Source organism: Colias croceus, chromosome 27 (assembly GCF_905220415.1).
Source record: "Colias croceus chromosome 27, ilColCroc2.1".
NCBI classification, from domain to species: domain Eukaryota; kingdom Metazoa; phylum Arthropoda; class Insecta; order Lepidoptera; family Pieridae; genus Colias; species Colias croceus.
The window spans coordinates 452,574-1,560,511 of record NC_059563.1 but is presented as its reverse complement, the minus strand read 5'-3'; the positions used below and the strand labels follow the sequence as shown (position 1 = coordinate 1,560,511).

The window sequence follows — 1,107,938 nt, the reverse complement described above, 5'->3', positions numbered from 1 at the left end:
GTTTAAAGTTTTCGTCATGTTTTCAACTCAGTTTTCAAAAATATTTTTTTTTTAATTTTTTTTTAGAAATCACTAAAATCCTAAGCTAAAATCGCAGAAAAAGAAATCACTTTGACAAGCTTTGACACATCAACAACTCAGGTTTTAATGACAGTTAACTGTCAAGTGTTGCCAAATAAATTTTCGAAATAAAAAGCCAGTTTCATCTTTCGGACGTGACTAGTATAGATTTATTTATTGATTTAAATTTAATAAATGAAACGATACCAATTTAAATTTCGCATTGTTTATGTATGATGTGCGCATGCCTTAATGCTCTAAGGCGCATGCGCAGTTTTTATTATTTTATAATTTTAATAAAATAAATAATTCAACAATTTCAATGATGAACCTATACGGACCTAACGGTAAAGAATACGATTTTGATAAAATTTGCCAATTTTGCTATGGATGGGGTGCTAAAGTGTAACTTTTTTATACCTAAAATTAAAAAAAAAAATATTAAAAAAAAAACAAAAGGGGACCTAACGAAAAAATTGTGGGACCTTATAGGACCTAACGGAGACCTATCGATTAAGGTCATTTTTGACCCAAAATTCTATGGATGGGGTGCTAAAGTTGCATTTTTTAATACCTAAAATTTAAAAAATTATTTAAAAAAAAAACTAAAGGGGACCTAACGAAAAAATTGTGGGACCTTAAAGGACCTAACGGGGACCTAACGATCAAGGTCATTTTCAACCCAAAATTCCATAGATGGGGTGCTAAGTTTGCACTGGTCACTACGAGTTGATGACAATCATATTTTATTGCTGTTGATTTTGACTCATTTCCTCAAAGTCTATGCTGATTTTTAACAAGGAAACGAATTTTTATTAGATGATGATTACACTTAGGTACAGAAAGCTTCCATATTCATGAGTGCTATTTTTTTCATCCTCGATTAATCCTCTATATTTGTCTATTAGAATAATTATTATTAGGTACCTATTTTGTTTTCTTTTACGGTTATATTCTACATAAGTATGTTTTAAAGGGAATTGGTATGATGGGCATTGGGCAGGATTTACTCCCAATTTTACTAATTTGAAGTTTCTTTTTGTGTTTTCTATTAGAATTCTATAGTTTTCTTTTACCATTGTATTCTACTTTCAATCAATAACGGCTTGGTCAAAATAATAATGTATCGATGTCACGATGATGTCATCTTATGAGGAACTATTAGCGACACTTTCTTAAACATCAAAGCGTCATTGTTTTTGGTAGCCATTATAATAAATATATGGCGGGACTTCGCTGCTTTGTTGTGTCGGAGAAAACACGTGTCTCAGAGATTGTTTTTGTTTTTTATTATCCTATTATTTTTCTAGTGATACCAAACTTTTTGTTGTGTTTGTGCTGTTTGGGTAAGCAATAGAAAACTAATTTTCCTTTTGCAATATGGGTCCTGACCCTCCGGATCTTAATAAACCACCGGATTTACAGAGTGAGATGATGGAAGCAGAGTCTACGGGCCACAAAAGGCTCCGTTCCGATCACTCCTCTAAAGACTCTGACATTTTACCCTCGAAACGCCATATCCCTGATCACGACTATACTATCCCAGCCTCCCAAACTACCTATATTGACCCAATTCTTTTGAATCCCCCATCTTACACTGGCGAAGAGAGTGGACCATACATAGTATATGTATCTCGTACTGAGGAAGACCCTTCGGCTGGCCTAAGTATAAGACCCATTAAATTCGGTTCGTTCTTGTATAAACACCGTGTCCAGAATATAACTAAAGATGGTGTTAGACCTATAGGCCGTAATAAAATATCGGTACAATTTACTTCAGCAGCAGATGCAAATAATTTTCTTAATTTTTCAAGTTTAAAGGAAGCGAAATTTCAAGCCACTATTCCCTTGTTCCATATAACCCGTATGGGCATCGTCAAGGGAGTCCCTACTGAATGGTCAATGGAGGAATTTGTAAGTTACATAGACTTTCCAGGAGGACGTGGTAAGGTTTTAAAGGCGAGGCGTTTAAATAAAAAGCAGAAAATTGATGGAGTGACATCTTGGACACCGTCCCAATCTGTAGTCCTTACCTTTCAGGGGCAAACTATGCCCAATAAAATATACTGTCTATACACTGCCATGCCGGTTGAGGTTTATCAATTTCCGACAATCCAGTGTTTTAAGTGCTGTCGGTTCGGCCACGTTCGTGAGCAGTGTCGTTCCAAAGAACGCTGTTATCGGTGCACTCAAATGCATTCAGGTGATAGCTGTCCCAAAAAAGAAGTAGAGGCGTCCTGCCTCTACTGCTCTGGTAACCACTTCGCAACTGATAAAAGCTGCCCAGAGCAGGGTCGTCAAAAAGCGATTAAATTATTGATGGCGACTGAAGGTGTCTCATTTGAAGAGGCATCTAAATTGATTCCATCTTCGCGCAAAACATTTGCGGAAAACGTTAAGACCCATCCATCCACCATCCACTCAGTAACCCCTGAATCTCACCTCACATTATCAAGCCAACCTATCCCCACGGTTTCTTACAAAAAAACTGTAATGAGACCTCCCCGCCCCAGGGCTACTTTGGGAACCACTTATAATACAAGCGCTCATAACGCCATTGTTCGCGACGTTCCATCTTCCCTCCCCAATGGGTGCGCTTTAATTAATAATAATACCTCCTCATCCTCGGCGCCTTCGCGCAATGAAAAACTTTTAGATATGTGTCTATCATTTATTGAAAGTTTAATAAATGAATACCCCGAAAAATTACCGTCCAACGTTGCCTTAAGATTCTCCCGCTTTTCTTCCATACTGTCAAACCATGGATCTAGTATTCCTCCAGTGGAATGCACAGAGTATTCGTCGCAAAAAACATGATCTGATAGAGTTAATTGCCTTGCATAAACCTGCTGTGGCTGCCATCGCGGAGACATGGTTAATTCCTGGTTCTCATTATTGGGTTCCGGGATTTTCTTGTTTGCGTGATGACAGGGATGACGGTTATGCTGGAAGTGCTCTACTTGTAAACCGATCGTTCCCATTCACCCAGATTCCTCTCCCGTCGCACGGGCGGTATTTCAACGCCGTCGCAGTGCGAGTCTTTGATATCTCCTTTTTATCTGTTTATATACCTCATCCTCATTCCAGTATCATCCCTGACCTATCGTTAATTATTTCCTCTCTCCCCCCTCCCGTGATAGTTATGGGAGACTTCAATGGCCACCATACTTCATGGGGATCTTATATGTGTGATACCTTTGGACGACTTTTAGTGGACCTCTTTGATGATCTAAATTTATGTATAATCAATGATTGTGCCCCTACTAGAAGAGTTCCCCCCATGCAAAATCCTAAAACTGTAGTCGACTTGAGTATTTGTTCATCTATACTAGCCTCCTCCCTTTCTTGCCACACCCTTCCCTCTACGTATGGTAGTGATCATTTCCCAATTCTCCTTTCCTGTTCCCGTTCTGTTCATATCCCCTCCTCCTCTTTTCCTCCCTTACTTAAATATAAATTAGAAAGCGCTGATTGGGACTCTTTTGCACTTAATCTTGATTCTAAAATAGCTAATCTACCAGAAATTCTCCGACAGAATTGTATGCTCTCATATAACTCCTTTGTTTCCTGTCTCCACTCTGCTGCTTCTGAAACCCTGCCTGTAAAGCGAACCCCCTCATCCTCTCCCAGAAAAATATCCCCTCCCTGGTGGGATCATGAATGTTCTGAGGTGATTACTGAGCGAAAGGTTGCCGAAGACAGGTACAATTCTAATATGAGTTTCGAAAATTTTATTATGTACAAACGAAATGCTGCTCATGCGAAACGATTTCTTTCCAAAAAAAAGAAACGAGGTTGGATACGATTCTGCGAAAGTTTATCACCTACTACACCTCCATCCATTGTCTGGAAAAATATTCGTAGATTCCGTGGTTCCCTTTCCTATGTCAACCCATCTTCCAATAATCCTGATCTTTGGCTCAATGATTTTATAAATAAATTAGCCCCTCCTTTTGTCCCTTCTGCGGATCTGATTCTCCGACCACCGTTTGATTTTATATGCAATAACTAGCTGGTGCGTTGTGCGCGGGCTGCAAGCAGCCCGCGAGCCCCTTTTGCCCCTGGGTTGAAGCAATAGGGCAGTCATTAGAAAATGTGTTAGAATTCCCAGTCCATTTGTAATTTTCTGCTAACAGCGATCTCACAGTCAGTCGGTATTGCTTATAAATTCCCCATTCAAGTATTTTCCACTCCGGGAGGCTGTCCACCTTCGAGAGAGCGTAGTGCGCGGGCTGCAAGCAGCCCGCGAAGCATCCCAGGACAGAAATCTTCAGTCATTTGAAAATGCATTAAAATTCCCCGTCAATTTGCTTTTATCTGCTAACAGCGATTCTACAGTCAGTCGTTAATGATTATAAATTCCCCATTCAAGTATTTTACACTCCGGGAGGCTGTCCACCTTCGAGGGAGCGTAGTGCGCGGGCTGCAAGCAGCCCGCGAAGCATCCCAGGGCAGAAATCTTCAGTCATTTGAAAATGCATTCGAATTTCCTATCCATTTGTTACATCTCCTAACAGCGATTCTACAGTCAGTCGGTAATGCTTATAAATTCCCCATTCAAATATTTTCTATTCCGGGGGGCTGTCCACCTTCGAGGTTGCGTGGTGCGCGAGCTGCAAGCAGCTCGCGGCTCATCCCAGGGCAGAAATCTTCAGTCATTTGAAAATGCATTCGAATTTCCTTTCCATTTGTAACATCTGCTAACAGCGATTCTACAGTCAGTCGAAACTGCTTATAAATTACTTATTCAAATGTTGTTAAATTTTTGAAACGTCTTATCGATAGCGGGCAGTGACTTTTCATAATAAACTGTTCAAGAGTTAACCTAACACGCTCGTCGCTTCGCTCCTCGCTACCTATTTGAATATTTAGGCCGGCCGCTGCCGCGACTCGCTCGCTTCGCTCGCTTGGCTCGTGCGATAGGTAGTTCAAAAGTTAACCTAACACGCTCGTCGCTTCGCTCCTCGCTACCTATTTGAATATTTAGGCCGGCCGCTGCCGTGACTCGCTCGCTTCGCTCGCATGGCTCGTGTGGTAGTTCAAAAGTTAACCTTACACGCTCGTCGCTTCGCTCCTCGCTACCTAAACTGCTTATAAATTACTTATTCAAATATTGGTAAAATTTTTGAAACGTCTTATCGATAGCGGGCAGTGACTTTTCATAATAAACTGTTCAAGAGTTAACCTAACACGCTCGTCGCTTCGCTCCTCGCTACCTATTTGAATATTTAGGCCGGCCGCTGCCGCAACTCGCTCGCTTCGCTCGCTTGGCTCGTGCGGTAGGTAGTTTATAAGTTAACCTAACACGCTCGTCGCTTCGCTCCTCGCTACCTATTTGAATATTTAGGCCGGCCGTTGACGCGACTCGCTCGCTTCGCTCGCTTGGCTCGTGCGGTAAGTAGTTCAAAAGTTAACCTAACACGCTCGTCGCTTCGCTCCTCGCTACCTATTTGAATATTTACGCTGGCCGCTGCCGTGACTCGCTCGCTTCGCTCGCTTGGCTCGTGCGGTAGTTCAAAAGTTAATAAATATTTTCTACTCCGGGAGGCTGTCAACCCTCGAAGTTGCGCGGTGCGCGGGCAGCAAGCAGCCCGCGGTGCCGTCTTTTGCCGATGCTATTCAATTACCCTTCCTACTATGGAAATTTCCATACAAAATTTTCGAAAAAAAAAAATTTCGCTTTTTAGCAAAAATTTTTATGTGCCTGGAAGCGGAACAAGTTTTTAAACATTTTTTACCTTGGTGACCCCAACCTAAGTGCCACCAGTTCAGAGAGCCGTTGAATTTCGTGATGTATGGAAAATGGAAACCGGGGGTCGGAGAGAAATTCTGAGTATGCAGTTTTGTAAATCTGACCAATCAGAGCACAGAAATCAATTTTCAGACCGATCGTGACGGAACCGGCGCCACCATCTTGCTTTGAAAAATTGGCCATTTTTTGAAAAAAAATTGCGTCCAATTTGAAATTTCTCGATTGCCCTGGTAGCACCCCATCTTCCTGATCATTTTTTAGTTCTACACCCCCCACCTATCTCGCGCCGTTTCAGAGAGCCGTCGAATTTTGCGTTGTATGAAACTCGGAAACTAGCGATGGAAACTCGATTATGAGTATGCCAACTTAATATGCGACTCGATTAAAGCCCCTGTGCCAAGTTTCAGCGTGATCGGCCCAGCGATGGCCGTTTTAGAATTTGTATGGCGGCGGCCATTTTTTCCGCCATTTTGAATTTTTTTCACTATCTGTGGTAATTGCTCGAGGTCTACTACAAGTTTAGTTTGAGCACCCCAGATGCAGCTGCTACCGTTTGCGCGGGCCGTTGACCGTCTTCGCGAGATGTGGGAAAGTTTAAGATTTCGGATTTTTCTGGATATCCTGGGAGCTGGGCGAGTACGAACATGGTGTGAGTGTATTTCCGCGACGCGCCACCTCGTCTAAATTTACGTTTTTATGTTTGCGCCAAAAATGGAAAAATTCCAAAATCGAGCGACCCACTATGGCTCCCTGGTAGCGTCCCAGGGTGGTGATCATTTTTAGTTCCGGGACCCCCCACCCAACTCGCACCGTTTCCGCGGGCCGTTGGATTTTACGTTGTATGGATGTTGGAAACTGGGGCCCGGAGCCACTCGAACGGGGCACCGATCGATTCGCCGGCTCGAACAGAGCACGTGTGCCAAATTTGAGACGTAAGGATTCATAAACGGCGATTTTGGCTAAGTACGGCGGCCATCTTGTTTTCGCGAAAATCCCCATTTTCCCACCACCCCTGGTAATCGCCACCAGTTCTGAGCATTTTTTGTTCAGACACCCCCCCTCCAGGTGGCACCGTTTTTGCGCACCTCCAGGGGTCCACTCTCTTGTCCAGGGTGTTGGAGATGTCAATATTTTTCCGGTGGTCACTCGGCGCACCTCTACACGATCCCGTCGAAATCCCCCCCACTTTCCACGTAGTTTCCGAGAAACCCGATGTCAGTGAGTCAGTGAGTCAGTGGTAGTGTAGCTTTATATATTATAACTAGCTGGTGCGTTGTGCGCGGGCTGCAAGCAGCCCGCGAGCCCCTTTTGCCCCTGGGTTGAAGCAATAGGGCAGTCGTTAGAAAATGTGTTTGAATTCCCAGTCTATTTGTAATTTCCTGCTAACAGCGATGCCACAGTCAATCGGAAGTGCTTATAAATTCCCAATTCAAATATTTTCTATTCTGGAATGCTGTCGACCTTCGAGGGTGCGCGGTGCGCGGGCTGCAAGCAGCCCGCGAGCCCCTTTTGCCCCTGAGTTGAAGCAATAGGGCAGTCATTTGAAAATGCATTCGAATTTCCTGTCCATTTGTTACATCTGCTAACAGCGATTCTACAGTCAGTCGGTAATGCTTATAAATTCCCCATTCAAGTATTTTTCACTCCGGGAGGTTGTCCGTTTCCGAATTTTAAGGCATTTTCAAATCTTCCGTCATTTGAAAATGCGTTAAAATTCCCCGTCAATTTACTTTTGTCTGCTAACAGCGATTCTACAGTCAATCGGAAGTGCTTATAAATTTCAAATTCAAATATTTTCTATTCCGGGGGGCGGTTCACCTTTGAGGGTGCGTGGTGCGCGAGCTGCAAGCAGCTCGCGGCTCATCCCAGGGCAGAAATCTTCAGTCATTTGAAAATGCATTCGAATTTCCTTTCCATTTGTAACATCTGCTAACAACGATTCCACAGTAAATTGGAAGTGCTTATAAATTCCCCATTAAAATATTTTTTATTCCGGGGGGCTGTCCACCTTCGAGGGTGCGTGGTGCGCGAGCTGCAAGCAGCTCGCGGCTCATCCCAGGGAAAAAATCTTCAGTAATTTGAAAATGCATTCGAATTTCCTTTCCATTTGTAACATCTGCTAACAGCGATTCTACAGTCAGTCGAAACTGCTTATAAATAACTTATTCAAATATTGTTAAATTTTTGAAACGTCTTATCGATAGCGGGCAGTGACTTTTCATAATAAACTGTTCAAGAGTTAACCTATCACGCTCGTCGCTTCGCTCCTCGCTACCTATTTGAATATTTAGGCCGGCCGCTGCCGCGACTCACTCGCTTCGCTCGCTTGGCTCGTGCGATAGGTAGTTCAAAAGTTAACCTAACACGCTCGTCGCTTCGCTCCTCGCTACCTATTTGAATATTTAGGCCGGCCGCTGTCGTGACTCGCTCGCTTCGCTCGCATGGCTCGTGTGGTAGTTCAAAAGTTAACCTTACACGCTCGTCGCTTCGCTCCTCGCTACCTAAACTGCTTATAAATTACTTATTCAAATATTGGTAAAATTTTTGAAACGTCTTATCGATAGCGGGCAGTGACTTTTCATAATAAACTGTTCAAGAGTTAACCTAACACGCTCGTCGCTTCGCTCCTCGCTACCTATTTGAATATTTAGGCCGGCCGCTGCCGCAACTCGCTCGCTTCGCTCGCTTGGCTCGTGCGGTAGGTAGTTCATAAGTTAACCTAACACGCTCGTCGCTTCGCTCCTCGCTACCTATTTGAATATTTAGGCCGGCCGTTGACGCGACTCGCTCGCTTCGCTCGCATGGCTCGTGTGGTAGTTCAAAAGTTAACCTTACACGCTCGTCGCTTCGCTCCTCGCTACCTAAACTGCTTATAAATTACTTATTCAAATATTGGTAAATTTTTTAAACGTCTTATCGATAGCGGGCAGTGACTTTTCATAATAAACTGTTCAAGAGTTAACCTTACACGCTCGTCGCTTCGCTCCTCGCTACCTATTTGAATATTTAGGCCGGCCGCTGCCGCAACTCGCTCGCTTCGCTCGCTTGGCTCGTGCGGTAGGTAGTTCATAAGTTAACCTAACACGCTCGTCGCTTCGCTCCTCGCTACCTATTTGAATATTTAGGCCGGCCGTTGACGCGACTCGCTCGCTTCACTCGCTTGGCTCGTGCGGTAAGTAGTTCAAAAGTTAACCTTACACGCTCGTCGCTTCGCTCCTCGCTACCTATTTGAATATTTACGCTGGCCGCTGCCGTGACTCGCTCGCTTCGCTCGCTTGGCTCGTGCGGTAGTTCAAAAGTTAATAAATATTTTCTACTCCGGGAGGCTGTCAACCCTCGAAGATGCGCGGTGCGCGGGCAGCAAGCAGCCCGCGGTGCCGTCTTTTGCCGATGCTATTCAATTATCCTTCCTACTATGGAAATTTCCATACAAAATTTTGGAAAAAAAAAATTTCGCTTTTTAGCAAAAAATTTTATGTACCTGGAAGCGGCCCAAGTTTTTAAACATTTTTTACCTTTGTGACCCCAACCTAAGTGCCACCAGTTCAGAGAGCCGTTGAATTTCGTGATGTATGGAAAATGGAAACCGGGGGTTGGAGAGAAATTCTGAGTATGCAGTTTTGTAAATCTGACCAATCAAAGCACAGAAATCAATTTTCAGACCGATCGTGACGGAAACGGCGCCACCATCTTGCTTTGAAAAATTGGCCATTTTTGAAAAAAAAAATGGCGTCCAATTTGAAATTTCTCCATTGCCCTGGTAGCGCCCCATCTTCCTGATCATTTTTTAGTTCTACAACCCCCACCTATCTCGCGCCGTTTCGGAGAGCCGTCGAATTTCGCGTTGTATGAAACTCGGAAACCAGCGATGGAAACTCGATTATGAGTATGCCACCTCAATGTGCGGCTCGATTAAAGCCCCTGTGCCAAGTTTCAGCGCGATCACACCAGCGATGGCCGTTTTAGAATTTGTATGGCGGCGGCCATTTTTTCCGCCATTTTGAATTTTTTTTGCACTCTGTGGTAATTGCTCGAGGTCTACTCCAAGTTTAGTTTGAGCACCCCAGATGTGGCTGCTACCGTTTGCGCGGGCCGTTGACCGTCTTCGAGAGATGAGGGAAAGTTTAAGATTTCGGATTTTTCTGGATATCCTGGGAGCTGGGCGAGTACGAATGCATCATTGGTGTATTTCTCCATTGCACCACCTCGGCTAAATTTACGTTTTTATGTTTGCGCCAAAAATGGAAAAATTCCTAAATCGAGCGTCCCACTACGGCTCCCTGGTAGCGTCCCAGGGTGGTGATCATTTTTAGTTCCGGGACCCCCCACCCAACTCGCACCGTTTCCGCGGGCCGTTGGAGTTTATGTTGTATGGAAGTTGGAAACGGGGGCCCGGAGCCACTCGAACGGGGCACCGATCGATTCGCCGGCTCGAACAGAGCACGTGTGCCAAATTTGAGACGTAAGGATTCACAAACGGCGATTTTGGCAAAGTACGGCGGCCATCTTGTTTTCGCGAAAATCCCCATTTTTCCACCACCCCTGGTAATCGCCACCAGTTCCGAGCATTTTTTGTTCAGACACCCCCCCTCCAGGTATCACTGTTTTTGCGCACCTCCAGGGGTCCACCCTCTTGTCCAGGGTGTTGGAGTTCGCTATATTTTTCCGGTGGTCACTGGGAGCACCTCTACACGTCCACGTCGAAATACCCCCAACTTTCCACGTAGTTTCCGAGAAACCCGATGTCAGTGAGTCAGTCAGTGAGTGGTAGTGTAGCTTTATATATTATAAGAAAATCCCCATTTTTCCACCACCCCTGGTAATCGCCACCAGTTCCGAGCATTTTTTGTTCAGACACCCCCCCTCCAGGTATCACTGTTTTTGCGCACCTCCAGGGGTCCACCCTCTTGTCCAGGGTGTTGGAGTTCGCTATATTTTTCCGGTGGTCACTGGGAGCACCTCTACACGTCCACGTCGAAATACCCCCAACTTTCCACGTAGTTTCCGAGAAACCCGATGTCAGTGAGTCAGTCAGTGAGTGGTAGTGTAGCTTTATATATTATAATAATGTTAATGGAATAGATAGCCAGTTTTCTAGCCAAGAGCTGGATACCGTGCTTGAAGGCCTAAAGGATTCGTCCCCAGGGCTAGATGGCATTCCCTATTCATTTTTAAGTAGATCTAATAGTTCAGCAAAGTCATATTTTCTCAATTTGATTAATTTATTTTATGAAACCGGTTCTACCCCTGATTCCTGGAAAACCCAACTCATCATCCCCATTTTAAAACCTGGTAAAGACCCGATTGATCCTAATTCTTATAGACCTATTGCACTTTCTTCCACATTAGCCAAAGTTATGGAACATTTAATAAAAAACCGACTGGAGTGGTACGTTGAGAGAAATAATCTCCTTGCTCGCTCTCAATTTGGGTTTAGGAAAGGCATGAGTGTTTTAGATAGCCTCAATATCCTTACCACTGACATACGCTTGGCATTTCAGCAAAAAGGATTCCTGGTGGGTGTGTTCCTTGATATTGTATCCGCGTATGATAACGTCCATCTTCCGGTACTCAGACATAAGCTGTCTCAGATGAGTATCCCTGCGAGGATGATACGTTTTATCATGAATCTTTTAACGACCAGATATATTCATGTGCGCGGCTCTTCTTCAAGTAGAGTTACATTTAAGGGCCTTCCCCAAGGATCAGTTTTGAGCCCAATCCTTTATTCAATTTACACGAATGATTTAGAAAAAATTGTTACTCCTTTTTGCGATATCTTACAGTATGCTGACGATATTGCATTATATGCTTCATCTGGCAATATGGATGGTGCCGCTGAGCGCCTTAATAGTGCAGTATCCAATTTAGAAGTCTGGATGAATGACCATGGTCTGTCTCTATCACCAGTTAAAAGTAATATTGTAGTATTCACCAAAAAACGTTCATTTTCTCCCCCTGTAGTGATTCTTGACGGTTCTGTAATTCCTGTGGTAAGTAAGGTCAAATTTTTAGGTGTTATGTTAGATCAAAAATTAAGTGGTATTGCACACATTGACTACATTGCACAAAAGTGCGAAGAAAATATTAATGTGCTACGCTCTCTCGCTGGTGTGTGGTGGGGTTCCCATCCATATTGCCAGAAACTCGTTTATAATGCAATAATCCGGAGCCACCTAGATTATGCATCTTTTATTTTTGAGCCTTGTAGTAAATCTGCATTGGTAAAACTAGATAGGATCCAATATAAATGTTTACGCCTCATACTTGGTGCGATGAAATCGTCTCCAGTTAACGCTCTCCAAGTAGAATCTGTGGATCCACCTCTGTTTCTTCGCCGACAGTATCTAGCCGATAAATACTTTTTTAAAATAACGCAGTACGCATCACATCCCCTCCTTAACAAGCTCCAGAATCTATTACATTCTCTCACCTCTAATACTCTACGTTCGCCATCTGATTTCCCCTGTATCCTTAAAAGCCTTATTAAGTTTTATCGCCTTCCAGATCCTTCTTTTCAACTTAATAACCACCCTTTATATTTAACAAATTACAATGCTCTAGTTTTTAAGCCTTCCATCATTTTTAGTTGTGGTATAATTAAAAATTCCCCTGACGCAAATATCTCTTTCAATAGGCTCATTTCATCTCGTTGGCACGATTATAATTACTTCTATACTGATGCCTCTAAATCGTCAAATTGGCTACCAGTTGGAGTAGCTGTGTGGCATTCAAACTCTAAAACAATACTGCAATATAAATGTCCTCCCCTTTCTTCTGTCTTCACTGGCGAGGCAACAGCTATTTTAGAAGCTATTAACTTCATCTACTCTCATAATCTTAAAAAATCTATCATCTTTACCGATTCTCTTAGTTGCCTTCAATCAATATCTTCGAACCCATTCCGTTCTAAATCAAATTTTCCAGTTATTCTTCAAATAAGATCTTGCCTTTTTAACTGCTATGAAAAAAACCTCAGCGTTTTATTAGTTTATATTCCAAGCCATTCAAATATCACTGGTAATGAGAAAGCCGACTCCCTAGCAAAAGCAGCTATGTCTAGTGGTACCCTAGAACATTATTTAAACTATTCATACGATCTCCTTCCCCTTGCTAAGTCCCGCCTGGAAAGTATGTGGAACTCTCTGTGGAATAGCTCAAACAAAGCTAAATACTTTAGAGATATACAGCCCACGGTTCCCTGCAAGCCGTGGTTTTTCAAATTTATCAATATTAATAAATCTACAGTATCAACCATTTGCCGTCTTCGACTAGGCCATGCTTCCACCCCAGTGCACCTAGCAAAAATTCATGTTCGTGATAACTCCTTATGCGAGTGTGGCTTAGCCGAAGGTAACAATGATCATATATTTTTTGAGTGCCCTAAACGAAATTCCTCGCTTTTAGATCTCCTTCCCCCTGATGTTCCCCGTCCCACTAATTTTAAATGTTTATTGTGCTTGGTTCCCTCCTCATTTGTTAATGTTTTATCCAAATTTATCCACCTCAATAATCTTAAATTTTAATGCTTTGCTTTTGTATATGTCCTGTTTGGTTATCCAGGTAAGAATGATTCCTCATTTGAACTGCTCAATCTCTTCCGTGATTTTTCCTCAGCACAGAGTATCAAGTTGCTACCCTAAATCCGATCATTGAATTAAACGATCAATTTTGATTTGGGCGCACATGACACTTGACACTGGCAGAATCCGTCCATAATGGGATCGGGAAGGCCATAAACAAAAAAGAAGAAGAAGAAGAAGTAAATATATGGCCACGTAATATAGGCACGTAGAGCACATAAATTTGGTGTACCTATACAGGGTGTTATAATTAAATATTATTCAAGAAAATCAGACAAAAAAATAAACACTAAGTAAGGCACAAAAAATTTTGTGAGCGAAAAAGACAACTGCAGTAAAATGAGGCTAGGTAGCCACTCCCGGAGCGCTAATAAACTATCTACACCTTTTTATTTATAATATCAGGTATAACAGCTATGTTTAGATAATGAAACTATAATAATAATTAGGTTGGTAGCAAACACAAATCGAATATTAGATATCTATCTTGCGACGACTGTTTCCCATCGAATTATTATCCATTTTTAAACTTTTTCCTTTAAATCAAGAGCCAATGTGATAACTCTCTTTCTCTAAACTCAATAATCGAATTGAATCTAAGTAAGTAAATATATTTCTCCTCAAATAAAAACAATAAACATTCGAGTTTCATAAACCCTGGATACATTCATATCACGATTAATAACTGGGTGAATCACTTTCAAAGGCTTTGTTCCAAACAGGTCATAGCCAAATGTGAATGAATGAAACCATAGACAACAGTGGACTAGATGGTGCAAGTTTGTCTATTGGCCGGAATTTTAAGTGTGCCGCTTGTCTTAGTCTATGATTTGTATGCAGTTATTGAGAAGTGAGAACGTTCTAGTGACTTTTATTTTTTTGCACTAAATTATTATTAATCATTAGAAGTAGAATTGAATTTTCAAGGATTTTTCTTACACACATGAAAGAAAAAAAAAGAAAAGCTATCATGTAGGTTATAAAAAAGGGAGTTATAGATAAAAGTATCGCTTCTTCTTGTAATTGACTGAACAGTTTTAGTAGTAATTTACATTTTCTAGGCAATTTTTAACAGGGTCGTAGATCGTGGTATAATTCTATACATATTTGCATTTATTTAACTCGAGATATCTAGAAGAGCTTTGCGCTCATCTCATTATGAAAAGTGACATGGCAATAATTGTGTGAATCTTCCAGTTTATTATATTTCTCATTGAGGATTTATGGCGGATATTTCATTCAATCCGTGGTGTGGCCTTGTGATGGCTATCTTGTTCTTATTAAGGGTTAGAGAGGTGTTGGTTGTTTATTGAATTAATGATTATTGCATCATTAGTGCAGTTCAGTAGGGTCTAGAACGTGTTACATGTAAAGAAATACATTAAAAATAGGCTAAATAGATGTATGTAAGTATATTGATTGTATAATGGATAAAATTTAGAACTCTATGAAGTAGAATTGTGTAATTTCTATTACAATTAAAATAATTCAAATTGGGATTCGTGGTTTACTAAATATGTATTCTATTTAGAAAAATATAATGAAAAAGACGTGTGTGCCGAATACACGTGTCAGAAGTGGTTTCACTTCTGACACATGTAGGTACCTACCCTGTATTCTTTGGCAAGATCGGCTCACGTACTCACGTGACGGTATTGCCATGACGCGACGCGACCTTGATATTTTACCAAAGCCTAAGGAAGTTTCACTAAAAAAAATAGTTATGACTCAGATATCACCAGAAGGGAGACGGTCCTTTGAAGCCCTAGCCCCAAGTGTTAATTACTGTTTTCTATTAGCGAGATTAGTTGTTTCATCCTTTTTAGGGTTCCGCACCCAAAGGGTAAAACGGGACCCTATTACTAATATAAATGATTTTCTATTATAGATGACTAGCTTCCGCCCACGACTTTGTACGTGCATCCCCGTTTTTCCCGTTCCCGCAAGAATTTCGGGAAATCCTTTCTTAGGGGACGCCTACGTTATGACATCTACCTGCATGTCAAATTTCAGCCCTATATACTTCCAGTGGTTTGGGCTGTGCGTTGATAGATCACTATATCAGACACCTTTGAGTTTTATACATATGTATATAGATAGTAAGGAACCCTTCGTGCGCGAGTTCGATTCGCACTTGGCCGGTTATTTGTTTTTATATGTTTGCATGTGTGAATGCCTGTGTGTGTGGCTGTGTGTGAAGTCATTAAAAAAATGTTTTTCTTTTCAACATGACGCAGCAAAAAAACAAAACGCAAATTAAACCGCGATACATATAAAATAAGTTGGAACTAGGTTAAAAATCACGAACCACACTAACCGTAATAAACTTTTGGTTTTCCTTAATAGTGTTATTAATGAAAAGTTTAAAATAAACGCCATTCATGTTTGTTGAGGTCGCGGTGTCAATGTTAATTGGATCATCAGTAAATGTATGTAAGTTGTGTAATTTAGTCATGGAGTTATAATTTTTTTTCAAAATGGAGGTCGAATTTTTCGGACTGGAAAGCTAAAAAAGCATAATATGTACTCGATAATAAATTCTTACATAGTTTTGTCTAGGTTCATATTGTATATGTAATATGTTCAGGCGTAAGGAAATATACTAAAAAAAATGAATGATGTTAACTACTTTTTGGAAATTATTTATTGGACGTCTATAAAATCGTTAATTATTTATTTTTTTGATCATAGCGACAATGTTAATCTTTTACGCGGGTGGCCGAGTGGCCAGGCATCGCCCCGGAATGGAGGAAGACGCGGGTTCGAATCCCGCCTCGTATATTAACTCAATGGCCTCGTAATAGTTTTTTTTATATCCTTTAAAAAATATATTTTTGAAGCATTTGAATGGCATACAACACTAAATATCAAAAATTTTAGAAATTGGTTGAATATGTAATATGTATGGGTTATTAAGTTTCCCTACAAACATTAAAACATATATTATTGTTATAATATACTTATAGCGTTAGCTACTATTAATATATTCTGTGCTTATAGTATAGTTATACTAATCATGAGATGCATCATTCTATCCCATAAAAATAGAATATACGATATTTCCTACATGAATGGTCTCGTTAATTGCTATAAGGTCACCCCGATAACATTACAGTAATTATTAGGTAGGAAACTGGGTTTCATTTTCACATTTCGTCATTGTTAACTATATCAATGATATCTTAATGATGCGTTTTATATATAATGTGACAATTCATTCAATTCAATTCATTCATATATTTATAATTTTAATATATATAAATCTCGTGTCACAATGTTTGTCCTCAATGAACTCCTAAACTGTGTCCTAAACCACTTAACCGATTATAATAAAATTCGCACACCATGTGCAGCTCGATCCAACTTGAGAGATAGGATAGTTTAAATCTCAAATCGTTTTAGAGAAAGCGGGCGAAGCCGCGGGCGGTAAGCTAGTGTATAACACAATAAAACTTATATGACTAGAAGATACACCATATACCGCTCTACGTCAGTTGACTCTATATTTTAATTTTATTTAAGTTTTTAAAGACTTGGAAATTTAACGAATTATAAACATGATTCAATGTTCGTATTTTGCTCTCTTTTATAAATACAATAAAGAATAAATAAATAGATTTATTCATTATTTATTCATAGATACTATTTCATCAAAGTATCAATAACGATTTAACTTTACCTGACTCTCACTTGAAATATAATTAATACAAATGTATAATAATTAATTATCACAATATTTTTCAATTAAATAAGTAGGTAGGTATAATATATAAATAAATATGGCGCTGAATCGATCCTATTCTTCGTTGAATCGCATAGGCCATATAACAAACACACCTACGTCCTACTGTGTATATATATTCTACGATGTAAACATACATACAAACAAACACAATTATATTCTAAACTAGCATCCGCCCGCGACTCCGTCCGCGCGGATGTCGGTCTTCGCGTGGATGGTTTATTTCTCCATTTTGAGACCTCTGACAATAACATCTTATAAATATCGATTGGACCCAATTCCCAAATACGGTTAGGCCTATAATAATACGCAACGTGTGTTCGCGGTTCTACGGAACAACGTCTATGGATAAAACTGAAAAATTAAGATTAATTTTTTGCTACGTATTTTTCCAGGATAAAAAGTATCCTATTTTTCGCCCAGGATAATAAGGTATAATTATACCAAGTTTCATCGAAATCGAACCGCTAGTTTTCACGTGATGCCTTCACATACAGACAGACAGACAGACAGACAGACAAAAATTTTTTTAATCACATATTTGGGTTTGGTATCGATCCAGTAACACTCCCTGGTATTTATTTTTTCTATATTTTCAATGTACAGAATTGACCCTTCTACAGATTTATTATATGTATAGAAGATGTAGATCTATATTCTAAGGGAATCTTCGTATGCATGAGTTGTAGTTCCCCGAATGCAATGATGCGTTTGTTCTTAAATAAACAATGACTCCTTTTTAAAAATAAGTAATACAAGGGACTTTTAATATTAATATCAAGAAATAATGCAATTATTATACGAAAGTTTATGAGGATTTATGTTTGTTGATCTATCATCTGCTCTATCTCAAAGTGCTGATTTGGATAAAATTTTACACAGAAATAGTTGGCATAGTTTGTTTTAGCACATGAGCTTTTTACGTGAATGCATTTGGAGCGAAGCAGCTTTTTTTTTTTTGTAAGGTGTTTCTCAATGTTAGCCAGAAGGGCTTCTACATTTTAACGCGGACGCGGGGGTGAACTGAAGGTTCACCCTGGTAGCGACATGCACAAGGGCGTCCCCCCTTGACGGGGACCACGAACCTCGGCTTGAGCTGTCGCTTGAGTGGAGGAGGCCAGAAGGGCCCTAATCGGACGGGAGCGAAGCAGCGGGCTAAAACTAAGAATCAAAATAATAATTACTATTGTATTGATAAGAGGATATTTCTAAAAGCAATTGTAATTATATTTTAGTAATCTTTTTCACTCAAAAAACAAATACTATGCAGAAAGATATAATAAGTACCTACTTAATATGCTACTTCAAAAATTTCACTTCAAACTTCAAGAATTTTAACAGACTTTCCTGAAAAAGACCGCCATTCTTCCATACCTAATATTATAATACTCTAAGTTCCATACATAATATTATGTACTCTAAGTTCCATACCTAGTACCTTTTTAATTTAAATAACTTCTCAAAGACATCATAATTGCATGGGAGCAAACACGCGGTCAGAAAGCTAGTTAGTATGCAATTTATTCACATGACAGCATCGTTACTTGGAAATTGCATCTTCTCTATTTATCTACAAAGTAACATCATAATTATGTATATTGTATATCGGAAGTTGTTATAATTATCTGTTTATAATACGAGCGTCTTATCATATTAACGTATTTCTTCAATGTATATCAAAAATAAATAATACCACAGATAATACATAAGTATCTCTAAATCTTACTACTTAATATTACAAAGCTGAAGAGTTTGTTTGTTTGTTTGAACGCGCAAATCTCAGAAACTATTAACTAGGTACTGGTCCGATTTGAAAAATTCTTTCGGTGTTAGATAGCCCATCGAGGAAAGCTATAGGCTATATAATATATAATATCATCATAACCAACAGGAGCGGTGCAACGCGGGTAAAACCGCGGGGCACAGCTAGTTTTAATGAAAACGCAAGTGAATCCACATGCTTGAAGTTAGTTCATTAATAAGTTAATCCCCTTTAAGAAAATACATGACATAATTGTAATTTGTAACCGCATGACAAGTTCCATAATAAGTTAAGTATTAACTTATTCAACTTAACCACAGTTAGGTCACCTAGGCTTTATTGTAAATAAGTTATAGTTTAACGGGAATTTCCATTCTAAATAGGATAGAGCCTTTTAAATTATAAGGAAAATGCGTTTAGTCATCATTACGTCATTTTTATAACGTCTTAATATAATTTTTCCCCTGAAAAAGTACATTTTAAATGCATAAATAATGAAAATAAAAGCTGATAAAAGTTTTGTGTTCTAGTGTCATTGTTTTTAATCACAGACAGAATGAAAAAATTGAATAATAGTTAAAGTAAAGTTTGAGTTCTACAGACAAGTTTTAAGAAAATCAATTACCTAATACTAGACTTCTTTTCAAAGTGCTTTTCTTCATCTATAGGTACTAATATTATACCTATCTATACAAATATTATAAAGCTGAAGAGTTTGTTTGTTTGTTTGGGAACTACTGGTCCGATTTGAAAATTTAAATTCTTTCGGTGTTACATAGCTCATTTATCGAGGAAGGCTATAATATCATCTCGCTAAGCTAAGACCAACAGAAGCGGAGCACTGCGGGTAAAACCACGGAGCACAGCTAGTTACTTATAAAATGCCTATACTCGTTCAAAATTAGTTTCAAACAAAAAAGTCACTTCTTCAAAATTTGCCGATTGTAACGCTTCCCTGTAAAAAAAGTAATACATAATTCAAATTTGGGCCAATGCTACATCGTGACTAAGTTACACTGGGTCCTGTCGGCCATATTTAGCCGAGAAAGCATTCAAAGGAGTACTTATGCGCACTGCGGTGTCTAATATTAAAGAATTATTCATGTAATTTTTTATGTGTTTATGGATAGTCATCTATTTGTGCCTAACTATAGGTACATATAAAATAAATGAAAAACCAATATAATATATTATACTAGCGGTCCGCCCCGGCTTCGCCCGTGGTACATATTAACGTTTTCTCTACATAAGAACCATCCTCGTACTTCAAGGAATATAATAAAAAAAGAATTATCGAAATCGGTTCAGCCGTTCTCGAGTTATGGAATTACAACGAAAAGTGGCATTGATTTTTATATATTAGATTTGGGTATCTATACATATAATAAATCTGTAGAAGGGTCATTTCTGTACATTGAAAATATTGAAAAAATAAATAGCAGGGGGTGTTACTGGATCGATACCAAACTCAAATATGTGCTTAAAAAATTTTTTGTCTGTCTGTCTGTCTGTCTGTCTGTATGTTCAGGCATCACGTGAAAAGTAACGGTTCGATTTCGATGAAACTTGGTATAATTATACCTTATTATCCTGGGCATAAAATAGGATACTTTTTATCCCGGAAAAATACGTAGAAAAAAATAAATCTTAATTTTTCCGCGCGGACGGAGTCGCGGGCGGAAGCTAGTTTGGTAATATAAATTCAAATGGATAATTAGTCTCAAGAAACAGACAGAGAAAAATATGTTCTGCTATTTACCGCTTTTTAATTTTTTGTATACAGTTTTTGAACTTTTTAAATATTATGATTATCAAGTGACCATATAAAAATAATACCTAAATATATTATTTTCTATGAATGTATCTATGTGTGTCCCTTTTTAAACGAATAATTACCAAAGAAAGAGAACGCTTATTATTGTAGTGTAAGTAGATATATACCTACTTAACAGTTTTCATTCAAGTTTGAATACACAGCAGTGCGTATAGATCCTTCGTTTGACAGTTTTATCGATCACGATCTACAAATTAACGAGTATCGACATTTCGGATCTATACGATTTTTTATTTTTCATTGTTGGTAGGTACGGTTAAATTAAATTACATATAATATTATTGTATGAGAGTGCATGAATTGCACTTTAAAAAATGTTTTATTGTACTGTGTAGTCAACGCAGCATCGCTTGAACAATCTCTGCCAGGCATAAAGCTAACTTAGTTATTTATTAGATTTGAGTAATAAGCATATTCATCAATTATTTTGCTACAGGAAATAAGTTTTACAATATTTTCACATGTTTAGAACTAGATGTATTGTATAACATTAACTAACATAAATACCTCTACATCGGGAAAGCTTTCTCAATATTCGTTCAACTGTTTTGTACCTATGTACAGACATACGCAATGTTAAAATCAACAAATGACTCAGTGTTCACACCATTACATAAAAAAACTCTTAGTACGAAGGTCGTCTCTGTGAAAAATATTAAAGGTCAAATAAATAAGAAAACACTTCAACATAAAACAATAAAATAGTCGAAGCCTATGGTGAAGTCATACTCACCTAAATACAAAGAAATTAAACGAATTTCAATCTTAGTGGATCGAAATAAGGTTGATAATGATTGTATCAAATTCCATGGTAGCTTAAAAGCTCTAGTTACGTCATTTGTTTGTGTGCGTTAGGCGAATTTGTATGTGTTCTATGGATAATGTTCAGGTGTAGTGATGTTCGGAAGGTATATCGATAGTGAAAAACGTTTTATCGTGATCTTATACTACTTTTGTTGAATGTGTGCATATTTGTTGTAGGTGAATAGAGTGATTGTTATTTTGGGTTTGGAGTTTGGACGGAAAAAATACGATTTTGATTTGTTTTTAACTTTAGTTCATTCCATTCCATTTTAGCTATAATTTCTTATGTCTGTAGGGCATAGATACACATTAAATAATTATTTATTAATTGACTCTACCTAATTTTGTTTCATGCTTATCGGTAATGGTTTTTACTTCTTAGTTTTAGTTCATCAAATACCCTGATATTGACTTAAAAGTGAAATAAATATGGAATTAATTTTGTAATATATTATATTTATTTCAAAATAGACGGGGAAAAAATATTTTATGAGAGTTATTTGCACCAAACTAATTTATATTATAAAAATTAAAACAGACGTTATTACAGTTATCAGTCGTTTAGATAAAGCATTATACTTTTATTTTTTAATTAGATTAACACTATCATCATTACACCTTACACTTTTATGCCTCCTCCACATTACTCGCGAAGTTGAACGAGGTTAGACGAATAGAATAATGTAGAGAGGCACTTCGGGTTACTTCGTCCAACTTTACCTCGCCTCGGCCGACTTCCGTTTGTTGTCGGTTTTTGCGCCCGAGTCAAAGGGCACGAAGTTACCTGAAGTTCGTTCTGAATAGGAACGTATGCGCTCCTCGCGAAGTTGAACGAGTGTGTAGTGTAGCACCGCGGACTTCAGTCAACTTCGGCAGAGTACTTCGCCGAGGAACTTCGCGAGTAGTGTGGAGGAGGCATTAAAGACATTATCTTGGAAAATTCAATCTTATCGACTCCGTACTTCACTAGTAACTCACACGCACAAGCAAAACCGTATCATACAAGTTAAGCTAAAGATGTAAAGCATTCGTTCAGAAAGCGACGCGTCGGAAAATTATTAACCAACCGGCCAGCCGCCAGTCTGATTTTAGTCGTGCGAGAGAGAGGTTGTGTCGTCCGCCCGGTACGTGCAAAGTTCATTTTTAATGCGTATGCGTTCCATTTTCGATATTGAAATTTAAAAATATATCCAGTGTAGAGTGAGTGATACGGTATTTTTTGTGCATTTTGTGTTTGGATTAGTTCTATTTTATTTTATTTGGAGGGAACGTCTTATTTTTGCGAAAATAGCATCGGTGTGGTAAGAAATTATTTTAGGCTATGCAGCGGCTGGAGCGTCTTGAATATTTTTATAATAATATATGATGGTCCGCTAGTTTTATAGCACGTTTTATCGGTAAATATAATGGTCTATGAATAAAATTTACGATATTGATATACAGTAATGTGCGGTATTGAGGAATGTTTTTTATTTGTTATTTAAATTAAATACAGATAGTAAAGTAAAAGTAATTGGCTTTAGGTATTTTGTAGGTACACATACGTAGTAAGAATTTTTATACTGAATTTTCTCTCTATAATAGCTAAGTTGTGTATTTTTTTAGTAGTTTGGTGTAGATAAAAAAATACTTAGACTGCAAAACTTTTTTTTATTTTGAAATAGGTATTTGTCGTACCCAATATCTACCTTATGCATATACCTACTAAAGATGTTTTCAAGGTGACTAGATAACAATAATACCAATTACCACAGAAGAATTACTTGTAGCTAGCTAATTAAATACGCAGCTGTATTCATGAAATTTCGCCAAAATCAAGGATATTTTTACACTGACAAATAAAAATATTACGCACAAATGTTACTTCAAAATTTCATATAGAAAATCCAATATACCTAAGTTGATTATTTATTAAGCTTTCAAATTCCTAGGGCTAAAGTATTTCATGTACCAAATCAAGTTTAGGCGTAAGACTGTCACGATCCACGGTACAGTTAGGTATTAAGGCACAGATTATATTATATCTAGGTCATTTGCAAATCTAATGACATCATCTATCCCCATTTTCTATTATAAAAGGTTCTTGGAAAAAGTGAAATTCACTGCAATAACCCGTGACCGCGCTTGCTATACAGTGTTCGGAAGCTCGTACTAAATAATAAATACATCATACATGTACTTATGTATATTAAATATTATATTATATGTGCTTATATTGTAAAGCTGAAGAGTTTGTTTGAACGTGTGAATGTTGGGAATTACGGGTTCAATTTGAAAAAAAAAAACTATCAGTGTTAGATCATTTATCGAGGAAGGCTATATAGGTAATATCATCACGCTAAGACAAATAGGATCGGAAATTTTCGAATAAAACCGCACGGCATAACTTGTAAAGAAAAATGAAGTTTTAATTCCGTTCTAATCTTTATAATTTATTTCAAATGTATACACGCATAAATTAAACGATAATTTAACTAATTAAATTTGATTTTAAATTACATTGCAAAGGTTAGGAGAGGCTGTGTAGGAATATTTCGTAGAAAGTTGAACAATTCTAAATATATGCCAGCTGTGCCCTAGCGGCCATTTGCAAAATTTGAGATTCTAATTTTGTAAATTGTGTATTTATCTCTATTGTTATTTAGGTAGGTATTTGACTCGAGATTTTAGCGATTGATCTCAAAAAATGCAATATTAATACAGTATTTTTGATGTTGATTTTTAACAAAAATTTTTATAGTCAGAAAGATACGAATGAATGAACGAATGAAAGAATTGGATTGAAAAAAAAAATCTTTTAGGTATTTTTTGTATGGAATATATTTTAACTATTTTTTATTTAATTTTTTACGTCAAGATTCGATTCCAATACCCCTTCATAAACTTACAATGTAACTCAAACGTCATAATATCTCGTAAAAATAAAAATTATCTCAAAATTTCCATTTGAATCTAAAGCCTACATTCGAGTATCTTCTATGATAAAAAGCACGATAAAACTCGTATCTTTTTGAGGTTATGTATTGTGTATTGATTTGTGTAAAATTCATTAATTGTAGTGGTTTAGTGGTTTATTTAAATTTTAAACTGTACAATTTGAATTCTAGTTGAACAAGTTATTTCAAATGTTAGTTGTAAAATTATGAAATTGTATTACCTACGAATTTGTAGCTTACGTGTGTCCGTGGGTACATTTTTATGCAAGATTTCCCCACTTAAAAAAGAACAAAATAGGTTTTTGAAAGCTTTTTTTTAGTAATTACTATTTTTTACAAGAAAATCGATAAATACCTTCAATTGACAATTTTACTCGGGCACATAGAATATATTACAAAATTATTTTAAATTACAATATATTTTCATCAGAATAAATTTAAAATGCCTGTAAGCATACAAATTTCGAGATTTATAATTGCCATAGTTCTCTACACCATTTCATAGACAAAGTCAGGTCTCCACCTAGTGTTTTACACGAGTGCAACTAACAAAACGTCGTATTGAATAATGCAACCACTTGGATACGATGTAAACATTTCAATTACTATTATTTCTGCTCGATTGGATAAATTAAAACCCTAGAAATATATTTGTGACGCATTTGCTTATTTATTTTTCATACTACTTACTACTAGTTACTACTAGTTTCTACTAGTATACTCTACTTACTACAAAAGAGCATATTTTTTATTCTTACTTTTGTATTACATTTAGGAGAGGATCTACAAATTTTGATCAAACCATATTTTTAAATAAATAACATAGTTTATAGAGAACCCTGTGTGGCTAACGAATGAATAGAACCGAGATATACTGTGTTCGATTCCCGGACAAAAAAATGTCTCCGTCTTTTTTAACGTGAGGAAATAGGCAGAGGGCTGGGCTACTACTTTTCTTTCCTTAATTATTGCTCTAATAACTTAATTATTATTAATTATCAAACATTTCATGCATAACTACCACAGAAAGATCGTATTCATTTCTAAAAACTTTAGTATGCATCATATCGCATCATATTACATAAAAAACAACATATTATATCGTATTTATGCAAATCTAACGCGTTTGCAAATTGCTCTTGCATAATTATTTGCATACGCAACCTTGACATTCATCGAACATTACTTATCTGTGGTCTATGAATTGGCGCGCAAATTGCTGTCATAATATTTTTTTTTAATGAATCATGCGGTTTTATTTTTCTTTTTGGCGCGCTTTTATTAGCTTCATCTGTAGCTTTAGGTATACGTTTGTATGTGAACGACGACGCGATTTTGACCCAATTTATTCAAACTTGCAAAGTTACAGATTCAAGTTACGGATCAAGGATTAGTGATAATACAATAACTTCATCGGTAAATCTAATTTTTTTTAACGCTATTTATTTCTAGTTATATAATTATTTGTGTTCTTTTTAACAATACATATTTGTTATTTTATTCCTAACCTTATCAACTGCCTAGTTTGATCAATCTGAAGTGTTGCTAGGTTATCAAAATACTTTCTCCCGTACATAATCTGTTTACGTCTTTGTAAAGATAAAAATAAATCTTATTTGTATGATCACCCAGAGGCCTGGGAAAGAGTAGGTACGTGCTTGACTGACAAATATATGTCAAAAATTGGTTTATCTTATCTGTGAGTCGATATGTATTATCATTATTATCTATAAAGGTAACTGTTTTTTACGTACAATAATTCGGCAACAGCTACTATACGATAATCATAGACATTTTCTATCCATCATTTTTTTATCTATGGATGGAGAGGCATGATAAATTTGAAACTAGAATTTAAGATATCGATACTATAATATAGCCACGATGATATTTGAAATTATGGCATTAAAATAGGCAACAAAAGTTATATTATAGGTGCTAAAATTTTATCGATAAAAGTGCCAATGCTATATAGGTACTTTAGTTATCAAATCTTCATTATCTAATTTCAAACAATTCTTGTTATCAATAGTATTACGTTATTTACAATATTGCTATCCTTCAAATAACCTCGCCAATAGACTTATTTTCTCGTCAAAGTTCCGCATACCACAAATGAATTAAATAAAAAAGTAAAATGACAAATTCAATTTCGTTTCCGAACGTATCAAATTTTCAAATTGAAATTAACTGTAATCGAAACGTTAGCCGCACTTGTCAAAAAAAAGCAAGCAGCTGACAACCGTGAGATCAGTGGTTTCGGCTTTCTAACCTTGAAATCTAATACAAAAAGACATTTAGCAAACACGAGGGGTTCTAAACAATGACATTGACGCAATATCGATAAAAAAAAATAAAAGGTGTCAAAATCGAGCGGGGAATTTGAATTTGGAAAGGTTCGCGCTACGTGTTCGAAATTTAAATGACAATGTGAATGAAAGAGTCGGCTAGTGAGTAGTGATGTACCTACGAAGAGAGAATTAGGAACACATTTGAATATTATCATAATTTGTTTTTTATTCACGTTCGGTCAAAGGAAACGTCGAATTCTTTTTGCTTTTGGCGGCACGTGTAACAATTGATTCCTTTCTCTGATGTCATTCGATTCTTAAATATAGAATAGTGAAATGGCTCAGCAAAGAGACTTCAATTTAGACTAAATAATTTTAAAATATTAGACTGAAAATATGCTTTTATACTTTCCATATCTATTTATACATGACATAAATTATCTAAATCATAATGTTATTATAAAACTGCGGTAAGCGTGAAGCATGAAATATATACATACATTCTTGTATAAAAAAGGTAATAAGTTGAGTTGAATAGCAACGTAACACATATCGTTCGTAAATAAGAGTTTTGTAACCAACTATAGCAATAGATAATGGTTAATCATAATGTTGACAATAAACAAATGCAATGTGTTTATATTCGATTATCTTTATTATTTTTATTAAAACGTAATAATTATTCGTTAAATAGCTCAATGCTTTACTCTATACATTGGTCAATTCCTTTACAATATAAGAGAAACTACCAAATTTTATTCTACATAGAAACAGATTTTAAGTTCGAACAAAACAAAAACTTAAAAGTAAACATTATATGAAACAATTACATTTTCCATACTATCTATTTAGCAAACAGAACACAGAACACCAATTCATTCTTCATTCAATCAATGACAAGCATGCCACAACTAAAGTCTCTTTTCAAAATAAAATTAATAAAAGATACACGCATCAGGCGGTCTCCGTTTGTTCCTCTGACACATATACCATAGAGTTTTAAAGAAAGCCAACCTCATTCACTTCCGAACGTAATTATCATAACTCGTTCATCTCGTTCATGAACGAACGCAAAAAATCATTCGATGCCAATGACATTGCGCCAAAAGAGCGAAAAAGCGCGGGAAGCCGCCATGTTTTATTTATAAATTTAATGTTTATTGTTATGGTACGACGAGTTTTTTCAGAATTCATAGGAAGTTGAGGTTTCATATTAATTTTTATAGGTTTGTCAGAATATGGATGAGAGATAATATGTTTCGTTTGCAAAGATTTTTCGAAGTAAATACTTTTAAATACATATTTAAACAGACAAACAAAGAGTAACAAACAAATTATTTAATGAAATGAAATGAAAATTTATTTGTATGAATTGTGGTTACAAAGTTATAATAAATTTTTCGTCCGCACAATTCGCCAACAATTGGCATACAAATATTTTAATTTTATAATTTAATTATTTAAACAATATACTATAATTACATTAGTTCATTTTACATTTATTTACTACACATTATAAATTATTATATAGCAATATGACAATTTACGATGACGGTTATACGCTGAATTTCAAATACCTATAATTAGTTATTTGAGACAAATTCCGCAAAACTTTAAAACTGAACAAAAAATACCAGTTTCACAAATACTGCAGACAATTTAAAATACGTGTATGACTAAAGTTTTAGAATAATTCCAAATACTTAACATTAACCTTGATAATAATTCGCAAACGTATATATACATAATTACATGCTTGTATATTATATCCATATGGGCTTACAAAGCCTTTGCCTTCCGGTCTTAAAAAAAAAAACAATGACATAAGTCATAAATATGCGTGCTTTTTTTCAGCCATAAACGTTTTGTTAAGTTTATTTTCGTAAAATTTTATAGAGGAAGAATTAAATATTTGCATTGATAATAAATTATTATAAAAAGTAAATTGTAATTGCAGTCGTATTGGCGTATCAAGGTGAACGTTTATGTGCCGCGAATTTTTGACAATTATACCATCGATATATTTTTTGTTTGTCTGTGGCTGTGTTTATGGATGTAACCTTCTTTTGGGAGTTCTTTTTTGTTGTTACGGTATCCGGGTCGAGTAATAAAAGTAAAGGCAATTGGGATTCTTTATATTAAAAGGTAAACGAGGATTAATCGGTTTGTAGGCTAACCGGATAATGTAAATTCATGATATTGACGATTGAAAAACTTCAATTTTTTAATTCAATTTGGAAGAACAATTGATATTATTTTTTGTTATGTTGTCTAGTGGAGTTTTAACATTAGAATCACGGAGATACACAAAAAACAATAGCTCTGAGTCAACGATTTTCACGTAATCTATACTTATACTTATAATAATAAAGCTGAAGAGTTTGTTTGCTTGAACGCGCTAATCTCAGGAACGTAGGTCACAATTCTTTTCGGTGTTAGAAAGCCTATTCATAGAGAAATTATGAGCCTATTAATATCTTGCTAAGACCAACAGGAGCGGAGCACTGTGGGTAAAACCGCAGGGCACAGCTAGTGCCATTAGCCATAAAAATTATTTCCATACAAAACAAATTATATAGAGCTGGCACATAAAAAAGAATAAATACGTCAAATATTATAACACTCAAGTCTCTATTAAAACAATTCTGTATTAAAAAAATTACAACGAAACAAAAACTAAATTTTCATCTGACAGTTTTCCACATTGCAAATTATCACGAGCTTATCAGTTACGTCAATGTTAACATTCAGATAGCGATGTTTCCCTTGACACAGGATCGATTAGCTGTGCAAATAGCTTAGGAAATATATACTTTTATACAACTATATATTTATGTTATATTCTACTTATAAATACACATGCCAAAGTTTGTAAAGATGAATAGATATTCTTTAATCTTTCACGCAAATACTGAACCGATCTAAAGTACGCATTGTACAGTGTGGAAATTTTCGATGGCCCTGGAGGGAAAGTACTAGAAATACTGGAGATCGATTCCCGGTCGATGTAAGTGAATTTTCAAAAATCTTTGAATGCAGTTCTATTTCTTTTTAGAAATAAAGGAATGTTTCCTTTCAGCATAATTTCCTCCAGGGCCCATCGTAAATTTCCACACTGTATATTACATTTATTTTTAAAAGATAAACCGTTTAAATTATTAATATCAAACATATCCTATATGTATAATATTGGCAAGAAGCATCGTACAAATGCTAAATGGTTTACATGTTTATCGATAGTTCCACAGAATCTTATCTTATGCGTGTTTATGCGATACACAGTCCAAGGGTTGATAAATAACAGTGGTGAATTGATTGTAATATAAAGAAAAAAGTACTAATTCGATAAAATCTTTTCTAATATTATAAATGAGTGTGTTCGTCTTTCACGTCGCAATGGAAGGATTTTATAATATGAATTTGTATCTAGAAATAGTTAAGAGGCTAGACAGTGATATAGACTACTTTTAACTGCAGTGAAACATCTTTATTCCCACGCGGACGAAGACACGGGTGAAAAGCTAGTCAACCCATATATAACTGTAGATATTAACTTATCTGCATCCGAAGTTTCGGCAAAATTCGTTCAGCAGTTTTGGCATAACATTTAAACATATTCATATTCAAAGTTCTTGGATTATTAATATATAATGACATACATAGGTCGTATCATACATTATAATAAAATTAATTACCTATGAAATATAACCTAATCGCGGGTCAGTAGGACGACTTTCTCGATATGATAGTTGACCAATTTATTGTATTTTACTATCTTATTTTGATATAATCATACAAGACAGTTGTTGTTTAATAAAATCAATTCAAGAACTCTATATTCGTTGTTTAGTAAATATTTTAATTTTTAAATAATAAGTAAAACAGCTCTGTTATGGCTCTATTTATAATCTATGGATTTAAATTTGGAATAAAAATAGAATCCCTCGTTCCATAAAAAATAAAAAAAAGTTAAACTCGGACTTTTTTCGCGCCATAATTTTTTTTTCTTAATATGAGGGCAGTGTATTTTGTATCTGTAAATAATTAAAATAAATATTTTTTACTGTCAACCAATGAGCAATTTAATTTCTTAATGTTATATAGATTCTTATTCGTAAAAAAGCGGTACATAATATTTTAAATAGTACTAACAGGTCTCTTTTTACTATTTACCTAACAACAAAAAGATCAAACTTACAATACAATAGTGAATAGAATGTATGTGTTGGGTCAACAGTGACCTCTATGGGAAATTGTTTAAGTGAACAACTTGTACTTAGAGAGTAATGTACATAAGTTATTACTATTAACTACCCTCAAAGAAAGGGAAACTACGAATGGAAAATGGAAAACACATCCTATGGAAAAGTGTAGAGAAACTTTGCGCGGTTTCTGATTTTTTTTTATATTTTCATAGTATTTTTGGCCTAAAAAGTATTATCGAAGTAGGACAACTTGTACAGGCTATGAATAAAATCAGAAGTCATTCTTAAACTATTCCGAGACATAACTTAAAGAAACAGGAGTCCGTTTTATTAAAAAAGTTTTATTAGTTATTGCTTCTTGTATTACTTGAATCTGGTTCAACTATCTATTTACAATATTTCATCATATCCTTCATTTTATATCATCATCATCATCATCATCAGCCCATATACGTTCCCACTGCTGGGACACGGATCTCCTATGAGGGTACAGGCCATAATCCACCACGCTGGCCAAGTGCGGGTTGGCGGATGACACAATATGTCGTCGAACTTTTTTTTTTTTTAATTCTTCGACATGTCGGTTTCCTCACGATGTTTTCCCTCACCGTTCGAGCAGTGGTGATGTTCCAACATGCGCAGATAAATTGAAAAATCAATTTATTTCCTGCGCGCTCGCCTGGTCTCGAACCACGGACTTATCGATTCGAAGTCCGAGGTCTCACCACTGAGCCACCACTGCACTATATTGTTATTGTCATTTTATATATTTGTTTAATATTATCTCATATAATCATAAAGCATGGTTATAATACACAAAACAAACACGTGTCAATGCAAACAATTTCACCTTCGCTTTCTATCAGCGGACATGTTTATTTTTAGCTACATATTAATTTATCGTCTCATTAACATTCCCTGTTCTATTAATAATTGTTATATTATTAAATAATAACAACTATTACGTAACATCACTACATAGTACATACCTAGTAAAAAACGAATCGCTAGCTGTTTGTTTCTATGTATGTTTAAATCTTTAAAACTACGCAACGGATTTTGATGCGGTTTAGTTAGTTTAGTTTAGTTTATAATATCTAGGTAGTTATTAAATTAGGTTAAGTTTTAGACGAGGCGGACGAAGACGCGAACGGAAAGCTAGCTTGTGTGTTACTTTCACGTAAAAAAGACTGATCATTTCTAAATTAAATTTTGTGCATATTATATAGATTAAAATAACATCTTATTTGCATCTATCAAACCACAAAGTGGCAAGCTGATAGAAAAATATTTACCTTACTGCTTATCAAGTCTATTAATATTTTCAACATACAGACAACCATTTTATAGATAGTATTTCATAATAAGATAGATTACTATGTAACATTTATCTGAGTAGGTACTTAATTATCGTAAAATTAATTATGTATCTATTAACTCTCATAATTTATTTCTCAACATTTAAATGAACTATCCTATCAAGCCTTTCAAGCAGATGCAATACCTATAGGTACATTTTCGCTTTAACTTCAAGTTGGCTTATAATATTATCATCTATATTCTATACATATAATAAATCTGTAGAAGGGTCAATTCTGTACATTGAAAATATTGAAAAAATAAATAGCAGGGGGTGTTACTGGATCGATACCAAGCCCAAATATGTGATTAAAAAAAATTTTATCTGTCTGTCTGTCTGTCTGTCTGTCTGTATCTATGTTCAGGCATCACGTGAAAACTAACGGTTCGATTTCGATGAAACTTGGTATAATTATACCTTAATATCCTGGGCATAAAATAGGATACTTTTTATCCCGGAAAAATACGTAGAAAAAAAATAAATCTTAATTTTTCTTAATTTTTTCGCGCGGACGGAGTCGCGGGCAGAAGCTAGTACTTAAATATGAATATTATATGGGACACGAGAATTTAATAAAAATAATCAATTTAGGATGGAAGTTAAAAGAGAATTTTAAATTTAATTTAAATAATAATAAAATAGATATCTACCTAGTAACTGTAACTACATAGGTACTAATCTTTTACATAAATCATACCCAATCATTTAAATTGATCAAAAATGTCCCCACAAAACACATTATATATTTGTAAAAGATTATAAATTTTAAACTAATAAATATTACCTGTGCATTGAAAGCTTTATAATTTATATTCTATAAAAAAAATACAATGACAGTTAATTTGGCGGGAGCGGCCATCTTTGATCTTTACGAGGGTTCAGAATGGCTTCTAAATTAAATTATGATTTATGTTCATTGCACTAGCTTGCCCCGCGACTGCGTGTGTTACTATCATAAATATTTATGGTAAGTTAATAATCTTGTTCTACTTATTATAATGGGCTTGATTAAATTGTTTTATAAACATTTGTTTTAAAAGCGAGTGACTACGTTTGAAAAAAAATAGATTTTGTCTTTTTTGCAAGCGCCTGCGATTCTATACTCGTTTAAAAATGAGATTATTTGCAAAGAAGTTAAAATAAAAGTAGATTAGGACGATTATAAAACGTGAGTTATCTGTACATAACATTTCGTATTACAAAATGAGCAGAACATTTGTCACAATCAGGTCCAAAGTCCCATAATTCAGTTATGGCTCAATGGTTGACATTGGACCTATGGGCTTGGCCCGACAATGACGATAAAAAGGTATTAAGTGTTTTTAATGTTAGCATTGTAGTGGAATAGAAGAATTAGATTTATCTATTGTGGAAATCCTCATAATTATATTCGTGAATGAATACAACCTAAATATAAAATACTAGCTTTCCGCCCGCGGCTTCGCCCGCGTTTTTAAAGAAAAACCTATGTGTTAATCCAAGTTACCCTCTTTATGTGTGTTAAATTTCATTGTAATCGGTACTGTAGTATTTGCGTGCGTAAAACTTATTTACTTACCTACATACAAATTTTAAGGTAGGTATTTCGTTTTAAAATACTTAGCACAATATCGTTATTCATACCCAATTACCGTCGCAACGTTACTGTGAAATACCGCTATTAACCATAGAGATTCAAATCGGTTTCCAACGATTACCTGATTATTATAAATTATAGTTATAAATTATTATAAACCTATACATTTATGCGTAAAATGATGAACGGTCATAATAGTTGAGGAATTTTGATATATCTTTATATTAAGTTTACTAATTATGTTGTTTATCGGTCTATCTATTGAACCTAGGTTATGGGTAAATTAGGCCTTTCGATAGATATTGTGTAAATACTAAATATTATGTACCTAATAATGAATCTGAGTCATTTATTCATTCAACTACATATCAAGAAGTGCTTTTGAATCGTATATATATTAACTACTAACTGTTCTGCGGTTTTACCTGCATTGCTCCGCTGTTATTGGTTTAAGCGTGATGATATAAAACCTTCCTCAATAAATGGACTATCTAACAGTGAAAAATTTTCAAATCGGACCCTTAGTTCCTGAGATTAGCGTATTCAAGCAAACAAACTCTTCAGCTTTATAAATTATAATATTAGTATAGATATAGTAATAATTGAGAATGAACTAGACACAAATACTATTTTTTGCACCTAGGTCAGTGTTAAAGTCTTTAGAATACTAATTAAAGAAAGAAAAGAAAGAAAGAAAATACGTTTAATCACAAATACTTTTACAAATTTTTGACTTATAACTACCTAAACACTTTACATGGAAAAAAAAATAAATCTTAAAATACAATAAACACATTCAAAAATATCTTAATATCGTATTCGTGATTAGGTGGACTACTCAGCATTTGCCTCTCCGTATTAGAGGAGAGGCGCCGGTTTTCAGTAGTCCCCTCGACTTGCTACGCTTGGAGCGTCAGTACGGTCTTCTGGCTGGTTAAATTATAAGAGCTAATACATAATTTAAAAAGTAAAAAAAAACAAGTGATAACTGCATTAAAAACAACCGACTTCAAACTTGCACTTGCAAAATTTACAAATACCTACCGACAAAAATGCTCATAAAATAAAAACTACTGGGCCTATCCGAATAAAATTTTTATGGGACCAATTCGACACCATCCCGCATCGAACAAAAAAATAATCACGTAAATCGGTTCAGAAACCTCGGAGTAATCGGTGTACATACATAAAAAAAAAAGATATACCGGCCGAATTGATAACCTCCTCCTTTTTTTTGAAGTCGGTTAAAAAACAATAGGTGATTAAATATTATATAGATAGTTAAAATAATTTAGCAATCTTTATTTATTCAACTTCGTTCAACTACCTATAATAAAACTACTTTGGTAAGTACCAAAGTAGTTTTATTATAGGTAATTGAACGAAGTTGAATAAATAACTATATAAGTATATAGTTATATTGTAACCACCTATAGCAAATATTTTATTATTATTACAAACTATGCAGAACTATGAGAATAATAGTATCCACTCTAATTGATTTTTGAAACAAATTTCATGGAGTACATCACGTCATGGAGTAAGGCCACGATTTTGTTATCTTTGAATCTTGCCAAAGAAGTTTCACTTCTGACACATATGCTCGGCACACACGCTCTTTTTTTCATTATTCTTATCAGTTTAACAAACGAGAAAAATATTCAAGGCTCTGATTATATTAGGCTACTAAAATAATTAGGTGTCTAATATTTTTATATCGAATTTTGGAATCGGTTTAACGAACGATCGAGTAAAAATTTCAATTGGCGTTATTGAAACGCCACAGATACACAAGCACACTCAAGACACAGATTAAAAATACATAACCCACCAGGAAGTGCTTAGGGTAGCCAGTGTAAAAATAGCACCGATTTATTGATACAGTCCTTCCTTTTCTTGTCTTTGATGTTGGATGCTGGGATTTAATTTGTTTTTTAATCTGTCCGTCTGTTTATTGGGAATGTGTCCTGTGTCGTTGATTGTAAGTAATAAGTATAATGATTATGTAGACATAGGGTGCTGAGTTTTACCGAAATTTGTTGAGCTGTTTTTGAGCGTTTAAGTAACAAACAATCAATAAATTTACAACAACATGTATTATGGTGAAGTGTGATCTAAGTTGCTGAGTTTTATCGAAGTCTGTTGAGCTTTTTTTGAGTGTTTAAGCTTTATGAGACAAGTTCATTAGTTATTAATTATTATTATAACAATAGCAATGTGCAGGATGTAATATATTGTAGTTTACTATTAAGTTTTACACATTTCAGGTTAAAAAAATATAGATATTTAACAGATAAATGGATTATCTATGTGATGAATTTTATCCGATTATGTTTATTAGTTTTTGCATGTAGATAAACAAATCTCTACATGAAAACTGTATTGATTTCTCGCTCTAATTAAGTTTATACTTACATTCTTATCTCCGGAAATACTGAACTGTTTCTGATAAATTATCTTCAAGTGCTTTTAGTCAATCATTCATGTATCTTCAGTTATAAATATAGTTTTAAATTGTTATGTATGTGAACATTTTTTAAAGAATACAACTTTTTAACGGATTTTAAACGTGATTTATTCTGTATACTTTTAAAAATCAAACAAATAAAATAAAATGTAGACCGTACCTAATTTTCTGTAAGGCAGAAATATATTAAAACAAACACTATCTCTTCCTATTATAGACCACTAGATATGAGGCCAAGTAGGTAAGAAGCTAGATAAGGCACGCCGCGTTGCAAAATATGTGTTATCTGTAAATTCTCGTTTCCGTCTATTATTTATGATATGACATAAGATGGTGGCGTCTTTATTTTTAACGTATTTTAACTGTTATTTAAAAAGAAAATGGAAGAATTAAAATGAAAAATATGTATTGTTTAGGATTTAGACATCGAGATATATATGTACTATGGATTTAGATTACTTTTTCATACCTAAGATACGGGTTTTTTTGTCGTACTTATAGTTTTTAATTTTTGTATGAAATTTGTATATGAAGGCTAGAGTCAGTTTCAAAATGCACAAATATTGAGTAAAATGGAACGCATGTGTTTGTTGATATATTAAAATATTATTGGGAAACATACTATATTCAATTGTCTCCGATAAAACGATATTTATAATTGATGTATTTCTTTTTTTTTCAGATTACCAAGTGCCTAAAAAAGGAATGTGCCTTTAGTGACAGTGTTACTAGTGTAAAGTTTATTTTTGTATAATCTGTGTCTTACTTGTGAAAAAAAAAATGGAGTTAAGAAGATTATCTATATATTTGGCGCTCTTCGTGTTCGTCTGCGTGTCACAATGTACAGGTATGTATTGAAGCATTATTTAAGAAATAATTAGAAAGAAAAATAAATTGTAGTTCGTCAATAGTTAAAAAATAGACTCTCCAGAATTTTATAGACAAAAAAGGTCTAAAAAACCATATAAATTTTAGAAACTGCACTGGTACTTTTTTGTCTGTGGCTTATTTTATAAAACCACGCTATATTTAATCTGTGACAAAGAGTTTTCATAAACATTTATTTTGTAAATACATTGAAATACCGTGCTCTACCGATAAATATTTAGTCTATGTCCGTTTATCTATATAGAAAACACGGGCAAGGTTGTTCACAAATAAATTTGTCTATGACTAACACAGTTTCAGAATCTAGTCTAGCTAGACTAGCTGGTCGTTAAGTCTATTAATATTGAAGGTTAAATGTAATTTTATAGCACTTTTTGTTATTGTTTCCGTGCTTTTAATACGTATGTTCCTATTATTTATTTATTTATTTATTTACATCACATAGAACTTACTATCATTACAGAATTCTAACCTGATTCGACAGTGTTCTTTTATAAATTAACAATACAAACCTCATCTATCAAACATCAACATCATTAAAATTAAAAATAAGCACTACTTAACAATTATTATAGGTAATCTTAATTAATAGAATTAACATTCCCGATAACATAGAATATATAAGAGCACCTTTGAAAAATCACTCAAAGTACAAGAGAACACATCTATTTTATTGTGTACTTCGTTAACTGTACGGAATGCACAAAAAGAGGGGATTTGGCTAATAAATTAGTCCTTTGGATATTAAATTAATAGTGTATTTTATTCGTTCACGTTGTTGCTATCAATAAAAATATATTACGTAAGACTATGTAGAAACAAAATATGTTACACGTACCTTAGCATAATGTAACGTAAACATACGAAGATAATTGATTTTGATCTGAATTCATTCTGACAAAACCATACTTTTTTAGATGTAAAGGTAGTAGTTTTTTAGATGTACTGTATATTAGTAGATATTAGGCATGCTAATTGTTATAACTTTGTCTTTATTTACAATACTAGTGTCGTACGTCACTAATACATAATATTAATGTAAAAAAATACGTTTTTAGTACACGACTATTCGCATGAGAAGAATTAAATTCAAATCATGCAACTATTCAATCTATGTATAATACCTGAAAAAAAAGGTTATTTAATATAGATGAACTATACCTTGAAACGCGCTGTATTCGTTTATCTGATTCAGGTCGTTCACTTTAAAGTGACGTAATTTTATGTTTATTTAAATTTATAATGAGATAAAAAACATTTAGTTGGAACATAGTTTTCTTAAGAGATAAATCTTATAACAGAGACTAGAGAGATTAAATTTTTGTGTGAATGACATTTTTACGTCAATGAAATAGGTATTACCTTGGTATTACCTAAGTAAACTTTTGTTAGGTATTTACAAAACGGTTTATAGTAGGTACCTACATATTGGATGTACCTAAAACATATCATGTGTCATTACTAATGAGCTAACATAAAATGTAATTGCATCGTACATAACATTTTAATTGTTTTTAATAGAGCAATCATACCAATTTAGTGTCAATAAAACTCGTTTCTAAACAAGGATAGGGAAGCGTTTCGAAAATGGAACGTAATTAGCCGATTCGTCGACAGCGAGCGTCAAATGCGCGCGAAGATATCTGTCAGAGTGACAGCTGTCAAATTGATTCTTTTTTATTTTATTTTATTACTTGTTCCGTTATTTTGTAGCTTCTTAATATGGTATTGATTTTTAACTGTTAAGTATTTGTTTGTTACTGCAATGAATAGATTGAGATGATGAAATAGCAGATGCATACCACGTATGTATGATTGATCGTTTTTCTTGTATGCAGAAATGGTCCGCTGAAAAAAAATTCTTGATGTTTGGTTCATTTAATTTTTAATAGTTTAAACGATTTTGTTCTGACTGTAATACATTACTGATTTATTGAAGAAGTAATAATTTATGATTAATATACTACCTATATTGAAATTAGAGTACGGAACATAAAGCACAGATAAATTATGAAATTAATAGCATAGGTTAACACGTACCTAAAGAGAAAAATAAATAAATTATAACTGTTCTTACCTTAGGTTCTTACTTAAACAATCCTAAATGGAAAAGAAATAGTTATAGCGGTTGTTTCTTTTAATTATAGGGATTTTATAAAGAGAGCCTATCATTAGACACAGCCTCTGACAAAGGTAGACGTTAGATTTAATTAATACTAACCTAAGCCCGCGGCTTTGCTCGTGATATTAAATATAAGAATAGGTACGTCCGTTTTTGGGCCCTCTAGCTATATTATTGTGTACGATGCTATGAAGTTTGTAATATGTATTATGAAATGAAAGAAAAAATATATGATAACTAGCTGTGCTCCGCGGTTTTACCCGCAGCGTTCCGCTCCTTCTTCTTCGGTCTTAGCGGGATGATAATATAGCCTTCCTCGATAAATGAGCTTTCTAACACCGAAATAATTTACAAAAGGGACCAGTAGTTCCTGAGATTAGCGCGTTCAAAGAAACAAACAAACAAACTCTTCAGCTCTATAATGATGTTAAAAGTGTAAATTTTCCACACGAAAAATTTTATTTTATAGTATATAAAATTGTTGATAAAACTGACCTCTATCTAATGTCAAAGATATAACATAAATTTCTTACAAATTGCATGCTATTAGTATTAGCAAAACAACAAACACCAGCTCTTTAAACACCGATTTTAAAACCAATATATTATATATTATTTCTTATTGTTAACTATCTCGTTATCTACGTATTTTCATATTGCGGCCAAAAAACACCTGCATAATATATTTTAGTCTAAAGATAAAAATGTATGCATTATTCGCGTGCCAAATACTTTTTGTAGTTGAATTTATGTAGTAACTATTTAGTAGTAGCTATTATTACAATATCCAAATGATTGAAGTGAAACTTCTTAATCGGGGTTGGAAAAAAATTTAGTGTAACATTTTTTCGTTACGCGGACATTTTTCCGTTACGCGCCATTTTTTTCTTATCCCTACCACGCGTGATTCGACGTATTTCTGTAAAGTTGCTTAAAGTAAATTATTTTTTGAAAAATAAGGTCACAAAAAAGTTTCACTTCTTACGTGTGTACACGCACATATTTTTTTTAAATTCGACTTATTCCCTGACTAATCTTTACCCCTCTTAAAGTATCGCGATGAAACATACATCCGACAAATCCGCATTGTGATACGGGAACCACGGTGTATTATTATGTATGTAAACTATATAATATTATATAGGTACTAGGCATATCTTCCTCAGGAACTATCCTATCTCTTGGTGAAAACAGAATGAAATTCGGTGCAGTATTTTTCAGTTTATCGCGAACAGGCGGTTATACACACAGTATGATTTTGTTTTTTAATACAGTGTTTAGCATTAGCTATGCTTATTTTCAGGTCTTCGCCCTAGATAACATGGGGCCCATCTAATAATTACCTGCCCCAATTATTTATAGTTCCGTGATATATAGTCATTAATAGGCAATTCGCAAAGTCTGCCACACCTCAAGGGTAAAGAACTGTTTATTAGATCATTATTTATCGGGACAATTAGTTGAAGTGCGAACGTGACGTCATGTCTGGGATGTACAGAAATAACAATAATATCCACGTAATAACATGCAAATAATTATTCTTATTTCACAGAAAATAGGGACTTGTTGCGCATATGACCGCATGGGCACGAGTTTTCAAATGAAAGAAGAATTATCAAAATAGGTTTACTAAGACGATATTAAAAATAATCTCGAAGCCTTGCCGCTAAAATTATTAGTATTATACGTCCTTATTTCTAAAAATCAGTAATATTAGATAATCATCATCATCATCATCATCAATCATCAATACATATAATAAAATTCTAGAAAAGTCGTGTCTGTACAATCAAAATATATAAAAAAAAATTAGCAGGTGCTATTATTAAATCGATCCCAAACCCAAAACTGTAGTAAAAAAAATTTTTGTCTGTTTGTCTGTTTGTCGGTTTGTCTGTTTGTCTGTATGTTCGTGCACGCTAATCTCAGAAACGGCTTATCCGATTAAGATGCGGTTTTCACTAATATATTGTGGTAATCTTCATTTAACATTTAGTGTTTATTTCATGTCAATCGGTTCGTAAATAAAAAAGTTATGACCATTTAAGTATTCACGGCGAACATTTGCTAAGGCATTCTATACACTGTACGATAAAACGTAAGTTATCTGTTACAATTATTATTCCTGTAAATGTCCAAGTGATCATATCGAAAGTGCCCAAGGGTGGGGGGGGGGGGGTTGGTCAAATTAGAATTATTCTTACTTCTAGGTAAATTTTATACATAAAATGTCCTTTAAATTATGTCGTATTATATTTTTAACCCCCGACGCAAAAAGATGAGTGATAAGTGTTTGACCGCTATGTGTGTCTGTGTGTGTGTGTCTGTTTGTGCCACCGTAGCTCGCTAACAGGTAATCCGAATTAGATGCGGTTTTTTTAGTTAGGCAGCATATTTTCCGACGCTGGTTCTTAGATAAAGTGTATCAAAATCGGTTCATCCATTTATTATACCTAGGTATATTATTATAGGGGTAAATGTGGGAATGAAAAAAACGAAAGTTGTCAAATATAAGTACCTAAGTGATATATTAAATGAAAGTGAACGACCTATCAGTAACAAATCGGTTCATCCATTTATTTAATATAGGTATAAAAGTGGTAATAAAAAAATGAATTTGTCAAAAATATACTCAAGTGACATATCATATGAAAGGGCATGACGTGTAAAGTTTAATTAGACATGTTTTATCAAAATCGGTTCATCCATTTATTATACCTTTTTATGGGTAAAAGTGGGAATGAAAAAAAACGAATGTTGTCAAATATACCCAAGTGACATATCAAATAAAAGTGCATAACGGGTGAAGTACACTTAGTTATATTTTTATCCAATTCGGTTTATCCATTTATTAGATTACAGCGGTAAAAGTGGGAATGAATAATGTGGTCAAATAATATACTCAAGCGGCATATCAGAATATGAAAGGGCAACGTGTGAATTACAATTAGTCATATTTTATCGAAATCGGTTCATCCGTTTATTACATTTAGGGCTTTTTAGGGTTGACAGTGGGGATAAATAAACCAAATGGAGCATCAAACTACAGGATATGACGTGTACATATAGGTACAATTAGATATGGTTTACATCAAAATCGGTTCTGCCATTTACTAGGGATGGAAAGGGAAGGGTTGAAAGTCTGTGAAAGAAGAGGGGATATGGGAGCGAGAGGATAGCCACACCCTGGAAATTTTGAACTCTACTCAAAGCTACATAGGCCTGGCCCTTGGCAATATTTTTTCATAAGTATACCACTTCTTTTGCCACTGTGGTCCATTACAATTTGTGCACGGTTACGGCCCAACTTAAAAGATGTCAAGGAGCAACAAACTTATAGATATCAATATGATGTAGGAATGTAATATGGAGGTAGAGGTAGGTCTCGCTCACTTGAAAATATTACATGAAAATAAGAAACCGAAAGGAATAAATAATTATTTTACAAACTTCCCGACGATCTTTAAAATTAAGTACCATATATGTATTTTGATAATGAGGTATATTATGATGATGTTGGCATGGCAGCCCCGATGACGTTGTTTTTTTTTTATAAATATTTAAAATGGTATTTATTTTTAAAAATCTTCGGGAAGTTTGTGAAATTATTTATTCCTTTTTCTATGTATGCACTTTTCTTCGTAGCGCTGTTTTTTTTTTATTTAATTTTTATTGCACGGTCTAAACGGTTTAGTTACTACCTACAGGCGTGAGACAGGATTCAGGAAAGATCTGATTTGGATTTTGTGCTGGATTTGATAAAAACTGAGTATCGATTAAGCTGATCAGTTGCTGCACGATACATAGTTAAAAACATCCATACAAGGAAGGAAGGAAAAGAAATTTGCTCCCCTCCCCCCTGGTGCCTAAAAATAATATGACATAATTTAAAAGAAATTTTACGTAGAAAATTAATAAGGCATTTTTTTGTATTGTTTAGCTCAGTTTAGTAATAAATTTTACTTACAGTTCTTTTAATTATTTATGGTAGTCTGTGTTTACTCAATAATTTAAGATAAGTAGTAACTACTATGCAGTCACTATTCCACGCGGACGAAGTCGCGGGCACAGCTAGTTGCTAATAATAAAGTTAATTTTTTATTCCCAGAATTACTTAAAGGTACATTTTTCCTTAATATTATTCGCTCAAATCCTTGTCGGTAAAATTAAAATAAGTACATTCTTATTTCTCACAATCAATTTTAATTTATTCCTAGATGTTGACTCATTCCTATTCCCCAAAAAAATATTTCTCGATTCTTTCCTTATAAAAATATCCAAAAAAATATTTCTCGATTCTTTCCTTATACGTTTTAGCATCTTTAAGTTCATAGCAAATGTCGATTTTTAGGAAAATGTCGTGAATTATACCTAACCCTAATTTTGATGGGAACGAAGACCTGAATTAGTTAGATTTAGAGCCTTAATAAGGGACTATAGGTAGCTTAGTGGGGTTTTCACTCTTATCAGACAATTACAATGGGCAGAAGAAATTTTAAGTATTGTTATATTTTAGTTACTTATCCGCTTTCAAGGCCACTGATTTTAGGCTTTCTTATAGTCAATATGACACTTTTTACGATTAGCTTAAAAGTTGTTCAAACGAAGTCGCTAGTTTCAAATTCAAACTCAAATCATTGGCATTTAGCTAGTTTTATTCAAAGTTTATTCCGGAATAATTCAATTTAAAAGTAGATAATATTCCATTTCAATATATTATATATACCGCTATATACTTAAAGAAACAGGTGTTCTTTTATCAATAATGTGACGTAATTATTCTTATCAATGCAATTAAATTACTTCCCGAGTTCAATGTTTCGGTTGCTCTGTGGGAAATTCGAATACACTTTAAAACATTTACGTACTTAAAATTAGGTTTATTTGCTGTCAGGTATTATATAATTATAGTTATTATATTATCTGTGCTGTCACTATTGCTTTTCGTTTAAAAAATATATATCTACACTTAAACGTTAAAACACAATATACAGATAGGTACAACCAGTAGGGAAACTTCATACAACACATTCGAAATGGCTCACGCACACAAGCAAGCATGTTTACGTATGAAGTTTCCCTACTGGTTGTATCTGTATAGGTACTGTGGTGAAATATAGTAAAAACGATGTATTTTGTTAAAAACAGACTAAATTAAGACAGTTCAATGTATTATTTAAATTTTTTATTTTATTTAAAATATAGCACGAACAAGTATGAATGGAAGATAAAATAAAAACAATACATAAAACATTTTATGCATATTTAAAACCGATTGTATGATGTTTGTAAATAAGGTTATAATTCAAATAAATTGCGACCTCCTTTACTAATCATCTGTGATGTAATTTAAACTCTGAATGAGTTGATATAAATAATAGTTCGACTATTCGGTTATCAATACTATAATATAATGATTTATTGTATTTTTACTGATCCTTACGGCAAATGAATTAATGTAGAACTATTGTAGAAATTTGCGAAAATTAATTCAACTGACGTTAAAATTAACATCTATGAATAAATTATTCGATTACAAATAAATCTTATGTACTTTTACGTATTAATATTATAAAGCTGAAGAGTTTGTTTGTTTGAACGCGCTTATCTCAGGAAATACTGGTCCGATTTGAAAATCTTTCGGTGTAGATAGCCCATTTATCGAGGAAGGCTATTATAGGCCATATATCATCACGCTAAGACCAACAGGAGCTGAGCACTGCGGGTAAAACCGCGTGGCACAGCTATCAATATCGTCAATACATGTCAACGAATACAAAAAAAAAAATGTTTTTTTTTCGAGCTAAACAAACATGAATAGCATCTTATCTATTCGGATAATTCAATTAAAAAATAAATAACACAATCCCTAATAAATAACAAAGTCCTGTCTAAAGTTTGACCACGATAAATTAAAAACTCATTCAATCATTTCGGGCATCAATCAAATGAATGATTTATGGTCTGATTGAATGAACTAGTTACAGACTGACTTGGAAGTAATTATACGTCAGATAAGAAATTCTTTATTATATAACGGAAACTTCACTGTTTCCGTTATATAATAAAGAATTTCGTATATAAATAATTAAATTATTTAAAATGCATATTTTGTATGACCCAGATGGTAGCTTATTATATTATCTTTATTTTATATTTGCTTATGGCAGCTTGTGTATTCTTTTTATTCTCTACAGCGGTCCGCCCCAGCTTCGCCCGTGGTACATATTTCGCAATAAAAGGTAGCCTATGTTCTTTCTCAGGGTCTAAAGATTGTCTGTGCCAAATTTCATCAAAATCGGTTGAGAGGTTTATGCGTGAAAACAATACATACAAATATAATTACATAATTACAAACTTTTCCTCTTTATAATATTATATTAGTACTTTCAGATTATAATTTTATAGTGACACTAGCTGTGCTCCGCGGTTTTACCCGCATTGCTCCGCTCCTGTTGGTCTTAGTGTAATGATAATGTAATATAGCCTATAGCCTTCCTCGATAAATGGGCTATCTAACATCGAAATAATTTTTCAAATCGGACCAGTAGATCATGAGATTAGCGTGTTCAAACAAACAAACTTTTCAGCTTTATAATATTAGTATAGACAAGTATCTATAGTAGATATAAATAAATCTATAGTAACTATAATTTTCTCTATACTACAAACTTTAATCTTGATGCAAATGCAGTGTAACGCAATCGTCTTACAAAATGTCGGAATGTCGTTCCACCGGCTTATTCTGTTATTGTTTTATTCAATTTTAACAACTTATCGTTAATCATATATTATTAACTAGTATGGTGACATGACTTTGGTTACTTTTTTCGTAGTAAATAATTATAATCTAACTAATGCTAATAGAGGTAAAAAGTTGTGCGTTTGTAAGTGGTATTCTCGGAAACTACTGCACTGATTTTCAAAATAATTTTACCGATAGAAAGGCCAATTATTTGTGTCTATCATTATAGTGTCACAGACTATATTAATTAATGGTTCATCTCTATCTGTATCGTTAATTTCATTTATTTGGAGCCAGATTAGGTATCTATTTTAATTTTTCTATAAGATGATTGTTCTTAAACGAATTTCCTGTTAAAATTTTCTTTTTATTTCCGGATTATATTGTTTAATGAAATAATGACTAAAAAGACCTTGCAAATTGTTGGACCATGAAGGATTGTCTAGAAAGATCTATTGTTCACCTATTGATCTATTGATCATCTTTATATAGTGTTAAGTAATTAAAATAATGGTTCAATATCTTACTATATATATTTTAATATTATAAAGCTGAAGTGTTTGTTTGTACTACTGGTCCGGTTTGAAAAAAAAAAACGATATAAAAGGCAGACAAAGTCACACGCGTTGGCTAGTGCATTATAAAACTTATGAAACATAAGATTGTCTTTTGTTACGTAAATGATAAGAAACAACTGATAGTGCGTTGCGCAAACGCATGTTCTATTTAAAATGGAAGCAGGAAGATATAATGAACAAGTCGTGCCACCCGGGTTGACCTGGGATAAAACGATACTCATTAGTGTTGGTTTACTGGCACAGAATAATAACTAGTAGATATACTGGTGAAAGAAGTTTTAAAATTAGTTGAGTATACTAGAAATATTATCTTTATTAACCGACTTCAAAAAAGGAGGAGGTTATCAATTCGGCCGGTATGTTTTTTTTTTTTATGTATGTACACCGATTACTCCGAGGTTTCTGAACCGATTTACGTGATTATTTTTTTGTTCGATGCGGGATGGTGTCGAATTGGTCCCATAAAAATTTTATTCGGATAGGCCCAGTAGTTTTTATTTTATGAGCATTTTGGTCTGTATTTGTAAATGTTGCAAGTGCAAGTTTGAAGTCGGTTTTAACGCAGTTATCACTTGTTTTAATAGAATATTTATGCGCTCGCATTAGAATTAAACCCGCATAGTTTCCGTTCCCGTAGTATTTCGGGATAAAAAGTATCCTATGTGTTGATTCAAGTACTATATAAACTATGTGTGAGCCAAATTTCATGAAAATCGGTTCAGCAGTTTTTGCGTGAAGTCGTAGCTAACAATCATACAAACATTCGCATTTATTGTATTAACAGTATAAAGATGTATACCTCTAGAAAAGTTACTCATCAGAACCAATTTGAAATTTAAGAAGCAACAGCTTCAAAAAAAAAAATACTTTAAATTGGTTCACCTACTAAAAAGTGTTATAAATAAATAAAAAATATAAATAAAAAGTTTAAAAAAGTTAATAGCATACCTCTTACATCATGCCTTGCGTCACTTTATCTCTGTTTACATGTTATCGTGTTTGATCATCTTATAACATTTTTGAGGCCCTTTTTTATACCTTCATGCATATAAATTAGTCATGTTGATTAAAAATGGGTGTTCTATGAGCGAAGAAAGAAGCCTTGAGAATTGGTGATTTTGTTAATTTTATTTATAAAATTTGTTTTTTGCATGTTGGAATAGATCAACTAAAAACTTCCTTACTCATTTTGAACATCCTTTAACATTGGTAGTTTAACAATTAATAGTAAATTGTTAAAAATATGACGACTCAAAAGTACTTCTAGAATTTTAGAAGCAGAAGAATTAAATAAATAAATGTTTGAGTTTGAGTTTAAACAGAAAAATACATTATTCCTGATTGGCATAGATTATAGATTGTCATAAAAACAGATCTATCATTAAATTAATAATTATTAAATGATTTACAAGACCACTAAATATAAAAAAGTAACTTATCAGAGAGTCAACACAAACTGAATTATATTAAACCTTTGTCCTTCGATTATTTCTTGACCCCGATGACGACAGTGTAGGCTGACAAACAAACAAACTAATGAATTGACACGACCAAGGTTTACAAATATTGGCAGAAGAATTACGTTAGGCGTTTACGTGTGATTTTGATTAAAAAAGGCAATTAGAGAAAACAAATAGTTGTTATGGAAATCGTATTAAATCTACTGGTTAAAGTGTTTTTTTGGTGAATTTCATTATTTTATATGCTTAATGCTCTTTAATTAAGGTTACATTTATTATTTAACTAGATTTCCGCCCGCGGCTTCGCCCGCGTTTGCAAAGGAAAACCCGCATAGTTCCCGTTCCCGTGGGATTTCCGGGATAAAAACTATCCTTTGTGTTAATCCAAGTTACCCTCTATATGTGTGCTAAATTTCATTGTAATCGGTTCAGTAGTTTTTACGTGAAAGAGTAACAAACATCCATACAAACTTTCGCATTTATAATATGTATTAGTAGGATATTAACACTATAGTTGAGTCAATTGTGGCGATATTTTTTTGATTAATCAATATTTTTTGGGCTTTAGGACTGATATTTAATCACATTAAAAATGTCATTTTTTCAAGTCGGTTAATCAAAATCTAATTAATAACAAAACAGTTATTTCACGCTTGCAGCCGCAGCCGGCGCGGCTCTTACTCATTTCTCAAAATAAACAAGTAGGACAGTGTTCTGAAAAATATGTTGACGTGATATTTTTAACTCATTGAGATGAATGATTGTGTACGTAGATTTTACAATTTTTAGTGTATGTAGGTAATTAGTATCTAACAGTAATAGTAATAAATGCCTAATCCTACTAATATTATAAATGCGAAAGTTTGTATGGATGTATGGATGTTTGTTACTCTTTCACGTAAAAACTACTGAACCGATTACAATAAAATTTAGCACACATATAGAGGGTAACTTGGATTAACACATAGGATAGATTTTATCTCGGAAATCCCACGAGAACGGGAACTATGCGGGTTTTCCTTTGCAAACGCGGGCGAAGCCGCGGGCGGAAATCTAGTTCCATATAATATGATTAGTGAACGTATTTTTATTTTTTTAAACTTAAACTTTGAAAACTGAACTAGAATGATTGAGATAGTTATTTAAAACTAGCTTCGCCCCGCGGTTTCACCCGCGTGGCTACGCTTCCGTAGGTCTTAGTGTGATGATATATGTATATTGTATAGCCTTGATAAATGGGCTATCTAACACCGAAAGATTTTTTTCAAATCGGTCCAGTAGTTCCTGAGATTAGCGCGTTCAAACAAACGAATTCTTCAGCTTTATAATATTATGAAAGTATTTATAGATAGTTATATTTTTTTGTTTTTTGTATATAATTGCTTATTTTACGTTAGCTTATCATCATAGCTATTTTTGAATAAAAATGTACTAACTAAAAACTATGTAAACACTAAACAATATTCTGTAAAATTGTCTATATATGTAACTCTCCATTTCTTTTATCCCAAATCAACCAACTAGCATAAAATTTATTTTACAGATAAAAATATTTGAACTGCATTTCACATTCTCGGCTACAGACTAAACATCAAAATGAGTCAGAGAAAAAAAAAGTTAAAAAATAACTTACGACCGCTAACATAAACACGGCATGCGTGTGTGAGGTGGCCCTTATTTGCTTTGTGATTTATATTTTATGCTTACTGTTTTGAGAATAAGTTCATAGTTTTATTGGTTGTTAGTGGTACTTATGTTTCTAGAAATGAATGAAAATAAAAATTGAATATGTCTTTGTAATGTTTAAATGGTTTGATGTTAGATTGAAGCCGATTTTTTATTATAATCGGTGTTTTGTATTCGAACCTAACTTAGGTTTACTTAAAGCGTAGTATAAAGAGAGTAGGTAGATAATATAAAATATTAGTTAAATAATCTATAATATAAAAATGAATCGCAAAATGTGTTGGTAAGCGCATAACTCGAGAACAACTGAACCGATTTCGTTAATTCTTTTTTTATTACATTTCTTGAAGTACGAGGATGGTTCTTATGGAGAGAAAACGTAAAAATGTACCACGGGCGAAGCCGGGGCGGACCGCTAGTTTGTTAATAAATAGAACGAACAGTTGTAAAGAAAAATAAAAGTCAAACTTAGTATTAAGTAGCATAAATTCACATAGTAGGTATACCACAGTACACATCTAACAAGTTTAACAATAAAAAATAAAATATACTATTTTTATAACCAATTAGTAAAATATTGACAGACAAAACAAAATGGCCGCCGCACGTGTTAGCCCATGTGGGGTAAAAGCGATAGACCGTGAAATTATAAATAATGCACCCCATTTTATTATTAACAACTGTAAAAATTTGAATTATTTCAGTCAACAAAAAGTATGGAGCTTATAGCTATGTGTGAACGCTAGAAATTTTGTTTGGGATATATGCCTATATTATGTATTAGTTAATGAGAACTATAATGCATGGTGTAATTATGTTTTTTATATTTATTATTTACTAGATTTCCGCCCGCGGCTTCGCCCGCGTTTGCAAAGGAAAACCCGCAGAGTTCCCGTTCCCGTGGGATTTCCGGGATCAAAACTATCCAACGTGTTAATCCAAGTTACCCTCTATATGTGTACTAAATTTCATTGTAATCGGTTCAGTAGTTTTTACGTGAAAGAGTAACAAACATCCATACATCCATACATCCATACATCCTTACAAACTTTCGCCTTTATAATATATACTAGTGGTCCGCCCCGGCTTCGCCCGTGGTATCTACATGTTTAAACTATCCTATCTCTCAAGTTGGATCGAACTGCACATGGTGTGCGAATTTTATTATAATCGGTTAAGTGGTTTAGGAGTCTATTGAGGACAAACATTGTGACACGAGATTTATATATATTAAGATTAGATAACTTTAGTGGCGAATTTCAATATAACATAATAACACAAGTAAAAGCTCACACAGTAGCACAAATAAATATTATCATCGCGGACGAAATCGCGGGCAAAAACAAGTATTTCTATAGCTCATGTTTTGTTCTGGTACATAAGCTACAACACTGCCAAGTATCATCAAAATCTGTTCAGTGGTTTTCGCATGAAATAAATTTTCGCGTCTAAAGAACTAGCTGTGCTTAGTTTCGGATCTAAATCATGTAATTCTATAGCTCATGTATTCGTGTCCAGTAAGTGTTTCGTTAGTAACATACATACATACATACATCCTCACAAAGTCATTCATAATATTAATAAGATATTGGGGTATAAATTCTCTTTTTCTTCGAGATAAACTCACTCAATTCTCGCTTCAATTGCGCCTCCACAGTGGTCAAGTGATAATAATTGTCTCTGCATGATACATTCCCATTTAATCAACAAAGAGATTCATGTCTATTACGTCTGGAACTTAGGGTTGTCAACGAGTTGTAAAAAATACATTATTATTTTTATATATAACTAGGTTTCCGCCCGCGGCTTCGCTCGCCCTGTCAAAGAAATACCCGCATAGTTCCCGTTCCCGTGGGATTTCCGGGATTGCGTCATTTTCCCGGGATAAAAAGTAGCCTATGTCCTTTCTCGGGTATCAAAATATCTCCATACCAAATTTCATGAAAATTGGTTCAGTAGTTTAGGCGTGATTGAGTAACAGACAGACAGACAGACAGAGTTACTTTCGCATTTATAATATTAGTATGGATAATGTAGGTATGTATAGAATATTCAATAATAATAAATTAAGTGTTTACTTCCAAAAGTTCTTCTTCATTTTTTTAATGGTTACTTCCAATAGACGATTCAAAAGTTTAATTAGTTAAGTTTTAATATTACAAAGCGAGTAAACCATCGTAGAAGCGACTGTTGATGTAGACAGAAGTTACACAGACTTTACAAGAAGAATTAATGATTTCTTACAAATAGGTATATTATGTACCTAAATGCACAAATAAACTAAGTATCTTTGTACCAATTTTCATACGAATCTGATCTGTATTTTCGTAAAAGAGAAAAATATGTCCTCACAAACTTTTCCTTTTTACTCGATAAAATGTTTATTTTTATTTCGTTCTTGTCTATTTTCCATCACACCTTATCGGAGTAAACGCATTTTCTTTCCCTCTACACTTGTAGTATACACACCTACTGTATAAAAAATTTTTAAATTGTAGGTGGCAACCCTACCTATAAAAATGCAGTCAATTATATAGCAACACTAAGTTCAATGTCGACGCGAATCTTATTAATTAAGCTTATGGCGTATTCCGTAATGCTTTCCAAGGATACATTATGAGTAATACTGTAATTATGAAGTTATTAGTTTAATGAATGAATAATTTAGTACTTATCTTCTCTCCGAGTGATCAATTTCTTTTATCGTATGATCAGACTTCTACGTTAAAGGGCGACTTTTTATTATTTTAGAAGATTGAATCTAATTGATTGATTCTATGTAGAAAGCTTTAGTTAAATATCTCTATCTTTACCTATATGACATAATATAGGTATTATAAATAGAAAAAGATTAGAGAACAGTCTTAAAACAAATGGCGTCATTTAAGTCTTAGACAAACAGATAGACAGCTTCTTTCTTTTATAGAAAATAATACAACACTATAATTAAATTCAGGAAAAAAATATTAAGGGTATTTTAAACCCTATTAAAAATACCCGAAGAATTATTATAAATAGCTCATCATCACTCAATGGATTATATTGTCATACTTCTCTTGTGAAGTGAAATTAACCGTAAAATTACCGGTTTAAAACCCCTAATATTGTCATTCAATACTTCTTTAGAAAGCGAAAGGGTTGATCTTGCGTGGGTTAAAAAAATGTGAGTTTATTTTTTATTTAGGGCATAGAAATTAGAAATAGCGTATTTTAATGTTAATTACCTATGATAAATGATGATTATGGTTAATGATGAAAAAATTAAACAATGGATGAAGAAATTAAAAAAAAAAAAAAACTTTATAACTACATATACCTACTTGTGTCAAGCATAATATGTATTTATGGTTGCAAAATAATAGGTTTATTTTAGTCTTGCATATATAATTTTATTTAGTGTCTTTTAGGCCACGATTTCTCTCATATATTATTCAGAAAGAGAAGATAATTCCAGTACAAAATCTATCACGGTATCACCATATTAAATCACAACAAAATATATTCAATACTTTTTGTGTAATACGTCGACAAACATTTAAACTTTCTGATTAATAATATTCTCTCATCCCTTGCACCACAGACTAAAAATACTTTTGACACCTCATACATAACAAATTAGTTTTTTTTATATTTTATCCTTTATTTATATTGTCTTGATTGTCATCGTTGAGTTGACAGTAATTAGGGGAGATAGGCGGAAGTTTCTTTTGTGCCACAGATTATGTTACTTATTTTAAATAGATACTTTTTTGTTAGGTCTTTTTGTGAGAACAGTTTAGTTATTTTAATGTGGCAATGTTAGTTTTTATGATTTATATTTGAAAATAAAATAAGTAATAAATTGTTCTAGTCTTTTTTGATTCTTTAAACAAATGTTGAGTTGATCTTTAAACAGATTTTATAATAAATTACGAAAATATATAAATAATTCTAGCGTAAGATAAATATCATCGTAAAATTTGACGTCTCTCGGAGACACAAATATTTTTCTATTAGGGTTTTTTCCCCCTAAAACATGGTTATTATTGTACCTACATAGTATTATCACAGTATTACAATAATATATTGTAATACTCAGGTATTATTCGCTATTTTTATATCCTACCACTAAACGCAACTAACGTAAGCCATTAATTACCTATAATTGATACGTCAAAACAAAATAAACTGTCAAAATTTTCCCGCGCTTGTAACAATGGCGGATGATTTGCAATATTTTGATAAAAATCACATTAATGCTTATTATTTCACCCCATTTCCGAATACAGTTTCGATAACTAAGGGTCGGGGGTTCGAAGTCAATGGGTAAATTTTGTTATTTTGAAATGATGTGTTATTTTACTTTTCGTCAAATTGTATCTCTATTGCGTCGTCGTGAAAACGAAATTGTAAAATTGAACGAATAATTTAAGCTATCTAATAAAAAAAATATTTCTTTCTAGAAAAGGTTTTTATTTTCAGAAACGATTTTAGATCCCAAATATATACTTTAACGATTATTAAAGACTATTTTTCTGTACCTATAAATATTACAATCGGAGAATTAGTTCAAAAATAACCTTATTTAAATTCATCTATTGTAATTGAAAATATCATTGATATGAAAAAGTAAACTAACGCTGTAACATTAATATAATATAACGCTTAGTTAATTCCGAACAAATCCGTGGTAAACAACTAGTGCATGTACATGTACTTAATTTTATAATGCAAGTGAGATGCTGAAGATAAATAATTCCCAAAAAAGCTTCCCCTTGCGTGCGAACATTTGATACATTCCGTACTTATGAGTCATTGTAAATTCTAACATTATTTTTATATTTCTCCTGTCTGTGACTTTGTGTAACCGGTTGCCATCTCTATATTAATTTAATTTTTTAAATTAAATGTTAGGTTGATTTATTTTAAGTTAGTACTCTATATAAATATCTATAAATTGGATTTAAATCAAATCATTCTGTGCATCAATCAATCAATCATTTTTTGCGTGATTTTACTTTTTTTAAATCCACTAACAAACAAACAAACAAGAATTTTAAGATCAAATCCGCGGCCTTATTAGCTAAAAATCAGCAGATAACGACCACCGCGCAACAGCAGCGCGACAGGTTCGCGACTGGTCGCAAAACGTCAAACAAATTCGTATTATGTAAGCAGTTGCGTCGCTGTCGCACAACATCTGCTTTCTTCGACCGATGCACTTGATTTTGTATGGAAAGCAGCGACACTCACAATCAAGTGGCAACTGTTGGTACTACGTATGTTTATAAACAAGCACAGACACTCGTAGTTCTCCCTCTAACATTTATTAATTAATAAACATGTTCTTGCCATTGTTTATAAAACCGTAAATTAAGATATTATTAATGTATGCGACGACAAAATTTAATACCTCCTTATTGGTACAATGCTACAATTATGTTCGAAAACTTATCAAAATTTTTAACCTAAAACATTTTGCACACTTACCGCAATATATTTTAATTATATTTATAAATATTTGATGATCTTAGTTAACAATCAATAAAAAACACTATATTTGTGAGTAATTTCGCGTTTTTATACACTTTAGTGACGATAACACAAGCAGCAACTAGTCAACAACAAGTATTAGACCTGTCGCATATTTAACAGATGAATTGCTAAGTTGTTGCTGTCGTGTTGCTGTCACAAGTCATAGATAATACCGCTTGCAAAGCAACCTTTGACTTTACATTAGCGACAACTGCATTTTTAGTTTTTCAGTTGCTCGACAGAGGCAGCACTGTTGACGGCAGATTATCTGCTTGTTGTCTGCTTTTACGTAATAAGAAATAGACGATTGACAACAGCTATTGTGCAATTTTTGGTTGTTGCTTGTCGTCTGCAAGATACGTAATAAGGCAGCCGAACAGTTTCCTCTACTTTATGTCCTAAGCAATATTTATGAAATATATATCTTCTGTTAATTATTAAACCATATAACTGTACACTGTAAACATAGATATCTAAGTACCTACTGTTAATTATGAAATAATATACTGACACTGTATACTCTAATGAAAACCGGACACACAACATGTCTATGATTAAAAATTACACTCGCATCTCATCTATCAAAGTGTTAATGTCCGTCTGTTTGCACACGATAACGTGACATGCGAATTTCTGAGAACACGCTGTTTGTTCAAGCAATCTTTGCAGATAAGTAATGGTGACGTGAGATCTGTTTTATTTATTTTATTCAGCATTTCAACAAGACCCATAAACATGGTAACCCCATCAAAGTGTCAATCGATAAATACCGCGAAAACTTGCCTCTTTTGCACGAAACAAAAAAAAAGCTGAAAACAGAAAAATTATCTGGCTGTATGGAATCTGTCAGATGAAAAAGTAAATGTTAAAAGATTCCCGCCAAAATTTGACACAAGACACAAGTGTTCGCAATTCAAAAGCCTCGTTTACCAAGGAGGTTGCGCATTGCAGTACCGTTTTGCTGCCAAATTCAGTGTAGCGCCTATTTGAATATTTCGTGTGATACAAAATATAACTATAACTTTACTTTTTAACTCGTACTTGACTTTTCTACTAAATCTATCAACTTTAAACTGCTATTAGACGGAAACAAAATATCGTCACCCTCACACCTAATTAAAAACAATATGGCGTACAATAACATAAACAGTACTGTATGTTGCATTCTTTCCCACGATTCCTATACGCTGTCTCTTTCACACAATTAGAATATGAGTGAGAGAAAAAACTGCTTAGCAATAGTATTAAGTATTTAGAGAATGTAACTCTAACTGCCTAATTATAAAAGCTAATTTCGTTTGTACATGTCGAATGCATAGGTTATGTTACGTCTCATTCATTTGCTTAATGAATGAAAGGGAGTGCTGTCATTGGTCATAATTTATGTTTTATCGCCGATCATGCGGGTAGGTGACTATTTTAATTTGTGGTTTTTTCTCATGATACTTGTAATGTTGTAATTATTTTAAATTTGTACACAACACAGCACGTAATTTCGATAATATTTTTGTTAAATTCAATACAAAATCAAATGCAAAATTTCGAAACGGATAAAACCAGGGACAACGCTAGTCCTACTAATATTATAAACGCGAAATAATCTTTTTAAGTGCAGATTTCGATATTCTATGGCAAATAATACATTTAACCTCCCTTCGTCTCTCCGACTTGACCCCTAATTGTTGATATCTTTATTTTTATTAGTCGGTCAATCTAATGGTTGTTTTTCTGTACTCTATAGTCTATGGGTTCTATATTATTGCATGTTGGAAAACTTCGTAACAATGATCGATTCCTTTATTTTCTTTGTCGTAATTTACTATTTTTACTAGGTAGTTTTATACTAGATTTTATTCCAAAACTAGCTTACCGCCCGCGGCTTCGCCCGCTTTGTCTAAAACCTAATAATAAATTATATACTAAAACCTTCCTCTTGAATCACTATCTATTAAAAAACCGCATCAAAAGCCGTTGCGTAGTTTTAAAGATTTAAGCATACAAAGCTGGGACAGAGAAAGCGACTTTGTTTTATACTATGTAGTGATAACTGAATGCATGTTGATAAGCTTTACATTTGATTGAGTTTTTGTTTAATTAAATTAAAAGTTAAGAACTAAACTATGAATTTAGGCTATATAAAGTCTTCAACAAATGAATTATAGGTACTAAAATATAGGCTGCCTGCACAAATACCTACTTATTTTAAACACATACCTAGTAGAAACCGCGCGTAAAACATAGTTCACTACAAATAACACACAATTATATTTTAACAATGTAAAATTGAAAACCACGAAAACTTTGAACTTCATTAGAAGTAAACACTACCTTAAAACAGAAAATTACTGGGTGAAGAGCTTAAAGGTCAAACCTACGCAACTTATTATACTTAACTAGCTTTCTAACCCGACGTTGTTCGTATTGGCTTAAATGCCATCCCGTTATTTTTGCCGCATTTCAGCACCAAATTTCTGTTTATTGTCCCAGAATGATAACTATAAGTAGCTTGTTAATGTTGAAACTTCAACAAATATAAATTACACAAATAAAAATAAGTTGGATATCTATACTTTAATACCATAAAGGTAGTTTGTTTCATTATTTGTTTATACAAGAAAATATGAAGAATCTATAACTGGTTTTAATTGATAAATATTAAATGGAGCGGAGCAATATCGAAAAATGTTGCAAAAATCTGAAAAAATATTTTGACAGCAGACTTTGTGGATCTATTTTAATTTATTATCGTGATGTTTTAATATGTAACTTATGTAGCATTTTGCCCTATAATTATAATTAATTAATCCCAGTCACACACCATTTCTAAATGTATAGTTTTAACGGATTAATCCTAAAAGGAATATTTTAATGAAAACAGATGTATTGGATATTAAGCCCCCATACAAGCCAATTTGGAACAATTGGAATTTTGCAAGGGTTCGTTCACAATTTAAATTGATTTTGTTTTGTGGTAAGGAACACTATTTGGCAATTGAAATTACAAAATGGAAATGTTTGAAAATTATTTAGTCTGTGGTGTCCAATAGTGTTATAAATGCGACCTTTCATTCAAAAAATATTGAACGGAATTGATTGAATTCTTTTTTGAAGTTAGTTTATGCTATATAATAAGTAATAAGAGTATTTTCTCTATTTATAGGGTATATTATTTAGGTTATTAGGTTTCTTCCTAGGCTAGATATTGTTAACTAACTTCTAATTAGTCTTAGGAGTTTTTATTAATTATCTATGTCGTACAATATTAACTGAAGCAACATTTTAACACCTCCGTAACTTAACCGTAAATATATGTACGGATAAACAGAATTAATACACGTCTATTAAATTCTACATTTTTCTAACATATGTCGCACACCTGGTCAATAGGTCAATGTTGTTTATTCATGATTTGTTAACTTCAAATAGGTACGACTCAGGGTTGCCATATTACGTAGTATTAGGGTCCTATTGTTATTGAGAATAATTAGAATTAAATGTTTCGGTTTTGTATAAATGTAGCGAGTAATCTAACACACGAGAAATTATTAATTGACTTTTGACGTGGATTTTGGCGCGAGTCTGCTGTTATTTTTTTTTTCTATATTTTTTTGAAGTTAGGAAAAACTATTCTGAAGAGACTGTCGTCGTCAAGAAATTGGGCCTATTTTTATAACCCAAACAACGAAGTTATCCGCGAAGTGCGAACATACATAAAAAATATATACCTAGGTACGATCGAATCGAGAAACTCCTCCTTTTATGAAGTCGGTTAAAAAGAATGTAAATTGAAAAAATATATCAAAGCAATTCCCGCCAAAACAAACGTCATGAGTCAACGATAAGTAGAGTACACGCACAGACTGTAAAGAAAAAAAAAACGTATAAAGGCGCTAACGTTCAAACGTATCAAATTATAGTTAATTGCTATCGTAATGATAATGCTAATACAATTATGGAATGACCGCGAAAACTCGTTAACAGCTTTGAATTTGTGAAAGTTTTTTGTCCACAGATGCATTAAAAATAAACAAACTTGCATTGCTATAGTTCCGTAATTACTTTCTCTTGTGAGAAATTCAATCATTATTTTATAATATACTTTGATGATCCAAGATTGATTGACTTCTACTTACTGAACTAATAAATAGGTAGACTGCTTTAATTATCTCAGCAAAATCTAATTTAAATTTCTTTTTACAGGTAATGTTAAATGCTGAAAATCTTCTGAAAATAGAAATACTCCCCACGTTGCTGTTTACGAGGTACCAACTAATAAATACCACATAAAGCACCTATTCTAAATCAGGATGTGACAATTCTATAGACCATAGACTATAGTTTTATTTTTAAACAAACTTGTGCTCGATTCAACAAAATTAAAAAAAAAACGAACTGTCAAGCGCAACTGACAGAGCGCGCGCTTTTTGTTCATTTTGAGAGAAATATGGCCGACTTCCGACATTTCGACACGCTTCTAATTTTTTTTCTCTTGCAAACAGTTACAGGTAATTTATAGCCTATAGGTAATAAACAATACACTTCGTGATTGATACTTGGTGATTGTTTTTAATATTCTTGTGAATGGGTGTTGATTGTTGAATGAGTGGCTGGCTTTAAAAATGAGAAGCTTTTGACTTGTATAAAATATGTACTTTAAAATGCGCTTTTTAAAATATCAGCCGCATTGCTCCGCTCCTGTTGTTCTAAGCGTGATGATAAGCCTATAAGCCTTCCTCGATAAATGGGCTATCTAACACCGAAATAATTTTTTAATTCGGACCAGTAGTTCCTGAGATTAGCGCGTTCAAACAAACAAACAAACTCTTCAGCTTTATAATATTAATATAGATTCGCAACAAATTTTTCTACATAGGTACGTCCATAAAACAATATCAACCACAGATTAGTAAAGAATAAATATTTAGTTACTACGTAAATATTACTGTGAATAATTTCCTTAGGGTCTTTGACCGTAGATCAATCATTGGTCTCGGTTCATCTCACCACATTGACATGCAAACTATATTATCAATTTACAAGTCTATTTGACTTGAAATTACTCTATTTATGTAATAGTTTCACATTACATGGATTCTATTGTATGCTGATCTAAATAGGTCTAGCAATTTCGCTTATTGTAAAGGCAGATTGAATTTTAAAGTGGATTAGCCTTTGAAAGGTTTGTTGTGAATATAATTTCAATTTACTGTGTACGGAATATTCGAGATAAAATAGTTTTATTTAGTAAAAAATAATGGAACCTAGCTTTTCACAACAAATTATATCTATAGGTACTAAAACCTGCCTTGAAAAACTTTAAACTACCACATCAAAATCTTTTTTGTAGTTTTCAAGATGTACAGGGACGGACAGACAGTGTAACGACTTTGCTTTGAACTATGATTTGATAAAGGTCAAATGTATGTCAGTCTATTTATAATATTGTTACTTATATTTTTCTGTGAACTTTATAATGAGAGCTTTAAGCTTTAAAGTTATATTACGCAAAGCTTATTTTCAATACTTATCACTTCGCGACACGAAATAAACCACCTACATAAAGGCTAATCTATTTTCGTCATACATCCAGACGGTAGCAAAACAGTATTGGAATGAATAAGCATTCGTGGAAATATTTTTGAATGTGGAATTTTAAAATTCGAACCATAGACAATGTTTTTTTTTTTATTATTATTCGTACGTCGTTTGAAAATCGAACGGTGTGTCGATTTTGAGAATTAAAAGTTGGATATAGAATATAGATTATATAAAACTATGACAATTGCTAGAATGAATTCCAACGGATAAGGAAGATTTTTATTTCAAGTTTTCAAAGAATATGAAGACTACTTTAATTTCAAGAGATATTAAATTGGACGAATCAAATTAATTCTGTTTATTTCCTATAGGCGTAGAGAATTAGTAGGAGCTACTATTTTGTTTTTACCAATTTTAAATACTGACCTAATTTATAGAAATTTAACTTCACAAAATAAAATCCCTTCAATAGTTTATAAATGAACTCTCTTAAAAAATATTCGAATTTGCGTTCCATTTAACGCTAAAAATTACATAGAATTATTTGAAAAATATTTTGATCTTTGTTAGTTGTTAAAAAACTTCTCTGTAGATTTAGTATTAAAATGCGTTCCGTTACACGCAGTACAGAGTTGTGTCGTTAGCGGAATAAACAATTTATTTTTACGTGAAAGTATTTAGAGAAGGCTATTATCATTACATTATTGGTTGTTTTATAAAACTTGGTAAGTCAGTTGAAATACATAATTACGTACACGCAAGGTTGTTTAGTTAAATTTAGTAAGATATTTTGGAGAGCTTTGAGTAAAATATGTATTTTTTAATTTAGCTTAGGAGTTTGAAAAATTATGGACACAATACAGTATACATAAAAAATCGAATACTCGATCACCACTAAAAAGCTACTTACGTTATTTGATATTTCTAACTGTTTTAAGCATTTGTAACAAGCTTTTTTAGTATTTTAGAGTTTCTAGTCGATTATTATCTATAAAAGCGACATTCCTTATTGTACTAAGTTTTAAAAACCGACTTCTTAGCACTTGCAAAAAATTACATGCAGACATTTTTTTGAGATTGAGTATCGTATATCTTTATTTGAGTTTGAGTACCACAAATTGCACAAAACACAACTAAGTAATAGGTATGAGGTAAAGTTTCCGCTGTCATTGCAATAGGCATTAATAAGACAACACTTGTTAGCGTCCTTCCGAAACTCGACAAACATACTTGCCCTACTTTCACTGGTTAGTGACCATGATTGTTGGAAGTGTGGGTTAAGTGGGACTGAATATAATTTGTGATTTTTTGGTAGAGTAGGTTTGTGGTGTTTTTTCAAATTATATCTGTTGAATTAAGTATGATTTGTGATGTTGTTTGTGATAAGTTTTGAAAAATAAGAATTAGTTTTTTTATATTTTTGTTTTATTGTATTTGTTAAATAAAGTAACATAACATCGATAGCGATGGCACAATTCATAAGTTGACTCAATTAAGTAACCTATATAATCTAGTTTTAATTCAGCTTACATTGAAGTGAAACCGCGGCCAAAACTAAACTAAAGTGTCCATGAAGTCAATAGAGAACGTAAAGTGGGACTGTTTATTAAATTATGCTGAAATACTTATAAGTCATCTCTTGAAATCTCTTGACAGTACTAGAAAATTATTGCGACAGTGAAGATTCGTAATACCATGCAAACACTTATAAAATGTTTGTTTCCAAAATATGTATATCATTCATATATGGTTTCATTATGATATCGATAAAGAGATAAGAGCTTTTGTGAAATTAAGCTACATACTTGAACTTATCACTCATAAGTATATATATGTACTTACATACTAGACCTACTTCTGCTGAGGTTAAATTGTGGCCATGATTTTTGATACTGAAGATAAAGTGGGAATGAACTTTTAAGCTTAAGTGATGCTTAATAGTTAAGATATTAACATTGACATACGATAAGTAAGTAATACAGTGGTTTACACATAATATAAAACATGAAGATTTAAAGATTAGTAATGTCTATGGAATTATTTTGCTATTGGTAAGTTAGTTCAATTAAGTATATTTCTGTTTTGAATGTATTCTCAATTCTGATATGAAAATTGAAATAGTAAAGTTTGTGTTAGATCAAAGTTCACTTTTGCCCTCCTTTACATATTAAGACTAGATAGCAATTAGTTAAAGGGAAGAACTACTGAATCTAAAGGCTTATTTTACAAGCTTTGGCTATGATTTTAAAACCATTGCTATGTTAATGCAGTAGAATTTACAACAATTGGTCAAAAAATATTATATATTAAAGTATCTGCGTAAAAGCGTGTCCCAAAAAGATATTGTATATCTCAAACAATGGTTACCCTAAATTTTAGTACAAATATTGAAGGGCGGTCGCCATGACAACCGACAGCGTCACTTTGGCGCCCACGTCTTCCAAATTCAGCGTATCATTATACGATAAAAGATATCGAAGTTAGTTTGCAAAGATAGAATATAGCTTTTGGAGGGTTAACTTTAAGTAACTACATAGTTTGTTACCCATTTCTTTATAATAAATCAATAAAATACTTATTTTTAATATAGATGAAGGAATGAAATTTGGCTGTTGTGATATAAACCTTTGCTTAAACGTGACGTCATAAATTGATCGTCTGCATTTTTATAAAATTGTTATTTTTCAACACTAAAGTTATTATAAACACTCAAAATAAATAAACATTTAATTAATTATAAATGCTTATTTATTAACCTTTATTAATTAGTGCTAAACGTAATTATTCAAACACGTCGTTCAATTATTTGGCGGGAAAGCTGTCATCCCAACATGGTGCCAATTAAGCCACAGATAAAACAACGGTACATAGATTAAAAATAAAACAGACAATGACGTCAGGGACATCTGTTGTAATTAATACTACATATCTATGTCTTTATTTAGGGGACAATAGAAATGTGTTATATTGTGTACTTATTAAGTTATTTGCCTTTAATTACATATTTTGTTAAGATATAAATGATGAAATTAAAAATTATTTGTGATACGTGTTTTTTGAAGTAAATTTCAAGTTGCGCCATGGCAATACCGTCACGACGTAAGGCGACGATTTTGGTATATTTGAATCTTGCCAAAGAAGTTTCACTTCTGACAGGTATGCTCGGCGACAATATCTTTTTTAGAAATAAATTAGTACTTAGATTAAAGTAGCTGATCTTTAGGTATTTTAAGAATGTATTAGGAATGGAATTTTAGTTTTTTACGGCGTCTTTTCAAATATTTCTAAACGAAGTGTTACTGTATGTATTTTGAATTTTATTGTTTTCTACATGAAAATACTTTTAAATATATCCATTTAGTTTTATGTTTGAACTTAGGTCACTACATTTAATAATGGCGAATTTAATGTTGAATTTATTGTGAATGTTTGTCAATTGTTATGCTGTAAAAAACACACATAATTCTAAGTGATGTTGCTTTTTGCACAGACATTAACGTACCTATCTAATTATTATTATTCTACTGTAAGAAGAGTATAATAGAATAAAAATTACAACAAATAATTTTCTATTCCACGAACAAAAAATATAACCAAATCATATCAATACATAAGTAATATGATATTTTCAAAATCAATGCTAATCATTTTACAGGCCAGCGCATCTCAAACTATGATTACCCACAAAGGTAATTGATACATCTATAGGTTGACATTCGATACTCTGGTTCAATATAGCCTTTCTACTTTCACAGTACTGAATAGAGCTAATTATATTATACTGCGTTAGCTTTGTAGAAAACTTAACATATTATACCTACTAAAAAATTCTTCAAGAACCACCCTATCTGTTAAAAACACCGAATCAAAATCTGTTGCGTAGTTTTAAAGAAAGCTTATTATATAACACTCCGTCCGCTTTGTAGAAAACTTAACAAATTAGAAGATCAAATTTAAAATTAATTGAACAAATTTACAATTCTATAAAGTACATATTATTATAGGCTGACTGACCGGTTGGCTTGGTTGGTAGCACGTTGGTAGTGACCCTGCCTTCCAAGCCAGAGGTCGTGGGTTCGATTCCCACCCGGGGCAAATATTTGTGTGATGAACATAGATGTTTGCTCTGTGTCTGGGTGTTAATTATCTATATAAATGACTTAAAAATTTATATATATGTATGTTTATCAGCCATCTGGTTTCCATAACACAAGCGAAAGCTTAGTATGGGATCAGATCGTGCCGTGTGTGAAAATTGTCCTGCATATTTATTTATTTAAAAAAGACCGTTCATTTTTAAATGTTTTCTCCTACTTTTTACCGAAATATGCCATGGGATGTAGGTACTATGTGTTGATGACTTGTAAGATCATCGTATAAGATCATCATAATTTCTATTGCCACTTGCTGTTTTATGCTAGTCAAATATAATTGATTCACATGAAGGCTCTTTTGTAAGGAAGTAAGATTCTTAATTATCTTTTTTTTATTGAGACATAGTTTGGAAACTTTGAAGTAGTTCAACTCTACTCCCACATTTAAATTTTACAAAAACTTACCGTAATGTATTCCGATACAAAAATAGGCGAGTTTTATGAGCTGATTTCATCTAATAAATCATCATTTATGGTATGGCCTAAAAAGTTACAAATTTTCTATCACAATGTAGTTTATTCGTTCGACTATAATTTTATTGCATTATGGGCCCTCTTCAGTTCTTCACTATGGGCAGCGTTGGACGAGTAGAGGCAATCACGAATCACGATAGTGTAGAGGGCCTAAATTCTAAAAGTCTATAATCGGCCGTCACTGTAAATGTTTATTCATAATCGCCGTAATGGTGGCAAACTTCGACGATCATTTGTTGGGCCAACGCTGTCCATTGCGAAGAGGGCCTTTTAGTTTAAACTTTGAGAAACACGTAAAACAATGGAATTTTCATATCCTCATAAAATCAAACCCTTTTAAGAAAAAATGCGGGGAATTTAGTAGCATTCGGATTTATTCTTTTTTGGAAATTGACAAAAAATTATTGTTTTACAATTATATTCGTAGGTGTCGTTTTTACAATGCCACCTGCGGAGTGCGTTTAAGTTATCTCATTAAGATGCCAGGTATTTGGGTTCCGTAGGTTTAAAATATAATTTAATTATGTTTCCTGATGCTGGAATAAAATATGTACTAGGGAAATGAACTTAGAATATATTATATATTATGTAAACATATAGCTTATAATAAAGCTCATCACTCAAAAATTACTGTGTAGAAATGTATGCAGTTTTCATTTATGTATTTATCTAACCTAGGTTGCAATTTGTCAATTTTTACCTTCGCTTACAATAACACAGATGGAAACTGAATTTTATATACTAACTAGCTTTCAGCCCGCGGCTTAGCCCGCTTTGTCTAAAAGCTAATAAATTATATACTTAAACCTTTCTGTTGAAACCTTAAAGGTTGAAACACTCTATCTGATAAAAGAACTACATCAAAATCCGTTGTGAATGCATGCATACATACATACAGAAGCTGCAAGCAACTGCTTTATACTATCTTGTGATACCTATACATATATTTATTTTATTATCTCAAAAATTAATTTTCTACGGAACCCTTTCAACATACCGCACAAACCTTTTTTGTTTCAACGCATCGCATTCTTTTGTTTTTGTAAGTTATTATTAAAGTCGGTCTGTAAAATGATTTACTGATTTACATTAGCTTGAGGTTAAAAAAGTTATGACGGATCACCGTTTTTACTTGAGAATTTTACAATTGTTCAGTTTATTTTCGTTTTTCTGACTTCACTCAAGTTGGAGAAATGGCATAAGTTGGGTGAAGTTGTAGTTATTTAATGGTATGAGTTTTAAAATCGGTCTTATAGTTATCGAAACAAACAAATGTATTTCTACTTATAATTAAAATTATAAACTACTTGCTTTCCGCCCGTGGCTTGGCCCGCGTTTTGAAAGAAAAACCCACATAGTTCCCGGTCCCGTGGGATTTCCGGGATGAAACCTATCCTATGTGTTAATCCAAGTTACCCTCTATACATTGCTAAATTTCATTGTAATCGGTTCAGTATTTGCGTGAAAGAGTAACAAACACACACACATCCTCACAAACTTTCGCATTTATAATGTCACTCTACACGCTCTAGTGTTGCCCAAATTCAGTCTTGGTCTTGCAGTCTTGGTCTTGCGTCTTGCGTTTTTGCAAGACCAAGACCAAGAACAAGACCGCGTATTTTTAGCAAGACCAAGACCAAGACTGACCGTGCAAGACTTGAGCAAGAACAAGACTTAGCCTGCAAGACTCTTGCGTCTTGCAGCTAGGACTTAGCGCTATTTCACTGAGTAGTTAGGTGTAACAGTTCGGTGTATAACTAGGTAGGTACGCTTAGGAATTCTATGAGACGCAAAAAACTGTATCAAAGAATATGAAAAACTGGACCTATGCGCATTACTACCATAAACATAGCGAATAAAAAAAATATCTATTAAAATCAAACTGAGTGCATGCATAGTTATGTTTTAACCATCGCATCGGCACTTTGATAATGCGACATCAAAGGTTTTGTACTTACTTCTCAAAGAAATTTGCCGCTTTTCGGAAGTACATGGTTATGATACATGTACTTCCGAAAAACTTGGCGGCTTCTTTTGAAATCTAAAACAACCGTGGCCGCCACGCCGAAATCATAACATTTGACACTATTTGATTGCCGCCATAGGGCGTAGGTATACTCATTACTCATGCAAAATAATTTCGAATTTTTTTAAGAGTACCTACAGGTGTTCCATAGAATAAATAAGTTTCAGAGTGCTTAGAATGAAAATGAATACATTATACTGATCACGCAAGTAGTATTATGATTAGGATAAAATGGTAAGGATAGGTAGTAGATGTCATATTAATTCATTCTAGTAAGTATATATTATAATATTAATTACTTATATGTTTTTTTTATTCAAATAAATGATAAATCGTAAAACTCTTTTATTAAATTTCTTATAAGTTGAGGGTTCAATCTCTATCTAAACAGATAAGTATTGTTCTTTAAAATACAGTCAAGTTATTGTAGGTAATTAATTTGTTTTTTTACATGTTTTAGCAAATGTAAGCTTAAATGAAAAAAAAAACAAATGTTTAAATCATAAATGTTTATTAAGAAACAGTTAATTCCATGGAAAACGACATATAGGTCAGTTGATTTTTCGAATTTCTTATCAAATCTTCAGTTATTTATTAATCTGCTTGATCTTTACTATGGCTATGTTAATTCAAGCTCACAATGTTCCAATTCTAATACGTTTTTCTAAGATTTAAAGTAAACTTTAATAAATATTAATAGACTAATAGGTAATTGCAAGACTTGCAAGACTCTTGCTGCAAGACCAAGACCAAGACCAAGACTGGGAGCGCAAGACCAAGACCAAGACCAAGACCAGATGTATTGGCGCAAGACCAAGACCAAGACTGGCTAAGTCTCGTCTTGTTCTTGCATTTGGGCAACACTAACACGCTCTATTAAAAAAAATATCCGCTCCTTGATAAATTAAGTTTAAATCTTGACATATTAAATTGTCTTTATTCGTTTGTACCAACTTAGAAACTACTACACACATTTTGATGTCGTTTTTCGACAAGCCTTATCAATCATAGGCTATTGTTACAATCTCTATTGGCATTTGAATCTATAGTTGCTCGAAGTCGCGGGATGGAACTAGTCTATCTTATCAATATATAAATAAATCAAGTGGGTACAAAATCGTTAACATAAGAAAGCCATCAAATGAACGTTTAGCTAACCAATTTGCACTGATAAATATAAAATGATAAGAAAATAAACTTAATATTAGCTACAACCAAAAATATACGTTCTTACAAACGTGTAAGATCCATTTTTCGTTGACTTTACAAGTTTATAAGGTCCCAATTGCCAAACAAAAGATTGTCCATTGTGTGTAATTTTTAACCTTTTGGATACAAAAGAAACCGCGTTTTTTTCTCAAATTCCTCGTTTCGTACCTGGAAGGTGGAAATTTCATTGAAATGAACCGTATGTCAAGGTGGTAAGGTTCAAAGTTATGTAATTATTTTAAAACTTTAATTTTGGCGCCTTTGTCATTTTTCTGCCGCTCTTATAAAATTCTGATAGTATTTTTGTAAAATTGGTTATAAATAAGTAATTTATAGGGATCTCAATATCTATAAAACCCTTGATCCCTTTGAAACCCTTGATCACGAGAAACTAATATATAGATTGGAGGATAGTGGATTGGCCGGTACTTTACTGGCATGGTGCAAAAATTATCTGCAAAATCGCAACAACCTTGTCAGAATTGGTCGTACGTATAGTGATGCTACAAAGGTGGACATGGGAACAGCGCAGGGTTCTGTGCTGGGTCCCTTGCATTTCCTGGCATACGTGAATAAAATGGGAGAAGCAATAGAACACTCCAAGATATTTCAATTTGCTGACGACACATGCCTTTTAGTATCCCATAAAAATGTTGACACAGCGATGGATTTGCTTCAAGATGACTTCGATAACCTGTGCAGATGGTGTCATGATGCTGGATTGGTAATAAATTCACGCAAAACGAAATTAATGCATATCAAATCTCCCCACGTCAACGGTAATCTATACCAAAGTATAAAAAATCACACGCATAAGTGTATGCATTGTAAACCACGTGCGACAACTTGCGAATGTGAAACTGTTGAGGCTGTCGACTCCTACACTTACTTAGGTGTAATAATCGATAACAGATTCAACTGGAGGATGCACATTGAAAAGGTGTGCAATAAACTTCGATCTTTTCTGACAGTCTTGTATATTATTAAAAACAGATTACCATATAAAACAAGACTGTTGCTGTACAATGCTTTTGCTGACTCTATAATATCATACGGCCTTAGTAGCTATGGTAGGACTTATAAAACATATATGCACAGGATTCTGAACATACAAGTTCGAATTCTCAAAAAAATTGTGTCACCGCAAATAAAAAGAAAATTTAATAATGACATACCTAAACTTTTCAAACATTGCAGTGTCCTGCCAATTAATTATAAATTCGAATTTCAGTTGCTCAAAGAAAACTTCTTCAACACAAAATATCAAACATTAAATTCACACTCTTACCATACACGGAACACTACTCTTAATAAATTAATTAAACCATTCTCAAAAAACATGTATGGCCAACGACGTACCGCGTTCTTGATACCAGATATCTTGAATGGGTTGGATACTAAATTAAGAAATTGTACTACTAAAATAAATATAAAACGTAAACTTAAGCAATATTATCTAGACAAGTTGTAGTTGATGTTATAGTTGTAAGTAAAAAAAAAAAAACTGCAAACTTTAGACTCAGCTTATGTATTCTACAGTTAAACCGAAATTGTTTTTGTTTATAAATTATTGTATACGAACATTACTATAAACCTCAGTGGTTTTTTAATTCACAAGCTGTATAATATATCTGTAAACCTTTTTTGTTTCTGATAATAAATAAAAAAAAAAATAAAAAATAAAAAAAATAAATTACATCAGTTTCATTGCAATTATTTTTCAAATCTAAAACCTGTTTTTTATTAAAAATAAAATTTGGCAGGAGCAAATAACTAATCTTCTTCTACACGGGTTGTTATTAATAATTTTTAATACGAATCTCAATGAACTTTAATTTGGGTGTACATATAACATAAACACACTGACATATTGTATACATTATTACATATATGTAAAATTACATACAATTTTACTGTACCTATACACAATTAAATTCACTTTTTCTAGATGTATGGTCATTCAAACACCCAAAACTTACGATTACCACACAATTGTGTATTCTTCGTAATATTCGGGAATTCGTAGAAATATTTGAATACTTCTGGAACAATAGCTCAAGTACATGAAAGGTGTTCTATTAGATTCATTGTTCATTCTGAGCAATAGTTACATAGGGTGACCAAAGTTTGTGAGTTTATCGGACTGTCAGTTTATTTTTCGTAATATTTTTGAAGTGATATACTTCTCGCGCGCGCGTTGAGAGTAAAATTTCAAAGGTCGCTTCATGGGAATATGTCCGCATCATGTCATGGAGTAAGGCGACTATTTAGGTGTCTTTGAATCTTGCCAAAGAAGTTTCATTTCTGACACGTGTGCTCTTTTTATAATTTTTTGTTACAAGTGCAAGGATAAAGGTTAATGCTAACAAATGCTGTTAAATATTTTTATTAATAGTAAAATAATAAGTTGATAAATTGAAAAATCACGCCATATTTCAATGATCGCGTCGTCTCGAAGCCTTTGATTGATGCCGAAGGTATGTTGCTGAATCACTGCTGTTTTCTAATAAATAAATGTATCAAGTTTATTACAATTAAATCCCATAAATGGCAAATAGTTTATGCGGAACATTATAACTGTCCAATAGCTTTATAAATTTCCGCATATTTATGTCTCCGGTATTGGAAAAATTCCAATTTCCTAGCAAAATGGTGTCAGACGTTATTATTATTTACATAAGCGTATAAAAATAGGGAGAATATGACATATATAAAAGAAGAATCAATTTATATGAACGTAATACTTATATAATGAGATTATTACGTTTTTTCTTTATTTTGACGATACAAAAGTGCTTCTCAACGAAGTTTAATTGAATAAATAAATGTTTGAGCTTGTGTTAACAATATCTATATTTGTATTAAGCCAATCTGAAGCCTAACCTAAACTTTTAAATGCCGTAACCTTGTTGATAACTTGTTTATTATTAAAACTATCTTTGCCTCTTAATATGTTCTAATCAGACATGTGTTAGATATAATATGGAGTGACACAATCTATTACAAAACAGTCTGCTAATAAATAGATTCGGGCAATGAACCCGTCCCTTACTTGGCTTCAGCCCAGATATTATACATTTTTTAAATATTCGTTTGTTGCGTATTTATATTTGATATACGTCAATCGTAAATCATTTTTAGTGTGATTGTTCTATTGAAGTGGGAAGAAATTAATTGGATTAATTAATTTAAATAATTGCTTTATTTTGTTTTTCTTTTTTATTTATTAGACATGAAATAGTTTTGTGACATATATCTTTATTAATATGTAACTAACGTTGTGTTATTATTTCTAATTCTAAGAAAAATACTTATATGAAAATAACAGTCTCACATATACGATGCAACGAAACCTTTTCACACTGGCACTAAAATATATTTATTTTACCTTATATATAAAAATATCACAGTCCCGAAAGTCCCAAAAATTCCCAATATCTATACACTACACATTTTGGTGCGGCACGCTCCAAAGGGCTCACACCCGTCGCAGGCGCAGGTGAGCCACGCGCGGCATTATGTAGTTTTTGTATAAATTTGTTAGAAAATGTACAGTATTCGAGTTTATAAGAAAACCGTTATTTTGTTATGAGATTTGATGTTCGTAAAAGTCAGAATTTATGGTGATAGGTAGATACTATATCAAACTCAAACTCAAACATAAATTCATTCCACTAGACTTCCTTTACACTTTTGAATTATCAAAATACTAGATTTCCGCACGCGGTTTCGCCCGCGTTTGGAAAGGAAAACCCGCATGTTTCCCGTTCCTGTGGGATTTCCGGGATAAAAACTATCCTATGTGTTAATCCAAGTTACCCTCTATATGTGTGCTAAATTTCATTGTAATCGGTTCAGTAGTTTTTACGTGAAAGAGTAACAAACAACCATACATCCATACTTACAAACTTTATATACTAAGATTATATAATTTAATAGATACCACCTAGATTTGTTGTAATCAAATCGAGTCACAGTATTTAACATCAGTGATAATTATATGAAAACAATTTATCCTCTAGGGATTTATATGTTTCATATTTTTATCGCAAATAAGATAAAATGCTACCTTATGTAGCTACAGAAAGGCTTCAACTTAATTGGTATCTAATAGACATTGAATTAATGATCTATTCGATAGATTCACCTGTTTTTTCGTAAAAAAATCTATCAGAAACAGATGTACAATGCATCTGCCCCATACCGCACTAGGGGACACGGGATATCTGTATTTATTTCTATTATAAATGCGAAAGTTTACTATCTCAAAAACGGCTTATCGGATCTTGATGGAATTTGGCACAGAGATAGATTGCTATCTTGATTAGGGAATTGCAATTTATATCCGGGTACCGAGAAGTCTATTTTAAAATAATACAGATGTTATTTATCATTAAGATAATAATATGTAATTTTGAAGACGCGATATTAGTATAAAAATGAGCACACGTGTCAGAATTGAAACTTCTTAGGCAAGATTCAATGATATTGCCATGAAATTTTACGCTCAACGCGCCTAAAGAAGTTCACTTCACTACACTTCAACAACACGTAGTTATCTATATATATAAAAGAAAGTCGTGTTAGTTACTCCACTTATAACTCAAGAACGGCTGAACCGATTTAGCTGAAAATTGGCAGGGAGGTAGTTTAGAGCCAGGAGAAGGATATAGGATACTAAATACGTACCACGGGCGAAGCCGGGGCGGACCACTAGTTATTAATATAATCGATTATTTTGTACAATATTATAGTTAACTAGGTTTCCGCACGGGGCTTCGCCCGCGCAGTCAAAGAAAAATCCGCATAGTTCCTGTTCCCGTGGGATTTCCAGGATTGCGTCATTTTCCCGGGATAAAAAGTAGCCTATGTCCTTTCTCGGGTATCAAAATATTTCCATACCAAATTTCATAAAAAATGGTTCAGTAGTTTAGGCGTGATTGAGTAACAGACAGACAGACAGAGTTACTTTCGCATTTATAATATTAGTATGGATTACATAAACATAATGCCAATATTACATCCTATAACTAATAAAGAACCAATGAATCGAGAAAACTCCGTATAATCGTTACAAATTATGAAATATCCGAAGGGACCACCCGAGAGGTTTTACAAGTACAGTCATGTGAATAATACGTTAAAGGATAATTATTTAATTGTAAAATATTAGTTGTTTTTGTTAGTAAAAACTACACGCATGCATCATAGTTGTATTATAAATACGAAAGTATGTATGGATGTATGTTTGCCAACCACCACCGTTGAAAACCACTGAATAAATTTTGACGATACTTGGCAGTGATGTAGCTTATGTATCAGACTATCACACATGCTACGGAAATAAACTTACTAAATACTTACCAATACCTTTACATATTGTAAAAACAAAAAGTTTTATTTTTAAACTAGCGGTCCGCCCCGGCTTCGCCCGTGGTACATATTCACGTTTTCTCTACATAAGAACCATCCTCGTACTTCAAGGAATTTAATAAAAAAAGAATTAAAGAAATCGGTTCAGCTGTTCTAAAGTTATGCGCTTACATTTTGGGATTCATTTTTATATTATAAGATAATTAATATTCTTAAAAGCTATTTTCTTCTTACATGTACCATTTTAATACCATAATAATGACTTACTAGTGACTTATGTTTCAAATTTCGATAACGTCCACACATCCTCACGATTTTATATTTATTATTGCAACTGTTTTTTATTATTTACTTGTATCAAACTCTTTAAAAAAGTAAGACATTTTAAAGAAAGTATGCATATTGTACGTACATAGTAATAAGTATTTTATCAACAGTATTATATTATATTAAATTATAATATTATTTATTATTATTATAATAAATAATGTTCAACATAGTTCGGACTTTGTTTTGTTTATTAAGATTTTTTTTATTTTAACTTTAGACATACATAAATAACAATTATATTGAGACTTATTTAACATCTCTGATTATATTTGGAAATTTGAAGACAATCCTCTGATATCTTTAATTAATTTCAACACCTAAATTGTCTTCATAATTATTATGTCTAGAGATTTCTTAAAGATTAACTTTAAGTACCGACAATGTTAATATCTCAACATCTGACCGAGATGCTAAGTTACCTGTGTTTCTAAGAAATACCCACCTTTTGCGAAATTCTGTAACAAAAACATTTTGCTTGTCACACTGTTAAGTATTCCTCTGGAACGGTCGAATCAATCATTGAAGGAAAGGTTATAAAAAATTGTGAATTTCTCTTGTATATTTTTATGGCTTTGTTGGTTAAACTGACGGATTGCCAAACTCTGAAACAGCTGTGTCATTTTTAAAATACTTTCATTAGCAGATAGCTTATAAGTTATATTAAAAGGAGATTTCGTTTATTAAGTACTAGCTTTCCGCCCACGGCTTCACCCGCGTAAGAAAAACCCGTATACTTGCCGTTCCCGTGGGATTTCCGGGATAAAACCTATCCTATGTCCCGGGGTAAAAATTATCCTATGTCCTTTCTCGGGTATCAAAATATCTCTATACCTAATTTCATGCAAATTGGTTCAGTAGTTAAGGCGTGATTGCGTAACAGACAGACTTACTTTCGTATTTATAATATTAGTATTTATAATATTAATATTACTAACTACTATTAGCGGCAAAATTTTTAAGTGTGGATGAATGTTTGTTACTCTTTCACGCAAGAACGATGTGGTCCAACGATATGAAATCTGTCAGACTGTACCACAGACATATTATGTCTGTGGACTGTACCGAGCGAGTAAGGTCACACTAAAGCTAGTGACACAATTACTCGATTTAACAAACAAAATAAAACAGTTTTATCACACAAAAGAAACATTTAATCGTTCTTAGAAGAACCTTTCAATACTATACTATACTCTTAATCTAAACTTGATAATAAGGTGATATTTTATCATTTATATTCAAATAGGCTTTGTTTTTAACAAAAGACAAATAAATGATGTAATTAGCCTTTACAATACGCATTATCTTGGTATAAAAGACATGGTTTATGCTTTAATAAAGAAGGTACTTTCATTAAAAGAACAATTAGTAAGGAATAAAAAAAAAACAAAATTTAAAGTGTACACGTTGTCTTATATACTAGCTATTAGTCCCGACTTTGTCCGTGCCACTTTCATTGATTATTCGGTAGATAGTTTTCTAATAGAATTATAAAAAATTGTATGTCTTGTTGCGATATTAGTTCATATAGGTAGGTCAATAATATTCTTTAAGAGGATATAGCTCGGGGATATAGCCTATATCCATATAGGTAGGTATAGATCGACACAGATTTAGTTGAATAAAAGTACGAATTATATTACTTCATATTCAGTAAATAAAACAATTATTGAGTACTTGTATTACCTAACTATTCATACAAGCACGGTATTATCTGTACTATTTTTTAACTCTATTGAACCATTTAACGATGATTGACAGATAATTATCATATCATCCAATGAAAACTTTCTCTTCGGGTTGAATTATATTAAAGAAGGTTATTATTATTAGGCGCCAGAATATGAAATATATGTATTATCAAGTATTTATTGAAATGAAACTTCTGTAGGCAGATAGAGAGTAAAATTTCAAGGTCGCGTCATGGCAATACCGTCACGTCATGGAATAAGGCGACGGTTTGATATCTTTGATTCTTCCAAAGAAGTTTCACTTTTGACACGTGTGCTAGGCACACACGCTCTTTTTATATTACAAGTTACATTGATTAATACAGCTATTATTCAAATATTTGTTTTTTACGAATTCCGATAATATATCAGGATAAACATGTTTAACAATTGTTTGTAAAACAAGATGAGAGTTGGTATTAAATAATATTGAAAACACAAAGACAAAGCTTTTCATACCTAGTTAAGCTCAAACAAAATAATAACAAACAATTTAATGCTTTCCAATGCTTAGAAAATCACATTTTAATTTAATGCCTTGATAAGATATCAAAATGTAATCAAACCGTGAATGGCGGCTTTATCTCGTTCTTTTAACAATTCGAAACGTCGATCAAAATTACTTCCCGATAGTGAAATAATCTGTATTATTAATAGTCAATTAAATTGAAATTTAACAGTTGAAGATTTATGTTGTGGATAATATTTTAAATTATAGTATTAATCAACACATAATTTTATACAAAAAATGTGTCTTGAACCATACGTTCACTTATGATTATAATGATATAGAATTACAGTGAATAGCAGCATTATTTTTATGGTGAATTAAAAACACATAAAGTCAAGAATCCATTGTCTTAGGTTTGCAAACGCTTGAGAATAATTATACAGAAAATTTACTAATATAGAAGCAGGTTCATTGCATCAACACAGATAACACAAAATATCAATGTTCAAGGCAAAGGACTATTTGTATTTAAAATTTAAAAAGAAAATATACATTCAAATACAGGCTGCATAAATAAAAGAAAAAAGTAACTTCATTTCCAAATTCATTGCAGGCTGGTTACAGAAAAAACGTAAATTATTTTTCATAAATGTGTTCCTTTTTCAAAATATGGCGGGATGAATGAAAACCCAGCCAAGTCTAGTAGGTCGTTAGAATGTGTTATCATTACATCTGATGTTAGGAAGTTACAGGTTCGCCCACAGGACCGGTTGTTGACCGCCGTGACTCAGCCGTGTTGTTTTGTTGTGTCTAGCTTGGTATGGGATAAAATCGGGATATTGTGTTATGTAAAATATTATTTACTAGTTGTACCGCAAACAAATTCATGTAATTCTAGACTTCTAGAGGTATGGCTCATGTGTTATTCTTATAATCTATATTAGTGTAAAGATTTATCAAAATACGTCACGTAGTTTTTTCTTGAAGAGTAACAAACATCCTCACAAACTTTCGCATTTATAATGTTAGTTTATAAGAGTGCTTGCTAGTGAATATTGTTGATAAAAAAAGGATTATTCTAAACTAGGTTGTGCATGCCAAGCCAAATTCTTTAGATTCAGTCGATATTCTAATAAGCATTTATGAAATTATGACATTGACCGTACTACTTGCAAAAGGTTATTTTTTTTATGTCTTTCGTATTAAAATTTTAAATAATAACGCCAATATGAATATTTACACATAAAATAACTTTAACGCAATATTTCACCAAATTTCATTGAACCTATATACTTATTAATAACTGTCATTAACTGCACCATTGTCTCTATATTATTAAAGCGTATAAAAATGATTTTCCATACATTTTGTAATGCTCGGGTCATAATTATCTAACCTTCTTAGAAGTTGATAGTATCGCGGCGTGTTTGATGTTGAGATGAATGGACTATTTAGCTGAGATAGATTCTGCGTACTTACATGTGATATTCTGAAATAGTTTAAAACTAATAACATGAAAAATTTCAGAACGTGTTTGTCGTTCTGTCATTAGAATTTTTCTTCTTATTGAAATTACAGATTTCTTATAAGATAATAGGTAGGTAAATTATTATTATAAGATAATAGTTTAGTAACTGTTTTTTAATCAAAGTGACAAATTATCCAATTTTTTCAATTAAGTTCTTATATTTGTAGTTTATTCGCTTCAAGCAAAAAAATGCTTTTCATCATGCTATTTCATATATACTTGTTTAATAAAAATACATATTTTATATATAAAAATTCTCAATCCAAAGAATGTTAGCAAAAAACAATTTTATCTAACGCTATGCATTTGGCTCTATTCCATAGGAATTGCGTAACTAAAACTGATATAATGCATTCTTGGTATTGTTATTGATAACTCACGGGATCGTGCCAATTGTATCTGGGAGAAAGAATAAATCGGTCAAGTGCGAGTTGGTTTTGTTATGAGAAATATTAACGAGACAGTTAAACGATCAAGTATAGAGAAAGAAAAAATATATTAAATACAAAATTTAAGCAGCGGGAAGGTGTAATGCTATTTATGCAACGCCCAAATTTTTAATATTTTATCATAAGTTTTTTTATTCATATTATCCCGGTAAAATCGTTTTGTTGCAGTGAAATACATGTAGATATCTCTTATCTTTAAAACAAGTACACTTATGACCTACTTAAATAAATACACCTGGTATTTATTTAAATCACACATTCAAACAAGTGAATCTTATAAAATAATGTTCCCCTTTATGTTAAAGAAAACTTCCACCAAGAAAAATACGAAATATATAACAAGGTTTACCTATTATTTAATAAATTAGTCTCGATAGTAAAACGTTCTAGCCAAGTGGCTACTGGCTAGACAACTGGCTAGTCAACTGGCTAGTCAACTGGCTAGTCAACTGGCTAGTCAACTGGCTAGTCAACTGGCTAGTCAACGCGCTAATCGACGTGCTAGTTGTCGGGCTATTTGACTTGCTAGTTGACGAGCTAGTTGGAGTGCAAGTCGACGTGATAGTCGACATGATAGTCGACGTGCTAGTCGAAGAGCTAGTTGACTAGCTCGTCGACTAGCTACTCAGTTATCAGTGGCCTAGTAACGAATCTATTCGCATATAATTTATTTATTCGATAACCAAAGTTTATCGTTGTAGTTTTATTTATTACTAAATACAGTGATGTAACCCTTGTTTTTGAGATATGGGTTTTATGGTGTTTGTTATAAACTGTTGCGATTTTCGATATCTACAATTTATAAGAACAATTTTATGATATTAATTAATACATTCTAAGTATGGAAGATCCTAGTGCATATGGAGATAATGAACCTTTTGTAAATTAGACTAAAATTATTTTATGTTGTTTTATAAAAAAAATAAACCAAAATAGAGTTTTACACACGGTTTCTTAAAAGACAAAATTTGAACTACTGGCAGCAAAAATAAATTTAGATCAAGAAGCTTATATCCTCTAATACACTGGAGATTGCACTATGACCATTAACTTGAAACAAGAAACTATGACATTCAATGACGTCAGTCATGTTATATGTCTCTTTCTGTCGAGTGACCACGCTGGTTTGTAAATTCAGGATTTTTCAAAATAGAAAAAACTAAAAATCATGGTCTATAAATAATAACGACATATATTTTTAACAGTATTTATATTATAATATTATGGTCATACTTTATAGGTAGGTACATACAATTTTAATTGGTATAGAATGATAGTTATAAATAACTTTTGGCTACAAAGCTTGGATATGAACCGATATATAGCATTAACATCCTTTGTAAATAGAGGAAAGTTGTGTTTTGCATCAGATGCTGTTTACCAAATTGTTAGCTACTCAGATCTTCTTTTTAAACGCGTTGCTTCGACGGGTCAATTTCAAGCCAGAATCATCAAAGAAAAACTGTTTATAGCAGCCTTGCACAAATTTCAGCTAACTTTACAAAGTTTATTTTTCAAAAGGTATTTTTTTCTGGGTCGTAATCCTCAGTTACCTTGATGGGCACATATATTTCTTTTTATTTTACTTTTTGGAAAGCTGAAATACGTAAAACAAAAAAATATGAGGTAAGTTAAAAAAGTATAAATTTCAATGTAAAAACGAACAATCTTATAACTACATGTGAGTGCAATACCGATGTCATGTGTTGTTTCATTACTAGTAACAATCTTTAAAATGGTGTTCTAAATTTTCATCATAATATTGTTATTACAATATATTCTCTTCGCTATCCATAAAAACTCGTCATCATGGTTACCTTACTTGTTAAATCTGTTTATTGATAACTTGTTGAAAAATGATAAAGTATTAGGGAAATAACAAATTTAACATGACTGCTTACTAAAATGATGCTAAATTAGACAATTTTTGCCATTGAAATGATTCTAAACAGGTAAATGCAGGAGTATTGAGGAATATTGTAAATAACGTAATTTAACACTTGCCTGTGAAATTCTATGCCAGAATTTGGTGTCCAAACACTTCTGCAATTTTGCACAATACAATGCATTCTTTATATTCGGAAAATATTCATTAAATAAGCAACAATATTAACTTAAATATTCGAAGCGACGCAATTTTTTTGACACACATGCCATATTGACAAAGTGAGAGTTGCTACAATTTTATTATGGTGACTACCCATAATCAGGGAGTATCGCTTTTTAATAATTGGTTCAGATACTTAGTTTATTTAGCATAAATAATAATTGTCTCATCCAACAATGCTTCTGAATGACGTTGTTGGCAATTTATCAACAAACTCATGTACAAAAACTAACCTTTTGCACAGAATATTACAGCATACATAGTAGCCTTGGGAAAACTTCGTATTAACAGTGGCAATACCAAGTTAGGTGTGAAAGTGATAAAAAACATGAACTGGGCAATATTTTCTTGTTACACGTCAATGTTCATACCGAAATCTCCAGTGTATTAGATATAAGCTTCTTGATTTAGATTATGTCCTTTGAATTCTAAGTTTGAATTTATTTAAATTTTATTAGTTTGACAGGATTTAAGGTATGAATGTATTTTGTACCAAAAATATGTCTCTTCGGCCAACATCACCACAAGTTTAAATAAATATATTTTTTTTTTATAATAAATCGCTATAGCTCATAACTTATACTTCGAACGGAAACACTTACCTTTGTGGCAGTGCCGACCTAATTACACCCACAAATTACAAGCGTCGTGAAAAATACTCGGAAAATGTATAACTAAATAACTTCCTTTTGCTGAATCGCGATGTTATTTTTTTTTTACGCAATAACGATATTATAATACTATTTCCGGGAATGTTTTAGCAAAAATAGTTGAGTTTTGTCGAAAGTATTCCTCAAAATAAAGAAGATTAATACGAGTTTACTCAACAAAAGGCACATCTGAATTTGCTAGATCGAAAGAAGTAACTTTCGTGGTGGTGAGAGTTTGTTGAAAATGATTTGGTATTTATAAAATAAGTAAAAATGTAAATATTTAGCATGATAAATTGACTGGTAATAATTTATGAGAAGAAAAAAACTATGGACGATAGAGATCCAGTATGTAGTAGAGAAACATTTTTAATGATAAGTAATAATAATAATTATTTAGTTACATATTTTCTCTATAATTTAAATCATTTTCTGAACAAACTTCTTTACCTTCTTACATACGTTTTAAAGAATAAGAACTTTCAGACAACTCTAACTGAATCAAATACTCTTTTAGTAACTTCTATTTTGAGTGCAACTTTGCAGGTCAAATATCTATAAAATCGGATGATTCCATCAGATTTACATGTAAATGCAGTGAGCGGGACAAATAGACGGAAATGCATACAATTTGTACAACATTAACGGAATTTCGTATGATTATATCACCTAAACAATAGTGGGAATTTCGTAACGCGTGGTCATCATTTGGTCGTGTAGTGACTATGATTTTAGATTTTGTGGGATCTATACATATAATAAAATCGTAGGAAAGTCAAAACTGTACATTGAATATTTTTTTAAAAGAATACATAATCCATGATCTATAATCGATATAGAAGCCAAAAACATAGTTTTTAGAATTTTTGTCTGTTTGTCTGTTTGTCTGTTTGTCTGTTTGTCTGTTTGTCTGTATGTATTTCCTTGCTAATCTCAGAAAGTACTGCATAGATTGACTTCAAATTTTGCATGAATATTACTAACAGGTCGGGTGAGGCTATAGGCTACATATTATCAAGCTATCACCTACGGGGGAGGAGCTGTGAACCTTTATTTTTCTTACGTATTCCGTGTATTACGACAGCGTACAATCTAAAGACTCATGTTTAAATGTTGGTTTCGAGTAAGCCATGCTATTATCTAGCTTTACAAAATAAAAACTATGTCATTTACGTAATCTGGGCAGAGAAACAGTTTAATGAATTTAGTAGTATAAAGACAAATTAGAAACAGCGCCATCTATTAAATGTTATAAAAATCAATTCAATTTACACGTTAACTATTGGAAATTAATAATCAAATGACGCATATATAAATGTTGTTTGACAATATCTATATTGACACTATAAAAATTATTATGCCATTTAAGTAACTTGGGAAGAGAAACATAGCTTAAAGAATGTAAGTTGTATAATGTTAATTTTGTAACAGCGCCATCTATGAGATTTCGTAAAAATCAAATCAATTTACATGTTAACACTACTGAACACAATGTTAAAAATTAATAAATTAAATATAATTATGTTATTTATTTATTTAACTCTTTAACCCATATCTTCCGTTCCCTTTATGATATATTTCGTGTAAATAATAAACTACATTTTTTTAAAGTGAGGGTAGATGTTTATTATTTTAAGTAAAAATAGACACCATTATCTACAGTTAATCTAATGATTGTGTTCCAAAGAGTATAATAATATATTGTTGTGTTCATTAGTTACAATTTTAAAAATCTTCGTGTTTTATAAATTTACTAGCTTACCGCCCGCGGCTTCGTCCGCTTTGTCTAAAACCTAATAAATTATGTACTAAAACCTTCCTCTTGAATCAGTCTATCTATTAAAAAAACCGCATCAAAATCTGTTGCGAAGTTTTAAAGATTTAAGCATACAAAGGGACATAGGGACACAGGGACACAGAAAGCGACTTTTTTCATACTATGTAGTGATATTTATAAAGCAATTGAATGCCATAAAACAAAAAATATCAAATGCAATCTTCGTGTTTTGTGAATTTTCACCATCATGCGTTCCCACAAAAGGTAAGTTGTTACTTACAGGTATTTATTGAAATGAAATGAATGATTCTTTTATTATTTTGAGGTGCATTGGGAACAGAAGTTTTTGATAAAATTTTATTTGTAAGTAGTTTTTTTTATAGATTTACAGTTAACTTTTGATTTTTTTATTTACAGATTCAATGCTAATAAAATTATATCGCCTTTGGAAGACGATTTCTGCTGATATTTTTACTACACCACTTGAAAATTGATGATTTGATGATAAAGACAGTAGCAGCGAGGATTAAGTGGAAATTAGTAATCATCCGCTTCGTCAATTTTTGACTGAAGTTAATGTCCAACGTCCAATGGTTCAATCATTGGAAGTATCTCGGGAAATTTTGGAGGATATTTTTCAGGAAGGAGAGGAGGGGTAGCCAACCACATATCAAACTACTACGTTTTAGTACCGAAAAAATTTTTATTGCCAAATGAAACGTAAATTTTGCACTCACAACTTTACAAGTAATGTTTTTATTTTGACTTTGCGGTTATCTGATTATAATATTTATCGTTATGGCTATCGACGTACCGACCGTACTGGGATCAGAGTAGGTACATGATATACAGTTCATCATCCAGGATTGCTTAGAGCATTTTCACACTGAAAAAGATGTTTTCTTTGAATCGTAGTTGCTTCATTTATTTATTTTTAATCATTTTACATAATATGTTTTATATTTTATAAATATATCATTTTCATTATTTAAGTAGATAAAATAAATTATGTAACGGTTTTATAAGAAAACACATTATAGTTAGGCGACGGTGATTTCTTCCAGGCAAAAGATATTCATCAGCTCAATAAAATTGAACAGTATGTTAGTTATTCTTTAGATTCACAATTGTAATGAGCATTTCCGCATGCAAGTTGTATCGTAGTTTAGATATATCATAGTTTTTACATATTAAAGTTCCAACAAAACTCAAATTTTTTAGTAGAGTTGAGCAAGATAATTTGAAAAATGTGCCGTGTTAAGTATTATAGAAAAGGTTAGTTCGTTGGTAATTATTATTTCTTCTTCATTTACATGTTGTTAGTAAAAATAAACTTTAACTAACAGTCAAAGTAGTCAAAGTATAATATTGTAACATTCATTCATCATTTTTTGTATAGGCGATATTAACGTAGTATGTTCTTTTTGTAATGCTTTATAGTGTAGTAAGGCGAGTCGGCTTTCGTTTGAAGATACACCGGAACCTTTCACAAAATCACTACTTTTAGAGGAACATACTGTGCAATTAGCGTTTAGCTACTATTATGTATTCTGTGGTGCAATGTAAACTGTTATTAGACAATATTCGCTCTTATAGTAGTGCGTTTCAAATGATCCTTTGGTGCTCAATAATTATCAGAAGATCCGTTCATGCTTACTTTTAAGATACAAGGTCAAGTTTACCTTTTGCCTGAAGGCCAAGCTAAGTTTGTTTAAATATATTTTGTATTCGACTACAACGAATCGTGGAATACAAGAAATCAATATTTCTCAAATTTAAAACTGAACTCATTTCACAATTTTAGAACAGGTTAATTCGTATGTATGCAGTTTTAAATCGACATTAGAAGCTTTTCCTCAAGATGGTGATATCGGCACTCAGGAACTCCCTGGACGTGTTATAACGCCCAGGCCACAGTATTACAATTTTTCCTACAGTAGGGCGACGAATGTATTTTCGCATAGCAACGGAGGGGAACTCGCGGGGGGTCAAGTGACGCGGGCCACGTACCACAAACATGCTTAGTTTGTGGTATCGAGCGCGAAAGATAGTCATCGTGTTTTTAGTAAAGTTACTATGTAAACTAACGTAATTTAATACTTAGGTACATATTCTATAATGGTGTGCTCAAACTGTTAATCTACATTTAATTTAGATTATTATTTGATACTAAGTAATGTAGAATTTAAACCACATTCATGTTTTCTTCAGATTTTAAGATTTTCTTATCAGAGTGTTCAATTTTAATGTAGTTAAATTTTATAAGAGACAATAATTAAGAAAATTTTAAAATAAAGTGTCACGTATTTTTTTTAAACGACGAATGACGAAAAACGACCTAATCGCGGACGAAGTCGCGGGCAACAGCTAGTATTTAAATAAAAATCTATTTATATGTATTTACATTGGTTTCTTTACGCTTGCAAAGGTCAATAAATTGTCTGTATCGATTGGACTTATGAAATCTACAGCGCTTAAAAAATAAAGATTTTATATAATATTTTAAGGTAGTACCTATCTAGTTTATTACATGTTTTTCATTAGCACATTATGTACTTATAATGTAAATAATAAGAAAGAAAATACTACTAGGTAGTAGTTTAAAAAGTAAAGATTGTAATGATTCATGAATTCATAGTTTTCGACAAATCTTTCCTTATAACTAGAAACTTCTAATAATTAATAACTTCTTATCGATAAAAATATCGACACAGGAAGTAGTATTGCAAAAATTAATTAATAATTAAAATTATTTAATTACTTATATAGAAAACTATTATTGAAATGACATAATTTGCGCTAGCTTCAAAGATTAATAGACCGAATATATTATTACTAGCTGCGCCCCGTGTAATATTAGTATAAATAAAATATGTTAAGAGGATTTTTTAATAAAAATAGACTGTCCTAACTATCTGAAATTTATAAACACCCTATTTAAATAGAAGACAGTAATGTGTCCATGTTTACTGGGCTATTAACTTTCGACAATTGTATCAATTTGGGTGCAATAGAATGGAAAAAGATAACAAATCTTGTTGAAATAACATTTTTATGTCTTTATGGATTTCCTTCCGGAAATTTAGTGATTTATAAAAATAATATTGACTTATCATGTTATTGTGTTTTTATAACTTTTAAGCAAAACTTTATTTTTATCCGAGTACGTAAAAACTTTTTTCAAAATATTAATGTTAACAAAAAGCCCAAACAGCAATATTATTTTTTTATAATCGCGTTAAATCTATATCTATATCTGTATGGTTTTCACGCATAAACTACTAGTCCGATTTTGATGAAATTTGGCACAAACAATCTTTAAACCCTAGAAAGAACATAGGCTACCTTTTATTGCGAAATATGTACCACGGGCGAAGCCGGGGCGGACCGCTAGTGTAATATAAAGTTTACAAAATTCATTTCAACCATCCCAGTGAACTGAGATAAACATATTTATTACCTAAATAGACCTAATTTCTTTAGACGTTGAAATGAATATCCTGTAGGCTAGTAAATATTTAGGTTAACCTAGATTACTATAATTATAAATCACTAGTCTGGTTTGGGAAGGTATTTTCCATATTTTTATACAGGTAAGATACCTAACACTCGAAGAACTCTACCTATACTAAATATAGTCTCTTTCCTTGTTGAAGTGAAACTTCTTTATCGTGGTTGGAAAAAAATTTAGTGTAACATTTTTTCGTTACGCGTGACATTTTTCCGTTACGCGCCACCTTTTTCTTATCCCTACCACGCGTGATTCGACGTATTTCTGTAAAGTTGCTTATAGTAAATTATTTTTTGAAAAATAAGGTTCACTTCTTACGTGTGTAGTTGTGTACACTAGTACACGCACACATTTTTTATTTTTTTATTGATAACGTTTGGGCTTATTTTAATAGAACTTTAATCACAGATAATAATATAACGATACATTTAATATACCTATTCGCTCTGGTTTTGTCTATTTATATGCTGGATTCCTAAAGTATCAAATTTACGACACACTTGCAAAGTTGTGTCTTTTTTAATGCAGCTTTATTTGAAAAAAACTGGAGTGAAATAATTCAACCCATGGATTTTTTGTTTCAATAATTAGAAACAATAAATTATTTTGGCGAAAATGTGAATGAGTTCGAGAGAGGTCATATCCACTCATGTGAATCGCCGAATGTCTAAATTAAAAGTATGACCATGAGTTTTCTAATTTTTTAATATGATATTTAGAATATCTATATCATGTCATTTAAGATTTAGGTACTTAATTTAAGATATGTAGTTTGATTGACACATAATTGAGTAAAGAAATTGTTTGTATTATTGTAATGTTGTATTTGACACGAGAAAAAAGCATACAAATGTATTATCTATATATTATTTCTTAAAATAATGAAATGTATTTTTTTAAATATTATTGTATTATAGTGAATCCTTGCGATGTCACGCACGTGATAATTTACTACAAATTAACGATGATTTATTCATTTTAATTGTATATCTATTATCTATATACCTACATATTTTTATTATTATTATACCTATATTATATTTCCATTTTGATACCGTAGAATGTAGATTCTCCGTAGATACTGCTTTCCGAATCGGTGGTAAATGTTAAAAACACAGAACAGTAAGAACATAATAGAAGTGCTATAATGTCATCATTAGTATGAAAACCAGTGTCGCCAAACCCACACATTTAAACCGATAGTTATACAGTACACTACAAGTAAACTATGCCTTTGATTGGACAGCTTAATTTGAGTAAAAACTGACTTAGGTTATAAATTCAGCATTTCAATATGTACCCTAACGAACCAAGTTACGGTTTATTTTAGTATAACATCCCTAGGTATATTAGCTGTTTTGTTTCTCTTTGCTCAGAAATTCCAAATTTGAAAACATTCAGCTATTCCACAACAGAGGGCGTTGGTTTTCAATACATATAACTTTGAACCTCTACACATAAAGATAAGGTTGAAATTTGTGTCACTCTAAATTAATGACATTAACTTGACATTAACCTGATGCTATGCTCTAAGGGATGTCAGCCTTGTTATCGATAATTCACAAATAAATATAATTTTGTGCATTTTTTTTTCTTTCTATTATATGAGTATAGGATAATGTGTCACATTTTGGAGTATGTTTATTACTACTAAGTACGTCTTTTCATATTATTATATTTAAATAAAAAACGGAATAGAATAGTATAAATCTATATTTACAAAACAAACAGAAAATATGCATTATTTTAAATCTTGGAACTGCCGTAGGTTTGATGTATCGGTGGCCTTTGTTAGACTGCTTATTGCTGTTCGGCATCCAGTTAACTCGTCACGTTGCATTTATTATCCATTTCTCTTTTAAATTAGGCTCTTTCGAATCTATAAAGAAAAAGGGGCAAATGAAAGCTAAGGAAAAATAGAATAAAATTTAATATTTATAATGTTTGTCTTTTCTAAAGTATCGATACTGTTGATATGCGCCACATGCATCACTAATCCGACATTCGTTTGTTTATTGCAATAATAATCCAGAAAGTCTTGTTTGCTGTTCAATCTATATTAGTACTTATTTCTTATTGCTTAAGGTTCATTTTGACTTAATATTTTTATAATTTTTTGACAAATTACGACAAGCGAAGTTGTAACATAAAATATATTTAAAATAAATTAAAATAAGACTTACCGATGTTATGAAATGCCTCGATTGCTGAAATTATTTCGTCTGCTATAATTTTTCCACTCTAATACCGAACAACACGCTCTAAATAATGAATAAATATGGAAATAAGGTTTGACAGCTGACAACCGACTCGAATATTTTTCTGCGCACAACTGAGAGCGAGTTAGGTGATCTTACCTTACTAGTGACACGTGGGCCACGCCCACATCGCACTTCTATTATGTTCTTACTGTTCTGTGGTTAAAAATATGTAATGACGTTTCAAAAGTGCTTCTAGAAGAAGTCTAATTGAATAAATGAATGTTTGAGTTTGAACAATTAACGAGTCGAAATAAATTATATCAAACACTCAATACCACTCAAAGTACTTGAGATTAGACTCTTGATATAAAATATTTTAAATTTACGACCGCCACTTTAAAGTTTGGCTTCCGGTATATTTTTATAAGAAACTAGTTGTACATCGCGGATTCGTTCATTTCACGTCTTCGCAGTCTAAAAATGTCTTTCTATAGCATCGTAGTTAAAAAGGATGGACAAAATTTGATGCGGTTTTTTAATTTGAAAGTCAGTTTCCTCGCAGTGTTTCTTAGCATTTTTCATGAATTTTCAATTAAGATGGCTCCACTTCAGTTAGTTATTTTTCATCATATTATATTATGATGATGGTTTTTATAACGGTTCTAGACAGGCAAACCCGGGTCGGATGTTTAGTGAATATATAAATTAATATCATGTTTTAGACAATTAACATCAATTTGGAAATGGGCCAATCGCAATAGAGAATATATTATTGGCACATTGATTTACAAGATAAACAATAACTAGCTTTGGCCCGTTGCTTCACGCATTTCCTAGATAAAAAGGTATATTTCATTGTGGCAGATCAGCCGTTTTTGCCTGAAAAAGTAACAAAATTTTATCCATATTCTTCATTATTCGTTCATTCATTCAGTGGTATTATTATTAATAGGATAATGTTGTGTTAATTGTATATTTTTTATTTTTTAATAATTTGTATTACTATTTTGTTTCAGGTAATTTAAATGATTCAATTAGAGAAAAGGGTGATTGAACATATGTACAGGTAAGTAAAATTTTTTGTGCCGTTGTCATGTAATAAAAAAGTTTAAAAAATTAAAAACCGATTGCTAAAACACTATAAAAGTACGAAACAGGAAAACAGTCTCTGCTGAAATTATAACGTAAATGTGAATTGAATAATATTTAGAATATGTACCTAGATTAATTTTAGGCGTTCACATATTATCTAAAATGTGCTTTGAAAGTTCTTCCATTTAATACCACACAACATTTTTTTTATTCTTAGATACTACTAGCAAGTGACGTCATGTAAGGTTTTCTAGCGTTTTCTATTATAGATAATTAGTACTAGATGCTCTCGAGATCGTTTCGTTTCTCGCTACCGAATGCAGTAGTACCATCACTACAGCATAAAACAAAGTAGCTTTCTCTGTCTCTATGTATGCTTAAATCTTTAAAACTACGCAACGGATTTTGATGCGGTTTTTTTCAATAGATAGAGTGATTGCAGAGGATGGTTTTAGTATATAATTTATTAGGTTTTAGACAAAGCTGTTGAAGCCGCGAAAGCTAATAGAAAATATTATGTAGTTCGCAAGAATCGATTGCTAACTCGTGGTAGGGGTATTCGCAACGCTCCGTGCCTGATACGCGACGTTGCCGGACCGCGCAGACTACAGGCAACTATGTTCGTTATACTATGACGGCACGATGACCATACGGGTTATAATCGCGTGCTATAGCCGTTGCTAACGCGTTTCATGGGCGTTGCCAGTTTGTTACCGTGAGTTGAACGGGCCACACGTATTCGTAAATAAAATGGACGACGAGAAACTGATTGAAATTGTTCGTAAATATGAATTCATATATAATTTAAAACACCCAAAATATATGGATAATATCAAGAAGGAAATAGCGTGGAAGGAAATTGGGAGTCAAATGAAACAGTCCGGTAGGTTTTATATTATTACCTACTACCTATGTTTATTAAAGTAAGTAATTGTATATGCAGATTATAGATACAATATATATTTTGTTTTTCTACATAACACATTGAAATACTACTTAAGAGGCCTACACCACCGAAACTAGCGCCCCCCCAACATTTTATTTTTTTACTCTTAAACCAGATCAAATTTAAAAAATCTAGCTCGGTACTTTGCTAGTATATTACTTGTAGTATTTTTGGTATTACTTTTCACTATTCTAACTGTTCATTATTCTAGAGAACTTTTGATTACCGCCAAAAGTGGCCACTTTTGGCGGTAATCAAAAGTTCTCCTAATTTACCGAATGCAAAATAATGAAAAGTAATACCAAAAATACTACAAGTAATATACTAGCAAAGTACCGAGCTAGATTTTTTAAATTTGATCTGGTTTAAGAGTAAAAAAATAAAATGTTGGGGGGGCGTTAGTTTCGGTGGTGTAGTCGCCTTAAATTGGCAGGCATTGGCAGATCACTATCCTTTCGCCTTTCGATGACCTAGTTTTATGGAGCATAAGTAAATTTTTCAGGAACATCGATCCGGTCACCGAGTTCATGTAAAAATAATATTTAGAAAGTATAAAATAACAATTTTTGTATTCATTTGCAATTACAAAACAATAAAATTAACGCAATAATTTGTTAAATAAAATGACTTTTTTTAGATCATAATGCATGTACACCGTGCAAGGGCCGGGCCGTGCACGGCCGAGCCACGGTCAGGCATGAATCACTTCATAAAAAAGTATACAATCACTACATAGTATAAAACAAAGTCGCTTTCTCTATCCCTATGTATGCTTAAATCTTTAAAACTACGCAACGGATTTTGATACGTTTTTTTTTAATAGATAGATTGATTCAAGAGGAAGGTTTTAGTATATTATTTATTAGGTTTTAGGCAAAGCGGACGAAGCTGTGGGCTGAAAGCTTTTAAAATAAAATTTGATCGTGTATTTGGTGTAGCGTGAATCTTGATTATTTGTAGCTCTGAGGTTAAATATATTACATAATTTTTAGTCCTTATTGAATTTAAAGTATTATTTTGCAGCTGTATCATGTAAGCAAAGATGGCAAGGTCTCAGAGACGCATACAGGAGAGCGTTAAATAAAAGAAAAGCAAAAACCGGTCAAGCTATGAAGAACATAAAACTGTGGAAGTACGAAAGTGAAATGGCTTTCGTAGCTCCTTTTTTGGAAAGGAAAATTCAAGATTCAATAGAGAATACAAGCGAAGACAAGCAATATACAGATGGAGATGAAAAACAAGAGATTTATAATGAATTCGAATCTATGCTATCGCCTAGAACTGACGATCCACCTGATGACAGTATAGCTACAACATCAAAAGAATGCGCTGAAGATGAACCACAATCAAAATATATAAAGAGGACAAAGATAATAAAGCGTAAGCGAGAGCCATCACCTTCTTCTATATTAATCGAAAAATTACTCCGAAACAAGCTAAACCCGCCTTTAACACATGACGCGTTAGATCGCTTTTTCTTAAACATATCTGATACTGTTAAGAAGTTTCCGCCATACTTACAAGCAGTGGCGAAAAATAAGGTCTTTTGTTTGGTGTCAGAAATGGAATTGCAGCAATTAGCATCAGATTCTCCATACGCATGTCCGTCCTTTTCAGAGAGTAATAGTGAAGTACCGATACTTAGTGATGATTGTGTTGATCAGAAACCGGAGTTTTTACACCATTAGTACTTTATGTAATAAATGTATGTTTATAGAATAAATGTATTTACTTGCCGGAGACATTCTACAAATATTAAAATACGAAAGTTTGTGAGGATGGATGGATGGATGTTTGTTATTCTTTCACGTAAAAACTACTGAACCGATTTTCATGAAATTTGGCACACACATAGAGGGTAACTTGGATTAACACATAGGATAGCTTATATCCCATAAATCCCATGAGAACGGGAACTATGCGGGTTTTTTAAACGCGGGTGAAACCGCGCGGCACAGCTAGTAACATTAATATAGTTAAGGCCACCCTACTACAACATCTCAATTTACCTCCATTCGTCACGGTCGGGAGACAAGGTGTGGTCAATAATTGGCTTCGTTATTGTTTTTGGGTTGAACCGGACAAATTAATGTTCTGAAATTATTTTCAACAACTATATGCGTTTGTGATGGTTGAATGTATTTAGCAATGATATTTTATTTATTAGGACCAGTTTGGTTTTTTGATGAAGTCACTGATAGTTAACATCTTTTGACGAACATTTTCACACAATTTTTGTATTCGGCAACTAGCAGATATGATAAATAAAAAAATAAAAAAGAATCTTGAAGCTGTATTAATAATAATTGTATATTATCATTTCTGAAATTTAAAAGCTAGTAACTGTTTACCATAACATTTTACGAGTTTTATACACTTAAAAGTTTTTGAATAAACATTTGCAAAATAGTGAAGATATTTTCAAGATCCAAAACATCCCGAGAACGTTCAAAATCCCCATGTGTTAAACACAAGCAAATAAAATGAATTATGAAATTACACCCAGTACTGGTGTGACCTAATTGTAAGCTTTATGTCGTGTGTTTCCATTGCGTAATACGTTACGAGAATTATCAAATAGTGGATTTGTTTGAAGGTAGAAAGTCTCATATACTTGATGTTAAATAAATTATTAGTAAACTTAAAATTTAATAATTAATGATTGATAGAAAAAAATAAATTCAAACAGCGGATTTAAATGACTCTTTGAGTTTGGTATGTGACATAATAATAGTTCGTCATGTGTGCATTGTTTATTATATGTAGGCTAACAGTAGTTTATTAAAAGCTGAATAATTCAAAACAATAAAAACGTTCACATGCAAAAGTTTATATGAAATTTCTTAATATTTAATGCTTTCTTAGAAAGCGTCTGTACAACGGAAAGAACTACTTATAGTTTTTATTGACTCAGCTTAATTCCTATCAACACTACGCCTCGACCTAATTTCTCTCCAGTAAACTTATCGATGTATCTCCGACAAAGCACTACTTAGCTTAGAGACCTAATTTCCAATCACGATTCGTTCTTGAGTTAAATAGGTCAACTCATTCTGAAAATCGTGACGTGATACAATGGACACTATTCACATCTGGTGTCGCACATGTGGATGTATGATTTTCAGGAACCATATAATATAAGTAAGCTTAGTAGACTGTAGAGTTTCATTGAGTGTTTAACCGACTTGCTAAAAAGGGGGTTATGTACGAAAAAATAATTTTTAAGAATTTTAAAACTGTCTTTTTTTTTTGCGACAAACGCTTGGATGTTAGATAATATGTAATAACATGTTTGACAATCTATCGTTGTGTCAAATTTCATCTTGATCTGTTCATTTGTTCTAGCGTATAAGATTTATCCAAACTTTCGCATTTCGTTATAAATTTTCTGACATATTCAGAATTGAATTTTATTGATTCGTCTGTCTGTCTGTCCGATGAAAATAGATAGTTTTAAAACATATCATCTTAGATTCAAATTGATTCAATTAAAACTTGAGAGCGATCTAAACATAAGCACAGAAGATCGTTTAGTTCAAGTTAAATTTAACTTGAAGTGATCGTGAGTTAACTATAAACAACTTAACTACAAGGTTAATTTAACCTTCAGTAAACTGTTGCGTTCTCTATGTAAAGATTTTGTTATAGTGTAATTAATCGGGTTTTAATATCGTTAAAAAATAAATCGCTTTTTAAATTATATCATTCATAAAATTCTGAAAATTACAGAAGCAATGTGGATGAAGATTATGTTTTAACATGGCTTGGATTTTTTTCTCAATACTAAGTAAAAAATTGATATTATCGACCTTTACCTTTATTTTGAGCAACCTGTATAGTTTACGTTTATTTAAAGACCTTTAAATAAACTAGGGCGTACCAAGGAACGTAAGTGTAAATATTAAATATTTTTAATACTCTTTTATTTACACAAGTGTCAAGAATCCGATCTACGGAAACGAGACCTGTCAGATTATTTAAAACATAAATTAAAATGTGTGTGCGGACTGCGGATAAATAAAATAACAAAAAATCATCATTATACAGGGTGTCCCACCGTTGGTATTCTAAGCTCAAAGGAGGTTATAGGTTATATGCTGAGTACGTAAAAAATATTTAAAAAATTCCAGATGCATTTTTTTTTCAAATAGATAAATTCTTAAAACTCTTTGTCGCCTGCACGTGAGCTATCGTTTAAGATTATGTTTTCATAGAAAAAATGCTCACATTAGAGAAGCGTTATATGCCGGCTGCGCGAAGCTAGAGAAGAAAACAAGAATTTTTTTAAACATCTTCCATTTTAGCATTTATTTCTACGTAAATTATTGGCTCAATAATATAAAATTCACCGAATTCAAATTTCGAATTCGTTATGCCACCAAATTTTACGATCTGGCATTGGTCCATGTAACAATGACGTAATTGTAGAGTAATGAACGAAATTAGCTGAATGTGTTGTAATACAGAAAAACAGTACACGACATAGTCACCGGCTTAACTTGTAACGAACCGACGTATGACATCATTCAGTTTATGACTAGCTGGAACCCGCGGCTTCACTCGCTTGGTTCCCGGATGTAGAGTAGTATTTGCTAATACAGCCTATAAAATCATTGTGTACCAAATTTTTAGGATGTGTCGAGAAAAAATTTGACGGTTTCAATTATTATAATAGTACGATAACGATAGCACAATCGTAATATTTTGTGTATGTTCTACGCGAGTATTATACATTTTGAAATAACAAACTTAGAACGGATTTCAAAACGCGATTTATTCTTGTTTATTGTTAGTATTTACTATACTGAGCGTGTACACATGACAGTCAATGAATGAATAAATAGTTTTCTAAATCCGTTTAAATTTAAACATTGTAATCGCCTTAAATTTCTAGATATCAATTTCTAGATTCGTAGATCCTATCAATTTAATAACCTATTTTTGGAGACACTTTATGACAAAATATATGCACGAATCAAGCTCATGAAACTTAACCCAAAAAACAACAATAGAAATCATTGCCTTATCTGAAATAATAAAAATAAAAAAAAAAAAACTAGAAAGTAAAATTAACATTCGATTCTAATACGACATACTGACTCACTGTATCTAGGTCATTGAGGGAAAGTTAACACAAAAGGAGATAAAAACCTGGACATAGACGTCCTACGACCTAATATGGATGCACTCGTTGTGTAGTGATGTGCGATATATATCGATAAATGGTAAGATGTCGATAAAGAAAACGTCGATAAGGAAGTGTGATAGATAAACTGATAAGTTTGATTCTAATTGGTGATCAAATGTGTTGATTGTATATGTTAGCTATAAGAGAATTACTTCAATAATTAACTACATTCAAAAACTATACAGAAGGTTATCTGTAACATTTACTTACGATAATTGAAACGTTAGTATCTTTTGTAGCTTAATTATCTAGAGAGCAAAAAACCATATTGATTAATCATTGTGGGCGTGACTATTACCACGAAACAAATCTGTTTGCTTTTTATGAATATATTAGTTCAATAAATTACTGTAAAGTTCTTACTCTGATGGCATGTATAAATTTAAGTTATCTTCATTAAGAAGATATTTAAAGGGAATTCTAAGAACGAAAATATATACCTATTAGATTTCTGTTTGCTTAGATATAATTTCATATTCATCTGTTTTTTCGTTTAATAATGCTGTTTATTAAAAAAGAAAATCTTTCGTACTAGACATTGCAAAATATTTGTCAATGGCGTGTAAGTAATAAAAACAAACACATATTATAATATTAGGTTTCATCAAATAAATAATGTTATCGATGTTTTCAATTCACATCACTATAATCACATAGCGGAATCGTCAATTATCGACACATCCCTATATGTAGAAGCTCGCGTGGTATTCTTATTTATTAATTGTCAATGAAAGTGCATGTTTTTCCATATACGTCTTACTGATTTCTCTGTGAAACAGATTTAGTTATCATTTTTATTTTAATGCTAATAATTTTGTTTAGGAAACTAGGTTATATTTGAGAAATCGTATACATAAAGAGTTTTGTAACGAATAAAGATTAGTTATTTTAATTAAAAACAAATAAATACGAAATTATGACATTATTAAGGTACAAAAATATACAGTAAAATAGATTATACCAGTATACCTACATATATATATCATTTAACACTATTTTTTTAAAGACTATCATTTAGTTTATATGACTGTAGTTCTGTATTATCACATAATGAATCTTGGAAAAATAATTAAAAATTTTACTGAAGAGGAAAACATACCTATATCCATACATCTTAGCAACTAATTTAATCCAATTTCATTGGAATAAAAAAAAATGAAAAATTGAATACTCGATTGACTTTGAGTAACGACAACATACTCAAACCAAAATTTACAAAAATACGATTTATACGAAATAATACCAATAAACAATAATACATTACAATAAAACCAACAAGCCTGCAGCTAATTACACTCAACTCAGTCAAGCACGCGCCGACCACGTGCGGAAACAGAACACCCTTTATATGCTCAAGTGGACTATATAGGGTTGCCAATAAATAAAATAACTATATGTATAGTAACTATACAGAATAAGAAACTATACTTAATATTTTAGAGAAAAAATTGCTTTGTTTATATTTTTTTAATGTCTACAGGACATTTATTTTATCATTTTGGGCTATTGTTATCTTAATATTATTTTTATTGCGTGCCTAGTGCAAGACATATTGGTTTTGAACACATTATTGAATATTCTTCAGGTTTTTTCATATAAATTCAGTGTCAGAAGTGAAAAACAGTAAATTAGGTACTTATTTTTAACCGAATAGTTGGCAACCCTGGGGTAAAATCATGCCGATATTACTCTTCTAAGGGTCTTTGTTCGATGCTTTGGAATGAGGAAGGTATTTTTAATAACTACTAATCATAAACGATAAGTTTGATTTGTTTTGTACTCTATTACGCGAAAACGGCTGATCAGATTCAGATGAAATTTGGCTTAGCATGTATACAAATTTTATCGAGGTATCACTCACGAAGCTTTTTAAGCTATTTTTAACCGACTTCAAAAAGAGGTTATCAATTCGGCCGGTATATATTTTTTTTTTTTATTTTTTTTTATGTATGTACACCGATTACTCCGAGGTTTCTGAACCGATTTACGTGATTCTTTTTTTGTTCGATGCGGGATGGTGTCGAATTGGTCCCATAAAAATTTTATTCGGCTAGGCCTAGTAGTTTTTATTTTATGAGCATTTTTGTCTGTACTCGATGACTTAATTTCAATGTAGCAAGTAACTTTGATTCACTTCCCGGTAACCGATTGAGCTGAAATTTTGTATACGAATGTAAATTGGATAGCGATGAAACATTATCATGACATGGAGCTGATCTGATGATGGAATCGGAAGGTGGCCATAGGAACTCAGTAATATATTGACTCAACTTTATCGAGTTTGGGCTCGTTTGATTCGTGTTGAAAAATACACTAAAAAGTATTAAATAAAAATAACTGCGTTAAAAACAACCGACTTCAAAAACGGAAAAGTAAGAAATAAAAAAGATTTGATATTATTAATTACTACATATTATTTTTATGTGCTATTTACTAAAAAGGTTTGATGTCGGTGCATGGGCTTAATACTAAGTGCTTAGTGTTTGGCACCGACTTCAAACCTATTTAATAAATAGCACATAAAAATAATATGTAGTAATTAATAATATCAAATCTTTTTTATTTCTTACTTTTCCGTTTTTGAAGTCGGTTGTTTTTAACGCAGTTATTTTTATTTCTGTGTTAAATAGTAGTTTACAGTTCGCGTAGATCTATACCAATAATAAAATTGGAGTGTCTGTTTGTAAGATTAAATTACCGTTTTTTTACTAAGTGCATACGAATTATGACGAGACTTTTAATGACAGATATCTGATGTAATAAGGAGTAACAGGCTACTTTTAATACTGATATTACAATAAGAAAATTGGTATAATAAGTAATAACGCACTTACGCGGGTGAAACAGAAGGACGCAACTAGTATATTAGCATTATTTTAATATCACCGAAAACAAACATCCATCTTCATCCTCACAAACCTTCACATTCATAAAATTTGTCGAAATTCTTATTCGACTATTCGTAAAAATAGTACAGTTTATTCGTACGTTACAATTAGATTCTTGTGTACTTGAATTTGCGTAACTAGCTGTAACCCGGTTATCCTAACCCATTTCACGAATGATATTTTCGGAGTCGAAACATTGTTTCATCATTGTATAGTTTATAAGTTATGTAGTACGTAAATCGTTTGGTAAAGTAGCTATGTACCGTGACATTGTCTACATATAAAATCTATACTAATATTATAAAGCTGAAGAGTTTGTTTGTTTGTTTGAACGCGCTAATCTCAGGAACTACTGGTCCGATTTGAAACATTCTTTCGGTGTTAGATAGCCCATTTATCGAGGAAGGATATAGCCTTTATCATCTTTATCTTTATCATCACGCTAAGACCAACAGGAGCGGAGCAATGCGGGTGAAACAGCGGAGCACAGCTAGTTCATCATAAACCGTACAATTCACGTATCTCACGCAATACATAAAGCAAACATTCGATTGAACGACAACAAGTATTTATCGGCTATTTATCTAGTATTTATAGAAAACAGACTTTGGCGCGCTGCCAACGCGGACGTCATTCGAAATAGATTCCGATTCGATTCATTGTCTGTGCATCCGTTAATGTAATACTATATGTTATCTGTAGTGTCGGGAGTTGGCGCGTAATTTGACACATGCTTTTTTTTTGTTAGTTTTTGTAGGTGTATCGAGTGTTGATTTCGACAATGGTACAGAAAAAAAAAATAAAATATATACCTATCAGTTTAAATAGGTATTATGTCAATACATAATTATAATTTTCTCTTCTTCCTCTCTTTGCTAATGCCTCCATTTTATCATGGGATAGGATGGAATTCTTATAAGTATGTATAAGTAGGTATACACTAATGTTAGTACGCGATTATTTTAGACGATGATACATAATATAAAACTGTATAACCTTGATTATGAAGGTGGATAAATTTAGAAAGGACAAACATTGCAAACATTTAAAATCAGTATTAAAATTAGTTCTAAATATGAGGAAATGATAATTAAAAACACTGTATTCAAATTATCGATTTCCCATTTGACATTTGACATTTGCCGCCCACCCACCGCCCATGCAATGTCACACTGACACTTATGTCATCTGTCAACATACATACGTCATTGTTTACTTTGACACCTCTCACTTTCGTATTATCTGTGCCCGGTTTATCGCAATGAGTTAGTAGATAATGTGTTGTGTACTTAGTTTTGGTTGTATTAATCATATGTGTTAGAATCATAGAAGGATTTAGAAGGTTTAGTCGCCTTAGCAACAAGACTTTTTCAATTTTAAAAGATTTAAATTACTTAGTTAGTTTTTAAAACTCAACTTTTGTTCACATACTAGGTAACCAAAAACGAAAACAGTTGACTTAATAATTATGAAATTCAGAATACTGAAACATGCAAACACATAAATAGAATTACGCCACTTTTACCCTATTTTAAAGAATGTAACATTGACCATACTAATATTTCAACCTAAAAACCCAATTCCAAAAACTAAACAACGTTAACCAGTAATTTATGAACCTTCCTTCTTCTGAACTAGTTCTTTACATCGGGTCTGTGTATAATGGTCATGTCTGGTACATCTGATTATTTTGATAACATAGTTTTGTATTTATCTAATATATCGGTATTGCTAATCGAAGATCGATCTTTTCACCTGATTTTATTGATACAAGTGTCTGTTTTGTAAACATAATGGTGGCAAATTGTAAGCAATTTGGAACAGGTGGTTGAATGTTTTAGTGATTGAATACGATAGTTCTTACGATATTATTGAAAGAGGATGATATTATGCACGATTCAAATAGGAAAAAATATATTTTCTAATTTGCACAAAATGAAAATTATTCTTTATTTCCGTTATCCGATAGAGATACTTTATCGGTTTTATTCATCATTTTGATTGGAATGCTTTGGCCATGGATTTAATGAAAAACGAGACAAAATTAAGAAGAAAAGCTCCCATAGACTTATAAGGAAAAAAAAAAGACGTGTGGCACTCGGGGACTGCCGCGGTAAAGCTATTGCATAGCATGCCTTCAAGCCACACCTCCGAGCCCGTCGGAGGGAGCGTGAGGTTTTTTCGTTACGGAATTTCTCGATTCGGTCCCCGCGCTCAAGGCCCGCGATAGAAGCTATGCAATAGCTTAAAAGTAAAATAACGGCTGGCATCACTGGATCGCCCGCTCTACAAGTCTCAATACATTCATAAACAAGTGCTGAATGTTCTAGAACAGATTGCATTTATACATACAAAAAAAAATTGATTGGTTTTGTTCACAAAAAAAAAAGATTTGTTAATAGCTTAAAGTATGCTATCCTCATTAACAAAATAATATGCGTTACGTTAGTGTGTTTGTTTGTCCTTATCTTATGACGTAACTGAGAGATTTAATTATATGATTTTTGTGTCTGGAGATAGTTACGATGCTAAAGAGTCACATATTCTTTTTACCGCAGCGAAAAGTGACATTAATTTCGAAATCTAATTATTCTTTACTGTATGAGCGAAGTCGCGGGCGGAAAGCTAGTGTTTTTATAAAAATAACTCAAAGCATAATGTGTTAAAAGTTTTCCATGTTCTCATTTCATATAATCTCAGTGAGTAAATTCATCTCAGGACGTGACCTAAATATGTTTATGAATGAGCATTATGCTTTTACAATCTTACTTTTATGTGTTTATGGCTTTTGGCTTTAAATTTCATAACACAAACTGTTATGAATTGTTAGGAAATAAATTATTATTTTTATACACCTACTCTACGCATTTTTGGCACTCTGTAACAAACGTTCAGAAGATTTGAGTTTATTCGTCAAAAAATAATAATGAGTAACTCTGGATATATTAATTGTATTCTAATTATAGGTACATAAAAATTTAGTTTTAATTATACATCACCAAATATATACAGGAAAAAGTAATCACTAATCAACCATTTATGTATATATTTTCTTATTTATAAATCAAGTGTCATAGGCCATGATTTTTAAAATCAACCCCTAATTGGTAGAAATAGGGGATGAATTTTCTTGCGAACTTCATATTTTTATAATACTCATATTATTATGGAATGTAGGTAAAGATGTTTGTTACTCTTATAAGCAAAAACAGCTGCTCTGATCTGTATGAAATTTGGTACAGAGATAGATTATAGTGTGAATAAATACGTAAGCTCCTTATCGGTTATCCATGCAAAGTCACAGGATCAAGTAAAAAGTATTTTTTTCAGTTTATTACTATTTAACGATACATCGTCCAAATTACTATCACGAATCTATTTTAAGGCGGGAAACGAAGAATAAACATCCCGTTAACATGAGGCAATCGTAATTTTGATCCATGATTAAACCGAGTCAAGGTTAGGTCTTAATTTTTTACTAACCTTGATCCCAATTTTAAGCTCGGATAATTTGCAAGCAGATGTTGTATTTAGGTTTATATGATGTTCAATTTGTAACAAATTTTAGATTGTTTCGTTCATTTTTTATGAGTGCGTGTTTTATGCTGATTGAGATATACTTTATGTATGGAAATATAGATGGAATAGCTACATAGTTACACCTATAGGCTATAAGGAAGTTGGATTAGTTTTATCATTTACAACTAAGAAACGAATGGATTGAAATGACTTTTATAAATTATCTCCGCTTGAATTTTAATAATAACTGTAATAATATGTAATAAGTTTTTAAAAACTCTACATAGAACATATTATTATGTGTATAGGTGCTCGGGAGGAGAGGCTGTTATTTGAAAAATACTAATGTCTTTGTACATAGGAACAGCTACATATTTTAGCTCTCTTTGATCAAATCTTGTTTATTATTTATAAATATTTAAAATATACTATAATATTACAATCTTGATGTATAATTTAACATATTTAAAAATAAACAAAAGAGAAGCGCGATGATTTAAATTAACAGTTTATTATTAGTTAACGATGATGGAGTAATTGTATAAGCTGAAACACTTTAAAGGTCAAAATATCCTGTTTATACTTACATCAATCTATATGTACGATTAAGACATCGTACAGACAATATACAAGTTCCCGGAATACAACGCGTCGATTTTGCACCTTTCATTGAAATTATTTTACCACAAAATAAGTTAGTTCGCATTCGGATTCCGATTTCCGCACCGGGCGGAGCTCCATCCTAGATCATCTCATCTCATCCCATAAGTCTAGTGAACAAATAAATATATCTCAAATCTCAATCTCATATCTTACAAATTTAACCCCAACCCCCCAACACTATACTTATATTATAAAGCTGAAGAGTTTGTATGTTCGTACGCGATAATCTCAGGAACTAATGGTCCTATTAGAAAAAAATCATGGTTAGATAGTCCATTTATCGAGCAAGGCTATAGGCTATATCATCACGCTACGACCAATAGGAGCGGAGCAATGCGGGTAAAACCGAGGGGCGTAGTTAGTGTAATATTATCGTGTGAAAATCAAATAGTGTGTGGGTTTAGCACTCAGCTGTATTAAGTTTTGCAACGTTTGACGGATGGCGAAACGAAATGGTTGACAGATTAAAAAGCAATTATGGCGGGAGAAACTGTTGTCTTTTTTATTACAAAAGAGGTTTTTTGCTGTTATATATTGTGAAGGCTGTTTTTAGTTTTTACATTAAATCTAATTCCTTTCAGTAACTTTTAACTTTTTGCGCTTACAATTTGTCAGCTTGTTATCCAAATTATATTTGGTTGTTGTGTTGAAGGGATAGAAAAGGTAATAAATAATAATATTACTGACTTTGTATTTAATTTAAAAGCAAACAATTTTTTATTACATTGCTCTACTAGGTATTTCACAGTTAACAATAGGTAATTTAATTATCATAAATCATTTTTTCTAATTTATCATTTTTTCTTTTTCAGGTAAACAGAACCGACCAGCAGCAAAAACTATTTATAATTTTGGCGCGCATTCCAAATTTAAAACTTAATTCATAGAACACTAAAGGTAGGTGCATACATGCATTGTTAAGCGTAGTTTACATTGCCCAATACCGCCTACAGCATATCAAATTTCTCAATGAACGCATCTCATTATTATTCAATGTACGTTAGTTCTTGTGAGCAATATAACAATTTTAATTAGGACGCGTCAGTACTATGCATGTGTATGGAGTGATTGAAGTTGGAGCTTTTAGAAAGTTCAAATACTTTTGTTAAAGTTATATGAAAAATATAAGATTTCTAGTTAAATAAATAAATTGATATCATATAGTATAAGTAAATAGTTTCAACGTATGTAATAGTAATACATAGTCGTAATCTCCGAATAATGATTTAAACATTTGATGAAAATAATTTTTATTTTAGCAACTTTTATTAAATGAACTGAAGTTAATTTTCCTAGCTAAATTGAATGATGAAAGCAAATGTATTCAACTCAATTAAACCATATAATTTGATCTCTATCTTCATACAAGTAACTCAATATGAGAGGTCAAAATAATTTGGCCTTATCAAAGTACACCTATTACATAAATCAACGCATGATTAATTGTAATCACAAACATGATTAATTCAGTTTCACTTATGAATGATTTATTTCTTTTTAATTGTCATAATATTGCGTAGCATTTGCCTATTCGTTCTTAATAAAATTATTAATTGCCTGGTAGAGATTGCTTTGAGCCAAAAGGCCGCTGTTTGTACAATTTACTTTAGCATCATTTTTTTTTAATAAAATGTAGGTAACTTTAATAAGATGAACTGATGAAATTGGTACTTGATAAGTGTACAAAGTTTGAATTAATTATTAAATCTGTCCATTTAATGTAAGTCAAAATCTAAAGAAGTCGGTTACATACAAACATGTAAAACGTGTTAAAAATAATTATCTTGTCTTTGATTCATGAAACACTTTCGATTTAAAGCTTTCTGTCGACATATTGAAACTTTTAAATGTGTTTTAAACCCAGACTAGTTGACACAGAAGTAAAATTCTAAGAAACGTGGATGCGGTAACTGTGAAATCAATTATTTTAATTGATTCGACAGGAATAAATGGTTTCCTTGCGTTGATGTGTGATTTTTGGTTCGCGTCTTTATTTAGGCATAGATTTTTAAATTAATGTGTTTTGAGTTATATTCTAATGGGGATAAGGATTATATTTGAACGGAATGTTGTTTTATGATGGACGTCTAAGTTCGTTTACGCATGACACCCCTTTGTTATTTCTAAATATAGTGCTGCTACTGTTCAGTGATGTTTAAGTGTTATTTTAATATTTTTTTATTATTTTTAACTCGTTTTATGATTTATAATTTTACATTAGTTTTCGCATATGTTTCTTTATTATAGCATTTGCATATTAAAACCATATTTTTCTCTGGAAATGATTTTAATTATGTTGTACCTACTACCTACTAGCTGCCCCCGCAATTTCACCCGTGTGGCTTCGCTTCTGTTGGTCCTATAGCGTGATGATAATAATATGCATACCTAGCCTGTATAGCCTTACTCGGTAAATGGGCTTCTAAAACCGAAAGCATTTTACAAATCGGAGCAGCAGTTCCTGAGATTAGCGCAATAAAACAAACATACTCTTCAGCTTTATAATATTAAGTATAAATATATGTAAATCAAATTTGAAAGAATTTACGTAACAGAAAGAAACTATAATACTTACTTACACATAAATTATCCAAAATTTTCTACACCTGCACTCTGCAGCCTATAAAAGGGTTGTTCTCACCTTACAGAAACCCGATAATAAAATTAAAAAAGATACTAAAGATGTGTTGATAAAATAAATGATTCCAATTATCGCTGTTAATTATAACTCTTAATGAACTACATTTTAAAGTGTCGATAAAATTTATCGATAAAGGTGCAACACTATCGATTTATTAGGCTAATAGGGTCGGGTAAAACAATATGGGTGCGGGATTCGGTAATAGGTTTTTTTTTACTTAAAGTTGGAAGTACACTGAGTACTAAATAAAACATAAAACGGATAGTATTTATTACCTTCAACCTATCGTTATTGCATTTTTTGGAGTTTGGAGTAAATGGTTTATGTTTTCTGCTGAAAATTGGGTATCAATTTATAATTATATTGCTGATTTCCTTTAAATATGAACATAACTTACTTATATTTCTTTAATTTTTTTAATAAGACTGTAACGTTTATTATAAAACTTTAAAAAATTCCCAGTGTATCCCCACCCTAATTACACTAATGCACACCTTACAGTTGTCCATTTCATTTAATTGAATTGTTTCGTGGTGGCCTGTTTCTTAACTAAGTAGGTTTCCTTCATTATTATTAGATTTCCTTAATTAAGTTCCATTTAAAGTTAACAACACTAGTTCATTAAAGTTACTACTAAGTATGCTCGTAATTCAAACTTATTTTGTTGTTAGTTCAATATTGCTTAAACCACCATTATGTTTACCATATTATAAAATATGTAATTAATAATACTGAAAATTTGAAAAAGAGCATTTAAGAAGCTGTGTCCCGCGGTTTTACCCGCATTGCTCTGCTCCTTTTGGTCTTAGCGTGATGATATATAGCCTGTAGCCTTCCTCGATAAATGGGCTATCTAACACTGAAAAAAATTTCAAATCGGACCCATAGTTCATGAGATTTGCGCGTTTAACCAAGCTCTTCAGCTACCTATTTAAAATTAGTAAAATTTAAAAAAAGAACAATTGAGATTTTCCCGCCTCTATAACACGCTTTATGGTCAATGACAGATAATATATTTAATCTTACAAGCCAAAGACTATAGAGTCAAGCATGTGTCATTTAGATTTTAATCTCTATGCGGGTTAAGCCCGTTTAGGGAGCAGTGAATTATTTAAGCTCATTATATCTCTGTTCTGATTAACTTTATAAGGACTTATGTGGATGGAAGTTTATTAAATTCAGTGTTGAATGTATTTAAAAGAGATAAAAAGTATATAGAAAGCTTTGCGTTTTAATACAAACCCTACTTTTTTTTATTCACTAATACTAAAAAAATTTGAATCAGAGAATTTGAGAACTAGGTATGCTTAATTTCGCATGAAACATAGATTAAATTCATCATAATAGATAATATCTATATAAAACATACCATATAAAAAAGTAAACATAATCTTCCTTTACCATCAATCAATTCTAATACGAGACAAACAAACAGACATACTCTAAACTGTAACAAATCTCGTTCTTCACCATTAAAAATATCATTCATGTGATTTCCACGTTCCATATCAAAAATTAAACGTTACACAACGCATCGCGTTATATTAAATATTCGTTTGCTTAACAATTAGGTTAATTGTCACATTGTTTTCACACGAGTAACCTTTGTAGCTGTAAACTGTATAATTCCGACAATTAGCGCCTTTCCGTGTATCGGAATTTATATTTTCGTCGTCATAAATGTTCTTAACAAACAAAAGATGGTATTGCGCTTGTTCTATAGTCTATAGCTACTATTACAATTAAGTTGTCATATTCAGTAGTAAAAAGCTTTTAGAACATTATAGGTCAACTAGTTACTAGATGGAACCGTAGAAATTTTGTGCCTAAAATGTTGATTGAAATTTCGTAATTTTTCGTGATTCAATTTCGCAGTATGATCTAACATGCGATCTGCGATTTGACTGACATACCTATATAGGTATATTAATTTCTATAAAGTTTTTGGAACGAAGTTCCTTATCGCGCTTTGTGAAAGGGGGCTAGACGGAAAAAATTCTTACGAAAAGTTGTCACGACACTTTTTGCTAGAGCTCTCTTTCCATCCTTGTTATACGTTTTTATCTTTATTTACTGTGCCTTTAACGTACTGTATGATAGAATGATTTAATTTTGCTTTTTTAAGAAAGATTAAAATACCTTCGAATATAAAAATATAGGTTAGTAGGCTTTTTTTTTTAAAGCATGCACATATTTTTGCATAAAAACAACTTGCTGTAAAGAAGCCAAAACTTCACAGCTTTAGTATACAATATAAAATTTATAGGCTCGTTAATAGTTTAATTATGTTAATTAATCAGTAATACTGCAGTTTTATTACATTATTGCTGTAATTACTTCGGAGTATAATTTTACGCCTGTCCTACTTTTTTTGGGTGTAAACTTGTTTGTTAAAATGTTTTATTATTTCTTGAAAATCTCTTTTAGTTCTTTTTTATAGAGGCTACTAATATTATAAAGAGGAAAACTTTGTTTGTTTGTTTGATTGTAATGAATAGGCTCATAAACTACTGGACCGATTTTAAAAATTCTTTCACCATTCGAAAGCTACATTATCCATGCACTCATGGGATTTCCGGGATAAAACTTAGCCTATATCACTATATAGGCTAAGTTTTATCCCGGAAATCCCACGGGAACGGGAACTATGCGGGTTTTTCTTTGAAAACGCGGGCGAAGCCGCAGGCGGAAAGCTAGTAGTTGATATAAATTATAGATGGACCTTGTTATAGTAATTTAATAATATCTATTATTGCATATAGGAGGCCCATGTCCCAGCAGTGGGAACGTATATGGGCTGATGATGATGATGATGATTGCAAAAATATTATGTAATTTCAATCTTCATTTGAAACTAAACTAAACTCGCAGCTGTGTGTGTGTCCGTAAAATAAAAACATGTTCTGTTATGATATAGCTTCTACATTTGACATCAATATATATATTTTTTATCGCATTACTTATGTAAAATAACCTTGAATTGTTCACGCTATTTAATATCTTAAAATTTCAATTTAATACATATTTAAATCCAAAATAACCATGTCTATATAAATCTGTGTCTCAATGTATGTCAGTAAGTCGATTGATAGCACCCTTATATGGTTTATAAATGGCCGATTAATTCACATAACCAAATAAAGAATATAATGTCAACAATTTCGTAATTGTTTGACAGTATTCAATTTAAATATGGCAACACTGGATTTATTGCCTGTACGCAAACTGTGTGAGCTGGCATCCCTCGTTGCTTATTATCTCATTTCGTATAAAAAAAACAGTTTAATCTCGGCATTCTTTTTTATGACAGGTGCCTGTAATTTCCTGCGTTTATAATATGTGTAATTAACGCTTTAGTGAGTTTAGAATATCTGTCAATGTTAAAAAATTGCGACATTTCGTCGAACACCAAACAATAACGCATTAACTTTAAACATGGTATTCGCTTGGTATTTATTTTTGACCGCCTCTCACCAAATGACTAACCAAGCGTTATAAATGAACTAAATTGAACGAATGATCGGATAAATCTTCCGATTGATACTAAAATCATCCCTTTAGGTCAAAAAACTCTCAATTGACGCGAGTAATGAATGAATTTAAGCAGCCGCTTTATGCGGGTTCGTTTTATATGCTTGAATTATTTTGATAGCGGTTTTTTTGTTAGGAGCCTTATATATGAAGTTCTAGAGTCGATAACTTTTAGTCACTTAGACTTATTTTTAACCATACACGGACGATTATGATAGTATTATAGTATCTGTGGTTTAGGTTTTTATAGACTTGACATTTACATTGTCCTTCCTAGCTCCAAAATAATAATACAAAACTATAACAAAATTTATGTTGAGTTTAAAATCTTCAAGATAAATGGCATTTTGTTGAGTCAATTTTAAAAAGCCTCCATATAAATATGTGGAATACAGTTATTTTTAAATGTCAATACGTGATGCTTTGGTGATGCTGATATCGGTGACACGTTACAGATAATATAAGAGTTTTAAAAGGACTTTACGTATTATTTAAGTGACAACACTGTTGTTTTTTAGTTGTTTTAAATTTTATGTGTGTTGTTTGGAACATTAATAGTGTTAACTGTTATAAGTTACAAAATAAGTTTATATTTTTGATCGATTTGGAAATTTAACTTCATTTTTGTAGTTTAAACTTTTATCTTTTTACGAGTTCCTCAGAATACAGTAAATATACACATTTGGTATTTTTTTGCCGCTAAAACCATACAGTTTTTCCCGCCCTTTACACTAAGCACATAATTGTAAGTGTGAACTTATTGTTTACATGTTGTGAAACGATTCGAGGTTAAAATTGAAATGGCGGGCATTCTTTCATTCTATTTCAACGCCATATCGGGGTCGACGACCGTGCGCGCGCACGTTTATAACCCGAGTTCATAGCATTTCGCTAAAATACTTATATATAATATAGTAATATTTATTGGAATAGATTACTTTGCCAGATAAAGAGTGTGGTGTATGTTTTGTAGCATTGAAGATCAAAGATTGAACGACATCTTGCCTATTCGTTAAACATGAAAGGCCTGTTAGCACAATTTGATCTTTCTTATGTAAATTTATCCAGAAATACATGTTTGTCTAACATTTAACAAGCTATAATTGGCTAACACGACATTGTATATCTGTTTGAGTGGTATTACCTGTGTAGATAACTATTTGTAAAGGCGCGAAAATGTGACAGGTTATCTGTCATAACTTCCCGCGCAAAAATTATCGCCACAGGTAATGCAAAAAAAGTAGAAAATAGCTGTCTGAAATCATTCGAAAAAAATGTATTATGCTTCATCATGTCTTCATATTTATTAAAGTTATGTAAACGAGGAACATTACACGTATTGCGCCAACAATAGCGTTTGACCCATTTTTTCTATAGTGGGGTAAGGTTTACTTTTAATACAAATTTATGAGTTTTTCCCATACATTATTAATAACCATATGAAGGCCAGTCTATAATTTACATTTATAAGTATAAAAAATTATAAGTTGAAATATCACTAGGTACATAGTCTAAAACAAAGTCGCTTTCTCTGTCCCTATGTCCCTTTGTATGCTTAAATCTTTAAAACTACGCAACGGATTTTGATGCGGTTTTTTTAAATAGATAGAGTGATTCAAGAGGAAGGTTTCAGCATATAAATTATTAGGTTTTAGACAAAGCGGGCGAAGCCGCGGTCGGTAAGCTAGTTTAAGAATAAAATATGAAATAACTGCTGACATATTATGTTGATCTGTTAAGGCGACTACACCACCGAAACTAGCGCCCCCCCAACATTTAATTTTTTTACTCCTAAACCAGATCAAATTTAAAAAATCTAGCTCGGTACTTTGCTAGTATATTACTTGTAGTATTTTTGGTATTACTTTTCATTATTTTGCATTCGGTAAATTAGGAGAACTTTTGATTACCGCCAAAAGTGGCCACTTTTGGCGGTAATCAAAAGTTCTCTAGAATAATGAACAGTTAGAATAGTGAAAAGTAATACCAAAAATACTACAAGTAATATACTAGCAAAGTACCGAGCTAGATTTTTTAAATTTGATCTGGTTATGGAGTAAAAAAATAAAATGTTCGGTGGCGCTAGTTTCGGTGGTGTAGGCCTCTTAAGGAGCTTACTTCAACTCATGTTAATGTACCTATTTAATCTGTACTTACAATTTAAATAAGTTTGTTATAACTTTTAAAATATTAAACTGATTTAAAAAATAATGTTACTGAGGAAATCATAAAGGATGTGACTTTTGTTCGGTGGTAGGTTTTAGGCAAAATGAATCTCTACTATAATATTATAAAGCTGAAGAGTTTGTTTGTTTGTTTGAACGCTGTAATCTCAGGAACTACTGTTCCGATTTGAAAAATTATTTCGGTGTTAGATAGCCCATTTATCGAGGAAGGCTATATATCATCACGCTAATACCAACAGGAGCGGAGCACTGCGAGTAAAACCGCGGGCACAGCTAGTTGCTTATAATATCACTTTCTAAGTAAAACATTTGACTCATCAAATAAAAAATATTTTAGTATGTTTACAGTTTCACTTTGAATCTATTTTCTCTCTGCGTAACACCGAATGGCGGTCTGTCTGTATGTTGTTATAAGACGATTGTACAGATCTTTTATTTAATATTTGTTTTTGATATGAGATTAATTACTGGAAAAGCTTCTTCTTCTTCTCTTTCTTAAATGGCAATTCCCGATCCTAGTGAGGACTTATTCTGCCAAATAAAAGCTACATAAGTAAAAATTGCGTAATTAATTTGTTGAAGAATGTTTCTGTACGTTATGATATTGTAATATTCGTTACGTTTATTTATTTAAATATTAGGTAATCCTCAAATCAAGAATAGCTTCAAGATAAATCTATTAGGTAGGTACCTACTAAAATTATTATCAAAACAGTTACTTCTGGAGCTTGTCACACGTACTTAAAAACTTTACCAATATTATGATAAAGTTTTATAAGCTAGGCTTTTAAATATTGCAAACATATTTCAAGAGAAACATAGCGTGTGTTTGCCATATGTCGTGTTTTAATTAACGTCTTCAAGGCTGAACAAAATCGCACAAAGTAACATTAATCATTGTACAGTTACCTATTTTGTCTGTCTGTACGAGCCAGTCTGTTATTTTGTCTGTCTGTATGTATGAAAACTCGTGCAAATGTAGATAGGTATTTAGGTAAGTAAAACTTAAAAGTATTTTACCCTATTACAAAGAAGTTTGTTAAGTTTCATTATAATCGCTTGAGCAGTTACTTATGTGTATTAATATTCCCAAATCCCTATTATTTAATCCATATTCTTTTATATTATAAACGCGAGAGTAACTCTATCTGTATGTTTCGTTATGAATACCTACGTAACGTTTCGTTTATCCCCAAGTAGGTATTTAAAAGTATTGATGATGCGGGTGGAATGCTAGTTAGTTAGTTTAATAAAATGCTCACTCTGCGGTCTTTCATAGTAATGATATTCTAAATTTAAACTATAACTTGCAATATGGCCGCTACAAAACCATAAACAATAAAGACTGCCATTCACAACGCGCGATACCACTCTAAATATTACAGATATAATTCAAATTGATTATAATTAAAATTATTGGACACAAATGACCATAAAACAAATATTTCAGCGAAAGAAACAAGTACAGAAGGCGGTCTTATCACTTATAAGCGATTTCTTCCAGACAACCATAGAGCAAAGAGAAGCTGCAAAGACCGTTTCTCTAAATAGTATAGTATAAGGATATAATTATAACAGTGATACTTTTACAACTAACTTCCTCAAAATAAAACGTAAATACCCAAGTTCAAAGTCACCGGTAGCAAATTAATCCCACGAAACATTTCTCATACAAAAAGAAACAAAACATCAAACGAAAAACCAAAAAAGGATTGTTTTTAATCTCGATGCACGAACGTTTACAGCTCTATAATCTGGTGTGTGTTTTGTCTCGCTCGCACTTGGGTATAGGGCTAGGAGCGAAAGGGATGGGTGTATCGACTGTAGTGTTCATTCAGGGACTTACTGCATCGCATTCTGGTGTAGTGATGTGGGAGTGTCGATGGATTTAAAAATGTTATTTAATTTTGATTATTTTTAAAATAAAACTTGAAAATAGTGATAGTGATAAATAAAACTTAAAGGAATTGGTATTCCAGGTCAGTTTAAAAACCATATTTATTTGTGTTGGTAAACTTTGTAATAGTTCGAGCAAACAATAAAAATTATTAAAATTAAATTCGTCATGTTTAACGTGTTTTCTACGTAGGTATCGGTATTCGTTTTTCTGTGTGAAAATAAGATGATATTGGTTTGTAATAGCTTACATTTTTTTTAGTTTTCTGTTATTTTTTCCTGTTAAATAATTCGATACTTACCCACCTTTTTGAACGCGTATCGATAACTCCAATATATCGATATCGATATTCTTCGGTCCAGTCAGCGCATCACTATCTGGATACAACCAGTTCCCTTGAATTGGCACAGGTTTTTGTCCTGTGAACTGTGGTCTATAATGGTCACCTTATGTAACTCATTCATCTTTAAAATCCCATTCATAAAGGTATATTAATCCAATGGTACCTACAGTTGTTATAGTTTGCTAGAGGTAATGGGTTCGAATCCGCGATATATATTTTTTAAGAATAATAAATACAAGTTATTATGTTCATCCTACTATTACTGCTACAATATTATAGTTATACTATATGTGTTATTATTAAAGCAAGATGTATGTTCCTCTTTCATGCATAAATGGTTAAACTTTTCTGGATGAATTTTAGTACAAAGATCAGAGAACAGTCTTAGTACATAGGATATTAATCTGCAATAATGCAAATGCAATAAAAAAATAGTTGAAATAAGAGCAAAAATCTGTTCAATGAAAAATATTCAACCGTAAAAATATTCTTCAATAAGATAGAAGAATACATATTCCAAACCAAAATACGATTTGAAAAAAAACTGAGAATAATTTCAACAACTGAAACAGTTCTAACTAAATCTCATCCAATAAAAAAAGCTAACGCAACAAAACACAAGCAAAGTCACGGGAAAAACCAGTTTATAATCCCAACAAATCACCAAGCGTATTGGAGATTAAAACAAGAGATAATAAACAATAGAATACATAAGGCTTCATACAATGCTGTGAGAGGAATTTGAATTAGCCGCGCTATAGGATCAAGAAGTGTCGGTCCTACGTGTCTCTTGTATCATACCATACGGACTATTAAAGTTAAATAAGTACTACATTTTTAAGGGTCCTGAACCCTGTCTGTATGTCAAGACTCTTGTTCTCAGGAAAGTGTGAAGGTATCAAGCTGAAATTTATACTCAAGTCATATTGAATACTCAAGTCTACGGTCGAACGAATTCGAAAGAAATGGACATTTATACTGCAAATTTTTGCAAATTTTGACATTCGCAAGGGAATCAAAACCTATAGGATACTTCCCGTGACCACAGACCCTTGAAATTTTGTATAAAGCAACGTCTTCTAAAAGGCATACAGGAATAATTTATAAAAGCATATATTATACTTATGTTCCAACATTATAAGAAATAGGTTTTTCCTTTGACCAAGCGGGCGTAGCGAGTAACACTAAAGTTGTAAAAGTAAATAAATATATTACAAATTCTTGCCTTTCTTTTTAGCAAATTGTACCCAAAAATGACTTAAGTATGTAATGGCAAATTAAAAATGTTCACCAAAAATTACTGAAGTAGGTACCTTGTTTGCGTAAAAAATAATAAAAGTTTAAAATTTTTATGCACAAGATAAGATTTTTGACGGTGTCTAGTTACGTAATGTACTGTAAAGTTAATTAGAGTTATTTTTAATGAGGAGTCGGTATGAATTTAATTTTTAAATTATGCATAATATAATATTCATAGAGCAGTATATCTATTTATTCATTTTAATATTTGCATTATGTTAATTTTGTTATCTATACTTCTATACTAATATTATAAAGCTGAAGTTGCTGAAGCTGAGTTTGTTCGTTTGTTTGAACGCACTAATCTCGGGAACTACTGGTCCGATTTGAAAAATTCTTTCGGTGTTAGATAGCCCATTTATCGAGGAAGGTTATAGGCTATATTTCATCACGCTACGGGCAACAGGGGTGGAGCCACGGGGGTGAAACCGCGTGGAGCAGCTAGTATCTTATATTTTATTGTTAGTTTCGTCTGTACTGTTAACTACTCTGTGGTTTCCTTTATGCGTGGCTATGCTCCTGTTGATCTAAGCGTGATGATATAATATAGCCTAGCCTTCCTCGGTAAAAGGGCTATCTAACACCGAAATAATTTTTCAAATCGGACAAGCAGTTCCTGAGATTAGCGCGTTCAAATAAACTCTTCAGCTTTATAATATTAGTATAAATAAAGTAAGTAGATGATAGTTATTTTCACCAAAACAGTTTTGTAACATTTTTATTGACAAATTCAACTCAAAAAGTTTTCATAATATCCTCCTCAAATTGATTCCTTAGTAACTTAGAACACTAAAAAACATGTCCTGATTACCATGGATTTATTCGAAACCCTTTTTAACTTTAAATCCCAGTTCATACATTATTTATCTGTAACTGTAAAACAGAGAGAGAAGGGTGCTGAAGAAAGGGATGGATATATCATTTGCAAGTCACCATTTTGGCAAAGGTCAACGACACTTGGAATTTTACCTCGTAAAATTAATGTAAGAATTTTATTGAAGAAAGTGCGTTTCGCATACATTTCGATCAATTTACTTAAATTGTATGGAAAGTGCACTTAATTTCGGTTAATATGGTAACTTAATTATATCAAAATGTTTGCAGTTTTGTTGTTTATGGTTTTATATTTTTTTGGATGATTGTAACAAATTAGCTTCGAAAGTACTTAACTCATTTTTTGAATTCTTTCAACAGGACATTTTATTACACCTCTGTTACAAAAGATTGTAAGTAGAAGTTATTTTATATTTAAGCATTTTTCTATAAATAATTATCACATGCTGTACAATTCAAAACCTAATTAATGTCACGGTCTCCTAGACTAACCTCTGACCTCTACATATCATCAAATATCACTTATAATTCAATTAAAATTAACCCGCCTGTACTCAAGGGATTTGTTTACAATGTGACATTGTTAGCCATGACGTGACGAATGTTTGTTTATTTATACATATAAAATATATTCTAAGAAGCTTTAGTAGGTATTTTTTATAAGTGCTTGAGATTTCTTTGTAGCTAATTACTAATCTGTGCCTTTTTTCATCGCGTCGAACATTTTATTAAAAACAAAATGAGTGATAAATGGCGGGAATTTTGAATTTGAAATGTCAATTTTAAGAATTCTACGAATGAGGTTGGATAAAATTTTTATAAATGTCACTGGCCAGTCTTTAAAAAACGTGTTGTTTTTTGAATTTCCAAAACAATAAAAAATGCTTTAAAAAATGTATAAATTTGAATTTTGGGTGCGGCAAAACTGGTAAAGTTAAGTGAGAGCTTTCCGCCCGCGGTTTCGTTATCGTTGTATAAAATCTTCGCTATCCACTGGTAAAAAAAAATTAAAATCAGTGTAGTATTTAAAGATTTGCTTCTAAACAGGGACAAATCTTCAAAATACTATGTCTAAGTACCTCAAATATAGTGAGTACAAGATTGGAATACCCGAGTGACGCAGCGTGAGTCACGAGATACAGCCAATTGAGCAAGCAATGGATGCAATGAGTGTGTCGTGGTTAATGGGATAGGCTGAAGCGATTTTATCATTATATATTATACTATTTAATAGTTGACACGACAAACTTTGTTTTGATATAACTTAGGTATGTTTGTATGACAGACACACTTAAAGGTACAAATTTAATTCAAAGTTTGCTTAAAAACATGCTCCCTTTTTTCACTTTGACCTGTGAAGGTATATAGCCGCAATTACACATAATATTAACAAAAAATAGAGTTGTGACTCGTTTCCCATATAGCGATTCGTGTTCTTTACTGTAGTAAAGATACACGACACAAACTTGGATAGCAAAATTAGTTATAACTTATAAGAGTAGAGTACTAGCTGCTCCGCGCGGTTTCACCCCCGTGGCTCCACTCCTGTTGGTCGTAGCGTGATGATATATAGCCTATAACCTTCCTCGATAAATGGGCTATCTAACACTGAAAGAATTTTTCAAATCGGACCAGTAGTTCCCGAGATTAGCGCGTTCAAAAAAACAAACAAACAAACTCTTTAGCTTTATAATATTAGTATAGATTAAAAAGGAAAATAAATCACATTTAAAACTAACCTTCAACAAATTAAGGTCATACGAATAATATATTTAACCTTATCCAATACGCTATAAGCTTCTATCTTGAACAGAAGAATGCCGTCAGTCACGCGAAGTATTTAAAGTTTAAATAAATGTGCATCAAGTGTTTGATACTTTGTGCTTAATACTTCCTTAAGTGAATGTACTTACTCTTCTTAATATTACAATGATGATGGATTTGATTTTGTAACCATTATAGCGAAAAGCTCTACATATTTGCTGAGTAATCTATACATAATATAATAAATCTGTAGAAGGGTCAATTCTGTACATTGAAAATATTAAAAAAATAAATACCAGGGGGTGTTACTGGATCGATACCAAACCCAAATATGTGATTAAAAAAATTTTTGTCTGTCTGTCTGTCTGTATGTGAAGGCATCACGTGAAAACTAACGGTTCGATTTCGATGAAACTTGGTATAATTATACCTTATTATCCTGGGCGTAAAATAGGATACTTTTTATCCTGGAAAAATACGTAGAAAAAAATTAATCTTAACTTTTCAGTTTTATAGACGTTGTTCTGTAGAACCGCGAACACACGTTGCGTATTATTATAGGCCTAGCCGTATTTGGGTCCAATAGATATTTATAAGATGTTTAATTGTCAGAGTTACTCAAAATGGAGAAATAAACCATCCACGCGAAGACCGACATCCGCGCGGACGGAGTCGCGGGCGGAAGCTAGTCTATACTAATATTATAAAGCTGAAGAGTTTGTTTGTTTGAACGCGCTAATCTCGGGAACTACTCGTCCGATTTGAAAAATTATTTCGGTGTTATATAGCCCATTTATCGAGGAAGGTTAAACCCGCGGTTTCATCCGCATTGCTCCGGTCCTGTTTTGTTGCCTATAGCCTTCTTCGATAAATGGGCTATCTAACACCGAAAGAATTTTTCAAATCAGACCAGTAATTACTAAGATTTATAATATTAACTATTAAGTGTAGATTTTAAAACTTATTCTATATGTAGGTGGTCCGATATAAAGACAGGATGTCAGTCACAATCAAGAAGTCATTTTATTTGCTAAATATCCCCACATTAGCAATTGAGATTGGCATGTGTTTCGCATAATAATTGTTGTAAATAAGTACTTGCTCTTATATAAGTTGTATTTCTTATGTAGGTAATACAATATAATGTATTTTTTGGCGAAATTTTATCTATAAGTAAGGAGCTGTTACAGTGTGTACGAAAATTGAACATACACAATCGAGCTTTTTAATTTATAAGCACAATATATATGGATTAGCAGTTTTGTATATGTATAGACTAGCAAACATATAAAAAGTCTACTTGTTCACTTCAATAAAATTGTAAATAAGGCGTGTAGCAAAAGTAATTTTTATAATTTTTTGGGTTTATATTATAGGCAAGTCTCTACTCTCTACCATTTAGAAATTTCATGTAAACTAAATTTGCTCAATATAACTTAATTGATTCGATTTATTTGTTTTTTTTTTTTAAATATAATAATCTTATTGCTACCCACTAAGCCTAAAGAAAAGGTATAAAATGCTGATCACATACTCACTATGTGACCAATGACTAAGCCATGGCCTAGGATTCCTAAATCGTAACGCAATCTATTTCTCGGAAGAAATTTATTATTAATTTTTTAACCTTGCACTAGGTTTTATATCCGTAGGTATATAGTGTAGAAAGATTAATAAAATATATTAGATTATACGAACTTTTTTATAATAGTTTCTATTAAAAAAAATATCAGTTACCTTCTGTCTATATAAATTTTATATAAAAACTGTAATCATCATATATTTATCTGTTTAATAATAATACAAGTAAGATGATGACTTATAATAAATTATAGACCTTATTAAAATACTCATAAGTAAATAATTATCGCAAAAACACATAATAACCAAACTTGTAATTAAATCTCAGTAATGAATAAGAATTACATAATAAAGTATTACTGAATAATATAAATTAATAGTATGATATCAAATAAAAACCAGACATCACATAAGCACTAGGTTATGAACTAAAAACAATTAGGTCACAGAACTAAAGTAATATCTTACCCCCTAAGGATGATGACGTCATACACAGAGGGGAGTCGACCTTGCTACGTAATAGAATAATAAAACCATATTGAAATTATTGCCTTTTTATTGAAGGCTTGAAAAGGTTATTGTTGATGTTTTACGACATTGTAGTTAGAGAATTTTATTTTCATTGTAATCGGTTCAGTAGTATTTGCGCGAAAGAGTAACAAACATACATCCTCATTCCTCACAAACTTTCTCATTTATAATATGTATTAGTATAGGAAGGATAGGATAGGATTAATATTACAATTACCTACGTTTATCATAATTTAATTCGCGGTATCTCAAATCCTGTTTTATATAGTCAGTCGTTTACAAAGTAAGTAAGCTCATTACCTCGAAAACATAATTTCATGTAATTAAATGATGACGCGTAACCTAGTCACTCGATGTAACTTTCACGACGTTTTTACTTACATTTCATAACCTAAATTCGTTGACAGTTAAAATTTAGTGTTGCCATATCAATAAACCCGCCAAAAATATATTTAGCTTACCACAACTATTCGAATAATAAAAAAGAAATAAACTATTTAATAAAATCTATTATTATCAACACCTAACAGGGGAGAGGCCATGTGCAATACTTAAAAGAGATTTAAGAGAAATATTTTAACAGCAAGATCGATGGCCGTGAAATAAATGTTATGTAATATAAACAGTTTTGTTTTTTATTATGTACTTAAATAACTTTATAGGGCAAACCATAATTTCATGATAACTATTCATTCATGAATGCAGAAGGACTTTTTTAGATTAAAATACCTACTTGTATCGATACAAAATTGCCTTTTTAGTAAAACTCATAAGTCGTGAATTATTTAGTTGCTTTTTTATACTATTCTGTGATCTGTCTATACTCTATAGGTACATATTTCCTTTTACTAATAGCAAATGCTTTGCGTAGTCGGTATTGAATTGAATACCATAAAGTAAAATCCTTCCTGTCTTCCATAAATTAGTATAGGCCTTGTATGACCTAAAATACATAAATCTTTACTTAGGTATATAACGCTGAAGAGTTTGTTTGTTTGAACGTGCTAATCTCGAGAACTATTAGTCCGATTTGAAAAATTCTTTCGGTGTTAGATAGCCCATTAATTATCGAGGAAGGCTTATATTATATCATCGCGCTAGTACCAATCAGGAGCGTAGAACTGCGAGTTAAACCGCGGAGCACAGCTAGTTCTTCATAAATTAAATAAATACTAACATCACATATGTGCCTGTAAAATTAATGAAAAAAGAGCATTAACGTCAAGTCTTTCACCTCAACACATGCCTCCGGTGGATTAAATTACTATTTAATCTCCATGACGTCACGTGTAAAGGGCAAAATGTACCAGGATACCAGACATCGGCAGGAGATCAAGTTTTACGAACATTTTTGTATCGGAATTTTCGACCTTATGTGTATGGCTTTAAAGTTCAGGTAAACTTTCATACACAGGTCGCAGCATCCTTCTAAATGTAAGAGGAATATGCATTGCACCTTATTTCCATGTAATAAGGTGTATTATTACCTGGATTACTGTAGTTAGATTTGGCGCTTGCGCTTTTGAAGCGTTACCTGAAAAATCAACCCTAAAGCTTGGAAACAAGGTGTATTTTTAATGATTTTAAAAAATTGTTAGTACACAAACCTGAGGTCCTCGTCTTATGAAAGGAAGGATAATATTTTCATTTAACTTAGAAAGGTAGGTATTTCAAAATGATGAACAGGTTATTGCACATGCAAGTTTAAGTTTTAAATCGTTATTATTTTATACTAAGATGAAAATCTAATCATAATTTGTATTCGCTTAAATATAAACGAAATACCAACAAAATTGTTGTATAATAGATAATAATAGACGCGAAAATTTCCAACCATTAAATATAGGGCAAATAAAGCTTATGACCTAAATAAAAACTTTATTCTAGCATCTAGGTCAAGACGGGGCGTGAATAATAAAATTATGGCATTCTATTCATAAAATTAATGAACGTTTATAGGAAGAGCAATTTATGACATGACATTACTGTTTCCCGCGTTATTTTGACGAGTACAGACTATAAAAGAATATGACGTTCGTGGATTATGGTTTTATAATCTGTGATTAGAATGCTTTTTAATTAATTACGGCCAGTAATGGAATGAGCAATGCTCTATTTTTATTGTTGTTATGATCTTTGTGCTGAGTTATTTTTGTGTTTGTTTTTATAATGGCTTTTATCTAATGAGTAACTATTTATTTTTCAAACTAGCAGTGCTTTGCGGTTTCACCCACGTGTCTCCGCTCCTGTTGGTCTTAGCGTGATGATATATAGCGTATAGCCTTCCTCCATAAATGGGCTATCTAACACCGAAAGAATTTTTCATATCAGACCTGTAGTTCCCGAGATAAACGCGTTCAAACAAACAAACAAACAAACTCTTCAGCTTTATAATATTATAGTATAGATATTTAATACAGAACAGTCGCAGTGCTAACAAAATTATAGTGTAATTATTCTAAAACCAACTGACCTGAATTAGTTGCGCGTAAAGTCGGGTCGTTTCCTTATATCCGCTTTACGAGGTTTTTATTTCGTTTTAAATGTATTATGTAATGTTACATTGAGGTTGGACGTGGTGGTGTTCTGGTGTTGACTATAAAATAAATACATTTTATTCTAGGGCATTATCTATACTAATATTATAAAGCTGAAGAGTTTGTTTGTTTGAACGCGCTAATCTCAGGAACTACTGGTCCCATTTGAAAAATTCTGTCGGTGGTAGATAGCCCATTTATCGAGGAAGGCTATAGGCTTATATACCTACATCATCAGACACGCAGAATAAATATTGTAATGAAATTCCGCAAATAGATTATTTTACTCTTTAAAAGTTCATAGTCACGAAAATCTAATTTTATATGAAACTTATAAAATATTTTTATATGAAGTTACATAACAAAATACACGAAGCACGTGGTCTCGAATTAAATGTGATTCATCGACACAGCTGTACATTGTACAAATACGCAAATAAAACTATTTTAAAACACATTTTCTCAGTTTTCATTAATAAATACTGTATTTTATGTGTATTGTTGGTTTGTATGTAATGACTGCACGGATTTAGATGTAGTTTGAAAGTCATATGATTACTCATACGTATAAGCACAGAACAGTAAAAAAGATTGTTATGTGTGTGTAATACATAATCTATACTTACTAATATTATAAAGCTCAAGATTTTGTTTGTTTGAACGCGCTAATATCAGGAACTACTGGTCCGATTTGATTCTTTCGGTGTTAGATAGCCCATTCATCGAGGAAGACTAGGTACTATATGATCTCGCTAGACCAACAGGAGCGGAGCACTGCGGGTAAAACCGCGGAGCACAGCTAGTAGATATAAATTAAAATACATCATCACTTAAAAACTTATCTGTCAAGACGTACATACAAACAAACAAACAAAAACGTGACATTCCAACACGACAGCGGGACCTTTTGACACTCGAACACTTCATATTTATCACTCTACGTGATATTTTTCCATTTAAATACTCTGATTACAAGGTTCTCTCCCTTTCGGTACTATGTAATTTTAAGAACAGTTGTACAAAAAATACAAGTGAACAAAACATGATAATATAAAGAAACTTAAGAGATAGAGTCACAATACTGAAATAAAAAAATATTTTTTATAATCTTAATAAATATGTAGGTAATAGGCATATAATAGGTATACAATATACGTACATGCCATAAACTATATTCATTGATCTTATACAATAACTAAACTACATATTTTTTAAATATAAGCCGGCCTCCTGAAAAGCTATATTTTTTCGAAATTGTCGGCTGTGGCCAACCATTTGCTACATAATATAAAACAAAAACTCTCGTAACATAAAATTCAAACCAAATTGAATCCAAATTCTTATCAAAATAAATACTCATATTCCTTTCAAAATATTTAATTTTGATTATAAACACCTAAAAAAGCTCCTCAAATCCTAGAATTATCCAGTCTACTTTCAAAAAGTGACACAGGCTAATTGCTTCTCATTAACCACACGACCCCGGGGCAGTGGGGCAAAGTCGTAAATAGCATTATTGGCTTTAATTAATTACCACAGACTACAAATCACTTGGAAAACCTTTGTGAAATAACTTTTTGTAACTATAGATATAGTTGGTTGTTTGTTATTTGTTTCTGATACAATTTGAGAAATTAATAAAATGGATGAAGACAGTATTCAACAACTGTGTACTTGTTCTTTTTCGACTGACAAGATTGCTAAAGCTCAGTCGTTATTATCTGCATGGCTACCTAACACAAGAAAGCTACCACCTCGTTCAAAATTACGAAGCAAGAAAATGTACATTATCTGCATTTTGAAAAATAACAAATCGGAATGTTTTCCTATATTTGTTGCGAATGAGCTGCATAAACTCCCGCCAGTCACTTTTGATCATGTGGATATCTATCGTAAGCTATCATAGGAACGTAAAAAAAAATATTAAAATCGATCTAGCAATTTTCACTATCACTAACCTCATTTCACACAAAAAACAACAAATGACTAACTATTTATCCGAAAACGAAATTAAAACTAATAAAAAGCCCACATAAAAAGGTTAATCCAATGTTCTGACCTACTAGACATATACGTTGAATAGCGGTGTCTGTCTGTTTAATTATTACTAATTGAAATGCCCTGTATTCACTCGGCCACTTCCTACATGTTCGAATGACTCGACGGACGACAATTTTTTTGTATATATAGCCAAAAACTAGCACATATACAGTTCTGTAAAAATGTTTGAGTTAAAAAATTGAATTTTATCAACGTCGATAATATTTTATGTATTCTTCGCTTTATCAAATACATGATTAAAATTTATCTGTTTGTAATATCAAACTCATCATTATGATCATCATCATCATCATTATCATCATCATCATCATCATCATCAGCCCATATACGTTCCCACTGCTGGGACACGGGCCTCCTATGAGGGTAGGTACATAATCCACCACGCTGGCCACGATGTTAGGTATGTCACATGTCGTTTTTGATTCAATGACATGTCGGTTTCCTCACGATATTTTGATTCACCGTTGGAACAGGGTCTGCGGCCGCCGTGAGGTTTTAGTCAGTAGAAGTCTGACATAACCGTGCTGCTGTCCCCGAAGAAGCTGGTATTCATGACGAATTACCTCACGTTAAAAAAAAGGGTCTGCAACCTCAGACTCCTAACCACTGCAATATCAACCTAATAGGCTATTTATTCAATTTTTAAGGATTGTTTTAGAATTTACATCGATACTAGGTTAACTTTTGTCTTTACTGTCTGTCTGTACTCACGTTCGAAATAGATAACAAAAACTAAATAAAAAAATATCTATTATTTAATCTGCTTAATTCCGGCTCGTTTCCAAAACAGCTGCATCAATTTTGATTGAATTCACAGAAAGCTGAGTAGAGAGTAATGTGGGTAACATTATTTATTACATAATCTATAAAGAAATAGTATTTATTCTCAAAAAACCAAACTATTATTGACAATTCTATAACCTTCGCTAAATTCGAACCTGTGACCTCAAAAATAATATACTTCCCACTAGACCAGCAGGCAGCAAGTAGTTAATAATGTATTCATCCCGGTATAATTCTGATGTATAGAGATAGGAATGTCGCCCTTATTAATATCCCCGGTAAGTGTCAAACCGATACCTAAACACTTGACAAGCTATATAAAGCCTGTGTTTAGTGAAAGCGAAGCTATAAAGATACTAAAAAATAAGTTTTATTTAACATTCCGTTTTTTTATAGTGACCTAGCTTCTATTTGTCATAGCGTATTATATAGGTATAGTCTATCTAACTAACTAAATATTATTTCTTAACGGACCCGTGATTCCTGAGATTAGTGTGTTTAAGCAACAAACAAACAAACTCTTCAGCTTATAATACTAATATAGATTAGTTAGTAATTAGTTTAGTGTCATCTATTTATTAATCTCAAGAACTACTGGTCCGATTTGAAAAATTCTTTCGGTGTTAGATAGCCCATTTATCGAGGCTATAGGTTATATATCATCACGCTAAGATCAACAGGAGCGGAGCAATGCGGGTGAAACCGCGGGGAACAGCTAGTTTTCTATAAATATAGTATTTTATTGTGGCATGGAAAGCTTTTACAAAACATGTGTCTGAATCGCTAAAATGCGTGTGTATTTTATAAGTAACATAATTATTTATTTATTTATGTGTGACTCAAGTATTTATTCTAATTGAAATTAGCATTATATTATGAGCAATCCATCACACATGATGACAAAATCCTTACGTAAGATATGACTCATATATTATGATTTAAGCCTTTTTATTATGCTTTATTACAGCATCATAAAATAAACAAAGAAAGAAACAGCACAGATAATACAATAATATTAACATACAAAAAATATTAAACTAACCAAGAAGCTTTTAACTAATACAAGATATAAGCTTCTTGAAACTAACGTATCAACGCCATCTAGTGTCGAATTGATCAAAGCTTGTGTAAGGAAACTAATAAACAATAAAAATAATAAACACACATTTTTTCGTGTTTATTACATTTATTTATATTTTTTTAAATACGAAAGAACGAATTCGCCTTTTCAACGCCTTTTCTGAATTATGAACGTAGTTTATGAAATTATGAGTAACTTGTTCGCTGCAAACAAACATACAAAAAACCGTGACATTTATTAGTATAATATTAGTATAGAAACATAAAATTAACAAGGTCAAAAGCTATGACTAGATGCCTAAATTTATCTGAAGGTAATTCGTAGGTAGTTTCAATACCTGCATTATGTTTTTGATCCTTTCTATCCATTTATAACTACCCACATTTATCTGTAAAATCTTTATCGTAATTGTATCATTGACCTACTTTATTCAAAATTCATACATATAAACTAGCTTTCCGCCCGTTGCTTCGCTCGCATTATCTGAAACCTTACACTTCATTTATACTAAAACCTTCCTCTTTAATGACTCTATCTATTAAAAAAACCGCATCTAAATCCGTTGCGTAGTTTTAAAGATTTAAGCATAAATAGGGACAGAGAAAGCGACTTGTTTTTATAGTATGTAGTGATGATATAATATGATATGTGTGTTTGTTTGTCACGATTTTACGTCTAAAACGACAATTTTACGTCTACAGGGAATTAAATAGAATTATGATTATAATCAGGAGTTCATCAGATCCGAAAAAAAGGTAGCTATATAATTTACATATCTCTAGCATCGCATCAAATACAGCACAGCCGTTTCCATATGTATGCAACGTGCGTATACAAACCGACACGCAGTCTTTCCTCGTTGCCCATAATATTAAGTTATTTGTATGCACAAACAGACATACATTCACTCATAAATATACATACGGACGGAATGACAAAGGGCCTTTTAAAATATACTAATTGAGGGTAGATTTTTTGGTATTTGTATAACAAAAACTTTATTGTAACAAGTTTTAAAAGTGTATTTTATTTTAAGGGAAAATAACTTTTTTGTCTTGTTTAATTTGTAGATTTCGTAGTAGGAAAATCATACCTAGTACGTAACTTAGCTTAATCTGTGACGTCATCTTTACCAACAAATTAAAAAAAAAAAACATATTCTGTTTCTGTGATTTTTCGTATTCATTTAGCGAGATGATTAATTATTTTTAATCTTGGAAAAAATAATTTGAAAATTTTATCAATAAGATATAATTGATAAAAAAATACCTAAAAACAAGGTAATTGGATTAATGCCGGTAATGATAACCTAATTTATTTATAAAACGCAATTATAATTATAATTCATTATTGCAAAAATAATCTATACATAATATAATAAATCTGTAGAAGGGTCAATTCTGTACATTGAAAATATTGAAAAAATAAATAGCAGGGGGTGTTACTGGATCGATACCAAGCCCAAATATGTGATTAAAAAAATTTTTGTCTGTCTGTCTGTCTGTCTGTCTAGTCAGTATGTGAAGGCATCACGTGAAAACTAACGGTTCGATTTCGATGAAACTTGGTATAATTATACCTTATAATCCTGGGCATAAAATAGGATACTTTTTATCCCGGAAAAATGCGTAGAAAAAAAATAAATCTTAATTTTTCTTAATTGTTCCGCGCGGACGGAGTCGCGGGCGGAAGCTAGTGCATAATAAGACCATTCATTTCATTTATTCATTCAATTGCTTTTAAATGAGTAAAAAACATCCAACCATACAAACTTTCGCATTTATAATAGTAGTAGGAAAACATGACCAGGTAAAATTATGTTTTACATTTTTTTTTCTGACATCATCATCATCATCATTATCAGCCCATGTCTGTCCACTGCTGGACATAGGCCTCAGTCATGGCACGCCATTGAGCCCGGTCATTCGCTCGTTGACGCTCGTTCTCCATTTCTGACAACCTTACAACAATTATAGGTAAAACACTAAAAACTTACTTTTTAATATAGAAAAGTATCATATATAATAAACTTTGAAATTAAACTATCTATTTATAGTTGTTTTTTAAAGCTCACGTGTTTTTTTTTTCATTCTATCAGTTGGCCTTGTTTATCAATGATCATAGGTGAGGTTTTAACACTTCACGAGGTACGAATGGCCAAACATACAACAATAAGGTGTTTTAGAACATACCTTTTATGGTATTCTAACCTACCGCGACGAAAAAATTTGTTTGTTTATCCCTACAAAACGTTTAAATCAACATCTAAGAACCTTGTGTGTTTGTCCTTTAAAAACCTCTTAATTTTAATGTCCTGATTAATTCTAATAATAAAATTGCTTACTTCGTAAATAAATGGGTCTATATGAAAAGTTTTTATTATTAATATTTGGTTCTCACAATACAACTACCTAAGTGTTAAAAGTTCCATCAAAATTTTACCAGCAATGCTTAAGTTTAGCGGAATATTACAAAATAAATGTATTTTAATAATTTTTATGTCAGGTTAGTATTATCTTAGGTATCATATTATATAGGTAAACATATTAAAACTATCACGAGTGGCCGAGTTGGTCAGGCATTCGCCCCGGAATGGCGCGAAAGGATGCGGGTTCGAGTCCCGCCTCGTGATCGAATTTTTTCTATTCTTTATAAATTTATATTAAAACTATCAAAACTATGATAATATAAACGGACCTAACATATCGATTTATCAATCACAATACAATAAATACTTAAATTAACTTGTAACATATAGTTTTGGGTCATTGTATGAATAAATAACATTAAAATAAATTGAAACCGACATCGATTCTCCTTATATTGACGTTTAACAAAATTTTAAATCAGTACATGAATAAGTTTCTATGGAACATGTCGTATTGTCTATTAGTTAGACTAAAAAGGAAATCTAGGCATTCTATAGAATTCCTATTTAATTCTGATAGTCTGTGGTAAAGAGTAGGAGCGATGGCGGCTGTGACAGCGATTTAAAAATATTTTTTTTTTCTAAATGGCGGGAAATTTGATTTAACATAATTATTAATTAGGTAATGTGTCATGTTGGGAATGTGATATATCTGAAGGCGTGTTAATATAAAAATATTTTTTTTATTCCGTTGTGACAAAAGAATGAATTTGTTTTTCGAGTAGGTATATTTTTATAATTCTTTGGTACGCTGTATAATGTTAAAGGTTTCGGAGTTAATACTTAATACTAACTAATTTAATAAATAAATAATTGATTTTTCATATTTGTCACAAATTATTTTGTCATTTTTTATTGAAAACCTCAAATTATCAATGAATAGACTGCATCACTACTTACCATCAGGTAGGATGCAGTCAGCTGCCTGGCTGTCTTTAATAATAAAAAAATCAATTCATTCAACCGTTTATCACTTACACCAAACCCATCGGTATTTGCTTAGCGTTAGTCTATCCATTACTTAGCTGTATAAGGCGATATGTTTTATGTAAATAACTTTATTGAGTCAAACAGTTGCACAGCACTTGTTAATCAAGTAGTCATATAACACTAGCTTTCCGCCCGCGGCTTCGCCCGCGTTTTCAAAGAAATACCCGCATAGTTCCCGTTCCCGTGGGATTTCCGGGATAAAAACTATTCTATGTGTTAATCCAAGTTACCCTCTATATGTGTGCTAAATTTCATTGTAATCGGTTCAGTAGTTTTTACGTGAAAGAGTAACAAACATCCATACATCCATACTTACAAACTTTCGCCTTTATTATATATATATATATATTATATATTAGATTAGATTGTTGGAATAATTTTTATTTTCTCACTGTATTTAGAAATGATGTAGGTTATGGATTTTTAGTAATTAATACCAATATTAATTCACAAATATTTGTTAAATTATTTCTTAACCAAATTGTAAATTGCAGTTTAAATAACAAATATTTGTGAAGTGAAACTTCTCTAGGCGTGTTGAGAGTAATATTTCAAGGTCATGGTAATACCATCACGTCATGGTCGACGACGACGATTATATGGCGACAATTTTAATATCTTTGAATCTTGCCAAAGGAGTTTCACTTCTGATACGTGTGCTCGGCACACACGCACTTTTTTATTTAATAAACTCAAATTTAACCGTGTTGGCTCGGGCTTGAGCTCGAAGAGTAAAAGAAAAAACAAAATAATACAAAAAAAACACAATTTAAAAATACAATAAATCAAACTAATAGATATAGGTTGAGCACACCTTGTCAATGGAATGAACATTTCCGCATTCAATTGAAATGTAATCGCATTAATCGAGAAGCTGTGTGCATTTGTAGCTCTGAGCTTGTACTTTTAAATGAATACAGGGCTACGCAACCTTTTTTGTAATAATTATTTTTTTTTATATTCAATAGTCTAAATAGATTTGATTGAAAATAGGAGAAAATAAACTTTAATATTATTAATTATAAATATAGGATCGTTGAGTTATCAAAATTTGTCGCCGTATTCTATTTCATACGCGTCCCAATATTACATTTTAATTTTTCAAGTATTTCTGTTATATTTTTTAAGTGTTAAATAACTTATTATATAATAGTGATATATGTATTGTTACAGAAGCGCGTAACACCAAATACAGCGGAGAGGGTGATGATATCAACTACGATGATGTGCTGGCTGATGAAGCCAGTGATGATGAAGCGCAAAATGATGCTGATGGTGGTAAGATATATGAACATTTCCCAAGTATATAATATTATACAAAATATTTTCTGTTTTAAAATGGTAGAAATATGGAAATAACTCGAAATATTATCGGGATGGGATATCACAGGCAAACTAATAATTATTCTACTGCTACTGTAATATGCCAAAATCTCCATTCGGCTAGTAAAGTATACATTTTATTTTTATTTATTTTATTGATTTATTGATACTTTACCTATTGCTCTGAAAAAATTACAAATTGAGACTTAATCTAGGATACATTGTAACAAACGGCGGCCTTATCGCTAAATAGCGATTTCTTCTTCTACATTATTTATACCCGTCGATCATTGTGTACCTACATTATACAGCTTTTTGACTAGATTATTATTTTATAACAATTAATTTACATGTACATGTAGTGTAAGTTTCCTTAGATATGTAGTCTTGCTAAAACGATATCAGTTTTATATAAATTTATAAAGAATAGAAAAAATTCGATCACGAGGCGGGACTCGAACCCGCATCCTTCGCGCCATTCCGGGGCGGATGCCTCACCAACTCAGCCACTCGTGACCCGCCTGAGCAATCGAATTTATTCTATCCTTTCAGTTTTATGTGTCTTAAGGGACACACCCTTATTCTTATTATTCTTTATAAATTTATATTTATAAAGCATTTGAATGCCATAAAAACCAAAAAATATGATATCAGTTTTACTTAACAGTCTTTTATCCAGTTAAAATTGACCATACTAATGGAAATGAGGAGAAGCTTCAGTCACTGTATTCTAGATTTGGTTTCTACCAAGTTGTAATTGCAATTGTAATAGATAATTGGAATAAAATATACAAAATACAAACCCACAAACATAAAAATGAATCCTTTACAGGTAATGACGCTGATGAAGACGTAGAAGATGCGATAATGTTGACGCAAGCGACGAATTACAGTGTGGCGATTGGAAGGAACGTGCGACTCGAGTGTAAAGTGTCTCCCGCTGGTAAGATATGGTTATATTATTATATACAGAGAGAGAATAATAGTTAGGAAGGAAATATAGAAGGAACTGATAACAATAAAGATAATATTTAAATTGAAAGCAAAGAAACTGTAAACAATGTTAACAGAAAACAGAAACTTAAAACAATTGATAGGTGGAAATAATATCATACAATACAGCTATAAATCAAGGACCAATTTATTTTTATAAAACAGCCTTAGGTACGCTAATAGGAATAAAAACTTATATAAGTAAAATGTAACTATTGAGTTCGTGAATCTTTTGAAACAGTTCATGTACTTTTGTAGCTTATTGATTACATACATACAAACAATATATCTATTTCTTGTATTAAATAAGTCTCTATAAATGATGATGATGGTATTTAGTACTGATACTATCTCAAAACCTTGCTCAAAACTATGCTTTCCTGTGAGCAATGACAAATTTGACAACATGAGTCACTTTGCCAAACATGATGGAATTCAGAATTATTAATTCCTGACACAGGAAGCCGAATCAGACGTGCTTTTTATAGTAATTGTTTGCTAATTTGGGTAATTTTGGGTATGACGATGAGAAAATCTCTTTTTTGTGTTCAACTATTCGAAAAGAGTCTCCTTTATTAACCGACTTCAAAAAAAAGGAGGAGTATGTTTTTTTTATGTATGTACACCGATTACTCCGAGGTTTCAGAACCGATTTACGTGATTCTTTTTTTGTTCGATGCGGGATGGCGTCGAATTGGTCCCATAAAAATTTTATTCGGATAGGCCCAGTAGTTTTTATTTTATGGGCATTTTTGCAAGTGCAAGTTTGAAGTCGGTTGTTTTTAACGCAGTTATCATTTGTCGATTTAAGCATTCGTATATAGGTAGTTAATGGATAGTAAAAGATGTACGGTCCGTCCAGGCTTCGCCTGTGGTAAATGTTTACATTTTCTCTCCATAAGAACCATATTTTAAGGTATATTATTATATAAAAAAAGAATTAATAAAATTGGTTGAGCCGTCCTCGAGTTTTGCGCTTACTAACACATTTTGCGATTCATTTTTATTAAATAAGAGATACAAAAAAATAAAACCTTTTTTTAATTCGTTACGAAAATAATATAGTTCAGTAATACATATAGTAACTAGAACGCCTAATTTTAGTAACTAAATATATCAATCATGGCCACTATGTGTTACGTAATAACTGTATCATGGATATATCCTGTGACGCCAAAATAGAAATTCCGGTTTGTGTTTTGAATACATTATCGTTTATTTAAATTGTAATTCAAACTGTTATTGATTTATTAACCGACAAATAAAATTAATGTAGTTTCAATCTTTACTAATATTATAACGAGGAAAAGTTTGTATGTATGGTTTTCACGCATAAACTACTGGACCGATTTTGATGAAATTTAGCACAGACAATCTTTAGACCCTGAAAAAGAACATAGGCTTTTATTGTGAAATATGTACCACGGGCGAAGCCGGGGTGGACCGCTAGTAAATAGTAATTACGTTTAAGGTAAGTTCTTGGAATTAGTGTATTGACACTGATTCTTTATAATATAAAGTGGGAATAATCGGGTCTAAAGGTTTCGTAGGTATGCATACAAACACAAACGTGAAGATATTAAAAGCTCGTTAAATAGAGGTTTTGGTTATTGTTTAAAATTATTTTTCACTTGGTTTTCAAGTTAACTACATTTTTTTGGGTTTGTTACCTCTGCACTTTCTACTGGGTGTACCGATTTTGATGATTTTTTTTTATTTGAAAGCCTCATTTAAATGTGTTTAAGTTTTTTCTTAAAAATTATTGTATTTTGATGATTATTTTTTATTTGATAGCTATTGGTTTTGTTTTTTCTTAAAAATTATTGTAATGTATGTATATTTTATTATAGATGGCGTTGTCGTTCAATGGACAAGGAGTAACACGAAATATTTCATCGGAACATTGAAAAGGACTGAGCAAGATTTGAAGACGTACACCGGACAGGATAGATTCTTCATGTAAGTAATTGTACAATAGATTCTACTTTTGTGTTTAGCATATTTGCATCAACATACAGAAAGATAATTTCATTTTTACTATGTAAGAGGTAGAGATATTTTGAGCTTTCTAAAAGTGAAAGAATTTTTATAATCAGTTCAGTATTTTAAACATACATACAAAAACACACATGATTCCTCTTCATAATATCACTTTAGATATTATGTATTGAAATTTACGGCAATTAGTGTGTTTAAATTTATTTATTAAATATTGTGAAATGTTTACTTAATATAGTGTATTTTTATTTTTTAAGCATTACAATAGCATATACATCTATTCCTTAGTACTTATAGTTTCTAACAGAAATTCTACATTATATTATATACTAGCTTTCACGCGGCTTCACTTTGTCTATAACCTAATAAATTATATACTATAACCTCTGGAATCACTCTATCTATTAAAAGAAACCGCATCAGAATCCGTTTCGTAGTTTTAAATATTTAAGCATACATAGGGACATAGGGACAGAGAAAGCGACTTTGTTTTATACTATGTAGTGACTAGGCTAAGTGACTAGGTATTTATTCATAATAAATAAGTAATTATGTCCTTCCAGAGCTGCGAATTCAACAGATCTTCTAATAAAGGATGTACAGCCAAGTGACAGTGGCACCTACAGATGTGAAATATTGCAAATGAACCCGCCCTCAGTTGAACACAACATTGTTATTACTGAGTCTCCTAAAGTTATTCGTGAGTATAGATTGATTGCTTGTTTAAGTGTTCCAGATAAAGTTACTGATAAATCTTTTAGGGCTGATTTCTCAATCGTTGGTTAAAATTTATTCATCGAATAACTAGGTCATTGCAAAAATGTATTCTAATTGTTCGTATTTAACAGTTTACAGGTTTTGAAATATTCGTGTAATACTTTATTGGATGGATAAATTTTAACCAAAGATTGAAAAATCGACCCTTAATCATAATAAACATTAGTTAACAACAATTGTTGAAACGTTTTTGCCTTTGGAAATAGTGGGTGTATGAGTATCATAACAAATAACGCATAGAAATGTGCTTTTGATCAAATATTAATATCAGGGATTGGCCTAACATTTTGACATATTATATTTTTAATTTTTATTTGTCATTTTTATCAATATATAAACGACAGAATATATACAGAAGTTTTGAGAATAGTTTCAACCTTCTTTTGATAACCTCCATCTCTTAACAATTCTAGAAAAATTATGAAAACCAATGAATAGTCAAATAACTCCGAAAAAAAAAATCACACAACCACTAACTGCTTGGAAAAAAGCTCCTTCCACAGTAACTTCACCTTAAAAATATATTTACATAAACTAATAAATAAATCGATTATTGCTTCTCATAAAATTACATTCGATACAAAGTACATTACAATAATGAATAAACTATCCACTGCACTCAATTAAAACTCTCCACATTAAAAACTTCTGTTGAATTTACAGGGTTCTATGCATCAGACAACGGAAAGGTAGCAGAAGGGAGTGACCTCCTCCTCACGTGTGAAGCGGCTGGCTCCCCTCCTCCACAGATCCTCTGGTCTTGGGACGGGGATAATGGCGTAAGTTATTTATATAATACACTGGCTTTCCGCCCGCGGCATCGTCCGCGTTTTCAAAGAAAAACCCGCAAAGTTCCCGTTTCCGTGGGATTTCCGGGATAAAACCTATCCTATGTGTTATTAATCCAAGTTACCCTCTATATGTGTGATAAATTTCATTGTAATCGGTGCAGTAGTATTTGCGTGAAAGAGTAATAAACATACATACATACAAACATACATACACATACATCCATCCTCACAAACTTTCGTATTTATAATATTAGTAGGATAGGAAGTAGGACAAAACATATAAATATTTTTATATTCAAACTGCCTCTGCAGACATTGTTCTGCCCATTTTTCGTGTTTTCTTTCCATGAGAATCTTCCTTCTTAACTTCCTTGTTTGTTTGTTTGAACGCGCTAATCTCAGGAACTACTGGTCCGATTTGAAAAATTCTTTCGTTGTTAGATAGCCAATTTATCCAGGAAGGAGAGGAACCACGCGGGTGAAACCGCGAAGCGCAGCTAGTAAAGTATAGATAGAAGATAAGAGAAGTAAATATAAGATGATCTAATTGTTTCCTCAACCGGGAATAGAACCTACGATCCATTAGATAAATAAATATCACAGCACACACGTAGTCAAGTTCAATTTTAGTTCAGTCGTAGTAAATCTAGAAATAGTGCTTCCGCGAAGTCTGACGGACTGACATATCAAAGGCATGTCAATGACTGTCTGTTCGTTTTATAGACAATCCAATGATGGTAGGTATATTATTATATTCTTGTTTGTTAACAGTTATATAATACTAGCTGTTCTGCGCGGTTTCACCCGCGTGGCTCCGCTCCTGTTGGTCTTAGCGTGATGATATTTAACCTTCCTCGATATATGGGCTATCTAACACCGAAAGGATTTTACAAATCGGACCAGTAGTTACTGAGATTAGCGCGTTCAAACAAACTCTTCAGGTTTATAATATTAGTATAGATGTAGAAGTATATTTGAGACTTTATGATAGGGTTCTTTACGTATAAAGTTGTGTAGGATTAAAAATGTATCGACTAAACATATTTTAAATACATGCTAACCCGGCTTACTGTGTTTTACCGGGACTACCTATCACTTAGGCATATAAAAATAGTTTCAAACCGAGTACCTACATAATACTGTAACTATCAAATTTCATCAAAATCAATCCATCCATTACCGAGAGTATAGCAACTTTACAGACATTAATTTTTTATAAGATCTTACGCTCAATAAACGTAATATAAGTAACAATAATAAAGATTTACATAGATAGATATATAATACACATAGAGCCAAAAATATGTACATATGTAAAAATTATGTAAACTTTATAATTTGGAATCTATCTAATATACATATATTATAAAGGCGAAAATTTGTAAGTATGGATGTATGGATGTATGGATGTTTGTTACTCTCTCACGTAAAAACTACTGAACCGATTACAATGAAATTTAGCACACATATAGAGGGTAACTTGGATTAACACATAGGATAGTTTTTATCCCGGAAATCCCACGGGAACGGGAACTATGCGGGTTTTCCTTTGCAAACGCGGGCGAAGCCGCGGGCAGAAATCTAGTATAAGTATAAATAAGATGGAAGATATTCATAAATAATAATTTAAGGCACAATTAGATTGAAAACCATATAATTAAGTTAAACTTGCGTAATTGATATAATTGATACAAGCGATTGAATGTAAATTGAATGAATGAAACGTTGTATTGAATAGATAAAGCAGTATGCTTATTTATATGAACATATGTTAGGACATGATTTATGTACTACATATTACTTCAATTATGAAGTCTATACGCGATAGTTTGTGTGGATGTATGGATGATTGATTTACGTTAAACTGCCGATCTAATCCGGATGAAATTTGCTACAGAGATAGTTTATAAGTCTGAATTAGAAAATAGCACCTCTGTTAATAAATATTAAAATTTATATCCATAGAGAGAATAAGAGAATAAATTTGGTACAAACAAATTAAACTTAGTAGGTATATTATGCAACTTCTATCCTTTATTTTACAATACAAGTATCAAGCGAGTATGGGCGCAGTATGAAACTAGGCAATTCTAAAAAAGAGCGTGTGTGCCGAGCACACTTGTCAGAAATGAAACTTTTTGGGCAAGATTCTAAGATATCAAAATCGTCGCCTTACTCCATGACGTGACGGTATTGCCATGACGCGACCTTGAAATTTTACTCCCAATTCGCCTAAAGAAGTTTCTCTCCAAAAACTATAGTTAATCAGTTTCTATATCCATCCCTCTCTCTCATTCCAGAACCACCGTTTGACAGAAAAGGACGGAGAGTTCACAGCGAACAGCGTCTTCATTAGGAACGTGAAACGTCAAAATGCCGGCAAATATTACTGCTATGTGTTCAATAGTGTTGGTAATGATCAAGCGGAGTTGGCTGTTAATGTCTTACGTATGTATAATTTAATTATTTAAAAAAAAACATATGAAATGTTTGATATTGGAAGAAAAACAAACAAAAATATATGATGAAATGTTTTATTTGTTGAAAGTAAAACAATAATAAATTTTATGTAAGGAACAACATAATTAATGAGGAATTTTGGATATTACAGAGGTCAAAACAATGATATTACAAATCACAACATAAAACATGTCTTTACATCAGAACACATTACTTGTCATACTGCATCACAACACAACACGTGTGATCACATGACATCATAGAACACAGGACGTCGTTTGTGTGTGACAACATTTCAAATTCTCTATACATACCTAATATAATAATTAAAAATTATTTATGAAATAATTGTATAATTTATTTTTATCTTTTCAGGCAAACCAAGAGTGCATGTACACAGGACTGTCGTCAACTCAGATTTGAATGTAGAAGCAGTTCTTGAATGTTCGATTCATGATGAGCCAGCGTAAGTATATATATAAGTTTTATTTAAATTATTTTTAAAATAAATAGTAGTTCTACATAGTATTTCTATAATGACCGGTTGCTTGGTAGTGACCCTGCCTTTCAAGCCAGAGATCGTGGGTTCGATTCCCACCCTGGGCAAATATTTGTTTGATGAACATAGATGTTTGCTCTGTGTCTGGGTGTTAATTCTATATAAATATATATGTATAAGTATTTATTTTAAATTATTATTAATATTATAAATGCAAAAGTAACTCTGTCTGTCTGTCTGTTACTCAATGACGCCTTAACTACTGAACTAATTTTCATGAAATTTGGTATGGAGATATTTTGACACCCGAGAAAGGACATAGGCTACTTTTTATCCCGGGAAAATGACGCAATCCCGGAAATCCCACGGGAACGGGAACTATGCGGGTTATTCTTTGACTTCGCGGGCGAAGCCGCGGACGGAAAACTAGTTCTATATAAATCTATTTGTATATTTATTTATTTATTTATTTTATGTATATTTATCAGCCATTTGGTTTCCATAACACAAGCGAAAGTTTTAATTTTAAGATTTTTCCAACTATCCTATTTCCTACACTGTATTTACATAATGTTCCAGGTCTATTTTCTACATAGTATTTATATAAAATTGCAGATCACACATCCGTTGGTACAAAGATGGCAGACTCATCGAAGATTCCTCAAGTCAGTACACCGTCAGCACAAACGGACAGCATTCCAACTTAACTGTTATTCCTTCTAGTGATGTGGACTTTGGAACTTTCACTTGTGAGGTAAGGATTCAAATTTAATTAAAATTTTACTTTTACATCGCCTGGGTAGATTTTTTTCAGAGTTTTATCCGATACTAGCTGTGCTACGCGGTTTTACCCGCAGTGCACCGCTCCTGGTCTTAGCGAGATGAAATATAGCCTATAAGCCTTCCTCGATGAATGAAATAAACAAACAAACAAACTCTTACTCTTCTGCTTAATAATATTAGTATCAGTTATTATGATCCCACTGGAATCAAAAACTAACCAAAAATAGATAAAATCCGTTCAGCGGATCTTGGTGTTTAAGTGGTGTAACTAATATGAGATTCTTTTATAAATGTAATTGTGCATTATAGTACATAAGGGGCCATCCATAAAGTACGTCACACGTAAAGAGGGGGGGGGGGGGGGGTCGACAAAGTGTGACAAGGGGTGGGAGGGGTCCTAAGTTTCGTGACATCACATTTAAAATCTAGAGGTACTAATCGCGTAATTTGAAATATAAATTATATAAACTAAAAAATATGTCCAACTCTATCTTTAGGTCAATACGGTTTAAATTGTTTTGTTGACAATTTATATTTATTCGTTAGGTAGTTTATTTTTTTGTTATTGTTTCAAATATTTGATATTATGTAGATTTCATAAAAAGTACTTAATTTAAATGGAAATAAAACTAATTTCGGAACTGCTGTTTTAATTTAATAATTTTTCGATGTTAAATTGCAAAACATGTGACGTCACACTAGGGAGGGGGGGGTCTTAGAAATGTGACCACCTGTGACAAGCACGGGGGGTACTCAAAAACTCATGAAATTAGTGTGACGTACTTTATGGATGGCCCCTAAAATATAAACGGAAAATTCAGTAAAAGTAATAATGCTAGTAATAGAGTTAATAGTAGTTATAGTAATAGTTTATTTACATTCTATACCGTAAATACATAATATTATATCAACAACTTTTATTACATCGTCTCAAACTGTTTGGTCTGTGTAGCGCATGTCGCGTGACTATCGTATTTGTACAAATACGATAATTTTTAGTTAAATGTCTACATATAGTGTGAAAAAAAGTTTCACTTTTACCGTGGTTTCATAAAACCACACAACATTTTTTTAAACTAAGTTTTATATTTGCACCCTTAATGTAAGATCATTTATCTTCTGATCAAAAACTAACAGAGCTCAAAGCTTGGGGGAGGCTTTTACCCGTACGGGGTCCATATAGAAACCTAACGAGTACTTAACTTTACTAAATTATATAAACTAGATTAGTACCTAAATTGTTCTACAATGTACTCAAACTGATATTGTAACTAAAATTGTATATTTTTTTTATGGAACAAATAAAGCTTTATTTATTTATTTTTATTTATATCAACAACTGATATTATCATACCTAGTAACCTAATATCTGAATTTCCAATTTCCAGGCGGAAAACAACCTCGGCAAGCACAACAGATCCATTGAGCTAGTGCAGAGGCCAGTTGTAGAAGACTTCACTAGCGAAGGCACTAAACTGTCCTGGATAGTGCACTCGCACCAGCCGCTAAAAGCTATGGAGCTGCAATTGAGAGATGTTAATGGGGTAAGTTTATATGCTTTAAGGATAAATAGCACTTTTGATTTCGCAAACATGTTTAAAATAAACAATAGTTAAGAGCTATTGAGGTGATTTTTTGAACTATATAAGGTTTTTAGTGTTATTTAAATGAGATTTATGAGTGATTTGAAGGCAGGGTAAAGTATGAGAGACTATTTATTATCTATTGACTGACCGGTTGGCTTGGTTGGTTTCCTTCCTTCCAAGCCAGAGGTCGTGGGTTCGATTCCCACCCGGGGCAAATATTTGTGTGATGAACATAGATGTTTGCTCTGTGTCTGGGTGTTAATTATCTATATAAGTATTTATTTAAAATTATATATGTATGTTTATCAGCCATCTGATTTCCATAACACAAGCGAAAGCTAAGTATGGGATCTGATCGTGCCGTGTGTGAAAATTGTCCCGAAATATTTATTTATTCTTTAAAATATTTCATATAAATATATAGATACCGGCTTCACTGACTTATTTATCGTCAGATTTCAAAACGTTAAGATTTTTGCCTTCATACTTCCTCATATTTTTTCCCACTGCAAAGACCATTTGAGAATTTATGCTATTTTTTTCCACCTTTTATTCTATTAGTGGTTCGATGACGAATGACTATGAATATTCTTAGTCGTAGTCATTTAACTAGTTACTGGACTATAAATAGTCATTCATTATTTTTATAGTCATTTTTTCAACTTTGACTATGTCTATAATTATGAGTAATGAAGTAATAATGTTGTAATTTATTTTCTTCATACATAATCTATATTGTATACTAATATTATAAAGCTGAAGAGTTTGTTTGTTTGAACGCGCTAATCTCAGGATCTACTGATCTGATTTGAAAAATTGTTTCGGTGATAGATAGCCCATTTATCGAGGAAGGTTATAAGGCTATATATCATCACGCTAAGACCAACAGGAGCGGAGCAATGCGGGTGAAACCGCGCGGTACAGCTAGTTAATTATAAACTAATAATTCCAGGACGAAGAATGGCGAACACTTTCCGTACCACTACCCTCAGAACAACAACACGAGTACATAATATCGTACTCGCTAGACTCAGCGGACATAGACGCGGGGAAATACGAAGTGGCCGTCAAAGTGCAGAATAGCAAGAGTTGGAGCGAACACGCTAGCGCTGTTGTTGATATCGGTGAGATTTTTTATCATTTTTTGTCCTTTTTCAGGTCTCAAACTTCCCTAATTTCATCCAAATCGGTTTATTTTTTGTACTTCCTAAGGTCTCAACGTTATTTGTAGTAAATCAGTTTAGTGGTTGAAGCGTGGAAACGGAATTGACAGACATATACTTACGCATTAATTATGGTATAGTAAGTAGGGTTATTGACTTTATTGTGTTATTTATTTTTTGCAATCATCAAATGTGATTTACCCTTGATGATTAACTTTATTTATAAAAATATTAAATTCGTAAAATTATCAAAAAAATCTGCGAAGTTTTACGGAAAAAATGCATGCGTTCACTGCGTTTACCTGACATTGGACATTTAAGTCTTGACTTTTTTTATTTTTACATTTTTATTTTTTATTTAACCTACTTAATCATTTTTAAGTTCATCCCTTTTACTGTTTTCTTTTGTTCGTTTTGTTCTTTGATTTTATTTTACTTTATTTTTGTTTTTATTTTAGAAGCGCAACCGGAGTACATCCGACCTGCATCAGGTAAATATTTTTTTTTATGTTTTATTTTTATTTAAACCTATGATTTTTATAGTTTTAATTCTGAATCAGATATCTCTTATCTCAAAAATTGCCTCCTTGGTACAGTGGTTGACGCGTGAGCGTAGAACCGAGGGGTCCTGGGTTCGATTCCCGGTGGAGACGAAGATAAAAATGTCTCGGTCTGGCAGGACACAGAAGGCTGATCACATACGTGTCGCTAAAGAAAATCGATTATTGAAACAGATCAATAATGCATCTGCCCTTTACCCCACTAACGGACTTGGGACTTTACTTTTTATCTGAAAAAATTGTTATAATATATACTTTTTCTTATTTTTTCAGTATATTTGCCGAGCAGTGCATTCTCAATTCGACCGTCGTTCGCTCTACTCCCACTCATCTACGTTTTGGTGCGATTTTAAACGAAAAGTAGCTTAAATATTATTTATTTAGAGGCGTATCGGTGTTAAGACAATTCCGCTGTAATATCTTATTTTATTAGTCAATACAATTATTACAATATTTTTTAGATTTTTTTCTTAGTTATCGAAAAATACAATTATAATTTTTTTACATCAAGAATTTATAATGTTATCTTCTTAATAATTTCTAAATTATTCATTCATTTTCAAGTTTGAATTTTCTTCAAAATTGTTCACTAATTCATAGAGGCTAAGCGTATTTGACTAATAAAATAAGATAAAATTTCGCTTTAGCTGTTTCCAATTACGAATAAAATATACATTTTTAAAAGTACAAAAATCGGAACGCCAAGATACTTAATTGTATTAAAGAAAATTAGTTTTAAACCATTTTATTGCAGCGACTTTTCTTTTTTTGTAAATATTTCATTTATTATAATATCAATTAACTCTGATTAAAATACAAAATGCATCGGAGTACTTTTAATACACTTTTTTTTTAAATAATTTTAATATAAAAAAACAATCATTAAATTTAGGTACAGTATATTTTTCAAAAAAAAAAAACAAACAAATATTTAAATACAGTATCAATCAATTTCATAGACAATATTTTTTCAAATTGTTTTTTAATTATTTCGAACAAAGAACAATTACTTCGATGCAATTAGCTTATATTAATTTAGGCATCTCACGTTATTATAATTAAAATCATAGGTTATTATTACCAAAGTGTAATTAAGTTAATCACATATAGTTTTAAGTTTATTTCGTTTAATTAACGCTTATAAATATTTATTCGTATCGCTTACGTAATTGTAAAAACGCATTGAATTGACTCTTCGAAAATTGCAAAAAATAAATCATTATTGTATATTTATCGCTATTCTAAAATAAAACAATATCAATTATTGATAATGATTGGCTAAAATCCTTTTTTTTTCTGCACTGGCAATACACGACTTTATGTCAATGTCAAATTAAAAATAAACTAGCAAAATTTTTTAAAAATGGCGGAGAGTCAATTCAAATGTTATTAATTCATATAATACGTGATGTTTTAAAGTTAATGCATTAGTGACAGTGAATTTTATATAGATTTTAAATAATAGTTAATTACCATCTCTATGAGTGACAGTTTAGAATTTCTTATCTATGGTTCTATTTTGAAAGTGCAGTCATTATTTTAAATTATAGATAATAATTAGTTTCAATTGTATCAGTTTTGAAAAATTTAAAGTAAAGTATATTTTTGTTGAAATATCATACAGTAGAAATATCCAGTTTTTTTTATCGGGGTTGGAAAAAAATTTAGTGTAACATTTTTTCGTTACGCATGACATTTTTCCGTTACGCGCCATCTTTTTCTTATCCCTATACCTATTCTTGTAAAGTTGCATATAGTAAATTATTTTTTGAAAAATAAGGTCATAAAGAAGTTTCACTTCTTACGTGTGTACACTAGTACACGCACACATTTTTTTAAACTCATAGAGGTGGAAGCCATAATAATGATACTAATTACAATTAATTACCAGTGAAAGCCTTGAATTGTGCCTACAATAGATACGATGTGCTTTACCCATGATGTTCCAGTTGCCTTTGTATTATCGAAAAATTATATAAAAAAAATAATTCCAAAAATATTATAAGAACGCTTTACTCTTTTTGTCTATTACTGGCCTAACAACTCTGTGTTATGAAAAAAAATATATCGAATATTTTTGAATTTAGAATACCATTAAACGTTTATTCCAAAAATAGTATTTATTTTGATTTTTTTAATTGTTATTATTATATATTTTGCATAGATAAAATAGATTTTAAATAGTGCTGGCCTAAATTTTATCGATAATACAAAGGATGTAGTATTTACTAGTCTTAATGCTTATTGTAATGTTTAGCTCGTTGTTATTTTTAAAATGGTGTTAATAAAGTACAGAGTGAAGTAAATAATGTTTTTAATCCACGGCTGATTTTTCAATCGTCGGATTTTATGGTAAATATAGCCATCTCTTTCTTCTGTTTTGAATTATATGAGATGGCAATATATTTTTAGCATTTTAATAACTTTTCCTTGGACATTGGAAAATCGGAAACGAGATTACAATTTAATAGTACAATTAGACTTAGGAAAACCTTTCTTCCTAATCACATTAAAATATCAAATAATTAACAAAAATTATTATTTAAAAACATGACTTAATTTTTAACCATAAATGACATCTAGTATTTTTATTTTAAAATATTGCATATTTTGTAATAAATAATAATTTAAACAATGAACAAATTAGATAAATTCTCTTACGCACATAAAAAGCCTCGAATTAGTAATTTTAATAAAAAATAAAACTTCTCCTAACATTTTTTATCATTGATGCTAATACAGATAAATAATAAAAGTGACGGTTGGTCACAGATTACAAAATATTGTTACCATACTCCTTTTTTATATTGGCAACACTCAATCTGAATTAATTTTGCAGTATTATGATTGGTAATATTTTGTGATTTTATTATGTGACAGTTATCTCTATCGTAAATCACTATATATTATTGTGATTAATTTTATTAAATAAATCTGTAATCAGATCGTGTGTTCCAATATAAATTTTATTGTGATAATTATAAATATATTCAGGACTTTGCTTTAAAAATATCTTTTTATTAATTTTAGAGTCTACCATATCAGAAATTATTTCTTATCATACACAACCTTTTAAAATTTTTTTTAGTAATATTGTTTAAGTACTTATTTGAAGGTTTTTTTTTTCTATCTTGAATATATTTATAATTAAAAAATCGGCAGGTCCTGTTATTATATAAAAATTTGATGTACAAGTTATGTGGTGCCTTCTATATTATAATCAGAAGGATATTTTGTCTTAAATAAATGATTAATGTTTGTAAATAATTACACATATGCCTTTGTTTTATTTATTAGTAACCTTTCATTGATATTTCCTACCACCTTTTCCTTTCATATGTAACCTTTCTTGAGGTATTGAGGCTTTACATTGAGCTCTGTGTGATCATAGAGCTACTTTTTAATAACATTTAAAATCTGTACATTTTATTGTCATACCGCTTGCATATTTCTATGTGACAAAATACAATCAAAATAATCGTAATAATAAAAGTGACATTTCAAATCTATAAATACTCCAAATGCCGTCATCTGCACTTTCACTTATCCATACAAAAATCAAATTCAAATTCAAATTCAAATTACATTTATTTACAAGAATGTAGTTACAAAAAAGGTGTTATTAAAATGTTGAGGCGCATACATTCTACCCACTATCTGGGTGTGCAAATATTTAAATGGAAATAAGTTAAATTACACTACACCAACACTACACAAATTCTACGCGTCACTATTGTGAAACGTCACTAAAGCGCGTCACACACGGTGAAGATACTACACTAAAACACGTGACACAAAATTTCGGGTCATTTGTAACAGGATGGCGGTTCTACAGGGGTCTTAGTAGGCAATGACAAAAAGAAAAATGAAGGTCAGAACGCTGATACCGGATACCTTAAGATACTGTAATATTTTATATTAGAGAATCTTAACATAAAATATTATAGTATCTTCACAGTGTGTGACGCGCTTAATTCTTCCTTGTCACAGATTCCGCAATGTAATAAGTTCTTGAATATCATAAAATTGTTTCTCCATTAACTTCTTATCAATTCAAATTTGAAAAATTCTTTCGGTGTTAGATAGCCCATTTATCGAGGAAGGCTATAGGCTATATATATCATCACGCTACGACCAACAGGAGTGGAGCCACGGGAGTGAAACCGCGCGGAGCAGCTAGTTTAGGTTTATGTAGAATGATGTATGAAATCGGTATCGACCTATTATAATAATTATTTATTTTTTTAGTAACATAACCTAGTTATAGGCGATTAATCATAATTATTGAAATAATATTGATTCGATTAAAATTGTAACCTCAAAATAAACGTTAGTTAATAAGCGTTTAGCGTTGTAATTAACTTAAACTTCAAGCTAAATGAATTAATTGGAATGTTAATATCGTTAATTGTCCGCAATACCTCATGTAATTTGAAAACGTTGAACAAAAACATACTTAGATAACTTATTAAGTAGGTAACCTAATATTTACAAAAAAATCTTAATAGGTCGGTCGGTCGTCGGTAGGTATATTCCGGCTGCGCGAAGTTAGAGAAGAAAACATGGAAAAAATTTTTGACGTAATTTGGTTGTTTTATTATTTTTTACGTGATCAGTGCATGTAAAACTACAAGTCCCTTCGCGCTTAGTATACCAACAGTGGGACACCCTGTATAACTACTTATGTACATATCTTCTATATAATAAAAATGAATCACCAAATATGTTGCTAAGCGCAAAATTCGAGAACGGCTGAACCGATTTCGTTTATTCCTATTTTATAATATTCCTAGTGCGGACTGCTACTAGGTATATCATAAAACAATTTAGAGCTGCTGGTGGTACTCAAGGACATTTACACGAAGACGGGTCTTCCCTATAAAAAAATGCCTACAACCCTACACACATAATTTCTCAATCCACACCAATTAATATAACATATCCATGACCACCAAATAAATTATTCATAATACCGTGTAAACTTACAATAAAATTAGCAAAGTACTAGTACGTAGTGGTATGTGATCGCATGTCTGTTAATTACCTCTAAAAGCCTAAACGATTATATTTATACACATCACGTGTATAAGTGAAACTTGAATTATTTAACAGTGCGTAAACGGTTGTTTCCTTGCAATCGTAACATAAATGCTTAATATACCTTTGATTAACGGCTAATGTTGGTAATGCCGGGATGTGGAATATTTCAAAATGTTGGGGCGAGGTATTTTATTAGGGACAAAGGTTAGTCAATGGAACTGCAGGTCCTTGAAAACTTGAATGATAAGAAGGGACAAGAGACGCTTTATGATTGTGGTTTTATAAAATGTCTTTATGCATTAAATATGACAAACAGAATGATATGAATTTCTCTTAAACTCCGTTCAATGGTAGAGCAAAAAAGTTCGATCAAATCTCGCCTCATCTCATGTTTTTTCTAGATAATCAAGTAGTTATATGCTAAACATTTGTAACAAAAGTGGTCTCTTTTTTTTTTTTTTTTTTTTTTTTTTTGTATGGTGTTTCTCAATGTTAGCCAGAAGGGCTTCTACATTTTAACGCGGACGCGGGGGTGAACTGAAGGTTCACCCTGGTCAAAAGTGGTCGAAAATATTGTTTCGTTCCTCAGGTTCCACTGCATGTATCACGATGAAACACACATTCGACAAAATCCCACTATGACACCACGTGCAACGAAATTGTTAATTAAAATGCCAAATAATGTATGAAAATAGTGTTAGATAGGAGATCATATTCATTCAGATATATCATTTATCAGTAAGTTGTGAAAATTGGAACCTGCCCTACTGAAACTAATTGCAACCTTGTGCGCAATCGCAACAAAGACGTATTTTGATACTTACAAACAAACAAATAAATTATCATTTTATATTAATGAGTACATAATATGTACTATATACACATGTAACAAGTATTAATGGGCTTTTATTTAAATAAATAAGTAAATAAATATGATAAGTTACTAGATTGATTGTTCTTTGTGTTTATTTTAACAGGCTGTCGACATGGTTGTTGATTGACAAGCTTATTTAGATATTTATAATAATTATAACCCTTAATAATTAAATAATCATATAAATATTACTTATTTATCATTAATTATAATAAGCTGTCTTAAATAACGAACCATGCTTTGTTCCTTTTTAAACAAAGCTTTAATATATTGTCTTTTATATTTGATTATTTATTTGAAGTCATAAATTATATTGGACATAATCACGTTCATAAAACTGTATTTTATTTTATAAATATAAGAATAAGTTATAATATATATGAGTAGGGATAATCTGTGTAGAAAACAGCCCTATGAATTTATTTCAAACTACATTCACAAAAAACTTAATAAACACGAATCTTCACTTCCAACACGTGTTCTTATTAAAATACATTATTCAACACGTCTAATTAAAAGTAAAAACACTGTTTAAAATGTAATAACTCCAATTAAAAGAAAAAAATACCACCGGCTCAATATATTCCTAAATTACATAGTTACCGACTCATTTACAGGAATAACGTGTAGAAATAAGAAGGTCTTATTAATTAGGAAGGTTGTATCAATTTATTTATTACATAAAAAACGCACTTACAATGTTTGATTTGTAAATGAATAAATGATAACTACGCATCTACACTTGGCTTGAATTATTTACATGCAATCATGTAATGTACTTAATATAATTAAAATTGATTGCTGATATTCGGTTCAATTTTCTGATGTATTTTTTTGTTAAGGATTCTTTAAACAGAATACCGTCTCTATGTAAATTGTAAAAATAATTTATGTAAACAATTGCAACGCATTATCAATTTTCGTTTTTAAGTAAAAGTTCTTTAGGTGCGTTGAGAGTAAAATTTCAAGGTCGCGTCGTGGCCATATCGTCACGTCATGGTAAGGCGACGATTATTAGTATCATTCTTTGAATCTTGCCAAAGAAGTTTCACTTCGGACACGTGTGCTCGGCACACATGATTTTTTTATTAATGTGGATATAATATTTTTTTTAAATGCTAAGTTAAAGCCCAATTTTTAAAATGTTATAGTTTCTCGAATGTCAGTATAGTGTGTATATATTTATTGTAAGTTCACTCATTCTTAAAAAAAGAATTCCTATTTCCTGTAGTCGAGGCATCACGCGTGAACAACTGAACTGATTTAAATAATTCTTTTCTGTTACTTTTTGCCAGGAGAAGGATATGGTTTACAGAATTCATAAAAACCTATTTATGTTGTCAATTTCTGCGAATAAATATAAAGAAATTAAACCAAATAATTAAAATAAAATAACTCTTTGGCTATTTCAGTGTGTTTGAAACAAGACAAACATAAACGTATTCAAAACTAGAGTGAATTTCCAGTATACATATATCCTCATGACTCCCTTTTTATTGCATGACTGTAAACCATAATGCGGTCATTTACCTATTTAATTATAAAAAAAATATATCGTATGAAAAAAACAGTTGGTAATTTCTATATAGGTTAAGCGATCCTTCATTAGAAATCATATAAAACTCTAACGTATTTAATTTCATTCAATCTACTTTCAATTGAAATAAAACTTTATAGCTAATTTATTTAGTTAAAATAAAGGGTGTCCCACTGTTGGTATACTAAGCTCAAAGGAGGTTATAGTTTTGCATACGCTGAGTACGTAAAAAATACTTATAAAATTCCAGACCCATTTCTTTTTCAAATAGATGCATTCTTAAAACACTATGTGTACCCAAAACAAGCAACCCGCCCAACTTTGCCACCAGCACGTGAGCTATCGTTTATGTTTTCATAGACAAAATGCTCACATTAGCGAAGCGGTATATGCCGGTTGCGCGAAGCTAGAGAAGAAAACATGGATTATCAGGAAAAATTTCACAAAATTTTTTTGACGTAATTTTGTTGTTTAAGTATTTTTTACGTGATCAGTGTTTGCAAAACTACAAGTCCCTTCGCGCTTAGTATACCAATAGTACAGTGAGACACTCCGTATAAGTCATTTTACTAACAAAGTTATATTTTTTTACAAAATAATAATCAAAAATGTTTAGAATGAGACTGTGTGAAGTTACCTTAACTGAAATATTGACCTACCTGTCAAGATATCTAGTTCATATTATTATGCATAATAAGGGCTGTAATTGTGCTACAGAATTAAAAAGAGCTCCAACATAGATTCAGTTTTATATCTACGTCATAATATGTAAGTCCCGAATCACCTTGTGGGGCAGAAGCATGTATTTCACAATTGCTACATATTTGAATTATATGCTTTTTTCTTATATGTTCTGTGCAGTGCAAGTCCTCTAAGAAAAATTTATGAACCATCCCTACTCTTAGATCATTACTTAATTATCTAAGTCCCTACTAATATTATAAATGCGAAGGTAACTCTGTCTGTCTATCTGTGACGCTTTCCCGCTTAAACCTCTCAACCGATTTTGATGAAATTTGGCACAGACAATCTTTAGACCCTGAGAAAGAAAATAGGCTACCTTTTATTACGAAATATGTACCACGGGCGAAGCCGGGGCGGACCGCTAGTCTTTAATCAAATTCAAAATTCAAATCAAAGTAAGTAGGTACTCAATTAACATCGTTGCGAGTGCGAATACGAAATTTCGCTATGAGGGGAAAGACCAGGTGAAGAATTCATCCAGCATTCATCAAGCATCTGGGTAAAATACAATAAAACAAACTTATATAATATTATTAAACTAGCTTACCACCCGCGGCTTCGCCCGCTTTGTCTAAAACCTAATAAATTATATACCTTCCTCTTGAATCACTCTATCTATAAAAAAAAATCGCATCAAAATCCGTTGCGTAGTTTTAAAGATTTAAGCATACAAAGGGACATATTAGGGAAATAGGGACAGAGAAAACGACTTTGTTTTATAATATTATGTAGTGATTAATTTATTTTCTGAAGACATTTGCTGGGATGGAAGCTGCACCAGGCTGGCCAGATCGGTTGCACCTTTATACCACGGAGTAACATTCGCCATCTGTGAAATATATTTATTATAATAACTCAGGCCCCGGAACCACAGGCACAATAGAAAATCTGTTGTGTCTGGGACCGATTGGGCCGCTTGGGGCTCAATGGGTTAATAATTATGTATGTCTATGTATAATGTGTATGTCACAATATTTTTGATAGTTCTAGTTTTTTTTTAATTTTTACTATTTACTTAATATCCGCCGATCAGATCTGTAGGAAATTTAGTATATAGATTATATCTAATGTTATAATTCCTAAAGTGTAACCTATATCTCTATTAAGGTATAGGTTACACTTTTGAGTGTAAGCGATTGAATTCTCTGGTAGCGAATTTCTGGGAAATTCTGGAAGCATTTAAATATCATTTTGTCAATAAATACCTGCGCCGTACGAACCCACAGCCAAAATCATATAGCTATATGTTATTCTCATGTACAACCTATATTAGTGTAAAGTTTCGTTTAAATCCGTCCAGCAGTTTTATTCGAGAATGAGTCGAATATGTAGAGTTCAAATATGTATGCATCCATACATACACACATCCTCACAAACTTTCACATTACTTGGAATATGTAGATTATTAGATATTAACATATCTATACAAATATTATAAAGCTGAAGAGTTCGTTTCGTTTGAACGCGCTAATCTCGGGAACTACTGGTCCGGTTTAAAATTCTTTCGGTGTTAGATAGCCCATTTATCGAGGAAGGTTATATATTATAATCTCGCTAAGACCAACTGGAGCGAAGCACTGCGGGTAAAACCGCGGAGCACAGCTAGTAACTAGATAATATGTATTACTAATTTAGTAAAATTTATGTTGAATATTTAACGAATCCCTCCAAAAGCACCGCTATTGATAATTGACTTTCTTAGATGATAATCTCACCGATGTGTATCCAGTCTGGCATACACATATTTATTGGCACTCGAATTGGCGACCACATCAGACCAGAGCCTCTCTGCAACTGCTGCGGTACGAGGCCAGATGTGGTCGTCCAAATTACCTGCAAAAAAATAGATTTATGCTCAAAAAAATACCCGAATAGTTCCCGGTCCCTTGGGATTTCCGGGATATAACCTGTCCTATGTGTTAATCCATGTTACCCCTAGGTAAAACCGCGGGGCACAGCTAGTATTTTATACAAAGTGTATCCTGACACTTCTAAACGATACACTACTAAATTTTTAATATCTTATATATATTACAATATTATAAAGCTGAAGAGTTTTTTCGTTTGTTTGTATGAACGCGCTAATCTCAGGAACTACTGGTCCGATTTGAAAAATTATTTCGGTGTTAGATAGCCCATTTAACGAGGAAGGCTATATATATCATCACGCTAAGACCAACAGGAGTGGAGCAACGCGGGTGAAACCGCAGGGCTCAGCTAGTATCCAATACTCGCCTAGAGTTAAATGTTTTTTCATTTCTCTTCACAACTATGCCAACCAACGCTGCTTAGACTGTCAGCAGAATTATCTTATTTGTATCTACATATATCCAATGCTCTTTTCATTACCATATAACGATCTAATATATTTATTAATTATTTAATCTAATCTTATCAAACAACCTTCATCATTGACCCACTTAATAATATGTAGACAGCAGACTGTCCAAAACTTTTCAAGGTTTTGGTCAGTGTAAAGAAGTCAATTCTATAGCGAATATCTACTTACAAGTCTTTGCTGAAAGCTATCCAGATTTTATCGAAGTTATACTTCTTTTGGCGCGATAGAGAAAAATGATGAGAGTGAATTTTTACGATGCGCGCGCACACCGACACCTAAATTTAACAGCATGAAGTCAGTTCTAGGTGGTATGAAAATTGATAACTATGTTCAAGTTTTATATTCTAGTATTTTTTCCATACGCCAAAGAAGTATAACTTCTAACGCGTGTACATAAGTACATACACTCGTTTTTTTTAGTACTAAACCTTCCGAATACTTTATCTTACCTTAAACATAAGACATTACGGATAGTACACATAATGTTATAATTTTATAAGCTACAACTGTAACGTGTATTTATTCAATTGAAGCACTTTTGAACAGTTATTAGTTACTAGCTTTCCACCCGCGGCATCGCCCGCGCAGTCAAAGAAAAACCCACATAGTTCCCGTTCCCGTGGGATTTCCGGTATAAAGCCTATCCTTTCTCGGGTATCAAAATATCTCCATACCAAATTTCACGAAAATTGGTTCAGTAGTTTAGGCGTGATTGAGTAACAAATAGACAGACAGAGTTACTTTCGCATTTATAATATTAAGTATGGATTACACAGATTTACCACCAATTCGGAAATAAATTTATACAGAGAAGAGCCGGCAAGAAACGGTGTAGTTGTGATCAATTAAACTGGAATTATTTACGGAAAAATTGGACAAATGGATGAACTTAGTCACGCCAGATTATCTATTAAGAAAGAAAACTGCATTACAACAGTTACAGTAACAGTACAAATAAATAAATCATAAAAAAATTGTATTTATGAAGTATCCCACTTACAAACTGGGTATAAATATGTTAATCTATAAACCACTCGAGTACAGAACTACTCGACAGAATCACACACAAACCAGGAACCATCACAATCCACAAAATTGTAAACAACAACATAAAAACCAGCCCAAAGATAAACATTGTAATAATCTTAAAGAGAATTCAGCGCATGTAATCACAGTGATGCTTCTTAAGAGGCATTGACCTGATAGCACAGCTGACATCAATAATAACCTACTTGACACAATCTGAATCACAGCAAGTGCAATCGGCGAATAATATGGAAATAAAATTGTTCTGTACACTTCCTCGATCCCCTTCGTTTGTTCCTCAAGATTTTAGTAGTGCTTTTAAAACTTATGTAAAAAAATTAGTTCAGACAGCCTATTACAGCATTAAGGAATATATGGAAGATGAAAATCCACGGAGGGTTGTCGCGTAAGAACTACAGGACAGTTCTTTGGCATATTATACATCATAATGTAGTTTTATGTAAAGCTAAATTGTATATTGACATGATTTTAAAAGAGCAACTATGGAGTTTCTTGCCGGTTCTTCTCCATAGATACTGCTTTCCGAATCGGTGGTAAATGTAAAAAAAATGTAATGTCGATTCAAAAGTGCTTCTAGAAGAAGTCTAATTGAATAAATAAATGTTTGAGTTTGAGTTGGTGACTGCCCTTATAACTGGCAAACAACAGGATTATGGCATGGAATCAGTTCGTCTCTATAAGGCCGGTTGCAGAGCTTCACCGACCATCAGTGCGTACGTCAGTCGCGCTTGTCATACGTATGGAAATTCATAAAACCGTTCATAGCTAGACCGACCATACGCACGCGTATTTCCATACATATGACAAGCGCGACTGACGTACGCACTGATGGTCGGTCAGGCTCTGCAACCGGCCTAAGGGTGTACTTAATCGTTAAGTGTGCACAGACGATTATTCCGTAACAATATATACTAATATTATAAAGCTGAAAAGTTTGTTTGCTTATTTAAACGCGTTATTCTCAGGAACTACTGGTAGCATTAGCCTATAGCCCATTTATCGAGGAAGGCTTTAGGCTATATATCATCACGTTAAGACCAACAGAAGCAGGGCAATGCGGTTAAAACCGCGGAGAACAGCTACTAGATAATAAGTATCTAATCGAAAAGAAGCTTTGTCTCTGTAAAATTGTACACACCAGAGTACCCTATTAAATAACAAATGAATAAACACCTACATTCTAATAGACTACAATACCTAACCTTTGACAGTTGCCTGACCATGACATGTGCCCTCATTATAGTGCTCATTTATTGATTACAAGAGAAGACCCAGTGAACTTAACATCACCATAATACGTATTTCCTAGTATGTTTCTTAATTCTCTTTATTCAGTAAAAATTATTTAATCGACAAAGATACCTGTAGAGCGCGAATCTTGCTCCAATTTTGGAAGTGTTCGTTATTGTCAGGAATAGGATCTCATGAAAGAGAGACTCAAGTTAGCGTCAAAAAATTAATAAAATGTGAAAACTTACCATTTATACAAGTCATTTAAAATAAACGGGTTTGACAATTTTCACAAAGACATGACAACGTCTGGGTCAGCTAGTTTGACATAATTTTCTTGCCCTATTTCTCATTTTAAATGACAGAAGATAAACAGAATACCCAAAAGTTAAACTGGATGAAAGTCACTTGTACAATCCAAGAACGTTTCAAAAAAGTTTGACGAGATGTGAGTCATAGATATACCGTCTTCAATAGCTTTTGGAACGTAAGGAGGCTCGAAATCTTAATAGGTATATATAAATCTCGTGTCACAATGTTTGTCCTCAATGGACTCCTAAACCACTTAACCGATTATAATAAAATTCGCACACCATGTGCAGTTCGATCCAACTTGAGAGATAGGATAGTTTAAATCTCAAATCGTTTTAGAGAAAGCGGGCGAAGCCGCGGGCGGTCAGCTAGTTTTCTATAAATTGAACATATATTTTCCCTATATCCCATTGTATTTTTAAAATCAAGTTCGTTTTTATATGTACGTTGGTTATTATAATGAAAGAAAAATACGTGTCACATATAAATTGACATGCCAAAAACCACACAGATTTGTCATGCGTGGCGAAACTTTTTTTGGCGCGTTGGGAGTTTAATTGCAAGGTCGCGTCATGGCAATACCGTCACGTCATGGACTATTTTGGTATCTTTGAATCTTGCCAAAGAAGTTTCACTTCTGATACGTGTCACACGCTCTTCTTTCTCATTTTTGTTGAAACATTTTTTATGTATCTTCTAACTAAAATCAAATGACGTCACTACCTCGAATTACACAAAATGCGCACAGGAATAAAACTGCACGCGCCATTGCACAAGTTACAAATTAAAACAGGTTAATAGTTTATTAATGTTTAATAATCATGTAAATATTCCTATTAGTACCGCCATTTATGTATATTTCGTTATTAACCAAATTGTATTTAGTGCATGACAACGACAGTGACGAGTAATTAATATAGTTGAGTGATTGAAATCAGCGCTAAACGTTTAAGACTTGTATTTTTTGGTTTTATAATAATATAATAAACAATTAATTGCAAACACGTAACAAAAAATGAAATAAAACTAAATAATATAGTTTAAATAACTAAAATAAAAAGAGCGTGTGTGGCAAGCAGAGTCAGAAGTGATACTTCTTTGGCAAGATTCAAAAATACCAAAAAGAGCGTCTTTATCTATGACGTGACATACTGTCATGATGTGACCTTGAAATTTTACTCCCAACGCGCCTAAAAAAGTTCAACTTCAGAACCGAGATAAGTATACAAAGTTTTAATTAAATCTGTCCGTTTAAAGCGGCCTTCCTCGATAAATGGGCTATCTAACAGCGAAAGAATTTTTCAAATCGGACCAGTAGTTCCTGAGATTAGCGCGTTCAAACAAACAAACTCTTCAGCTTTACAATATTAGTATAGATAGAAATAGATACAATGGCAAATAAAGGTCATTGACATTCCTATTCTTATTTCGTTCGCATCAATCAATAAACATTCTGACGTCACTTTCACTATCAACTAACCGGTATCAACCAGATCTGTCCAGAGCACCGCCTCCCCCCCTTCTATCGTGAAAACCTCCAAGTTTCTCCATGATTTCCATCCGTACATGTCTTGCCATGATCTGGGAACGGGTTATAGATGGATTGTATACTGATTAATATGGGATAAATGTATAATAAAGATAGAGAAAACAAATGTTTGGATGTACAGGTAGAGAATCACGCCAGAACTAAAGGATTTAGATGAAACTTGGCAGTGAAATTTTTTATATATTACTAGCTTACCGCCCGCGGCTTCGCCCGGTTTGTCTAAAACCTAATAAATTATATACTAAAACCTTCCTCTTGAATCACTCTATCTATTAAAAAAAACACATCAAAATCCGTTGCGTAGTTTTAAAGATTTAAGCATACAAAGGGACAGAGAAAGCGACTTTGTTTTATACTATGTAGTGATATAATAGACAGAATAACACATTAGATATCGCTAGATAGATAGATATCGATAGATTTTAACATAGGCCCTTAACTTACGAAAATAAATATGAATGAATTTTTTTTTTATGATATGCATACTACCTACTTAAGAAAGTGTGTACTAAGCAACTTATAAAAAGTGCATTGCTTTTTTTATCATTTTTTTTTGCTTATAAGTGCATAGATTATTATAGTAATTGAGAAGTAATAATCTGCAATAGACGAAGAAGATTATAAGAAATAAGAATGTACCATGAAAAGTGGGGAAAACACATAATAATTAACAAATTTTCAATTTTCATAATGTATCGGTTTGCAAATACCTATCCATACAATTAATAAAAATACGGAAATGAATTTGTTTGTCTGTCTTCTATGATATACGTTAAATATTATAAAACATTGAATACTTTTTACCCAGGGTCAACGCAAACAAAACCACGAGGCGCAGCTAGTTATAAATTCTTTATGCAATACCTACATTAAAATAAATGAATAATCATGCATCCGGTTTTACATAGCTCTTTAAGTCTTTTTTGTCCAGACACTATGAAAAACTACATATCGGAAAGGTATTATTTGCCAATTCTCATGTATCGATTGTTAATTATATGACTTTGAAAAAATCTAAATTATGTAATAAATGCAACAATACTGTATATCATGCAAAAACTACTGAACGAATTTTGCTGAAATTTCGTTTGTAAATAGATTAATTAATGACCAAAATAATAGCTGTTCATCCGTATTTTACACAAGAGAATCTGCGTGTTGAAGCTAGTATACCCATATTAAATATCCAACACCATAAAACTAACAGGATAAAAATTAACATAATGACCTAGATTGATAGGATATTAAATCTAATAATATGTCACGATATTGAATTTTAAAAACGGATATAATACATAGCGACATAGTTAAAATAACGAATACAAAACTACCCGCTTGGCTCCGTGTTATCCCGATACAAAAAAATATAGCTGATGATACTAAAACATAACGTGGTTAATGGTTATTTATTGATAAAATAATAGCCAAATCAGTGTAGTAGATCCAGAGGTTACCATATCTACAGCCTCAGAAACAAAGTACTAGTAGATTGATACAGAAAAATACTGTACTTAGATTTGTATTTGCCTTGTTTATTTAAATATTTTATTTACTAGCTGTTCCCCGCGGTTTCACACGCATTGCTCTGCTCCTGTTAGTCTTAGCGTGATGATATATAGCCTATAAGGCCTTCCAAGATAAATGGGCTAACTAACACCGAAATAATTTTTCAAATCGGACCAGTATTTTCCGAGATTAGCGCGTTCAAACAAACAAACAATCAAACAAACAAACTCTTCAGCTTTTTATTATTAGTATAGATTTATAATCTATGTGAGTACATTTAAGTAATCTCAGGCTATTTGTCAACCCACCTAAAGGGATTTTACACACTTTCATATTTCTTTAAAAACTCTATTATAATCTAGTAATTTACCTCACTTCAAGTGTAAATTCGCTCTTATAGCACGTAGTTAATTATTACAAGTTTTTCAAAGTACTGGAGTTGTAAACATATGGTCGAGTAACTTTCGCTTATTAGTATCATTTAGTTTTATACGATGTATCTATTAAGTAGCTAATAGCTATGAATGGAAGTAATTGCTGGGAAATAACTTGTGACGGAAATATGGTGAATTAATAGAAAATTTAAGAACACAGGTGAATAAGAAATTAAAGTATTGACTAACAGATACAAAAAAAAAAAATTTTTTTTAGTGAAACTTCTTTATTGGGGTTGGAAAAAAATTTAGTGTAACATTTTCCGTTACGCGCAATCTTTTTCTTATCCCTACCACGCGTGATTCGACGTATTTCTGTAAAGTTGCATAATATAGTAAATTATTTTTTGAAAAATAAGGTAATAAAGAAGTTTCACTTCTTACGTGTGTACACTAGTACACGCACACATTTTTTTTATCAATTAGTGTTGTGAATATTCTGTCATCCTATCGACTTTTATTAACTGCATGGGTACGAAAGAATAATACTCCCTCAGAATTAATATTATCAGCTATTTTCAATTGCCCTGATCTTGCTATCTCCATGAAAGTGAAAAGTGTTATTTTACATAAAAATAAAAGTCCTACAAACAACGAAGAACTACATTAATTCTACGTACCTGTATTTAATACATCTCTGCTTGTTCATTTCACACGACAAATCCCATTTCGTCGAATGTATAACTTTGAATTTGGTCAAAAACTCCTCCGGATTCTGATGCCAAAGATACAATTGAACACCCAATCTATCCCAAATTCTCGCTTCGAAATCCCGCGTCAAATGATTAGAATACCAGATTATTGGCAATTTTGGAAGAAAACCTTTATTAGCCATCTTCAAACGAAATAGAGCTTTATCTAAAAACCCTTCCCTATCTTCTAGCAAGTTATTACAATGCGTAAAAGAAAACATACTGTCACTTAAATGAAAAATATCATCAACGTTTGTTAGTTCTAATATTTCTGTGTAAATATTCTGTATTATATCGAATACAGACGCTTGCATTGGAAGGCGTAAACAAGGTATGTTATTACACGTAAAATTTTCATCTTTAGTTGGACAAGTGGCTTCTGGCAGCCACATCCATGGTCTTCCAACAGGGCCTGGTAAAGCCACTTCAATAAGAACTCTTATACCACGAATTCCCGCTCTTTTTACTATTGATTTAACGTCTTTTCTTGTGTAAATCATAGATCTTTCATACGCCCCAAATTCTTTTAACTCTGACACGCTTAATAACTCCATTGGGAAGCTTGTTATGTCTGATATTCTCCAATGAAATGTGTTCAGTTTGCACATCGCCATTGCATCTATAGTTCGCATCAAATCTATAACTGGTATATAATTTCTTGCTGTATCAATCATGAGTCCTCTATATTTATAGCTAGGTGCATCTTTAATAACCGCATGAGAAAGAGTTATTAGACTGCCAGTACTCTGATCTAGGAGTATTATTTGACTCAACGTTTCAAGACCGTGTCGTACACCACAGAAAGATACACCGCTTATTTTGATCAATACTTGATTATCTATTGTTTCAATTTTAAGCGTATACGCTTCTTCTGTGTTCAATCGAAGCCTTGGATCAGGATCACTTTCCACATCAATTTGTATTATCATCTTTTTCACGTGTTCTTTTGTTTTGTTTCTAGATTTTGTATCGATCTTTTCCAATCTTGCTACATCTTTGAGGAATATTTTGAACGCTTCAGCTAGATATTGGTGTACTGCATCTGATGGTACTGATTGGAATTTATATTCTAATTTATTCGTTGCCAGGGCAACGATGGTTTTACTGAAGTAAGTGTAGCCGATCGGATGGGGCCATAATTGTGGACCAGAGCATAATAGTTTGCAACGACTCATTGAGGTGTACATGCTTTCGTTGGTATTTGGACGAAACACTTTGTCACAGAAACCGTCTGTACATTTCCAAAGCCAGTCTGGTAGACAGTAACTGTAAATATATGGTTACTGTAATATCTGCACAGAATTTAATAAAACTATTACAAAGATTTAGAAACAGAGACAATTAAAAAGGGATAATGAAATATATTAAGTAGGGACAGAAAATTTAATTTTAAAACAAGTCGATATTTATGAAAATTAAATTATTTATTCTAACATACACTTTTACAATTTTTGTAATTATTTCCTTTTATACATGTTTAGATTGAATCTCGCTAAGCTGTCAATATCTCCTTTAAAATTAAGCTTAAAAAATAAAAAAACACAAGTGATAACTGCGTTAAAAACAACCGACTTCAAACTTGCACTTGCAAAATTTACAAATACCTACAGACAAAAATGCTCATAAAATAAAAACTACTGGGCCTATCCGAATAAAATTTTTATGAGACCAATTCGACACCATCCCGCATCGAACAAAAAAAGAATCACGTAAATCGGTTCAGAAACCTCGGAGTAATTGGTGTACATACATAAAAAAAAAAAATATACCGGCCGAATTGATAACCTCCTCCTTTTTTTTGAAGTCGGTTAAAAATACATAATACCTACGACTTGTAACTGAATTCTTCATAACTGTTAGAACCAAGAGAATCTTATTATATCTCTAAGCCAGCTTAAACATATTGCCCATTTAGAAACCTAACCGGATTTTTACACCTTAGGAATTTTATAATCGCTTCTATGTACTTGTTCATGGCCGTCATATTGGACTCTATAATCTTATAGCTTTGTCTGTGTATGAAGTTACATATTCACATAATTCATCCAAACTATGCCACTCACTCCTGTGATTAAATCTATAGATGTCTTATTCATTTTACTACGTATTTTTGGGAACTATTTAGCTGCGTATATTTATTTTTACAATCATTTACTTATTTTGTGAATGTAATTTTGCTGAGATTAGCAATACATATTATGAAGCTGGCAAAGTATTGACGGTTGGTATCAATGCAGTCGGCCTATCTATACATAGGTATAATAAATCTGTAGAACGGTCAATTCTGTACATTGAAAATATTGAAAAAATAAATACCAGGTGGTGTTACTGGATCGACACCAAACCCAAATATGTGATTAAATAAATTTTTGTCTGTCTGTCTGTCTGTCTGTCTGTCTGTATGTGAAGTTCGATTTCGATGAAACTTGGTATAATTATACCTTATTATCCTGGGCATAAAATAGGATACTTTTTATCCCGGAAAAATACGTAGAAAAAAAATAAATCTTAATTTTTCTTAATTTTTCCGCGCGGACGAAGTCGCGGGCGGAAGCTAGTACGTACTATATCAAAAAACGATACCCTACGCTTACTTACGTAACGTAACATTATTTTAAATGTCCTACTGGAAATTTCTCTATTAAGTTCAAACTCAACTCAAACTCAAACATTTATTTATTCAATTAGACTTCTTCTAGAAGCACTTTCAAATTGTCAAAACAGTTTTAACATTTACCACCGATTCGGCAAGCAGTATAGCAGCACAATGCTACGACAGCTTATGTGGCATAGCTATCGAAAACAAATCTAAAAGTTCAAATTTTATCGAACCTTACCTTACTTCGTAGTAGGGAGGAATTTTTTAATGTATTTTTATGTCACTATAAAACCCTTTGATACAGCGGTATAGTCGTAACTTATATGCCTTGCTATCTAAAACTACACATTATTATTCCATTTACCTAGTCTCCTCATGCAACCGTACCACATTTTCCTTCTTAGGCTTACTTTTCCACATCGGTATCGTACACAACACAACAACAAGAGCAATTAGCACCAACACACTTGATATTATGGTGTATAGCTTCCATTTGTCAAATTCTTTCCTGTAATAAAATACGAGTTATGAAGGTAAATAGTTACCAAGGGAAATTTTCAAAAGTTAATAACATTTTGTTTAAAAAATTGTAACGTAGAATGCCAATCAATGTCAATATCTAATCACCTATGTTTGAACTAACAACTAATTCATTATAAGAGCTAGCGCGCAAGAGCAACTTTTGTCTCCGCAACTATTTTGTCTCTCCCATCAATTGTATGGGGAGTTGCGTCGCTACGTGCGCGCACTTTCGTACTAGCCCATGGGTGGGAGAGACAAAATAGTTGCGGAGACAAAAGTTGCTCTTGCGCACTAGCTCTTACAGATATTTGCATCTAATTGATGAATAAACTATTGAATATTAGACTATCTGACCCGAACAACTTCGTCTGCTCTCAAAAAAATATTCTCACTTTTGCAAAATTTAACACATTACATATTATATACTTTTGATAAACCACCCATCATCATTCAACTTGATCTAGTACTTTATGAGATACCGTTAACAGACACTCAAACTCATTTCATTAATAACTTATAGCCTCCTATATCTTTTATAGACTGTCCAATACCATAAAATTCGACCTATTAACAAGTTTTTGACGACCTTACATTATGTGGCCCACCTGCCTCTTAACTTGCTCTGACATAAAACAGTATTATTCTAAAGTTATTGCAAACACTCTAACTCAAACATTTATTTATTCAATAAGACTTCTTATAAAAGCAATTTTGAATCGTCATAACACTTTTTAACATTTACCACCGATTCGGAAAGCAGTATCTATGGATAAGGACCGGGAAGAAACTACATAGTTGCTCTTTTAAAATCATGTCAATATTACAAACTAACTCAACGGGTTCCTCTTCCTCCTCTGGTGGATCACACTTGTCCACCGAACTGCCGGGATCCATGCATGAGGTGGACGCGCTGCATCTCACGCAATTGCAGTCTACTTTGCAATTTGGTCCTTGAAAACGTTTGTGATCATATATTTTCTTTGGTTTATAGAATATACAACGTGATCAATTGATCATAATATAGTGTCATATGTTTTCTTTGGTTTATAGCATATGCAAGGGGAAAATAACTGCTTTTTATCGGTGTGTGGTGTTCTTTCTTTTTATTAACCGACTTCAAAAAAAAGGAGGAGGTTATCAATTCGGCCGGTATATTTTTTTATTTTTTTATGTATGTACACCGATTACTCCGAGGTTTCTGAACCGATTTACGTGATTCTTTTTTTGTTCGATGCGGGATGGTGTCGAATTGGTCCCATAAAAATTTTATTCGGATAGGCCCAGTAGTTTTTATTTTATGAGCATTTTTGTCTGTAGGTATTTGTAAATTTTGCAAGTGCAAGTTTGAAGTCGGTTGTTTTTAACGCAGTTATCACTTGTTTCGTCTTTACTAATATTATGAAGAAGTCTACTATCTAACGTAACAATCTTTCTTCTTTCACTAACAGAGAGCTAAACTATATGGGCAGTCATAAAAGGTAATTTTGTTCACGGACTAGATGGTAACCTACTATCTTTTTAAATTATTATTTTTATTCATCTAGATATAGACATTTTGACAAAATAGTAGATCATAGAATCTTAAATCACTGTAACTATAGCGCGTATTATAGTTAAAACTACCAGTGTTATGTATTAGAAAAAAAACAATAACACTAAAATAATAAATTAATAAACTTACTTTCAAAACTACCCTGCAAGCCCTGAGGCTTGAACTCAACGGTATCCTTCGAATCAGAGGACACCATACAATCACTAACATCCACCTTCCCATACGATTTATAATTAACATCAGAATACACATCGAATGACGATCGAGATAAAGAGGCATCAGTTATTACAGACGGTAATACGGTAATTGACGATTTGAATGTTAAAGTGGGCTTTTTAGGTTTCAGTGTATCGGATGATGACGTCATTGTTGATTGGGATGTGTCCATGACGTCGGGTGGTAGATGTGTGTCTTTGGTTTTGCTTTTACAGTCGCAGGCTTCTGTAAAACGTATAAGAAAGTTTAGTAAAAGGTATGAGTCAATAAAGGAGATGCTATCAAGGAAAGCTTAAATGATGAAGCAGATGCGAAATGAGAAAAGATGAGATTTGGAATTAAATCTGTATGCACTAGTATCGGCTATCGAATTAAAAAAATAGTGAAAACAAAACGTTATTATGTTAATAGACGCAAATTAAGAGAAAAAGTCAAACTGAGATTAAAGGTTATTAAAGTTGAATTAAATTAAATTTATTTTGAGCGCGATTTACTTACTATGGTTTTAACGGCTCATTTCATACATATTATAGATCCTTTTCCTTTACATATTTCGATAATTATTACTATACAATATACACATCAATATGTATCTCAATGCGGATTTGTCCAAAGTTTCAACGTGCAGTACGGAACGCAAGTGATAGTCATTAGAGTCACAAGGTCGATTTTTTACCACAAACTTCAATTAGAGCACATTAAGTCATTACCTTTAATAGCTGTATCAACATTATTAACAGTAGCTTCCATTTCACTTAACTCTTCACAGAATTTCAAAATAATTTCTTGTTCTTCAATAGTAAGTTTCTCACAAATATCTTTCTCTACTTGACCATTTTGTGAGTTGATGCAGCAATGAAAGAGCAGTATTGATGTCATGATGTAGACCTTCTTTGGTTGATCGGTGGCTTCGTATAAATCTCTGTTAGAATAAGTTTTGTAATTATAATACTAGTGGTGAATTGTGACGTTGTCTTCGTTTAGGAGAAACAATTATTAATCTTAGAATAGAATATAATAGAATAGAATAGAACACTTTATTGTACAATGCACACAAAAACAAAATTTACAGAAACGATATGTAACTAACTATCTTACTAAGTATATTTGATTTTAATTTTAATGTTAAAAAGTGAAGTCCCATGTCCCCGTAGTGGGGTAAAGGGCAGATGCATTATGCATACATCTGTTTCACTGATCGATTTTTCTTTTGGGACAAGTAGGTGATCAGCCTCCTGTGTCGAACCAGATCGAGACAATTTTTTTTGTTCGTCTCCACCGGGAATCGAACCCAGGACCCCTCGGTTCTACGCTCACGCGTCAACCACTGTACCAAGGAGGCGGTCAATTTTAATGTTGGATGTATTTAAATCAAACATTTTTGGGATAGAATTTACTCATCTGCTGCTTTATTAAAGCCAACTACGATCTAGTGCAAGACCCTTTAAAATTGGTTCAGTCATTACGAACTAGCAAATAGACGGACATATAAAAACAGATTACAAACGTCGTTTTAACGTTGGCATCAAGTAAATAACAATAAACACAACGAAAAACTTATTGAAGTGAAACTTCTTTATCGGGGTTGGAAAAATTTAGTGTAACATTTTTTCGTTACGCGCCATCTTTTTCTTATCCCTACCACGCGTGATTCGACGTAGGTATTTCTGTAAAGTTGCATATAGTAAATTATTTTTTGAAAAATAAGGTCATAAAGAAGTTTCACTTCTTACGTGTGTACACTAGTACAGGCACACATTTTTTATTTTCAAAAGACAGACGGACACTTTAATTTATTTATATGAATATACCTGAGTCGTAATATTGGATATTTATAACCAATATAAGGTTCTAAATCGTCAGTACACAGCAGTGCTCTGTTCAGATCATCAGAACAAATATCTTCCTTGTATCTATTTATTATTTCCACCAAGTTTCTCAAATTTAAATCAAATACTTCATCCTTTTGGTACACGCATTTATTTAACTGTAAACATAATATTGGAAGAATGAGGGTATAATTATTTATTGAACTACCGTCAATGAAAGATGAAACTTGTTGAACTACCCCCCATTCCTTTAACAATTATTCTATGTTACAAAAAGTCATTTAAAATAACGTGTCTCTTATATTTAATAAATTAATCTAAATTCTGTTTAATGCATAAAATATATTGGACGATTGGAGAATTTGGATAAAAAATGTAGATGTTTTTATAAGAAATTAGGCCGAGATGCTGTCGCCGTCTCCAAAGAGAAAATATCTTCGAAACAAGTTACTATTTCTATAAAATATAGCTAAAAACGAAATAAACCATACGATACATCATGAAAAATTTTTTTACAGCCAAGAGAGTTTTAACTTGATTGATGATAAGCGAATGCCCAGTATTTAGACATACAGGCTCGTCCCTTTATAGGTACCCGGTCGAAAGCCAGGGAAAGATAGTAATTAGTAAGATAGTAATTAATTTAAAATCACACTCCATTTGTAAGCTAAAGGGTCACATACTACAATAATACTCCAATTTACATAGTACATAGTTAACAACATATTTACATATTATATTTAAAAACTAACCCAGCTAAGTAAAACTTCAGTCCATTTCCTCTCGATTAACTCCAATTTACAATCCGAACAAGATGCCTCGTCTGTATACATTTTTGTAAACAATTTTTGAGACAACGTCATGTAGATTTAATCATAGATTTTATAGAAGAGAACGGAAAGTCTTTGACTGTCTTCTTTCAGGTTGTATACTATGACTGCAATTTCTTATATATTTTATTTAAAGAAAAAAAGGTATGTGTTTAAAGTAAGCTTGCTTCTTAGATCCTCAATACTATGTTAAGATACAAGCAAAAATAATAATGAAATAACAAGCAGCAAAAAGGCGCTCTGAATTAAATGTCTGAATTGAATAACGAAAAAAGTAACTCATATGGCTGCTGTACACGGGCAGAGTAAATGGTAGATTAGATCGGTAGAGTACTAACTATCCTACTTACTATACCTACTAATGTAGACACCATAAAATTTCTACAAAACTGCTGGAGTAGTATGCTAGTTCACTCTACCGTTTACTCTACTCGTGTGCAAAAGCCATTATGGAGAGAAAACTGCCGGGGCAGCTAGTAAATAATACAATTAAAGTCTATTTCAGTTAAATTGTTATCTCATATCACTATAAGATTCCCATAAACAATTAGATTACATGTGATTTTTTGTAATTAGGTAATTCCTAATGGGTTTGATTGTTAAAAATTTCATAACGTTTGGTAAAATGTACTGCCCCCAGTGAAGGTATTAAAAATCGATTAACTACATATTTTTATAAAGTATTTATGTTACGAAACTATTATTTATTATTACATAATATTAAACGCCACTTGATAAGAAAAAAATTGTTTGAATCGATACTGACATTATAAAGAGATTATCTTTTTGATTGTCTGTTAGAATTTCACTAAATTCCACGAACGTTCTTATAAATATTTTTCCATTAGAAGGAAACTTTCTATGTAATAATAGAATTTATTTTTAATATGCTTTTTTTTTTTCAAAATCAATTTAGTAGATCCCTATTTTATTACTGCCTACAACCAGACAAACATACGGAATTTATCTATGAATGAAGGAATTTATCTTATGCAGAGGCAAGTATTTCCATAACTCAGCTACAACACTGCCAAATTTCATCAAAATTCAGCAGTTTTGTCATGATTAAATAGCGGACATAGGTACATCAAAACTTTCATATATTTACTAACAGATTTCTGCCCGCAGCTTTGCCCGCGTTTTCAAAGAAAAACCAGCATAGTTTCCGTTCCTGTGGGGTTTCCGGGATATGTATTATTCTGAGTCTTCAGCTACCTACATACCAAATTTCATTGTAATCGATTCAGTAGTATTTGCGTGAAATAATAACAAACATCCATCCATCCATACTCAAACTTTCGCATTTATAATATTAGTAGGATAAAAGTATATTAACTATTAATTAATTTGTGTTGTTATAAAATAATAATAATTAATTAATTAATAAACTACTTAATAAAATAAAACTTTTATTAATTAACAGTTAAACTAATTACAATTTGACACCCAATACGTGTTTCTAACCTCGATTTTTAGTCAGTTAAAATGTAATAACTTAAACGCAAAGAGAAGGTAACTTAAACTTGACCGACATAACGTAACAATAGCTTGATTACGGTACACTAAGTTATATAATAACCGAAATTAGAGGTCATTAGATTCGATAAGTAACATAGAAACAGTTTGATTAGTTTTATCTGTATGTCAATAATCAATATATATTTTTGTAAGTTCACGATGAGATGGAGCAAATATACAAAATATAAAAATTATTTGAATTTTGCCACACTCAACATGGCACATATAATATGACTAGCTGTGCCTCGCGGTTTTAACCGCATTGCCCGTTATTAGAATTTTTCAAATCAGACCAGTAGTTCCTGAGATTAGCGCGTTCAAACAAACAGTCTCTTCAGCTTTTTAATGTAAGTATAGATATAGTATACGATAAATAATAATATGAGACATTAAAAAAATATCGTGACAAAAACGACATGTTGAAGAATGAAAAGTTCGATGACATGTGACATCTGCCCGCACTTGGCCAGCGTGGTGGATTATGGCCTGTACCTACATAGGCCCGTGTCCCAGCAGTGGGAACGTATATGGGCTGATGATGATGACGTAATAAATAAAGTCAAATGCTTTATATGATAACCTTAATTTACTTTTTTGGACAGCGACTTGACTTTATATTTAGAATATTGTGTGTTTGTTTACAAGTACTCTGGAATAACTGTAAATAAAAACATGTTAAGCTAATCAGTAAAAATCTGGTTCTATAACAAGGAAAGGAAAGCTACAAGGAAGGAAATTATTATCAAAACATTAAGGAAAAGTATCATTAAATAGGCAGATCAAATCACGCAAGAACAATTTCTTAGAATTATGAGTTTTTTAATTTCTTTGTCTCATTAAAACCCGAAGTCAAGGATTAAGGCGTTTCACGGAAACTGTCTTTTAATCTGGGAATAACCTAGTTAGTATCCGTCAAGTAAAGGTCAAATTAATGTAGCAAAAATCATAGTTTTAGGTAGGTAGGCTTTCTTGGAACTAAGCAATGAGCATACGAGAGTTACATTTTTGTCAACTTAAAAAAGTAGGTTATTTATTAGATAGTAAGTACGTGTGTAATTATACATACCTATTACAATACTCTAAAAGTATTCCTGAACGACTGCTTTACAAATATATTGTTTGAATGTATATTTAATTATCTATTAAAACTGGTGAATATCTTGTCTATACTAATATTATAAAGAGGAAAGGTTTTAATAATGTATGTATGTATGGTTTTCACGCATAAACTTCTGAACCGATTACAATGAAATTTAGCACACATATAGAGGGTAACTCGGATTAACACATAGGATATGTTTTATCCCGGAAATCCCACGGGAATGGGAACTATGCGGGTTTTCCTTTGAAAACGCGGGCGAAGCCACAGGTGGAAATCTAGTATAATATAAGTAGGATCTGTATTATAAAAAAATCTTATAAAAATAAGGTAATTATAACTAAAGTAACTCAAACGTCAAACATAAGCATGTAAATGCAATGAGTGGCGGAAATGGAAGCCTTTTCTAACCTTTTCCAGTCTTTCCAATCGTTTTCATGATCTTATCTTTATCCCTGGGACTCCGTTGATGGCAATCCATTTGTTACAGAGTAAGACGTAAACTACTATAAACAAAATCTAAAGATAAATCACGTTTATTTTGCCTTTAATCACCATAAAATAAAAACAACACATCTGCACAAAAAACATTAAAGATTTTTTGTCTGTGCTCAGTACAATAACTGAAGAATCATATTAGGTACTTCTTATTAATCAACACATTACCTATATCACTATTTACCTGACCAATAAACATCACTAGAAAGTCAGCAAGGATAAAATTATTATGTTTTTTATTAAAAAGGATGTAATCGACCAATCGCTTTGGCAATCCAACGCATAATATGATACGTTTGAGTGATCGCATTAAGTATTATATTATACTAATTGAATGTATTTAGTCGTGAATTATTTATAAGTTCCTTCCACGGAGATTTAAGGTTTGGAACGATTTACTCTTCAAGTATTAGGACAAGAACAAGCCTGTTTTGTAGGCTATCCTAATTCAAACTATTTTTTATATCCATACTAGGTCACAGTCCGCGGCTTAGCCCGCTTTGTCTAAAACCTAATAAATTATATACTTAAACCTTCCTCTTGAATCACTCTATCTATCAAAAAAACCGCATCAAAATCCGTTGCGTACTTATAAAGATTTAAGCATACAAAGGGACATAGGGACAGAGAAAGCGACTTTGTTTTATACTATTTTTTTTAATCCATATACCTCATATAATTTTTAATACTTATATACACACTGTATAATAAATGCGAAATTGTTTGTGTCTCTCTTCTTTTTTTATCGTTAACAGAGAATTTCATGGCACATTTGTGTATGGAGATAGAAGGCTTAGAGATTGCTACTTTTTACAGCCGTGAAACGTCTTCCTTTTGAGTAGATATGAAAGCATAGTCGCGGGGAAAAAGCTAGTATAATCATAAAAGACAGGTATAGCCAATGTAGCCTAGTGTTTGGGAAGTGGTGACCAATGAATATCAGGGGATCTTACTTCTTTGCATACCTACTTACTCTGCTAACAAAAAATTAAAATGACTTCATAACCAAAATTATAATCGAAAATTAAATCAATATACTTACATATTATATTTATTAAAATACGCGCTACTCTCTTATCTTTTTAAAGTCAGTGTCAGCCAATCTAAAAGGTAATAATGTGTCGATATTTCTAAATGTCTTATTATCACATTTTTTATCAATTTTTTTTTCTTTGTTTTGCTAAAACTATTTAGTTATTTAACACTATTGTATAATTATAAATTAATACACATTATATTTATTATTTTTCAATGAAATTACAAATATCGTCAATTTAAAATGGGCCTTGACGATAAAAAGTTCTAATCTAAGCAAAAGGTGGAAGTTTATCTTTTATATAATAAAGTGGGATTAAATTATATTTATCGTAACTGGCGTCTGGCCTGCTCCAGATCATCAAACACGTGTTTTTTAAATAGTATACCTTTATTTTCCAAAAAAACGAAAAATTTTGTACTGTCTCTTACACTATGAATTTCTATAAGCTCCCGTGGTTTACAGGGTTTTTTGCAAGCTTACAAATTCATATTTTGAATGTTTTACTTGCATACAATACTAAAACAAATAAAAATACTACACATTTTCTAGGAAATCTATATACATATTTCCTAAATACCAAATGGAAATTTACATAATTTTCAGTGAAAAATAGGTAAGCGAGAAGCGAAACGAGAATCGAAGGGAGCGTGGCGCGTTAGCAGCGGTCGCGGCCGGCGAGGCAATATAATAACGACGTGTATTATTAATTTTATTCACAGAAAGCATTCGTTTTATACATTTCCAAATACGATACAGGAACTTTCCACAATTTCCCGCGATAATATTATGTATATTGTATGGTATTATTTATTTTGTAAAACAATTTTTTTAGGTACATTTCCTAGGTTTCATACATTTCCGGTAACATACTAAATAAATAAACTACTTTGTTTGTTATCTTATTTCCATTTCATAATATTATATTGTACTAAAGCATAACATATATTATGCACAATCATACCATAATAATACAATCTTCTACACGTGTTACTTTTTTCTAAAATAACCTTAAAATCTGGGAAATTTTAAAATTAATAAATCACGCTATAAAAACTTTTTCATTAAATAAAATACATCTAGAATCTGTAACTAGTTACATTCTTGCAAATAAATATAATTTGAATTTGAATTTGAATAATAATTGTGTTAAGAAGTCTAAAAAATCCATCATCTATATATATAAAACTCAAAGGTGACTGATAGGTATAGTGATCTATCAACGCACAGCCCAAACCACTGGACGTATCGGGCTGACATTTGGCATGCAGGAAGATGTCATAACGTAGGCGTCCCCTAAGAAAGGATTTCCCGAAATACTTGCGGGAACGGGGAAAAACGGGGATGCACGTACAAAGTCGTGGGCGGAAGCTAGTTTAAGGATAATATTCAATACTAGCTTCCGCCCGCGACTCCGTCCGCGCGGATGTCGGTCTTCGCGTGGATGGTTATTTCTCCATTTTGAGTAACTCTGTCAATAACATCTTATAAATATCTATTGGACCCAATTCCCAAATACGGCTAGGCCTATAATAATACGCAACGTGTGTTCGCGGTTCTACGGAACAACGTCTATGGATAAAACTGAAAAATTAAGATTAATTTTTTTCTACGTATTTTTCCAGGATAAAAAGTCTTATCCTATTTTACGCCCAGGATAATAAGGTATAATTATACCAAGTTTGATCGAAATCGAACCGTTAGTTTTCACGTGTTGTCTTCACATACAGACAGACAGACAGACAGACAAAAATTTTTTTAATCACATATTTGGGTTTGGTATCGATCCAGTAACACCCCCTGCTATTTATTTTTTCAATATTTTCAATGTACAGAATTGACCCTTCTACAGATTTATTATATGTTTAGATATAGCACGTATAATATTTATATTTTAATTTCAGAAGTAACTACTTACATTCATTAATTTCAGTATGAAGAATGTTTGTAAGAAAATGTATGCGAAAATTACATATTTGATTTTCATCGGAAAATGGAAATAAGTACTTTTATAAATGTAAATAAGACTGGCCGGTTGGCTTGGTTGGTAATGAGTAATGACCCCTTCCAATCCACTGGTCCTGGGTTCGATTTCCACCTTGGGCAAATATTTGTGTGATGAACATAGATGTTTGCTCAGTGTCTGGGTGTTAATCTTTCTTCTCTTAATATATAAAAATCAATGCCACTTTTCGTTGTAATTCCATAACTCGAGAACGGCTGAACCGATTTCGATAATTCTTTTTTTATTATATTCCTTGAAGTACGAGGATGGTTCTTATGTAGAGAAAACGTTAATATGTACCACGGGCGAAGCCGGGGCGGACCGCTAGTTTATCTATAGATATAAGTATTTACTTAAAATTATGTATGTGTATGTTTATCAGCCATCTGGTTTCTATAACACAAGCGAAAGCTTAGTATGGGATCAGATCGTGCTGTGTGTGAAAATTGTCCCGAAAAATATTTATTATTAATCCTAGACAAATTTTTGCATAGAAAATAATTTTCAAAATTGTACCAACAAATAAGTTAGTAATCGAACCTAGTACCGTTCTAAGCTAATTATGTAACCACTGTACCAAAAAAGCGGTAAAATATCAAAGGAATTTCAATATATAAAGAAACACAACGAAGCAAAGCTTATAAATATGACATTTGATAATAAAACAACTGATAATGGTACATTAAGCATTAATTAGTTATCATATTAATATATTGAAGCGAAATTATTCAGTCTGTCTGTACTTGTCAAGAATGTAAAAGAGCGTGTGCCGGCACACGTGTCAGAAGTGAAATTTCTTTAACAAGATTCAAAGATACCAAAATCGTCGCCTACTTACTGACGTGACGGTATTGCCATGACGCGACCTTGAAATTTTACTTTCAACGCACTTAAAAAATTCACTTAAAAATGGGCTGATGATATTTATAGTTCTTAGTTCCGTTCATAGTTCTTATCTTTGAACTAAATGCACAATTTCGTTGTGCGTAAAAAAATTGTAAAACAATAAGTAAGTATATTCGATAAAAAAAACAAGCTAATTAGGCCTTAAATTATTATATTTTTTTATTTTATTTATAACATTTATTTCAGGTAACAGACAATAAATTGTACAGACCCATAGAATAAATACCTTATAGACTAACATACATATTATAATATTTTATAACTAAAACTATTAAGCACTACACTATCTATACACAATTCACGGCACTGGCAGAGTCATATTGCGCTGAATGGGCTTCGGCTGGGTGTTGCGAAGCCGCCCGCGAAACCGCCGGAACATGACACCACGGGGCCAGAACTCCTCGCTCATGAAGGTCGACAGCTGCTCGCTCGGTACACGCACAACAAATGAATTAAAATTCAAATTATTGTGCGGCTCCAGGCGCTGGACCCTCACGATAAACTTGGTCTTAACCCGCACATACTCCACTACATCAGAAGCTTGGGTGGAGTGGTGCAGGCGGGACACGTACAGCTGCGTCGTCGGTATGGCGGGCCGCAGCAGGTTGTTATTACCGGTCGGGGCGGTACCGCACTTGTTGGAGGAGGGCTTCTTTTTCTTCTTCCTTTTCTCTACCTTTGTAAAGCCCTCCTCATCGAGTGGATGACTATTCACGCTCGACAAGGGTGCCGTGCGGCGCGGGGAGTCCCTGTGCTTAACGGGATCTCCATCTCGGGTGATTTCTTGCCGCTTTACGGGAGGCTTGGCGGCAGCGGCCGCGTAGCCAGCTGGTGTCAGGTTGGCTACACGAAGCGGGCTCTCCGGGGGAGGCGCGGGTCGGGCGGGGCGCGGCGTGACGCGGTCGACGGCCGGCGGTGTCGTCAAATTCGCTGACTCAAAAGTCTCACGTTGCGCTCCACGACGCGTGTTCACATTTGAAACCTCCGTTGACCTACATAATGAAATTGAATCGCGCAGGGCGACAACCTCATTACGCAGATCGTTGATGGTGGATTGTGAAGCTCCAAATTTAAACTCCATCTCCTTTAGGGCAGTCCTTAATGAAGTGATGTCCTTAAGAAGGCGGGTGACGTCGACGTGGTCGAATGTGACGGGAGGCAGCTTACGCAAATCCTTCGCCACGAAAGTCGGCACGTCGTCCGGATCGGTCTCCTTGAACACCTTGATGATGTCCCGTAGACTCCTCTCTCCCTTCTCGTCCCTCCTGCGAGACGGCATCCGGTCGGCCATATTCAATGCCGAAAAGAGAAGTGATTTGGCGTCACGTATCTCTTCTTCAGTAAAATTGCTGGTGCAAATTTGCTCTATGCTAACTTCATCCATGACATCCAGCTGATACTGCAGGAATGCCAGGACTTCGTTAGGCACAAGCGTAGCGCTCATTGTTGCGAGCGATAACTTCGACAATAAAAAATATTAATTATTTTTTATGCATATTCTGCACAGTGCAATGCGTCCGCTTTTGAACGCGCATTGCACTAGACTGTAGACACATTATAATGTCACCGATCTTTGCGTGCGTGTTAAAAACCGTACGTCTTACCACAAAACAATTTAAACACAGTCTAACTTTCAACCAGGGATCTGTCTCTCTTTAACAGTTGTCTATGTGAAATACGACCTAACCAGATTAAAGAGAACCCGCGCTTAAAGTTAAACCCTGTCTAAAGTTTTTTGTGGAAAAAAAATATTTCTGCAAACAGAGTCGCGGTCTTTTATAAATAAAATGTTACTGACACTTCATAATAATATGTTAAGATAAAGCTGTTGTTTTGACACGGAGTATTATTAATATTGAAGTATATACCACGTGCTTATTTTTATTAATTTCAGTACATTCACGTGTTTCTTTGATTTAGAATACATGATTAGTTTATTTCGTGTATTTAAAACTAGCTTCCTCGCTTCTTAGCCTTCCTCGATAAATGGGCTATCTAACACCAAAAGTATTTTTTCAAATCGGACTAGAAGTTCCTGAGATTAGCGCGTTCAAACAAACAAACTCTTCAGTTTTATAATATTAGTATAGATAATAAGGTAAGTATAGTATAAATAAGTATAGATAGGTAAGTAGAAGGGTCAATCAATTTTTAAAGGTCCCGATCATAATTTTCTCGTATTTTTTTTTTTTACTTAATTTTCAGCATTTTACTATTTCATTTAGAAGATAATTCTTCGTAGATTAAGATTATATAAGCAGCAGTGATGTTGCTTAAATACATTTGTGGATTTAACTTCACGAACCGATCTATTCACGGGAAATAATGTCCTTTGGACAACTTACACAATAGTACTTTTTTAAATGTTAAATTCCCTTAAGAATTAAAACAAATTCTTCTAATATTAAATAATAAATAATATTTTGATATTTGTTCTATTTACACCCAAAATACGAAATATTTTTATTAAAATTGAAACGAATGATGTCTTTTGAACAACCAAATAATGTTTCATATATAAAAAAGTTTCAGTAAAGCGGCAATAGTGATATTTTTTACAAAAAAACTATTAAGGCGAGGTTGTTACGTATCGTATTATTGATTTTACTTAGTTAAAATGAACTGATTCTCGATAAAACTGAATGAATTAAGTATAATGTGATTTTCATATGGGGACATCTTAGTTGTAGTAGTAGCGTCTTGATTTTTGAAATGTTAAAATTACAATTAAACTAGACATAAAATCGCGTAATAAAAATGTGTTCCCGAAACAGCCGAGTAATAAACAAAACATGAACTATTTAACTGTTAAAGTATAAGTTTTATATAATTATTGTCCTAGGGACAACCAAATTGTCCATGGTACAACCACTTTGGTTGACCAAGTAACTGGTTGTCCGCGGGACATTTTTTAAATTTTGAGCCGCCAAGCAAATACTATTGTTATTTTATATATTAATCTCAGCTCACACTAAAATATAGACGAAAGCGCATCTCGTGTAGTATAATTGATAACAATGCATCAAGTACTTACGTTTTAATCACAGTTGTCTGACGGACTGACAAAAAAGCCACCCCACACTCACCAACAACGCTCGGACGACTGTTGCCGTGATTTTATACAAATCAAAGTGGCGTTTGAGCCCGACAGTTAATTATTGTGTTTAGCTTGTTGTTTAGGAATCTACCGCGCCATATGTGTTTTGGTTTCATAACTAAATTACGGTTGTCTGTGAGACTTGTGTCATGTAGGTGATTTATGGGGACAAAAGTAAAATGCCTGAAAATCGTATTATATCCAATAAAAAAAAATGGTTTGTATGTTTGGATGTCAATAATTATGTACTGAAACAAGGAGTGTATTTGGTATTTATGGTCGTGATAGTATGTGTTCGTGATGCGAAGTTTGTTAATGCATTGTGGCATGGGGACAAATGTGATAGTACTGGAAAATTGCATTTAGTCCCTCGACAACCATGAAACAACGCACAAATTAATAAAACAAGTAAAATATTGTTCGCAATAATGCTAGAAAATATTAAAAGGAATATAATTAAAACGAATTTAACTCTTTATGATTTCATGTTTATTAATTATCCTTCAGGGACATGATCCGTACACGTCGGACCAATAAAAGTTGATCGACCCAGAAGCAAAATTTGTGAAGAAAAAAATGATGATCATTATAAGATAGTGGGTCGAATTGGAATTGCTTTGGTATCGCTCGGCTACATAATATATCGTAGTTCTCGTATCACAATGCGGATTTGTCCAATGTGTGTTCCATCGCGATACATGCAGTGGAACGCGGGAGATAGCTACTATTATGTTAGCAAACAGTATTTAGGTTTATATACATTGCATAAAAACAAACCGCCGTTTACAATATATATTGAAGAAGTAATTATGCGAATAAATAGTTATTAATAAATGTTTTTTTAATACATACCTGGTAATATTCATAGGAGCTGTGATAACATTGTCACTGCTGGGACACGGGTCTATGAGGGTACAGGCCATAACCCAGCACGCTGGCCAAGTGCGGGCAGATGACACATGTCGTCGAACTTTTGATTCCTTCCGGTTCCTCGTCATATTATTTTCTTTAACTGATAAAAATCTTTTAACGTTAATATCTATACATATAATAAAATCGTAGGAAAGTCAAAACTGTACATTGAATATTTTTTTAAAAGAATACCTGGGCCGTGATCTATAATCGATATAGAAGCCAAAAACATAGTTTTTAGAATTTTTGTCTGTTTGTCTGTTTGTCTGTTTGTCTGTTTGTCTGTTTGTCTGTATGTTTGTCCGAGCTAATCTCGAAAAGTACTGCATAGATTGACTTCAAATTTTGCATGAATATTACTAACAGGTCGGGTGAGGCTATAGGCTACATATTATCAAGCTATCATCTACGGGGGAGGAGCTGTGAACCTTTATTTTTCTTACGTATTCCGTGTATTACGACAGCGTACAATCTAAAGACTCATGTTTAAATGTTGGTTTCGAGTAAGCCATGCTATTATCTAGCTTTACAAAATAAAAACTATGTCATTAACGTAATTTGGGCAGAGAAACAGTTTAATGAATTTAGTAGTATAAAGACAAATTAGAAACAGCGCCATCTATTAAATGTTATAAAAATCAAATCAATTTACACGTTATCTATTGGAAATTAATAATCAAATGACGCATATATAAATGTTGTTTGACAATATCTAGATTGACACTATAAAAATTATGCCATTTAAGTAACTTGGGAAGAGAAACATAGCTTAAAGAATGTAAGTTGTATAATGTTAATTTTGTAACAGCGCCATCTATGAGATTTCGTAAAAATCAAATCAATTTACATGTTAACACTACTGAACACAATGTTAAAAATTAATAATTTAAATATAATTATGTTATTTATTTATTTAACTCTTTAACCCATATCTTCCGTTCCCTATAAGATATATTTCGTGTAAATAATAAACTAGATTTTTTTTTAAAGTGAGGGTACTTAGATGTTTATTATTTTAAGTAAAAATAGACACCATTATCTACAGTTAATCTAATGATTGTGTTCCAAAGAGTATAATAATATTATATTGTTGTGTTCATTAGTTACAATTTTTAAAATCTTCGTGTTTTATAAATTTACTAGCTTACCGCCCGCGGCTTCGTCCGCTTTGTCTAAAACCTAATAAATTATGTACTAAAACCTTCCTCTTGAATCAGTCTATCTATTAAAAAAACCGCATCAAAATCTGTTGCGAAGTTTTAAAGATTTAAGCATACAAAGGGACATAGGGACATAGGGACACAGAAAGCGACTTTTTTATACTATGTAGTGATATTTATAAAGCAATTGAATGCCATAAAACCAAAAATATCAAATGCAATCTTCGTGTTTTGTGAATTTTCACCATCATGCGTTCCCACAAAAGGTAAGTTGTTACTTACAGGTATTTATTGAAATGAAATGAAATGAATGATTCTTTTATTATTTTGAGGTGCATTGGGAACAGAAGTTTTTGATAAAATTTTATTTGTAAGTAGCTTTTTTTATAGATTTACAGTTAACTTTTGATTTTTTTATTCAATGCTAATAAAATTATATCGCCTTTGGAAGACGATTTCTGCTGATATTTTTACTACACCACTTGAAAATTGATGATTTGATGATAAAGACAGTAGCAGCGAGGATTAAGTGGAAATTAGTAATCATCCGCTTCGTCAATTTTTGACTGAAGTTAATGTCCAACGTCCAATGGTTCAATCATTGGAAGTATCTCGGGAAATTTTGGAGGATATTTTTCAGGAAGGAGAGGAGGGGCAGCCAACCACATATCAAACTACTACGTTTTAGTACCGAAAAAAATGTTATTGCCAAATGCAACGTAAATTTTGCACTCACAACTTTACAAGTAATGTTTTTATTTTGACTTTGCGGTTATCTGATTATAATATTTATCGTTATGGCTATCGACGTACCGACCGTACTGGGATCAGAGTAGGTACATGATATACAGTTCATCATCCAGGATTGCTTAGAGCATTTTCACACTGAAAAAGATGTTTTCTTTGAATCGTAGTTGCTTCATTTATTTATTTTTAATCATTTTAAATAATATGTTTTATATTTTATAAATATATCATTTTCATTATTTAAGTAGATAAAATAAATTATGTAACGGTTTTATAAGAAAACACATTATATTTGTTAGGCGACGGTGATTTCTTCCAGGCAAAAGAAATCATCTTCTGAATCATCTTCAGAATCATCTTCAGGATGGAATCATCATCATGGATCCAGATGGGGGTCAAGTGACGCGGGCCACGTACCACAAACATGCTTAGTTTATGGTATCGAGCGCGAAAGATAGTCATCGTGTTTTTAGTAAAGTTACTATGTAAACTAACGTAATTTAATACTTAGGTACATATTCTATAATGGTGTGCTCAAACTGTTAATCTACATTTAATTTAGATTATTATTTGATACTAAGTAATGTAGAATTTAAACCACATTCATGTTTTCTTCAGATTTTAAGATTTTCTTATCAGAGTGTTCAATTTTAATGTAGTTAAATTTTATAAGAGACAATAATTAAGAAAATTTTAAAATAAAGTGTCACGTATTTTTTTTAAACAACGAATGACGAAAAACGACCTAATCGCGGACGAAGTCGCGGGCAATAGCTAGTTATGCATAATATGAAAATATATTGAAAGATAATTTATTTTTGCACTAGTTTTGAACACATTATTTGACTTAAATTCTCAACGCAATCGAATATGGATTTTCAATTACGTTTTATAGGTAGGTATAGACTTGCTAAGTAATTATCTTACGACTCTAATTACATTATAACATTGGAATTTGAATTTAATATACATAAATAAATAAAAATTATAATAAATATTATAAATAGATATTGCTAGAGAGAACGTGAGTGCTTTATATTAAGTATATGAGTGTATTAATACATAGTTTCTATAAAAAAAAAAAAAACTAAAAAAATAGGCACAATATTTACATAATTCTGCGGCGTGTATGTGGTTGGGTTGAAGCCATTTTAAAGTCCTAACAGTACGTAGTAGTAATACCTCAGTGGTCCTAACCCACAGTCCTAACCATTGAATCGATGTTCAATTGTTGAACTTTTTTTAAGAATTATTTGAATTCACATTTTGATCTGATAAAATATAGTTTTTAAAGTAAAACTTCTTTATCGGGGTTGGGAAAAAATTTAGTGTAACATTTTTTCGTTACGCGTGACATTTTTTCGTTACGCTTTTTCTTATCCCTACCACGCGTGAATTGACGTATTTCTGTGAAGTTGCATATAGTAAATTATTTTTGAAAATTAAGGTCATAAAGAAGTTTCACTTCTTACGTGTGTACACTAGTACACGCACAATTTTTTTTTAATCTGACAATATCAGTAAGATGTGTGACTTGTGAGATATTACATAAATAAGAAAAACTAATCTACTGATATCTAAGTTACTAAGAGGCAAAGGTTAATGTTTATGATAATTAAAATTTTACACGTTAAAAAAATGCGTTTGTATCGACTAATTGCGTGCGTTCTTTCGCTAAAACATGCGTGCAAAATGCAACTTGATTAGCCAGCTATTACAAAATATGTTAAATACTTTATTATATTGATAACTATTTAACAACACAATTGATCTAGACACCACATAATATACCAGTTTAATACTTTTATGGGTGCCAGCTCGACCTAAAATGTTTTATCAATGACCTTATCATGGAGTCTTTGCAAATCAATAAATACTAAACTTGGCCCACTTTTATTGGAATAATAATTTTTGCCACAGGAAGATAATATCATGTTTTGACTTTTGACAGTTAATCGCAACACGACTATTATCGTATTAGAAAAAATAGAATTCAAAACATAAGTAATCTATTGGCATGACCCCAGCATCTAATACATGTGATAAATGTGTGACAGTATTGAAAAAAACGTAAAATTCTTATGCAATATTGGACAATTTTATCAAACAATTCCAGGCCCTTAATTAGAGTTTTATTAAGTTTGTAATTTCAATCTCAATCTTATTCTTCTAATATGTAATTACACAATATTTAACACAAAATACGCAGGTTTCTGTATAAATATATCGTACGGCGCATCGGAGCGCACTTGTAAGCCGGCGGCGTTCGAAAACACTGCTCTTTTTTATCTATTGTCGCGTTTCGCGCATTATATCATAGTGTTATTATCTGTGCTATTTTTTTTTTAATTTTCGATCGCGATTACCTTGGCCGTAAACGTGAACAGGTTGCCCGCTCCAATAATTACCATTGCCATTCGTATTGTGCTCCTGTCGAAGTGACGTTTAAAAGCGCGCGAACGCGGTTTCTTATTTTTCCGTTGCAAATTCCAATTTATCTTTTTTAAAAATGAAGGAGCTTGTTGTGTCAACCAGCCAGTGCATGGAAAAGAACGGAGCTGTCGTTCTGTCCAAGAATGGAAATAAAAATGAAAAAAGTGAGTGTTTTTTTTAATTCTATTTTTAATTTAGGCATAGGTTCAATTAGTCAGATTGAAAGTCAATTATTTAGGTGTTATTGTATTTATTTATGAGTGTATAATAATTAATAACTTGTGTGAATTATTACGATTCAAAAAAATTACATCGATGAATGAAAATATCTGTGTTATAATAATTATCTAAATTGATCTGGTTGTTAATAATCGAATATAAGATTAAAAACAAATTACGAATCGTTTGAATTCAAGATAATTAAAAGTATATCTGTTTTAGAGGTAATTTGCATTGATTGCTCAACAATAATTGTATCCATTGCTATAGATTAAATAAGTAATCTTGACCTAACCTAATTAACTGAGTTAAGTCCATTATGAAGTTTGAAAACCTAGTAAAGTTTATTATATATTATTTTTGTATATGAATGATTTTTAATGATAGAATTTGAATAATAAAATTTAATGATTTGTTTACAATATTAAACATAGATTTAACATTATGAATAATGTTTATTATTGTATTTTATTTGCTAAAATTGTATAATTTATTTTAAAAAGTAATCGCTACGTATACATCAATAAGAACTTTTCCTTATTACCTGTTCTATAAATTAAAAAGTAATTATTATTAGTCTGTACCAAATACCAACGTGTTTTGTAAATATAATTCAATTAATTAATTCAATTATCCATTTAATTAATGGCTGTTTTATGCTTCATAACCTCGTAAATATTTCAGTTTAAAATTGAAACGTTCTTTTTGCTTTAGTCTTTGGTAATAGGGTATTTTTAGTCATTGTGTTTATTTATTTATGTAATATAAGAATCGATAACTTCTTTATTATTTTTACATTTATTTAACTATATCAAAAGTTAATTTAATTTAAGGGGACTAGAAGAGCTTTATAATGATTTAAAGTATATGATTAACTGCAGTAAGAAATCTCAGACAAATATATGATATTCTTCAGGAGATATACTAGCTAGATAGTGTGTTGAAAATACAATACAACTTGTTTTACTCGATAAAAAAAAATCCCAAAGGTACCTCTAAAAAAATCTTTTGATGCTTAAAAATAAAAACTATACTAATCTATATGCAACCATTTTGTTTTTTCGGCAAATAATTTCAATCATTATTATTACTACTTCTGTTTATAGTGTCTATGATTTTACTATTTTCAAACGCTCAATATCGAATTATTTTCCGACAAACTAACGCCCTCTAGTTGTAAACGATGAAAATAATTTAAGAGTTCACGAAAAAACTGAACCTCCATTATTAGAAAAATTATTAGATTCGTTTTTTAAATATTAATTATTATGAATGAATGAATGAATAAAAAGATATTGCTTAATAGAACATAACTAGCCTATGCACCGCCGTTTTATTTGAAAGATATTTTTTTGTAAATTGTTAAAATTGTATCAATAATAATTTCTACGATACATTTCTATGCGAATTTAACAAAAAAAAAAATATTTTTAGTTAATTGTTTGTTTATTATTTAGACCTGCGTTCTGTTGCTTTACGATATCAATTAGTAGGTATGAATACAATCACAAAAAAATGTGGAGATATCCTGAAATTCCATCTACGGCCTCGTAACAGATAACCATTGGCATACTTGGTAACAATTATCTGGGAATCTCTAAAAAGCATTATTGTTAGGTGTTTTATAAAAAATCGTATACAATGTAACCGCGAGTGGTTCTTGTATTGATTTATAAAATTAAGGTTATCTTCCACGAGTACGGGGTTATAGAAACAATAAAATTGACATAAATCCTGTTAGGGCTTCGAATATAATAAATATAAAAGTATATCTAAACATACCTAATCTATACTAAATAATATTATAAAGAGGAAAGGTTTGTAATTATGTATGTATATATGTGTATTTTTCACGCATAAACTACTGGACCGATTTTGATGAAATTTGGCACAGACAATCTTTAGACCCTGAGAAAGAACCTTTATTGCGAAATATGTACCACAGGCGAAGCCGGGGCGGACAGCTAGTGTAATAAGTTAACTACCTATAGTCACGCATTTCGGATACCGACTATTTCTTTTTGAATGTTTTTGAACGACATTATTTATCTTTCAATTGAAGTGTTTATAATTATAGTGTTGTATATCTTAATGTTTTACTTTTTACGTGTCTGTTTGTAATTATATCGACCTTTTTGTGCCCTTTAACGCCTGAATTGCTCACCGTATTTGAATGTATTAAAAAATAAATAGAGCTTTTGACTGTACCTATACAGGATCACTACATAGTATAAAACAAAGTCACTTTTATCCGTCCCTATATCCCTTTGTATGCTTATATCTTTAAAACTACGCAACGGATTTTGATGCGGGTTTTTTATTGGATAGAATGATTCTCGAGGAAGGTTTTAGTATTTCATTTATTCGGTTGAGGCAAAGCGGGCGAAGCCTTGGGCGGGTCGTTAGTAATTTATATACTTATTATCAAATCTAATCTATCAACATGCAAAAATTTATCCAAATACCTTCAATTGTTTTCCCTAATACTTTCACATACAAACTTTCGTTTATATGTTACCTATATAAATAATAGAAATTGTCACCTCTCACCATGTAAACTATATGTTTACACAACACGTATATAATACTTTACCAGTATATAATATTACTTCACACTTAAGACATTTAATCCTGTGAAATATTATATATGTCTCAAGTTATTAATCGATTTACTACTTTCTCAATATCTCTGATTACCTTTAGATTTGCTTAGTACTTAGTCTAAGATTGTAAATTTTATTGCCTAACATTAGTGATATGATGATATCTATAATAATATTATAAATTCGAAAGTAACTCTGTCTGTCTGTCTGTTACTTTTTTTTTGTAAGGTGTTTCTCAATGTTAGCCAGAAGGGCTTTTACATTTTAACGCGGACGCGGGGGTGAACTGAAGGTTCACCCTGGTAGCGACATGCACAAGGGCGTCCCCCCTTGACGGGGATCTCGAACCTCGGCTTGGGCTGTCGCTTGAGTGGAGGAGGCCAGAAGGGCCCTAATCGGACGGGATGTCTGTTACTCAATCACGCCTTGACTACTGAAAAAATTCGCATCAAATTTGGTATAGATAATATTATATCGGAGCAGCTAGTCATAAATACATATTAAAGTAATTCCTGTTTAGTCTATATAATTAATAGATATATTTGGATACCCGAGAAAAGACATAGGATAGGTTTTCTTCCGGATATCCCACGTGAACGGGAACTATGCGGGTTTTTATTAGACTGCGCGGGCGAAGCCGCGAGTGGAAAGCTAGCATATTATACACACGCTTTAAGCTTCACGTGTATATTTGTATGTAAACCGACTTCAGACTTTTTACCCGACTTCGTACAATCTTCATCATCCTATTCAAGTGTTTTTCGAGTTTATTAAAGTATTTTTAATTTATTTTAAAATATAGACGAAATATACAAGTAAATTGTTTTTCTCTTTTCGATTTGACCATTTATAAAATAGTTGGTTTTATATTTAGAATAAATTCTCTAATGTTTTGTAAACATTGAATGTATTATAACAATACTTCTTTTCTTAAAAAGTAAATACAATATATACCTAAAAAATAAATTTCGAATATCGCTTCTTTATCATAACATTTTTTTATTAGAATATTTATTCAATTACCTACCATAATTTAAAAAGAAATTGTTTTATTAAATATACATTTAAATCCTTATTAGGTAAACGATTAGTAGTAGGTAGTAGGAAATTAAACAAGCAATTATGTCTCAATCAAGCTTATCTTAGTAATATATCATTAAAATAACTTTAACTGGTTGGTTACGTTTAACATATTTTCTCTTGTGAAACTCTTACAGTAATTTTCTTAAGTAAATATATGATAAAATATTTATTAGGAAATTACCTGTTTTGGCTTTAATTTCATATATCGATATCTGAGCTAGAGCGCAAGAGCAACTTTTATCTCCGCAACTATTTTGTCTCTCCCATCAACTCCATGGGGAGTTGCGTCGCTACGTGCGCGCACTTTCTTACTAGCCCATAGAGTTGATGGGAGAGACAAAATAGTTGCCGAGACAAAAGTTGCTCTTGCGCGCTAGCTTAAGTGATTTTAAAGACGTGTTATTAAAGTAACCGATAGCAAATGTTTAAAATTTTCACACATTTAATATAATTTACCTATAGATTCAGTTATGAAATTCGGTATTGGGACTTTAATTGTTATAAAATATCATCAGTTTTGAACTAACACAGGCTTTATTTCCCCAAATTATAACTATATTATTTTAAAACTTTGCAATAAAGATTTTTTCTATTTTCTATTTCTATTCCTATCATCAAAATATTGAAGACATAATTTAATTTTATCAACAACGGAATACCAAGAAAAGATGATTTGCATGTTTGCGGCTAGTTAGTTCTTAGCATAATCCATTATTGTCTTAATATTATAGATGACGATCTATTTTCATTGAGATAATTAATATTAGCTGTGCCCCGTGGTTTTACCCGCAGTGCTCCGCTCCTGTTAGTCTTAGCGTGATGATATAATATAGCCTATAGCCTTCCTCGATAAATGGGCTATCAAACACCGAAATAATTTTTCAAATCAGACCAGTAGTTACCGAGATTAGCGCGTTCAAACAAACAAACGAACATACAAACACATTGTCTTTATAATATCTATTAAAAAAATCTACTATTAATAAAAACTAAAATAACGTTTCTTTAATATGTTTGTTATACAATAAATCGTCAAGAATTGTTTATTACAAACTGCATGTTGAAGCTAGATGTTTTTGTATTCATTCATGATTCAGAATCACGATTTATTTTAGATAGAGATTATTTTTATGTAACTAGCTGCCGCCCGCGGCTTCGCCCGCGTGGTGTTTTGATAAAAGGTAGCCTATGTTCTTTCTCAGGGTCTAAAGATTGTCTGTGCCAAATTTCATCAAAAACGGTTGAGAGGTTTGCGGGAAAGCGTAACAGACAGACAGAGTTACTTTCGCATTTATAATATTATTAGTATAGGGATAACATAGACGTTAATAAAAGCCTCTTTCAATACCTAAAAAAGACTTGCCGAAATAATTTACATACATGTTAGGATGATGATTACTTATTCATAGTTTATTTATTTATTTATTTATTATACTTCATTGTACAAACATGAATGGACAAAGCAGAAAAAAGAACAAAATCACAAAAAGGCATCATTTGTACAAAAGGCGGCCTTACTGCTGAACAGCAATCTCTACCAGGCAACCTGGTAGGAAAGGAAATGTAAGAAGGTCGTGGGATAGCGCAAAATAAATGACTATAATTACAATTACACATAGCAATTCATTGCAAATAATATAAAACAGACACATATACACACATACTAATGTAAACTAAATATTACCTATATACTTCAAAAAATATGATAGTTGTATATTTTTAAAGTGAAACTTTTATTACATAGTCTCAAACTTTTTGGTCTGTGTAGCGCATGTCGCGTGACGCACGATACGTACGATAATTATCGTACAAATACGATTACTTTTAGTTAAATGTCTATAGTGTGAAAAAAAGTTTCACTTTTACCGTGGTTTCATAAAACCACAAAACATTTTTGTTATCAAATCTATGTTTTTTAATTTATTAAATATACGTCGTAAATACATGATTCAATAATTAGTTTCCATTATTCTCTTACTATAAACGAAGTTATATGCTTTAAAAGAGCAACCACATTCTTTTTACTCATTCAATGTATTATGATTATAAGCGTTTCTTAACTTTAGTTGAGTAATGTTTAAGTTTGATATTAAAATATTTTCATTCCCGTAACTGGTATACTTTCACAACTAACTGGCATATTATAATTAAATGAAAAACGATTTGCTTCGATTACTGTGTTTATTTCTTTCAACATTGGCCATTTCCTTTGAGTCTTGTATTGGAAAGTTCTAAACAGGAATTACTTTTAATATGACGTACCTATTTAAGACTAGCTGCTCCGCGCGGTTTCACCCCCGTGGCTCCTCTCCTGTTGGTCTTAGCGTGATGATATATAGCCTATAGCCTTCCTCGATAAATGAGCTATCTAACACTGAAAGAATTTTTCATATCGGACCAGTAGTTTCCGAGATTAGCGCGTTCAAACAAACAAACAAACTCTTCAGCTTTATAATATTAGTATAGATTAATTTTCCTTAAAGCATAATGTGTTTGAAAATGGTTACAAGATGATCTTAATAACTTCCTCCTTTTTATGAAGTCGGTTAAAAATTGCAATTCAGACCAAATAAATCCTGAATTAATTTTAATAAGCTCTGTAATTAATTCATAGTAATATCTATAGTTTCGTTATCTGTGGTAACATATAAGAGAAAAAGATTTTTTTGTTCCTTTGTTTGCCTCTACAACATGGTATAGGTGTAAATTTAAACTTTAATCATATTGTTTTTCATAAATTAAATATTCCTAAAGTACCGTTTAGACAGTATTTTTTTTACTGTATTAACAGAACATAGTATATATTTACAGAGCTTATTACAGAGGTTTAAAACATTTAATTAAATTCTTGCCATAAAGAAGTTTTCACAAAAGTAAAAGAAAATCGTTCCTTATGTTTATAGGTAGTCACGTTCGTTCTAAGCCTAAGATGAAATTACATCAGAGCTCTTGAGAAAGATTTAGCTTCAAAAGCTCCTATGTGGAGTGCTCTTTGAATGAACCTGACCCTTTTATAGTGAGAAATAAAGTTATACAGTGTATTAGTATCACTACATAGTATAAAACAAAGTCGCTTTCTCTGTCTCTATGTCCCTTTGTATGCTTAAATCTTTAAAACTACACTACGGATTTTGATGCGGTTTTTTTAATAGATAAAATGATGCAAGAGGAAAGTTTTAGTATATAATTTATTGGCTTTAGGCGCGTTGAGAATAAAACAAGGTCGCGTCATGACAATACCGTCCCGTCATGGAGTAAGGCGACGACTTTGAATCTTGCCAAGAAGTTTCACTTTTCACACGTGTGCTCGGCACTCACCTTTTTTTTTTGTTATTAAATCTCCTAAAAGACTGTTCTGATTTGGATGCTACTGTCACTGAGAGATAGGTAATATTTTGATGAAAAATGCAAGAAGTCTTACGCAGAAAAATGTTCATTGTTCTTTGAAAAATTCGGGCCTCAACTAGGTACCTATTGTAGAAAATATTATAGGTACATAAATTTTAAATTATTGCTAATAAAATGTCGAATAAAAATATTTCACACATAATAAAATATTTAATGATAAGTTATTGGTGTTTTATTAGTAATAAAATATTGAATAAATTATCACAGTATCTGAATCTTGTACAGTTAGCTCAAATTACCATAAATAGTGGACTAGAAATATAATTTATATTACGATTAAATTGGTTATAAATAATAAACTACTGTAAATTTAACAATCTATATTAAAAAAAGATTAAAATTATTGGATAAAATGTCTCCGTTCTTAACAACATCTCTAGCACGTTAGCTGCGAAACAGGGCTTGAAACACCCTGTACGTGTCTCGTCGTTATAGCGGTAGGAAAAAACTTAAACTTCTCTGTCGTGCGGGAGGCATAACTTCCATCTGGTTCAGTGTAGGAAAGTGATATCTATATATCTGAGATGTGCTATTGATTCCTAGTTCAATGGTATACCGACCTTAATACCGGGTTTCTTAGACCTCGTGCCGCACTGAACAAATAAAAATTCTAACACAGTGCGGAACGAGGTTGCGAACACCTCGTACCACCACGCACCTCGTACCGCACCCTAAGCTAGCTTCACGCGGTTAGTGTTGTGCAACGCATTCGAGACTATTTGTGGAACAAATTATTGAAGCTTTTACAAAGAAGGACTTGAATGTGGATACAGGTAATTTTCAAACATCCTAACTACTCGTTATAATAAATATCGTTAATAGAAACGTGAATGTGACATGTTGAGTAACTTTCTTCAAATAGGTTGATAATCATGATTACTTTAGTGTGTTTGTTCATTGAATCAACTAGCGGCAAATATAAAACACCCGGCAATCGGTGTATGGCTCATCAAAATTTAACTCTTGCCCAAGTCAACAAGCCAACAAACAAGGCACATCATCTCTTAAAGGGATCAAAGAAGAGTAGATGTGTAGGATGTTACGAAAAACTCCGCACCTTCTTAACAAGTCGTGAGGCCGAAAAAGGTAAAGAAAATTCTCACAGAATGCACTGGTTGCAAACAATATTGTTGTTTGGCCTGTTTTAATGAAAAACATCCATAAGTTTGATAAATAAATACAATTAAATAAAATCGATATTTCTTTTCCCATCACTAAATTATATGAAAAACTGCTATTGTTCAGTGCGGTATGGGGTACATCAGACCCCACATTTTATTTTACCCCTAGAATCTAAACTAACTAATCTAACCACGGGCGACGGTAGATTTAGGTTAATGAACTCATTGTTAATAATAATCACGACAAAAGCCGCACACTTTGTCTTATTTGGCGCCAAAAAAACGATTTTGGTCTCCTACGGGCGGTGGGGTTTAATATGCCTCGTGCCGCCACAATCTCTGGTATAGGACAAGGTTTAAAACGTCCCGTAACGCAGTAATGGAAAGTACAGATATTTCTGTGCCGCAGTGAACGTGCTAGGATAGGTATGCATAAAAAACATTCCTCGAGAACTACTTTATCTATAAAGAAAACAGCATACAAATCCGCTGCTTAGTTTTAAAGATTTAAGGCTTTTACATGCGCTAATAACCTTGAGCATACTTGACGGATCTCAAACCTCTCACCCTGCACCTTCTTTTTTCCTCGCATTTTGTATTTAAAAAGATACTAATCAGTGAAACAAAAAATCCTCGTCAGGGACTGTTGTGTAACTGATAATTTATTAAACACAAAATTTTCAGAGCTCTAAGTCAGCAGGTTACGAAGTTTATAGAGTATTTGCGGAAAAATCGATGACCACGGCACATTTTTTTTCTAGAAATCTATTAACTTTGGAAAAAAGTCCTCGCGAGCAATTAAAGATCAAAGACCATCCTATTTTATATATTTTTTTCGGTATTGTGCTTTATGTTGTACCAGACTTTATAGAGGTTGAACATAGTCGAAATTGCCGGGTAACGCCTTAAGCATGCTTAAGACAGACAAACAGACAAGCAGGACTTTGTTTTATATTATTTATTTTATTAAATAGGTACTAGCTTTCCGCCCGCGGCTCCGCCCGCTTCGTCTAAAACCTAATAAATTATATACTAAAACCTTCCTCTTGAATCACTATATCTATTAAAAAAGCCGCCTCAAAATCTGTTGCTTTTTTTAAATGAGGCATACATATGGATACAGGGACAGAGAAAGCGTATGTAGTGAATAATGAATTATTTACCAAAGGGCGCCATAAAAAGCCCTAAACGAGCTAAGACCGACCCTATCTTCTGAGTGCAATAAACTTTAGCAACAAGTTTTCTATATAATACACCTGTAATGGGTTTTACCAGCGATTTAATAAATTATGATTAACTTCGTGACAATTTAATTCGTGTAACGGTGAAAATGTGTCGATTATTATAATGTTTATGTTATTATTAAGTAAAATGAAGATTAAGAGCTCGATTTTGTCAAGAATGTTTATTATCAATATTTAGTTTTTAAAAATGCAAAATGGAACCAACAAAAAGAAAGACTACCCGGGTAGAGCCGGGGCGAACAACTAGTATTGTATAAAATCTAGCTGACCCGGCTACTTATCACTTAAAAATATAGTTTACGACCTATTTTCATATCTATACGGAATATATCTACACAAAAACTACACAAAAACAAATCACAAAAATGCGGACTGATGTTTACAAACTCACAAATCTGTACTAGGTTGCCTATGTAATTATCATTATCTATACTTCTATATTTTAATATTATAAAGCTGAAGAGTTAGTTTGTTTGATTGATTGAACGCGCTAATCTCAGGAACTACTGGTCCGATTTGAAAAATTCTCTCAGTGTTAGATAGCCCATTCATCGAGGAAGGCTACCTATCATCACGCTCATACCAAAAGGAGCGGAGCAATGCGGGTAAAACCGCGAGGCACAGCTAGTTTTTACTTTTTATAGATAACTAGCTTCGCCCGTGGTACTTTTTTACGTTTTCTTTCCATAAGAACCATCCTCGTACTTCAAGAAATGTAATGAAAAAAGAATTAACGAAATCGGTTCAGTTTTTCTCGAGTTATGCGCTTACCAACACATTTTGGGATTCATTTTTATATATAAAATACCTATGTGAATAGATTTAATGACTCCATTTGAAAATGAAATTTTCATTCAATCACACATTCCAATACGTTATTATTTATTAAAATATACGTTTCAATGAGTAATTAACGATAATTGTTACATCAATCAGTTTTATATTTTGCTAAAAAATACTTATAAGTACTCGTAACAAGACACTTTTTTGTTAGTTTAATTTTTTTACCAACTAAAGTATCTACTAGGAAAAGCGATGTTTTTTTGCTTGTAACTCATAGTTTTTTTACTTCAATTTTCCCTATTAGCACGCTTTTATTAGCTGCACCTCTATGTTGTTACCGACTTTAGACTCGATTTTGACCCACTCATAGCTCAAGCTTTTTTTTATGGCAATATTATTTGCCAGTCATTGAAACTTTGTACGCTAAGTTCCTATGATATATAAAAAAGCTAGATACGTTACCCGCTCTCTATTTTGGCAAGAAAAAACTCAGCTAAGTGCCCGAGTTTCACTTAGTCACGCACCATTCAGCGTCGTGGCTGGACGTTCTTTTTATATTTTAATCGGCAGTTGTTATTACGAAGTACATGAGTGAGACATGTATTATGTCTCGTGCGTGAGAGTGAAAGAGAGAACAACTGTATTGGTGATAATGCGTTAGTAAGTAGGTATGTATTCATTACGCTGTTTTTTAGTGCAATGATGTTGGCGTATGCCGCGTCTACTAGTATAATAGGTCATTGCTTAGTTCTCTTTATACTATGTCACTTATCAAGGATCGGTGACAATACAATAGGTACCTAATTAAAGTTTTTTAAACTGTATTAATTATTTGAATACTAGCTTTCCGCCCGCGGCTTCGCCCGGGATAAAACCTATCCTATGTGTTAATCCAAGTTACCCTCTATATGTGTGCTAAATTTCATTGTAATCAGGTCTGTAGTATTTGCGTGAAAGAGTAACAAACACAAACACACATCCTCACAAACTTTCGCATTTATAATATTAGTAGGATAGGATTACGAAAATGGACACTATTTTTCATGTCGCTATTTAGCTGTGAAATGGTCCGAATCAATACGCTATTATAAACTAGTTAATAGCTAATTACTCGTTTGTAATAATATTGAGCAAGTGGATCAAGTATTTATAAAAAACTTTTGCTTAATCGAAACGAATTATACACATATTAGCGTTTGTAAATACGGCAATTAAACTTCGATGACTTTAATAACTTGAGTGTTTTTTTGTTTGTTTATTTCTTTGATACAGCGTGTTGTTTTTGTCCCTTGAAGTATCTGTACTTAATATTATAAAGCTGAAGAGTTTGTTTGTTTGAACGCGCTAATCTCAGGAACTTCTGGTCCGATTTGACAAATTCTTTCGGTGTTAGATTGTGTTCGGTGCCCATTTATCGAGGAAGGCTATAGGCTATAATATCATCACGCTAAGACCAACAGGAGCGGGGCAATGCGAGTAAAACCGCGGGGTACAGCTAGTTGGAATATAAATTTGATTTGTTTGTCAGTTGAAGTATTCGGAATTGAATATGATTCGATATACAATGATTATACAAGTACGAATGGTGAAACTGACACATAATTAGGTTTTATAATATAGAAAAGACAATATTATATTATTATAATCCCGTTCACAAAGTACATAGTAGGTACTGGGTTTATCCCGTAATGAGATATACCTACGTCATTATAACGGATCTTGCTTATCCTATCTAAATAATATTATAATCTATCTATCTATACAAAATTTAAAAAAAAATTGTTCAAATGTATTTAACTTGGTTAATAAATATAATAGATTACTTTTCATCTTCTTTTAGGAGCTACAGATTTTTTATAGAAGATTATCTTAAAGGACTTAGCGCGAAGACATCACATCGTATATGGTATAACCAATAATAGTTAATTGGTCAGCTATTAAAAAAAGAAACACTCTGTAGATATAGGAATGTGTACAAATTGTTGAAAAATATAAAAATGAAACACTCTGTAGATGACAATTACCTAGGAATGGGAAACTAGCCGGGTTTTTCCCTGTAGGAAAACCCTGGAGGTTTAAACCTGTATTATAAATACAGCCTACATACATACCGTTGGTTTAATTAGCACCTGATATCAAGAGGTCTCAAGTACGATTCTTAGTAATAATAAATTGGTGTCCAACGTCTAGTAAATACTTAGCATATAACGATCGAGTTTCGAGATACATAAAAAATTTCTAAGAACAGCTTGCCTTGGAAAGTCCTACTCCTAATATAACTATTTACTCAAACTACGAGAATGGAATCGGTAAATTAAACTAAAAATCTTATCAACTTTGCGGATATAAAACAACAGGACAAATTATTTATGCCGGTAATAAGAAATATATATATATATGTATATATTATTATACTCGGAATTGAGAAACGCATTAGGGTTGAACAACCTTGATTTTGTTAATTATTTAAATATGATTGTTGTTGATGTATGATTTTATGCATATCAATTTAGGAATTTTAACAAATATTTTTAAAATGGTTAAAAAATAGGTATTGCATTTAATACTAGCTGACCGGGCAAACACTCGTCAAACCGCCATATCTCATTGTGGTATAAAAAAGTATATTTTTTTTCAAACTTACCGAAAATCCTCTCAAAAATTTGACTAAAACCTTCTTCTCTTAATTAATGGCTCCACCAAATAAATGACTATAATAATTTTACCACGTTAATTTGATTTAGATAATAATTAATTGTATTTAAACACATTTTGCGCAGCCCTACATTGTTTAATGTTGTATTCAAATGACTCAGCAAAGGTAAGTCCCGCGCAAATTTTACCGAGTACCTAATTGGAGATTTTTAAAATAAATATACCTCATTCCATGACCACAGACTACACATACATAATTATTAATAGTGACGTTTGACGTCACATATTAGGTTTTTTTTTCATTCAACAGTTGGTTGTTGCCAGTTGTTGCATTAGGAGGTTATTTTTATTAAGTAATTTTATTGTTTCATTGTTAATGATATTTGATTATGCATAATACTCATAAATCTATATTGGGATTTTTATATACACGTGCATGTAATAAATATGTAGCAAAATAATAAATACTATTTCATTAATAAATAGATCAAATCGCATAGATTATTACGGCCTTTGACCTCGATTATATTAATTATTATATCCTATTGCACAAGTTGCAGTAATAATAATCCAACAATACTCCATACTTATAATATTTATTGATAAGACATACAAAACAAAACAAACGCCATAATCATCACGTGTGACCGAAAAAAAAACCCGCGAATCTCAACAGGTTTTTGACGTTTGCCGTGACGTATCGATTTCCCGGGCTCCGACGAGCGCAGTCGTACAAAAATCATTTGAACCTCCCATCGACGACAGTCAGCCATAAGTGTGAAACGCGAGCGCGCGTTTCTGAACGAACGTTTATTTTGAAATATTAATTTTTTTTTCACGCCTCGTAAGTAGTCTATGCCTATATTCTTAAAAAAAAAGCACGCAATATTTAATCTGTGCGGATTGCGCGCGAATATTTTTGTGCCAGTGTTTTGTGTTTGGATTGCGTAAGTAAATATAAACTATTGAAATTTCGTATGCGTAAGTAATTATTTGAAAAAACGATACATTTGAATTAACATTGCATTGGTATGAACAAAAATATATGATAATCGATACGTTTCGAACGATTTGCTTCCGAGTCGTATTAAAATGATAATTATTTTGTTTACTAACATACATATATCTAGTTCACAAGATCAATCATAATCATATGCGTATTTTTTATATATCTTGATTACTTACATACAAAAACTTAACAATCAATAAGCTTAATATGATTAAACTATGTCCATTATCAATTATCATAAAAATATAAACAAAAAATATTATCTGATACGATATATACATAATATATAATACATATAAATTTATGAATAATAAATAAAATTAATTTATTTCAGGCCACATAGCCCACATAGTATTAGTAAAATCTTATCCTAGTGTTAGTATTACAATACTCATTCTACATAATATACTATTTTATCTATTTTATATGCACTTTGTTACTTTGTGAAAAACACTACGAACCTTTCGTAGTTTTAAAAAGTCGGTAAAATATAACGAAATTTGATAGCAACAAGTAGTTGTCCCTATACGCACTTTACATAAATATCTATGAATACTGCTCAAAAGTGAAGTAGATTATGACATTAGATATCAATGAAAGTCCTGTTATAAATTGGTACAGCCGTTTCAGACAAAATATTGATTGAACATTATTGTGTTTATAGGGTTGTCAAAATTTACTTTCCATATCACTTTCTTACATTTACTCCAGTTTCTTAAGGTTTAAACATATTTATTTAATTCACTTATTCTAACATTTAAAATAATATTATAAACTCACTTTAAAAAAATACTAGTCGTTTGCTCCAGCTCTACTCGGATTAAATTTAAATCCAATAAGTGCAGTCTTCTCGTCGAAGAATTATCGAAATCGGTTGAATGGTTTTGTGAATAACATTGTAACAAACCTTTCTACAGGTGAAATAATTTCAAATGGTTTATGTTTTTTCTGATTTACAAACAAACAAAAAAATATTTCTTCTTTACAATAATAGCTTACGTATCAACTCTGATCCTGAAATCAATCTATCTCTATGTTCAATTTCATACAAATACGATCAGCTGTTGACGTGAAAGGGTAACAAACATAGTACATAGTAGGATTTTGCTTTATACAGCAAAACACGGTCTTCCGCGTGCTGTAACTAGTCTTACAGTTCCAAAATTGCCTTCACTTGTATCATTTGAAATTAACTTAGATTTGTTAAGCTCAACCTATAAACCGAGTAAGGACGAACATTCACTTTTAGCAAGGACATTTTTAATAGGGCTGTCAACTTTTTTGTACTATATTGGTAAAGGTACAAAAAGAACATTATATGGGTACTTAAACTAAACAAATTATATACTACAACCTTCCTCTTGAATCACTCTATCTATTAAAGAAACTTCATCAAAATCTGTTGCGTTAATTTTAAAGATCTAACCATACGGACATACAGACGGCGGAAAGCGACTGTCTTATAACATTATGTAGTGATAAAGCATTACAATTTCCATATATTTTCCCTTATAAAATATTGATATTTAAGAAACAACAAAAAATAAGAGATAGGTACTGTTATTTCATTCCCTTTAATTACCTCGTAAAGTAAACAATATGATTACCTCGAAATTAAGTACATAAATATTTTTTTTATAAAGTATAGGAGGCAACCCTGAAGTTAACGGCAGTTCGTAATTATCAAAAGGCCTTTACGTAATCTTTTGGAAGGATAACCACATCGACGTCCCCCGCGAATAATCCGGTAATGACCTATTACGGGGTTTTTCATGTTATGCGTTTTTCGGCATCTAGAAGTTAAAATACACCATGTAATTTTTTTTCAGAATTTTTCTACCTTTATTTACGAAGATATGAAAAACTACGCGTTTATTCCATAAAATAACATTAAAATGTATTTTAAACGAATAATATGGTTTTAGATATTTACGAAAAATAAAATCAATATGATTTGACAGTAAACATTGTTACGATATTATTCCAGGTAAATAGTTTTCTACATTATTTAACCCTTAATTCGACGCCGTGCAGTATACTTCTCGTTGAATAAAAAAAAATCTGCCTAAAAAACTAGACCTTATAACTTGAACTAAAACGGCAAAATCGAATCCTTAACTATCTAGCTACGTTTTCAAAAATCGGTGAGGCACACACTTCGACGGGAATCGAGCAGTCACCGGCGAGGTGGCGGGGAGAAGCAAAGTGCCGCGCAGGCTCTCGGTAAGTTGCACTTTATTCATTTTTTACGGCTTTTTTTTTCGTAGTATCATTGAAAGCTCCAGATAAAATACACGTAAAGCTACTTATAATATATTTATCGTCTTACTGTGATTTGTTTCGTTTTTACAAGACCCACTACCTGAATGTCCAGTATTCTTCCCCTTATCAAAGTTATAGAAAACTATATACAAAATTATATGTCCAGTATTGTTCTCGTTGTCGACTTATTAGAAAATTAACTTTTGTTGTTTATTATAATATTGCATTAGGGATCCGCATTTATTATGTTTGGATTTTTACTATTTTTGTCTTTTTTAGAACTTCATGTCAAGAGGACAACGCTAAGTAGCATTGGTACCACCTGAATATGGTCCTTCCGATATAGACACTGATTCTGAACCTGATGAGGATATTGCTATTCATAATAGAACTGAAGATTTGTCCTCATCCTGCCCTTCCATTGACTCAAGCTTACAGCGCATGAATTTATTAGACAGTTCCGAAAATGATACACAAGATTTAGCCAAGTCGTAGATAACGATAAAAAGATCGTCATTGTAAAATGGTTCTATAATAAGGTTGTAACTTTGGCCTTTTCTTATGCAGATGCTTACCCTGTTCAAGAAGTCAAGAGATGGAGCAAAGAACAGAAAAGAAAACTTGGTGTCACATGTCCCCAATTAGTCAGCTACTATAATCAACATATGGGAGGCGTTGATCTGTGCGACATGTTGATAGCTCTTTATAGAACATCTTTCAAGAGCCGTCGTTGGTACATGAACACCTTTGGCCAAATGTTAGACATATCGGTTAACAATGCTTGGCTGCTCTACAGGAGAGAATGCAACATGAAGAGCCTGAAAAACATAAACCTAAAAAAGTTTAGACAGAGGTTGGCAGTTGAATTGTGGCAAAAGGGAAGATCGGTTGAGACGGAACCCCCAAACCCTGTACCGAAAAAAGCTCTGATCGAAAACCCAAGTGCACCGAGGCCCCCAGTTTCTGTACGTTATGATGGATACAACCACTGACCTGAATATACCACTAAGTATGGACGTTATAAGTTCTACAAGAACAATAAAACGAACATGCAGTGTTCCAAATGCAAACAGAGGTTGTGCTTATTGACCAAAAGAAATTGCTTTTTTAATTTTCATAATAAGTAGATAGATAAAATAATGATTCTCATTCTACATCGATATTTTTGATACTCATTTTTATATCTGAGACTGATTATTTTAACTAAATGTTGATTATTATGAAGACTGTCTAGATTACCTATTATTATGTTAAAAAAATAATTGTGATTTTTATAATTTATAAGATTTAAGAGTTACTTCTAGTATTTAAGCGTAAAACGATGTAACTTTGAGACTTAATTTACCAAAATATATTGAATAATATTCTATTGAATCTCTGGTTTTTATATTCTATCTTTTTGACAGTGAGAAATATACTACACATGATTCAAGTGCATCAATTTGTTGTAAACTTGATATGGTCCAGTATATAGGACGTAGGTTTTTCAGGAAACTGAAAATAATAGATTTTTTTTTGTATTTTTTTTAGGGTCCTAGATAAGCTAAGAACTGAAATTAGTAACACTGATACAAATTAAATTATAAAAAAAATCTGTCGAATTAAGGGTTAAGTAAGTGCTAGTACAGGCTTATTCGGGGTTTTATTAAGAAATCGATTTCCATTATGGAGTGCAAGTATGCAAGGTATTTTTTAAACACTCTTTCTATTACTGAGCAAATTATTTACACGGCCTTAGAAAAAATTAAAAGAGATGAAATTTTGATAGATAAACGAGGCAGGCATCAGAATAGACCACATCGAAACCTTCATCTTCATTAGATGCTGGTCGTTTATTAGACTGTGCCCTGCTCTCGACACGAAAATTAAAATTTGACAGGCCACGACTTGTAATGGGGAGTGTGGACATCCAATATTTCGAAAGTATTAAGATACTGGGCCTTACTATTGATGGCGGCCTGACATTCAACTCCCATGTCAGGAGCGTTTGCAAAAAGGCAATCGCCCGTTATAATCTATTAGCAAGAGCAGCTAGAGTAAGTTGGGGGCTTAACCCCCAAGTAGTTAAGACTATGTATATCGCAGTTATAGAATATCTTGTATGCATCAGCAGCGTGGGCACCCATAGCGGAAAAGATGGGGGTCCAAAAGAGGCTTAACACCGTTCAACGGGGTTTTGCCCAGAAGATCTGCAGAGCATATCGGACTGTCTCCCTGAACTCTGCGATGCTGTTGGCTGGGATTCTCCCTCTTGACCTCAGGATACTCGAAGCTTCGAGGCTTTATGAGATCAAGAGGGGTGTGTAGCACCCGGCGGTGATGAGGGACAGGGAAGTGGAACGAATAGCACCCGCGATTAAGGACCCACATCCGGCAGAGCAGGTAGAGCTGGGGTTCGGCTTGATAGATGAGGACACTTATGCCGACGTGGTTAACAGCCACGTCCACAGGGTCTATACGGATGGCAGCAAGATTGAGGGTCGAGTCGGAGCCGCTCTTTCCGTATGGAAAGGTGAGGTCGAGACAAAGGCCATTAAGCTTGCGTTGCCACCGTATTGTACCGTCTATCAGGCTGAGCTCCTAGCGCTCAAAAGAGCAGTAGACATAGCCTGCAAGAGTGGAGCGGCAAAGGTCGGTGTCCTCAGCGACTCCAGATCGGCGCTCCAGGCGGTTTCTCTGAGTTTCCCTCATCCCCTGGCTGTGCAAACACGGGCGGCCCCCCGATAAACTGCATTGCAGAGGCGGGAGATCTCCCTGTTTAGGATTAAGGCGCACACAGGGCTTAAGGGGAACGAACGCGCATACGAGTTAGCCAAGGAGGCCGCTCTGGTGTTGAGGAGGAAACCGGATTACGATCTGAGTCCTGTTTCATTCGTCAAGCGTATTTTGAGACAGGACACGATCAGCGAATGGGATAGGAGATACGATGTAGGAGGAACGGCCGGAGTCACGAAGCTCTTTTTCCCAAGCGCTGCTGCTGCATACAAGGTAGTCGGGAAAAAGATATCACACACCACACCACACAAGTACTGACTGGTCACGGCGGATTCGCATTCTGTGAGGTTCTGATGAGGATTCTGATTAAATTTTTAACTGTAATAGGACCATGTATAATTTTCATGATTGTGTAATCATGTGTACTAATAGTCGTGTTTTCAGTGCAGTCTCTATTTTTTATGATTATAATAACTATCGTGTTTTGTGAAACAATCCAAAGTTGTTTCATTTACTAAAATGTCTTGTATTTCATAAAATCCATACTAATATTATAAATGCGAAAGTAACTCTGTCTGTCTGTCTGTTACTCAATCACGCCTAAACTACTGAACCAATTTTCATGACATTTGGTATGGAGATATTTTGATACCCGAGAAAGGACATAGGCTACTTTTTATCCCGGGAAAATGACGCAATCCCGGAAATCCCACAGAAGCGGGTTTTTTCTTTGACTGCGTGGGCGATGCCGCGGGTGGAAACCTAGTATACTATAATAATCATCAAATAATACTTAAGTAAACTATTCGAATAAACAGTAATAGTTATAACATTAAAATGTACGTTACTGTTAAACAATCGAATAACCAAATAATAGATGTTTACAAATGTTCAGTATACAAAACAAATAACACGAATATTAGCGCAACTAGATATTACTTTTGCCGTCGAAAATATAAATTTACACGAACAATATCGTAAGTGACATTACTGACCAGAGCTTGACCTACACTAGTATAGTAAATTGCATCCAGCTAAATTATAACGAAGCCCTTGGGACTACTTAAATTTTGTTGAAATAACCAGATAGCTGAAAAAATTAGCTTGCATATGCGATATTAAAAGTCTCTGATACTTGTTGTTTAATGGAGTTATAAAGGAAAAATGGTTTTTTATTTTTCCTGAACATTTACACTTTTACGATTACCGGATTATTCGCGGGGGGCATCGACATCACTTATGGACCATCTTTGATGGGGGTAATGGTGACCATACAGTTCCAAGCAAAATTTGTGTTTGAAAATGGGGCGTAGCAACGCAACGGCTAGATTGATTTTAAATTTTAATAGAGTTAACAAGGTGATATTTGATATTATGAAAACAGAAAATTGTTATTTTTTTTTAATAAATGTGTTTAAATATTTTATTTTATCTATGAATTTGAAATAGATAAGGTCATTATTAATTCAAAAAAAAATATAACTTTTAAAGTTTTAAAGATAGAAAAAAATAACCAAGAAGGTCAATTTTTTTTTAATTATTTTAATTTGAAGTAACTTTAAATCCATAATTGATATTATAAATCGTTTTAAAATGAATATATTATTACAATCGGATGTTAATTTTATTCCTAATACGTTTTAATTTATTCACGATTGTTTACATGACAATAATTAGAAAGGGTTGCCATATTTTATTTTTTATATATTCTTAAAATATGTTCATCATCTACTAATGATCTAAGTATAAATAAATCAATCAAGTAGGTAAGTTAATATTGGTTTAAAATTCGTAATTATAAATAGGTTTGTGTTGGTTTTCGCTTCACGGAAAAATTACTAAATTATTTGGAATGAAATTTATGTATCAAAAACATAATAACCTCGATTAATTTTAAAGATAATTAAACTACATATTTCAATTTTATATAATATATAAATGTATAAAATAATAATGCCTACCGGATTTCCAAGTTGCAATTTTGATACAGGTAAATTAAGTATATATACATTATATATGTACATATTATATGATTTTTTCCAGATAGTAAAAACCTAATAATATATCCGCAGTTTTACCTCATATTTTTATTGGGTTTTCTGTTAATTGAACAATAATTTATAAGTATATATTTTTTAATAGCGTTATTGTCCTATTAAATAATAAAAATCATGTTAATTGACTGTGATTAGTGATTACCTTAGAACGATTATATTATTTTGAAAAAAATATTTTTTATGTAAAATAATTTGGAAATTTGTATAATTATTATAATAGCCGATCGCTTTGAACACACAAAATTATATTTAAGTGGTTCTTTTTCGACATTTTTTTTTTGTTTTCTATTTATTTTTGTTGTGTTGACAACCCTGTATGCAGCTGTGTAATGTGTATTAATGCGCTTTCGCTCACATTCCTATTTCTCAACATTATCATTTCTTAGTGTGCGTGATTAATTTTTTGTATGATTAATAATCGCAAGAATAAATATTTATAATATAAAACATTTAAATAATGCAGTTAATTATTATCGCCATCTTAGTAAGACGGTAAATTTCCTAAAGTCCTATCTCAGAATATGTCTTTTTCATTAATCATTTAAATATTTAATAAAGTGTAATAAAGTGCAATTCTCTGTAATTAAGAGAACTTACATTTAACTCACGTATTTTTTTACATTTTATAATTTTTTTAAAACTCCTTCGAACTCACACCAAAATAGTGTTGCATCTGCCAAAAATACATACTACCTTATTCTTTGCAAAGGCAGAACGAATTATTCCCATCAAGTACTCAATAAAAACACAAACACGAGGTTTTGTTCAATAAGCAACAGGCAATTAACGTTTTTCCCGTAATATATTCAACATAGCTCAATTAAATATAATGTCCAGTAGGTATATTGAGCAGTATATGCAAAATAAACAGATGATATAAAAAATTGCACAATTTTTTGAAATAGATGATTTTCCCCAAAATGTTGTTTTGGAACTCATTACACGTACCTACTTATACCAAATTATCAGAATTTCATACAAACAAATCTTCTTTTAAACAAGCTTCATCTGTATGTTTGTGTGTAACCGACTCCTTTAGACTTGATTTTGACCAACTTTAAACGGACAGATTTAATTCAAACTTTGTACACAAGGTTCAGTGACAATACAAAAATATCAATAAACCGTATTTTTTACCGTATCAATTATATTTTTATCCTTAAAAATTTATCAACAGTATGCTTATAGACTACAAAAAATCATATTGCTAAATTTCAAATTTCCAATTCTAGTAGTTTGTGCTGTTCATAATATATATATCTATGAATAACATATTATTCATTCATAACATCAGTTTTCTAGTTTACTTATACACTATGTTTTATTTATGGTTTAATCAAAATTTAAACAGATTTGATTTGATTTGATTTGATTTGAATCTGGAACATTCTCTTCATAAACAACAACAAAAATATACTATGACGATCGGGTATAACCTATTTTCTCTCTAGCGGCTGATCCCATTTGTATGCAATTTGGCACAAAGATAGATTAGTATGTATAGGAACAACGAATAAAACCGCGCGCTTTAACTAGTATCACAGAATAATAATATCAACCATAATTATTTGTATAAAGGCCATCACAACCGGAGTTCATACATTTTTTTAGGACAAAGGAAATAATTTGAGTATTCATTGCAATTACAATATCCTAACGCATAATTCAAGCTAATCACATTCTTTAGTATCATTACAATTTTAGTTTTTTACTGTGTAGTACTAATTTGAATACAGGTAATGTTTATATTATGTACTCGCGGCTTTACTCGGCGATAATAATAGAAGCAAAAAGATCAAAAAACCCGCAAAAATTTTAAAGTATGAATAGAAATTAAAATATATCAAATTAACATTAAAAATAAACAAAAGTACAAATGATAATAAGGATAATAAAACAAAATTTTCCGAAAAATTTCCACATCTCTATACAGTACCATTTTTCTCAAAGTGACCTTCATTCTTATTTTATAGTACAGCTAAAAAACTCAGATAAAACACCTCAATAATATCAGGTCAAAAAAAACCGGCAAGTTATTTTTATAGAAAAGAAAGTGATATATTTAAAACCAAGTCATTTGAAATCTAGTCCATAATCTGAATAAAGATTAAAATTCTACGCGCATTCTTCTTTCTGATGCAATGTTCGCTTTTGGTTAAATAATCTTACTATTGTACTAAAACCTACATTACTACATTCTAATACAACTTTCTTGTAGGTTTTACACTCATTTTAATAAAAAAAATATCTAAATAGTACAAAATTCATATAAAAATATATACAAGTAACTCCATAGCTGAATAGCTATGGAGTTTCTTGCCGGTTCTTCTCCGTAGATACTGCTTTCCGTATCGGTGGTAAATGTTAAAAATATGTAATGACTAATGACGATTCAAAAGTGCTTCTAGAAGAAGTCTATTTGAATAAATTAAAGTTTGAGTTTGAGTTCAAACTCAACGTTGAGTTGAGAGTTGAACCTATACAGAATTTTTGTCACTTTATATTTAACCAACCTCCGAAATAGCCTAACCGATTTTAATGAAAATTTTCGTATTTATAGTTCGTAAATCTGAGAATGATTTTTTTTCAACTACTACTAATACTCCTAAATAAGGGTAGCCTGTAAACGTGTGCTAGGTCAGCTAGTAATATATAATAATTAAGGTCACATGCAATCAATAGGTACATGCTTGAAACAATGTCAGTTAATGTTATTCTAACAGTTTTTAGTTGCATTTTAGGTTTAAGAGGAATTAGAATCGAGTCTATTACTGAAATTTTGTGGCATAATTTATTAATTAAGTCCTCTAATGAACAATGTTACGAATCTATTTATTTAAAACAATTTAAAACCTTAAATTACGCTCTTTATAATCTCATATAATCATATCTCATATTCATTCCTAACATGGAGCTTTCCCAAACTCTTAAAAACAATTTTTCCTACATGATAAATGTTAAATGTACATTTAAAACTTTTAAAATATTTATAAATTGCCAAGGATTCGCAATGTCTTTACCAAAATTAAATCAAATATTATAATTATTTTATCCATATTATTTAATTTAATTAAGTTTCCACTCCATGCTTCTCTTAAATTAGGTACTGCTGTGTTTTTGTCGTAGTATTTTGATAGTATTTTTATGTTCCAAAAATTTCTATCTTGTAATTGCTTTAGGATATTATTTAATAAGACCTCTAGTCTAGACTTTTAAAGCAAAAAATAAATCTAAAAAGTAATCATAATTTGTATGTTATATTAAATAAATACAAGCCGCTTTCCACGAATTCGCTCGAGTTGGTCCGGAATAAAAAATAGCCAATTTTACTCGATAAAGATGAATCTTTGAATCGAAACTCTTTAGGCGCGTTGAGAGTAATTTCAAGGTCGCGTCATGACAATACCGTCACGTCATGTAGTAAGGCGACGATTTTAGTATGTTTGAATCTTGCCAAAGAATGTTCACTTCTGACACGTGTGCTCAACAGAAACATCTTTTGTCACGACAACTATTAGACATAATGTTAACAAACAATAAACAAAAAAACACACTTAAAAATAATATTAAAACGAAACTGTAGTTTAACGTTCATTCAGTGATTTTAAAATTCTTATCTATATGCGTTTTAATTTAATTTTAATAAACATATATTTGTAAAATGTTTTTTTAACATTGACTTACTTAAGGCTACTTGCACCTTATCTAATAAATATTAAAAATAAGTTATCATTTCCGTAATTAAACATTGAAAATTATTTATTTTATTAATGCGTAGATATATTATAATATTTTATGTCATTTTTAATATGACTTAACACAGATAAAAAATATAAACTTTGGTTAATTCCACATTAAAACATAAAGTAAATATTAAAATTATGAATAAATTTTTTTAATATATAATACTAGCTGTGCCCCGCGGTTTTACTCTCATTGCTCCGCTCTTATTGGTCTTAGTGTGATGATATATTATAGGCATTATAGCATATTACCTTCCTCAATAAATGGACTGTCGAACAGTGAAATATTTTTTCCTATCGGGCTCGTGGTTCCTGAGCTTTGCGCGTTCAAGCAAACAAACAAACTCATCAGCTTTATAATATTAGTACAGGTAAACAAATACTTTATCCATTTATCGAGAAAGGCTATAGTATATAAGGCTACCTATAATCACGCTAAGACCAATAGGAGCGGAGCAATGCAGATAAAACCGCAGGGCACAGCTAGTATTTTATATCTATGTTTCTAAAGAGATACCAAGCAACTTCGCCTCTTTTTTGAAGTCGGTAAAACAACAAATCCTTTGTTTCAACGATCTAGTTTAGACATTACCAAGGTTGGTTCTAATTAACTATACTCGAAAATATTAACCTCGACTTTCATTATATCAATATCAAGTTCATTATATATTTATTTAACATGCAAACTTAACTAGCCGTTCGCCCCGACTTCGATCGTATTTTTAACCTTTTAAAATGTAATAAGTATCTAATATCTTATTCTAGAAGAAAAATACAATAATACAAAAATGCACACAACACCTGCATGCATATAATACCAAAAAATAAACATAATAAAAATATATAAAAGTTAATATATAAAGTGGTGTTTTTATAGAACGTTTACGTCAAATCTATTCAAAACTAGTTGTCTGCCCCGGCTTCGCCCGTAGTACATGTTTACGTTTTCTCTCCATAAGAACCATCCTCGTACTTCTAGGAATATTATAAATAACGGTTCAGCCGTTCACGAATTATGCGCTTACCAACATTTTGCGATTCATTTTAATAATATAAGTAGAGATTACCTTTAGTAGGCAAATCTGACATAACAAAAATCTACCAAAAAAATAACGAATTAAAAATCTATAAAAGTTATAAATTGTGTAACTAACACACATTTATAGAACTTGCTAACTATTCGGGCTTTTCTTTAAAAAAGCGGGCGAAGTCGCGGGCGGAAAGTTAGTTCAAAATATGTGTAACATGTGTGTAAATTTGTGCAAACTATGTAGGTATCATAGTATTATAATTAACTGTCAAATCAAATCAACAATAATTATTAAAACCATTAATAAAGATATGAAATTATCAATGAAACATTGTTACCCATAATAGAATCGTCAATTAGAAAACATAATATTAATATCATGAAAAATGTTTGTTTGTAAAGAAGAAATCTATACTAATATTATAAAGCTGAAGAGTTTGTTTGTTTGAACGCGCTAATCTCAGGAACTACTGGTCCGATTTGAAAAATTCTTTCGGTGTTAGATAGCCCATTTATCGAGGAAGGTTAAAGGCTATAAATATCATCACGCTACGACCAACTGGAGTGGAGCCATGGGAGTGAAACCGCGCGGAGCAGCTAGTAAATAAATAAATATGAAGTATTATATGTAGAAGAATGATTTTCATCACTTACGTTCAAGAACAAAATCATATTACAATAAAAACTATTAACAATATAACAATACTTTTTATATAAATTAACAAAAACAATCTTAAAAAAATACTCATAAAAAATACAGTGTTAGAAGGCAAACTTCTTTGGTAAGATTCAATAACGCATCGTCGTGCAATACCAAAATCGTCGCCTTACTCCATGACGTGACGGTATTGCGATGGCGCGACCTTGAAATTTTACTCTCAACGCGCCTAAGAAGTTTCACTTCAAAAACAATATATATTAACTCAACATATTAATAGATTTAGCGAGTAAAACCACAGTACACAACTAGTATTGATAAAATTAAACGCAAATCACTACTCGTGCGTATCTTGTACTTAAACAGCATCTGTTTAAAACGTGCAGTTTTTGACCCTAACAATATCTGGGTCAACTATATTTAAACTTAGGATTTGAATTTATTTATTACTAGCTATGCCCCGCGGTTTTACGCGCAGTGCTCCGCTCCTATTGATCTTGATGTAACCGTGAAGGTCGTGGTGATAATATATAGTTGCCTTCCTCGAAATGGGCTATCTAAAACACCCAAATAATTTTTCAAATCGGACCAGTAGTTCCTGAGACATCATTTTGAGAGGATTGGTAATTTTACTTTATACCCCCTCTCAATATTTCATACATAAAGCGAATAATGAATCCAAAATAACTAAATACACACGTAGTACACACGTAAGAAGTGAAACTTCTTTATGGCCATTTTATGGCCTTATTATTCAAAAAATAATTTACTATATACAACTTTACAGAAATATGTCGAATCACGAGTGGTAGGGATAAGAAAAAGATGTCGCGTAACGGAAAAATGTCACGCGTAACGAAAAAATGTTAAGTACACTAAATTTTTTTCCAACCCCGATAAAGAAGTTTCATTTCAAAAACTGTGATTATACCGAAAATTACATATTATGTATCTCGTATCAAAACATATTTTTAAATATCTATATATTGTAGAGTATAAAATGTGACAGACACTAAAATATTGACATTAAATTATCATGAGAAATCAGAACATTTTAACACTACTACGACATTAGTTTGTCTCGTGGATGCGTCTGCTTTTTTCTTATAGAAGTAAAACTGGCGCGCATTGAGAGTAAAATTTCAAGGGCGCGTCATGGCAATACCGTCACATCATGGAGTAAGGCGCCGAATATGGAACCTTTGAATATTGGCAAAGAAGTTTAACTTCTGACACGTGTGCTTGCCACACACGCTCTTTTTTATATTTCACGAGTGCTAACTACCGATCCCATGGCAGACGTCTTTATCCATTAAACTTTCGTTTTATCAAGAAAACGTTAAATCATTCCTTATTAAAACAATGTGACAATATCTTCATACTGCGCATAATAATCTCTTTGTTCGATACACTACATCATATGTAATTAAGTCTTTCGTATCTTTAAACACGTAAAAAGCTTCATAATTACCAATTAACAAGATTTAAACACGCTATAGTGGGGTAAACAATTGACCTAGAATGTCAACATACTTCAAAGATAAGAGTCCAAAGACATGACATCTCTCATTAATATTTTATGATGACACAAACATCGACAATTATTTCCATTCCTTTTTCATACTGACATCATTTATTTATAAAGATAAAAAATTAAAATTAAAAAGAATTGACATGACATAAATCCGGTAGTTAAAACAACTAAGTTGACACGTGTAATTTTTGTAATCCTTTAAGATTTGCTAAAATACGTTTAAAATATAATAATATATACGTTCAATTACCTCGGAGGAAGAAAAAGAGCGTGTATGCCGATCACACGTGTCAGAAGTGAAAATTCTTTGGCAAGATTCAAAGATACCTACCAAAATCCTAGCTTTACTCCATGACGTGACAGTATTGCCATGACGCGACCTTGAAATTTTACTCTCAACGCGCCTAAAGAAGTTTCACTTCAAAAATCTGTCTGCCTATTTAAAAAATAATATGGATATAATCTCTCTACATTCTAAGTGAAAATCTACACGAGTTTTCTCATATAATCCGCTTTAATAATATAAGCTTTCAGATTATAATATTAAATAGGAAGTAGTGTAGATAATATGTCATTAGTTGTTATGTAATCATATTGAATCATTATAGTTATCAATCACTTTAAACTTAGTCAAACTAACTATAAATGAGAACTTCTATTCATTAGTACCAAATTATAAATTGTAAAGCTGAAAGTACGCATTTTTAGAACACGAAAAATGCAAAAGACTTCTCTTTACATTTTTTTTGTCCACCAATGCTGCTAGAAGGCTGCTAGTTTCTAACCTCATGTTACTGGCCACTTTTTAAAATTAAACAAAAAAAATTCGCGGGTTTATACGCAAAAAAGCGAAAAATTTTCGAAAAAAGCGCGGCAAAATGATCACACATCAAACTTATTGAACCGCGTGAACCTAACGTTCTATTAAACTACAAAGTAACAATTTATGTAATAAGATAGCAAAACTGTAATTGTAACATAATAAACACTCGGAAGCAAATTGACAGTAAGGCTATCAACATACGTGTCTCGAATATAACCTCAGAGGTTAGGTCAGTCCGCAAATCACTTGAGCGTAGTCGCCACGCAATCCGCACGTTTACAAAATTTAATAAATATTAAATTTTAAATAAAATAAATTTTAGACTTTCATGTGCTAACATGGCCGCCGTAAACGGAAAAGACACCAATGACGTACCACCATCGTCTCTGATCCGTCGAATCAGTTCGCGATCGATAAAAAACTCAATTTCTGAGGACAAAGAGAACGGGGACGTTTGTCAGAAGGGATCATTTGTTGGTAAATTCAAAAAGACGCCTGAAGCACTAAAGAATTTCCACATAAACGATCCGGAGGGAAACCTCGATGTTCCTGGAACGCCGGCCACGCCGCGGACCTCCACTACGCCTGGTTTGTGTTATCTATATTATTTTTTATCTGTGTCATTTACCTGTCAAATGCACGAGTCTAATGTCAAATGCATTGTTTCTATTGTTTATTATTTAGACTGTAAAGATGTTTTATTTTTAGTGCTCTATAAAGAATCTAGATTTCATTTTAACTGCAATACTATGATAGTAATATTCACTATTATAATATTTGATATTGCTTCAAAATTTACTTATGAGTATCTATATATTATAATAGTTAAAATGAAAGTAGTTACTTATATATTCTTTCGCCGGATATTAAATTTATGATACACTAGTTGTTCTTGACATTATGAGAAAATATAAAATATTGCCTATAATAAATTAATAAGGTACATACTTATGTTTTTAAAGTCTGTTCTAGGAGACAAGATACATTTTTGAGTCGTAAAAATAATCAATCATATTTTCTCTCAAATCGAAATATGTATTTTTTAGAATAACTCTCTTCGTAAACTCGTTTATTGATATCTAAATATGGATTCTAATAAGGATCTTCCCTTTTCAATTAACTATAACGTTCAAGCCCTAATCTACTTTAAATCTAGGAACTTGGTTATATTTTTAGTCTTTAAGTATATTATTATTTAGCTTTTAAAGACTTACTTTATCATATAATAGTGTTTTAAATGTGTGCGTGTACTAGTGTACACACGTAAGAAGTGAAATTTTTTTGACCTTATTTTTCAAAAATAATTTACTATACAGAAATACGTCGAATCACGCGTGGTAGGGATAAGAAAAAGATGGCGCGTAACGGAAAAATGTCACGCGTAACGAAAAAATGTTACACTAAATTTTTTTCCAACCCCGATAAAGAAGTTTCATTCCAATTATATTAACACAAAAGTATTCCTTTTATCATTTTCTTCGATATCTACGAATCGAATACTATAATATGATAAATTTTTGTAAATAATATTTATCTTGTAGGTATAGGTAGGTACTGAAAGTTGAATGAAATAAAATAGGATCATTTTTGAATAATCTTTGCGATCGATCAATGAATTAAACACGTATTAAAATATTCTGATCAGGTTCGTAAACGGTAACTTGTGCTTTTCTCAGAAAGTATGAATTTCTTCATTTTTTTGCATAATATACCTATTTTTCGCCATCGGCATCGAATCCAGGATCTCCAAATTACAATATAATAATATATAATTAATTAATTAACCACTAAACCATGCGGAAGTTTATACGATTAAGTCAAATATGAATAACAACAATTTTTTAACCTTTACAATAGACGCAACTGTTCCAAATATTACATCATACAAACATAAAAACTAGAGCTATCCTATTTTCCATTTGTAAAAATAAGTGTAACAAAATTATATCTTCTTTATATTCAATCTACAATCTATATAATACTATCTTTCCACCCGCGGCTTCGCCTGCTTTTTCTAAAACTTGGTACACTAAAACCTTCCTCCTATCTATTTTGTTGCGTAATTTTAAAGATCTATGCATACAGACATAGCTATGGAATGCGATTTTTTAATACTATAAATAGAGGAATTTATTAATAATATAGTCCATTCATACATCTTTTATAAGTGTTCTCTCTATACAGGGTGTCCTACTATTGGTATACTTAGCGCGAAGGGACTTGAAGTTTTGCATACACTGATCACGTAAAAAATACTTCAACAACAAAATTACGTCAAAAAATGTTTGCTAAATTTTTCCTGAAAATCCACGTTTTCTTCTCTAGCTTCGCGCAGCCGGCATATACCGCTTCTATAATGTGAGCATTTTGTCTATGAAAACATAATATTAAACGATAGCTCACGTGCTGGTGGCAAAGTCTGGCGGGTTGCTTGTTTTGGGTGTACACATAGAGTTTTAAGAATTCATATATTTGAAAAAAAAAATTTGTCTGAAATTTTATAAGTATTTTTTACGTACTCAGTGCAAAACTATAACCTCCTTTGAGCTTAGTATACCAACAGTGGGAAACCCTGTATATCGCTTGGGTACATATATCGTGGTTCCTGTATCACAATGCGGATTTGTCGAATGTGTGTTTACTGTTTCATCGCGATACATGCAGTGGAACGCGGGGAGAGTCGAATTTCAACCATGCTTAGGTATTTGATACTTACTGAAGTATTTGAACCGAAATATTATTATAGATTTTCAATATAGTATCTGGCTAATCATAATATGGTTTATACTTTACAAGGAAATTCAATGAAATGATTTTAAAAGACACTGAAACGATACAAAGCGTATTCTTACTATACATACGCTACGAATAAATACATCAATATTTATTTAATAGTCTCTTAAAAAAAGCATCTCTCCGCCCGCGACTTCGTCCGCGTAGTGAAAGGAAAATAGTTATAAACCTATAATAACCTATCCTAAGCCCTTTCTCAAGTCTTAAGCTGTCTCTATACCAAAATTCATCTAAATCGGTTCGTTGTTAAAGCGTGAAGTAGATACATACAGACAGTTACTTTCGTATTTATAAATTTAATAGTTCAGATTTATCTTCCAATAGAAATATCTATACTTAATATTATTATAAAGCTGAAGAGTTTGTTTGTTTGTTTGTTTGAACGCACTAATCTCAGGAACACTGGTCCGATTTGAAAAATTATTTCGGTGTTAGATAGCCCATTTATCGAGGAAGGATATAGGCTATATATCATCACGCAAAGACCAACAGGAGTGGAGCACTGCGGGTAAAACCACAGGGCACAGCTAGTAAAATATAAAAGGAAAATAACCAACGCTATATTATAAAACATCGTTTATTAATAACCATTATTGACAATTGAGTCAAGTGGTAATGACTGATTGTTACGTGGTTCATATATTTCACTTTTAGACAAGAAGGTTATCGTTTACTAGCTGTGCCCCGCGGTTTTACTCGCAGTGCTCCACTCCTGTTGGTTAGCGTGATGATAGCCTATGCCTATAGGCCTTCCTCGATAAATGGGCTATCTAACACTGAGAGAATTTTTCAAATCGGACCAGTAGTTCTTGATATTAGCGCGTTCAAATAAACAAACAAACTCTTCAGCTTTATATTATTAGTATAGATATTAAATATGTTTGTATGCCTTTGTTCGTTGGGTTATTCCTATAATAAAATTAGTGTAGGTAGGTATTTCCTTTAGGAATAACCAAAAAATACATGGGAGCCAAATTTATTGGAATAAAATAACAGGAAAATGTTAAGAAAAAACAAAATAATGTAAATTACGTATGACTTCGATTTTTTAGATCTTTCGTATTTTGTTTATTTATTTATTTTTGCATTTTATGTTCGATAGATTTTAATCGATGTTTTTAGTATGTTTTTGATTTTGATCTATGACTATCCAAATAAATAAAAGTTTTGGAGCTGTATGCCATTGAAAATAGGTATAGCTAATTTGATCTAGCCGTTTTGGACAATAGCCCAGACAAACAGATATATACAATTTATTTATTATGAATGCATACTTTTGAAGCTATAATTTCGACTTTACAAACGACAATTTAGATATATTTGTATTTATGTACTATTGTATTGATCTAAGATCCGAATATAAGGCGAAATGCAACGGCGTGATAATAGAATGAGACCAATTTTATAATAAATTTAGTGTATTAAAAAATGTATTAAGAATGGGTTGACTGGGAAACCACAGTATTACAATATTTAGGAAATAATATTGTAATACTGTGGTATAACTGAATGTATTGTATCTCGTAAAAGATTTTATACAGGGTGTAGGTAATCGTTAAGGCCGTGTACGCGGTCCGTGCGCTGTTTGGCTCAAATATGTGATTTTTCAAACCAGATTGTCCATCAACCACTTATCTTACAAACATACGAATTACTAATAATTTTAGGAAATTTTATTGTCTATATAGTTAGTTAAGAGTTTTTTTCAATTAATACAGTATTTGTGAATACCATCAAGATAACTGAGCCGATGATTACTTGATTTCGCTTTTAGTGTCAATTTCGAAGCTAAAAATATCTGAAATCGCTGACAGATCTAACACACAATTTTTTTAACTAACTGCAAAAATCCTTATTAAAATAGTTAGTTAAAAGATTTTTTTATTTTGGACTCCTAACTTACGAAATTAAAATCCGAACAATGTGAATTTTTTTAGAAATTATAGTCGACAAAATGATTATTTTCACCAAGATATTTGACTTAGTTTAATATTATTTTTACATATTGCAATAAAAGAACGTCTTACTTATAAGATAAAATTTAAAAAATCAACTAAGGTACCTCTATTATTTTTCTACAATTTTTTTTAAAGTACTATAAAACACTGCGCGCGACCCGATTAAAATCAGTCGGCAGCGAGCCTTTCCAGAGAGAGGACATGTTGCTCGGCGCTCTCCTGTGGACTTATGCTGTTCATAGTAAAAGTATAGCGCAAGCCGCGATCTATCGTAATAGATCGCGGAGATTTTGACTTGCGTTAAATTGAATAAGCCCTCTTAAGTGTGCACAGGCGATTATTTCGTAACTATTACAGATATCAAAAAACTTTAAACTGATATCGAAAGTACATATTTCCCGTTTTATTTTAAAAATTAATTATTGTTATTTTACTCGTTAGGTTGGCTTTCGATATCAGTTTAAAGTTTTTTGATATCTCCAATAGTTACGGAATAATCGCCTGTGCACACTTAACGATTACACCCTGTATAACTTAATGTATTGTATAATATTGTGGTGAATAAATGTATGGTAAAGTTCTTATTATGATGAAACTATTACCTTTATTATGATTGTCTCTATTGTAATACAGATTTCTTATATGTTTGTATGTATTAGGTTATTGTACCGTTAGTCTTGTATTTAAATAAGATTTATCTATGCCATAAATTTTATCAAAATTTGCACTGCTTTTATCAGATTGAATATGGAAATAAGATCGAAATATTCAAATTATGAGCTTTTTTATTAAAGTGAAACTTTTATTCCTTTTTTTTTAATATTCTATAGATAGTTCAATATGTTTAATCCTTATTTTAAATCTAATCACACAAGACTATTCCTTAATATTATTCCTTCCTCTACCACACTAAATGATTTCTCTTATTGAATCTTTTTCTTTATTCCAGGCCATGAAAACTGCACATTCCATCATGACCTCGAACTGGACCACAGACCGCCTACCAGGGAGGCTCTCTTACCCGACATGGCTAATTCCTACAGACTCTTGCTTACCGGTAAGTTACGAATAAATTACTAAACGGTTTAGAACCTAGTAGTTTTTAAGTGCGTTTATTCCACGGTAAGTTACGATTAATAAGTTAATTAATCGTAACTGGTTCATAACCACAGAATAATAACTGGTAGCTAGACATAACCTCGGGTTATGAACACTTATAAATTACGGTTAAGAAATTATTAAATGCTATATAACCTACAGTTATGAACACTGTTAAAATTGCATTAAGACTGGCTACTCACGTACCTGCAGCAGGGGCAATATTGGAATTGGACCCTTGATTGGCTCCTTAATTGTGATGTGTATAGACAAGCACGGGCGATTTAGAGAACAACTGAAATTGCTCCGACCTTGTACCAATATCGCCCCTGCGGCAGGTACGTGAGTAGCCGGTCTTATTCCACAATAAGTTACGATTAATAAATAAAAACGGTACATAACCTGGGGTTATGAACACTATTAAAATTGCATTTATCCCAAAATAAGTTACAATTCATACATTATTAAACGGTGTGTAACCTTAGGTAGGTTACACACTGTCTCGATTTTTTGTTATTTATAATTTTTTTTCTCCGATTGGGATAATTTTCGTGTTTATAATGCTACGATAGTATAGTGAATATTTCATAATTTTAGGATAGAAGAATATATATTATCTTATATTTTCCAGGTTTGGGAGAGGACCCAGAGAGGGAAGGTCTCCTGAAGACGCCAGAGCGCGCTGCCAAAGCCATGCTGTTCTTCACAAAGGGTTACGATCAGAGCTTAGAAGGTAACATATATTTATTGTATAACATTTATTTATCAAATACTAAAGCAAAAGAAACACAGAATACTTGTCCTTAACTTAACGGCAAGCTCAAAACTATCTCTGCCAAGCAACTTTACATCTCTACGCAGTGAAGAAAAATGTAATGACATCTTACCCATTCAAATAATATTTTATTTGACGCTAAGAAATCAAATTGTCTAATATCTTATAGATATATATATATATACTAATATTATAAATGCAAAAGTAACTCTGTCTGTCTGTCTGTTACTCAATCACGCCTTAACTACTGAACCAATTTGCATGAAATTTGGTATAGAGATATTTTGATACCCGAGAAAAGACATAGGCTACTTTTTACCCCGGGAAAGAGGATGGGTTTTATCCCGGAAATCCCACGGGAACGGGAACTATGTGGGGTTTTCTTTGACTGCGCGGGCGAAGCTGCGGGTGGAAAGCTAGTATGTCATATAAATATTTTGTTTCAAAATTGCTATAAATCCACATAATAAAAAGATAATCAACAGAAAATTGTATCTTAACAACGAAATCTACTTAAATTTCACATTATAATTTATAAGCTATATTCCAGATAACAATGAAACAATCGAGTTTTATATCATTCTTTATTTTATAATTTGATTATAAAATACGTATAAAAACAATATTACCTATATACAAATACATTTTTTGCTCAAAACAATCTTCATATGATGGAATGTTTTTAATTTAAATAAAGAAAAAGATTAGATAATAATAAAACAGTATAATATTTATCCAATTCTTTATCACGAATTTTATACAATGAACAAATATTTAAGTAAATAAAAGCAGAGTCACGGCTCTTTTCTAGTCTATTGATAACGTGTTACAATGAAGATAAAAAACGGTATAACTCAAAGTTACAGGTCACAGTTTATCAAACAATAGACAGAATATTAAGAATAATTATAAAATTTAATTTAAAACATTGATCTAATGCTTTATGTAATATTTTCATAACGATTATAGAGATTATGTCATACAATTTTGTTATAACATAGCGGGTCAATCACCTTTGTTGTTGATAAGAAGATAAACTTTTATAATTAATAATAAGCCCTTTGGTACAGAGGTTCTGACTTCTGAGTGAACCGAGTAATAGTAGTCTTAATAAAGAATGATTAAAATTGTATAGCCTAAACTAAACGCCTAACTAAAAGCCTAACTACTTTTTTTAAAAGAAAGCTTCTTTTCTATACTTGTAAATGCTGGCTTTCAATTTTTAATAACCTAATAACAGTGGTCATTTTTAACATCTTATTAATAACAAATATGTAACAGAAAATTACATTAAAAAAAGAAACATTACGCCGCTTATAATTAAAAATTAAGGCTGAAAGAGTTTGGTTTACTGGATTTGTCTTCGCTAGCATTAGTATAATTACTATTATTTAAAAAAATATCTCCCCGAGTAAAAGTATTAGAAATGAAACTGTTTTTAACAGATTTGATAAAGCAATAGATTTGTTTTTACATAACTAGGTAATTAATTATTTCAGAGGTGTTAAACAACGCTATCTTCGACGAAGACACAGACGAGATGGTGGTCGTGAAAGACATTGAAATGTTCTCGATGTGTGAACACCATTTGGTACCGTTTTACGGCAAGGTCTCCATTGGTTATCTACCACAGGGCAAGATCTTGGGACTTAGCAAGTTGGCCAGGTAAGGGATTATTTTATTTTAATTAATTTTTAATAAGGTCTTCATTGTACCAAATAACATTACAAAATAAACAAGTCATATTTCTCAAAATATTATTTTTTTACAAAATCGTGGAGATCCTTTTCTGTCGGTATTTTCTACTAACTTTATTTTTCATTATTTCTTGCCAAACAAATTTCACTTTACTCTTTTTTTGTAACAATAATAATTCATGTAATGTCTAAGGTAGAGCAAGATATTCTACCACAAACATTTAAATGCTCAAAGACTAGAAAAACTGAAAATAAAAAAGAGCGTGCGTGCCAGAGCACACGTTTCAGAAGTGAAACTTCTTTGGCAAGATTTAAAGATACCAAAATTGTTGCCTAACTCCATGACGTAACGGTATTGCCAGTTTTATTTAAATTTTTCACCAAATAACCCATTTTCCTTCACAGAATCGTAGAGATATTCTCCCGCCGCCTTCAAGTACAAGAGCGCTTGACGAAGCAGATCGCTATCGCGGTCACACAGGCCGTCCGACCCGCCGGTGTTGCTGTTGTTATTGAGGGAGTGTGAGTATTTAAACTTGTACTCAAACTCATAGTTGAACTCACACTCAAAGTTATACCATAGATAATATAATATTATGCTACTTATACTCAAACATTTATACGAATAGATTGCCTTGAGAAGCTTTCAAATCATGACAATATTATTTACTTGCCATTAAAAGAGCATTAAAATTCTCTGTATAAATACAGAGAAGAGCCGTCAAAAAACTCTAAAGAAGCTCCTCTGACATCATGTTGATTTAAAAATTAAATTTTTAATACACTTTTGTAATCATGTCGGTTTTTAATGCATATTTCACTACCTTAATAGTCATTTGTCACATATAATAAAAGACGATTTTTTCCGTTCTTCTACACCCTGTAACTTTTTCCTACACACAATCAACATGCAAAACCTTATACATTTTTATACATACAGTCAAAAAACATTCCTTTATATCATCATATGCTAAATATCAGGCATATTTACTGACATATCATTTCCCTTCCAGGCACATGTGCATGGTTATGCGCGGCGTACAAAAGATAAACAGCAAGACGGTCACATCGACCATGTTGGGTGTATTCCGCGATGACCCCAAGACCCGTGAGGAGTTCCTCAACCTTGTTCACTCCAAGTGAGCACTTTACAGATCCACAGTAGTTTAGATGGACCGTAACCATAACCGTAAATGGAGTATAACATTAAATGAGCCGTAACCATGAATTTCAATACCGTAACCATGAGTTTCAATGTCGTAACTGGGGATTTAAGTGGGCTATAACCTATTTAAATGATAAAATGGTGCGTCCTTTATAATTATGTGGACGGTAACCATGGATTTAAATGATAAATTCAGAATTAAATAAGAACTTTCGAAGAATTCTGAAAGTTATATAGCTTGTGTATGTGGTTGAGTTAAAAATGATAACATTTTATATGAGCCAATTAAAAAGCTTTCTGAAAAGTAGAATCCTGTGTTTAATATATTGCCCAAAAACACATGTTTCTATTTTTATAACACCAATATAAAATGATATCATTTAACTTTCTGAAAAGATTCTTGAATTTACGGAACGAAAAATAACGAAGATGTATAAATATAATAGTGGTCGGTCATTTAAATCTATCTCAAGTACTGTGGATCTAAAAATCTTTTAATAAAAGGCATTGCATTTGCCTCTAGATCTGCCTTTATTGTTTAGTTATTTACGACTGCCTGAGTTCGTTACTTTTTCAGTAAATGTGTTCCTGTCTGAATTGGTTTTTACTACTTGCTTTTTGTGTCTATTTTCTTTTTAAATAGGTTATAACCTACGTAATCTATTATGTATGGACTTTCTAACTTTTTCTCTTCTTATTTCTGATTTATTTCTTTAGCTTCTTGCGTTAATTTTGTTAAATAAATTCACTGTTTATTCTTTTACCTTTCTGTATTGTTATAACTTCTTTTCTAAATGGTTACGAACGTCCAATTTTAAATTAATATAAGTTTGTTTGTAATCTAGATTAATTTGTTACCGTTATATAATATGATTCTGTTGAAAATGTTATATTTTAAACGGAAACTTTATTATATGTTATACGTAAAAAATGAAATTTAGTAAAATTTATTATAATATTTTTTGTACTATTTACATTCCTAAGAGATAATCGGTCGGTGCCAAGTTGTAAATTTTAAAATGGAGTATTGTGGCAATATCGATTATATTATATACTGCCTTCTATCATTTAGATTAGTTAATTTTGTTGTCTAAGTTACACAGCTTGCTTCGAGCACATTCATGTAATGCTTTCAACTTTCAAGTTTATTTTTACAATATTCTTTAAGATCACTTATTTTCTATCGTAAAGACAATAATTTGAGGTTCATTTTAAAATATTTTGAAAAACACGATTTAACGAATTGCCCAAATCGTGCTTTTCAAATCTGAAAAAGTACAAAGATAAAAAAAAAGAAAAAATCTCCACTCTCGTAAAAATCTCAAGCCGTTAATGGCTGACGCTTGACATTTTTACATATTTTTTATTTTTATTTTTTAAAAATAAAAAAACTATGAGAAACCCATGACGTTGCCTTATAATAAATGAATATACGAATTTTTATATGTTAAATTATATAAAAATGTATAATTGAGATATTTTTTATTTTATAAATAAAGTTTTTTTAAGTTACATTTTGTTTTTATTTCATACGCATATTAAACGTAATACACCTTGACCTAAAATGCAGTAATCAATCAACAACATACATCATATTATAAAACATGTTTTTATCAACATGACAGAAAAAATTATCAATGCTATTGAATCTCTATCAATATCGAGAGATTGAAAGTTTATCATCTATAAAACAACTAGCTTACCGCCCGCGGCTTCGCCCGCTTTCTCTAAAACGATTTGAGATATAAACTATCCTATCTCTCAAGTTGGATTGAACTGCACATGGTGTGCGAATTTTATTATAATCGGTTAAGTGGTTTAGGAGTCCATTGAGGACAAACATTGTGACACGAGATTTATATATATTAAGATTGAACTGATTCGAAAAGTAATTGTGTATATTTTAAACTAAAAAATAGCACACAGCTAGTTCCTTTCCTTACAATAAAAAGGTATTAACAATTATGAGAGATGCTTACGTATTTTTAAAGAAACTTTCATTACCATAAAAAGCACTTTTACCCTTTTTACAAGTGTGATAATATCCATGTACTAATAGCCTAATATCAGTTTTAAATTAATTATTAAGTTCACCAAAAAAGCTTCAGCATACACAGCACACAAACTATTTATTATTTAAACGTTAATATAACCATTTGTTTGTAACTTAACTAGCTTTCCACCCGCAGCTTCGCCCGCGCAGTCAAAGAAAAACCCGCATAGTTCCCGTTCCCGTGGGATTTCCGGGATAAAACCTATCCTATGTCCCGGGGTAAAAAGTAGCCTATGTCCTTTCTCGGGTATCAAAATATCTCTATACCAAATTTCATGCAAATTGGTTCAGTAGTTAAGGCGTGATTGAGTAACAGACAGACAGACAGAGATACTTTCGCATTTATAATCTACAGTCTACACTAATATTATAAAGAGGAAAACTTTGTTTGTTTGTTTGATTGTAATGAATAGGCTGAAAACTAGTATTAGTATATGGATTGATCTGATGAATTTAATTTTTAGTTTTATGGCATTCAAATGCTATAAATGAGAAGAATACATAAAATTTGATTGCGGGTTCGAATCCGGCCTGTAATCGATTTTTTTCCATTGTTTAAAAATTTGCCATGTTTTAGTAATTATAAAAATGAGGACATATTTTTTTGATTCACGTATTTTTTTCATAATTTCATGATAATGTATTTTCTTTACAGAAACGACGATATAAAAAGCCTTCACGGTATAATAGCTGGTGGACCAACAATGTGCCATTCACGACTCTAAACTTAATTTGTCTGGAAGATATAGCTCTTTAGTGATAAGTCTGTAATTATTATACAAAAAAAAAACATAAAATCATGAAAATATTTTTTTATTCAATTCAAAAGAAAATTAATTTAATTTCCTTTTGTATATCTTGCTTTTTATTGAAGTGAAACTTCTTTGTCGGCGTTGGAAAAAAATTTAGTGTTACATTTTTTCGTTACGCGTGACATTTTTCCGTTACGCGCCATCTTTTTCTTATCCCTACGCGTGATTCGACGTATTTCTGTAAAGTTGCATATAGTAAATTATTTTTTGAAAAATAAGGTCATAAAGAAGTGTCACTTCTTACATGTGTCATAAAGAAGTCAAGTACACGCACACATTTTTATTAATTTTAAGAATTACAGTTGCTCGTGGGTCCAATAAAGTATTATGTACATTATTTTGCCTTTCATTAAAAAATATAATATGTACTTATACTGTATTCTGGCGCATAATAATAACTAGTTGAGTTCTACTTTAATTACAAGAGCGAAAAAATAATACGCTCTATTTTCACAGACCACGTTTCAATCAGCAAGAAAACATAACCTTTGTAATTCTTAGCTGGATTCAAACATGTGTTTCTGATGGTACAAAACTGAAATTACCTACCAACATTATCTACCTATCTCTAAAATTCAATTCTAGTTCTCTTTATGAACTACATCTTAATGTATATATATGTTTGTCCTCAATGGACTCCTAAACCACACCATGTGCAGTTCGATTCAACTTGAGAGATAGGATAGTTTTTATGAAAAATAAAACCGGCCAAGTGCGAGTCGGGCTCGCGCACAAAGGGTTCCGTAGCAGCAAATATAATAAACTTATTATGTCAATTTATACACCTTTTCAGTGTAAGCACAATAACTTAACCAAAATTACAGTTAAATCAACCTATCTCAAAAACTATAAGAGATACTTTGATCAAACCAAAAATCGTTGAAAGAGTTAATTAGCATGCATCACCTCTATTTTTTTTAGAATTTTATACCCCGTAGTTATAAAAATAGAGGGGGGGGGACATACTTTTTACGACTTTGAGAGCTGATATCTCAAAAACCGTTCACTTTAAGAAAAATGTTTTTTAGAAAACTTTATATCATTTTAAAAGACCTTTCCATTGATACCCCACACGGGTATGTACATCGAAAAAAAAAATTTCATCCCTCAGTTACATGTATGGGGGGCCCCACCCCCAATTCTTTTTTTTACTATTTAGTGTCATATTTTTGTAGCGGTTCATACAACACATATTCCCATCAAATTTCATCACTGTAGTACTTATAGTTTCCGAGTAAATCGGCTGTGACAGACGGACAGACGGACAGACGGACAGACGGACATGACGAAACTATAAGGGTTCCGTTTTTGCCATTTTGGCTACGGAACCCTAAAAAACGTAAACAGGTACCACGGGCGAAGCCGGGGCGAACCGCTAGTACCTACATACATATAGCATGGTGCTTTGGCATGTCTGTAAGCCACTATGTTCTATAAATAAATAAATAAATTAACAGATCTTAAATTATTATAATACTATACTTAAATTGTTGCTACTTACGCCATCTAAGTATATAAAAATGAAACTTATTATAAAACTATGATTTTAATTGGTTTATGTACGCTTTAATAATAAATAACAAGTTCTTCGTTGATTGTTTCCTCAAAGATTGTTTTTGTCTATTTTCCTCATATCGCATTTAAACAACCAATTTGCAACACTCAAGCGTCGCGGTATACAGCCTTTGTACATAAGACATGAGTTGTGTATGTCTGTGTACCAAACAATACAAATATCCAAAAAAAATCCGAATACGGATACGAAATCAAATACTTGTCTGTTTGCCAGCTATAGACTAAGTAGATGTCCGTCTGCGGCTCTGCCTGCGTTGTCTAAAACCTTCATGAACAACTCTACCTATTAAAAAACCGCCTCAAAATCTGTTTCATCCATACTAATAATATAAATGCGAAAGTAACTCTGTCTGTCTGTCTGTCTGTTACTCAATCACGCCTAAACTACTGAACCAATTTTCATGAAATTTGATATGGAGATATTTTGATACCCGAGAAAGGACATAGGCTACTTTTTATCCCGGGAAAATGACGTAATCCCGGAAATCCCACGGGAACGGGAACTATGCGGGTTTTTCTTTGACTGCGCGGGCGAAGCCGCGGGCGGAAAGCTAGTAGTTTATTAATCTGAGCAAGTCATAGGGACAGGCAGCGGGAAGCGACTTTGTTTTATACTATGTAGTAATAATGAAGCGATGTCATATTATATGCTACATAAATAATAGCTGCTACGAAAAATTTAAAAAGCTTTTTCATTAGTTTTTCAAATTAATTTTTAAGCCTATTTAAAGCATGACCTTGAATATAATAAAAAAATATGAATTGACGCGACAAACGTCGTGCTTAACCACTAGTGAATTAAAGAAACCAATCGAGTTTGCAGTCTCAAATTATTATACAGTAAATCTAGTACAGGAGCCGATCAGAATTTGCTTACACATTTCGTTATATAATTATTTTTATGATAAAAAATTTCTATTGATTGCCTCGAACAGAAGCATGACTGCTTTAGATTTACAGTGATAAATAAAAAAATCTCGTAGATTTTGCATACTAGACAAAAGTGTAAGAATTAAAAAGATTGTTCAATTTATCACATTATTTACATCACCACTGCATAGAATAATATAAGCATTTTCTAGAATTAAAAACTTTGAATATAGGTTATGTGAATCAACCTGTATTTGGATAGTAGATAGTTACATTCCATGCTTGTGTAATTGTATGTACGGGTGTCTGTAAAAATATATTTATATTTTTAGAATTAGATTATATTCAACTGCCACAGATTGAGGCAGTTCAATGAATCTTTCTTGTCTATAACTGCGTTAAAAACAACCGACTTCAAACTTGCACTTGCAAAAATTCCCATAAAATAAAAACTACTGGGCCTATCCGAATAAAATTTTTATGGGATCAATTCGACACCATCCCGCATCGAACAAAAAAAGAATCACGTAAATCGGTTCAGAAACCTCGGAGTAATCGGTGTACATACATAAAAAAAATACCGGCCGAATTGATAACCTCCTCCTTTTTTTGAAGTCGGCTAAAAACAGAAAAAAGAGACAATATTACAAAGAAATCTTCTTATTTTTGTCTGGTGCCCGATCCCAATAATAAAATATTGGACAACCGGGGTTCTGTCCTTTATTATATATAATAATACATCGTTAGCTCCCGTACTATAATTAGTTAAATTCTCCGAATCAAATATAAACAAAGTGATAAGCTTGTATCTGCTATTATTCAAGTTCAAGTGAAGATTAGTCTCATCTCCACACAGTACCGGTAAGTTGTTAATTCCTTAATATTTAATTTTCTTTGATTTTTATGAAACCTTGCATTTAATATTTATAATCAATAACAAGTCAAACAATAATCAACCAATTTTACTGTCCTATTATAGAGGCAATTTTTAATTTACAAATATTTGGATCATTGTTTTTTTAGAAATAGACCTACTCGTAAAACTTAACGTGCCATTATATTATATTCAAGTATGTATAGAATAATAAATAATTTATTTCGTAAAAAATTACAAGTTGGTCAGTAGAAGTTTAGATAAAATATAAGGTTTTTTGTAATAAATAAACAATTATTCATATTTATTTCGAGCATCACTGTAGACATATATAAATACAAGAAAATACATAATATCAATTTAATATTATATCTATATACATTCTAATATTATAAAGCTGAAGAGTTTGTTTTTGTTTGTTAGTTTGAACGCGCTTATCTCAAGTACTACTGTTCCGATTTGAAAAATTATTTCCGTGTTGGATAGCCCATTTATCGAGGAAGGCAATAGGCTATTATAATACATATATACTAACTATATCATTACGCTAAAGCCTGATTCCCACGACATGTTTGCTTCACAAATCCGACCGCGCCACACCACACCACATGCCATGGGAATCGGCGCGCTTGTCGCTCGCCAGTGCTTGCCATACGCACACATGCCGTGGGAACGCTCAGTTCAAATCGCGACGGATGGCGACAAGCGCTTGTCGTCTGCCAATGCTTGTGAAGCAAACATGCCGTGGGAATCAGGCTTTAACCAACAGCAGCGGAGCCACGCGGGTGAAACCTCGAAGCGCAGCTAGTATTACATATATAAAGACTAATTGCAAAGAAATTTCCTACAGCGAGTGTTGTGCAAACAAAATTATCAACAAAATTATCGGTGACTTTTACCCTGTATCCCGGATAGCACAGTTCACGAAATTATTTATCAATCTAAGCTTCTTATCTACAATATATGTGAAAATTAACTTTATGCTCGTTTATAGACATTAATAAATTTTATTTGTTACCTCAGGTTATATTTAAGTCTGTTTTAAAATAAATTCGAATAGAAAACAAATTTGAACAATTATTAGTTATTACTAACGTTAACTATCAATCGTAACTAGTTCCGACTATGTAAACTTCATTATAATTCCTGAAAATATAGTTATTTGGTTTTAGATTTACATAGAGAAATGGGCACGCGTTGAGATATAGCATTTGCCACTAGTTGTATCAGTTCAAAATTCAAATTCAAATTTTATTTGTTTTTTCACATAATAACACATAATTTATAAAATATAGTTGAAAAATAAAAATGTTTTTAATTTCAGATATCACTATGCTGCTAAAAACTTTCGCAGCAATCTTGCTGCTCGGCTTCGTGTCCACCGCGCCAACCAGTGACGAAGAGCATCTCACAATAACAACCCAATACTATGCTGAGTCTCTAGTTGTTTACACAGGAAAACACGACATTGTCAACATTCTTGTACCACTTAATTCATTAAACTTTGACGAAGACGACTCCTCTGAGTCCGACGAATCGAGCGAATCAGAAATCACTGTTTTCTTCGCAGAGGCTGATATAGATGAAAATGGTAAACGTGTAGACCAAGGCTTGTATGTACTGAAAAATGGAACAGCTAGGAAGATTCTAGAAAATGGAAGAGACGCCGCTGCGTCTGGTGACAGCAGCAAAAAGGTTTACTTTGCAGCCAGCGACGGCATTTACGTCTACAATCAAGAAGACCAAACAGCTACCAAATTCGGTTCTATATCTGACAGCATCATTGGTATCGCACAAGAAATTGAAAGCGATGTTTTATACATCCTGACTGAAGATAACAGCGTGTACAAGATCACAGAGGAGGGTAATAAGAAAACCAAAATTGAAGACATCGTGAATGCACAACAAATTGTACTAGACTATTCGAACAATCTGTACTTCTACACCCCTGACAAGAAGGTACATGTATACACCTCTGAAGGCGTTAAAGATGTTACAGGACTTCCCTCAAACCCATCCAAAATTACCCTTATTAAGCCACCAATTCTTCTTGATAATGGAATTCCCGTAGTGGTAGATGCCGCCTCGTACATTATTTATGAGAATGGTACGACAGAAGACTACGGCGTTGATATCAAACCTAACGCTATACCTACTGCGTATGGTATGGAGGCTGCTTTAATCCAGTACTATGGACATAATAAGAAATTATACGAGTACAATATGCTTGCAATAGTATTAAGTTCCATTCTTGAGGAACTTAAAGATTTCTTGGGTGACAAAACTGACAGCATTCAGAGTATCGCCACACAAAAACGAAAGGATCTCCGGAAGAAGGCTTAAGATTATTAAAGTTGCTGTAAATAAAGATGAGCTATGCTTAAAATAAAATATCGTTTGTATATGTTTCTTATTTGAATTCCCATTTTATAATGTTGTAATAAGTAACAGGTCATTTTCTAAAATCTATTTTGCACATCAAAGCCAGTTCCACCACTTCTTGATAAATTCACTAATATTTAAAACTTATTTTATAACATTTATTTCAGGTAACAGACAATAAATTGTACAGACCCATAGAATAAATACCTTATAGACTAGCATACATATAATATTTTATAACTAAAACTATTAAGCACTACACTATACACAATTCACGGCACTGGCAGAGTCATATTGCGCTGAATGGGCTTCGGCTGGGTGTTGCGAAGCCGCCCGCGAAACCGCGCGCCGGAACATGACACCACGGGGCCAGAACTCCACTCCACTTTTAATAGACACCTAAAATAAATTCTGACTGTCTTTGCCCATGTTTCTAAACAGGCTTAATATACAAATACATATATTAATACTAGCTTTCCACCCGCAGCTTCACCCGCGTTTACAAAGAAAAACTCGTTTCCGTAGGAATTCCGGGATTAAACCTATCCTATGTCCTTTCTCGGGTATCAAAATATCTCTATACCAAATTTCATGCAAATTGGTTCAGTAGTTAAGACAGACAGAGTTACTTTCGCATTTATAATATTAGTATGGATTTAAGATGTGGCTACAATGAATTTTTAAATTAGAGATCTGTGGTAATAGACAGAGGTGCGTTTTGTTCAAAGTATTTTTTTTTACATTTTTACTAAAGTTTCTGAATCAATTTCAGTGTTTCAATAATTTTCGGATGTTTTGAAATAAAATAACTAGGTATTCGGTTATATAAATTTTTATTTACATTTACATTTAAATTTTTAATTACGTTATTTAAATCTCAGATTAATTATTCCTTATTCTTATTCTTGATTAGTTTTTCTACAGCAATTCTTATCAAATCGTCACTTTTAATTCTAGCATTGTTCTCACTTTGTATCGCAAGTAAATTGAATTCATAGATTTTCTTGTTGTATCCGTAGTATTGGACAACCGAACCTTCTGGAGCAAAAGCAGTAGGATGGAAATCAGTAGCGAATTCAACTTCAGATGATGTACTGGTTCCGTTTGCGTAAACAATATAGAGTTTTTCGTCAACAAGAATTGGAAGTAAGTCATCAAGGACAATCGGACATTTCGGCAGAAAAAGGCTGGAAGGCTCTTCAGGCAATCCGGCGACTTGTTTAACTCCCTCAGACGTTCGCACATAGAGTTTCTTATCAGTAGTATAGAAGTACAGATTGTCTTCATTATCTATCACAAATTTCTGGGCGTTTTTGACATCTTCGAGTTTCTCCTTTTTGTTTCCATTGTCAGTGACTTTATATACGGTGTTGTCTTCAGTTAAGATGTATAATACATCGGTTTCACTCTCCTTATCGATAGCAATGATATTGTCAGTGATTGAGCCGTACTTTTGAGCAGATTGGTCTTCATCGTTGTAAAGGTACAGACCGTCACTTGCAGCTAAGTAGACTCTTGTATTGTCACCACTTGAAGCAGCCGCATCTCTTCCGTTTTCCAGAATCTTCTTCGCTTTGTTGTTTTTCAATACGTATAAGCCTTGGTAGTTCAGTTTACCGCTTTCGTCAACATCAGCTTCAATAAAGAATACGGTTAAGTTACCCACTATATTGGGATTGGGATGAATTTTAGTTGTTTCTTCCACTATAGAATCAAAGTCGTCGAAATTTAAGGAATTCACAGGAACCACTATCTTAACTATGTCATGTTCGCCAGTGTACTTGACCAATTTTTCTGGGAACTGTTCTTTGTTCACAATGACACGTTTTTTGTTGGAAGGGGCGGCATGAGCCAGCCCGAGTAGCAAAAGCGCGGCAAAAGTTTGTAGCTTCATCGTTTCACCTGAAAATTAGAATAATTTGAATTTAATATGTGTTATACCATATACAGTTGTCCCGGAAATCAAAACGATCTAGACTGAAGAAAATAATGATTTATCGCATCGAGATGTATATGTCGTAGCCATATCGTAGATTTGCTCATTTCACAAAATGGTCGCATTTCATGAAATGATTGAATGCCTATAATTGGCCACATCATGATGTGGTTTGAGCAGATCAATGATAAGAAATCGTTTCTTGATATGGCCAACTAAACGCGCGGTTAACTTCTGGCAAATTATTATAACAAAGTCTAACCTAACATAACCTAACTGTTTTCTATTACAAAGAACGATTCGGTTATGGCACTCGCCGGCCGCTGCCGCGGCACTAACTTGAATGACAATAAACAAATTATTTAAATATTCTGAAATTTTTAAATATTTTATCGACTCCCTATATTTTATACGATCTGGCTAAATGTGGATGACAATATCGTAAAACATTGACGATCGATCTGGTCAAACTATGTTGGCCACATCATGAAATGCGACCATTTCACGAAATGATCAATCATTTCATGAAATGAGCAAATCTACGATATGCCCACGACATATACATGCTGGAAGGTGAAATGTCAATGATAAAGTATTTGATAATATTATTTGTACAGGAGTCAATTGTAAAATGACCTGTGTTTATATTAAAACTAGCTGTACCCGCGACTTCGTCCGCGTGGAATAGTGACTGCATAGTAGTGAGCACTTAACGCACAATTATTGAGTAAACACGTACTTTCATAACAATTACATTATAAGCACTTACAGATTATTTTACAGTTAAGAAATGAAATAAAATAAAAAAGTAAAATTTAGTAATAAACTGAGCTTATGAGTTTAAAAAAAATACGTAGTTACTTATCAAATACGCTCAAACCACATCATGATGTGGTCAATAGACATTCAACCATTTCATGAAATGATCGATCATTTCGGGAAGTTTCTTTTATCTATAGGTACACTTTTCTTCGTTGCGTTGGGGTCTTTTTAATTTTAAATTTAATATCTATTTTAATATTTTTAAACTTCGATTTCTTATTTTCATGTTATATTTTCAAGTGAGCGAGACCGAGCTATCAATTCTACCTCCATATTACATTCCTACATCACATTGATTTTATCATTGCGAAAGTTTGTATGTGTGTTGATATGTCGATGTGTTCATAAGTATGTTTTTCCTTGACATCTTTTAAGTTAAAGTAAAACCGTGCACAATTTGCAAGTAACCACAGTGGAAGAAGCAATGGTGTATTCAGCAATAAAGAAAAAATTGCAAAAGGCCAGGCCTATGTGGCTTTGAGTAGTAAATGGCAGAACCGATTTTGATGTAAACCATGTCTAATTGTATATACCTATATGTACACGTCCTTTTGTTTGATGCTCTATTTGGATTTGGATTATTTATCCCCACTATCACCCCTAAAGTGCCCTATATGTAATAAACGGATGAACTGATTTTGATAAAACATGACTAATTGTAATTCACACGTCATGCCCTTTCATTTGATATGTCACTTGGGTACATTTGACTTAATTCATTTTTTTTTCCTACTTTTATACCTCAGATTCCCCGGAAAGTAATTTTTCCCTTGGGAATTCGTTGTTTTCCTACGGTCAATAGTAACTCATGTCTCAAACTATCTCCTTACCAAATTTCATTTAAATCTGTTAAGTAGTTTAGGCTTAAAAGGGATCGGCCCACCTGAATTTTCCGATGGGAATGCGTCATTTTCCCGGGAAAAAAAGTAGCCTATGTCCTTTCTCGGGTATCAAAATATCTCCATACCAAATTTCATGCAAATTGGTTTAGTAGTTTAGGCGTGATTGAGTAACAGACAGACAGACAGAGTTACTTTCGCATTTATAATAATAGTATAATAGTAAGTATGGATTATGGATTATTGGATGATTATTGAATATTTGGCTACAATGAATTTTTAAAGTAGAGATATGTGGTAATAGTCACAGAAGTATTAAGTGCCTTGTCCAAAGGTTTTTTTTTTACATTTTTACTTTAGTTTCTAAATCAATTTCAGTGTTTCGATAATTTTCGGCTGTTTTGAAATAAGATAACTATTCGGTTATTTAAATTTTTATTTCAATTACGTTATTTGAATCTCAGATTACTTATTCCTTATTCTTATTCTTGAATCGTTTTTCTGCAGCAATTCTTATCAAATCGTCATTTTTAATACCAGCATTGTTCTCACTTTGTATCGCAAGTGAATTGAATTCATAGATTTTCTTGTTATATCCGTAGTATCGGACAACCGAACCTTCTGGAGCGAAAGCAGTAGGATGAAAATCAGGAGCGAATACAACTCCATATGATGTACTGGTTCCGTTTGCGTAAACAATATAAAGTTTATCGTCAAAAAGAATTGGAAGTAAGTCGTCAAAAATAATCGGACATTTCGGCAGAAAAAGGCTGGAAGGCACTTCAGGCAAACCGGCGACTTGTTTGACTCCCTCAGACGTTCGCACATAGAGTTTCTTATCAGTAGTATAGAAGTACAGATTGTCTTCATTATCTACCACAAATTGCTGAGCGTTTTTGACATCTTCGAGTTTCTCCTTTTTGTTTCCATTGTCAGTGACTCTATATACGGTTTTGTCTTCAGTTAAGATGTATAATACATCGGTTTCACTCTCCTTATCGATAGCAATGATATTGTCAGTGATTGAGCCGTACTTTTGAGCAGATTGGTCTTCGTCGTTGTAAAGGTACAGACCGTCACTTGCTGCTAAGTAGACTCTTGTATTGTCACCACTTGAAGCAGCCGCATCTCTTCCGTTTTCCAGAATCTTCTTCGCTTTGTTGTTTTTCAATACGTATAAGCCTTGGTAGTTAAGTTTACCGCTTTCGTCAACATCAGCTTCAATAAAGAATAAGGTTAAGTTACCCACTACATTGGGATTGGGATGAATTTTAGTTGTTTCTTCCAGTATAGAATCAAAGTCGTCGAAATTTAAGGAGTTCACAGGAACCACTATCTTGACTATGTCGTGTTCGCCTGTGTACTTGACCAATTTTTCTAGGAACTGTTCTTTCTTCACAATGTCAAGTTTTTTGTTGGAAGGGGCGGCATGAGCTAGCCCGAATAGCAAAAGCGCGGCAAATATTTGTAACTTCATCGTTTCACCTGAAAATTAGAATAATATGAATTTAATATATGTTATACCATATACAGTTGTCCCTGTAATCAAAATAATCTAGACTGAAGAAAATAATGATTTATCGTATCTCGATGTATATGCCGTGGTCATATCGTAGATTTGCTCATTTCATGAAATGATTGAATGTCTATTAGCCACATCATGATGTGGCCAATTAAACGCGCGGTTTTTTCATGAAATGATCAAAATTATTTGATCATATCGTAAAATAGTTACATTAATTATTGGTAGAGGCGCTGGAAGCGCTGTGTTTATGTGATAAGATGGCGGCCGATGGCGAAAATTTTATTATTCACATTTAAAAACACAGTTCATAATACGATTAATTACATTATGAAGAAAGTCATAGCAAATAATTTACGACGAAGAGGTTCGAGTACTATGGAAACTTCGGATATCTTATATTGAAAAAAAAATATGCGTCTAAAATCCTATAACTATATTTATTTATCCTACGATATTATTATAATTGTTTCTTTTCTAAAAAGCGATTCGCTTCTGGCACTCGCCGGCCGCTGCCGCGGCACTAACTTGAATGACAATAAACAAATTCTTTAAATATTCTGAATTTTTTTAAATATTTTATCAACTCCCTATATTTTATACGATCTGGCTAAATGTGGATGACAAAATCGTAAAACATTGACGATTTAACGATCTGGTCAAACTAAGTTGGCCACATCATGAAATGCGACCATTTCACGAAGTGATCAATCATTTCATGAAATGAGCAAATCTACGATATGGCCACGACATATAGATGCTGGAAGGTGAAATGTCAATGATAAAGTATTTGATAATATTATTTGTACAGGAGTCAATTATAAAATGACCTGTGTTTTTTATTAAAATTTAAAATAACTAGGAATATATCATAGTTATTATTCTTGCAGTGTATTAAAGATAAAGATGGAATGGTTGGAATCCAAATGGTCGCCATACTTATTTTTACATTCAGCTATGAATGTTTTAAAATATTACATTTCAGAAATAATGAAGTTCGGTAATTAAAACTAGGGAAAATAAAAAAAGGATAGAAAAAATGGCACATCTAACTACAACTTGGTAACAATAATCAAAGTTGGTAACTACGCATACGGGAAAATTACAAGAACGTTTGAACGGATTTTAATGGCTTGGAGTTGGTGTTGGTGGTAACTTTCATAAATTGAACTAGTAAACTCAAGAAAAACTTTCTAATAAGCCTCTTTGTAGACGGACACACACACTTTATTTTAAATATATAGATATAATTTTAAAAGATGTGAAATACTAACTGTCTCTTCAGGAAATGTGTATTTTTTGCAAAATGCTTAGTTATATACATGGCTGATAATGTGGTTATCATTATTGTTTATACAATTGACAATTGACGATACCTTCTATGAAATAAGATAGATATTATAGTCAAAGAGCTAAGTTTTTTCATTCATATTTTGCATGGAAAAATGCTGATTTAAAATGCCGCTTACTTGTTACAAATTGCTCTATCATCATGAAATCATTTCCTTTGTTTCTAAACTAATCCAGGAAAACCTTAAAATAGATACATTAATAAATATAATACATATTAAACATGTTTTTTTAGTCATTGAGATATACATAAGGAGACGACACCGCCTAAATTTTTTTTTTCTTTATTGTACAATAGGGGAGCGCTTGGCCACAATCTCGCCTGATGGTAAGCTGAGATGTGGCCTAAGATGGAGCGCGCTTCCCTAAAATGTACCTGATCACTCTCCTCTTGAAGACCTCCAAATTGTACTCGTCGGGGAACACAGATTCAGGAAGCATGTTCCAGTCCCTAGCGGTTCGAATAAAGAATGACGATCCGAACCGCATTGTCCGGGTACATGGAACGTCAACCATGTGGCGATGCCTGGAATCTGTGCGCCTCGACGAACGATGGAAAAATGGGGATGGCGGAATTAGGTCGTGCAATTCCGCAGCGCACTCTCCAAAGTGTATCCGGTAAAAAACCGATAAACTTACCACTCTGCGACGGTGGGCGAGGCTCTGGAGTTTTTTGCACGCCTCTCTATCGCCTCAAGTGTCTCCAGCTGGTATTTGGCAGATCCATCCCAGAGGTGAGAGCAGTATTCCATGCACGAACGGACCTGTGCTTGATAGTGGTTGAGCAACTGTCCCGGGCTGAAATACTGCCTCACCTTTGCCAGTATACCAAGCTTTTTTGAGGCTACTTGGGCTTTTGATTCGATGTATGAACCAAAGTTGAGAGTAGGCGTTAAGGTGATACCAAGAAGCTCGAGGTGGTCAGTTATCGGTACGGATACACTTTGGAAGGACGGAGTTAGGTTGAATGGACTCCGTTTAGCGGTGAATAGACACGCCTGGGTCTTGGTCGCATTGAACTTGACCAGATTGGCCTCGCCCCATTCGGAGACTGCCTGTAAGGACAAGTTCATGCGTTCGACCATCGCCTCCCGTAGAGACTGGATTTGTGCCGTACTGGCTCGCGCGCTGGATGCGTATCTCTCCACAACGGTGCTATCGTCTGCGTACCCATAGATACCGGGTTTCAGCAGATCGTTAATGTGTAGCAGGAATAGTGTTGCGGAGAGAACTGATCCTTGAGGGACCCCGGCATTAATAGCCAATTGGTCGGACGAGCAACCGTCGACGACTACTCGAATCGACCGGTCTCTCAAGAAATCTGAGATCCATGCGCAAAAACCAGTAGGCAGACCGTATGATGGAAGCTTGCCGATAAGACTATCATGCCAGACCCTATCGAAGGCCTTCGAGATATCGAGGGAGACTGCGAGTGCCTCACCATGATTCTCGATGGCCTCACTCCAGATATAGGTGGCACACGCTAGAAGATCCGATTTCGCCGAAATCGGTCCACTGGGGCTACATCACTTATGTTCCGCTCAACATACGCCATATGGCGTAACTGCACGCTCATTTTTTATTTGTTATTTAAAGTGAAACGCATCAAATATGCCTTCGTGTGTGTTACGATATTGCACAAATAATACAAATAATACGGAAAAGTGCAAAGGAATAACTTTCATCGGTAAGTACCTAACTAGATAATAATTTTTAAAACTTAGTTAGAGCAAAAAAATGGCGCACAGATTTTGTTCGTGGTGTATCCTCCATACGTAGTAATATTATCTCAATGTCTTTAGTATTTTTTTTTTTTTTACTTTCGTAAGTGGAGTCAATTGCATGATAACAAGATCGCCTTCATCTTCCATGATCATTCCATCCATCTTTCATTGATCTTGATATGAGAAAAAATACTTTTTGCTAAGAAGGCACACAATAAATACCTATTTATTGTAATAACACACATAAATAATATTGAATTAGTAAATCGCCCCCCTTATTTTGAACAAGACATTGCATTTATCAGCTTATTTATAGTGATTTATTTATGTTATCAAGTCATACCGAGGATATTCAGGAACAACTATCTTTTCAATTTATTCAGCAGACATTACGCGGTGTCTTATCAACTCCAACTACCATATTGTATTGCAACCTGGGCATCTAACAACTCTCTGCTATTAAACCCCGTCAAGTCCAAATCTATGGGATCATCGGGGCAAAGGGGCAGGTTCATAAAGAAAAAAATCTGAATTTGTCAATATCCATTGATGGCTTCCCGATTCAAGAAGTGGAAGAGACTCGTAATTTTGGAGTGATCTTTGACAGTAATCTCAAATTTGAAAGCCTTATTCTTGAAATTGTTTAAGGTTGCTTCTATCGTCTAAAAGTAACGCAACTTGCGTCCCTTTATTAATACGGATCTCCGACTTAGGTTGTGCGAGTCCCTTGTCCTTTCTAGACTCAATTACTGCATTAGCGTATTCGGGTCTTGTCTACTGGAACGGTCACGGAGGCTTTTGCAAAGAGTTCAGAACGCCTGTGCTAGATTCTACTTTAACATTCTTGCCAGGTCCCTCATAACACCTTTTCTGAACTCTTCAAAGATGCTTATAATGAGGAATAGACACAAGCTCTTCATGGCATGCTTCCTGTTTGATCTTGTGAAAACTAAACGCCCATTGTATATATTCGAGAAGCTCGTCTGACGTAAGGACACAAGCTGAAATCCTTTAAAATCTAATATTGATGTACTCTCAGTACCGAAGCATCATAGCATGGCTTTTCGTGGTTGCTTTAAATACTGTTCCACAAAATGCTGGAATAATATTCCGCCGCCTCTGCGTCAACTTCGATCCAAAATCACTTTTAAACAAAAGTTGAAACATCTACTTCTGGCAGAACAGTAGTTACTAACAGCATAGTATTTACCTAAAGCACCAATCAACCAATCAACCAATCAGCACAATATCTTATCATTTAAATTAATTTTTTTTTATGTATTAGCGGGCAAACGAGCTGGCGCGTCACCGGATTGATGCGATGATTGGCGCCGCCCATAATCACCCACAAGACCTGTACGGTTGCAGGTGTGTTGCCGGCTTTTTAGGGAAGAGTACGCTCTCTTTTTGAAGTACCCTAAGTCGTATCTGTCCGGAAATGATGTGCTTGGGCGGTCGTTCCACAGAGGAGTGGTGCGTGGTAGAAAGTTCCTCCTAAATCGCACGGTGGAAGAGCGCCAAGTATCCAGATGTTGAGGGTGATATTTCAACTTGTGGCGAGCAGTTTGATGGTGAAATTCAGCAGCCGGTATTGTTCCGAAAAAAAAAAAAACGGTCGTCGGTGACTTAACTGTCAAAACGTACATCAACAAGCTCCGTGAAAACAAATAAAAAATTGTGTCCAAACTGTTCTATTCTTGTGCCGTGTAGTGCAATTCTATGGAAATATATGTCTACAATACTCTTAAGAAGGATCACATTGCAAGTAATCAAACTACAATAATAAAACTAAAATCTTCTCTTTAACCTCAAAATAAATAACGGACTAAAAGTGACAGCTGTCGCTTGTCAACCTAAAGTCATCATTCCATCACTGCCAAGTGTCAACAACAGCGTCAGTGTTACCATACAGAAAATTACTACAGGGATACCGCACCAAACTTCAAATTTCCCCATATAATGGAACAAAAATTAGAATTATTTTTACTTAAAATAGACGAGAAGCTGGAAAAACAAGCGGAACTTATAACGCTCTCGGTAACTAAGAACGTTATGGACATGATAGACCAAAAAATGAAAACTACTTATTATCGAGGAAAACAATAATCTCAAAACTAAGATATCAGAACTTGAACAGAAGCTTAAACTTGCAGAAAAAGATAAAAGGAAGAACAACTTAGTCTTTTTTGGTATTGAGGAAAAGGGCAAATCTGAAACGGAATTAGTAGAGGAAATTGGGAAAATCATAGAAGATATGGGAGTACAAATCTGCATTTCAGAAATATGTAACGTGTACAGAATCGGACATCAAATTAAAAACAAAAACCGACCAGTTGTTGTTACCATCGCAAGCTTATGGAAAAAACATCTGATACTCATAAACAAACCAAAACTTCCCCCAAGCATCAACATCAAAGAAGATTTCCCCAAAGAAATCCTAGAGAAGCGTAAACAGCTACAACCCCTGGTCGAAGAAGAAAAAAAGAAAGGTAACATTGCTTATATAAAATACGACAAACTTATAGTGAAAAAGCCGAAAGAAAACAGGGAGAAAAGAAAAAGGGAATCCTCGGATTCACCAAAAACACAGAAGAAAAGTTATACAAAGGAATCGTTCAAGAATCGAACACCAACACAGCTACTTCCTAAAACCCAACCAAGAGACATTGTTAGACCGAATATACTAAACTATGTTGAAAGAGCGAGATCGGACCCTCAGCTAAATACTTCAAAAAACTAACTACTGACAGAAAGCACCGAAAACTGACGAAAACTACATCAACAAGTATTCAAACTCAACAAACAAAATGCCTCCCACCACGGCTGGTCCCCGCGGGAGACGTAGACCACCACCCTCCAACAAAAAGAACCCAAACCCTTAAAATTGCTACTTTAAACACTAGAACCCTTAGAACTGAAGAAAGTCTCCAAGAGCTTGAAAAAGCCCTTGAAAGCATAAACTGGGACATCCTAGGTATAAGTGAGATGCGACGACTAGAAGAAAAAATAGAAGAACGTAAAGACTACATCTTATTCCATAAAGGTGAAATAGCCGGTCACAGGGGCGTTGGTTTCCTAATTAAGAAGTCATTGAAACAACATATCCATGAACTTATTGGAATTTCCGACAGAATTGCCATCCTCAATATCAACATACCGGGATACCGTAAATTATGGTCAGTAATTCAAATATATGCTCCTACTGAGCAAGCAGCAAGAAGAGATACCATCCATTTCTACGAAGAGCTAGCAAAAACACTAAGAAATTATTCTTCTAACAACATACTACTAATGGGTGACTTCAATGCTCAAGTAGGTGAAAAACAATGTCTGGAAGAACACGTCTTAGGTAACTTTGGCCACGGTAAAAGAAGTCCAAACGGTGAACTTTTAATTGAACTGCTATTGGAGCACAACCTTACGCTTTTAAACAGTTTTTACAAGAAAAATACGAAAAATAAATGGACCTGGATCTCCCCCGATGGCAAATATAAAAATGAGATCGATTACATGGCAACAAATTGCAAAAATGCCTTCTCCAATATTTCAGTTTTGTCAAGATTTAACTTTAATACAAATCATCGTATGTTAAGAAGCATTATGAAACTAAATGTAACAAAACCACCTAGAAAATTTATTAAACCACAAAAATCAGAGCAATTTAACGAAGAAACTCTTAAAAATATTAGCGAACATATTAAAAAGGCAACTAAAGACTTGACAATTGAAGACCAAAATATAGATGTCCTGACAAAATATGGAATATTGGAAAAACAACTAAATTTAGCAAAACCCAAGAATATTAAAAACAATAAATACAACCTAACGAATCAAACATTACAACTAATAGAAGAAAGGAAAAAACTACTTTCTAACAAACCAAGAAAAGAAAATTTACATTTAATAACTAAAATTAGCAAGGAAATTAGAGAAAACATAAGAAAAGATAGAAAGGCGATACGACAACAAGCTTTGGAAAACCACATAAAGAGAACAGGAGGTGTAAAGAAAGCATTCAACGAATTAAAAGAAATAAATAAGGAATGGATACCTAAACTTAATGACGATTCTAGAACTGGAAATAAACGTCCTTCAACTCAACGAAAACATATTTCCGAAATAGCCACAAAATTCTACGAAAACCTATATGCAAATAGAGACAAAATTCAAAACAGTGGAAACTTACATAGAAATGACATTAAGCAAATAATCGAACCAGAACCTGATATAATTCCCAGTGAAATAGAAAAAGCTATTTACAGCCAGAAAACAGAAAAAGCATCGGGGCCAGATAAAATTTCTAACGAGCTTCTGAAAGGCACTATTAACGAATTATTACCAATACTAACTTCAATATTTAACGAAATAATTAAAACGGGTGTAATTCCAACACAATGGAAGCAGTCATACATCATTCTTATATTCAAGAAGGGTCACAAAGAAGACATAGGCAACTACAGACCCATAAGTCTGATGTCGAACATATACAAAGTCTTCTCTAAAATTTTACTGGGTAGGATAAGCAAAAAGCTTGATGAAAACCAACCACGTGAGCAAGCGGGATTTAGACAAAAATACTCTACTTTAGACCACATACATACAGTGAAGCAAATTATGGAAAAATATAAAGAATATAATAAACCATTGTATATGGCATTCGTTGACTATTCTAAAGCTTTTGATAGCATAAGTCACAGTGCAATATGGCAGAGTCTGGAACAACAGGGCGTACCTACTAAATATATTGACATCATTAAGAGCATTTATTCGCATAGTAAAGCAAGGATACAGCTCGAATTCCTTGGGAAGAGTTTCGGGATAGAGAGGGGAGTAAGACAAGGAGACCCTCTATCACCGAAACTATTCTCAGCTGTTTTAGAGAGTGTCTTTCGCAAGATGAACTGGGACAGCTTCGGCCTGAACATTGACGGCGTGAAACTTAACCATCTAAGATTCGCAGACGATATAGTTCTGTTTGAAGACGATCCCACAAAACTCGAAGAAATGTTAAAATCACTCAACGAAGAAAGTGTTAAAGTCGGCCTATTAATGAATAAAGATAAAACCAAGTTGCTCACAAACTCCAAACCAACACCTATAAAGATAGATAACCATACTCTCGAATATGTAGAGGAATATATATACCTAGGCCAGATTATTTGCCACAAGGATCAAACTTCAAAAGAAATCAATCGAAGAATAGCTAATGGTTGGAAGAAATATTGGTCACTCAAAGAAATCGTGAAATCTAACGGACTTAGTATGACAATTAAAAGAAAAGTATTTGACACTTGTATTCTCCCGGTTATAATATATGGATGCGAAACTTGGTCACTTACTAAACTGCACAGAGAGAAACTAGCGCGATGTCAAAGAGCCATGGAGAGGAGTATGGTAGGAATAAAATTAAGGGACAAAGTGAGAAGTAGCACAATCAGAAAGAAAACCCAAGTAACTGATATACTTAGACGTATAGACCAACAAAAGTGGAGATGGACCGGCCATATGATTAGAGACACACAAAATAAATGGAGCGCTACTGTTTCCAACTGGTGCCCCTGGGACGGCAAACGCAGCAGAGGTCGTCAGCAAACAAGATGGGAGGATGACCTAAAACTGACAGCGGGTCCACACTGGAGAAGAGTAGCGAGGGACAGAATCCAGTGGAAGATGTTGGAGGAGGCCTATGCCAAACGGCACACTGAACTAAGAGATATTTTATAATTTTATAATTGTATAGTGTATAAGAAAATATAATATGTAAGTATAGTGTATAAGTTTTTAGTTCAGAATAAATGGGCTTTTTATTTATTTATTTATTATTGTTCCGAACAGTTCGTCAGAGCATTCGCCTTGGTAGATGCGGTAAAATACGCAGAGAGATGCAACATCTCTACGGAGAGCCAAAGAGCCAGCGACGGCATTTACGTCTACAATCAAGAAGACCAAACAGCTACCAAATTCGGTTCTGTTTCTGACAGCATCATTGGTATCGCACAAGAAGTGGAAAGCGATGTTTTGTACATCCTAACCGAAGATAACAGCGTCTACAAGGTCACAGAGGAGGGTAATAAGAAAACCAAAATTGAAGACATCGTGAATGCTCAACAAATTATACTGGACTATGCGAACAATCTGTACTTCTACACCCCTGACAAGAAGGTACATGTATACACCTCTGAAGGCGTTAAAGATGTTACAGGACTTCCCCAAAACCCATCTAAAATTACCCTTATTAAGCCACCAATTCTTCTAGATAATGGAATTCCAGTTGTGGTAGATGCCGCCTCGTACATTATTAATGAGAATGTTACGACAGAAGACTACGGCGTTGATATTATCAAACCTAACGCTATACCTACTGCGTATGGTATGGAGGCTGCTTTAATCCAATACTATGCACATAATAAGAAACTATACGAGTACAATATGCTCGCAATAGTATTAAGTTCCATTCTTGAGGAACTTAAAGATTTCTTGGGTGACAAAACTGACAGCATTCAGAGTATCGCCACACAAAAACGAAAGGATCTCCGGAAGAAGGCTTAAGATTATTAAAGTTGCTGAAGGTAAAGATGAGCTTTGCTTAAAATAAAATATCGTTTGTATGTATGTTTCTTATTTGAATTCCCTTTTTATATTTTTGTACTAAGTATAAGCACACCCCGGACACTCCATACAAAATTATAGTTTTGACAGTCACACTGTAGAGACTGCAAATGTGTGTGTAAACTCTTTATGGTTGGCACATTTGTGACTAGCGTAAAAAAAAATTCGCGTTTTTCTGATGAAATACATCCGTAAACAGCACAATATCTAACCATTTTCTACGAAAAACGATAATCACAAATCCAAAATAATAAAATTGCTTTATGTCAATTTGTCAATCTTCGTTGCGTTTCGTCTAAAGACGTCGTTGGTATCGTCCTTGCGGGGAAATGGGTACCATAACATGTCTGATCGTGCGGGGTGAGGTAAGTGTTTAATTTTGGCGGGAGGCGGAGAGTGTCCGTTCTGTAGCGTTTAGCTACTATTATGTATTCTGTGGTGTAAGCTCATTTTCTAATATAAAAATTGTAAATATTTAGCACATTGACAGCCAGTTTCACCGCTTGATGATAAATTCACTATTATTTTTAAAACTTTTCAACTTATATTTTAAAACATTATTTGTTATTTTAACTGACAGATCGCTAAAACATATACTGTCCAATGCTTAAAGACTTCTTAGATGATAATTTTATAAAGTATATCTAGGTATATTGTATTGTTTGTTAACCGACTTCAAAAAAAAGGAGGAGGTTATCAATTCGGCCGGTATGTTTTTTTTTATGTATGTACACCGATTATTCCGAGGTTTCTGAACCGATTTACGTGATTCTTTTTTTGTTCGATGCGGGATGGTGTCGAATTGGTCCCATAAAAATTTTATTCGGATAGGCCCAGTAGTTTTTATTTTATAAGCATTTTTGTCTGCATTTGTAAATGTTGCAAGTGCAACTTTGAAGTCGGTTGTTTTTAACGCAGTTATCACTTGATTGTATTACAACTTACATCTATGCAAGTTGAAGCTAGTAAATCCCCTACCATAAATCGATTGACTACTCATTTCACAAGTTATTTGTGTTGCTAACACTGTGCGATACGAATAAGTTAATAAGTTACTGCTTGTTCTAAGCGAGTATGTCTTGTATTTAAAAAGTTTTAGGAGCTTTTTTGGATGCCAATATATCACTAGAAAATTACAAGAGTCGAAATCAAAAGCTATTTGCTTAAGGTTTTGCGCATGTGAGTTTTTTTATAAAAAAAACATAGTCTCTTTAAATTTTAAAGAGTGCATCCTAAAAAGAAACATGCGCTTGTTAAATGTACTCTATAATTTCTTTATACGTCATGAGAAAATGTAATAAGCTGTATTATCTATACATACATATAATAAATCTGTAGAAGGGTCAATTCTGTACATTGAAAATATTGAAAAAATAAATAGCAGGGGTGTTACTGGATCGATACCAAACCCAAATATGTGATTAAAAAAATTTTTGTCTGTCTGTCTGTCTGTCTGTCTGTCTGTCTGTCTGTCTGTCTGTATGTGAAGACATCACGTGAAAACTAACTGTTCGATTTCGATGAAACTTGGTATTAATATTATACCTTATTAGCCTGGGCGTAAAATAGGATACTTTAAATCCTGGAAAAATACGTAGAAAAAAAATTAATCTTAATTTTTCAGTTTTATCCATAGACGTTTTTTTGTAGAACCGCGAACACACGTTGCGTATTATTATAGGCCTAGCCGTATTTGGGTCCAATAGATATTTATAAGATGTCATTGTCAGAGTTACTCAAAATGGAGAAATAAACCATCCACGCAAAGACCGACATCCGCGCGGACGGAGTCGCGGGCGGAAGCTAGTATTAACTAAATTATAAACATCAAAACATAAAGTTTTTATTATTGCAATCCTTTTAAAAAACCTAGCAATTTAATCATAAACGAACCAAAATTGGATTATAATAATTTAAACTTAAATCACACTTTAGAGATGTTAATTACCAAAGATCAATAAATACCTATTCGACAATTACGACATCATATTGTAATAGATGATATTATATTTTTAAATTGGTTGCGGAGTTTTTGCCCAATTATATAACAATAATTAATTATACGAAATATTTTGTCTAGCACGTATTATTTGTTTTCAAACCAAGATATAAGGAAATATTTAAATCCTTTGTTATGAAATAAAATAAACATGCGAGTTTTATAGATTTGATATTACCTATACATAATAATTAAACCCAATAAATTATTTAAATAATTATCACGGACTATTAAATAATTACAACATACAACGTAAATATAATAATCAACAAACGTAAATTAATATTAACAAGACATAATTAATAATAATATCTATTTACTTAATTCCTCCTTTAATAAGAAAAGAAAAGGAAACGGTCAGAATTCTTAAAAAAAACTAAATTGTATTTTCTAGGGTTTGATTTTACGCGAGTATTATACATTTAGAGATTAAAGACTTTTAACGGATTTTAAACGCGATTTATTCATTATATTATTTTCCCGACGTTTCGAACACTTTACAGCGAGCTCGAGCGTGGTCACGGGGAGACTCCCCGAAAAATACTAAATTATAAAACGTTATAAATTAAATAGACCGGGAGATATTGACACAAAATTTCGAGTCATTTGTAACAGGATGGCGGTTCTACAGGGGTCTTAGTACGCAATGACAAAAAGAAAAACGATGGTGTGAACGCTGGTACCGGCGGCTTAGTCGCGTGGGCGTTAGTCGAACTTGTCGGAAAAAAAGAGAAGTCAAACGATTTGTAACACAAAAATTTTAGAATTTACCGATAGCCCATAAAAAAGAAGTAGGCGGTAGTGTCATGCCATACTTTTCCGGTGTGACTTACAGCCCGCCATACCGACGCGAATCTGTTGATTTAAAAAAAAAACAATTAAACTATTTGTACCAGGCTAACTTTTGCACAGGTAACCATCGTCGTGCAGCCATTTACGAAAATCGCCATGCCATACTTTTCGGACGATTCCAAATGGTCGCCATACCGCCGAAAACCTGCAAATTTTTTTTTTCGCCGAACCATTTGTACCACCCTAAATTTTTTTTCAACAACTCCTGAATGATTATAAATAGAAGTGTGATAATGCCATACCTGTGGGAGGTGGCGAATGTGTATAAGATTTTGACGTGACAACGTCTGCCGGGTGACACTTCAAGAAACTGCGTTACGCTCCGCTCACGTTATGCGCTCACAATGAGAGCGAGTGAGAGGCACGCGTCACTTCCACTCGGGCATGGTTAGCTCGCCTAAGAGCGAGAAGACAGACATAAAAAGTCGTTGTCACGTAAAACTTTCGCCCGTATACCGACTTTACAGGCAACCAATTTTTTTTTTTTTTATTGTAAGATTTTATTCGTATTTTGAACGATTAGTAACAGTATGGCACTAATTTTTCCTGTAAGTTTGAGGTTCAACGAAAATAAATACAAAATTTCAAAGATCTAGGTGGTGGAAATCTTCACTTATATAAATTAATACTAAATTAATTTTTCAAGTATGACAGCACTTTTTCCCCCTACTAGAAGTATGGCAAATATAATAATGGTCACATTTTATCAAATACTCTCCAAAAATCCAAATGCAATACTGGTACAAAAGTTTGGCGAAATAAATTTTTTTTTGCAGATTTTCGGCGGTATGGCGACCATTTGGAATCGTCCGAAAAGTATGGCATGGCGATTTTCGTAAATAGCTGCACGACGATGGTTAACTAAGACCCCTGTAGAACCGCCATCCTGTTACAAATGACTCGAAATTTTGTGTCAATATCTCCCGGTCTAAAAATCGTAGGGTGGTTTTAAGTTTTAACCACTGGGAATATAAATGATTTAAATGAGAGGGATTTACAAATCCTAGAATAGTTTTTTAGAATTTCAAAGAAATTGTTAAAAACAGACTTTGTTTAACAAAAAAAATTTTTATGGCCGATCTAAGATATAATGGAGTAAGTGTTATACCACGTTAGAATCCTTATTAAATGCGCTAACTTTTAAAGCTACTTGCCAAACTGGAGTAGTACATTTTTTTTTCAGGACGATCAGTTGAAGTAGTGCGAAAAATTAATTTTGAAAACTTGGTACGGTATAAAATGACATTTTCCATGACAGTTGGAGTGATCGGCACAGGGTTTAGGATCACAGGTTACATAAAACACTATTCGGGATGACGTAAGAGAAAAAAAATTGGCAAAAAGTAAATATTTGTAAAAACAGGAATGAAAAAACTGTCACATGGTGTACATTTTCTGGAATTAAATAAAAAAATCCATAACTTCAAAAATACATGACTTAATTTTTTTTTTCAATTTTTCTGATAACTGGTGTGGCATTGCCTTTCAGAAAATTTCGGCTTGACGTCGACTTCTGGGACACCCTGTATAATACTATACTATAGTATATTCCTAGGGCAGGCGGAAATTCGTACAATGACACGAAGTATTATGTTATCATCAAAATAAAACGATACCTATCGCTCTTCATACACTACTTTATCGTTTACGCAGCGTACCGCTTTTCATGGTACAAGGTGAGGTGAGCGACGCGGTCGTTCAGAGATAACAAACTTGTTTTGACATGTCTGGATGAGGTGCGGATAATATAAATAAAGTAAATAATTCACTAATTTCATAAGATGTTACTAAAATAATTATTATTTTTTTATTATAAAACACTTAGAAGTTAGAACCTAAGAGCAGAAGTGGTCTAACATTTTTTTTTTGTTGTAAATTATTTATTTATTTATTTATGCTTTATTGTACATACATACCAGGGCAAGCAAACTTAGTCTAAAATTTTATACAATAATAACACACGGGCACATATGCACGAAAAGGCGGCCTTATTGCTCAAGAGCAATCTCTTCCAGGCAACCCTGATTGTAAGGAATGTTGAACGAGTACGCGTTGGCGCAAATTCAATGTCTAAATAATTGATACATTGTACAAATAACTAATTTATATACAATACAAAAACAAGAGATATAATAATATAATCATAGTCATACATCTATTGATATATTAAAATATTATATTTAAAAATAAATATATACAGATAACATAAAACATATAATAAATATATATATATAAATATAAATACATATACTAAATATACCAAATAACACAAAATATTATAATATAATAAATGATGTCTCATACATAAATATAATATCGAGAGAAATAAATTAAACATAGCAACACAATATTATAATGATAAGAAATGGCTTTTAACCAGAGCTTTAAAACTACTAATATTTTTCGCCCGCCTGATGGATTCAGGCAGAGCGTTCCAAAGTTGAATAGCACGAACAGTAAATGAGGAGCCGTAGAAATTTGAGCGATGAACCGGTGTAGAGAGAGTTAGAAGATTGGAAGAGCGAAGAGAGATTGAGCTATTTTCACTAAGATAATGAAACTGATTTTTAAGATAAACAGGTGTTTTAGGGTCAAACAGAACACAGTACAGAAGCTGAAGTATGTGGGCGTCCCGGCGAAGACGGATGGGGAGCCAGTTAAGTTTTTTGCGATATTCCGAGACATGGTCAAATTTACGCAATCCGAAAATAAATCTAATGCAGAAATTTTGCAGCCTCTCAAGGATGTCTAACTGGTACTCAAAAAGATCAGGGAATGAGGAATCGGCGTAGTCAAGGAAGGGAAGCAGAAGGGATTGGGCTAACGCAATTTTGGTGGAGATCGGTAGGAAGTTACGCAAGCGGCGCAACGAAGATGCACCAGCAAAAACTTTCTTGCGGATTTGCATGATGTGCTCCGACCAAGATAAGTTCTGGTCAAGGTACAAACCAAGGCTTTTAACTATTTTGCTGAAAGGAATGCGGCAACCATCAACCACAACATCCGGCAAGCAATCCCATTTAATTTTGCTCATAAGCGGCTTACTGCCAAGTACAATGATTTTAGTTTTTACGGGATTTACCTTTAAGCCATGTTCCTTGCTCCAATTGACGATGGCTGCGAGATCAGAGTTAGTACGGAAAATCGCTTCAGGAAGTTCAGGCAGTGACACGTGCGAATATAGTTGGAAATCGTCTGCGTACATATGATAAGGAGAAGTTATGTTATTGGAGATAGAGTTTATAAATATTGAGAAAAGGAGAGGAGACAACACGCCACCTTGCGGAACCCCGGCATGAACATTGCTCCAGGAAGAGGTTAGGTTCTCCACTAGAACACGCTGCCGACGTCCCTGCAAGTAACTACGAAACCAATCAATAGTCGTTGGAGATATGTTAATAGAGCGTAGCATAGCCAACAAAACCTCGTGATCGACGGTGTTAAAGGCGTTGCTAAAGTCTAGCAACGTAAGGATTGTTAACTGCTTATTGTCGAAACCCAAGCGTATGTCATCAGTGATTTTAATAAGAGCAGTGGTCGTGCTATGACCTGGGCGGAATCCAGATTGATAAGGATTAAGGAGATTGTGGGAATTAAGGAAGCGGCTTAACTGCTCCTGCACTAACCTTTCCAAGACTTTAGACAGGAAAGGCAGTATAGCAATGGGTCGGAAGTCTGAGGGACATACAGGATTTAAGGTCTTAGGGAGAGGCAAGATGTGTGCATCTTTCCAATAAGCTGGAAATGTGCCCGTGGAAATAGAAGAGTTAAGGATGTGCGTAATAACAGGATTAATGATGGAAAGGATAGGAATAATCATGCACCGACCAATGCAATCACTACCAACAGCCTTAGAGGTAATAGACAATATGCTCTTCTTAACACCACAATCCGAAAATTGACTTAAGACAAACGGTAGATAGTCTGGAGACGGTAATGAATTGAGAGAGCTTAAGGTGCGCGCTTTAGAATTAGTGTCAAAATCCAAGAGAGGATTAGAAAAATGGGAATTAAGTTTATCGATAGAAACCGTGTCTGGAAGGGAACTTTGCGCAGCCTTGCCGATACCAAGGGATTTGAGAAATTTCCACATTTTGGATGGATCGCCGTTTTCGATCGATTCAGAGATGTGGCGTCGTTGAGCATCCCTACATAATGTATTGCAGCGATTTCGTATGCTCTGATACTTTTCTCGGTTGACATCAGAATCGAGCAACTTTAATTTTGATTTCGCACGTGCTTTCTTTTTTAAAAGTGCTTTGAGCTCAGCTGACATCCATGGCGCTGGTAAATGCTTCACCTTGACTGGGCGCAAAGGAGCATGTTTGTCAAATAGGTTCAGAAGTAGAGAGTTAAATAACGCAACCTTCTCGTCAATGGAACCTGCTGAATAAATGACTGACCAATCGGTATCAGCGGCATCTTCACAAAGACGATCTACATTGATTTTACCAAAATTGCGCCGCATAATGATACTAGGCCTAGCTTTGGGAGGCTTTAACTTATAGGAAAGGAAGATTAAATCGTGGAAGGAGAACAAATCAGCTGAGCACTGACCATGCTTAGCGACAAGTTCAGGAGACGAAACTATGATAAGGTCAAGAAGGGAGGGAGAACAATTTGGTAGGGAATGGGTAGCGTTAAGAGGAAGGATTTTTAGGTTAAAGGAATCAACAATGGACATTAACTTTTTGCTACGTAGATCACCCTTGAGAAGGCAGGTATTGAAATCGCCCATAAATATTACATGTTTATAGGCAGGGGTATAAATATCAAGAAGATGGTCAAAAGACGAAAAATAGTTGACGGTTAAATTAGGAGAATAAAAAACACCAAGGAGAATTTTCGTATTGGATAAGGATACCTCAAGTAAAAGGTGCTCAGCCGCATCAGCAGGAGGAGGTTGAGGAGAGCTACTAATTATGGAAAAAGGAATATGCGAACGTAAATAGATAGCTACTCCACCCCCAACCCTACCAATGCGGTCATTGCGAATTAATTGGAATCCTGGGAGACTATAAGATAAAGAAGGTAAACAAGGTTTTAACCAGGATTCCGAAATTAAAATAGCGTGAAGAGAATTACAATCAAAAGAAGCTAATAGTTCGGGAAAGTGAGCCGGGATACTTTGAGCATTGATATGAACAACGTTAAAGTTCTTATGACCATTGTCGAAAAGAGAGGGGACATTTAAGGGAGAAGATGTACTGTGAAAGCTGTCATCCCCTGACAGCTCTTCGATCGATGAAATTGAAATAAATGAGTCGCTAGAATTGCTGTAGTTTAAAGACATCATAAAAAAATAATAATATTAATAATAAGGGCGTAGGGATGTGACGACCCCATCGCCCACGGTTGGAATATCTATTGTCTATGTGACAATAGATATTCCACCCGTGCAGTCAGTCAACCCGCAGGACGCCTTGTGGCGGGGTGTCGGGGAGTAGCGACCCCGCGGGAACCGAGTGCTCCCGGGGGAGGCCCCTGTCTTCATCTCCGGCTTGCCTTCACCGGCCGGTCGGAGTGAAGCCTGACGAGGACAGGACCCCCACCTCTGGCTTGCCTTAACCGGCCGGCCAGAGTGGAGTCGCGAGAGCTTTTAGCTCGAAGGGTGGATGCGAAGCGTAAGTGGCGAGTGGGCACGTGATGCTGGACCCTCAGGGAGCGCGTGATCGTCGTTTAAAGTCCAGGGACGCCTCTCCACCCTTAGCTGCTCACAATATGTTGCCCCCTTGTCGCACTATTGCAGCGACTTATTTCGGGGGCCCATACAGTGAGAGGGCGAGTCACCACCTGCCAACAATTTTTTGCTATATTTTAGTAGAAAGGCAGGTGCCATAGTCTTCCATAGTCCTAAATTCCGGTCCATTAACATCCCTTCCATAGCCCAGTTTATTTTGTTTCCTCATCTTGCAATAGTCCTACATCGGCCGCGGACTGCCTAGGGCTGTATCTCTATAGTGCAGTCATGGGCAGGCTGCGGCTGGTGTCCCCCAACACATTAAAAATCTCAAAGGGCCTCTGCGTGTTGGATCCGTGTCCCCACGTAAGCCTTCCAAAGATCCGGGTACCGTCCTTCTGGTGGTACCCGAGTATTATGGAAATGAGAAACTTAATAATAAAATACAATATAAAAATACTACTTATAAATTGAAAAAAAATAAATATTTATATACCTACTAAATAAATACATCAATTAAAACTATAAGATAATAAAAAATAAGCGTAACCTGTTAAACAAACCATTACCACCAGTTTCGTAAGAGATGGGACACTTAAAAATAGATACAATATACTTAATACCAAAAGGCAAGTATCCAAAACTGCAAGGTTATAAGATTGACTTTGAAGTGTTGACATCTGACAACTGTCATATTATGTCACCAATGAAACATAACAATTTATAGTACCTACCTACCTGTAGAGTGAAATAATAAAAGTAAACAAGTACTACCTACATTAAAAGTTAGAAAAGAAAAACAAAAGGTTTGATAACAGTTTCAATTTAGAGATTAACAGAGGAAGAGGAATGAAAAGTTAGACATATAAATAGAATAGTACATTGCATATGGAAATTAAAGTTTAAAAGAAATAGATAAAAACAATGGGGTTTGAATACACAACAATAAGATACCTACAGGATCTACTTAGCACGACCAAATCTCTTTGGTCTAATATTGGACGCCGTTTTGGACTCCTTGTGGATGTTAGACGTGGAACCAGCCGCACCAATGGAAGAACTTGTATGATTGGAGGGAATTTTATCCAGATCAGCCATCAGAGTGATTTTTCGCTTGGACCCATCATCAAGTTGCACGACAATACTCCCATCCTTTGTCCAACAATTTGTAATGCCAAAGCGGGCTCTGGCTGCCACAAAGATATTATGTCTGTCTTTGGTTAAAAACTCAGATAGCGTGAAACCGCTTCCCTTTAGTTCAGTTTTGGAGTACCAAATGCTATTTCTTTTAACAATGTCCTTGAATTTGATAACTATAGGTCTTGGCTTGTCTTTCTTAGAGAAACCCAAGCGATGACAACGGGATATAACATCTTCATTCAAGTCAAGATTTTTTAGATTATCGGTCAAGATTTTTATGGCTAATTTGGTGGGATTCTCCTTACTATCTTCTGGCACACCATGAATCAATAACATTTTCCTGCGACTTCGCATTTCCAAATTATTCAACTGGTTTGAGAGAAAAGCAATTTGAGTTTGCAAAGTCTTGAGGGATGACAACACAAAAGACTGAAATGCATTGAATTCAGCTGCCAGTCTGGATGTTGGGCTACTGGAGGCAGGTTGTGAGTTATTGCTGCTGATATTCTGCAGATCACGCTGAAACTCCGCCATTTTCTTATTAAATGTAGCAGTCATTTCCATCATAGAGTGTTGAACAGAATCCATAGTGAGTTTATATAAAGTGAATAGTGCAGTTTAAGTGTCAAAGAGTTGAAATTGATATATGGAGAGAACACTGGCAGGTAAAGGCTTTCAACTAGCACATTTATATATGGAAAAACTTTTAAAAATAAGTAAAAATAGAATTTAAAGTATCAGACACAGCAAAAATACGTTATTATTTTTTGTGCGCCTACCCGCGAAAAAGTAGTAAATTGTGTCAAACCTACAGCTTACTGCAAAGTAAGTTAGATATAATCAAGTCAAAGTCAAAGTGTTATGTAATGTAGGTTACTGAAATAAAGATTTTCACTTTCACTTTCACCCTTTAATAATGTTCTCAGGTTACACAAAGGTTGGTTACCCCTGTTAGGTCATTGTACGAATTTCCGCCTGCCCTAGGAACATACCTATGTAATATCAACAAATAGGAAATATGTACCTATTGAAGATACTACCACAGTATTACAATATTGGTAATACTGTGATACTACAATGAATTTTTAAATTAGAGATCTGTGGTAATAGACAGAGGTGCGTTTTGTTCAAAGTATTTTTTTTTTTACATTTTTACTAAAGTTTCTAAATCAATTTCAGTGTTTCAACAATTTTCTGATGTTTTGAAATAAAATAACTATTCAGCTATTTAAATTTTTATTACAATTACGTTATTTAAATCTCAGATTACTTATTCTTTATTCTTATTCTTGAATCGTTTTTCTGCAGCAATTCTTATCAAATCGTCACTTTTAATACCAGCATTTTCCCACTGTGTATGGCAATTGATTTATTTCATAGATTTTCTTGTTATATCCGTAGTATTGGACAATCGTACCTTCTAGAGTAAAAGCAGTAGGTTGGAAATCAGTAGTGAATTCAACTTGAGGTGATGTACTGAAAGTTCCGTTTGCGTAAACACTATAGAATTTATAGTCAACAAGAATTGGAAGAAAATCGTCAAGGCCCACCAGATATTTCGCCAGAACAAGGCTGGAATGCTCTTCAGGCAAACCGGTGACTTGTTTAACTCCCTCAGACGTTCGCACATAAAGTTTCTTGTCAGTAGTATAGAAGTACAGATTGTTTTGACTGTCTATCACTAATTGCTGAGCGTTTTTGACATCTTCGAGTTTCTCCTTTTTGTTTCCATTGTCAGTGACTCTATATACGGTTTTGTCTTCAGTTAAGATGTATAATACATCGGTTTCACTCTCTTTATCGATAGCAATGATATTGTCAGTGATTGAGCCGTACTTTTGAGCAGATTGGTCTTCATCGTTGTAAAGGTACAGACCGTCACTTGCAGCTAAGAAGACTGAAGACGTATTGTCACCAACTGAAGCAGCAGCATCTCTTCCGTTTTCCAGAATCTTCTTCGCTTTGTTGTTTTTCAATACGTATAAGCCTTGGTAGTTCAGTTTACCGCTTTCGTCAACATCAGCTTCAATAAAGAATAAGGTTAAGTTACCCGCTACTTTGGGATTGAAATGAATTGCTTTTTTCACTATAGAATCAAAGTCGTCGAAATTTAAGGAGTTCACAGGAACCACTATCTTGACTATGTCGTGTTCGCCTGTGTACTTGACCAAATTTTCTGGGAACTGTTCTTTCTTCACAATGATACAATAATTGTAAGTTGTAGGGGCGGCATGAGCCAGCCCGAGTAGCAAAAGCGCGGCAAAAATTTTGAGCTTCATCGTTTCACCTGAAAATTAGAATAATATGAATTTAATATATATGTTATACCATATACAGTTGTCCCTGAAATCAAATTTATCTAGACTGAAGAAAATAATAATTTATCGTAACTATCTCGATGTTCTAATATTCCATATTTATCTTTAATACACTGCACGAATAATAACTACGATATATTCCTAGTTATTTTAAATTTTAATATAAACAGATCATTATATAATTGACTCCTGTACCAACAATATTATCAAATACATACTTATTTCACAAAATGGTCGCATTTCATGAAATGATTGAATGCCAATAATTGGCCACATCATGATGTGGTTTGAGCAGATCAATGATAACAAATCGTTTCTCGAGATGGCCAACTAAACGCGCGGTTTTTTCATATTATATCCTACTATATTATTATAATTGTTTCTTTTCTAAAAAGCACTTCTGGCAAATTATTATAACAAAGTCTAACCTAACATAACCTAACTGTTTTCTATTACAAAAACGATTCGGTTCCGGCACTCGCCGGCCGCTGCCGCGGCACTAACTTGAATGACAATAAACAAATTCTAAATTTAATTAATTAAAATTTAAATATCCTGAATTTTTTAAATATTTTATCGACTCCCTATATTTTATACGATCTGGCCAAATGTGGGTGACAAAATCGTAAAACATTGACGATTTGACGATCTGGTCAAACTAATATGTTGGCCACATCATGAAATGCGACCATTTCACGAAATGATCAATCATTTCATGAAATGGGTAAATCTACGATATGCCCACGACATATACATGCTGGAAGGTGAAATGTCAATGATAAAGTATTTTAGAATATTGTTTGTACAGGAGTCAATTATATAATGATCTGTTTATATTAAAATTTAAAATAACTAGGAATATATCGTAGTTATTATTCATGCAGGGTATTAAAGATAAATATGGAATATTACAATTCGGAAATAATGAAGTTCAGTAATTAAAACTTGGGAAAATAAAAAAAAAGGATAGAAAAAATGGCACATCTAACTTCAGCTTGGTAACTATGCATACGGGAAAATAACAAGAACGTTTGAACGGATTTTAACGGCTTGGAGTTGGTAATAACTTTCAAAAATTGAACTAGTAAAGTTAAGTAAAACTTTCTAATAAGCCTCTTTGTAGACGGACAAACACACTATATTTTAAATATATAGATATAATTTTAAAAGATGTGAAATACTTACTGTCTCTTCAGGAAATGTGTATTTTTTTTGCAAAATGCTTAGTTATATACATGGCTGATAATGTGGTTATCATTATTGTTTATACAATTGACAATTGACGATAGGTAGTATGAAATTAGATATTAGGCCGGGAGATACTGACACAAAATTTAGGGTCATTTGTAACAGGATGGCGGTTCTAAAGTGTCTTAGAACGCAATAACAAAAAAAATTATGGTCAGAACGCTGGTACCGGCGGACTAGTCGCGCGGGCGTTAGTCGAACTCGTCGGATAAATAGCGAAAGTCAAACGATTTGTAACACAAAAATTTTAGAATTTACCGATAGCCCATAAAAAAGATGTAGGTGGTAGATAGTGTCATGCCATACTTTTCCGGTGTGACATAGAGCCCGCCATACCGACGCGAATGCGTTGATTTAAAAAAAACAATTCAATCATTTGTAACAGGCTAACTTTTGCACAGGTAACCATCGTGCATCGTCGTGCAGCCATATACGAAAATCGCCAAGCTATACTTTTCGGACGATACTTATTTTTACATTCAGCTATGAATGTTTTAAAATATTTCAGGTGTTTCGAAATAAAATGAAAATTCAGTTATGTGATTGTTTTATTTTAAATAATATTTAAAACTCAGCTTAAACCTTATTCTTTTGGGCCCGTTTTTCAGTAACAAACTTAAGTAAACCATCGGGCTTTTCACTCCTTTTAGATTCCTCTGCATTCAATAATGCAACTACATTGAATTCGTAGATTTTCTTATCATAAGCATGATATTGGAAGAGTGTCGCTTCTGGGCCAAAAGCAGTGGGCATGAAATCAGGTGCGAATTCAAGACCATAGAATTCGCTAGTTCCATTCTTGTAAACAATGTAGAGATCACGATCAACGAGTACCGTAAGACCCTCTTCAAGAACAACCGGGCAATTGACCAGCACAATGCTGGAAGGATTTTCTGGCAAACTGTCAATTTGTTTCACTCCTTCAGATGTTCGCACATGTACTTTCTTGTCAGGTGTATAGAAGAACAAATTGCCTTCGTTGTCCAGTTTGATTTGTTGCGCGTTTTCAATATCTTCAACTTTTTCTTTCTTGTTACCGTTGTCAGTGACTTTGTATACAGAATTGTCTTCAGTTAATATGTATAATACCTCGCCTTCGCTCTCTTTAGCGATACCAATCACACTGTCAGTAATAGAGCCGTACTGTTGCACTGAACGGTCTTCACCATCGAAGAGATACACACCGTCACTTGCAGCTAAGAATACTGTTTTCTGATCATCAACTGAAGCAGATGCATCTCTTCCGTTTTCTAGAATCCTCCTCGCTACACCGTTCTTTAATGCGTATAGACCGTGGTAAGTACGCTTTCCGCTTTCATCAATGTCAGCCTGAGCAAAGAAAATGGTTACTTTGTTGATATCTTCTGAGGTCTTATACGATTTCATAGCCTCATCTATGGCAGAACTCAGGTCGTCAAAGTTTAAAGCGTTTAGGGGAACCAATAGGTTGACTATTTCATGTTCGCCTGTGTACTTGACATATGATTCGGAAAAGTATTGCTTTGTGATAATCGTAGCATCCCTTTCGGGAGGGGCGGCGCAGGCAAGCCCAAATAGTAAAACCGCGGTAAAAACTTGTAGCTTCATCGTGTTACCTGAAATAGAGAATGATATGGGTTACCATGACGTCTTATAGCAGTATTGTTTCCAGTATGGGAAAAAGATGGCGCTAGACAACAGGGGATGAATTTAAATACTGATAATAAAACAATTGCTCTTAAAATCGATTCTTACTATGTAGGGGAAAATCGATGATGCTTTGTCGTATCTAAATAAATATGAGGGGTTTAATAAATATCATCACCTTATAATTAGAAACAAAAAAGTATTATATTTACTAATATCATCATAATACTGTAATATTAAACAAATCTAATCATATTTTGTAGAAGCCAGCATATCATTTTATTAATTAAGAAAACAGTATATGAATAAAAACGGATAATTTTATAAAATGGTAGAGTATGGATAAACCAATATAAAAAATTAAAAGACGTGATAAGTATATACTTACTGTTTCTTTTTGATATGCTGATTTTTTTGCAAATTGCTTATATTTATAAATGGCAGATAATGTGTTATCATATATGTTTATATATTGGGTTAAATATTTAATTTAGACATAGTGTAAGAGCTTGTGCATACAATTTATCTATTATAGATTAGCAGAAAAAGCGACGAGCGTACCCCGATAAAGAAGTTTCACTTCAAAAATGTTTAAAACTCATTTTAAGTGTGTATTTTATTTTATCATTTTTTAATTAATGCCCTTTTGAAAAATAATATTCGATTCTTCAAGATGAAAGAGTCATTCGTGTCAACTAGATGATGAGAATTTTAGCAAGAAAAAAAAGTTAAAGTAACGTTAGTCATTTAATAAAACTTCTTTTTTTTTAAGTTCACGTCTCTAAAATGCACGTCAACTCTTGGACTATATCAACACTTATTGATTATTTTTTTAATAAAATTATAAGGTGTATCACCTTCTCTCATTAAAAATGTCCAAAACAAAATAATTAATTGTTATTGATTTCTTATTATAAGACAAAAAAATGTTATTTCGGTGTTTACATTGACGCATTTTATAGTCAATGGTTTTTTAATACTGTAATGTGTGAGTGGAAATACGCGTGCGTATGGTCGGTCTAGTCTAGCTATGAACGGTTTTATGAATTTCCATACATATGACAAGCGCGACTGACGTACGCACTGATGGTCGGTCAAGCTCTGCAACCGGCCTAAGTGTAATGGCTGCCACACACGCTAAGGTACACCTGACAGGTCCACCTGTACAGGTATAGCGCAGGTAGACCGTACTTGTGTGGGAATATACCCGTGCACACAGTAGACCAGCTTAGTGTGTTATTTACATAATATATTGAAGTAAACTTTATGTATTATAATAAAAAATAGGTAGTTAGTTGAAAAGTTAAATCCCTGAACTTTTAAGGGGAAGCGTTTTGTACTATGTTTTATACTATGAATTTTCTTTGACCACATGAGCGCAGCCGCAGGCAATACTAGTTTTAACATCCCCTATAAATGGACTATCCTACAGACAATTCTATACAGTACTTTCTACGATTAGCGCATACAATCAAACCGAAAAACTCTTCAGTTTTATAAAAAACTATTATGTTAGTATTATTTAAATATTTATTTTTACTTCTAATTATTATATATAAGCTCCATCGGTTAAATAATGTATAAGGGTGATTATACAAAAATGGGGTAACTTTGAAGGATATTTTGTTTACTATATTTTTTATATCAGATTATTACAAATTAGGGTGTATATGATAGCTAATCTAATAAATATATTGTTCCAAATCGGGCCAGCCACTTTTTTAAGTAGATTGTGAGATATTTTAAATTTTCTGGATTTGGCCTCCAGGGGACTGACAAGGCTAACATAGTACTGATAAAAAACACAATTTTGTAATATTCTTAAAGAAATTCAATGAAAATTACTACAAATCTCTCAGTTTTAATAATGGCAAATGTCTTTTAAGTATTAAAATCACTTAGTTACATTTAAAAATGATAATTGATAATATATTGTGATACTGGGAAAAAACAATGTCTCAATTTTCAAAACAGCCTTCTGACATTTAACGCAACGTGAATATTCTTACTCTCTTACTTATCTTACTACTTTGACTTAGTTTTACTTAATATTTCAAGTAATTCACAAACAATAGAAACAAAAAAAACGGCCAAGTGCGAGTTGGACTCCTAACAAACCTATTTTTTATTATGTTTGTAACTTAAAATTTACACTTTTAGCAATTTTTCCTTTATCTGTGTTATAAGACGTTGCTTTTTACCATATTTTAAGACTGTATACACGGCAAGCATCCTGTGTATTTTTTTATTCCCTTGCGAATATTTAATTTTGCGGAAATTTGCAGTATTAACGGATGTAGGTATCTTTTAATTGCGTTGCGTTATAAGTTTCATTTTTTTACAGCCCCAAGGGTTCTTAATCTTGAGTATTCAATATAAATTTCAAATTGATACCTCCACGCGCTTCAAAAAAACGTCTTAACAGACAAACGGACAACAAAGTGATCCTATAAGGGTTCTGTTTTTTCCTTTTGAGGTTCGGAGCCCTAAAAATCTAACATTATTTATGTTAAAAGTACTAATTTTCATAAATTGGTTCATGGTTTTTAACCAAAGGCTTGAATGAAAGTCTCATCCGAGTTTTCATAAGAGCCTTTTGACATTTTTATAATGTTATTAAAATAATTAACTTTTATGTTATTTTGAGGTAATTTTACTTCACAATATTATACGTTTACGTATTTATCTAATAAATACATATAACAAGCTATGCCCTGAAAGCATCAAAATCAATAATTAAAATAAAATAAGATCTTTTAAATAAAATTATTAGTAGTTTGTTTCAATAGCTCTTTTCTTTGCTACTCTTTTTTAAATGTTTCTTCCCTAGTCAAATTCAGTTTCTTTTAGCGTGGCGCATGATGTTTTAAACTGAAATATCAAATAGAAATGCTTATACCAATAGCAATCAAGATAAAAGTTCTCAAAAACGATAGAATCATCAGTACTATGGGGTCGCGTCAGTCCACTGGCGCGATATCTGACATAGGACTGATGCCAGCGGATTGATAAAAGGGACTTAATATGAGATTATAATCACAAATTATGTTTTTTTGCCTTATTTCTTATATCAACAAACTATATTTTTACATCTCATACTTAACCATGTATGAATGAAAATAAAAATCAGTTTAACAATAAAATAACGACTCACCATAGGACTGAAATGTTGACTGGCGCAGCACGAATTTAGAGGACAAACACAACCCTAGCGCTGGTACAGTTATGACGGCCATCAAAATATGGGATGCACAAGTAACTTCATTACCAACATTAATATTTAGACAGGGATTTGACCTCGACTTGGTGAAATTTAGCGAGAATTTCAAATTTAAAAAACACACAACGGACTGACCAATAAAAACGATGACAAAGTTTATTTTTATTTTTTAAATAAAATGTTAAACATTTCGTTATGAAAGTTATACTATATAATACTATGTATATCAAAGATTGTCCTGAATTAGTAAGTTTTCTCTAATCAATGATAATGTTTATAAAATAGTCACTTGATTGTTGGTTTTCGGAGTTGTGACATGCCAAAGTACTGATTATTTAGGTATTAATTTTGTTTTTTTATCAATTTGTATTTTAAATAAAGAAGTGAAAGTGAGTGACCAAATAAAGGACGCTTTATTGTTTTAAAATAGATTGTTATTTGATTAAAATATAATAAGACTTTGTATAAATTGGCTGGTGACATTGAGTTACCCCATTTTTGTATAATGACCCATAAACAAAAATGACCCACTTCATGAGATATTACAAATATTATGATAGTAAACACAGAACATAATATAAAGATGGTAAAACTGTACATTATAGGGCGTGGAGTTGAGAGTCGTAAATTTTTTTGTGGTTAGCTATTGTCCTATGGAACCTAAATCTGAAATTTCACTTCGAGGAAACTTTTAGTTTCTGAGTTACGAATTTTTGAATATCGGAAAATTACTTTAGAATTTAGATAGTTACTCCATCTTGTTTTTGTTACGCATATTTATTGTTTTGCTTTATATGTTCTGATAATAAATATAGGTAGATAAAATTCCCAGTCTAATTAAACAAAAATTTTATTATAATTTAATAACGATATGGGACTGAAAAATAGTATTCACTTCGGAGCGCTGTAAAACCTTAGATATTATTTACTAAATGAAAAAATGTTGTATGTAAAAGTTGTTCCTCGAAAAACAATTTATTTATTTTATTTTTTTATTTTAAACACTTTATTGTGCTGCCAACATAACAAAAGTAGGTACAATAGAACTTAAAACTAGTACAAACAACACAGAGGGCTCCCTTATTACTAACAAGTAATCTCTTCCAGGCAACCAACAGTTTGTGTGAAAAACAATATTACTACAGCGGAGGTAGGTAAAAAGTTAAACATAAATAGATGATACTAAAAATATGTACATAATATACACACTAAAATAAGATATAATATACCATACCAATCTACAAAAATGGTCTCATTTCATTTCTTCGTAAAATTATAAAAAAAAATTTAATTGAAAAATATAAATATCCCTAATTTCTGAACATTTTCGCTTATAACTTTTTTATTTATAGTTCTACGACAAAAAGTTACTGGACCAAAGTTGTATAGAACTTTATTTGCAACAAATAATGTCAGCAATTTTTTTTTATCAGATAAATAGCTCAAGAGGCTTTATTTTAGGCTAGCTGGTTTATTTTATTAATGGTCCTAGATAAAATAAAATCAACAATAACTAATTATTTAATCTCGAGCATTTTCTCTAGATAACGTCCATCTCGTTTGTCAATAAAAAAAAATAGTGTACTGTGTCATAGACTAAGAGCTGATACACAATTCAGCTATATTTTTTAGCTACAAATAATATTTAATTTTCAGTATCTAATTTTGTGCATGTTTGATTATTATTTGCAAATACCATACCAATACATAAACTAGTGTACTATCCGCTTATCTTGTTGTCTATTTATCTGGAATTATATTAAAAATATACCGATTTCTATGGGACTTTCACTAGATTGTAAGATTGTTAGTTACAACAAGAAGACGGATTTTATAACAAGTCCGAAATCAAGTGTCAACTTAGGTATTATTTTAAAGTATTTATTTCCGTAGGTGAGACTTAGTTATCCAGTTAAACATGAATATAGAATTGTATTCAATGCATTGCTCTTTGACTAAAATTTCCCAAAAATTTCGATACATAAACAATAATGATAACCACATTATCTGCCATTTATAAAACTAAGTATTTAGTCATTATCAACATATCAAGAGAGACAGTAAGTACTTAAATCACATCTTTTTTAAATTATTTTTATACATATAAAATAAAGTGTTTGTCTTTTCGACTATCAGACAAACGGATAGACATTTCATTTATATCTTCATCTCTTTCACTGTAACTTCAATATAAAGAAAATGTTTTTATTATCACTCATCCAAAATCAATATGTATTGATGTTTAACATATTTTTTTTTTAACAGAACTATTATAATCAAATCAAATCATTTTTTTTTATTTGCAATCAAACATGGTTACAACACAACAGACAACTTACATAATATAATAACTATATTATGTGGTACATTTATTGTGACATTTTGAACAATGTCTCCTATGCTAGGAAAAAAACCTGTGTTATAGGAGACATTCATCCGTCCTTTGTTACAATTTACGTAAGGATTTATTACTAAGACTATGCAAGTTTTTCCAAAATTTATAACGGTATCAAAAACATGGTAAATATTCATTAACTAAAATAAAAATATATATAAGTAAGAAAACATTCTAAATATCGTTGATAGAAGATGGATAGAGGTATAAATATTAAAGAAAGGAAGTGTATTGATTGTGTGTGTGTGTGAGTGTGTGTGTGTGTGAGTGTGTGTGTGTGTGTGTGTGTGTGTGTGTTTGTGTGTTGTGTGATTTATGTAAGTTTTAAGTTACCTAAATAAGTTTATGGTCTATCAGGTGTTCGCATTCATTGTAATTGAGAGTAAGAAGGAAGTTGTTTATTTTAGACTTTAGTTGCATTGTATTATCTATACCTACTTATTCTATACCTATTATACTATTATTATAAAGCTGAAGAGTTTGTTTGATTGTTTGTTTGAACGCGCTAATCTCAGGAACTAATAGTCCGATTTGAAAAGTTCTTTCGGTGTTAGATAGCCCATTTATCGAGGAAGGCTATACATATATTATCATCACGCTAAGACCAATAGGAGCTAAGTAATGCGGGTAAAACCGCGGGGCATAGCTAATTGTAATTATTACAAACTAGCTGTGCTCTGTGGTTTTACCCGCAGTGATGCCGCATGATATATTAAACCTTATGTAAAGGGATCTTTAATATTAATTTTCAAATTGTGGTACGAAAGTTTTTGGGTTCTAAGATTAGCGCGTCCAAGCAAGCAAACAAACAAACTCTGCAGCTTAATGTATTAGTATTGATTTCGTAATGGAATGTCGTCCTTGAATCTGTCAGAACATAAGATAGGTACATAAATAAATAACAATAAATAAATAATTATTATTTAGTTATTTCTGTAAAGCAAGGTCACTTTATAACTAAGTGGCGCCTGCACAATTAATATTATCAAATATTATCACTGACATTTCACCCTGCAGCCTGCATTCGGATCATATACGCATGTAGAGAAGTCCTAGTTTTATTAATATGAAATCAGAAATGGTGATAATATTCAATAAATAATTAATGTTGTCATTCTTTGACACATTATGACTTTGAACATAATTGATTTTTACTTTGTTTTATACTTTGTATCAATTCCACTAATCTTTTAACAGGAATTGCTATTATGAAAAAAAAACAATTGCTAATTTATGTAATTTAGGGCCCATTTTTCAATGCTTGGATAAAACTTATCCGTCCAATAAAGTATTACACGATGATATTAAAATGTCACGTAAACTGTCAAATACGGACAATTAGAATACGTTTTTAAAATGGTAGTTTTATACATTATTCGACGAATAAGTTTTATCCAGGCATTGAAAAATCGGCACTTATTCAATTAATTATTAATTTTATTCAAGAGCATACTATGTATCCAAAATGTAATGCACCATCACCATAAAATATGTAATCCTTATCGTTTTTCGGGTTGTCTGGCAGAAATCGCTTACAGCGATAAGACCGCCCTCTGTACATATTATAACTTGTATCATTCTTTGTTGTAATCTTGTATTTTTGTGTGCAATAAATAATTTTTCATTCATTCATTCATTCAATTTATGCCTTTGTGACCACAATTATGGAGGGGATGTGGTGTTGTTGTAATATTATATTATTCTTTCGAGGTAAAGTAAATATAACTGTAATATTAATATTAAAATTCATGTTATCATTTTCAGATTCCACGATGGAGTTAAAAGTTTTTACCGCTCTTTTATTACTCGGGTTGGCCAATGCCGCCCCTCCCGCTCGTGGCCCTTATCATGTTACGCCTATCAAGAAAGAATACTTCTCTGACAAATACGTCAAGTATACAGGCCAACACGACATCATCAATATAGTGGTACCCCTAAACGCCATAAATTATAACGCTCTAAACTTCAAAGTAGAAGATTCCAACGCTTCAGATGAAAATCGCCATTTAACCGTATTCTTTACTGAAGTTGATGTTGACGCAAGCGGAAAACGTACGTACCAAGGCTTGTATGTATTAAAAGATGGAGTCGCGAAGAAGATTCTAGAAAATGGAAGAGATGCCACCGCTGTTGTTGATGACAAAAAAACAGTATACTTAGCTGCAAGTGACGGTATATACCTTTACAATGACGAAGACCAATCTGTTAATAAATACGGCTCTCTCACTGATAATATCATATCTATCGCTATAGCTAGCAAAGGCGATGTGTTGTACATCTTAACTGAAGACAACTTTGTATACAGAGTCACTGACAATGGAAACAACAAAGAGAAACTCGAAGATGTTAAAAACGCTGAACAAATTAAACTAGATAACGAAGACAATCTGTTCTTCTATACTTCTGACAAAGAGATTTATGTGCGAACATCTGAAGGAATTAAAGAGATCATAGGCCTGCCTATAAACTTCTCCAAGGCTGTACTGGTGAAGCCTCCGATTATTGCTGAAGAGGGTCTCGCAGTTGTTGTTGACAAAGCACTGTTTGTTATTAACAAGAAAGGAGGCAGTGTATTTTACAGCATTATATTTGATTCCGATGCTGTTCCCACTGGTTTCGGTCCAGAAGCGACAATTATCCATTATTACGCATTCAATAAGAAAATTTATGAGTTCAATCTGATTGCGTTATTAGAACACAAGGAATTGAACGAATTGAAAAAGTATTTGGGCACCAAAGCCGATAATATAGTGAATCTTGCGACCGAAAAACGTAAAAACAAAGAATTGTAGGTTAAATAAGCTAATATTTAAATAAAACAAGTAAATAACTGAATATTCATTATTTTATTTCAAAACACATCAAAAATCCCAACAGACGTAACAAAATATAACAATGCGTAAAAATGCAAGAAATTGATTAACTCAATACTCGTATTACATGCTGTCCTTTGAATCTATCACTGACATGATAATATTCTTTAAATTAATAGACCAGTGCGATGGTACTTTAAACATTGATTTCAGTAACATCTCCAATACATTAAATTCATAAATTTTACCATTAATAGCTGCTACTACATACAACATAGAATCAATGCTAAATGCTGATGGTTTTTCCTTTATATGAAAGTCTTTTTTCTCACTCGTTCCATTGGAGTACATTATATAGAGAACGTCATCAGCAAAAAATGGTACACAACTGTCCATAATAAATGCAGGTCTTAAAAGTTTTACGTCACTAAAATCACCAGTTACACTAGAGAAAAATGATATTAAATCTCCATTTGGTGTTACAACTCTGGGTAATTTGTCTTCACAAGCTAAATAGTAAATATTATTCGAGGTGTCCAGAACGAATTCCAACGCACATATTATTGACGTTATTTTAGTTCTGACCATTCCGTGTTTCTCAAGTTTGTATATTCTGTTTTGTGTTGTTAAATAGAAGATAATATCTGAACCGTTTGCTTTTTGTATTTGGACGATGTCGTCACGGAAGGGGCCGAATTTCTTGGCTGATAGGCTGGCTGCATCATATACGTATACCCCGTCTTTAGCACCGAAGTATATAGCTTTATCGGATCCATAATCTGATGTTGAATCTCTTCCACCTTCTAGGATTTCATATGCAGCCAATCCTTCTAGTACGTAAATACAATGTTCGCCTTCCAAATTTTTGTCGTGAACCGTAAAGAATATGGATGGTATGTCTGAATGTTGGATGTATGAAATTCCATCAGCTGGTACTAATAGCTTGGTTATGTTATGATTTGTTGTGAAGATGACCTGTTCTTCGCTGAATATTGATGTGTATGGTTTTTGATAGGCTGTGTATAATATATTATGAGGTGTAACTGATGACGTTAAACATGTTAGAATTAGGGTAATACAGAGCATGTTCCTGAAACAAAAATAAATAAATTTATTAGGTCCTTGAAGCTGTAGTTGAGATTTATCGGATCGAAGAAATAGTGTACTGAGTCGATTATGGTTATTACACCGTTAGGAAACTTTAATAATATAAATATGTTATCTTTATCTATACTATATCTATACTATAATATTATAAAGAGGAAAGGTTTGTAATTATGTATACAGTATGTAGGTAAGTATGTATGGTTTTCACGCATAAACTACTGGACCGATTTTGATGAAATTTGGCACAGACAACCTTTAGACCCTGAGGAAGAACATAGGCTACCTTTTATTGCGAAATATGTACCACGGGCGAAGCCGGGGCGGACCGCTAGTATATTATATGGTAAGATTATTATTTATTTTATTTACACAAGTCCCACAACACAAGCACAAGCCCCAGGGGCTTGTGTGAATATTTGAGGTTATACTTATTGTGAAAAATCAAAGAATTTATTAATTTTAATATTATATTTTGGATATTACAAGTAATCACTAAATAAATGAAAAGTTTTGTAAACCCAATCGAATTCGACGATACGGTAGGTTATGTTAAGCAACCTAATTAACATACATATACATTGTAAATACATAAAAACAGTATCGACAATTTCCTTATACCATTTTGAAAATGCAATAAAAACGAAAATAAACCAGCAAACACATTATATAATAGTAAAATTAGCAGTGTTATTTACACGCATGTTCATTTATGCGTGGAGAGACAGTTCCTAATGCGTTTCCATTGTACCACGGTTTCTGGAATTAGTTTAAAGACGATAATCTTTAATTTTAAAAACAATTAGATAAAATTATTGTCTACTTGCTGTGCCCTGCGGTTTTACTCGCAAATCTCCGCTTCTATTGGTGTCAGCGTGATCGTTTATCATCACTACATAGTATTAAACAAAGTCGCTTTCTCTGTCCCTATGTACCTTTGTATGCTTAAATCTTTAAAACAGCGCAACGGATTTTGATGCGGTTTTTTTTAATAGATAGAGTGATTCAAGAGAAAGGTTTTAGTATATAATTTATTAGGTTTTAGACAAAGCGGGCGAAGCCGCGGGCGGTAAGCTAGTAGTCTATATATTGGTCCGACCTGTTATTATTAACTGTCATACATATATTGTATAATTATGCAAAATTTGAAGTAAATTCATGCAGTACTTTTAAGTTAAGCCTGGACTAACGTTCTGTACGTTCAAATACCTTGACACACAAGGAAAAACTCTAAAAATATCGGTGTGTGGCTTCGATATCGATTGTAGATCACGCACCAAGTATTCTTTAAAAATATATTTAATAACTTCGCTAATCATGTTTGTTCAGTTCAGTCATGTTTTTAATGAAATTTCCTGCAATATCGATAAATCCTTTTTAAATTTTATTATGAAACAAACATATTAAGTCTGGTTCGTCTGATTCCCTTCGAAGTTAAATTAAAATTGAATCAAAATCAGCGTAGTAGTTTGAAAGGAAAATGCAACGACAACACAGACACACACAACTATTATACATTAAAATTTTATGTAGTATAATAGACATGTTCACATTATTTGCAATTTAAAGGTAACTATTAATGTCTAAAAATAAAATTGTGAGGATAATATGACGATGTTTGTTGCTCTTTTACGCAAAACCTAGGTAATGAACGAAATTGTCTAATATTTTTGTAATATGTAAAAAACACAAAATCTATTAGGAAACACATCATTAGTATTAAATAAACATTATTTTTTATAATAAATGAATTGCTAAAAAATTTATGTGATAAGCATTATATTTACATTTGATTGAGTTTGAGTTTTAGAATAAATAATTAAACAATACTTTGATACGCGCCCACAATAGTTTATGAAATAAAAACAATAACAAATTCAAATAACTATCTATTTCTATTCGTATGATAATGGAAACACTATCTATATTTCCTTCCTTCCTATATAACAACATTTATTGAACTTCCATTGCTAATCTTATTTCATAGTCGATACATACAAATACAAACATTAAAATACTTTAAAATACTAATTTAGAAGTAAAAAAACGTCAGTTTACAGTGATTTTTCTATAATTCCTCAATTTAGTCCAATTTGATAAAGTGCGTTGAACTCCAGTCATATTTTGTACAACAGACATCACTTTCAATTTGTTTAAATATCAAACGATTGTGTACACAGCATGTAAGTAATTGCATATAATTTATAATAATTACATTAATTGAGTATATAATTTATTATTAAAGTAGACATTATTGCCCTACTAACATTATTATGTATTATTAATTTTCAATATTTAATTTCTTCTGCTCACATTTTTAGATTTTTAAACTTATTTTCGGGAGTTTTGCTCATAATGTAATTTCTTCGGTACATTTGTCAGATATAAAAAAGACAAAATAATATAGAATCTAGATAATAATTTCTAACGTAATTAAATATTGATTTTGCACTGGTTGCTTATTATTTTTATAAAATAGACTAACCATGAATTTTACGAAATGAAGTTAATATTATATTATTATTCAGTTAATTTCATTTTAAATTAAACAACCTGTCGATTCTTTTGTTGTCTATTTTAAGTAACAAAAGACTAAACAATTATGTAATCAAAAACTTATTTTTTAACCTAAATTCCTTTACCTAAGTTTAACCGTAATAATTTGTTTGTAACTAGTATATTAAAGATTATATTTATTTGTTAAAAAATAACTATCATTGTAAAATAAAAAATACTTAAATAAAGATTCGACAAACATTCGTCTATCCGTCTATTGCTTTGGTGTTCTCACAGAATAAAAGTGGTGAACGGTCTATCTGCGTGAAAAGTTCTATCCTATATCCTTCAGCCGTTTAACTTTGCGAATACAACAATAATTATTATTAATCACTACTCACTACATAGTATAAAACAAAATCGCTTTCTCTGTCCTTATTTCCCTATGTCCCTTTGTATGCTTAAATCTTTAAAACTACGCAACGGATTTTGATGCGGTTTGCAACGGATGTTGATAGAGTGATTCAAGAGGAAGGTTTTAGTATATAATTTATTAGGTTTTAGAGAAAGCGGGCGAAACCGCGGGCGGTAAGCTAGTTAACTATAATAAATTTGAAAACAACGGAAGACTCAAAAACAAATTAATCATGACAATAACATAACTCGAACATGTATTAATTGTTTTACATGAAAAATATGATAAACAATATGTTATTTGTTTACATAAGTGTATCATTTCTCTGTTAACCCCAGATAACTTTCCTATTCCTGTATGAAGTGACCTCAAAAGTACATTCACAACAATAATATATTTAACTAGTTTACCGCCCGCGGCTTTTCCCGCTTGGTTTAAAACCTAATAAATTATATACTAAAACCTTCCTCTTAAATCACTCTATCTATTAAAAAAAAACCGCATCAAAATCCGTTGCGTAGTTTTAAAGATTTAAGCATACAAAGGGACATAGAGACAGAGAAGCGACTTTGTATGTAGTGATTAAAATGGTAAAAATGATAAATTTACAATTATTGTGAAATAAACATCTTTTGTTAAAGGAACTTATTGTCGTGTTGATTTATTACACATGTTTATTATTGTTCGCACTTAATTTTAACAAGACAGTTATCGTGAAAATTTATTGGTTAAATAATTCAATTACAATTCATTGAAAACATATTACGCTATGAAGTGCACAATTTTGTTTATCTCTTGAGTAACTTTTTTCATCAGAAAATTATTCAGAATTTCTCAATAGTTCACATTTTCAAAAAATTATTTGATAGTTATTGCAGTCATCTGACAACATTTACACTCAATACATTTTACATTCAATACTTTAAAATTATATATTGCTAATCACTATTTATTTTCAGATCGAAAATGCTGCTATTATTCCTACTAATCTCATCAGCGGTAGCCGACCAATGTTCACATGTGTTCGACAATACAAAATACTCAAAATCAACAATATTAACAATGAAAGGTTTACCAACAAATTTAGTCTACGACCCCCTCAGCAAAGATCTTCTTTTCACGTTAATAGATCTAGAGACGCTACAAAACGATGAAATACAGACAAAAATGGATCAATACATATTACGAGGTGGTCAGCCAATCCTAATTGACAATGTAAATGGCCAAGCGGCTGCTGTGGATGTAAGAAATAATCGAGTTTACATTGCTAGCGATGATGGCCTTCATATACTGAATGGTACAGATCGAGCCAATTTTATAGGCATGAAAGACGAAGATATAGTACAGCTGTTCAAACCTAGAAACTCTGATAACTTATACGCAGTATTGTTCCCTGATAATGAAGTTTATAGAATCGACGAGAACACTGAGAAACATCGCGTTGAAAACGTGCCCTGTGCGTTTATAATGGCTGTAGATTCAGAGGAAAATATATTTTACGAATGTGATTCCAAATTCATTAAAGTGTTATTAAAAGACTTTCAAGAATCTGTTGAATTTGTTGGTATTCCCAAAAATGCAGCTAGAGCAATAGCAGTTGATGATAATGGCAGAGTTATTTTAGCAGCAAATGACGGCCTGTACTGGTTGAAACCTGATAATATCATTCCTAAGAAATTAATGAATTTAGATTATGTTCCGGCTGGTGTAGCATTTAATGGTAATAATATGTATGTATCTACTACAGGAGTTATTTACGAATATGAAATGTGCCAATAATTAAACGAATTTAGCAGAAAATGTGAGTTTACCTTATTGATCAACTACCTCTTTTTTAATCATTTCCATCCTATCCTTCCTAATAATATTATAAATGCTAAAGTTTGTGAGGATGTGTGTGTGTTTGTTACTTTTCACGCAAATACGACTAAACCGATTACAATGAAATTTAGCACACATATAGAGGGTAACTTGGATTAATACATAGGATAGGTTTCATCCCGGAAATCCCACGGGAATGGGAACTATGCGGGTTTTCCTTCGAAAACGGAAAGCTGGTACATCATAAAATAACTTTTAATACCTGAAAATCATGAAAGAATTACCTAACTAAATCTTTATAGTTTTAGCTAGTTGGTTAAACTGACCGAACTAATATTTTATATCCTTACCTTTGTTCAATACTATTATTAAAACACTTATTCTTTCACAAAGGGCTCGTCAATCAATGAAGACTGAAATGTTATTATTTTAAAAGGAGGCCCTTTTTCTGTTCGCTAGATATGTGATCATAACATCACCATTATTATAATTACGTAACAATTTCTAGTAATTCGCCCATAGTAATTTATACAGTATGTTCTCTATTAGGTATGCATTTTCATTAACATTTGTCCAAGTGAGTACATAAGCACACTTTAATACATAAATTATATAGCAAACTAGCTGACTCAGCAAATTATAGAGGAGTATAATATTAGACTTATCAAAATCGGTCAAACCGTTCCTAAGATCTACATCTTACAATCTACAGATTACAATTTCGGATATACCCGTTTTATATCTTGGAAAAAACGGGTATATCCGTGCATACTATCTGTGTATTCCAATTTTTATTAAAATCACTTTTTATTTTATTTATTTATGCTTTATTGCTCTGAATAATATAGGATACATTGTAACAAAAGGCGGCCTTATCGCTATATAGTAATTTCTTCTAGACAACCGGTACTTTACTCGTGTCTGTGTTTTAAAATAAAATATAATATGAGGAGTGTAATAAATTATCTTTCATACAAGAGAGTTATCACTAAAAGTCGAAGTCAAAACAAAATTCCTGTGTTTAGGAGACTTGAAAAACTTGTTTGTTCGTACTCTTTATCAATTACTTTTCAGAGATAAATTAGATATATGTTTTTATTTTTTGTTTTTATATCTGTGTTTAGAGTTTTAGTGTCAAAGAGCCTAACCACGGTCACTAATAGTTTTCAATTTCGATGGTCTCCGCCGTCTCGATTCTTTATTTATGTTTAGCGGTCCGCCCCGGCTTCGCCCGTGGTACATATTTCGAAATAAAATGTAGCCTATGTTCTTTCACAGGGTCTAAACTCTAAAGGTTGTCTGTGTCAAATTTCATCAAAATCAGTCCAGTAGTTTATGCGTGAAAACCATACATACATAATTACAAACCTTTCCTCTTTATAATATTAGTATAGATTACCTATATATCCTACCTTAGAGCAGGCTCCAAGGAGATGTTCGTTTGCAAAAATAGCGGACCTAAATTTGACTTCTGATATATATTGTATAGGTCCCAGACATCCTATAGACAGATTTTGCCAACCAGTTTTGTGGTCCCCCTGCCCGCACCCCGGTAATTAAATATGGCATACAAAGAAAAAAATAAAAATTTCCAAAACATGCCGTGTGGGGTATCAAATGAAAGAGCTTATTGAATAGATCACGAATATATAGCATACTATATACATTTCTTACACTTTCTCTAAGATTTTTTAGAAAATTTACGAAAATGGTCCATTTTTGAGTTAACTTTAAACCACTATAGATTGAAAACTCATGAATAAAACTGATGATAAAACCGTGTAAATGTCAATCCAACTGTCGCACAATGTCGTGTACCTGCAGAAAAGCAGCACTGAAATGTATATTTCTAAAAAATCTTAGAGAAAGTGTAAGAAATGTATATAGTATGCTATATATTCGTGATCTACTCAATAAGCTCTTTCATTTGATACCCCACACGGCATGTTTTGGAAATTTTTATTTTTTTCTTTGTATGCCATATTTAATTACCGGGGTGCGGGCAGGGGGACCACAAAACTGGTTGGCAACATCTGTCTATAGGATGTCTGGGATCTATACAATATATATCAGAAGTCAGATTTAGGTCCGCTACTTTTGCAAACGAAACTCCACTGAGAGTCCGGTCTACCTCGACTTGGAGACTTTTTCATCTTTTTAGTAGCCGCCCGCGCCCGCGTATTCAAACTTCTATGGAATACCCGAGTTCCTGCGCCTGTATATCAAACAAACCTATTCTTTCTCAGATATGAAACAATGCTTAGAAACAATATTTATATAAAATAAAGAATACAACCAAAAAATAAAAATTCACGTCAATACATGTTTTTAACATTTACCACCGATTCGGAAAGGAGTATCTATGGAGAAGAATCGTGATCGAATTTTTTTCTATTCCTTATAAATTTATTTTAATTATAAAGCATTTGAATGCCATAAAACCAAAAATATCAATTTCAACAATGTTTATACCAAATTTCATCAAAATGTTGTAAGCGTAAGAAGAGGGACGGACAGGCTGACAAATCAGCAGACAAAGTTACTTTCGCATTTTTAACATAATCACTACATTATATAAAACAAAGTCGCTTTCTCTGTCCCTTTGTCCCTTTGTATGCTTAAATCTTTAAAACGTTTTTTTAATAGATAGAGTGATTCAAGAGGAAGGTGTAAGTATATAATTTATTAGGTTTTAGACAAAGCGGGCGAAGCCGCGGACGGTAAGCTAGTAGGATATATAAGATAAATTCGACCCTTTTTACGAAATCAATTGAAATTGGAAATCAATCCTATCCTATCCTATTAATATTATAAATGCGAAAGTTTGTGAGGATAGATGTATGTGTATATTTGTTACTCTTTCACGCAAATACTACTGAACCGATTATAATGAAATTTAGCACACATATAGAGGGTAACTTGGATTAACACATAGAATAGGTTTTATTCCGGTAATCCCACGGGAACGAGAACTATGGTCTATGCGGGTTGTTCTTTGAAAACGCGGGCAGAAATCTTACTACTAGATTTCCGCTGCGAACCTAATATAAAATATATATGAAAGTGCACCCTTTATATCGCCCAAACGCATTATATTTACAAACTGGTCTCCAATGACATAACAATGAGCGTGTTTTATAAAGAGGCGGATGTCATCCATACTGCAATATCCCTTCGTCAACACTTGCATTAGGTATGGAGCTTATTTCATCCTTTACATTTTAAATATTAAAGAAAATCTGTAAAGGAAAAAAAGTCAATGGAGTGCTCTCTGACTATAATTTCCATGCAATTGCTTAAAATCGTGCTTAATCTTAATTTTTTTTCCAGGGATTGTCATGAATCATGAAAGCTTTAAGAAAAGTAATAACCATCTTACTATCCCTGCTTATCACTGAATTGACGGCAGATAAATGCGAAAGGGTTAAAATCGGGAACGAGTATTACAAACGTCAACTCATAGCTGCTATAGATGGCTATCCCACAGGAATGGTCATTGATCCTAGAACGGAAAACATATTTTTCCTGCTGCACAAAAGGAATTATACTAAAGGTATACACATTTTAAAACACGGGGCTCTTGGAGTAAAAGAGTTACCAGTATCAGACGATATTATAGGACAATGCATTGGTATTGATGTTGCAAATAACATAGTGTACATTGGCACAAATCAAGGACTCGTCACTTATGACTATTCAAGACCAGAAATCCTTGCTGACAGACCCATAGGAGATGATGATATACGCAGCATCTTTATAGACAAGACAGATAACCAAATGTACATAACTACTGGACATAATCACGAAATATTTAGATTCGTCAATGGTTCTGCAGCTATAAAACGATATGAGAAAATACCGAAAGCCTACAATTTCGTTTTGGATGGGAAAGGAAACGCGTTCTACGAATACGTAGATGGAAGATTGTACTTCTTTTCAACTGATCTTTATGAACCGATACAATACAAAGGATTTTCGAGGGAACTAAAGTATATACTAAAACTGAATAAACATGACGAAGCAATAGTAGCAGTGAAAGGGTCATTGTTCAGATTGTTTACGAAGAGTATTCTGCCCGTTAAAATCGGCCAATTGGGTTTTAAAATTACTGGCATGGCTTTTGATCATAGAAATAATATTATAATTGGTACGAGAGGTAAGATTTATAGATATAAACCGATTGATACTAATGATCCTTGCCCGCCTGAAGATTATTTCATGACCAGTATTTGAGTTTAGGTAGTTTAGTGAAATTGTGATTTAGATTTGATAAATAAATGTTTTTCGTATGAATTGTGTTTGTTTTTAATAGTAGTCTGTTTTATTGGACTAATAGATCGGATAAAAGCCAACAATAACATCCATTTCATCCATACTATAATATTATAAATGCGAAAGTAACTCTGTCTGTCTGTCTGTTACTCATCAATCACGCCTTAACTACTGAACCAATTTGCATGAAATTTGGTATAGAAATATTTTGATACTCGAGAAAGGACATAGGCTACTTTTTACCCCGGGAAATAGGATAGGTTTTATCCCGGAAATCCCACGGGAACGGAAACTATGCGGGTTTTTTCTTTTACTGCGCGGGTGAAGCTGCGGGTGGAAAGCTAACTAGTACCTAATGTATACTAATAAGTGCTTATAACATAAAGCTAGTGTTCGTTCGTTTGTTTGAATGCACTAATCTCTAAATAAGTAGATGAAATAAGTTAATTTTTTAAATGCTGCAAAATTTGCAGTGCAAATTACAATTTTTATCAATGTCGGCATTTTTGTGAAAAGCGCCATCTATATATTAACACTGTCTAATACACTGTGTTAATATATTATCTACTTAACACAACATTTCATTACTTCGCCTAGATGGCGCTTAAGTAGATGATAATAATTATGTGTTTTTATTACGGATAAATAATTAATTTACCAATGTGTCATATTTTTTTGCATTTTAATAAAATTGTTAATTGTTATTAATTAATTAGATTACGTCATGTAGTCAGATAAAAAAATATTATAGTAATGATATGAGATGTTTTGATAAAAATCAAGTTAAAATAAACAAAACTCAAAATTAGTTAAAATTACTTTTATTTAAAATAATTGTGACACATTTTAATAATAAAAAAAACAAAAAGGATTTTGCGGGCTCGTCCGGGATTTGAACCCGGGACCTCTCGCACCCTAAGCGAAAATCATACCCCTAGACCAACGAGCCGCTTGGTTGAATTGTCGAAATTATACAACGTATAAAAATATGAATACTAAACGATAACTACTTTTGTATTCTTTAGTTAATAATATGTGCACCGAATTTTAATGAAACTTGTGCAAGATGATAGAACGCAACGCATACGCAGACGACATTTTACCTAATCTATACTAATATTATAAGGCTGAAGAGTTTGTATGTTTGAACGCGCTAATCACGGGAACTACTGGTCCGATTTGAAAAATTATTTTGCTGTTAGATAGCCCATTTATCGAGGGAGGCTGTATAGCCTTTATAATATATAGCCTATAGCCTCGATAGTCTCGATGATATTATCATCTCGCTTATCGCTAATAATATAATAGAGCACTGCGGGTAAAACCGCGGAGCATAGCTAGTCATTACATAATGTCATTGTTAAATTTGCTCACAAAATCACGTTCTATGTAATGATGCGTACAATATGTGAATACAAAATATATTATTTACGTCTTAATTATTTATTTCGATCAACTTTCGTTAAACTTTTAAGCATAGGTACCTACCTACCTAATTAGCTGACATGATAATTATACTTATTTTTTATCTGAGTTAGCAATCCATATATACTCCATACTTTAATATTATAAATGCGAAAGTAACTCTGTCTGTTACTCAATCACGCCTTTATCATTACCTACCTATCACTCAAAAAAATATTTTAATGACTTTTAATTTTTGTTTTTAAGCTAACTAGGTACGTCTAAGAATAACTATTTTTATTAAAAGTTATTATAAATTGAGATTTGATTCAGATAGTTACTGAATGAAATAATTATATTCTTTCTCCTTAGTAAATGGTGTCCGATGGACACAAAATAAGTAGACCGTGCATAAAAGGCATAAAAAAAACAAATAACCTGTTAATAATAAATAATAATAATAAAAATCTTTATTTTGCTAAAAACATTAACTTTACAAAAATATGCTACACAGTTATTGTTTGTTAAAAGGCATAAAAAAGAAACAAATAACCTGTTTTAAATATTATAACTTTTATTATTTAATTAAGTTTGTGTCCACTTACACAATCTAAGCCATTGAATGAACTTTTAGATCCTATAGTTCCTTAAAGCAATAATAATCAATAAAACATAATGTTATACACTGTAATTAATATTAATTACATCACACTTATTACCTAACTATAACAATTTAATTAGGAGCCTAATGCAAATCCTTGTAGGATGAAATATGAAGTTGTACCTACGTATTTACAATGTTTTGAACGTATTAATATTCATTACAAGTTTAGATTTAGATAAAATTCATAAAATAATATAATCTAGTATTTAATTTATCCCCCCTAATAGCAAAAACATTCGCCTATCGATTTATACTACTACACAGACATCCGAGATTCAGTAACGCCAAGATCATTTTGGCGCGCTCACGCCATCTTTTTTTTCCATAGACTATTCATTTAATTGATTATCTGTGAAATGTGTGTCAATGCGTTAGTTTTTTAATAACGTATTTTTTTTTTGTGTGCACTTTACGGATTTGGAATTTTGTACGTATGATGTTTTAGTATTTACATAAACATTAGGTTTTTGCATATGTGTTAACGAACTGTACATATTTGAGTAGATTTATTAAAATTATTTATATCTACTTTATACTGCAATTTGGTCTTATGAATATAAAAGTATGGACTTATAAACCTATTGAAAATCGACGAAATACTTATGTAATTAAAAATAATATAGGTAAATAGGTATGCTATAGTATTAAATTATCTGTGCTTTATCAAACTTAATTTTCTTCCAAAAAATATAGATCTAAAATTTAAATCAATAAAAAAAACACGGTAAATAATTATTATAAAGTATATTATTGCTAAAAGTTTCATTATGCGAATTCAGTTCCTAAAAATGTATAACAACAATGCAGTAATAAAAAAAACAATACAATGCACAAAGCTATTTCACCTAAATACCTGATCTAAGTTATTTATAGTAACCATTGTCAAGTAGGCTTCAAGGAGTTCTACTTTCGCTTTAAACTTTAACTTATGAACTTTAGTGTTATAAGGGCAAGCAAACGTGAACTTTATTGAATATTTAAGTAATATGCGACAGTTTACTTAATACATAGTTATTAGTTATGTGGGTTAATTGAATGTAATTTAATTAAATAAGTATATTTTTTTTTCCAAATTAAATGGATTGATTACACTTCAATCATTAAAAGCTCTTTTTTTTAATTTGAACCAATATTCCCAAGATAAATTGCTTCTAACAACTAAACAATCTATAAAATAAATTAACCAGCTTTATGTAACTACCTATGAGAGATGTCAAATATGTAGAGACTGGTTTGACACTGTAGAGTCTACATTTATTTTTTTATTTATTTTATATACTACAATAATACAATTCATTATAAATTAAATTAATCTGCCGCAAAAATAATCTCTTTAGAGATTTACCGCGCGCCAGCGCCGTCGACATAAGAAGACAATTAAGATTCGATAATATTGACAATCAATAATACAAATTAGTTATTAGTTATTACATACATTCATTCACAAAAGTAACAAAAACATCCCGCAACATCTAAGTACATCTTTTATTTAATTATCGTAAGAAATAACAATCGTGGGTAGTAACAGAAAAAAATAAACTACGTCTTATCGCAACTGCGGTCTGCACTCTGCACAGGGTGTTGATTTTCGCTTACAGAATTAATTAATTGATAAATTGAAAGACATTTTTTTAATTACATTTACCTGTTAATTACACATACTTATTAATATTTGTCTAACGGTGCGTTTAGATCAAACGAGAGAATGCTCATTCTAACCCCGCTATATCAAATTATTTTAGTGTAAACAGGCGTAGAGCATTCTTTCGTTGTTCTTAGTGCGTTCGAAAAGATTATACGCAATGTTTTAATACTGAACAACACTGAATACGAGTTTTCGTTTAAACTAAATTATCACGAAAGAATGCTCTTGCTCTAGGCTCTAGCTCTGGCTCTATGTTCGTTTGGTCTAAATGCACCGTAAGAACATTAATAAATAATTGTTTTTTTTTTTCAATTAACAAGAACGCACGTTTAGAAATTGCACGCTGCATCACAGGTCATCATTCAATATAACATTTCGTGACAAAGTCGGTCACATTCGGCGATACTTCCGCTCAGTTTCCGTTATTATGTAACAGTTACGTAACGTTGCGATGAGCAATACCGTTATCGGAAAACGGTTATTCGTTATTTCGGTTTGACAGGATGATGTTTCTATTATTTTTTAATCGTAGGTTTCCTTTGGGGAAGGAAGGTTATGTTTTTCAATTGTATGTATTCATATGTTTTAAAAATGTAATGTATTGTAATTACTATAATTTTCCTTAAATCTGCGAATAACAATCTCTCATCAATTTGAATACATTTAATCACTTTTAAGTTCAACATGACTGTGACGTTTATTTTAAAAATAAATTTAGAATTAATTGCAAGAATGAATCTTTCACATTGATTGGATAATAGTAATTAATTATTAGATAGAGTCATTAATAAAGAGAAAAATTACTTGCTATTGAAGCTTTGATATTGTTAATAATAACGATAACTTTAAACGAAGTTATTGAATGCTTAACTTTTGAATATTTAATATCCTTAATCCTTAATATTAAAATTTATAATTATAAGTGTATACAATGTAGTATTTATTATACAATACCGATATGTTTTTAGTACTTCCGATTTGTGTAGGAACAAGTTGCGAAATCGTATTATAACCATATTTAACACGAATAAATGAATATTAAAATAACCGGCTTTTAAGCATTGATTACATTGGGAAGTAGATACCTATATACTAGTAATTCCATTTAATTCAATTCAGGATTAAGATCCTACAAATTCGTTAACAGAAATTATTGGCACGTATTTATTTTTAAAAGTGACACAATATCGTGAAACAACTTTCCATATCATCTTTTCAATCCCAAATAAGTATGAAAATGCAATATATTATATACCTAGGTATATCAGATTCCAGGAAGTGCCAATAATTCCAATTTCAGCAATGCGTATCCGAATTGGCAAATATTACACACTCGTCAATATTTGATGCAATCGTATATGCATGGTATAGACTAAGTATAGATAAGATCAAAATACTGTTTATCTGAGCTAAAGAAACTTTTAAATTGTGACCGTGAAAAAATCCAAAATAAAAACTCTATAGGGCTGATTTTTACGTCCTTGATTATAACAGTATCCGTACATAAAGGATTACACAATACAAATTTAATTAAAATGTCAAAAAATGGAAACTCCTGTTAATCAGCTTCATGACATTAAAAGCTGTATCAAAATCGGTCCAATCGTTTCCTTATCGTCATACTGCACATTATTAAAATATTCATTAATTAAAGCTATTATTACAACAAACATATAAAATATGAGATCCTAATCCTTGACTCGATTTTGACCCATTAAAAATGATAGATTTAATTCAAACTTTGTCCACTTATCAAGGGGTCATAATAAAATAATTGCATTCGTATAGGGGTGTTTTCTTATACTACATAAAAATTAAACCCATTATTTTTTAGCTATTGCATAGCTTCTATCGCGGGCCTTGAGCGCGGGGAATCGAGAAATTCCGTAACGAAAAAACCTCACGCTCCCCATTCCGACGGGCGGAGGTGTGGCTTGAAGGCATACCATGCAATAGCTTTACCGCGGCAGTCCCCGAGTGCCACACGTCGTTTTTTTTAACTAATGTTTTAGTCGGTTTGGTACGTTATGCTTTTAATTTTTATTATGTAGTATATAAGAAAAACACGCCAATTTTGTTAACAAAATTATGACATAAAGCCAAATATAGAAGTCCTTACTGCATCTTTATAAAAACAGTAAAGTGACTGTGAAAATGTGAACAATGTAAGCACTCGATTGAAATAATTTGTTCCCACGCTTGTTGTTTTTACTGATTCTAGATAATGGGTTATCGGATGAGAAATTGTTTCGTCAAACTTAATTGTTGATAGATTGGAAAAAATTATAATGCATATGAAATTTAGATTAAAATGTTTCAACGCTTATTAACAGAAAGGCATTTGGTGGTTAATTATTTCGGTGCATTTAGACCAAACGAACATAGAGCTAGAGAAAGAGAATTCTTACGTGATCTTTTAGTGTAAACGAAAACTCGTATTAAGTGTTGTTCAGTATTAGAACATTGCATAGAATCTTATCGAACACGCTAAGAACAACAAACGAAATGCTCTACGCCTGTTTACACTAAAAGAGTTTTACATAGTAGGGTTAGAATGAGCATTTGCTCGTTTGATCTGACAAATCCAGAATGTGTGATTAAAAAAAAAAAGAAAACTCTGCATATTATTGTAGAGCTTAGTTGTAGAGAATAGTTTGACATCGCGTTTGATCTAAATTCAACGTTGAGATATTTTTTTCAGAATAGAGGAGCCTTTGGGTAAGAATATCGCCTCGCGATCGATTTTTTTTCTATTCTTTAAAATAAACATATTTATACAGCATATATGAATTTGAATGCTATAAAATTAAATCTCAAATAGTAAGTAATTTAAGTTCTGAAGCAAAATTGAATAGTTGAATAATGAATACCATTCTTTCAAGAAAAGTACGAACTAAATTTTCCCAGAGCTAGCGCGCAAGAGCAAGTTTTGTCTCCGCAACTATTTTGTCTCTCCCATCAACTCTATGGGGAGTTGCGTCGCTACGTGCGCGCACTTTCTTCCTAGCCCATAGAGTTGATGGGAGAGACAAAATAGTTGCGGAGACAAAAGTTGCTCTTGCGCGCTAGCTCTAAGAGCTATTTACCACAGATAATACAATACCATGTCTATTCGCAAAAATATTCGTCAGAATCAAGAAAAACAATCAACTAACATACCAATTCAGTATGTCCCATATGTAGATGTTCAAAATCGGGGACTGTAATTAGGCATATTTTTTAAACATCAATATAGCAAACTGTTAAAGACCATCTTGGAATAGTGATAATTAAAGCATTCCATATAAAGGTCGCAGGGTAAATCCCGAGTGACGTAGAATAAAACCTTTTTACTTGCCCTTTAAGAAATCGGTCAAAGAAACATGTGATACGCATTTACTTCATACATAAAAGATTTAAAATTTAATACACAAAAGAAAATGATTTGCAGTTACACACATTTTTTTTTTTTTTTTTTTTTTTTTTTTTTTTTTTATTATTTGATAGGAAAGCGCTTGACCACTATCTCGCCTGATGGAAAGCTGAGATGTGGCCTAAGATGGAGCGCGCTTTCCTAGAAGGTACCTGTTCACTCTTTTCTTGAAGACCTCCATATTGTACTCGTCGGGGAACTAACATACAAATCATACATGAACAATCATACATCATCATCATCATCAGCACAAATATGTATGTTCCAACTGATGGGACTTGGGTCTATGGTACAGGCCATAATCCACCAAGATGGCCAAGCGAGTTGGCGGATGTTGGCAGACACACATAGATTAGATACACACACAGAATTCAAACTGCATGTACATAAAAAAGTTTCTCCGTCACTACGTCCACATATTTAAACTTTTTACGGCATAAAAAGCTAGTTAAGAAGTAATATTACCGGGAATTCCATAAGTACACAGGATATACATACGGAACCATACAAAACCAATCAACTAGGTACTAACGGATCTTAGGTTCAAAAAACTGGACACCTAGGAAATCCTTAATAACTAAATTGTAACCATACTTGTTTTATACATGGTGAAAGTGATCGTTGATCTAAAGAAAGGTCAAGTGTGTGTCGGTTACATAAATATCGAAGTCTATCATTAAATGCAAATCGTAATATGTTATTTTCAAATGCATAAAAAATAACCTTGGTATAATCATGGACCCAATATACACAAGATATTGGTCCATGGCATAATCTTGTAATCATAAAAACTCAATCATAATGTTAACGTTAGATATTATTTAATAAGAATATAATCAAAGCGGCTAAAATAAAAATAACAGACATGAGACAACTGACAAGTAATAAAATGAATACGCGCAAAACGAAGAAAAGTAATAGGACAAATTAAATAAATTTAGTAGATAATTATCTAAACTCATTATATTTTAAATTGAATAATTCCTAGCTCCATTGTTATATTATCAATTCATTATACCTATACTTTCAACCTTGGTTTGAACAAAAACCTTTTGTGTCATTCACAATGATATGCCTAATTTAGCAGGTAAAGGTTAGCACAAAACGAATTGTTTATAAACCGCTAAATTACCATGTTCATAGAAAGAAGGTAGAGTTAAATCCGAATTAAAACATGCATTTGAGAAAACTGCACGATTCACATCAATGTCTTAATATGGTCTTAATCGTCGTTCCTTATATATAATAATAGAGTCATTAAATAGAGATCATTGATAGTGTAGAGATCGATATTGTAAATCTTAATCTTAATCTTAATACATATATATAAATCTCGTGTCACAATGTTTGTCCTCAATGGACTCCTAAACCACTTAACCGATTATAATAAAATTCGCACACCATGTGCAGTTCGATTCAACTTGAGAGATAGTATAGTTTAAATCTCAAATCGTTTTAGAGAAAGCGGGCGAAGCCGCGGGCGGTAAGCTAGTTAATTTTAAATTTTGCCCTTGTTAATCTAATCTCAAACCTTCGTATTTTTTCATAAAAGACGAAATCTCTAACCACTTATCCAGTGTTCACTAGCATGAACATTATTATTGCAAATAAATTAAAACACCGTCTACATAACTCAAACAAATTCTCTTATAAACCTGTTTCCATATTATATCACTTGATGATTTAAATAATCATTAAACAGACCATCAAACGTGTTAGCACAAAATACAGTTGACCTACTAACAATAATTACCTATGACACAGAGAAAGCTTGTAAACAAATTAGTATTCGCGCATCGTTATGAAATACAGAATCTAAATAAGGAAATATTTAAACATGGCCTAACTTATGGTGATTAGATGCTGTTTATCTTTGTTCTATTTCCGTTTATTTCACTGTTCTTAATATTATACCGAACAGGAGGTCATTCATATTTAAAAGCATACATAAATTAAAATAATTCTGATATCAATCCGTATTGTGATTGAATTATGCATGGAATTTATATATCTGCATATAATCATGACTAACGAGTGGGAACGGAATTAAATCAATTATTTCTCTTTACAGATACAATGGCGCATTCACGATCCATAAAATTAGTCACAGCCTTGATTCTACTAGCATTGCAAATTACGACGGCCGCTAAAAATAACGCTAGACCAGTTTATGAAGTTATAAATGAACAAGCAAGGATGGATGACATAAGACTGTCGAGTGGTCCATCAAATCTACCATATGGTAATCCGTTGGCTGGTAATTCTGCACACAATGCAAGACTACACGCTAGTAATCAGCAAGCGATGTTCAACGCAGAGAGAATACGGCAACACAAAGCTCAACTACAAAGATTAACACAAGGTCCTCCAATAATTGATAGTTATATGAAAGCATATCATGAATCGCAAGATAGTCATCAACTGGCGCTCGAACAACAACAAACTAACATTAAAGTCGATGCAACCACGCAACCCACTATTCCACGTAAGCAAATCAGAGTTAGAGTACCACAAAACTCTAAGCCAAGTACTGCACAAAGCACTCACGATATCCCAGCAAGAAATGTACAAAGAACCCAAATACCTAAAACAAACCGAAGACAAGAATTTAAAAGCAGAACCGCAAACGTGGATGAAGCCATGGAAAAACTAATAAGAGCAAATACAGGCAGAGAAAGAAGTAGAAACCATAGATCATATGACTCGGTTGAATATCAACAATATTTGGAATCAAAACAGCCGCATATAATTCCAGATGCGTTTGAAGAAGGCGTAACAATCAAACCTAATGGTAATATTGGACTTGCTCAGGATCAAGAACATACAGCTATTATTTTGCCTAAAGCTCTTTACCATGGAAAATATATACCAAAGAATGTACATAATTACGGTGCAGCCCAAGAAATAAATGCACTGGAAATGTTGTTGAAGAAGAACCCTACTCAACAGTTGTCAGAATTCAAAACATTAGTAGACTCAGATAGGTCTTTCGAAAATGAAAACAGTCCACCTTCGGATTTATATTATTTTCTCAGAGAACCGACGCCGCAAACACCAGCCATTAATTATGAACAAATTTACACTGAACAGCCACATATTTATGCTAGTGATTATACTCCCATCAATGAAGAAATAGTTGACATCGAAAATCAAACACCATATAAAACTAGTTTTGTCATTCCACAGCTAACTACCGAAGCACCCAGAGTTGAATCAAGTACTCTTCACACAAATTATTACAAAGTAGAAGTAGCTAGTCAAACTGTTGGTACTGATTATAAACCTGATAAAATAAATAAGGAATTAATATACAATGACGATCCATCATATGAAAAAACACACTATGGCTATCAACCTGAACATCCAGAAGATGATTTAAAAAGTTCAAAGTTAAAAGGTGTTCAACATTTAACAGAAGATGGGACTGGAGTATCGGCTTTCGGTGATGATAATGTAAGTATCAATGAAATAACAGTCCCACATATTAGACATAAGCGATCCAAACTAGAAACATCTCCTTTTCTACTTTCAGTTTCAAACGAAACCTTAGATAGACCACAAACTAATTCCAACGACACAGATGTTCCTATAGCGGAAGCACTTCGACGTCCCGCTAATAAAAAACGAAACGATTTCAATGTATTTTTAACACCAAGCTTTCAAATTGGTGAAGCATCAGATTATATTGATGACTATGATGATGCTCCGCTAAAAATAAAACGACCTAAGTCCAAATTCGAATCAGTTTATGAAGAAGATGAGTATAACAATTACGATGACTTTAGTTCTAGTGAATACGAATATGAACCTATAAAACATGGCCCCGTAAGATTAGCAGACCAACCCTTACAACATACTAATCCTTTAAGCTTTCAAAGTGACTCGAAGGGTAGTTTCTCGAGTAGATACAGTCAATTTAAGAATAACCCTGAATTTTCTAGTAGCTTTTATGAAGTTCCATCAACATCCTACGGTGTACCTTTTTATGGAGCACAGTCGTACAGTTCATCACTAAAGTTTAATTTGCCCGTGAATTCTTTACCGCACATACCTAACTTATTAGAGCCAGTGTACATGCTTACACAGTCTCAATTAAAAGAACTGATTGGTCACCATAATTTAAACATTGAGCATTTAGATGTATATCAACTCTCTAAAGAGAAAAAAGTGCATTACCCACGAAAGTATAGGAAAAGATATCCATACAGGCATAGAAATGTTAGGAATAATTTACATAAACTGCATAAATTGAAAGTGGTTTGATAAATTATTTATGAAGTCGAAGCTTGAACTAAAAACCTGACTTCAAAAACGATAAAATGCATTTAATATTGTAATTCCGATGTCTTTTTTGTTTTATACACAAACTAGCTGTTCTCCGCGGTTTCACTCGCATTATTCCGCTCCTGTTGATCTTAGCGTGATGATATATAGCCTTCCTTAATAAATGAGCTATCTAACGCCGAAAGAATGTTTCAAATCGGACCAGTAGTTCCTGAGATTAGCGCGCTCAAACAAACAAACTCTTCAACTTTATAATATTAGTATAGACTACGTATGTATAATACTAAGTGTGTAGTTTTATACGTATAGTAAGTTTAGTTTTATCAAAACTATCCACTTATTAGTTTTTGGGGTTCTGTACCGATAGGGTTATAAAACCTAGTGAGACTTCATTGTCGTGCACAGATTAACTTTACAATATTACTATTTGAAATATGTTAATTTTCAATTAATAAATAATTAGTTATGTTAAAACTGGAACACATTTCTTATATTAATCTAACAGCGATGTCTATCCTAATAAAATTCGACATAGAGACTTAACTCATTGATAGTATTTTCTAGGGTTTGATTTTACGCGAGTATTATACATTTAGAAATTAAAGACTTTTTAACGGATTTTAAATGCGATTTATTCATTCTATTATTTTCCCGACGTTTCGAACACTTTATAATGAATAAATCGCGTTTAAAATCCGCTAAAAAGTCTTTAATTTCTAAGTCATTGATATTTAAATAATGTCTAAACATTTACGTTATATTTTATAGCTCCTCTATAAAATGGAGGTCAATTATGATATGTGAATTTGAAATAAATAACGATGTAGAAGGCATTTATTGAACGTACCTTTTGCAATATTAAAGTATTTTTGACCTTATGTACCTGACCTTGTACAATTTACTTAAATTTATTTTGCTTCTAGAGTAACTAAGTAAGATAAATTAATATTGCCTCTTTTTATTTAAGTTAGTGTAATTCAATTTAAGTATTCAGGCCAAGACTCACTTTGGGTCCCTGCGCCACTCTAGTAATTAATTTAAGTATTCGTTTTAAGTAAGTATTTATTTTTAAGTATTGTTTTATTTATAACTTACTAGTTAGTTTTAAAATAAAATACACATAATTATTGAATGAACATTATTTTAATAAAATATAGACCCTTATGAATGTAACCCTTGTTTAATACAGCTTTATGTTTGTAAATATCGTTATCTGCATAACTAAAAATCGTCAGAAAAAATTCACCTTATGACTTTAAAATCATTCAGAATTTTCAACAAAATGTCTTGGTGTAAAAAGTGAAAAACACGTTCGTGTTTTTAATTTAACTTGTTTGTAATTTATAGAAATCCAAGTACAATAAAAGCATTGGTACGGAATTAATAAAATACACAAATCTCTTGTAAACCATTTTTATTTTCAAACATAACATACATAATACAATAAAATACAGTATTAAAAAAATACACATAAAAAATATTATTATTTATTACTAGCGGTCCGCCCCGGCTTCGCCCGTGGTACATATTTACCTTTTCTCTACATAAGAACCATCCTCGTACTTCAAGGAATATAATAAAAAAAGAATTATCGAAATCGGTCCACCCGTTCTCGAGTTATGCGCTTACCAACACATTTTGCGATTCATTTTTATATATAAAGAATACATACAACTGCAATGTACACTGAACCTTAAACTAAATCATAAAAACTGCCCATGATTCTCTTACAAACTCTTGCGCAGTTCCTGTACATACACATAAAAAAAAAATGGCAGAAATACGTGAAATTATATCATTAAATTACTATTAAATGCTATTTATTCTAAGGTTATGTGTTCCGATTCAAATAAATAGGCATATTTAATGCCTCATTTAGCAAATTTTCTCACAGATAACTTTTTTCCCACAGTAACAAGGTTTTATTTTGTTTTAAATTTTGTAGAAGATAGTATCGTGATTGCTATCTGCACTCATAGCATTTATGAGTTTGCGAAACACATCATTATCTCTGTCAGAGTTTATTTAATAGATATACTTAAATGTCTTGCAGTTATTAGCCATAAAAAATAATTTTCATAATTTAAGCAGCTTATAACCTATGTATAACTACGATTAGGACATAGAAACGTGTTGTTCCCAAATTGTAGCTTATTTTCTATCACATAACACAGATAAAATTGTGTAATTGAACGGTACACAAAATATGTAATTTACCCTGTCTCTTACAGGGTAAATTGTATCACAAGAAAATACAAAATTTAACAGTTCTCATAAGGTTTAAAATTTTCATTTTTCACCATTTCTTCGGGAAAAATCCTTACATATGCGAATTTCCTTACATTCAAGTTACAACAGAGTATATACTCTAACTAATATTAGTTTATATATTTTATGGTATGATATTTGTGTCTGGAGACAGTTGGGAGGCCAGAGACATTGTTTGGCCTCCCTATGTCATTACATAATCTACCTTTTACCAGAAACATCTAATCATCATCACAATCATTACCTATTATCTATAATCAGCTTTCGATGAGTAATTGCTTTGTTAAAGCTGGCGAAAAGCTATATACCTATCACTAGCTGCGCCTTGCGGTTTAGCGGACGAACCTGCGGGAAAAATCAAGTATTCTTATTTCTATAGCTCATTCCATATCAGTGCCAAGTATCTATTATCAAAATCCGTTCAGTGGTTTTCCTGTAAAAGAGTTACAAACATGCATCCTCATAAACTTTCGCATTTATAATTTTAGTAGGATAAATCGAATTAATTTAATAAGTATTTATCTGTTTACAGTTACAATACGCAGCAAACTACGAGTTCGGGTACAGAGTACGAGACTCAGACAGTGGCAACTTCTACGGGCAGTACGAAGCGAAGAAAGGAGAAAGCACCAAAGGTCATTACCATGTTTTATTGCCAGATGGAAGAATGCAACAAGTCGTTTATTCTGCAGGACCTAGTGGATACCATGCTGACATTAGTTACGAACATTTAAAAAACGAATAAAGTGCGAAAAAGTGTCAGTATTAAACAATCAATCGTCCAAAAATTTAGGATGGCAATAATTTTACATTTTAAAGGGTATTCCCAAGAATTGATATGTGATAAGATTTTTTGTAAAGTTAGGTTAGGTTAGTCTTTATAATTACCGTTAGTACAAATAAAACACAATAACTTTTAAATTTATTTAAATTAATAACATTACATGTTTATTTCTTATACGTAGGTAACAAGTCATACATTTATACAAACACAACGAGCCTTAAATCACTTGCAATTAATTCACTTTTCGTAGTGAACCTTTAAAATGTATTTCGACGTGTTCCAAATATGGAGTCTCTTCAAAAAATGGCGGCAAATATGGTCATTGTCAAATTATATAGCCAAATGAGTCGTATTCCCGCCATTGCTTCAGAAGTGAAAACGCTAGAAAGCTGTTATTTTAACAAGCAAATTATTTTCGTAAGCTGACATTATCTCGCTTCCTGCGTTACATAAACTTACATAAGGGTTATTTATTGCTTAGTAATTACTAATTACACAGAGCCCAAATGTGCTGTATGGACAATATAATGCTGTATTCACACAAAACCATCAAAGGCCGACTTAACGGCTATATAATGGCTTTTTTCTCTATATGTACGCAGCTTAAAAAGGAAAGCGTTAGAACTGTCACTGTCATTAAATGATGTAATAGTTGACAATGTCAATAGTCATGAACTCTATGGAAATCGGTAATGAGCGGTAATCACAGTTATTCAATTTCTCTTTTTTTGTGCTGAGTAACATACCTTATGAGTCAATCATTTATTATTACAATGAGAAGATAACAGTGAATATCGCTTTTATAATAGGGTGTAAGTATTACGTTGGATTTTTTTTTGTAACGATTATGCGATAAAACTTTTTTCCCCGATTATATTTTATAGTTTGATTTTATAATAGCTTACCTACTTCCGACACTACAATACGATCACTTTAAATAGTTATTTTAATATTAATATTTATTGTTATCTGTATTCTATACATATATGAATAAAAATATGTAAGTACCTAACTACATAATATGTCCATTTCATTAGGATTTTTTTAATATCCGTATTTCTCTAATAACATGAGTACCTACGTAATTAATAAATTGTGTCCATAAATTAAACGTGATATTAATTACTTTTATTTTTATTATGGCTAGTCGTACAAATATATTTTAGCACGAAATTTTGAACTGTGTTGGTTTCTATTGGGTATGTGCAATATTTATTGTGATAGAGTCTGGCCAGCCAAAGCTGAACCCAGTAAAGGGCAGCAAATTTAAAAAATATGGACCTGGTAACATCGGCTTTAATAGGAAAAAAACATTTTGATACTTTTGATATTCATAAAGGTGATCATAGTATATAGGTACATGATGTACATAACACAGCAGGATTTAAACATTATTAAAATAAAGGATTTGAACCGTTTTCAACAAAACTGACAACTAACTACGCAGAGCAAGTGGTGAGCTAGTAAGAGTAAGAGCAGTGGTGGCTCAGTGGTGAGACCTTAGACTTCGAATCGATAAGTCCGTGGTTCGAGACCAGGCGAGCGCGCAGGAAATAAATTGATTTTTCAATTTATCTGCGCATGTTGTAACATCACCACTGCTCGAACGGTGAAGGAAAACATCGTGAGGAAACCGACATGTCGAAGAATTAAAAAAAGTTCGACGACATGTGTCATCCGCCAACACGCACTTGGCCAGCGTGGTGGATTATGGCCTGTACCCTCATAAGAGGCCCGTGTCCCAGCAGTGGGAATGTATATGGGCTGATGATGATGATGAACTACGCAGAAACGCCATGATGACATTCCATAGTGTGGCCGCTACAAAAAACACTGGGTTCAGCTTTGGCTGGCCAGACTCTATCACTATATTATTTTACTGTAAGGCGACTACACCACCGAAACTAGCGCCCCCCCAACATTTTATTTTTTTACTCCTAAACCAGATCAAATTTAAAAAATCTAGCTCGGTACTTTGCTAGTATATTACTTGTAGTATTTTTGGTATTACTTTTCATTATTTTGCATTCGGCAAATTAGGAGAACTTTTGATTACCGCCAAAAGTGGCCACTTTTGGCGGTAATCAAAAGTTCTCTAGAATAATGAACAGTTAGAATAGTGAAAAGTAATACCAAAAATACGACAAGTAATATACTAGCAAAGTACCGAGCTAGATTTTTTAAATTTGATCTGGTTAAGGAGTAAAAAAATAAAATGTTCGGTGGCGCTAGTTTCGGTGGTGTAGGCCTCTTAAGAATGTAAAGTTACTATAGAATTATGTACAAAGGAAACATGAAAATATAATTATGATGTTACTTGTTGCCATTATTTAAAATGTATAACATGTATTTTTAAACTCAATGTCGATAATATTAAAAATTAAATCAAAATTTGAATTTGACGTGCAATAAATGTATGTAGGTAGTTTAAGATTAAAATTTAGTTAATGTTAATGAATAATTAATACTCGCTGTAAATATATTTTTTGTAAATATAATTACTAATAAAATAAATATTAGAAGAAATTAGCACAGCTATGTATTTTATTTCACCTTTAACAATTACTACCCACCCAAATGTAGTACATAATTAGTACCTAGTAGTAGTTAGAAGTATTCGGGCCCAAACCCAATTTTATAACAGCAAAGAATTTCTAAATAATAATGGCCATGGGAAGCTCTATTTTTCATTCTAAGGCAAGCTTTGCCGCGTCGTTTACCCGCGAATAAAATACAAGTATTTTTATAGGCCGCATTTTAACATTCGTACGAATAGCGCGGCAAATATTAGGTATACATCAATGTATACTTGGTATACATGCATATAACGGACAGTCATTAGATACCTATTCGCTTGCACGAATGTGTAAACGCAGCTTATTATTATTCTGCTACACAGCTGACAGCTACATCACTGCCGAGTATCATCAAAATCTGTACAGTGGTTTTCGAGTGAAAGGGTATCCCAACAACCTATATTCTTACAAACTTTCGTATAGAACATGCTTTTAATACAAGCGACCTTATAGATATCAATCTCAAAGGTCAAAATAATATAAGTCAATTTGACTGGCATAAATAATAACACAAAATGAATTTTCAAATACTTTTATTCAATCGAGGCATATTTACACCTACGCCATACGACGCGCACTATCTCGTTTACAATCTTGAAATACTACAAAATACAAATATAAATATTTTAATATACATTTTAAAATAAGGCCTACGCAAAAGGTTTCCATACAATATGTACTTTACAGTACTCTATGGTACAAAGGCCATCGCATACGTCGCGAAACCCGATCCCACTCATCGTCGTAGGCGGCCGAGACATGTCTTGGACGACTCCGACGATGATATTACCAAAGCTAACGCACGGCTAGACTCGGCGATTGAAGCCCAACGTCGAACAAACCGCGACACCGCACACACCACAGCAGAAAGCGTACACCGTCTTCGCCGGCGAAGACGAGGTCCCTTGTTCCGCGTTCCCGCGCCCACCCGGGTGAGCGCCCGTCCGATTAGGGCCCTTCTGGCCTCCTCCACTCAAGCGACAGCTCAAGCCGAGGTTCGTGGTCCCCGTCAAGGGGGGACGCCCTTGTGCATGTCGCTACCAGGGTGAACCTTCAGTTCACCCCCGCGTCCGCGTTAAAATGTAGTAGCCCTTCTGGCTAACATTGAGAAACACCATACAAAAAAAAAAAAAAAAGTCTATGGTAAAAGGTCACTTACAATATTGCATACAACTTACCCATAGACGGCACTGTTTTAAATCTCCATTTAAAATATAAAATATAGGTAATCGCGTTTTTATTTGATGTGATTTTTAATACTATAATCACAGACTACTATAATATATAACTAGGTAGTTATCAATATGTTATCTATATTTTTATACTATGCTATATCCCTTTTGCATAAGCCTTAGTAGGGATATTATAAAAGCCACCAAATATGGCTATTTTAAAATTCATAAACATTTTTATGTTAAAAAAAGAATATACAAAATGCAAGATGACCAGATAGACCATGAAAGATGTAGGAAATGAAAATTAGTAGCTTTTTAATTGAGTTTTTGTGACAAATATAAGAGTACCCAGTACAAATAAATATGGTTGAAAAATGTTCATGAATTTGTACAGGAATTTCAAAATTAGCGAAGCAGTAGGCGGATAAAGATTACAGACAAACTATAAATATAATATAGATAAAGAAGATCCTATTTTCTGTAAAATAGAAGATCATAATATGTAATTTTAAGAATTTTTAATTTGCATACTATTTAAGAATAATGAAAAGCCTACTAATATTATAAATGCGAAAGTTTGTGAGGATGGATGTATGTGTATGTGTAGGTATGTATGTTTGTTACTCTTCCACGCAAATACTACTGAACCGATTACAATGAAATTTAGCACACATATAAAGAGTAACTTGGATTAACACATAGGATAGGTTTTATCCAGGAAATCCCACAGGAACGGGAACTATGCGGATTTTTCTTTGAAAACGCGGGCAAAAAGCTAGTATATAATAAATAACAAATAATTTTAGGAATTATTTTAAGTCAAACTATGTATTTTTTAAGTGTTCAATTGCTTTGATTCGTCTTCTTTTCTAATTTTAAAGCCTGAATCCTTATCTTAGAAAGAGAACAAATTCTTCTAAATTTTAAGATTTTTTTTAAATTAATAACTTGTTAAATAGGATCTTAAATGTCTATAATTTGTGAATTATTGCTTTTATAGTTTATTAGACTTATGAGTAATTTTGAACACAATTTAAGACCCGTGAAATATACCAAAACCTTCTTGAAGATTAGTAATAATAGACAATAATTTTAGAAAATTTAATTTCAGAGTGTTTTCTTAGTATATTTTATTCTACAATATTAATATTGAACAAAGACATTTCATTCATTTAACTTAAAACTTTAAAAATGTATTAAATATTTCACATTTCTACATTAATTAGTTACAATAAAATTAATTATTAAAATAGTGATAATACATATTATATAATATATATTTTATTTGTATACCAGCATTTATTTAATACAATCAAAATCGACGACCTTCTAATACTTTTTTTTAATAAATAGAGAACAAAAGAAGGTTTTAGTTTTTTTCTCTTTACCAATTAAAATTCTTATTTTTAATTTCCTTCCTTTACGGGTCATATTAAATCGCATGTCATGCAAGTTTGAGCAAATATATACATAAAATAAACTAAATACTTTCAATGAAAGATTAAAACTCTACCTAATAAACATCTTACAAAGTACTGGGTTGATTAATTGTATATATTTTTAAATATATATTCTATACAAATGAAAGTGGACACGTTTTTTATTAATTTTGTTTTTTTTTTCACCGGCCTAGGAAACGCTAGCACAGATAAAACAAACGTCAAACGACCATAGACAACCAAAAACTTGAACACTATATCGAGCATAGACAAGCAACCACAGACAATTAATCCAGCTTTTGTTTTTTGCTTTCCGTCTCTTCCAAATTCGAATTTGGCGGGCGTTTCAATTTTCCTTCGAAACTTTTTGACAGATTGCTCAAGTGTCTTATTTCGTTCGTTATTCCGCGTATTTTCGCCATGGTGCATTGTGTTTTCTGTCTCGGACTCTGGTTCGATGTAGATGGCAGTGGGTTCGATTCCGTCTTATCGCTAACATCTTCAGACAAGCTTGGCAGTTTTATGAGCGGTTTCCGCGGCTTGATATTTGGCAACACTGAAAAGAAACGGAGAATTAAATAAGAATACTTTCATATTCTTATTTAATGTAAATTATGGGGTGTTATTGAGATCTATTGAATATTTTTTTAAACACATTAAAAAAGTCATGAATTTTTTTTTATAAAAAATATATAAAACAATATAAATCGTTTGTAGATTTAAACTTTCAGAGGACAGACAAATTTACAAGTAAAGAGATTTTAAAATAAATAATGGTAAAAGAATTTGAAAATCGATAGAGTAGTTTTTGAGTTTATTCGTTACATACAAAAGACAACTTTATAACAGTCTAGATGTAGATATTATAGATAATAAAGCATAAACAAATATCTCACATTTATTCGATGTCCGTTTGGACGTGCCGATCGGCAAAACGGATAGATCCAATTTGATTTGACTCCCGAAATGTCGCAATGGTTGCGCTGATGACGTACCTTCTGTGGCCGCTGCTGCTGAAAGATTTTTTTTTTATACTTAATAAAAAAAATAAAGCATTGATAGAAAACGATATTTATTTATAACATTAAAGCAAGTTTAATAATAAGCAAATACGTAATATTATAAAGCTGAAGATTGTGTTTGTTTATTTGTTTGAACGCGCCAATCTCAGGAATTTCTCGCAATTCATTTTATGCTTTTTTTTACTTCAAACACTAAGAAACTGTCAAACGTTAATTGTCAAAACATTCAAAATGGCAACCATAGAGCTCACCAGCTATAACTTTCCCGCCAACGGCTTGGTTGGTGTGCGTCAATTCGCTATACTTTATATCACATTCTTCGATACGCTTCTTTAAATCCGCTGAAAAACAATAAAATTCACGTTAATCACCATCATAATTTTTGTACATATTATAATACTAATTTCTTAACATATTCAATTAATTTTTTTTTCAATTATTTATTTGCACTATTTGAAAGTGTCTCTAATGTCTAAAGACATAATAAAATTGTGTGGGATGATCTGATTGACAAAATTTGTGTGTATCATTATGGATGACGAAGAAAAATTTTTTGGTATCTTTGGCAACAGAAAAAAACATAATTTTTTTATATATATTTTGTTCCGACTATTTATTGACACACCCATTACGCAAAAACGAAAAAAGCACATTACGCATTCTAATACCCATAATTTCTCTGTAATTTCAATCAATCAAGTTACACCTAAAGAAATATTTTTACATTATTTTTATTATATTTTTTCTCAATTAGTGTTAAATGGCCCCGGATCAGCGAAAGACGCGGGTTCGAATCCCGCCTCTTGACCGATTTTTTTGTAATCTAAAAAATTATTTTTTCTTGTTTTTCCAACTTACCAATAGCGGAATCCTGGTCCCTTTGCCGTTTATTCATATTGCGTATAGTTTTCCTCTGTCGCCACGCGATACGTTTGTATTCGACCATCTGAAATTCGTAAGGGGACCACGAATAGTTTGTTCTTGTATGGAAATGCACATTTATTTTTATGAATAACAACTTTGTGTTATACTATTAGTTCCGTAACTTAATAACTCAGGCCCCGGAACCACAGACACAATAGATTTTGTCGGGCCGCTTGGGGCTCAATGGGTTAAATTAATCTCTCGTAATACTTTTTAGGCATACCCTCATAGGAGGCCCGTGTCCCAGCAGTGGGAACGTATATGGGCTGATGATGATGATGATGATGAATACTTTTTAACTTGATATAAATTTAAATTTGGTACAAAAATAGGATGTATGAAATTTTTAATTGACTTGTGTTCAAATTAAATACAGTTATTACGTGAACAGTGTTTTAACTCATCTATTGATGAAAAAATAATACAATCTCACCCGTTTATAAAACTTTTTATATTGTGACGCCAAGTATAACGATAGCTTAGCGTTTAATATGGACCGTCGGCGAAGATGCAATATCTCTTGTCGCATGGCTATTGGCGCTAAAACACCTGAAATTAAAAATACAAATATCATTACTTTGGATTTTATTTTTTCAAATCTATATGCACATAATATTAAAAGGATTTTTGGTTTTATTAATAGGTCTGTATATTATGTAATAACAAATTAAATTATTATTATTAGCATACACAGCTTATCTGAATTTACTACAATGCCAATCAATTTGGTTAGAAACAGAATTATATTAAGTATAGTACATAGTTTCAAGACTCATCACACAACTTAAAGAAAAGTAAATATAGAGCAATGATTATCACAAATAAAATCTATATATATAAAACTCAAAGGTGACTGATATAGTTATCTATCAACGCACAGCCCAAACCACTGGACGTATCGGGCTGAAATTTGGCAGGCAGGTAGATGTTAGGACGTAGGCATTCGCTAAGAAAGGATTTCCCGAAATTCTTGCGGGAACGGGGAAAAACGGGGATGCACGTACAAAGTCGTGGGCGGAAGCTACTCTGTTTATATGTGAATTTCTTCACACAAATCTCAAAAATGATTAAGCCATCACCAAGTTGAAACCAAACATAATAATGAGATTAGGTACATGATAAATATCATCTCGTTATTACCTTGCGACGGTCTCGGCGGTGGCATGGCAACACCTTCCTGCAATCTCTTACGGAACGCTGGCGATATTTTATCGTCAAAATGTTCGATTGCCATACTAGATATATCTCTTAACTCTTGCAACACTTCGTGAGCACGGGGTGGCGTTTTCGATGTCTCCACTATGCTTAACACGCGTCGGATTTCGTCTATCACCTGAAAGAATAACAAAAAATGTGCAAAAAATGTGGCAAAATATTGTGAGGGTACTATGAAAAAATATGACGGTGAGGTTTATTACTTTTTATGTCTTAGAACTCATATATTTTACTGAGGTAGTAGCGGTATACGCGTAAAAACACGTTCCATTTGAAGTCAGCTAATGTATTCTAAGTTCAAGGATTCAAAATTGAGTATTTAAAGATTGGCAGGATCTGTCCACACTGGTTTCGGGAGTTGCCATTTAAAAAAAAGAAGAAAGAGTATTCTATTATTATGTGTGTTCTCTATGGCACTGTTTATATTAATATCGAAAAACAAAAAGATAGACAGAAACAAAGGTTAACTGATTAATTGCTTCATATATTATTCGATTGATTCTCTTTGTTTTCAATACCACCTTCACATCTAAACAATTTTAAGTATGTATATTATTTAAATTGTTCTTTTTCTGTGCATTGCACAATAAAGTGTTTTTTTATTATTATTATAAAGTAATTATAATAGGACCTTACCTTTCCTGGTATGAAGCAGCAGATACCACTGTCAATAAATTTCGAGTATGTCATGTTGAGCATTGAAATCCTCGTTTCAATTGATGTCAAAATATCACAGTGTCTTGCCAATGGGTGATATCTGTAAATGCATGGAAAAAAGTAAAAAAGCGATGTCCAAAAATGTTAAAGAAAAATATTATAAAAATATTATGGGCCTTTTTGTTGTTCAATGAACATAATATGAGGAAACAATAAACCAAATTGTAATTTTGAATGAGGGACAGTTGTTATGCCTTGCCAACAAAAATGCATGCGTAACTACTGGCAGAAAGTAATTAAATAATAACACAATATATTTAATAATTAGTACTCTAGAAGTTAGTTGCATTGAAGTCTTATTTTAATAAATGTCAAAGTGTTATTTTATTGTGCCAATGAGATATTATCCATGAATGTATGATTAATAAAATCCTTACTAAAGTTATAAATGTGAAAGCGTGTTTGTGTATCTTATTTTATGCGATTTTTAAGCTTTTGCAAATCTTCTATCGCGGGCCTTGAGCGCGGGGACCGAATCCAGAAATTCCGTAACAAAAAAAACCTCACGCTCCCCACTCCCACGGGCACGGAGGTGTGGCTTGCAGGCAATAGCTTTACCGCGGCAGTCCCCGAGTGCCACACGTCTTTTTTTCACATGATTTTGGCTAGTTGAATATAATCAAAACAATTTTTTTTTTCACTACCTGCGCTCAGACTCCCGACGCGGCAGTTGCGCCTTCACGCTCTTCAACGCCAAGGCATGCCTCCTCTCGATCATGAGGAAGCCGCGGTTCAACATTCGCATGCATATATCGTTGAACGCTTTTGATACCTGGAAAACATATTGTTTGAATATAATTATGTATTCTTCAACAAAAATGTTTCAACACTTCTTTCCGAATCGGTGGTAAATGTTAAAAATATGTAAATGTAAATGTAAAAAGTACTTCTAGAAGAAGTCTAATTGAATAAATAAATGTTTGAGTTTGAAAAACAGAAAATAATGGTCTAATTGAGTACAATATATAATTTATATCCACAGTTATTTAAGCATTGTACTGCTGATCCAGCAAATATTGTTTTGCCAAAATTTTTACAAAGGCTTATGAAAAAAGCTACCTAAAAAAAGCTAAAAAGAACCTATTATCCTATGAAATATGAATATTATAGACACAAAACTTTACAGGAATGCATATATTTGTTACTCTTTAAACACAAAAATTACTAAAGTAGTAGTTGTTTCAACATGGTTTGGTAATAAGTGTTAAAATACTGGTGAATTTGAATAGTTTTAAACACACACATGGGAATTGTTTTAATGGTACATGTACCTGTATATTATTGAATTATTTAATGTGAGTAAAATATAAATACGGATTTTGTAATATTAAGAGATTCTAATACTGAATAGGTTTCTAGATGAGATATGAAACTTCAAATATTTAATATTTATTTTGATACTCGTTAAATCATGACATTCAGTGGAAATATATTGACTTTAACAACTTATTGGCTTTAATTTAGCTTCAAGGTTTTAAAGGTGAGATACTTATTATGTCTCTCTCCATAATACACGGGTATCGCCGTAAGGATGATACCCGGTCCTTTGGAAGGCTTACGTGGGGACACAGGTCCAACACGCAGAGGCCCTTTAGAGAATTTAATGTGTTGTGGGACACATACTTACTATATTATTATATAATAAAAAAAAAACATGAAGATGTAGAAAAGAAGCCAAATACTCTGCAACTAAATAGTTACATTTTGGGCTATTATATTATTTCATACATTGTGTTAAGTGTTTATATGTAAGTTACTCTACATTCAGTTAATTCACTATAAAACGTCCAATATTATAGTCTAGAGTAAGGCATTATATGCAGTTTGTTTGGACATAGGTATTCTATTCTTGTAAACTTGGTACCTTCTCGAATAATTACGTGTTAATTATAAACCAATACTTTTCAATGTACAGATAACATTTGTAACAGTAAAATATTGTCATATCTATAAATAAAGACCACTTACCAGCCTGTTTCTAGCAACTTCATCGTAAGAAAGATACGTTAGTATATTTTCAATCACAACGACTGGAAGACTTAGAAAATCCATTTTGTCACAAAAATATCACACAGCAGCAAAACGGACACGCTTATTCACATTGATCGCGCAACAATTAATCTTTACTACATTTACTAAATGTTTACATAAAACAATAAAGCATTTTGAGTTTTCCCGATGTTTCTCCTAGAACATAGAACGTCGAGCAAGATATTGCTGTAATCTATTTTCTATATTCCTTCTCTTTCATTCACATAAGCTTTTGCTGTGTTTGAGTGAGAAAGAAACGATGGGATATTAAAGATGCGTGCGATATTAAAAATAAAAACTGACAAATTGAATCACTGCATTTTTGACAGCTCAGAAAACAGCTTTTTTTTTTTTAATAATTGTTCCTTTACTTGCACAAATGCAAGATATTTCGCCATAAATGACATTTAATTTTTTTTAAAGCGTTTTGATCAGTGATCTGTGGTTTTGATACTAGAGTCTAGAACAAGGTATTTCTTTAGAAATTTGCGGCACGAATTAAGGGGGGGGAGGGGAGGAAAAGGGAGGGGGAAGGTAAGGGGAGACCCCCTGTGAAGTGGGGGGGTGCGGAAACCCCCCCCTTCTATTTTTTTTGAGTTTATATTTTTAGTAGCTTACCGCCCGCGGCTTCGCCCGCTTTGTCTAAATCCTAATAAATTATATACCTAAAACCTTCCTCTTGAATCACTCTATCTATTAAAAAAAACCGCATCAAAGTCCGTTGCGTAGTTTTAAAGATTTAAACATACAAAGGGACATAGGGAAATAGGGACAGAAAAAGCGACTTTGTTTTATACTATGTAGTGAAATGTAGTTAGAAATATATTGAAGATTATGGGCTTTCTTGACTGCTCCGGCGCTGCAGAACGTGGCGCTTGCCCCCGTGTACCTTGTTGCAGGCAGAAGTCTTCACTCGCCTTCGTAGCTTCGGCTTTTTGGTCGCCTTTGGCGACCAGCCTCAGCCACTCCGGCTCACTTGACTCTGCCTGCTCCTCAGCACACGCGGGCGCCACGCTCCTCCGCGCCTCCGACTTTTTTAATACACTCTAGTGTATGACAGACAAGTACCACGTGGAATCGGGGTGGACAGATTCGGTTCTGTTACTAACAATTTGTGTGCAATATACATACAATAAAAAAAAAACATTTTTTTAATAATTATACATGTTTGATACAATTTACATGGGCAATGAATGGATCAATTTTATTTTTTTCCAATCAGCGTCTCCACATATTATATTCTTTAATAATATCATCGAAGTTTGGGTGGTTATAGTTATCTTTTTTAAAAAATCTCTTTACAACACACCACTGGGACTCAATTCTTTGAGTATGAGTCCCATCAGGGGCAACAAATGGGTTGTCTGGGTCTGAGTGATTAACTTTTTTATGAACATACCCATGTTGCCCCAATCATATACTACTCGCCAATAATCCGTTTGAATTGTTGTCCCTCAGCATCATGCTTTTGAATGAACTATGAAGGAACTATGGTTTTTAATGTACATTTTGACATTTGTTATCTCTTTCAAACGAAATTCTTGTAGGTAGTTTTGTCAATGTAACTCAAACAATTTTGAACATAGCCTCAAAAATTCAAATTAAGATTTCTCTGTAATTACACGTTTCCGCACGAAAAGCCGCTAATGTATGTTTCGGGGCATTATTATCGATCGAAAAAAATTAAAATCACGCCGAAATTCGTGCCGCAAGTTTCTAAAGTCAACCCTAGAACAAAATTGCCTTTAGATCATAATATGATCATATTTTAATTAGTAAACAATTGGCAAGTTAAACCTATTATTAGCGGGAATTTACAAATACAGAAATTAATTTCCGACCAAGTTCTAACATCTTAATAGTAGGTATATCATTGACTAGACATAATTAATAATCTCTATAAAAATTAATCCCTATTTCCCTTGGTCAGGGCACACATGAATGGTCTGAATGGTTGGACTGATTTTGATAATTCTTATTTTGGTGTACCTATTCGTTATTGTCAGTAAAAGGAAATATAAGGAAAGGAAATATAAAAAAATATAGAAAAATTTTACAAACTGTATACTTTTATTCGTTATTGTCAGTAAAAGGAAATATAAGGAAAGGAAATATAAAAAAATATAGAAAAATTTTACAAACTGTATACTTTACTGAATATAGTAGTTTTCTATGCCTGCCGGAGTAGTTAGTATGAAATAAAATTAAATCGTCAAAACACCAATAATTTTAATTTCATAAACAATCAACATTTAACAACATTAAGATGGGAGATCACAATGTTTTTTCTTAACATGAAAACGTAACGACGTATTGTACTTTGTAGCAAACGGACACATTTCGCATTTAAATCTCTTTTCTGTGGAATGTTTATATTTGTGCTGAACTAAGCTCGCAGGCAAAACTGTAGCGTAATCACATTGATCACACGAATACCGTTTCTTACCCGTCATATGCGCTTCTTCGTGATACTTCAATATATACTTATTCATCGTCTGGAACGGACACTGGGTACACTGTAACTTGACACCCTGGTCTTCATGTTTACGCTTATGCTTCTCCATTGCACCTTCATAAAATGTCTTATATTTACAATTCTCAAAATGACAGTTCAACGTAGTCGCATTCTTATGCCTTAAAATATGCTGAGTCATACTCGCTCTATTATTCGTAACATATTCACAATATCTACATCGCATGCTGTTATCTGTATGCGCATCTTTCATATGCTTCTGTAGTTCGTTACCAGGTATTATTTCGCCACACACTTGACACTGTGTTTCGGCTAGAATGTAATGGTTTTGCTCGTAATGCAATTTCAATTGATCCCAAGACATATAGTTTTCCGTGCACTTTGTGCATTGGTATGAATTCGGTATATCTGCATCTTCTTTTTTTATAACTACATTATTTGTTTCTTGTGTTCCCTCTGCTCGCCGGTGCACTAAATCGAAATGTCGACTGAGCTCAAACTCATCAGAAAACGTTTCAGAACATTGATCACAAGTTTGCAATTCACTATTTGGACGTTTGTTTTGATGCTTAAATACAACATGGCGTCTGTAACTCTCCTTCGCTTTGAACACTTTTTTACAAAATCGACAAGTATAAGATACATTTAAATGAACTCTTAAATAATGCAGCTTTAATTGACGTTTATCATTGAAACCTTCGTTACAAATATGGCAGAAAACAGTCTTCGGTTGAACAATCTTGTGCGTACATCGTAAATGTTTACCTAGACCACTTTGGGACGCAAATATTAATCCACAAATTGTACATTCTCTAACCAATCTTTCGTGGGTATGATTTAAGTACAGTTCTCGAGTATCAAATTGCTTATTACACACATCGCAATTGGACCCCTTATCATGTTTTCTGCGAATGTGGCGCTTTAAGCTCTCTATTTTATCATAAGACAAGTTACATATTTTACATTTCAGTCGAAAGTTATCCTTAAAGGCGTTATGCTTTCGTCTCATATGCAGTTTTAAATAGTTCAATGACGAAAAAACCAATGGACACTCGGCACAACATATCTCTCCTGTTTCTGTACTTTCCACTTTCCCAATATCTTCTCCAACTTCTTGATTCTTGCTTGTTTCTTCATCATTTACCCTGTGTTTTCTCTGTACATGTCTAACATAAGTTTCCCGTTTACCGAATCCTTTCGGACAAAACGGACATTTGAACCACTGATCTGTGATTGGCTCGTCTGTTTTCGAATGCTTTCTTTGTATGTGTACTATTAAACTCCTGTACTTATCATATGTCAGTCCGCAGTCCTCGCAAATATGTTTGAAGGACTCTTCAAAAGAGCCGTGTTTTCTTCGCATGTGCATACGCAACCTAGCCATGCCTTTAAAGACTAGAGCACACACATCACACGTCCTCTCTTCTCTGTCATCAGGCGTGGAATCTGGTCCATGCTTCCTTTTCATGTGCGCTACTAAACTGTTCTTTGTCTCATACGACATACCACAATGATCACATATATGTTTAAATGACCGTCTGAACACCTTGTGCTTCCTTTTCTGATGCATTCGTAATGTTTTTGGCGTTCGAAAGACTAGATGGCACACTTTGCAAATTGATTTATCGTTGATGATATTTTCAAAAGTTAGAAGGGTAGCTTCTTTATTATCTTGTTCTAGTTTGACTATGGGCTCGGGCTGGCTGTCATCACTGTTTGTACCCATCATTAAGCCATGATCATTTGCAAACTGTAATAAGAAATAAATTATTCAATAAATGTCTTACAAAACACTTTACGAGGGTAGTATACAAGATTAAAAATAGTAGATGGAAGTTAAAAGCATAAAAAATTATAAATAATAAGTAAATAGCATTAATGTAGTTGTCTACTAATTCAGATAAACAGGTCTATATCAGGAATGGTAGTATGATGTTTTTGTTTTAATATTTAAATTTGAAATGATGTTCATTTAACAAGGTGATTTTTATATAAATCCAATTACAACAACATAAGTACAGTAATTCAAACAGCTTGTATGCCTATAGTTATGTATGTTTTTACAATTCTATATTATAGAAATAAGTTTTCAAACGTACTCACATCATTAAAATCCAATTCAACTTCAATATTTTCAACTTTTATATTTACTTCTGGATCCAATACAGAATCAGACGATGGATCGAACACAGCGACTGTTGGTAATTTTACATTTTCTTCAATATCTTTAAAAGGGTCTTCTTGTATTTTCTTTTTCTTTTTCCTTTTTGGCTTTATTTCGTATGACATTGGTTCATCTGGCAAGAGTAAAGTGGGATCCTTTCTTTCGTCGATCTTTTTGACTTTTATATCAACTTTATCAGTCATTGTTGCCTTTTATATATCTGAAAAAAATGTGACAATTTAATTTCAAGATTTTATTTATTATTTTATGGCTGAAAAACAAAATATTTTTACTAGGACAAGCCACATTATAGTAAGGCCTTACTATAACCCCTTGACCACCGAGCAGCCCAATGAGACCACGACACAATAGATTTTCTATTGTGTCTGTGATTCCAGGAGCTGAAGGAATAATATGGCTTGTATATATTTTAAACAATATTAGCCTCCCGCCTTATCTACAACCAACAACTTTGTACTAAAACCATCACCAACAACTCCTCTTTCTATTAAAATAAATGGCATTCCATTGCATTGTTTTAAAGATCTATACATACAGATACACAGACGGCGAAAAGCGACTTTGTTTCTACTATGTTGTGATAAAAAAGCCCCTATCCCCCTATGTGTGATTTTTAAAACTCAGTAGGCCGTGAACAAAAAATTATTTCTTTTATCAAAACATGCGTTATCAAAAGACATGGATTGACAGTGTTATTGATAATAGAAAACTAATGGAATAATTCTATGTGATAAGAGAATCTTACTTACAAAAATAGAATGGATAAAAGATAAATAAGTATTCCCATAATAGATAAGTAAGTTTATTTTTAACTTTATGAACAATTGAATGGTAAAAAATTACAAGTACAAGGTTAAAAAGTCTTGGAATATACACGTCATTTGGTCATAAAACTTACCGACTTATGTACCTATTTAATATGCTATCACCCAAATTCACAACATCAATCTTATTACGAAATTATAATTAATAATTACTATATAATATTTAAATTTAACATCTATGTTACATTGTACTTTTTATGAAAATGCAAAATTAATATCTAATTAAAATTATAGGTATTAATTTCATTTTATGAAAATTATGCTGATGCCTATGCCTTTGATAAGTTTGATTATTGATGACATATTGACATTTGACATTTTGACTTTTGAGTGCTCTTTCCTCGGCTCTTTCAGTCATCTTTGAAAGATACCTAATCGTCCATCGACCATCATTACTTGCTCTGTGGTTACCATAGCATAAAACTAATTTCAAAAGACCAAGTTTTTTCTGTAGGTACCAAGGTAGGTAGGTACCGCTTATAGGCGCCTATCAGCGCTTATCGCCGCTTGTTCATATATTTTCCTGCTCGGGTTACCAGCGCTGACAAGCGCCGATAAGCACTTGTACGTTTCAAGTTTTCTTTCTGAATACGCACAAAGGTACAAAGCTTGTAACAATACACAAAAACGTGTACAACGTAATTTTAAAAACCTAAAACAAGTTCGTAATTTTCTTCAATGAATGTTTGATATTGTAAGTATTTTGTAGACTCGATATTTAAATACCAAAACAAAAGTTCTATAAGTTTTTATAAATTGAATGACATCAATATAAACTAGCACAGAATAATTTATCAGAATGTTAGTGAGAATAATATTAAAAAAAATATATCAGGACAGAGCATAAGGGCATATTCGGATTTCAGAAAGATGGCTGGAAACTTATAAGTGCTTATCAGCGCTGGTTACCCGCGCAGGAAATATCCGTTCGTTCTACACAAAATATCCTATGTGTAGAAGTAGAACCACTGTAGAACTAACCAACGCTGACAAGCGCCGGTAAGCGGTTAAATAAGTTTCCAGCTTTCTTTCTGAATACGTCCATAAACCAACAAAAATATAGATTGTAGATTTAAAAATCAGCTGATACTGCCATGAAGTCTTGTTGACATTTATAATTCACACATTGACATTGTTGACAAATGACATTACAATGTTTGACTTGTTTGTCATTCGTAAATGTTCAATCAAAATAACCTCTCGCAATTTTGAATTTGAAAGAAAAATCATACAACTTTAATAATAAATGGTGTTTGTATTATGAAATATTACCAAAATGATTCGTTCTTTAAGATGTCTCAATTTAACAGCACATAAGGTCAGAAAAATCGCACAGTGCGTACAAAAGAGCCAATTTCACGTATCTGCAGGTAATATAATAATCTAGTGCTCAATTTTGTACAAAATTTACGTATTGTAACTAATTATTACTATTTTCATTTAGGTCTAAGGCATGGTGAATACGAATGGCAGGATCCTAAGTCAGAAGACGAAGTGTAAGTGTCATAAATTAAATAAAAATGCTTATCTTTAAAGACTTGTCTCACATCTTTTTTGCGCTGTTTCAAGTTGTGCCTGTGTTTAATGTTTCATTTTTTTTTGTATACTTTGTTCATAGGCAAAGAGTAGCGTAGTAAATTAATATAAGATAATTTAAGTTGGTGAAAATATACTTACATGATTAAACTGTTTACAGGGTAAATGTAGTGTATGTTGATAAAGATGGTAAGAAAACCAAAGTAAGAGGTAAAGTAGGAGATAATGTATTATATTTAGCGCACAGATATGGCATTGAAATGGAAGGTTAGTTGTATTATATATTTAAGTTATCAATAAAACTAATAAAATCCTTATTTACTTGTATAAATGCAATTCTTTGTCAATTTATACATAGTAAGTTAACTTACTTGGTAGTATCAAGTTGTAACTTGGTATTTTTTCTATATTAAATTTTTTCAAATTATCATTTAATATTTAAATTTCTTTTTTCTAGGAGCGTGTGAAGCTTCACTAGCATGTACAACATGCCACGTTTATGTAAATCATGATTATTGTGATAAACTACCTCCATCTGAAGAGAAGGAAGATGACCTTTTGGACATGGCACCGTTTTTGAAAGAAAATTCTAGATTGGGTAAGATTTAATATTTATTTTTTTAATGATGCAGCTTTAGGGCGGACATACACGGACCACTTCAAGCATTTGAGACCGACAGCTTGAAGCCGCGACTACGCGGTAAACTATAGACATTCATACACCGCAGTACACATCATGGCTCGAGCCGTCGCGACCACTTCAAGCCGTCAACTTGCATGCCGAAATTCCACCGTGCCGTCGACGGCTCGCGAGTGGTTGTGAGGCATACACTGACTGCTCAGTGCTCGAGCCGTTGACTGCGCTAGAGCTGTTGACAGCTTCCTCCCCCCCTTCATTCATTGAAAATCAACAGCTCGAGCGTTGGTAGAAGTCCGTGTACATCGCTCAGCCGTTAACTCAAGCTGCCCGTGAATATTGTCAATAGAGTGACATTAACTTTTAAGTTATGTTTGTATGACTTGGTTTTGATGGAAGTAAATTGTAAAAGATCATCAGCAAACTTTAAAATTATAAATTAACATATTCTAGCATTATTGAGATTGCTCAATATCTAAGCAGCAATCCTACTCTATTTTTAATATTATCACTGAACTATGCAATATATCCAGAGACTAATTTTACATGTGTCCAATTTTCTTATTAAATATTATACTGATGAAATAATGAATAAATGTGTATTAAATATTTGTGTATTTTTTATAAAGGTTGCCAGATAACATTAACCAAAGACCTTGAAGGAATGGAGCTACAGTTACCGAAAGCCACAAGAAACTTTTATGTTGACGGACATAAACCAACTCCACATTAGTGAATATAAAATAAAACTATTAAGCCATTATGAGTCGTTAAAAGGATATATTTGAAATATACAAAAAAGTATTTTGATCTGTAATTGCTTTGAGCACCAAAATTTTTTGTAAAATTGTATTTATAATTATTTCCATATGTAAATAGTAGTAGTAGGTAAGAATGTTGATTTACATTACTTGTAGTACTGTAAGATATTAAAAATGTGAACACAATGTCTGTTTTTTCATTTATAAATATAGTATACAATAGCATATATCTTGAAATACAAATTATTATTGTTTATTACGTTATCTATATAAATTATATAAAATTGAAACCCGTTTCGTGTTGTCATGGCATCACATGTGAACGGCTGAACCGATTTCGATAATTCTTTTTTATTATCTTCCTTGAAGTACGAGGATGTAAATATGTACCACGGGCGAAGCCGGGGCGGACCACTAGTATTATATACACCAAAAGTACTGTTTGTCACTGCAAGTTAATTTAGACATAAATATGAAAGTATTACCAAGTGTAAATATTTGGGTGATCTTTTGAAGGCAACAGCAGAAGTCATAGTCGTTCTAAATCAGAAACATTTTTCTGAATTCCGTACCCATAATAATTTTCACTTGCTTACACAATTCTTATTCCTATACTATTTCTATTATGACTATCTTGATGTTTTTTAAGTGTCTGCTTATAAACAGTTTTATAACTACATTTATCGCAATATAACATGTTTTCATCAGGATAGTGTTTTAATTTGTGACTGCGTAAAGCTGATTTGGCTGCACAAGAATAGGTACAGTTTCCATAATCACATTTATACGGTTTCGTTTGAGTGTGAATTCGTTCATGTATCTTCAAATTGGGCGAGTAATTAGTACTGTAATCGCAGTATTTACATTTCATCCCTTTTATAGAGGAGTGAGTATTTTGATGTTGATGGTAGTGTGATTTCTTTGCAGTGCGATATCCACATATTGAACATAAAAATAGTGGTTTTTTAATTGTTTCATGAACATTAAGCTGATGTTCAGTAATTTCATCTTCAGTATTAAATGTTGCATCACAGTACAGACACGATTTATGAAGATAAGCTGTTCTGTGGTAAGTATCAAAATGAGCTTTTAAATCTTTTACACTTTGAAACTTATTTTCACATCTATGACACTTGATTTTATGCCTCCGTTTATTATTTGATATTAAATTTTTCAGATCTTTCGCTTCGTCATAATGCTTCCTTGTTATATGATATTGAAGTGTTTGAATGGTGGAGTAATTTAGATCGCAGTATTTACATAAATATCTGCCGTTGTCATCAATTTCTTTGTACCAGTTTATGTCAGTATCCTGAAAAATATTATAAATAGTTTAATTTTAACTTTCATTTCATCAGTTACGTAGGTTCTTCAAAAAATAACCTCAAATGTTTATAGATATGAAATAGAAATGTTAGCTAGAAGGTAGTTGATATCAAAAAACGTACTAATTTTACCTCTATACTGTATGTATTAAACAGCGTATTATTTTCCTGGCAATCAACTGCAAAATCATCTTTCTCACACTCAATCTTGTTATTTTTTTCTCTTACAGTGTTTTCAAAATCTTCGGCTAAAGGATCATATGACGAGTTCTCATTATATTCAATTTTAATCTCTTCTTCATTTAATGTATTCATAATTAATCCTTTTATTATATTTTCCACATATTTTCATATCTCATTTACTATTTTTGCATTATTTTTTGGTTTGTTTTGTTTACACTTTACAATTATTATTTATCTAATATCTATTATCTGTGGCAAACAGTGTTGCTAGAGTCCCCGAATAGAATTTACTGATAATTACTAAGAGCAATTAACCTATAGAGTACTTGTATCGAGCGTATACAATTTACATATATTTGTTTCTCTCTATCTAAAGAAAACGTCGTATGAAAGAATGAGACAGCTATAGACAACAAGCTACGTTTCAACATAGTCATGGCACCATTTTTACTATAGGTACGTATTTAGATAGATAGAAGGTGATAGTGATGGGATGTGCTTCAATCGATAAAATCGTGAATGTATTTTGCATTTACGGTTTCGTGAAATAATAAATAATAAAAAAACAAAACTTATAATTAATTTCAGTTGAATACATTATTTGTTTAATCCTACGTATATAATAAATGCGAAATTATGTGAGAAGGGATGTTACTCTTTCACTGCGGAACCGATTACAATGAAATTTTGTACATACACACATAGGTTAGGTTTTATCCCGGAAATCCCACGTGAACGGGAACTGTGCAGGATTTTCTTTAAAAACGCGGGCGGAAAGTTAGTACATTATAAAAGAAATTTTAAAACTTGAAATGTAATTTAAAATAAAGAAGGAAATGATGATAAAGTTAAAGGAGTGAGGAGAAAGGCACAGTCAGCATGAAGGAATCATGCAGCATTTTAACAAGTTAATAAAAGGACAGTCTTAATGAAAACATTTTCCTAACATCCTACTAATAAATCGAAAGTTTGTGAGGATGGATGTTTGTTACTCTTTCACGCGAATACTACTAAACCGATTACAATGAAATTTGGAAAAATTACTTTTGATCCCGTAAATCCAACAGGAATGGGAACTATGCGAGTTTTTCTTTGAAAACGCATGTATATTAAGTATGTATTTCAATAGTAGTTTCTCATCTATGAGAACTGTCATTTAATCAACCGTTTAATTTTCACATAGTTACACATTTAAAGTAGGTAACTTATGTGTAAAAAATTTCAAATTAAAAATTCACTCTCTTTAATCAAATGTATTTATTATCTACAGGAACAAAAAAAAAACGTAAGCGTAAGATTGCACAATTCTTCTAGAGTATCCATCTTGATAACACGTAGGCTCGAAATGCAGTGAACACAATATTGCAAATTGTGGCGGCGTCCAATCAACTCATGTCTCACGTTTTATACCCATTTTTTATTTAGCTCTGGAAATCTAAAACAAAATGAATTTATTAATAATCTGAAAGAGAAATTAATAAACAACAAACGAAAACTAAAACACATAGTGCAAATAAAACAACCACGTGGTATGTTTTATTTTCCTGCGGTAAAAAATTTACATCTATTATTTGCAACAACAACTACATATAAATCTGATTTATGAAACAAAATAAATAAATCAACGTTAATATGAAATAGATTTTTTGTCATAAATCGATAATATACGCTAGATGTGTTACAACACTACGGTGGTAAACAAAATGCCAAACGTGATATTATTGTGACGTTTTTTAAAAATTATTTCATTATTTTATATTCCACAACCCCATAAAGTGGGTAAATGTTACAGTTACAACATAAAATTACAAAAAAGCGCTTGATAAAACCTTCAAATAGGTTTAAAACATAAATATTTATCAATTTGCTGAAAATCACTTACCGATGGAAAGATATTTTTACATTGTTTTTATCCAAAACTCCCATTCGACTAGTGATAGCCGGTTGCTAAACATACAATAGTTATTTTAGCACACTGACAAATAAAAAGAAACACTGTACACTTTATATTTTCTAAATATTTCGTTAAAAACACTTGACGCACTGAGCCCACCAGCTGGTTGGAAAACAAACTGACTGCCGGCGCGCTACGTTTGAAGACAGTGCAGATACTCTATCGCTATCTCAATCTGGCTTATGCTGTTATTGACTAAGAGTAAGTAGATTATAAAATATGTATTTTGTTCTGTCTTAATATAAGAACTCTATAGGTTAATTGCTCTTAGGATAATTATGATTTCATTGAGTGTACATTATTTTGTATATAATATTATATACCATTATATACCATAGTTGATTGCATAAGGATGAAGTTTATAATATTATATATATTTTTCTTTTCAGCTAATGACTTAGAACAATAATTTTCATACGTAATTTTTTCATAGTCTGGTCAATATAATGATTTAATTATTTATAGTATTTACTCCCAATGGTATAGTCGTAAACAATTTAGTACTATTCATCTGTTGTTTGACCGTATTCACTTTTAGTTACAACTGTACCAATTTACACATGTATATTCTGAAAAAATTAAATGTACCGATAAATTAGTAGTGTTCATCTAGATGGCAACTTTTTTAAAGGGACAATGAACTTTTCTGACTGAAAGTTACGTTTAGAAATATAAAAAGACAAAGTGTATATATTTTACAAATATGCATAAAGTGTACTTTTTATATATTTTTAATATTTCAAATTAAATGTTAAAACATTATTTAAAAAAAAACAGTGAGTTCTACTGACCGATATTAAATAATTTCTAAAAGTGGAACTGTGTGTTATTACGTTCACTCCTGAACTGAAGATTGCGCCGCGTTGCCGCTCTGTCTTTCATTCGCGTGTTGTTGGTTTGCAATTTTCAATCGTTCAATCAGTCTGCTTGCGGCTTTTGAGGAAGACGGTGCATTGGTGTTGTTTTTTAGATCGCGTTTCGTTGTGATTTGTGTTTTGTATTGTGGTGCATGATGGCTTACAACGGTGGTGGTGGCGGCAAAAGACTGTGTTCAGGACTGGACCTGGATGTTGAAAGGGTGAGTCGAGTTGAATTAGCTACTATTGACAAATTCCTATGTACACTTAAACGAAAATGGCCGTGTTTTCTACAGACTACAATCATGTTTTACCTCGTAAGCTTTGTGTACGTATACGAATATATCGGAAAACCATTAGTAACTCGTCTTTATACTGACCGAATAACGGTGTTGATATTTGTGTTTTGTCAGAACCACGTTATATTGTTATTTTGTATTTGAGGTTACTTTGACAGATGACAAAAAGATGTTGCCAAGTCGGCTTGTATCTTTGGGAAGGGTTTACTTTGTATAAGTTTTTATATTTGTGAATGTTTTCCTTGTGGATGTCCAAAATAGCCGAATACCGGGCTGTCAATTACGCCGTGAATGTGATTGACGCGGTCTTGTCTAGGTGCGGCACGCCGGCGGGAAAATTATTTTCGTAGGAAGTCTACCCGTCAAAGCAAATTCTGTTTTCAAAAAGTTATTTTTATTATATTTTTAAATGCTCGAACGTTTCCATCGTGATTCAATATTAACAGCTAATTTGGTTGACATTTGCGTTTCCGTAATTATGATTTTATGAAGTACATCCGGAGTTCATTAAATTATTCAATAAAGTATTTAAATGTTCGAAAATTACGGGCAGCTAATGTTTCCTAAACAAACTAATTTAGCCATTTAAAGTGTATATTATATTAACACCAAGTTCTTAATACCTTAAAAGCTTTTAATTTAATGTACTCAATAGTCAATTATTGTCCAAACCCATATTTTTATATTAAAATTAATTTTGTGTAGACTTAACCATAAGTGGATAAATCTAAGCCAACTGCAAATTATTTACTAAGATGAATAATTGGATGTGTATATGAATTTAAGAATATAGCACATATTGAAGATATGCATTAAATGCATTATTATATTAAGCAAAGTAATGAAAAACTTAGAAATATTTAACACATAACATGCTCGAAATTTCTACTTCAAGGAAACTATAGAATATGCAATCATGTTGTTTTAATCCCTCAGCCCCCGGAATCACAGACACAATAGATAATCTATTGTGTCGTGGTCTCATTGGGCTCGGTGGTCTATGGGTTAATAGCACACAAAAAGTTATATTTTATAACATGCCAAAAGACACAAGTACAAATACTATTGCCATCTATAAACATATTAAAACATTCTTTCATTTTTAAATTCAGTATAACTGCCTCACAAGTATGATAAAAAATACTGATAAAGGTAATAAATCATTGACCTGATAAGGAATGCATTATTAGCTACTGTAATGTCAATTTATTCATCATTTAATGTGTACAATCTGTTTGTTTTAAAATATTGATTGTATAAAAATTTTGTGATTGAAAGCGAGTGCAAGATCTTTATTATTATATCATTTTGTTGCTGTATTGCAAAACAACATTGTAGTTGTTATCTTGTACAGAAATGTATTTAAAACTAGCGGTCCGCCCTGGCTTCGCCCGTGGTCATATTCACGTTTTCTCTACATCAAGATTATAAGAACCATCCTCGTACTTCAAGGAATGTAATAAAAAAAGAATTAAAGAAATCGGTTCAGCTGTTCTAAAGTTATGCGCTTACCAACACATTTTGGGATTCATTTTTATATTATAAGATGAGTGCAAAGAATGTGAGTGTATGTTAGTTCCTTTGATTGAAGTTGAAGCTAAAATGATGCAGAGAAATAGGTTGGATTTGTCCCGCTCAAAGAAATAACTTGATTTTGGTTTAATTACCTTCACAGTGTTAAATTTTGAATGATTATCTTTATTTGTGTTTGCAATAAGGAAAAAAATTAACAAGCAGAAGTGTAATAAAGATATAATTAATATTTTAAATGTCAGAATTACTGCTTGAGTAGCAAAAAATGTTAAGGACAGTCAAGTGTTGTTATACAATTTATTACAATGTGGTTTAAAGTAATAATAAATTTTTATAATATTTGTGTGGGTATTCCGTCATAAGATGCATAAACAATATTTGGTTCAGAATACTGGAAAGTATTGTCTGATTAATAAACTTTACCAACAACTTATTATCACATTTACATTGTGTTGTGGTAAAAACAATTTCATCCTGAAGAATCTAAATGACATTAAAACATAGCGATTGTTATAGGTTTGCACACAGCGGATTTTAATTGAATTTTCTAAGGTACTAAAAAGTTGTTCTCCCAAGAATATGACGCGAATCTATGCAGTTGAGAATTCATTCTTTTGTTTCATCTAGATATAACTAATTGTAACAGAATTTTCCGCTTAGAATGTTCAATGTTTGAATCACGCAATCCTACTTCCCACTAAATTATAAATGCGAAAGTTTGTAACGATGAATATTTGTTATTTAGTCACGAAAAAACGATTTGACAGATTTGAATGAAACTTTACAGCAATATAACTACATTAGAATATTACTTACATGAGATATAGAAATTAGAAATATGTACTATATTTTGTACGTACTTAACGTAAATGTTAATTATAGAAAATTTTAATTCATTTTATGAGGGAAGATAACATTGAGATTCAATTTCGATTTATTTAGTCGTTTTGTATTCAGTTTTTTACCTACTAATTACCCTTGTGTTGTATGATTATTGATTACTGTGTATATTTTAAAAAGAAAAAGCCATCAATACCATCTATAAAATGTAACAGCATTTGTTTAAAACTTGCTAAAAGTTCGGTCAGAAAACCAAAAAGAGATCCCCAATCTATAACCAAAGACGTTGAAGGTATCATACCTACTCGGAAAATATTTCGTCGCAAGTTGTAGTAACGCGAAAAGTTTCACTTAAATCGATTTTATTCCAACACAGCCAGGTAACATTTGCTCGATTATTAATCTGTGCGGTTTGGAATCGATTTTGAACGACTGTTTGAACGTAGTTTAATATTGTACCTCATGATTTACGGCCTACAAACGTAATCGACTTTAATTCTTTATGTTTGTACTTCGTGATCGATAAAAGTGGTGTTCTCTATGGTTCAAGGGCGGGAAATAATTGTAAAGTATACTAGGCCATTTAGGCAATGCTATACGGACCATAAATTATAGATTTGTTATGCTACGTACATTATAAAACATGATTAATGTGACGATGTTGTTTTTTGATCTGATAAAAAACTTGATGTGTAATGCTGTATTGCTAATAATAATATTAAGTGTATTTTTAGAGCCTATCAGATTATTTTTCAATTTAAAAATGTTTTTTTTTCATTGATAATAAAAATTTTAAACAGAACACGTTTTTAACGACATATTTCCAATACGTGTTTCCGGTGTTAACAATAATTACTTACTACTCAATATTAAATGTTTGTTATATATAACGATACCTAAAAATTTATGTCTACATAGTAATTAGGTATTTTGTTTGTTGATGCAATACCCGTTTTAAGCAATTAAAAATGTACAATGCAAGCAGGATGTGTGCCGTTACCAAAGATGTTAAGCGCATCGTAAAAAAGAAATGTATTTTTAATTTGGTCGAACGTAAAAGTGCGGTAAAATTATATTGCCACACTCGTGAATTCAAAAAGAGAATAAAGGCGCATACATACAAATCACGGGTAATTATTATTGGTATTGGCAACTCATTAAAAGTCAAACGGAACGGCCGTAGACAAGTTTTTTTCCTTTACTCAAGTCCCAATTGATTTACGATTGTTCCACAAACATTTTACAGCGGCTTTGTTTCCGAGAGCTTTGATCTTATTTTTATTTCTTTAGGGCGATAGTCTTTAAATTGAATTTTCATCTGAAATTATTTTATGACTCTCTTTATGGCGATTTATTTCTTTGAGATTTGTGTCACGGGCAATTTGTATAAGACGGCTTATACGATACTTAACCCCTTACCGCATACAGAGCCATATATGGACGACGAAGTTTATGAATTTTTTATAGGCTAACTATAAACAATATCTAAAAAAACTACCTTACATCTTAAACAGCATTTCATCGAGAATTGGAATGTAATTAATTTATACAGTGTAAATATTATCCATCAGATATATTATAGATTTAGTCTAGCGCGTGCGACGGTTTGGGTGCGCGGAAAAAACTGTGATTTTCAAATTAAGATTTCAATATCAAAAAGGTGAGTAAAGCCATGAAAAAAAATATTTCTTCATTCTTTAGTCTTTCTAAAATAAGGTAAAACATTTGGTTAGGTTGTTTTTTTTTGCTTTAATCATGTTTTTTTGTACTTTTCCAAATCTGTCATATTTGGCTTCGTATGCATTCCGTCCAAAATATATTATGTCATATGTGGCTGGGTATGCATTCAAGCACAGCATTCAAGGATACTTTCACTGATTGTTCCAGTATCGATCCTAGACACTTTTATCTCACTATGCTAAGCATGTAAATCATCAATAAATACAGACTCATGCTATATGCCACTGTATGATTTTTAATTAGCCGTTTCAGAGCAAATGCGAAAGTCAGGGAAAGCTCTTATTACCAAAAGACGTGGTCGTCTCTCAAAAACTTAGAAACATCGGCATCTCTGGAGTCTCCTCAGTATTTCAGACTCGCCAATTACCGCAAAAAAGCTACGAAAAACTCCTGCAGGACATCTAGATTTTCACTTTGATTCTGTACGATCCGATGGGATTAGTCATTACCGAATTTGGAAGAAGAACGCCCGTCAGCTATGCCTATATTGTTCCAATTTCGTTCCTTCACGTTATGTGAAAAATATAACGTGTTTTTATGTTATAATGACAAACGTAATTGTTTTAAGCAATTTCACGAAGTATAAGTTGGCTGTGATTCTGGGTGTTATTTAGGTATCCTTATAAAGTACTAACATTTCGCCCGCGGCCTCGCCCGCGTTTTCAAAGAAAACCCCGCATAGTTCCCGTTCCCGTGGGATTTTCGGGATAAAACCTATCCTATGTGTTAGTCCAAGTTACCCTCTATATTATGTGTGCTAAATTTCATAGAAGTCGGTTCAGTAGTATTTGCGTGAAACAGTAACAAACAAACAAATACACATACATCCACCCTCACAAACTTTCGAATTTATAATATAAGTAGGATAGGATTTATGTAAAGTATATGTAGCATATGAGTTGACTAAGCATTCAGGATACAAGCTTAAGTTTAGTTTGGGGCTTAGCAACCGTGTGTGTGAAATTAGTCCGGAATATGTTTTTATTTTATTAATTAGTTACTTTTTCTAATTGCATACGAAGCCATATATGACAGAAAAAATACAACAAACACTGCATACGAGTCCATATATGGCGCCGTTATATATTTTCTATAATATAAGTAAATAATTTTTTTTCTCAATTTGATCTCATAATGTAAGGTCTAATTAAACACTTTTTTGCAAAAAAATAATTTTTATTTCATCTCCTTAATAATTCATGCAATAAGGGGTTAAACAATGTAAAGAATATCTGAAACGTTAAGGTAAAAAATATTTTTATTTATTTAATAATTTCCCCAGGCGATTTACTTATAATATATTCTTCCTAAATACATTTTTTTTCTAGTCAATATGTAACAGCGTTGAATCGGCATTTTAAAAGAATACATATTGTGATAGGTGGCTAATCCTAGGATACATTTCATAATATTATGTCGCAACAAATAGGTACTTTAGATAATTATTTTGTCAACCCATGTTCAATAAGACGATACTTAGAGTGTTCAAACTTTACAAGTAACTTTGTATCTAAAGTTAAGATGTTTAACTGTTGAAAAGAAACAAAATAAACACAAAAAGAGCTAATCCAACGTTGTAAAGATGCGGCCAATGGACACAAGATTCGCGACGCCCATTCGGCTAGGCAAGCGTCTTGGCGCGAATCCCGATCCGCCCCCTTGGCTGACAGGCGCGTGACTCATCCGAAATGTCAACGTGACGTATTGACAGCTACGAGCGCTCTTTTTTTTTTTAATTTCGAACGCGTGAGTCAGACACGCGCGCTTTTTTATTTCTTTTTTTTGCGACCAGTTTTTAATTTTGTCTATTGTTTGAACGTACCTATCGTAAATTAATAGAGATGAATTAATATTTCAAATTGTTTAGGTGTTTTAAAATTAATTGCATGCTTCCAATCGGATTGTAGATACATGTTTGAAAACATTGTAAATTAGTTTTGTATTTGTATAATATATTGCTGGCGAACTCATTAATCTTCCATAATACGCGAGGCGAATAAACGCAAGAGTGAATTCAGAAAAGTTTGCACTAACTAGTGTCGGTACTGTAACGGTTTCAGCCGACACTATTTATTCTTCATTGATAAAGGAACAAAGAGATTCATGATTTATTATTAAACTCGGCGGAAAATGAATTTCAAACACCGCGATCGTAGACGGGTTTAATTTTTTTTAGGTGATAGATTTTAATTGCCAGATAGACATTTAAGTGCCCAATCGTTTTCATTTAGCATTTAAATTCATCTTAAATGTTAAATCTCAACATTAAGAAAACACCTGTCCAAGTACACTTAACCATTAAACCATTAAACAAACATTGATCCCAAACCTAAATAATATATGGATAGAATATCATTCCGCCCACATTGATTCCATAATGGAATGTACTGCGTCAATAATTATTTATACACGCATATAGATATATAATTATTATTTATATTTCTACTCTGGAATCCGTTATAAGTGCTTCATTGATGTTGGATTTTAAGATAGCAATGCAATTACTTATGAGCATTATATTCATTTGTTTTATCTGACGAGAAACATGTGTGTATCCTATTGTATTTATAATAAAGTTTTTAGACGAAACAACTCGTAATTTTGGCGGTGAATCGAATGTAACAGCTGTTAGTTTATTTTTATATGGGTTTCGGATCGGGTTAGTTTATAGTTTTAACGATTTAGCTTGGTTCGTTTGATTGAACTGTTGTATTGGAATAATTAATGAGCGTCATGTAAAGTGCATTGATAATTCATTATTATAGGTTGAAATTATAAATTATGGAAACGGTGGTAAATGCACGCCATTTATGGCTAATGTGTTGATTCGACCTATAATGTAATTTTGTTATCTTTGTACTTACACACATTATGCAAATAAAGAAATTTATTTATTTAATTTTGAAACTATGTCATGAAGACGAAAGTGCTTCGTGATGAAGTCTTATTGAATAAATAAATGTTTGAGTTTGAAGAAATGAAGGTAGTTAGATAGTTTAACGTCTAAGCCACTTGACTCTATAGTTTTTTTTATCTGTTGCATTTGGATTGACACGTGTAAAACAGAATAACAGAAGCTATATTTAGACTTTTTCGGAAAAGTTCTTTAATATTTAATCCTGGACTCGTAAATATGTTATGTTTATGTGAACGCACTCAAAACATTGCGAAGAGGAGGACATTGTATATGATTTATTTATTCAGAGAAATTTTTTGAATTTATAAAGTGAAATTATTAAGTTGTTGTTGTGTTTATGAGTGTATCAGACTTTTTAAGTTTATTAAGCTGTAAACGATTTTTATTAAATTATAATTTATTTCATTATTTTTAATGGAATTACTTTTTCAGTCAAGTTATCCTTAAATAGGAGTGTTGGGATGATAAGAAACTTATTATCAAATTGAAAATCATAATTTAGCTTTCCTATTGGTAGATAAAATTAGAAGTGCCTCTTTTCTTTGATTTTCCTTCTTTCCTTCTAATAACCTTACATTCCCAGTAGACTAAATTCGATACACTTTATTAGACAACAATTCCTACCCTAACATAACATAAAATTCCTCACCTTCCGTATTTCTCCAACCTCACAAACATACATACAATCGACGCAAGCACGTAAATGCATTAGTTATTTCCGATGCGAGATAGGGCCAAGGTTTATCGGGATATGCGCTCGATGCGGTTGGCGAAATATTCGAAACATGCTGCAGCTGTACATAGGTACCTATAGAGGTACCTACAATTGGTTTCGAAGTGATATACCTACTGCATCTGTGTTATATCACTACATAGTATAGTATAAATTATAAAACAAAGTCGCTTTCTCTGTCCCTATGTCCCCATGTCCCTATGTCCCGTATGCTTAAATCTTTAAAACTACGCAACGGATATTGATGCGGTTTTTTTAATAGATAGTGATTCAAGAGGAAGGTTTTAGCACGTTTTAGTATATAATTTATTAGGTTTTAGACAAAACGGGCGATGCCGCGGTTGGAAAGCTAGTCTTGTATATAATATTATGTATGTAATGTTATAGAGTGGTTCGTTTGCTAATAATCTCAAGACGGGATGGTGTTCATTGGAAAATTATTTTATGTTGGACGCTTAGACAATTTATCGAGGCAGTAGGTATAGTATATATTAATTCATATTAACTAGTCAATTTATGGATGAAGGCTATGTAATATCAAGCTACGACTAATAGGATGATTGGATGGTAATGAAAAAGGCTGCAAAATATTAATTTAAGAGCAGACGTAATTCCGCGGTTCAGCAATAGTATGTACAAGTTGAATATTGAGGTTTAGAGCTATTTTGTATGTAGGAAATTATGTTTATCTAGAATCTATTTGGTTGTGTCGTTGTGTGTGTGTTGAAAAGTGGCTTATGTATTCATACAATCTATAAACACACCAACGCTACAGAACGGACACTCTCCGCCTCCCGCCAAAATCAAACACTTACCTCACCCCGCACGATCAGCCTGAAAATGGTCCGCATTTGTCTGCAAGGACGATACGCAACGAAGATTGACAACATTAATCAAATTGACTTAAAGTAATTTTATTATTTTGGATTTGTGATTATCGTTTTTCGTAGAAAGTGGTAGAAAATGGTTGGATATTGTGCTGTTTACGGATGTATTTCATCAGAAAAACGCGAATTTTTTTTTACGCTAGTCACAAATGTGCCAACCATAAAGCGATAACACACACATTTGCAATCTCTACAGTGTGACTGTCAAAACGATAATTTTGTATGGAGTGTCCGGGGTGTGCTATAAGTGCTATAACTACAATTTTATGTGTACGAATTACGATTATGATGAATTTGTAAAGTCAATAACCATTATCCTTGTAGATTACAAGAGATCAGAAGGAACGTAATCGCATTTCTATTCACCACTAATTAGTAAATAAACAATACCGCAGATGCGTATTGAACAGCGATTAATAGACATTGAATGAATAATTTCGATCCGCGAAACTGTGCCAATGTGCAATGAATGAATTTATGGTTCGTGTTTTAGATCGTAAGTATTTATAAGTCAAATTGTTTACTAAATTGAGAATGGATGGCCAAGGATTTGAATTTCAAGGTAGTTTTCGAACGATTGAAGCGATTTTGATTTATATTTATATACGTATGATGTTTGGATTTATAATGAGATCTGCGGTCTATTCAAGCTAATTGCTATATTATGTGATGATTTGATAAGACTTTTTTTAATAGAAACCGTTGTTTGGGTTTTGTTTATGTTTAGATTTGAGATTTTAGTCTTTATAGTTGTATTACAGCAACACTAGCGGTTTACCCGCATTGTTTCGTTCCTATTGGTTATAACGTGATGATATATAACTTATAGCCTTCCTCGATAAATGAGCTATCTAACACGGAAATAATTTTTCAAATCGGATCAGTAGTTCTCGAGATAAGAGCGTTCAAACAAACAAACAAACTCTTCAGCTTTATAATATTAGTATAGATGATCGAATTTCGACTACTGACCGACGATTGGCTATTAATTGTGAACTTATCTTGTACTAACACACTTGTTTAAATCTTTGGTAGATAAATAAATTTGCTTCATATAAACTAGAAAATGTTTTTGTTTTTGTATAGAGGTTAATTTTGATGATAATTTTGAATAACAGTTTTGATTCAATGAGCATAATTAATAAAGTGAATTTGTAATATAACTTTATACTATTGTATTGGTTTAACATTCGTTTATGTTTGATTAATTTAGAATGTTAAAATGTTTAACATTACACACGATATTGTTTCATAGTAATTAATCGCTTGCTCTCGATTGGAAAATGATTATAATATTTGATTAAACGGTTTACAAGTGTATCGGGATTTGTTAAATTAATTATATTCGATTATCTGTTTTGTTGTACGTAGGTACCTACCTGAATTTGTTTAGACAATTAATGTATTAATTCAGAATTAATTGGATTTCATTCACAAATCACGAAGTTAAATGGATAATTGTGTTTGTATTGAATGCTTTTATTTTATTTAACGTAAATACATGGACAAGTTGAAGTTATGAAAATTATTTAGATGACTTAATATGCCCGAGATACACGAGGCTAGTTTTTCAAGCTATGATAGCAAGCCAGTGCCAGTAAGCTAGCTAGCTAGTACATCTGGCTTCATATAGACAAAACTTGCTTGATTTATAAGATAGGAAATTATTAGGTATGCTAGTTGACGAGCCAGGACAGTTTTTAATAGGATGCAGTTCTATTTTTTGGGTGAGGTTTTTTAAATTCGTTAATCTACTAAATTAAGTAGCATATTCTATTTTTAGAGCTGTTCTACATCGATTATATTGTTTTTAAATTATTAGATTACGATATAAAAGATAGTATAATATTTATATTTGTTATCTTTAAGTTGATAGAGATCTTAATTATTGCGAATGTTTATTAGCAGTATTTGATAGCATTTTGTTAAATATTTTAAATAAGAGATAGGCTCTGTTTACAATCCTTTTAACGAGGAATAACGGTTTTTCATCTCCGGATATGTTATCTCTCAGACATGTTTAGATTATCGTTAAGTTAAAATTACTAATCATTCATGTAAATATACGCCCTAAAGTGTTAAATATGTATCAGTAATTTATGTCTTCTTAAACCAAAGTGGTGTTACATTCAATAAAATGAAGCTTATTAATGTAAATGCATAAAAGCTCTGTTTTGGTAAAGGGATATTGGATTGAACGAACCGGTTCGAGCCGGTTTAGATGCGGTCAAGGACTCACATTTGGACTATGTATGTACATAATATTTATTCATGTTTTACATACTTGTGTGTTTTTCAAGATAATATAGGACTATAGGAGTATGAGTTCCTGTGTAGTAGGTAATTTCTTAAAACATGAGGAATTGGATCTAAATCTTAATTTGATAAAAAGGATGATCGTTACACTAGTATTATGATGCGGTTGTTGTTTTATTACATCAAAAGGTCTGGAAAAATTACGTTATCAAGCCGTTAAAATTTCAAACTTCAATCTGAACTAACCTATCTATTAAATTTTACAATTTCAAATGAAATTTGAATTTGAAATCTGAACAATATCGAATGGTTTGTAGAACATCACGTCCGCGTCAGTAAAAAAGTACCTACCTATACCTACAATTCTCAGATTGTCCCTTAAAATTTCGAACTGAAATTTGAACAAAGCATTAAAATGATTTTTCTGAACATCTCGACATTGCGACAGAAGGTATACTATTCTTAAACAAACCGTTAAAATTTCGAACTGAAATTTGAACAAAGTATCGAATGGTTTGTCTGAAGTGTACCCATCACGTCGGTATAAAGGTACACTATTCTCGTACAAGATCGATCTTCGAGTCATCGATCCGTATCACGTGAAATTGAGTCACTTTGAAGATATGGCTTGTACAAAAATAACGGCCGGCCACTGTTTTGGCTCTTTGGTGTGAGGAGCAGTAGGGCTGGCGCAAGATTGCTTTAGAAATTGTATATTAGATGTGATTCTAATTAGTGTAGGTACATTACATTACAGTAATAACGATGGGTCACTTTGGCTGTGGTGTGAGGAGCTCTAGGGCTGCTACATGATCGTTTTGAAATAATATACATATATTAGATGTAAAAGTTTTAAGACGCACTCTACTGCAGTGACACGAGCCTTAGGACTGTAAAAGTTGTAAGTATGTGTTATAGGTGTTTTTAATTGTGTGTTTTACAATGAAAGAGTCACTTTGAAGATATTGGCTGTACAGAAATAACGTTTGGTCACTTGGCTCGGCTACTGTTCACTTTGTTTTATACGATCTCATTGTCACATACACATATTCGTCGAAAAGAGGTAATTGTTCGCAAATGGAAAAGTAATTGGCGTATAGAGGTCGTTTTACGAGAATTAAGAAACAAACGTAACAATTACCAACCCTAATTGGTATTTAACAATTTATTTGTTTGCTCACGTCAAGCGTTATCCCTGTAAATTGATGCACATTAATCGCAACCGTAAAAAGGTTTTTAATTATTGCGTACAGATAATTAAATTAAATGTCGCGCAGTTGGCAGCCCTGAGTGCCACAGATTATTTTGTTTACGCTGTCAAACGCTGCGTTCGGTGCAAATTATGTCTCTGTAAAGTATATTTGATTTATTAGTTTTTATATTTAGTAACATTGAAGTATGCGGTATGAATGTTAGATCTTGTGAATCACTTTTCTCGGCTTTGAAGCTTACGCTTTGAATTCGTTCGGTGTATGTTGTGCAATTTTTTTTACTATGGGTTCTATATTTTTGACGTGACAACGTCTTATAATTCGATAAAGCCGGCTGCACGCACGAAAAAACATGAGTCATGCGGCGTTACCTCGCTCTGACTCATCTGAGGCGTTCCATGTAAGGCTTGAAGTGCGAGCGAGAGCGCGGAACGAGCGACAAAGAAGCACAATCGGACGTTGTCACGTTCAACTATCGTCAGTAAAGTCAGTTAGTATCGTCAGTTTTTTTATTCTATGTTATGTAGACTACTGCTTACATGTACTTAGCCAGCGTAGTGAGTATGAACTAAAGTATATACGAGTCTTGTCTCCCTGCATTATTGCACACGAATGAGTTGATTATGAGTGAGTAGGCTTCAAACTCAAACTGAAATATTTATTAATGCAATAACACTTCTTTTAGAAGCAATTTTAAATCTTCATATCATAAATTGATCACCGGTTCCGAAAACAATTTCTAGAGAGAAGAGTCGGCAATAAACTGCAGTCTTCGACAATTGTATGTGATTAAAAATTTCATTAATTATATTATTACACGCTGAAACCGTCTCCTTGTACTCAATTTTGATTCACTTTAAACCGACAGTGCTTTATACGCGTATCAAGGATCGGTGACAATACAATCATTTCATGAATTTATCTAAAAAGCGTGGTTGTTTAAAATTATAACATTTTTACAAATTACCTATCAACTGTGGTCTTATCAATTTGTAAATAATGATGCCTCATTACTCTTTAACGAATGATCGCGATATCCGAAGCTTTTGTAGAAGCAATACGCTGGTTTCCTTTTGTAGTAGATATAAAGCATTGTACGACATATTGAGAATAACGAAAGGGGGATGACAACAATGTACCGGTTTTACTTGTCTCGTTACAAATGTTGCATTCGAACTCGATATGTTCAGACTGAAGCGTTTTTGAATCAAAAACAAGTATGTGAAATCTAGATGGCTTGGTTAATGTTGTTCTAAACACGCTTATTATTTAGCCTATAAAGTGGTTTACGACTTATTATTACTTACTTGTATTCAGACCTATCAAACAATAAAGAAAAGAAATAAACATGTGTCGCCGTTTCGGATGAGTTTCCTTACAAACATACCAACTTATTCTAACTTTAGACCACGGTTTCACTAGCGTGGTACCTACTCGCATAAAGTTGCCTAAATGCTTATCCAGACTATAATAATCTATCTCTTTAGCAAATTTCATAAAGATCGGATCAGTGGTTTTTGCGTGAAACAAAAACAAACATTCATACACTCTACAAACTTACACGTTTATAATATTATTAGTATGATTTTCAGGTTCAGAAAATTTGTAATGACGTCACTGTTTCTTGTTAAATATAGGTATAACGTATAAACATAATGATCTATCCATTCTCATAAGCATATTGGCTGTTAACGAAATTTATTATTTGCATAGGAGTGTCGGAAGTAGGTATTACATTATATTACACGGGGGAGGCGTTAGAGTAATTAATTTTCGTTAATAATTAATTGAAACATGAACAAAGTATAGAGTTTTGAATAGGGTTGTTCTTGGCCTGTTTAACTAGTTTTGTTGTTCAATGATTGTTTACTGTTGACTTTTCATTTTAAGGGGATTTTGAAGCTATTGCATAGCTTCCATCGCGGGCCTTGAGCGCGGGGACCGAATCCAGAAATTCCGTAACGAAAAACCTCACGCTCCCCACTCCGACGGGCACGGAAGTGTGGCTTGAAGGCATGCTATGCAATAGCTTTACCGCGGCAGTCCCCGAGTGCCACACGTCTTTTTTTATAATATTATAACAGTGGCAAGATACTTGTTTATTAAATCTATGAGGGAAAAAGTGTACCTAATTGTGGCAACCTGGTTTGAGATTTAGCTGTGAGTCTGCACACTTCAATGTGTATTTTTTAATACCATATAAGTATTTTTTATATTGCTTTCCTAATGTCCTTGTGATGCTATGTATAAACATCTTTCTGTGTTGGATTTCCTAGCCAATCGAATTAGTTGGAATTACATAGCTTGGGCGTTAGGATTCTAGGAAGAATATTACTCCTATAAATTGTTATTGTAAATATAAGCATAGATTGATTATTTTAGCCTATCAAGCTCCTATTTCAGAACTGTTAATCTATTTAAAAAAAGCTATTTCTGTTTAAAATACTAACACATTTTGTTTCGTCGGTGTCGAGTAACATTGAAGAGTTTTATTTCAAAAGACAATGTAAGTTAATCCTTACTGTTGTGACATACGTACAATAGAATATACGTAAATAAACACACCACAGTATACGATTTTTTGTTTGTTTGTCCCGATTTGTATAATATTTCAAATTCTAATGTAGTAGAAACTACATTTATCGTTATTTTCTTCGCATTTTGGTTGTGTTTATTTTATATTACACTAGTGGTCCGCCCCGGCTTCGCCCGTGGTACATTTTTACGTTTTCTCTCCATAAGAACCATCCTCGTACTTCAAGAAATGTAATAAAAAAAGAATTAACGAAATCGGTTCAGTTGTTCTCGAGTTATGCGCTTACCAACACATTTTGCGATTCATTTTTATATTATAGATATAAGATTTTGCTTTTCAGAGTACATATTATGTAATCTTTAAGTTTGAGTTAACTAGCTTCTATCCGTGGTTTGACTCGCTTATTACCTGCAGTTATAAATTACAGTTTCATATATATATATATATGGGCAGTTCTATAATAAGAGGTTTTACATCTATTGAGGAGACGGCTAAGGAGAAAAGTTGGAGTTTTTCTATCAAACATATATATCATGACTTTTGACCCGTTTATGTATCTATTCACGTAAGGGCAAGTTACTTTATAGATATTTTGTCACTTTTTTGATGGCCAGGGTAAATACACCAGGCAGGGTAGAGACATGAAGATCAGGGTAGATACGTATTTGACCAGGGGAGAGAATTAGAAGCAATAAAACAAAGAATACAATATAAATAATCGACTTTTATTAAAGATTGTACTTGAAACTTATAATCAGGCAACATTTTTTATCACATGTATTTATTTATTAATCAAGCTAGGTATCGTATTAATCATAAATCAGACTTTTAATAATTATTTATCACTAATTTTATACTATCTAATTACTTTCGTGCTTTACGTTGCTCTCTAGGAGTCATTTGATCGACAGATTTTATAATTCCTTTCTCCTTCTTTTTAAAATATTTTTCTTTTTCTTTTTGGTTTGCAATTCATACTTTTCTGGATCATTTTTAATCTTTTGATATTCTCTGCTTCACGTTTCTTCTGTAATTTTTCTTCACGTGTTAACTTTTTCGGTGGTGCCATAATCTAAAACAATAATAATAATAATAAAGGCGAAGGGATGTGACGACCCCATCGCCCACGGTTGGAATATCTGTTGTCTACGTGACAACAGATATTCCATTTCTCACAATAGTCCTACATCGGCCGCGGACTGCCTAGGACTGTATCTCTATAGTGCAGTAATGGGCAGGCTGCGGCTGGTGTCTCACAACACAGTAAAAGTCTCGAAAGGGCCTCTGCGTGTTGGATCCGTGTCCCCACGTAAGCCTTCCAAAGGTCCGGGTACCGTCCTTCTGGTGGTACCCGAGTATTATGGAACCGAGAAACATAATAATAGTAATGAAAAGCTAGCACTCAAATATAAACTCATTCAAAACACAGACACACCATACTACAAGTATTAGAAAATAACGCACACAAAATGTACTACGATCGAGCAATTTTAACAGATAAAACGATACACTACAACAGACCCAATATTACAATTCATGATAAAAACAAAAAACCAGCATACATTATTGATATTGCAGTCCCTAATTCACATGACCTACTTAAAACCATCACTTAAAAAATAAATAAATACACAGAGTTACAGGAAGAAATAAACAGAATATGGAATGTTTGTAAAGTATACATAGTACCGATAGTTATTTTCCACTACAGGAATAGTCCCTAAATACTAACACTACAGTTTGAAGTTAATAGAATTACCACATAACACATTAATCTACAAAAAGCAGCCATTTTAAACACTTGCAGGATTGTGCGAAAGTTTATGCAGAGTGACGAAACACCTCACAACACACCTACTTAAATAAGTCTCAAATGGCAGTTACTTGGCTAAAAAGCCCGTATCTGTCATTTCACTCTAACGGTTTTAAACCGAGAATAAACGAAGATTCCCAAATAATGATAATAGTATAAATACGATGCATATTATCTCCCCTGGTCAGTAAGTCTCTTCCCTGGCAATAATCTCACCAGGGGAAATACGCCAGGGGAAAGACGTTTTCATAACATAATGAATTATTTTGATTCACACAACAAATGTTTTAGTTAATAATAAAGCAAGCTTTGACTATTACAGTATTACTAAGTTCGGACAGGAAATGCAAATAAATTAAGTGATTATTATAACTTTTATTACTTACCAGTGGAGAGACACAATGACCTTGCGAAACCGTTACACCGCACGAACGCGTCGGAACAACTGTCAAATGGCGTCGATCTAACCGTTTCTGTGCCTAGTATTGCTAACTTCACGTCGTTACATGTCGCTCAGCGCGTTAGGAAATATGGCCGTCTGATATTTTATATTACAGCGGCGGTGCGAATATTGCCAGGGTAGATACACAAAAAGAGCGGGACAAAAATAAAGTTTAAAAATTATTGAAAATAAACAAATATTTTTGAATTTTTCTTTAATAACATTTAAGTGTATTTACTTAAATTTGAGGTAAACATAGTTTGCTTTATCAAATAATATAAAGAGTGAATGTATTGTATGTTAGTTAAGCTGAAACCGATAAGGGGACAGGCCAGGGTAGGGACTTTTTTACATTTTATAACGAATTTTACAAAAATATGCTTTAATTGGATATTTAATTGTAATGTTATTTAATAAAGGGCATTGAAGTGGTGTGATTCATTGCACAAAAAAGCAATGCATAGATCAAAAAAATACTTTTACATAGATTTCCGTAGTAGTCACCTCTTATCATAGAATTACCCATATATATATATATATAAATACCAACTTGGGCACTAAGTTGATCCAGCCCGACTGCCGTGCATTCCTGACTCCACCTTTTCCCCGATATTACTCGACTCCGGTTGCATAGATCTTGCCCGGAGTGGCAACGGCGCAAATATTTGAGCGATGTTGCCAAACGTATTCGTGGAGAAATTGATATACTCAACATTTTTATTGCTAAGATCTCGAACTGAATCGACTCCGTAACGGCCGAAATTCAGAAACCCATAAACACTTGTTGGCTCCGTTTTATATACCAAATCCAAAGTCGTATGTTGATCAGATCCATATATATTATCAAAATTACAGCTTTATTTGATCCGAGAAAACGAAACTGTATATTAAGTAACGTAGATTAATTTTTCGTAAACACTACAGTATTTGTTGGCTCCGTACACAAACATATTATAGTTAGGTAATGTTCCATACATTGCTAAATCCGCCTAGACTAGACGAACTCGACTTCGTAACGGTTCAAATTTTGAAATGCTCAAATACTTCTTGACTCCGTTTTATATACCAAATCATAAGTCGTATGTTGATCTGTTTCATTTATATGCACTTGCATGACATTGACATGGGGATATGAAATTAGGGCTAGCAAATAATCTCCTGAGTTTTATGGAAGTTGAACAAGTCGATCGTAATTTAATTGAAACTTATAGAAAACGTTGTGAAACTAAAAATTCGGAACCCTAAAAAGATAGATATTTGGACGAACCTTTCGTCATACAGCGACGGTGATAATTCTCAAGTAGTATGCATCCTACAAATAACAACCTACCTCTTGAATCATCAGTAAATATCAAGATAATTATCATAATATTTATTGACGTGTAGCGTTTGCCTTTGCCCTGATTCTGATATCTATCTGATAAAATATTTAAAATGTTAGATTTAGGTCAAACAAATGACGACTCATATTCCTGCACAAATTATCCATTACGGAGTAAATATGAGTGTACGCAGATCGCCAACACGTTTAACCAGCAGTGGTGCAGTGGGTACTGCCGGTGGATCGCATCCCGATCTATCGAAGCTAAGTTCGTTTTCTACGAGTTCTACGCCAACTGATACTCAAATTACTTACGGAAAACGGAAACAACCGCTAGAACAAGATTGCAGATTTAGTGATGATATGAAGGATATTCGATCGGAGTTGAGCCATATTAGTACATTACTTGAAAAATATGTATGCTCAAATGAACAAATAGTAAACAAAATTCATGAAAACATTTCTGAGGTAAAAACACAAATTACCGAAATTCAATCGTCCAACGAACAATCCTTGAATTTAATTCGCCAAAATACGAATCAAATCAATGAAATTAAGTCATCAGCATGTATGATAATTACTGAACAAAACATATTGAAGAGTAGGTACTATTTCTAAATTAGAATCCCAAATAAACTAGGGTGAGAGTAAAATAAAATCACTGGAATTAAATCTTTAATCAATAAATCAGTCAGCCAATCCATCGGGTTTTACGTCTAAAAATCAACTTCATATAATTTAAAACTTAATCAAGGAACTACGGGACAGAAAGAGCCGCGAAAAAAATGTAATTTTTACTCGTTTCCCAGAATCGACATCTTATAACTCAAAGGAGAGGAAATCTAAAGACAACTACGAAATTTTAAAAAATTACCTCACTAATAAGTTCAGACCTACCGAAGCCAGTAAAAAATATATAATTATAAATAACCTTAATTCAAACTGTAGTACAGGTCTTGATGGTATTACTACAAAAACAATTAAATGCATCAAAGAATAAGTAGATAACTGCGTTAAAAACAACCGACTTCAAACTTGCACTTGCAACATTTACAAATAGAAATAAGAAATAAGAAATAAAAACATTTATTTGACAACACAGCGTGACACATCAAAAAGTAGACAATAAAGAAAAGAATACATACAAATAACACAAAAAATTTAACAAGAAAAGAGAAAGAAAAAAAAATACAGACAAAAATGCCCATAAAATAAAAACTGCTGGGCCTATCCGAATAAAATTTTTATGGGACCAATTCGACACCATCCCGCATCGAACAAAAAAGAATCACGTAAATCGGTTCAGAAACCTCGGAGTAATCGGTGTACATACATAAAAAAAAATCATACCGGCCGAATTGATAACCTCCTCCTTTTTTTTGAAGTCGGTTAAAAATTAAATCATACCTTAAGCGACTGTTTTAACCAAGCCATAAGTCAAAGACGTTTTCCGGACTCGTTAAAAATAGCGAAGGTAACTCCTATCTATAAGAATGGCTCAAAATTTGAACCTGGTAACTATAGGCCAATTTCGGTTTTGCCAGTATTGTCAAAAATATTGGAGAAGATTTTACACACGAGATTAGGAAAATATTTAGACTCATAGCTATCTTGCCCTCCCGAAGATCCGAACAAATTATGTAAGGCGAACGGCAACATACGTTTCTATAACGGGAATAAATGTCTTTAAACCTTCAAATGGCTAAGGCCGCAAGCGACCAATGGCTGAGCTCGGTGGGCTCTGATTGGCTCATTTGAATCGGATCAACAAGAGCTCAAACGCAAAAAAGGTGGATTTGTATAAAAAGCACGTAATTATTATTATTACTGATCGTGACACTTGTGGCTCCGTTCGGATCCACATACGGACGGTGGTGTGGCAATGGATCCACAAATACCAACCGGATCAACAAGTGAAAACGGATCAAATAATTACTAACTATATGGCACGTTTGATCAACATAGTGCCCATGGAGATATCTATATATATATATATATATATATATATATAGTTTTGGGAGTGTTTATTGACCTACAAAAGGCCTTCGATACCGTTTCTCACGAACTTTTAATAAATAAATTAATATCCATTAACATTAATGGTAAAGCACCAGATGCTGAAATCATATTTAAAAAATCGATCACAAATAGTTAAAATAGATAACCACGATAGCATTCCCTTACCAATTACATGTGGCATACCACAAGGTTCGATTCTAGGCCCATTGCTTTTTTTAATTTATATTAATAATTTACAGGATTTAAAGCTAAATGGTCACCTAACACTTTATGCGGATGACACCCGTCTGTTTTATTTTGGTCCCTCTATACATGATATTATAGCGCAAGCACAAAATGATTTAAATAAATTAAATAAATGGTTTCAATGCAATCTACTAACAATAAACATATCTAAAACATGTTATATTAAATTCAAAGCTCATAACAAAATTATTCCACCACACGCTCCACTTAAAATTAACGGTGTTGTATTAGAACATAAAACCCACGAGAAATACATAGGTTTGCGAATCGGCAACTCTCTGAAATGGAATTATCACATCGACCACCTAAAAAATAAATTATCAACACTTCTTAGATCTCTGCGTAATATTACTTCTTGCATTCCTCATAAATTACGCCACACCATCTACAACACGTTAGTAAAGCCGCACCTAATGTGTTTAATAGAAGTATGGGGGAGTGCTTACAAAAATAAATTAGCGCCACTCCAAATTTTACAAAATAAAATCATTAAAACTATCTTTAACTATCCTTTTTTAACTTCTACAAATAAAATCTACGACGACACTAAAATAATGAATTTAAAACAATTATACTTTTATAATACGTGTATGTTCATCCGCAAAGCGCTACATAAAAACATAAATACAAATATTATAATCTCAACATCAAATCGCCACTATCCTAATAGACGAGCTAGCTATCTTGCCCTCCCGAAGATCCGAACAAATTATGGAAGGCGAACGGCAACATACGTTTCTATAACGGGAATTAATGTCTTTAAACCTTCAAATGGCTAAGGCCGCAAGCGACCAATGGCTGAGCTCGGTGGGCTCTGATTGGCTCATTTGAATCGGATCAACAAGAGCTAAAACGCAAAAAAGGTGGATTTGTATAAAAAGCACGTAATTATTATTATTACTGATGATGACACTTGTGGCTCCGTTCGGATCCACGTGCGGACGGTGGTGTGGCAATGGATCCACAAATACCAACCGGATCAACAAGTGAAAACGGATCAAATAATTACTAACTATATGGCACGTTTGATCAACATAGTGCCCATGGAGATATCTATATATATATATATATATATATATATATATATATATATATATACGTACCTATTGATACAATAGGTACTATAGAAAAAACTTTTTTACTGCAGACTGTCTTTTATTACCTCAGATAATTTGCAATAATTTAATAATCATATGAATAATACAACAATTAAAAATATTTGCGACAAATCAATTTGCAAGTAAAAATACAAGTAACGGTTAATATATCCGAAACGCCAATTAATACGATATTTAATACATTTCGCAAATTCGACACACTCGTTACGAATGCCGTGGTTAATGGGTCTCGTTAATGCAATTAGATTTACCGTTGTTTTTCATTAAACCACAAGGTATTATAGTAGGTAGTAAGTGTTGCCATTTTGATAAAAATAACGTGTGAAAAAATGTTTTTGTTTGATGAAATATTATCAAGAAGTTTTTGATATGTCATTAAAATTAAATTACATCGATATGTGGTTAAAAAAAATTAATGTATTTCATTTGTCACTTTTTAATTTCTAATCTTATATATAAAAATGAATCGCAAAATGTGTTGGTAAGCGCATAACTCGAGAACGGCTGAACCGATTTAGATAATTCTTTTTTTAATATATTTCTTATGTAGAGAAAACGTTAACATGTACCACGGGCGAAGCCGGGGCGGACCGCTAATTTATAATATATTTAAATTTGTAGGTACGTATACCGAATGTTGTTTAATACTGACGTTTAAACCCACGTCTAATGCCCGGTTCCTATATTCAACGGATCGTCATAGTATCAAAGCTACTATCCGTTTTTCTAGAACTAACTACGAGTCGTTATTACCGTTCCACAATTTTATTTCTTGACGTGCTATCGACGGACATCCGTTGGTCATAAAAATACCGAGCCCTCTTCACTCACAGATGTGCGTTTCATTATAAGCCAAATTGAAATTAAAATAACACAAAATTCAGGACAAAATAAGTTAAATATACAGCCGAATTATAAACTTTAAGAATAAAGTTTCTTATTAATAAAGAACTAATACTAAAGAACTATATTATATTTGTAGACATCTGCGTGATAATTTTCCTTCTAAACAACCTAATGCGTTACACAGAAAGCAAAAAGGAACGTTTTTCTCGCGCACGCGTGCATTGCTTGTCAGTTGTCAAATTATTGTCATTCATTGTTGATTGATGATTCATTGTCAAGTTTTATAATTAAAGAATAACAATACAACGACCACTGTTTATATATTTATTAAAAATGGATATTACGCCGGTAAGTACGCCTTTATATTTCTTCTTTAAAATCGTCTGCCGCTTACTTTTTGCTTCGGACACTTTTAAAGTCAAACATATATTTCTGTTACAGAAATCGAAGAAGGCTATGAGTAAAGACGAGATTGCTCAATTATTATAACCAGTAAGGAGACTAATGCTTCTACGAATAAATTAAAGGATGAATGTTGGACTTCGTTGACCAACACATTTAATGCAAAAATTGGTCAAATACCTACCAGGAAAACTTTTTATTTTCAGCCAAAAAATTCAAACATAATAAGGATGATGGACAAATATTATGAAGAAATAATTGAAATACTGAACACACAATAACTAATTAATTTTTGTATATTATTAAGCAATATATCTAGACATACGGTAGAAAAAGAATTTGTTAGGTAGTGCTAAATGTAAATCTTATGTAAAAAATGTATTTAGTTCAGAGAGCCTATTACAGCGTTAAGGAATATAATATAGAAGATGATAATCGATGGAGGGTTGTCGTGTAAGAATCACAGGACAGTTCTTTGGCATATATTATGTAGTTACATATTACTATGTAAAATTAAACTGTAATAAAGAAATAAAACTTTTATTCCATTTTATTATGTACTTTTATTTATTTTTTATTATTTACAATACAATGTTTAAGAAATTGATTTCTACATTGCAAACATAGACACATATATATACTAGTGGTCCGCCCCGGCTTCGCCCTTGGTACATGTTTATGTTTTCTTTCCATAATAACCATCCTCGTACTTCAAGGAACATTATAAAAAAATAATTATCGAAATCGGTCCACCCGTTCACGCGTGATGCCGTGACCAAGGGAAATAGGTCTGCCACTGATATCGATATTGTGCCTAAAGCATAGAACCTCAGCGTCAACAGTAATTGATGTTATGGAGATACCCCATGATTCCTGAAATGACAACATAAATTAGGTATGTAATAAGGTTAGACGTGTTTGGTATAATATTAATGCCTCCATTAAACTAACCTGGCTCCTTTTATTCGTACGTCTGGATAAATTTCAAGAAGTAATTGTTCAACAGATTCTTTATCAAGTCGAAATCTCAATTGAAATTCGTGAGAATCCAGGGTCGCAAAAAAATCCACTCCTTCTCTATAATATAATATACTCTTTCACGCCCACTATCTTCTTCCGAAATTCGATATAATATTAAACACTTCTCTATCACTATCTGAACTCCACATTTCGATATTGAAGCGGAAACAATGAAATAGTAAGAATTTAACCGCCCGAAATCGACGGGTAAACAAAATGCTATACGAATAGTAACTTTGACAGCATAATGACATTAAAAATATTTATAGGAACGCGATAAACTGTCTTCTCCATACAATATGCTTACCGTTCGTTAATAGTAACCCTCCCATCCGTCAGTAGGAAGCCGTCGGTAAGTTGCTTGACGAGACGTTTTTTATAGGAACGATTTTCGCTTACGCTTGGTTAATTATACTACTATTCGTAACTAAAACGGATCGTTTTTCAAATATAGGAACCGGGCATAAACCAACCGAAGTAAATACGTTACACAAACAGTATTAAAAAATCTAGAAAGTAGGAAACGAATAGGTAGACTTTTTACCAACAATGTCTGATATTAACCAAATGTTTATAGAATTGAGTTCTCACAGACTTAGACTAAATACAATTAGCAGTTTCCGCGTATTGATCATTTTTGATCTTTCCAACTTGTAGCAATTGTTATTTGTGAACTGGTTAGTTTCTGTTAGAAATTAAAGTTTGAGTTCAAGGTAAGAAATGATTGTCGAAGCTATGTATAAGTGTAGTATTGATTGTGTATTCAGTTTGTTCGACTATAATAGTTACGGCTTGGAAATACATGTTCATATAAAGTTTAATTAGATACTCCTTTCTTGAGTTGCTTAGTTTGCTGTTTATTCATTTTACTATGCTTATAGCTTATAGTATATGATTATAGGATGCAGCCGTTTTTAATAATAGCAGGTTTTCGTTGTATTCATGCAATTGTTTATTCTTATTGTGACGTTTCGAACACTTTACAGCGAGCGTGGTCACGGAAAGAAGTGACATGTCATGTCGTTAACACCAACACAAGAAAACACTAATTTTTCCTTGACAACAAACCGAAAACATGACCACACTTACGTCGCATAACATTTTTCCAATCCCCCAGCATCTAATTATGCAACTTGTCACCCGCTCTACAGTCAGAGTACAAGTGTTGTGAACAAAACGCGCACACGCCCGCGTCGGCAATACATCACGCGTGGTGCGAGCGGTGACAGCTGTCAAAGTGACAGGACAGAGCGCGGTGCTGCAAGTTTTTTTTTTAATTTTAGGTTGTAGGCTAAGGGTTTGGTTGCGTGATGATTAAAAGTGGCCAGTGCAAGCGTTTTAGGTTGTAGTTATGATTGATTTGCTTTTGCATCTTCCTCAACATCATTCATCGGTTTGGAAAGACGTTTCTGCAAAGGAGAGTCTAGAGATAAAATTTTCTATTTTCATTTGAATTTATTTTCATCTAAATATGTATTGTGATGTATATTTTACTATATTTTAAACGTAGTTAAACTCGCTTCCTAATAACGCTTCCAGTTCTGTAGTAGCCAAAATAAATCTAAAATCAAGGTCCGTTGTTAACAAAACACCGAAACTTATGGACTATCCTAAAATAATCCGTTCAAGAAAACAGTTTCTCAGAAAGGTCGAAGTTAGTGCGGACGTTAATGGGCTGTTACATTGATTTACTCGCCACAGTCGCAAATGATGTATGGCCCGTGGATTAGTTGAGTGTGGATTATGGTCTAGACTTGTGCTAGGTGTTGATGGGGGAACTATTAATTGGTGCAAGGTGGATAATGTCAATCTATAAAAAATGAATTGCCAATATTAGAGATGCGCCGAATAGTGGTTTCACCGAATAACCGAATACCGAATACTATTCGGTTAGAACCTTACCGAACCGAATATTCGGCCGAATTATTCGGTTCAATGTTTTGACGTGTTTTGATGCGTAAACCGGTTCTACGGGTCGCAAGTAGCTGCCGGCTCGGTGGCGAGCGTGCCTTACCTCACCGCCCGCCACATGCGTATATCGCCCGTGCACTCCTTTTTTTTTTTTTGTGTGGTGTCTCTCAATGTTAGCCAGAAGGGCTTCTACATTTTAACGCGGACGCGGGGGTGAACTGAAGGTTCACCTTGGTAGCGACATGCACAAGGGCGTCCCCCCTTGACGGGGACCACGAACCTCGGCTTGAGCTGTCGCTTGAGTGGAGGAGGCCAGAAGGGCCCTAATCGGACGGGGCCCGTGCACTCCGTGCCGTCTCAGTTGTGTTGAAACTTCCCACAAAATATTAAAATTTTTAAATTGTTTAAAAATTTTATATTTTTACTTTAAGTTAGTGTTTGCAATATGAGCGGACGTAATGTCATTTTCTATTGGGACTAAAAGCATTGTCTTCAGACTTCAGGATTTAAAGTATTATAAATATTAAATACTGACTAAGTTCTAATAATAAACGTGATTAAATTATGTTGATGTAAATTTACAAAATAAACGTTGGTTTGAAATGTAATGATCGTTTTATTTTATACAGAGTGTAATCGTTAAGTGTGCACAGGCGATCATTCCATAACTATTACAGATATCAAAAAACTTTTAACTCATATTGAAAGTACTATACCTAATGAGTAAAATGACAATAATAACTTTTTAAAAATAAAACGAGAAATATCAAAAAATGTTACATGAAACGCTCCCATACATTTAGTATGAAATATGACTATTTCAAACATTTAATATGAAAGGTTTTGCTTTGTTATTTGATTTTGTGCTATAATAATTTCGCAAATTTTAATGCAAGTTCATTTAGAGACTGTAAATAGAGCTCGATGTGGAATACAATGGATGTCAAAAAAAATCGAGGATGTCGTCTCGAACATTGTATGGGACAATGTATGGGAGCGTTTCATGTAACATTTTTGGATAGTTCTCGTTTTATTTTTAAAAAAATATTATTGTCATTTTACTCATTAGGTATAGTACTTTCAATATCAGTTTAAGGTTTTTTGATATCTGTTATAGTTACGGAATAATCGCCTGTGCACACTTAACGATTACACCCTGTATACCTTAGGTTCAAACATTCTTCATAGGATTTCTTTGACTTGTGTATAGTATGACATAAATCATTCATAATATGAAGTTATTTATTTAGTTCTATAGCCAAGAAAGTAGAAATACTCATACCGAATATATTCGGCACCTAAACCGAATAATTCGGCCGAATACGAATAGTGAAAAAGATGCCGAATATGCCGAATACCGAATATGTATTCGGTATTCGGCGCATCCCTAGCCAATATACATCGGGCGATAGGGCAGAACAATGTCTGCCGGGGCAGCTAGTTTTGTGTAAAGATATTTGTGTATATAGATTTATTGATTATAATTTTAATTTATTTTATGCTAGCTGCGCTACGCGGTTTCACCCGCGTGTCTCCGCTCCTGTTGGTCTTAGCGTGATTCAAATCGGACCAGTCTTGAGATTAGCGCGTTCAAACAAACAAACTCTTCAGCTTTATAATGTTAGTATAGATAATTTTAATTTATTTTGTATAAGATAGAAATGGATTGAAGACATTAATGCTGTACCTACTCTTTATTGTAGAAGGTTACTTACTTTGGATATAAATTATAAACACACTAAACAACAGTTTAATGGAGCATATATTATTTTAGGTGTAGTAAAAGTAGGTATTTAATTAACGAATTAAATTATTACGAATTAAAGACCTGATTAACGCTCTAAAGTTTGGACACGCATAAAACTACAATATTGTTAATTTAGTAACAAACTCGAATACAATGTGGGTTGGATTCGAGAAAATGGCGGATTTAAACGAAGATTGTTCCCGGAAAACTTGAAACGTTTGTAAATTAATTAGAATTTTGCGATAGTTAAATATTCCAATCTAAGTTGAGACGTTACGGACCCGGCAATGTGGTGTACGAAGTTTTTGTAATTACGAAATCTTACAAGTTCGACTATTCTATGAATGGAATGAATTTGGGGATTTTGGGGGCAGTGGTTAGTGGATTTTATGTTATTTTGATGAATTTGTTTTGTGTAAAAATATATTAGAAACTAGCTTAACACCCGCGGCTTCGCCCGCTTTGTCTAAATCCGAATAAATGATATACTAAAACCTTCCTCTTGACTCACTGTATCTATTAAAAAAAACCGCATCAAAATTCGTTGCGTAGTTTTAAAGATTTAAGCATACAAAGGGATATAGGGACAGAAAAAGCGACTTTGTTTTATACTATGTAGTGCAGATACTTGTTTAATGACGGCTGTTAATTTATTATTTCTCGCTGTCTGAAAGGTTGATGATGTTTTAGTATCGACTGCAAAATAGTGCAAATATTATTGGATAATTTTCCTTTTCGATTACCTATGATTTTATTAAAAGTAAATTGAAAAATGTTGTTTAATTAGGTAAATATCAAATGGTTTTTGGTTCAAATACCTACACCTACTCATTTCTACGTTATATTTAAATTATCTGAATATCTATCTACCTTACCTATACGTCCAAATCCACAAAAAACGAAAAAATCAGAAAATATATTCACATTTTCCACATTTTCCCGACCAGTATATTTTTAATGCCCATATTAAGTAAAGCGAGCACAAGTTAATGCGAGCTACTAATTATTTTTACGAGGCAATTTACCTAAGTATGAAGTTTCGTAAAACTGATCAGTGTGACCCAATTCCTGGTGTAAGATTCTGTTCCGGTGGCAGCTATGATATTATATAAGATTATTTTTTAATTAAAATAGTAAAGTAAAGTAGGTACATATAATATCTGAGGTATCATTTCCAAAATATAAAGACAAGTCACACTTTATGCTATATTATGGATAGAAAACTATAAGACGGTACATCCACGGGTGCGTGTATGAGTGGATAAGAATTTCGATTGATACCTAACAAAATGAAACCGGCTACAAGATGCCTCTAGTTTGGTTGAACGCGTGAATCTCCAACTACGGGTCCGATTTGAAAAGTTTTTTCAGTGGTTTAACAGCTCATTTATATGATGAATTTGTTAAAGCAAGCCTATAGCCTTTCTCGATAAATATATCATCTCGCTAAGACCAATAGAAGCGGAGCAATGCGGATACAACGCGGGGCACAGCTATAAAGACCACCTAGTGGTCTATTAGCACGTCTTTCACGCTAGGCACATGCCCAATGATAGTGACGCCGGCACCACGTGTTGCGAGATAGCATTTCATCTTATTTTAGATCAACATTTGCGCTCATTTGTCACGCTAATGGTCGCCAGCGTGATGTCTGTCCATCTTGTAGCCTATGTATTTACATTTTTTCGTCTTTTACACTAGTTCATTAGCGTATCGCGTATATATTAAAAATCTATTGTTGTTCGTTTGTTTCGGTAAAGCTCGAGAATTGCGAGATTTCTGGATATTAAGGGAAGGTTTAAACCATAGTTTAACTGCTTTGAATATAAATAATAATATACGGAAAACATATTTGACAAATATAATATGTAGACTAAACGAAGTTCACCTAAGGGTCAAGATTTGATAAAAACATGTAAAATATTCGCAATATAGGCAATTTTTTCACAATTTCACGCGAAAGTTTTCTTTAGGTAGTTATCTTTATGTTAAACAGTCACGTATCTCTATTTAACCTAACATACCTACTTATGTGATAATGATTATAAAATACCTGATGAATAATAATAAAGACAGTAAGAAAAGCATCAACAATTTAGTGTCTCTTCCGGGAAGGCACGTGAGTCAACAATGATACGCTTTATTTTTTATTTTCTTCTAGCCAAGATTCGTAATAATAATAAATGATCAATGAAATACTTTAAACTAAAACGTATTGGAGACACCTGATATGACGTTGGAGTTGAATATCGATGCTTTAGAGTTAAGATTTAAGATTGTTTTGACAAATTCTGAATCAAAATTAATCTATGTAATTATGGAAAATCTTCCCAAAAAGCAATAACTGAGCGTGTAACAAACAAGCGAAAGTATTTCTATTTTAATCAAACTGATAACGTTTCTGTTTTATCAGAAATTTAATAAGAATAAATTATATTACGAAACTAATAAATCATTGCAAATTTCTAAAAATAGATTTCATCATATTCTATTGTAGATTCAATGGCATCCCTTGACTTCTTAATAATAACTTCGCCGTCCATTCAAGCCAATGTTTGTTTATGTTTTCTTTACAAAACCGAAACATGCATGGTATCCCCGAAAATACTGTAATAAAATTGTTTTGCCTCTTATCGTGGTTGTACACGCTAGCTTAAAAGAGAAAAGATGGAGAATGTAACGGGTAGATAAGGAAATCCATATTAGTTTTGTTGTTGTGGAAAATGTTTCATAGTTATGGTAGAGGATCTCTAACTTCTTCTTCTTTGACAGTTTATGAAAAGGGAAGTAAGGAAAAATAACTATGAGTAGGTAGAACCGTAAATTTTATGATTTTAATAGAAATCTATACTAATATTATAAAGCTGAAGAGTTTGTTTGTTTGAACGCGCTAATCTCGGGAACTTATAGCGGTCCGATTTGAAAAATTCTTTCGGTGTTAGATAGCCCATTTATCGAGGAAGGCTATAAGGCATAACGCTAAGACCAACAGGAGCGGAGCAATGCGGTTGAAACCGCGGGGAACAGCTAGTAAATAATAATCATCAAAGTATACCTATTTATGAGTAGATGGGTGATAAAACATTAATGCATGTCTTTCAAAGAATAACCCAATTGCTTTGTTATTAATTACACCGCACTTTTAATTCAAACAATAACATAAATCTATTGGCACCGATCGCAAGAGGTTTATTGAACCTCCTGTTTAATTGCGTACCTACCGCATACCTACGTCTATAAAAAGGTTACCTCAAGCAGATATAAGAGTGCGTATGCACCGGCCAATGATCTGCTATTTAGAAGTGTTTGCGTTACATCATACTTGTTTTGATGTATTGTAATGGTATGAGGATGAATCATAGATTAGTTTTAAAGAACGCAGATACTTGAATCTTTAGTTGCCTTCTTTTCTTTTATAATAATTTTTCGTGAATCGTCCATCAAGGTTTTGTTATTCGTATACGATCTATCTTTATTCGTTTTTTTACTTTAAATTGTAGGTTGTGTAGGAAGGCATTGTAAGCAAGATATTGTGAAAACTCTACAGTAACTAAAGCATTGCACTGAAACAAGCAATGAGTTGTAGAAGTGATAATAATCATTAGTATAACATAGTACTGCAAACAGGGAATATCTGACAGATAAACTTCGACTCTATTATAATTTAAAATTTGCTTTCGTCTTTCTGAAAAAGTTATGGCTAATAGTATTGAACCAGTAGTAGAAGTGGTAATAATAATGACATTCAGCTAATTTCCATAGAATCTTATATAGATCGAGCACAAAGAACTACGTAAGAAACTACGGTAAATCGAATTAGACTATCAAGAAAACGGTGACCTGACTACGAAAATAGTTTAGATTAAAAGTTCATCTCTGGTTCGTGATCACTAGACACTTTATAGTATGAAAAAAGTGTCTGTCCGTACGTATGCTTGATCTTTAAAACAACACTTGGATGTTTGATTTTTTTTAACCCGCTTATCACTCAAATTTTTATATGTATCCGACGTATATGGTCAGTTTTGACCCACTTTAAAAGAACACATTTAATGCAAACTTGATTGACAATACAATAATTTTATGAGTAGCGTGTTATGTTGTTTAATTTTTTTTAACTAAATTTATTAATTCATAGATAGAGATATTCTCGAGGAAGGTAAAAATAATCTATACAAATATTATAAAGAGGAAAGGTTTGATTTTTTGTTTGTTTGTTTGTTTGTATGAATTGAATAGGCTCCGAAACTACTTGGCAGATTTGAAAAATTCTTTCACCATTCGAAAGCTACATTATCCACGAGTAACATAGGCTAGGTTTTATCCTTGAAATCCCACGGGAACGGGAACTATGCGGGTTTTTCTTTGAAAACGCGGGCGAAGCCGCGGGCGGAAAGCTAGTCTATAATATAAAAATGAATCCCAAAATGTGTTGGTAAGCGCATAACTTGAGAACGGCTGAACCGATTTTGTTAATTCTTTTTTTATTATATTCCTTGAAGCTCGTACTTCTATAGAGGTTTTTATGTAGAGAAAATGTAAATATGTACCACGGGCGAAGCCGGGGTGGACTGCTAGTCTAGAATAAAATTAGTAATAACTAAATATTATATACGGTGGCTGAGAGGCTATTGCTACGAAATGGCCATCTGTGGATGGATAATGACGTCATTTGGGATTATAGGCATTATATTTTTGTCTGGGCTACTAATTGTTATTTATAGTGGAGTTTTATGGTGAAATTGAAGAAAGTTTCGGCCTTTGTTTAGTAAAAAGATTTTTGATACTCACCTATTTAATAAAGTGATTATGGAAAAGGTAAAGAGGAAATAAAGTAAAAAAATGTTTTCAATACCTGTGTACTTAATCAATTATTGCGTTTGTGTGTTAGATATTGCATTATTTTGTGTCTATAAAACATGACCAGGAATACCACTATTCTCAAGCAAGTAAACAATGTAACTGATATATTATAATAGTGTAAATCAAATGTAATGAAATGCAAGTATAAATGATTTATTGTTGTGTTTTATTTACATTCGTGAATGGATGGTACAATTAATTAGAGACGTTTTAAACATAAACAATTTTATGCAAACAAACTTACACACATATTATCAGTGTAAATCTATACATTTAAATAATGTGTTGCAAAGCGCAAAACTCGAGAACGGCTCGACCAAATCGGCTAGATTTTTTGACGTTTTTGCTTTTGTTATGGAAAGAATATATGAGAAAGGACATACTTCAAATCGAATATTTGCGTTCATTACTAGTAGGGTGAATCGGTTGCCTGGAAGAAATGTCTTATAGCCATAAGGCCGCTAATTGTATACAATTTATTATATACCAACTTTTTATTTTCTATAATACTTCGCTCTGTAATTCTATATCCAATGAAGAATCAATAAATGGAAATTGGCATGCAATCAGAAACGAATAGGTAGGTAGGTGCATTGCCCCGCCTCATCGATACAGCAATACCCGGGTGCAAAGGTCAGCTGATCGAGATGTGCGTATGCGCGGGATTAGTATGCGATTTAGTTGTGACGTCAGAGTATCTAACTATGTAATGTATGGATGGGATTCTTGATGGATAGAATGAAATAAAATGGAATAGCACTCCTATTTGATATTTTGTTGCACTCAGGACGAATTCAAACGAGTGGCTTTGCTTGTAATCTATACTAATACTAATCTATACTAATATTATGAAGCTGAAGAGTTTGTTTGTTTGAACGCGCTAATCTCATGAACTACTGGGCCGATTTGAAAAATACTTTGGGTGTTAGATAGCCCATTCATCGAGGATAATAGGCTATATATTATTATCACGCTAAGACCAACAGAAGCGAGGCCGCGCGGGTGAAACCGCGGAGCGCAGCTAGTGGGCTATAAAAGGAAAACTGTATGTTATTTATCTAATCTAATGTATTTAATAATGTAAATGTAGATATAGAAACAACTATCGTATTGGAAAACTGTGTTTGTGTGTATATAAGTAAATGTTGTTCTATCGTTGTTAAAATCCGTTGAAGTCTTAATTTGTAAAGATAATAGATAATATTATAAATAGATCAGTGATACGTATGTGAAATTATATTATCGAATATTGGAGATGCATGTTCTCGCAACAACATAGCTCGAACTGAAATTTCAAATGCTTGATTGCTTTTGTGGTCGGAATAGTTCAGAATTTGTTGTTAAAATTATAATTTCGATAACAATGACCATTGAGTCACTCATTCGTATTAATTGCTTTAGAATAATTGTAATTGTTATTTTAGAGTAGGTATTATAATAATAATAGTTAAGTTTTCGTTGGAAAAGTTTCTTCTTGTCGAAATAAATCTTGTAGTTTTTGAATAATGGTTCAATTGGAAGGATTAAAATAGACTATAAGTCATTCAAGTTAGATTTGATAATCTTCTAGCAAGATTGAAAACAGAAATGTTCAATTGATTAATGTAGGCTTCTGTTTCTAATCCTGTTTCTCGTTTGTAAAATACCTACTTCTATTATATATTATCTTCATTAGTTACTTTAGGTAAACCTATTTTATGTTAATGTAATGAAAGTTCATTCAGAAATTGTTACGTGTAATTATTTTGTCCCTATTCCTTTCGGCAATATTTACTATTACCTAGTCTAATAAAGAGAAAAACCAATAAAAGACATCAAAATACGTTCAATTGTTCTTTGTGTTGATATATTTTTATCCACTTTATATTTTTAACCACGACACTAAGATATAATAGCAACTTTTATAAAACAAACGTAGTCTAAAACATGTCAAATGTTGTTCTTAAAAGTGTCAAACAAAATAACAACAGACGTGTAACATAATAAATAACAATTGAAACACGTGGCTTTTACCAACTTTGCTATTCCCGGCTTGGACATGTTAGGCTACTCCAGTTATGACCTAGATTTGCAGTCTAGACGGTGAAAAACAGACTGAAAGTCAGTCCAATTTTGGTGTGTCTAAATGTGGAGTGTGGAGATAAAGGTTATAACGTTTGTCTTGTGAAAAGTGTAGTGTAAGATGATGATAATAATAAATAAGGTAAGATATATGTATTTTAAATTTGAAAAGTTTGTTAAAGATTGATAATTCGATTATAAATTAATAATTTAAGTCGTTAAAACTGATTAAGAATGCTATTTATTAATTACTAGCTGCGCTTCGCGGTTTTACCCGTGTGGCTTCGCTCCTGTTGGTCTTAGCGTAATGATATATTATAGCCTTCCTCGATAAATCGGCTATCTAACACTGAAATAATTTTTCAAATTGGACCAGTAGTTCACGAGATTAGCGCATTCAAACAAACAAACTTTTCAGCTTTATAATATTAGTATAGACTATAGAATATATTACTTACGTTGAAGTTTTTCTTGCAAGCAACGCAAACAACATCTTTTATTATTTATCCATACCATATTATTTAAACATTTAAGTAATGATTGCCACAAAATAAATTTAATAAAACTTTTATGTAGTTAATAAAAAAGTAACACCCTGTACAAGAAATTATTTTCCATTTTACCGATGTCGCACTTCAATCTCCGTTACGTTAGTTAAGGGCCCTTAGTAGGTGAACTCGGCAAAATGGACTGTTTTCTATGAGCTATAACTGAAAATATTGAAGTTTTTTCGCACTGAAATTTCTAATACGTATTACAGAACGTATGTGTGATGGGATGACTGTTTCCAAAACACGATTGGAAAAATTTTGCTCGATAAAAAAAAATCCTGAAGTTACCTCTAAAATATCATATAAATGCTCATTACAACCGTACTTTACGATAATAATTCGTATAAAATCACAAATACATAGATATTTACCTTCTCGATTTCGTGACTGTTTTAGATTTAGAAAATACTAAATATTTTCATTCACTTTTTGATAAAAATGTGAATGGCGCTTACGATTTTTAGTTTCGAGCACGTTGTTTCCATACTAAACGCGGACCCCCTCACCGCTTACCTCAGGCCCGAATAGCTGAATTTTCGCTGACCGCCTAACCCCCCTTAAAAATAACGCACGCGAAACAACCGAGGCTTAGTCGAATGCAAATTTGTGTCAACGCCACCCGCGGCTTCTATTGAGCTCGTATAGCGCAGTTTTATGAAATCGACTATCGGCTGACATATTTGTAGTGTATACAAGGTGATTAAAAATTGGAGAGTGGATTTTTTTAATTTTTTTCTTTTGGATTTTGATGCGAGTTGTAGGAGCTAGCGCGCAAGAGCAACTTTTGTCTCCGCAACTATTTTGTCTCTCCCATCAACTCTATGGGTTTGTTTATTAATTCTTGTGTCTAGTCGTAGTAGGGTTGTAGTAATTGGTACATTGTTAAATATAATTCGTATTTGAAAACACGATCACAACGTATTTACTCACTAAGTATTGATTTTCTCTACAAGCTCTATATAAAGTGTCATACAAATTTAAAACACCTTCGTTTGTATGGATTAAAATCGCCGCCTACATATGATTTATTTATGAAATAATATCAACGACTTTCTTTAATCATTTTTGTTTGAAGTAATAGAATAAACAATACCGTTTTTCCAACGTTAGAAAAAACTTTCATTACCATAGGTTATGTACAGCGTGTCACACATGTTCCCGTTCACGTTATAAAAACAATTGCTGCACGCAACAATATGCTCTATTTTACTTGGGATAAAGACTATATTCCGTTATACGTATTGTTATGGTTTTGTCAACAATGCGAGCTTGCGGTTTGGTTCCAGGCTGCTCTAGCAATGTTTGTGGCCCGTTTGTTCTTTATAAGTTGGATTATTTTTTGTAATGCCTGTTTGTTTGTTTATTTTAGCAAGTTTTAATACAATCATTTATTAATTAAACTAGAATTAAAATTGTTAACAGCTAGATTTATTCAACTACACTTACTTTTGAATCGTCAAATATAGAAATTTTATACGACCACAGTCTATATCATATCATGATAGTATTCACGTATAGTTATAATTATCATATAATAAATATATCTATCTACATAAGAATTTATGTGATTTTTTTTAAAGAAAAATCGATCTCGAGGCGGGCTTCGAGCCATGCCGCGGCCGGGGCGATTTCATTTTTCATGTATAAAGCATTTCAATGATATAGAACTAAATATTTAAAAGAATCTACGTTTTAATAAATTATCCATAAAAATACTTTATGAGGTAAAAATGTCTTAGATGTGTGATAAAATGTTTACTTTGCACACACAGTGGTATTCGTTGTTTTACTTGTTATTTGTTAAAATAATTTATAACATGGTTGCCAAAGTGCATTGACCCGTGTATAAATGGACCGTTTTGTTTTTAAAAGGAAAACTTGTTTATGATTTATAACATCAATCGCGTATATTTTTTGTTTGTAGATGAAGAGGTGTTTTGCACGGCTTCGTTCTCTATTCATTAATTATTACATTGATGCTATTAATATTAATTTGACAGCTCATCAAAGGAGTAAATTGTACATACATGTATTTTAAGTAAAAACGACGTGTGGCACTCGGGGACTGCCGCGGTAAAGCTATTGCATGCTATGCCTTCAAGCCACACCTCCGCCCGTCGGAGTGGGGAGCGTGAGGTTTTTTCGTTACGGAATTTCTCGATTCGGTCCCCGCGCTCAAGGCCGGCGATAGAAGCTATGCAATAGCTTAAAAAAAATTAAGTAGGTACATTCATGTTCTTCAATTCAATTAGTCTTGCAAATCTTCACAACCATCGCGTTAGTATTAGTATTTCCTATATCAAACATATACGTTAAAATCGTTATCTGCAATACTGTGATTATATCATCATATCATATTATCATCGTTTTAATTGCACCAAATTAAGATCGAAGACGCGTCTGACGTACGCGGGGCGATATTAAAATATCAATTTGTTAATCAAGCCGCCGATATGACGCTGCGGAATAAGCCCCGGATGAATCAACGAAAGTATGCACAATATCAACTTTTGGCGCCACGCCAATAAGGCAGATTATACCCGAAAGACAATCAGTCGCACACCGCTTAGTACGCAAGACGCAATCGCATTCTATTCGATTTTCAAACAATGTGTTCCATGCGTGTACAAGACATTCGACAGATTTAGACGTACAGACGCAGCGTGCCATTGATTTTGTAATCCTGTAAATTGAATTCCGCCGGCGTTTTCAGCTATTTTGGACGCGTTCGATGCGGAATTGATGTTTTTAATGTTTTAATCAATCCGCCTGTTGGTAATTGTTCTCTCGAGGGCCGTCTGTTTTACATTGTTGCTATTCAGCGCTGTTGTTGATTTTATTAACGGATGGTTCTTTCGATAGGTAATTTGCTGTTAAATTTTTATTGTGCTTGCTTATGATGTTTACAGCATGTTTTTTTGTATGAAAATAAATTAGATTACATTTTTATTACTATAAATGTTCATTTCTTTAGTATATCGATCTTCTATACAGTTATGGTTTGAAAAGATTGTCTAAAGAAATAACAAAATATTGAAGAAGCACATAAAAATGCAATGACAAAATATATTTTAAACAAATTTACACATAAAATTTGCGATTTTAGTAAATCGCGCAGTGCTTAAAAGCCTTATTCAGGTGTACGTTCATCTAGGATTGTTCAATACAATATATCTACCTATCCTGTATTATACAGTCTAATGTATTACGTTAGCAAACGCTGTCTTTCATAGTTTTCATCAAGTCGAAATTATTTAAGAGCATGCCGGATGCGAATTTATTCTTTCGCTACAAGTATGAAATATTGACTGGCGTATTGAGCGACGTATGATATTGTGTTTTGTTATTTATTTTAATGTTTTTTTTAATGTGTAGGCACGTGCAAGTTGGTATGGCGTTTATATGTGGGTGTATAGATAGTATTGTTAGGAGGCAGTTTTTATATTTGTTCTATGAATGACGAATGACGACGATGTCTTAGTACATTTGGGTTTGTTGAGGCGTTTTAAAACGTAGTTTATCTACTGGGTATATTTTATTGTAGTTTAGTAGGTAGAGGTGTGAAACACAATATCGTCATGAAATATAGTTTATCTAGGTACATATAGATTCTATATTTTAGGTTTTATGTCATTCAAATGCTTTATAAATATAAATTTATAAATAATAGAAAAAATTCGATCACGAGGCGGGACTCGAACCCGCATCCTTCGCGCCATTCCGGGGCGGATGCTTGACCAACTCAGCCACTCGTGACCCGCCAGAGCAATCGAACTTATTCTATTCTTTCAGTTTTATGTGTCTTATTATCTTAATCTATATGTATAAATTTATACATATAGATTCGTCTAAATGGAACTCGTAAAATTATAAGCGTTTAGTTTTTCAACCAGACACATTTTTTTTCTTTAGAAAAATAGCCAAATAATGCTCGTGACATCTGATGAGAGACGCAGCGTTTTTCAATCTATTTAGAGCCGAATTAAAAGCGATTACGACGCGTTTCAAGAATTTCTTTGATGAGTAATTCCCAACATCGAAAATGATGACAACAAACAGACAGAACGTAACGTTATAACATTATATAAACATTCAGAACGCGTGCCAAATACACTGTGAATGATCTTTAAGTATTTAATCGCGTATGAAATTTAATAAAATAGTTATATTTCGTTTGACGTTATTGCCGAGTCCCGTATCGTAAAACTATCACTTGTTATTTATGATAATGCTTCATTTGCTGTGCGACGTTTTAATGATGTTAGTTGATTTACACCGAGTTTGATGTAAACAGAAATGTCATGTAATTTGCACTTTTCGGAGAGTACTTGTATTTTGCACTGGTGGTTTATTTGTCATCTTGACCGAATTTCGGTTATGTCTATGTGTAAAGAGACTAGCCAACTGCGTTAGAGATATATTATTATAGTGCGTGGGTATATACGTGCAAGTCTTATTCCATAATACGAAAATGTGAACGAACTTTCATGATACTAATTTTCATTGTCTATTTCAGTTTTCAAACTTTCAACTATCTCTAAAATTTAACCTCCATATCGACTTGGCAATTTACAATATTATTTATACCTATATCTGTTTTCTGATTCGCTATATAGTTTTTATAATTAATTAATTAATTATAAATAATTAAATAAAAGCCTTCTTTCTTTACCCTATTATTGTAGATATGTATAATAAAGAAAAGTAAACCAAAGCGTTCAATTACAAGGCTAGACTCGACAAATGCTCTTATAATGCGCCTGGACGTACCGGATATCTCTATTTATGTCCATCAGAGTAAATTGTAGTCGTGTTAAATTGACTCACATTGGTACAGATTTTTGTAAAGAAATGCGAGGGAAATTGTCGTTTTGTTTGACAGGGGAACGCGGGTGGACAGTACTAAAAATTATATGGTTGAATTTCGAAAACCTAGTACATAATATTAACCACAGTAAAGAATACGAACAATAGCGAAACTTCCTTCAAAACGTTTGAAGCGGTTGCTTATTAGGAGTCCCATCGATGCGTTTGAGTAGGGGAAACGTTTCGAACGTTTTGTAGGAAGTTTCGCTACTGTTCGTGTTGTGATTACTGTGGTAATATACGTACGTATTCCTCTTTCCTCTTTTGTAGTTTACAATATCGAAAATGTGAATGATGAATAATATTTCGTTTGGCAAGACACATTTCCTGTCTTTTGATTTGACGGTTTGACGGTAACACAATAGGCGGGGATAATTGAACATCAAAAGCATTATTGTGATCGTTCTGCCAATGCAAATATTTGATGTGTTGTGGAGAAATACGTATTTACTTGTTCCGTTGATATATGTTTAATGCTATTTAGTTTAGTTGGAAGTATTAACTATTAAGGCATAATGTTTATAGGAGCAGTTTTATTTTATTTTAACATACCGAATAATAAAGTATTAGCGTAGTGTGTAATAATTTTGCAAACTAATATACATTAGGTACGATTATTCTTTATTTCGAACTGGCTTTCCGCCCCCAGCTTCGCCCGCGCAGTCAAAGAAAAACCCGCATAGTTCCCGTGGGATTTCCGGGATAAAATCTATCCTATATCCCGGGGTAAAAAGTAGCCTATGTCCTTTCTCGGGTAGCAAATTATCTCCATACCAAATTTCATGCAAATTTAGGCGTGATTGAGTAACAGACAGACAAACAGAGTTACTTTCGCATTTATAATATTAAGTAGGGATTTGTTTTAAACGTGTGCTTTAGTTGTTGCCAAAATCTCTCAAGCAATTACTATGATTTTTCATTCTAATCCTTAACAAGACCATGGCTATGATGAGGCTACTTCTTATCGCGAATCTTGAAGAGGGTTAAAATTAAACAGAGTGTGAAAATGTGTATGGTGTTAGACTGCAATAAGATAACGTGACGAAAAGCTGGCTAATAAATAAGATAGTTTAAAAAATACTCAACTAAAACACGCATGAAATTATTGTACTGTCACCGATTCTTAAATAATAAATAAATATTTCAGGACAATTTTCACACACGGCACGATCTGATCCCATTCTAAGCTTTCGCTTGTGTTATGGAAATCAGATGGCTGATAAACATACATATATAATTTTAAATAAATACTTACATAGATATATGTAACACCCAGACACAGAGCAAACGTCTATGTTCATCACACAAATATTTGCCCCGGGTGGGAATCGAACCCACGACCTCTGGCTTGGAAGGCAGGCCAACCGGTCAGGCAGACCAACTAAGCCAACCGGTCAGTCAATTCTTAAAGTGTACAAAGTTTGAATTAAATCTGTCCGTTTACGGTGGTTCCAAATCGTCTTGAGTCTAGACTAAAGGAGTCAGTTACATATAAACCTTCAGGTGAAGCTAATTTATTAGCTTAGCGCGTTAAAATTAATACCAGCTTTAATAAATCGTCATACTCTGAAATATTGTTATATTCCCCGTATGTGTTAATAGTTAGTACTCTTATTTTGACCGCGCGTTCGTTGGAAACGAGTACAATAAAATAAACTTTAATGTAGCACGTTATACTAACAGCTCGTGACTTTTCATTCTGCGAATATGACTCACAAAGACTCGTTTTATACTTGTATGTATACTTATATCATCTACTAGCCGCGCCCCGCGGTTTCACCCGCGTGGCTCCGTTCTTGTTGGTAGTAAATGAGCTATCTAAGACCGAAAGAATTTTTCAAATCGTACCAGTAGTTCCCGAGATTAGCGCGATCAAACAAACAAACTCTTCAGCTTTATAATATTAGTATAGACTAGCTTCCGCCCGCGACTCCGTCCGCGCGGATGTCGGTCTTCGCGTGGATGGTTTATTTCTCCATTTTGAGTAACTCTGACAATGACATCTTATAAATATCTATTAGACCCAAATACGGCTAGGCCTATAATAATACGCAACGTGTGTTCGCGGTTCTACAGAACAACGTCTATGGATAAAACTGAAAAATTAAAATTAATTTTTTTCTACGTATTTTTCCGGGATAAAAAGTATCCTATTTTACGCCCAGGATAATAAGGTATAATTATACCAAGTTTCATCGAAATCGAACCGTTAGTTTTTACGTGATGCCTTCACATACAGACAGACAGACAGACAAAAATTTTTTTAATCACATATTTGGGTTTGATATCGATCCAGTAACACCCCCTGCTATTTATTTTTTCAATATTTTCAATGTACAGAATTGACCCTTCTACAGATTTATTATATGTATAGATTACCCAATGCGAAATTCAATGTATTGCAAAGATATATTTTAATTGGAATTTATATTGTTATAGGTTATCTAAATATATATTGTATATCAATAAACCGAAATACCTTACTCAAAATACATAACATAACTGATATTATTCATGCATCGCTCTGAATATCAATTTGCATATTCTACATTCTAATATTAAACAATCCATAAGCACTAATAATATTATTATTGATAACGCTGAAGAGTTTGTTTGTTTGAACGCGTTAATCTCAGGACTACTGGTCCTACTGGACACTACAGAGGCCTTAGACAAAGTAACAATTACAAAACGATAACGAAGTTAGAAATCGCAAAAATGTATGGGATTGACATACGCCGCGTTAGATCACGTGGTCTATCTAATGTCAATCCCATACATTTTTGCGATTTCTAACTTCGTTATCGTTTTGTAATTGTTACTTTGTCTAAGGCCCCAGCCTTGGTGTTAGCCCACTTATCGAGGAAGGTTTTAGAATATAATTTATTTAAGTTTTAGACAAAGCGAGCGAAGCCGCGGGCGAAAAGCTAGTTCTAGTATAAAACAATATGATTAAATATTGTTAGTAACATAATATGTAAATAAACAAGTTTAACCTGTTGTATAATATATCCATTAAATGTTTTTTGTCGTAAATCAAAAGATTAACGATGCGTTGAATTTGTTTTAGATTATTTAAATAGCCGATGAGATTTTTATTTTATTTCTTGAATGGCGCTTGTTAATTCATGGATATGAAATAAGTGTAATAAATTGTCTGTTTATTCTAATGCTATTGAATAATCTATACAATAAATAAGAATCGCCAAATGTGTTGGTAAGCGCAAAATTCGAGAACACGAAACACGGTCGAAGCCGGAGTGGACCGCTAGTGTTCAATATTAAAGTTCATTTGTGGACATTATTCTAACATCGTTTTTAATGTATTCGTAGTTTTATGTTGTAGAATTTATATAATAGGTATTTTACTATTGTGACTAATAAATAGTTATATTTTAATTAATAAAGGTTCTAGGTGTTTATCATTGATTATTATTGATTGATTGAGTAATTTTCAAGCGACTTCAACAAAGGAAGAGGTTCTCAATCTGACTTTTTTTTTTGGGTTTATAACGACTTTTAACTGATTGGGTGAACCGATTTTTAAAATTCTTATTAAATTTGTGGCCAATACGTGTTCGTAAATGATAGAAGCTGTTAATTTAGATGTAGAATAGTGTCTTGTGAAATGATCTCTATAAAATAATGTTGATAATATATAGTTACTCATTTTACACGTTGCAAAACTAGTTATAAAGTAAATTTATTGTTTAATAACCACGTTGTTTTAAACGTTAAAGAGAAGCGTATTATATACGGCCGTGTTCTAAGGTTCGTTAAAATTCTTATATACATACTAGCGGTCCGCCCCGGCTTCGCCCGTGGATAGGATAGTTTAAACTTACATGTTTAAACTATCCTATCTCTCAAGTTGGATCGAACTGCACATGGTGTGTGAATTTTATTATAATCGGTTAAGTGGTTTAGGAGTCCATTGAGGACAAACATTGTGACACGAGATTTATATATATTAGATTACCACAATTTGCAAGCTTCTTGCAATTATTGAAGTTCCTTAGGAAACTTCTTTAGGCGCGTTGAGAGTAAAATTTAAAAGTCACGTCATGGTATTACCGTGCTTGCCAAAGAAGTTTCACTTCTGACACGTGTGCTCGGCACACACGATCTTTTTTATTCCCCCACATCCATGGGTAATTCATTATGAGAGTCTTTCAATGACCCCTAATGGATGTTAATCGGAACTTGTAAGTAATATTATAATGTTAAGTGAAAAAAAAAAATCACTTGCGCGATTCAGAAATTTGAATAAAAATATAATTGAAGCTCGTTTTCTACGAATTTTCGCATACACGTTTTCCTTACTCAGTAACTCGTTAATCAAATGGTTTCTGCTTAAGTTAAATGCGTAGGTACAAAGTAAAAAGAAAAATGCAAATTCCAAGATTTTAAGCCCACTTCAGTTTTACACGTGGATGCTTGAACAGTTTTATTTCACTTTGTAATACCTACGTTTTACCCGCATTTCTCCGCTCCTGTTTGTCTAGCGTGATGATATATAGCCTATAGCCTTCCTCGATAAATAGGCTATCTAACACAATAATTTTTCAAATCGGACAAGTAGTTTTCGATATAAACGCGTTCAAATAAACAAGCAAATTCTTTGTTATACATATTAATGCTTTAGTGCTTGATTTATATGTAATAAAATCTTCGTATTAAAAGCTAAAGGTCTTATAAATAACGCAGCGTCATTCAGCGGAATGTGCGCTTTTAAAACAAATAACAATGGTGAAAAGTTTAACTCCAGCACGTGCCGTTTCTATGTGTGCTAGTGTTTAAAGCACACCCTCGCAGATTTTCTTCATGAATGTGAGTATAAAACGCACGTACACAACTGTGGTAAGTGTGTGTATACGAGTATTTAACGCTCACACGCACAAATGTTCGTTTGCGTGTAAACGAATGTAAACGCACACAAGCTTACATATTATGTTGTCACTATGTGTGTATGCGGTTTGTGTAAGTTGTATGCATTTGGCTAAGGCGTAAATCTGCAGATTAACGTCTTGATGGCTAAGGATGAAATGCCAGTCCTGAATTAGATCACATTACAACGCTGCTAATGTTTAGTACATTCTGACGCGAATGCTGATTAAACGGCAATCTATTTCGAACTCAAGACAGTCTGAGCGTCGTATTATAGCCAGTAATGAATAATAAAATTAGTTGTCTTTCATTTGAATCTTGAATCTACGTTTTGATCGTGCATTATGTTTATGGCTGATGTAAATATTAAATCTGTGGACAATTTACGAGTATTTAAACGGTGTGGTTTGTAGTGTGTAACAGTTGGGACATTTTATTGGTGTGACGTCATTTGATAGTTACATTTATGGTTTAATATGTGACGTCATGATGTGGACAAAATATGTTCTGAGGAAGCTGGAAAGAAGTTAATAACTTGATGGGTAGATAGTATAGACGTATAGATATTATGAAGTTCGACAACTTTGGTAGAGTTTTAACTAAACAGTAACATCTAATATTACTTTCTATATTACATTCTGTTATATTTCTTTATGATCTTTAATTAAATAAGGGCTGATTTTTCAATTGTTGGTTAAAACTTATTAATCGAATAACGTAATAAAATACCATTTCAAAAATGTATTCTAATTGTCCGTATTTGACAGTTTACAGGTGACATTTTAAAATGTTCGTGTAATACTTTATTGGACGGATAAATTTTAACCAAGGATTGAAAAATCGGCCCTAAATAAATAAAAGGTCTAAGCATAAATAGGAACAGACAGCGGTAAGCGACTTTGTTTTACAGTTTTCGACGTTTCCGCCCGCTTCGTCTAAATTATATACCAAAACCTTCCCCGATAATCTATCTATCTATCTCAAAACCATAATCAAAATCCGTTGCGTAGTTTTAAAGATTTAAGCATACATAGGCATATAGGGACAGAGAAAGCGACTTTGTTTTATACTATGTACCGATAGGTTTTCAAACAAGCTTCGATCGCGTTCAAGCCACTCGATCCACTGTTTGAACTTTGAAGGGACATTTGGAACAATTACGAAGGTTCTCGAGTGGAGGGATGGGTCAGTGGCCGCGCGTCACGTGTTCGGAGTGAGACGTTTTAGTACATAGCTGTTAGATCTGACTTTGTATGGGTTGTATTGTTTGTATAGTTTAAAAGAGGAATTTTTAACTTTTAATTCATAAAAAGAATGAAATCAATAATAGTCTTAATAATAATGTCACACTTGGTTTTTCAATAACGAAAAATCATTAAAATAATAATAAATACGGTTCTTTTAAGCACACAGTGTTTTTTTTTTCCAAAATGTTGCTCAGAACAGACAAAAATTAAGTAACCTTTCCTATAATTTTAATAAATGAAAAGCTGTCCAAAAGAAAAGCCCAATCTTTTTACTTACACCTAAAAAAAGATAGAATATCAAGACATCACTCGTAGACGTAACAAATAACAATGATACTAAACAATAGTACCGAAAGTATCCGAGTATTTCAAAAGTACCAATTAAATAGGTAACAATTACTGATCTGTAATGATATTTCGTACAATGAAACAATGTTCCAATAAGCTTAAGTATTAATTGTAGATACTTGGCAATATCTTATTAAAGTAGTTGAACGTTGGTTATTAATTATTCTCATCTTTATTGGAACGGGTTGGGAAGATTTCGATTTTGTAGAGGATTTATTGTCCTAGATGTTTTTTTCTTCATTAAAGTACCTAGTTAATAGAAAGCCGATTATGTCGGTCTGTAATAAGTCCACTAAAAATGTAATTTAAATAAATTTGAACTATCTTAAAAATAACGTCTTTTGTGTAGTATGTTGATAGGCCTCCTTCGGTTAATTGTTACTTAAATATGATGTAATTGTTATAATAATTTGGTACTTATTTTTATTGGCTATGGATTTATAAGGCACTTCGTAAAATATTATAACGTAGTTTTGTATTTCTGGGAAAATGAAGATTATTATTAAGCTTCTCGGAAAGGGACGTTTTTGTTATAGAAGAAGCGTTCGTTTTTATACCGCTGTCATTTATTATGATTATATTGTTCGTGACCTTTTTGAATTAACGTATAATGTGCTCGTTTTAACCGACTTAAAAAAAAGGAGGAGGTTATCAATTCGGCCGGTATGTTTTTTTTATGTATGTACACCGATTACTCCGAGGTTTCTGAACCGATTTACGTGATTCTTTTTTTGTTCGATGCGGGATGGTGTCGAATTGGTCCCATAAAAATTTTATTCGGATAGGCCCAGTAGTTTTTATTTTATGAGCATTTTTGTCTGTATTTGTAAATGTTGCAAGTGCAAGTTTAAAGTCGGTTGTTTTTAACTTGTTTATGTTTCAGTTACGTAAGTTTTTAATAGAGCAACTATGGAGTTTCTTGCCGGTTCTTCTCCATAGATACTGCTTTCCGAATCGGTGGTAAATGTTAAAAATATGTTATTACGATTCGAAGTGCTTCTAGAAGTCAAATTGAGTAAAAAAATGTTTGAGTTTGATTAATTTTTCATAAGTTAATAAAAATTATTAAAACGTAATCTACTTTGATTCTATGTATCGCTAATTATATTTATTGTTTGGTCGTAATAGTAACTGTAAATTGTATTAATTTGTAATCTTAATATATATAAATCTCGTGTCACAATGTTTGTCCTCAATGGACTTCTAAACCACTTAACCGATCATAATAAAATTCGCACGAGAGATAGGATAGTTTAAATCACAAATCGTTTTAGAGAAAGCGGGCGAAGCCGGGGGCGGTAAGCTAGTTTTCTTATATTAATTTATCCTGTCACAAAGTTAATTTTCTACCCCAAGCCTTAGCTTCCAATGTCACACCGCTTTTTCCCATGAACGAACAAAAAACGATCATTAATTTTATCGACATATCAGCTAAGTAGCCTATAGAATACATATTTATAGCATTTCAAGTCTTTTGTGTTTCCGAGCTTGACCCAATTCATGTCGAAACATAATTATTCGTGTTGTATCAAATTAGCGGAATCTGTTTATTAATGTGTTGTCTTGGTAGTAGGTAAGATTAGTGCTTGCTAGATGTTATTATCTATACTAATATTATAAAGTTGCTACGCTGCTAGCTATAGGCTATAATATAATCACGCTAAGACCAACAGGAGCGGAGCAATGCGGGTGAAACCGCGGAGCACAGCTAGTTTTATTTTATAGTTATTTTTATGTGATGAATGTAGATTTGTCGAATGTATGTTTTTTCGTGATACGTAAGGAGTAATGCGGGTGAGAGTCGTGAAAGAGGATATGAAATATGAAGAAAATGCAACAATATTATATAAAAATATAAGGTTCATAATATCTACTTCCTACTTGATGTGTGTACTTTTTATCACGCTGTCATCAAATTGTAATAAAATTACACACAACTTAAACTTTTAAGTGAAATACTACAAATTGCTTATTAAAAAGCGAATAACACAAGATCCAATGCGCTTATAACCTTACAGCACACCCCGGACACTCCATACAAAATTATAGTTTTGACAGTCACACTGTAGAGACTGCAAATGTGTGTGTAAACTCTTTATGGTTGGCACATTTGTGACTAGCGTAAAAAAAAATTCGCGTTTTTCTGATGAAATACATCCGTAAACAGCACAATATCTAACCATTTTCTACGAAAAACGATAATCACAAATCCAAAATAATAAAATTGCTTTAAATCAATTTGATTAATGTTGTCAATCTTCGTTGCGTTTCGTCTAAAGACGTCGTTGGTATCGTCCTTGCGGGGAAATGGGTACCATAACATGTCTGATCGTGCGGGGTGAGGTAAGTGTTTAATTTTGGCGGGAGGCGGAGAGTGTCCGTTCTGTAGCGTTTAGCTACTATTATGTATTCTGTGCTTACAGGTAAATTAGCTTGGAGAAATTTTTGCATATGTAGTGGTGTGTATATTACTCAGATCTTAGAACGCGTTTCCACTATATCGTTCTGGCCTATACAAAAAATGTTTCGATATCCTAACATTACTATTTAATTTTATACTTATTCCTAGCAACACTTTTGTTTTCAATAAAAACAACTTTTAATTTGAAAGAAAATGGTTTTGACTTTATAAAAAAAATATATCATTCAATTTCACGTCCTTGAGCAAACGACAAGGCGACTACCGTGAAACAATAAAATATCGTGTCCATTATATATATATCGTGTAGTTTCATAATTAATATTTGACCATAATAATTACGAAACAAAACAAATAAATAAATCGTCACTTGATAGTGGAAAGTGGAAACACGCACAAAACCAGAATAAACCAGTTTACGCTGTCCGCAGGTGCCAAATGCAGTTGTTTGGTACCGTTAGAACATAAAGCACACATTTCATTCAAAAATTATAATTATTATGTACGTAGTTTAATTGATTTTTGTATTTGTTGATTGTTGTTATTATTTGTTATTATTGTTATAATATTTGTTGAAATGTTTAATTTGTGTGTAAGTGTTGTAACTTTATATTGTTTATTCAAAATGGCTCCAGTGTTAAAACAAGCCTTTGACTTCTCAAACTAAAGAATTAAACTTTAAATGTCGTTTCTTTTTCAGGTTAGTAAATTTTTCATTTTAGTAACATTGTCATTTTGTAAAAGTTATACGTATGTTAAATGTGCAAATATTAAATTAAAGTCTCATCTTTTTCAGAGGAGAAACACATATAGTTTAATTTAAAATCCCATATATATAATATATACATATATAAAATAAAAACTAAAAATAAAATGTTGTTTTATTTTATTTGCTGACCATACACTACTACAAACGCAAAAATTTCTCCAAGCTAATTTACCTGTAGGTATTTTTAAATTATCGTTATGCTTATGTTAAAAAAAAATATTTAATTTTCTGTACCAAATAAAATGTCCACTATACCTTAAAGATTTCATCTCGCACGAAATATTAGCTCGAAACTTCACGATATTGTCCCGTACTGGCTTATTGATATTCCAGCTTCGTGGGTACTCGTATATTTAATAATACCCTCCCGTATTTGCGTTTGTGAAATCTTTGGGAATTATTTTTCAATTTCGTTTGCGACTGTACCTTATTATGTTATTGGAATAGTGGTGTATTTGAAGATACGGTTTTGTAGTGGAGTGGATTGATTTTGGTGCTGTTTCTCTTATTGGGGTAATTTTGAATTTATTATCGAACTTGTTTTCTGTAGGTATCGTAATACATTCTTGGAATAGTGTTTTATGTACGTGTAGATGTTTATTTAGTTTTGTAGTTTGCAGTGAAATGGATTGATTTGGAAGTTGTTATTTGCGTTGTAGGTATGAATGGTTAGTTCTAAGGTGTTTTGTCGATATTTTAAAGTTTTCCACTATTTATGAACTAACTGATTCGTTTTATTAGTGAAAAGTCAAAACACCTGTTATAATTGTTTCTGGATGGTGGTGACCATTTAACATCAAGTGGACAACCTTCGCTTGTTCTGCTAAAGAAAAAAAGAAAGTTTCAGAAAACAGAATCTCTATACAATTTAATTAAACGGTAACTCTGACGCTCACACAATTACCTACAACTACATGTTAAAATAAACAGGCACATAAAGGCCCGTTGAGAAATGAAGCTATTATATTTTGGAGAATGGGCATTTTACTATGGAAGTTGGGCCTGAACACTTGAGTTGGACCAATACACATGAGATATTGTTTTTATAATAGATCATAACACATACATAACGGGAAAAATATATATAAAAAAATAATCAACCGGGTTTTTGCACAGTCACCTCAACTTTTATTTCTTTGTGTATAATATTTTTTGCAATTAATAACTGTTATAAGACGAGTGAAGGAATATTAAATAAGTTGTTTATATTCATATCTGTATTACAATAAAGGAGATTAATATTAATGAAACACAGATTTACTTTTAAGCATGTGTATATATTTTTAGTTTAATCTATATCTACAATAATGGAATCTAAATATTGGGCTGGGGGGTTGAATCCTTCGTGTCTTGCAAAGCTCATGTACCAAACTACGGACAAAATGTGCGCACAGCTTCCCAGCGTACGACTTCCGGTTAAACAGGTACAATAATACTGTATGATAGAGTTGATGCCGGTTTGATCTCTGTCAATTAGTATGTAGCCACGATACTCGCGCGCCCTCACATGTCGCGATTGAACATTAATTCTAATCAAAAATACGTTTGTTTCAGAGATATTAAATTCTGCCAAGTCATTTAATTGCTCGTCTCGATAAACTTCAATTATGTAAATGCCATTCCGTAAATGTTCACTACAGTAGGACCTCGCTAGTTTCAACTGGTATGTGCCCAGTGCGAACAGGATTATTTCTTCCTCAGTCAAATGTGGAAAGTCCTCTATTTGATTATCTTCTATTCGTACAAAAGAAATCCTTTGTCGGTTAAGACGCTTTTGCTCCACATACTCCTTCAAAATGTTCGGTGAATGTACCCTTCCCTGCATGCGGTTTATTATCGCAGGAGCGCGTTCACTGTCACAGATGACAGGATGAAAATGGTTAATTAACGCTCCGCACACTCTGAAATCATCAAACATGTGCAATAGCGCTCTGTTAAAATAATCCTGTCGAAGAAGTTTATAATCGCGCTTAAAACGCCCGTTGACAACTTCAATCACCCAACGACAAATTGTTATTTGTCGAGATTTGTTGGCTTGGGTGGTTGTTAATTCTGTGGCACGTCTATCTTTTGTAGGAGGTATATGGCCTTCATAGTTATACATTCCCAGATTATGTATGGCGTCTCGAAATCCTCTGTCTAAAATAAACACATCGTGCTGGTTAAGGAAAACATGCAGCGGGTTTTCTTCGTTTTCCAAAATAGAATTTAATATGGTCGCATCACTGGTTGTTGCCGCATATGGACCCAAAATATCAATTATGTAACCGTCACTAGTGGTTATTATGAACGGCTTCAATAAGTTGGAAAACTTATGCAAGCTGTAACTCAATCTTTGAAATAAGAAGTTGGAACTTTTTTGAATGAAAATATATGTTCCATCGCAAATCACAATTAACTTCGTGTTTTCATTATTTCCGAAGAGGTATTTAGGTATTGAGAGATTTCTTCGTAGTGCGTCTTCTCTAGTGATATGATCAATACCTAAATGCTGAGGAACATACTCTTCATTCAAACATTGTCTTGCAATCTTCAGCTTCCTCTCTAGCGTACGTCGAGACATTTTAAAAAGGTTTGCAAGCCTTTCATTACTCTCACCAGTCCGTAGCTTCGCGAGGTAAAGACCGAGTATGGTCCTAGCGTCGCTGTATGCACGAAGCGACGGTGTTTGCAGTAATATGGATTCTAACTCACTTCCATTGAGTCCTACCCAAAAATGAAGACTGTCGTCATTAAGACCGACCATAGTCTCGAAATCATATTGCGTGTTAGATGTGATTCCTGTAGTCAAAATGTTACACACGTCTGTGAAATGTTCTGCTGTAAAATAATGAGAAATTGTGCAGTGGTTCTCCAATTCATCCCACATATTACTCTGTAAATGTTCCCTGCATACTCGTGCATGTTGAGGAATGTACAACTGATATGTAGTTAACATATACAGCTTGATTGTTTTTGGTATACGCCGGCGATCATCATTCCCACAAGCACCAAATATGCAGTGACTTGATGTGTTTGGTGCTCTTTTATACGCAGCTACATACAGTTCGCGATTATTGGAACCCTGTGCATCATTTTGTGGAAGTGGAACCGCTATTGCAGCTGGTAGTGGATCTGGATCTGGTAGTGGATCTGGATTTGGTACAGGTGGTAGAACTTCTAATTCATGTTGCACATAGTGGTCAACTCTTTGCCAACAACGATGACAGAGAGATTGTGTGCTGTTGAATGATACCTGTAAATAAATAAGACAATGTAAATTCAAATATTGTATTACCTGTTATCACACTTTCTAAGTTACTGAACTCATATGGGTATACTAAGCGCTTAACCCATGCCACACAGCACATCGCTTAAAATGTTAACGTTTTTAGGTAACGCCCTTAATGAATCACACAGTTAAAGACACATGATTTAAATAATTGGTATTAATAAAAGTCAACAGTATGGAACTCACCTTTTTTTTTTTTTTTAGTGGAGAATGCTCCTGCATACCTACGGCCTTCGGGGAAAAGGCCGTAGGTTATGTCGGACTCCCACTGCCTACCGGCGGAACCATAGGCAGTGGACTTACCGACTAAACTCCACTGTGTTCCGTCTCGCCGCGCATTAGCCGGGGCCGCGGGTACTCTTAGAAATCGTCCACGAGTATGGAACTCACCTGTCTTATTGCATTTTCCTGTATATAGGAAACATGCGCGGGATGCGTTTGTAACAGACTGGTTGACAAAATATGATTTTGTCTACGTCTATAAACAGAACGTGGGCAAAAACAGCACAAACGTTCTCGTTCCATTTTCGAGAGCAGAATCAAAGTCCGTAAAGATAGCCGAAGTCAGTTCATGTAGGAATATCACCTTCTAATAACCGAAATACACTAATATTATGTTTTGTAACCGGTACCTATACGGTGTTTATTATAATTCTTAATATAATTCTTTTAATATCAGTCACTCCAGTGACATTTAGATTTATATTTACTTCACTCGAATTAAAAACTCCGTTATTGTGCGCAAAATAATAGACAAATAAATAAAACTTTTTGCCTTGACTGTACAAGAACCCGGTTGATTTATTTTTTTATTTTATTTTTTTCGTAAGGTATGTGTAATGATCTATCACAAAAACAATATTTCGTGTGTATTGGTCTTAGCCCAAGTTTCAGGCCCAATTTGACGCGTCCTCCTTTAGTTGCTCGATAAATACTATTTACGTGCCTTATTAGTTGAACAACGCCTCTGGGGTTGCCAGTGTCAATATTTTAAATTGTATACTTGTACAACAAAACAATGGCGAGTTGCTATAAATTTTAAATAGCACCTGTGTTAGTTTGACGGCCATGTAGGGGTTTTTATTTTATTAGTTTAGGTCGGGGTTGCCGTTTCAGATTTTTGCCCGATTTGTCGCAGTTAATGTTCGCCGGGGGAATGGCCTTTGGTTTTTGCATTGTTTGCTGTTTTTATTGCTGATTTAGTTTTAGAATACATAGTATTAGGTACTGATAAACGCAAAAATACTAGGTACTAAAAAATAAAAATATGGTATTAAAATTGCAATTGAAATAAAAAGGTATAATTAATAATAGTATAATGTAAAACCACGCTTTAAACGAAACCTCTAAATTTACAGGAATTACAATTGATTAAAACGAACATTAATTTGAGCAAAGCTTCTAAATTAATTCCAATTCTCCGAGTTATCAAATTATTATTCCCAAGTGAAAATCATTTAACGCCTTAGAATCGTTAAAGTGAATGGCCGTAGAGGCTCCGAGTGCTTAAAAACGCATTTGTCATTCGTAGGCCTGCTACGGCGTAGCCGGTGCTACGTAGTGTAGCTACGAAGGTTAAACTTTGTGGGGGACTTGACAAGTCATAAGTAATGTACTTGGAAAATGAATTCTATTGTGTTGTATTAAGATATGTTTTTAAGTAATATTTATAAGCTTTAGGATTGGGTAGAGGAGATATTACTTGTTGTTTTTGAGTCGTTTTGTAAGAAAAGTTTTAAATACTATTAAGATATTGTATCATGACTTGATAAGGACATAATTTCGATTGAGTTACCAAGGATTACTTATACTAACACATGAGTGCAATTAAATTTATATTTAGTCGTTTTCGAAAACGTCTAAGTAAAGTTAGCTACGAACAAATTAAATTAAATTAATAATACCTAATATTTGAAAATAGTTCCAAAACGCTGACAGCATAGAAGCCAACGTTATCCCCGCAAATGGGAAGCTGTAAGTTGTTTTTTATGCGCTCGTAAACTATCACACAGCTAGATTATAAATTTTATGACGTCACAACTCACGTGGTTACGTCTACGACGCGTAGCCCCTAGCTCCCTCGTGGTTAGGATTCGATTCCCGGATTGGTTTATAGCGGGTAATATACGGGACACCTTTGTTTTTCGTTGTAGAGAATTGGAGGTTTATAGGATGTTATTTGTTTTGTTTCAGATAAGTTTGTTAGGTATGTAGATAATAGGGTAGTCGTGTAATAGTTGATAGTTAAAATTTAATTAGATATAAGTAGCAGTAGTACCTATATGTAATTAAATTTAAACTATCATCTTTTACTAGCCTAGTTTAATAAATAGTGTATTTCTTATAATCATTTTACATGGTCAGAAATCAGGATATGTTATTTGATAATTATCGATTATTTTTCTTTGATAATTCATACTGATTATGGTGTTTTGGTTACAGGTATGTTTCTTATTAATTGCTGAAATATGAAAAATGGAAGGCCATATTGTAATCTACGGACGTAAGTTTTATATTGACAATATTTTGAACATTAGAGCTAGCGCGCAGGAGCAACTTTTGTCTCCGCAACTATTTTGTCTCTGTCGTTTATGAAAATAAACTACTCTCATTTTTATATATATTTAAGTGAAACGCTAAGTATATCGCTGTGTTATAAATTGTATTTTCTCTGCAATGTGCTTTTTTGTAATCACTTAAGAAAATACATACTTTTTGCCTTATAAAACGTACTATAAAGACAACAGAATAATTTTTAATTTAAACAAGCTTTTATTTTTTCCTTTTCACACACTCACACAAACTTTTACACACGTTATAATGCTGGCACTATGTCTTAAGGAGTGGAAAGCGTCGATCGACTATAGCACAGGTCTAGTACCTAGTTTAGTCAACCGTCGTCTCTTCTTATTGTGTAACTATTTATAATGTGTGTATAAATAAACGTTTTTTTCATTATTTTTTTTCATTTCATTTTTTTCCTTTTGTATAAGGGTATATATAACATATACCTATTTCCTAGTAGGTACACACATATATTATGTGTTTATACGGGCTTTTATTATTTACCTTTCGTATTATTCTATATGTTTCCTAGTACACTATATATTATATGTTATTATGTTATATCTTGTGTCCGACTTGAATCCACTACGTGACGGCTACAAAGAGAAATTTTCCCGATTGTTCTCTACACGATAAGCGGATTTGTCCGTACCTTCTTGTCCGACGACTTACTGTAGGTAAAAAAGTTATATACGGTGGAATCTCGATTCTTTTAGATTTAGTTAGTTGCAGTTAAAATAGTATGTAAAGGTAGCATGGTAAAGAGATTTTTATTTTTTCAAAATTATTTTTAAACATTAAAAATATAACGTTTTATTTAGATGGATAGATAGATATTAGATATTAAATTAGATTTCTTCTTAAGCACTTTTGAATCTTAACAACATAGTTTTACTATTTACCACATTTTGTTGGTATAAATGCAATCAAAAGCGATCGGAAATTATTTTATATGTAATTTATGATATAAAAAAGGGAATAGAAATAAACAAAATCCACTCCACCTCAAAACTGGCACGTTAAAAAATTATTTCGATGATCGTGTTTTAAACAAATATTGAAATACGCACACAGTTAATTTCATTATAATTATTATGAAATAATAAAAATAGAATAGCAGCTAAAAAAATCTCAATTAAAATGTAAAGCGGTTATGCCCACGATATTTCAATTCCATGAAAAACGTAACACGTTTTAATACTTGGCATACCAATATGTGGGATATTAAAGGTCACGTGTGGGCTAGGAATCCAAAATACATTGACAATACACAATTGGCTTGGTGTATGAATGTGAAAATCGGTTATTGGTAAAAAGCTTTTCCGACGAAAATCGTCTTAAATAACGAGTAATATAGGCTATATATTATCACGCTAAGACCAACAGGAGCGGAGCCACGCGGGTGAAACCGCGCGGCACACCTAGTTTAGTATAATTTTCATTTCACTGTATTATTCTTTACTAGTGGTCCGCCCCGGCTTCGCCCGTGGTACATATTTCGCAATAAAAGGTAGCCTATGTCCTTTCTCGGGTATCAAAATATCTCTATACCAAATTTCATGCAAATTGGTTCAGATGTTTAGGCGTGATTGAGTAACAGACAGACAGACAGAGTTACTTTCGCATTTATAATATTAGTATGGATTTGTCGGATAAGTTGTAACCAAAAATTAAATAATAAACATACCTAGTTAAAAATACTTGAAAAACAAGTTTTTAATATTGGATAAACATTATATTGCATTGTAACCGACCCTTTATAAGTGTTACAGAGTTTGAATCAGGGCTCGGAAACCGGTTTAAATTCTTAACCGGTTTCGGTCATTGACCCCAAACCGAAATTGATTTAGGTTAAAGGTTGCACTTTACCGGTTTTTACCGGTTTATGCGAAATACCGGTTTTTCATTAATATTGGTTTTGGTGGTGAAAATTAACCGGTTAAAACCAAGTTACATAAGGATCCTCGGCCCCCGCTACCCTCGCTCGACGGGCCTGGACGTTGCGAAGTCATTTAGTTACAAAATTCTTAATCGCACTCAAGTTCGCAATTTTAGTTTATATTTGAAATTTGAATTTGATACTAGATTTCCGCCCGCGGCTTCGCCCGCGTTTGCAAAGGAAAACCCGCATAGTTCCCGTTCCCGTGGGATTTCCGGGATAAAAACTATCCTATGTGTTAATCCAAGTTACCCTCTATATGTGTGCTAAACATCCATACATCCATACATCTATACTTACAAACTATATTTTAGAATAGAATATATTAGATATATTAGATACTAGCTTCCGCCCGCGACTCCGTCCGCGCGGAAAAATTAAGAAAAATTAAGTTTTATTTTTTTTCTACGTATTTTTCCGGGATAAAAAGTATCCTATTTTATGCCCAGGATAATAAGGTATAATTATACCAAGTTTCATCGAAATCGAACCGTTAGTTTTCACGTGATGCCTGAACATACAGACAGACAGACAGACAATTTTTTTAATCGCATATTTGGGCTTGTTATCGATCCAGTAACACCCCCTGCTATTTATTTTTTCAATATTTTCAATGTACAGAATTGACCCTTCTACAGATTTATTATATGTATAGACTAGCTTCCGCCCGCGACTCCGTCCGCGCGGAAAAATTAAGATTTATTTTTTTCTACGTATTTTTCCGGGATAAAAAGTATCCTATTTTATGCCCAGGATAATAAGGTATAATTATACCAAGTTTCATCGAAATCGAACCGTTAGTTTTCACGTGATGCCTGAACATACAGACAGACAAAAATTTTTTTAATCACATATTTGGGTTTGGTATCGATCCAGTAACACCCCCTGGTATTTATTTTTTCAATATTTTCAATGTACAGAATTGACCCTTCTACAGATTTATTATATGTATAGGTAGATATTAGATTCACTATATCTTGTGGCTCGCGTTAAAAAATGAGGCAAAAATAATAAAGGAATTAACCGGTTAATTTGGGTGTCAAAACCGTTTGTGCAGAAGTAACCGGTAACCTTAATCATTTGGGTTACTTATAAACAGTTCACTTGTTTAACCGGTAAATGAAGGAACGATATATTTACCGGTATATAATCTAAATTAACCGCTCTTTTCAAACCGGTTCCGAGCCCTGGTTTGAATTAAGTCTGTCCGTTTAAAGTGGGGCAAAATCAAATCTTAAGTTAGCATATAGGTAAAGCTAAAAAAAAAAAACGCGCAAAAATCGGTTCTCATTTTACCTAATGATTATGAACATACAAAAATATTCGTATTATAAGCGTGTAAAAATAGACCTTCTGCTGTTTAATAAACGTGCGGGAATACCATATCATCCCACTTGTGATTGTGTTTGTTGATCAATCATCTATTTCTGCCTGTGATATTTGATAGGCTGTGTACATAGTAGGAATATTTATCCCGAATTAGTATTCACGGACATGATCTTTATTTGCTGTTGATTATTTAGTTACTATAGAACAAAATATTTATACAGAGATGTACTTGTTGAGTATATTTGTATCAATGTTTTAGTGTGAATTGAAAAACTAAGTTTTAGTTTGTGCTGTCTTGATTTTTTTATTGATAGCATGAGGCCATAGCTAACCAACGAATAACCATAGACCAGCATTAGAGAAATAAAATTACAAGTAAAAGGTGCAGATCATCAACACAACATTCAATCTTCGAAATTTTCACCTTTTCACACACGATCAAAGTTAGTTAGCATGATTCAACTGTCGATAGTGAAAAAGAGAAAACTGAAGTAAATAAACTAACTACACCTCTTTTTTATAATATGATTGCATTAGATTATATCTATACTAATATTATAAAGCTGAAGAGTTTGTTTGTTTGAACGCGCTAATCTCGGGAACTACTGGTCCGATTTGAAAAATTCTTTCGGTGTTAGATAGCTCATTTATCGAGGAAGGCTATAGGCTATATATCATCACGTTACGACCAACAGGAGTGGAGTCACGGGGATGAAACCGCGCGGAGCAGCTAGTTATGTATAAAAAGTTAATTTTTGAACGGAATGGAGCGTGCGGGCAGTTTGAATTTAGATAAAACTTAATAGTATTGTAATCAAAACCACGCAGTTATTTCGCATCTTAACAAACATTCTCTTAGCTACTTATATTTCGAGTAGCATTCGCTCGGAGATTATCCCAAATAACCGAGTAAGCATAATACAGATTTTATACAACACTTAACATAAACCGTAACGCGATTGAAGCGCTTCACAGCTTAAAGTTATGTTCGAATTAAATTTTTAAAGCGCTTTTATGTCGCTGTAAAATGTTTAAGAATATACGATTTTGCGTTTTGTTATATACGGGTTTTAGAGGGAAGGATGATGTGTTCTGCTATAAGTATTGCATAACTATTGTAGTTTTCATTTTGAATGATAAGGTGGGATAATTTGTAAATTACGTATCATCACTACAAAGTATAAAATTTACCTATTAGGTTTTAGACAAAGCCGCGAGCGGAAAGCTAGTGATAAATTAAATCATATTTTTAACAGCTTTCACATTGTTACAGAGCTTAGAGATATAGAGATGTAGTTAAGTATCTATCTGCCTTTTAATAACTTTTTAAAAATATACACAACTTAACAATACATGATCCCAAAGTTAATTATACACTCTTTGTATAACAAAGGCTCGGTTTCAAACTGTATTCTCGCATTTTAATTAAAATTTCAATACAAAAACTTGTCAAGTTGCATTAAAAGTGGAGGCTAACTAATTGGCACCAAGTTTGAAACACGAGCCGCATTATGGAGTTTTTAACTGGCCCCCCTTTGTAGACGTTTAAGAAGTTGACGTGCTTTTGTTCATTTGTAAGACTTATAGTTGGGGAATTAGTAATATTTTTATTGTTTATTGTACTACATATTGTAGTGTTGAGGCAGTTGAGGCAATTTTTCTTGTAATTACGAAAATTACGTCACGTCGTTTATTATATTAGACTTTATAATACTAACGTGTGTTATCATAACCAATAGATGTCTAAATTTCTTAAAAAAAAAGTTTATTCGTTTATAAGGAGATGACAGATAAACCGATACATTTGCTATTCATCATAGATTTTAATGGAATCACTTTATGATGTTTATAAATTGTTGTTCATTTTATATTCAACTAGCGGTCCGCCCCGCTTTGCCCGTGGTATATATTTACGTTTTCTCTCCATAAGAACCATCCACGTACTTCTAGGAATATTATAAAAAAAATAATTATCAAAATCGGTTCAGCCGTTCTCGAGTTATGCGCTTACCAACACATTTAGCGTTAAATTTTTATATTTATTTATTCCTATCGCTCACTATTATGGTCCTTGTGAACGTTTAGTGTAAACCCTTGCGTTATTACCGTGACATTGTTTGACAAGGTGTTTGCGTCTATTTGCGATCCCGTGAAAGCCTATTCCAGTCTATTTGTTAAGGTTTTGGGTCACCACTCTCAATCGAACCTGCATAATATATCGGTACGTTACCTCAGTCTACTATATAGGAACTTACTTATAGCTGAAGATTTTGTATGGCTGCGCTAATCTCAGGAATTACTCGACTTATTGCAAAACTCTTTCCGTGTTAGGATAACACTTTTATTCAGGAAGGCTATATTATATCATCACGCTAATAGGGGCGGAGGAGGATAATGCAGGTCAAACAGCGGGGCATAGCTAGTGCTTAAAAATTTAAAGCTGAAGTTTGTTTCGACGCACTAATGTCGGGAACTACATGACCGATTTCAAAAATTATTTTACCATTGGATATGTACGTAAACCCTGTGTGCTATAGGCTATATATGTACCATGGGCGAAGCCACATGACCTGCTAGTCTACAATATCCCATATACAAACATCCAAGATGGCGCTTGCATTGTTGTACTCTAATAACATGAGTCTCAATGCGAAGTTTCATTTTCATAACAAAAATTCGAGTGAAACGGGGTGCGGATATTAAATTCCGTGACGGTAATGTTTTTGGGACACCATAACGGTCTTGCCGCTGCTTTTTTGTGTACGTGCGCATAAAATTAAACAGCTGAGAGGTTGGTAATGTGAGTATGATATTTGGGTTGGATTAATATTTAGATAAACATTATGTATTAAAATAAAAGTTATTTTAAATTCCGTATTTAATATTAATTACAATGATCGTTAATGAAGTAGATGAATTTCACCATTATTGTTTATAGGTACTTAATAATTGAATAGAGCGTAAAAATACGAGAATTGTAAGTCTTTTGAAGTCAAATTAAGACTTCTCTAAAAAGTCAATTCATAACGTCACTAAACGTGTTACGTGTTAAAATGTATTAATTTCACTATGAAATAATCCATACCAAACCTGCGTTCAATACCTACATATAACGAGCGAACAATATTCACTGTAAAAAAAGGAAAGTCCATCGCAGACGATCTCAATGCCTACACAAGTACCTACACTCGCAAATATAGGTGCTGTGGTCAAGCGCTTCCCTATTTAGAATAAAAAAAACGACGTGTGGCACTCGGGGACTGCCGCGGTAAAGCTATTGCATGCTATGCCTTCAAGCCACACCTCCGCCTGTCGGAGTGGGGAGCGTGAGGTTTTTCGTTACGGAATTCTCGATTCGGTCCCCGCGCTCAAGGCCCGCGATAGAAGCTATGGTAATAGCTTAAAAAAAACAAACTCCATAGCAGACGATCTCAATGCCTACACAAGTACACTCGCAAATATAGGTAGGTACAACAACGATAGGTGTTTTCTCTTATAATTTATTACGTTGATATCGAAGCTGCATTTGACACGAGAAATGTATGGTTTTGTTGGAGATTTTTTCGCTTTTAACAGCGGTTAAGTGTTGGGCGTTATAGAGGAATCGATTTACTTAAGTGGTGAATGCAACACTTGTGTAATAGTGTTGCATAATCTTTTAAGATTGTATTGTAAGCGAATAATTTAATTGCAGAAAAAAGAGTGGTAATCTACAGTACCTAGATACTATTACCTATGGAATTTTTTCATTTTTTTATTACATATACCTGTACTTAATGTGTTAATTGTACGAGGTTTAATTACTTTAGTTTACGTATTGTAATGTGTAACAATCACGCAAAAAGAGGTTACAATATTCACCGAAAATCGTAACATGAAATTATATTAAATAGAAGTAGGTAATCATGCTATGTAAATATTGGTGTTATAAACAGTCAATAAAGATTAAAGTTAGCACGATTGGCCGTGCCGTTATAATGTATGGTAATTCAACTTGATTTTTTTGGATATCAAATCATACTTGTATGATGAATATTATGTTTGTTGACTAACTACTGAATTTAGTTGAAGTTTTGCTTAAGTAGGTATGCATTTTAAATAGCGAAATATTGTTAAGGCTATATTTAGCATGGTGACCTACAAGTAAAGCGATCGATTGATTCTAGATTAATCTAAACGAGACGTAAATAAAACCAAAAGGTTTACAAAACAATTGAAAATAGCAACAAAATCCATACACTCCACGATCTTGGCACACAACCTAACTCAAATAAAACGACATTTAAAATAGATAGCCATTTAGTTGAAAGATTTCAAACAGCGTTGTCCCTTTAATACGTGGGTACTTCGATCGGGTCGACCCTCCGGGAACGTTTTTATGACTCACTCTGTATTGGACGAGCGCCAGAGAGAGGTGCTAATGAGTTAAATAGATATTAATGAAAATCATTACGCGTGTATCAGTCGAATCTCGAATGATATAGCGTACCATTTGGCAGAGTTTAAGGTGCTAATGTTGTCAGAAATAACGTGAGGTGCTACGCGCTACGGATACATGGTATGCGCTACGTGGAATGCGCTACGCGGTATGCGCTACGGTGATGCTACGATTTGCTTGAGCGTATTTATAAATTATGTTTTATTAGTTTGTGTATTCATTTAATGAAATGCTCCTTATATTTCAGTTTTAAAGAATAATAATTTCTACTTTAACTAAAGTTAGTGTTAAATTGCAAGGAAATTGAATCCGGTGTTTGTTAATTTACTTTTTCTTTAGAAACTTCCCGATAGAATGCACGAGTTATTATTTATTGTAGAAGTTTTTGCTCTGTTCAGTGGATCAATTTATTAATAATTAAACGGCATTTCTTGCAGTAAAAACGTACACGTGTTGTTCAAAGATATAATTTATTTATTTTATATATGAGTTTATAATAACAACGATTATAAGTCCAAATATACGTATACACACACACGTTCATATACGTATTAATGAAAATACGTCATTGTAATGAAAACACCTTCATTGAGAAAGTTCTAGATATTGTTCTAGCCGTGGGTTCGATTACAGTACAAATTCAATCCATCCACGTGTCTGAGGATTGGTGACATTGGATATAGAATATAATATCACTACATAGTATAAAACAAAGTCGCTTTCTCTGTCCCTATGTATGTTTAAATCTTTAAAACTACGCAACGGATTTTGATGCGATTTTTTAAGAGTGATTGAAGAGGTAGGTTTTAATAATTTATTAGGTTTAAGACAAAGCGGGCAAAGCCGCGGGCGGAAAGCTAGTAAGTAATAATATATAAATAGATATCTTCATTACATTTGTTAGCCAATTCTCGCAATTGTTCAGGCAAAGAACTTGTGTTTGCTTGGACTTTAATCGGGTCTGGGTCCTTTGTGAAGTTTTAACGAATGTTTATAATCTATACGATCTTTTATGTCTCAGTTTAACCTTAAATCTCAGTTTAACTTTAAATGACTTAGGAGTTGAATTCGTATGTTGGCCGTTATGATATTAACACCAAATTATTGACTTTCTTTTTTCATTTTTACAACATTAAAATGACGGAGTTTCAAACGACATTACAACCTTCGTTTCACCTTTATATATGAATACAATTTTCCACATTTTAATCGTTGAATTATATTTTTTACTAACAACAGATAAAATCTGCAAACATAACAAGAGATTCATTCAATATCACATACATCTACACTTCTACACTAATATTATAAAGAGGAAAACTTTGTTTGTTTGTTTGATTGTAATGAATAGGCTCATAAACTACTGGACCGATTTTTAAAATTCTTTCACCATTCGAAAGCTATATTATCCACGAGTTATACAGGCTATATATTATCACGCTAAGACCAACAGGAGCGGAGCCACGTGGGTGAAACCGCGCGGCACAGCTAGTCTAACATAAAAAAAATTATACTCGGAATAAATTCCAACAAATGAAAAGTATTTCGCAGATTTAAAGTAGTTTTAAGTGTTACATTTCGCGCGGTAGGTTAATTGCTTTGCACGTGTCTGTCTCTGTCTGACTCGTGTGTGGGAGGGAGATGGATGTAGTAATTGTAGATAAAGTTAAGTTTGATCGGATTGTTTCATAATTTATCTTGTATGATAAAGGTGCTAAATAGTTCTTATTTGCATTGGTTTTTTTATGTTAAATTTTAGTATCTTCATAACTTTAAACTTCACAAGCCGCGATAAGCAAAATTCCTAGGGACTTTGAATAATTGTAAGATATCGTAAGTTCCGTTAATTTGTAATGAAATATATTTGAATTGCAATAAATGTTCTCCAATATCGTTATCCTTGATAACTTTATTAGAAACATCAATATTTTGTCTCGTATAGATTTACAGCAGGTATATTGAGAACATTAAAGTTACAATTTTTAGTATCTATATACATATATTGATGGAGAGACCTTAGTTGTTTAATTAGGTAACTTTTACTTTGAAGGCATCTAACACATATTTTGCCGCTACGAAAGAAAATAAACAAAAATTCTCGTCTATACCACAGCCTTTGCGTATTCACATGTTATCCCCATAAAAACGTTCACCGATGAAAAACATTCACTTTGTCAAAGGCCTACAAAGGCGGCCATATTGTCTTTTCCATTGACGTACTATAAACAACTACCCTCACAATCGACTATTAAAAGATCGTCAAAAAATGTTCAGAGTGCAGTATAGGAGATACATTGAAATTGACACCTTATTTCGTAGCAGTGAAGTTCAAAATCGGATTGTAAGACTACAATAAAGTACATCTATGCGCTGTCCACTAAATGTAAAGGAAGATTGTTGCAGTACTACAGAAAGGCAATTATTCTCTCTAGCTGGAATGAAAGGGTTTGATCTTGAAACGCTTTTTGTAAGCGATACGTATTGTGGTTTGTATATTGTTGCAGTTTGGTTTAATTTGTGGTTGGATTATCCTATTTGATCTGTATTAGATACTGTATTCAGTATCTATCTATCTAAATTATCAGATTTGGATACAGGGTATAATTGTCAGTTTTAAAATACTTATAAATAATATAAATAATTCTTGTTGATTTTTGTAATGTGATAGTATTACATATATGAATGATTCGTGTTAGTAACAGTAAAATAATACCTAATACATTATTTATTTTCTGTGTTTTGACATACATTTCTTGGAAATTTTTTTTTTTTAATTATTTCAAGAACGAAGTATTTAAAGTTTCATCTACTGTAATAATGTAATCATATCATTAGTAAGTGACTATAGACATTGGCATTCAATAAGCTGGTAGGTATGATGGATTCTGATCTCTAGTCCATGTATTTTCTAGAATCAAAATTTTATCTCCCAATGAGTACACAGAATAAATTATGCGATACAAATAGTGAAATCGGAAACCGATAACCGGATTATATCTTAGCCAATCGGAGGCTAAGTAATAAAGCAAACGGCGGTATAATTCTGAGTGTCTGTATCTATACAGTGTTGTTAACCCGGTCACGTCTTCAAGGTGTTATTCTGTTATTTAGGGGACTCTTATTGAATGTTAGATACGGAACCGCGAGGGGTGTTTGAAATTCCCTTTTTTATGAGTATTATGTTCTGGTGATTTTGTTTGTCGAAATATAGGGATGGTAAAGGCTTTTGATATAAATGTGTGTTAAACTATTATATTAATCGTATAGGTAGGTACTTGGATTGTCTGTATGTTCACGTAACATTAATTAAAATCTAAAACATACCTAGCCTTAATTTTCCCATTTTAAATAAATAACATAAAACAGTGTGAACGTTATAGGTTACTTTAAATCAATACCAAATAATTTACAATATTTAACTTAGCTAATAAATTGTTTCCAACAAGTTACACTGCCCTTGAAACGATTGTCCTTAATGCCGCCCTCTATTTATACCAATTTACACAGACACATTGAATTTAAATCTACACAACGCTATTAACCCTGTCTTTGATTTCAAGATTTTAAGGCACAATAAAAATAATAATACGAACAGTATGTAAACTACTTAAAAACGTTCGCAACGGCTCATACACATAAACACGCGCATTATTGAGACTTGTAAGCAGCCCGCGGTGTTGTAAGTAGCAAAGAGCGCACGAGACGGATTCGTCCAGATGCCGCTGCATATTGCGTAAATGTTTACGCCATAATTACAAGTTAAGGATTTATGAAGTAACAACTTTATTGCATTAATGGTGCGTAGATAATTGCTTTGTCGAAAATACTTATGGCTTTGCCTATTAATACGCGTTCTATCTGACAAAGTTATACAAAATTAAATACTTTGTAACTCTTTACCTCACTACCTTTGTACCCACAACCACACTTTCAATTTATTTATTTATTTATTTATTTATTTATTTCGAGAACATAATGGCTTACAGTCATGCCAAAGCGCCACTATGCTATACAATACAAAATTATTATTAACACAATTCAAGTCAAAACACAAAAGAAAAATACTTATAAAACGTTATGATAATACAAACATACAGATATAATAGACTAAAATACAATAGAAATTAATAGAAATAGAAGACAGACAGATTAGACAGATCAGATTATTATTGAATTAGAAATTGCTATCCAGATAATTAATGGCGTACCGAATAAATACAGTCATACTATCAGTGAAAAAGTCAAGATTTTGGTACTGGGAAAGCAAGTCTCCGAGCAACTTTCGTGCTCGCGCGGTGGGCGCGTTCCTAGCGCGGTGCGTTCGTGTGAGCGGCTGTGCCAAGAGGCGGTGCGGCCGCCGCGCGGTAAGCGTGCCGTCCCCACCACCCCTTGGCAGGCTGAGAATCATTTGCTCCAGAACATCGCGGTTGTCAATTTTGTTATGCATTATCAAGTAATAATGCACCACCAACAGAATCTTTCTCCTGAGTGCCAACGTATTCAATCCCACCATACCCAATACGTACATCGATGGATAGAGATGTGCGTAATTATTCTATCGGAAAAGTATAGTTGCCTTACTGCTCGTATTCTATTTACTACGGTAAAGGTTAGCAACATAGCAGCGGATAACTTCGTTATTCGAGCGACCCAACCGCACTTCGGCTCTCACTGTAAATATTGACTCGGGACAGAGTACGTGCCGGATGAAATGTCTTAAGTTACGATAGTATTGGCTGGGTGACATGTATATTGTATGTACTATGTGGTAGTTGTTATATAGAACAAAACATATGGTATACAGGGTGTAATCGTTAAGTGTGCACAAGCGATTATTCCGTAAATATTGCAGATATAAAAAAAAAAACTTTAAACTGATATCGATAGTACTTACTTAAGCTAATGAGTAAAATGGCCAGAATATTTTTTTAAAAACTAATGCCCGGAAAATGTCTGGAAAAGCCCGGGAAATCCCTGGAAAATGCCTGGGAAATGTCAGGAAAATGCCTGGATAATTTCCGTAAATTGCCTGGGAAATGTCTAGAAAATATCCGGAAAATGTCCGGAAAATGCCTGGAAAATACCCGGAAAATGCCTGGAAATCCCTAGAAAATGCCTGGGAAATGTCAGGAAAATGCCTGGATAATTTCCGTAAATTGCCTGGGAAATGCCTAGAAAATATCCGGAAGATGTCCGGAAAATGCCTGGAAAATACCCGGAAAATGCCTGGAAATCCCTGGAAAATGCCTGAAAAATCCCCAGAAAATGCCTGGATAATTTCCGTAAATTGCCTGGGAAATGCCTAGAAAATATCCGGAAAATGTCCGGAAAATGCGTGAAAATGTCCGGAAAATTAATATCCGGAAAATTCCGGGATAAATATCCGGAAAATACGTGAAAATTATCCGGAAAATGCGTGAAAATTTTCGGAAAATTCCGGGCAAATATCCGGAAAATGCGTCACAATTATCCGGAAAATGCGTGAAAATGTCCGGGGAAATATCCGGAAAATGTGTGAATATGTCCGGAAAAAGCGTGGAAAATATCCGGGAAATGCCTGGAAAACATCCGGAAAACATCCGGAAAATATCCGGAAAACTTCCGGAAAATATCCGGAAAATATCCGGAAAATATCCGGAAAATACGTGAAAATTATCCGGAAAATGCGTGAAAATTTTCGGAAAATTCCGGGAAAATATCCGGAAAATGCGTGACAAATATCCGGAAAATGCGTGAAAATGTCCGGAAAATTCATATAAAAAATTCCGGGATAAATATCCGGAAAATATCCGGAAAAATGCCCGGATAACTATTCGAATGCGTGAAAATGTCCGGAAAATGCGTGAAAATGTCCGGAAAATTAATATCCGGAAAATTCCGGGATAAATATCCGGAAAATACGTGAAAATTATCCGGAAAATGCGTGAAAATTTTCGGAAAATTCCGGGGAAATATCCGGAAAATGCGTGACAAATATCCGGAAAATGCGTGAAAATTTTCGGAAAATTCCGGGAGAATATCCGGAAAATGCCCGGAAAATTCCGGAATAAATATCCAAATGCGTGAAAAATATCCGGAAAATGCCTGGAAAATGCCTGGGAAATTTCAGGAAAATATCCGGAAAATGTCTGGGAAATTTCCGGAAAATGCCTGGGAAAATTCCGGAAAATATCCTGAAAATGCCTGGGAAATGTCTGGAAAATATCCGGAAAATGCGTTGAAATGTCTGGAAAAGCGTGGAAAATGCCTGGGAAATGCCTGGAAAATGTCAGTGAAATGTCCGGGAAATTCCTGAGATTGAAGAATAGACGGATAGAAAATATTAAATGTATATGGGATATTCATATTTCATACTAAATAAATGTATAGGGGGATTTAAAGATAATTTTTTTGATATTTCTCGATTTATTTTTAAAAAATTGTTACGGCCATTTTACTCATTAGGTTAAGTAGGTACTTTCGATATCAGTTTAAAGTTTTTTGTTATCTGTAATACTTACGGAAAAATCGCCTGTGCACACTATTCGATTACACCCTGTATAGTATTGGGTAATTCAATTATTTGCGTTTCAGTCGGGGTCATAATATATACGGTAGAAAAGTTTTTGAATGTCAATCTTATTGTTATGTTGTTACAAATTTGTCTTAACTAATTAGAAGAGAATTAAAAGGTATTTATTGAAACAAAATAATTGATAGCTTCCACTATATAAATTTAAGAATAGATTAATAGTAAAGCTTGTTTTATCAATAAACATATGATTCATTTCATTAGTAAACATTAACTTAATCTATAAATTGAATCTCTTCATCTATGAATGAATGAAATCTATTAACATCACATAAATATTACACATACGATAACTAACATGGATTGAACATTCTCATCATTGTACATACTAATACAATTAACTAATCGCTAACTTCACAAGGGATTTATAGTGATAAGTGAAACGTGGTCTACACGTTGAGCTTATACTAAGCAGTTATCGAAATCGATTCAGCATTAGGTTTGGTGGATTATAAACTGGCTGACTTAGTGAATAACGTCTTAGGATTAAGTCGTTTTTTTATGATTACAATTATTTTGTAATACCTTGACTTAGTTAAACATGTACCTTCTATGAATCAATTTTTGTGCAGTTCTTCTTAAATTGTGTGTGTTATAAATTTCGAAGATAATTTTTTATTAAAATAGAAAAATGTGGGATATTTTTATGAATGATGAATCGGCTTTTGATATAATCATAAAACATGAAACCTAACAGGAAGCTTTCGAAGAATATAAATCACGATTAACACTTATAAATGTCCTTTTTTGCATTTACTGTTACATGGTATGAAAAGTATTAATTCACTGAAAGAACAGTGAGCAGGCATCGTTTCTCCATAACTACCATCACGTATTCTTTACCAATATGCTGACACATGGCTCCCACATCGCCGATTACGCGATGCTATTAAATTTTACAGCTCATACCGCGTCGTGTTGGCCAAATTGGATTGTGTGCTGTGACGTCAGAGCAGCGTGAAAAAATAATTTCCCGCCAAAATATCGGTTCTAATTGCGTGGACGAGAAATGTTTCGAGAAATTTCTAAGTGAATAGTTGAAGGATTTCATGGATTTGGAATGCGTGGGTTTTTAATTCGGTATGGATTTTATGGTTGGAATGTAATGTGCATTTTTTATTATTAAGCTTGCAATAGTTAGGTCAGTATTGTTTAGTTTATAACCGTGATGCTGCCTTTGAAGTAGCCGGTAGGTACCTAATCATGACGAATTTCTAAAAAGTAAGTTTTGGTTTCAATATTACTAAAATAGAAGAGACGAAGAACGGTTTAACTTACTACTTACTAGCTTACCGCTCGCGGCTTCGCTCGCTTTGTCTACAACCTAATAAATTATATACTAAAACTTTTCTCTTGAATCACTCTATCTATTAAAAAAAACCGCATCAAAATCCGATGCGTAGTTTTAAAGATTTAAGCATACAAAGGGACATAGGGACAGAGAAAGCAACTTTGTTTTATACTATGTAGTGATGTTGAAACTAATAACGATATAGCATTATCTACTCGTATACATTTAACATTTTATTGTTATCAATCTTATTAAAATCCCTAACCGTCGGTTTTGTAGTAAAATAGTTTATGACGAAAATAAAAATAAAACTTCGATATTTTAGTGAAGGCCGTAAATTTATAGAACGAAATAAAGAGGAGCTTAATCTTGAAATAGGATTTGAAAGCACGCCTTCACTAAGTCTAGAAGTAGGGACTTATTTGTGAAAATGTCTCATATCCTAATACATATCCTCGGGTGAACGGCTATTTGGTTTAAGCGACACTTCTGGTCGAAATAGAGATATATGTATAATATTATCTATTATCTTAATATATATAAATCTCGTGTCACAATGTTTGTCCTCAATGGACTCCTAAACCACTTAACCGATTATAATAAAATTCGCACACCATGTGCAGTTCGATCCAACTTGAGAGATAGGATAGTTTAAATCTCAAATCGTTTTAGAGAAAGCGGGCGAAGCCGCGGGTGGTAAGCTAGTAGAGATATATTTATAATATCATCTATTATGATAATAGTTACCATAATTTTGAAGTAGGTATCGAACAGCGCATCAAGGAATGAAATAATAATTAATATTGCAGGAAGCATCTATTTTACAGTAGGTAGGTATATATATAGTTATATTAAATAAAATATGAATTCAAATTGCTGATTACACACTTTTAATTGAACCGAAAAAAAACAAAATTGACAAGCAATTAAACGCGCAAACTTCGAAAACATAATCCCGCGGATTATTTTTCAAGTCGTGACATTTTAAATTTCCGCCAATCCGAAATAAGGCAGGCTCTGTAGCTGACAGGTGTCTGGGAATATTCATTTGGACCCAATCGTCTACGGTTGGTTTGGCTGAGATGTGAGATATTGTGAAGCTGTGTATTCATGGAATATTTTTGTATTTCGATAGTTATTTTTTAAACTTTTTTAGTCAAAATTTACCATAGACCGTATGTAAATAAGTGGCTGATGTCACAATATAGTAACAAGTAGAAGAGTTTATGCTTTTGAATTTTTCTTTATTAATTACTAGCTGTGCTCCGCTCCTGTTGGTCTTGGCGTGATAATATATAGCCTATAGCTTTCCTTGATAAATGGGCTAACACCGAAATAATTTTTCAAATCGGACCAGCAGTTCCCGAGATTAGCGCGTTCAAACAAACAAACTCTTCAGTAATATTAGTATAGATATAGAAAACTCAATTAAACATACCTACATCAATCATATTATCACGATACGTAAGGACACTCGTAAATATAACTACAAGAAAACGACCTTGCGTATAAAACGTTAATTAGTATACCTTTATGGACATAAAGAGATGAAAGAAATTTAACAGATCGATACGAGAGCCTTCCTCAATTGTTTTTCAACGTTCACCTTGAGATTGTTGACCCGGACAAAGCTTTTGATTCGGTACAATGATATTATCAATTACATTAGTACCTATAGACTATAGTAGCTTTATGCCCGCGGTTTTGACCGTAGAAAATTTACTGCTGTCATACATGTAACATAATATATAGGTACCTTCACAGAAATTGGAATTTATAACTCACTTTCGCATTTATTATTACAAGAAGTAACAATCATATTTAACGGTATTGTTACATACATGTGCCCCGGGCAAAGCCAGGGCGGTTCGCTAGTATTTAATATTAACAATTATATAAGTATAATGCCCGTCTAATCGGCTTTGGTTGCCATTCGTCAATCACAATGCCCTGTGTTGATACAGATGGAGGTACGAAATTTTGGGTCAATCGATGATGTTACAGCGGTTTTGTGGATTGTTATATGATAATGTTGTATTTATTGGGTATAAGTATTGTATGTGTTAATGTATATTAATATTAGATTTGTGAAGGGAGATTTATAGGTCTGTATGCAAATAAATGCAAAACAATTGTATTTTATATTGGAATTTGAAAATAGCTACTTTGCGTGAGATTGGTTTTATTTTACTGCATATTTATAAATTAATATGACCAATCTAACAATATCTATAGGTAGATACTATACGAGGTTAACTTTTTTGTACCTGTGTGTTGAATAAATACAATTCTTTTAATTTCAAAATCGTCATTTATCCCAAAAAATATATAAGAATTCAGTTTCCATGATTTTCAAGAATCGCATAAATCTGCTGTATTTAAAATATAAATACGAGTGAGTAACAATATTCTCGGAATAAACGCAAAAGCCATAAACTAATAATTTAACAAGTGAGTTGACGAGTCACTCCCAAATCCCGACTTACGTTAAATGCTTACTTTGTCCTCGATAAATAGAGGACAACTGAAATAAATACGAAAACAAAATTGCGTCTTAATTTGTTCGGAGAAATAAGATGTAAGAAAACAGCGTGATTGTTGCATGTATTTAGCTTAAAAATACATATGCCTAAATAATATTTATAGTACATACGTACGTTTATTATATGTATATTTGCTATCAATATTAGTTAGGTGTATTTTAAAACTGACTATATCACTACATAGTGTAAAACAAAGTCGCTTTCTCTGTCCCTATGTATGCTTTAATCTTTAAAACTACGCAACGGATTTTGATGATGTTTTTTTAATAGATAGAGTGATGCCATAGGAAGGTTTTAGTATATAATTTATTAGATTTGAGACAAAGCGGGTGAAGCCGCGGGCGGTAAGTTAGTATGTTTATAAAAATCAAAATAGATAAACATATTGCAATGAAAAAGGTTTTCAATGGGATTTGGTGCCTATCTTTTTATGCAACATCTATTTTAGTCAGCAGTACTTTTTGTAATATCCACCCAATCTATTTATTTATATATCTTTCAAATAAATAAATATTACATACATTTCAATGTTTTTATTGCCTCGCTTCTTATTCGCACAATAAACCCAATATAATATATAAGATCGATGATATTAGTAAAAACACGTAGGTGCCAACACCACGTTACCAATACCTTTGATAAATTCGATAATCGTGGGCGAAAAAGAGTTAACTAAAATCAATATGGCTAATTAGCAACAATTCAACGTGCTGTTTTTGGCATAACTACACCGCTCTATAGTATCATTGTATAATATATGCAGAAATAGCACACGTTCAATACCAATATATATAAGATATTCACAAACACAGTGCTAATTTGACGAGGTTGTTTGTAAACAGTATCAAAGTCAGTATAACGGTCGCTATTTGTGTCCCGTATGGACCGTCAGAGCGATGACTGTTCGCTTGTTTTGTTTGCTATAATATTATTATTATAGTACACTTTGAGTGGCTTGAGTCCACGTGTAGTAGTACCTATACTTATTATCTCACTAGCGGTCCGCCCCGGCTTCGCCCGTGGTACATGTTTATGTTTTCTTTCCATAAGAACCATCCTCGTAATTCAAGGAATATTATAAAAAAAAGAATTATCGTAATCGGTCCTACCGTTCACGCGTGATGCCGTGACCAAAGAAATCGGGTTTCATTTTTATACATTTCGATGCTAATATTTTCAATCTGAACGTAAGTTAAAATTTTTTAAGAATAGAAAAAAATCGGCCACGAAGCGGGATTCGAACCCGCGTCTTTCGCCATTCCGGGGCAACCTGAGTAAGCATAAAGGATAGATTTTATCCCGGAAATCCAACGGGAAAGCTTTGTCTGAAAAACTGTACTTTACTTTTTAAACGCGGGCGAAGCTGCGGGCGAAAAACTAGTCGGTAAAATATTATAAATGTGAATGTGTTTGTCTTTCTTTTACGTAGTAATAAACACATTTTGTTTATAATAACGTAAGTAAAGAAATATTTATTGCATCTACTATGTATATATGTAATGAAAGAGTCACGAAAAAATCGTGTTGAAAATGGTGACTTTAAAAATAACTTGAGTTATTAGAAAAGCCATATTACATCGTTATATGGTACATAAACATAACATAGTTAACGAGATTATTTTTATAGAAGCCTACATGGTTTGTATATATAAAGATTACCTACTTGAAGATTTTCATAGAGATTTTCTCTATTATATTCACTTACGTATGAGCTCGACCGTGAAAAAGTTTTGCTATTGTGTTTTGTGTTTCTACGTTTTTTTGTTCAATAACACTTATCACCCACTACAATATACTATAATACTCGTATAGAACGTTATATTATTATATTATACTTAATGTCTGTCTTAGAAACTTGCTGGAAAAGCTTTTTCATTGGATTTTCCTTTGAATTGGTAGAAAATAAATAAAATAATAAAAGAATGATGCTTTTTCGCTTGCTGAGATATTTCGTTAATATGATTGTCATTTATTCCTGTAGGTACAGTACAAAATTAAGAATAAATGTGCATTGAATAACTAAGAGTAGATAAGTTTTGCACAATCATTACCAATGACATAATCATGAATGATCGAATAAACGAAATAAGTAAATAATTAAAAACAGATTGAATATAATAAAATTTTTAATATAACCCTACACAAGAGGTCCTATATTAGAAAAACGTTGGCCGAGTCGGCCGTGACGTCACAACACACGATCCAAATATTGTCATCAAATGCATCTTACTGTCACGCTACTGTCCGGCCATACAAGGCGATGATATTAAATTCTCTCTCGTACACTTATGTATTACGGTGCATTCACATCAAACGAGCGAATGCTCATACTAACACATACACATAGTGGGGCTATGTCAAATTCTTCTAGTGTAAACATTCGTTGAGCATTCTTTCCTTATTCTTAGTGCGTGCGAAAAGATTCTATGCAATGTTCTAATACTGAACAACACTGTATACGTGTTTTCGTTTACACTAAAACATCACGAAAGAATGCTCTTGCTCTAGCTCTAGCTCTAGCTCTAGCGTTTGATGTAAATGCACCGTAATATGTATGACGTCCTCTTGTATAAGCCTCGACGTATGCACACTTGCTGGCGACGTCGTCTAGTGATTGTTTCGTTTGTTCTTGGGATTAATTTTTGTGCCACTATGTGAAGTGACGTCACGCGCTTTGGTGTGAGCAGTTGAGGGTTGATGTTTTGTGTTTCAAACAGTAGAGTCCTAGGGAGATGTTAATGTCTTTGTGGAATAAAAAAAATGTAGATAAAGAATTTAATAAAAATATGTTCGATGTTATAAATTATTAAAATATTGCGAGATATACCTCATTGGATTTTAAATACGAAAGTAAAAGTTAAAATCCAATGAGGATATTGCCATATCACGTAAACAAATAAAAATTTAAAAGCTAATCCTAAGTATTCATAAAATACATCAGCCTTCAACATGTTTCTTCTCGACAAAAAGTTATTCCAGAGTCGTGTTATCGTAATAAGTTATCGTGTAAAATAGAAAAACACAACACAAAGACCTGAAGAAAGCTCAAGTAAATGATTCGACGACCCGGAATCGATGTCTCTGGCGAAGAATGAGGAGGAGAGCCGACCCCAAGTGAACTGGGATAAGGCTAGGCACAGTAGTAGTAGTAGCGTAAAATAGAAAAACATCTTAACAATATCATTCCACTCTGTTACAAGTTAACAGTTGGAAATACATTGAAAGTTCGATATCTCGAGCTTTTAAGATTATTGTGTTTGTTAAAATCTTAAGAGATTTTTTGGCAAACAGTTGCAGCTAATGGAAGTGGATTGTGGACTCTTTTGTGATAGATTTTGTAGTTTAGATATTATCTTTGGCTAATTGAAATATTTGTCATGTTTCTTAAACTTACCTAAGTTGCTGATTATTAGTGTTTTCGTAACAAAAGTGTGTAAAACTGTTTTATTTATGATGCAATATCAAGTGATTACCGTTGTTAGCTAAAGTTACTTGAATCAGATTAATTTTTTTTGTTAAATAAAATATGAAAGTACACGTATGAAGTGAGAACGTTCTTAATTTTAGGCTCTTTAAAATGTGTAATTTTAAGTTCCTTCTTACTTTACGATAATTAATCATTTCTCTAGCCATATATCGTTGTATTTAAAGTATTTATAACTATTAGATAAAATCAATATACTTTATCAATATATTTTTCTAGCTGTCCTGCCTAGATAATACTACCAAGTACACGATATTAATTCTTATACAAATATTCAAAAAGCACAGTCAACCAGAAGTCTACGTTCACAACAGACCCGCACAGCACAATAGTCAATCTGTCTCTGGCGATAATAAAGTTTTCCAAGTGATCTCCGTCGCAAGGACTTGAGTAACTTTGAGGGTAGTTGCATGGAAAGTTTGAGGGTAGTTTCATATAGTCTTTGTGGGTAGTTTCACATGTTTGGTCGAGTGTATTGGAGTAAATTGTGTTTGGTGAGGTTGTAATTTGTATGTGGTGCGGTCGATTGGTTTTAATTTGTGGTAAATGGTTTGTGTATGATTGTTTAGTATAATGCTAAAATGGTATTAGTTGGACAATATTGGTGATTATTTAGGAATTTAGTATCTACATTGATGTGATAAGGAAGCGGATATTTATGTTGTCATGTTGCTAAGCCGTTCAATTTTAAATTGCTTTTAGTCTTGGCAATTCGGAATACGCTTATAAATGTGAAAATGTAAATTGTGACAGCCCTAATTGGTACGGCTTCAAAGTTGGATTTCGTGACTTTGAATGTTTGACGCTTAAATTGTAACAAACTTTAAAAAAATAAATAAGCATTCGATAGATGATTCTCAGATTATTATAAAATTTCAACAGACTGTACAAATGTGTATATGCCTTGTTATAGACATATTTAGAAATTATTAAATAAATAATTGCATTATGATAATAAGATTATTATGGAATAAAGCGTTGGTTTCCAACATATAAAAGCCTCTACTAACAGTTGTAGATATCTTTCAATAAATAGTTAATATTAATAAAGAAAGAAAGAAGATTAATTATATTAAATTACTATTAGTAGGAACATTATTCATACTGTTATAAATCTAGATGTTTCAGTATCATGTAACAAATTAGTTATTCCAAACAGATTCTATAATTACCACGTGAAAATTTACTTCCATCCGTGTACTTGTAACATTCAGATTACAACGAACAGACAAAGGGAGTCGATGCATTATTGACGTAACAAATTAAGCCCTTGCAAAGTTGGATTAAGCACTCGCCAAGTTGAATGGGACGAAGCGACGTTATGAAGTATGTATGGCAGCGATCTTTGGCATGTTCGAGTGGGTTTTGTTGGGTTTTAGGCTAGTCATTGATCGTTTTTGTTGTCGGATAATGTTGGATATTTAAACGCAACCTAACTTGTCAAAATCAAATGACGTATTGCCTGTCATATGATGTTAGATCTCTTGTGCGCTCCGTTTTGTCTCAGTTCAATTAAATATCAAGTTATTTTGTGATCAGCGTAATCTCTTATTTTCGCCCATAGTTCATCAGATGTGTGGATGTTAGATGGTTCTGTAATGTTTTCAAACTGTACGGTTTTGTAATAAAATAGTGTAAGTATTTTAAAAAAAAGTTTAACTCTACGATGAAACTTGCATTGTCCGTGTGGTCAAAATAAATTTTCATGAGAATGAGATGTTTCTCTGCAGTAAGAAGTAGCTTATATCACTTTCTAGCCTCATAACTATAATAAGACAGAAAAAAAATATTTTTAATCGCTCCGTTGTGACGTGAATGAAAGACAAACAAACATAGTGTAGTTAGCAATTTATAATATTAGTTAGAAAAGGATTTTAAAAAAAAGGTTAATTCTACGATGAGATTTATGCATTGTCCGCGTGGTCAAAATAAATTTTCATGGGAATGAGATGTTCCTCCGCAGTAAGAGAAGTAGCTGCATATATCACTTTCTAGCCTCATAACTATAATCAGGCAGAAAAAATTTACCTTTAAATCCTTTGTGACGTGAAAGAAGAACAAACAAACGTACTTTAGTAATAATAATGAAAAGGATAATTATTAACTATCCGATACATTACAAATGTAATTCATGGTAATTGTATAATTTGCAAAAATCTCAGCTTCTGCATTACGTGACTGTTTTAGCGATACAGTTGTTATCTAATGTTTTTCCGCTTGCTAAATCGCGATGGTAATTGCTTTTTGGTGTTACTTTGTAGCGCATGATTGGAGGCTTTTAATGTACATGTTTTTGGAATAAATTATCGTTGTAAATAGGTAGGTCTCTTGTAGTTTTTGACGTAGGAGGGATTGAAAATTCCTTAATAAAGTTTTATGTAAGATGTAGGAGGATGGTTTAATTTGAATCTGGTGCTTATTCCTTTTAATGTAAATTACTTTACAATTTTCAATTGAAAAGTTTTAAATGATATATTAATAGCATAAATATGCATATAAGCATAGAAATAAATGTTTAAGTTTCAGCTTGAGATTAAAAGTAAATAGCGCTCCATCTTGTATAGCAATTATTGCATATTTCTAAAGATATTAAATTTTTTTTCTTATAAAATAATATAATAATTGTATTGTTCTAAAACTTGGAGCACAATAAAGTGTGTATAACACACGCGGAACTAGAATGCAATTCACACCCATTTATTATATCCATGATAATGCAGAGTTCTTCTAGAAAAGTGTAGAAAAATAGCTAACGATTACATTGTTAGCAAAAAGGGAAGGAGGGGGGTGATTAGGATATATGAGACGAGGTTATACCCCCCTAGGGTCTGCGATACGTTGCAACGTAATGGTCTCGTTATTGTTGGTTGTGTTTTTGTTGTGAAAAATGTGTTGCATGTGTTGTTGATAAGGATAGGTAGCTAATAGATAAATGGTTGGCTGGATTGCTGTTTCACTGTTACGGTGATGGTAGGAATAAAATATGGTTTATGAAGGATTAAATTTTTAATTTTAAAATATGGTACCTACCTATGTATTGTATGTATTAATGGTAAGGTGATATTTAAGCGTACTTACTTACTTACTAGAGTGGCGCAGGGACCCAAAGTGAGTCTTGGCTTCCGACAATAAGAGCCTCAAGACAGTATTAATAAAAGTAAATTGTAGTAAAGTAGCATTTCACTATATTCGTTAGATTCAAAGGTTATTCAAACCGTACAACATCAGTTTACTAAACGTTCCTCTAAGTTAACTACAAAATGGAAGGTACCAACTAGCGGAGCGAGGCAGTTAGTAGCCAGTAACTCGATTAGTGGGTTCGGTCGATGAGTGTGCATCTTGAGTTGGAAATGTATAATTATACTAGCTGCTCTCCGCGGTTTCACCCGCGTGGCTCCACTCCTGTTGGTCGTAGCGAGATGATATATAGCCTATAGCCTTCTTCGATAAATGGGCTGTCTAACAACGAAAGAATTTTCCAAATAGGACCAGTAGTTCCCGAGATTAGCGCGTTCAAACAAACAAACTCTTCAGCTTTATAATATTACTTCCGCTTTATAATATTAGTATAGATGAGAATGTTGTAATGGGTATGTACTTTATATTATAGTTTAATAATTGCGTAAGTACGTTAAGAATGCACATGCATGCAAAAATCGTTTTGTATTCTTACACTGTAAAAAAATAGTTTCTTTATATGTACCTAAAAATATCCTTTCTCTTTATACGTCATACATACTACTTGTGCTTAAAGTCGTACTGCACTAATCTTATTAGAGAGCTTTCAGCAAAGCTTATATTTAAGCACGCGGAATGCCTGGAGACCAGGTGGCTTAAGGTGTAATGCTTTTTGAGTTTTATGTGGTAAGGGTGAAGAGATTTGATAATGTTTTCATACAAAAATTGTGATAAAATTATAGTTTGTGTGTCACTGTAGGTACTTGGTGGTGAACATTAAATTATGTATTTTCCACTGACGAAAATCTAGTTGAATGATTAATTAATATTTTAGGCAAAAACTTGTTTATTCATTAGCAGATAGGTGGTAGAATATCGATAATTGGGTGATAAGAACTTTAATGTTAATTCATCTGTGTTTAAAATAAATGAATACTGCGAAAAAGATAAACGAATAATCCATTAAATTATTATCAACTTAGAAATGTAATTTTAAACCTAGATTTGTTTAAACCAACCTTAAAGTTTTGGTCGCTTCCTTCGGTCTTATTATGAGGTGTAAGCGAGAATAACACATTTACACTAATTTATATTCAGCGCTAACTTGTATAAAAGTTAAGTGTTTAATTATTTAAAAAGTCACAACGGAATTTTTGTACGTTACAACACAAGCCCTAATTTACAAAAATATGAAGTCCTGTCACGAGTGATCCTTGCTGGAATATTAAAAACTTGAAGTTTTGTTAGGTATGCTAGGAAAGGTCTTAATTTTATTAAAAAATATTCACTTTTGTTGGAAAGTGAAATTGGAATGTGCATTACGGAACATGGTACACGACGCTGCAACACGCTGTAACACACCATAACACGCACAATCATCAACACGCTGTCATAAGCAATAACACGCCACAACACGGCATCACACGCTGCAACACGCAGTCACACTCTGCAACACGTTAGTGCTGATTTACACAGGGTCAGTAACTGACTACAAATTCGAGGCAAATTAGTGCTGACCCGAAAAAAAACCCTGTGTAAACTGATTTGAAGTCAGTACAGAGACTTCAAGTCAATGTAAACAGTTTAAAGTCTGTCGACTGACTTGTCTACAGACCCTGTGTGAATCAGCACTTATACACAACGAGCAACATGCAAGGAATTTTTGCATCTTGGACTAACAATATATCATGTTTTGAAATGTCAAAAATAAATAAGGCTTAGAATATTCTATTTCTGTTACACTGCGGACAAAAATTTATCAAAATTCGTCAAGGTATTTCTGCACAAACACCCAAACTTATTTTTATAAGATGACATATAAAGTCGGCTCTCAATCGGCTGCTAAAAGAGGAAACACAAATTCCAAAGGGAAATCGTCGGAATAGTTATTTCTGTCGTTCGTGAATAGATGATCGAGTATTGTGACCGACAACTGTGTAGCTTCGTTTTGTTACAATTGACACATGTGTGAATGGAATATCTTTATATGTATATATTTATAGCCAAACGTGGAAAGTGTATGAATTTTTATGTGTAATGCGATGTCTAAAGAATTCGTAGCTCTATGGTATTTTAACCCATTGAGCCCCGAGCGGCCCGATCGGTCCACGACACAATAGATAGGGTTATAATAAAATTGTCTGTGCAATGTTTTTTGTAGTGCATTTTATTCATGTTTTACATATGTGGTAAAATGAGCAGTGCCCCGCGGTTTTACCCGCATTGCTCCGCTCCTATTGGTCTTAGCGTGATGATATAATATAGCCTTCCTCGACAAATGGACCTAAAATTGAAATAATGCTGAATGCCGAACAGACAATTACAAGAATTACAAATCTTTGACGCAGTACTTAGAATCACTTAACGAAAATAAATAAACAATTATATAAATATGTACTATGCCAATAATTAATCAGCTCATTTCACTTCAAAGCCTATTATTTACTTCGACGTTAAACCAAATAGAAACCGATAGAGTCAAATTTATTTCAATAATGTCTTTATTTGATATCCCACAGAGTCAGTGATGCCAACTTAGCAATATAATGTCCGGGTGTTTTACGATTCAAAGTTGGCTACACTGCAGATATCCGCATCAAAGATTCAAAGGCATTATCAAAGTTTAAATGTCTTTAGTAGGTAAAGATATTTTCTAGGGTTTGATTTTACGCGAGTATTATACATTTAGAAATTAAAGACTTTTTAAGCGTGGTCACGGGGAGACTGTCTCCCCGTGACCACGCTCGCTGTAAAGTGTTCGAAACGTCGGGAAAATAATATAATGATTAAATCGCGTTTAAAATCCGTTAAAAAGTCTTTAATTTCTAAAGGTATAGATATAATTAGGTCGATAGATATTATAATTGTTTGTCAGAAAGTACTGGTTAGAACTGAAGAAAATGTATATATTTTATAGCCTATCTATCCCTTCCTTGATATATTATGGTATCAATATAACATCATGCTACAACCAAAAGGAGCTTAGCAGCAATGTAAAATATTCTTAGAGAGATACACTATATGTATATTGTAGTGTAGATTATTTACTTAAAGAGCAATTTTATACAAACCTATTAATTATTTTTTTCAAAAAAGAAACTTAAAGCTACAATGTGTGTAACATAAGCTTATACGGATTCGTATGCGTAAAACTGCCCCAATTCTGGCACATTTCACGCTCCGCGGCGGTCGATGGACCATCAATCATTAGCGCGCTTGGTGCACAGCCAAATGTCGATTGACAGTGGTTAGCTTGTGGTTTTGCTTTATCTGTGGCACCGGGTTTTTTGTGCTCGGTCAGTGCGTTGGTATAAAGGGTCGGTACCTACTAGGTATTGATGTATGGGGGTTAATGAAGCTGCTTTTAAAATAGCGATTGTGGATGGAGTGTTTGAAATTTAAAAGATAATAGACGAATATAACTGCGTTAAAAACAACCGACTTCAAACTTGCACTTGCAACATTTACAAATACAGACAAAAATGCCCATAAAATAAAAACTACTGGGCCTATCCGAATAAAATTTTTATGGGACCAATTCGACACCATCTCGCATCGAACAAAAAAAGAATCACGTAAATCGGTTCAGAAACCTCGGAGTAATCAGTGTACATACATAAAAAAAAAACATACCGGCCGAATTGATAACCTCCTCCTTTTTTTGAAGTCGGTTAATAAATAAGCCGTAGATGCAAAACTTTCTGTGATATCGATATAATAGTAGTAATTATATTGTAGGTTTTTCAGGAGCAATCTAGTTAGTTTTTAATGTCCAAGAAATGATTTTCACAACATAGATGTCGAGATAGGACACAAAGACCAACTCATTAACCGACTTCAGAAAAAAGGAGGAGGTTATCAATTCGGCCGGTATGTTTGTTTTTTTTTTTTTTTTTTTATGTATGTACACCGATTACTCCGAGGTTTCTGAACCGATTTACGTGATTCTTTTTTTGTTCGATGCGGGATGGTGTCGAATTGGTCCCATAAAAATTTTATTCGGATAGGCCCAGTAGTTTTTATTTTATGAGCATTTTTTTCTGTAGGTATTTGTAAATTTTGCAAGTGCAAGTTTGAAGTCGGTTGTTTTTAACGCAGTTATCACTTGTTTGATTGTTTCTAGTAAATCAAATCACAATGCTTTTCTGTATTATCTTAAATAAGTGAAATTCTTGCTAGAAATAACGCTAACAGGACAACTATCAGATTCTAGCTCAAACGTGTGATAGTAAATTGAAACTCGAAAGGTTTAACGCGTGGAATATCTAACAAGGAATCCACTTTCAAACGTATTACTAATGTATTTTTATGTGTAAATTCTCTTGATGATAGCGTCAAAATGGTAGCGAAAAATTACGTTGAGGCTATATTGAAATGTTCGTTTGCTTTCTAATTTCATTTTAAGAGATATAAATTGAACGAATAGGTAACGCTTTTCAAGCGATTTTATACATTACTAGCTTTCCGCCCGCGTTTTCAAAGAAAAACCCGTTCCCGTAGGATTTCCGGGACAAAACCTATCCTATGTCCTTTCTCGGGTATCAAAATATCTTATCAAATTTCATGAAAATTGGTTCAGTAGTTTAGGCGTGATTGAGTAACAGACAGACAGACAGAGTTACTTTCGCATTTATAATATTAGTATGGATTATGACATTAAATTCTAAGCTTCTTACTGATCATGCTATGTACGTGAACGGTATGGAAAATTTACTGAAACTAAACAATTTTTAAAATCGATATTTATGTTATATGTTATATTACGTTACTGTACATATAGCCATATTAAAATTTGCCATAGCAAGGGCTATTAGGTACCTATTATCTATTACGGGGTTTTTCAGTTTGTAGATTACACTTAGCTGCGCTCTGTGGTTTCACCCGCGTGGCTCCGCTTCTGTTGGTCTTAGCGTGATGATATATAGCCTATTGCCTTCCTCGATATGGAGGCTATCAAACGCTGAAATATTTTTTCAAATCGGACCAGTATTTCTTGAGATTAGCGCGTTCAAACAAACTCTGCAGCTTTATAATACATATTAGTATAGATATACAAACATCAGAGAAACAATCTAAATTTACCTCCTTATAAATATTACTACGTATAGGTACCTTACATAGACAATTTCTCGCTAACAAAAGCACAAATATAAAAAGGGAAAGTTGAACACAATTCCGGCTTGCGGAAATCACGAATAACGTACTTATATGTTCTTTATGTGTAACAGAATATAAGGAGTGCGTAGTTACGCATATTCGTTTATGGTTAGATAGGTGAGCTATGTACTGGGTTCGGAGCATTTATACGATACGATTGTTATCGTAGATGCGATATTTTGTCGTAACTCATAAGTGTGGTGCATTGATTATGGATAATTTGATCGATCGATCTATTTTTATCTTCTTGGAATATATTATTTGTGGCACCATCAATCAAAAAGATTTAGTTTTTAACATTGCTTTAACGAGGTAATTAGGAAATCGAACGAGCACCCATAACAATGTGGTAGTTATGCACTAATGCACGTTAGTCTGAGGTAGCCAATTTAAAAGTTAACATACGTTTTGAAAATGACTGTTTACTGGTATAATTGAATATTGATCAATTTCATTAAAAACTTTTGAATATAATTTTAACAAGCTATTTATTTGAACTGCATGGCGAAAAGTCATTATTGCTACAATGAGTTGGTTGCTTAAAATGTATTGAAGTAAATTTGGTAGCATTAAAAACAGACCGAGTCTAGCTCAGCACGAAAGGCTAGACACGAGACATTAACAATATCGCTCCATTGAACTATAATGTTTAGTACATTAGCTGTACACAACGTAATATGAAGTTAGTATGGAGGATTTTAAGCTATTGCATAGCTTCTATCGCGGGCCTTGAGCGCGGGGACCGAATCGAGAAATTCCGTAACGAAAAAACCTCACGCTCCCCACTCCGACGGGCGGAGGTGTGGCTTGAAGGCATAGCATGCAATAGCTTTACCGCGGTAATCCCCGAGTGCCACACGTCGTTTTACTTTGAATTTTTTGATGTTTTCATGATGATCTATATGTTCTAAAGCTTGTTTACTTTATTCAAATATAGACACACAACTTAACTATTTTTATGAATATTGATGAATAAACAGCTTTATTGATAACACTACTATCGAAAGAATATACGTGTACATTGAACACAGGTTAAAAGTAAAAATAGAAATCTATTAACTCTTACAGGATAGATAGGTAATTAATTAGCCTCTAATAATGCCCTGCGGATTAAGCCTTAAACCTGCTAAAGCCTTTCACCTTCACACCGAGCTTAAAATAAAAAAAAAACAAAAACGTACAACGTTCACAACGAAACGAACGTACGATAAAAAAGACGTGTGGCACTCAGGGACTGCCGCGGTAAAGCTATTGCATAGCATGCCTTCAAGCCACACCTGCGCCCGTCGGAGTGGGGAGCGTGAGGTTTTTTCGTTACGGAATTTCTCGATTCGGTCCCCGCGCTCAAGGCCCGCGATAGAAGCTATGCAATAGCTTAAAAAAGATACGAAAAAAATCGTATCGTACGTTATAAACGGTCGTGGCTTTTCACCCTACCCGGGGCGCAGTAAGCCGGGATCCTAATAAAACACTGGCCGAGATCGCATTGACGGATGCGAGGCTTTTATTGACTTCAGATTATCGTAGTCGTGATTAAGGGGATCTTTATCGGGAACCTTTTGAGAGGAGCAGATTTAGAGTGCGATTGGAGGATGGGATTTTGTAATGAATGTCTGTGTTAGATTTAATTGTTTAATCTAATTTTGTTAAGGTTGGTGTTGTCCATACCTACTGATAATTTAAAGTAAAGGAGTTTGTTTAAACGCGCTAATCTCAGGAACTACTGAATGGATTTCAAAAATTATTTCATGCTTTAGCTATGTAGCAATCGAAAAATTATACACAGAAAACTAGCTTTATGTACCTACCGTATCACTACATAGTATAAAACAAAGTCACTTTCTCAGTCCCTATGTCTCTTTGTATGCTTAAATCTTTCAAACTACGCAACGAATTTTGATGCGGTTTTTTTTAATAGATAGAGTGATTCAAGAGGAAGGTTTTAGTATATAATTTATTAGGTTTTAGTCAAAGCGGGCGATGCCGCGAGCGGTAAGCTAGTAGCTTATATACCGTAGTTTTAACGAGATCGACTTACAAATATTCATCTAAACTTTCACAATAATATATAGTATAGATGACTAAAATGTTCAATTTAATTCAACAGAGCTTTGAATATAATTTCGATAAATGAACTGTGATTTAATATTGAGTAATAGTTAAAACTGCGGTTTATTTCAACTAATTGGTTAACACGATAATGTCGAAGTTTTGATATGTACGGTTTGGTTGCAAATTTGTGTTTATTTGATTTGAATTTGAATATTATGTAATTGTTTCATTTATTACAATTTACAATATGACGTACTATGAGTATGAGGATGTTCTTTTTGCAATTGTTTTTATTATAATACTAGCGGTCCGCCCCGGCTTCGTCCGTGGTACATATTTACGTTTTCTCTACATAAGAACCATCCTCGTACTTCAAGGAATTAAATAGAAAAAGAATTAACGAAATCGGTTCAGCCATTCTCAAGTTATGCGCTTACCAACACATTTTAGAATTCATTTTTATATTATACTAGCGGTCCGCCCCGGCTTCGCCCGTGGTACATATTAACGTTTTCTCTACATAAGAACCATCCTCGTACTTCAAGGAATATAATAAAAAAAGAATTATCGAAATCGGTTCAGCCGTTCTCGAGTTATGGAATTACAACGAAAAGTGGCATTGATTTTTATATATTAGATAAGATTATTTATTTTTTCTCTCCCTTTGTGTTTTATTGTGTTAGAATGTTAATTGCTCTGCACAAGGGTTTAAAGAATTGGTATTTAGTTTTACAGGATATAACACGGTAAAAGTCATAGTCTAGAACTGGTTTTAAATATAGATTTTATAAATTAATTATGTTTAATTAACTTTATTATGTTTCAATTCAATACTGCTCTGTTGCAAAAATAAAAGATGCGTGAAATAAATTGCAAACAAATATGAATCAATTTAAACGCCAAATTGACAGAAATTTAACATGTTATTTATTATTTATCCACTTATTGTCGAGTGATAATATACCAAATAAATTGAGTATTTTAATAGGTTTTTGGTATTTCGTATTAAAATTAATCATTCGCAGAAACAATACCCAACATATTTTTTGTGTCACCGTTTACATTTATATTAATTAATGTGAATTCATTTTTGAAGTAAAACTTCTTTAGAACTTTTGTTTCCTTTTTTTAACGATTACGATATACAACAAAAGTACTTTTAAATCGAATATTCTTGTAACAATTGTAAAATTGAAAATGCATTGCATCGTATGCTTCTATAAAAATAAAAACTTTCTATTTTCGCTCTCCGGTCAAAGGTCGTCGGGTAACAAGCTTGCTCAAAACGAATTATCCACAGGGCGGCTTCTTGATCGTCTCTATTATCTTTGTTTTTTTTTTCAAGGAGAATAATAAAAGTAATACGTTTTTATTCGTGAATTTTCGTTTTGTAACTTTGTAATCTATAGATACCATCTGTACTAATATATTAATATTATTTATTTCGTAGCAAATTTTGAGGAAATTACTGTGCGCTAAGTTGTTATCGTGCTACGCCACAGGCTACGGTTGTGACACTCGTAGCCGTTCTACGAACATTGCTACGAATATATTTCTACTGTGTTCAAGTAATATTCGCTATATGGTACGAATTTTGTGGTATCACTCGTTTTTTGAATTATCTTTTTAGATTTGTGATATTTTTAAATAAATATCGATAAAATCTTCATTGCTTTATAGTAGAAATTTTGAGAAATTAACGATGTTTACAAAATTTCTTAATACCTTCATTAACAAAATTTTCTTAACTTTTCTTATCATTCATTTAGTACAGAATATATATTTAGTGTTTATATCAAAATCGAATCTACGATCTCACGTATTACAGCCATTAACCACTCTACAGATAGGATATAAATTTAACTCTATTGTCCGTAGATAATAAATAATACAAGTGGTTTTATTACCGTCTAATTAGTATAATAAATAACAGGAACGATGACAATAGTATAAGAACAATTGCTTGTGCGTCAGACTGCGTTGATTGCTGTGTAGTTTATAACGGGAAAGTGGGCTAATGCTCTTAGGCTGGTTGCAGAGCTTGACCGACCATCAGTGCGTACCGTCGGTCCTGACGATACGCATCAACAATGTGTATGACTATGACATTAATACGCATGACAATACGTGTTCGTATGGTCGGTCTAGCTATGAACGGTTTTATGAATTTCCATACATATGACAAGCGCGACTGACGTACGCACTGATGGTCGGTCAAGCTCTGCAACCAGCCTTAACTTGTAGTGTTCGGTTTGACAAACGCAAAGTTTAATAATAATTCGTATATTTTATAGCAATTAGTGAGTGAGGTCTCTTAAGTATTAGTTTGTAGGAGTTATGGATGAATATATTATAGTAATTAGAATTAGTTTGGAAGTTGTTTATTAGGCAAGTTTTACATACGATAATTTTTTTTTTTTTTATTTTATTTTATTAGTTTCCAAACAGCTTATACAACAATATGACATACAAATTATAAAAGTACAATTAAAAAAGTTCTATGTATAAAACTATTATATGGATACACAAAATATGTTTAGTGTGAAAGATGTCACTTCAAAATACTGTTACCATAACAATAAAAAAATAAAAAAATACAATAAAAGAAATGCTTATAACAAGATTCGGCATAAATCCGTGTGTTTCAGGTGCTACGCAGAGCAGTAATTATTAAGCGACGAAAACTGGCTAGACTATTTGAAAATATGTCAATTGTGTTATCTTTATTAACTATTTCGTTATAACTTCGGCATAACCTATATACTGGGTTATTATAAGAAATGCATAAGCGAGTGGCGGGTATATAGAAGGTTTTATTTATTGAACCGTAATTGTTAGTTTAAATCATACATTTAACTTTAGTCTTAATAGTGTAGTTATTACTTTGCGTAGTATACACTTCTATTGTAACAGTTAACCTATTTTTATGCAGATAAAGTGTTTTCAGATACTTAAAGCACCTTATATTAAACTAGCTGCGCTTTGCGGTTTCACCCGCGTGGCTCCGCTCCTGTTGCTCTTAGCGTAATGATTATAGCCTATAGCCTTCCTCGATAAATGGATAGCCCATTTATCGAGGAAGGCTATAGGCTATATATCAACACCGAAATAAATTTTCAAATCGGACCAGTTCGTAGTTGCTGAGATTAGCGCGTTCAAACAAACAAACTCTTCAGCTTTATAATATTAGTATAGATTGTACATAAAATTTGTGCCTAAATCGTGTATTAGTTTGTTTGCGTAAGGTACCATTAAACTATATAAATTTATAACATATTCCTATTCAAATTAAGTCTCTTTTTGACTAACAAAGAGTAAGTTTTGCACAAACATGTGGTATTACAATGTAAGTAGGATAAGATTAGGATACGCACAGATATTGTGTTTCGATTCCAATAAGCTTTTAAGCAGTAAGCGATATTATTTTGTGATATTGTTATACGATAGAGGTTGTTGATTTTGTGCTTAGGAGTTTTACTATTATGTATTTTAGTCGAGTTATGTTTATTATTCCACTTACTAATCCACGTGACTTCATTCGGAACATTTTGTAGTTAAAATGTGTAACTAACACGATTCAAAATAGCAACTGCAGGGCTTCTTGTCTGCTCAACTTTGTAGAAACTGCTTTTTGAACGCATATAGTGTAACAATAACGTATATTTTTTTTTACCGTAAAAATGTGTTATGACGTCTAATTGCATAAGAGCTAGCGCGCAAGAGCAACTTTTGTCTCCGTAACTATTTTGTCTCTCCCACCCATGGGCTAGTAAGAAAGTGCGCGCACGTAGCGACGCAACTCCCCATACAATTGATGGGAGAGACAAAATAGTTGCGGAGACAAAAGTTGATCTTGCGCGCTAGCACTAAATAAACGTTTGAGTTGGCTAGTATTTCTTGAAATAAGCGCGTTCAACCAAAATTCAAAGATTATTCTCAAACTCAAATATTTATTTATTCAATTAGACTTCTTCGAGAAGCACTTATGAAACGTCATTACATATTTTTAACATTTACCATTAAACTATTTAGCTCTATAGTATTATTACAGATTATCATTTTATCAGATGGATTGCAATTAATACCTCGACAGATATGCATCTTTCACCCGTATCACAGCGCAAAAAGTGTCATTTTCATTTATAAATAGTAGGAATTTGCCCGCTCGGTCAGACAATAAATCTAAATTACAAAGGAGCGAATGAAGTTAAAAATTGGGCCGCCTTTAATAATTCATCGGTAACGAGCGGCTGTGTAACTTGCCGGTGCGTTACCGGTTAATTAGCGCTTTCGGGATACGTTGTGATTAAATTGCGCGTTTATCGGTTTTTTAGCGAATCGGTAATTAGGTTGTTGTTGTTATGCGGTGATTATGGTTATGGGTGTAATAGATTAGGTGTTATGAATTTATATTATTTAATGAGATAGTGTTGAGTATTGGTTGGATAGTGATTAATATCAGATCATGTAATACCTACATACAATAAATGACAAATTTTGAAATAACCTTTATCGATAACAAGTGGTTTAGATTATAAGAACAGTAGTGAAAGTTTGTAATATATAAGCTAGATTCAGCACGCGGCTTCGTTCGCGTGGTAGTTAACTGAATTTTTTGTTATTCGTTATATTGAAACTGTTACTAGTTAACTAAATGTATTTTAGTAATGTAATAAAATTACCATTCGTCACGTTTGAATAAATAAATCATACTCTAGATATTGATAACTATTTTTAATTATTTAAAACCGGCTATTTATTACCGTTCTTTATATATGTAGAGAGTTCATATATGTATTTCTTACTAAAATAAACAAAAAAATACATTTAATATGAAACTAAAGGGGATATTAAATATACGTATCGAAACACATTAACCCAGTGTGTATGGAACAATTTCATGGGAGGTCGTGATAAAATATAATGATACGACTAGAGCATGTCATTTCAATAATTTTACTGGTATTAGTTACGCGGTTTTTGTTATTGTTTTGTCATTTATTTTTAGTAAGTAATAAAAAAATATGATGGTAATAGGAACATTAAGGTTACAAGGAAAGGCTGTAAGGGTACTTACAGTAGAGAATTAGAGGCTTAATAAATATGTATAGAAGGTATATTGTTCTCTATGATATATAAAAAAGCTAGATATGTTACCCGCTCTCTATTTTGGCAAGAAAAAACTCAGCTAAGTGCCCGAGTTTCACTTAGTCACGCACCATTCAGCGTCGTGGCTGGACGTTATTTTTATATTTTAATCGGCAGCTGTTATTACGAAGTACATGAGTGAGACATGTATTATGTCTTGTGCGTGAGAGTGAAAGAGAGAACAACTGTATTGGTGATAATGCGTTAGTAAGTAGGTATGTATTAATTACGCTGTTTTTTAGTGCAATGATGTTGGCGTATGCCGCGTCTACTAGTATAATAGGTCATTGATTTTTCTTGCATTTATTACTGGTGATTGTATTATATAAAGTTAAATATATAATCACATAAAAAATCAACGCGTCGCACTTAATATGCATTTGAATAAAATATTTACAAGAAAAGTTTCCAGGAAATTCGAAATTAAACGATGTATAAAAATTTAAAGTACTTTTTATTTTTCAAGTAGGTATTATATCGTATCCTGTCAGATTAAATACACCTTCAGAATTGAAGTACAGACAACAAGACACGCTCCATCGCTTGGCACTAAAGCGGAAATTTAAAAAGAAAAATACTGTAAAGCGGATACAAGCAATTTTAAATTTTACCCCGCGACTGACTAAATCCCGTTTACAGCGGAGTGGCATCCAGTTGGAATGCTTATTTCGCTGAAATAGCTTCTCTGATGCAGGTAATATAGCTCGAATTTGATTGCCCGTATATTGTAGATTCAAAGTCAAACGGCAAGACGTGTCAAGGGTGGATGTTTTTGGTTTTGTAGTGCCGTTGTAATGCATTCTTGTTTGGCGCTATTTAAAGGCACTTGAAGAACAATTTGCATGGTTTAATTTAAAAAGTGACGAATGGCAATTGTAGGTTTTGAATAATTGTGAATTATTACCCAGATATTTGAAGTCGGGAATTTTATTATAGCCTATATAGATTGTTTTTGTTGTTTATGTTAGCTGCCTGTAAAAATAGTTTCTGTTAATATTATATTTGTCAGTTCTTTCGTTTGAGATATGAAATTTATAAAGTTATTGTCTATAATTCAACTTAAATGACGTATATCTAAGATTACAAAAACCTTTAAAGGCTTTGCTTTAATCTATACTTATATTATAAAGAGGAAAGGTTTGTAATTATGTATGTATTGTTTTCACGCATAAACTACTGGACCGATTTCAAAAATTCTTAGTCTAGGTTTTATCCCGGAAATCCCACGGGAACGGGAACTATGCGGGTTTTTTTTTGAAAACGCGGGCGAGGCCGCAGGCGGAAAGCTAGTTACCTAATAAAAAGTCTAAATATTATTAAACAAATGAAGGAAGGAAGAAAATGTTCAATAATTTGTTTGAAATAAAGCTTTGTTGTTGACATAATGTCGCTGTAATAGCAGCTTATGTTGTTTATTGTTTGTAATTACATGATTATTTTCGGAAGGAACACTTAAAAGTAACGAAAGAATTTTGTCTTAGGGCGGCCGTACACGGACCGCTCGAGCAGTTAACGGCTGAGCGACGTACACGGACGGCTCGAGCGGTCGGTCGTTGACGGCTCGAGCCGTCGGTTCTTGACTGCTCGAGCCGTCGCTACCAACCGCTCGAGCCGTTGATTTTTTGACTAGTCGCGTCATTGATTTTCAGGGGGAGAGGAAGCCGTCGACGGCTCTAGCGCAGTCAACGGCTCGAGCAGTCAGTGTATGCCTCACGACCGCTCGCGAGCCGTCAACGGCACGATGGAATTTCATCATGCAGTTGACTGCTTGAAGCGGTCACGACGGCTCGAGCCGTCACGTGTACGGCGGTGAATGAATGCCTATAGTTCACCGCGCGGTCGCGGCTTCAAGCGGTCGGTCTCAACTGCTTGAAGCGGTCCGTGTACGGCCGCCCTAATTGTTGTTTCGTATTTTGTCTTTATTTTCCTGTTTTCGTGTTGTTATTTTTGGCTATGTAATTCATTAACTTTCTTATGTTTCTTGGGAATAAGGATTTACTGTTTTAAAATGTTTTTTTTAACCGACTTCAAAAAAAAGGAGGAGGTTATCAATTCGGCCGGTATGTTTTTTTATATATGTACACCGATTACTCCGAGGTTTCTGAACCGATTTACGTGATTCTTTTTTTGTTCGATGCGGGATGGTGTCGAATTGGTCCCGTAAAAATTTTATTCGGATAGGCACAGTAGTTTTTATTTTATGAGCATTTTTGTCTGTATTTGTAAATGTTGCAAGTGCAAGTTTGAAGTCGGTTGTTTTTAACGCAGTTATCACTTGTTTGTTATTAAATTTAATTAATCAGTATACCTACGCATAGAATTGTTTTCCCACGAATTTCCACTTACTATAACATAATTATTATCTCAATTACATTTATTAAAGAGGCGTACTTCTTCATATTTCTATTGTTCGTTCGTTCGTTCGTTTCAGCCGTGGGACGTCCACTGCTGGACAAAGGCCTCCCTCAAGGATTTCCAGTACGACCGGTCACCGGCGGCCTGCATCCAGCGGCTCCCTGCCACTCGGACCAGGTCGTCCGTCCATCTTGTGGGAGGTCGTCCTTCCTCGTATTTCTATTGACAAATTACAAAAACATGTTTCCAAGTTAATTCATTTCGTTCAAGGCCGATCGGCTTTAATCAATCATTCGACTCATAAAATATATGATACAAGTAAAGTAATGCAAAAGAAAATGTAAATATACCCTCCCACCATATTTACCCATAAAAATATTATTTCAGCGAGAGAAAGGCGATGTTTTTATAAAATGTGTCCTAAATAAATACATACGCTTTGAGGTTCGCGTCTTTTGTGTGTTTTCGTTTGGCGCCCGGTTTCGCCTCAACTTTTAAAGTGGCCTTTAGGAAGGGAAGGCACGATTATCACTGACAAATTGTATTAATGTTTAGTAGTAAGAACAACCCTTTAATACAAATAAATATCTTATCTTCGAATTAAATAGCACATTTGGTTCTAAATAAATTATTATTTAGAACCAAATGTGCTATTGATTAAAGTTTAACAAAAAAATGAAAATGAAAAATGTTTGTTTGAAAATGAAAAAGTTTGGTTAAATATATTAATTAGAGTTAGTACTAATACTGATGGTTTGTATTTAATATAAAAAATGTATTCAGAAAACCACTTAAATCATTGACACGAAAGAAATGTGTGTAGGAGCTTTTTATAGATAAAAGTCCTCGTATCCCTGATCCAAGCTTAGCATATATATTAGTAGGATAGGAATTTTCATTATTGGCATTACCGACAAAGGCCTCACACATATTTCGATATACAATGTAGGCTGGTGTGAATGAAATGACGGATGTTTTAAATTAGTTTTTAGGGACAGTTCAATGAAGGTCTTTGTCCTTTTTCCTAGAAATGTTACCTGCCTACTTAATAATATCTTTTTGGATATCACATTAATTGGACGGTAATGAAAGCCTACGTTTATTAATTCGAAGAACAGGCCTTTAACGTCTAAAGACGTTATAATGAATAGAATGTAGGTAGGTACTTAATAAGTTGAAATTTTGCAACAATCGGTCGGAACGCGAGAAAACCGTTCGGCCGTTAAAATTCTGAATCCGTCCGGGGCTAATTTGAGCTTTAACTAAATTACATCGAGTCTGAATAACGCTAGCCGTTTTCTTCGCGATGGTATCGCGAGTTAAGTGGAAGGAACAAGTGATAAGAAAAGCGGGTTAAGAATATAAGAAAGTAACTTATGTCTTTGGGGTGTTTGATTTGATCAAGATCAGGATAATATGTAGAAGGTAATGTGTTAAATCTACCAATATTTTTATGTTGTGATGACATAAAGATATTTAACATTTATTAGTATTATTTATGGAGTATTGCGTTAAGACGTGGTTTTAACATTATGCATCTAAACCTATTTAGCGTTATTAGTTGACATGAAGTGGTGCTTTACTGTAATTGTTATCGTCGAACAAAGTAGATTCTTGTATGTAAGATACGAGAATATTTAACTATTCATCAATGTATATAAGAAAGACCATAGGACCTAAACAACATCCTTGTGAGACACCAAACGAATATATTATGAAAAAAATGGCATAACTTAATTATTTTGTTGCTTTTATTTTAAACTTTATTGAAGAAGTGATGACATGCTCTTATATTTTCGAAGTAATTATAGGAAAAATCGCTTCAGCCGTTAACCAACACCACACTTAACCCTCCAGCCGTGATGATGAATATTCATCGCGCGACGTCTTATTACGTTTGTTTGCGATAGTTGCACTGTTTGTTGATATTAATTTATTTATTAATTTCTGCTGAACCCTCGCGCGTTTCAGCCGGTGTATGATTTCGTTAGCAATGCAATTAGGCCGATTTCTGGGCGGTGGGGGGTTTATTGTACCGTGAGACGGGATTCGCGAGGTGATTTAAGTATGTAGTTTGTAGGTATGGTAAGAACTGGTTTTCTTGGTGATTGAAAGCGCGCGCGTGTGTGTGTGTGTGTGTGTGTGTGTGTGTGTGTGTGTGTGTGTGTGTGTGTGTGTGTGTGTGTGTGTGTGTGTGTGTGTGTGTGTGTCGGGGATGTTGTGGTTGATGAATTTGTATAACGAATATACGTTTGGGATATTGTTGAAAGTTAGAAAGAATAAGATGCATTTCAAAGTGGGTTTATTCTGGAAGTAGGTATTATAATATTATTTTTTCTCGATTCTACATTTTTACTTTAATGATCAATCTTCCATGGTAAACAGGCAGGTAAATTTAATATCAATATAAATATAAGGATATTATCAAACAAAATATAGTGAAGCTTTGTCTAGACTCTAGACCAAATCGAGACACGTTATTAAAAACCGGCTACACTGTTTTAAAATGTGCAAAAATAACATCTAAAATGTGCTATGTTCTACACTTTAAACTCCGACATTTTTAACGTTCCATACGGAAGACAAGCGCATTGTTTTATTCATACATTAAACGAGCGTTTTAAATTAATATAAGAACTTTTCGTTCACGAAATGTTGTAGGTAATGAAAATAAAAATTGCTCCACACTTTAGCGTGAAGCAACCGTGAAAAGAATATTTGACTTAAGGCCTATTCAAACTAGAACGGTATCCGCTACCGCCGTGGGTAGTGGTATCCGGATGTGTACGCGATTAAATCTTTTACGCAGTATATTATAAAGACTCTTATCGCGTACTGATAGGCTGTTCGCTACCGTAGTCGGATCGGTACCTACGTTTGAATAGGCCTTAACATGGAAATAATGGTGCAGCAAAATGAACAGTGAATAAAATTGCTTGTTTACATGACCTTAAAGCTACTGCAATAAATATTAGCTAGCGTGTTTATAAATGATATTCGGAAGACACTTTATCACGAAGCACGCATCCTGTATAATGAGATGGTTGTAATAAGAGCAGCCTGTAGGTATAAGTAGCGCGTATTTGCTTGTATTGCATTTTTTGAAGTTAAACTTCTTTAGGCGCTTTGAGAGTAAAATATCAAGGTCGCGTCGTGGCAATACCGTCACGTCATGGAGGAAGGCGACGATTTTGGTATCTTTGAATCTGGCTAAAGAAGTTTCACTTTTGACATGTTTGCTCGAACGTACATAAATAATTGTTGTCGATTAATCTGCATATTAGCCGTTAATCCTTACGTCAATCGGTGAAGAAAATCATGGTAGTGAAACCGTAATTTTCAAGAATCAAAAGTTCAAATACTTGTGACATCTACCAACCCATATTTGGCTAACGATTTAGATTACACCTGACACCATTAAAAGCAACACTATTTTATGTAGTCTTATTTCTAGTATAAATTTTGTTACACCAAAAATACTTCAAGAATAGCAAAATTAATTTCCAACGCGCTTTGTTTAAGATGCAATAAAGAAACGCCGCCATGTTAAAATTTGTATAAAACGGCGCCGCAATAAATAATGCGATAGTGTAGTTATGAACGTCTTTCGGATGAGTTTATTACGCTCGTATCCGCGGTAATAACTTAGTGTATTAATTAGTACATTGTTTATAATGAGATTGCTGAAAGGAAATTAGTTTTACGCTTTTACGACTCTGGATGGGAAGATTTTTGTATACGTTTAAAATTATTGGAGTTTTGTGGTTTTTTTCAAAAGGCAATAAATTAGATAGGTATTATCGTCATCAATATCTAGATTTAATGATATGATAAGCGATAAGGTCGTCCTTTGTACTTTTCTCTACTCTTTTTCTATTAATAACTAATTTAATGACTAGATATCAAAATAAAGTTACGACTGTTATAACTGTGCAACGGAGTTTGATGCGTTTTTTTTTAATAGACCGAGTGATTCAAAAGGATGATTTATGAGTATATAACATGTGTAATTGCACCTGTGCAAAACTAAGATAGGTCGCTAGCAGTAGTAGCTATTAATACAATATAATAATTTCATTTTTTTTATTGTTACAGAGCAACGGCAACAATTACAATATGGCCGGCGAGCCGCGGCGCAAGCGCGAGCTGCCGGCGCGGCCGAACCACATACTGCTCTACACGATCATCAACCCGGCGTATCCTATCACTGTGGTGAGTGCAAATTCAATTACAAATACATTACAATATGACCGGCGAGCCAAAAAAAAAAGACGGGTTGCACTCCGGGAGTGCCGGCAGAAGTGAAAACGCGCGTAGTAGAGAGGGGATAGCTGTCTTCTCTCCATCCGTCTTACGCTTTTTCGATTAGGTCACGTGTCCTGACGCGAGTTTAAGATTTTATACCCATTACAGAAAAAGTGCTCAACGCCGCTAAAGAAGTTTTCACTTCAAAAATAAATAAAATAAGAAAACATAACAGCATTTATGGTCTTACCCCAAAACAATTTAAACCAGGTATCTGTCACTTTAAAAGTTGTCTATGTGAAATACGACAAAACCAGATTAAAGAGAACCCGCGCTTAAAGTTAAACCCTGTCTAAAGCTTTTTGTGGTAAGACAGTTAAACTTTACGCGTTTGACAGTTCGCGCGAAGACAGGACAGTGTCTATCGGGTCAGCTAGTGTAGGATAAAAACAATAGAAACATAATATCTATGTAGGCATTGTATATTTGAAACACTTGCGAATGCAAATATGTAGAACATACCACATTCACGAATGACATATTAATTTTGTTACTTTTCCAAATTTTTAAGTCATTATCCCATACCAAGTTGAAATAAATCCATATCAATAAAAAATCATTACAATCCGTTCATTCGTTGAATTTATACTAAGAAGTGAAACTAACTAACACGTCCTTTTATAAACGTAGATTTAGGTACCTATTATAAATTACTAATTAAAATATCAGTATGTGCTTTTCAAAAATATTCAGGCACCAAATATCAAAAACACGCACATGTAAAGTTAAATTGTTACCTTTCATATTCTGTTGTCGGGTCAAAAACATTTGAATACACAGCAAATGACGAATACCGTCTGCGACAGCTTTTTACGGCTTTCAACAGAAAATGCTTACAAAGCCGCGTAGGAAAATAATTCGTTTCGTCAACGATGCGAGAAAGGGTTTTACAATTGTTATTGAACTTGCGAGGTCAAGAGTAGGTAGGTTGAATGTTTACATGTGAATGTGTATGCAAAATGTATATTTTGTACTAGCGGCGCTCCGAGGTTTCACCCGCGTGGCTCCGCTTCTGTTGGTCTGAGCGTGATGATATATAGCCTATAACCTTCCTCGAGAAATGGGCTATCCAACACTGAAATAATTTTTCAAATCGGACCAGTAATTCTTGAGAGTAGTGCGTTCAAAAAAAAAAAACAAACAGACTCTTCAGCTTTATAATATTAGTAAAGATTTAATACATTGCTTGGTTTTACAGGACATGTAAGTGATAGTGATACACGATATATCCTCCCTAATATTATAAATGTGAAAATAACAGTTTGTCTGTCTTCTTCACGCCTCCACCACTGGACCAATATGGATAAAAACTTAAGAACGATTAATTTTAAATCCGAATGGTCTTTTTGTTATGAAATAGAAGTAGTGTAGTGTATGTCCTTCCCTATTATCGGCTCTTAGACGCACACGTCCTCTCACTCCGACCGCCTGCAGCCAACTGAGCTGTGTGAGCGGTGTCACCGTTGCATGTGCGCAAGAGATGACATAATACTTCCCTCTCTTTCACTCACATACACTACATCCCTCCTTTATTTTAGAAATTTTTAATTCTTTTCAATTAATTTTATTAAATAAAATAAAATATTATGTTCCATTCGGGTATGCTAGTCCATACCTAAACACCAGTATCAGTTAGTATCAGGGACACGTTCGCCCATACCAGCGATAGAGTAGAATGTGTCACCTGGTCTAGTAATATAATTCTATCTATATGCAACATCTCTCCTTTTCATTTTTTTTTTCAATACGCATAATATGTATATTCAAATTATAATCCTTTTTACAATATATTATGTATTAAAATCGATATCAATAATTTTTCAAACTCAAACCTTCATTCATCAACCAGACTTCGTCCGGAAACGTTTTAAAATCGTCAGTATAAGGAAAAAATATGAATTTACCATTGGTTCGGAAAGCCGTCTCGACAGAGAAGAGCCGACAAGAATATATAGGCATAGTTGCTCCTTCAAAATCATAGAAATGTAACATCTTACATAGGTATTTATAATAACAATAATGGCAATTTATTTAAGTATACGACAATCTATCATGAATAAGTTGTAAACTTATATTTAAGTATTAAGTCATTATTTATTTAATAACCAATGGAACGAAATCGTTTTCAGTAACTTACTGTATATGTAAGGTATAATGTTTGAGCTATGTTCCTTCTGTAACTTAACTATACTTTTGACTAAATCCTGTACTGTACCTGTAGGTACTGTACTTAACCTGTTTTATTTTTTCCTTACATGACTATTGCACTAGGTACTTTGTTGATGTGGAACTAACATAGGTTATCATCTGTCTTTTTCCTCACTATTTATCATGACGCACTCCAGGTCATTTAGAAGAGGTGAATGCTGCTTCTTCTGACGCAAAATTTAATTCACTTTACCTGCACCGGCATCTGCACCATTTAAGTAACCACTGTTTTCCCACATATTAAAATTATTATTAAACAATAGCTGCAAAAGACCTTATAATTGGATTAGTAACAATCTAAGTAAAACTTCGGTACAATTATTACCAAGTAAAATGCCTATAGACTAGGTACATACTTAAATGCTCGGTTATTATCTAATATCTATATTCTGTATATATGTACTTCGTTACTAAAACAATATATGTTCCAATTTTAATTAAATTTCAATATGCCTAATAAAATCGGAATGTATTATAATATGTACCTATATCTGTACCCTAAATAATATAATAAATATTATACGGCAAAATTTTAACCAAACATATTAATTGGTTCATTATTTATTCTTATTTAAGCAACAACAAGTTATCATAATATGATCCTTAGGCACAGGGAAGATTTGTTTATTTATTTGTTTGTCCGTCTCTCTTTCATATCGCAATAAAGTGATTTATGATATATTTTTGGTGATAGTTTAGAGGCTAGAAAGTGGCAGCCTTTTTTTTTTATAGCGCATTAAAAATATTTAATTCATACAGAAACATGCATTTATGGTTCGCATTTGAATTCCTAATTTTATAAATTCCGATAGGTCACGCAATATTAAAATGTCACATGTATTACAATGTTAAGGTTCATAATAATAATTATCAATTATTTAAATACAAACTTTCGGGTATAAACCACTCTGACAGAATTATAGGCATTGTGGAGCTTGCTCTGCAACAGTACAATATCATAGTAGTTTTATTGTGACATTGACTATTGAACCGCTTTTAGCTTCACCTGTATGTTCGTATGACTGTATGCAACCGATTCTTTTCGATTCGCTAATGACCTATCCAAACCGTACAGATTTAACTTCAGTGACAATATTACAACAAATTATTGACAATACAATAATGAATATATTATATCTTAGTAAAGCGTGATTAATTATTACTTTTATTTTATTTTATATTTGTAACCTCAACACACATGCGGTGTTGTTCATTGTATTGTTATTACATTAATAACACATATTTAAAATTTAATTTTAATGTAACGTACCTAAAACGAATCACAATGTATCATTTTGTTGAAGACATTTTTATTTTTTATTTTATTTGTTACTTATGATGTATAAGTACGTAGTATATTATTATTAGTCTGTGCTTATGATAACATTTGTATTTGTATTACTGACAACTTAATAGCCACTTGAAAAAGAAGAAGATAACTTAATGACAATAATTATTGGCTAGACATTAATCACACATTAATGGTCTGAAAATAAGTAGTTGGATACATAATTTTTTTTTAACTGTACAATGTTAACTGTAACAATCAATAATACAAATTTAACTGTACAATCAATAAAAACTTTGTTACCTATAACTATATAAGTATTTGCATGAATTAATTAACTTGAATGTACAAAACAATATTCAATTTTGTATTTCGAAATCAATACCACTACCACTCACTATTGTAGAGATTAATACTTGGAATTTATATTCTGACTAAGGCACGAATGGTGAACTTTTCGCGATAATACATTTTTTTTTTGCTTTGACAAGAAATCTTTAACGTTTTTCTTAATTGAGTGTAGGACATACGTAAGTACTTTATGAATATGAAATCAGACCAGTCTTACAAACCACCAAAACTTGGATTTTATATGAATTACTACGTTGTAAATCTTATTAAATTCTTAATAACTTTTTAAACTTGTAAATAAGATTATTAGTGTATTGACTTTTATAATACTATTCACGTTGGTGTTTGTGTTGCTGATTTTCTCATCTATAATAAAATTGGTGTTTAAAATTAAAAACAGACGTTATTAATATAGTAATAACTAGATGCACATGGTGTATGATTTTACCAAGCACGGTACTTGCATATACCTTGCATATACCAATATTTGCGGTATGATGTGGTATATATGCCATTTTTTTATTTTACATTAAATGTTCGTCTTGAAATTGACCTTTATTATTTATCTAAATATTTTAAGTGTATATTTGATGACAGGTTGTTTGTCACTATACACTATCTATCAAAGTAATTTTTATCTACAATAATTAACGATTCATATTTTATGCAAATGTCTATTGTCCAACTATTGTCTTTCACGGTATATTATTGTATAAATTACGTAAAAGTCGTTTTCAACGTTCCAACATATTGTAATGATTGTGTGTTATACCTAACCTCAAACCGGGGTGCTACATTTCCGCTGAGGGAGTAGTGTTATACTACTGCTACGTTCCGTTTAGAAAGCTTCTACATACCTGCAACGTTCTCGCGTAGGGAATTGTCGCGTCCTTGCCACGTTCCGTTAGGGAACCTCATACGCTGCTACATACCGCTTAAGACCCATCTTCAGTAGTAGTACGACATTGCTACGATTGCCGCTGAGGAAATCCTTCTACGTCTTGCTTGCTTCGGCTCCTTAATTCCTGTTGAAGGAATTCAGCGACCATGTGGGGTGCGTGATAATGAAGGTTAATTACACTAGGTACTGTACCTTTTGGTGATGCACAAATAACCACACACTCACAGTTTTAACGTTTATTACTCCACATAGAAGGAGAGAGACAATTATCAGATACAAGCAACACTTTGGACATGAAAATACAAGAACAAAAAAGACACTGACTAGATGCGCATTCGGTAACTAAGATCGAACTAGTTAATTTTACAATGAAGAAACTTGATGCAAAGTATTACGATCTACCCGCTGGATCCGTGATAATTTAGTCGCGGCACGCATACTACGCAAATACCGCGACTATGTCATAAAATAATAAATATTATAATTATTTTGTATGAGTGTAATGTATGTCTGTATTTCTTGTGTTTTTGTGTAATGAATGTTTGTGTTATACTTAAATACGAATATAAATATGAAATAAAATATTTAAATACTTGTTGTGTGTAATAAATACGTATGATAAAATACATACACTAAAATATTGTGTGTTAGCCACATCACTCCCCTCCAGAGACCGGGTTAAGGGCGATAAAAGTCTGGGAAGTGAACTCTCCTCCCAGAGCGAGTGGTATATGCCACGGGAGCACTGGGAAGAGGTAGGGGAGGACTGGGAGGTGGAATAGCGGGAGAAGGAAGGATTTCAGGAGAAGACGACAGTAAATAGGCTGGCTTCAGGCGGTCTATGCTTACCGTCGTTGACTTTCCTTTTAATTTAATTTTGAAAAATTTTTGATCTCTTGAAATTACCTCATGTGGTCCTGTATACGCGGGTTGTAAAGAGCCACGCAGTGCGTCTTCCCTAAGGAATACGTGACTACATGCGGCTAAATCTTTGTAGATAAATATTTTTTTCTTGCCATGATGCTGAGTTGGTACAGGACGAATATTCCTGGCGAAATTCGTTAACCGAGCTGATAAGTCGGTGATATCGGTAGTATAAGACGAAGTGTCGTGACCAAAAAATTCACCTGGTAGGCGAAGTGGTTCACCGAAAACCAGCTCAGCTGAGGAAGAGTGTAGATCCTCTTTCACAGCACTTCTTATGCCGAGGAGCACGAGAGGTAGTGTTTCTACCCAGTTTGCGTCAGCGTGACAGGTAATTGCAGCTTTCAATTGTCTGTGGAAGCGCTCCACTAAGCCGTTGCACTGCGGGTGATATGCCGTTGTCTTACGGTGATCGAAGCCGATAGACTTAGCGAGCTGCTGGAATAGGGCCGATTGGAATTGTGCACCGCGGTCAGTAACGACGTCGGTTGGACAACCATAGCGGGCTACCCAGCAGGACACAAAAGCTTTTGCGACAGTTTCTGCGGTGATGTCGGTAAGTGGTACAGCTTCCGGCCATCGCGTGAAGCGATCGACGGCTGTTAGGCAATACCGATAATCACCGCAAGGTGGTAAAGGGCCGATTAGGTCTATATGGACATGTTTGAATCGCGCTGAAGGTAAAGCGAGCGTACCAATAGGTGACGCGACATGCCTGTTTAAATTCGAGCGCTGACACGTCAAACATGCCTTAGACCATTCGCGGCAGTCCTTCCGCATTAAAGGCCAGACAAACCTCTGTGCAACGAGCTTGGCTGAAGAATTTGCACCTGGGTGGCTTAATGAGTGCAGACAATTGAAAACCTGCTGACGCAGTTGTGTAGGGACGAAAGGTCTGGGAGTCGGCGTACTGACGTCGCAGTACAAGGGAGTACGACTTCCAGGTAAGTTCATCTTTTTAAGGCGAAGAGATGTTTCACCTGTGAGATGTGCAGTGAGCTCAGGATCTGTAGCTTGCAACCTTGCCATCTCTTCTAGATCGACCGGCCTCTGCAGTTCACATACGCGCGATAAAGTATCAGCGACGACATTATTTGCACCTGATATGTGCTGTATGTCGGTTGTGAACTGCGAGATGTAGTCGAGGTGTCTATACTGACGCGGCGTGCAGTTACTTTTCCTCTCGTGGAAAGCGTAACATAACGGCTTGTGGTCAGTATAGATCGTGAAGTGATTAGCCTCCAGCATGTGTCGGAAGTACCGTATACTCTCGTAGATGGCAAGGAGCTCTCGATCGTATGGTGAGTATTTTACCTGTGATGGGCTCAACTTGCGCGAGAAGAATGCGAGCGGCTGCCAATCATCATCCTTAAGCTGTTGTAGGACCCCACCTATCGCTGTATCAGAAGCGTCAGTGACGAGTCCTAATTTAGCTTCACTGGCAGGATGAGCAAGGAGTGCAGCTTCGCAGAGGCTTTTCTTGCAGTCTTGGAATGACTGCAGCGAATTTCCTTCTATGACCACGGGATGAGAACCTTTGACGGAACCTACAAGCAAAGCGTTTAAAGGTGCTTGTATTTGGGCAGCATTAGGCAAGAAACGTCGATAAAAATTGACCATGCCCAAGAATCTTCGAAGCTCTCGAACAGTTCTTGGGACAGGAAAATCGGCGATGGCTTGCACCTTGCTGTCCAAAGGTTTGGTTCCCTTTTCAGAGATTTCGTAGCCTAGAAATGTTACCTTAGGAGCGCCGAAGACGCACTTGGCTGTGTTTATAAGAACACCATAATCTCTCATACGGGTAAAGAGTTGGCGCAGGTGGTCTTCGTGCTCTTGTGCTGATCTGCTGAATATCAGGAAGTCGTCGAGATACGGATAACAGAAATCTAGGCCTCGCGTCAATTCATCGACAAATCTCTGAAAAGTTTGACCTGCGTTGCGAAGTCCGAAGGTCATGAAAGGAAATTCGTATAAACCGAATGGTGTGGTGATTGCCGTCTTCGGGATATCGCCTTCAGAAACAGGAATCTGATTGTACGCCTTAACTAGATCGATGACAGAAAATATAGTACAACCAGACAGACAGTGTGAAAAGTCCTGTATGTGCCTGATTGGATACTTATCTGGTATCGTTCTTGCGTTGAGAAGTCTGTAGTCACCGCATGGACGCCATCCATTGTCCTTCTTCGATGCGAGGTGAAGCGGAGACGACCACGGGCTGTCAGATGGACGGGCTGTTCCGTTGGCTATCATAGCCTCAAATTCCTGCTTTGCAATTTTAAGTTTGTCAGGAGCCAGGCGCCTAGGGGAACAGGAAACGGGAGGGCCAGGAGTTGTGCGAATGTGGTGTGTAGTGTTGTGTTTGACAATACCTGGAGTACCAGCGGGGCGTGTTAGTTCTGGGTATTGCGCTAAAATTTTATGATAGTTAGTATCACCACCAGTTACAACCTTAACACTAGAAATATTACAATTAATCATATTACAATTTATTGCTGAGCTGCTGACATTGGTTAAGCCATCGATCAATTGTTTTTTACTTACATCTACAATAATTCGGTAGTGTGAAAGAAAATCTACGCCAATAATAGCTTTAGTGACGTCAGCTACAACAAAACGCCATGGAAATACGCGACGTAAGCCTAAGTTAAGGTTTAATTGAATGTAACCGTAAGTATCGATGACGGAACCATTGGCAGCACACAGTTGATAGTTAGTCTTACATCTTTTTTCAGACACAGCAGTTATAGGGAAAACACAAATATCACTACCAGTATCTATTAGATATTCAACATTTAGAGTGGGGTCTGTTATGAAAAGACGACCAGGGGAAATGGGACAGGCGTTAGTCGCCATCACTGACTGTCGTACGCGTTTCGTGTCGTGCGATGCCTTGAAGTCGCATGGCTTAATGCATCTGTTAGCCTTTGTGCCATGTTTGTTATGATACCAGCAGATAGGATAACGCCGGTAATTAGAGTGGGACCGTCGAGAAGAAACACGTTGACGACGATGGGGAGAGGGGTCTCTGCGCACACGGGGACCGGGTCGGGAACTGCTTACTTGTGTGGATAGCGCGCTCGCCTGGCGCGTCAGCTCCACCACTTGGCGTGCCAAGTCGTCTATTGCTGAAGATGATGAAGAAGTCGCCGCATCATGAGTAGTGGGAGCCGCGATTTCATTCACGCGATCAGCTAACTCAGCCAGAGCGTCCAGGGACAGCGTAGGTTGTGACGCCACGATCGGCTGCAATCCAGCAGGTAACCGGCTGGTCCAGATTGTTTTCAAAAAATCTTCTGGGATTTCGGGACCAGCCAGGTGCTGCAAATGCCGTAGAAATTGGGATGGCTTGCGTAGTCCCAGCTGCTCGTGCATCAACAGCTGTTTCACTTTATTTTCTCTGGATACGGACAATCTTTTAATTAATTCTGATTTTAATTTATTATAATCAGCAGGGCCGGTAAGGATGTCCTCGACCTCGGCCGCATACTGCCGGTCCAATGTGGCCAATATGTGATAAAATTTTGTAGTATTGTCAGTTATGTTCATTATAGCGAATTGTCCTTCAACTTGTGCAAACCATATTGCAGGTTTTTCAGGCCAGAAAGGTGGGATTCTTAAATTAACGGATGGTTGCTGGGCGAGCAACACGTGCGACGGTCGTTCCGCCATTTTGACGCACCTTCGCGCTTGAGTATTTACTCGATCAGCGTTGTCGTAATCGCTTGCACTAGACATAGTTCGTATATATATAGTGTTCAGAGGGGTCACCAATTTGTGGGGTGCGTGATAATGAAGGTTAATTACACTAGGTACTGTACCTTTTGGTGATGCACAAATAACCACACACTCACAGTTTTAACGTTTATTACTCCACATAGAAGGAGAGAGACAATTATCAGATACAAGCAACACTTTGGACATGAAAATACAAGAACAAAAAAGACACTGACTAGATGCGCATTCGGTAACTAAGATCGAACTAGTTAATTTTACAATGAAGAAACTTGATGCAAAGTATTACGATCTACCCGCTGGATCCGTGATAATTTAGTCGCGGCACGCATACTACGCAAATACCGCGACTATGTCATAAAATAATAAATATTATAATTATTTTGTATGAGTGTAATGTATGTCTGTATTTCTTGTGTTTTTGTGTAATGAATGTTTGTGTTATACTTAAATACGAATATAAATATGAAATAAAATATTTAAATACTTGTTGTGTGTAATAAATACGTATGATAAAATACATACACTAAAATATTGTGTGTTAGCCACAACCAACCCTAAAGACACGCTACCACGTGGCCCTCGCAACGAGACGCGCATTCCATCTTACGTCCACCTATATCGGTAAGAGCCCTACCGGAGGGTTTGGACCTTGGCACACCACGACCCTTATTGTTACTGATAGTTGTATTTTATTTTATTAATTAACTAAATTAATTGTCGACTGTATGGTGAGTAGTTCTTATTATTATTATTATTTTTTGTTTCCACCTCACCTACAACGCCACATAGTATATACAATAAAAATGAATAGCCAAATATGTTGCTAAGTGTAAAACTCAAACCTCGGCGCGCGGCGTATCGGCTTGACCAATCCGGATAATATTCATATTCCAATTCGTTTAACGAACCGATAAAGGGCGAAAGAGCATAACGTCTGCCAGGTGGCTAGTTTGAAATAATGAATATTGAGACTACTCTGTATGTCTCTCATTCCATTTATTTTTGTTTTCGAATATTCATTGTTTTATTACCTTACCCTGTTTATGATTATTATATTATCACTTAACCTGTCTAACTTTATAGTTGTCGGTTAAATGTACAATACAGTCGCAGATATTTTAGGTATTGTTATCATTATGATTATTCTTTCGTTGTTTAACAAAATCTGCTATGAAATTGTGAAAATATTAAGTCACTTTTAGATACGAATAATAAAAGCTACTGTAAATATTTTAGTATTCACTGTATGCTCTTAAAAATTGTATTATTCCATTTTTTATTTGGATTGATATCCTAACTAACCGTAAGTATTTTCGAAGATACAATCTATCTTACGAACAATAAATACTTCACTGTGAAATGGTGACGAACTATCACATCTTTTTTAAAATCGCGTATTTAAGCGCATGAATTCGCAATATGGGCATCACCCAAAATATAAACATTTTATACGAGCATCACCCGTATCACATCACTACAGGCATCACCTGTATTGTAATTATATTACGACTACCAGGCATCATCTGGTATGAAATTACAAAGTACACACGGGCGTCACCCGATTTTTGTTTATGCACTACCAGGCATCATCCTCTGGTATAACATTACAAAATACACACGGGCGTCACCCGATTTTTTGTTTTTGTACTACCAGGCATCATCTGGTATAACATTACAAAATACACACGGGCGTCACCCGATTTTTTGTTTTTGTACCACCAGGCATCATCTGGTATAACATTATAAAATACACACGGGCGTCACCCGATTTTTCTTGACCACCAGGCATTATCTGGTAACACAGTACAAGGTACACACGGGCATCACCCGTTTTTTCCTGTACTACCAGGCATCATCTGGTAACACATTTCAAAGTACGTACACGGGCGTTACCCTTTTTTTGTCAGGCTTCATCTTGTAACATTATAGCTTAACAACAACAACTTTAGAAATCCCTTGTCGTGGTCCAACATCACCATCGAAACACCTACATCAGAACTTCCATAATGTTACTATATTAGCCTGTCCAGGAAACTTACGTTCCTTGCATGAAAACCATTAATTACTTCTTTATGCAATAATGAATAATCTTAAATAATACTCATGCAACTTCACATCGAGTAATTAAATAAGATATAAGTGGGTATTTGGTATAATTATATTTTTGTAACCAGACAAATCTATTCTAAGCTGATCGGGAATCGAACCTTCTTAGCTCATTTAATCATGTTTAACCAATCCTCTAAGCAGGTTTTTACATATCAGTATTAATAAATTTATATGTAAACAAATGTCCCAAAATAATAATCGACAGCCTCGACTAAACAAAATATCACATTTAGTCTCGCTTAACGCAGTTACAGTCCTATGCATGACTACGTGAGTACATACTGGACGACGCTAGCTGTATACCCGTACACTGTACAGTGTATTTATCATACAGGCACCATACGCTCGAGCAATAAAGACAGCCCGCGTATGCATTGGTATCAGTGTAGTTATGTATACAAGAAACAATTTACAACACCTACTTTATCCTTCTGGCTACAATTATTTAAGAGGTTTTGCTAAATCTTTATGTAAACGATACCTTCGTTTTCTACGGCGCGGTGGCCTCTCGAAAGGCACGCACATGTTATTTATCTACTTTGTGCGGGTATTTTTTTTTTGTAAGCGGCACAAAATATCATAATGAAATAAGTATGTGTGTATATTATTATTAACTTTAATATTCCCTTCGATGTAACTCGACTGTGGATATAATTAGTTCAATAGTTATCACAGCACACCTATTTCCTCCCTTTTTTTTTTTTTGTTTTGTAATTTTTTTTATTATCAAAAAAATTACTTACATTTATTCCCAATTTACCTCGTCGCCAAAATGTAGTGTATGTCCTTCCCTATTATCGGCTCTTAGACGCACACGTCCTCTCACTCCGACCGCCTGCAGCCAACTGAGCTGTGTGAGCGGTGTCACCGTTGCATGTGCGCAAGAGATGACATAATACTTCCCTCTCTTTCACTCACATACACTACAAGTAGTATTGTGTAATGTGGCGATTTAAAAGCAATCTTCAAGATCTCTTTTTCTCTGAAAATCTAGTTGAATAAATAAATGCTTGTGTGAATATAAGTTTTAAGATGAAATAGAATCTTCAATTTACACGCGGTACAACAAGACATCCACAGAATACCTCGACTCGTTTTTCAATAAATTCGAACTGTATTTCCAAAACGAATTTCGAATTAAATGTATTTTAAAGAGTCAATAACTTTGAATTCTCATGGCTCATAGCAACATGATGTTTTGATCCTTTTATGAATAAAAACTATATGAACGATGAACAATACTCGTTTAGATAGTTCGCAATTGAACATTGTCCTTTCTCTTTATACTAAGCTTTTTTGTCCTCCCTTCGAATTCGATAAAAACGTTTTGTTTCGATTCAAACTGAATTTTCACTACAAAAGCTATAACAATAAAAAAAATAAATTCTATATGAAAATAAAAATATGTTGAAAAGAGTTAAAAGTTTTAAAGTGTGATCAACGAGTTCGTAAAAGTAGATTGGTACATTTAAAAACACCAAAATAGCTTTTACATTTTGTATTTTCGCAGATGAAAAAGTCGAAACGTAAAATAATAAATTAAATATATACGATTGCTCTTTATTCGTCAACGGTTGTTTTTATTGCTTTCAAGTAAGCATTTGGTGTGGGATTACCACACGTTTTATGGGAATATTTTTTTAAATTGCCTTTATTTTATTGGCTTTTGTTTAACTCGTTTGCTGGAGTAGTTCTATTTTATCTTTTATTGTGTTTTATATTTGTTAGATAAAACTAAATCGTAAATTATACTTACGTATAACCTTGAGTAAAAAAAAGAGAAAAATGAAAATTATTTTAATATAACGATTTGGAATGGAGGTTGGTTTTGGAATGGCTTTCGTCTTTTTTTTTTTTTTTTTTTGTAAGGTGTTTCTCGATGTTAGCCAGAAGGGCTTTTACATTTTAACGCGGACGCGGGGGTGAACTGAAGGTTCACCCTGGTAGCGACATGCACAAGGGCGTCCCCCCTTGACGGGGATCTCGAACCTCGGCTTGGGCTGTCGCTTGAGTGGAGGAGGCCAGAAGGGCCCTAATCGGACGGGGGCTTTCGTCTTACAAAAGCTTAAGTGTCTAAAATTAAATAGTTTCATCTAAACGTAGCTTTTTGAATGTAACTGTTAAATACTGTACGTACGCGATGAATTTCTGAAATAAAATATTTTACGATGTGGAGTATGAACTGGATCATTATGTAGGTACATAATATTATCTTGTAGACAAGCATTGAATAACTGCGTAAAAAATCTAATTTTTTCTGTCTTTGTTACTATCCTCATCATTACAACGCAGCCGAGTAAATAAATATCAAATCCGTGTTTATTATAAATCATGGAGTTACGATATATCGCGAGTCACTCGCTCGCGAACCTCGAAGTGACGTGCGCTTGTGGGAAATATTTGCATAATATAATGCGTGTGCCGGTTCGTCCGCGTGTAGCTAGTGACTTGAAGGACGGATGGTGATTGGTGATGTATCGAAAGTATGAAAATTTTTGTTTGTTATTTTTTACTAACTATACATAGTTCCCGTTCCCGTGGGATCCCCGGGATAAATCCTATGTGTTAATCCAAGTTACCCTCTACATGTGTGCTAAATTTCATTGTTATCGGTTCAGTAGTATATGCGTGAAAGAGTAACAAACACACACATATCCTCACAAACTTTCGCATTTATATAATATTAGTAGTATCGATAAACCAGTGTACAACTTTCTATTTCATTGCAATCAACTGTATGTATGTAAAGGGTAGTCGAAAGTTGAGATTTTTCCAACTAATCTACATTTGGAATAAATCAAACTGACTGGTTTTCCGCGCTCACATCGAAGTAACGAGAATCCGTACCATAGAGATAGGAAGGCTAGACGACTCGCGCTTGATTTGTAGGGAAACTTTTCTGGGAACTGATTAAAACGTTGAAATCTTTAGGTATTAAAAATGGATTCTAAAGGTCGCGTTTAGTTTAAATGAAGAAAAGTTCAAAACTTTTGATTATCTCTATTACCTAAATTGATAAGAGTGTATGGGCAGGGGTTGTTCTAGCATGATCGAATAAAGCAAAACTATGTAAGTAACTAAAGGCCATTTAAAAATTGATTAAAAAACGATTTGGAAAATGTGTTGTCGCTTAGAGGAATATTTATTTAGCTTTGCATTTTTAGTATTTAACTAGTAGGTACGTAGGTTCTTAAATTTTATTCTTGTCGCATATACTATCAGTAAAAAACCTCCTAAAAATCTGTATTTGCAAATAAGAAACAGTCCGCTCTATAACAGCGGTAGGTGGGTATAACGCGCAGATCGTGACGGTTCAGCCAATCGGACGTCATGATTCACTGGTCGCGTCTAGCAGTGAAGTCATTGAGCTGTACGAGTTACTTTTTAAAGATGTGATTCGTTATTAGTTTTGTCGTCTTGTTTATGTTTATTTAGAGAGTAGTCTAATGTGGACGTTGATATCATGTTTGATTTTGTGTGCGCTGTTAAATTAATTATATTATTTTGATCTTTAGGTTCGGTACCGTTTCTAAAATGTACACAGGTCATATTTTCAATATTTATAAAATAATACTTGTGCATATTTTAGTAACTATGGCATGTTGAGATTATATTTAAAAAAAAAAAACGATTTTACACATAATTTGCAAGCGTAATCTTAATTTAATTTGCACTTAACAAACACAGACGTGTTGAACGCAGACTACTAAATCTTAACAAAGTGACAAGAGAGTGATTCGTATCTAAATCAGACGACGCAGCAGTCAGCGGCTAGCGTATAAATAGTAATGAATAGGCCACTATCCTAGCTATCACGCATAAATCAATTTTATGTCGCATGACTCACAAAATAGGTAATGGCTCCGTTAGATAGAACGCGTTTTTAACGCACATCAGAGCGCTAAACATACGCCGCGCTATGACGCGGACGTCGCGATGTATTGTACTTTGCCGTTATAGGCTGCGTCAGATAGTACGCAAGCCTAGCGCGCGGCTGAGCGTTGTCGCTCTGATGCTATACTACCACATGAGTAAATAAATACCTAGTACAGAGACAAAGCTTCATACAACCACGCAATTAGTTTCCACTACTTTAAGCACATGACGCACGTGTGTCTGCCACTGGGAAGATGTAAACAAATTTTATTTTATTTTGTAACAACCGTGTGAAAAAAGCATTTTGCACGTTCTTAAGAAAGCTTTGTCTCTGTACTATTAATTTAATCATATGAACTAGAAAAACGCGTTCTGTGTGACGCAGCTCTAAATCGATGCCGTGTGTAATGGCGCGCAGTGGATGTTAAACTTGTTGCTATGGCAACAGGTCGCTCGTTCTATCCGCTAAATCCCATTCATTTGTATAGTTTATTGCGTGAACGCTCTGCCGTTATTGGTGTAAAGGTAATGCATTTGATACGTGTTTTTCTGGTTATTTTAAGTTAGTCGTGTGGGCGAAGGATCGTATTGCGTTATGGCTTTGTGAGATACATTTTTCAGATACATTTTAAAAATAATGTATTGTAAATGCGAACTTAATACTATTGCGAATGCGAAAGTATATGTTTGGAAGGTGTGAGAGGATAAATGTTTGTTAATTTAACGCAAAATAATAAGCAATAACCTACAGGCTACAACGTAACGTAAATGTAAGCAGAAGTACCTATCCGAAATGACGTGGGTGGAAGCTATTGTTTTGTGTATTAGCTATGACAGTAAATATAAGTATAGAAAATTACATTATAATATAATATAAACATCCGCATCAAAATCCGTTGATTCGTTTTGTAGATCTAAGTATACATAGGGACGAACTGAAGCGACTTTCTTTTATAAGTATAGGTATAGTGAAATTAATGTTGTAATATAACTTCGATTTAACTCTAAAGTTAGAAAAGTATCCGTTGAATAGAAATACTCGAAAGTTAAATAAGCGCGCAGTCAACGTGAAAACTTAGCCTGTGACGTAAGCGGTATTTCGATAAGTTTGAACTTAGAAAGAGCTTGAAAAGCGCGCAACAATGGGAGCGATTGTGATGTGATTTATATGAAATATATATTGAAGAATGGGTTTGAATGTGTAATAGATGAAGGAAATAAAGGAATGGAATTAAGGAGTAAACAAGAAAACTAACGTAATTACTAATAGGTACCTATATACGTGCGTAATGACTGTATACCACTATAGCGTTAGCTACTATTAAGTATTCAGTGCCTATACATAGCTCAAATTACGAGTATAGTATTGAAAATAGGTATGGAAAATGGCGTAAACCATGTTTTATTAGTGTAGGTAAAAGCAAAAGGATTTTTTTTGGAACCGGGTAAAAATAGCTAGTAAGCTGATATAAGAATAAATAAGAAACACTATCAGTTTTAAGTAAGATTTTTAATAACAGTTTATTTGTTTTGATGAATTCGATTGATATTGTATATGAGCGTAGAGCACGGATCAGCTGGTACATAAATATTAACATTATGTAACATATCACTCCCATATTACCATTTGTAACAACCCATATTGCTCCGAATATTTTTAGCTCCCTTGCAAAAGAAAGAAAACCTTTTAAAATAATAAGGGTCCGTTTTCATCTCCGTCCTCGTTCTTTACTTGTATTTAAAAGCTATTACATATGCTGGGATGACTGTTTAGAAATAAATATGCATGAGATATTCAAAATAATGTAAATATGTCGTAAACTTTTCATAAGAAGTTTTGGGCAGACTTATCTTACCTTACTATTCTACAAATTGATCCGAAATCTAAACAATTTATCAAGGAATAAATTAGCTTTCTGCTGGTTATTTTTTTTTAATTATGTAAATATTCATACACAATAGGTATACATATACAATATACATGCCCAGTAGCTTCGTACCTGTTGCTTCCAAACAAAAAAGCTATGTAACGTTAACATGTAGATGATAGACGTAGATTATAATGCTAAAAACTGAGTTAACTCGTAATTAATAAACCAAAAAAATATCTTTTCTCTATATATACCTAGTTATATACACAAGAAATGATATATCACATTGCCGAGGTGACCCTCGAACGAAAGGACTGGTTAAACTTTAGCGATGAAAACTTGACGTCGCGGAAGGGTCGGTCACGTTTTATAGTAAGGAAGGGTTAGTTATGATATTACGGGATCTATATTTTGTACCTTATAGTTTCTTTGTGTAATAATGCTAGATTTTTTTCTGTCAGAATGAATCTTTGTATTTTATCTACATTACATAATATATACGTAGGTACTAGGGATGCATCGATACGCCTTTTCGCCGATACGATACCGATACTGATACTCTTATAAAAATATCGGCGATACCGATACCGATACCGATACGCTTAATGTGTATTAAAAAATGAAGGTATGATAAATAAATCACAAGTCAGATTTTTCTTTTATTAATATAAAAAGTAGAGACATAGTTTAATAATAAAGCAATTAAAAATTGAAGTAATTAAAAATAAAATTGATAAGATTTTTATTTAAAAAACAAAGTAATCTTAAGTTTTGCGGAGAAAGGCGATTTCGCAAGTCTGTTTGAATATCTGGAAAAGTCTCTCAGAGGCAACAGAACTCATTTGGAAACTAAAGTACTTTTGCGCAATTTTTTTCAAGTTTGGGTATAAAACGTCATTGCGACAGAAAACGAATGGATCTGCATCTCTCGATATATTGCGACAACTCAACAACACACTCACAACTCGTCACTACCTCCCGTCACTTTAACTCGCGTCACTTTACCTCCCGTCACTTTAACTTGCGTCACTTTAACTCCTGCCACTTTCACTCGCATCACATTAACTCCCGTCACTTTAGCTCCCGTCACTTTAAATTCCGTCACTTTAGCTACCGTCACTACCTCCCGCCACATTAACTCCCGTCACTTTACCTCCCGTCACTTTTGTCATTCGTTATTTCAAACTACATTTAAAGTTTCCCTTTATTATCTATATTATGTATCTATTCCCTAAATCGAAATAATTTTGACTTTAACTTTCACTTTAACTTCAACTTCCGCCACTTTAACTTCCGTCACTTAAGCTTCCGTCACTTTTGTCATTCGTTATTTTAAACTACTTTTAAAGTTTCCCTTTATTATCTATAAGTATCTATTCCCTAAATCGAAATAATTTTGACTTTCACTTTAACTTCAACTCCCGCCACTTTAACTCGCGTCACTTTACATACCGTCACTTTAACTTGCGTCACTTTACCTCCCGTCACTTTAGCTTCCGTCACTTTACCTCCCGCCACATTAACTCCCGTCACATTAACTCCCGTCACTTTACCTCCCGTCACTTAAACTTGCGTCACTTTAACTGCCGCCACTTTAACTCGCGTCACTTTACCTCCCGTCATAAACTTGCGTCACTTTAACTCCCGCCACTTTAACTAGCGTCACTTTACCTCCCGTCACTTTAGCTTCCGTCACTTAAACTCCCGCCACTTTAACTCGCGTCACTTTATCTCCCGTCACTTTACCTCCCGTCACTTCAACCGTCACTTTACCTCCCGTCACTTAAACTTGCGTCACTTTAACTGCCGCCACTTTAACTCGCGTCACTTTAACTGCCGCCACTTTAACTCGCGTCACTTTACCTCCCGCCACTTTAACTCGCGTCACTTTAGCTTCCGTCACTTTAACTCCCGCCACTTTAACCCGCGTCACTTTATCTCCCGTCACTTTACCTCCCGTCACTTCAACCGTCACTTTACCTCCCGTCACTTAAACTTGCGTCACTTTAACTGCCGCCACTAACTCGCGTCACTTTAACTGCCTCCACTTTAACTCGCGTCACTTTACCTCCCGCCACTTTAACCCGCGTCACTTTATCTCCCGTCACTTTACCTCCCGTCACTTTAGCTTCCGTCACTTTAACTCCCGCCACTTTAACCCGCGTCACTTTATCTCCGGTCACTTTACCTCCCGTCACTTCAACCGTCACTTTACCTCCCGTCACTTAAACTTGCGTCACTTTAACTGCCGCCACTAACTCGCGTCACTTTAACTGCCTCCACTTTAACTCGCGTCACTTTACCTCCCGCCACTTTAACCCGCGTCACTTTATCTCCCGTCACTTTACCTCCCGTCACTTTACCTCCTGTCACTTTAGCTTCCGTCACTTTACCTCCCGTCACTTTACCTCCCGTCACTTTAGCTTCCGTCACTTTAACTCCCGCCACTTAAACTTGCGTCACTTTAACTGCCGCCACTAACTCGCGTCACTTTAACTGCCGCCACTTTAACTCGCGTCACTTTACCTCCCGCCACTTTAACTCGCGTCACTTTATCTCCCGTCACTTTACCTCCCGTCACTTAAACTTGCGTCACTTTAACTGCCGCCACTAACTCGCGACACTTTAACTGCCTCCACTTTAACTCGCGTCACTTTACCTCCCGCCACTTTAACCCGCGTCACTTTATCTCCCGTCACTTTACCTCCCGTCACTTTACCTCCTGTCACTTTAGCTTCCGTCACTTTACCTCCCGTCACTTTACCTCCCGTCACTTTAGCTTCCGTCACTTTAACTCCCGCCACTTAAACTTGCGTCACTTTAACTGCCGCCACTAACTCGCGTCACTTTAACTGCCGCCACTTTAACTCGCGTCACTTTACCTCCCGCCACTTTAACTCGCGTCACTTTAACTGCCGCCACTTTAACTCCCGTCACTTTACCTCCCGTCACTTCAACCGTCACTTTACCTCCCGTCACTTAAACTCGCGTCACTTTAACTGCTGCCACTAACTCGCGTCACTTTAACTGCCTCCACTTTAACTCGCGTCACTTTACCTCCCGCCCCTTTACCTCCCGCCACTTAAACTCGCGTCACTTTACCTCCCGTCACTTCAACCGTCACTTTACCTCCCGTCACTTAAACTTGCGTCACTTTAACTGCCGCCACTTTAACTCGCGTCACTTTACCTCCCGTCACAAACTTGCGTCACTTTAACTCCCGCTTCTTTAACTAGCGTCACTTTACCTCCCGTCACTTTACCTCCCGTCACTTAAACTTGCGTCACTTTACCTCCCGTCACTTCAACCGTCACTTTACCTCCCGCCACTTTAACCCGCGTCACTTTATCTCCCGTCACTTTACCTCCCGTCACTTCAACCGTCACTACCTCCCGTCACTTAAACTTGCGTCACTTTACCTCCCGTCACTTAAACTTGCGTCACTTTATATCCCGTCACTTTACCTCCCGTCACTTCAACCGTCACTTTACCTCCCGTCACTTAAACTTGCGTCACTTTAACTCCCGCCACTTTAACCCGCGTCACTTTATCTCCCGTCACTTTACCTCCCGTCACTTCAACCGTCACTTTACCTCCCGTCACTTAAACTTGCGTCACTTTAACTGCCGCCACTAACTCGCGTCACTTTAACTGCCTCCACTTTAACTCGCGTCACTTTACCTCCCGCCACTTTAACCCGCGTCACTTTATCTCCCGTCACTTTACCTCCCGTCACTTTAGCTTCCGTCACTTTAACTCCCGCCACTTTAACCCGCGTCACTTTATCTCCGGTCACTTTACCTCCCGTCACTTTACCTCCCGTCACTTAAACTTGCGTCACTTTAACTGCCGCCACTAACTCGCGTCACTTTAACTGCCTCCACTTTAACTCGCGTCACTTTACCTCCCGCCACTTTAACCCGCGTCACTTTATCTCCCGTCACTTTACCTCCCGTCACTTTACCTCCAGTCACTTTAGCTTCCGTCACTTTACCTCCCGTCACTTTACCTCCCGTCACTTTAGCTTCCGTCACTTTAACTCCCGCCACTTTAACTCGCGTCACTTTATCTCCCGTCACTTTACCTCCCGTCACTTAAATTTGCGTCACTTTAAGTGTCGCCACTTTAACTCGCGTCACTTTAACTGCCGCCACTTTAACTCCCGTCACTTTACCTCCCGTCACTTCAACCGTCACTTTACCTCCCGTCACTTAAACTTGCGTCACTTTAACTGCTGCCACTAACTCGCGTCACTTTAACTGCCTCCACTTTAACTCGCGTCACTTTACCTCCCGCCCCTTTACCTCCCGCCACTTAAACTCGCGTCACTTTACCTCCCGTCACTTCAACCGTCACTTTACCTCCCGTCACTTAAACTTGCGTCACTTTAACTGCCGCCACTTTAACTCGCGTCACTTTACCTCCCGTCACAAACTTGCGTCACTTTAACTCCCGCTTCTTTAACTAGCGTCACTTTACCTCCCGTCACATTACCTCCCGTCACTTCAACCGTCACTTTACCTCCCGTCACTTAAACTTGCGTCACTTTACCTCCCGTCACTTCAACCGTCACTTTACCTCCCGTCACTTAAACTTGCGTCACTTTAACTGCCGCCACTTTAACTCGTGTCACTTTAACTGCCTCCACTTTAACTCGCGTCACTTTACCTCCCGCCACTTTAACCCGCGTCACTTTATCTCCCGTCACTTTACCTCCCGTCACTTTACCTCCAGTCACTTTAGCTTCCGTCACTTTACCTCCCGTCACTTTACCTCCCGTCACTTTAGCTTCCGTCACTTTAACTCCCGCCACTTTAACTCGCGTCACTTTATCTCCCGTCACTTTACCTCCCGTCACTTTAACTCGCGTCACTTTAACTGCCGCCACTTTAACTCCCGTCACTTTACCTCCCGTCACTTCAACCGTCACTTTACCTCCCGTCACTTAAACTTGCGTCACTTTAACTGCTGCCACTAACTCGCGTCACTTTAACTGCCTCCACTTTAACTCGCGTCACTTTACCTCCCGCCCCTTTACCTCCCGCCACTTAAACTCGCGTCACTTTACCTCCCGTCGCTTCAACCGTCACTTTACCTCCCGTCACTTAAACTTGCGTCACTTTAACTGCCGCCACTTTAACTCGCGTCACTTTACCTCCCGTCACAAACTTGCGTCACTTTAACTCCCGCTTCTTTAACTAGCGTCACTTTACCTCCCGTCACATTACCTCCCGTCACTTCAACCGTCACTTTACCTCCCGTCACTTAAACTTGCGTCACTTTACCTCCCGTCACTTCAACCGTCACTTTACCTCCCGTCACTTAAACTTGCGTCACTTTAACTGCCGCCACTTTAACTCGTGTCACTTTTACTGCCGCCACTTTAACTCGCGTCACTTTACCTCCCGCCACTTTAACTCCCGCCACTTTAACCCGCGTCACTTTATCTCCCGTCACTTTACCTCCCGTCACTTCAACCGTCACTTTACCTCCCGCCACTTTAACCCGCGTCACTTTATCTCCCGTCACTTTACCTCCCGTCACTTCAACCGTCACTACCTCCCGTCACTTAAACTTGCGTCACTTTACCTCCCGTCACTTAAACTTGCGTCACTTTAACTCCCGCCACTTTAACTAGCGTCACTTTACCTCCCGTCACTTTAGCTTCCGTCACTTTACCTCCCGCCACATTAACTCCCGTCACTTTACCTCCCGTCACTTTTGTCATTCGTTATTTTAAACTACATTTTAAGTTTCCCTTTATTATCTATAAGTATCTATTCCCTAAATCGAAAAACTTTTGACTTTAACTTTCACATTAACTTTAACTCGCGTCACTTTACCTCCCGTCACTTTTGTCATTCGTTATTTTAAACTACATTTAAAGTTTCACTTTATTATCTTTAAGTGTCTATTTTTTCCCTAAATCGAAATAATTTTGACTTTAGCTTTCACTTTAACTTTACTTCCCGTCACTTTAACTTGCGTCACTTTACCTCCCGTCACTTTAGCTTCCGTCACTTTACCTCACGCCACATTAACTCCCGTCACTTTAACTTCCGTCACTACCTCCCGTCACTTTTGTCATGCGTTATTTTAGACTACAATTAAAGTTTCCCTGAGTATCTATTCCCTAAATCGAAATAATTTTAACTAACTTTCACTTTAACTTTAACTTAAACTCCCGCCACTTTCACTCGCGTCACTTTAACTCCTATCACTTTAGCTCCCGTTACTTTACCTCCCGTCACTTTAGCTTCCGTCACTTTACCTCCCGCCACATTATCTCCCGTCAAAACTTGAAACTAACATCATTTGCCAACTTGATCATTATGTGAGTTTGACTTTTTCACAGCATCAAGGGACCGTAGACTTGAGTATTCGATATAAATTTCAGCTTGATACCAAAAACAAAAACATGACTGGATCATTATGTGAAACAGCTTTTCAAATTCACGACAAATCTAATAAAAATATTTCTGTAGCCTAATTTTTGTCATTTTCGAAGCCAATTTTTTTTTTGGTAATACAACTAACTAGGAAACCTATAGAATTTAAGGTTAGATAACCAATCAGAGCCACGCTTGAGGCGTGGCACGAAAATTCGCGATGCACGTGAGTCTGACCTTGCCAGATAGAATAAATTTGTTAAAATAATGCAGCAAAATATAAATAATACTTTATATTTTAATATTTTGGCCGGAACCGGGAGAACCGGGTTTCATATTATTCAGACCCGGTTCTCAAGATCATCAAAAAACCCGGGTTTGCCCGGGTTTTTCGAAACCGGGTAAACCCGGGTGCATGCCCTACTCACAAGCGCGTGGTTTCCCCGAGCATAGTTCATGCCTCGTTTGCAACGGAATAGACGAGACAACACGCTCGTTTACACTACATTTTTAAATTAAAAAGTATCGTTGAATCGGTCATAAAAATATCGTCGATATCGATATATCGGCTAACCCGAAGTATCGCCGATATATCGGTATCGGTATCGGTATCGGATGCACCCCTAGTAGGTACTATGTAATAGGTTTAATTGTACTTCATATATCGCTACTTAGAATAAATAAAAAATATTGAAATAGAATAACTGTCGTTTTAGCAAGTTTGTATTGGGATAAACATATTTTTCGAATTTATAACTTTAATACATAGTACATATAGCATGGGATTTACATTTTTTTAACTGTCAAATAAGGAATTTATATTTAAAATTTTCATGAAAAAAAAACACAGTCAAACATCTCTTCTATAATTGTAATAAGAAATACATACGTGTAATTACACACTGGATTATAATTAGACTACGACTCAATTATAAGAGGGACTCGGTCTTTGTTAGCCCTTAATACTCAATACTTTATGGGATTAACGTGATCCTGAGACTTCTGGAGGGTAAGTAATATATGTACCTACCTATTTTGTATTAATACACAAATTGTAATTAATCAATGTGTGTTCTTATTACCTCTAGTGTTGTTTTCCTGAAATTATTTCTTAAATATTTCACGACTGTAGGTAGGTATTGGATATCAATCTGTCTTTCTATAAAATTCTAATTATAAAAACTTACGTGCTATTTAATCTACACGTATCCTACAGTGATGGACCATCCACATTTCCATTCTATAGATATTCATAGTTGACAAGAAGCAGGTATGTTACATACCTGCACTTACTTATATTAGGTATATATTCTGTACAAGGCAAGCAGGCAAGTTAGCTGAACATTAACTTTAACGAAAAGAGAACATACTCGCACATTCACTAAGGTAAAATCCTTAACCAGCACATAAAATAAAATATCCATTCGTAAAGTCACCATATAAAAAGATAACTCCGCTCTCAGTTCCTAAACACCCAGATAAACGTACATTCGCCTCACATCTAGTAGGTAAAGAACACGATCGTCGCGATAAATCCAAAATGGCGCCCAAGATGGCGCCGCAATATGGCAGCCAAGATGGCGCCGCAATATGGCAGCCAAGATGGCGGCGGGTTAAGATAAACCGTGCTCCGGACGTCCGACGATAAGCTTCGGTTAATGTAGCGAGCGTTTAGCATAGGCAGTGTGTAAATTGATACTTGTGGATGGGTAATTTATTGAATTTGCAGTGCAGATTTAGTATGGTTTAGTGGTAGATGGATTCGTAAAGGCTAAATTATTTAGAAGAAAGTATTTGGTTAGGTTACCTTAGTTGCTTAGGTATCTACATAGTATACAATTAAAACAGCAATTATAGTGTCGATAGTTAATGTTTTTGACGAAATTGCAGTTAATATTTACAATTGATGAAATTCAGTAATCGTAAAATTAAATCTCTACTTTAACATAAAGAAAGGAATGTGTCATATCATGTACCTATGGAAATTTGTTTTTAATAGGATTAACATTGAACAAACTAATCCAGGCCGATGATGATTGAGGAAAAATACATAATAATTAATTTACATAAGTTTCATTTTGTAATTGTCAGATAATCCAATTTTTAAACAAAACATGCGATAAAATGATTACCAACACAACGCAGGCAAAGCCGCTGTTATCGGATAGTGAATAATGATGAATTATGTCTCGCTAGTTGACTCTTGATAAATTATTCCCTTTCGTGACGTGTTCAATATTTTTCCTGTCTTGTTGCCTTTCTCGTAAAAGAAATACAATGTGACTTGCTTTTTAAGTATTATGTATTATTACATCTTTTTCTACAAGATAATATATTCATGTGTGTCTTTGTTCAAGATGCTTTTCTATACTTCTTTACTATAATATTATAAAGAGGAAAGGTTTGTATGTATGTATGGTTTTCACGCATAAACTACTGAACCGATTATAATGAAATTTAGCACACATATAGAGGGTAACTTGGATTAACACATAGGATAGGTTTTATCCCGGAAATCCCATGGGAACGGGAACGGGCGAAAAGCTAGTTTGGGTATATTATTTAGGTTTTAAATTATATTATATACCTACATACTATGTGTACATACCTACTAAAAAAAGGATTTATTGATGATGTAAAATGATTTCTTTTTCGTTTGTTTTGTGTGTGTTTACATGCAAACACACACACAGATTTCACTAACACATTGGTCACGCATATTATAATAGTATTAAGTTTCTATTGTTTTGTTTTTCTGTTCTTATTTTTTTAGTTAGTTATCACTTATCAGTAGTGTTATCCGCGAGGGGGGCTAGTGATCTGTACTACAGGTCTTTCACAGACCTATTTCAGACACTAGTCCTTCACAACGAACATGCTACATTTAAATACAGTTAGTTTGTAATAGTTTTTAAGCTGTTGTGAAGGCAATAAATGAACTTTTTTTTTTTTTTGTTTAGTTTTAGTAAGAAGTCTGGAAATTGCTTTACAAACGTCTTTCTAATTTACCATTATACATCTTTATAAGATGCCTATGTTATAAACGATTTTAGTGGCGTTATTCTAACAAATGTATATTAAACGTATTTACTGCTGATATGATACCTAGAGGCAAATGTTAATATCCACAAATGTGGGTATATCTCATCGGCTTAATACGAAGTTATCTCTGAGCTTATTTAATATTCATATCATCGCAGCTTAACTGGAATGAGATCCTTAAAGTATGTCAACGTGTAGGGCGATAGACCCAGTGGTGGGCTGAGTGGCTAGTGTTGGAGGGATTTATTATAAAATCAAACTAAAAAGTACACTAATTAATTTATTGCTAAAATCTCTGCTATTACACTTTCACTTGTTACTTAATTGTTACTGTTATTGTTAATTGTTATACTAATCTGTTAAATAAATGTTATAATAATTATGTTATATGTTTAATGTTAATGTTACGCGTCGCGACGGTAATATGTTATTTTGTGGACTGTTGATTGTGGACTGACTTAAATTTATGTTAAACGCCGCCCGCGATACCTAGTATTGCTGACTAGGGTGTTCGGTGGTCATTGCACCGAACATGCTCCCGGGCGACAAAGATGAGTGTGAGATGAAAATGTTAAAAATGATACAAAGATTTAAATGATTCAATGATAAGAGATATTAAATATGTTACTAATTATTCATGTTTGCATAATCTAAAGTAAAGTGTAAAATATGAAATCTTAAAATCTTAAATGTATATAAGTTAGATCTAAAAATGGAATGTTAAATTCTTAGAGTCAAATATAAAGACTTAAAATCCTAAATGCATGTTAATTAAATCTAAAAGTGAAATGTTTGTTTTGTTCTTAGAGTCTCTAAGCACACGCTAACACACACTAACACTATCACTAACACTGTCACTAACACTATGTTCTATGTCCATTCCATATTGTTCCGCGAATCGCTCGTCCGATACGCCGAATAGAGTGTTTGCAACATAACCCACATCATTGATAAGGCCGCGCCGCTGTCTCGCGTGCCTGTCGCGTGCGCCTGGCTGTGCCTGATTCAGCAAGACGTCGTTGTAACATAATAACTCCACCTGTTCATGATGTAATTGTGTTAGAATCATATGACATCGTGCATTATTGTCCATACTATCACATGATTTTTGCAAATATTTTGTAAACTTTTCGGGTGCTTCTACTCCTTCCCAGTAGGGTGACATGTTGTAATACGCTACCATGGTCCATTTATCTTAAATTATTTGCGTATCAGCCACAGAATCGAAATATAGTGACTGATTATTTTTAAATGCTGACGTTGTATAATTTGCACTTGCGGCAGTTAAGATATTTAAAAATGAAATTGTTAGGGATAAGAAACTTTGTGAACCTTTTCGTGAGCTGTTTTAAATTTGTTGATGTTGATCTTTGTCTTCTGTTATTTGTTTTTCCGAGCTTACCGGTAAAAGTGATATTTTATTGCAGGGTCTTTTTATTAACCCATTTTTTGTTTTTAGCGTTACTACTCTAACTAACCCATCGCCACCTGGATGTAACTCGACCACTCTTCCCATAGCCCATTTTCCTGCTGGTAAATTATCGTCATGAATTATCACTATATCATCAATTTGTATGTTATTTTGTTGTTTTTGCCACTTTGCTCTTGCCGATAATTGAATGAGGTATTCTGACTTCCATCTTTTCCAGATATCATTAGAAAGTTTTGTTACCAGTTGCCATCTCGTTCTAGCGTCTTCTGCTGTTTCGATGACCGTAGTACCAGCTCGCCCATGGAGAAAGTGCGCTGGTGTAAGGCAATCTATGTCTTCCACACTAGTTCCTCAGTTAGCGCGCAAAGCGGACGAGAATTTAAACACGATTCTATACGAGCTAAAAGCGTGCTGTACTCCTCAAATGTTAATTTTTGATCACCGATAACTCTCTTCAAATGATACTTGACACTACGTACTGCTCTTTCCCACAAACCTCCAGCTGTAGGCCAGGTTGGTGCGTTAAAATGCCACTCAATTTTCATATCTGTTATTTCTCTGTAGAAACTGTTGTTGAATATAGATTGCAGCTGTTCGTATTCCTCTGACATGATGCGGTTAGCTTTTACGAAATTTGTACCGTTGTCGCTGTAAATATGTTTAGGTGTTCCTCTTCTAGCAGCCATTCGGCGTAGGGCTGATAAAAATGCGGAGCTTGTGAGCTCCGACACGATTTCTAAATGTATGGCTTTTGTTACCATGCATACAAATACTACTATATAGCCCTTTGTTGTTCGTACAGATCTCCCTTGGCTGGCCTTCACGTCCACAAATCCTGTATAATCCACCCCTGTATGGTAGAATGGAGGGGCGGGGTTACAGCGTGAATCTGGTAGATCTCCCATAAGTTGGTTTTTTAACTCCGGATTCTGTTTACGACACGTTACACAGCTTCTTATTTGTTTCTTCGTTGTTTTGTATCCCCCCAAAATCCAAAATTTTCTTCTTAATGTATATAATGTTAATTTAGCGCCTCCATGGAATGTAAGACGATGAGCTTGATCAATTAATAAATATGTTAATCTATGATTATGCGGGATGATTATCGGATGTTTAGTGTCGTAAGGTATAATGCTATTCCTCAACCTTCCCCCAACACGTAGAATGTTGTCCTTATCTAAAAATGGATTAAAACTTAATAATTTGCTAGTTGAACATAAGCGATTATTTATCTGTAAATTATGTAGATCATTATAAAATCCAGTTTGTTGTACGTGACGTATTATTCGTAATTTTGCTGCATTGCATTCTTGCAATGTAATATGTTTACATGTAGGTCGATGCTTGCTTTTCGGTGTCAATGCTCTCTGTATCCATGCTAATATTCTTGTTATTTTATTAATTGAATTATATTTTTCTAATAACTTGTCAATTAAGCTTTCTTGAATTGTTGTTATAGGTACCGATACGTATGTTTTTGTTTCATGGTTGGTTTCGTAATCGTTTTTACTAACTATATTTTCCAGATAATTATGTTGCGATAGCCACGATGGACCCTTCCACCATAGAGATTTATCCTTTAATTGTGCAACTGTTAGGCCTCTACTCGCCGCATCAGCTGGGTTCTCTGCACTTTTCACATAACGCCAGCACTCAGGCAACATTACTTCTTTAATTTTCTTTACACGATTCGATACAAACGTATTCCAACGAGCTTCATCTCCATATATCCATCCTAAAACAACCATAGAATCACACCATCCATACATTTTAATATTGTTTTCATTATAGCATGAAATAACTTTTAACATTAGCTTTGAAAGTAGCTGAGCTCCGCATAATTCGAGTCGCGGTAGTGAGACGGACTTGTTGTGTGGTACAAGTTTTGTTTTCGAAGCGATTAAAATAGTTGAATAATTATTTGTTCCCTTTTGAATCCTTCCATAAATTGTTGCTGCGTAAGCCTTTATTGATGCGTCACAGAAACCATGCAATTCGATGAGACCACCCTTCGAACAGCCTATCCAACGTGGTATATTAATATTGTTGATGTTTTCGATATCCGCTTTTAACTTAAACCATTCACGTTGTATATAAGTTGGTATGACGTCATCCCAATTGAGCTTTTCTTGCCATACAGATTGAAATAATAATTTTAATTTCGTGACTACTGGAGCTAACCAGCCTAATGGGTCAAAAATTTTTGAAATTTCAGCCAGGAGTATTCTCTTCGTGATTTTATTTGTGTTGTTGAATTTAATGTTGCAATTGAATGTAAACATGTCTTCTGACGAGTCCCATTGTAATCCTAACGTTTTAGTGATCCCTTCAGCTTTAAAACTAAAAATGTTTGTGTCAGCATTTTGTTCGTTATTCAGGCTACTTAATAATTGAGATTCATTCGATGACCATTTCCTTAACGTAAATCCCCCTGATTTCAACAATTGATTTAATTGGTAAATTTGTTTTTGACCCTCTTCAATAGTGTGTGACCCATGGAGCAGGTCATCCATGTAAAAGGACTCCATAACTATATCTGTTACTTCTGGAAATGATAACTTTTCATCCGTTGCTAACCTCCTTAACGTCATCATAGCCAAGAAAGGTGCTGATTTTGTGCCATATGTGACTGTTGTTAGTTGATGTTCTTGTAAACTTTGCTCCGATGAATCTCTCCATATAATTTTTTGAAATCGTTGATCTTCTTCGTGAATTTTAATTTGCCGGTACATTTTTTCGATGTCAGCAGTGTATGCGTATCGAAATTGACGCCATTTTAATATTAGTTTTTGTAAATCTTGTTGTAAATTGGGCCCCTTACACATAATATCATTTAAGCTTTTCCCTGTTGTTGTTTTCGCTGAAGCATTGAATACCACCCGAAGTTTTGTTGTGGTGGATTCTTGTCGTAAAACTGAGTGATGTGGTAAAAATATTTCCCTTGGTAAATTACTTGTTGATCGACGCATATGTTTTAATTGTTGATATTCGTGAATAAAATCACTGTATTGTTGTGCTAGCTCCGGTTGTTTGTTGAACTTCTTCTCTAAATTTTTGAATTGTGCTATTGCTAATTCCTTTGTTGACCCCAATCCTTGTTCATACTGTTCAATAAATGGAATTCTTACTTTATATCTTCCGTCAGCTAATCTTCTCGTTGTTTTGTCGTAAAAATCTATACATTTCTGATCTTCTGTTGATAATTCTTTTGTGTCCGTGATTTCCTCAATTTCCCAAAATTGTTTAATGTTGTCCATGTTTGTTAACACAATGTTGCATTGAAAAGTATGCACATTACCACATAAAATCCACCCTAAATGTGTTTGTTGAGCGAGTGGTTGCGTTGTGCAGTCACCTCTGATGATCCCTTCTAAAGCGATTGTTGAGTAAATATCTGCTCCAAGCAATAAGTCCACTGGTCTGCTTATATTAAAGTCCGGATCTGCTAAATTTATTTTCTTTATGTAGTTCCATGCTGGTTTTTCAAATGTTAAACTTGGTAAATTTTTGATTAAATTGTTCATTATATATGCTTCTGTGTTGAATTCAAAATTGTTGTATATCGACGCGCATTTAATGTTAATTTTTCCCTTGCAATTGTTTTTGTTTTGTCCAACCCCGAATATAACCCCATGACATGCTTCCCGTTTCAACCCCAATTGTTGTGCACCGTTTTCTGTTATTAGTGATATTTGTGAGCCCTGATCTATGAGTGCTCGCATAGTTATATATGTACCATTGCTGCTCCGTACTCTTAACATTGCTGTTGAAAGTAAAATTTCTGACACATCATTTTGCGACACGTGTGACATGCCGGCCCCGTTTTTATTCGAAGAATTATTGTTTAGTGTTTTGTACATAACCAGCCGTTCTGAGGTCAACGATCGCTGGCTTATTGCATCATGCAAAATCGTATTATGCGCTCGGTTGCATACCCGACACCGATGAAATGATGAGCAAGGCTTTCCATTATGAGAAAATAGACAATTTATACAAATGTTGAATCTATTCAATGTTTTAAATTTAATTTCATTCGGTTGATCTAAAAATGTCTTGCATTTGTATAATCCATGTTCTAAATTACAGAGAGGGCAAGTTATGTTAATCTTAGATGATAAGTGATATGTTTTCATAATGGGTTTTGGAGAGTGGCGATTTCCAGAGTAGTTGTGCTGGTTGACTTGATAGTTGTTATTTCTTACATAATTTGGTAGACGATTAACTTCCTGAGAATATGTTGGATAGAAATTGGGCTTTATATACGAAGGTTTTTGACTGACAGGTTCTTGTTTTCTTCTAGATTGTTCTAACATTGTAAATTTACTCTCTAAATAATCCAAAAAATCTTGTAGGACCGGTAGCTCTCTCGGTTGTTTTAATGATTCCACATAATCGGCATGAGATTGGTTGTCTAATTTGAGCGCTAAAATATGTACTATAATGGGGTCCCAAGAGCTTATGTCGACATCTAGGTTTTTAATAGCATTTAAGCTCTCCTTTGTAGCATCATACATTTTCTTAAGTTGTACTAGCGATTGAATTTGCATGTTTGGCAGGCCTAAAATCATATTCATATGTGACGCAAATATTAGTTTTTTGTTTTCATATCTATGATTCAAAATGTCCCAACAGGTTATATAATTCTCCGAACTTATTTGTAGGTGCTGAATCAGGCGTTCAGCATCGCCCTTGATTTTGCTCTTTAAATATTGCATTTTCTGTGCATTAGATAAGGTGGGGTTGACGTGTACTATTTCATAAAATAAATTTTTAAAGGAAACCCATTGTTGATAGTTGCCCGTGAATATTGGTATGTCAACTTGAGGTGTAATATGTTCTCTGTGGGATACAGACCACAGCTTGGTGTTGATTGCTTCTTTGAGGCGGTCAAAAATACCTTCGTGATGAGTGAAAGCATTTTCATACTCATGGTCTTGCCCATCCAAAATACTATCAATCTCCCAGTGTAGTGTGTCTATTACGCCCCATCGCGAGTTCAATTGCTGTAGTACATCCTCAAATTTCCATTTAGTTGTTATTTTTTCTAAATCAATGTTGTTCACTGTTCTCATTAAAGCTTTAAAATTAACCGCTTGCTTATGCAACATCTCTTGCAATTTACTTGACTTTGAAACGGGTGCGGGAGAAATTGCACCTTGTTCAGCCTGTTTATTTGATTCTGTTAGTTGCTTACTTGGCCCTTCCCCTTGATTATATGTGCTTGTAAATGTTGTTGGAAATTTTGTGGCTAATTCCTTCGATACCCTACCGATATAATTTTTAATTTCCAGGTATAGTGTCTTACAGCGGTCGTATTCCCTTCGGGCGAAGTAAGGGCGCTCCCTGTCTTCGTAGGGCAATAATTTTTCATGATTGGCCTGATACTCAGACCAATATGATTCCAAAATGTCCAACTTCTTTTTAATATACCCTGAAGACAACTTTCTTTCTTCCCCATCCTTTTTTAAATTAATAAAGAGCTTTTCTAGAAACGAGAAAAGCTCCGATTGTGCTTCGTAAATGTCCTCCATGATGTTGTTAATTAAAAAATAATGAAACGATCTTACTTGTTCTGGAACTGTTGAGCTTTACACTTACACCCACTTAATTGTCACTCACTGTTACTCACAACACTAGCGCGTCAGCCCGGCGGCGCTGACTCTCAACGAGATACGAGAGGCGTAAATTCCCGAATCCCGTGATCCCGCTACGGTAGCTCGAAGGACCAAAATGTAGGGCGATAGACCCAGTGGTGGGCTGAGTGGCTAGTGTTGGAGGGATTTATTATAAAATCAAACTAAAAAGTACACTAATTAATTTATTGCTAAAATCTCTGCTATTACACTTTCACTTGTTACTTAATTGTTACTGTTATTGTTAATTGTTATACTAATCTGTTAAATAAATGTTATAATAATTATGTTATATGTTTAATGTTAATGTTACGCGTCGCGACGGTAATATGTTATTTTGTGGACTGTTGATTGTGGACTGACTTAAATTTATGTTAAACGCCGCCCGCGATACCTAGTATTGCTGACTAGGGTGTTCGGTGGTCATTGCACCGAACACAACGTTTATTGGGCTTAGGTTCTGCGATCTTACTGTATTTGAGATTGTTCGAGTGATGGTAGCTTAGTTATTATAGTCTAAGGATTAATATTGGTGTAATCGGGTCTCGATTCTTGGAATTATGTGGAACGGGTTTTAATTATTTGTAAATATAAATAACATGGACTAGATTTGATTCATTGATAATTTTGGGATAATCTCGTGGTGAACATTTAGTCTACTTGTTCTTAAGAATACGCCTAGCATTCTACTGCACATATTGCAAAACATTAGTCGTTAGATACATAGATCTGCATTGTAATATGTAATATGTAATTACGACGGATATGTTCATTCCCCAGAATTAAACACATATGATTTATAATAAATACATTCTACATAGGTATATTTACATCTAGGTATCCCTACTAATATTATAAATGCGAAAGTAACTCTGTCTGTCTGTCTGTTACGCTTTCCCGCTTAAACCTCTCAACCGATTTTGATGAAATTTTGCACAGACCTTTTATTGCAAAATATGTACCACGGGCGAAGCCGGGGCGGACTGCTAGTAGGTAATATGTTTTAAAAGCTTCCGCATTACTTTACTTCATCGCTCTTGTGTCCCGCACTATCGCATATTACACTCACCGGCACGGAATCTTGGCCACTTACAAACTTGCCGATAAAAAAAGTTTGAAGTGTTTTTCACGATTTTTTTGTATGCAGATATGTTAACATATTATTTGTTTAATTTTATGGTAAGAAATCATTAAGTTTGAGAATAATCTTTTACCACTTTTTAAGAGTTACTCGAAATTTGTGATTTGTGCGGTTAAGCCGAAGTTACGAATTGTTCGTTTTAAACTTTTTTCGATATCGTTTTTGCCGTTTTAAGATATTGTTATTGTTGTACTGTAGTCAATGATCGTAACAAACAATAAAAAATGCCGTTCACATCTGAACAACCTGCTCAGGCCATCACAATGTTAGACCAATGACTGCCGCAACATAAAGTACCTAATGTACAGTACGTACCACGTTCAGCGATGCACTATGCATAGAGAAGATACCAAGAGACTGGCAGCTACACGTGCAGACCAGGAAATGAAGGCGTGATGTGCTCATCAGCTCGATAAGACCCGTTTATTGTTCAAGAGATACTCAAAAATGGCTTTCTGACAGTTTTTGAGATACGCCACCGGCTCTAAAACACCAGGATAATAAATGTGAGTGAGCAATCGGTGAGAAGACTAATGAAGGAAGTTAATTTGAAGGTTTGCAGACCAGCACGCCGTCCAGAACTCCTCAGCCATCACAGAGAAGCACGTCTTCGTTTTGCACGAGAACATGAAAACTGGACCCACAGCCAGTGCCCTCGTGAGGTGTTCACAGATGACTGCTAAGGCACTTTACGAGCTTCTGATAGCCAAGAGTCAGTATAGAGGAGACGAGAAGAGAGGTTTTCAACCATCACCACGCTCAAACTGCGATTTTTCATGGAGGGTCAATAATGGTATGGGGAGGTATAAGTTCCGATGCTCGCACGGAGTTAGTTATCGTAGATAATGGCTTAAATTTGATCAGGTACATCGAGGAAATTCTCCAGGAACATGTTCAGCCCTATTACAGGTTTATCAGTTAAGAAAATTTGCTACTAATACACTATAACGCATGTTCGCGTGTCGTACGATGCGTATAAGAGTACCTTCAAGAGGTTAATATTGAAAAATTGGAGTGGCCAGCTCGTAGCCCGGATCTTAATCCAATAGAACACATCTGGGACATGCTTAAAAGAAACATAAAGTTCGATTCCAACCCAGCACCAATGTTAGATGAGCTTAGAAATACAGCTGGGGCCGTTTGGTACACTATAGCTCAAGTGGACATCAAAAATGTCTTCTAGAGTATGCCAGACTGGATGCAAACAGTGTTTAAGGCAAGAGAAGGAAACACCCTATATTAAAAGGTTAAATTTTTTTGATGGAAACGTTCTTTCTAATTTTTGTGCATTTTTTAAGAAATCATTTAAATTTCACAGGAAAAGCGTAAATTCTTGTTTAATTCATATCTACGCGGGAGTACTTCTTATAAACTTCCAATTATTACTAAAAGTTAGTAAAAACATTAAAGTAACTAGTTTTGATTAAATTTTAATTGAATTTTGTAGTAGAAAAGAAATAGTGTTATTTTACGCAAAAATTTGCAGTGGCCAAGATTCCGTGCCGGTGAGTGTATTTTATTATACACGCTCAAACTTCGTTATCAATATACCCTTTGAAATACACTCGATAGGAAATTACGTTTAAATAATAAATTATATTATATTGCCGTATTTTAGCTTTTGTCTCGGGTAAACTAATAATAGGGAAGGTAGGGAAGTTGTTTATATACGTAGGAAACGTTTTATTTAAACGCTCATACTTTTAGTGGTTGAAATTGATATATATAAAATTGTAATAGGTTTATGTCTGTACATTGATGATTGAAAGTATTGAAAAAAAATGTGTGCGTGTAGGTACTAGTGTCTTCTAGTGTACACACGTAAGAAGTGAAACTTCTTTATGACCTTATTTTTCAAAAAATAATTTACTATATGCGACTTTACAGAAATACGTCGAATCACGCGTGGTAGGGATAAGAAAAAGATGGCGCGTAACGGAAAAATGTCACGCGTGACGAAAAAATGTTACACTAAATTTTTTTCCAACCCCGATAAATTAGTTTCACTTCAAAAACGATTTTTTAGTATTTTTTATAACTGTAAGAGACATAATTTATTTATTTATATTTTAGGAAAATCAACAGCTGTATTCCTAATAATAGTTACATGATACAATCACAATAAACCATTTACAGATTCTGACGGCTAAACTAACATTAATATTATGTAACAATTTGAAATGTGATAACTAGTAAGTTTAACAATATACATACAAATATATAATGCAATAATTGGTACATCTGTAATCCAATATAACTAGAAAACATCCCACTAAAGCCAGTATTCATATCACATATGTTACTGATCGATTTTATTTACGGATAGCCTTCCGTGCCCTAGATTCGAAAGCTCCTTTTGTTTTGGTCTAAGAGGAAGTTAAATCCTAAGTATCTATATGTTGCAATGTTTATACGATGAAGAACAGTTTGAAGTCATTATTTTTATATTACCGCACTGTTAATGTTGTATGTATTAAAGTTAAGGTTGTTATTTTGATTTATATTTGATTTCCTTGAATTAAATATACAATTTTCTCTGTGCATGCCATCCAAATTATTCCTCTCTTTCTTTCCTTCTCATATTGTATGTTGTAGCTATATGGAAATGAAACGTTGCCTACTTTAAAAAAATAATGAACTAATGTCAGAAATCTTATTGTCTTTCTATTTGTTGATTGGCGACTGAATGGCTTAAAATCAATCGAATAAATATTTTCCAAAGTCACACTTTCATGTTCAAAACATTCGAACCGACTTTGATTAGATTTGGCCCTAGGATAAATTGTAGTCTGTACTAATACAGGCGTTTTATCCGGTTACCGTACGAGAGAATTAATATGGTGAAATTAGTATACATCAATATTCAAGACGTTTTTAACTATACGTGCCTTAATCTTAGAGTGTACAGTGTATGCAAACTGCATGTGCACTCAATATGCTAATACGGATCTAAGCCTGCAGACACACTTATGCTATCTTAATATGATAGTCTATTAGACTATGCAAATTGATGGACCTATGTGCACACGGCCTATGTTGATCTATTTACGTAATAGTGGTAAGGTAAATAGGCTGTGTTTTTGTGGGTTATATTATGTCCCATATTTTAGATGAATTTTTACCTATGTATGTTAAATTGTTATAGTGTGATGGAAAATCCGTAGATATGTAGGTACTTTAAAAATGAGGAAATCTTTAGATATTTTGTATTGTTAGTTAACGTTGTATTGTAAAAGTTGTATCTATGTGGTTTAAATTGTAATTCAAACGTTAATAAATAACCTTTGCTGAAAAATAATAAAAACTTTTAATAATGATAACAATGTTCTTGACATTAACTATTATTAAAAGTTAGGCATAAAAATTACACTTAATGAACAAAAATATAGTGAAAATCAATTTTATCGGCTGTATTGTTTTCTTTAATTAGGGATTCAATGAAGAAGTCGATCTGATTATAATACCGCGACAGGGAATCTTTAGAAAAACTTCAAATAGATAAGAGATTAGATAAACAAAGTTTATCCTATTACAAAAACTCGACAAGCAATCTAGTAAAAGTTTTTCTATTTCTATCACGATATAAATAGATTTTAAAACTGATTTCCTTTCTTTCTACGCCATTTCTATCAAGAAATGAACAGATTTAAAGGATTAGTTCTCTTTTTATCCCGGTTTTATTTCCTTAATTTGTATGTTTGTATGCTTGTACTAGATTTCCACCCGCGACTTCGCCCGCGTTTTCAAAGAAAAACGCGCATACCTAGTTCCTGTGGGATTTCCAGGATAAAAAGTAGCCTATCTCTTATTATGGATCTTCCGCCTACAACCTACATACCAAATTTCATTGTAATCGCTTCATTAGTATTTGCGTAAAGAATAACAAACATCCATGCATCCGTCCTCACAAACATTCACATTTATAATATTTGTAGGATTAACTCTTAAAATGGATTTTGACGAAAACTTTTTATAAGAGTCTTTTTAAAGTGTGTTGTTTAGTTTTTATAACTATATTTATTTCAAGTGTCGCGCGCCGTAACAATAGGATACGAAAAACCTACATTTACACAGTCTGTAGTCTATAGAAAGCAGGCTTCATACTAAACATTATTCCGCCCAATGTACTTTAACGGCATTCCTTTAGATAACCCCGTTTAATGTCCCAAATAATGGACAGAGTTTGCTTTTTATGTTTTGCAATTGTTTTTAGGGTTCCGAACCACAACTGAAAAAAAAACGGAACCCTCATAAGATCACTTTTTTGTCTGTCTGTCAAGTCAATTTTGCTCATTAACGCGTGGAGGTATCAAATTGAAATTTATATTGAATACTCAAGTCTACTGTCCCTATAAGCTATGTTAAAATTAAACTTATAACCGACGCAATCAAAAGACACAGCCGTTTATGCTGCAAATTTACGCATATTTCGAGATTCGCAACGGAATCAAAGGCTATTTCCCGTGAATACAAAATCATGAAATTTGGTAAAAAGCAACGTCTTATAGCACATATAAAGGAAGAACTGCTAAAAGCATAAATATCAAGTTACAACATAAAAAATAAGTTTATACAGAACCCTCGGTGCACGAGTCCGGCACGCACTTGACTTTTTATTACGTCGTTGGTACAATTGTTTTTTTCGTTTCAAATGCACTATGGGACAATGGGTCTCTATGGGTTGTTAAACTTTATGGGGATTGAGCGAGTGGGTTTTTTAATCGATTGAATTGAATTGTAATGGGATTATTGGGTTTTTTGTGTAGTGAAGTTGTATTAATAGATTGGGATTTGCTTTTATATGGTTTAAAATTAAGTGACTATTTTGCATATTAATATAATATGTTTTTGTTTGTATTGTTGTTAATATCGCCGTAAGATTTATAAAAACCGTTGGATTAATATAAATTGTGATCCAGATTATTTTTATGGCATTTAATAAACTAATTTTCGTTGACATTAATAACAATTAACACAAAAGATAAGGTGGAAACCTACAGTTAATTTTTGTAGGTTAATTTTATCTATTATATTCCTGATGATTTCCTACCAGTCATACCAGTACCAGTCATACCAGTTGCATCATACTTACTGTAATTTGTACAAATTACGAGCTCCAACTACAGTTATTTATAAGAAGTTTGCTAAAGCTTACCACAGGAAGGTGCCCAAATATTTTGACGTTGTTCGCGCGTTGTTTATTTATTTTGCCCACTTGATGGATAGCTAATTACAGAACACATTATATCTATTGTTAATTTGATGTATTGTGACGTCATACCTCTAACCAAAACATCCGTTCTATGAATGAAAATGAAATTTGCATATTTAGAAGCGATTATAAGCCTTATTACTCGAGAGTAAGGTGTATAATGCTGTAAAGTGATTGGTATTCCACGTACTACGCTTTTATAGGTCGTAAAGTTGAGTCTTGAGCTATGGAAATAGTGATGCGGTTTTGTGTGATGACGTTTTTAGGAAAATTTTGGACCGGATTTAGGATTAAATATTTTATGGGTGAAATTTGATAGTGTTTTTGATATTATATGTGGAGGATAGAAAGTGGTGTATTGTGTTGAAAAAAAACCGAGTTTCGTATGCCTTCTTATTAATAATAATTATGTTATACATACTAGCTTTCCGCCCGCGGCTTTGCCCGTGTTTTTAAAGGAAAACCCGCATAGTTCCCGTTCCCGTGGGATTTCCGGGATAAGACCTATCCTACGTGTTAATCCAAGTTATTCTCTATATGTGTGCTAAATTTCATTGTAATCGGTTCAGTAGTATTTGCGTGAAAGAGTAACAAACACACACACACACACACACACACACATCCTCACAAACTTTCGCATTTATAATATTAGTAGGTAAGGTAGTGTCCTTTGCAAATGTAGAAATGTATTTTTATCCATACTTTTATGTATAAATTGATGATTTAATTTAGGTATACATCAACAAAACAAAACATTGACGAAAGCAGGTGAAAATTGAAATAGCAAAAGTACTCGAAAAAATTCCCGATATATTAAATTCCTATAGTATAGTTATAGCTTTTCGAAAGAAAATACATCGAAAATGCGTCGAAAGTCGAAACATTGGCCTATTAGAAACAGAAATATCACGTGACGCGTCGCTCATAAAACACTGAATTTATAGTTATTCAAATGAGCCGAATCTTTGCCCCGATTCCCGAATGTAGTTATTTTAGTGGCGAGTTAAGGTGTTGAATAAATATGGGACATGCTCAAAGCTTTGAGTGCTTTTGGTTCAGGAAGTGTGTTTATTGTATAGGTGGGATGATAAATAGATATTTTAATACGAAAATGAAGGAAGGGAACAATGAATATGTAGAAATATTAAATGTACAATGATGATATTATGTAATGAGCATTACAAGCTTTCCGTCCGCGGCTTCGTCCTAGTTAAAAAAAAACTACTAAAACTTTACAAATCATTAACTAATACCTTCATCTCGAATTGCTCTATCTGTTGAAAAACTGCATCGAAATTTGTTGCGTAGTTTTAAAGATTTAAGCATACATAGGGACAGACAAACAGCGAGGAGCATGGTTTTATACTATATAGTGAATTTAATCAAGATCAACGCATTAGTTGCGTATCTCTACGTCGATAAATGTACAATTTTCTATATTATTGTACATATTGGTTAGTCGTTTCTTACAGTGTGAGGGACAATTACCTGTCCCAAAACCCATCTTTCGAAGGGGATTTGTGGGGCATAAAAATACAATTATGTCCTCGGGGGTATAGCGAACCGAGGAGTGTGGGTTTTTTTTATATAGGTGGCTAAAAGTATCAATGTTTTATTGGATTGAGAGAAAGTATAATAGTGATTTAGTTTTTGAAATGATATCTATAATTGAGAAAACGATTCGGTAAAAAAATGTTTCATTGTTTCGTCGAATGTTAGAATATGTTCGTTATTTATGACATTGAAATAGAAGAAAAAAGTATTGACATAATTCGAGCCTACATCCTTCGCTGTACCGCTGTACCGTGGCGGCGTTTTTGACAGGCATGTTGTAAGTTTCATGGTATGCACGTAAAATAATTACATTTTCTTAAGGCGACTACACCACCGAAACTAGCGCCCCCCCAACATTTTATTTTTTTACTCCTAAACCAGATCAAATTTAAAAAATCTAGCTCGGTACTTTGCTAGTATATTACTTGTAGTATTTTTGGTATTACTTTTCATTATTTTGCATTCGGTAAATTAGGAGAACTTTTGATTACCGCCAAAAGTGGCCACTTTTGGCGGTAATCAAAAGTTCTCTAGAATAATGAACAGTTAGAATAGTGAAAAGTAATACCAAAAATACTACAAGTAATATACTAGCAAAGTACCGAGCTAGATTTTTTAAATTTGATCTGGTTAAGGAGTAAAAAAATAAAATGTTCGGTGGCGCTAGTTTCGGTGGTGTAGGCCTCTTAATCTTATTATTAGCGTAACTAACGAGTGACGTGTATACGTCATATTTAATTGAGGTAGTTGAACTGCAAGCGTGCCAAGCGATCACGTGCGAAACGGTTTAAAAGTAAAAACTATTTGGAGTGTTGTAATTAAAGATTGTAACATACTTGGATAGTCTGTTACTTCGTATCTGATTTGTATTTTATATATTATGTGAAATGCTAATATTATACATGTAAATGCGAAAGTTTGTGAGGATGGATGTGTGTGTTTTTTTTCTCTTTAAAAAAACTACTCCATGGGTTTGGATGAAACTTTACAGTAATATAGGTTATATATAAGAATAACACACGATTAATTGATATATACTTGACTAGCTTTCCGCCCGCGGCTTCGCCCGCCTTTTCATAAGAAACCCGCATAGTTCCCATTCCCGTGGGATTTCCGGTATAAAACCTATCCTATTTCCTTTCTCGGGTATCAAAATATCTCTATACCAAATTTCATGCAAATTGGTTCAGTAGTTAAGGCGTGATTGAGTAACAGACAGACAGAGTTACTTTCGCATTTATAATATTAGTATGGATTAAATATAGCAGTCATTAATTTAAAAAAAAAATTAATGGACTTTAAAATGTATCTACTTGCTTTACAATATCACGCCTCAATGTGTAATCTTATTAATTTCGACCCTCCAATCTATTTTAACCCTTTCAAGTTTTGTTTACGCATTTAAATTTGGCCTTTGTGACTAAATTGATATACTTTTAGATAAAATGTATAAATCTTTTATTAACCGACTTCAAAAAAAAGGAGGAGGTTATCAATTCGGCCGGTATATTTTTTATTTTTTTTTTATGTATGTACACCGATTACTCCGAGGTTTCTGAACCGATTTACGTGATTCTTTTTTTGTTCGATGCAGGATGGTGTCGAATTGGTCCCATAAAAATTTTATTGGGCTAGGCCCAGTAGTTTTTATTTTATGAGCATTTTTGTCTGTACTCGATGACTTAATTGGAATATAGCAAGTAACTTTGATTCACTTCCCGGTAACCGATTGAGCTGAAATTTTGTATAAGTGTGTAAATTGGATAGCGATGAAACATTATCATGACATAGAGCTGATTTGATGATGGAATCGGAAGGTGGCCATAGGAACTCAGTAATATATTGACTCAACTTTATCGAGTTTGGGCTCGTTTGATTCGTGTTGAAAATTACACTAAAAAGTATTAAATAAAATTAACTGCGTTAAAAACAACCGACTTCAAAAACGGAAAAGTAAAAAATAAAAAAGATTTGATATTATTAATTACTACATATTATTTAGATGTGCTATTTATTAAATAGGTTTGAAGTCGGTGCCAAACACTAAGCACTTAGTATTAAGCCCGTGCACCGACATCAAACCTATTTAATAAATAGCACATCTAAATAATATGTAGCAATTAATAATATCAAATCTTTTTTATTTTTTACTTTTCCGTTTTTGAAGTCGGTTGTTTTTAACGCAGTTAATTTTATATTAATAACTAGCTTTAGCCTGCGGCTTCGACTGCTTTATAAATTATTTACTAACCAATCACGAGAGCCACATTATCTGAAAAAAGCGTGTGTGCCCACGTGTCAGAAGTAAAACTTCTTTCGCAAGATTGAAAGATACTACTAAAATAGTCGCCATACTTCTTGACGTGACTTCATTGCTATGACGCGACCTTGAAATTTTACTCTCAACGCGTCTAAAGAAGTTTCTCTTCTAAAATACAGATTTTAGTTATTAGTGCAATACCTATTTAATATAAGGCTCACTCTAACTATCAAGATAATATCCATTAACAAAGAAAAAGCAATCAGCAAAGCAGGGATTAGTTCACGTGCGATTGAGCGATGTTCAATCAATTTTTGTATGTAATTAGCGGAACGCGACGCGCCCACCGTACTAATTGGTAGGTTGGAGAATAAATAGATTTTTGTTTTGGGTTTTTCTTCTTTTTTTTGAACTTATTTCGGTGAAATATTTTTTGTAATCGGCCCAATAGTTCCCGAGATAATTGCGTTCAAACATACTAACATGTCCTATTATTGTTCTATTTTGATAGAAAATAAAACAAAAAGCGAAGTTTTACTATCAGAATCTGTTATAGGTACCAATGAACCAAATATTGCGTCTGAGCGGCCAATGTGTAATCGATTCAGTCTATTAATTAGTGTAGTTAGTCTTTGGCTATAATTGTTGACCTTCCACGATGATTGATATTTGGCAGCACTGCTGTAGGAAGTTTGTAAAAACACAGTTTTACTATATAGTTACTATGTTCGAACAAGTCTAAATTTTTGAACAATAGGTAGGTAAATAAAATAGTGTCGATATATTTTGTGATAATTTTGGCTTAGTATTTGTGTCGTCTGGCATGTCAATCACCATGTAATTATGTAGTGATGGACAGATTTGGTAGACGGAGTGAATCATTGTGAATTAGTGAAATAAATTGAATTATTAATACTGTAATAATTACTTAGTTTGTTTTGAACAAGAATTTTAAACGATATTCGTTCCAAATGCAAAGGCATATTTAATCTGATAAACTTTTACGTCCGTAATATTAATGATAACCTCCTCCTTTTTAAGTCGGTTGAAACAATAGAATACGGAAATACCCATTAAAAATCTTTTACAATTTATTTGTTTTGCCTAATTAGCTACAAACTGATTCGTTTAAACTATTTAAAAAATCTAAAACATAAGTTGTTTTCAGCAACTGAAACCATAGGCAGGTAATTAGCGTAAAGTTTTTAATTCCAGCAACGATATCGTAAAATTAGTTAAAACATCACTTTTTATAGTCGCTCGTAAATTATTCAAGTCGCGTCTCGGAGGGTCGTGTGTTTTATGTTTTTATGTTTTGTGGGTAATGGTAATTAATATTTTATTGCATGAAGAAGTGATTTTTTCACACATCATTGTAGTTTTTTAGTAATTGGTAAGTAGAAGGAGTATTGGGTTATTTAAAGTGTAGTTAATCGCACATCATAATATATTAAAATTAGTAGGTACAAATTATGACATTATTATTAAATTTGACGACGTTATTATTATTGATGACGTTATTATAAGTATACTTTTGCAACTACATTTTATTTTGGCTAAGCTCTAAACTACACATGTTTGAAGTATATTAGCGATTTAATATTTGGCTTGACCTGTTTAAAATTGAATCCGTATCAAAACTCATACAGTTAAGAATGATGTAATTACATGCTTTGCTCTATAAAATTATTAAGAAACTATTTTTGCTCATAATTGAAACATAATAAATAGAAATAAATTATAAGGATCGTCGATCTTAAAAAAGTACATAAGTACATTTCTGCCAAAGTATCAACACAATTTTGCGCTCAAAATGTAAACACATGTAACTAGCAATGTATAAATTAACTTTTAATTCACTTTACATGTGACAATATCCGTTCGTGCCGTTCGCAAGAAAGCTCGTTCCTAAGATATTGTGATCATAAATTAAAACATGTCCTCTTTACGTACGTTATAAATTTTAAACAGCACGTTTTATGGCCCTGTTCAGATATGTACTTAATTTTGGAAGTTTTAACGTGGTATGTGTAATAAATATTGAGGATAAGAGGCGTTTTGTCTCTCGAGTGTAGTGTGAGGAGTAATTGAGATTGTATAATAGTAGTAGGTAGGTACCTATTTCATAGTATTAAAGGATTTGTATAATCTAATAATGATGGTCTCTAAGTTATATATATATCAATTTTTTCCAGATATGAATGTTGCAAGTATTTGATATTTATTAAGTAGGTATGTGTTTTATATGAAATATAAGTTATAAAATTTATAATTTATCTAAAAGATGAATAAGAAATGACTAGCCAAAATATACACTAAGCGAAAATTCTAAACGAGAACAACTCGGCTAATTAATATTATTTTGTACAAATATTCTTAAGAAGGTAATATAAATCGATATTTCTAAATATTCTTAAAAGAAGGGAATATTTATGAAATACCACAAACGAAAGTTTTTCATATTAGTTAGTGGAAAGTGTTAATTGAACACGCTTTAAATAAAATTCACCTGTAAATACTGAACAATTGGAATTCTGTGGTTTTTAGGCGTCGCTCTGTTCATTAGACGCTTAATTCCGCGCCTAATTAATAGCTTTCTAGCAATCTCTACTTAATTTATAGTAAGTTAAGCTCCATAATTGTTTGAGTGAGGCTCGAGTTGTAAACTGCTTGCTGTTTTTGCTTGTTCCTTAGTTTGATAGTTTGTAGGACTGTTCGTTGGTTGGTTAGAGTCTAGTGTTTGTTTGTTTTAAAACTGTGAAGTACTTTATAGTTATAAAATACTTCACAGTTTTAAAACAAACAAACACTAGACTCTAACCAACCAACAAACAATCCTACAAACCTTTTTTTTTTTTTTTTTTTTTTTTTTTCTATTTATGTTCACTGTGAGACGTAGAGGAAACAATTGTTAATGTTACCATTGTATGTCATTAATTTATATATTACACGGGTTTAATTGTTTCTGTAAGATCTCCAAATAAATAAATAAAATGTGTAGGTTTCTTAAGAGTAGGTATGTAGATTGTAGGTTATTCTATTAGCTTCTTGGTATCTACACATTATAAGCTGCAATACGGATAAATGTTTTGTAGGTAGTTTGTATAAAAAATTCTCTTTTACTACTACCTACTTACTAATTTCTTTCACAAAAATGTTAGTGAAAGTTTATCGTTCGTATAAAAAAATCCTTATTAATATCAATTTATTTCTAACTAGCTTTCCGCCCGCGGCTTCGCCCGCATTTTCAAAGAGAAACCCGCATAGTTCCCGTTCCCGTGGGATTTCCGGGATAAAACCTATCCTTTGTGTTAATCTCATCAGCAGTAGAATTTGCGTGAAAGAGTAACAAACACACACACATTCCCACAAACTTTCGCATTTATAATATTAGTAGGATACCTATTCATCGAAGTTTTAACTACGATATGTTATTTATGTTGTATCTATTTTCTATTAAGTTCTATAAAAATAACACAGGTAATCAATACAAATAATTACAATACAGGACTTAAGTCGTCAACTTGTATCATTTATACCGTACCAAAAGTGGTTACCATGTCGCCACTCTACAGTTTTATACTTGCTATAATTAAAGCCATTTTTCGTACGGCGACTTGCGATTTTTCGTCGAAATTAATTAGTTCTGTCAGTGTGAAATTTCTCATAACTTTTGTAAAAAATTGTGATGTATGTCAATACGCTTTTAAGATTTGAGTTGTTCTTTAGGTGTCGCGGTAAAATTTAATCTAACCCTCGAGATTGTAATCTAACAGTATTTACAATGTAACGATGACATCTATACATTACCTATAGGTACATATATAATTTTTATTGTCTTATAAGGAGGGTAGAATTTAATTAATTTGAAAAATGTACCTGTTAGGAATTTAATTACCGGTTTTAATACAGTGTTGTTTCGTGTTCATTACACAGTATTAATTATGAAGGTCTTTAAAGTGGGTTTTCTTTTTGTGTGCATAAGATAATTATGTATGTTGACATAATGTGTGTTTAATTTAGATTCTTTTTGTTTACAGGTAAGTTCTACTGATTATATGGTGTTGTTTCTAGTGTAAGTACATTATGAACGATATATAGAAATAGAAATCATTTATTTCAAGCACACACAACTCACAAGTACATAATAAACATTACAAAGTACGAAGTTTAAAAAATAAGAAAAAAAATAATAAAGTAAAGTAAAACAAAATAATTATAAAACCATCAAAATATGTGAGGTTGCGTGCGCCAAAAAAGGATGCCACTCAGGATACCTGAGCCATAACGCCTCAGCACTGATTTTCAGTGACACCCTTCCGATATCCAGATTGTCAGCCGCTTTGCATGTTAAATACAATTAAAAATAATATATTAAATATAATTTGTGGATATATGATACGGATAAATAATTTAGATAATATAGGATATATTGTTATAATGAATTTTGTTAACCGAAGAATTACATTTATATACAATGGAATATTGTTATTTTCTACGAATTATAATAGCATTTACACAGTTTAATATTTAATTTATACTTCATTCCATTAAACTAAAGTTATATTCATATCGCACGAAAAGTTCGTGTGTAAACAGCCTTAAATCAATTAAGGCTAACACAAAATCACAAGAAGCTAGTTCCCCAACAAAGTTGGTTAAATGCAATCCAAGCACCGTACAGGTTTCATCTTGAAGGAGGTATTAAGGCTTCGGGGTTGAACGGATTAAATCTTATATTGTGTAACCGTGTGTGTGTGCGTGTGCCCTGAATCTTAAACAAAATAGTCGGGAATGATTCGAATAAAACTTGTTATACTGAAACATGTGGGCGTTTGTAAACGGCCAGATTATATACAATTTGCCTACGACATAATATCAATATCTTAAATGTTTTACATTTCCGATCGCTGTTTAGGAAATGTACAGATTTCCTAGGAAATGTGTATACAATAATTTATTTCACACATTTCCGTGCGATTTTAGGAATTACATACATATTCTAGGAATAGTATACAATGACGGATTACATACATTTCCGGTAACATATACACATGGTGGTCACATACGAAAATATATTGTCATTATCTCTACTATATCCAAACGAAACACTTGAGTCAAAAGATTAGTTTGAAAATATAATTCCGGTGGAATTTAAAGGTAAAAGTTGTTCCTTTATTCTTGAACACAATCCAGAATAAGTTTGAATTTGGTGTTAGAAATTAGAATTAATGAAGAAAGATTGAATAATGACACACGATTCTATGACAAATACCTCGGAAATAGGTAAAACGTATCACTATTCAGGTATCCAGGTCGGTCACTAGGTGATCTATATAGCTCGCCGGCTATAATTACTCCACCGCCGGCATGAGAGCGCGCCGATGCGGATGTCATATGTCAAACGGGTGACAGCTGTCAAAAGTGACAGTCGCGCGCCGAGGAGCACAGACAATTATTGCGCTCTTTTGTTTTTTTTTTTCGGGAAAAGAATGCAAAGGATATTTTCGGCCAGTAGCATGGCAAGGTCTAGTGAATTGTGGTTATGATGGCATCAATCATTGTGAGGGTTACGACAGGTTGATGTTTATTTTGCAAATAGAATGTACTTAATGCAATGCGTGTTTTATTTATTTAAATTTTGACGTTTTTTTTTTTGTTTGATTTTGTTTGTGGAATGATTAATCACTAGTGTTAAGTAGGTCATGGTTGGGATAGAGCTTAGGTTGCATGGTTTCACTCAAATAATTGAATATACATTTTAAAAAATTACACTATTAGATATATTTGGTTATCTATGAAAGTACCTGCATGTAGAAATTTATTTTCGTTAATTCTATCCTTATCTAAAGAGCGTTGTGTATTTTACTAGATCCCATCGCGTTGCATGAATATGTATTAAACGATAAAAATAAAACTTCAAAATCAAATAAACCTCAATTACCGTTAACAATGAACCAAAATAAACAAGAAAATAAAAACACATTTGTATTTTAATAATTATTTTAAGCGTCTCATAAATTATATTCAATCAACGGGAGAAACAATGACCGATGAAAAATGTCCCTTTCACAACGCGCGCGTGTTTTTCGGCCATTATTATAGTGAATGCTTCATAAATATATAAATATTTTGAATTTCATGTGTACGAAAATCGAGTTAATTCGGCCGGTAACTTCAATATTTTATAATATTTTCATGAGACTATATCGAATTGTGAGTAGTGGCTCTATACGATACGATATCGGAATGTGTAAAAGTTATCGGTTAATCTAACAAAACTTTGAAGTAGGAACGACGCGTTAGCAAGGGCTATGTTATTTCATGAAAATTTATACAATGGTTTAGCCGTGAAAGCGATACAGACTTACAGATAAAGTAACAATTAGATTTTAATTAGGTAGAGATGTAGATTAGATGATGATTAGATTAGATGTACCTAGATGTGATTTATCACATGATGCTGTATAGGTATAATACTACAATGAAGGAAAATAACATGTATAACGAAGTGTCATCAAAAGTGTTCATTATTTAAAAAAAAGATAATATAGAAGACATCTTTATTTTTCTCCTTCTGAATTTACCATGTAAAGATTTACCGTAAAAAAAATATATGATAACACCTTAAAAAACAGAACGATATCGGATCGTATAATATAAAAGAAATATTTTCACCATGAAAATATGTTTGTATTGGTCCTTTGACACAATAATGTAGGCGATTTAATCAGTTTGTTTTACTGAGCCTTTGTGTGAAATATGCTTCGAGGAAATGAATGGCTTTTCGGTCATTTACATAAATGTCCTTTTACGGGAAATGATTTAAATTATTGATGATATTTTGTGTGATATTTTCTTGTCGAAATTGTCTGAATGATGTTTAATGAGGTACATTATGATAATGAAATATTGTTATTGGGGTGTTGTATTGATAAGGAAAGAACATGGAATAAGTATATAATAATAATAAGCAAGTGTTCTTGAAATTAAGTACAAATGAATAAATCATTTTGCCCTTTGTACATTTACCTAAGAACCTATCTCACCTACTTACCTACCTTACTCAGTTAAAATTCTAGGAATTACTGTTTTATATGACACGATAAATAAAATTTCCCCATATATGATATAAGCCCTCATACGTCAAAACAAAAACAATTGCCCGCATACAAAGGGAATTTCCATTACCTCACCTCGAAAACAAAAACAAATCGAACTCACATACGAAACTCATTCAGCTCGTTATGTATCGTAACTCTATTGTCGACAAATTTCCACGGTTTATTATATTTTTCGATGCGATTGATCGGTGTGGCAACGTCGCGGCGCGGGCGGTGTGGCAACGTCGCTTATACCTATGTTCTATTTATGTATGGAGCAAAGATTGGTGGTAATGGAATAGTTATTGATCATGATTTATTCGCTAGAACGTAGGTTCGATACCCGTGACATGATTTTTTTACTATGAAAAAAATGTAAAAAAATATTGCATAATATCTATCACTAATTCGTAATTGGCTAGCTTGGTTTGTTATTGCCTAAGTCTTCATATAACGTTGTCCTTTGTGTCGAAGGCTTATGATGACGAATACCTACTGTATTTTTTCTATTTTTGCGGTTCACATATACTTACCTACATGTATGATAGACTTTTTAAAAGACTTCAAAAAAAGAAGGAGGTTATCAATTCGGCCGGTATGTTTTTTTTTATGTATGTACACCGATTACTCCGAGGTTTCTGAACCGATTTACGTGATTTTTTTTTTGTTCGATGCGGGATGGTGTCGAATTGGTCCCATAAAAATTTTATTCGGATAGGCCCAGTAGTTTTTATTTTATGAGCATTTTTGTCTGTATTTGTAAATGTTGCAAGTGCAAGTTTGAAGTCGGTTGTTTTTAACGCAGTTATCACTTGTTCGATGTTACTTCGTACTTCGTACGTACTACATTGTACTTTATATTCGTTTAAAATGTTTTATTGAGTACATTTAAACACGTCGCGATAATAAAGTTATTTCGGCACATTATCGCTACACGGATTGAAGTATAAAATTGCATTGTCCGTCCGTATCGCCCGCGTACAGATGGACAAATTTATTGCACTATTGTTGTGCGAGAATTTCATTTTATTTTATAAGCTAACTGCTTTTTATTGAATGTTTTATACAATTTTGATTTGAGGATTTTTTTTTATTTTGCGTGTTTGAAAATTTAACTGAGGTGAATTTTGCATTCATTTTAAAGTGAAACATTTATTACATCGTCTCAAACTTTTTGGTCTGTGTAGCGCATGTCGCGTGTATCGCGGCTGCCGAGTAGGTATACCTACTCGGCACGCGACATGCGCTACACAAAGCAGTGTTCGGAACCGTTCGAACAGTTTCACTTTTACCGTGGTTTCATAAAACCACACAACATTTTTATTGACATAGTTAACTACGCGAAATTTTGAATGAATGTATGTCTTTTTAACACGATTTTATTATCTTGACCTGTATGTTTGTATGTTACCAACTCGATATGGATTTTGACCCACTTTATTTACCATACTAATTATGAAAAATCATTGACACTATAAAATAATGTCTGTGCTAGTCAAGACTATGTCTAAATCTATTTTTGTGCCAAATTACATCTGAATACAACCAGCCGTTTTAACAGAGCAATAGACACCCTTACAAACTGTCACGTTTAAAATAAGTAGGGTAACTCGTATCTACACCATTGAATCAGGTTGTTAAATTCCAGTTAAAATTTATATTCTGTTGGCATTTCTCGTTATTTTTAGTTTAATTAAGTTTTTAATGAAGGCGGCGAAGGAAGTGACAACCATCGAAGATGTCTAAAGTTTTCGGATGTTTTACTTTACGTAAAAGTGGAGTGAGGGTATTTGTTAAATTTTATTAATAGAATGGAATAATTTAGACATAAATACCTACATATTTTTTCAATTCATATTGTGTAGAATGTTTTATTATAAATGTTGAAATGTTGCTTATAGTTGCAATCGGGACAGTAGTTTTTTAAGATAGTATTTCGTACTAACCGATTCTATCCCGGCTAGATACCAAAAGCAATATAATCTATCTGAAACCCACGGCGTCACTCGTATGGTATGGTACTTACCCGTGTATAAAGAAGCCTTAGTGCTAATCCAGACTAAAATATATCTCCGTACCAAATTTCATACATATTTGATAAACTGTTTTTGCGTGAAAGAGTAACAAACATACAAGCTTCTCGTTTATTATTTTAACAAGTAGGATTAGTAGGAATGATAGCCTCATTTTACACACATCAACAAATGACTTTTATAAAAAAAATCTACAAACACATGTCTAAATAAATTGAGAAAATACGGAAAAGAAATGTGATTCACATCGCGTTAACGCGTAAAATGTTTCAGCCTATTATTGTCTTACGGGAAAATATGTTAAAACAAAGTGTCCGCTGTTTCAGTGAATAAAATAAATAAACGAACGAGTCGGAACGATTGGCTCTAAATTTATAGATGTTAGGGTTGTCACGTGATAGTTTTGATTTAATTGTATTGCGGTTTGTGGTTATGTTTGCGGTTTCATTGATTGATTGATGGGTTAGTGTGAATATAGATTTTCGAGAAGCTAACATTGAGTTATAAAATAAACGAACTTAAATTTGAAAGGCAATTATTTAAGTCAGATAGATAGTTCTATAACAATAATGTGTTTGAGAGTAGCATGATTTAAAATGTGATATGGTAAAATTATTTATTTCTTTTTATGGCAGTTTCGCTTGATGTCTTCTTCGATCTAATTCAATGTAATTGCACCGCTTTATACGACAAAATAATTTTTCACGCAAGTATCAGCCCTATCGATAAACGTTTGTCGATGAAATATTAAAGGGTTGTCCCACACCGCTATTGGGTTAACGGGGCTTGTCCACTTTGTCAATCCGTTCTGGTATTTTAAAGAGGTTTTATACGTTTTCGTGCGTCTTTTTATATATATTTTCGTAAAAAATGTCGATAGAATTTGTGATAGTTTTTATCGGGTAAGGTCATGAAGGAATGGATTGAAAGTAAATATCGAATAGCGTCTGGCACGTTTTTTTTTATGTTATATTAATTATTGAAATAAAAAGAATTCTTGTTTCCTCGTAATTTTATACTGAAAGGAACAAAGTACCTATTCTATTTATTCATGAAATGTAATTAGTCTGACTGCATTTAATTAAATTGTAATAAATTTTATGAAGTGCACTAAAATGTAATGTTTCATTACGTCATGAACTACGAATTAGCACACTAAAATTACTAATTTAAAACGCTCATTCGCTATTTAATTTAACTCCACGTGTCTCAAATAGCGAGCGATGTCAAGGTCACAGAAGAAAAAAACACAAGAAAAGGTTACTAAGTAAACTCAGTTAGAAATCCAGTTTGACATAAATTAAAAAGTTAGATTTTAAGTTAATTTTTGCTATGAATAGAAGCAAATTGCAAGGACAAGATGAAAAATCATTCACAATTCTGTACAGATCAAAGATATCTCTTTTGTTTGACAACTAATTATTTATTGTTTTGTTACGCACAGAGTAAGCATGACGTAGAGCACACGCTTTAAACGCGTACAGAGTACAAAAGTTTGCAATAAAGTGACACAGAGCACGCGTCCTTCAGAGTGTCATCCAAGTCCGCAGAGTAGGAGTGATTCAGAGCATTCGAAAAGTCCACAAAGCAGGCATCGTTCAGAGTGTCAACTCGAGTTTATTATTCGCGACTCCACGGCTCAAGTGTTTGAATGGGCTCGCAGTATCCAAGTAATTAATAACGAGCGAGATGTTTAATTTTGCTTGAGTTTTTTTTACTATATTATTTTTCTATTTCGTCCCGTCTTTTTTTTCTGTTGGACTTGGAAATATGGTTTGTTCTCGGGTTATTTATGGATGGAGTTTATTTTGCATTATGCTCTGAATGAATTGATCTTAGTGGAGGCGTTTTTCCAGCTTCTTGCTTCTTAGTTAATTAAAAGTGTTGTTGTTGTTTCAATGTTTTTAGGTTTTGTAAAGAAGTGGGCTTTATGAAACTTTAGTAATTAATATTACTATACTATAATGAGAGTAAGTAAGTTTATATAGCTTTTAGTATTGGTAGTTTAAATTGATATTTCATTTCGTTCGTCTTTTTAAATCTTGGCATAAAATCTCTAGAGCTTTGCGGTTCTTTGATTTATCTTTAGTGAAATCTTTATTGCGCTTATTCATAACTAAGCTGAGAACAGCCTTTACAAAATTTCATAAATGATGCAATAATTTTAATGTCTATGTGTACATTTATTTTGTTAAAATGTACTTATTCATTCATTCATTTAATGTCTGTTTTCAGTACAATATTGTTCTACTAAATTAATTAGATGAAGTGCTTAATTGTGCTACAGATTGCATACGGACGAAGGATGTATTTCCTTAGCAAATAGAACTGTTCGCGATCAATCACTAGATATACCATTTAGTTTAATACTTGAGTATTGAATCACTAAATGGTATAAAACAAAATCGCTTTCTGCTGTCTGTTTGTCCCTATCTATGCTTAAAACTGTGCAATGGATTTTGATGCGGTTTTTTTAATTAATAGAGTAGTTATCGGTCAATCAAATCAGGTAGTAATTTAGTTTATGTTATTTTTTTAAGTTTAGACTAAGCGGGTGGGCGGAAAGCTATTATAATACAAAAGCGATGTTAGTATCCTCGATAGATAAATACCAATTAATGTAAAGCGTAAACGATATCCATAATTTTGCTTAATATAATGCAAAGCTTTAAATTCACGTCCGAAATGAGACAATTTAACTACGACGAAAGTTAAACAAGGCCTCGTAGTGGATGTAAATTTTGTTTATTTTCACATATTATTACTATCAGCTAGTATGAGAATTCTGTTTGATTTAAGTACACGCAACGGAACTTTGGACTGAAGCGTGTAATGGGACGGATAGTTTAGCATTTAAAGGAGCTAAATTTTCCACAAAGATAGCATTAATATTTGTTAAAGTAAAACGAAAAAATAATGCTCAAGTAAATACAAATATATCAAATTGTGACAGCATAGAAATATCAATTTTCCACTCAATATCGTTTCACAATACCGTCGCTTAATTAAAACACAAATTTCATGCAACTCGCCCGAACAAAAAGCTAGTACGCTATTAATTTTCAAAACAAAATATCGTCGAATCGAACAAATTAACCGTTCAAGTAATGCCGGTTTCATTCATTCCGAATTTAATTCGGTTCGGTTCCAAATTTGAATTTGGAACAAATACAATTCAAACGCTGGCAACGGTTACATTGTAATCTATTGTAAGGAATTAATTTGAGCGTGTGTAGAACGTTTAAGCTCGGTCGGTCCTTTATTAATTGTCATTCGTTCACTGTGTTGCGCTCTGTGTTTGGTTGATCTGTGTATCGTGTTGGACGATATAGGTATTAAGTACAGTGTGCTATAGAAGAGGGTTACATTTATTTATTGTCTGTGTTGATTAACTATGGAATTACGGGAACTTATTATTGAAAATTGTATGAGGAATTCGAAAGATTCGAAATGTGTTTGTTGAAACTTAAATTCAACCTATTACATATTTTTGAGGTAGTAATAGTTTAGACGAAATTTTATATTGTTTTCAGATTTAAGTAGCGAATTTATTCTATTCTCTACGTAAGTATGGGTACTTAATCGTAAACTGTGTACTTTTTTTTCGTCAAGTTAACTATATTAATCCCTATTGCATCTTGTCTGAACCCAGGACTCATAACACAAAATTGTTAACCACTAGACCACAGAGTATCACATGTACAGTTATTACATACGTATATACAACTAGCTTTCCGCCCGCGGCATCGCCCGCGCAGTCAAAGAAAAACCCGCATAGTTCCCGTTCCCGTGGGATTTCCGGGATAAAACCTATCCTATGTCCTTTCTCGGGTATCAAAATATCTCTATACCAAATTTCATGCAAATTGGTTCAGTAGTTTAGGCGTGATTGAGTAACAGACAGACAGACAGACTGAGTTACTTTCGCATTTATAATATTAGTATGGATTATGCATGCACTAGTATTATATAATTCACTTTCACGATGTGCAGTGAAGCGCTGGATTCTCTCACGTTACTTCCGAGATCATATGTTTATGTTATTATTTATTAAATTTTAGCGTTTTCTAGCCGTTAGCTATAGGTATTGTTAGGTGGTTCATATCATGTATTAAAGAATGTTTTATGTGGTTAAACATTTAAATAAATTAAATATATCAGGACAATTTACAAGCCACGATCTGATCCCATACCAAGCTTTCGCTTGTGTTCTAGAAACAAGATGGCTGATAAACATACATATTATATAATTTAAAATAAATACTTTTATAGATTACGTTGCATCATTTGGTAAATAATGCAACGTAAAGTTTGAAATGAATACAACGTAAAAAACAAACTTCTTTAAAAATGTTGGTGCATTTTCTGTAGCATTTTAAATTTTACAAATATGTATATTATGAAAATAAAAATATGTTTATTTTTAAGCAGATATTTTATATCTTCCATAGGCTGACTGGACTCCTTTTGTAGGTTTTTAATATTGCAAATTTCCTGTAGGTATTATTTTTTTTACATTTTGCAGGTAGGTCGTAAATAGTAGTCAGTAATAATTATTAATGTATCAGTTGAATATAAATTAATTAGTGACGATTAATTCCAACTTAGATCAACCAACTACGCACAACCAGTCAAAGACAACATCGTTCCTAGAATTCATTTTAAAACACACGTATTAAATATTCACCTCTCTCTTTTCCGAGCAGTGCGAGCGAGACAACGCATGTTTGCTCAGTTCAGATCGACTCGGGTAAAACTCATTATAGTTGAGGGTAGTCGGCAAATACTAGTTCAGTTTAACTTTATGTTATTTCATTCCGTAGAAAGTGTTGTATACTTTAACCGAGCGGATGTTTGAATGGCGAGTTGTGTGGATTTGCATTTGATTCGTGTTTTTTTTTAATTTTGTAGATGTGTAAGTTGTGTGCGTGTGTGAGTAACGTGAAAGCGAAAGGTATTATTTGTGTGTGTGTGAATAAAATTGTGGTTTTCTGTCGTTTTAAGAAGGCATTAACTCATTTCAATATATACGTTATTTTTAAAAAAAATCTGAAAAACTAAAAAAAAGACATGTGTTGGATGATTTCTTAAAATATTATTGTTAGCTTAGTAAATAAAAATGGCAATTTAAAGCTTAAGGTATATCTTAACGAGCAAAAAACTATAAAAACAAGACAGATACTGTCTTTATCTCATGTAAGTCTCGATAGAGAGCTTACGATAATCCCAAACGTAAAACTAAAGATTTAAATCTTTTGCAATAATAGTGAAATCCCTGTAGGGACACGGTATGTTATCTTTATGTATGTATGTATATAGGTATGTACCCTAGGGATAGGTTGGCTGTACATAAACCTTTGCTTTGATGGTTTAGGACTGTATGTATACATTTTTTGTATTTTATTACGAAAGTATTTTTTTTAGACAGAGGCACATGACAATTGACATGCTGAGACTGCATATACGTACTTTTAATTTTGAGGATAATTTTTAATTTGGAAATTGTGGAGAATATACAATCTACTGACTTTAAAGCTTCACCTTGCCCGGCGGAGATCATTGCACAGATCACATTTTTGGTGTCATATTGCTTCTTTTATTCTTTGTTTCATTACATGTATGTATGTACAATAAAGCTAATAAATAGCTCTCTGATAGTTTCTATTATTTTCCAATCATGTATTTTTATTCACATAAAAAACGCTTCAGAACACTTCAGCGAAGCCGCTCATAAAAGTTTTTGCACAAATTTTCAATATCGGCCACCGTGTGTGCGAAATTTTAAAGAAACGTTATAAAATCCAATATGTCGGGCGGCGAGCGTGATTCCCGTCACGCGCGCGTGTTTGCGTCCGCGTGATTGCAATGCACACTTGAACTATGGGACTATATACATTTGTACGGACGATAATTTATTATTAGTTAAGATACTGAGCCTATGGGACTGTATACATTTATACGAACGGAAATTATTTATTAGAATAAGTTAAAAAAGGCTGTTGTGAAATTCATAAGTAAGTATGCATATTTGAAAAGTTTCGTGAAATATCGGTGATAAAAATATTTATTTTCGTTTTTGGAAAGAATAAATTGTTAAATTGGTCAATTGATTTGATTAATATGACGTAATAATAGACTAATTAATTATTGAGGCTGGGCGTTGCTACTGTATGGCAAAAGGACGTGGGTTTGATTTTTTCTATTAAAAAAAAAATGATAGACTAGTTTTGTTTAAACTGCTGCAGGAATGGATTTGCTTATAAAAGATCATTTTTATTAACTTGTATCTCGGCCCGGAAAATATACACGTGTTTTAAACTCGGCTATATTTTCCGTCGGTAACTAGAAATGAATATGCGTCAAAGCTAAAAGAAATTGAGAAAATAAAAGGACGTGCCTTTATCAAAGGAATATCCCTTATACATCCAAAACTTTTGATTTGTTTCTGTGTAAACCTGGTTTTATATTTTTATTTCATTCATTTGAAATGTAATTATTTAGACTGTACATTTAGACATTAATTACTTCTTAACATATTTGTTAATTATTTGCTCTTTTGCCATTTATAATATATTATACAATATTAGATAATAAAAAACACCTAATTGAGCCCCAAGCGGCCCGATCGGTCCAAGACACAATAGATTTTCTATTGTGTCTGTGGTTCCGAGGCCTGAGTTATTACGCTTTGTGTATTTTAAAGTAACCTTAATCACGTTGTTAAATTATTTTACGTACTTAGCAACCTATTTTTATGAAAATACATAGATTGAAGAATCATGGCTATATCATAATATTTAACACTGTGAAAAATAAGCACGATCAATTAACTTTAAAAAAAATCCTTTCATACGGATGGATGTGTGTACACCCCCAATAAGAAGTACCACATATTTAAAGACTTTGTTGACAAAATTTGCTATGTGAAAATAAATCGTCAAAGATGTTTGTTGATCACGCAGATTTGTTTTTAAATAACGTTTTCGTTTGGGTACGTGCCTTATCGCATTTCGAGTATATTCCTATATCAAACAATTTAGTTGGAATCAATATTTAATATAGCTTTGTTGGGAAATTGATTTGCGAGTGTCTTGTGTGCGTTTTGTTTTCGATAATCGTGTGTGTATGTGTGTGTGTTTGGTTTTGTTGTTACATTATATGTTAGGTGGTGTACTAGTTGGTCGCTAAGGCTTTGCCGTGGGTTTTATGTAGAGTTTTTTTTTTAAATTTGTTAAAGTAATAATATATAATATATTGTTAAAATAATAAGTAAATTAATCTTAGCATGGACAATTCAAACAAGCCGAAAAGCAGCAGCATTAATATGCGTTCAGCCGTTCTTGAATGATGATAATTTCGATTTTTAATATTTGCAAACTCAAGCAATGGGTAGAATATGTATTAGCCACATATTATTGTAACAATAACACGTATCATTTAAAATTTGTAACTAAATTTTTACAAAACGTAATTTGAAATATTTTATTTTTGTTCATGAACTGTTTTATTTTATTTCCTTTACCTATTCCCGAATATTAATTAGAATCAAATTAATTTTGTAAGGTCCTTGATTATTTTAATCAAACGACCCTAAAGTCCCAATGGACGGTATCGGGAAGTTGTTTATGTAGTGATGAATAAATTTTCAATTTTGTGCTGTTGGAATAGTCCTGATGTATTTTTAAGATAATCCTACTTTCAAAAAGGAAGGAGCTATTCATTTGTTCAATCGAGTTTTAATTTTGAAAAATGATGTTACTTATTTTAACATCAACCATCATCAAACCGCGGGGCAAAGCTAGTATATAAAGACGTCTAAGCGAAATGCAGTAGATAATCGAATCTCTAAGAGACGAGAGATTACTATATAATTCGATTAACTGTTAAGATAATCGAATTGCATATTAGCCAAGTTTGTCCATTGGACTATTCAATTGTAACTACCAGTTAATAGTTGCGCGTTATGTATGTTTGTCACGAACGATATTTAGTTGGTTGGTACAGTAGAGATTTGTGTATTGAATAAATTTATGTAAATCTTTATTATTGATTTACTAAGTATATCTAAATATGCCCACTACTACGATGCTATGACCTAGCTGAGGAGATGGTTTTCAAACTCAAATATTTATCTATTGAATTAGACTTATAACGCGCTAATCTCAGGAATTACTCAAATATGTTAATTTTTGAAAAATATTTTATATGTTGGAAAGACTAAAGCATCCCTTTGCGACCAATACGTACGAAGCGACATTAAAAAATGTTACAAAAATAGAAATAATTTCCTTTTAAGAGCAAACTTCTCATAAATTGTTCATCCTCTACTAAGTATAAAGATTACGAATAAATTCATTTTCAACAATTCTATTACTTAAATAATTCTCTAATTTTACACAAACAGGAACGTTACTAAGCTAATTATAAAGGGTTTAAGATACAGTTTTGCGAATGAAGGAATGAATGAATAATTTAATACGTATACGCGCACCTTCGTTAATAATAATTTAAACGAAATGCTTCCACTTTAAATTAAAACCCTCTTGAGTTACGTTTAAGATGTAGCGGTGGGGATTCGAGCATGAGCGGAGCGTTTAAAATTAAATTATGCGATATTTTTCCTCAAAGCTAGAATTACGTATTATTTATCTTATAATATAAAAATGAATCCCAAAATGTGTTGGTAAGCGCATAACTTGAGAACGGCTTAACCGATTTCGTTAATTTTTTTTTTCTATAATATTTCTTGAAGTTCGAGGATGGTTCTTATGAGAAAACGTGAATATGTACCACGGGCGAAAACGGGGTGGACCGCTAGTTACTTATATTTTAGATTATCAGTAATTTTTACAGTAGATTTTATTTTTAGCAACTTCTGTGAATATTGTTTTATGCATACAGCTATTATGTACGATTTAAGTTAATAATAATATGAAGATTGTTCATTAATACATTATTATTTTTGAAGTAAGAATCAATAACACAATTGTTGAGCCCCGTATTTATGGCACACAACAATGTTGTATCAACATTGCAGACTTGATAACGCATCCGCAACATTTAGACGACGTTTTCAGCAACATAATTACGAACAACTGTTGCTCAAAAAATGTTTACCTACCAAAAATTTAGGTCTTTATATTTTGTTATTGTCGAAATAATTGTATATTGAAAAAAAACTTGTTAATTATTACAGTCATAGTCTCCAAGAAACCAAAAGCAAAAACTACAATCCGCTAATAGAAAATCGCTATCGCTGTCACAGTAACCATAGTACAAAAGCATCACAGGTGTATTTATTTTATAATGCTATTGTGGCCCTCGCTATATATACCTACCTATATACCTACTCGAAACTAAGTTGTTGCCTTATCCGGTTACAGCCTGTTTCTCTTGCAAGAATAATTTTGTACATTTGTGATTTTGAAGGAAATATGTATAAAAAAAGGAAGGGTAGTTTGATATTTTTGACAGTGTTGGGAATGTATGAGTTTTATTGAATGTGATTAAGATATTGTATTGTTGTTAATAAATCTCAGTGAATTGAAATATTATTAACGTTTTGAAACAGTGGTTAAGCCTTAAAACGAGGGTAGTGATAAAAATTCAGCTTATTATAGGTATTAAGATTGTTCACTGATTTGACTATAATTTATAAAAACACTTCATACCCGAGTTTCGCTAGAGGCAATCAAACACTTATACATTACTTAGGTACTTTCTAAAAATTTCTATTTACATATAAAAATAATCAACGATGGGTATATTAATGTATTTATTATGCGATACATATAAGGTATCTACCCTTTAAATTTGTATCTAGAGAAGGCGGCTCTATGTGTATAAATGTATTCGCGTAGATTTCGCAGTAATTCAATTATCCGTTTCAGATTTCAGTGAATTTATGTGAGAGATTTACACAATTAATTAATTAATTTAAATTCAGGGTTTAATGAAAAACTTTATACCTATGTGGTAACGTGGCGGTCAATTGGACGTAATTTAAAGATAAATTAAAAAATAGAGAATATTAATTTAAAATAACATTTTAAACATAAGTATATCACAAAATTATTCATAGATTTTTAGATATTGGATGCAAAACCAAATATCCCTAGACTTTGATGTGTGTATTCTATAATCGACACTACATATTTGTACCTACGTCTATTGAATTAAAGTCCCATTATTTTTTATGAAGTAGTCTAAGTTTCTGCGAAAAAAACTTTTTACAGAAGACAATTTACACATGTCTATAACGTAAATAAACAACATATCTATAGCAGCAGTAACAAAATAAAATGAATCAAATGTTATCTGTGAAATTGTGCGGGTAATTTGTAATCTGTCGCCGGAGTCGAGTTAATGTGGAAACTTTAGTCGTAAGATGTAGCCTGGTGAGGTTGTAGGGAGCGTGTGTCGTGCATACTTGCAACGAAACGTGTATGTTGTTGGTAGATTAATATAATTATAAAGAATATAGAATTACTAGCTGCTCCGCGCGGTTTCATCCCTGTGGCCCCACCCCTGTTGGTCGTAGCGTGATGATAATATATAGCCTATAACCTTCCTCGATAAATGGGCTATCCAACACCGAAATAATTTTTCAAATCGGACCAGTAGTTCCCGAGATTAGCGCGTTCAAACAAACAAACTCTTCAGCTTTATAATATTAGTATAGATATGTAGAAAATTTTAATAAATAGGTAGCTATGTAAGAAAATATAGGTAGGTAGGTAGAGTAAACTAAGCTTTTTTTATTGTACAATAGTCAATAGGGGAGCGCTTGGCCACAATCTCGCGTGATGGTAAGCTGAGATGTGGCCTAAGATGGAGCGCGCCTCCCGAGAATGTACCTGTTCACCCTCCATATTGTAGGTACTCATCGGGGAACACAGCTTGGCTGTTTTGTTAAATTTGAAAATTACATACCTACTATTTGATGTCGATTCGTCATTTATCTTTATTAGAACTTCCTATTCATGAAAGTGTCTATCGTTATTGTTTTTAACGAGAAGAATCGGCAAGAAGCTCGATATTTAGATATTCTTCTTTCTACATGATAACTTCATAAAGATTTACGAAAGTCAAAGCGTAGCCAGACAGATAGAGGTTCACATTTTTAATATTATTAGTATGAATTATCGCCGTATATTAATACAACATTGAATTAATAATGTTGATAGAAAAATGTTTCATACCTTTAAATTTTCATAAATATATTCGCCTATATTTATGTGTGCTATTTTTAAAACGCAGTTTGACGTCCGTCCATAAGAGTCGGGTTGGTAGATATCTACATCAAAGCGGCTTAATTTCACACCTATTACTTTTCTATTCACACTTAATAATATTTCTCGGATATTTTTGACGTTAATTTTATATTCTATACGTTTCCATGAAGTGGCTATTTTGAGACGATCGCGGGTTGGTGACGAAATGTAACAATGAGTAATTTTTTGACTGAGCTTTGTATTGATTTGCTTTTTAAAAGAGCAACTATGGAGTTTCTTTCTTGCCGGTTCTTCTCCACAGATACTGCTTTCCGAATCGGTGGTAATTGTTTAAATACTTATGTAATGATGATTCGAAAGTGTTCCTAAAAGAAGTCTAATTGAATAAATAAATGTTTGAGTTTGAGTTGTTTATGTAGTTCGTTCTATTTATTATATGGGATATAAGTTGATTTAGAGCTAGCGCGCAAGAGCAACTTTTGTTTCCGCAATTATTTTGTCTCTCCCATCAACTCTATGGGCTAGTAAGAAAGTGCGCGCACGTAGCGACGTAACTTCCTATAGGTAGAGTTGACGGGAGAGACAAAACCTCCGCAACTAGAGACATAAGTTGCTCTTGCGCGCTAGCTCTTATGCATATTATTATGTATTCTAAACATTATGGACGTACGTATCACGTAATTTAAAAAGCACATCGAAATGAAAACATAATTCATACGTTTCATAACCCTTTTCAATTAAACCACGTACACGATTTACGCCGCATAATAATATTAATACACAGTTTAACTATCCGGAATCAACAATAAAACGAATTCAGGTGTTTAATAGCGTTATTTATATTAATATTGTGCACGCGTAATCCAATATTGCCGTTACATTAAAAATTATTACGTTCGCGCGTGTAATGATGCGGTTGAAACTGGTTTAAACCGGTTAATTACGGTCAATTTGGATACAATTTTATTTTCGATAGCACGCTAATTGGCCGGGTAACGCGTGCTTTATATTGCACGTGTGTTGTAGGTTTTTTTTTAATTTTTTACACTTTGGGTTACATTTTTGGCATTTTTGCTAAGGATCTCTAATTTTTTTGAAAATGCAATATAGCCTATGTTTCTCAGTGAAGATGCAGCTTTCTAATGGTGAAAGAATTTTTGAAATCCTTCCAGTAGTTTATGCGTGAAAACCATACATACATACAAACATAATTACAAACATATCCTCTTTATAATATAAGTATAGATAATATAGATATACTACACTAACCTTATAATGTAATTTTATGTGATAGAAAACTCCATAAAAATAACGTATAAATTGTATTTACAACGAATTGTTCTTCATAAGATAATAACTATAGACAACATGATATTCGTTCCAAGTTACTAATAGACAATGCCTTTTGAACTTACATGATGGACGAAAGTTAGTAAGTTGCTAAGTTAACAACCGCATACGTCTGAATAACTGGGCCAGTGAGAGAGTGTAAGTACATATGTTTCAGTGTTGGATAAGTTTTCCGACAATCGTGTGTATGATTATGGAGCTTGTGAAGTTTTATTGTTTTTTATGTTATGGGAAGTTATGAGTATTTACGTGTGTATATCGTATATCTTTTTCCCTTAGTTGAAAAACTGTCGGATCGAAAATTAGTTTTTTTTACTATTGTTGTATTGTTTGTTGTTGTATATTACCTGTATGAAATTATTATTAATATAATATTATGTATATATAAGGTATATTTTGCCGTTAGTAAAGTAAGTAGTTAGTTTATGAACCGTAAGTTAGGTAGTTTATGAATTTTAGGATCAAAAAATAAAAAGTTTTCAACCGCTTATAATCAAGTTAATATGTAGGTACGTTATTTTAGGAAAGAACGTTCATTTGCACTTATGTATTGCATTACTTAAACTAACAAAAACTATTGAAGTTTATATAGCATATAATGGAAAATTTTCTACAAAGTTACATACGTAAGTATCCACTTTCTGTATTTGGAGAATATTCCGCTCGTTTTAGTGCAAAATTTTTACTTTACTCAACTACCCTACTTTGGTATTCATAAAAGTTACTTCTATCCCTTTTATTTTGTACGAAAATCTGGAAGTGGTGTTGAAATTGTTATGAAATTTTAATGTCATGTAAAATTAAAATTATGTCTGGATAATTTAACGTTATAAGTAGGTAGGTACTTGGTTGTTATTGCACAATGTTCTCGTAAGTTTAAAATTTCAAAACACACAAACTGACACAGACTGATATGTTCATTGTTCACCTATTGAATTGTTTTTTTAACAGCGTTAAGAAAGATAAAGTCTGTATAATGACCTTTAAATTAATAATGAGAAATGAGACTTATGAAAGTAACAAGTAAATATAATTATTAGCTTAGTAAAGTTTACCCCGACTGTATTCTCCAACACCTCGCCGAAATAATGGATTCACAATAACGCCCTTGCCGTTAAATAATTTTACACAACAATAATATCAAAACAACAGTTTGTACCAAATTTATAACAATCTAAACACAAAACAATAGCCCATTTTGTTCATCGTTTACAAGCAAAGGCTCTAAAAGCAATGAATGTTAATCGGAACACAGATTAGGGTCCCTCTTCACAATGGGCAGCGTTGGGCGAGCAGAGGCAATCACGATAAATAAATAATAAATAAAATTCTTATTTGACAACAGAAAAAATGTACATGAACATGCAATTATGGGATAACTTACATATAAGTAAAACATAAACCGTAGGTACAATTAATTGCGATATTTGAACAATGTCTCCTATGCTAGGAAATGTTCTGTGTTACAGGAGACATTTATCCATCCGTTGATACAAGTTATATACCTGAGTATTATAACAGTGTAGTGGGTGTAAATGTGTATGATCGCCCGTCGTTGTAGATTTGTAGATGTTTATTCATAATCGCCATAATGGCGACAAACATGACTATCATTTGTTGGGCCAACGCTGGCCCATTGTGAAGAGGGCCCATTAAAGCAATGAATGTTAATCGGAACACAGATTATACTAAGGTGGCCAATCAAAATGTCGATTTTCGAACGTTTGAACGGTCGTTCGATATTCAAATTTAGGCGCGCGAAGCTGTGACGCTCATTTCCACTCGAGCGCTCGACGTGTCAACATCGCTGTCACGATATTGCGCATAATTAATTCAAATAGACACTATTTAATCGCGCCACTATATCTTGTGTATGGCTTGTTGTGGTAGAGTAAAACGTATGAGCTTTTCAAGATGGGATATTATTAACATGTGCGTTTGTTGTTCAGAATGAAATGTGTTTATTGGTGTAATTAAACGGGATTTGATTGTTCTGTAGAATGAATGTGTTTACCGTGGTTTAGTTTAGAGCTTTCATGAGATTTATTTGTTCACGACTGTCATACGTAATTCCGTATTGTATTTTTTTTTATTGTATGTTATGGAAGCGCTTGACCACAATCTCGCCTGAGATGTGGCCTAAGATGGAGCGCGCTTCCCTAGATATGTTCGTATAAAATGGATGAATAGTTCAAAATTGTTGTTCTGAAAATGAAATATGTAATCTAATTAGAGATTCCATGTTCAACGGTCCACATTTTTGAGACTCGAATCTTCAAATATTATCTTCATTACTCCTTATGAAGTGTGATACAATCGATTTTAAACTCTAATAGCCTGTATAAAAGAATCAATTTTGTAAGTAGAGATATGGCCAAACCTATTTAAAGTAATAAAGGTTTAACAAGAAATAGTTGCTCGATCAACGCTCTACGGAAGCTGAAAGCTCACGCACTATTTGATTAACGATTATTTAAAAGCCCCTTTTCCGGACAGTTGAACGTACAACCGGTGCTTCGGTAAAAGCGATAGTTAAGATAGGGCTGTGCCCTTTAAGTTTTATTATATTTTAGGATACGTTTAAATATGATCTAAATCCAAGGGCTGCTTGCTACGAGAAAAGAATAGGAAAATGTATGTTTCGGAACACTCACAACGTTGAACGAATATTCATTTTATAGTCAATTTTCTGCCTACATTTTTCTCGCGTTTACTTTAGCAATACACGTCAGTATTACATCATCCTTGAATGTAATTTTCGTTTCAGTGTGTCCCTTACCAAATGCTGTGTTGTTTTTATTTATTTACCTGCGGAATAAAGGAAGACATAGTATTTGTTACATTTGTTTTTGAATTTATATATTGTAGTATGCATTAGAAGAAAATATTCTGCTTTTACATTTTGACAACCCTACCACATTAATGCTGTTAACTATTATTTTATTCCATCTACGTTGGGATTGACTAATTTCCCTCGTTTAAGCGACCGCGCAGGGACGGAAGCGCCCGGGAAATAGTCTGTGAATTTGTCTGACTAATTGCTTAGAACGTGATGTGTCGGTTTTGATGCGGTTGCGGTGTAGTGATAGCTCGAGGAAAAGGAATAGGGGAAATTGCGTGGATAAGAAAAAAATAATAATAAGTCGTATATATAAAAAAAAAACTTAAAATTATTAGAGCTGATAAATAGGTGTACTTAACGTATGCATTAAAAAAATCCTTATTCTGAACGAATATTGCTTCCTCGTTTTTTTTTTCGCTTATGAAGAAAGCGATTGAAAACAACATGGTTCTTAATTGATATACCTACCCAGTGAAAAAATAATGATAGTGATACATATTACGTAGTTGATTGCGTTACCGGAAGGCGATGCGTGGAAAACATATATAATGAGGTAATATAATTTGTTCCGTGTTTTACATTGATTAAATCAATCATGAGACTAGGTTTAATAAGTGTTAAAAAAATGTAGGTGTTTATGGTGCATACCTAGTTGAAATCGGTTAAATATTGAATCGGTTGAATAAATATTGATGTGTAATTAATTGTGTTTGTCAGTTTGTTTGTTTAGTCCTAGTTGATATTAGGACTAATTTTGATTATTATAGCGATTTTTTAATAATAAAACCGACAAAGGAGCGGGCGGTGCACTGATGAAGGTGATCACCGCCGCCCATTACAATTGCAACGTTAGGTAACCCTGCGATTGTTTTGCCGGCCTTTGAGGGACGCGTAGTCTCTTTTTTTGCAGGCATCCATATCGTAGGTAGATGGAAACACCGAATGGCAAGCTGTTCCACAATTTAAAATTTTGAACGGTTTTAAAAGCGATTTTTTCGTTGTGTCGTCTTTATCTCGATGTTTCGAACTCTTAATAGGTTGTTTATGGGTAGAAAGTCGGCCTTTAATTCCGTTGTTTTTTTATTTTAAAATGTGTCATGTTCGCGTAAAATCAAGCACAAGTAAATGCTTTATATAGTGTTTATAGAATTTATGTATAGAAGGTACTAGGTAAATAGTGTCTAAAGAAATGTATTTATCACGCTGTAAAACAAAACTAACTAAATTGTTCGACCTCAGACGTGTTAGGAATTTTCAGTGGGACCGAGTTGTTCAGTTGTTGAAACTTCAAGGTTGCAGAGTTGTGTGAATTAAGTTAAAAAATAAATACAGTAGTGACCTTTTTATATGTACAACTGAAAATATAATCTTAAATGATATGAGGGTAGTTTTAGATTACACGATTGTAAGAAAGAGAGAGTTGTCTGTTACAGAAATGTAGGAATCTTAGGAATATCTTATGAATGTAACGTAATTGAAATAAATGTGTAGCTTCTTCTTTATTTTATTTTTTTACCATGAATTTATTACATGTTATTTAAACGGCTTGATGATTTTGACAGGTACTTACAGGTATATTATACAATACGAAAACGACAAGTAATACAAAATACGAAAGAAAAGACAAAAATATAATTCCATGAATAAACTCAAGGGTAAACAAATCCAAAATAAGAAAATTCAATACGGAATTATAATTATTACGTAGGCAAACAAATTGTCGACTTATTATACCATCGAGTCTGATACTTTAGCCGCGGAGAAATTAATTTTGAATAAATAAACGTCTCGACGGTATGGGTATATGTTTCTCTTGTGGTTTTGTGTGTATTAACGAAATTGGGTTCGTTTCCCGACGATAGTTATTGTTATTTTATTTGCAATACAAATAAGAACAGGTATTGTCTGTCAGTTAAAGGTGCAATAATTCTGTGCTAAAAGAACGAAATCAAATCAACACAGATATTATGAATGAAATCAAAAAAAAAAATATTTTTTTTTTATATGCGGGTAGTTTGATGTTGGTTTACATTGCTTTTGAATATGACTGGTTTATGTTCTTAAGAAAGATGCATTCATTGTTTTAGTGAATGCAAATAGATTGGGTTATTAATTAGTAATTTAATTAAATAAATTCAAATATTATTTTTTGCGGGTACACACCTCACGTTGAATAAAAATTATCTCTTGTAGACTTACTTATAATTAACATACCAGCCTTTATGTAAAAAAATAAACGCAATAATAAAATAAAAAAGGTAATGTATCAAAACACTTATTATGTATAACAACAATTTTCTTAAAAACTCTATGACAAATTGTGGCTTTTAACTTACCTACCTAACATTGTCTTAAGATCTAGAAAATAAAAAGTCTATTTCGGTTTTGATATATGAGCACAGTTCAGAACGTAAAAGGTCGCCCTGTTTCAACATTCACAAGTAATTCATGGAAGCGTAACGGTGAAATATTTTAAAAGAAAAAACCTACGAATGAGACACCGGGAGGGTGTACATTTTAGTGTGGTGGGTTTGATAGCGTTTTTAGCCATTTAGGCATTTATAATGGAGGTAGATTGTGAATATTTTGTGTAGATGTTTTCTGAAAGATAGTTTTGCGCTCGATCAAAGACTATTTTTTCAAATTAGCATAATTTTCTATCCTTGTTTCTAATGTAATTTTACTCCTGATGTACTTGTACTTATGTTATCTGTATTTATATTTAAATTACACATTTTCTTCGTATACCCTTTCTTCTTTTCATAGTAATTGAAACGCTTTATTGATAAAGGACTGATATACATACCCTTATTTATCTTTTTCTTATCCCATATTCATCCATCGGCGATTAGTAATTACATATAATTAATTCGTAAAAAATCGTTGTTAGGTATATACAATATACATATTTGATTCTTTAAAAAAAATATAATCGCTAACACTCGCACCAAACAAAGACAGCACATTTAAAAGCGGGCCACTGCTGCAATTGAGATGGTCACTTGCTTCCAGCGATGACGTTTAATGAATATTTGATCTTGGCACTAACATTGGTTTTGTGGGGTCTATTGCGTTTTTAAAATGTTTTTTTTTTTTTTATGCACGTTTTTATAATACCCAGGTCTATATCGAAAATTTTTTTTTGTCTAAGTTTTTTTTTTTGAAGCAGTTTCTACAGTGATAAGAGGTAGTGCAGATTTTTGTTTGTTTAATATCATGAAAATTAACATAGAGATTTGATGTCAGAGCAAGCAAAGGAGCAGGTGGGCCATCTGATGGTAAATGGCCACCACCGACCATAAACACTTGTAGCATTACAGGTGCTTTGCCAGCTTTTTAAAGACAAATAAAAGTTCCAATCCTTGGTTAGAAAAAAATATGTTTAGTTTGAGATAATATTATGTTAGTTTGTTGCTATCAATATCAGATATTACAAAGTAAAATTAACATAGAACTGAATAACTAAGCTACTTTAATAAATTAGTGGAGTTACAATTATAACGGCACTTTAACTTGCATATTTGATATTATGTTTCCAAGGCTAACTTATAAAGAAGGGATTTAAGGATTATCTCAAGCACAGCAGATGCTTGAAAATTAATAATAAGCTTGAGCTGGTGTACCTAAAGCTCCGTGAAATAGTTAGTTAGTTTGCATAATTTATTTATAGATTAATGCGCCATTTACCTAGTTTCAATTGTATTTCCTAAAAATTATTATTTATTTCTAGTGTGCAATCGTTATAGTAATTAGTTACACCTACATGTAGTTAATAAAACTATTCATAAGGCTGGTTGCAGAGCTTGACCGACCGTCAGTGCGTACCGCCGGTCCTGACGATACGCATCAACAATTGTATGACTGTGACACTTAATGCGCTTTGACATTGACGTCAGATATTAAAATTTAACAGGATAAAAATTAGGGTGCGACCCACTAGTAATAATTAATTTTTAATTGCGTTACTTCAAGCGAACAGCTTGCTTTTTCTGTAATAGGTAATTAAAGCGGCTAACGAATATCAAGGCATCAAGACGCCATTGTCGAGAGGTGACGGGCGGGAAAATTGGGCACAGAGTAAACACGGTAACAGTTTGACAGATTGTTGTAATGGGCAGAATTGGCCCAAAAAATGATCGTTGATATTTGCCGCCATTACTGCGATTATGAATAAACATCTACAATAATTAGGCTACGTTTAAGCCCTCTACACTATCGTGATTGCTTCTACTCGCCCAACCCTGCCCATTGTGAAGAGGGCCCATAATACTGCCAGTGTTATTGGTGTTTTAAAAAGAAGATTTTATTGTAATTTAAATGGAGGTGACGTTTATGGTGTTTTGAATCGCTTACGATTGTTATTCGCATTGAATTGAGATTCATTTTTGTTTAAGGTATGTTGATGAATTGGTTTTGAATTTGTAATCGGTTGTGGATTTGTTTATCTGTTTTAGTTTCTATTAATTATGTGACTGTTAAATGGAGGATTGTGTTTTCTAGTGTTCATAATATAGCTATATGTAAGACATTAATGTTTTTGTAGCTAGGCTTGGTAGTGAAAAAACTTGTTGTTTTCTTTTTTTAAAGAGGATCAATTTATAGATTTTAACGCAATAATTACTTATTCATGTTTCTTTATCAATTATAGAAGATGTGGAAACCCAGTTTAAGTGAAATTATGATTATTTATGATGCAACCAAAAGGTAAAGGCTTGTGTGTGGTTATGTTAATTTTATATTCTGGGTAACGGACGGGCCATTTATAATGGTAATATGTTTTAAATATTACGAGGCATACTTAAAGAGAGAGGTAAATGAGTTTTTCCTTGTTTAGCATACCTACTTGGAAAAACTTAATTGATTACGATAAATGAACTCAACTACAGTATATACTTTTTTAGAAAGAAAACGGAAGAGTAGAAAATCACGGACGGCCGAGAGATCAGGCGTCGCGTCGGCCCGGCATAGCGAAAGACGTGGGTTTGAATCCCCGCCCCGTAAACGAATTTTTTCTATTCTAAAAAAAATCTCATTTTGTAAAGAATTTGTTTCGAATACTCTACAATTATAAATTTTATATGTATAGCGTATGTCATTTATCTTCATAGCTTAGTAAAAGTCGAGGTACCTTGTTACTTGTTACATATTATACTGTTCAGAAGTAAATTTATGCTCATAAACAACAGAAACGTTAGAGCTAAGGCATTTTACAGACTAACATAACACTGTCCAAAGAAGTTAGGAGCACGTTCGCATAGTCCACAGCGAGACGTCACGGCTCGCTAACTCGTTAGTAACTACACACATGCGACAAGACAATGGAAACGGTCTTCTGAGATTTAAGTTTTGATTAAGGGGTGTTATTAGATATGATATGAATATAAGTATATTGTGCTAGGCAAAAACCAGTCTGTTATTTGGTAGCTTTCCAACATAGTTAAAGACTTTTGAAATAGATCGATTACTTATTGTGTTAGATATTATAAAGAAAGAAGCAAGAAGCTTTTAATATTTGTAATCCTATTATTTAAGATTTGATGCTGTACTCTGGCTCTACAACCGATTTTGGTAATTCTTTCATCAGTAGGTACAAAGCTACATATTTCCTGAGTGAAAAAGGCTGTTATTGTTTTCATCTCTGTACAGTAAGGGATCAAAGTATAAAAGACACTACGTCAATAATTTGATTGTACAAAAAGGCGGCCTTATTTCTTAGAAGCGATTTCTTCCAGGCATCGTATCTATCGGATAATCGAGTCGATTTTTCATATTATAACATCGCGGATTACCTACGCTCATGTTTCCTACAAATATTTATCTAGAAAAGTTTCATGTATGCCCGATATGCACAAGTAATGAGCTCGCAAAGTTGATACGGAGTTGAGAATTTATCTCAAAACTCCATATGTTGGGTTGCTTTGAAAATTACCCACATTTGAGTCGTGAGTTTATACGTTATGAATGGATGGCTTGTACGTAAGGTAATGGGTATGAACTATTTTGTTATCTATGCGGGTTGTGACTTTTTGTTTGAAAGTTTTTAATCTTTATATATAAAAATGGATCGCAAAATGTGTTGGTAGGCGCATAACTCGAGAACGGCTGAACCGATTTCGATAATTCTTTTTTTATTATATTCCTTGAAGTACGAGGATGGATCTTATGTAGAGAAAACGTAAACATGTACCACGGGCGAAGCCGGGGCGGACCGCTAGTTTTTAATATAATTTACTTACTTGTATTGAGTAATTTAAGAGAGCCGCTGGAGTCAGGCTGCTGCTGATCGGTCGTTATGTAAATCTTTGGGGGAGGCCTATGTCCTGCAGTGGAAGTCTCGAAAGGCTGGGATGATGATGATGATGATTGAGTAATTGTTCAATTTTGTTATTGAAATAAAATTAATGCTTTTAGAAAATAAAGACTTTTTAACGGATTTTAAACGCGATTTATTCATTATATTATTTTCCCGAGTGTTCGAAACGTCGGGAAAATAATGTAATGAATAATAATAAATGAATATAATCCGTTAAAAGGACTTTAATTTCTAAATGTATAATACTCGCATAAAAACAAATACTAGAAAATAAAATGTATGCTTTTTTTTCAAATTAAATTTATTATTTCGCACAGACAGAGTCGGACATGTTGCTGTTGCTTCCTTTAAAAACATGTGAAAATTAACCTCTTTATAATAGGTACCTATTCTTACTCGTAGCATACTATGTATAAAATAACCAATCTTGTAGATAGTTGTCTCAAACTAGAATCCTTATGCCGGCTTATTAATCTTTTTCATATTGCTTGTCATATTAATTGAAACAGAAATAAACACCATCTATTATCGTTACTAAGACATTCATAAGTTAAGAGATCCATCAATACTAATATTATTATCCTCGATAAGTACCTGCTAACATAATACAGAACTTTTAATAAAGTTGAAAATTGTCGTAATGTAAAAAGGAGCAGAATTAGTTTGTCACAGAGTTTCTTTTCGGGTCTAAATGGAATACCTAACTTTATAATTGAATAGCGAATCAATGGTAGCGTAATTTTGTAGTAAAAGTAGTTTTGGAATGAAATCAGTAAACTTGCAAATTAAATCTGAAGTAAATAAAGTACATAATATAAAGTTTATATAAAATAAAGCTTAAGGGGTGACAGATAACATCTTAATATGGTTAAGTATTTAATGTACATAAATTCTACTGTGTGAAGCTAAAATTATCGGAAACGGCTTGACCGATTTCTATGAATTTTATTAGGTCGTAGGTATATTGTGTAATACCACTTAAGTGATAAGGATCTAGAAAAATGTTTGTATATAAGATTATTATAAGCGTAATAGATCGTATAGAAAGATATCCCTTATTATTTTAAAATTAATCAATATTATGTAAATAATATTAAATTTTCATTTCTTAATTCAAATTTAAATTTCATTATTATATAGTACCTACTAGCTTTCCACCCGCGGCTTCGCCCGCGCAGTCAAAGAAAAACCTGCACAGTTCCCGTTCCCGTGGGATTTCCGGGATATAACTATGTCCCGGGGTAAAAAGTAGCCCATGTCCTTTCCCGGGTATCAAAATATCACTATACCAAATTTCATGCAAATTGGTGCAGTTGTTAAGGCGTGATTGAGTAACAGACAGACAGACAGAGTTACTTTCGCATAAATTATAATATTAGTATGGATTAATTATAAACTTCCCTTGCAGCTTTAATGACATTTATTATTAAAATTTTCATTTAAGTAGCGATGAATAATTAATTTCCTCTTCATTATTCTGTCATTAGACAAAGGTAACATTGGATAGATACCGGCTTATGTAAATATACCGTCATTATAATAATTATTTAAAAATGGCGGTGCTTTTTTGCGTATTTACTCGAAGAAAGGTATTTCTATAATTTTGGGGAAGAGAGGTGATGTCAATTTACGTAAATTATTGGAAATTTTAGGAATAAATAGAATGGTATTTTGCTATTTTGCTTTTTTTGTATTTATTGCTAGGTTATTATTAGCTTTGTAGACAGAATTTTAATACTAGGTACTCTTTTATCAGGGTATAAACGTGAACAACACTTGTGAACTCGCTATTGATAAATATAATGTTTAGTTTCAATATTTTTACTACTTACAACCCGCCATTTAAATGATTACCTCATCCATGTGTGATAGCAATCCATACCCAATCCAAAAATGTCCCTTACAAATTGTGAATTCAAAGCCATATATCTTACAAATGTAGGTACCTAAAAAGTAACGTGATTTATCCCTAACCAATATTTCACTTTTATATGGTAGGTATAAATAACGGTGCATTTACATCAAACGAGCGTATGCTCATTCTAACCACACTGTCAAATTATTTTAGTGTAAACACGCGTAGAGCATTCTTTCGTTGTTCTTGGTGCGTTCGAAAAGATTTTATGCAATATTTTAATACTGAATAACACTGTACGAGTTTTCGTTTACGCTAAAAAGATCACGATATAATGCTCTTATTCTAGCTCTATGTTCGTTTGATGTAAATGCACCGTAGCAACTGTTTTGCATACAACGCGCGCCGCCTGGCACCGCCTTGCGTGCCTGTAGCTTACAGTAAATGTTCATTGTTTATTGCCTATGGTTGGCTTGGTTTATTGGTAGAAATATGTAATATTTTTAAGAAAATATGAGTATTGTATTCTTGAAGTTCTTGAATTGAACGGATCATTTTCTATAATTTTATATGCGTAAAATTGCTGTAATTTGTGATGATTCGATGATGATGATTGAATATGAAATTCAAAGTGCCTAGGTACGTCGAGTCGAACTGAAAATTTAAATCGAATAAAAATCAAATAAGTAGGTACATACCTAAGTCCTACTATGATTTACTTGACTTACATTTAATACTATTTATATGTATCGAATATCAATTGATCGATTTAATGAAATATAATAAAATATCGTTAATGTTAAGTAGGAAATGCGGTTTTTGTATGAAAGTCAATCATGTTGTTAAAATTATACCTTTGATCATCTTCCTTTATCGTATAAAAAATGCCAAGGGTTCGCTATCATTTTTATTTAAAAAGTAACTTTTAGTATCACGAAATACGCGTTGTTATTTTCGGAAAGGCTTGGAAAAGGCTTTGAAAAGAGCTATGAGGAAATTTGCGACAATATTGCGTTTCTTTTGAAGTTTTATTTCCGTAAAAAACTCGTTAAAAATAGTTCGCTTGTTTTTACCTAGGTGAAAATATTCAGATTTTTTAATGTAAAAAGTTTTCGATGAATAAAATGTAATGTTCGATACATAAGTAAAATCTTCTTCTATACGTATTAGTTATTTCGTGCCTATATCATATTATGAATATTTGATATATAAATTGTAATATGTAATCAACGATATATTTTGTGCTAACGGTGTACGTGACGGGATCATCATCATCATCAGCCCATATACGTTCCCACTGCTGGGACACGGGCCTCCTGTGAGGGTACAGGCCATAATCCACCACGCTGGCCAAGTGCGGGTTGGCGGATGACACATGTCGTCGAACTTTTTAATTCTTCGACATGTCGGTTTCCTCACGATGTTTTCCTTCACCGTTCGTGACGGGATACCTACTCTGAAATACTCAGAAAACGAATCAATGTCTACCTACATATCAAATTTAATTGTAATCGGTTCAGTAGTATGTGCTTGAAAGAATAACAAACATCCATCTATCCTCATAAACTTTCACATTTGTAATATATATATACGGATGAAGCCGCGGGCGGTAAGCTAGTTAATAATCAACGAAAGGGCGTACACTATTCGCATGATCATAAACTGTCACGGCCCTTCCGACCCATTTATATTACGTCACGCATACCTGTATAAAACTTTGCTTAAAAACTTAGACATCGATATAGGTAACTTTAAGCACAATACGTTTGAACTTACCGATCTAACTTCATCCATTCTTGTAGGTAATATAAATCTAAGGGCTTATTTTTTCAATCCTTGATTAAGACGTAGGTTATTTCGTTTCATTTTCATTCCAAAAATGCGTTTATTGCCTCTAAAGTCTAAATGATTTACAATTCTAATGTTTTATGAAATTTTACACTTATTGTATGTGTCATTATTGTATACTATTTTGTGCAGGTTAGTTTTAAATGAGGATTCAAAAATCCATTAAAACTTAACTATCGACTTACTTATCACGCAACAATCTAGTTTTATTATCTTTTATACGGGTACCTATATTTCAGAGTGATCGTTTAAAACAATAGCAAGATTTTATCACGAGTAAAGCAGGTTCTTATCTCAAATCGTTCCCAGAAGGAAGTTATTGGAAAAGGGGAGAGGTGAAAAATTGTTATATTGAAATGTTGGGGAAGCGACAGTGGATGTAATTTGATGGTTTAATGTTTTTTTTGTATGGTGTTGGATAAGTTGTATTGACGGTGTAATTGTATCACTTTAGATGTAGATTAAATTTATAGGTATAAGTTATTATTTGAACATTTAAAATTATATTATAGAGAAAATGAATACGGAGGTTACATGTGAATTAGAATGGTATTATAAATATGAAATAATAGATGTTATATCAATAAGAAATTAAAGTTTGTAATAACAACTAAACAATTAAAAACAACATCATTGGCATTTGGCATAATAATTCTCGTAATGACAAATATAACAAAATGAGCTATAACTAAATATTTTACTACGTTAAGATCTACGAATATATTAATAAAATTAAACAACGTGTATATCTGATTGCGAACAAGAGGCAAGTAACTTAAATGGGCAAGAACGAATGAACCGATACATACATACAATTCATACAGTCACAAAAGTAATTACATTCTTCACTCACTTACTCACTATAGGTGAAGTAGGTTTCCTTGATGTACATAGATTAAAAAACAATACAATATCTGAAAGAATTTAAACCCTAAATAAACTTGTATCCAAAACCGGTTAATAATACAAGACTTTCAATATCTCTAAAATTATACGAAGTTTCTAAAAAGCCAGTATCGACAAAGTTGCCACACTTAAACGCTCCCGCGACGTTATCCAACTTTGAAGCTGTTTAGCTGAACAAAACCCATTTATTTAGTGTGTCGGGTAAATATTGACTATCTGCCCATCTTACGATTTGTCTAAAATGTATATTGTGGTATAAGATGAACTCGGTTTAAAGTTTTAATAGTTTTATGCGGAGAAATGAATTGATTTTTGTGTTAGGAAAGTTGTGGTTTATATGAAATATTGTAAAGTTTAAAATGAATTGGCAAGTTGATTACAGTAATATGGTTTGAACTAATGATGGCTTCCTAGTAAGAAAGGTGTCTTTCTTATCACTAAGCTACATAATATTTTAAATCGGTAGGTAAACTAAGAGTAAATTAAAATAGAAGAAAAATACATACGTAATTTTTTAAATTTGAATATGTAGTGCATTGTGTAGAGCAGTGGTGGCTCAGTGGTGAGACCTTAGACTTCGAATCGATAAGTCCGTGGTTCGAGACCAGGCGAGCGCGTAGGAAATAAATTGATTTTTCAATATATCTGCGCATGTTGTAACATCACCACTGCTCGAACGGTGAAGGAAAACATCGTGAGGAAACCGTCATGTCGAAGAATTAAAAAAAGTTCGACGACATGTGTCATCCGCCAACACGCACTTGGCCAGCGCGGTGGATTATGGCCTGTACCCTCATAGGAGGCCCGTGTCCCAGCAGTGGGAACGTATATGGGCTGATGATGATGTAGTGCATTAATAATAAAATAGTTTAAAAAACATAATTCAAGTACACTTTTACCTGTTGTAACAATAACTCAAAATCAACGTAAGCAAATAAATTCGATAGTACCCCGATAACTTAGATAACTTGAAGTGCGCAGTTCGATTTTAAGTTACCTCCATTACCTATATTACCCATATAATCGATATACTAGTATCGCCGCCTGGCGTTGCTCTAAATATTTTATAAGTGCTTTGAACTAATTTGAGTTGGTCGATATCGATTTGAGCGTTCAATGGTCTATCTTTGTGGATAAAAGTTGATACGTTACAGTTTTTGTTTAGCTATTTTGATTGTGATTTTTATTTGTTTGTATGTTATTGGTGAATTGATTAAAATGTTTTTTTAGTAAATATTTCGTTAAATTGCAGACCTTAGTCGTGTGAACTTTTAAAGGATTGATTTTGTATTTAGACGAAAATAAAAGGCAGTTTATTCGATATAAATACGAATTTATAACTCCGTCTCGAAGAATTTAATGTGTATAATAAACTGAGCTGTTTTTATTATCTAGACGGAACTGTGATAAATTCTTAAATAGGATCTCTAAATACTTAAAAAAATTACTACTTCATGGACCTAGTGGTATAGAATCTTGCTTATTGCGCCAGGTGGTGTGGATTCGATGTCCAACTATTACAAAGTTTGTGGTAAGTAGGTACCTATGTATTATGTTGTCTAGGTTCAAAAACAAAAATGTGCTTGATTTGGGTTAAGAGTATGTATGTGTAAATATCATAAAATTTTAATACATAAAACGCAAGTAAATAATAGACTATATTTATTCGACGTAGTAGTAGGTAAATATAATATGTATTATGATAATGTTTTCCAAATTGAATACTTTACGAGTGGTTTAAACGCGATTTGTTGTACATTATTATTCTACTCGATGTTTCAAAGACTACACAGTCTACAGTATACACTCTACAGTGTATGTATAAGTTTGGAATTCGTTTTGTGTTTAAATGTTTAACAAATAGGGAAGAAATAAGGAAATTATGTCTAGTAAAATCACTACATAGTAATAATAATAGACGGGCATTTCTCCGCAACTCGACGTCAAGCGCCTATTTTGCGTGAGAGAGGGAGGTGGGGGAAACCAGCTAAAACTGAAACCACCCGAGCTCCTCCATGAAGCCAAGCAGCTTGTGAGGGCTGCCAAAGGCTTCGGGGAGGGATCCAGGAGACCCCAGGTGTCTTGCCCTGTACTCCGCAACCCCCTTACATTCCATGATGACGTGGGCTGCCGTTTCCTCGGTCGCCATGCATGCTCTACATAGCGGACTGTCTGTGATCCCTAGATTGAAGAGATGTTTGTTAAAGGGGCCGTGCCCTGTGAGGGTCCCTGTTATTACACGTAGTTGCACTCTACGTAGGTTGAGAAGCCGACGTGCAAGTCTCGAGTCAATGTCCGGTAGGGCTTCTCTGGCTTGCTTGCAGTCAGATCTGCTTGACCATTCTGCTCTCTGAGCAGTGCTAGTGAGCTGGGTAATCATCATCCGGGTCCAGCTAGCAGGTAGCGGTATAATGGGAAAAGGTCCCATGACCGGTGTTTCAGATGCCCTTCTGGCTAGTATATCAGCAGCATCGTTTCCACGTGAGTTACTGTGTCCTTTTATCCATTGTAATACTAGGGAATTTCCCAGGTCACATACCTTAGTTAGGGCTAAGTGACACTCAAGGGTCAACCCTGAAGTGATTTCATGGCTTTTGATTGCCATGAGTGCTGCTTTGCTATCCGATAGGATCCGAATCGAATAGTTTGTTACATTTCTTTTAATTATGGCCGAAGCGGCAAGTAGAAGTCCTAGGCATTCAGCCTGAAAGACTGTATTATGGGGTCCCAAGGGGTGCGAGATGTTAATGTTTAGGTCCTCAGAAAAGACCCCAGCACCCGTACCATGTCCAGTCTTGGACCCGTCCGTGAAGATTAGAAGGTCTTCAACGCTGTTGTGTTCTGACGTGTATTCACGTAGCTGTACCTTATATTTCTTGTCAAAGATGAATTGCTTTGGGATCTTATCACTTATGGCAAGGAGTGAGGACTCCTTCTCAGCTGCTAAAGTTAAGATCTTACTGTGTGCTGTAGGCAACATTCTCCAGAGGTTTTGTGTCTTTAACCTTACAGCTGTCGCTAGAGCTTCTTGTCTTACAAAAAGATGTAGGGGTGGCAGGTCGAGCATTGCCTCAATCGCAGCAGTTGGTGTTGTGCTCATGCTGCCAGTGATTGCCAGACAGGCGAGTCTTTGAAATCTCTGCAGTTTGCTTATAGCCGCCGATTGTTGTGTCCTTGGCCACCAAACCACAGAGCCGTAGGTTAGCATTGGTCTTATGACGGTTTTGTAGAGCCACATTGTGATTTTCGGGGAGAGCCCCCATCTATTACCAATCATTTTGTGGCACTGCCAGAAAGAAATGCTTGTTTTTTCGATCTTATTTTCAAGGTGTTTGTTCCAGTTAAGTTTATCGTCTAAGGTAATCCCGAGGTACTTAACCTCTTTCGATAACTGAAGTACGGAGCCAAATAGCTTTGGTAGCTGGTAACTTCCTAGAAGGCGTCGGTTGGTGAATAGAACAAGTTCCGTCTTGCGCGGGTTCACTGAAAGGTCATATTTGTTGCACCAGCGCTCAACTATTGATAGAGCTCTCTGTGTAATTTCACAGACAACACTCGTGAACTTACCAGAGATCAGTATTACTAGGTCGTCTGCATATCCAATGGTATGGAATTTGTTTTTGTTTAGTGTGCTGATCAAGTCGTTTACAACGAGGTTCCACAGGAGCGGTGAAAGAACTCCCCCCTGTGGGCAGCCTCTGGTGACCAGCACTTTCTTTGTTTTATCCTTGCTAAGTTGTATCTCTCTACTGCCTAGCATGTTTATAATCCATGAGGCTACTGTGGTGTTAACCTCATGCTGTGATAGGGCGTTTTGTATACTTGAGTAGTGTGTCTTATCGAAAGCTCCCTCAATGTCTACGAAAGTGCCCAGGCACATTGATTTTTCTTGGAGGGCTTCTTCTATTTTGGACACCACACAGTGTAAGGCCGAATCGGTAGATTTACCATGGCTGTAGGCATGTTGGTTCCGATGTAGTGGAAAACGCACGAGGGCAGTATCCCTAATGTGTCTATCACATAGTCGTTCCAGTGTTTTAAGTAAAAAGGATGTGAGGCTGATAGGTCTGTGGGCTTTCGCATCCGTGTAGTCTGTTTTCCCTGGTTTAGGAATGAAGATAACGTCAACAGTCCTCCAGCCGGTCGGTATATAGCCGTGAGCAAGACTGGATGTCAGAATGGCAGATAGATGAGACGTGAGTATCGGTCCCCCCCATTGTAGTAAAGCCGGGTATATACCATCTGGACCAGGTGCCTTGTATGCTTGAAAGCTGTCGATTGCCCATTGTACTTTTTCCTTACTGACTATGAGCTCAGCAGTACTCCAGTTGTCCTCACATGGTGTGTGGGTTGCTGTATCTTTCCTTTCGTGTCGTTGTATGAATTTGCAGCCGGGGAAGTGTGCCTGCATCAGAACAGCTTCCGTCTCCGCTGGTGTTTTTGTAAGAGTGTTGTCGCCTTTTTTGATCGATCCCAGCTTGGTCGTATTGCAGCAGGAGATGACTTTGCGCACTCTGTTTGCTTGATTACAGGATTCAATGCCATCACAGAATTTCTTCCATCCTGCACTGCTTCTGAATCTTATTTGTCTTTTGTATTCAGCTTTGTTTACTTTGTAAGTGTTCCAATCATGGTCGCAGTTAGTGTTCATTGCACGGTTTAGTGATCTTCTGACCAATTGTCTTTGTTTGGCAAGTTCCGGTCCCCACCAGGATTGCTGTTTGGCACCTGCTGCTTTCGTTACCCGCAGTGGGCAGGCAGTGTTATAGCTGGAAATAATATTTGTAGTTAGTTGCTCTGCCAGACGTTCTAAATCCGGTATATACATTATTCTATCTGGAAAGCATGCATTCGTAAGGAGGTTTTCAAGATGGGCCCGGTAGAGTGTCCTATCAGTTTTCCTGGGATTCCTTGTAGGAATGGGTGTAATAGTGTTAACCTGTAGGTTAAAACGAAGCCACCTGTGATCGGAGCAAGAAGCTTCCTTTGACACGTGCCAGTTGTTGATGCTACCTATGATGCCAGGGGTCGCCAGTGTGAGATCAATAATAGTTCTACATCGACGAGTGACGAAGGTTGGTTCGGCACCTGTATTGACTAAATTAAGACTAGTTGTAAATAAGTATTCAACAAGGTCTCTACCTCTGTTGTTACCTGTAGGCATCCCCCATAGGGGGTGGTGTGCATTGCAGTCTGTGCCAGCGATAAGCTCCAGACCCTCTCCCGCGCAGTACTCCACCAGCCTGGCAAATTCTCGCGGTGGTGGGCCTTCATCTGCCGGCATGTACGTCGAGGCGATCACAATGTTGGGCCTGTGGTTGTTGTCGCCTAGTAGTAGGATGGCGCATACATCCCTAGAACAGAATTCTGTTAGTGCATGCACTTGTAGATTATTAGAGACATATATACAGGATCTGGGTTTATTAGATCCTGTTATGGAAATAATCTTACCTCCGATGTTAGTGAGGCCGTTGATTTTGCCAGAGTTGCTTACCCACGGCTCTTGGATAAGCACAATGGCCGTAGTGGTTACCTCCAGCCATTTCCTGAGCTGAGCCGTAGCGCTCTGACTGTGCTGGAGGTTTGCTTGAAGAAAGTGGCATTCAGATGAGGGGTTCGCCATCATCAGATAGCATCCCCCCTTCTTCCTGACCAAGGGCCAAGCCACCGAACCTTCTGGTGTACTCATCACCACTCTCCGAATCAGCCGACTCTGGGTCGCCCGAATCTACTGAGAGCAGGATGAGTTCATCGTCAGGCGTCACCTCCATAGGCGCATCAGTTGTATCGCGCGATGTGGAGGGAGCTGTGGCTTGCTCCTCACTTTCTGTTGTTAAACTAGGCAGTGTTTCAGCCTTGTTTAAGTCAGAATCCGACTTTGCAGACGTGGTCACGTTTTCCACCGTTGGTTTGTCCCATTCGGGGGGCCATTCGGTATATTTACCCTTTGGCCCCTGGAACTTAATATAGACCGAGCCAAAGAAGAATCCTAGGCAACGGTTATGCTCCATGACCGTAGAGACCAAATCCTCCGGTATGCTGACGACAACAAACGTTTCCGCTTCCTGTACCTCAGCCCGAAGGAGCAACCATCGATGTACCTGCGCCCAGTCATTGTGGTACCGGAGTTGAAGGCCGACAACCTTCATGTCCTTCCACACACCTGGGAGCAGGATGCCACAGCGCACTCTACGCGGCACGTCCGCAAGTCTTCTGACGCAGATTTTGTCACCAGAAGGCAATGTAACCTTCTTGGTGGCTGCTTTGAGCCAATCCACCGTCCTCGCATCGTCGCACCATAGCTTAAGGACGCCCCCCTTATACATGGGTTTGCCCCTAAATAGGATGCAAGCGTCTCCTTCCCTATAGTTCAGGGCTTCTTGATGAAGCAAGGGTTGGAGTGATGCCAGGATGTGGTCGGCTTGTTCTTGGTTAAGGTGACCAGTTGGTGTGTCAGATGTTATCGCCACAATTAGATCACCCTTAACTGCGTCCGCATAACTCGCGGTCTGGACAGCCCGGGACTCATTAAGGCATGGCTTCTTTTTCGCCCCTCTCGGTGATATAGTATCATCGAGACGCGATCGTTTAGAGCCAGCAGAGTCTCTCGAGCTTGTCTGAACGGGTTTTGAATGCCGTTTTGGCCCTAGTCCGGAGCCCGTAGCAGCGGCAGCTGAACCGCTCATAGCCGCGGGCACATTCGGATTTGGGCTAGTTTTATCCAATTCGGATTGTAGTTTGTGACGAGCCATTAATTTGCGTCGTCGTTTACTGCTCAATCGGTTTTTTGTCGTACCGTCGCTCGAGTTGGAGGTCCGCTTCCCTGGTGGGTCGCTTTCCTGGTGTTTCCCCACTGGTGCATTTTTTCCTTTGCGACTCTGTTGGGGAACAATGGTCCAGTCCGAGGACAGATCGCCACCGGCCGATGACTGGGGGCGACACGACTCAGGCCCCGCAGGAGATTCCTCCCCTGCAGGGTCGAGGGTCCCCCGCAGTCCAACCATCGGCGCCGTGGAGACAACCAAATTTGTAGGGGGGCGGGAGCGTGATTGCATCTCAGTTACACCCACTAATGGATTCCCTTCAACCAGTTCCATCGGGCCCATCAGGCATTCTGAGGTCCCTCCGTGCGTGGTCGTCGGTGCACCGTCTGGTCGCAACTTTGACACAGCAGCTCGTTCCGCTGTAGGATTTGGTGCTGTTGTAGGGGGGCGGGAGCACGATTGCATCTCGGTCACACCCAACGCCGGATTCCCTTCAACCAATTCCATCGGTCCCGTCAGATATTCTGAGGTCCCTCTGTTCATGGTCGTCGGTGCACCGGCTGGTCGCGACACTGACGCATCAGCTCGTTCCGCTGTCGGTTTTTGTGAGTTATGTTTTGTTGCGCTACTCATCTTGTACACCACGTCAGCCGAGGCTTCAGTGTAGCTCAGCGGAGAAGCGCACGCTGAGCTGGCCAACTTTTTGGGTTTCCCCTTAGGATGGCCGTGTTTTGAACGAGGCCCCGCCTCAGCCTCAGGTCGGCAACACAAGCCCGAGGGTGGTCGCGTCGCTTTGGCCGAAGCAGAGCCCCGTCCCAGATTCGCAGGCTTCGGTCCCTTGGGTTTCCCCAGGGGCCCAGCGCCTGAAGCGTTATTCGGTCCAGCAGTTTTTGGCACAGAGGAGGCCTGGGATCCCACCTCCTCAGTGACGGTTTCTATATGCAAGTTTTTGCCCCCCCCAGAATACGTGGGGCTGCCTGAGTCCAACTCAGGGAGGGATTCTCCACCCTTGGTGGTACCCTCCTGGGGTAGTTCCTTTTTAAAACTTGCTTCCATACTTCTCCACCTATCCCCTCCAGTTTGCAGTACGCCTGCCGGGTTAAACCCGCCAGCCGCTATCTAGGGCTGGGCCCTTTCGGCTCCACAGCGGCCTCATCGGCCCCAACCCCAGTACTAGGTGATGCTGCGCACATACCATCACCTAGGAGTATTATTTAGTAGCCCTCCGGCCAGTGTGTCTACTACATAGTATAAAACAAAGTCGCTTTCTCTGTCCCTCTTTCCCTATGTCCCTTTGTATGCTTAAATCTTTAAAACTACGCAACGGATTTTGATGCGGTTTTTCTTAATAGATAGAGTAATTTCTAGGGGAAGGTTTTAGTATATAATTTATTAGGTTTTAGACGGACGGGTTTAAGCGGGTGAAGCCGCGGGCGGTAAGCTAGTATCTTTTATAAAGCTGAGTGGAACGGATTGTCGCCAACTTTGCTTAAAACTCATTCTAATGTTGATTTTTGTATTTGTTTAAGTTGTGTCAATTCATATTTATATTGTTTCTTCCAAAGATATAGTCTAAATAAACCCTCAGGAAATCCTGTTCGGATTTGCTCTGATTGTATAAATAGATATATTGCATCGTGAAAGGCAAACAAAACAAAATTTCTATATGATATTCATTATTATGACAATATATTTATAACCCAGTTTATTGCATAAATGCATGATATCCAACAATATGTATAATGTATTTTGTATAATAGAGGACGCCTATGAATATATTATGTGCTTCGACGAACACTAACGACGAACATTATCAATCACAACGCTTGTTGTGATTGATAATAACGTTACTACAACAAGTCTAGGTATATAACTGCGTTAAAAACAACCGACTTCAAACTTGCACTTGCAACATTTACAAATACAGACAAAAATGCTCATAAAATAAAACTACTGGGCCTATCCGAATAAAATTTTTATGGGACCAATTCGACACCATCCCGCATCGAACAAAAAAAGAATCACGTAAATCGGTTCAGAAACCTCGGAGTAATCGGTGTACATATTGTTATAAAAATATTAAAAAATTTCTGTATGTTTTGCTATATTCTAAACGATACAGATAAGAGTCAATAATTGAGTTGAAGGAAACTTCTTACATTTCCTTTCCTATCAAGTTGTCCGGCAGAGAATGCTGTGCAGCAATAAAGCTGCCTTTCGTGAGAGGTATTTTATTTAATTAGTATAAGTTTTACTTGTATTTTTCGTACAATAAAGTAAAAACAAAGGAAAACCCGCATAGTTCCCATTCCCGTGGGATTTCCGGGATAAAACCTATGCTATGTGTTAATCCAAGTTACCCTCTATATGTGAGCTAAATTTCATTGTAATCGGTTCAGTAGTCTGTGCGTGAAAACCATACATACATAATTACAAACCTTTCCTCTTTATAATATTAGTATAGATAAGTAGCGACTAAAACATAGGTAACGTATGATTTAATATGCAAATAAAACTTTTTACTATTTCTGATTTCATGTTAGTTTTACGACTTAATTTGCGAAGTGCACTAAAAATTGTGATTTTCTGCTGATAACGTTAAAAGAAAAAATAATATATTCCACATATTTCACTAACGGAATTTTAATTTTAGTAATTCTAACCCTACATTCCTAATTTTATTCCTAATAAAATTTTAAAGCAAGCTTGTAAAATCTTGTAACACGTCGCCGAAAATATAATTTTGTCCTCCATATTTCGTTGATATTAAGCACTTGATTATTTAGGGATAAATTTGTCCTAAATTAAAGTTTAATATACATATTTTTTATTTAATTACCGTATTTAGTGTTATTCAAAAGAAGTAATTCAGGATAAAAATATTTTTTTGGTTTCTCGATATTTACGTAGACTACTTCAGGCGCCTTGAGAGTAAAATTTCAAGTTCGCGTCGTGGCAATAACGTCACGCCATGGATGATTTTGGTATCTTTGAATCTTACCAAAGAGGTTTTACGTCTGACAATTGTGCGGGGCACATGTTTTTTTTAGTTTTTATGTGACACGATAAAAAATAAAAATCTACAGTAATAAAGTTACTCTTTTCACTTAAAAATAGCACAGATGTGTAATGCACACCTCTGTGTAATTATAGATGTAATGCAATATGCACTTTTCCCTCGGTTACGTGCGATACACGTAATCTCAATAAAAACTGTTAGTTATTGCACAAGTCGTGTATTCTATGATAATATATTGCACTAGTTGGATACTGCGACTTCGTTCGCGGTTGATGAAAATTTTGTATGATTTTAATAGTTTCAATATTGATTGTTTATATAATATAGCACTACATATTCTATATAATAAAAATGAATCGCCAAATGTGTTGGTAAGCGCAAACCTCGAGAACGGCTGAACCAATTTCTTTAATATTTTTTTGTAATATTCCTTGACGTACGAGGACGGTGCTCATGGTGAGAAAACGTGAATATGTACCACGGGCCAAGCCGGGGCGAACCGCTAGTAAAATTATAATTTATATGTATCTACGGATTTGTTCGAAATTGTGGTAAAATAGTGAAGGATGAAATTATACATACATACACGACTAATTGCTGTTAATGACTCTTTAAAGCTACACAATATATTAAATTGTATTATTTTAGTTTTTCCTTTTACACATTAAAAAAATACCATTTGTAAAGAAATTTCCTCATTGTCATTTATAAACCGCACCATATGTATGTAGGTATTTATAATTATACAAATTAAAAACTGTCGTCGGAAAAAAGAGAACTATTTCGTTCATAACTTGTGCATAATGACTTTACTTCAAATAACTTTCTCCCAGTCGCTACCCACGTGTATATTCTTCAGAGATAAATACTGCAATTTCAACCTTATTCCTTTGTGATAAACGTCACGTTTTGTGCAATGTAGATGCGTCTTCGTATAACATTACATGGAAATATAGATTCTATTAAACGTTAATAAGGTTGAAAATTAGTTGGTAGTTTTTTCTAGCTCTTTTGAAGTAGCTATAGAAGTAATGCAAAAAGTTTTAGACTCTATTTGCATCAGGATAAAGTAGACATTGCATTTTTGTATTAGATTTGAAGAAAGGTAGTTCTGGATTTTATTTTAGACTTTAATAGTATATGTGTAAGGTAGATATTGCATTGTGTTTTGTCATTCAAGGAAGGTAGTTTTGCGTAATGTTGGCTTGATTGAGTTTTCGTGTTTTTGCGTGTGTCTATTAAAGTAATCGAGGTTAGATATTACGTATTATTATTGTTTGCGATTCGTTGTTTGTTTTACGGTAATTGGGTTAAAGAAAGGTTATGAGATGGTTTTTTATTTAATATTGTATTTTATTATTATGTTTTATTGGTTGATTGATAAGTGACGTAATTGGGAGATGGGATTGTAAAAATTTACATTGATTAAATATATTGTTAGGAAATTAAATAAGTATCTACAAAACATAATAATTGAGTTTAAAACTTTGAAATTTAATAGAAACTTATGGAAGTTTTGTCACAACTCACAATAGGAACTAAGTAGATGTTGTTTTGACTTTGCAAGTAAACAATTAAGTGTCGTTAATTTTGTATTAATATTATTTTCATAGACAACTTTGTGTACATAATATGTAATGTAAACGTAAACTTAATGTATAAATACTTAATATTGTTTGTATTTTTGTTACAGGTAAGTTGATTATCTATGGATGCTTCTATTCTACATTGTTTGTAAGTAAGATTGAAAGTTCGAAGTTCGCACAATTTCAACAAAAATGTGAAAATACTAGAATAAATAGGATAATATAATATGTTGAACTAAGTTGTTTTGCCTTAAAAATTGCAATTTTGATTGTAATTTATTAGTTACGCAAAGGTTAACAATTAGCAAGTGATTTTGATCACTTGGTAGACACCTCTTCTAATAAATAAAAAATACCAATATACAATGTGCTATTAAAAATTGAACGCTAAAAAAGAAAAATACAAAGATATTGATTCTCGTAGACATCATCTCTGGTATGCAGCATCAATACAATAGCTTGAGCAATGACAAAAGGTAGTAAGTACGGTCCGTAAATAGTTTGCGAGCGAGTAGTTAATCAGGGCCGTCACGATCCCTTGCAACTACGCTGATTTATCTGCTAGATAAAGGTGCTTTTACACTATATCCTAATAGATTAAAATATCGGTCGAAAACAAATTACGATAGAAACTTTATGATTAGTGTAGTAGCTACCAGAGTAGTAAAGTAGTAATCTACTGGATAAAGCTTTTCAAAATTGCTTTAATTGTTAAATAATTTACAAGCATGAGAAAAATCTTATATTTTTATTTTACCCAGGCAAAGATGTAAGTAATAAACTGGTTAAAGAATTTTCAAATTTTTTCTAAACGTAATTAATGTAATAATCCTCTGTTAGAAGTCACTTGAAGTGTATAAATTACGCTTCCTTTAAAACACGAAAATTCTAAAACCTTAATATGTGTATTTTACGGGTCGATTTTATTATAACTGAAAAATGTTACCAATCGAACCCACTACCTCTCGACAATTCTAAATATCCACTGCACCATTAGGGTAAATACTACATACAATCAATCGTCTCGACTTATAAACGTCCCTTACATCACTCGCATGACTGCGCTGCCTTTATCTTGTAAGGAATAGCTGAATCTAATGAAACAGACGACTCATGTGTTCAAATTTTTGACATACTGTTATAAAATAGTTGGGAATATGGTGTGTGGGTGTGACTGTTTTGATTGAAAATTATGTGTGAGACTGTTATATTATTATTGTTAAATCTTTATTATTATTTGAAATTGCGTGCTTATTTTTACTTCCAATAAACACAAATTATTACTGATATAGTTTTTTTTTTAAATACGATAAACATTACGACAAATGCAAACTTGGTATTAATTATCACCACTGGGTGTAAAAGTCACTGATAGTATATTTCATACATAAATCATTTTAACTGACACCTAAGTTACGCAGATCATGTACCCACAGAAGTAAAGCTATAGATCGTCTAGACTCTAGTGTATAGACACTATGGCGTGTATGAGGCGGTTCGTTACGGATCGCGATCGTTGGCTTCCTTTTAGATGTATGTCGGGAATCGTCAGACGATTTGCTATAAAAATAGATGTTACTTATATTATAGGGAGCAAAAATCTTTTGAAACTATAATGATTTTTTATAGAGCAAACAAATTATTAAACTGGCTATAAGTTGTCTAGTGTAAATGTACCTTTATGTCGTGTCGCGACGCTCGACCGCCCATGGCGTGTAGCGGGCGGTTCGTTACGGATCGCGATCGTTGGCTCCCGTTTGAATCTATGTTCAGAATTATCGCATGATTTGCTGTAGAAATAGATGTATCAAACGCTATAGGGAAAAAAGGTGTGTGTAAACTAGTGATTTTTTAAAGAATTTACATATATTGCATACTTCATTTAAGTAACTATATGGGTAAAGCTTTATGTAAGTCGCGATTATAAATTTATAAGTCGCGATTTTTGACTGACTGATAAGGCGTCTAGTGTAAATGTACCTTTATGTCGTGTCGCATCACTCCACTTGCCCATGAAAATAAAAATGGAGCGCGCTTCCCTAGAAAAGTTATATTAAAATCCCTGTTTTTCTATTTATTAAGAAATTAATTAAAATTTTAACCTGCATAAAGCGAAACCATTGACATCAAGTGGTAGTGACATTTGCCCTATCCAGAGCTTATTTGAGCTTAAATACCAACATCCTATTTCAGTTGACACCTACACACTAAACACCACCCTTTCCGAGAATAATTTAAGTTATTTATATGCTCATTACGTAGTGTGATGCAAATACATGTACCTCATTAGTTCCTATTTGGAATTATGATTTAAAAAGTTTAATTCGACAATAATTAGATTTCGAGAAATGTAATTTTATAAATTACTAGCTACTACTAGCTTACCGCCCGCCGCCACTAAATAAATATATTGCATATTTCTGAATTTGTTAGGTATTAAAATACTTTTTATTATTTAACTATAATTCGTGCAAACCCAAGATAGTTTTATAAAAAAAAAATTGAATTTCGGTGAGCCCAAAAACTCTAATATTATTCGACTACGTGTGTAAACCATAGCTTTAAGCTAGTATTGTACATTTACATTTAACCTATTGTTCCCTAATCTATATATATAAAACTCAAAGGTGACTGATATAGTGATCTATCAACGCACAGCCCAAACCACTGGACGTATCGGGCTGAAATTTGGCATGCAGGTAGATGTCATAACGTAGGCGTCCCCTAAGAAAGGATTTCCCGAAAATCATGCGGAAACGGGGAAAAACGGGGATGCACGTACAAAGTCGTGGGCGGAAGCTAGTATTCTTATAAGTAGTTATTAATGGTTATAGCAACGTGCGGACAAAAGATAAGAGGGTAGTATATAAATATTGTGTTATCTACAGTACGCAGGGAGAGGTGAAAAATTAACGTCACGGTCTTGTCTCGGTTGTTATTAAGTGGATAGAGGCTTAGGTAGTTTAGGTTTATAGTTTTGTTTAACCTAAGTATATATATTTAAATTTTTGAAGTGAAACTTCTTTAGGTACGTTGAGCATAAAATTTCAAGGTCTCGTCATGGCAATACCAGACTTACGTGCCATGACGTGACGGTATTGCCATATTTATTATTTTGGCATCTTTGAATCTTGCTTAAGAAATTTCACTTCTGATACGACCTTTTTTTATAAGTCGGGAAAAACTATGAAAATGGAGCGGACGGACGAATATGAAATGCAATACACAATGTCCTTAAAATAGAGAATGTAGAAAATTAAATCAATAAAAAAAAGTTTAAACACACTATCATGTCATTTGAAAGAAACAAAAGACATTTGAAACACACACATCACTCTATTGTAAATATGACTATGGTCGAATTTCGACCACTAGGCGAGAACTATTTACTATGGACTCAGCTAGATATTGATCAAAATAAATGCTGTTTTATAATCTTTGAAATATAATCTCATTCTAAAAATACTATTGAAAGAATTTATTGAGAATCTTTATTGATAATAAAAAATAAGCATTTACCCTTCGCTGGCTCGTAAGCAATTTATATCGTAGCGCTTCGTAGCACACGTAGCTGTCGTCGTAGCAACTATCAAGTTGGGCGTCTACGCGTGAATCGACTTTGCATGCTGTTATAGTTTGCTAAAAATAAACTTGTCTGTTCGTTGAAACAGATTTAAGTAAATTCGTAGCGTGTTAGTTACTATTTATATTGAATATCGATCTTGTATTAGGTGATACATCTTCGAATAGATACAATTCCTGTCTAGGTGTGTTTGTAGTTAAACTCCTCCGAAACGGCTCGACTGATTCTCATGAAATTTTGTGCGCATATCGGGTCTGATAACATAGATATGTTTTTCACATCCCTAAATGATAAGAGTAAAGGCAATTTATAATACAAGTATTTTTATAAAACAAGGTCCTCCTCCGCCTATTCATCCTTCTGTCTGCCTATTCACCCTTCTGTCTGCCTATTCACGATAAACTTTAAGTATATAGTATTTTTAGCATTTAAATAAAAACTTTGTTCTAATTTTGTAGTACCATCATTTCCTGTGAATTTTACGACCATTAATATAACCGCTCGAGAGCGTTCTGATTCATAATTTACACCATCAGATTAACCAGGCCCGTTCTCGTCGAAACGTAAACAAATCCAGTAGTATAATTAGATAAGATTCAAAGTTATATAGGTTAGCGTAAGAAACTGTAACTCTCTGTAACCCGGTTAAAATATTAACCGTTCCATGAATAGGGAAACAAAGGGCGGCGAGTAATGAGGGCTCAATACTCGAGTTGATAACCGTGATTACGTTCAGCGTGGTTCTTGTATAGTCTTATATCTGTACTTCTTCTAATATATAAAAATCAATGCCACTTTTCGTTGTAATTCCATAACTCGAGAACGGCTGAACCGATTTCGATAATTCTTTTTTTATTATATTCCTTGAAGTACGAGGATGGTTCTTATGTAGAGAAAACGTTAATATGTACCACGGGCGAAGCCGGGGCGGACCGCTAGTATGTTATAAATGTGAAGTTTGTGAGGATGGATGTAGGGTATTTAATATGTGTTAGTTACACTTTCACGGAGAAACCACTTAATTGCTGGGCAGTGATGTAGCTTATATTTTTACACATAATGCTATTGATATAGTTGCAATTACACGCTTGTTTGTCCGCGAGTAAAACCGTGCGGCACATCTAGTCCGAATATTTATACCAATATTTATGAGTTTATGAAGTTGTAGGGAGAATCTCTGTATCTATCTACTGAACCAATTTTATTTATTTTTTTACCTATGGAATGTTTCGTTATCTGTGAGTGTTATAAGCTATATTTTTATCCCAAGTGGAGCCGGGACAAGCGGCTAGTCTCGCTATAATTGTGTTAGGGAACAGAATAATTCTATTAGGATCCCTGTCTTTGTTGCGGTCGATTGCTCCGTGATTATTGTGATCTGTGTTATGAGCTAGATAGGTATGTGATGGGTTATTGGAGTCTATGTAAATTGGTTCTCTGTGTATCTGTGTATTGACGATCTCCTCGATATATCCCTGTGATTAAATTATGAGTGTTAGATTACTACTGTCATACCACAACAAACTTTAGACAGACTCTTTAAGCACGGGTTCTCTTTAATCTGGTTTTGTCGTATTTCACATAGACAACTATTAAAGTGACAGATCCCTGGTTTAAAATTAGACTGTGCTAAATTGCTTCGTGGTAATACCACTAATTTTCAGCGGGTCGTGACAGGAAAAATTAAAAAGTAGTGGTAATTAATAAGGCTGGATTTGCTGGAAAAACAAATGTATCTTTCTAATAGTATTCTTTCTATCTGTATATTACTGGTTCGTTATATTTGTTTACGTCTATTGCTTTCTAGGACTACCCTCAAATAAAATAAACCACTAGAAATTGAATGGAATCTACCCACTACCTTACGAAGAAGTCAGGTTTTGACTTCATTTAGTAAAATCGTTGTGTCTGTTAATTAAAGCTGTAAGTCAGATTTCAACAATGACTCTTTCATAAGCAATAACCAATAAAACAAAATTACGAACTACAGCTTATTTCTTCATAAAATCCAAACAATCGTTCTCTAAAGTATCTCGAAGTATTCCAGCAAGGAGGGTTGATTAAACCCGTCTAGAATGGAAACTATTTCGTAGTATATCTGTACGGAATAATATTCTTTTAGCGTAATTTAGTAGAAAAGACGTTGTAAACTGTTTGCGAACGGCGGAACGTTTCGCAAGTTAAGTTGAATTGTAAAATTGTTGGTATGGAAGTTAAGATGCCGTATCGCTTGTTGGTGTCACATTTGGGATGTTTAAATTAAATATTTTATTGTAAACTAGCTTTGCTCCGCGGTTTCACCCGCATTTCTCCGCTCCTGTTGGTCTTAGCGTGATGATATATAGCCTATAGCCTTCCTCGATAAATGGGCTATCTAACAACGAAATAATTTTTTAAATCGGACCAGTAGTTACTGAGATAAGCGCGTTCAAACGAACAAACTCTTTAGATTTATAATATTAGTATAGATCAGATCTAATATATTGTAATATATGAATGTTGTGCTGTTTTCTTTCTTCTGAAATGTATGTTACTACTCTGCGCATCTGATGCCTACCAACTCTCTCTCTGTTGTAGGCATCCGCTAAGAAAGGATTTCCCAAAATTCTTGCGGGAACGGAGAAAAATGGGGATGCACGTAAAAAGTCGTGGGCGGAAGCTAGCTACTATAATGTTTTATAGGTGTATAAATGCTTCTTTACATTTATATGACGATACGCGATAAAACAAAACTCTGTATCTGTTTATAGTAAGTCTGTTCAAGGTTTTCTACAAAAGTATTAAATTCTAACAGTTAGCTAATAACATTAACGTCTTATTTTAATTTGTGTTATATCTTACGAGAAGACACGAGTTTGCTTTCCAAAATCCTTTCCAACATTATACAATTTACAGAATCTGAAGTTTGCTTTTAGCAAATTCGTAGTTAATTTAATTGGCAGAATCACTGTCTCAAGACCGCTAAAAGCAAGTAGGAAGTGAATTTTTTATGTGCTTTGTTCTACGTTATTTAAAGTATTAAAAAATTATCACGCTTTTAACCTTTTAATTACTTTTAAATGTATGTTTTCTTTCACCTATTGTTTTTCATAACCTATTATTTGCTATAAAACTTTGCAACATTTCAATTACAGTTAGGTAATTTAGTAAATGATTTCTTTTTAGTATCCCAATTGTTACCATCTATTCTAAAACCTCCAAGTTAATATATTCTCTAACCGAGTTTCGCTCTCAACTTTGTTGCGACTAATCTATTTTTTTTCCCAGTATCAAGTTCACTAAAAGCCACTGGATGTAAACGGTCGCCGTGTCGGCCATATTCCACGCTCACTTGCACCTAACTCCAGACGCAAATTGTTTCGAGTGCCGTCTCTGAAAGGCTAATTTTATCGACCAACTTTATGTTCCGTTCATTCACTTTGTTTTTAGATAATTCAATTTGTGTGATGTTGTTTGAATAAATAAATAAATAAATAAATCGTTTATTTGCCAAGTAAACATGGTATACATAGGTGTTAAGAATAAGATACATTATTTCAGCATGTTTAGCCGTTATTCAACGGCATGCAAATACATTTTTCATGAGATATAGGTACATTTTCATATTATGTCTTCTTAATTTTATTTTATTAAAATCAATTCATTTGTTATTCATTCACATTATTATAATTAATATTTCACAATTCATTCATATTCATTACAAAAATTACATACATTATTACAAAATCAATATTAAGACGCAAGTAGGTAGACAATGTTAATTACGAGTTTAGGTATTCTTTAACACTATAAAAACATTTCTGTTGAAGCCATTTATGAAGTTCTTTAAAAAATAATTTAGTATCTAGGTTTTTTAATTTAGTTGGCACTTTATTATATATTATTATACTCATATAAAGACAGTTTTTATTATATTTTTTTAATCTAGGATTATCTTTTAAAATTAGTTTACTTGGATCTCTGCGACTACGGCTATTTAAATCACTTGCCTTTTTATAAAGATACATATGCTTAGTCACAAACACGCACATATCATAAATGTAAAGAGATGGCAATGGCAGCAGACAAAGTTTTTTAAATATCGGCTTACAGGACTGATCCGATCTCATACCACATAAGGCCCGTATACATCTCTTTTGAGCCAGAAATGCTCTTGTTATATCGGTACTATTGCCCCAGATAACAAGTCCATAACGCAAAACAGATTCCACGTAAGCGTAATAAGAAGTAAGTGCGGTTTTTAAGTTTGTAACCCTTCTTACTTGCCTTAATGCATAAACAAATTTATTTAATCTACTACACACATTTTCTATATGTAGTTTCCAGTCTATATTTGTATCTATTGTCACACCTAGAAACTTTATTTCATTTTTTGCTTGTATTTTAGGAATGTCAAAGTTAAATTTATTAAATTGTAAAAATTTTGTTTTGTCCAAATTTATTTTCAAATTATTAATGTCAAGCCATTTTATTATGTTGTCAATACTATAATTAATGTCATTTATGTGGTCATGTATATTATTTTTGTCAGAAGTTACAATTAAAGAAATGTCGTCAGCAAATAAGATGCACTTGTGATTTGTTATATTAACTATGTCATTTACATATAATACAAAAAGAATTGGACCAAGTACACTGCCTTGCGGTACGCCATATTTTATTATTTCGTAGTCAGAAAAATAATGCGTTATTTCATCGTTTTTATTTACTTCAGAAATTGTTACACACTGCTGCCTATTTTGAAGGTAAGATCTTATCCAGTGAAGCGTTTGCCCTCTTATACCGTACGATTCTAGTTTTTTTAATAGTTTATAGTGTGACACGAAGTCGAACGCTTTGGAAAGGTCAAAGAAAAGAGCTGTAGTTAATTTGTTTTGATTAATGCTGCCTAAAACTTTATCCATCAGGGAATATATAGCCAATGTGGTTGATTTATTTTTCTGAAACGCATACTGATCTTTAGAAATAATATTAAATTTATCACAAAAATTAACTAGTCTTTTATGCATACACTTTTCAAAGATTTTTGATAGAATGGGTACCAAAGTAATAGGTCGATAGTTATTTACGTCATGTTTGTTGCCTTTTTTAAATAACGGCTTTACTATAGATTTCTTTAACGCTTCTGGAAAAATTCCCAATGAAAAGGAGACGTTTATAAGATAGGTAAGAACATCTAGAATTTCATCGATACATTGAACTGTGGTTTGTGTTCGCTAAATACATTATAATGTTTAGGATTCTAGGATCATGTAGGTTTATCGCGAGATTATCAAGCTTCGGTTAGATTAAGATGTCGCTCATGAGTTTTTAATGTTGTGGTAATGGGAGTTGTTTGTTAAGTTTAGTTGTGAAGTCCTTACATTTCGATGGTGATTTGTTAGTTTCTTAGGAAATGTCTCTTTGGGTGTAAATCAAAAATATATTATAGTCTTTGATGTCAGTAGATGTAAATATTTGTTAATTTATCATGTATACAACCAATAAAATATCTATAAAGTTAATTAATATACCACAATAAAGTTACATCAGGTATTCTTATATAAAAGTATTCGAGTGTAGTTAACTATCCGTTGAATGGAAAACTATAAATGATTGGTTTCACGTCCAATACAAAAGAAAACGCAGGGAAATAAGCGGATCACATGGCGTTTTGTTCTCTGGTTTTATTACTCTACAGTCTGCAAGGTGTGAGTCATGGGCGGTAGCGATTTTGATAGTTTATTGAAAAAAATATATAACACGATTTGAGGGAGTAAATAAGATCATCATTGAATATATTTCAATACAATATTATCTACATGCACTTGAATATTAGCAATCGAAAAATATTTTCGATGTCTAAGATGTGATAGGATTAAAAATGTACTTTTAGTTAAGTTAAATGAAATATTTAACTTACGCATTTGTCAGAGTCGCTCTCGCTCCTTCCTTGCGCCACAACCATCTGTGAACAATACTTCAGAATGCAGCGGTGTTGCAAACAAAACGTGTATCGTTCAATCGCCTAATGGCGCTGAAAGATAGCCTCGTGTGTTTCTTGTTCAACTGGCTCTATTAATGGTATTGAGGTGTCCCCCAAGGGTCGGCTTTAGGTCCGTTCTTGTTTTTAATTTATGCTAATGGCTTTTTTGAGTATTTGCCAATTTAATTGATTTAAATGTATTCTATATCGTTGGTGTATCTAATAATTTCAATAAAAATTACGTTTTTGAAAAAATATCCTGTTATGTATAAAACCTCCCGGGTATGAAGTTACATCATGTCATTAACAAACTTTTGAAAATACTCCCGAACTATGCTTTTGATCCCGAACAATAGCAAAGTACGATAGACATTCTATGAAAATGTAATAATGATGAAGTAATATTTCTTTTACTATTTTCTAGACAGAGACCTATTTAGGCACTCCAATTTATATTCAGATAATTTATTTCTATGCTTGAAATAGAAACGTAATATATCTTTCTATTTTTAGATGTTATATTGCAAAATAATATCACAAAGAAAGAATTTGCTATTTCGCAAATCATTCTAGATTATTTAAGATATAGTTTAAGTAACAATAAAGTTAGATAAGAATCACTTTTTTATTACAATTGTTCATACTAAAACGTTAATTTATTCAAATTGATAACCTGTTTAGTTTATTATTCCATTTAATTAGATAAACGGCTAACATATAACACAAAAATTACCTCTTAAATTTTCTGTAATAGATCACCTATATTAGAACCATACTCATGCATACTTTATTCTATTAAAACGTAACGTATGCAGTGCATTTGATATCGCACGCTAAAATAGAAGCAATCGATACTGAATATATTGTTTTCCGTGAATCTATCAGGTTTGAATTAAACTTAAAGCTACGTATGATTGCATGGATTAACGTGTGTTGTGTTGTGTGAAGTGATTTAATTAGTTTCACGTTAATGTAGATTTATAACGCCTTTAGTACACCGACGCGTTCGCGTGCGGCAGCGAAACAACGAAAAATCTGTCAGTACTATGGCAGGATTTCGCATATGATATGTCTCACTCTAGCACATAGATAGATGAAATAGTTGCGTCCTTGTCAGTATTGTTTCGCAAGGAACTGCGAAATGGCCATTACACAGACGCTAATTAGCAATAAATTTGTAATAGATATATAAAAGATAAAAGATTAAAATTTTTTGGGTAAGATACCAAGGCAAGTAAAACAACAGGAAAAAGGAATAAATTATTTATTTAAATAGGATTTGGGGTACGTATGTTTGTATAAAATAGAAAGAAGCGAAAGCATAGAAAGTGTCTCCCATCCTCCCTTCTGTACTTTAAATTTAAGAATCATAAAATGATATTTAAATCATTTTTACAAGGAATTTATATAACTTTATTCAAGCTATGTTACAGTATGCGAATGCGCTGATTTCATAACAGTCTCTTGGTGTTACACATTACATTTATCGATGTAGTACCGCAAAAATATTCCTTTCCAGAGGGCAGACAAAGTTGCGCGGGTCAGCTAGATAACAATATAATACGCTCAATGTCACCAAGTTTCCGATAAGTTATCTACAACCAGTTGCGTCGGTAATGTGGCTATATATTACCGTCTTGCATTGTTACGGACGGACGGGCAAGTCTATCTTTATGTTAGTAGTGATTTATGGCTGCAAGCGGTGTAATGTACCTACTATAGTTGGAAATATTCCTGTGGGTATATATTTAGGAATGTTTTGTGTATGTGTGTGTGATGGTATGGTGATTTGGTGGTTTGAGATTCTCCCTGTAAAAAGATAAATTCCTCGATAAATGGACTATCTAGAACCGAAAGAATTTATCAAATCGATCCAGTAGTTCCCGAGGTTAGCGCGTTCAAACAAACATACAAACTTTTCAGCTTTATAATATTAGCTGTTTTTCCTTGGTTGACGGTATTTTAATGATCGGATTAGTAGTGTCGTTTCTCTACAAATAAACAAAGGACGAAACATTTTTTTCCAAAATTTGTTGCGTAGTTTTAAAGATTTAAGCATGCATGTGGACAGAGAAAGCGACTCGGTTTTATACTATGTAGTGAAGCGCTTAGTACTCGTTTTGTACTCGAACAATTCCTTTTTGTGACAAACGGCGCATCATGTCGCCGAAGCTGCCTCAAGCTGAAAAGCCTCTACATGGTGTTGAAGCACTCTGAAGTTTGAACGACAATCTGGATAGAGGGGCGTAATGCTATCAAAACGCCATAACGAACAATAGCAACACATTCTCGACTCTATTGCTAAGAATTTAAGAACTATTTTGTTTTGGCAGGAGGAAGTATTTTCTTGGCTACCCGCCAAAAGTTTGCTGTTAACTAAATGTCGTACGGTTTTGATTGTGTGTACGTCAAAAGTGCTAGTCGTATCAATCAACGGATTAGCGAGTATGTTTATTTGTATTTAATTATAGTGTGAATTATAATTGACGGTGCGAAAGTTATTGTTGCGTGCGAAGGGATTTATGTGAGACAAGGAGATATGGACGATTGTATGGTTTTGCTTTATTTTGTATGCTGGAAATATACGGGTTTAGCTTTCTTGATTCGATGGAAGATCAAAATATTATCTTCGTAGGATTTTTTTTCTTTATAATGTTTATTTGGGTTATTGAACTAAAAAACATTAAAAAAGATTTCAAGATTTGCTGCATTTTAAATTGGTTTTAATGAATTCCGATAGTTAGTCTCTTATTTTCGTAACAAATAATTGACTTAGTAAGAACGAAAATTACTAGTAACATTCAAATATATATTCAGTTAGACTTATTCTTGAAGCAAGAAACGTTATTCTCGTCTTAACATAGATTTTTCATTTACCATTCCTTGTACATTACTTTTTTTTTAATTATTGTAGTTCGTTTCCCATGTTTGGTGTATATGTACAATAAAGTATCAAATAAATAAATAAATACATATTAGATTGTTTTAATTATCCATCACATTATGTCATAACAACGCGACATGATATTGTAACATTACCACGTCACAATAAATAACTAACGTAGCAAGCTAATTTGAATGGAGGCTCCGGAGGCTCCACAAAAGCGCTCGTGCTTAGCCCGTCACTCAGTCTTTATGCTAAATCTATTTGGCGTACTCAAATGTACGAAACGGGAGCATTAGCGATTGTTTTATTAACGTAAACAGTTATTATGTTCGAAATCTTTGTTTAATTAAACGTTGTCTGTTGTTAACGGGAATGGTTAAGTAATTAATGTTTACTAGCTTTCCGCCAGCGGTTTCTACCGTTTTGTCTAATACTTAAATTATATACAAAAAGCTTTACTGGAGTTTAAATAAATAAATATATCTTTTGTTATTATTACCAACAATAGAGTTTAGGTATACGATATTTATTACCCGAATATTTTTAAAGAAAACGGTACAACGTATGAGAAGTTTCTAATTCTGTTAAAATGTTACGTACTAACGTATTTAAGTGCAGTTATTCGGTTGTAATGGAACAAATAATTAAAGATGTGGACGGTTGATAAAAGTAGCGGGCGGGTAGTTTTAAATTTCCGCCAGTTCACTTTGAACGCTCGCCACGATCGGACGCGTCGAGAGGAAATTGATATTATATCGCGTTTCTATTATCTGATCGCAATCCGCTAGTGTTGGTTTTACTACTACTATTACATTATTTTAAAATAATGGAAAAGTAGTTATTTTAGATGAATAGATAATAATAAAACATTACACAATTATTAGTTTGTATATGAATAGTGAGACTTAAATAGTAGCTACGAAATAAGATCAACAAATTAAAAACTGTAAATTATTTTTGCGTTGAATAGATATTCAGTAATTTATCGAAAATATCTATTTTACCTATCGAGGAATCTGTACAAATATTATAAAGTTGAAGAACTTGTTTGTTTTTTGTTTAAACGCGCTTATTTCGGCAACTATGGGTCCGATTTGAAGAATTATTTCATTGTTCGATAGTACATTTATCGAGGCAGGTTATAGGCTATACATATATCATCACGCTAAGACCAATTGGAGAAGAACAATGCGGGTAAAACCGCGAACTAGTGCTTATATAATGTTGTAAACGTCTAGTATTCAAATTGAAATGGTACATTACTTAGAAGTAATCAAAATGTTGCCCCACACTTGTATGTTAAAATTTATATATACGGCTTTACAAAGTGCGGTTAAACAGTTCATTATTTAATTAGTGAAACTGAAAGTCAGCAATGTAGCCAGCGGGAAATTGCGTCGGTTTCTGTACAAAATGCCCACTTTAGGGTGCTTATCTACCAGAGATGTGCTATGTTTGCTGTAGGATGCGTTTGAAATCCACCAATTCACTGATACTGACCGGTTGACTTAGTTGGTAGTGACTCTACCTTCCAAGCCAGAGGTTGTGGGTTTGATTGGCAAATATTTGTGTGATGAACATAGATGTTTGCTCTGTGTCTGGGTGTTAATTATCTATATAAGTATTTATTTAAAATTATATATGTATGTTTATCAGCCATCTGGTTTCCATAACACAAGCGAAAGCTTAGTATGGGATCAGATCGTGCCGTGTGTGAAAATTATCCTGAAATATTTATTTATTTACTAGCTTCCGCCCGCGACTCCGTCCGCGCGGATGTCGGTCTTTGCGTGGATGGTTTATTTCTCCATTTTGAGTAACTCGGACAATGACATCTTAAAAATATCTATTGGACCCAAATACGGCTAGGTCTATAATAATACGCAACGTGTGTTCGCGGTACCTACTACAGAACAACGTCTATGGATAACTGAAAAATTGAGATTAATTTTTTTTCTACGTATTTTTCCAGGATAAAAAGTATCCTATTTTACGCCCAGGATAATAAGGTATAATTAGTATTTTCTAGGGTTTGATTTTACGCGAGTATTATACATTTAGAATCACAGGAGTCGAACGAAGCCACACACAGTTGAAAGACAACCGGCCTACCTACCATATGTGAAGGGAGTTACTGACAGAATTGGAAGAATCCTAAGACGAGCTTCAATTAAAACTATATATAAGCCGCATAAGAAGATAAACCAATTCTTGAGACCAATTAAAAGTAATATTCCTCTACAAGATGCAGGCGTGTACAAGTTAGACTGTGACTGTGGTCTCTCATACATCGGCCAAACAAAAAGAAGCATTGCTAACCGACTGAAGGAGCACATTGCGGATATCAAGTAAAATAATAAAATCACTTAATAACACTAATTCAGTAGGAACAGATGGAATAAGTACAAAAATATTAAAATCCTGCAGTAACCATATTTGCGAACCGTTGTCTTTTCTTGTAAATTTATCGATGGAACAGGGAACTTTTCCACACGCGCTAAAAACATCAGTGATAAAACCATTATTTAAAAAAGACGATCCAAAAGATATTAAAAATTACAGACCGATAGCGTTAATACCAGTGATATCTAAAATATTTGAAAAAGTAATCTTAGAAAGAATTAGAAATTATATTGATAGAAACAAGATCTTATGTAAAGAACAGTTTGGATTTAGGAAAAATAGTTCCACTTCATTAGCATGCTTTGATATGGTGAAAGAAATAATTCAAGCCTTCATCGAAAAAAAACCCGTAAGCGCTATATTTTTAGATATGAGCAAGGCATTTGATTTTGTAGACCATGAATTACTCTTGCTTAAGTTAGATAAATATGGTATAAGAGGAATTGCCAAAGAATGGATTGCTAGTTATTTAAAGGATAGAGATCAGTATGTGGAAGTACAACAAATAGTAAATCAATCAAGAAACGTATATAGATCAGTGAAAAAAACTAATAGATCAGGTGTACCACAAGGAAGTGTGCTCGGCCCGTTTTTATTTCTCTTGTATATTAATGACCTACCGAAATCAGTGAAACACAAATCAGTTTTATTCGCAGACGACACTACCCTAATTGTTAAATGTACTGAAAAGGAAACGTACGAGAGAGATATAAATGAAGCAGTTAAAAATATTGTAAAATGGTTAGAAGACAACAATCTTAAAATTAACTTATTAAAAACAAAAATAATTCAATTTTATACTAAGAATTGCTCCAAAATAAACCTAAATATAAAGTGTGATAACCAAGTAATAGAACAAGTAGATCATCATAAATTCTTGGGTGTTTTGTTGGATGAAGGTCTAAAATGGAACAAACACATTGATTACGTTTGTGACAGAATTAATCGTTTCGTTTACGTATTACGGCGTCTAAGAGATACTGTTTCTATGAATGCAGCAATAAATGCTTATCATGCCTACGTTTCCTCTGTACTTTCATATGGAATCATTCTTTGGGGACAATCTTGTGATGTGCGGAAGGTATTTGTCTCACAAAAAAAATGTATCAGAGCTCTGTGCGGTTTGAACCAAAGAGACAGTTGTAGACCTCTGTTTAGTAAATTACGGATCCTTACTTTAACTTGCATGTACATAAGAGAAGTATGTTTATTTGTAAAATATCACCCGGAATACTTTAAGAAGAAAGGAGAAGTAAATTCGCATATGTTGACAAGATACCAAAACAAATTACATTTCCCAACGTGTAGAATCAACAAAGCTAAAAACAGTGTAACATTTATGGCTATTAAAATATATAATAAAATACCGGACAATTTCAAGGAACTACCAGTAAATCTTTTCAAAAATAAACTGACGAACTGGTTAATGGTAAAACAATTTTATGACATTGAAGAATTTATGACTTTGAAGTAGTGTAAACTGAATTGTGTGTGATAAGTGAAGTGTGTAGTGATATAATCGTGTAAATCGTAGTGCGTTCGCGTAATTGTGAAAATTGAATTGTGTGTACATTTAAATAATTAAACTAATCAACTTTCTTTTTTAATATTTGCACACCCAATAAATGGGTAGAATGTATTAGCCACATAATATTGTAATGAAAACATCTATAATTTGTAACTACATTCTTGCAAATAAATATAATTTGAATTTGAATTTGAATTTGAATCGGCGTCACAAGAAGTCTGCGGTATGTGAACACACACTGGACAACAACCACTTCATAAGATTTGACCAACCACAAATCCTTGCCAGAGAAAATAAATTTTTTCCAAGACTTGTGCGCGAGGCTATTGAAATTAAAAAACATCCAAATTTCAATAGAGAAGATGGTTTGAAACTTTCTAACACCTGGGATCCTGTTATTAAGAATTTAAAATCCCATGTCAAACGTACCAAAAGACTAGAAGACACGATCAGCCAATACTGCCAACATCCGGAAAAATACTCCAGATACCAACTACGGAGGAATAGGTGGAGGTAGTTCACAAATAACAATTTTTGAATGACCATCAAGACGTACAACATCTCAGTCTCCCCGTGACCACGCTCGCTGTAAAGTGTTCGAAACGTCGGGAAAATAATAGAATGAATAAATCGCGTTTAAAATCCGTTAAAAAGTCTTTAATTTCTAAGGTATAATTATACCAAGTTTCATCGAAATCGAACCGGTAGTTTTCACGTGATGTCTTCACATACAGACAGACAGACAGACAGACAGACAGACAGACAGACAGACAGACAAAAATTTTTTTAATCACATATTTGGGTTTGGTATCGATCCAGTAACACCCCCTGCTAGTTATTTTTTCAATATTTTCAATGTACAGAATTGACCCTTCTACAGATTTATTATATGTATATTATTTATTTATTCATATAGCTTAGCACTGGTGGAAACGCGTTCAAAGATACGTTTTTATATGGAAGGATGCGTACTTATGAATATAGCTAGCTTATGTACCATAATCTATAGATATACTTGCTTTTTCCTGCGGGTTCGTCCGTATAGAAACCGCGGGGAAAAACTGATGTTTTTTAATACAGCTGGATTCATTTATTTCACTATGTCGTACCTACGTATTTAAAGCCGTATCTAATATATAAAAATCAATGCCACTTTTCGTTGTAATTCCATAACTCGAGAACGGCTGAACCGATTTCGATAATTCTTTTTTTATTATATTCCTTGAAGTACGAGGATGGTTCTTATGTAGAGAAAACGTTAATATGTACCACGGGCGAAGCCGGGGCGGACCGCTAGTTTTTTCTAAAAGTATGTAGTAGGTACTTACGTCGTATGAATATGTTATCTGACAGGGTTCACTTTGATATGCATGGCATATTTAATCCAAGGGATTCTCATGGGATTAGATTGTTTGTTCCTGTGTGTTGATTATGTCCTTTTGGTGTAGAACCTTCAAATTGTGATGGATTGGTTTGATGGTATGTGTTTTTTATTAATTTGTCTAATGATTGAAATTAAAAATTATGTTTTTAGGTATATAATAAAAAGTCGGATGTGGCAATTGAAAGGTATTTGTAGTAAATTTGTAGTGTTTTATTCTAATTGCTTTGTATTTAAGGTTGATATTACATATAAATTTAGTTTTTTTAAACAATTACAAAAAATCTGCTATTATCATTTTCTCGAAAGTATATTTACATTATAACAGATCTATTTTTAGGTATATATTTATTGTAAAGTGAAAAGTCCATGAAAATATGTATGTCTATGTATAGATGCAGGCTATGTAATGAAGCCGGAATCATATCCAAACATTACTTAAACCATCAACATTGGGTACAATGATAATACTATTACAAGTGTAATCTCAAGCAAACATTATGCGGAACCCCGGTAATACCCGAAAGGACGTCTAAACGTAGGTATCTCTATGCAATCCGACCGTATAATTACGTGTTACAGTTGTAAGCCATTATTCATTATAAGGGTACTTCATAAGTTGGGCGGGTTATAGTTGAGTGTAGTGTGATGTTGTTTGGATCAAGGATATAGGTGTTTTTAATGAATATTGGGTTGTACGTTATGTGTGTATGTATAATTCATCGATATTAATTACGTCGGTTCTTGGTTAAAGATCAAGATTTTCACATACATATTTAGCATTTAGAATCGCACATAAAATTGTTTGTTTGGTATTTTAAAGTGCAATAGCAGAGTAGATATATTTTAGAGTGTAAAATTCTTTTACTATTTGATTTAATAATTATATTGTAACATGCATGTACTTTTCATGTACGTTTATTATCTTGTTTTACGTTTATATTAACTATAATTTTTCGTTGACAGAACATTTTTACGATGCAATTAAATAAATGGAGTCATAAAACAGGAGTAAGATCCTGTAAAATAACAAATTGATTGTCTTTTTATTAAGAAAAAGGTAATTTATCAAGCTCTGAAAAAAATCAAAACGTTGTTACATTTTTTATAGGCTGTAAAAAGCTAGATTGCCGTGTTAATCCATTTGCTTGGATATGATGTAAAATCACGCAAGCAAGCGAAATGGGATATGAACCGTTTTATTAGTAATTCGGACGTTTATACGCTGTTAGTCTGAAATGGCATAATGCCTTAATATGTTGATGATTCATATACCTATGTAGTTTAAATGTGAAGTTTAGAGATATCATTAGTGTTGGGTATTTGTGATAAATGTGAGGGTAGTTTGATAGTACGGTGATGTGTGCTAAATGACATATTACGTCACACGCGTGTGGAAGAGTTAGTAAAGGTAGTAGTTTGCTCATATTTAATGCTAGCTGTGCCCCGCGGTTTTATATATTTCCTTCTTATAACTCCTAACATAAGGTCCTAACTAACTTCCTATTATTTGTAGGTACCTATTTATATATCAGTCTCCTAGCTATATCTTACCACAATACAAAATCGCATACATTACATATATCCAGCTATCGTCTTATTATTAATCTCTCCTGCCAACGATCACGAATGCCGACGCTTAATTACACCAACCGATCCATTGTCTACTTTTTGGCCCGATATTTCCGTGCCAAGGTATGCGGTCGCGTCGTGGACGTGCCGCTGTCGTGTCGTGCTCGTACGATAGCAATTTATCTTGGACGATAATTTAAAACGTAATAATACATTGCGAGTGTTGTAGCCGTGTACGTGTCTGCTTTGTCGCCTGATGACTGTTTAAAGGGGCTTTTTTACGTTATTTGTGATAGATTGTATTGTTAAATTGTAGGAATAATAATATTGAATGTGTGTTGTGTAATGAAGAAAGCATAACAATCATGTAACTGTCGAATTATTGTCGTTACAATACTGATGACAATAGAATTTATAGAAAAAGGGTACCTAAACCTACCTCGTTGTTGTATATGTTTACTTGATTGTATATAACGATAACTTTATTATAAAATTAATTATTAATAATGTATGTTTTCTTTTCAGGTAAGTTTTGTATCTTTGCATCATAGAGAGCGCATTGAAAAAATGGTTTGTGAATATAAATATATTATGTATCAAAAATTCAAAGTATTAATTTAGTAGTTCATTAAAACTTGGAACCGAATGAATTTCAGTGAAGTTATTAATAAATCTCAGCACATAACTGACGCATTCTCAAAATATCATCTAATTGCATACATCCGCATTTTAATTAGTAAATACCTACACGAAATAGTTGTGAAGTCTCTCAAAATATACCTTTTCTGTAATTATTCTTACTTTTAGATACGAAATACCTTGTAATATTATAAAATGAAAGATTTTGTTTGTTAAAATAACTACTGCATAGTAATGTAACGATACATAGGCATTGCTATAAGTCTAGTGGAGGAAATATTTTGAATTTAAAAATAATTATAATGTTACACAGTCATATTTTAAGAATGTTCGAGATCATATAGACATTCGTGTTTCTATTAATTCCTTATAAGCATAGACTGCAGATATATCTGTAGTCTATACCTACTAATATTATTAAGCCGAGGTGTGTTTGGACGAACAAACCACAAGAACAACTGGATTGTCAATATTGTATAATCAATTTATCGAGAAGCGAGGCTATAGGCTTTTTTTTATTAAATTAATGCATATACACAATTACGCACAATAATTGTATAAGACATACCATGATATAGAACATGTCTTACTGACTGTTGTTAAAAAGAACTCGCGTGCACAGCTAGTATGCAACACATCGGAAATTCTTCAGCAATTCGCTGTCTGGCACGCGACGAGGAAGTTGTTAATCATAGTGTGAATGTGGTGATTGAATTATGTGCAGCTATTATTTATGTGTGTGGGTGACGGCTTCCGTTGGTGATGGTCTGATGATGTTAAAACTTAAAAGTATAGGTAATAAGGTGTTTTATACTAGTTAGATTGTACACTCAAGATGCACTTACAATATGGAGCTTCTTGTCGGTTCTTCTCCGTAGATACTGCTTTCTGAATCGGTGGTAAATATTAAAAATATGTATTAAAAGTGCTTCTAGAGGAAGTCTAATTGAATAAATTAATGTTTGGGTTTGAATGCTCTTTACAATGGACAGTAGAGGCAATCATGATAGTGTAGAGAGCCCTAATGTCAATGATTGGCCGTCATTGTAGATGTTTACTCATAATCGCCGTAAAGGCGGCAAACATCGACGGTCATTTGTTGGGCCATCACTGCCCATTGTGAAGAGGGCCCATAACAGTTATTCGGGCTAAGTTTGTAATATTATGTTCAAAAATCAAGTATTGTCCTCCAAGAACACAAGTCATACGAAAAGTATTTTAAATCGCTTCAGCCGTTTTAAAGTTATAGGTAGTCTAACTAAACAATATTTTATTATGTACATTTATAATTATAACCATAGATTATTTTTAAGAAAATCTGTATGTATTTACTACCTATATTAATAGGTAGTGTATGTGTAGTAAATTATTCGATTTGTGTGAGAGGTGAGATTCCAAATTTCCAGTAAATATTTGCAGTACTATAAACCAACCGCGCTAGATATGTATGGTTGATTTAATACACACAAATACGGCTAAAAATGTAGGGAAAATATTTTTGAAGTTTCGAGTTCGACTTGGATGTTACTATATTATTTCCTCTTTGAAAGTTCCGTGTGTAAATAAAATAAATATAAGAATATTCTCCAATATTTTTTATTATATTAGTGCCACATTTTTCATCACAATTAGATATGAACAATATGTATAAGTAGGTAGTTTTCTTTGTTAGTAGTTAACTTAAATATTATGTGTTCAGTGCAAAAAATTAACTAAAATGAATTTAATCCACTCTCAAACACATTACTCAAATATCACAAAACCTAACCACAGAATAGTGTCTTATTAAAACATACAGATGCAAGTGATTGTTGTTTGTTTTTTTCCGCCCTTTTTTTCACCATTCACGACACATTTTTAGGTCGCTACCTACTCGGAGATTAAACGCGGTGTGAATGTGACTGATGTGTGTCTTCGAAAATTAGGTACTGGGAAACAGGAATCATTATAACACTCTGTAGTATTATATCATATCCTATATACTAATATTATAAAGCTAAAAGTTTGTTTGTTTGATCGCGCTAATCTCAGTAACTACTGGTGCGATTTGGAAAATTCTTTCGGTGTTAGATAGCCCATTTATCAAGGAAGGCTATATATCATCACGCTAAAACCAACAGGAGCGGAGCCACGTGGGTGAACCGTTTTAAAATATATAATGAATTTTTAATCTAGATACCTAGTTAGGTAAAAATTAACTGACGCCTGCAAAATCAAATCCAAATTCATTTAAAATGTTATTATGCATTTTGTACAACGTTATTTTTAATTGAAAAGAGTTACTTCTACATTTGTGAGTGTCAGATTCTTATTGAAGCCACACGTCCACATTGTTAGCTAACTTCAGATATTTTGTTGATTTTCGTTCAACCGCGCTCACTGACAGGAAATATTTCATTTTAAACCGTGTCCGCAGTGAATTCCTTATCTTTAGCTAGCAGTTCGCGATACTCGTATAAATCAAAAATGTGCTGAAACCTGCTCGTTGTTTTGGTGACGATAAATTGTATGAGGCTGTGAGGAATTTGTACATTTTTGGCGTACGTACAAGACGGGTTTGGAAGGCTAGTAGGGTTCGGAAATGTAGGTTTTGTTTTGTCTTTATGAGAATGCTAGTCGCCTTGTTCGTAATACTGGGTATTTTTTAGTAGTGTCATTGGCCTATTTAAACTTTGGTGGATAATGTATATGCATTTATATTTGTAGTTTTTTTCCAAAATAAATAGTAATGCAGTTTTTAATATTTATTATAATGAGCTTTGCTTTGGTTTGAATTACTGGAAAATATGGGAGGAAATTACATCAAATTATGGTTTTTTTCACATTATTGAAAGGTGTAAAATGTTAATTATTGTATCTCGTTAAAAAAATGTTTTCATTTAATTTTAAACGTTATAAAAATTTAACTTTTAATCTGTCTAGTGCGGTTAAGCTGAAACTAATCGAGCGTCCGTTTCATAAATAAATACAAAGTTACATCAAAAGCGAAATTTAATATTCGCTCGAAGCATTAAATTGGATTTGCAAAATGCCAGTGTATTTGCATAGTATAAAGAGAACAAGTAGGCCAACTCCCGGCGTTTAGGAGCGCACGGTACCTTAACTCGCGAGGCGCAGGGTTGTCACTTGTCCCGTTGATATTTTAAATAATTGTATAAGCAAACACCGACCGCTCACAGCAATGGCGTGGCCCACACGAGAACGGTCCATGAACCGAGTGGTGTTGTGTGCGTTGTCAAGCTTGCGTACGCACATGAACGGGCGTGGCCAAGCGCTCTGATTACATACAAACGACTTGATGTACCTTTGTTCAAAGATAACTTACTTATTCTCTTTATACTATGGTGTTTGTCCGTAACGCTTAAATTGCCGTAACGATGTCTTTGTAGCGAAGATTTATATTGTAATTTACTTTGTCCCTTAACGTAATATAATATAAATTTAATGACGGATATTTCTATTGTTGAGTGTTGCGAATAAGCTGTATTATCTGGTTAATGAATAGATGATGAAAGTGTTTTGGATTTATATTGCGTGGATTTAGAATGGTTATAGTTTAGTAGTTGTAAGTTGATTTTTATAACTGTTACTTTGTGCAAATAGTTTTACTAGCCTTCTAACGGCCTTTTTCATTCGTGTATGACACTTTTTTTAAAACTCGTAATTTTAAGATGATGACTTATATATATTATTACTAGCTACTCCGCGCGGTTTCACCCCTGTGGCTCCACTTCTGTTGGTCGTAGCGTGATGATACATAGCCTATAACCTTCCTCGATAAATGGGCTATCTAACAGCGAAATAAATTTTCAAATCGGACAAGTAGTTCCCGAGATTAGCGCGTTCAAAGAAACAAACAAACTCTTCAGCTTTATAATATTAGTATAGATATGCCCCGTATTATATATTATTATTTATATTAGATTGACATAATATAAGATACATCCAATGTATACGTATACGTAGAATAGAAACACTACATTAGATATAATATTATAATTTATATTGGATTTCTTTGCTTTTATTAGGATGACTATCTTATTAATACAGTCACTTATTATAAGTACCTACATTAATACGGATTACGCACACAATGATAAACGTATATGTTATATGATAAATAAGCTTCGAGATAATAAATAATACATATCGGATAAAGCCACAATACACAGTTAGCAACAAAGATGAATACTTCCCTAATGTATATATAGTAAATATTATGCCACCAGAGCATTATTGACATAAAAATTTGGACATTTCGCCGCATTATTGCCTCGGTTAATGTAATATTTGGACGTATTAAGTGTCCATTTCGGACTGTTTGAACGCATCGTCCTCCTGGGGGAGGGGGAGAGGGAATAATCGGTCAAGTGCGAGGCGGATTCACTACTTAGGGTTCCGTATGAATAAGCTAAAGAGTAACTGGAAAGAAAAATTGGCTGCCTTTCTTAGTTATGACCGTGCTAAGCGTTGTTTAGCTGCGTTTTTTATTATCTGTTGATAAAGCGTCACCAGAAATACATCTTCTATGAAAATTTCAACTCATTTTATCATCATGAGATACAGCCTAATGACAGACAGTAAATAATATGATCCCGTTTTAACCATGCAATACGGAACCCTAAAAGTAGTAGTAAAAGGGGGGAGGGAGGGAATACAGGTTATTCTGTATCGTGTTACCGTGATGAAGATGTCGAAATGATGACAGATTGTTTTGACGGAATTCCACCGAAATAGGTATCTATCTTATCGAGGTAGGGGAGAGAATGAATGTGTATAGTTTTGATGTGCTTTTTTGTTGTTTGTTTTGGTTGTGGTTTGTTGTGATAGCGAAATTTTTGATACAAGTTGTGGTATCTTGATGCTCCTCTTTTTAAATTTTAACAATTAGGTACCGCTTTCTTAACTTACAAGTGTGAATAAAAAATCGATTTCGATTATCGTTTTCCTAACTAACAAGTGTGAATAACAATCTATTGATATTTAAGTAGGTTATAAACTTAATAAATTGTTCAAAGAGAAAATTTGCGACAGTATTTATATGTAAAATATTTTAATGAAATAATCCATCACAAGTATTCGTCCTTACCAAAAAGCTGAGAAATAAATCTGAATTTCATTTCAACTAATAGGTACTTACACTTATTATTAATTATGAGCATATCAATCGTCTACGAAAGACGCAATTTCACCAAGCATGAACCAAGAGTCCATCGAGCTACGAAGCTAAAAATTAACCGAAATATATATCGGAGTACCCTCAGAAACGTGAATTAAGCGATTACACACTCCTCGCGTCACTCGAGCGGCTCTCCGTCTATCTTTGATCTTTCGTAAATCCGTGGCGTTTAGGTCTCAATGCGAAATACAACTCTATCCCTAAAGAATAAGGTTTACTTTTCAATGGCGGTGTGGCTAATCCAATTGTTAAATATCGTACGATAAAATCGCTTTCATAATCGATATTTTAGCTCCGATATTTGGTATCCGTTTATCTAGTACGTTCCAGGAATGTGTAGTGTGATTTAAGAACTAGCTACAGCCCGCGGCTTCACTCTTATTAGCTTATGTACTAATCTAGACATCTATCTTTGTACCAAATTTTGAACCTATGTGACATGTCTTTGTCTGAAGCAGTTGCAAAATACAAGCATACATTATAACAGATTTTCGCGTTTACAATACATACTAGTTTTGCCGCGTGGTTTCACCTGAAGAAGAACCCACGGGTAAAAGCATCATTTATTTCGATAGACTTTGTGTTATTCTCGTACGTAGACTACTTGTTATCAAGCATAATCGGTATTCGTACAGTTTATTTTGCGCGAAAGAGTAACAGACAGACATCCATACAATTCGCCTTTATAATATTAATAAGATATTAGTTTGTTTAAGCGATAACAAAGGTTATTAGATAAACATAGGTACATATATGAACCGTAAGTGTTATCGTAAATATATGTTTAGTACGTGGGTGTAAAATTAAATCAACATTTGCCTAAGGAACCCTATTATTCTATCTCCAAGTTACATCTATGTTATACTGTTTTCAATATGAATTTAATTAAGGTGTCCTATTAATAGGGAAGACGTATTTAGCATAATAATTAAGAATGTGGAGAAAAACAATATGTCGAGTAGATTACGGTTATGTTCATACTTTGAATAATATTATTTTGACGTATTTATGTGTATAGGTAATTGATTAGTAACTTTCTCTTGTTCCATTAATAAGTTAAGACTTTTTGTCTTTCACGTAAAAACTACTGAACGAATCTAGGTTTTGTGAAATGCATTTCCATTAAGATGTAACTAGATAACTAGGTTTTAATAACATTTAAGAATCGCTCGCCAAAACTGGTTAGAATATACTGAGTTATTGTTTATATTCCTATATCAGTATAGGTTTTCACGTTTAAAATTAGTAAGGTGACGGAAAAACCTACAAACATAAAGTTAAAATTAACAAAAAGTTACTCAAAGTCTGCAAAGTATTCATAAAGTTTCACATTCACATTTCAGTTCGCGTGTCAAACGATTTCAGTCACTAATCCGTTAAACCGAAGGGCTATTATCCCTCCATCTACGCGACACTTTGTACTAATATAAATACTTTGTCTTCTTAATGAATTATTTTTTACTCGAAGTTACTGTTGGAGACAGTGAAGCCATCATTTATCGTTAGTTGCTAACTTTGTGATAGCATTATGGAAGTTGGTTGTGATACTCTGTTGGTAATGGGAGGGCTGTTAATATGGGGGAGGGGGGAGGTTATGTATTGAAGTAAGTTTCAGATGCTTATTTGTTTAAGTTTTACACACAAGTAATTACCGTGAGAAGAAATTGTCAATATATGAAGGTAAGTACCTAAAAATAATAACTTTTTAAGAAAAACTAGATATCTTTCAGAAGATCTTATAACTCACTAGATATGCTACGGCATACATACACGGTTTTACCCGTGAATGAACCCGCGATCAAAAGCAAGCAAATTTGATACATAAGCCACTGCCAAATATCGTTGATATCTGCTCAGTAGTTTTCGCGTGAATGAGGAACAAACATACTATAATATATTAACATTCTAATTAAACAAATAAATGAAATGGAATGCTAGTTCAAAAATAAATTAAAGTTGATTCAATGTAGCTACTAAATTTAAATTGCATAATTCTTCGACCTTTACATTAAATGTGCACATAAATAGCCTTTTCATTTTTAATTAAGTTTATGATCAAAACAAATTTTGATGGCGTTTGAATGAATCTTGATGTAATTAATTAGATTGATGTAAATTATAAATAAATATATTTGCTTGAAAAGTTTTCGTAATGACAAATATTGTATGAAAATACGAAACAAAAAGTGTTAAATGTATAAGCTATCTGTAACTGTATAACTAAATGCGTATCATCTAAATATTCTAAAACGAGTTGGCTTTATGTTGATATTAAATTTAAAATATTTAACAACCAGTAATGTTATTTGCTTCTCTCAGTTCTCTTCCTTGTTAGTTTGCAATTTAATCATCGCACAGAAGGCTAGAGAGGCTTCTAATAATAATATCGTAGAGACCGCTACGAAGCGTAGGGAGCGTAGCGCCGTAGCTACGGCGTAGAGCTACGTAGAAATTACGTTATTATTTTACGGTAATTGTGAAACCTTAAGAACACTAATTGTATTATAATAATATGCGTACAAAGCTAATAGCTGATATTATAAATTAAATAAATATATAAGGAGAAAGTGGATCAATTTTAATATGTTTACTTAATTGCCTTCTTAGTCGTTACACATAATAATGTATAGATAGAACAAACAAAAGAATATTTTCTAATGAATCGGTTGTAAACGTTAAAAATATGTAATGACGTTTCAAAAGTGCTTCTAGAATAGGTAAGTCTAATTGAATAAATAAATGTTTGAGTTTGAATTTGAAAATGGAAATATAAAAAGACGTGTGGCACTCGGGGACTGCCGCGGTAAAGCTGTTGCATAGCATGCCTTCAAGCCACACCTTCGTGCCCGTCGGAGTGGGGAGCGTGAGTGAGTTTTTCGTTACGCAAATTCTGGATTCGGTCCCCGCGCTCAAGGCCCGCGATAGAAGCTATGCAATAGCTTAAAAGCTTTATAAATACAAGGTAAGTATACTCTAACAATCCTGTATCGTATTATGTATTACATAACGATACATAAATTCATTAGTGGGTACAATAAGTCAAGTTCTAAATTTTATTTCAACGTTAATAGTTTCACCACTTTAAAACCGCAAAAAGCACTGAATCTCTTTAGCAATATTAGCATAGTTATTTCGCGTATATGCCTCGCTCGCTTTACGTGTTCGAGTGTGACGCTTGGAGAAATAGGGCTGGCACGTGATTGTTTTAATGTGATAAGGGAAAATTAGAAATGTAGTTTTATAGATCTTCAAAACTATACGTAGTCAAAATGATTAGTGGAAATTGTAAATAGTATGTTCATTTAAAACGTTCTGTTGTTATAATTTTTGCGTTTTCGAATTCTAATGTAGGTATGGTTCGTTTTAAAATACTATAAAATGTATAAATAAGATTTCTTATGCGTGTTAAATGTAGAAAGTAGAACGAAATATTACCAGAATTATCAATGGGAAGATTGGGCTGAGATGACATCCATACTATAATATTTATCACGTTTCACGTGATATTAATCCGCTTATTATGACTAATTAAAGTACTTCTATAAGAAGCCTATTATTGAACAAATTTATGTTTAAATTGTATCGCTATTAGACGAGTAAAGCCACAAGCTATAACTAGTATCTTTGGGGGAGGCCTATGTCCTGCGGTGGACGTCTTGAAAGGCTGGAATGATGATGACGATGATGATGATAACTAGTTGAAAGGGGCCATCCATAAATTACGTCAATAATATAAATCTATATAGTTCAGGATACATCGCCCATTTTGGCAAGTGACTACTATCAAGCTAATTTTCCGTTTGTAGCTTTATTTTGATGAGACGCCCAATAATTTCGTGTACGAAAGTCTCGATTGTGGTAGCTAACAGAGATAACAAGGATAAAAAATTTTGATTTGATGGTTCTCAAATATTTATTACGAACTGAATGAATTTTTTTTTTGTTCAATCTCAAGATAATTACCTAAATTATTCGAAAAAATATTTGTCCTACAAAATCTATGGTTTGTTCAAAGAGTCCCCCTTTCCAAAGTGTATCGATGACGAGGTCATCATAAATGATTAATAACAAGCTGATTTTTTTGTTTTCACTTAGTTAATGTTTATATAATTCAACAGACATATTGTCCTACAAATTGTGTAATAAATATTTGAGAACCATCAAATCAAAAAAAATTATCCTTGTTATCTCTGTTAGCTACCACAATCGAGAGTTTCGTACACAAAATTATTCGGTGTCTTATCAAAATAAAGCTACAAACGGAAAATCAGCTTGATAGTAGTCACTTGTAAAAATGGGCGATGTATCCTGAACTAATACATAGTGGTCTTATAGCCGCAGTCTGTAGCTAGTTATAAACCAATTAATCGTCTATACGATATGGTTAGCAACCCTAACCGCACAGCAAGGCAAGCATGCACGGTAAGATTGTACAAGTTTGAACGAGATCGCAAAGTTGCTAACATGTTCCGATGCTCATGGGTAACGTTATTAATAGGCGTTTAATTTAACCAGTAGTTAAAGGGTAGTGCTGGGGGATAACGGTTTTTAAGTGGGAAGGAAGAATAAGAATAATTTAAGAATAATTAAGTTGGAATTGCGTTGATGTAATACGATGCTCATTGCGATTAAATGCGAAAGTAACTCTGTCTGTCTGTCTGTTGCTCAATCACGCCTAAACTACTGAACCAATTTGCATGAAATTTAGTATGGAGATATTTTGATACCCGAGAAAGGACATCGACTTTTTATTGCGAAATATGTACCACGGACGAAACCGGGGCGGACCGCTAGTAATAAATAAGTAGCTGGTGTGTATTACGTTACGACACGAAACGTTTTCGATTTTACGGTAGATGATGTTAATAAACATGTTCATAACAACTTGGCTTAAATTTAATATGTTAGAAAAAAAAATCTAGTTTAGCAGATTTTTAACTTGAAATAAAACACACTTCGCTTGGTTGGGAATTAGTAGTACATATTGCACGCCTCATAAGCGAAGCGTTGAGGTGGGTACTACTGTCACTTCGCGCAAAACATCTGATTTTCCAAACTTAAAATGTCTTTATGTATCATACATTGCACTTGTAAGATAATACATACACACACATATTAAGAAAAAACACTATTTTTAACATTCATGATATTTTTGATGTCATTTTTGTTATTTAAACTAGTTAAAAAACAGTTTAAAAAAGTTCTGTCTTGGACGTCCGTGTGTCTGTATGTGCGGAGGATTTTCTTGTTAACACGATAGCGACCGAAATACTTTACTAATCGAGTCTTTTTTTAGGGTTCCGTAGCCAAAATGGCAAAAACGGAACCCTTATAGTTTCGTCATGTCCGTCTGTCCGTCTGTCCGTCTGTCCGTCTGTCACAGCCGATTTACTCGGAAACTATAAGTACTACAGTGATGAAATTTGATGGGAATATGTGTTGTATGAACCGCTACAAAAATATGACACTAAATAGTAAAAAAAAGAATTGGGGGTGGGGCCCCCCATACATGTAACTGAGGGATGAAATTTTTTTTTTCGATGTACATACCCGTGTGGGGTATCAATGGAAAGGTCTTTTAAAATGATATAAAGTTTTCTAAAAAACATTTTTCTTAAAGTGAACGGTTTTTGAGATATCAGCTCTCAAAGTCGTAAAAAGTATGTCCCCCCCCCCTCTATTTTTATAACTACGGGGTATAAAATTCTAAAAAAAATAGAGGTGATGCATGCTAATTAACTCTTTCAACGATTTTTGGTTTGATCAAAGTATCTCTTATAGTTTTTGAGATAGGTTGATTTAACTGTAATTTATTATATTTGCTGCTACGGAACCCTTTGTGCGCGAGCCCGACTCGCACTTGGCCGGTTTTATTTTCTCTTACGCTTGAGTATGCTCAGGAATAGAACCCTTTCATTTTTCAGGATCTGATTCGATGTGGTTTAATTGTTATTAAATAAACAAAAAAAATATCGACTTTTCTCCATAATTTTAGTATATCTATATACAGGGTGGCCCGTTTACAGTGGTCCAAAAATTTTTTTCAGCTTGAGAGCATCATGAGTAGGTAATCATTTAAAACAAACTTTAGTTAAGCGAAAACTTATGGTTTAGAAATTATGAATTTTTTTTTAAATAATCCGGAGTTTCAATGTTTTTGACACAAAACTACTCTGTTATGAAAACCACTCGACCGAATTGAATGAACCGCTTTCTTTACTTTTCCAACTGTTTTATTTTATTTCTTTTTTATATTTATAGTGTACTCTTTATAAATAATCAATTTTATTGTAAAGGATGAGATTATGAGGCGTGCACTTTTGGATTTTCCAAACTATTTTAATACTATACTCTATCAAATTTAATAAGATTTTTTCAACAGTAATAGTTTATAGAATATTGTGTAATCTCAAGATTTTCCTTATAAATGAACAAGTTCACAAAGCTCATATCCAATTCTAACGCTTAAAAAACATTGATAACTTACCATAAATTATTTAGTTCGTGTAAATAAATACCAGCGACGCTCAATCGAGTCTCTTCAAATACTCTGTGTGTACACAGGTTTAAAACCTCAAATGTAAATAAATATGTTTTCCTCCTATCGCTTTTTATTTGCGTTTACTGATAGCTGAATAAAGTGTACCAAGTCGAATGTACATATGTGGAAAATTGTGTTGTACTACACGAATTGATAACATCCTCCTTTTTTTGAAGTCGGTTAATTATTTTTGTTTCTTGTTGTATCGTTTTAATTTTAATTGTTTTGTGTTTATTGTGTGTGTTAATATTGTGGAGTGAAATAAAATATCTTCCTTTCTCATTTTTATAAAGACTAGCTGACAGACGTTGTCCTGTCTACGTGCAAATGGCCGTTATGTTTTCGCATTTGTTTAATTTTTGGCGCAAATATCTTGAATTTTTCTTTCAATAAGATCATTTTCATGACAATAACGAACACATCAAAATAAGAATTATCGAAATCCGTCCAGCCGTTCACGCTTGATGCCCTGACATAGGGATATAGTGGTTCATTTTTATTTAAATAGAGATACCTGCATTTTTAAAGTGCGAAGTTTTCTCTTGAAACTTACGATAACATCCCCGCGTTTAAATCTTGCACGGTATGCAAAAATATTAGATGAAGCCGTTTATGTATTAAAAGAGTTTTTAAATAAGGTCTCTTGAAGATGAGCTGATGTGAATTTTAAATGAGTATAATCTTTTAGCCTTTTTTTAAAAATGGCTGAGCGGTGAAGTACTGTGGACGTAACGAACCGTGTAATAGTTTGTTATGGGATATTAAGAAAATGTATACAGTTTATTTATTGTGCATTTTATTTTTTTTAATATCATCTTTTTGAATTCACTTCAAAAATATGATATTAAACTTCTTTAGGCGCGTTGAGAGTAAAATTTCAAGGTCGCGGCATGGCAATACCGTCACGTCTAGGGGTAAGGCGACGATTTTGGTATCTTTGAATCTTGCCAAAGTTTCACTTCGTGAACTTCGTTCGACACGTGTGCTCGGCACACACGATCTTTCTTTGTAGTATAGGTAAACAATTTGTTGTGTTAGTTACGTGATAACTAATATTCAAATTATCTTAAAAACGGATTTAAAACCCGATTTATTGATAATTTACGTCAAATTATTTATAGCAAGAATAGATACGGGCGTACTAATGCGTCGTAGTTTCTAATAATTTCTAATTATATAATGGCGTAAAATGAAATATAAGAACGGTTGTCGTAACGTTTCGAAATTTAATTAATATTAATTTTATCTTCAAAGGCGTCTTGATTACGAGATTGTGATGGTTTAATTTAATGCACAAATATTGTTTTAGCTAATGGCGAAATGTTAAGGTGATCCGTATTTTCTTTTGGCTGTATATAAAACTCAACTTTAAAAAAGGTTCAAAACATTTATTTATTCAATTAGACTTCTAGACGCACTTTTCAATCGTCATTACATAGTTTTACCATTTACACATTTATTGTTTTACTTATATCTATATTATACGTCCTTTTTTCAATCCTTTTTTATTTATTATAAATGCGATAATTTGTGATGGTTGATGTTTGTTACTCTCTCACGACAAAACTGCTTGACGGATTTGGATGAAACTTTACAGTAATATAGGTCATACTTAATAATACATGAGCTGTATAAATACTTGATTTTGCGATATCGTTCACTAGCGCTTAGTTAAAACAGCTACGACATAGTAAGCTGTTGGTACCTAATGTAATAAAAATGGAAATGTACGGTTTTAAAATCTGCCAAACGAAAGATTGAAGATTATTAGAAAAACGTAATTAAGCGTAAAGTTTTCTTCACTCTAATAAGACGCCGTCAAAGACGGATTTGGAAGTTTCTGGAGATATTTTTTAATCGGTCAAGCGTGATTAGGTGGTGGAGTTGAGCTGGGTTTACTTAAGTATGGTTTTGAAGTTTTATGAGAGGATTTTTTGCTAGATTTTCCTTAGCGGGTTGTAAGATTTAGAATGTTTGAGGTGTGGTTTTTGCTAGTGGTTATGTGTATAGGATATGGTTGGTATGTGTCTGGGAAAGTTGAGTAATGAGATTTTTGCTTAAGCTTCAAATAGTGAGGATGTTTGCTGATGAAAAATGTAGAGCTGAGAGTGTTCTTTTAGTTTTATTTCGAAAATTAAAATTTACAGTGATTTTGTAAAATGTTGTTTTTTTAACAATTCAACTCAACTATGATTGATTATAAATGCGAAATATTGCGTGTATGTTTGTTGCTGAAAGCTGAAAACCAGAGAATCATGTACCAAAAGGTAGTTAAAATCCGCCGTGTTTATGATATACGTCTTATCATATAGGTAACCTAATCCAAACTACGTCTTACAGAGATGAATATAGGCTTTCACGGCGGCGCCATGATAGATAGTTAACGTCCAATAAATTGATTAATAGACTGCTTCGTTACAAAGACGAAGAGGCCATTCATAAATTTGCGGTGATAATATAGTGTCGCTTGTAAACTAGTGTAAAGGTGTGGGTACATTGCTGTATGTGTGTTTGTGGCTTAAGAACATGAGATGTTAACGATTTTGTTGTGAATAATTTTACTGATTTGGTTAGTTTATATTAGTTTCAGTTTAATTAGCAAATCATTATATAATGAATAAAGCGCGTTTAAAATCCGTTAAAAAGTCTTTAATTTCTAAATCATTATAGTTTTGGAAAATTGATAGATAAATTTATCGTGATGTAAAAGTTGAAAAATATTTGCAAAAAGATGATTAATATAATTTTTTGACTTTAGAATACAGGTAAGTCAATAAATACTTTGCCTTCTGCAAGTGCATAATATATAATTAGCAAAAGGTAGACATATGTAACATATTAAATCTTAGGTAATATACGCATGCGTAATTATTTATCTGTTTACTTTTGGTACTTTTAATATGAATTTTGAAACGATACAAGTGAGACTTTTCAGTTTTTTCAAGTAATTGTGAATAGATCGTAAACCCCCATATATTATGATGCATAGCGCCTCGTGTAAGGTGGAACAATATATTGATGGATGTATCTCGTAGACACGGCAATACATAAATTTGTAGTGACATATAACTGGATGAGGTCGGTATAGTTATTAGTTAGTGATTGCGTATTAAGCTGGGTTTTATATAAAGATATCGTTTTAGAGTAAGGCGGAGTATCTTTGCGTTCTTATGATTTTAAATGAAGAAAGATGTAATTTTGATATTGAAAAAATATCTCTCAATTACATAAATGATATGTAATTTGAAAGAAGTATTGCGTACAATACACACACAGTTTACAAAATTACATGATGATACCAGTTCGAAGCGATAGTTTTTAAAACATTTGCGTAGAAATAAACCGTGATTGGATAAATATAATACTTTTCTAATATAAGAGTGCTCATGTTAGGTCTATGTAGGTACAAAAAACACTGTTCGTTCAGAAATGTTTATAAATTTTCTTGTTTATGTTACCGGAAATGTATGTAATCCGTCATTGTATACAATTCCTAGGAAATGTATATAATTCCTAAAATCGTACGGAAATGTGTGAAATAAATTATTTTATACACATTTCCTAGGAAATCTATACATTTCCTAAATAGCTATCGGAAATGTAAAATATTTAAGATATTGATAATATGTCGCAGGCAAGTTGTATATAATCTGGCCGTTTACAAACGGTCGGCATTTTAATAATTCGTAATCAGAAATTTTTGGTTTGGATAAGGGGGTGGGTTAGGTTAGGTTCGTGTTTTTTAAAACTACACATAAATAGGAGCCCCACGAAGTGGGGCTCCGTCGGCTCGCGACGGTCTTTTTGTAGAATTTTGGAAAAAGACGAATTTTCGGCATATTAACAGCTAGCCGTAATGTAATACGGCGGATTGTACAATCCGACTGCGCCAAATATACGCGAGGACAGCGGGACGAGGGGACTGATTACTTGCAAAATGAAAATTTGATTTTATAAGAATAAATTTTATAAGAATGTTGATTTTGTGATATTTACGTTAAAAGTTAGATAGTTGATTTTTAAAATGTTAATTAGTAAGATAATATTAACATAATATTATTACAATTTTACGGTATGACTGTTACCCGATTACAATCGGGTATTGATACATCAATAAGAGCTATAATAAAAAAATAACAACGTGTTTTATGACAGAAAGCATTTACTTTACACATTTCCTAATAAGATATCGGAATTGTATACAATTCCTAGGAAGATTATACATTTCCTAGGATATGCATGCATTAAATAGTTTTTTAAACAATATTTTATACATTTCCTAAATGGTATCGGAATTGTACACATTTACTAGGAATTGTATACAATTCTTTGATTTCATACATTTCCGGTAACATTTACATCAACAATCTTTGTTTACTTTAGAATATCGTTCCACTTCATACAGTGGAACAAAATACACACATCTTTTAACCGACGTTTAAAGCTTCTCAATACTTACGTATTTATTTATTTACTAGCAATTTTCTTAAAAAATAGAAGTTTGGACTTCATGGAATATTATAAAAAAAATAATTAACGAAATCGATTCAGCCGTCCTCGAGATTTGCGCTTAGCAACACATTTGGCGATTCATAATTATTATAGGTATAGATTTTTATATTATAGATCGACTCAATTCAAACAGAATTCGACACGAATCAAAACTTCCAAGCACAGTTTACAATATCAATGCTCGTCACAAACAGTCTGTCTGTACGGCCATCCGTCACTGCCGAAGCGGTGCCGTGAGGGGAGACCCAGGAAATTGGCACATCGATCCGGGGGACACCGAGCGATGACAATACTAACGGTATGATGTATGATAGAGTGGCCTCGTTCTCCCCTGGTCACGTGTGGTAATCAGTGTGGGGAAGACTTAGGTTTAAGGTGTTAAAAGATGAATTATATGCATTTACCTGGAAGAAAATTTTAAACGTATCAAAAGATGAATGAAACAGTTTTCTACATTTGGTAATTGTTCGATGAAATCTTATTTCGTAGTTGTTTAATTTGGTAATTTTATCAGTTATATAGTTATATTAAACCTAACAAACCATTCAAACGTTGTAGCTAGATGAAAAGTAGTCGACTAGGACTTCATTTAGAAGCGCTCAAATCAGAAAAATACGTAACTTGATACTTACCACTTCGGAAAGCAGTGTTTCTCTTTATTATTCATCACTTTTGACTTACGTATCTGCTGAACAGATTTCTATGAAATACATTTTACACTTTTTCCGTTGCTTATTAATAACATACCTACATCCATATACATTTTCGGATTTATAACAATACTATGTTACTAAATTTAAAAAAAATTATCCGTCACATAAAATGAAAAATCATGTATGAAAATATACCTCAAATGTATATTGAGAGTTTCACATCTTACTGATGAAGTAATCAACATGCTATTGATTACTTTATCAGCAAGATGTGAAACTGACACTTAATCTATTTCAATCGATGCAATGAATAGTAATAAACTATTTCCTAAAATATACACAAACGACCAAAGTTTTATATCGTAACGGTTTACTAAGTAGATAATGTTTGACCACAGTGGCCGATAGTGGTCATCATTCGGCCAAGCACTAATGTTGAAGTAAAACTCTTAAGCCAGCTTAAGGATTAGTTTCTATCACATTTAAATTGAGATTCCAAGTGGTGTATTGTAATTTTGTCTAGTTTGGAGATTAGAGAAGCGATTTGGGAAGTGTTAGGAAAGTTGTTAGATTTGTTGATTGTGAAAGTTTGTTTGTTTGTATGACTGTATCTATCTATCTGTATGTTCGTTTTATTTGTTGTTTTTTACAAGCACATTAATTTAATCCATACTTAATATTATAAATGCGAAAGTAACTCTGTCTGTCTGTCTGTTACTCAATCACGCCTAAACTATCTACTGAACCAATTTGCATGAAATTTGGTATGGAGATATTTTGATACCCGAGAAAGGACATAGGCTACCTTTTATTGCGAAATATGTACCACAATGTACGAAACTTGTTTTTTTTTTTATCATAAGATTATTTCAAATTGAAACGATAAAAATTAATTTACACAGATTAATAAATGTGTTTACAGAAATTATCCTGGTATATTTTTACTGAAATATTAAATTTCCTAATAAAACATCGAAGTACGTAAATAAGGATCAAAAGCGGTCCATTCCTTTCATCCTAGCTCTTCATTATTTTTTAATTTCACAAACAAAGTCGTCAGTATGAATTTACATCTGAACAATGAGAGAACATGAGGTTTTTTAACGGCTTCATTGTTCATTAAAGAAGGTCGAAAATGGCCAACAAACGCTTTGGAAGTAATTTCGTCTCTAGAGGATAATATTTGGGGTAATTAAACGGACCAACAATTAGCGCTCATTGTATATTTAATAGGGATATATCTATATTAATACTAGCGGTCCGCCCCGGCTTCGCCCGTGGTACCTACATGTTTACGTTTTTTTTTCATAAGAAACATCCTCGTACTTCAAGGAATAGATTCCACAGCGCACGCGATGACAGAATTTTTATTAAGGAATTTTTTACACCTTGGGTTGGGTTACATTATTGCATTTTTGGTAAGGATCTCAAATTTTTCTGAAAATGTAGCTATATAGCCTATGTTGCTCAGTGAAAATGCAGCTTTCTAATGGTGAAAGAATTTTTGAAATTGGTCCAGTAGTTTATGCGTGAAAACCTTATACCATACAAACCTTTCCTCTTTATAATATTAGTAGGTATAGATTATAAAGCTGTTTTGCTTGTTTGGCTTAAATTACCTCACCAACACGTATATTATAGTCTACACTAAACACACATGCTAATCTCAAACAAATTAATTAACGCTTACAAATAAACAATTAGCTTAGCAAATAATAGCAATTAAGCAAGAAAGGGAACAATTATTATTATTATTATAACTACACTAACATGTTCATCGTGAAACTACTAAATAAATTATATTTGTTTGATTTGTATGTCCTTTCGTTACAAAAAATATTATGTAAATTTTATCCCCAGTCAAGTTCGTCACAAAATTTCATAATCACATGTAACATTCTGAGCAAAACCATGGGTATATACAAGTATAGAACAATACAGTGACCGCAGGCGGGGACACGTCAAATAAATCCGAGCCGCGGGGACGACTGCGGTTTGGCACGGAGCGGCCTGTTGAGTCCCTTTGTTTCTTGTGATGTAGCTGGCTTTGCCTTGTGGTGAATGTATTGTCTATTTGACATTTGTATTAGTTTACTTTGCGCAAATTTACAACTGCAAATTTACTATACTGGGAAATATTCAAATAAAATTACATCAAACACGCCCATGCATTTAATTTCCCATACATTTTGTATTCAAAGCAAATGTTCAAAGTGACATCCTCGTTTTGGAATTATATTCCACATCGAGCTCTATTTACAGTTTCTAAATGAATTATTGTCAGAAAAATTAGCGAAGTAATATTATAAGCACAAAGCCAAAAAAAGAACAAAAACCTTTCATATTTATTATTGGGAATAGTCATATTGCATACTAAATGTATGGGTGTGTTTGATGAACAATTTTTGGATATTTCCCGTTTTATTTTTAAAAAGTTATTATTGTCATATTACTCATTAGGTAAAGGGCTTTCGATATCAGTTTAAAGGTTTTTGATTTTTGCAATATTTACGAAATAATCACCTGTGCACACTTACGGTCTCACTAATAAAATGTTACCCATTCGTTATTCAATGGATTAGTTATTGCAACAACCTGTCTTGTTTTTATGATTGACGTTTCATGTGAGAAAGAGCAGGACACAGCTATGGTATAAAATGGTTGAAATTTATCCATTGTTTAACTTTTTATTAGTAAGGCCATTAACGATTACACCCTGTATAGCGTATAGTCTTGAAATGCATTAACACGCCTCCACCGTGTCGCGGCGACAGCCGCGTCACCTGGGATTAAATCTGTGTCGTCAATTAGCGGCTAATTCGCATTTACCTTGAGTTGCCTGATGACATGAGTGAGCCACTCGTGTTAACGTAACATGAGTTACACTCATGAGGATAAGGTTGGGGCCACGTTTGATTGTAAGATGGTAGAGAAGTATATAGAAACGATTTTAAGGTAAAGGAAGACAAATAAAGAAAATTATAGTAGGTAATATTAACACATTGAAACAATATAAGTTTTAATTCTATCTAGCTATTTATTTTCTTAAAGAGCTATAAGTTAGGGTAAGGAACGGAATACACATTAACATTAAGATGTCATTTCTATGGATGATTTCCACACCTATAATTTTAATAAAAATATATTATTACAATATCTATACAAATGTTATTCATATTAACTTACAAAGAAAAAATAATTTCTTGTATCTACTTCTAAACGAAAATGAAATGAAAAAAAACAATGTATTTAAAATGAAATAAACGGAATCCAAAACGGAATGAAATAATCTTTATTCGGGTGACGAGCGTTCAAGATGCGACGTTAAGTTGAAAACTTGGCGTCATCAAATGTTATTTACGAGAATTTTTCTCTTTGCAAGTCTTTCGTGATGGGAGAAAGTTTAACTTTGGATAAACTACATCGATAACGAATCAGTTATGATGCTAGGCGTGCATTTTAATATTTGATTATGATTTTATTGAATACTAGCTTTCCGCCCGCGGCTTCGCCCGCGTTTTCAAAGAAAAACCCGCAAAGCTCCCGTTCCCGTGGGATTTGCGGAATTAAACCTATCCTATGTGTTAATCAAGTTACCCTCTATATGTGTGCTAAATTTCATTGTAATCGGTTCAGTAGTATTTGCGTGAAAGAGTAACAAACACACACATATACATCCTCACAAATTTTCGCATTTATTTAATATTATTACGAAGTAAGATTGTGATATAGTGCTTAGAATTTTAAATTGAAAAAAATGCATAGTTTCTACCTAGTTAGCTAGTTAGCAATTAATTTATATGGTTAAGTAGACCTGTCTCTTTTTTATGCTGCGATAGGGAAGCGCTTGGCCACGATCTCGCCTGATGGTAAGCTGAGATGTGGCCTAAGATGGAGCGTGCTTCCGTAGTATGTACCTGTTCACTCTCCTCTTGAATTGTCTCTGTCCCTATGTATGCTTAAATCTTTAAACTACGTAACGGATTTTAATATGTCTTTTTTTAATAGATAGCGTGATTCTCAAGGAAGGTTTTAGTACGGGCGATGTAGCGGGCGAGTCGTTAGTCTATTCTATAAATACCTAATTATCTACCATAAGTGATATGTCTAAACAGCCTTTTTCACATCATTTAGTACTAATTCATCACGCAAGATACATTAATAGGAAATGCGATATACATGATAATAAGTCATTAATTATTCGAGCCATTATTATGTATAATCTGTACATCAAGTTAATGGTGTGATCTGAATCGGAACACGCTGCTATTTCCGACGTGACATTGTGATGTACAGACATACAGAATGTAGAATGTAATTATATATCTATGTATATGTGGTATTGTATGTAGGTATATGAATTGTGTATCTATGGTGTAGAGCAAATTGAAATTTACTTCATCACGCGTTAACAGCTGAATTCTTTCTTCGTCTTTCTTATTAAGGGTGAAAAAAACGACGTGTGGCACTCGGGGACTGCCGCGGTAAAGCTATTGCATGCTATGCCTTCAAGCCACACCTCCGCCCGTCGGAGTGGGGAGCGTGAGGTTTTTTCGTTACGGAATTTCTCGATTCGGTCCCCGCGCTCAAGGCCCGCGATAGAAGCTATGCAATAGCTTAAAAATAAAAACTTAAAGGCTTCTGAAGCTTCATGCGTTTAAAGTACAGCTTTATATTCACTAGGGGCTAAATGTTAAGCAACACATGTCACTAGGGACATGTAGCGACGACGAGTGACGCGTCCCCGATGCAACTTATCGTCAGATGGTCCCCTAGTGAATACATAGCTTTTTATAGGCGGTTTTCTTTGGTAAGGTATTTTGATTGTTTGTTTGTAAAATATGTTTGGTAAATTGGTACAAACTGCAATTGGAGTAAATAGGTAAACATAAATTAATAAATGCACTAAATATGCACCTAAAATACTTGATTCAATCAAATACAATCAGTCGCTGTGTATAACTAGGTCAAGAATGGCTGGACTGATTGTGATATTCTTAAATTTGTTTAATTTGTATGTTTGAGTAGGAGAATAACTGTTAAAAATCTGAGTTATTTCAATCAAAAAACACAAAAATTGCGAAATAAATTCATGCCCGAGCCTGCAGTTTCTAAAGGTTAAAATTTTTTATGCGCCTATTCAAAAATTTCCTCGAAATTTTCCAACCATCCATCCATTTCAATATTCGTTCACTTTTTCAATATTAAAGGTAAGTATAGTTGTCTGAAACACGATCCACGACAGCTGAATATACAGAAGCGGCTTCGAATCCGGTAAAAAAACCGCTAAGCGTAATGCTGAGGATTTTTTCTAGGGGATATTAAGGTATTTCGTTCTTTGTATTAATGAAGAATGGAGATTTTTTTGAGTGAGGTATTTTTTGGGATTTGTTTTCAAAGTATAATTGGCTGGGTAGGTAGACCTCATATAAAAAGGGAATATATTAGGTATGTATCTTGGTATACCTCTATTAAACATAGAGTTGAGGATTCAACAAAAAGAATGTGTGTAGGTAGCATATGTAAGAATGTGTGCAATCCATACTAATATTATAAATGCGAAAGTAACTCTGTCTGTCTGTCTGTTACTCAATCACGCCTTAACTACTGAACCAATTTGCATGAAATTTGGTATAGAGATTTTGATACCCGAGAAAGGACATAGGATAGGTTTTATCCCGGAAATCCCACGGAAAACTATGCGGGTTTATGTTTGACTGCGCGGGCGATGCCGCGGGTAGAAAGCTAGTAAGTATATAAATGTTCAAATTTCGTTAAATAACTAAATGATTGTATAAAGATAAGCTTGTACTTTTATCTTATATTGAATTATAATTCAATCTTGAATCATAAATCGTACTTGAAGTTGTTGGTATATCTTTAAGTAACATTAATTGGTCATTATAATATGTAAATAGCGCTTATAAACCCGCAATCGAAAACCTCAAGGCTCTCTAACAAAAGTCACAGAAAAATAAGCAATATTCGATATAATATTTTGATTTTGAGTCTTTGTATCTTCGTAGGTAATAGATTTCGATGACACTTGTTCTGTTTAATAATTTAAGTAAAACAAAATAAAGGAGCCATCATCAGATATTGATTGAACTTAGAAGAAAAACATTCTTATATTCTTACGTATTAAGTATGAAAAACATAGACTTAAAAATTACCTACAAGCATTTGCTTACCTCTTACCTGTTTTTTATTGGTAGAAAATAACTTAATTATCCCAATTATAACACTCGAATAAGCCAATATACAATACCTAAGTGGGCAATCGAATTTCGCGCAAACAGCAACATTGGTTAATTAAAACGTCAGTTACGCAATGGGAGGTCCACACAGAGCGAGCAGACTCGCGAAGCAACTGCCGCGCGAGGCAGCTCGATATGTGTGGACGTGGTTTTGTCGAGGTAAATGGTTAATCAGAGACTGAGGGAGGGTTAACTTGACGTCATAAAGCAGTAAACATTTATTGTCAACAAAACATCGGAACATAATGTGTCTTGAGATCTCGGGTTTAAATCCATGTCTCAAGCAGATTGTAGATAAAATAATATTGTAAATTAATTTTATTTAATACTTACTTGATTTTGAAATGTTTAATTGTATAATATTAACATAGTTTTTCTCTGTTCTCGTCCCGCCATTTTAGTGAACTCTTTGCTTGTTACCTTTTACCGTGGTTGCCTGATAGAGATCACTACTTAGTGATAAGGCCGCCAAGTTAATTGTACTCTGTTTTTAGATGTAATTAATTCTAAGGTTTCCTATTTGTACAATTAATTAAGTGTAAAATAAATAAATAAATAAATAGTTTTAAGGTCATTATACTAACAATTATATGGATGATACCTACATACATCAAAATATATTATATTCATATTATGTGCAATAGGAATCTCAAGGCTAATGCATAGTTTACACATGCGTGTTCGTTATTCGCCTCGCTGTTCGCGCGATTGTGTGGACGCGCCATACTGATTTCGCGTAATTACGCGCGTCACGGGCCACGGGTCGCGGGTTCGATTCTCCGCTGATATTGGACGGTCAGCATTTTGTAAATGAGTTGCGGCTCGCGGTCGAACGAGATATTGATGGTTTTTAGAGTGCCGGCGGTTTGTGAAAGGCTATCGTGGGTTTTATTGAATTTGATAGGTTTGGGGTGGGAAGATTATCGTTAACAGTTTTTAAATGAAAGGATTTTCCTGTTTTTAGGTACTTACCTATTTTAATGATAATTAATTTTTTGAAACGTACTAGATTTCCGCCCGCGGCTTCGCCCGCGTTTGCAAAGGAAAACCCGCATAGTTCCCGTTCCCGTGGGATTACCGAGATAAAAACTATCCTATGTGTTAATCCAAGTTACCCTCTATTTGTTTGCTAAATTTCATTGTAATCGGTTCAGTAGTTTTTACGTGAAAGAGTAACAAACATCCATAAATCCATACAAACTTTCGCATTTATAATATTAGTAGGATATGAACATAGTACTTACTATAATAAACATAGTACAGTATAACACATCTATAGCTTTACTAGGCAGGTAATATTATAAATGCGAGAGTATGTGAGGATGGAAATACTTAATTTTGCCCGCGTCCGCGGGTAAAACCGCGCGCCACAGTTAGTATTACATATTGCGAAGGTATTGGCAATATGAAATGGAATTAACGATATGAATGGGATTGCATAAATTGAATCATTTCCCGATACAATAACGTACTTGTGATAATGAATTTATAGTGGATTTAAACTCGTTTCTCCCCATTGTTTCGGTCGAAGTTTTGGGCATTATTTTATTTGTAAATTACGATGTCGATTGGTGTCTATTATGAGACAAAAAACAACACTTAGGTCTAATTAATTTTTGTAAAAGCATAATGTTGTTTAATGATTTGAAATGTTTTATTAATACAAGTGCTTACAAAAGATTTTTTATAAGCTAAATTCATATCTTACCTTATCACTTACTTTTAAAATTGTTTCATAAAGAAAATAGATCACTATAGTAGAGCCATTTTAATAGGCAACATTTGACAGTTCAACTAAATTCAAAAACGTAACCTTGTAACGACGACATAGAATAACATGATATTTCGTTTTGTTAGATCTGCACATTTGCTTAACTTTTTTCAATTATGATTACATATTTATAATAATAATGACCGATAGAAGTAATTTTAAGATTTCATTTTACTGATAAACCATTCTAAACATAATGAACAATTTCTGACTTGAAGAACTGACGTCGCTACAATTTTGTGTCATTAAACCTTTTTTCTTTTTAAATACCAGAGATGTAACTCTAAAAATCGAAATCTAGATCTAGAATCGAATGCATTGATTACTTGTGAATAAAAATCATCAAAAATTAGTAAATTCGATTGACAAATGTTTCAAATCCGTATCGATTAATTCACTTTAATCGATGTTTTTAAGCAGGTTACCTCTCTTCGAAGATAAAATTGATAGACGTCAAATGTTGCCTATTAAATTGGCTCGACTATAATACAGATGTAAGACAGTCTGATAAATAGTTTAGATAATGAAGTATTCGCCAAGATTAATCAATTAACAAGTTTACCGACCCGCATAACTTGAATCAAGATGACAAAACACAATCACGGCTCTCATTTAAGTTACATATTAAGTTAAGTTTAAGTTTCCTTATTAAGTACTTAAGTTGGACATAAAACGGAATGCTGGGAAACTTTGCCCCGTCAAAACTTTGATTGCGATGAGTGTGAAATGCACTTTGTTGCAATGGAAATAGGGTTTATTTTAGATTGGATGCATTGTGAGAATTTAATTATGGAGCGGGAAAGATATGAGTGGATATTAAAATATGGAGTTTAGTTGGGTTTGTTCATATAGTTGTGTTGTTAACATTGAGTAGCAAATGGCCCCGTGGGACAAGGGGCAGTTTTGTAGTTTCGTTTTATTCGTGTTTCTCTTTGAGATACAGTTTCCCATGTTTGAAGGTTTTAATAGTATATTAAAATTTAGGTCTCTACGAAAGGGAAACTTATACACGTATATTATAGTTATTAGGCAATGTAATTTAAGCATTACAATGTGACAGTTTTTTAACATTGAAATAAGAACCTAAATACTACGTGATTTTATTAAACAATAACAATACGTTTTATAGAGTCCTTTTGTAATTATTTTCATTTATTTTCATTGAGATTCGTAGGTACTAAGAATCACTGACTGTTTCATTGTTAGGTAGCACTATTAAATAAAGTTTATTCAAATTGAAACAATGGTAACTCTATTAAGAAATTTTGAATAGTTTATTTATGCAAGGAAGGAAGGTAGGATTATCGGTCGGATAAATTTTAGTTCTTAACCTTTAAGGAATGTATATTAATGTAACTTTTATTCTTTTACAGGTAAGTAACAATTATAATTCATCATCATCATTAAATTACCGTGAGTATTATATATAATTTATTTTTAAGTACACTCAATTATAAAAAAAGGAAATATTTTCCACGCGCAAGCTCAACAAAATAATTTAATTCTAACTTTAATAAGAGATTTAATTAATATACAGTAGTAAATGCTACGGTCTAAATGAACCTTTTGTTAGCTAACCTGCTGAAATAAAGTTTTCTCTAGTTTGTTCTAGTTTTTAATTAATATAATTATGATCTATATAAATGGAGAAATTTCTTCTAACCCATTTTTAGCTCATAATGACTTCTAATTATAATTAATGAAGCCTCTTTAGAGTTATTATCGTATTCAATTAGTTGATTATATTACGCATCTACTTTATTAAAATAAAATTCTGATTTCGTAGAAGATTATTGTTAATGTATTTTTAATCCTAAATTCTCCTTTAAAATTTGTTTTATTAAGTAGTACTACCTTTTATTTTAATATGAAAGTATAAAAGCAAAATCTTTGTATTAATATAATTTTATCGTGCATACATACAAAGTAACTTTCATAGTATTCCAAGGCTTATACTGATAGTATTACAATATTAACAAGCGGGAATACTGGAATTGCTTATCTGTATTCGCCATAAAAGTCGATAAGTGCTCGTAGAGACTTTGCTACGACTTTTATTACTGTAGCACCGTAGCACTGTAGCGTTAGCATCTGCGTAGCGCTCATTGTTCTTATTATATGTAGGACTTTGAAATCTAGGCATATCGTTGTATGGCTAAAAGCAAAGTTTCTTTTATTATTTTATTTTCGGTGTAAAATATTTGATAGAAGTAAGAAAATAAGAATTTTTATCGTAGGTGAATGAATTCAAATTTATTTGCAAATCATATTTAACTGCTAATTAAAGTTTTATCTCTTTTTTCGTCCGTCATTTCGCAAGCAAAGTTTAAAAATTTAGTCATTTGATATTTATTTATTTATTTATTTATCAATTTAATATACCACACCAAGTAATATTTACAATTATACAAAGGTACATCAAAAGGTAGGTACATAAGGCGGCCTTATCGCTTACTAGCGATCTCTTCCAGACTGCCCAAGGTAAGAGATAAAGAAGAAACGTACATGTTACGCGGGTGGCTGATATAATAAATAAAATAATAATATAGATTATAGAAGATAGAATACATAAAATATATAAATTAATAATAGGAAAGGATAAAATACATAATATTAAGTAGAAGGATATGCTAAATTGGAGAGGTGCTTATATAAAAGAGTTTTAAAAGATTTTATAGAGGAAGCTCGTCTAACGTCCACAGGCAGAGAATTCCACAGTCTGATAGCGGTTACAACAAATGAGTTACCAAGGAAGGAAGTATGGTGAGAAGGAAAGCTAAGAAGAAGGTTATCGGCGGAACGAAGAGTGTAGGAACCTGAATCTAAGAATTTAAATTGATTTTTAAGATAGGAAGGAGAATTGGGATTAAAGATGGAATATAACAACTTCAATGCATTTGCATTCCGGCGAAGTCTAATAGGAAGCCACTTGAGTTTTTTGCGAAACTGAGAAACGTGATCGTATTTGCGTAATCCGTAAACAAAACGAATGCAGAAATTTTGGAGACGCTCAAGTGTATTCAATTGCTCTTCGCTAAGATCAGTGGTACAGGCGTCAGCGTAGTCAAGGAGTGGAAGGAGAAGGGATTTGGCTAACGTAATTTTGGTAGAAATCGGTAAGAAATGCCGTAAACGTCTCAAGGAACTTGCCGCAGCGTAAAGTTTACGACTTGTTTCCTTTAAGTGGTATGACCAAGACATGGTCGTGTCAAAGTGAACCCCTAGATTTTTGACATTATTTTTAAATTCGATTATGGAGCCATCTATATAAACTTTAGGGATGTATGCCCAGTCAATGCGCGAAATTAAATGGGAGCTACCAATTACAATAACTTGACTCTTGCTAGGGTTAATTTTTAGACCATACCTACGACTCCAAGTCGAAATTCTTTCCAAATCGGTATTAGTAGTTAAGAGTGCAGAAGATAAGTTCTCAAGGGTTGACTGGGAATATATCTGGAGATCGTCGGCATACATGTGATAGAGAGAAGATAGATTCTTGGTTATTGAATTTATAAATATAGCAAATAGGAGAGGGGACAAAACGCCACCTTGCGGAACACCTGCGACAACATCACACGAGGACGATGATTCCTCCTCCAATAATACATGCTGTCGGCGACCGTGCAAGTAACTATGAAACCAATCAACCACTGTAGGAGATATGTTAATAGAATGGAGCAGTTGTAACAGTATGTCGAAATCAACGGTGTTAAAGGCGTTACTAAAATCCAGGAGAGTAAGTACTGTCAACTGCTTCTTTTCCATTCCATTACGTATGTCGTCCGTGACTTTAACAAGTGCAGTAGTCGTACTATGACCTGGACGGAAACCGGATTGGAATGGACTGAGGATATTATTTTTATAAAGAAAGGAACTAAGCTGTTGGTGAATAAGGCGTTCAAGGACTTTGGAGAGGAAAGGCAGAATGGAAATTGGACGGAAATCTGAAAAGGAAGCTGGATTAGTTTTCTTTGGGAGAGGAATAATTTTAGCATCTTTCCAAATGTCAGGAAATATGCTGGAAGAGATGGAAACGTTCAGGATGTGGGTTATGACGGGGGCGATTATGTCAAGGATGGGGACGATCATATTACGACTAACTGAGTCACTACCGACGGCGTTGGATGAAATGGACAGGATATTCTTCTTAACACCACTAACAGTGAATTGATTAAAAAAGAACGGTGGGTGAGTAGGAGTTGCAGTTGATGAAAGATATTGGAGCGTTGATCTTTTTTGATCAGGACAGAGATGAGAAGATGATGCAAAATGCTTATTAAGCAATTCAATATTAATATTAGGTGGTATATTGTTTGATTGGGATTTACCAACTCCTAAGGTCTTTAAAAATTTCCATATTTTACATGTGTCGCCGTTCTCGACAGAATTATGGATATGGCGTCTTTGTGCATCTCTACACAATGTATTGCAACGATTCCGGATATTTCTGTACTTCTCCCGTGCAAAATCGGTTTTAGCGGCTTTGAGCTTGGCTTTAGCATTGTTCTTTTTATTCATTAATGTTTTTAATTCTGGAGTAAGCCAGGGCGCCGGAAGGTGCTTAACTTTTATCCGCCTAATCGGGGCGTGCTTATCATAAACCTGTAAAAGAAAGCTATTAAATAAGGTAATTTTGTCATTTATGGTACAGGCTTCATACACCATATCCCAATTGATAATTGCTGCATCGTTTAACAACTTTTCTAAATCGATACCACCAAAATTACGCCGCAGGATGTAGGAAGGCTTAAGTTTGGGAGGACGTAGATTGTAGGATAAATGGATGAGGTCGTGGTTAGAAAACGCATCGGCTGCACACTGACCATAGCTAGAAACTAAATTACGATTTGAAACTATGATATATGACAAAAAAAAATATCCAAAATATAAAACTTTAACTTGGGTACATGTCGTGTGGATGTAGTTACGAACATTTACTTCTATTTATGAAATTATTATGCTCACCGTAAATTTGTTTAATTTAGATTATAACATATTTTGATTTAACACTTCTTAAGACGATTCTTTTCCTCTTATTTAAAATACGTTTGATTATGAAACACGACATCTAAATTCAAACTACACATCCTTCGGTATTCAATTAAATCGACCATCTGAGTACCCTCAATATCGACAATATGGCGGCAATAGCAAGCGCAAATAACAATTTGTGTATGTAATATTAATAATATTAAAACATTTACATTTATATGGGCAATATGCACTCGTTGTGAGCGTAATGGCAATGCTTTTGAGTATATATTCTCGTTACGCGAGCCGCCATCTTGAAATAGAGTGGTTTTTGGCGCGAAACTTTTATATGATTTGTTTGTTGTTGTGTGGTCTTTACATTCATAATAAATACGATACGTACAAACAATATTGTTACTGGATTGTGTCATCATCATTTTCGATTTATCTTGAAGAAAAGTAAGAATCAGAAAAGCGTGATATTTAAAAATAAAACAATTCATGTTCAAAAACGTTGATGTTTGTTACTGTATCATAATTAAAACGAATGAATCAATATAGTTGAAGTTCGGTATGCGCTTACTTGAATGTAGCTGTTTCCATCCGGCATGCAAACAAGCCTTGCCCGGCTACTATTTATATTAATAGAATGTAACAATAAGAGCTTGAACTATAAAATTAGATTATTATGATTAATGACATTATTTTCTAAACGAATAGTAATAAAGGACAAAGTTTTTATACAAAATGTGACATGACCCACACCCCTCAACATTTATCTATTCAAATAAACGTCCACGACAATTTTCCCTCTACCCACATTATTAATAATAAATTAGACATGTCATAGAACGAGATAGCGCTACACACCACCCACGCGACAATGCGAGACGGAAGATGTATATGTGTAATTTGAAAAACGAACTCATTCATTGCACGCTCGACCGTCGTATTAGAAGGACGCACGCTTGAATTTTTTAAAAGGTGCGCCCGTGTGTAATTTTTGAATAATTTACATGTTAGGAAGTGTAATTTTAACATGGAAGTGTTCTACGGCTTAATAATCTCGCTCGAAACGTGTTTGAATGCATTTTAATATGCCGAGTGGATATTTTCATGGAGGGAAAATTTGTAATAGAGTTTTTGTAACGGTGTTAGGCTATTTCGTTGTGATGGTTTTTTAAATAGCTTAACCGTGTGCGATAATGAATGTTGTCTGGACTGTTTGTTACAGAGTTTGAATTGATAAAAAGTTAATGTTATATAGAGCAACTTAAACTTTTATTTTCGTTTCTTTTTAATAGATATAGTAATTTAAGGGGAAAGATTTAGTGTATCATTTATTAGGTTTTATACAAAGCGGGCGAAGCCGCGGGCGGAAAGCTAGTAAAGCATATATCACAAAAACAATTACATTAGAATCTTGCAGATTATCACGAAGCCTCTCGCCCGGGAACGTTAAAATGAAGTGGGGGAGCGATCCCGGAGGGAATCCAATAATGCGTTCACTTATCTCGACAGTGACACTTGACTTTAAGGTCTAGAGATTTTTATATGTATACTAGCTGTGCGCCGCGGTTTTACCCTCATTGCTCCGCTCCTGTTGGTCTTAGCGTGATGATATATAGCCTATAGCCTTCCTCCATAAATGGGCTATCTAACACCGAATTTTTTAAATCGGACCAGTAGTTCCCGAGATTAGCGCATTCAAACAAACAAACTCTTAAGCTTTATAATATTAGTATAGGGATTTACGTATGTATGTGGGGGTACCTATGTGTATTCAGATTTGGAGATTTGGATAAGTAGGACTGTAATGTGAAGCAACATGTGTCAAATGGTAGCACGATTGTTCTCTGTTGTTGTGTAATATTGTAAGATTATTTTGTTCCAACAATGTTTTATTTTAAACTAGTGGTCCGCCCCGGCATCGCCCGTGGTACATATATCGCAATAAAAGGTAGCCTATGTCCTTTCTCGGGTATCAAAATAACTCCATACCAAATTTCATGAAAATTGATTCAGTAGTTTAGGCGTGATTGAGTAACAGACAGACAGACAGAGTTACTTTCGCATTAATAATATTAGTATGGATTAGTGGTAAATGTTAAAAATACTTACCTATGTAATGACGATTCGAAAGTGCTACTAAATAGTAGTCTAATTGAATAAATGAATGTTTGAGTTTGAGTTTGAGTTTGATTATTATAGTGTCTTAGATCATCTAGCATCGTAACATTTTGCTATGGGTATCTTTGAGACGCATTTATCACCAGCAAAGATTCTCGATTGTTTGCCGATAAACAATGTTAATAATAACACACAGCAGATTGGGGTCGATATGGATTTCTAATTTCCAGATATTATTTCTAGCCTAGTAATTTTTACTTCTTAGCTGTATAAAAAACAATATAGGTATCAAGATTTTTCATTATAAACTAGACCTAAAAATTCAGACATATAAATTTTTGAATGCTCATTTACACAAAAATCGGTTTCCTAATATTAATCGAAAATATATTACCTTCATTTTCATTGGACGTAAAAAGTTTTTCACCTCGCAATATGAAATGACTTCCACGATCTATGGTTTTAAAATGTTTTATCGCTATCATCAAATTATCTAAAGAATAATGAGGGACTTTTGATCACAGGCAAGTAGGTATATGAATTGAAGACGCGCATCGATTGACGGTCCAAACGATAATGTCTCGGGTAATCTCTCTCGGAGAGTTTTATCTTAGTTTGACGTTTAATTACGTTTTATGAGGTGCCATGGATGGGTGGAGTTTGATCGTTTTCAGTGTTAGGTACCTACTTATATGAATCGTTTAGGATTTAGATGATGGAATAGTGTTTTGGCATTTATTCATACTATTAAGGGCTGATTTTTCAATCCTTGGTTAAAACTTATTCATCGAATAACGTATAAAACTACCATTTCAAAACTGTATTCTAATTGTCCGTATTTGAAAGTTTACAGGTGATTTTAAAATGTTCGTGTAATAATATTATATTCGACGGATAAATTTAAACAAAGAATTGAAAAATCAGTGTTGGAGATATACTTCCTGCGAATTTACACTAGAATTTAGATCAATGTTCTACCATACTTTTATTTGTAAAGGATAGGTAGGTATGAGACGGATCAAAAATTAAAGACTACGTAATAGTGTCTATGCAGTAAGTAACAATATTATAGAGAGAGAAAGTTTTCTTATGTGATTAGTTTTTTAAACATAAAAATTACACCAACCATTTTGAAAAGTTTTAATAAGTATAGTCGAGCCAATTTAATAGGCAACATTTGACGTCTATCAATTTTATCTTCGAAGAGAGGTAACCTGCTTAAAAACATCGATTGAAGTGTATTAATCGATACGGATTTGAAACATTTGTCAATCGAATTTATTAATTTATGATGATTTTTATTCACAAGTAATCAATGCATTCGATTCTAGATGTCAGATTTCGATTTTTAGAGTAACGTCTCTAGTATTTAAAAAGAAAAAAGGTTTATTGACACAAAATTGTAGCGACGTCAGTTCTTCAATTCAGAAATTGTTTATTATGTTTAGGATGGTTTATCAGTAAAATGAAATCTTAAAATTACTTGTATCGGTTATTATTATTATAAATATGTAATCGTAATTGAAAAAAGTTAAGCAAATGTGCAGTTCTAACAAAACGAAATATCATGTTATTCTATGTCGTCGTTACTAGGTTACGTTGTTGAATTTTGTTGAACTGTCAAATGTTGCCTATTAAAATGGCTCTACTATAGTATGTTATTTATTTACAGCATACGCTATATTTTATCCCACATCAAACGGAGCGAATAAAAAGCTAGTAAATTACTCTAATAAACTTACACTTTGGAAAATAGTAAAAGTCTAGTGGAGCTTTAGAAATCTATCCCGCTATTGGTGGCTGAGTGACGTGTAGATTAATGAACCAATCAGTGACGTGCTCGTTTGTCACGCGCTTTTTGTTAAGTTTTAATTCGTATTGATGTGACGTAAGGGTCTCTGGACGTCTGTGTTTTGTCCGAGATTTTGAAGATAGTGAATAGCACCGCTTTTTGTACCAATTTCGACCGACTTCAATTAAAGGAGGTTTTAAATCGTCTATAATTTTTTTGGGTTGGCTACCTCAGAACTTTCTACTGGGTGAACCAATTTTGATTATTTGTTTTTTTATTTGAAAGCTATGCTTTCTGAATGGTCAATTTGTTTTTGTTATCATAACCTGTTTTGTATTGTATGGTGTAGTTACTAGCTAACTTCCAGCCCTAATTTTATCTAATTAATTTTATTTTTAAGACGTTGCTTTAGCATACAAATATGTGTAAAAACATTTTAAACAGAATGTAGGAAAAATAAATGTCTGCGTGTACTAGTGTACACACGTAATTTATGACCTTATTTTTCAAAAAATATGATGACGCGTGGTAGGGATAAGAAGAAGATGGCGCGTAACGGAAAAATGTCACGCGTAACGAAAAAATGTTACACTAAATTTTTTTCCAACCCCGATACAGAACTTTCACTTCAAAAACATTAAATATATATAAACGTGACTCGTAAACAATACCTAATAATTATTTGGAAATTTTATACCATATCAATGGAATATTCAGATAATTTGTATTTTGTATCATAATAATTATTATATGGGAAATTTTCTTTTCGAACCGGCTTTTATCGTGAAAGTAATCCGCTTTCAACAATAAAAATAATTATTGTCGTAATATAATATTTATAAAGTATGAATATACTCGTATATAAATATAATATGGAACTTCTTTTTACATTATTTTGTTTACGTCTTAATTTAACTCCACAGTATTTTTTCTTACTTTTACTTTAGAATAATATTAACTTGGTAGGAATTTTCAATCTTCATCATTTTCAAGTTGTATGTATTCGTAGCTAATAACGATTGAATTAGAATTGGCACACAAAATTGCACAAGTAACGGTCGATCCGTTTCGGAGGAGTAGGTATCGCAACAAACCAATGTCTGTGTCAATAGACACGAGAATTTTATTTAGAGATAGATAAATATTGCTCCTACATCTACACTAATATTATAAAGAGGAAAACTTTGTTTGTTTGTTTGATTGTAATGAATAGGCTCATAAACTACTGGACTGATTTTAAAAATTCTTTCACCATTCGAAAGCTACATTATCCACGAGTAATATAGGCTAGGTTTTATCCCGGAAATCCCACGGGATCGGGAACTATGCGGGTTTTTCTTTGAAAACGCGGGCGAAGCCGCAGGGCTAGTAATAAATATACGGTAAGAAGTTTTATTTTATTACTTACATCGAAATAAATACCTACATTAGAGAGCTAGCCATTTAATCTGTAAGAATAATCCCAAGAGTGTAATACGAATGAAAATCAGTGTGTCCAAGATAGTGTACCTGGATAGTAATTCACGGGATACCTAGGGAATAGACTGACGGGTTACAGGTTCGAATAGGTAGGTTTTAAGTTGGGAGTTTAAGCGATTAAAATATTCATAGTTTTTGGTGTGTGTGTTTATATACATACTTATGTTATGTACATAATATATTTTATTCAATTGTAAAAAAAGCAAGAAGAATTGTTTTATCTGCTATCACAAGCTTTATAATATGTACACTAGTTGTGCCCCGCGGTTTCAGCTGCGTCCACTCCTTTTGTCGTAACGTAGGTAATGCAATATTTGCAACAACTAAACAAAAATATTTTTTTTCAATTCGGGCCAGTTTTTCCAAACCAGATATTCATAAGCTTCATAATGTTAGCAAAGATGTTATATAAGAATCATGTTACCAAGTCTCTGTGATTATACTTTTTTTCTTATTTATCTTTAGCAATCCTATTTCTATATACTTTATAATAATACGAAATATCATATCAAGCTAATTTTCCACTCAAAGACAAAGTGATTGCTTTCAATCTGGGTCAAATAATAACTTAATATTGTTACATTCGAAAACTAATTTCGCTATTAATAGAGTAGGTTATTAATACTAATAAAGTTTCCATCTGACTTCTGTCTGTATATACCTAAGTTAAACAAGGGATGAAATTACACATTAAGTGACCTGAATAAAGTTACTTGGAACCTTTATGAATTTTAAAATTGTATACCTAATAGCAAAGTTTCATCGATAGTAGCATGATCGTTTTGTATACAGAACATGATAATTATACGAATTTATGGTTTAGAATAGATGAGATGAATCGATGGTTTGAATGTAGTGCTCGTTACGAAATTATTTTGTCTATTTTTAGGGTTCCGTACCCAAAGGGTAAAACGGGACCCTGTCTGTCTGTCTCCAGGCTGTACCTCATAAACCGTAATAGCTAGAAAGCTGAACTTTTCACAAATGATGTATTTCCGTTGCCATAGCGGCAACGGAACAGCAAATACTAAAAATTAAAAAAAAGTAAAATATTAAGGAAACCCCATAGTACGGAACCCTTCGTGCGCGAGTGCCACTCGCACTTGGACGGTTTTATTTTATATACTTAACACATTAAATGGGCAAGAATGTGTTCAATATTGGGACAAAAACTATACTTTTTTTATTAACTTATATATTGATAACGATTAGATTGTGCTCTTAATTTAGGTATATAATCTAAATATAATTTCTCGATGAAGTTGATGATGATGAGAAGATGATGAGTTCCGTTAACGAAGCTATAAAATATCTAACGATAATCTGAATTTATCAGTAAATTGATGATTAAAAATTATTTTAAGTACCCACAAAACATCATAAGGAAGTTATTTAATTGCATAGCGACAGTGAAGTTAAATTTTCAGGCACAGTTACTAAAACTAGCACTTTTACAATGTAAAAACGAGGTTCCTTACGAAATTGTCTTCTAGACGCTTTCCTTGCTTTTACTGTGAGAATGATGTATTTAAAAGCTTGTAAAACTTGCAAGAGAGAGTAGTTGAGTCGAGGTATTTAATGCGCTATTCTAGTGTGAATCATGATAGTTTTTGTGTAATATATGACTAGCTTTCCGCCCGCGGCTTCGACCGCTTAGTTTCAAACTTAACAAGTTAACAATTAATTGACTAAAACCTTTCTCGAGGACTACTTTCTCTATGAAATACTAAAACCGCATCAAAATCCATTGCGTAGTTTTAAATATACATAATACATAAGGACGGATAGACAGCAACGGCGACTTTGTTTTATACTATGTGTTGATGCTGAATACATATGCAAATTTAACATTATACTATACATATGTTATTCTGCTCTAGGGAGAACGAGAAATAGTTCATAAAACTATATATACGATACCAATGAAAAGGTCGATGTCGCGGGCGAAAGCTTCTCAACCATTCTCAACATAAACGTGTAATTTTCAAGGTCTCTCACTAATAAATATTTATTACTTTTGACCCAGTTTTCCCTATGAATGAAGTTAACTAACGTGAATGCGGGATCTTTTCAACTTTTCAGTTCACAGCCAACGGGAGTCGTGCGAACCTTTTCATTGGAAAATTAATGAAATTAAAAACGACCTCTTATTCAACTGTATCGGAATAATTTTATGAATGGATTTTTTTATCTGTGCTTTGGATTATAATGAATCGTTTTGCGTTGAATGGAATGTGGGTTATTGTGACGTAGTTTTTTTAATGTTTGTTAATTCATAGTTGGTTTTTAAAACTGTGAATGGATATTTTTATCAAAAGGGTTTTAAATATATAAACAATTCAACTGTTTATTAGAATAATAAATAATGCCCTTTTTATGTAAAAACTAGCTGTGCTCTGCTGTTTTACCCGTATTGCTCCGCTCCTGTTGGTCTAAGCGCGATATAGCCTATATCCCTCCTCGATAAATGGACTATCTTACAGTGAAATTATGTTTCTAATCGGACTCGTCGTTTCTGAGATTAGATTTTTAATCAAACAAACTCTTCAGCTTTATAATATTAGTATAGATATATAAATAAAATGAAGAATCCACAATTATGATATTTATAAACAATTATAAGTAAAATATATTATTTATTTCGGTTTACAAAACTACAGCCATAGTTTAATTGAAACAGATCGGTCCAAGAAGTTATTTTGTGATTGATTTACCAAGTTCCGAGCTCGCTAACTTTTGCAATTATAATTAATATGATTACAATATTATTGCTTGGATGAATATTGCTCGGAACTAATAGGTATTGCAATACGGTTTATTTGTTTAGTCTAGTGGGATTGAAATTAAAACTCTGCTGATAACTTTTATTATAAAATTACTATAACTAAAATGACTAAGTTAACTGAAAAGTTATATAAAACCTAAGCACCTTCTAATTACTACATTATTAAAATCCTTTACCTGTAGATAAATCAATTTAAAGAATTAAAATAATTTATTTTCGCGAAATGTGGTAAAACAGTGGTCCTATAATTGTGATTACATTTATTCTTGAACTAGCTTACCGTCTGCGGCTTCGCCTGCTTTGTCTAAAACCTAATAAATTATTATATACTAAAACCTTTCTCTTGAATCACTCTATCTATTAAAAAAAACACATCCAAATTCGTTGCGTAGTTTTAAAGATTTTAGCATACAAAGGGACATAGCGACAGAGAAAGCGACTTTGTTTTATACTATGTACTGATAAAATCTTTGAAATACCAAAATAAATAACTTATTATGTTTATAAGGAAATTGAATTTTGAATTTCCCCGCAGTTATTGTTTATATACTTAAATGGATTATTATTAACATACAAAAATAAACTTTAACATACCCACAAAAAAACATATTTTCTCATTCAAACACATATCTATACGAAAAACCAATTTAATCACCCGTGCAGAAGCCAGGAAGCGATCGACTCTCAATAAGGAGAGCCGATCGGCTTGTAGAGTTCGTAAATAGATGACAATTAAACGGAGCGGCTATTTTTGTGGATAGCTCTATCGTTCTGTATGGTGTGGGGTATAAGCGAGCGATATAAACTTTTAATGTGATGACTTAACTTCATAAGGAATATCTTTTGTAGACTTGAATAGTGTTTTTAGTTACATTGTTCTTTGCTGCTCAGCTCCTGTTAATCGTAGAGATACCCATTGAGCCCCAAGCGGCCCGATCGGTCCACGACACAATAGATTTTCTATTGTGTCTGTGATTCCGGGGCCTGAGTTATTAATATAGCCACTAGCCAGCCTTCCATAGTAATTGGACCGTGCAACACAAAAATCTATTTTAATACAAATCAGTAATTAGTGAGATTAGAACGTTTAACCAAAACAAACTGCGGCTTTTGTTGTAAAATTAAACATATTATGCTCTTGCGTATTATGCTTTCGTGATTCGAGCTTGTATTACAAATATTTCTAACTAGCGGTCCGCCCCGGCTTCGCCCGTGGTACATATTCACGTTTTCTCTACATAAGAACCATCCTCGTACTTCAAGGAATATAATAAAAATAGAATTAAAAAAATCGGTTCAGCTGTTCTAAAGTTATGCGCTTACAAACACATTTTGGGATTCATTTTTATATTATAGAATTATGTATATAAAACCGCTGTCGCTCACAACACGCGCCGCACATATCTACAAGCTAATAGACACACACGCGATGCCAAGAATCGATACGGACACTTCCGGGTGTCCGACTTGTGTATGTATATATGTATGTACGTACGTCCATGTACCAGTATGGCTGTGTGCTGTGTGATGGTGATTTATTGCTTCGAGCGATCGGAGCGTTTAATTCGCACGATTAAAGTTGAATGTTTAATTGGGTTGTTGGTTTTGATGTGTTTAAATTGTTTGTAGTTTTTGATGTGTTGAGGAGATTGTAGAATGTAATGTACATATTTTGTTTTATGAGGATTTGGCTCTACAATCTAATTACGGAACAAGATAAATATAGATATATATCAAATAAAAACACTAAAATTTGTTATACTCAATAGTATTGGATATACTTACTACCCGTACTTGCCTACTATAATATACTAGATTTCCGCCCGCGGCTTCGCCCGCGTTTGCAAAGGAAAACCCGCATAGTTCCCGTTCCCGTGGGATTTCCGGGATAAAAACTATCCTATGTGTTAATCCAAGTTACCCTCTATATGTGTGCTAAATTTAATTGTAATCGGTTCAGTAGTTTTTACGTGAAAGAGTAACAAACATCCATACATCCATACAAACTTTCGCATTTATAATATTAGTAGGATCTTCAGTATTACAGATATTACAATAAGCACTGAAACTAAATACCTATATTCAATACGCATAATTATACCTACCTAGTACCTATATATCTAGATCCCGGTAATAAGTATATTATAACCTGCCTAGTTACCTACTTACCAACGTAGGTATATCTTCAGTATTGCACACATAACAATAAGCACTGAAACTAAGTACCTATATTCTATAAGTGCTATTATCTATATACCTATAGGTATACCTATAATCAATAAGCGATATTACCTATATACCTATACATATGTATACCTATTACAGGTATTACCTATTGAATAGTTGAGCCCTACAGGCTGCAACGCGCTATTGGATCGAAAATAGCTAATGCGTTGCATGCGGATTCGTTCGAGTAATTGAGCGTGTGGGATTATTGGGAATAGAATTGATTTATATGCCTATCTTTATATATTATATATTAGACTTATATGTGATAAATGCTTATATAATATACTAGCTTTCCACCCGCAGCTTCGCCCGCGCAGTCAAAGAAAATCCCGTATAGTTCCCGTTCCCGTGGGATTTCCGGGATAAAACCTATCCTATTTCCCGGGGTAAAAAGTAGCCTGTGTCCTTTCTCGGGTATCAAAATATCTCTATACCAAATTTCATGCAAATTGGTTCCGTAGTTAAGGCGTGATTGAGTAACAGACAGACAGACAGAGTTACTTTCGCATTTATAATATTAGTATGGATTAAATATAAAATGTAGTTGTCTTTTCTGTACAGTCATCCTAAGCTGTAGCTAAAATATAAACTTTTAACTTATTAAAATAATTTAGTTTTCCAATCATTTCAAGTAGCATTTATTTCGCTTAATATTGCGTTTCTATTACTTTGATATTTAGATAACATTGTTAATAATCTTTTGTTTCTTTTCAGGTAAGTTCCATCAGAAAATTAATAGCAAAGTAAATCTGTATGGTATTGTAACAAATATTATTAACAGGAATGATCGACATTAGGTCTAATGCCTTCCAGTGACAAACACACATTCGACAAATCCGCATTGTGATACAGCAACCACGATATATGTAGCCGAGCGATACGTGGAGGGAATACTTTAAAATTTGTACGAGAATATTGCGTATTAATATACATGTATAAATATTAAATACTGTAAAGATTTTCATGTACCTAAAACAATAAAAAAAATTCCACACTTTTACGTTCGCGTAAAAAATCGTGTAACGAGCGTATCGAATTGGAAAAAATAAAAAAATACAAAATACGCGAATGAAAACAAGAGGCGATTCACTTGAAATATTCAAGGAACAATTACTTTTTTTATACGGGTAACGGGCGTGTAGCGTTCGGTCACGCAAGTGTAAAAGCCGATGTTTTAGACGTTTACGTTGCTTTTGGGGAAGCGTAAAAATCAAACAATGAAAAGAAACATTTTTTCATCAATTTAATTGTTTAGAGGTTTTTTGTTGAAGATTGGATAAAAATTATTCCTTGTAGGTATGCAGGTACATCTATACTTATCATATAAAGCTGAAGAGTTTGCTTGTTTGAACGCGCTAATCTCAGGAACTATACTAGTCCGATTTGAAAAAGTTTTTCGGCGTTTGATTGCCCATTTATCGAGGAAGGCTATGCGGGTGAAACCGCAAGGCGTAGTTAGTTTATATGTTACTAGCGGTCCGCCCCGGCTTCGCCCGTGGTACATATTTCGCAATAAAAAGTAGCCTATGTTCTTTCTCAGGGTCTAAAGATTGTCTGTGCCAAATTTCATCAAAATCGGTCCAGTAGTTTATGAGCCTATTTGTAACAATCATACAAAGTTTTCCTCTTTATAATATTAGTGTAAATATGTTAGTTTATATGTATGCGTTTAATAGCGCCAGTGCGAAAGCCGCGACGCAACCGCCGCAAGGCAACAAAAGGCGTGCGCTTGACGTGTTTTGAAATTCATAAACGCGCCCGCCCGTCTTTTTGTGTCGTTCTGTTGTTCAAATTGGAATAAGGCTTTGTCCGTACGTTGAGGTTTTTGAAGTACTTAGATTTATGCGTTTTATACGCGACTCAGTGGAATAGGCGGTTTTAAAAGTGTGGAAAGGTATTGTGATGTCCTAGATATTTTATTTGGTGTGATGAAGCTTATGATGATATTATGGCATGTGTTTAGCGTATTGATAGAAAAACTGCGTTTCTAGGAATATAAAAATATTTTTAATTTCACTCTTATTTTTAATTTACCTTATCCAAAAAATGTGTCTTCTACGTTATTTTCATATCAGACTATCGTCACATCAAATATGCTCGTTGAAAGTTTAAACTGCGATTGTATTATAATCGTTCGTATACTTAAAGCCTTATTTTCATATATTAATGCAATTTTTGTACTGCGCCTTGTACCCTCATTCGTGAAATCTTTTTTCGGTCAGCTGCGCAGATTGCCAGGTGGGGTATATATTATTTACCACTCTTTGAGAATAATTGCCTCGGCCCCGGGCTGGTGGTGCTTAAATATTTAGAACCGCTGCCGTCTATTGGTGGATTACTATAAGGGTGGTAACACTTGCGACGCGGCGATTAAAAGTCGCATGGCAAGGAAGTGTTAAGAAATAGTTTTAGATTAAGCTAAATAAACTTGACGGTTTAGCTGTAAATTCAAACCATCTCAGTTAGAATTAAAGGACGCATTAAATTTTATGTGCTATTGAATAGTAATATCTGGAATAAATACTTATTTTAGGCAGTATTTGGAAATGCGTGAACCTACAAAATTTTAGGGAACTATATTTTCTATCACCAAAATTTATATTTGTCATCAAGTTGTATCACCTAATAAATAGATCTATCACCACGAAATATTTTCGTTCTCAGATAAACAAAAATTGTTCCCAGGTATGAATTATCAAATTAATGTTAATATATTTGTAAAATAAGAGATCGATAACCAATAAAATTATATTGCATTACATGAATATAAACTTCGTTCTTATAATAACAGTTTTGTTACTTAAATAATAGCTCTGTGCTCAGAATGGTAGATCTGTCACCAAATAAATCGATTATCGATCCCTGACTGCGACTCCTTTTTATTTGATATTTTGTCACCTATACAGTAGTAACATTTTATTTCGTTCAGATAATAAATTAATAGTATTCGTTATCAATTTAATACATCAATTTATAATTATAATGAAAAAATGATCAAAGGGGCGGAGACAAATTGGCGCGCTTTAAAAATTGACATGTGCAAACATATTAACGGATTAGCCATACGCTTAAAGCTGGCCAAACCCCCACCAGAAGCAAAAAAATGTGCTTATCGGCCAGAAAAGAAAAAGGGGGCGCCCTTCGAAATCCAAACCAGCGCTGATTATTCAGTGATTATTGTTTTTTAACAATAAATATTGATTATTTTAACTTTAATTAAGTGTTTTATATACAATTATGCTAACCATTAGTCAGCTATTAAACCAGAGCTGATTATTCAGTGGTTATTATTTTTAAGAATAAATATTGATTATTTTAACTTTTAGTAACATAATATGATTTATTGGTGATCTCTTTAAATTATTTTGCTTAAATACTTATTAGGACACACCTATTATAATACATACAAAAACATTTATATGGTACTAGACCTTATATCTCAGGATTTTAGGTGATTTATTGTGGAACTGATTTTGCATTGTTTGGTGACTACATTTTGGTGACAGATCTACTATTTTGAGGACAAACCCTATTATTTAAAAAACACAAAACTAATTAAATTGGTGATAGTTTAAATGATATCCAAAATTTTATCTAGATTCCATCAGCCATTCTTGCGTAAAAGTGTTAAAACAAACTTCCCATCATCACAGACTTTCACGTTTCTAATTTAAGTCAAATGGAATAGTATGTAGCAATGCAGTCGTTAAATCGCACGTCTATAAACTGCCTTATGGTAGTCGTGATGATGGTTAAAGTTTAAATTGAACAATTGCACGGCAAACCGGTTTCGCTGTGGAATACACATCCTAGGAGGGGTGGGGGGAGGGGGTAACAAATCACCTGCTAGACGTGAAAGGAGGCTGTGATAGTTTGATTTGAAGTTACATACAAGAGGAATAAATAATTAATTACTTGAATTGAGCTACGTGTAAAACAATGTTTGAAGATAAGGGTACATCATAACAGATAAATAGTAAAATTTAATAATTTAAATTATGGTAAACCGCTTTTAACATAGTAGTACCACTATACTGAATAGCTATAAAATGTATTCAGAAACAAAAAGAAGTTTGTTCGATTGTAATGGTTGTCAAGGTAACGGGACATTTATTAAATCCAACGTGTGACGAAGGGTCAGATAGTTGATAAAATGTATAAGAATAGGTCTCATAAAGGATACAAAATACATATATTTTGTCATTTTATGAACATTTCCCATATGAATAATACGTAGGTATTATTAGTTTTGGTAGCTACGTGTGCAAAACATGTAACTATAAACAGATATTATCATAAACAACGTCTTCGTTTTAAAAGCAAATTGCATCAAATTGTAAACTGTATATAGTAAAACTTGATTATTATAATCAAAAGTACATCTTTTTACTTTGACCGTTCTAAGAAAATAACAAATTTTCTTTAAAATGTATTATATAATATGAAGCGTTCTAAGAAAACATTTATTATGACGTCATAATTTGAAAATGTGAATCAAGTTGATTATTAAATAAGTCAGTAAAATGTTTGCGTCATATTCTGACAGTTAACATAATTTCAGAATATTAAGTACAATTTAAGTTTTCAAGATACAGTCATGCGAAAAATACACATTAGCTCTTGAAATATTTGTAGACCAAGAGCCATGCAGATTTTTTTTATATTCTCACTCTTCTACAAAACATTTGATTGTTTTATTAATATTTTACGCTCAAACTTTTTTAAGTCCATAACATCATCATCATCGCTTTAATTTAACTGTTTCAATAACAGTACCAAAACATATTTAAATGAAATAACAGTTCTAAGAAAAACAGTAGGTACATATTTTTGTTAAATCAATCGTTTGTTCGCATACAATCAAATAAATAGGTGTATAAATAATTAAATAAAATTAGCTCTGTAGCTTAAAATCTATACTAATATTATAAAACTGAAGAGTTTGTTTGTTTGAACGCGCTAATGTCGGGAACTACTAGTCCGATTTGAAAAATTCTTTCGGTGTTGTTAGATAGCTCATTGATCAAGGAAGGCTATAGACTAGATATTATCACGCTACGACTAACATGAGTGGAGCCACGGGCACGGGGGTTAAACCGCACGGAGCAGCTAGTAATATATAAAATATCTTCTCCAGCTCTTGCACTATTCAAGCAATTCAAAGCAAATATACGAATCGTCTTGCGAAACAAAATATAATAAACATGCAAATTATCCGCCCAGCATTTTTCCCACAAAATATGGGAAATGGGGAGATATAGGGGGAAATGGGGGGAAGTGAATTACACGCGAGGCGACTGTATTGCTGTAATTCTGCATTTAAATTGAATTATAAATGATTGCACTGTAATATACTTGATGTTGATTTTTTTTTTTCGTTATATTAGTGAATAAACGAGTTGCTTTACTGTGTTGAGGGTTCCGTATAATATGGTGAATTTGAAATTTTCTGTTTCGCTTGCTGTTTATTTTTTAAAGAAGGAAATTTGTATTGTTTTATAAATATATGTAATGACGATCAATTTTCCGTAGGTAATGAGAAGATTTATTTTTTGTTTTATGTACAACAGGTACTTTAAAATACCACCGTAACCTATACTTAGCATATGTGTATTACAGAAAAAGAATATGATAACCGCAGTTTATAATGCTTTTTCATTATAATTATTTCTCTAAATTGTGGCATTAGGAATGTTTGTTTGCAAAATTAATTTTCTCACTAAGAAGGAAACACAGAGGTGATTAATTTTAATCGTCCTTATTTATTCATAGTTACATAATTAGGGTTCGTCGGTGAACCGCTCGCTTCGTGAATGTTTGTGTCCCGTTTTATTATTCATTAGTGGGTTCCGTAGGTATACAACATACATTTTTTATAAAGCTTGAATTATGGTTAATTTTCTTACCTGTTGCGATGTTGTGTAATATATGGAACCTACATATATTACACAACATGTTGCTGTTTGGATTTTAATCTACTGTTTTCTTTAAATATATAAAGAAAACAGTAGTAGTAGTAAAAGGAATTAATTTTATATTTTTATACCTATACGGCTTTTAGAATAATATTTTAAATAAAGATTTTCAGATGCTACATACATAGTACCTACCTATATAACACTCAAATACATATAATAATGTGACCTGTCGATAGAAAAATTAAATGCGTAGTATATCATAATTAAAAAAAGAACACGCGACAATCGAAAACTGTTAAAAAGTCGCAACCATGTTTAAAACTTCATCTTTAAACGGGTAATAAACTATGGAATCTCGGTACAAATAAAACAAAAAAATACGAATAAAACGCATCCCGGTTACTTTGTAAATGCCGGCACTCGATACCCGGCCCGGATCGCATAGTAAAGAACTGTGTTTGCCGTTCCGGTGCGATTTTGTATTTATTTCGGCTAGGTGCGGTGCACACTGTGCGACTTTTTTGTTGCATGTTTTTGTCGCACTGTTTGTTGTTTATTTTAATGTTTGGCTGATTAAATAGTTAAAGGTATTCTTGCCTATTAGCTTATCAATATATTTCTTACAGTTTAGTGGGTAACATTTTTTTTATTTTTTAGAACTGGTGTTTCTTAATTTTATTTATTCGGCTGTGATTTGAAAAACCTTTTCCAAATTATGTACCTACTGCTATTACAAAGAATACAATATAATAACAAATAAGTTATATTTTGGATACGATAGAGTAGAAAATAATATGATAACGTTACTACTTCTGCTTTACACTGTCCATAGTAGTCTATGGACAGTATAAAGCAGAAGTAGTAGTAGTAGTTTTTTATCCAGATAAACATTTTTCATACATATAGACACTTTAAACCAAGCGAACAATTCCGTATCCTAAATCATTTATTTGATAATCCTAATATTTTTCTGTTGTTAGTTCGAATAGTAAAAATTAATCTGGTCAGTTTATGGCCAACCGTTGTTTGGCATAAAATCGCGACATTTAATCGTCGGCCGTTGTTTTGCATAAAGTCGCGCCGTGAACAGCAATCTTTATGGATAACTAAATCCTCTCGGGGGATTACTGGTGGGTTTTAAAGCGAGCACTGAAAATCGTTCGCTTTTTGCATTTGACATGAGAAAGTTTTTTGCAATGTCTTTATATTTTATGCCGGTCACTTTTCGTAAATTCTTGTTTACCGATCTCCGAGGTAATGAATTAATGTTTGAGATATTTAAGCGACTTAAAAGTTTTATACTGTGGTGATTTTGTAGGTAAAAGAATAGTTTTCATGTTGCTAATTTGACTCTCAATTATCTAATACTAGGGTAGATCATTTGAGGCGATGGAGCGGGGATTTAGTCCATTGTCCGGTGGGATGAGGAGGCGTGAGAAGTGTTCCGCTCACGCCGCTCCATGAGGGTAGAGCTGGCAGGCTCTTAGCTTGTTTGGGCCCGGCGACGGGCTGCCGCTGATGGGGTCACGGATGAATTCTACACATACCCGTGGCCCTGTCGCTGATGCGGCTTGACGGAACACAGTGGGGTTTTGTTCGGTAGGAATCCGACATAACCCACGGCCTCTTCCCCGGAGACCGTGGGTATCTATGCAAGATTTCCCCACTAAAAAAAAAAAAGGGTAGATCATTTGAACGCGTATTTCCCGCGTTCCACTGCACGTATCGCGATGAAACACACATTCGACAAACCTATTCACACCTATGCTATAATTATTATTATGATGATTTCTTATCCCTTAAAAAAATAACATCATTCATCCATTGCTTCAATTAATTAATACTTTGGCAATTGAACGAATCTAATTATAATAAAATAAAAAATAGACATCCAACGCTACAACGTGAGATAAATAATTATACTAGTAGTACATAATTAATTATATTGTAATTAGTTGTTCCTGCGTTTGCGTATTACATAATACATATTATGATTATGGTATAAGCGAATCCCGAAGGCGTGCTATGTATATAAATATATATTAGTATAGGATAATGGTCCCCGGTGTTTTGAGATGTTTAATTAGAATAGGTAGGTACGGCATGTGCCTTGAGATAATATCATTGTTATGTTTAAATATTTAGCTTATGTACATACGCACCATACTTTGAAATACAGTAATCTCCTATGTTTGTGAATAAAGTTTTGAAGAATAACAATTAAACCCATCAATCTCTACCATTATATTCGTAAGAGCCTAAGGTAAGAGCATAATCAGTATTTAATAATGAAGAAACAAATGTACCCACACAAAATGAGCGCAACCCATTATTTATAATTAACGACGTTGACGATCGCTTTAATTTAAACCTACATTATTATTAATTAATATATCTACTGTAAATTGAATTCCGTCCAATATTAGATGCAACCCACGCGTATGCGTGATTCAACGACTAGGTTATTTGCGAACACTAAAAACGTATAAAAAAATACGTGTGGCACTCGAGGACTGCCGCGGTAAAGCTATTGCATAGCATCGCATCGCTGTGCGCATATTAGTATGGATTATTTAATAGCAAAAACCTACTCCTCCTTTTGTCACAATCGGTTAAAACACTTGCCAGCTCGTATCATTGCGATCAAAGCATTCTCAACTGACAGTTCACTTGATGTGTTAATCGTAGACGGCAGACGCTAATTATACGAGCGTTTACCGGGAATCGAACCCGCACTCATTACTTTGTATGCGTGACTGGTGACTGATTGGCTGTCGTTTTGTCTTTGTGTTTGATTGTTTTAAACGAGGTTTATTAGATGAATTGGTTTGAGATTGTTTATTGCACTAGTTTAGGTACCAATTAAATATGTATTGATTTTGTTTTGTTATAATCTATACTAATATATATATATATATAATATTATAAAGCTGAAGAGTTTGTTTGTTTGAACGCGCTATTCTCAAGAACTACTAGTCCGATTTGAAAAATTCTTTCGGTGTTGGATAGCCCATTTATCGAGGAAGGCTATATATCATCACGCTAAGACCAACAGAAGCGGAACCACGCGGGTAAAACCGCGGAGCGCAGCTAGTATTCAAATATTATAAACCAACCAAAACAAAGTGCTCTCGCGTTCCCAAACCAGCTAAGCATCCAGAAACATATGCTAATGTGTCGACTTGTTCGTCTCGTTGCAATCCTCATTGCATACTGCATGCACTGTAAGCTTGGCTTTGCGATAATCTCATACATCTTTGTGAAATGTATGTTAAGTGTGAGAAAATAGGATTCAAAGTCGATTGGGTGTTTTTTGTTTTGAAGATTTGTAGGGGATAAGATGGGTGGTTATGTTTGGATGTGTTGTCAGTAGATAGTTTTGATTAATTCGGTAAATGTGGGTAAATAGTAATTTAATTTGTTTATTATGGTTGTGATATTATTAAGACCATGGTACATGTAGTATAAAACAAAGTCGCTTTCTCTGTCCCTATGTCCCCTTAAATCTTTTAAACTACGCAACGGATTTCGATGCAGTTTTTTAATAGATAGAGTAATTCAAGAGGAAGGTTTTTGTATATAATTTATTTGGTTTAAGACGAAGTGTGCGAAGCCGCGGGCGGATAGCTAGTAGATAGCATTATAAAATCTTTGTCACAATCTTTGATTCCTATAAATCTTTTTCTTAAATCCGTATCTTTACTCATGTGTTTGACGGCAATTCTTTTGATTTCTCAGTATTCAATAAAAGACGTGCTTCCAATCCAAAATCACCATATAAACTAACTCCTGCACACTTATAACTTTACCAAATCAATGTTCATCTACCCGCATAAAAACTAACACAAATCATACAACTATAACACTCATCAAAGACAAAGTTAAATAAAAAACATATCATTTATTCATTTCCCGCTTGACGCTCGAACGTGTCGGACGTATCCGCTGTTAGTTGCTTGTTGCGGTCAAGTTGTAGTTGTTAACTTGTGCGTGTAGTTGGATAAATTGTGTTTTATTTGTGTTGAATTGTAAAGGAGATGGTTGAGTTCGTTTGCATGGAGTAGTTAAGTACAGTTTTGCTTATGAAGGCTATTTAGGTATAACTGTAACAAAATAAAGAGCTATTTTGCAGAGATTATAACAGAAAAGATTTATGAAATACGCACTCTGAGTGGCTAATAATAATTAAAGAAATACTAGTAATAGTTTATCTTTAAAACGGTCTTTAAAAGCTGAGTTTTATAATTAAACGAAATATTCTATGTTAGTTCGACACAAAATTTAAGCAAACTTCTGCGCGGTCAAAATGTTGATGGGACGTAAAATCAGTTTTTGTTATCTATACATAATCTATACATGCTTATGCTATAACTTTCCGCTATGCCAGACTCTAATACCAAGTTAAATAGTTCACAACAAGACTAGAGCTTTAAAACTAAGCCCGTACAAACCGCGGTAGTTACATAGATAGATAGATCATTATGAGATTATGTAACATTGTATTTTCTAGGGTTTGATTTCAGTAGTTCAGTCTCCCCGTGACCACGCTCGCTGTAAAGTGTTCGAAACGTCGGGAAAATAATATAATGATTAAATCGCGTTTAAAATCCGTTAAAAAGTCTTTAATTTCTTATGTAACATTATTATGTCGCATACGAATATTTCAACTGAAAAGTATTCGCACATGCTCCGCCATGTCACAATATGTCCGCTGCATACACGGTATAAATCATTACGAGACGTAACAGATGTTTTTGTTCGGCACAGTTAAATACGTAGAGTCGCACACGAAACAATGCGATTTTGAACCTTATTACAACGTAATAAGGTGTATGAAATGCAGTTGTATAGAAAATGTTAATGTTGTGTTTTCATTCGTAGAAATTCATTTTAGAGCTGAGTTCACAATTGTGTGAATTTACAACGAAATGACAAATTATTGGAGTATTTAAAAATTTGTTCAGTTTTTTGATTGGAGTGTGTTGAGAGGTTGACTTGGTAAGATGTATGTTTTTTTTTCTAGACTAGTAAGTAATGGCGGGATTATTTAGTAATTTATTTGATTAATAGATACGTTTATCTTTTGTTCTTGATGCGAATTAAATTATGAAAAATGTAACATCTGATTTGTCTTTATGATGATTAAGCAACTTTATAAAGATCGTATAGGAACGTATTTTTTGAGAGTTCATCAACTTTTTGTTTATTTATTATTTATTGACCATATTTTATATGTATTGACCTATTGAACATTGTTGAATGTATTTCTAAGTATTATTATTTTTAATACTACATACTACATATAATAAATCTGTAGAAGGGTCAATTCTGTACATTGAAAATATTGAAAAAATAAATACCAGGGGGTGTTACTGGATCGATACCAAACCCAAATATGTGATTAAAAAAATTTTTGTCTGTCTGTCTGTCTGTCTGTATGTGAAGGCATCACGTGAAAACTAACGGTTCGATTTCGATGAAACTTGGTATAATTATACCTTATTATCCTGGGCGTAAAATAGGATACCTTTTATCCTGGAAAAATACGTAGAAAAAAATTAATCTTAATTTTTCAGTTTTATCCATAGACGTTGTTCTGTAGAACCGCGAACACACGTTGCGTATTATTATAGGCCTAGCCGTATTTGGGTCCAATAGATATTTATAAGATGTCATTGTCAGAGTTACTCAAAATGGAGAAATAAACCATCCACGCGAAGACCGACATCCGCGCGGACGGAGTCGCGGGCGGAAGCTAGTTTAAAATCAATTTAAATGTCTATTATTTAATATCTATTTAAAACATAAATTTTCGAATGTAATGCTCATTCGACCTTGAATAAATCTTTAATATCTAAATAAGTTATCAAAACTACACACATTTCAAGCGAAACAGCATCAATAATAACTTAATACTTTATGCGGGTAGTTGCAAAATTTACTATCACGTGTAGCCTATCGCGTCCAACGCTTGCAGTTTTGACGTTAATCTGATGGGAAAAGCCAATAATCGAGATATGAATTATTATAGAACACTCTTGATTTACACTGTGGTCCTAGTACACATTGACTCGAGTATTGGAATGTATAAAATATTAACGTACTAGCAATCCCCCCCGGCTTCGCCTGTGGTACATGTTTACGTTTTCTCTGCACAAGAATCATCCTCGTACCTTCAAGGAATATTATAAAAAAAGAATTATCGAAATCAGTCCACCCGTTCACGTGTCATATGGTCATGGGACCAAGGGAAATAGGGATTCATCACTACATAGTATAAAACAAAGTCGCTTTCTCTGTCCCTATGTCCCTTTGTATGCTTAAATCTTTAAAACTACGCAACGGATTTTGATGTAGTTTTTTTAATAGATAGAGTGATTCAAGAGTAAGGTTTTAGTATATAATTTATTAGGTTTTAGATAAAGCGGGTGAAGCCGCGGGCGGTAAGCTGGTTTTTATATATGTATAAAGAATAACAAATTGTATATTTTGTTATTTCGGTATATCCTCTTGAGATGGAAAATGGTAAAACTATGTTATGACGATTCAAAAGATTTAATTATTTGATATTGAGTTTTGAAGTTAAAGATTTGTGACGGATTTAAATAACGTATTATTATTTTTTTGGATTACATATTCTGTGTAGATTATGTGAAAATCTCGTTTTAAATTCGGTAAAATTTTCTTATTTCTAAATGTGTAAGGGCCGATTTTTCAATCCTTTGTTAAAATTTATCCGTCCAATAAAGTATTACACGAACATTTTAAAATGTCACCTGTAATCTGTCAAATACGGACAATTAGAATACATTTTTGAAATTGTAGTTTAATACGTTATTCGATGTATAAGTTTTAACCAACGATTGAAAAATCAGCCCTAAATGATATTAACGTAATATTAAACAGAAGAAAACATTATTTTTAGCTGTTATATATCTACATTTCTAAATTTAAAAAGAAAACTTCGATGAAGGTCCGATAAAATTCTAAAACAACCCTCCAATCCATGCAAGTACGTATGTATGCGGCTAAGCGACCAGCCGTCAACGAAAATGATATATCGCTGCAAGCCACACGTATACATTCCCGTGTAATGGGCAAATTGAATCTGAAAGCCGCTTTAGAGTCCATTAAAGCGGCTTCATTATGAAAAATTGCAGCGCTTTATTGTACGGAATGTTGTAACTTTGAGCGGGAAAAGTATTTTGTATGGAGATGTCTATGGAATTGTGGTTTGTTTTAATTCTCATAGTATAACGGTGCATTTACATCTAACGAACGTAGGGCAAGAGCATTCTTTCGTGATAAAAAAATATCTTTATTGAGTACAAAAATTGATACAGTAACATTTAAAGTGTTTTTTTAAAGATGGATCTCCGTTTACCAGTTTTTAGGTAGTGTAAAAAGAGCTGATTGGATCTGTATGGAATTTAAGAATTTAGAGATAGATTATAATCCAGATTAGCAGATAGTTTACATTACGTCAAAGTGCTTTGATGTGTAGCGACGAATGAGTTTGTAAAAAACAATCATATCGCTTAATTTAGTTTGAAGTTTGAAGCGAGACATTATTGGTGGAAAAGCACCCTTAAACACGATTGAAGTGGGACTTTCATCTAGTAAAATAATTTAGAAGTCCAATCTTATAATGTTATACTCATAGATATATCTCATTGCTTGGCCAATAAATTTACCCTATACCCGAACTAAATCCAATCCTATCCATCTCAACAATATGTGATTTGTAATAGAAATAAAATATTTATTTCGAATAATGGTAAAGCTCGGACGTACAAATCGTCCGCTCCGGGGGGACGAAAGGGGGAGGGGAGAGGGCCACAACGGGGAATACCCCGATTGAATTTAAATCTATTCAACTTTATTGAAGAAGATTTTGTAGTATTTCGTTCGTTTTATTTTATACGTTTCAAATGAAGTTGAGTTTGGAGTTAGGTTTTTATTCTGTGATCGGATGATGCATTTTGTTATTTGATTGTGGATATTACTTGTAGAAAGAATAGGTCGTTATTTAATTAATCGCAATACATGAATAAAACGTCACAAGTTTTTTACTTTTAGATTTCTTTGAATTGATTGATTCTTTAATTTCTACGAATGATATTGTTTTAAAAAATATGATAATTCTTATATCAACGAAGATTAACATTTTTCAAAGCAATTTATATTTCTTCCCTTTCTTAAGTTATTGATAATATTATGTTAATATGTTTTACCTTCGTACTTCCACTAGCTTTTCCCGCTTATATTATAAACCCGAAAGGATGGTTGGATAGATGGATGGATGATTGTTATTCTTTCACGTAAAAACTACTGAACCGATACTAATGTAGTATATACAACTCCAACTTCCATCCTCCCTACTTCCATCCTCCCCACTCCCATACTCCGCACCGCCATCCTCCCCACATCCATCCTCCCCATTCCCATCCTCCCCACTCCCATCCTCCCCACTTCCATCCTCCCCACTTCCATCCTCCCTACTTCCATCCTCCCACTCTCCCTACTCCCATCCTCATCCCAACTCCCATCCTCCTCCCAGCTCCCAGCCTCCTCCCAACTCCCATCCTCCCAACTCCCATCCTCCCCACTTCCATCCTCCCCAGTTCCATCCTCCCCACTTCCATCCTCCCCACTTCCATCCTCCCTACTTTCATCCTCCCACCCTCCCAACTCCCATCCTCCCAACTCCCATCCTCCCAACTCCCATAAAATGGTTGGTTGCACCTAAGAAATTAATTGCTACAGCCAATAAATCAGACACTTATCCATTTAAAATTCACATTATATCGAGTGCTCTTCACGATATATTTTTTCGTTCTACTCGAAAATTCGAAATACAGCAAGTTGTTCAAAGAGCTTTGTTTTAATTAAAACCGTTGGAAATGTAATAAGTAGGAATTTATGCAGAAAATGTGCTGACGCGGACGTTCATACAGTTGCAATGTTGTTTGATACTTGGATTTTTAACTTTTTAACACTCACGTAAATACTACTGAACCGATTCTAATGTAGTATATACAGTGAAACCTGGTTAAGTGAGACATCAAGGGACCTGCAATGTCGTTTCACTTATAGAGGTATTCCACTTACCCAGTGTCTCAGATATACAGGTATAAATTAATATCTGTCTCATTTACAGAGGGTTCCATTAAATAACTTCAGTTTTTCACGTAATGATAACGATTGTAGCTTTCGTTTTGACATTTTTCAAATAAACATCTGTATGATAGTGAAGCGAAACTAAAACTGAAGGTAATTGAAGCTCAAAATTTGTACTTACACGTACTTGGAATTACGTGTGGAATTTGTGGTTTAGAATAAGAATGAGTAAACAAACAATGTTATCTCAGTTATAGAGGTTTATGCATATAAAATGTACTCGCTGTCTCAGTTATAGAGGTAACTATGATGATAAATCGAAAGAACAAATCCCAGATATAGAGGTTTACCCCGTCCCACTAACAGAGGTAATTCAGTGCCAAAGTGTTGGGACCTCAGCATGAGTTCCAGTTATGGAGGTTTCTCACTTATCCAGGTCCCACTTAACCAAGTTTCACTGTACAACTCTCCATCTCCCATCCTCCCCACTCCCATCCTCCCCACCGCCACCCTCGCCACTCTTATCCTCCCCATAGTCATCCTCCCTACTTCCATCCTCCTCCCAACTCCCATCCTCCCATCCTCCCCACCGCCATCCTCCCCACTTCCATCCTCCCCACTTCAATCCTCCCCACTTCCATCCTCCCCACCGCCATCCTCCCCAATTCCATCCTCCCCACTCCCATCCTCCCCACTTCCATCCTCCCCACTCCCATCCTCCCCACTCCCATCCTCCCCACTTCAATTCTCCCCACTTCCATCCTCCCCACCGCCATCCTCCCCAATTCCATCCTCCCCACTTCCATCCTCCCCACCGCCATCCTCCCCAGTTCCATCCTCCCAGCTCCCATCCTTCTACCAACTCCCATCCTCCCAACTCCCACCTTGCTCCCCACTTCCATCCTCCCCACTTCCATCCTCCCCACTTCCATCCTCCCTACTTCCATCCTCCCTACTTCCATCCTCCCACCCTCCCTACTCCCATCCTCATTCCTACTCCCATCCTCATCCCAACTCCCATCCTCCTTCCAACTCCCATCCTCTTCCCAACTCCCATCCTCCCAGCTCCCATCCTTCTACCAACTACCATCCTCCCAACTCCCACCCTCCTCTCAACTCCCATCCTCCCCACTCCCATCCTCCCCACCGCCATCCTCCCCAATTCCATCCTCCCCACTCCCATCCTCCCCACTTCCATCCTCCCACCCTCCCTACTTCCATCCTCCCACCCTCCCTACTTCCATCCTCCCACCCTCCCTACTCCCATCCTCCCCAATTCCATCCTCCCCACTTCCATCCTCCCCACTTCAATCCTCCCCACTTCCATCCTCCCCACTTCCATCCTCCCCACTTCCATCCTCCCCACCGCCATCCTCCCCAATTCCATCCTCCCCACTCCCATCCTCCCCACTTCCATCCTCCCTACTTCCATCCTCCCACCCTCCCTACTTCCATCCTCCCACCCTCCCTACTCCCACCCTCATCCCAACTCCCATCCTCCTCCCAACTCCCATCCTCCGCCCAACTCCCATCCTCCTCCCAACTCCCATCCTCTTCTCAACTCCCATCCTCCCAGCTCCCATCCTTCTACCAACTCCCATCCTCCCAACTCCCATCCTCATCCCAACTCCCACCCTCCTCCCAACTCTCATCCTCCCTACTTCAATCTTCCCCACTTCCATCCTCCCCACTTCCATCCTCCCTACTTCCATCCTCCCTACTTCCATCCTCATCCCAACTCCCATCCTCATCCCAACTCCCATCCTCCTCCCAACTCCCATCTTCCCCCCAACTCCCATCCTCCCAGCTCCCACCCAACTCCCATCCTCCCTACTTCCATCCTCCCCACTTCAATCCTCCCCACTTCCATCCTCCCCACCGCCATCCTCCCCAATTCCATCCTCCCTACTTCCATCCTCCCCACTCCCATCCTCCCCACTCCCATCCTCCCCACTTCAATTCTCCCCACTTCCATCCTCCCCACCGCCATCCTCCCCAATTCCATCCTCCCCATACCATCCTCCCTACTTCCATCCTCCCACCCTCCCTACTCCCATCCTCATCCCTACTCCCATCCTCCTCACAACTCCCATCCTCCCAGCTCCCATCCTTCTACCAACTCCCATCCTCCCAACTCCCATCCTCATCCCTACTCCCATCTTCATCCCAACTCCCATCCTCCTCCCAACTCCCATCCTCCCAGCTCCCATCCTTCTCCCTACTTCCATCCTCCCCACTCCCATCCTCCCGACCGTCATCCTCCCCACTTCCATCCTCCCCACTTCCATCCTCTCCACTTCCATCCTCCCAGCTCCCATCCTTCCCCCAACTCCCATCCTCCCAACTCCCATCCTCCCAACTCCCATAAAATGGTTGGTTGCACCTAAGAAATTAATTGCTACAGCCAATAAATCAGACACTTAAATCCATTTAAAATTCACATTATATCGAGTGCTCTTCACGATATATTTTTTCGTTCTACTCGAAATACAGCAAGTTGTTCAAAGAGCTTTGTTTTAATTAAAACCGTTGGAAATGTAATAAGTCGGAATTTATGCAGAAAGTGTGCTGACGCGGACGTTCACACAGTTGCAATGTTGTTTGATACTTGAGTTTATAACTTTTTAACACATAGAGGTGTTTAGCGGGTATGGAATGTGAAGGAAAGAAGTATTATCAATTATGTATGGTGTTTATCTATTTACTTATGGTCTACTGTAGTATTATTGGTCTTATCTTATCAATATATTCTTAATTTGTATACAAATGTCGGTCTTATGGATCCAAGCTATCTTCAGCCAGGCAACCTTCAGGCAAAAGATAAATATATACCAATCCACTGTATGTGAATGTTTAAGAGCAAATAATTTAGTAATTTATATAATTCATTTTTTTATTTTAATATTTAATTTAATAATAAGAGAAAAAGAACACTGGTTGTGAGGTGTCTTATTATTTTAGGGCTGATTTTTCAATCCTTGGTTAAAACTTATTCATCGAATAACGTATTATACTACCATTTCAAAAATGTATTCTAATTGTCCGTATTTGACAGATTACAAGTAACATTTTAATATATGTTCGTGTAATACTTTATTGGACGGATAAATTTTAATCAAGGATTGAAAAATCGGCCCTTATTCATTTAAATGATACCTACAAACAATAAACTCTTTACCTATTTTAAATTAACGAACCTCATTTGTAGAATTTCCTAATTATTTAAGCGGCTTTGTGGAAATTTAACTAACTACGTAGTATGTATGTATGTATGTAGGTACATGTATGCTGCAACTCGGTATTTCACAGCTTCTACTGAGACGTAGCAAACAGGTATTACTTTTAAATATTCAGTAGCGGTTGCCTACGTTCGCAAGTATGAAGTTTGAGAATAAACTCGTGAAGGAAAGGTAGGGGTGGGTTTTATGTCGTTGTGTACTTGTGTAAGTATGTGTGTTTGTTTATTAATAATGTATGAATTAGATACTGTACCTATAGTAAAGTAAATGAGGTTGTTGTATGTGAGGTTTCATGAGATTGGTTAATTATAAGTTAAGTTATCTCGTACACACCGTGAAAAACACTGTGATTTTGAACTAACGTATAAATAAATATCCCAGTAAAATTTCACATTTCCACTCGACTCATATAAACAGCAAGCAGCATGAGGTTATATTGACATCATGACAAATGCCATCGAGTCCCCACGGAGATGAGTGTTAGTGCATCCATTAGTTGTGACCTAAAACTAAATGCCAAGGGATGTGGAATCGTCACTCTTAATATTGGCGGGATGACGATGTATAGCTATTTAATGTAGGTATAAATAGAGGATGGAATTTACTATAATATCTCTTCTAATATTTAAAACTAGCTTCCGCCCGCGACTCCGTCCGCGCGGATGTCGGTCTTCGCGTGGATGGTTTATTTCTCCATTTTGAGTAACTCTGACAATATATATCTGAGTATCTGAGTATATCTATTGGACCCAAATACGGCTAGGCCTGTAGGTAATAATACGCAACGTGTGTTCGCGGTTCTACAGAACAAAGTCTATGGATAAAACTGAAAAATTAAGATTATTTTTTTTCTACGTATTTTTCCAGGATAAAAAGTATTCTATTTTACGCCCAGGATAATAAGGTATAATTATACCAAGTTTCATCGAAATCGAACCGTTAGTTTTCACGTGATGTCTTCACATACAGACAGACAGACAGACAGACAGACAAAAATTTTTTTAATCACATATTTGTGTTTGGTATCGATCCAGTAACACAACCTGCTATTTATTTTTTCAATATTTTCAATGTACAGAATTGACCCTTCTACAGATTTATTATATATGTATAGATTATCTATATAAGTATTTGTCCAAACCTCTTCCCTCATAGAGGGGAAGAGAGGCCTTTGCACAGCAGTGGGTCAGCCATGGCTGAATAATAATAAAATAAAAATAAGTATTTACTTAAAATTATATACCTATATATATTAGTAGAGGATAGAATTAGCTCTAGTAGTGGCTAGATTCAAGGATACCAAAATCGTCGCCTTACTCCATGACGTGACGGTAATGCCATAACGCGACCTTGAAATTTTACGCTCAACGTGCCTAAAAGAAGCCAAAAATTAAAAAAAAATCATTAACACAAATGAAACACATTTAATATCCCACTTTACTCTCCATAATTAATTGCTACAATTTAAACGAAGACAGTACAGATTAAAAACATACTACCACAGTTGATTTATTTCACAAATCTAACCTATTTCGGTCTTCAAAAAGATAAATCTCTAATCAGTCTTAAACATGTGTTAACAGAGTGTCACGACAAAAGAGAGTTTAGCTCCGCTTTAGCGAAGACACGGTTAAGACATGGTTTTAATTTTAAATTTCGAACGTATTTTGGGTGTTTAAACGTAGGTAGTTTAACTAGACATGATTGTGTTGAATTAGGGTTTAATTTGTTTTACTTTTACAACTTTTTGTTGATTTGTTCAGTTGTCAGTAGTTTTTATTTAAAACGACGTGTAAACTTCCGAGTGACGAATTTAGATCTTTACGAAACTATTAACTTTTAACAAATTAGTTATTTTATTCAAACTATGAAATTAGGAATTGTATAATCATTAATCATGTTCTTAAAAAATTAAATTATAAAGAGGAAAGGTTTGTAATTATGTATGTATGTATGTATGTATGTATGGTTTTCACGCATAAACTACTGAACCGATTTCAAAAATTCACCACAAATCTTTCACCATTAGAAAGCTGCATCTTCACCGAGCAATATAGGCTATATTGCATTTTAAAAAAAAATAGAGATCCTTACCATAAATGCAATAATGTAACCCAAGGTGTAAAAAATTCCTTAGTAAAAATTGTGTCATCGCGTGCGCTGCGGAATCTATTTCTTGAAGTACGAGGATGGTTATGAAAAAAAACGTAAACATGTAGGTACCACGGGCGAAGCCGGGGCGGACCGCTAGTATATACCTATTGTAGATATCTACCTACATCTATGGAAACGGGTTGTAAATGAAAAAGTCAGCAACTAAATTACTTTATCCAAAATAAATGTAATAATTTGCAAGATTTTTTCCTTATATCTACAACTTACTACAACAAGAAGTTATATTCTTTTTAGTGCGATTTTTTATACTTATGTACCGGTTAAGGATTTGTATAAAAAAAGGCATAAATCGTATAAAGGGCCGTGTAGGACTACTTTATTCTTATAGATAACGGCAAAACGAATGTTCTTATCAGCACACATAAGTTTTGTTTTACCTTGCAAGTGTGTAAGTATTTTAAATATGTTTCTTTACAAATTCACGCACGTGAGCAATGAAATATTGAGGAAAAACATATTTTTATGTATTTTTTTTTACTTGTATGTGATAATAGGTACCTAGCCTACCTTACATGAGTTATTTTTCAGTATTTTGTGTTAACACACAATAAGGGTACATATTCATCGCATGATATTTTTTAATCAAAATGGATGATAATTCAGTAAGTTCGTTGTAAAGCTTTTTGTAAAATATTTATTTTGTCGAAATAAAAATCTAAAATATGTATTTCTACCTATTAACATAATACCAAAAGGTAATATTTCGTAATTAAAAACTACAACTACATAATAAAATCAATAATGCTCTATAAAGTTTTTTGACTTGCAACGGGGAAAACCGCAAGACCAAACTAGTCAAACCCAAACTGTTAAACGTCTAACTGCAGGCGAAGTCAGTGTCCGAAACAGTTTATAACTTTGTAGCAGCTTCGGGATGTATAATAGGTATATAATATAGACTGGGGTATGTTAGTAATTTGATGTACTTTATGCTATTGATGAAATATGTAGCACCTAAGTAGGTATATGTATACCTAATTGGGTAAATAGTAAAATTATTTCTTTATTAAAATCATCGGGTCAATTGTGACAGCAAAGGATTTTGTGAAGGTGATTTTTTTCTATAGGTTTTAATTGAAAACTTATTTTGTCGCGAGAAAGAGGCTGCAAAAATATCATGAATTTTCAATTTATGTAGTCATAAGTCACATTATCACTGCTTCAATAATTGATAAAGGAAAACATTATGACAAAACCGTCATTTTCAAGGACCAAAACTGCTTGACCGATATGTATGACATTTTTGTGTACATAATCCATACTATCCATACTAATATTATAAATGCGAAAGTAACTCTGTCTGTATGTCTGTTACTCAATCACGCCTTAACTACTGAACCAATTTGCATGAAATTTGGTATAGAGATATTTTGATACCTGAGAAAGGACATAGGATAGGTTATCCCGGAAATCCCACGGGATCGGGAACTATGCGGGTTTTTCTTTGACTGCGCGGGCGATGCCGCGGGTGGAAAGCTAGTATTATATAAGTTTGAAACACTTTACGACTTCTTCTTATACGTTTAGGTGTTCTTGCTGGGTCAGCTAGTTAACAATACAAGATTTTTTAACTCTATATTTAACGTGAATAACATAATTATAACACTCGACATGAAATTAAATTGGCTTGCCAACTTTCTTCGCAGCATAATATTTTAAATTATATTATTTAAATGTAAACGTTTTTCCTTATAAAATTTCTGCTAAACTAAAACTTATAACAATTTCAAATATATACTTGTGAGATGGATTTTTTTTTCAATAATTAAATGCGGTTAAGTTTTTCATAACATGACAGTGTAAAATGAATAAATTGGATTAGGCTTAATTCCAATATTTTGATTTTGTTACTTGCTCTGGGCTACGACTTTGCTTGCGTATTTATTTTATTTTGGTTATTTATAAAAAATACAGGTACTTAGGTACCTAATTACAAAGCGAATTAAAAATGAATCCATTTCGTTTATTTAGTTCACATTTTACACCCTACTCATTGAATTTGCATATTATGTGAAAATAGAATATTTTTTGTTTATTTTTATTTGAATTTATAGATATAAAATGGCGACATCACGTACAAAGAAAATACAAATATTATTATAGTAACACATGTTACAATTTCTACAAATGTAAGGAATACGTGCTCTTTTGCTTCGTATTATTATTGGCATTAGGGGTGGTTTTAATAAAATTTGTTATTTGATTAACTATCTTTAGTTAGCGGTTTTGCTTGCTAGGTACATCAGTGAAATGGATTGAATGAATGAAGGAAAAATTTATGCCTACGGGTGTAATTATTTTTTAGGAGTAGGCGTTTTTAGGAGTGACAGAAGATATAACTTTTTATTGTGACTCAATTTATACTTGCGCTAAAGCATTCGTACATATAGGGATACTTCGTACGATTTTGTGAAATAATTGTTGAAACCGGTCTAGCAATTTCTGAGATCAGTGCGTGCAAACATACGAACTCTTTAGCTTTATATAGATTATCATGAACATAGCAAATAAGTTAATTCATACAATTCTTTTGGTATATTAAGTCATTAATTCCATCACATCATACAAAATTGTCTCCCCATTTGTTAACCGTTGCCACCGCTTAACATTTTAAACTCGTTCAAACAAAAAGCGCTACAGCGACGCAAAGCGCTGATGCAGCTTTCACACGGACAATGGTACAATCAGCTGTGTGGTCAAGTTACCGCATGCCTAAGTGTGTATTGTATAGGAATTAAAGTTACGAATTTTATATGTGACTAGCTGTGCCCCGCGGTTTTACCCGCATTGCTCCGCTCCTGTTGGTCTTAGCGTGATGATTTATAGCCTATAGCCTTCCTCGATAAATGGGCTATCTAACACCGAAATAATTTTTCAAATAGGACCATTAGTTCCTGAGATTAGCGCTTTCAAATAAACAAACTCTTCAGCTTATTAGAATAGATTTATTGTGTGGTAATCGCGTAAAATCATACAAGGAAAAACTATGTGCTAACTGATATGCTTGGTACAGTTCGTACTTTTCGATAAACGTTAATTTTATCTGTATGTTAGTTGATTTTCAATGAAAACTCTAGTTAAAAATTCTGCATTCGTAGAAATTGTTTCGTGTCGTAAATATTTGAGATTGAAAATTAGATTTTAGATTAAATAAAATTTGCTATTTGAACTAATTAAAATGTTCTTAGATTCTTAAAACTTGCAATATTTCGTAGCTTATTCTGTACCATCCAAACCACGCAACGTCGGCTGTTCTTAATTATTTATTTTTTCCCAATTTTTAACATTTTTCATTTACGCTCCTATTGGTTGTAGCGTGGTATTTTTATTGAGAAACTATAGAATAAATAAAAAAAACATATTTTAAACCCGTTATAAAGTTTTTTTTTGCTCTTTGTTTCAGGATGTCGTACACACGATCAGCACACCACACGGCCAAGTGCAGAGGATTGTCGTCTTTAAGAAGAACGGCGTACAGGCGATGGTTGAATATCCTTTTCAAAAGAATTTATGTTATGAAACTTTTTTGAATTTTTTTTGGTTTTCATATTGAAAAAAATGCAATGTGTTAAAATAGACAATATTATAAAGTTGGTAAGTTCTAGAAAATTAAGACAATCGACGTTAATAAAAGCGATTACCTTTACTAATTATTATTTTTTTAGCAAAAAACTGAACCGCCTTCGAAGTATCAGATCTGTACAATTTTTAACTGAGACCAACCCGCAAAGCACTAGCTTTCAAAATATGAAAAATCGTTAAAATCGCTTCACGCTGTCGCTCCTCCTTTTTTTTTGAACTAGGTTGAAAATATAATAATATATATTTCCAAGTTATTTATCATTATTCTGACATCAATCATATTTGAAGCTATAGCCTGATAACACAGATTTAAAAGCAATTGTTGGTGTATCTTCAAAACCAAATCTCATAGGAATAAACCTCTATATCGTAACATAAAACTAATTTCAAATCGTGTCAGCTATAAAAATAAGTGTTATACGCTCGTCTACATATATACAAAAGTAATACGATCAGTTCGTGTGTAATATCGTTGGATACACGTGTAAAGCTCTCAAGAGAAAAACCATATAATTCTAAACCGAAGGTGTATATTTTTCAACGGCGTAGCGTATGCGGTTGGAGTTGTAGCGGATATGATTCTATTTATTTTAGTGTATAAGTGGGAATAAATGAAATAAACTATAATTAAAAATAATCACAATAGGTAGTTGTGACGTTAATTGATTTAATAGAAACTATGGTAAATTTTAATTAAGATAAGGTCTAAATTTCAAACTAAATGATTTCTTACTTCATCACAGATGGATTTAGATCTATTAAATAGTTATTATCTGCATCAAATTTTTAAATGCAACATATTATGTGATATTTCATTACAGTAAAAAATAAAAGTAAAGTATAGACTTTCATTTCCAGAATAAATATACCTACAAAACTAGATATTGTCATTAATAAAAATAAAAATCGTATGAAATATTTAATCAACTTGCTCATAATACGACCATACCCTTATATTTACCCGCAAGCACCTATCGTTAACAGTGAAAAAAGGGCACATAAATACACACTCGTAATGTTGATAGTGGCTTTTTATAATAATATACAAGTCGACAATGAATACAACTAAATATAATCCCTATTCATAAAGGAATAAGATAAGTTTCTCTATGATATATTTGTACAGAGCTAATGTATGCAAAATTGAACTGTACGGTAATGTAATAGGGTCGGTTTTTTGTTGTATGGAAATGAATACTAGGTGTCTTCGATACACATTTCATCTTTAGGTGATGAAAAAATATGAAGATGGAATGGGGTCGTGTTTTGTTTGCGTTTTTAGGGTTACGAATAAAATAATGCGCTGATATATTAGTTTTTATTATGGTAAGATAGATATTTTTAAAACATTACGAATTTAGGTAGGTACTGAAAAATAAGAAATTCATTTTAAGTAAGATTTTTCAAAATAAATTCTGTTGTAGGTAGTTTAGTAGTTCTGTTGTAGAAGTTAGTACGTATGTACTTTGTTTTTATGGTCATCACTGCATAGTTCTGATAATAGTCAATAATACGAAATTTTACGTAATTAATGAGTGAATAGCTCTTGAAAATACGCGCCTGGAAATTACTTTACATCAAGAAATAACACCCATGAAGATTGCATCAATATATTTTAATTATTATACTTTATTATTATATTCTTAGAGATCTCTCTAACTTCCATTTCTAGTTAAAATCATCAGCTGAATAGACAGTCTTATTAAAGACTAGCTGTTGCCCGCAGATTCACTTGCGTGGAAAAGATAAATTTTCATGGTATAAGTATTCATCCCCTATTTTACCCCTTTAGGGGATGAATTTTCTAAAATCCTTTCTTAGGGGACGCCTACGTTATGACATCTACCTGCATGCCAAATTTCATATGATACGTCCAGTGGTTTGCGCTGTGCGTTGATAGATCACTATATCAGTCACCTTTGAGTTTTATATATATAGATATAATGTCCTATTCACTATAGCCTCTTATTTCTTGAATATAACACAAAATACTCGGGAGTATTTCAAAGATATTTCTCAAGACTTGAATGCCTTCATTCAGGAGCGCGTGGCATCATTTTTTAAAGTGCTTAATTAAAATTTTTAGTTTTGAAAGACGGCCTTGCGCTCGTGCCTCTTGTAGTCGGTAATTTAGTTGAGATATTTTAAGACTTTAAGTATAGCCAGTCTGTGATAAGAAACAAAAAGAAAAGCTAGGCTTACTGTACGTAAACTAGTCTTTAAGGGAAACAAAAGGCCTAGGTTCAGGGAAGTTTATAGGACAATTTGGGCGTGCTAATGTTACTAATATAAAAGTCTGGTACGTCATCCATGATTTGTTGATCGTTCATTGTGTAGCTTATCTTCTAGAGCTAGTTTGCTCCAGGATTGGCATAGGATTGTAAAAAAGTAAATTTGTACTTAAGTAACAAATTTAAAAAATGCCAAGTACTTTTTATGTCTGTAATGTGTATTTATACGGATGTACTGATTTGAACACGATTTTTTTTGAAAGTAGGTACCTATGTTCTATCGAGATGGTCCTTAGTTCATAACTATGTTTGTCGTAAATTTGAATTTCAGACCACAGGTACATAAGCCCTGAGTTCTGAATTTTGTTAAATGTTTAATGCCATTTCTACACCTATCAGATTTCATTTAGATTCGATTTCTTAAACGTTCAATAGGCAGACATTCAAGATAGAACTTTTATTGCTTTTATAGCGTTTCCGAGATTATCTCGTGAAGAAATTTACATCACCTTTAGTTGGGAGTTTGACAAGGGTGCGTATAAGGGCCCAGACTATATATTATATACACTTGTAGGTAAAAATTGTAGTCCAACGGTGCGTTAGTGACACGGGTCCACGGGATTAAGGTGAACGTCTCATAATTTAAAGATGCCTTGCTATTGGTCGAGGTTTTATTTGAATTTACTATAGAAGAAGATTTCATGACTGAAATGGTATCAATTTTTGATAGAGTAGTATTAATTGTTTATTTATTGACACTAGAATAAGTAAGAAATGATTTCGGCTTTATCACAAAGTAATAATGTAGCTTTTTGAAGTGAAACTTCTTTATCGGAGTTGGAAAAAAATTTTGTGTAAAATTTTTTCGTTACGCGTGATATTTTTCCGTTACGTGCCATCTTTTTCTTATCCCTACCACGCCTGATTCGACGTATTTCTGTAAAGTTGCTTAGAGTAAATTATTTTTTGAAAAATAAGGTCATAAAGAAGTTTCACTTCTTACGTGTGTACACTAGTTACTACACGCACACATTTTTTGATTGAATTATTTCCACCATCGACAGTAGTTTTTGAGTTTATTGATAAAATACAAAATGAAGATACATTAAATCAAATCTACTCTCTTTACATTATATTTTTATGCAACTTTTAAATTGGATACTACGTAAAACCGTGTGCTTAAAGTAGCATATAAAACAATCTTCAATATTATCGCCTTAACTAGCACCGCGCCCCGTATCTCCACTCAGCTCATTTGTTTTAACAACGCATTTACGAGCGCAATCGTTAAATATCAATAAATAACATTTTCAACTTTACGCTTACAGTTTTAAAGTTTATTTCCGCTCGTGACGGATTTTTATCGTCGAACGTAAAAATGTCGACGCCGTTCAAGCGAGAGATGTAACGATTCAATTTTGTGAATTTTTTTTAAGGAAGCATTTTTAATTTTAGTTCGTTAAATCTTACAAAGTTTCTAAGTATTTCGTACTGATATGTAAATGTAAAGGAACAGTATGTTGGTTTGTCTTTTCACGCCGCTACCGGTTGATAGATTTCGATAGAACTTCTCAACGTGATAGATTTGAGGAAGTAAGAATCACTTTGCAAGGAAGGAGATATTTCTATTGACGTATTTATAATAATAGGTAGCGTCGTGAGTATGATATTTCAATAATTAATGTACTTATCAGCTATTTAGTTGTTTGTTTACTTTTTCCGTAAATTCATTAGTTAAAAAAATATTTTTTGTAAAAAATTAGAACAACACATAGTGTAAATTTTATCACTATCAGTCCAATGATTTTGCAACAAAGCGTAAAGCGAAATTCCTTACAAATTCACACAATTAGTCTACGCTTCGCTTGAAAATCCATCGTGACACGTGTTAAACCATTAGTATTAACAAATTATCCGTTCCCGAGATTATCAAGATGAATATCATTTTAACAGCTACGAAAATAGAGAATGATTCATCGTGCGAGCGTTGAAAAAATACGCAGTTATAAAATCTAATGTATAAATAAATCAACGGATTTCAAACGGCCGTGTGATGGATCGCTTTTCGGAGATAATGAGGAATCCGCTGAATGAACGCACGTGGTTGATTAATGGGCATTTTTTGTGATGCTTGCCGTGAGGTCACGAGTCAGAACGTGCGTCGCGGACGGCGTCTCGAGCGGAAATGAGGTTGTAGCTTGTAAACAGAGGGTTATAAGTATTGTAGGTTTTTATTGTATAGTTTTTTTTTTATACTTGATAGGCAGGCGTTTGTCCACTATCCCGCTACTACTACTAGTAATGGGTAGTTTGTGTAGGTAGTAGTGGGTAGTTTGAAAAATGACGTAGCATCAATTTTAACATAGGAATTTTTTGGATTATAAAATTATCAATACCTAATAAAATAGTTGCGAATCTTTACTTTGACTTTTTGAGTTGGTGAAAGATGTCGCTCTTGTTAACTAAATCTCACTACACCTTTTGCTTTGATTCATAAGCAGATTATAACCAACAGTTACGTACCTATAAGTAGTAACTATTATCTAATCTGGGCCTATATTATAGCTGCCTTGCGAGTAAAATTGCAATAAGGACTTTGCATAAAAACAAATAGTGTTTCAAATTAATCTTCTATTGTGTGAATTTCCATTTAACGATCGCACAAAAAAAATCCACTCTCAATAAACGAGTACGTAACGTAACTACAAAAACTTTATTCATACGTGTTTATTTTTAGTCGATATACAAGAGACATACATATGAATAGAATATTTTTTCGCAAATTGATTTACGGCGGGCGTGTGACGCGCGCCCGTTTGATGTATTTGGTGCACGTGGTGCGGCGGCCGTCTGTTACACTGTAGCGTAATCGTGTAAAAAAATATTTTGCGCGAATTAGTTTGAATGGGAATTTGTTTTGATTCTGAGTAGTAAAGGTGATCATTTATTTTGCGCAAATTTGTTTGAGAGGAAATATATTTTGATTTTGACTAGTAAAGTGTAGTATTTTTACCTTAGATAAGTGATGAAGTAACTTGTTCTTGTAGTTACTAGATCCTCACTAAACCTAATAGACGTAATATTCAAACAATTATGTATGAAAAAACAATAAATAGTACCTACAATAAAACAGATCCTTTGAGTCTGTGAAACTTTATCAATGTCAGTTAATGAAGACTTGCACATATTAAGTACATTTAAACTATAGAATTTCTCCTAACAACATTATATTCCATTCAAAAGTTAATAAACTTAAGAACCTATATAAAATCTTAAGAACATAAAAGCAAAATAATTGACCGTAACGGTGTAACTGCGAACATCAAGTGCAAAGCCAAAGGTCGTCAGTTCGTCCGAGAGGTGGTTGGACGAATAAAAACAAGATGAAGTTTAAATTTATTTTACACGTAAATTGTACACGAATTGGTATTAAAGATTGGTCGTATTTTTAGTTGTGAATGTTGTTTTTTTATTGTTGATTAAGATCGGTCAATGAAATTCGACCTTTTGCTCTCTGACGACTTTTCTTTGACTTTCAGTAATTGTATCATGATAATGTATGCATTGACAAATCTGTATTATGCCCGTATAATATACACAATAAATAGGAAAAATGAGGAAGTAACACTCGCAAGTAATTAATTCAGATGATATCATTCCATTTTATAAAGAAGCAAAATTATCATTATGTTTACGAAACCTTCTGCTTAACTTATAACAGAAAAAGTTTTATGATAAAAAAGATTTTACATTTTATTCATGCTTATTTATTTACTTACTCGAGTATTACATGATTGATTGATTTCAGTGTGGATAACGTCTTATACTCATTTATAGGTATATCTTAATAACAAAATGAAGAAATCACAAACGAAACTATAAAAAAATAATTTCAGTAGAAATTCGTATTTATCTCTCTTCCCACTTTCAATCTTTCATCATTGCGAATCGCATCAATCGATTTGTTTATCGATTTCGCACTAGATGTTATCGAGCGTGTTTATTTATATTCGAACGATGATTAATCGATTTTGCAGAACTACAAATCGTTCGCTTCCGCTCGATATTGATGTACGCACGATAATACTGAACATTTGCGTGGAAATATAAATAAATATATTCAAACTCAAACTCAAACTCAAACTCAAACATTCATTTATTCAATTAGACTACTATTTAGTAGCACTTTCGAATCGTCATTACATAATTATTTTAACATTTACCACCGATTCGGAAAGCAGTGATCTATGGAGAAGAATCGGCAAGAAACTCCATAGTTGCTCTTTTAAAATCATGTAAATATTACAATATATGAAGCTTATATCTAACTACATAATATGCCAATGAACTGTCTTGTGGTTTTTACGCGACAACCCTCCATGGGTTTTTATCGTCCATATATTCCTGAATACTGTAGTACGCTCTCTGAACTAATACATTTTTTATATAACTTTTAAATTTAGAACTACTAAACTCTTTAATATTGTGAGGAATTCTATTGTAAAAGCGTATACCTTGACCCATAAATGAATTTTTAACTTTAGCTAATCGGAAAAATGGCATTTCAATTCTATTCCTGTTCCTTGTGCCATAATCGTGTCTATCTCCTACTCTTGTGTGTAAGTCGGAGCTTTTGTGTACATGCAAAATATTATTAAATATATACTGTGATGGTACAGTAAGGATACCAGTATTCTTAAAATGATCTCTTAGTGAATCCCGAGCACGTAAATTATATATAGAGCGAATGGCTCTTTTCTGTAAGATAAATATAGTTTCTATATCTGCAGCCCTGCCCCACAGTAGAATTCCATAGGACATAATGCTATGAAAGTAGCTGAAATAAACCAGTCTAGCCGTATCTTCATCGGTGAGTTGCCTTATTTTTCGGACTGCATATGCAGCTGAACTGAGCTTACCTGCAGCGGTGTTGACATGGGCTCCCCACTGTAGTTTCTCGTCCAATGTTAACCCTAGAAATACAGTAGACTCAGTAGGATGCAATACCTCCCCGTTCAAGGTAATATCTCTGTTCAACTTTTTTACGTTAGGAAGTAGAAATTCAACACAAGTGGTTTTTTTGGCATTTAATAATAAATTATTGGCATTAAACCATTCAGATATGTGTAAAAGAGCACTGTTCACTTCGTCAACATTTGGGTCATGCCTATCCACATTAAAAATTAATGAGGTATCATCTGCAAACAGAACTATTTCACACCTATCCTGCAAATAATAGGGAAGATCATTGATATATACCAAGAACAAGAAGGGACCTAAAATTGACCCCTGTGGAACACCAATGTTAATTGACGCACCGCTAGAACGTTCTCCATTAACAACTACAGTCTGTATCCTATCATGCAGGTATGACGCTATGAGGTTCTGTGCTTTTCCTTTAATTCCATAGTGATTAAGTTTACGTAACAAAGTACAATGTTCAACGCAGTCAAATGCCTTGGAGAGGTCACAAAATATCCCCAGAGCATTTTTTGAGTTTTCCCATGCTTTATATATATGTGTTAGAAGTGCAACCCCAGCATCTGTGGTTGAGCGCCCCTTTGTGAAACCAAACTGTTTGGTGTGCAGTAAATCATTAGATGCAAAATGACTACTCAGTTGGTTTAATATTAACTTCTCGAATACCTTACTTAATGTTGGTAAAATAGAGATAGGTCTATAATTGTTACAGTCTTCTTGATCGCCCTTCTTAAATAGAGGTATAACTTTACTAAGCTTTAGTAAATTAGGAAATGTACCATAGTCACAACACTTATTAAATATAAAAGCTAAATTTTTCGCAATATTTTCTATGATATTATTAACTAAATTTACGGACATTCCCCAAAGATCACAAGTATTTTTTAGATTAAGCGTCTTAAAGGCAGTAACAATATCACTAGCAGTTACGTGTCGTAATTCAAATAATGTACTGCACCCCGCAACATGGTCCCTCAAATATTCGTTTGGTGTAATAGATGATGAACACAATTTTCAAGCGGGCTCCTAAACTATTTTTTCTGTTTGATAGGATATTGATTGATGGAAAGTTGTATGTTTCAATCTAGTGGGATTTGTTTATTGGTTGAGTTTAAGACGTTGTTTAAAATACTAGCTTATATGCCGGGTTTTGTATGCGTTTTGGAAGATTAAGTAATTTTTTTTTATATTTTCGTTGATAAAGTATCTTTAACAGAGGTAGTCTGTCTGTCTGTGTGTAGTAGTTATATAAAAAATTTAGTAAAAGCTCTCGTGACGTACTCAAAGATAAACTATCATTCTGGTTCATTGCATTAAAATCGGCTGAGTGAATTGATAGTAGTTATCTAAAAGTTGAAACTGCACCCGTCAAAACATTTTCGTTGTATTTTGTGATAATAAAACTTACTATATTAAAAAAAAAATATACGTTTTCATACGCTATATTACAACACATGTTATTTTTTACGATCATGTTAATAAATCGATTTGTAATACTACTTGAATGTACAAATCGTTCTTTTCCGGTTGTGTTTTATTTATTTTTATGTTTTCATGCGTGTTGAGGTAATTTGCATAAATAAGTATATAACGAAATATGTTCAACAAGCTATTGATTTGTGGGTTTTATTTTAAATGCTTCATTATAACAAATTTCAAATAAAATACAATATTTAATTTCAAAAACTACAAAGAGAAGAAGAATACTACAAGAAGAATATCAAACTGATTTTGTCAATGGTCTCAATTTTCTTTTTGATAGAGCTTTCCCTTACAAATCCTATAACCAACGCATTAAATTACATGAAATTAATTGAGACAGTATATTGTATAAACTTGAAATTTTTTAACTCTCAAAATGTGTGTTTTCTTTTAATGTCTTGTTTATCTTTAAAGAAAACTGTTGTAGCTACTAACATTTTAGTTCTTTATACGTATTTTTGTCTTTAATTTTTAATTGATATGTGTGTTCAAAATATGAGAATTATCCTTAACCAGTCTGCCACAAATTTGAAAGTGTCGAGTCAGCGACGCGCGCGAAAGAAGCTCTCCACGGGTGCGATATCTACTCAGGATGCTGTACGCTCAAGATTGAATATGCTAAGGTGAGATTATTAATTAAGTTTTATTATTAATTGGTAGTAAAGATAGAATATATTATGGGCCATCTTCACAATGGGCAGCGTTGGGCGCGTACAGGCAATCACGATAGTGAGGGCCTAATGTCAATGATCAGCCGTCATTGTAGATGCTATTCGTAATTGCCGTAATGGCGGCAAACATTGACGATCATTTGTTGGGCCAACGATGTTGATTGTGAAGAGGAACCATTACATACACTCTTGAACACATACACGCAGTTCCAGACAGATATATGCGGTTATCATGTCGTCGAATCACGAATGGTAAAATAAAATATGGTAGGCACACTAGGCGTTCCTAATTAAAATTATTTAGTACGAAGTAAACTTACATTTTGAGGGAAGACACGGTAATCTGATATTACAAAAAGTATAGCTAATAAATGCATATTTATACATATTTCTATCCTTGAATTTCGATCTTCTTACTCTAAAGTCTAAAGCCTCTCTCCCGCGTTCCACTGCACGTATCGCGATGAAACAAACATTCGACAAATCCGCATTGTGATACGGGAACTACGATACTTATATGTAGCCGAGTATGTGTATTATAATATATGATATTAAATAATATGTCTTTTGTAAAATTAAATTGTAAAACTGACATGATTTAAAAGAGCAACTATGGAGTTTCTTGCCGGTTCTTCGCCATAGATACTGCTTTCCGAATCGGTGGTAAATGTTGAAAATATGTAATGACGTTTCAAAAGTGCTTCTATAAGAAGTCTAATTGAATAAATAAATGTTTGAGTTTGAGCTATACGTGGAGGGAACACTTTAAACTTTGTACGAGAAGACTGTTTTTTAATATACAAATGTTTATCTTTTATATGATTTCTCGGTACTCATAAATATTTACGTGAGACCTATGTGGGATATACATACACAATGTAACCCATTTCATTGTATGACCCATCACGTGACCCGTAAAGGGTACCTGACAAAATACGTGTAGGTACCTACATAATTCTTCCATATTTTACTTTACGAAAAATTGTAACAAGTTGGAAATTTTTTTGAAAATCCATACTAATATTATAAATGCGAACATAACTCTGTCCGTCTGTCTGTTACTCAATCGCGCCTAAACTACTGAACCAATTTTCATGAAATTTGGTATGGAGATATTTTGATACCCGAGAAAGGACATAGGTTAATTTTATTCCCGGGAAAATGACGCAATCCCGGAAATCCCTCGGGAACGGGAACTATGCAGGTTTTTCTTTGACTGCGCGGGCGGAGCCGCGGGCGGAAACCTAGTAATATATAAACTGACTTCCTAGAGGCTACTTTGGCTGATATATTTTAAATAACTATTCCTAATGATATCTGTGAAATATTCACTGATAGCTAAGTTTTCATTTACACATGCATATTGTCATGTCATCTATTTATCGAAACATTACAGCTTTAAAGCTAACCTATTTGTTATATCACAACAAAAACAAACAAAATGACATTAAACAAATGGCCATAATAGCACAAAAAGAAAAATCCAAACGAGTAACACGCCATAGAGCCTATATTTTCGCGTTATTAACCCGGCTCGCGGGCCACGGGTCGTGAGCCGCGGGCCGTTTAAGCATTTCTCCTTTGTGACTCGCCCGCGCCCGCGGTTCAAAACGTTTTGTTGGCTGCGAAAATTGCATGTTACAAAGATAATAAAATGGGGATATAAACAACTAAGTATGTTACGCTACTTTGTATTATTATAATAGGCAACGAGCCTTCTTCACGATGTATTGCTTGCTATATATCGTGGTTCCCGTATCACAATGCGTATTAATTGTCGAATGTTCTTTGGCATATGTATGATAATATTGTACATAATATTATATTATGTATTTTGTAAAATTAAATTGTAAAACTGACATGATTAAAAAGAGCAACTATGGAGTTTCTTGCCGGTTCTTCTCCGTAGATACTGCTTTCCGAATCGGTGGTAAATGTTAAAATATGTAATGGCGTTTCAAAAGTGCTTCTAAAAGAAGTCTAATTGAATAAATAAATGTTTGAGTTTGAGTTTGATTTTGAAATGTGTGTTTCATCGCGATACGTGCTGTGGAACGCGAGTGATAAGGCTTTAAAGTATCGGTGAAATATCGACTGTGATAAATGAAATCTGTACGATATTATTATCTACCTACTTGTCTTTTCATTTGTAATTAATATTTTCCAAAAAAAAAAACGATGGACATAAATTTAACAAGCTTTTTAGTTAGTTTCATATTTTTTCTAGCTTTAAATTGGACATGATTTTTTTTTTGGTTTGAAATAAATTTGTTGTTTCATTTCAGGAATGGCATCCCAAAAATTTGAATCTAAAATAAACTGACGAGTTATTGACGTTGAAAAATATGTTTCTTTTTTGTTGATAACTGAATTGAAAAATATATTTTTCGCTATTCATAAAACCGTTGTTCTATAAAATGTTTTACAAAGAAGGTAGAAGGGGAGTAGGGGAAGAGAAGGGGAAGGTTTTTTAAATTTGGTAACTATTTTCCATTGTATAAGTAAAAAAAATGTGTACGTGTACTAGTGTACACAGTACTAATACAATGATTTCTAAAAGGAATAATTTTTCAAAAACACCTAAAAAAACCACCTAAACCGGTGCATTTACCTCAAACGAACATAGATCTAGAGCAAGAGCATTCTTTCGTGATATTTTAGTGTAAACGAAAACTCGTATTCAGTGTTGTTCAGTATTAGAACATTGCATAGAATCTTTTAGAACGCACTATGAACAACGAAAGAATGCTCTACGCCTGTTTACTCTCAAATAATTTGACACAGCGGGGTAAGAATGAGCATTCGCTCGTTTGATGTAGGTAAATGCATCGTAAAAGTAACGAAGATTAATAGCCTTGTTATTTACTTGTTTTGATGACAACAATATTTTTACAAAAAAAAATATTTATTTTTTACTAAGAGTCCCGTTTTAACGTTACGATAAAATGTTAACAATAGATACAAATGCTATTGTTATTTTTTAGAAATACATTGTATGCCATGACGGTTCGTTTATAATTGAAAAAGAAACATGATTAATTATTATTGTAGATCTCTTTTATGAGTTTATACGGGCATGGGGACATGATTAAACAGGTTAAAGGTGTGATTTAGGTATACAATAACACTGGGGAAATTGTAATAGGTATTGTAAATTAATAAATTGTTAAATTAACAGCCTAGTCACTTTATTAATCGGTGCCGTTTGGGAATGTTACAAATATATCTCTTATATTTAGTCATTTAATGCAATGGGTAGGCAAAAGCTCTGTTTCTAGGTAAGTATAATAAAACTACCTGCCTAGACAGGTAAAATATTAACAAGAGTCATAATATTATAAACTCACAAGAAAAACTGCTCTGACATTGTAGATTTAAATTTGGAAGATTTGAGTGCAGGCTTTTGAAACGAAAGTTTTGTCTAAACAATGCGTTGTTTCTGAAATATTCATCGTCGGAATATAGTGGTATAATATCGTATATACGATAAATAAAATGTACATAATATATTTTTAATTAAAATGTTACTAGCTTCTCGCCAGTCAAAGGAAAACCCGTACAGTTCCTGATCCTGTAGGATTGCCGGTATAATACCTATCCTATGTACTTTCTTAAGTCTTAAACTAAACAAAGTTTCATCTCAATCAGTTCAGTGATTGATGTGCGAAAAAGAGACAGACCGAAAAACAATACAAAAAAAAACGTAGTTATTTTCGCGTTTATAATATAAAAATAGAGATATTGGAGAATTTCGTAAATGTCACTTTTCGATGTTTAATTAATAAAAAAAAAACATGGATTTATTAATCTTTAAACATTAACTTAATTTTGTTCAGTTTAAAGCGATAACTACCATATTTTAAATCGATATCATTTGCTACAATAACGTCACTCAAACTCAGTGAGATTTCTTTTCACCGTTCGCTTAATGCGTTTCACTCTGAGTCCTTTTGTTACTCGAATTAAATAATGGAGTTTTAAAACACTGACAATTGTAGAAGGTTACCATTGACTTGGATCTCTTTGTAAAGTAAAAAAAGTATGACGTGCGAGACGGGGATTTTTTTAAATGGTCGGATTACGTTGTTATACTTTGACACCATTTGTAGGAAGTTTTGTAGGAAATGTAAATAGCAATATTTTGAGATGGTAAAAGCTCAAAATATTTCTATTTAGTCTCCAATAACCTTTTTCAATTATTGGTACGCTCGATCACTTTACACACATACACACACAGATATAAAACATGTATATACCTATAGTTTTATGAAATACAATACCTGTGATGTATTTTTATTTTATACTAGCGGTCCGCCCCGGCTTCGCCCGTGGAACATATTCTCTTTTTCTCTACATAAGAACCATCCTCGAACCTCAAAGAATATTATAAAAAAATAATTAACGAAATCGGTTCAGCCGTTCTCAAGTTAAGCGCTTACCAACACATTTTGGGATTCATTTTTATATTATAGAAGATTATATTATAGTTTGCTGAAAAAATGAGCAACACGGTAGTAGGTACCTACCGTGAAAAGATGCAGGTTCGAATACCGCCTCATGATCGAATTTTATCTTAAAAACTTTTCAAATATGTTTCAGCATTTTCAACGCTATAAACTGAAAATTAAAACATGTTTTCTATTTCTTTTCAGCCTGAAAGATTGAACGTGTTCAAAAATGACCAAGACAGTTGGGACTACACATGTAAGTAGTATTTATTATTATATAAGAAAATAAGCTTAATCTTGCCAGTTATTAATAATTTAAAATTTAATTTAATTTATTATTATGGAAATAATTTAATAATTTATAATAGAAGCTTGTGAAAAAAATGATTTTCCGATATTTTTCGCAAAACGTGCGAGGAAATAACACATAATATAATATATGTTTGAATATGTGAAGGTGTAAAATAAATAATTTCTTCTTATGTAGATACTATATATTGTTAATACTGGCAAGATATGAAGAAATATGTATTTTAATATTATACTGCGTTGTAAATCCTGTTTAAAAACTTTTCACTCTATTTTGCTTTAAAGGACATTTATTTTCGTTTAAAAACAATTTTTAAAAGAGTGAGAAGTACCTGTACCGAAATGCATGCAATTTATATATATTTGTAGCATGCATGTTAACAAATAAGTTTAAAACAAGCGCACCACAACCTACTCATTACGGACTCATCACATTCGACATAGCAATTTCACATATTAATAAAAACAGACTGATGTAAACAATAGCACAGAAAATGTATCGCAAAGATCAGATAGGAAAAAAAGCATTAACATAATCCAACGTCGACGTCAAAAAAAATGAAAGTATATAAAAATGTATTTTAAAAGAATACAAAGTCTTTTAAAAGAATAAAAAGTCTTTTAAAAGAATCAATTCTACTTTGTAAACTCGACAATGGACCGCCGCTGTAAAAAGAAGGAACGCTTAAAAGCTTTCCTTTTGTGAATCGCTCATAATAGTTGACAGTCATGAAGTGTAATGTGCCAAACGGCGGGACCTTTGTTTTGTTTAATTTCAAGTTATTTTCATACGAAATTTATGCCTAGATTTAGGGAAATTTAACGTTAAGGTGATAATTAATTTTGAATCTTCAATCTAAAATGATAAGGTTGAATTTAAAGTGGCAAGAAATACGTTTTGATAGATAGGTGATAATGGATTTTTAATCTATTGTACATAAAGATACGATTGAATTTAAAGTGGCAAGACATACGTTTGGTAGATAGACCTATTGAAAGGCTTTTTTATGTTTCGCTAGTCGGCTTTAATCTATCTTTATATATAAAACTCAAAGGTGACTGATATAGTGATCTATCAACGCACCGCCCAAACCATTGGACGTATCGGGCTGAAATTTGGCATGCAGGTAGATGTCATAACGTAGGCGTCCCCTAAGAAAGGATTTCCCGAAATTTTTGCGGGAACGGGGAAAAATGGGGATGCACGTACAAAGTCGTGGGCGGAAGCTAGTTTAATATAAATCCATATTGAAAAAACATACAATGTGCTAGATACAAAGTCCTATCTAGTGTGACAAAGAAACGATCAAACTGCAGTTTTCCTGAAATAATATACCAAAAGAACTGAACAGTCTTCAATAGTTTTAAGATACGGACTTCTATCCTATTATAATATCCAACAGAGAAAATAAATCATACATACCAAAAGAACTAAACACCGCTAAATGACAAACCATTTAGGAAAGTCACAAATTAGCATTACCCCGTTCTTTCCCGTATTAATTCTGTTCGCGCCTCACAATTGGCCCCTTTAGAAATGTCTAATGGCCTTTCTCGATGGAAATGGAAAAATCTCGAATGTTCCAGCACTTTGCATACATTTGCACCGATTCTGCATATAAATCAAGCTGGGCTATATCATCGTGGAGTCGATTGCTATTGGACAATGATTAATGGCGTATGAATGTGTGTGCGACTTGAAATTGTTGATTCGGTTCGTGACGTCATTGCATTTTAAAAGTGGTAAATGTTAAAATATTTTATGACGATTCAAAAGTGCTTCTAGAAGAAGTCTAATCGTATGTTGAGTTTGAGTTTGAATAGGTAGTTTGGTGGTCCAGGATTAACTTATGTAGGGTAGAAGGAGAACTGGGTATGTTGTTTAAAATTAGATGAAATTTTATAAAAGGCTAAGTTCATAAGAAATAAAGATTGGTGTTCATATTTTGAATTGTGGAAACAAATTTTTTTATGAAATACATATGAAAGTTGGTACAATGTACCAATTTGAAGACTTTCCGTTATGACTAATTTGTTTAAATAAATTTTTTATGTACCCCATTTTTATGTGCATAGTATAGAGAAGGCATAGAGACAAACCAATTTGTATATTCACAAAACAAGTACAAAAAAGTTCATAGCCACCTAATTGCCATCCGCTCAGTATGTGAATATAATGAAATAGGTACTTACTTTTTGCGCGGGTCTAATTAAAAGTTATGTTGACGTAATGGGGTTGCGAGAATGTGACGTCACAATTTGGAATGGGACGTTAAATAGATCGCGAGATGAAAGCGAAAATATTAATCGGTGAATAATGTGATAAGATTTTTTTTAATCTGTTAATGATGCTAGGAACTGGTAGGAAGATATAGATGTAGTTTTCGAGGGTTTTTATTAGGTGATAAATTATATACAGCTTTTCTAATAAACCAAGCATTCAGCAGATTCGCTTTGACATTAAAAAAATCCGAGTAGGTACATATTTTAACTTGAATCTCACGACTTTTTTCTTACATTTTGCTCGTGTAGAAAAATATATACTAAAGTACCTACTGTATTCAATATTTCACGAGGTCCAGTATTGTTACAAACGACGCCGCTTATTCAAGCTCTTCGGTATCACGAAAAATATTGCCTAAATTTATATCTGTCGCTTTGGAAACTGTACAATTGTTTTATAGACGCCTTTTGAATAAGGGGCCGTATGTTGCGGGTTTAAAGCGCGATTTATTCACATACAAAACTGTAACATTTGTTTCTTTAATAGAAATGCAGAGCACTTGTAGATTAAGTGCATTTCATAAAAAAAAATATATAAATCCATACTTATATTATAAATGCGAAAGTAACTCTGTCTGTCTGTCTGTTACTCAATCACGCCTTAACTACTGAACCAATTTGCATAAAATTTGGTATAGAGATATTTTGATACCCGAGAAAGGACATAGGCTACTTTTTACCTCGGGACATAGGATAGGTTTTATCCCGGAAATCCCACGGGAACGGGAACTATGCGGGTTTTTCTTTGACTGCGCAGGCGAAGCCGCGGGCGGAAAGCTAGTATCCAAGAAAATTACTACTGACTGAGTAATTTTATCAGTACAGATAACTATTTGTTTAAATTGCGATTGGTCCATAATTTTTTATTAGGAAGCTTTTTTTTAGTGTAGTTTACTACATTATATCAATTTTTATCACATGTAAGTAACGAGAAGATAAAATTGATATGAAAAAAGCCGTTTTAATGTTATAATGCCCAAGAAAAATACACGAAGATTAAAAAATACTTCCAACTTTCTGAATAGTTGCGTACCTACACTCATTGGATATTGTTTCCCCCTCATATAAAACGTATTAAAATCCACAGCTAATGCTTTTATAATATACGATACGACATGACGACATTCGTATCGTATGACAATGAAAACGATAAGTGTGAATAAAATGGAAACAACTATTTTCCGATCGATTAGTTTTTTTTTTTTACCGTACAATAGGGGAGCGCTTGGCCACGATCTCGCCTGATGGTAAGCTGAGATGTGGCCTAAGATGGAGCGCGCTGCCCTAGAATGTACATGTTCACTCTCCTCTTGAAGACCTCGATATTGTACTCGTCAGGGACCACAGACTCAGGAAGCATGTTCCAGTCGAATGAAGAATGTCGATCCGAACCGCTTTGTTCGGGTACATATGGAACGTCCACCATATGGCGATGCCTAGAGTCTGTGCGCCTCGACGATCGATGGAAAAACGGAAAAAAACGATTAGTTGTTCCAAATTCAATTCTCAAAAAAGCATTACGCATATACGAACACAAAAAAGCATATACACAAGGCTTTTTCCGTAGATTTGTTGCTCCTAATGATTACATTTGCAATACAAACAAACCATTTCCACTTGCAAGTTAATTACTAGCATAATCCTACTCAGTTCACTACTGGTTGATATGATTTCATAATTTAAACAAAAATTACAGTATTTTTTTATCTCTTCTTTCCTCTAAACATAACTAATATGCTATGCTTTACTATAAAACAGTCGTTCACTATTGAAATATAAACTTTATAATATACGAGAAATAATTCGTAAAATCCGTTACGATACATTTAAAATGTGTCTATATCAATTAGTAACAAACTAAAAACGAATCTTTTGTTATATTAGTTTAAATAAATCTATAAATATATCGTCACGATATCGTATCGTATTACATAAAAATTCTCCATAGCTAAGCTCTAGATGTCTTCACAACGGAAGTTCACGAAGGGAAATGGAGGTGAGGCGTCGGTGAAAAGGGGTAGGAAATTGCACTCTAGCTAACCCCGTGACCTCGCTCGCGTTATTGTATGGGTAACGAACGACTAACGAGGTGGGATTGTACCTAATTGTATGCAGACATTATTGGCTACTAGTCTGATCCCGCGGCTTTTATTGCAAGGTAATTGGTAGAGAATAATAAGCAGTCTATGTTCTTTTTTAAAGCAAACACTCTTTCATAGAGGTCTATTCATCTGTTGTTGCGTGAAAGAGTAACGAACATACGTTTGTATATTATTTCAAACTTTCGCGTTTATTCGGACTAGCCGTTGTCCTGCCTTCACTCTCACTTCACTTTTTTTTATTTTTACACATAACAACGCTTACTAAAACGTGTTTTATATCCGTGTTTATATTATTTGTATGCGAATTTACCACAAAAATTTATCCTTTAATATTAGTAACTTTATTGTCTCGGTTTATTTTTATGTTGCACACAACAACACGATTACGGCGTCCATACAACATTGGGAATTCATCACACACACACACACATTTATATCGTAAGATCGACCCAGATCTTAGCAGCGAATGAACACTAAAATCCTAAATCCTCGCTAACGTATTGCTGTTATCCTTGGAACCAGTCCAGGGAGGGGGGATGTGTGCCAACGAATAATAAAATGGACGCAGAATTGGTTGGAATTTGTATGTCTGTTCATAACAAGATTTTTATTATACTAGCTAGTTGCTACACGCCCTGGCTGCGTTCGCCTTAAAATCTATTAGGCCGCTCTATTTCATACCCATAGATGTCTGAAGGCGAGCATAACCAATATTAAAAGTTAGTCAACCAAAATTTGAGAAGAAAAAGCTCATAAACTATGTTTCAACGTTCTTAGCTTGGTCGATAAGATTTTATTTAATTATGTTATAGAAATAATAAGTTTGAATAGGAATAACGAATCCTCTTTTCGCCAACAGAATGATCATATACAGAAACTAATTGAGTCACACTCTAAAATCTAAATTGATATAATAATCTATAATATAAAAATGAATCGCAAAATGTGTTGGTAAGCGCATAACTCGAGAACGGCTGAACCGATTTCGATAATTCTTTTTTTATTATATTCCTTGAAGTACGAGGATGGTTCTTATGGAGAGAAAACGTAAACATGTACCACGGGCGAAGCCGGGGCGGACCGCTAGTAAATAATAATTGTTTAAGCTACTTAATTTAACTTCATACCTTTTCACATGGGATAGAATTCAAAATTTACTATAATCTCTACTAAAATCTACCAAATATACGAAAACTACAGAGCGTGCCAAAGAAATATACATCCATAAAAAAACTTGAACAATATGGCCCTCTTTAAGCAGTTACGTAATAAAAATATAATATTATGTAAGTTGTTCTAACATAAAGTAAACTTATCCATACATAGACTCTTAATAATATATTCCAAGTGCAATGTAGCACGCCAAAAGTTTTCCAAGTGCGCACATAAAATGTGAAGAATGGTCTATTACAGTTTGTTATTGTATGTTGAGTTTTGTTTTTATTTTATTTAAGACTAGCTGTGCTTGGTTTTAACGTGATGATATATAGCTTATAGCCTTCCTCGATAAATGGGCTATATAACACTGAAAGATTTTTTCAAATCGGACGAGTAGTTCCTGAGATTAGCGCGTTCAAACAAACAAACAAACACACATTTACAGTAAAACTAGTGAATTGTGTGTTCCTTTAAAATTTCTTAACTTTAAAATATAGAGTATTAAATATATTATTTTTCTCTGGTAGGATTATACGAAATGAAAACTGATACTCGGCTAAAGGTTAACTAATATTTACGATATTGCTCAACAATGGATATCACCGCAGAGGCCATTCTTCATACCCACGTCTGAATGTAGAGCATTATTCAACAAATGGTATTTATTGGCCACATATTCGACTACTGTTTTGTAAGATAACAAGAAAATATATAAGAACTAACTGTGCCCCGCGGTTTTATCCGTATTTCTCCGCTCCTGTTGGTCTTAGCGTGATTATATAGCGCCTATAAGCCTTCCTCGATAAATGGGCTATATAACAATGAAAGATTTTTTCAAATCAGACGAGTAGTTCCTGAGATTAGCGCGTTCAAACAAACAAACTCTTCAGCTTTATAATATTAAGTATAGATATTATAGTATAGTATGTATAGATATTGCTCAACGATGGATATCACCGCAGAGGCCATTCTTCATACCCACGTCTGAATGTAGAGCATTATTCAACAAATGGTATTTATTGTCTAGATGTGGGAGTGTGGTTTTGTAAGATTATGGAAATGTATTGTTTCATTGATATTTTTTGTCTCAGTGTACGTAAGTAATTGTTATAAATAGGAACTAGTAATTAGTGTATATAGGCAATAGTGATAGGTGTAGGTATGTAGTACAATCTTCGTAAAATAAAGGTCAGTGATATTGTATTAGCAAGGGGTTTGACAGAAAACAGAACTAATATTAAGCCTATGCTGAATAATTTTCACGAGCATAGTATAAAGAAAACAAGTAGGCCGTCTCCAGGCGTTTACTTACTCGTTCTCATCATACTATGATACAAGTATATCACATAACAGGGTCAAGAATAAAATATTATGCTATTTGTTACTTGGACGTTGATATATTATATTGGCCATAAAAAATAACTACCCTACGCTTTATACATACAAATTGCTGGAGAAATCTACGCCAATGCTGATATTATAAATGTACACGAAATAATATGTATACTAAAGAAGATATAATTGTTTGTTTGTAAGCTTTATTTGAAATGCAAAACGCAAAACTTACCTTAACTTTCGAAAATTTTTCACGAGCAGAAATTAAAAAAAACATGTAATTCCTAATTTTCATAAAAATTTTAATTTTGATATACATAAATCTCGATTCAACTCGAGCGGAGCCGGTGCAAGAAACTAGTATAAAATGATGACAAAAACAAGCTGCATTTCCCGTCTGAATTTTCTTTGATAGTGATTAGTATAAAGATTTAATACTGATCACCTGATAGTAAAATAATTAATAGTAAACTGAAAAATATGAAGAGCAGTGGTGGCTCAGTGGTGAGACCTCGGACTTCGAATCGATAAGTCCGTGGTTCGAGACCAGGCGAAATAAATTGATTTTTCAATTTATCTGCGCATGTTGTAACATCACCACTGCTCGAACGGTGAAGGAAAACATCGTGAGGAAACCGACATGTCGAAGAATTAAAAAAGTTCGACGACATGTGTCATCCGCCAACCCGCACTTGGCCAGCGTGGTGGATTATGGCCTGTACCCTCATAGGAGGCCCGTGTCCCAGCAGTGGGAACGTATAAGGGCTGATGATGATGATGATGATGATGATGAAAAATATGTGAAATATTTATGTCCGATAGGTTAAAAGTGAATAACGAAAATACCTTGCTATTAACTTGCTGATGAGAAAATATTCTTCTTCAACTTAGAAACGTAATGACGAGACTTTTTTGCGTTAATTGCCTAAAACCCTTTTTCTGACATCTCAACTATCTGCGGTTGTAATTACAAGAAAAATTGTTTTTAGAAGGTACTAACAGAAGTATTTATTTAACATTTCATTTCATTTCATTTCATTTCATTTCACTTGACGAAGTAATAATATTGGAAAATTTTCAGAAACTTACAAAACTCGTAAATTCGCACATCTAATATTAAGTAACGAAGATGGGACATGAATTAAATATATAATTTAAAAGCCCTTCCTATTACATAATAACTTTGATGAACAAAGATTGAATGATGAAAAAAGTTGAGTTGATGAATAAAATATAATCAAGAAAGATGAGACGAGAATTTAAAATTACGTAACACTTATATATGAACTAAAATCCATACTAATATTATAAATGTGAAACTAACTCTGCCTGTCTGTCTGTTACTCAATCACACCTTAACTACTCAACCAATTTGCATGAAATTTGGTACTGAGATAGTTTGATACCCGAGAAAGGACATAGGATAGGTTTTATCCCGGAAATCCTACGGGAACGGGATTTATAAGGGTTTTTCTTTGACTGCTCGGGCGATGCCGCGGGTGGAAAGCTAGTACTCAATAAATATACTCAAATCGGAAACCATATAATAAACCAAACATATATTTGGTTCAATACCTTTGCCAATAAATAAAATTCAGCTCAAATGGAAGACATCTTGTCGCAAGGAATCTGATAACAGGGCTGTGGAGTCAATATTTCGGGAGCGCTCGAGGCGTTCCCGAAGTTAGGGGTGTCGACTTTGAGTTTTTAGAATTATGTTTGTAGAAATATTTGTGTTACGAGTGGTGTATTTAGTTGATATGAATTTGTTGATGTGTTTTGGAGAAAAATTTAATGCTATATTTTATCAATAATTGCGAATTTATTAAGATACTGTAATCTATACTAATATTATAAAGATGAAGAGTTTGTTTGTTTGAACGCAGTAATCTCAGAAACTACTTGTCTGATTTGAAAAAAATATTTCGGTGTTAGATAGCCCAATTATCGATGAAGGTTTATAGGTTATATCATCACGCTAAAACCAACAGGAGCGGAGCAATGCGGGTGAAACCGCGGGGATCAGCTAGTCTAATATATTTGCGTAGTTCTCGGGTAGCCTATGTGCTAAACCAAACTCAGTTTCCAATTTAATTTTTTCATTATTATTTACTGAAAGAATAAGAAACATCTAAATATTCTTATAAACTTTCTCGTTTTTAATATTAGTAGCATTTATTATTATTATTATTATTTTTTTTTTTATTTATAACGTTTGATTAAATTACGGGCTTGTTAAATGAACAATGAATGTCAATGTTAAGTGCTGATTTTATTTATACTACAAGTATCTAAATGTAAATGTTACGTTAATTTTGAATTATTAAAAGCGCATTTATTGCTTCACCGTTCTATGTAACATTTCGTTAATACACGATCAATTTGTTTATTAGGGTTTTAAATAAAAAGAAATGAATGCCTGCCCTTAGCTGAGAGTGTTTGAAAACTGAAAACGGAAAAATAACTTGTTGAAGCGTACAAAAATCTTGCTCTAAATGGACGAAATTGCGCGGTAAGGAATCTATCTGATAACAAGAGTCGAATGTTTTTCGGGAACGCCTCGAGCGGTGTGATGATTCGAGATTTAGGGTTGTCAACTTAGAGAATTTATATTAAACTTGTATAATGGTGGTTTTGCCTTGTAAATATTGAATCGGCGGTCTTAATATTACTATTAAATGAAGGATAACGGTGGGATAAACTAGTGAATTGTTTTCATTGTAGATTGTCATGCTATAGAATAGTTTTTAACATATTATGGGTATCATCGACGAATCAATAATAATATGAATATTTTGTAGATCTAAGTTTATTTCCCTTTAAAACGATCACTTTATTATCCCCAATTCGGTTGCCAAAAACCTTTAATAAAAGTTGTATTCTTTCTAGAACATTGAAATATCGTATCATATCATGCAATGCTTTGAAAACGCATTTATTCGATGCTATATTTATCACCACCTAAAGTGCAACATCGGAAAGAGGCGAGCAAATAAATAAAAATCCCAGAGTGAAATAGAAAACATCTCGCAGTGAGATGGAATCGGATAACAGGAGTCACTATTCCGAAATACGCTCTTGGCGCTTTGTAGTGATACTAAATTTAGGGCTGCCAATACTTAGGGTAGAAGGTAACTTGGAGGAAGCTATCGAAACTATATTTAGTATTGAAACGTTTGTAATATGTTTTACAGATATTACAGTTATGTGATATTGTATTTGATGTACCTAATTGAATTGCTTATAAATCAGCGTGTTCAAATGTAAAGACAATTTTTTCCCAACTCTATTAATCTAATGGATTGGAAAACTGAAAGAAACAGGGTACGATCTGACTTGGTGCAGATTTAATGTTGAAAATAAATATGGTAATGTCAAAATTCACGGTTTTCAGCAGCACCACCACTATTGTTTTTTATACCATGTGCATCAGAAATGGCAATTTAATTTTCAACATTTTTAAAATACTGATTTTAAGAGGTATTAGAGTTATACAATACTAGGTAAAATAAATAATAAATAAGGAGATATATTTTTGTGGCAGCCCTATAAAGGATAAGTAGGTGTCGGCCAGCACTATCGTATCGACGTTGAATGGATTAGAAAACTTGCCAAAACGCGGTAAGGAATCGTATTTCGCCAATTTTCTACAAGATGTACTCGTAGGTGCCCATACGTTGAATATTTATTGAGCTGCCATTTTGAATCTAGAAATTGTGTATGTCTAGATATTTATACGCTGGAACATCTGTAAGTAAGCCTAGTGAAGGGAGGTAAATAATAAATTGATACAGTGTTTCGAAGATATGTTATCATTCTTTACTAGAATATTTGTCTATCTGCCCATGTTCTTTCTACATGTATAAAGTATATCCTACAGTGAAATAACGGATTACTAAATAGTTATTGCTACTATTGTGGAGGACAATAAAACGTTTCTTAGTAATTTGTCATTCGAATTAGAGAAGAAGTTTTTTTAATTTTTTACGTACGCTGTAATAAAAAAGAGAAATATTTGCAGTGAATCAAGTATTATGCTGTGTTTTTTTTTTTTTTATTATAGAGGGAAAAAATACTGTTAAGTATCTCAGGTCAAGATCTGCGACCTGGTATGTCGGTCTCGATCATGGTCTCATGGTCCATACCGACTAAAACAACCCTCTTTCTCCCATCCATATCCCCGCGGGATGGCCGTTAGGCTTTACTTCGCGGGGGGACGTATAGCATTGCTGCTTTTCTCACTAATGTTCTATGCCGTCACACTTTTCGCATCCGTTCTTTCTTTCGTAAGTCTTTCAGAACCTCCGTTGCATAAGCGCTCGTTGCTTCCCATGATTCTTTGTTTGACAACATCACTCCGATTATGTTCTCAGGACATACTTTTGTTCCCATTGTTGTTTCCCAGGTGTCCCGGGCTTCTTTGTATGCTGGACATATAAAGAAAACATGTTCTGCATTTTCGTCTTGTCCGCAGGTGGGGCACTCTGGAGAATCTTTATGCTTAAACCGATGTAGGTATTCTCGGTAGCAACCGTGACCTGAACTGACCTGAGTATTATGCTGTGTGTGCGTGTGTGTATGTATGTGTGTGTGAATATCGGGCAATAGAAAGGTTCCTTATATCTGAACAATGAAATTACTCTAGTCAGAAAAACTTTGCAAAAGTAAACAATCGTTTGTCACTAGTAAAATGATTTACATTAATATCAATGTTGTTGTAATAACAGTTCTATTCTAAACCACATACATTACAATATCCTACAATGTTCGTAACATTCTGAATGCCTCAAATATCATGCAAACAGCTCAAATCGAGCACACATCGGGAAATACCTTGCAAGACGTTAGATTGCGGTTACAAATTGATGGTGCGATGCCAGACGATGGATTGATACCCCCTTTGTGATGTGCCGACGTTCGTACGGACGAAGGGGAGGGGGGGAGTGGTGAGGTATTGTGTTCCGAATCGATCAGCTGTTGGCTGTCGTTATAGATAGGTAGGTAGAGGTTTTGTTTATGGGATGTAGTGAGGGTATCTGTGAAATTGTTAGGAAATTCGTTGGTAATAGATTAGATGTACCTATTTGGTATAAAGGTATAATATGTCAATTTAAAAATGCTTCTAGAAGAAGTCTAATTGAATGAATAAATGTTTGAGTTTGAAAAGAGTGTTCGAGTTTAGTTGAGATGTAAATTTAATTATGATGCTTCGATTGATGATTGATCTTTATACGTAGTAGGTATATTTGGAAATTAACCTTTGTTGTATCTGCCACTAATAGAGCAATTTAAAATATGTAGAAGGAAAGGGGTTCTTCTTTACACAGACTTAGTTATTATAAATTTATAAAGAATAGAAAAAATTCGATCACTAGGCGGGACTCGAACCCGCGTCCTTTCGCGCATTCCGGGGCGGATGCCTGACCAACTCGGCCACTCGTGACCCGCCAGAGCGATCGAATTTATTCTATTCTTTCAGTTTTATGTGTCTAAGGGCCTCGTTCACCATCTCCAAGTAAAGCGTTGATTAGTTACTTCTTAATTAACGTTAATCAGCAAGTAAAGGTTACGAGTATCTTTTGTCAATTTCACAAACGAAACATAAGCTCCGAGTAACAACTTACTGGTTAAATGAGTAACGGAACAAATCGTACGTCACATTCGTTCAATATTACGTCAATGTCACTCGTCAAACGTCATTGCACTATTGCAGCTGTCATATAAATTTGTTATTTGATATTGTTAATTGTTGTGGATTGCCTGTAGGGTTGGAAATACGCGTGTCCTATATTACTTGCTCTGTGACGCGTGTGATTTTAATTTGTTAAGTTATTATATTAAGTACTTACCTATTTAATTATAATGAATAAAGTTAAAAGAGATAGAAGTGCAAATTTTTCTTTACATGAGAGAGATATTTTAGTCTCTCTTGTACAAAAATACCAAGCTGTGCTGGAGAATAAACAAAGTGATGGTTCGACGTGGAAAAAGAAAGAAGCCGCTTGGGAAAGCATTCAAAACGAATTTAATGCTCGATCTGGAGGCATATTCAGATCGACCAAAACATTAAAGGTCAAATATGAGGGCTTGAAACGTACAGTCAGGAAAAAGTCAGCTGCATGTCACTCTGAACTTTACCGTACCGGAGGTGGTAAGAACATTGCTCCTCCACTCGATAATGTGGAAGAACAGATTAAAGCCATGATAACTTTAAGCACCGATGGCTTGGACAGTATTTACGACTCCGATATAATATTGCCACAAACTCAAGAAGGTAGGTAACCTTGTTCACTTGTTTAAAAAAGCACTAGGGAACGTGACCGTCTTTACCGGTGCGATCTATTTGAAATCAAAAGTGGTTTATTGTAAATGATTAGTCATACCTATTTAAATAAAATATAAATGCTTTCTTACAGACAGAATTGATGTTACCTCCATCCATACAATTCCACCATCACAAATGGATACAACTGAGGTTGTAGAAAGTGAGGCTACTCAAAACCGTAAGTATCCATTATACTACCTATCAGGTCATGTACGTACCTATCATAAAAATAAACATACATAATTGCAAAAGAAATAAATTTGCCTGCTGTGTCGCACAATAAAAGTTAAATCATTATTTATTTCCCATTAACTTGATTGCTAATAATTATTGCTGTACTTTTTTACAGAAGTTGTACTATTTGTTACAAATGAGTTTGAACCATTGCCACTCACTACTAATGCAGAAACAGTTCCAGAAGAAACAAATATAATAAAAGTAGACAATGTAAATGGTAAGTATGTGTTGATATTATTTTTGATAATTTTCATTAATTGAAACCTTTTATATTCTTCAAGTAATAGGAATAATTAAATTAACAGCAACAGCAGTCATATAAGTTAAGGTCTACCTCTCACTGGTTAAATAACATAAATAAAACATATTATGAGTTCTCTTCTATAAAAGTAAACACATTTAAAATTAATATATACTTAATTTTTATTTCAGACAAAGCTTTGCATGAAACTCCAAATGGGAAATGTGTCATAACTCCAACTACTTCTGCCAATAAAAAATGGGATGTCACGAGCAGAAGAAATTTAAAATCAAGAAAACATCCTGCACTGATTGGTATGACATATTAATAGAATTGTAACATACTTAATATTATATAAAAAATTACAATTTCTTTCTCAACCTAATTTCACTATTGTTTTATTTACAGCTAATACACCAAAAAAAACACTTTTTGATGAGCTGACTCAAGCTAAGCTGGAACTAGTTCAGCTCCAAAGAGATTTTTTGGAAGCAGAAATAAGTGAAAAAAAGAAGGTGTGGGAATTTGAAGAAAGTGAACGCAAGAAGGAGGCAGAGTTTAAAGAAAAGGAGCGCAAATGGATAGAAGAAGAGTATAAATTAAAATTAGTAAAGAATTTTAAATGAATAAATTGTTTGTTTTATTTAGGATCTATTATTATTTAGTAATGGTAAAAAATATTCTTGCACCAGTCTATTTCTAGGATCATAATTCAGCTCAGGGCTCTGTGCTGCAATTTCTTCCAGAGTCTGTGTATCAGTTGAGTTGTAGTTTTCCCCAAAGTTTCTTTCATTAATATTAATTGCAATATTATGCAATACAAAGCAGGCAACTATTATAGCTTGTACACGAGCTAATTTTAACGTTATCTGTCGCCTAAGCACAGGAAACCTATTCTTGCACACACCAAAACATCTTTCAATAGTATTCCTTGTTCGAATGTGTGACTCATTATATAAATTTTCTGCCGGGGATGATGGGTTCAGAAAGGGTGTCAAAAGATATTGCTTTAACTCATATCCACTGTCACCGAGAAGTAAGCCATCTCTAAATTGTCCACTTTCAAATCTGTGTTTCAAAAATGAATTATTAAAAATTGTTTGATCATGAACAGATCCTGGCCATCTTGCTACAATATCCAAGCATTTTAATTGGCTGTCACAAACAACCTGAACATTAATTGAGAAGTTTGACTTTCTGTTCCTATAATTTTCAGCTGAATTGCCACCTGAAATGAAAAGTATATAAGGATTACATTTTAATATTTTAATGATTATCAAGTTAACGTTTTCTTCATTGGCATGACAAAAAATAAAACGTACCAGGTGACTTTATTGTAACATGAGTACAATCTAAAGCCCCTATTACCCTGGGGAATCTTGCGATTTCATAAAAACCATCTTGAAGTGTGCTTAAGTTGTCAGGGAACTTTATTATCAATGGGCGTAATTGAGCAATAGCCACAGTCACCTTCTTAACGATACGGCTTGCTGTTGGTGGACTGACTCCACAAAAATCAGCCGCACTTCTTAAGTAGGATCCAGTAGCGAGATACCTCAATGTTAATAGTAGGCATGTTTTTGTTGGAACTGCTTGATTTCTAAAATAAAGATTTTTTATAAGTTAGGTAACTTCTACACCTACTTCAAACAACAAGTAACACATTTATGTAGCTACTTTGAATATTATAGGAGGGAGGGATTTAATATGATTTGATAGGTTATCTATAAGTAAAATCACTTCAATAATTAAAAAATACCACTCACCTTTGCGATGTAGGCATTATTTTATGTTTTATAAAGTTATGCACCTGGTTAACTGCATTTTTCGATAGACGAAATCTAGCGAAAAAATCAGTTTCATCGAGGTCCGTAAAATAATCAACACGGAATTTAAATACACGAATCCTTGCTATTCGTTGTGTCGAAGAATAATCTAATTCATCCAACTGATGATCAATTAAATCAAATAAATCCATTTTTATTCGTTAATTTAAAAAAAATCGTTGGTGATATGCAAGAAATGACAACAGACAACCTTAACCGTCGAGTAAAACACGCTAATTGGCAGAATACGTGGCAAGTAAGTTACGGGTCAGTTAATCTTATGATTAGTGCTACTCGGACGTCGTGAAACTCGCACTTGAAGTTACGGGTCACTTTAACTGGCGATTAGCCTACTCGACACTTTACTTGAGGGTGGTGAAACAGGCCCTTAGGGACACACCGCGCGCCATCTATTGAAATGATAAATAATCAATAACATTTTCGAAGACACTAAATTAAATTATTAATTAATAAATACACTAAATTAAATAATACATTGTTTTTTGTTTTAATAAGAAGTCTTAAATTAAGATTTTGTCTATAGTATCTAATGATTTTATTGATTTCACTTTATTTTACTTGCACATAAATTTTCTCTGAAGTCATTCAACAATAATTATTATCAGACATTGTCTATTCCAGAAAAACCTATCACACGATAGTATCTTTCCTATCAACATTTAACAGTTTTACATCAAGTAAATAAACGAAGGGGTAAACAAATTCCAATTCACCAAATACACCGGAACTCCTATTTCCATAATGATGCTGTTTTCGAACAAAGAAATGTACCAGGGCGGCATAGATTTAATTAGATTAGGTGATAAGGAAAACCCTATCTTGTTCCGTCTACTAGAAGATTAGTAAATTCATTTACTATGTTTTGGATTTATCAATGACTAGTTATGCTGGAGGGTTTCACTCGCGGACAAAATAAAGTATTCTTATAGTGCGTATATATATTACTGTCAAGTATCATGACAAAATGTTCAGTGGTTTTTGTGTTGAAGAGTAACAAACATACATTTTAACTTTTGCGTTTATAATATTAGTAGGATGTTATATCAATTAAGAAGATAAGTTGCGGAATGATTTATTTATTTATCAAGCAATAGCTGCAATAGCATAGCTTCTATCGCGGGCCTTGAGCGCGGGGACCGAATCGAGAAATTCCGTAACGAAAAAACCTCACGCTCCCCACTCCGATGGGCACGGAGGTGTGGCTTGAAGGCATTGCATGCGCCATGCAATAGCTTTACCACAGCAGTCCTCGAGTGCCACACGTCTTTTTTTTCTTTAATCTAAAATTACATAAAGTTGAATGTTAGACAAAATATGTAATTTGGATAAATCGTTAAATGCTCGTTTCAAAGCAAAAAGAAACAAAAATAAAACAGGACATTGTCGAATAAGGAAACTGCTATTTGTGCAGGTTTATTGGGAAGTTGTACGTAAAAGAATGAGTAAATTTAATTTACACGGTGTCTCCACATTAGGATAAACTGGGATATTTTTTTCATAAGCTAAGAAAAAACGTTCATAAAAAAATTGGTAACGGGAAAATGTAGCTACTACTTATGACAACTAGGTATTCGTTTAAAAACTTGATAAATCAGGTAAACAGTTCCAGAGATTACTTCTTACAAACAAACTCAACTTACAAACTATACCACTTTATAATATTTCTTTATAAAGAAACAATGTTGACCGTCATTTATCGCGAAAACATAACACAGTGAACCGTCAAGATATTTGACACATTCATCATTCATTTGTTATGGGAAATTAGTATTTATTCACTATTATAAATAAATGCTAATTTCGATTGAGCTCGCTACACACTAGCCCGTGGATTTGCCGCCTACAAAGCTGATACTAATGTCACGGAGCGGTTTTTTGTAGCTACCCTCCAATGTTTGGTATGTATTGCTTATTCAGTGTTCAAAGAGTACTTTGATATGTTATTTCAATACAAATGTAATATCATTTAAGATGAGAGACAGGGATGCAGCATACTTTGTATAGCTCTATCCCTCTCGCACGTGTCGTATTGAAATAACTTGTCATGATTGGTACAACTAATTGTCATTCCAAATTCGATTTTTTATTATAACTGTCTTACAAGTATGTTTAATAATTTGGAATTACAATATGCTTTATTTATACTGCAATATTATTAATATATCCTACGCCAGCTTACCACCATCGCTTATAAATACATAGCTGTTAAATGCATCACTACAGCCGTTTTTTACTAATAACATTACAGTACACAAGAGAAATAAGGTTTACCACGATGTTATTTTTGCGCTGTCTTTCTATTGTATCTAAATAAAAAAAAATTAAAAAATATTCCGCAAAAGTCACCAGCGTGGTCACCCGAATTTCTCCTCGAATGTACATCTAAATATAAGCATTAATATTATTGTTATAATGAATATTCTTCCATGCACATATAATGACAAACACACTCTAAAAGGCCTTAATGAAGACATAATAATATAACCCGGAGAACCGTTAACAGAACGAAGAGAATCAAGCAGACAGACATGCAGACACGTAACACAAATGTCACACAGATGAACGCGAAAGACAAACGGAAATACTTTATTTATTTTATTGTTTTTATGATTTAATTTCATTTTGGTTATATTTCTTTTCTGTATTTCTGTAGCTTATGAAATTGGCATGCACCGTAACGCTGTGGCGAGGTGGAACAGAGATAGCTTATACGGAATAATGACGAGTTGAAAAAGGATGATGATATATAAGAGTGTGTTTGTCTTTTATGTGTGCAGGGATTGGTCGAGGCGCGGACGGATCGCGGCACGATACTGACACGATACCGTCAAGGTGAGTAGAGTGCTAGTGAGACTGTGAGCCAACTGGGAATGGGAACGGTTCGGCGCCATCTTGTGACGTCACAAGAGTCAATTTAAACGAATAAATAGCTTTAAAATAAGCAATAGTGCTTGTAATTAGTAACGTAAGTTACTACTACTAAGTTGATGCAACAGTTGAGCAATAATCAAAACTTCTATTGAAATGTAAAAAAGGATTTCCAAGTAAAAATCGTAATTTTCAAATGACATTTGGCACGTATATGTCATTGACGTTCCTATTATTAGTTGGATCACATTATAGTAATATATCACATATGGAATCATGCTTAATTAAATAGAGGTGATTAAAACGCACAGGATTTTGGTTTTAATGCGCATACGCTTCACGCACACAGCTGCGTGTGTACGCGAATTACATCTGTGTGCTGTGTGTGTGCAATTTATTACAATTCTTGTGTTGATATTAATTTATAAATTGTAGAGGTTGTGGTGTTTTATTATAGTAGACTTGCTTCGAGCGATGTGCGCACGATTTTGGTGTTTTGACGTAAAAAGCTGGGGATTTTTTTTTCAAGAAATGTTGTTTCACTGATTTATGAATTCTTTTGGGTAAATTGGATTATATTTTTGAATATGAATGGACGGTAATTGTTTCTGAAATGTTCCTAATTTTATTAAAATAATCGACAACACACGGTTCTGAATTTTATTTAAATCTAGTCAAAATGTGGGTAGTTCAAATTTAGTTCAATCTAGTAAAGTTAAACAGTTTTAAAGTCACCATTACAAATATTTTCTGTACAATAACAATTTTATCGTTTTTTCGCTTAAAAAAATTGTAGCCGCTAAAAATTTATTATAATTTTGTTAACTCCCACCCGATAGGCCTCCGTTGGATCTTATTTGCAAGGCAATCAGTTTTTTCATCTAAAACTTTGAAACAGTCTGTTTTGGACCGAATTTAAAGTAGGCACTAATTATGCTTTGCTTTTTTTGTTTGTGTCCTTGCTTAGTTTTCTTTGCTAGCGCTATGTTTATCTTTACAGAACTATATTTAATGCTTTTTTGTGTTATACGATTTTGTGCTTTTATTTGGCTTAGATTAACACGAAATTTACTTCCATGTTCGATGAAGTTTTGAAACGATGTGCTCGTCTAGTCAATGTAGTGTTACCGTTTTCAAAGTTGATAAGAAACCGTGAATTATTTGTCAACAAAATAGTTGAAACTGCATTTTTATTAATTAATTTACAATCTAGAAACCTTAATTCTTTATAGTCTATCTATCCTTCATCGTTTATAATGAGTCTTTTTTATCTGTACTTGGATTGAAGTTTATCATAATTATTGTACCCAAAATAAAATCTGAATGATTTTAGATCTTAATTTATGTTAATGTTATCCTTAGTTTCTAACTGATCACTCCTTAGTCAAATGGGAAAGTAAGTTAGGGTTCAATACTTAATCAATGTCATATTATTTTACTAATCGCTTGGTTAGTGTACATGCTGTTTCTTTAAAATCTCTCCCTAGATATTTTCGTCCTCCAGTTCACACATTTCAAGTTTTGTTTGTATCAAATTGCATCAAAATCGGTTAAGTGGTATAGGTCTGAAAGCGTAGCAAACAAAGTAGACCAAATCTTACAAGTGGTAAAATACGCATAGTAAAAGCCACACTAAACAATAGTGATATATTTTAATCTTTATCTGTGATCAAGTTATCATCCCCAACACCCCATATATATGTTTTAAATCATCACCACCATACGCGACAGTGGTATCTATTACCACTGTATTAAAGTTGATATCTCCATTTCTCAATATATGTTTTAAGTCTCTATCATCATACGCAATAGTGGTATCTATTACCACAGCAATAAAGTCGTTATCCACTTGCAGTGTCAGAGGAGGTACAGCAGCCTCAACAACGAAGCGCGCCGCTTCTACAGTCGCCGCAGTACACGGGAGGTCGACCACAGCCTTACAGTGAGTAGCTATTACATTAGTTTGTACTTCATCAGTATTAGAATTGATGGTCTCGTCTAACGTATTGTGCTTAAACGTGTGTGTATCAGGTGTTTTTGTTGCGTGTTCGTCATTTGTTTTAACTACCATGTCATAGGGTGGGTTATCGTTTGATGGAACCTCTTCATAGTGGGCATCGTTGGCCCAACAAATGATTGTCGATGTTTGCCGCCATTACGGCGGTTATTAATAAACGTCTGGAATGACATGACGGTTGGTCGTAAACATTTAGGCCCTGTACGCTATCGTGATTGCCTCTGCTCGTCCAACGCTGCACATTGTGAAGAGGCCCCATGAGGTATTTTCGGATATTGCTTGTGGTGGTATTTTATTTATTTTTATGTCTACTTACCTACTTTAATAGGCCATCAAGTTTGATTATTTAAAAATAATACATAAACAATTACATAAGTCAAAATTTTCGAGAAAAATTATTTTGATCGTCTAAACAAATAATCAAGATTTTTTCTGAGTTTATAGAAATCGTAATCTAAACTAATGGTAATGATAAACCACAATAACATTTAGGAAATTAAAATATAATTTATTAATTGTAAAGTACACAAATTTTTAGTTAAATGAATCAAACCCAGTCAAACCAACGATGTTCAATCACATCGAAATTGAAACAAATAAAATCTAGATCGGCCATACAGACAGACGAATCTTATCAAAACTAACACGGAAATGGTTCGCACGATGAGCACCAAAGCAAATAAAGTGAATGCGGAATGAAAACACAGTGCACTTTCATCGTACATTCTGTGTGTAGCCGGGTATGAAATACCCACCGGTGGTATGTTTATGCAAGTTTTGATTTTGTTTCTGTTATAGATGTGGTGATTGATTTTGATCTGCCTGTTTTAAGATCTAATAATATGTAGGAAGTGTAGATACTTTCCGTTGTTGGATTTCAAGATTCATAGAAGAATATTTGAAAGTTTTACAACAACCGTTTGACACAGAAAATACGAAAAAAAAATTATTATATATAAATAATTGATATTGGTAATAAATGGCTTGTTTAACTCATGTTTAAAACGATAAAGTTTGTTTAAAATATGACAATAATATTTTTGTTTTTATTTAGGGTACAGAAAATATCATCATTTCTGTATCTATAGGTACATAAATATTCAGTTTCCGCTTACAATCTTACAAAGTATTATCTATTCTATACATATAATAAATCTGTAGAAGGGTCAATTCTGTACATTGAAAATATTGAAAAAATAAATAGCAGGGGGTGTTACTGGATCGATACCAAACCCAAATATGTGATTAAAAAAATTTTTGTCTGTCTGTCTGTCTGTCTGTCTGTCTGTCTGTCTGTCTGTCTGTCTGTCTGTATGTGAAGACATCACGTGAAAACTACCGGTTCGATTTCGATGAAACTTGGTATAATTATACCTTATTATCCTGGGCGTAAAATAGGATACTTTTTATCCTGGAAAAATACGTAGAAAAAAATTAATCTTAATTTTTCAGTTATCCATAGACGTTGTTCTGTATAACCGCGAACACACGTTGCGTATTATTATAGGCCTAGCCGTATTTGGGTCAGATAGATATTTATAAGATGTCATTGTCAGAGTTACTCAAAATGGAGAAATAAAACATCCACGCGAAGACCGAAATCCGCGCGGACGGAGTCGCGGGCGGAAGCTAGTATATAATAATTATATTAATTAATAGTATCAACTGTCGTCAACTTTTACGTAGTAAAAACATTCATTCTTAATATAAACGTTCAATAATACGAAGCTTATGAAAAATCCGCTTATTTAAGTATCTTTTCACAATAAATTGTCGTTCAATAAAATAACAGACTATTCAATTACTGCCAAATTAAAATTGCCTTCGACGCTCCATCGAGAGTCGTGCAATAAATAAAAGACACACCGATAAATCACACGGTAATTTTATTATTAAACTAACTGCCCGTCATAAATATAAGGAGACTCGAATTACCGGACGATAAAAAACGTGCCCGTGACGTCACAGGAAAAAAATTAGAATAGATATCAGGTAAGTGAATTAAAGGGACCCTTCGGAGCGAATAATTTTCACCCGGCATGAATATTTCATACGAGGAGGGTATATATAACTTTTGTGAAGTTAAAGTTTGTTACGGGGAAAAGTTTTATTGGTATCAATTTACATGTGGATATTTTTAAAGTATTTGAAGGATGGTTTGATTTGCTAGTTTCGGGAAACATGAAAGTTTTTAAAGATAATATGAAGCCTAAGTATTTACTTACACGTGATTAAAATTGTTTAAAATGATATACTTATACATTAGAGTATAGCATAAGCTAATTAAACTTAGTAGTAGGTAGTCTATGATGTTAAATTGATTCTAATTTTCAATAAGTTTTTGTAATCAAGAATTATCTTAGTACGCTTTTGTTCTTAATGAATATATTGTGTGGTAGTTTAGATAAATTCTTGTGAATACTTTGTTTTAATTATTTTAAAAAGCAATATTACCCCCTCGTCGTTTATTGGAACAAAACTCGGCGGATAATAGCCGTGAAAGTTAGTTAATCTCATAAATAGTTTGGGAAGTTAATTTCCAACGTAATAGAATACTTTAGTGAACTAATCCTGGCGCGTTAAAAGCACATTGAAAAGTAGGTCGCTTTAGAAATACGATAATGGCGGACGTTCTTTGAAAGCGTCTGCACGCCACGAGCGATCAGTGTGAAATGACGCGAGTGCCGTGTGACGCACGCTTATCAAGTGACGGTACATACGTTCACACGGAACCACGATTTGCCGAATCTTATTTTCATAGGATCTGTAAAAACCGGATGTTGTATTCGCACAGCACATCTTGAATTGTCACATCCGACAGCCTCTGCACCGGTCTGAGATTTTGCAGTACGGCCAGATTGAATGTAGTCGCAAAATAGGATGTTAACTTCAGCAAGATTCGGTTTTCTTGCCGTGTCTTGAAACTGAATGCATGTGGGAACTCATTCATTGAAATACTGATACCACTAAACCGAATCATGCAAAAAACCGATACGGTAGAGAAACACTCGACACTGTGTGAACGTCCCGTGAGCAACGGCTTTAAATAATTCATGACGTAGGGTATTGACGGTATCGCCTGTGACTGCGTGTGATGGATCCTCGTATTTTATTGGGTCTTTTGTTGTACATTTGTGATACAAGGTCGTGTGTAGAGAGAATACTGAAAGTTAAGTTGGGACACAATAAAATAGTTAAATGTAAAAGATTTTAACTTTACAGTTGTAAAGAGACAAAATTTGAAAGTGAGTTTGAATCTCTTAATCTGTAAGCTACAGACCTATACCACCAATAAAAATACATTAGCCTGACTGACATAGGCCACTTCATATAAGATATATCGCGGATCATTTCATGCACAACATCTACTGTTTCATATATTTTCCTCTTCTAATTGCTTAAGACAGGTACAGGAAATCGAATTGGAATTAATTAAAACTTCCATACGAAAGAAAGAAAAGAAAAATGAAAATGTAGTCAGTGGGTTTATATTTCAAAACGAATTCAGCTCGCAGCGCAGAGAGGTTCAAAAAAATCCTCCAATGGTATAATTTGAAGCGGATCCCATTAAAACGGAACGTTTGGTTACGTCGTCTGAATAAGAAAATTAAGGCGTACACGGTAACGGTGGACTGTTGAATTTAGCTTTTGTAACTCTTTTTTTTTTATTATTTTTCACGGCATACACGGACAATGGGATTAATTGGATCGCCGGACTGAGCTTGTTACAAAAAGGGTGGAAAAAAACGTCTAACACAGGTTTGATTTTTAATTCCGTCCACCCGATCAGTCTTTGAACGGGTGTCACCGAAAAATGCTAATTGCACACGCTAGAGAGAAGTCTTAAAACAGGGAATGTTGATTTTTTTTTCGATTGATTAATAATGGAGGTTTTTCATTGATGCATATTTTTGGAGGTCATTTTGCTATACTATTCGTTTATGTGAAGGGCTTTAAAGGAAGGGAGTGGGAGGATGTAAATCCAATTAATAGTGAAAACTAATAGATTTCTATGAAAATTAAGAAAAAGCGACTTCGAGGAACGGTTTGAATATGCTGGGATATACATTATCTTTTATCAAAAGCTTTCCACGTTTATACTATTCGTATTAAAACTTGTTCACTCATAAAGAGAACATCGAATAACTAATATCGTATGCGTGCGTGAGAATCGTTTTAAACTTCTCTAGAATATTCTTAAAAGCGAATAAAATTGCTCATATCCCAAAATTATTCTAAAAGGCGGAAATTATCTCTATTTCGATCTCAAAGCACTCTTTCAGATAAAATTCGCGAATCGTTTTAATCCGGTGCTGTGAAAGCGAAATAATAAAGATAAAAAAGCATATTAAACTCGTGAAAAATTCCATGTACATTTTACGTATGTACGTACGGGCTTTCGGAAAGTACGCACGAATTATTCCGTGCAACTTAAATAGAGTAACAGACGTAATTAGCTTTGTTTATTAAAAAAAATGACGAACTCCAAAAGCGTCGCTCAAACGTTCCGTTTTTACTAGTTCCGCAAACACATGAAAAATAATCAAAAAACATGCAAGCCGCCTCCTACATTGTCCACATTTGTTTTTGTTTCCTGCTTCATGTTTGTGTGACGGTTTCGAGCGCCCGAATTTCGTGTTGGGCTTATTTTTTCATAATGTTTTTAAATGAGTAGCGAATTTGTGACTTGTTATTTCGAAATGTGTGCTGCAGTAACTGGGTTACGCAAGGGACTGTTTTGGGTCCGCCGCTTTTTATTTGTTTGATTGGTGCGTTGATTAAAAAGTTTTCGTTCATTATCTATTTGTCTGATATTAAATATACCTACATGGTATAAATATTTATTTTTTAATATTATTATCTTAATCTTCGTCTAAGTGTATTTTACTTGAATGAGAGATACATTTTTAATGAGTAGACTCCTTACTGAATCCGTTTCATTTGAACAAAAGTTAAGAACAGTCCCATTCAAAAATAAATAATTCTATTCAAAGGCTAGCCGCTAGACGTCTCAAAATAAATTACTTTAATTTCCATACGAAAGCGGCTATGTCTAAAAGAAAATTTATAATTTAAAAATGCATTTGCTCGCTTGCGGCGTTCGCATCTAGAGTTGATTTTAAAATCTTAGCATATTTATACGCCGGGGGCCGGGGTTCGTTCACGTTTGAGAAACTAATTTTCATATGTAATACGTGATTCACACTTTGCCGTTTTCGTTTCGCGTAACCGTTTTATGTTAACGTTATTTTTTTATGAAAAGTCATATCGCACACTCTTTTATGATTGTAAAAAAATCAGAAGAGATTCTAAGAAGAATGTCTTGCTCCACTGTGCTTCATAGCGAAATATCCATTTAATTTCTGTGAAAACTAAGTACCTACTATACACTCACAGACATAGGAAAAGATAAAACAAAAGATCTAAAGCTTGTCATGAATAGTAATACCTATAGTCGAGCCAATTTAATAGGCAACATTTGACGTCTATCAATTTTATCTACGAAGAGAGGTAACCTGCTTAAAAACATCGATTAAAGTGAATTAATCGATACGGATTTGAAACATTTGTCAATCAAACTCAAACTCAAACTCAAACATTCATTTATTCAATTAGACTACTATTTAGTAGCACTTTCGAATCGTCATTACATAAGTATTTTTAACATTTACCACCGATTCGGAAAGCAGTATCTATGGAGAAGAATCGGCAAGAAACTCCATAGTTGCTCTTTTAAAATCATGTCAATATTACATAATATGTAACTTATATCTAACTTATACATAATATATATCATAATATGCAAAGAACTGTCCTGTGGTTTTTACGCGACAACCCTCCATGGGTCTTTATCGTCCATATATTCCTGAATACTGTAGTACGCTCTCTGAACTAGTACATTTTTTATATAAGTTTTAAATTTAGAACTACTAAACTCTTTAATATTGAGAGGAATTCTATTGTATAAGCGTATACCTTGACCCATAAATGAATTTTTAACTTTAGCTAATCGGAAAAATGGCATTTCAATTCTATTCCTGTTCCTTGTGCCATAATCGTGTCTATCTCCTACTCTTGTGTCGGCGTTTTTGTGAACATGCAAAATATTATTAAATATATACTGTGATGGTACAGTAAGGATACCAGTATTCTTAAAATGATCTCTTAGTGAATCCCGAGCACGTAAATTATATATAGAGCGAATGGCTCTTTTCTGTAAGATAAATATAGTTTCTATATCTGCAGCCCTGCCCCACAGTAGAATTCCATAGGACATAATGCTATGAAAGTAGCTGAAATAAACCAGTCTAGCCGTATCTTCATCGGTGAGTTGCCTTATTTTTCGGACTGCATATGCAGCTGAACTGAGCTTACCTGCAGCGGTGTTGACATGGGCTCCCCACTGTAGTTTCTCGTCTAATGTTAACCCTAGAAATACAGTAGACTCAGTAGGATGCAATACCTCCCCGTTCAAGGTAATATCTCTGTTCAACTTTTTTACGTTAGGAAGTAAAAATTCAACACAAGTGGTTTTACACTCGAATTCATTAATTTATGATGATTTTTATTCACAAGTAATCAATGCATTCGATTCTAGATGTCAGATTTCGATTTTTAGAGTAACGTCTCTAGTATTTAAAAAGAAAAAAGGTTTATTGACACAAAATTGTAGCGACGTCAGTTCTTCAATTCAGAAATTGTTTATTATGTTTAGTATGGTTTATCAGTAAAATGAAATCTTAAAATTACTTGTATCGGTCATTATTATTAAAAATATGTAATCGTTATTGAAAAAAGTTAAGCAAATGTGCAGTTCTAACAAAACGAAATATCATGTTATTCTATGTCGTCGTTACTAGGTTACGTTGTTGAATTTTGTTGAACTGTCAAATGTTGCCTATTAAAACGGCTCTACTATAAATTACTATTTAAATTTTCATACAAATATTTTGTATCTGTAATTTGTAGATGTAAATATTTAATCGCATATCTAAATTGTTTTATGCATATCAAATGTGCTACATCAATTACATTTCCACGGCTCTATTTGCGTATTTGAATTTTCATTAATCTTCCGTTTATATATGTAATTACTTTATATTTATTGAATGTATGGAAATGTCGCAAAAGCTTAGGTACTACTTACTTAACTACCTACGTAGCTTAACGACGTCTTCTACTTCTTAAATTGGAGAGAATTTAAAAAATACCACTATTATCGACGATCACGTGCTCTGTAGTTAGTTTATAACTGATTTGTAATTGATAAATACACGACCTTTAAAAACTCGATAAAAACTTTAGTAGGTATATTCAGAATAAAGCAGTAACCCTGTATGCTTTTAAGCAATTAACGGTTCGCGAATGCACCGTGAATTGATCCATCTAAATGGATTCCGTCCAGCGATTGTGGCTAAGCGTAACAATACCTAGTATATTCCATTTCACAGAGATTTTATAAAATACAACAGTAACAAAGGGGACTATAGTAATATCATTAACGGATAATGTAGTGAATCTAGTGCTATATACAAACACAATTTTAATGGAATAGGTTCAAATGTTTCTGCGGTTGTTGTTAAGTTTTCAAACGGTGACAATAAACAGGTTAACTTAATCACAGACAAGCGTTGAATATAATAAGTAATAAATCAATATTTCGGGACAATTTTCACACACGGGACGATCTGATCCCACACTAAGCTTTCGCTTGTGTTATGGAAACCAGATGGCTGATAAACATACATTTATAATTTGAAATAAATACTCATATAGATAATTAACACCCAGACACAGAGCAAACATCTATGTTCATCACACAAATATTTGCCCCGGGTGGGAATCGAAGCCACGACCAGTGGCTTGGAAGGCAGGGCAACCAACAAACCAAGCCAACCGGCCAGTCAAATATGTACGTATGTACTTTTTAAAATTTACAAACGGCAATGTTAAAAAGGATTAAATAACCACATACGAGTATAAACTTTTTGACGATGCTAATGAAAAAGGAAAGAATACAAAACACCCAAAAGGAAAGACAGGTTTGTAGATTGTAGATGTAAAAACACACTAGAAAAAACCTAGTAATCAAAGGGAAAATGTTGTTATATTATGACTGACGTGAAATAATATGATGTGCATAATGATTATCAACAAAAAACATCGCAGATCCATCGAATGCGCCCACGCAAATGCCGCCAAGACCCTGCAGCGAGGACTCGTGCAGTCAACACAGTCAGCACTCGTGCGACCAATCACAGAACGGTTTGTATGGTATAGCCATTTCGATCGACCAATCGTATTCCTTGTTGATGTCTGACGATTGTCGGGGCTGCCAATCGCGAAACTTTCAAGATAAATATAATATGCTTTTTGTTATTAGTTAGCTAATTTTAGCTGAAATTAATAAAAAAGTTGCTGCTTCTTGCTAGTTGTTAATTGTATTTGCCAAATAATCTAAAGCAGTAAAATTAGCTTAACGATCTTTTTATTTTGCTTTAACAAATCTGACAGTATTACAATCGCTTGCAGAATTGTCGTTAGTTTTATAAACCTGATTGAATTTAGTAACAAATTTAGCAATAATTATTTATTCGGCAGCCCCGACCAAAATATTATGTGTATCTAGATAATATTTTAGCATGATGGTAATATTAGCATTGTGTGTTGCTAATCACTAATCGTTTAGTTACAGCTATACAATTATCGGATTCTATACATGGATACATACCAGAAAAACTATTACATATAAGATTTACTTCTTCACTATATTGTATATCATATATTATAAGCTACACATGTATGAAAACTACAGCTAAAGGCATAGCAAAAACAACATATTCTGGAACACTAAAATTACCATTTGTTACTAGTGTCTCTTTAGAAGACGTTTTACCTTCTATGATTATTTATACTGCTATTTTATCTATATTTGCTACGTCTATAACTAAAGTTGCATCGTACAATGTGATATTTATTACATATACACAATAAATCATTGATACAAACACAGAGACTTTCATTTGAAGCCCTTCTATTAATCCCGCATGTGATCTATGTATGACAATGTTATATGCACCGTGTTAGGCTGCTTTTCAAACAATAATGTGCGAGGAATGTGTTTGTAAAGGACCAATCATATCGCTTCATTTAGTTTGAAGTTTGAAGCGTAGCGTTTGAAGCGATACTATTGGTTATTTACAGACACATTCCTCGCTACTCATCCTCGCACATTATTGGTGGAAAAGCACCCTTACTATATACCTATCTATATAATATGTTGGCTAACTTCTTGTTATATCTGTATGTATAGATGTTATTCTTCGTAGAATAATGTTGTTTATTTTAATAAGTATAATGTCAGGGGCCTTAGACAAACGTACATAACGCCATGGAATAGAAACTGCTAACGCTAATTATTGACATAAGCTCATGACATTTTGGTAATGGTTCGGTCACACTACCAACGACGAAGACGACCACGACCAAAATTCCAATCTTGCCGAAATTTGTTCAAAATCAATATTTAAATCTCTCATCATTCTAGTACTCGGAAATAAAAAATTTCGAGGTCAATTAATAAAAAAATAGGGTTTTTTTGCGATTTTCGCTGAGACGATAAGTTTATCATACAATCACCTGAACCAAAATTGTAGATCATCTAATTATCTATAAAAAATGTTAAATACATTTTTTTCCAGGAGCCTCCGTTTCTATGAAAAACCTGTTTGTTTATTCATTGATCTCAAAAAAAATGTTTCCAAACACCAATACGACAGGAAATTCTTAAATGTCATTTTAATTATGTTTTGCACAATTTTATTTAATTGCGACTGGTTGAAAATTTTGTTCGTGGTCGTCATTGTCGTTGGTAGGGTGACCGAATCCTTAGGCAAAACATCGTACGCTTATGTCAATTTCTATCGATAGCGTATTCTATTCCTTGGCGTTTTGACATTTGTCTCGGCCTGCAGGTTGGCAATAGTTTTTTGGATAGGTAGCGAAAGATTGAAACAATCGTGAATAGGTATTGTTAAGAACACAATATGTAAACAGTGGTTCTAGAATGAATTAAGGAAAAAAACTCTTAAGAGCGCTTATTCAATTTAACTCAAGTCAAAATCTCCGCGATCTATTACGATAGATCGCGGCTTGCGCTATCCTTTTACTATGAACAGCATAGGTCCACAGGAGAGCGCCGAGCAACATGTCCTCTCTCTGGGAAGGCTCGCTGCCGACTGATTTTAATCGGGTCGCGCGCAGTGTTTTATAGTACTTTAAAAAAAATTGTAGAAAAATAATAGAGGTACCTTAGGTGATTTTTTAAATTTTATCTTATAAGTAATACGTTCTTTTATTGCAATATGTATAAATTATATTCAACTAAGTCAAATATCTTGGTGAAAATAATCATTTTGTCGAGTATAATTTCTAAAAAAATTCACATTGTTCGGATTTTAATTTCGTAAGTTAGGAGTCCAAATTAAAAAAATCTTTTAACTAACTATTTTAATAAGGATTTTTGCAGTTAGTTAAAAAAAATGTGTGTTAGATCTGTCAGCAATTTCAGATATTTTTAGCTTCGAAATTGACACTAAAAGTGAAATCAAGTAATCATCGGCTCAGTTATCTTGATGGTATTCACAAATACTGTATTAATTGAAAAAAACTCTTAACTAACTATATAGACAATAAAATTCCCTAAAATTATTAGTAATTCATATGTTTGTAAGATAAGTGGTTGATGGACAATCTGGTTTGAAAAATCACATATTTGAGCCAAACAGCGCACGGACCGCGTACACGGCCTTAATAGTTAAGTAATACTATTTTTATATCTAACTAGCTGTTCCCCGCAGTTTCACCCGCATTGCTCCGCTCATGTTGGTCTTAGCGTGATGATATATAGCCTTTAGCCTTCCTCGATAAATGGGCTATATAACACCGAAAGAATTTTTCAAATCGGACCAGTAGTTCCCGAGATTAGCGCGTTCAAACAAACAAACAAACTCTTCAGCTTTGTAATATTAGTATAGATATTAAATTTTAGAATCTATAGGAATGTACAAAATAAAATGTAATTATGTATTGCGTTGTTTTCACAAAATATTCAAATTATAACAGACGTTGTTTAGAAAATTAATTCAAAGAAAGTTTAGCAAGTAAACCGACGTGTTCTAATTGAATTTAATAATTACAGTATCGAGTGTCGACGGAATGTGCTGGAAGTTTTCAATTTTAATTATAAATTCCATTCCTATACATATATCAGTTTTAAAATTCTTTCATTTCATAATTATGCTTTTTTTAATGAACCTTGGTTGAACATGATAATAGGGATTTGAAATTTTATGCGCAAAGTGAAGTAAGACATAATCAACTATTTTTTTTAATAATACATTCGTCCGTATTTATACGTGATTTAAGGTTTCGGAAATTTGTCTCTTTTTTTTGTGTTAATAACGGTAAAAAAATCTAAAAAATTTAAAATGTATTAAACATATTTATGTACCTACATCTTTACAGCCGCGAGAATACAGCATATATTACGAATAAAATACCTATATTATATCTCAACCACCATTTTTTATCTATAACCTAAACATATATACAAGACTTCCTAACTATTTTCCCCAATTATAATAATTATAAATAGAAATTAAAGACTTTAACAACGTATTTTAAACGCGATTTATTCATAATACAATTAACTAATTATAAATAGTTATTTTAAAAGTATTTTTCCCTATTACAGATATGGAGTTTGGTAGTGGAGGCCCCCCTCCCCCCGGCATGATGAAAGACAGGCATGGACCGCCGCCGCCTCATCACCCGGTGATTATTTGTTGTTTTTGAGATGTTTTTGTAATGATGAAGTAGTTTTATTTTATATGAAGACTAAATTTAACTTTTGGTATACGATTGAGTTATATTTTACATCAAAAATTTTCTATTCTTTCAAAAATTTCAAACAGTTTTTTGCATTTTTTGTAGTTTATAGCTGATATTTTTCTCTTATCTACGTTTTATTTTATGTGTTTGTGTGTGTGTTAGTCTACTATCAAAAGTAAATGATTTTCTACAAAATAATTTTAGCGTGACGGCCGTGGCTACGGGCCAGAGGGCTACGGCGGTGAGGGCTTCGTCCCTCCGCCCCCCATGCACCATCCGCCCATGCCACCGCAGAATCAGGTATTTTTTTAATGTTTTTAGTGTATTTTGTAAAGGATTAAAAATTTCAAGTGTGTGTTTTTTGGTGAATTAAATAGGCGAGATGAGGCTTTTTAGATAGATGACACAGCCAACCATATTACTTTTTAATCTTATTAATATTTGATGATTTTTAAAATAGGTACCTATTGATTATAAAGTCTTTCCAACTTTTACAGCTTTAATAAAAATACGACTATTCTTTTTAACTAGTTTCAAATTTAGTGTATCAAATTGCTGCTATTTTATTATTGAGTACCGTAGCTTATTTTAACCTATTTTTTTTTAATTAAGGTATATTTGTATTACTATCATGACACCATGTCACAAGCAAATACTATTAAAGAGATATACCTACTATTAAAGTGACTATTAAAGAGATATACTATTACTTTTTGTTCCGGCAAACGTTGTTCTGCATTTTTTTTCTTCGTCTCCACCGGGAATCGAACCCTGGACCGCTCGGTTCAACGCTCACGCGTATCAAGGAGGCGGTTAAAGATATATAGAAGATATATAGAGATGTATTATATTAATTCAGGGCGGTCCCCCACAGCAGGGCGCCGTGATGATGGTCTACGGCCTCGACCCGAGCACGGCGAACGCTGACCGGCTGTTCAACCTGTGCTGCCTGTACGGGAACGTTGTTAGGGTGAGTACCCGCGTTTGTATAAAAAAATAGAAAAAATGTTTTTTTTTTTTTTTTTGTTAGAAAGTGAGTTATTTTAAGGAACTTTCGATTTAGACAGCTGCATGACGGTATTAAATTCATGAGATGGATACCGTAGGTTTGCGATATTTTAATAATAATTGTGAAGAACATTCAGTATTTAGTAAGTAATGCCAAAAAATTATGAATTTTTTTGAAAGGTGTCATTTGTTTCTTTTTTTTAAATAGGTCATTTTCACTAGTTCGTTTGCATTCAGAATTATTTGTGTATGTTCGTTAAGTTAATACTTACCAAGTCTAAAAATAAAATAAAATACAAGCTAAAAATTTTAGATATCGCCTTTGTATGTAAAATATATTAGATTTTTCGATCGTTTCTTTGATACTATAGCAATGGCTTCTCGAATGTAGACGATTCCTAGACACCTTAAGTACTTTAAAAGTTTAAACTGCACGACTGTAATGGTTTTCTAGAGAATTTAAGTACATGCGAAGTATCTTTCAGAGAGTTAAAACGTGAAGAAACCGATTTGTATAAATAGTTTTAGAAACATATACTAGTTTTTAGAATGAGGGTAGTTCGAAATTGTACTTAAGATTTTATTGATTTTTTTCCTAAAAAAATATTGAACACAAAATATTTACATTAAGCATTTCATAGTTACTTTATATTAAACTATCATGTCACATACGTCATTTATCTTAATGAATAAATAATTATAATTCGTTTTATTAAGTATCAAGACAATATATTAGTAAGACCTTTAAAAGGTTTAGAATCGTGTAGGTCTTGTCCTAGACCTTTTAAAGATTCCGTTCTAAGAACGAAGGGACACTTTAACACAACTATAAATTTTAAGAACTATTGCATCTATTAACCTTTACTTATTTAAGTGGATTATAATACTGATTAGGATTATGCGATTATATAGATTGTATATAATCTAAAATATATTATATACATACATTAAAGTTGTTCAAAGTTCCTAGGTACTTTGAACAACTTTAAGGAGTAGGGGAGACCGAGGGGAGTTGAAACAATTTTTACGTTTTGTTTAATATAACTCATACTATTGTCAGAAATCTTATGGTACTGGTACCAATCGATAGGTTATTCTATACACTTGCGAATGGTTAGCATAAATAAACGGTAAGCGTTAAAAATGATGGTGAAAAATTGACTTAATCGCAACAAGTCAACTTGTTTCAATTCCCCTCATACCGAGGTAAGATGAAACAGAGGTCGAGGAGAGTTGAAACATTATGATTCTGGGGAGTAATAGGAGCTGCAAAATAAAAATGTTTATTTGATTCAAAGGTTTTAATTAAAACTTTTATTTTCAAGTAATCAACGACCTTGTAATATGTAATAGTAATATTTTAATGACATATCAGTCAAGTAGGTCTAATACAAATAATATGGGGCAGGGGTGCAGATATAGAAACTATATTTATACTACAGAAAAGAGCCATACGCTCTATATATAATTTGCGTGCTCGAGACTCACTAAGAGATCTCTTTAAGAATACTGGTATCCTTACTGTACCGTCGCAGTATATATTTAATAATATTTTATATGTACACAATAACGCTTATTTACACACAAAAGTAGGAGATAGACATTGTTATGACACAAGAAACAGAAATAAAATTGAAATTCCATTTTTCCGGCTAGCTAAAGTTAAAAATTCATTTATGGGTCAAGGTATACGCTTTTACAACAGAATTCCTCATAATATTAAAGAGTTCAGTAGTTCTAAATTTAAAACTTATATAAAAAATGTACTTATTCAGAGAGCCTATTACAGTATTAAGGAATATATGGACGATAAAAACCCATGGAGGGTTGTCGCGTAAAAACCACAGGACAGTTCTTTGGCATATTATGATTATAATGTACATATAACACATATAATGTATTTTGTAAAATTAAATTGTAAAACTGACATGATTAAAAAGAGCAACTATGGAGTTTCTTGCCGATTCTTCTCCGTAGATACTGCTTTCCGAATCGGTGGTAAATGTTAAAATATGTAATGACGTTTCAAAAGTGCTTCTAAAAGAAGTCTAATTGAATAAATAAATGTTTGAGTTTGAGTTTGAGTTTGAATACACACAAAAATTAATAAAAATTAACATGCGTAACATCAATTATAATTAGTCAAATCAACAAAATGTTTTACATTTTTTTTAAACTAAATCTTTGACATAAAATAGTTAATAATCAGTCGTTTTTTAAGTATGTATTACAATCAGTACCTACCTACTATAAACTATGGAACAATAATTTAAAAAATATCAACAAAGTTCTCCACCAGCACAAGCTTCATGGGCACACAATTCACATTTAGCCCACTTTTCTTTGGATCTGTTATTTGAATATGATTCCATACAGTAAATGCAGCAGGATTCCTCTTCTTCTTCATCACTATCTTCTTTTCTTGACAACCTTAACCTTTTTAGTTTTACAGCCTGGTTTTGATCTATTTCTTGCTTTAGTTCATCCAGTAGGCATGCTTAAACAAATAAATACATTAAATCAACAATAACATCCTATAATCTTCGTACTTTTTAGTTATAATCAGATTTAAATTGAAAACAAGGAGAGTTGAAACAGTCTGTTTCAAATCACCTCGGTGAGAAAAAACCTCCCAATTTTTACTCAAATCTCGATCAAGCAGTAAATAGACAGAAATCAAATTCACCAAGTATATTTCAAGAATCTATAGATAATAAGTTTTTAAAACCTATATAACTCAACCCAAAAAAGAAAACCAATATTAAAGTACAAGCATCGTAAAAAATCATGAAATACTTACTTTTTGCGATTTTCGGCACATGTCATTCAGAACTACAAAACTGCACAAATGACGCCACCGGCGTGAAGAGACGCGATAGCTTGTGGTAGGAGAAGTTTAAAAAAGACGTTGCCAGATCGCTAAAGGTTTTAAGTTCCGAGAAATCGGGACTGTTTCAACTCACCTTTGTTTCAAATCCCCTCGGTCTCCCCTAATGATTTATTTTACTTTAGTTTTACGTTCACTTTAAGTTATTTGGGTAAATCAAGATCCTTAAATACAACAAGAATATGTCCGCCCGTTTACGCATGATGTCGTTACCAAGGAAAATGGAAATACCAACCTCTTTTACATATTTGTTTAGCATTAAGTATCCATTTTCTTCCAAAAATTATTTTTGTAATCTTCTGTGTTTTTGTTACTTAGAAGTCTTCGGATAGAAATGTGTATCTATAATATCGAATAATCTATGTATATCGAATTATTATTATACTAATAAATTTTGCTTCGTTAGTGAAAGCCTTCCGATATAAATGTTTAGAATCTATATATTTATGTATATCTAATTATTATGATTAAAAATTTGCAGATAAAGTTCCTAAAGACGAAAGAAGGCACCGCCATGGTTCAAATGGGTGACGCGGTGTCGGTAGAGCGGTGCGTGCAAAATCTAAACAACGTCACCGTTGGAGATTACACGTTGACGCTAGCGTGAGTTTTGTTTGTTTGTTTATACACACACACACACACACACATGTTCATACAATAGATATACAGAAAAACTTCGTCAATACACTGAGATAAAGGAAGAATTTCTATCAATGCCACTCGTTTTAAAATTCATAATTGTCTGTTTAGTCAAGTTTATCATATATTATCATATTAATTAACAGTGTGTAATTTAAATACACTTGAAGCAAGCCAAAATCATTATGTTTATTAATCAAACATTTTTACAGAATCGCTTGATACTTATATGGACCAAAGAATACATTTATCTGTTGTACGTCATACTATTATTATATACAGTTAATTATGTTAACTGTATATTACACAAAACATACTATGTTTATGTCTTTATTATATATTCTGTTATTAATACAAAAGAAAACAGTTTCTCAAACTATGTATAAACTATAAATAGCTTTCCGCCCGCGGCTTCCCCCGCGTTTCGAAAGAAAAACCCGCGTAGTTCGTTCCCGTTCCCGCGGGATTTCCGGGATGAAACCTATTCTATGTGTTAATCCAAGTTACCCTCTATATGTGTGCTAAATTTCATTGTAATCGGTTCAGTAGTATTTGCGTGAGAGTAACAAACACACACACATTCTCACAAACTTTCGCATTTATAATATTAGTAGGATATGTGCATTTAATATTGTTATTAAAATAAAATACCCGTAATATTGCAGGTTCTCAAAACAAGCGTATCTCTCGGAAGTAATGAACCCGTACCCGCTACCGGACAAGAGCCCCTCGTTTAAGGACTACGTGAGCAATAAGAACAATCGCTTCCTAACACCAGCCTCGATACACAAGAATCGGATACAGCCACCGTCCAAGGTAACGTAAAAATGTATTTATTAAGGCTGGTTGCAGAGCTTGACCGACCGTCAGTGCGTACCATCGGTTCTGACGAAACGCATCAACAATGTGTATGAATATGACACTAATGCGCATGACAATACACATGCGTATGGTCGGTCTAGCTATGAACGGTTTTATGAATTTCCATACATATGACAAGCGCGACTGACGTACGCACTGATGGTCGGTCAAGCTCTGCAACCGGCCTAATGTTTTTCTTTGTTTGCCTGGAAGATATCGCTAAAGTTATAAGACCGCCTGATAAAATTACAACGTGAACTTGTTAGTTATCTCTGTTTGCTTGTAAGAAATCATTACAAAGTGATACGGCTTATCATATTATAACCTCGCGTTACCGATTGGTTATAACTCGTAAGCTATATGTTGCGATTGTTAATTTTTATTTTTGTCGTAACTAGTGACATTTATAACCTATAACTTTTAACTTATAACGTATAACCGATTGGTTACATTACATCTTATCACATACTAGCTGCACTTCGCGGTTTCACCCACGTGGCTCCGCTCCTGTTGGTCTTAGCGTAATGATATAGAGACTATAGCCTTCCTCGATAAATGGGCTATCTAACTCTGAAAGAATTGTTCAAATCGGAACAATAGTTCCTGAGATTTAGCGCGTTCAAACAAACAGACAAACAAACTCTTCAGCTTTATAATATTAAGATAACCTATAACGTATATCATATGCTTTATATTCCATAACTTTTTACATATAACCTAAAACCTACAACGTATTTCATATGTTTTATAACCTTTTTACATATAACCTACTAGCTTTCCACCCGTAGCTTCGCCCGCGCACTCAAAGAAAAACTATCCAATTTCCCGGGGTAAAAAGTAGCCTATGTCCTTTCTCGGTCATCAAAATATCTCTATACCAAATTTCATGCAAATTGGTTCAGTAGTTAAGGCGTGAATGAGTAACAGACAGACAGACAGAGTTACTTTCGCATTTATAATATTAATATAGTATGGATAACAATTTCAGGTGGTACACTTCTTCAACACACCCCCCGATGTATCAGAGGACCAGCTGCTGAGCGTGTTCGCAGACTACGGAGTCGCGCCTCCACACACCATCTCTAAATTCCCGCTTAAGAGCGAGAGGTTGGTTTATTTTTTAAATTTATTTATTTGGTCAAGCAACATTTGTTTTCAATGATTATTATTAATTAATAAGAGAGATTTGTTCGTTTCTTGTACTCATAGATGTTGTAGGTACTCGCCAAGTGTGCTTATATACTTTTTGTTTTTGTCTTTTGGTTACGATACATAAATTATGTACCTATTATAATATCAACATAATATTAATTTTGTTCCCACGTTGTCCTACCGTAACCATAACTATTATATTAAGGTCCCAATACACCATAACTATTATTATTATAATAACTAAATAATAAATTCTAATATTTCCAGATCATCGTCGGGTCTGATGGAGTTCCAGAACATCTCGCAGTCGGTGATGGCCATCATGGCGTGCAACCACGCGACCATACAGCATCCAGGTAACATTTATATGATGAAAAAAACGAGGGTAGATTGTTTAATTTGGTAGAAGGTAGAATGAAAAAATTCTTTGGGATGAGGGCGTTTTGCAGATTATTCTTTTCTGGACTTTTTTGTTATTTACATTGCTCTGGATATATTTTGAAGTCGGTATAATTTCATATTCATAGCACACGAGGTGACGGTTGACGAGGTTGGGCGTCAAACGTCTTTAATAGAATGACTAATTGATAACTACCCACATTTACACACCTCGTAACGTTTTTCTGTTTGTGTTTCAAAAAATAGAGAAAAGATTCTATCGTTCTTGTATAATTGTATTTTTTGATTCTTTAAATTATGGTAACTTTTTCTAGAATAGTTTCATTCATAAATGTATACGTTCTGCAATCAAGAATTTGAACCTAGTATTAATACATGACAATATATTTTATTATATTTTGGCTCTAAACATTTGCAGGCGCGAAATTCCCGTTCGTGATGAAGCTATGCTTCTCGTCCTCGCGGCAGATCGGGCAGGGCAAGGGGCAGGGCGGGGGCAAGGGCCGCGACGGCAGCCAGGGCCCCGCGCAGGGCCCCGACCAGGGCCCGCACCAGGGGCCCCGCCAGGGACACAACAATGGCGTCGAACACGACTACTAGTAAGCCCCTTGTGACCACGTGCTAATTGTGTATAGATAAATTACGAGCGATAAAAGACATGTATAAAAAGAGCGTGTGCGTGTGAGCACACGTGTCAGCAGTGAAACTTCTTTGGCGACATGCAAAAGTAACATCGTCTCCTCACTCCGTGACGTGACGGTATTGCCATGACGTGACCTTGAAATTTTACTCGCAACGCGCTGAAAGAAGTTTCACTTTGAAAACATTCAGAACGGACCAATACGCGACCGATGGTAAATGGAGGATTTTTTGTTGAAATTTGTATGTAGCAGGCACAAGTTGTTGTAAGTGAACTTTTTTTTTGTTAGAAATGAGGGTAGTCGCTGATTTGTTACGTTGTATGTATAGCGTGATGGCCTACTTTAGTGACGATCGATATTCTAAGTATGTTCTAATTAAATAAACATTGTTCGCTCGGTTTCGTTTTCAAATGTTTAAAATTTATATTTATTGTGTATTTATTGTACCTACTCTCCTACCTACTTAATATAATATGTGTATTCGAATGCTCGAATTTTGAAATTTTACTCTTGTCGAAACGGTTTTTAACGGATTTTTTGAACCGAATGTTATGAAATATATTTTATATCTTTGACAGTTTGTTGTAGGGACCATAGACGGTTTGTCATTTCTGTGTTTGTTCGTCGGAACGATGGGAAATTAATCTTTATTAAAGTATGTCATAATTACTAAAAACTAGGCGAGATTGTGAACAAAAATAGAAATGACGACCCCCTTTTTCTATATCATTATATATTTTATTTTAATAAGGAATATGTATATTATATATTCTTATATGAAATGTATACAGACATAAATAAATTTTAATATGTTTCCAATTATATTATTATATCTATTGACACTAGAGCATTTGACATTCTTTCCTTATTTTTAACTGTGCTTGTTGATTCGTTTCATATTTTCTAAGCCAAATAAATTAGCCAAAGTTGTAAGATTATATAGAATTTAAAATAATAAAGATGGAATGTATTTAAAATGATATTGTTGTAAATAATAATGCCGTTGATGACAGATTATTTTGCAGGTAGTTGTGAAAAAGTACAATCAAGTACTCGAGTGTCATGTAAAAAATAGTGTAATGTGTTGTAAATGTAATTGTAAGGTTCAGAAAAATTAATATCGTCACATGAAATTATTGCCACCTTTTTCATTGTTTTAGATTTAATGTAATTATTTAAAAAATGTTATTTTATCTGTATTACAATTGTTGGTATTTCCTATTTATTATATTGAGAAATTATTAGTTATATCTTGTTCCAAAGGTGGCATCGACATTTTTTCTAAAAGAATGACATATCCTTGTGATTGAATACCATAAAGTTAATATTTTTCATGTCAATTGGTCTATACTCTATAGATGCGCGCGTAGCCTAAGTGTTTGTAATTATATGAACAGTACAGTCGTGCACAAATATCTGATATTTTACGATGAAGCAATGCTTTTAGGCTTTTAATAGATTTGTACTTACTACGCTACGTTTTGTAGTTTAATACTATATTAAAGAAATAATAAACTTATAGCGGTTTTGTGCGCGACTGTACCCGCTTTTCCCGTCGAAGTATGTCAATTTTTGTAGATGTGACATTGACATTTAGTTATGTCATGCGTGCTTAAGCTTTGAATTTGGCACCTACATATCAAGAAGACAAATAAATTATAGATTTAATGTAAAAAAATAATATATATAATATGAATTTATAACTCTATCGATGTCTATTACGCAGGCAATATTGAATGTCCGTCTTCTTTAGTTTTCTGTTTCTTCTCCTTTTTGTTTTGTTTTTATTTCATGTGTTTTCTGTTTTCTTTTGTATTTAGGCTTTGTTACAAACATTTTTCTACATCAGCGGTCCGGTCGAAAAACATATGTGTGCACACTTTATGCATTTTCTTTAGTCTGTGTTAAATGTCATTGTGACAGTTATGACGTAAACGTCAAAGATGACATTTTTGTTTTATTTTTATAAATTAATTGAGGGTAGCAGTTGTTTTTCGACTCGGATCGGCAAGTTTGAGATACATGCACTTACATGGACGTATTTGCTTCTAGTTAACGGCGAAGGCGGCGCACACACAAACACACATATCAAGACGGACGGCTACACACACACACACAGCCACCGAGTGCGGGACTTGGGTTGCCGTTTCACAATATTCACCCCAAAACACACATAAAATATCGTTTTTTCTTTAACAAAGTTACCAACGCAAAAACTACGGGGTGAACTCATTTTACAACGGCAACGTTATTATTCCTTAATTTTTACAATTATTGTGATCTAGATCACTGCTATAAAGACATTAACAGATAGTTAATTTTAGACACAGTAACAATTTTTTTTATTTCATGTTTAACACAATCTACATTTCCATTTTTTATTTTATTTTTATTTTTTCTCTTTTATTTTTTAATGTACTTGGGCGAGACGAGAGATGCGTACGCATTTTGTTTTGTATAAGTAGAGGTTTAGGTTTTGTAAGCATTATTCCCTTATATGAATTGAATATAATAGTTTTTAGTTCCGTGTCGGCCATTTTGTGAAAAAAATGGAATACGTGCATCGCAAACGGCCGACATTATTTTTCCGTTTTGAGTGACTGTTTTAGAAATAGTTCGACGTTTAATTTTTAGTTGATTAAAGATATTTCTGTTACATTATTTTTGCCCTGATTAGCGTAAAGAAAATATTGTCTGTGCGTATTTTTATGATAGATTTTACTGGTTGTACACTAATGGCAGTTGTGAATTGTACAAGAAATAAAGTATATGTTGATTATAAGGTAGATACATTTGACTTTTATTTTTCATTCGCTTAGAGTGTGCATGTTTTATTCGGTATTGCATGAGTTTCGTGTTCTCACTGTGTGGTGACACACTACTGCAAGCTTGTCAATTATGTGTGTACAATTAACTTGTGCAAATTATTTGAAGGATGCAAAACGAACGATTGTTCACGCAAACTTGTCAAGCTTGTGGTATCGTGTGTAACCGCCTTAATTCGATGTTTTTTAAGAACCAAAAGTGTCATAATCGTAAGTTTTAGCACTTTTTAGGCTAGTAGTAAATAGTAAGTGTCATGGCGAAGTCAATTATATTTGATTAGATGGAAATGATGAAACAGATTTTCTATAAACATAAAATTGGCCTATATCGATAATTATTTAATTCTGTAACTGACCAGTGATTTAAATGATATTTTTATAAAAATATATTATTAACTACATATTATTATTTTGAACGAAAACGTCCATTTGTGTTTCAGAAGCAATGATTTGAAATAGACACCATAAATTGTAATTAACACTGGTCAATGTTTATTCTCATTCTAATATACTAAAAAATTTGTTCCCTTCCTTCCTTTTTTCTATTTATAAGATTAGATACTCGTATGTGAAATGTCTAGCATGTCTATATAACTGTTTATGGTATGAAATTGTCTCATTTAACACAAAATTTACTTTAACACTAAGTAGTGTAGCCTTGCAAACGCAATTTATAACTAAATTTAAAACATTTTTTACTTTAAAAGGATCTACAAAAAATAACATAGCGTAAACAGTATTATAGCAAACAATAGTCCTATAGAAAACAATGTTATCAAATAAAATAGATGCATATCTTTTTCTCTAGAAATATTTTCGAAATGAATTAAATGTCTTAGTATTAGCAATTGATGTCGTGATAGCATTCAATTTTGTGTTTTAAAATTATGTAAAAAAATATATATTTGTGTCGCTGTTGTTTTAATTCGTTCTATGTAACTGATAATAAAAAATTGTTTGAAAATCAGTGATTATAATATATTATTGAAATAAATACTGTAATCGTCAATAACTCAAAACAATACATGTTCCACTAGTTTAAACGACACATAATACTGCACGAAACAATGTCTGACTTACAAAAACAGCACTCTAGCAAACATAAGATAATGTAACAGATTAATAATTTTTAGTTTTTTCTTTCCTTATTTCTTAGCTTATCTTTCATTGGTATTAGGTAGTAGTTACATGTTTAACATTAAATACATGAAACACGAATATTCTTTCATTTATACACAGCATTCCTTACTCCAAACATACGAAACATAACAAAACTACTAAGAGCTAGCGCGCAAGAGCAACTTTTGTCTCCGCAACTATTTAGTCTCTCCCATCAACTCTATGGGGAGTTGCGTCGCTACGTGCGCGCACTTTCTTACTTTCTTACTAGCCCATAGAGTTGATGGGAGAGACTAAATAGTTGCGGAGACAAAAGTTGCTCTTGCGCACTAGCTCTAACAAGATACAAAATGGTTACACTGTGATAACTATTTGAACAGATTTATATATTATGTTGGTTAAAATGAATTAGAAAACTGAGACAATAAATAATTTTAGTACAGCATCGTTTTAGACACCAATAGCTTGATTTATGAACATAAAATACTAAATTTCTCATTTTCAACTCTATATTGTGCTTTCCAATTCTAATAATTATAGCTAACTCAATAAATGCTATTTTTATAACAATTTCACGTGTTAAAAGTAATATCAATACCAAATACTAAATATATACAAGTATTATTAAATCTTACCATTAATTGCTCAATACATAACAAGAACAGTACAATTTTCAACTTTGTTTCCCCTTTTTCATGACATTTTAACAACCATGAGACAGTGCCATTATAAAATTGTTAGGTATAGCACAATTATTGTTGTCTACTACAAATTATTATATGACTATTTCTGTTGTGGCTTACTTTATATATGAATTTAGAAGGTGAGGTTATGTTAATATATAATAATTAATAAAATTAATATATAATAAGTATCATGTTGAAAGACTTTTAATTTTATTGTAAATTTTAAGAGAAAAATAATATATTTAGAATGCTGCACGAGACGCGAAAAAATGTAAATTGTATAGAAATAAAAAATGTTTTCGAATTGCGTTTGTTTTTATTCGTCGAGCTAAAATAGATAAACAGATATATTCTAAAAACAATTTACCTGAAATTTTAATCAAAAGCGCGCCAGTTTTGCTTTCGCGCCAAACTAAAGCATTTCCTGTTTCTGATTTCTGGCATAGACAACAGACTATGGTGTGCAGATAACATACAAAACAGATAATAACCAAATAGCCACACAAATAGCCCACATATTATTACACAGATTATATAATTTATATAGGCCTTCGTAGTCACGTGCTACTGCAGCTACGGTGAAAAAATAAAGCTCAAAGGTAAGTTTTGTGAACATGATCATATTTGAGAAGTAGTTGAATTGTTGAAAAGAAAATATCATAACAATGTAATTGTTTGATATAAACGGAATTTATAAAATACGTTTGTATGCATACCTAACTAGAACTATCTTAACCTACATCTCACTTATAATAATTGATGTATGGATGTTTTTTTGGTAACATTTTTCACGCAAAAGCTATTGATCGAATTTTAATGATACTTGATGGTGATTACTTTTGCCTTTACCAGCGGTATTTACGTGGATTATCCGCGGGTGAAACCGAGTGGCGTAGCAAGTGAAAAATAAATCTGGTAGTTTTCAATGTAATTTTTTTTAACAATAGTAGAAATTTTTTACAAAAATTATGGAATTTCTATAGAAGAAAAATATCCTTTTTCACACAGTTGTGTTGTTTTCACATGTTTTTTTTTCGATAACATAATGGTTTAATATTTTATTCTGTGATGCAGTATTTATTATCTGTGTTCTTGTCTTTGAAAGGAAATGCTCTCTAGCGGAAATCGTAAACTATTCGACACGTATTGTCCGTAATGGTGGCTGCTTGCTAAAATCATGGCTGACAACTTATTTCTTTTCAATACGAAAACCTTCAGAAACTAATGGAATCAAAATAAAACCAAAGTTGCAGGTACTTGTCGAACGAATGTATTATAAATTTCTTTATATTAAGTTTTATTACTAATTAATTTAATAGAAATGGCCTGGGAATGGTTATAATTAATTTTCTAAGAAGTGAACTCTTTATAAATTGCTTTTTATAGAGATGTAGACATTTTTAAACTTGAAAAGTAATTGAAATAAATGGTAAACAAAAAGGTAAACTTTGAAAAGCTTAAATTTACTTATTTTTCGTTATTTATTATATAATACATATTTTAAGGCCATAATTCATACCTTGTTATTCTATTTGATCAATACATACATAAAACAAAACAAAATAATATATATTTTGAGAGAAATACATAGTATATTATGTAAATTCTTGAAAAAGGTATTATTTTATTGTTTCCAAATATTTCCTCTCTTCTCTTATAAACATCTGATTTTATATCATTATAATTATATACCTAGAAGTTTTGCTGCCTCCCTATAAACAGATTTATAAATAATAAAGAGATTACAATTAGAGATCACTATAAAGCTCTCGGTACAGAGTAGTATATTCCTTGCTATAAAGTGATAAGGCTGCTCTGTTATAGATACGTAATTTTGATGTAGGTATGAGTTCTCTCAGTTATCTATTAAATTCTTTCCAGATAAAGTTTACTTTCTCAATAAAAATAAGTAAAAATAATATGTTAAATTTCCAGGATGGCAGAGCATTGTTATATTTGTAATAAGCAAGATGGAGGGGTGGAGAAAACAAAGATTAACATATTTGAAACCAAGGTAATATCTCTAAAATATCTATACGTACTTTATTTTTTTTATGTTTAGGCCGTTCTAAAATGAAAAGTAAACAATACACTTTGTTGATTATATCCTTGAGTATCACATATATTTTTTTAAGACAATCGTACCAACGGTTTCCTCAACAAAATTCAATATGTATAAGGTGTTTTTCGGTTTTGACCATAGTAATCACTAATCACCTTAAGTATGTATTCTAAATTTCAGACACCTATGTCAGGAAGTAAAATATTTGAGCTGTTATTAGAAATATCAGGAAAGGATGTGCCACAGGAATGTAAGGAAAAGAATAATTTGTGCGCAAAATGCTATAAATCACTTCTCGAATATGATTATCTGCTTGCTAGGTAAGTAAATAAGTTTATTGTTGTATTTAAAGTATTAAATCTGTAAGTAAAACATACATACAACTACTTTTGCATAGATAGCGTTCCCATAATAAAATTATTTGTTCCTTTAATAAATATTGTAATAAAACATTTTGTTATTTCTGTCTTTTTCATGTTGCTGATACAAACATACAAGATAAATATTTTAATAATAAAAATCTCTTTGAATCATGTTTTGCAATAAACTTTATTCTGCTATTATTAGAGATTTTTCTTATGCCATTAACATTTTTCAGGCTTAACGAAATGAAAACATCAATTCGCGAAAACATACATAAATCGGAACAGTTGCGAAACATCAAAAAGGAATTGATAGTAGACGACGCAAAAGCAAAAGAGAAAAGTAATATAAAGCTAGTGTTGCCCGCGTCAAAATTGCAGCCTCTGCCGCCCGGGTTCGATTTGAGAGTTCAAACTTCGACCAGTTGGAGTAATGTGTCTACTACAAATGTCCCCAAAAGTATGGTAAGTAATCATTAAATAGTTTAAATAAAGCTGCCGCTGGCTGTCCCGGTGTTTAAATCTTTAAAACAATGGATTTTACTGCGGCTTTTTGCAATAGATAAAGTGAATCCTGAGACAGAAAGCTAGTGATGAAGGCTAATGATGTGGAATCCTATGATATTTATTCTAAGTTGGGAATTAGAGTGGAATGAATAAAAACTAATAAATAAATCAACGCAGAAAATACAATTGTTTTTATCAGAAAATTTAACAAATCTATACTAATAGGTGCTAATAGATATTATAAAGATGAAGAGTTTGTTTATTTGAATGCGCTAATCTCAAGAACTACTGATCCAATTTGAAAAATTCTTACTGTGTTGGATAGCCCATTTATCGCTGATGGCTATAGGCTATAATATATCATCACGCTAAGACCAACAGAAGTGGAGTCACGCGAGTGAAACCGCGCAGCGCAGCTAGTAATTTATAAAATTGCATCTATGTACTGTGTTGATTGTACTGGTAATCCTTGAGGGAGGCCTTGTCCAGCAGTGTCCACGGCTGCAACGACGACGACGATGACTGTGTTGATTACCAAAAGAAAATTGAGGAAGCATATTATAAAAGTAATCAGCAAAAGACTCCTAAATATCACATTTCTATAACATCAATTCACTTGTATTATTTTTGAAGTGAAACTACTTTATCGGGGTTGGAAAAAAATTTAGTGTAACATTTTTCCGTTACGCGCCATCTTTTTCTTATCCCTACCACGCGTGATCGACGTATTTCTGTAAAGTTGCATATAGTAAATTATTTTTTGAAAAATAAGGTCATAAAGAAGTTTCACTTCTAACGTGTGTACACTAGTACACGCACACATTTTTTTATGGTATTTTTTTTTTATTTCTCATCTTACTGTAATTCTCTACTTTCAGCCGTCAATATCAAGTTTACCGAACTTAACAGAAACCACAGACGCATCAGAAACAACATCAACAATTAAAACAGAAATGGATATAAATCAATTATCAAGCATACCAAGAGTGATTATAGAACGTGAGACGATCGCAACACTATTAAATAAAGGCAATTTCACCCTAAATGGTATAGCCAAGGGCTATGTTAGAGTGACGAATGAACAAAAAGACGAGGAAAACCCTGAAGAGAAACCTATGGAGATTGATGAAGGTTAGTTTTGAAGTTTTTAATTGTTATTAATTTAAATATGTATATTTCTAGAAAATATAAATATGTAGATATTTTATAAGTAAGCAAAGTTTAATAAAATTATGATAAAACTTAGTTAATTGTCATGTTGTAAGGCGACGATTTTGGTATCTTTGAATTGCCAAAGAAGTTTCACTTCTGACACTTGTGCTAGATTCAATAATATCCATTTTAATTAAAAAATAAAATTTATTAGCAACTTCAAATATAACATTACAATATTGCTCTGCCTTCAGAGCTAGGTAATTACCTGTATCTCAGAAGGCAGTGCCTTCCCTTACAAATTCCATATTATTTTATTAACAAAATAAATTTTAGTGACTATGAAAGAATACAAATTATTACACTTATGACTTTTTTCTGTAATAAAGTACAATATACAACATTTATTAACAAAATTTCAGACGCGGTTGTAATAGCGAGTGAAAATGGTCCCATAATAGGTGTGGTGTCGGGGCAAAAGTTTATATACGGAGATAACGAGATATCATTGGTTGTGCCCCATGATAACGATAGCTTGGACAATAACGACGATCAAGGTAAATTTAAAATTATCTATGTAGGGTAAAAAGTCCCTTTTTGATAGAGTTTTTCCTAGTTAAATAACTGACTGACCGGTTGGCTTGGTTGGTAGCCCTGCCTTCCAAGCCAAAGGTCGTGGGTTTGATTCCCACCCGGGGCAAATATTTGTGTGATGAACATAGATGTTTGCTCTGTGTCGGGGTGTTAATTATCTATATAAGTATTTATTTAAAATGATATATGTATGTATATCAGCCATCTGGTTTCCATAACACAAGCGAAAGCTTAGTATGGGATCAGATTGTGCCGTGTGTGAAAATTGTCACGAAACGAAAGTAGAATTTGAACAATTAACAATCTACTCTAATATTATAAAGAGGAAAACTTTATTTGTTTGTTTGTTTGTTTGATTGTAATGAATAGGCTCATAAACTACTGGACCGATTTTAAAAATTCTTTCACCATTCGAAAGCTACATTATCCACGAATAATATAGGCTATATATTATCACGCTAAAACCAACAGGAGCGGAGCCACGCGGGTGAAACCGCGCGGCACAGCTAGTTATCAATATTTATTTACAGATTCAAACTCAGAATCGCACATAGAGTTGCAAATGTCAGGCGATGAAGAAACAGCTAATGCTATCATAGCCGCTGCTAATGAACAAGGTAAATAGTCATTATTAAAAAAAAAGAGTGTATGTACTTATGTACACGCATAAGAAGTTATACTTCTTTGTCGTATGGAAAAAAAATACTAGAATATACAACTTGAACATAGTTATCAATTTTCATACCACCTAGAACTCACTTCATGCTGTTAAATTTAGGTGTAAAAATTCTCTCATCATTTTTCTCCATCGCGCCAAAAGAAGTATAACTTCAAAAAATTTTTGTCTGTCTATTTGTTGCGGCTTATATCTGGAACGGCTGAACCAATTTTGACGGAACTTTCACTGACGATGGCCGATGTAATACGAAAAATCTTAGGATACTTTTTATTGTGATATTTCATTAGTATTCATAAAGAGTACAGCCGTTTTGGAGGAATATGGACACAAGATATTTTACATGTAAAGAGAATATAATAAATAATTAATATTACAGGTGCCTTCATAAAAGTGGATTCCGGTGAAATGTATGAAGTGAAATCTGTTGAGAGTAAAATAGGAGATAGCAGCCCTAGTAGCGAGATGCCAGTAAGTAAAATCACTACATAGTATAAAACAAAGTCGCTATCCCTGTCCCTATGTCTCTTTGTATGCTTAAACCTTTAAAACTACGCAACGGATTTTGATGCGGCGTTTTTTTTATAGATAGAGTGATTCAAGAGGAAGATTTTCTATACAAATATTATAAAGAGGAAAGGTTTGATTTTTTGTTTGTTTGTTTGTTTGTATGAATTGAATAGGCTCCGAAACTACTTGGCAGATTTGAAAAATTCTTTCACCATTCGAAAGCTACATTATCCACGAGTAACATAGGCTAGGTTTTATCCCTGAAATCCCACGGGAACGGGAACTATGCGGGTTTTTCTTTGAAAACGCGGGCGAAGCCGCGGGCGGAAAGCTAGTAGTATATAATTTATTAGGTTTTAGACAAAGCGGGCGAAGCCGCGGGCGGTAAGCTAGTTACAAATATAAGCAAATTGTATTTCTTGTAAATAAGTATTACTAGCTGTGCTCCGCGGTTTTACCCGCAGTGTTCCGCTCCTGTTGGTCTTAGCGTGATGATATATAGCCTTCTTCGATAAATGGGCTATCTAACACCGAAATAATTTTTCAAATCGGACCAGTAGTATCTAAGATTAGCGCGTTCAAACAAACAAACAAACTCTTCAGCTTTATAATATTAGTATGGATGATTTTCTACAATATCCTGCTAAATTATCACATATTATCACTACATAGTATAAAACAAAGTCACTTTCTATGTCCCTTTGTATGCTTAAATCTTTAAAACTACGCAACGGATTTTGATGCGGTTTTTTCTAATAGATGGAGCGATTCAAGAGAAAGGTTTTATAATTTATTAGGTTTTATACAAAGCGGACGGTAAGCTAGTTGTCATAACATATTATAGATTAGAAGGTTTTAAAATTTATTGAAAATTAAAGTACTGTGCTGTGAATTTTATAGTTTTTAATATTTGTAAAAAGATTTATATAAAACTTTGTTATACTAAATTTTATATTACTTAAATAATGATGTCTTTTTTATTTTATTTTTAATATTTTAGATACAAATGGTGGAACAGGAGGGTGATAAATTTAAATGTCTGCTGTGCGAGAAAAGTGCCAAAGCAGGTGAGATTGTTTGATTTCTTACAAATATTTTTTTAAGTGAAACTTCTTTATGCGCGTTGAGAGTAAAATTTCAAGGTCGCGTCATGGCAATACCGTCACGTCATGAAGTAATGCGACGATTTTGGTATCTTTGAATCTTGCCAAAGAAGTTTCACTTCTGACACGTGTGCTCGACACACACGCTTTTTTTTATTACATAGACCTATTTCTGTTTAACATTTCCCTAGCAAATTTTTTATAACCACAAAATGTATATAATCTATAATATAAAAATGAATCCCAAAATGTGTTGGTAAGCGCATAACTCGAGAACGGCTGAACCGATTTCGATAATTCTTTTTTTATTATATTTCTTGAAGTACGAGGATGGATCTTATGTATAGAAAACGTAAACATGTACCACGGGCGAAGCCGGGGCGGACCGCTAGTCATGTAATAAAATTAATTTTAATCATGTTATTATTGTAGTATTAATTTTATGTATTCTTGATAAATTTTTAATTATGTAATGAATTTTATGTTTTTTATACTTATTTTTTTTTCAATGGATTATTTTTAGACTTTTAAAACTGAAAAATTTTAAGACCTTTTTTATAATCGTTGTATACGCCTGGTGTGTCTAATAAATAAATAAATAAACAAATAAATATTTACAGATTCCGAGCCAGAATTATTAGATGATGCAGTCGCAACGATGAAACACTTGAAATCAGTGCACGGAGCGAGATTGTACATATGTCAGTGTGGTGTTATGTTGAGACGGAGGGCTGATTATGTGCAGCATATTGGTTAGTTATATTACTATCCTATCCTACTAATATTATAAATGCGAAAGTTTGTGAGGATGGATGTGTATGTGTATGTTTGTTACTCACGCAAATACTACTGAACCGATTACAATGAAATTTAGCACACGTACAGATGGTATCTTGGATTAACACAAATACTATACTAATATTATAAATGCGAAAGTTTGTCAGGATGGATGTGTGTATGTTAGTTACTCACGCAAATACTACCGAACCGATTACAATGAAATTTAGCAAACATATAGATGGTATCTTGGGTTTAGGACAAGGAACCTAACATATACGTTAGGTTTTATCTCGGAATTCCCACCGGACCGGGAACTATGCGGGTTTTTCTTTGAAAACGCGGATGAAGCCGCGGTCGGAATACTAGTTTTATATATTTATTGATTAGATTTACAAAAATAATGTAGCGAATGTCACTCCTGTTGGTATTAGCGTCATGATATATAGCCTATAGCCTTCCTCGATAAATAGGCCAACTAACACCGAAAGAATTTTTCAAATCGGACCAGGAGTTCCTGAGATTAGCGCGTGCAAACAAACAAACTGTTCAGCTTTATAGTATTAAGTATAGATTTAGCGTCAATAGCGTTTTCTAAATCATAACATTTTCTAATTATTCAAATGTTATATTTGTATTACAGAACAACACGCGGAGAAATCAAATCAAATTGTACAACCTGCTGACAAGAGCAAAACCCATGAATGTAACGTGTGTAAGAAGAAATTCAGGTAAATTAATAAATATTAAATATTAATATTCAGGACTATTTTCACACACGGCACGATCTGATCCCATACTAAGCTTTCGCTTGTGTTATGGAAACCAGATGGCTGATAAACACACATATTATATAATTTTAAATAAATACTTATATAGATAATTAACACCCAGACACAGAGCAAACATCTATGTTCATCACACAAATATTTGGGGATCGAACCCACGACCAGTGGCTTGGAAGGCAGAGCCACTACCAACCACGCCAACCGGCCAGTCAATTATAAAATATATATTATTATAATAACTATTCTATATCAAATATCCAATTGTTTTCTATTATTCGTTAAAAAATTGACATGTTTCTTTTTATTAATTTTAATTAAATGTTGGCTTATGAAAAAAAGGATACTTAGATAATACTAGTTGCCCGCAGCTTCGCCTGCGTGGAAAAGATAAATTTACATGATACAAATTTTCATCACCTATTTTACCCCTTTAGGGGATGAATTTTCTAGGGGACGGGTTTCTTTCTTAGGGGACGCCTACGTTATGACATCTACCTGCATGCCAAATTTCAGCCCGATACGTCCAGTGGTTTGGGCTTGGATCACTATATCAGTCACCTTTGAGTTTTATATAGAAACTGCTTCATAAACCAGTATTGAAATAATATCTTCTATAGATATATAATCTATACTTATATAATATTATAAATGAGAAAGTAACTCTGTCTGTCTGTCTGTTACTCAAGTCTCAATCACGCCTTAACTACTGAACTAATTTGCATGAAATTTGGTATAGAGATATTTTGATACCCAAGAAAGGTCATAGGCTACTTTTTACCCCGACACATAGGATAGGTTTTATCCTGGAAATCCCACGGGAACAGGAAATATGCGGGTTTTTCTTTGACTGCGCGGGCGATGCCGCGGGCGGAAAGCTAGTTTATAAATAAGTTTAAGTATTTCTCTTATGAGTTTGATTATGTAACTAATATTATAAGATGATACTATAATATAAGTCTTATTTTTATTTCCAGTTCACGGTTACTGCTAAACGAACACACAAACACACACACAGGCAAGCGTCCGTACACTTGTGAAATTTGCAACAAGTCCTTTGCGTCGAGATATACGCAGCAGTCACATTTGAAAACTCATCTTGTGAGTATTATCTATACTAATATTATAAAGAGGAAAGGTTTGTATGTATGTATGTATGGTTTTCACACTTAAACTATTGGACCGATTTTGATGAAATTTGGCACAGACAAGAAAGAACATAGGCTACCTTTTATTGCGAAATATGTACCACGGGCAAAGCCGGGGCGGACCGCTAGTCTTATAATAAAATACTAGTTTTCCGCTCTCAGCTTTGCCCGCTTTTTCTAAAACCTAATAAATTACATAGTAAAACCTTCATCTTCATCTTCAAAAACCGTATCAAAATCTGTTGCGTAGTTTTAAAGATTAAAGCATACATAGGGACAGAGAAAGTGACTTTGTTTTATACTATGTAGTGATGTACATATTATAATACCTTCGTAAAATCGATATAATACATACTATGATTTGATTTTATTTTCCAGGAACGTCCACGTCCATTCAAATGCAATCAGTGTGGAAAATCGTTTTTCACACAACACAATTTACATCATCACGAGAAGATACATTCTGCCACTAAAGATTTCGTGTGCAATGTTTGTGGTAAGTTAAGAGTTTAAAAAAATAGTATTGTACTTGAAAATTTCAAAGAATAGGCAAAATTCGATTCTCACGCTGGATTCGAACCCGCTGCCTTCTCTTTCAAATACATTTGTTTGGTAATGATAACAAATGCAAGCCCATTTTAGCTTTCAATATAAAACTAAAACGTTTATTTCATTGCTGTACTAATCCATACTTATATTATAAATGCGAAAGTAACTCTGTCTGTCTGTCTGTTACTCAATCACGCTTAAACTACTGAACCAATTTGCGTGAAATTTGGTATGGAGATATTTTGATACCCGAGAAAGGACATAGGCTACTTTTTATTGCGAAATATGTACCACGGGCGAAGCCGGGGCGGACCACTAGTGTCAAATATTTCTTCCCATCTGATGTTCATCCTAATCCTTTTTATTATGACGTTATAAATTATTTTGCTCTTTTTTTTTCTAACTCACGAAGCGAATTAGCGAATATCACTCAGAATACCCGCATTACTCCGCTTCTGTTGGTCTTAGCGAGATGATATATAGCCTATAACCTTCCTCGATAAATGGGCTATCTAACACCGATATTTTTCAAATCGGTCCAGTAGTTCCTGAGATTAGCGCGTTCAAACAAACAAACTCTTCACCTGTATAATATTAGTATAGATTTGTAATTTTTACAATCAACAGTTATAAATATGTTACGATAAATATAAATTAAATAACTATTATTTATCTGTGATGTGTACAATTAAATAAAAAGAAATCATTTCATTCAAATTTATATTGGCATTTAACAACTATAGAACATCTAGTTTTCATCACCATATTATCAAATAAATTTTCCAGGAAAAGCGTTCGGCACACAACACAATCTAGAAGTACACGGTGTAGTACATTCAGGCAAGAAGCCGTTCGTCTGTACGGTTTGTGAAAAGGCATTCGCCAGACGGGCTGAGGTTAGAGACCATATGCGTATACATACTGGTGAGTTCATGTGTTTAAATATATTATAAGTACATAGTGTATAAAAAAAAGGCGGGTTTTCCTTCCTGACGCTATAACTCCAGAATGCACGAACCGATTTCCACGGTTTTGCATTCGTTGGAAAGGTCTCGGGCTCCGTGAGGTTTATAGCAAAAAAAAAGGGTGTCTCCGGTGGCGAAACGGAGTTGGCTCGGTTTGCTAGTTGTATATAAAATGCTTTAAAAATATATAAAATGGATACTGAGAAAACAATAGGTTTACGAGGAAATAATAATTATAAATAAAGTTGAAATAAACTAAAAGCACGCTTTAATGATGGAGTCAAAAATATGTAAAAGGAAATGAAATTTTTGTAAAACTATATAATATATTTCTTTCATTTATAAAAAGCCAACAAAACGTTCGTGAAGTCTCTGATATCGATATGCGTACGCTTTTTTGTTGGATTTAATATTAAAAAAAATAAAGTATTAATTTTTAAAGTGAAATAATTACTTTTGTTGATATTTGATTAAGAGAAATAATTAAAGCGAAATAATTGGTTTTGCTGAGATATATCATGACTCTCTATATCTCTCTCATATCTCTCCCTCTCTCCCTCTGATATCTCTCCCTCTCTCCCTCTGATATCTCTCCCTCTCCCTCTCTCTCTCGCTCTCCCCCTCTCTCTGCCTCTCTCTCTCACCCTCTCTCTCTCCCCTTCTCTCTCCCCCTCTCTCTGCCTCTCTCTCTCCCCTTCTCTCTCCCCCTCTCTCTGCCTCTCTCTCTCACACATCTCTCGTCACTCAGGCGAGCGTCCGTTCGAGTGCGAGACGTGCGGGGCCCGCTTCTCGCAGCGCTCGAACCTGCACTCGCACCGGCGCGCCACGCACTTGGACGACAAGCGGCACCAGTGTACACACTGCCCTAAACGGTTCAAGCGGCGCCGGTCAGTGTATACACACACACACACACACACACACACACACAATATTCAAAATTCAAAAATTATTTATTTATTTTACAAAGGATAGCCAACAATTGTTAACACTAATTAATTGAGCCTCACAACACAGGGGATCCTAGTGTGGGGTTCAATGCAGCACATGTAACTATATTATGTAACATTTTTTTGCTAAATTTCTTTGTAATCGGCTCAGTAGTATTTGCGGGAAAGAGTATCAAACATACACATACACATCCTCACAAACTTTCGCATTTATAATATTAGTATAGTATTTAAGTATTAATAGGATAGGATAAATTTTTTCAAAATGCACATTGTACAGTCAATTTTTGTGTGTACACAGTGAAATGAGAAATAAAACAGTACAAACTTTAAATTTCTCTGTAAAAATGATATCTCAGCACTGATATTCAGCGTCATCCTGTGAATTAAATTACATTACTTAGAGATATAAGCACTGATTTTCAGTGCCATCCTGCGAAATTTTAATCAATACATTACTGAGAAAAATAAATATAAAAATCCAACATTTGCAGTTTGCTAGACTACCACATAAAGTCGAGTCACACAGGCGAGAGGCCGCTCAAGTGCGAAGTGTGCGCCGCTACATTCGTGTATCCGGAGCATTATAAGAAACATATAAGGATACATAGCGGCGAGAAACCGTACATTTGTGAGGTAAGTTTGATGAAAATCTATGTATGTGTGTAATATGTATATGAGTAAATTTTGTCGTTGAATTGACTTAACAGCTTAGTAAAGTGTAACATATTTTATCACTATTTAGTCTTCTAACAATATCTAGACTGAAAAATTGCACTATAAAACTTTTAAATATTGGCAGACTTTGTCGTTGGTAAATAATGCGTTTTAGTGATTCCATGTCATTTCCATGCTTTTCGTTATTGTACGCTTTTTGCCCCTCCTTTTTACTCATTATTGCATTTTAGGAGATTTCTTTGGGATTTCTTCAATTATAATAATTTTTATTTATATCTATATACTAGTTGTTGCCCGCAGCTTCGCCTGCGTGGAAAAGATAAATGAACATGATACAAATTTTCATCCGCTATTTTATCCCTTTGGGGGTAGAATTGATCAAAATCCTTTCTTAGGGGACGCCGCCGTCCTACCATCTACCTGCATGCCAAATTTCAGCCCGATACGTCCAGTGGTTTGGGCTGTGCGTTGATAGATCACTATATCAGTCACCTTTGAGTTTTATATAATATATAGATTATGTGGTCGTTTCAGGTGTGCGGCAAGGGCTTCAACTCGCGCGACAACCGCAACATGCACCGCTTCGTGCACTCGGACCGCAAGCCGTACGAGTGTGTGGCGTGTGGGGCCGGCTTCATGCGGCGGCACCTGCTCACACACCACATGCACACCGCCGTGCGTACACACACACCTGCTCACACACCACATGCACACCGCCGTGCGTACACACACACCTGCTCACACACCACATGCACACCGCCGTGCGTACACACACACCTGCTCACACACCACATGCACACCGCCGTGCGTACACACACACCTGCTCACACACCACATGCACACCGCCGTGCGTACACACACACCTGCTCACACACCACATGCACACCGCCGTGCGTACACACACACCTGCTCACACACCACATGCACACCGCCGTGCGTACACACACACCTGCTCACACACCACATGCACACCGCCGTGCGTACACACACACCTGCTCACACACCACATGCACACCGCCGTGCGTACACACACACCTGCTCACACACCACATGCACACCGCCGTGCGTACACACACACCTGCTCACACACCACATGCACACCGCCGTGCGTACACACACACCTGCTCACACACCACATGCACACCGCCGTGCGTACACACACACCTGCTCACACACCACATGCACACCGCCGTGCGTACACACACACCTGCTCACACACCACATGCACACCGCCGTGCGTACACACACACCTGCTCACACACCACATGCACACCGCCGTGCGTACACACACACCTGCTCACACACCACATGCACACCGCCGTGCGTACACACACACCTGCTCACACACCACATGCACACCGCCGTGCGTACACACACACCTGCTCACACACCACATGCACACCGCCGTGCGTACACACACACCTGCTCACACACCACATGCACACCGCCGTGCGTACACACACACCTGCTCACACACCACATGCACACCGCCGTGCGTACACACACACCTGCTCACACACCACATGCACACCGCCGTGCGTACACACACACCTGCTCACACACCACATGCACACCGCCGTGCGTACACACACACCTGCTCACACACCACATGCACACCGCCGTGCGTACACACACACCTGCTCACACACCACATGCACACCGCCGTGCGTACACACACACCTGCTCACACACCACATGCACACCGCCGTGCGTACACACACACCCGCTCACACACCACATGCACACCGCCGTGCGTACACACACACCTGCTCACACACCACATGCACACCGCCGTGCGTACACACACACCTGCTCACACACCACATGCACACCGCCGTGCGTACACACACACCTGCTCACACACCACATGCACACCGCCGTGCGTACACACACACCTGCTCACACACCACATGCACACCGCCGTGCGTACACACACACCTGCTCACACACCACATGCACACCGCCGTGCGTACACACACACCTGCTCACACACCACATGCACACCGCCGTGCGTACACACACACCTGCTCACACACCACATGCACACCGCCGTGCGTACACACACACCTGCTCACACACCACATGCACACCGCCGTGCGTACACACACACCTGCTCACACACCACATGCACACCGCCGTGCGTACACACACACCTGCTCACACACCACATGCACACCGCCGTGCGTACACACACACCTGCTCACACACCACATGCACACCGCCGTGCGTACACACACACCTGCTCACACACCACATGCACACCGCCGTGCGTACACACACACCTGCTCACACACCACATGCACACCGCCGTGCGTACACACACACCTGCTCACACACCACATGCACACCGCCGTGCGTACACACACACCTGCTCACACACCACATGCACACCGCCGTGCGTACACACACACCTGCTCACACACCACATGCACACCGCCGTGCGTACACACACACCTGCTCACACACCACATGCACACCGCCGTGCGTACACACACACCTGCTCACACACCACATGCACACCGCCGTGCGTACACACACACCTGCTCACACACCACATGCACACCGCCGTGCGTACACACACACCTGCTCACACACCACATGCACACCGCCGTGCGTACACACACACCTGCTCACACACCACATGCACACCGCCGTGTGTGTTTTACCTATAAATTGACAAAGAATTAAAAAAAATTGGTTGAAAAAAAGTGGTTGAGTTATTCGACGAATAAGTTTTAACCAAGGATTGAAAAATCAGCCCTTAGACACATAAAACTGGAAGAATAGAATAAAGTGGCTGAGTTGGTCAGGCTTCAGGGACACACCGCGCGCCATCTATTGAGATGATTAACAAACATCTCAACCAATACGAAACATTTTTCAATGAATACAATATTGTTACGACGGAACACGACCATTTTGTTTGTGTGCATGTGTTATGGCATTCAAACGAATACACCTTCACACCTGCATGTGCATACAAACACAATTATACATGCACTCTAACTCACATGCACGCAACTCAAAAAAAATATTTATTATATCAAACTGTTATTTTAAACAAGAAATCTGCTGTATTCTTGTTTTCATAATACACAAATATTAAAAAAAATATATAAAAATAAAAACTCTTTAATAATATTACACTACACATAAATTATATACTCTTTAAAAATCCTACATTTTTAATAAGAAATTGTATTTATTTCAATTAATAGGGCCACGTGTCGGAGTCGATCGTCATCAACCAACCGCGAATTAGCAAACTTGAAGATAATGTAAGTACATATTAACTTCATTAAAACATTTTTGAAGAGAAACTTCTTTAGGCGCGTTGAGAGTAAAATTTCAAGGTCGCGTCATGGCAATACCGTCACGTCATGGAGAAAGGCGACGATTTTGGTCTTTGAATCTTGCTAAAGAAGTTTCACTTCTGACACGTTTGATTAGCACACGCTCTAAATACACATAAAATTACATAATTATATGACATAATAAGTGCTTTGTTATAAAAGTTAAAATGTCGATTGAAATGTACATTTTGTAATAAATACATTTTTTGTATTCATAATATTTTTTTTCAGGAAATTAAAACGCAATCTGTCATCGTGCGGGATAAAAAGAAAGACGATAAACTTATGGAAACCGTAAGTTTTTATTTCTTAATTAATGGTTATTTTACAAAAGAAACTGGATTTTTTATTATTCAGAATAGAAAAACTCAAAAACTAGTGAACCAATTTTGAAAATTATTTCACAAACAGACAGATAGAATATCAGATAAATGGATTCCTGAATGATATTGGATATATTCCTTACTAGCTTTCCGCCCGCGGCTTGGCCCGCGTTTTCAAAGAAAAACCCGTTCCCGTAGGATTTCCGGGATAAAACCTATCCTATGTCCTTTCTCGGGTATCAAAATATCTCTATACCAAATTTCATGCAAATTGGTTCAGTAGTTAAGGCGTGATTGAGTAACAGACAGAGTTACTTTCGCATTTATAATATTAGTATGGATAATCTCATATAATATAGATAAAATTTAAAAATACATGTAAAATAAATATTTTGTTTTCAGATTTACGAATCGGCAGATGTTTTAGAACTCGATTCTGCAGAGAAAGTTGGTAAGTTTGAAGAAAAAAAATGATTTAAATGTTTAATTTTATTAATAACTAGCTTCCGCCCACGACTTTGTGCGTGCGTCCCGGTTTTTCCCCGTTCCCGCAAGAATTTCGGGAAATCCTTTCTTAGGGGACGCCTACGTTATGACATCTACCTGTATGCCAAATTTCAGCCCGATAAGTCCAGTGGTTTGGGCTGTGCGTTGATAGATCACTATATCAGTCACCTTTGAGTTTTATATATATATAGATTTTAATAAAAATGTGTCTTTTTTCACAGTTGAATTGGAAGGGGAAGACAATATAACAAAATATGTAATAAGTACGGATAAAAAGTTCATGATGTCTGATGGTGAGATATTTTTTTTAAGTACTAGCCCTGACCGCGGTTTTACGCGTTTTAAAAATGTGTGTAATCCTTCAATAATCTCTTTTTTTAATAAGTTTTATTGACAACAATTTTGCCATTTTTTTTTATAATATTGTGGGATAGATTTTTCAAATGTAATAACTTTCACTTTTGTGACATAAAGTAGTTCTTTTTTTTTTTTTAGGAAAATCATTGAACTTGGTGCCTGAAGTTGAAGGTGAAGAAACAGCCTTGCTAACTATACGTAAGTATTTACAAAAATTTGTATGTTTGTACTGTATAATCTCAGAAATTAGATAATATTTTCATAATATTATATTTCACTATGTTACAATTAATTAATCGTGTAGTAAAAATTAATACATGAATAAAGTTCAAATAAATGTTTTGAGAATTGCAAGAAAAGTGTTTATTCAATATAATTTTGAAATGATTACTGAAAATGTTATTAAATAAATTTTTAGACATAACTAAATAATATGATACCTAAAATATTTTACGAAAACTTCACGCTGTTTATTTAGATTTTAGAGACTTACACAGGTAACATTTTGTTAATAATAAATAATATTTAATTTTCAGAGCAATTGGAAGGTATTGAAAAAATAGAAGGAACTGTTTTGGAGAATATCACAGCAGAACAACTGGAACAAGCCCATGTGAGTATACTTCCTACTTCCTGCTAATATTATAAATGCGAAAGTTTGTGTGTTTGTTACTCTTTCACGCAAATACTACTGAACCGATTACAATGAAATTAAGCACAAAAGAGGGGTAACTTGGATTAACACATAGGATAGGTTTTATCCCGTAAATCCCATGGGAACGGGAACTATGCGGGTTTTCCCTTTGAAAACGCGGGCGAAGCCGCGGGCGGAAATCTAGTGTATAATAAATTATACATACTATAAAATAAATTTAATTTAAACATAGCTGCAATTTAATTATTATTTTGTACAACAAAAAAAAAATCTACTACATTAGTAAATATAAAACATTTTATTTACAAATTTCAAATTTGAATGACCGTTTTATTATGATTGAAAAAAAATATAGAAAAATCATAAAATATTAAGGTAATTAATATGTATTTTCTTTTTACAGATACTAAGCGACGGCAACAACACAGTTCGTTTGATTCAAATACAACTAGCGGATGGGAACAGCGGTTGGGTAGCTGTCAGTCAATAGACGAACATACATACAAACTTTTACCTTTTAGTGTAATTTAACATGTAATAATTGTAATAACCAAATATGTATTGGAAAGTTCTTTGATTTTAACTTTTCAAGCAATAATGTATTATTATCAATTTTAACTTAAATTTTTCGTTAACTATGATGTAAATAATTAAATCAATTAATTTGTCAGATGTATTTCACTTTTGTGTTAAACGGTCTTTTACATTTGTTGAAACTGTAATATATGCTTAGTTGTAAGTTAGTGTAAATAAAGTTGTATTTTTGTATATCTTGTGTCTTTTTTTCTGTTTCCTATGACCTTTCAACACAACCTAAACCTAAGTCCTCACTAAGGTATTAATAGTCAAAACAATTTTCTAAGACACTACTCAGATATTATATTATTACATTAGCTAACAATGTTAGCTCTGAAAATTAAATAAATTAGTCGAACCACATAATAAAATACCATATTGATATTGCATAGAACGATTTCAACAATTGGGAATTCGCATAGTCGTAAATATAAGCGAACAATAATTTACACACAAAATTAAAATTTAATAATATGTAAAGCTCTGTGACACACAACCTCGTTTTCATACAAGATCAAAAATCTTTCACAGATAGTAACATTGATTTAAATTATTGTATGAAAAACAATGCTTAAATTATCTTATAGTCCTTTCCACCTAAGATGATTTCTGTGACACATCGATTTTTGACACGTGTAGAGATGTCTGTACTGAAATCGTATCAATTGTTTCCGATAATCGATAATATTTTATATGGAAATGAAATCGATTTGAATAAAGTACCAAAATTAGTTTTTTCGGCATTTCGCCAACAATTAACTAAGGAAACTTAGCAAACAACAGCAACAAAAAGTCAACAATAACAATTAGTAACAATAACAGAATACCACGTAAAGTATCAATATAAAAATGCAACTTGTATACAAGGCTGACGCACTCGTACAGACGATTGTCTCGATTGACAAACGATCACAAGATGGGCGCCGATTATTTGATTTTCCAACTCTATGATTTTTCAACGATCCATTTCATGTACACGAATTGCGTATGTATTATATTTTTGTGTTATTTTATTTTATTTTTCATTATATTAAACTAAACAATACTGTTTTTGATTTATAAGCTTAAGATGTTTCATTTTTAAATTTTTGGTAATAATGCCGCCATAAAATAAAAATATTATGCACTAAAATTATTTTGGCGTTTTAAACATAAAATACGTAATTCGGAACCCGATGAAGTGTCACAGGAATCATCCTAGGTGAAAAGGACTATAATTTAGGTTTAGTGGCACCATGTTTTAGCTACAGTTACCATTCATGTCAAATTTAACAATAACAGTAACGGTGACTTTTAAAATGACTACGAAATATCTTGCACTATGTATTTTTTAGCATAGTTTTTAACTAAGAGCAATTAACCTATAGAGTACTTGTATCGAGCGTATACAATTTACATATATTTGTTTCTCTCTATCTAAAGAAAACGTCGTATGAAAGAATGAGACAGCTATAGACAACAAGCTACGTTTCAACATAGTCATGGCACCATTTTTACTATAGGTACGTATTTAGATAGATAGAAGGTGATAGTGATGGGATGTGCTTCAATCGATAAAATCGTGAATGTATTTTGCATTTACGGTTTCGTGAAATAATAAATAATAAAAAAACAAAACTTATAATTAATTTCAGTTGAAAAAATTATTTGTTTAATCCTACGTATATAATAAATGCGAAATTATGTGAGAAGGTATGTTACTCTTTCACTGCGGAACCGATTACAATGAAATTTTGTACATACACACATAGGTTAGGTTTTATCCCGGAAATCCCACGTGAACGGGAACTGTGCAGGATTTTCTTTAAAAACGCGGGCGGAAAGTTAGTACATTATAAAAGAAATTTTAAAACTTGAAATGTAATTTAAAATAAAGAAGGAAATGATGATAAAGTTAAAGGAGTGAGGAGAAAGGCACAGTCAGCATGAAGGAATCATGCAGCATTTTAACAAGTTAATAAAAGGACAGTCTTAATGAAAACATTTTCCTAACATCCTACTAATAAATCGAAAGTTTGTGAGGATGGATGTTTGCAGTTTGTTACTCTTTCACGCGAATACTACTAAACCGATTACAATGAAATTTGGAAAAATTACTTTTGATCCCGTAAATCCAACAGGAATGGGAACTATGCGGGTTTTTCTTTGAAAACGCATGTATATTAAGTATGTATTTCAATAGTGTTTCATAGTTTCTCATCTATGAGAACTGTCATTTAATCAACCGTTTAATTTTCACATAGTTACACATTTAAAGTAGGTAACTTATGTGTAAAAAATTTCAAAATAAAAATTCACTCTCTTTAATCAAATGTATTTATTATCTACAGGAACAAAAAAAAAAACGTAAGCGTAAGATTGCACAATTCTTCTAGAGTATCCATCTTGATAACACGTAGGCTCGAAATGCAGTGAACACAATATTGCAAATTGTGGCGGCGTCCAATCAACTCATGTCTCACGTTTTATACCCATTTTTTATTTAGCTCTGGAAATCTAAAACAAAATGAATTTATTAATAATCTGAAAGAGAAATTAATAAACAACAAACGAAAACTAAAACACATAGGGCAAATAAAACAACCACGTGGTATGTTTTATTTTCCTGCGGTAAAAAATTTACATCTATTATTTGCAACAACAACTACATATAAATCTGATTTATGAAACAAAATAAATAAATCAACGTTAATATGAAATAGATTTTTTGTCATAAATCGATAATATACGCTAGATGTGTTACAACCACAGACTAATAATAATATACTACGTATGTTACAACACTACGGTGGTAAACAAAATGCCAAACGTGATATTATTGTGACGTTTTTTAAAAATTATTTCATTATTTTATATTCCACAACCCCATAAAGTGGGTAAATGTTACAGTTACAACATAAAATTACAAAAAAGCGCTTGATAAAACCTTCAAATAGGTTTAAAACATAAATATTTATCAATTTGCTGAAAATCACTTACCGATGGAAAGATATTTTTACATTGTTTTTATCCAAAACTCCCATTCGACTAGTGATAGCCGGTTGCTAAACATACAATAGTTATTTTAGCACACTGACAAATAAAAAGAAACACTGTACACTTTATATTTTCTAAATATTTCGTTAAAAACACTTGACGCACTGAAACCACCAGCTGGTTGGAAAACAAACTGACTGCCGGCGCGCTACGTTTGAAGACAGTGCAGATACTCTATCGCTATCTCAATCTGGCTTATGCTGTTATTGACTAAGAGTAAGTAGATTAGAAAATATGTATTTTGTTCTGTCTTAATATAAGAACTCTATAGGTTAATTGCTCTTAGGTTTTTAAGTTATGAAAGTCTGTAATCAAATGGCATCTCGTTTTGTATTTGACGCTTTTGACAGTAATTTAACGTTAACAATTGCTTTAACCGTCGAAACAACCGGTTAAAATCACAGGTTAAATTTAGTGTTAAAATTTTGACGAAAAATGACGCAACTCATATTTTCCTTACCGTTACTTAAAAACATGTTTGTTATTGCTAAAGTAACATGGTACAACCCAGCCTTAAATAATAGAATAGAGAAAATCGATATACTTAATTCATATTCGATAAGTGAACCTACGTATTTCTCTATATATGCCACTCATGGTTGAAGATCAATTGAAGATCATCCCTGCAAAAAATTCTTTTGGTTTTGTTCCGTGAACACTCAACGCCATCTATTGAGAAATTAGTTAAACATGTCAACGAGAAATATTACTTCATTAGCTTTATATTTACCTTATTTACTATATTGTATCGTTGATCGTGACTTAAAATGGGAGATTTTTTATTTGCTTTCTACAACAGCACAATTTTCTTAAAAATACTCCTGTGTGTAAAATACCTTGTAGAAAAGACACTACGTCAAACCATGGTAGGTTTGACGTAGTGTCTTTTCTACAAGGTATTTTCAGTTGGTCAGTCCGACATCAACGTAGCAATATGAATTTTGATTTTTGTGTCATCATTCAAAGCGATATATTACAAATAGGTACACTAATAATTTTATTATTGGTGTATAAATTTTTTGTTGATATTTTTTAATTGGGGATTGTGCAGTAATAAATTATTGTGAAACAGAGAGAGATATAAAGGGAAGAAATATAAACACATTATTTTATACCAAAATAAGTTTATTTCAACAAAGTAAAAGTAAAAATATCAACATAATTATTTCATCTCTTCATAATATCCCTTGTTGCTTTTTCTCACTTATAATTTCCAATAATTTGAGTACCTGTAATTAAAAGAAATTTTTAAGACACAATTTTTATAAATTTTCACATAAGAAATTATAAAATGAACAGAAAAAAGAAAACTTAGAAGATTATTTTTGTATCTGAAACCTGCGTGCAAAATCCGAAATCTCATAAATATTTCTATATATATATAATTCTATTATTCTAATCCATAAGCTACATAACTGAATTTGATATTTTTGGTTTTATGACATTCAAAAGCTTTATAAATTTATAAAGAAAAAAGCGGATGCGTGTTCGAGTCCCGGTCTCGTGATCGAATTTTTTTATTCTTTATAAATTATAAGCTACATAACTGCCAAGTATCTGGTTTTCCGTGAAAGAGTAACAAACAAACATATTCTGGGTCTTCAGTTACCTATCAAATTTCATTGTAATCGGTTCAGTAGTATTTGCGTGAAAGAGTAACAAACATTCTTTTAATCTTTCTTCTTTTTATCCATCCTCACAAACTTTCGCATTTATAATATTAGTAGGATATAATAAAAAATCCCACCATATTAATCTAAGAGCAGACGACTCCTTTACAAGTATCTCCATACATAGGACAGGGTCGTTCGGAGACTTTCAGCGGTTCGCATTTTCCGCAAAATTGTATAACACTGGAAATAAAGGGAAATGTTAGTAAATACATTTATTTTAATGTATATGTTGCAAGCATGTGGTTAAATTAGATGTATTATAAATAGTCTCGAATCTTAAACTTATATACGATACGTTGTTTTTATAAAAGCATTTAGGTAATTAATAAAACGGCTACGTCTTATAAATAGTTTAAATTTAGGCTATTAAAGAAACAATTGATTTAACTTGGCTGCAACACACAAGACAAAAACGTCCGAAAAATCTTTCATTGTATGCTAATAAAGACGAACTCAAGAAAAGGTTTCACAAAGAATTTTCAAATTCTTTAATTCTTCTTTATTTTCACTGAGAATACAAACAGATACATAAATAAAAAAAATATATATTGAAAATTCAAGCTGTAGACATTCTATCGTAATAGTCTGTAGAATGTTATAAAGAATGTTATTGTGTGTTTATGAATAAAAACTTTCCTCACCCATAATCCCCCTTTTCCATCCACTTTTCGTCGATTTTGTTCAACTGCTCCCACTTCCCTTTCGGCAAGCCGCAAATTAAATCGGCCTTTACTGTTCGACACGCCGCTATGGGCGCTGGTAGAAAACCTAAAATTTATATAGAAAATGTTGTGTGGTTTTATGAAACCACGGTAAAAGTGAAACTTTTTTTCACACTATAGACATCTAAAAATTATCGTATTTGTACGATAATTATCGTACGTATCGTGCGTCACGCGACATGCGCTACACAGACCAAAAAGTTTGAGACGATGTAATAAAAGTTTCACTTTAAAAAATGTAATAAAACTTTTTTTTAGATTTTATTCACAATATTATCAATGTTTCTTTTAAATATTTCTGATATAAGAAATGCAGAAATAAAAAACTATATCTGCGTAATAAAAAGATTTCAAACATAACATTACATTTTTTCGAATCCATACTAATATTATAAATGCGAAAGTTACTCTGTCTGTCTGTCTGTTACCCAATCACGCCTAAACTACTGAACCAATTTGCATGAAATTTGGTATGGAGATATTTTGATACCCGAGAAAGGACATGCGAAGCCGGGGCGGACCACTAGTAAATTTATATATTACTAGCTTTTCACCCGCGACTTCGTCCGCGTAGTTATAGGTAAAGTAGCATAATATCAAAAATTATCCTATATCTCAAATCTCAAATTAACATCAAAATCAGTGGTTCAGGCATGAAGAAGACACAGACAAACACACTTTTACATTTATAATATTAGTAAGGATACAATTTTTTATTGTACAAAGAAGATTTAGCATCTAATTGTAATTACAATCATACATATTTACATTATGCCTAATATGTCGCAGGCAAATTGTACAATCGCTCGTTACCTATACTAATATTATAAAGCTGTGTTTGTTTGTTTGAACGCGCTAATCTCATGAACTACTGGTCCGATTTGAAAAATTCTTTCGGTGTTAGATAGCCCATTTATCGAGGAAGGCTATAGGCTATATATCATCACGCTACGACCAATAGGAGCGGAGCAATGCGGGTGAAACCGCGGAGCACAGCTAGTATTGTAATATGGTGAGGATTTACTTTATCCAAACGTCCACAAAACGTCGCTATTTCAGCGTAGTTAAAAATACAACGAACCTAACCTAAACCAAAAATTACGAATACTCGACATATTTACAAAATGTCGAGCGTCTATAAACGGCGAAATAATACAATTATCCTGCGATATATGATCAAAATCTATACATATAATAAATCTGTAGAAGGGTCAATTCTGTACATTGAAAATATTGAAAAAATAAATAGCAGGGGGTGTTACTGGATCGATACCAAACCCAAATATATGATTAAAAAAATTTTTGTCTGTCTGTCTGTCTGTCTGTCTGTATGTGAAGGCATCACGTGAAAACTAACGGTTGGATTTCGATGGAACTTGGTATAATTATACCTTATTATCCTGGGCGTAAAATAGGATACTTTTTATCCTGGAAAAATACGTAGAAAAAAATTAAACTTAATTTTTCAGTTTTATCCATAGACGTTGTTCTGTAGAACCGCGAACACACGTTGCGTATTATTATAGGCCTAGCCGTATTTGGGTCCAATAGATATTTATAAGATGTCAGAGTTACTCAAAATGGAGAAACCATCCACGCGAAGACCGACATCCGCGCGGACGGAGTCGCGGGCGAAAGCTAGTTTCTAATATAACAAATCCCACCTTGCAACGCCGGTTCGAATCCCAGGGTGGGATTACAATTCCTCTCTCCCAACAATTTCCTATAATTCAAATCTCCTTTAAACAGCACACACGTTGCGTATTGTAATTGTCTATATAAATCCGGATCGTATTTCTTCATGTCTTTGTAAACGTGCGGTGAAGTCCAGAAATCGTCGCACTGAGGAAAAGAAATATTTTTTGTTATTTTTTGGGATTTTTTTGTGAAAGGGTGGTGGATAAAGCTAGATGGATAAAGATGTTGAAAAATAAGACATGTATGTGAATACTTGTTTGCAAATAAAAAAACTTTAAAAGAGCAACTATGGAGTTTCTTGCCGGTTCTTCTCCATAGATACCTGCTTTCCGAATCGGTGGTAAATTAAAAGAATGTAATGACGATTCAAAAGTGCTTCTGGAAGAAGTCTAATTGAATAAATAAATGTTTGAGTTTGAAATAAATTTCAAAGACCATGTTATAAATCTGTATTTAGTCATGTAATTTTAATTTTTAAAGCAACTTCATCATTTGCAGTAAGTAACTTCAATACAATATAGAATAGTTTTATTTTATATTGTATTGAAGTGAAACTTCTTTATCGGGGTTGGAAAAAAATTTAGTGTAACTTTCGTTACACTTGACATTTTTTTAGTTACGCGCCATCTTTTTCTTATCCCTACCAAGCGTGATTCGACGTATTTCTGTAAAGTTGCATATCGGTAGTAAATTATTTTTTGAAAAAATAAGGTCATAAAGAAGTTTCACTTCTTACGTGTGTACACACGCACACATTTTTTTTAAATATTTGTCAATTTTTCTGTAGAAATTACTTTCAAAAACACCTTTAAAAACAAGTTTATTATACTTTACAAGTTCTACAAAATACTTAATCATTTTTTTTATATTTATGACGTTTTTTTACACAAAAATGAATTAAGTTTGAGTAAGAGTTTAAGTTGAAACTCACCATAACAACAAAGGTCCCGTCTTGTACATAAGTTTCCCAAGTACTCGCCAATTGCTGTAAACTATCTGATGAAATTATACGCGGCGGTTCTTCTGCACTATCTTCTGTTGCATCTGTTTAATTAATAATGTAATTAATTTTAGTTGGAAAATAGTAAAAAATATTTATAAAATTATCGTTTGAAGAAAAGTGACGCAACATTTTATAAAAAAAAAAATAAAAAACAGTTAAGTACACATTCTTTTTTTATTCTATTTATTTCATAATACGCTAGGTAAGATTTGTTTGGCTGTATCTGTACTAATATTATAAAGCTCAAGAGTTTGTTTGTTTGTTTGAACGCGCTAATCTCAGGAACAACTGGTCTGGAGCAAGGAACAAGAGCGGAACACTGCGGGTAAAACCGCGAGGCACAGCTAGTATTAGATAAATAGCGGAATATCACTATGCAAAAGCAGCCATTCTTTATAATAAATATGAAAACATGAATAACCCATTGAGAGTGTCACTGCATGGGCGTAGCCACTGTGGGGCACTTGCCCCACTCTAGCTTTAACCTGGAAGGTAGGTAGATACCTAACCAAAACTAAAAATTGAAGTAAGTACCTACTAACTCTTTTGACTGACTAACACCTAACAAGTGTCATACGCCCAGCGACCAAACGGCTGAAGATTTTTGGATCTATTTCGTGGTGTGGTAGGTGAACAATAAGGTGTTTTGAATAAGAATAATTCGAATAACGAATTACACACGAAAGAAGAAAATAGCTGAGGTTTCTATGTTACATGAACTGTAAGAAAAATGAGTATAGTACCCCAATTAGTTACCCCACTAACAAATTTCACTTTTGTTGTTTTACACGTTCTACAACTCACTGATACTTTTTACTTTACACTTATTCGCCATCGCAAATGCCTTCGCGAATGCCTTCGCAAATGCCGGCGGTACGGCCGCGGGCATTTGAAGACCTGGATATAACTTTGGGTACATACTTGGTACATACAGTTGCTAGTTACATATTATTTTTTATTGTTGCCCCACCTTGAGCCCATGGCTAGCTACGCCCATGAGTGTCAGTAATAAAATATTGAAACACAAAAGCTATTGCATAGCTTCTATCGCGGGCCTTGAGCGCGGGGACCGAATCGAGAAATTCCGTAACGAAAAACCTCACGCTCCCCACTCCTTGGGGCGGAGGTGTGGCTTGAAGGCATAGCATGCAATAGCGCAACCGCCACACTCCCCGAGTGACACACGTCGTTTTTTTTTTAATATTTATTGTATACAATTTACTAGCTAATACCAAAAATAAAAAAACGACGCAGCTTAACCTCAGGCGAGATTGTGATCAAGCGCTTCCCTATCGACAGTAAAAAAAAAAAAACAAAAGAGACGTGTGTCACTCGGGGAGTGGGTCGGTTGCGCTATTGCATGCTATGCCTTCAAGCCACACCTCCGCCCCAAGGAGTGGGGAGCGTGAGGTTTTTCGTTACGGAATTTCTCGATTCGGTCCCCGCGCTCAAGGCCCGCGATAGAAGCTATGCAATCGCTTAATAAATATTATATAACCTGGTTTAGGATCGGCCGGCACTTCTCTTCGATAGCTGCCCTTTGCGCACGAACTTATCACATATCTGAAATTCAAAATCAAATGTCACAGAAAAAAAACACATAAAAAACACGCTTTAATGAGTTTTTCATGAAAACAAAAGTTTATTTGTCTTAAAAATATCTTAAATAATAAATACTATGCTTTAGTTATAGTTTAAATCTCAAATCGTTTTAGAGAAAGCGGACGAAGCCGCGGGCGGTAAGCTAGTTAAATAAAACCTTCCTCTTGAATCACTCTATCTATAAGTACTATGTAGTGATATTATTATATATTAATTATGATAATACTCACTGAAAATCTACCGGCGTGACGTCAGACACGAACCAAGGTATTTTCTTAACGTGAAACCTAACCTGGACAAAATTAATATTTTTAATGTTATAAAAATTATTAAATTATGTAGCTTTTGCGTTTAAAAAATGTCACTCGAATTATTTTTCATAAATATTAAAATATAAAGATTGTTAAGAATAAGATAATATATAATAATATAATAAACGTAAAAACCACAGGACAGTTCTTTGGCATATTATCTATACTAATATTATAAAGCTGAAGAGTTTGTTTGTTTGATTGTTTATTTGTTTGTTTGTTTGTTTGTTTGAACGCGCTAATCTCGGGAACTACTAGTCCGATTCGAAAAATTCTTTCGGTGTTAGATAGCTCATTTATCGAGGAAGGTTATAGGCGATATATCATCACGCTACGACCAACAGGAGAGGAGCCACGGGGGTGAAACCGCGCGGAACAGCTAGTGATAATATATACGCACAGTTACTTACATATTTTGTAAAATTAAATTGTAATACTGAAATGATTTAAAAGAGCAACTATGGAGTTTCTTGCCGATTCTTCTCCATAGATACTGCTTTCCGAATCGGTGGTAAATGATAAAAATATGTATTGACGTTTCAAAAGTGCTTCTCGAAGACAATTGAATAAATAAATGTTTGAGTTGAGTTTGAGTTGAATATTACTAGCTTACCGCCCGCGGCTTCGCCTGCTTTGTCTAAAACCTAATAAATTATATACTAAAACCTTCCTCTTGAATCACGCTATCTATAACAAAAACTGCATCAATCCGTTACGTAGTTTTAAAGATTTAAGCATACAAAGGGGCATAGAGACAGAGAAAGCGACTTTGTTTTATACTATGTAATGATAATATGTTTTAAAATAATACCTTTTGTACGATTTTTTGTGATATTAAGAAATGTGCCAAGCACAGGTCGGTGAACAGCTCGTAGCCCGCGTTGTCACAGACTATATCTGCAAAAAAATAAATCAAAATCACAAAAAATACAAAATGATAATAAGATCTCGTTTAATCTATACTAATATTATAAAGCTGAAGAGTTTGTTTGAAAGCGCTAATCTCAGGAACTACTGGTCCGATTTGAAAAATTCTTTCGGTGTTAGATAGCCCATTTATCGAGGAAGGCTATAGGCTATATATCATCTCGCTAAGACCAACAGGAGCAGAGAAATGCGGGTGAAACCGCGGGGAACAGCTAGTTATTGATATCGTATAAAGTGTACAAAGTTTGGGTTCATTCTGTCTCTTTAATGTTGGTCAAAATTTAGTCTTAAAGTGTCGGTTACAAACATACAGCTGAAGTTAACATAAAGAAAATAATGTTAATAAAATAGTATGAAGTAATTACATACAACTTTTTATACCAAACTAGCTTTCCGTCCGCGGCTTCGCCCGCTTTGTCTAAAACCTAACAAATTACATAAGAAAAACCTTCATTGAGAATCACTCTACCTATTAAAAAAAACCGCATCAAAATCCGTAGCGTAGTTTTAGATTTAAGCATACAAAGTGACGTAGGACAGAGAAAGCGACTTTGTTTTATACTATGTCGTGATATCTGTAAGTATACAATTTCTAAGTTACTCATCACATTTTTTTTTTGAAGTGAAACTTCTTTATTGGGGTTGGAAAAAAATTTAGTGTAACATTTTTTCGTTACGCGTGACATTTTTCCGTTACGCGCCATCTTTTTCTTATCCTTACCACGCGTGATTCGACGTATTTCTGTAAAGTTGCATATAGTAAACAACTGAATAACTTACCGAACATGACCGACTCGGGCACAGTGAACTTAGCCGGGCAGGGCGGGGGCGGAGGCCCTTCGGGGACTTCGCCCTCGGGCGGGGCTTCCGCGGGCTAGACAATTAAATATTAAATAAATATTACTATATTAATTAAATATTATTATAATTATAGTACTTACTTACTAATAAAATGTAACCAATTCGCTTTGCATTGGATTAGTTATTGCAATAACCTGTCTTGTTTTTATGAGTGACGTTTCATGTGAGCAAGAGCAGGACACAGCTATGGTAGAAAAATTCTTGAAATTTATCCATTGTTTAACTTTTTATTAGTAAGGCCGTTTATTAATAGTCAATTAATAGGACATTACAAATATATTGTTACTTTACATAGTTACTAGAAAAAATAAAAAATAATTGGAAAAATAAGTAAACATTCGCCTATTCCTACTTTAGCTTACATCTAAAAACTCAGAGATATATTATTGTCTCTAAATACGAAAATATAGTAATACGACATCTACCTAATTACCTATAAACAACATAACAATTAACCTTTATAACTACATTTTTTTTTGCTTCTTTACCCTAGTAATAAATAATAATAAATATTTCAGGACAATTTTCACACACGGCACGATCTGATCCCATACTAAGCTTTCGCTTGTGTTATGGAAACCAGATGGCTGATATACATACATATATAATTTTAAATAAATACTTATATTAACACCCAGATACAGAACAAACATCTATGTTCATTACACAAATATTTGCCCCGGGTGGGAATCGAACCCACGACCTTTGGCTTGGAAGGCAGGGTCACTACCAACCAAGCCATTCGGTCAGTCAGTAATATATTATTATTATAAACTAACTACATATAGGTATAACAATTAATTGTCCTATAAAGTATTCAATAAAACTACGTATTTAGCTACTTTTTATATATTAATATATTACTTTTTCATCTTGCTCACAGAGAGGCAAACCGGCGGCCGTAGCTAGTCTATTGCAACTGCACTTTTTCAAAGTGGTATTCTGTAAGATATTTTATTTTAGAACCAGAATATTTAAATATCCAAAATTTTTCATTTTTGGGATCATAAAATTATAAAATATCCGCTCGCGGCTTCGCCCACGTTTTCAAAGAAAAACCCGCATAGTTCCCGTTCCCGTGGGATTTCCGGGATAAAATCAATCCTATGTGTTAATCCAAGTTACCCTCTATATGTGTGCTAAATTTTATTGTAATCGGTTCAGTAGTATTTGCGTGAAAGAGTAACAAAAACACACACACACATGCTCACAAACTTTCGCATTTATAATATTAGTAGTAAGTAGTATAGTGATTATAATTTGATTATTATAAAATTTAATGTATGTATGTATGTAATGTATATAACGTGACTTATTCTAAGGCAATACCTGCATAGTGTTGTATGTAAAAATGTATTGGTAAGCAATAAATGATGCGAATTTGAAAACAAAAAAAACTCACCCCTTCAATAGCTTTTGCGATATTTTCCGCTCGAACGACAACTTGGTCGGCTATTTTAGCTGAGTCATCTACAAGTATCTGAAAATTAATAACAAGTATTCTGTAAAATAGTAGGAAATAATCTATGCTAATATTATAAAGCTGAAAATTTTGCTTGTCCGTTTTAACGCGCTTATCTCAGGAACTACTGATCCGATTTGAAAAATTCTTTCGATGTTAGATAGCCCATTTATCGAGGAAGGTATAGCCTTCCATATATCATAGCCGGCTATATATCATCATCGGTGCAATGCGGGTTAAGCCGCGGAGCACAGCTAGTTAATAATAACAAGTCCCGATATTGCCACCTAGTTTGTAAATTAAAAGTAACATTTTAATGCAATACAAGTCACAATCTTGCTCAAAAATTATCCGAAGCAAAACTCTGCCTACGCGTGTTTTAAACAGAGTTTACAAATCGACTTTTAACATTACTACCACGAAATAAAGTGTTGATTTCAATGAATGCTTTATACACTCTGACATTTTTCGACGACCTTTGCTAGGCTTTTTTGAGTTTAATTTATATATATACTAGCTTACCGCCCGCGGCTTCACCCGCTTTGTCTAAAACCTAATAAATTATATACTAAAACATTCCTCTTGAATCACTCTATCTATTAAAAAAAATCGCATCAAAATCCGTTGGGTAGTTTCAAAGATTTAAGCATACAAAGGGACATAGGGGATTAGGGACATAGGGACAGAGAAAGCGACTTTGTTTTATACTATGTAGTGACTAACCTTGTCTTTAAGGTCTAAAATCATTTGAAACGGATCTATGACATCTCTAGACGGACTCTTTTGGACTCCCTCGTTTTTTAACTTCACTTGTTCACCCATAGACAAGGATAGATCGCATTTGTTGGACCATAGACAAATCTGAAATACATAAACAATATTATAAATAAATAAATATTTCAGGACAATTTTCACACACGGCACGATCTGATCCCATACTAAGCTTTCGCTTGTGTTATGGAAACCAGATGGCTGATAAACATACTTACATATATAATTTTAAATAAATATTTATATAGATAATTAACACCCAGACACAGAGCAAACATCTATGTTCATCACACACATATTAGCCCCGGGTGGGAATCGAACCCACGACCTCTGGCTTGGATGGCAGGGCCACTACCAACCAAGCCAACCGGCCAGTCATATATAAAATATGTATAAAGAATAAAAAAAATTCGATCACGAGGCGGGACTCGAACCCGCATCCTTTCACGCCAATCCGGGCGGATGCCTGACCTACATTTATATTTATAAAGCATTTGAATGACATAAAACCAAAAATATCAAATTGTACATAGACAATATTTATTGAAAGAAATAAAATTAGGTATCTTGTTCGTGAAAATCCGCCTTGCGTGTGTTTGTGGTATTGTGTGTCTGTGTTTGAGTGCTTGTTTGCGTGTGTGTGTTATTTTATCCACATACCTTCAACAAAGTCATAAAATCCGCCTTGTGTGTGTGTGTGTGTGTGTTATTATGTGTCTGTGTTTGAGTGTTTGCTTGTGTGTATGTTTTTATCCACCAACCTTCAACAAAGTCATAAAATCCGCCTTCCTCTTATCCTTATCGCTAGGCTGTAACATGCTGGTAAGTTTCTCAGCCACAATGCACATAGGTTCAAGGCTGTTGGTAAATGACTGAGCTTTCTGCTCGTCGAACGGGTCGAACTTTTCCAGCGTTTTGCTGGAACGTACATACGAAAATTGTTGAGTTCAATGAATGTAAATAAAGTACATAATATCTTTAATATAATATATAAATCTCGTGTCACAATGTTTGTCCTCAATGGACTCCTAAACCACTTAACCGATTATAATAAAATTCACACACCATGTGCAGTTTGATCCAACTTGAGAGATAGGATAGGTTTTATCCCGGAAATCCCACGGGAAAGGGAACTATGTGGGGTTTTCTATGAAAACGCGGGCGAAGCCGCGGGCGGAAAGCTAGTATATATATAAATATCAAGTACGTAACTTTAAAAATTTTCATCATAAATTCAAGTAATTTTATAGCTGGCTTTTTATGTGTGTGTGTGTAATCTATTTGGTAATTTATACTTATTTCGAAAAATACTTTGAGCCTTGTAGGTATTATTTCATAATTACAACATTATAAAAATATTATGATAAAAATAAGTAAACTTGGATGCAAGATGAAATGTACAAAAAAACGAACACTATTATAATGTCGTTTAGATAAAATAAAATCGAAAGAAACAAACAAACTTATTCACATATATCATACAATTTACAAATAACTCAAAAATATCAATCTTAAAAACTCAATATTGACAACCTTAGCATAAATATCAACCACTACACTCACTTCAGTTCGCATCCTTCCCTCAACCGCCTGTAAACATAGCACTCAGTGAACACCCAAGTGTTAAGGAAATAGCTAGGGCTGTCAACCGCGGATATCCACTCGTTCCACCGCTTCGCTTCAGGGCTGTCAACTTTGAGTAAATCGTACGGTTTGTTGGTGACTAGGTCGTTCTTTAGTTTTGTTATGTATTGTATGTAGTTGCGGATGTCTTCGTCGGACTGAAAAAATTAAAAATATAGTAACTACAGTAGTTAGAGATAGTGAATAATATAAAAATACCTTTAAATTCTAAACATTGTGTAAATGGGATATGAATTCATTTTATAGTTCAAATAATCTATACTATTATTATAAAGCTGAAGAGTTTGTCTGAACGCGCTAATCTCGGGAACTACTGGTCCGATTTGAAAAATTATTTCGGTGTTAGATAGCCTATAGGTTTATCAAGGAAGGCTATATATTGCTTATATAGGCTATATATCATCACGCTAAGACCAACAGGATCCGCCATTTTTTTATAAATTTATGGTGTAAACCACAATCGAAACCCGCACCACATGGTAAAGGTTTTTAACTACTGTACCAAAAAGGTAAAAATATTAATATACAAAATACTCACAGCACCACATGACCCTTTTATTTTAGAACTCTCCCGCGATAGATAGTCGATAACTTTGGTTAATATAACCGGCATACGTTCCTTTAGCGAGTAATACGCGAAACTCCTGTAACGAAAACGATGTTTATTTGAAAAATAAGAAATAAAACGAAAAATAATTTTTTTTAGTGACAATGTTAAAATATTGACTGAGATTTTTATGTCTATTTTTATAAACACATATCGAACAAAAGGAAACATAATAAATACAAAAAATATAAATAAAAAAAAAAACAAAAAGTTATGGCCGCCCGAACAGGGACTTGAACCCTGGACCCTTGGATTAAAAGTCCAATGCTCTACCGACTGAGCTATCCGGGCTTCGAGAAGAGTGTCGAAATTACGCTATTATAGCCACACCACCGATATTTCATCGTCATAACCAACATTCCATAAGTAATATTTTGTACAAATTGAACATTATTGCTATCACTATAAGGTTTATATTTCCATGTACTAAGGAAACTTGGGAGCATGTCTTCGATCGAACAATATATTAGTTTTATGTGTGTACCAACATGAACGTTATTCCTTTGACATTAAGTTTTTTTAATATAAAAATTACGTCAATAACTTATCTTTTAATGTTTTATTAGTTTTATCAGTCTAATCATTTATAATTTATATACCTAATCGTTATATAATTTAATAAAGATCAAACACGATGCAAGTACTTAATAAGTGAATAAATATTAATTAATTATTCTTCATCCATTCAAAGATAGATAGGATTACGATTTAAAAAAATGCAATTACCACTACACCGGGCCGTATTATGAACTCATATTTCCAGACAATTTACGGCGTGAATTAAACTGACCGGCCGTAAAGCCGTATTTTCCTGAAGCTGGCTGGCATCTATGATCTTTTGTACGTATCACGAGCGCTTATTTGATGGCCGTCTCCATAATGGGCAGAGTTGGGCGAGTAGAGGCAATCACGATAGTGTAGAGGGCCTAAATGTCTATGGGTATCATAAGCTATCAGTTATCACCAATTTAATTAGTTTTGCGTTTCTTAAATAATAGGGTTTGTCCTCAAAATAGTAGATCTGTCACCAAAATGTAGTCACCAAACAATGCAAAATCAGTTCCACATTAAATCACCTAAAATCCTGAGATATAAGGTCTAGTACCAAATAAATGTTTTTGTATGTATTATAATAGGTGTGTCGTAATAAGTATTTAAGCAAACTAATTTAAAGAGATCACCAATAAATCATATTATGTTACTAAAACTTAAAATAATCAATATTTATTCTTAAAAATAATAACCACTGAATAATCAGCTGTGGTGGCGAATGGTTAGCATAATTGTAGATAACACTTAATTAAAGTTAAAATAATCAATATTAAAACAATAATACACTGAATAATCAGCGCTGGTTTGGATTTCGAAGGGCGCCCCCTTTTTCTTTTCTGGCTGATAAGCACATTTTTTGCTTCTGGTAGGGGGTTGGTCAGCTTTAAGCGTATGGCTAATCCGATAATATGTTTGCACATGTCAATTTTTAAAGAGCGCCAATTTGTCTCCGCCCCTTTGATCATTTTTTCATTTAAATTATAAATTGATGTATTATAAGAACGAGGTTTATATTCATGTAATGCAATATTATTTTATTGGTTACCGATCTCTTATTTTACACACATATTAACATTAATTTGATAATTCACACCTGGGAACAATTTTTGTTTATCTGAGAACGAAAATATTTCGTGGTGATAGATCTATTTATTAGGTGATACAACTTGATGACAAATATAAATTTTGGTGATAGAAAATATAGTTCCCAATTGTCTATTATCGGCCGTCATTGTAGATGTTTATTACATTTATGCCAATATCGACGATCATAATATTATGTTGGGCCAACGTTGCCCATTGTGAACAGGGTCCATCAGTATTCAGTACCTACTTATTAAAGAAGTAAGGACATTATTAAATTTGCCGCATATAAGGACTAAATATATTAAATGGATAGCCAAGAAATTAGAAAGATGGGTGAAAAAGAAATAATTTTATACACATTAAAAATTGTAATTTTTAATACACAATTTTTTATTAATAGGTATCACATTATTCGAACATAGAGTAACTTAATTATTTACAAAATAATATAACCAATAGAAATAGAGCTTAAGCTTATAAGTAACATAATTTGTTACCTACATATTAAGTATTAACACATTTTTTATCTGAACCGCGAGGGACTGGAACATGCTTCCTGAGTCTGTGTTCCCCGATGAGTACCTACAATATGGGGGTCTTCAAGCGTAGCGTTCCATCTTAGACCACATCTCAGCTTAACCTCAGGCGAGATTGTGATCAAGCGCTTCCCTATCGACACTAAAAAAAAAAAACAAGAGACGTGTGTCACTCGGGGAGTGGGGCGGTTGCGCTATTGCATGCTATGCCTTCAAGCCACACCTCCGCCCGTCGGAGTGGGGAGCGTGAGGTTTTTTCGTTACGGAATTTCTCGATTCGGTCCCCGTGCTCAAGGCCCGCGATAGAAGCTATGCAATAGCTTAAAAAAAACACTTATTGTAACAAAAACTGTAGATTGGATATTATTGTTTTTCAAATTCTATAACAATTTCGGTATGACCTAGCATTTGTGGCATGTGTACACAGAAAACAACCATTCTTTAAAAGTACAAATAATGTACACTTTTTATATTTTAGACACAATGGAACGATAACTTATATAATATCTTTATTCATTACTAGATTTTTCCGCCCGCGGCTACGCCCGCGTTTGCAAAGGAAAACCCGCATAGTTCCCGTTCCCGTGGGATTTCCGGGATAAAAACTATCCTATGTGTTAATCCAAGTTACCCTCTATATGTGTGCTAAATTTCATTGTAATCGGTTCAGTAGTTTTTACGTGAAAGAGTAACAAACATCCATACATCCATACATCCTTACAAACTTTCGCCTTTATAATATATATATTAGATATTAGATGTTTAAATTACATAATTTTCATACAACTAATACCTGTATAATATTTAGAATATAAATATAAACTTAGTATCTACACAATTATAACTAAATTAACTTAAAACAGCTAATCTAATATATAAAATTCTCGTGTCACAGTTTTCGTTGCCATACTCCTCCGAAACGGCTGGACCGATTCTCATGAAATTTTCTGTGCATATCGGGTAAGTCTGAGAATCGGCCAACATCTATTTATTATATGTAGGTACCACGGACGAAGCCGGGGCGGACCGCTAGTCTTGCTATAATATTTTCTAATGTGCCACAAATTACATAAATCTGAAACAAACATATTTTAAATAAGTAATGCAGACATGGAAATAATAATTTTGGTTGCAATGTATAGAGGAAAAATTCACAATTAAGAAAGCGCATATAGATCTAAATAGAAATGAGTCCTAATGGTTACTTGGTATGTTGTATAGAAAACTATAAATCTATACTAATATTATAAAGCTGAAGAGTTTGTTTGTTTGTTGGAACGCGCTAATCTCGGGAACAACTGGTCCGATTGAAAAATTCTTTCGGTGATTGATAGCTATCATCACGCTACGATCAACAGGAGAGGAGCCACGGGGGTAAAACCGAGCGGAGCAACTAGTCAAAAATAAAGAAGTTACAACTTACTCTTCAATATTGTTCACAAGCTTCTGCAACGTCAAAAGTATTTGTTGCAATGTTTCCCCATTTTTTTCTTCCACCGCCAATCGCTTTTTACTTATTTCTATTAGTGTAGCTCGAGTATTCGCTTTTGATATATTTTGTGTTCTACGACGTCGTCTTTGGCGAAATGACGAGGGATGATTATTTGGAGATACTGCTTCAACGGGGGGTGGTTCTTTACTACGTACCGATAGTACCTCCTTTTGAGATGATACCTTTTCTTGAGATGGTATCTGCTCAGATTTTACCTCAGATGGTTCTTCCTTTTGAGATGGCATCTCTTCAGAAGTCATCTCTTCTTCAGATGGCATCTCATCGTCAAATAGTATCTCTTCTCCAGATGATACCTCCACATTTTGACGCAGTATTCCCTCACTTTGTGAAACAGTTTCTCCTTTATCTGTATTTGCAACCTGAAATTAGTTTTTACTATGAATTTACGTTAACCTAATTTTGACAATTGTTTTAACATCAACAGTGCTTAGACACAATAATCTATACCTACTTTTATAAGAAAGCTGAAGAATTTGTTTGTTTGAACGCGCTAATCACAGGAACTACTCAGATTTGAAAAATACTTTCGGTGTTAGATAGCCCATTTATCGAGGTAGGCTATATATTTTGTATAGGCTTGAATATAGGCTTTAACAGGAGCGGAGCCACGCCGGTGAAACCGCGGGGCGCAGCTAGTAATTATATAGAACTCACGTATGGGTCAACCTGATTGTACGGCGAGCCAGCGTCTTTGTTTTCACTTATTAAAGCGAGGTATTTTAACTCAATCTCAGTCAAGGGTGCCTCCCTTGCTCCAGTACTGAAGGAACGTCGAACCGCTGCCACCCTCCTCTTTAACTTGGATTTGTAGTCCACCCAATACTAAAAAAATATTTTTATACTGCATATTTTTACTTCCCCTTATTTATAACAATAAATTTGGTTAAGTATGTTTAGTGTATACTTAATTTAAGCAATATACAAATTAATTTGTTTTAACTTTATTTATATAAATACATATTTATAATTTCATTTAGCTTCCATAAAAATATGTATATATTGAAGCTCTTATTAAATTATTGACGCTTCTATTAATTATAAAATAATTTAAGTTATATAAACAATTATAAATGTTGAAAAAATAATAGTTAATTTTGAAAATACTTACACTAGACCATTCCTTCCCACTTTTCTCTGCGCCTGGTCCTTTAGCATTCAAAGACGCAGCGACACTTTCCCACATTCTCTTTGAATCCTCTCGCGCTTGAGCAGTTTTATTATAACCCATAGCAATATCTCTATGGGTTTTCACAAATTCCAACAAAGCTTCCAATTGTAACAAGGTAACGCGCCGCCTACGATTGGAATTTACCTCGCTCACCGAACTACGTGAAATAAAAAGTACGTTTTGTGAAACTCACGTAAAACAAACAAAAAAAAAACACTATAGTAATAATACGAAATGTCCGCAAATTGACTTCAAGCGCATAAAAACACTAAAAATACGCCACTCTTATAACTTTATAATTAAAAAAAAAAATGTTGACTTTTATAAATAGAAATTTAGAATTTTAAAATGGAACTCTCGCTAACCCAGCTTTTTTTCTAAAAGCAATGTACGAGTTTCGTTCGAAAAAGTTATCCTTAATGATAGATGTTATAAACACCATTATAATTACATATTTACTTCATAATGGTGTTTATAAGCTTATTATAATATGTTAATAATTGTTATTTTTCTTTAAGTTCATTTTCATGACTGAAACACAAATTTGTGTGTGAAACAAAATAAATTAATAAATTTAAAAAAGAAAACCGCAACTTTCCGATAAAACCGATAATGTTATTTTAGAACGGCACTGTAAAAAGGGAAAGCCTGGCATAGACGTAAACCATTCTGTAGTAGGTCTAATATATTATGTGTCTTAAAATACAAACAGACGTAAATTGCCTGGAACTTGAATGGTTTTTTAAAAGGTCATAATACGGCCCCAGAATATACTAAATAATATTTTGACAAAACTTATAAAATAAAAGTTTCTTCATTAAATTGAAACCATAAACTGTAAATGAGCTAAACTGAAAACTTCAACCGCTACTTGAGTGTTGTAATCTAGTTTATTTGCTGTCTTAATTATCAAATTATAGTTATTTTAATGTTTGTTGCTGCACAATTGCGAAAAACTCTCCACTAATTTAGTATGACATTTATATAATAACAAACAAATAGGCAATATGACTGGTATACATATTTTCTAATAAGAAATAAAAATACTTCCTCATTGCTGAGCATTATCAAATTAGGTACGATTTCGTAAAATATATAGTTCAAAAATATTTATACTACTCTAGGCCCACTGGTTTCAATGTTAAAATAAACAATATAATGAAATACGTACTTTTTGAACGTCCCTTGTAACTGCAAATTAATTGGAGTCGCTGTATTTATGAACGGACTGGGTTTTTCAACTTTGATAAACGGCCCGCCGTAAATAAATTCTGGAGTTGTACTATAATCGTCATCACCCGGTTTTGCAACATTAGCTGATGACGCTCCACTGCCCGGCATTTCAGATATTCTTTTTGTCGATGTCGTACTCATTTTTTTAAGTTTATTATATTTTCATCACATGAATTTAGATAGATCCGTCCATACACGGTGGGTCCAATGAATAAGGAATCACATGGAAGTGACATACCTACAAAAAAAGTGTGGCCGGCGCCATATTGCTTGTAACAAAACATGGCGGTGTTTAGTGCCGAGAATATATCGATAAACATTATTATGTTTATCGATATAAAAATAATATTAATATATTTTTTTTGAAGTTATACTTCTTTTGGCGCGTAACTTGTAACGCGTGTACATAAACACACACTCTTTTTTATTTATTTTAACTTTATTGTACAAAACATAGAAGTAAAATTACAAATGGAAAAAATGACAATGCCAATTAATAAAATTAAGTATGACGATGGCTGCTCGTGACGGTAACACCTATACAGGGTTACTTGTAAAACACCAGCAACCTCGCCGGACAAGATAGCTAACCCTGTATAATTTGATAAATCCAGTTCAATTTTGACTTCGATATAAGGATTACGGTAGACTTACAATTTGGTAATTTCAGTTTTGAGGAATGTAATATAATGAAACAACATAATATATACTAATATAGGTATATAATAGTATTTTATTACGATGAACAACACAATATACAGTAATTGTATTTATTTATTTATAAATAATAGACAAAAAAAACAATAATATATAATAATAGAGAAAATTATAGAGCTAAACTATTTTGTGTAGCCTGGAATGCACTCAGATACACTCTGTTCATTTTTGAGTTCGGGATTTGAGGCTCAACTGGTACCTGGAAATGAAATGTCACAGTTTACATTAACTAGCATTGTTCACTTTACATTTAAACTAAAATGCAATACATTTTAATTAAAAGGGGAATGCTGATGGTTTGAAATTAATATCAACATTAGGGCTTACAATAGCGGAACTTGAATTTATATTTTTGGTTTTATGGCATTGAATATAAATTTATAAAGAATAGAAAAATAACTTAAAACACCCCATGTATTTAAAGTAAATTGCACTTTCCCTCAGTCAATAACATTTCAACAACCAAATATCACCCAAGTTTGTACTCAAAAAATCATATAAAACCATCTCAGTTTGTTCACAGGCCTCCTTCAAAATAGGAGAAACGTTAGATTATAAATGACAGCCCTAAATCTAAATAAAAAGACCAAAAGTAAATTGGAAGACATCACGTGTCTACAGATAAAAACCTCACCCTGTGTGAATGCAGCGGCAGACATACTGGTATAGCATCATCGTGCAGACTAATCACATCCATTGTTCTATTGAAAGCACTTTCGGGGAAATGTAGGGAACATACTATGATATTATATCCTTTACATTTGGCTTGATATTTTCATTTTCAATTGCTTCTAACCATTCTCCTTTTCTATTTTCACTTCTTGGTAACCTTCAAAAAATGAATTTTTAGGTTATTATAATTTTAGTCCTGACCTGACTTATTTATAAATACATTTTTAAAGTACCTACTATAAAAGCGATTAATCTTACTTAAGTTAAAATTCATATTAGGTAAATTTAAGTGTTTTATTTTTCCTTCTGCTGCTCTTGGCAAAATTAATTTGTTATTTTGGAAGTGTATTCACCAAAGCAACTATTCTTAAGATTAATGACACAGCCTTGGGAGACGCACGTCTTCATCGAACATTTTGCTGATGTCGATATTATAAGTCATCACTAGCACCCAAATTCATTATTTTACTAGAACGAAAATATACAAAATAAAGCTATATTTGGTAACAATTTTACACTGAACATAGTCTGTGAATACTCCTCAATTCAATATACATGAAAATAAGTAAATCAGCAAAGTAATAACTAATATTTCAGTCAAAACGTATACATACCGGTGCAAAGACAAACTTTTCTAGTTTTCATTCTTTCCGGAGCCACATCCCACAATACTGCGCTTTGGTATTATGCCACTATTTGTCCTTGACCACTCTATATGTTTTAGACACAAATGTTTGTCACAATCACAAAAATATTCAATATTTTTCAATGTTTACTACGGAGCAATGACAGAGCATGTACATCATAATAACGAGAACATAAAATGGCGCCCGGCCACAGTAGGTATTTGAGCTAACTTCAAATGTCAAACGGTATAGAATTAGCACTGACTGACGTATAGTCATAATATATTTTCACTTAGCAGAATATTCATTAGTTAGAAAGAGACAGTATTCGTTTTATTATTTCGGTATCGAAATGCATGATATTTGTATAATCAGTTGTTTGTATAGAACATTATGCCCTGTCCATAGGATTCCTTAGTCATTGGGTGGGTCCAGGAAATTTAACGAATGACGTTTTGAAGAAAACACAGTCGCAAATATTTCAACTGTCAAACGACTGACAGTGGCGTTGATTCGTAACATGAAACGGTACTTGTAAATACGACCCATATGATGATTTGATTTTGTAACTTTATAAACGGAGACGTATTAGATTATATTCATATAATATTTATCTACCTACGCTCATAAATATACCTAGTTTTTTCTTAAATAAAAAAGAAACTCATTCAATAATCGAACAACCGTTTGTTAAACTGACTAGCAGGAGGACAAGGTATTGTAAATGCAAACGAGGTCCAGTACGAATTACGAAAATTAAAATATAAAATTAAAATATTACATTTTATGTGAGCATAGCATTATTTTAATGAAATAACATGAACATTAAATTCATGAATACTTACATTCCATACAACCCGCACATATCAACATTTCGCGGGGTAACAATTCGCATCACGGGCAAACTTTCCGTATCAACAAACCAGTCGTAAGCTGGCATTTTGTTTTATTTTTTTTATAAACTAAACACAATACTGAATCATACAACAACACATTTATATATGCGTATTATGCATATTACACGTGCAGATTTCACTGTACAAAAGAAACTTATGTTATTTCTGAAACTATTTCGGCCATGAAGCCAAACTAAAAATAGAGCACAATTTCAGTTAGGTACGTAGGTACAAAGATTTTACTATTGAATACGTTTTATTTTGGCAAATATCGTGAATATGTTGTATAAAATTCATCTTTAAAGTCAAAGTCTCAAATGCTTTTGATTTTTCATTGATGATGGAATAGGTACCTACTGTGGCTTACCCAGGAATCTTATTGTATTCAAAATCTAAGTACCTACCTAGGTAGGTACCTAACTAATTGCTTCTACCACAGAAAAATAACTGTAGGTAGAAGTCGTTCTGAAAACTACTTGCGAGTAGGAACTAGGTACCTAATGTATTTTGATTTTGACGAAGAGCTTTGAAAAAAATAAATTTAGAAATTATTCGGAAAATTAATACAGTATAAATTAGGTACCTACCTTACTGTATCTAATATGCAGTTCTTTGTAATGTTTGTAGGTTTACCTGATCACTGATTTATAACTATGGCAGGTTATAAGGATACCTATGTATAGAGAGCAGCTTATTTCTATTATTTATAATATGTAAGTAGGTACATATTGTTCTATAAAAAAAGACAAGAGTAGGTACCTTTAATCTATATAGGGCATATAACACTGGCCATTGGATTTATGATCTGAATTAATTAATAACATTCCAATTTCCATATATGAATTTCCCTCGCTTTTTATTATTATAAAGAATCGACTGGGGTTACAAGCTACTTTCACTTATCTCACTTGAAAACCATTTCAAATTATGTTCTGCGTATCTAAACAAGAAAAAGTGTTAATTAATATTATTAAGTAGTGGTAAGTGAAAGAAAACCATCTATGCATAGATCTATGCACTTAAATATGTATAAGTCTTTTATTACCTACTATTTAAGTACCTACCCATACCCTGGGTATGGGTAGGTATGGGTAGGCTGCACAGTGGGGTGGGGTGGGTATGATACCCATTATTAGTTGTGTGCAGCAATAAGGTGTTTATGTAAAGAAAAACGTGTATTGAAAAGGAGGGAAAATAAAAGCAGATTGTAATTCGTTAAAAATATATTTTTATAAAAAACAATATGTACGTGACGTACTTACCTTAAAATTTATATGGAAAAATACGAATACAAATAATTTACTATTTAGACACTGAATAATTCGTATCATTAGAAAAAATGTTCATCAAATTATCAAGTTAAAATTCTGCCAGATGTTATTTGTGATATTAAAATTGTACGATGGAATTTTACAAAGTTTAAATCATAATAGGATCCGTATCAATTCAATATTACTTGCGACACACAGAAAATCATCTCATATCTTTCCAACGTAAGATATACTTAGGATAACCTGAGATACCTTTAGTAAGTACCCAAATACAATCATACAATATTCCCGAGAATAAAGAAAACATTACATAACTAATATTTAAATGAAGAAATTTTTAATTACAGTAAGTAGCAATAAGTATATTTTTTGAGTTACATAATGAAACAAAACATTAATTATGAAAGAAAACAAACAAAAATAAAATAAAACATAAAATTTTTTTCCTTTCAATCAACCTTAATACTAGAATTAAAACTTAATTTACATAAAATCTAATTAGTAATTCATCTTAAAAACTATAATCACCAAAAATTTCATCAGTATTCCGTTATACGACACAATTTAACACGGCATAATTCAATATTTTTTTATACATTATACAAAGATTAAAAAAAAATGGCTCACATATTTTTTTTTTGCATAATTTTGTTACTTACAGCTGTTAACAACCTTTTAAAAAAATCTATTTAAAAACTTGTTTATTTTTATCTTTTAAATGTAAATAAAAACAGTTTCTAGACCCGTTTAAACAATAGCATTGTAATAATAGTAGGTAAAGAAGTTACATCAAATAGAAACACTAATTGTAAATGTTATATAATAAATATGTTTTAGATCAATGCAATTAAATTCGAAGAGTATCGTAACATTAAAATAAAAAATAAAAATTAAAACTTATGTACTAGTAGTCATGTTCCAAAGTTACTTATAAACTAAAAAAATTGAGATAGTCAAACAAAGAGAAAGATATTAATTTTCGTCAATATAACATATTCTAATACTCATGATTATTTTTTAGTCACATGCAAAATAATATAATTATATGTAATAAAATGTTTCCAAAATGTATGTATTAACTAGGTATATATAAATATAATAAAATGAGAGACAAAGAAAAAATATTTTCACCAACTAGTAAAAAATGCCAGTTAAAATACAGTTTGTTTTTTTAATTAAAAAAAATATTTCTTTTAGAGCCATTGTTTCTGAGTCTGTAACAGAATAATTTTGTTGGTGAAAATATTTTGTTCTATATTATAACAAAACAAGCAAGCAATGATCGTTTTAATTATTTTAGTCAATGATGAGTAATCTAGATTCTAGATTCATTAAAATTCGTCAAAGAAGGTATTAAAATGTGGATTTTCGATTTCTAAAATATATAAATAAGTCATCATACATGATAGCTAGAACGTGAATATATTTTTATTTAAAAAAATAAATTTGTTCAAGCAAAATCGTAAAAATTATAAAGTAGATATTGTACAAGATAGTCGCATGATCAGCAAAAGGAATTTGTATGGTTTTCTGATATTTTTCATACATACATATTTATTACTTTTATTTATAATCATAATAATTTTTTAAATGTAGTCAAGGTTAAAAATTAAAACTAAGAAAAATAAAATAAAAATGGTTATGTAAGAAATATGGATATTCGATAAATATTGGTATTCTTTTATCCTTATTTAAATTAGTCAAAATGTGATTGATTAATTAATGTAATTTGTCAATTATATTTTTTTTTAACTTACCTTCACAAACATTATTTACATTATGACGTCATAAAAAATGAAAAATATGATGGTAGTACTAATTTTAAATGTACAGTTATCATTTTGTATATTATCATTTTGTATATATATTGTATAATATAGTCTTTCTTATTTTTTCAGTCAGTAAATTTGGGCCTGTTTAAAAGGTGATTTGGATTTACAGAATTATAATATGTCAAATATATGAAAAGGAGCTTATAATTCCGGTTTGATCATATTGTGCTTTGTTTAATATTGCATGGTAAGTTTAAAACGCAATAATAATTAAAATCTAAACATGATATAAAATTCAGGATATAACATTACCGTCTAAATTTCAGTCAAAACTTTAAAAATTAAATTATAAAGAAATGAATATAGTTAATAATTCGTAAACATCAGAGCTTAATAATTATCTAATATAGTGCACTCAAGGAATTCCAGATGTACCCATCAGAGCATTGTTTTATTGTGAGTATTGTGACGGTATAGCATGAAAATGAACGGATTTGTTAATAAAAGCATCCATATTCATTAAATATATCACTAGTTACATATTAATTTAAAATAATTGTATTAACCCTGTCATCCGGAATTACCCTAATGTACTATATTAGTTTAATAACGTCTCCTACCATTACTAAGAACGCGTGTATTCTTCAAAGTGATGGTTGTAGACTGTAGCGGCTTTCCATTATTAGAGGTGCGTAGAACAGGACAGTAGGTACTGAAAAATGATTGTTGATATTAGAAATAAATATTATGTGATTTATAATAATAATTAAATTATATTGACTGTAATGTTTCATATTCGTAAACAATAATATTTTAGTACTAGCTTCCGCCCGCGACTCCGTCCGCGCGGAAAAATTAAGATTTTTTTTTTTCTACTTATTTTTCCGAGATAAAAAGTATCCTATTTTACGCCCAGGATAATAAGGTATAATTATACCAAGTTTCATCGAAATCAAACCGTTAGTTTTCACGTGATGCCTTCACATACAGACAGACAGACAGACAGACAGACAAAAATTTTTTTAATCACATATTTGGGCTTGGTATCGATCCAGTAGCACCCCCTGCTATTTATATTTTCAATATTTTCAATGTACAGAATTGACCCTTCTACAGATTTATTATATGTATTTACTAGCTTCCGCCCGCGACTCCGTCCGCGCGGAAAAATTAAGATTTTTTTTTCTACGTATTTTTCCGGGATAAAAAGTATCCTATTTTATGCCCAGGATAATAAGGTATAATTATACCAAGTTTCATCGAAATCGAACCGTTAGTTTTCACGGGATGCCTGAACATACAGACAGACAGACAAAAATTTTTTTAATCACATATTTGGGCTTGGTATCGATCCAGTAAACACCCCCTGCTATTTATTTTTTCAATATTTTCAATGTACAGAATTGACCCTTCTACAGATTTATTATATGTATAGATTTATATTATTTTAGTATTAACTTATAATAAACACCACAAACTTCAATAAAATTAATAAGGTATGGTATGACTTGTACTGTGACTAGGCAATGTACTATGAAACTACATTAAATCAAACTTATAATTTTTCAATACAAATACAAGAATAATCCAGAGATTACTATAGTTATTTTTTGTGCTTGGTACTTTAAATCAGGTTTAAATCAAGATACTTACATTGTATGAGCTTTATCCCCACTCTCTCCACATTGTGAACATACATGGGATCTCAACACGGGGCAGGTTACGATAAATTTGTTCCCAACCTTCTCTTTAACACAATGAGTCATGTATACCTTTGGTCGCTCACCGTTCTTCTTACAAAATGAACATATTTTCGTCTCGCCTACACCTATCGATGACGCTGGTCTATCAAAGTTGATTGGATTCATTATTGGCGAAGCTTTCGGTGTATTTCTTATAGGTTGTGGTGAATTTAGCATGTTACTTAATGGTGTAGGATTTCGCGGTGGAGTGAGATCAAAGGTTTTTTCAATTGGGAATAACTCATAATTCCTGCTAGGTTCCGGTATCTGCCACATTTGATCTTCATTTGAAGTATTCCGCCGTTCTGGTAAGATTTTTCTGCCAAGTATGGGCCGTTGACGAACATAAGGCGTGTCGAATATTGATTTTGGTGATTGATTGTCAAGAGGATTGTATTCATATGAGCTTATTGACATTCTTCTTGGTTCGTACATTCTGAAGCTATATTCAGAGGAGACGCAAGAGTTTTCGTAAGACTCCGGTGAATTAGAGTCGGTTGAGCTGGACAACCTGAGTGGCGTTGGATGGAGTGGAGACTGATGGAACTGCATGGCTTCTGTCGCTGGAAATATAAACAAATTACTAATATTTTAAATGCGAAAGTTTCCGAGGATGGATGTGTATGTTTGTTACTCTTTCACACAAATACTACTGAACTGATTACAATGAAATTTAGCACAAATATAGAGGGTAACTTGGATTAACACATAGAATAGGTTTTATCCTGGAAAATCCACGGAAAGCTAGTTTTTCATATAGAACTGTAGGTTTAAATGGGAGCTCTTTCTATAACTTATTTTTAAGTGTTAAACTATTTCTCTTCACTCTACTCCCTATTACAATTTATTATATCAATTGTGTTAAGTATAAATAATAAATAAACAATAATATTTTATTCCCCTTTATTTTTGTTGTGGGCATAGAATTAAAAGTAGGACATTTTTCTGTGCCTCATTTTATATAGTTAGCAATTTTTTAATGTTTTCATTTAAAAATGGAATACTTTTATTTTATTCCATATTTAAATGCTAGGGTTGCTAAAATTTCAGTTACCTGGTGTATCTATAAGTAATATTAAATTAAAAATTTGATGGGGTTGTGGTAAAAATACATTATGTCTCATATACTTAGTTAAGTAAAAGATATTGTGTATTATGTAATTTTTGTTAAATGATAATTTTTCATATCACTGTATAATTAAAAAAAAATATTATCAGAAGCTCAATATTATATTGGATCTCAGGGATACAAGATGTGAACAGTGATACATCAATTGCTTAACTGTAAGTATACTATTTGTACATATAAAAATAAGTAAGCATGACAATATACTTCAATGTTTAATTAATTAATATTGGGAGTCATTTAAAGGAAATATTATTATGGTAAGTTCTAGTCAAGTAGTCAAGATATACTAAAAGAAATACTCTTACCACTTCTCTCCAATTTTGGCCAGAACCTCTGATTAGCCTCGTAATCAAACACTATGTTTTTAGTCGGGAACATGTCGACCTGAAATATTATAATAACATTTTAAATTACGAGAATTTTTACTATTACATATTTACAAAAAAATGGCGTATTTAGTATTTACATTAGGCATGGGCGTTGAATCAACGGACTAGTTAAATTAACCGTCTATGTACATTCAACGATTCGACTAGTCCATCGCTCACCAACGCACTAGTTGAATTCAACGACTAAACAAAAGAGTCGAAACGCTCGTCAACGCGTCCGCGACGGTTAACTCTTCGACGTGGCCGTATAATAGTCCACCGTAGACGGTTAAACGACTCGTCGTAGACGGCTCGTCAGTCGACACGTTTGTATTAACTATCAACTTGCGACGCGACGCGTCGCGAGTTGATAGTTCAATATTTTTACCGTTAATTCCGTTTGACTTTTAATGAGATTACTATGATCAATGCTCGAAATATTGAAAAAAAAGGAGATTAATTTGTATTAATTTGATATTATTGAATAAAATAATAATTTAATATAAATTTATAAATTTATATTAATAAATTTATATTATTGAATTGTCTTAAAAATCTAAGATATTTTTTTTATTCAGTTAATTTATTACATATCATAAGGATTACTTTGATTGATGATTGATTTTGATCGACTATAACTAACGACTTAAAACGACAAGTTAAATCATAAACAAAAACTTGATAATAGAAAGGTGATATAATTATATATAATTGTTAAAAAATAGCTTTGACTTTCAAAGTGAAACTTTTATTACATCGTCTCAAACTTATTGGTCTGTGTAGCGCATGTTGCGTGACGCACGATACGTACGATAATTATCGTACAAATACGATAATTTTTAGTTAAATGTCTATAGTGTGAAAAAAAGTTTCACTTTTACCGTGGTTTCATAAAACCACACAACTTTTCTTTGAAAATCTATAATTCGTAATAACTTCGTGGTAAGAATGTGGAATTTTACATGTAGAGTGTAGACCTCAGTTCAAGGTAACGAACGTTCGATTACCAATACCGTCGCGCGTCGGTCGACCGTGTCAATCGTTGTCAATTCGTTTCAGTTTACACATCGACTAGTCGAAGATTTTAACTAGTTGATCGACTAGTTGATGAACGACATTTAACGGTCTAGTCTCGTTGATGAAAAATGCGTCGACGACCCATTCCTAATTTACATCCCCGCCCCCCGGTCCTCAACTCGAATAAGTTTACGAGCTTTCGTCAATCGTGTTTGTATTATTAAGTCATAACAAGTACTAAATAAAAAGAAGTATAATTAATTTTTTTCGCATAAATAATTATTACAAGTACATGCCAAAATAAAAGATTAAATGAATAGTTTGATAATTTAAATGCGTCGTTTTGGTCTTTTTGTATAATACGATGAATAAATATTTTAAAATCAAATTGATTTTAATGCGGGAAATTTAAAATAATTATACCTATAATTGTTGACACTACATGGTTGTGTGCTTATTAATTAATTACGGTTTAAAAAAGATTAAATACCTAATTGTTATCTTTTTATAGGACTTTTGAGAACTAAGATTTTTAGATAAAATATTAGGAAGAAGAATCAATTAAAACAAATACTGGTTCAAAAAGGTATACAGTAGGTACAAAGAAAGATACAAATACAGTCTATTGTACCTGCCTGCCTTTCAAAGTAAGAGTTGTATCAAATTACAAACGTTTTTTTCGGGCGAAAACTAATAAAACGGAAAATTCATTATTTATTTCTTCCTAGTCATTACCTATTAGACAAAATATTCCAACAGGAATAGGTGAAAATTTACATGAAATTACAGTTAATAATAATTTATAAAGCATGGAAGTTACAGAATATTGCATACCTAGCTGCGCTCCGCAGTTTCACCTGCGTGGATCCTCCTGTTGGTCTTAGCGTGATGATATATAGCCTATAGCCTTCCTTAATGAAGGTATGGGCAATTTAAGACTGAAATAATTTTTCAAATCGGACTAGTAGTTGCTGAGATTAGCGCGTTCAAACAAACAAACACTTCAGCTTTATAATATTAGTATAGAATGAATCATTAATTTAACTTATTGATAAACCTATAATTATTACTCAAATATATTTTAAGCAATACTCACATGCATTTCAATTTATTCGATAGTAGACCAGCACAACCTTCGCCTATGAAATTCAAAAATTAAATGATATTTTTTCCGTCGCTTTCGCCGAGCTAGCGGCATGATCAAAGGATCGAATTTGCCCTACGAACCAGTAGTTACAATTTTTATCTATCACATGTTCGATTCTGATTGAAATTTAAAACAATTTAACTCATGTATTGTGATTAATAAAGTTTACAGTAACGCCAATTTAAATTGATTTAGCATTATTTATGAATTTACAATTATTTTAGATAGAATGTTTCTTACATTTTGTGATTTATAAAAATTTCAAAAGCTCATTTAATTTAGCTTAATTTATTTGTTAGAAATCTTTTAATATTGGCCATAAATCGTAATAAATACCATCAAAAAAATATTATAAACTTGTTTAAAATATGAGAAATATGAGTGAAGCTAACTTTCTTTGTAACATGCCGCGTCTCTTTGAAGAAGCCGCCCGGCACGTGTATTTAATATCGCTATTCGACACTAGATGGCGCGCCCAATGTAAATAAGAAATATCAATTTATTTATTTACGTTATACTTTGAAATATTTATGTAAAACACTGTGTAACATTGATATAAAAAACCTTTATATAACAATGCCCTAAATTTTATTGTTTTCTACTCCATATTATTACCTAAATAGAGAATTTATCCCTATCTACGTTTACCTACCAATCTAGGTTAGTACATAATATATCTCGATGATCTAGGTACCTACGTTTTTTCTGATGGAAATAAAGCGTGTAGTCGTAATTCACATGCTATTGGATTCAATTTAAAATAAATTAGGTACCTACCTAGGTAGGATATTAATATATATTTTCATTTGTATAGTTATGAAATTATCCACAGAAATTATCGCAAAATCATTATACTAGGTATTATTGGTTCAATCAAACGTCGCTAGATGTAGATAGTGGTACTGTAATTAAGTAATTATCAATTACTAGCTTACCGCCCGTAGCTTCGCCCGCTTTGTCTAAAACCTAATAAATTATATACTAAAAGCTGCCTCTTGAATCACTCTATCTATTTAAAAAAACCGCATCAAAATCCGTTGCGTAGTTTTAAAGATTTAAGCATACAAAGGGACATAGGGACAGAGAAAGCGACTTTGTTTTATTCTACAGGTAGGTGTGTTTGCAGTTATTTGAAGTAAACAAAAGTATATGTAGGTAAGTGAATATCGTAATTTAATTTAACATAAATTATTTTCACAGACCGTTTATTTTCTCGATTGTAACTTGACGTTAGTCTGATCAAGATTTTCGTAGATGCAAACCTAGATATTCTTTAGTGGACCACTTACGTAAGCAGAGGTTCCATTGTTTCACGATACGATACGACAATTTTATCCTACTAGGTACTAGCTTTTCGCCCGCGTCTTCGCCCGCGTTTTCAAAGGAAACCCGCATAGTTCCCGTTCCCGTTGAATTTCCGGGATAAAACCTATCCTATGTGTTAATCCAAGTTACCCTCTATATGTGTGCTAAATTTCATTATAATCGGTTCAGTAGTTTATGCGTGAAAAGTGAAAACCATATATACATACAAACCTTTCCTCTTTATAATATTATTATTAGTAGGAAGGTACCTATTAGTATAGAATATAGATTATATTATTACTAGATTTCTGCCCGCGGCTTCGCCCGCGTTTGCAAAGGAAAACCCGCATACTTCCCGTTCCCGTGGGATTTCCGGGATAAAAACTATCCTATGTGTTAATCCAAGTTACCCTCTATATGTGTGCTAAATTTCATTGTAATCGGTTCAGTAGTTTTTACGTGAAAGAGTAACAAACATCCATACATCCATACAAACTTTCGCATTTATAATATTAGTAGGATGATAAATGCAAAATTTTGTACGTACCTACCTATGGATGGATGGATGTTTGTTACTCTTGCATGCAAATACTACCGAATTGATTACAATGAAATTTGCTACCTAGGCAATGACCTATTATACTAGTAGACGCGGCATACGCCAACATCATTGCACTAAAAAACAGCGTAATTAATACATACCTACTTACTAACGCATTATCACCAATACAGTTGTTCTCTCTTTCACTCTCACGCACGAGACATAATACATGTCTCACTCATGTACTTCGTAATAACAACTGCCGATTAAAATACAAAAAGAACGTCCAGCCACGACGCTGAATGGTGCGTGACTAAGTGAAACTCGGGCACTTACCTGAGTTTTTTCTTGCCAAAATAGAGAGCGGGTAACGTATCTAGCTCTTTTATATATCATAGTACCTAGGTATGTATTTTGTATATAGCTGAAGACCCAGAATAAGACATAATCTATATCCGACCGAAAATCTCACAGGAAGAGAACTATGCGGGTTTTTCATTGAAAAAGCGGGCGAAGCCGTCGCGCGGTAGGAAATTTGGTATAAGTAGGTAGGTACATATAGAAACGAAAACTTATACTTTTTAATGATCTATGACTTGAACCGTTAAATTTTAAACCATTTACATTGCCAATTCTGGTACAACGGAGACGCTTGACCTACTCTAATTACACATAGTAATTAGAATTATGCGGAAAACTAATTTGCATACCCAGAGCCATTCCCAGGCGATAATCTCGGATTTGTATGGGAAATGATGGCACTAGCATTATGTAAGGTTGCTTCATTGTTTTAGTTTGATTCCTGATGTATTTGTGTCCTGCTATCCTTTCTTATAATATGTTAAATGGTACCATACATTATAATTATATGTTACAGTCAAAACCCTGAACCTGTCAATATCCTTATTGACGGTTATTAAGGTTATTGACTAAGGGTGCCGGTCAACATCCTTATTAACTGATTTTATCAGATAAAAACATAGCATATATATTATATATACACTTTTTTGCATGGATATCTATATTTTACTACTTTAGTGTGCTATATTTACCAATTTACTCGTTTTCCGCCTGTGGCTTCTCCCGCTTATCACATTCGCTTTTAAATCTATAAAAAAGCACATCAAGAAACCATTAAATAGTTTGGAAGCATTAAAAGAGAAAAACTGACAAACAACAACAAGCAACTTTGGTTTTATAGGTAGGTACTATACTTACTGTCTCGGCAAATGTAATATCTGCCTTACTCTTATGATCTTATCACTGAAAGGGTCGTAGGGGTATGAAAAATACTGCCGATTAACAGATCTATCTACACGGTTAGCAAAAATTTCATGCGAATCGGTCCAGTCGTTTCGAAGGAATGTCATAACTAACTGTGAGTTGTGACGAAATAGAGAAGAGATAAAGATTGCTTAATAACACAGATTAATCATGCTATAAATCAGTAAAGTATTTCGAAAAGCATACATCAAAAAGCACCTAGATCTATCTAGACAAGATCTAGACCATCTAGACTCAATTAGAGACGCACGTAGGCTGACAGATGAATTAATATGTGATGTTCTCAAATTAGATTTTATCAGATAGTACACCCACAAACCAGTAACGAAATACTTTTAAGAGCCGATTTTTCAATGCTTGGATAAAACTTATTCGTCGAATAATGTATAAAACTTCCATTTTAAAAACGTATTCTAATTGCCCGTATTTGACAGTTTACGTGACATTTTAATATTATCGTGTAATACTTTATTGGACGGATAAGTTTTATCCAAGCATTGAAAAATCGGCCCTTAGTGATGTAGAGTTATGAATGTTTAGACAGAGTTTAGTTTTTGGGTTATTATTTTTCTAATTAATTAATTTTATTAAACGTAAAATGATGATTAATAGTTTTGGTTTACTTCTTCCTTAAATATCAATATATATTCTATATACGTGGTATATGTATATGTAGCGAGCTTAGTGGGCCGTTCAATTAATAGCCTAGCTTCTTTATTAAACGACAAAAAACCTATTTTAATTGCAACATATTAGCTTTACATTCATGACATTCTTGTTCTACATTTAACAGGCTCCTCAAATGAATGGTTACATCTTCAAGCGAATAAAAAAATACAAATTACATATTTGTACTTTGCCGCAGTTATTATATAAATATCGTGTCTAAAATTGTATAATACAAAAAAGCACAGTATGTAGATCAAGGCCACCACAATTATAAGCTTATTGTGCTATCTTTATTTGTGGCACAATTCATAAGCTGAAGCAAATCATTAAGCGCGTTGAGCGATAGGCAGAAACGTATCTTCCATTTAAATTTTGAAGTGAAACTTCTTTAGGCGCGTTGAAAGTAAAATTTCAAGGTCGCGTCGTGGCAATACCGTCACGTCATAGAGTAAGGCGTCGGGTTTGGTATCTTTAAATCTTGCCAAAGAAGTTTCACTTCTGACACGTGTGCTCGGCACACACGCTCTTTTTTTAAACCGAAATCATTACCAAAGTAATGTGTATTGGTTGTTTTTATTAAGACTTGACTTAAACATACTTTGTGTTGAAGAAAATAGAAATTATGAGAGCATTGGCATTTATGTACTTATTGTGATAATACTAATCTAAGAATTTATTTATTTCATAGTAATCAGTTTCTTAAAACGTTTATTATACCTAGCGGGAAATTGCGCTATAAAATATTGATTTAAAACTTTTTTACACACATCATAAGACTGAAAATTCTTTAAAATGTAAACCGCTAGTTCCTATAACTTGGCCACATCACATATTTGTGTAATCCACATCTTGTTGATTGTATTTGATGTTGTTTTGACGTCGCCATTGTATAGCTAGCTCATTATTTAAAGATAATAGTCATTTCTTTGTATTGATCTAAATTGGATCTCGTTTGGAAGGACGGTATGGGATCAAGGTTTTAACATACCCTTGAAGAACTTTTTAAAAATTGCTCAATTGAAGTTTTGCCTCAGTAATTATAACCAATTTGTACAGTATATATGTTGTAACTTTGTAAGTACTTAATTATTTGGGTATTTTATCCCATAGTTGGGAATCGTTTTATGAATCGTAAAACAAGGCAAGCCATTAGATTTAGTGGATAATCCACTAAGTTGCAGGCAACACTTTTTATGATCAGCCAAGTGTTTGGCTATAGCTTGATATGAAATGACATCGAATCTTTGGTTCTAATGATAATATTTATTAAGTACCTTTTTCAAAAGACTATCGAATATAATATCACTGCCAGGCAAATTATTATTGGCGGGATACTTTTTTATACTACATACATCTATACTAATATTGTAAAGTCGAAGAGTTTGTTTGTTTGAACGCGCTAATCTCAGGAACTAATGGTCCGATTTGAAAAATGCTTTCGATGTTAGATAGCCCATTTATCGTGGAAGGCAAATAGGCTATAATATATCATCACGCTAAGACCAACAGGAGCGGAGCAACGCGGGTGAAACCGCGGGGTGCAGCTCGTACACAGATACTAGTAATACAAGAAGGTACTTAAGTGGACGGACAATTATTAACTTAACCATACAATAAAAATAATCATAATCTTAGGTAAGTACCTAATGATCGGGCATGATTCCCAAAACTTCTTATTTCGTATAGACCACATAGATATTATGTGTATTCTATGGTATAGACAAACGAACATTACAATCCCTAAACCATGCCAAAATAAAAGATTTCATCACAAATGTTGTAATGTACTACTTTTGGTAATAATTAGGTACATCTGCGGTCGGCATCCATAGAGATGTTGTGATACGCTTAAATGTTATAAATGTAACAATTTAATATACATTGTTTTGTAAATACATGTTATTTAAGTATGGGGTTTTATCCTATAGTTAAGTGACTTGAATCATGTTAATTTGATACCTACCTTTATTATATTCTGTGTGTGTGTGTATGTATATACTTATGTAATATTATGTTCTAATGCTGAACTCTGAAGAGTTTGTTTGAACGCGCTAATCTCAAGAACTACTGGTCCGATTTGAAAAATTCTTTCGGTGTTGGATAGCCCATTTATCGAGGAAGGCTATAAGCTATATATCATCACCAACAACCAACAGAAGTGGAGCCACACGAATCAAACCGCGGAGCGCAGCTAGTAACGAGATAATTTTCGAAAAAGAATTACTTTACCCTACTCATTTCTTCCCAAACTGTTCTCCATCACTTCTAGACCTTATCCTTGTTTCTAATACTGATCTTGTGGTCAAGCACGGGCAGTTACCAGCCGAGGCTTTCTCTTACCACGACCTCCTTTTCCTTTCCTACAAGTTGCGATCCCCTAAAATAAAACCCCAAATCCTCATGCAGAGAAGTTTTGGTGATATGGACTTGAATCGTCTGGCGGATGACGCTGAAAAGCTGGACTGGGGGCAGGTGTATGGTGCAAGTGACGTTAACGATATGGTCACTGTGTTTAATTCGTTACTAACGCAATTATATGATATTCATGCTCCTATTAAACCTGTAAGAATTAAACAACTACCGGCACCATGGTTGACTAAAGAAATCAAGGCGGCTATTAACTCAAAAAATAGGGCGAAATCCAAATTGAAATCTAACAACTCACCGGCTAACAGGGAGAAATATAATAGGATACGGAATCACTGCAATACTTTGTGTAGAGATGCTCAGCGACGCCACGTTTCCAATTCGGTCGAGAACGGCGACCCAGCTAAGATTTGGAAATTTCTTAAGTCCTTAGGAGTTGGCAAACAGCAGCAACTATCTCTCCCTCCTAACACTAACATCGATTTAATGAACAACCACTTTACCCATAATTCTCTTGTATTTAATCCAGATCTTAAGTCACGCACATTGAATAATCTTTCATCTTGTCCGACTCCTCAATATCAACCGTTCACTTTCAAACAATTCACCGTATGTGGTGTTAAGAAGAGCATATCATCGATTTCATCCAAAGCCGTCGGTAGTGATAGCATCGGTCGTAATATGATCCTTCCTATCCTAGATATCCTTGCTCCCGTCTTAACCCACATATTCAACTCCTCCATCAGCAACGGAATATTTCCTAATGCCTGGAAAGACGCCCATGTCGTTCCATTGCCGAAAAAGCTAAACCCTACTTCCTTTTCCGACTATCGTCCTATATCCATCCTTCCGTTCCTATCCAAAGTTCTCGAACGGTTAGTTCATGAACAATTAAGCTATTTCCTTAATAAAAACAATATTCTAAATACCTTCCAATCCGGCTTCCGTCCCGGACATAGTACGGCTACTGCTCTCACCAAGGTCACCGACGATATACGGTCAGCATTGGATGATAAGCAGCTCACCATTCTCACGTTACTGGACTTCAGTAATGCTTTCAATACCGTAGATTTTGACATACTTTTGGGACTGCTACGCTCAATTAACATATCTCCATCGGTGATTGTATGGTTCAAAAGTTACTTGTTGGGACGCCAGCAAAGGATTAAAATTGACAACGTATTTTCTAGCTGGTCTGACATCACTGCTGGCGTTCCACAAGGTGGCGTCCTCTCTCCTCTTCTCTTCTCTATATTTATCAACTCCATCTCTCTTTCTCTTACTTCCTTCTCTCACATGTATGCAGATGATCTCCAAATCTACACAATGTCCACGCTCGAGAATTTACCGTCTGCCATAGCAACCACAAATAACGACCTGTCCTTGATCATGAATTGGAGTAGATCTCATGGCTTGGTAGTTAACCCTACTAAGACCAAAACTATTCTTATCGGCAGCTCTTCATTCATATCAAGGGTAGGCTGGTCTAGTTTACCCCCTATTACTGTGGACGGTACCATAATCCCATTCAGCGATAGCATTAAAAGCTTAGGCATCACTATTGACCGAACACTATCTTGGCAACCGCAAATAAATGAGCTTAACAAGAAAATCTTTGCCTCATCTCATTCTCTCATGAGAATCCGCAACTTCTTGCCCATCTCAACCAGAACTTCTCTTGCACAATCCCTCCTCCTTCCCATCCTCGATTATGCCGATGTCTGTTATCCCGACCTGACCGAAATCCAGTTGGACAAACTTGAGCGACTCCAAAATGTTTGCATACGCTTCATTTTTGGCTTGCGCAAGTATGACCACGTCTCGCAATACAGGAAAAAGCTCAAGTGGCTACCAATACGTCAGCGTCGGAACACCCACCTTCTCCAACTCCTATACCGTGTCCTGTTTAATCCTAAAACTCCCGGCTACCTAAAGGAAAAATTCCAATTTCGAGAGAGCACTGACTTTAATCTGCGCTGCTCGGAAAATTTACTTTTAAAAATTCCACCTCACAAGACCAAATTTTACCAAAACTCGTTTCATGTGCAAGCTATACTCTTGTGGAATGCTCTTCCAATAAGCATAAGACGCGCTCAATCACTAAACATATTTAAAAAACAAATATTTGACCATTTCTTTAATCAGCTATAATATTTGACGTAATATATCTAATAATATGTATATTTATTTATATATTTGCATGTATGTATGTATGTATGTATGTATGTATGAATATATGTATGTGTATTATAGTAATTATTTTCGTATTATTATAATGTATTATATATGTAATATGTATATCATTTTAAATTATATTTATTTTTAATTATTATTATTATTATTTTTTTCTCTGTCATTATTTCTACCTATATCATTTTTTTTTTCGTCTGTTGTCTTTTTAATTTAATTTAACTTAAACACCACCTATCTCATTCTATTGCTTAAATCGAATCCTATCCAAAGGTTGCCTGGAAGAGATCGCTTGAAAGCGATAAGGCCGCCTATTTAACATGTGTACCTATCTATATGTTTTTCTCTTATCTTCTGTACCTATGTGTGTGTTAAATAAAGAATTAAAATAAATAAATAAATACTTTATAGAAAGAATTACCTAATGTTTCGAATTGACCAACAACAGCGGATCACCTGAAAAATGCTGCAAAAATGGAAAAAGAAGATAAATCTTTTCAGGGCAAACAAAGTGTCGTGGGACAGCTAGTTAATTAGAAATAGAAGTAGTTTTATTTGTTTTAAAATTATAGTTTTATTCCTTTCTTTGGCTGCACAGTACGGAGAATGAAACTCTATTTTATTATGATTAATTATTATGTCTTTTGAACGTCTTATATTCGCAAATAAATGCATTTGAATTTGAATTCTATTACGTAAGTACTAAGTAGATATTTTATAACAAGCTGAATCGTGCGTGAACTACAAAATGGGTGTTTTAAACACTATCTGACCTGGTTTTAAATCCGTTATTATATATACTTATACCGTGATAATCATTACCTAAGCTTTAATTAAATTGATTCGTTCATTGTATAATATAAATTAAGTATTGTTGGCTCGTGATCCATCAAACCTTGGTGTGATGAAAGTTAGTGTATACAGCTTTTTATAACACAAATTGCAATAAATACCTACCTATTTTTCGACTGCACAAAATAGTAATGTTTACAGGGTAGGAAGCCTGTAAAGTGTAAACATTACTCTTTTGTGCCTATTCCTACAATGTGCATATGTGCATAACCATTCATAATAGAACAATAACAATAATTGAATAGATAAATAACAACAAAATAATTTCCAACTACACTTCAAAACAAATTCCAAGAAAATCGATCAGTGAAACAGATGTATGCATATTGCATAATACATCTACCCTTATAATAGGTACTTTGAGCAAGTCACAACTCACAACTCACACTGACTAGGTCCTACTGCTAGATTGACGTAAGCTGTAGATAAACGTATCTACAGCTTACGTCAATCTCATACATTCGTAGTCTATTCTATTGAACGCTACGCTAACAGAAATCCACTAGGCTAGGGGGGCTGGGTTTGACGTTCCAGTCGTTCTTCTGTCCGATTGAACTATTATAATATGAGAAGAATGCACTTTATTTGCGTATACATGTGCACTATATTTCCTGTAGAGCTGTGTTATCCAACTTGAAGAAGAGGATAGTATATAATAAATATAGCAGATAGCATTTTTTAAAAGTTAAAACAGTAATTTTTTCATTTTGGCATGGTACCCAGCTGTTTTGAATTTTTTTTTGTTGAGATGAATCGTCCTGGCAATTGACTTCACCAAGAACCATTGTGGTAAGTTTTCCGACAAGCAAACAACGAAATGAAGCAACCTTGATACTTTCATTATAATTACGATCTGCATATATCATGGTTTTGAAACTTTTGCATGGACTGTGAGAGAAATAGAATAATGGATCGAGGCGGTAGTAATTCTTATCGTGACGGGAGATAAAAACAGGTTTAAATGTAAGTGAGAATAGATGCTCATTGATTTCAATCAATGAATAGGATACGTGTCAATATATTTGTTAAGCAATCCATACTATATTATTAATATTATAAATGCGAAAGTAACTCTGTCTGTTGTTGGATGAAGGTTTAAAATGGAACAAACACATTGATTACGTTTGTGACAGAATTAATCGTTTCGCTTACGTATTACGGCGTCTAAGAGATACTGTTTCTATGAATGCAGCAATAAATACTTATCATGCCTACGTTTCCTCTGTACTTTCATATGGAATCATTCTTTGGGGACAATCTTGTGATGTGCGGAAGGTATTTATCTCACAAAAAAAATGTATCAGAGCTCTGTGCGGTTTGAACCAAAGAGACAGTTGTAGACCTCTGTTTAGGCATGTACATAAGAGAAGTATGTTTATTTGTAAAATATCACCCGGAAGAAAGGAGAAGTAAATTCGCATATGTTGACAAGATACCAAAACAAATTACATTTCCCAACGTGTAGAATCAACAAAGCTAAAAACAGTGTAATATTTATGGCAATTAAAATATATAATAAAATACCGGACAATTTTAAGGAACTACCAGTAAATCTTTTCAAAAATAAACTGACGAACTGGCTAATGGTAAAACAATTTTATGACATTGAAGAATTTATGACTTTGAAGTAGTGTAAACTGAATTGTGTGTGATAAGTGAAGTGTGTAGTGATATAATCGTGTAAATCGTAGTGCGTACGCGTAATTGTGAAAATTGAATTGTGTGTACATTTAAATAATTAGACTAATTAACTTTCTTTTTTAAATATTTGCACACCCAATCAATGGGTAGAATGTATTAGCCACATAACATTGTAATTAAAACATCTAGAATCTGTAACTACATTCTTGCAAATAAATATAATTTGAATTTGAATTTGAATTTGTCTGTCTGTCTGTTAATCAATCACGCCGTAACTACCTACTGAACCAATTTGCATGAAATTTGGTATAGAGATATTTTGATACCCGAGAAAGGACATAGGCTACTTTTTACCCCGGGACATAGGATAGGTTTTATCCCGGAAATCCCACGGGAACGGGAACTATGCGGGTTTTTGTTTGACTGCGCGGACGAAGCCGCGGGTGGAAAGCTAGTGCTGCTATAGTTCCGTGTGGAGGAGATTCTGTTTGATTATTTCTTGAAAGTAACTATCAGAAAAAATAATTTGAGATAGCCAGGCATTTGACAGCATTCTACCTGATGGTATTAGTAGTGATGCAGTCTATGGATGGGCATGCCTGCCTAGAAAGTGCTCATTCACTTTTACCTTGAACAGATCCGGATTATAGGTTTCGGGAAAGAAAGGCGGGTAAGGCGTTCCAGTCCCTCGCAGTTCGGTTTTATAAAAGAAGAATTAACCTAAAAATCCCTATTATCTTAATTCCTGAAGAAAACACTTGCACACCGCAGTTCGCAGTTGTGCAACTGCTGCGCCATTGCTGCGCCAGCGCTGCATAAGTATAGAAAGCCTGTTTCTGCAGTTGCATTGATAAGAAAATATATATTGTGTCCTTGCAGTGGGAAAAAATGGGATGATGACGTCATACAATATAATGTGACGCGTTTTTTTACGCCTTCCTTATTTGCATTCGTGACACTTAACTCGGAAAACAATAAAATGCTCATAACGACATGTTAATGTTTTGCTTCTTGTCAGAATATTAAAAAAGTGGATCAGATAAATATATCAAAGGATCGACATCCCGCTAGTGCCATAAGATAGCACTGTGTGTCCATAAATTTTATCTATTTACGTTCTATTATAATAGGTACACATTATTGTAATTGTAATAAATACTTAAAATTTGAATTATTGAATAAAATATTATAATAATTTTTTGACTAGCTAGTTTGTTTGTTTGATTGAATGCTATAATCTCGGGAACTACTGGTCCGATTTGAAAAAATCTTTCAAATCGGTCGGTCGGTGTTGGATAGCCCATTTCATCGAGGAAGACTATAGGCTATATATCATCACGCTAAGACAAACAGGAACGGAGCCGAGCAAAGTATGGAACAAAATAAAAAACGACGTGTGGCACTCGGGGACTGCCGCGGTAAAACTATTGCATGCTATCAGCATGCTATCAGCTATGCCTTCAAGCCACATCTCCGGCCTCCACCCGTAGGAGTGGGGAGCGTGTGGTTTTTTCGTTACGGAATTTCTGGATTCGGTCCCCTCGCTCAAGGCCCGCGATAGAAGCTATGCAATAGCTAAATTATTATACCCTAAGAAACTACTTATGGGAAAGTCGTTATAAAGTATAACTACATGGCCACACTTATAATAACAGATTGCTATCAACAAATTCAGAAAACATTGACCTCAACGTGATGTTAGTTGTTACTATGAATCATAACGAGGATCGAGGAAAACAGTGGGAAGTTAATTGAAGTGAGAATTATTGCAGTCACGGATGAATGGGTTTTTAAAAAACATCTACCTAACTACTTAAATCTTAAAAATATTTGGAATTTAGCTTGAGCTTTAGCTTTAAAAGAAATAATAATAATATGATTTATTAATAAATAATTTAAATATTTATATACTTAAGGATAACAGAAAATAGCAGTATAAAATTAGAAAAATTATTAATCATACGCTAACGAACCAAGCAACTAATGTTGATTGATTTGCCGATGTGCCGATGTAAAATGGATTTCTTAAACTCAGTACGGACGCTTAGTACACTACAGACAGACAGACAGACAGACAGACAGACAGACAGACAGACAGACAGACAGACAGACAAAAAATTTTTTAATCACATATTTGGGTTAAGTATCGATCCAGTAACACCCCCTGCTATTTATTTTTTCAATATTTTCAATGTACAGAATTGACCCTTCTACAGATTTATTATATGTAGGTATAGAGTATAGATAGGCATCACTACACCAGTTAAATGGCAATAAAAGAGCTACAAAACATCCATATTTGTTTGTTTTATGCTCGACAGTTGTTTACCTCTCAAGAATAATTTACAAGAATTCCATAATATACGGTTATGTTTAGTACCTACTAGCTGTGCTCCGCGGTTTTTCCCGCAGTGCTCCGCTCCTGTTGGTTTTAGCGCAGCGTGATGATATACCTACATATAGCCTTCCTCGATAAATCGGCTATCTAACACCGAAAGAATTTTTCAAATCGGACAAGTAGTTCCCGAGATTAGCGCGTTCAAACAAACGAACAAACAACAAACTCTTCGGCTTTATAATATTAAGTATCTATAGTTATAGATTATAATATTTTAAGAATAGGTACCAATGTGAATATTAACAAAACATTAGATCTGAATTCTGTTCTCTGTATGTATTTGATATACTTATTATGACTTTCGGAAAAAAAGTTTGCATTAAAAAAATAACGCTAGGTTACCTACCCACTGTCTATTGTTAACTTTCAGGAATGCGTTAAACGGAAATAAACAATTGCTTATTCCTGTATCTTAACTTTTTAATCTGTTATGTCGTCATTGTCGGATAAGGATATCCTCTTGTAGGGATGAAATTCTTAAAGTATCTAAAAATATCTAATTTCCAACGATAAATTACATGAAACGTTTTATTATCTGTACATTGCGAGATCACGACTTGCACTTGGCCGCAAATGTTTTATTAGCACAGATCTGCATACATAATGCATGTTGTAAATCTCATTAGTCGAAAATCATATTGCACGTACGCTAATAAACTATATCATAATACGATGAGCCCCACGCTTCATAAAAACTATAAAACTATCATTTCGCGAAACTGTATCACAGTGTGTGTTTGAACTAGAGCGTTGCCGCTGTGCGTATCCGAATTTGCCGCGAAAATTACATAGGTATTGGCGCGAAAAGTTTTCAGTGATTTTTTTGAGGTTAGTAATTTTTATGATTATTAGTTACAGTAAATGAAGAGGATCATAATACTTAAATAATTTAACTAGAGTAAATTAATTTATGTAGAGTGTGCTCTTGTAAAAATTTAAAAATTCCATATTTTACACATCGAATAGAATAATAGAGTGAAAAATATTAAAATTTTGCAATTATTTTGATTTCTTAGTAAGGATTCTTTTAAATTTGAAAAAAAGTAGGTAAAACAAGACTAATATTTATTTTTATGTATGTATTAAAAATTTTCATAAGCTAACAAAGGATGTTTAGTTAGATCAAATTTAAGAGTATTTTTTTATTAACATAATATATCTGTAATTCTGTAGTTTTTACCCAATATTTTGAATAATTAATGGGTTCCCATATGAAAGCATAATATATGATTTCAATCTGACTTTCCCCGTACAAAGGCTACACATGTCTTTCTGATTAACAAGATAACCCCTGTCTCTAATTAGCCTAGTTTTTGTAATATTATAGTTCTAAATAAGGTTACATGACTATCCAATGGAGTGAAATGCTTTCACATATTGTTTATTTTACCAAGGATAACTAAATAATTATTACGTAAAACCACAGGTGATAAAAGTGTAGTTCTAAAATAGGATTTGGAGATAATATTATGTTCAATGATGTATCGATAGAATTAAGTCAATTGACTAACAAATATCTATATGGTAGTGTGTATTTACCTGAACAATCTGAAAAAATCAAGGTAGGTACATCCTGCTGAAAATTCCTTCAAAATCATCGTAGTTGCATATCGAACACATACTTAATGATGTAAAAATTATTGTCTTGTATCTAAAATATGGTTGTGGATGAAAATAAATGGTTATTATATACTATAAACAGGGAAACATGCACAGAAATTTACTTCCTTTTCAATACGCTTTTATTAGCTTCACCTGTATGTTTATAATAATATTACGTAACCGACTTCTTAAAATTAAAACCACTTTAAACAGGCAGATTGAATTCAACAATCAACGACAATACTTACATACAAACTAAAACATAGGTCTAAAACAATAGTTCTAATACGTTATGTCACATAGTCAACATACTAACAGAGTTAACAATAATTAACATAAAGATTATAACAATGAAAACTGTGTCCCGCGACTTTTCTTCGTTTTCTTACGTGTTAGCAAATTCTTCATAGAAATATAGAAATTAACATTTCTATTTCCACTCCGAGAAATATATAGTTACTAGCTTTCCGGCTGCGGCTTCGCCCGCGTTTTCAAAGAAAAACCCGCATAGTTCCCGATCCCGAGGGATTTCCTGGATAAAACCTAGCCTATGTTGCTCAGTGAAGATGCAGCTTTCTAATGGTGAAATAATTTTTGAAATCGGTGCAGTAGTTTATGCGTGAAAACCATACATACATACATACATAATTACAAACCTTTCCTCTTTATAATATTAGTATAGAAGTCCATAAGAAACAGATTTTGAATATTTAACGAATTATAACCACGATTTATTTGATATTTAAAATCAAACTAAAGTAAATTGAGCGTAAGAAAATTGCAGTTTCATAGTGGTTATTATTAATAATTAGTATTTTAATCGTAAATAATTTAATTCAAATAATATGTTTTGAAAAAGCTCAAGACTAAAGCACGAATTTGTTTTACAGATTTGGAAAACTACAAATGGCGTTTTTCAAGGTATGTACATATAATTTAAACTATTTATTTATTTAAACAGAGGGTTGATGTATAGGATATAGGGGTAAGTTTTAAATGGGTAATTATAGCTCATTTGGAGTAAAAAAATAAACATTACCTTACCGAAACTTAACTTAGGTATTAGTTTCAGAACCAATTTACTTTTTTGAACATTTAGGTACCTTAGGTAAAAAGTAATAAACATACACACACATATTACATATCTTTGAGTACAAAAGATTAAAAGTAAACGAGTACAAACCAACTTGTTCCTCTCAAAAATACGTAATTTGTCACGCACAATAAACTTAACAAATTATTATTGCTGTCGCTCGATTATATAGAAATTTTTCATTTCATTACGTCAACAACTACCTGATAATATAACATAAGTAGAGCCCGTGTGGTTACACGCATAGTACCTACCCGGGGAAAGGATAATGTGTTAATCCAGACTATCCTACTAATATTATAAATGCGAAAGTTTGTATGGATGTATAACACATAGGATAGTTTTTATCCCGGAAATCCCACGGGAACGGGTACTATGCGGGTTTTCCTTTGTAAACGCGGGCCAAGCCGCGGGCGGAAATCTAGTAACGGTATAATACCTATCTTTGTACCAAAGATCTTACAAATCTCGTCATCGGTTTTTGAGTGAAACAGTTACAAACATCCATTTATTTATTTATTCAAATCTTACAAACTTATAAAATAAGCACAAGTAAGAGCCAAATAAAATAAAATAATGCAGCTTTCGTAAAAAAAATTCTAATGTTCTAATGTACATAATAATTTGCAACATACTTACTTATATCGAAACAAATAACCTCAATCAAACAAATAAAACTAAGAGTATTATTTTAATTTGAGTTTATCTAAGTACTAGCTGTGCCCTGCGGTTTTACCCACAGTGCTCCGCTCCTGTTGGTCTGATGATATAATATAGCCTTCCTCGATGAATGGGCGATCTAACACCGAAAATATTTTTCAAATCGGACAGTAGTTCCTGATATTGGCGCGTTCAAACAAACAAACAAACTCTTCAGCTTTATAATATTAAGTATCTATACTATCTATACATATAATAAAATCGTAGGAAAGTCAAAACTGTACATTGAATATTTTTTTAAAAGAATACTTGGGCCGTGATCTATAATCGATATAGAAGCCAAAAACATAGTTTTTAGAATTTTTGTCTGTTTGTCTGTTTGTCTGTTTGTCTGTTTGTCTGTATGTTTGTCTGGGCTAATCTCGAAAAGTACTGCATAGATTGACTTCAAATTTTGCATGAATATTACTAACAGGTCGGGTGAGGCTATAGGCTACATATTATCAAGCTATCACCTACGGGGGAGGAGCTGTGAACCTTTATTTTTCTTACATATTCCGTGTACTACGACAGCGTACAATCTAAAGACTCATGTTTAAATGTTGTTTTTGAGTAAGCCATGCTATTATCTACCTTTACACTATAAAAACTACGTCATTTATGTAATTTTGGCAGAGAAACAGTTAAATGAATCTTAGCAGTATAAAGACAAATTTGAAACAGCGCCATCTATAGCCAGTGTTATAAAAATCAAACACACATTAAACTATTGGAAATTAATAATTAAATGACGCATATATAAATGTTGTTTGACAATATCTAGATTGAAACTATAAAAATTATGCCATTTAAGTAACTTGGGAAGAGAAACATAGTTTAAAGAATGTAAGTCGTATAATGTTAATTTTGTAACAGCGCCATCTATGAGATTTCGTAAAAATCAAATCAATTTACATGTTAACACTACTGAATACACTGTTGAAAATTAATAATTTAAATATAATCATGTTATTTATTTAACTCTTTAACCCATATCTTCCCTTCCCTATAAGGTATATTTCGTGTAAATAATAAATATACTACATTTTTTTAAAGTGAGGGTAGATGTTTATTATATTTTAAGTAAAACTAGACACCATTATCTACAGTAATTAATCTAATATTGATTGTGTTCATTAGTTACAATTTTAAAAATCTTCGTGTTTTATAAATTTACTTACTTTATTTTTATTAATTAATTAATTTATTTACTTTATTTATTTGAGTGCTCGCGCGCTTGCGACTAAGCGTTACGCATTACTTTAGCCTCCGTGTTTTAAATTGATAAATTAAGTGATTAGTTGAGAAAGTTGAAAGTTTACTTACTAATATCGTTGGCCTAATCGTTTTCAACGTTTATGTGTATGAAGAATTGCATGAGCGAAACAAAACTGTGTGAATTTTAGTGAAAAACAATTTGTGGCATTATACATCGCCGCGGCCGCTGTGACAATATCGTACCTACAGTGCAACTACAAGTGACCGCGCGACCTTGAACATCTGTTTACTAACTTGTTGACTTAATATCGTAATTATAAACATTTGCAAGTTGGTTTATTATAAATATGCCGCAAATTTGTCTTGGATGTCTGAATCGGATCGATGGCGAGGATTATATTACGTGTTCGATTTGCAAGCTTTTTTGTCACAATTTGTGTGCTAATGTTCGTCACAAAAAAAAACGCAAGGACTTTTTATGGACTTGCCCTTCTTGCACTAGTAAACAAGCTAAAGGGGATAATAGTAACACACCGGTACGCCCTGCAGGTGAAAAAAAAGATACACTAACACAGTGGATCCCGCAACGCACTCGCCGCGGTGACGACAGTCCTTCGTCTTCCATAAGTCAGGCAGATATCGGACATTCTTGCTTAACAAAAGAGGACATACGACAAATTATTAAAGAGGAGTTTCAAGCATTTCTCTCCGTGGACTTTGTAGCACATATTAAAGATTATATCAACCCTGAACTGACTTTAATAAAGACAGAAATTAACGCATTTAGGGACTCATTGGAGTTTATAAATTCGCAATATGAGAGTGTTAAAAAAGAGGTTGAAATCAAATTCAGTGAAATCTCATTTTTTCAAAAGGAGCTGGACGCAATTAAATTAGAAAATAAAGATTTAATTAACAGATTATGTCAAATGGAACAACAAGTCAGAGCTAGTAATATCGAACTGCAATGTGTACCGGAGCATCGTTCTGAAAATTTAAAAACCTTAACATTGCAATTAGCGAAAACAGTGTCCTTTGATTTGCATGAAAACGATATACAATTGTGCACCAGGACCGCGAAAATAAATACGACCAGCCCTCGGCCTAGATCAATAGTAATTAAGTTACGTAGTCCAGTAGTTAGAGATGGGATACTAGCGGCTGCAATCAGATATAATAAAGCCAACCCCACAAACAAACTAAACTCAAGTCACTTGGGGATAGCCGGCGAAAAAAAGAATGTATTTATTAGTGAACATCTCTCTCCCAGGAATAAGGAACTACATAGAGCCGCACGCCTAAAAAAAAAAGAAGTTGGTTATAAGTTTGTTTGGATCCGTGATGGTAGAATCTTCATGAGAAAGTCAGAAGACACTGATGCTATTCATATTAAGGACTATGATACCCTAAATAAGATCAAATAGATTTAATTATGTAGATTAACAGATTTATATATATTTTTTGTTTCACTTAAATTCTCTAAACTAAATTGCTTTTACCAAAATTGTCGCGGTCTTAATACCAAGACAAATGAGTTTTTCTGTAATGTATTGCTTCATAACTTTGATGTTATATTTATCACTGAAACCTGGCTTCAAGATAATGTTATGGATAAAGAATTGTTTGATAATCGTTACATTGTATATAGACGAGATAGGGATATTTCAAAGCCCCTGTCAAAAAAAACAGGCGGTGGTGTCATGATAGCTGTTAATAAAGATCTCTTTTCATATCAAATATGTAATAATATTAATACTGGTGTAGAAGATATGTGGGTTATTGTGCGTTTCAAAGATGGTAAAGAGTTTATTGATTTATGTATCTGTATAGTTTATATTCCGCCACCTGTTAGCGCTCATACATTGGAACATTTCACTGAGTCTGCTAGTATATTTCTGTCTAAGTATATGTACACTGTTGTTGTGGGAGATTTTAATCTGCCCAGTTTACACTGGGTGCCTAATGCTGATAACGTTTGCTCTGTTCTTGACACATCTTCATGTAGTGTAAGAGATATAATGTCACAGTTTATGGCTTTTAATAATTTATCACAATACAACAGAGTATTAAATAATAAATCGAATTTATTGGATTTAGTCCTAGCGTCACATATTGATGTCCTTGTAGATAAGAGCGACATCTCTCTTTCCGTTCTTGACGTTTATCATCCTGCTCTAAAATTTGAACTAACATTAAATTTTGAAAAATGTCTTGTCACTCAGAGAAAGTCAAAATTAAATTTCTTTAAAGCTGACTATGTAAATATAAACAAAGATTTAGGAGATATAAATTGGGATGAGATTTTTAAAAATTGCACTGATGTAAATGATATGGTTACTAGCTTCTATAACTGTCTACGAAATATAATACATAAAAATGTACCTCTCACAAAAGCTGTTCCTGCGAAATATCCATTATGGTTCACACATAACTTAATAAAACGACTAAAAGAGAAACATAAACTTAGATTGCGCTATAAAAAATATAGAAACCCCATGGACAAATTAACTTTAGACCTTTTAATCAAGCGATGTGATAAATTATTACACGTATGTTACAATAATTATTGTTTTAAAATAGAAGAAAGTATCGCAAGCAATCCTAAATTTTTCTGGTCATACTTGAACAATAAAAGAGAATCAAAAAATGCTATACCCAGTTATATGATATTTGAAGACAAAGTTTGTAACAATTTTGATGATATTTGCAATAGCTTTGCTGAATACTTTTCATCTAATTATTCTTTACCCCGTGCCGTACAAAACACAAATGAAAATTTAATTATAAATTCTATAAAATCAACTACCACACCTGCAATATCTTTTAATCAAATAGAAATAAATCAATTAATGGTCTCAAATAAACTTAAGTCTTTGGATATAAATAAAGGGCCGGGACCTGATGGAATCCCTCCCATATTTATAAAAGAATGTTATAAAATGCTCACTCCACCCTTAGTTACTATCTTTAATGAATCATTACGAACTGGTCTATTCCCTGACTATTGGAAAGAAGCAAAAATAGTTCCAATCTTTAAAGATAGTTTCAGATCAAATATTAAAAACTACAGACCAATCTCAATCCTATCAATTTTTCCAAAAATTTTCGAATCAATAGTTTATCCGTTTATTAGCAACCATTTAAAATCAATAATTTCTTGTAGTCAACATGGCTTTATCTCTAATAGATCTACTTCTAGTAACTTAATCTCATTTGTAGAAAATATTATAGGTTATGTTGACAATCGTGTTCAAGTTGACGTCATTTATACTGACTTTAGCAAAGCTTTCGATAAAGTCAATCACGAAATGCTTTTGCTAAAGCTAAATGAAAATGGCGTCACTGGATCTTTGTTGAATTGGTTCAGGTCATATTTGAGTTTCCGTAAATCATATGTTGTCGTGAACGGTTATCAATCTAAGTGTTTTGACGTGATGTCGGGTGTTCCCCAGGGGTCACACTTGGGACCGCTTTTATTTCTAGTTTTTGTGAACGACATAATTAACTGCTTCCAAAATACAACTCCCTATCTTTACGCAGACGATCTCAAAATAATGCGACCTGTTGCTAGTACTTACGATCAATTTCTTATACAAGAAGACCTTAATAGACTATTTAATTGGTGCCAAGAGAATGACATGTCTTTAAATATTCAGAAATGCTATCACATTTCTTTTACACGAAATAAAAATCTGATTCCAGTAACTTATGTAATTGATAATAAATCTTTGGCACAGGTCGACTCGATACGAGACTTAGGCGTTATTATTGATAAAAAGCTAACATTTTATCCACACATCGACGCAATTTTAACTAAAGTCTCCAAATTAATAGGTTTTATAATACGTAATACAAAACAATTTAAAAATTATAGAACTAAAATAATTTTATATTTGTGTTTATGTCGCAATATTGTAGAATATTGTTCTCAAGTATGGTCTCCTTTCTATGACGTGCACAGGAACAGAGTCGAACGGATTCAGAAAAGATTTTTGTCCCTACTTTCTTATCATCACAACCTACAGCTTTCTTCTTATTCCGAAAGATTAAAGTTTTTTAAATTATGCTCCCTAGATAACAGACGCAAACTTTTAGATATGGCATTTTTGCATAAAATATTAAATGGTAAAGTTGATTGTCCAGAACTTCTTAACCATATAAATATATCTGTGCCTTGTAGACAGAAGCGTCCTAGCTCTTATAAATTATTTTTTCTACCCTCATGTAAAACAAATACTAAATATAATTCACCTATTACAAGAACTTTAAGACATTATAACTCGTTGTTAAATTTAGTGGATATTGATATTTTTTCTGATAAATGGCCTGTAATGAAGAACAAGATTATAAAACTTTTTTTGTCCTAATAAAATTCTTAAAACAGCATAATTCCAGTCACTTGGTGCAGGTATATTTATATGCATGATTAAGCTGTTTTAATATTTGTTATCACTTTGTATTAATTTCATAAATTTATGTTAACGCTTGTGTGTAAGCTGTGGTCACATATAACCGGTAGTGCATACGCCAACTTGTATATAAAAAAACTGTATTTAGCCTAAGTACACATGTAACGACCTTTTGTGATCCTTAAATAAAGAAAATAAAATAAAAAAAAAATTTACTAGCTTACCGCCCGCGGCTTCGCCCGCTTTGTCTAAAACCTAATAAATTATATACCTTGCTCTTGAATTAGTCTATTTATTTAAAAAACCGCATCAAAATCCGTTGCGTAGTTTTAAAGATTTAAGCATACAAAGGGACATAGGGACAGAGAAATCGACTTTTGACTATTGAATGCCATAAAACCAAAAATATCAAATGCAATCTTAATCAATCTTTTGTGAATTTTCACCATCATGCGTTCCCACTAAAGGTAAGTTGTTACATACAGGTATTTATTTTTTTATAATGATAGCAATTCATATGTTTTGTTGGTATTATATTATTACACTTTTTGAATGAAATAATAAAATGATGAATTGATGAATTCTTTTGTATATGACTTTTACAAGATTTTGAGGTGCATTGGGAACAGTAGTTTTTGATAAAATTTTATTTGTAAGTAGCTTTTTTTATAGATTTACAGTTAACTTTTGATTTTTTTATTTACAGATTCAATGCTCATAAAATTATATCGCCTTTGGAAGACGATTTCTGCTGACAATTTTACAACACCACTTGAAAATTGATGATTTGATGATAAAGATAGTGGCAGCGAGGATTATGTGGAAATTAGTAATCATCCGCTTCGTTAATTTTTGACTGAAGTTAATGTCCAACGTCCAATGGTTCAATCATTGATCAATATCAATAATAGTGTTAATCATAATGGTTCAATCATTGGAAGTATCTCGGGAAATTTTGGAGGATATTTTTCAGGAAGGAGAGGAGGGGCAGCCAGCCACATATCAAACTACTACGTTTTAGTACCGAAAAAATGTTATTGCCAAATGAAACGTAAATTTTGCACTCACAACTGTACAAGTCATGTTTTTATTTTGACTTTGCGGTTATCTGATTATAATATTTATCGTTATGGCTATCGAGGTACCGACCGTACTGGGATCAGAGTACATGATATACAGTTCATCATCCAGGATTGCTAAGAGCATTTTCACACTGAAAAAGATGTTTTCTTTGAATCGTAGTTGCTTCATTTATTTATTTTTAATCATTTTACATAACTAATATGTTTTATATTTTATAAATATATAATTTTCATTATTTATAAATAAAATGGATCCAACATAACTTTGTTGTGTATCATTTCTCTATTAATAACCCATAGGCATATTTTCCGAGCGCCCCATTTAAGTTGCGGTCCTGAAATTATAAAAAAATTATGTATACTTTTGCCAAATATGTATAAGTTCATTGCTCAAGCTCATTTTTACATAAAAATAACAAAAACTAAACTACTAAATAAAATAAATTTTATAAGAAAACACAGTATATTTATTAGGAGACGGTGATCTCTTCCAGGCAAAAGATATTCATCAGCTCAATAAAATTGAATAGTATGTTGTTAGTTATTCTTTAGATTCACAATTGTAATGAGCATTTCCGCATGCAAGTTATTTCAAGTAGTATCGTAGTTTAGATATATCATAGTTTTGACACATTAAAGTTCCAACAAAACCCTCAAATTTTTGAGCAGAGTTGAGCAAGATAATTTGAAAAATGTGCCGTGTTAAGTATTATAGAAAAGGTTAGTTCGTTGGTAATTATTATTTCTTCTTCATTTACATGTTGTTAGTAAAAATAAACTTTGACTAACAGTCAAAGTATATTTTAACTAATACTACTTAAAACTAACTATTATACTTATGTTCAGTATTTATCTGTATTATTATTGCTTGGTAATTAATATATTTTCATGTCGTATACCTAATTATAAACATAAGTTTGATGTGTTATTAGCTGGATTTGTTGAAGTGAAAACTTTTTTAGCGGCGTTGGGTATAAAATCTTAAACTCGCGTCAGGACACGTGACCATCGAAAAAGCGTAAGACGGATGTTAGTTTTTTAGCCCTTATATTCCATGCGTAAGACAGATACCTACCATTCCAAAATATCAAACATGCTGAACGTTAATAATCAAGTTTTCACTTCTGCCGGCACTCCCGGAGTGCAACCCGTCTTTTTTTTACACACTCACAGACTTATAATATTTTATGTTAAAATAGTGTTAATCATATTAATATTTTTTCACAATTAAAAATATTTCCTTTTTTCTGATGGTGATGTTATGAGGACCATATTCGGTCATCATTAAAAATCTGTGCGAAAACTATAAACACTTGTGAGGCCCTCACGGCAGTCACGGATGAATTCTACACATACAGGGCCACGGCCCTGTCGTTGATGCGGCTCGACGGAACACAGTGGGGTTTTGGTCGGTAGGAATCCGACATAACCCACGGCCTCTTCCCCGGAGGCCGTGGGTATCTATGCAAGATTTCCCCACTAAAAAAAAAGGCCCTCACGGCAGATCGGGGCGGTCTGACGCGAAGTGGGGACAGCGTTGTCACTGTATCGCTTTTGCCACGCTTTTCAACAGACTTATTCGATAGTTCAGTTTTGTGTTAAGACCGCTGTGACAACCAACCCGTGAGACAAACAAATCCGGTTTCCCCTATTATCCCGTTAGACCGAAACCCTCACTGAGAGGGAATTACGTCTCACTACTGATCACGACAGTCATATTTTATCTCGAGAATCTGAAACTTTACTCAATATGAAGACCGTTTGACAAATGATAGGGTGTATCATAATATTATTCGATCTCTTGAAGATGAACATGAGCATAAGCAATGACTAGAGTAGGGACGCGAATATTACAATTATTTGAGACAAGAACGATTAATATTTGTTTAATGAAAGATTAAGAATTGAAATTATTCAGTCTCTGAAAACGGACGAATAGCGAGAGGCCCGTCTTACTGCAGACGATTTCGTCATAGTCTTGATGACTTAGAGGTAAACAATCTACGAATTCGGTGGTGTGGTCCGACAAATATAAAAGTGGGTTTGCTTATAACCTCACAATTTATTACAGATCATCTTCTGTATAGGCGATATTAACGTAGTATGTTCTTTGCATGCTTTACATGCTTTAAAGTGGAGTAAGGAGACGGCTTTCGTTTGAAGATACACCGGAACCTTTGAAATCACTACTTTTAGAGGAACATACTGTGCAATCTAAACTGTTATTAGACAATATTCGCTCTTATAGTAGTGCGTTTCAAATGATCCTTTGGTGCTCAATAATTATCAGAAGGTCCTTTCATGCTTACTTTTAAGATACAAGGTCAAGTTTACCATTTGATAGGATCCCTTTTGCCTGAAGGCCAACCTAAGTTTGTTTAAATATATTTTGTATTCGACTACAACGAATAGTGGAATACAAGAAATCAATATTTCTCAAATTTAAAACTGAACTCATTTCACAATTATTTTAGAACAGGTTAATTCGTATGTATGCAGTTTTAAATCGACATTAGAAGCTTTTCCTCAAGATGGTGATATCGGCACTCAGGAACTCCCTGGACGTGTTATAACGCCCAGGCCACAGTATTACAATTTTTCCTACAGTAGAGCAACGAATGTATTTTCGCATAGCAACGGAGGGGAACTCGCGGGGGGTCAAGTGACGCGGGCCACGTACCACAAACATGCTTAGTTTGTGGTACCGAGCGCGAAAGAAAGTCATCGTGTTTTTAGTAAAGTTACTATGTATACTGACGTAATTTAATACTTAGGTACATATTCTATAATGGTGCGCTCAAACTGTTAATCTACATTTAATTTAGATTATTATTTGAAATACTAAGTAATGTAGAATTTAAATCACATTCATTCATGTTGTCTTTAGATTTTAAGATTTTCTTATCAGTGTTCAATTTTAATGTAGTTAAATTTTATAAGAGACAATAATTAAGAACATTCAAAAATAAAGTGTCACGTATTTTTTTTTAAACGACGAATGACGAAAAACGACGTAATCGCGGACGTAGTCGCGGGCAACAGCTAGTAGATTATATAGTCTAGTTATACCTACTTTCCGGTGTATAATGTATTTGTGTAGAAATGGCAGATTATCAGTCTATTTTAGGATAATTACAATCACGACTAGTATGGGTCATTAATCATAATGGCGTAAATATGTAGGGCAGGGCCATAGAATTTGTGTTGTAAGTTTTGTCGAAAATATAGATATGCTTAGAATCCATAGGTCTTTGTTTTAGTATCGAATACTTGTTCCCTTATATTGTATTGTGCCTATTATATTTATAATTGTATTGGCATTTGCATTTCACATAAGTTTTAAGTCATCGATTTTTAAATAATAATGTTATTCTTTCATGCAAATACTACTGAATCGATTACAATGAAATTTAGTAAACATATAGATTATAGAACTTGGATTACACAGGATAGGTTTCATACCTACCGGAAATCCCACGGAAACGGGTACTAACTACTATGTGAGTTTTTCTTTGAAAAAGCGGGCAAAACCGCGGACGGAAGCTTGTTTATATGTAAAAGAGTGTGTAACATAGAGCTAAGGATCGAATATTGGGTCCATTTCTAATTAACCACTGCACCTAAATGACGGTCATAGTGTAAGTGTAGCATAAATCAGAGTGAAGTAACCGGCACTATCCTAGAAGACAATGCGTACATTCACTGTGTTTAGATGGGGTTTATATGAAGATATAGTTTAATATTATTTTGTTTTTTTTTCGGAAATAGGAAAGATATGTATTTTTGGGGATGTGGAATAGTCTACCACCTGCCGTGTTTCCTAGGAGCTATGATTTGGAAAATTTTAAGAAAAAAGCATATCATTTCTTAAAAGGCCAATAAATCGTTTGCCTTCCCATAACATAAAAAAATGTAATTAAATTGGAAGTTTATAATTGTATATAACGTATCATACTTTGTTATTTTTATTATAAAAAAAATCATTCATTTTTAAATTCATATTTAAAACAGAACAAATGTAGGTTGACAACGTAGTTAAATCGTCCAAATTGATCAAAAAAAGTTAAAAAAGTAGGTAGTTAGGTATTTTTTTTATTTTTGCAAAATCGTAAAATGGCGCCATGTAAGCCCAGTATATAACAATTAATGGTTCTTTCTGTTGTAACAATGCATGTTTGATGGCCATAGTTTGTATTCAGTTCTCAGAGGAAAAAATAATTCCTTCATCGGGCTGTTTTCTCTTGTTTCCCGACTTTGCTAAAAGAAGGGTAATGTTATTCGTAAAAGGGCTTGATGGTGTTTGATTATTTTTATTCCAAACTAGCGGTCCGCCCCGGCTTCGCCCGTGGTACATGTTTACGTTTTCTCTACATAAAAACCATCCTCGTACTTCAAGGAATATAATAAAAAAAGAATTAACGAAATCGGTTCAGCCGTTCTCAAGTTATGCGCTTATCAACACATTTTGGGATTCATTTTTATATTATAGATGATAATAATAGTGTTTATTTTTCTAATGACGGACTTTGAACGTTAAATTGTATGTTTGTTATGTTCAAATATCCAACATCATCATCATTATTCATCATCCATCATCAACTTCTAGATATAGAGCCTTTCGTATAAAAAAATATATCAAGACAATACCAATTATTACAAATCTACGATTAAATTTAATAACTACCTAATGATTTTAATCTAATATATTTTTTTTATTTAATATTAAAATAAATCTTAATCTACTACCTATTAGCTATGATGTTAGGCTGGCATTTAATTTGATCCCAGCTTTGCTCGTACTTACGCGCGCGTGAATGAAATCCTTTAGGGTCAACTCACACCAAAAGAGCGGCGAAGCGCGGCCAAGCGGAGCGCAGTTTCCGTGTCATATGAATTTTAACTTTATTTTCATTACTATAATACTTATTATCGCATGAGAAGCTCGAACGAGTCGCGCGGATGCCCGCGGCGCCGCTGGAATTCCGTGGAATTCCATCGGAGCCGTGCGACTGCGCGAGAAGTCGCGGGAATTCCCGAGAATGTTCGAGCATTCGCCGCTCTTTTGGTGTGAGTTGACCCTTAGTTTCAGGCGAAGTATTGTTATGAACTGTTTATAAATAAATAGGTACTAAAATATTATTATTTCTTTTCCAGGTACTCAGCATAACATTACTAGCAACTTTGGCACATTGTGAGCCACCAGTCAACTATTATAATGGAGGATATAATAATGGATTAAATCGACCGAATAATAATTATTTACCGCCAAATCCAGGTAATTTTTAAAGTGAAACTTTTATTACATCGTCTCAAACTTTTTGGTCTGTGTAGCGCATGTCGCGTGACGTACGATACGTACGATAATTATCGTACAAACACGATAATTTTTAGTTAAATGTCTATAGTGTGAAAAAAAGTTTCACTTTTACCGTGGTTTCATAAAACCACACAACATTTTTTTTTTTTTATTTACTTACGCGGTAAAATTAAATTATTTTTCATGTTTTTTTCTGTAATTACTTTTAATGTGTGATAGTACTTAAATAGACAATTTCATTTATAATTCTATGAATGCAAAGTAAATCATCATGAAATAATTTATCCTGCACTAGATTTCCGCCTGTGAAAATTTTGCTGTATATTTTACTTTCGTAATTTTCGAGTAACATTTTTAAAGCTATTGCATAGCTTCTATCGCGAGCCTTGAGCGCGGGGACCGAATCCAGAAATTGCGTAACGAAAAACCTCACTCTCCCCCACTCCGACCGGCGGAGGTGTGGCTTGAAGGCATCTGGCATAGCATGCAATTTCTTTCTTTCTTTCTTTTCTTTCTTTCAATAGCTTTACCGCGGCTGTCCCTAAGTGCCACACATCGTTTTTTTTATTCGTTTATTAGCTTCAATACCACAGTGTACAATCATAAAAGTAGCTTAGCTTATGTACGGGTACAAGATCTTTTGCAATTTAAGGAACTGGAAACGTACACCTGCCCTTATTATAGTAAAAAACTAGCTTACCGCCCGCGGTTTCGCCCGCTTTGTCTCAAACCTAATAAATTATATACTAAAACCTTCCTCTTGAATCACTCTATCTACTAAAAAAAACCGCATCAAAATCCGTTGTGTAGTTTTAAAGATTTAAGCATACAAAGGGGCATAGAGAAAGCGACTTTGTTTTATACTATTTAGTGATAACTACTGAAAGAGCGTTTTAAATTTTTCTATGTGGAAAATTAAATTTAAATGTAAAAAAGTGCATTATGATGCAAAACGTAGTTATCTTTATGAAACACTAGCTGTGCCCGCATGGGTTCGCTTGCGTAAATATAATTAGGTAAAAGGAAGTAGGTACCTACAATTCATGGCGGTCGTAATCATGCTAATTTCGTCATTTAATTTCACTTGATTGTTTATTTTATTTTATGTAACTAACAAATAATATATCATATTAAATTTATTTAATCATCAAATAATAAGCTTTCAATACACATCACGTAGTTTCTTCAGCGTTATTTAAAACTAGCTGTTCCACGCGGTTTCACCCGCATTGCTCCGCTCCTGTTGGTCTTAGCGTGATAATATTATAATATAACCTATAACTTTCCTCGATAAATGGGCTATCTAACACCGAATGAATTTTTCAAATCGGACCAGTAGTTTCTGAGATTAGCGCGTTCAAACAAACAAACTTTTCATCTTTATAATATTAGTATAGATTTGGCAAAATTTTATATGAAAATAAAATTATAGTTCAGTTTTGATATCGAACCTCTAACAATAATAAATTAATAAACAATTCAACATCTTTTATTCAAAAACATTTACTTATATTTTTTCAGGTTATTCACCTCCTAATACCTATCTACCTCCGCACACAGGGTCTTACCAAGGGGCAGATTATAATGGTCTAAACCATAATCAAGGTTACGACAATGGTCACGGTCAGAATCACGGTCACGGTCACGGTCATGGGCACGGTGATGACAATGAAGTGGTATGTAATTTTTAATAAATTAATATGTTAAAATAGTTTTATTTATGGAATTTGATGTCTTTCTTCTGCTCTATCTGAATATCTAGATTATTTTTGCCTCTCTAAGCAAAAACTGAAAAAAAAAAACAAAAGGACCTCTTTAGTAGAGTTTAGATATACAAACATACAAAAATACGTAATTGACATTTCTTACAATTATTACATTGATAAATATTTTCTATGAAGCCAGATACTTAATTTTATATTTGACCTTTCAATTTGAATTCAATAAATAATAGTGTTATTTACATTCTTGTAATATTTTATACAATAATATGTTATTACAATCCTTATCAAAATATGTTTATTACATCACCAATAAATAAAATAAATACAAATAATTATTAAAGCTATTAAGTTTATATAAATTATTTACAAGCATACAATATCATTCAACAGAATTCCTCTTAACATTGTAAACGAAGTAAGAATTGATCGGAATTAATCTATAAATATTATCATCAGTTGCATAGAAAATATCACCATAGTCACCAAATATTATGCTCCTAGGAAAGAACGATAAATTTGCGACTTTGTTCGCTGTACCATTCCTACAATCGATTTCAAACAGGCCATTATCAGTTACACCGAAAGTTTTCATTTCATCACTTAGAAAATGATAAACGACGTTCAAATCTTTGTTTTTAACAACTTCAACACCGTCCACTGCACAAAAAACACCGCACATGGTCACAAAATGTATATTCCTCTTAAAATCCACGTCAAACTCCATGACTGTCTTCATATTTCCAACTTTGACTGCCCGAGTTCCCAGATTGAAGATTTTGTAAATCATATGGTTGTTCGCATCGATTATATACATGGCATTGTTGCGAATGACAATTTTAAATATGTTCATATTGTAAAGACCTATATTAGTTGCCACATTGGAAACAGGATCGTACTTGTATAGACCATTATCAGATCCGAAATATACATCTCCTGTATCCTGGTCCACTGCAGTTGCCTTATTCTTTGTAATTCCGTTGATTTTCTTGGCATTTTTCGTTATTACATTTATGTAGGCTCGACCAGAATTCTGCAAAACATCGTCCATATACATGAAGTAAAGATTTCTCGTTGACGAATCGTAGGCTAGTTCTTTTGGGTCTTTGAATTGGTCAGACAGAAGTTCCTGTTTGTATAGACGGCCGCCGATTTTCTGTATTGGAGAGTCTGTCAAGTACACAGTAACTTTTGCTTCCACACTTAGGATCGTCACTAGACTTATTATAAGGTACATTATGATTCGTGCACTATACGTCACTATGTGAATCGCACTGAGCCCAATTGAGAATGTTTTCATCATTTATCTGGTTGAGGTTAAACTAATTTACGTTTGCAGCTGGTTTATTGTGTTGGTCGACTTTGATCTCTATAGCCTTGGGTTAGAATAACGTTTTGATTCAATTGACTCGATCCTGGTTTGAGTGAACAAGTATGAAAATTGTCATAATCGTCCGGAGGTCATTTGGGACAGCTCATCTCTTACTAATGCGTTTAATTATGTTCCTTGTACTGGAGCAAATTGCTTAAAATTTTTGTACAATAGGTAACAACAATTGTAGATTATGTTTTCTTTATCAAAAGGCATATATGTATATATAAATGCTATCCATTAATTAATTTAAAAAATATTTTATTGCTTAAGTAATATAAATATTAAAAAAATATTAATGCTTCAGATTAAACATAATTTTCAACCTAATTTCGAAAGATTTAATCGAGTTAGATATAAAAGTTAATGTATAGAACATAACTTTTTAAATAGGGAAATAAAACTGAACACATAAAATCAATTAATATATTTACAATCACAGCTTACAGTTACAACCCTTAATCCGAACAATTGTTATTTTTATTAGGTTTCAGTCTAACCAGACTCGTCGCATCGGAATAAATCATATGATTTTCATTATCAAACGCAAGGCCGAACGCATCATCAACTGCCAACACTTTATCTAGACTGACTACTTCTTTATTAACTTTATAAACACCATCCATCATACAAACATAAGCATTTCCATTAATATCTGTTGTCAAACCACGCACACCATCAATTTGAGTCTCTTTGTATAAAACTGCGTCTTTCGTACCTTTCTTTTGTCCGTATAAACCAGTAGCATTTGTATAGAATAGTATATCTTCATTATCAATTATGAAATGATCAACTTTAGTGTCTTCTAAATCCTTAAACCTCGTAGAAGTACCATCTATGAGCGTGTAAAGGAACTGTCTAGGAAAGTCTGAATAGTATAAAATGTCTTTGAAATATAGAGTCCATATATTGGCGTCAGCTTCTCCAACGAATTCTGCTTTCTTCGACAAGTGATTATATTTGTATATACCTCCACTACCACCTATATAAACTTCATGGTTTTTCTGATCTACTGTTTGAGCAAAGCCGTTATACACACCGGCTACTTCACCAAATTCTTTAGTATTTAGATTGATAAATGCTGTTTTGAATACATCGTCGTCTTTGTTAATACTATAGCTGAAGTATAAGGTATTAGTGCTGTAATCTACAGTCATTAAGTATGGTCTATCGATGTCTGTTTTGAGGACTTCCTTTTCGTGGTAAAGTTCGTTAATAGTAACGCCATCACATTTTTCTTTCACCACTGCTGCTTGAATGAGAAAAGAACTTGAGAGAAGGAGTAATAGATGCATTTCTGAAAAGTAAATTATAGATTATAGATTTGAATTTGGACTAGTAAGTGATTTAGTGTTATCAAGTAATGTGCTTTGGCCACAAAATTGAAAAGATAACGAATTTAGTGTTTACAAAGTTGGCTATATTTAGGAATTAAAAAGGCTAGATTGACTGGTATCTTGCGATCTGAAGATTTATAAAATATATAAGATGATATCAAAAAAAAATCACAAATCTTGTAATTGTCTGTAAATAAAATAAATCAAGTATCTTGTTTTTACGTTAAAATTATTTGATAATTTTAATTTATTTTTCCAACCATTCAAGGTTAATCTACTTATTACATAAAATATAACAAATAGATCACTTACCCGTTAAGTGTTGTGGTCAAATTATTACTAAATAGATATATGAATTTTATATAATTCAACGTATAGAACAACAAAATGCATAGAGTCGTTGTTTTCAAAGTATTAACACGATAATGGATTTTCTTGTGTGTGATTTTACGCGAGTATTATACATTTAGAAATTATAGATTTTATCGCACCGAGATTCGCTGCAAAATGTCTGAGACGTCGGGATAATAATGGGTTAAAATCGCGTTTAAAATCCGTTAAAATCTTTAATATCTATATAAAATTAATGGATACATAATGAAGAAAGTAGATCAATACATTTTTTGTTCATTCATTACTATATGCGGAAGGTCTGTATTCGAATCACAATACAATTCTTTCTATTCTTTCGCAATTATAAACAACATTTTTTTAGTCACAACATCGTCTCTATGTATTCGCTTCCTCGATACGTAAACCAAAGGTTATCTTTTAGCACTGGTTAAGTGATATAGATATTATGTGTAATTAGTTATGTTCTTATATTGTTGACAATTGTTTTGTGCCATGTCTAAGAATTTAATTTTCAAGGTCGGGGGTTCAAAGCCAGTGTTGATCATTCATTATCTACACGCATAAAATTATACGTACCTAGTGTATTGCTGTAAACTTAAAAAAATAGTTTTCACACAGGAATAATCTTTTGGCTGTAATAGCTTTTTACCGGTGAAAGAATTTTCGAAATGGTACCTATAGGTCATGTGATAGCAACAAAATTTTCCTTTCATAATATAAGGGTACATAATACTATGTAAACTTAGTTAGTTTTTCACACAAGTCTTGTATTTTATGTTTAGTTTATAAATTTATCTTAACAAAAGCAGAAGTTACTTGATTGCTTTCATAACATCGTTTGAATTTAAAATTTAATTGATCGCTTATCAACGATGATAATAATTGAAAAATAAAATTATTTAATAATTCTATTCATCTTCATTAATTTATTGTATACTAGCTTACCGACCGCGGCTTCGCCAGCTTTTTCTAAAACCTAATCTACACTAATGTTATAAAGATGAAAACTTTGTTTGTTTGTTTGATTGTAATGAATAGGCTCACTACTGGACCGATTTTAAAAATTCTTTCACCATTCGAAAGCTACATTATCCACGAGTAACATAGGTTAGGTTTTATTCCGTAAATCCCACGGGAACGGGAACTATGCGGGTTTTTCTTTGAAAACGCGGGCTAGCTTTCCGCTTGCGGCTTCGCAAGCGGAAAGCTAGTAAATTATATACTAAAAAACCTCACTCTATCAAAAAAACCGCATCAAAATCCGTTGCGTAGTTTTAAAGATAAAGGGACATAGAGACAGAGAAAGCGATTTTTTATACTTTGACTAGTGATTTTAATTACAATTAAAATTCCCTTTCAGCCAAAAGCCTACGAATTCGGTTATTCAGTGAAAGACGCGAAATCAGGCAACGACTACGACAGACGAGAGATGTCGGACGGTAATGTGGTGAGAGGTGAATACAGGGTGGTCCTACCCGATGGGAGGACACAGATTGGTGAGTTTTGGGATAGTGATAGATAGAGTATAGTATAGAGTAGATAGGTTTTAGGAAGAGATAGAGTAGATAGAGATTGTGGCTTTATGTGAAATTCAGTGTATTTCTGCATGATTTTTTTACATGGCCCTTCAGTCGATGTTTTTAGAAAATACCTAATGTGAATAAAGTTAAAATTAAATAATATTGTCAAATATACATGATCTCCGAAAGAATGTTAAGTTCATCAAAATCCGTTCAGCAATTATAAGGGTCAAATGTCATTTGTTTGTTCAAGTTCAAATTATATATTTTAGCCTTCGTAAATTCGTAATAGTACCTACATTTCACTATCCATACTAATATTATAAATGCGAAAGTAACTCTGTCTGTCTGTCTGTCTGTCTGTTACTCAATCAGGCCTTAACTACTGAACCAATTTGCATGAAATTTGGTATAGAGATATTTTGATACCCGAGAAAGGACATAGGATAGGTTTTATCCCGGAAATCCTACGGGAACGGGTTTTTCTTTGAAAACGCGAGCGAAGCCGCGGGCGGAAAGCTAGTATGAAATAAACGAAAATGTTTTTGGTGAAACCATCTTATAAAGTTTAGGAATCCTATCGGACCCTAATTCTAATATACTACAAAGGGATCCTTAAATAATATTTTTCCTTAGAAGTATCACTTTTTAAATGGTAATTAGAAATTGACTCACTTTATTTAATTTTGGTATAGCATAAAAAAGTTTTTTAAAAGGCACGGGTTCGAATTCCCCGTCATGATCTAATTTTGTCTATTGTTTAAAAATTATCCGCGTCGTGATAGATTTTTTTCTATTCTTTAAAAAACTTCATTCAATATAATATCTAATAATTATAAATTACTTATATTTTTCATATTTATTTATTATTTCACAGTATCATACCACGCTGACTGGCAAACGGGTTACCACGCTGACGTGAGGTATGAAGGAGAGGCGCAGTATCCTGAAACTAATACTAATGTTTTGGGTAAGTTTATTAATTAATAAAATTTAATAATTTTGCAGGCTTTTTGAAGTGAAACTTCTTTTGGCGCGTCAGGAGTAAAATTTTTATGACGCGTCATGTCAATACCGCGCCGTCACGTCACGAGTAAGGCGACAATTTTGGTATCTTTGAATCTTGCCAAAGAAGTTTCACTTCTGGCGCGTGTGCTCGGCACACACGCTCTTTTTTTTAAATTATGATGTACTAGCTGAGCCCCGCGGTTTTGACCGCATTGCACCGTTCCTGTTGATCTTAGCGTGATGATTGATATATAGCCTAAATTTCTGGATAAATGGACTATCTAACACCGAAAGAATTTTTCAAATCGGACCAGTAGTTCCTGAGATTAGCTCGTTCAAACAAACAAACTCTTTAGCTTTTATTAGTATAGACTATAGATGATTATAGATATTAACTATGGGTCAGCTTTATACCATAAAATCTAATTTTCTTATTTCTCTTTTAGGATCAGGATCCGGATATAACTACAATGCGCCAGAATTCGGCGGTTCGTTGACCGGTTTCCATGGCAACGGGCAACAGCTACCCAAACCCTCGTATGGGCCTCCCGCTTTTCATTGATTTCTATAAAAATGTCAATAGAATTGCTTAATTTGTGTGTAAAATATATAAAAAAAAAATTCTCGATTTTATTCAATTTTCAGTTTGGTTAAAAATTAAAATTGAGTGTTGCAGTGATTGCATACAAAAAAAACAGGAAATTCAGGATATCTTTCAGAATACTATTTTCGTTTTAAACATTTTTGGGTTGTAAAGAATTTTAAAAGTTCAGTAAGAAATAGTATTATTATTTAGGTACGTATTATAATTCAAATAAAAGTTAACTAAGTACCTATACATAATATGAAATCTGAAAACATTAGGTACCTAGGTACCTACTGTAATTTTTTGACTACATGTATGTAGGTATATGTACAGTCATGAAATACATAATATATTATATTTTTGTTTTGTTCTAAAAATATATATTTATAAGCATTTCTATTGACAAACACCGAGAAGTATTAAACCGTAGTTGATAAGATTTTTGTACAAACTTAGCTATATTTTTGTATTGAATAAACGATTTTTTTATATGTTCTTGTTTTATTTTTCTCTTCCTCTTCCTTGGTCTAGTTTAAAGGAATCGTAATATTTATTTATATCCGTTCCCCTTTTTTAAGAATTATCTTCTTCTATAATATAAAAATGAATCCCAAAATGTGTTGGTAAGCGCATAACTTTAGAACAGCTGAACCGATTTCTTTAATTCTTTTTTTATTATATTCCTTGAAGTACGAGGATGGTTCTTATGGAGAGAAAACGTGAATATGTACCACGGGCGAAGCCGGGGTGGACCGCTAGTTAATCATAAAAATATGACTATTTGAGAGTGTGTATTTATATCATTTATAGTTTATACCTACCAATATTACATAAAAAAATCTATTTACGAAACCATTGCATGCAACTACATTAATTATCGTAATTATAACAAAATTCTTTTACAACCAAGTCTAAAAATTTTCAATCATGACCGTTATTACACGCTTTATATTAGCTTCACCTGTATGTTTGTATGTTTGTAACCGACTTCTTTGGGCGCGATTTGGACCCACTTTAAACGGCCAGATTTCGTTCAAACTTTGTAGATTTATTGAGGACCGATGACAATACACTAATTTGTTTAAATTTTCTATTTTTTAGTTCGGTTTTCTATAAAAAGCGTGTTTTTTAGTTTTTTTTAACTATTATTATTTTTCATTTACAATAATTAAAATTAATGTGAAGGTCTTTGGTCTTCTATGAAAACTAGGTTTCGTGTCAAAGAGGTTTACATGTTATCTAGTTTTGTGTGTTTGAGTGTAAATTATTGTTGGCTTATAACAATATGTATTTACTATCACTTGACTCAGGACTTTGTTAACTTTAACCATGCAAAAAAATAAACTGCAACTAATTTCGCAGTGACTTTAAACTTTAAAGTCACCGTTACTGTTAAATTTAAACTACCTACATGTTTAAGTTTTCTCTCCATAAGAAGATCTCCTTTCTCTCCTCGTTCTTCAAAGAATATTATAAAAAATTAACGAAATCGGTTTAGCCGTTCTCGAGTTTTGCGCTTACCAACACATTTTTTTCTATTCATTTTATATACCTAGATTGTTATAAAACGACAATTAAAATGAAACAAATATTAAATTATGAATACTTTATTCAATAAAACTATTTGACACAATAACAGTATTTATCCAAATGTGGACTTGTTCCATTGAGACACGCTGGCTCCTTGCCGTACCTGGAAACAAAAAATATTCACTAAGTTTATACTAGTTTATACTAAACTTTGGATCTGGTTTTGTGTTATGCACTTTTTTGTAATAACTTTTGGTAGAAATAATTAATTAAAAAGATCTAGTTTTTTAAATATAAATATATTCGGTCTTTTATTAACATTATTTATATGTAAAATTAATTAAATAATATTAAAAATGTGAACATTTGTGAGGATGGAAGTTCGTGTAGGTGTGTATGTTTGTTACTCTTACACGCAAATACTACTGACCCGGTTACAATGAAATTTAGCACACATATAGAGGATAACTTATAGGTTTTATCCCACGGGAACGGGAACTAGGCGGATTTTTCTTTGTAAACGCGGGCGAAACCGCGGGCGGAAAGCTAAGTCTTATATATTTTGACTGGTTTGTAAAAAAATTAAATTGTTGATTCATTTTAGGAATGGAATTAGATAAATAAGCTATAGTGAAATAATTTAATTGCACTTTTTTATACTAATAGGTACTTACCTAAATCCTAATACAAGAAAAAATCTCCCAGGAATCAAGTTTTTTTTTACTTGGGGTGAAAATACAATAAACAGACAAAAACAGTTGTGAAATAAATAAAAAAAACAATACAAACGCAGATATCCTAGATATATCCCGATCGCTAATAATAAACTTGTCTGTCAGTACATTGTATTTTATAGTCGCTTCAAAAGACGCTCGTTTTGGACTCATCACCACCTGAAAATTAAAAAAATATTTTAAAAACTTTATATCACTACATAATATAAAACAAAGTCGCTTTCTCTGTCCCTATGTCCATTTGTATGCTTAAATGTTTATAACTACGCAACAGATTTTGATGCGGTTTTTTTTAATAGATTGAGTGATTAAAGAGGAAGGTTTTAGTATATTATTTATGAGGTTTTGCGGGTAATGCGGGCGAAGCCGCGGGCGGTAAGCTAGTTTACTATAAAATAAAATGTAAATGGTAAAAATAGGTTATCACGATTCAAAAGCACACGTGTCAGAAGTGAAACTTCTTTATCAAGATTCAAAGATACCGTCGCCTTTCTCCATGACGTGACGGCATTGCCATGACGCGACCTTGAAATTTTACTCTCAACGCGCCTAAACAAATTTCACTTCAAAAACAAATAAATTTACCATCATTTGATAATACATATTTCCTTCTTGTAAGGTAACGTTCGTCCAATCCCTTCTTACTATCCATTTTATAGATACAATCTCCCTTTTTGCGCAAAAATCTCTGTAAAAATATAAACAATATGATTAAATTACTGAACAAAACCGTATACAAATCGGTTGATCCATTTAGGAGCAACGAACACAGTTAAAATTGGTATAAATGTCGGAAATTAATTTTGAAATAAATTATTCATTTATGAATTGACATGCGAGGAAAAAAAGTCGGAAAATATAAGTAATATCACGAACATATTATATTTATGTTATTACATAATATATTGTTTATGGACATAATTGATAATACGGCTATGTATTTAAAAGAGCAACTATGGAGTTTCTTGTCGGTTCTTCTCCATAGATACTGCTTTCCGAATCGGTGGTAAATGTTAAAATATGTAACGACGATTCGAAAGTGCTTCTAGATGAAGTCTAATTGAATAAATAAATGTTTGAATTTGAGTACTGATTCCCAGATCTACCAAATAGGCACACAAAATTTCATGACAATCGGTCCAGCCGTTTCCGAGGAGTATGGTAACTAACATTGTGACACAAGACTTTCTATGTTTATAAATAATATATAGAGATATTAAAAAAAAACACACCGCTTCTCCGCTGTAGCGTTATTGATGAACTCTGCCAAAGTGATAGCTAGTGTATTATACGCGGGATCACTCACACCAACATCATGCCATTTAGTGTTAGTGCACACACACCAATGTGGTAGAATTGATGCGTCTTCGCATGTACGAGAACTTGGTATCTGAAAAAAAAACATATATATACAGTGGTGGTCACATAATTAAAGACACTAAGAGCATTTTATACTACCCAAGACACTTCTCTCAATATTTTTTTTTACACTACCATTGGAACTTATTAAATAATTTTAAAATATTCAGGTATGTGTTGTCTAATGCTAAACTAAATTTTATCAACAGAACTTGTCGGTTTGTTAGATTTTAATCGGTTCATCCTTACTACTAGCAGTTTTAACTTAGCAAAGGTCTGGCCATATAATTAAAGACATTAGACTCGCTTATAAGAAATATAAAAAAAAAATTATTTTAATGAGATTATTTTTACAACACAAAATACCTGACGTATTTACAAAACATTTGTACACTTTTCAATATTTGGTTGCATGTCCTTTGGCAGTAATGACGGTTTACATCTCTTGGGCATGGAAGCAACTAATTTTGTTCAAGTTGCATCACTAAATTGGTTCCATTCTTCGAAAATGTTTTGCAAAGTTATTCGACGTTTGATGATCGCTTTGCCGCGACTTCTTTCTTTCTTGATTTCATAAGTTGTCGATCGGATTTGAATCCGGACTGTGAGGGGGCCAATCCAAAACAGATACAGATTGGTTCCTTAACAAGCACTTCACTACTTTTGCTGTGTGCTTGGGATCATTATTGTGTTGAAAAGTCCAAACAACAGGTCAATTTTCCTCTGCATAGGGCAGCATGGATTGCTCTAAAATATACTTGTACTGGAATTTATCCATATTGCCTTCTGTCTTTTTGACAGGTCCAACACTAAGTCCAGAAAATCAGCGCCACACTTTAATATTTCCACCCCCATGTATGACTACTTTTTAGAGTATCTTGGATCCATTTCCTTATTGAGATGGCGTCTTACATATTGTTTTCTGACAGAATTAATCATATTAATCTTAGTTTCATGCAGAAACATCACATGTTTCCACTCTCGTTCAGTCCAGTGTTCGTATTTTGTAGCAAAGTGAAATCTTGCCTTCACATTTTGTTTTTTCAAAAGTGGTACTTTCCGAGATACTCTTCAGTGCAAGTTTTCCTCACACAGTCTCCGTCTAATTGTGCTTGCAGACCCCCCTTCAAGCCTGCTGCACCATACAACTCTGAACTGTATCAGTTCCGACCCTTTAAATGGATCTTTTTAGCCAACAACACCATTTTTGAATCTTTCGGCCGAGTAGTTTCACTTGGTTTTGCTTTTCTGAGTACGTTTTCGGTAGGTACATATTTTAAAGCATTCATAACCATTTCCTCGAAACAGTTTAATTATCATGGAAGTTAGAAATATTTTTTCTTGCGGAGGAGTCGCAACTCTTGTTTTTAACCATAGTAATTGATATTAAAACTATTAAACGTATGAATTTTAATTTTAAAAGTTAAAAATAACCAAAAAAATCATAGTGTCAATGATTTATGAAATTACGCGACAAAAGGAAGTAAAGCACAATGCTGTTTCTTTTTATTTATAAAAAATTGTAACTCATTTCTTGTTGTCTTTAATTAAGTGGCCAGCTATACGTACGTTAACAAAGTTTGTGTTACATTCCCACAGAGAGCAAGTGTCGAAACTAACAAGGAATATAACTATTTTTTGTCCCTCATTTTAAATAACATATTGTCTTGTATGGTTTAATAAAAATAATACTAGATTAAATACCTTTTTCAGATAATTGTACTTCCTAATGTAAATCTTTTATGGTCAATTCGGGGGTGTCTTTAATTATGTGACCACCACTGTAAATATTATATAGATATAATATAAAGATAAAAAAGTGTAATTTAGCATCACTAGGTCTAATTGTTAATTATGAAGTTTAATTTAGAATTGCAACGTTTAATTTAAATTATTTAGATAAATCACAGATATATACCAAAGTCTTTCCAAAATAAAAACTAATTTACTTCGCTATAAATAAAGTAAGTCGCAAATAGCTTCAGACCTTATTACAAAATAACTTACAGGTACATTTCATACTAGTAATAACTTAAGTCACTAAATCTACATGCAATAAGTTTCAATGATAAATAAATAAATAAATAAAACACACTTTATTGTACTTACAATGCACACAAAAATAACATTTACATAAATAAACTTGAAACAAATGTACAATTTAGCCTTTGATACCTTAGATTTAGAACATCAAGATTCTACATTGACCTTACAATTTTCTTTTAAAAGATCGTCAAAAATTATAAAATACATATAACATTCATTGAAATTAACACCTTATTCCGTGGCAGTAATGTTCAAAGTATATTGAATCATTTAAAAATCTGCCTTATACATGCATAGCAGAGCTTTCTGCTTCGGTCACTTTTTGGTTGTGAATCCAGTTGCATATTATGTGCGTTATAAATAAATTGATAAAACATACTAAGTACAAAGAACTGTACACCTAATAAAATAATAATAAAGGTACAGAGAACTAACTAATTTCACAATACTACAAAACTACCTAACCTAGGTCACTTAAGTAAATTAGTAAACAAAAATCTGACTACTAACAACTACTAGATACTTCAAAAAATCTCTCTAGAAAACTTACTACAACAACAAACTAACTTTTTACCTAAACAACTACGTAAATAATAACTCAAAATTACTCTACTACTTACTACTTTACTATAGATTATTTGAAATAACTAACCGGTTGCAATAAACTCAATCCCCTCAACATTTTACTACCAGGCACTATATAGTCACTTGCAAACAACTTAAGGCCCATAGCGTCCAAAATAGTAGAATGAATATCAAACGGAGTAGTTAGTACTTTACTATTTAGTTTTAGATTTTCTAATATATCGGGTTCTTGTAATTTTATTATTTCCGGTAAAGTTATTGACATGAAAGCCAAACGTTCCTCCATTTTGCCTTGATACGTGTTTCGACGCATGGGGGAAAATCTATTTAAATAAATAAAATTATTTAGTTAATGTTAAATTCAATCTATTTAATATCAATACTAATATTAAAAAGAGTTTGTTTGTTTGTTTGAACGCGCATCTCAGGAACTACTGTTCCGATTTGAAAGATTGTTTCGGTGTTAGATAGCCCATTTGTCGAGGAAAGCTATAGGCTATATATCATCACGCTAAGACCAACAGGAGCGGAGCAATGCGGGTAAAACCGCATGACACAGCTAGTCTTTAAATAATAATAACCTTGGTCCATGATCGCCCATCAAAATGAACAGAGTGTTATTCAAAATGTCGGAATTTTTCAAATATCTCATAAAATCAACTAAATCGTCGTCAGCTGTAGAAATTAGATTAAATTCATCATGGCTTATATCCGCTATGAACGTGAAACAGAATTTTTTCGATTTTATTGTTGTGAACTGAAAAACAATTATAAATATTTAGGAGTACCTACGTAATTGCATTTTAAAATTTTGGACACTTTTTTTTAGTAAGAAACAAATAAAAAATCTTTCATACTCAAAAAGCAATATTTTTAACAAAAAATACCAAAGTATGTCTAGAATAAATGTTATTGGAACTTATCGAAATGCACCAGTTTTCAAATAATAAAGAATAATCAAAATCGGTTCACCCAGTTAAAAAAATCCGATGTAACAATCCCAAAAAAAGAGCGTGTCTGCCGAGCACACGTGACAGAAGTGAAACTTTCTGGCAAGATTCAAAGATACCAAAATCACCTTACTCCATGACGTGACGGCATTGCCATGACGCGACCTGGAAATTTTACTCTCAACGCGCCTAAAAAAGTTTCACTACAAAAAAATACCTGTTTAGTCAAGTCAAATAACACTTTATACTGCGGTTTTTCTCCAATACAGTATCTCTTTTTGGTCCCCATCCACCATTTTATCCCAGATTTGGCTTCCTCCATGAGAAAAGATCGTAAATAGTGATCCGCGGGACATTTGGAGAAACCATTGTATCTGTATTGGAATGAACCAATCCATGGCATGTCTTCGTAGTATGCCGTTTGGTAGCTGAAAAAAAAATACATTTTTTTTTGTAACAAATTATGGTGCAAAAGGTTTCACACGAAGACAAACCCGCGTGCAAAATCAAGTTTTTATTACTTATGTGTTATTCCTGTAAAGTTTAATCATAATCCGTCTAATAGTTTTTACGTGAAATAGTAACACACATCTATATGTATAATACATCCATCGATAATTTAAAACTTTCGTATTTATAATATGTATTAGAGTGATATAAAAATATATTAAAAAAACCCGTCAACGTTCATCCTTCCTCCCTTATCTTATTTCTGATTAAAAAAACACACCCAAAAACATTTTTTTTTTTCAATTTTTTGTCATTTTTTCACAATATATCCCTTACCCATCATCCATAGCAGTTTTAAATATAAACAAATCGGGGTCTATCTTTGCGTCTGTATGTACCCGCCTCGCGCTAGTGTGCTGCCACTCGTGTTTCCCCGTTAAAATGGGAAATAGAGCGTCCGGTGTACCATCGCCTAGTATGTTATATCTAAAATATAAGAAATCAAAATAATTTTGACGATTTTTTTTTACAATAGATGTAATATTAATAAATAATTTATTTATTGTACATCAAATAGAACAACATAGAAGGAAAAAACACAATATTCGAATAGTATAGAAAGACGGTTTTAATAATAAATTAACATAAACTTTATTAAGCAATCTACTTATGATTCCAAAAAGTACAAATTACAAAATTTGTACTAGTCAAATAAGTAAGTATAGTCAAGCCAATTTAATAGGCAACATTTGACGTCTGTCAATTTTATTTTCGAAGAGAGGTAACCTGCTTAAAAACATCGATTGAATTGTATTAATCGATACGGATTTGAAACATTTGTCAATCGAATTTATTAATTTATGATGATTTTTATTCACAAGTAATCAATGCATTCGATTCTAGATGTCAGATTTCGATTTTTAGAGTAACGTCTCTGGTATTTAAAAAGAAAAAAGGTTTATTGACACAAAATTGTAGCGACGTCAGTTCTTCAATTCAGAAATTGTTTATTATGTTTAGGATGGTTTATCAGTAAAATGAAATCTTAAAATTACTTGTATCGGTCATTATTATTATAAATATGTAATTGTAATTGAAAAAAGTTAAGCAAATGTGCAGTTCTAACAAAACGAAATATTATATTATTCTATGTCGTCGTTACTAGGTTACGTTGTTGAATTTTGTTGAACTGTCAAATGTTGCCTATTAAAATGGCTCTACTATAGCAACTAAATATTACATTGAAATAGCCATAGAATAACACAAATAATGCTAAATTATAAGTATAAGCTGATTATCTTTCCAAAAATTGAAATTTTTTTTACTTATTATTTTTCATACCCATTCAAAACCACGCCACCCAGTTCGTTCACCAAAACGCTATAACTCTTAGGCATCTTCCTTATAAAGCCGTTATGCGACGTGGAATCGAAGCCGAGTATGAGCACGTTTAGGCTGTTTACACGCGAGGCGGAAACGCGGCGTTTTATTTCACGCACGCCGGAGACGTAGCCTTGCCATCTGTGAGATAGGAGGCCGAATCTGGAACGAAGGGCACAAAAAATCAGAAAAAAAAAATTTTTTTACTCATTTTGGTATTGTGAGCCGTAAGGTACCTTGGTAAATATAAGTTTATAAGTTAAGTCTGAAAATGATCTGAAAAAAAAATTGCTGGTAGAGAAACATTGTAAAAAGTGTTAAAAAAATGGCTAATAATGGTAGAAAAGTTAAGTGTCCAAAATAATTATCACATAATTGATAATGTAGTTTATATATTAAGTGATATTTTTAGAGAAACTAGCAGCAACAACAACAACAACAACTAACTATTTTAGCAGCTAATCATTTTGTTACTGAAATTTTGAGTAAAATAAAGGCTAACGTACTATTATGTTAATTCCTCCAATATTATTTTATATTCGTTAAATACTTATTAATTTTGAAAGAAACTTTAATATGATGCAGCATTATTTTGTCATTTCAAAAAAAGGCCGCCCGAACAGGGACTTGAACCCTGGACCCTTGGATTAAAAGTCCAATGCTCTACCGACTGAGCTATCCGGGCTATGGATGAATATCACTAATAAGTAATCTGAACTTTTTAATATAAATACGAATAGACAAATAAACAAAAAAAAAATATTTTTAACATTTAGGTCAAACATAAAAAAAAACTTTTAACAGAATGTAAGTATTTGTTTCAAGTGACGACAAAAAAAAAATATTTTAATTGTATTTTATTTTATTGTTGTTAGACATTTTAACGATAAACATCACATTTATTAGTGCCCATTGGGGCTAAATATAATATAACACCAATCCAAAATTTTTAGTAAAAACATACTTATTCACTTACCCTTTCTTATCGTACCCAAAACACGACACCTTAAAGTAATCACTCTGATTAAGTATATACTTTTCATCACCAGTCAACTTAATTCCATCACCGATTTTATAATTATCATCATCGACGTATATAATATCTTTGTATATACAGGTGATGTCTTGTTTAGTATCTAAAATCTCCTTTTTAACATAACATTCCGACATCTGTATGGAAAAATATAAGTAAAAATACACACATACAGACATCATTTGATATTTTTTTGTTTTATAGCATTCAAATGTTTTATAATTATATATCTTTTTAAAGAGAAGAAAAAATTCGAACACGAGGCGGTATGGCGGTATGGTATTGAATTTCGATTTGGCGAAAGACGCGGTTTCGAATCCCGCCTCGTGATCGGTTTTTTTTTCTATTCTTTAAAAATGTATAACAGATATTTTTATCAGTGTACTTATGCAAAAATTCATAATCTAATGATTACGAATTTTAACGCGTGTAACATATAAAAAAATAACCAACAAAAAATTTATACACTCTCCCTTTTATGGTGACGATATTGAACATGTAAATGACGTTGAAGATGGTGACGATATTGAACGTTTAAATGATAATGAAGATGGTGACGACATTGAACATCTAAATGACGTTGAAGGTGGTGACGATATTGAACATGTAAATGACGTTGAAGGTGGTGACGATATTGAACATGTAAATGATATTGAAGATGGTGACGATATTGAACATGTAAATGACGTTGAAGATGGTGACGATATTGAACATGTAAATGTTATTGAAGATGGTGACGATATTGAACATGTAAATGTTATTGAAGATAGTGACGATATTGAACATGTAAATGTTATTGAAGATGGTGACGATATTGAACATGTAAATGACGTTGAAGATATTGAACATGTAAATGATGTGGTGATGAAGTGGTGACGATTACGATGGCTATGTCGATGATAATGATAGTGATGCTTAAATTAATAATATTGGCATACATTGCACTCAACCCAATCCTTCCCTTTGCACGTAACTTTCGGCATATCTCTGTTATATTTCATGGCGATTGGTGAAAAAGGATCGATGTTTGGGAAAATACAACCCACATTTGGTGATGATACATGTGTGTTTGTGTGAATTCTATAACAAAAAATATGTCTATGTATAGGTAGTTAGGTTATGATATAAAGCTGAAGAGTTTGTTTGTTTGTGCATATATCAGAAAAGCCAGTTAAGTCGGAAATCGACCAATTGGATCGATTCTTTCACTGTTGGAATTGTATGTGAACCCTAAATTCTATAGGCCAAATATTATGTAACACGCGCGACGCTAGGGCGGCTGCTAATACCTATGCGGCGCCCTATACGTTTTGAAATATGTTAAAAAAATCATCACATAGTTTAGTGAAACTAATACTAAGTAATAACATGGTAGGTAAAAAACATTATTTGATAAAAAAAAATGCATTAAAAAACCGCCCGAACAGGGACTTGAACCCTGGACCCTTGGATTAAAAGTCCAATGCTCTACCGACTGAGCTATCCGGGCTATGAATGTTGGGTCGAAATTAATAATCAATTGACCTATTAATATTATGTTCGAACATATACCTGCTATAATATTATGAATACAAACTTATTTACTTATATTTATCTTACATAATAAGCAATTATTAAAAACTTGTGCAAGTACGTAATTCTTTTGTACATTATTATAATAATTCAAAATCTAACAGCATATCGATATTGTAGAACTGTCTATAGTTAAAACGGAAAAAAGCTTTTTCGACAAGAAACGAAAAAAAAAAGTTTTTAAAGAATTGGCCTTTGACAAGCATAATTATGACAATTTATTAACCTATGAAATAATTTAATGAAAAAGGAAAATACTACGAAAAAAGGACTTTGTGTTCGTCTTCCCGTACGTTTTTAGATATTGCACGCATCGCGATGTACTTACCTAATATCGATAGTTCCCTAAAAGTTTTTAATTAATTATTAAATAATAAAGCATGTACATACAAAATAATATAATTTTATCCTTCTTGTGTTATAAGATTTGTCGTAGGTATGTAATTATATTATGTAATCGCGATACGTGCAGTGGAACGCGTGTGGGACGTTTATTTGTAGGCATTGCAAATATTTTTTGATCAAAAATATTCCATTTAAGACAAATTTAATGTTGAACTGCAAATAATTTTATTAACTTCAAAGTTTGATTTATTTGAACGCGTTAATCTCAGGAACAAACGGACCGAATTAAATATTCTTTCGTGATCCCACTACATTTGTACCACGGGCGAAGCCGGGGCGGACCGTTAGTATTAGATTATTATTAGTCTGTGGTATTAGCAACTACCTAGCAAGGTATTAGCACAGATAAATACGTATTAGTATAAACATAGGTACTTAGTACTTACGGATTAGTGTTTAACATATCCTCGTTAAGCTCCTTGTACATTAATAAATAAAGACCAGTGCATATAAAAGTGCAGACAAATACGAATGTAAGCATTTGTATTTTCCTTGATCTATTCTGTAACCTTTTTATGTTGTGGCTTAGCTGAAAATAAAAGTTGAAATATGAAATGGCTTAAAATTATTTTCGACTAGCTGTGCTTCCCGGTTTCACTCGCAAAACACGGGTTCTAATGGATAAAGCCTACTGTGAAAACTAAATAAAAACAACGGTGGGTGCCGACTGCCGAGCATACGTGTCGGAAGTAAATTCGTACCTGCCTACGCGAAAACTATAGAATTTTGTAAATATTTGGAAATTCTCTTTGATTTATTGTTCACTAGCTTTCCACCCGCGGCATCGCCCGCGCAGTCAAAGAAAAACCCGCATAGTTCCCGTTCCCGTGGGATTTCCGGGATAAAATCTATAATATATATAATATATAAATCTAAAATATATAATATTTATATTATATAATATTATAAATGCGAAAGTAACTCTGTCTGTCTGTCTGATACTTAATCACGCCTTAACTACTGAACCAATTTGCATGAAATTTGGTATAGAGATATTTTGATAGCCGAGAAAGGACATAGGATTTTATACCTAGTATGGTCTAGCTTTCCGGCCGCAGCTACATCCGCTTTTTCTATAACCTAATTGATAACTAAATTACCTAGGTATATACTAAAACCTTCCTCCTGGATCACTTTTTAAAAAAACTGCATCAAAATCATTGCGTAGTTTTAAAGATTATAGGGACAGAAAGAGCAACTTTGTTCTATTCTAAGTACCTAGGTATCAGGTAGGTATGTTAAATGACTGGGACAAGACAAGAGGCAAGTATTGTGCCTCCGTGCCCGTAGGAGTGGGGAGCGTGAGGTTTTTTCGTTACGGATTTTCTGGATTCGGTCCCCGCGCTCAAGGCCCGCGATAGAAGCTTAAACTGGATAACGACCAATGTTTTTTTTAAAGTGTAGATAGGTAAGTAGGTTATTACTTATTAGCTTCTTCAAAATGTGGCTAATAACTAATTAGTAGGGTTGTAACTTGTAACGGAACTCCGCCTCCGCCTCCGTTACTGCGGAACTTCCGCAAAGAATTTAACCTCCGCCTCCGCAAAATTTATGCGGAGTCATATCGGAAGTTCATTTACGATCACAAACAACGCGCAAGGAGCGACGCTAGGCGACGCGGCCGCTCGGCTGCGTGTTTTCAAGTGAAATGGTCGAGAGTTTGCTTAAGCCGCGGTAACAGCGGAGTGTGAGTGAATGAATAACAGGAATCAACTTGTCAAAGCGTTCGTTCGTCAAGGAAGATCCCTTATTGTGGTGGAGATACAACCCTACTAATTAGCCACACTTTCGATATTTTGAATCATGCCATCTCGTGCCACTTTTACGTCTAAATCGTATGTGTGTAGTGTGTACTGTGTTCGTATGCCGTTTTTGAAGATCGAAAGTCGTGTTGGCAATCTAGGTATAAAATCTGCCGTTCTTAGAGCTCATTAATTTAAATTTAAAGGTATAGCTTAACAGGACAAGTTTTTATGCTTTTCTTTTTTATTTTCTGTATGATTTATCATTATATTAAGGTTCTTAGGAATTTCGTCATTGTACTTGCTGTACCTTTTAAACATCGATAGGTGTAACTTTAAGTTTTAACAGTTCAACAATTTAACAATTCTCGGGTGTGACAAGCAATAAAGCAAATTTTTCGAAATTATTGAATGCAGTTTTCTCTCTTTTAAAAATAATGGGTTAGGTACCGTTAATAAAAAAAAATCTATCTTGAGTTGTATGAGTACCTATTTTCCCTCCTGTGGTGGCATAATAGGAGGTTTAATAATTTTAGCTTCTATTTGATATTAAGTATCCTAATAAAATCGGTAAAGCAGTCCTTGTGTAATAAATAGCATATCAGAGCCTATGTAATTTTTATCAGGTTAGCGGTAATGAAAATATTAACTTACTTTCCAAATTATTGATGATAATATCCATTTCATTTCTTTGTCTTCCCGGACCATCACAACGCAATTATATTATTGTCTATTAGTAACTACAAATTAATTATACTTATAACATTTAAATCAAATTTCAATTATTGAGAACGTAGCGGCAATTTTTTATTTTTTTGACAGTTGACAAAACTGAAGTCAATAGAATGTCTTTTTTTCTTTACATTTTAATCAAGTTAACTTCTTTTTTAATAAAAAATAACAAAGTTCTAAAAATGTTTTTTTATTGTAACAGATTAAATCTTTTTTTATTTTATACATTACTTAACTTAACATAATTCTATATAACATAGGTAACAATATTTTGTTTTCCATATTTTAAATTTTTAATTGTAAGCGGAAGCAGGATCCGTGTTTATATCTTGCCAACATGATGAAAATTAAATATTATTTCTGCTTCCTGTATTGTCTATGATTTGAGGGTCTTTCTGCTTCATAAACAATACACAATAATTATTAATTTTATATTATCTCTTTTGTAATCATTTGGCAATAACAATTATTACAATATGCACATAGACACTCTCAAAACAGTGTGCTATAGCACCGCGAATTTTAGAATAATTAATATCACCAATTATTACTGTCAACATTTATTTTGCATAAAAATTTTAAATAATAAATGTACACGTGCTAACTTACGTGCTAAATATACCTACTTAAAATATATTACTACGAACCTAAGCTACGAACACAGAAAACTAAGTTAAAGAAAATATAATAGAGATAAATAATACGACAAAGTAAAACTAATTGTAAACCTGGCTTTGGCATATAATTTTTAATTCATGTTATAACCTTAGTTATAACAAATAATGTCTGAATAACAAAAGTTTATCCACAAAAATCGAGGGGTGTATAGAAAAATATATTCTTCTGCTTAATAATAATTTTCTTGTACCTTTATCAAGAAATGCATAATTATTATCGGTAACCTATTTATGTGACTGTTAATGATTATTACCGTTGCAAGATAATTGAAGTATTATAAATAGAAAACTATGACAACTATACAAAAAATTTAGTGCAACAATTTATAATAAAGTAATTCTTTTAACATTTCTACCCGTTTCACCGCGTTTCTACGCCACTATTCTAAATATATTTAGATTTACATAATCGAATAATTTCCATTGAACTGCTTTGAATTAGCGTCGAACTTGTGAATTAATTACTTAATCTTCAAAACAACCAATAGGGCTCAACTCTAACCTAACGAATAAATCAGCCACTGCATAAATTGGTTCATTCATCTTACTAAATGCAAGAGCCTTTAGCCTTGCAATGTCAGAAACTTTGTCAAATACATATTTGTACTTATTATATACATACACTCCCTTGGCAGTACAAATGTACGACTTATGGTAAATGTCCGTAGTTAGCGCATCAACTGTATGCATTTCATGAGTATTAATAGCTCTTGTGCCCATTTTGATCCTAAAAAGCTTCTTATTTTGCGTGAAAAACATGTTGCTGTCATCGTCTATGACAATTTTATCAGCTTCTACACCTCGCATCTCTGGAACTAAAGTAGCGTAGCCATCTTCAAACTTGTACACTTCTCGTTTCCTGTTTGTAAAATACAGTCCATCTCTAAAATATACGCTTTTCACATCCTCCTGTATTGGAAGTCGTTCTGGAACCTTCTGGTCGTTTATTTTGTAGAGACCGTCGGCACCACCGACGTATACTTTCCCATAAAACTGGTCAATAGTTACGGATGTTGCATTTCTTATCCCACTTATAGTTCCTACTGTACGAGTGCCTACATCAAAGTAACCAAGAAGAAGCAAGGGTTTTTCCGAAAGTGTTTCATACGTAAAGTATATTGTATTATCGTTTTTGTTGTAGGCAAAATCATGTAAGTTATGAATTCCTTCCTTGATTATGTAGAGGTTATAGTATTTATCATCGAAATAGACACCATGACATCTCTTATCACCAGTAGTCAAGGTGATGATGGCAAATATAATAAACAGCAGCTTCATGGTAGAACTGTGAAAGAAAGAAAACACTCAGGTTTTTGCGTAAAACTATTGGAAATAATACAAAAAGTAGCACGATATATGTATAATATAACTAACTAGGTAGGTGACACACAAACCTATTGTTTGTGCGTATACTGTAGCGCTGCATAAATAACAAATAAACTCCATGAACAATTGACCATGAACTGGATTCTATGTGTATTATGTTATTGTTCATTCATGCACATAAACACATCCTCGATCATACATAAATCGAGTTTGATAAAAAAAAAATTGTTAAATTTTACGACAAAATACCTATTAGCTGATGAAAAATGCTTAACTTTTGTATGCTTAATACAGCCTTATATTGCAAAGAGGTATTGCTCTAATATGTTACATAAGTGTGTCCCACTTAACAGTCTGATTGGAAAGTATAAATATTATAAACAACTTTAATATTATAGCCATTGTTATGTGGTTTATGTTATACACATAACAATTTTTTTAACGTTTTGTAATTTTAGGTTTTCAATGTATATTTTACACCTATATTATTTTCATTATGAATTATTAATTTTGCCCTTTTTATATGAGCAATTAAATGTATGTAGGTACATTTTTTATATTTATTTAAAAACAATAACGAATACATAACGTATACGCGGCATTTTTCATATTATTATTAGATTATCATTACTGACCTACAAGTCTTACCTTGCACAAACAGCTTAAACGATCACAAGCACGTCATTTGTAATTTGTAGTCAGCATTAAACTGGAGTGAGGAGTACTTCGATTCTCGAGGTTTGAACGTGAAATAAAACAGAAAATGTTTATATTTTATAAATCTTGACCTCCTAACATTTGAACTTCCGGTCAAGAGCAAGATTAGATTATCAAAATAGCTAGGAAAAAATACTAACTATAAATTATTATTTATTATACGCATAATATGATTACTTTGGCTCCTATGTCGTCTTATTAGCTAAGAAATTTTTTTAATTGTGTGGTAATTGCCATTCAGTATTAATTTTTCGTTTAACCATCAAAATACTTTTGTTTTCCTAAAAAAATAACTTTTATCCTAACTGTAACATACAACAAAAAAAAAATGTTTGGAAGCTCTGGTTGATTTGTTTTGATACATTTCTACAAAATTGCATGTATTTTTAACATTGTTTGATACTTATTAAATTATATTTTTCTTCATCTTTAATAATGATTAACTTAAAAGATAATAATATTATGATAAATTTATGAGAGAATACAGTGAATATTTTTTTTGTGAAATTTCTGTTTATGGTCACTACCAACTGCACCATGCAAACAGCTGTCAAATCAAACGTCAATTCGAATTTGACATCGGTGCTAGGTAGTCTATAATTTCTGCTCGCAAACTCCAACTTCCAAGTTTTCATTTTGCAAGTGTATAATCAACCGTTTAATGGTTTTCCTTGAATAATTTATTCTGCTGCAGTATAATATTTTATTTACATTGTACATGGTTGTGACCAATGTGTAACAAATTATTAAATAGCAAGAAATGTGTGTCAGTGTTTCGATTTAATAAAATTTAAGGGAATTCCCTATTGGAGAGTTTACCCTTCAAGTAGCGGTAAATAGGGTGAGTAAATGAAATAAATACGTAATTATTGGCCTTCAGGCTATATTCCTGACGTTAGTAACTACCCAGTCTTTAATTTGTTAAAGGATATAAAGTTATAAAATAAAAACCACTGCGTGTATTATTATTTATGCAACGGGAATAAAAAACGTACATTCAAATATTTTTTTTTATTCTTAGGAAATATTCTTGTTTGTATAAAGAATTTACGAATATATAAGCATGATCGCTCACTATTTTTAAATACAAAAAATATGAATCCTTCATAATTGGTAATTTTTTCTCGAATTTAACAATCGATTAAAATTTTCTCATAAATAATATAATAAATTACGTTCAAGAAGCACAAGAAAAGCCAAATTTTAATCTATTATTCCTAAATAGATCTTTTTTATTCTGCCAAGGCTATTTTATTCATGTGAAGAGAATATAGAATATTGACTTATTGTTAAAAAAAAATTAGATTAACTATAATTCATTCATTAAATAATTAATTTAAATACACCATGCTGATTACCATTTCTATACATGAAACAATTGTAATTTATTATAGCTTTATTTTTATAATAACTTTGAATAGGTAATACATAAAAAAAGAAAGAAATAAATTGTTTATTTAATGGCAAAGAGCTTCACATGAACAGGCCAAATCAACACCCAGACACAGAGCCAACATCTTTGTTCATCACACAAATTTTTGCCCCGGGCGGGAATCGAACCCACAACCTCTGGCTTGGAAGGCAGGGTCACTACCAATTAAGCCAACGGGTCAATCAAATAGTCATATAATAAAATGTAAATACACATTGAAGTGTGTAGTCTGTGAAGCATTGTGCCATTAAAAGGGAACACCACTTGGAATGTACCTGAAATGTAAAATATTGCAGTACTGATTTTCAGTACACTGGCATTTACATTACTCATTCACTAGCATATCTGCTTTCCTAAAAAAAAATTACGAATGCTCCAATCCTATTGGTCGTAGCATGATATTGTACAGCATTTAACACTTCTAAATACCTGGATTTTAATTTGAACCATTACAGCTGTCGGTGATTAGCTTATTCCTAGAAAACACCACACAAATTTTCATGTTATTATATATATATATATATATAAAACTCAAAGGTGACTGATATAGTGATCTATCAACGCACAGCCCAAACCACTGGACGTATCGGGCTGAAATTTGGCATGCAGGTAGATGTCATAACGTAGGCGTCCCCTAAGAAAGGATTTCCCGAAATTATTGCGGGAACGGGAAAAATGGGGATGCACGTACAAAGTCGTGGGCGGAAGCTAGTTATAGATAATTTTGATAATATTATTAATGAATTTTTATCAACTTAAATACAAACAGTATTTTTTAGTTATCAGTTCAGAAATTCCTTCAAAATTTCAAGGAAAGTCTTGATTAAATAATACCGAAAAATGATATCAATTCATTGTTTATAATCTTGATTTAAAAGACATAAGTGTGCTTTCAAATACAGATATAATAATCATTGATAATTTTGTATATGTGATGGATAATTAATTTTATATAATATGGCAAACGTTAAAAATATGTAATGACGATTCGAAACAGCTTCTAAAAGAAGTCTAATTGAATAAATTGTACGTACCATTATTATGTTTAGTTGGTGTCTGTAAAATTGTCTGTCCACATTAGGATATGAACCGATATGGAATGATCAAATTGTATTCAAGCCAGTCGCTATCCAACCTAGCTCTGTACTCACGTCTAGTAAATTAACAATGTAAAATCATATATATATTAAGTATAAATATATATTATTCTTTTAATTGCCTTTCATTCAACAACAACCAACAACAAGAAAGGCAAAAAAATAATTGTTTGAGTTTTGAGTTTTTTTTATAATGCAATTTTTTTCAATATGATTGGAGGTCATAACATGAATCATTCAAGTACAATAATATAAGATAAGCATTTATTATTAACATATTATATCTTTATATATAATATGTTAATAATATTTATATATCGCAATAAAAGGTAGCCTATGTCCTTTCTCGGGTATCAAAATATCTCCATACCAAGTTTCATGCAAATTGGTTCAGTAGTTTAGGTTCGTGATTGAGTGACAGACAGACAGACAGAGTTACTTTCGCATTTATAATATTAGTATGGATGTTTGTTTTTCCAAATAATAGGTAACTATTGTGTACATTTTCCATATAAAAGACATACAAATATAATCTACTAGCTTACCGCCCGCGGCTTCGCCGGCTTTTTCTAAAACCTAATAAATTATATACTAAAACCTTTCTCTTGAATCACTTTCTATTAAAAAAAAACCGCATCAAAATCCGTTGCGTAGTTTGAAAGATACATAGGGACAGAGAAAGCGACTTTGTTTTATACCATGTAGTGATACACACTTTCGCATGTTCACTGCTGAAGAGTTTGTTTGCTTGAACATGCTATTCCCAGGTATCACACAGGTCCAATTTGAAAAATTTTTTCAGTGTTCGATAGTCCATTTATCGAGGAAGGCTATAGGCTATATGTCATTACGCTAAAACCAATAGGAGCGGAGTAATATGGAGAACACTGCAGGGGACAGCCAGTATATTGGTAAAAAAAATTGTTATTTTTTGACAGAAAAGAACAACTTTTTTTTCGTCTGGCTTCTTGTTTGTAAGAACATAAAAATAATTATTGAAAATAGGTGTTATTTCTTATCAAGAACTATAGTCATAAATAGTATTCATAAAAAAGTAATTAAAACTTAATGTAGTATGTTTAGTATCCAATTATGTTTTAAATGCAATAAAAATTGTTTCTTTTATTTCTTTAGGTATTTAAATTACTTAATTTCAATGTTAATTTGCATGAATTATAAATGTTTTTCAGTGAGGGCTAATTTTTCAATGCTTGGATAAAACTTAGTCGTCGAATAATGTATAAAACTACCATTTTAAAAACGTATTATAATTGCCCGTATTCGACAGTTTATGTGACATTTTAATATCATCGTGTAATACTTTATTGGACGGATAAGTTTTATCCAAGCATTGAAAAATCGGCCCTAAGATAAATAAGTCATTTTACTTATTACTATGTACTATTTATTTGTTATTTCAAATATTTGCTTCTCTCCAGAATATGTCCTGGTTAATTATATATAAATATTTTTTTTTTGATTTGGTTACAATACTTAATTTATCAATGATAGAGATTATCAAAAACTTTCTCTTTATAGTAACCATTTATTTTCTTCCTAGCTGCTCCGCGCGGTTTCATCCCCGTGGCTCCACTCCTGTTGGTCGTAACGTGATGATATATAGCCTACCTTCCTCGATAAATGGGCTATCTAACACTGAAAGAATTTTTCAAATCGGATCAGTAGTTCCAGAGATTAGCGCGTTCAAACAAACAAACAAACTCTTCAGCTTTATAATATTAGTATAGATATAGCATAATAATGCTGCAACCAATAGGAGTAGAGCATGAGTAAAAATTGAGAACAATTGAAAAAAAAAACCTGTAAAAAAATTGTGTTGGTTGAGTAGTTTTTACACAGACCATGTTGCCTAGATTAAACAATAGTTTTTATTATCTGTATTTCAGAGTCAACAATGAAAAAAATGTGGTACAGATCGAGGAAAAACCAACTTGTTATAATAATATTACTTATATTTTCATTATTTTATTATATATCTTTAAGTAATAACTTACATCGAGAACCAAACTTGGATATAACAAGAAGGTAAGTGCCTATTTGTGGTGATTAATTTTAACACTAATATAACAAGCATGCTAGAAACACTATCATTCATTGTCATACATTTCACACTTATTCGTCGTCGTCGTCGTCGGCAGTGTCCGCACTGCGGATATTTTCCGCGCGTATTTTTATCCGCAATTCACATTGAATACAATGAGAGTATCTGCACTGGCGGAATAAAATCCGCGCGGTAAATAATTCGCTAATTAGAAGTCAAATCTCAGTGATTTGGTGCAGATTTATATTATAAAAAAAATAATTAACGAAATCGGTTTAGCCTTAGGTTTAGCCGTTCTCGCGCTTACCAAAACATTTTGCGATTAATTTTTATATTATAGAAAATGGTTTGATTGATTTTATATTTATTATTTATGTCGTTAGATTTGATGATTTGGAAAAAGACCGGCCAAGTGCAAGTTAGACTCGCATACCGAGGGCTCCAAACAAACCTATTTTATATTATAGCATCGTGTTCATTTAAATTTATGCTTTTACCAATTATTATTCCTTTACAAAAAAACATTGCTTTTTACCAAATTTCAAAACTTGGTAATCACGGGAAGTACCCTGTAGGTTTTGATTCCCTTGCAAATGTCGAAATTTGCAAAAAATTGCAGCATAAACGGCTGTATATATTTTGATTGCGTTGGCTTATAAGTTTATCTTTTATTAATTTAGAGAGTGATTTATCTTTTATTATTAACTGTCAATCGTTGAAATATGTCAGATAATGTATGTATGTATGTTTTATGTTTAACACTTGGTGATATGATAGCACATGGCATGTGTTTTTACTTAATGAATTTTTATTATTATCTATAGATAATTATTATATCTATATATAGACAACTATAAGTGCTGATTTACACAGGGTCGGTAGACAAGTCAGTCGCGGCGCCGAAATTTGGCGCCGCGACTGACTTTAACTGTTTACATAGACTTCAAGCCTCTGTATTGACTTCAAATCTGTTTACACAGGGTTTTTTTTTCGGGTCAGCACTGATTTGTCTCGAATTTGTAGTCAGTTACTGACCCTGTGTAAATCAGCACTTAGTTGTAATATCTTTATTTCTTAGTATTGCGTTTGATAAAACTTTAATACGATAAAATATTTTGATGAAAAATTACTTGTCATGAAATATTTTCGTATTGACCTAATAATTTTTTTGAGTGAACTATCTTTCTCGTAAGACACTTGCCTGCGAGTGAAAGTTTGTTCAGAATAGGTCCAGCCGTTTCGTAGATTATTTTCCTTTAGCTACCGTCATAAGAATTCAATAAAATTGTTATTTATACACCTGCTAACTGACTGAACACAACAATTTAAATAATTTGTTTACTCAGTCACAGTTATTCAATAACAAATATAACATGCCGTAATAAGTAAAAAAAAAGACGGGTTGCACTCCGGGAGTGCCGGCAGAAGTGAAAACTTGATTATTAACGTTCAGCATGTTGGATATTTTGGAATGGTATCCGTCTTACGCATGGAATATAAGGGCTAAAAAAAAAAACAAACATCCGTCTTACGCTTTTTCGATCAGTAGTTGTAGTCTCGACACATTAATCGACATCGATGTCGACCGAAATCGATCGGTAACTAACGATTTTCAGTATCTATAGTATGGACCTAAAAAATTTAGTGTTGTTTTTCCAAGAAATTTACCTTGATATTATGGAATATATAGTAAATTAAAATTAGTTACATAAATTTTTTGCATTATTACAAATACAATTGCATATGAAAAAATCACATGTTATGCACAAAAAAACAAATTCGATATTTTTATATCAATCGTTTAATTAATGTTCTATTTATAACATATTCATGGAATCCAAAATTCCATGTATGGCAATCTCTTTATTTACTTTTTTGACATTTGACATCAATCAATCAAAATAAATATAAATTTTGTATTTTCAAGAGGATAATTTTTAATTATATTCTTAAAAATCCTATAAATCTATTGGATAATAAATATCCTAAGAAAATATCAATCTGCGTTATGTTTTTATATAGTAAAAGCTATTAGTTTTAGTTTAGTAATATTTCGTTATTTGTGAAGTGCAATAACATTCTAATCAAAAGACTCTAAGTAAAGCTCTACAAGATAATTTTTCTCAATTCGAAGCCTTTCGAAAAATCTTTAAGACATCATAGAAACGGACGGAACTAAAACTAAGGACGGAACGGATAATTTGTTTCACTTGTATTTTTAGCTTGTCTTATAATTATACAATAATATTATGTGCATCATTGTAGGTATATTTTATTACATTTAATAAGCAAAGGATGAATATACGCAATTGATTTAGTTAAATATAAATATTTATTTTTATTAAATATAAATATTACCTAATCTATAAATTTTATATTTTACAGATGTACAAGTTACTAGAATAATTATGTTGGTGAGAGATGACGGTTTTGAGCCAAATTTTCAACTACGCTATTATAAACTGTTAAATTAAATTCTTCTAATAAATTTTTTTTCGTAATTGGATCGTTTTTTTTTATTTGTATTCATCTGTATAATTTTATTATCTTAGAAGTTCAGAAAGAAATTTATCCAATTTTTAGGCTGAATAAATGCAGACAGCAGTAAACTATTATAATATTTATTTAATACTAGTCGTCCGCCCCGGCTTCGCCCGTGGTACATTTTTCGCAATAAAAGGTAGCCTATGTCCTTTCTCGGGTATCAAAATATCTCCATACCAAATTTCATGCAAATTGGTTCAGTAGAATAGGCGTGATTAAGTAACAGACAGACAGACAGAGTTACTTTCACATTTATAATATTAGTATGGATAAGTAATATGTACATATTATAAGAGGCTTCTGAACATCTTCTTATAATATAAAAATGAATCGCAAAATGTGTTGGTAAGCGCATAACTCGAGAACGGCTGAACCGATTTCGATAATTCTTTTTTTATTATATTCCTTGAAGTACGAGGATGGTTCTTATGGAGAGAAAACGTAAACATGTACCACGGGCGAAGCCGGGGCGGACCGCTAGTTTTCAATAAAATTTTGAAACCATCTTAAAAATAAAACATTATTTGTGTATTTTATTTTAATTGCAATAACATTAAATAAGAGAAAAAATTATTGCGTTTAATCATATAGCATCGGAAGTGTGAAATATCTTTTTTATTATAAAACTAGCTTCCGCCCGCGATTCCGTCCGCGCGGAAAAATTAAGAAAAATTAAGATTTCTTTTATCTACGTATTTTTCCGGGATAAAAAGTATCCTATTTTATGCACAGGATAATAAGGTAAAAAGGATAATAATTATAACAAATTTCATCGAAATCGAACCGTTAGTTTTTATGTGATGCCTTCACATACAGACAGATAGACAGAAAGACAGACAAAAATTTTTTTTAATCACATATCTGGGTTTGGTATCGATCCAGTAACACCCCCTGCTATTTATTTTTTCAATATTTGCAATGTACAGAATTGACACTTCTACAGATTTATTATATGTATAGATTATAATAATCTATAATTTTTCCGATATTTTCAACCGTATCTACAAACCCACACAAACCGTAAGGCCCTTCTCCCATTACGATACGCACAGGCGATTCAAGTATCCTGCAATTCTCGGAGACTAGTCGCCGCGGAGTAACTCACATTATCACATACATTTGTATGTAGGCTCGCACACTACGCTATCGGTATCCTACACGTCCGCGACTAGCATCGCACGACTCACCGTGTTGGTCGCTTTTGCGTCACGTCTCCCGCGTATCTCTTCGGTAGAAAAATAAAAATTTCTAATCATCATGAGTTGTAGTTCTCGTGCGGCTACAAATCTCTACAATTTATTTTCATTTCAATATATGGATGAATCCAGTACTTCTTACTCTTATGTTGCCGTCTTCTATTTCTATAAAAAAGAAAAACTGCAAGAGCTTCGTCTTCACTGGAATCGCTGATTGCTCGACATAACGACCTAACTGTTGTTACAATAAATAAATGAATATTATTATTATTATTATATAACGTCCGCCCACAAAAACGAGGCACAATAATGATGAATTTAGTCATTTTTCAGTCGCATAATATGCGAGCATCGGGTAGCGAGCAAATATCTTACTAGTATTCTACTCGAGTATCGTACCTATTCTAGAAGTATCGTAAATCGTAATGGGAGAAGGGCTTTAGATATAAGCTTCTTGGGCTTTAGTTATCGAGATCTTGTCGAGATCAAAACGTCGGTATCATAACGATTGACAATGTCAAAGAATAATTTGTTTTGACAACATTCGAATGTGTTGCAAAGAAATGATTTTCCAAATCCATGAAATCTATATTTTATTTATTGTTCATATATTTACGGAATTGAAATAATGATGTTATTAATTTAGATAAAAATGCATTACTACAAGGCTATTATTATATAAATATTTTGACGCATAACGGAAAGTTTTGTGAAGAATAAAAATTATAAACAAATATGTATCCATTGTATGCTTCCATCAAATTGGGGAGAGGTATTAAGCGACATCATTTTCATTGCTGAAGACGGGTCTATAAATTAGTTGTCGGTAATTACCGACTAATTTGTACAGACTACCGGTACTGGCCACGTGTCCTGACGCGAGTTTAAGATTTTATACCCAACGCCGCTAAAGAAGTTTTCACTTCAAAAATATTTAACATAATAAACATTTTGTCAGTTTAAATACCCATTTACCTACACGTTAAAATATAATTCAGTTTGTGTATGTCATAGATTCTTTAACGAAACGATAATATTTAAAAACATTTTATGGTATAAGTAGGTACTAGCTTTCCGCCGGCGGCTCCGCCCGCGGTTTCAAAGAAAAACTCGTATAGTTCCCGTTCCCGTGGAATTTCCGGGATAAAACCTATCCTATATTACTCGTGGATAATGTAGATTTCGAATGGTGAAAGAATTTTTAAAATCGGTCCAGTAGTTTATGAGGCTATTCATTACAATCAAACAAACGAACAAAGTTTTCCTCTTTATAATATTAGTGTAGATTAGTGCAAAATTTCATCAAAATTCGTTCAGTAATTTATGCGTGAAAATTTCATGACTATTTCATGATGAAATAGTTACAGACTTGCGCGTTTATAAAAGCCAAAGGAGCCATGAAGGAGCAAGGTTCTGTTAATATTTGAACTAAATACGAGATATCCCTAACTAACCCATTTCGAATTACTAAAATTACTTAAATCGATTCATCCATTCGAGAGCTACACAAACGCAGATACATTTTATTTAACAATCTTTTTCGTCGACATTTAAAATTCTCTATAACTACTGCGGTGTTACTATTATGAAAATGCCCTTGAAAAATTGTTATTTTCCACAAATTACCATGTAATTTAGAATCGGTATAGCACAATGGTTATATATTATTCTTTGTTATATTTTACGTCATTACATAGCTGCATTATTGTTATGTAATACTAGCTATCTGCCCGCGGATTCGCCCGCGTTTTCAAAGAAAACCCCGCATAGTTCCCGTTACCTTGGGCTTTCCGGGTTAAAACCTATCCTTTGTGTTAATTACAAGTTACCCTCTATGTGTGTGACAAATTTCATTGTGATCGGTTCAGTAGTATATCCGTGACATAGTAACAAACATCCATACATACTTACTCACAAACTTTGGCATTTGTAATATTAGCAGGACTAAGTAAGGTACGCGACTTCGTCCGTATACGTAGATGTTACTGAAAAACCTAATTATTATAATGTCTATAAGAGCTAGCGCGCAAGTGCAACTTTTGTCTCCGCAACTATTTAGTCTCTCCCATCAACTCTATGGGCTTGTAAGAAAGTGCGCGCACGTAGCGACGCAACTTCCTATAGGTACCTAGTTGATGGGAGAGACAAAATATTATGTAATTGCGGACACAAAAGTTGCTAGCTCTAAAATATTGTACTTTAATGATTAAATAACAAATTATAATTTTGTGAGAATGGACGACGGACCTCAATTATGCAAGAACGGCTGAATAGATGTGCATAAAATTAATCTACTTACATGTATTATCGCGAGACGTGGCTTAAAGAAAATGTATTCAGTACTTTTACATAAAAAATACCTTCAAGAGGATATACATAGCGCCAGGAGAATTCTATATATGTACGAGTAACTATTAAATACTGTATTATGTATAATAAGTAAAGATAAGGATAAGAAATGGTGTTGCGACGAATTCCATTATTTATACTTTAACGACACATAGTTTTCATACTGCATTATTATTTAAATATTACCTTACGTAGACATATACATATAAAATACTAGTTTTCCGCCCGCGGCTTCGCCCGCGCAGTTAAAGAAAAACCCGCATAGTTCCCGTTTCCGTGAGATTTCCGTGATTGCGTCATTTTCCCGGGATAATAAGTAGCCTATGTTCTTTCTCGGGTATCAAAATATCTTCATACCAAATTTCATGCAAATTGGTTCAGTAGTTTAGGCGTGATTGAGTAACAGACAGACAGAGTTACTTTCGCATTTATAATATTAGTATGGATATAGAAAGCATTCAATTATTACGTCTATTTACATGCATGAAATAAAGACATGTTAAGCAATATAAGGATCAAAACCACACTCAGGTGTAATTGTTTACACACACAGACTCACACAGGTATTTTATTGCAAATAATATGATACTAGTAATAAAGAACTTAACTTCAATGCTTACAACAGAATATAATATGTTATACATACTTTGTAAAAAACCTTTATCTAGATTCTAGATGTTTCCTCTCAATATTTTTATATTTTAAACCTATAATCACAAACATACACAATTTCCCATCAACCCCTTTTAGTTTAGTTTTCTTTTGCTATTTGCATGTATATTAGTTGCTCGTTTCCATTTTAGTGATGGTATTGTGGGTGAAATTAATCATCATTCCGTTGCTAGACCGCATTGGGACCAAACTAACATACCGGCTAATCTTAACAGGTAATGGTTTTATTATGCTACTAGTGTTGCTTATAACCCCTTACTGTAAACCCCTAAAGTGTGATTTGAATCCCTATTCATAGTTATAATATATCTGGTTATAATAATTACATACAGTTATATATATCTGGACTTAATTACAAAAGCTCAATTACAAATAATCAAAAAAAGATAACAAACTTGTTTTTTAATTCTTTTTTATATTACGCTTACAACCGATTCGGATAATATAATTGGCCATTCGGTTAGTCGGTGTTTGGATATTCCATGTTCTACTGAATGTAGTACTTACATTTTTGTCATGAAAATAAATAAATACACAAAGCTATTATAAACATTAACATAATAATTTCCACTACTACTACTAACTACTACACTAACTAGTGGTGATATAAAAAACTATGTTACTTAGAGTTCCTAAGTTTAGGGGTTTCTAGTAATAAATAAGGGGGTTGTAAGTAAAGTAGATTTTTAGTTAATTTGCACATCATTCAAACGCATGTAGAATCACTGCAGGTGTATTTGAAAAATAGTAATAATTTTATGTAATATGTGTAATATAATAACGTATTAATAATTCTCAATGTATTTGTTTTTTTTTTGCTTTTAGTTGATCAAAATTTTAATTTGAATTTGAATTTGTGTATTTGACTTATATATTTAATGTATTTTAAGAGTTGTAATTTACAATGCTCTTATTTATTAAAAAAATTTAATATTTTGAAGTGAAACTTATACAGGGTTACTTGTAAAACACCAGCAACCTCGCAGGACAAGATAGCTAACATCATAAGTAACAACATTTGTTCTACGACTTTTGATAATTTGTTAGATTTTATTTCCATACAAAAATAAATATTCATTTAATTTTCCGTTTGAATATTATAAACTCTACGCGCATTCCAAAAATTACGTAAACAAGAAGCGAATGGGAGGGGAAAGGGGGCGTCGCGTCGTCCTTTCGATAATGAATAGAACATAGACTTACAAATGTTAGGAGAGTACAATAAAAGCTTAAAAAATCATTTAAAAATAATTTATTGCGTTATGCCAAAAGTCGTAGATCAAATGTTGTTACTTATGATGTTAGCTATCTTGTCCTGCGAGGTTGCCGGTGTTTTACAAATAACCCTGTATAGGCGCGTTGAGAGTCATGACAACACCGTCACGTCATGTTGTAAGGCGACGATTTTGGTATCTATGAATCTTGCCAAAGAAGTTTCACTTCTGATACGTGTGCTCGACACTCGTTTTTTTTGTTATTTTTATGAAAATAAAAGCATTGAAACTTCAACTCTAGTAATGGCATGATTAATTGTGTTATTAAAGATTTGTATTTTTTTTCTTTCCAGAAATTCTGTAATAGAGTGAGTATGCATTGATTTGCTTTCTATAGAATTTGAACGCTTTCTTTGACTATATGCTTTTGAGTTTTTTTTTGCATATGAGTAGCATTTGATGTATTGCAAATAAAACTTGTAAGGTGAGAACTATCATAATATGTTTATATTATTTTTAAAACATTTATATAATAACAACAACTTTAACTGGTATAATATACATCTTCATTTAGATAAGAATTTATTATAATAAAAACATTTAAACATGTTGATTGGTATACATCATTTAGATTTCAGTTAAGAATTTGGTAAAACATAAGCATGAAATGGGTGCACTTTAACATTCACAATTTTTTAGTATAAAGTACCAAAATTGTAATTATTCGAAAAACTTAGTATAAAAGCCATTTAATTTTATTCCTAATTCAATAAAGTCAGATTTTATTAATTTATTTATGGACAAATGGAAATAAAGTTTACATTGCATTGCATATTTTGTATTTGGGATACAAGAAAATTATAATAAATGCGATTGTACAGCAAAAAACGCAGGTTCGAATCCCACCTCATGGTCGAAATATTTATATTTTTAAAAAATTGGTATTTAGTTTCCATATGAAATCATTTTTTTTATTCAAAAACACTCTTTAACAATTTTTAAGTGACGTAAAAATTTCTACACCAGAAACGAATTTTTTTAACTACCTTATAAGACATTTTTTCAAAAATACGTCACTAAGAAGTTTCCTAAGACAAAAAAAAAGTTACCCCAAAGCCAAAAATAACAAAAAACACCCACCATTCCAGATACATAGAGAAGCGTCTCGAAGAAGCGCTACAACAGGACAAAGGCACCGGGTGTGAGATACCCCACCTCGACCCGTTCGCACAAGAGGTCACTAAGTTTGATAAGGAACTGCCAAAAGTTGTTTGTGAGGGGCAGGATTGGGTTAAATGCTATGTGAGTATGGAAAAATATGTAAAAACATCAGTAAAAGTACTAAAAAACGTAAAAAAAAATTGATAACTAGTTTAGAATCAAAAATGTAAAAAATAAACAACTAGACTCAAATGACTCAAAGTTTATCTGTTAATTTTAATTATTTTATTGTTATAAAAATTTGTATTTGTATGTTAACTGTACAAATAAATTTATTTTCTTTCTTTCTTCTTTCTTTCAAGTGTCCGAATTAAAACTCTGCCTGACTGTTTAGGGCAGTTTTTGAGTTTTCTAATTAGCGAATAGCGATACAAGGGACTTAAAACGTTATTGAGACGAAATAAGGCTTTAAGTTTAATGAATGTTTTATGCAACGCATAATTATTCTATTCATGCGTTTAGTTGTTTATTGAAAAAATTATCACGTGGTCATGGTCACGGTAATTGTCATGTTTATGGCTTTGCCTATAGATAAAGTCGCCTAAACTAATTTATACTTTGAAGAGTTTGTTTGTTTGTTTGAACGCGATAATCTCAGGAACTACTGGTCCGATTTAAAAATTCTTTTGATGTTAGAAAGCCCATTTATCGAGGAAGGCTATAGGCGATATATTATCACGCTAAGATCGACATGAACGGAGCCACGCGGGTGAAACCGCGGGGCACAGCTAGTATTATCATAAAGAGGAAAAATTTGATTTTTTGTGTGTATATTTGTTATGCGACAAAACCTACTGGACCTTTTTCAAAAATTATTTCACCAAGCGACGTCTTTATCGAGTAACAGGTTTTTTTCTCAAGTAAAGCCGGAGAATGCAGCTAGTATATTTTTAGTTTTTTTTTATCCAGTATATAATATTTTTATTTCTTTTATTCACAGCTATCACAATGCAAAGTGGTACCCGACATTTTAGAAACTACCCGCGATATAATATGCACGTACAACGATATTTTGTATGAAAGTGACAAAAAATACACCATTGGACCCCCCACGGAAGTTAAAGGGGGGGATCCATACGATCTGGTTAAAAGTGATCATGTGAAAATCAAATGTACTGGAAAACATGAGAATAGGTGAGTTTTATTGAAGTTATTTTAAAGTAGAGGTTGCTTGGATGTTGATTGTTTTAAACGATAAGATTGACAGTGTGTTTAGGTCTTTCCTTTTATGAAAAATGTTATTATGTACAGGAACAATGAATAACTAATTTCAAAATGAATAAAAATATCTGATCTTGTAGTCTTGATACAAAAGCAGATTTTTTAATTATTTTACGTCGCGTTGTAATGATTGATTTGTTTGAATAAAGAGCTATGACGTCACAACATGGCGCTAGCTCAATCCTATTATTAGTTGGATCGCATAGTACTACTAGTATATTATAAACGCAAATGTTTTTAAATGTCGAACCTCGAAATCGACAGTTATGTAGCTTATGTATCAGAATAAAGCTATAGAAATATTTGGTTAAAAGGGCATAGCTATTATAATATCTTGTATCAACTTACTTTTGCTTTTATTATGTATTATATCTTTCATTTAAGCATACTACCCTCAAAATGGATGGGCCATGGGGTGGGATTTCGTTCGATCCGTCCCAAACCCCCTCCCCCGGGACGGGAAGAAGCATATAATATTCTATTTCTTGGTTTTGATTCGACCTCAAAAAATGGCTTTATTCGACGAATGCCGAAGAGTTTTAAAGTCATCAATGAGGTTTTGGGAGCTACTGTTTTGAATGGGTGAGTGAAATATATTATATAAGTAAACTAGCTTGCTGCATGCGGCTTCGTCTGCTTTGTTTAAAACCAAATTATATTTTAAAACCTTCCTCTTGAATCACTCTATTGAGAAAACCCCATCAAAATCCGTTGCGTAGTTTTAAAGATTTAAGCATACATAGGGACAGAGATAGCGACTTTGTTTTATACTATATAGTGAAAAATAAATTATTCTTAATAATTTTCCAATTGTAGAACCATTTTCTTTAAACTTTACAATAAAAAAAAATACATCTGGATAAGGTCTATAGTTGTCCAATCGTTCATTAACATCAAATGACGATAAAGGCGTATTTTTCATATTTGTTATATCCATTGTCCGAGTTCACTCAATTTTCTTTCATCTAATATCTAAAGTTAGTGAACATACGCTCGACGCGACGTTGCCGCACCGCAAAGCAAGGGGCTGATGATTGCAAGACGAATTCATCTTGCGTAAAAATATCTACGGCGCGACAACGTCGCTCCAACCGCTCGTGGTGCGGTGCGGCAACGTAGCGTTTGTTTACTAGCTTTACTCGACCAACTATCGAGATGATAGTTGAAAAAAAAACTAACGCGACGTTGCAGTTGTTGTTTCTATGCAATTGTTTTGCAATCGTCAGTTGAAAGTGAATTGAGGTGACCTGCGTATAACGTGGACAATAGGTCTAATTTAATTGTTCCGTACAATGTAAAACTGAAAGGCAAAAGCTAAGATGTATTTATTTGGAATAAATTTTTCACTTTCCTATAAATTTGTATCGTAATATGCATTGATAGATTGTTTATACCTTTTCGGTTTTTCATCAAAACATCAATTTGTGATTCATATGTCTTATTTATTATTTACATGCTTTAAAATTTAAATTCTAACGTACCCAATTATAAAAATAGAATGCAGCTTGCACTAGGTATAGACATAAGTTGCATTTAGAAAACGTTTTACCAACTCCAAAAATCTATAAGTATTCCCCAATTGCTGCAATATTTTCCTTGCACGTTTTAAACATATTTTTATTATTTTATTTCCAGGTACAATATAGTAGGCGACGGTACCCCAGCCGCTTTATTTCCGATACTAACTGGCAAGACGGAACTGGAGTTGCCAGATGTAAGGAAGAAAATGAAAAACAACGGCACTCTGGACTCTATGCCGTTTATATTTTATAAGTTACGGGATGATGGGTAAGTAGTTTGTTAGTTTGTCCATTTGTGGCTAAAAAAGTGTGCATGTACTAGTGAACTAGTGTACAAACGTAAGAAGTGAAATCGGGGTTGGAAAAAATTTAATGTAACATTTTTTCGTTACGCGTGACATTTTTCCGTTACGCGCCATCTTTTCCTTATCCCTACCACGCGTGATTCGACGTATTTCTGTAAAGTTGCATATAGTAAATTATTTTTTGAAAAATAAGGTCATAAAGAAGTTTCACTTCTTACGTGTGTACACTAGTACAAGCACACATTTTTTAATATACATATAGTATAGTTAACTAGCTACCCCATATTATCTCTCATAAAGAAGGGTTCCTTTGTGCCTTAACAAAAACGTAAAATATAGCCGAATTGGTTCATCCATTCTCGAGTTTTATCTTAGCGCTTGGCTGTTCATTTATACTGATATTATAAAGCTGAAGAGTTTGTTTGTTTGAACGCGCTAATCTGAGGAACTACTGGTCCGATTTGAAAAATTCTTTCGGTGTTATATAGCCCATTAATTGAGGAAGGCTATAGGCTATATATCATCACGCTAAGACCAACAGGAGCGGAGCTACGCGGGTGAATCCGCGGAGCACAGCTAGTAATATATAAAAATGAAATCTTCAGCTTTATAATATAAATCTACATCTATAATATAAAAATGAATCGCAAAATGTGTTGGTAAGCGCATAACTCGAGAACAACTGAACCGATTTCGTTAATTCTTTTTTTATTACAATTCTTGAAGTACGAGGATGGTTCTTATGGAAAACGTAAAAATGTACCACGGGTGAAGCTGGGGCGGACCGCTAGTTATTTAATAAGTACATTAATTATTATCTTTATCATTTAAGCTATCGCACAGCATATTTCGAAGATATGCCCTGGATAGGCACATTCCAATACCGTTTCAATGGATTCCTTCACCAACCAGCCGATCATTATCTCCGAGCTTTCTATCTAGAGGAGTCCGGTGATGGTAAAAAGTGGTGGAAAAGAGGGGGGAGTAAGTACTGTGTGGGGGATACTCCGCAGTATAAGCTGATGATGGATATCACTGATCAGGTGAGAGAAAGACCCGAAAAACTCAAAATTTAACGAAAACTTATTATAAACTCAAACTCACTCATTAGTCATTAACTTACGACTCGACTATATGAATTTTAGGAATTGAAGATTAATGGATTTTAAACGAGATTTATTCATGATATTATTAACTCGCACTTTACAGCGAGTGTGGTCGGGGAAATGTTAAATTATAATGAATAAATCACGTTTAAAATCAGTAAAAGTCAATACAATCAATGTTATTAATCATAATTATGTTAAAATAATTTTTAGGCTTTGTTACATTTATGCACTATAAAAAATTAGACTCACAGTCGTTGGGCCGCGTAGGCGGAGTTTTGTGTTTTGTGTCTCATTTTCGTAGCCAATTTTTTGTGTCACACTGTCTAAATAAACGTTTTTTATTTCTCTTTCTTTCTAGTTATACATATTATAAATTTCCGGTCTTACTAATAAAATGTTACCCATTCGCTATGCAATGGATAAGTTATCGCAATAACCTGTCTTGTTTTTATGATTGACGTTTCATGTGAGCAAGAGCAGGACACAGCTATGGTAGAAAATCGTAGAAATTTATCTATTGTTTAACTTTTTATTAGTAAGGCCGTTCTAATATAATTTAAAACAATTTCCAGTTCTTCAAGTTACCGGACAAGAAGTTCTGTTTCACGTTCATAGCGGACATCACCCATGATGACTTCAACATGATAGCCACGGCTGATGATGAGACGGCTGCCTTCTTGGAGAGGTTCATCACCAGCGGGCTGGGTGAAGACACTGCTATCTTGGTGTTCGGTGATCATGGGCCTAGGTGATGAACGATTTATGATGAGAATTTTCAGTTTATAGCAGTTTAATGATTGGTGATGAGCAGTTCTTTAGTTACATAGTTATAAGTTTAGTTGATGATGAACAAATACTACATTACTTGATGTTTGTATTTATTTTTATTTGTCAACAAGTGATAACTGCGTTAAAAACAACCGACTTCAAACTTGCACTTGACAAAAATGCTCATTAAATAAAAACTATTGGGCCTATCCGAATAAAATTTTTATGGGACCAATTCGACACCATCCTGCATCGAACAAAAAAAGAATCACGTAAATCGGTTCAGAAACCTCGGAGTAATCGGTGTACATACATAAAAAAAAAACATACCGGCCGAATTGATAACCTCCTCCTTTTTTTTTGAAGTCGGTTAAAAAGATAAGCCATATAACAAATAAATTGACATGCCAAAAACCACACGCTAATGTGTATGTTTGTTACTCTTTTCCGCAAATACTAGTGAACCGATTACAATGAAATTTAGCACACATATAGAGTAACTGGGTAACTGGGATTAACACATAGGATAGGTTTTATCCCGGAAATCCCACAAGAACGAGAACTATGCGAGATTTTCTTGGAAAACGCGGGCGAAGCCGCGGGCAGAAAGCTAGTCCTAAAATATTTATTTTACGATTCATTAATATAGAATAATTTCAAACCACAGATACGCAAACGTCCGAGACACGTTACAAGGTAAACTAGAAGAGCGTCTCCCGCTCATGGCGATCAGACTGCCAGACGCTCTAACAAGGTCCCGACCAGACGCCAAACGCGGTCTGGTCGGGAACGCAGAAGTTCTGACAACACCGCACGATATACACGCCACTATATTGGATATAATGGGTCTGACTAGATATTGGAATCCGTACAGGATCAAAGGTGCGGAAAATACGAGGGGACTGAGTTTGTTGGAACCGGTGAGTATTATTATCTATACTTATATTATAAAGCTGAAGAGTTTGTTTGTTTGAACGCGCTAATATCGGGAACTACTGGTCCGATTTGAAAAATTCTTTCGGTGTTAGGCCCATTTATTGAGGAAGGCTATACTTTCGCATTTATAATATTATTATTGTATTATTATTTTCAGATATCCCAAAACCGTTCGTGCAGCGAAGCCGGGATAGAACCGCACTGGTGTTCCTGTTTGTCCTGGGAGAGGGTGGAAACGAGTGAACCGATATACGATAAGTGTACAAAAGCCATCGTAGATTATATCAACTCGCTCACTGAGAGTGTTAGGTGAGGAAATAATAACTGAAACATCGACATATTGATGAGAATTAATTTTGTTTTACGTGCACCTATAGATGTTTCAAAAACAAACAACAAATATGTTATAATGAATTAAAAAGTGTCTATAGAAACATAAATTAAATAAAATTGAAATAAATTCGATTGCTCTGGCGGGATCGCGGGTGGCTTAATTGGTCAGTAGCAAGGTGAAGACGCGGGTTCGAATCCCGCCTCATGATCGAAATTTTTTCTATCCCTTAAAAATGTTAATAATAAGATTTTATGTGCATAATATCACTACATAGTATAAAACAAATTCGCTTTCTCTGTCCCTATGTTCTTATATTGTCCTTTTGTATGCTTAAATCTTTAAAACTACGCAACGGATTTTCATGCGGTTTTTTTAATAGATAGAGTGATTCAAGAGGAGGGTTTTAGTATATAATGTATTAGGTTTTAGACAAAGCGGGCGAAGCCGCGGGCGGTAAGCTAGTGAATTTTCATAAAAAAAAATAATACGCCAATTGATACATTCAATAATAAGCTCTCGCTTGAACACTTCTCTCAACAAGACCATTTTATATAATCAACAATCATAATGAATCAGTATAATTTAATTTTTATTTCCCACTAGCTATGCCGCGCGGTTTCACCCGCGTGGCTCCACTCCTGTAGGTCTTAGCGTGATAATATATAGCCTATATTACTCGTGGATAATGTAGCTTTCGAATGGTGTAAGAATGTTTAAAATCGGTCCAGTAGTTTATGAGCCTATTCATTTCAATCAATCAAACAAAGTTTTCCTCTTTATAATATTAGTGTAGATATCTTCCCAGCCCAAATTAAATTAATATTTTGTTCTAAACTAGATTATAACTAATATTTTCAGATCAAAATGCATCCCTCGTACATTACAAACAACATCGTGGGTACTAAGACAGCGCCCAAATAACGGAGTGCTAACATTCGTAGCGGCGAAAGACGCGGACGGTTATGTCGGCAAGTTCGGTGCCCGGGTGAGGCCTGATAGAGAGAATTATCAGGTTAAGGTACGATTTGGTGCAAAAAATTGGTAAAAGTAACAAAAATAGATCGATCGATTGTAAATAGATATATGTATTTAATGTCTCATATTGTATTTATTTATTATGTATATTTTATATCATATAATAGCGGTCCGCCCCGGCTTCGCCCGTGGTACATGTTTACGTTTTTTCTACATAAGAACCATCCTCGTATTTCAAGGAATATAATAAAAAAACAATTATCGAAATCGGTTCAGCCGTTCTCGAGTTATGCGCTTACCAACACATTTTGCGATTCATTTTTATATATAAGATTTATGCTCTGCCCTACTCCTTTCCTTTAATTTAATTTCTCTCCGTACGTCTGGTTGTCTGGAAGAAATCCTGCATAGCGATAAGACCGCCATTTGTTTGAATGTATTCCTAGGTTAGGTTTTTTTGTAACTTTCAATAGCAAGCTATAAAGAATTAATAAATAATAAATAAATAAAAATCGAAATAAACAAGAATAACTGCGTTAAAAACAACCGACTTCAAACTTGCACTTGCAACATTTACAAATACAGACAAAAATGCTCATAAAATAAAAACTACTGGGCCTATCCGAATAAAATTTTTATGGGACCAATAAGACACCATCCCGCATCGAACAAAAAAAGAATCACGTAAATCGGTTCATAAACCTCGGAGTAATCGGTGTACATACATAAAAAAAATATACCGGCCGAATTGACAACCTCCTTTTTTTGAAGTCGTTTAAAAATGAGGGTAGATGCATTTTATAGTAACTATACACATGATCTAGTCGCAAGTATACATACGCTCCGCTCTTGTTGGTCTTAGCGTGATGATATATAGCCTATAGCCTGCCTCGATAAATGAGCTATCTAACACCGAAAGAATTTTTCTAATCGGCCCAGTAGTTCCCGAGATTAGCGCGTTCAAACAAACTCTTCAGCTTTATAATATTAATAATTAATAATATAGATCTAACACCGAAAGAATTTTTCTAATCGACCCAGTAGTTCCTGAGATTAGCGCGTTCAAACAAACTCTTCAGCTTTATAATATTAATAATTAATAATATAGATCTAACACCGAAAGAATTTTTCTAATCGGCCCAGTAGTTCCCGAGATTAGCGCGTTCAAACAAACTCTTCAGCTTTATAATATTTGTATAGATTTCTAATTATCTTCTTATTGTATTTTATCCCATAAAATTTAAATTATTTATATTATTTTCAGATTTCCGTGGGACCAGGAAAGGGTATATATGAGGCTTCTGTGACTTATATTGTTAAGGAAGATAGATTCGAAATTGATTCCAGAGACATTTCCAGGACAAATGCGTGAGTTTTTATGTTATTTTTATAATTTACTAGATTTGAGCCCGCGGCTTCGCCCTCGTTTTCAAAGGAAAATCCGCATAGTTCCCGTTCCCGTGGGATTTTCGGGATAAAACCTATATTGTGTGTTAATCCAAGTTACCCTCTATATGCTAAATTTCATTGTAATCGGTTCAGTAGAATTTGCGTGAAAGAGTAACAAACACACACACATCCTCACAAACTTTCGCATTTATAATATTAGTAGGACACTGATTTCAATTTTTTTTTTTTGCATATGCAGAGACTTAATTTATTTCGGCAAAGATTTAAAAAGCATATACTTATTTGGTTGTTCGTTTTTTTTTCATAGTTATGGATAAATTCCAAATAGATTTGATCGGTTTGGAATTATTTCCTCTATTAAAAATAACAAAAGTGATAATATTTTCATAATTTTTACCAAAATTAATATTTCTAGTTAATAATTAATCGCAACGACTTTGTAAAAACTACAAAACATACTTACACTAGAAACATTACCTTCCTTTCGGTGCAATTGATCAAAATATATCTCAACAAGTAATAACTGCGTTAAAAACAACCGACTTCAAACTTGCACTTGCAACATTTACAAATACATACAAAAATGCTCATAAAATAAAAACTTCTGGGCATATCCGAATAAAATTTTTATGGGACCAATTCGACACCATCCCGCATCGAACAAAAAAAGAATCAGGTAAATCGGTTCAGAAACCTCGGAGTAATCGGTGTACCTACATAAAAAAAACATACCGGCCGAATTCAACAAAAAAGGAGATTATCCCTCCTCCTTTTTTTAAAAAACAGGAATTCTCTTGGCGCAATCAATCAAATACCAAAAACACTTACTATAAACAATTAATTAATCCATAGGTACTAATATTATAAAATAGGAAGGTAACTCTGTCTGTCTGTTATTCAATCACGCCTTAACTACTGAACCAATTTGCATGAAATTTGGTATAGAGATATTTTGATACCCGAGAAAGGACATAGGATAGGTTTTATCCCGGAAATCCCACGGGAACGGAAACTATGCGGGTTTTTCTTTGACTGCGCGGGCGAAGCCGCGGGTGGAAAGCTAGTTATCTATTTATAAACTAATAATTATAGAAGTGGAGCAATTACTGTCTTGAAGGAGCATTTAAGGTTGTTGTAACAGTGAAACGACTTTGAGGATTTGGACGTTCTCCCCGCGCTAGCCAAGCACCCCCGCTTCATTTTTACGTGCGCAGAGCGTGATCCGCGCTATCGCAACTAATCGCTCGCGTCGCGTTCCGCAGCAGCTCGGGCATTTTTATTGCCCGACTAAAAAGAAGGGTTATGTTTTTCGCGCCTATCTTTGTATGTATCTAATATTCTTTATACTCTGATATCTTCGGAACCACTGGATGGATTTCTTTAATTAGGGTATCGTTAGGTGCGTCGTATTAGCCCAAGTTTTGTTAGATAGGTGAAAAAAAAGGAAAATGTGGGGTGCTAGACTAAAATACAAAAAAAAATCTTTTTCTGCAATATGGGTATCAAATTAAAGGTATCATAATAAGGATTCCAAAAAAGTGTATCATGCTTATATTACCTACAATAATAAAACAACATAAGTAGATTTATTTTTCTGAAATGAAATCAGTGATGATAGGTACATATTTGTGAACGAAATTTTAAGAGAAAAGCGCCTGAAAGAAATGCAACTTTATTAACATTGTAATTTTTTCAGGCGCTATTAAAAAACTTTGTTTTACTTTTTTATATTGAATTTACTATTTTAATAGTTTAAAAAGCTAAAATTCTACTTTATAGGTCGTGGAGTTGAGATTCGTAAATTTTTTTGTGGTTAGCTATTGTCCTATGGAACCAAAATCTGAAATTTCACTTTGAGGATACTTTTAGTTTTTGAGTTACGAATTTTTGAAAATCGGAAAATAAGTATAGAAAGTTACTACATCTTATTTTTGTTACGCATATTTATTGTTTTGACGTCAAAATGGCGGGACCACTTTGTTTAAAGAATATCTTGAAATCCTGTTAGAGTAGAAGTTTTTTACGAAAGTATAAAATAGTACCTACTAATTTTGCACTAAATTATAGGTACATAATTTTCAAAATGCCTGTGGAAGTCGCGCCATCTTGACGTAACGGGTATTTGGTGTAGGGCTTTGACCTACTAAGGTTATCAATGTGCACTAAAAAGCATAAAATAAAAAAGTTGTTAAAAAACCCGACTGAGAAAAAAACAAATTCAAAAAAAGATTTTTAATAGAAAACTTAGTTAGTAGCAGGCGGGCACACATTCGCAAACATAGTTAAAAGAAAACTTATGTGAAACCACGCGCACGCACAAAATTGTCGAAAGAAAAATTGTACAAAATTGCCATCCACAATCAGGCAAAATACAATTTTAGAGAATGAGCAGCACAACCTCCTCGTCCCACAGTTCGAGCTACAGTGCCGCCAGTCGCCCGCGCACGGACCCGCTCATTTCATTTCATTTAGAAAACAGTAAATAATTATTTGTAGCTCAATAAGAACTTGCCTTGTCTCGCCAAACGTACAATTTATGACAAACACCTTTTAAAATATTATTGTGAAAGAAAAATAGCAAAACTCCATACCGTTTAGACGTAGTTACGAAAATTCAAACAAGAAATGCTCCACTTTGGAATATTTTTTCGGACATTATTTTTATAGATAGAATTATTTCAAACGTTCAAATTAAAGTTTAAGGTCTAATGAGTAACATATATTTTTTTTGGACATTTATATTCACTAACCGAAGAGTAGTTAGACGAAGAAAACAGGCAATTGGCAGTAAGTAGCCCCTTAAGGAGCAATTTTTTGAGATATCAATAATAAAAAAAAAAAAAAATAAGTTTCCGCGCTAACTTCCTTCCGGTGATTGTTTTTAATAATTTTTTGCTATTCCAGGTATAACAACGAGCCGAGCTGTATTAGCGCAACGCATCCACACCTCAATATGTACTGTTACTGTAGAGATTATAGTTAGAAATTATTATATTTATTATTTGTATAGAATTTGTAATTAAAAAGAGCGTGTGTACTGAGCACACGTGTCAGGAGTGAAACTTTTTGGCGAAGATACCAAAATTATCGCCTTGACGTGACGTGACGTGACGGTATTGCCAGAAAATTTTACTCTCAAAGCGTAAGGGTCAACTCACACCAAAAGAGCGGCGAAGCGCAGTGAAGCGGAGCGCAGTTTCCGTGTCATATGAATTTCTTTCGAGTCTCTCATGCGATAATAAGTATTATAGTAATGACAATAAAGTTAAAATTTATATTATGGCACTGAAACTGCGATCCGCTTCGCCGCTCTTTTGGTGTGAGTTGACCCTAAGAAGTTTCTCTTCAAAAATATAGTTATTTAGTTATTTACTATATTAATAATATAAAAATATTGTATAAATTATAATTACATATTATTATATATAATGAGTGTAAATATCTAAACATATTTATATAATAATATGTAATATATGATATTAGTTATTTTTTATTATTTATATAATGTAAGAAATACAGTTGAATAGATATTTATTGTTTAATATTAATCATAAAAAATATAGAATCCATCATTGAGATACTACGTATGGAGGAGGCACCACGAACAAAATCTGTGCGCCATTTTTTTGCTCCAAGTTTTAAAAATTATTATCTAGTTTGGTACTTAGACTTACCGATGAAAATTATTCCTTTGCATTTTTCCGTATATTATTTGTATTATTTGTGCAATATCGTAACACACACGAAGGCATATTTGATGCGTTTCACTTTAAAACTAACAAAAAATGAGCATGCAGTTACGCCATTTGGCGTATGTTGAGCGGAACATAAGTGATGTAGGCGGTGTCGTCTCCATATGTATATCTCAATGAGAATCCATAGATAAAATATTATATTCCTTGTGTTGTGAAATCGAGAAAATAATTTTATTATTTTTGAAATAAATATAAAAATATGATTAAAATGCATTATTTAATAATTTTATCTATTTATTTATAATTTATTAAAACGTAAGAGTAATAAAAGAGAAAGTAAATATTCATTTGTAGTGTAAGAGCGAGATGCAAGATTTAGCTTTTTCGATATATTTTTTAAGTAAAAATTTTTTAATTTAGTTAATACATTTTTAAATTAATTTTTAACCCACTTGTGATTTATTCCAAAAATAATTATTAGTTTCATATTTATTTTTGTATGCATATTTATATTGTTAGTTTTAATTAATATGACAGTTTTTAGCTTTAGTGATCGAAAATCATTGTAAAAAAATTGCGTAACGAAAAATCTATCAAAATTGGAACAGCAGTTGCGTTTAAAAATGGGACATACATTTAAAATTAGTTTTATAAGTTACAAAGTATTTATTTTAAGGCAGATCTTTTTAAATCAAGTGTATTATTTTATGTTTTTTATGTGTAGTGTATTTTTTAACGGGTTTAAATCGCGATTTACTTCAAGTATATAATATTATATACCAATTACCAACGTTTGTAGATTAGATTTTTCCGTAAATAAATCGTGTTTTAAATCAGTTATTTTGTGTAAAATTGTGTTCTTTTGTGTATTTTTAAGTTTAAGAGTACGACAAGGATATTTTAATGAATTGTCAATATAATTGAAAAATATATATATATGATATATTGATTTACTGGTAAAAACTAAAAAAATAAGAACATAATATGTATAATGATACTTCAAACTGGATTGATCTTTCAAAAATGTTTATATTTTCTTGCATGTTGCACTTGTAAATCATTTCATGTTTTTTTAAATATATTCTTTATTCCTACAAACCTCAAAAAACACACCTAACTTGGCAAGTTCTTGTGAAAGGGATAAAAAACATACAGGCGTCATTCAAGGTCATATTTTCTTGTCCCAAGTTAATGTTCATAGTGCAATCTCCAGTGTATTAGATATAAGATTCTTGACACCGACGCATTCGCGAGCGGCAGCGAAACAACGAAAAATATGTCAGTAGTGTGGCAGGATTTCGCATATGATATGTCTCACTCTAGCACATAGATAGATGAAATCAAGAAGCTTATATCTAATACACTGGAGATTGCACTATGAACGTTGACTTGTCACGGGAAGGTATGACCTTGAATGACATCTGGTTGTTTTTTGTCCCTTTCACACCTAACTTGGCAAGTTGGCGTGAAAGGGATTAAGGAACAACCAGGCGTCATTCAAGGTCATACCTTCCCGTGACTTGTCAACGTTCATAGTGCAATCTCCAGTGTATTAGATATAAGCTTCTTGGATGAAATAGTTGCGTCCTTGTCAGTATAGTTTCGCAAGGAACTGCGAAATGGCCATACACAGACGCATTGCGAAAAAGTTGCGAAAACATTGCTGTTTACTAACGTTCCGCAGATATTTCGCTACGCAGTAGTTTCGCAGACATTCGCTGCCACATAAAAATGCGTAGGTGTACTAACGGCGTTAATACATTGTATTTTGATGTCGAATGGAAAGGGAATGGTTGAATCAAATGCAACAGTTTAATTTAAATCGGTTTATTAGTTCCTGAGATTGTCATGTGTAAGCAAAATTGAATGAAATTTTTTTATGTTTGTCAATTCATACGCTCGAGATTATAAAAACCTATTTACACGACTGAAAAAAGTGAGTAATGTTTAATTTTATGTAACTATGTATGTGAGTTTATTCAACTAAATAACTTCAAAAAGGATGGAAAGATTTTGATGTATTGTATAGTTAGTATTTTCTTTAATGAAATATTTAGATTAAGTTAAATCTATAAAAAAAGATCTATTTTGTATTAATAACTTATTTTAGTTTTATCGTATTTATTTATATATCAAAAACGGTTTCACTCATATTGATGAGATTTTTGTATAAATTCAAGCTTAGAATTTAGTTTGTATGTACTACATAGACTTAGAAAAAAAAACAGCCTAGTAAGTAATAATATGATAGAAATAATCTATTCAAAAGAAAATAAAGGCCACCATGTTTTTTATTTTAAGATTTGTATTAGGTGGATAAATGTCGTAAAATTTGTCAAGCCGTTTCCGAGTTAGTTCAAAATGCTGTGACACGATAATTTTTATTAATAACTAGCGGTCCGCCCCGGCTTCGCCCGTGTTACATATTTACGTTTTCTCTACATAAGAACCATCCTCGTACTTCAAGGAATATTATAAAAAAAGAATTATCGAAATCGCTCCACCCGTTCACGCGTGATGCCGTGACAACGCGAAACGGGTTTCCTTTTTATACATAAACTAGCGGTCCGCCCCGGCTTCGCCCGTGGTACATATTAACGTTTTCTCTACATAAGAACCATCCTCGTACTTCAAGGAATATAATAAAAAAAGAATTATCGAAATCGGTTCAGCCGTTCTCGAGTTATGGAATTACAACGAAAAGTGGCATTGATTTTTATATATTAGATTTTGTACATACATTCATAATTAATTTAGTTAAAACGAATCTATACAAAAAAATTCTATACAAAATTAAAATACAATTGGCCATTATTTTCTTTCGATTATAATATATCGTATAGTATCTATAGATTAAAACTTACAGGAAATTTAAAAATGTCACTAAAGTTTTTAATTTGTAATAAATTTTTGTTCAGTATTATTTTTCTGGTTGAGCACCAAATATTATACTAGTCAGTACAATGCGAATATTGTACTTTGTATATATGAAATAAAATAAATAAATAAATACCTAATATGATGTTTTATTTTTAATACCTCTTTTTAATAAATCAAATTTCATCAAAATACATCTAGCCGTTATGTGATTTATCAAAATTATCAAAAGATTTCCTCTGAGGAGTTTGAGATGAGCCTCATTTTAAAGTTGTCTCATTTTCGCTTACGAAAGTTGAATCATGCCATCTCACTTTGACGTCTAATCGTGTGTGCGTAAGAGCTAACGCGCAAGAGCAACTTTTGTCTCCGCAACTATTTTGTCTCTCCCATCAACTCTATGGGCTAGTAAGAAAGTGCGCGCACGTAGCGACGCAACTCCCCATAGAGTTGATGGGAGAGACAAAATAGTTGCGGAGACAAAAGTTGCTCTTGCGCGTTAGCGCTTTGTGTGCGTGTTTGAAGATCGATTGTTGTGTTGGTCACCTATCTTACAGCCTATCTACAGTTTTTTAGTTTTATAAAATCTATACTAATATTATAAAGCCGAAGAATTTGTTTGTCTGTTTGAACGCGCTAATCTCAGGAACTACTGGTCCGATTTGAAAAATTCTTCGGTGTTAGATAGCCCATTTATCGAGGAAGGCTATATCATCACGCTAAGACCAACAAGAGCGGAGCCACGCGGGTGAAACCGCGGAGCGAAGCTAGTAAATTATAATTAATTGTTATAATATATCATTGAGTTCCTTCTCGTTGCAATAAAATGACTGTGCCCTAAGACCACTAAATGAACAAAGTTTCCGTACATAATGTTTAAGGAAATAAATCCACATTCTTTGTTTTCCTGTTTTTGATTCAGTTTCCTGTCGCATTTTGTTAAAAATACGTCTTCATCTTTACACAATTATAGGGAAAACTGGGTCAATTCACTAAAATGTGTCTATTCAACACACAGACAATTCTTTCAAAACAGTAGCACAATAATTAAAAGGTACTTGTAGTTCCTAACATAAGCGCATTCAAACAAACAAACTCATCTACTTTGTAATTAACTAGCTTCCGCCCACGACTTTGTACGTGCATCCCCATTTTTCCCCGTTCCCGCAAGAATTTCGGGAAATCCTTTCTTAGGGGACGCCTACGTTATGACATCTACCTGCATGCCAAATTTCAGCCCGATACGTCCAGTGGTTTGGGCTGTGCGTTGATAGATCACTATATTATCAGTCACCTTTGAGTTTTATATATTAGATGATCAGCTAAGTAGGTACCTATAGATTAAAATATGTATTAGTAGATAATTTTATTTAGAAGAAATAAAGTCTCTATTTCACACCGGAACTCAACTTAGTTCCACACAATAATATAATATTAATTATTATGCTATTATTAGGTATTAATTTATTTTGAATATGCAAGCGAAGCCGAGGTAACAGCTAGTATTTTTGTTTCGTCTTATATCCTCTTACGTACTGTGGCATTAATGATAAGAAGTACCTACTTATAATACATGGGTAACAAAATATAATATACTAGCTTTCCACCCGCGGCATCACCCGCGCAGTCAATGAAAAACCCGCATAGTTCCCGTTCCCGTGGGATTTCCGGAATAAAACCTATCCTATGTCCCGGGGTACAAAGTAGCCTATGTCCTCTCTCGGGTATCAAAATATCTCTATACCAAATTTCATGCAAATTGGTTCAGTAGTTAAGGCGTGATTGAGTAACAGACAGACAGTGTTACTTTCGCATTTATAATGTAAAATATATCTGTATGGATTAATTAATTATTAAATTATCCTTATTGATGTACCTATTACTATTAATACAGATTGGTATATAAACGTTTAAGTTGTTTAATTGAGGATTTGAACTTAAATATGAAGGTACGTTTTGTTGTAATTTAGTATCGAAGGGTCTTTCTTTGTTTAGTATTTTTATTTTGCCTTTTGAATCGTAAATTTTAAGGATATTATGTTCTGCTATTATTTTATTAAATTGTGAAAATACACATCAATAAATCATGATAAAGGTGTACTAATTAATCAACATAACTACTTACATATTATGTTTCTATTTAAATGTTTCCAATAAAAATTAATAGATAATTGATCTAAACTATAATAATTAATGTTTATATAAAAAAAAAATTCTGATTATGCGGAGCTGTAAAAACTATATTTGCATACCAGTGTAACTGGCGAATGTGTTGTACTTTCCATAATGTAATAACTTGTAAACCACATTTGAGCAAATAAATAAAAAATGTAAAAAATCACTATGAAATTAAAATATATTGTAAAAATTTGTCTTGTCAATAGAATATGAAACCGATTAACATTATGTTGTATTTATTTTTCAGTTATTTATTATTTTCGTTGCATTTGCTATTGCATCTGCGTATGGAAAGCCTCAATATGATGGGTAAGCATTTATTTAAAATATTTTAAATTATCTCTTGTACCTAAGTGTTTTGTTGTTAATACAAAAAAGGGACCTCAAAATAATAAGTTAACTTTTTAAAATATTTTATATTTATTACTAGCTTTCCACCCGCGGCATCGCCCGCGCAGTCAAAGAAAAACCCGCATAGTTCCCGTTCCCGTGGGATTTCCGGGATAAAAAGTAGCTTATGTCCTTTCTCGGGTATCAAAATATCTTTATACCAAATGTCATGCAAATTGGTTCAGAAGTTTAGGCGTGATTGAGTAACAGACAGACAGACAGAGTTACTTTTGCATTTATAATATTACTAGAGGTCCGCCCCGGCTTCGCCCGTGGTACATATTTCACAATAAAAGGTAGCCTATGTATTCGGGTATCAAAATATCTCCATACCAAATTTCATGCAAATTGGTTCAGTAGTTAAGGCGTGATTGAGTAACAGACAGACAATATACAGAGTTACTTTTGCATTTATAATAGTATAATGGTATGGAAGTATGGATTTACATTCATTAAATTACTGAACATTCTGTAGGTACTAAATATACCTATGGATATCTACAAACTATTTATGTTTTTATTTTTTAGATATCCAGTAAACGGGGCTGCCTCGGTAAGTTTGTATGATATTTTTTATTAAAAAAAATATAAATTTTGACGCAAAGCAGTCAAGTAAAAAATCAATATAACTAGGTACACGATATAACTTTTTTCTAATTCAGTTTTATTCGTATAAACCAATTTGTATAAAACTAAATACTTAATATACACGATTGTTTTGCATTCGTAAATTTATCCCCGCTCTATCTCATTTTAATTATAAGTAATTAGCAATTTGACATGAGAATTTATCTAATTACTAGTGGTCCGCCCCGGCTTCGCCCGTGGTACATATTTCATAATAAAAGGTAACCTATGTCCTTTCTCGGGTATCAAAATATCTCTATACCAAATTTCATGCAAATTGGTTCAGTAGTTAAGGCGTGATTGAGTAACAGACAGACAGAGTTACTTTCGCATTTATAATATTAGTATGGATTATAACAACCCTTACAATATAATTTATATTATTAAACTAAATCCAACAGGACAACAACTACCTCTACAAATATATGGTAAAACAAGAGCCAGTAGGTCCCAATTTTGGGCAACGCGAGTCGCGAATCGGCAATCGTGTGGTTGGCATGTACTATGTGTTGCTGCCTGATGGACGAATACAGGTAATCTATACTAATATTATAAAGCTGAGGAATTTGTTTGTTTGAACGCGCTAATCTCAGGAAATACTGGTCCGATTTAAAAAATTATTTCGGTGTTAGATATACATAGTTAAGGATACATCGCCCATTTTTGTAAGTGACTCCTATCAAGCTGATTTTCCGTTTGTAGCTTTATTTTGATGAGACACCGTATAATTTCGTGTACATGTCAGAAATAACAAGGATAAAAAATTTTGATTTGATGGTTCTCAAATATTTATTACGCAATTTGTAGGACAATATGTGTGTTGAATTATATAAATATTAACTAAGTGAAAACAAAAAAATCAGCTTGTTAGCAATCATTTATGATGACCTCGTTATCGATACACTTTGGAAAGGGGGACTCTTTGAACCAACCATAGATTTTGTAGGACAAATATTTTTTCGAATAATTTAGGTAATTATCTTGAGATTGAACAAAAAAAAAAATTCAGTTAGTAATAACAAGTATCTCTGTTAGCTACCACAATCGAGACTTTCATACACGAAATTATTGGGCGTCTCATCAAAATAAAGCTACAAACGGAAAATTAGCTTGATAGTAGCTAGATTTATTGGGTCCATGATAGTAGTCACTTGCAAAAATGGGCGATGTATCCTGAACTATATGTGAAACCGCGGAGCGCAGCTAGTTATTAATATTTATACAGGTAATTATTTAATGTTTTATAGACGAAATGTTGAACTGTTTTTGTTACATATATATTCATTTATTTTTATTTATTAGATACTGCGATTCTATTAACTTCAATCTTAATAATCTGTTTTGCTCTGAGAATGTATAAAACTTAACCTAAATCTTATTGCTTTGCAGCGATTTCTACCAGACAACCATGCATCCGATAGGTTTTCAATATTTTCAAAATTTGAAACAGAAAGCCTCAAATTTAAGCTATTTATCAAAATTTTAAACGTATCATTTAAAATATAGATTGTACTAGTAACAGCATTATTATTTGACTTTTTCAGAAGGTGGACTATGTAGCTGATGAAAACGGCTACAGGCCTACAGTTTCCTATCTACTACCCAACTAGAATCCATCATTATTGATCTAGCAAATTTCAAGAGAACTATGTTAATTATAATTTATTTAGAAGATATTTTGTTGTTAACTTACGATATATTTATAAATGATTTAATAGAGATACCACTATTACCTAATTTTTGGCCTTTTTCAGTGTTCTTATTGTAACTTAACTAACTATTTAGAAATTAAAGACTTTTTAACGGATTTTAAACGTGATTTAATCATTATATTATTTTCCCGACGTTTCGAACAACGAAAAACGAAACGACGAAAAAATAAATTTTTTCCAAGACTTGTGCGCGAGGCTATTGAAATTAAAAAACATCCAAATTTCAATAGAGAAGATGGTTTGAAACTCTCTAACACCTGGGATCCTGTTATTAAGAATTTAAAATCCCATGTCAAACATACCAAAAGACTAGAAGACACGATCAGCCAATACTGCCAACATCCGGAAAAATACTCCACATACCAACTACGGAGGAATAGGTGGAGGTAGTTTACAAATAACAATTTGTGAATGACCGTCAAGACGTACAACATCTCAGTCTCCCCGTGACCACGCTCGCTGTAAAGTGTTCGAAACGTCGGGAAAATAATATAATGATTAAATCGCGTTTAAAATCCGTTAAAAAGTCTTTAATTTCTAAATGTATAATACTCGCGTAAAATCAAACCCTAGAAAATATTAACTAACTATGTCAAAGTAAAATATTGAATTACAGGAAATATTTAATTCATAATTTAGATCAACGGAAATATATGAGAATGTGAACCTATGTCTTAAATAAATGTTATTTATATACAGGCATGTTTTATTTTAATCGTTATCACTACATAGTATAAAACAAAGTCGCTTTCTCTGCCCCTATGTCCCTATGTATGCTTAAATCTTTAAAACTACGCAACGGATTTTGATGTGGTTTTTTTAATAGGTAGATAGAGTTCGTTCGAAGAAGGTTTTGTAGACAAAGCGGGCGAAGCCGCGGGCAGAAAGCTAGTTGCTTATAAATCTTATACCTAATAGTTTTTATAAAAGGATTTTTTGTAATGTTTTCTTTTTATTACAAGCTCCATCGGACAATACAATTGATTACGGTAGGTAAGGTAGGTCAGAGAATAAAAACAAAGGAATATACAAAAAGCAAAGTTTATTAAAGTAAACATTAAAAATAAAACTGTACAAGCCTTAGAGAAAGATAGATTTGGCAAAACTGGCCATCTTCTAAATGTAAGATTTACGACAAACTTTTAGTTGCAAAAACAAACGTTCAAAATTCAAACTTATGTGAAACTTTACATCAAAAGGGATTTTTTATATTATTACGATTCATTTCTCCCAATTTTAATAAAAAATTGGAAGGTGAAACATATTTAAAATTCTTATCGTAGTGTTTTTTTAACCATCATTTTATGAACTAGAAGTTTGTCGAAACCTACTTTTTACGTAAAATATCTTAACCTTAATAAATAACATCAAAATCCGTTAATCATAGCCTCAGTCGTTTGTAAACAACGATACAATATATGTATAACAATTAACATACCAATAGCATTTATACAAATACATAATAATATACAAAGTTCTACATATTATTTTTAACAATTTCTAATTCTTCATTTATATTACTAAAAATAATAGGTGGTAAAAATCTAACCATTTCACTTTAAAAATCAATCAAAATCACAATAACAAATTCCTTCTAAACCCCCAGAGAGATCAATTTATATTCCGGCATTTTTAAAGTGAACCCCCGTTGCAGAATATTTAGTACTGGTAACCCCCTTGAGCGTTCTGGTTGTAACCTCCTGCTTGCGTGTTTCTGTTGTAACCCCCGACTCCTAAACCGGTGTCTTCGTAGGATATTTTCGGTCTGTATCCGTTTTGGTCTGCTTCGTACTCGACAGTCTGGAAATTAATTAGGAATCTCTCAAAATGAAAATCTTCGATTCGCATAATTTTTGACATAATATGAATAAGTAGCTATTTTTTGAATCTTCCGAACATTCGGTGTGTCGCTTCTACATATTTCTTTTGCTTTTATTAAAATTATTTATATAAATTGTTGATGAACATTAAAATTAATTTTTTTGAGAGTACAGCATAGAGAAACTATCCAAGCTTCAATTATTGTATTCATTGAACTGCTTAAATAAATATATCAAAAACATACCTGTTTCCTGCCATCAGGTAACAGCACATAGTATAAGCCCTCAGCTCTGTCTCCTTGACGCGACTCGCGATGACCAAAATCGTTGCCGGAAGGTTCGTCTTTCACCATGTATTCGAAACTGTAGTTTGCGGGCTCCTAACATAAGTAGATAGGTTTAATGGAAATGTACCTAAGTCATTTATGATAAGTTCAGTCACGTATACTACGGCTACAAACTTATCTCTAGTTTTGAGCAGTAGATTCTAAGCATATCTACCTTCGTATTTGTGTATTGTGGAAATTAAATGTTTAAAGCTTTCTGGATAATTCCAATTTAATATTTGATTTCACGCAACAGTATTTATTAAGCTATTTCTGTCGACGCTATATATTATTATTTACTTTCATGATTGAAACAGTATTTTTTTACGTATAAAGCGCTATGTTTCATGGTTGAGATCTATTGAAAAAGTAAAATAGTTTATTTATTAATATAGAGCAAGGTACAAAGCTTTTTTGAATGTAATCAAAAGGGAATGATTCCGTTCAAAAAAGAGCGTGTGTGCCGAATACACGTGTCAGAAGTGAAACTTCTTTGGCAAGAGTCAACGATACCAAAATTGTCGCCTTACTCCATGACGTGACGGTATTGCCAGGAAGAGACTTTGAAATTGTACTCTCAACGCGCCTAAAAAAGTTTCATTTCAATAATAGGTACGTAAATATTGGAGATTTTACCCCAGAGCTTCCATCATCATAGTTGTATCCTCCTTGCGTGGGGGGAAGGTATTGACGGTTTTGGTTTCTGTTGTAGCCGTTGTTAGCGCCATTGCCATTCTGGGAGTATTGACGGTTACCACCTGTATTACAGTTAAGTAAGTTAAATGTAGAAAATAGTAATAGAAATGTGTTTAAATGAATACATCGTATTATGTTCGATAATTTAAATAAATAAATAGAGATAAAAAAATGAAATATGATTAGAAAAGCATGAAATTATTTTATTTTAACGATAAAGTGCTAAGTTTGAATTAAATCTGTAGGTTTCAAGTTCGATCAAGTCTAAAGAAGACGGTTGCATACAAACATAGGCATACAATCATACAGGTGAAATATACAAGCGTGTTAAAACAATGTAGATATTATTTTTACTTTTTATAAGAGAATTTACATAAAAAATAATGGTTAGATTAAACGTGGAAAAAAAAAATTAAAACATTACCTCTACCAAACCCAGGAACACCGTATTCTTGAGAAGGGGTCACGAACTGAACCCCGAAGTCAGAAGAACCAAACCCATTAGGGGTTCCATACTGAGCAGAAGGTTGCGAAAGGCGTGCGCTTTGCGGCGGCAGGTATTGGTTAGTCAGACTCTGTGATGGGGGTCCATATTGGTTAGATGGTATCTGGTTTGGGAGTCCATATTCTGAGGAAGGCCGACGGGAGGGTGCGTTGTATGTGCTTGACGGACGATTTCTATAAAAATAGTATTATTTGTTATTTTATTGTTAAGAAATGGACTAACTGTTTTTTAAGAATGTAGTTCGTTGTATTTTTTAAAATAATATAGGTAACTTATTGTTAACATTACTAATCAGTGTGAGCTTTTATTTCTCTGTGTAAGTATATTTTGTTGAAATTTCAATTCAAAAAATACCTATAACATAAAAATAAAGAAGATATTTGCTCAGAGGTAAACCTATTAACAAAAACATGTTTTTCAACATTACGACTAGGTATTACATTATGAATGAAAAATAATAATATTTACCTGAAAATAGCATCCGTCTGTCTCTGTCCTCCAAAACCAGGAACGCCATAGGACTGAGAGGGAGGGAGATACCTGAAAAAATGTTTATAAATTTATTGTGTGTATTGTTTCACCTCTAAAATAAATGATCAATGATGATAAAAAATATTTTAACTATATGGAGTAAAATTCGTTAAATTAATTAAAAAAAATAGTCTTTGTAGAGTTTGAACTTTGCTCTACATGAGTTCTGATGAATTTTCTATAGTAGTTTATCTTACTAACATCTAACATGAATGTTTTGTATGGGATTCTAAAGAGCAACTTGTACAGCTTTACTTGTCGGCTCTTCTCTGAAGAAACTACTTACCGAACCGGTGGTAAATATTAAATTATGTATTTTGACCATAATAAAGCGTAGTCGTAGTTTTGGGCTGGTTGCAGAGCTTGACCGACCATCAATGCGTACGTCAGTTGCGCTTGTCATATGTATGGAAATTCATAAAACCGTTCATAGCTAGACCGACCATACGCACGCGTATTGTCATATTCATACACATTGTTGATCCGTATCGTCAGGACCGACGGTACGCACTGATGGTCGGTCAAGCTCTGCAACCAGCCTTGTTGTATGAATAAAAGTTTTAAGTATGTACCTTCTAACTTCTATGTATTTTCACAACATTCTATTAATTTCTGTTTTGATTTACTAAAAATGATACATGCTACAAGAAAACATAATTACCTGTTGTTAACTGGTGGTTCAGCAAATGCTGACACAGCAAATATAACACCAACCAAGAATAGCTGAAAGAGAAGAAAATCCATGAACATTAGTAAAAATTAAATGTTGCACATTTTTATTCGCTACTAGCTTCCGCCCGCGACTCCGTCCGCGCGGAAAAATGAAGATTTATTTTTTAGATGTATTTTTCCGGGATAAAAAGTATCCTATTTTATGCCCAGGATAATAAGGTATAATTATACCAAGTTTCATCGAAATCGAACTGTTAGTTTTCATGTGATGCCTGAACATACAGACAGACAGACAAAAATTTTTTTAATCACATATTTGGGTTTGGTATCGATCCAGTAACACCCCCTGCTATTTATTTTTTCAATATTTTCAATGTACAGAATTGACCCTTCTACAGATTTATTATATGTATAGATAATCTTACGATGCATTTAGACCAAACGACCATAGAGCAAGAGCATTCTTTCGTGATCTTTTAGTGTAAACGAAAACTCGTAGTGTTGTGATCTCACGAGCAGATGTTCATTCCTAACCCCACTATGCCAATTATTTTAGTGTAGACAGGCGTAGTGTGTGTTCTTTGATCTTTCATTGTTCTTAGTACGTTCGAAAAGATTCTATGCAATGTTCTATTCTAACTAAACAACACTGAATACGAGTTTTGTTTAGTCACGAATCACGAAAGAATCACGAAAGAATGCTCTTCTTCTAGCTCTAGAACCATGTTCGTTTGATGTAAATGCACCGTTAAAGAACAAAAATGATATTTCTTTTGAATTTTCTAATGAATAATACGTAGTAAAAAGTACAATAAAATTGCTGCATGCATGTCGATTAAATTCTGCTTGCAGATAGATCAAGGTAGAATTGTGCTTATAATAAGTTTGAAAATACATACCTTCATGACTGCTTCGATCTCCTGATATATTCTGTTAAATAAATAAAAGATTTTTTTTTATGCTCGAAATGATTGTTTGTAAAAAAATGATTGAGTGCATGTTTATTCGTAGGGAAACAAAGAATGGGTTAAACCGTGAATGTTTTTCATATTATAAACTAAATATACCTATAATTGAAAAACGTTTAAAAAATTATCGCTTTAAAATATATTTTGAATTAAGGCTCACTATACAAAGGAAAATAAATCATTTTTGATATAATGTATATTGCAAATTAATTGATTGAAAATGCTCTAAGCTCTTTTGAACTTCAAAGAATGATATTTAGAAAATTAAGCTCAAATCTAGCCTTTAAAGGATAACCTAAGAAAACTCAGTTAATTTTGACAAGGAAAATTAGAAAATTTCTACCGCAGGAAATTTGAAAATTACGGTAGACCTAACAAACTTTGATTTTTTTTTTCATTATCTAGATTAACTTTTAACCTTACTTATATTCTCAGTTATTACCTTTAAAACGTCGAAATCACTGTATAAGTAAAGAGATGTTATTGGAATGATGATCCGATACCATTCGGAGACTTATATACTAAATCTTAACTCGTTAGGCGTGCGTGAGCGCATCTCCTGATATATATTGAGTGGAGAATGCTCTACTTGAAATAATTTTAATCATATCCATATAATATTAGTATAAATGCGAAAGTTTGTGAGGATGGATGTATGTGTATGTCTTTCACGAAAAAACTACTGAACCGATTACAATGAAATTTAACAGACATGTAGAGGGTAACTTGGATAAACACATAGGATAGGTTTTATCCCGGAAATTCCAAGAGAACGGGAACTATGCGGGGTTTTCTTTGAAAACGCAGGCGAAGCCGCGGGTGGAAAGCTAGTAAAACCATAAATGTAGTATAGATATTGCATTTTTACATTGCCTTTAAACTATTAATGTATTATAATTTATAAATATTGCATTTTTATGCCGCGATTTTTATGGTTGGGACTGATGAGTAATTTTATTTGAATATTTTATTATAACTTAGAGTTTATGTAAATGAACTGTGAACATTAATTTAAGACATAGGTATTTAAACACTAGAAAATGAATGTGCATCAGAATATATTATTTTTGTATTGTAGAGTCTGCCATATTACATTCATTAACTTTTAATAATTATGTGTAATTTATGTAAAATATGAAATTAATACCTATAGCATGTTAGATTTCATTCTCTGATAAAAATATCTATTCAATTTATCCTTAAAAATTATTTGATTACATTTTGAAAGTACAGTTTTAAGAAGCATTTTCAATGTCATAATATATGTACGTATACAACATGTTAATATAGCGGCTTTAATGAAATTTAAATAACAATTTAAATAATATAAAAAGTAGAGTGCCTTCCACCACAATACTTTACAATCGCAAAAGCCCAAAACGGCGAAGCGTGCTCCACAAGTTTCTGACCAACATGCAATTTATTATGACTAGTGATCGCCCGCGGCGCTCGCTGCTTTAATTGATTTATCAGTGTTGAGCAAGTGCGATTTATTTGTATAAAATATGTTTGTAGATTATTTTAATTTGTTTATTAGTCAGTTTTATTGGTTTATGGCTTTATTAATGACTAGCTTTTTATGCGTGGTTTTGTTCGTAATTTAAACTTTCAAGATAACTTTTTTTGTTAGGTATATAAATTACTAGCTGTAAGCCCTATGTTTCTCGATATTTTAATGGTAAAATCGATTCAGTAATTTTTGATACGACATAATAAAAGAACAAACATAAAATAAAATCTAATCTTTCGTTCTCTTTGAACTTTTGTAGAAAAAAAAGCTCTTAAATCTATACATAACATATTTTTATTTGCTCGCGTTTTGGGAAATAAGGATAACACGGTTCCCCTTGCCGGATTTAGAACACATAAGATAACTTCATCGTCATCATCAGCTCATATACGTTCCGGGTTCCCACTGCTGGGACACGGGCCTATGAGGGTACAGGCCATAATCCACCACGCTGGCCAATTGCATAGGTATTAGAAGGAAGCTTTGGAAAAAAAAGACAAATTTAAAACTTAAAGCTTTTGTGGTGCTTGGAGCTTTGCACTTTTACAAGTTATGCTGCTTATGTATAGTCATTTCTTAATGTACTACCAATTTGAAAAGTCGCTTATACTGCGAATTGACAAGAAAAGCTAGAACACAGTTAAACGATACATTTATCCATATAAATAACATAAAGGGAAAGGAGTTGCAATATGCAAATATCGATTTGGCCGGCGAGTTACAAAACCGTATCATTTGCACCGGAATCAATCATTTGGCATTCCGACAGCTTTGGATGCATTTGACCTTGCTTATTTACCATAGATTTGCCCTGCGGTTTTACCCTCTTTGTCTAAAACCTAACTACTACATCCTATCCTACTAATATTATAAATGCGAAAGTTTGTGACGATCTGTGTGTGTGTGTTTGTTACTCTTTCACACAAATACTATTGAACCGATTACAGGGAAATAATAAGCACACATATAGAGGGTAACTTGGATTAACACATAGGATAGGTTTTATCCCGAAAATCCCACGGGAACGGGAACTATGCGGGTTTTTCTTTGAAAACGCGGGCGAAGCCGCGGGCGGAAAGCTTTCTCTATCCCTAAGTCTCTATGTATGCTTAAGTAAATCTTTAATACTACGCAATGGATTTTGATGCTGTTTTTTTTAATCATCTTTTCAATAGATAGAGTGAGCTATTAAAATAAACTGTATCAAAAATCCGTTGTGTTGTTTTAAAGACCTTAGCATACATACATTCAGATAGACGCGGGAAGCGACTTCTTTATCCTATGTAGTACACACGTACAAATTTTTCAAATCAGACCCGTGCTTCCTGAGATTAGCGAGTTCATACAAACAAACTCTTCAACTTTTTACACGCTTTATATTAGCTTCACCTGTATGTTTGTATGTTTGTAACCGACTTCTTTGGGCGCGATTTTATCCCACTTTAAACGGCCAGATTTCGTTCAAACTTTGTAGATTTGTTGAGGACCGATGACAATACACTAATTTGATAAAATTTTCTATTTTTTAGTTCAGTTTTCTATAAAAAGCGTGTTTTTTTAATATTCGTATTGATATGTATACTATAAGTACTAACTTGGAAGGGTGCCATGAAAGGGAGATGTTATTGTTATTAATTTACTTAAATATATATCTTTATTCCCTAAATCATACTTATGGAGAAACATGAAGCGATTCTTATATGTATTATACTAGGTTTCCGCCCGCGGCTTCGCCCGTGCAGTCAAAGAAAAACCCGCATAGTGGGATTTCCGGGATTGTGACATTTTCCCGGGATAAAAAGTAGCCTATGTCCTTTCTTGGGTATCAAAATATCTCCATACCAAATTTCATGAAAATTGGTTCAGTAGTTTAGGCGTGATTGAGTAACAGACAAACAGACAGAGTTACTTTCGCATTTACAATATTAGTATGGATTACATTGTATATTAGATACATATTATTATGGTCTATACTCTATAGGTATATCTATGTAAGTCAAACTATTTAATTTGGTATGTCACTTGTCTATTACTAAATAGGTCTACGTTTCAAAAAAAGGAGAGCTTTGCAATAATAAGGAAAATGGGATTAATCTATATGTACTTACTTAAATGTCTATTACAAATATGTTTTAATTTTATCCTCTTCTACTTATTAATTATTATCCTTCATATTAATAATTTTAATATTATAAATGCGAAAGTTTGTGAGAATGGACGTATGTGTGTATGAATGTTTGTTACTCTTTCACGCAAATACTATAGAATCGATTACAATGAAATAAGCACACATATAGAGGGTAACTTGGATTAACACATAGGATAGGTTTTATCCCGGAAATCCCACGGGAAAGGGAAGTATGCGGGGTTTCTTTGAAAACGAAGGCGAAGCCGCGGACGGAAAGCTAGTACAGATAGAAGTTTAGACATAATTGCACACAAATTGTAGGTATTTTAAACTTCTAGAAATCAGAATATATGTTAGCTACATTTAGATTTAAAAACTCTTAAGTAGTTAAGTAGTAAGTAAGTTAGTGGTTAGTAGTAAGTTTGTGTCGAAAACTTTATAAAACCTAATTATGTGAAGAATAATGTTTATTAAAAAAACCGACCCAAATATTGCCAAAAATTACAAACCTCAAAAACTTTGGCCCAATTTACAAAGTGTAACAGCTTATTATAACCCTATTATTTATCAAGTACATATTACTATAATAATAAACTCGATTGAATTCGGTCCAATTACTCAGCACATCACGATTGATTATCCAATGTTACGCAAAATATACCTAATTTAATTGTGCCAATTCAATAGTTTGATACGAATATAATTTTAGTGAAGTATTTAATTTGGTTGTTATTCATTTGATATATTTAAATTTTAAATACTATTCTATTAAAACTTATTGCTTGAAATTTATCATATTAATTTTATAAATACGAAAATATAATGCTTTTACGACTAAACCACTATACCGATTTGGATAATTTTTGAAATGAAAATTGTTACCTAGAGGCGCATGTTTAACTACATTTTTGTCATACCCCTAATACGTTGAAATAGGGGAAGAAAGTTTCATAATAATCTATCTATACATATAATAAATCTGTAGAAGGGTCAATTCTGTACATTGAAAATATTGAAAAAATAACTAGCAGGGGGTGTTACTGGATCGATACCAAACCCAAATATGTGATTAAAAAAATTTTTGTCTGTCTGTCTGTCTGTCTGTCTGTCTGTCTGTATGTGAAGACATCACATGAAAACTACCGGTTCGATTTCGATGAAACTTGGTATAATTATACCTTATTATCCTGGGCGTAAAATAGGATACTTTTTATCCTGGAAAAATACGTAGAAAAAAATTAATCTCAATTTTTCAGTTATCCATAGACGTTGTTCTGTAGTAGGTACCGCGAACACACGTTGCGTATTATTATAGGCCTAGCCGTATTTGGGTCCAATATATGTATATTTATAAGATAACATTGTCAGAGTTACTCAAAATGAAGAAATAAACCATCCACGCGAAGACCGACATCCGCGCGGACGGAGTCGCGGGCGGAAGCTAGTCTATAATATAAAAATGAATCGCAAAATGTGTTGGTAAGCGCATAACTCGAGAAAAACTGAACCGATTTCGTTAATTCTTTTTTTATTACATTTCTTGAAGTACGAGGATGGGTCTTATGGAGAGAAAACGTAAAAATGTACCACGGGCGAAGCCGGGGCGGACCGCTAGTATCTACTAAAAACACGTACAAAATTTCATAAATTTCGCTAAACCACAAACAATACAAGACGACTTTTTAAATTTCATGTTTAATTTAGATAATATCATATTTATTTAAATTTTAAACACATAACTCATAAGTCATATAGGTACCTACTCATCACTATTTAGGTTCCACCGTAAAAGGCAAGAACATCACTAGTTTATCGATATGACAATCCATCGATAAATTCGGAGCAAGGTCGCCATAAAAATACCGATGCTATGTACGGTTGTTCTTAGAAATATATCGATACGGTATTGCGTAAAAATAATTCTTATTAGGGTTCCGTACCGAAAGGGTAGAACGGGACAATATTACTGAGACTTCGTTGTCTGTCTGTCTGCCTCAAGCATTTATCTCTTAAACCGTGATAGCTAGAAAGCTTAAATTTTCACAAATGATGTATTTCCGTTGCTGCTATAATAACAAATACTAAAAATTGAAAAAAAGAAAAATTATCCGCATAGTACGGAACCCTTCGTGCGCGAGTCCGACTCGCACTTGGCCGGTTTTTATTACAAGCTAATATTAATTCAATTTGATGAATGATTTGCAAATTTTGTTATGTATTTTAAACTAGCTACACGGCTCGGTTTCGCACGGGAGCAGTTAGAATGTAGGTATAAGCCATGAAAGTAGATTTTGTGTTAAATTAGTTTCATTAAAAGTAATACGGAGTTCTTTTATTAGTACACATGTTTCATTTATACATATATACTTATATACTAATAATATAATGTCTGTGAATGTTTAAATAATGCTAAGAAAAAAGAATATGAGATTTTCTCAAAAATTTGATGTATAATATGTTAACATGATCTAATAAAATTAAAATCATAAAAGGCGTGTTATTCTGTTTTCTTTGTTAAAAAAAGTAGTAAACTATATTTTGTAGATTGATTACCTACTAATAGATATTACAGATGTATTTTTTGTTTTAAAATAAAATTGGTAATGATGTGAAAAATTTTCATATATTATATTATATATATATATACATATATGAAAAAATTTTCACATAATTACCAATTTTATTTTAAAACAAAAAATACATCTGTAATAGGTATCTACATTCTACAACTCGTATAAAATACTAAATTATTTAGTTACCTAGCTTCTAAAATGTAGATTACTAGTATAATTTCTAAACACGTATCGGTTTGCCAATCTCTTGTAAGCTTCGTCGATATGTATCGATCATGTTTTTAAGTTATAAGCTGAAGAGATTTTAAATAAATAAAATTACAAAATATTTAATTTAATAGTGAAAAGAACAATTACCTACTTCATATATTTAATACTAGTGTAGTAGCGTGAATAAAAATAACCTTTAGTTTGGAAGTAAGGTATGAAACACACTGTTAACAGTTTGTTTTGTACATTATGAATGTTGAATATACCTACTTACGATGGAGTTAGTAGTTAGTAGTAGTATAGTTAAACATTAGTTTTGTAAATACACACAAATAAACATTTAAACTGTATATAACATATAATTTTCATAGCAGATAGAATTATTTAAGTTGTGGAAATAACTTAAAATAAATATAAAAAAAAATTTGTATAGAACCTATGGAGTTTCTTGCTGTTTCTTCTCCATAGATACTGCTTCCTAATCGATGGTAATTGTTAAAAATATGTAACGACCATTCGAAAGTGCTTCTTAAAGAAGTCTTATTAAATAAAAAAAAAGTTTGAGTTTGTGTAGTAAAAGATTCACAAAACAAAAACATTTTATGACTTTGAAAACATACTTTGAATAGCATCGTTTCGTCAATTATTGATTGCAATACTTAATAGTAACTTATAACTTAATTAAGTATTGTTATAATTTGGACCAATCACGACAGTGATCCTAATTTCGATGCGCACGATTCGACAGCTTAGTCAGGTTTTGAGTATGAGTTAAGGTGCTCGTCGATTATCCATATAATTAAACTAGTTACGCTCCGCGGTTTCACCCGCGTGGCTCCACTTCTGTTGGTCTTAGCGTGATGATATAATATAGCCTAAAGCCTTCCTCGATAAATGGGCTATATAAAACTGAAATAATTTTTCAAATCGGACCAGTAGTTCTTAAGATTAGCGCGTTCAAACAAACAAACTTTTCAGCTTTGTAATATAATATAGATTATTTTGACTAATCAAGACAAGTTTTGGCCTTTTTACCTATGTATTGCTATGTCAACGGGTGTTCAGATTTTAAATTAACAAATTCATTTTTTTTATAATACCTTTTTAAACTGCTTTTCTTCAAATAAGGCAATTGCAGTTGCGTACATAAAATATTCATACGTATATAAAAAATACAAAAAAAAAATATTAGGTACTTGTTTATTTTTTGCTTGATACATTTTTCAGCTTTAATTTTAAGTAGGTACTATAAAGAATATTATAATTTTATTACATATGGATGGTGTGTAACAACCTTTATAGTTTAAAAGTTAAGTTTTTTGCCATTGATTTCGTATTAAATATTAATTAGTAATGTGTTTTATGTAATACGATGATTGATTGGACAAGTTATATAATTAAGATGGAGTATTGATTTAACTATTATGATTTAATTTTTCAATCCTTGGTTAAAAATCCGTCCAATAAAGTATTACAAATGTCACCTGTAAACTTTTTTTTAACTGTCAAATACGGACAATTACAATTTACAATACATTTTTCAAATGGTAGTTTAATACGTTATTCGATGAATAAGTTTTAACGAAGGATTGAAAAAATCAGCCCTAAGTTTCATTTATTTTGTGTGACATTGGCAAAATGCAAAAATGGCATATGAAACATGCTTTTGATGGTCGTCAATCATAAGAAACTCAAACTTAAGTACATTGCAAATATGATATAATAATCATTTATAAATTGATTTAGTGTATTCTCTCAAGTATAAGAGCCCTAAGCTGTCTAGATTTTAGATATTAAGCTTTTAGCATTCAATTTATACAAGTAATTTATTATGAATAAACGATAATAGGTATACTTACGAAATCGAAATATAATAGGTATTTCGTTAATTTTGAAAGACATCTTAATAAAATATAGAATTTGTGATAGTACGTAGTCTATTTATTTATTTTTCTTTCGAGATTTCCGACCGCGGCTTTGCGCCTGCAATCTAGTGATCTAGTTTTCAAAGAAAAACCCGCGTAGTTTCCGTTCCTGACTTCCTGTGGTATTTTTGGGATAAAAAGCCTATGTTTTATTCTGGGGCTTCAGTTACCTACATACCAAATTTCATTGTAATCACAGAACTATATCGAGATTGTAGTTCTGTGATTGTAATCGGTTACAGTAGTATTTATGCGTGAAAGAGTAACAAACATTCATCAAAAACTTTCGCATAAATAATACATATTACTTAGTAGGGTAAAGGGTAACCTAATCATAATTTTCTAGAAAGGCAAATACAACTTAAAAAAGGCCTATATTTTTAAATGTTATTACAAATTGTGATTTCATAATCAATTTATGTAGTTAAAAATATTGATGAAATTCTGGGCGTTAACTTATCACTTTGATAAGACAAGTTGCTCTAATCGAGACTAGAATCTATCTTAAGGCTAAAATTTCATCAAGATCTAATCAGCGATTTATGTGAAATAGTTTTAATAAGCACCAATATTGGTAAACTTTATATTTTAAAAAATGATAAGAAAAACGTTGCGCACTAGTACTTAATTATTTACCTAAGTTTCATCTATTATGTGTGTCTTTTTATTTTTTATCAAGTTGCCAGGTTACTTATTATATATATATATTTTATATATTTTGATTAAATTGAGTCTCCTGTATAAAATACCTCCTTAAATACTAGCTGTGCCCCGCGGGTTTACCCGCATTGCTCCGCTCCTATTGGTCATAGCGTGATGATATGTTGATGCAAAATTTGAATTAAATAATACAAGTTATAGCCTATAGGTACCTATACTTTTTAAAATTAGCCCGAAAAATAAGCCCGAACATACAGACAGATAGACAAACGTTTTTAAAACTGTATTTTTGGCTTCGATATCGATTGTAAGTAGATTACATCACGCCCCAAGTAGGTAAATAATATTTAAAAAAATCAATGTACAGTTTCGACTTTCCTACGATTTTAATATATGTACCTAAAGATGTATGTTTGTTCAAGCATCAAACCTCGAACCATTAAACTACCAAGTTACATGTAATAACGAAAAGTGTAACACAAAATTAGTATATTAATATTCAGTTAGATTCGTGACTGCAGTAATCGCCTAGCACGATACGAACCAATACATTCTCCATTGCAACACATATAAATTGTAGAAAAAGCCTTGTATATTATGATAAAATCAGGATCATATAAAATAGAAATACATTGAGACCTTTTTTTAAAGAAAAGAAATGATGATTGAGTCGGGATTCGAACCCGCTTCTCAATCCTATCCTATCTGTGTATAAGTAAATGCGAAAGTTTGTAAGGATGTGTGTGTGTTTGTTACTCTTTCACTCAAATACTACTGAACCGATTACAATGAAATTTAGCACACATATAGAGGGTAACATATTTGTATCCCGGAAATCCTACGGGAACGGGAACCATACGGGATTTCCTTTGAAACGCGGACGAAGCCGCGGGCGGAAATCTAGTAAATTATAATAACTAAAAAGCCTTGTGTACAATAATAAATTAAATGAGGAGCTTAGTAAGTAAGTAACGCCAAAATTACACTTAAATGAGTAGAAATGAAGATTCAACTATTTTGTTGTAATTCCTCCGAAACGATTTGACCTATTTTATGAAAAACTAGGTTTTCGCCCGCGGCTTCGCCCGCGCAGTCAAAGAAAAACACGCATAGTTCCCGTTCCCGTGTGATTTCCGGGATTGCGTCATTTTCCCGGGATAAAAAGTAGCCTATGTTCTTTCATGAAAATTGGTTCAGTAGTTTAGGCGTGATTGAGTAACAGACAGACAGACAGAGTTACTTTCGCATTTATAATATTAGTATGTAAGTATGGATATGGATCTGGAATATGTATGGTCTGAAAATCTGTCGTAATTTGTACATATATGTACTTATTTTTCATATTATGTCTTGGCAGAACAACTTTTATATTCATTTAAAAGAAAAAGTATCTTGCCGAATAAACTTGAGCACAAAGAAATATCATCAAAATTAGAGCAGTAGTTTTACATATTATTGCAAATAGGTTATTCAAATATTCTGAGATTTCATTCACATCCGTTCGATATTGTAATTTGATGAATTTAAAACATATTTCCCTTGAAACTATCGCATTTTTATATTTTACTCGACCTCAAAAACAGAGGATTTTCTCAATTCAACAGAATTTTTTGAAGTGAAACAACATTTGGCGCGTTGAGGGTAAAATTTCAAGGTCACGTCATGGCAAGACTGTCACGTCATGGAGTACACACACTCTTTTTTAGGTTTTTACCTCTGTACTTTCGACGGACCGATTTTGATGATGATTCTTTTATTTGATAGCTAGTGCCTCGCATTTAAAGGCCTATTTCTGACTTAATACCTACCTCTATAGGCGGTAAGGATTTTTTTAATGATTTTATAATAGTAGGTACTAGCTTACCGCCCGCGGCTTCGCCCGCTTTGTCTAAAACCTAATAAATTATATACTTACTAAAAACCTTGCTCTTGAATCACTCTATCTATTAAAAAAAACCGCATCAAAATCCGTTGCGTAGTTTTAAAGATTTAAGCATACTAAGGGACATAGGGACAGAGAAGGCGACTTTGTTTTATACTATGTAGTGATAGTAAGAACGAATGAATGAGATAGGTTACTTTAAATAAAAACACAATTTCATATTTTTACTTCTAGTCACTTTGCAAAATGACCACTCACATAACTTACATACAACATGCAAATTAACATTTCAACTTATGTTATAAATCATTGGTTCGTTTACACTTTGACAGGTGCAAATATTTAGGTCGTAACATAGAAACTAAGTGGATCCGTGTAAACCTACATATCTAGAGTTTAATTGAGCATTTAATCTAAATAAATATCTATATTCTATAACCTATACTAATATTATAAAGCTGAAGAGTTTGTTTGTTTGAACGCGCTAATCTCGGGAACTACTGGTCCGATTTGAAAAATTATTTCACTGTTAGATAGACCATTTAATCGAGGATATAATATAGCCGATAGCCTGCCTCGATAAATGGGTTATCTAACACCGAAAGAATTTTACAAATCGGACCAGTAGTTCCTGAGATTAGCGCGTTTTAACAAGCAAACAAACACAGAAACTATAATATTAGGTAGTATAGAATATAGATGATACTTGATGACTTTCCACCCGCGGCTTCTCCCGCGCAGTCAAAGAAAAACCCGCATAGTTCCTGTTCCCGTGGGATTTCCGGAATAAAACCTATCCTATGTCCCGGGGTAAAAAGTAGCCTATGTCCTTTCTCGGGTAACAAAATATCTCTATACCAAATTTCATGCAAATTGGTTCAGTTATTCAGTAGTTAAGGCGTGATTGAATAACAGACAGACTGACACTTTCGAATTTATAATATAAGTATGGATGTGATAGTTGAAGTAGGTAGGTAGGTACAATAAAAACAACACAATCCGTTCAAATGTATTTATTTCAATCACAGTCCTACATAAGTATTAAAGATCACAATATAATATATCTTTTACATATCTAATTAGTAATTATTATCATTTTAACAATTTTATATATTTTAAAGGCAAAAATTGGAAGCCTCTATAGGCGGGACCAGCCGCACCAAGTTTATATTAAAATAAATGCGACAGTATGTTGGGTTATAACAACAGAACGGCTGAACCGATTTTGATGGATTTTAACATTTCGATAGACTAAAGTAAGACGTGGTGGTATACAGTTTGTAATGAGTGAAAAACATAAAAATAGACTACGTTAATACAATTTTGAATATTCAAAAAGAAATAGCAACAAAATAATTTTGATATACATTTTCTTTTAAAAACATTAATATACCTATACGTTTTTATTATAATATGTACTATGTAGATAGGTTTTTGTACTGTATGTCACAATATTGATAAAATCCTACTTTTATTTGTTAAACCAAAATCTATTTGTTCTAAGTAAGTTTAAGTTGACTTAGATTTACTTAGAACCAAGAATACAAATACTTTTAAACGGTATTTTCATTCATAATTTGAACATCATTTTTCTTATTGTATTTCGTTTTATTTCACAATACTATTGGTCAGAAATATTTACTTAAATACAATATTATATTTCATAAAATACAAATGTGTAAAATTCTAGGAAGATTCGTTTAAAAAACAATAAAAATAAATATAAAAAACGCAGCGTTTCGCCGTTCGTGTGAAGTGCTCTTATAAGTAACAGGAACATCGTGTTAAGTAAACTTGCTTTGTTTTGCTTCAGCATTATCCATCTTTGTCATCCGGCTGAAATAAAGGTATCTTCATATAATAAACGTTTAAAAAAAGCAGGTATTTCATTTTTTTAATTTACTAAAATTTTAAGTATGTAATGTGTTGAGATGTAACAACTATATGCTGAATTTTATTAAAACCAGTTCAGTAGTGTCTGAGCGATTGAGACAAAAAGATTTCAAATTATTTTTAGCAGCAAAATATCCTGAGAATTACATTTATATCCAAACATTTGTGAAAAATAAGACGAATGAATATAAGTAGTAGGAACGAAAAAAATATTTTAGCCAGTTTCACAACTATCGTATTTCATTAGTTTAAGTTAAAATTCCAAATAATATATTTCAAATTATAAGTATTAAAACTAGGTATTTAAACTATATTTAAACGACTATCAGTGAAACTAGCCCTAATCGAAACAATTTAGATTATTTATCTTTAATTTATTTAATATGTTATAGATTTTATTTATTATATATTATATTATAAATATACTTACTCGAGCCGGATAAACGAAGGTTTTAATTTCAGCGGAACCAAATATATTACTGGCGTGACAACTAAACTCGCCCATGTCTTCCCAGAGGAGCCCCGCTATCACTAACTCGCCTGAACGGAGTACCTTAGAAAAATAATAAAAAATTGATATGTTTATTGGGTAAAGAAAATATGGAAAATTTAGTAGGTACAATACATATGGCGTAAGCCTTCGTTCCAGCAGCCGCCAGCGAGGGGGGTTCTAGTGGTGGGCCTGGAAACGGGCATCTGCTGGGCGGGACACGCGGTAGAGTCGTAACCGTTCCCGCAGTTCCGTCCAAAGCAGCGCGATGGAACAGAGTGGGGTTTTAGTCGGTAAAAATCCGACATAACCACGGCTCCATCCCCGGGAGCCGGGGGTATCTAAGAAGATTTCCCCACTTTAAAAAAAAAAAAAAAAAGGTACAATACATATCTATACATTTCCTAGGATTTGTACACAAAAGACTCGGAGAATATCTATACTAATATTATAAAGCTGAAGAGTTTGTTTGTTTGTCTGAACGCGCTAATCTCGGGAACTACTGGTCCGATTTGAAAAATTATTTCGGTGTTACCTATATAGCCCGACGCTACGACCAACAGGAGTGGAGCTACGGGGGTGAAACCGCGCGGAGCAGCTAGTCCATACTAAATTACTAATACTAATATATTATAAATGCGAAAGTAACTCTGTCTGTCTGTCTGTCTGTTACTCAATCACGCCTAAACTACTGAAGCAATTTGCATGTTTGGTATGGAGATATTTTGATACCCGAGAAAGGACATAGGCTACTTTTTATTGCGAAATATGTACCACGGGCGAAGCCGGGGCGGACCGCTAGTATTATATAAAATGAAAATGAAATGATTGACTTAAAAACTGTAAACTATAATTATTATTATTAGATGATAAATATGAAAATAAAAATATTAAGATAGGAAATTAAATGCGTCTTAATGTTGTTAAAAAATTGAATTATTATTTGATTAAAATTACAAAACTTAAACATGTCTAGTTGCAACAGAAATAACTTCTAATTTATTTTTATTGTTTAATAATTTATTTTCAGTGAATTTATCTATTTGCTTTTATTGTGATATACATATTATGTTTTCTTTGTTATTTAATATAACTACTATGATAATATAATTTATTATGACGCCATCTTGTGGCGAGGTGTGAAACGACGAACTTTAAGACGAGCTTTGAGCAGTAAAGCTACTCTGTGTTGTACATACTAAATAATTACATATTTCTTTCTCGGTAGCTGTTATGTTCATGCTGTTCATATTTGTATACTTTATAACATAAGATAAATAGTTATTATACACGATTATTAAATTTAATATTTTAATATTGGTCCATGATAATATAAAGAACTATATACATATTAATTAATTATTTTGTTTTTTATTCATAAAAGGTACCTTACAGCTGTTGTTAAGATATAAGATAAGTAATAATAATTGTAATTACATATAAAAATGCACACCAATAATAGACAAATTGTATGACAAAAAACGGCAAACTATACTAGTAAATAATGAAAGTAATGTACCCAATTCCTTTCATTATTTACTTTTTTAACAAATATACAGTAATCCAAAAGTAATAATGCGCATGCAAATCTTCGCTAATTGTCGTATTTCCGAAGACACTCGAATCATTGAATCGTAAGAGCCCTAAACAACGCACTTGCATTTTACACCTTGTTCAAAAGAAATAGAAGTCAATTCACGGTCATACACAATCAAAAACAAATCGGGCGGTAGGTGACGGTAGCCTGTCAGTCAAAAAACTCAAAAATACGTCAGTCGTCTTTAAATATTGGTGGTGATTGCACGTGTTCTCTCTGTGTGGAATTATATAGAGCTGCTATTACATACCCTTCTTGCCTCTTGGTTTTGTTTTTAAAGGTGAATTGAATTAATCGATGAAATGATTTACACAGGTGATGGCAGTAGAGAAAGTGAAAATGAAGAAGAGCATAATGAAAGTTCCGATGTAGGTAAAATGTCAGAAATAAAGATAATCCCTGATTTTGATTGTTTTTATTTTTATTTTTTTGTAATTGTCATAATATTGAAGAATGATCACTGTAAATACTTTTGAACTGAGATTTTAATGATTAGATTAATTATATGGTTTAAATATATAAACCTGTGTTTGAAAACCATATTTTATACAATATAAATTTTGTGTTATTTAACCTTCTTTTCTTCCATCATTACACCAGTTTCAGTAAGACACTTTAAAAGTCCTATAAAATTTTCCAAGTAAATCAATCCAACAAAGATATATTCGCAAATCGCAATCGTGGGGTTATACTCGCTAATTTACTTACAAGGAATTATCGAAACAAAATCGTTACTCACAAATACATATTAATCTCTTTTAGCACAAAACATATAATTTGACTAAATTATGCATGAAGAAAATGCATTTAACCACTCTATATAGATATCATCTTCGGACGCTCCGGGAATATGACAGTTGCCGAACAGTGACGAAGATTTCTATGCGCATTATTACTTTTGGATTACTGTAAATGACTATATAGATTACCTTCATCCTCTGATCATTCTTAACAACTTTTCCATTATTATCCCTCCAGACCACATTAGGCCTTGGATGTCCCCGCACGCGGCACGGCAACGCGACATTAGTTCCAATTATGTCCACGAACACTTTGTACGAAACGAGAATGCGAGGCGCTAGTGGGACCAGTTTGGAACGCTCTGATAGCTCTGTGCTGCCATCTAGTGGGGAGTAGAAAGAGAAGATTTAGTGGTTGTGTTAATGTGTTCTATACATATAATAAATCTGTAGAAGGGTCAATTCTGTACATTGAAAATATTAAAAAAATAAATAGCAGGGGGTGTTACTGGATCGATACCAAACCCAATGTGATTAAAAAAAATTTTGTCTGTCTGTCTGTCTGTCTGTATGTGAAGACATCACGTGAAAACTACCGGTTCGATTTCGATGAAACTTGGTATAATTATACCTTATTATCCTGGGCGTAAAATAGGATACTTTTTATCCTGGAAAAATACGTAGAAAAAAATTAATCTTAATTTTTCAGTTTTATCCATAGACGTTGTTCCGTAGAACCGCGAACACACGTTGCGTATTATTATAGGCCTAGCCGTATTTGGGTCTAATAGATATATTTTATGTCATTTTCAGAGTTACTCAAAATGGAGAAAATATAAACCATCCACGCGACGACCGACATCCGCGCGGACGGAGTCGCGGGCGGAAGCTAGTCTTTAATAATATTAAAAGAGCGTAAATTAAGTAGCTCATTAAGCGGCCTTATCACTCAGATGTGATTTATTTTATATTTACTTCATATTCATCCATATTATTATTAATACTTATAATACATACCATCACTATACACAACAGTAGAGGCCCGCACCGTGGAGGGCCCCGACACAACAAGGCACGTGTACTTGGCGCGGGGCCCCGCGCGGGACACCAACAGGGTCGAACTCACCCGCCCAAGGGATGAGGCATTGGTATCGATTATTTCGTTCGATTCTTTGTCGTACTGGAAAGAAGATTTATTTGTTAATTGGCTGTGAAACGCAAAGAATTATAAGTCAACAACAAACAATAAATGCCGTAAATAAATAAATCTATACTATACTAATATTAAAAACTGAAGATTTTTTTTTTGTTTGAACGCGCTAATGTCAGGAACTACTGGTCCGATTTGAAAAATTCTTTCGGTGTTAGATAGCCCATTTCTCGAGGAAAGCTATAAGCTATGACACACTACGCTAAGACCAATAGGAGAGGAGCCACGCGGGTGAAACCGCGGAGCGCAGCTAGTATAATATACACGTAGGCAACTTATCAGTCGTTTATCTAAAATCCTTATATCTTTATTAAGCTGTTTGAATGTAGGCTGTTTCTGCTTAAGTTACTCAAGCATAAGATGATAAATCTATACTAATATTATAAAGCTGAAGAGTTTGTTTGTTTGTTTGTTTGTTTGATTGTTTGTTTGTTTGTTTGTTTGAACGCGCTAATCTCGGGAACTACTGGTCCGATTTGAAAAATTCTTTCGGTGTTAGATAGCTCATTTATCGAGGAAGGCTATAGGCTATATACCATCACGCTACGACCAACAGGAGAGGAGCCACAGGGGTGAAACCGCGCGGAGCGGCTAGTCAGTCATATAATGCATTGTATAATATCAATGCTGGATATCATTCAAAAAGTTTATGAAATAGACCTTTTACTAATATAGGCAGGGTAAAGATGAAAACTGATAGCTTCATCTAGAGATAGATTGATCGTTTTTAGCTTCATATATTTTGAAATTCGCATTAATTGTGTGTTAATAGACTGTTTTAATAGTTCAGATTGCTATCTAAATTACTATAATAAAAATTTCTTCACAAATATCTAGATGCATAATGCTTATTTAAAAAAAATAATACCTAAAAATAAAAATAACGGATTTTTAGCACATACATAATATGTAAATTAACATTCGCAATCAATTTTTTAAACACCTTGCTCATGAATCAAAAAATTAAAAATAATCGCATCAAAATCCGTAACGTAGTTTTAAAGATTTCAGCATACAAAGGGACATAGGGACAGAGAAAGTTTTTTTATACTATGTAGTGATTATTTAATAGTTATATTATTTATAGTAGAAGGAAGTTATCCATACCTCAGTAACAGGTGCGTCGTTCCTAAACCAATGTACAGATGGCGCTGGCGCAGCGATCGCTTCACAAGTGAGTTCGAGTGTAGTTCCCGCGGTGTGGGATAGCTTGGCCGCGGGTCTTTTTGTTAGGGTTATGAAGCGTTTTGTTTGTTGGCGGGGTACTACTGGAATTGGAAATATTTAATTGATTAAAAATCACTTAAATTGGGTATAATATAGCTGAAAGAAATCAACAACATCACGCTACCCTGAATAGAAGCGAAACATGAATAAAAATTCAGCCAAATTGATGGAAAATTATTGTTTTGACAGCAGACGTTCTGTGGACGTAAACTATCATTTTCTACAATAAACGGTAACTACAGTACCTACAGTCTCATTTTCTGACAAAACGAAATAAGTATTCTATATTAATAGTCAACTAAACAAACGTATGTCTGTTCATAAATATTAATTAATTGAATCATATTTCCTAAAATTATGGCACATAAAAGTGGTAGCGTACAGCCAGTACGATAGGTATTATAAAAACATTATACAATATATTATTAACATTCACTGATATATATTTAATTTATACTCACAATTGCTCTCTATATGATTGTCCATGTCTAATATTTTCATATGTCGATTGATGTTGGATGCGCGCGAGTCGCACAGCAGCGCCACGGCGGCAAATAGCAGAACTTTGTACATTATTGTTGAGATTCTTTGATGAGTTAACTGTAAATAAATATTATATAAATTATTAACTTTTACTATAAATAAATATACATTTTACTGTTCTAAAAGTTATTTTCGGGGTAATATAATATTATGTATGTATTTTTGACACAAAATAAATAGATGGCGCGCGGTGTGTCCGACACATAAAACTGAAAAAATAGAATAAATTCGATCGCTCTGGCGGGTCACGAGTGGCTGAGTTGGTCAGGCATCCGCCCCGGAATGGCGCGAAAGGATGCGGGTGATCGAATTTTTTTTCTATTCTTTATAAATTTATACAAAATAAAAAATTTGATGAATTGTAACTGAAGCGGAGTCTTTAGAGTAGGCTTAATCTGTTTTAATAATATGAAACATTTCAACAAACGCGCGTTCAAACAAACAAAACTCTTCTGCTTTATAATATATAGATGAACTATGGGCAAAATCCGCCCCGTCCGATTAGGGCCCTTCTGGCCTCCTCCACTCAAGCGACAGCCCAAGCCGAGGTTCGAGATCCCCGTCAAGGGGGGACGCCCTTGTGCATGTCGCTACCAGGGTGAACCTTCAGTTCACCCCCGCGTCCGCGTTAAAATGTAAAAGCCCTTCTGGCTAACATTGAGAAACACCTTACAAAAAAAAAAATATGGGCAAAATCGTGCCGGATTGCTAGTTGTCTTAGAAGTGGCAATCTTTTTCAGGATCCGTTCTTTTAGTCACAATAATAAATAGATGCAGATAAAAAATAGGATTATCAGTATTAAAAACAATAGATAAATATCTTTGTAATAAACGATTAAGGATTCACAATTAATTATTCCACATCCATTTTTCACGCATCAGTAATTAAACGTTCATTAACCTTATAATTTTCAACCGACTTCAAAAAAGGAGCTTCTCAATTCGTATAATATGATTTTTTGTTTGTTACCTTAGAACTTTCTACTCTGTGAACTGATTTTCATGACACGTGTGCTCAGCACTCACGCTTTATTTTAATTGAAAGCTGAACTTCCGGTTGGCACCAATAAAACTTTGTCAAGTTATACCCATTTGAAGCGAGTTTAGTTTTTTATGTAGAAAAGAAAAAATATTTTAAAGATCCCGTTTTTTTAGTTGTTGGTATAATTCTCTTTTGGGGCGTCCGTAAATAACGTGAGGTGTTATTAATTTTTGCCGAGACCTCTCCCCAACGTAGGTAAGGTTTGATAAAACTTCAACTACACGTCACGTAATTAATGGACGCCCCCTTTAAAGAAATCTGTACTAAAATTATAAAGCTGAAGAGTTTGTTTGTTTGAGCGCAGGAACTACTGGTCCGATTTTAAAAATTATTTCGGCGTTAGATAGCCCATTTATCGTGGCTATAGGCACTATAGATATATTATGTATACATGCTATGTACATCATCTCGCTAAGACCAACAGGAGCAGAGCAATGCGGGTGAAACCGCGGAGCACAGCTAGTATATTTTAAAGCTCTTGAGGTAATGGTTCCTTTTCACTTTTGATATAAACTTGATCTAAATACACGTGTAGTTATTTATGAGGTCATAAATATGATGCTGTTATAGTTTCCATTTTCTTTACCGTTTCGTCTTTTTTACCGTTATCTATAGTTATACCACAGACTAATAATAATATACTACGTATTAGGTATGTGCGCCGATCGGCGTGGCGCACGCCGCCGGCCGTTTTACTCACGCCGACGCCGCCGATTTTTTTTCCGGCGTCATCGGCGTATATAATTTAAGGGCTGATTTTTCAATCCTTGGTTAAAACTTATCCGTCCAATAAATTATTACACGATAATATTAAAATGTCACCTGTAAACTGTCAAATGCAGGTAATTAGAATACATTTTTGAAATGGATACGTTATTCAACGAATAAATTTTAACCTAGGATTGAAAAATCAGCCCTAAAAATAAAGCACTCTATCTTACACTTATACTTACTTAGTATTTTAAAATATAATAATAATCAATTAACAGGACAAGACTATTCTAGCGAATAGAGCTGATATTGTGGTGGTGGACCGAGCAACTTCTAGGATTTTCTTGGTAGACATCACTATTCCACATGACGACACTCTTGTTGAGGCCGAGTCAGATAAACGGCTCAAATATCTGGATCTGGCGCACGAGGTTGTCGAGATGTGGGACGGTGTGTCTGCCGAGATAATCCCCATAGTTGTGTCCACCAATGGGCTGGTTCCTACCTCCTTAAAACAATATTTAAGGAGGTTGGATTTACCGGTGAAGCCCATGACAGTGGGGATACAGCGGGCAGTCCTGCTGGACAACGCTCGGATAGTCCGTAGGTACCTCACTCAGTCGCCCTAGACTCCGGCCGTCTGGAGTTTTTTTCTTCAGCACCGCCGCGAGGCGAGATACTTGCCCCCCCCCCCCCCCCTCAATAAATTAATAATAAATTGACAATCGCGGCAGCTCTTCTTGATTGCCGTTTCCAAGGAATGTTGGTTGACAAAGACCTTGAGGAAAAAGGGGAAACGAGAGTTTCCTTTATATCTGCTTTGTGCGAGAAACCGTCAGGGAGTCTGATATACAAGAAAAGAAGGCGAATGGGCACAGTGAGATAGTTTCTTTCGCTCTAAGAGAAAAATATAAATGACAAGATTATTTTACCTTTTGTACTTGTTTCTTGCACATGTCATAATTGGCATGTATAATTAATATTATTCTGTCGACTGAAGTAGGACTTAACCGTGACCTTTTAGCCGTAATGGTTAATCCTGCGACTGAAAAAACTCGGTCGCTTGGTGTGCTCGTGGTGGTAACGCTCAATATCGCCCTAACGCAGTTAAACAGCCAAGGATAACTCATAGCAGACTATCCTTCTTTTCCATCCAATAACGAAGTATGTTTCCGTCGAGCATATCCTTGGGGTCACATCCACTAAAATATTTCCAGCATTCGGCCACTATACAATCATCGTTTCTAATACCAGTAGGTACCAGTAGTATACTTCTGGGACAAAGCTTAAAGAAAGTTTGATGAAGATGATGTGGACGGTTGAGTGAGTACTTCCCTATTTTATAATTCCTTGTTTTTTTCTGATTTTGATTGTCGCCATAAAGATTTTTTTGTTAATAATATAATTTAGATTTTATACAATGTGTGATCTCAAATAAACGCCATATTGATGTTATATGGAAATAAATAAGAAATTTAATGGAGATTTAGGCGTATTTTACTCATTTTCCCCATCCACGCCGATTACGCCGATGACGCCGCCGCCGCCGGCAAATTAGATGCTAGACGCCGCCGCCGGTCAAATGAGCATCGGCGCACATGTCTACAGTACGTATACAAGTTATACTATTGGTTATACTATTAACATTGCTAACGGAAATTTGAATTTTGACGTTTGATGAGTTGACCCTATGTTATCTTTAGACTCTCATTAACAAATAATTTTATTTTTGGTGTAAAAGCATTTTCACACAGATTATGGTTAAGTGGATATAATGTTTTAAATAGCTTTTACTATTATAAATAAAAATATATACTTTTTATTGTATTTATTAACTAGGTATATAATATGTATAGTATGTACACCGCCTAAGTTCACCATAGTTATGTCACAGAATACATAATAGTAGCTAAACGCTACAGAACGGACACTCTCCGCCTCCCGCCAAAATTAAACACTTACCTCACCCCGCACGATCAGACATGTTATGGTACCCATTTCCCCGCAAGGACGATAGGTACCAACGACGCGACGTCTTTAGACGAAACGCAACGAAGATTGACAACATTAATCAAATTGACTTAAAGTAATTTTATTATTTTGGATTTGTGATTATCGTTTTTCGTAGAAAATGGTTAGATATTGTGCTGTTTACGGATGTATTTCATCAGAAAAAGGCGATTTTTTTTTACGCTAGTCAAAAATGTGCCAACCAAGGTGCCAACCATAAAGCGTTAACACACACATTTGCAGTCTCTACAGTGTGACTGTCAAAACGATAATTTTGTATGGAGTGTCCGGGGTGTGACTACTATTATAAATTAAAATATATTTTTATTGTATTTATTTACTAGGTATATATGTATAGTATGTACACCGCTTAAGTTCACCATACTCATGTCTAAAATTCTATATTTCCCTTGATATTTCCACAATTTGCACGGCCTAGCCATAGATAATGAATAATATACCTACTGCAATAAGCATTACATACCTATATTTCTGAAAGCTTTTACAAATAATGCGATTTTTGTATAAAATAAAAATTACAATCGAATATCGAATCCAAAACCTCCAAGAACTCACAGATTATGCAAAAACTGGTTAGCAACAAGCAAAAAGTAATAAACATAAACGAAATATTTATTTCCGCGATAGAGACGTCAACTTTTTTTGCGTCTAAATTTTGAGATGCCACGAGCGATGACGTCACAGCCCTTCTAAGAAAGGCCTCCCGCACACCTGTCATGTGTAATAATAATTTTTATGTGATGAAATTGTAATTCGCTTATGTTGGATTATCCTGTGGTATTTTTAAGAGGAAATTTTAGTTTATTATGTCGTGTTTTTATATTGAATTTTAATACAGTAAACCTCGCATTTGCAATCATATTAGTAATACCTATTTTCTAGCACATTTAAAATCATCTTTATTAGTGGAATGTTGTTCTTGTTTGTGTGTCACAAATTATGTAAATTGAAGCTTCATTTGAATTTTCTTTATGCCTACTAATATACTTAAATAAAGAAAAATAAATAATTTAACATTAAAATTTTTCTTAACATCGTGGGTAAAAGTTGAATTCTCTATAAAATAGAAAATAATCGATAAAATGAGCACTTTGCACATGGCCCGGATAGCTCAGTCGGTAGAGCATTGGACTTTTAATCCAAGGGTCCAGGGTTCAAGTCCCTGTTCGGGCGGCTCAACTTTTTTTTCATACATATTAATATTATGCACGGGAATATTTTTAAGTATAAATTTTTTTGATTACAAAAGTGATTTTTTTATGTCATAAAACTATATCATCATAAAAAAAATTCAATTTTTTCTATTTTTTTATTATTTTTGTATGGGAATACATACTTTCTACACTGCATAATATAAAATTACTCATATAACATCAAATATATACATATATGTTTATCGTAGGTATATCATTAAGAACACAACCTCCTATATCAATACATACACAAACCTTATCCGGATCCAAAGGTTGCCTGGCAGAGATCGCTTATACGCGATAAGGCTGTCAACATGTTAATAGGTTAATTTTCGTTTGTTTTATCTGTGTTTGTGTGTGTTAAATAAAGGGTATTGTGTTCATGTTGATAACTTTCTAAAATAAGGTTATTATTTCACATAATTTGTTCATTTTTCATTTATTTTTATAGGTTTTTATAGATAGGTTATTAAATTTTACAACGTGAAAAATTAAATAATGTGACATTTTATTGAAATAAAAATGTTGTAAAGATCTTGCGCATACAAATACCTTTTCATTTCAAACAGCTTATTGTGCGTAAACCTTTTGAAAATTTTATTGAATCGGTTAAAAACACAATAGACCATGGCGCCTATTTTTTGTTGTCGGCCATTTTGGAATTCCTGTTGCAACTTACGAATGAATTACCTAATGCATTTTTCGTTTTGGCGCGAAATTTTTGTTAGGTTATGATTTGTTGCATTTTTGTTAGAGAAATTAATAATTAGCTAGTTTTAGTGTAAAGCGTAATTCTAGATTTTAATTTTATTGTTTTATATACTGATTGATTAGATATTTAAAAGTAGGGTGAGCAGAATTCCATTAGGTGATGATATTTTATACATATATGTAGGTACCTAATGTTTGAAGATTTAAATCCTTTAGAAAATGTATAAAATACTGAATTGAATTTTGAACTTAAGTACAGGTAATACTTGTTCGCTTTACTTTTCATAAAGATAGGATAAAAACTAATACATAGTTATAAATTATAATAAAAAGTAAGTAAAATTATAATTTGAGTATCTATGCCAAATCTATGCTTATTTCTTAGAATAGATATTCAAATTGTAATTTTTATAACAAATACCACATCGCTTTTCATATTTAATTTAATACGTATATCTATGAACTAACTTATTTAAAAATACTTATATTATTATCTAGTGTTTTGTTATTCTCTAACAATATAAAACGTTTTCTTTGGATTAAATCTCAGAAATTTCTGAACTCGGTATCTTTTAAAGAAAAAGCATTTCTTTCAGGGTTTCTAGAAACTTCATTGCTTATAAATATATTTTTTAGTCGTGACTTTTGTTAAACGTGAATAATGTAATTTTTTTGAAATATCACAAAATATATTGTTTTGGAGTTATTTATTTTATAGTCTTAAATACCAACATTTTGCAATACACTCGTTTGCAGTAAATATAATAAAAAATAGATAGTAGTGAATAAATGCAACTACTGAATATTTTTATTTGTTAATACAAGACATAAGTCACGTATACCTACACGTAGAACCTTAATTTCCTACTTTCGCGCTATTATGACGTAAAAACTAAGTCATAGATTTAAATTAGGTACTAAAAAAATATTTAATGACTAGTTATGTTCACGTGATTTTAAATAATTATCGACATCTGTATTGATAAAAATATTTTAAAAAATATTAAAAGCCAAAATGTCAAAAGCCCTAAATTGATAAAGTAATTTCTAAAAAGATTATTACTTACTACAAATATTTTATAAGCCGACTTTAGATAAAAGTATATCTTGTCTATACTATTAGTGCTATTGTTAAATCGCGAATAAATCTTAACACATAAAACAACAAAAAATCGCTTTAAGGCTCACAAATACAACAGAAAAAAACTTCAAATACATTTTAAGTAAAAAAAACACACACCTATTAAAAACCGCAATTCGATTTTTAATTCGCAAATTGCGCGAGCTGTCAAAGCCAGTCAAATTGTTGCGAATAAAAAAAAAGTTACGTTCACTATCACAGGCCACAGAAGAAAAAAAAAACACAATTAAAAAAAAGATATGAGCTGTCAAAATTTAAAAAACTAACACTAAAATGGCGCGCACACACAGGATCATTGTCCGGGACTAAATGGGTGGCAAATGTATAACCATCAGTTATATAGCTGGCTCCTTGAATACCAAATTAAAAAAGTGGACAAGTGTGAGTCGGCAGCGTTGTGTGGGTTCTTACGCTTCTTAGAAAGTATTTGAAATTTGTATGGAAATAGTAAACTATACTTATCTTGTAATAGAGAATTTGGTGTGTAATTTAAAAAATGTATCTACAATTTATAAAGGGTTTATTAGGTAGGGTTTATTACGGTTTAACTTAGAAAAAAAATTAAAATTAAAATTGAAAAAAAAACACGTTTTTATTTAGCAATAAATTTTTTTGATACTAAAATTGATGAAAATTGCATATTGTATAATGACATATAACATAATTCGACAGAGTTACGGTTGAATTAAAATATAATATACAAGCAGTTACGCGTGTTACATTTAGATATCTAATTAATGACTAAAAATAAACTGTTGCTATGTATTTTTGCATTTTTTTACTTAAATAACGTTAAATTATTATTTAAAATTAGTTTATTTTTAGTTTATTTTTGTTTATGAGGTCACTAGATAATCATAAAATCTATTAAGTATACTTTTATTAGGAAAAAAACCATGATTTTTTAAACAATGCAACAGAAATTGTTCAGGTACTTTTATAGTTCTAATAAATTTAAAATAAGCATAACTAAATTAATTATAATTTTTGTTTGCATTATTGAACCCTAAAAACGCACGAATCAAAAGGCGTGAAACTTCAGCAGTTATACTTTTTAGCTTTATTTGATCATCTATATTTTACTTCTTGTCTTGTCTTGTTGAAGCCTTGAGTTCGATTTTTGATAGTAAAATAATAAAATTAATAGAGATTATTAAACCACATCTAGTTATTGCATTATATACAAATAGAAAAAAAAACATACATTCACAATAACAACAACTTTTAAAGTAAAAAAAAAAATCAGGGTTATCAAGAAAAATAATAAACTGGATTCAAAAAATTGAGTAAAAAATAACATAGCATTCAAAACATCACGTTATTGTTACATGCAAAAACAAAAAAAAAATATGTACAGAAAAAAATCTATTTGAAAAACTAAATTAAAATTTAGAAACGTAGGTATCTAAATCATAAGCTGTGATACATAGAGCTTAAATACATTAAAAACATATATTTTTTCTGTGTCAAAAACAATTCTAGCGAAACATCCAAATACATAAAATGGCAATTATGATGGTAAAAATAATTTCATATGCACTATAAAATCTATATTTTTGAAACTGTAAAAGTTAAAACTTACTTTCATAAAAGTGTGACCTTCCAAGATCATTTGAAAAGTTGACATGAGTAAAAATGTTTTATGTTTGAATTAATACAAGAAAAATGGGAACATGCAAATTTATAAAAAAGAAGACTTTCTTTTTTCGAAGCTGAAGCTACTTTTTCCTGTTTAGTGTTTTCTCTTGAATTTAAGCCCTTTAGGGGAAAAAAATAAAAATCCATTAATCTAGTTAGGTAGACCTAAATTATTCGTAGTAACCTATATTATTAGGTATAAGAAATAAGTTCATTATTTTGTCACTAGATGTCACTATCAGCATCGGTAGATTTTAACACAATAATTTCATTTATTTTCAGGTACGTTGTTTTTGATGATTAAAAAAAATTAGAGGTATTATAAATGTATGATATTTTCACTTAATTTAAACTAGCGGTCCGCCCCGGCTTTGTTCGTGGTACTTAGTAACATTTATTTCGCAATAATGTTCCTATGTTCTTTCTCAGGTTCTAAAGATTCTACCTATGTGCCAAATATCATCAAAATCGGTTGAGAGGTTTAAGCGGGAAAGCTTAGCAGACAGATAGACAGAGTTACTTTCGCATTTATAATAAGTATTAGTAGAGTCAATTGTCAAGTCGCTTTATCTAAAACTTAAAATTATTGTAATAAAAGCTTCATCAAAGCTACAGGAATAAAAATCGGTGCTGAACAGACTGACAGACGTGTGATTATAATATGGTCTTTTTATTTATGGAGTTTCTTGCCGGTTCTTCTCCATAGATAGGTACTGCTTTCCTAATCGGTGGCAAATGTTAAAAATATGTAACGATCATTCGAAAGTGCTTCTAAAAGAAGTCTAATTGAATAAATAAATGTTTGAGTTTGAGTTTTGAGTTTATCTCATAGTAGTGTTTAGCTACTATTATGTATTCTGTGCTCATAGTCCAAATTTATTGCGATTTAGAGTTATAACTATAAATCATCTTTTGCGCATCAACAGATTTTTCTAGAAGATATTAAATATATTTAAATCAATGCCGAGATTGAAGATGCGCAGACGCCTGAATGTTGTAAATAATAATTTTTCTCTTGTCTCTAAAATACCTAACTACTTGTAATTCATATATTTTGAGGTTATGTTAAAAAGCGCGGGAATCGCCATATTTTTTTGTGTCTAATTTTTTTGTATGTGGAACAAAATCGATTTTTCTTTTGTTGCGTTTTTTTTTATCGATAAAAATAAATTTTTGGAGATTTTATGTATGAATAAAGGAAAATTATAATTTATATTGGTATTGGCAATTATTATTTATTAATAACTAGATTACCGCCCGCGGCTTCGCTCGCTTTGTCTAAAACCTAATAAATTATATACTAAAACCTTCCTCTTGAATCACTCTATCTATTAAAAAAACCGCATCAAAATCCGTTGGGTACTTTTAAAGATTTAAGCATACAAAGGGACATAGGGACAGAGAAAGCGACTTTGTTTTATACTATGTAGTGAGTTTATTTAAATAAATGAATAAATAAGAAATATAATGCGGTAAATTTCTATTATAACTACTATAAACTACTACCTATTTCTATCTTCAGTTATCTTTTTCCGTATCTTTTTATCAATGAAAACTGAAAAGTCATTGTAACAGATACGTTTATTTAAAATAAATCATTGAAATTCGCAAGGAGGTTAACAATAATAGGTAAACATGAATTTTACAGCTGGCGTTGCATTTAAATTCATCATTTTATATTCAGCAAGTCTGGATATTACCGAAGACTTACCGGAAATGGTTATTTGTACGTCATTTATGTTTTATGAAATATATTATATGATTTTGGGCGTGGCATGGTTGTAGGTTAAGCAACGTAGAGCGCGGTCAGTTTATTGATGGGTGCCCACTTTTTCTTCAGTTGACACAGGATTCGTATTGAGTCATCTACCTATGTGTTTACTTAAGTAGTTATTTAAGAACCTATGGGTTTCAACTGACTAAAAAAAGAGGCTATTATTATAATTATGACTGCTAGTGTCAATAGCTAACTGCGTTCTTGCTAAAAAATATTATAAAATATGTAAATATGCAATGTATGATCACCCGAAAAAACTTAAAACTCCATAAAACATAGAGACAATGAACAAAAAACACTTCAGACAACGCAAATTTGACTTACGAAAATGTCGGAAAAATATGACTGTAACTGTATTGAACAAAGGAATTTTCCCCGAAAAGCCATCTGTCAATTGACATATGAAAGTCAAATGAAGTTAGAGGCCTTCGCTTCCCTCTGTGGGCCTCTGGGAACAAGGTTACTACGCACATAATAATATGCGGTAAGACCTAAGACATCTGGTGATGGTATCATCATCACAATAAGGATAGGTTAATTCAAATGGGTATGCATTGGTGATGAAGGAAGTATATAAGATGATTTTGTCCGCGTGGTCAAAGAAAACTACCGGGAAATGATAGTTTCAAATCACCGCAGTAAAAAGTAGATACATGCTCCAAAGTAGATACATGCTCATTTAAAAATAAATACTTAACGTCAGTTAGGTAGGTATATGATATTGCCTATTGGATAATAATTTATAATGACAGAAGAGAAAAAAAAACAAAGGATAAAGTTAAGAAAAACATAGATAGTGTGACATAACTAGGTGTTTAAAACTAGTTTGAGCTAGTCGAAGCTATACGGGTAGTTCATTCTAAAGTTAACCAATAATAGGTTTAGGTACCAATTATTCTAGAAATAACTGTACATTTGGACTGCGTAAAAAAACCGGAACGCATCTAGTTATCAGTTTAGTACAAGCTAAAAGTCGCATCAAAATTGTAAGTGTTAATTTGCAATACAAACAATAACAACTGACAGACGAATTACAACTAGAGCAAGAAAAAAATATTGAAAAAGTCATGGGATAGGCGATGAAAGTAAAAATAATGCTAATTCTGTATTAAGAAGAGAAATCACGTTTGTTGAACGCATTTAGATTTTAAATGATAAGGGTCACGTGGGGAAAGACAATTTGTAAAGATTTTTGATACTAAGATAATACATTGAAAGAACTGAGATAATAAATACATTATTAATAATACGGTAATTCCCCGTCTAAACAATGCTTATATCTATAACGTAGTTGATAAAATTGTGACAACAAAAACTGAGTTTTGATGATGACAAATTAGTTTTCTGTCATAGATTCGCAGGGATTGACTCATTGACTCATCAGAACTCATAATAAGAATTCTATATTATAATACACTATATATACCACAACAGTTTGTGTATTGTAAGATGTAACTTTCCAAAATTATTTAAAAAATGTGGTAGTGAATATTCAAAAACTGATAACCTTAATGTTTTATGATGAGCGCAAGCAAAGAAAGGATATAAACAACTATTTATTATAAAAAATAACGTTGTATAAGAACAAAAAACCAAAATAAAGCCTATATAGAATAAAACTTGTACACTCTATGAGTAATCTTAAAAGATTGACAGCTCCCATGTTTTTTTATATATGTGAACTAAGATATCACGCAGGATATAAGAAAAAAATGGCCAAGTGCGAGTCAATGACAAAAAAGTATATTGAATGATTATAATGACAAAATTAAATAAACATAAATACGCACAAACTTGCATATCATGTTTTATCACGATTAATTTGCATAACGTAATTTATCATAATTAATTATAGATGCATTACAAGGAAATTGATATTTGGAATATTGTATGATGTATCGATATCAATTATTTAAAACCAACTGTGCCCCGCGGGTTTGCTCCAATCCTATTGGTCTTAGCGTGATGATATATAGCCTATAGCCTTCATCGATAATTGGACTATCTAACACAGAAAGAATTTTTCAAATCGGACCAGTAGTTCCTGAGATTATTCCGTTCAAGCCAACAAACAAACTCTTCAACTTTATAATATTCGTATAAATTAATCTTATCTCTGATTATGCACACTTGATATTAAATGCAACCATTCAAGCGGGGCTTACACGAATTGTTATTTATCAGTCCATTCATGTATCGATAGTGAAATTCATCTCAAAATCACGTATGCTCTTATATAAGTTTCTGAGTATTCCCCGTTTATTATCCTACTAATATTATAAATGCGAGGATGCGTGTGTGCGTGTTTGTTACTCTTTCACGCAAATACTACTGAACCGATTACAATGAAAATTAGCACACATATAGAGGGTTACTCGGATTAACACATAGGATAGGTTTTATCCCGGAAATCCCACGGGAACGGGAACTATGCGGGTTTTTCTTTGAAAACGCGGGCGAGGCCGCGGGCGGAAATCTAGTTCTCCAATAATTTTGCACTACATATATTTTGAAATTCATCAAATATCCTTGACCGTTGAGTACCTATGCAACTGATAATGTCGTAATGTAATGTTCAATGTATGAAACTTCAAGGATCAGTTCACGTGTAAGCTTATACCATTACTTTCAAATGTAGTTTATCCTTATTGGGTGATGATTTATGTTTACTAAGGGCTGATTTTTCAATCCTTGGTTAAAACTTATTCATTGAATAACGTATTAAACTACCATTTCAAAAATATATTCTAATTATTGTCCGTATATGACAGTTTACAGGTGACATTTTAAAATGTTCGTATAATACTTTATTGGACGGATAAATTTTAACCAAGGATTGAAAAATCGGCCCTAAATACAATTCTAGTGATCGTTATTTACATACAATTGTATGAATTTAAAAGGTATGTCACTGTTGAAGCACTTATAAAGTAAACGACCAATTACCGATCCTTGAGGTACACCCTAATTGTTCTATGGCATTAAATTATGTAATGTAATATTATGTTGTTTTCTGTTTTATAATATATGCGTTACTTATATATTTATTATGCTAGTACGCAGTCCTTTTATGTGCTATTTTAGTAGCCGATTTTACAATTCTAATTTCTATTAGTACCTAATACCAAAAATAACAAGAAATTGTAATTCTTCAACTAAAAAAATAATCATTGATTTTTATATAGTCACTAAAGAATAGCTTAATCATTTTGTATCTCCTGTCTCTTACTTTCTATAAATAAAAGGAAACTTTTAAATTCGACATGACTTGCAATTTTACGATAGTCTATTATCCTGACTTCATGCCAACTGTCAAACGCGTGAAGTTTTTTTTGGCGTCATTTTATTAACTTTCCTCCATCCCTATTGGCTATTTGTAAAATACGTAAGCTCTCATTGGTCTTTACAATTTAAAATTTCGTCTAGTTATGAAATTCTCATATGTTTACGATTTACTGAATAAATTGAAACGTAGACGTAGACGGCTTAGATTACAAAATAAAAGACAGATGGAGCATGACAACCGCCCGTCGCCCTTGTCAAAGAAAATACGAAATCAAAAACAAATACGTCGCTGCACCAGTGCTATAGCGCATATAGTGTCATGCAATACGTCAAAAAGGGTTTGCAATTTTAGTAAAAAAATGCCGTCTTGTGATAATAAAACGCTGTAAAATTTGTTCCCGAAAACAAAAAAAAAAAGATAAAACATCGTTTCACAGGTTTTCTGTAGATTATTTGGCTGATTTATTTCTTTTACGAATAATAATTTTACAGATATGAAGGAATACAAAACTTCAACGTATGTTGCCAGTATTTTGAAAATGAATCTGCCATTTTTATTGGTAAAACGGTAAAATGGTTAAAAGATCTTCAGGGTGATGCTGTTGGATTTTTCGATCGTGAATGTGATTATTTGTATAGTGCACTAAAGGTTCATGATAATTATTAGATTATTTTAATAAGCATAATACATTATTTTGTTACTTTTATAAAGCTTAAAAACGTCATAGTCGTTTTCGCTAGCGATTTAATTTATATGAACTCCATGATGGATATGATAAAAATAAAATGTCCCGTATTCTCGACTAAAAACTACCGCTATTCGTATTCATATATTATGAAAAATAAAAAATAATATAATTATTAAAGTTAATATTGAAACTTTTTTTATGTAATTTATTTAATAAAAAATTGAATACAATTATTTTGTCCATATATAACTTTAGTAGGCAGGTACTTTATGTAATAAAAGAATTTAAATAAAAATTAAGACTTGACTTCTCATTTATGTATATAGCCTACGTCACTACCGCCACTAACATAATAATTCAGATCATTGCAATGAAACCTCACAACTCAAAATCGGTCCAACGGTTTATACTGCAGGGCGTGTCAAAGAAATATTATACACACATACATAAACTCGAAAAACATAACCCTCTTTTTTGGTTTGGAAAAATTTGGGAAATATTTCAATATCTGGCAACATTACACGCACACAGAAGCACCGTGTACGTACAGTGCAGCGGCGAAATGACAGCACACATAGCTTTATTGAAAATGACGATAAATTATTCGGTTTAGTTCGGCAACGCTCCATCTGTACTTTATTTTGTAATCTAAGGTAGACGGTTACACAATACATGCAAAATAGGCAAAAAATTTATAGAATTTTAATGATATTCTTTCAGCACCATATTTTGTCACGGTAAATTATGTAACTTTCCACGCATTTAAGAGATTAAGAAATAAAAAAACGTATTCGGTTTTGAGCGTTTCGAACTCTGAAGTTTGCTTTTGACACACTCACATCAATGTTTATTATATTATTAATGCCGGCTACTCACGTACATGCCGGGGCGAATGGTCAGCGGTCGGAGCAATTTCAGTCGTACTCTAAATTGCCCCTGCTTGCCTATACACATCACAATCAAGGAGCCAATTAAAGGTCCAAAAATATTGCCCCTGCTGCAGGTACGTGTAACCGGTCTTAAGGTTATGGTCAAATTTGGACCACGGGTGATCAATAGGAGAAATAGATACGTTGCTGTTCTAGACAGAATATTTCAAGTTCTAACTATATCGTGACTAAGATCACGTAAGCCTATACGTCATTCATCACTCATCATCTAAACTAGATTATGTGATCTATTGAAGCTATTAATTCATCCCGTTTCTATGTTTTAAACTCCTTTTCCTCATTTTTGTGTTAAATTTTTTATATTCATCATATCTAATGTATAAAATCCCCAGATGTTTGTTACTTTTCTACACAAAAATGTAATATGTATGCAATTTAGTACAGAAATAGTTTTATGTTTAAACAGATTTGTACTGACTGCTGTGCAAAATGCTACAATGCTGCCTTTTTCAGGTAACATACGAAAAAGTTTGTATATATTATAAAACGAAGTCGCTCGCCGCCGTCTGTGCATCTGTATGCTTAGATCTTTAAAAAATGTATATATTTATACGAGTAGGTGTTATACCTACTCCTGAGTGATAAGTTACTGCCAGAACAAAGTTTGCTGAGTCAGATATTAGTGGAAAATACTTATGAAAAATCGGGTACCTACTAGATCGGGTAATAGATATTCTCCAGACATTTTCTATATTAGATAATTGTATAATAAATAGCCCATAAAATCTTTCAACAGCGCAAGAGCATTTTCAGTCTAAACAAAGGTAGGTATTTATGAATCTTTGTTTTCTTAAAAGAATATGGTTTACCTGCGTTGAAAGAAACGTAAGCAAATATATCAGAAATATTTATGTACTTTTAGGAGGTTGAACTCATCTTTATATTACATACTCGACTCATTTTTTTATAATCTACGCTGATAATATGTTAAATTAAATTGATAATTTTCTCGTGTGCATGTTGATTAATAACGTATCGGTTATTGTAAGTAAAGCGTTTGTTCCAATATTTTTGTATGTGATATAGTTACTGCTTATTGCCAATTGGATGCACAGATATTGATGCAGTTTTTCTAATCGAATTATGTGATAGGAGGGATATTATTTATAGAAAATATAAGCTGTCAACTCTAACTATCAAAAATTTATTTCATATTGGTAATTTTGGTTATACGAGTAGATGTTTAGTTACACTAGCATTTTCTATACTATATAAGATTTTTATAAATAGAATGGTTGAGTATGGAATTTTAAAATGAATGGAAATTTACGAAAACGTTGTACCTATGCAATTAATTTTAGTACAGGATGAGATAAATGGGATATTTAATTATTTTACTATTAATTTATTGGATCGGTTGCAGATTCTCTATTGTTGAAATGAACCACGTTGTTTATAACGTGTTTAGACAATCATTTTGGGGTTCCGTAAGCGTGTGTAAAGCCTGGAAAATATCATTAAATTCAATTTAAATGATATATCAATAACTAGAATTCCGCCCGCGGCTTCGCCCGCGTTTGCAAAGGAAAACCCGCATAGTTCCCGTTCCCGTGGGATTTTCGGGATAAAAACTATCCTATGTGTTCATCCAAGTTACCCTCTATATGTGTGCTAAATTTCATTGTAATCGGTTCAGTAGTTTTTACGTGAAAGAGTAACAAACATCCATACATCCATACATCCATACTTACAAACTTTCGCCTTTATAATATACTAGCTTTCCGCCTGCGGCTTCGCCCGCCTTTTTAAAAGAAAATCCGCATAGTTCCCGTTCCCGTGGGATTTCCGGGATAAAACCTAGCCTATCTATGTTACTCGTGGATAATGTAGCTTTCGAATGGTGAAAGAATTTTTAAAATCGGTCCAGTAGTTTATGAGCCTATTCATTACAATCAAACAAAGAAACAAACAAACTTTTCCTCTTCATAATATTAGATATTTTCAAAATAACCAAGGGAAAGACTTTATAATAAGGCCTACCTTATCCCGCCCTTTCGAAGAAACTGAAGGGCAGGTAAACCCTTGGCGTAACTTGTCGATAAAAAGTGACAAGACATTGTTATGTGGAAGATAATGGACTTTGTTTCCATTGTTACATGGTAACAGAATTTCTAAATTTTATTCTATAAGTAAGTTTCTTTATTTTGCTACTAATCTATTTAAATATAAATGAAACCCGTTTTCCTTGGTCACGGCATCACGTGAACGGTTGGACCGATTTCGATAATTCTTTTTAAGCTATTGCATAGCTTCTATCGCGGGCCTTGAGCGCGGGGACCGAATCCAGAAATTCCGTAACGAAAAAACCTCACGCTCCCCACTCCGACGGGCACGGAGGTGTGGCTTGAAGGCATAGCATCACTGCATCAATAGCTTTACCACGGCAGTCCCCGAGTGCCACACGTCTTTTTTTTATATTCCTTGAAGTACGAGGATCTTATGTAGAGAAAACATAAATATGTACCACGGGCGAAGCCAGGGCGGACCGTTAGTTTCTGATAAAAATGTAAACTTACAGTATACTTTGGAAGCAATATAACTTTTATACACGTAAAAAATATAATTTATTTCCCCTATTAATGAATTAATTATTTTTCTATATAGTTTAGGCAGTGTGTTGAAATGTCGTTTAGTTTTTTTTTTGTAGTTATATGAAGAAACATAAGTATTTAAATAATGCTTTATGAAGTTCAAGATAGCTTGTTTTTATGTATAGGACATAGGTACATATTTCTCATTTCTTTCAAGCAAATAAGCTTCACCTGTATGTTTGTATGTAAGCGACTCCTTTAGGCTCGATTTTAATACACTTTTAACAGAAAGTTTTAGTTTAAACTTTGTATAGGTACTTATAAAAACAAGACAATAATTTCATGAGTTTGTCTTAGTAAAGCGTGTTTATTTTTATTTATTTAATTTTATTTATTACTCACGAAATACGGAAATTACTGAGAAAATATAAAAAGCATCTTGAAAGGTCAGAAAAATATTATACATAGTTTATAAAAATGTCGTTGTATAATGGAAACTTTTTAACGTCCATGTTACGTGACCCACTGCACGGACAGACTAAAAGACGACTGTTCATTATACAAACAATAATAAACCATACTACCAAGCTTTAAAGATCAAAATTCAATAAACGAAAATATTCTCAAAGTCCCGAAAGCTATTCTACGCGTACCGAGAAAATCGAACTCTATGCTGAACTGATAAGGACTGAAATAGCTTGCATACGTTTTAGCATGCAAGCATAAAATGAATGTAAAATAAACTCTATCTCATTGCGATAAGGATCAAAATGTGGGGTGGCAATAATTTTAACTTGCATAGGATTTTCCCCAATGCATTTAGATCGACTCGATAAAATCTCTTGAGAAGTGACTCATTTTCTGTTTGATCTTTTAATTTGTATTGCTATGGCAATGGAGATTGGTTATGGAATCGTATGACGGTTTAAATTGCTTTTAAATTGAAGGTAAAGTTTAACTGACTATCAAAATTGAATTAATTTTTATGCAGTTAAATGACTGGACGGAAAATTACAAGAATAGCCTTTGGTTTAAAAGGAACCGGTATTATTTTTATATCTGTTCTTTACAAAAAATGTAGTTTGTTTTTCATATGAGTAGGCAGATAATAATTAGCTAACGAGAAGCTTGTTATTTTTTGCTTTTTTTACGTTTTATAAAATTGTTGGTATTTAGTACAAGTTTTATTGTCTTAGGTACTTACTTTGATTATGTTATTACTCTTGATGCAACGAACCTTAGAATTATTTTAGTGTAAACAGGCGTAGAGCATTCTTTCGTTGTTCTTAGCGCGCTCGAAAAGATTCTATGCTATGTTCTAATACTGAACAACACTGAACACGAGTTTTCGTTTACACTAAAAGATCACGAAAGAATGCTCTTGCTCTAGCTCTATGTTAGTTGTTATAATTCACCGAAGGTTGTTACGAATCGGACACTTCGCCCTCTTTTTATAAGTATTTGTGAAATTTGACTGATTTCTGAACCATATTTTATATACCAGTGTCCTCGTGTATAAAATCACATAGTTCAGGTTGAAAAATAAAGTTGATTGTAATTATTTATTTCTGATATACCAAATTGTAGTTTATTGTTAAATATATCCGGGTAATAAATTATTTAATCTAATATTTGTCATCGTAATACAACGATAAAGTTTATAAGTAACCAGATCACAATTGAAAACTATCATTTAACGTACCTATATTTATTTATGAATTGTATTTTATTTTATTTACCGTCTAACTACTACTTTTTGTAAAAAATACGTAATTTAGTTTTTGAAAGACAATAAGCGATCATTATCATAGAATTATAATAAAAAATTATCCATAAACTTATTTCTTTCCTACTCTTTAGATTTAAAACCTTAATATACAGGGTTACTTGTAAAACACCAGCAACCTCGCAGAATAAGATAGCTAACATCATAAGTAACAACATTTGTTCTACGACTTTTGATAATTTGTTACATTTTATTTTCATACAAAAATAAATATTCATTTTATTTTCCGTTTGAATATTTTAAACTCTACGCGCATTCCAAAAATTACGTAAAAAAGAAGCGAACGGGAGGGGAAAGGGGGCGTCGCGTCGTCCTTTCGATAATGAATAGAACATAGACTTACAAATGTTAGGAGAGTACAATAAAAGCTTAAAAAATCATTTAAAAATAATTTATTGCGTTATGACAAAATTCGTAGATCAAATGTTGTTACTTATGATGTTAGCTATCTTGTCCTGCGAGGTTGCTGGTGTTTTACAAATAACCCTGTATATTAATCATATTATATATTTTTCCTTATAAGTTTTTCGTGTATTTTAAAATATTTCTGCATTCATTCTATTTATTATTCGGGGGTGTGTCTGCATCAATTTATTCAGTACGTGACGGTATTTTACAATTTATTGCGTCATACTCGGAGCCGACACAGGTAACCACGCGTTTCCTCAATCCGCTAGAGACAGTATAGTTTTAGTACTTTTAGGGACTGTTTCAGGTGTTTTAATTTTTTAAATATTTTGAATAGAAAGGTTTCAGTTTTTGTTTGTTTTAAATTAGTATTATAAATATTCAACTTTTAAGGTGTTTGTTAGATTTTTCACATTTGCCATTAGTCAGCAATATCATCACTGAGTAACATAGGATAATTTTTTTGTAACCAACTTAGATGTACCGAGAAAAGCGATTTTATTTATGTTTTTACTTTGTGTGATTTTAAATGAATATACGCAAAATTATTATACTTATTTATATGTATTGTTGCTGTTTGGATGCTTCTATACATTTTACCACCAGAGAAGATAATGTACTTCCCATATTGATACTGGAAATACATCCAAATTACCTGTAACAGAAAAAATACAATTTAGAAATCTTCACTCCACTTAGCTATTTGAAGAGCCGATAAGTCCTTCAAGTACCCTACTATCATAGTATGGCAATACCGCTTTTATTATCTGATAAAACAAAGTACAATAGAAATTGTAATGTCATTATACTAATACTTTGATCTAATGATATTATGTGCAGTGTATTTCGCAACTCGCTGATAACAAAGTTCTCATATCAGTTGATTTTCTTTTTTATGGAAAATGTACCTCTCTTATCTAAGAATGTCACATTGATTAATATTTTAATGTCATGTATTTTTACGCATGTGTTAATGTCTTTATTAGTGCAAAGGAAGATTTATTTGCGTGTAAATTACTATCATATTTTGTACCCAAAAAACATTATATTATGTAGATAGCTAAATCGATGCGTGATGATCCATGCGACTACTTATAGATAAATTATATTATTTTGAGACATTTGCATATTTTGTGGATACGGATAAACATAAATAATTTATTATTAGATGACTCGGTAACGGTGAAGGAAAACATCGTAAGTGAAACCGACATGTCGAAAAATCAAATCCGCCAACCTGTACTTGGCCAGCGTGGTGGATTATGGCCTGTACCCTCATAGGAGGCCCGTGTCCCGGCAGTGGGAACGTATATGGGCTGATGATGATGATGATGAATATATTATATAGATGATCATTTTATTTACTTGTGTGACGAGGTGATAAAAGTATCTAGTTCGAATTATTAAGGTGTAAGTTTTATAAACTAGACTTCCTGAGTTTCTTCAGGAGGAGACATATAATCAAAAAGCATATCTTTTGACTGTATCAGCAGGATAAGTATCACCTTATATCTACTATCAGTCGTAGTATTTCATCCGCCGGATTTAAAGCGAGATCTACTTAAAGCATTGATAGTATAAAAAAAAAACAAATAAATTATCTGTGCCTAATTGTCATGTGTTTTGCACGCCAGTGCTAAGACACACGAATGAACCAAATCAAAGGTCGTTTACTATAATGCGAAATAATTATAAGCCTATTCTTATATCATGCCTATTTCACGCGTACTCTATTTGATAAAGCTATAAAACTTATACCAGTCAATGTACTGATATCATATCTAGTGTGATTAGAATGGGTTAGAAATGATAATTTACAACGCACCTGGATATTTAATGGTGGTCTATGTCTTCTTCGTGTAACTATTTAAATTTCATGGAATATGAGGTTCATTTATTATGATAATAATATTATTAAGTGCGAAATTGCACCGGGTGCAACTGTCACTGTGCTCATTCATACATATAACATGCAAAAATTAAGTACATGAGTGTACCATATTGTATTTTTGCATTAAATAATTGATTGCAGTTGATAATTTTCTGGTACTTTTTACACCAGTACTTTACAAGATATAAAAATAAATAAATATAAACCAATAAGTACCACTGTAAATGTAGTATGGTAAGTGCATATTAAAATTAGCACATTTTCTCGTGTACAAAAAGGTGTAAAATAATCTGTTCTTCCGGGCTTGCGGCCAGCCCAGAACTTTAGATAGTGTGATAACGTATTGATAACAGTCTCGTACGATTTACTGTTCAAATAGATAATGAATGTACTTATATACATTTTAAAAGGAAATCAAAGATACTTAAATGTTTTGCGATGGTAGGTCTGGTTAAGTAAATACTTCGGTCTTCGTGTTGAAGATCAACATAATGCAAATTGAACGGCAAAGGCAATAATGACTGTTATATGAGATAAATTAATTTTGTAAGATAGCGTTTTATAATCATGTAAGTGTCGTAGATAAGTAAAGCTTGGCGTGGTTTTCAAAACGAATGTTTTAATTTAATACGATTTAAAATGTACTCAACGATGTTTTTATTAATTGCCTGTATTATTGCATCTTCATATTTTTTCTTTTTCGACCGAAAAGCTATGCGTAAAATATTTGTAGTATAAACCGTTACTAGGCTATCACAGTTCACTGGTAATTCAATTTTTTTTAATATACTTATAACGATTTTTTGGAATTCCTTAAAAATTCATTACTTTTTCACTACGTAAAGAATCTCTACAAAACAACAGTCCCATTCGTCCCACAAAACCCTTACAAATGGTCACCCTACCCCATTCATGCTTCCCCGAAGCGATACGTCATAGATAACAGAAGACCCGTGGAATGTCCACGTGGTGACACTTTAGTGCGGGCCCTACGTTTTTTTGTAACTATTGCGTCATACCATTTCGGTGAAAAAGTCTATACTTTTTATTGACCACGTGCTTTTTAGGGACAATTTTTACTTGAATTTACCTACTCGATTTTCGTTTATTAAAAAAATAATAAAAATTCTTTTTTGACAACAGTTTTACATTTTGAAATACTGTGAAGTCTCTGACTCCCAAACTAGGTAAAAACCTGTATGTCAGGAGTCAGATTAGTCAGTTTATTAAAAACTAGACTTGCCTTCCTTATATTATAGATTTAGCGAGACTAATGAACAGAAAAAAGTTTTCGGTTACATAATATTTCAAGTATTATATGACGAAATTACTAATTATATTAATTACTCAGTGAACGGCGAAATCTTACAATTTGCTTTAAATTTAATTCCAACTCAAACTCAACATTTATTTATTCAATTAGACCTCTTTTAGAAGCACTTTCGAATCGTCATTACCAAGCATTACATATTTTAACATTTACCACCGATTCGGAAAGCAGTATCTATGGAGAAGAAATTATTTATACAAGCTAATTTAAAAAACAAAATTCCATATGCCGTATGTACCAGCACAGATTATGAAAATGAAAAATGAAAAATATATTTATTTAAAAACCATATGTTTTACACAGTTACAATTGTATTTATGTTGCATGTTTTACATACATTTGGCTTTATCTAAGTTTATAATAAAGGTTTACCAATAGTACCCACACTAGGCAAGCCTATATCGTGGGCAATTATACTAAGTAAATAGATACTATACCTAAGTACTAGGTCTGATTTATTAGATAATTTTATAATTACATTTACCTCCCTTTACGGAAAATAATACAATATTATGTCCTTTACTAATTATATTCACTTCCATTATCTACCTTTTATATATTCTGTAGAATATGATGAAATCTCATCACAAAATGTAAGCATGCACCTAGTTTAATACAGGAAAATATAAATCTAAATCTATCTATCAAGGTACTAATATATAGCTGAAGAGTTTGTTTGTTTGAACGCGCTAATCTCAGGAACTACTGGTCCGATTTGAAAAATTATTTCGGTGTTAGATAGCCAATTTATCTAAGAAGGCTATAGGCTATAATATATCGGTACTATACATATTATAGCTGAAGAGTTTGTTTGTTTGAACGCGCTAATCTCAGGAACTACTGGTCCGATTTGAAAAATTATTTCAGTGTTAGATAGCCAATTTATCGAGGAAGGCTTTAGGCTATATATCATTACGCTTAGATCAACAGAAGCGGAGCCACGCGGGTGAAACCGCGCGGCACAGCTAGTAATGTATATATAATATTATGTCCTTTACTGATTATATTCACTTCCCTTTAAATAGGTACCTATTATATATATCCGAATATGACGAAATATGCACCTAGTTTGCAGGAAAAATATAAATATAAATGTAGGTATATAGCAGTCACAAACGACCCAATTCATACTATATACGTCATCATCGCGTGATCATGCTCTTGCGCATGTCGTTTCTATGATGCATTAGGAATTTAGAATACACGTGCAGTTAACCGACTTCTAAGAAAAGAGGTGCTGGTGGTATGTATAACCGACTTTAAAGAAGTAGTAGAGTAGGTATTGTGCCTACATGTGTGTATTTTTAATTATCAATGTTTTCGCTAATTGTGAACTGATTTTCAAATGGTTTAGTTAGGGAAAGAAATAGGCACTCTTAAAATCCTATTTTTTGTTTGTTTGTTTTTGAAGTGAAACTTCTTTATCGGGTTTGGAAAAAAAATTAGTGTAACATTTTTTCGTTACGCGTGACATTTTTCGGTTACGCACTTACGCGCCATCTTTTTCTTATCCCTACCACGCGTGATTCGACGTATTTCTGTAAAGTTGCATATAGTAAATTATTTTTTGAAAAATAAGGTCATAAAGAAGTTTCACTTCTTACGTGTGGACACTAGTATATGTACACGCACACATTTTTTTAAAAATCACGATTCGGGAGATAGAGCCTGATGACAGACGGGCGGACAGACAGACAACCTCTCGCCCTCTCGGTAACAAATGAAAAATAGATGTGTCCCCATTCTCAAACCTACACAATATGCACACAAAATTTCCTAAGAATCGGTCAAGCCGAAATCGGTCATCGGAGGAGTTTAAGTGCAAATAGGTACCGCGATAATATTGTTTTAGAAGATTTTCTCCTATATTTCAATTTGTTGTTTTAAATTATAGCTGCGCGCACAGCTAGTAGTAAAATAAAAGAAAACTTAAGTATATGACCTTTAATTGTATATTAATTCAAATTATATTCACTTCTGATAAGAATAAATGTCATTACATTGACGAAAATGTCAATTTCGTATCATTATTCCGACAGAATTTATTTATTACTGAAAGTCGTGCGTGTCCTAATTTGTAAAAATACGGACGGATAATTTTTTGGATATCCCGATTGGTTTATAAGTCTTATTAGAAAATCAAATTCAATATTTTTATTGATAGATAGTTATAAAGTATGTAATTATAAATAAATGTAAAGTAGATAATAACAAATATTTTAAATTGAAAATCTAATTAGACATTATGTAACAAAAGCCCAATTAGACTACATATTAAATTATTTGTATAAAAAACGTAGACGAGAAAGCTAGTAAAAGAACGAACGAACATGAGAAAAAGGTGGTAAAAGATGGGGTTAGTAAGGTTTTAATCTTACGAATTTTTACCAAATAGGACGCTTCATTCATAGCTGTGAATGAATGAATAAATGGGTTTATTGAACTACGCTATCTGCTATGTTTACGTTACGCCACGTGCGTGATAATATATTTAACTGCTAATTTTATTTTATTTTCATATAATCCATTCGATATAAGCATAAAAATTTATAATATAAGTTCACTAGGTCACAATTCGGTTAAGAATATTTGCAAAATGAAGAAAAATTCATGTAAAATATAACTGTAAACCGTAAACTAAAGGGTGTTATAAGTTTGACGTCAGTGTGTGTCTGTAGTATCGTAGATACAAAACGGATGATCCAACATTGTAGGTAACATATAGGTACCATACATTATATTCTAGAGGTGTAAAGGCTTAATTTTTTATTCAATCCCAAAACGCTTTAAATGTCGTATGGTAAGTACAATAATTAAGCAATAAATAATGAAAATCTATTTATTTAGTAGGCTCAAACATTCATCGGAACCAGGTGTGCAAATTATACCAATTTTTTGCCGCGAGTTCAATAACTAAGTAATATTTTTTTCTCACGCATAAGAAATGATGTATTCATATTAGTTAGGTACGCAATAATAGTTTTTAAAAATACTCTCATATGTACGATATTCCTGTGAAAAAATAACCATAGGTACCTATAATTTTATTTTTGATAGTTCACTAGGCCTATAATTATGTGAGTAGTGATGTGGCCTTGGACGTAAAGTAACGGATTTCAAACTCGATCTAACGAAATTGTGAATTATTACAAATATGTATTTATTTATTTCGGATTCCTTACATCTATTCTTACAATATTTACATAATAAAATCAAATACGCCAAATAAAAGAAATTTCACTATCAGTGTGCCTAGTGCGAGTTTTCATCGAGTACGAAACGTTACTATCGCGTCTGCGTCACAGCGAAATTTGTATGGGGAATCAAAGCTTCCCCATACGTCCGCTAGGGGCGCTGTTCGATTTCCCATACTAATTCGGCTGTGACGCAAACGCGATAGTAACGTTTCGTACTCGATGAAAACTCGCACTAGGCACACTGCATTATAAAATATTTCACAAAGAAACTTCTGTAAGGTTACAATGTACTACAATTTACAATTATAATGTAACTAGCTTACCGCCCGCGGCTTCGCCCGCTTTGTCTAAAACTTAATAAATTATATACTAAAACCTTCCTCTTGACTCACTCTATCTATTAAAAAAAACCGCATCAAAATCAGTTGCTTAGTTTTAAAGATTTAAGCATACAAAGGGACATAGGGACAGAAAAAGCGACTTTCGTTTTATAATATGTAGTGATTTAAAACAAACGGGCCTTTTTACCCGACTACGGCAAAGCAAAAGGAGGGTTATGATTTTGACAGGCTATGTATGTATGTATGTATGTATGTATGTATGTATGTATGTATGTTCATCTGTTCCCTCGTAACGTCTAAACTACTTATCAGAATTTGACAAATAACATATCATTAGAAGCGTCTTAATTGTCCGCTGGTTATAGGCTATATGGGGTTTCACAAAATCTAATGTGGCGTCCTCTATCGGACAAAACATACAAAGTAAAAAAATAAAGTTAAGATAAATATCCCGTGTTTGGTATCATTTGAAAGCGTTTTCCTTGTACATTTTGAATATATATATATTACTAGCATTTGCTCGTGACTTTACCTGTATTCATGGGCTGATTGCATATAATTCACATCTTTTCGTCCATAGCTTCTTTATTAGTTCATCAGTTTAACTTTTGTTAATATTATGCCCCCAAATACACTTTAACACCAAAATAGTACAAATAATATAAAGTGAAAAAACTAAAACCCAACTACGACAATAACCGGCGCTGAAAAAGTATAAAACAAGATTTCAGAATACTGAACTGAACAAAGTTGCTAATGTAGTTGCAAGTAAATGGACACAGTAGACTCTACCAAGATGCCTTCGTTGTAAATTGACAATAATGTCATACAATACTATTCTGAAGTATGCGATATTCCACTATGTAAAGATAAATTTTCATGTTTGGAAAGGCGTAGTCACACGTTACATAATATACCTATCTACCGTAGCACTTCAACAACGTGTGACTACGCCTTTCCAAACATGAAAATTTATCTTTACATAGTGGAATATTGCATACTTCAGAATAGTATTGTATGACATTATTGTCAATTTACAACGAAGGCATCTTGGTAGAGTCTACTGTGTCCATTTACTTGCAACTACATTAGCAACTTTGTTCAGTTCAGTATTCTGAAATCTTGTTTTATACTTTTTCAGCGCCGGTTATTGTCGTAGTTGGGTTTTAGTTTTTTCACTTTATATTATTTACTTGTAAAGTTTGAAATGCCATTCATATCGTTACCTATTCAAAATGTTTAACAAAATATCTAGTTGTTCCGTTTCTGTTTTTTGTAGATGTTAATCGATACAATCAATCAACAGTTAAAATTCCAATATTTATCCAATATTTAAAATAATTTATCGAATTTTCTTATCGATATTTTGAACGTCACTAATAAACATTTACCAAGCAATTACCAAATACCAAGAACGTATTATCAATTCTGTTTTACAAAATTAGTTTGATTTCTAAATGAAAATTAAGGGTCTTTCACATAGTCCATAGTTTAATTTATGAAAATAGATAATCTAAAATGAAATAATTTATTTATTTTTAATTTTTTTTTACCAAACCCCATCAAAATCAGTTGCGTAGTTTTAAAGATCTAAGCATACATAGGAACAGACAGACATAGACAGGAGAAAGACACTTTGTTTTATATATACTATAACGGTAGCGAGGATTTACTTATAAAAACCACATTACTCAAAAGTCAAAACATTTTCCATAATTAATCTAAAAATATTCCCTCTTTCTGGTTTACTCGGTAGAACAATTTATTTTTTTATATTTAATCTGTGAAATCAAAAAATGGCGCGAAAATTATTAATTCGTCTGTAGACAAAATATCCTTACCCGCTTAATTGAATTCTAAAATAAGACAGAAACAACAGAATAGTTTATTTTTACTTAACTCAAGTTATCTTTAAGTTAGATTAGATTGAAAATTATTTAATAGAAACATCGAGTTTACAACTTTGTCAAGTATTTGTGGATGAGATGCTACAAGTTTAACCCCGTGACTTTACTTGTTAAAATAAATTTTAGGTAAGTATTCTATCGGTCAATACATCTGCAATTTTTCAAAATGATTTCAAGGTCGTGTCATGGCAATACCGTCACGTCACAGAGTAAGGCGACGATTTAGGTATTTAGTAGATTTGGTATAGTTTTGGTATATTTGAATTTTGTCAACGAAGTTTCACTTCTGACAAGTGTTCTCAGCACACACGCTCTTTTTTATTAAATCTATATCGTTTGTGTGAAAGAGCAACTATATTTGAGTAATACTTTGAAAGGCTCTCACGTCCATAATAATTAATAGCTTATTATATAAATGAATTATATCTGTCGAGATCACAATATCTAGATGGAAAAAGTAAAAAAAAAATCTCATTCACGTTCACATAAAAATTAGCATTAGAAAATCCGAAAAGACCATCTTGAATCGTCGAATTAACAAAACATAAGGGCGATGCCCGTAACAACAGTTAACTAACTATTCGAAACTTTTTTTTTTTCAAAAAGCTTATGTCATTCGATTCGCAGTAAAGAGTTTGAGATATGACGTAACCTCCTTGGTTACCATATCTAAATTAAATAAAGAGGTTCGAACTGGCCGTACAAGAAATTGCCGGTGTCGTATGAGTCATCGCGAAAAAAAAGTTAAAAAGAAGAAAAAAACATGGCGGCGCAAAAAGGCGGGAATGCGAGACAGCAGGTGTTCCGTTCGAAGGACGAGTGCCGATGAAAGTCGTTTCGTATTTAAAAATTGGGGGCCCGTTTTTTATAAATTATTAAAAATACTTTTTTTCGAGAACAAGTTCGTTCATATTGTTTCAATTACTTAGTCCTATAATTTTATACTTTGTTTGCAGAGGTTGTTTAACAAAATACCCACATCGAAAAATATACTTACCTACAGTATAATAGGTGCTGCGTTTTTTCCCTTTTTTTCCTATTGAATAAAAATAAATAATGTAAAATTATGTCGAAAATAAGTGGGTATGATATAATTTCTTATAATTAACTTAAACAAATTCAAAATAATACTATTGATTAATTATTATGTAAATTGAATAAATTTTTAAACGGCCTGGCTATCTAGTGATAGGGTGATAATGAAGGACTAGCTATTTTTACACCAAGGCTGTAGGGGTGGAAAATAGTTCTTGTAACAGAATATTAACATAAACAATGTTGGGATAGGTTTAAATACGCTATAAGCTTCACCTGTATGTTTGTAACCGACTCCTAGACTCGATTTTGACCCACTCTAAAGGGACAGATTTAATTAAATAACGACGTGTGGCACTCGGGGACTGCCGCGGTAAAGGCTAAAGCTATGCTATGCCACAGACTAATAATAATATACTACGTATACAAGCTATGCTATTGCATGCTATGCCTTCAAGCCGCACCTCCGCACGTCGGAGTGGGGAGCGTGAGGTTTTTTCGTTACGGAATTTCTCGATTCGGTCCCCGCGCTCAAGGCCCGCGATAGAAGCTATGCAATAGCTTAAAATTTGTACAATAATTTCACAAATTTACAAATTACAATATTAATTACGATTTTTAACAATTGCATTTGCGCTGTTTAACATAATATTATGATTTTCATATAAATAGCGTGTTGCGCTTTTTAATAAACTTTTTATTCAAAAAATAAAAATATTATTATAAAAGCGAATTTGTGTGTTATTGGATTTTCAAAATTAGTAGTTTCAGGGATTACTGACGTATAAACTTACAAAGCAAACATTTTACCTTCCTCTTTAAATAAAAGAGCGGAGTGCCGAGCACACCTGTCAGAAGTGAAACTTCTTTGGCAAGTTTCACTTCAAACGTTAAACTTATTTCAATAAAAATATGCACAAGTTAATACCTAGGTACTCCATTTTTTTATTTATAAATATAATAAATTACCAAATATACTGAACCATTTCTCTTTTAGCTAAAAAGCATTTCTCTCGATTGTTTATGACGAAAAAAAAAACAAAAAAATATTATGACGTAAGCTTGCCAACCGGTCTGAATTTGACCTTGCCTTCCCATAAGATATTAGTGCATCTTTTTGTATGTTTGTCTGTTGAAAAATACCTAAAACGAATTTGTTTCAAGTTTGATACGGAATTGTAAACTTTAAATTAAAAAAAAATGTAAGAGCCATTTAATATAATTATTTTGGCCATTATTATATAATACTAGCGGTCCGCTCCGGCTTCTCCCGTGGTACATGTGAAAAATAGATGTTGGCCGATTCTCAGACTTACCCGATATGCTCAGAAAATTTCATGAGAATCGGTCCAGCCGTTTTAGAGGAGTATGGTGACTAACATTGTGACACGGGAATCTATATATATAAAACTCAAAGGTGACTGATATAGTGATCTATCAACGCACAGCCCAAACCACTGGATGTATCGGGCTGAAATTTGGCATGCAGGTAGATGTTAGGACGTAGGCATCCGCTAAGAAAGGACTTCCCGAAATTCTTGCGGAAACGGGGAAAAACGGGGATGCACGTACAAAGTCGTGGGCGGAAGCTAGTTTTATATATAAGATTATACTAGAATAAACTAGATATTAGATGATCCTGTGAACTTCATATCACCTACACTCCATGTTTAGAAAAATATTTTAGATACTAACTAGCTTACCGCCCACGGCTTCGCCCGCTTTCTCTAAAACCTAATAAATTATATACTAAAACCTTCCTCTTGAATCAATCTATCTATTAAAAAAACCGCATCAAAATCCGTTGCGTAGTTTTAAAGATAAGCATACAAAGGGAAATAGGGACAGAGAAAGCGACTTTGTTTTGTACTTTGTAACTAGTGATTTATAAAACTTTACTATAAAAAAAAATAATTGAAACCACCTACACATTCTTTTTTAAAACCTACTAGACCATTAAAAGTCTGTATTACGGATCAATATAATAAAAATAAAGCAAGCAAATCCGGGATTTAACTCAAGTATCGACTTACCTTGAACATGACCTCTTTAAGTTTTTCAAACCAACAAAAACTTACCAAAGAAAGAGCAAAAAACTGAGTGATGTAATGACGAAGTAATCCATAACATTTAAAAATCAATAAAGAGTTTGATAATAATCGCGCAGTATAAAATAACTAGCGGTCCGCCCCGGCTTCGCCCGTGGTGCATATTTACGTTTTCTCTGCATAAGAACCATCCTCGTACTTCAAGGAATATAATAAAAAAAAGAATTATCGAAATCGGTCCACCCGTGATGCCATGACCATAAGGACAACGGGTTTCATTTTTATATACATATAAAGAGATCATATTATTACTTTAATATATATTAATATTATGTAATTAACCAGTCTTACGATAAGGATAATATTATATTAATTATATTAATTACTAGCTTTCCGCCCGCGGCTTCGCCCGCGTTTTCAAGGAAAAACCCGCATAGTTCCCGTGGGATTTCCGGGATTGCGACATTTTCCCGGGATAAAAAGTAGCCTATGTCCTTTCTCGGGTATCAAAATATCTCCATACCAAATTTCATGAAAATTGGTTCCGTAGTTTAGGCGTGATTGAGTAACAGACAGACAGACAGAGTTACTTTCGCATTTATAATATTAGTATGGATAAGTTAAAGATAATCTGAGCATGACTTTTTGTAAACGCAACTCTAAAATTTGAGAATAGTTCTATTATAGCTGTGCCCGCGGTTTTACCCGCATTACTCCGCTCCTGTTGGTCTTAGCGTGATGATATATAGCCTACAGCCTTCCTTGATATAAGGGCTATCTTACACCGAATATTTTTTTCAAATTGGACCAGTAGTTCCTAATATTAGCGCGTTCAAACAAACAAACAAATTCTTCAGCTTTATAATATTATATTAGTATAGATTTTAATTTAAATACCATATGGCATATACGATTATTTAACACAAATATACGTATATTATCATTATCTTTGATTGATTGCATTATATAAAAGCAGATATTAAGTACTTATTTCAATTATTGCCGTAATTACAATACTATAAGATATTTAAAGGAGTATTATAACTTTTATTAGTTATTTTTAGCAAAATCATTTTAATAAAGACTAGCTGTTGCCCGCAGCTTCGCCTGCGTGGAAAAGATAAATAAACATGATACGAACTTTCATCCCCTATTTTGTCCCCTTGGGGGTAGAATTGATCAAAATCATTTCTTAGGGGACGCCTCCGTCCTATAACATCTACCTGCATGTCAAATTTCAGCCCGTTACGTCCAGTGGTTTGGGCTGTGCGTTACCTATACAATCACTATATCAGTCACCTTTGAGTTTGGCCAAATATGGATGACCAAATCGTGAAACTTTGTCGATTTAATGATCTGGCCAAACTAAATTGGCCATTTCATGAAATGAGCAAATCTACGGTATGGCCACGACATATATACTTATAGATAAACGGTACAGAATTTTTATAGATAAGTTTCATAACTAAATCTACTATTTGTGTACAAAATTAATTGCTACCCGTCTTTAAAGGATTTTTTTCATGCCTACACTAATTCTTTAGTCAATTATTGAACACGGATTTTATATCTTGGCAATGTATTGTTAATTTGTTCTTTTCGTGGTTCATTATACAAGGTTACTTGAAAAACACCAGCAACCTCGCAGGACAAGATAGCTAACATCATAAGTAACAACATTTGTTCTACGACTTTTGGCATAACGCAATAAATTATTTTTAAATGATTCTTTAAACTTTTATTGTACTCTCCTAACATTTGTAAGTCTATGTTCTATTCATTATCGGATGGACGACGCGACGCCCCCTTCCCCCTCTCGTTCGTTTCTTGTTTACAAAATTTTTGGGAGGCGTAGAGTTTATAATATTCAAACGGAAAATTAAATGAATATTTATTTTTGTATGAAAATAAAATCTAACAAATTATCAAAAGTCGTAGAACAAATGTTATTGCTTATGATGTTAGCTATCTTGTCCTGCGGGGTTGCCGGTGTTTTACAAGTAACCCTGTATACGTAAATAATTAGTCTCTAAAATGTCATGCCGTATTATGATCTTGCAAAGGCTTTATCATCATCATCAGACCATATACGTTACCCTAAAATGAAAAAAAGAGCGCGCGTGCCTAGCATACGTGTCAGAAGTGAAACTTCTTTGACAAGATTCAAATATACCAAAATCGTCGCCTTACGTCCGTGACGTGACGGTATTTCTATGACGCGATCTGGAAATGTTACTCTCAAGTCTCAACGTGCCTAAAAAAGTTTCACTTCAATAAACGCATATCATGCTACGAGGGACGACTTTATTCGCAACTAGCTGCTCTCCGTGGTTTTACCTGCAGTGCTCCGCTCCTGTTGGTCTTAGCGTGATGATATATAGCCCATAACCTTCCTCGATGAATGGGCTATCTAACACCGAAAGAATTTTTCAATAAATTCTTACGTGCTAAATCTGAAGTGGACCTGTTTAATGTTAATATTGTATCGTTTGTCTCTAATTGTACCTTATTTTTAAGTCAAACTTTGTAATAATTGTTATCTTTGTGCGTGTTGGTATGTTTTGTACTGTAAGTCAAAGATGAATAAAGAAATAAATAAATAAATAAATAAATAAATCGGACCAGTAGTTCCGAGATTAGCGCGTTGAAACAAACGAACTCGTCAGATCAATACATATAATAAAATTCTAGAAAAGCGGTGTCTGTACAATGAAAATATGGAAAAAAAATTAGCAGGTGTTATTACTAAATCGATCCCAAACCCAAAACTGTAGTTAAAAAAATTTTTGTCTGTTTGTCTGTTTGTCTGTTTGTCTGTATGTTCGTGCACGCTAATCTCAGAAACGGCTTATCCGATTTAGATGCGGTTTTCACTAATATATTGGAGTAATCTTCATTTAACATTTAGTGTTTATTTCATGTCAATCGGTTCGTAAACAAAAAAGTTATGACCATTTAAGTATTCACGGCGAACATTTGCTAAGGCATTCTATTTATTGTACACTGTACAGTGTACGATATAAGTTATCGGTTACAGTTATTCCTATAAATGTCCAGGTGATCATATCGAAAGTCCCCAAGGGTGGGGGGGAGTGGGGTAAGCTGAAGTAGTAGGGGGGAAGGGGTCAAATTAGAATTATGTTTTTTTCTAGGTAAATTTTATACATAAAATGTCCTTTAAATTATGTCGATTGTCGTATTATATTTTTAACTCCCGACGCAAAAAGATGGGTGATGAGTGTTTGACAACTATATGTGTATAATACATGTTTGTGCTACCGTAGCTCGCTAACAGGTAATCCGAATTTGATGCGGTTTTTTTTTGTTAGGCAGCATATTTTCAGACGCTGGTTCTTAGATAAAGTGTACCTATCAAAATAGGTTCATCCGTTTATTATATCTAGGTATATAGGGGTAAAAGTGAAATGAAAGTGAACGACCAAATGAAAGTAACAATAAGTCAAATTTTATCAAAATCGGTTCATCCATTTATTTGATATAGGTATAAAAGTGGTAATAAAAAAATGAATTTTGTCAAATATACTCAAGTGACATATCAAATGAAAGGGCATGACGTGTAAAGTATCATTAGACATATTTAATCAAAATCGGTTCATCCATTTATTATACATATATATATGGGTAAAAGTGGGAATGAAAAAAACGAATATTGTCAAATATGAAAGTGCATAACGGGTGAAGTACAGTTAGTTATATTTTTATCCAATTCGGTTAATCCATTTATTAGATTACAGCGGTAAAAGTGGAAATGAACAATAATCGAATGTGGTCAAATAATATACTCAAACGGGGCATATGAAAGGGCAAAGTGTGAATTACAATTAGTCATATTTTATCGAAATCGGTTCATCCGTTTATTACATTTAGGGCACTTTAGGGGCGACAGTGGGTATAAATAAACCAAATGGAGCATCAAACGACAGGATATGACGTGTACAATGTACATATAGGTACAATTACGTATAGATATGGTTTACATCAAAATCGGTTCTGCCATTTACTAGGGGTGGAAAGGAAAGGGTTAAAAATCTGTGAAAGAAGAGGAGATATGGGAGCGAGAGGATAGCCACACCCTGGAAATTTTGAACTCTACTCAAAGCCACATAGGCCTGGCCCTTGGAATTTTTTTTTCCTAAATATACCACTTCTTTTGCCACTGTGGTCCATTACAATTTGGGCACGGTTACGGCCCAAATCAATATGATGTAGGAATGTAATATGGAGGTACATTTGATAGTTCGGTCTCGCTCACTTGAAAATATTACATGAAAATAAGAAACAGAAGTTTAAAAATTTAAAAATTAAAAAAAAATTCCAAAGCAACGAAGATAAAGGAATAAATCATTTTTCAAACTTCCCGACGATCTTAAAAATTAAGTAAGTACCATTCTAAAAAAAAATATTTATAGAGGTATATATGATATTATATACACACCGGCACAATTAGCGGAACAGAAAAAAAAGTAAGACTATGAGATAATAACGCATATATTTGACGAAAATGTATTAGACACAAAATAACAAGTTGATTAACATCTTTTAACAACGACTTTGAAAAGTCTTCGTTATTTTTTATTGAAAAATAAAGAAATTTGAAATAAGTGACATTTTTTGATGATTATGAACCATCACAAAAAAATAAAAAAGTAAGCATTATATGATTTGACAATAAAATTAAAGTAAAATTAATAACGAGTGTTTCCCTCTCTTGCTCTGATTACGGTTTCCATTCGTCTGGGCTTGCTACAGATTATGTTATCGATGATTTCTTGAGGCAACCGCTCTCACTCCTCAAGTAATGCGTTTCCAAGTTCATTCAGATTGTTGGGGGGTGGCATTCTGGATTTAACCCTTCTTTTTAGCAAGTCCCAGACATGCTTTATCGGATTCATATCGGGGGAATTTGCTGGCCACTGCATCACCAGTATACCTACGTGGCTCAGATATGCCTGTACCGATTGTGCACTATGAGCACGAGCATTATCTTGCATTAGAATAAAGTCGTCACCAATAAATGGGGCAAATGGTACAACATGTTCTTCTAAAATGTCTCTGATGTATTTAACTGCTATCATGGTCCCTCCTGTGACTATCACTAACTCCGTGCGAGCTCTCAAACATATCCCTCCCCAAACCATAATCGAGCCGCCACCATAACCACAAAATTAGACTATATTTGGCGTTCTATTATGTGTCTCCATATTCGCTGTCTCCCATCGATCTGTTTTAAAAGAACTCTGCACTCATCAGTAAAGAGAACCGGCTGCCATTCGTTCAAATCCCAGACGATGTTCTCGCGTACAGGTTTCTGTTCCGCTAATTGTGCCGGTGTGTGTATTATGATAATGTTGGCATGGCAGCCCCGACGACTTTGTTTTTTTTATAAATATTTAAAATGGTATTTATTTTTAAAGATCGTCGGGAAGTTTGTGAAATTATTTATTCCTTTTTCTATGCACTTTTCTTCGTTGCGTTGGGGTTTTTTTTTATTTAATTTTTATTGCACGGTCTTAACGGTTTAGTTACTACAGGCGTGTGACAGGAAAGATCTGATTTGGATTTGGTGCTGGATTTGATAAGAACTGAGTATCGATTAAGCTGATCAGTTGCTGCACGATACATTGTTAATAACATCCATACAAGGAAGGAAGAAATTTGCTCGCCTCCCCCCTGGTGCTTAAAAATAATAATATGACATAATGTAAAAGAAATACATAGAAAATTAATAAGGCATTTATTTTTTTTTATTTTTTAGCACAGTTCGGTAATAAATTTTACTATCAGTTCTTTTAATTATTTATGGTAGTACGTGTTTACTCAATAATTAAGTTAATTAGTAACTACTATGCAGTCACTATTCCACGCGGACGAAGTCGCGGGCACAGCTAGTTTATAATATTAGTATAGAATATAGATTATTTGTATCAAGTTGGTATCAAGTGATATGACATTAGGTTTGACGTAATCAATCACCTACTGACTGTATGACGGTTGTGGTTTTGCATCCACGTCATAATTTGTACATTCATTTTATGTATGAATTGACTTCTGTGCGTGTGGAGTGTGAACTTAGAATGCCCTTTGCGTAGTAACAGGGCATTTAATAAATTATTATCATGGCTTTTATATATGTATATATATATCAATGTTATAGTCAAACCCCGAAGCTCAGGCACTCTAGGTTGGACTAGTCAAACCTCAGGTCTGGCATAACTTTGTCAAAGCCAAATAAACAATTTTCAGTCGTTGTCTAGCTGAAGCGTCTGCTGCTGACTTTAGTCAAAGGGTGAAATTCAAACGTATTTGGAGGGTTGCCTGATGGCTTTCATTCCAAACGTAAGATAAACCAGTCCTTCCGCGAAGAGGTTGTGTTTCGGGATTTTGGGATTATAACATCTATACGAACTTGAACGCTTTAATCATAGGAACCACGTGGTACGGATTTGATAAAATATTTCACTGTTAGATAATCCATTAATCCATTTATCGAGGAAGGCTAGGGCTATAATATCATCATGCTAACCAACAGGAGCAGAGCTATGCAGGTAAAACTGCGGGGCACAAATATCTGAACAAAAAGTATTGTTCAATTTTAACCAGAGATTAGCACAAACATAACGCAGATACCAGAATGTTCCTATGTTGTCCCTACTTCAGAGGAAGTACTACGCTGGTTGTCAATGACTTAAAAGCACTTGAAATTAATCCTCTTTTTTACAGTCGGTTAAAAATTTATCAACGTTTGCAGTTCTCACTTACAGTGGTTAAATGAATGACATTAACACACTTATACCACCGTTACGGCATGCGTAAGCAAACTTGCAAACTTTCGCTTTTAAAACGTTTATTTTCATTTTAAAATATTTATTATGTGTGATTCATGGCCACGTCTATGCAAAGGTACAGTTAGGGAATATTAGAAAAGATATGTATGAATAAAAGATTTAAATAAAAGTTCAGTATTTGCTGAGACATAATAGAACTCTGCTGGTTTCTAATTTATTAAAAAACCCTCATCAAGAAATATTTTAATGAAAGAAGGATTCTGGTAATCCAATTTTAAAATAAAATATATTTTTTCTTCTGCAAAATTCGTAGTGATTTAAAAAAAGAAAAAAAAGAACGTTTATTTATTGAATTTGCGCCAAGTCGCGTTCTAGCATACATTCCTTACCGATCAGGGTTGCCTGGAAGAGATTGCTTTTAGTACGTGCCGTGTGTTTTCATTGTCTCTAATTATAGTATAGCTTATTTATGTTTGGTATATTATGTACAATAAAGAATAAAATAAATAAATAAACTTGTATGCCGAGGACACGTGTCAGAAGTGAAACTTCTTTGGCAAGATATAAAAATCGTAGCCTTACTCCATGACGTGACGGTATTTTCATGACGCGACCTTGAAATTTTACTCTGAACGCGCCTAAAGTATTTTCAAATGAAAAAAACGAATTAAAAGACAGTAAAGCATGTAAAATTTAAACTATTATACAATTCAACAATTCAGCATTTACTGTGATCTTACTAACAGCGCTGTCAAACATTCCTACAACATTGCTACAAAATTCCCACCATACAATGTTTCCTCATAGATTATTTCTCAGAAATCTCCGTGATTAATGAACGTTAGCAATTAATTCATTGAAGACTTTCGTTTAGTGGGTTTTTGGTTATGTCATAATTTATAGTAACTATTATTTTTATTTACCATACTATTTTTAAACCTTAATTAAAAATCAATCTTTTTTCATCTAAAGTTCGTTATGAAACGCTTTTGAATCGTCTTAATACAGTACAAATACATTTTTACATTCAAATACGTATGTTTTTTACTCTTTAATACAACTAAACGGTATTAGGTTCTAAAATATACAAAAATAAAATACAAAAAACAGTATCTATCTAGTCCAGGCAACCACCACCACCAGGGCATACATAATAAATAATAATCTATACTAAGATTATAAAGCTGAAGAGTTTGTTTGTTTGTTTGTTTGAACGCGCTAATCTCAGGAACTACTGATCCGATTTAAAAAATTATTTCGGTTTTAGATAGCCCATTCTTTGAGTAAGGCTAGAGGCTATATATCATCACGCTAAGACCATCAGGAGCGGAGCAATGCGGGTAAAACCGCGAAGCATAGCTAGTATACCTCTAATATAGAGCGAAACTACAGTGAAGTCCCGTGTCCCCCTGTATTTTATCAATTAGTATGTCAATGTGAAATTCTGCTATCCCACAATCAGTCAGACAAATCTTGAACTAACCAGTTGTAATATATTGTCAATAAATCTTCGCAGAAAGATGACTCATGACGTTCCCTTAAAACTTAACTATAACCTTCTTAAGAATGAATTAGCCGTTTTTTGGAGTTTCTTGCCGAATCTTCTCTGTAGAAACTGCTTTCCGAATCGGTGGTAAATGGTAAAACTATGTTATGACGATTCAAAAGTGCTTCTAGAAGAAGTCTACTTGAATAGCTAATGTTTGAGTTAAATCGTAACTATTGGATGTATAATTTTATTATTCTTTGTACAGCTAATAGTTTAAATTCAGAAAAAAAGAAGAATATAATAATATGTAACTGTTTAAATTAATTGGTGTAATCTATATTTTAGAAAAATGCATAGCAACAAATTTAAAACTCGTCATACCTCAATTCTGTCTTTTGTTTCAACGTAATCGTATAATTTTTAGAAAGGCCACTTAGAATATTGTAACAACCTTACAAACACAAGTTTATAAATTCTAAAGCTACATTACAATTTTGGTCCTTGTACTTTCTAATTTCCTAAATGACCAAAACTAATAAATTATTCGTTTAGCACAGATTACTACGTAAAATTTACTTTGTAGAATCCAAAGTTGAGTTATAATTTTGGTCCTAAATGTCTGTCTTGGTACTTTCTGCATGCCCTAAATTGTCAGGGCTGATTTTTCAATCCTTGGTTAAAACTTATTCATCGAATAACTACCATTTCAAAAATGTATTCTGATTGTCCGTATTTGACAGTTTACAGGTGACATTTTAAAAGTATTACACTTTATTGGACGGATAAAATGTTGCCAAGGATTGAAAAATCGGCCCTTTAACGAATGTATTAGTCTGTAAATATAAAGGTTACTTCATAATTTTGGTACAAGTACATGCCCTAGGTGGTCTAACTGTAACAGAATGTTACGTAACATTACAAAGTCCGTGCATTTAATGCAGTTCAACGAGATAGAGTCGCCACGCCGTCTCTTCAAGTTTTAATTGGTTTTTGCACAGAATAATGAAGAAACAGATACAACTGTATTTATGATATTACTTAATAATATTATTTGACCATTCAAAAGTGCTTCTAAGAAGTATGAATGGTGAAGTAAGTGTTCAAGTTTATGTATACCTGAAATAAAAACTTATTGAAATAACGCTCTAAGAGATAGCGCGGACTGAGGCGTATAGAATTGAAATTGTGAAGAAGCTTATACAATTATAAAAAATGCAATAAAATACATAAAATCACAAAATTGTTCAGGCTACCTTGATTTATTACGTTCATATAAATTCACCAATAATTTATTATTAAGTTTACCTTGAGTAGGTACTCATATTATTGTCGCGAAAATAGAATAACCCACACGCCAAATTATCGGTTCTTAATACTTTACGTGCGTGACCCTTTTATTGTGCTTTTATAAGAGATTGGTGTAATTGTTCTTTTTCACGCGTTCCTAAATAACTTGTCTTTTATTTTTGTAAGTACATTGATTGAGTTAAATTATTCAATATAGTAGTAGTAAGTAAGTTGTCTTATTTATTTTTTAGAAATAAACAAAGAAAGTGGCAAAAAAGGTAGCTTAAAATTATATACTGTAATTTCTACTTGACTACGATTTACCCATAAGTATAGTAACACATAATTTGCCTTTCTAGCGCAGTAAGGGACGTTTGCACGCGTGTAAAAATGTACTAAAAATCATTCGAGTAAGTACGCGTACTTAGTGGGGGAAGGCCCCAAGTTACTTGCCTACTATTATATCTAAGTAACTTACGGAAATAAATTATACTACGAGTTAAGTGTGTTGGTATATTAATGTGAAAGTAACAATGCCATGTTCAACCTACGTTCCAAAAACGGAAGTTCTAAATGAGACGGTATTTTTATTCTGTCACTCGATAATTACGTAGGTTCATCTGATTGAAGTGATTCTTTTTTTGTTAAATTGTTGTTAGTTGGTCCCATTTTAGATTGAAGGTTACGACAGTGAAATCTTTCAACTGACTTCAAAAGGCAGATTCTCAGATTGGGCATACAAAATTTCATGGGAATTGGACTGGACCGATGTAAGGACTGGTCCTTTCGGAGGAGTATGGTAAGTAGCATTGTGACACGAGAATGAGAGAAGTAATATGAATAATTTAGAGAAGACAAGACAAGAGAAGAGAAGTCTCTGTTGTTTTATAGTCTGTGTCCTTTCGCCTAGTAACAACTGATGGTAATTGACATCTCTCGGGCGGTCCGATGATTATTGCCAATTGGCTTGCATCGCCTTATGAATGTCACACTGTAAGGGCTAGGGAATCGAACCCGTGACCTTGTGTGTGTGGGTTTGATAAATTATGATTTTGTTTCTAGTCGCTACAGTGCAGTTTTTGTATAAGTTATGTATGTATAATAATTTATGTATCAAAATTTTTTTTTTGTTTCCGAATATAATTTGTAATACGACTTTAACTTTAATATTTTTATTTGATATTTCTCTTACTATAATAAATATTATAGAAATGTTTACAAACAGAAAATTAAATAATAACAACGTTATAGGTATTAGAAAATATAAAACAATAGGCAATACGACGTTACAAAAAGTGCCAATATTGCAAGAAAAACTGCGAAAGCGAAAAAAGATAAGTTCTATATAAAATATAAATTTAATTCATAATTAAAAATGATGCAATTCCGTATTGTACAACGATTGACAACGAATGCAACAATTATTATGAAATCAGAAAAGCATTCAGAACAATCTTTTCATACTTATACTAGCGGTCCGCCCCGGCTTCACCCGTGGTACATATTTCGCAATAAAAGGTAGCTCTCTCAGGGTCTAAAGATTGTCCGTGCCAAATTTCATCAAAATCGCTTGAGAAGTTTAAGCGAGAAAGCGTAACAGACAGACATATAGACGGACAGAGTTACTTTCGCATTTATAATATTAGTAGGGATACAATCATTTTCATTATATTTTCTTATAGAACTCTAAAACTGTATATTATAAATGTATTAAAACATAAAATAACTTCAATAGATAGGTAACTGTTTTACAGGAAATAATATTGATTTCTTTCTATAATAGAATGCCATTTTCCGTTGCTTGTGGCCATGAAAAAAGCGTTGATAAAGTGAAATACAGATATTTATTCTGTACAACCAGCATGAAGACGAAGATTTTGTTTCTATATTTGCTTGGTTGATAAGATTTAATTCAAGATCCCTATTTTACAATTTACCAAATTAGAAAGCACATTGTTACTTAGTAACATAGGTAATATTATATTTCTTAAAACGTGTTCAAATCGGCCTAATAAATAATTAGTAAAAATCAATGGAATTCGCAAAATGCAGTAACCTGGATGGAACACGCATCTAATTGAATAGGCCTCCAAATTGTACATCATACTTCCTATCCTATCCTACCTACTAATATTATAAATGCGAAAGTTTGTGAGGATGGATGTATGTGTATGTATGTTTGTAACTTTTTCACACAAATACTCCTGAACGAATTACAATGAAATTTAGCTCACATATAGAGGGTAACTTGGAGTACCACATTGGTTTTATGCCGTAAATCCCACGGGATATCTATCAATAAATTCCTCTGGACGTAAGTTTTAAAAATTGAAAAACTAAATAGCTCATTCCGTGGCCACAACACAGAACTACTCGACAAGGAAGAGATTGTATCAAAAGCGGTTCAGCTTTATTTCTTCCTTACTTTGTTTAAAACTGGAAAAAAATTAGCTCAATCAATATATTTCAATAAAAGGTTACTGAGAAACATTAAATCCTAGGTACTTTTATATTAACGCGATAATTTGTGAGAATTGATTTTTGGTACATGTACAAACGGCTGAACAGATCTTGATGAAATTTGGCACATTGATAGATTACATCAGGCCATAACTAGTAATAGTAAGATTAGGCAAGAATTTTTCAAATCGGAACAGTAGTTCCTGAGATTAGCTCGTTCAAACAAACAAACACACTCTTCAGCTTTATAATATTAGTATAGATTTATAGTTATAGTAGCTTTCCACCCGCAGCTTCGCCCGCGCAGTCAAAGAAAAACCCGCATAGTTCCCGTTCCCGGGGGATTGCCGGGATAAAACCTATCCTATGTCCCGGGGTAAAAAGTAGCCTATGTCCTTTCTCGGGTATCAAAATATCTCTATACCAAATTTCATGCAAATTGGTTAAGTAGTTAAGGCGTGATTGAGTAACAGACAGACAGACAGACAGACAGAGTTACTTTCGCATTTATAATATTAGTATGGACACAGACTAATAATAATATACTACGGTATGGATAAACAAAAACAAGCAAAGTCACACGAAAATTCAAGTATACGACATTGAGATAATACTAATATGGAGACGATACCGCCTACATCACTTATGTTCCACTCAACATACGTCATGTGGCGTAACTGCACTCAGTCGCTTGCTCGCTCATTGGCGCGAAGGTCACGCTCATTTTTTATTTGTTTTAAAGTGAAACGCATCAAATATGCCTACGTGTGTGTTACGATATTGCACAAATAATACAAAGAATACGGAAAAGTGCAAAGGAATAACTTTTCATCAGTAAGTAACTAGATAATAATTTTTAAAACTTAGTTAGAGCAAAATTTTTGGCGGGCGACATTTTGTCATAGATTAAAAATTTAAGATATGACATTGGGCATGAAATAAGTGTTGTTAGTAATATTTGCTGGCGTATATTTTTATAGTATAAAATAATAATTTTACATATTTAGAAAAGCATAGACTGGTTGTTAATTGAAAAAAGGTGAAATCATGAAATATGAAAATCAATTACTCAATCACCAATTTTTTTTTGTTAATTGATTTTAATCAAGTTTTTAATTGATATTGTATAAGCTACTGACTTGAACGTGTAATTGAATTATTATTTATTTATCTGCACTAATATTATAAAGAGGAAAACTTTGTTTGTTTGTTTGATTGTAATTAATAGGCTCATAAACTACTGGACCGATTTTGATGAAAAGAGAATGCCCATTTTTGGTACTGGTTTTTCTCATGCATCAAGACAACAATACTATTAAAAAAAATCTCGGCAATTTAGAGGCCTTCTTACCATCGGAAAATATATTTTGAACAGGGAATGTTTTGTAAAATCTAATAAGACATGTAATTGTTTAGATCCGTTATTATAGATTTAGTGTCCATTACCGGTTACCACGGTAACCAAGCGGTAACTTATTACATTTACTATGGTAAATAGCTAAATGTATTAATATCGATTATTGTTTTCATTGAATTAGAAAAAAAAATCAATTAACATAAAATCACTCTTTAAGGTATTGTTTATACACTGTAGGTTGTTTTAACAAAGATAGTGAAGTAAAATAATATAAATATGTATATATAAAAAAAATATTATTATGACATAGCTTGGTAGGTAACCAGTTATTTCTTATTTGTTTCTTTCTTCGAATATGTAGTGAAAAAATGATTCAAACAACAACAGCAACAACAACATGTAATCCGAATAAAAACTCAATTGGCATTTTTTAAGTATATATTTAGGTTTTCTTGAAATCCGTCCCGGAAGATTTCTGGTGCCTACCTACACTAGCCGATGAACAGATAGACTTTGTCTGAAAGCATAAGCTCTACGCATAGATTAAATATGTTAATCGAAAAATAACCTTTGGACGATAAAATGTTACCTAAATCACACATAAACCTAACTAAATCGGGGTTATTTAAGTTTTGAGGTTATTTCACATTTTTCTCAATATCTTGAAAACCCCTGTTTTTATCACAAAAAAATCAATTGGTAAAAATCTTTTGAATATCGAAGAACCCTCCAAAACCACTCTGGCATTGACGCAACACTGTACTGTGGTCCATACTTTCATGGGCATTCTCCTTTAGCACAGACAATCTTAAGACCCTGAGAAAGAACATAGGCTACTTTTTATTGCGAAATATGTGCCACGGGCGAAGCCGGGGCGGACCGCTAGTTCAGAGATAAGTAATTAATATTTTTTCTATTCAAGGTTTCCATGTCTGGGCCGTGAAGAAAGGGAAAAATTATTTTTTTTTCTAAAAAAGGCTCAATTTGTAAGGAATAAAACTTCCCATAGCCCTGACTGAACCTAAAACACGAAAAAAATTAAATTATTCTATATGACGTCACTATTTACATCATCCTATATTATATGCCAGATATTGTTAGCCCCGCGTAGTAAAGTCAGTTTATACCTAAAATAAATATTAAGTAAGTACAAAGACATCGCATAATCTATGACTGTCTAGCCGTCATTCGCGCGCGCCGCGCCGCCTCGCTTGGCGCACAGATTTTGTTCGTGGTGTCTGCTCCATATTAATATTATCTCAATGGTATACGATTGATATTCGACGAAATGTCGGTTAAACATTATATAGAAACCTTACTCAATAAATAATAAGTTGGCATTTATCAATGAATAAACTCAAGTCAGCAATATGAAATTGGGGTGCGATTACGATTTCTAAGAAATAACTTCGCTGATTCTGTCTTTATTGTAATAATTGAATATGTTTGATTTACGCTTGTGTAATTTTAGCGTGTTTGGTTTAATTAACTATTTTGTCAAGAATGGTTGAGAATACACAAGTTATGAGAGATTTTTTAAGATGACCACGAGCGGAATTCGAACCCAGCGTCTTTCGCCTTCCCGTGGTCGAATTATTTCCATTCTTTAAAAATTTCTTATTTATAAAATTTTTGAATGCTATAAAACTAAAGGCCGATTTTTCAATCCTTGGTTAAAATTTATCCGTCCGTATTTATAAAGTATTACACGAACATTTTAAAATGTCACCTGTAACTGTCATATACGGACAATTAGAATACATTTTTGAAAAGGTAGTTTAATACGTTATTCGATGAATAAGTTTTAACCATGGATTAAAAAACAAGCCCTTAATTTTAAGTATTAAGTTAATCAAGTATTGTAATCTCTCGGCAACATTGATTTCAAACTTTTAGAAGTACAAACTAACTGAAAACGAATTCGTATAAACCTTCAGGAGCGCACTTAAACTCGACAGTATATTTATTTTATACTAGCCGTACCCCGCGGTTTCACCCGAATTGCTCCGCTCCGGGTGATGGAATATAGCCTATAACCTTCCTCAATAAATAGGCTATCTAACAGAAAGAATTTTTCAAATCGGACCAGTAGTTCCTGAGATTAGCGCGTTCAAACAAACAAACTCTTTAGCTTTATAATATTAGTATAATGGTTTACCTAAACTTGCATAAGTTGAAACTCAAGCTAAATCTCCAACTCAAAAGATTTAATCATTTAGAAGCTTTTCTTCCAATAATGTTTTCATCATAATATTGTTTTTCTAACGGTGCATTTACATCAATCGAACATAGAGCTAGAACTAGAGCAAGAGCAGTGATCTTTTAGTGTACCTATTCAACTAGCGTGTTCAGTGTTGTTCAGTATTAGAACATAGCATATAATCTTTTTGAATGTTCTACGCCTGTTTTCACTAAAAGAATTTGACATAGTGGGGTTAGAATGAGCATTCGCACGTTTGATGTAAATGCACCGTAATAAAAATTTTCATTAAAAGTTTTCCAGTTGCTTGCTTCAAGTTAATATTCTTACTAGAAATTAATCGGAATATGGCTTCTACTGAGAAGAATCAGCTAGAAACTAATATGTGATTGAAAGAAACTAAATACTTGAAATGTTTTGAAACACGTTTAATATTTTTTTTTAATTCAAAACCATTATGTGAGCAGGCGCTGGTTTTGGTGAAATAAAAGCCCACACAAAAACTTTTAATGAACTGTATTTGTTATAATTACTTTTTTATAAGGACTAGTTAACGTGTGCAACGATACACGTCTAATGCGAGGCTTTTTAACATAAAGTAGTTAAACGAACATACATAAAAACTAAAAATCGTCTGATCTATTATATACCTGGTGCATTCAATAAGTACCTAGCCTCATCACCAGGGGGCGCTATTGTTTCAAAATAGGTTTACCACAATGTAGCTCATTCTTTTTTAAGTATTTTTTTTAATTTCCATTCCAATCCCTTCATTTGTTTTAATTTGACAACCTATGGAAGCGAACGTATCGATCGGTTTTACAAAAATGGAAAAAGAGCAATATCGTTCGGTGATTTTATTCCTATTTTTGGACGGGAAAGAGCGTATCGAAATCAAAGGCCGCTTGGATGCTGTGTACGGTGACTCTTCTCCATCGATAGCCACCCTCAAGAATTGGTTCAACGAGTTTGCACGTGGCCGTACGTCGGTTTTTGATGAACCACGTCCAGGTGCACCAAAAACAGCTGCTACGGAGGAAAACATTAAAAAAATCCATGATCTCGTATTGACAAATCGCCGATTGAAGGTTCGGGAGCTAGCTGAGACTGTAGGCATTTCAGAAGGAACAGTCAATCATATTCTTCACGAGGAACTCGGCATGAGAAAGCTGTCGGCGCGATGGGTGCCGCATTTACTCATACCGGAAAACAAGCGCAACAGTGAGCCCACGTCGGAGACGTGTTTGGCGTTGTTTAAGCGGAATCCAGGGGAGTTTTTGCGTCGTTTTGTGACAGTCGATGAAACCTGGATTCACTGGTACACACCAGAGACCAAGAAGCAATCAAAACAATGGATCCAGACCGGGGAACGTACTCCAAAGAAGGCGAAAACTATAAAATCGGCCACAAAAGTTATGGCCACCATTTTCTGGGATTCACAAGGAGTTGTCTACATCGATTACCTCGAGAAGGGTAAACCAATTACAGGGCTTTACTATGCCAATTTATTGGACCGATTCGACGCCGAATTAAAGAAAAAACGACCCCATCTGGCTAAGAAAAAGGTGCTGTTACACCACGACAACGCACTGGTTTACACGTCTGCCGTTGCCATGGCCAAATTGGTCGAATTATGCTACGAATTGCTGCTTTATCCACCGTATTCTCCAGATTTAGCCCCTGGTGACTTCTTTCTGTTTCCTAATCTGAAAAAATCCCTCGCCGGGAATAGATATGGATCAAATGAGGAGGTTATAGCTGCCACGGAGGCCTATTTTACAGAGTTTGAGAAAACATATTTTTCGGACCGGTTAAAAAAGTTGGAGCAGCGCTGGACTAAGTATATCGAACTAAAAGGAGACTATGTTGAAAAATAAATTGCTACTTTTCCAAAATTTTCGTATACTTTTTCTAGGCTAAGTATTTATTGAATCGCCTCGTAAGTAGACAGAAATTAAGATCCCTCGTTTCAATACTTCACTTAGCTTTTACTTTATACTTCAGAATAAAGTGCTTTGTACTTAATCTCAACTTAATGACATAAATACTCCTGTAGGTTGCTTAAAAACGAGTCATTAAGGTCATTTAAATCGAATTACGAGTTCTTTTTTATTATTTTGAGTCTGTATTATATAATTTAAATTGAAAAAATACTTGTATATTGCTTAAATAATTCTGGTAAATTAGAATGGTTTACAAATATGGTTTTAAACTAACAAGAAAAGAGCGTGTATAACAATTAACACACGTGTCAGAAGTGAAACTTCTTTGGCAAGATTCAATGATACCAAAATCATCGCCTTATCCATGACGTGACGGTATTGCAATAACGCGACCTTGAAATTTTACTCTAAAGAAGTTTCACTTCAAAGAAATCGCGAAATTCAGTAAATATGTAAAAAAACTTATTTCTACCGATAAACAAGTTAAAATAAATATTATTAAGTATGTTCATTATAACAACCAGAATATTTCTTAAGACGATAAAAACTTAAAGAATGCTATAGTTACGGTAAATAACTAAACGTGACCAATTAATGATCGTAAATTATGACACATATTTTTATCAGGATTAAAAAATTCTTTGCATATTGTAACAGAAAACTATGTTTAAGGGAATTAGATGTTACACAGTGCTATAAATTAGCCTATTTTTCTCTCTAGCCAACATACTATCTCCAGACAACATATACCTAGTCTTAGGGCCGATTTTTCAATGCTTGGATAAAACTTATCCGTCCAATAAAGTATTACACGATAATATTAAAATGTCACGTAAACTGTCAAATACGGGCAATTAGAATACGCTTTTAAAATGGTAGTTTTATACATTATTCGACGAATAAGTTTTATCCAAGCATTGAAAAATCGGCCCTTAAAAGCTTGGTTAAAACTTATTCATCGAATAACGTATTAAACTACCATTTCAAAAATGTATTCTAATTGTCCGTATTTGACAGTTTACAGGTGACATTTTAAAATGTTCGTGTAATACTTTATTGGACGGATAAATTTTAACCAGGGATTGAAACATCGGCTCTAAAAAGCACCCTTTTTTATAAAATTATTGTATTGTCACCGATCCTTGATAAGTGTACAAAGTTTGAATTAAATCAGTCCGTTTAACGGTTCAAAATGGTTCAAAATCGAGTTTAAAGGAGTCGGTTACATACAGGTGAAGCGTGAAAAGCGTGTTAAAAATGATACTATCATTTAATCTCTCCGTTGCGACGTGAAAGAAAGACAAAAAAATATTCTTCACTTTGTGGTAGAGTGGTTTGTGTTAATGGTTGTAGAGAGAGTAGATTCGATTCCTGCTATTTAAAATTGTGTGAAGAATGGAGATTTTCGTAACATATATGTTACATACATAATTCAATCGTAATGCCTAAATGTTTGCATTCAATGACTAAGTTGATCTCACAGCTTTCTTATTATGTCTACTGTAGAATTAATTGAACTAAATTAATTCATGAATAGATATATGTATAAATAGTTAAATACATATACCCTCATTTGGAAATAGCACCATACCTTAATACACGCACTATATAATTCTTCAAAAGAATTCTAAAATCACAACGCAATTGTAACCTCTTCAAGCGAGATTAGAAAGTAAATTAGGTACATATTTAAGTTGAAATCGCAGATATTTTAATGTTAACTTAAGTGCTACTTAAACTGCATTAAGTTGATCTTGAAAGGCGAATCAGACGTTCTTATTTTTTGTCCAAGGTTACTTGCCTAGACTTTCGAAAACCTATAAGGCTAGCGCAAAAAGTATCTGTGATTTCTTTACGACTATTGCTGGGTTATCTTTCATATTTTCTTACGAATTTACTAGCTGCGCCCCGCGATTTCACCCGCATTGCTCAGCTCCTGTTGGTCTTAGCGTGATGATATATAGCCTATAACCTTCCTCGATAAATGGGCTATCTAACAACGAAAGAATTTTTCAAATCGGACCAGTAGTTCCCGAGATTAGCGCGTTCAAACAAACAAACAAACTCTTAAGCTTTATAATATAAGTATAGATTATGATTTGTTCAATTCCGATTCAAAGATAAATCATTTTTCTGAACTTTGAAAGCGCCATCTAGCCATAAGCTAATCAAAACTGGATGACTGATAGGGACTTAGTACTTATATATATAAATAGATTAATAATATAGTATATGTTACTATTTACTTAAAATATACATAACTTTAAGAAAAAAAAGAAAAAAAGAAAAGAAACATTTATTTATCAAGGACAGCACAACACACACACATAAAACATAAAGAACCGTAAAAGATAAATAAGAAAGCACCACGACAAGAAAATAGCAACAATAACACTTAAATTAATAACATAAAAAAGCACGCAGAGAAAATAAAATTGATAATCAGTATTTTTTTATTAAGGTGTGTCATACGACCCTGACAAAAAGGAGACAGCTCAGCATATGCTGCAACGTTCCGGAACATTGCCAGCGCTGTTTTTCAGTGCCCCCTTTAGTTGATAATTGATTAAACCTATGGCCTCATTTATACATATTCCGGGTATGTTACTACGCGAATTTAAATCTTATCCTATCCTATCCCATATCCTACTAATATTATAAATGCGAAAGTTTGTATGGATGTATGGATGTTTGTTACTCTTTCAAGTAAAAAACTACTGAACCGATTACAATGAAATCTAGCACACAAATAGAGGGTAACTTGGATTAACACATAGGATAGTTTTTATCCCGGAAATCCCACGGGAACGCGAACTATGCGGGTTTTCCTTTGCAAACGCGGGCGAAGCCGCGGGCGGAAATCTAGTATCCTATAAATGCGAAAGTTTGTGAGGATGGATGTATATGTATGTATGTTTGTTACTCTTTCACCCTACTACTAAACTGATTATAATGAAATTTAGAACAAATATAGAGGGTAACTTGGATTAACACATAGGATAGGTTTTATCCCGGAAATCCCACGGGAACGGGAACTATGCGGGTTTTTCTTTGAAAGTGCGGGCTAAGCCGCGGGCAGAAAGCATGCTTAATTTTATTATGTAATAATGTCATAATACGCGACATAATATATTCTTCAATACGACTGTAACTCAAATAGTAGAATATTTTTAATGTTAGTGTTACGATCACTCCACATTAGTTGAACGGATTAAGATGAAATTTGTTACAGAGATAGGTTATATTCCAGAATTTGGAGTTAAATAAGTACCTATGTACTAAGTGTACGCAGTTATAGGTTGCTAATATTTTTAGTTCTAAAATTCATAAATAAACAAGTAAATATTATGTTTTGATAGAAACATTTAAAAATATAAAAGAGTTTTATTTAGTTTAAACTAGCTTACCGACCGCGGCTTCGCCCGCTTTGTCTAAAACCTAATAAATTATATACTAAAACCTTCCTCTTGAATCACTCTATCTGTTAATTAAAAAAAAAAACGCATCAAAATCCGTTGCGTAGTTTTAAAGATTCAAGCATACAAAGGGACATAGGGATATAGGGACAGAGAAAGTGACTTTGTTTTATACTAGGTATGTAGTGAAGTTACTAACAAAACAGTCCGTTAAAATAATCGTGTGTAAGGTGCGTTGCTTACAACGACCATTATTCAAATTCTAACTGTTTCTTCAAAGTTATTTGAATACATTTATGTTTAAAATTATAATAAAAACTTACCTTGAAAATACACGTGGTTAATACTGCTTGCACTTTTCACACAAAATTGTTACTTTATAGCGAAATACAGATAATGCTGTATCCGAATAATTTTCATTTTGTTTTTGAAAAGAGGTTTTACTGCCGACACGTGGTCACAGAATTCGAAATTGGAACTGGCACAAAAAAATGTTTAAAAAAATAAAACAGCAATGGCGGCGATTTCGAAAATCGAATGTTCCCGCTGGAATACGATATAGTGACGTGTGCGTTCGGAAGGAAGTATCGATAACTTTTTTCGAATAAACGCCCGCGTGCGCGACCTCGAATGCCGCGTTATGTACTGAAGGTAAGGTATCTTTATCAAACGTAACTGACGTTTGCAGCTTAAGTTTAAGAATGTAATAACATTATTCTGAGTAGTGTTGCATTTTACTGTCATATCGATTCTTTATTGCGTCAGCTTCAGTTAAAATGTGATATTATAATTTAGTGGTTAATTGCGTTCAAGTCAATAGTATTAATGTACTGTAACGGTATCGTGAATTTTAATTTATTTTATACTTAGTATACTTTGTAATTGGAATTGAAGATATTCCAAAATTTCATTTAGATCTGTGTTAAAATGACGTAATTATACTTTCTTCGTCCGAAAGTGGGCCATGAACGTACATACTGGAAAATTACCACAACCATACAGAAGATTGGTGTTGGAGCGTACGTGACTGCGTGTGCTTCGTTCATAATAATTACTCATACTTACAATATTTACTGCAGCCAGAACTAGAAATGGTAATATTAACCATTATTTTTCACTAGGAAGTAGAAAATATTGGATTGTTTAATTGTTATGTGCTTATTTACTAATGCCAAATGTGTGTAGAGTGTTAGAAAGACCTTTGTTTCTCCTGTTCTTTAGAACTACAATAAAAAGGATAGTCTTACAATAAAAAGGATAGGTAAATCCTTATAGCATGTGTCAGCTTATTATATGATTTGGATATAACTGGATATAAACGGAACAAAAATAATAATTGAATCATTCGATAGCCCTGACCGTCAAATTAGGGATATCCTGTACGTTGAAAGTTCCTTCCTATATAATGAAACGGTAATAATTTCATAGCAGTTTTGTGAATTACGTATTTAAATAGTGTTACGGAAAAAGCCATGCACATTTCTGACGTTGATATAACAGTTTCTGACGATCAGAGGTTTTTATATTCAAAACTGGCATTGGCAATGACATTGTAACATTGAAGAATGCTTCCACAATGGAATTGAAGGGGAGCCAGGGTAATTACTCCACGAATCTAGAGAAGCCCTTAGTACCTAACTTTATTAGGAAGTCTCAAATTGACGTGTTCCGTTGATATATATGACGACATTGTTACAATGTTGGCGGGAATGCTGTGTGTGGCCTTCAACATATTCTACAATTTGAGAATTTGAGTTTTACAATTCCTTTTACTTCACTACGTGTAATAACTATGAAAATATACATGTATATATGTTTTAAACTTCTGGTTGCGTATCTCCATGGCGATGGTATTTCACTATAGTAAAACAGTGCACAAAATTATTTCATTATGATTCGTCCAGCTTGAAATAAATCTAATAAAAAATATTTTCACATAAATACTTATATTGAATCATATCACAAAACATTTATGTGCTTTTAGTGCTACTACTATTACATCTTTGAGTTATAGTGGCCAAGTATATATTAGTAAACTATTTTTGAAAAAAAAATAGCCAAAAAGAGCCTTAGATATAACTTACCATCATTGTTTTTTAATACAGCCCAGCCCGAAATTGCGTTATATACTAAACCTACACTTTCAATGCTATTAAATCAAGATCAACATTTATGTCTGAATGTAACTGTGATAAAAAAAATGACGATTCAAAGTGCCTAATCATGTAACGCAAAATTAAATAAAAATCATTAGATTAGGTCTTTGTTTTAATGTTTGATTAAACCATTATAATTTGCTTGGCGTGAATCATAATAACATACTAATTTAGTAGCAAAATATCCAGCGACGACCGAATGCTTTAATAATGATATATTAAATAGTAAAAATAGTAGATTTTTTAGACTTACTCGATTATACTCCATTATTTCAATTACGATAAAATAAAGTTCCATAACCACGTTATTTTATCGATACATGCACAAATATCGACATCTGTACATCACTAGCGAGCACGTAACAAGGGTGTGTCATGACGCCATTATCTCAAAGATAAAAACGCGCGTACGCGTAAATTTTAATCAAATTAATTATCTACATACCTAGTTTAAATATTAAAAGTTAGTTTCATTATCAATAAAAAAAAAAACAAATGGTAATTTTCTTAGAATTATCGTCAATAATTTTGCATGATAATTTTTTTTAACAATAATGTGGCAGGCAAAGTTGTGAAAAATAATCAGATATTTTTTTTATTATTTAAAAAAATTGTGTCGATCTATTCGTACCTATTATACATTTATTCCAATATTTACAAATTGTATTAATTATTCTGGCAATAATAAGGCAGGCACTGATACCTAAATATATCAATCCAAAAAAAAAAAAAGTATATAAAACTTCTCTGGCGAAACTATGATGTTCATTGGTGGAAACAGAATGAAAATTGGTGCAGTAGTTTTGAGTAAATCGCGAACAGATAGACAGACGCGTTCGACTTCTTTGTATTATAATAATATTATTTAGTAATAGTAGAAGAAATACTATTATTATCAAGTGTACAATTTCAATATTTCAAAGTCGGTTAAAACAATTTCTCATGTCCGTTAGTTTAATAACAAAAACCTACGGAAATGAGAGATTTTATTCCGCATTATAATTACAGTAAACATAGATATCCAATGCTATTTCCTTTCCACATTAGTAAAGCAAGGCATTATCTATATTATTTTTAGGGTTCCGTATTTATTTATTCACTAGCTTTCGCCCGCTATGTCTAAAAGCTAATAAATTATATACTAAAACCTTCCTCTTGAATCACTCTATTTATTAAAAAAAAAACCGCATCAAAATCCGTTGCGTAGTTTTAAATATTTAAGCATACATAGGGACATAGGGACAGAGAAAGCGACTTTGTTTTATACTATGTAGTGATATTACGTTCATACCATTCGTAAACCAAGTTTTACTCATGTCTTTTATAATTTAAATTATCTCCTTCTGGTATAAGGATTTTTAAGGTACAATACTTAAAACGGCTCTGCAACTTTTGATATTCTTTTGCGTGTTATAGATTATAATAATTTATATCATATAGTTCAGGATACATCGCCCATTTTTGAAAGTGACTATAATTATCAAGCTAATTTTCCGTTTGTAGCTTTATTTTGATGAGACGCCCAATAATTTCGTGTACGAAAGTCTCGATTGTGGTAGCTAACAGAGATAACAAGGATAAAAATTTTTGATTTGATGGTTCTCAAATTTTTATTACTAACTGAATTTTTTTTTGTTCAATCTCAAGATAATTACCTAAATTATTCGAAAAAATATTTGTCCTACAAAATCTATGGTTGGTTCAAAGAGTCCCCTTTCCAAAGTGTATCGATAACGAGGTCATCATAAATGATTACTAACAAGCTGATTTTTTTGTTTTCACTTAGTTAATGTTTATATAATTCAACAGACATATTGTCCTACAAATTGCGTAATAAATATTTGAGAACCATCAAATCAAAAAATTTTATCCTTGTTATCTCTGTTAGCTACCACAATCGAGAGTTTCGTACACGAAATTATTCGGTGTCTCATCAAAATAAAGCTACAAACGGAAAATCAGCTTGATAGTAGTCACTTGCAAAAATGGGCGATGTATCCTGAACTAATACTTCGATATTCTCTTTGTCGGAACAGAAATAATACAAAAACAACAATCTTTATCAGTTTAGTACAATTTGAGGTTTAAATTATAACTGAAATGTATTAATGTTACGGTAAAATTGTGAAAACCGTCACAAACAAAATCACTATCCCATGAGCTTGTAATCTATAATCAACTCGCGTGATTGTAATCTTCTTATATATAAAAATGAATCGCAAAATGTGTTGGTAAGCGCATAACTCGAGAACGGCTGAACCGATTTTGATAATTCTTTTTTTATTACATTTCTTGAAGTACGAGGATGGATCTTATGTAGAGAAAACATAAACATGTACCACGGGCGAAGCCGGGGCGGACCGCTAGTTTGTCATATAATTGTGATCCGCGACAGTGTATCGATTACAATTTATTTATTTATTTGATAAAGCAATAATAACTCAATTACAATTCACATAAGTAACCTAATATTTTTACTTGATCTGAATTGGCCATGAAAGTAGGCGTATACAACATTGATAAAAAAAAGTCTTTTCATGCTATCAAGTTAAATTTAACGCATTATCGGTTGATAATAATTAATTGTTATTATATCTAAGTGAATCGGTTAAATTGTGAAATGGACATTCTGCCAACTTGCAAACTGCACTGATGGACTTTGGGATAAACAAATTCTTGACAATACATAACTGCGATATATTCGTCTTATGGTGTATTTACATCAAACTAGTGAATGCCCATTCTAACGCGCTATGTCAAATTATTTTAGTGTAAACAGGCGTAGAGCATTCTTTCGTTGTTCTTGGTGCGTTCGAAATAATTCTATGCAATGTTCTAACACTGAACAACACTGAATACAAGTTTTCATTACATAAAAGATCACGAAAGAATGCTCTTGCTCTAGCTCTATGTTCGTTTGATGTAAATGCACCGTAATAGTCAAAAATAATGCGTTAAATTGCAAGCAAATTTTACGAATAATTTTTTTTTCGCTAATTTGATCACAATTTTTTGAAAGTTAGCAGACTCACGAATTAGTTTATAATGTAACGATTTTTAAAATCTTACTGCAGCATTAATATCAAAGTATCCTGCACGTGACTAAATAAAATTAGCATATACATGTGAAAAAAAATCATAGGGCTATCAAAAATTATTTTTTATTTTTTATATTTTGTTCACAGAGTGCTTAAATTATCGTTATTTTATTATTAACTAGCGGTCCGCCCCGGCTTCGTCCGTGGTACATATTTCGCAATAAAAAGTAGCCTATGTCCTTTCTCGGGTATCAAAATATCTCCATACAAAATTTCATGCAAATTGGTTCAGAAGTTTAGGCGTGATTGAGTAACAGACAGACAGACAGAGTTACTTTCGCATTTATAATATTAGTATGGATTCGTTTGCGTATTTAAAATTATTAAATTGGATTTTGTGAGTTTTATCAAGAAATAATTTTAGATCAAAAAATAAAAGGCACTTTCACTAGCTTCACTTTAATTTAATTTAATTGCACTAACTACGACCGGTTTCAGAACAATATAATAATATAACAAAATTTTCGTATAATTATGTATAGGTAAACCAGAATCTGATGGCAATTAGGGAAATCAAAATTTTGAGTGTGCAACCCTAGGGAAAATGGACTGAACGATCTTGATACTGCTTATTTTTTAGTTTGTTCTCAATATCATTAGTCACATTACTTAAGTGGACAATACTGTACTTAATAATGAGATATCCACTTAATATTATGTAGGTACATACTTACATGTATAATATTCATATTACTTTTACACAGGTAATACATATTATTATTTACACATACCTATATTTGTATGTTCATTATCATTATGCCATGTGAAAATATCGATGTTATATCGATAGAAAACTAGACTGCTTATAATTTTTTTATAAAATAAAATAAAAGTAAAATAAAACTATGTTTATTTTCGTAAGTATTAACAGATACACACATTATAAAATTGACTTGGACAGCTTGGACTTGACGAATAGCCGTATTGGAAACTCCTGTAATAAGTTTTCATAAAATTATATTCCAATCAACAAACAATATTATAGTTACCTACATATAATATTTTATAATTAAAAGTATCAAAGCGGGTAAGTCCAATTTACCAATAAAATCTTCTAAATTGAAAATTAAGATGTGTTTGACCCTTCTTCATCAAATATTTTTCTATACACATTATAAACAACACCTCTTGCTTGTGATCACAGCGGCTTTTTCGACATTTTCGAAGATTTTTTAGACAAAATCCTAAAAATTATTTATCAACTGCAAAAAAGACAAATAATTTGACAACCAATTTGATAGTTGTCAAATAAGTTGCCACATGAAAATCTTTTATTTCATAATTATAAATATGCCATCAGATTCTGGTAGACCTATAAAAATAAATAAATAATAAGCATCAGTGACAACCCTAACATTTCAATATCAGCTAATATCCATAATTCGCACCTTTATACGAATTTAGACGAATTTAAATAAAATATTATGTACATTACTATGCAAAAAATGAGATTGGAAGTATCTTTTGATATTTATGTAAATAAAAACATTTAACATGAATTATCGTACTTACTTATTCATATGTAAAAATTAAATTTAATAAACATGATAGTATTAATAGTTGAGTTGATTTTGAATACACGTTAACTATATTCTATGAGGGATAAAGTGGTTAAATTAAATCTGTACCTACGCTTCACTACATGGTATAAAACAAAGTCGCTTTCTCTGACCCTATGTCCCTTTGTATGCTTAAATCTTTAAACTACGCAACGGATTTTGATGCGGTTTTTTTAATAGACAGATTGATTCAAGAGGAAGGTTTAAGTATATAATTTATTAGGTTTTAGACAAAGCGGGCGGTAAGCTAGTAGGTAATAATCGAGAGTAAAGGTGTTGATTACTTACAAACATACAGATGAAGCAAATAAAATAAAAATAAATATAAATCAAACATTATTCCATTAGACTTCTTATTATATATCTTCTTTTGAATTGTCATAACATAGTTTTACCATTTACCACCGATTCGGAAAGCAGTTTCTACAGAGAAGAACCGGCAAGGAACTCCGGCAGTTGCTCTTTAAAAATCTTGTCTTATTGCTGATTTTTCAATCCTTGATTAAAACTTATTCGTAGAATAACGTCATAAACTGCCATTACAAAACGTATTCCAAATGCCCCTATTTGACAGTTTAAAGGTGACATTTTAATATTATCGTGCTAAACTTTTAAGTTTTAACTAAGGATTGAAAAATCGGCCATTAGTCCATTATCAGTAACTTAAAGAATATTTATTCACAGACCTTACGCAGGTCAAACAATGTTGTAAAATTAATCTATTATACAGGGATGTATAGGGATTATCAAGCCATTAAGAACGAGATTAAACTTAGGTTTTAACGAAAATCCTAATTAAGTGTTCCATATTCCAGATCACTAACTGAATACTAATGTATCTAAATTTAGGCTAAGATATTGGATACTGTAATTACTAGGTCTTGAAAACTACTTATAACTGTTTGTCAAAGTTTGACCTAAAAACAACACCGCCCTACTATGAGGGTAAAGCCATAATCCACCACCCTGGCCAAGTGTCACATGTCGAACTTTTGATTCTTCGATAAGTCGGTTCTCTCACGATGTTTTCCTTCGCCGTTTAGCAGTAGTGATGTAATGCACATTCGCAGATAAATTGAAATATTTCCTGCACACTAGCCTGGTCGTGAACCCCCTACTTATCGATTTGAAGTGCTAAGTAACCACTGAGCCACCACTGCTACCTACGTATTACTAGCTATCTATGCTAATATTATAAAGCTGAAGAGTTTGTATGTACGCGCTCAAACAAACAAAAAAACTCTTCAGCTTTATAATATTAGTATAGATTGTTGCAACCAGGCCCACTGTGACGTATGGTTTCTTGTTTTTCTTCACATTTTCTTACAATTAAATATAAATACTAATTAGGCGTCTTATTGATAAATCTAATTAATAAATAAAGTCCCATGGCCATGTGAGATAGGGGGCAGATGTATTGCATATCTGTTTCACTAATCGATTTTCTTTACCGGTAGTTTGTGTTCTTTAAAAATTAATGACTTCTTAACGGTTTTAAAATGTGATTTATTCATTATATTGACGACTCTTGACCACGCTGTAAAGTTTTCAAATCGTCGGGTTAAAAAAATATAATAATAAAATCGCGTTTAAGACCCGTTAAGTTTTTTAAATTGTGACGTATAAATTAAATTACTTGCGTCCAAGCTTGCGTCAAATCAAACAAGAAAATACTTCTATAACCTGTCAGACTTAGGGCTGATTTTTCAATCCTTGGTTAAAATTTATCCGTCCAATAAAGTACGAACATTTTAAAATGTCACCTGTAAACTATCAAATACGGACATTTAGAATACATTTTTGAAATGGTAGTTTAAACTTTAATACGTTATTCGAAGAATAAATTTTAACCAACCTTGAATTGAAAAATCAGCCAGACATGCTTTTCATCACAAATCGAAACGAAGAACCCTCGATTCTACAAGCGTTAACCACTGAACCAAAGATGTAGTTATGTGACAAAGTAGTATCAAAAACAATTATTTATTGAATAGCGACTTAACAAGCTAATTGGCTCAATTAGACCAATAATGTTTTCATTAAAATGTATTGAACCCCACTGTCTTTAATCTCGTGACCACGGGGCGCCATGTCATAACAGGGTGTTATTTGTTATATTTTTATTATGTTCTATACAGATTGTAATAGAACTGATATAACATGTTTCACAGAAGGGTCGAAAGGTGTTCTGAAATCAATTTGGAATGATAATAATTAACAATTTTAAGACGCAGGATTTAAGAAAGTAGACTATAGCCACATTCTATGTACTAGCTGCGCTCCGCGGTTTCACCCGCGTGGCTCCGCTTTTGTTGGTCTTAGCGTGATGAATGATAATATAACCTTTAGCCTTCCTCGATGTAACTAACAAACTCTTAGCTGTATAATATTATAGTATAGATATTTTATATCTATTGTTTATTAACCGAAATAAAAGTATTAACCACATGTTGCTAAATATTAAGTAGTTGCGTGTTAATGTTAAATTGTTTTTCAAAATCAGTATCTATATACTCACAAACGTCTACAAATCTAATTAGTCCGATAAAATTAGTAAAATTAGCGGAAATAAATCGTGTAGTTCTAAAAATCGCTACAGTTATTCCTTGAGATGCATGATCATGAAAACTACGAAATATTTCTGCTAATGGCCCGTTTTTCTCGGACTAAATTATTATTAAAGAAATGTATGTAGTCTTGCTGATAAAGTTACTGATAGTCTATTTAACTCTTGATGAAAAATATATTCATGTAAGTACCTAAATAATTTGTTATTTTAACAGACAAGCTAATCAGTACTTATCCAGAAGTTTTATTTTATCTATATTATACAGTTTTGAATACATAGGTTTACGTCGGAATCCGGAAAATATATTTTTAATTTGGGTTAAAAATTCTTATAACTTTAACCCAAAAATTCATGAAACGCGATACAAAATAATTTCGACTTAAGCACACTTTAAAAGTCCAAATATTTTTTCATAAAGAAAATGTCGTTTTAATTAAAATTGCACAAAATATTTCGACACAACATTTTAAATTGGAGAGCGAGTAAGTAATCTGTAAATCAATTGATTCCCAAGAAATATTTTACTTGTAAATTATGCTGATGCCTCGTGTTGGAGGTCACAAGAATTGATAATCAAACTCAACGAACACTCAAATTATAGTTTCCTTTTTAATCCTAAACTATTGTTTTTAAGCTATTGCATAGCTTCTATCGCGGGTCTTGAGCGCGGGGACCGAATCGAGAAATTCCGTAACGAAAAAACCTCACGCTCCCCACTCCGACGTGCGGAGGTGTGGCTTGAAGGCATAGCATGCAATAGCTTTACCGCGGCAGTCTAAAAATTAATAGGTAGTGATAACATCCCCCACACAGGAGGGAAGAACAGGCAAACCACCTTACCTGTTCTATAATCAGAATGTTCGTGTGTTTGCATGTACGCACCACAAGAAAACCTGTTAATATATTTAAAAACTGCTCTACATTCTCTGATAAAATTATAATTAAAAGGTTTAGTTAAGGTAAAAATGTCGTATATTTTTAATTACGTAGGCTAAATTACTGATCCACTTTATAAAGAACATTTGAACCAGGATTAGTTTTCAGATAAATCTCGCAAAAAACACTAATTTAAATGAAAAACATATTATTTCTAAGATTAACTATTCCTGAAATCACTAGAAGTTTCGAGTTTCAAAACAGTTCAGCAGTTTTTACATAATTGATTTACATGCCTTCATCTTCATACAATTTCATATTTATTTCGAAAGTTATTAAATCTTTAATTATAAACAAACTATCTGTTAACCGCGGCTTCGTCCGTAAATTCCAAAGGAAATGAGATATTTCACCGCAGTAAATATGTCATTTTCGTGTAAGCATCTTCAAAGCATTTCGCATTTTTTATATACCTAGTTACTAGCTGTTCACCGCGGTTTCACCCGCGTGACTCCGCTCCTCTTGGTCTTAGCGTGATGATATATAGCCTATAGCCTTCCTTGATAAATGGGCTATCTAACACCGAAAGAATTTTTCAAATCGGACCCGTAGTTCCTGAGATTAGCGCGTTCAAACAAACAAACTCTTCAGCTTTATAATATTAGTATAGATTTCAGGCAACATTCTAGAATATTAGTAGTAGGATTTAGCTAAAGCTACATATCTAGGATAGAACTGAATCAAAGCTGTATGCACTAACTTGTCTCGGTAACCAATTATCTACTTTAACTGTGTAGTGTAACTGAGAGTCGAGAGAACTATTCTAAAGTTAATTAGGACTTAGGTAATTATAGAAACCTGTATTAGATACCTACTTTAGAAATGGTGTCCTATGGAGATACAAAATCGATTTCTATGTAGTAAAAATATTAAAATATGCAGGTACATACTTAGTATTTACCCTATATTCATATGTTGTGTGTTATAAGTGTGAAATACCATCATTCTTTCAATTTCTTTCAACTTTGGAAAATATTTGTATTGTTTTTTCACTTATAATACCACAAGAGTTTCAAAATTATCGGGTATTTTCCGATAGGTTCGTTGCAAACAAATGAATCAAGTTTTTAGTCAAGGCTTCCTGAAAAACTTGACGACTTTATTTGTTTGCAGGGAACCTTGAGGGAAATGCCAGATAATTTTGAAGCTCGTGTGGTATTCGGGAGATTATTTTTCCGTCCCAAATGTCGGCCAATATAATTTCACAATTGAATTCAACCTGTCAGTTTGACGTCAACGACCAGAGAAAATTTTCAAAAAATTATCAGTATAATACCATGTAGGTTGTACCACGTGACGTCGAATGGTGCAATTCTATTGGTCGATATTTGGGTCGGAAAAATAATCTCAGATATTTGAAAATAATTTAGGAACAAACTCATCTAAAACTATGCAGTTGGTTGCGCTTTATTTAAATTTAGATTTTTTGAAGCAATCTATATTTTATTTTCCTTCAGTTACGTAAAGCTATAACATTTATAGAAAACTAATTATTATTATTTATCTGATTAAAGATATTTAGCAAGATATTTGTGTCACGAGCACGCAAAAATCAGATGAATAGATTGTGATGAATTTTTAAATATAGATACTAGATAGTTTACCGTAAGCAATCATTTAATTCAGGCGAAACCTGGCTTAGCTTAAACTGCTTTTACATTCATAAATTCAGTTTTTTCGTAATTAATTTTGTATGTTCGTGTCTCGTTATTTTTTCAAAAAATCCAAAAATTTCAATAAAACGTGTTTTAAATCCGTTAAAAAGTGTTTTAATTCCGATAATTTTCACCATGCGATCGAAGCGATGTTAATCCGAAATTATCTAGTTTATTCTGTTTTAGTGGGAACGGACCACACTGGGTGATTTTGTGAACACAATTTAATTACTTATTTAGTTATTTTACATTTTCGTACTAAAATTGGTGCTTGAAATTCTTTAAGTAATGAATAAAAATAATAAATATAAAAAATGAATCCCAAAATGTGTTGGTAAGCGCATAACTTTAGAACAGCTGAACCGATTTCTTTCTTTTTTTATTATATATTCCTTGAAGTACGAGGATGGTTCTTACGTAGAGAAAACGTGAATATGTACCACGGGCGAAGCCGGGGCGGATCGCTAGTTTTACTATATTTAGAAGTGGTATTTGATATAATTATATACGTCTGTATTTTTAAGCAATGAATTAATTCACAATATATGTTTTGACCTTTATTTACCGATATAATAATTAACAATTCAAGTTATAAATTATTGCATAATATAGTACATAATATTTGCATAATTTCATTACGTAATTTATCTTATCAACTACTTTAATAAAATCATAATGGCAGGTCTGATTGTGACTTGTAAATTTTATTTTAAAATCGACTTTTTTAATGTTTTATCTCAAAAGTGAACTTCATATATATGTCTTACAATTTAGTAATCTAATTTAACTTCGGCCAATAGAAGAGAAAAAAATTTGGTCATTAAAATATTGCACTAGCTTTGCTCCATGGCTTCACCCGCATTCTCTTCATATTCCCTTTACTTATTCGTATCTCATATATTCATCTCATATACGATATAGGTATTAGTTTAAAAATTATTTCAGGCAAAGCAAAAACTACTATTTTTGCCTAGAAGTTCTTTCTTTGCTAAAATTCAATAAAATTTTGATACTTATATTATAATCTTAGTCTCTACATACCCTAACTACGCCATATGCACAATAACAGCGTATTTACATTCTACAATTTTTACATTTAGTTATCACAACCAACATTCCTAATAACAATTAGGTACAACATTATTGTAATTAACAAAAAGAAGTGTGCGTGTACTACACTAGTAACACACGTAAGGAGTGAAACTTCTTTATGACCTTATTTTTCAAAAAATAATTTACTATATGCAACTTTACAGAAATACGTCGAATCACGCGTGGTCGGGATAAGAAAAAGATGGCGCGTAACGGAAATAAGTCACGCGTAACGAAAAAATTGTTACACCTAATTTTTTCCAACCCTGATAAAGAAGTTTCACTTCAAACAACATTGACACAAGTCGTAGAACTTTATGCCATACATTCCCCAGTAATCCTACTGCGCATAACCTAGTTGAATATACCACTTAGCAATATATGTAATCTATACATATAATAAATCTGTAGAAGGGTCAATTCTGTACATTGAAAATATTGAAAAAATAAATAGCAGGGGGTGTTACTGGATCGATACCAAGCCCAAATATGTGATTAAAAAATTTTTTGTCTGTCTGTTTGTCTGTATGTCTGTCTGTCTGTCTGTCTGTATGTTCAGGCATCACGTGAAAACTAACGGTTCGATTTCGATGAAACTTGGTATAATTATTCCTTATTATCCTGGGCATAAAATAGGATACTTTTTATCCCGGGAAAATACGTAGAAAAAAAAATCTTAACTTTTCTTAATTTTTCCGCGCGGACGGAGTCGCGGGCGGAAGCTAGTATACAATATATCCGTACAATTTGGTTACATACGACGTAATATTATAAACGATGTATAAAGTGTTGTTATATGGAGCATTATCTAATTCATTCGGCATATTGCGTTTTATTTTTTATTAAATTATTGAACTTAAACTTCTTTAGGCGCGTTGAGAGTAAAATTTCAAGGTCGCGTCATTGCAATACCGTCACGTCAAGGAGTGAGGCGACGATTTTGGGATCTTTGAATCTTGCCCAAAGAAGTTTCACTTCTGACACGTGTACTCGGCACGCACGCTCTTTTTTATTATACATTTTGTAATTAGTATATTAATTATTAAAGGGATATAAATTAGTGCATAATTAAAAGGAAGCTGAATTAACTAGCTTTTCAATTAATATGTATTTAATTATATATTAAGTTACTAAGTGCAAGGGGCTTTTTTAGAATATGACCTATATTGCAATACCTGCATAGGGTTGCTAATAATGTATGTAATATGTATTGGTAGGTATGCAATAAATGATTTGAATTTGAAAGAGCACCATATATTACTACTAGCTTTCCGCCCGCGGCTTCGCCCGCGTTTTCATAGAAAACCCCACATAGTTCCCTTTCCCGTGGGATTTCCGGGATAAAACCTATCCTATCTCTCAAGTTGGATCAAACTGCACATGGTGTGTGAATTTTATTATAATCGGTTAAGTGGTTTAGGAGTCCATTGAGGACAAACATTGTGACACGAGATTTATATATTATATATTATAAGATTGTCTACCAAATTGCGACGTAATTTCAAAGAAACTCTATCGCGCTAGATTCTTCACTAATCAGACCACGTGTTACTGATCGTGTATAAAAAATCTGATTACTACGATGTCATTCATAAGTATGATTCAGCGGAAGCGGTCGTGGTTCGTGACGTGCGCGCGCGCGGCCAATTGAGAGTGCAATTAGCGAACTTTGTGTTGGGTAATTATTTGAGTATTGTATAGTTTATTAATATAGCATTGAAATCTATACTAAAACTAATACTAATTACTAATTTACTAATAATATTATAAAGCTGAAGAGTTTGTTTGAACGCGCAAATCTCAGGAACTACTGGTCCGATTTGCAAAATTATTTCGGTGTTATATAGCCCATTTATCGAGGAAAGCTAGGTATAGGCTATAATATTATCATTACGGTAAGACCAACAGGAGTGGAGCCATGCGGATGGAACCGCGACGCGCAGCTAGTTTAGAATATTATGATGACAAATACATAGTATTTGTAAACGCAAACCTTCGTAAATTTTAGACATTTAATATTTTTTTTTTATAAAAGTGTTACTCAATATATGAACGACTAGCTTTTCACCCGCGGCTTCGCCCGCTTTGTCTAAAACCTAATAAATTATATACTAAAACCTTCCTCTTGAATCAATCTATCTATTAAAAAAACCGCATCAAAATCCGTTGCGTAGTTTTAGAGCTAGCACGCAAGAGCAACTTTGTCTTCGCAACTATTTTGTCTCTTCCACCTAAGGGCTAGTATGAAAGTGCGCGCACGTAGCGACGCAACTCCCCATAGAGTCGATGGGAGAGACAAAATAGTTGCGGAGACAAAAATTGCTCGTGTGCGCTACCTCTCAAAGATTTAAGCATACAAAGGGACATAGGGACAGAGAAAGCGACTTTGTTTTATACTATGTAGTGATTTGCTTGTTGTTGTTTACAACAAAAAGCAAATAGGTAGTTTTTAGTATCTTACTATTTTAATTTTTATTATGTTACAGTATGGTCTTATCTATTGCATGCCGGTGTCACACCAGACAAAAACAAAAACACAATCACGCTTTTTTTTAATCATGTATATGCTTTAAATCTATACATAATATAATAAATCTGTAGAAGGGTCAATTCTGTAGGTACATTGAAAATAATGAAAAAATAAATACCAGGGGGTGTTACTGGATCGATACCAAACCCAAATATGTGATTAAATAATTTTTGTCTGTCTGTCTGTCTGTCTGTCTTTCTGTCTGTCTGTCTGTATGTGAAGGCATCACGTAAAAACTAACGGCTTGATTTCGATGAAACTTGGTATAATTATACCTTATTATCCTGGGCATAAAATAGGATACTTTTTATCCCGGAAAAATTCGTAGAAAAAAAAATCTTAATTTTTCTTAATTTTTCCGCGCGGACGCGGGCGGAATTTAGTATATAAATAAATACCATTCTCTTATGTAATATTATAAACATAGGTACATTACTAATTATTATGGGACATTTATTTTTATTTGATATTTCACTTATCTATGTGTCATGGCCACTTATTTACAGACGAATATATTATGTTATGATAATATTATTTATTGGAAAGCTCTTAGATAATGATTCTTATAAGCATCATCATCATCATCATCATCAGCCCATATACGTTCCCACTGCTGGGACACGGGCCTCCTATGAGGGTACAGGCCATAATCCACCACGCTGGCCAAGTGCGGGTTGGCGGATGATACATGTCGTCGAACTTTTTAATTCTTCGACATGTCGGTTTCCTCACGATGTTTTCCTTCACCGTTCGAGCAGTGGTGATGTTACAACATGCGCAGATAAATTGAAAAATCAATTTATTTCCTATAAGCATGTATTTAATAAAATATTCGTATAGTAAATGAAAAATGTATAGGTATAAACACGTACCTAGAGTAATTCTAGAATTAAATGCAGAAAGTAGCTGTGCCCCACGGTTTTAGGCCGGTTGCAGAGCTTGACCGACCATCAGTGCGTACGTCAGTCGCGCTTGTCATATGTATGGAAATTCATAAAACCTATCATAGCTAGACCGACCATACGCACGCGTATTTCCATACATATTATGACAAGCGACTGACGTACGCACTGATGGTCGGCGAAGCTCTGCAGCCGGCCTTACCTGCAGTGCTCCGCTCCTGTTGGTCTTAGCGTGATGATATTTAGCCTATTATTAGCCTTTCTAGATAAATGGACTATCTAACATCGAAGGAATTTTTCAAATCGGACCAATAGTGTCTGAGATTAGCGCGATCAAACAAACAAACAATCAAAATCTTCAGCTTTATAATATTAGTATAGATAAATCACTATATCTTTTTTATCGTATTTTTAACTGACTTCAAAAAATAATTACCTAAATAGGTTTGAAGTCAAACTCAAACTCAAACAAACTCAAACTCAAACATTCATTTATTCAATTAGACTACTATTTAGTAGCACTTTCGAATCGTCATTACATAAGTATTTTTAACATTTACCTACCACCGATTCGGAAAGCAGTATCTATGGAGAAGAATCGGCAAGAAACTCCATAGTTGCTCTTTTAAAATCATGTCAATATTACATAATATGTAACTTATATCTAACTTATACATAGTCGGTGCCAAGCACTAAGTACTTAGTATAAAGCCCGTTAAAGCCTTTTTAATAAATAGCACATCTAAATAGTATGTAGTAATTAATAATATCAAATCTTTTTTATTTTTTACTTTTCCGTTTTTGTTGTGTTAACGTAGGTATTTTTTATTTTAATACTGCATTAATTTACTATATAAATAAATAAATACTACAAACATAAAAGCCGTATTATAATTTACAACTAGATTAGAATAGTAAAAGCTAGTCATAACAATTATTAAAATCAGGTGCCGCAAATGCTAATCCAATGAATCACTATTCCACTTAATTAAAGATGATGAAACTCTAGCATATGTGTAGCTAGGCAATTCCCGATATTTATAGAGTTAAATTCATTTTTTCCTTATGTATTCCAATTAAAATTAGGAGTATTTCATAATTTATGTGATTTTTAATATTTTAGATATTTCTTGGATGTTATGTAATTTCATATCAATGAAATTGAAATACGTATCAATGTAAAATATATATTAATAATCTATAGATATTATATTGTAATCGATAAAACATAACAACATAATATAAAACAAACACTTTATTAGTTTTTCATGAAATTAAAACTTCAAATAGATACGATATTGTTATATATTTTGTTAAGCTCATCATATAAAATAAAATAAATAAATAATATAATACCATGGAAGCTCACGAATTTATTAAATAACAAGTTACAATTTGATAATTAATATAAATCAAAGTTTTGAAGATGTAAGTGAAGTCCCATGTCCCCAAGTGGGGTAAGGGGCAGATGCATTATGCATACATCTGCTTCACTGATCGATTTTCTTTAGGGACAAGTAGGTGATCAGCCTTCTGTGTCCTACCAGACAGAAACATTTTTGAAGACGTGCAGACATAATATTGTATTACAACTAGCTGCGCTCCGCGGTTTCACCCGCGTGGCTCCGCTTCTGTTAGTCTTAGCGTGATGATAAATATAGCCTGTAGCCTTCCTCGATAAATGGGCTATCCACCACTGAAAGAATTTTTCAAATCGGACCAGTATTTCTTGAGATTAGCGCGTTCAAACAAACAAACTCTTCAGCTTTATTAGTATAGATTTACACAAAACTACTGCACAAGCAAAAAGGGTTTGCAAATTGAATTTCTCAGGTGACATTAGACAAAATATAAAGGGCATTGATAGTCCCTTATTAGATAGATTAGTATTCTCATAGTACCGTTTAATATTTACTTATACATGAAAACTAAATATATTTACTGCATATTATGTTTTCTTATGTTTTAAATTATTTTTATAGTGTTGAGGGTTGTGAAGTCTCTTATTCTTAAAGCGATGAAATGTTCATATCTTTATCATTTTATCAAGCTATGTATCAGAAATAAAAAGTGATTCATTTTTTATCTGTCCATTTGGTCGAGTCTATAATTTAAATATTACGATTCATTTTGAAATTATACATTTTTATCTAGATACAAAAATAATTAAGAAGAATTACTTGAATCTAATATTAGAACAATTATTTTCAATCAATTTTCAAATGTAATAATAATAATGAAATTATGACAGTTAAAAAATAACGAAACCGAACGAACGACACAGCAAAACACACAGTTACATAATTATAACAATTTTTATTATTTTTCTTTCATAAATCAACTCTACAATTCATTCACCGGCAATAAATTTACTTCTATATCTACGATCCAAAAACCTTAATTCAGTAAATATTTGAATTTGAGTACAACTACAGCATATAAAAATAGCGTGTGTGCCGAGCACACGTGTCAGAAGTGGATCTTCCGTGGCAAGAATCGTCGCCTTATCCATGACGTGACGGTATTGCCATGACGTGACCTTGAAATTTTACTCTCAACACGCCTAAAAAAGTTTAACTTCAAAAATTCCCGAACGAAAAATCACCCCGTGTGACCCAGCTCGGTTACAGTATATATAGAGTAAAATCTGTCATCTGTTCGTATTCCGTTTAGAACCATTATTGAGATAACAGCTAGTGTTGTGTCATAAGGTAAGATTGAAACGAAATTCCTTCACTTTATTCATTGTTATCTTTATATTTTAGGAAATAGATCTATACGTAGGTGTTAATATTTGTGTTCTGCGAATTTTATTTTTACCGCGTTTTAAGTGTATTTTTGTGTGTTGCTTAATGTGTTGGATTTTTTAAGGAATATAACTTTTTATAGGTATTTAAATATGTGACTCAGTCTTTTTAACTTGTTTTATTTTATCTTATACATGAAAGTTTAAAAGCTTGTTTTTATGCAAGTTATGGCTTATCTAACATTAATCGTCAAGTTAATTTTATGAACACATTTTAATAAATTTAAGTTATATACCTAAAAACAATCATTATTTTATTTAATCTAAGCTCAATCTAAAAATAAGAATCTATCTAATTTTACTCTGCACTTTTAGTTTGTGTGATAAATGTGATCTTTAAAAAAAAACTAATATAACTTGCATGCATTTACCAATTTCCCATGTGACAGATTAAACATGGGCTTTTCTGTAAAACTGTATCAAAATCAAGACAGCATTGTTAGCTTGCTATCTTTAATTAATACATTTTTAATCATATTTTTGTTAATTCGTTAATTTTCAATTAAATTTTTACACAATTTTCCTTAACCTATTAATCGTTCATTGACAAATTTCGTTTTTTCGTTTAAACATAATTTCTATCATAATACAAACCATGGGATAAAACCTATCCTATGTGTTAATCCAAGTGACCCTCCATATGTGTGCTAAATGTCATTGTAATTGGTTCAGTAGTATTTGCGTGAAAGAGTAACAAATATACATACACATACATCCATCCTCACAAACTTTCGCATTTATAATATTAGTAGGAATTAGTAGGAATTAGTAGGATAGGATAGGATAAGATTACAAATCTACACTAATATTATAAAGAGGAAAACTTTGTTTGTTTCATTGTAATGAATAGGCTCATAAACAACTGGACCGATTTTAAAAATTCTTTCACCATTCGAAAGCTACATTATCCACGAGTAATATAGGCTATATATTATCACGGTAAGACCAACAGGAGCGGAGCCACGCGGGTGAAACCGCGCGGCACAGCTAGTATTTTATAATATTAGTAGGATATGGCCATAGTCATAGGGTCATAGGGTGTGGGTAAAAAATATTATTTATCAATCGTGTGTTTATTCTTTCTTAATATATATAAATCTCGTGTCACAATGTTTGTCCTCAATGGACTCCTAAACCACTTAACCGATTATAATAAAATTCGCACACCATGTGCAGTTCGATCCAACTTGAGAGATAGGATAGTTTAAATCTCAAATCGTTTTAGAGAAAGCGGGCGAAGCCGCGGGCGGTAAGCTAGTAATATGTATAAGTACATTATGTTCTATGAAAATTAAGCTTTCTTATATTGTATAGTTTTGATTTGTGTCAATATTTAAATAACAACAATTTCTATGTTAATTAGCCGTCTTAAATCTATAGTAGGTATATACCTATTTCTGTTAATCTTGTTTTTAATTCTACTAATATTATAAATGCGAAAGTTTGTGAGGATGTAATATGTTTCTATCACACAAAAACAGCTGATCGGATATGTATGAAATTTGGCACAGAGATAGATTATAGTCTAGACACGTCTAGATTAGCTCTTAGGTTACCAAAGCTTTTCAGTATTCCTAATTGTGAGCTTTCTTCTTTAAAATTGGGATAAGTAGATTTGTATATTTTGTTGACGTATTTACTTAATTTTGAAATATATTTTTTTGTATATTGGCTTAAGATTGACCTATATCTATAGATCTTTTTTATAATTTTTTATCAAAGTAGATACTTTTATCCATATCTTCCAAATACTCTATATCTCACATGTTATTATGATGTTTTCATTAAATCGGGCATTTTTTTATAAACTTTCTATTTATTTTTTACTTATATTAAAACAATGTTCATACATTAAACTTTCTCTATCTGTATTCAAACTAATCTATACCAATATTATATTAAATCTGAAGAGTTTGTTTGAACGCGCTAATCTCAGGAACTACTAGTCCTATTTGAAATATTCTTTCATTTCATATTATATCATCACGCAAACAGGAGGAGTATGAAATATTTCATTTTAATCGAAAATATCACGTGTTTGTTTATTCCTAGAATGTTAACGTTTCAACGAATCAATATGACCTTTCGAAAACGAAAAACAGGGTGTTTTTCCAAAATTTGTTTAAATTTTTTCATTAACTCTTATATAGGTATAAGAAGATGCTCTAGTGTTTCAAATTTGACTCTAACCATAAATATACATTATTTGCGTCTATGTGAATTGTATACCTTGTTTGTAATGTTTAAATACTTACCTGTAATAATTAATTTTTATATACCTGAAATATATAACCATTAAAAAATTAGCATATTGTATTCATTCTTTATAGAAGTGTACCAAGTTTCATCGTCCGCGAAATTTCTGTAAAAAAGAGTAGGTGCAAAGCTTTGTACTTACGTATTAATAAATCCAGCTTTTAATCATTTTTATATTCTAGATAGAAGAGCTGTTCTCCCAACATGGAATTAAAAAAAAATATATACCGGCCGAATTGATAACCTCCTTCTTTTGTTTGAAGTCGGTTAATAAAACTTGAAAAAAAATCGATTAACATTTTTTTGAGTTTGACCATAAATTTTTCAAACAAATACTTCGTGATTATAACATAAAATTTTATCGTCAAATTGTTGTTTTCATATTATTATCCTACAGGGTAACATCATAAAAATTGATACAGCCGTTCTCGAGTTACAAATTGTATAACTAACTCAATTTATTTTGTCAAAAATTGCCCTAATAAAAGCGAATGTGTATAATTACTTGTGATACGAAACTTTGAACCAATTATTTATATACCTAGTGGTATAATTATATTATATTATAAAATATAACGATACTTTGGCAATATTAGGGTAACAAGAGTAGGTATTAGTTTTTCTTTTGGCGCGATGGAGAAAAATTATGAGAGTGAATTTTTACGATGCGCGCGCACACCGACACCTAAATTTAACAGCATGAAGTTAGTTCTAGGTGGTATGAAAATTGATACCTAACTATAATTGTTCAAGTTCTATATTGTAGTATTTTCCATACGCCAAAGAACTTCTAACGCGTGTACATAACTACACACACTCTTTTTTTTAATTGGATCTAAGCTTATTTAAATTTCATTAGACTTTCTAATTTATTTTTCACTTAATAGGTACCTACTAGGTAATGAAAAAAAAAACACGAAAATGTATTGTAACTACTATAATTATTATAACAAACTATATACCTATTATGTACTGTTGTCTACATTTTAATACATAATCATTTTAAATGTCAAAATGTGTATCTAAAGTCCAAACATGAGTTACAAAACAATAAAATATTCCCAATACTTTTCTTTAATTATTTAGAAATAACAACGTTTTTCATTCCAGTATAGTGCGCCATCTAGTATCGGAAAGATGTTGAATTTAGTCTCGCTACTCGTCGCCGCGGCGCTAGTGTCGCTCCACTGTTCCTACGAAGCGGACGCTGCTATTGAACATCCTAAGATCATCGTTTCTAATAATTTAGAACCAAATAGTAAGTATTTTATGTATTATAAAGCTGAAGAGTTTGTTTGTTTGAACGCGCTAATCTCAGGAACTACTGGTCCGATTTGAAAAATTATTTCGGTGTTAAGATAGCCCAATCATCGAGGAAGGCTATAGACTATATTATATCATCTCGCTAAGACCAACAGGAGCAAAGCACTGCGGGTAAAACCGCGGACCACAGCTAGTAATATATAAAATGTAATGGAATAAGCTATAAATATTATTTATTTATTTATTTATTTATTCTTTATTGTACATTAAGTTTAATCTTATTTTATAATATCTTAATGGATTCAAATGTACAAAAGGCGGCCTTATGGCTCTAAGCCATCTCTGCCAGGCAACCTTCACTTACTTATTTATTACTTACTAGCTTTTCACCTACGGCTTCGCCAGAGTTTTCAAAGAAAAACCTACATAGTTCCCATTTCCGTGGGATTTTCAGGATAAAACATATCCTATGTGTTTACTGTTTATCCAAGTTACCCTCTATAATTGTGATAAATTTCATTGTAACCGGTTCAGTAGTATTTATGTGAAAGAGTAATAAACATACATACATACACATTACACATACATCCATCCTCACAAACTTTCGAATTTATATAGTATATAATGGAAGTAGTTAAAATATCAATTTCTTTACTACTTTTCTTGATATATTACGCAAATAAATCGCGGTATTTTCCTCAAAACGTCCTCGTAGTTCATTCATTCAATATAAATGAAACAGTTTAAAAGAAATAAATGAATTTATGTATATGGGTTACTTCGTACGGTCGGAAAATGTGCGTTTTGACTTGCATGATTTCCGCTCTTTATAAAAACGGGCTGAATAAAGGTTACTTATACATGGTGTCCCACCGTTGGTATACTAAGCTCAAAGGACGTTATAGCTGCATACGCTGAGTACGTAAAAAATACTTATAAAATTCCAGACGCATTTTTTTTTAAATAGATGAATTATTAAAACTCTATATGTGTACACCCACAACTTTGCGTCCCGCATGTCAGGTATCGTTTAAGATTATGTTTTCATTGATAAAATGCTCACATTAGAGAAGCGGTATATGCCGGCTGCGCGAAGCTAGAGGAGATAACATAGATTTTCAGGAAAAAATTAGCATAAAATTTTAGACAAAATTTTGTTGTTTAAGTATTTTTTACGCGATCAGTGTATGCTAAACTACAAGTCCTTTCGCGCTTAGTAGATACCAATAGTGGGACAGCCTGTATAATATTATGTAGGTATTACAGTATTATTAGACGAATAAATTCCTTAACACAATTCTTCATTTAGGTACCTAATTGAATTTATGTTTTAAAAGTTTATTTTGAGTAAAAAGTCTTCTGTAAATTGTAACGATTTTCTCAATTTTGGTATGAAAGTAACTAGATTATAGTTACTTTATAAAAATGCATACTTAGACATATTTTATTAGTTTAAAACAGCTTTTCGCCCGTGACATTGCACACATTATTTTACCATTATTATCTAAATAAGTTTAATAGCAAGTTCAACTTACTGAAGTTAGTTACCTACTTAACAGCAAAAATACAGTTTTTCCTTTGTACGACCATTTTTCATGTACCAAAAATATTTTATCATAGTTTAGTGATTTTAAGATTTACCGGGCAAAGTAGGTCAATTATCACTGCCCTTGGTAACTTATTTATTTATTTTTTGTTGTAAAAAAATTTATTATTTATGTACTAGCGGTCCGCCCCGGCTTCGCCCGTGGAATATCTTCATCCCATTTTTCGCACTAAAATGTAGCCTAAGTTCTTTCTCAGGGTCTAAAAATTGTCTGTGCCAAATTTCATCAAAATCGGTTTAAGCGAGAAAGCGTAACAGACAGACAGACAGAGTTACTTTCGCATTTATAATATTAGTAGGGATTATTTGAATATATTCTGAGCTATAAAACATACAGAATCCCAAAAAAAAGCATTAATCAAAAGGGTCATGTAAAATTTGGGTGTAGTGTAGTTTATCCAATTTTACTTTCTAATAGCCACAGACGGATTCGCAAATATATTCGCCAGATGTTCACATTATGTATATTTCTTATACATATACCTAGTATTATACACTCAGGAATTGTAATGTGACTAGCTATGCTGCGCGGGTTTATACAATAGGCAAATCTCATCTTTAGGGTAGGATTTTTGGTGGCCTTGCAATTAAAACATTTTTCATGATTACATAACAGTACACTATGTGTTTATCTAATTATTTGTGTGTATCAGGGTTTGAATAAACTTTATTTCCTTCACTAACAAAGGATGGATTCGGAAACGATAGGAAATCATTAAAAATACAGCTTTCAATTAAGAAACTCCGTCGTTTTCGGGAATGAAAAAGAAATTTCATATTCGACACGAAGATCATGTCACACATTAGTGTACATAATTAATAATTAGTCTGTTATTGATTGTGTATCCCATTGAGTAGTTTAATTTTGTGAACATTCATCGAATTTTTCTATGTGTAAGAATTATCTACTAGCTTACCGCCCGCGGCTTCGCCCGCTTTGTCTAAAACCTAATAAATTATATACTTAAACCTTCCACTTGAATCACTCTATCTATTAAAAAAATCGCATCAATATCCGTTGCGTAGTTTTAAAGATTTAAGCATACAAAGGGACATAGGGACAGAGAAAGCGACTTTGTTTTATACTAGGTAGTGATCTACGAGTATATTCTATCAAAGACAAATTAACACTTCGGTCGCTGACGGGTTACATAATATTACCATCAATACATTTTTAGCAATTAACGAGTAAATTTTATTTATTTTTTTCATTCCAGGTCTGCCCGCTCCCCGTCGCCGCTTACTCCGCGAATATCTCACCATATCTGAGCCTCCTCCAGCCACGGTCAAGCAAGTGTCGGGCACACCATTGGTATTGCCGTGTGTTGCGTACGGCAAGCCAGCGCCATCTATATCGTGGTTGAAGAATGGTGTGCCTGTTTCTGATGTAAGTGTTCATTAATTTTTATTTTGGTTTTAAGGTTAGGAATTTTTATACCAATAGTTATGTATTCTGTGCCAATAGATTAGTATACTATAAATCGACAATTAGTATAGTATAAATATACAAAAAAAATAATGTTTATTTTTCTACAGTGAGTCATAATCTAAGCTTACACAGATTGTGTTGTTTACATATTCGAATAAATCATTACTAGTGATATAACACAATAACAAAAAAACTCTATTAAAAAATTCATGTCGCCTGATGAAAAATAAAAGCAAATCTGAGCGAATGCGCTTTGTCGAGGCTACTTTTGATCAGGCGTAGCAAATTTAACTCAACATCAAGTTCCCACGTTCTAAACGCCTCCAGCACCAAAAACGAATTAGTGTAATATTTATTACTTTTAAGTGTTTAAATGATGCATAACAAACTATAATAAATGTTCTTCCCACCTGCGTCGTCAGTTTAATTATATAGTTTCAATTCATTATTCATTTACGAATAATAGGTATATGAGATATTAATCTTATTCAAGGTTTATTTTTGATAAAAGGTTTGATTTATTTGTTTAATTCACATGCAGAATATTCAGAGATTTATTTATATGATAAAAATTTATAACTATATCAATTGAAAATTTCTGAAATGATTCTTGCTTTGATCTCAAATGTTCTTAAAATATCGATAGTCCCATTTGATTTGAAATTAATTCCAAATGAATGCACTTATAACTAAAAGTATGATTTTTTCCATCCAAATAGAAAATTTATTTGTATGCAATTTATTTGTTCATGGAAAACATAAGCTAAATATTTGTGAAAATATTCAACTCTACACTATGTAGGTATTTATCTTAACAAACGTTCTATTATTATCACTGATTTCAATTTCAATAATATATTCCGCGTATGTCTCGATACATTAAACAGGTAATTGTAGAAATGTTTTTTTGACGTGACAACGTCTTATAATTCGATAGAGCCGCCTGCACGCACGAAAAAACATGACTCATGCGGCGTTACCTCGCTCTGAGGCGTTCCGTGTAAGGCTTGAAGTGCAAGCGAGAGCGCGGAACGAGCGACAAAGAAGCACAATCGGACGTTGTCACGTTCAACTATTGTCAGAAACCGACTTTACAGACAACCAATTTTTTTTAAATAAATATTTTATTTGTAGTTAATATTCCGCATATATCTCAATACATTAATATTTTATTTGTAGAAATGTTATTTTCTCATAAATAAATTGTAATAATTGTTATTTTTATTCTTACAGTTTGAAGAGGATTCCAACGAAGTATTTGCCGTACATCCCTCAAGTATTGCCCGTATTATGAGCAAGTTGGTGGTACCGTCAGCAACGAATGGAGACGTTTTTACATGTGTTGCCAATTCTGGAGTCATCGAAAAGACTGCATCTAGCACTGTTTATACTGAAGAAGGTATAGTTATTTATTATGATTTCATAAAGGTTTAAAGCTTTTAATTAAACATTTAAAGTAAATATTTTTTGATGACATATTATTATATTTTACTCTATAAGAATATTTGGCAGAAATCTGTGGACAATATAATTTATGAAAATACATTTTTCTTTATTTTAATACTTATGTGTTTTCAACTGTATCTAGATACTATTAAATGTTTAGAAAATAATTATTAAATAAAACATAACTAAAATTTACCAAGCACACTTTGCTTAAAGAATCATTGCTAAAAATTTCCACCATGCGTGACAAAATTATTTATTTTACAGTGCAAGACGATGTCCTCAGTCTACCAGCAGAACCGGTGATCACAGCTTCGTATGGTGATGTTCTTCAGGTGATGGGCAGCAGCGTGACCTTGCCCTGCAGGACGTATAGCGCTACTGACTCTAAACTGTACTGGATTGATAATAATGGCAACCCTGTATATGATAATCAACGGTTCAAGGTGAGTTTTCAAGATATTTACACTATTTACTTGTGTATTAGATAAGTATGAACTCATTCAATTATTTATTTTGTCTAAAACTACTTTATATTTAAAAATTACTCTTGAATTCTCTATCTATTGCAAAACCGCATCGAAATCCGTTGTGTAGTTTTAAAAATCTAACCATAAATACTTACTTACACGCAAGGATATACGCGGGAAGCGACTTTTTATACAATGTAGAGATTTAGATTTCTTCTAGAAACACTTTTGAATCAATATAATAGTTAAATACCACCGACCGTTATAAATTCCTTTGGATATCACATTGGATCTAAATCTCCAGCTTTAGGGAAATAAATACCTAGGTATGTCTTTCTGCAGTAGGTATGATTTAAAACAAATATTAGCTAATGATGATTATGATGACTCGTATCATCATCGAAATAAGGCCATCATATTATAACGATTCTCATATCCGTTCCATTGAATGTACCTATCACGATGAAACAAACATTCATCAAATATATGTTGCAATGAGCTGAGTTTTTTTTTATTTAAACATAAAACTGTAAAAGCTTACTTACTTACCTATTCTTATTATAAAGTGTAGAAATTGTAACAATTATTTTTTTTATTGTTGCAGTGGTTTATTTATTATCTACCATCATTTAAATATTAAGATGATAAAAGCAATTCTAAATATTAAGCTGTTATAAGCAATTCTTAAACATGCGTAGGTACTAATTTTGTGTCCTATATTTCAATCCATCTACCTACCTAATATTATAAAGCTGAAGAGTTTGTTTGTTTGAACGCGCTAATCTCAAGAACCCATATGGATAGCCCATTTATAGGCTATAGGCTATATATCATCACGCTAAAACTAGATTAGGTTTAATATATGTGCGTTTTTTTAACAAATTTTTTTATTATCTTTTACAGACACTACCATCAGGAGATTTGCGTATAACTGGTCTGGTTTTCGAAGACATGGGCGACTATACTTGCACTGTGAAAAATCTGTACGGAGAGGATAGCAGTACAACGTTCTTGTATCCTTTCCGGAATTAGGTAAGTTATAGATATTAAATTTTCTTTGGAAGTGAGACTTCTTTAGGCGCGTTTAGAATAAAGTTTCAAAGTCGCGTGACACTTCAGAGCAATCACGTCATGGAGTAAATCGACGATTTTGGTATCTTTGAATCTTGTCAAAGAAGTTTCACTTCTGACACGTGTGCTCGGCACACACGCTCTATTTTACTACTAGCTAGAATGAAATAAATTCCGCTCTGTTTAGGTATTGCAAATAATTTTGAATTTATACATAACATACAAAAAAGCGTGTTTTTGTTTAGTAGCGTGTTGAGTACCGCTGGTGGACTTTTTGTATTTTAGAATGTATGTACCTACATGTAAAACAATATTTAAGATTATTTTCTTTATATTTTTTTTTTGTCTTTTTCAGATATCAATCGACAGACCCGCTCTACACCAAGTTACCCGCCGACATTAATGTTCCTACTTAATAACTTATTATTAGCTAAGTGTACCTTAATGTGATTTATTTGTGTACTTAATCGTTTTATCCGTTTTACTGTTTTAAGTAGACATTTTTTTAAGTATTTTTTGTACAGTATTTAGGTTATTATTTATACAGCACTAAAGTTTTAATACTAAAGTTTGAAACGAAAATATTTCGTCTTTCTAGGGAAATATTATGGAAAATGTATTATTACAGATCAATAATTACTATTGGTCAATCGTTGTAGCCTTTGACGTTTAAAATATAGATTAAAAAACCAAAATGACATTTCTTGCCATGTTAGTGTTCCCGCCAAAATAAATGTCAAATGAATTATAGTCTAGTGCATTTATAATTATTTTATAGTTATTTATTGTTTCATTGTATGATAAGCGTATTGTGTTTTATTGCATTTTTGTGTTTTATTATTTATAAGATAATGTATAAAGATTAGATAGATTTATGTTTGAAATCTCTGTGATTTGACATAATAAATGTTTTATTGACTATAACTTTGTTTTCTTATCTAATTATTAACATTGATTCGAGATGTTTCTCGTGACATTATTATATATGAATTTCCTGTGTTTGAACTAAAACTATTTATCCTGTTAGAATCTTATTGAAATAAAAAAGCCTTTGTGCTAATGCAGTATACCTAACTGTGCCAAATTTCATCCAAATCTTATCTGCCTTTTTGCATAAAAGAGTTACTACAAACATCCATCTATCATTATCTACAATCTTTTTTAATGTACTAGCTGTGCCCCACGGTTTTACCCGCATTTCTCCGCTCCTGTTAGTCTTAACGTGATGAGCTTATTAATATAGCCTTCCTCGATAAATTGGATAGCCCATGTAACATCGAAATAATTTTTCAAATCGGATCAGTAGTTCTTGAGATAAGCGCGTTCAAACAAACAAACTCATGAGCTAAAGTATAAGTATAGATAATAATAGTTGAATCAGTACAAGCGTTTTTATTAAGTAGAGTCTCCATCATGTACTAAATTATTTAAATTGTTTTGATTGTTCGCAAAATTGCAACCAAATATAAGGACATTTACCACTAAAACATAGCTTTAAATTTACATTCATATCAACTAATTTGCTACGAAATGACAGTAATAGCAGAATATATCATGGATCGTAAAATATGAGCATGTTAAGTGTAGTTAGTTCGAAGCTCGGTTAAATTTAACCTTTTCTAAAATGCCAGAAGATAGACGTATTAAGGACAGTGAATGTGTGGAGCTTCATTGATTTAATTTTAGTGTGAACAAAGTTTATCAATGTATTATTAGATAATATAGAGTTATTTTTATACATATAGGTAAATCGAATTTTTGGAATTGTTCTCATAAAATTTAATTAAATTGTATTTTAAATGATACCAGAGTAGCTGATTTTCGTGAATAGCGTAGAAGTTCAAAGTATATATTATGAACAATTATAGTGTTCTTGTAAATTATTTAAAGGAAAATAGTATGAAATATACAAAACCAAAATATTATTTATGGAAATCTAAAGATAAGGGTGTAAAAAATTAAGGGTTTTTAAACATTATCTTAAACCAGCTGCTCCGCGCGGTTTTACCCGCACCCCCGTGCCTCCACCCCTGTTGATCGTAGCGTGATGATATATAGCCGAAAACCTTCCTCGATAAATGAGCTATTTAACACCGAAAGAAAATTTCAAATCGGAGCAGTAGTTCCCGAGATTAGCGCGTTCAAACAAACAAACAAACTCTTCAGTTTTATAATATTAGCATAGATAATTTTTAATAATGTCGACTCCACAGACATCTCTGTCCGAATTAACCATAACACAGAATGTGAGCGTTACCTTGAGAACCATCTCAGGCGCACCTTTCTTTTGGATTACACGCGAATGTATAACATTCCTCCGTTTCGTATATTCACATCCATACTAATATTATAAATGCGAAAGTTACTCTGTCTGTCTGTTACTCAATCACGCCTAAACTACTGAACCAATTTTCATGAAATTTGGTATGGAGATATTTTGATACCCGAGAAAGGAAAGCTAGGCTACTTTAACTAAAGGAAGGCTACTTTTATCCCGGGAAAATAACGCAATCCCGGACATCCCACGGGAACGGGAACTATGCGGGTTTTCCTTTGACTGCGCGGGCGAAGCCGCGGGCGGAAATCTAGTTTACAATAAATATACAAAAATTGTCTGATCCATCCAACTTTGTCTGCTCTAAAATCATCATTCCAACATTTTTCGTTGATGCTCTACTTAAAAAAGCGTGATGTAGTTATGCCCCGTGGTTTTGCCCGCATTAAAACAATATTTTACTGATGACATAATATAGCCTACAGGCTTTCTCGGTAAATGAGCTGAAAAAATCAACCTGTAATTTCACAGTGTAGCGCGTATAAACAAACACAATCAATTTTTCAAATCGAATCAGTAATTCTTGAGATTGAACTTCAGCTTCACAATTTTCTCATAGAGAAGAAAGATGAATAGGCAATTTATTTGTTTCTTTTTACACATAGGTAAGGTCGGAAAACCGCATCCTTAAATAATACTGAGAAAATGATATTTATATCGATGTAATTATTGATAAAATGCATCCACTTTTGACATATCACGATTAATTCCACATTGCCTACGTCATAATATATTAAATAACTAGTTATCACCAGCGACTATGTTTGTGTTTGATGACGATTTGCGGATATACCTACTTAAAAAAAAGTGAAGTCCCATGTCCCCTAGTGGGGTAAGGGGCAGATGCATTATACAATATACATAATATCAGATATTAGAAAAACAATTAAAATTGGTCTAGTCGTTTAGTGATTACACTGTACGAAAAGATAGACACACAGTTATATATTATCATTATAATAATTATGCACTAAAATATATTTTCTGCAGTTACTTTCGAGGATCCGCCATTTCAGAAGAATTTCATTTCTGATACGTATTGTACTCTTAAATTTTATTATAACAAGACAATATAAAATTTATTAGTTTACATAAATATCAATTGTATTCATAAATATTTTGGTCAATATCTTTTCAACGAATGAAAGTTAATAAAAACAAATGGTCACAGTTTGGTTTGTAGTTTTGTAGATACGCTTCAACAAAAAAAAAAAAACACGTTATCTAATGAAGTCACTTGAGTATAGTTTAATTGTTTGTAATTTTTATCATTTCTACTACAATTATTACTAATTAGCGGTCCGGTATCGGTAAATAAATATGCACCATTTTTTGAAAGTTTATGTGTAAAAACGTTATAAAACAATAAGAAGACTTTCACATCTCGCTCCAGATATTATACTGTTGTAAATTACTATTATTATTGCCGCGATAAAGTTAATCTTCACTTTATTTTTAAGTTTGCACTTCAAGTTATTTACTTGTTAACTTATGTAGAGCTTCAAATTTTTATGTGTACTTTTTAACAAAGTGACATGATAAACTTAAGAACTGTATACAATAATCACATTTTTTTATTAATAAATATCTTGTTTTATAAATTAATTAAATCAACAATGAGATGAAAAATGTTATCTATGCTATATAATCATTAAGCTGAAGAGTTTGTTTGAATGCGGTAATATCAGGAACTACTGGTCCGATTTGAAAAATTCTTTCGGTGTTGGATAGACCATTTATCGAGGAAGGCTGTAGGCTATATATCATTAGCGCAGCTAGTAGTATTATAAATTTATTTATTTTTCATACATTATCATCATCATCATCTATGCATAGAATATCTTCAGTCTTCTGCCACGCTGGCCAAGTGTAGTGCGGGTTTGCAGATGTCAAATAACATTTGTCGTCAAATTTTAGATTTTTGGTAATGCCGGGTTCCTTACAATTTTTACTATAATCTGATAAATCAAATATGTAATGAATAATATACATAATTTCTAAATTTAGTACTGAAAGAGCTTAATAAGTTTCATAACTGACTGCTGAGGTCGGATTAAGTATAGGTATGTGATAGGTCTTCGCCATGGTAAGGCGAAGGATGCTGGTTCGAATCCTGCCCCTAATTTTAATGCAATAATTAAAAATTGCATCATGCAATAAAACTACAAATGGTAAGTATATTTTAAGGTATGTTGTTTTTAATTTTGTCTCGACCTTATTAATTAAAGCCAACTTAGGTCAGGGTCACACATCACACCTTACCTTAAAAGCTATAGGCTATAGCATTAAGTAAAAACACTTGATCTTAATTCGACAACACAAGGCTTACCCTATCACGATCATCATCCATTCACCTGTCCACACTCAAACTCAAACTCAACCGTAACATTCCCTTTGAGAGTTATTTTTTATAGTTTATATAGGTACGTATTAAATTGCTACTTGTCTCGGCTTAAGATAGTGTTGTGTTGACTTGGGGTAAAAAATGTAGCTTAAGTATAGATATAGCCTACTAGATTTCCGCCCGCGGCTTCGCCCGCGCAGTCAAAGAAAAATCCGCATAGTTCTCGTTCTCGTGGGATTTCCGGGATTGCGTCATTTCCCGGGATAAAAAGTAGCCTATGTCCTTTCTCGGGTATCAAAATATCTCCATACCAAATTTCATGAAAATTGGTACAGTAGTTTAGGCGTTATTGAGTAACAGACAGACAGACAGAGTTACTTTCGCATTTATAATATTAGTATGGATAGGTACCTAATCTTAAAACCTCTTTTTTGTATTCTGAAAAGTATTTTCGAATACGGATACGGAAATACGGTTTACCGGTATATCGGTAAACCGTATTTCCAATGTTCCTTTTTCGCCAAATTATTCTTACAAAAACTCAGCATTTTTTGTCTTAATACGAATAATTAAGAAATATGTGTTAAAGGCGTTTGGTTTATATAAAAAAATATATCATGTTTCACACTCTTACTTTTTTTTGAATAAGTAGGTAAACATACATTCTCTTGGCATTTTTATATTATTTCAAGTAATGTCATCACAGTCAGCGATGACCAAAAAACAAGATCCAAAACCATAAAATTTAAAATATCACAGTCACAATAATAATTATACTGATGTGTATCAAATACGATGCTTTAATGTTGAAGATCTAGATTCAAGAGAAAGCTTGATATGTTTACCTGATCCAGGATGGTAATAGTTTTTAATATACAATATGTAGGTATATAGGTATGTTTTAAATACCGTATTATAACACAAGTGATAACTGCGTTAAAAACAACCGACTTCAAACTTGCACTTGCAAAATTTACAAATACCTACAGACAAAAATGCTCATAAAATAAAAACTACTGGGCCTATCCGAATAAAATTTTTATGGGACCAATTCGACACCATCCCGCATCGAACAAAAAAAGAATCACGTAAATCGGTTCAGAAACCTCGGAGTAATCGGTGTACATACATAAAAAAAAAATATACCGGCCGAATTGATAACCTCCTCCTTTTTTTGAAGTCGGTTAAAAAAGTCTGTTTGTGTGCCTATTAAAGTAAAACAACTGAGTATATTATAATTGTTTATACATACACTCGAAAAACATAAACCCTTCCTGTCACAGTCGGGTAAAAATGTGTTACGTCTTGAAAATAAATACACAAACATCAGCTCAATCATTTTTGCCTAATCGAGTAACAAACTTAGGTACATCGATAATAAAATAAATAGATAACTAATTTAATGAGCCACTAAATTACATACGTTAAAACTTCTTATAAAATTGCAAAACACAAAAGCTAAAAAATAACAAGATGATCACATAATTTCGCTCTCAAAAATTACATTATATATAATAATAGTTATTTAACCGAGAATCGAACCTTGAACCGGTTACTTATTAGGCAGAGTAATTGGCAATAGAAGGTTATATATATAGAGTCAAGGTTTCTGTCTGTTTGTTTAACACATTTTATATGTTAAGTATCTTAAAGGGCTTGTGTGAGAAAGAAAATTAGAACTTTAAGCTTTTGCACGACTTAATAATAGACTACAGGCCACCCATGTTGAAAAAGTTATTAAAGCATTTGAACCACCAGGTGACCTATCTAGAACGATGTAAGAGCATAAAATAATAAGATTCAGCACTATGCCGTCACTTGTAAGCTGTCCAACTGAGTGCAGATGAGAATACGACTTCGCCCGCGTTTTTAAAGAAAAACCCGCACAGTTTCCGTTCCCGTGAAATCTCCGGGATAAAACCTATCCTATGTTTTAATCCAAGCTACCCTCTATATGTGTGCAAAATTTCATTGTAATCGGTTCTGTAGTATTTGCGTGAAAGAGTGAAAAACACACACACATCCTCACAAACTATCGCATTTATAATATTAGTAGGATGTTCATGTTTGTATAATATAATCGAATCCTGACTCGATTTGATATACTTGAAAGCGATTAATTAAAAAAATTGTACACTTATTAAGGATCGGTGACAATAATAATTTAATGATTTTAATAGTGCTTTATTCGTGTATTTCTCGTGTAAAAAGCAACCTATATGCTCTTCCAGGCTATGGTCTATCTCTATACCAAATTTCATACAGATCCGATCAGCAATTTTTGAGTGAAAGACTAACAAACATCCTAACAAACTTTCATTAAAGTACTATGCAACATTTGTTTATTAATTGCCTCCAAAAATCAAACATTAGCCAATGTTAAACGAAGCAAAAAACCGGTCATTCAAGCTCCAGATAGATAGCGATCTATCATCATACCTTAACACATTATTTACGACCCATCCGTTGTGTATGTCAAGGCAGTGGAAAGGAAACAAATGAACAATGGACGATGCGATTGTTACAATTTTGTAATGAATGTTTTGGGAGTCAGGGACGTTCTGAATGTGTATGAATTATTATCCTACAAATATTATAAACGAATGTGAGAATGGATGTTTGTTACTCTATCAGTCTATCACACAAAAACTACTGAATCGATTGCAATGAAATTGTGTACTTTGTAGGTAGCTGAAGACCCAGAATAAGACAGGCTTCTTTTTTATAGGATTATAACTATTTCTATATACTTATCTAGAGATTTTTTGGAATAATATAATTTTAGATTAAATATAATATATCGATAACCTTACTTTTTGAAGTTGGTTCCACAATTGCCAATCAGTTAATGAAGGCATTTTAATCTATATAATGATGATTTAACCATACATTACAACAATAAATTACTTATTAATATATGTATAATTATATTGCAAACTATTTTGTTCATCAATAATGGCTACTATGCTGAATTAGACCTTAGAAAAACTAGCATAAATTGAACTCTATACAAATATGTCACAAAGGAATATAGCTCTTATGTCAAGGGATTAAGGGTTAAATAGGATTTGAAAGGATCGTGGGAAAGACCAAGTTAGATTGGTCATGTTAATTAAAATGGTACATCTAGGGTCAAATGTGAAATAGGGCTATCAATATTTTAACCAGTAAATTGTTTCTTGATTTTTGCTCATTTTTCTCGTCTAATTTTAATAATTTATTTTAAAAAGTTAAGAATTAAAATTAATATTTGTTTATTTCCATATTATTGATATGTATTGAAACTCAGATTTCAACATAAAATTGAGATTATAAAAACTTTAGATTAATTCAAATTAATGAAAAAATATGGAAGAAAATCTTTATTTTACAAGACGTGATAGAAAAAAAATCTACAAGATAATAATAGTCTATACTCTATGTCTACAACTCTACTACTCTATACTGTATCTACAATAATTTTCAATACATTATATTGTGAAACAATAAAAGTGCGTTATTATTATTATTTCATTTTATATCTAACTAGCTTTCCGCCGGCGGCTCCACCCGCGGTTCCAAAGAAAAACTCGCATAGTTCCCGTTCCCGTGGAATTTCCGGGATAAAACCTATCCTATATTACTCGTGGATAATGTAGCTTTCGAATGGTGAAAAATTTTTTTAAATCGGTCTAGTAGCTTATGAGCCTATTCATTACAATCAAACAAACAAAGTTTTCCTCTTTATAATATTAGTGTAAATTAGTGTAGATGTGTGGCAGCCCTATAGGTGACAGTTTTCGTTCTAAATGTCTTCAGTAAGGGTTCTCGAACGTATTTATATACATAATTATTTTGTATCTCAGAGATTAAATAGTAAATACCTATTCTATAAGTATTGTGTTTACGCGCGACTTCGCTCGCTTGAAATTTACTTTGTAGTACTTTATATCTGTATCTAGTAATATTCACTAACTACTGCAGTACTAGTTGCCAAGTTTTTTTTTTGTATTTTTTATTATGTATTTGTCATTTGAAACAAAAAAATATTTTTTTTGTTTTCAATAACTCTACATCCAGTATTCCATTATTGGAAATGTTTAAGTGACACTTTTCAAGTTGTCTCCAAAAAATCAGTTTATATTAAACTAGCGGCTCGCCTCGGCTGTACGTAGTTCATAATATTACATAATCAATACATACCTATTTATATAAAGCTGAAGAGTTTATTTGTTTGAACTCGCTAATCTCAGGAACTACTAGTCCAATTTGAAAAATTCTTTCGGTGCTAGATAGCCCATTCATCAAGGAAGGCTATACATATATATCATCACGCTAAGACTAACAGAAACGGATCCACGCGCGTGATACCGCGGAGCGCAGCAAGTCTATGGCACTAGTATAGTCTATATCACTGAAGGATCACGTACCTACCAACATATCGGTAAAATAACTTTTGAAATCGGTCACGTAGATCCTGAGTTTAGCGCGTGCAAACAAACAATCTATTCAGCTCTATATCATAAGTATAGAAGTAAAGATATAAGAATTTAGGAATCGAACCCATTATCATTAAATTAACCACTAAACCAAACAGCATGGTCTTTAGGAAGAGAAAACAAAACTGTGAGAATGATGTCACAGACACAGTACTTTTGTAATTTCCATAAACTAGACTTAAAGAGAGTCTAGACTAGTGTCATTGGATTGACAGTCACGAACTGTAGGCCTTATTGTAATGTCAACTGACCGTTTGTAGGGATAGCAAAACAAGATATCCTAACTAATATTATACATTCGAAAGTTTCAAATTCAAATCATTTATTGCATACCAATACATTTTTAGTTTTTACATACATATTACATTTTTACAGGTTACATTATACATTTCATTGTCATATATTTAAATCACATCATATCACATACATTTAAATTTTACAATAATCAGATTAAAAAATAACAATAATTTATGGTCAAAGGTAGGATGTTTGTTACTCTTTTACGAACGGACGGATTTTTAAAACGTAAGTAATATAGGTATATCAGAATTACACAATTACACATATCTACTTCGTCCGCGGGCGACATCGCTCGGCTAGAGTTAATGAGTTAAAAAAATTTGAATGTGCATCCGAGCTGCATAATCTTATTCCACGATCTCCATTCCACTATAGAACCTCGCGAAGAGCGGCCGGCTTTCACCCGTTCGTAGTAGATATACCTCGATTACGCACTAAACGCTTTGAAAGATCTTTTTTAATTCAAACTGCGAAGGAGTGGAACTCCCTCCCGCCTTCTGTGTTCCCTGAGAACTATAATTTGGAACTGTTTAAAACCAGAGTAAATAGGCTCTTCCAGGACAGGCATCATTTGCGATCGACCGCATCCACGCTTACCACCAGGCGGGATCGCGGTCAAATGCCTGCTCTCTGATGAATAAAAAAAAAAAAAATGTTTTAAGCATTAACGATATGAATTCTTATGTAGGTTAAAGATTATCTATTACTAACTACATATTGTGTAAATAAAGATGTTCCTTTTCATTACTAAGTGTGTACGAAATAAAACACAACCACACAATTCAAAATATTTATTGATGATCACTTTTTTATGGATTCTCATGTCGACGACAATATGACACTATAACAATTTAACATAATATTTTAACACTAAAAAGCAAGTGCATCAATTTCCATATAAACCGTGCCAATCTTTAATTAATTTACCAATGCACAGATGCTTTTAAGAATGTATTAACTTGACGAAGTAATTGCATTTTTTACCGCCCATTTTACAAATTAGATGCATGCCATTCTTAATTTGGAGTTTCACCTATTTAGTTAATGTGACAAGATGTTTTAAAGTACTAGATTTCTTAATTTTAATTCGGAATCTTCGATTCAATCAATACAGTCCATATTTATCAAGTTGTGATGTACCATTTACTGAAATAATTAGATGTTCTAAGAACTTTGTTTGTCTATAAATGTATTTAATTTTGATTATGTTTACTTGGATTTTTAAACACTGCTCCATAAGGAATATCAAGCTCTTGAATCAATGATTTTTTAACACTCGAAGCGTAAATTACATAATGGAACCTAGCCGTAAATGTGATGAAAACAACAATGTTTACTATCTGTATATAGAATAGTTTAAAACCAAGTCACTACCCTCTGTCTGTTCGTCACTATGTATGCTTAGATATTTAAAACTACGCAACGTATTTTTATGTGGTTTTTCGTGTATAAATTGTTATAATTTATGACAAAGTATAATGTAATACATATTATATATCAATCAGATGTTAATAGAACAATCAAATATGGCAAAAAAAATAACTTTGGAACAACTAAGTACATACCGACATACGTCATAAACTAAAAAATCTTCATTGATGTCACGACTCACGACCCTTAATCTTATTTCCATCATAACTCTCTAACATACTGCTTTGATTGCATAGCAATTCTAGGTATTGTTACGGACAGACAGACGGATGTAACCCAATTGTAATAAAGCAGATATTGTCTAATTGTCGAACCGAATTTGCTAAACAAACACATTGTTTGACGAAGCAGAATGTTATGGTGCGTTTACACATTCGTGCGAATAGCGAGGCGGATAACGAACACGCATATTAAAAAGAGCACTCGATATACACCTTGATATTTGCGCATTTAAATAAAAAAAAAGTTACCAAACCATTTCTCTTCATTGAATAACTTTTAAAAAGAGTAATTGCTATGCACTAAGCATGTTTTAGAGACCCTACAATGTTTGGGTGGGTTTGATAATTCGGACGTAAGCAAACTCGATCACAAACATTTATTCATTCAATTAGACTTACTTTAGAAGCACTTTTGAATTGTTAAAATACGTAATTAAATATTTACCTCCGGTTCGAAAAGTCATTTTCTTAGGAGGAGAGTCGATAAAAAAACTCCGTAGTTGCTCTTTTAAAATCGTGTTACATATATACTATGTATATCTTAATAATGATGCCAAAGAACTCTTCTGCAGTTCTAAGCAAAGGGCATAAATAGCGATCACGAACTTACTGTACTTACACATGTTCGTGACAACACTCGATTCACGAGGTGAATAGCGAGCACGAAAGTGTAAATGCACCATTACACCATGTCGAAATCATATTGTTTTAAAGCAGACAAGCGGAATTATTATACGTTAGTATCAAAAATGTTACAAACACGCCGAAATTGGATTTATGGAGCGTGTATTTTATTGTTATTTAATAAAGGTGAAAGCTTTTGATGGTTATTTGATAAACAAAATTACCTAGATAAGTTTAGTCAGTGATTTTTAGTCTTTAGATGCTATTTTAGATGCTTATTATTTTAGCAGCAGTGCGGGCATGCTACATTTACGTTACCCATTTAATTTTTTTATATGAGAATAATAATTATCGCTAAAACTCTCCGAAAATCACATTTCACAAATTATTTATTATATTATTACTAAATTTTTAATGCTTTGGTTTATTTATCGTTTTTGAACATCCGATAAAAAGGTGACTATCACTACATAAAACAAAGTTTCTTTCTCTGTCCCTATGCTTATGTTTAAATCTTTAAAACTACGCAACATATCTTGATGCGGTTTTTTTAAATAGACTGGATCTCGAGGAAGGTTTTAGTAGTTGGTAGTACAATATAGGTAATTTATTAAGTTTTAGACAAAGCGGGCGAAGCCGCGGGCGGAAAGCTAGTTATTTCTATATAAAAAAAAAACATAATCATCACATCGTATATAAGAGAGCTTATTACTTTCAATAATTATGTATGTATGTATAATAATGTTACAATTACGCAAAACAAGTGGACTACAAAAAATGCAACTGTTATGTGACCAGTACTCTACCGAGGTCAGGCGCTAATGGGATTGTACTGATGGCAAAAAAATCATAATAAAAACGTGTGATGATCGTGACATAATTTATTGGTAAATAATTTGTGTGTAATTCAAAAGCGTTGCTGCTAAAAGTCTAGTTGAATAGTTAATTATAAATGAAATGAATGTAATGTACAATTTTAACTTCAATCACAACTTGTAAGTTGTAACTTAGTACAACAAAGTGACCTATTATCTGGATACATAGAAGTTTGGTTTGATTAAAATGCAACTCGAAAGAGGAAAAATGACGACAGGTATCATCAGCTTGTAATTGCCTTTTAAAAAAAAATGTATTCAGCGCATATAAACAATTTTTAAGTCATTTCGTCACCAGAAACACAACACTTGACAACATGTCAAGTGTTGTGTTACCTATACCTCTATAGATATTTATTTGCATTACATATTTTAACATCTATTTAAGAAATTTTTAAGCATTTCATTTGATTGAACGTGTTATTGTGGTGTTATCTTTACTAATTATAACAACAATTATAACTGTTATCATTGAATAAAATAATTAGAAATTATTTTTATTTCTCTGCTGACCCTACACGGATTTAGATTGACGAGTCATTAGCTGCGCATCGTACTTGCAACAAATGATAAATCAAGTTGATACTACATATAGTATAATTAACATTTGGGTTGTTATTAATCAAAGGCTCGAAAAATAAGGTTACAACATTATGTACTTAGATCTAAGTTGTAACTTGTAAGTTAGGTGTTAAGTAATAAAATATAATGTTTGTATTGTAAGTAGTAGATTTTGCTTGATTATATAATTTGTAGAACCTTCGTTACAAAAATTTTGTGGATACTATCAGTTTTTTTTAATATAGCCTGTAGGATCAGCAAAAAAAAATTTGGATCTTCGAATTTCAAAATACTTGTTTTTTGGATTTCAAATTGACAATTTATTTATAAACTAGCGGTCCGCCCCGGCTTCGCCCGTGGTACATATTTCGCAATAAAAGGTAGCCTATGTTCTTTCTCAGGGTCTAAAGATTATTTGTGCCAAATTTCATCAAAATCGGTCCAGTAGTTTATGAGCCTATTCATTACAATCAAACAAACAAACAAAGTTTTCCTCTTTATAATATTAGTGTGTAGATACCTTAAGCCTTGTTTCCACTTGAGCATGCTCAGGCGAATGAGCGGCTCATTTGGCCGAGCCGCTCAAGTGGAGACGTCTGAGCACGCGCGGCCCGAGCATGCTCAGGCGTCTCCACTTGAGCAGCTCGGCCAAATGAGCCGCTCATTCGCCTGAGCATGCTCAAGTGGAAACAAGGCTTAAACGTTACGAAAAATATAATTCGTGTAGAAATTCTCGCTATTTTTTAAACTTTCCTTAGATTTATATTGAACAGCTGGCTGTGCTTGCTTACTCGCATTACTGCGCTCCTATTGGACTCAGCGTGATGATAACATATTATATAGCCTATGCCTTCCTCGATAAATAGACTATCTATCAGTAAAAAGTTTTTTCGGACTCGTGGTTCCTGATATTTGCGCATTCAAACAAACTCTTCAGCTTTATAATATTAGTTACGTATTTAATCTTAATTTAATTATCATTTAACTTGTGTTTACGTCGTAACTCAGAGTTACGATTATATGCAACGATATATAATAAAGAGGAAATTGTTAGTTTAATTTATTGCACAGATAATATATATATTCGAACTTGACATTACTAGTATGTTGGTAATAATTAAACTTGACTGTACCATCTTGTTTATATTCACTTGGAGTAACTTTGTTTTCTTAGAAAATTGTATAATCTATTCTAATATTATAAATCTGAAGAGTTTGTTATTGAACGCGCTAATCACGGGAATTACTGGTCCGATTTGAAAAATTCTTTCGGTGTTAGATAGCCCATTGGCCATTTATCGAGGAAGGCTATAGGCTATATATCATCACGCTAAGGCCAACAGGAGCGGAACACTGCGGGTAAAACCACGGGCACAGCTAGTATATGGCACAGCTAGTATATGGAAATATAGTTCTGTGATATGGAAGTAATGTGCAATCCGGTCAGAAGCCGGTCCAAACGAACATAGAGCTAGACAAAGTAATCGGACCAGTAGTTCCTGAGATTAGCGCGTTCAAACAAACAAACAAACTATTCAGTTTTATAATATTAGTATAGATTCACTATTTGCTCAGAAATTATACTTCTACATACATGAATTATAATAGATGAATAAATTATTATTTTCTATACATTCACGGATGTTCATTTTTGGGCTTATGTATGTTCGTGATGACTTTCCGTAGCCCGTAAATGGAGAGATTGTTAATTAATATAATATTAAAAGAAGGAAATAAACGCCAAAGGGCATACTAATGTGTAATAAGGACATCCTTTTTTAAAAAATAAAAAGTAAATCGATAAGAATAATCATTATGTTATATGTATATAGCAAGTTAAGTAATTTTTAAGTACTTAAGTTAAAATATATTATTGCACACATGGAATATAATGATTTTTTTTTTATGATTTGAAAATCTTAAACTTTAAGGTCAGCCCTTATACTTATAACTTACTAAGTATTATTAAGTGCCGGATAAGTTAGTAATGTAGGTACTAAGTATTATGACGATTTAAAACGGCATCTTTAAGAAGTCGAGTTAAAAGAATAAATGTTTGTGTTTCTTTAGTTTATTCATTACTTTAGGAAGCTTAAATCAAGCACAAAGTAGACACGTAAAAATATAATATCATATTATGTACTATTACTAAACACTAGCTGTACCCCGCGGTTTAATCCGCATTGCTCCTGTTGGCATGATGATATATAGCCTAACCTTCCTATAAATGGGCTATATTACATCGAAAGAATTTTCAAATCGGACTCGTTGTTCCTGAGATTAGCGCATACAAACAAACAAACAAACAAACTCTTCAGCTTTATAATATTAGTATAGATTTACACGGTCCTTTATTCACAATTAATGTAGAGTTGCCTGGTAGATATCGCTACCTAGCGATAAAGCCGATTTTTGCTTAGTTTTTGTACCCCATTATTTTATGTACTTTTAGTAACGCAATTAAGAACATTCATCCACCTATTCAATGTTTTTGAAGTTGTTAAATATAAAAGAACTCGAAAAACAATCTCCTTGTTAACACCGTCAGACAAAAGAATAATAATAGAATCCATATTAATATTATAAATGCGAAAGTAACTCTGTCTGTCTGTCTGTTACTCAATCACGCCTTAACTATACTGAACCAATTTGTATGAAATTTGGTATAGAGATATTTTGATACCCGAGAAAGGACATAGGCTACTTTTTAGCCCGGGTAAATGACGCAATCCCGTAAATCCCACGGGAACGGGAACTATGCGGGTTTTTCTTTGACTGCGCGGGCGAAGCCGCGGGCGGAAAGCTAGTAAGCAATATAATGAATTACAGCTAGTTATTAATTCAAATACTCGGAAGTTCAATACATAAGTAATTGATCATTATATTATTACAAAGAGAGAACCTTCATACTTCCGAAAATCATCAATATTGTTATTATTTATCTGTAGGTAATGAATACTAGATGTAAAGGTGAACAGGTATAGATAATTATAGATTTTCAAGTGGGATCATAGGAATCTTTACAGAGAATGTAGTCTTTAAAAAGTAGATAATACTTTATAGTAGACTAGCTTTCCGCCCGCAGCATCGCCCGCGCAGTCGAAAAAAAACCCGCATAGTTCCCGTTCCCGTGGGATTTCCGGGATAAAACCTATCCTACGTCCTTTCTCGGGTATCAGAATATCTATACTAAATTTCATGCAAATTGGTTCAGTAGTTAAGGCGTGATTGAGTAACAGACAGACAGAGTTACTTTCGCATTTATAATATTAGTATGGATAATAATATTTTTTATCGAGACTTTTCACTTGCTGTCTTTCCGAAGTTTTTTTTTCCTTCCAAGTTGACATGTCAGTTGCATATGAAAATCAATAAAAATTAGATTAGTATGGGAATGCATTTGGTTTGATATAAATATTAAATAAGTATATTACAGAAAAATAGTATAAAGCCTTTTCATATAGGTAATCTATACATATAATAAATCTGTAGAACGGTCAATTCTGTACATTGAAAATATTGAAAAAATAAATAGCAGGGGGTGTTACTGGATCGATACCAAACCCAAATATGTGATTAAAAAAATTTTTGTCTGTCTGTCTGTCTGTCTGTATGTTCAGGCATCACGTGAAAACTAACGGTTCGATTTCGATGAAACTTGGTATAATTATACCTTATTATCCTGGGCGTAAAATAGGATACTTTTTATCCCGGAAAATTCATAGAAAAAAAATTAATCTTAATTTTTCAGTTTTCTCCATAGACGTTGTTCTGTAGAACCGCGAACACACGTTGTGTATTATTATAGACCTAGCCGTATTTGGGTCCAATAGATATTTATAAGATGTCATTGTTAGAGTTACTCAAAATAGAGAAATAAACCATCCACGCGAAGACCGACATCCGCGCGGACGGAGTCGCGGGCGGAAGCTAGTTCATAATATTACGTGTACATAGGTAATATGTGAATACATTTTTTTTTACTGAAAATAAAAATGCGGATAAACACTATATAAAATGATATAATAGAACCATAATGACTTGATCAGTGTTGCTACAGTCGTCCTTGTTATATTGCAACATTACTAATAAACTGGCAACAAATTGAAAATTACTAATTACTCATGCTTTATCAACTCTAGAATAGTAAATACTAATGGTTTATATGTAGGCGGAGTTTTGGCTGATTGAAATAACGAAGATTAGATTTGAGATTTTTCTACGAATTATCAATCATATAAGCAAGCAGGTTAATAAACAATCAACTCACAAAAGTTTTTTACTAATTTTTTCCTTCAAATTCATGTTTTGTTCTCTAGCTTCGCGCAGCCGGCTTATAACGCTGCGCTAATGTGAGCATTTTGTCTATGAAAACATAATCTTAAACGATAGCTCACGTGCTGGTGGCAAAGTTGGGCGTTTTGCTTGTTAGGGATGTACACAAAGAAATAATCTATTTGAAAAAAAATGTGTTTTTTACGTACTCTGCGTATGCAAAACTATAACCTCCATTGAGCTTAGAATACCGACGGTGGGTCACCCTGTATAAATAAGCAATAATTTGCAGACGAATGCTAGCACAAACCATAAGGTTAATAAACAAGCAAAAAAACTAAACATACTTAATTTCACTACCTACCTATATAAAAAATACGAAAACAAGCTCCAAAAAACTTTTTTTGTGGTAAAATACACAAAAAGGTAAGTACAATTAATATATTTTATTTTTACGTATAGGTCCCTTAAAACCTAGGTCTTTTCGTAGTAAACTGTTATTTTTCTTGTGTATTTTTTGTTTATATGTATTCTTCTTCTATTCTAAAAATACAAAATAATGCTATATGTGACGTCACGTTACTATAATACATAGTAAATTTCTAAATTACGTATTCAAAGGATATTTCCTCTGTTGTACTATAAAAGATTTTCCTACCAAATAAGGTAGTTAGATCCAGGATGTGAAGAAATGATTGCAATGACCTATTTTTTTGTTTCATTTCAAATGGTAAATGCCTTGTAAGGATAATGTATGGAGTGATGATCTAAAGGGATGTAGAGCTAGGAATGTTTAGAGTGACCTATTTTATTAATAGGTATAAATGTTGTAAACTATGGCGATTTATTCGTATATCTATTCATGCATAATGTGTCTGATATAGCAGACTCAAGATAGTAGTTATGTAAAGGTGACTTTAGTTTTAGTTCTAGTATAAACTAATGAATAATAATTTTCCTACTGTTCAATTTTTTTTTAATAAATGGACCAAAGAAATATCGAATTGAGTTATTTTTACAAAATTAATTCTTAAATTTTAAGAGACAATTTAAAAATAAACAAGTAGTTAGTTTTCAAATAAACTATTTATTTACTGATAATACAAATATATATTCAAGCCCATAACACCTCTTTATAACATCCATCCTTACAAGACCTTTTAGTGCACGATTTTGTATTATGAAATCTGCTATATATGATAATGGAATTTAGAACGTCATTTCGAAACGTTCCAACTAAATAAATGGTCTGTCTAAATATAAATAACTCTATCTATTAACAATGTTAGTTTGCATCAACGTACATACGGACGTAATGATCTTGTTCTAGTGTAAAGATTTATATATAATCTAGTAGTCCTATGACATTTTAAGTTTTGCAACATTCTAAGTTAATGTCCGTCGACCTCGTATTCGAAAGGGTTTTTATTTATTATGATCATATCATTAAACTTAATTATTTTTATAGTTTGATGCGCAAAAACTGATGAAGCAATTTTGATGCGATTTCGAATAATCAGCTAAGTGCTTCCAGCTATTAAGAAGCTTTTATAGTAATTACTTGTGTTACACTCAAACTCAAAAAATATTTATTTAATTAGACTCTAGATTTTTTCGAAGAACTTTTGAATCGTCATTATATATTTAAACCATTTACAATCGACTCGGAAAGCATTTTCTACGAAGAACCAGCAAGAAACTCCATAGTTGCTCTTTTATAATCATTTTACATATTTATTTTAATACATAATCATACTATTGATGCCATAGAACTGTCAAATCACTGTAACAAACATACTTTTAATACTTTCGTATATATTTTAAAGCTAATCAAAAGCGAAACGAACGCTTAAAAAAAACGAATCAAAACCATTCCAAAACTTTATTATATTCAATTTTAATAATAATAACATGTAATTAAATCTATTGACCTTGTAAAAGTACAGGTTCATTCTCTTAATAGTTTAATCATTAAATATATTTGCATTCAGTGGAATAACAATAGAATAAACCCGTGGGTGTTTGTAGGCGTTCAATATGTAATTAATTTGAGTAATCTATGCCATTGTTGTTTTGTAATACCGTGATTCATATAGAAATGTATCGGTATATCTTTATTAGTTGTGTCCCGCGGTTGCACATGCATTGCTTCTCTCCTGTTGGTGTTAGCGTGATGATATATTATAGCCTATAGTCTTCCTGGATAGATGGGCTAACTAACACCGAAAGAATCGGACCAGTAGTTCTTCAGATTAGCGCGTTTAACCAAACAAACACATAAACTTTTCAGCTTTACAATGGATAGATTTGAATGTTTGTTATTTTTATTTTATTTGTAACGGGGTGGCTTAATTTTTAAGCTTTCTGACTTTATTTAGGGCCCTTTTCCACCAATAATGTGCGAGGATGTGTAGCGAGGAATGTGTTTGTAAATAACCAATAGTAAACCCTAAACGCTTCAAACTTAAAACTAAATGAAGCGATATGATTGGTTTATTACAAACACATTCTTCGCTACACATATTCGCACATTTTTGTTGGAAAAGCAACCTTAGAGTCCAATAAATATGATATTGACGTTTAGTCATGTGTGCGTTAGTGTGCTGTTTAAAAAAACGTTGTGTTGGTAACCTATCTGCACCTTTTTTACTTATAATATAACTAGCTTACCGCCTGCGGCTTCGCCCGCTTTCTCTAAACTCTAAACGATTTGAGATTTAAACTATCCTATCTCTCAAGTTGGATCGAACTGCACATGGTGTGCGAATTTTATTATAATCGGTTAAGTGGTTTAGGAGTCCATTGAGGACAAACATTGTCACACGAGATTTATATTATACTAGCTTTCCGCCCGCGGCTTCGCCCGCGTTTTCAGAGAAAACCCCGCATAGTTCCCTTTCCCGTGATATTTCCGGGATAAAACCTATCCTATCTCTCAAGTTGGATCGAACTGCACATGGTGTGCGAATTTTATTATAATCGGTTAAGTGGTTTAGGAGTCCATTGAGGACAAACATTGTCACACGAGATTTATATTATATAATATTATGATGATATTACTATAAAACCAAAATCTACACTTCCGCTTGTAAAAATCTAGACTAACAGAAGCTTTCAAGGTATTCTTCGCACATTACAATACCTATTTACTATAATGATGGCATGTATAGATGCGTGATTGACAGCCAGAGGTCGTGTGATCATTCTGTAATAAATCTGTAATATACATATAATAAATCTGTAGAAGGGTCAATTCTGTACATTGAAAATATTGAAAAAATAAATAGCAGGAGGTGTTACTGGATCGATACCAAGCCCAAATATGTGATTAAAAAAATTTTTGTCTGTCTGTCTGTCTGTATGTTCAGGCATCACGTGAAAACCAACGGTTCGATTTCGATGAAACTTGGTATAATTATACCTTATTATCCTGGGCATAAAATAGGATACTTTTTATCCCGGAAAAATACGTAGAAAAAAAATCTTAATTTTTCTTACTTTTTCCGCGCGGACGGAGTCGCGGGCGGAAGCTAGTGATAAATACATACTACATAGGTACACTAATATTATAAAAGGAGAAATGTTTATTGTTCCCCAGTTTTACTCATATGAATTCAAAACGAATTTATCGATTCTGCATGTGTTACAATATGAATGTTATTGTATTCCCGATTTACATAGACTATTTAAATATCCTTTGTTGGCAACTCGATTATAATATTAAGGACTACTTTCTGATTCTATCACTGATAGTATATTGAAAGTGAAACTTCTAAAGGCGCGTTGAGAGTAAAATTTCAAGATCGCATGGCAATACCGTCACGAGTAAGGCGACGATTATGTATCTTTGAATCTTGCCAAAGAAGTTTCACTTCTGACACGTGTGCTCGGAATACACGGTCCGTTTTCACTGATAGTATATTTTACTTATATATTTTCATCTATAACTAACTTTCCGCACGTTACTTCGCCCGCATTTTAAGGGAATAATGAGGAATAAGGTGTTTCGCGGCGGTAAAAAGTAACCTATTTAGCTCTCTAGCCTCCCAACTATCTCCAGAGACAAAAAATATACCATAAAATGGCAGTATTGTATGTGAAAGAAAATATTAAATAATACAATCTTGACGCACTTGGCTGGATTTTTATTTTATTTTTTCACTGTTTTTATTGCATTTATATAATGTTATCCCGGTCAAAGGATCTGATAGAATAATAAAATAAACATCGATTTTACTTGTAAACAATGAAAGGAAACAAACATTATTATTTACTAGCTGCGCTTCGCGGTTTCACCCGCGTGTCTTAGCGTGATGATATATTGCCTTCCTCGATAAATGTGCTATCCAACACCGAAATAATTTTTCAAATCGGACCAGTAGTTCCTGAGATTAGCGCGTTCAAACAGACAAACAAACTCTTCAGCTTTATTATTAGTATAAATTTCAATACAGGGCAGTTAAAGAGTCACGTTTTAAACCAAAATATCGGATTGGGAGAGCAGAAGTCACAGGATATCGCAAGTCCTGTCTGCGCTTGCGTGAAGTTTTATATAACGGTGCATTTACATCAAACGAGCGAATGCTCAATCCAATCCCACTATGTCAAATTATTTTAGTGTAAAGTTTACACTAAAATAATTTGACACTGTAAACAGGCGCGGCGTAGAGTATTCATTCGTTATTCTTAGTTCGAAAAGATTCTATGCAATGTTCTAATGCTGAACAACACTGAATGCGAGTTTGCGATTACAATAAAAGATCACAAAAGAATGCTCTTGCTCTCGCTCTAGCTCTATGTTCGTTTGATGTAAATGCACCGTTATATGTTACTGTGAATTTCCGAAATAAAGACAACCATTCAAAACACCTATTATATAATACTAGTGGTCCGCCCCGGCTTCGCCCGTGGTACATATTTCGCAATAAAAGGTAGCCTATGTCCTTTCTTGGGTATCAAAATATGTCCATACCAAATTTCATGCAAATTGGTTCAGTAGTTTAGGCGTGATTGAGTAACAGACAGACAGACAGAGTTACTTTCGCATTTATAATATTAGTATGGATATAAAAGGACGAAGAAGCGATATATGCAAACAAACTTGCAGTTAAAGCGTTCCGCGTTACCTACATAATATTAACATTCTACACACACACACACACACACACACACACAAACATAGAAATGCACACATTCACATACTCCATAGCGAGACAAAGATAGAATTTAAACAGTAGGTATTACCATATTTTTAACCGACTTCAAAAAAAAGGAGGAGGTTATCAATTCGGCCGGTATATTTTTTTTTTCTTTTTTTATGTATGTACACCGATTACTCCGAGGTTTCTGAACCGATTTACGTGATTCTTTTTTTGTTCGATGCGGGATGGTGTCGAATTGGTCCCATAAAAATTTTATTCGAATAGGCCCTGTAGTTTTTATTTTATGAGCATTTTTGTCTGTAGGTATTTGTAAATTTTGCAAGTGCAAGTTTGAAGTCGGTTGTTTTTAACGCAGTTATCACTTGTTATATTTATATTTTAACCATTTAAACCATAAGCCGAAAAGAGTTAAACGAACGCAACCCGGCTAATTAGCTGACTTCAAACGGAAGGTGTTTTTACGCGTATACAGCTTCTATAGTATGTATTCTAATCTAAAAAATCCCTATATTAAAAAATTCTTTAAGAACCGCGCATCGAACCGAATACAAGCCCATTCACAATAGTACTTGATAATGCAACTATCTATCTACATATCTATATATTCTTCTCCATAGATACTGCTTTCCGAATCGGTGGTAAATGTTGAAAATACGTAATGACAATTCAAAAGTGCTTCTAGAAGAAGTCTAATTGAATAAATAGATGTGAATGGTAGGCATACATAGAGTCACGTTTTAAACCAAAACATCGGATCGGGAGAGCAGAAGTTACAGGATATCGCAAGTCCCGTCTGCGCTTGCGTGAAGTGGTATATAATATTATGTTTGTTAATGACCGATATAATAATAAAAAATGTGTGCGTGTACTAGTATACACACGTAAGAAGTGAAACTTCTTTATGACCTTATTTTTCAAAAAATAATTTACTATATGCAAGTTGCAACTTTACAGAAATACGTCGAATCACGCGTGGAAGGGATAAGAAAAAGGTAACGGAAAAATGTCACGCGTAACGAAAAAATGTAACACATTTTTTCCAACCCCGATAAAGAAGTTTCACTTCAATAAAGACTAGCATTAATTACCACACCGAATCCTACGTATATGAAAATCGCGAAAGATTGTAAGTATGGATGGATGAATGTATGTTATTCTTTCATGTAAAAACTATGGCACCGATTACAATGAAATAGAAATGAATTGAAAAAACCTTTATTTATACACATTATAAATAGTCACACAATAAAAAGAGACGACGGTCGACTAAACTAGGTACTAGACCTGTGCTACAGCAATGCTATAGTCAATCGACGCATTCCACTCCTTAAGACATAGTGCCTGTTTTAATTTGGTATGTTGATAGCTAAAGACCCAGAACAGGACGTAAGCTACTTTTCATCCCGGAAATCCCATAGGAACGGGAACTTTCAGGGCAGAAATCTAGTACATAAATTGACGTCACGTTTTAAACCAAAACATCGGATTAGGAGAGCAGATGTTACAGGATATCGCAAGTCCTGTCTGCGCATGCGTGTAATAGTGTATATGCTACCGGTAATGTTTTAAATTAGGTAATGTAGGAATTGTGGTACCTCCTAAGAAATATTTACAACTAGCTGAACCGACAAACGTTGTCCTGTCTTCGTGCAAATTGTTACGTTAGTTGTATAAACCATCCTCATTGACTAGTGACTACATAATATATCTTTAGTTTTTCTTGTAATGCTGTGTACATCTATAATAGGGTCAAGCATTAGAATATTCTTACTTTGTATTTATTATCAAGGAATGTTGTATGTGCGGTCTGTCAATGTACCCAAATAAATAAATAAACCCGTGTACTTAGATTAAGGATTGGTCTCCGCGCGCGACCGCGCAATCCTTAATCTAAGCCCGTGTAGTTTTAATAGCGGTTAGGTAAGTAATCGCATTTTTTTTCATTTTAGGCGCAAATTCCTTAAGGTTTTCTTTCAGGTAAGATCCTTCTAAAATAAGAAACATCGAAGAAAATATGATAATATATATCACGAGAGTTTTTAGGAATTAGGAATTACATCCATTTCCGAATTTCCTTGGGATTGAATACAAAGACAGATTTAACTCATTTCCCGTAACATATACGCGGCCTACACAGTTGAAATGTAAATTCGTTTGTATGGAGGCTTTGCACGCGGCTTCGCTTGTTGATAATTCTTCTATTCTATATATATTCTATATTCTTCTAATCTAAATCTTCAATAATAAACAATTATTGAAGATTCAAATGGTGACGGAAGTGAAACTTCTTTAGGCGCGTCGAGAGTAAAATTTCAAGGTCGCGTCATGGCAATACCGTCACTTCATGTAATGCGACGATTTTGGTATCTTTAAATCTTGCCAAGGAAGTTTCACTTCTGACACGTGTGCTCTGCACACATGAACTTTTTTAATTCTTCATATTCATTCATTTTATTTAATTTATATTCAGAAAATATAACAGGGACATTATTAATAATTTCGTCATAAATAAACATGAATGAGATAGCAGAGAAGAGTATAGAGATAGTACACAAACCACGCCCCAGCCACGCCCCTTGTTTACAAACTGTCCCGGTAACTCAAAACATTGTACCAGGATACTATACTTGGGAAGAGCTTTCATGAAGCCTGATCAGTTTTTAATAAAATTTTCCAACTAAGAAAGAAAGAACATTTATTCATGCACTAACTAAGCTAGACTTAAAGTACAAAAATTAAGTAAAAATATATTAATAATTAAAACTCAAATGTTAGATAGGTACTAAAAAGAAAGAAAGATATTCAGAGCTTCCCTGTTTCAGGTGGCAGTTTGAGAATAGTTCTTGAAATTTTTAAAAACTAATTTTTCATTTATTCAATTCCCAAAATTTCAAACCATAGAAATCAAATCTATCTAATATATAAAAATCAATGCCACTTTTCGTTGTAATTCCATAACTCGAGAACGGCTGAACCGATTTCGATAATTCTTTTTTTATTATATTCCTTGAAGTACGAGGATGGTTCTTATGTAGAGAAAACGTTAATATGTACCACGGGCGAAGCCGGGGCGGACCGCTAGTATAATATAAAAATGAATCCCAAAATGTGTTGGTAAGCGCATAACTTGAGAACGGCTGAACCGATTTCGTTAATTCTTTTTTTATTATATTCCTTGAAGTACGAGGATGGTTCTTATGTAGAGAAAACGTAAATATGTACCACGGGCGAAGCCGGGGACCGCTAATACACAATAAAATTTCGGAAAATCTACTTTCCGAGCTATATTTCAAAATATTTATTATGTCACCACAGTTGACAGATATATACGTGATACAATAGTGTATGATCAAAAGCTCTACCATTGGTCAAAGCTATTTGACCTTAGTGTGACACAAGGTTAAGGTGCCTGATGACATGAGGTTTCGGTTTTTGTTGCTGTAGGTCGGGGACAATGCTTGTGGATGGTGGTATGCAAGAGGTTTCATTGTTAATAAATAAGCAAGAATATTTTCAAATTTAAAATGAAAAGCCAAATAAAATAAAAAATAGTGTCCTGTTCTATGTTCTATCCTGTTGTATGCAATAATATATACTGAAGCAAAAAGATTGTTTGTTTGTTTTCATTTCATTTAATTTCCTTTTTATGCAGATAAATATAAATAGGTTTTTTTCAATATACAATAGCTATGTAAATATAAATGAAAAACAAAAGCAAAGCTAATAATTGACTTTATGTGATTTTATTCAGATGTCATACAAGCAAATCTGAGTGTCACAAAGTATTTAAAAGATTTAGTTACAACTTTCTGAAAGTAAATAAATTGTATTATATTTGTCGTTAAGAAATGAAATCGTAACTGTTGCTCGTAAAAGTAAAAGTATTAATGTTATAATATCTACTTCACTTAATATTATAATGATATGTATGTCACACAGATAATGTAAACAACAAATTTTCCCATAATTGAAATATTACACTCTTGCATAACCCGATCAAAATCGATCAGCCAACGATAAATTAAATATCAATTTGTCGCATTCGATTATATAACATCATTAGGTGCGAGGTAAACATGTAATGACATAAGGTAGGATGGCGTTATGTCACTGGTCAATTAGTTGTGGCCCATGGCCCATGTCCCTTAGTGGGGTATGGGGAAAACATATTTTCAGTGTGTTTTTAGTCATGTAAAATTTGAAAAATAAAAATAGACCCGGGCTATGTCTGAGCGAGCAGCTCGAATGTATAGCATATCTCTAAATAAATAGGTAGTTAATATGGGAAAAGTCGATAAATAAATTAGTAGGTAATAATCATTTATATTATTTTATACGATTTTTAATTTGGTCTCACCACCATTTCTCGTTTAAGTCTTCTATATTTTTAAGTCAATGTAAACTAAATGAGAGAAAAATTATAAATTGTAAGTAAATAAAAAAAAAGGTACAAATGCATATAAATATCGATATTATGTAACAATTGTTATTTAAGCAATAACGGCATACATTTAAACTCCTAAATAATAATAAAATTTTTCCTAATAAATCACGTCAAATTACCTTTACTAATTAAGTTATTACTTATTACATAATTAAATTCCAATCGCCATTGCATAAAAACTTATTCCTTGACATGTCATTGTTTATTGGCGCCAAAACGTTTTTTTTTTTTATTTTCGTCCACAATGGCCACAGAGTATATTGACAATACACAGTACCTAATTATTACGAACCATTCATGCAATCACTACGAAAACAATATTTTGTGTGTTTTTGTGTTTACTATTGTTACATCATAAAATTGTATTGGCTAATCATTTGTAGATTTTTCGTAATAAATCTTTGGAAGAATAAAAGAGATGAAATGGTTTTAAGCTACTTAATTCTGATTTATTTTAAGCTTTTCATTCATGTTAATAACGATCACTAATACTAAATTATTCCATTTTTTTCAGTTAAGCTGTTAACAAGTCGAAGTTTCATCGAAATCCGTTCAACAATTACAACGTTTTCTGAATGATTTCTGCATAAAGCTATATTATTAAAATCGGTTCACTCAATCGAAAATTCTAACAGTTGCTTGTTTATGCTCTATGCTTTCGAACATAGAATCTCCTAATTTTTTTGAAGTTGGTGGATATAATAAGACAATATGATTTGAACAATCGTGCTTTATTTTTTTTAATTAATTCCTTAGCTAAAAATATGTCAAAATCACGTAAAATTTTTGACGAAATCAGTTTATCCGTCTTTTGAAACACAATAAACATAATAAAACAATAAACTTCAAATTATGCATTTGGATATGTAATTATACACATAACTGTTGGCATAATTTTGTGTGTTTGTGTTCTACATATAGGGAATTAATTTACCGAAACGAATGGGTTTATATTGCATCAATGAATGCTATTTTTGTAACTTTTGATATGGGTAATGAAACTAAGTAGGTAAACAATGTTTTTGGGGTTCCGTGGAAAGAAAAAACTAGATTAACAAAAATTCTAATAATAATTATGTCTTTTTGCGTAAATAAGTTTTCTTAAACTTCTTCTATTATTTTATAAACCTTATTAATATATTTTTTTGTTTGTTTGTTACTACACACTTAACCAATGTTTAGTATTTAATTTTATGCGAGTATTATACGTCTAAAAATAAATAATTTTAACGAATTTTAAACACGATTGGATTTCGATTTATATAAAGCCAATTTTTTTTAATTTATATAATATATGCTATAATATATGCTATAAAAATAAACAATAATATTATATTTATATTTAATTGCAATAAAATTATATTTAAATAACTTCCCTAACACCATGACTATTATATGAAAAATGTAATCGTAAAATATTTATTTATTTCATCAGTTAATCGTTAAACTGATAATAACAGGATATAATATAATTAATTATGCCATTATTATATTAGTAATAGTCAATAATATTCAACCTTTACAATAAGTTATATTGCAAGAATTTCTATGAGTATTTCACTTATGTATCTATACAAATAAACTGTGTCTTGTTTATCGTTTTTACTTGAAAATTGTATAGATACAATAATATAGTTAACTTTATCCAACGGCTTCGCTTATCTAGAAAATTATAAAGCCAGGACTGAGGACATAAGTATTTATTTGTAGCACATAACTTTACAAAATAATATTATGTTAATGAGTCTTTTGAACTTTTCATTGAGATAGCGTATTCCAAAAGATTAAAAATATGTATATATTATTTTGTGTTGCACACAATAACATAATTAATGCAGACGAAGTCGTATGCATAATACTATATTTATATATGTCTTCTGCATATATTTGTCAGCGAACTCCTCCTCAACGGCTGTACCGATTTTAATGATTTTTTGTGTTTTCAGATGATTTTGTGAATATATTAAATTTACAATTCTCGAGCAAAACCGCGTGTTAAAGCTAGTATTTAATAAAAATATAAAGTTATAAATAAGCACATACTTCACTGATAAGCTAGTTACATGTAAAGTCACTTTGCTTGTAGAATTTTAATTGTATTTTATTAAAATGCAAACATAATAAACAGTGCCTATAGTGTCGATTTATGATCATTCCCTTAATCATACGTAAGCAATGGAAAAACAAACACATAATTTTTATATTTATTGTAAACTAGCTTACCGCCCGCGGCTTCGCCCGCTTTGTCTAAAACCCAATAAATTATATACTAAAACCTTCCTCTTGAATCACTCTATCTATTAAAAAAAACCGCATCCAAATCCGTTGCGTAGTTTTAAAGATTTAAGCATACAAAGGGACATAGGGACAGAGAAAGCGACTTTGTTTTATACTATGTTGTGATAGTAAATTACTCTATGAAATTAATTACTCGTCTAAATATTAATCTACATTTTTTATATTCTTCATTTACAAATACTTATTGTAAATGCGAAAAAAATTTAAATCGCCCAGTTCACACTTCAATTTAAAATGGACTAACATACTTATAGTTCATAATCAACTGTTTCTGAGTTATTTTTATCCTAAATTCACTTTGTGTATATTTTTAACAGGGACATTCTACAGAGAAAATTATAATTCGTAGCGTGTAAGGTAGAAAGGTATATTTCGTAGCATATTAAAAAAAGTTAAAGTAATTTCCTCGCTACGAGGGATAGTCTATCTGCTACGCCGTAGCCACGTCCCGAAATCGTAGCGACGATATGAAATGAGAAATACTACGTGTTCGATATTTTCTCTTAAATTTTTCTTTATGTACTTTCACTACATAGTATAAAATAATGTCGCTTTCTCTGTCCCTATGTCCCTATGCATGCTTAAATCTTTGAAACTACGCAACGGATTTTGATGCGTTTTTTTTTATAGATAGAGTTATTCAAGACAAGGGTTTTAGTATATTATTTATTAGGTTTGAGACAAAGCGGACGAAGCCGCGGGCGGAAAGCTAGTTGAACAAAAATAAGAATTACAGAGTATTTGTTAGAACAAACATACTTTAAAATTTAAGGGCGATTTAAATATATTATGCCATTACTCCCAGTAAGCATGGTTTTTCAGACCATAGTATAATTTACTTATAAATACTTATATTTTGGTAAGCGGAATTTAATAAAATCATCGAGTATCATCGGAAACTCGAGTTATATAAATAACAATCAATAAACAAATAAGACGATTGCACAGTCGTAAATAATATCTGAGTTTCCATCATTGAGGTATTATTACTACGGATAGAGAGGACACCACGAACAAAATCTGTGCGACAATCGCGGCGGAGCGGGGCGCGCGTGTGGCGGCTAGTTAGTCATAGATATAAGCGATGTTTGAGACGCTTGGCTCTAACTCGTGTTACAAATAGTGTAGTACCGATGCCCTCTCTAGTACGTAGTACATGTAACTCAATAGTTTCCATCAATTTTATACTGTCATAAACAACGCTTAGTTGTTTATTGTTTAAAGATTTAAGGACCGTGACATTTCATTTAATTGAAGAACTGAAGCCTAATTTTATTTCCTAGGTTTAATGCCTTTAAATTCTTACGTTTATGAGTAATTTGATTTTATGGTTGCATACAAAACTGATTGTAGCGTGGTTAATATATGTTATTTTGAAGTGAAACTTCTTGAGAGTAAATTTCAAGGTTGCGTCATGGTAATACCGTCACGTCATGACCGACGATTTTGGTATTTTTGAATCTTTCCAAAGTTTCACGTCTGACACGTCTACTCGGCACACACACTCCTAGAACTAGTTTAGAACCTAGTATAAAAAATATTTAAATGTAAATTCGAAGTCATAAGAAATATGCGTACATTACATTCAGTCTAAAAATAAACTCGTAATAAATACACGTTTTAAAGATTAACTATAGTAACATTAAGTATGAAATATGAATATCCCATATATATACATTTAATATGAAAGATTTTAGCTTTCTTTTTCTTTTTTGGTTTTCTGCTTTAATTACTTCGCAAATTTGAAGTGGCATTTTCCACGATTTTTCCGGACATTTTCTCGCATTTCCCGGATATTTTCCGTTAATCCGGGGCATTTTTTTGGGTCATATCCGGAAAATGTCTGTAAAATATCCGGAAAATCCCCGGAAAATGCCTGGGAAATGACCGGAAAATGCCTGGAAAATATCTGGAAAATGTCCGGAAAATGCGGGAAAATGTCTGGGAAATGCCTGTGAAATATCTGGAAAATGTCCGGAAAATGCGTGAAAATATCTGGAAAATTTTTTGTAATATTTCTCGATTTATTTTTAAAAATTTATTACGGTCATTAATTAACTCATTTGGTTAAGTACTTTCGATATCAGTTTAAAGTTTTTTTGTTATCTGTAATACTTACGGAAAAATCGCCTGTGCACACATAACGATTACACCCTGTATACTGTAAAATCCAAGTCTACATTTTTGTGTCGTTTTTCTTATAACTAGAGTAACGACGATGGTACATACTTACATATTATGTGCCATTATTTTCAATATGGTAGAAACACACTTGATAAATATATTATACTCTATTGACTATTCTCATACGTTTTCATAGCATCTCTACATTTTCATAGCGATGCTACAATTTTTAGGTAAATGTTGTGAACATTACTTTATACTCGATAATAATATATTCTAGAACAAATGAGCAAAAGACACCCGTATAACCAATAAATGATGCATTACAATTTTGAAAACATCATTTATTGGATCGATAAAATAATATGATGATGTACACTTTTCAGAACCATCATTTATTAGTTCTATTATCTAGTTAGATGAAGTAACCTCAACATTTTTGTATAGTTTTTATATTAACAAGAGTCACGACGATGCTACAATTACAAGCGTGCGAACGTTGTCACGGTTCGATCTGTGTGAAAGGTCACAGGTTCGAATCAATTGCTTAATTTAAGGATTTTCAGTAACCTTTATATTTGAGTAGGCGATTTTTTTTAATATGTTATGAATAAAAATTTATTGATATGTATAAGGTGTATTTTAATTAGAAAATGCAGTTGATTGTATATCTATACTCATATTATAAAGCTGAAGAGTTTGTTTGTTTGAACGTGCTAATCTCAAGAACTACTGGTGCGATTTGAAAAATACTTTCGGTGTTTGATAGCCCATTTATCGAGGAAGGCTATAAGCTATATATCATTAAGCTAAGACCAACAGGAGCAGAGCCACGCGGGTGAAACCGAGGAGCGCAGCTAGTCAATGATATATTGGGTATTGGAGAATGATAAGGTCTAATTTGAAGGATTTTATTGCTTTTATTAAACTGTATACACAATTTTTAATGTTTCAATAATAAGCGTTTGCTAATAAGATAAACTATAATAATTAATTGCACAATAAACAATTGTTGAGAAATCTTTTAACCCGCGTCTTTCTGGCAATTTATTTTTTGTGAAAGAAGGACAAACATCTTCCAATAAAATAAATAAAAATAAACACTTCATCTACTTATATTTTTATACTTTCATTTGGATCTCTGTAAACTGAATTAAAAAACGTGCACAATTTATTTTATCATTTTATCCAATCTAAAAAACTGTATGAATTATATTAGTTCTGTACATAAGAATTACATAAATATACAGTGTTACTAATGCAATACATTATTATACTTAGATTAAGTAGATGCATCTTTTAAGTTATAACATAGTTGTTATTACCTACTTTATTTTATAGGTTACGATATCTCTATGAGACTTAATGTAAACTCACATGAAAGTAAAAATGAGTACAGTTCTACTTATTTGGTAGGTAATAAAAACGAAAGATTAATACATATTTATTTATTTTATTTCTTTGTACTTTTTTTTAACTTTACTGTGCTAGCATACAGATAAATCCTTAAAATTAAAACTTATAACTAGTCCAGCACAGAAGGCGGCCTTATCAGTTAAGTTGAGCACAGTCGGGACAACCGACGAGTCATTTTATAATCTCATTAGTAATCCGCCCCGGCTTTACCCGTGGTACATATTATATTACACATACAATAAATTTAGTGAAAGAATTTGCGTAATTGGTTTAGTTCCAGAGATTAGCGCATTCAAACAAACAAACTCTTCAGCTCTATATTAGAAAACTTCGCAACCTAACAAGGTCACTTACATAAACCATATTACTTAGTTCAGAGAAAAATATTTAAATACTCTCTTTTCATATTTAATTGCCGTCAATTTGTTTTGCGTATGAATGTATGCGAAAAGAATTGCCAATTTCAACTGAAATTTCTGTTTATGCAAAAATAGACAAAAGCAACTTAAATTTGCGACACACAAGAAAAACGTATTATTTTTCCATACAAATATATTATATAAGAACATAAACTACTACTGCAATATTATATAATATTATATAATAATTGTGCAGTGTCAAAATAAAAAAGAAAAAAAATGCAGAACGTCAATTTTTCAAAATTAACCTACACGCCCCACTAAATAGTGAAAACCTAAAAAACGCATACACTATGCCCTTTAGAGCGCACGATCGCAAAGAAAAAGATTTAAAAAACCCGGAAATATCTCCCCTCCTGCACATCCTAAGTCAGAAATAATAGAATAGGATCACATATATAATCTGTATTGGCGCGAACACAGTTCAGTTTTGCGCGCGAAACTTGACAATCGCGTGTGTGGTTTTTTTTTTAATCGAAAGGATCTTGTACAGATTTTTATGTGATCTGTGGTGATTGTGTTATAAAAATATTTTAATAACAGTAAGTAGTTTAAATTCATTTCTAATGAAAATATATAGTGATTTTTGATTTATTAGAAAATTTTTGAATTTTCATTTTCATTTACAACTGACCAGGAATAATTGTAACACGAATAAAACCTATTAACGTTTGAGTATATAATATTAAGTAAATATAAAATACTGAAAATATGTCAAGGACTTCTGATTTCCGAACGGTTCTTTAAACTGTCAAAATTTGAACCAAACGATATCGTATTTAAAAATAAACACATATTAATAATAAAATGGTAAATTATCACCAATAAATATGTTACAAGTTATCAAAATTACATGTAATTTATGGAATAAGAGGTTAATTTTAATCTGTACAAACATCCATTGCTCAATGAAGAAGGATACAAATTCATTAACATTTATAAAGCAAGTGTTAAGCAGCTTCTAAATGTATAGTTTTATAATGTATAGGATATATTTATTAATTATCTGTATACGACTATTAAATAGTCAAGAAATTAATATTTTATTAATAATTATTAACCGTCAATCAAATCGACCAAAATAATAATTTACAAATTCATACATAAACTGGACTGTATGAAATGTAATGAAAAACATCTACAACTTTCGAAGCATGAATAAGTGATTGAATTTAAGTAAACTATTTTACTTATAAAAATATTAAACAACCAGATAATAATAAATTCTTTATTTGACATCAAAAAAATATACATGTACATGCAATTATGGGATAACTTACATATAAGTAAAACATAAACTAGTAGCTGTAGGTACAATTAATTGCAATATTTGAACAATGTCTCTCAATAGATGTTATTTATCATAATTTTAGAAACAATAAAATGTAGAGCGAAATAAAAGACTTAATACTTTATGTTTTTTTATTTATTTTTTATTTTTTTGCTAGTGACATTCACACCTAAATTAAAAAAAAGATTTCATAGATTACTGGAATTTGAGAAACATTCCTCCATGCATTAGTTTGACAAATATTACGTTTAAAAATCATATAAATCAGTCATATTGGAATTCAAATGAATATTTTATTACACAGTGTACAGACGAAATAAATGAGTTTCGACAAAACAATTGCTATTCGTGAGAGCAAATAACCAAAATTGCGACACGTTTACATTTGTTACCTATTGTTCATTTAAACTTTATTTTTTTAAATAAATAATGATGGGAGGATATTGTTTTTTTTAAACAAGAAATAGATTTTCAAATAATTTCAGCGAAGTATCCGTAACAACATTTATAAATGAAAAGGTTATACGTTACGGTTAAGTACGGGTTCAAATATGTTCAAATTTTTTTTCTCTTTTTTTTCTTTTTGTTCTAGTAAAATTTTACATATTGAGGAATGTGAAAAATTACCTCTGCAAATTATTTTGTATTGAATGTCATTTAATAATAGATATTCCTTTCATAGGCACCTATAAGAATCCTCTCCTACTCTATTAAATTTATAGAAAAATAAAGAAATGTTTTCCATCTCCTTTTAACTAGTTATACTGAACCTAGTGTTTATAAAATCAAAGAACATATTATGATAACAAATAAATAAAAGACATAAAAATATTAAATAACTTATGCTGACTGTACTTTCAATAAAAAGAAGAAGCAAATGTATACAACAATACAGTCAAATAAGGTGCCAACTTTCACTATATCCATCAATAATATTTAATTGATAGTAAACCTCTAAATTGTATAACAATATGTATTGTTAACGACAATACTGATCGCATCTGTTGAGAAATGTACGGTCAGCAACGAAAGTGGATCATGAAATAATATTATAAAAACTTTTTAAAGATTTGTATGTGAATATACCTAATAACCTATACCTTTGTAAAGTAATCCAATGAACAATAATTTATCATAATATTATTTAATATTGTTGTAAAATTGAAGAAAAATTATATAATATAGTTTTCTAAATTTAACAAGGTATAACCGATTTACGATTTATTCATTACATTACAGCATTAAAAACAGACAGACTACTACTTATGATAATTGAAGTGAAACTTCTTTATCGGGGTTGGAAAAAAATTTAGTGTAACTTTTTTTCGTTACACGTAAAATTTTTCGTCACGCGCCATCTTTTTCTTATCCCTACCACGCGTGATTCGACGTATTTCTGTAAAGTTGCATATAATTATTTTTTGAAAAATAAGGCCATAAAGAAGTTTCACTTCTTACGTGTGTACACTATTATAGTACACGCACACATTTTTATTTATATTTTATTACTGGCTGTGCCTCGCGGTTTTACCCGCATTGGTCCGCTCCTGTTGGTTTTAGCGTGATGATATATTATAGCCTATAGCCCTACTTGATAAATGATAATCTAACAGCGAAAGAATTTTTCAAATAGGACCAGTAGTTCCTGAGATTAGCGCGTTCAAACAAACAAACAAACTCTTCAGCTTTATAATAATTTAAGTTAATTAGTATAGATCGATCAACAACAATCGCGTTTCAAACCCGTTAAAACTTTTATTTCTAACTATAATTAAGGTAACATAACAGTTTCATTTCTTAGATTAACAAGCGTTTAACACACGCAAACCCTGGTTCAGCTTACTTATGACGTATTCAACCTTAGTCTAGTGACTGTGGAGCACGACTCTGGCCTATCAACAGCATTCGCGTATGATTTATCTTAAATAACCTTTACCGGTTTTTTAAATACAGAAAACTGTAATTTCTCGAAGGATCTATTTAGTATTTGTTTGAAAAAACTACTTTACTAAACAAAATACTATTATCTACTCAAAATTTAACAAACAACAAATAAATAAGTATTTTTATAATTAAACTATAACAAATATTTCTCGATCGCTGCTTTAATCAATAAAAAATCGCTGCATAGCGATAAATAATCGCTAAAGAAATCGCTGCATAGCGATAAGACCGCCAATTGTTGTAATGTAAGTATCCTTAGCACAGATTAAGATCCTTAGATTAAGTCTTAGGTATTGTAATGATTCTAAGAGCAATAAAGTATTAATAAATAAATAAATAAATAAATATCGTGAGGAAACCGACATGTCCAAGAACCAAAAAGTTCGACAACATTTGACATCTGACAACACTTTAGTAGTGAATTATTTAAACTTAGACGGCCTTACTAATAAAAAGTTAAACAATGGATAAATTTCTACCATTTTCTACCATAGCTGTGTCCTGCTCTTGCTCACATGAAACGTCAATCATAAAAACAAGACAGGTTATTGCAATAACTAATCCACTGCAAAGCAAATGGGTAACATTTTATTAGTAACTAGCTTACCGCCCGCGGCTTCGCCCGTTTTGTCTAACACCTAATAAATTATATACTAAAACCTTCATCTTGAATCACTCTATCTATTAAAAAAAAACGCATCAAAATCCGTTGCGTAGTTTTAAAGATTTAAGCATACAAAGGGACATATGGACAGAGAAAGCGACTTTGTTTTATACTATGTAATGACTAAGACCTAAAGTAAACAGTAATGCAAAAGATCATTTATGGCACCTGTTGCATTTAGATTTTAGACCAAACGAACATAGAGCTAGAGCAAGAGCATTCTTTCGTGATCTTTTAAATGTAAACGAAAACTCGTATTCAGTGTTGTTCATTACAACATTGCATAGAATCTTTTCGAACGCACTAAGAACCATGAAACTTTAAGCTGTATCCCATTGTAGTATTGTAATTGTACACATGTTGTTGGGTTGCGATCTGCTCGTAAAATTGATGTGGCGCCTATGGACCCGGCAAGATCGTGGCCTGTTGTGTGTATTTAATTTGAATAAATAAATAAATAAATGCTCTGCGCCTTAACACTAAAATAATTTGACATAATAGGTTTAAAAATATTCGCTCGTTTGATGTAAATGCACCGTTTATAGACAACTTCACGCAAGCGCAGACAGGACTTGCGATATCTTGTGACTTCTGCTCTCCCAATCCGATGTTTTGGTTTAAAACGTGACTCTGGATGCCTTATCCATACTAATATTATAAATGCGAAAGTAACTCTGTCCGTCTGTCTGTTACTCAATCACGTCTAAAATACTGAACCAATTTGCATAAAATTTGGTATGGAGATATTTTGATACCCGAGAAAGGACATAGGCTTCCTTTTATTGCGAAATATGTACCACGGGCGAAGCCGGGGCGGACCACTTGTATTGAAATAAATAATAATGTTCGCCTTCGTTCATAATTTGCATTTAAATAAATGAAGTTTATTTTATTATTCTATCGTACTTATATTGAGCCCTTTGACAAGGATAAAATAAAATAAATGTAATATGTATATAGACACATTAAAAAATTAAATAAAAGACCGGCCAGGTGCGAGTCGGACTCACGCATCGAGGGCTCCGAACGAACCAATTTTTAGTACCTATGAACTTTAAATTTACGATTTTCACAATTTTTCCTTTATATGTACTATTTATCAAATTTCAAGACTCTGTGTTCACGGAAAGTGCCCTGTAGGATTGATTTCCTTGCGAATGTCGAAATTTGCGACAATTTGCAACATAAGCAGCTGTATCGTTTGATTGCGTGTTTGATCTGGGGGCACGGTAGTGCCCCCGCCAAGACGAGCCAAGCGAACAAGCGAAGCGCACGGGCACTACCTACCTTTTCTCGAAGCGCTTCGACGTTTTTTTGAACCCTCATAACTTGGGTTTGGATTATGCTAGATCAACAAAATTTTCGGGATATATTGTCAATAGCAGACTTATTGAAAATATTAAGTTTAAATTACATTAGCTTTTATACTTCAGATTTTATTTATATCTAAAAAACGCTAATTTCGTCACTGACTCACTGATGATCATCAAAATTCTTAAGGTATTTCCTAATGTCCTAGAAAGCTGAAATTTTGTATGTAAGCTAGTATTAGCACACAAACAACAAAAAAATTATAAAACTTGTAACTTTCATCCCCCAACCCCTTAAACTAGGGGATGGGAGTTTGTATGAGACCTGTAATTTTAAATTAAATTTTGATGACGCTAGAGGTCTAATCTAATAATCTAAAACTTGGTTCCCCTAGATATATACATATATGTATAGGTACTCCTTATTAAAAAAAGAATTAAAACTTTAATCGACACTTTTGTTACAAACAACTGACAAAAAGAAATGAAATCCCACCAAAAACATTTTCATGTAAAATGTTGCCAAGACGAGCCCATATGACTCGCACTGTCAAAAAGTTATCAGATCTCATGTAGAGCCAAGCTTCTAACACTACACGCCCTAACTCTACAAGGCCTAACTTCACAAACTCTACACCTTAGTCAAAATATGTGGCTTGGCCGTTCGTTACTACAAGAACTATTGTATATAACACAAAAGTAATGAACAGTGAATTAATTTTTCACCTTACGCCGATGTGAATGTAACGAACGACCAAGCCACATATTTTGACTAAGGTGTAGAGTTAATTGTGAAGTTAGGCCTTGTAGAGTTAGGGCGTGTAGTGTTAGAAGCTTGGCTCTACATGAGATCTGATAACTTTTTGACAGTGCGAGTCATATGGGCTCGTCTTGGCAACATTTTACATGAAAATGTTTTTGGTGGGATTTTTTTTACCATAAAGGCATGCCATGATGCATTATCGTCTAGGAACGACTTAAATACAGAAAGATAGAATTGGATTTATGATGTAGTCAAGGCATCGAAAAATAATTTGACTTTAAAATTGAAGATTTTAACGGATTTTAAATGCGATTTATTCACTACTAGCTTACCGCCCGCGGCTTCGCCCGCTTTGTCTAAAACCTAATAAATTATATACTAAAACCTTCCTCTTGAATCACTCTATCTATTAAAAAAACCGCATCAAAATCCGTTGCGTAGTTTTAAGATTTAAGCATACAAAGGGACATAGGGACAGAGAAAGCGACTTTGTTTTATTCTATGTAGTACCTACTTAGTGATGATTATTATCCCGACGTTTTGCACGCTATGCAGCAAGCGTTAAAATCCTTATACCTAAATATTTAATTTCCAAATAATACTCGGGTAAAATGAAAAACAAGAAAATACTATTATTAGAAGCTATTTTCATAATATAATAATCACGTAATGATAGTTATTCCATCTAGAAGTAATAAAATATAAATAGTTTGAAAATGTTATGTCCATAACTTATTTGCATTTAAATGCATGTAATAAATAAATAAATGCTTTTCCACACTACAATATGTATAATATCACATAATTTCTATTTCTATTTACATAAGTATTTTTTTTTTAATCAGCGTTTGATAAAATAATCTCAAATATAAATAAGCATGTCATATTTTTCGTTCGCCGTGATGTACAAAAAAAAAAGTATAATAAAAATTAGTACATATATTTCATACTACTGAACCGATTACAATAAAATTTAGCTCATATATAGAGGGTAACTTGGTTTAACACAAAGGATAGGTTTTATTCCGGAAATCCCTCGGGAACGGGAACCATGCGGGTATTTCATTGAAAGGAGGAGAAACCGCGGGCGAAAAGCTAGTCTATTATAAGGATTAACATTTAATAACTTAAGAATTATATACATTTACTTAATATGCTTCTTTGTTCACAGGTAAAGCACCATGCACTTCACAAATAAGGTATTTATTATTCTAAGTTATATACTTAAGAGCCCTTATAACTTAAGTTACGAATAATATTATTACTATTATATCATCGATTTTTTTAACCCCTAATGCAAGGATAAGTACAATAAGTTGAAAATATTTGTGCATCCGTATGTTTGTTTATGGCATCTGGATGAACCGATTTTGATGCTGTTCTTAATTAAATTTTGTTATAAAAGAGGATAAAACTAATTTACTCTTAAATGCTGTGTGGTTTTCGTGTAAAACTAGTTTTCTTACATTTTCCAAATTTTCTTCATAACTTATTCCATTATTAATTGCGATAAAAGTCCAAAATATATTTGAGTTAGTATGTGACCGTGAGTAAAATTTCAAGGTCGCGTCATGGCAATACCATCACGTCATGTAGTAAGGCGATGATTTTGGTATCTTTGAAAGTTTCACTTCTTACACGTGTGCTCGGCACACACGCAGTCTTTTTATATACCTACATAGTGTGTGAAGTCCCGTGTCCCCGTAGTGGGGTAAGGGGCAGATGCATTATGCATACATCTGTTTCACTGATCGATTTTCTTTAGAGACAAGTAGGTGATCAGCCTTCTGTGTCCTACCAGACCGAGACATTTTTTTTTCTTCGTCTCCACCGGGAATCGAACCCCGGACCCCTCGGTTCTACGCTCACGCGTCAACCACTGTACCAAGGAGGCGGTCTATACCTACATAGGTATATAAGAAAAGACTTAGATTATTCTATAAATTATTAATATTAAAAATTTATTCCAAATAAAGGGTATGCCGTATGCCCTATTCCCCATAGGAACTTTATTAGATACACAAACAAAAAGATACATTAACCTTTGATTTAGTTACAAAATAACTCATTATAATATAAATCATCTCAGAGCCAATTTAATACACGTCCTAACATCATTTATTATGTTGGATTACAAACTTCATTTTAAAATAGCATTATGGCGTATTTTCATATTACTGGCTTTGAATCTCGGTGTCACCTATAATCCTCTCTCTCTCTCTTGAGTCGTTACCTCATTACTGAGGATCGTGACTCCCACCACCACGGTCGTTTATTAGTTGTCGCCATCGAGTCCGGTCCTTGGCAAGATGTAGCGCCGTATTCATCGGTAGGTCCATGTGTTCGGTAGTAATCCTATAATCCTAGTCTATATATATAAAAGAAAGTCGTGTTAGTTACTCCACTTATAACTCAAGAACGGCTGAACCGATTTAGCTGAAAATTGGCAGGGAGGTAGTTTAGAGCCAGGAGAAGGATATAGGATACTAAATACGTACCACGGGCGAAGCCGGGGCGGACCACTAGTAATATTATAAATGCAAAAGTTTGTGAGGATGTGTGTGTGTGTGTGTGTTTGTTACTATTTCATGCAAATACCACTGAACCGATTACAATGAAATTTAGCACACATATCGACGGTAACTTGGATTAACACATAGGATAGGTTTCATCCCGGAAATCCCACGGGAACGGGAGCTATGCGGGTTTTTCTTTCAAAACGGGGGCGAAGCCGCGGGCGGAAAGCTAGTAATATATAAATATAATATTTTATACGGTGTAGAGCAGCACTGATTTTCCCGGGGTTTTTTTTCTAGAATATCCAAGGATATCCTTGCAAAAAAATTTACTCAAATATTAAAATACACTTATATTAAATACACGTCAGTAATCTATAAAATGAATGAATTTTTGATGAAAATTTTCATACCAACTTACTTAGATAGGTACTATACTTTTAGGAATATATTATATAATAATAATTTTATTATCTACTTACGCTTCTCAAAATACTTTCACTGAGATTTAAATATCTTAGAGATGACTGCTTGATGACTATTTTTACAACAATATCGACACTGTTTATAAAAAAAAAGTACTACCAAAATCGATTCATTCGCTTCGGAGTTACAGGCAGATGGATATACTAAGAGAAAAACGAACACACACAGAGAATGTACAGATAGAAAATAAACAAGTACCTATTTCTTAATAAAATCCATTTAACATGTCGCAAATGTTTTATCAATAAATGAGTTTTATCGTCATTTTCTACATTTTACTATGTTAATCAGGATAAATAATCATGGAAAGGGCTTGTTAATTAATTGTTAATTTTATAAATAAGGAGAAACAATTAAGATGATATATTACTAAAGTTATTTCTTATTGATAATCTATACTACTTAATATTATAAAACTGAAGAGTTTGTTTTTTTGTTTGAACGCGCTAATCTCAGGAACTACTGGTCCGATTTGAAAAATTCTTTCGGTGTTAGATAATCCGTTTATCGAGAAAGGCTTTATAGGCTATATTTTAATATCATCACGTTAAGACCAACAGGAGTGGAGCACTACGAGTAAAACCGCAGGGCTCAGCTAGTATTCTATAATAGTGATGGCACATCATAACCACAGTAAATGTATTTACAATGTCAAAATGTTGCCATAACTTAAAAATTAACATAAACAACATAACTTCAAATTAACCCAATTTGCACAGTACATTCTCACGAGATAATCAAGTTATGAATTAAGTTATTTACATACAATGTGCATATATTACATGCATTATGGTTATCAGATATTTTATATAGAAATAGTTCATTACTAGTTTAAACTGTGGCCTTACTTGATGTTATTTAGCAGCATTTTTTTATAATATTTACCTCCATCTTTAAATTTCGAGAGAATTAATGCAATTTTAATTTATTTCGGATTATTATTAGAGAATCTTAGTATACAATATCACCATCGATGTTTTATATACATACCTACCTATTTACTCTCTTTAAAAATATCCACATACTTACCAACTGTTTCGCTGTGCCAATCAAATAAATGTGCTGTAAAAAGTATCGAGTAGGGTTATAATATACTAAATAATGTAATATGTTCTTTCTACCTAATTACATAAATAAATAATTCGATGTACCTATTCCTAACACTAAAAACAAATTTCATAGAATGCTTAAAACGTACGTAAAGTATTAAATAAAAATGAGTAAAATGAGTTTTAAATCAGTTCATCACCATAATTTATATTTTGCATAACAAGTGGTTTCCACGTTATACAAACAGTATATCGTAATTTGTGTCATCATAATATGTATATTAGATATTGTAGGATATAATGTGCAGGTGTTGTTCTTAAGATCGATGTTTTATAAAAACTATCGACATGATAACATCACTATAAAGAGTTACTTATTAAGATTTATTTATATTAAAGATTATGTCTCTCACTCTCTCATTTAATAATTTATGTGTTTAGAATTCAGCCTATATTTTATGTATGTAAGTATGTTATGTACGTAGATGTACCTAATACATACAATCAGAGTAATAAAAAGCGGAATTTTATACTAATGGAAACGTCTGCAAGAACGCTCTACATTACAATTTTGATAAAGAAAGCGAAGTTAATATGTATATCTTCGGTAATGTGAAAAAAGTAGGCTTAAATATCACCCACTTAAACTTCTTATCATTATTCAAATTCAAAATATTACTTCACTTTATCCTTACTTATTCATTAATAATACATCTATGAAACATTGTCTACAGTCATCTAAACAGTCATTAGATATATAATAATCATATTGATAAAAGTAGGTCATCACTATACATAACTATGTCGTGAGTAACTGCGCGGGAGTCGCAAGTGAGGTGTAATCGTGGGACATGAAAGCACTTCGTGTCTTCGAATAGTTTAGTGATGTGGGCAAATATAATATGTATCGATATTAGTTAATGTTTTAAACTGAGTTGCGTATCTAATAAAACCTCTCATCTCAATGGTTATGTCTCGAATGCTACTTTTATTTTCGAATGAATAATCACTACATAGTATAAAACAAAGTCGCTTTCTCTGTCCCTATGTCCCTTTGTACGCTTAAATCTTTAAAACTGCGCAACGGATTTTGATGCGGTTTTTTTAATAGATAGAGTGATTCAAGAGGAAGGTTTTAGTATAGATATAATTTATTACGTTTTAGACAAAGCGGTCGAAGCCGCGGGCGGTAAGCTAGTATATTATAAATGTGTCTATTAAAACAATCCTCCGATAAAATTTCACCATAAGCATAAAAGAAAGATAAAACGAAAACAAAGGATACAAAAAAATATGCAAAAAATAAAGACTGTTAAATTAGTCCTGTTACAGAAACTGCTCAATAAACAAGACCCAAAACAGTAAAAAACTTTGAATATTGAAATTAAAAGAACCCTTAACTTTCCCTTTGATACGGGAACAACTTTTACTTGATAACGGCTCTTCTGGCGCCAACTGAATTTATGAAATTACGTATAAAATGTAAAATGATACCTTAAGTTACGAGACATGGCGGGTTTACTAATAAAACCGGTAATTTGAGTGTTTATTAATTATTTGCACGCTTATTACACTATACAGTGGTTAATAGATTCATAATGTTTTTTTACAAAACGGTCCCTAAAAGGAACAAGGTTATTATAAAGTAGGAAAACGTTAAAATGTCTTGTTCTATGCTTATAATGATAACTAATCTACTAGAAATATGGTCTGTGTTTTTTTATAATTTTACTAATTATATAAAAATGTTACAACCATCGATGTACTATAAAAACATGTATATTCTACGTCAATGGTTACCAATACCCTACTTGTAATTTGCAATTAACATTATAATAAATAACTTAAAAAAATATACAAGTGTTAATTTAGTTTAACATATTATAATTATTAAATACTTACATATTATGGTACATAATTATATGGAACGAATAATTGATATTGAAAAACGCTTTTAAATCCGCTTTCGCTTCTAACTTGCTACACATAATTTGACACCTACAAAAAGAGTAATTAAACAAAAGGCACCATTTATAACAACAATTTGTCACAATTTATTTCTTGTATGAAGTAAAAGCTTACAGAAGAATTAATCTCGATGAAATTATAGCCAAAGGGACGATGTGAAACTACATTTTTATACTTTTAGGCCATTTTTTCGTATGAATTGAGGTGAAAGTTTTGTTAAATAGGTAAGTATATTAACTAATAAAAACACATTTTATTCCCCCTTATTCTTTATTTTTTATAAAATCTTATAGATCTACATAACTAATGTATGATTTAAATTATTTACTAATATCAAAACAATGCTATTAAAATGCACCATTTAAGTAAATTACACCTCTAATGCTATAACAGTGCATTTACATCAAACGAACATAGAGCTAGAGCTTGAGCAAGAGCATTCTTTTCTGATCTTTTAGTCTAAACGAAAACTCGTATTCAGTGTTGTTCAGTATTAAACATTGCATAGAAACTTTTCAAACGCACTTAGTACAACGAAAGAATGCTCTGCGCCTGTTTACACTAAAAGAATTTGACATAGTGAAGTTAGAACGAGCATTCGCTCGTTTGATGCAAATGCACCGTAATATGCATTTATTCGTAATGCTTAGCGTATTTGCCATAATAAATTCGTCTAATAGAGTAAATCGCCTGTAGGTCTGTAATCAATGTCAAAATGAGACTCGAGGCATAAAGGAACTATTGTTACAATATATTGTATAAACTAGCTTTTGGTCCGTGACTTCGTTCATATTCAGCTGCAATATTGACAGTTTGACACAAACTACCGTGGAATCAAAAATAGTAAAAATAAATATTATAATGTAGTGTCAGTTACACCACTTTTAACTCAGAACTGCTAAACGGATTTTAATGACTTTAAAAAATAAGAAAACTTACAAACGAATACTCTACCTGAGCGGTGTCGGAACGTAGTTATAGTACAACTAGCTTTCCATCCGCGGCTTCGCCCGCGTTTTAAAAAAAAACCCGCATAGTTCCCGTTCCCGTGGGATTTCCAGGATAAAACCTATCCTATGTGTTAATCCAAGTTACACTCTATATGTTAGCTAAATTTCATTGTAATCGGCTCAGTAGTATTTGCGTGAAAGAGTAACAAACATACACATCCATCCTCACAAACTTTTGCATTTATATTATTAGTAACTAGGATAGGATAAGATGATTTTAACACAGATATTATCGACACTTCAATATAACGGAAGTTAGATACGGTGGTTTTTTTTATTGGTTTTATTGATATCAATTAAATTTAATTATTTATTAGGTGTTAGAAATAGTTTAAAGCGTTATAAAACGATACCAATTTAGTTTTATGTTTATGTTACTTTTAAAAAGCAGTATGAAACCTTCTTGGTCGTCGTTTCTCGAAAATGTGATTCATCATATTTTGTTCATCATCAATTTAAAAAACGATTTGTGAAATTTTCTATACCTTATGTTGCCTTTTTTTGCTTTTTCTACATTTATTTTTTAGTTATATTATTATCTGAAAATGTGAACCTAAAAAATCGAGACTATTAAATTCATAGAAATCTAAATAACAGTGCTTTGTTATTTAGATTTCTATGATGCAGATTGAAAGAAAATTATAATAATTGACATGTGAAAATGGCTTTAAAAGATTAACTTTTTAAAATTTAAATCCATTACTATCAAATATTATATACGAAATCAAATTTTTCCTAATTATTATAAATCGAAATTAAAATGAAAGAAACTCGTCATGCATAGTTGTTCCTCCATTTACGGTAATTAATACCATTTGTGTAGAATTAATTATTCTAAGCATGCTCTTAATGACATCTGATGGTAGAAAATGGTAATTATGGCAAGTAAAGATGATCAGGTGTCACCTGTTCTATGAATAAGAAACCATACTTGGTTTATGAGTAAAACCGCTTGTATGTTGCATGATAAAATATCTGTGCAGATTTTGATAACATTTTATTGAGGTATGGATAATGTAGTCTAGCCACTTAGAGATAAGTTTTCTTTTATTTCATATAATATTCTCATAATATGATCTTAATAGAAATAAACAGGTATATTATTCTTGTAAAATACTTCCTTTGCCCCGCGGTTTTACCTGCATTGGTCCACTGCTCATGATGAATAATTAGAAATAATTTTATAAGACAAAAATAATTTTTCAAATAGGTACCAGTATTTACTGGGCTCGTTCAAACTCTTCATCTTTATATATTACTATAGATATTTACAAATTATATTTTTACACTATCATTAACTACCAAAATTAAACCCAACACAACAAATCTATAAAGTATTATTTTACACTAGCTATTCCCCGCGGTTTCACCCGCATTGCTCCGCTCCTGTTGGTCTTAGCTTGATGATATATAGCCTATAGCCTTCCTCGATAAATGGACTATCTAACACCGAAAGAATTTTTCAAATCGGACCAGTAGTTCCCGAGATTAGCGCGTTCAAACAAACAAACAAACTCTTCAGCTTTATAATATTAGTATAGATTATCTGTGTATATTTTAAACATCAGCTATACACAAAGCAATTGGCGTTAACACAATAATAGCGATGTTCAGCGTAATATTTTAACTAAAATTCACCATAATGGGTGTATTAGACCCGACATATACTGTAGGCTGCAATCTTTCTGTCAATTCCAGTCTGTGATTCCAGTTAATTTAAACATTATGACCGTTTATAAGTAATTGCAAACGTCGATTATGTAACAATTCTGTGATTTAGCTGATGTAGCTGGGTTTAGTGCGTTTTTGTGTGTTACGAAATCGGTACTTGATGGGTAATGTGCACGAAGTACGGGTTATAAATGCGTATTATTTGTTTGAAAAACAACCGTGTATTACTAATATTACAAATCCGAAAGTTTGTGAGGATGGATGTTAGACTCTTTCACGCGAATAGGTACTACTGAACCGATTACAATGAAATTTGGTATGTAGGTAGCTGAAGACCCATAATAAGGTATTTTTATCCCTGAAATCCCATAGGAACGGGAACTATGCGGGTTTTTCTTTGAAATCGCGGTCGAAGCCGCGGGAGGAAATTTAGTAAAAAGATGCAAAGTAAATAAAACTAATTTTAGTTTTTGTATTAAAATCATTTTTAATTAATATGAAAATATTTACATTATTTGAGCTAACCACAACAAACAAAACATAGAAATTAAAACATGCGTTCAAATTAGAACTCTACCTCCATAAAATTGAAAATGTCTAACCATTCTCACCAATAATAAATCAAACCGGAATCCTAAAATGTCATGCAATAAATGACTTTAATAATATAATAATTATTGGTGCAAAAAGGATGAGTGGGTCAGGTCAAGGCGTAACATTGACCCCCAAGCCATAGTGTGTTATAATATTGCATGCGTATTAAATTTTCTCGGTATTGCCATGCGAAAAATTTAATGCAAACTTTTTGGATTTTTATTTTTTAGAAGGACAAGGATTTTTTTCTTGACTGGGTTTTTTTAATTAAAAATAATTATGTAATAAAGGCACAGAGTATATTATGTAGTATATATTGTAAATCATATTAATTATTAATACTCTTATACCATTCTCACAAGTTTATTATATCATTTTAAATGTTAAAGGTCATAACGCACTGATTTCTAAATAGATTAACGTTGCCGTGTGAATTCTGGTACTTCAAAAATAATCACTATTTAATTATTGGCTGTATGCATGATGCCTTTGCCACGCAGCCATTTTGTACTGTCAAAAATATTTTGGCGCGAAACATCGCGCGTTAAGATAAAAAAGTGAATTTTTATAGTCTATTAAAAGTTTTCGATGATAATATTTTATCTGTTTATGATTATTGTTACTTCCTTTTAAGGCGAAAGTTTGTAATAATATCGCATAACGGCTTAAATATTAATAAATATAAATAGTTAACTATAAAATTATTTACATCTGTAAATATGGCTGCCGTTCTTGAATGTTCAATTTTATTACACTAGATAGATTTCTATTACCGTGGATAATATTATATTGCTTTGGCAAAATAAAATTTTCATCCTATGCTTATAGGTACCTACCTTATATATCGATTTCTTTAATTTTTTATTAAGTACAATGCCTACAGAAATCAAAAAATAGTTGTTAAGTGTCTCTAAAAATATTTTCATATTTATTAATATTATAATAACAACCTCACCTAGTTTGTAAAAAACAATTTGTGCTACATTCTATTGATGATAATATGTATTTTGAAACCAACAAATATTTTATCTTTATCCTAATAATATGAGAAATATGAAATTTTGCAAAAATGTTTGTTAATATGCTACTCTTTCACGCGAAAACCAATGAACGTATTTTCATGATATTTGGCAGTGATGTAGCTATCGTACCAGAATAAAAAATATCTATAGAAATATTTGAAAACTAATAAAGACATTTTTGGAAACTAATAAAGAAATTTTTCATTTTCATTTTTTCATTTTTCATTTACTTAATTTACATGTTTCTCCGCGCGTTTAGCATTTATTATGTATTCTGTGTCCGCGGGTGATACCGCGCTGCAAAGCTAAGTAATACAGTGTAGATTACTTCATACTCGTGTCAGTCACATCACGTCAAAAAACGTTTAAAAACCTTCTTGTTAAAAACTTATCTCCATACGATGTTTTTTGCCTGTCAGCTTTAAGTGAACCATAATTATTTTGTCAAAACCATTTGGGCCTTTATTTTATAAATGGCTGAGTGAAATCTAATGGGAGCTTAGATGTTACGTAGTGTGTATTAAAATTACAAAACTATGAACTTTATACTGTAGTTGAAAGGTGAATATAAATTGGTAGGTTATTTTTATGACTGTGTAATCGATGTCTGAACTTTATTTGTATTGAAAATTAATACAGGAGGTTTTATTAGTGTCAACTCAAAACAACAATTTTTCAATGCAATTTTCACCGATTTGTTCCTTACAAATAAATAATATACGCTCTATACGGCAAACGCAAGGAAAATTAAAAACATTAAATATTTATTGATATTTTAATTTTCAATATTTTGAATTCAATTTTGCTGCAAATAATCCACATTACTGCTCCTATCATTTCAATCTGACATTTTTGCAGTATGGTGGATTATTACCTAAACACTTATAAACTTTTGAACCTAGGTATTATAAAAAAAATTATGATAACATTGATAAATATTACACCGATGATACAACAGTAGTCACTATAAATTAATATTGTATAAAAAACACGCTTAAACTCATGAAATTATTATATTGTCATCGATTCTTGATGAGTGTACAAAGTTTGAATATAATATCGGTTTAAAGTGGGTCAAAATCTAATGAATTCTGTTACACACCAACCTGCAGAAAGAAAGAAAGAAATACATTTATTTGTACCGATAACACATTACATACAAAATCTATAATTATGTAGGTACTATATTGTATAACATTATAAAGCTGAACAGTTTGTTTGTTTGTTTGAGCGCACTAATCTCGAGAAGTACTGGTCCGATTAGAAAAATTATTTCGGTGTTAGATAGCCCATTTATCGAGGAAGGCTAAACATATATCATCATGCTAAGACCAACAGGAGCCGAACAATGCGAGTGAAACCGCGGAGCACAGCTAGTAATTAAAATAAACAGATGAAGATGATTAAAGCTTGTTAAAATTTAAGACATTTAAAAAATTTTAATTCTTGATTTCGAGTTCTACCACGCCCAAGTTAGGCTTCGTGACTGAAGGCAATCTAAATGACATTATGAAAGTACTTAGATTGCGGTTTGTGATATTTTTTAAACTTTGGTTTTGTAAGCATTTGTGCAATATTCTATTATATTTTAAGCAGCTGTACTCTGCAATGTTACTGAGCAGATTATGGTTGCTTGGATGAGAAATAAGAAATAGATTATAACAAAGTAGAGCTTTTTATGTTTTCAAAACGTTGAGAAACGTATTTTTTATAAATTTGAATCATCATCATCATCATCATCAGCCCATATACGTTCCCACTGCTGGGACACGGGCCTCCTATGAGGGTACAGGCCATAATCCACCACGCTGGCCAAGTGCGGGATGGCGGATGACACATGTCGTCGAACTTTTTTTTTTTCTTTTTTTTTTAATTCTTCGACATGTCGGTTTCCTCACGATGTTTTCCTTCACCGTTCGAGCAGTGGTGATGTTACAACATGCGCAGATAAATTGAAAAATCAATTTATTTCCTGCGCGCTCGCCTGGTCTCGAACCACGGACTTATCGATTCGAAGCCCGAGGTCTCACCACTGAGCCACCACTGCTCTATAAAATATATATGGTGGTCCGTGTCTACGCAGTAAGCCAGTCACGAGGAGCTGGGCGCCATCCTCGCCTGTCATTCAACAACACTCTCATCTTTCTGTATGTGTTCGAAAACATCCAAAAAAAAAAAAAAAAAAAACAATCATAAATTTGAATACTACTTAGTTAAATTAATTATACTTGTCGACGCACGCCTAGGACCAGTGCCGTCTTTACCATAGGGGCACAGGGGGCCAGTGCCCAGGGCCCCCCATCGTCAGGGGGCCCCCCTGGAGGAGATGTAGGACTGACAATTTTTCTCACATAAATCTCAAAATATTTTATTAAAAAGCAATACAGCTTTTTAATGCCAGAACGTCAGATCATTTTCAGATTTATTCGAATCAAAACATCTATGTTATTACAAGGTTATTACATGGAATAATTATTCGAGTGATTCGAACACCATTATAATTAACTTATCAGACATTTACTCGAATTATTTATTTACTTATTAACGTAATATAATATATTTTTACTTGAATTATTTTGAGATTTATGAAAATTACTAACAAGTCTAAGTTTACAGAATAGCATACAAGGGCGTTGTGACAAAACTTTAATCTCTGGGCCTCTAGACAAGTGGCAGAAACGCTAGAGAATAGAATCCACTATTGATACTAATTGATATAAGCTTATGACGTTTTGCTAATGTTTCGGTCACACTACCGAGGACGACGACGACCACGACCAAAATTCCCATCCAGTCGAAATTTGGTGAAATTATTAAAAACACAATCTATACTTAATATAATAAAGCTGAAGAGTTTGTTTTTTTGTTTGAACGCGCTAATCTCGGGAACTACTGGTCCGATTTGAAAAATTATTTCGGTGCTAAATAGCCCACTTCTTTGGCAAGATTATAAGATACCAAAATCGTTGAATTACTCCATGACGTTACGGTATTGTTATGATGCGACCTTGAAATTTTACTCTCAACGCGCCTAAAGAAGTTTCACTTCAAAAATATATTAAAATTTCCCGACCTTCTGTTACTACGAAAAAATTTTTTCCTGAAAGTCAACAGATATAGGTTTTTCGTGATTTTTACCGAAACGGTAAGTTTTATCATATAACCACTTTTACCCAAATTGTAGATCATAAAATTATCTATACAAAAGAATCAATACATTATTTTCCTAAGATGTAGCTTCCTACCATTTTCTAAGATATAACGATTTATAAACTCATCCCATCCTTATAATATGCACACGTTTCTTAAATCACTTCACACCTAAATGATTTTATGATAAAACTTATCGTTTCAGTATAAATCGCGAAATCACCTATTTTTTTATTTAGTTATAACCTGGAATATGTTTTTAATTCACGTACCGGAATGACAGTTAATTTTGAATTTTATTTTTAGTAATCCTTATTCCTTTGAACAATTTTACTAATTTTCTGCTGGATATGAAATTTTGTAGTTTTGAAGGTCCTAGAATTTAGTGAACTCTGTTCACACCGGACCATTTCTATACGAATAGATGACAAGCGTTTTGACTTTTGCCATTTGCCTAGGCTTTGAATAAATTATGTTAATAACGCACGCAATAATTTTGATCAATATGAAACGGCTACGAAAGAAAAAATCCAGATGCAAAATAAAAAGATAAATTTGAAAAAGAGAAAGTTATAAATTTATAAAAAATAGAAAAAATTCGATCACGAGGCGGGACTCGAACCCGCATCCTTCGCGCCATTCCGGGGCGGATGCTTGACCAACTCAGCCACTCGTGACCCGCCGGAGCAACCGAATTTATTCTATTCCTTCAGTTTTATGTGTCTTAAGGGACACACCGCACGCCATCTATTGAGATGATTTAACAACCATCTCAACCAATATGAAGCACTTTTCAGTGAATACAATATTGTAACGATGGAACACGACCTTTTTTGTTGAATTTATATTTTATTTATAAAGCATTTGACTGCCATAAAACCTAAAATATAAATTCAAAGAGAAAGGTAATTTGAAAAAGTAATTCTTAAAATATTTGTTAATTAAATTTAATTAAAGTCAACTTTGGAGCGCCATTACAGCAGCAGCGTTTCAAATGAATTATATAAAAAAAAAATAAGGAAAAAAAGTTTCCTCAAAAGACCATATTATAATACAAGATTGGTCAGAAGTAACTTTTTTGTAAAATGTATAAAAAAATGGAGCAAAAATTTTACATAGAAATTTTCTTTAAGTTTTCTTATTACTTCTTTAAGTTTCAATTTAGGGCAAAAACATATATAATTGTGGGAAAAAATTTGCGTACCTAGTTTGATTTCTTTATATTTCAAAGGGGCCCCCAATTCTTGTGTGCCCAAGGGCCCCGGCATAGTCTAAGACGGCCCTGCCTAGGACTTCGCCCACGTTGTAGATTTTGCTCTAAAAAACTAATCCATGATCCTGTTGAAGTTCCATTAAAATTGGTTCAGGCGCGGGCGTTCCAAATACAACTATAGACAGATGTAACACAAACTTTCCTAAAAAACTGAAGTACTACTGAACTAGACTAACCTAATAAATAGGAATTAACATTAATTTACTATTAAAAAAACCTATTTTTTGGGAATGCCGTCAAAAAAAAACACAGTGTCATATATTTATTTCATTAGTTTAATAGAGCAAAAAATCCAGTATTTTTCGCAAAAAAATCTCGAACACACCGAAAAAATTCCAAAAATTTTAGCCTCTATACAAAAACATAACACATTTAAAAACATGAAGGACAAACTCGTAAAAGTTTATTGTTAAAATTTCAAGAATTAAGCGTAAAATTCGCACACAGACAATGGTATTTTTAGTCTGTTAATCGGCGCAGATAATACAGATTGCATCTTATTAAAAATTCGCGTAACCTTTGAATTATATATTTATTATTTAACTAGCTGTTCCCCGCGGTTTCACCCGCAGTGCTCCACTCCTGTTAGTCTTAGCGTGATGATAATTATAGCCTTCCTCGATAAATGGGCTATCTAACACCGAAAGAATTTTTCAAATCGGATCGTAGTTCTTGAGACTAGCGCGTTCAAACAAACTAATTCTTCAGCTTTATAATATTAATATAGATTATAAAAAATTCGCAGTGTAACCTTTGAATTATATATTGAATTATATATTTAATAATATTATATAAATCAAAGGTAGGTATAACTGTGGCCTCGTGGTGTGAAAGGGCGTGGGTTCGATCCTCTGCGAAGTAATCACGATTAACATTGAAATTTTTATGTTTAGTATGAGATTTGCGTAGGTAATTACATGATATTATAATACATAGTTAATTATACCTTTTATTGATCAACATATGGTAACAAATTCTATAAAAAACAAATCTGATAGGTATGTGAAAAAAATTGTAAAGAAAAGTTTTACATAAATCATAATCGAAACCTATAAAATTAATAATCATAATAGAGATAGCTAGCTGCTCTCCGCGGTTTTACCCGCAGTGCTCCGCTCCTGTTAGTCTTAGTGTGCCTATAGCCTTCCTCGATAAATGGGCTATCTAAAACCGAGAGAATTTTTAAAATCGGACCATTAGTTCCTGAGATTAGCGCGTTAACAAACAAACTCTTCAGCTTTATAATATTAGTATAGATAAAACTCGAATTCTTTTAAAAACTATAGATGGGAATTCTTTCTCAAATGTACTAATAAACACGTTCTTATTAATAAATGTCAATCAGCAATCTGATAACCTCCTATTTCAAAGTCGGTTAAAAATTACAACCTATTGCAACAAAGGCAAAAGTGCATCTTATTACCCACGTGAATTACTTTAGAATAAGATATAACAGAATCAGTATATAATTATGGAATGTCTGCTCCCACAACATTTGCACTATATGATTATAAAAATACCTTTTACTTTATCCGATACGATTATTTTTCATCATTAATCATTATGTTGATCGAGTGAATCGACTTGTAATGATACAAAATTTAAATTTTGTATTGTTGTTTCCGTACCACAAAATAGATGAGTTCAATGTACCTATGTTTCTAATTGCAAATAGATAATAAAGTTATAGTAAAATCAATACGTATAATTTGATAAATGGAACGAATAAACAAAATACTTGTGTTTCAAAAATATCAACAGCATTTCTCTCCCTCAGGTTAAGTTTTACATGTAAAACTTAGTCTATGTTAAGTTTTACATGTAAAAGCTGAAATTTGGGATACAAAATTCACTCAATCAACGTCAATCTTCGATCTTAGGAATTCCAATGAATTTGCGTATCCGTGATATTATAAATTATAATCTCAAGAACTACATTATGCCTAGTTCATCCGTCTATTCCTTCATTTAATTATTTAACACATAAATTAAATTCCAATAAACAAAGGTCACAATATATCGACAGATATAATACATTTGACAATTGCGTTTACATAAATTACCATGCGTATGTCACGAGTCACGAACCGATATTGTGTCGTTACGATGTCGGACGCTGTAAATGTCTTACGACGGGCACCTTCGAAATTCGTGCTACAACATTTTACGGTCTAATTCCCGCGAGATCTGTACGAATGAATAGGATTCTCACATTTATGTTTGTGTGACGCAATCCAGTCACTTAGTTTGGACCTAAAGGTGAACTGAAAATCCTTTTGAAAGCTGTTACAAATTTATTGTCTTCGGTTTTTTAATTTAGATAAAACTGTTTTCTTTTAGCTGATCATTGTTTTTAAAAATCGATTTCGAATATTGATTTGTAGAGCTGAATTAAGTTGTTATTTATTTAAATTATTGGTAATTAATAAATTCGCAAATAACTTACCTTAACCTAACTTTGACTAAGACCACCAGCATTTTCTTTGGTTGAAATAAAATAATGAATAATAATAAATTGATACCAGCGAGAAACATCGCATAAAATAAACAATAGTAATAATTAGGTGTAAAATTAAAATCTATTAATATTCATGTTATACAAAGACTAGTAAACATTAGAAGAAACCTACCTACTTGCGTTTTTTCTTTATTGAAAATGAATTTAAAATTTAAATGCACATCACATAAAGGACATTTTCTTTTTAGTTTTTGCCCTTTATTTTTAACCATAACAAAATATTATATTTTCACATTGAGTTGAGAAAATATAATATTTTGTATTGTTTCTATGTCTAAAACCCAATAAATAAAACTTACGCCTACATATCATTCACAGGCCTATAATAAAATAAGTACTAAAATTATAAGTGACTAATTATACAAAGTTATTAAACCAAAGCTAGTTAAGTTTAAAGTTTAACACGGTGCTTACTGAATTACTTAACATTACTTTGACAAATATGTCGCGGACGTTAAGTATCATAAGTTAGTTTACATAAAGGTTAAGGACCTCTAAACTTTTGCGTTCAAAAATTAAATCGATATTCCAATCCTACCATAATCCTTATTAAATTACAAATGCGAAAGTATGTGAGGATGGGTGGATGTTTCTTACTCTTTCACGCAAATATTACCTACTAATGAATGAATGAATGAATGAATGAATGAAACATTTATTGACAACAAAGTATACAAGCCGCACAGAAACAGAAAAAAAAGTAAGAACAAAAAATGGTGAAAAAAAAAACAAACTTAAAAACTAAAACAATATACCTATTACACAATCAAAAACTTACAACCTAAAAATTAGATAAGTACTGTGCGGCAACGTCTGTTGTCAAAAGGGGCTTCTCAGTATAAAGCTGCAGTGACTTTTGAGTCAACTAGCAACACTGATTTTCAGAAACCCCTATTGACAGTCGGAGTTACAGCCTGTGTGATGTGTGTGCGTGAGTGAGTGAGTGTGTGAGTGTGTATGTGTGTGTGTGTGAGTGTGTGTATGAGTGTGTGTGTGTGGGTGGGTCGGTGCGTAGGTATATAAGAAAATAAAAATAAAAATAAACGTAAACATATAAATAAGTGAGAACTATATAGCATTCAATAGGACAGGAAATTAAAAATACAAATAAATACATATTAACTATAAATACTTACTATACTTACAATATTATCAGAAATATGGTGACAGACACTACAACGCGGGTAGTAAGGCTGATTCGTAGAACTTAGAAGGTAGTTTCGATACTTAAAACGAAAACTACTGACTGACGTTAATTTAGACAGAGGTGGAGGGAGATCGTTCCAGCACTTAGTGGCCCGGTAAGTGAATCCACCTCTAAAGGCTGCGGTGCGATGCTTCGGAACTGAAAGTTTCACGCTGGCGAATCTTGTAATATAGTTGATTTCACTACGTTGTCCCAACCATGCCAACTTGTTGTACAGATACAGTGGTATTTTTTTATGAATTATTCCAAACAACAAAGTGGCAAAGTGTAGTTTCCTACGTCCGTCCATATTCAAGATATTGGCATCTCTCAGATAAGGACTGACATGGCTTCTGGGCGGAATATACCAGCAAAACCGCGCACAGGCATTCTGCACTCTCTGTATAGCAGTCTTAGTTCGAGCTAGCAGTCTGGGTCCGTATACAGTGTCAGAAAAATTAAATTTTGATAAGACAAGGGCATCGCACAGACGAATACGCAACTTTAAATCTAGATATTTTCTTATCTTGTATAATACTTTTATATACTATTATTATAATATCTTGTACTGGGTCTTCAGCTACCTACCATACCAAATTTTATTGTAATCCATCTTTGGTTCCATCCATCTGCACAAATTTTCGCATCATCATCATCACTACCATAGTAAAAAAAAAACAAAGTCGCTTTCTCTGTCCCTATGTCCCTTTGTATGCTTAAATCTTTAAAACTACGCAACGGATTTTGATACATTTTTTTTAATAGATAGATATTTAATAGATTTATTAGATTAAATATAGATTTAAGAGATTTAATAGATAGGAATTTTTTTAATATATAATTTATTAGGTTTTAGACAACGGGGGCGAAACCGCAGGCCGTAAGCTAGTTTATAATATTAGTAGGATTAAGTATTTATGTCTTGCAAATCACAACGTAATATATCAATGACCTATAAAAGTTACAACAAAACTGAGTAAAGTATTAAATAATGATACTTGGCAAAAACTACAAACAATCGTTTTTTCTCAGTCATAATGATGTGTGCCGAATGCGTGGACATCTGCATACAATACTGTGACAGGAGCGTCAGCAAAACAGTTTAATTGTTCTTTTTAATTTAATATTAACTGTACAGAAAATAGCAACACTATTTGTAATTAAAATACCTTTTCGTATAGCCAAAGCCCATCAAAATCAATATTACTATTGTTGCTTTGTTTTCTTATATTATATTCTTCTTATAGCATATTTATTTTGCTCTATAAATTAATAAAGAAAATGAAATAATATCTATCTATATAATAATATCAATAAATCAAATTTTCCCAAATTATTTTCACATAATTATGTAAATTTAATTTACTTTTCAACTAACTAGAACCCATCATAAAATGACCGATGAAAAGACCCATATTTTTATGTATGTTAAAATATTTTTCAATAAATCTTTAGAAGGATACAATAATTAATTCAAACAGTCCACAACATTTATATACAGTTAACAGTAGGTATATTTTTATTTATTTATAATTTTTTGCAATAAATCTATTCTGCTGACGCTACACCGTGGAATGCGTACGATAGAACAATGCACAAAGATCGATAGTGCAAGGCCACCCTTCACAAAACCTGTTTATTATAACACACTGCACTTGCTTGGTTAAACGTCAGTGCCATCGGACAGTTTTCGGATGGGTGAACAGAATTTCTCTTGTTACTTGTAATATAGATATGAAGGAAAGACAAAATACATTTTGGTTTAATTATGTAACTATATGCATCGATTATTCACTGTAAAAGGTTTGAAACGATCTACTACGACTGTCCGGTTGGCTTAGTTGGTAGTATCCCTGCGTTCCAAGCCAGAGGTGGTAGGTTCGATTCCCACCCAGGGCAAACATTTGTATGATAAACGTATAATTTTTGCGCTGTGTCTGGGTGTAAATTATCTATATATAAGTATTTATTTAAAATTATATAATATGTATATTTATCAGCCATCTGGTTTCCATAACACAAGCGAAAGCTTAGTATGGGCTAGATATTTATTGGGTCCATGGTATGGGATCAGTTCGTGCCGTGTGTGAAAATGATTAATATTTTCTATTTCTAGCTTTCCATGTGTTCCATGCGTGGCACATTTTAGCAAATTATCACGTAAATTTAATACCCAACAGTGAAATAATTTTTCAAATCGAACCTGTAGTTCCCGAGATGAGCGCGTCAAAGTATACAACATTTTTACAACTCTCCCTTTTATTTCTTGATATTAAAAAAAACTATTCTTCTTAACAATATATTTCTTCTTTCGCAGATGATCCTTTCCTTCGTCGCGGCATCGTCGCTGTTCAGCCTGGTGACGTCAGCGGGCAATGAGTACCTCCCTCCCCCCACGGGATATACGTATCAGACACCCTCGATATCCTTCCCTATTAGAGTAAGTACTATATACATGTAGAATAAATAAATAAGAAATTAATAGTTTAAGTAGTAATAATTTAGAAAGAAAAGTTTCAGGTAAGAAATTATAAATTTTTTAACGGATTTTATCAATTTCCCCGTGACCACGCTCGCCTTAAAGTGTTCGAAAAGTCGGGAAAATAATTTGATGAATAAATCGCGTTTAAAATCCGTTAAAAAATCTTTAATATCTAAATGTATACTCACGTAAAATCAAACACTAGAAAATACTAGTTTTAGGTTAGGTTAAAGAAAAGTCAAGTTTGTAGTTGTGAAACCTGCAGTAGCTGTAATAAAAACACTATTTCGGATATACCTTCTTTAATAAATTAAGGTAAATAAAACGAAACAGAAGTTTAATGTCAAATTCATATTTGTGAAATCTACTGTAGCAGTAATAAAATATGTATTTAAGAGAAAGAATGTAATTCTGTTTGAATGCTATTTCTGAGTAATTTGACAAACGAAAGATACTGATTGGTTCGTGTGAACTTTATTTTAAAATTTAAAAGGTAGCTGTGATTGAAAATAAAATAAGAAAATAACATACATCAGGTTTTCGTTTATGTAACCTCCAAAATAGCTAAGCTGATTTCAATGAAAGTTACATACCTAAATGACCATTGTAGAATTTTGAGTGCGTAGAGTCAAGTGTCAACTTAAGCTATTTTTTATAATGAAATCAAATTGACAATCAATTAACTTGTAAATCAGTATTGAACATGAAAATTCTGTCGTCTCATATTAAGAATAACATCATACCTACTTAATCTTCAGATTTAGACGTCCACACTGACCAAATTTGACCTAACACAATATGTCAAACTTATTGTCATACAAATTCATACTGCCCTCATATAGGATAAGATTATCCATAAACAATTAGCCAAACATATTTTTCATTACCCAGCGTCGCTTCACATATTATCCCCTTCTAATGCTATTGTCATGTAAACAATACAACGACCTTGCCTATTGCACCATTCAGTTGTCAGTTCACGAGTAACTTTGTTTCAATAAAATGGTTTTATTGAGTATTATGATGGCCGGAGATCCGGCGGGATATTGAAAATGAACGCTAATGTTGTAAAGTTCAAGTTTATATTCAACTAGCTGTGCCCCGCGACATCGCCCGCTTTGTCTAAAACCTAATCAATTATATATTTAAACATTCCTGGTGAATACTACTCTATCTATAAAAAAAAAACATCAAAACGTTTTGCGTAATTTAAAGGTCTAAGCTTACAGACACACAGACTTTGTTTTATGCTTTGTAGTGTGCTGTGCCTCGCGGTTTTAATCGTATTGCTCCGCTCCTGTTGGTATTAAATTAGCGTGATGATACCTACCTATAGCCTTCCTCTATATTTTTTTCAAATCGGACCAGTAGTTCCCGAGATTAGCGCGTTCAAACAAACAAACTCTTCAGCTTAGTATAGTATACATTATTAGTTTACCCACGTTACCATAAAGATGTTATGTTCTAATTTTCCAGACTACGCAGCCAACGTACCGGCCGACGCCGGCCCCCACCCCGCGGCCCACGCGGCCCACTTACCTCCCGCCCGCGCCCACGCCTGGGCCTACACCTGCCCCACACGACGTAAGTATTATTTCCTTGATTAATAAATAAATAAATAAATAAATGTTTCAGGACAATTTTCACACACAGCACGATCTGATCCCATACTAAGTTTACGCTTGCGTTATGAAAACCAGATGGCTGATAAACATAGATAATATAACTTTAAATATACATATATACTTTTATAGATAACTAGCGGTCCGCCCCGGCTTCGCCCGTGGTACATATTTACGTTTTCTCTACATAAGAAACACCCTCGTACTTCAAGGAATATAATAAAAAAAGGATTATCGAAATCGGTTCAGCCGTTCTCGAGTTATGCGCTTACCAACACATTTTGCGATTCATTTTTATATTATAGATTAATACCCAGATATAGAGCAATCATCTATGTTCATCACACAAATATTAATTGCCCCGGGTGGGAATCGAACGCACGACCTCTGGCTCACTACTGAAAAACTTTACAAATCATAAACTAAAACCTTCCTCGAGATCCAATCTAAATTCAAACACAACCAAGTTATCAATTAGTGAAAACAGATTTCAATCGGTGCAGTCGTTTTTGAGTTTATCGCGAACATACAGACAAACAAACGCGCGAGAAATATAAATAAGAAAAGAAACATTATTTCAAAACAATTTATTTCCAAACATAACATGTTTAAATCATATGAATATAGCATAACATACAAAACCCATAAATCAATAAGTTGGCACAAGTAGGGTACAGATAAACTAGGACACTTAGCTGTAACAGTGAAAATATTCAATTTACAATATATTTTATGCACAACACTAAATACATACAATTTGTAATTTAATAAACTCGGTTTTTTTATTTTTTTATAATAGATAATATAATAAGATTCCAATTCCTTGAGTGCTAAATTCGTATATCAAGTATGTACAATTTTTAAATTAAAACAAGAAAATTAACTACCTATTGATATACATTTTATTAGATAATTATTATTTATTATTATTTTAACACTTAGAACTTCAATAAAATTGATATATGCACGATCTTAAATTCAATTTTAATTACATAAAATATTAATTAATAAAATTTTAAAACTAGGAATTATAAATATATTTAAACATACCTACTTATATAAAAACTATAATATAATAGATTTCCACAAACTATTTACATAATATGCAATAGAATATATACCAAAGAGCATGGGACATTTTAGTATGAAGCCTGGTATACCTACCAATTTGCGATAAAAAAAAAAGTCATTTTGGCGGCAAGAGATGAAACATGTGCCAATCGATAGTACATCAAAATACAAATAGGAAATACTCTTTGGTAAAATGTCGTAATTGATACGGTTTCGGAATAAATAAGAGTTTAAAAAAAATTTTTTCTTTTTAGTTTTTTGAATTATTTGTTACTTCTTACACTTAAACGTTAAGACAAAGCATATACAACTTCTAATCTTAATATATAAAAATCAATGCCACTTTTCGTTGTAATTCCATAACTCGAGAACGGCTGAACCGATTTCGATAATTCTTTTTTTATTATATTCCTTGAAGTACGAGGATGGTTCTTATGTAGAGAAAACGTTAATATGTACCACGGGCGAAGCCGGGGCGGACCGCTAGTTTGTAATAAGTGACGCACCGCACGTGCGTATCCCTAGCCCAAAGTTGGTTTATTACTTTGGTTTAGATAGTAATGCAACATTTTATAACCCTTTTTTTACAAATTAGAAGTTTTATATGCTTTGTTTTAACCTTTAAGTGTAAGAAGTAACAAATAATTCAAAAAACTGAAAAAAAAAAATATTTTTTTTAACCCTTATTTATTCCGAAACCGTATCAATTACGACATTTTACCAAAGAGTATTTCCTATTTGTATTTTGATGTACTATCGATTGGCACATGTTTCATCTCTTGCCGCCAAAATGAAGTTTTTTCAAAATTTCCAACTTTAGGTATACCAGTTAGGTTCCTTGCTTTTTTCATCATCTACTGTTACTTAGAATATTATGAAAATTAAACTATTTATTTAATTTAAAGATACATCTACATAAGCGTCGTCAAATTCATATATTGCATATGTATATGTATAAAATTTTATTCGCAGACTAATAAAGATCTCACTAGTTATATATAATATTTTTATCTATATTGTGCGTAATTCGTAATTCGTACCGTCGTTTTGTGTCATTACGCATCAGTTGTACAAGATTTGAAACTTTAATAATAATTAAACACTTTACAATCCAAAAATATATACAAACACATATTAAATGTAGAAAACTATGCAAGATTTCACAAAAAAATATGCGTTTACACACCTACTGATGCGTCACAACACTAACCACACTTGCTCCCAAAAACCTCATATTATATTAGTGTCGCCTAGAATGTATAGTGAGATGATCGGATCTAGAAAATTTCCTCTCACATCGATGACATCCAAATGGCTTAGAACCAGTATGCTTACGGAAATGCCTCCTCAATTCATCAGGTCTTGTAAAGCTCCAATTGCAACCTTGCCAAGAACATTCAAAAGGCTTTTCCCCCGTGTGATATCGCTTATGACACTTCAGATGAGAAACTTTTGTATATATTTTGTTGCAAGTCGGGAATTCGCAACGATGTTTTCGTTGGGGCTTACGCTTTGGCTCCGGGTGGTATCTACCTACCGGACCTAGTTGCCGTCGAATCGGTCTATTACCTATTTCTGGCTTTCCTTTTTCCGTACTCAATGCTACTTTAGGTGGATAGACGATTACACTCGTCTGAGTTGCTTTGTTAATACTTGGTTTGTTTTTTCCATCGTTTGGTGGGGATTTTTCTTTTTGGTTCATGTCGTTTACGTACTTGATTCTTTCGACTATAACACTCGGTTGCACCACGCGCTCGACAATGACGCTTGGTTGGTTGAATCGTGGTACAATAACATTTGGTAGCTCTGTTTGTGTAACTGGTACATCAACTTTAGTCGGTTCCGGGATTTCCTCTACAATATAATGATACTGTGGTATTGAATCTTTTTGTACATTTTGTTCAATTACTTTGCAATGATTAGTATCTTCTACTGTTATACTGGTTGGCTCGGTTATTTCAACATTAATTTTATTTTCTTCAACATTTTGATTAATTTTTATAGTATGCGCTTGCTCAGTTTGTATTACATTACTAACTTCTTTAGTTTCATTAACAATTATTTCATTTTGTTGCTCGATTGTAATGACAGGTTGTTCAATTAATTCAATGACGTAATCGTTCGCTTGTTCTACCTGGTCAAGATATAACATATTAGATTGTTCAATTTCCTCAATGATTATATTTGATAGATCAGTTTCCGGAAGAATAATATTATTTGTTTGGTCGATTCCTTCAATTACTACATCAGTCTGTTGCGTTTCGTCAATAACTACATTATTAATGTCTTCAATACCCTGAAAAACTACATTGTTTAATTGTTCAGATTCAACAACAATATTACTCGATTCATCGTTCGATTCGATTATATGAATCGGTTCGAAAATCGGCTCGATGTAGTGCCTAGGTTGTTGGACTACCCTTAGAGTAACATAGCTAACAGGTATAGGTGTAACGGGCATCGATATTTCAGTGGGAGTTTCAGGGACGCTATTTTGATTGCAGTCTGTTTCACTCGATAGGTATTGTTGCATTTCATAGCTCATTTGTTCGTAATAATCTTTAAGGGTCCGCGGCTTGTAATAGCCGGTTTCGGCGACATCTTTGAGCTCGCGGAATAGGTTTTCGTTTGGCAGGACGTCCATTTTGATTACATTGTTTGGGGATGTACGGCGGGAGCGTCAGGCCGCGGCGCGCGTGCGTGCCACACTGAATTGATGTAGTTATAGTTTAAGGGTTGTTAGTTTTAAGTTCCATGCAAGGATTGAATGAGCCTGTTTATTGCATTTCTAATATGATGCTAAATAGGATTTTATGATTGAGATAACTTGTTATTGTTGTTTTTTAAAAGCTTACCTTCTTGCTGAATTGATTGAGGCTTTAAATAAGTTATATCGTTTATATTTATAAAGGTACTTCATTCACATTATAATATTATGTTAGGTACATAATACCTAACTATAGATGTAATAACTTACTAACTTAATTATGTGTCTATTATATATTCTACCTATAAATTATTCAAATAGGGTTCTTCTAATTTTTGTTATAGCTTTTATCTTAAGACAGTTTTATCATAAACGGCTAATCAATTTATGATTGCAATGAAATAAAAGTCTTCTGTGTTTATAATTTTTATTGAGTCACTAGCAATTGTTACATTTAATTTTGTTGTTTTATGAATCATCAATATAATGATCGGGACTCTTTCTTGGTTTAGGTGGATAATATTGTTTCTTTGTTGTTTCTGAAAAAAGAATAAACTTTATTATAACTACAATTAATGAACCACATTTTCAAGAATAGGGCTTATGAAATATTTCGTAATAAGTTTCATATATTTACCCATACTTGAAACTTCTAAACTGTTTTAAAAAAATTGTTCTGGTAAACTACATTATTTTTGAGGCAATATTAAGTGATATAGAGCTAGAGTAATTATTATAATACTGATATTTATAATAAATAACTTACTACAATACTTACAATTACTTTTCCTACTTTTATTGACAATAATATTAAACTTACCCACAGATGGCTGTTCCGTTTCCTGTCCCTTCAGATTTTCGTCTGAAAAAATAATTAATTATTAATAACCGTAGGTATTAATTGTTTATAATTGACCTACGTATTGTTTCTCTTTCACACAAAAACTAATAAATAAATTGAATTACATAAAAGATATTGACTGGTTCGAATTTCAATAACCAATCGGATATTTCTAATGTACTTAGGTATATTTAGCTAGATGCGCTTCTCGGTTTCACCCGCGTGGCTCCGCGCTTATTGGTCATAGCGTAGTGAGCCTATAGCCTGCCTCGATAAATGGGCTATCTAACAACGAAATAATTTTTCAAATCGGACCAGTAGTTCCTGAGGTTAGCGCGTTCAAACAAACAAACACTTAAGCTTTATAATATTAGTAGTATAGATTTGAACGGACATTTTTCATTTTCTTTCTTTGCTCGCAAACATTACCTTCACTTTGTGGTGCCGCCTCCTCTTGGTGAAACTCATTTTCACCTGTAGGTATCAAAAAATAATCATTTATTTGTTCTAAAATTTTTAACGCCTTTCACTAGCGATCCCCTGCGCGTATTGTGATAAAACACATAATATAGTGGAAGGAATACTCTGAAAAAAGTACTGTGTCCTGCAAGACCGAGACATATTGTATTTACCAACGGGAATCGAACCCAGGATCCCTGGGCTCTCTGGATGATATCGAGATTCGAGAGAGTAATCCAGAAGTATTTGAAAAAAAATATTATAGATATTTATTTGTTTTATTAACTTTTGTGTTTTCAAACTTAAGTTCACTATGGAAAGATACATACATGAAAAATTACGGTACGGGTAGCTAGAAAGTAGAAGGTAGAAAGTCCCATGTCCCCTAGTGGGGTAAGGGGTTGATGCATTATACATCTTTTTCACTGATCGATTTTCTTTAGGGACAAGTAGGTGATCAGCCTTCTGTGTCCTGCCAAGCCCAGAAATTTTTTTTTCTTCGTCTCCACCGGGAATCGAACCCAGGACCCCTCGGTTCTACGCTCACGCGTCAACCACTGTACCAAGGAGGCGGTCAAATCTATTGTTATTAATAGTACATACTTGAGCTGCCTTTTATATTTTCCGTAGCAGTGTTTTTCTTGTTATTCATTTCTGGAATACAATTATGAGAAATAACAAATAATTATTTAAATTTACTATACCATAGAACAGATTGGTCGTGTAGCAAAATCAAAATTTATTATTTAACAAGCTTACCGCCCGCGGCTTCGCCCTAAAACCTTATAAATTGTATACTAAAGGTTAAAACCTTCCTCTTGAATTTACTCTATCTGTTATCAAGTGATAAATGCGTTAAAAACAACCGACTTCAAACTTGCACTTGCAACATTTACAAATACAGACAAAAATGCTCATAAAATAAAAACTACTGGGCCCACTGGGCCTATCCGAATAAAATTTTTATGGGACCAATTCGACACCATCCCGCATCGAACAAAAAAAGAATCACGTAAATCGGTGCAGAAACCTTGGAGTAATCGGTGTACATACATAAAAAAAAATACCGGCCGAATTGATAACCTCCTCCTTTTTTTTGAAGTCGGTTAAAAAAGACACGCATCAAAATCCGTTGCGTAGTTTTAAAGATTTAAGCATACAAAGGGACATAGGGACAGAGAAAGCGACTTTGTTTTATACATACTATGTTAGTACCTAAAGTTTAATAATGTATTAAAATATCGTGATACTCTACCTTCATTGGTATCTAAAATATTGTATTAAATCGATTATTTACCAATATTAAATTTTAGAACGAATGAAAAAAAACATTTAAATTTTTTATCTATTTACCTGGTTTATAATCCTGATCCACTATAAATAGAAAATAAAGGAAACATATTAATATATACTTAGAACGGTGAAGGTATTGTTGAAATCGATCCAATAGTTTTTGAGATTAGTGTATTCAAATAGTATCGATGTAAATTCCAAATTAGTAAAATTTTGGTTTCTTGTATCACAAAAAGTTTTGACAGATAATATAAAATAAAAAAAATTATGGTAAAAAAATTAAAGCATGAGATTATTAATAATAATTGTTCAAGATTGAAATTGAGTTTAAAATAAACTAGCGGTCCACCCCAGCTTCGCTTGTGCAACATGTTAACGTTTTCTCTCCATAAGTACTTCAAGGAATATTATGAAAAAAAATAACGAAATCGGTTCAGCCGTTCTCGAGTTATGGGCTAACCAACATATTTTCATTTTTATGTTTTATAATAACATACATTTTATAGCTTGATCTGTAGTACATCTTGTCGAATATAATGTCGACTCCATTTTCTTTTTCGGTAATGCTAACTTCAATGGCCTAAATGGTTTGTTCCGAACTGTAAAAAAATCCAAAATTAACATTAGGTATTTTCTAAAAATTGCTGAACAAAAACTGGTGAAAATTAAAACTTAAAAGAAACATACGTGGATGCCCACCCCCTGCAATATGTGCTCAAATAAATTGCATCGAAATAAGTCCATCCGTTTTGTAACGATGGATAGACATGCAGATGTTATAAATTTGTATTTCATTAATAAAAATAGATCTTTTCATGCTTACTTTGTGGTTAAATTAAAACTATGATATTTACTAGCTGCGCTTCGCGTTTTAGCCCGCTCCTATAACCTTCCTCGATAAATGGCTATCCAATACCAAAATAATTTTTCAAATCGGACCAGTGGTTCCTGAGATTAGCGCGTTCAAACAAACAAACTCTTAAGCTTTATAATATTAGTATGTATAGACTAGCAAACCGGGCGAACTCCGTTTCGCCACCAGAGACACCTTTTCTTTGCTATAAACCTCACGGAGCCCGAGACCTTTGCAACGAATGCAAAACCGTGGAAATCGGGAAAACCCAGCTTATTTGTATATAGTAGATTAAATATTAAAACCTACAATTTTTTCTTATTTCTCTGTAATTCCACTCACCGTTTTCAAAACCTTAAAATAATAAAAATGAATGAGCATTATTTAATTGTGATAAAATATAAGACATTGAAATAAAACCGAGAAAAATTCTCCAAAAAGACTCACTTGATAGTCTCTCTCCATATTCTAAAAATTAAAAAAAAATATCATTTTTTAATTAGTTAGGTACATATGGGTAGGTACATATTATAGACTAGGTTTCCGGCCGCGGCTTCGCCCGCGCAGTCAAAGAAAAACCCGCATAGTTCCCGTTCCCGTGGGATTTTCGGGATTGCGTCATTTTCCCGGGATAAAAAGTAGCCTATGTCCTTTCTCGGGTATCAAAATATCTCCATACCAAATTTCATGAAAATTGGTTCAGTATAGTTAAGGCGTGATTGAGTAACAGACAGACAGACAGAGTTACTTTCGCATTAATAATATTATATAGTATGGATGAAAAAAAAATACTTAGTATCTAAAAAAATATTTACCTACCCATGTTTAACATCTTCACTCTATTATCTGTGAATAGATAAAATAAATAAATGTCAAATTGCATATATAAATTAGAATAATAATTAAACATTTTAAAGAAAGGCCAAGTATCAAATCCCGGAGGAAGCTCTACAAAAATCTCTCTTAATTGGCCGTAGATAAGCAAAAAGGATCCAACCCACAACATGACCGAAAATGAGTTAAATATACCAAACTGCTTGTCTAGGTCTATATTTTCGATTAGCAAAAACAATCCAAGTAAAATATGAATATTTTGACGTTAAATTGACACTGGGTACCAACCCACATGTATGGAGAAGCCATATTTTAGTTTCGTAAAAACGATCCATTCTTCTTGGATCATAATGTAAAACGCTCAGTCTAAGAAACTAACACAAAACTAAAATGTTTAAAAAAATCCAAAGCATGTGGATCCTTTTAGATATTTAATTTTTATGATATTATGATGCAATAGATAAATCACTAAATAGATTCAGAAAGCATGGATCTCTTTTGTTAAACTTAATTTTGTAGAAATGTATACTGGTTTAATAACAAAAACGATTCAGAACATTTGGATAGACTGAATATTATGTATTTAAAGCTTGAGGCGTTAGGCATGCATTAAGTTCACACTCCAAGTATCTTGATCGGGTCACACATCTTTGCCTTTTTTACACCGATTTTTCTAAAATAGAAGCACTTTGAAAATACCGGAAAAAATTTACGAAGCTGACGAATATGTCGAAGTAACAAAAAAAAATTACTCGCACAACTATCGATCACGCGCTCATGTGATCTTTATTACCTTCATTCAAGAATTGCCTATAGAAGACTGTAAGGTTTGTTGGGGATATAAATTATTAAGACTGAAATCGATTGTATGCGCACCTCCATCGACTAAACAGTTTAGTCATGTTGAATTCAAGAGGAGAATACAGCTCGACAGATCAGTTTAGTCGATGCAAAAGTTGTATGTATGGGCGGGCTCGAAAGGTAAATCTTCGGAGGTATCTGATAATGATTTTCAATGACTATGGCCAAATGTTAAAGAAAAGCCCAATTAGACGATTTGGAGTCAATCTTTGACTATTTATCTAAATACTGCCTGGATTTCTATAAATCAATCCAAGGGGGCAATCCAAGACTTCATGACGATGTAGATATGGCGATGAACCGGACTTCGCACACGAAGAAGAATAGTAAATCGGATAGAATTAATATGTTTTATATAAATAATGAAAAAAAAAATTGAAAGTTAGTTGTTTTATTTATGAAATTAAAAAAAAATAAGGATCTTAGTAGCAATTAGCTACTTTGAATCGTTTTTGCGAAATGAAAATTCACTTATCATAATTGAAAATAGGTTTTATCAAAAAGGATCCTAACACACATTTAGCTGAATATTTCAAGAAATAAAACTAAATTCAATAAAATTTGTTTGTAAGAATAAAATATACATTGACACACACACTTTTCCTTAAGAAGCAATTAACACAAGCAAGTCTTTATATGAACAAACACAGGTTAAACTTCAAACTTCAATAACTCAAAAGTAACATTTTGTGGGTTGGATCCTTTTTGGTTATCTACGGCCAATTAAAAAATCTTTCTCAATTACCATATTCAGGATCTGTAAATGCAAAAAAAATATTAAAATATTGGTTTTATGAAAGCCACTATTAATGACTTTATACTTTATAGTGAAATCTTTAAATTATTATTCTATTTACCTAAATGATTGTTCATATAAACATAGTGCGGCAACCATGTTGTAACCTGAAAGACAATTTATTTAATTTGCCTATAGGTACACATCTCTCTTTTAACATGCCATTCAATTAAAATTTGTTTAGCCGTATAGCGTAACAAGCATGCATTTATATTTGATTTTTATATAAAAAAAACTTTCCTCTAATTTCTATTAAAATTTATCACTCAAAAACAATAAAAATTCATTCAAAATGTGCCAATATAAAAATGTACTTCCTGCTATCGCATAAAAATTTATTAACAACAAATTTAAAGAAGCCATAATATTACTCACTTACAATCAAACATATCACATGTAAAGTCATCTTAAAACGTTATTTATTTATAAAATAATAAAATAACATTGCATCTCGTGAAATTGTGAAAGAAACATATAAATTTATATTTCACTATAACATTACATTTTATTGAACGTTGCTAATAAAAAGCAAGTGTAATAAAATTATTATTAAGCAGTCTTGTAAAGTGAAAACCCGTGTCCTATGTAAGTTACTAGCTGTGCCGCGCGGTTTCACCCGTGTTCAAAAGAAAGTATTTCTATGGCTTATGTTGTATGTCATATTTCTTAATTCAGAAGACAGAGCATTATCTTGAACTAAATATGTAAAATTTGGTTCTAAATATTAATTTTTTTGGTACATTAGCTACAACACTGCGAAGTATCATCAAAATTAGTTCAGTGGTCTTCGCGTGAATGAGTGACAAACATACATCCATATTCCATACATTTTTATAAACTTTCCCGTCTATAGGTACTTACTAGATACCTTTTCATTTCGATATAGGACAGTCCGGCAAGAACACGACCACGAGAAAAAAGTATATTTTCACATTTTTTTTTTAAGTAAGTAGGCCTTCTAAGAAAACTGAGACTTATTTCCTTTTTCCGTATAATTAATATGCGTATCTAGTGTGAGGTGATGCATCTCGTTTGCCTTACAATATAAATCAACTGTACTTTAAAGGTTAAAATATGTGAAATAAACACCAAAAAGTAGATAATTCTTCTATTAATATGAATGTTTTTATTCTATTCTTATACAATTTTTTTTGCGAAGATTTAACGTTGTGAAAAGTTTATGGTTCTAGTTCTAGAGTTTTTATTTTAGACTAGCTGTGCTCCGCAGTTTCACCCGCATTGCTCCGCTCCTGTTGGTCTTAGCATGATGATATAATATAGCTTTATAGCCTTCCTCGTTAAATGGGCTATCTAACACCGAAAGAATTTTTCAAATTGGACCAGTAGTTCCTGAGATTAGTGCGTTCAAACAAACTCTTCAGCTTTATAATATAGATTTATTTAACTTTTTGTATTTATTGATGTTTTTTAATGTTTTGAACCTAATAATTTTTTTTTTTTTTATTATATTCTTAAACTTTCAGCACCACGAACATCACGAGCACCACGAGCATCACCACCACGAGCCAGGCATGCCTTTCGACTTCGCGTACACTGTGAACGAAGACGACAACAATTACAGCCACAACGCTATATCAGATGGTGACGTCACTCGTGGGGAATACCGCGTGGCGCTGCCCGATGGCCGTACACAGATTGTCAAGTATACCGCTGATTGGAAGAATGGTTTTAATGCTGAGGTAATTATTGGGAGTATAGCCACACATTAAAATACTACTGACTGTCTGACTAGTGAATAGCCCTGTAATTTTAACTAGGTACCTACCATCGTTTTTCCCAAAGATTTGCCGATCAGAGAACTTTCTGAAAGATTTCCTGGATTTAAAATCACAATTAGCGTATTACCTATTATTTATCCACATAGGTACATCTCTTATGAAAAACAAAATTAACTTGATATTTTCCGCTATGGACTCCTAATTATTGAAATATTGAACATATTAAAATGTTTACTCTGTGCACAGTTTTATTCAACTTGATAGATAATATACCTTTAAGTAGGTAATAATTTATATTTCAATTACGATAAATAATATTTATTATTTAAAAAGCAATTGCTGTTATCTTGTCTCGCTAAAACACGAAACACGGATTTTAATAATCTTTAAATATTTGTGGAAGTTATAGGAAATGGAAAGGTAGTTAACTACTGAACTAATTGAAAATATTTTTCGAAAATGTACCTACCTAAAAACAGCGGGTCATCTACTATAATAAATAAAACGCAATATTATCTCAATTTCAGGTATCTTATGAAGGAGAAGCAAGGTATCCCGACCAACCCGCTGGCTTCGCAAATGGCAACAACAGAGCGTATGCACCACCAAGCGGTGGCGGTTACCATTACTAAATAAGTTCCACCGATTTTGTGATACGTTGAAAACATTCATGCTGTAAATAGGAATCCATATTTTACAATAAACTTATTGTTAATCACTGTTAATCATATACGTGTAAAAAATGTGTATATCCAATAAATAAACCTCATTCAATCGTATCATTGTTCGTGACAGCTGCAGCGCGGGAAAATTTGGCGGGAATTTTTCCTACAGATTGTTTCCTAGCACGATATTGCCATTCAAAATAATCATTTTGTAATTGAGCTTTTAGCTTGGTTATGTAAAATGAAGAGTACAACTCAATAACATACTCCATCAATTTTGTAGCTAGATAAATCTAGTTAATCACAAAATATCCAATTAATGTAATTGAAAATATAAAGTTGCGATTATTTAATGTTCGAATGATTTGAACGATTACTCTAAGTTACCAAACAAGTTATTAGATACTTATAAGAAATAGTGATAATTAAAGTAAATTATATAACCCAATATTTTCAGTTTCTCATATAATTATGTCCAAAAATGACCTTTGAGTAGAATCTTTATACTTCTTTCCATATTATGCTTAACTTATCGGTTTAAAAAATTAGAAAAGAAAATAAAAATGTAACTAGGCAAACTAGTCAGAATTATTTTTCTTCACTGTAATTTTTTATCTGTTGTTACAGAGACAATTGACTCGAAAAAGTAAATTTACTTTTTAAATACAATATAATTGTTACTTTAAAGTGATAAAATTATGTCAATTTAAAATACTCAACATCACTGCCTTGTATAATGTATCCTATCCTTATTGTATTATTATGTAAAACCTATTTAATGTACTTACTTATTTTTGTATAAGAGTTTGCAAATAAATATATTTTTATATAAGATTGTGTTTCTTTTTAGTTTTAATATTATTTTACACACCTACCAACTTATAAGCTAATGGAGCCAGAATTTTTTCATAGGAGAAGGAAAGTTGATGGCAAAATATACAATCATAGACATATTTTTTAAATATTTTTATTAAACACAGTATCTTGAATTTCAAAATTTAAATCCTCTTGTTTATGCACCAACTTCAAGTGCCTTCTCATATCTTTTTTAAACACAAACCTCTTGCCACAGACAACACAGAATTCTTTCTTCTCGCCATGTTTCTGTTTCATATGATTATTAACTCTACTAAGATTTACAAATCTATGGTTACAGACATGACATTCAAATGTTTTATCATCTGAATGCAGTTTTAAATGGTCTTTTAAACTTTTTCTATGATAAAAACTATCTCCACAGATCTCACAAATAATATCTTTTGTTTGTTTGTGTGTTTTTATATGTTCGGCTAGGGCACTTTTTGTGTAAAAACTTTTTTCACAAGTACCACATTTGTGAGGTCGTTTTTGATAGTGTTTATTATTTTTATGGCCCTCCAATGTTGTTCTACATTTAGTTTTATAATCACATACATCACAACTATAAGTCTTCCGTTTCCTATGCTTGTGTAGCCGCATGTGAGCTTTTAATTTCTTTTTAAGTAAAGATTTATAACAGATAGGGCAACATTCTTCTTTTTCAATTTCATTTGATTCCTCAAAATCTTGGCCAATATCATTATTTACAGAATCTTCATTACATTTAACTTTTGAGTTGTTTGTCAAATCTGTCGCAATATATAATTTTTGATTGGAAATTAGAGGCTTACTTAATTGTTCATTGATCTTAATAGTTATAAGTTTTAGGTATTTTTCCATGTATTCTTTTCTTCTTATTCTAATGTAAGTACTTATAAGCATATCTACGCAGCCATCACATGCTTGTGTGAGAATTACATTCTGAAAAATATAATATAAAATCAGATGGAATATTTTTAAATTGAATAAAAATAAAGTTTTTGATACCCTTTATCAAAAACTTTATTTTATGTGAATTGACAAAAATATTAATAGCTTTATGAATATTCTATCGGAATAAATAGCAAGGACTATTATGTTATTTGAAACTAGCTTTCCACCCGCGGCTTCGCCCGCGCAGTCAAAGAAAAACCCGCATAGTTTCCGTTCCCGTGGGATTTCCGGGATAAAACCTATCCTATGTCCCGGGGTAAAAAGTAGCCTATGTCCTTTCTCGGGTATCAAAATATCTCTATACCAAATTTCATGCAAATTGGTTCAGACAGACAGAGTTACTTTCGCATTTATAATATTAATACCTAGTATGGATAATTATAGTGTTACACTCACTTGCAATGGAAAAATGTATTCTGACATAGCTTTTATACTCAATGTAGTAGAAAACCATTCACTCTCAATATGAATACGATCATAAATATCCATCATTTCCTCACATTGCTTGAAACACATAAAACAAGTTAACTTAGATATTTTTGTATCGATCAATAAATAAATAAGATCCTTTATGTTTCTCATTTTAAACTTGGTAATTATTATAATATTTACGACAGAAAGCACTCATTAAATCTGGATTAATATGAGCATGTACATATATTATAATTGTACTATAGCTCAATTAAGTTTACGGTGCAGTTTCAAAAGTTTGAACTTTGAAATTTTACAAAATTCAAAACATGTGAAAATCAACTGTCAAAATGTCATTTTGACACGATGCATATTGTTGCCATAATAATATTTAGGCACAGTTTAGGTACCTACCTACTGGGACTTGAAAGTTGAAAGCGTATTTCATGGTCCACCAGAATGTCCATAGTTGGTCCATAGGCTTTAAACTGGCTGTAAAATTATATTGTAAAGAATGGAACCACGATGGAACGTTTATAATGAAATTTTTCTGCGTTAGATTAGAGAATGACACTTCAGGCGCGAGCGAAGACACGGGCTAAGGCTAGTCAAAATTCAAATTCAATTGATCTCTGTAGGAAAATACATTTAATTATAAAATAATACATATAATTATGTACCTACAAGGTACCTACTATGCTAAGCTACTATGATTGTGATATACAAGTATTTTAGTTTTATGAATTCGAAAATCAACGCACTAAATCATTGATTCACTTGTGTTTATTGATTAATACCAATTGAAATTACATTCATTTCAATTTCCAACACTTGTTACGAAAGGGCTAGGCGAATGGTTATCACCACCATTGTAGTTTTTACAAAGAATAAAATCACGTAAAATTAAGATGCATCATATTTTCCCTTTTTAAATAATTTTATAATGGTCTAGCTGTGCACCACGGTTTCACCCGCATTACTCCGCTCCTGTTGGTCTTATTAGCGTGATGTTATGTATAGCCTCTTCGATAAATTGGCTACCTATCTAACTTTTCAAATAGGATAATTTTTCAAGTAGGTCCTGATATGCGCGTTCAAACAAGCACTCTTCAGCTTAAAACAGCGTTATTAAAATAACATCTCTATATAGCAGAAACAGTCATTTTAGTAATTTATATAGAGTTCAATTTACAATGTTAAAAAATAAAACACAGTTTTATTCCAAATATGTTTATTTCTATATTTCAAACGTCGCTGCGCAGAGCACACAGCTATATACCTACAAATCTACATAATTTAAAACAAAAATAAAAAAAAAGAATAATATATCAAAATAAGGCTTTATTTAACGTTTTCTAGTAAAATTGTGTTGAATCAATTTTATTCCAATACAACTTAAATTAGAATATTGCTACTAAGTCATGAATATAAGCTTATATTCGTCCATGATATAAGTTACTTTTCTAAAAAATAATATTGGTATTTTGTGTGCTTATTATAATAAGTTTTATATTTTAATTCATTTAATTTATTATTACACTTCTATATCTTCAAATTAATATTATGCCTATAAATAAATTCTGTGATCATCACATTTAGTTATTAAAAAAAATTTAAATCATAATTAAAGCCATATAATATATTGGTAAGACAATAATAAATTGTGCATATTTTTTCGTTTTCTGAGTGCAGAGTGATATAATATGAACCACTCGGCCATTCGGCACTCGCTCAATAAATTGATAACAAAATATTTAATAATGATATACATAAACATTTTATAGTAGAGCCATTTTAATAGGCAACATTTGACAGTTCAACAAAATTCAACAACGTAACCTAGTAACGACGACATAGAACAACGTGATATTTCGTTTTGTTAGAACTGCACATTTGCTTAACTTTTTTGAATTACGATTACATATTTATAATAATATAATAATGACCGATACAAGTAATTTTAGGATTTGATTTTACTGATAAACCATTCTAAACATACCGTGTTTTCCAATTACAGCACTAGAGCGCATTATGCGGCATAATGCTTAGCGTTGAATGTTCCAATTGCAGCAATGCTTCGCACAATTGAGCACTCTTAAAAGTAATGCGCGTGAATTGATGCGTGCAATCGATTTATCGTAAGTAATTATTAATTGTTGGAAAATATTTAAAGCTTTCGTTTCTTTCGAAATAATCAAAGTTAATTCAAATTGTGTTAAAAAAATCAATATAAGTATGGATGAAGGTAAATCCAAATTACTTAAAATAACCGTAAATATTTTTCAACCAATTATTATGTATACCACTTTATTTACACATTAATGAGGTTATTGCTAACTCTATGAATATTTTTTTTTTTCAACACTGAACTTAGCGCAACCTGCTGGTGCGTTTCACGTTCCAATTAAGCATCAGCATAATTCGGCATTGTGCGCCACTGAGTCGCATTATGCTCTGTAATTGGAAAACAGCCATAATAAACAATTTCTGATTTAAAGAACTGACGTCGCTACAATTTTGTGTCAATAAACCTTTTTTCTTTTTAAATACCAGAGACGTTACTCTAAAAATCGAAATCTGACATCTAGAATCGAATGCATTGCTTAATTATTGTGAATAAAAATTATCATAAATTATTGACATGTGTTTCAAGTTCGATTGACAAATGTTTCAAGTCCGTATCGATTAATTCACTTTAATCGATGTTTTTAAGCAGGTTACCACCCTATGAAGATAAAATTGATAGACGTCAAATGTTGCCTATTAAATTGGCTCGACTATAATATGTGAGTGAATATTATTTTTACAAATCTTAGGTTTACATGTTAGATAGTATTATTAATATTACAACTGCACCCATGTATACATCCATAGGAGTAGAAAATGCTTACATATAATATAGACCCGACTTTTTGAAGTGAAACTTCTTTAGGCGAGTAAAATTTCTAAGTCAGCGTCATAACAGTACCGGCACGTCACGAAGTAAGGCAACGATTTTGGTACTTATCTTTGAATCTTGCCAAAGAAGTTTCACTTCTGACACGTGTGCTCGGCACACACTCTTTTTTTATAGATCTTTTATATTTGAGTCAAATAAATTTTAACTAAAAATAACAACCAATATACAACTTAAACTTTGGTTAAAACTAATGCTACATACAACTATGTGCAACTTTTATATGAGTTTTCAAATCTGTGTTACTATCTACTACCGTTCGGCACAACCTACAGCAAAATCTACCTCCATGATATATTTTCATATGACGTTTCATACCAGACTCTGAATAAAACGATTTTGAACAAACCGGACAATAATGTGGCTTTATATTTATATGCTTCCGTAAATGTACAACTAAATTCTTCCTACATTTAAAAACTTTACCGCAAAAGTTGCATTCTTCCTTCGAGAACATACTATGCAAGCGTTTATGACAATTCAAATTATACTCTGTGTAAAATTGTTTTTCGCACATATCACAACTGTACGGTTTCATTAATAAATGAACTTTATTCACGTGTAGTGAGAGATCATTTTCGTTTATACACGCCTTCTCACAGAAGCTACAAGTTAAAATTTCGTAGCGGCTATTTTTTTTGAATTTCATGATGTGTCGTTGAATGTGCCTATCGTGATGTACTTGCGTCTTGAAAAACTTATCACAAAGAATACATTGTGTATTGAAATGTCTTTTGATATGTTTTTTCAGTTTTAATGCATCTGTAAAATTACGACCACAAACATTACACTCAGCAAACACTTGTGTTTTCAACGAATGTACCACTTTAACATGTTCGAACATGCGAGATTTAGATTTAAATGTCTTTGCACAAAATTTACAATTAACCGTTTCGAATGTATGCTTTAAAACGTGTTTATTCAAGAAATAATCTGATATAAAATGTTTATGACAGATGGGGCATGTGAAGAGACAATTTTTCTTGTTTTTCGTTCGCTTTCTGAATGTTAGAAACTCGCTGCAAACATCATCTAAATATTCGCAGTCTATGTAAGATTGATAACCGTTAACTGCATTCTTTTTAGCATATGTTTTAGTTGCATTTTTAGCAGGGTTCACGAATTCATTTTCATCTAGTGAACTAAGTATATCACTTTGCACAGATACACTTTTTATAGATTCACTTTTTATAGATTCACTTTTTATAGATTCACTATCTGAAACCCTAAATTCGTCTTCCAAAACATCGATATTCATATCTTCATCTTTTATTAGCTCCACATTGTCATACTCAAAACTGGGCAGTATAGCATCTTGGCCTATTTCTATTATAACATTTTTATCTTCATCAACTTTATCTAGATCACTTAGGATTAAACTTATACAAGTATTAAGTCTATTTCTTATATTTTTAGCTGATAGCAAAAATATGTATGTCGTTATCAATTTACTAAGGCAATGATTGCAAATTTTGGTTCCAGTGTAGCAAGCTAATGAGATCTGCAACAAAAAATAAAATGGTTTAAATAAAAAATAAAAAGCGGTTGTCAAATGTATGTTTGTCATTTAGAAATAAGTTATATACCATATAGAGCACTGCATATTGTTTAAACTGTAATTCTTGTGTGTCCAAATTGTTAGTATATTTTGAAGTTTAATAGCCTTGTTATTGAGGCAAAGAATTTTATATTATTTATTATGATTAAGATACTAACATAGTCTAATGTGAATACTGTTTATTATATATTTACTAATACTACTTTGAATAAGCACATATTATAACAACTAATTTTGAATACTAAAATTTATAATAATGCAGTACTAAATCTAATTTACGTACTATTTTTGAAGTGAAACTTCTTTATTGGGGTTGGAAAAAAAATTAGTGTAACATTTTTTCGTTACGCGTGACATTTTCCGTTACACGCCATCTTTTACTTATCCCTACCACGCGTGATTCGACGTATTCCTGTAAAGATGCATATAGTTTTTTTTTTTTTTTTATAATTTCATAAAGAAGTTTCACTTCTTACGTGTGTACACTAGTACACGCACACATTTTTATTTTTATTTTCGTAGTGCAGCTAATCTTCGTATTGGCTTTTTACGTTTATTGTTATTCCCCACACCAATATTAAATGCAAATGATTCAACATTAACACTTTTATCTATATCTATGTCATCCATTTTTTCAACTACTGTAAAATCTGGTTTGACAGTTTCTTTTGCAGTATTTTCTAAAACAATTTTCTCATAGCCTTCTTCAAAATCCATGAATTCTTCAGTTGGAATACAATTTGGCTCTATTGTTTCGAATTCCATAAGAGTATCATTATTATTTTCTATGGGAAATATATTTTCCTTGACTTGAATATCTCTTGTAACTGTTTGAAAATCAATTATTTTTGTATCTTCTTGGTTATTTTCTGAAACTATTATCTTATTATTTTCATTTACTTTATTCATAAGTACTGTTAGAAAATTTGAGTTATTTAAAACAACATTAAAGTTTTTATTTGTTGTATTATTTTCATCACAACAAATACATGTTTCTCTGTTTATATTATCTGCCAAACATATTTCACATTGCCATTTAGCTGTTGTTGTATTTATTTGTTCTTTATTGTCATCTTTTAGACATGTTTTTGTATCCGCCAATATATTTGTAATTTTTTTACAAAAATTGCAATAACCAACTTCTGTGAACATGTAACAAAACTTGCAGTTTTTCTGTTTATTTTGATTTTCATTGGTTATTTCGGATTCCTTGCAAGTTATGTGTGATGAATTATTTTTATTGGATAACTCTTTGCATGAAATACAATTTGGTTTCTTGAAAATCCAACATAGTTTACATTTAGACCAAATATTTTCATATGTGTCTGATAAGTTAATATTGTTATCTATTTTTTCTTCTTTTTCAGTGTCAGTCTCTTCTAATATCAAAGAATTTATTTGTATTTGTTTTATTTCACTTTTATCATCCGTATCTTGTGAATTTAGTTCTGCTTTTTCTGTATCATCATTGTCATTTACTTCAATAAGTTCACAATTATTTATAATATTCATTTGATTGTCTGTTTTATATTCTGTGATGTTAAAACTGTTACCGTGTTCTTTGAAAGCTGTATATTTATAATTCAAAGTCATGATATTCATTACATCTGGTTCAGAAAACAAAAATCTCTTGACATCATCAAAATTGATATTCAGAATTTCTTTAACATCTGTGGTATATTTCATCTTTTTTGCAGGAAAAATGTCTGATGCAAACTTTCGTTTCATCACGCGCAAATGCGTAACATTTGTTGGTAATAATAATTCTTGATACTTGTGTTTTTTATGCTAGAAAATTACACAGGATATCAAATTTATAAAAAAAAAAAATCTCTAAAATATAGTTTGTATGATAATCACTAAAATGTTACTATTTCTACGATTAGTACATTATCATTAAAAAATAAATTAATGGTAAAATATATTTTTATTGCAGTTATATGCATAAAATTATACCTTCTTCACCTAAAATTCTGATATTAAGAGTTCATTATAGCAAAGAAGTAGCAATAGATTTCAACAACATTTTTAATAATTTATGTAATACTAGAAATCGCCCTGCGGCTTCGCTCGCTGGTCAAAGAAAATTAACAGTAATAGGCACATCTTTAATATAGCGCCATCTAGCGGAATTTATAAATATCAGAGTGATTTGTATGGGTATCATAATGAATCATTCCATGGGAACAAGATGTATGAGGTAGAAACTTTTTATGACTCTACTAATACTCCTAATGATCCCCAGACCCAAATAGTATATCATGGAATCACTGCATTGCAACAAGAAAATAATAAATACACTTTCGCATTTATTTTTTGCCAAAATGTTATATTCATTGCAATATTACTTTTGCTTGAATAGTGGAAGATAGTGTAAGTGCCTAAAAATACTTATATACTACTACAGTAGAATCCTTTTATTACGACTCCGGTTATACTGACCGAAGTGAATGCTAAAACTTTCAACACTAATTTCTGTTTGGGAAAATTGTGATATCCGACAATACTTTTGTTTTGTTTGTTTTGAGTCTCAATGAGAAGGCATCTCTATTTTGTTTCTCTGTATTAAATAGTAACAAAAACAGGAGATTGTTTATTTTCTACAAAATGCTTTGTATGACGTCCGTTTATTATGACGTGTTTGATATTCCCCTTCAATGTCATTATAAACGGATTCCACTGTATGTTAAAATATTAAAAAAGAGATAATTTACTTACATCTGGAAATACAGAAGACACCATACTATAAATACTTTTCTCTCCAGTCAAGCCTGGTAGACCACCATGAAAACTCATAGTTTTACTAAATTCCGTTGTTTCTTCATCAATATTAAAACATATAGAACACATATTCGATGTATTTCGTTTTATCAAATTGTCCAATGAATTCTTGAACTTATGTTTCTCAATATGCCGTAAATGTTCATCCAGTGATTTATTATTAACTCCGCATTGCTGACAAGTGAAGCCAATCTCTGGTTTTGCGATTTCATTGCTCCAAGCATGTATACGTTTATGTTTTTTGAGTTGCGAATATTTGACAAAGGACTTGCCGCATAATTTACAATGATACCACATTGTTTTAGGATGAGATTTCTCGTGATTGGCTAGTGCAAACTTATTAGGAAGTAACTGCCAGCATTTAGAGCATTCAAGTTCATTTTCCTCCGTAATTTCTAGCGGTATTGTATTTAAATTAACTATATTTATAATAGGTTCAGCGTAATCTATGATATTTAGATGCTCTGCGTGTAATACATTGTAGTTAGGTTTTAACTTTGGTTTTCCTCTCCTTTTGACAGGTTCCAAAGGGTCAAGCTTGCTGAATTTCTCATCCATATCTTCGAAATAATTACGCAATGCTCGTTCAGATTGTTCGCACTGCTGCGTGAAGAGGTAACACGCTAATGCTTTGTCTAAGCATTTCTTGCAAATTTTGTTTGGAAAATTGGAGTCATGTGCAACCTGAAATGAGACAATATAGAATATGATTTATGAATGAATAAAAATGGAGAAACAATGATGTAAGATAATTATTTTACTACTTGTACTATTGAATTTCATTAATCTATCTATATACTAATATAAAGCTGAAGAGTTTGTTTGTTTGATTGACCGCGCTAATCACAGGAACTACCTACTGTTATCCGATTTGATAAAATCTTATGGTGGTAGATAGCCCATTTATTTATTGATAGGCCATAGGCTATATATCATCACGCTATAACAAACAAGAGCAAAGCAATGCTAGTGATAACATAAATAGGCCTGTGATGTGGCAAATTTATATGTACATAGTTGAAAGGTCACAGTAATCTATGCATTTAAATGAAATATATATTTGAAAGAATTATTTAGTAGATTCATACATATACAAACAGCTAGATAACTTTTTGAAATAATTGTTTTCTTCAAATAAGAAACTTATGATTAAGTAATTCAACCTTTACCTTGAACGGGTGGAAGCTAGCAATTATATCCTTTATAGTGACCTCGTATAACCCACTTTTTCCCGCTAATACTAACACTTCATCCAGTTCATTTAACTCGCTTGTTTTATTCAAACAATATCTGCAAACTCGAAACCGTAACGTTCCATTGAGAAGGAAACGTATTGCATCTTTCGTTGTTAAAGGTTCTTCAGAGTTTTCAAGTTTAGAAGTTAAATCTTCAGAATGTTTCCTAGGCTTCGCAGACCGAGAATAGGTCTTTAGCTCTCTTACAGTTTTTGTTTGGAATTCCATATTGCGATCATACTCCACATGTACCTATTTAAATAGAATCAACACTATATTAAATAAACTACATTACAATGTATAAAAAATTAATTTATTGTATTATTATGAACTTCTGTTGATAAAAATGCTTAAAAATTTTGCCTCCACTTTAGAAAACGTCATTGCAGTATCACAAATGTCAACGCTGACGGACGCCATTACCATTATCCAACAGATAAACGCATAGATTATTATCATATTTTTGGATCTATTATTAATTAAATTTGTTTTTACAGATTTTACCTTTTTTATTCCGTACACACAACTTTTATTAAACAACTGTATGAATAATAAAAAAGTAAAATGATACTTTATCTATCTCAAAATAATTATTTAGGTATCAACAGAAGAAACCTCCAAGTTCCCGTGAAAAGTAGAAACGTCAAATTATTCCCTAAACGTCAAATATTAATTTATGCACAGACAAAGATAGAATTTTCCATTATAAATGTAGATAACTATAATTTAATGACACAGATTAAAAAAATTAAAGTATATCTAGCAAGCGTTTTAAATTATTGTGTAGTGAATTTATCGCTCGTCGATTCATCATCGCGAAAAGTTTAAGTACATTTTTATAAACTTTCGGTCATATTCACAGAGTAGACTCTAGCTTAGATCATAAAGAAATGATCATTGACTCAAGTATATTCAATATATTTTACTCTACTGCAGGGAAGGTGCCGATGCCTGTTGATTTCGTGATTTATTACTCTCAGGTCCAGACCAACTCTAGACGCAGACGCCAAGTCGAGAAAATCGGGTACATTAATTACATACCATTATGGTACAGTTTCGAGGCTCATCAGGGATAGACGTGTTTTTTGTGTTCATTTTAAAATAATAAATAGTCTCACAGTATAATAGTCCTACATATCTTGTAATAAGTCTCAAAATAGTGTAAAAGTGCCGATCTGTGTTACGACATTCTAAAATAACTTCAAAATTAAATTCAGTGAATTTTTGCGGTGCGCAGCTCCACTTCACCTCACGAGGGAAAGAGACGGACTCTTATTTTTGAAAATATTCCGTCGCAGATTTGAAGCGACGCGACAAAAGTAAGGAATTTGCGTAACCGATATTCTATTTTTAGAATTTGAAACAAATTTTAATTTTAATAATATGGCTTGCAACTGCGGAGCATGTAATAAAATAATAAAAATTAACCAACACAGTATTAAATGTTCTAAATGCTCTCATAACTTTCACACAGTATGTGCAAATATAGCAGATTTTAAAAAAATTAACGAAGAGTCGAAATTAAATTGGACCTGTTCTTTATGTCCTCCAATAAATTCGAATATCGACATAATTAATTCACAAACCAAGCCGAAAAACTCAAGCTACATACAAAGTTCAAACAATACTTGTACTGCATCTGCTTCGTCCAGCCCATCCGATAACACAAACGACGTGTCAATCAGTGCTATCGTTCACGAAATGAGGCTTATCAGAGAAACCGTTGGTGAAATTAAATCACAAATGCTGACCCTTACTGAACATATTGAAAAGTGCAACCTTCGACTCGATGAGTACGATACTAAGCTGGATCATCACGAAAAAAGAATAATTACATTAGACAATATCATAACTGAACTCAAAGATCGCTTGAACTCAAACGCACAGGCTCAACTTCGCAACGAAGTAGAAATAATAGGCATCCCAGAAACTCCAAACGAAAACCCCGCTCACACATTCCGCGTCATCACTCAAAAATTAGGTTTTCCCATTGAAGAATCTGATTTGGACTTTACAACCCGCGTAGGCCCCGCGCGCAAGTACTCACAAAATAAAGGCCCTACTGAAAATAACTCTTCCCAATCGTCTCGGCCTTTAGTTGTCCGATTTTTGAGCCGCAATAAACGAGATGAATTTCTTAAAACTGGTAAAATGAAGCAGCGCTCCATCAACGCTCTAGACTTGGGACTCGCAACAGAACTCAAAAACATAGAACTATACTTCAACGAACGTCTAACCCAAGAAAACAGATATTTATTTCGTACCGCTCGGCAACAATCAAAAGTATGTGGTTATAAGTACTGTTGGACTAAAAACGGCGTGGTTTACATCCGCAAACAAGAAGGGAACTCTGCAATCCCTATCAAGAAACAGGAAGATCTCCACCAGATACTTAATTCACGTAAATCCTCGTCAAACTCCTAATCCCATTCTCATATTATTATTATGTTTTTTGCTAAGATATAATGTAAGATGTAATTTATTTCCTTTATGTCTAGAAACACACGTAAAATGTACCTTAGTGATAAATTTCCTATTAAGTACTAAGCTACAAGATAATTATATTTTTAATTTTTCATATTTTAAGTTTATCCTTAATTATAATTTAATTGATATTAAGATAAATCTTACTATAAGCAAGTCTTGCGACTCAACAATAAGTTTGTTTAAAAATCTGTTGAATAATACAACAACAATTATAACTTCTATTTGTTTAATGATTCTACTTATTTGTGTGAACAAAAAGACAAAACTTACAATGTTTAAAATATTTATAATTTTGTTTATAATTTCTGTTTATAAGAATTCTAATTTATGTTATCTTTATATCTTCTTTGTTAAAAGATTTATACTTATCTTTGTCTTAACTAGATTAATAATATTATGTAAACACACTTACCAATACAATACACTACAACACACAACTCACATAACTCACTCACACACTTACCTTCTATCATACACATCAATACGTTGCACTCATATTGTGTATACTTATAAAAGATTTTTCCAACATGTAAATTTACTCAAACTCATTAAGGGCATGACAAATTATTATTTAAAGAAAAAACAATCTGCTACAAATTCATCTCTTCAGCATGTCGTTAATTAACATAAGTAATGAATTAGATGAAACTATATCTATTGAATGTCATGCCTACAAGTCTATAGAAGAATTTAATGATTCCAACTTAAAATCAAATGCATGCGGATTTTCGGTGCTATCATTAAACATTAGAAGTATTCAACGGAATTTCGATGATTTCGTTTTAAACCTGAGTAGATTCCATAATAAATTTGACGCTATAATCTTAACTGAATGTTGGCTTTCCGAAAATATTATAATTGATAGTTTACCCGGTTACAATTCATTTCGCTCTTTCAACCAGATAAATAAATCAGGAGGTGTAGTTATATTCGTTAAAGTTTGTCACAACTCGGTTACGGAAAATTCTTCACTTACAAACGCCGATAGCTTAAAATTAAATATTAATCATAACATTTCACTCCTGGGAATTTACCGCACTCCATCCATTCCGGTTAACGACTCATTTCTATCTTCGTTAGATAATTTGCTTCATACCTTAAGCGAAAAACCTATAGCGATAGTAGCTGGTGATCTTAATATTGATATATTCAACCCAACATGTCAGCAGTCCTTAGATTACCTATGTCTCATGTCTTCTTATTGTTTTCTTCCTACTATCACAAAACCCACACGAGGGGAAGCGTGTCTCGACCACATATTCATCAAGGCGTCCGGTAAACTATGTGGTTCCATCTGTCAATCGACTATAACCGATCATGATATTGTTATTGGCCAAGTTGTGAAGACAAAGATAACACAAAATCAACCCCGATGGCGAACAAAAATTGATACAGACGCTCTTATAAACTCTTTAAAAATGATTGATTGGAAGGAAACTCTCTCTTCTACTCACGTTGATGAGGCATCTTCCTCTTTTTATGCATTACTAACAAAAAACATAGTAAAGTACTCCGTTAAAGTTAAAATAAGTCGTAAATGCACAAATCTAAAGCCTTGGATCACTCCAGGCTTAATTCGCTGCATCAAACATCGTGACAAACTGCATAAGGATACTAAGACATTCCCCAACGATCAAATCCGCCAACTCATATTTAAACGATATAGAAACTTCTGTAATAAAATTCTCCGTAATGTCAAAATACAATACAACAGCACTCTCATAGAACAAAACAAATCTAACACAAAATTGCTTTGGAAAACCATTAAAAACATAAGTTATCCCACTAATCAGACCAATTCTTCGTTAGAACTTCTCGAAATTAACAATGATGTAAACAGCTCTCTTCACAACTGTAATAAATATTTCACTTCGGTTGGAAAAACTTTATCTGAGAAGATTCTAAAAAACCTAAATATATCTCAAGAAGCTCTCATAAACTCTTACAAAACAGTTAACTCAGCATCCCAATCCTTCTTCCTCTCCCCCACCGACGAAACAGAAGTACACAAAATCATAACCAACATGAATAGTGATAGTTCTCCCGGCATAGATAATATCACAGTCCGAACAATAAAAGCCATTCTCCCTCATATCATCAAACCTCTAACACACATATATAATCTAAGTTTAGAATCAGGAGTGTTCCCAAACTGCTGGAAAACAGCAGTCGTGATACCGATTTATAAAAGTGGAATCAAAAATCACCCGGAAAACTACAGACCCATAGCCCTATTAAACATTCTTGGAAAAGTACTTGAAAAAATTGTAAACTACAGACTGACATCTTATTTAGACAAATTCCAACTTCTTTCAGATAATCAATTCGGATTTAGAAAAAACAAATCTACAGAACATGCTATCTCCCTACTTACCAATCTTATATCTTCACATGTAGAAAATAAAGAATGTTGCATAGCCGTATTCTTAGACCTGGCTAAAGCATTCGACACAATATCACTTGGACTTCTCACAAAGAAACTGGAGCAAATTGGAGTTAGAGACACATCGTTAAACTGGTTTAAGAGCTACTTAACTGATCGCAGACAATGCATAAAAATTAATAGTAATCTTAGTTCTGAACTTAAAATAGAATTCGGTGTTCCACAGGGAAGTGTTCTCGGCCCCACACTCTTTATCATTTACATTAATGATATACTCAAAATTACTTTGGAAAACGCCCATATAATTGCTTACGCTGACGACACTGCTGTTCTTTTTCATGGTAAAGATTGGGAACATGCACAGAATATTACAGAACTTGGACTTTTAACCATAGTAGAAGCACTGAATAAAAATTTGCTCACCTTAAATTCTAAAAAAACTAAATTCTTGTCTTTTTCAAAATCCACCCGCCCCAATCCTTTACTAAACCAGACTATTAAACTACATTCTTGCACCAACCTAAACACAACTCACTCTACATGCAATTGTACTAACATCGAGTACATTCCGTTTATAAAGTACTTAGGCGTTACTTTAGACAGCAATTTAAACTATAGTCAACATATAACAGAGGTATCAGTAAAAATAAGAAAACTCATATTCATTATGAAGAAACTCCGCAACTGTACCCCCATTACCATTTTAAGACAAGTTTACATATCTCTCTGTCAATCCGTAATAAATTACAGCATTTCGATCTGGGGAAGCGCCGCCAAATCTCACCTTCTGCAGTTGGAGAGAGCTCAACGTGCACTAATTAAAGTAACTCTGAAAAAGCCTTTCCGCTTTCCAACGAACGAACTGTATCGGGAGTTCAAAGTTCATCGAGTTCGTCAACTATACGTACTATCAGCAGTTAACCTAACGCATAAATCTGTTTCTTCACGCCCCGATTACGAGGAACTACTAAGGAAAAGAAAATTTAGAATCCCACTTCCTGCATATAACTCAAAAATAGCTAGACGAAGTCCATCGTACTCACTTATCCATACCTACAATAATGTCTGTAAAACGAAATCACTGAAATATTGTAACATGCACAAATGCAACAAAATAATGAAATCTTGGCTTCATGAACTATCCTACAGCGATACCGAAGACCTGGTTTAAACATAATAACTTAAACTAATACAATAAGGATAAATTTTATTCTGGCTAGTTTTCAGAATATAAAAGGTACTCATTTACTGTAATATAAGATTAAAGTATTGTTCACACTCACAAACATAAACACACTCACTACCACTCTCACACACTACCACACACACACACTTCCACACACACACATACTTCCACACACACACAATACTCACCCTCACACACAACCCTATTACTCCTAACTCCACATTTGTTAGATAAATACGTTTTTTTTCCTATTCTAATGACGATGTGTTCCTATGTAATTCAACATAAATGTATACCGTTTCTGAGATCCAAGACACAGGCAACAGCCTAGTTTGGATCTCCAGTAACACTGTATGTTCTACACTTTTGGTTAATAAAGATTTTTATTATTATTTATTTATTATGTACATCAATATTACTTGCTCTGTGATATGCATCTAAATAAACTGTACGATAGAAACTGGATATAAACTTGATGGAAAACTATTCGGTGGGTATATATTTTTGTTCGTTGTTTTTATTTTAGTTTTTATTGGTCTTGATTTCTACTTCTAATATTAATAGTATCGTTAATTGGTGCACTTGTCAAATAGTTTAGTACACTGTAAGTACAAGAGGATTATAATCCTATAAAAAAATCATATCCTACTGATTTAAATGAATAGATAATAATATTATGTTGTTACGCTTTTACGAAAAAACTACTCCAAGGATTTGGATGAAACTTAATAAAAGTTCCTCGGCGAAGTACTCCGCCGAAGTCCGCGGTGCTACAAAAAGTTGGAAGAAGACGAAGTTAGCCAAACTGCCTCTCTACATTATTCTATTCGTCTAACATCGTTCAACTTCGCGAGTAGTGTCGAGGCAGTGCAGTTATAGTATAATTATAGATATTCGATAGAAATACTTGATTTTGCAGGTAAAACAGCGTGATACAGCTACATTACTTGTAATAAATATATAGTTATGGTTATGGTGACTTTAGTATTACGACTTGCAGATTATACAATGATATTGTAGTACATCTTTGTCGATAAATGGATCCATAATCCCTATTAAATACATTGAGATAATACTTAATAGTACTACGTATGGAGGAGACACCACGAACAAAATCTGTGCGCCATTTTTTTGCTCTAAGTTTTAAAAATTATTATCTGGTTAGGTACTTACCGATGGAAGTTATTCCTTTCATTTGCACTTTTCCGTATTATTTGTATTATTTGTGCAATATCGTAACACACACGAAGGCATATTTGATGCGTTTCACTTAAAAAAAAATAAAAAATGAGCGTGCAGTTACGCCATATAGCGATGTTGAGCGGAACATAAGTGATGTAGGCGGTGTCGTCTCCATATGTATATCTCAATGATTAAATACGACGATTGTGCGTTGTGTGTGTCATTAACATTTTGAAAAGCTTTCTCTTGCTTTCTTTTCTATATTTCAAGGACTTATCTGAGATTTAATTACAACCCGTAGACAGAGTAACTAATAGACCCAATGACGATACCTTTCTCACTTACACAAGAAAGAGAGCGAAAATACCATAACAAATGCATAAGACAAAGACACAAATACCCAATTTTTTGTCCCTTAGTGTGTAACCTGTTTTTCAAGATCCGCAACTTGAGTTGCGAAACAAACTTTGACAGTTCGTGCCTTCATCGTGCTTGGTGTTCGAATTTTGGATATTATTTAGTAAAAAATCGATACGAGTACATTGAAAAGACGGTGAAATTATCTTAATATAGACATCGAAGTAAATAGAATGGTGCGTTGTCGTGTTATTGCATGTATAAGCGATAGTGAGAAGAAAATTGCCGGTGTGTCTTTTCACGCGTAAGTACGACTTTATTGTCCTTATTTATAGTTTCTCAGTGATGATTATTTATACTTTAGCCTAAAGTAACAACAAGTCGCGTTAAAACAAGGAAAATATTAGCGTAATATCGATTTTTACATTCAATAACCTATAAACATCAACAAGTAAGTGTTGCCAGTGTCGGGAAAAATAATACCCCGATCATCAATAAAAAAATATTGATTTGACAATATGGCGAAACTCGAAAGTAAATGAATATGAAATCCCATAATAACCCAGTGTTTCGGGAAGACTTCGGCATCGAAAACATATTTTAATTTATTATTTCTCATAGTAATAATTGTGATTGACATAAAATTACACTTATAATTTTAGAGAACCTGAACTAGGTACCTGCGAGCATTAATTAGAGTGGTGCGCTAGACGCGTTCGGAATCGGACGTGATTAGTGCTAGCACAGTAAGGAATAACAATTCGCGTCACGCGCGGCTTTGCCGCTGCATGAACTTTTTATAATGAGTTGTAAAACACTCATTGTAAATGAGCTGTTGGCGTTCATTCAAAATGCCATCGATACCATGGACGAGGTTAGCATCATGCAAATCTGCAAAACTAACTTTAAGGAGGAGGAAATTAGCAGTGGCAAGGTGCTACTCTACCAAACGCTGGACAAGATTGCCACGATGCCGTCCCGCCGCAGGAACGGGGGTGAAAAATGCATACAGGATATCATCAGCCTATTGAAGGTGACTGATCCCGATGACGTGCCCGATTTCGTCGCAAAGGAGTTGCATAAACTTCCTCCGGTGGGATTTGACCACGTCGATGTTACGAGGCTCCTTAAGGACATCACATTCCTTAAGGCGAGTCTGGCCGAGGTACACACCAAGTTGGAGGCTTCAGAGAAGACCATCTCCGATTTACGAGTCGAGTTAGCGTCATATCGCGATGCGCATGCAATATGTAGGTCACCCGTGCCGTCATATGTGAATGCACGTCGCGGAGCTCAAAATGCATGCGTCGGCATTTTAACTGCTGATGTTGATGTGTCGCCGACCGCCGATGACCCGAGTGATGCCCCGCGCCCCGCTCCCGTTACCTCTCCCCCGGAGAAGACATCGCATGTCACGTTGCCAGCTGCTCCTCAATGTGACTACGCCGCCGCAGCCTCAAAAATGACTGCGACCCCAAAATCATCAAAAGGAGTAAACGCACCCGTGCGGAAAAGTTTACCTTCAAAAACGAAGGACGTTGACGAGGATGGCTTCACAAAAGTCCAGAAGAAGAAGAAGTTGAATCGTCAGAACAAGTGCGGCACCGCAACGAAAGATCCAAACTTGCGGATGCGCGCAGAGGTGCCGACGACGCCGCTCTATGTGTCTCGTGTGCACTACTGTACCAAGACTGAAGATGTTGTCGAGTACTTGCATGCGAAGACAGGTTTGAGTCTGCGAGTGGAACGGCTGGAGTCTCGCCATAAAGTGAGCTTCAACTCCTTCGTGGTGAGAGTACCGACCGCCAAGCTGAGCGTCTACATGGACGAAGGGTTTTGGCCGCAGGGAGTTGTGTTTCGCCGCTTCCGCGGACGGATACCCGGCCCCCCGGAATCGCGTCACACGCCGAAGGCATAGCGTGTATTAATTTAGTATTTAAGTAGTTTTAAGTTCATATGGGCCGTAGTTTTTAAGTTATATTAAGACCTTTAACTGTAACTACATTTGTTGCCTGAAATAAAGAAATAAATAAATAAATAAAAAAAAATAAAAAAAATTAATTATTATTAACCTATGTTTATCGATTTGTTTCCAGATGATCCAGACCTACGTAATTAATGGATCGAAGTGGTAGAAAAGATTGGATTCTCACTAAATATTGTAAAATATGAACGAGCCAATGAAAAAGTAAGAAATGTGTTTCGTCATCAATAATCAATCTGCTTATATTTTTTTTATCTACTAAATTGATTATAAAGACAAAAGAAAAATCTCATAACTGGCTTTATTTAATTGCTCCTAAAAATATTTACCCTTTCCAAAACATCCGGGAGCTCGGATACTGTGGCAACATTCAACTTATACATTGACAAACTATCTTTGTCTCAGTCGCGGTTACAGAGTACCTTTGTCTATTAGTTTCTCAGTCTACGTTACAACCATTACATTATAAAAAAAATTGATTAGTGTCAATGTCAAAAAATTGTCAAATTTTTATCAGAAATTGTTTTGCCAACTGGTCATGATATTGTCAATTGCTAAATAATGCAATTTATTTATTGTTTACATCGTTCTGTTCACAAAATATCAACGACATATACTTGTATGTGATATGTGACTCTAACACCGGTTGAAAATATGTCGTGGCTTAACTTAAATCAAAGTTTAAGTAGTTTAAAGGGGCAGATCACAAATTTCGCTACAGAAGTGTTAGCTGAAGGTGTATCAGTAAATAATGATGAGGAACCTTCTAGAACAGATACATTGACGAAGGAACTAGAAGAAAAATGCCATAATCAAGAGCTGGAGGTAAGTTTTATTGATTTAAAAGCTATATGACATTGCGTAGGATCTGATTGGCATTTGTATTCTAGTGTTGACAGTTTTCATTGAAGGTTATGTTTTCGTAATTAATTTGTACTTACTAACATATTTTTACTTGCATTTCTCTGCTTAGTCTTTAATATTAGCCTACAAATATTAAAACTTTATACATATGTTGGGTTTCTTATATTCATAACATTATTTCGCGGATAAATCAAAGTTATCATGTTTGATTTCAAATATACCCAATTAAGATTACACAGATCTATGATTATTGTTTGTAGATAAGGTGATAACAAAATAAGTGTCACCATTAGTAAACTTGTTTAAAATATTAATCACAAGTACATATTCTTTGTGAAATATGCTAGTAGAGTATGCCAAATTAGTAGTTTTTATTATTTAACATTTAAATCCAAATGAGTTTAAATATTTGAGTTTTAAGAGTAACTGGAGCAGAGCAATGCGGGTGAAATCGCAGGGCACAAATAGTCTATATATATAAAAATGAAACCCGTTTTGTGTTGTCACGGCATCATGTGTGAACGGGTGGACCGATTTCGATAATTCTTTTTTTATTATATTCCTCGAAGTACGAGGATGATTCCTATGTAGAGAGAACGTAAATAATATGTATAACGGGTGGAACCGGGGTGGACCGCTAGTGATTTATAAATGAGAAATTCTTAAATCCATTCTTAAAAGTTTGTGATAATTTTTTTCTACTCATAAAAAAATTCCCAAATTGTTTTTATTGGGTAGTATGTCAAGTATGTCAATGGATAAATTAAAGTATCAAAAATAATTAAATGGGGTTATAGAATTACTAAGTGAAAGTAACTGATTGCAAGTGATGATAAATCATTAGAACAGTGGTCTTCAAACATTTATGTGCGTTACTTAACATACAAAATGAGCAGCTTCATAATATTCGAACACCATAATATTTGATTCAGTGACTACATCCTTTTTTTCAATATTTTGCATATGATTTATATATACTGAACGGCATTTTATCATAAACTAGCTGCTTCCCGATATATAACCTAAAGACTTCCTCGATAAATGGGCTATCTAACACCGAAAGAATTTTTCAAATCTGACAAGTAGTTCCTGAGATGAACGCGTTCAAACAAACAAACTCTTTAGCTTTATAATATTAGTATAGATTATTAAAATCTTATTTATTATATTTTTTTAAGTTGATCATATTATAATTCATCATTTTTATGTTAGTACTAGCTTTCCACCCACGGCATCGCCCGCACAGTCAAAGAAAAACCCGCATAGTTCCCGTTCCCGTGGGATTTACGGGATAAAACCTATCCTATGTCCTTTCCCGGGTATCAAAATATCTCTATACCAAATTTCATGCAAATTGGTTCAGTAGTTAGGGCGTGATTGAGTAACAGACAGACAGAGTTACTTTCGCATTTATAATATTAGTATGGATGTTTCAAAGAGTATATAATTACTACTAGTATGACGTAGTATAGTTGTAGAGTAGTGTAAATGATTACACCATGCCATGCCACAGCCACGGAATGTTGGAATGCTGCTTCATATAAAGCCAATCTCCTGAAACATTGAATTTGTATCAAAATACTGTATATGCAGTCATCATCTGGTTGAATCTGCTATTTCATTGAATGTAGGCGCGTTGATTGAATTACGACATTTAATTGAATGACTAGGCCGAATGTTTATTTAACAAGTGTCACTCAACATCCACCTAGTTAGCAGATTGTAACATAGCCCTTTGAACAGAGCAGATAAAACTCTTGGCATGTTGTTGAATGACTAGCGTGTTCATTCAGAACAGAATTTACGTTTTTCCAAACGTCTACAAAAAGTCGGTTGCGAGCCGACGGAGCCCCGCGAAGGGGGGCTCCTATTTGTGTGTACTCAAACTTAAACTCAAAAATTGTGATGTGATGATTGTATTATTCCTGTATAATAACTATTTTTAGCAATATTAATCCATTTTTGTTTGTGTATGAAATGAAGCGCTATTTAAATCTTTTTCTTTCGTGAGCTTCCATTATTAAACTTCCTTAGTTCCTTGTCTATGATATTCTAAATTCTACTTTATTTATTAAAATCTTCTTTACAGTGTCTTGATTACTAATGTTCATATTTTATGATTGGGAATTATTATTCCCGCGCAAAAGCGAAGCAATGGCGCGCGCTTCGTTATTTTTCCCGCGTATTCTAGCATATGCCACAGAGTATAACAGCATGCGTGTATTTTAAAATATCCGTTAGCGTGGGGTAGATACTCTTTATCTCGCTTGTTTACCTTATCACTGATAAGCGAGCTTTAACTGGCTGGTGTACTTACATATTGCGTTAAAAATAGTTGTCCCTGTATGACGTCATTGGTTTATTAAATGACTCCGAAAATGGGATGTAGAGTTTAGACTGGGTAGAAGGTTTTCATGTTTATATACTTAACATAAGAATGTTTGACAGGGATTTAAAAAAATATAACTAACTAGATTACTGGGATTTCATAGAATAAAATAGAGTCGTTTTCCGCTGTCCGTCTGTCCCAATATATGTACATTTACAATATATTATGCCTAGATCTATCTATGATCTATCATTAAAACTGCCAAACGAATTTTGATGCGAATTTTTTAATGGATAAAGAACCTCTCGAATACGATACATCTTTAGTTATTTTACCCATTTTTGCGTAAGCAAATAAAAATTCAAACAGATTCATCACAATAGAACGCACATCTATAGTTAGTGATCAATTTTAATTGCGTTATTAATATCAATCCATAGATAAAGTATCGAGAAGAAATTCAAATGGGATTCGAAATAGATGACAAAATTATGATAAATTATGCGTTTTGGCGCCATCTCTTACGTCTACCTGACGATTCACATGTAACGTCATACACTTAGGGCATGCAGAACCGAGTCCGGTTCCAAGTTTCTGAAACCCGGTTCCAAATCGAACTCAGAACCGGGTAGAACCGGGTAACCCGGTTCTTTTATAAAACTTTGGAAAAAATACGAAATTAAACGAAAGTAACTGTATAAGTACCTGATGAGCCTTTTATTTTACGCGGCTTGCGTCTTATTTTATTAAATTAATAAAGAAACAAAATTTCAATACTTTTCTTTATTTATCAGTCTTATAAAAGTACCTTGTCATATATCATAATATCACATATTTGAACTTAAACCTATTCATTAACTGCAAACTGTAAAGCAAAAAACCGGCCAAGTGCGAGTCGGACTTGCACACCGAGGGCTCCGAACGAACCTATTTTTTATAATGTTGTAACTTTAAAATTTATGTTTCAAGCAATTTTTCCTTTATCTGTGTTATAAGACGTTACTTTTACAAAATTTAAAGGCTCTGTGTTCATGAAAAGTACCCAGCTGTTTGCAGGTTTTGAGTCCCATGCGAATGTCGAAATTTGCGAAAATTTTCAGCATTTACGGCTGTATCTTTTGATGCGTTGGCTTGTGAGTTTGACTTTTTCACATAAAAGGGACCGAAGTCTTGAGTATTCGATATAAATTTCAGCTTGATACCAAAAACAAAAACATGACTGGATCATTATAATATGAAACAGTAAAATCAACAGCTTTTCAATTTCACGGCAAATTTAATAAAAATATTTCTGTAACCTAATTTTTGTCATTGTCGAAGCCTAATTTGTTTTTTGGTAATACAACCGTAGGAAACTTATAGCATCTAAGGTTAGACAACCAAATCAGAGCCACGCTTGAGGCGTGGCACGAAAATTCGCGATGCACGTGAGTCTAACGTTGCAAGATACAATAAATTTGTTATAATAATGCAGCAAAATATAACTAATACTTTATGTTTTAATAATTTGGTCGGAACCGGGAGAACCGGGTTTCTTACTATTCAGACCCGGTTCTCAAGATCATCAAAAAACCCGGGTTTACCCGGGTTTTTCGGAACCGGGTAAACCCGGGTGCATGCCCTACATACACTGGCACAGATTTAGAAGGAAAATAGATTATAAAAACTGCAATTCATATATTTTTACTTGTCATTCAAAATATTGGTTTGTTATGTTGCAGATTTTTTTACTTAATACAAATTTAAATTATTTATTGCTTTCTTTTACGGTCTTAGTTTGCGATTGAAAACAAAAAAAATGCAAATTATGTAAATAAAATGCTTGTCAGGAAGAATATTAAAACCATAAAACGTTTACGATTATTTTTAGTATTCATGGGTTTATTTCAAAAAGTGGTTGTAATGATATCACACATTTAAAATAGGTAGGTATATGAACTATTTTCGATTTCCTCAAAGCCAGTATTTTATCAGCAACACAAAAAATTAATTAAGCACCCATTGTATACGAGTTATCTATTAACAATTAATTAATTATTGGGCACATAACTTATTCGTAAACGAGTTCTACGTGAAAAGAGTTTTTTTCATCGATTTTTATAAAAAAAAAAAACACGTCGACCAATAGCACGCCAGCGTTTCGAATTTTAAATTTGGAATGCAAATGCGAGCAGCCAATAGGTCAGAGTGGAATGTATTGGCATATGTTAGTGTGTGTATTTTCAGTTGGAAACGGAGTTGCCGTTTTATTAATTTAGGAATAATGTTTTGTGACGTAACTTTAGGATTTCAAGGGTTTCTGGTGGTCGTAATATAATGGAAAATAACGATTTTCTAGCCTATTTATCTAGATTCATTTAATGTCGAGAAACTTTTTGTAGTATAATGATATGTACTTGTGTGTCTGTGATGGTTTGCAATAAACAGTTGTCTGCTTGACTTGAAGTTGTTAATACGTGTTCCTTGTACGTTACATGGTGACAGCGGTGTTGTTATTACTTATTGCGATTTTTGAAGTGATTGGATTACTTATTCGTTTTAAGTACTTATTTGGAATTGCAATATAATATTAAAATCATGGAACACGCACGGCCACCATCCGAATTGGTATTGGAAGGCAACTCCGTCAGCCGGGCTGACGCGTGGAAAAAATGGCGGACACAATTTAATCTGTTTTTAAAGGCGTCCGGTGTGCACAAAGAAGATAGTGCGGTACAAGCAAGTCTACTTGTAAATCTTATTGGGCCGGAAGGCTTCGATTTATTTGAAACATTTCATTTCGAACAAGAAAAAGACAAAGATAATGTGAGCCTGTTAATAAAAAAGTTTGATGAGTATTTTGGTGCGAAGCCAAACTTAACATTAGCGAGATATAATTTTTTTATGCGTAATCAAGAAGTCGGTGAATCTATAAATCAATATGTAACGGCGCTAAGATTGTTGAGCAAGACGTGCGAATTTAAATCATTGGAGGAAGAACTTATTCGCGATCGGATCGTGTGCGGTATTAATAACGCAATGGTTCGTGATCGTCTATTGAGAACGGAAGATTTATCTTTGGAAAAATCGATAAAAATTTGTCAAGTCGACGAGTTGTCCCACGACAGCGGTCGGTTGTTGGATACGCGTGGCTCTGATGGAAACGTTAGCCATGTGGACATAGTCGGCGTCGGAAACAAAGACGATGGACTGGCGTGGCGTGGGCGTGGGCGCGGGCGCGGCGGCCGAGCGTGGCGCGGCGTGACGCGCGCGCCCCGCGACCGCCCCGACGAGCAGCGCGCTTCCACCTCAGCGACGGGCTTCTGCCCCAGGTGTGGGGGACAATGCAGTCATTCTACTAAGTGTCCGGCTCTTTCAGTGCAGTGTTTTGTGTGTGAAAATTATGGTCATTTTGCTAGAGTGTGCAAAGTAAAAAAAAGTGTTAGAAAGTTACACGATATTAGTGTGCTAGAAAATAACGTGGACGAAAACTGTGAGTCATTTTTTATATCCGTTCTTAATAATGTCTGTGAAATCAATTGTTTGTCAAATGACTGGTTTGAAATTCTGATAGGCGAGTACGGCCCTGAGAAATTTAAGTTGGATTCTGGGGCCGATATAAATGTTTTGTCATATAAACGATTCTTACAATTAGGATATAAGTCTCATATTTTAACTATTAATAATAACATAAAACTTCAATCGTATAGCGGTGATTGTATTCCCATTCAGGGAACTTGTTATTTAAAATGGTGGCATAAAAATATTCAATATGAATTAAAATTTGCAATCGCTGATATTGATTGTCAAAGCGTGTTGGGATTGCAGGCGTGTTTAATGTTAGGATTAATTAAAAGAATTCATTCTTTAAATATATCGGGAAATGAAGATTTATTTAGCGGATTGGGATGTTTACCGGGTGAACATCATATTGTTGTTGACAATAGCATAGCACCGGTTATTTGTGCGCCACGTAAGGTGCCTTTGGGTTTGCGTGATAAGTTACAAGGGGAGTTGGATAGAATGTTACAATTAGGCGTGATAAGAAAAGTGTCACATCCCACTCCGTGGGTTAATGCGTTAGTTGTTGTGGCTAAGAAAAACGGTAATTTACGTGTATGTTTAGACCCGCGGCCTCTTAACAAAGCAATAAAACGATCACACTTTCAGTTGCCAACCATAAACGAATTAGCTTCTAAAATGAATGGCGCGAAATTCTTTTCAGTTCTCGACGCGAATTCTGGATTTTGGTCAATAAAATTAGATAGTGAAAGTGCTGATTTGTGTACATTTAATACACCGTTTGGACGGTATCAATATTTAAGATTACCTTTTGGCTTGAACTGCGCACCTGAAATTTTTCATGCAAAAATAAAACAATTATTTGAAGGTCTCGACGGTATCGATTCATTTATTGATGATATAATCTGCTGGGGATCTACTAAGCAAGAACATGATATAAGGTTGAATGCATTATTTAAGAGAGCTAGAGAAATTAATTTAAAATTTAATAAAGATAAGTGTCGAATTTGCGTAAATGAGGTTAAATATTTGGGTTACATTTTTAATAAAGACGGGATGAAAGTTGATACAGATAAGGTGAGAGCAATTGTTGAGATGCCTGAGCCTAAGGACAGGAAAGGTCTAGAAAGGTTTTTAGGAACGACTAATTTTTTATCCAAATTTATTCCAAATTATTCTGAGCATATCTTTCCGTTAACCAGATTGTTAAAAAAAGATGTATCGTGGTGTTGGGAAGACGGTCATAAAAAAAGTTTCAACGATTTAAAAAAAATAATTAGCTCGGCTCCCGTGTTGGCATTGTTTGACGTAGGCAGCGACGTAGTGGTGTCGGTGGACGCGAGCAGCGTGGCGCTGGGCGCCGTGCTGTTGCAGCGCGGCCGCCCCGTGGAGTACGCGTCGCGCACGCTCACCGATACTCAAACTAGATATGCTCAAATCGAGAAAGAAATGTTAGCTATCGTTTTTGCTTGTGAGAAGTTTCATCAATACATTTACGGTAAAAAACGCATTTTATTTGAAACCGACCATAAGCCTCTCGAAAGTATTTTTAAAAAATCACTTAATTCAATCCCAGCACGCTTACAACGTATGATGTTAAAAATACAGGGTTACGATTTAGTAGTTACGTATAAACCAGGAAAATATATGTACATTCCCGATACATTGTCACGCGCGCCTCTTCCGGATTTATATGATGAAAACATATGCACGGCAGTTTTGAATCAACTTAAAATGGTTGTTAATAATATACCTATTTCTCAAAGTAAGTTGACACTTATTAAGCAGGAAACAGCTAAGGATGAATTGTTAAATAGATTGTTAAAATGTATATTTGAGGGATGGCCCGATCATAAGTATGATTTAGATTGTGATTTAAGCTATTTTTGGTCAATGAGAGATGAACTGTATTCGGTTGATGGAGTGATATTTAAAAATAAACAAATTTTAATACCTAAGTCATTAAGACACGAAATGTTGTGTATTATTCATGACGGTCATCCCGGTATCGACCACAGTAAGAGACGTGCGCGTGAGGTGTTGTTCTGGCCTGGTATTTCTAAAGATATTGAATTGTTTGTTAAGCGATGTAAAGTATGTCAGGAGAATCTAAATAAGCCAAGTAAAGAACCGATGATTCCAATTCTAATTCCAAACGTTCCTTGGAACAAAGTTGGTACGGATATATTTGAATATGGAAGAAAAAGTTACTTAATTCTTGTTGATTATTATTCAGGATTTATCGAGGTGGGATTGTTAAAAGATACGTCCGCTAATTCTATTATTAACATTTTAAAAGATAATTTTGCCCGTTATGGTATTCCAGAAACAGTTATAAGTGATAATGGGCCTCAATACTCTGGTCGGGTTTTTAAAAGTTTTGCACAAGAATGGGGATTTCATCATGTAACTTCATCGCCATATTATGCACAATCCAATGGGAAAAGCGAGAGGGCAGTTCAAACTATTAAAAAATTACTTAAAAAATCAATAGATAGCAATACAGATTTTTATCTAAATTTATTAAGTTTAAGGAATACACCACGCGAAAATTTGGATTCTCCTGCACAGTTAATGTTCAGTCGTCGATTGAATTGTCGATTACCTGTTCACCCAGATTTACTTAAGCCTAGTTATGTAAACAATCATGAGTTTAATCATAAAAAATTAATTGATAAGCAAATTAAATATAAAAAATATTATGATAAGCATTCTAAACCTTTGTCTGAATTAAGTGTTGGCGATAACGTGATAATGTTAGAAAATAATAATAAACGAATTTCTGGTACTGTAATCGGTCATGCGAACACTCCTCGGTCTTATATAATTAAAAACAAAAAAGGATTATATCGCCGTAATCGCCGACACTTATTGTCAACTTCTTATTCGCCTCCTATTACTCGTAAAAAGGCAAATTTGTTAAAAGGGGAAGATGTAGTATAATGATATGTACTTGTGTGTCTGTGATGGTTTGCAATAAACAGTTGTCTGCTTGACTTGAAGTTGTTAATACGTGTTCCTTGTACGTTACACTTTTTATTTCATTTTACTTTTAAATTTTTATATAAGAGTGTTGGCCCTAAGTAAATTATTTCAACGAAATATCTACAATACAATCGACTCAACAATTTCTGTGATGTACCTATACGAGTTCTTATATATTGAATTTATCATTTATAATTTCAGTCAAAAAACTAATACAAAAATGATTTTGGATTGGTCGTCAAAAGCTATAAGGCTATCCATATACATAGTTACGAAATATTATAAAATAATATAACTACCTATTCTTGTTTCAGATTGCTTCTCTAAAGAAGATCAACGAAGAACTCCAGGCTTCTTTGCAATCCGAGGTAAGATATATATATATATATATATATATATTTATTTCATCCATATTGGTTTATTAGTTTTGCATGTTATAATTTAATGATTTTCATAATTATTAGGTAAGTGAATTAGCATAATATCAGGAACGGCTTGCCTTTATTACAGCAATACCTATGACTAACTACAAAACGGCTGCACGAATATTGATGAATTTTAATATTATAGACATAGAAGAAATATCATTTATCACTATTACATTTACATTTTGTAGTAAATCTAATATCACTGTTCGTCTACAGCTATTTTTTAACTAAACGAAACATATTATTAGTAGAGATACAATTAGTTAACTATAATAGTCGGTAATAAATATAAATTGCTTCCTGTCACTTCTTGAACTGAGAATTATTAAGAAAGTTATTATTATTAAACTTATTAAACTTGTATTAGTTTTTTTTTTGTAATCAAGGTAGATACGTAATATATTAAATGATACAATACGTAGTACGTACTATTTTTTTTATTAACATTGTACATCAGGAAATCATTGAGGTCGTAAATCAAACGCCGTTATTTAATAAAGTGACTAGGCTCTTGATTAAACGCTTAAGTAAGCTCGCAGTGACATAATATGACTGGTTATCACCAGGCACAAAGATAATTTGAATTACAATTCCGTACATTAGTATATACATATTTTTAAGATCCCTATTTTATTATCTAGGTATAGCATAAATGTTTGATTATCGCCTGGACCGATTTAGGTGAAATTCATTCATTTACTAATCAATATACAGGGTGTCTTAAAATAGAACAAAGCCAGATAAAAAAGGTTTTATAAATCAAATAAAGGGTTCTGCATCAAACAAAGGGTGCTGATTATAACAAAAATATTCGATTGGTCGACACAAGATAAATGTATTGATCGGTTTGTTTTTGATAAAGTAACGATATAAAAGCTACTGATAAGAGCGTACTAGCTTTGTTTTGAGGGACTACAGCTTGTGAACGGTATGTACACCTTTTTTTATTAAATTTGGTAAAAAAAATATTATAAATTTTTGTGGGTAGTTTTTCATTTTTGGAAATTTTTTTGGGAATTGAGTGATAAATAGGGTTTTGTAACGTGTTTTAACCCAATTTTTAATTTTAATTGCTGTTATCAACGTTTGATATCCTGTTTTGAATATGAAATTTTTGAATTTCGCTAAATTTTATTATTGTTAGCGAAACGGTCCGTCATCGCGCAGGCAGTTGCAAGGAACTTACAAAAGAGATTATGGTTTTTTGCGTCGTGCTTTATTTTAATATTTAAGGTATCATAGGAATAAAATATTAGGAAAAATATATCTATATTCTATACATATAATAGAATTTCACTAGAAAAAAAAATGATTGCACAATCTAAGGCCAGTTACTCACATACCTGCCGCAGGGGCAATTTTGGAACAATCTCGGTTGGTCGACAATTTCTGTTGTTCTCTAAATTGCCCCTGCTTGCCTATACACATCACAATTGAGGAGCCAATTAAGGGTCCAATTTCAATATTGCCCCTGCTCCAGGTACGTGAGAGAGAGAATAAAAATACAGATATAACAATATTATAGACGAGTCGGTGGTTTAGTAAAAAGATTTAAAGCAACAAATTATGATGTAATAGATTGCTTTGATTATTTGCTCTATATATCTTCTAAAAATTATGAAAATTCAATGATTTTCAACAACAGTTTCATCGATTAAAAATTAATTCCAGTCAAATCTAAAGCGAGTTTCCTAGTTAACAGTTGACGGGGTATTTATGTAGGTAATCGATTTTACATGCGGGTATACTAGAATCGATATTACATGATACAATTTTGGTCACATTGACTCGAGGAAATTATTTACATGAGAAGAAATATGAAGAGTATAAATGAGAGACGTACCTAGTATTAAAATTTTTATGTTGTTAAAATTAGTTTGATATATTGTATCCAAACAAGCTGAACACAATTCAAAAGAATCAGTTTTATTCATTCCTTAAGTCAGTTTTTAGTTGTTTACTATTTACTTACCTAAGAGCAGGTGGCTCAGTGGTGAGACCTCGGACTTCGAATCGATAAGTCCGTGGTTCGAGACCAGGCGAGCGCGCAGGAAATAAATTGATTTTTCAATTTATCTGCGCATGTTGAAACATCACCACTGCTCGAACGGTGAAGGAAAACATCGTGAGGAAACCGACATGTCGAAGAATTAAAAAAGTTCGACGACATGTGTCATCCGCCAACCCGCACTTGGCCAGCGTGGTGGATTATGGCCTGTACCCTCATAGGAGGCCCGTGTCCCAGCAGTGGGAACGTATATGGGCTGATGATGATGATGATGATGATGATTTACTTACCTACAAATAAATTATTCTGGAATCATTTATTTTGTAGGTAGGAGTGGAATAGTTTTTTGATAGTTATTTTAGCAATAATAGTATAAGTGAAATATATTTACAAATTGGCCGTCTATAAAAACATATGTATTTTTAAGGAAGTACCTAAATAATTGATCGGAATACATTATACAACGTTAAAACAAATATGTATGGAAAATCACATAGATTCGAAATTAAAATAAACAAACAAACGAATAGCTAACCTTTATTTAATCCTGGTTTAAATTATTAAGCTTTACCATACTAATTAACATTTAACTTAGTTCAAAGAGCGTCCATCCGTTTTATTTGCATATATTCAAAGTGTTATTGCATCCTGGCCCTTCATATTAACATAAAATCGATTGAAAAAATCTGGATTTTTTTGTTAATAATATCAACTTTTTTAACTATTTCAAAGCACTAAACTTGCAAGAGCTATTAATTTTTATTTTATTTCACAACACATTTAATTAGAATATTTAAACCATTACGCTATTTTTAAATAAAAAATAGTTGCGTCGTACAATGGAATACTCAAAAATACAAAGATTGAATATTTTATTCCAGTACCTGATATAATTTTATGCAACCTGCACAAAAAAAAAAACGTAAATTGTCTTTTCATCATTGCACACAACGTCAAGTTAAATGTGTCTCAATTAATCACGCCACTCCACTTGGTACGATGCTACCGTTTCGAAAAAAAAAAACAAAATGGCTCCCATTAATTTTGACTTATTATGTCCTTACGCCGTTATTCGAGGCCTTTAAACAATAATGAGGAGAGAGACATCTATGATTTCCGGCCGACATTACGTAGTTGTAGTTCCAATTATCTCCACAGAGGGCCTCGTTGTCGCGCTTCCGTGTTTACCAGAGTGACGTTTGTACAGCTAAGCTTTTAAATAATGGTTCTCGCAGTAATCAGCTCATTGGCGTCTTAATTTTCGTACCGACAGTATATCTTGGGATAACGCTGTTAGCGTTCGTTTATTATCCTTTGGAATATAAGTTGTAGTTTGCTATTATATTAAGTTTTGAAAAAATAACGTTTTTCAAATAAAAATTTTAAATACTAAAATTAGTAACAGTTTACAATTTAAATAGAAGTTGTCGTGTAAAGTGTATTTAAAATGAGTGACGGAAGTAGTGAGAAGATGCCAAATGATAATTTGGTATCCAGCGATTCTTCGTCGTCGTTATCGTCGGATGAAGAGGAGGTCGTACGTTCACCTAAAAAGACGGTTAAAAGAAAACGAAAAAGCAGCAAACCTAGTAAGAACAAGAAAACACGTAAGGAAAATGAAAGTTTGTCATTACTTTCAAATCAGGTCAGTGAAATACAGCATTTTCTTGCGAATTTCTCCTCTTGTTTTGGCTACTACCCGCCGGGGTATAGTTATTGTTCTGATGGAATTAATCTAGATAATTGTGATCATGTAAGCGAACCGGCTGTCGAGCCGAGCGTTTCTTTTAACTTCGATTTGACCACAAATTTAAAAGAGCCAACCGTAGCAAATACCTCAGCTGAACATTTGCAATTATTAAATTCTCTTCAACATTTTAATTCGGAGAATTGGACAAACGTACGTTATGCCGATATTCAAAAATTGTATAACGCTCGTCCGGGATTTGTTGATCTTGAAGTAAACGATGAAATTAAACAATTCGAAAAATCTAATAATTTAATTGCAACTGAAAAGTCGTTAAGTGCTATTACTCATGCGTTAATTATGCAAAGCGATGAGTTAAAAAAGGGCGTATCGGAATTATTACAATGGACTAATGACAGTGAGGAAATAAATAAAGAATCTTTGCTTTCTAAAATTAAAGAGACATTTTCGGGCAGTTTTCAAAAAATTTCTCTTGATTGCTTACAATTAGTATGCGGTCGGCGAGCGGATATTGTTGAACAAAGAAGGGATTTTTTCTTAAATTTGGTAAAAGATAAGTTTTTAAGGGTTAGTTTAAAAAAGATTCCGCCTTCTTGTGAATATATTTTTGAAAAGGAAGCATTTTCTGAATTTTTAAAAATAAATGGCGGTATAAATAAAATTTTTTCGCAAAATAAATCCTCCTTTTCTGCGCAAGAAAAGCGAGCTATTTCTGGGTCCCAGGCTGCGCAACCTGGACCTAGTACGTTTATTCAGAACCAAACCGGTCGCCCCTTTGCACCGTTTGCGTTCAATTATAATAATAGTTTTAGACATTATGCACCTCCCAAAGGAGTGCGTCCTAATTATGACTTTAATGAGCGTTTATTTCGACCTCAATTTAGATCACAATCTAAGCAAATGCGTTTTAACCGACCGCAATCTAACAGTACTAGTGCCTCGCGTCCAAGAGGCAAAGGTGATAAAAGATTTTGACTATCTACAGACGTTTCGGGGGGGCAGGTTAACGGAGTTTGTGAGTATTTGGAAAGAGAGGGGTGCTCCAGAAGCACTGCTAAAAATAATAACAGGTTACAAAATTCCTTTTCAAGCGAAACCGCCCTTGGTCATGCCGCGCCATACCAAGGTCCACTATCAAACTGTTCCATCTGTCGAGATGGATTTGGCAATAAACAATATGCTAACCGAAAATATTTTACAGCATGCCCCCGAAACGCCCAGTTTTTTATCTACCCTCTTTCTAACACCAAAAAGCGACGGTTCAATGCGTCCAATTTTCAATTTAAAAAGACTGAATCAGTATCTCAAAATAACGAAATTCCGACTAATTTCGGTACATCGAGTTCCAGATTTTCTACAGCCGCACGATTTCATGGTAAAAATCGATCTCACCCAAGCGTACTGTCACGTGCCCGTGGCCGTGAGTCATCGCTGCTTTCTGAGGTTGATGTACAAGGGCCAGATGTTACAGATGACCTGTTTACCATTTGGGCTCGCAACAGCACCCAAGGTTTTTGCGTCCCTGACGAACTGGACAGCGGAATTTCTGCGCGAAAAAGGTATTCGAATCATTGTTTTCCTCGACGATTTTTTAATTGTGTGCCAGGACAGAGCCAAGCTCGTCAACCAAGTGGAGTTCGTGCTAAAAAGTCTACAGGAGCTGGGCTGGAAGGTAAACACCAACAAATCTATACTCTCACCTCAGACCTCTTTAGAATACCTGGGTATAGTATGGGACACGTGGCAGAACAGGAAGAGTTTACCACAAAACAAAATCCGGAAAATAAAGGTAAATATTTCACATCTATTGAAGAGTCAGGTCATAACTTTGAAAGAGGCTCAGAGTACTGCAGGCTTTCTAAACTTTGCCCGTCTCGTAATACCCCAGGGCCGGCTCAATTTCCGTTGTCTTTTAACACTTTCAAACAGACTGCTGAAACACCAAGACCGAACGTCGTTTCATCTGCCGCAACAGGTAGTCAAGGAGCTCAAGTGGTGGTTAGTAAATTGCGAGAAGTTCTCTCGAATTCATCCTCCCTCAACCACACATTTCTTAACAACGGACGCGGCGGATTCGGGTTGGGGGGCCGAGCTAAATGGTATTCATATGAAGGGAGAATGGGTGGGCGCAGAAAGCTTACTTCATTCGAACCAAAAGGAAATGCTCACTGTTGTCAAATGCTTAAGGGAAGTGGGTCCCTCTCTGATTCGTTCGTCAGTTCTTCTACAGTGCGACAACAAAGCCGTTGTAGCCTACTTGAAAAACGAAGGGGGTTGTCGGTCGGCGGAACTGATGAAACTAACTTACGAAGTTTACCATCTGTTAGACATTTTCGACATACATTTGATTCCTCACCACATTCCAGGCAGTTACAATATGGAAGCAGATCGCCTATCGCGGAACATGTCCCCCGCGGAATGGCATTTACTACCTTCAACGACAGATCTAGTGTTTGCGAAATGGGGAGTGCCAGATGTAGATCTGTTCGCTTCAACACGAGCTCATGTGGTACCCAAATATGTGAGTCTAGACCAACGGGATCGACAAGCATGGAAACACAATGCGTTTGCTTGGGAGTGGACCTTCAGGTTAGCGTGGGTATTTCCTCCTCCGAGTGTCCTGCCCCGAGTTTTGATGCATCTCAATCGAGCGAAAGGTATGTACCTAATAGTAGCACCGAGGTGGCCGCGGGCATTTTGGAGAGCAGATCTGAAGGCGCGAGCGATAGCTCCACCCTTCACCGTCCGCCACCTGGAGACCAAACTAATAGATCTGACCACGGGCCTCCCTCCACCAAAGGTAAAGAATATGGTTCTCGAAATTTGGAAATGTGGGGGTGGACGCAAGCATTAGAAACATGGTCAAGCCAGCAAAAATCGCTCTTGCGGTCAGGATGGCGAGGCTCTACTCTTAAAACGTATAAACCTGCTTGGGAACGGTGGATTAATTGGTGTTTAAAACACAATGTCGACATTAAGAATCCAACAGGATCTGATTTAGCCAAATATTTAGCTGATTTACATTTAGTCGAAAAACTTGCATATAGGACAATTTTAGTTCATAAATCAGTCGTGTCCACTTTATGTAAAACAGAGGACAATTCTAAGTTAAGTTCGAATATTTTAGTAAAACAGATATTAAAAGCTATAGCAAATACTAGCCCAAAATTGCGCGCGGGTAACATTTGGGATACTTCCATTTTGATATCATGGTTAACTAATCATAATGTGCAGAATAGTAGTAACTTGTGGGAAATTTCACGCCGTTGTGCCATTATATTATTATTGTGTTCAGGTCGTAGAATACATGACTTGACACTTTTGAGTGTTGCAGAAGGCTTTTATGTAGATAGTACCGTAGAAAATTCTATAGTTTTTTGGCCCAAACATGGATCTAAGACTGACTCGGATTCATATGTTCAATCAGGTTGGAAGTTATTGTCAAACGCAAGTAACTGTAATATCGACCCCGTATTTTGGATTAGAAAGTTATTAGATCTGGGCATGGATAGGCGTAACTTGGCTAGCGTAGATAATTTATTTGTAACCGTTTGTGGCAAGGCGAAAGCCGCTTCTAGAACTGTAATAGCTGGTTGGGTGAAATCTGCTTTGAGAGAGGCGGGTGTTGAAGCTGCTCCTGGTAGCGTTCGATCAGCTGTTGCCTCTAGGAGCTGGTTAGACAATGAATCTATAGATAAAATTCTTGCAAGGGGAAATTGGAGGTCACAAAATACCTTCAAAAAATATTATAGAAAAGAAGTGAGACCGGTTAATAATCAGAATAATTCTTTATGTGCTCTGTTTGAGCCCTTATCACAATAATAAATTGAAATGATTATATTAATTTATTTTTTGTAAATAATCACATTGGCGTCTTGTTTACCAGGCGAAACCAAACAATGTCTCATTATTGTTTAAAGGCCTCGAATAACGGCGTAAGGACATAATAGTTGAGTTTTACTTACCATTAAAACTCGTATTATGTCCAGGAGCCTTATTCGAGGCCTTACATTAAGTTCTGCCTGGTAGTTAGTTTGATTAAATAATTAATAAAATTAAATTGTTAAAAATAATGAGACTCAATGAGCTGATTACTGCGAGAACCATTATTTAAAAGCTTAGCTGTACAAACGTCACTCTGGTAAACACGGAAGCGCGACAACGAGGCCCTCTGTGGAGATAATTGGAACTACAACTACGTAATGTCGGCCGGAAATCATAGATGTCTCTCTCCTCATTATTGTTTAAAGGCCTCGAATAAGGCTCCTGGACATAATACGAGTTTTAATGGTAAGTAAAACTCAACTATTATTGATCGCTTAGGACGTAATGAACTTTGACAGGCGATAATATCTCGCACCTTTGTTCGTCGAGCGTGTTGCATTTTCATGAAGGCTTTACACGCATGCGTGTGTATGTGTGCGCGAAGGCGTGGAGTTCAAACTTGAATTGGCGCAGGCGCCGCCTCGCAACTCAGTATATTTTTGGACGTCTCCGCGCGCGGACGTCTCTTGAGTTGAAGAAGCGCCGCGTTCGATTTTTTGAATATTTGAGTGCCGGCGTAGTTCAAATAAGGTTATCGGGGCCCTGTTTGCGGGTAGGATATCCGTACGCAAACTTTGGTGAGTTTTCTTAACCTTTTTTTTTTTGAAGAATTCCTTGAAAGTTTACATACTGATTAGCGATGGCTCAGATGCATAGGTGGTGTAGGATTTTTATTTAATATTTTTTTCGCTTATTTCTCAACTGAGTCACGTTGTTTGTACTATGACATCATTGGCACTACAATTGTAAATAATAGCAACGTTAGTCAATGGATTATCTATGCTTGTTGCTGTTAATTGTGAAATTATCAGTCTGCAGTTGGAAATATTCTTGATACTTTACAATTTAAAAGAACACTGATGCTTATAAATTGACTTATGTATCTTATCGTAATATGTGAATGTCTATAGCCAAACTAATGCATAATTTTTATGAATTAAAATGTATTGTAATAAAAATGTTACTACAACGATTCGGAAAATTAAACAGCACAATGGTTAAAAGAAGTCAAGGGGAAAACGGAAAAATATAATAATACCTATGTAACATTTTCGCTAGGGCTGCGTGGAAAATAAAAATCCCAAAATGATTATCTAGTCTTTTGCCTTTTCCTCTTCGAATTTTTGTTAAAAAAATAATACAGGTAGTTACGTTATTGTTTTCAGTTACAGGTAGCTACTATTATATAAATTCTTTCATAGGTATAGCATGTTTTCACAAGCAAAAGAAAGTAAGAAAAAACATATTTTATTTGACAACACAGCGTGACACATAAAGCCCGCGACCTAACTTATGTGGTAGCAGACTTCATATATCCATCATCCAAAAGCTATGGTTTTTCATCGAACAGTCATCCATCTATACATTCTCAGAAATTATTCCATTTATGTTTAGGTTTAATTTAAGTCCAATTTTTCGTTACTTTGTTACTTATATATAACTTTGGCAAGCCTACAATGAACAATTAAATTTACTAGAACGTTAAAAACGGCCCAGAACTTATCAACGGAGTTCTTAAGAAAATGGATATTGGAAAATAAAGAAAGAAACGCCGCAATAACGAGTCATACAATGAAAATTAACATTTTCGCATAAAATCAACAAGTCACTATATTATACAATTTGCGCATGTTGAAATCGAAATTATTTACATATTCAATGATTTTGCTAATTATTTATAATATTTTCTAACCGTTAGACCTCAAGAATAAAATAGGGCTTTCAAAATCATAATTGTTAAGGTTAAAGTATATTATAGGTGTCAAGGTGGCGTGGTAATCGTTGAAACAATGTTGTGTGTAATAAAATAAAATACGATGTAAATTTGTGGGTTGGTAATAGAAGGATTTAATTAACTGGCCTCTGTAAGAGAGTGGCCATTCTTGATAATTCTCTTTACGTAAATGAAGGAAGAATTTTGGTAAAATTATTGGGGACTTTGACCCAGGACTGTCTAATTGTCACCAATTTGAAAATCCTCTTGTATGAGTAAAAGAAAAGCATAAGTTGCAAGAGAAATTTGGGCCTCCATAATTTTTAAGGAGAATATGGAATTTATAGTCTGAAGAACTATAAACTATAATGCGATTAATACGTCACCAATTAGATCGAGCTAAAGAAAGAAAATCATAATTTTCGAAGAACCTTAGGATTCATATTACTCCCACTTCGGACAAAAGACTGTCCTGTTTATTCCTGCCAAACGTGCTACTTTCAAGTTTTTAATACTACCTCTAGTTACTTATACGAGGGAATAAGAAGTCAATCACTTACGAAAACAACTACCTACGACATTCAATAAACTTTGTTCTTGATGAATTTCATGAATTTGGACATTCGAATTTCGCCCAACTTTTACTAAAGACAGCAATTGAACTCAACTGAATTCTCTGAAATGTTGATATCTTTGAAAATTTTACTACGAAATAAACGTTATAAATGATTAAACAGATCCATAGAATATTACGCATTATCGGTCCTCTTTTCCAAAAAAGGAATTCGCAAATTGTTCCTAAAATTATACGTAAACAATAAACATTTATCTTCCTTATTTGCTTATGTGATAATTTCTGGAATAAAGAATTTGATAGCATACAGGAAAATCTATACAAGTCATAGCTTGTTTTTACTAAACACATTTGAAAAGGAAAATATGCCTAAACATCTTCATCTTGATCCAATTTTAATAGAAAATGTAATATGACCTTATCCCAAAGAACTTGTAGTGTTTTAAATGTGTAATCATTACTGCATACAATGTTGTACATTTGATAAACTATCACTAAATCACTAGTAATATTCCAATAGTCATGATGTATATAAATTAAATTATATTTTCCTTGATGAGGGGATTCCAAGCATTATTTATTTAGCGATAGATCAAAATTACCAATTAATAGTAAATGTAGCTATTTGCTTTCTAATGTTATATGTTCATTCTTCAAAGTCGAAAGAAAAGGTATGGTCGGATTATCAGCTTCTAGATAATATGATTGTTTAGTTTACGTTTCAGTTATGGTGACAAATGATGTATAAAAATAAACATGAAAAAAGTGTGAAATGGATCATCAAAAGACAAAATGTGGTGTAACGCGAAAGACTGACTCTACCATATTTGTCATTAAGATACTGAATATCAGCGCTCAATACTGGCAGTTAGATTGAGCATACGCTGATTAGCTTTTTCACACTTACTGCTGATCTTTTCCTACCATTTTCGTAATATTGTGACATATTTTTTGTTATATTACTTCATCTGCGTTTGTTGCGATATCTCTATTCCTTTTTACTTTAAAATATTATCCTATAAAATATTAAAAAGGCATTAAATCGGGTACATAGTTGCCAATTTTACGTTTTACTATCACGACTTGAGTCAAATAGTCGCTTTGTGTCAATAAAAAAGTTATTAATTCTAGAAGTCTGCACGATTCTTCATGCAATCGCAGGGACTTGGATTTTATAGGCCTATAAACGTTTTTTCACGATTTCAGTATTATCGGCATGTGTATTTTTAAGTACGGTAATTAAAGAGTTTCGGATTATGGTTGGTTAAGGATTTTTCTTCGAGTATTACGCAGTTAATAGATTGTGCCTTAGAAATTACATTGCTGCAGTAGTCCTTCACAAAGTAAGCTTATTCCCTAATATCAACCATTTTTATCCTCCCTCAGAATATGAAATGGATCTTATTACAGGTTTCGCGGTAACTGTAGTAATAATTTAACAATTACTAATACGCCCAAAGGAATATTGTATTGATCGTCCTGCAATTTGAGCGGCTACATTTTTGATAAAATTCTACATTCGTCTTTGAAAACACATAGAGATGTATTAAAATAGATGGCTATCCAAACTTCTTGTTAGAGTTTTTTTTAGAACTTTGCTCAGTTCAAATTTTATAAGTCAATTTCTTGAGAAAAGAGAGCATGATGCCTCATTGTTAATTATGGGATAAGAAGGAATCCATCTCATTTTCATAAGGTTTAGAATACAAGGCATGCATAGCAAACTTCATCATTTGCCCTAATACATTTGAAAAATATTGCACCACCAACCGTCCAGTCGACAGACTATACCACCTGACCAATCCAATTCATATTTTCATATCATTTCACACTTAATATCGATTTGCAATAAAATAACTTATAATCAAGGTTACGTTTTATCCGCGAATCGATGGCACAGAGTATTAATCTCGCCATTTCTGCGCACAGACCATAGACAATTAATATTGTGTCCTCTTTTTTAAGGCACATCTACACAATGGTCTTGCGTGCTAGCAGGCAGTTTGTTTTTAGTCGCTGTTTTTTAATTATTTAATGCGTTTTCAATGTCGTTGGACGTGATTGAAGGGTGCTTGGAAGATGTAGTAATATGTAAGGTTGAATACAAGTAGATATTTTACATACGTTGTAGGTAATGGTAGGATAGGAAAGGGATGACAATCCTGACACCTGACCTGACCTGTGTCATATCATAAACGGTTGTTCTACTGTTCTAAGCAGTCGTAAAGTTATGTTGACTAAATATATATTTTAGACATTTGTAGTCGGAAAGTTTTTGCTAAAATTAGATATGTAGAGACATTCGGAATGATCGGTGTAGAAATAGATTTTTCATATGACACTTTATATTACCTCAATAATTTCTTTTTTCCTATAGGTACAAATTATTTGACAATTTTATTATTGTACTGAGGTAAAATACATTTTTGATGACAATATAATAAATTTTCTTTTGTCTAGCGCCGTAAAATTCTACACTCGTACATTTTTATAGAAATGTATTGAGATTGCACATATTGTATTATTGTATCAGATGTTACACTCAAGGCACCTGATCAAATAATATCATACAATCCAATTTGAAACTTATTTTCTACATCTAGAGTCTTAAATCGTTTAGCAATGATCAAATTCCGAACGTTTTATTACGTTACACCAATATAACCTTTATATATAAGGAATATGTTTTAAAATTGCGTGTATGTTTGTGCGTTTCAGGAGCATGCATAATTCTATTAGTTTTCGATGATGGAGTAACGCCTTTTTGTATGAGATCGTTTAAATAACTTTATATACAATGGAATTTTCTATTTTATTTGTTTTATTTGACGCGACGAAATGTCGTTCACCTCAAGAATAATTGTAGTGATTCGAGTTTATTATTTTTCAAAACTAACGTCATTTAAAAATTCCATTTACTTAGAGCTAGCGCGCAAGAGCAACTTTTGTCTCGGCAACTATTTTGTCTCTCCCATCAACTCTATAGGAAGTTGCGTCGCTACGTGCGCGCACTTTCTTACTAGCCCAAAGAGTTGATGGGAGAGACAAAATAGTTGCGGAGACAAAAGTTGCTCTTGCGCGCTAGCTCTTATACTTTTTAATGTGCAATTACGTTTTATTTTATTTAACTGAAAATTTGAAATTTAATACAAATGTTATTATTAATTAGGCTGACGTCACAATATGGCGCTGAAACGATCCTTGGCTATCCCATGATGTCTTAAAGCAGTATTAATGCCATTGCTTTTCCACGCTAGAAATAATACTGCTTTAATACTTTATTATATTATAGTCTTCGTTTGTTATATATTTTTTTTTATTTCTAACACAGTCACGAAATGCCAGTAATTAAAAAAAGGCGGGGATATATGTAGCTATAAACCACAGATAACGAAGTCGTGACAGGCAATTAAGTAAAATTTAATTTTTATTGACTAATAATTATTATTGCGATAAGGAAAGTGAAACCTTCGTTTTATAATTTTAGGAGTTTAAAATAATTTGAAGTTGAATGACATTTTTCCATAGTCTTTCGTTTGGTATAATTTTTTCATCAACATTAGTTCATTAGTTTCTACATGTCGGGGAAATAATAAGCAAACACACAAAATACTAGAAGTAGTATAAAAGAAGAATTCTAGTAATATAAGGATTTTGTTAAATAACCTACATTATGGAATTACGACTGTATTATTGACTTATTCATTTTTAATTCAATGTTAATTGGTTTCATTCGTAGTAATATCAATAAAACTTTTCCTAAAGATACTAGTCAATTCAGGATTAGTGAAATCTAACATCAAAAGAAGTTGACTCAAATCGTACGTAACAGAGTCGAACTAAATCTAACTTGAAATACAGGCGACAACAAAAACGTCGCCATTGTTCACTTCACTTTAGAAAGTGCTGGAAATTTCGTTTAACACCAAAAAGTTTTTAATCTATGGCCCGCGTCAAAGCAAATAGAGCATAGAACACTTACCGTAGATAACGTGGCGTGGTTGAAATTAAAGGAACACCGTTATTCCCTTATCTGTGGTGTTTTTTATCTGTGCTATGAATTGCTCCATTGTTTCGAACTGTCACTTTAAATAGGTTGCGTTTGGGATAGTTACCAGACATAAAAATATGCACGTCTACTAGCTTTCCGCCCGTGGCTTCGCTCGCGTTTTCCAAGAAATAGCAACATAGTTCCCGTTACCGTGGGATTTCCGATCAAACATTCAAATTAAATTAACAATGTTTTACGGGTAAAATTAATATACGAGGTAACAATACCTACTTGTGAGTATTGGCTGTATTATCTACCCCTCAATTAAACGGTTGATAAAAACAAGATGGCGGATGTAAATGGCGGATAACAGGTTGAAATGGCGATAGTGACGCTCCGTTTGGTAAAATTTATATTGGCATACACTGAAAAACTTCTGTTTAACTGATTATTTGAATAATGTAAGGTGAAATTTTTGATAGATTTTTGAAGTGAAACTTCTTGAGGCGCGTCGAGAGTAAAATTTCAAGGTCGCGTCATGGCAATACCGTCACGTCATGGAATTAGGCAACGATTTTGGCCAAAGAAGTGTGCTCGGCACACACAATCTATTTTTGAATGAATAATATTGATAATATTTTTGTGTGTTTTAATTTTTGTTGATACCTGATTGTTTCAACCCTTTCATGCACGTTCATCTGTAATCTGTATATTAAAAAAAATATATTTATGTGTACTTTTTAATTTTCAACATATTAAAAATAATCGGGCATTTTATTCATAGTCGCATACAATTCAGAAAATCAGTACTGAAATGATACATGAACAATTAAATTCAATATGTTGTAAGTATATTCAAACTTAAACGCAAACTCAATTATTTATTTATTCAATTAGACTTCTTCGAGAAGCACTTTTGAAACGTCAATACATATTTTTAACGTTTACCACCGTTTCGGAAAGCAATATCTATGGAGAAGAACCGACAAGAAACTCCATAGTTGCTCTTTTAAATCATTTCAGTATTACAATTTATTACAAACTAGATTTCCGCCAGTGCCTTCGCCCGCGTTTGCAAAGGAAAACCCGCATAGTTCCCGTTCCCGTGGGATTTCCGGGATAAAAACTATCCTATGTGTTATTCCAAGTTACCCTCTACATATATGTGTGCTAAATTTCATTGTAATCGGTTCAGTAGTTTTTACGTGAAAGAGTAACAAACATCCATACATCCATACAAACTTTCGCATTTATAATATTAGTAGGATTTATTTATCTGTCCTTTGATCTAGGGATGATGAATGAAAATTATTTTAGTAACAACGAATCGTTGTTGACAACGATTAAACTGATTACAAATTTGCAATACTATATTTGTTGATAAAGTTTGTATTTCATATGAATTGTATTTCACGATATTAAACTATCGATAAGAGTACTTCAGTTTATAGCGTTATCTAAAATTCATAAGATAAATATTCCCGGAAGTTAATGATTAATGAAAATATAATTATAGATAGGTATAGCGATAACCTACTTTTGGGTATTTCGTTAAATTTTTAACCGACTTCAAAAAAAAGGAGGAGGTTATCAATTCGGCCGGTATATTTTTTTTTTTTATGTATGTACACCTATTACTCCGAGGTTTCTGAACCGATTTACGTGATTCTTTTTTTGTTCGATGCGGGATGGTGTCGAATTGGTCCCATAAAAAATTTATTCGGATAGGCCCAGTAGTTTTTATTTTATGATCATTTTTGTCTGTAGGTATTTGTAAATTTTGCAAGTACAAGTTTGAAGTCGGTTGTTTTTAACGCAGTTATCACTTGTATTTCGTAGAATAGTTGACGGTGGATTAGTTTTAACCAGGGTGGTTAGACAAGTGGCTTTCTATTAGCGTAAAGTTTAATAGAATAGATTATGAATGTATGAGATTGACGTAAGCTGGAGATACGTTTATCTAATGCTTATGTCAATCTCATACATTCATAATCTATTCTATCAAACTTTACGCTAATAGAAAGCCACTTGTCTAGGGGGGCTGTGATTGTTTAGATTAGTTAACCGATAGTTAAGTAGTGAAACCAGGATAAAATGTAATTCTATGTTCCAAGCTAGAGATTACATAATATTATAAAGCATATTCAAAAGAAAACAATAAGAAGGCCCAGGAGCCAGCTTTATTATATTTATAAAAAAAACTGTTATTTCAGAATCTTATAACATATTTTAATCTCGTGTCAAAATGTTTGTCCTCAATGGACTCCTAAACCACTTAACCGATTATAATAAAATTCGCACAACATGTGCAGTTCGATCCAACTTGAGAGATAGGATAGTTTAAACCTCAAAACGTTTTAGAGAAAGCAGGCGAAGCCGCGGGCGGTAAGCTAGTTTCTAATACTCTTTGAAGATACAATGCAATACGATAGGCGACTAAAAATAACAATAATTACGGAATTTAAACATCAGCTGAGTGTGTGAGAAACAGACAGACACATAACACCACTGTAAGAGTATACGCCGGCTACTGGAATAAGCAAATTGTGGAATTTCTGCTAGTATTGTAAATGGGTATGTCTGTTATGTTGTTAGTGTAAAATTGCTGAATCGGTTTTTATGAAAAAAATTCGGGTAGACAGTTGAAAAATTTAACGGGTTACACTGTCACTGCTTAACAACTGAACGAATTTTCATGTTTTTTTTTGGTCAAGATAATTTATGGTTTATTCAAGGTTCGTCGTTCATGCCTCCAAATAGAAGTAGGAGGGTGAAAATTTGTTTCAAATTCTTTTCTAATTAGAATACGGCAATTCAGAATTTTTGTACAAGTTTTTCATTATTTATTTCTTTATATTGCTTTCTTTAATAAAAAAATAAGGAATTCAATTCAACTATTGTTTAGTTTCACGTAATCTCATAAATTTTTATGTGGTAAATATATTGACGACTTGTTTTTATTCGAAAACTGTCTCATGTGCTCTGATTTAAATCAATTCAAATCGATAAATCAAACAAGCAAATTTTGAATGTCATTACTTATTACTTATGCGTACTTAATTGACTTTGCACCTCTGATTATTCAGTTTTCAACCGACTTCAAAAAAAGGAATGTACAATTCGACTGTATTTTTTTTGGCGTTTGTTACTTCAGAACGTTTGACTTGATGCAACGATGTTGATGATTCTTTTGTTATTCGGTAGCTGGTGCCTTCCAGTTAGTCAAATTTTGTCTAGTTCTAATAATAATTAGAAGTTTATTTAGTTATCTGTTAAAGAATGATAGGGAGCTGTCTTTACCAATGCGTATACTCATAATTAATTTTGCGTACTTTTTGAACCGTTTTTTGTTTGACTATCTTAGTAATTTAACTTAAATTTCTATTTATATTTCGATTCATAGATTTTATAAGGATAAGGGGTAGGTCACAAGCACTAGCCAACCCCAATGCGGGCGCCATCTTTATATTCCATACACGTCACACAGCGGGGTCACCCGGCGTGACCCGTATTATATGTTAATTCGATAAACACGAAAAACTATTACAATTTAAAAGTAGACGATTATAATTTTAAAATCAGCCTGATTGTCAATACAGTGACCAAGTTATTGACAGTTTTGTAACAGTTTTTTTTTTTCACAATTTTTAGTTTTTTCTTTTGTTCGGATATTTCATATTTGGTATTGTAATACGTGACGTGGTGGTGCGAAATTTAGCGCTTTACAAATAGGTCGAGCATAAGTTGGATTATACGGTATTTGTTGATTTTGCGGGCAATTTTTGGGTAGGTATATTATCTTTGGAGAAAACGGTTTTGGGTGATGTAATGTGGCACAGAATACGCTATTTTCTTACGATTTAAATCTAGAATTTATAAGTGATGAAAAATCCTATGTCCCGTTTCACAGCATTGTAATAGTTTATTCGGAATATGAGATTTAGGGGCTTTTGTAGTAGTAACGTTGGATATTTAAATTTTATAATTAAAGTAGGAAAGGTATAAACTATAATAATTATGCTGAATTAAACCTTGTATTTCACAATTTTTTTTAATACAAAAGCTCTTCTTGTTCATGAACAAAATCTATAATTGAAATAGCTGTGAAATGCATTTCCCTAGACAAGGAGACATTTATTTTTTACGACTTATTTTTTTTAGATATAGAAAAAAGCTCAGAAAATGCCCAGGATACGAGCCATTTCCACACCCAAAAGGTCATGTAGTGTCACCAACACTAATAATCATAATGAATAAAAGTAAACTGAAAACAACCACACTGATATCAGGCGGCCATTGTACACATGTGTGTTTGTTCAGATGTGTACACTCGCTGGCTGAGACACGGAACGAATTCTTTGAGATAGCGCGCTGTTTGTACGGTTTATATGGTCAATGTGAGGTGGTTTATAAGTTTTTTGTAGCACAGCCCACAGGACAGTTCTGTGGCATCGTTGGTATGATATATTGTGAAGGATGGAAAAGAGAAGTTGGCGTGATTTTAAAAGAGCAATTGCAGCGTTTCTTATTGGCTGTGAAACTGTGCAATTATTGTTTATTATGATTCCAAGAAGAAAGTAATGATAATCATCAATTTTAAAGTGATATCACTTTAAAGTGATGATTTCATTGCTGTATGTAGCGTCTGTGTATGTGCGCTTGCACACAAAACATAGTTATTGTACTTATACCAGATAGTTCTAAATAGTATCTACTTGGGTGATAATTCTTAATTCTATAATTCGAAACATTCATACTTCAAATTGCCCTAATACCTATGTAGAATCTACAATGTACGCTTGTGTGAACTATGCTTATACCAGCGTCAAAATATATGTAGAACGTGCTTATAATATGTCTCGGCGTGCAAACGATGACTGTCATGTGTCAAACGAATTTGAAAATAGAATGTTTGTCATTTTGTTTTTACTTAATCGGCGCAGTTAATTATTTTGTTATTGTTAATGAATACTGTTTAAAAATTCATTATATTATTTTTCAATGAGTTTTTAATTCTGTTATTTGCAATTAAAATACTGAGGGCAGTTACTTAGTAGATATACCTATTGTTAGTGGGGACTGTAGTAATACGTATGTACCTATGTATTTGTATTTTTTTAAGTGACAAGATAGATAGATCACGATCTTTAGCTCTTACGTTGGCTATGGCTATGTCGTTTTCACTGATATTCTAATAAAACGGTAGCTCAATTACCGTCAAAGTGATTCAGCAAGCAACGGTTAACAAACAAGCTGCGCACGTCACGTCCGCCATTGCTGAAAGTAAAATTTAAAATGCTAATACGGTTTCGTAAGCTAACCTCAGCTAACCCGTATGTATGGCAAAGTTTCTTATTGTAATTTAAATATTTGACTTGTGATTCAAAACTGACTTGTTTGAATATGAACCGCGTCGTGTATCTACGTGTAGATATAATCGCACCTTTTGTCTGTAAGGTTGTGGTAGGTCCTTCCGAATTCAGTAGATGCTAATGCGGTTGAAAATAGATCGTAAGTGTGGCAAGTTAGAGGATAATTTCTTAATTGCACAATAATGTAGAAGAATTAGAAAAGTCAATGGATAATAAATTGTAATTTCTGTGAAATTCAGTCGCTTTTGCAGTGACGAATGCCGTAAAATGTTTAATTAATAACATAAAAAAATTGATAAATTATAATAAAAAAGCGACATCGTTTGTTTCAAGACGAAATTCTAAGAGCTATGTTTTCTGGATAGTGCACTTGATTTCATACATTTTATTTTAATATATGGGGGCTTGCACCATCTAGTTGAATATGAGATCTTTATATCACAAAATATGCCGATGTTTTGACTAGAAAGCAATTTCATTCAGACAAATTGTAAACATTTGATGCGGCGATATCAAGACAAAACATTTGATAAAAAAATACTTACATTTCTTTTAGGTTGTAGTTGTAGGTCTACAAGTATAGATATAGAGATAATAAATAGGTAGTTTTTATTACTATTTACTAGACCGGATATTACGTGACATTCATCAAGTTTATCATAAGTCTAAGTACCTAAGTACTTGGTAGACTAAAATTTATAAAAATGTGACAGGATTTTTTTCGAAATAATATCAGTATACATACAACGAATATATTACAAACTTGCACTGAAGTTCAGATTCGCAGTAAACCTACAGTTTACTATATCGATCATTCAACCATTGTGTAAACAAGACGGTTGCTAAGCAACGCGGCGTGTGAGCGAGACAGAGAATCGTAACACGCATGCGTTAGAGCGAGACAGCGCGGGGGTGAGGAACGATAAGGCGCGTGCGCATAGTTGGAGTTTTATTGAGGAAATTATTACTTCCTATAGTAGAAAGGTTTATGGTTATTAATGTTTTAATGGTAATATTATAGGAACAAGCTTTTGTGATTGGTAACTATAATAAATAATAATGTAGCGTGTGAAATCCAAAGCGCGTGTGGGGTGAGCACACGTGTCAGGAGTGAAACGTCTTTGGCAAGATTCAAAGATACAAAAATCGTCGCCAATCCACAATGTGACTGTATTGCCATGACGCGACCGTAATTTTAATCTCAACGTGCCTAAAGAAGTTTTACTTTAATAATAAGTATTCTACAAAAATATTTGTGATGTAAAAGTTTTACATCTATTTAAGTAAATATATTATCAATAATAATTATTCTATTTTTTTAAATAGCATTAAAATATGCAATATAAGCCTGCCCTTATATTCATAAATAGATACCTACCTAAACTCAAAATGCTACTACGATTATAGAAAATAATCGGCATCGTATTAATTTCATTTTAAACGTTCTTTACTATATTGTTTTTGTATTAAAAGCAAATAACATGAAACGCAAAGGCATCGAACCGACGGACCACCCGTAAAGCATTCTCACTTCTTAGAATGCACTAAATCAACATACCATCGCGAAATATAACAATATATTACTGAACAAATAACTTGGCCTTAACAGAATATCTATTAATTTTTGTAATCTGTAGAATTTAGCTAGCTAAATTTTTTATAAAGATAATTGATACTAAAATATGTATATTACAATACTAAATAATCTACTTCATGTTATGTAAAAAAAAAATAACAGGATGTCTGTATATAAAATATTAAAAAAGAGCATGCTATGCAATATGTACATTTTATGGAACCCCAAAAAATTGTTAGAAAAGAGGCTATTTTATAGTATGATTTTTGTGTCTAGAGATAGTTAGGAGCGGTGAAATATATCATTCTTTTATTTATTTATTTATTTAATTGCCCGTATTTGACAGTTTACGTGACATTTTAATATTGTCGTGTAATACTTTATTGGACGGATACGTTTTATCCAAGCATTGAAAAATCGGCCCTAAGACTGCCAAAGCCATAACATATTATTATACAATAGTACGAAAGTTAATAAACGTTTTTATAGGTAAATAAATGAATTTAAAAACCTCTCGCTCTGCGAACAGCCTTGTGCTACTTGTATCGCTAACAAGTGATTATTGACACGGTCGGCATCGTCTGTGAACGTTGGAATTAATATTGTTTTTTTTAAGTCTAAATGTTTTGTCCCGGTGGTATGGATGTCCCCATGGGTGCCCATGGTCCGTTTTGGCAGTAAAAATAACGGCTGTTGAAAGCATATCGATGCTTTATTGTCACGAATTTCAATTTCAGTTACTAATATAAGAATTTACTAAAGAGAAATAAGCATAAAATAAACGACCCGATGCGGGTAGTTAAAAGTTAAAACACCCTTTTTTAGACAAGCCATTGGTAGTATGTACTACGATGAACATGAGAGATGAGGATTTTTCAATAATTATTTGAATTTTGATAATTTGGGGCTAGTTTAGATGTATAATAATATCTTGTCGTGTTAACAAACACTAATACGACAACTATTATTTAATAATAATACCACAAACCATTTTGTAATTTCTCTGCAAAAGTATAGGGTACATTAGCCATTGATTCTAAAATACAAGATAAACCAGTAAAACGGGAATCGAACTAGCTACCCCTCTAAGTGTGAACATACATTGATAACGTCACACAAAAGTAAAGAAAGTTTTGTGACAGAAGTGGTTATTATTGAAATACGTTTAGAAATTGCATAAAGGTCTAAAAAGTATTGACGTGAATTACCCTCAACTTATCTCTTAAATCTTTTGTATCATCACATTGCATGGAAAATGTTTGAACAAGTACATTAATAAGATTATCTTTTTTAAAAAGTTTTTTAAAAATGCGTTCTTCATCTTCATCAGCATTCCAAATAAAATATCTTCTATATAAAATTTAGGATAAAAATTAGCAATTTTATCACTTCGCTTTTTTATTTTTAAGTGCATCGAACAGTTTTGCATACCATCCATATTATGTATGTAATATACCAAGTCTATAACTCTTAATTTGCCTAGTTATTTTTCCCACCACCTCGTCACGTGACTCTCGACCAAAACTAAAAGATGTAAAACCGAGTTACGTTAAGTTATATTACACAACCACAATAACAACACATTGTTGTACTTTAGTACTTGACACACATGTAAATGTTCTAAACGAGGATTTGTAATGGTGTAGGAATTTTGTAGTTTTTGGTCCCTTTAAATGTTACTCGACTTAGATTTTAAATATCGTTAGTAGATAAGTTGTTTTTCGATAACTCAAGGTATAAGAGAATTACCTTAAATATCGTAGCTTTGGTCGTGCACTTTCAAACCTGCCAAATTCATTCTTCATAAAATGTTTCGAACCTTTCTTTAGTAATGAGTAGGTACCTTCAATTTTCTGCAAGTAATCTTGTTTATTTTTATCGAAATGATAATAATTTTTTTAACAGAATAAAGTCAAGTGATTATAGACAGTTATTATAGTTTTATTAAACGATCCTCCGTTACATTAAGGGCCGATTTGTCAATGCTTGGATAAAACTTATCCGTCCAATAAAGTATTACACGATAATATTAAAATGTCACGTAAACTGTCAAATACGGGCAATTAGAATACGTTTTTAAAATGGTAGTTTTATACATTATTCGACGAATAAGTTTTAACCAAGGATTGAGAAATCAGCCCTTAAGTGTTAAAAAGCCAGAAAAATAACAGACCAGCTTACCAATACATTTTTGCCTAGACCATAAATTTCCCAATAAATTCCTGCTCACCTGACGTTAAGTGATTACTGCGAACGCCGACGTGCGGTCACTGGGTTCCGTAAAACTACTCCCTGAGGTTTCGACTGTCGGCTTCCATTGGCCACCGCGTGTGACCACTGCTCTCCAAGCAGCGGCTCTAACACGCCGCGACAGCGCGTCGCGTCGCATCAGAGAGCGACACTTTGTGACACTGTATTGTGGTGAAGGATGGAAAGTGTCACTGGTCTAGTTAAAGTTGGTGACGTAGCAATAGGTCTGGTTAAAGTTGGAGTTAAGACGTGTGTTGGGTTGAAGTTGAAGTATAGGTATGAAGGATTTCTGAATTTTGAAATGTTACGTGGAAGGTGGATGTATTGAATTTGAGATGGTAATTAATTTAAAACCTGCAGGATTTTGCATCCTGTGGAACATAGTTAAATTACTAGTTAATTTCCAGCATTGTAATTAAAGCCAATACATATTTGGAACTTAAGGAACGTGTCGGGTTTGTAAAATAAATTCACTCAACAATTGAAATATGGAATTTTTCACACTCGTAATATTTATGATGATTTGATTTGGGTCCCTATCATCAAACATATCATTTCTCACACACTTTAAACACTCGTGTACCAACTTTGTTTGTTCCATCATTGACTTATCAAATAGCTCGTCTATACACAATTACAATAGAGTGTGATTATATAATAGCATTCATGCATCCGGCATGCAGTTTGAGAAACCGAAGGTCGCAGCTCGATGTGAACATGAAGCATGGTGCCATGACCGAGTTTTCCAGGCATTTTTTCCGCTACACCATCGTTAGGCACGCATGGGACATGTTGCCTAGGATTCTCCCGTCGATTTCATCAAAGTTTTCATATTTGATTCGTATTTTAATGCTAAATTTCATAAATTTTCTTCTAGGTCTAGAAAAATTTGATAATAATATTCTAAGTGGTCTGGACCCTTGACAGTCAAAAAGTTTACGTTAAGGTGTAGTTGATCGGTTTTGAGTTGAAATTTAATTTAACTATTTGGTACAAGTGAAGAAAATTTTTAAAACGTGGAAAAAATATTCCCAAGTGCGATGATGTTGATGTAGAAAATTACGATGTTATTACAATATACGAAAATACATTGTTATACAAAGACTTTCCCCCAAATTGCGTAATAGCTGAAGTTTTCTTTGCACCAAGGTTAAGCAATGGTCAGTACCAAGCTTGTCGTTTTATTGTCAGCGTTCCGCCAGTTTCCCACGATTATCTCAGCAGAGACTGTCATTTGAATCGCTGTGCTGTTGTTATTGGTTCTTGGAATTTTGTCTGTTAGATTGCTTGTATAATCTACGAGTAGTTAGGTGTTAGTTGCTTTATTCGAGATATTTTTTCTGGCTTTCTGATTGCAGCTTCGCCAGTTTTGTCGTATTCTTAACAAATTTTATAAGACCTCTTTCTTTAATTATTCTATCGATGAAAAAAGCCCAATCAAAAGCCGTTCCTTAGTTTTATTTAAGCTACATAGGGACAGATAGATAGCGGAAGTGGTATAAATTAATCTGTACGTCGCGACACAACCCTACAGGCGTCAGATTTGTGAAATCTATACTAATATTATAAAGCTGAACAGTTTTTGTTTGTTTGTTTGAACGCGCTTATCTCAGTAACTACTGATTCGATTTGAAAAATTCCTTCAGTGTTAGATAACCCATTTATCGAGGAAGGCTAAGGCATATCATCACACTAAGACCAATAGAAGCGGAGCAATGCGGGTAAAACCGCGAGGCACAGCTAGTAATTCATAAGAGGTAAAGTTATCTATTTCTGCCATCTTCGATAGTGGCAGGGAGTTTTAAAAATTTAAATCTAAGAAAAATGCAGAACGCTTAACACCGATGCGATCTACGCTGTGTAAGATAGCTCTCTTTAAAATAACAATGAAACGTAAACGACGTAACGTCAATCACAAGTGACATTGGCCCGTGCACTTTGAATAGCTACATTACCATCTCCATTCATCATATTATAATCATCATCGATCATTGCAATACCATCCCTATCGTTAACATGTTAAAATTCAAATCTGTTTACGCTTATTATGGACTTGTCACGTTCTATTTTAGGATCATCATTAACCATTGCAATGTCATCTGTATCTTAAAGGACTAGAATTCAATATTACGTGCATTTAACGTTTTGCCGCGCTGGTTGATCATTGCAGTTTCAACCCTATTACTCAGAATTAAAGTTGAATTTTGTATGCACGTTTCCCGTTTGGTAATGGAAGGCTCTTCAAAATGTACCTACCATTAAAAGTTTTTACTGTTTCTTCACCAACAATAACCTCTATTACAACTGCATTTGAGATACAATAGACTTGAATATTAACTAATACACTCTTTTTTTTCTAAACTACCAAGTTTCAGAGTTGATTGTGTGTTAGCTGGTTCATGTTTTTACAGGATTATGTGTTGTAACACTTAATATGAGATAAGGTGTATTTTCTTTTGTATTTATTTCGCACGCAACTCGTTCCGCTTGCTATGAAGGACACAGTCATGTGAAATTGATTCTATTTTCATTATTATTTGCATCGCCGTTTCTATTTATATTTATTTTATGATTTAAGTTTATTATTTTTGTGATATAATGTGAAATATACATAAATACATTCGGAAATTGTAAATTGATTTCTCTATTAAATCCTATTTTCTATCTTAATTGCGCGTAAGTACCTAATAAAGTGCGTTTTGCCGAAGAAATTTCTTGTAGTCAGAACTGAAAATGTAGATTAACTTGCTTTACTTAGAGGCATGTTTGAAAACTGTTTGCCAAGGTATTTACAATGGTTTCGGTGATATAACAACACCACTATTGTGCACTAAAATCTTTGCATAACAAAATAGCAGCATCTCGGGAACATAAGTCACAATTACCCATTATATAAACACGGTTTGTTTTGAAAACTTGGTGGCTATTCACTGCAGCTGGTAGTGTGACGGTCGATACGCTATTGTTCGCTGGCCACTAACAATTTCATCTAACTCAACAGTGTCCAGCATAAAGACGAAAAAAAAAACGAAACGTCAAACTTGGCTGTACACGGGTGTGACCTTTGCCCCGTTTCAAAATTCCCGCCGCGAGCTGTCAAAATTTTTTTTGGCTAATGTCATAAAATTGTTTTTTTTTTAAATAACAATTAGGTATCAATTACGTTGTATGTTACAATAAAGACCATTGACAGTCGAAGAGCGTGTAATGTTCAAATATAATTAATAGAGCGTAATAATAGGAGTGTTTTAAAAAACTGTTGAAAGCTATTGATGGAAATGGAGTTTCGCGGGATTTGTTGAAAATGTATACTTTTGAATTGTTTTTTGGTGTTGTTCTCGTAATATGTGGTTGTTCGTCGTTATCGGAATGGTCGTTTGCTGAATATAGAGAGGTAATATTTTTTATTTATGTTTATTATGAGCATAGAATATTTGGCAAATATTTCACTAAAATGCAATTGTCGCATATTTTGAACCGAGTTCGTAGTAATTAACACAAATTACTTGACAATGCCGGCTTTCTTTGTTACTACCTACCAAGACATATATAATTTCTAATATAAATTCGTATTATTTTTAAAATTAAAGAATCTATCCTCTATATTGTAAGAAAATAAACTTAAAAATAACGATCTAGTCATTGATACTGATTTATAATTTTTAATTTGTACATTGCGATTAATTAATTATCTCCCATAGCAAATTGTCTAGATAATACATACAAATATACAGTTATAAAAATAGTTCAAACCACGTCATCATAAAAATAAAACCCACTTAAAATCCGTCAAACTCTCAAACACGGTTACTAAAGCGCGTGACATCAGCTTAGCATGTCACCAGTTGCGTAAACACTGTAAGGGACGAATACGGTCAAGGTATGTATGTATGTACATTGTACACCTTAACCACAATAGTGTAGACTTTAGTATGAAGAATGGATGGATGGATGAGCTGGTTATGTATGTTGACATGGTTAGGAACTTTAGGTAATTTAGGTGATAAATTGCTTGCATATTCTATGTTATGCAGTTCAAGTTGTAAAAAGTAACATTTTGCATGTAAAGTTGAAAATATAGTTTCAATCGCTTCAAGTTACGAAAGTAATTTTGCTTCGTAGTTTTAAACATTTTGAACCTATTAAGGAGACCTTATTGAGACTCATAAGAGAGAAGAAATAACTGAAATGTTACAATATTTTTACGAATCCAATCACTATCACATATAGGTAAGTGAAATTGTAAATTTTGAGTTACATAATCTGTATCCAGAAATCAAAATAACATTAAAAATTTTAACGAAGCCTATCACAATTTCGGCTATAGGACACAGATTTGATTTGCTTATCATCTTAACCCATTGAGCCCCGAGCGGCCCGATCGGATCACGGCACAATAGATTTTCTATTGTGTCTGTGATTCCGGGGGCTGAGTTATTAATTTAATACACATCAAAACCTCTACAATTAAATATGATAACAAAACGCCCAGTAAAATAATTTTCATATGGCCAGTGTCGATATCCTAGGGCGCGGGGTAGTACCGTCCGTGCTTCAACAATGGGTGATAAACTTGTGTGATTGGTAAGGTTCCTGTTGCCAGAGGTTACTGACCTTCGTACTTATTGGTGGGATGTAGGTTCGAAGCTGGAAGGGTCTAAAGGGTATTGGAATGAGAGGAAGGTTGTTTTTGTTGTTGGAAGCTTAAGTGAAGTTAATAGAAATATCGAGGTAAACGTTTTTGTAACGCGTTATCGATGACAGAAGTAATTATTTTAAGGGTATTCCTAACTAGCTTAAATAAGGAAGAGATTGGTGCAGGATCTTTCTTCGCGCATAGCGTTGATTTTCAGTTTTTCAAAGTATTGAGGTATAAAAGCACTAACGCATTTCTTTTTTTTTTTTGTTCGTTTCATAATTCAATTAATAAGTCTTCTTTTTTTATTTATTGATATTTTGTATAAGTAGGTATACAAAGTTTCAAAAAAGTTCTACGGTATGTTTCCACGTAGATTTTTTTTACACTTTACATACTGCAGTCTTTTATGAATAAGGGTGTTGAACTCAAATTCCATTGAGTTTTATGAACTGGAGTTATGGGCTCTATAATTTCTGAACCTCATATTTTTACTTCCTATAGCAATCAGAGTAACAAATATAATCCTCTGAAGAAACTCGAATGAATATCAAATGTATTTTTCTGAATTATCAATACTAATATTATAAAGCTGAAGAGTTTGTTTGTTTGAACGCGCTAATCTCAGGAACTAGTGGTCCGGTTTGAAAAATTCTTTCGGTGTTAGATAGCCCATTTATCGAGGAAAGCTATAGGCTATATATCATTACGCTAAGAACAACAGGAGCGGGTGAAACCGCGAAGCGCAGCTAGTAACAAATAAAACTAAAACATATAAGTATAAACCAACCATCCAACGGTCATCCGTACAGTTCCGTATGTTTGTACAGAGGTGTGGATTTAGATACCTTATCGCTGTTATCAGCGCTTATCAGTGACCGTAAACCGTGTGGCAATACCCTAATACCAGGTTGAGTAACGAACCTGCGAGCTTTTGTGTTTTACTAACATCAACGGTTAAATTTTATGTCTTTTTCATTGAAAAAGGTGTTTTTCTAGCATAACTTAAGGTATTATTTTTCATGACTTTGGTTGTGCTGTGGGTGTTTTATGTATGTGGAGTTTAATTTCGGAAACTTTCCGGAAAAAACTGCAACCCATAAAAATTTCTTTCAATTATGTCATACAAATTGAATAATTTATCCGGCCTTCTATGAAATTAAAGTCACTATTCTTACATAGCATTTCAGCAGCTATTTTAATATTTAAAAGATTAATATCATCAATGAAGCACGCCATAAATAAATTGCATGCACCACTAGTCAAAAGACCGATTCTTCGTTCGCCGATCGATTCTTCAGTTTTGTTCATTCTACTTATACTTTTCACGTTTCTTATTAAAATGCCCTGTTTCTACAGTACTGTAATATCTACAAGAATATACACAAGAATAGGTATATGTACCCGTGTGACATCGTTATCAACATTTCACGCACCACTTGCTGGAAGGATGTGGAAAAAACACATGAAAAAGACAATTAACTCTTTGAATCTGTAATTAGGTACTATCGGTGTCGAAAGGTGTTTCGCTTTTTTGTGTCTTCAGCGTTTCCTGTTGGGAAATTTTCAATTTATGTAGTCTATTTTTAAAGTGAATTTTTGGAATTATAAGTTAGGTCACTTTTTCTACAACATGTGTGTTAGTTATTTAAAATCCGATTCTTATAAACCTTCTGAAGACTAAATAATCACCAAGGTCTCATTAATTGTTTTTATTAGTTGTCCTAACATCGATATTCTTCTGTCTGAAGTCTGATTTAAACTGAAAAAATACAGGTCTATTACCAAACATAGCCACTTTTGAAAATTTACCACCCATTTTCAGAATCGTCCGACTTTTACCCTATTGACAATACTATATTTTCAATATACGTCGTTGATTGCCATACTCACTACTCAGGCACTAGCTCACATAATCGCATCTAATGAGACGAGCACAAGTACATGTGCAGTAACCCGTAGTCGGCCGGACCATCGGTTCCACGACACTGCACCCAAGGTCGGCAGACGACAGATTAACATGCGATCTTGTACAGTTAGCCAAGGCATCTTTATAAGGTGTACGATTTGGTCTGGTCTTGGTCTTTGAATGTATCTGTGTATTAATGTTTTGTTCTGGATGATTTGATTTGTTTCTTGTACTGTTTAGAATATAGATTATAGACGAAGAATGAATGAATGAATGAATGAATGAATGAAACATTTATTGACAACAAACGAAAAAGTAACGAAGAGACTTTGAAGAGTATAAAAAAACTATAGAAAGAGTAGCTATCGACTTTCTTGCCGATTCTTCTCGATGACTTTTCAAATCGGTTGTAGTTTTTAAAAGTTTACGAGAATAAAAGTTTGCATTAACACATGAGCTATAGTAATACTTGATTTTGCACGCGTTTTCGTCCGCGGGTGAAACCGCGCGGCACAGCTGGTTAAGTTATATTAGTTTAGATGTGGTTAATGTTCCATTTAAATACCTTTCACTTATAATTATACTGATATTCAAATAGCTTTAATGAGAATTTTGTTTCCATGGAATAGATTATTTACAGAAATATAATTATTAAACCTGTTGCTAAGTTAAAATTATACTATCGACTACTTAATATTCTCAATAAATATTGGTAACTTGACTCCAATTTTTCAAACTGTCGTTATTTCTTATAGTACCTATTGAATAATGACGTAATAAGCATTATGATAGTTATATCTAGCTATTTTAATAGCAAATTTATTTATCTCCTCAAAATTTACTTATTACTATACGGTACAGAGGTCTGTCTATACTGGTTTATTATGAAGATTTTTATTTTCTTTAATAATGTCGATGCCAATCTAGTCATATACGTTGGCGCTAAATAATGCGATTGTATCCAAGGTAAAGTCGAATCAATTAATGTAATCTATGCAAACATTGCTAGTTATATTTTATTACTTTTATCTTATTAAGGTTGTGCAATAATTAATTAGTTGAGGGTAGTTAGTTTTCTTTGTTGCTAGGTGTTAAGTTTTAATCGACAAAAAGTACGATTCGGTTACTAGCTTCGCCTCTTACCTTGTTTATTTTATGAGTTGTTAATATATTTATGTATTTTTTTGTCTACAGATTGTAAGGGGTTCAATAACATTTTCACACATTTATTTGAGCGTAAAAAACATAAGTATTTTTACTTTTATGTTGATATGTTGTAACATTTTTCGGAAACATCGATTAGTGAGATTATAGTAATCTATAACATAATCAAAATGAATCACCAAATGTGTGTTCCGACCAATGCGTCAATTTTCTTTACGTTTTTTTGTTAAGGAACTAGGAAGGTTCTTAAGGAGAGAACACGAATAAGGGGCAATAGGGCAGAACATCGTCTGCTGAAGCAGCTAGTTACTAAAATTTTGAAGTGAAACTTCTTTAGGCGCGTTGAATAAAATTTTAAAGTCACGTCATGGCATTACCGTCACGTCATGCCGTAAGGCGACGATTTTGTTATGTGTGAATCTAAAGTTTCACTTCTCACACGTTCTTTTTTTTTCTTATGTATGCATTGACAAACGTTTACGCACTCGTATAATATGAGTCAACGATGAATAACTCACTTGATAAGTTATCATGTTTGCATAGACACACTATGGTATGTTGCGATGATGTGTGAAAATGTGCATCTTGCACCTTGTCCACATGTATGTACTTACGTAAAAAAGAGGAAAAATACGAATAACCTCGGAAAAATATGTTTAGAATGGTTACCACTTTTTATTAAAATACACGAAAAGGTCGTTCCGATGTAATTTGCTTAAAGTTAGAATTAAGCAGAATTGTTTAAGTAATATCTTAAATATGATTTTGTTAAATAAGTAAAATATTAGATTTATAATTCATAAAAAACTAAAGGTTAAAAATAACAAATATAGTTTTATGCGTGACTGTACATACTAATCATACAGCATTGCTCATTGTGAAGTTAATTTAAAACCGGTTTAAATTATCTGTTCTATATTGTCAGTAAATTTAAATAAATTAATTGTTTCTTATCTAGACGTCGACTTCGTGTACAGCACGACACCATACAGTTCTCTTTAACAATAGTTTAAAGTTTTTATATTTAATGTATTATTTCTGTCTTTACAGAGACTCTCAAAACGAAATGGCGTTAAAGAAGATGAATCCAGTTGGTATTGGGACCCACCACCCCAATCTTCGAAAACAATCGATCATGACATTGAAAAACAATACAAACTACAAATACAAGCACTACAAGATGAAATATCCGCCATAAAAGATTGTTCTACGGTTGAAAAAGGATCTGATAATGATGAAGAACTACACAGATTACGGGAAGAAAATAAAAATCTAGCTAATAGTCTAGAAGATTTAGATAGCCAACATCAGGCTGCTATGGAAAAGCTACTAACCTTAAAAAAGGAGTTGCAAAAGAACTTTGAGCTATTAAAACAAGAACACGAAGATATGAAGAATGCGAATGATGATTATTCAGCTGAAGTTAAACAGTTAATGGCAAAATTAGGAGAAAGGGATGAGGAAATTGAACGAATGAAAACATCTCATGAGGATTATGAAACGTTGCAACATAAATATCAAAATCTGGAAAGGATACACAGCCTGTTAAGAGAAAATGCGGAAAAGTTCCAAGAAGAAAATCAAAAGCTTCACGAAGAAGTGTTTAAATTACAGGAACAAGTTACAGAACTGGAACATGCAATTGAGATTGCGACGAAAGAATCTGAAATGTCAGATATGGTACCAAAAGAAAAATATGAAGAATTACAGAAAAAAATAAATGAATTACAAGAAAGACGAAATACAAATCAAATTCACATGGATGAAATAAATATTGATGACAATGCAAAGAGCGTTATAGAAACATTGAAACGGGATATTAATGATCTTAAACACAAATTAGAGCAAAAGGAAAGCGACGATACAAACACTAATAAAACAATAAAACCAGAAAAAATAATGCAGCTTTACAATCGGTATGTGAATTTTGATCTACCTGTCGATTATGTTGGAGAAATACCGTCGTCTACAGATAACATAGTCTTATTCAAATTGGAAAGTGTGTTTAAAACTATAAATTCTTTCAAGAAAGATATAGATACGTTCGAGCAAAAGTTATCAGAGAAAAAACTTAACATTAGTCATTTGAAAACGCAAATAGAAGATTTAACTACTGAAAATGAGTATTTGACAACAGATATACAACACTTTGAAAGTGAATTGGATGAAATGAAAAAGAACAATGATTTTCTTATTTCGGAAATAGCAGCTTTGAAAAATACGTCAAAACTAGAACCGATAATAGAATCGCATGAAGATAATTTGGTTAAATTGGAAAGTGAACTTGCTGATTGCAACAAAATGAACAAAACATTTGAATCTGAAATCAAACGGATAGAAACGGAATTGTCTGAAGTAAGAAAAGAAAAAATAATTCTACAAGAAAGTTTAAATGATCTACGGAAAAAATATACGACGATGCTTAATGAGTTAGAAACTTGCAAGAACGAGACGAAAGCTGTTGAAGAGTTAGAAAATACTGCAAATGTTACCCAAAATGAGAAGCTAATAAAAGCTTGTGACGATATTGACGACTTAAGAAAACGTTTGAGTAATGCCAGTTCCAAAAATGAACAATTATCTATAGATTTACACATTATTGAAAACGATAAAGTTTTATTGTTGAAAGAGATTGATGAACTCAAAGTGTTATTATCAGAAAAATCTTCGTCACACAAAGAACTAGAATCGTTGAAAGCAGTTTTAGATCATAAACTGAAGGATGTAGAAATTAAACTCGATGCCTTACTTAAACACAAGCAAGAAATAGAGAATGATAACTTCAATTTAACAGAAAAGGTAAAAACACTTGAAGCTACTTTAAAAAGTCAAGATGAAATTGATACTATTATCAAAGAAAAAACCGAGGTATTAGCTAGACTCGAAGTACTGCAAAATGAAAATACAGATCTATCGAAAAATGTAAATGACTTAAATAATGAAATATCAAATTTAAGACGAGAACGGGAAGATTTAATTAATGATAACAATTCTCTTAAACAAAATCACTTTAGTGAATCTGAAATTATATCTGACTTGAAAGATAAGATTAATGAACTTAAAATTAAAGTTGATGAATTTGATGCATTAAATATTCAGTTTGTCGCTCTCAAGTCAGAACACCAAATTGTTCTTGAAAAGAAATTACGACTTGAAGCTGAATTATCAAAAACGGACGCAAAAATTCTGCACTTTGAATCAGAATTTGATAAACTTATAACTGATTTGAACGAAAAAGATTCCATTATTGATACATTAAATAGTACGTTAGCCCAAAACAACATTACCGTAACAAATCTTAATCAAAGCGTAAGTGAACTTCAAAGTAATTTATCTGTTAAGAATGAAGAGATTGAACGTCTTCAAAAATCATTACAGGAAGTGACTGAAAAATTAAACAGCACAAGCATAAGCTCGAACCACAGTCACGAAGAGTTACAGAAATTACATTCTGAGAAAGAAGAAGTCAATAAACAACTATATGCATTAAACGATGAGATTGTTTTGAAAAATGCTGAGATTTCAAAATTAACAAATAAGCTCGAGGAAATTGAAAAAACTAACTCTGATTATAAATTTAGTATAGAGGGAAAAGATAAGGAAATCAAAGAATTACAACAATCTATCGTCGAATTAACAGATAAAATAAATACAGTTAGTACGCCGATTCAAAATAATGACAGCGGCAAATTGTTAGAAGAAAAAAATGCTATTGAGCAGGAATTAAACGATCTAAAAAATAACCTTACGTTAAAAGAAAGTGAATTATTAGAAACTAAAAACAAATCACAGTTCTTTGAAAATCAATGTAAAGAATATCAAGCTATTATAGATAAAGAAAATACAGAAAAAGCGGAATTAATCAATTTAGTTAGTCTTAAACATAATGAGAGCTTACAGTATCACGGAGAAATCCAACGGCTTAATAGAGTAATTTTAGAACAAACTAATGAATTTAAAAGAATGCTCGATGAGAAAGACGCTTTAATAAGAAATCATTCCGATAGTTGCCTTAACTGTGATAAGCTGATAGTAACAATTAAAGAGAAAGATGAAATAATCATGTCATTAAACCAAAATTTGACTGATCATGAAACACTGAGAGCAGAATTGATAAATGCAAAGGACACCGTAGTAAACTTGACGAAGAAATGTGAAGATTTAGACAAGAGTTTAACTATTCAATTAGAAATAGTGAAGAAATTGACAGCAGAAAATTTACAGGTATGTACTAGAGAAAATATCATAATATAATTTATATGAACACATTACCATGAAATTCATACATTTCCTACTAGGTTGCCTGGTTGAGATTGCTGCTTAGCAATAACGCCACCTCTTGTACAAACGATACGTTTTTGTAGTATTATTGTTTTTATACTTAATTTGTACAATAAAGTGTTGTAAATAAATATATACCTGAACTTAAAAAAACCAATTTGACGAAGTAATGAGGCTTATAAACAAAAAGTATTAGTGACTTTTAACAATTTTTTTTCAGTTGTCCGAAAAAGAGCAGAACTCCACGCGAGAGCTAGAACGGTTACGTCATCATCTCGTAGAAACAGAAGAGAATTATACGCAAGAGTTGATGACGTCAGAGCAGAAGCTTACCGAGTGTCAGACGAGATTGCACCAGGTCGAGGAAAGAGCGAAACAGACAAGCACGGTGTATACTAGTAACAGGTAAGTTATTTGTTATTACTAATAATTAATTAATAAATGCTGGTAAAAAGCTTTCGAATTGTAAAGATTTTTGATAACTGGTAACTTAAAACTTGAATATGACACACTATTAATTACTAGCTAAATAATGCTTGTGTCACTCGTGAATTGTATAGATTTTTGATAACACGTAACTTATAACTTTAATATGATACACTATTAATTACTAGCCGTAAGAAAGTGTAAGTCATTCTTGAATAGCTTTATGATAGAGAAAGAAATTGGATGACTGACACAGTATTGCACAGATATAGAAACAAGATTACCTCCTACAAACACGCAAATAAACTTTACCTATTTACAATATTAGTATAGATAGATTATTTAACTTTTGCCATGGCTCCATTTTTTATATTTGTATTATTTATAATGTAGAGTAGAAGACATTTTACCAACTTTTACCAATATAATCCTGTAAATATACTCACTTTCATCATGGTTAAATTCAGTTATAATAATTTTGTTACACATTTAGCAAAATTAAGAAAAACTAACCTTAAGACAATTATTAATCACCATTTTTGACAGGAAAACTATATTAAATTAAACATAATATGTATTACAATTTCCAGTATTCGAGCGAACCAAGAAGTGGAAACGCTAAGAAATCAAATAAAACTATTGGAGAAGCAACGTGAGGACGGTCAAGCGCGACTCGGTGAAGCTGAGGACGCTAGGAGTAGAAGTGAAGCCGCACTAACTAATCTACAAGTTGTTCTAGAACAATTTCAGTTGGGTAAGTCAATAGTAATATTATAAAGCTGAAGAGTTTGTTTGTTTGTTTGAACGCGCTAATCTCAGGAACTACTGTACTGAAATGAAAAATTTATCGGTGCTAGATAGCACATTTATCGAGGAAGGCTATAGGCTATGTATCATCATGCTCAGACAAATAGCTAGCATTTCGCCTATAATGCTTTGACTGTGTAGTGTATGTGAGTGAAAGAGAGGGAAGTATTATGTCATCTCTTGCGCACATGCAACGGTGACACCGCTCACACAGCTCAGTTGGCTGCAGGCGGTCGGAGTGAGAGGACGTGTGCGTCTAAGAGCCGATAATAGGGAAGGACATACACTACATTTTGGCGACGAGGTAAATTGGGAATAAATGTAAGTAATTTTTTTGATAATAAAAAAATTACAAAACAAAAAAAAAAAGGGAGGAAATAGGTGTGCTGTGATAACTATTGAACTAATTATATCCACAGTCGAGTTATATCGAAGGGAATATTAAAGTTAATAATAATATACACACATACTTATTTCATTATGATATTTTGTGCCGCTTACATAAAAAAAAAAATACCCGCACAAAGTAGATAAATAACATGTGCGTGCCTTTCGAGAGGCCACCGCGCCGTAGAAAACGAAGGTTTCGTTTACATAAAGATTTAGCAAAACCTCTTAAATAATTGTAGCCAGAAGGATAAAGTAGGTGTTGTAAATTGTTTCTTGTATACATAACTACACTGATACCAATGCATACGCGGGCTGTCTTTATTGCTCGAGCGTATGGTGCCTGTATGATAAAAACACTGTACAGTGTACGGGTATACAGCTAGCGTCGTCCAGTATGTACTCACGTAGTCATGCATAGGACTGTAACTGCGTTAAGCGAGACTAAATGTGATATTTTGTTTAGTCGAGGCTGTAGATTTTTATTTTGGGACATTTGTTTACATATAAATTTATTAATACTGATATGTAAAAACCTGCTTAGAGGATTAGTTAAACATGATTAAATGAGCTAAGAAGGTTCGATTCCCGATCAGCTTAGAATAGATTTGTCTGGTTACAAAAATATAATTATACCAAATACCCACTTATATCTTATTTAATTACTCGATGTGAAGTTGCATGAGTATTATTTAAGATTATTCATTATTGCATAAAGAAGTAATTAATGGTTATCATGCAAGGAACGTAAGTTTCCTGGACAGGCTAATATAGTAACATTATGGAAGTTCTGATGTATGTGTTTCGATGGTGATGTGGACCACGACAAGGGATTTCTAAAGTTGTTGTTGTTAAGCTATAATGTTACAAGATGAAGCCTGACAAAAAAAAGGGTAACGCCCGTGTACGTACTTTGAAATGTGTTACCAGATGATGCCTGGTAGTACAGGAAAAAACGGGTGATGCCCGTGTGTACCTTGTACTGTGTTACCAGATAATGCCTGGTGGTCAAGAAAAATCGGGTGACGCCCGTGTGTATTTTGTAATGTTATACCAGATGATGCCTGGTAGTACAAAAACAAAAAATCGGGTGACGCCCGTGTGTATTTTGTAATGTTATACCAGAGGATGATGCCTGGTAGTGCATAAACAAAAATCGGGTGACGCCCGTGTGTACTTTGTAATTTCATACCAGATGATGCCTGGTAGTCGTAATAAGTATAATTACAATACAGGTGATGTAGTGATGTGATACGGGTGATGCTCGTATAAAATGTTTATATTTTGGGTGATGCCCATATTGCGAATTCATGCACTTAAATACGCGATTTTAAAAAAGATGTGATAGTTAGTCATCATTTCATAGTGTTTCTTCTAAGATGGATTGTATCTTCGAAAATACTTACGGTTAGTATTGTTATCCAAATTAAAAATGGAATAATACAATTTTAATAGTATAAATAGTAAATAAATAGTAAATGCTAAAATATTTACAGTAGCTTTTATTATTCGTATCTAAAAGTGACTTAATATTTTCACAATTTCATAGCAGATTTTGTTAAACAACGAAAGAATAATCATAATGATAACAATACCTAAAATATCTGCGACTGTATTGTACATTTAACCGACAACTATAAAGTTAGACAGGTTAAGTGATAATATAATAATCATAAACAGGGTAAGGTAATAAAACAATGAATATCCGAAAACAAAAATAAATGGAATGAGAGACATACAGAGTAGTCTCAATATTCATTATTTCAAACTAGCCACCTGGCAGACGCGTTATGCTCTTTCGCCCTTTATCGGTTCGTTAAACGAATTGGAATATGAATATTATCCGGATTGGTCAAGCCGATACGCCGCGCGCCGAGGTTTGAGTTTTACACTTAGCAACATATTTGGCTATTCATTTTTATTGTATATACTATGTGGCGTTGTAGGTGAGGTGGAAACAAAAAAAAATAATAATAATAAGAACTACTCACCATACAGTCGACAACTAATTTAGTTAATTAATAAAATAAAATACAACTATCAGTAACAATAAGGGTCGTGGTGTGCCTAGGTCCAAACCCTCTGGTAGGGCTCTTACCGATATAGGTGGACGTAAGATGGAATGCGCGTCTCGTTGCGAGGGCCAGGTGGTAGGGTGTCTTTAGGGTTGGTCGCTGAATTCCTTCAACAGGAATTAAGGAGCCGAAGCAAGCAAGACGTAGAAGGATTTCCTCAGCGGCAATCGTAGCAATGTCGTACTACTACTGAAGATGGGTCTTAAGCGGTATGTAGCAGCCTTAGATCATTGTAGCAGCGTATGAGGTTCCTTATCGGAACGTGGCAAGGACGCGACAATTCCCTACGCGGGAACGTTGCAGGTATGTAGAAGCTTTCTAAACGGAACGTAGCAGTAGTATAACACTACTCCCTCAGCGGAAATGTAGCACCCCGGTTTGGGGTTAGGTATAACACACAATCATTACATGTTGGAACGTTGAAAACGACTTTTACGTAATTTATACAATAATATACCGTGAAAGACAATAGTTGGACAATAGACATTTGCATAAAATATGAATCGTTAATTATTGTAGATAAAAATTACTTTGATAGATAGTGTATAGTGACAAACAACCTGTCATCAAATATACACTTAAAATATTTAGATAAATAATAAAGGTCAATTTCAAGACGAACATTTAATGTAAAATAAAAAATGGCATATATACCACACCATACCGCAAATATTGGTATATATTGGTATATGTAAGTACCGTGCATGGTAAAATCATACACCATGTGCATCTAGTTATTACTATATTAATAACGTCTGTTTTTAATTTAAAACACCAATTTTATTATAGATGAGAAAATCAGCAACACAAACACCAACATGAATAGTATTATAAAAGTCAATACACTAATAATCTTATTTACAAGTTTAAAAAGTTATTAAGAATTTAATAAGATTTACAACGTAGTAATTCATATAAAATCCAAGTTTTAATGGTGGTTTGTAAGACTGGTCTGATTTCATATTCATAAAGTACTTAGTTACGTATGTACCTACACCTTTAAAAGCTCATCTTTTGAACATTAAATATCGCACGCATTAACAACGCTGCGATAAAATAATGGATATCGTACTAGATTGAAAATAAAAAGATTATCAATTAAGAAAAACGTTAAAGATTTCTTGCCAAAGCAAAAAAAAAAAAAAATGTATTATCGCGAAAAGTTCACCATTCGTGCCTTAGTCAGAATATAAATTCCAAGTAATAGTGAGTGGTAGTGGTATTGATTTCGAAATACAAAATTGAATATTGTTTTGTACATTCAAGTTAATTAATTTATGCAAATACTTATATAGTTATAGGTAACAAAGTTTTTATTGATTGTTACAGTTAAATTTGTATTATTGATTGTTACAGTTAACATTGTACAGTTAAAAAAAAAAAAAATTATGTATCCAACTACTTATTTTCAGACCATTAATGTGTGATTAATGTCTAGCCAATAATTATTGTCATTAAGTTATCTTCTTCTTTTTCAAGTGGCTATTAAGTTGTCAGTAATACAAATACAAATGTTATCATAAGCACAGACTAATAATAATATACTACGTATACATCATAAGTAACAAATAAAATAAAAAATAAAAATGTCTTCAACAAAATGATACATTGTGATTCGTTTTAGGTACGTTACATTAAAATTAAATTTTAAATATGTGTTATTAATGTAATAACCATACAATGAACAACACCGCGTGTGTGTTGAGGTTACAAATATAAAATAAAATAAAAGTAATAATTAATCACGCTTTACTAAGATATAATAATATATTCATTATTGTATTGTCAATAAATTGTTGTAATATTGTCACTGAAGTTAAATCTGTACGGTTTGGATAGGTCATTGGCGAATCGAAAAGAATCGGTTGCATACAGTCATACGAACACACAGGTGAAGCTAAAAGCGGTTCAATAGTCAATGTCACAATAAACTACTATGATATTGTACTGTTGCAGAGCAAGCTCCACAATGCCTATAATTCTGTCAGAGTGGTTTATACCCGAAAGCTGTTTGTATTTAAATAATTGATAATAATTATGAACCTTAACATTGTAATACATGTGACATTTTAATATTGCGTGACCTATCGGAATTTATAAAATTAGGAATTCAAATGCGAACCATAAATGCATGTTTCTGTATGAATTAAATATTTTTAATGCGCTATAAAAAAAAGGCTGCCACTTTCTAGCCTCTAAACTATCACCAAAAATATATCATAAATCACTTTATTGCGATATGAAAGAGAGACGGACAAACAAAGAAATAAACAAATCTTCCCTGTGCCTAAGGATCATATTATGATAACTTGTTGTTGCTTAAATAAGAATAAATAATGAACCAATTAATATGTTTGGTTAAAATTTTGCCGTATAATATTTATTATATTATTTACGGTACAGATATACATATTATAATACATTCCGATTTTATTAGGCATATTGAAATTTAATTAAAATTGGAACATATATTCATGTTTTAGTATCGAAGTACATATATACAGAATATAGATAATAACCGAGCATTTAAGTATGTACCTAGTCTATAGGCATTTTACTTGGTAATAATTGTACCGAAGTTTTACTTAGATTGTTACTAATCCAATTATAAGGTCTTTTGCAGCTATTGTTTAATAATAATTTTAATACGTGGGAAAACAGTGGTTACTTAAATGGTGCAGATGCCGGTGCAGGTAAAGTGAATTAAATTTTGCGTCAGAAGAAGCAGCATTCACCTCTTCTAAATGACCTGGAGTGCGTCATGATAAATAGTGAGGAAAAAGACAGATGATAACCTATGTTAGTTCCACATCAACAAAGTAGTGCAATAGTCATGTAAGGAAAAAATAAAACAGGTTAAGTACAGTACCTACAGGTACAGTACAGGATTTAGTCAAAAGTATAGTTAAGTTACAGAAGGAACATAGCTCAAACATTATACCTTACATATACAGTAAGTTACTGAAAACGATTTCGTTCCATTGGTTATTAAATAAATAATGACTTAATAAATTTAAATATAAGTTTACAACTTATTCATGATAGATTGTCGTATACTTAAATAAATTGCCATTATTGTTATTATAAATACCTATGTAAGATTTTACATTTCTATGATTTTGAAGGAGCAACTATGCCTATATATTCTTGTCGGCTCTTCTCTGTCGAGACGGCTTTCCGAACCAATGGTAAATTCATATTTTTTCCTTATACTGACGATTTTAAAACGTTTCCGGACGAAGTCTGGTTGATGAATGAAGGTTTGAGTTTGAAAAATTATTGATATCGATTTTAATACATATATTGTAAAAATATAATCATTTTTACAATATATGTATTAAAATCGATATCAATAATTTTTCAAACTCAAACCTTCATTCATCAACATACATACATATTAGTATTAGAATATACATATACGTATTGGAAAAAAAAAATGAAAAGGAGAGATGTTGCATATAGATAGAATTATATTACTAGGCCAGGTGACACATTCTACTCTATCGCTGGTATGGGCGGACGTGTCCCTGAGTTGTGTGTATTAACTGATACTGGTGTTTAGGTTATGGACTAGCATACCCGAATGGAACATAATATTTTATTTTATTTAATAAAATTAATTGAAAAGAATTAAAAATTTCTAAAATAAAGGAGGGATGTAGTGTATGTGAGTGAAAGAGAGGGAAGTATTATGTCATCTCTTGCGCACATGCAACGGTGACACCGCTCACACAGCTCAGTTGGCTGCAGGCGGTCGGAGTGAGAGGACGTGTGCGTCTAAGAGCCGATAATAGGGAAGGACATACACTACAGACTGCTAGTCAAAGCATTTCGCCCGCGTAGTCAAAGGAAACCCCGCATAGTTCCCGTTCCCGTGGGATTTTCCGGATAAAACTATCCTATGTGTTAATCCAAGATATCCTCTATGTGTGTATAAAATTTCATGAAAATCGGTGAACAGCTCTTGCACGAAGCAGTAACAAACAAACAAATTTTTGTATAAATATTAGTAGGATTGTAAAGATGACTTTGTTTACTTGTTTGTTTGAATGAGCTAATCACAGTCACTACTGTTTCGAATTGAAAGTTCTTTTTGTATTTCAAAATAAGGAGAAATGATTTTGGATCCCGCGTCATATATTTTTTAATATTTAAATTGCTCCATATTTTAAAGTTGCATTGAATGCTATAAATATAAGACAAAAAAATAATAATTGCATAATACAACGTAACCTTGCCAATGTGCATAATGAAATTCAAACGATATCTATTGTTTAAATTCTAATTTCTATTTTCCAGATAAAGAACGCGACATACACGCGGCCACAGAGAAAATAAGAAACAAAATGGAAGACATAAAACGTCAAAATTTAGGTTTACAAGATGAAATTGCAAGGCTAAAAGGCAAATTAGAAGAATCTATAGCTGGCTTACAAGCTGCGACGAGATTAGGTGATCAAGTTGAAACAAAAACTGCACAAATCAATGATTTGAAGGAACAAGGTAAATTGCATGTAATATTTACTTACAATAGACTATAAATTTTATTGAATTAAAGATAATGTCTATTTATGAAGTAGATTTAATTAAAGATTGTGATGTACATTTATTATTTATAGCGTATTATTAGTTTTTTGCAAGTTATGTATAAGGTATGAATTGCAGTTTTTAAATACACTTTGTGTTACGTAGTAATTTTACATTTGATGATGCATATAAGATTGAAAATTTGTCATTTGTCTTCATATTAGATTGAATTGAATTTATTTGGCTTTGTAATACGTTTGTTTAAAGAGTTGTTATATTATAATTATGTTGAGTGATTTTGTTAGTGGATATTATCAAATAGCTATAACATCTGCCCGGTGCCTGGCTAAATATCAGCTGGTAATTCTGGGCTAGTCACATCCCAGGCTACCAGTTGGTATACAGTTAGATACTGTACAGCTACAATATAATAGAAACTAGAATGTTTGACACTTGCGAGTAGCGACACATGTAAGTTTTCATATATAGACGATGTTGTTGTTTTGCTTTCGTGTGTCCGTTTTGAGTTACATTCGTGTTTGTCTCGTATAGTTTCATTGATGCTTTATGATTTTTGCGTTTGATATTTTGATGTTGTTTAATTTTTTACGTTAATTTACTTGTGTTATGCTGCGATTAAATTTTATATCAATGGGTGCTTTTACTTCTTTATCGCGTATTGGTTGTCATGTGATTTTTATTATTTGCGAAATTTAATGGCAGTTTTAAGAGAATTAAGCGCTTTAACAGCAGTATATTGAAGATCGAGCTTGCACGTACTTCGGTCTAATCTCATTTGGTAACTGTGAGGTTTAGACGCCGAGTCAAATGCGCAATATATGAAATGTACTGTCGTTTGATTCGTGCACTCAGATTACCATATGGGGTTTGATTGAGGGTCGTTGTTTTACATCGTGACGTCCTGTTATCATTTTGTTTTTTTTTTTGCCTGTGATTTTTTGTTGTTGTTTGATGAAACTTCTACAATTTTTTTGTATTGTACAAAGTTATGTACAATTTTGGTATTGATATTTTATTTGAATTACATTTGATGTCGCGTTAGATATTTTTCGAACTTCTTGACACATCGTAATATAGTTTACCTTTTTATTTATTTTTTTATTGCACCAGTTTCTATATATTTTTCTTATTTCATAAATCAAATTTGTAGAAGTTTCATCCCATTGTTTCATATAGCACTTGTTACGTAAGCATTGCACACTGTATGTCGTATTACATTCGAAGCATCTATTTCTGGAGTGTTGTCGTTTACAACGTGTATCTGTGAAATCGATGTTATCGATGTTTTTTCCTCCCTCCAGTAGAAGCGTTTAGAAGACACCAGACGCGGCATTGTCTCTGAGTATTACTTCAGGTACTGGCGATTTAATTGGAAAAAGGGAAAAGGAGATATTGGCTTATTTAATTACGCCATCTATTACACTTGATTCATCAATTTTATATGTTGTTGATGCTATTTTGTTAGTTGCAGTATTTACAGTACTTAAACGTCAAAGATGATCGTAATTAATAAAATGTTATGAGTCTTATTCGGATCATAAAATTTTATTTATCCAGACATCTTTTTGACGGGTACATTGTTTAAAAAGGTCATGCTGATAAGTGCCATCAAAAATGAAGAGTCGATAACAAATCTTTGACTCTTTTGAATATCTTTAAAAAGACTTTTGTACAATCCTTTCCTTTTATTAAAAAGGTGTACTCAGAAGTGTATTATTATTGTTTAGTATTATTGGTGGATCAAGTTTAGCCAAGTGGTTACAATTAAATGGTCAATACTCTAATATCTCTACCCAGTGGCTGAATAATACTTTGAGATCGTGTGCGCTTTGTCGTCGAGCTGCGTAGTGCATGGTGAGAGTAGTATAGAAGGTATTTTTGTACTTTTTTATTGTTTTTTATAGATTGAGAATTTGTTAAGAGGTTATTTGATTTGTAGTATATATAAAAGAGCATCTTTATTTGAGTTTATTAATGAGAAAATAGAATTAGTTTCATCGTCTTTTTTAGTATATTAATTGCGTATTTTTTGTAAACCTGATTCAAATATAGAAAGATTTGTGTACATTGATACTTTTTTATTAATTCATTGTGTTCAAAATTAGCAAAGTAAATGCATCTAGTACATCTTGTGTGATGGAATTAATGTAAAATTGGTCTACCTAATGTTACTTTTGTAGGCAATTGTATAAAAAAAATTAGATAGTATATAAAATGAAGTACTTAATATAGAGTAAGTACTTAATAATCAATCAGCAACTTTTAATATTCATTAGTGCCGAAAAACTACTTTCAATGGAAATAAGAAACTATAAATTTATCAAAAAAGATATCGTTCCTTCCGTCATTTTATAAAATATCTGTCATTATGTAAATTATTTAATTTGTATGAAATCTCAAAAATATGCGGGTAGTTTTAACTTTCTCTAACCAAAATTCCAGTACGTACCTTACAAACGTCCGTAGCTGCCGCGGAAGAGAGGTACTACAACGCGATATCGAACCAGCAGGATAGAGTTGACAAGAATCTCGTGAAAAACCTGGTGGTTAACTATGTATTGACGGCCGGACAGAGCAGTACTAATAGGTATGGTATTTATTTATTTATTTATGTAACACAACATCATATTACATATATCTTTTTTATTGAGATTTAAACTATTTTTGATAAGTCTTTGATAACATAAAAAGCATGTAAATTATTTTTCTATAAAGTTATATTATAGTAAATTAGTATAAGTCTGATAACATAAGTTTGGGGTTCTTCTCGTGGTCTCATTTTGATGAAATGTTGTTGTAAGGAAATGATAGTAAAAAGACATGTACAATTTCTATTTTTTCATATATATAGACAATGGTCTTGCTACAACGCTCATTTGAAAATATATTGTCTCTTGAAAATAAGAATATTAAAGAATAACGATTAAAAATGTTTTTAATCCATAATATATGCACCTTTTAAGTTTTTCAAATGATTTCGATGACATTATGATATAAAAATTTACGATGAAATATATTAACCTACTCTTAATCTAATGAACTTTTACAATTTTTTTTTATATTATTATATTTTGACGTGACAACGTCTTATAAATTGGTTTGCCGGGTGACATTTCAAGAAAGTGCGTTACGCTCCGCTCACGTTATGCGCTCACAATGAGAGCGAGTGAGAGGCACGCGTCCCTTCCACTCGGGCATGGTTAGCCCCCCTAAGAGCGAGAGAGACAGACATAAAAAGTCGTTGTCACGTCAAACTTTCGCCCGTATACCGACTTTACAGGCAACCAATTTTTTTTTTTCTTATTTCAGAACGCAAATCCTACGCATTCTATCTACAGTATTAGATTTCAACCAGAAAGAGTGTGAAAAGCTAGGTCTAGCTCGATCAACTAATACAACTGATAGTTTAGCGGCCGAGTTTGTTAAGTTTTTACAAACCGAGTCCACCCCGCGACCGGCTTTACCGGATATGATGGGGTTGAGGGCGGGGTCGAGAAAGAGTTCTACTGTTGGTGAGTGTCGTTATTAATATGAAAGTTAGTTTGTTTGATAAAATTTTATATTTTTACAAAAATATAAATTGTGATTGTAAAAATGTATGTAATGTCATAACAAAAATCCGAAAAAATCGAATAATCCATTTTTTTCTATTCTTGAATATTTTTAACTAAACTATACATAATTTTGTCTTTTAAACTCTGGTTAACCCGGGGCGGCTAGTATGTATTTGCATATTTTTGTTTGTATATCTTGCATAATGAATGATTGAATGAACACTATATTATTCACAATTAAGATAAAAATTACATTACAGACCTATCCATAATGCCAGTTTTGCCAAAAAAATTATTCGTCCGTTTTAATTGAATATGATATATTTTTATTTTTATTTCCACAGGCCCCCATCCAACATTAGACCCTGGCCACCGACGCAACCCGTCCACGGGTTCCAACAACTTGCTATTCCAAAATCTGGATTCCATGGAAACAGCGTCACAAAAGTCCACAGAATCAGAATCCAGAATTATTCCAATTAATACATTGGAAACTGGTATAAATCAGACGAGAAACAACGAAGGCGCCATCTTGAAACACGTTTTGAAAGATATGTAGAGAAAACGTGTCAGAAGTGAAACTTCTTTGGCAAGTAAATACCAAAATCGTCGGCGTCCATGACGTGACGGTATTGCCATGACGCGACCTTGAAATTTTACTCTCAACGCGCCTAAAGAAGTTTCACTTCAAAAACGGATTTAAATCCCGATTCATTTCAGTCACATATCAATCTGATGATATCTATCGTTTAAATTTCCTTAATTTTATACTTAGGAAATAAATCGGGGTTTAAATCCGGTTTAACATGTAGCCTATATGTTAACATTTGTAATATATTAAATATGTTTTTGTCAATAGAGTTTATTTTATCGCATGAGGGTAGATACATGAAAGTGAAACTACTTGTAAAAGAAGCTTTAATGGAATGAAAATAAGGTTGAATTTTCAATAGCGTGCTTTACTTAATCTAAATATTCATCTACGCGAATCTAATTTACTATTTTTTCGCTATGAATCTGTTATTTTTTATATTTTAAAGTTTTTAATAAAAATTGTTCCTTCAAAACGGAATTTACAATTTAAAAAGTACCCTATTTTTAGTTTTCGTAAAGTACTCTATTTCGTTTAGAATGGTAATAAACTCAAGATTAATTCTGTTTTATTAAACGTCGTTTTAAGGCCGTGTACGCGGTCCGTGCGCTGTTTGGCTCAAATATGTGATTTTTCAAACCAGATTGTCCATCAACCACTTATCTTACAAACATATGAATTACTAATAATTTTAGGAAATTTTATTGTCTATATAGTTAGTTAAGAGTTTTTTTCAATTAATACAGTATTTGTGAATACCATCAAGATAACTGAGCCGATGATTACTTGATTTCGCTTTTAGTGTCAATTTCGAAGCTAAAAATATCTGAAATCGCTGACAGATCTAACACACAATTTTTTTTAACTAACTGCAAAAATCCTTATTAAAATAGTTAGTTAAAAGATTTTTTTATTTTGGACTCCTAACTTACGAAATTAAAATCCGAACAATGTGAATTTTTTTAGAAATTATAGTCGACAAAATGATTATTTTCACCAAGATATTTGACTTAGTTTAATATAATTTTTACATATTGCAATAAAAGAACGTCTTACTTATAAGATAAAATTTAAAAAATCAACTAAGGTACCTCTATTATTTTTCTACAATTTTTTTTAAAGTACTATAAAACACTGCGCGCGACCCGATTAAAATCAGTCGGCAGCGAGCCTTTCCAGAGAGAGGACATGTTGCTCGGCGCTCTCCTGTGGACTTATGCTGTTCATAGTAAAAGGATAGCGCAAGCCGCGATCTATCGTAATAGATCGCGGAGATTTTGACTTGCGTTAAATTGAATAAGCCCTCTTAAATTAAAACGTGGATTAAATTATTAACTTAGTTTTTTCAATTAATTGTCAAATGTGCATTAGGTTTTTCAGTAAATAATTTTTATAAACAAGGCAGTTTTGAAAGTGTTGGAACAATCGGGTCTTAGGCATTTATGAGCAAGTAGAAAATGGCGGATATTTTCATAGAAATGTGTAAAAAATATTTTATAATTTAAATGCTGTGTCAACCCTAGCCATAGTAGGCACGAAATTATTGTAAAAATGCCTTTAGGGTTGTCACTGTTAAATAATGTTTTATATTTTATTTGTGTATATTATAACTGCATTTTAATAAAGTGCAATAGATTTTAATTGTGTTTATTTTTTAAATCATTAAAAAATCGACTAAAATTAATTTTCTTTTGCCTAAATATTAATATAATTATAATAATTCTATGATAATACGGCGAAATTGTGATGTTTAGCAATAAAATGTATAAATGATGCTTTTGGTAAATAAAATATATACGGCCTTACTAATAAAAAGTTAAACAATAGATAAATTTCTACGATTTTCTACCATAGCTGTGTCCTGCTCTTGCTCACATGAAACGTCAATCATAAAAAAAATGTGTGCATGTACACACGTAAGAAGTGAAACTTCTTTATGACCTTATTTTCAAAAAATAATTTACTATATGCAACTTTAAAGAAATACGTCTAATCACGCGTGGTAGGGATAAGAAAAAGATGGCGCGTAACGGAAAAATGTCACGCGTAACGAAAAAATGTTACACAAAATTTTTTTTCCAACCCCGATAAAGAAGTTTCACTTCAAAAACAAGACAGGTTATTGCAATAACTAATCCATTGCATAGCGAATGGGTAACATTTTGTTAGTAAGACCGTTAGTTATAGAAAACTATATTATTTATATAGTTCATGAATAATGTATTGATAATGAAATAAATTAAATATTATGAATAAATCGTTGTTTTATTTTGTTTAATATCCTAAGAAAGATATGCTCTTGGTACATTGATTGAACAATTATGGCGTCTTGGGTTCGAGTCCCGGGGCAAAAAATGTTACGGTATGGCAGGACACAGGCTGATCATTTTAAAACATCAATACTAATATTATAAAGCTGAAGAGTTTATTTGTTTGAACGCGCTAATTTTAGGAACTACTGGTCCGATTTGAAAAATTCTTTCGATGTTAGATAGCCCATTTTTATCGAGGAGGCTATAGGTTATATATCACCACGCTAAGACTAAGGGCGCGTTTATATGACATGGAATGTTACCGCGCGGCGAAAGTACGGTGACCGCGCGGCGGCCGCGCTCGTCGTCTAACTGCAGCCTAATAGGAGCGAGCAATGCGGGTGAAACCGTGGATCTTTAAAGAAAATCATGATGACATATGAATTCTCTTTTAGGGTGCTTTTCCACCAATAATGTGCGAGCATGTGTAGCGAGGAATGTTTTTGTTAATAACCAATAGTATCGCTTCATTTTAAATGACCCACCCACCCTTAGGCACTTATTATATTATTGCGTATTGTCCTCGATAAGACATTAAACTGTCGTACACTTTTCAAGTGTAAAGGCTCACTAGAGCTGCGAGGTAGTATCTCGCTAAGGTCTAGTGGGTAAAGTGACATCAGCGCGAGATGTTTACTTAGAGCGGTAGCGGAGGAGTGCCTTTAGGGTACCAACGGTGACGTTCACAGGCCGAGTCAGCAGGCTTATTGCGCACCCATCAACACGCACTGGACCAGCGTGATGGGTTATTATCTGTCCGAACCTCTTCCCTCATATAAACATATACTTAATTCAAAAAATATGGCAGATTGGAGCAAAATTGCTCAAAATAGGGAGAAATGGATTGAGGGAAGAGAGGCCTTTGCTCAGCAGTGGGACAGCCATGGCTCATAATAATAATAATAAACTTTCTGTATCAAAATTGATCGTCGCATTTTTTGCATTAATACTGTCGTTAAGAAAGACGAGGGATATTGGCAATTTATATTAAAAAAAAATTAGCAGTCAATCCTACTTTATTGAGAGAATTGAAAATATTTTTCCAAAACTGTTACAAGAACACAGTCAATATAAATTAATGAAATTAATGACGTCATTTACATCGATCTATATTTCTTTTTCTAATACTATGTTCTCAATGTATTTTCATCATTTACATTTTTTGCGATCGATCTATGTTTCTTTTTCTATTACAATGTACTCAATGTTCATTCAAACATCAGGCGCGCCAACTTCATTCTTGTTGGAATTTTCAGTCCGAAATCAGTAATTTCGTGTAAAAATGTCGAATTATAGTTATTCGGCAGTTATGCACGTAAAACATTTCGGCATTCATTTCTATTTATATGATTTCTATTATTAGGTACTTTCGTTTCACATGGTAACAATTATATTTAGAAAATCATATTTTTCAAATAAATATAACCTATTTAGTATTTTATTGTGTTTTATACCCTAGCTGTGCCCCGCGGTTTAACCCGCATTGCTCCGCTCCTGTTGGTCTTAGCGTGATGATATAATAGCCTTCCTCGATAAATCGGCTATCTAACACCGATAGTATTTTTCAAATTGGACCAGTAGTTCCTGAGATTAGCGCATTCAAACAAACAAATATTCATGTTATTATTTTACCACACGTTTCGAACACGAACAGCGAAGTAGTTAATTTCTAAATACGAACATAGATATATGTATAAATACCAGTAGATATATTATGATCTACTTCATTATCTATTTTCTACTTGTGATTAACCTATAATTCGCTATGATTTCCATCGAAAAACAAGTTTTTTATGAATATTCATAAAACATATTTGAATGTAAGTTTAGGAATGTGTTTCAGAATAACTTTAGCATTCTTAATATAACTGAACCATATTTCGTGTTAGAAAATTCCAGTAAAATTTCATCAAGTTAGTAATTGGTTAATAAAATATTTAATTAAGTACTTAATCTGATATATTCATGTTGGAAATGATAAAAAAATGGCTTTCATTCTTTTATCGAAGATTCTATTATAATATTTCAGTACATGTTTAAAAATAAATCCCGATTTAGGGTGCTTATCCACCTACAATGTGCGAGGATGTGTAAGCGAGGAATGTGTTTGAAGATAACCAATAATATCGCATCAAACGCTAAATGCTTCAAACTTCAAACTAAACGAATTGATATGACTGTTTCTTTACAAACACATCCCTCGTTACGCATCTTCGAACATCTCTGGCAAGCCGCAAGCATCCATAGACCCATATATCCTTCTCTCTTTGCTTTAGAATATTTTTATGAAATTATAAAGAAAATGTCTCAGAAATGTTAAACAAGTAGGTATTATTTTATATGCAAGAATTGCATCCCACTAGATAATTATAATATGGTATAATTTTTAACCATTCGCAATCCACATAGCCCATTATTATTTATCTTCTTTTCAGTTTTCAATATAATTTGTAATAAAATAAAAGGCAGCTGAATAGTTTAACTTTGAAAGAAGATAATTATGTCACAATAATTTCTAATTTTGCAAAAAAGGGTGGCTCTACATCTCGAGATATTGCGATAACATTATCAGAATTTTTATGAATATAGCGTTCGAAATAAAACAAATATGTAATTATTTCATTTTATACAAATAATTAATTATTAATTCAAGTTTTGATTGTTATTTGGCGAAGGTTTCATTGTTTTTTTACGTTAGTTCACATTTCATGTTAGAATTTATTTTATAGTTTTCCGACTTATATTTTTATATTTTCAAACATGTACAAGTCATAAAAAAAAGTGTAGGTATGTGTTGTACACACCCTTTTTTTTTGTTAACATGGCAGTTTTTATTGCTGTTAAGGTGTAAAATCAGTTTTGAGAGTGTAGATAATCTTTAGTTAAAGTTAAGATTTACACAAATGATGTAATATCTGTTTATGTACCTTCAATACAGGCTTTGCAATTATTTTCTACTACACAAAAGCAATATTGTTGCTTTCAACTTGATCGAAGTCATTAACGATTATATTCCCAGTGCTTTTAAATGCAAATTAAATGATAAAATTGGCTTTTTTTATTCCCACAATATACCTACTCATTAGAGATAGGAATGTAGCCAAATTTTTTTTTTATAGTAACCCTAGCAATAGGGCTGGCGACTCACTTGGTGGTAGGTGATAGACGCCGGCCGCCGCCCATGACGATCACAGCGTCGGGAACACTGCGATCGTATTGCCGGCTTAAGAAGGATGTTGGGTTTTCAGGAAGGTGTAGGCTCTTTGTTTGAAGGTTCCCATGTCGTACTGGTTGGGGAACAACAATCCCAAAGCTTTCTCATACGTAGGTAGCTATATCATGACCACTTAATTATACAGGGTTAGTTGTAAAACACCGGCAACCTCGCAGGACAAGATAGCTAACATCATAAGCAACAACATTTGTTCTACGACTTTTGATAATTTGTTAGAATTTATTTTCATACAAAAATAAATATTCATTTATTTTTCCGTTTGAATATTATAAACTCTACGCCTCCCAAAAATTACGTAAACAAGAAGCGAACGAGAGGGGGAATCGAACGTCGCGTCGTCTATCCAATAATGAATAGAACATAGACAAATGAACATAGACAAATATTAGGAGAGTACAATAAAAGTTTAAAAAATCATTTAAAAACAATTAGGGTAAACGCAGCTATCAACGACCCATCGAAAATCTGAAGGTATTACCGACCTATAAAAGTAATTCGAAATTTAAACGTTTCCAGAACTATTCTAGCTGTAGGTAGGCAAAGTTATACACGAATGTATTACTTGAGCATCTTATACTTTAACGTTAGAGTGAGTAACTGAGCAAAAAAGAGTTAAAATGCGTAAGTTGCTGCGGGGTAGCGTGGAAGCAGGACGTGTCGTACTGTTCCGTTGTTCCTTCGGGTAAGTACTGTGAGTATCTTTTTAAGACATTTACAAACAAATGACATCTATACTTTAATTTATATTACTAAATGTCAATGCATTTAAGTGTCAACTTTTCATTTCTTACAACATTTTATTAATAAAAAGTAATTTGAAACGATAAAACTTAACATTAAAATGGGACGGTGTTAGCTTCACCAGTTTAAGCCGCGGCAGGTATCAACGACCCGTAAGTCGGCAATGGCAGCAACGTAACTTTTTGTTTTATTTTATTTTATGTTATTATATCACACTAACACAAGTGGTTTTATGGACCAGTTTAAATCTAAGCTATGAGTCTTCATAAAAATCTATTAGCGACTAAACTTTTTTGTCTAGTGTTGTGTCTTTTAGCGTTGTCAATTTATAAAAAGTTATGATATTTTCGAGGATCCCTATCGAATAGTTACAGAAGTAAATCATTGTTTTTTTTTTTTGTTTAAACAATATGCATTTGTTCATATTTTGTATGACATTAATCAATTATAATCTATTTTATAGTCTGATGATCAAATGAATTAAAATAACCATTTTTTTATGGGTCGGTAATACAATTTAGGTTTATACTTACATACTTTAATACCGACCCATGTGGGTCGGCAATAGCAACTATAGGAAGCTATTACCGATCGAATATAGATTGTTTAGTTTCTCATCTACAAATTCAAATTCAAATTGCTTTATTTGCAGAATGTAGAATAAAGATGTTTGTATATACAGATAATATTGATCCTTAAACATTCTGCTCGTAATTGAGCGTGCAAATATATTTTTATTACTTTTATGACATAATAGGTATTAGGTGCCTATTAAAAATTATATTTTTAGGTTAAATTTAAAAAATTAAAAAAAATTATATTTTTAGGTTTTTAGGTTAAATTAACATAAAACATATAATTAGGTATATTTTTTCCAGAAATATGGAGCCACGAAAGCGGCGAAAAGTATTCAGTAAAACACAACTCGCCGAAGCAATCAATCAAATAGCATAACGAAATATCCTAGAGTTTGAAATCCTTAATTTAATATATGTACATATATTAATAGTATTATGTTGATTAATTTAAAAGTTTATAATTATTTAGTTCATTACTAAAAAGTACTCATTTGTTTTATTAAAAATAACTACAATTAAAAAATACGAATATATTTGCATTTTTATTTCATTTTATTAAGATCGGTAATCATCATCATCACTAGCTTCTATACATTCCATTGCTGGAAAAAGGCTTCCTCTCACATACGAACGGGAATAGCTGCATAAAAATCGTTAATAGCTTCACAGCCGTTTTTATGGGTCGGAAATGAAATTATAAAAAAATGAAATGAAATTATAAATCTTTAGAAGAACCAGTATACTTAAAAAATATGGTTGATTTTGAAATTGCCTTAGAGGGGTCGTTAATACCTGCGTTTACCTTAATTGCGTTATGCCAAAAGTCGTAGAACAAATGTTGTTACTTATGATGTTAGTTAACTTGTCCTGCGAGGTTGCTGGTGTTTTACAAGTAACCCTGTATATGCTATAAGAATAATCCAGATGGGCTACCATGATGTTTTATAACAACAGTATTATTTAGGTACATTACCACTTTTTCATGCTATAATAACTATAAATTAGTTATACCATGATGTCTGGTACACTAGTAGTACAGCAGTAGTATTAATCCCAGTGTGGGACAGTGATGGCGCTAGACGTCTATCTCTGTCATTCTTCCATACTGGAAATAATACTGCTTTAAGACATGATCCTTTGTCAAGCTTAGTTCGAGCGTGACCTAATTCAAGCATGCTCCAACACTAGATATATTAGTGTCCATTTACAATCTTTTTAATTGTTGACTCTTATAGGTCACTATCTGATAACAGTTAACTTATTAAGTCTGTCCTTTTTAACTTAAAATAATTCCTCCCTGTCAGGACTAGAATATCTACGATCTGAGAAATATAAGTCACTATAGGTATAGATTATTTAAGAATGTCTTATATCCGTAATACACATTATGATGTCCGCATCGCGAAATTAATAAACAGAAAACAATAGCGAAATCAAGTTTTAACGCACTCCACTATAATTAAAAGCAAAATTATTCCACCCTGCTTGATTAACTACCACCCTCCACCCTATTTCTTCGCGCGATGGTCAGTACAGTTTTACCTTCTTACAAACCATGTCGCCTTAGAAACTAAGTGCAAAACAAAAATAAACAAATTCTACAGCTTTATCCTGAAAAAACAAGAAAAATAATGCATTTCACGCCGTTCCCGAATTTAAAATCGTTTCAAGTGATGGTGCTAAAATATGATCCATTTAAAATATAACCTCATTCACGCTTTAAAATGTTTGACAGTTCCAATTAAGAACACAAAATGACGTCAGTGACTTTTTTTCGCGCCAAAAAATCAATCATGGCGGCGATATTTCCGGTCGTTTTTTATCTATTCAAAATCAAAATGAAATGACGAAACTGAATTGTGTTTTGGCAAAAATGTGAACTAGTGACTAGATTTTTGGTACTGTGATTTTTTAACTGTGTGTGTGTGTTGTGATGTTTACTGGCTGTGGATTTTTATAAAAAGTTAGTATGATAATAAGTTTATTTGTATATTTATCATCTGCAGAATCAAAAGAGCCTCTGTTCTCATTGGAAGCACATAATTCCTACAATTTATAAGCTAAAAAGCTTTATTAAATGGAACTCTACGTAGAGTTTCTCCGTTTTTCTACTCATGTGGTTTCACACCATAGTTTTCAATGTCGAAAATACATACAAAAAGACTGCCCTTACAAAAAAAAGAAAACTCTTTGTATTAATGCTCTGAAACTATACTTGTACATGACATAAAAAATACACATTTAATTATTATTATTTAATCTCTTTTATAATGAAATCGAAGAATAGGTAGTGGAAACACAACAACATTTATTATCATAATGACATTACAATTACAATACATTTATTATGCGAACGAAGTTCGTGGGTTGTAATCGATTCTTGGCAAAGTAACCACTTCTTATTACAGACTAAAGATAAGAATGACAAAAAACGATCCAGATACTTTCAGCTGTTTAACAATAAACAGCCATGTGAAAACTATAACGTTCATAATATTTGATAGACAAAGAGATAGGTATGTTAAAATGTCTCTTGAAGATGTAGAGACATTATTATTATCATATAACTAGCGGTCCGCCCCGGCTTCGCCCGTGGTACATATGAAAAATAGATGTTGGCCGATTCTCAGACTTACCCGATATGCACAGAAATATTCATGAGAATTGGTCCAGCCGTTTCGGAGGAGTATGCAGACTAACATTGTGACACGAGAATTTTATATATAAGATTTTAATTAATCATTATTTTAGATAAGAAAGAAATGCCTAGGAACTATTCCAGAGTCATATCTACTATGGTATTATAGACAATAGTCGAAGAATTTTGTTATATTCTTTAAATTGCAGTCTTAAATCATTTTTCACGTAAAAAAAATACGTAAATAAGTAAATCAGTTTGATCAGAAGTCGCTTGAATAATTTATAAAAAAGAGACGTGGGATGTCTAATTTATCATTATAATCACTACTATCATAAATGGTTAATTATTTAATACCACAATTACATCATCAGCCCATTTTTGTTAAGATCTTAAACCTGAACCATAAAGATGTCAAATGTCATTGAACTTTATTTTGTTGGACTTCAAAATGTGTAAATTAATCTATTCTAATATTATTAAGCTGAAGAGTTTGTTTGAACGCGCCAATCTCAGAAAATACTGGTCTGATTTGAAACATTATTTCGGTGTTAGATAGCCCATTTATCGAGGAAAGTATCATCACCCTTAGACCAACAGGAGCGGAAAAAAGCTTGTTAAATATATAATCTTTTGCTGAACCATCTACTTCTCAATTGAAGTCACCACTGCGTCATGGCACCTATTATTTGATGTTAACAACGATTCGTGTAAAACACGATAAATAAAGTACCCATTTTAAATTGTCATAAGAGCGCGTGTGCCGAGAACACGTGTCAGAAGTGAAACTTCTTTGGCAAGATTCAAAGACACCAAAATCGTCGCCTTACTCCATGAAACGATTGAAATGTTACTCTCAACGCGCATAAGAAGTTTCACTCAAAACTTTCGGCAATAACGTAGCTTTCTATTGTTGCAAGAATTTTCAAAATCGCTTAAGATATTTTTGAGATTAACCACGACAAACATAAGAATAATTTTTTATAGAGTATATAATATTATTACGTATTCTTTCAGTTTATTGTAGACTAGCTGCTCCGCGCGGTTTCACCCCCGTGGCTCCTCTCCTGTTGCCCGTAGCGTGATGAAATATAGCCTATAACCTTTCTCGATAAATGGGCTATCTAACACCGAAAGAATCGGACCAGTAGTTCCCGAGATTAGTGCGTTCAAACAAACAAACATTAAACTCTTCAGCTTTATAATATTAGTATAGATTCGACAAGGCTATATTCACCACATTTTTTCACAACACATCTATTCAGCGGCATGCAAAATAATGTCATGAATATGTAATGAGTATGAAAACACAATAAATATTATATATTAGTATACTAAAATGCAAAAACTAAATTGCGACTACAACAAAATATGAATAGCAACATGGCAACTTCATTTTATGCTTCTTGTTTATAATAATTGCTTCGATAAATTTATTTATTTACTAGCTTACTGCCCGCGGCTTCGCCCGCTTTCTCTAAAACGATTTGAGATTTAAATTAACCTATCTCTCAAGTTGGATCGAACTGCACATGGTGTGCGAATTTTATTATAATCGGTTAAGTGGTTTAGGAGTCCATTGAGGACAAACATTGTGACACGAGATTTATATATATTAAGAAGAAGATTTATTTATAACACTTTATTGCACAAACTGAATTTTAAATAGATACTTATAAAAGAGCAAATGAATAACAGTATTTCGAGCACACAATGAGTTTGAAAAAGCATTTTTAACGTTTTGTCTCACCTTTTTTTTTAGCGTTGATAAAAAAAACTAAAAAGTTAATTCAATGGGCTATTTCTCGAACAAATACTTCTTATTACATACCTACATGCTCTAGTCTCTACAGTCCAACAGCGTTATTTAGTCCTTAAAAAAGAAAAAGCCTGTGAAACCTACGCTAGTAGCATATCTATTAATGTACTTACTAAAATATGTACAGACCTTCATTGATTTACTTATTATATTTTTTAAATGAACCCTCTAAATTGTCAAGGTCACACGAATCAACTCAAACACAAAGACCGATTTCTCTCTCCAGTCATAAGAAATCCCATACAAAACTGCACAATTAATTAAATACATAGATTTACTCCCACATCAGTTTTTAACGAAGGGCACATGAAGGCGTTAACCCAATAAATTCGTGATTCATACATGACTCATCACTTTATTTAGCATTGAAATTTGTAATTTTATGCAGCTATACAGAATTCTTTTAGTCATGCTTCTAAATGCTTGTAAATTACTAGATTCGCTACGTTTCCAAGATTCAGCCAGAACGCTTCAGGGAATAAATGCAATAAAGACCCTCAAAAAAGGGAAATACCTATGTGCACTTCGAAAGAAATAATATTGTTTTGGCTTTCATTTTTTTAACTTTGGCTAAAACTTTAACGTTAACTTTAATTCTGGCTCTGACTATAACGGGAGACATTCTCACAAAAGAAAGAAATTGCTGATGATTATTTCACAATTTATTACAAATCCTTAAAAATATTATTAACCTACGATTTGAAACAAAATTTATTTACATTTTGGTATCTTTGAACCTTGCGAAAGAAGTTTCACTTCTGACACGTGTGTTCGTCACACACGCTCTTTTTTTAATCAATTTTCATATATTATCACACTGCTCTATCAGACCAATTTTAGTTTCCACCGGGAATCGAATCCTGTATCTTTGCTACCCATTATACACACGGTGTATCTAACAAATTAAAAAGATGATATAACAAGAATTTAACCTATATTCCCCTTGAGCAGAAAAGGAGTTACCATTAATCATAAATTCTATTATCTATATTGGAGTTTAATAGATAGATTGACGTGGCTGATATACGCTTACGAAAGTAAACTATACAAGCTTATAGATGGTCCTAGAGGTGTGAAATATGTGTTCTTATTTGGTTATAGCGAGTGATTTTGCTTGCTTAAAATTCTGTCCTGTTTTCGAAAATGATCATTCAATTCAATTAATATCTACCTATACAAAGTCGGGAGTTAGGATTAGAGGATCAATTTATTTCTGCACATTATCCACATTCCTTATATGCCAAGCCATGTAAGCCTGTAAGACATGATCTAATCATTGCTTTAAAATATCCTAAGTTAATCAATATCATTAGTTAAAAATTAAACCATACTTGACCAGCTTGGTGTTAAAACTCACGTAGGAGAGACTAGAGGCTTAAATGGGGACTGATGAGGATGATGGTGATGATTAGGATGAATAAGAACTATAAAATATTATTTTTGACTGACCGGTTGGCTTGGTTGGTAGTGGCCCTGCCTTCCAAGCCAGAGGTCGTGGGTTCGATTCCCACCCGGGCCAAATATTTGTGTGATGTACATAGGTGTTTGCTCTGTGTCTGGGTGTTAATTATCTATATAAGTATTTGTTTAAAATTATATAAGTATGTATGTTTATCAGCCATCTGGTTTCCATAACACAAGCGAAAGCTTAGTATGGGATCAGATCGTGCCGTGTGCGAAAATTGTCCTGAAATATTTATTTATTTTAACTTCCTTTATTAGATAAGTACCTACATTTACAGATAAAACATTGTCTATTATTATAGTCTGCTTAAAATTAAAAAAATAACATAATAACAACGGAAATAAGCTTCACATTGTTAACAATTGTCTAAAGATATTCGTCACTAACCCAAGGTTAGCGATTAAACAATTTATCTCGATTACGAACGAATCGATCTTGAACTTTTTTACCGTTCTAATTGATTTAACGTTACATAAAAGATTATTGTTATTATCATTGTTATGGTGCTACTGTTTTTTTAAAGTAAAACCTTGGTGGGTGTAAAAAATAACCAGGGTATAAATTAACCTTTCAGCGGTCGCACCCTTGCGCCGAACACAAGCAGTCGCGCGCGGTCTGTGATTCCGCAAATTTAAGTGTCTCGTTTGGGAAAACAAATGAATATTTCGACTTCTTGTATAGCACATGATTAAAAAGAGGTCTTAAACATATGAAATAAAATAAAAACAACTTAATTACTCATTACTTCTTTTATTTGTACTTAATAGAACAAAGGTCTATAAAAACTCAAAATTTTTGACTCTGGGTGGAAATCACCGTTATAAATCAACATTAAACAAAACAAAATGAAATTTTCTTTTTTACAATTAACAATTATAAACTTGACTATAATTATCTTAGAAATAAATCACATTCATCATCAATTGGCACTGTGTAATAGGAACGCTAAAATGACACCTATTTTTGAGATCATTTTACGTAAAGTTCTAGAATAATCTAAATTATAATAAAATGAAATAAAGAAAACATACCTAAAAACTACTAATTTTTGTTTAGAATAACTATAATATACTATTCGTCATTAGTGTCCATAATATCTACTGGAAATGAAAATTCTCGGCATATAACAATCACATGTTCTAGGCACATGTGTTTTCCACATTTGAAACAACTATACTTTGTTTTGCGGTTCTTTTTCACTAAGCTCAGCGTCTGATTGAACACACTCATCCTGTGCTGGTGAAATTTCTATTGGGTCGTCTTCTTGGTCCGAAACGTCATCGAAGACCTCATCTTCTGATTCCACCTCCTCTAACATGCGAGATATTCGACATTCTAAGTCTTCGTAATTCATTGTCTACAACAAAAATACATTTTTAAAACTATACTTTTATATTATTATAGTCTAATGCATAAAAAGTAATAATAAGATACAAAAAACATAAAATATTTACCTCGGCTTCGGTTTAATTGCACTGGATTTTTCTCGAACACAATCGGTCGCGCGCGGAATCTGAGACCGCAAACACAAAAAAGAAAGCACATGTACATGCAAGGAATGTCACAGGGCTACTGATAGGTGCTACCTCACCCCCTCGAAGGTATCACGGAAGCGCAAGCCTCTATTGTTTACAGTTTCAGTAAATTGACTAAAATAAGTTCGTTGCGGACTCAGAGACCGCGCGCGACCGCTGGAAGGTTAAAAATGTAAGCTTCATATTGTAATTATATTAGATAGCAATTACACATGTAAACCACGATAATGATTTAAATAAATTAACCTAACTACTTACCTACTTATTAATAAATTTCATAAGTTAAATATTTATGACTTTGTACATTATTGTAGCAAAAACAAACCAATATACTCCTAATTTTATAAACAAAATATGTAGGTAACAATTACTATAAGTGACTAATATTTCTAATTGTAAATACGAATTTCTTCCGCGAATCGGAATAATATGTGAAAATTACGTGTAGTCCATTATGTAGCGAATATTTCCAGGAATTATTCGTAGAAATAACTTACCTTTTGTATTAAAACGAAACATACAAAAAAATGTGCATTATTTGATTATACATTGTTACATTAATCTAATAAAACATATTACTTCTGAGAACTTTGTAATGTAATTGATAAAAATCTCTGTAAAATTTCTGTGAATTCTTACTTCTTAGTTCTTAAAAAACGTGGGTGGAAATCATTCAACACTAACAGCACAAACAAAAAAAATGTGTGTGTGTGTGTACTAGTGTACCTACACAGGTAAGAAGTGAAACTTCTTTATATCCTTATTTTTCAAAAAATAATTTACTTTGTATATGCAACTTTACAGAAATACGTTGAATCACGCGTGGTAAGGATAAGAAAAAGATGGCGCGTAACGGAAAAATGTCACGTGTAACGAAAAAATGTTACACTAAATTTTTTTCAAACCCCGATAAAGAAGTTTCACTTCAAAAATATTATTGCTTTTGCCAGAAAACGTGTTATTTTAATAACAATTAAAAGGATCTTTTCGATTTTCAAATTCTGATGTCATATTTCGATATAATAAGCTTTCCTCCCGCGTCTTCACAGTCAAAGTAAATTCCCAAAGAAACGAGATATTTCACAGTAGTAGAAAGTAGATGTCACTCTCTAGCTAGAGCCTCTTTTCTCCAAAAACATAACCCTATCCATATTTAATATTATAAATGCGAAAGTAACTCTGTCTGTCTGTCTGTTACTCAATCACGCCTTAACTACTGAACCAATTTGCATGAAATTTGGTATAGAGATATTTTGATACCCGAGAAAGGACATAGGCTACTTTTTACCCCGGGACATAGGATAGGTTTTATCCCGGAAATCCCACGGGAATGGGAAATATGCGGGTTTTTCTTCTGCGCGGGCGAAGCTGCGGATGGAAAGCTTGTATCATATAAATCGCACCGTTGCGACGTGAACGAAAGAAAAACAGACCAACACACTGGATGGTATTAAGATTTAATTTACATGATTGTCTATAATAATGTTATCTACTTCTCTCATAAGTTTTTAAATATAGTCACGAACCTAATTATCTACAACTTAGCTAATAAAAATATCCGGTAAACAAAAATGTAGTGACATAGTTAGTTAAAATAACAGTTTAATTCAAATATCCGTTTAAACGTTAATTACTGTAATTATTTATGGCAAATATTTAAAACCTCAATTACCTTTTAAAACTAGACCGAGAACCTTTAAAGTACCTTTTGCCGTAATAGTAAATTCAACAATTCAATGTAATTATATAAATTGCTCAAGGATTTGTATCAGTTTCTGTTAATTTTTAAGCTATTGCATAACTTCTATCGCGGGCCTTGAGCGCGGGGACTGAATCGAGAAATTCCGTAACGAAAAAACCTCACGCTCCCCACTCCGACGGGCTCGGAGGTGTGGCTTGAAGGCATAGCATGCAATAGCTTTACCGCGGCAGTCCCCGAGTGCCACACGTCTTTTTTTGCATGTTATGTTTTACTACGAAAATGAAAAATATTTCCATCATCATCAACCATATACGTTCCCATACTGCTGGGACACGGGCCTCCTATGAGGGTACATGCCATAATCCACCACGCTGGCCAAGTGCGGGTAGATGTCACATGTCGACGAACTTTTGATTCTTCGACATGTCGGTTTCTTTATGATGTTTTCCTTCACCGTTCGAGCAGTGGTGATGTTACAATATGCGCAGATAAATTGAAAAATCAATTTATTTCCTCGAAAATTACTTCCAAAAATATCGAAATAGCCTAGCTAGCTACTTATTAGTGTGTCATTTAATATTTTTGCTTAAAACTATTCACGAAACAAAAAGTAAATTGTAACTTTTAACAACTTGAATAAATTTTAATTTATCTTATACTAGCTTTCCACCCGCGGCTTCGCCCGCGCAGTCGAAGGAAAACCCGCATAGTTCCCGTTCCCGTGGGATTTTCGGGTTAAAACTTATCCTATGTCCCGGGGTAAAAAGTAGCCTATGTCCTTTCTCGGCTATCAAAATATCTGTATACCAAATTTCATGCAAATTGGTCCAGTAGTTAAGGCGTGATTGAGTAACAGATAGACAGAGGGTACTTTCGCGTTTATAATATTAGTATGGATTAAAACTGTTAAAAGTTGAAAACAAGAAAAACAAAAGAAATCCCTACGGTGCATTTACATCGAACGAACGAATGCTAACCCCACTATGTCAAATTATTTTAGTGTAAACAGGCGTAGAGCATTCTTTTGTTGTTTTTAGTGCGTTCGAAAAGATTCTATGCAATGTTCTTCTATGAATTTCTATATAATACTGAACAACACTGAATACGAGTTTTCGTTTACACTAAAAGATCACGAAAGAATGCTCTTGCTCTAGCTGTAACTCTATTTGATGTAAATGCACCGTTACACAGTACACAAACATAAATAAACATAAATAATTTGTAAATTAAGAACAATAACACAGCTTTTGATTTACTATTATATTTTAATTGACTAGGTATATTATGATAAACAATGCTATTAAAATAATTATTTCATTTATTTGAAAGTTAAATAAAGGTTTATCTTTAAATATCCTTATTTAGGTATTGAAATAATAACATTTTAATGGTTTTGACGAATTGAACTTGAATAGGGGATGATAGTTTAGTTTTAGGTTAGTCATGAAAATGGGTGATTAGGTGTGATCAGTCATGTTTAACAATACAAATATTCGCTGTGAAAACTGTTTTCGATGCGTACATAATTTTTATATAATTTGACTGTTCATAATATAATTATTGATGATGTATTATGATGAATGATGAAATCTTATTAAATAATACTATTATAATATGGTAAAATACATGTATTTAATTACATGTTTTTTTAAGCGTAGACATCGCGCTTTTCTTTAGCCTATTTCAATGCATTGAATTCCAAGTTGTAGGTATGAAAAAAATAGTCGATTTATAGGTAGGTACCTATGTGATAAGTTGGAAACATAAGTTGGACCAGTAATGATTTGACTGATTTCAAAATCGGAAATGAACACTCGGAACTCGCTGATCTAATATGCATGATTTTTTGCCTAGAGGAGCTTATAAGCTACATTATAGTATGTACAGTGTACATGTGTAGCTTCACGTCTGTACATTTAGAATATCTTCCCTGGAGTATTTTTCATCATTATTATTTTTATCGAGATGTGTAGAGAAATCACAGTTTACAGATTGCAAATCAGTTCAGTATTTTTTGCAATATACTTATTACCCAAACATCTTTACAATGTATTTATTTGTTTGTATTTCTTTCACGACGATTATAACATATGATTTATTTTCAAGAAATATTTATTTATTTATTTATTTAAATACTTAGATTGTAAGCTAAAAGCATTTTATTTTGTAATCTAAGGCTAAAACTTTCATAGGCTACTGTTAACCTCGGTAAAACACTACATTCCCACGGGAATTTCTTTTAAAAACACGGGCGAAAAGCTAGAATTGAATAAAGCTATGTACTTATCCATACTAATATTATAAATGTGAAAGTAACTCTGTCTGTCTGTCTGTTACTCAATCACGCCTAAACTACTGAACCAATTTGTATGAAATTTGGTAATTGGAGATATTTTGATAACCGAGAGAGGACATAGGCTACCTTTTATTGCGAAATATGTACCACGGGCGAAGCCGGGGCGGACCACTAGTATGTAATAAAATAAAACACGTACTCTCACGTTAATTTAAATATAAATTCGGCCATTTAGCCCAATTCTCCCTGAACCGGCAACCTTGACTTAGATCAAAGAAAACGCGATAGCAGCCAAGGACGGAGTTACGTAAGGGTGTTTTTTACATGTTAATATTATATTATTTTGTGACAATGTATAGTTTTTTGGGGAAATGGGTCATTGTATAAAAGCTGAAGTTCTGGGTTCGATGCTCGGTTGAAACGTATTTAAAGTTTATTTTCAACTAGGTATTAAGAATTTGTTAAGAACCGCTCTTGATCGTCAAATATATTATACTTGCTGTTCCCCGCGGTTTCACCCGCATTGCTCCGCTATCCTGTTGGTCTTAGCGTGATGATATATAACCTATAGCCTTCCTCGATAAATGAGCTATCTACCACCGAAAGAATTTTTCAAATCGGACCAGTAGTTTCCGAGATTAGCACGTTCAAACAAACAAACAAACAAACTCTTCAGCTTTATAATATTAGTATAGATATAGAGGTATCTATAATCTAAATACATCCAAATAGTTTTCCAATGATGATTGAATCTAAGCGCTAAGTGGGTCAAGCAAGCGTTCGTGTAAAAAAATAATTTATGGACCCGAAAACTACTAAACACTTATTTTAGGATTCAATAAATATTATTTGAAGAAAAGACGATGTTTTTCTTACAAAGCTTTGAATATGTATAATATCACATATCAATAGGTATCAATTTTTACAACACGAACAATAAAAACCAATAAAAAATAAATAAATAAAAACCAACACCTATTAAAATTTGCACTGGTAACTCTACAAATAATTTGATTAATAATAAATAATTAATTATAGTTAGTACGTCTATATAAAAATCTATGATATTATAAATACTAGCTGTGTCGCGTGATTTGTCTACGGATGTACCCGAGGTCAAAAGCATGTATTTCTATAAACTATATTATGTGTTTTTTAGTTTTTCTGCAACATAAACTACAACTGCTCTACATAACTGCAAGCATCATCAAAATCCGTTCATTGATTTCGCTTGAAAATGTAGAAAACATCTAAAAACTTATTTGTTTTTTTAACGAAGACGAAACATGAATAAGTAGAGATATAGGTATTATACTTAAAGGTAATTTGGTGCCAAAAATCTGCCATTTACTATCTATTCATCATAGTGCTGACGCTCTATAGCGTGCCAAAGAAATATAAACACATTTTATAGTAAATAACACAAATACATATGTACATTCATATAATATATATATGTACTACTAGTAGTCTTAGCGTGATGATATACAGCCTATAGCCTTCCTCGATAAATGGGCTAACTAACACCGAAAGAATTTTCCAAATCGGACCAGTAGTTCCTGAGATTAGCGCGTTCAAACAAACAAACAAATAATTATATAATATTAGTATAGATTAACACTAGATATTGTATCCTCCTTCCTTTGGCGTAGTTGGGTAAAAGCAAAAAAGAGAGCGTGTCTCAGAAGTGAATCTTCTTTTGCAGGAGTCAAAAATACCAAAATCGTCGCCTTACTACATGACGTGACGGTATTGCGATGATGGGACCTTGAAATTTTACTCTTTTCACTTCAAAAATTTTCTAAGCATGAATATAAAATAAACGACGAACTTAATAAAAAAAAAGCTTATATAAAAATATTCAAGCTTTCTCCACAAGGATATTTTAACTTAATTATTATGCGATATACATAAATTACACACGAAAAGAATGGAGGTCAAAATAATACAAAGAGAAACCAAAAATAAAGCTAACGTGACACAAACATAATTCATTCATCGAAAATAAAACATTTTTCGCATTTTTCATTATAAATACACACGGCCTGGTAATATTAAGATTGGTGTGTGGTGCGACTTCTAGCGGATTTAAATAGCTTTCCGCTACCACTTATGCGAAATTTCAAACCATTCATTCTTCTGTTTTCTCCTTTCAAAATTATTGAATGTAGATAAAATTTTAATTGTAAAATAATAGAAGAAAAAGATACCTATGTTGTAGCCATTGGCCTAACATACACCACCAGCTTTTCTATGTCTTTGATATACATAACTGAACCGATAAGATGTGTCTGTAGAGAGTCATACAGATGCGATCAAACATACCAAATTTGTTATCAGAAATTTCTACTTTTTATCATATTGTTGTAGCCCTCATCCTCATGCCTTGAAGTTATTTTAAATAATGTAATAATAATTATCAAAAACCTTTAGAGATAAAAATGCTACTTATATTTGATTTTTTAAAAGCTTTATGATCTCCGATATATGGCTTCCTCCACTCAGGCAAAAACTTAACAAGTTATTTACTAAAACCATCTTTGAGAACCACTCTAGGTATCTATTAAAAAAATCATATAAAATCTGTTACGTAGTGTTAAAGATAAGCATACATAGGTGCAGACAGGAAACAGACAACGACTATTTTATATCTAAGGTTTACTATGTAGTCAATTAAAAAAATATTATTTTTTTATTTATAATTAAAAAAAAGTTTTTAATTAACAAAACGCTGTAACTGAGACATATAAAACATTCGTTCCGACATGCACAGTATGTGTGTCGTAATTAAGTAGGAAAATGTCGTTTAGAGTATTGTGTTCATGTTTTATTTTAGGGCACATTTTATTTGAATAACTATAAATCATTAATTATATTGTAATTTCTAAAATATATTATATTTTCAGACTTTCTTCTTTTTTATACTGAGCAAAACCTCTACGGGAAGACTCTGTAAAATCTACATATTTGATAACCTAATTTTCTTTAGGAATTGATCTTCACATGAAAAAAAAACCGATTTCCAGTCTATCACCAGCTGCTCATCAAAATCAGTTCAGCCGTTTTCATTTAACAAGAAAATAAACTTTAAAAAAAACATGAATATCTTTAAGTAGAGTTGGCAGTAAATATACATAATACATAATTACGAGCGTCACGGTTCATTGGTTATTACCTTGATACAAGTTACGCGTTCGATTCCTTTACGAAACGGAACGGTTTACTGGATTCTGACATTTTTAAATAAATTTATTAAAAACTAGCAGTTCGCCCCGGCTTCGCCCGTGGTACATATTTACGTTTTCGCTACATAAGAACCATCCTCGTACTTCAAGGAATATAATAAAAAATAATTAACGAAATCGGTTCAGCCGTTCTCAAGTTATGCGCTTACCAACACATTTTGGGATTCATTTTTATATTTAAAAATAAATAGCGAGTAAGCAGTTTTAAACTGAGTTTTAATTTGGTACAAATTAATCCTGAACTTTAGAGAGCAAAAGCTTCTTCAAAATTATCATAAATTTTTGATCGTAGCAAGTACTTAGCTACCTTAATGCAAATAAAGACCTTTAAAATAATAAATTAATACGTACTTACATCTTCTTAATAATTTATAAAATATCATTAGGAAATCACTGAAAATCAAAGCTAGATCGTGCAGTGGCAAACAATTTAACTGATTTAAAGGAGGTTCTATATCTCACTGTATGTTGTTTTTACGTATGTGTTCTAATGTTTCCTATCTATTCGATCTTTCTTCTTCTCCTTATTGAATATTTTTGTTTCTTATTGAAATTTATATCATATTTGAATATTTATATCATAATATTAAACTTTACTGTCATATTGTTTCTCACACAAAATGAACGTCAATTTATTTGCCCAATAATTGCCCGTATTTTTATTATCCAGGTATACCATTAAATAAAACAACAATAATCTTCTCATTTGCAGACGGACAATGGCCCTAAAGCTGAAATACACCGACGAGCACGGCATCCTGCACATCGACATGTCGCCCGCGCACACCCCAGAAAAGGACATAACCGACCCAAAATTCGACACAATCAACCACCGTTTCGGCAAATACGACCTCTTCGGCGCGAAATACGCGGAGGGGGAATCCCACTCTCTCTTCAGAAGCCGCTACAACAGTCTCGAAGAGGAGCTAGCGAACACGCCGTACGCATTCGCTACGGAACGCTCGCTTCGAGCCAGCGATCCCATATTGGACATAACAATCGATTCGATCGACAAAGACGATCTTTTCGGGCCGAAAATCGACTCGTCGTTCACTGTGACTCAGCTTGTGCACGCGCAGGACAGGTATTTCGACCTGTCCAATCGGAATTTTGAGGTGAAAAGTGCGCCCAATTCGGCGACTGTTAGAGTCAGTGTTGGTGATGCTTTCCAAGTTATTTCCCGGGATGTGAGCGAGCTTACTTCTTTGCCGTGAGTAGCTTTTACTCTATTGTAATAGATAAACAGTTTCTGATAAAAAAAGGGAAGATTAGAACGTCTGCGACATTAAAATGCTAATCATAACATAATTGTAAATTTTATTACTGTTTGAAATATGAAATGTGCAACTTGCAATTTTATTTTTATAGCTATAATAGTTTCACCATCCAGATAGAAAAGATATTTGCGGTTTTCCAGATCAGAATCTTATTTTTCAACGAAATCCATTCAACTTCCTCCAATAATGGAGTCACAAATATCATCCATCCTATAGCATCATACAACACAAATTTTAATGTCAATAGGAGAGTAGAATAAATCACCTAAATTTTCAAAAAGTGCAACTTAATTTTATGTTCCACATAAATCAATTAGTTTACATTAAGTATTTGTTTATACTTTATAATATTACTAGATAAACGATAACGATATAGGTACATATTTAAATTTAAACAAAAGTGAATTTTACTAAAATACTCTACATCGAGCTCTTATTTTTCTATAAAAGAAATAATATTCTGTCAATTCATGCAATGAAACCTACATATTTTCTTAATATAAACCATTACAAACAAACCATTATAATAAGAAAAATATAATTTTAAATACTATTAACAATAAAACCACATTCAAATTATTTTTTCGCAAATGTTTACTGCTTGCTTTAATAAAGTCAAAGAAGATAAGAGAATTGGTAACTTTATGAAACTAAACGACTGAAATAATGAAGAAACTTTACCTTGAGATGAAGCAAACAAAATAGAGCATTTATAAATGTAAGTATACTTCTTTTAAAGTACTCAAATTAGCATATTAATTGGTTAAAAAGTTTTAATTAAAATGAGTTCGAGCGTGCAATAACATTAAAACAAAATTTTTGATAACATGTTACAATATACTATATTACAATATACTAATACACGCCTTAACTACTGAACCAATTTGCATGAAATTTGGTATAGAGATATTTTGATACCCGAGAAAGGACATAGGATAGGTTTTATCCCGGAAATCCCACGGAATCGGGAACTATGCGGGTTTTTCTTTGACTACGCGGGCGATGCCACGGGTGGAAAGCTAGTGTATAATAAATTCATAATATAACACATATTAATGACAACCTGCACTTGGCCAGGATTCTGGCCTCAAGAGGCGTAGCAGTAGGTATTCCAAAGGTTTACTTTTTTATTGATATCAAGCTGAAAAGTCTGTATGTTTTTTAGTTTCATGCTTCATGATTTAAACGTGATCCCTTAATGTTATAGGCCTGAATTCTACACAAAATTTAGATAACTACATATTTCATAGAAAACCCCAAAAACACCTTTAAGGTCAACAATCTTGAAGTTTACAAAAACTCCAAGCTATATTCAAGGTTACTGTGATATGGCAAAAACCACTTAATTTACTTTAAAGTTGTCTGTCAAATAGTAACGCATCCGTAAACTAAAAAATTATGAGCAGCATTTAATTAACGTAATTTTAAAACAAGTTTATAATAATTATTATAGCCAGTAATTATTATTTATGTATGAAGTTGTTGTTTGTTTTTATAATGTTCGTCAACAGGTGAAATATTGTTTTCAGTGTTCTAAATTTATTCGTAATCGGTTCAACCATTCAATAGGTGTCTTAAGTTAAGTATAAAAAACAAGGTCAAAATCAAGCAAAAATAAGAGCTCTTTTTTATATTTATATAACCTTCTGTTTGTTCGGGCTATTCTCTAGAACGGCTGAACCGATATTATTGAGATTTACACTAGAAGAGAGACGGTTTCAAACAAATTTACCACAACATGTTCTTGGAAAAACTTCCTCTTAAACCAAATCGCATATAAGTACAGCTTATTTAGGTATTTTCGAGATGAAACTCCTTAAGGCGTGTTGAGAGTAAAATTTCATGGCAATACCATCCCATCATGGAGTAGGGCGATGATTTTAGTATCTTTGAGTTGAGCAAAGAAGTTTCACTTCTGACACGTGTGCTTGGTACACACGCTCTTTTTTAAAGATATTCTACACTCTTCCGTCTACCTGATATTTACAACAAGAAATTTTCAAGTGTTGACATATTTCATCTCTCCCGTAACAGTTTTAAAAAAGCAGTAACAGACATCACCAATTCAATAATTTCATAATTTACTTTTACACATTCTCACCACACTACACCATTATACACTACACACACAGTACACACATTCACACATCCATACCAAACATTCTATATTGGGTACGTTTTCCTCTTTTTTGTATATCATGTCCAAAAAAAAAAAATACGTATAAATTAAATTTTTCCACTTTATCATTGTTATAATTAATGTAAAACTACTGTCATATTAATGTCTTATTATTGGTATTCCTTTTTATTGGCGTATTGTTTTGTTAAAGTTAAATAAAAATATTGTAATACAAATAGCTGTAAGGAATCTAAATAAGATATAGTCTCTAGAAGTTGCATAGCAATATAATATGTCATTACTTTATTTTACAGTATTTTTTGGCAAAAACGCACTGTACCGTGAATCGAGGCTAACCCAGCAACACATAATTAATTGGGTTGAATGTAATTTCTCAACATTTCACTAAGTAATGTAATCTTGCATTATTGTAATTATTTCGACAGCTTACTTTTTGTTAACGTTATGTAATAAATATACAATGGATCGATCTTATAACAATTCTATTATTAAATAGTTATTTCCGACCATTATTTGATACTTAAGTAGGTGACAAACAATGAGTAAAATCGATCAGTTAAAAATATTTTGACTCGTATTCATTAACAAAGACATATTGATAGTAAAATAGAGTCAATGATATAATGTAGAGCTAGCTTTCCGCGCGCGACTTCGCCCGCTTTGTCTAAAACCTAATAAATTATATACTACAACCTTCCTCTTGAATCACTCTATGTATTAAAAAACTGCATAAAAATCCGTTGCGTAGCATACACGGACAGATAGCGACACCGACTTCGTTTTATACTATTTTGTGAATATGTACCTATTTGTATGTTTGTGTCGAAGTAATCGTTGATCGTTAAAACAGTGATTCGATTTTCGATTTCGATAAGGTAATGCGTCGTGATAGTTGAACATTTTCCAAACTAAACCTCCTAGGGGATAGGGTATAAATATTTTTGTGATAAAAAAGTCAATTTCGTGATCACGTAAAGAGCAATTTGAAATTGCACGTAGTATATGCTATCTAACAAACATTGATATTAATGGAAAAACGACTGACTTTTTTATTATTTCAACACTAAAATAAATATTTATAATATTCCAACGTGTGCTTAAACATTTACTGTGACTAATACCACTAATCGTCTCCAATTATTACACCAAAATGAATAAATCAAGTTTTAAAACCGTTATAAATGTGTTATTTTTGCAAACTTTCCCTGTTAAGGCGATTAATTCGTTTAAACGAACCCACATACATAATTAATGTTTTACGCATGACACCAAAGAATTTTGTTGAACGACGCCATCTTTAAATGCATGTAAGTAACATTTTAAATTACGATGTTCATGTTTATATTTAATTTGCTAATTGTTATGTTAAATTTGTTGTAAGTCTTAATTGTTGTTATTTTTTTTAACAGTTTCTTGACTATGATATATGTGATTTATATCTACCTCATAAAATCTATACTAATATTATAAAGCTGAAGAGTTTGTTTGTTTGAACGCGCTAATCTCAGGAAATACTGGTCCGATTTTAAAAATTATTTCGGTGTTAGATAGCCCATTTATCGCGGAAGGTTATAGGCTATATATCATCACCCTAAGACCAACATGAGCAGAGCGGGTGAAACCGTGTGGCAAAGCTAGTAACCCATATAAAGAAAAGTACACGGATTTCCAATTATTTTATTAATATCTTATCACATTTTATTTAATAGAATTAAAATTTACTGTTTAATGGTAAAATAACGTTAGTTAATTTTACGGCAGTATAAATATTTATTAGGTACTCACTAAATTTACAATTCAAATGATTTGATTGTATAGACATTATTAATTTTGTGTTAATAATGTATAGTGCTTTAAAGAACGATTTTCCAATTAAAATCGAATTAATAATGGATCCCAAATTTCATTGTTTCAGAATGGTATCAGCTTAATTTTTGATATTGTTAACATAGTCATAAAATTTCTAATCTTTGTACCTATATAATATAAAAAATTGATTATTACCCCATAATCCGATATTTTTCTATTTTCATATCCCTTTTTTATCTTTCTTTTCCATAATTATTATATTATGACCTGCCAAGAATACAATACACATATTTACACGCATACATATTTTACCAAATTGCATTGCTTTACCATAACCACTAACAATGAGCCATTTTTATTGTACATACAATTAGTATACCTCTAAATTGTACATAAAATAAATTGACATTTTAAAATTGACACTGTGGGTGGTAACACCTTTTAAAGTAACTGGTGTTGAGTGCAAAATTCTAAAAGGATCTGTTGTTTTGGGGTTCACAAGGACATACATTGAAAATTATCTTGACGGTAGAAAACGTTTATTTTTTCATGAATGAATAGTACGAGATCCCACAGCAGGATTAGTGCGTTGCTTTCCGCCAAATTTAGACCGGCAACCTAGCCAATATTTTATTTCCTCCTAATTAAAAATATACATAAAATTTTGTTTTTAACAAAAAATCGATGAACGCAGTACTGCTGTGGGATCTTAGACTAAAATAGACATTAATCATTTCTAATCTATCTTCATATCTCACACTTCCTATCTAGGTACTTTATTTCTTAAAATATTATTTTAAACTGACTTTAAAAGTGGGAGGTCTCGATTCCATTATACCTAAGTATTTATTTCATAATTGTGTTAAGTTACTTTTTGTAGAATACATCGATTTCATTGATAATTTTTTTATTGGGAAACGGTAGATTCTCACGCCCATTTATTATAAATATATTATGTAGAGATTATTTGTTGATGTTTATAGTGTAAGTAATTCATAGTTAGGATTATGTAAGATGAAATTATGTTATGTATAAATATTAATATTCTACGGAACCACGAGTATGCGATTTTATTTCGTATTTAACGTTTCTTAATTTATACAAAACATTGACCTATTCTAACATGTACACATTATAACTACTTTTCTAAGCAATAATCCATATATCTATCTGTTTGTCATTTCAAAATAACTGTGTTTTCTTGTATAATTACTGTTAAAAACTGTTTTTAATGTGTTTTTGTTTGATTGTTGCATGATAAAATAATATTAATATTATTTATTCAGATATATCTTTTGTTAAATGTCCCTGAAATAAAGATTTTATTAGAAGGATGTTTTTAGGGTGAATACTCTCATTTTTTTACGAGAAATAAATAAATATATAGGTACCTATAATGTCTTCTTACTAGCGGAAAACGGAAGGTTGTAAATAATACAAAACAATTCAAATGATTCATTAAATAGTCCACAAAAAGCAAGGTTCAGTAAAAAAGTGTTTTTATAGAGACCTTGATAGTATTTTTTACTCATAGATTGAGATATTTTTTTATTCCGTTGATACGTATTTATATGAAAACCAGAGATCTATTTGATATTTTTTTCTAGTAAGTGTAATCAATTTAATGTAAGTAATAAGTTGTTTTATAGGAAGATTATGCATGAAATATACTACTTACTATAATTTTTTCCATAATATTGAGTGAAATAGATGTATAAACAAAATTTACAGGAAAATCTAATCTATCATTTTTTAGATTAGCCACAGATAAGCCAGAAAATAATATACCCATACATACTTAGCTTATAAAATAAAAAACTAAATTACAAACTTGTTAATTACCAACATAGGTACTTGTATCTCGGAATGTGCATGTAATGTACCAAGAAATGGACAGATAAATTTATATTTTATTCTTTATAATAATTATATCCTTTTATATTTATCTACTAGCTTCCGCCCGCGACTCCGTCCGCGCGGAAAAATTAAGAAAAATTAAGATTTATTTTATTTTCTACGTATTTTTCCGGGATAAAAAGTATCCTATTTTATGCTCAGGATAATAATGTATATCTAATTATACTAAGTTTCATCGAAATCGAACCGTTAGTTTTCACGTGATGCCTGAACATACAGACAGACAGACAAACAGATAGACAGACAGACAGACAGACAATAATTTTTAAATCACATATTTGGGCTTGGTATTGATCCAGTAACACCCTCTGCTAGTTATTTTTTCAATATTTTCAATGTACAGAATTGACCCTTCTACAGATTTATTATATGTATAGATTTCTATTCGAACTAAAAATAGCTAACTATCACAAATAAATGTAGTAGCAATCTAAATAGTCTTAAACACTTGTTATTTAAGTATTGTCAATCGAAGCGTGTTGCAAGGTTGTATGCTCACACCGTGTGACGGACCAGCCAGCCACGACTTGAGAATAGAAAAACATTACAGTCAGCGTATAGACTATAGAGTCAATTAAGTTGGATGGATTTGGATATGACGATAATAGTTATAGGGATTAAACAACTGTAATAAAATACATTAATGTTCAGTTTAAAACTTAGGTGATATTCAAACTCAATCATTTATTTATTCAATTAGTCTTCTTATAAAAGCACTTTTGAATCGTCATAACACATTTTTAACATTTACCACCGATTCTGAAAACAGTATCTATGGAGAAGAACCGGCAAGAAACTCCATCTTTTAACATAATGACAATATTACATTTTAATTTTACAATTATTCGGTGTTAGGTTCAGTTACACCACAGACTAATAATAATATACTAGGTTACACCTTCCAGATTCCACGGTACTCTAAATAACATGATATTTAGATATTCTTACAAATTACATAATACCTAGGTCCTACGCCTCATCTAAACCTTATTTTATATTTGATCAACTTCAATAAAGCGCAAGTTTTTTCCAATTGAACAAAATTTATTGATACTTCTGTAACTTTTAAAGTGGCTTCTTTGCTTTAGGAGTTTATATGAAAGTTTTATAGTGTAAACTCACAATTAGGTATATATGTAGGTGTTTGATTAAAAATGGATGCACTACTGTCTAATTTTATTTTAAGTACTAGCGGTCCGCCCCGGCTTCGCCCGTGGTACATATTAACGTTTTCTCTACATAAGAACCATCCTCGTAATTCAAGGAATATAGTAAAAAAAGAATTATCGAAATCGGTTCAGCCGCTCTCGAGTTGTGCGCTTACCAACACATTTTGGGATTCATTTTTATATATAAGATAGATAAAGGGCATAAAAATATAATTAAAATAATATTTACTATTGACTAATAAAGTTATTATTTTGTGCTATTGATACTTGAAACAGAGACAAGATATACAATTCAATAATAAGACACAAACTTACACTATTTTTTTTCGATACAGATGTTTAATTTAATTAAGAAGTAATCACCTGTGTTATAATTGGCACTAATGGTTCCGTCCGGGTTTGTCCTTCGCGTGTTGTAGAGACAACTGAATGCGGTTTGAACCGATTCAAAATCAACGAGAATGAAGATTTTGCAGTGGAAATAAAGTGATACTTTTCTTCAATAAAACGTAAATCTATACTAATCTTATAAAGCTGAAGAGTTCGTTTGTTTGTTTGAACGCGCTAATCTCAGGAACTACTGGTCCGATTTTAAAAATTATTTCGGTGTCAGATAGCTCATTTCTCGAGGTGAAACCGCGGGGCACAGCTAGTAGGTATGTGAATGAATGTGAAGAAAATAACCTTTTAAATAATAAAATAATGTTATCATTTATATTTCAACGAATGTAAGTACATACTTATTAGGAAATATATTATAGAGCTTCATTTTATTACATTTACATAAAACTCGTAAAAAAACGCTCACCGGCCTTGTTTGCGTTGCTTTGTGATTAAATATCTCTCTGTCACAGATAATATAATTGTATGTCTATGTGTAAATATCTCCGTAATTAATGTTTTAGAAACAAGCAGAAAATGGCTCTACATCTCTACTACATTAATAGCATACAATTTTTAAACGCTTAGCAAAAGTTCCAAGTGAAGAACCATAAATATTACAATATTTAAATAGAATTGCTAAATAAAAATGTTATTATTAAATAAAATAAATAATTTATGATATACTAGCTGTGCCGCGAGGTTCCACTCGCAGACGAACCCGTACAAGCGACATCACTTCCAACTACCATCAAAAACCGTTCAGTGGCTTTCGAGTGATTATTCTCGCATAACAAACATACATATACATACTCAAAAACTTTCGCAGTTATAATATTAGTAGTATTTATGTAAATTTATCGTATAATATTGAATATTCAATGCCTTATAGATATACAGATGGATAAAACCCACTTATTACAAACATATATTATAATCACAAAAATCATTGACCCGCCACGGATATGTCTCGGCCGAGAATCGAACCCGAAACCGCAACCGCACGGGTCAGTAACACACATACAATAAAATTATTAATATCTATTGACATAGATTTTATACAAGAGTACAAATATATATTAGAAACTATCATGTCTTATAAACTTAACAATCCTTAAGGCTTAAATATCTAGAAATTTGAAGTATGAAAAAGAATTAAGCACAATAAGGTAAGTAGGTGAGTACTTTTAATACAGAATTATTCATGTAACAAAATTACATTGAAATACATCACGTAGTTTTCATATTATGTTAACACATACCTACGAACCATAGAAGAAAATGCTAGTATTATAAACTAGATTTCCGCCCGCGGCTTCGCCCGCGTTTTCAAAGAAAAACCGCAGTTCCCGTTCCCGGGATAAAACCTATCCTAGGGACAAGTTACCCTCTATATGTGTGCTAAATTTCATGTTAATCGATTCAGTAGTATTTGCGTGAAAGAGTAACAAACATACATCCATACTCACAAACTTTAGCATTTATAATATTAGTTGGATAGGATAGGATAGGATAGGATCATCCGTCAAAGTAGTTACATTCTTGCAAAACATGTAGGTTGCCTGAAAGAAACTGCTTTTCAGCTATAAGGTTATCTTATTGTGTATTCGTACTTACTTCTAACCAAATACTTCATAATATAATATTTTATGTAACTACATAGTATCTGTAAGTAATTAAGAACAAATATTAATCATTTGAATCTATTTTGATAAATCTACAAGTGTGGGAACAGATAAGCAAAATCGGAACAGAGAATGTTTTTGTGCAATTATAGCGGTTAGAAAGCGTTTGCGTTACGTTTCGTTAACTAATATTTGGTTATTATGTAACATTTATTAAAATAATGCAATCGGGAAATATGACTCTATGTAATACAAGATCTGATTAAAAAAAACTACTACCATTTTTAAATTAATATTTTTTTTTGTTGTAGGATTTTTAACGTATGGCATAATTAAACCTGTAAACATTTCAAAAATTAATTGAATATGAATCAAATCTGTTATTGAAATCAAACTGTGTTTGTTATAAGTTATTACATATTAGCTACCCGCGGTTTTACCCGCATATGAAACAATCTTTCAAATCAGACCCGTAGTTCCTGAGATTACCGCGATCAATCCAACCAAACAAGCCCTTACAAAATATTTGAGACAAATATTGAAATGCACATTTGAATACAAGCTTCTATTTCAACTAGCTTGGAATATGTTAAAATTTGACTATTTCTAACGCCTCTCTCCCGCGTTCCATTGCACGTATCGCGATGAAACACATTCGTCAAATTCGCATTGTGATACGAATACAATGATGTATGTATGAATTATTATGAATATGATATGAGGAGGGAAAGCTCAAGAACTGCTACAATATTTCGTAATACTATAGCAGTGCAAAACCATATGAATTCTGCAGGCTTGTTTCACAACTTGATGACTAAGATAAAGATGCTGATAAAAATACTGATAGCTTTTCCACTTTTTGACATAATTATTATTAACTTATAAAAACCAAGATAAAAACACACAATTTGTCATCTTAACTATAACAGTAAAACGGTGGTAAATGTAAAAAAATATTTAATGACGATTCAAAAGTGCTTCTAAAAGAAGTCTTCATAATTGAATAAATAAATGTTTGAGTTTGAGTTTGAGTAGGTACTACAGTCTAAAGTTAGATCTATGTACTAAGTTATTTTAATATTATAAAACTGAAGAGTTTGTTTGTTTGAACCCGCTAATCTCAGGAATAGTCCGATTTGAAAATGATTTGAAACGAACCATTTAACGAAGAAGGCCTTCTTAACCTCACGTTAAGACCGACAGGAGCGGAGCAATACGGGTGAAAGCGCGGGGCACAGCTAGCTATACAAACCAACCATACGCACAAGAACTCGCAAAAGCTTGTCAATATACAAGCTTTTAAGAGCTTCGTTGAAAATCATGATCATGAAAATCAAAATCCGTCGGATTTGTTTTTAGATTACGAATTAATTACGAATACATATATTGTACATAATACATTTAAAATACACATTCAAACCAGGGACCTCAAGTATATACATCAAATTTTCATCTATCACTAATCTTTTTAGATGCCACCTGACGCCCACAAACAATTGCAAATTGTAATTAATACATACTCTGTAGGTGTCGATCATTTGTCTAACTGAAGGCAATGCACATTCAGGTCAATGACACTTTTTTATACGTTTTTAATATTGAATGAAAGTGTTATTTGAATGAGTTGAGGTTTTAAGATAGATGGAAGTTTAGTCTGAGAATAAAACATTAAACAGTAGAAATGATAAAACGTAGAAAGAAAGGATTCGGATTTCGGTTGTTATTTGTTACAACTCCAAGTTATACTTAACCAAAATATAAAAAAAATATATTTCGTATTAATATTGTGAATTCATTTCAACAGGATTTAGGTATATATGAAATTGAACCTTACATATAATTCATCATGGTCAGTCAGGTAATTTCGAAATATTTAAATAAAACACACAATTAAATAAAAAAGAATTATATTTACTGTTTACATAAATTATATAGGTAACTAGCGGTCCGCCCCGGCTTCGCCCGTGGTACCTACATATGAAAAATAGATGTTGGCCGCTTCTCAGACTTACCCGATATGCACAGAAAATTTCATGAGAATCGGTCCAGCCGTTTCGGAGGAGTATGGCAACAAAAACTGTGACACGAGAATTTTATAATATATTAGATAATAATTGTCATATACACAATAACAATACAAAGCTATGACATACATTAATACTGAAGACACAGATGGGAACAGAACCCACGGACCCCTACGTGCTAACAAACAATGCGTTTTCGCAACTTTTTGATTTGCATGCTTGCAGTGTAAGAGCTAGTGAAGATTTTGTCTTAAGTTTATCAAGTTTATGCTTACAATTGACATTAAAGAAAAATATGTCATTGTGAATATATTTTCACAACATTCTTTAGGTAATTGATAATATTTTTCACTTGAAATTTCAAGCTATATATTATTGAATGTTAGTATTTACTTACATTACCTATTTAGGTAAATACTTCGAAATATGCTTTAAGCACTTAGCTTACTAAAAGTGTTCACTTATAGTTATTAAACAATTAGCCAGTACAATTGTACATAATTATAATAATATTATGAGAGCAAGTAAATCCCTACATACAGTATACTGTTTGGTTTTTTAAAACAGATGAATAGTATTCATGATTATATATTACTAATATAATAGTTTATTTTATCAATGTGGCTACAAAACATGGTATAGAAAATAAAGAATAGATAATAGAAATTAAATTAAAATAATCAAAGTTTTGTAACCAGCTCTTACACTATAACGAACGAATATAATAACTTAAGATTGCACACATATTGTTAATGCAGGCAGTGGGTTATGAGTTATTGTGAAACCTTTATTCGCACTTCCTCTTATGTTTTGTAAGATGGGATTTGATATATTCATCCCATATTCCCTATCCATTATAAATGCTGGTCAATTTAAATTAGGTTTCGTACTGTGGAAGTTTTTTAATCAATGTTTATAAATATCACATGATCAATAAAATTAGGTCTAGTTACCTTAAAAACACTATTTTTGTTTAATAAAAACACCTATGCTATATAATAAACTAGCTTTCCGCCCGCGGCTTCGCCCGCTTTGTATAAAACCTAATAAATGTACTAAAACCTTCCTCTTGAATCACTCTATCTATTAAAAAAACTGCATCGCAATCCGTTGCGTAGTTTTAAAGATTTAAGCTTACAAAGGGACATAGAGACAGAAAAAGCGAATAGATTGTTATAAAAGATGCGAAAATTTGTCTTTTCAAGTATTCAAGGCATATTTTTTGTATTAAGGCTTATTTTTGTGATAAAATAAATACATTTAAATATAGCTCTAGATAGGTACCTACTTTCAAAAGCCCTTTTGGTCTTCTAAGCTTTTGGTACATTCGGTAAGAAACAATATTTAACATCTGTGGTTTTAACTTCATGCTTTCTGACCCCACATCCTCTATCGATACATTTAAATGTGGTTGTGGTTTCAATTTGTTATTTTCATACGATTTTCGTTTTCTACGATTTCACTTCATTTACTTTTACTTTTTGATATTGCAATATATTATGCGATAGTAACTATGTGGACCAATTTTTATTGAAAACACATCGACCACATCATTATTATTTATTGTATCTTATATTATTTCTTTAATAATAATCATCAATGTCATTATCTACCTTTGAAGAGCTGGTAAAATATCCTGCAACACAAATGAAGTAGAATTTTATAAACTACTAGCGATCCTCCCCGGCTTCGCCAGTGGTACATGTTTACGTTTTCTCTACATAAGATCCATCCTCGTACTTCAAGAAATATGTATAATAAAAAAAGAATTATCAAAATCGGTTCAGTCGTTTTCGAGTTATGCGCTTACCAACACATTTGGCGATTCATTTTTATATATAAGATAGATAATAATTAATATACTTATTATGAAAAAAACGTTTAAGCTATTTACTAAAGGTTCTAGGAAAATCACAAGCAAAGTCACGGGCTCTAGCTACTTAATACTTTGTATAACCACCGTCGTAAAGATAATGGAAGGCTCTGAAGCTTTCCCTCGATACGCGTGGGCTGTTTGAAACGTTGTAAGGCATAAGCTGAAGCGATTTTATAAAAAATGGTTTTATTTTTTTTTATATGTACATATGATTTCATCGCACCTACACATCTCAATACATATATGTATACCAAATATCCTTACCTATAAAAATAAATAGTCCATTGAAATGTGACATTTTTAGGCCTAACCTTGGGTTTTTTCGAGGACGCAATTTAATTTTTTTGATATATAGATTGAGAGATATATCGTAAAACCATAATAACCGCTATTTTCAAGGGAGGCGACCCCAGAAACTTGGTGATAGCTTCACACTAACCCCCCCTACACATCAAAAAAATAAAATTGCGTCCTCTAAAAAACGCAACCCCAAATGTAACAATGGACTAAATTCCTATGTCATTTATGGTACAGAAAATCCTATACATTAAACATTGCATTATACGACGCTATTTCTTATACCACACACCAAACCCCATTCACGCACTATGAATGCAGTACCTATATGCAATTACAAGGTAATTATTTTAACGACAATTTATGAATAAGTGTAGAAAGATCGAGTTAACAACATACGAATGCACACTTTATGACAGAGAAGTAAACGAACAATTAGATTAGGTACCTTAAAGAATATAGATTTAATATTATGTTTGCATCAGTTTATCCTAATGAAATCTGCTTTTCTTGGATAATCTCTTTATTATAACATGAATCAAAACAGTTTTTCAAATTTGAAAATAATCCCGTAACTTACCTACACTATCCTAGTAATCTATACTAAGTAATATTATAAAGCTGAAGAATTTGTTTGTTTGTTTGGACACTAACGTATCCAAAAAAACAAAATCTCAGGAAGTACTGGGTGGTACTGGTCTGATTTCAAAAATTATTTCGGTGTTAGATAGCCCATTTATCGAGGAAGGCTATAGGCTATAATATATCATCAAGCTAAGACCAACAGGAGCGTAGTTTATATATTATATTTCCTTTAGTTTATTCTACTGAAATCAGCTGTTCACATACATACCGATGTATTTTTAGTATGATTGAACATCTATCTATAGATCAATATCTGTAGTACAACATGAATAAAAAAGTTTTTCAGTTTCTAATATAATAATCCCATGACGCGACCTTGAAATTTTACTCTCAACGCGCCTAAAGAAGTTTCACTTCAATAAACATACACCCCTGCCGGGGAAAAAACAATACATCAAAAACAACCCTCTAAAATTACACCAAAATATTATCAGAGTCATAAATAGTAAAATAAAAACACCCTTGAGCTGGTCGAAGTGGGTTATGATTGCTTGGGGCTGGTGGCCTCAATTTGGTCAACGTCCTTGCAAGATATTGCGACAAATACTAAATATTCGTGTAAATAAGAATAAGGATTTAAGTATTTAACACGCATATCCGCCATTGTTTAAGTGAAATTAATGGAATATAAAATGTCCTGTCGTTGCTTTTTCATAACATGAATAATTATTTCCTATGATGTTTTAATCATTTTTATAATAGAATGAATGTTTAGAATCCAGCTTTTAAATCGTGTCTTCCCGCTTACAAATCTAGTGCCGATAGCACCCCATTTAATTCTCTGTGTCTGCGTAAATGACAGATACTTACCTAGGTACGTAATTTTCCAAGACAACTTCTTACTTCACATAGTATAGTATAGTATTATAATATACAGTAGGTATTTCAAAATAAACATTCAGATAGAGATAGTTTTATTTCGTGGCCCTTTTGAGGCCTTTGAACACTTTATTAACAAAAAAAAAATATTATTGTGTGGAAAAAAGCAGACTTGCAGCACACACATCTTCAAAATCTAGTCGAACAACGTACATGGGTACATGCTTATATTATATTCTATTAAGTGGGTAAAACACTCTATACATATTTTAAAATATAAAAAGAATATGAAAAAAAATTCATTCTAATACCTCGGTATACAATTTTCTATCACACTCGTATAGTGAGATAAAACTCACAAAATACCTGTTCAATATTTATACTATTCACTCAGAATCTGTACTTCATCTATTATCCGCTACGTAAAGTTCCTTCACAAGTCTACAATCTAATGTATTGTCTATTAATACATACACAACATTTACAGAACGGTGCCAACATCAAAGCGGAAAAGAGAGAAATCTTTCGCGATAATAGCTGAGCCTCCCACATCCCGGCCGACCAGCCCTCGCTCCCTCCCTGTTGAGATCAAACCAGAGAGAGTCTCGCCCTTTAAAGGTAATTAATTAGATTTGACTGTGTCCTTAATAAAGAGATAAAAACGAAGGTATAATTAATAGTAGATGGTTCTAGAATCAATATAAAACAAAGAAAAACACAGATTAATGTAATGTGAGTAACAGTAACTTTTTAACTATGGTCAAAAATAAAATTCACAGGAGGTATTTACAATTATACGTACTGAAATTGAAACTGAAATAGTCGCACCTATAATTGACTGCGAACGCTAGTTAATTACCATAAGAATACTTATATAACGCTTCTATCTAAAATAGGTACATCACTACTAAATGAATCAATAACCACTTATAAAGTCCGCTCTTGTTTTCCCAGGTCGAGGCTTTCGTGAAGAAACATCACGGCACAATACGCCAAAAACCTCTGCTGCCAACTCAAGAGCCTGTTCGCCGCCGAGAAGAAGAACGAACTCCTCGTCAAGGACGGAAAAGATGGCGCAGACTGCGACCCTGCTCCCACAACCCTTGCCAAGCCGACCACATTCACCACGAAACTTTTTAAAAGAAAACATGGCAGAAATAAGAGAAATCAGTGAGATAAACAGAGAAAAACACGAAGCAGAAGCCGAGAAAAAGAGAAAAGAAGAGGAGATTGCGATACTTAAAGAAATGGGTCTGGTTGATAAGAAAGGTGAAGTGAAAAGTGTAGTTAATTCTAGAACTAATTCAAGAAGTAATTCACCGAGTAAGATTAATTTAAGATCAAGATCGAACTCACCTTCTGCGATATTAGGCGTTGAAAGTGTAAGAGGAAGTTCAGAATTATTAAATGGTGATAGTACGAAGCCTGTTTACAGATCTAGAGTAAGATCAATATCAAGATCACAACCAGAATCTAAAACGGGTTCTCCAAAGAATTCGAAAATACCCAAACGACAAAACTCTGTTTCACCGTCCAGAAGTAGTACAAGAAAACCAATTAGCAATAATTTAAACAAAAATCAAAGATTTATATCAAACAGTACAAGTAGCATTCATGAAACAATTAGAATTGGTAGTCAAATCCATGATAAAAGAGCGATACAAAGTACTCAGAACTTAAATATTGCCCCAGCTGTTATTAAAGGTAAACCACCAATATCACCAGGAAAAAGTGGACCACCTCCTTCCAATAAATTAATCAACGCCAAACGATTATCTCCTATAGTTGGTACGCCAAGTAAAAGTCCAATCGACGATCCTAAACCTGGCTCGGCTAAAACGCCTACAAAGACTTCTGCTATGCAAAAGAAACCCGTAAAAACAACTGGAAACACTCCTGCGACGTCTAGATTGACTTCTAGACAGACAAGCAGAACTACAAGCAGAGATCAAAGTCCAGATAAACGTATGGCGAACAAAAGTGCAAGTAAACCTAACCTTCCAAAGCCCACAAATAAATCTGCTACTGACAAAGCTGCACTCATTAAAACTGATCCAAAAAAACCTGTCAGTAGAGCAAATAGTGTTAAAAACTTATCAAGGGTTCCTAGTACAAAAAATTTAAATGAAAAGCCGCCTCTAAAGAAAGCTAATAGTAAAAAAGATTTGAGTGAAAAATCCAAATCTACTAACAAAATAAACGTAATCGGCACTAGTAGTAATGGAAAAGCGGCACGTAGTGGTGATAAAATTAAAAAAGAAATTACTAAAAGTAAAGACAGTGTAGACAATGTGAAACACAAAAATGGGGATGAAGTAACAACGCAAGACAATGAAACTCAGTATGATAAAATGACAAATGAAAACGGTGAACTTGTCATTCTCACAAAGAAAAACGTAGTATCTATGACAACAGCTGCTATTACATCTCAGCCTTTAGAAGTAGTGGCTACTGTTACGAACCAATTGCCAGCAGCTCTTGAAAAGGCACGAGAAAAAGGTATGTTTGAAAGACTCAGCTCCAAAGAATCTTTAATTGCAAAAGAAGAGGAAAAAGACACGGCTGAAGTTAAAGAAACCGTCGAATCTAAAATGGAAAAGGAAGAAAAGCGCCCGCCAAGGCATAAGAATTCCGAGAAAACAATATTTTCAGAAGATAATGTTAAATTAAAATTATTGCATCCTCCGTATAACAACCCTCAATTAGAACGAGTCAAACAGAAAATAGAAGAAATTTTAAAGGAGCCGGAAATCTCTACAGAAAATATACTGTCATCTGCTGGTAAAGTAAGGGAAAACAAAGATATTTTACAAAAAGTTGAAGATACAATAAAAACGGACGTAGAAGAATTAAAACATGAAGCTTCTAACAAAATAACAGAAGTGAAAGATCAAGTTACAAAACAAAAAGATGAAACATCTGCAGAAATTCGTTCTGAAGTTACAAAAATTGTTGACAGTATAATAACACCAGTTGAAGAGCCTAAGGATATGCAGAAAGCGAATGTCAAAGAAACGATAGAGCCTCTAGTGAAAGTTGTGAGTGAAAAGAAACAAGAGATAAAGAGTGATATCGAAAAAGTTAACGAAACTTTAGTTAAAGGAGAACCAGATGTGGAAGTGCAAAATTCAAATTTGTCTACACATGCTGATAAAATTACGATACATGTTAAAAAGGCGGATGAGCTTTCTGATAAATCTGCACACAGCAATGGCGGGTACGTAGTTAAGCTTTTTAATCAGTTAAAAGCAAACTTTAGTAAATTTAAAGTCATTGTTAGGGCTAAAAAAAGTAAATGGGGAGGGTACACTAATGGATTCAATATAAGTTATTATACTATCATTTAGCCACCTTGAATTCATTTAACACATTAAAATAAGCTTCTATCATGATAATACCTTAAAATAATGGCAAAAGGCTTTTAGGTACGCTTACTCGAAATTTTTACCCGATTCTTACACAAAAAAAATTATAGGTACTTTCTTTTTTCTAAAAAGTCCTAATTTCTTCTGACTTGAGTGTTACAAAGTCACCACTAGATGGCGCTAAAATAAAACTAAAGCAAAACAAGTTGTTTCACACTTTATATCGATCGCAAAACCTTAGTCCAGTCAAACATTGCGTGTTAAATGTACTCGCCAATATGCTAATACCTTTGACTATATTAAGGGCATTTTTTGTAATCGTAGAAAGTATTCGAGAAGTTTCTAAATGCCCCCGAAAGATGTCGGTAACAGTTCTGCGTTGGCCTAATTCTAATAAAACCACAACAACATTATAGGCTTCAAATATGTAAATAATAAAAATACATAGTTATTTCAAGCAACCAGATCTATAAATATAATCAAAACCTTTTATTGTTTTGTGCAAGATTCCAATATTTCGAAGCCACAGAATAAAGTATATCTTCGATAACACTGCTTGTCTATCTTTAAACATAGAAGACAATATTTCGATTAAAATTAACACTTAAATACTTTAATGTGTTTGTAAGACATGTCCTCGTATTCGGCATTACTCGAAACATTACTAAAACACAATATCATTGTATTTTATAGGTACTTGTTACCTAATGTCGCTTGAAGAACTATATATTTCATATTCGTTCAAGTACAATCACTGACTCACAACTACTACCTAGTCCTTATACTACGTGATTTAACAATTTCATGACAAAAAATGACTCATGATAATCTTTGAGGTCAATTTACTCTAAATTACCCGTATAAGTATACTAATTTCCGATGCGTAAAAATCGACACATTCGGCCAAATAATGCAAGTCACATATTACGAAAACATTCCATGGATTTTATAAGAATAAAACTATATTTAGAATGTATAAGAATAGCAATAGGTCTTCTAGATAACTAAATAAATTATATAATTAATGACTTCAGCAAGTTTCAAACTTGATTAACGACCCTATACTTCGTCAATTTTTTTTTTATGTCATAAACTCTATTAAAACCTAGGTATATATTTATTATCGCGTTTTATTTCTGAATCTTTTACACTAACATAAAATTAAATTGTTACATAAAAAACAGCCTTACGTAAATATTTAATATTTAGCTGACATTGGGCGCCAAACTCCTAAATTACATTAACCTGTCACATTAATTAAATAAGTACATGCCTAACCTAAAAAATACGCGTAACTTAGGGTACAATAGAATTCCTTAACCTTATTATGAAACTATTCGAACGTTAACAGATTGTAAAAATCGCCTGTAGCTCAACCGCGACCCTTAAGAAATTAGTTCATGCTACAGTCCGACCTCGGCCGCTTGCTACAACCGTCGCTTTACAAAATGGCGCGAAACCGTCTTGTGCATTTGACAGATGACAGTTGAATTTATTATCTGCATTTCGCGAAGGGTTTTTGTGGTGTTCCAAAATGATTAACAACAGAACTGTTTATATTTTGCCAAACGAACTGTTGCCTAAGCGTTATGGTGACGATGATGGACAACAAAATATGTAATTTCTTTTGATTTTTTAATACATTATGTTTATATTTTTTGAAAATTTAACAATTAATATTCAAGTATTTAATATTTTACCTCAATTCATATAAACTATATTTAACTGTCGTTATTTACTCTAACTAATATAATTGTTTCTTTAGATTCGTGGGTCAGTCGAGATTGTTAAGGTAACAGTTACCTATGCTGTTGAAATTGCATGTTGTGTTCGCAATGTTGTCTTAATTAAATTAATAAACCATCATAAATAAATATAAACGTCATATTATTTTATGACGGAATAAATAAAACATGCTTGGAATTAGTAAAAGTACTAAAACTAAACAATCAATACTCGAAGAAATAAATATATCGCATGGTTTCCTGCACAATTCATGTCATTCCTATTTTATAAGATCTGATTTGTTCTTCTAAATGTTGTTTAACAACTCTACCACGAGGTTACCTGAAAGTAATTTAAAAAATGACTGAATACGGCAATGTTTGTGATCGTAGTTCGTACTTAGTACCTATGGTAAATAATATAACAACGTGTGATGTTAGTGACGTGATTAGCAATATTTTCAGATAAAATATTGCTAATAATTAAGTATTAATTATTTACAGTTAAATAATTAAGTATTAAGTTTTTAAGCGCTCCTAGTTCTTCACCTTACAGAAAAAATATTTACCTAATCTATGATATATAAAAGAGCTAGATACGTTACCCGCTCTCTATTTTGGCAAGAAAAAACTCAGGTAAGTGCCCGAGTTTCACTTAGTCACGCACCATTCAGCGTCGTGGCTGGACGTTCTTTTTATATTTTAATCGGCAGTTGTTATTACGAAGTACATGAGTGAGACATGTATTATGTCTCGTGCGTGAGAGTGAAAGAGAGAACAACTGTATTGGTGATAATGCGTTAGTAAGTAGGTATGTATTAATTACGCTGTTTTTTAGTGCAATGATGTTGGCGTATGCCGCGTCTACTAGTATAATAGGTCATTGTACCTAATGCTATGCTCTGAAAGCATACGTATATAACATAGCAACGCCAATGCGATGTGTTGTTGCTCTTTTCAAATGCGTTTATTTATTTGTGTTATCAAAAATTACAAATATAAAGTATAACTCCACTCTACATTCATATCAGCAATCGTAAAGCTCTACCAAGAGCACATACAATGACTAACGAGTAACAACCTCTTTATTTCTAAACCAGATTTCCCCAAAGCACAAGCACTACTCCAAAACCACCAGCCAGAGCGCACAGACAACCAAAAGAAGACAAACAGCCAGACAACACCACAGACAATCAAAACGAGACAGAAAAAAAACCAAACATTTGTTCCCGATTGGTCGGAAAATGCAAAGCATGCTGTTCTTGTTGTGCAAAGCAAGATACGGAAGGAGAGAACGAGATAACCGATGGGAAAAAGTTATGGAGTTCCATGAATTGTATGAAGAAGAAGGTTCCTGAAGATGAAGTGGAACGCGCTGCAGGAAAAGTAAGTGAACATAAGTTTATAATTTACCTACGTAATTTGCTAAGGTGTGTTTGCAATGTTTAAGTACAATTATTAGATAATTTCGAATTTTTAAAGTGTGTACAAAGGGCTTAATAAAAATTTATATTAATTAATAGATACATATAATCATGTTATTACATTTAAAATATATAAAAAAGTGGAACTCTGATAAGAAATAGTAAATTTTAGGAAACCTCGTGCCTCTGGGCTGTATCTCTACAATAATTCTATCGATTATTTCGATATGTGCGTTATAGGTGGCCTAATCTTTTAATTTTCTTTAATCATACACTGCATACACAAACCAAAAACATTATTACTTCCCATAAAAATACGTAATTATTATAACCACACAGACAGCGACAATAGAATTCGAAACTGAAACGAAACGCAAGCGCAAGCTACGCGACATTCTCTGCGGGTGTTGTCACAAACGTCGTGTCGCGGACGTGTCGGAGCCGATCCGTCGTATGGACGCGTCGTCGCCGGTCGTGTCGCAGGTTGTAAACGAGACTGGGTGCTGCGGGAAGAAGAAAGAGTTCGAGAGACGAGACAGTATACTGAGCGATCAGGCGCCTCCTACGTGAGTTGTTTTGGAGTGTTTTTTGTATGTTTGTATTGATGTAGGTATGTAATTGTTGGCTGATTTGTTAAAATTGTTTGTGTTTTTTGAATAACTGTATACATTAAAGATATTAAATAGATAGATAAATTCCTTTTATTCCTTTTTTGCCATTTTATCCAGATACATGATATTACGTTCTACGACGTGTGAGTATATAAACTCGAAACTACAAAGTAGCAAAATATTTAACTTTATTCATTCATTCATTCATTCATTATAGTAGGTACTTACACAAAAAATCTACACAATAGATTTTTAAAAAACAACGTAAAATACTATAGTGACCTCACTACATTCAGCAAGAACTGAATTAAGACGTCTAAATTCAGCGAAGCGCCTTATCCCTTATAAAGCAATATCTACCAGACAACATTTCCCCAGATGCTGCAACAACCGCCTCTGCCGCTGGTTCCGTGGTGCGTGCAGGAGATCCACAGAACCACCCTCCAGCAGGAGGACCAGTCTCTTCTCTAAGAATAAGAGTCTGTCACCAACTTTACCGCCAGAGGTTAGTACTGTAGTTAGATATGGTATTGGTGATGTTTAGAAGTGAGGTTTATGGTAATTGAATGATTTTATGATTAGCTTTTTTGGAAAAATATGTAAAAAAAGATAAATCTTTTGCAATTGACGGTAATTACATAATATAACCTAAAAATATGGACAGAAGTAACAATAAACATTTATTTAAAAGATGATTGCATAAAAATCGTGGTGTTACTGTTTACTATATGATTTAAAAAAACTGTATTGGAGGTAGTAAGACGTATCGTATTACTTAAATAATGCAAATAGATACATACATTATATAAAAAAAATAAAACAAAAGTTTTTAAATTAAAATTTTTTTAGGCAGGTTGAGAGTAAAACTTCAATGTCTCGTCATGACAATATCGTCACGTCATGGAGTAAGGCGACGATTTTGGTATGAATCTTGCCAAAAAAGTTTCACTTCTGACACGTGTGCTCAGCACACACGTTCTTTTTTTATTTCTTCTTGTAGAAGAAGAAAGAAAAATCAGCTTTTTAACAACATTCACCTTTTTAAACAACAAAAAATACAAAAAAGGTCCTTCTCATGCACCTTGAGTCCGTTGCGTGTGCCGGGCGACATTTCGAAGCTGGTCACTTCACACGCGACATCGATATTGTAAGGTTTAGGGTCCATGGGAAAACAAATAAGTTTAAAATACTATAAATACCAATTTGGGGTGATATTTTCTTAATATACGGTGATCTAAAGCTTTTTAAAGCTTCATTTTGACACTCCATTGGACTATTCCAAATAAAATCCAATATTAAAACAACTAAAATAACAAATTGATAAAGACGACCAATTTCAGTTATTATTGTTGAGAGTAAAAAAAATACTGGCATAGCCGTGGTAGAGTAAAAATTTAAAATGCCTGATAAATAACTTTTTTTATGTTTAATAGTAAGTTAATACTGTATTTTCAATCAATTTTAATTGCAATTCAGTTGTCGACCTTTAGTAAATTGCTACTGTTTATATATTTATCGCTTGGTAGTGGAACATAGCCTTAACGAGCGTAGAATTTTCGTAATCGTTATAAAATGAAGGGTGTAATTTTCTAGCTTCGTGGGAACTCTGGCGATTTCTTTGTTAGTTTTAATTGTGTTCGAGAAAATCAGTACTTTAATTATGGGTTTATTTACTAACAATATTTACTGGTACTTAATATATTACCTACTAGGTTTCCGCCCGCGGCTTCGCCCGCGCAGTCAAAGAAAAACCCGCATAGTTCCCGTTCCCGTGGGATTTCCGGGATTGCGTCATTTTCCCGGGATAAAAGTAGCCTATGTCCTTTCTCGGGTATCAAAATATCTCCATAACAAATTTCATGAAAATTGGTTCAGTAGTTTAGGCGTGATTGAGTAACAGACAGATGACAGGGTTACTTTCGCATTTATAATATTAGTATGAATGTACTATAATACTCTTTGAAAATCCGCTGTCTCCGGAGAAAAAATGACCCAATATTACTAATTAATAATTCTTATGGTATACAGTAGGTACACAAAATAATGATTAAAATTGGTTTTTTAGTTTTTTACTCTAATCGAAAAAAATAAACAAACATATTTTATGCAAAAAATGAATTTATTTATTTCTTCTTTCTTTATTATGTACCTAGTATAGATTACCGGGATAATGTGTTACCTTTATGTCGATGTAACTCGGACAAAACCAGGGCATAGAGTAAGTACCTATGTAGCAACACAGGTGACCCTCAAATATGAAAATTTTAATACAATAAATGTTTAACACGATAAATATGCTATAATTAGTATTTTCTCGCGTGAAAGGTCTTCATTAATTTGCCTGCGTAAATATTTTATTTAGCTTATAATATTTTAATAAAATATAAAGTAATTCTAGTTTATTAATCCCAAGTATAGGTATTATTTATGGTTTATAACATAGGAATATTTTATTTATAAAAGTTATACTTAGGTTTAAAATCAGCTTGAAACATCAGTGATGAAATTATTTGTTTTTTCGGTTAAATTCGGTATAAAAAAGTTTCGGTAAATGCAATGACTGAATTAAATGCATATATAAAGTACAATTTAATCCACTTTTGACACTCGTTACGATCACTTTCAGTAAATAAATTTTTATCACGTTTAAAAAAAGTACTAAGCACCTAAAAGAGGCCTGTACTCTGGAACATGAAATAAAGAATCTTCAAAACGGTCGAAAGTTGACCTTTTTTGAAATCGGTTTATAATGTGCACCTGCTACAACCTACCTCTAAAGTTAATATTTTAGAAAAGAAAAATTGTGTGCGTGTACTAGTGTACACACGTAAGAAGTGAAACTTCTTTATGACCTTATTTTTCAAAAAATAATTTACTAGAAACTACATATTAAAATTACATTCAAATGTAACGCGTAACGAAAAAATGTTACACTTATTTTTTTTCCAACCCCGTTATAGAAGTTTCACTTCAATAACCTACACTTTTCATTCAAGTATTCAAAAAAACACGAGGTCAACATACAAAACAAATACATATTGATTAGTTATAGATTAAAAGAAATGCTAATCATGCACAAGACAATACATGATATTAACTGATTGTATTTACAATTACGTCAGTTTGTCGAAAGCTTTCCGTGAAAACACATTTAAAGCGTTTTCCAATAATTTACATAGTAATTAATATATTTTAGTATTTAACAGTTTTGTTAGAAAATAACAGTTTCTCTTGTTCAATAGAATCCATAATTTTAGTGTTTGAATTTTATGAGTAACAGTCCTTTTAATATCTTGATGTTTTCTTCTACATAACGGCTAAATTGTATTGAAGAATATATTGCAAAATAAGAATGATTTAAATTTGAAATAATTGCATTCTAAAACATATGAAAATGCTTGACAATTACCGATTGTATTCACACGATTTGAACGGTTGAAATTATTTCAAAATGTCGATAAGCTCAGCGCTAGAAAACAATTCAGTGCCAACATCAAAAATAGCAACACCAAGGATAATTTTGACCGACGTCAGGAGGCGTAATACTAGCTTGTTCGACGAAGGCGATGAATGGGTTCGTTTTTATTTTTAAAGATTTTTTCCCCAGTGTAAAAAAGTCCAAACCTTTTATGTCATAATAACGTCTGAGCAGCTCTTATAATAATTATACAATTGGTGAAAACTGTATCTTAATTTCCATAATATAATTATTTCAATCTGCCTTTTACCTATTCAGTCTTAGTAATATACCTACGTAATAATATTCCATATACTAAAATAAAATAAAAACGCATTGAAGACATTCAACTTTTTCTTTATTTCCAAATTACAATGTCGTAATACGATATTCTTTGCGCAAAACCTATCGATTTTTATTTTTATTTTAGAATATATTTCGAAATACTTCTTTCCTTTTAATACTTTTATTTATACTTGTATGTCCTGTTCCCTTAAAGGAGGCACGTTCCCAGATGTGGGAAGGTATATACCTACAGTGTGGAAATTTTCGATGGACCCTGGAGGGAAAGTACCTACTTAAAATACTAATAATAGCAAATTTTGCTGAAAGGAAACATTCATTTAAGTTCGTTCGATTCCCGGTTGATGTAAGTGCATTTTCAAAAATCTTTGAATGCAGTTCTATATTTTCTTCTTAAAAATAAAGGAAAGTTTCCTTTCAGCAAAATTTGCTATCTCCAGTATTTCAAGTACTTTCCCTCCAGGGCCAATCGAAAATTTCCACACAGTATAGACTGATGATGATGATTATTTATACTTGTTTTATTTCTAACAACTACCTATTCCTTTTAAAACTTCTAAATTCTAGAACATTCTAATTCCAGGACACTAGAACAAAACTAGACGCTTCGCTGGTGGAACACACAAGTGTGATGCGTGGCGCCATCCCTGTCTTACCCCCGGTGCTCGCGTATTTCTGTCTCGTTTGCAACGTTTGTGTTCCAGGATTGGGTAAGGAGAATCAAGGAATAAAATATAGATAGAGATATCTGTTTAGTTCATTGTTAACACTTAAATAATATCTATTTTATAGTGACTATAAAAAAAGCTAAACTTTGTAAGAATATATGGATATTTAAATCTCTCGTTTTACTCAAACTGACTGATCAAATCTGGATAAAGTTTAGCACAGATATACAAAGAAAATAATTGAATTTAAATCATCGAATGTTTGTCATTGCATATATAAATAATTATATTCACACCAAAAAATGCCACAAATCTCCCTTTTGCGTTATAGTTACGGCCTTTTCTTTCAGGTACACTTTTCAGTGGAATGTTCTGCTTATGTTTCGGAATCCCGCGGTTCGGAGTTCACGACGGAGCCAAACATAGAATTGGTTAGTTGCAGAAATAATTGAACAATAACTAGTTTATAGTCATTTCATTTAGATTACTACGATGTTTTTTATGTAGTTTTAAATTGTGCTTTAAAACTTTTGCAATAAAACTGTCGTTTGACTTATTATACGAAGGTGTACGTACTCTATAACATGTATATAACAATTATTTTTACAAGTAGGTATATTAGGTACTTACACCACTATCATAACAACGTAAAACTATCTCGGTAAAATACTCTACTCATTATCTTTCTTTTGTACCAAAAGTCATAAAAAAAATATAGACAATAGTGAATAGACAATATATAGAGCACCAATTTCGACTTTTGGTCACAAAACCATTGCTTGTATAAAACCTTATTCATATATTTATCTCATATTCTATTTCACAGGTTCGTTCGTAATAAACCTGGTGGTAGCTTGCAGCCAGCTGTTCACGGTGTTGTTCTGTCTCGTGGGGTGGGGCTGGTCCGTGTGGTGGGGGGTCATCATGGTGAAGATTGCGCGTGAGTATGGGATAGAAAGGGAAAAGAAAGATACATTTATTATGACACACTTTATTAAGAAATATATACATATATAAATACTAAATATAAATAAACTAGCTGTGCTCCGCGGTTTTACCCGCAATGCTTCGCTCCTGTTGGTCTTAGCGTGATGATATATAGCCTAGAGCATTCCCCAATAAATGGGCTATCTAACACCGAAGAATTATTCAAATCGGACCTGTAGTTCCTGAGATTAGCGCGTTCAAAGAAATCTTCAGCTTAAGTTTTAGGTGAAAAAGTAGGTATACCTACATTTTTGCGTATCAAAGAATGTTGAGTGAGAAATGGGGCGTGTTAGAAAAAATGTTATTTAATTCTTTTTCACATTTACCAGGTAAATACAAAAAACTGAAAGCCGAAGAAGCAGCCGCAGAAGCCGAAGCCGCGCCCCCAGTTACCGCCAACAACCACACTAGAGCTTAACCGATTTTGATAAAACTTTGACCTCAGTGATCAATCAATTTTGTGATCTTTTGTATTATGCCCATTGGACGACTATAAATATATGAATTATATATGAGGAATTGTGTAAGCATGTTCTTAGAATATGCATTGTAAATAAAAACCTTATCAGGTTAACTATTAAACGACTTATCAAAATGATAAAGTTACATCGGTAAATGCGACGCTTTTAGGGATTTATTTTCCTAAATAACGATGAACGACCATAAAGAATTATCTATTTGTCAACCAATTGGCTACCTAGGTATAATTATAACTTTGCAAATTTAATGGATTTACATCGATGTATTTCTAGTTATATATTATTATTATTAAAATAAAAAACAAGAATAACTTTTTATGAGTTTGTAAATGTCTACTGCTGATATAATATAAGTAATAATGCTTGCATAATTAACGATTAAAGAAATTAATCGTAACTTATATAATTAAGTTACATAAATGTAAAAACACGAAGTTAAACTTAAAATCGAGTAAGGTTTCAATAATTTGCCTTGAGAGAGTTTTTAAGCCAAAGTGGCTAAAGTATGACATAGGTACTTAATTATGAATGTACTTATTACTTCCTAATACCTACTTCCTCAAATATCTCGAATTTAATCAAGTTCTAACTTAAAACAATATAACGATAAGCCTCTTTATAGCTTAGTAGGTATTTCAAGTTCTCAAAAATGAACTTGTAAGGGCTGATTTTACAATCCTTGGTTAAAACTTATTCATCGAATAACGTATTAAACTACCATTTCAAAAATGTATTCTAATTGTCCGTATTTGACAGTTTACATGTGACATTTTAATATGTTCGTGTAATACTTTATTAGACGAATACATTTTTTTTTAACCAAGAATTGAAAAATAGGCCCTAAGATAAATAACAAATATATACCGAATATACGTACTTTCTAGTATTACTTAATAAAATAAACTTACACGAATCTCTATGTACAGTATTTTACAAAATATACATAGGATTAAGTTTTGAATCGATTGATACAATTAAAATTCACGATAAATTCTGCTGGTCAGAAATTGTACCTAACATTTTTATGCTTTCATACATGTTCATTTATTACTGGGTATTAAGAATTTTATAAAATAATGGCAATACTTAATCCATTTGTTAAGGTTATTAATTAATATTAAATGATAAGGAAATCTTAAGAATGAGGATACGATAAAATAATATGGATAAAATTTTCGGCCCCAAAATTAAAACATTAGATTTCTTATTAAAAATTTCCAAAATTCTAAAAGTAATATTTAGATGTAGAGTAGTGCTACTTGTAAAGAATTTTGTAAATGACCAATTAATTAACTTCTAATTAAAAAGCAATTTTATACTATTTCCAAGCATTGCATTAGAATGAAATTATGCTTCCATTGTCTCAAATCAGCGGATAAAAAAGTATTTTTGAACGTGTCCGCCAAAAAATTGGAGGGAAAATTGTATTATTTGTTTTAGGGTTATTTTACATCTGAAGTATGCTATTGTAATCATATTGTAATTTAAATTATGACTTTAAATAAAAAAATGTATTGTTGATTGTATTTTGTTTAATTAAAAAAACATGATTATAGTTATATTTTCTCCTAAATTACGGTTGTATTGTCATACCTTTTATAGATTGTTAACGTTATTAATAAATTTTAATGTTATTATTTAATAATATACTCGATTAATGTATACTGACGAATGCTTGTACAGCGAAATAAATACAATTTTACACTTGCCTTGTTTATTATTCCTAGCCTTATCGTCGTATAATAATCCTCCGATATTAAGTTTCTAACTCTATTTGAATAATTATTCGCTCGCTAGTCGCTACACATTCACCACGCATGTGTAGCGACTAGCGAGGGAAGTGTTTGTAAATAACCAATAGTATCGCTTCAAACGCTTCGAACTGGAAACTAAATGAAGCGATATGATTGGTTATTTACAAACACATTTCTCGCACTTGGTGGAAAAGCACCCTTAGCGGCCCCTCGACATGTGGCTAATTAGCTACATTTTACTTTGGTTGTCTCTTTTTGCTCAGGCATTTTAAATCATGCCATCTCACTTTGACATTTTATCGTGTGTGTGTTAGTGTACAGTGTTTAATGATTGAATGTTGTTGTTCTGCACCTTTTTAATTAAGTATAATATAATTGTGTATGACTTAAAATTTAACCAAAGAATTTTTTTTAACAAAAAATTAATAACCGCCTTAAAATTGGCAAAACTAAATTAATTTTAATGGAATCACAAGACAGATACTATACAATTTCAAATAATTATCAATATTGGTTTACTTAGTCAAAACTTCTAGAGGTAACGAAGCCAAAAAAATGTAATTGAGAACCTGCTTTTTTCTTGAAGTCGGTTAAAAAGGGCGATTAAAATAAAACAACCATAAATGTAGAATATCACTTTAATAACGGACCACAGACCATAGCGGGTATAGATGCACTACTCTAACCTATTGACATTATCGGGCCTACAATACTGGATCAGGCTTTTTACTAGGTGCAGCTTAATATTGCGAACGTGAACGAAAGTTTGAACATTTTTAATTATTTCAGTAAAGTCAATTAAATTGTATTTTTTATATATTTCTGTTAATTTTAAATACTAAAATAGTTACCCATTTGTTTAAAAAGAGAGCTAAAATATTGTCGTGTTGCAGTGAAAATATGTTTTAAAATCGTTATATAAGCAAACATAAAGCTGCATAAAAAATTCAAAATGAACCCTATCAAAAAATGTTCATCCGTTTCGTCCACGTCCGCTCACAAATCGATTAAATACATAAAACACTTCACTATGAGATCATGCTTACAAAAACCCATTATAATTAATATTCATATGTATCGCGTTTCATATAAAAATAATTATATATTTACGATATGATTTTTCGCGAACAAATTTAGAAGCATGAAGCTGTCGCACTCACACATTATGATAGTGACAAAGACGCAAGATTCATACATTTTGCTAATGGTGTGTACACACAGAGCTAAGAACAAAATTATATATATGTGGGGATGGTGTAAATGAAAAGCCAAATTCGCCCAATCGATTTATTTCCCAGACACCGGTTACATATCAAAAATCGTGTCTACGTCAAAAATACATTTTAACAATCCTCCATTACATCGTACCAAAAAACACAAAGTCAAGTCATAGACAACCAAAAATCTACAGTCTACAGATAACATGTCCACAGATTAAATAATAGAAAAACACAGACTAAAAATAAAACTAGTAATAGTAGTAATAGTAGTAGTAGTGAAATACATCTTAATATTTTATCCTATTCCCACACGGTCATCCTGCAGAATCATCTGTCCCAGATGAGTCAACAGTCGCTACCCATGGCTTCATCATGTCAGCTGAGCTTGAGGTTCTCAGAGGGCCTTCACCCTGACCTATCTTCCTTAAATTATATCGTTCATTTCTCTTCTTCTCAATAACTTCATACGGGCCGAGGTATTTTGGATAAAGTTTATAACCTTGTACAAATTGTGTCCTTTTAATCGCTACTAAATCACCTACTTCGTAATTGTTTGACTTCTTTCTCCTTTTATTATAATTTTTAATGTTTTCATCCTGTATATTCTGAATATTTGCTTTCGCCATCCTTCTTAGTTCTTCACGGTCGTTGTAAAAATGTTGCTGAAACTCTTCTTGTATTTAATGTAAATATCATCATCTTTATCATTCATTTTGATTCCTGTTAAAAGTTGGAAAGGTGACATCTTTATACTTCTCTGATATGTGTTATTCAAACATCTTTGCAATTTACTGATATGTTTATACCATTTTGTAGGATCGTCTGATGATAATTTGCTTAAAACTTCAATAATAATTCTATGTATTCTCTCAACTTGACCATTTCCTCTCGGTTGACCAGTTGTGATTGTATGATGCATAATTCCTTCTTCTTCGCAGTATTCTTTAAACATGTTGGATGTAAATGAAGTGTTGCGATCGCTTATGATTCGTTGCGGCGAGCCAAACGTCTGTTGTTGAATATTTAATTTATCTATTACTTCATTGGTGGATAGTGTCTTTGTCGGATAAATCCATGTAAACTTTGTGAATCCATCTACAACGGTAAGAATGTATTTATAATTTTTATTGGTGGATGTCAACGGTCCTAAATGATCAATATGGTAAGTAGACAATGGTAAATCTCCTTTATCTATTACATGTAGAAATCCCTCCTTCTTTCCTCTTTTATTTGAATTAAGTATACATTCCACGCAATTATCAATGTTTGTTTTAATCTTTTCCTTTAAATTCTCTATATAATAATTTCTATTTATTAATTCCTCAGTTTTAACACAACCAAAATGTCCGTTTTCATGATGTTTTCTTATAATTTCATTTTGCATTTTCTTAGGTACAACCATTAATTTATTTCCATCCTTAATCTTCCATAACATTCCATTCTCTAAAACATAGTCATCATAAGATTCCTTTTCTAATACTTTCTTTATTAGTTTTATTTGCAGATCATCATCTTGAGCTCTTCGCAGGCGTGCTGCGGTATCGGTAAGTACAATTATATTCTTTATAGGCTGTCGGCTGAGAGCATCTGCATGTTTCATCCTTGCTGCAGGCCGATGTTCAATCGTGTAGTCATATTCTTCAAGTAAGAGCGCCCAGCGAGCTACTCTCGGAGGTAAGTCTTTTTTCTGCAATGTCATAGTCAAGGCGGAGCAGTCTGTAACAATTTTAAATTTAATACCTAGCAAGTATACTCTAAACTTTTTAACAGCTTCAACAATAGCTAATATTTCTAAATAATAACTGTGATACTTTTTTTCAGTAGCGGATGTCTTCTTGCTCATGTAGTAAACGGGATGCATCTTATTATCTGTTAAACTCCTTTGCAATAATACAGCACCATATCCTTCAGCACTTGCATCTGTGTGTAGTTCTGTTTCTAAATTCGGATCATAAATCTTCAAAACTGGAGATTGACATAAAATAAACTTTAATTTCTGAAATGCTTTTTCACAGTCGTTAAAATTAAAAACAGTACCTTTCTTTAGTAAATCAGTCAGAGGTTTTGCTATTAAAGAATAATCCTTTATAAACTTTCTAAAATAACCTGTTAGTCTTTGAAGTGACTTTATATTGTGAGGAGTCTGAAAATGTTCTACAGCGGCAACTTTCTCCACTGAAGGTTTAATTTCACCTTCTGAAACAATATAACCCAAGTAATTAATACTTTTTTGCATAAAATAACATTTATCCCAGTTAAATAATAAACCATACTCTTCAGCTCTGTCAAATACTTTTTGTAAATTAACAAATCCTTCCTCTGCAGATTGAAATGGTAAAATGAGATCGTCAAGATATGATAGAACAATACCATCCACAATAAGATCCTGAAAAATATCATTAATAAATCTCTGAAAAACAGAAGGAGCAGTGCATAAGCCAAAAGGCATCTTAATGAATTCATATTGACCTCGTGGTGTTACAAATGATGTATACTTCTGACTATTAATATGAACATTCACATGTAAAAATCCATTTTTTAAATCAAGCGAGGTAAACATTTTTGCATAAGTTAATCTGTCTAATTGATCTTCAATGAGTGGTAGTGGATATCTTTCTTTAATAATCTTCTTATTCAATTTCCTGTAATCAACACACAATCTATAGTTTCCATTCTTCTTTTTTGCAAGCACAATTGGACTAGCATAATCAGACTTACTTGTTTTTATTATTCCTTCATCAAGCCATTCTTTAATCTGTTTGTCAACAATGTTAAGCTCCAAAGGTGACAATCGTCGTGGATTCTGATAAACTGGTACATCATCGGTTAATAATATTTTAAGTTTTACATTTGATGCTTTAGTACATCTTTTGGGGTTATATTCTTTTATAATATTCTGTATTTTATTCTTATATTCTTTGTTTTCAATATTTGTGATATCTTCATTTTCATTCTCTAGCATTGTAAGGTGTAATATTCTTGTTGCAGTGATAGTTCCAGATTTAAAATTGATTTCTACTTCTTTCAGTACAGGATTTCCTAATATAATGTTGACAGGGATAGCGCCATCATCAACAACATAAAATAAAGTTTCAAAATAACAATCATCAATTTCAATTTTTGCTGTGAAAGATCCTTTTGTATAAATTTCCTTTTCAGCTATTCCAGTTAAAGTTTCTGTTGTTCCTGAACTATAAGATAACAATTTTTCACCTTGAATCTTCCTAAAATAAGACATAATTATTAAATTAGCATCGCTTCCGGTATCAATCAGGGCTTCTACATCAATATTATTTATTTTCAGCTTCTTGAAAGGTCTCACATCAATATTATTTTTAGTTGACATAATTTCCAAACTCTTTTTTATACTTTTAGAACATTCAGTTGATTTATGGCCAAACAAGTTGCATTTAAAACATTTAATGCCTTTAGTACAATTAGGCGACTCATGATCTAAATCTCCACAATTGAAACATCTCTTTACTCGTAGTGTTTTTTGAATTTTCATGCCAATGGACTTTGATACTGAATTACTTTGAATCTTATTAGGTGAATATGATTTTTTCTTAATTTCTGAATAAATGTCTAATTTCTTTCTGAATTCTTTAATGTTACAAGCGCCATATAAAATATTTTTGTTGGACTCACTGTCTTTAATACCGTCGATGACATATTCCATCAGGGCTTCATCTTCAACATTCCCAAGTACTGCAAGTTCCTTCATATGTAAAAAATATTGCTGATGAGTCTCATTCATCTTCATCCGGCGAGTTGAAAGTCTCTTGTGAACAGTTGCACTGTTCAACTTCTTACCAAATTCCTCACGGAGCTCAGACTTAAGTGTATCCCACGTGGTGGTCCCACTTAGGCCGTGCGCAGACGACAGACTATCCGTGACGCACTTTTTAGTCTGTCAAAATAGAACCTATGAAATTATATGCAGTAACGCACACGACGCGCAAAAAGTCCGGCGCACAAAAAATCCGTGTAATTCGGGCAGATCGCACCGCGCCGCATCGCGCCGCTCCGCACAAAAAGTCTGTGAAAAAAATAGAACGTTTGCTTCAACAAGCGCTAACGCAGACGGCGCACACTTTAGTCGGCAATCTGCAATTGCTAGGGACGTACGCACGCGATCTATTATCATGCCAGAGGTCGATGTATATTTACATCGACCTCTGGCATGTATTAACAACTTATTAGTTAATTCAAGAAATTCAAAACAGACCAGCGATTTATGACACTTCTAAGGCGGAATACCACCTCCTCATTGTTGTTTCTGAATGAGTTAAAAGCAGGTCTCAAAATAAATAGCAACTCATCAAATGTAGTAACAGACATTTTATAAAATTTGAAAAAAATTGCCGGATGTTGTTTCAGAATCGAATGTTTAGTATGGAACTGTCCCTTCAGTAATCTTTCCGAAAGTATAGGATGTACCCAAAATTCTCTATTTCTTCTTCTTTTTCTGTACTTCATGTACAAAATAATACTTCGCGATCTCTGCACGATTTCCATAGCGTCTACGTCCCTACAGCTCTGCCGACAAAATGATCGAAGATGTGCGTCGTGTGCGTTGAGTCTGTGAAAAATCCGCGACCGACTTTTTGCGCGTCATGCAGACTTTTTGTGCGCCGCAGACTCGATCGCACAAAAAGTGTGCCGTCTGCGCCGGGCCTTAGTGAACGTAAAAATAGCTTGGCGGTTCCCGCGAGAAGCCGCTTCGAAAATATGAGTTTTTCTATTTCGCCCCATTGCATTAAAGAGGAAATATCTTCAAAATCTTTTACGAATGTTTCGATGCCATAGGCATCATCACCCGAAAATGGCGTCATTGATTTCTCTAAGTCATTGAAGGAAATACGCGGCGATGGTTCACCACAATCATCATCATCTTTTACTCGTTTCGGCGGCATGTTGAATAATGTAAATAAAAAGTTTTATAGTCTTCAAGTCGTAATCGTATAATCATAAGCTTCTTTAAATCTTAGTCTTCGTTCGTAATTCGTAAATTCTTAATCAGGTTAAATCACCGGCATCATAGTCTTCGTCTGTTTTTTCTTTATTCCACCATCCCGTATCCCGGACGAGCCCCCAAATTATGTGGGGATGGTGTAAATGAAAAGCCAAATTCGCCCAATCGATTTATTTCCCAGACACCGGTTACATATCAAAAATCGTGTCTACGTCAAAAATACATTTTAACAATCCTCCATTACATCGTACCAAAAAACACAAAGTCAAGTCATAGACAACCAAAAATCTACAGTCTACAGATAACATGTCCACAGATTAAATAATAGAAAAACACAGACTAAAAATAAAACTAGTAATAGTAGTAATAGTAGTAGTAGTGAAATACATCTTAATATTTTATCCTATTCCCACATATATGTATTGTTAATGATAATGACGTTTGAAATTTGATTTCTGTAAGGTAATTAAAAATAGACAAATTGATCAATTGTATAAAACTAGAAATTAAACGAATAATTATCGAATTTTGACAATTTTAACGAAAAAGTTAACAGTTTTCGACAAAAAAATTGCGCATATTTGCTGTCATTAGCTTTGTGTAAACGCACCATCGCGAATTAGGACGATTACAATATTAAATATTAATTAATTTAAATAATTATATACACGACTTTATGTGGGATAAAAATCCCATTTATTTCATAACCAATCTTATGAGAAATAAGCCCTTCTAATTGCCTAGACAACTTATTTTTTTTTTATATATGTATAAAGATAATAATTATTTTATGTATACGCGCCACTACAAGTTTTTTTTTATTTATAGAGAAATTTAGTAATTTTGTCTCTTAGTACCTCTAAAGTTTTATGAGGGTAGTTTTAAAATATATGTAATAATATTTGTATAGAATTGATCAATTCAAAAAAATATTTGCTTCTACCTGTACGACGGATATACATGAATTTTTTTGAAAAAAAAATCGATGAAATTAAATGAAATTTTACTGATGAGACTCTTGTGTTACAATAATTCGTATGTCACGTATATTCGTTGCAAATACATACATTATCAAATACATACAACATCGTTGCAAAATAATACATAATATTATACATATTGAAAAAATTAAAAACATTGGCACGCAACATCAATTACATACCTACCAACATTTTTTTATCATTTTTCATGAATCAAAAACGTAAAAAATATTGAAAAAATACATTATTTAATTAAAATTTACGCTGGCCCTCATCGGCTTGTACTATATATGAATATAATTGCACGAACCATAAGCCAATTGATAAAATAGCACCTTAACAGGTAATAATGTCTAATGCTTCGTCCACACAGGGCTAACAAAAATACTTTTCTTTTTAAAGTGAAACTTTTATAACATCGTCTCAAACTTTTTGGTCTGTGTAGCGCATGTCGCGTGACGCACGATACGTACGATAATTATCGTACAAATACGATCATTTTTAGTTAAATGTCTATAGTGTGAAAAAAAGTTTCACTTTTACCGTGGTTTCATAAAACCACACAACGCGTAGAATAAATTCTAAGCTATTTCAACCTAATTGAAAAGATTATTATGCAAAAAGGCATCAAATAATAGAATGCAAAAGTTATTTATAGTCTTGTGTATATATATTGATATGTTTTCTTTGGCTCTGTGTAGACGTAGCATTAAACAATAAAAATAAACTACAAAGCCACGGTCCAATTGCGAATTTAATTAATCTGCTAAAAAGCTAAATTTAATAATAAAATTATTGTGTACTCGATTTTTAAAACTAATTATGCTAAAACATCAAGTGTAAATAAAAATAATGTTAAATTATATCAATTTGTTAAAAATAAATTAATTCACCGAGGTATAAAATAACGCCGCTATCTCAAAATAAAGTCATAATTTTTGACGGGTTTGAAACATGTTTTATTTTGCGAGGTTTTTCAAAAGTTTAAAAAAATATCATTTAATAAACGAAATCCGTTTAAGGCAATAAAAAAATTGTACATTTCCTTTATTTTGAGACTTACATCAACTTTTTTCATAGACGAAGCATAAAGACTGCAATGCGTGTCAAGTATGTAATTAAGGGCCGATGTTTCAATGCTTGGATAAAACTTATTCGTCCAATAAAGTATTACACGATAATATTAAAATGTCACGTAAACCGTCAAATACGGGCAATTAGAATACGTTTTTAAAATGGTAGTTCTATACATTATTCGACGATTAAGTTTTATCCAAGCATTGAAAAATCGGCCCTTAATGCTATAATAATACAAAAAATTGAGACGGTTTTTACTTTTTTTGTACATCGGAAAATACTGTACCGAATAGGCTAATATTTTTAG

At 32.9% G+C, this 1,107,938-nt stretch overlaps 39 protein-coding genes, 2 long non-coding RNA genes and 6 other non-coding genes across 71 annotated transcripts; 22 read left to right on the top strand and 25 right to left on the bottom strand.

Annotated features, from left to right (window-relative positions):
• Positions 1-22,613: 22,613 nt before the first annotated feature.
• LOC123703778 (protein amalgam-like) lies at positions 22,614-143,088 on the top strand. 2 transcript variants are annotated; one of them, XM_045651927.1, is made up of 14 exons: positions 22,614-22,661; positions 37,055-37,219; positions 130,830-130,931; positions 131,809-131,919; positions 133,820-133,928; positions 134,531-134,667; positions 135,408-135,523; positions 137,836-137,983; positions 138,371-138,461; positions 139,110-139,248; positions 140,666-140,821; positions 141,816-141,987; positions 142,485-142,517; positions 142,860-143,088. In XM_045651927.1, the coding sequence occupies exons 2-14, from the start codon at positions 37,153-37,155 to the stop codon at positions 142,937-142,939; spliced, it is 1,461 nt and encodes a 486-aa protein (XP_045507883.1). In that variant the 5' UTR covers positions 22,614-22,661; positions 37,055-37,152; the 3' UTR covers positions 142,940-143,088. The 2 variants fall into 2 exon arrangements, with proteins under 2 accessions (XP_045507883.1, XP_045507882.1); XM_045651926.1 differs by having other exon boundaries at positions 130,827-130,931.
• On the top strand, positions 90,569-92,654 carry LOC123703779 (transcription factor Adf-1-like). Its single transcript, XM_045651929.1, has 2 exons — positions 90,569-90,845; positions 91,932-92,654. The coding sequence occupies exons 1-2, from the start codon at positions 90,713-90,715 to the stop codon at positions 92,594-92,596; spliced, it is 798 nt and encodes a 265-aa protein (XP_045507885.1). The 5' UTR covers positions 90,569-90,712; the 3' UTR covers positions 92,597-92,654.
• Trnap-cgg lies at positions 128,791-128,867 on the top strand. Its single transcript is given in 2 exon segments — positions 128,791-128,827; positions 128,832-128,867. It is a non-coding gene; the product is annotated as a tRNA-Pro (tRNA).
• Positions 143,089-151,491: 8,403 nt separating the features above from the next.
• Positions 151,492-181,610, bottom strand: LOC123703693 (probable beta-hexosaminidase fdl). The gene is made up of 10 exons (XM_045651773.1): positions 181,531-181,610; positions 178,452-178,611; positions 165,492-165,703; positions 164,695-165,006; positions 163,846-163,963; positions 162,856-162,999; positions 159,821-161,158; positions 157,192-157,292; positions 152,497-152,614; positions 151,492-151,610 (listed from the first exon to the last, which is right to left on the bottom strand). Exons 2-10 carry the CDS (start codon positions 178,595-178,597, stop codon positions 151,517-151,519), a joined length of 2,583 nt encoding a protein of 860 aa, XP_045507729.1. The 5' UTR covers positions 178,598-178,611; positions 181,531-181,610; the 3' UTR covers positions 151,492-151,516.
• A 1,050-nt stretch (positions 181,611-182,660) lies between these two features.
• On the top strand, positions 182,661-222,796 carry LOC123703702 (GTP cyclohydrolase 1). 4 transcript variants are annotated; one of them, XM_045651793.1, is made up of 7 exons: positions 182,667-182,805; positions 182,934-183,015; positions 217,499-217,606; positions 218,279-218,380; positions 219,922-220,087; positions 220,525-220,641; positions 221,133-222,796. In XM_045651793.1, exons 2-7 carry the CDS (start codon positions 182,961-182,963, stop codon positions 221,260-221,262), a joined length of 678 nt encoding a protein of 225 aa, XP_045507749.1. In that variant the 5' UTR covers positions 182,667-182,805; positions 182,934-182,960; the 3' UTR covers positions 221,263-222,796. The 4 variants fall into 4 exon arrangements, with proteins under 4 accessions (XP_045507747.1, XP_045507749.1, XP_045507746.1 ...); XM_045651790.1 differs by lacking the exons at positions 182,667-182,805; positions 182,934-183,015 and adding exons at positions 196,708-196,811; positions 212,121-212,386; XM_045651789.1 differs by lacking the exons at positions 182,667-182,805; positions 182,934-183,015 and adding exons at positions 196,810-196,914; positions 212,121-212,386.
• A 4,592-nt stretch (positions 222,797-227,388) lies between these two features.
• LOC123703700 lies at positions 227,389-229,870 on the top strand. Its single transcript, XM_045651787.1, has 2 exons — positions 227,389-227,455; positions 228,793-229,870. Exon 2 carries the CDS (start codon positions 228,801-228,803, stop codon positions 229,809-229,811), a length of 1,011 nt encoding a protein of 336 aa, XP_045507743.1. The 5' UTR covers positions 227,389-227,455; positions 228,793-228,800; the 3' UTR covers positions 229,812-229,870.
• Positions 229,871-230,666: 796 nt separating this feature from the next.
• LOC123703701 lies at positions 230,667-231,831 on the bottom strand. Its single transcript, XM_045651788.1, has one exon. The coding sequence runs from the start codon at positions 231,742-231,744 to the stop codon at positions 230,737-230,739; it is 1,008 nt and encodes a 335-aa protein (XP_045507744.1). The 5' UTR covers positions 231,745-231,831; the 3' UTR covers positions 230,667-230,736.
• Positions 231,832-255,542: 23,711 nt separating this feature from the next.
• Positions 255,543-256,689, bottom strand: LOC123703704. Its single transcript, XM_045651795.1, has one exon. The coding sequence runs from the start codon at positions 256,600-256,602 to the stop codon at positions 255,655-255,657; it is 948 nt and encodes a 315-aa protein (XP_045507751.1). The 5' UTR covers positions 256,603-256,689; the 3' UTR covers positions 255,543-255,654.
• Positions 256,690-258,419: 1,730 nt separating this feature from the next.
• On the bottom strand, positions 258,420-259,475 carry LOC123703708. The gene has a single exon (XM_045651799.1). It carries the CDS (start codon positions 259,273-259,275, stop codon positions 258,466-258,468), a length of 810 nt encoding a protein of 269 aa, XP_045507755.1. The 5' UTR covers positions 259,276-259,475; the 3' UTR covers positions 258,420-258,465.
• Positions 259,476-264,782: 5,307 nt separating this feature from the next.
• Positions 264,783-267,965, top strand: LOC123703699. Its single transcript, XM_045651786.1, has 2 exons — positions 264,783-264,795; positions 266,895-267,965. Exon 2 carries the CDS (start codon positions 266,903-266,905, stop codon positions 267,920-267,922), a length of 1,020 nt encoding a protein of 339 aa, XP_045507742.1. The 5' UTR covers positions 264,783-264,795; positions 266,895-266,902; the 3' UTR covers positions 267,923-267,965.
• Positions 267,966-268,007: 42 nt separating this feature from the next.
• Positions 268,008-274,172, bottom strand: LOC123703703. Its single transcript, XM_045651794.1, has 2 exons — positions 274,130-274,172; positions 268,008-269,033 (listed from the first exon to the last, which is right to left on the bottom strand). Exon 2 carries the CDS (start codon positions 269,027-269,029, stop codon positions 268,067-268,069), a length of 963 nt encoding a protein of 320 aa, XP_045507750.1. The 5' UTR covers positions 269,030-269,033; positions 274,130-274,172; the 3' UTR covers positions 268,008-268,066.
• On the top strand, positions 271,022-273,758 carry LOC123703707. Its single transcript, XM_045651798.1, has 2 exons — positions 271,022-271,230; positions 272,918-273,758. Exon 2 carries the CDS (start codon positions 272,925-272,927, stop codon positions 273,735-273,737), a length of 813 nt encoding a protein of 270 aa, XP_045507754.1. The 5' UTR covers positions 271,022-271,230; positions 272,918-272,924; the 3' UTR covers positions 273,738-273,758.
• A 2,689-nt stretch (positions 274,173-276,861) lies between the features above and the next one.
• On the top strand, positions 276,862-278,072 carry LOC123703706. The gene is made up of 2 exons (XM_045651797.1): positions 276,862-276,972; positions 277,110-278,072. Exon 2 carries the CDS (start codon positions 277,125-277,127, stop codon positions 278,010-278,012), a length of 888 nt encoding a protein of 295 aa, XP_045507753.1. The 5' UTR covers positions 276,862-276,972; positions 277,110-277,124; the 3' UTR covers positions 278,013-278,072.
• Positions 278,073-278,928: 856 nt separating this feature from the next.
• Positions 278,929-279,000, bottom strand: Trnap-agg. Its single transcript has one exon. It is a non-coding gene; the product is annotated as a tRNA-Pro (tRNA).
• Positions 279,001-280,377: 1,377 nt separating this feature from the next.
• Positions 280,378-293,586, top strand: LOC123703695. The gene is made up of 3 exons (XM_045651776.1): positions 280,378-280,546; positions 287,248-288,629; positions 292,261-293,586. The coding sequence occupies exons 2-3, from the start codon at positions 287,253-287,255 to the stop codon at positions 292,471-292,473; spliced, it is 1,590 nt and encodes a 529-aa protein (XP_045507732.1). The 5' UTR covers positions 280,378-280,546; positions 287,248-287,252; the 3' UTR covers positions 292,474-293,586.
• Positions 293,587-297,561: 3,975 nt separating this feature from the next.
• On the bottom strand, positions 297,562-303,800 carry LOC123703698 (F-box only protein 28). 3 transcript variants are annotated; one of them, XM_045651782.1, is made up of 9 exons: positions 303,549-303,800; positions 302,225-302,352; positions 301,500-301,620; positions 300,789-300,981; positions 300,082-300,197; positions 299,583-299,670; positions 298,976-299,065; positions 298,599-298,715; positions 297,562-298,258 (listed from the first exon to the last, which is right to left on the bottom strand). In XM_045651782.1, the coding sequence occupies exons 1-9, from the start codon at positions 303,630-303,632 to the stop codon at positions 297,990-297,992; spliced, it is 1,206 nt and encodes a 401-aa protein (XP_045507738.1). In that variant the 5' UTR covers positions 303,633-303,800; the 3' UTR covers positions 297,562-297,989. The 3 variants fall into 3 exon arrangements, with proteins under 3 accessions (XP_045507738.1, XP_045507740.1, XP_045507741.1); XM_045651784.1 differs by having other exon boundaries at positions 298,599-298,712; XM_045651785.1 differs by having other exon boundaries at positions 298,599-298,709.
• Positions 303,801-305,823: 2,023 nt separating this feature from the next.
• On the bottom strand, positions 305,824-309,382 carry LOC123703694 (zinc finger protein 808-like). Of its 2 annotated transcripts, none has more exons than XM_045651774.1 (3): positions 309,168-309,382; positions 308,188-308,468; positions 305,824-307,834 (listed from the first exon to the last, which is right to left on the bottom strand). In XM_045651774.1, the coding sequence occupies exons 2-3, from the start codon at positions 308,449-308,451 to the stop codon at positions 305,873-305,875; spliced, it is 2,226 nt and encodes a 741-aa protein (XP_045507730.1). In that variant the 5' UTR covers positions 308,452-308,468; positions 309,168-309,382; the 3' UTR covers positions 305,824-305,872. The 2 variants fall into 2 exon arrangements, with proteins under 2 accessions (XP_045507730.1, XP_045507731.1); XM_045651775.1 differs by having other exon boundaries at positions 309,180-309,382.
• An 882-nt stretch (positions 309,383-310,264) lies between these two features.
• On the top strand, positions 310,265-312,132 carry LOC123703709 (adrenodoxin-like protein 1, mitochondrial). Its single transcript, XM_045651801.1, has 5 exons — positions 310,265-310,463; positions 310,538-310,589; positions 310,790-310,896; positions 311,087-311,227; positions 311,896-312,132. Exons 1-5 carry the CDS (start codon positions 310,370-310,372, stop codon positions 311,997-311,999), a joined length of 498 nt encoding a protein of 165 aa, XP_045507757.1. The 5' UTR covers positions 310,265-310,369; the 3' UTR covers positions 312,000-312,132.
• Positions 312,133-312,333: 201 nt separating this feature from the next.
• On the bottom strand, positions 312,334-313,685 carry LOC123703705 (zinc finger protein 208-like). The gene is made up of 2 exons (XM_045651796.1): positions 313,485-313,685; positions 312,334-313,339 (listed from the first exon to the last, which is right to left on the bottom strand). The coding sequence occupies exons 1-2, from the start codon at positions 313,665-313,667 to the stop codon at positions 312,620-312,622; spliced, it is 903 nt and encodes a 300-aa protein (XP_045507752.1). The 5' UTR covers positions 313,668-313,685; the 3' UTR covers positions 312,334-312,619.
• Positions 313,686-316,399: 2,714 nt separating this feature from the next.
• LOC123703696 (heterogeneous nuclear ribonucleoprotein L) lies at positions 316,400-648,951 on the top strand. 5 transcript variants are annotated; one of them, XM_045651779.1, is made up of 16 exons: positions 316,400-316,567; positions 415,610-415,726; positions 590,717-590,802; positions 600,115-600,211; positions 604,912-604,963; positions 625,268-625,354; positions 633,599-633,694; positions 637,185-637,264; positions 637,526-637,621; positions 638,199-638,291; positions 641,698-641,819; positions 642,521-642,671; positions 643,705-643,823; positions 644,136-644,224; positions 644,686-644,866; positions 646,961-648,951. In XM_045651779.1, the coding sequence occupies exons 1-16, from the start codon at positions 316,499-316,501 to the stop codon at positions 646,962-646,964; spliced, it is 1,539 nt and encodes a 512-aa protein (XP_045507735.1). In that variant the 5' UTR covers positions 316,400-316,498; the 3' UTR covers positions 646,965-648,951. The 5 variants fall into 5 exon arrangements, with proteins under 5 accessions (XP_045507735.1, XP_045507733.1, XP_045507734.1 ...); XM_045651777.1 differs by having other exon boundaries at positions 590,717-590,804; positions 600,117-600,211; positions 638,181-638,291; XM_045651778.1 differs by having other exon boundaries at positions 316,401-316,567; positions 638,196-638,291.
• LOC123703710 lies at positions 618,270-619,340 on the top strand. The gene is made up of 4 exons (XM_045651802.1): positions 618,270-618,397; positions 618,569-618,673; positions 618,889-619,011; positions 619,106-619,340. Exons 1-4 carry the CDS (start codon positions 618,355-618,357, stop codon positions 619,321-619,323), a joined length of 489 nt encoding a protein of 162 aa, XP_045507758.1. The 5' UTR covers positions 618,270-618,354; the 3' UTR covers positions 619,324-619,340.
• Positions 648,952-650,679: 1,728 nt separating the features above from the next.
• Positions 650,680-668,316, top strand: LOC123703825 (GDNF-inducible zinc finger protein 1-like). 2 transcript variants are annotated; one of them, XM_045651987.1, is made up of 24 exons: positions 650,680-650,791; positions 651,474-651,552; positions 651,781-651,920; positions 652,199-652,427; positions 653,348-653,600; positions 654,044-654,178; positions 654,746-654,832; positions 655,271-655,362; positions 656,402-656,468; positions 657,125-657,256; positions 657,925-658,012; positions 659,044-659,167; positions 659,593-659,710; positions 660,550-660,687; positions 661,477-661,615; positions 662,170-662,311; positions 662,888-663,028; positions 665,572-665,631; positions 665,938-666,000; positions 666,432-666,480; positions 666,758-666,829; positions 667,032-667,091; positions 667,430-667,506; positions 667,952-668,316. In XM_045651987.1, the coding sequence occupies exons 2-24, from the start codon at positions 651,475-651,477 to the stop codon at positions 668,036-668,038; spliced, it is 2,571 nt and encodes an 856-aa protein (XP_045507943.1). In that variant the 5' UTR covers positions 650,680-650,791; position 651,474; the 3' UTR covers positions 668,039-668,316. The 2 variants fall into 2 exon arrangements, with proteins under 2 accessions (XP_045507943.1, XP_045507944.1); XM_045651988.1 differs by lacking the exon at positions 650,680-650,791 and adding an exon at positions 650,822-650,979.
• A 3,951-nt stretch (positions 668,317-672,267) lies between these two features.
• On the bottom strand, positions 672,268-693,601 carry LOC123703814 (damage-control phosphatase ARMT1-like). Of its 3 annotated transcripts, none has more exons than XM_045651975.1 (16): positions 693,390-693,601; positions 684,373-684,478; positions 683,754-683,971; positions 682,952-683,108; positions 682,143-682,280; positions 681,360-681,437; positions 680,822-680,899; positions 679,877-679,970; positions 678,981-679,066; positions 678,089-678,150; positions 677,755-677,819; positions 676,185-676,297; positions 675,220-675,397; positions 673,475-673,601; positions 672,908-673,013; positions 672,268-672,389 (listed from the first exon to the last, which is right to left on the bottom strand). In XM_045651975.1, the coding sequence occupies exons 1-15, from the start codon at positions 693,482-693,484 to the stop codon at positions 672,917-672,919; spliced, it is 1,692 nt and encodes a 563-aa protein (XP_045507931.1). In that variant the 5' UTR covers positions 693,485-693,601; the 3' UTR covers positions 672,268-672,389; positions 672,908-672,916. The 3 variants fall into 3 exon arrangements, with proteins under 3 accessions (XP_045507931.1, XP_045507929.1, XP_045507930.1); XM_045651973.1 differs by lacking the exon at positions 693,390-693,601 and adding an exon at positions 690,468-690,730; XM_045651974.1 differs by lacking the exons at positions 680,822-680,899; positions 693,390-693,601 and adding an exon at positions 690,468-690,730.
• Trnak-uuu lies at positions 684,660-684,732 on the bottom strand. Its single transcript has one exon. It is a non-coding gene; the product is annotated as a tRNA-Lys (tRNA).
• LOC123703816 lies at positions 691,286-692,574 on the bottom strand. 2 transcript variants are annotated; one of them, XR_006753052.1, is made up of 3 exons: positions 692,533-692,574; positions 691,881-692,075; positions 691,286-691,445 (listed from the first exon to the last, which is right to left on the bottom strand). It is a non-coding gene; the product is annotated as an uncharacterized LOC123703816 (long non-coding RNA). The 2 variants fall into 2 exon arrangements; XR_006753051.1 differs by lacking the exon at positions 692,533-692,574 and adding an exon at positions 692,177-692,214.
• A 2,982-nt stretch (positions 693,602-696,583) lies between the features above and the next one.
• Positions 696,584-699,806, bottom strand: LOC123703783. Its single transcript, XM_045651934.1, has 3 exons — positions 699,660-699,806; positions 698,137-698,788; positions 696,584-697,195 (listed from the first exon to the last, which is right to left on the bottom strand). The coding sequence occupies exons 1-3, from the start codon at positions 699,730-699,732 to the stop codon at positions 697,087-697,089; spliced, it is 834 nt and encodes a 277-aa protein (XP_045507890.1). The 5' UTR covers positions 699,733-699,806; the 3' UTR covers positions 696,584-697,086.
• A 16,000-nt stretch (positions 699,807-715,806) lies between these two features.
• Positions 715,807-738,682, top strand: LOC123703756 (pro-resilin-like). The gene is made up of 7 exons (XM_045651873.1): positions 715,807-715,961; positions 717,626-717,656; positions 730,391-730,511; positions 732,075-732,229; positions 736,698-736,833; positions 737,735-737,827; positions 738,312-738,682. Exons 2-7 carry the CDS (start codon positions 717,642-717,644, stop codon positions 738,425-738,427), a joined length of 636 nt encoding a protein of 211 aa, XP_045507829.1. The 5' UTR covers positions 715,807-715,961; positions 717,626-717,641; the 3' UTR covers positions 738,428-738,682.
• Positions 732,563-733,847, bottom strand: LOC123703754 (ommochrome-binding protein-like). The gene has a single exon (XM_045651870.1). The coding sequence runs from the start codon at positions 733,575-733,577 to the stop codon at positions 732,657-732,659; it is 921 nt and encodes a 306-aa protein (XP_045507826.1). The 5' UTR covers positions 733,578-733,847; the 3' UTR covers positions 732,563-732,656.
• Positions 734,059-735,306, bottom strand: LOC123703755 (ommochrome-binding protein-like). The gene is made up of 2 exons (XM_045651872.1): positions 735,296-735,306; positions 734,059-734,943 (listed from the first exon to the last, which is right to left on the bottom strand). The coding sequence occupies exon 2, from the start codon at positions 734,939-734,941 to the stop codon at positions 734,105-734,107; it is 837 nt and encodes a 278-aa protein (XP_045507828.1). The 5' UTR covers positions 734,942-734,943; positions 735,296-735,306; the 3' UTR covers positions 734,059-734,104.
• Positions 738,683-740,655: 1,973 nt separating the features above from the next.
• Positions 740,656-752,956, bottom strand: LOC123703652. Its single transcript, XM_045651729.1, has 12 exons — positions 752,892-752,956; positions 750,882-751,024; positions 749,457-749,598; positions 748,462-748,655; positions 747,447-747,647; positions 746,442-746,591; positions 745,873-746,083; positions 745,287-745,462; positions 744,773-745,028; positions 741,948-742,105; positions 741,301-741,403; positions 740,656-740,874 (listed from the first exon to the last, which is right to left on the bottom strand). Exons 1-12 carry the CDS (start codon positions 752,943-752,945, stop codon positions 740,656-740,658), a joined length of 2,007 nt encoding a protein of 668 aa, XP_045507685.1. The 5' UTR covers positions 752,946-752,956.
• On the bottom strand, positions 748,098-748,170 carry Trnak-uuu. The gene has a single exon. It is a non-coding gene; the product is annotated as a tRNA-Lys (tRNA).
• Positions 749,935-750,007, bottom strand: Trnak-uuu. The gene has a single exon. It is a non-coding gene; the product is annotated as a tRNA-Lys (tRNA).
• A 186-nt stretch (positions 752,957-753,142) lies between the features above and the next one.
• LOC123703803 (ommochrome-binding protein-like) lies at positions 753,143-755,753 on the bottom strand. The gene is made up of 2 exons (XM_045651961.1): positions 755,621-755,753; positions 753,143-754,931 (listed from the first exon to the last, which is right to left on the bottom strand). The coding sequence occupies exon 2, from the start codon at positions 754,922-754,924 to the stop codon at positions 754,112-754,114; it is 813 nt and encodes a 270-aa protein (XP_045507917.1). The 5' UTR covers positions 754,925-754,931; positions 755,621-755,753; the 3' UTR covers positions 753,143-754,111.
• A 585-nt stretch (positions 755,754-756,338) lies between these two features.
• On the top strand, positions 756,339-781,191 carry LOC123703847. 4 transcript variants are annotated; one of them, XM_045652008.1, is made up of 15 exons: positions 756,339-756,530; positions 760,126-760,264; positions 767,173-767,256; positions 768,609-768,623; positions 769,404-769,557; positions 770,417-770,610; positions 771,082-771,279; positions 772,333-772,485; positions 773,355-773,565; positions 774,204-774,379; positions 775,067-775,319; positions 775,493-775,644; positions 776,528-776,687; positions 777,909-778,012; positions 780,959-781,191. In XM_045652008.1, exons 2-15 carry the CDS (start codon positions 760,134-760,136, stop codon positions 781,035-781,037), a joined length of 2,064 nt encoding a protein of 687 aa, XP_045507964.1. In that variant the 5' UTR covers positions 756,339-756,530; positions 760,126-760,133; the 3' UTR covers positions 781,038-781,191. The 4 variants fall into 4 exon arrangements, with proteins under 4 accessions (XP_045507964.1, XP_045507963.1, XP_045507965.1 ...); XM_045652007.1 differs by lacking the exon at positions 756,339-756,530 and adding an exon at positions 759,022-759,129; XM_045652009.1 differs by lacking the exons at positions 756,339-756,530; positions 767,173-767,256 and adding an exon at positions 759,024-759,129.
• Positions 781,192-786,545: 5,354 nt separating this feature from the next.
• Positions 786,546-789,590, top strand: LOC123703844 (pro-resilin-like). Its single transcript, XM_045652004.1, has 5 exons — positions 786,546-786,575; positions 787,052-787,113; positions 787,723-787,747; positions 788,223-788,354; positions 789,366-789,590. Exons 1-5 carry the CDS (start codon positions 786,570-786,572, stop codon positions 789,429-789,431), a joined length of 291 nt encoding a protein of 96 aa, XP_045507960.1. The 5' UTR covers positions 786,546-786,569; the 3' UTR covers positions 789,432-789,590.
• Positions 789,591-791,040: 1,450 nt separating this feature from the next.
• On the bottom strand, positions 791,041-795,578 carry LOC123703843 (pro-resilin-like). The gene is made up of 8 exons (XM_045652003.1): positions 795,494-795,578; positions 794,983-795,013; positions 794,073-794,134; positions 793,349-793,420; positions 792,800-793,053; positions 792,316-792,437; positions 791,599-791,733; positions 791,041-791,333 (listed from the first exon to the last, which is right to left on the bottom strand). Exons 2-8 carry the CDS (start codon positions 794,986-794,988, stop codon positions 791,193-791,195), a joined length of 792 nt encoding a protein of 263 aa, XP_045507959.1. The 5' UTR covers positions 794,989-795,013; positions 795,494-795,578; the 3' UTR covers positions 791,041-791,192.
• Positions 795,579-807,028: 11,450 nt separating this feature from the next.
• On the bottom strand, positions 807,029-866,894 carry LOC123703800 (neural/ectodermal development factor IMP-L2-like). Of its 3 annotated transcripts, none has more exons than XM_045651956.1 (7): positions 866,563-866,894; positions 813,558-813,696; positions 812,977-813,137; positions 811,677-811,839; positions 810,849-811,042; positions 808,263-808,385; positions 807,029-807,775 (listed from the first exon to the last, which is right to left on the bottom strand). In XM_045651956.1, exons 2-7 carry the CDS (start codon positions 813,667-813,669, stop codon positions 807,755-807,757), a joined length of 774 nt encoding a protein of 257 aa, XP_045507912.1. In that variant the 5' UTR covers positions 813,670-813,696; positions 866,563-866,894; the 3' UTR covers positions 807,029-807,754. The 3 variants fall into 3 exon arrangements, with proteins under 3 accessions (XP_045507912.1, XP_045507914.1, XP_045507913.1); XM_045651958.1 differs by having other exon boundaries at positions 812,977-813,134; XM_045651957.1 differs by lacking the exon at positions 866,563-866,894 and adding an exon at positions 820,568-820,690.
• Trnak-uuu lies at positions 818,524-818,596 on the top strand. Its single transcript has one exon. It is a non-coding gene; the product is annotated as a tRNA-Lys (tRNA).
• An 18,509-nt stretch (positions 866,895-885,403) lies between the features above and the next one.
• On the top strand, positions 885,404-895,899 carry LOC123703785 (neural/ectodermal development factor IMP-L2-like). Of its 2 annotated transcripts, none has more exons than XM_045651935.1 (7): positions 885,404-885,447; positions 888,909-889,056; positions 891,885-892,054; positions 893,330-893,495; positions 893,810-893,988; positions 894,916-895,044; positions 895,439-895,899. In XM_045651935.1, the coding sequence occupies exons 2-6, from the start codon at positions 888,936-888,938 to the stop codon at positions 895,042-895,044; spliced, it is 765 nt and encodes a 254-aa protein (XP_045507891.1). In that variant the 5' UTR covers positions 885,404-885,447; positions 888,909-888,935; the 3' UTR covers positions 895,439-895,899. The 2 variants fall into 2 exon arrangements, with proteins under 2 accessions (XP_045507891.1, XP_045507892.1); XM_045651936.1 differs by having other exon boundaries at positions 885,412-885,447; positions 888,914-889,056.
• Positions 895,900-928,807: 32,908 nt separating this feature from the next.
• LOC123703769 (pro-resilin) lies at positions 928,808-969,860 on the top strand. The gene is made up of 6 exons (XM_045651915.1): positions 928,808-928,932; positions 935,534-935,561; positions 955,123-955,245; positions 956,764-956,871; positions 968,109-968,324; positions 968,891-969,860. The coding sequence occupies exons 2-6, from the start codon at positions 935,544-935,546 to the stop codon at positions 968,993-968,995; spliced, it is 570 nt and encodes a 189-aa protein (XP_045507871.1). The 5' UTR covers positions 928,808-928,932; positions 935,534-935,543; the 3' UTR covers positions 968,996-969,860.
• On the bottom strand, positions 961,112-966,755 carry LOC123703770. 3 transcript variants are annotated; one of them, XM_045651916.1, is made up of 12 exons: positions 966,686-966,755; positions 966,574-966,585; positions 964,953-964,979; positions 964,581-964,601; positions 964,476-964,487; positions 963,778-963,879; positions 963,341-963,361; positions 963,243-963,254; positions 962,591-962,641; positions 961,958-962,002; positions 961,508-961,549; positions 961,112-961,226 (listed from the first exon to the last, which is right to left on the bottom strand). In XM_045651916.1, the coding sequence occupies exons 1-12, from the start codon at positions 966,699-966,701 to the stop codon at positions 961,156-961,158; spliced, it is 432 nt and encodes a 143-aa protein (XP_045507872.1). In that variant the 5' UTR covers positions 966,702-966,755; the 3' UTR covers positions 961,112-961,155. The 3 variants fall into 3 exon arrangements, with proteins under 3 accessions (XP_045507872.1, XP_045507874.1, XP_045507873.1); XM_045651917.1 differs by lacking the exon at positions 961,112-961,226 and adding an exon at positions 961,325-961,344; XM_045651918.1 differs by lacking the exons at positions 962,591-962,641; positions 963,243-963,254; positions 963,341-963,361.
• A 119-nt stretch (positions 969,861-969,979) lies between the features above and the next one.
• On the bottom strand, positions 969,980-971,405 carry LOC123703798 (zinc finger protein 41-like). The gene is made up of 2 exons (XM_045651955.1): positions 971,216-971,405; positions 969,980-970,807 (listed from the first exon to the last, which is right to left on the bottom strand). The coding sequence occupies exons 1-2, from the start codon at positions 971,399-971,401 to the stop codon at positions 969,986-969,988; spliced, it is 1,008 nt and encodes a 335-aa protein (XP_045507911.1). The 5' UTR covers positions 971,402-971,405; the 3' UTR covers positions 969,980-969,985.
• A 2,586-nt stretch (positions 971,406-973,991) lies between these two features.
• Positions 973,992-980,386, bottom strand: LOC123703813 (zinc finger protein 184-like). Of its 2 annotated transcripts, XM_045651971.1 has the most exons (4): positions 980,265-980,386; positions 979,695-980,012; positions 978,463-979,209; positions 973,992-975,687 (listed from the first exon to the last, which is right to left on the bottom strand). In XM_045651971.1, the coding sequence occupies exons 2-4, from the start codon at positions 979,986-979,988 to the stop codon at positions 974,383-974,385; spliced, it is 2,346 nt and encodes a 781-aa protein (XP_045507927.1). In that variant the 5' UTR covers positions 979,989-980,012; positions 980,265-980,386; the 3' UTR covers positions 973,992-974,382. The 2 variants fall into 2 exon arrangements, with proteins under 2 accessions (XP_045507927.1, XP_045507928.1); XM_045651972.1 differs by lacking the exons at positions 973,992-975,687; positions 980,265-980,386 and adding an exon at positions 976,073-977,532 and having other exon boundaries at positions 979,695-980,149.
• A 1,075-nt stretch (positions 980,387-981,461) lies between these two features.
• On the top strand, positions 981,462-982,184 carry LOC123703651. The gene has a single exon (XM_045651727.1). The coding sequence runs from the start codon at positions 981,462-981,464 to the stop codon at positions 982,182-982,184; it is 723 nt and encodes a 240-aa protein (XP_045507683.1).
• Positions 982,185-989,863: 7,679 nt separating this feature from the next.
• LOC123703880 (thyroid receptor-interacting protein 11-like) lies at positions 989,864-1,047,643 on the top strand. The gene is made up of 9 exons (XM_045652062.1): positions 989,864-990,164; positions 999,333-999,386; positions 1,031,443-1,034,616; positions 1,034,894-1,035,078; positions 1,035,690-1,035,853; positions 1,042,668-1,042,871; positions 1,045,359-1,045,503; positions 1,046,226-1,046,428; positions 1,046,815-1,047,643. Exons 1-9 carry the CDS (start codon positions 989,994-989,996, stop codon positions 1,047,027-1,047,029), a joined length of 4,515 nt encoding a protein of 1,504 aa, XP_045508018.1. The 5' UTR covers positions 989,864-989,993; the 3' UTR covers positions 1,047,030-1,047,643.
• Positions 1,047,644-1,060,580: 12,937 nt separating this feature from the next.
• On the bottom strand, positions 1,060,581-1,061,385 carry LOC123703812. Its single transcript, XR_006753049.1, has 2 exons — positions 1,061,305-1,061,385; positions 1,060,581-1,061,207 (listed from the first exon to the last, which is right to left on the bottom strand). It is a non-coding gene; the product is annotated as an uncharacterized LOC123703812 (long non-coding RNA).
• Positions 1,061,386-1,069,340: 7,955 nt separating this feature from the next.
• Positions 1,069,341-1,098,083, top strand: LOC123703811 (protein stum). The gene is made up of 10 exons (XM_045651970.1): positions 1,069,341-1,069,838; positions 1,085,095-1,085,225; positions 1,085,562-1,087,824; positions 1,090,797-1,091,082; positions 1,091,460-1,091,686; positions 1,092,110-1,092,236; positions 1,096,075-1,096,201; positions 1,096,510-1,096,590; positions 1,096,986-1,097,099; positions 1,097,476-1,098,083. The coding sequence occupies exons 1-10, from the start codon at positions 1,069,348-1,069,350 to the stop codon at positions 1,097,562-1,097,564; spliced, it is 3,936 nt and encodes a 1,311-aa protein (XP_045507926.1). The 5' UTR covers positions 1,069,341-1,069,347; the 3' UTR covers positions 1,097,565-1,098,083.
• Positions 1,098,084-1,107,938: the final 9,855 nt, after the last annotated feature.

Bases quoted from the DNA above. Each gene is read 5' to 3' on its own strand.
- LOC123703778 (XM_045651926.1), top strand. From the start codon at position 37,153: ATGGAGTTAAGAAGATTATCTATATATTTGGCGCTCTTCGTGTTCGTC. The intron at 134,668-135,407 runs GTGAGTATAGAT...TTGAATTTACAG, and splicing joins TGAGTCTCCTAAAGTTATTC to GGTTCTATGCATCAGACAAC. The intron at 142,518-142,859 runs GTAAATATTTTT...TTATTTTTTCAG, and splicing joins GTACATCCGACCTGCATCAG to TATATTTGCCGAGCAGTGCA.
- LOC123703779 (XM_045651929.1), top strand. From the start codon at position 90,713: ATGGACGACGAGAAACTGATTGAAATTGTTCGTAAATATGAATTCATA. The intron at 90,846-91,931 runs GTAGGTTTTATA...ATTATTTTGCAG, and splicing joins GAGTCAAATGAAACAGTCCG to CTGTATCATGTAAGCAAAGA.
- LOC123703693 (XM_045651773.1), bottom strand. From the start codon at position 178,597: ATGACGAGGAACCGGAAGGAATCAAAAGTTCGACGACATGTGTCATCT. The intron at 161,159-162,855 runs GTAAATGGAATA...ATATATTTACAG, and splicing joins CGGTTGCATGAGGAGACTAG to TTACTGTCTACCAGACTGGC. The intron at 152,615-157,191 runs GTTAGTTGATAG...ATTTTTTTGCAG, and splicing joins GACAGATCTGGTTGATACCG to GTAATTTGGACGACCACATC.
- LOC123703702 (XM_045651789.1), top strand. From the start codon at position 196,823: ATGCCTATATTCTTAAAAAAAAAGCACGCAATATTTAATCTGTGCGGA. The intron at 217,607-218,278 runs GTAAGTTACGAA...TATATTTTCCAG, and splicing joins CTACAGACTCTTGCTTACCG to GTTTGGGAGAGGACCCAGAG. The intron at 218,381-219,921 runs GTAACATATATT...TAATTATTTCAG, and splicing joins TTACGATCAGAGCTTAGAAG to AGGTGTTAAACAACGCTATC.
- LOC123703700 (XM_045651787.1), top strand. From the start codon at position 228,801: ATGCTGCTAAAAACTTTCGCAGCAATCTTGCTGCTCGGCTTCGTGTCC.
- LOC123703701 (XM_045651788.1), bottom strand. From the start codon at position 231,744: ATGAAGCTACAAACTTTTGCCGCGCTTTTGCTACTCGGGCTGGCTCAT.
- LOC123703704 (XM_045651795.1), bottom strand. From the start codon at position 256,602: ATGAAGCTCAAAATTTTTGCCGCGCTTTTGCTACTCGGGCTGGCTCAT.
- LOC123703708 (XM_045651799.1), bottom strand. From the start codon at position 259,275: ATGAAATCGTATAAGACCTCAGAAGATATCAACAAAGTAACCATTTTC.
- LOC123703699 (XM_045651786.1), top strand. From the start codon at position 266,903: ATGGAGTTAAAAGTTTTTACCGCTCTTTTATTACTCGGGTTGGCCAAT.
- LOC123703703 (XM_045651794.1), bottom strand. From the start codon at position 269,029: ATGCTCTGTATTACCCTAATTCTAACATGTTTAACGTCATCAGTTACA.
- LOC123703707 (XM_045651798.1), top strand. From the start codon at position 272,925: ATGCTGCTATTATTCCTACTAATCTCATCAGCGGTAGCCGACCAATGT.
- LOC123703706 (XM_045651797.1), top strand. From the start codon at position 277,125: ATGAAAGCTTTAAGAAAAGTAATAACCATCTTACTATCCCTGCTTATC.
- LOC123703695 (XM_045651776.1), top strand. From the start codon at position 287,253: ATGGCGCATTCACGATCCATAAAATTAGTCACAGCCTTGATTCTACTA. The intron at 288,630-292,260 runs GTAAGTATCAAT...ATCTGTTTACAG, and splicing joins CGGCTTTCGGTGATGATAAT to TTACAATACGCAGCAAACTA.
- LOC123703698 (XM_045651782.1), bottom strand. From the start codon at position 303,632: ATGGATTTTCTAAGTCTTCCAGTCGTTGTGATTGAAAATATACTAACG. The intron at 300,982-301,499 runs GTAAGGTCCTAT...TTATTCTTTCAG, and splicing joins GCTGCTTCATACCAGGAAAG to GTGATAGACGAAATCCGACG. The intron at 298,716-298,975 runs GTGAGCTCTATG...AAAATCTTTCAG, and splicing joins TGGCGGGAAAGTTATAGCTG to CAGCAGCGGCCACAGAAGGT.
- LOC123703694 (XM_045651774.1), bottom strand. From the start codon at position 308,451: ATGACTGATAAAGTTGATATAAAAGTCAAAAAGATCGACGAAAGAAAG. The intron at 307,835-308,187 runs GTGAGTACGTTT...TTCTTATTACAG, and splicing joins TTGAATTGGATTTTAATGAT to TTTGCAAATGATCATGGCTT.
- LOC123703709 (XM_045651801.1), top strand. From the start codon at position 310,370: ATGATTCGTTCTTTAAGATGTCTCAATTTAACAGCACATAAGGTCAGA. The intron at 310,590-310,789 runs GTAAGTGTCATA...AACTGTTTACAG, and splicing joins CCTAAGTCAGAAGACGAAGT to GGTAAATGTAGTGTATGTTG. The intron at 311,228-311,895 runs GTAAGATTTAAT...TTTTTTATAAAG, and splicing joins GAAAGAAAATTCTAGATTGG to GTTGCCAGATAACATTAACC.
- LOC123703705 (XM_045651796.1), bottom strand. From the start codon at position 313,667: ATGAATACATTAAATGAAGAAGAGATTAAAATTGAATATAATGAGAAC. The intron at 313,340-313,484 runs GTAAAATTAGTA...AATATTTTTCAG, and splicing joins TTAATACATACAGTATAGAG to GATACTGACATAAACTGGTA.
- LOC123703696 (XM_045651777.1), top strand. From the start codon at position 316,499: ATGATGGCTTACAACGGTGGTGGTGGCGGCAAAAGACTGTGTTCAGGA. The intron at 604,964-625,267 runs GTAAGTAGTATT...ATCCACTTGCAG, and splicing joins AGACAGTTGGGACTACACAT to TGTCAGAGGAGGTACAGCAG. The intron at 643,824-644,135 runs GTTGGTTTATTT...TAATATTTCCAG, and splicing joins TTCCCGCTTAAGAGCGAGAG to ATCATCGTCGGGTCTGATGG.
- LOC123703710 (XM_045651802.1), top strand. From the start codon at position 618,355: ATGGATACAACTGAGGTTGTAGAAAGTGAGGCTACTCAAAACC. The intron at 618,398-618,568 runs GTAAGTATCCAT...ACTTTTTTACAG, and splicing joins AAGTGAGGCTACTCAAAACC to AAGTTGTACTATTTGTTACA. The intron at 618,674-618,888 runs GTAAGTATGTGT...TTTTTATTTCAG, and splicing joins AAAAGTAGACAATGTAAATG to ACAAAGCTTTGCATGAAACT.
- LOC123703825 (XM_045651987.1), top strand. From the start codon at position 651,475: ATGGCAGAGCATTGTTATATTTGTAATAAGCAAGATGGAGGGGTGGAG. The intron at 651,553-651,780 runs GTAATATCTCTA...TCTAAATTTCAG, and splicing joins TTAACATATTTGAAACCAAG to ACACCTATGTCAGGAAGTAA. The intron at 651,921-652,198 runs GTAAGTAAATAA...AACATTTTTCAG, and splicing joins TATGATTATCTGCTTGCTAG to GCTTAACGAAATGAAAACAT.
- LOC123703814 (XM_045651973.1), bottom strand. From the start codon at position 690,670: ATGAGTACGACATCGACAAAAAGAATATCTGAAATGCCGGGCAGTGGA. The intron at 681,438-682,142 runs GTTAGTCACTAC...ATTAATTTTCAG, and splicing joins TTTTAGACCTTAAAGACAAG to ATACTTGTAGATGACTCAGC. The intron at 679,067-679,876 runs GTAAGTTATTCA...ATTTTTTTGCAG, and splicing joins GCCCGAGTCGGTCATGTTCG to ATATAGTCTGTGACAACGCG.
- LOC123703783 (XM_045651934.1), bottom strand. From the start codon at position 699,732: ATGTTCCCGACTAAAAACATAGTGTTTGATTACGAGGCTAATCAGAGG. The intron at 698,789-699,659 runs GTAAGAGTATTT...TTATATTTCCAG, and splicing joins GCCAAAATTGGAGAGAAGTG to CGACAGAAGCCATGCAGTTC. The intron at 697,196-698,136 runs GTAAGTATCTTG...ATCATTTTTCAG, and splicing joins GGGGATAAAGCTCATACAAT to TACCTACTGTCCTGTTCTAC.
- LOC123703756 (XM_045651873.1), top strand. The intron at 736,834-737,734 runs GTGAGTTTTGGG...ATTATTTCACAG, and splicing joins CGATGGGAGGACACAGATTG to TATCATACCACGCTGACTGG. The intron at 737,828-738,311 runs GTAAGTTTATTA...TTTCTCTTTTAG, and splicing joins AACTAATACTAATGTTTTGG to GATCAGGATCCGGATATAAC.
- LOC123703754 (XM_045651870.1), bottom strand. From the start codon at position 733,577: ATGATGAAAACATTCTCAATTGGGCTCAGTGCGATTCACATAGTGACG.
- LOC123703755 (XM_045651872.1), bottom strand. From the start codon at position 734,941: ATGCATCTATTACTCCTTCTCTCAAGTTCTTTTCTCATTCAAGCAGCA.
- LOC123703652 (XM_045651729.1), bottom strand. From the start codon at position 752,945: ATGGTCCGGGAAGACAAAGAAATGAAATGGATATTATCATCAATAATT. The intron at 748,656-749,456 runs GTATGCCAATAT...TTTTCCATACAG, and splicing joins AGGATTGGGTTGAGTGCAAT to ATGTCGGAATGTTATGTTAA. The intron at 741,404-741,947 runs GTGTGTTTTTTT...ATATTTTTACAG, and splicing joins AACGCTACAGCGGAGAAGCG to AGATTTTTGCGCAAAAAGGG.
- LOC123703803 (XM_045651961.1), bottom strand. From the start codon at position 754,924: ATGAAGCTGCTGTTTATTATATTTGCCATCATCACCTTGACTACTGGT.
- LOC123703847 (XM_045652007.1), top strand. From the start codon at position 759,096: ATGGAGAACACTGCAGGGGACAGCCAGTATATTG. The intron at 769,558-770,416 runs GTGAGTATGGAA...TTTTATTCACAG, and splicing joins AGGATTGGGTTAAATGCTAT to CTATCACAATGCAAAGTGGT. The intron at 775,320-775,492 runs GTGAGTATTATT...TATTATTTTCAG, and splicing joins GACTGAGTTTGTTGGAACCG to ATATCCCAAAACCGTTCGTG.
- LOC123703844 (XM_045652004.1), top strand. The intron at 787,114-787,722 runs GTAAGCATTTAT...TTTATTTTTTAG, and splicing joins GGAAAGCCTCAATATGATGG to ATATCCAGTAAACGGGGCTG. The intron at 787,748-788,222 runs GTAAGTTTGTAT...TAAATCCAACAG, and splicing joins CAGTAAACGGGGCTGCCTCG to GACAACAACTACCTCTACAA.
- LOC123703843 (XM_045652003.1), bottom strand. The intron at 793,421-794,072 runs GTAATTATGTTT...ACATTTTTTCAG, and splicing joins GAACCACCAGTTAACAACAG to GTATCTCCCTCCCTCTCAGT. The intron at 793,054-793,348 runs GTAAATATTATT...CTATTTTTATAG, and splicing joins CAGACGGATGCTATTTTCAG to AAATCGTCCGTCAAGCACAT.
- LOC123703800 (XM_045651956.1), bottom strand. From the start codon at position 813,669: ATGTACAAAGTTCTGCTATTTGCCGCCGTGGCGCTGCTGTGCGACTCG. The intron at 808,386-810,848 runs GTAATCTATATA...TATTTTTCTAAG, and splicing joins AGAATGATCAGAGGATGAAG to GTACTCCGTTCAGGCGAGTT. The intron at 807,776-808,262 runs GTAAGTATATTT...CCTTTATTTCAG, and splicing joins CCTTCGTTTATCCGGCTCGA to CCGGATGACAAAGATGGATA.
- LOC123703785 (XM_045651935.1), top strand. From the start codon at position 888,936: ATGTTGAATTTAGTCTCGCTACTCGTCGCCGCGGCGCTAGTGTCGCTC. The intron at 893,496-893,809 runs GTATAGTTATTT...TTTATTTTACAG, and splicing joins CACTGTTTATACTGAAGAAG to TGCAAGACGATGTCCTCAGT. The intron at 893,989-894,915 runs GTGAGTTTTCAA...TATCTTTTACAG, and splicing joins ATGATAATCAACGGTTCAAG to ACACTACCATCAGGAGATTT.
- LOC123703769 (XM_045651915.1), top strand. The intron at 956,872-968,108 runs GTAAGTATTATT...TTAAACTTTCAG, and splicing joins CTACACCTGCCCCACACGAC to CACCACGAACATCACGAGCA. The intron at 968,325-968,890 runs GTAATTATTGGG...TCTCAATTTCAG, and splicing joins AGAATGGTTTTAATGCTGAG to GTATCTTATGAAGGAGAAGC.
- LOC123703770 (XM_045651916.1), bottom strand. The intron at 964,602-964,952 runs GTAGGTAAATAT...TTTAATTTTTAG, and splicing joins AGTGAAGATGTTAAACATGG to AATATGGAGAGAGACTATCA. The intron at 962,003-962,590 runs GTATGTACTATT...TGATACCTACAG, and splicing joins AAATATAAAAGGCAGCTCAA to GTGAAAATGAGTTTCACCAA.
- LOC123703798 (XM_045651955.1), bottom strand. From the start codon at position 971,401: ATGAGAAACATAAAGGATCTTATTTATTTATTGATCGATACAAAAATA. The intron at 970,808-971,215 runs GTGAGTGTAACA...TATATTTTTCAG, and splicing joins AATACATTTTTCCATTGCAA to AATGTAATTCTCACACAAGC.
- LOC123703813 (XM_045651971.1), bottom strand. From the start codon at position 979,988: ATGGAATTCCAAACAAAAACTGTAAGAGAGCTAAAGACCTATTCTCGG. The intron at 979,210-979,694 runs GTAAAGGTTGAA...GTCTCATTTCAG, and splicing joins CTAGCTTCCACCCGTTCAAG to GTTGCACATGACTCCAATTT. The intron at 975,688-978,462 runs GTAAGTAAATTA...TTTTTGTTGCAG, and splicing joins TGTCTTCTGTATTTCCAGAT to ATCTCATTAGCTTGCTACAC.
- LOC123703651 (XM_045651727.1), top strand. From the start codon at position 981,462: ATGAGGCTTATCAGAGAAACCGTTGGTGAAATTAAATCACAAATGCTG.
- LOC123703880 (XM_045652062.1), top strand. From the start codon at position 989,994: ATGTCGTGGCTTAACTTAAATCAAAGTTTAAGTAGTTTAAAGGGGCAG. The intron at 999,387-1,031,442 runs GTAAGATATATA...CTGTCTTTACAG, and splicing joins AGGCTTCTTTGCAATCCGAG to AGACTCTCAAAACGAAATGG. The intron at 1,035,079-1,035,689 runs GTAAGTTATTTG...TACAATTTCCAG, and splicing joins ACGGTGTATACTAGTAACAG to TATTCGAGCGAACCAAGAAG.
- LOC123703811 (XM_045651970.1), top strand. From the start codon at position 1,069,348: ATGGCCCTAAAGCTGAAATACACCGACGAGCACGGCATCCTGCACATC. The intron at 1,085,226-1,085,561 runs GTAATTAATTAG...TTGTTTTCCCAG, and splicing joins GAGAGTCTCGCCCTTTAAAG to GTCGAGGCTTTCGTGAAGAA. The intron at 1,092,237-1,096,074 runs GTTAGTACTGTA...TTCTAATTCCAG, and splicing joins CACCAACTTTACCGCCAGAG to GACACTAGAACAAAACTAGA.